Here is a 1088021-nt window from a genome sequence, read left to right on the forward strand (position 1 = left end):
CAGAAGTTGGAGGTCTGGTCTCTTTAAGATGGGAGCCAGGGGTAGGAGAAAGGAAGAACAGAAGGTTTTTGTTTTTTTAATAAGATGGGGTGGTTGAAGAAGACCTGAGCGGATGGGATGAGCTGAGACTTGAAGGAGAGCACCTGCCAAATGGGGAGGGAACATTCTAGGCTGAGGAACAGCACAGGTGAAGTGGCACCAAAGTGGCAAAGAGATGTGTTTCTAACCTGAGGTGGTGTGTTTCAGGAACTGCCCATCAGTGAAGCTGGAGCTTGTGGGTGAGAGCGCAGGTGGACGCAGAAGGGTAGAGAGATTGGACTTTATTCCAAGTGCAAATAAGAACCACCGATGAATTTTAAGCAGCGGAATGGTCTGATCTGTTTTAAGAAGATCATTCTGGAAAGAAAAAAATATCACCCTGACTGAAGTAGAGAGAATGGACTGTAGGGAGGAGGCAACCAGTAAGGAGGTTGTGGAACTGTTGACAGGAAGGAGGAAGATGGTCTGGACTAAGATAGTGCCAGGGGACTAGTATTCAAGATTATTTTGGAATTATCTTGGGGAATACACAGAACCTGCTGGGAGGGGCGAGAGACTTGGAAGATAGTGATTCGGTTTCTTGGTGGTGCCTTAATACTGAGATGGGGTTGACAGGGCCAGAAATGGGGGTAGGGGGCTGGACATCACCAGTTATATCATGTCTAAGACATACAAAAGGCGTCCCATGTCATTTCACCTTGAATCTAGAGAGAGCTCAAAGGAAGGTCCACTACTAGAGACATAATTCCTGGGCGTTATCTGCATAGAGGTGGTGTTGGAAGTCATTGTACTGGGTGAGATAATGAGAGAAAACAGAGAGGGAGCCCCAGGCCTCAGTGTTTGTTTGTTGGGAGGCAGATCCAGGAAAGATGGAGGAGGGGGAAGGAAAACCAGGAGTGTGGGTACTGAGAAATTGAAGGTCCTGCTTCATAATATAACAGTACTTGTACTGTAAACCAGTACTGCTTGTAACAACAAAGTGACCTATATATGTAGAGCACCTAACAACTTTAAAAGCATCATGTATTTGTTACCTAAGCCTTTAAATCAGAGAGATGACAAGTTAGGGCTTTTTCCCAGAGTGAAGTGTTCTAGGACAAAGGGCTGTGATTTGGAGAGAACCGAGTTTGTTTCTGCTCACAGATTTCAGCTGAGTGTGTTTGGGCAATTAGGTTAGCTTGTTTGAGCCTCAATCCCCTCATGTGTAAATTGGAGAAACTGCCCCATTTCCTACATAGGGTGGATGTTTGTGAGTCATTATTTTTGTGATACTATTTGTGAGCCATTGTCTCTAAAACGTAATGTTGGCGAGGAAAGCTGATGCCTTCACACCTGGGCAGGCACCACCTGTGCCGGTAAAAAATAAAGGCTGCAACTGACAACCACTTGTTAAGCCTCTTATAAATGAAAGAACACATTACTGGGTTTACAAGATGTGGCCTGCTGATGAATTTCACCTAATGGTGACTCTGTTTCAGTCCTGATGAATCCAAGCTCCTGTTCTCCCAGATCGCTGGTGTCACATTTAAGGCTGAGCTGATTTCTCTAAGTGAGAGTAAGGAAGTGCAGAGCAGCGGGCAGGGTGATCTGAGGCCACCTCAGATCAGCAGTTTCCCTCCTATACCAAGCCTTTCCCTTCTGTCAATGACCGTTAGGACTTAGGGCCAGCAGAGGGGCTCCCCTTTCTGGCTATGCCGCAATCCCTAGGGAGCCTGTGAAACACAAGGAGTCCCCAGTACTGTTCTTAAATTCTGGTGCGGCAGGTCTGGGGCAGTGACTGGGACTTGTCCTCAAGTTCCCGGGAGGACTATGAGGCAGGCAGAGTGGGGGAAGCCCAGATGCCACACAAACCACAAGCGTGTGGTTACAAGCCATTGCAACACATGGAACAGAGGACCATCTCAGTTCCCGAAGAACCTTACTTAACCCAAGAGAAGAGACCAAACATGAGGTTTCAAGGTGGGGCCTGTGGGAGGTTCTGCCTGGTTTCCCTTCAGCTGGTTAGCAGGTCCCCCCACCCCGCCCCCGCCCCCGCCCCCGCTTCCAGGCTGGGGCAGCCTCTTGCCTGAGGTGTGGATCCACTGGGCTGCTAAGATCCTCAGCAGCTCCCGAACAGATGCCAGCAGTTGATTCCAACAGGCAGCAACACCATCGCTTCCCGCTCTGAAGGGGGATGAGAGGTTTCCTTTCCTACCAGCAAAGCACCTTAAAGCTTCTCTTCTCCCCGTGGTGATGACAGCCCTCGCAGACGCGTCTTCTTGGAAGCCCTCCTCAGCCACTACAGGTATTCCCCCCACTGGCTATGCAGTTGTGGGGAGAAGGGACCAAAAGATAAAATCTTGACACTAAGCCCAGACTGCTTCGTAACTGTGGGAAAAGATAATCAGGGTGAGTTCAGAAGGCAAAACCCTGCCGGGCAGCCTCCCTCCATCGGGACCTGTGACTCGGGGCCGTATGTCCTGTCCTCCTTTCCACGTGGGTGCCAAGTCAAGCATTCATTTCAAGGCCTGTCACTTGAATAAGCAAATGTTTTAACGGTCAGACAGAACTTTCTCTGAATGCCGTAAGATAACGTCTGTGAACAATGACCTTTTTTTTTCTTTTTTAGAATCTAAACTTTAGATTCTAAAAAATAACATCCAATCACTCATTCACAACAGAGCAAAACTTTCACGCCTTTTTCAAGAAAATGATTTTTCAAACATACAAGTCCAAATTGGGTGTTTTTTGTATTCATCTTTAAAAAAATGAAGTTTGCTACCACTGGACTAGGCCCTGAGGGGAGTTTATACAGACTGTATAAATGAGGCAGCTGGATATTTGGGCAGGATCCCTTTGCAAATGAAGATCAAAGTCAAAAAGAAAAAAACAAATTCACTTTATTTTAAAGACAATGATTGGCATACAGAAGGTATGCACTAGCATAAAATAAACTTTCATGAAAAGCATTAAAATCCATTATAAATTAATTTATTAAATAGGTATTTGGTATATGTGATGGTTTTATTAGATATTACTCTTATTTATTGCCAACCCCCTCCCACAAAGTCAAAACAAATCAGAAAATCTCTTAACTCCGATTTACACTAAATAATTTATTTTCCCAAAATGTGTATGTGTTCTGAGATGTGACACATGATACAGTTCAATTGGTCATTCTCTATCAATCATAATATGACAGGACACAAGAGGCTAAAAATGGCTCATCATAATTTATTTTATGTTAAAATGTACAGCTTTTTTTGTTTTTGTTTTTTTTTTTTTTTTTTTGAAGTGACTGACTAAAAAGAGAACAGATAAATACAAGAGTGTCGCTGGCTCCTATTTTATACAAGGATTACGCCTCTCCTGCTTGGCCCTTACAGTCACCCTGTACAGGTACAAAGGCTACAAAAAAGGAAGCAATATAAACAGACACAAATAACTTTTTTGCTTTTTTACATGCGATTTGTAAGCTTAGTTTGAGCTATTCACAAGCTACTTCTCTATTTTTCCTTAAAAAATAACTCCAATATTTTATAAAGATAGAAAAATCTACAGATGGAATGAAAATGTAAAGTTAGAGGCATTTCCATAAAATAGCAACTTTACACCAAATTCACTATTTTTTTTTAAATCCTGCCAAGTATTTGGACATATATGAAATGTTTCAAAACCTGACAGATAAACACTGAGATATGCTTCATTCAATAAACAGAAGTCTGCATTTATAAAACAGAAAGCTGCCTTTTTTTCCCCAAAGAAATCTGTCACCAAAATGGAAAAGGGTCTCAACTTTACACCAAACATTTAGCAATAAAACCCTTTTGACTAACCAAATGGGAATAGCTTTTATAGCTCTTTACAGTTTTATAATTAACAAAAATATAGTTTTTTTTTAAACCCTCAAATTAGGGCACCCTAATCAAGGCAAAAAACTTAAGAAATGGCTTACCGTTAGCACAACACTTGTACAGTACTACAAAATGCACTGTCACTAACAAAGACATTAGCGGCATGCTGAAGTGTCACCTCAAACAAAATATACAATAACTGAAATGCTAAAGGCATTTACATGGAGTAGACGGGGAAGAAAAAAAAAAACTCTAGGTTCAGTATTAAAACAGATAATTGGGGGTGGGCTGGGGCACGGGGCTTGATATCCACATTGTTTAATGGAAGCAGGCACAGCAAGTGGCTGCCTCCAAACTGTAGTCCAAAGAGAGGCCTTCCTTTGCAGAGAATTTCATATAAAAGTAACAGAAACAAAGGTACCAAAAAAGAAAAAGGAAAAAAGAAAAAAGAAGAAAGAAAAACAACTTGTATAAGGCTTTCTGCTGCATACAGCTTTTTTTTTTTTTTTTTTTAAATAAATGGTGCCAACAAATGTTTTTGCATTCACACCAATTGCTGGTTTTGAAATCGTACTCTTCAAAGGTATTTGTGCAGATCAATCCGAGAGTGATGCCCAGGGGTTTTGTGACTGCCCATTTTGCCTACCTTCTCATGTAGGACCCATTGAGAGACTGTTTGGACATGCCCGGGTTCATGTAGCCGTGATGCCCGGGGGCCGTGTACATCATGTTACTGTGGGGCGGGGTCTGCATTGGCTGCTGGGCATATGGCTGGGTTCCCATCATGCCCATCTGCATCTGCATAGGGTATTGGGGTGTTTGATTCATGTAGCCATGATTGCTGTGGTAGCCACTGTTCATCATCGGCTGGGACATGCTGTACCCATTCATGGCATTGAGAGTGTTCATGTTCATGTTCACAGAGTTGACATTGTAGGCTGGGGATGGCATCAAGTTCACACTCATGTTCATGCCTCTTTGCATCGTTAAAGTCCGTGCAGGACCCTGCATGGCTACAGTCTGGGAGCGCCCATAGATTTGCGACTGGTGGGTGGCGGCGGCTGGTGACAGAGATGCCGATTTGGTTCTCATGGAGACGTGGCCCTTGCTGGCAATCTGGGTTTGCAGTCTTTGGCTGTGGGAGATGCCAATATTTGATGCCGCCATGTTCCGTTGCAAAAGAGGCGGTGGCAGATTCATCGGAGGAGGAGTCAGGTTGGGGGGTGGGGTCATGGTAGCTTGTGCTTGGGGTCCCCCAGGGACGGAGTGTGGAGACTGAGAAAGCTGAACAAGCCCTGTGTTACTTAATGGTGTGGACAAAGAGGCACTGTTTGCATAGGAAGTTACAGCAGCGGAATGGCTGTAAGGCAATGAATGATCAATAAGTGTATTAGTTAACTGCTGTAGTTTGGCAAGGCTGAAGGTGGCTGATGGCTGGGGGTAATGCCCAGCCCCAAAATCACTCTGACCCATCCGTTCATATAAGCCAAGGCTGGCACTGCCGGTCTCGGGGATCTCAGCCAGCTGCATGGGCGGCGTGAAGTTAGCTGCCATGCTACACTGAGCCAGCTGCTGGCTGCTGCTTGGGGGCCTGTCCACCACGCAGCCTTGAGGAGACTTGACGCTGCAGGTCGGGGGAGAGCTGATGCTGGTCTGCTGCAGCATGCTGCAGCTCCCACTGATGTTGGACATCTGCTGGGTGACAGCGCAGCTGCTCTGTGTCAGACTGCTGGAGGTGAGGTTGCTATAGGAGCAGCTGTTCTGTGAAGAACCGTTTCCACAAATGCTGCCACCACCCATCGTGGAATCATAGCTGCTGGGGTTCTCGTAGTTCTCAGTTGTACTCTCAATACTGCCCAGGTCACTAAACCCGCTGTCTACGACTTGCTGTGAGTGATCTGAAACGGATGGGACGTCCATCATTGGACTGGTTTCCATGTTCTGCAAAGATGGCACTGAGATGGCATTTTGATCTGGGCTGATTTGGGCATAGCTGTTTTCCAGGGCAGGGACACTTGGGCTGTTGACAGAACGTACTGACTGGCTGGGGTGGGAATGGACGGATGAAACTGGGCTGCTGTGGTCTGACTGCTGGCAGTCGTCTAGAGCGGCGGCGATCTGTGGGCTTTGGTCTGCGTGGGTGTAGTTCCGTAGGCTTCTACAGGCCTCTTGAGTCTCGGCACAATCCTGAAAGGTATCGTCCTGTTCACTGTTCTCCTGGGTCAAGGACTGAACCGCTTGGACGGTCTCAGAGTCGATTTCCAAGGTTGCTGTGTTTCCCTCTTTGAACTCAGAATCTACTTCTTCACTGTTCTTTTGGTCCTGCTCCTGTGCCTGTTCTCCTGTGGGTTCCTCATCAGATTCAGGGGCAGTTTCAGTGGCTCCAGCAAGCTCCTTAGGTTCACTGTTACACGAAGCTGTAAGGTCAACGCCACAGTCCATTAGGACCTCTGGGTTTGAATGATTAGGCTGCACACTAAGGTCTAAAAAAGCCTCCTGGTTTTCCAGTACTTCTTTGAAGGCTTCTCTTGGGCGTTCTTCCTTCTCCGATTCGGCAGACTCCATGTGACTGTCATCTTCATCGTCTGCATCATGCCCCTCATTGTGAGATGGCTCTTCATCCTCTTCCTCCTCCTCTTCATGATCATCCAAATGCACAGGGTCTTCTTTGTCCGTGCAGACTTCGGGCTCCTCTCTTTCCTGACTTTTGGCACCACAGGGGTCTTTTTCTACATTTCCTTCTTCTTCCTCCTCCTCTTCCTCCTCCTCCTCCTCCTCCTCCTCCTCTTCCTCCTCGGGTTTGATTAGATCGTCTTCAGGTTTTTCACCTGGCGATTTATTTGGACTTACAGGTGCACACGCTTCCTCCCTTCTGTTTTCGTCCCCAGGCAGCAGGGGTTCCACGGCTTCCTTGACCTCCTCCTCAGTCCTGGTGGGAGCAGGGCTGGTTTTGTCTGCTGGAGTCTCCTTCTGTTCTTCCACTGTTACCTGGTCATCGGGCTCCATGGGTGTTTCTGGCGGGGTGTACAAGTTCAGTTTAAATCCAGTCTTCCTCTCTTTGTTTGGTCTCCACTTAGATAGACCACGCTTTGTTCCTTTTGGCCACTGTTTGCACTTTAGAGGTTCAGGATTGTCTCTACTGGCTTCTTTCAAGTTATTTGCATCATCATCCATATTGTCTTAGTGAGGAGACAGAGAGAAAGAGAGAGGAAGGAAAATAAAATCTTAGAAAGCATCACCACGAACAACTTGAATTCATTTTTCTAAATAATTTAGCACATGCTGCTTTCAATTTAGCATTTTAAGAGTTGATGCTAACGACACAGTCAAACCTAATACAGAATAATATTGTGGTATAAACGGAGTAAATAACCTAGGCCTGGAAAACAATATATGGTGCACACACCACACACCTCCACACACAACCCACTCTTAACAGAAAGTTGTGCTTTTTATAGGAAGCACATGGATACAGGCCACTATACTAAACTTATGTGAGTTTGACAAGCAAGATACTCTCTGATACAAAAGCCTGGAATTCCACAATGTGAAAAGAATCAATTTGAATATTTGCAAATTAGGAAATGCAGGGGAAAGGGTTAAAGTTAGCTCATATCCCAATCACCACTGTACAGGAGAAATGAATAGAAGTCTAACTTGCATATTTATCCTGAGAAAGTGAACTTCAGCTTGTGGACATTTACTGGATTGAAATGATCTCAGATGACATTATTTACTTTGATTTGAATGTTCTCTCTGGCATAAAAATAAACTATGTACCTCTGAAACAAATGAATAAATAACTAAATAACCAGAACATAAATACATCTGTAATCTACTCCAGGATCATCATTTCTGGATGACACAAACTATAATGTAATTACCATGAAATTATTGAACATTTAAAATACAGGTATTCTTTTTATCACTAATTCTATCCACATTGCATTTTGGATCAATGTGCAAATGTATGGTTTGAATATTAAATAAGAAACAAACCATAACTGTCAAGTTCATTTTAGCTCAGCTAACCTTATTTTTACTGTACCTATATGCACATATGAATATAAATATGTAAATATATATATTATAAATATATTTATATAAATATAAGCAAGCAAACAAGTAAATATATGAATAAATACAAATATAAAACACCCAAGTCTTAAGATCTTTATAAAATTAAAGATTATACTGATCTCCTAGAGGGGTCAATTTAAAGGAAAAGCTTCACAAAGAGAAATAGCCTTATTAGAAACACTATTTTGGAGAACAAAAACAAGATCTAATAATCAGTGTGGAACAGAGATCCCGTTTGCCAAATTGGATATCTAATCCAATCAGTGCAGAACAGGGTAAGCTCTTAGCTCATTTATGTAATAAAAGGATTACACGTAAACTTACCTGAATGTATTACATTCAAATTGGCTAGCTGAAAAGATACGGTGCTGTAGACTGATTCCTTCAGAAGTGCAAAGTACAATCTCCAGTTAATAGACATCTCACTATGTTCATATGTCTATACATATGGACAGGCAACAGGCATGCCAATGACCTCGGATTCCACATTCTTATTCCACGTGCTACTAGACCTATCAGCGTTTGTAGGAAACCCCTCTAAGTCAGAAGATGAGTTTTCCAATAATTATTTTTTAAGAAAGAAGATCCTGAAAGGAATCAGGTATAATATGGCAACCTGGAATTTTTAAAGGCAAGTGGCACAAAGTGGAGCATGAAGGCAGTGATGATTCTTGTACAGGCTCCCGAGAAGACAGCTAAGAAGCGGAAATAAGGCTCAAATTCCACACCAAAAAAATGACCTCTTTCTGCAGTTGTTTTTGTATGTTTATTTGTTTAAGGAAACTAACAAACAAGGCTTGGTTCCTCTATACCCAGGGTGAAATGTCACTGCCTCAGCGAAGTATGTATGTGGCAACAGTATTCTTGTTAATTAAGAAAGTCAAGGAGCTGCTTGCTCATGTTCTTAAAACTGTGGCTTTTCAAAGGCAAGAGTGATAACCTGTGGTTTCCAGGGACGTGAGATGGCCTGTTCTCTAGACTGAAATAAAGTAAGGTTTTGAATAGAGTCGTTTCCACTGTAGAGTACAGACTGTCCCACAAATACTCATGATTGAGCTGGAAGCTCAAGCTCCCAGCCTGACAGGCAAGGGATGGTTTCTTTTAAATAGGGCATCAAAGAGGAGTCAGTGGTGTTTAATATTTTTTTTAGAGGATGGGGTGGGGTGTCCCTGCCAAGAGCAACTGTAAAACAGTAATTTGAAAGGAAGGATAATCTCTTGATTTCCACATTATCCTATATTATCAAAGCTAATAGTGATGGTGTGGGTAGGTTTTAGATGATTCTTGGTAAGAACATATACAAAGACACCACTGATTATAGGATACATCATCAATTTACTAATATTTGTTTTTCAGGAAAAAAGAAACGACTGCATTCAGTGCTCACATCAATAATAATATATACCCTGATTTCAGAAATGTTAAATGTGAAAACAAGTACATATTAGAATCAAGGAATTGCAATGCGTTTCTTATTGACAGACTTCAAAATTTTTGAGGATAAGCCAATTTCTGGAAAGTAAGATGAACCCACCTAGAGGGATGTTCTGGTCTATGTTAAACTTCTAAAGTTGTTGAACATAAAAATCCAATTCCAGGAAGAAGGGATAGAACCTTTTATGAATGAGAAAGGACAGATGAGCACTTATTTCTGGTGGGTCGGTACAGCCTCAGAAATGCCTTTGGGTAGAATTCAGGTGCCTGCTTTTTGGCAATAATAGACAGATATTCACAAGGGTAAGGTTTTTATAATTCCTCCACTTACTTCTACAAGGGTCAGCATTCTTAAAGCAATGATTGTCTTTTCCTTCCTCTTCCTCTGTCTGTCTTTTCTTCCCAGGCTGATGTTGGAATGCTTTTCTCAGCACTGGCTTCCCGCCATCCTCCTCTACTTCAATCTCACAGGTAGGCTCCAGCTGTGGCATTGGCCTCTCTTCGTCTGAGTTGTCAAAGGGCTCGTTCAGTACTTCTGTCGTCTCTGAAATGGTCTCAGTTGTTACACTGCTGTTGATCCTTCTGCGTTTACGACCCCTTTTCTTCTTTAGCACAAAAGGCCTCTGAAATTAATGCCAAACATAATACATCAGAGCTCATGAGAAATTACAGTGTTGAGTCGATATGCAGCAAACATGTACTGAACGCGTGTCTGAGACTCTTACACGTAAAAACTTCCGTAATGTCTTTGTACTTAACCTTCCATTTGATGTTTAACATCCCTCTCGGGCTCCTACTACAGAGGCAAGTGCTTTCCAAATAAAACAATTGTTTACTCAAGCAGATGCTTTGAGAGGGAACATCCTAGCAGCTGAACTGTAGATTTTAAAAGCTAAGGTTTGCTTTTCTAGCATATATTTTCCAGTAGTACCTGCTGGCTTCAAAATCCCGTATATCACAGTGATTAAGTCATCATGGACACCAATGTTTCTATAATCGTTTCAACAATCAACTAGCCACTGGGTCACGCATTTTAATACTTGATAACTGTTCAAGGAGCACCTACTACGTGCAAAGCACTGTAAGATATATGATGGTGTACAAGACTAGCCTACTTGTTCCCCATTTCATAGGACGTCAGGAATGATGCAAAAGAAGAAAGGGTACTTGAAGAAAGAATTACTCTGTTTACAATGTTAGAGTCATGTATTGGTGGCTGCAGGGATATCACTGATAATTCTACTTTTTTTCTTTTTTTGGCCGTTCCGCGAGGCTTGTGGGATCTTAGCCCCTGGCAGTGGAAGCACGCAGTCCTAACCACTGGACCGCCAGGGAATTCCCCAAAATATTTTAACATAGATGGCATCTAAAGAAAATCTAAAGACATGTGGAAAGTGTCTTATTTACATAAGATATAAAATTTTTTTTCTAATTGTTCTACGGGTTGGCACAAATGACTCTCCATAATTGCAAATATAAAATGCTTTTTTTTTTCCAAGCAAAAAGTACTCAATGATACAAAATTCAAATATAAGAAGAATAGGCAGATTTGCTGCTAAGATGTAATCTGTCAATAATGGGTCTGAAAAATTACTGAAAATACATTGCAAAGAAGGGTTCAATATGCTTGGTTAAAACTCAAACTCTAAGTAAAATGTATCCAAGAATTATCGTGTCTCACATTTTTAACTGTCTGAATGTTCACTGAAGTGCACATATAAATCCTGATAGTCACATTCTGTAATTTAACACTTAAAATTATTAATCCCCCCAGCTGGCCTGCTCTCTCCCTAATCCATTAGAATTTTCCCAAACATAAGTATAGCCAATATACAGAACTGGTTTTCTTTAGGTTGAGTCCATTTATATGATAGTAGGCATTTATCATGCCTTGGATAATTCTGGTTTTTTATGTTTTTAAAACAAATTTCTTTTGTTGTATACATAATGCATGAATACATTTTCCTTGTAAGAAATCAAAATCTTATTCATAAGCCTAAAGTCCACTCTATGGGATGCTCCTTTCTAGCACCTCCCCACAGCTGCCCTTCCACTAGAAGATTGCCAGGCTTAGATAAAGGCACGCCAAGCTGGGAGTCAGAACAGCAGGTTCTTTGACAGACACCACATAGGGTGGCCTTGGGGCACAGCCTTAACTTGCTCTGTCACTATTAGTCTTGGCTATCCTACAGTGTCTGGTCCCTCTCTATGTCACAGATAGATACTAAAGACAAAGATATCAGCTCTGGGTTGAGCAGTTACCTAAAGACAAAATCAATTTTTTACTTTCTGCACAGGGTATGTGTATCTAGAGAAACCACCAGGCTACTAAGATATGAGACATTTCAGTAATGTGTACTTGCATAAAGCAAAATAGCATTAAACTGAAGGGCTTAAAATACCTTCTAACAATTCTATGCCAAGAACAAGAAATAGCATCAGGAGTGCTGGGCTTGGAGTCTGAGCACTCATCTGGTTCTGCCTCCATCTCTAAAGAGTTGTGTGACCTTGGACAAGTCTCCTATCCTCTCTCTGCCTTGGTGTTTTCATCAAAATTCACTGAAGTGTGGTTTAAGTGCTCCCCTGGGCCCTTTTCTGTTCCCATAGCCTGATTTACTCCAGTCCCATGAACCAGCAGGTGGCAGTAACTACCAGACTAGCAAGCCTGCCTGTCCCTGGTTTCCTGTCACAGCATTAACAAACCACAAAGAATAAACACAATCATGACTGTAAGCTAAACGATGACGATACATGATCAGTGGGACTGGATACAAATAAACTACATCTAAAGAATGGAGAGTGAAACAAATACTAATAGATAGAATGTTTGCAATGATAAATAACATGTGATTGAAACTGACTTGGACGGAAAATCTAAACAGACACATACCTTTCTCTTTATGGCAACTGACTGTGGTTTAGTCAACCTTGGAGGAGAGCTTTGAATATTTTCTTCTTCTTCTTCCTCCTCCTCCTCCTCTTCCTCCTCTTCCTCTTCCTCCTCCTCCTCTTCCTCCTCTTCCTCTTCCTCTTCACTGCTCTCTTTAGACAGCTCCATTAGCTGCCCTCGCTCCCCTGCCACTGGCCGGCTCTCCGGGGAATGCAAATATTTATTTTTCGATTGTACTTTTGCAGGTGATTGCCTACTGTTAGCTCTAGATGACAGGATTTCTTGCTCCTCCTTTTCCCAGCAGCTAGCTTGTTCCATTAGCCGCTCAGCCTAAGGGGGGAGGGTAAAAATAGCGGGCTAGTGAGAGGGCAGTTACACAGCCAGAGCCTCTAAGGATAAAAGGCAAAGGATCTCTAAGTCATTTCTGATCAGGATAGTCAGCCAGCCAAGCAGCATTCCAGCTGCATCATCTCAGAATTCTTTTGCATCAGTTAGGATAACAAATCAAAGAAGATTGGGTTTCATGGGATATTTAGCAGTATTAATGATGCAGCGAATTGGTTTGAGTCCTTTATCACTACATTACATGCTCACTGGCATGGAGCACTTTAAGCAAGTTCATAAACACAAAGAATCGATTGACATTGCAGCCTTGGAGCTCAGCACCAAATTTGATCTGATTACATGCTGTCAGTAGTGAAAAATGCTGCTTTGTGATCAATGATAAATGTTTCATTTTTCATACTCAATAAAATTATGTCTTACCATGCAACCTCAGTTAGGATAAATTAGTGCTATATCATTTCACGAGCTCTCTAGATAACCAAGCTTTTGACAATGATGTTAATGACTTTCTTAGCTTCAGAATGCTACAAGATTGAAGTTACACAACTTAGGCTGATGAAGCCAAATTACCTCTTTTTCAGCTTCTCGTTCTTCTTCAGAAACTGCAGCATTAGAAATTAAAATTGGGGTCCACCTCAGACTCTCTGGATCAAGCTCATTAGTCCGGGAACAGGTTTTCAACTTTTCCATGTGGCCCAATATCAACTTTTCCCGTCTAATGATGACAAATCTGTAATGTGAGGAGGCAGAACAAAGTGCAATCAACAGCTGAAATTTCATTTCACCTTCACATATTGACGTATGCTAGCACTAATATTACCTGGGTTAGGAAAAGCCAGAAAGCTCATCAATGAAAGGATACAGCAAATTGAAATCTGGCCAGCAAAAAAGGGTCATTTCCTGTTTTCTTTTTAGGAGAAAGGTTTTGATAATACCGTTGGGGAACCTCTTACCTTTAACTGGAATGAAGCCACCTAACTTTAGGGACCCTTTTCTTATGTAAGATGCTTAAGAGGCAGCCGGGTCGCCCAGGGCACCAGTACTCACCTGCCGTCCCTCTTGTCAATCATGTGGAGGTGCTGCAGAGTGGTGGCGATGTCATGCGGGCACATGCCCGTAGCTCTGCTGATGGCCTTGATGCTGATGTGCCGCTCATGGTGGTGGTAGAGATATTCTAAGATGACACTCTTCCAGTAGGCCAGGTAGGAGAGACGGCCCAGATCAGAGAGTGGCTTTTCAGGAGATCCTGCTTGGCCTTCTCTTCTAGAAAGCAAATAGCCTAGGGCAGAAAAAGCAAAAGTGGACCTCACTGTGGTGTTTTCAGACATTGGAACAGGGGCCACTTGAAATAATATAAGTAGCAACAAGGTAAAAACATCACATCAGAGAAGTGCATTAATTTTATGTATAGTCTCTTCCCAGCTACAGTGATTTGATCTCCACGACGTTTATGCTCCTGAATCTTTTATAGCAGCCCTGTAAGTCAATTCACGTAGCTGGTGGCAGCATTCCAGACATACACTGTGGCATATTTAACGAAGCTAAGGTTGAACACATTACTTCTGATAAGTCTCAACGTCCAAGTGCCCCAGCTTTAGATCCTTTCAAAAACTAAATGTCAGGCACTCACTCAGAAATCCTGTCGAGGGACCACCCCAAACATTAATGGGCGAGTTGTTTTCCACAGGAAGGACCGAATGACCCTTTGACAGCTGGGTCTTAATAAAAGAGAAGGGCCTCTGTTGACTGAGATCCTATATTGCTTGTTACATTTAACTAGCGGCTGATCTGAAGCTTTGTTTTAGGACTAATAAGAGAATGTCTTTTAAGTCAACTGCTGCAACTCATACCAGCTCCACTAGCTCTATTTTCACCTCTTTCATGGAAATTAATTTATAATCCAACCGTTGCTCCTACAAATTAAAGCAAAACAACCTCCTTAAGACACACAGTTTCATGTGAACTCAGAAAAGCCCTGAGCACGGTAAGCTTTTGAACGCGCACTCGACAGCATTGCTGTGAAGGTTCCTTGGCAGAGGAAGTTTAAAATGAGAAAAACTTTAAACCCACTTGAAGGTAATGAATGAAAGCTGGCGGCTGTCTCGGTAATTAAGAGCCACTTATGGAGTAGAGAAGAAATGTTATAAACTAATGATGTCTACCTTGCTCTAATTATCTATTTCAACAGCCTCACCTTCATGAACTTCCTAAATTTAAACAAACATCAACCACATACAGTAGGTGGCAGCAATTACAAAATCATGCTGCTCTGTAAACCACCCAAATCTTCAGCATTTTTCTTCTTTATCTACATTTTCAAAATGGCCGCATTTTCAAGAATTTTCTCAATTTTGGATTTTTTGTTAGAAGAAATCAATGCCTCTGATGCATTCTCCTGCCTCTCAGAATCACTGTAAATGCAAAAATATAGAACAAGAAATTCACTCTGACCCTGGAGGGGTATAACCACAACATTTTGCATTTTGATGGTTTTAATCTGAACGCTATTATAAAGGATAGGCATATATTTAACTTTAGGTTTTGTTGAAGTCTTTTTGACTTGTCTCTTTAACTCATGTTTAAGTGCAAAGTATTTGATTGAATGCAAACAAGCACCACAAAATTTGACAGTCAAACCACTGTCGACACGTCATTCGGCTGCACACCACGGCTTTCAAGAGCAGTATGTCAGGAATGCTAACGCTGACGGCCACTGTGCAGAATCCAGCCCAGATCGTGCCCCGTCAATGTGGGGAAGAGCTCTCTGTCACCAGAGTACAAAGCGTGCCCAAACTTCAGAACACAGATAACTGGCACATCTGTCACCTGCCTGGCACATGCTGAGAAATTTACTCCGTCGGCTGGAGGTCCCAGCTCTGTACTTCTGGGGCAGCGGGTTGGGGGGAGGGGAGGGGAAAAGAGCCACAGTATCGCGGATATGGGACCATCCACTTTTGTCCAAGAGACCCTGCCATTAAAAGTCTCCTGCAGTGACTGTGAAATTCCCTAGCCCCTCGTTGGTTCTTATCTGAACCCCACAGCTGGGGACAGAAAGCCCCCCTGCCACCACCCCAGCCCAGCAGAAAAAAGTCTCTGTACAACCAAAGTGGTCAGAAGGTAGTATGTGCCCTCCCTACCTTATGTCCCCACTGTGATGAGCAACCTTACCCAGGAAGCACATGTATTTCTTTGTTCTGTCTTCTCTTCCCACAAGCCCTACACTGGGCTAAGAGAAAGCAGCCAGAATCCCTCCCAAAGGTAGTTTACACAGTGCAAGCTTTTACACCCTGAGGAAGTAGCATATACCTTCTCAGGGCCTGAGACCAGATGGGTTAGGCCACTGGAACTCTCAGGCAACCTGGGGTCTGTGGAGAGAGAGCATCTAGGCATGGACCTTCCGGCACCTGCTGCTCCCACCGTGTTAAGTGGCTGTCTCCTGGGACACTCCCTTGGACACAGTCCGTGGTCTGTGACTGAGCCCCAGCGAGCCCACGTACACCGAGCCCACCAGACACTGACAGCGAACACGTCTGCACTGCGCTAGCGAAGGCTGCAAAGGCTACCGACACCTGCCAGGAAGTGATACTTTCTTGGATGCGGGAGAGGAAAAACTGCAAACCCAAACTCCAGCCAGAAAACATCAAGCAGGTTTTCAGGGATGATGGGCACCAACATTACAGACCACACAACGCCACTGTCCGAAGGCATCATTGCACTGCCTGCAGTTAGTTTTCCCTTCTCCTCTCGGACTCACGAGCCCCTCAAGGAGCTTACACCAGTGGAAGGAACTTACACTTATGCTAAGAGCCATTTGTAAGCCCACGAAGTCTTCTCCTGAAGGAGAAATTTTTGGTTTAAATGGAATCCATTTCAACAACCAAAATGACCAAGGACAAATTTCTGGGTCCTTACGAGTTAACTGAAATCACTGGTAATATGTTAAAATATGTACAGTAGCTTAGCAGGAAAAGTTGTGCTATGTCTCCTCTACTCCATTTGTGCACGAGGTTGATGTAATACATGATTTAAATTTTACCTGCAGCAGGCACTTGTCCTCAAAAAAGCTGTAGCTGGTGGAGCTTCATGACTTGACCTCCATAAACATGGAATGTTTTAAATAATGAGTTTCTTGCCATCTTTTGTTTCCTTCTACTTTTTCTAGGCTCCTTAAATCATCATTACTATAGAGCCCATTGACAGAATAATTTTTGGTAAGAACATTTACTTATTGAGTGATTATAGAGATGTGGTGCTTTAAGTTACAGCTCTTAAATTTAACTTACCAAAAAGATTCCAAATAATTGATCTAAGATGCAGGGAAATAAAAAGCACTTATCTTGGAAGCCGGTGTATTATCCTGAAGCATCTGAAACAAGTACAATACACCTCTGGTGAATAGATTCCCGTGGTGCTCTAACACCTTTCCTTAACTCAGGATACTTTCAATCAGAAAACCTGAACTACCCCTGGGGAAACCTGGCTGTTCAGACTGGAAACAGTGATGTTTGGAGGACAAATCCCAGTAGCTGCAGTATAATTAATCGCTGGTGAAATTATTCCCTTTAAATTGTCTGTGAGCCAGAGGTGCTGGTGAACAGCACTTCCTCTGTGATCGGGAGACTTGCAACTGAAAGCTGACTGGCCCGTATACCCCTCATCCACATCAACTATCTTGATTACTATCTCGAGGAAACTAGCTGCTTCTTTTGCTTCACTGGAACTACTTACCCAAAGGAAAGTGAGGTCTGAGTTTCAGTGTATGGACCACACACTATATTCAAAAGATTATCAAGGTATTTGCTTACAGGGAAAGTAAGAACAAGGTGATGTCTGCAAAAACGTAAACGTTTCTAGGCTGTATTGCATGGGACCCAAATTTAACCTCACCTCTGTTAAGGCTGACCTACTTGTAGTAAGATAATCAGTCCTCATGTTAACTACCTCTGATCTCTAATGTTTGAAATGGTTAACTTTCTCGTAGGGGTCAGAAAAAAAGTGGTAGAAAGTTGCCTTCCTGTAGTCAGATCCATTAGGATAAGGAAGGAACTATCTGGACAAGGTCACGATTTGTTTTCGCAGCCTGAATTCCCAAATTAACTGAACTCCCAGCATATTAAATGCAAGGTTAACCCTTGCTTAATATGAAACATTCCTTCCTTTTAAACAAGTAATATTTTAAGAATATTAGACTAGACCAGAGTGGAATAATGTTCTTCAGCAAGGGGGTAGGCACAGGTAAGGATTTTCCTCCCAAAGGCAGCCACCCTCACCCTTGCACACCTTTTTCTTCTACCACCTGGAGCCAAATCATATGAACTTCCTCAAAGACAAAAGGGCAGACTTTGGCAAGGTACTCCCAAATCCCATCTGTCTGGATTATATGGCTTTGGAGTAACTAGCTGCTTTTAGGGAAAAAATAATCTTCAAGGATTATACACTTTTCATCGGACACCTGTTTAGCTCAGCAAACCCCGCTGAAGGGTTCTTATCAGTAGTCAGCACTGGGTTTGCAAGCCTGGGAACTAACAGCAGGCCAGGGATTTATGGCCGCTCTCAATCAGAGGAAATCCAATGGCTCTAACCATGTATCTCATGACTGGGGACGGAAATTCACTGGTCCACGCTCATCTGTTACTGGTTTCTGGGGTTAAGCAGCTCTGTGGCCAAGTGGACAAATGGCATGTTATCAGTTTAAAAAGTGGAGATAAATGAATTTCACAGGCTATTTATGTCTCCTCACTGAAATTTTGTGGTGATTTTGCAATTAGTAAAGAAGGAAGCTGAACCTTAGCCTTCCTACTGTTTTAAGAGAGTAGGGGTATTCTAAATGATCTGGGACCTGCCTGAATCCTTACTGCTTTCCATTTATTAAAAATACAGATGCGTCCCCAGTAAAATTGGAAATTTTGAATTTTTGAGATATTTTGTATTTTAAGAGCTTGGTTTTGAAAATGTGAAAGTTTAAGACATCGCTCCCATAATTATATGGGCTTGATGTAATTATGTAACAACTTGAATAAACACTGCTTGGCTTCTCAGTCTACTGTCTACAGACCAGTGGTTTTCAGAGCATGGTACCAGACCAACAGTACCAGCATCACCTGGGAACTTGTTAGAACTGCAAATTCTCAGGCCTATGGATCAGAACTTTTGAGGGCAGAACCCAGTGCCCGGCCTTTAACAAGCCCTCCAGGTGATTCTGATGCACACGAGTTTGAGGACCATAAACTCTGCTGTGGGGCTGCTGACTTCGATGGGGATGTGAAAACCGCCTTGCGCAGTAGGAGAGCCAATGAAGAGACAGTGGGACTGAAGAATCTCAGGTGAGGAGACCTCACCCAGATCCTTGGTGGTAGAGAATTGGGGACAGGAACCTCCAAAGCCCCGCCATACTGAAATTCAGCCAGGGTCACTGAGTCGCAGAGTGCCTTTGTCCATAGCTTCTATGCCTATGCTTCTCAACCTTCACTATGCAAACAATCACCTCTTGTTACAACTGGTTTCTGATTTGGTAGGTGTGTGGTAGGGCCCGAGATTCTGCATTTCTAACAAGCTCCTATACCAAGAACCACACTTGAAGAGCAAGGGTTTATACATTAAATAAGTGATTCTCAAACTTTTGGGTCTCAGGATCTCTTTACATTAAAAACAAGTTATTTAAGAGCTTCTGTTTATAAGGGCTATAGATATTAATTTTAGAGAGAAATGTGACAAATACTTATTTATTCATTCATTCAAAAAAAAAAAAACACACCCCATAAACCCATTATGTGTTAACATGATTTTCTAAAATGCAAAACAAAACAAAAAAAAATAGTGAGAAGAGTGGCACTGTTTCACATTTTTCCAAACTCTCACACAACTGGCTTAAGAGAAAACAGCTAGATTCTCATATCTGTTTTGGTATTCAATCTGTTGTGATATCACAGGTCATGAAATTCTTGACAACTCCACTGAATGCTCGCGGGAGAATGAGAGTGAAAAGGACAAATAGTATCTTACTATTACTTTGAAAATAGTTATCTTGCAGATTCCCTGAAAGGGTCTTAGGGATTCCCCAGGGGTCCCTTGACCATACTTTGAGACCATCTGCATTAAATAAAAGATGAGAAGAATTTTTAAAAGATGGGCAACAAGGCCACAAGTATTTTAAAACAATATGGCACTTACTGAATACAGTATAACAGATCATAAGAGGCACTACAGGTTGGTTAAGGGCAAGGGTTCTAGAGCTAGACTGCCTGCAACGTAATCCAGGGTCTGCGTGTACCAGCTATGTGGCTTTGGGCAAGTTATTTAATCTCTTGTACGGATCCCTCATCCATACAATGTGGAGAGTAATCATACTGATCACTTAGGGTTGTCATAATAATTAAATGAATGAATACAAAGCACGTAGAACAGTGCTTGGCATATTACAGAAACCCTATATGAGTGTTAGCTATTATTATTATTCAACATATTGAATGAATAAAATCTCAAGGTGATCATTTGGTGACTAGATATCCTTACTGCAGGGGAAATAAAATTTGGACAGAAGGAGGAGACAGACTGCTGTATGGAGTCAGACTGAGAAGAGCTACTTCTCCTTTTTCCTACTTTTGCCTGAGACGCCTGAAAACCATTCCACCCACTCTACTGCCTCAGACAGTTCTCCTCCCACCCCCACCCCCATCTAACCACCCAAATATAAATTTAATTAAAGGAAGAAGCTATGAAAAAGCAAACAAACAAACATATTCTGCCTCGAGGAACGATCTTAAGAAACTGGCGGCTGAAAGCTCCCAGCAAGCACAGTTCTATGCTCCCTAAATTCCCTTTGGCCCTTAAGTCCTTAACTTCAAGGACTACCCTCAGGAAACAGCAAGCCTATCAAACCACAATAACAATGATGGCTGGAGGGCTTTAGCAGAACCCAGGGACGGTCCCAGGACAGATGAAACAAAGACCCAAATGTTCTAGAAGACCCAAGTGTGTCCCTGGGAAAATGGCCTGAGCCAGTGAAACCCAGAGAATGGAAACAGCAAGTCTCTGGAGAAGGAGGGCTGGCTGCCCTGGGTCACAAGCCCCCCTTTATTTTGTTTTTATTTTTTACATTTTTTAACATCTTTATTGGAGTATAATTGCTTTACAATGGTGTGTTAGTTTCTGCTGTATCACAAAGTGAATCAGCTATATGTATACATACATCCCCATATCTCCTCCCTCTTGAGCCTCCCTCCCACCCTCCCTGTCCCACCCCTCTAGGTGGTCACAAAGCACTGAGCTCATCTCCCTGTGCTACGTGGCTGCTTCCCACTAGCTATTTTACACTTGGTAGTGTATGTATGTCCATGTCACTCTCTCACTTCGTCCCATCTTACCCTTCCCCCTCCCCGTGTCCTCAAGTCCATTCTCTAGTAGGTCTGCGTCTTTATTCCTGTCCTGCCCCTAGGTTCTTCAGAACCATTTTTTTTTTTTTTTTTTTAGATTCCATATATATGTGTTAGCATACGGTATTTGTTTTTCTCTTTCTGACTTACTTCACTCTGTGTGACAGACTCTAGGTCCACCCACCTCACTACAAATAACTCAATTTCGTTTCTTTTTATGTAAGCCGCCCTTTAAAATCTCCCTTCTCAAAGATCCCACCAGCTCCTCCGCAGACTGCTCTGGTGCTGGGCTCTCCCTCAGTCACGCAGTGGGGCCACTGGTCTTTCTTACTGAACACCCCCGCCTCTCTCCCAAGTCTAGTGGAAGAGGAATGAGGGGCAGCTGTATGATTGGGGCATGATGCCCCTGCTATGCTGTGTGTGTGCGTGCACGCGTGTGCATGCAAGCCTACAAGACCATGCTGGAATTTACCAGACGAGTTCCATGATTCTGTGAACGGGCATGGCCTCTCTTGAAGGGGGTGGTCATTCTGTGTGTCAGTCACTCAGGGAAAAGGTAGGTATTTATATGAACTCACGAAAACAAACTCATAAGCAGGGCATCAGGAGACAGGAAAGGGGACTCTCCTCCCTCTGTGGTGCCCTTGTGTTGAGGAGGGTGAACATCTGTGAATGAGTTCCTAAGTTGGGGGTGACCAGGGCTAGAGACAGACCCCTGTGAGACAGCCACAGGCCAAAGATGAGTTAATGGTGTTCTATAACTGATAATCTACCTGAGTGAGACTGCATCGCTTTATTTCTCCTTTTTCTATCTTCTGATCTAGCCCAATGGTTCTCAACCCTGGCTGCACACCAGAATCACTCAAGGCCTTTAAAAATCTACAGATGTCCGTATCCCACCCAGTCTTCAACTCTTGCCTCTCAAGCCACTCTGGTCTCAGATGTATTAGGGGGTATATTAGGCAAAGGGTCTTGGGGACTATACCTTGGCCAGAATATTAAGTTGGGGTGCAACACCAATCCCACTTCTCCATTTCTGTCTCCCCAAATGGCTGTGGTTATAGCAAGTAGAAGGTGAATCTTGGGCAAAACAGAGACATCTAAGAGTTGAGGCCAGGGAGGAAAAGGTCACTTGGCAGAGAGTTCTGTGATAGACTTCACAGAAGCTTCACTTATTTAAACATCTAACTGAGAAACATTTGTTTATGTATGGCATGTCACCACACCAGCAAGGTCCTGGTCTGGTGTCTTAGAACAATACAATTTTTCTTTCTAAGAAGATGATCATGTATGAAGTAGATTCAGTCTCTCAATTTTCTTGTTAGGAAAACGAGGCACCTCTGAGAAGGATAAAATGATCAGGGAATGAGAGATGTTATACTTTGTCAGTATCACTTATTCCTAAACTAAAATCATTTGGGGAAGGCAAGAATTTTAAAAAATATCTTTCCTTAAATATATTTGGGAAGTAACCAGATTCTTCATGAGGCCCTTGCCTATTGCAAATTAAGTAAAGCTCTGACTCATCACTCAGAGGCACCTCTGGTTAGGTAACAGCAATACAGTACGGGTACCATGACCTCTGAAGTGACAGAAATTAGAAAGACATGTCAGAAGAATGCCCTCCTCTTTGACCTTTTATAGGTTTCCACAGTTCAAACCACTTTTACATTCTGGAAAGTTTTGGGAAAAACAAATTTACCCCCCAAAATTTTTTTATGATGAAGTAATTTGGCATTTAAAAATTATGTCCTTTCTTGTAAATAGGCAAAGGTCCACATTGGAGATTCAATCTGAAAAACTATTTCAGAAACTAATTTCTTCCAAGTTGAAACCTGGATAAAATTTTCATATTTAAGTTACAAAATCCTGGTAACAAGAATTTATCTTTGAACAATTACAACATTTTAAATACTGCATCAAACCCATACACACTTCAAATAAAGCATCTCCTCTGAGCAAGTAACTGTATGTACTCATAATACTTCACCTGTGAGACCATTCTCCTGTAAAACATTACAACTGAACTCTCCTTTAAGTAAAGTACTAAAACCAAAGACTAGAGTTTCTTTTGACCACTGAGGTTCTGTGGTTCTGGGGGGGGTAGCTGAGATAGTTCATTGTCTGGTCTAATCCTCCCGGCCGACCGAGGGGGGGCATTTAAACCAATGTGGACACTGGCCACTGATTTCAGACCAAGTTTGGAGATAAGACAGTTAGAAGAGCAACTTGCCTTTCCATTTGCTCTCCCACAACTCCCCTAAAATACTGCGTGTGTGTGTGTGTGTGTGTGTGTGTGTGTGTGTGTGTGTGTATTTACCTGCTAATCCTGGGTGATAAGCTTTCACACGGCAAACACAAGAATACAGCAAGACTGAAGAAAGAAAAAAGTGGGAAGAGAAATCTCTCTAAAATTTTTCTTTGTTTTCAAAGTACATTTCAAAAGGGATTTGTCAGTCTTTGAGACAACTTTCTAAAATCAAAGCACGGCCTATCTCTCAATCTGATTGATCAACTAATGCTGAAAATGTAAGGCAGAGAAACTATCTCTAGTTGTCCTCAGGTCATCTAGACAAACAGTCCTATTCCACTGGTCTACAGAAGTCAAAAACTTCTCTTTTCATTTATTTTTTATTTATCTCCTATAAGCTTTCAAACAGGATTCGAGGTAAAAAGCCTCTGGCAATAAATTGGTATCCCCACAGGGTTACTGATGAGCCCATTCTGACAGATGCGTAGGCTTCTTCGGGGGGGGGGTGGGGTAGGGAGCTGGGCTGGGGTGAGGTATTCAGTCAAGTGACTGACTGGTTTGCCAGTGGACTTGGTATCATGTAGGTATCTAGCCTTTAATCCTATAGGGATCTTAAAGCCCAAACTGGCTACAGTCAGATGTTAGCTGTTGGAAAAACAAAAACCTATGCAATATCATCACTAGCAGTATGAAAAGACATCAGTTTTTACCCCTTCAGTTAGTGGGTGATACCTTTCTCAAAGTCCACTGTTTAGATTGGCTCCCTAATTCTAGCAGTACTTAGAGCTGAGACTTCAGTAACAATATATTAATATTACCCCCCATAAGCCTTTATACTCTGTGGTCACTGTTAATCAAAGAATGTCCATCCAACTTTCCAAGCGCTGGGATGGTTTAGCAGTGCGTTTAGCAGCTGAGCACCCACTGTGTTCTAGGCACTTTTCTAGTTAAGTTGTAGACAGACACTCCATTTTCCAAATTTAATAAGCAAAAAAGCTCTGGGAGTTTAATTTGTTAACCAGTATGCAACTGTTGAACACAAGAACCACAAACTACGTAAATAACAGGAACTCAAATAGACATGTTAACAGCTAAAGTTCATTTTTAAGAATCAATTCAATATGCTACATGCAAGCAATCAATTACACTGCAATCATCATTTACAAATCAAACTATGATGTGGATACTCGTGGGGGTATATACAACTAGGTGGAACTATGTGATTAAGGACGAACAGATTGAAACTGTAAATTATATAACTGTCTCTTGTAATTACCCTGCTTGAGAACCAAAAGAAACTTCCTGTATAATTTTGCAGGAGAATGTGGATCGAGATACAGAATCGCTTTTTATTTGGTTTTAACCCTTCAACAGCTATTTAGTTATGTGTGATGAGGTCAAAGAAAGTTTATGCTTAATTTATGAAAAGTTGGCAGGGAGGTATTTCAAAGTGATCCTCTGAAAAGCTCCAGATTATTCACGAAAACTGAGGATTTCTCTTCCTTTTCAAGAAAGATTTATCTAAATTATTTGGTAAAATAAACAACATTTAAAACAAATTCACAGGCATCATTCATTTTATTTCCTCTCTAAAAACATTCTTTATGGTCTGCAAGTTTTTAACTGGATGTAACTGAAAGCTGCAGGGGTAGAAGGCTGTCAGAGCCCTCAGACGCGTCTTCTGCTTTGGTAGGAAAAAAAATCTCATTAGCTTCCTTAAATCATGGGGAAAAGCTCCAACACTGGGCAAACCACAGGGCAGGACTTCTAATCTATGAACAGAGAATCATCTGCTTCTTAAGAAGGAGGAAGCCTGTTTTTGCAATAAATAATCAGCAGAACCTTGTTTCAGCATATTTTAAGACATTCTAGCCTTTTTCTTTCCCTTTCTTAAAATCTAAGTTTTTAACATCTTTTCTCTTCTGTAAGCACTGTTTCTAGTGCCTAAAAATCTTCCCCAAATATTAGAACTGCTGAACACCTGGTATTCTAGGTGGAAGGAAGGGCAATTTCCTACACTTACAATGTCTTCCAGTATTGCTTTCCCTCATTTTGGATAAAAAAAAAAAAAAAAAAAAAAGGAAGGAAGGAAAGATGGAAGGTAGGGGATGGAGGGAAGGAGGAAGAGAGGAAGGGAGGGAGGAAACAGAAAAGTCCCAATGCTGCAGTGTCTCTGTATCTCTTTGGCCTTTCTCTTCCATATTCTCTCCTCAGTCCACCCCAGTTCTGCACAGCTATTCCTTGCCCAAATCCTCTATTTTATCATCTGTGTTAACACACAGCCCTTCATTTATGTTTCTCTAGGTTTAAGAGTGGAAGTGTAATTTACAGGTATGCTATTTTTCTAATGGACTTGACTCAACACATGAGAGGATATGATTCTAGTAAATTTCAGTACATTTCCTTCACATAAAAATGATTCTGCAAAGTCTGACATAAAGGTGATACCAATACACCAAATACCCTTGTACTCATGTTTCGATCTCAAAGCAGAAAAGGTGAAAAACTACATCTCTTAAAAACATCACTAATATAATGCCACCAATAAATAAAAAAAGTTTTCCAGTTCTAAAAGTTACAAAAATCTAAGCCCTGAAACAACACCATAGGGCACAACCTCCTATTTTAAGACCACCACTTTCTTTAAAAAACAAACAACAACAAAAGCAAAAATAAAACACAGATACAAAAAACTACATTAAACAAATATATATAGCTTAATGGATTATTATAAGACAACCACCCTTATAACCATCACTTGGGATCAAGAAATAGAAGTTTGCCAGCTATCCCCCAAAACCTCCCATCTGTCCCATCCCGTTCACCCCTCCTTTCTCCCTCGTAAGTGACCACAATCGTGACTAATAGTAATCCCTCATGTTTCTTTATACTTTTATCACCAAAATGTCCCCAGGCACTACAGTATAATCTTGTCCATTAAAAAAAGAATAAGGAATGTCTTTTAAGTCTCTTTTAATCTATGCGTTCCCCCCTCCACTCCCTTGTTTTCCTTATAATTTATCTGCTGATGCACAGGGGCCATTTGACTACAGAGTTTCCTAAATCTGGATTTTCCTGATTGCATACATCCAATGCAGTTCAATTTGTTCCTTTTTCCTCTGTTTTCCTGCAAAATGGCAGCTGGATCCAGAGGCTTGATCAGACTTGAGTTCGATTCACTGACAAAACTACAGATGATGGTATGTTCCTTGATCACGAAGCACATAAATTCTGTCCCCCTTTTTGCAATGTCTGCTGCTGCTCTTGTTCAATGTCTAGATCCATTAATTCACTGGCGAAACTGCAAAATGTGATGTTTTAATTCTATCATTTCATTTCATTTATTAGCTGGAATACGTTTATAAAAAGATGCTTCCCTTCATTTACTATTTGGTTACCTAGTGGTATAGTTCATGTAGGAAAGGCAGGTTAAATGCTTTATTTACCAGTTTGCAAGATAAGATACTAGTTCCCATCATCCTCTTTTGTTTGTTTTAAAACGTCATTATGAATGTGTGAGGTTATACATTTGATGAGTTTCAATTAATTGCAATTGTTATCTTTATTATTATATTTAATGTCTAGTGGGAGCCTCCTCAAGTTGAATCCTGAGTCCTTTTGACAAGACCCTAATATAATTTTTGCCTCCTTGCTGTCTAGTATGAAACATAGGAAAACTCCTTTTACAGAAAGAATTCTCTACTTCATTTTATTATTTATTTATTTACTGGCTGCGTTGGGTCTTTGTTGCTGCGCGCGGGCTTTCTCTAGTTGTGGTGAGCGGAGGCTACTCTTTGTTGCAGTGCGCGGGCTTCTCAATGCAGTGGCTTCTCTTGTTGTGAAGCACGGGCTCTAGGCACACGGGCTTCAGTAGTTGTGGCTTGCAGGCTCTAGAGCACAGGCTCAGTAGTTGTGGCGCACGAGCTTGGTTGCTCTGCGGCATGTGGGATCTTCCTGGACCAGGGATCGAACCCGTGTCCCCTGCATTGGCAAGCGGATTCTTAACCACTGCGCCACCAGGGAAGTCCCTCTACTTCATTTTAAATAATGGTTCAATTTGGCCCCCAAAAAGGACACATGCAAACATATTGGGTATAGTGAGGTCTACTTATATTACATTTTCCTCAAGGTTTCAGCAACACTTCTTTCAATACCTTCTGCTGTATTTTTTTCAATGTGGATAAATGCATAACTGAATTACTTTTAATCCACCCAACTATTTTTAAGCACTTTATAAACATTAATTTAAAACAATTTTGTTGAAAAAAGGAGCTCCTCCATGATGTTAATTCAAAGCAGGACTCAACATGAATAAGTATAAAACAAGGTTTTTATATTGGCAAACATGAAAATGTAGCACTAATATTACAGCAGAAACACATTAAACACAAATCTATGGGGGAGAAAAAAAATCAGATTTCTTTCTTTCTCTTTTTTTTTTGGCTGCACCGCACAGCTTTCAGGGTCTTAGTTCTCCAACCAGGGATCGAACCAGGGCCCCCAGCACTGGAATCGCAGAGGGCTAACTCCTGGACCGCTAGGGAATTCCCCAGATTTCTAACTAGTATTTTCCTAACAGAATTCTAAACAAATGCAAGAAAATTGCTTTACCCAAAACAAATTGATATTAAAAAATTACTACCTTACAACCAGCTGAAATTATAAATATATTATTTAGAAATACCCTCATGAGAGGATGTTCTCAAACTATTATCTTAGAAAATTCTACTTCAAACATAATACTACAAGCTGGAAAATACATTTATGGGGAATATAGTTCCCTTGAAACCAAAACCAGGTATAGCACTAATTTCCACCAATCAGAGCAAAATCTTTCTTGCTCTTGGTTTAATAATGGAAAAATGCTTCCCTTGCATATATCTTAACTGGGAAAAGAAACGAGAGCTGGAAGCATTTCCTCCTCTGCACTGATGGAGCCCCACACACACGGCATACATGGCGGGGTGAATCCTCGGTGTGTCTGACTATCCACTTCCCTGTGGGCAAGAACTGGAGCATTTATCCTGATGGTCTCATCACCAAGGCCAACTCTGGCAGAGCATGTTGACTGAAGGAAAGGACAAAGGGATCAATGAGTGGAAAACAAACAAAGACAGAGAGGAGATCTGAGATCAAGCACCAATTCTGCCATAAGCTGGCTGGGTGAATCTGGCAGGTGTTGTCAGAGACACAAAGAAGAGGACTGACTACATTTGGGGATTCATTTATTCACTCACTCCCTCAACAAACCTTTTGTGGGCTGGCCTCCTACGTGCGTGGCACTGTGCTTGTGGTTTGGAGTTTGGCAGTGAACAAGTCCTAGTCCCCGTGATGGTGTTGCCAGGGTTCCCTTTACTACTTTTTTTTTGCCTCGCTGCACAGCTTGTGGGATCTTAGTTCCTCGACCAGGGATTGAACCCGGGCCCTTGGCAGTGAGAGCGTGGAGTCCTAACCACTGGACCGCCAGGGTATTCCCAGGGTTCCCTCTACTCTTGATGGCTAGGTTTTCTCATACTAATTATTGGAGTGGAATTTGCCCAGTAGTGGGTTTCAAAATGACTTGCTGAAAATGCCGGTCAGTGTTAGAAATCTAAACAGACAAAAGATTTGTTAAAAAAAAATCCACCTGCATGCCAAAACTTGAAAAATTCTCAGCTATGTAAGGCAAAACGGTTGCTGCAGACCGTATGTTTCATATTTACAATGTTTTCATTGAAGCAATGAATACAAACTATTCTATAAGAGCTATTTATTTGCTCTTATTTATGACAAGCTTAGTTTAAAAAAAGATACATAAATAAATCGTTAGCTGCACTGCCTCATGCAACTTATTTCAATGTATTCAGTAACAGTCACCCTCTGAATAAATCACTGAGAGCTCAATTTTCAACCTTGATGTTATCTTTACCATATTAAAATATAGTGTACTTCAGCCCAATGTAATAAAGCAGTCATGACAAAGGCTTCTAATGCAACATATTATAATGAGAAAATAAGGAAAAATAGCCATTTACCTTATTATATTATAAACTAGGAGCCTATTAAAATATATGTCATCATTATACTTGATTACACAGGTCAAAACATGTCTTCTAAAACCCAGCAGAAGTCTGAGGATACAGCTGCTGGTTCTATCTTCCAACAAGTGTCATGGTGGAGGTGGGGAAGCAGTTATTTTCTCAGAAAAGGCCATAAAGGACTCGAGCACCATTTCAAAAGCATAACTTATTATTCTTTAATGGTTGCCTTGCCTGTGCTCACCCGGGGAGGACAGCTGCTGGGAAAGCTCTGCAGAGAGAAGCCTTTTTGACAGTTTCCAAGGACTAAAGTTGGAATTCTCCTTCTAAAATTAATGCATGAAGAAACGAATTATCTGATAGAAGTAAGGAAAAGATAAGTGTCTCTTCGACCAACTGTGTGTAAATGTGAATTCTGTCACAGCTCTCATTTCTCTGCCCAAGGTTTATAGTAAATTAACGACAGCCTCCTTTCCGATGCAACTTATATGACCCTAAGATAGAGGCTGCCCTTGAACAAAAATACCGGACCTCAAAAGAAGGCAGGGCGTACCCGACATCATTTGGAAGTAAGCAAACTACACCTGATTAATTATGTCCTAATAATATAAAATTCTTCTTCCTAAGAATCATGTGTGAGAAGAGAAAGTACATTAAGAAAGCTCTTCCAGAGGTAATTCATTTAACATTTATTCAATAAATAATAAGGACCTACTCAGTGCCAGGCTCTTCCAGGAGGTGAGATTACAGCTGAGAACAAAGACTCTACCTCCATCATGGGTAATAAACCATGAATATATAAGACATATCCAACTTTCTAAATGATTTTGCACTTAGCCTAGAACATGTTTTTTATGGTCAGTGCCATTGAAAAAAGAGAAAACTATTAAATAAAAATTGCATAAGTAGGTAAATACCACATGTCAAATATACAGCTCCTTCATTCAGTTTGCTTAACTCTTCACAGGGGGTCAGAGTGTTTCAGTCATAGATCATGTACCTAAGACACACTGTCATGGTCTCTCAGAACACATCTTTGATGCTTGGCTTATGGGGCTCACAAATGGGGGAAAGTGAAATATTTATGCTGCAGCCTACCCAACAGAGAGTTTATGCCCCTAGGGAGTGCTGCATGGCCTCTACCCGACCAGGGAGAAGACAGAATTCATATGCCTGCCAGGTAAAAGGATAAGTCTGCTCAGGGTGAGGTGACTGGCACCAGAGCTATGAAGTTAGCACCATCTCTGGCTACCTGGACTGGTTCCTGGGTCACTTGTTGGAAAGTGTAGCCCTAAGTCAACCACAATGGTGCAGAGATGCCCAGAGACCCTCGCTAGAGCATCGTGTGTCTCACGAGGGCCTGTCTGGCTAGGACCCAGCTCCTGCGGGCTTGCCCTGATGTTGTACTCAACTTGCCCTCTGAGAGAAGCTAGTGACTCCTGTCCAGTCTTGGTTCTTTAGAATTTACTAACAGGTAAATGTGGTACACTGGAATCCAACCAACCAAATTTCTAAATTAAAACTCCTACTTTCTATAGGAGATAGGCCAGTCAGGATCAAAAAGCCGTTCCAAAAAAAGCAATTTTCAGGTAGGATGAAATCACTCTAAATCTTTGCTTAATAGTATTCTTAAGTTTTATTTAAATTGTGTTTTGAAAAAAAAGTTTGTAAGTGGTAGCTCTTTTAAAGTAATCTACTGAAGGCTGTTAAAACCGGAAGTTGCTAGCTGATAACCTGAGATACTGTGAAATGTATTCCTCTATTTAGATATATAATATAACATTTAAGCTAGTAGCTAGCGTCTAAGATACAGGGGAAGAAGTTTTCTCTTTGAGACAGTTAACATGATTAGCCTCTCAACATCACACCCTTCTAGGCAGAGATGCAGGATGTGACTTTCTTTCTAATTCGGCTTGATGGACCTAGAAGGGCAGAGAAGTAGGGACAGCAGGAAAGCAGAGAGAAGATGCTTTCTCATCTAAGTGGTGCTTCCTCAAGAAATCAACCAGGAGTTATAAGGAGGCTAAAGGAAAGACAAGCGTAGGTCTGGACTCTCTGAAGTACCTAACGAAGAGATCTCTGTCATTAGAACCAGACGGGTGAAAGAATGAGGGCGTGGAAAATTAACCCATTAATTGTCAGTGAGAGTGAAACTAGATATTAAATTGTACGCAGAAGCATCCTTCCATAAAAGTTTATTGTATTTCTTATTTTCCTTAAGTCCAGGTGTGTCTGTGTGTGTGTGTGTGTGTGGCCACGCACACACACCATTCTTAAGAAATCGGGGGGGCTTCCCTGGTGGCACAGTGGTTGAGAATCTGCCTGCCAGTGCAGGCGACACGGGTTCGAGCCCTGGTCTGGGAAGATCCCACATGCCGCGGAGCAACTAGGCCCGTGAGCCACAATTACTGAGCCTGCGCGTCTGGAGCCTGTTTTCCGCAACAAGAGAGGCCGTGATAATGAGCGGCCCGTGCACCGCGATGAAGAGTGGCCCCCGCTTGCCGCAACTAGAGAAAGCCCTCGCACAGAAACGAAGACCCAACACAGCCATAAATAAATAAATAAATAAATAAATAAATAAAAATTAAACTTAAAAAAAAAAGAAATCGGAACAAGTACAAGGACACTGCTAACCACACTTGCGACGTGACCAAGTTCATAACTTGTAGGCACAAAACTGGGCCATCTGCAGCCGTCTTCTAGCAGCACACACCAATGACAGACTCAGTTTGTAAACAGTATACATTCCCCACGAAAGCCAAAGTGAAACCTCTCAACATGTAAGATCATAGAAAAGAACAGCAAAGGGGATTTCCTGAAATGAGTGCCTAACTCATTCCATCACTCCTAATTCCTCTAGAGTGAGTTCTGTGCCATTAAGTGCAACCCTGACACATCGTACAGTATTTTAATATTGAATAAAGAAAGCCAAGAACTGAAGCTGCTTACAAACTTTTATGATTAGCCTACAAATAAACAGACAGTCGTTTTTAAAATGACTGAAGGTACAGCTAACTGACAATTTATGTAATTGACAAACGTCAACTGTATACCAGTCTCAAGAAAACTATAGATTTACGTTTGTAGACTCTTGGACCCAACTGTCATCTACCCTTTATAGCTCCCCTAAGAGTAAGTCAAGTCTGAAACAAAGAAGAAAAAGTTAATACAAGATTTAGAATTCTTATGATTCAAGTTAGTATGTTTGATTATTTTAAATTAGGAAAGAGTATTGAATTTCATCAAATGTCTTTTCTCAGCTTGTACTAAACAACCCATCTGGTTATCACTTTTTGTTTTCTCTTTGATTTTATCCATCAGTGCTCCCCTCTCTTCTTTCCGGCAATGCTCCAGTCTCTCTAGCTTAAAAACAAAAACAACCTACAGCCCTTGACAGTCGAGCTTTTTGAATCTGCTTCTTTAAATTCCACTTATACACAGTCCTCCAAAGTATACTTTTTACACCTTATCTTAACCTTCTTCTCTGGGGCACTGAACAGTGGCTGGGGAGTGACCTGAGACAAGTTTCTTAGTGTCTCTGTGACCCGCAAAGAGAGATGATAACAGTAACCAACCTCTTAGGGTCTTTGCAAGGATTAAGCAAGTTAATGTGTGTGATTCGGGTGACAGTGCCTGACACATAGTAAGTGCTCTAGAAATGTCAGCTATGATTATGAGTACCATTGTTGTTGAAATACTGACCTCTTTTGGCTTCCCTGACACCATTTTCTCTTGATCCTCTTCCTACTTCTGGACCCTTTACAATTTTCTTGATGACTTCATCCTCTATTAGCCCCTGGAATGTTGGAACTCCAAGAACACCATCCTCAGCCCTGTTTCCCTACATTCTCCCTGGGTTGTCCTCATTCACACCTATGGTTTCAACCACTATGGCACGCTCACGATTCCCTGTAGGCTCCCCCTACTGCATACCCTTACTGAACTCTGAACTCCATGGGAAGCTGCACACGGATGCCTAAAATCACAGCAAAGGCAACATGGCCAAAGCTGCACTCACTACCTTTCCAAGCTCAGTTCATTCACTTATTCAACTAGTATTTACTGAGCACCACTAGGTGCCTGGCAGAGTTCTACCTGCTGCAGAACGACCAGGAAAACACCTGCCTCATTTCCACACATCCGCATTGCCACTGCCCTACATCAGCCTTCCCCGACTCTTGCTTCTTAAATTAATTTGCTTTTTAGTTACAACAAAAGGTATAAGAAAATTAAAATTGCCTGTAATTCTAATTCTACAGATAATCTGGAAGTGTATTTCCTTTCTTTCTGTCCATATACTATTTACATAATCGAGAACATATTATATATACAATTTTGAAAGCCACTTATTTATCATAAGTATTTTATTTTATTAAAAATTCTTCAAAACATAATTCTCAATGGCTAATAATATTCCATTATATGAATGTATCGTAATTTTCTCAGGGGAATGGTTCTCTTTTACCTTTAAATACTGAGGTTATTCTGTTTTTGTTTTTTTTTCCATTGTCAGTAGTTTCCTCACCCGTACAATGAGGTTAAAAGCACACATCTCAACAGCTGATGTGAGGACAGAATGAGTCAGGGCTCCTAGGACAGTGACTGGCACATATAGACACTCAGTAAATGTCAGCAATGTTGCTGCCCCCAGTGATTTTCCTTTTCTGCACATTCTGTGTTCATGTCCTCTGCTCATTTTTCCATTAGGGTTTATGTTTTAACACTATCAAACCTTTACTTTTATATTTTTTTAAATACTACAGGTATCAAAACTTTGCCTGGTATATTTGTTGCAAACATCTTTCCCATTATGTTTACTTTTAAATATTAATACTTTTTCCTACATAGAAGTTTTACACTTTTATACAGTGAAGTTTATGTATTTTTTGTGTGACTTCTTTCATTCTTTTAATGCTTAGGATGTCCTTGACCATCTAAAGATCAGATAAATAATTAGATATCCTTTCTTCTATTGTTTTTCTTTTTTAAAAGATTATTTATTTATTTATTTAGTTAGTTAGTTAGTTAGTTTTAAAATTTTTTGGCTGCGAGGCATGTGGGATCACAGTTCCCCGACCAGGGATGGAACCTGCACCTCCTGCATTGGAAGCACAGAGTCTTAACTGCTGGACCGCCAGGGAAGTCCCCTCTTCTTCTTTTTTAATGTCTTTATTTTTTATTTTTGTTAATCCCTAAGTCTTTAATCTACTTGGAGTTTCTTTTGTTGTTATCCAAACATCTAACATGTTTCCTTACATGGCCACGCTTTTGAATATGCTGTTTCCCTCAGCCTGGAATGTTTTCACTTTAACTTCCCATGCCATGAGCTCTCAATATCTACTGTAGAAATGTACTGCCCAGCAACTGATGGCTTGTCATTGAACTTGACCACCCGGCAAGAGCTATGTCTTCTTCATTTTTGTTGCTGGTATATAGCAGAGTATAGACTAAGGTGCCCCAATCAACAAATGTTAAATGAAGAGGTAAGAAATGAATCTTCTCATCCATTATCTCCATTATCCAGTTTAGAATCTGATAAATGCATTTACACAAACACACAAGTAAGTGCTGATGCCAGCCTCTTTCACCATGACCTGGCACAATGTCCTGCAACCTACTGCTGAATCAGCTGCTTTCCCTGGGTCTCTCCCAGGTCAGTCAAGGAGCATGGGTTTTGTATCCTGCTCCCCAGGCAGGGTTTTGGCTCTGCAGACTTGAGTAAAAGCTTGTTATCTGCTGGGCAATGGCCCAGCCAAGCAGAGTCCTAAAAAACTGAAAGTATATATAACAGACTCTCACCGCTCTGTAAGAATGTATCAGTCAACATCTGCCCAAGCTACTTACTATAGCACTTTTAAAATTGTGACATATTGGAAACAACCTATATGTCTATATCTAGGAGACTAGGTGAATAAAGTATATTCATCCACATACATACATCCACACATTGGAGAACTATGCAGCTGTAGAAGAAAATAAGAAGATCTCTATGAAGTAGCATGGAGTGATTTCCAGAATATACTCTTAAGCGGAAAAAAGCAAAACATAAAAGACTATCTATAGTATGCTACCTTTTGTGTAAGAAAGGAGGAGAAATTAGAAGACACACATCTATTTTCTCATTTGTACAAAAAGAAACACAGGAAGGATAAACTAGATACTAATAAGATTGGCGACCTGCAGGAAAGGGTCAGGAATGGGACTGGGGGAGGGAGTGGAGGAGGGGAGTGACACTTGTCTGAGTATACCTTTTAATATAGTTTCAACTTTGAAAATCATGTTAATGTTTTATAGTCTTAAAAAAAAACACACAAGGATAGAGAAAAACTAAAGTGGATAACAAACAGAAACAAATAAGCCTAACTGTATTTCAAATGAATAATATAACCTCCCTGAAGGGGGAAAAATTTAAAAGAACTAACCTAACTAACATTTGGAACAGTACTTTAACTAAAAATACACTCAGGGTAAAGTCAAAAAGAGCTACATACAAAAACTGACCTCTAGTTAGGAGGTTTGTTTTACACAGTGGTATGAGCTCGCAATTCTAAAACTACTTAATGTGTATTCTAGGACTGAGTACATAAATAAATATACTGTGGGTAATGGAAGTCAGGTTTCTCCCTATCAGAGAAGAGAGTTACAAACGCAGAAACGTGGAAGGATAGACTACAACCTTGCAGTGGTGTTGATCTGGAATGCAAAGGAAGTGGCTGAAGGATCAGACATGTCAGAAGGGCACAGGAGCCAGCTTGAAGCAGTTCCCACTGAATAAATCTGGGGCAATTTGAACATCAAAATACATAATGGCAGCAACAGGTTATAATCCAAAGAATAAAATAAAATTCCATGAGTAGTCCATAATTATATAAATTAAAGACTAATGAAATAAATGAAGTAATTATTTAACTAAAAAATTAATAAAGGAAGCTCTTCCCTACAGCCAAATGTCAACAAATAAGTAGAATATACAATGGGATTTTAAAAATCACCATTTGGTAGTTACCAAAGTAATAACTATTTTAGCTAAGAATCATAAATAAATGCTAAAATTAGTAGGTGAAAATTGGATGAGAAACAGGATATTTACACAATCCCAAAGTATCTTCTTACCAGATAGTTACTGATTACAAAGGGAAAAATGTTATTTTACAATGAAGAAACCTGAAAGGCACCACCTGAAGCCAGTGATGGGACAAATAAATGATCATGTAATCCTGATAAGAGGCACTGAGGAGGACCCAGCAGCACTTCTGTGATATTCCTGCCAAAAAATCAAGAACTTGAATATGACCATGAGAAAACATCAGACAAGCCCAAATTGAGGGACATTGTACAAAATAAATGGCCTGTACACTTCAAAAATGTCAAGGTAACAACAAAACAAAACAAAAAAATGACTAAGGTATTATTCCAGATTACTCAAGAGACATAACTCAACATGAGATCTTGTACAGGGGAAAAAACATTTTTCCCCCCGTGGAAAAGGGCATTAGTTGAAAACTGGCAAAATTTGAAATTTGAACAAGGTAGAGAGATTAGATAATAGTGCTGAATCAACATTAACTTCTTGGTTTTGATAATTTGTGGTTACATGTGAAAGCATCTTTGTTTTTAGAAAAACACTCTGAAATAGTAAGGGTAAAGGTGATACAGGTCTGCAATTTACTCTCACATGATTCCGAAAAAGAAATACATCTCAATATGATAGAGGGGGATGGGGAGGGAGTGGGAGGGAAATAAAAGCAAAAAGCAGATGTGATTAAATGTCAATATCTGGGGAACTGGGGTAGAGAGTATATGGGAATTCTTGGTGCCATTTTTATAACTTTTCTCTAAGTCTGAAATTATTTCAAAATTAAAGGAAAAATAGTAAGCTGGATAAGGCATTGCTGGGCAGCTCTGGCAGCAGGAGCAGGGCATGGCCTGGCAGGGAACACGCGGCTGCCCCAGGATCCAGCAACACCCTGGGAGGAAAAGCAGCTACTTGCCTTGTCCTGGGAGGCTCGGAAGCAGGAATCACAAAAGTTTCATGGGGCTGGGGCTTCTCTGAACTTTTGAGATGCATGGTGGGGATGGAGAATGGTGTGTGTGTGTGTGTGTGTGTGTGTGTGTGTGTGTGTGTATGGAGAATGGTGTGTGTGTAGACAGAGATGGGGAGGACTTTAAAATTTTCTGACTGAGGGAGAGAGGGAAGCTCAGAAACCAGGAGAGAAAAAGAGATGTAGTATCAGCTTCAACCCATGACAAGTCACTCCTTCCTCTAGCCACTTAAGTTTTGGGCAGAGTTACAAAACCCATGAGTTGGTTTATGAGCAGATTGGGAGTTGGTGCCCTTTAGTCACTCCGGCAAAGCTCTGCAGATGACCTCCTGGGAAGCCCTGCTCAGACACATCCCAGACAAGCTGTCCTAGGAAGAGACAGACAACAACATTATTCCAAGGACAGCATTTGGTCCTGGGATGACCATTCCACCTCTTGACTGTCCTGGAGAACAGTGTTCAAAGCTTTGGATTCACAGTTCTTTACATACACACAACACATCATTTTTTGCTCATGTCTATGATCCAGTGTGCCAATGGGCAGCTGGGCAGAGAACAGCTTTCCTTCTGTTGTTATCTTGTTTTGGCTTCCTGAACCAGCAGTGATTATAGACAAAATAAAGATTTCCTGCCTTACAACTTTCTTTGAATTACTGAAAATACCTCCCCGACCAAAAGACCCTCAGGCTCACGTACAAACAGAAATAAAATAAATCTAACTGTTAAAAGGTTCCTTTAAAAAACAGAGCAGATTTTAGAAAACCTGTAACCCCCAGTTATCTGTTTTTCCCTGAGTTCTGAAATGTAAGGTTGACAAGGATTATGCGAGGTCATGGGGTTTATCTCCTACTTCTGCAGAAGACTGGATCTAATCATCATGGAAAGATATTTGTCTACTATTTTAAGTAACTCCAAAGAAGGAGATGCTATCAATTTTTTCAGCAGCCTACTCTATCTTCTTTAAAACCTGTGTAGCCAAGGAATTATTTTTTCGCTTTAAATTGAATTTCTGTTGGGTTTATACCAGTCCCCATTTTCTTTGAGTGCTATAAAATTCTTCCGCTGGTCTTCTCTTCTCTGAAGAAATAGCACCAATTCCCTTTCAACTTTATTCAAATCATTCATCATACTCCTTAACCCACTCCAGTGCAGGGTGACACCAAGGGTATATGAAAGAGAAAATCTAAAATGACACCTGCAGCACTGCATTGCCTAGATGCACCCTAATGGAAGGCATTTATCATGATGGCCCTGAGCCATCCAGATAGGTTCCACTGTGTTCCCTAGTTCATGTTTTAAAAAAACAGAGTAGACTCTAATACAGTTTTCACTAAAATGGCTAACATAAAGATTTAGCATTTGAAGGGAATGTCTTTGTTCCTGGGTTGTTATTTTATGCATAAGGCCTCAGTACCAGATCACACTGTACAAGTAAGAGGCTACTGTATTTAGAGACTTGCATTTTTACCCGGTAAGTACCAGTCCCTTTTAAATTTTAGGTGGAAAGTTATTGTGGGCAGTGACCATATCGCTTGGGAGATTCAATACAACTTAACAAAAATACATCTAATGCAGATTATTGAGTGCACTGTCCACCTGAATACAAAAAAGGTACCCAAGGAGTTTACAGTAAGTTGGAAGTATGACACTTAGATCAAATAATTACCACAAAAGAATGAATTGAGTCTAAGTGCTACACTGCAGAGATATGGAGCAAAGAAGAGAACGGGATGAAACTCCAGGAGGTGGGATCAAAAAGAAGAGGCTCCTGAGCTAGCTTAACAATGGGTAGGATTTTGAACAGACAGAGGCTGGAGAAGGAAGAAGTGGTCATTTCAGGAAGGGACTGCACAAAGAATGGAAGTATGGGAACCTGCTCAGAATATTTGAGCAAATGGAGATTAATATATGAAATAATACATGAAAAAGCCTAAAACATAGGCTGGAACTAGCTGTTGGAAGATCTTGAATATTGAGCTAAGAAGTCTGCCTTACTCTGTAAGCATGCAGATACTATCCAAAGTTTAAGGCTCGAATGGCTGCTATGCATATCAGAAATTATAGTATTTAGGAACAACTTGTGAACAGTGGCCCCAAAAAACTCCAAAACAACACAATTGGATTTGCCCTTAGAACTAACTCATTACAACTAGGACTGTAAAATAAAAATGGTAAACTTCTGGTAAGATGGCCCTCCATGGGATAACTAGATCAAGAAAGAAGAGTAAGACTAGGGTAACAAATTAAATAACTAGAAATGTCATCTGAAAATGTAAAAATAATCAATAAAGATACTTCAAAAAAGAATATCCTTCAATGTCAATAAATTATACAAATCCGTCCAAAGCTGCTATACGGTTATATCTTACACCCAAACTTTAACATTTCAACATCTAATAATATAGATTTAGACTCAACATGTTGCTTCATGGTTTTTCTTGAGGACATTTACATTTTGCTTTTGCATCTGATGTACCTTATGAAGATTACATGATCTGCTATATTTTCCTTCTTTCAGTTTAAAATCTGGTTATGAAGAAGCACACAGTTCCTAGCGACAGATTTTTACAAGTGATTATTATCATGGGATACCCCACCTTCGTGTTATCTGGATACTTTGAATCCATTCTCCAAATGCAGCCTTAATACTACATTAACACATCCAGTATAATATAAACAAGGAGGAAAAAACTACCAGTTTTTAAAAAACATTATCCTATGCGTACTTTAAAATAGTATTCCGATTTTTACTGAGGAGACTCAGAAGATACAAATGTGTATAAAAAATATTTCTTGGGCAACCTCTAGATACGAACATTGTAATAATTTCTGTAATAGAAAAGGGAAATTAACAAAACAAGATATTTATTTCTACCAGACAGCCTAGAAGGATAGGCTACCTAAAGAATTGTTTTTCTGAAGATAAAGATCCCTTTCCTGCTCTGTACTGCACAAGATTATAGGCAAAATTTTAGAAAGCTGAAAATCCTTTTAAATAACAATTCCTTTGGCTTTAATCACAAATAATTGCCGCTTTTGGTGCTAATGAGCATGAGCCCCACAGAATGGAATGTAATTCTGCCGGTTCATTCAGGGTAATGGCTTTACGAGCTGGTGACACTGCCGAGAGATCGAGTCTCAATTTCCTAGAGTACAATAGTGAGCAGCAGTACATTTTTCACTTGAGGAAGATTCTCTAACCTATGTAAATATAAGTAGAAAACCCGTTATCTATCGATAAAAACAACAAAGTAGGTTAAATAAAGTTTTATGTGCTACTCTCCTTTAACAGCCATCAGCTCCCTGGATCATGAAAGTAAATAAAGTACTTCACTTACTGAAATCAATGAGAAACCGTCCAAATCCTTGCCTTTGGTGCTGGGGCATGATCATTATGCAGGAGACGTTATACTTCTGCTGGCAAAGCTTTTCCTGAGGGAAAGAGAGACAGAACAAGTATGTCAGAGCGCTGCTGAAGTGGGCAATTCCCTGCACCTGCCATCGTCCTTGTACCACGGTCCACTAAGGTGAGCCAATGTGTTAGGTCAGGATCAAGCAGAATAATCCTACCGTCTTAATCAATCAAACTATCAGCTAACAACAAACTACCCACTCCAGGCATGCCTCTCAATTACATCTTTATTCTTGAATGTCAGTACCATGAAATACGAATAAAGAATCCAAGGAAATGTGAGTCAAATGAAACAGAACACAGACAGTATGGAAGAAATGTTTTCCGTGCTCAAACAACCTGGGAGATGGGGAGGAAAAAAAAAAAAAAAAAAAAAAACCATCCAGAGAGTCACCCAGCGGGGTCAGTTAGGAATACTTTGCGAAAGGCCCCAGTGAAACTAAAATACTGTATGTGTGGGTAGACTTGCACAAATACATTTCTCCTATGAGTAAACAGTCAAAGTAAAAAGCTGGAGAAATAATTAATCTGCATTTCAAAGTAGGACAACAAAACAAAAAAGACAACAGCAACAAGAAATCCCCAAGCCTCCAAACCAAAGTGGAGGCCAAAATATTACCAACAGTCTGAAACCAGGAGGAAGACTGGAAAGAATATGGTGGGAAATGGTTCTTATAGTTCAGGAAAAATTTGCAATTTTCATGGGATATGGCATCAGAGCAGCAATATTTTCTTCAGGGTACACAGAAGCCGCCAAAACCTACACAGAGGAGATCTGGAAAAGGCTTCTGAGGTTGTGAATGCTCTGGCCAAATATAAACCACAAATTAGATTGACCACAAATGGTACTAACCACACCAAAGAATTACTTAGGAACACCCAGATCTTTAATGAACCTATTTGAAAGATCACAGGAAATGGTTGTAGAAAAAACCCTACAGGGAAGAATTAAAGATTCCTTTGTGAAAAAGATGTGCTCCTGACTTTTACACATTTGTAGCTGTCTGTGGAGTCTCCAAGAAATGAGGAGGAAGAAATGATGTGTGTCAATTTTCCTAAGAAACTGGATTGTCCATCACTGGCTGTGTACATCTGTGGCAAAGATTCAAATAATTAGTCTACTTTGCAAAGTCAGACAAATGGGTCACAAATCTAAAAAGAGATGTACTCTGGGTTTAAGGATTCATCCTTGATGCCAGTCTTTTCTTTGTCCCAAACTATTCTTACCTGTATAAGATTTTTGGCAATCCCACCCAAGAGTTGTCCTTCCCCCCCCAGCCCCTGCCCCCTGCCCTTTAACACATTACTACAGCTAAACTCTAATCTATGGATAAAATAACTCCTCCTTCTTTCCTTCCTGTTTTGTGTCATCTATTATGTGCTTGGAAAGTCACATGCATGTAATGGTTTACACTGAACTTTTCTAGGTCATCTTGGCCATTCTCTGGCTATAACATCTAGAATTTGGTTTAAGTATAACCCCAAAGGGCCATAGTCCGTCCTTCACACTCCAATTGACATGTTAGAATATGGTTTAATTTGCGTCTAGTCTTTTAACATGGCTGTTTTTTTAGATTAATTTTTGTTTTACTGCACTGCCAAAGAATATAATAGTATTCCGGGTATAGTAAGAAATGATAGTAGTTGCTGCCATACTATAAAAGAAACTGTGACAAAATGTAAAAACTTTAGCTTGTTCTAAGTAAAATGTTGGGCTCCCTGGGAGGAAGAGAGGCAGAGATTCGAACCCCAAGAGTTACCATGAACTGAGACCCAGAGGCCAACTTGAAACAAGGCAGGACAAGGGCAGCAGGCACCACTGAGCATCTGTTTTTAAACTCAGATACATTTAAAGAAACACCATTTTCGCACAGGCAGGACAGTTATGACCACTATTCTTTTCAACTCTTTGGAGAAAAAGATGTTTACACATGTATACAGAATGTAAAATGTTTTATAAGTTATATAAATAGATTTCCTAGTTATTGTTTCACCTTGTGTTAATTCTCTATCATCTTTTGAATCCATAACCTATAAAGTTGACTTTTTTCTTTTTCGTTTTAGAGCTTTACCAAATATGTGGATTAAGGCGTTGAGGCTGTTTCCCACGAGTGCTGTCACTTACTCCTATTTTTGTTTATGGTCTCTGGATTGATTCTTAAATTTAGAAAAACTTCCATATGCAAAGGACCTTCATATATATTCTATCTTTTGATCTTCCATGAAAATGACACTTCCATCAGGCATTCCATTTACATTATGCAACAGTAGAGTCAGTGAAATTCACTTATCACCTAATATGCACACATACATCATAAAAAAAATAAGATACAGGGTTTGGATCATTTACCTTCTGCCTGGAAGTCTTATAATTACCATCCTGGCATATTAAACTATTTCCTAAGTACCTAAGAAAAGTTAAGCTCATTACCTGGTAAATATCTCCAAACTCAGATTTCCATTATTGCATATGAGTTATTGTTTCTCAGAAGCCTTTGAACAGAAGAATGTGAGAGAATTGCTCTGAACCAGTGAAAAAGACAAACTACATCCACTCACTATGTCAAGGGCTCCCCTATGTTAACAGCTGGAGATAACTTAGGCTTTCTAAAGGTGAGGCTGCTTTAGATCTTAAAACAATAGCACAGAGAATAAGAGACAAAAGAGTAAAACCAGCCATTATATTAGCTTAACTGTCCAAATGCCAACGTTCTAACTCACTGAGATACTGATGACCAACAGAGGGAATGCAACGAGGAGAAATGAGAATTATCTTTTAAATGCTACGTTGCATTGAAACCTTCATGTTGACACCACTTGGGGGGAAAAGGGAAATAAGCTTAACATTTAGAAAATGAAAGATGCTAGGTGGTCTGCAAGGCAGCGATTATAACGTTAAGTGAATGCTGACAGTCGAGACAGCAAACAGTGCTGAGGCCCTTTACACACTTCCTAGGCACGATGCTTATTGTTTTTTGTTGTTGTTGTTGGTTTTAATGAGCTCTGAACAAGAATCTGAGCTTTTCAGAAACATGTGTCACTTATTCAAATTAGAGTCATAAAAAAAGCCCTGTTTGAAGAATTGGGCTCTACCAAAAACATTTTGAAAAAGAAAATGAAGGTCATACTGGCTCTTGTTTTACCTTAGAGAAGTATCCAACCAGATGACAGCCCTTTTCATCATTTTTTGTAAGGACATAAAAAAGGAATGGCTCGACATCATAATACAACGTTTTGTGGTCCAGGAAGAGCTTGGCTAACAAGCAAAGGTTTTGGCAATAAATTTTGCTCATATTCCCATCAACCTAGCAAAGAGAAACAGACAACATTATTTAACATAAAAATACCACTCAATATAAAATTGTTTCTTTTATACGGTATTTTGGAAAGTATATAATTTTATTTCCAAATCCCAAACTGAGCGATTAAAACACTCCATTAACCAAGTATAAAGTTTACCAGAAAATAGCTGTCATTTGGCAAATCAGAATTCCACCTTTTCTCTTAAATTGGGGTAAATTTTAGGTAGCTTAAATTTCTCTTTACACTACCTGAAGAAAGGCCACACTGCTAACAAAGAAGTAATTTTTATTTGCAATTTATTACGAGTAAAAAATGATTAGGCAGGTCCTCTCTGTTTGAACCAGGTAAACTGGAATTAAAGAAATGTAAAACGATCAAAATACTGCTCAAGGAAGTTAAACTTTATGTTGTTTTCAAAAGGGCTTCACATAAAAATAAAATAAATAAACTATTATCCTGATTCCTTAGAAGTATGGATTAACAAAAGAGGCTTCCATTTTGGTTTTATTCCAAGCATCATTTTAAATATAATTAGAAAAGATAAAATTTCTGTGTTGGGAATACTTACAGAGAAAGTGAGATGAATTTCAACCTACAATAAGTACCATGATTACAGTCTACTTCTCTTCAAAATAAAAGAATCAAGCTGTGATACTGATGGTTACAGACAGGAGGCTAGGCACAAATGTCAATTTCATGGATCAAATGTAGTTACTTGTTGAAAACAGAAAGCACAGCAGATTCAAGAAGAATTTCCCTAGCACTTTTCTTAGGGGAAATGGATGTTTGCTAACCAGAGCTCTTTAACAATGAACTTGACCGTTCTCAAGTCTCCTGTGGACCATACAGGTTCTCATATTGCAAATTATTTTTAGACTTCATATAACTATTTCCCTTGGATGAGACCTAGGTCCCACACATGGCAACATAATCAAATATGGGCAAGGGGCACAGAGGATACAATTCTCTCTTTAATTAAAGGAAGTTTTTATGTATTTGGGAGGATGGTCCTTTTGGAAATGGTAGCGTATTACAAAAAGACAGAGATGTATGTATCCCTGAACCAGAAAAATAGAGAGATGACAATGCTGAAGCAAAATTTTTATCGGTTGTGAAAGGTCTAAAATGGCATGCTTTCCAGAGGGATAAAGAAAAGATAGGAAAGTAGCAATCTGCGATTATTATTCATTTATTTTATAAGTTACTTAGGACACTGCTAAGAGAAAACTTCCTACATGCTGTACTCTTAGTATTAACTCAGATTCTAGAATAGGGACCTTGGCACTTACCCAATCCAATTCCTTCAATAATTTTTATGCATAAATTTTACAGTTCTGCTTCTGATTTTTCCCCTTTCATCTCTCTATGGTCCCAAAGCACCTACCCTGAAATAGACCATTCTTATCAGGCTAACAAGACTGAGTCTCTCTTACCCCTGAGAAGACTCTCTCTGGGTTTATGAGAGTTTCACCCCCTCAGGCAAGAGTTATGCTCATTTATTTAACAATTACTTAAAGCCAAAAATGTGTTTTGTCCTTTGAGAAACAATGAGACAATGATTTTCATTCTCTTTTGGTTAGAAGAAAGCTTCCAAGGCATCAAGGAAGGTGCCAAAAGTTAAGTGGAACTTGCGACATTCATTAATTAAGGTTCAACTGAGAGCAGCTCTGTTGTCTCAACCTGTTGGGGCTGGCCAGGTAGCATCCCAATACTAACAACAGGAGGACAGCGACTTGCATTCGGCTTTCTCGTTAGCCCGGTGGTCCTCGCTGGGGGTGACTTTTGTCCCCCAAGGGACATTGGCTATGTCTGGAGATGTTTTTCGTTGTTCTGACTGGGGGAGGCGTAGTGCTACTGGCATCTAGTGGGCAGAGGCCAGGGGTGCTGCTAAACGTCCTACAACGCACGGGATGCCCCCTACACCAAAGAATCATCCAGCCTGAAATGCGAACAGTCCCCTCGTTGAGAAACCCTGTGCCTCCCGTTTAGTAAGAACTAACATATTATCAAATCTTCCTAGCAACAATACCTTTCTTCCTTCAAGCTTGCCAAAAGATCCTGATATAACCAGGAAGAGGAGCTTTAAAAAATCATAAGATGCAGTTGGAGTTACATGCGTTCTCTGATGAGTCTTGGGGAAAAAAGTAATGGGCCCAAGACTGTCTGAGAGAGGAAGCCTGGTCCATGAGAGAAACCTATGTATGACCTTCCCCTACGTTAAATTTAATGCAAGACATTACAGACAAGAATTAAAGAGAAATGTGGGGCAGAATAATAAATTTCCAATCTGAACAACTCAGAAAAAGAGAATCCTAAAGTAAAATTGTATTTCAGAGAAAGAAGATATCATATCTGCTGTGCAAGGAAGGCTTGTTCTGAGCATCCAGGAATGAAAGCAATGTACCAAGATGGGTAACAGAGAAGAAAATAAGGCAGGGCAATGGAAGTGCTCAACCAGAGTGAGAGAATTAAGAAGGCCTGTGACTAGGCAATAACAGGAAAAGAAGGCATGGCCTCCTCAAGGTACAACTGACTCAGCTAAGCTGGATCCCTGAAACCGACAATAGAACATGATGAAACAATGAAATGATACAGCGGCAAAGACCTTCTGCTACTAAATCAATTCTGAAAACACAAAATGTCTTCAAGAACACACAATGACAGACACATGGCCACAAGGGGTTCCTGTGAACAGCAGAGTTCTCCAGGGGTGGCCATCTACCCAGATGGGGGTCGGGGGAGTCCCAACATCTGCTGGGGTCTCACCAAAAGGATTATCTACCCTGCCAAGAAATGGATGGAAACACAGGTGGTTGTGTATTGAGGAGATATGTACAGCTGCTCAATTCCCTGGAAGAGTGAGCACCTGCCAGACATTGGCTGGAGCTGCTGAACAAAGCTAATTTCTCCTGCCAAAGAAAGTAGAATTTACAAAGAGCTTAGGAGACCATAAATTCACTGGCGAATATATCTGGTGCAGACAGGGATTTGGGAGAAGACAAAAAAGTTAATGTGATGGAGTAGGAATTCATCATCAATCTCAACGGTTACTTAATATGGTTAGAAAAACATTCCAAAACATGGAGATGTTTGAAAAAGCAGTCTGAATTTCAGTGCCAAAACCGAATATACTTTGTACCTTCTACGAACAAATCAGTACATAGTCAACAATTAGAAACACTAGGTTTCAAATGCTGAGTTTTTTATTTACACATGCTTACCTCAAATACTGAAAGGTCTTTCCTTCGGTAAATTTCATTTGCTGGAGGATGAAACCATCCACATTTCCTTGAGTGTCTTAACAAAATATTTTTACTTTTCATATATTTAAGACAGAATTCACACAGGTAAAGCTTTGGTAATCTGTTGAAATTTTAAAATCAAAGAATATAATCAGATTGATTATACTCCTGGGGAAAAATATTAAATATTGTTCTATTTTCTCTAAGCCATAAAAAGGCTGTATAATAGTATTTGAAAGAAGTAGTTTCAACAAAAGAAAAAGAAAAAAGAAAGCCAGTAGTAAAGAGAGCGTACAAACCTTATATTATTTTTCAATCTAATAATATTTGCTGCCTTTACTTTGCAAACAAATAATTTGTTTCCTTAGAAATGTCCTATAGAAAGAAAGGTTTTCAGACTTGGAACTATGACTCTAAAAACAATGGCGTCCTGTCATCCATGCATATTTTTTAAATTTCAGACTTAATGTCATAATTTCAACAGTACGTGTAATCAGTGGTGTAACTATAACAATCTTCTACTCAGAGAGAAGTGAATTCATTATTTTTAAAATGATCTGTGTACTTATAAGGCAGAGAAGTCCCAGAATTTAGTTGTTTCCATTTCTTATGGATGAGGTAACTTTAAAGTTATCACCAGTTGTACATGGTCTAAAGGAGTAAATATAGTCAAGTCAAAAGACCTTATTTGTTCCTACCAATTCCACCGACTCTTTGAATAACATTAGACAAACAGCTTTCTCTCCTCTGCTGGCTTTTTCTCCACCTTAAAAATTATACCATTTTTTACTTGTGCCCTATCATGCTTAAGTGGACATTGCTAATATTTACAAGAGAATGTTTAAAAGCACTTTCAACGTCTTTGGGGTATAAAAATGGGGAGCAGTGTTTTCGGAAGAATTAGGTACAGACGCAGCACAGTAATCTCAAATCTTGGATTCATAAGCAAAATTATTCAAAGCTCTTAGAACACATGACTTATGATTACCCATACAAATAAAAGCTCATAGGTGTTTTTCAAAAGTTGTTAAGGAACATACAGCTACGTGATATGAACTGGGAAGAGAAACCAAGACTCCTCTTAGTTTGTCACTTAACTTCTAGAACACCCTGCCCGTTTTCTCTGATGATTGGGCAGACAACCACCAGAAAGAGAAAAGGACGATATCTATTCTAGAAGAAAAGCAAATTTGTGATAACCAGAAACTTTGCAGGCTAAAGCATTTGAGGAGATACTAATAAACTGTGCCCTGACATACCTGAAGGAAGAAATCTGTTCACAAGATACCCATTTTTAGATACATTAGTTCAAGACAATTTCACAGCTAATCTTAGTTCAAGACAAAAGAAAATTCTAGTACCATTATTTTCTCTTCATTTTTAACAAGTTAGTCACAAATGGCTCTAAAAGTCAAGATTTGGGGAAGGGTCTCTTAAGGCTACCCACGCCCACCTACTTTCTCCCATTTTTCCTTCTTTTGCTATAATTTCTCTAAAAAAACTTGACAATAAAATGCCAGAAATCAGAGATAAAACTAACAGGCCTAATTAGGAAAATGAAAAAGGCAACTGAGAAGAAACTACCAAATATTTTACAATGGCTAATTTTTTTTTCTTGATTTGGTTTCTTACACAAACAATACTTCCCCAATTAACCAAAGAGAGAAAAAAACGATCTAAAAGTTAAAAGGCAAAATTTACAACACCTGTGTAACTAAGCAGTATAAGGTGTTTACATATAACAGTGAATACTGTAAGAAGGTACTGGCGAAAGTAATAGTTTTGGAAGCACTTATACTTGACTATCGGGACGTCCCTGGTGGCACATTGGTTAAGAATCCGCCTGCCAGCGCAGGGGACGTGGGTTCGATCCCTGGTCCGGGAAGATCCCACATGCCTCAGAGTGACTAAGCCCGAGAGCCACAACTACTGAGCCTACGTGCTGCAACTACTGAAGCCCACGCACCTAGAGCCCGTGCTCCGCAACAAGAGAAACCACCGCAATGAGGCGCCCGTGCACCGCAACGAAAAGTAGCCCCCCGCATGCCGCCACTACAGAAAGCCCACACGCAGAAACGAAGAACCACTGCTGCCGAAAGAAAAAAAAGAACTGACTATTAAAATTTACGTCCTAAAAATCACCTAATTCCAGCTTTAGAATGTTCCTTCCTCACATATGAGACATTAAGGTTGTATACCTGCCAGGCTTATTCCATTACCTTGCATATTCCTGTGGGTAAGGCGAGGAGTACCAGGTTTGGATTTCATATTTCCCAAATTCTATTACAGAAGGATACCGGCCACAGTCTTCTACTCCACTTTCACACTCTATTTTCTGTCAGGCAGAAAGAAGACAAAATATGAGGATTTCTTCACTTACGTTTTGGTTCTTTCACCAGTGGATACGAAAATCTATCAAGACCAGAATACTGATCGTAATCGTGAATTTTCATGTTGTTGAAAAAAAACATTATAGGCCCTTGTGAAATAATAATCAACTTTGTATAAGATTCATATATAAATACCCTAAGAAACAGTATTACCAAGATAGGAAATGAATACCTGTTAATACATACAAATGTCTACTGAACTAAATATAACGATCTGCTACAATGTATTAAAACTGAGGAAATTAGAAGAAGATGTGGCTGTTACACACTGTCACACTGTTACAGTCCCCTGTTCCTCCACCAAGTAATATTTAACCGGACTGTAGATAAATAATCAATTGCGAAGTTTGCAGTTTGATTCCCATCTCCTTTTACTCCCATGCAGGAGGTTAAGAACTCTGCCGGCCTGATTCACTGTGGCATTCCCTGGGTCTAGTCCAGTGCCTGACACAGACAAGAAATGTTCTTGAATGAAAACGCCAGTGTTACCAGGTTGGAAAGAAAGGGTCTTAGATTTAGCAGTAACTTTCAGGTAATTGCCTGCTGTTCATCACGTCTATATACGAATGCCAGATACGGTCCCCCAAAATGGTAATATTTAAGGACTTCAAATCTCAGTGATGGTGGGGTGGGGCGGGGGGGGGTGGGGCGCGGGATTTAACATTTTATCTTAGCCAAAGGAAACACTACGAAGAATGCAGAATGAGGAATGGAAATATCCAATGGCCCCTCAAGTAGAAACAAGCACAAGTATTTAGCCCAAGTGGTTGCTACAAAAAATAAAGCTTAAGAGCCTATAGATAGCCCCCTACTCCCCATAAAAGGAAGTGAGGTGGGGGTGGGAATCTATTCATGAATGTGGTGCCCTGGTAACAGAATGTGGTCTATTGACAGAAGAATTCACAATCCATAATAAATTTGTCTTTGAGAAGTCCCACAGCCTTTCCTTTCAATGTTTCGCTGACAATAAGCTATGTAGAGTTAATATTTTAAGGGGGATCATTTAAAGAAATTACTGGACAATGAAAATAAAAGTGATTACAACTGATCATGCAACACGATATTGCCTTTGCCAATGTCCAACAGTTAAAATCAGGAGACATTTTTCATATGGCTGGCCACCTGTGCTGGAAGAAACATCGGTCAATTTAAAAGTGATGTTCTTCTTTTTGTGAACGATTTAAAAGGGCTATTTTCTTAATTTGAGCAAAAATAATCAGAAATCTATTCCTTCACCCCTAGAAGCGTTTTTCAAAATCTGGCTCAATAACTGCTACTCTGGCCTATTCTGTGAGACCCACTGAGCCATTACCAACTTTTAAGAGTGGAGACAACTCTATATAAAGTCATTACTTTCGAATGTAGAGTCAACAAAAATGATGGTAACAGTTAAAGAACCACAAAGGATTTTGAGGGGGATTCGTTACAAAATCAAGGCAGTTAATTTCATAGTACTCATATATAAAGGTCACGTATTATCCTCATTACTAGAATGCAGTATCCTGGCCTTACCTCCCAAGACAGTTCCTGGGCCTGCTTAAAAACATCCAAATCCTCTTCAGTAACGGTATCCTTGTTTCCAATCACATTTATATCTGTACTTTCTTGTTTGATGCTTATTTTGATTTCTGTATCTGTCATTTAAAACCAGCAGAAAGTGTATTCACTGACTTGCATCATGAATAACCACCATATAATTATCAAAATGGCACCAAATTAGCAAAGTGGGCAAATATGGATTTTTTTTAAGCTTTATTAGCTTTTACGTCTAAGCACTGCTCACAGATCCAGCAGTACCTTTTCCCTGCTGTACTCAAATTGTTATTTGAATTATTGCTGTTGTCACCTTTTTATAGCTTCGACAAATAAATGATGGAAAGAGCGAGCAATACAAAGCAAAATCATAGTTTTCAACCAAGATTAGAAGGTATATCAATGTCTAGGTATAGAATTCCCATGATCACGTTTGAGATAATAAAATCTACCACTTTGTCCAAATGACACATTTTTTGGCTTTTGTTTTATAAAGGATAGCAAATGTAATGGGCCAATTTGTTAAATGAAATCATGAAATCAGTTTTCTCCCTGAGGTGAATACACACACAGACACACTCACATCCAAAAGCACACTTCACAGAGTCACAGATCAGGCTTTGTTGAGAAGGAAGCAGGATGAATTTTGTCATGAGAAAGCAATGGACAGAGGGAGACGAGGAGCTGATGTCCCTGCTGCCGGAAGCACGGACAGCACATGGCCACGCAGCGCTGTGGCTGAAGAGGTAGCACGGGGAGGAACATGGCAGAGGCGTTAACAGTGGCTACTCATGCGGGACTACAAAGCCATAAGCAATGCTACGGACGCATCTGGGGGGTCCTAGTGTCACTACAAATGGAAATAAGTCATAAAAAGTGGGAGAGTATTAGTTGGAAAAACATTTTGGAGGTTTAGTCAGCATTAGAAAAAGGTCAAAGTTTCACTGCTTCTGTATGAAAGTGAAGTGAGAACAAGAGAAATAGCTAAGACCTATGTGACAAATAGGAATTGACTGATTCTTTTTTTGGGGGGGTTGGGGAGAAAGGGACGGGACGCAGGTTTGGTTGGAGCTTTGACCTTTTGCTTACCATCATCCTGATCAGGTTTAATCCTTCCGTCTGTCAAGCTCCCCTTCCCTGGTGAGGGGGTCCCCATCTGAGGGGTCACTTTATATTTTAACCTGCCTAGCATCCTGTGCTTTTTAAGGAAAGTTGTTCGCTTGAAGTGAGCAATTGCTTTAAAAATACGTCCTCTAGCCATCCCCCAGCTAGAGGAGGAGGGGTGAGAAATAAATCTACTTCTAATATCTCTTTTTCCAAAGAAATGGGCTTTCGATTTTGCCGTGGAAGGGAATTCGATTTTACGACGCATACGTTTAGGTGGTGCATAACTTGGGTGTCCCTTTTGGCGAGACTGTCCCTGAGTGGTATAGATATGAGAGAGCCCATCAAAGAGTGCCTTCAGCTGGCTGTTATTAGTGAGACTGCTAAAGGAGGGCACACTGGACTGGCTGGAAGAACTCTGGGGAGAGGTAGAAGAAACAGAAGTGCTGGACTTTTGTGAACTGGGGCTCTGACCAGAGATGGGGGTTGTGGGTGGGAGTGAAGAAGGTGGAGGTTTTAGCTTTTGTGTGGTACCTGGAGCCAACACATGAGAAGTGCATGACTGTTTCTGAGAGACCTTTTTCCTTGGACGATAGTGCTTTGAAAAGTCTATTATTTCACCTCGTGATCTGCGACCATCAGGTGATGGTGTAAAAAACTTAGTAAGGCCATCAATGAGCCCTTTGGTTTTCTTGTTAACTTTAAGTGTAGAGGCAGAAATGTAGGTGGAGGTGGTGGTGATTTTGGTGGTGGCACCAGGCCGAGTGGGGTCTGTAACAGCCAATCTGCTGCTTGAGTCCTTCCCAGATGCAGCATGACCAGATGAAGGTGTGGTACAGACTTTAGTCTTTTGACCCCTACCAGGTGACCCCCTTCCTGTGAATGCATTCATGGATCCTTCATCACTGGTTACAGACCTAGGCAAAAATTTAGAGAATAGTATCAGCATTTAATAATAGAATTATAAAGGTATCTAACACAAGTTTTATAGCAACTAGATGCATTCAATGTGCTTAAACTTAAGAAACTGAATTGCAACCCGAAGCGCTGCTTGTGTGTGTGTGCCTCCACCTAGGTGTTTCTCTGTTGAAACAGGTTGCAGCCCCTACATTGGCATGTCATGATTCTCCCAGGGCCCATCCAACAGGTACTGTTAGAATCATGTGGAACCAAGGGCAATATGGATAAGAAAATTTTTGAAGAGACTAAAAGATCACCCAATGCTTTCATTATAATTAAATAAAAACGTGACCCCTTGTGTCGTCACAAGTAATTATGATTTCCTGAAATGTCTTTTTTAAAGTATGAAAGGAAATAAGTCATAAGTATTATCTAGAAGCAAAAGAAGAAGCTTATCTAATCTCTAGTTAGAAGTAATTTTAACTCAAATGGAAAATTTATATAAATAGAATCTGGTTACATCTATAAATTAGTACTTTTTTTTTTTTAAAGAAAACATTAAAAGATACCCTCTTCCACTTAGCACTTTATGCTTAGGATGATAAGATAACCAATAATACTCTCTAAGTAGAGGAGACAATTAGTTACAGCATAAAATACTGCTGAAAAAAGGACAACAATAGCAAAAAACTGAAGAAATGATTAAAGAAAAGCTACAGCGGGTCAGACATGACATGGAAAGTCTGGTGAAGAAGCAGCACATTTACCATGGTCATTATCAGACACTTGGCATCAGAATCTTTATACACTGGTTCTGACTGCTATTTCAGTTCATTTGATGCTGATTCTGCCCATACAGCTGTGTGCTCAATGGAGACCGGAGGTCACTCCACTACCACAGCTGCTTACAGGAACGGCAGCTGCCTGCCCTCACCTCAGGCTAGGGCTTGGAAAGCTACCCATTTTGCAGCAGAATTTTATTCAACAGAAACATTTGCATGTGAATTATGGCAGTGCTGGGGCCCAAGAATGGAGCTTAAAAATTATCAACTGAGCTGAAGGCTAGTAATGACGAAATGGAAGCCTGAAAATGATATGATCTTGAATTATAAAAATATCTTAAATAATTACAAATAGAAGAGCATAGCTTAGTGGTCATCCTGTACACAGAGATTTAATGAACAATTTCGGCAGTCAGCTAAAGGGGCGGCTGGCACAGATCAACAGAGTGAGCTACTAGGCTCATCCGAAGCAGCTCAACCGCCAGGAGCTGCACCCAATGCCACCGAGTCAGCCAAATCAGGTTAGAGCTAGAGATCTCCAGTGTCACAGTGAGAGTTACCAATAAACTACTCATCCAGGCTAAAATGTTTCACATCAGAATGCTACATTTGGACTGTATCTGGAATCGATTGCCCAGAAAGGATAATATGCTTATAAAGCATGTAAAAAGGAAAACTCCCTAGACTGTCTTAAAAATTCCTAAGCTCAAAGGACAATTTTGGACAAACAAAAGGTTAGGATTGGTGCCAGATGCAATTTTCAGCTGTGTCCTTTGTTTAGAAAGTTTATATCCTAATTTGGTTTTTTTAATTGGGCCCTGAGGATACAGTCCCATTTCGGGAAAAATTCTTACACTGGACGAATGCAAAAACATATAATTTCTACTTCAAATGATGCTAATATGAAAGATTTTATTCGTGAATAGGTTTCATGTCTGCCTCTAGAAATTAACACAAATTCCATATTAAGATGTCCACCAGTTAGAAGGTTTTCATAACGTTTCACAGAACACTCTAGAAAGGAGCATGCATTTTTCTATTTCTCCTTTGGGAGATAAAGGTGCGGGACGATACTGTTTTTCTGAGAGCAGGTAATAAAGTGAATTGCTTCAGATAAAATTAGGGGGGGAAGAGTAAGCAAGTGAATTAGACACCTGGTGTTTCTTCACTGTGTGTGCAGAGCTCTATTCATTTCTACATCACAGTGACCCTTTCACTAAGCCTAAAGAGAAGGGCAACGGTCTTATTGATAGAGCTGCTTCAGATATGCAAGTCTACTGATTTCATTTCTAAACATCTTACCTAATGCTGACAGTCAGTTCTATACTCTATATAGGTTAAAAAAAAAATACATCCATTTCTCCTCTTATCTTTTCTCTACTTCTCCAAGTAACTCCTGCTAAATGTTCTACTTGGCTTTAAAGGCATCTATGTGGCAACAGGCTAGAGGAAATGGGGCTATCATAGTAGAACTGCAGGCTACTGCAAATATATTATTCTGTCTGTATGTTTGCACACATGTGCACATACCAAATGGTCTTGTCTAACTCTTTGGAGGCAAATTAGGACAGTCATTAGCAGGTTTCTTAGAAGCTCCTATTTCAGAAAAGGGATCTTAAAAAGTTGTAATACTAAATTAGCACCAGAAAAGAGAAGTATTTTTCTAAAACGTTATCTGGGGCAACAAAAGAGAGTCACTAGAGATGTGAACAAATCCCTCTCTTGTTTTAAAAACCCCCAGAAAAAATATTCATATAAGTAACCTCTTCTAATGTTCAGCCAATAATAAAGTAGACAGAATAACTGTTTCCAGTTCTTACATTCTGCTTCTATCCTGCTGCTTGAAAAATGTCACTTAGCATCACAGATACTGCCAACAGAAGACCCCGAAATGCCAACTGTAATTTAAAATGTTATTTTCAAAAAAAATTTCCACACCTTATGCAAAAGGAGAAATATTCCTCATCCCTTGAGTTTGTAAAAATGATACTAAAAAGATAATGGAATCTAAGGGGGTTACAATCAACTATATCTTAAAGCACAACATAAAAGATTTCTTTTGATAAGATCTCAACCTACAACAATCGTTGCTTTAATTTATTTTTCGGTCGTCCAATGGGTTTTGCATATCGTCGTTTTATTTGTGCAGCTTTCTCATGAAGTAGTTTTCTTCCCTTTTTCTTTGGTCTGCAGACTTGGCAAATCCACATCCCTGAATTAATATATATATGAGAAAAATATTTTAATGTTTGATTTTAGGAGAGAGATTAAATATAAACTGCAGCTGTTAATAAGCTGCCCAAGGATGCCTGTATGCAGAACTTGACCCTAGAAGATGGATCACTCCCTTCTGTCATTCTCCTCAGGAAGCTGTCATTAAAGGTCAATTTCCCCAGGGTCAAGGTGCTGAGAGCAGGGGGCTGACCCATCTCAGAACTCTTCCAATAGGCTTTTCCCAACATGTCACCAAGCTTCCCTCGACCATGTAAAAACACATGAAAACCCAATCTTGTCAGCTATTATATATCTTTTGATTTGAGGGAGACATTTTCAAGTCAATTGTTTTTTTGAAACTTCTGGGGAAAAAGTATTTGTTTTATCGTCTCTTTTTGAAAATTTTCTAACTAAATGAATTATAAGATATAGTTTTTAAAAGTAAAACAAAATGTTTAAGTACTATGGAGCTACAATAATTAAAACTATGCACCTGGCATATGCAAGCAGGTCAATGGATAAGAATTGAAAGGCCAGAACAACTGAAAAGTTTAGCATATCATGAAGGTTGTATTTCAAATTAGTGGGGAAAGGATGAAACGATTCAGTAAGGGGTGATAGAACATATAGCTGTCTATCTGGAAGGAAAATAATTATTTCCTATCTTTTATAAACACAAATTCTAGGCAGATGAATATTATATGGCAAAATTAAATGTTACAAGCACCAGGAAAACTATGTGGATATTAATATAATCTAAGCATGACTGACATGTAAGACTGAAGCCATAAAGAAAAAGATTCATGGATTTGACTACATAAAAATATAAAGAGCTTCTGCAAATCAGTAAGAAAAAAGTGAAAACCCCAATGGAAAAATGATTAATGAATAAAAACAGGTGCTTTACAAGATGATATACAAACAGCCAATAATCAAACACAAAAAAAGTTCAATTTCACTATTTAAAGAAAAAAATCATCAGACAACTTTTTTCTGTTACCTAATTGGTAAAAATTTTGAATAATAACACTGTATTACATTGAATCTAAGATACCACTGACTATAAGATGCATCTGATTTCAAAGATGTTAAAATGGTTTTTAAAAAAGTGTGTCTTAGATTCAATGAAATATAGTAATAGTGAGTGTTGGTCATTTATACAGGGAAACAGGTATTCTCATACACTGGTGGTTGGTCTGAAAACTGATACAACCTTTCATGTACACAGTCTTTGATCCAGCAATTCCTCCCGGAGGAATTTATCTTAAGGCAATAATTGTGGATGGAAAAAATTGGTAACATTTGTAATATCCAAAATAGAGGATTGGTTAAATAAATTATTCTTTTCTTTACATGGGGTTGCAAAATCAATTATGTTCAGGAACCACCCAGGTATAATATATGTGACTGAAGCAAGCTGGAAGGTAAGGCAACAGGTAGCAGTGAGACTGAGGCAGAATGGGGCACTGACAATTCAAATTCAAAATTTAAAAAATATTGCACCAGCTCTTCTGTAACACAGTTAAGAGAAGTCTTTAAAAAATATAGAGAGAGATATAGATAGATAGATGGATAGATAGATAGATAGATAATCAAAAAACATTTCTGTGGCCCACAGTCACCAGGTTTGTAACCCCTGCTCTATGTACTATGGAGTTCTACACACTTATTAAAAAGTATGTTTAGGAGAACATTTAATGATGTGGGAATGTGAGAAGCTATTGTTAAGAGGGAAAAACCATAAACATGTACAGAATGTTCCATTTCTTTTTAAAGGGGTGGGTGGGGGCAGGGAAGGAATTTCTGATTGTTTTTTTTATCCCTTTTTGTCAATCTATATTTTCTAAATCTTTCACAATGAAAATGTATAAATTTTGTAATAAGAACACAAAGTTATTTTTAATGTTTAATATATTATCATATGAGAAAAAGAAGGCTGATCTTGGCTGACTACCTGATAAATAGAAAAGAAAATCCATATTCTATATGGATACACCCATGTAAGATAGTTCAGATCCTCATGTTCAAAATTACCAACTAATGGCCAAGAAAATGGTGATGGCTCCTGTCATAGGACTTTTCTGGAGCCATCATTATCACCATCATCGAAAATAGGTAATTTCTTACCTCTGAACACTGTACTGAATAACATGGAGAGTACTCTAAACTTTTGACCTACCTAATCTAAACTTATTCTAATAAGGGAGTGGTTTCAGGAGAGGAATGGTCTTTTTAGTCCTGTGTCTGAATTAGAGTATTTATTATATACATTACCCCCAAACTAAATGCTTTTACACTTCTCTGCTCACAACCTGTGCCAAACCCACAAGTATAGGGAAGGTAGGAGGGATGAAAAAAACGCTTAAGGAACCTGTATATTTCTGAGCTGTCAGACATTAGGACAAGGCTAATGTGACATAATAAAACACATTTTTTAATATGGTTTAAAAGTTCACCTTTTGGCATTCTGGAAAGTGGGGGATCACAGCACTCCATATGGAATCCTCTATCGCAGGAGTCACAGAAAAGCATATTATCCTGCAATATAACATATTAGAGACTAATTGAGACTGAAGTCAACTGTAAAAGGCCACAGACTCTTATGTTGTCCAATTAACAAAAATAAAATATAAGGAAGGAGCACCACGATCCCTGTTGAAATGTATTTAAACATTTAAAAATAGCAACAACCTACAAAAATGAAAAACCTTAACACTGAAAACTAACAATTTACCTGGAGACAGACTACTGAGAGCAATACTTACTGCATTTTTGCCTTGGATTCTACATGCACTGCATGTCTTGCATTCGATGCACTGCCACCTTAAGGCCTTTACGTTTGTTGTTAATTCAGGACAAAATTTCAAACAGGATGGATGTCCTATAAGAATAAAAAGCAAATTGCTTTATGGGACTGGTGCCTTCAATTTTTTAAACTCCCGTTCCCTAATATTTAATAGATGGTGATGATGCCAGCCAAAGAACCTTAGGAACTTGAAAGTACAAAAAGAGCAAAGAGGGAACTCCCTGGCAGTCTAATGGTTAGAACTCCGAGCTTCCACTGCAGGGGGCATGGGTTCGATCCCTGGTTGGGGAACTAAGATCCCCCGCAAGCCACATAGTGAGGTCAAAAAACAAACAAAAAACCGTATCAGAAAAAAAAAATATATATCAAAGAATCCAAATTACACTTTCCTTTCTGTCTCCCCTGCCCCACCCCCATATGTGAGAGAGTGACTGTACAAATGTTTTCCCTAAGAGAAATTTGGGAAATTTACACCGATTCTAATCACAAGTCTTGGAGAACCTGAAGATAACGTATGCTCAAGATCACGTTCTCAGGCCTGTGCCTTCTGTTAAATCTCTTGACCTCACCCTCTTCATCGATCACCATCTACTCCGAAGTTTCCTGGCTTGCCAGCCTGCGAGAAGAGTGCCGAAGTTCAAACAATTCCTGCTCTCTGAGTATAATGAAATCTTAAAACAACAGTTAACTAACTAAAAATCTGTGGCTGCTTAACATAATACAACAAACAAATGGAAAAAAGAAAAAAAAATCCAATAGGATACAAAGAATGTCTCATTGCTGGGATACACAAAGAAGAAACTATTGCCATCTTGCCCCTGGGACGCTGAATTTAAAATCTGTAAGTAGGAATAGAAACAGTGAATTTGGAAGTTGCAAGATCCAGGCTAAATGGAATATGCCAAGAAACATACCCTTAGCAAGCGTTCCCCCATTTTTCTGAGTGTTCAGCTTTTCTGCACTGTTTTGGACACACTTTTCATCTAGCAACTCTCACCTCACAGAGGAAAACTGGAGACCCCGAGGGGCAATGCCATTCAAGGAAGCCGGCCAGGCTACGCTGAATAATAGATTGCTCCAAAAGGTTTTGGGAAGTGTGAGCCTAGACTCTTTGGAAGGCAGTTCAGTTTAAAATCTGATGGTCTTTTATCACATAAACCTAAGATCTCCAAATTTGATTTTATTTTTCTAAATCTGGTCTTAAAACAGTAAGAACGTTAGTAAATCCCATGTGAAAGAACTTATAACCAAGCTGCAAAAGAAACCTGAGGGGTAATAAAAAAAAAAAAAAAAAAAAAAAAAAGCAGATCCTGCAATTTCAAAACTGTTTTATAATTTCCTGACTTTGGCAGGCTCATTGTTTAAATATGTATTTTGGGTTGCTGCCAAAAAGGTCCTCCTCCCTAAAGCTTAACAGGTGCTTCATGAAATTCCACCCACCAGGAGACTTGGCTTTTTGAAGTAAAAACATTCAAAATCAATCATCAATACTGTTAATAAAAGCACACTATTCCTGAGTTTAAAAAAAAATCTAAACATCTGTATTTAAGATGTTGAGCAAATAAAATGTTGTCATAGGATTATGACCTCAGGCAGGAGAGACACCCAGGCAGATGCATTTAACCTATGACACTTTTCTTTTACAAGGGCTTCTCTCATTCAAATGAATGTGGGGGGGAAGAGTTTAAATATATAAAAATGGTTATCAATCACCTCTGTCTGCTCAGGAACAGCAAAGACAGCTTGCTTTTCGACTTTAAGAATTACACTCTGAAGGGGGAGGGGAAGTTCTACTTTGATCAGGTTTTTTTTTTCCCCCCTTAGGTAGTGAGGGGGGTAAAAACTCAAGTTTTAAAGAACAGCAATTTAAATTCCACCCTTAAAATGGGTTCCATCAGCTTAAAAGTATACCATTTACTTCTCTTTTTTTCTCCCTTTTTATTACTTCCTGTAAGTCATACATCACTAGCACATATGACCTCAATTTCATGCACTAAATTTTTCTCTACATTAAAATCTGCTTTTGTACTTTATAGCTCAATATCCAGCAACTAAGGTAATTCACATCATATTATATAGCTTACTATTTATTCTCGCAGATATCCTATGAAAAATACTTTTTAATAATTAATTGTACATTTTGAAAGTTAATGGATTTCAGCCACTTTTAATCAAGAGCAAGGAATATGCTTCCTCTTATGCTTTCTCTCAAAGTAATATTATATCTCAACTACTACCACTTAAGCTACCCTATCAAATTCTAAAATCTTCAGCCTATCTTTTCTTTAGGCAGCAATCTTACCTTTATTTAGCTCAAGAGAATTGGCCATAGATCCCTTCCAGCTCTAAATTTCTATGATTCTGTAAAGGATGCTGAGGGATGAAGAAACATTTCCACTTTACTTTCTCACGGCCAACTTTAAAGTAACACAAAAGACTGTAACTAAACCTTGACATACTACTACACAATCTATAATAATTAGATAAAGGACAACAATACTATTGATAATGCAAGTCCTTACCTCCCATTTAGCCATTCCATAAATTCAACAATTCCCCCTAAAATTTGGGTTCTCTCTGATGACACAATTCAGGGTGGTTTACCTTTCTGGAGTTTGTTTTATTTTTGTGGTTTGCAATTTATCTGATTTGAGAACATAATATATATATATTCATTCACTCATTCATTCCTATTACCAGCACATATTAAGCACTGGTAGCTTATAACAGTTTTATCTAGCAAAACCAGAGGAGTACTGTTTAAAATTAAACAAGTACCAGTGAGACCACAAACCAGTAGAAATGATTTTTGGAGTAAGTACTATGGGAGAAAAAAAAACATGGGCTCTGTAGTAGACAGAATAATGCCCCCCAAAGATATCTATACCCCTATAACTTGCAAATATAGTACCTGACATGGCAAAAGGGGCTTTGCACACGTGACTAAGGGTACAGGCCTTGAGATGGGGAGACTATCCTGAATTATCTGGGTAGGCCCAATCTAATCAAGAGTACTTAAAAGCAGAGAATCTTCCAGCTGGGTTAGTAAGATGAGATGAGAGGAGGAGGAGAGGTTCAAACTAGGAGAAGGACTCCACCCAGTGTGGGGGAAGCCACACACAAGCCAAGGGATATGGGTGTCCATCAGAAGCAGGGAATGCCGTTCACCTGACGGCAAGAAAATGGGGATCTCGGTCCTGCATACGCAAGGAACTGAATTCTGTCAACAATTTTGTGGCAATGTGTTATAGCAGCAACGGAAAACTATGAAAGACTCAAGACACTCGGTCCCTCGGATTGGCTATCTGACCAACCATCTGTCCATCTGAGACACAGTGAGGAAAAAGACAGACATTTCAGATCACACAGTCCACCAGGAAAGACAACCATTAGACAAGAATTAGGATGGGGTGGCTTGGAGATATGGGTGAATCTAGCAGGAGGTTAGAGGCAGGCCTTCCTAAAGAAGAGACCCAAAGGATAAGTGGGAACAGATGGGACCAGAAGGGGAGCAGGGTGGGAGAAGACAGCATGTGCAGAGGGAGAGGAGAACACGGTGACATTCAAGAAGAGGAAAGAGGTTTGATATAACTAGCGTGAAGGGGATGGTGATGTGCAAAGGGGTCAACAGGAGCCCAATCCAGAAGAGTGTTTTGGGCTTGGATTTTTCCTAAGGTTAACTGGTGGACACTAAAAAATTCTGATTAGATTTACAATTTTAAAAAGTAACTTAGGGGCTTCCCTGGCGGCGCAGTGGTTGAGAATCCGCCTGCCAATGCAGGGGACACGGGTTCGAGCCCTGGTCTGGGAAGATCCCACATGCCGTGGAGCAACTGGGCCCGTGAGCCACAACTACTGAGCCTGCGCGTCTGGAGCCTGTGCTCCGCAACAAGAGAGGCCGCGACAGTGAGAGGCCCGCGCACCGCGATGAAGGGTGGCCCCCCGCTTGCCGCAACTAGAGAAAGCCCTCGCACAGAAACGAAGACCCAACACAGCCAAAAATTAAATAAATAAATAATTAATTAATTTAAAAAAAAAATTAAAAAAAAAAAAGTAACTTAGGCTTAAGTATGGAAAATGGATGAGGGGAAAGAGGGTAAAGATTAAAGTTAGGTTATTATAATAGCAGCTCTGAGCAGGTCTGGTGAGGGTTATGGATATACTGAGGATGTAGGATACATATTAGGACGTACAGCCCATGCATTTTTGGTGATTTCTTGCTATGAGAGAATAGGACAGAGGACGGCTTGTAGAACTGAATGAGTAGCTGGTGGTGTGCCATTTGCTGAAATGGGAAATCCCTGAGGAGAAGCAGGATGTTGTCTGTTTGCTAAGATTTCTGTCGTTTCTATTGTGGTGGTTGTTTTTTGTGGGGGGAGGGAGCAGTGTAAGGTTCATCAGCTGTTTTGGATATAATCTCTGAGGAGCCTACGGGGTGTCAAGTGGAGAAGTTCTGGAGGCATTTATATCTAACGGTCTGGAACTCAGGAGAAGTTATGAAGCACAGTGAGGAAACAAGGGGCCAAGGACAGAATCCTGAAGAAACTATGAGGGGATGAAGAGAGGCCAAGGAGCTCACAAAAGATCTGAAAGAAGTGGTAGAGAGAAAACACAGAGAATATGAAATCACGGAAGCCAAAGGATGAGAACATTTCAAGGAAAAATATTCTCAACAAGTCAAGTATGGCTGAGAGGAATATCTATCTGGTGTGGACTGAAAGATGTCCATTAGATTGTGACCAAAACTTAGAAGGCACCTTTAGATTTTGCTACATGGAGGTCACTGTTAATCATACCAGCATAAGTTTAGCGAAGTAACAGGCCAGCACAAGGCTTCTGCTTCCTGTTACTCTGCTTGGATGGTCAATCCAGCTTTGGGCTTGTGGAGAGTGGGGCTCCCCAACCCTTCTTCCTCCATCCTTGTCTATTCCTCTTTGGAGTCCATCCTGAGGTTTCTTTCTAGTCAAGGGTCTCCTTCCAAACCTAATTATTTCTGTGTCTACTCAGTGTGAAACTGGATGACTAACCAACAAAATCCCTGGGGCATTTTCTCACAGTAACCTTAAGAAACTAGTGATTAAAAAAAATACACACACACACACACTATACACACACCGATATACCCGTATATTGCACCAACAAGCTCACTCTGGGAACAGAAGGCAGGCAAGTTTTGTTCAGGGTTAACACACAACTAAAGACGAACCCAGGAGAGACTTCAGATCTCCTGAGGGTGGGCTGACATTGGACCCTGTGGCTCTGGCTCCCTTTACTGTACAAAGGTGATCTTCCTGCTCTCCCAGCTGCATCACAGCAGCCTTGCTGTCTCCAGTGTCAATGAGCTTCCACTTAGAATGATGCTGTAATTTTGAACTGTGCACTTATCTTAGATTTGCTAATTTGAAAACACACATGCACACAACTCATCTGTAAGTAAGATTTAACCACCCAGCAATCTGAGCAGCAGACACAAAATTTCATTTGGTATAATATCTAATACTTATGTGAAGCTAATTAAAGATAATTTGGTCTTAATGAGGCAAAGAGAATATAACAGTGTTAATTTCAAAGTAGGCTGATCCATGAAAGTCAAGTAAAATCACTTCCTAGTCCCAACATTTCCATAGACCTGAAGACTATGTAATGAGTCCCACATTCATTTCAGTGCTTCGTATAATCTTTCATCTTTGGGTAATGTTTTATAGTTACTGATAATCTTCATAGCATTAGCTCACTGGATCCTCACAATAGCCCTGTAGATGTGGGGTGCAGACGTCATCCTCTGAATTTCACAGATGTCTAAAGCTACAGTTCCATAGCCAGCAAGCAAAGAGGACTGGAACACCACATTTGGGTCTCCTTGTACTATGTACCTCACTTCACATTTTTACTACCTGCAAACTTGAATTATTTTTTTCAAAAGAACTTTTAGCAGGAAAAACATAGTTAAAGAATATACTGCCCATTTGCAGCACTGAGCCATCTTTAAAAACACAGAAATTTCTAATTGGCTTTACTTTATGATGTAAGCAGAAGGAAACACTTATTACTCAGGTCTATGAAATCTAAGCAGAGTCTAAATGTGATATCATACAAATGGTACTTCAGACAGAGGTGACTAAAAACCTACAGGCACATATGGGAAACACATTTAAGAGTGATCCTCCTTATGGGCTGCCATCTATATTTCCTTTTTTGGGTTTTATACTGCTATGGGTACTTTTTTCACAGAAACATCTTACATTAGGGATTCCTTTGATCATTACAAACAGTCTCAATGCAACCCCAGAACCAGTGGACTCTCTAGAGTGTGAGACAGTGGCCATTTCCATGAGGCCAACCAGGGCTACCAGCCACTCTGTAATTCCCACTTCTGAAACTGAACTGGACCATGACAATGGGGCTCTCACCATTACTGGAGGACACTGCTGAGCCAGCAGTGTCCAGCCTATTTTATTCTTTTTCCCCTATAATCACCAACGTGTCACAACAGAGCATTATAACTACAAAATCCCTCCAAGCTCTCTAAGAAGAACCATATTTTATTTTGATCCTTCTATTTAAAGACTAGCAAATTGCAAAATCCACTCATCTACCAGATGAAGTAAGTGTCTACAGTGCATCTCCCTGAGTTAGGAAAAAAAATTTTTTTTGGTTGCGGAGTGGGGGGTGGTGGGCAGGGGCGGTGGGGGGTAGACTAAAGCAGCTAAATTCAGACTGGCACAGTACACTCAAGGGAAGATTAAGTGAACCTTAACACTAGAGCCAGATCATATTGTGGAGTCCAGAGAAGCACTCTGAGCCGTCCTCTATCCTAAACAAAGGGACATGATGACCCCAGGGCTTGAATTTCTGCCATGACCCATATCTCGACTCCAAAGCCTCTAGCTCATTCTACCTGAAGGGAGGAGGCTCACAAAATGACTCTGGATAGAAGCCTCCTAGATAGCATCCGCAATCCATTCTTCTCCATTTGTTAACACATTCTTGGCCGGAGACGTATTAAGGCCACAGGCGTTAGTTTCTGCAAAAATCCCCCAGTCAATAATGTGTTAAAAGAGAAAACGAGATCATTTTTGAAAAGAGAAAACACAACACTACACCTGTACACCCTGGAAAAGTAAGAAACTTCAGGGGGAAAAATATTTCAGCGACCTCCAAGTATAAAGGAAATCAAAACTCTCCTTTGGCAGGTCTTCCATCTGGGAAAGACGAAGGGAGATTGGTTACATCAGAAAATCTAAGATCTACCTGTTTAGAATTACAAGCCTTTATATACCCTGTGAAAGAGGCCTTGAAGTTATGATCTAGGAGATAATGATCTCTTATCAACTCAAGTAAGTGTGTATCACCAGAGGAAAGGAAAGGAAATATATGAAGGGAACTTTTCTTTCCAGATTTAAGTATGTCTTTAATCTGTCTAGGCGCCCAGACAAATAGATACTCAAGAAATGAAACAGTTAAGGGTGTTTTTAAAGTACCACCTTAAAAACCACAAAGGGTAAACCCTAGACAAGAGAACACCACTAAATTTATCAGGCAGTTACACAAAACAATAATTCATTCAGAATGAGCCTCGTGGGAAAACCCAAAAGATAACTACAGAGTCAGAACTGATGAGTGAGGCACTACCTCACCAGGATAAAACAAGGAGATTGCAGGATTGAAATTTATTAACCTGAACATACAGATAATGTTTCCATGCCCTTTTGTCACTAGCTATGATACCACGGGCAGGTGAAAGAGTTTTAATGAATCTGTAAAGCCCATCAAAAAAGACTGTCAGAAAAAAAAAAAAAAAGACTGTCAGAAAGCATTTCTCAAGCAGAGTTTGAAATGTCTTATTTCCAAGGCTCTCTCCTCTTAGGTTCTGAGAGCTGCAGAACCATTTAGGGCCTATTAAGTTAAACCTTCACAGGAGGAGGAAGAATCATTACACAACAGTGCCATTCGTCAGTGTGAAACATTTCCTCTATCCAACCATCAAGCAGCTGTCATAAATGATAAGATTTTAAATTACTTGCAGCAATCAAGAAAAATATCAAACATGCCAAACAACAACAACAACAAAAATCCCACAACTGCTGACATTTATAACACACTTACCAGAGTTGTTGTAGACCCTATGTTAGGCTATTTACTTGTGTTCTCTCCTTTAACTTCCATACAACCCAAGAGGTAGGTGCCACCATTATCTCTAGTTTTCTAATGAGGAAACTGAGGCTCAGAATGGTTAACTAACTCATTCAAGGTAGAGGAGTTGTGGCTGCCTCTCTAGTTTGCTCTTAACCACTATACTATACTGACTTCCTAAATGAGAGTATGCTGTCGTGTTTTGCAGATTTGTTGATGTTTTTAAAGAATTAACTGTGACCAGAGAAATACTTGGTAATTAATTTAAAAATAACATTTTGGGGAGAAAAGTTTCAGTAGGCTGGGAGAAGAAAATTTGAAGAATAACACAGAGATTAATTTTTAAAAACCCAGTAACTGCTACTCACTCTGTTGAGAGAGATATATATGTATATATATACACACACACACACATGTGTATGTGTGTGTGTGTATACATACATACATATAACCATATATATCTCACCTGGGCAACTTATCACCTGCTTAACAGGAAGGAAGATTGGCTGCTAAGACAAATTCTTTTAGTGTAAGCACAATCTGAGTTTTAATTTCCATTATAAAAGTGGAGGTGCGGTCTTAAAATCCTATGCTGAGAAAAAGAGGTGACAGCAACCTTGAAAGCACTTTGGGTATTGCAATTTGCCAATGGCCCAGCGTCCCTACCCAGCAATTCCTTGATTGCAACATCACCTTCTGCATAGACCACCCTTTTCCTTTCTTATCCTGGGCAATTTGAATTTCTTTCATGCCTGATGACTTCTTGATTCTATCAATGTGGTTTCCAGAATACTGTCCCTCCCTTTCCAGCTGTCACACAGAGCTGGGCTGTAATATTATATTTCACCAGTAGGTGTCAGGACCTGAAACACTATGTATTCCAACTGAAACGTCTTAAATTGAGACTTCAGGTTATAGAAAACTAGGGATTTTAGGTGCATTCAGCATGAAAGTTTGGAATTCTCTACCTTGAATTTACCTGCAATGTAGAATAGTCCACGTTGAATTATCAATGCTGGTATGAAATCAAAGCTTAATTTAAAATATGAATACATGGGCTTCCCTGGTGGCGCAGTGGTTAAGAATCCGCCTGCCAATGCAGAGGACACGGGTTCAAGCCCTGGTCCGGGAAGATCCCACATGCCGTGGAGCAACTAAGCCCGTGCGCCACAACTACTGAGCCTGTGCTCTAGAGCCCGCGAGCCACAACTCCCGAGCCCGCGTGCCTAGAGCCCGTGTTCCACAACAAGAGAAGCCACTGCAATGAGAAGCTCGCGCACCACAAACAAGAGTAGCCCCTGCTCGCCGCAACTAGAGAAAGCCTGCGTACAGCAACGGAGACCCAACGCAGCCAAAAATAAATAAATAAATAAATAAATAATTTTTTAAGCTTTTTAAAAAAAATTTATTTTATGACATATGGTTTATGTCAGTATTAATATACTCACACTTCCCCCCACCTGCATTTACTTTTTAAATTTAAAGCTTACTCTATTATCAAATATTACTTTAAATAACAGATTTTTTTTCGATAGAAAGAAATCGCATGTAGCTATAATGGGGAGTCACTGTACACACATACACAAAATACCAACTTACCACTACTGCCACAATCTGCACAAGAGAGGAGTTCTTCTGGTTTCTTTTCACGATTTGATTCTTTTGTCCCCAGACAGAAGCTGCATATTGGAATGGGATCGGCACGGGGCTACGAAAAAAATTAAAATGAAAAAACTGTTAGTTCTCCATTTCAAAATTTAAAACAAAACATTAAAATCAAAAGCTTCTTACATATTTCTTTACCAAAGAAAAACTGCTGAAATAAGGTATTCATATCAACATTTTCTGCTAATAAAAAACCCCTCAAATTATTTGACACTAAAGTATTGCCAGAATAATGCATTTATGTGTAATGTATAAGACTCAGAAGTAATTTTCATTAAGCCAATGAAATCTAAAACCTTTATATATTACACTACCTTCCTGAAATGAACATTAAGAATTCATTTGAAGTCTCAATTGTTCCCGTGATCTATATGCCTACTATAAACTGATTCACCTATTCAGTATTACAGTCTATGAGTATCTTCTAGTCAGACCAGATTGTTTAATTAAACTTTATCAAATGTTTTAGTACAGGTTATTATTATGCATCAATTAAATATTTGACATAAAATACTGGTATGTTAAAAGGTGACATAATAACAGCATTAGAACTAAGCGAGAACTTTAAAATTCTGTGGGATCACTTGAGATGATCAAAAGACAATTAACAAGGCCTTTCTGGCACCAAGGTCTTCAAAAGTAAACCACACCATGCCACACAAAGGAGACAAACTCTCAATCTCTGACATTCCCACTTTCAATAAAAGAAAGAACAAAACATTTGTCTAACCCCCTAGCACCCCTTTAACTCTCACTACGGAAATTGCTTCTAACAATGTATAAATCTGCATACATTTTAGTGCCTCCATTGTTATTTATGACTACCAGCAACACTAGTATTCCCATCCAAATGAAGAGTTGACTGTGTCTACAGATCTGGTCACATTATTTTGAACAGCCAAACTGTATGAAAACTAAAATTTTATTTCATATTCCAAGCTTCACACATGTTGTCTGCTAGCCATCTGAATGTAACTATAATGTATTTATATTTGAATCTCATGAATCAAAAATTTAGGGCAAGAAAGCTTAGTATAATCACAAATTTTTTTTAATGTAAATTAAAAACAAGATTTTGCTAGGCCTAACTTCCTAAATATACATCAGCGTAAAATAAACCTCATTTGTTCAGCCACTCTATTCCAAACGCCTGATACATTGCCTGATGCACAGCAGGCACTCAAAATGTATTTGCTAACTATATAAAAATATATTTGAATATAAATGAAAGAAACATATGCTAGTTTAAAAACACTTATCTCTAAAATAATATTTCAAATGGTAATAATGATTCCAACAAACGTCTTGGTTCAATGTGACATGTCATCAAAAACCAGAATTCATCTTATGACCAAGCATTTGCAAAACTGTTCGATATGACTGTTAATTTCATCTTACAATATAAGTGTTCATTATCTTGCCCTAATTTTCAGTTTAATTTGTTCTTTTAATATGCACAGGTTTCACTTTCTCAGGTAACTATGCAAATGCGTTTTTGTAGCCCCAGTTAAAAAGCAGAGTATAAAACACTGTATTAGAAAAACCAAAAAAGACAAGCTACAACAAACTGGTCACTGACTCCTGCCACCATTTTTTAAATGCCAGATAATCAGCACTGCATAATTATGGATCCATAGTTATTACTCGCAACTGCTCAACTGCAGCACCTTGGGAACACTTTTGTTCCTTTAAATAGCAATTAAAAGAACAATCTGGTTTTCAAGTGACAACATTCCCCTGATAGATTCTAGCTAAAACCCAGTCCTTATACTAATGGGATTCCTGCTTTCATTTGATATAACAATGCTCAAGCCATTGCTGCCATCCTTGCACTGATAAATAATTTACAAAATGTCACATATCATTCATGCAATGAAACAAATCCAAATCTGCAATCCCATTTTTCTTTCCCAGATGAATTTTTAGCTGTAAGAAAGACATGGCCATCAGCCAGCATTCATGCTCATTCTTCGTTTTTAACTAAAGGTAACACAAAGGACAAAGGTTGCTAGTAGTTCATGGCCAGAAAGACCGATGTCCCACACTCTGCTCAATAATAGAAAGCATAGATGATATCACTTCATGCCACACTCAAGCGAGCCCCACCATGCTGATGTATGCTCACAACCATTTCTTTTAGGGATAACTGTCTCACAATACTCTATAAAACCACTACATTATACAGAAATGTCTGCCCTGCTGAATTATTGATAATTCAAAGCACTTTTTGCTAACCTCAGTATAGCCGAGTCTAATTAACTTTAAAAAGCTGTCACTTGTATGAAATGAAACTTTTACAGTAATGTACGTAAATGGGTCACAGAATTACTATGATTCACTATTCTCGATCAGACTACACATAAACTGTTTCAAAAAATAATCCCTGGTAATAGATTAAAATGGACTGCAGTCAGAAAGAGGTCTGAATCAATGGCAACTCAATTCTACATAAATCCACTACAGACAAATCATATTTAAGAGGTCTGAAAATGGAACCAAACATCTCCCAGTTCTGAATTCCTTTCTTTGAAATTTCATACCACCACATAACCTGTTGATCACATTTTCTTATCAACATGCCTGCATATTTCAATCTGATCTTGAGAACGAACACTCACGGACAGGTTTAAACTCTGCAAACTGCTTGGGAAGCATTTCTTCCTCACCTCCCATGTGATGGTCCTGGGGCAGCTGCTAGGCTAGAGGCCACTCATACACTAGCTCATTTAATCATCTTAACAACCCTGCCAGGAATATATATTATTATGCCCATCACAGGAAAGAAATTGAGGCTCCGAGAAGTGAGGTAACTTTTCTAAAGTTGCAGAGGTTCAAGTGTGGAGCTGGGATTCAAACACAAGTCTGTCTTCGGTAAAGCCCATTTCTCACCTTTACTACCTCCCCTCCTTATCTCTCCTCTCTCAAGAAAAACCAGTATTTAAAAATTATTTTCCATCAGCAGTAATAACTCTAATGTGCTCATAATCTCTGCCATCCAATTTCTCCCATGACCAATGGCATATGTTTTTTAAACTATTAAAAAAGCAACCTTTAACATGCTATAGATTATTTATTAATTACAATGGGGAAATGGTACCTTTACAATGGAAAAGTCTGGTAGACAACCCCTTAACTGAGCAATCGAACCTATCAGCCATTATGGGACAAACTGACATGAGATGCCTCCCGAGCGTGGCGCTGAAGGACTCAGCACTGCCTATGCAGTGTTCTTACTGGAAACATTTAGCCTCAATCTAATCATAAGGAGACAATCAGGCAAATCCAAATTTAGGGACATGCTGGCCTGGACTCTTCAAAAAATGTTGATGTCATGTAAGACCCAAAAAAGGGCAGAACCAATTTAGGCGATTAAAGTGGTGGGAAAACTAAATACAATTTGCAATCTCTGCTTGGATTTCGAATTTTTAAAAAATAACTCATGGGGCTTCCCTGGTAGTGCAGTGGTTAAGAATCCGCCTGCCAATGCAGGGAACATGGGTTCAATCCCTGGTCCGGGAAGATCCCACATGCCGTGGAGCAACTGAGCCCGTGCGCCACAACTACTGAGCCTGCGCTCAAAAGCCCGTGAGCCACAACTACTGAAGCCCGCGCGCCTAGAGCCTGTGCTCCGCAACAAGAGAAGCCGCCGCCATGAGAAGCCCGCGCACCGCAACGAAGAGTAGCCCCCACTCGCTGCAACTAAAGAAAGCCCGCGCGCAGCAACAAAGACCCAACTCAGCCATAAATAAAAACATTTAAAAATAAATTTAAAAAAATAAATAATAATAACTCACTGCTGTAAAGAACACTATTTGGATAATTAGGGTAACATGCACTAAACAGCAGACAACACATAAACTAGACTGTGATTATATAAGAATTGTCTTAGGAGTTATGTGCTGAAATATTTTGGAGTAAAGTGTCATGATGTCTATAACTTGAGCTCAAATGATGCAGGGGGAAAAACCTATGTGTATTACTAGTGTTATGTGTGTGCAGAGAGGAAGAGAGAAAGCAAATGTGGCAAATGTTAACGGCTGGTGAATCTATATAAAGGTACTTGGATGTTCATGACGTTATTCGTTCAACTGTCTAATGATTTGTTTCAATGTTTACAATTTTCCAAGCAAAAAGCTGGGGGGCACTTTCAAAAAAAAGATACAGAATGAGTTATTATATAGTTGGATTACAACATTTCTAAAGTAAAGTATCTCAATCCAATTACCGCTTCACAGGAAATACAGAGGACAGAGGAACATGTCAATCTACACAGCAGAGGGACGCAAGTACCAAAACTCTTGAGGACAAATGACCCAGTTTCTTCAACAAGTAAATTAAAAGGGTGACAGAATGAGTGAGGGAGACAGAAACAGATATGGAAGAAGAACCAATAGATTAAGAGAGATTTAAAAGGCTTATTAGCCAATTACAACATACAGTCCTTATCTTGATTATGATTCAAATAAACTGTAAGACAAAACAAAATGACCTACTGAAGCAACTTGAGGCTGGTTGGCTGGGAAGAGACTGTTGGGAGGGGACAAGCTGGGTGTCTTCATCCAGGGGGAGGGGTTAATTTGTTCTCCATGCCTCCATGTCCCAGTGAGTCATCTTAGACTCCAACTCTCCAACAGAGCTGTCCAGCAACGAAATGAATTTTTTTCTTGCTTCTTTATTTTTTACACTGTGGTAAAATGTGTGTGTGTATGTATGTGTGTGTGTGTGTATGTGTATGTATGTATGTGTATATATATATACACACACACATATATACACATACACACACATACATATATACATATATATATATATAAAAAACATAAAATTCACCATCTTAATCATTTTTAAGTACACAGTTCAGTGGCGTTAATAAGTATGTTCACAATGTTGTACAACCACCATTGATCTCCAGAACTTTTTCATCTTCCCAAACTGACACTCTGTCCCCATTAAATACTAACTTCCCATTCCCCCAAGCCCCAGGCAACCACCCTTCTGCTTTCTGTGTCGATGAGTTTGAGTAATCTAGGCACCTCATATAAGTGAACTCACACAGTCTTTGTAATCAGAAGCCATGGAGATACTGCACGGACCCTATCAGGATGGCGAGGATGCCACGGTGGACGAAGGAGCCTCCCGCGAGTTGGGATCTGGGACCTTTTCAAAGGTCCTTTCCAGATCAAACAGTTTAATGGTTCCATGGCTGGATAATTTCTAAGGCCCTTCCCAACTCAGCTCTAATTTTTCATTGCTTCTATTATACTTTAAAAGACATTTTAAGAGTCTTCAGGACGCCTGATATCAAAATAAGACAGCCTTTTCTGAAGAAACATTCTTAAATCCAAGACAACACATCTTTGATAAGTTTTATATTTGCATATGGTTACTTTTATTTCTGCCCTGAAGGAAAATAAGATGCTTGTTAGTCTTGTTAGTCTAAGAAACTGGAAAAAAAAAGGAATGGAGGGAGGGAGGGAGGGAGTTCATGCACAGATCAGAGCCATGGGCATCCAGGCTCACATCCTCTTCCTGACAAAGACACCAAAAGGGGTTTTGCCTCCACGGTCTCCACTCACAATGATCAGGGACACAGCCCTCTCTTTCCATAATCCCTTAAGGATTCTTCTCCTGGTGTCATCTACAAAATTTCCTGCATCTACTTATAAAACATACCATTTTAGTAATTCCAAGTGTTGGAAACAATTCAGCATTTTTCATTCATATATTCACACTTGTATCATGGAAAGACCTGAATTTAAATTCTGTTCTCTGAGCCTTGGGTTCCCTCTTTTGTGAAAGGGCACAATAGCGTCCACCTTGTCTTGCTCCAGGGTTGCTAAAGTTCCCATGTGAGCGAGTGTGTGAAGCACTTTGTAAACTATAAGGTTCTATTCAAACATTGTTAACAATTATTGCAAAATTCACTCTGGCTATAAAAACAAACAGGGCAAACAAACAACTTCAAGTCCTTAATAAACATCAGTGCAAGTAATTTGTTCTGGAGTTTAGAATTACTCTATAAAAGATGGATGTTGTGAGCCCCCATGAAAAGTATTCATCTTAGAGGATTTTTTTGGGTTTTGTTTTTAATGAATTAATCAGGGAGTACAGGAACAGCGTAGAAAATGCTCAACTGAGAGTCAAGAGGCCTGTAACTAATTTAATAAAAGGAAAGCTTCAAAGGAAAAGAAAAGAAAAAGATGTCAGAGGAAGAAAAGCACAAACAAATATAAAATCTTAAACTAATAATACCACAAAAGCAAACAAAGATGAATATAAATCCTGTACACCCCAGTATCAAACAGTTCATCTTTGGAGAATGTTCTCTACACTTTAGTTCAGACAACTCAATTCAATAACTCCACAACAAGCTGTATGGAAGGGCTGTTTTAAGACTCTGCTGTATTTATCTCTTTAATTTATACCCTCTTATCGTTTCACACTGAAATTTGAAGTCGAGGTACTACTTTTCCTTTACCAAAATGCTTTTCTCAAGTGTCTCACTTGTGCCGAACACAAACCCTGTGAAATAGGCTCGGTGGCTCTTTCTGTCTCCGTGCCACAGGTAAGTTAAATGCCTCCCTATGGTCACAAAGCTATTAAGACAGAGGGAGCCCAGCCTGCTGACTCTAAGCTCTTAGCTGTTTCGCTTCCCACAGCTGCTCCCTCATTTCCTTTGGAGCTGGATTCACGTTATCACCTATCAGAAAGGCTATCCCTGACCACTCCCTCTAAAACTGCACTCCACCCACACCTCTGGATCCTCCATGCCTTGCTTTATTTTTCTGCATAGCACTCATCACTATCTGACATATGATGTATCATTCATCTATTTTGTTTCGCTTACTAAAAACATTAAGAGAGCAGAGATTAGTTGCTGTAGCTCCAGTCTCAAAGTACATTCATGGAATAAATGAATGAACAAATGAACAGACTGCTTTCAGGTTTGGAACTGGTTCCTCCGGTTCAACAGGTCCCAAAATACTGACTACTGTTCTTTATTTTAATGTATATTTTTAATGACTACAATATGAAGCAACCATTGATGGCAAGGTGGGTTCCACCACTGTCTAATCTGAATGCTTTTTTCCTACTCTGACCATTTATAATGTATGGCACTTATGTTTGGACATAATTGTACTTCCATGGGTCTAATCTGACAAGATAGAATCAAAATTTTAAAATCAGCTGGGAGGGAAATTGCCTCACCACTCCCACAGGTATTAACTATTGGGGCTCACTCACTAATAGCCACTATAGGTTGTATGCAAGATAGCTTTGGGGCCACGCCCAGCTGCCAGTACCTAACTGTGACCACCACCCCCCTTTGCCTCTCAAGAAATAACACAATAAAAGAAAAAAAAAGAAATCAAGAAAGATGAATACACTGCAGTGAGAGTAACAAAATTATAAAAAAGCATCCATCTGTTCAATCTATTTAAAAAATATTTTACAAACTTTGGTGTTTTATTATTGGTAATGAATTGTTTTCCACAGACTGTACAACAGATAGCACTGGGACAACACAGGTTGAAACTGTTCATGTTGTTTTAGGTAACATACTAACTTTTTTTTTTTTTTTTAGCCATCTCAGCACTATACTTGACACTTATCTAATAAAGAACTAGACTTCATTTCTTGCCACTTAACCCACTTATTCAACTGATAGATGTCTGAACAGATCAAGCCCACTCCTAATTAGGATATGGATCATGCCCACTCAGGATTTTCCTTTACAGCAATCTGCTTAAGCTGTGGTCTTGGGAAATACACTAACTCTAAGAGTAGAGTATACTCCTGTGATAATCTAAACCATTTTGTATTTTAAGGGCATTATCTTGTCCCCGTCAGCATGTGCTGCAACAGTGGTCAGTGCAGCCATCCCTCTGCAAGGTTTGGTGAGCAGCACGCCCTCACAGCAGCACCGGGGCTACTTCAGATCCTTCAGGCACAACACAACTCTGTTCACAGCATGTCCACTGCCATTTTCTCTACACTCATGTACCCTTTTGCTTTATTCTAAAGGCTATTCTTGTACTTCTGTCATGAATCTTGACCTGAATAGATGCCTAAATAATTTCTTCTGGAAGATAACTGGAGATATACTTATTACAAGACTTTTCATAGGCAACAATTTTACCATAATTTTCCTCTGGCCATACAGGTTTTATTGTATCACCTCCCCTGCTCATTATACTTCTCTGTGGGTGATTGGTTCTGTGAGGGAGCACTACGTCATCCCCACTGGCTCTAAATTGAGTTTCTGTTATTACTCAGGGCAAAAGGATTTATTATTGCTAATGTATGGAGATCTTGAACGTGACTGCTGTATTTTACCTCCCTGTCACAGTCAAGGGAGTTTTCTGTATTTTAAGAGTGATAACAAGTAAATAAAAAATAAAAAAATATTTAAAAGCATCCCTACACATAAGCATAAATACATCACTTCTTTTTTCATTTAAGGAATCACTTAGAAACAAAACCAATATCAATGACCACATACGGATAAATTCCCACAATCAAAGGCTGATTCAGAAGTATAAAATTATAAAAAGCTTAGCCACAGAGGAATAAGAAAAGGAGAGAAGGGAAGACTTTCTAAGAACATCAGTCACAATAGTTATCAAATGTGTGGAGCTAACTGAAATGCTCACACTGTATCCTGTCGTCTAGAACTTGTTCTAATTAGGCAGGTGTGCCATTTATAAGAGTGCTGATTAAGGAAAGTGATTCTATTGGAAGGAAACAAATCTAACCCTGTACACTGCATTTAACAATAGCATCTCATTTGTTCTTTTTTTGGGGGGGGGGGAGCAGTAAATAAATGAGGCCTACAAGTTGGGCGGAGGGGGAAGGAGGTAGGACAATGAAATAACTGCCTTCTCCAGGGTCTTTAATTTCTTATCTGGGCAGAGACTTGGCTTTGAAGATTTCATCTGAAAGTCTCTCCTACACCCCTACCATTAGAAACTGCAGATATTGCATTTATCTTCTTAAGAGGGATCAAAGTCTGATTCAACACCGCTGGAAGTTCAACACATGGTTATAGGAAGTCAGCTTAGGATTTACAAACTATTCTCTTCAGCAAGTATGTCATAATATTAGCAATATAATATAAACTCTACCCTAGATTTTGAAAAATGGAATTTTAAAATCAATTCATATTCAAGTACCACAAATCTTTAATAGTTTCTTTTTTTCTTAGACTTCTTTTTTAAGAGCAATTTTAAGTTCACAGGAAAATTGAGAGGAAGGTACAGAAATTTCCCACATACCCCCTGTCCTGACAGGTGCACAGCCTCCCTCATTAACAACATTCCCCCACCAGACTCATATATTTGTTACAACTGATGACCCTACACTGACACATCATTATCACCCAAAGTCCACCCAAAGATTACATTAGGGTTCTCTCTTTGTGTTGTACGTTCTATGGGTTTGGACAAATTTATGATGACATGTACCTACCATTGTAGTATCATACAGAGTATTTTACTGCCCCCCAAAAATCCTTGCACTCTGCCTATTCATCTCTCCCTCCCCCCTCTAATCCCTGTTAACCGCTGATCTTTTTTATACTGTATCCATAGTTTTGCTCTTTCCAGAATGTCATATATTAGTTGGAATCATACAGCGGCTTGCTCAGTTGTCCCAAGGCATCCATTTTCATCTAGATGGTGCCTACATACAACTCCGCCTAGGCGTGATGTGAACATAGATATTCTCATTACCAGTTCCACCAAGAGAAACCTGAATTAACTGTTCAGAGACACAGGCAACTGAATTGATTGTAATGAGATACAAACAGGGAAGTAGAATGAAAAGATGAGGCATAGGTAGATGGATATTAACAAGCTAGAAAAGTCACATGGTAGTCACTTTCTCAGTAAGATTACCATCACCACCACCATTCCCTCCAACAATGTCCTGCCTTCACAGAGATTTACATGGCAGTGAGATGCTAGGCACTATTCAACAAGTTACTAATATTTACTCAGCACCCAAGTATGCCAACAGAATACAACTGGTACTCCAAGTGCTTGTCCTCACAGAACCAATAATAGTAGTGTGATTCCATTATCACACTTAATTTCCAATTGCCCGGTGGGCACATTAAACCCACTGGTGGGTAGAATTTCTATGCCCCTGACTTTTCTGCTTTTGTTTTCTTCACATTCAGAGTACCTCTGACCCTTTCAATTACAGTAGTCCTAAGAAGTAGGAAAGGAGGATGGTAATTACTACCTGAATGTCAAGAGCTCTGACCTTGTTTTTTGGACTCTGCCCTAAAACTCTTTGTGGTGGAGGTTCTAGATCCACTAATGCTTTAGGCCAGGCACCAACCCAGCACTTACAGGTACATTATCAGTGAAAGTCTGCTCTCTGGTCCTTCAGCATCACTGCAGGCTATGTAGGGAGGGCACAAAAAAACATAAACCCCTCCCCTGTCAATGCAAACTACAGCAAGGCCAGGAAGAGAAACACCAGAGTGACAGGCTTTACCCCAGGGCAAGGATTTTTTTTTTTTTTTTTTCCAGGGCAAGGATTTTTAAGCTCGATTCCCTAGAACTTCAAGAGTCTACAGAAACCTACTAAAGGGTATTATACAGTATGTTGAAGAAAGCTCTTTATTTTTGTGAAATCAAATTTTTTTTTTGCATATTGTAAGTCAAAGCTTAGTACACTATGAGCTCTTTGAAGGAGATCCTTGTTTGCTTTATCTTAATACACAAAATGAAGAACTATACACACTGTAGCTATTTGATAAATATTTGTTGAATATATAAATGTAACATTATTTCTCATACATGGTTCTTTCTCATCATTTTCTAAATTACATTCTTATTTTAGTATATAAATGGTAAATAAAGAAATAATAATAAAACAGCACATTATATGAGGAAAAATAAGCACTTTAAATGTCCATTTAGAACCTTCATATCATATCCACCCACTTACATTTTTTAAATTGTAAGATACACATAACATAAAATGTACCATTTTAGCTATTTTTAAGTGTAAGGTTCAATGTAAAGTATATTCGCAACATTGTACAACTAAGTTTAGATATATTTTATATACAATGATACAGTTCAGAGAGTTCTGAAAACACCCCTTCACTCATGTAACCCATATTGCTATCAAGATATAGAGCACTCATAACCCCAGAAAGTTCTCTCCTGCCCCTTCCCAGTCAACCCCTTCCCAACTCTCCTTCCCAAGCAACCACTATTCTTGATTTCTACCTCCACAGTTTGGATTGGCCTGTTCTAAAACTTCATATGAATGGAAGCAGAAACTGAGTTCTTTTGTATAGGGTTTCTTTTACTCACCGTATTATCATATTCATTCATACTGTCGCATATATCAACAATTCATTTCTTTTTATTACTGAGTAGTATTTTATTGTAAAATATACAAAAATTTATTTATTTTCTCTATAGTTGATCAACATTTAAGTCTTCTTCAGTTTAGAGCTAAAATGAATAAAACTGTTCTGAACATTCTTGTGTAAGTATTTTTGTGGATAGGTGTTTTCATCTCTTTTGAGTAAATACCTAGGAGTGGAAATGCAGGGTCATAAGGAAGGTAGACGGTTAATTTTATTATTAGAAAGCTCTAGTTTGAATAATTAAGAAAAAGAAAAATGCTAATTAGCAATACCAGGAAGTAAGCAGGGGATACTACTACAAATCTTGAAGACATTAAAATGATGGGAAATATTATGAACAGCTTTATGTCAATAAATTAGACAACTTAGTAAAATGGACTTCGCTGATAGACTAAACCAACAAAACTAACACAAGAGGAAATAGAACATCTGAATAACTTTAAATCCATTAAAGAAAATGATTCATAACTTAAAACCTCCACACAACGAACCCCAGCTTTGCTGGTGAATTCTTTCAAAGATTAAGAAGATTACGATACCAATCTTTTTTTTTTTTTTGATACCAATCTTAAATGATCAATTTCAAAAACCAAAGGAAGAAATATTTCTCTGCTCATTTTATGAGGCCAGCATAATTCTGATATCAAAATCGGATAAAAACATTACAAAAAAAGAAAGTTAAAAGAAGAACCAATACCCCACATGAACATAAACCCTCATTTGTTTTTTTTCTTCTTAAATCTTACTTAAAAAAAAAAAAAAAAAACACTTTACTGAGGTGCAATTTACAATAATAATATGTACCCTTTAAAGTTTGGACAAATATACATATCCACATAATTATAAAACTTTATCTCAGTGCCTGCTTCCTAATGAACACAACCTATAACACCTATTTTTTAAATTGGGTTGTTTGTCTTACTGAGTTGCAAGACCTTCATATATATATGTTCTAGCTACAAGTCCTTTGTATACATATATACATAACATATAAAATATATGTACTATGGGACTTCTCTGGTGGCCCAGTGGTTGAGAATCCGCCTGCCAATGCAGGGGACACGGGTTCGATCCCTGGTCTGGGAAGATCCCACATGTCTCGGAGCAACTAAGCCTGTGTGCCGCAACTACTGAGTCTGTGCTCTAGAGCCCGTGAGCCACAACTACTGAGCCCGCATGCCGCAACTACTGAAGCCCACGCGCCTAGAGCCCATGCTCCACAATGAGAGAAGCCACCGCAGTAAGAAGCCTGCACCGCAAAGAAGAGTAGCCCCCGCTCACTGCAACTAGAGGAAGCCCACACGCAGCAACAAAGACCCAACACAGCCAAAAATAAATAAATTTATTAAAAAAAAAATATATATATATATGTACTGTGAATATTTTCTCTCATTCTGTGGCTTGTCTCTTCATTTTCCTAATAATTTCTTTTGAGAAACATCAGTTTTTAATTTTTACGAGGTCCCATTTACTTATTTTTCTACTTTTTATGTCCAATCTAAGAAATCTTTGCATATTCCAAAGTTGCAAAGGCTTTATCCTATATTTTCTTTTAGTTTCCTGGTTTTAGTTTATAAACTAAGTTCATGATGCATTTTTAGTTAATTTTTATGTACGGAGTGAGGTAAGGGTCAAGATTCACTTTTTTTCCATATGCATATCCAGTTATTCCAGGACAATTAGCTGAGATTTTCTTCTTCCCACTGAATTAGTCCTTCAACTTTGGTCTTCCTTTTCAAAATTTGTTTTAGCTATTCTAGATCCTTTGTATTACCATATCAATTTTTTAATCAGTTTGTCAATTTCTAGAACAAAGCCTGCTGGGATCTTTATTGTGACTGTATTGACTGTATAGATCAGTTTGGGGAGTGTTGACTTGGTAACATTATTGAGTCTTCCAACCCATTAAATGTACATTTCTCCATTTACTTAGGTCTTCTTTACTTTCTTTCAGAAACGGTTACAGTTTTCAGGGTACATATTTTGCTAAATTCATCCCTATATATTTCATATTGTTTGATGCCATTGTAAATGGTATTCAATTTCTGAATGTTCATTGCTACTATAGAAAATACAATTGTGTTACCTCCTTCTTTCTGAAAGAATTTATCTAACAGTTGTATTTGTTAAATGTTTGAGACTTCACCATTAAAGTTGTGTGTTGTCTGAGCCTAGAGTTTTCTTTGTACCACAGTTTTAAATTTTGAACTCAATTTCTTCAGTAGATATAGAGCTATTCAGAGTTTCTATTTTGTATGTATGTGTCAGCTGTGGTGATCTGGGCATTCAAGGAATTTTCCCATTTCATCTAAGCTGCCCAATTTATTGGCATAAAATTGCCCATAATATTCCCTTATTATTCTTTTTATGTCTTCAGTGCTATCCTCGCTCCCATTCCTGTTACTGGTAATTTGTGTTTTCCCTTTATTTTTTCATTGGCCTACCTAGAAATTTCTGAATTTTATTGATGTTTTCAAAGAATCAGCTTTTGATATCCCCTATTTACTTTCGATGTTCTTTATATGAGGAAAAATGTTGATTCTTATCTGGAAACCTGATTTGTTATTATCACTATCATTATCATTTTTATTCTAATACAACAGCTAGAGCCATGTGGTTATTCAAAATGCCATTCCCTTTTCTTTGGCGGTAGAGCAGAGGGTCCACCCATTCTACTCTGGTGCCACATCAACTCCTGGGAGGCTGGAGCAGGGAGGAGGTAACAGCTGGTGCCTTAGTGGAAGAGGAACCCTACCAAGAACTGCTCTCTAGACAGTGGTTCTTAAACAGGTATGAACATTAGGATGTACACGCCTAAGCCACATGCATGGATTTAGATTAAATAGGCCTGCAGCTGACTTAGGCATCTTGATTTTTTTAAAAGCTTCGAGGAGATTCTGGTGGTACCCCACGTTGAGAATCACAGCTCTGAATGATTAGGACATCTGGCAGTTTATGCTCAGAAGAGTCTGAGAAGCACAAGAGTAAATACAGAGCTGAGAGGCTACTGAGAATTTGTTGCCTACTCCTAAAAACTGTGGGTCTGAGGGCCCCAGAGACATAATAAGTTTATGTCACATGAACATGCTTTAAAGGTAGGGGGGAAAATACATATGCGTCAAAAACATGGCTTAAATTTCTTCAATACGAGGGCTATTTTGTTGATTTTTAAAGTTACGTGTGTGTGTGTGTGTGTGTGTGTGTGTGTTTTAATTCAAATAGCACAAAGATATACAGAATGGAAAATAGGTTTCCCTCCTATGGGTAATCCCTGGACGCTCAAATTCCCTTTCAAAAGGTTCACTGAGACACTTTCATCTTAAAAAAAATTAAAAGTTGAGGTGTACTAAACCAGTTTTATTCTAATAGATATTGAGGTTAATACCATTCTTTTGCTTCTACGGAAATGTACACATGTGCATTTGCCTGTGCAAATACACCTGCAGAATAAATGCCTAGCTGTGAGATTGCTGGGTCACAGAACATAGGTATTTTTAACTGCATGAGGTTGTGTCACTCTATACTCCTAACATGTTTTATCTAATTTTTTCCTTGCCAATTTAACAGTTGAAAATGATACCATATTTTAACTTAAATTTGTTTTTCAAATTAACTTTTAAAAAATGGATTCAAAGGTCATATTTTAAGTAAAAAAACTAGTAATTTTCTTTATCCCCTAGTATGTGATAATACAAATAAAGCTGTGCCTCCACAACCATCCATAGTTCATGGTTAATCAAAGACCAGTGTTCTTATACATCCTCACAACCTTTACATTGGAGTAAACAAACCGAACAAAGTGGAAGCACTAGCCAAGGGACAGTGAGGAAAGTCAATGAAACTCTACTCTCCTATCCACTGATCTTTCAGGATCAGCACATTAAGAACATCATCTTCGCATCAAAAAGCTAAATGGAGCATGATTATAAGAGGACTGCACTATGTATGTGTGTGTTTAAGAAAATAAGCAGTGCATACTAATTTTTGAGACCGTGAGTTAAAAGGAAACTTTGCAAGGTAAGTTTGACAGATCACTGGAACTTACAGAGCCACAGAAATTTGCTAGCAGCCCATAAAATTTCAGTACTTCTTTCCACAGTCCGTGTTACAACAAAGAACAATCTGAAGTCAGTGAGCACAGACCCACCTACAGAATTACAGTAACAGTATTGTCAGGCATGGTTTTTCTTCCTCCCTCCTTCCTTTTATCTTCCCTTCTTTCTAATTAACTGCCTGTCTGTTTTGAGGGCCTGGCTCACGTGATACTGCTTGGTGGTCCACTGCTGGTAGTCATCTCTAAGTTATTCAGATGATTTTGAGGATGGGGGAGGGGCCAGGAAATGATGGTGATAAATACTTCTCAAACTTTAATATACAAACAAAACACCTGGAGATCTTGTTAAAATGCAGGTTCTGGTTCAGTAATGCTGGAATGGGGCCAGAGATTCTGCATGTCTAAGAAGCTCCCGCATGATACTAATGCTGATCTGTGGTCCACACCTTTGAGCAATAAGAATATAGATACTTTAAAAAAGTAACCCCCAAATTACTCATATTCAACTCTGGGATGTGTTTTACCATTTCAATATGAGGATTCACTGAAGAGCAGAGCCCTGGAGTTAATGCCCTGCCGGAGGAACTATTTTATTAGTCACAGTAATGCAGTAGTTGGTGTGGTAGCAGTTGTAGTAGCAGCAGCAGCAGGAGTAACAGTAATTAGCAGCAGCAAATATTTGAAAAGCACTAAGAACAGATATTCAGGTTAGCACTTAATCAATCATTAAAATGCCAGAAGGTAGGTACTATTATCTGCACACTACAGATGAGAAAACAGAAGTTAACTTTCCCCAAACAGGCTCCAGGACCACTGCAGTACCTCTCCGGTTATCAAGTTCACAATCACTGTGTTGTTAGTAATGAATGTCATCATTTCTCAAGTTGACACGTGGGAAGGGGCAATTGTTTAAAGGCCTTATTTTCTAGCTCCTGTAAAGTCCAGCTTAGATAAATAAATAGATCATTGTAACTGATCAGTCTGGGTCAAGGTCAGGAAGAATTTAAACCTATTATTTGACACTACAGACAATCTACTTTGGATAATCAAGAGTGGCTGTGAGTTCAGAGGCCCCAGAGATGATAATGCTGTTGTTTTAAATCTTCTGGCTTTATTTGTTAACTAAGGTGTGACAGAGTGGAATGGCTTGCTTTTGAAGTTATCCAAAGACTAACACTGGTTACAATACGAATTCCAGTGTATTTGGCTTTGAAGCTACATTTTACGCTTCCTAAAAAGAGATCAAGCTAAATATACAGTTCTCAGTCAAAAAGCCCTGTCGAGTAACCTGATCTGAGCAGGGGCACTTTAACTCACTGCCAAATAGAAAAGCATGATCGCCTTATTCCACACACACAAATACCATTCTAGGAGAGGCCAATTAATCATGAATATAACTTTTCAGACATTACATAATTTCACATAGACTTGCTTCTAATGCCTGCCAAGGAAAACAGCAATTTGTATCACCAGGAATAAATCTACATTTGAAAAGAAACGAAAGTTACAAATATGAAACAGTGTAACTCTGGTCACCTCTTTCATGCCACCCTTCCTCATAAGTTCTCTAATTATTTTATTTTATAAAACTGGCATTAATAAAACAACTGAAAATGATGTAAGCTATAAAATTACATAAATAAATGAAAATAGGGAAATTCAAGTAATTTTCATATCTACAAGAGTAGCAACCTCTAAGATATGATAAATAGCAATACACACACACACACACACACACACATATATATAAAATAAAGTCATATGCACACTGCATACTTCTGGGTCCTTCAATATTACACCAAAAACACTGGTATATTAAATCATTTATTATAATTTTTAAGAGATTCAATTTTCATATCTAAAATTATTTGTTTTCTAAATAAATGTTTCACTGATATATCCCTGGTAAATCAGGAATAAGTGATTAATTTGAAAGCAATCCAATGATATCTACAGTCAACATTTTCAAATATAAATAATCAACATAAGCCTGGTAAGTATTCTATTTAGAAAATATACCCATCAGCCCAGGATTATCTTCAGTACGTTTATAAAATTCCTTAACAGAATATTTATAAGCAACAAAACTAGGAAAACAAAAGCAATTAATTATCCTCTTATTAAATAATGGCTGTACTGAAGATACATCAGACTTTAAAGGGGTATGCATAAACCCACGACAGACTTATCTGAATAGTTCCCTTCTACAGTCATTTTTTAAAAGAATGCTCTCCTTCACACTATCCTTTTTTAAAAAATTAATTTCTCCTTCATTTACTTAAGGTTGGGTGGACTAGCTCCTGCTTTTGAAACTTTCCTAAGGAAAACCTGACACCCTAATCATGGTTACTCAAAAGCAAGCCAAGTGCCCATACATGCATCTGAGGCTCTGGTGCTTTTAAACAAAGACCAAACCACTAATGCCAGACCTTTAGTAGGTGTGCAGAAACAAATGGTACAGTGTACTTCCCCACCTCTGTTGAAACCCTTGCCTAGCCAGCCAAGCTTTTGTTCAACTTTATGTGTTTTGCATTTAAAAATAAGTAATTTTTCACTTTCTAAAAAAGAAATGATATTCTGAATGTTTTCCCAAAACTATGTAACTATGTATGTGAATGTAGATGTGTGTGCACATATATATACATGTATGTACATGTGTGTATGTACGTGTATATGTGTGTAGATATAGATATGGGACTATTAAATAGGGGTGTGTTCTTCATTCTCTCCCCCAGTTAAAAATAATATCAGCTAATATTTATTGCATGTGACCATGTACCAGATACTGTATGAGGTGCTTAAATTATTTCAACAATCTCAGCGAGGTGTTCTTATTGTTCCGGTCTTATTAAGAAGGAAACTGTGGCACAGAAAGGTTAAATAATGGGCCCGAAGGAGCACAGCTGCAACTGGCAGAGATCAGATTCCAAGTCAGGCAACTGACCTCAGAACCTGCTTTCTTCACCCCCGTGTAAGCCTCTAAATTAGGAACAGTCACCAGAGCAGGAATGGGATACACACATAAGTCAAGGGCAAGGGTCGTTTTGGAAGTGGGAAGCAGAGGTGAGTTTATAACAGGGGTAGATACTAGAGGAAGAAGCCACAGGAGCTTTTTTTATTGTCAAAGTGGATGAAGAGGAGACCATCAGCAATTCTCTACTTAATTCAAAATGACTTTTACAGAAGATTGGCTTTCAGGAGTTATTTAGAACAGAAGAAAAAAGCACAGTTTGTTGAGAAGAGAATCTAAGAAAATGACAATGCTTGGGAGACAGCTCAAAAGACTAATGTAATGAGTTCACAAGGAAGGTGCTACCTAGAGGAACTGAGCCGAATGGAGAGAGAGAAGGCTGGGACCTGAGCAGCAGATGAGGGAAATGAGATAATCCAGAGCCTGCGGAGACTGGCTTTGATGCATGGGGCGAACAGCCAGAGTAGATGCAAAAGGAAATGAGAAGCCCCTGTAAAGATTTAAGGAAGGGGTTGGCGTGGTCAGGAAGTCCACCCGGCAGGAGGTAACAGCCCATTCTAGGAACTTGGAAGAGGAGGCAAGGAGAGGAGAATGACAGGCCTAGAAGCTACTGGGTTCAGTGGATTTCATGATGATTTCATAAAGACTGGTGTTATTCTGGACAAGTCTGTATGTTGAGGAAGAAAAGTCAGCCAGAAATTGCTCTAAATTTAATAAAGTCTTCAAAAAAAATTGCCAAGGCAGAAAACTTCCTAGTGACTCTGCCAATACAGCTAATTGCTTAACAATTACTGGCCATGAGCATCACAGAAATTGTATACATTTTTGAACACTTACACTGTGAGGACTTATGTCTCAAAGCCCTTGAAATTTTTATCAGTAATTGGGTGTGCTCTGAGCCAAGTTCTCTACCCATGTCACCAGAAAAAAAGATGATAATTTTCCAGAGAAAGCTGTTATGTTGTCTCCTCTATTGGGCCAGAGTTATCCTCAGCTAAGATGTACATGTGAATAATTTATATTCACCTGGAATGGTTAACATATGAGCATGCTGTTCCAAAGGTACAGTTGGTTTTCTTAACAGCCCAGATCACAGAAATTCCTCATGGTCCTTCTCATTTAGTTAAAGGGATAAAATACAAATATTTATGGGAGAAAAACAACTTTTGTAGCTCATTGATTTAGCTTTAGGAGTATTTCACCACTGAGTCCTTTTTAACAACATACAACCAGGGGCATAGGTCTAATCAATACTGAACATCTACCTTGCAGTTGGGGCTTATGAATTAGTCAGCATCTACTCTAACTCAAACCATCAGACAAAAATCAACAGTGACCTACATTTTTTTGAACACTGTAGAACCACCTAAACAATGTTATCATTTACAATAATGACAACAATCTTGAACCCTGACCACAACCACCAAAACTACTGTTTCTACTCATGAGTTATTTATTTCTAGGTTCTCTCTTTTTCCAGGGAACTAACAGCAGGAATTCAGGTTGTCACATGCAACACTTCCTATATACATTAGCTGCATCATGTTAACAATACCAACCAAAAGCTGAGAAAGAGCACCCGATGACCCCAAGGCCACACAGCAAAATTAGGGAGTATGGGGAATCTGGATCTCTCCACTCAATTCAATGGTCTATTGTTAGGCCAAGTAACCTGTTTCCCGATTAGCATACGAAACAATAGAGGATAAAATAGTGTGTAAGCAGAAAGTCTTTCCTGGTGAGCTGCAAATTATCTAAAGAAGGTTTTATTTCTAATTATGGTCATATAATTACAGACACTTTAAGGAGAAGAGCCTGTTTGTTCTGCCTGGTGTGAGCAACTCACTGATTTAGGCTCTCTTGAAGCCAGCAGCCAAGTGGCAGTGGCACAGATCCAGGAGTTCCTGGAGGAGAACAGATGGACAGCTATCCTAAAAAAAAGAGCTCCCCAATGTCGCCCAGCAATAAGATGTGAGAGCTTGATAACTCTACCATCCCCATTCAGGTGTTACATGTATAAAATGAAAGAGTTCACCAGCGTTAAGTACATATTTTTCTCATTGGGTAGCAGAGAGTAAGTACCATGCTTGGTCTCCCATTCTCTCATTTTCTAACAAGGCCTTCCCAAGGCTTCCTACTTAGCACAAATGGAAAATTAAACATCTCAAGAACTGTCACAGGTCAATTATAACTCAATAAAACTGGAGGTGGGGTGCAGGGAAAGAACTGTCCTATTTTCTTTTATAGGTTCATATGGCTAAAGAAATATTTGAGCACTTACTATACATAAAGGACACTATATTTAATACTAAAATTCAAGTGTTTGAAGTTTTATTTCATTAAAGCTATACAGATAGTATATAAATTATCAACAGAAGTATAAAAGTTGGGTAGAGTCAATCCATAGGGCTTCTATAAGGGGGTGAATTTTGATGCAAAATTTCAAATGGAGGATGGGAGGGATTTCAGGTAGAAACAAACAGCAGAGGCTAAAGGCAGCAGACTTGGGTGGAAAGGGGAGAGGCGGCAGCTATAATGATGAAAATACATAGACTTGAGCAAGGATTCATGCGGGGACAGGATAAAAAGGAGGTCCTTTAGATGGAGAGCCAAGTTAGCAAGAGCCTCAAATTAAAAAAAAAAAAAAAAAAAAAGCTCTCCTCACTGACCACCATGTCACAGCTTCACCAGCCCAGAGCTCTTGATTTCCCCACAAAATGCTCAACACTGGTGGCTAATAAGCTATTGTCTAGGACACCCGTCCACTTCTGCTTCCACCTGTTGAGTTCTATGCTTAATTGTGTTTGTTTTCAAATCTGCTTATGTCAGTTATGCCTGTTACTATAATTAAGTACCTTAATTAAACAGTGTTATCCAACACCCAATAAACTATGTGTACAAAGAGAGTTGTAGTCTCTATGGACACTTTGTTGAATGTTTTTGGACAGATCTGACTAACAGTGAAAAAAATTATTACAAGACTTGGAGGAAATTACAACTAAAAGAATTGCTTCACAAGTGCATCTAAGGAAACTGAGATTGAAAGTTGTAGAGGAAAAAGATGGGAAACTCCGACCTATGCTCAAAGAGAAGGCTGGAGCCTCCACCAAACAACTGGCAAATATATACACATGATACATATTTTATAAGATAAAATATTAATAAAATGTTGCCATATATATATATACAGATATAATTTTTTATTCCCTACTTTTAACCAGCTTTTTGGGTTAACCAACCAATTCTTAATCACATCAAATACAAAAGCTTCTACTATAATGAAATCAAGTGGACTGCACAGTCAAACTTGAAAGAAAACTATCAAAAAACTGCACCTGCAAATAGTGGGGGAAATCCTATTCAAATACATAAATTTTTATATCTATACTCACTATATCTCGTTTCAGCTATGTGAGTCAAAAGAACAGGTAAATTAAATACAAACTTTGTTAAATATTTTGCTCACAAAACTCCAATCTGAATACTGAATTTAAATAGATATTTGCATTTGTAGACCCAAACTTAATACATTGTCATTTTATCTAATGCACAATAAATACTTTATTTCTAATACAAAAGAAGTCAAAATGGGTATTAAGTATTTCGAAGTACCTTAAAATGATCAAGAAAGGATAAATAAAAGCAAGGATAATCAGTCTCTGAAAAGCAATCATTTTTCAAATAATACAATTTGCTCTTGACTGATTTTAAGACCTAAATAATATTACTATAAAGAATGGTAGATACCTCCTACCTGTGCTCACTTTTTTCTTGAGTGGGTTAAAATACAGGTAAGAACCAACCTAGGATTATTAAAAAGAATTATTTTTATTTACTGTGAATTATTTTGAATACACACTTACTGCTTATATATCTGAAACTAGCAGCCCAGTATAACCACGTATATTTTCCTATTAATTACCCAGAGCAGGTTATTAATCATAATTGCAAACAATTTGCCCAACTGATGGCTCCTTGTTTTTAGTTAGTTTTGTTTTTTTTTTTGACATCACCATTTCACAGATTAGACTATAAAACCACTAAATAGGGATTGTGTCTTGGACTATGTTCTGTACATGATGAATACACTGGTGGCGCTCAGTCAATGTATGACTAATGATAACACTGCCATTCGTTTATTTTTCAAATACTTTATGTTCACTGAAAAATATTTATCACAGGATTTCACTGTATGCAAGAGCATCTGTAACACAGGGTAGAAACGGAATGTTTTCAAAACAGAGCGCCTGGAAACATTAGCCAGAACTCAGGCGGCCAGTATTTTGGGATTTTTTGGCAGGCACATAAAATAGATCAGACATCCTGGTTGAAAACTAAATCTCCCAGCAGTAAACAGAAGAAACCAATTTCATTCAAGATAAATGACTTTTTTTCAAATTCCATTAAGAGGAAAGAATCTCTGTTTTGCAGAGATAGGCATAAAATCGTGAAAGATGTATCCAGATATATGAGATGAGGCCCAAACCACCACCAGCACCTCATACTATGTGGTGTTTCCCATTACAGTGCCTCACAAGCTTTGTGAATTTTTTTCTAATTAATTATAAATCACTAAACAAATCCTGACAATAGTGAGAATGCAGCTTGGACAGAAACAGTCTGAACATTTCTAACTCAAGTTCTACCACACAAGAAAAAAGAAATATATTCAGCAAGGGAAAACAAAGGTTCTTGGCTAAAAGCTCAACTCACCATCTTGTACTTATCAAAGTCATCTTAAGAGGCATTATTCTAGGGTTATACTCTGCTGTTGTTTAAAAACGAAAAAATGTACATGCACTGGTCCAAGGTCAGTGCTCAACAAATACTTGTTGACTTGATGTCTTAATTTTTCAAGAAAAGGACTCTGAAAATTTCAACAACTATGTATAAAAACTAAAGATTTTTTTCTTCAAAAAGGTAAGTTCATATGTCAAATGACGTAAATGAGCTAAAAACTGTAAGGTACCGAATAAAACCCAGGCTCTCTATCAGTGATTAAATCAGTGATTCAAGATGTTCTTCTTGACAGGAGAATAGAAAATATTACTAATATTTATTTCTTCTGTAGTAGTGGATTTTACTAAATAATATCTATTTTTTATCTCTCTTCCTGCACACACAGCACTTAAAGCTGAAATCAATCATACACTATTACACTTGATTACTACTCAAAATATCAAGTATTCTGTTTCACATGCATACTCTTATCCATTTAATCATACCACTAGTTTCTTGAGAGAGGGTCTTATACTTTCTATATCCTCTTCGGGGCCTAATGCGCCATTAGGATATAAGATTTTTTAAAAATTACTTATCTATCAAGTAAGTGATAATCTAACCATGGCAAGAGAAGCAAACTCTTGCATCTGGCATAAACAATGGATACTTGATTTATTCAAGTATCCTGGTTCATAAAGTGGGATTAACAATGTCACAAATTTTGAGCAGAGTAAAAAATCTGGTATTACAGTCAAACAAAATACAATTACTTTTCCTTGAGTTTTGCATTGTACACTCTTGCATTATTACCCTTGATGAAATAAGAGGACTGCCAGCTAAAAGAAATGTACAAATAATAAATGCCAGGTAGACCATTTGTTTCTCCTAAGAGCACTCTTTGTTGAGTTCAGATGCCTGACTCATGACGCGCGTTAGCTTACGTAAGCCTGTGGAGTCCTCTGAGTTAAGGGTGGCTCAGAGGGTCTCTCTACCTCCCAGCATTGGAAAGCAGTACATGACCACTGGTCTGCATACTTCCCAGGCTGGAGAGCACACGGTCCAAGGGCAAAGATCACTGTGGAAGCCACGCAATAGTCCCCCAGCAGCACTGCAGTGGTGCTAGATGCCTATAAACAGCAAAGGACACCAACAAAGGCGGCCGTGTGGGAAAAACAACATCCACTCCAAGCTAGCATGGGAAAGACGCGTGAGGAAGGGCAAGGAGCTGGGGAGCTGGGCCACTGAGAGAACCCAGAGCTCCCTGAGGCTTCCCCCTCCTCCCAGCCCCATCAGTGAATAATCCAGCCTGTCACTACTTGCTGACATTCTGAATCAGAAAGGGTTTTAAATTATCTGTTTCTTAAAAAGAAGATTTTCAATTTCCCCAACAAGTCTGTCAGAGGCCCCATCCCCCAAAAAAAGGTTTCTTACAGCCGGCTCTAGTCAGCCAAGGAGGGGTGCCTCCTGCTGAGCCACTGGCTCCCCACTTCAGATTTTCTGAATCATTCAGGCTCTCCTGGAGGTCTCTTTATACCCAGAGAAACAGCGAGGTCTCACTCCACAGGGAACTGCTCTAGGCGGCCCCTTGCCAGTTGACAAATATGACTCCTAATTCATTAGCAGCCTGTACTACTGGAGCGAGGGGTTGAAGTGATATACAGAAGCCTGAAAGGGGCCTTGTCAAGCACCTCTACTGGGCCAACACACTAATTGGTAGAGAATAGTTTATTATGTTAACATCTAGGTCAAACCTAGAACGCTGGCGTCTTCAGAAAGATTTTGTAATTACATTTCTGGAATGTGTATTGTAAGGAACAGCAGCAGTGTAGTAATAATTAATGTTGATTATGATGATTCCACCGCCTTACATTTACTGAACATGCTTAACTCTTACTTCATTACTACATTTAATCCTCACAACCCTGTCTGAGAAGAGCAAGAATAAATACCCCAAAATGAAGGAGTAGGACACAGGGCTGACCGGACTAGAGGTCACTCCTTCCTGAAAGCCAAAACAGAGGTCTCCAGTGTGCACTGAGGAAAGTATGGAAACAGAGTCATTCCTTAAACAAACCTCTGTCCGACGCCTCCATGGGAGATGATGGACCAAGCTCTAGAATTTCAGATACATATAACATAGTCCTTGTTCTAAGGGAGTTGTGAGATGACAGGGAAGGAACAAGGTGGCATTTAGGCTGGGTCTGGAAGGGTGAGTGGGTGTTGCTAGTGAAGAAGACTAGAATACGTATGTGAACATGTTCAGAGGCGTGGACCCAAGAAAGAACTCTGGCCAGGTTATCTTAAAAAATAAATAAATAGAATAAAATAAATAAGTAGTTTATATTTTCTCTTATAGGCAGTATACATACAATGGTGTTGCCCCCCACAATGGTGTATATTAATATGCATACACAGCATACATATTAATATCCATATTAGGTACTGAGTTACACATTCACTGTGCCCTGCACCTATCACCACTGTAACTGCCCAGGTTTACTGCCCACCCCTGCCCTCCACCCCACCATGGGCTGTGAGCTCCACACGGCACAGACTGCGTCTGTTTTGCTTACTACTGTGCCTCCAGCACACAAGCCATGTCCATGTCCGGCACATGAGGAGCACTCAGTACACTCTTCCAATGAATGAATGAATGAATGTATAGCGAGCACTATGTTATAAAAGAATTCCCACGCTACAGAATAGAGTGACACCTAAAAATTAATAATACTAGGTAATGAGTGTTATAAAAGTTATTGTTAAAGAGCTTTGAAAACACTAAGGAGCAAACAATCTAGTGCAGATATCCTCCTACACCATCACCCTGTATAGACAGTTTCCACCCTTAATAATTTGCTTTTATAACAAATACTCTTCCAACAGAAACTATGTTATTCTGTGAAGGAAATTTAAGCAGTGAAAGTGACTCAATTTCCAGGTATAAGTTTCACAGAATGCTTTATTCTCTGCCAACCACTGTGATTATCAGTGCCTTTGTGAGGATTATGAAAAAGAAATGCCACTATATAGAAAGACTGGAACAAGACTAACCTCTAGACCTACTCAGGAAATCCTCTTCATTGAAAATTTTCGGTGGGAGAAAGGGGGTGGCTTAGGGGGAGAGGAAGTATAGAATGATTATCCCACCATATTAGACCTTTAGCTTTCAGATGTTAAAACACACTTTATGCCCCAAAGGCTCAATTAAAACAAAGTTGGAAAAAAATTCAATAGAGCAAACTGACAGATTTCATCACAGAGCAGTGAGAAGTGTTTAACTGGCCTATGGAGAGATAGAAGAGTGGTTCTCTTGGCTGGAAGGCACTACATCCAACACTGTTTTTTGGCGAAAGGAGAAATGTCCAGACATCATAGTAGAGAGCATGTCATAGACTTTCTAATTTTAAAAAGGCAATTTCATGGTTAAGAAGTGATGTTTTGATGGTAATCAATACCTTTTCATTTTTAAAACCTGACCATGAGAACATCCAACTAAGATAGTTATTTCCAAGGATGTCTCTTCCTTTCAAAGTTAAAACTCTTCATATTTACTTGGCTTGGACCATGTTTTTTAGTCATTCCCATTCTTTGAATCTTTGCCTAATACAAGCTTTCATTTGGATACACCACTCCCTTTGATGTTTCTAAGAATGTCTTGCTATTAACCTCTAACCCAATTAGTCACCAAATTGGCAGAATACATTGCTATTTGGAGGCCAACAGCTTATGAAGGACGTTTTTAAAAATCTGCAAAATGAGCTATATTATGACTACTTTATTTATAGTTTTTAAAAAGCATTTCAGGAAATCTACAGTAACAAATTCGGAATAAAGGCAAGTACAGGTCCTTTGTGTGCAAGGGGTAGGGAGGTGTGGCTATTTTAAACAAAAATAAGTTAAAAACTTAAAGGTACAGTCCACCTTCTCCTTTTGCCATTTCCCACCTTTCCTCTCCTCTGTTCATCTCAGTAAAGGAAAACTTCATCCTCCTAGTTACTCAGGCCAATAACCTTGAAGCCTCCTCTTTTTCTAACACTGTACGTCGAAGTCTATCTACAAATTCTGTTGGCTCTACTTCAAAATATACCCAGAATCTGTTCACGTATCACCACTCTCCACCATCACTCTAGCCTAAGCCATTACCTCCTGCTTGATTTACAGCCCTACCCTCCTAGCTGGCCTCCTTGGTGCCACCCTACAGTTTCTTCTCAACACAGCAGCCAGAACATCTGGTTAAAACTAAGTCAGTCAGATCATGGCCCTCATGGCTCAACACCTTGCAAAGGCTCCCCATCTTAGTCCCAGAAAAGCCAGAGGCCTTACACTGGTTCCCAAAGCCTGGCATAAGCTGGGGCCTTTCTTCCCCTCTGTCCTCATCTCTTACTACTCTCCTCCTCCACTCCAGCCACACTGGCCTCCCTTCTGTTTCTCAGACAGTTCACAGCACACTCCCATCATCGGAGTCTTTGCACTTGCTATTCCCTTTGTCTAGAACACTCCTTCCCCATGCACGGCATGCTCCCTCCCGCATTTCCTTCAGAATCAAATGCCACTTTCTCAGGGAGGCCTTTCCTAATCAAACTAATTAAAATAGCAATCCTGCCTCCCCAATCCTGTCACTCACTAACTCTGCTTTATTTATCTCCGTAGTACTCATCACCAGGTGATATGCTATATATCTACTTGTTTATTATCTGTCTCTTCCCATTAGAATGTAAGTGAATTTCATGAGGGCAGAGAAATGCCTGTTTTGTTCCTTGCTGTATCCCCAGTGACTACAACAGAGCCTGACATACAGCAGGTGCTCAGGAAATACCGGTTGATTTAATGAATAAATAAATGAATAAATGCCAGACTTTTCCTTCTCCTTCCACTCCTTCTCCATACTACTTCTAGTAATAGAATTATTTGCCCATGATTTGTCAATAAAATTGTCTTGAGTTTATTTCTCAAAGATCTGTTTTAAATATAACTCTCATTATCCTACCTGAGGGTACACCTAATAAATAACCAGGAACTTAAGAAACCAACTTATTCACCTTCTAGCTAAACATTAGGAACTTGAATCTTTCCAATAACCTCTGCCTGATTCTGAGGGCCTGTAGCTTCTTCTGTGGCAGGGTACGATCCAGACAGTGTTTTCCAATCCTCAGTCACTCCCAGACCATCCTCAGCAATTTTGCTTCATCTACACATCACCAGTGCTATTATCTTAACAATGTTTTTAACTTGGCTCACTTTTGCTCTTTTTAAAAAAAATGTATGTAGGGCTTCTCTGGTGGCGCAGTGGTTAAGAATCTGTCTGTCGATGCAGGGGACACGGGTTCAAGCCCTGGTCCAGGAAGATCCCACATGCTGCAGAGCAACTAAGCTCGTGCGCCACAACTACTGAGCCTGTGCGCCTAGAGACCGTGCTCCACAACAAGAGAAGCCACCTCAATGAGAAGCCCGCACACCGCAACGAAGAGTAGCCCCTGCTCGCCGCAACTAGAGAAAGCCCAGGTGCTGCAATGAAGACCCAACGCACCCAAAAATAAATAAATAAAAATAAATACATTTTTTTAAAAATGTATGTAAGAAGAAACTCATCTTAAGCAGTAATATCTATGAAATGATAGGTCTGAAGCAGGTTTTGCCCCCCTAAAACATATAAAAATAAATAAATAAAAATAAATACATTTTAAAAAAATGTATTTAAGAAGAAACTCATCTTTAGCAGTAATATCTATGAAATGATAGGTCTGAAGCAGGTTTTGCCCCCCTAAAACATATAAAAATAAAAGTATGACCACAGGAATGAAGTGTTTGTCTATGGTCCACCACCAGTGGTACAATACCATACTCCAGCATTCACTGATATAAGCCAAAAAGTTTATCTTGAGGCCTGCAATACCTTTAGGAAGTAACACACACACACACACACACACACACACACACACACACACACACACACACACACTCCCCTTTGCTTTACACCATGTAAGTTAAGAATTCAAGTCCCAAAAGAATCAGATCATCTATAGACTCCAAACATATCATGAAGAAATGTCTAAATTCCTAGTCAGATTAATTCAGACCATCAAAGCTAAGCTCCTACAGGGAATATCTGTTCAATTACCCATTGGGTCCTTTTGCAAGATACTATCTGCTAAAATGCTCCAGTAAAGAGTAAACTTGTATGCTTTTCTAGATAAGTTCTTTTTTTGAGCATCTACCTATCTATATCTATCTTCTTTCCTTCCCTCCCTTCTTCTCTTCCTTCCTTCCTTCCTTGCTTTCTTTTAGGAGGGGGTCAGTTGGGGTAAAAAGACCTGGGAGACATTTCCTAAACTTGATGATTTCTTCCTAATAGCAATTTTACAGTTTATTTCTAGTGCTTTATCCAATTTGACTTCTAAAGATTACTTTTCTATTTTAGAGATTGATAGTAAGAAATCTCTTGATTGAGAATAATGATCTTTTACAAACTAAAAGGCCATTCTTATATTCAAACATGTTTTAAAATGTGAGCGGTATTCTAAACTTGCTTCAGACAGCCCATTCAATCGCAAGAGTTATTTTAAGAAAAAGACTCAGATGGACACATCCACGGAAGCTAATACTAATGTGCTGTTCTCCCAACGAAAAGGTTACTGACCTATCAGTAGGAGTTGTCTTTCCTGGCAGAGATGATAGATTTGCCTTGTCTTATCTACACCCCCTGCTCTGTCCCCATAATGAGCCATGGCATACATGTGCAAGACAGCTGGCAAGGGGGGAGTCAGGGTCTGTGGCCATGGGCCAGAGCAAAGCTTACCAACCCACTCAGAGCCCAGACCTATGACCCATGTCTCATTAGCACCTTGCTCCAAGCAACTGAGCTGCCACAAAAATCAACAGTGGCTTAAGCCATTTTGTTTACAAGTGAAACAAATCAGGTCAGTCTGACAACCAATAGTTCAAGCAGCCACTAGAGAACTGCCAAAAATACAGAAGAACCAGTGGTGAGGGGCAATTATAAGGGTCTTGCTGTCCTGCTTTTGCCCTCCACCCACCAAAGTAAGGACGAATTTGGAAGGGAAGTGAAAATATCATAGGCAAGTCCATTTGTAATATACCAGGTATTCAGTGCATGTTAACAGAAGATAATAAAAGAAGAAAAGCATATCTACAACTTCCTAGGTGACACCCTTCTTACTCAGTGGTTAGAATATGCTAGAAACATGCACAAAAAAGAGCAAGAGACAGCTGTACTTGAGAACTGCAAGCTTAAAAAAATCTACAGTCAAAAAATACTTGGATTACAGTAATCCATTTACATTAGGAAACCATTGGATCTTAAGGCAAAATGAAAGAAACAAAAATAAATCCACAGCAAATCAAGTTCAAGAGAAATCATTACATAAATATTTTCATTACCAAAATTTTGAATTTCTAAAACATCTAAATAATCTTTCCTTTTATAATACATACAAATTAAAATTAAGAAAAGCTCCCTGGGTACCAGTTTGTGCCAGGGTTTTAGTGGTTAGTTTAATTGGGGTTATCCCACCTTTCAGGTGGAACAGCAAGGGAGAAGAGAAAAATCGACATGGCTATTTTTAAATTATAACAAATCTCTCTTTGAGGGACAAAAGCAGCCTTATGAACACAGAGGAGAAAACATTGGAGGTTGGAAAATTGCCCCTTAATCGGCCAATCAACCAAGACATAGCTGTAGAGGACCAACTATCTACTTACCATTATGTTAAATGCTATGTGAGATGGATAAGAAATATCAGGCAAAGCGTTATCCACAAAGCTTATGATCTGGTTAAAAACCCAGGATAAACAAATGTTAAAAAAAACAAACCATCCAACTAAAATACTGAACTGTCTAGCTGAGGCAGTAAATACTGGAGGCACCCTTCTGGTGATGGGAGAATAGGCAATTCATACCAATCCTCCTGCTAAAGACAACGTAACAAGCTGGATAACAGAAATGTATCTTCATACAAGCACCAAAGAGCTAAGAAGATAGGGTTGGATTATCTGTCCAAGACTAGTGAGGACAGGAGGCCAGAGAGATAAGCCCAACACTCAGAGCCACTTTTGTCCTGAAGTTATTTACCAATCCAGGAAGAGAAGCTGAGATGAAATTGTGGTGGCCTCTGGGGCCTAAGAAGTTGGGGTCTCTAGTAGGCCAACCCCTACTGTAAGCTGAGTCACATGTATGGGGGGAAGCGAACTATAAGCAACCAGCTTACACATGAATTTGCAGTCCAACTCACAACACCTGAATTGTGAACCTGGGCTGAAGAGGCCTTATTAAACTGCTCAATCTAGGCATTAAGGCAGAGCACATGAAAATTCTATAAACGTTTTTTCAAAAACGATATCCAACATATAATGAAGCACATGAAGAGACAAGACACCATAAGTCAGAACTAGCAGAAACAATAAAGGACAGAATCAGACCCACAGAAATTTCAGATACAGGCATACCTCACTTTATTGTAGTGAGGCATACCTCACTTCATAGATATTGCATTTTTTACAAATTGAAGGTTTGTGGCAATCCTGCATTAAGCAAGTCTATCACAGTCATTTTTCCAACAGCATTTGCTCACTTTGTGTTTCTGTGGCACATTTTGGTAATCCTCGTAATATTTCTAACTTCTTCACTAATACTGTATTTGTTATGGTGATCTGTGACTGGTGATCTTTGATGTTACTACTATGACTTGCTGAAGGCTCAGATGATGGTTAGTATTTTTTGGCAACAAAATATTTTTTAATCAAGGTATGTACATCGTTCTTTTAGACATAATGCTATTGCACACTTAATATTCTACAGTATAGTATAAACCTAACTTTTATATGCACTAGGAAACCAAAAAATTTGTGACTCGTTTTATTTCAATATTCACTTTATTGTGGTGTTATGGAACTAAACCTGCAATATCTCTGAGGTCTGCCTGTATTGAAAATACAGACAAAGATTAAAAAACAATTACTATATTCAAAGAGATAAAAACAAAGCTTAAAGATTTGGCAGGGAACTGTCAACTATAAAATGTGACAAATTTGAAAAATAACTAAATAATTCTATAACTGAAATAGACAATAACTGAAATTAGGAATTCAATAAATGAGTTTAATAGCTTATTAGATACGGCTGAAGAATGAACTAGTAAACTGCAATTGAGAAGAAATCCTGAGTATGGCTCAGAGAAAACGTTGAAAAATACAGAAGAGAGGGTAAGAGGCACAGGGTATACAGTGAGAAACTGCAACATATCTTTTAATAGAAACCCAAAAAGAGAGAAGAAAGACGATGACGCAGGAACAGTGTATAAAGAAATAATGGCTTAGGATTTTTCTAAACTAATGAAAGATACCAATCTTCAGATCCCTAGCAGCATACATAAAAAGATATTCATATCTAGACATATCATAGCAAAACTTCAAAGATAAAAACCAAAGAAAAGAGTTTAAAAATCAACAAGAGAAAAGGCATTTGCCTTAGTTTGACAAATGAAGTCATAAGACAATGGAATATCTTCAATGTGTTCAAAGAAAATAACCACCCAGAATTCCATACCTAGCAAAACTAATCTTCAAGAATGAATGCAAGATAAAGATAAAATTATTTGTACCAGCAAACTTATACTCAATAAAACTCTTTTTCTTCTTTAAGACCTAGTCATATATTTATTCATTTTTTTATCCCGTGTATTACATAAGGTAGGCAGGAAACAAATGCTTGACAAACTGCCCTGCCATGTTAACTCAAATATATTACAAAAAGAACCACTAGAATGTACTGGAACAAGAATAGGAATTTTTCTGTTTTCTTTGCTGCTATATCCCTCACTTAAAAAAGTGTATGTCATATAATAGGTGCTCAAAGATATTATAAAATAAATTCATATTTTTAACAGAAATTTTTAAAGATTTTAGGTTCTACTACAAGAGCTGAACATAATTATTTGTTCCCTTTGTTTGTCCAGACAATAAAATCTCTATGTTATACATTCTAAAATTAGAAACACTAATTACAAATTAAATGCCCATAAGTATGGTTAACTTGAAATTTTTTTAAAAAGTCAAAACTTACCTCATAAGTATGAGAATATATCTACATTACTAAAAAGCAGTGAAAAAAGGTGGTTCCTAACTGTGTTACTAGTTTCATCTTTCACTCTGTTCTCCACATACCCTATGCTCCATTTCTATTAAGTGATGTGCCAGTCTACACAGTCACCAGTCTGTCTGTCATGCATTCATGCCAAATAGTGTTGTCTCTGTTCACAATGTCCTCTTCCATGCCAGTTCTCCAAGAAGAAAAGTTCTCTCGTTTTTTAAGACCCAGATCAAATGTCCTTTCTTCTGAAAAGGCCGCCTCAACACTATCACCCCATGAGTTAGTATTAACTCTCTCCTCTTATTCAGATAGTACAAAGGCCTTTTATAGAAGGTACTACATTGTGTTCATCACTTGTATATGGTGTCTATCTCATGAGACCTAGAAGGTAAGGGCCATGTCTTTTCCATTCTTTTATCTCCCTACCCCCAAGCACCAATCTTAGTGCTTAAGACATAGTGAGTATCCAAAACTGTTTGCTAAGGTGATGAAAGAAAGAATGAGGAAGTGTAACAGACTGGAGGAGACAAAGAGGAAACAACAACTAAAGGCAATGTGGGATCCCAGATTGGATCCTGAGACAAAAAAATACAGTAGGTGAAAAACTGGTGAAACTCAAATAAGGACTGTAGTTTAGTTTAATAGTACTGTACCAATAAACTTCTGGTTTTGGTAATCATACTACAGCTATGTAAGTGGTTAACATTAGGGGATGCTGGGTAAAGGGTATATACAAACTCTACTATTTTTGTAACTTTTCTGTATTATTTTCAAAATAATTTCTTTAAAGTGCTTGCTGGATTGAGTTATTTTATCAAATTGTAGAAACATCTCAAAGAAATGTTCAGTTTTGTACAAAGTGTTCAGATATACAAAGTAAATAAATAATGGGATAGGTCAAAGGAACCATTACCAGATCTACACTATCTGAATTTTTATCAAAAATGAATTCATATACACATATATCAAGTATAATTAAAAAACAAAGCCAAGCAAAGTATATGAAAACTACAAAGCAAATTTAATATACCTGCAAATATGTCTATGGCCAGCACAGTCAATAAAGATACAGGACTCTGAGCCACTTCTATAAGCATTCCCTGGATAACGTGGAACTTGGTGATATACAGAAGAATATGGAAATCAAAATACATGAAATCCAGTACTACTGTGCAGATATTTCATTCTGACTCATCACTGCACATGAAACCAAGCTCTATATAAAAGCACTGTGCCATGCTAGAGAATACAATAGCAAACTATGTCCCTGATAAAACTGTTGAGATTGTAAAAATACAAATGTGAGAAGGTCAGTTTAACTTAGAGAAAAATGAGAATTATCAAAGAAAGCACCAATTCAACAAAACATTTAGAACTATAGATATAAGTGAAAATGCAAACGGATCTATAAGACACATTACCATTAAGGCATTATGATATCTCACAGGGTCACTACAATGGCAACACCAGTATAAAAAAATTATACATTTTACATATCACCAAGCAATGTAAGTGAATTTTAAATCACCTTTGGAATACCGATAACAGTGGCAATGGGCAGCAATATTGGAGCGCGGTGTATTTGAATTGATCTGCCAGCACATGTAACCTTTAAATTATTTCAATTTAAGACAAAGGTAACTAGATAATTCTTTATCTGAAAGACTGGTGACAAGAAAGGAAACAGTCTTTCATTCTACAGATATTCACTGCAACTTAGTATGTGCCAGGCACTGTGGTAGTACTGGGGACACAGAAAGATACAGTTCCTGCCTTATTGGGGTTTATAATGAGACAGCAGTAATAAATGTGACGATGTTATGTGAGAGAGAAACAGGAGGCAATGGAAGCTCAGAGCCTGGTCAGGGAAGGCCTCCCAGATTCCTTACATTGACCCTGAGGTCTAAAGGATGAGTGAGAGTTGGCTAGACAAAGGGAGTGAAGGTGGGAAGTGGGGTTCTTGGCAGGTAAGGCACCTTACATGAAGGAAGATCTGGAAGCACATGGAGCGTGGCAGATCAAGGAAGTGAGGAGAATTCAGAATGCCAGAATGTACAGTGGGATGTGGTAGTATATGCATTTATCAGCCCATAGCATGATTTTCAAAAACACAGAGAGACTTATAAGGATGTTTTTCTTAAGCTACATATAGTAATGGTTTATCATTATGATTATCACTACTTTTGCCAAAGTAAGAACAGGTTTTAATGAAAAGCTGTATTTCAAAGACGTTTTCTTTGCTTTTAAGGAAACTGCATAAACTAGACTTTGAAAACAAAGCAGAATATGTCAACAGGGGGAAAAAGATCAATTTGCACTAAGGGTACACTGGAATCATAACCTAACTATTCAGGCCTTTTAAATTGTTGAATTCAAAAAAAGATGGCTCATTATTAAAGAAATTCCTAATTTCTTCAGCCAGCTACTTTGAAAAAGTTACCAAGTCTGGCTGAAGTCCCTTACTCATAAGATCCTAAAATTTTCCAGAAGAAATAAATTGCTTTAACCTTGGCAGTAAATAATAATTAAATGCAATAAATACTGAATTAACCAAATCCAAATTAGTTCTACGCACCTAATATCAAGAAAATTATGTTGAAAGCTACCCACATAACAATTCTTCAATTTAAAAAGAATTCATTTAAATAATAAACCTGACTGAATTTTATTTCTCATTTTTTGTGAGAACAGCATCTGCTTTCTGTCATAGGTCTTTTAATTTCTGGGTTAACTAATTATATGTTGAGAAAGCACAGTGATACACTGTATGAAGAAAATGCTACAGACTTGCTAAATAAATAACATGTAAAGTTCATGCTGGGCTTGAGGACAGGTCTACTGTACTGGCCTAAGAGAACTGGGTAGCAGGAGACTCAGGCACTGGGCACAGCTCTCTGGCAGGAAAGGCCTGGGTGATCTCCGCAGGTCAGCTTGCTTCCTGTCTCTGAATGTATTGATAGATCTGTTAGCGGGACTCGGGCATACAAGTTTTCTTCCACGTTTGTGCACTCTCTGAAAGGGGCAAATTTCTAAAATACAAGTTGTTGCTCGACTAACGTCAGGTAATGTGCTTCTGCAGCAAGACCCAAGTCTATTTCAATCCTTGTGAATTCTAGAAGCAATTAACATCATGTGAATATTTTGAAATCTATTTCCAAGTTTAGGTGGGGGGTGCTTGACTTCAGATTTCCCTAACAAAAGTTATCTGCAGAGTTTCCACCGAATAGCTTGTGACACCAAACTTCTCCTTCCAACCACCTGCCTACCCCCTTCCCTCTCTTTACACCCTCAAATGCAAGTAACACTTCACATGACACTTATCTCTGGGATTATCATATAACTACCGTTTATGGTTAGATCCATTTTTTTTGCACTTGACTGAACAACCCAATCAATAGCAACAAGGACACCCTGCTGTCAAAAGCAGATACTGCTCCAGCTGCTGGCTCCCCTGGGGCCGATGCTGGGGCACCATGTTGGAGAGTCCTGCCAGGTCTGCCCCATGTGCCATGATCACTCTGCTCTATCACACACACACAGACATAGACATCAGGTAGAGCACTAACTTACATGGGTCATTAATGAACCTGAGTGTAATTAGGCAACGCTACAGGCCAATATATCATAGCCTCCTTTGTAATTCCGAAAGCCTAAAAATTAGACATGGCTGCCCATATTATAAACTGCAATCATATCTGTTATAACTAACAAAAAGAGGGAGAAATAAGAGAAAGCAAATGCTCATATAATAAATAACCTTTCTACAATACAGGCAGAGAGCTAAATACAAGATACATGGCTGAGCTGTGTTAACATACTCACAATATAGGAAATGATATACCTGAATGACTATTTAATAGAAAACCTATTGAAAGTTAGGATTCCTCCTCCAACCCTATCCTCTTCAACCTTTATCTATCACACATATATATGCAAAACAGTTGAGTAACATGCCCAAACAGCCTAGAAATTAGGATATTTGAAGGCTGAACTCAATAGCTACTGAAGACACGATTAGAAGGAAACCAGTTTAGAAATCCTTTGTAATATAAAAGGGAATATAATTTTACAAAATAGAATCTGCTTTTAAAAAAGTAATCATGGGACCTTCCTGGTGACGCAGTGGTTAAGAATCCGCCTGCCAGTGCAGGGGACATGGGTTCAAGCCCTGGTCCAGGAAGATCCCACATGTCGCAGAGCAACTAAGCCCGTGCACCACAACTACTGAGCCTGTGTTCTAGAGCCTGTGAGCCACAACTACTGAGCCCACGTGCCGCAACGACTGAAGCCCGTGCACCTAGATCCCGTGCTCCACAACTAGAGAAGCCACTGCAATGAAAAGCCCGCGCACTGCAACTAAGAGTAGCCCCCGCTCGCCACAACTAGAGAAAGCACTCGTGCAGCAACGAAGACCCAACGCAGCCTAAATAAATAAATAAATAAATAAAAATTAAAAATCATGATGAGAAGAAAGACAGGGAATGCATCAAGAGAAAATGACATGGTTCTATAAAAATGGCATGGAACAGCAGGTGGACTAAGTTCTAAAGTAAGTGAAGACAGTTAAAAATTATGTTCAATCAACTTAAAAAAATATGTTCACACATGCACACAAGTCTCACACACATATATGCTGTCATTTAAGAGCATCAATCCCAGAGGAATGCAAACATTGTTTATCAAATATCTGGACACATATCATACTCCGCCAGGCTACCCACAGTAAAGAAAACTAAAGTTGTTTTGAAGATTTTAGAGGAAAGATGCTTTACATAATAAAGTACCAATCTCAAAATATATTTTAAAAACATATTCTTTCAGGAATGAAGAAAAATACCCAAGATCCTCTATCAAGGATCAAAGGAAAGGATCTTGAAAACGGCAAAGGGGAGGCTAGACAAGACAAACAGCTCAAGCCCAAGATCAGGGAAGAAATGGTAACAGAGGACCTAGCTTCTGTATGTATGTGTATTTACTCCCTGCCTTCATCCATAAAAGATGAGTGTTGATATCTGTTTTATACAAGTTCAAGTTTCCAGGTCTCAGCAAACTTCCTCTTAAACCCGAGAGGACTTACCAGGGAGGTAGCAGACCTGCAGTCAATTAAGTTTTTAAAGTCAAGGAGAGTGGCTGAGATGCCAGAAGTCTGAATATGACCAAATGCCAACAACAACAAGGTTAAGGATGAAAATTCAGAAAATAACAGGCAAGAAAATACTGCACTCACTCTCAGCAAAAAACTTCAGAAAAAATTAAACAGATTATTTCTGAGTACCCAGAAGTAAAGTATCAATATCTTTAGACGCCAGGATGGAGTTACTTAGGCACTAAACCTCAAAAACTAAGCTCATTTCTCCTCTTAATAAGGCAGGTGACAAATTATTTTCATGCTATAATTATGGAGGAGAGAGAAAAATAAGTGTAAGGCAGTTAGGTGAATTCACTAATTGACTGAAAGACTAAAATATAAATAACCAAAGTAGACTGATTAGTAAAGCAATGACAATGGGAGGGAGGTCTCCCTTTGCCCTATCCTACTCAATAAATACATAACCTCAATAAAGCAGGAGTAAAACAGTGAGAACGTGAGGAAAGATTAGATAGCTGAATTCAAAAGCATAATAACCTCCCCCCTCAAAGTAGTTTGGGATCTAAGTGCTTTGGGGTGGGGCTTGGAAGCTGGGCCCTCTGTTCATCCTGTAAGGACTACAACTGCTCCACGAAATTTCCTTTGAAATAAGAACAGGTAAAGAACACTAAGCACACATGAAATATGAAGAAAAACCTTAAGAAATTTAAGCCTGCTGTAGAACTCAAGCTGGTCCAAACTTAAGTCAGAAAGTACCTTTTGCCATAGAACCCCCTCCTCATCAGAAGGCCAGTATCCATGCAGAACCCAAGAGAGCTAAGGGGAAGATGCACACAGCCACGAGGGGGAGGAGGTGAGGCAGGAGCTTTCGCACAAAGCAGGGGGATTACCCAGAAGGATGTGGGAGTCTAGTTTTGGTGTAACGCTAACCCAAATCTGAGCAGTTCCACCTGGTATCTAGCCAATAAAGAGCTAGACAGGGAATAATTCTCCTGCGCAATCAAGAGGATAAACTCTAAAACTGATTTTAGGGAACAGGCCTGGCCTCGTTTACGTATTAATAAGGCCAAGATGATGACCTTTACTATTACTTTTCAGATGTCTCATGTCCCCACTACTGACTCCCCACTGCCAACCTCTTCATGTATATATTGTGGATATTAAGAAATCCACAATATATATGTGGATATGTATTATGTGATTAAGAAACCTTGGTTCACGGGTTGCAGGGCAGAAGTTGAGACACAAGATGTAGAGAACAAACGTATGGACACCAAGGGGGGAAAACTGTGGTGGGGTGGGGATGGTGGTGTGCTGAATTGGTCGATTGGGATTGACGTGTATACAGTGATGTGTATAAAATTGATGACTGATTAAAAAAAAAAAAATAGCATTGTAAAAAAAAAAAAAAGAAACCTTGGTTCAGAGTGCAAAAAGGAGAGAAGTTGGGGAAGAACTCGCAGTTGATTTGGGGAAGAGGAGCCAAGGCAGAATCTGAGCTGCAGTGGGTCAAAACCCTGTGGTCTCCCAGAGTAAGGATAAACGTAAATAATAAAAAATATATAAAAAGAAAAAAAGAACTATGAACTTATAATTTAAATGATAGGAGGTTATTTAAACTAGAAGAATATATAAACTGAAAAAAAAGGCAGAGAATCAGGAAGAATATATTGGATTGACCCACATAAAATTGCCATTTTCATAGATCCAAAAAAGTCCAGTATCAGCAATTTTATAAGGTTCAAATGAATAACTACACAGTGCTTTGCACTGAAAAATTCAGTGTAACTACACTGGACAGCACCAGAATGAAGAGAAGTTTCAGACTCAGTGTGAAGGATGCACCTCTGACAGAGCAGATGGAGTGCGCAAACAAACAGATCAGGGTAACCCTCCTCAAGAGATTTCTGTATTGGGTGGTCTCTAAAGTCCCTTCTGAATATTCTGAAAGTTCTTACCCACTTAGTCTAAGCAACTTCTGGTGGGTTTAAGACAGGTGGGTTTGAAAGGAATGTACCCTGACAAGAGAATGGGACGAGAGAAATTCAGGAAGGCAAGAAAATGACCATTTTCACCACGTTCAGCCCTCTCTCTGCAGAACCGAGTGATCATCCTGCCTTGACCACAGTGAAATCTCAACAAACATCTGCAGGCAGGGGGAAAAAATGAGCCCTATAAACAAGTGCTTGCTATAAATTTAAAGGAAGGATTTAGCACCAGTAAAATGCAGAACAGGGTCTAGAAGGTAAGGCTTCACTGAGCTAAAGGGACTTAAACTGCAGAACTGTGCCTTAGGCTGCAGTTAGGGACACAGAATGGAGAGCATTCCGGGGGATGAAGCCCAAGAAGCAGCCCAGCAGAGCCAGAGACAATGAATTTGAACAGAGTCTGGGGTGATGAGTCAGAGAAAGTGGGTTGAGGCCAAGACTAGGGACAAGGACCATCTTGATTGCCAAGCTCAGGTTGACACTGTAAGTTTGTTCACTATAGTCTTTTAAGTATAGTTTATAGACAAAATGGAAGACTGAAATAATAAGTGAAGGGATAGTTCACGTCTTCATGCACATGTTTGAAGTATCACCATGTTTAGGATCCAGACAAAGAAAAAAGCAAAAACATGTTTTGATTAATCAGTTGCTGCTTCATTTTCCTTTCAGGTCAGATTTTGCTACATTTTACTCTTAATGGTTTACAAGCCATATTAAAAATGTCTTGTTATTTTTATTACACCAATTTTTCTACATACTTCTATCACAAATGTTATTAGCCCATGTTTACCTTGCATTTCCTCTCTAATGAAAACACCCACCTCAGCTCAAATGTGAGAAAAGCAGTAACAGCAAACATTTTTGGGGCGTTTACCGGCAAGGCAGTGGCATTTCAAGGGGCTGAATGGAAGGAGTGGTTCACCTGGGGTACAGGCAACAGGGGGTACACCTTGTCTGTAGAGAATTTAAAAACAGTAATAAACTGACTACAGTCAGTCTGCTGCTTATTATCACCTTGCACTGGCAATTCTAAACAATTCTGACTCCTCCCTGCTGGGGCTGATGCCTCCCATCTCAGCCGTCTCTCCTTGGTCTACCGTCAGTACTAGTGCTCAGCATCACATGAAGTGTTTTACACGAACTCTCCTTTAACCCTCATTTTACAGACAGGAAAAGAGAGGCTCGGGAGACTGAGGTAAATGGGAGAATGAGGATTTACCCCAGGCAGCCTGATTACCAGGGCTGCATGTTTAACCTACAAGCTACTACCACTCAGGGAAAATGAGCAAAAGACAGGAGAAACCCCCAGTTTCTCCAGCATTCATTTCAATGAAGTCCAGCATTCATTTTAATGAACAATGGCATCTATGTTTAGGTACTGTCAAAATTGCCATAATAGAATTTTTTTTCTTAATTGCTTTAATTTTAGACTGTGCCTTTTACTGGAAGACATCACATTGAGAGAATGTAGAATGTAAATAAGCAAGAAACAATGTACTTGCATTTCTTCAATGGTTAATAATTTAACTATGTAAACAACTCATTTCCTCTCCTCAGTTTCTCCATCTATTAAGTAGAATGTTAAGTTACAGTCCTCAAAAGTTCAATGAGGGCAGAATTTCTCTAATAATATAAAATCTTTAGACCATAAAACTACAAAGAGGGACTTCCCTGGTGGCGCAGTGGTTAAGAATCCACCTGCCAATGCAGGTAGGGGACACGGGTTCGAGCCTTGGTCCGGGAAGATCCCACAAGCCACGGAGCAACTAAGCCCGTGCACCACAACTACTGAGCCTGCGAGCCACAACGACTGAAGCCTGCACACCCTAGAGCCCGCGTGCCACAACTACTGAGCCCACGTGCTGCAACTACTGAAGCCCACGTGCCTAGAGACTGTGCTCTGCGACAAGAGAAGCCACCGCAATGAGAAGCCTGCGCACCGCAAAGAAGAGTGGCCCCCGCTTACCGCAACTAGAGAAAACCCCACGCGCAGCAACGAAGACCCAACACAGCCCCAAAACAAAACAAAACAAACAAACAAAAACTACCAAGAGAGGTCACTGTTGTCAGGACCTTGGAAATTACAGTGAAGACATCTTCCCTCATGCCATCCCCCAACTACTGAAAGGGAAAAGATAAGAGAAAAAAGATTGCCTTCACAAATTTAAACTTAAAAATCAATACATACTGAATATGAATAGAACCATGTAGTAGCTTTAGAGATGCAAAAACAGCTTCCAAACACTGGATGTATTAACACAACTAAAGAAGAAAGTGACAGACAGCAGGTAGTCAGTCAGCAATGTATGCAGAGACTAAGGCAGTGGTAGGCAGAATTCTAGGATGGCCTCCTAGTGTATACATCCTCTATAATTCCCTTCCCTTGAGTGTGGGCAGGACCATGAATATTACGGGTTTCACCCCCTATAATTAGGTTAAGTTATATAACCAAGGTAAGGAAATTTTGCAGATGTAATTAAGGCCCCAAATCCATTGATTCTCAAGTCCATCAAGACGGAGACCATTTAGGGTGAACCTGACAATCAGATGGAGGCTTTTCAAAGGATCAGAGATTGTAAGTCTGTAAAAGGTTCTCAAAGTGACCTTGAAGAAGCAAAAAGCTACGTTGTGGAGAAGGACATGTGGCAGGGCAGCCTCTAGGAGCAAAGGGCTTCAGTCCTACAACCACAAGGACCTGAACTCTGCCCACAGCCAGTGAGCTTGGATGAGGAACCCAACTTTCAGAAGAGATCACAGCCCCAGCCAACATCATGATTTTGGCCTGGTGAGACCCTGAGCAGAGGACCCAACTAATCCATGCCAGGACTCCTGACCCATGGAAACTGTGAGATAACAAATATGTTGTTTTAAGCTGCTAAATTGTGGTGATTTGTTAACAGAGCAATTGAACACTAATAGAGTGAGTCTCCAGATAAGTTGGCAGCATCCATCTAAACACTGTCCAGGACACAGGCATCCCTGTTGTGAGACAGAAAAACTATAATCATCTACTCTTCAGGTTAGATGCCATGCTCACTAATACAAGCTTGGCTTCCTGCACAGGTCTGCCTTCAGGGACATGATATAAACCAACCATTCAAAAGGAGTATCTTGGTCCCTGGGACAATTACTTCTTAGGCAAATAAACAAATAAATATACTAGCCCCCTGACTTCATACATCAGTTCTTCATACATAAATATACTAGCCCCCTGACTTCATACATCAGCCATCAGTTCTTTGCTGGCTGTCAGCTGGGGGCCACATTCAGCTTCTAGAAGCGACACACATTCTGCAGCACATAGTCCCCTCCATCTTCAAAGCCAGCAAAACACAATTAATCAAATCCTACTCAAGCTTCAAATCTCTATTTCTTCCCATTGGCCAGAGCAAGCTCTGTTTTTAATGGGCTTGTGTGATTATATTAGCCCACCTGGATACTGCCCACTTTCACTGTGCATGGTAATATAATCATGGGAATGCTAGCTCAACACATTCACAGGTTGCACCCATGCTCAAGGAGAGGGGATTATTCAAAGGGCAAGGGTCATTGGGAGTCATTCTTAGCATTCTGCCTACCACACTGGACCACAGCAAACCCAAAAGAAAATGAATGCCACCCTGGAAGGGCTCCTAAAAAAGAACTAGCTAGCTTCTACAGAAGACTCAAAATTCCCATTAGTTTTAAAGCAATTAGTATATTTCCCTATTCCTTTTCCATATTCCTAGCATATTAGCATATATACATGTATTGATACTTTTATTCCTCTGAGCTGGAACTTTATCAGTATATTTTGAGCACACACATAAATTAGGTTTAACAAAAACTAAGCAAAAAGCACAGACCAAATACTTACTGGACATCTATTTAATATGAGGCACTGGCTTAAGCACTGTGAAAGATGGAAATATATACAAGTTAACTCCTCTCGAATGGACTGATAAATAATGCAAGTCAAAGAAAAAATAATATAAAGTGATTAATGATGCCACACTTAATATTAGTCAGAAGGCCAAGAATTAATAAAATATTCACACCAAACTGCACAGCTTTTAATACAAGTCTCACAGCCTGAGTATTCCTACAAATGTCACTGTAGTACATATGAAGACCTTTAAAATATTACCAATATGATTCTAAATTGGGGGGGGGTGTTTAATGTGTATTCAGTTTTTAATGTGTAAACAAGAAAAAATATGAGAGGAAATATACCAAAGTGGTTATTAGCTATTTGAATAGTGGGAATCACAGATTTTAACTGCATTTTTATTAATTTTTAATTTTTCTCATTTTTTCCCAAAAAGCATGTAACAGCACTTTCACAACCAGAAAAAAATATATATGTATATTTATATGTGCATTTATATTGGGCAAGTCTTGGTATTTGTTCCAAACAAACTTTCTTTCAAGCCAAAACCGATCCTGTGGATACCCCTTGCTCTAGAAAACATAGTAGCTTTGACACAGCACCCGACTATCTAGAATCTGAATAAGGAAACAAACTTGTTAACAGCAGGAACCAGAGCTGAAAGGATACAAGAGAGCTGAAACTAACAGGGGCCACAACAAATAGGTGGCTTGAGAGAAAAGAAATGCTGAGTAAACAAGAAGCTATGGGGTGGAGGAAAAGATGGAAAGAGGGTGAGGAAACCAGGTGAGAGTGGAGAGCAGAGCCCGTGACATGCAGAGGAAGGCAACAACACAGAGACCAGAGGGAATGGGTGGGCAGACAGACGGGAAGATGGAAGGATGGACAAGCAGATGGACAGAGAGCCATAGCTAGCATCCGCTTCTCCTAGGGCTCCTTTGATTTCTGAGAATTTTCCAGCCCCCTTGGCTGGAATCTTTTGTTTGTTTGTTTGTTTTTTTGATGTGGACCAATTTTAAAGTCTTTATTGAATTTGTTTAAATATTGCTTCTGTTTTATTTTTCATTTTTTTCATTCTTTTATTTTTTGGCTGCAAGGCATGTGGGATCTTAGCTCCCCAACCAGGGATCGAACCTGCACCCCCTGCATTGGAAGGCAAAGTCTTAGCCACTGGACTGCCAGGAAAGTCCCTGGAATCTTTTTTTTTTTTTTTAACATCTTTATTGGAGTATAATTGCGTTACATTGTTGTGTTACCTGGAATCATTTTTAATAAATGATTTTTCATTCCTTTCAACCAAAATGAGCCCAACTAAAATTACATTAAAAACATTACTTCCGTAAGGCTAAAAATTAAAACAAAAGACCAGTTCTTAAAGGTCTTTTAAAAGACAATTTCTTAATTTAGATTTTTTGCTTCTTCAAATCTAGCTCCTCCCCAAAACTGGTGAGAACGTGGGAATCTCTGGCCCTCCTCATCCACAGCACTCACAAACACAATAATCCCAGCCAGAAGAGGATTTGCCTATTAGCCACGCTATCTCCACCAAGACAGCAGCCTTATTAAATTACAACCGTTTGAACAAGGTCAAGCACTCAGAGTTTAATTCAAAGTGTTTCCAGGTATAATGCTGTCAGGTCAACTTAAACAAGCCAACAGAGGCTTGGAGCCTGATTAAATATTAAAACAGAATCTTTCACATCTGTTTTTACCCAAGGATGAAATTACTGTACATCACTTCCACCAGCTCATTAATACACTACACACACGTCTTGCCTCAAAGGTTACAGGAATATCAATGCTTCAGAGGCCTGCCTGCCCACACAGCCAGAAGTGAGGTCACTGCATACTTCACAGGACGTCAATATTTCTTTATAAAATGTAAGAGATAATCAGTTAGACATAGACACATTTTAAATTAAAGGATGAAAATCTCCATGAAGTTAAGCCAGTTGCTTTTGATCTGAACCTTTTAATCATTCATTCAGTTGGCTTTGATAGGTAACTTGACGGCACACGTTGAGCAAAAATTTTGATTCAACAGTAATTATTTTATAAAATGGAGGGCTGTCACATCCAAATAGATGGCCATGGTGATTATATTTTTTAACTTACAAAAGCACAAATATAAAAGATACATATAAATATTTCAAAGAACAACCACTTGGGACACTCAGAATATATACTTTCATGGTGTATTAGGTAAAAGAGTAGTTGAAGATCTGCTACTTTAAAAACTATAACAGGGAATGACACCTGGACCAACTGTCTAGAATTACTCAGAGTATTCCCCTGCATTTAACACCCCCATACCTGAACCCGCTGAACAATTTAAAAATTGTTTTGCAGTCCTATGTCATAGACTATGATAGCTATTATTTGTGCTGCTGTGCACATTTCCACTCTCTCCTCTTCCTCTGGTACATCACTCCATTTCTTCTGGGGAACCCATTTCCACTTCTGGTCCTGGAGAACTGTCAATCATAGTGTCCTCACCCCTACTCACATGGATGGGGACATCCTCCAAACCACAGTCCCCAGGCCTCCAGTGACAGTAGCTAGTCTAAGGGGCGGGCACACGCTTCAGGAAGGCTGTTTCTATATATGTGCTGGGAGAGAAAAGTCTCTGGGGGCTGGAACTGCTCACCTGGCAAGATGTATGAGTGGCCATTTTCCCATCTCCAAGGAGAGAGCCTATAGGCACAGCAAGCCCACATACAGAGGGAGCAGAGCTCGAGATGCAGAGAAACAGCCCCGAACACATCCTCTGAGCAACAGAAGCCAATTGAGCCTAATCCATCTCCACTTTCTGTTTTGAACATTAGATGTCTCCAGACAATATTAACATTAGTTAATGCCAGATTTATCTGTGTTTAGATATTAGCAGTAAGATAATAGAAAAAAGCTATTCTGACCAAGACGCAGCTAAACTCACACTTCCTCTAGGAAATCCTACTGATCTTTTTCTTTTCTGAAGTTCTACAGAACTTCACCTTCTACAACATTACCTACAGATGTTTATCTTGCACTGTTTTCTTACTGTTTCATCTGTGTAATTAATTTAAAGTTTTAAATCTCGTTGCTATATATTAAAAAGAATATAAAGGCTGCTTAAACCTAAGATATTTTAAGTTTGACTAGGATAAGGATGATAAATTCTAGCTATGTAATGCACATCTGGCCAAAACTAACGACGCTGGTATTGATGTGTGACTTGTGGAGCCTGTTTCATTACAACATTGCCATACCTCATATATTCAGGTTTCTTTTCAAGAAAAGAGATGATCACTCATTTTCTCAAGAGTGGAGGTCAACTTCACACCCAAAGAACAGCGGTGACAGTGCAGAGACCCTAAGTGATAAAACGTTTACAATCCAACTTACATGCTTCAGGTGAAGAATTATTCAAGAACTATTTGTTGGATTATGGAGTTTTTAAAAATCCATTTAGAATGGTGATATATTATCTAACCTTTCATAGAAATAGCGGTTGCTTCCATAAATATATGAAAAACATTTCCTTTCTTTGGACTAATTGACTATAAATAAAAGAATGATTTGGGAGATGAAAAATCAAAGAGTCATTTTTTTTCCCCAAAGATATAATCACATTGGAAAATGAAGGTGACTATCAGCAGAGAACTGCTTTATGCTTCTTTTTTCTGCCACTGCACAGTATTAAACAGCACGTCAGTGGGGAAAATGGGGAAACCATGGGATGTGGACCAGGAGACCCAAGCTCGAGTTCTTGCTCCGTCACCGACTGGCCATGAAATAGATAGGACATACAAAGCACAAAACTTCTCTTGAACCTGTTTTCTTAGTTGTTCAAGGACAGTAATGCCTGCCTTACCCACCATCTAAGTGGGCAGTAAAGACCCAATGAGACGAAGTTTAAAAAATAAATAAAATAGCATCACCTGAAAGCAATTCACAAATATAAGTTGCTGTCTAGAGAAAATAAATTAGTTCATATCATGTGCTATGTGCAAACATGATCTTAATCCTCTTCCAATTTATAAATGAGAAAACAAAGCTTTGTCAAAGAGGTTAAACCTAACTTGTGCAAAGTCATAGAGCGCGTACAAGAAGCAGGTCAGAAAACAGCCCCCATTCTTCCCGTCACGACCCTGCCTCCAGTGACTTCAGAACAAGGAGGCTACATACCTTGACTCGAGAGGATCCAAATTCTAGGTGGCTTCACCTAGTTTACAAATGCATTTCATGTGTGTTGAGAGGATGAACGTTCTATAAGAAGCACTTTGCTGTTGTTCTTTTTTACTAAACAAACATACAGTTTATTATTAACAAAGAAAAGGTCCAGCAAATACACATAAGGACCTACTGTGTTTAGTTGAACAAACTAATTTAAAAGTGTCTGTTTGTCTTCTGTGCTTGGTATGGTTAAAATTCTAATTTAATATGGCAAAAATATCTGCAACTGAATTACACTGAATTTCCTATGGAGTTTTCAAGTTCTTAGAAACATAATAACCCCCAAATTTTCAATTTGCAAAGCCTGAAAAGCAACATAGATCCCTGTTTATAGGTTCACAGTGATCATTTACTGAATGTAAACCATGAGGAATACATTTAAATTTTTAATAGAATGTATTTTTTATAGAAAAGCTGAAATTTCTTGACTAGTAATTTAAATCATGATGCAAGCTAAAATCATTTAAAAATCAAGACCATCTTGGATGAAGTTCACTGCTAAGACACAAAATAGATGCTGGTCTCATCTCTTATATTCTGTAGGATGCAAGCAGCACGCCTTGTGAGAAGGTAACAGAAAAAAGAAAGTCTTCGGCTAGTGGTGACTTACTGGATTTTCACTGCCCACAGGCTTAATGGAAGTAAAAGGAACTGACCAGCCTATTGGGACTGAAGATAAGAGGTCTGTCTGTGGGACACCACAGTGGGGAGGGGAGCTGCAGTACCACGGCCACTGGACTTGGGCCACCACTCTAGGCACGCTGCTCTCAGTGTTGTCAGGTGCGGGTGAGGAGCAGGGGAGGCGGATGCGCTCACCGGGGTGCGCGCCGGAGCGTGTGCCTGTGCCTGACCTTGTTTCAAGGGTGGGGAAGGATGCGGTGAAACCAGAAGGTTAGGCAGCAGGATTATAATAAAAACACTTGAAGACTTACGAAACAAGGCTTTTCGAAATCCTAAACCATTAAATTTAAACACCAGTCGTTAATAAACCATAAAGTAATTTAAGAGAAAATAGAATTTTAATATGGCACAATCTTACATCACACACAAACTCACATTGGAACAATATAATCGAGCAGAGTAAACCACACTAAATGTAAAATCAATAAATTCTTTTTTGATTGTTGAACCCTCCCCCCAATCAGCACCACCACCAAAGAAAAGACTATAAGGAACTTAACAGAAGGAAATTAATCATCATAATACTTTGGGTTCAATACTGATCTACAGTGCAATAATTTGGGCATTAGTTCAGTTTATTTGAAATAAGATTTAAAGCGGCACATTTAAAAGAAACAGAATTCATTAAGCAACCTCTCAAAAGAATCATTTCCTCTAATTATTGCTTTTACAACAGAAGACAAAAGCAACCCAATGTAAGTTCATAAAATCTACAATTAGCTGCCAAACTCTTACCAGATAAAATTAGAAGAGAAAGGATATTTCAGACATATAATTGGCAAAAAGTTCTGTTACTTCTAGAAAGGCATTTTCTGTTTCTTTCTATCCATAATCATTTAAAGAAGACAAATATTTTGGGCCAGATATTGTGGCAGGTCCACAGGAATGAAGGACTAAAAAGACAAGACAAAGCTGGGTGCGCTAAAAGTTTACAGTGCTGGGTTGGGGGAGGCGGGTAATAAAAATCCTCACAATACCACCAGACAAGTGTTCGAACCTGGGCTGTATGTAAGAAGCTATGGGAGAAGGAAGCTGCTGATTGACTGGTTGAGTCTTAAAGGAGCATGAGCCTGAAAAGGTAAAACAAGAAGGAAAGCAAGGCTCTCCATATTCCATAGACAAGAAACAACAGTGTGTGAAAGGGTACAGACAAAAGGACGAAACCGAATATTTTTAGGGAATCTTTGGACAGAGGAGGAGCGGGAAAGAATAAGGAGGAATGATGATGGAGTGCACAAAGCTGGAAAGGTTGATGGGAACCAGATTATGCAAGAGCATTTTAGTCAAATGATGGAATTAATTGAAGCTTCATGCCCTAATTCAATAGGGCCTACTGGGAAAATGTTGGAGATCTGATCAAAATGTCCGATTATTTCCTAAACTTTTCAGTATTTCAAAATATTTAATATTATAATTAGTGTTTTAACTGCAAAAAAAAATATGATTAAAGGACAGAGTGAAAAGGCAACCTATGGAATGGGAGAAAATATTTTCAAATCATGTATCTGATAAGAGGTTAACATCCAGAATATATAAAGAACTGTTACACTCAACAACCAAAAACGAACAATTTGATTAAAAAATGGGCAAAAGACTTGAACAGACATTTCTTCAAAGAAGATATACAAATGGCCAACAAGCATATGAAAAGATACTTGGGCTTCCCTGGTGGCGCAGTGGTTAAGAATCCTCCTGCCAATGCAGGGGACACGGGTTCGAGCCCTGGTCCGGGAAGATCCCACATGCCATGTTGCAACTAAGCCTGTGAGACACAACTACCAAGCCCACGTGCCACAACTACTGAAGTTCTCGCACCTAGAGCTCGTGCTCTGCAAAAAGAGAAGCCCCTGCTCGCTGCAACTAGAAGAAAGCCCGCGCACAGCAACCAAGACCCAATGTAGCCAAAAATAAATAAATAAAATTAAAAATTTTAAAAAAAAAGATACTCAACATCACTAATCATAAGAGAAATCCAAATCAAAACCACAATGGGGAATCACCTCATATCCATCAAGATGGCTACTATCAAAACAACAGAAAATAACAAGTGTTGGTGAAGACATGGATAAATTGGAACGCTAGTGTACTTTTGGTAGGAATGTAATGCGGCCACTATGGAAAATAGTATAAAGGTTCCTCAAAAAATTAAAACTAGAACTACCATATGATCTAGCAATCCCACTTCTGGGAACATATTCAGAAGAATTGAAAACAGGATCTCAAAGAGATACTTGTACATCCATGTTCACTGCAGCATTATTCACAATAGGTAAGAGGTGGAAGCAACCCAAATGACCATCAGTGGATGAATGAGTCAAGAAAAAGTGGTATATACATAAAATGGAATATTATTGCCTTAAAAAAAGGAAGGAAATCTTGTCATATGCTACAATACAGATGAACCTTGAGGATATTATGCTAAGTGAAAAAAGACAAATATTGCATGATTCCACTTACATGAGGTATCTAAAATAAGCATACTCTTAGAAGTAGAAAGCACAATGGTGGTTGCCATTGGTTTGGGGGAGGGGGGAAGGGGCAGAAGAATAGTGTTTAATGGGTACAGATTTGCAGTTTTACAAGATGAAGACGTTCTAGAGATCTGTTACATGACAATGTGCACATAGTTAACACTACTGAACTATGCACTTTAAAAATATACTGTACTATGTACTTTACACTTTAAAAATGGTTGAGATGGTAAATTTTATTACGTTCTTCACCACACTTTAAATAAGGGGTTCCAAATGCCAATACAGGGACATGACTTGTACTAGCTATAAAATTAGTTAGCAAGTTTACAATGTTCAGCTTATAGTAAATTTCAACTTTCTCAGATGACAAAGTAATTGCTGGCGAGTTGTACACCTGAAATCTTCAGGGTACAAAATAAGTGAAACTGCACTTAATTGTAAAACCCAGCTCTAACCTGCTGGTGCTGAGAACACTGACTGTGCCATCATGGAAGGCTTTTTCCAAGTTCAGTAACAGAACTACTGATTTGTAGTTAGAGTTTAAAAAAGAAATTATCTTAAATAAATAAAGCCAAACTTTCAGGTATTAAAAAGTCCAATCTAATCTAAATCAAAACTAATTTCATCCACTGTGAAGCTTTTCCCCTAAGACCAACAGTGAGGAAAGTGTGGGGTGCCAGAGAGTGAAAAGAGGCAAATGTCAGAAGAAGGAAACGGAAATGTCCATCCATTTGTCTGTGGTCCTCCGGCCTGTAAAACATCTGCCGATTGCAAGAGTCCAAATGCCAGATCTCTCTGGTGAGACCCTGTCTCTGGAACCTCCATGCTGCCTGATGCAGGCAAGGAGGGCCTTTGGCTTGTCTCTCACAGCCTCCTTCTCAGCTCCTGCCCCTGTGGTTCACCCACAGCCTCTTTCCCCTGGGGTCTCACACCCAGCGGACAGGCTGCACCTGCAGGTAAGGTCTTTCAAGGTGACTCAGCGGCTGCCTCCAGGCAGACCTCCTGGCCAGCAGGAAGTGTCAGGCGTTTGCTGCCCCCTCTCTACACACTGCTCCCCCCACTCCCCACCCCGGCTAGCCCCAGCCACACAGCTGCTTCCAGGTGAGAGGAAGACACCAGGCTCTGTTCACAGACACCTCCAAACTTCAGGAGAGACACGCCACACTCCCTCAGGAACTCTTCCTCGGGATCCCATCCTAATCCCATAGCAGCACCTGGCTGGTGACTGCAGTTCAATAAAATGTCCATCTCCTTTTGCAATCAACCCCGACCTTTCCTTTTTCTCTTGAGGCCTCTCTCAAATGAGTGGGAGAAGGACAGAGAGGAAGAAACCTTCACTTCCCTTGGGGAAGAGCAGTCTCTCCTACTAGGAGTTCCTCGCATGAAATCCATTTCTAGTCTTCCTGACGCAGGCTGGGTTATAGGGTGGAGGGTGTGATAGTCGCTAGACCCATTTAGCCACCTCTTGACAAGCCCCACAATGGATGCTTCTAGAATCCCTCGAGACTATGTGGGTACTTACTGCCGACTGGTTACAGCTTTGGGACCTTGGCCAGAATTTTAGGCAATGGAAAACTCACATTTAACATGCTATCATATATATTTGTATAGGACAGAAAAATGAGACGGATTATATTAAATTGAGGTACCCTGTTATCAGGTATCTAAGGTACCTCCATGAAGTGGACAATTTCTCTAAGGACAGTGTGAAATTCAACTCTATTAAGTATTCAAATAACTGCACAAATAAGCACTGTCGCACAGAAAAAGCAGTCAACCCTGATGAACCCAAGCTGCTGGCTGGCAGGCAGTGTCACCACGCAATAGCTTGAACTGTCTGTCACCAATGCTCAGGGTTCTGATTATGTGCACAAAAGCTGGTTAGAGGTATCAGTGCGAAACGTACAAAAGTAAAGGCTAAGCCCACCTGTATTAACACTCATGTGTGTGACAAGGACCATCCAGGGAAGAAGAATCCTGGCAATTTTAGTAACTCTACTGTCACTACTAACTGTCCCTGCATTTTATACCATTCTCTCCAGATTCAAACTCCAGGGTGAAAGCAGTCAGCAGGCTGAGCCTAAGTAGTGAGCCCACCTCTGTAACTCCCAGGAGGCAAGGCCAGGAAATGCCCATTTGACCTGAGCCAACTTCCACAGCAGAAGGTACACTCTACCACGGCCCACCAGAGGGCAACCCATAGTGGATGCCAAATGTCTATAGATGCTCCCTATCTTCTTCCTTAAAGAACTCATAACTCAAAACAACCCTGGCAATGATAAACAATGTTATTTCTGCCAGTCCACATTGCATGCTAATAGCATTCTGACTAAAAAAATGATTAATAAAAGCATATCACTACCACAGTCTGCCATCATCAGTCAGAGTCAACAAAAAATGAAAGCTCCCAGAAAGGCTAAAATCATTAATGCAACGCTGATGACAAAGATGCCAGGAGATTATTTAATTTTTTATGTCAGATCATGTTAATTGTCATGTTTAAATTTGTAAATTGCTGCTTCTTAAACTATCCATTTACTAAAATAATAAACAATGCATGTTGTGACATATTAGCGAAATTATTATTTTTAAAAGCATCACAGACACAGATGAATAACCATTTCAGTGCAACCCCTTGTACCATTTAGGGGAAAACAAGAAGACCTGATAAGTAATACTGCGGCAGAAAAAGCAAGAATTGCTATCACATTTCCCTACCCCAAACTAACCCTCCACATTTCAGATTCCTAAGGTCAGTTCAGCTCAGCAAGGCACCTGGGGAGCCAAACCAGAATCCAGAAAGTTGACTGGAGGCTTCCTGCCAAAGACAGCCATCGAAGCAGCAGCTCCAGCTAACATCGAGGGTGAGCTGGCACCAGAAGGGTGGTCAGGTTTAAAAGAAAGCCTGTAAGGAACTGCCAGGACCAGAGAAGCTGTTCCAAATCATACCACAGCAAAGGTAACGAGGATCACAGCTTTCTCTAAACAATGTTCGCCCATTTTCATCTGCCACTAATCTTACTCAGTAAATCTTTCATGTTCAATTTCACCTCTTCATACAGGGCTCAGTTCCTCACTTTCACTGAATGGAGATAAAAACTAGGGTCTCCTATGATCTCCTGTGAAAGGGAAGTGGTTACTTGCAAATGCTGGCTGGCAGAGAGTAAAAACAAAGTTTGTAGAACAAATGTAATTTTGAAATTCCATCATTTGATTGAAAACAAAAACAAAAACAACCCTGTGCTCTACATACTTTTTTTTTTTTTTTGGCTGTGTTGGGTCTTCGTTTCTATGCGAGGGCTTTCTCTAGTTGCAGCAAGCGGGGGGCCACTCTTCATCGCGGTGCGTGGGCCTCTCACTATCGTGGCCTCTCTTGTTGCGGAGCACAGGCTCCAGATGCGCAGGCTCAGTAGTTGTAGCTCACGGGCCTAGTCGCTCCGCGGCATGTGGGATCTTCCCAGACCAGGGCTCGAACCCGTGTCCCCTGCATTAGCAGGCAGATTCTCAACCACTGCACCACCGGGGAAGCCCTCTACATACTTTTAACACAAGATTTGAACATATATCAAAAAACTCTCAGAAAAATCTAAAGTGACCACATTTTTTAAAAATCAAACCAATGATGGTACAAAAATACCTGGTAATCAAAAGATTCAATATAAAACGTGTGCCTACTGAATCAAGGTCAAACTCCTAAACTGGCACCTTCAGCTCTTCATGGCCTGGCTGTAACCTACCTTTTAAAATCTTGGACTTCCCTGGTGGTGCAGTGGTTAAGAATCTGCCTGCCAAACAAATCAGGGGACACGGGTTTGAGCCCTGGTCCGGGAAGATCCCACATGCTGCGGAGCAACTAAGCCCGTGCGCCACGACTACTGAGCCCGTGTGCCACAAATACTGAAGCCCACGTGCCACAACTACTGAAGCCCGCGCGCCTAGAGCCCGTGCTCTGCAACAAGAGAAGCCACCGCAATGAGAAGCCCGCACGCTGCAACGAAGAGCAGCCCCTGCTCGACGCAACTAGAGAAAGCCCACACGCAGCAACAAAGACCCAACGCAGCCAAAAATAAATTAAAAATAAAACAAAATAAAATCGTACTTCCTACTGCTTCCCTTTTATAGACCTTTTCCATCTACCTGTTTATATGCCTGTACCAAGAAACTGTACCGCTCACACTTCCTCATATTCTCCTTTGTGCCCCTGTTCACAGTGATGAGCGCTCCTTACCTTCCTCCCACATCCCTCCTTAAAAATCAACAGGTTCAAATTCTACTCTTCCTCCATTGACTACCCCAAATGACATCTTGGCCAAGAAGTCTTCCTGGGTTTCCCAGAGAGTGCTCTCTTCCTCCTCTGGCTCCCACAGCCCTGGCTGACCTCTTACAATAAGCTACACTCTGTACTTTTTTAATAGTCATCTCTGTTTATAGTGTTTGTACTAAACTCTCCGTGTTTATCTTCAAAATGTAGCTCTTGCTTTACGGAGAGGCACCCACACTCTGCTCTGTGTACAAAGGTTCCCTGCTCAGGCCTCCAGAACAGAGCAGACCCTGCCTCCAACCTATGGCTCCTGCCTGCCTTTTTACACCCCTCAGATTTAAAAGCCCACTTAACTCCTTTGGCTCTTCACCACTAGGGCTTAGTTCTCCACCCAGACAATGCACTTTCCTTTCAACAGCATTGAGTAACACTCTGTGGTCTGACCTATTTTCTGCCTCACCATACAATTACCTTATCCAAACTGGATGGGACACCACCGACCAGGCCTGTCCCAGGGAACCCCCAGTTGGTAGATGAGTAACCCTACAGTAATTACCCCTAGCTAACCTGGCACCACCTTTCAGACTGACACCTTCAGCCTTTTCACACTGACAGTGAAGGTTATGATGGACCAACTGGCCCTGGGCTCAAGAATCCTGCTCCCTGCTTTTCTTGGACCTCATACTCAATTCTCTCCCACTGAATCTTCACCACTACTTAACTTCTTAATGGAGCTGAACAATCTCTCAGCCATGCAAGCCTTAAAGTCTCAGATGAAGCTGAGTGTCAAGCAAAAGGTAGAGACAGAAAAGTGACCCAAATGACACAGATAACCAGTCAGCTCTATCTATCTCCTCTGATATATATATATAGATAGATAGATAGATATAGATATATATATATATAATTTTTCATTACACAGTAAGTGAATACATTTTCACTGTGAAAAAATTCAAATAATACAGATGAAGTCTCTACTGACACCACCTCAATCCCATCCCATTGCTTCCTTACAGTCCTTGATCAATGCATTTACCTACCATCTTCCCTTAAGTCTAAGATCTTATCACTTAAGATTTACATTATGCTTTACCAAAAAAAAGATTAACTATTAAACTATGCCACCAATTGTTAGATACACTGATTTCAGAAATGTTAAAATGTGAAAAACACATTTCAAAATCCACAAAATACACTTAGAACCAAAATGAATTTATTTTATATATAGATTTCATATGCATAATACATAAAGAATGCATGAAATGCAATACATATAGAAATATATCTAGTTCCGAGGGTTTTTTTACATAAATGTGATAATTTTGTAATTTATTTTTCTCACTAAGAATGTATCTGGGAGAGTTTCCCATACCAGTTGCATATAAATCTACCACACTCCTTTTAGGTGTGGCATAATATTCTACATGCTGGCTGTACCACTGTGCATTTAGTTATTCCAATATTTCACCAATGCTAACAATGATAGAATAAGGGTGTGCCCATGTAATTTGTGCTAGACACAAAATTACTGAACCAAAGGTATGTAACTTTATTTTCATGGATACTGTCAAACTGCTTTCCAAAAAGGTCTGAACAATTTATACACTCACTATATATAAAGTATACCCATTTTTTTCTCACTGTTGCCAAAAGAGAATTATTATTAATCTTTTTAACTTCTGTTAATCTAACAGGAAAAAATTATATCTGATTGTTTCGCAGAATTTATAAAATAATTAAATATATTCTCTATATTTATCCTTTGTCTACTACACATGGTCTATTTTCTCCTAGTCTCCTATTTGTCTTTTAATTACACTTGAGATTTTGTCTTTGGTGATACAGAGATTTCAAATCTTTGGGAAGTCAAATTTTCTAATCATTTCCCATCTGTACCTGAGATTACTTACATGTAGGTAATATTTTCTTCTAAGAGGTAACTCATTCTTTGCAATTCCACTGGGTTCTGGCCTGGCAGTGCTTAGAGGAAGATGGCATACACTCCCACGACCCAAATGCTAGAAAATTTCCACAGCTATCCTAAGCCCACCTCTGAAAGGGGCAGGTGCCAGTCAGTGCTCTGCCAGCCTGTGGGCACAGGAAGGACTAACCAGTTCCCTTCCTTAATGTCTGAGGCAGAAGCCTAACCCATTCCAGGCTATGTGTGTCAACCTGGGCAGCCTGACATCATGGCCCAAGGCCAGAGACCAAGGACCAGACACACAAGAGAAGCGAGCATCCCACTCTCAGTGGCTGAGTTCCCGAACCACGAGTGTCTGGACACCTTGTGTGAAGGTTGCCAACCCACCTCCCCACACACCACACCACCACCACCTCAGCCTCAGATGTAACAGACTGTAACAGGGATGTGGCACTACATCCCTGACCTGGCAAAAACAAACCCACAGTGACAGTGTGTACCCACAGTGGGTAACTCTGGTGACTGGATCCTGACAGGCCCAGCTGCCAAGACACAGCCCATGTGACACGGTCTCCTTCCCCAGGGGAAACGGCTGGCTCTTCTCCCTCCACATCTGCACCATGAGATCAGATCATTAACTCTAGCTCCCCACTGTTTATGCGGCCTCCCTCTCTCCGTCTTTAACCTACTGCTCCCCTACTGCTCCCTGCCTGCCTGAGCTTCACCCTTCAGGCCCTCATGACTCACCCAACTGCCAGAAAGAGGGCCCAGGACAGTCATGTTCTGAGTTCCCTGCTTCCAAGCAGTGCCTAGTGAGTTCTGGTTAGTGGCTTGGTGGGAAGACGTGGGGCTGTAGATGGGTCACAGATTGGTGGGGACACCCCCCCCCTGCTCTAAATTCATGATTTATTTAGCTAAAATCACAGAACTTAACGGGCAAGTGGGATGGCTGCACAGAATAGGAGCAGATGCAGCCTGTTTTCCTGTGGCTTTTTCTTTGCCCCTCGGTTTCCAGCTAACATCACAGCCAACTGAACTCAGGTGGGATCTTGCCAGGTCGGAGAAAAAAAAAAAAAAAGCTGAATTCTTGCTGCAGCTTTAAAAAAAATCTGGCTTACCTAACACTCGCTATAGTTTTGTTTAAGGGAATATTTATACATATTAGATAATCCTGGTTGTTGAGCCAAACTCAGCAATATCGAGAATTCCTCCTCACTTAGGTGCGGGCGGGGGGGGTTCCTGTCCAATACCTCTGCCTCCAGCTTTCCAGAGTTTTGGGAAGGTCCATCTCCCAGAAGTGGTGAAGACCTAAGGGGCCGGCTCAGACACATCTGGAACTCATCAGAGAGTCTCACAGTGTACACCTGGAGAACTCCCAATCCCACCTCAACCCTCTCTCATCCCAAATTAATCTTGCGTGTCAGGATCCTAATGTTCCCAGATGTAAACAGTTCCTCCTTGTGCTGTTACAGCCTCAGCCATGCTGCAAAGAACTAAATCCAAATGCTGACTTTAACAGCCTGATGATGATACCCTACTTGGCATTCTGTGCTCTAGAAGAGACCCCCTTGGACAGGGCTCACCCTTTGGCCTATCAAAGCCTCCCAAGTAAGACTCAAATAGAAAGCTCCGTGAGGGGACCACCTAAGTTCCACTGACTCAGGCCTCCACATTTAGAGCAGTTCTTTACACACAGGAAGTATTTTCTAAATATTTGTTCAATTAATTATATTGGAATTTTTTCTGGAATGATTTGCTTTCTCAGAGTTCATTTCTAATACCTTTAAGTCTGATAATCTTACGTCTTTGTTAAAGAAGTCTTTCCCTATGGCTAACAGCAATGCTATCCATCATCAACTTCAAATTTAACTAGCCTCAAATATGACCAGCTTCAACTTCCCAACCCAAAACAAGAAACCTTGACAGCTCAGGATGTCATTACACTAAATGGTGATTTTCTACATGATCTAAATCTCTGTTGTCTAATATGGTAACCACTAACCACATGTGACTATTTAATTTTAAAGAAAACTTAAGATTTAACTCTTCGGTCTTGCTAGCCACATTTAAGTACTCAACAGCCACATGTGGTTACCACATTGGGCAGTGTAGATATAGAACATTTCCATCATTCTTTTAGTCAGCACCACACTAGATGCAATGTAAATCTTGAAAATCCGAAGAATTCTTAGCTTGTAGCCAGTAAGTATCAGATTATCAAAGTGCCACAATTAAATTAAAAAATACCACCACTCCTTTAATTAAAGCAACAGAAGGAAACACTCTCACTGATGAGTAGAGCTTTTATAATAATAGATTTGTCTCATCACAATGAAAAATTTAAACACAGCATAATTCTCATCTTTCTCTGGTTGCCAAAGTTAATATGCTAGGCAGAGGGCAATGCATACTTGAAGTTAGAGGAATCCTCTCTCTGGACAGATAAAATTTCTAGTTAATGGTCACTTAGGGAACTAATTTTTACATAACCCTTAATGTCCTAGGCTGAGTAGAGTGTGCAAACATCTAGAAATTTTTCAACCCAGGGATTCCAACACGTATGCATACAAAACCAAAATATCAAAGTCCTCTAAGAGCTCAGAATTTGAAGCTAGAAGGAAGGTTGCCAGGAATATGTTAAGTATGTAAATTAGAACAAAGAAAGCCTCTACTACGTGGGTCATCCCCCCACCACCTCCCCACTAAATGCCAACTTTCCTTAACAAATAAAATACCCACATAGGGAGTTAGAGAAAAGTGATCTTCTGTGTCTTCTGTAGACTTCTAGGAACATTAAGACTTCAAGGTAAAAGGCCCAGGCATCAAAGTTACATCACTTTGACAGAAAAGTTTTCCCCCACAGTGAATCAATAAGAGGGATAATAAGTGCACAATGGAAAAAAAAAAAAAAAATCAAAGCCAAGGTGGATAATGATGGACAAAACAGGAGGCCTGAAGGTAAAAGACAAGATAACAACTTATCCAGAAGAGTCAAGGTATAAAACAGTATGTTAGAGTCTGAATTTTACACATTTTCAGTATGTATTTGTGACACTCTCATTGGGCTGTCCACCACCCTGTCTAAGAAATTGAGCTTTACTTACCACCCAAGGTCATTCACCACTGCTTACTAGGATGTACCCTACCTTAAGGACCACTCAAACAACTCAACTCTTTTCAGGTCAGTTTTCTGCTGGATCCTAAGGCCAGTGATTTTCTACTAACAGAAGGTCAAAGGAAATATATCCCTAAAATACTGCCAGGAGGGCAGCTGGAGATCTCACAGGCAGCCAACAATTGGGAGCTTTAACTTTCATCTCCCTTTTCCTGTCACAGCATGTCATAGTCCTAAAACAGTGATCATCCTTTTATACCTGACTCCTTTGTCCTTAAAGAGCTATTTATCATCATGAAATAAAACTGTATTTTCTCCTTTGGGAATATACATGTTCTTCGACAAGACAGGAAATCCTTAGACCATGATGGGTAGAACCATACTGGGCTCACAATACTGACTTGACTTCACTGGAAAATTTTAAGAGGTTAAAATTTCATCCAGGTAAGAGAGAAACAGATGAGAAACAATGTTCTCTCCCATTTTACACATCCATTATTTCAATTCCATTGCCAACTGTTTGTAACCTTTTTATAAACTCTCAGAAACTCAAGCAAAAACACTGCATGAGTCACTCTCTCAAAAGTGTATAAATGAGGAATACGTGACCATATGCACACTATCATTCACTGAATTTTTTAGTAGCTGTTTTTAATAAAGAAAATACATATGATCATCAAAAGTATATTATAAGCATGTTACAGATTCTGGTACAGATTTCTTAAAATTCAGAAGAAAGTAGGTGGACCAAAAAAAGCATTAACATATCAACCTTCAGAAAAGAGGTTTAAAAGGTTTAAAACGTTAAAAAAAAAATGTTTTAACCTCGATTTATCAGATTTACTAAAAAATTTCTTTACTGGGACATTAGGGAAGAAATTAACTTTTTAAACAAAGACAATTTTTAAAAGTAAGCAATCTTACAAAATGTTTATCTAACAGAATCCCGGCATGCTGGCTATAGCATCTCTATTGACATACCTAAAAAACCACAAATTACTATGAAATCAGTCTGGAAACATGTGGCCCATGGAGAAAAAGTCTTTAACAAAGAAAGGTTTCTCTCTAAATTACATTAGTATTCACAGAGCAGAACAGCTTGTTATAGATGCACGGCATTAGCCTCACGTTCAGTAATACCTTTACTAATAAGAGAATATGTCTGAATATCACACTTCTTTTTTAAAAAACTTAATTATCAGAGGCTAGAATTGAGAGGCCCAGGGATGAGTTCCAGGCTATCAGATAAGAGGATGGATGCAGAATGAAATTATCATTAAATATTAACTAAAAGTCAAACATGTAAGAAAATATAAAATATGCATCAGACAGTTTGAGGATGAAGTTAAGTAAACGAGGTGGTCAGCCAGATTACTTTAACAGCAAGAGGAGAAATAAGAGGAATCTATGTTTGAACAGGGAAGAGAGGACAGTAGAGGAAATCTTGAAGATGGGGCATAACTCCAGGCTCTAAGTGAGGTGAAGAGGAGGATTCCGGCAGCCCCAGCAGACACATCCAGTCTGGGTCTCAGCACAGATAAAGGAGTGGGGAAGGAAGAGAAGGTCTTTCCAATCCTACTCTCTCACCCCAGGTCACCCACCAAGGGTCTATCTACATTAAGACTACTTTCAAGGTCAACCTCAGCAGGAGCCTGGGTGACAGGAGGACCTCTGGTGTCTAAAACTCCACCCCCACCCATGTGCTAGCTATAGCTGGCACATGCCTGCAACATAGGGTTTAACATGTAAATTATGCCTGAGATAACATACAATTGTTTTCAGTATCATCAGTCAATCAAGCAAAGGTATCAGTGAATGATATCAGATTCCTGTGTTTTGACAGAAGGAAAGAAGACAGAGAACAGAAGGTCTGGGGTGTCTGAAGGTAGCCAGAAGGCAAAGGTGGGAAGCATAGGGCAATGGAAATGCCAGAACTGAGTGATGTGCAGCTATGGGCCAGCACCTCACTTTATACAGGTTTATCTCAGAAAAGCCTCACAATAACCCTACGGCTGAAGTGGAGGAAATCAATGAGGGTAATTTTGATGTAAATCTACCCCCAAATCTTGGAAAACTAATGCTGTCCAGTGAGAATCAAACTATAAGCTATACAAGAGTATCCTTAAAGAATCAGAGTAAGATTTGCCTGAAGACCCAGCAATTCTACTTCTAGGTATATTCTGGGAGAATATAGGTATATTTCAAGAGATTTGAAAATGTGTGTCCACCCAAAAATTTGTACACAAATGTTCAAAGCATTATTATTCAAAATAGCCACAAAGTAGAAACAACCTAAATGTCTACCAACTTATAGATGGATAAACAAAATATGGTATATCCATGCAATGGAATGTTATTCAGCATTTAAAAGGAATGAACTACTGCTACATGCTACAACTTGAATGAACTTGAAAACATTATGCTAAGTGAAAGAAGCCAGACACAAAGAGGCCACATAGTGTATGACTGCATTTAAATGCAATGTCCAGAAGAGGCAAATCCCATAGCGCCAGAACACAGACTAGTGGTTGCCAGGGGCTGAGGGAAGCAGGGAATGAACGGTGACTGTGAGTGGGTACAGAGTTTCATTTTGGGGTAATGAAAGTGTTCTGGAATTAGGTAGTGGTGAAGGTTGCATGACTTTGTGAATATACTAATAAAACCAATGAACTTGTACACTTTAAGGTGAATTTTAGGATATGTGAATTTTTGAAAAAAGATTTGCCTGAAGACAGTAACATATCCAAAGACTGTCCATCAGAAGGGGAGACTTGTCAGCAACAGAAGCTCAGAAAGGGGGAAGAAACAAAAATGGCAGTGTCCAGAGGAGAAGCTTCACCAGCAGAGAGACAAGGAACCCCGAGCTTGGCCCCGTTGGAAAGGCTTTTCTGAGCAGCACTGGCGCTACAGAACTCTCCCCAGGATGCTGTGAGCAGAGCCCCCTAGGGTTGAGTAACATTGCAGCCCTAAGACCCTCTGTCCAAACCTCACATGCACTAAGCAGCTTCTGTTTCCAGCATACTCCACGGATCCAATATCACTTATTTCTCATTGTAAATTATTAAATTATTATTTAATAGTTTAATAATCATTTAATATAATTTATAATTAAATAACCATTTGATATTATTAAATTATTATTAAAATTAAATTATTAAGCTGCCTTTCAATCTTTGTAAGCCCAGTCAAGGCAGTTTCATCCTCAAGAGATAACCTACTTCCACATTTTTAGACCAAAGAGAATATGGTAAGACTAGGGTGACAACCACCCTGGCTTTCCTAGGACTGTTTAGGCTATAGTACTGAAAGCCCTGCATTCCAAATTTCTCAGTCCCAGGCAAAAAAGGACACTTGATCACCCTACAGAAGACCCTGAAGTTTGTATCTACACCAAAATAATGTTGCCCTAATGAGGGCAGATACTGTATAGATTGACTGATGCAAACTCATTCTCACCATCTTTTCCTTGGCCTTAGAACCAAAGAGGCTAGAAAGCTAAGTTCTTGATCTCCCAGAGTACCTGCAGCTAGTGACAGCCATGTGACTCAGCTCAAGGCAATGAAATATAAGTAGAGGCCCCTGGTGGAGGACAGGGTGCCTCATTTCCTGAACAGAAAGGAAAAGCCTCACCAGGAGAAAGCTTTTGCTGCTACCTCTGGCCCTTTCCCTCTTTTCCTGGCTGGAACAAAGCAGTGATGTCTAGACATGAAGAAGCTGTGCTGTGAGAATGAGAAGAGCGTCAGGAAGGCCTCAACGCTAAGGACGGTGAAGCAGAAAGATGCAAAGACCCTGAGTCCTGGCGGCACCATAGCACCATGGCAGCCTTGGAGCGCCCACCCCTGGCTGCTGCAAGAGACAAAGAACCCCTGCCTGTTCAACCTCCACTGAAGGTCTCTACTATCCATTATCTACTACCCCTCACTTGAACTATTTGTGAAACTTCTTAAGAAAGAGCCAGCAGGCCACTCCAGGCTTAAAGGAAGTCATGAGAAACAACTTTAAAAAGTGAATTGTTCTCATTTTTTATACCAGGTATGTATATTTTATTAAAAAAAAAAAAAAAAGCTCAGGGACTCAGTAAGGCTTGGATCAGACCTGGGATGGGTGTGTTTGCTGGGTATACAACTAGGTAAATGTTTTAAAGCTGAAAGGTTAATAGTTTGTTTTGTGGTCAGGAAATAGGTGTGAATGTCAAGTCTACAACATCAAAATGGCCTCTTCAAAGTGTCATGTAGCTTTCTCGGAAACATTCCGTTTTGAATCAATAAATGCTTTTTCTTTTAAAGTTTCAACAGATACTAATCTTTCCACTTCACGGATGAGAAGACTAAGGCTCAGAGATGAAGTGAAAGGCCCGAAGTCACTCAGTTAGAAGGCAGAGGAGCCAGGATTGAGACCTAGCACCAGCCCAAAGACTCTCCGCCTCTGCCCCAGGGATGTAAGGGATGGACTGGGTGCTTTGAAAAATGCACCCAGGCTTCCCTGGTGGCTCAGTGGTTGAGAATCTGCCTGCTAATGCAGGGGACACGGGTTCGAGCCCTGGTCTGGGAAGATCCCACGTGCCGCGGGGCAACTGGGCCCGTGAGCCACAACTACTGAGCCTGTGCGTCTGGAGCCTGTGCTCCGCAACAGGAGAGGCCGCGATAGTGAGAGGCCCGCGCACCGCGATGAAGAGTGGCCCCCGCTTGCCGCAACTAGAGAAAGCCCTCGCACAGAAACGAAGACCCAACACAGCCAAAAATAAATAAATAAAAATAAATTAAAAGTTAATATTAAAAAAAAAAAATGCACCCGTCTGCTTAAATGATAGGAGAGGACGAGATGAGGCTCCACACAGTGGCACATATAACTTCATCACGATTTCTTTAAAAAAAAAAAAAACAAACAGGTTTAAACAAGTTTGATTTTATTATAAACAGGCTTTATCCTTAAAGATATATATATATATATATATACATATATATATGTATATATATATGTATATATGTATATATTAGATAATAAGGTATCTTGTGGATAAAATAGTCTGTTGAGATATTTACTAATACAATTATTACTTACCAAGAAGAAAATGAAAAGTAAAATTGCCCAAAACACTCAATAAAATGAAGACCAGGCCCCCTTCCTGGGCTAATCCTTGAATGTCGGTATTCCCAGAAGCCTGTCCTCTCCTCAGCAACCATCATCCCCCAGACTCCTCTCCCTCATCCCACACAACAGACTAGAAATGTCCCGACACTTTGGTGTGTCCTCTCAACCCACGTATACTGCTCCACACCCAAGACCTCGCTTCTCCTTTACCTCAATTACACATCACTCCCTGCCTCCAATCTCTCTGCCCCACAGTCGCGTCTCACACTTCCACCTGTTATGTATCTAAAATATAAATCTCTCCTCCTCTGCTTAAAAGCCTACTGACAGAATAAAGTCCAAATTTCTTCACTGGACACAGCTCTACCATCCTTACGGCCTCATCTTCCCTCACACTTCCCCTACTCTGAGCCATACACTCTGTTCGGCCATCTGCTTCTTATCCGTTGCCCAAACATGCATTCTGGATCACACCTCCGGGATCACACTCTGGGCTCGCTATTCCCTCTGCCTAGAATGCCATCCCCACTTTTGGGCTGTCGGGTGCACTCTGACACTAAATCTCAACCTAAAAGTTCCTCCCTCTGCAAAGCCTTCCCCAGCAAAACAAATTTCTCCTTCTTTGTGCCCTCAGGGTAACTTATTCATGCCAAGCACAATTACTTAGCACACAGCATTAGCATTAGTTGTATGGTTAGCTACTGATGCACCCCACTAGACTCTCCTTGGTTGACCACTACGTACTATACCCATAATAGGTACTCAGCAAATGAATGGATATAAAATATTTACTATACCCATAATAGGTACTCAGCAAATGAATGGATATAAAATATTTGATGGGTCACTGACTGAAAGAGTGAACCCCATTTAACCTTGAGCTTCTTAAGGGAAAGAGTGCTGTCTTAATCATTTCCGTAACCCTAACACTGGCAAATCTCAGATGCCCAATAAATGTTTGCTAAACTCAACATCATCACAGCTCCTTACAAAAATATCTCCATTGAGTTGTGATTTAATGCCATCCCTTTCTGTGAACCCAGAAATGAGAAATGTCTACTCGGACAGGGGTTTGGTGTCATTCAGGGAAGCTTCATTTCAGTACATGTATTTTTGATTTATTTTAACTTTTTCTTTTTGTACAACTAACGTGCATTAGTTTTACAATCAGGTATTTCCCTTTGGGGGGAGAGGAGAGAAAAGAGTGGGAAGAAAGACTGTCAATGTTATTACTCATTGTTGATCATAAAGTATTAGAATCCAAAACAAATTACCCTTAAATTCAGAAAAAGCTGGAAAAACATTCTCTCTCCTCAAACTTCTATGCTTCCGTATCAGACAATGAGAATCTTATAAACTACATCTTTCTTTCCCCTTAGCTTTTGGGATGTTTAGAACTAAAGTATTCATTCTAGACATAGCGTTTATCTAGTCTTTCATCTTAATTATTTTTGATGCTTTGGAAAAAAGATTAGTATATTAAATATATTTTAATCACCTAAGTCACCTAAAATCATTCTTGGATCCAGGCATGGTATAACCACCATGTATAAAGGTGAAATTAGGCAGTCACTTTCTGCCTCATCAAACCCGTAGTAAAACCTTGGAAAAAAGTATATATGTCTCAAATCTTGACAAAAGCATCCCCCCTTTTCTAAATTATTTCAATGCATTTTAATGAGCTTCTTCATTTCAACTGGGATCTTTAAATCATCACATATTTAAGCATCATTAAAAATCTTCTTCTGTAAAGCATTAGACTGCCCACACTGACACACAACACCTTAACACTACATTACTCTGCTCCCAGAAACCCTTGTGGTTGGCTTAATTTTGCCTTGGAATAAAAGGCCTACTTAAATGGAGAAATAATTCTGTACGATAATTACCAAAGCAATAACTCCTCAAAATAAAATTTTGCCTTAGTACTTGGAGATGCCTAAGAAATAGTACCACGAAAAGCACACACACACAAAAGCAAAGATTAGCTTTTAATAAAACAAATCTTTGCATGAAAAAAAGTAATGTCAGTCACAAAGAAAGAACACCTCGATGTACCTTCCACATTCCATACATAACAGAGCAGACATGCTCCTAAGAAGTTGAAGCCGAATTTTCTACTGCCATAGTGAAAAAACGGGAGATAAATTTCCATTTTCAGAGCTCTTCAAATAGTGGGCAAAGCTGACGTGAAGTTGCAACTGTAAATATTTGTTCCCTTCTTGGTTTAAAAATTTCATGATCATAAAATTCTGTATATAGAACCCCTAATTAAAAAGGAATCTATTTGCCTTATAGGATGCTTGAATTTGTACGTTTGTTTGAGATGAATAAAATGGTGCATACTAGAAGGCAGCAGGAATTAGAATTTTGAATTGTATTGGTTTAACAAGTTCCTCCTGAGATTTCATTTGTCAAATCTAAGAAGCTCCTTCAGATGACAATTTGTGTGACAATGTAGCAGTACAGTAAAAATTAGTATCTCCCCCTGACCTTGAAAGTATGGAAGGATGATGATGTGTGATGAAGAAACAACAAATTAAATGTTTGAGAAAAAGGAAGACAATTTTCCATTACTTTGATTTTAGGGTCACTTGATATCACCATTTACTGGTAATCCACTAACAGGGTCCCCTCATTGTTCAAGACTGCTTTAATATGCTACTCAGAGAACCAGCTAAACAAAACTGATTATCACACAGCATACACAGATGAACAGCCACTATTGCTACTACTTACCTCTATACTAATCTGGAATCTAGACCTTAAGCCTGAATTGATTTCTTAAAATAAGCACCACTGCAACAAGCACCTAAGAGTTACTGAGTTCTTATTACGTGCCAGGGATTGTTTGAAGCACTCTGTATTAACTAATTTAATTTACCCAACAGCTCTGTGAAATGAGTACTATTCTCCCCAATTTATCAAATAAAAAATTTAAAAATTTAAAAGCACATATATCTCACACAGAGAAGGAAATTCACTTACTGCTAATAGGTCCAGAGCTCAAAAATGGGGAACCAACACTACATAAATTGATATTGGGTCCTCCCCTCCCTCTCCACAAAACTTCTTCTCTAGGCACCCACCTAACTTTCCTCCTTCTTTCCCTTAATTGCTCTGGAACTCTGGCCCCAGGGCCTCTGCTCTTCTGATCCACACTCCCAGCCCACCCCACCCCCACCCCCATTCAACCCTCCACCCCCGGAAGCTCATCCAGTCTCAGTCCTTTAAATACCAGCTATATACTGATGGCTCTCAAATTCTCCAGTTCAGACTCTTACCTAAGACTTTGATCATCCAACTGACCACCCTGGGTCTCCACTTGTATGTCCAATGGGCCTCTGAAACTCATGCCCAGAACTACTGATTTCTTTTTCTCTACAATCACATTTCTGCATCAGCCTCCAGCCTTCCCTACCAGTAAATGGCGCCATCATCCACCTAGATTCGTCCTTGCATCCCGTCCCTCTACATTCTACATCCCATCCATTATTTGGTCCTGTTAGCTTTTTTTGTTTTTTAATTTTATTGAAGTATAGTTGATTTACAATGTTGTGTTAATTTTTGCTGTACACAAAGTGATTCAGTTACACATATATATATATATATAAATATATATATATATGTATACTTTTTCATATTCTTTTCCATTATGGTTTATCACATGATATTGAATATAGTTCCCTGTGCTATATAGTGGGTAGGTCTTGTTAGCTTCATCTCCAAAAAAATGTCCTAAATCTCACCTCCTCTCCTTCCACTCTCCCTGGATCCCCTCGCCACAGTTCCATCCCTCCAACTCAGGGCTTTTGCCTGGGCTGCTGCTTCTGCTCGGGACACTCTTCCCTGAAGCAAAGCTGCATCTTCGGTTTCACTCGTGTCTGAACTCAAATGTCACCTTCACAGAGAGGCCTTCCCAGATCAGTCTTCCTAAATCTTTAGAGCACCTATCACTCCAAAACCTGAAGGAATCTTGAGGTTTCACTTGGTAACATGTTTAAAGGTAAGCTCCTTGAGGGTCAGGTCTGTTCTGCTCACTGCTGTTGCCTAAAACAGTGCCTGGCACACAGCAGGCACTCAATATTTATTGACTGCAAGACTGAAAGGAGAGGATGACTATGAAGTCAACTGAGAAAACACTGACTTATAACCCATCCATCATTAAGGAAATAAACAACACAGGACAGCCAACAGTAGCCACCCAAGTGAGTTTATCTTTTGCTCTCTTATTCTCATGGGGATTGCAAGACCTGTTTACAATAATCCTGTGCATGGCTTTCCAACTTTCAATGGTAACTCAAAGTAAATAACACATTTTACATCGTGACCTAGAATATACCTATGTGCATATTTAACTAAAACAGAAGCTTCATGAAACATTACTTATCCTTTCCAAGTGGGACATGCTATAATGTTTCTTTTCTCTTCTTTTTTAATGCTGCTAGCAACTACTACATTGATTTCCCAACCAACTAATGGGACAGAATTCGGTATCAACTACTACATTGATTTCCCAACCAACTAATGGGGCAGAATTCAGTTTGAAGAACACTAAACTCATGCCTATTATTTTGGTCTTCTGGGTAAAGAGAGTAAAATCTCTGCCTATACCTGACAACTTCAAAGGAGTCACTTCACATCCCTGAGCCTCACCTCACCCGTGGGGTGTGTTAAATCGCTGTGTTAACTATTCATAGAGTGGCTGCCTTGAGTAGAACGGATTGGGGGTGAGAGCACCTTGGGAAGGAGAAGATTCTTTTGGAATTCAGTCTGTAACCATAAGGGGGCAATTTCTACCTCCTGCTCTTCCCCCGGCCACCACATCCACTCCATTAGCCAGTTCTGTTAGTTCTACCTCCAAAACACATTTCAGATCTGTCCTCTTCTCTCCATTCCCACTGTCACACCCCAGACCACGCCTCCATCATCCCAAGAGCCACCTCCCAGGTCTGCCTACCCCTCCTCTGGCGCCCTGTTAATTACTCCCACACACAGCAGCCTCAGAGACCTTTAAAGTTTTACTTTTGGAAAAAAACCTCAAACCTACAGAAAAGTAGCAAGAATATTACAATAAACACCCATATGCCCTCAGACAATTTGCCATCTTCTATTCCTCCCTTTTTTTTCTGAACCATTTGAGAATAAGCTGCAAAGATCACAACTCTTCCCCCCTCTTAAGAACAAGGACATCTTTTCATAACCACAAGGCGTTATCAAATTCAGGAAATTTAACATTGATACAATACTATTATCTAATAGGCAGGCCATATTCAAATTCTGCCATTTATCCCAACACTGTCCTTTAGAGTAACATCCAGGGTCACACATCTCATTTAGTTGTCCTGTCTCTTGGTGATTTTAAAAACACAAACCAGATCCTGTTGTTCCCCAACTTTAAACTCTCTGCTGCTCTGGTTCTCTCTGCTACAGCTAAAGGAGCTGCCTTTTTCTTCCTCAAACACAAGGGAGGACCCTTCCCTCCCTGAGCTCCTCAGCTCTTTCCACAGCTGACCCTTCCTCATCTTTTCATCTCTCCTCAGGGACTTTCCAGAGCACAATGTCTACAGTCACATCCTTGGCTTTTCTCTCTCTCACTTCACTCTTGATTTCTTTCCTGTCACTTAACACAGTCTGTAATTACCTTGCTGTTTTTTTGGGGTTTTTTGGGGGGCTGCATTGGGTCTTCATTGCTGCACGCGGGCTTTTCCCTAGTTGCGGCGAGCAGGGGCTACTCTTCGTTGCAGTGCACGGGCTTCTCAATACGGTGGCTTCTCTTGTTGTGGAGCACAGGCTCTAGGTGCATGGGCTTCAGTAGTTGTGGCGCATGGACTCAGTAGTTGTGGCTCACGGGCTCTAGAGCGCAGGCTCAGTAGTTGTGGTGCACAGGCTTAGTTGCTCCGTGGCATGTGGGATCTTCCTGGACTAGAGCTCGAACCCGTGTCCCCAGTATTGGCAGGCAGATTCTTAACCAATGCACCACCAGGGAAGTCCCTACCTTGTTGGTTTATTTGCTTATCATTACTTCTCCCACTAGAATATAAATTCCATGAAAGGAGGGGTGTCTCTGAGAATAGTGGTTGGCTCAGAGTAGACAATAAATATTTTTGAGTGAATAAATGAAAGAATAAATAAACAAACTGCTTTAAAAAAAAAAAAGTGAGGGCTTCCCTGGCAGTCCAGTGGTTAGGGCTCCGTGTTTCCAATGCAGGGGCCGCGGGTTCAATCCCTGGTCGGGGAACAAGGATCCCACGTGCTGTGCAGTGCAGCCAAAAAATGAAACATTTTAAAAAAAAAATTTTTTTTTTACATAATAATAAAATTTTTTTTAAAGTGGCCTTGTCAAGACTTTGCTGTGTAAGGCTGCACACCAAAAGGGACACGTCAGTTAGACCCCTTCTCTTCCAAGGGACAACACAGCACGTGGGCACAGCCAGGGTGCTGTCAACGTGAATGCTCATCCTCAGCACTGTGAAGGTTACCAAGACCAAAGACGACAAGAGGGTTTAGCAGGCCAGAACGAGGTGGTTTCAAGTGTTAGAAAGAATCACGTCCTCAGCTTGAAAGAGGAAGCCCACAGCATTCCAGAGAAAGGACTGGCTCTGAAGTCAGAGGACAGGGTTGGCCGCCCATCTGTGTGGCCCTAACTCTCTCTGGGCCTCCATTTCCTCATACGTCTAGTATGGATAATGCTTAACTTAGTCCATCTGAGAGGAGAGGATGCCGCAAGAAAGATACTGGATGGCAGGTCCTTTAAAACTACAAGGAAAACAGGCTCCTGAATAGAGGGGAGGAGGCAGTGAATTATGGCACACAGCTGAGCAACAGTAAATGATCACTTCCTAACAACAGCCTAAGTGAGAGGCCCGGCTTCATGTCTGGCACAGACCAGGCTCTCAACAATTCCTGTCTCACTCTTGTTCAGCCCTATTTGGACCCAGAGCAGAGAGCAGCTCAAAATCGGCAAGTAGATGCCAACAGAAAGCGGAGACAAAAGCTGCCTCTGGGCACAGGGGCTCCCATCCTAGAAGCGGTGGGAGCAGAGGCTGCACGACCACTTGGGAGGATTCTGCGGAAGCGATTCAAGCACGGGCTCAGCTCCACGACTCACAAGGTCTCTTTCAACCTTGAGACTCTACGATTTCTTAATTGAATTAAGTATGTCCCTGTGGTAGGCAGCATGGAGGATATCAATTTAAGCTCTAGTCTCAATCTCCAAGGAACTGACAGCCAGCCTAGAATGTCAGGGCCCACAGAACTGAAGAGTTACAGACAGTGCCAAGGAGCAGGACGGACAGTAAAGCTCACGGTGCTACAGCGGCTCCGAGGAGGCCAGGAGACTGTCCAAGAAGAGGGGAAAGGTCTGCTAGGATGCGAAGGCCTGTATGTAACGTAAGGCTATCTGAGGAGTGTATCCTCTGCTAATGAACATTAGTGGTAGTTTTCTTCTTGTGCTGCTGGCTCTGGCCTCGGCTTGACACACGTGGCCATGTATTGACATGGCCAGGACAGGAGGCACGTCTAAGTGTTGGTTTAGCATCCAGCACAGGTTCCAGAGCATGTGGTTATTTGGCAAGCCGTCTGCTACGTGGAGTGAGATGGCATGGGATGGTGGGAAGGAGAGAGGAAGGACTGAAGAATCCTCTACGGGAGTTGGAGGAGCGGGGCGAGCCTGCAGGAGAAAAAACAGGGCTCCGGCAGCAGAGCATGCCCAGAACACAGCCCGCAGAACCAAAGAGGGCGGTGGCTGGGACACGGACTCCAGTTTCCACTTGTTCTCCAAAGATTCAAAGGGCAATCTTCTACCCTAAATTCAAAACTGGTTTTTAAAATGTCAGAGATTGAAAACAAACTCTGTTTTTATTTGACTCTTTTGACTTTTTTCCAGGTGCAGATGTCTACAGATGACCTTGTCAAGATTTTTATATCACCGAGCAGTTGGCTTGCTTACAGATCTGAAGTACCTAATTTATTTTTGACCTTCCTAATAATCACTATAGATCTCACAGGGTTATGTATAAAACACAGAGTCTCTTCTTTTATTTATTTATTTTATTGAAGTATAGTTGATTTATGATGTTGTGTTAATTTCTACTGTATAGCAAAGTGATTCAGTTATACATACATATTCTTTTCCATTATGGTTTATCACGGGATATTGAATATAGTTCCCTGTGCTGTACAGTATCAAAGTCTCTTCTTTTAACCAAATTCTAGCCTTAGACATTGATAGATCATGTCTTTTGTACTATAAACACCTGTATTGTCTAATTTGTTTCATTAGCTCACAAAAGTGTTTCACAGAAGAGAAATGGCAATTAAAATCATCTCTTTCAATAGACAATGTATGTTTAAAGAAGGAAAGTGAGAATGAAAAGATCAAATGGATCTATTTGAAATTAGCCGATATGTGATTGTGAGATTCACTGGTCATCAATAAATAAAGAGATTCTTGTTGCCTCTCATCCTAGATCAAGATATGGAGTAGCCCAAGTGAGAAGCTACTCAACTCTAAAATGCAAACCACAGGCTGCAATTCCAATAATCTGCCCTTAGGACTTTCGATTTAGGTCTCATTTCTTAAATCTCTGTATATTACCTCAGACACAAGATCAGAAAACATATGACACATGTCTCCTGATCATCCTAAACACACTCTCCCAAAACCCTCCAAGTTTGGTCAAAATCTGTCCAGCTGTTTCTGGACAGATTGTATGTTTCTGCAATAGAGTAACAAACAAATGGAAACTTAACTTTAGATAATAAATAACATAATTCCTTGCACTCACTCAACAGAGGTGATCAAAGAGACCAGGCCTCCATCTTTATGGAGCTCTTCAATCTAGAGGGAACAACTGAAGTTAAATAATAACCAGACAAATAAATATATAATTATAAACTGTAATAAGTGCTAATAAGAGAAAGTATAGGGTACTTTGTTGGAATTACTAAAAGGACTTCATTTGGACTGGGAGATTCAAAGAGATTAGGAAAAGACTTTTTAAAGAATGATATTTACAATCAAAAATATTTATGAATTAATAGTATGTTGTTTAAAAAGCAGAATATATAGCTGTGGATATACTTTGATTATAGTTATATAAAAGGACATGCACAGAGACTAATCTGGAAGAGAAAATACAAAACAAAATGGTTGTGTCAGGGTGGCAAGATTATGGACAAGGTTCACACTTCAAAATTTTTCTTTAACGTTGTTATATTATTTTTACGATAATTAAGACAAGCATAGACATAGAATCTGAAGCCTTAAAGGAGAACTTTTTGTTTACTCTTAAGCTTGATAGAAAATCTGGGGCTTAGATCTTCATTAAAATAGCAGCACGGAAGAACAGAGCAGGAGCCTTGGAGGCTGAGAGCCCTGTACTGCAGTATGGCCCACACACTAATGAGCTGTGTGGCACTGGACGAGTTACTTACCCTCCCTGGGAGACTGTCTTATCATCTCTGAGAGGGAGCTAATGAGATCCACCTCATAAAGCTGTTGACAGGATAAAATGAAAGAGCATATGTAAAGAACCAAGCCCAAAGCCCAGCACAGAATATATGCTTAATAAATGTTGATAGACATCATGATCATTACTAGCATATAAATCCAAATGAAAAAGTGGGCTTTGAATCAAAAGTCTCCCAGGCCCAACAGATGACCAAACTAGAGAAATCAGATGGCTCTTCATCAATCACTGTTAAATGACTTCTCTTTGATAATAAGGAAATCAACTGGTGGCCACAGTCATTTTCTCTGAGACCCCCTACACTGTACTCTGAGTAAAGCCAAAAAAGATGAGTCCAAGAAAAGTTTTCCTAAAGGAGAAATGAGCCACACAATTTTGGCAATTTACTAAAAACAATTTAGAACCCCTTTATTAAAAATGAAGCCTCCTGAAACAGTTTCCAGAAACTGAGATAGAATCCATATAAAAATACGGCAGATTCAAAACAAAATAGCCCTACAAAAATTATACAGCTGGAATTTGCTAAGAGATGATATCGCTAAGGCATGCTTTTAGTTTCCAGGATATCTGTGAAAATAAACTAAAAAGAAGACAACAACTCCATTAGTCTATCATGCCTCTTCAAACACAGACTCTGCCATAAAACTAGTATGCTTCTAACATCAAATATTATGATAGTATATTTTCTTCAACTTAGAACATTAGGTTAAAAAATGCATTCATCCAAACACTCAATAAACCACTGCTTTAAATCATTTAGTTAACTGAGCAAGAAGTAAAAACGTTTTTGTTCATTTGCTTCCGTCAGAACAGAAACCAGTATCAAAGGAGGAAGAAGGTTTTCACTCTTGCTTTGTTGAATACCTGGATTAGACTGACCACCCTTTAAGATAGTCTTTGTGTGCTTCCAAACCCAAACCAAGCCACACAGAGCAGCTGCTCACTGACCAACTGGTCTGCAGAATTCAATGAATGACAAAAGGTTACCTTAATTCAATAAGATAATCGGCACACATTTACCCACCACCCAGAGTCTAACCATCTGCAAAGCGGCAGAGCCAAATGCCTATAAAACAACTGGCAGTGTGCAGACACTTCCTCGTGTTCCTCATGTCTATGACGTTCCTCTCTTAGCAACAGCTACAAAGAAGCTGAACTTTCAGAAAAATTTCAAGATACCATGATCCAACAATTTGTTGGTAAGTTATTTTGAGTGCCACTGAGATTTCCAGGCCAGATGGGTAATATGTTTTATTCAACTGAGTTTTGTACTGGGATAACATAATGTGAGACAGACACGATCTGGATCCTTTCATTGTTCAAGACGCAAAGCGACCTACTGGCTTCCAAATAACAGCAGAACAATGTAGCATGGAAGAAAAGAAAGAGAGAAAGAAAAACAAAACAAAACAAAACAAAAAACCAGCAAAACCCCAACTACAAGAGCAACTTCAGAGCAAGAAACTAGTAATGACTTAGACTGCAAAATTTGACATCTGCCTTAGGCCAGGATGTCATTCAGCTAAACATGCATCTGTAGCAATCAAAACTATCAAATAATGATGATGATGATAATTCAACACAGAAGGTTTAAAGACAAAGATATAATGGGCACTATATAAACAATTCGGTACACAAGTTTATTTTCTTTCTGACACACCACACTAAAATCAACGGATGTAGTATTTCCCAAAGTGTGGGATTCAAGATGCTTTCAGGTGAGACGCAAGATAATTTGAAGTGATCTAAATCACACAGAGTGAGAAAGCTGTTTGTTCCCTTTTCAATTTTCTCTCATACCTTCTCATCAAGGAGAAAGTCTCAGTTGGTGCTAATATGTCTTTAACGCCTCTCCAATGATTGCTAATCTTCCTTTGAGAGACCAAGGCCTGAGCTGAGAGCCTCGGCACATAACAGTATCCAAACACATTTTAATTTTAAAAATTTTAATAATAATTTTACAACTATATACCTTCTGTTTATGAAGAGGAATATATATTTTCCACTTATGGTAATAATAAAGTTTCCTTTTTCAGTAGATTTATCAAATTAAAGAAAGTGAGGCAATTTAATTTTTTTTTTAATTTTTATTTATTTATTTATTTTTGGCTGCATTGGGTCTTCATTGCTGCATGTGGGCTCTCTCTAGTTGCGGTGAGCAGGCTTCTCATTGCGGTGGCTTCTCTTGTTGCGGAGCACGGGCTCTAGGTGCGTGGGCTTCAGTAGTTGCGGCACGCAGGCTCAGTAGTTGTGGCACGCGGGCTTAGTTGCTCCACGGCATGTGGGATCTTCCTGAACCAGGGCTCGAACCCGTGTCCCCTGCACTGGCAGGTGGATTCTTAACCACTGCGCCACCAGCAATTTAATTTTTAATGAGCATTCTGATTATATTTATTTTTCCAAATTTACATTTTTAAAAAATTTCAAGCCTCCAGAGAAGTTTAAGAGGTATGATGAATGTTTGTATGCCCTTCACCTAGACTCACCAGTTGTTAAGATTTTTGCCTCACAGCTCTATCTACACCTGTATCTATCTGAACTCACACATATATATTTATACACACATACTTCTGTTATGGTTGTTGATGAACCACTTGAAAGTAAGCTGCACCAGCATGACACTTCACCACAAAATACTTCAGAAGGCATTTCCTAACTCATAAGGAGATAATCTTAGATGACCAAAATGCCATTATCACATAAAGAACATTAACATTAATGGCTTAATTTGCCCTAAGATCTGGTCCAAATTCAAATGTACCTAATTATCCCCCAGTTCTAGTACAGAATTCATGCATGGCACTTGGTTGTTATGCCTCTTTAGTGGAGCAATATGAAAGAAAATATTAAGAACATAACTAATAAACAGTATATGAAAGTGGCAAAAACTGTGATGAAGGCACACTTGGATCCAAAAAACACTGAACTAACCAAAAACTTGAGAGGAGTAGGGGAGAAGTAATCTAAATAATTATTAAAGAAAAAGTTAACCTCTGCTATTAAACTAAACTTACATTTAGAGCACACAAAGCTATAAGGAAAATATTTAAGACCTTCTCTTTTTTGACTAGACCTTGAAAGAGGACAGAGTAAGTCAAAAGATCACTGTCAGAACACAGAGGTATATGCCAAAATGTGCTTCATTAAAAATTCCAAAGCTAAAAATAAAATAATTAATCTTCAAAAATTTTCCAGAGCTGATACATGTTCAAAACAACTAGCTCATCTCTTTTATTGAATAGGCACAGTGTCAGGTGCTCAAATGCATTATCTCATTAAATCCTAATTGACACACCTATGAAAAATATTTTATTATTCCTATTTTACAGATGAGATGACTGAGACTCAGGGAGTTTGTACGGGGCTTGTTTTCTTTCTATTATTAGAACTTTTTCAAGAATATATGCTAATACATTTCTTATATATTCAAAAACATGTTTTTTCAAAAGAACAAAAATTACCAAAAGTATGAATTTATTTTTTGTTAAAATATGTATACAAATGTTTATGTACAAGTGCTTTAAAAGGGCTTGGAAGAATACACACAAATCCACTAGCTGTGGTTGTCTTTGGAAAGCTATTTTAGGGGAAGATCATGAAGGGCCAATGAGGAACAACTTTTACTTTTTACTTTATACATTTAAATTTTTGACATTAGGTATATATTACTTTTATAACTTCTTAAAAGTCAAAAAATGCAAATTTTAAATTTAAAATGCCCATATTCTTTCAATCATACTACACTGTCACCAGTATGTTTCAAGTACTCTCATCCATTAGACATATTTGGTTTCAATTTAATGATAAAAATATTTAAATTGTTTTAGTAAAAAATTATTATATTATAGTTTGCTACAACAAAGATTTGGATATATCAAGCATTACAATTTATCATACCGTAGCTTCTAAAACCAACATTGTGTTGTATCTCTCTTCCTCCTTCCCCTCTCCCTCAAGTGCACTGGTGCACACTCTCTCTCTTTCTCCCGCTCTCTCTCTCTCACCTACACACACACACACACACACACAAACACACACACACACACACAATCTAGCCCCCTAATATGAGCATAACAAAAGGATGGGCAACAGAAAATAAGCTTACTAATAAGAACAATTCTTTACTGAATAGACATGTTTCTAAAATGTTGTGGATGAATTTACTAAGACTGAAATTTTTAAATATGCCAGGAAAATTTACTATTCAAAGGAATGTCACTCATTAAACAAATAATACACCATGAACACCTGGGATTCATACTCAGAAAGCAAGGATGGTTAAATAGTAGGAAATCAGTTATTATAATTAATCATATTAAAGATCAAAGGAAAAAAATCATTATCTCCATAAATGCTGAAAAAACATTTAATAAAATTAAAAATCTATACCTGATGAAATTTCTTTAACAACATGACAAATTCATAAGCCAGCAACATGTTTAATTGGGAGATACTGAAGTATTCCCCCAAAACATATCCACTATCACCAGTACTGTTTAACGTCATTAAGGAAGTACTAGAGCCAATAAAAAGAGACAATAGAAAAATTTAAGATATGTAATAAGATATGCCAATAAAAAGAGACAATAGAAAAATTTAAGATATGTAAATTAGAAAGGAGGAAATAGAATTAAAATTATTTGCCAACACAGCATTGCTTGCCTGAAAAACCCAAGATAATAAGCTAAAAATTATTATAAACAAGAAAAGAACTCAGTAAGGTGGCTAGGTATAAAACTAATATATAAAAATCAATAACTATCCTGTATTTTGAAAAGAACTAATTACAAAGTGTAACAGAAGATTCCATTTACAAAGCAGCCCAAAAAGATCATATCTAGGAATTAATTTAACAGTAAGTTAAAATCCTTCAGTATATGCTACTCTGTACTCTATACTCATACTCTATATTCTACATACTTACATTCACATACAAAAGACTTTAAATGGATAATAATGGTCATATTACAAAAATATTTATAAACAAAATGATGTATGTCTGGGATTTGCTTCAAAATAATTCAGTAGTGGCAGGGGGTGGGGCAATGTATAGGGATATAAATAAACAGGAGAGGTCATGAGGCAATTATTGTCATAGCTGGTAATGGGTGAGCATTGTTCTTGATTTTTCATATGCTTAAAATTTTACACAGGGCTTCCCTGGTGGCGCAGTGGTTGAGAATCTGCCTGCCAATGCAGGGGACACGGGTTCGAGCCCTGGTCTGGGAAGATCCCACATGCCACGGCGCAACTAGGCCTGTGAGCCACAACTACTGAGCCTACACGTCTGGAGCCTGTGCTCCGCAACAAGAGAGGCCGTGATAGTGAGAGGCCCACGCACCGTGATGAAAAGTGGCCCCCGCTTGCCACAACTAGAGAAAGCCCTCACACAGAAACGAAGACCCAACACAGCCATAAATAAATAAATAAATACATAAAAATAAAAAAAATAAATAAATATAAAAAAAATAAATAACGGAAAAAAAGAAAAAAAATTCTTTAAAAAAAATTTTACACAATAAAAAATTTTAAGTAATAGAGTAATAGAAAATGGAAGGATTAAAAAAAACGGAAAGATACATCTGTTCTTTGGTATGACTCAGTATTAGAAGAATGCCCTAAAAACTCTAATAAAATTACAACAAGATCTTTTGAATAATTAAATAGTTGATTCTAAAGTCTGTGTGGGAAAACAAGCAAGCACAATTAGCCATGAAGAGTCTGAAAAGGAATATAATGGAGCATTAGCCTACCAAGAAAAAGAGAGAAAGAAAGAAAAAAAGAGAAAGAGAGGGAGAATAACAAGTGTTGATGAGAATGTGGAGAAATTGGAACACTCATACACTGCTGGTAGGAATGTAAAATGGTGCAGCCACTGTTGAAAGCAACTAGGGAGTTCCTCAAAAAATTAAACATAGAATTATCTATGACCCAACAATTCCACTCCTAGGTATATACCCAAAAGAACTGAAAACACAGATACAAACAAATACTTTTACACAAGTGTTCATGGCAGCATTGTTTATGCTGTATACAAGAGATATACTTCAGATTCAAAGACATAAATTAGTTGAAATAAAAGAATGGAAAAGATACACCATGCAAATAATAACCAAAGAAGGGTGAAGTGGCTATATTACTATCAGAAAAAAGATTTTAACATAAAAATTGTTACTGAAAGAAAAAAAGGACATTGTATAATGACGAAAAGGTCAATGTATCAAGAAAACATAGCAATTATAAATACATATGCACCTAACAACAGAGCCTCAAAAGACATTAAGAAAAAGTGACAACAATGAAAGAAGAAGCAGACAATTCAACAATAACAGTTGAAGTCCTCAATATTACACTTTTAATAATAGAATAACCAAGCAGAAGATAAGCAAGGAAATAGAAGTATTGAACAGCACTACAAACCAATTAGACCTAACAGACATCTACAGATGTCTTCACCCAACAATAACAGAATACACATTCTTCTCAATTGCACTCAGAACATTTTTCAGGACAGACCATATGCTAGGCATAAAGCAAGCCTCAATAAATATAAAAGGACTGGAATCATATAAACTGCATTCTCTGACCATAATGGAATGAAATTAGAAATCAGTAACAGAGGTAAATTTAGCAAATTCACAGCCCAGTATAAACCTTTGGGCAATACTGAATGAGAGTGAGACAGCTGTAAAGATCAGATGGCAGGGTAGGGAACAGAGTCTGTGGGCAACAGCTCAAGGCATACCCAACAAGAAACCCACTCACTTGCAACTGTGTCAGGTTTAATACAGCAAGGATCTCTGACAAATGCACTTTTAGGTCATTAAAACCAATAGCTGGACCTCCCTGGTGGCGCAGTGGTTAAGAATCTGCCTGCCAATTCAGGGGACACAGGTTCGATCTCTGGTCCGGGAAGATCCCACATGCCACGGAGCAACTAAGCCCGTGGGCTGCAACTACTGAGCCTATGCTCTACAGCCCACGAGCCACAACTACTGAAGCCCCCGCGCCCTAGAGCCTGCGCGTCACAACTGCTGAAGCCCGCATGCTCTAGGGCCCGCGTGCCGCAACTACTGAGCCCACGTGCTGCAAATACTGAAGCCGGCACACCTAGAGCCTGTGCTCTGCAACAAAGAGAAGCCACCGCAATGAGAAGCCCGTGCACCACAATGAAGAGTAGCCCCTGCTTGCCGCAACTAGAGAAAGCCCGTGTGCAACAACGAAGACCCAACACAGCCAAAATCAGCTAAAATGAACCCTTCCCTGAACCCTCAGTTTCACAAAATGGTCGTAAGGAATTAGTGAAACACAGGCTGACATAATAGGGCTAGCTAAGACTCTCTAGAGATCCACAGAATTTAGGGAGCAAATGATTTCAAGTGACATGTATTCCAGAAATCTTTGAAAATGGGAATACTGTACCATGAGGCCACTGCCTTTTGCTTCCTCCCTCCTCCCCTACATTCCAAAGCAAAACTGGAGACAGCTCCACAGGCTAAATGAGGTTAAGTGAAATAAAAGTTGCAAAGTTAATTTAATTAAAATTTTCAAAGGTAAAAGCGAAGCTGAGTATTAAGAGAGATCTAGCTTTCTGATAAATATAAAGTTATGATGTGATTTTTTTTTAAGGCATCATAAATTAGTGGGGAAAGTAAGCATTTTATTATATGATCCTGGAACAATCAGTCAGCTATTAAAAACACAACAGCAAGAGGTTCTTACACCATTAACCAAAGTTAAAACTGCAGAAGACTTTAAGGATTTAAGTATACCACCACTAAAGACAAACAAAAATTAGAAGGAAATATCAGTAAATGCTTCTCTGAGCTCAGGATGGTAGGATGGAGAAGAATTTTCTAAAAAAAAAAAAACAAGAAAAAAATCACAAAAATTGTTAACAGTATACTTCATGGCACAACTAAGTAATATTTGCATACTGGTAAAAATATAAACACTGAATACAAATACTTAAACAAAAATGAAGACTTAATTACGTTGAGATGAGAAGGGCAATGGGAAAGAGAAGGGTATGTGTGTATAAGAGACCTTTATCCTTATTTTCCCTGGCAAGAAGTCAATAGAAAAATGTCTAAAATTGAAATTCAAGAAATAGCATTATAAGAATGCTGTTTAAAAACACGGAACTCTAACTTCCAGAAGAAATGACTAAATATGGTTGAAGGGTTGAAGATGGTTGCCTCCGGGGCATAGGAATGAAGGATGGGGAGCTAACTGCAACACTACAGCTATTGAGCAATGACCATTAAACAAAAAACAAGTCATTCGTAATCAAAGAAATACAAAGCAAAGTAAGAGGGAGCCACTCTTCCCTCTACCACATTAGCAAGATAAAAAGTACAGGTGAGGAAGCAAGTAGATGCCCAAGGTCTCTCATACTCTGCCCAAGAGTATAAACTGATACTACCTTTTGGAACACTTTTTACAATACGTTCCGAAAGTCTTAGAAAAAGAATTCATGTTTATGCCCCAGTGTACCTCCTCTAATAATCTATCCTATAAGAAATAATTACCCATGCATACACAAATTTTTAGTAGCAGTATTATCCGTAATAGCAAAAAAGTCAGGAACACCCTAAATGTTGAGCAACAAAGACATGAGAAATACTACCAGCCATTTAAAATCATACTTCAAGGGGCTTCCCTGGTGGCGCAGTGGTTAAGAATCCACCTGCCAATGCAGGGGACACGGGTTCAAGCCCTGGTCTGGGAAGATCTCACATGCCACAGAGCAACTAAGCCTGTGCGCCACAACTACTGAGCCTGCGCTCTAGAGCCCGTGAGCCACAACTACTGAGCCCGCATGCCACAACTACTGAAGCCCGCGCTCCGCAACAAGAGAAGCCACTGCAATGAGAAGCCCGTGCACCGAAACGAAGAGTAGCCCGTGCGCCGCAATGAAGAGTAGCCCCTGCTCGCCGCAACTAGAGAAAGCCCGCGCGCAGCAATGAAGACCCAATGCAGCCAAAAATAAAGAATAAAGTAAAATAAAAGCACACGTCAAAGAATCAATAAGAATAGGGGGAAAGGTTTACAACATGTTTTAAATGTAGAAAGCAAGATACAAAATTATACAGCTAACATCTTTTTATTTAAATAGAACAAATGTACACGTAGGAGAAAAAAAACTGGAAGAAAATACAAACTTTTAACAGTAGTTATCTTTAGAGTGAAATCTGCAGTCATAGTATATCACCTCTGAACTTTTCTGTATTCTTCGAAGTCTGTACAATAAGCATGTGTTACTCTGAAAACATACTCTTTTCCTCATTATTTAAATAACAAGAAGTGGGGGAAAACAACAAAGGAACATTAGTTTTAGCCATTAGTGGCTTATGTGACTAGAGCCAGTCTCCAATAGGAGAGGCAGCCTTCAGCAGAAGGGGACAAGGGTATCCATTTGCACTTTTCCTTCAAGTGCAGGAAGGCCAGGGAGGAAGTGCCGGGGCAACTGCCCCTCCCACAGCGCTGGACTCTGCTCAGCTGCCCTTTCTAGCCCGGCCCAGGAAAGGCTTGCTGCCTCGCTATCTCAAGGCCCCACGGTTGTAGCCAACTACCCCTATGCAGTCTGTGCTTTTATTATCTCCATTTGTCAGCTGAGGAAACCAAGACAAAGACCTTACTTGCCCAGCGGAAAAGTCAGGATTTGAACCTAAGCATTCTAGCCCCCAGCGCCTCTTCCTCCTAAGACTCCTTTCGAATGATCTCTAAGGTCTCTTTTAGCAACAACAAGGGCCCTGTCCAGTTAACGTAACTAGACTGTTTCCTCAACCACAAAAGTCCCTGTTTGCTCATCTATAAAAGAAGAAAGTTAGCCTCGGGCAGCAATTCCCAAACTTTTGCTGCACACTGGCATCTCCCAGAGATGTGAAAAAGTTCTAATGCCTGCCTCCCACCCTGACATTCTGTATTAACAGGCATCGTATGGTCTGGGCATCAGAATTTTTAAAAGCTCTTCAGATGATTCAAATGTGCAGCAAAGTCTGGGAACCACAGGCCTAAGTCAAATGACCTGCTGAAGGAGGGGAGAGGAGAGAGCCTCCAGAAAAATACTCATAAATATATAAGCCCAACATTCTGTATACAATTTCAGGGTTTACAACCACTGAAAGGAGTCCTTGGATGTCAGCTTAAAACCCTTGAACTTGGTGACCTTGAAGATCACCTGCCCTCTAAAATGCTATCCTACAGTTGAAGAATTATGATACAACAGTTTTACTACATTAATTCATAATAGAGACAAGAAATGAATGTGATGATTTTTGGTTTTCTGTTCTGAAGCACAAACCCTAAGTCAATTAGTCAATGGTTTCCTTGGGATGAGTATTTGGGAGAAAAGAGGAAAGGAATTAGCAGTATAACCTGACATCAGCACTATCACATCAGCACTGTGTTTAACCAAATGTAAAGATTTCTAGATAAGTGAATGGCTACTGTGAGGAGTGAGGAGAAAGGGAGAGAGAGGGTCCATTATCAAATCATCTTGGGAAGCTGGGGGCTAAGCAAGCTAAATTCCAGAACTTCTCAGGGACATTAGAACTCAGAACGTTACTAGCATCCTTAACATCTTAAAGAGTACCATTTCCTTCTACCTCAGAACGTCATTTGGGAAAAGCCACCTTAAATAAGGTCACACTATAAATTTTAATAGTCTTTTCAGCGACTCCTATTACAAACACTAAAAAGGCACTTAGAGGTCCAGCATTATAAGAACCTAATGTGTAACTCTTTTCAATACCTTTTCTTTAAAAGAAGTTTTTCTTCATGAGGGAAAATATGAGGTAGTGTAGCATAATGGTTAAGCATACAGACTACGGAGCCACGATGCCTGGGCCTGAATCCTGCCTCCACTCCCCATACAACAGCCATGTGACTCTGGGCAAGTCCTTCAACCTCATGTGCCTCAGTCTCCTCCCGTGTAAGAACGAAAAGAAGTACTACCTCACAGGCAAGTTGCTATACTTAAAGCACTTTAAGTAGTGTCTGACTCACAGTAAGCAATATATAAAATGTTGGCTGTTGTTACTCATTCCTAAAGAAAATAAATTTTCAATCACTGTGAAAATGAATGTCTTGGCATGTTTCAACTGGTAATTCTAACTACAATTTAAATATGGCTTATAGTTTGTAACTTTTATAGTGCCTAGTACAGAGCTTTATATGTTATAAGAATTCAATAAGGGCTTCCCTGGTGGTACAATGGTTAAGAATCCGCCTGCCAATGCAGGGGACACGGGTTCGAGCCCTGGTCCAGGAAGATCCCACATGCCACGAAGCAACTAAGCCCGTGCGCCACAACTACTGAGCCTGCACTCTAGAGCCCGCGAGCCACAACTACTGAGCCCGCGTGCCACAACTACTTAAGTCTGTGGGCCTAGACTCTGTGCTCCGCAACAAGAGAAGCCACCGCAATGAGAAGCCCGCACACCTCAACGAAGAGTAGCGCCCGCTCACCGCAACTAGAGAAAGCCCGCACGCAGCAACGAAGACCCAACGCAGCCAAAAATAAAAATAAATGAATAAGTAAATTTATTTTTTTAAAAAAAAGAATTCAATAGGGGGACTCCCCTGGTGATCCAGTGGTTAAGACTCCACGCTCCCAATGCAGGGGGCCCAGGTTTGATCCCTGGTCAGGGAACTAGATCCTGCATGCACGCCACAACTAAAAGAGCCCACATGCCACAACTAAGGATCCCACACGCAGCAATGAAGATCCCACATTCTGCAACTAAGACCTGGCGCAGCCAAATAAATAAATACTAAAAAAAAAAAAAAAAAAAATTCAATAGATACATTTTGATTCCATCCAAATAAATGAGAGGCCTAGAAGGTGATCAAGTGGCTGTACTCCAACCTGTGCACCAGGCTGAAACACCAGCTCTGACACTTCCTGTGTACTCCTGGGCAAGGTACCATCTCTGGCCTGTTTCTTCATCTGTAAAATTCCATCAGTAACAGTACTGATCTCTCAGGGTTCATGTAAAATTATTTTGTATATGTTAAATACTTAGAACTTTACCTGGTACATAGTAAGCACTAAGCATTTAATACTAATATCTTCTTGCATATTTTCTGGAGAGCCTTCAAATCTAATATGAACTGTTTATTATGCATACTTTACAAGGTACAAGTTTTTAACCATGTTCTTTTGCTCTTGTGTATCACAGACAGAATTGAGAACTGAAATAGTCACAGGCACAAATCACACATTTCAGGAGAGTCAAGGCACTTACTGCAAGATACATGGTGATGTTCTATTATGTGAGATTTTAAAATGACCTAAAAAGTGGCGGTCTTGACAGCTATTTATTTCATTTTGCTCTGAAATTTTTAGAAACTGGAAAAATACATATAATTTGCCCCTGATCAAAACTGCCTGTAGGCTTTTGTTCCTACCCCAGCAAGATTTATTGCTAACCAATATGTTATGTTAAATTGAAATCAAGATATTACACAATTTTCCAATGCAGAGATGATTTTATATAAGTTGGTATAAATGCTTTGTGAGGATGTAATTGTTGGCATCTTATTATATTTCAATAGCTGGTGGAAAAATGAGATAAGTTGGAAGGGAGGTTTATAGTGTCAGAGCTCATCAGATGAGAAGATCATCTTTTTTTTATCAGCTCTAGCAAGCACATTTACAGGCTGATAGCTAAACAGTTATTCTTTACCAACTGGAACAGTCAGTATTACCAAACCATTCCAACTAACTGCAGCTACTGCAGAAGATTCTACTAAAACACTGTGGAATGAAAGGAAATGAAGAATTGTTAAGGTTAACTGCCTTTGTGAATTTTGATGTGATTTTTTTTCCAAGTTTTTACTAAGAACTAAAAGAATATAATATACATCCAACTGCATGATATTTTTCTTTTTTTCCCAACTTTATGGAAGTATAACTGACATATAACATTGTGACAATGATATTATTCCTTTTTAAATAGGTCAGTTTCTTTTTCGGCCTGTTAAGAGTTCTCTAACTGAGGATTCAAATTTAAATAATAGACATAAAATTCTTCAGATGTTACTTAGTCTTCAAAACATCACCAAAGAGCCTCTCTTATTAAGTTGTTTTACATATCTTCATGCACTCTGTGGGCATTTAAATGAGAGATCCTTGCCTACAACTTGAAATGTACTTGTTAGAAAACGTTTTGGGGCTTCCTTGGTGGCGCAGTGGTTAAGAATGCGCCTGCCAATGCGGGGGGACACGGGTTCGAGCCCTGGTCCGGGAAGATCCCACATGCCGCGGAGCAACTAAGCCCGTGCACCACAACTACTGAGCCTGCGCTCTAGAGCCCGCGAGCCACAACTACTGAGCTACATGCCACAACTACTGAAGCCTGCCCGCCTAGAGCCCACGCTCCGCAACAAGAGAAGCCACCGCAATGAGAAGTCTGTGCACGGCAACGAAGAGTAGCCCCCTCTCACCACAACTAGAGAAAGCCCGTGCACAGCAACGAAGACGCAACGCAGCCAAAAATAAATAAATAAATAAATTTATATTAAAAAAAAGAAAAGAAAACGTTTTGGATATCCAAACTCCTATTGTTAAAAACTCTCAAGCTATTACTGCCAAATCCATTCTTCAGTTCTTCAACTCCGGAGTACAGAAACACTAAGTGGAAGTGGGAGGCAGCCCCTGTTTCTGCCCTCGTGGAAATGATTCAGGATGTACCACCAGACCTAGAACTCAGGCTGCCTGACTCCCAGCCTTCAGCTAGCATTACTCCCATAAATTGTGATTCATTCCTTTCCAAGCAGACTTAGACCATATGATTACACTATAGCTCCAAAACCTTCAAAGATTTGCAACCTCTAGTGCAAAAACTGATTTAGGTGAGGATACTGAAACCATTGTGTGGCAGGCAGAATAATGCCACCCGCCCCACCCAAATATCCACTCCCTAATGCCAAGAACCTGTCCATCTGTCACCTTACATGGCAAAATGACCTTTATAGCTGTGATTAAGTTAAAGACTTAGAGATGGGGAGATTATCCTGGATTATGTAAGTGGCCCCAATCTAACCACATGAATCCTTGAAAAGCTGCCCAGGCGGTTGGTCACAGAAAGATGTAACTATGATAAAATGGTCAGAGATGGGATGTGCTGGCTTTGAAGGCAGAGGGAGGAGGCCATGAGCCAAGAAATGCAGACAGGCTGTAGATGCTGGAAAAGGTGAAGAAATAGATTCTCCCCTAGAGCCTCCAGAAAGGAGCACAGTCCTACTGACACCTTGATCTCAACCCTATGAGACCCATGTTGGGCTTCCAACCTACAGAACTGGAAGACAATAAATCTGCGGTGTTTTAAGCCACTAAGTTTGTGGTAATTTGTCACAGCAAGTAATAGAAAACTAATATACAAAGGATGAAAGGTTATTCACACAGTCTCAAAGTATCACTGTACAAATTACTTATTCACCGCAAAACGAAAAAGGTGCCTTTATAAAGAGAGATCTGGCAGACACCACCTTAACCAACTAATCAAATAAGCACTGCCAGTAACAAGACAACCTGAAAGGATGTGACAAAAAAGGAGATACACAACATGACCCATGCAGTATTCTTGCCGAAAATGTTTACTCTGAACCTAATCATGAGGACATAATCAGACAAACACTAATTGTGGGACATCCTACAAAACAACTGGCTTAGACTCTTCAAAACTGTCACTGACAGAAGAAGTAAAGAAAGAGGAAAAACGGTTCCCTATTAAAGGAGACATGACAACTAAATGTGATGCAAGATTCTTAACTGGATCCTAGCTGAAAAACAAAAGTTATAAACGACATTTTGGGTCCATTTGAAGAAATACGGACTATCTATTAGATATAACACTCTTGTTTCACTGTTGAATTTCTTACATGAGATAAAAGTATTGTGGTTATATAGGAGAATGTTCCTTGATATATAATTATTATAATTTAATATCATAATGTTTGCTATCATTTTCAAACAGTTCAGCCAAAAAGTGTGAATATGTGTATGTATGTGTGTATACACACACACAAACACACACACACACACACACGGGAGAGAAAGAACAAATGTGGAAAAATGTTAAAAATCAGTGAATCTAGTGAAAGAAATATAGCACTTATTGCACTACTCTTTCAACTTTTCTGCAGTATTGTAATTTCGTAAATACAAAGTTAAGCGGGAATCGTCTTCCTGGCTCCCACCACTGCCTGCTTTTCCCAGTCTCCTCACGCCCTGCCAGTACTGTAGCTGGAACAGCTTATATTCTTCAAACTGCCCACACTCTTCCACTAGCAGATTCTGTGTTCTGTTGCTTCACTCACATCTCAAGGCTCAATAGCTGCAGTTGGGTTTCGATATAAGGTAGAAGCTTGTACATGATATTAAAATACCGGTTTGGGAAACGAGTTGATCAAATATCAAACAAGAATCATCATTTCATGTCCTTAATACTAGATTTTAGTTTGAGCACTCTTTGCTTCTCTTATTATTGTTTCTCTTACCCCATATAATCTTTATTCTCTGTTTTCTTGAACTTCATCATCCGCACTTATGATCTGAGACGGTCACAAGCATGGCAGTCAACCATGGACAAAAATCAAAACTGGTGGCATCAGAAACTACTACAGACACATTCAAGTGCGGCCTCTGGTTCCCAGCCCACACCACTGTGAGTATCACAGGCAGCCCAGACCAAGGCTCACCTCCTTCCTGTAGGCCTCATTGCTCTCCATATGGCAGCTTCCCAACATCAAAGAAGATGGAAGAAATTATCTAAATTTACCAGGCTAGTCCCATTCCCTCCCTTGAACTGTGGAAGAGTCACTGATATCTCAATTACCAATTCTGCAATACCTTTTTCTGCATGCTGAGATTTTGGAATGCTAAAAAAAAAAAGGGGGGGTGGGTGGGGTGGTACTGGACTAACAGATGGAGGATTAGGAACAAAAGACCTCCCTGACAGGAGGAACAAGAGCTAAAATGTTTGTGTACCTACTATAATAGCACAGAGGAACAAAAATTGAACTTGTAAATAAAATTAAGTTGCTCTTCTGAAATGCCTGTCTAGCTACAGACAGGAAAAGGCTCAGCATGGTTTCTATGTAGGCTTATACTGTTTCTAATAGAAAGGACACAATCAAGCCAAAACAAACATCTGTTAACCAGTTAAGTTTGTTAATGAAACAAAATTGCAGCTGGTTTTATCAAAGATCAAAAGTGAAGCAAATTAGAGAAAGGATGTACGAACAAAGCTGGTTTCTAAAAAATAATGGCTAAAGAATTCTAAACCCACTTGTCAAATTAACACAAATCCTTCCTGGATTTTGCTTAGACCACTGATTAGTATTTATTTTGTATCTTTGAAGAAACCAGCCTCACAGTTTAAATCTAATATCATTTACTCTAGAACTCTGCCTATATAGTTCACTTTGCAGCGCTTTCAATGCATTACATTTCACAAAACAAAGCAAAAAAAAAAAAAAAAGTTACACTCTACCGTTAATATTCTGCTAATTAAAAGGTTCGCTTATAAAAGGAAGAACAACAGTATACAGTTTGCAACTCCTAGAAACTTCTCTGGGAAAGCAGTCCAGTCCTAAGCATAAGCATGATAACAGTGATTGGCATTTCACAATGAGCCCTGCCAGGCCTCCTTCTCTTACTTCTACAAACTCCCCATCACCACCTGAAGACAGTGAGATAAGAGCACCCACACACAAACAAAAACACACTTTCCTCATAGCCCTGCTAACTGAAAATGTCACAAACTACATGGCTGACTCATTTGCAAACTTTAATTTAGTGAGCTAACTGATGTTTACGTACTCAGAAACATTAATAGACTGGAGAGATCAAAGTACCTGAGAAGATGCAGATTCACATGTGAAATGCTGGTGTAACTAGAGAAGAACAGTTTAAATCTACTGTAGTTTAATGTATAGGCCAAGAAAATTAAGTTTATAAACAAAACAAAAAGTCATGAATTTTCCAATCAAAATTTGCTATTGCAGTGATAAAACAATCACATTTTCTCGTGTATTCTTTTTACATTACAAAGATAAAATATATAAAAAGAATACAGACCTTCGTTCTGAGAAACATTAATATGTACTATTTATTAAATAAAGTTTGAAAGGAAAGGATGAATAAAAGTCTTTGCCATCCAAGATATGGTCAGAATAAATCAACAAACAACACTTAACTGTTAAATAACTTCAAAGCTACAAAATATAGATTTTTCTTAGCACTCAAAGTATAGCAAATACAGCTGCTATAATCCAAATAGGTGTAAGGAACACAACAGTAAATTCCTGAAAGCTGCTGAAAATATCCAAAATTAGTCAAGAAATTACACCCTTAGCATCCTTAATGCTTGGAAGAAAATACCATTAGGAAATCAAAAAATAGAGTGCTCTATGTATCATTCATGTGAAGGTCAGGAAAAGGCAGCTATAATATCAAACATATCTAAGAGTTAAAAAGAATACTTAACACTCATTTTAAGAGTCCAAAATCCTCTGACATAATGTTTCTATTTTTCCTGAAACCTATTTCATTAGAAGTCTAGACAAGTCCCATCTTGATAAAAGCTCAAAAGTGGAACATGCTGTCACTCCTCTGAGTGCGAGAGAAAGACGCATCCTTCCCTTGACCCAACTAACTAGTCTTAGACAATCCGAGGGGTCTCTCAACAACACCTCAGCAACTGGTACTATCTGCTCACAAAAGCAGTCCTAGTGCTATTTTGAAGAACTTCTGAAGCTTAACCATAGGAACAACATAACACAATCCTTTTCCTTCCCTGACCCTGAAACAGCACTATGGATTCACCTAGTCATTCACATTATATAATAGGTTTCTGTCCGACTTCAGTCATTCTAAAACCGACTTTCATTCATACTGATCCCAAAATTCAGGTTACAGAATATGGAAGAGTGTATTCTGCCGTATTTAGGCCTTTATCCAACTTTCAGTTGAATGCACACAACTAAGCACTCTTTGAGAAATGTGACATCTGCAATACAAAGGACACCAATTCAAAGGAGAACTGAGAAGGACAACAGAGAGGAGGTCATTTGGACTCTATAATTAGCAGATAAAAAATACACACATTTCTGTCAAAAAGATCCAGAGTTGTCTGAGACCATGAACAGTTCTTCTAGGGCTGAGAGACTTCTGGAAGCCTGCCACATCATAGAACAATATGGACTAGTGAATGGTCCTTCACAAAGTACGGGAGATTGGAAAAGTTCCAGAGAGGGATGAGGAGGGTCTCTCTAGGGCAGGGAGAAAACTGAAGAAAAGAAAATCTAAAAATAAAGTTCTTTTTTTTTTTTTAATTTATCTATTTTTTATTGTATTTATTTTTGGCTGTGTTGGGTCTTTGTTGCTGCATGCGGGCTTTTCTAGTTGTGGTGAGCAGGGGATACTCTTCCTTGCGGTACGCAGGCTTCTCATTGCGGTGGCTTCTCTTGTTGCAGAGCACGGCCTCTAGGCCCGCGGCCTTCGGTAGTTGTGGCTCGTGGGCTCTAGAGCGCAGGCTCAGTAGTTGTGGCACACGGGCTTGGTTGCTCCGCGGCATGTGGGATCTTCCCGGGCCAGGGCTCGAACCTGTGTCCCCTGCATTGGCAGGCGGATTCTTAACCACTGCACCACCAGGGAAGTCCGTAAAAATAAAGTTCTTTAAATTACGCCATTTACACAACACAAGAAACTAATGTAGGATGTACATTAATCTTCTATTTATGGAAATATTTCATACTAATTACCCCACCAAAAACCCTAATAAAATACCTCCCTAAAAGGAGGTGGGGGACAAACAGAATAAACAACTGAACAGGCCAAGACCACGAAAAGTGATTTTTAATATAGTTCTGTCTCTCAGCCCCATTTCTGATCATCTGTGCTCCTTCTGAAACTTATTTTTATTTTTTTCTTATTGACAGTATCGTTGTGGTAATTACGTTAGAAGGTTTTTCGTAAGATTGTAATACAGTTATTTCATTTCTTCAAGAAAAAAACATCAAAAGCCCTACCTGGTATTAGAAGTGTCTCTCTTTCCAACTATAGCTGCCTAGAATGAGAGTTCCCATATTATGCACTGCACTAGAAACATACCAAGATTTGACACTTAATAAATTTTAGGAAGATATTCCCAATAAAGTGAAATACCAAGGAATGTTTAAAATTGAACCAAACTGATTTAATAAAAATGCTAAAGCCCAAATGTTCAAATGGAATCTTAATGCTACAAAATGTATAGTAATAACTGAAGTCTGTCTTAGAATATCTGACTTTCCAAAGTCCTCATAATCTGACCTAATTGAGCTTTACCATTTTTAATGAGAAACACTAATACTATCCTTTAGGAGTTGCCTCACCAAGTCAAAGATAAAGTTTTATCTTCAGTGGTTTAATTCATTTCCATATCACCTCACCAAAGAGAGCTTTCTTAAATAAATACAAAGAAGTTATGCTGAAGAGCCAGTATGGTAATATCCAGTTTGAATTCTAGACTATCAGAAGATGTGCAATTACATTTCAGAAAGGAAGGAGCTCTTCTATTTTAACTTGCATTGTATTCCTCCTAGCAGTCATGCATAGGAATGATGATGATGTTACATTTAATTAGACACAGATTTACTATTTTCCCTACTGCTTTCCCATATTGCTAATATTATAAATAGTGCCTGCTTTAAAAACTGTAATAAGCTCATTGCAACTACCAAATTTAAAATGCCAGAAATCTATTTGTTGGGGGACAACTGCTTCTAAGCATTTGAGGAACTGGAAGAGATACTTTCACTGTTAATGAAAAGCCACCCCTGTTGACCAAGTATACAGACCAGTGGTAAAGAGGTCTGGAGTCAGACTGTTTCATTAGAATCTTGGCTTCACCACGCACCAGCTCTGAAAGTGACCTTGGACAAACTGCTTAGGCTTTGAGCCTCAGTTTTTCATCTATAAAATAAGGATAATAATCTATGGCCCTCACAGTTATTGTGATAAGGAGACAATAAATGTAAGGCACTTGGAATAGTGCCAGCATTTTAACACTTAAGAAATGTTATTATTTTTACCATTTTTATTTTCTTTTTTACAATTAAATGAAACTGCTCAACAAAAGTAACCAGAATAACAGCTTCTTGAAAGACATTAGTTGGCTAATTGTGATTAAATGACTTCATCTCTGTACAGTGGCCATTTATATCATAAACGTCCTCCCACAATGTGAATTTTACAGACCTCTAGCACATCAAGAACAATGATAATCTGCCTTTCAAAGATACGAGAACAAGTCCTATATACATGAAGCTATAGTACAACTAATCTACATATAGATCCAACTTCAACAGCTGAAGCAAGAATAATCAAAAGCCAACAACCAGCATACATATATGGTTTCAGTATAAGAAACTCAAAATATTTTCTACAGTACAAAAATGTTCACATTGGCTCTTTGACACTTTAGATTCCTTTGAAAATCTGACAAAAACTATAGACCCTGAACCTAGGAAAACGTGTGGATACAAACGACTGTTCTATTTTAGGGGATTTGTTAGCCCACCTACCCCAAACTCATTCATGGACCCAGGTTAAGAATTTCTATTACACTGACCTAGAAAGTTTACAGAGTATTAAACTACTTACGCCTGTAATCTTAAAGGGCAATATATTCTGATGTACTTTTTATTACATTTTTCAGGGGAAAAGGCTATTGTAATATACAGTAGAAACAGTACAATACATTCTGGCCAAATCGACAATCTGATTTTCATTTATGTTTATTTGTCCTTTTTTAAAAATTAGATTATGATTACTCAACACAACTAATCCCCAAATTTCATCAAATAAAAATTCTAGGATGTATTTTCTCAGCTTTCCTTGTTATATGATGATGCTAACTGGACAATTTAAAGATCAGCATCATAAAAAGAGCAGGAACAACTGCATGCTAAGCAATAAATCACTCTGTTCTCAATTCTAGACACTTTCAGACATGAGTCTTCCTTTAGACTAAAAATACTTCTGTATAGATGCTGTATGAAAAAAATATAAGGATGTCAAGAAATGATGGGCAAGGTTAAAGAGAAGGATAGGAAAGGGACTGTGGAAAATCTGTAGTGATTCCTCTATCACAAGTTGATACTTCCCTGGATCACAAAATTATTAAAACATGCTATTAAATTGCCTAAAGCTGCCTGAATTAGTCCATGCACCTGATAATTATAAAACCTTAATATACCTTAGAGTAATTTATATATTTTTAAAACAGATATCCAAAGCCATCAAGAAATGGCTCTATATTCCCTTAAGGAATTTCCTCATGGCATAAGCTTTTATAAAAATATTTAATGAGGGACTTCCTTGGTGGCACAGTGGTTAACAATCCACCTGCCAATGCAGGGGACACGGGTTTGAGCCCTAGTCTGGGAAGATCTCACATGCCGTGGAGCAACTAAGCCCTTGCACCACAACTACTGAGCCTGTGCACTAAAGCCCGCGAGCCACAGCTACTGAGCCCACGAGCCACAACTACTGAAGCCCGCATGCCTAGAGCCCATGCTCTGCAACAGGAGAAGCCACCGCAATGAGAAGCCTGCGCACCGCAAAGAAGAGTAGCCCCTGCTTGCTGCAACTAGAGAAAGCCCGCGTGCAGCAAGACCCAATGCAGCCAAAAGTAAATAAATAAACAAAACATACATATAAAACAAAAATAAACAAATGGGACCTGATGAAACTTAAAAGCTTTTGCACAGCAAAGGAAACCATAAACAAGACGAAAAGACAACCCTCAGAATGGGAGAAAATATTTGCAAACGAAGCAACTGACAAAGCATTAATCTCCAAAATATACAAGCAGCTCATGCAGCTCCATATCAAAAAACAAACAACCCAATCCAAAAATGTGCAGAAGACCTAAATAGACATTTCTCCAAAGAAGATATACAGATTGCCAACAAACACATGAAAGGATGCTCAACATCACTAATCATTAGAGAAATGCAAATCAAAACTACAATGAGGTATCACCTCACACCGGTCACAATGGCCATCATCAAAAAATCTACAAACAATAAATGCTGGAGAGGGTGTGGAGAAAAGGGAACCCTCTTACACTGCTGGTGGGAATGTAAATTGATACAGCCACTATGGAGAACAGTATGGAGGTTCCTTAAAAAACTAAAAGTAGAACTACCATAGGACCCAGTAATCCCACTACCGGGTATATACCCTGAGAAAACCATAATTCAAAAAGAGCCATGGACCACAATGTTCATTGCAGCTCTATTTACAATAGCCAGGACATGGAAGCAACCTAAGTGTCCACTGACAGGTGAATGGATAAAGAAGATGTGGCACATATAATGGAATATTACTCAGCCATAAAGAGAAACGAAATTGAATTATTTGTAGTGAGGTGGATGGACCTAGAGTCTGTCATACAGAGTAAAGTAAGTCAGAAAGAGAAAAACAAATACTGTATGCTAACACATATATATGGAAGCTAAAAAAAAGGTTCTGAAGAACCTAGGGGCAGGACAAGAATAAAGACGTAGAGACGTAGAGAATGGACTTGAGGACATGGGGAGGGGGAAGGGTAAGCTGGGATGAAGTGAGAGAGGGGCATGGACATATATACACTACCAAATGTAAAATCGACAGCTAGTGGGAAGCAGTCACATAGCACAGGGAGATCAGCTTGGTGCTCTGTGACCACCTAGAGGGGTGGGATAGGGAGGGTGGGAGGGAGATGCAAGAGGGAGGAGATATGGGGATATACGTATATGTATAGCTGATTCACCGTGTTATAAAGCAGAAACTAACACACCATTGTAAAGCAATTATACTCCAATAAAGATGTTAAAAAAAATACATTTAAAAAAAAAAAAAAGAAAAAGAAAGAAATTCTAGGGTTTCGATTGGTCTGTGGAAAGGCAAATCACCTGGTCCCACCCAGTTTGTAGAGCTGGGCCTCTATCAGCTTAAGGCAAGAAGGGAAGCAGGGTCTACCTTATGGGCAACAGTATCCAAAGAGGAAAAACAAGTCATCAAGAGCACAGCTTTTCCTAACACTGTTTCCATCACTTCTGAAAATGCAGTTAGCACATACAACCACCACCCTTTCTATCAACAATGGCTAATGGCTTACAAGATGTAAAGTTAACTGCTATCAATGCATCCACTCACCCAAAGGACAGACAACAAGCCCCCAAACTGGAGGGCCGAAACCATTATAAACAATTTGCTACTGCTGTTTTGGTTTTAGTTTGGGCAGTAATTTCCATAGCTTTGAAATAAAACAAAGGAAAATCCTACTTAACCAAAGACTTTAAATTGTAGCAGTAACTTAAGGAGAAATCTGCCATATACATATAACTATTATGGAGATGACAGAAGGCCCAGAGAAACCAAAGACTAAAAGATACAGTATGAGACAAAATAAACATTCACTTTCACCTGCTGAGAAGTGAACAATAACAAATGACTTTAAATTGAAACAGGCAGGATTTAGGTCACATATTAAAACAGTTCCAGTAATGCACAGACTATCAGTATTAAAATAATTAGTCTATAGATTCTTCTTCTCTGAAATAACAATAAAGGGAAAAATATATCAATTATACCTCATAAAGCTAAAAAAATAAACATAAATAATAATTTAAAAAGAGAAAAACATATAATGGCCTTTCTTGGATTTTTGAAATATATATGATCCTGCCTTGAGGAAGGAAGATTAAAGTTATCTATCCTGGTCCCTTCAAGCACCCACGGATTAGCAATTATAGTTTAAAAAACAAACCACATAATCATCACATTAAATTCTTAGCCAAAAAAAAAAAAAAATTCTTAGTCAACCAGCGAGGAAGCCCTTAATACGTTGTAAAACAATATAGAACAATTTATACTGTAAAAAATATATACCTCTTAAAATATATAAGCCTGCTCTGAGGCAAAACATTTTATTTTATCACACTTAACTCAGAACTTATGTCCGTATAAAACTTAACTGAAACTGTACAAGTCAAATAGGCAATATTTACAGTGTACTGACATTCTCTCTGCACTTACCTGGTCTTTCTCATGGGGTAGAAGGCTGACAGGTGGGAGCGACGATGGGAAAGCACTGGGGTATTTGGGAGCCCCTTTGCCATCTAAGCCTCCATAGTTGACCCTGTATTGCGGTCCGTCTTTCAGTAACCTCCCATTGTTCACCGCACGTTTGGCCCCCAGTCGCAGCCGCTGCTGAAAGGCTGGGTTGGTGGTGGTGCTTGTGAGATCACTTTGACTTCTGAGATACTTCTCTATGTTCTTCAGGGAGGAGCCATTGGGCTCCTCAAGTCCTTCAATTGCTCTCCTCAGAAGTTTATTCCAATCCACATTGCGGAGATCATTACATGATCCTCTAGACCCCTTGGCTGACTTAGGAAAAGTGCCTGGTTTAACTGATGAAAAGCGCCCAGGGTTGTCTGGGTCCTTATAGGAGGCAAGGCCTTTGTTGGTGACTTTGAGAACTGAGCCATCCTGAACACTGAGTTCCAGCTGTTCAGAGACTGTCTTCTTATCCAACCCATGGGAAGTGCTGACTGCATGACAGATTCTCTCTTCAGAGGGCCTTTGCTTTTGCTTTTTTATTTTCTGTATAGCTTCAAGAATCCACTCTGTATAAAGTGGGTTTGCAAGTTTTACCATGGTTGACAAATGACTTCTTCAATACAAAAGTTACCCATAGAGGTTCTCCTTGTATTTAACAGAACTTGCACATTTGAAAGTCATTTACAATTCAACAAATGGCCAGAGTATTCCAGACCATATTAAGCAACATCTTACAAACATCCATCCTTTAGAGATTAAAAAGAGGACAAACAGGCAATGTTGATAGTTGTCTTATTTGACCAACAGGAAAAACTGCATTCGGGTGAAGAACATCTTTAACCAGGAAATCAAGACCTTAAAGGATTAAAAAGGGGGGAAAGGCTCTTAATAATGAAACTTCTAAAAATAAATTAAAAGACTCTTTAGTATTACCTTTTCAGATGCAAAATGACCACAGAAGTAATGACGGGCAGGTATTATGTAACAAAGCCAGAGCGACTATATTTGCCAACCAGAAACTGGGTCACAGTCTGAGAAGGAATTTCTTTTAGGATTTTACACGTTATTTATATGAGTCATTCATGGGGCATTTAAGAGATCACATCTAAGCTATATATTTAATGGATAACCTTTATTGAAATTAATAAAATTACATGACAGTGGTTCAAGATATATGTCTACTATAAACATAAAATCAACATCAAAGAATAAGTCTATGATGCAAAAAATTTGATGGAAGTACATTAAACTTACTTCAAAAAATCTTAAACTTAAAAAAAAAAGGGAATTCCCTGGCAGTCCAGTGGTTAGAACTCCGCACTTCCACTGCACGGGGCAGGGTTGGGTTTGATCCCTAACCCTGGTCGGGGAACTAAGATGCCGCAAGATGCGCGGTGCAGCCAAAAAAAAAAAAAAAGCAATGATCCTGATTCTTCTATTTCAGCTAAACATTCTATTTCCCAAGTCTCACAAGTAAGAAAATTTCCCATTGAGCCATTTCTACAGAATCATGTTTTCCCATCCCTTTGAAGAGGGTCGGTGACATTCTCTAACCCACAGGTTGGAAAACTGAAACTAATGTAGTAACATAACCGGTCACCTTTTGAACAATGGAAAACTCTAGACGTCTTATTACCCAGTTAGCTCACGAAACTGCTCAATCCGAGCAAGGTTTGTACAAATCTGACACCAGGTAGGGAGTGATACTGCTCTCTGAGAACCTCCTGGTGTACACAAAAATCCCCTAGGTCTCCAATCTGGTATTGAGTACACCTGCCAAGAGCACCAGGCCAAAGCATCCTGGCCTGGGAGTTGGGTCATATCTGGGCTCTAACCTTGCTCTTCACAGATAATATCCACATCTTAACTCTTTTTTATAGTTTAAAGTTTACAGAGTGTGCTTGCGTATAACTTGTCATGTAATCTGCAGGATGACTCAATGGGTAAACTGAGGCTCAGGGGAAGGTGGAACTCACTCAGGATAACAGTCAGTAGTAGACTCAAGGCTCAAATGCCATTATTCTAAAGTCTAAGTCAGCGCTATCTCCACCTGAGCCACGACTGCCTGCTCTAGCTAGTTCTGCCTCTGCAATTAGACTAATAGTATGCATGCCAGCCCTACCAATGTCTAGCGGAGAAACCCTGGGAAAATGACTTACTTTTCCATCATTTTACCTGTAGGGAAATAACAGTATATCCCTCCCGGGATTGTTGAGACAATTAAGTGAATACAGTATCTAATATTCAGTATATAGTAGCTATCATCACTTCCATCCAATACAATGTCTACACACTCCGAAAAATCTCTCATAAAATATAAAATTAAAGTTATCTCTGGTTGTTTATTTACATTTAATGTACATCAAAGGGGAAAATAATGTCTTTCCTCAAAACTTTAGCCAGATACACTGAAGAATTTAACATTTGCTCTCAAAGATTCTGTTGCTGAAAACAATTAGGCCATTGAACTATACTAGTTCAGTCAGCTTGAAAGAGGCAATTTAAAAAGGATTGTCCTTTTTGCAATCAGTAAGCTGTAGGTACACTCCATTTTTCTCCCCTCAGATTTAGAAACTTGGGGCTAAGGGGACCTTCGAGGTTATCCAGTCCAACTTCTAGTTAAACAGTAAAAGATCCCTTGTGCAATATCCCCAACAGATAGGCCATAAAGTCTCAAAATACTTCCAGTGATTAAGAATTTGTCACTTCTTAAGACAGCTCATGCCACTGTTGGACAGCTCTAACTGTAATATATTTCTTGCTCACAGGAGCCAAAATCTGCCTTCCCATAACTTCTACCCACTAGTCCTAGTTCCCCTGGAACAATCTCAAGAAATTCTTTAATATGAGGAGCCTTCATATACTTGAAAACAAGTATCTTTTTAAAACTGCTACAATCAAACCCCATTCTACCTCCAGCCCCACCTTGGACCACTCATATCCTAGTTCCTTAGCATGCCCACATTCTCACAGGTTTCCAAGCACCTCCTCCTCTTGGTCACTCATTAGTTTGGCTAATGCCCATCTTAAAATCTGGCATTCCAGGCATTATCCAATTATAAATGCAACCCAAGGTAACATGAACTTCCTTACCAGCCCTGCCATACAACTGGCTCATGCCAAGCAGGCAGTCCAACTAAAACTCCCAGATATTCTTTCAAAAATTCTGTCAAGCCGAGTCTTTTCATTCTCTTCCTTATGCAAATTTAAATGCTGGGATTTTAAAATTTTATCACAGTTCAAGTACATCTTGTTGGTTTGAGTCTGTCTTCCAACTTGTTAAAAATTGTTTTGAATCTTGATTCTGTCATCTATGTCATCTGCAAATCTAATAAGCACTCCTCTTTGTGTCATTATATAAATTACTGACTGTTAGACTTGGAACATGGTGTGTTTAGGAATGAAATCATTGGCTTTCATAGTGCAACCACTTTCACGATAGAACACAGGAATCACTCTGCTTTAGTAAGTTTAAAACAGGAAGCTGATCTTTCCAAAGTAAAATGGTTCGGGGCAAAATTTCATTAGAAGACATTTCACCATGTCCAAATAATTATTTCATCTTTCATCATTTATTCAGGATGAATCAACTAATTTAATTTGATTGCACAAAATAAAACTGCAGGAAGCAGGAAAAGAGGTCACAGAAAAGTATCCAATATTGCAAAGTTGCTTTCAGGCATTTTGGTTACACAAGCAAATGAACATACATTAAAACAAAACACATTTCATAACTAATAAATACTTAAAATATACCTTCATGACAAGCTGTTACCACAATCCTAACCACAATCAAAAGAATTGTTCACCTCCATTACCAACACATTTCAACAAGACTGACATTTTATATCTTAAAAATATAATAAAACAAGGGAAAATACCAGAATTGGAACTCCAAGTGTTTTAACAGTCCATGACAAAAAAGAAGATTGTCCAGATCTTCAGGCAAATCTGCCAAAAGAAAAAAATGTAAATGTTAATTTGGGCATAAGGACATACCTAAAGTTCAGCAACCATCTATGGATCTCCACAACTATTCAATCCAAACAGCTGCAGTGAATTTACTGGTATACTATGTTTGGTGGTATGTTAGCTCTTTCATACCACTAAAGGGTATTTAAGAACACGGAATTCAGGACAGGACATGAAGCCCCACAGCGAGTGCCTAAAGAAGTAAACTTTCACTCTTCTTTAAGGCCAGACTTGTTCTCCAAATTTTAAAAAATCAGGTTTGTGATGGAGTCTAAAAAAGAATTCCATCATTTAAAAAAAAAAAAAAAAATCCCACTATTACTCAAATAGCCAGACAGGTATAACATTTTGTCTGGAGGAAAAAAAAAAGTCGAACATTGTTTAATGGTCAATATTAACTTTCCCAGGCAACATTCACTATTTGTCCCAAAGGCCACCTGGCATCTAGGTACTGATTGAACTCTCAAGATATGGCCAATAACTGCACCTAAGAGAAGGACGCACCATTTTCCACAATAGTAAGTATGTGCTGGTACAGGTCACATTTCAGGGCAGTAGTGATCATTTTTACTTCAAAGGCAAAAAATAAATGTAAAACAACACTGTGAATAGCTGCACTTTGATAGTGTACAAAACAACCAAGCAACCTTGGATCCTCCTTCTCCCTTCCCCCAGCCACAGACACACACCCCACTCCTCAATTTAATCTCAAAATTAGCTCTCATCTGACACCAACCAACAGAGTTAATTAGGCAGAAGCAGATGTAACTCAGCAGCTCTTTGCTACAAGCCGAATCAGTGTTAAAAACATACACACACACAGAGCTAGGAGAGGAACAAAATCAGAAGTCTCTTATCTGCAGCCAATTCTCAACTAAACACATGTATATTATCCACTTTGTATATTATCCCCTGCAAATTTTTTAATCTTAGGCTGGTTTGTTTCTGACATCCCACTGGCCCCACTGTAAATTGGTATATGCTAAGAGAATAGATTGAAAACCAATTTAATTTTAGTCTAAGCAGTATCTAACTAGAAAGACAAATCTAAGGAAAAATATGCATAATTCATTCAAAAGGCAAATAGAAATGTTTCTTCCCCTGATTCAGAATTATCCATACCACTTCTCTTTTCCAGAGCCCTAGGATTTGTTTCATACGTAGATAGCATATTCTATTACAAGTATGACCCTAAAAACCATTATTCTCTTTTCATTTTTTTCTATAAAAACTTGAAAGTTGAACTCAAAGGCTATCAAAATGAGAATGAGTCATTCCAAATTAATTCTGGGGACTCATGCTACATCAAAATTAAATTATTCTATTTTCTAAGGTTTTGAATCATTTTTATTTTTAACTACAAAATAACATCAGTAAATTATATGGTTGTATCATACAGTCTTATAGTAAAACACTATTTACATCACTCATTACACACTATTCTAAACAGATCTAGAGAAATGCTTAGTCCAACACTGAGCTTTTGGCTTCATTATTATTACATAAATATCAACACTATTCAGAAATACACATGTCAGCATAAGAAGAGTCAAAATATCCTGGATCATAAATAATATGTGAAGCCTCCTCTAAGCTTTTGCTAAAGCTGTGTGTTGTTTCAAAATCAATGTCATAACACTCAAGTCATGAGATTGTGGATGAGCCAAAAACAGTGGTAGAAAAAAATAAAGATTAATAGTAGAGTTTACTCTTTTGTCATCCTGAGTGTCACTTGCTAACAGTTATTTTTAGCTCTCTCACTTTTATAGGCTCCTGGATTTTTTCATAGCCTGCTATGTAATTGAGTGAGGATCCACAAATCTTAACAATATCTTCTGAAACAGAACATACACTGCTTAAGGGAAGGGACCTTAACTTCTTTTCTTCTGTAACCACCCAACACAGAAGATTAGCACAGCTGCTCCAAACAGCATCCTCAGTGAACAAATATCTGCTGTCTGACAACATCAGATACATCCATACGGTGATACTGGCTAACTTTCAAGTCCTGGATGCATCTATTTCCCTTAAAATTAATGCTCAAGGCCCAAAACATGTGAATTGGGAGGTGAGGTTATAAATACTAATCAAAGAACAACCAACAAATACTTAGATGTTTTTCTGTGAGTACAGCCCTATGGTAGATGCTGTGGGTATAAGAAGCGATTAAGCACCATTTGGTGGTTCCTCAAAAAGCTAAACATAGGGCTTCCCTGGTGGCGCAGTGGTTGAGAATCTGCCTGCCAATGCAGGGGACACGGGTTCAAGCCCTGGTCCGGGAAGATCCCACATGCCACGGAGCAACTAAGCCTGTGCGCCACAACTACTGAGCCCACGCACCACAACTACTGAAGCCTGCATACTGAGAGCCTGAGCTCCGCAACAAGGGAAGCCACCGCAATGAGAAGCCCATGCAGTGCAACGAAGAGTAGCCCCCGCTTGCTGCAAGTAGAGGAAGCCCACGCGCAGCAACGAAGACCCAATGCAGCCAAAAATAAATAAATAAAGTAAATTTATAAAAATAAATAATAAAATAAAATGGTTAGTTTTATGTTATGTGAATTTCACCCCAAATTATTTTTTTAAAAAAGAAATAAAGCACTAAACTATAATAATAGCAACCATTGTCCGACACCTACTGTGGACCAGGCACTTTACATAGATTATCAGTAAACCTTAAAATAACCCTGTAAGGTAGCATTGTTGCCCGCATTTTGCAAAAGAAAAACTGATTCCTGAAGGTCCAGACCTCAGACCACTAAGTCATGAAAGATTTTAATTCAGATGCTAAAACCTAAACACTTTCCTGTCTCTCCAATGGTTTTCAAACTAGGCTCCTTGGATCTCTTGTGAGAAAGTGCCTTGGGTATGGGCACCACCTGCAGGTGCCCTTGTGGGTTAAACACTAGGGCCACCATAATCCTTTGTACCAAACAAAGCATCTCTACCTTAACTATTCTATGTATAATGGGCTTCTCCATAAGATTCACTTCAAAGAAGGGATTCCGCTGAATACAGAAGGAAAAAAGTCTGAAAACAACCGTGACTATTCCTTGTTGAGTGTGGATGGGTAGAACATCCCTTGGACGGAGAGGACTTAAACTGGACCTTGAAAGACAAGGCAGAACTTGGACAACTGCCTGGCCTCTCCATCCCAATTCAAATCCTTTGTGGCCCAGTGCAAACAGACACCTTCTCAGAAGTCCTACGTCACTTTGTCTAACAGGAAGCTTTTAGCTTTCTTATTATTTGGCATTCATTTTCCACTTTGTATTTTGCTTACTCATACACGGACCTCGTCTCCCCTACTAGACTGTACAATTCTTAAGAACAGGACTCATGTTTGATTCATCTTGGCGTGCCCCAAGACTTCCCAGTACCACAACTTAACATAAGAGGGGCTCAATGCCTATTTGTTAAATGAATGCATCAGTAAATGAATGAAGGGAATCTAGGAGAAGGCACAGAGCTAAGAATGAGCTGTCAGACCAAAGGGATACCTAATCCATGTGCATGCCTGGAGCGGGGATGTGTTGAAGAGGAATAAGAAATAAAGTTGGCTGTGACAAAAGCCAGGCTGAGGCGTGTGAACATGACAGATGAAGTAACAGAAAGCCACTGCAGGAGTAGTGACACAATAAGGTACAGTGGAGTGCAAGCACACACACACATGCACGCACACACAAATTTGTTGAACGTTTGAATAATTCTGGCAATGGTATCCATCCAGTATAGGCTGGAAGGAAGTATGACTGAAGGAACAAACAAAAGCAACCAGTATTTCCTCTCTCCACATATCAATCGTGTTCAACTTATATTTATGAGCCTAACTCAGCAGCAAGCCCAGAGTAGGCACTCCATAAATGTTAGCTGAATTGAATATTTAATTCCCCATCTTTTTAGAATAATACTAAGTTCTTTCTCACTACTCATTAACAAAGAGAGTTTTCAATTCATAAGCTAATAATGTTTTCCAAGGATTTCTAAGAGGCTAAATCACCATGAAAATTATCATTTCAACTAATACATATTATATTAATTGGAAGTTTAATTTTTCATGTCATGCGCTCCTAGTTGACAATATCCTTGTTATGTCATTAAACTATAATTGTATAAATCTGCTTCAACAAACAATAACTGAACCATCAATAAACTATTATGGCTTCCATAATCCCTAGCAAAGATTAGTTTCAACATCATCATCATAAATTAGTAGAGACATGTCCCAAATCTCCTGGTGAAGCCCATGAATTACGTTTGCATAGTCATCCCTGCATTTAAGTGCTCAACAGTTTCACTCTCTAAACTTTAATCACACTGTTAGGAACCTCACAGGAAATTTGATCCCTTGTAAAACAGAGGATTTTAGAGACAAGATGAAAAGTCATGTGAAGTCATCAGGCCTTTGGAGCCAGGGTACACTGATTAGTAATGATGATATTATAACTAAGCACTTTCACTTAAGAAATAATCAACTAAATTTAGAGCGTCTTTTTTGGCATTTTAAAATTGCTATTCAATCCTAGTTTTCTTCCAAATCTCAAATGAGCTTTAGCTGGGTTTTAATGACAAAGACTGAGAATGACATATTAAGAAAAAAATCTGACATCTGAATCTTTTAAAGATTATTTTGAAAATACACCTCATTTCAGAATTCTGCATTAACTTTATCACAGATGTCTTCAAACAGGATATCCAGTGTAGCCTTAAAACACATTAGGGTTGCCCTCTGAGAATCTCAAGAAAATTACAGATCTATTTTTTAAAAGGAACACATGTACATACAGATATTTGCATACAATTTCAAGGGCTTACAGAACCTCTACTGCCCATCCAAGGACCTCTTAAGGTCCACGCACTACTCTACCTATTTTAACATACACAGAGAGGTCAACAGTTTTATCCAGTTTCACAATAATTATCTCTATGAGTGCTTAAAGTAGGATATATTACATTAAAAGAAAGTTATTCTCATCGGTTTTGGATCTTATCAAACAGGCTTGTGAAATCTTATTTATTAACAAGGTGATGTGCTATGATGGGATGGATCTAGAGAGTTCAGGAATCAAGTCCCCACCTTGTCAGCTACCTAAACTGTGGGATATTGGACATGTTACTGAATCAATCTAAGTCTCAGTTTTCCCGCTTGTAAAAATGAGAAAAATGTACAGTTTTGCAGAACTGTAAAGAGGAATAATTGAGATAACAAATATGAAAGAACCAAGGATGGTGGCAGACACATAGCAGGAACACAATGAAATGCTAGCTCATAAAAGGAAAAAGGGCAATTCAGTCAGCTGGAGACCTGTAAAATCTAACCTGGCTGAACTTCTGTCTATATGACCATTTTCTCCTATGAGACAGGGGAAGTCAGCACCTGGCTCTTAGTTATAGTTGCAGACAAGTAAAAATTCAAGACAGAGAACAGAAGAAAGTGAAGAAAAGCAAAAATAGATTTGTAATGGCGAGGATGGGGCAAAAGAGTATATTTGACTCATAATCATATATCTTTTAAGGTCAGTAAAGCTTCTAGAATACTGATAGGAGAATATCTACTTAACCTGAGGGTAGGAAAAGAGTCTTAAAACAAGACACAAAAAACACTAACCATAAAGAAAAGACCAGTAAATTTGACTCCATTAAAATTAAGAAGTTCTGTTCATTAAAAGACACCATAAAGAGAATGAAAAGGCAAGCCAGAGAATGGAGGAAGGCATTTGCAACACACACACAGGACAAAGAATTTGTATCCAGAGTAAATAAAGAACTTCTAAATAGCAATGAAAGATACAAGGACCAATTTACAAAACGGCCGGTGGGGGTGGGGGCAGACTTAAACAGGAACTTTACAAACGAGGAAATCCAGGGAGCCGATAAGTATATGAAAAGCTGTTCAACCTCCTTACTAATCAAGTAAATGCGAAGTTTACCAGATTGGCTAAATTGAAAAAACTAAGTTGGGGAGGATGAGAAGCCAGGGATCTCACATATTATATTTATATATATATATGAGGTAATATACTGGAGGGAGTATAATGTGGTACAAGACTTTGGAAAACAGTCTGACTGGTACCTAGTAAAGTTGAAGACAAGCATACCCCGTGACTAGGGCAACCATACAGCTCATCATCCAAATCCAGACACTGCTGAGAATTAAAGGTGCTATACTACTAATTACACCGGGACAACAGGCATAAACCAGCATAAACGGTCACGCTGCCTGTGAACCAGCAGTTCCATTCCTAGGTGTACACCTCAGAGAGACTGTGCACGTGCGCACCAGATGACGGATACAGGAACACTCACAGCAGCTTAGTTCACAATTTCCCAACACTAGAAACAACTCAAATATCCAGCAAGAGTGGAATGGATGATACAAAAATTGTGGAAGATTGTGGGAGTCCTAAAAAAAGGCACTTAAAGGTGCTTTGGAAATGCAAATTAAAGCATTACAGGGAAGAAATATCCCTTCCTCACACTTCTCCCATCCACTAGTCATTTACTGTTCTATAAGCAAAGATGGATCACTATAGCTCACACATCCCTGCTTTCATAAAACAACTCCTCTTCTCTCGCTTGATAAAAATACAGGCATCCGTATACACGAAAACTGAAATTATTGTGTCGCGAACTATCTAAGAGACTGAAAAGTCACCTGTGAGGAACCCTGGCATTTAATAAAGCCATATCGGTTGGCTAAATCTTTTAACTGGTATTCGAAAGTCCATGAAAGTTTCTGAAGTACATTAACATTATTTATGGAACTTTCTCAACTACCTTCCAATACTCACCCTATTTTACCTTTCATTCCCGTTATGCCTTACATCTGACAAGCAGTGCAGAGACAAACATTTGGTGTAACGGCAATGACATAACATCCACTCTACTCAGAGGCCTGGGTTTGGCTGGTAGGCAAAATTTCAACGGACCGTGTCATTACCACCAGCCAGTCATTCCCCTAAGTTCCTCCTTTAATGTTAAAACCTTCCTCTGCCTCTATCTTTTCTTCTGCTTTTTTTCTTTAACCATCACTTCACCTCAACCCTCAACCCTAAGTATAAATTCTCAGGTAAGAATCTTATCCTTTACTGAAACATGCATTACGCTTTCCTTCTTAAAAACATGAAGGAAAAAAAAAAAAACTCTGCCCAAATTCATTTTGATAAATGTGTTAAGAACTTATGAATAAAAAAAAGAATGGAGGGCTTCCCTGGTGGCGCAGTAGTTAAGAACCCGCCTGCCAATTCAGGGGACACGGGTTCAAGCTCTGGTCCGGGAAGACCCCACATGCCCCAGAGCGCCTAAGCCCGTGCGCCACAGCTACTGAGCCTGCGCTCCAGGACCCTTGAGCCACAACTACTGAGCCTGCGTGCCACAACTACTGAAGCCCGCGTGCCTAGAGCCTGTGCTCCACAAGAGATGTCACCACGATGAGAAGCCTACGCATCACAACAAACAGCAGCCCCCGCTCCACGCAACTAAAGAAAGCCCGCGTGCAGCAATGAATACCCGATGCAGCCAAAAATAAACATATACATAAATAAATAAATTGATAAAAAAAAAAAAAAAGAATGGAATGTTTTACTTCAGGGCTATCCCAGAAAATCTAGGGTACACAGACAGGAAGAATGTACTTTACTCATAGTCATACAAAACAAACAAGCCAACAAACACACACCTTTTTTGGAGTACCACATAACTATCCCAACATTCCCATTAGCTACTCCCACCTCCTGTCCCTATATGGAGGAGTCTTCATATACTCTTTCTCTTTACCTTGAATTTCTGGGTACCTCCACCCCAAACTTGTTTCATTGGTTCTCTTTTCCTATTTTCCACGTTTGTAATCTAATCCCTCCTCTGCCTTTGCCCCTTGTCTCACACCACTCCCTGCACTCACCTCAGACCAAAGTGCTTACAAATTCAAAACTACACAATGCCCTTTCCCAAGGTAGTACTCAGGGAGCCTCCTTCTGAGACAGACACCCTGTTCCCCCTTTCCTGACCCCAGCTCAAGTTACACCCAAGAAATCCAGCCTATCAAACAACCTTGTATCCCAAACTAACACCTTTCTCTGCTGCCCCATCCTCACTCTGGGTGCAGTCCAAATCACATTCACCCAGCCCCACCCATCTTTCTTCACACCTGTCACCCTTTCCAATCCCCTGACCCCATGAGATTTTCTGCTAGACATATTTTGCATATATCTAAGTTCTAAGTAGCCTCCCTTCACATTTAAGTCTGCTGTGGTGTCTTATCTTTCAGAGACTCCCGAGAATATCCGTCCCAGCCCTCCATGTTTTTTTTAATGCTTCCTATTCCCCAAAGCTAGCAAACCTTTCTATTCCAACATGCCGATTCACCCACATACCTCCTTCCCACCACAGTAAGTGTACCTGTTTCTCAGTTTCCCCAATACTTCCTCCAATCCAATATCTACTCTGTATCGCTTTCTCAACACTACTCCACATCTACCACACCCAAATCCATTCTTACTCTGCCCCCAGATAACTGCAATCTCACCCTTCTGCACCATTTCACCCGCCCCTCGGTCCCCCTTCCACATCTCCAATTTTGCACTCTCCCCACTGCACCTGCCTGCACACCCCCAGTTTCCCCTCCCACGCACCCCCTCACTGGGAGTGTACTTCCCAGACACTCACTGGCCCCCCCACCGTTCCTACTGGGTCTCTCCCACTCAGAAAACCCCTCCAAACCCCCGCCTTCCGACCACCCGAGCCCCGCCCCCACCCATATCGCCCCGCCCCCTCCATCCTCGAGCCCCGCCCCTTGCCCTGGAGGCCCCGCTGAGGGGCGGGGCCTGTCCCTCCTCCCCTTTCCCCCGCCCCCTACCGTCACGCTCAGGGGCAGCCTGACCCCGAGCGGCCCCGCGGTGACCCTCGCGCAGAGGCCTGTGGGAGGGGCGTCACAGGCCCCCGATTTCCCCCCCGCCCGTCCCCCTCCCGCCCAGTCTCCTCCCCCTGGGAACGCGCGGGGTGGGTGACAGACCTGGCCGCGCGCCACCGCCACCGCACCTGCTGGGGGCGCTGCCGCTGCCTGAGAAAGAAGCCGCGGCTGCCGCCTGGAGGAGGTGCCGTCGCCTCCGCCACCGCTGCCGCCGCCGCCAGGGGTAGGAGCTAAGCCGCCGCCATTTTGTGTCCCCCTGTTGTTGTCGTTGACATGAATCCGACATGACACTGATTACAGCCCAATGGAGTCTCATTAAACCCGAGCCGCGGCCCCGCCCCGGCGCTGCTCCATTGGGCTACACCGCAGACACTTAGGGCCACCCGTTGGCCTAAGGGTCTGTCCGTCACCCACACAGTAACCACTCTGCAGCCCATTGGGGTAGGATCCTGCCGGTCATCTCGCCTCCGCATAGCCACACCCCTCGACCCATCATCCCCCCCTCCGGCACCACCCCGGGGGAGGGTCCACTGCCAGTACCAATCAACAGACCTCTGGGCCCGCCTCTTCAGGGCACCTATTGGTCCAACCCTTTTTCTCTCTCCCAGACACCGCGCCACCTCTACTTCCACCTACCCGCCCCTTCTACCTCTAGAAATGGATTGGGTCTACTCGCAGGAGAGTCACTTGGCCTTATTGGCTGCAGACAACGCCAATCAGAGGGCCTAGTCCCTCTCCCCTCCCCCACAACCCCAAAGCCCCTAGCCCGCAGCTAAAGTTTGTGTGAGAGCTGATCGCTGGCGGCGGCCGCAGGATTTAGGGGTGGGCGCGGGCGGGCGCACGCGGGCGGGCACGCGAAGTTAAAATTCGAGGTTCTCAGTCGCCAGCTCCTTTGGTGGAGCGCGCGGACGAGCGCGCCTCCTAGAGCGTTCCATCCCGCCCCCTCCTCCACCCTCTCGCGTCCCGTCCCGGGCGACTACTCGCCCGCCCCCTGGCTCGCATCCTTACCCCCCACGCACCCCTACCCTGCAAGCCTCAGGCCGGGTGCTGGCAGTACGATGTAGCTGCACCCTCCTCGCCATCCCATGCCGAGGGGGAGCAAGCCCTTACCCGCCGGGCGTGCACCCCCCCGGCTGCACACTCGCCAGTGTCTGCAAGCACGTGCACCGTTCGCCGCTGCCTCCAGCCACCCCGGTCCCCGGCTAACCTCGCCTGCAGCCCGGCCAATCGCTTGCTGCCCTTTGTTGCTGCAGCCCGGGTCTCCCCGCTGCCTTCCTCAGCCTCCGCCTCGTCCTTTGCCAGCCGCCCGGGTCCGCAGCGCCGCGCTCCCCCCGCCCGGGACCCACCGCCGCCGCCTCCTTCTCCTCCTCCGCCTCCTCCTCCTCGGCTCCGGGCTGCAGCGCACAGAGCCCGAGGCAGCGCCGCCCAGCCCCGCTCCCCCCGCGCCGCTAGCTAGCCCGCCCGGCCCGGCCGGGGGCGCAGCCTGGACCCCGCCCGCCCCAGTCCCCGCCCCGGGGGTACCTGCCTCCGCCCTGGGGGGCTCCGCTTGCCGCCCTCGGGGGAGGGCGGGGATGCCGGTGTCCGCGGGAGGATGGGGACGCCTGGGCCGTTTGGGGCGGGGAGTGTGCCCGCCTGGGCTGGGACTGAGAGGTGCGGTCCTCGCCAACGCGCCCCCCCTCCCGCCGCTGTGGGCCCCAAACTTCGTCCTCCGCCCGGGCCTTGTACCCTCGGGCGATCGCGGCAGTTTTGGGGTGGGGGATGCCTCAGGAACTGTGTCTACCCTGATCAGGAGGAAGAGGGAGCAGTGACATTCAGCGACTGCGGACAGGGCACGGCGGCGGCATCCTTGGGTGGGAGTGGGGATGTCACACGCGGGCTGGAGGGGGAAGCTGCCCCTCAAGATGCCCTCTCCCGGCCTGCGAGTAGGTGGAGAGCTCTAAGCTGCGTTCTCAGTGCTTTCTTGGGCGGTGCAGCCGGATGGCAGAGGGGTTGGGGGGCGGGGGGGGACGGCTGGGGGGCCCTTCCCCCTCTCCTCTAGCCAGCGCTCGAAGGAAGGCTGATGGCGAAGTTCGGTTTTCCAGGCTTCCCCTGGGCCCCCCGAGTTCCTGAGGCCCACAAGAGGGAGGCTGGGGACTCCTCTGGCCGCCCAGGCGAGGCCACTCTGACGCTGCCCACATGCCTCCCAGCGCCCTCCAGACTCCGAAGAGAGAGTCCCTCGTTCTTCCCGGAGATGGGTGGGATGCTGGCAGGGGAAACCTCTGAAAATAGAAAAAGTAGCCTCGAGAAATGGCTTCTACAGAGTTTGAGTACGAAGTTTCCCTTCCGAGGCGCCATTTCTTGGCGAGGGGGAGGAGAACTACGGCTTTGTAAAAGAACCAAGTTTCAGGCATGGTGGCCTAGGTGGAAAACCACCTGTTGACTGAAGTCTGTCCCAGGGCTATCTTGGGCCCTGGCAGGGTGACACATGGTCCCAGGGAAGAGGAGTCCCCTGGTTGGCTCTAGCATCCTCATGGCACTGACACTGCAACAGCAGCATCTTCAACTTCCCATTAGAAACCATTGTACAGGCTAGGTAGGTACTTTGTTAGAGCAGCTTATCTCAAACAAAACAAGCAGCACAGCCCAGTCATCAAATGCAGAGCTCAGCACACACTTCACTTTTTAAAGATGGTCTGCTTCTCTGGAGTGTGAGCTGCCCCTACTGATATGCTTCCTGGCAGCAAGGTGAGAAAGGAGCTAAGACAAAGGGCACAGAGTTGGATGAAAGGATAGAAAAAGGGAGAGGGGGAGCAGAAGAGTTGTAATACTACACTCAAAACTGTCACCGGTTCCATTATAAATCCCTTTTATAGGTGTTTTATTACTTGGTTGTTAGTTTTTAAAACACAAACCTCTTTAGATTAAATCTTGGCATTCACGGGCTCAGCTCAGGGAAACAAAACACAGGGAAAGCTCCACCATCCGCCATTCGCTTGGCTACTTTTGAGTTACATTACTGATAAAACAAACAAACAGCAGGTTGGGTTTCCTCAGAGTCTCTACCTCTTTTATTTAGTATCTTCAGTAGCCGACTCAAGGTGAATTTTTACAAGCCATTAGTTTATAATTCAGTCTAGTTCATTTAGGTATTTCAAAGAGAAGGACATTTATAAGGTGTGCTTTTTTTTATAATGCAGGTGCTGGGATTTTTATTCCCCAAGAAATTACTAAGTAAACTTGAGAATCCTGGCACACACTTCAGCCTTTATGTTCTATCTTTTTTCCTATGGTCTGCCCAGATGCACTTTATTTTGTAACTTAGATTTGAGTCTCCTAGCCTGCATTTTATCTCAAGCAATAAAAATAAACCATGTCTTAATTAAAAACAAGTTTCAAAACCCCAAATCTGTACACTCAGAGTATGCTAAAGAAGCAACCAAAGACAATAAAACCCGTAAGTCCACATTTAAGATGTCTTCAGCCAATGAATTGTGGGAGATTTATGAGCATCTAACACTTGTTATCACTAATGAGTTAGCCACATGGATTTCCAGTGCATCAAGACCTGAACAGATACCTTAGATAGAAATGGGTCTTATTTGTCTAAACTTGTGCTCCTGTAATCCCAGGAGCTGGCAAACACAGAAAAGGGAAGTATCTTTATACAACATCTTGATGTGTCTTTTGAGGTTCTTTTCTTAACAAACATAGTTCTCTAATGGGCATGGCAAGGAAAGGTACTGTGTTGCTTTCCCAATGATACTTCCCTCCAAGGTTACTTGTCCTTTGAGAAATCCTGGCTCTTCAGATAAGTGGGACTGGAAAGGATAACAGAGACACAGCCAGAGATACTTAATGCTTCCTCCTAAACCTCTCTTTATCGGTGATATCTCAAATCCTTGGCTGAGCTAAATAGCTCAATTAAGAAGTTAACCTAGAAATAACTTGAATTGAAAACCAAGCATAGTGCAAAATTTGAAAGCTGACTGTACTGAAGGATTGTGAATCCAGGGGCCCATCTGACCAGTCCTCCTCCCTCCCCCAAAATAGTTGCCAATGGGCACCACTGACCAGAACTGCTCAGTGTGGTCCACAGATCAGTGGCATCAAAATAATCTGGGAATGAGTGCTTAAAACACAGGTTCCTTGGCCTAACCCCAGATTCTGATTCAGTAGGTCTATAGTGAGGTTCCCAAATCTACATTTTTAGCCCATGACTTGGCTTGAAGTTTATGATCATAACCACTGGCTTAGGCTGAATCCCCTTCTTTCCCAACTGCAAAGGAATGTTTCTTTTGTGAGCTTCTTAGCCAGAAGGCTATAGTCCCTAGTACTCAGATGATTCCATGGTCTGACCTATTTGTCCCTGAGTCCTGAGTAAGGATAAAAAAGAATGCAGAGTAGCTTCAGGAGCTGAAGGGAACCTGGAGGGTTTGATCTTTTGGGTTTGCTTACCTGCTCTGAAGCAAGTCAGACAAATACTCTGATAAGAGGGATCACATCCACAGATGCACTAACAAGTCCTTCTGAAAGAAATTGGGTAAGGGAGGCAGCAAGCAGGGACCCTGAACTGATTTGTCCAGGCCACAGCCCATGATGAACTCTATTCACATTCAATTAGTCACTTAAAAACCATTGGTCTATACTGTCCTTCCACCTGCCACATGACTGGAAACTGTGTCCTAACAAGGTCACAGTGTGGTTTTGTCAGTCAAGGGCAAAGGGGGTGGGGGATGATCAGTCAAACCATTAGTTTTAAGTAAGCTAGCAAATCCAAGCTACAGATGTGTATGAGAAGCCTGCATTGTTTTAAATAGCAGTATTTTGCACTCTCACCCCATTCGTTCCAGCTTAAAAAACCTTTAGTGTCTTTTAAATGCATTCTGGACCAAGTCTACACTCCTCAGTCTACCTCTAAGGCTATGCACATCTGCACCCAACCATTATCTCATCTCCGGCTACTCCCAGCCCCATGCACTCCTCCATGCCCAGCACACGCTGTTCCCTCTGCAGCCGTGCCCGCCCTCTTTAGCTTATCTGATGAAGACCTTGGAAAAAGATTCCTCCAAATCCCTGCTTGGCTGCAGGCTCTTCTGTTAAGTTTCCCTGGTCTTTGCAGGTAGCCCACAGGACTTGAAGCAAACCTTTACTCCAGCTCTGGCACTTGTTAAGTGCTCTGTTATTATTTGTTGAATTACGGAATAAAAGAAAGCACTTACTACACTCTGTTGTCACATTTTGCCAGTCTGTTTTCCTAATGAGCTTTTTTTCTACTGCTTAGCCTGGTTTGTTCATCTTACAACTGCCCTAGAGCCTGGCACATAGAAGCTACTTAATAAACACCATCCACACCTGTGGTTCCCATCCCTGGCCGCGCATTAGAATCACCTGAGAACTTTTGAATCCGCCTAGCACCAAGTCCCACCTGAGGACACTTAAGAATATTTGGGGGTGGGGCCTGTTTATCAGTATTTTTTTTTAAGCACCTTGTGCAATCACAGTACAGAACCACTGGTTTATATTTACCAGGAGGATGCCTCAGCATCAAGTGAGAAATTCTGAAGAAGACAGGAGGGTGGTAAAAGATCATAAAATTAGCTAAATGTTGCTGAGAGGACAGAGTTCTCAGGGATATTTTTGATGTTGTTTTGAGACTTAAGAGAGTCTTAATAAAGATGCGGTTTTTAGAACCAGGCTATACCAAAGAAAAATTGAACTACACCAATATTTAATTTAATGATTCCCAGTCCTTTGGATTTTGAAATTGGGGAAAATGACAAAGTTGCCAACTTTTAATTTTGATAATAAGGACATTTTTTAAAAGAACTAATTGCCATCCACTATCTGCATCATTACATAAAAGAAAGAACTCTCTGAATAAGGGATAGTCCCGCCCATGAAATGAAAGTGGATGACTCTACATCAACATGTACATTTTCTCTCTTCCTCTTTTTTTTTTTTTCCATTTCAATGCAGAGAGTGAAACTTTACCTCTGAGTCTGGCTACCCGACCAGAATGCATTTAGGAATCACTGGACTATTTTACACTTTTCCAGGGGTAAGAAGTATATAGATCATGTTCAATCTAATCATTAACAATTTTCTCCAATATGCCCAACTCAGTGTGCTCAACTAATTGAAGATGGTTTCCTCTTATTCTATCTTTAATACAGAAAGAAAATATATAGCTCAGAAAGGCAGTGGCAAAGGAATATGGAAGAGAGCACCAAAATAAAAGTAGGTACCAGATTTTTATCCATCTCTGCCACCAACTAATACGTGTCCTTGGACAAATCACAGGGTGGCAATGTCTTAAAAGTCGGGTTTTCAATGAGACACTAAGCCCCGTATGGACAGTTTTGTCGTCAGAGCCTAGTACAATGCCTGGTACATAGCAGATGCTCAATAAATATTTGTTAAATTAATGAGTAGATTAAATCAAGAGAGTTATTTTACATCATCTCTAAAGTCTTGGCCAGGCCCCAAATCCTACAACATATTTAAACAGTAAATTACAAATCTCTGCTCTTAGTAATGTATTATTGGCTTACCCTGTGATTCCCAAAAGGTCATCATTCTCATATGTAAAGTGTCTAAAGAATTGATGAAAGAGTAAAACTGCTGAATACCTTTCTTTTTTTCCTACCGCACTTTAAAATTATAACATTTTTATACATATTTGTCATAGAAAGTGTGGATAATAAAAAAAAAAAGAGGGGGACTTCCCTGGTGGTCCAGTGGCAAAGAATCCGCCTTACAATGCAGGCGACGCGGGTTCGATCCCTGGTCAGGGAACTAAGATCCCACTATGCCGCGGGGCAACTAAGCCCGCGGGCCACAACTAGCACACCTCAGCTAGAGCCCGCGTGCTGCAGACTACAGAGCCGACTCATCCTGGAGCTTGCACGCCACAACTAGAGAGAAACCCACGCACCACAAGGAAGAGCCCGCATGCTGCAACTAAGACCCGACACAGCCAAAAATAAATAAAATAAATAATAAATAAATCTTTAAAAAAAAAAAGAAAAAGAAAAAGAGGGGGGAAAGGGGAAGGATTAGTTGTAGGTCCTTACACTGAAAGATAATATGTTGGTGTGTATTCTAATTTTTTACCTCAGTCAATATTTCTGTTGTGACTGAAGTTTGCGGTAAAATTTTCAGCTAGGGAAACTGAAGTAGTAAAAAGTAACTTACTAGGACTTACTAGGATATTGAGACTTCTCAGACAGGTTGCATGTATGATAATCATTCCATGTCTGGAAATACTCCAATTTTTCAACAGAATTGCAGACAGAGGGCCTGAATTAGCCTTTTCAGCTATAAGGTCCTCAATTCAGTCCACATCCAATCATTCAAGTTAGCAAGTTAAAAACATCCCAAAGACGGCCAAGAGGATCAGCCTGGTGAGCCATTTAACCAGCTCCATATCTTTCCCGGTATTAGTAACAAGACTGCTTGTGGGAGACCATGGTTGAGCTTGATCATAACAACCTTGGCCAGAAACTCCTTCAGAGTTAGGATTGGGTTTATCTTTATATCCCCCAAATTGCATTGCACATGGTATTAATAAATGATGTTGATGGAACTTCCCTGGTGGTCCAGTGGGTAAGACTCTGCGCTCTCAATGCAGGCAGCCCGGGTTTGATCCCTGGTCGGGAAACTAGATCCCACGTGCATGCCGCAACTAAGAGTTTGCATGCCGCAACTAAAAAAAAAAAAATGATGTTGCATAAAAAGGTTAAGGATCTGTTATCTATCTGCTTATCTAAAATGTCTTATAAAATTCATAAATTAGACTGTAAACCTCATAAGTTTAAATATTTCTTGTATAGTGTGATATACATCATAGGCATTCATTAAATATATGAAGGTTGGATGAATACATTCCCTAACCACTGTAAAATTGTACTTCCTGTTACCTAATCTAAAACCACTTTTTCTAAGTTATGTATGTTTGTTGGGGAGTGTCTTTAAACATTTAACGTTTCAGCATTTGATCAGTGGGCGTGTTTTATTTTACATTTGGTTTTTCTCTGCTATGTATGTGTGTGTGTGTGTGTGTGTGTGTGTGTGTGTGTATATACACATATAGAGAGAGACTTGAAACCACCCCATCTCAGTTACTCTTTCTAAGATCAAGAATACCATACTTTGAGGAGCTTCTCTCTACTCCCACAACTGTTTTAGCTACCCACTTCTGGAGTTTGTGACCTATTATTCTGCTCCATGTGGCTCACTTCAGCGGCTGATGTGACTTGGCATATCTACTAGTTGGGACTGATATCTTCCATTTTCTTTCCATTGCAATGCCACATATCGAATGATAACCTTTAGTAAATAGTCTAGAATGGCTCCTGTTTTGTTTCCTGAATCGTAACTGATGACCTAAAATAACAACTCCAAGTTCAGTTTATTTGTAGCTTGTAGTATCTCAACCTATGGCAGAGAGATTAGTGTTCACCAAGTATTCCCTATCCTCCCCTATATGTCATAGCCTTCCTTTCAGTCAGGTTAGATCACGTGGCTAGTTTCAGCCAATGGACTATGAGTAGAAGTGGTATGTACTACTTCTGGGTCAAGGAAGTTAAGAACCAGGGTGGTCGTTCTCCATTCTCTCTTTCTCTGCTGAAGCATCTCAGAAGCCATGTGTTTACAGATGAGAAGCTATTGTACAATTCGGCAGAGCCATTATCAGCCTGGACCCCTGAGTGATTGAATGGAGCAGATTCCCCCAATCCCACAATTGGTTTTAATGTGTAACAGGAGAAATAAATTTTGTTGTGTTAAGCCAAAGAGATGTGTGTTGAAGTCTGTCTACTACAGCAGGTAGTAGAGTTGGAGAACCTAAATTAATATATTCCCTAAATGCAGTACTTTACAAATACTTTTTTAAAATCTCAGTAACTGTGTCATTGAGGTAAAAGCACTTCCCTCCTAATTATCCTTTTCTCCAAGCACCCCAGCTGACTGCCCATTGGCCATGGTATATCTGATGGGTATATCAGATATATCACATTATGTTGGACTTCCCCCAGAATGCTTTAGTAAAACTGTTGGTGAGATGAAGAAAATTAAAAAGTGGATCCGTTTCTTCATTAAATAAAAGCTGTGAAAGCCTGGGGCGGTAGTGTCATTCTCAGGCTAGAATCTACTGTGTTTCTGAACACAGTAGAAGAAGTAAGTTGGAATCACCTTAGTGATTAGTTTGTTGGCTTCCAAATAATTAACTTTGTCACCACTGTAAGTTGAGTTTGTTGAAACTCAAAAATGGACAAATGGCTGCTTCTTAAGGGAAAGAAATTCTTCCCCAGTCCATTCAGTGCCCTTTTTTGCAGCTTCTCGGCCTACTCTTGGAGCTCTAAGAAATGACAAACGACCTAGGAGCTGATTTGCAAGGTGGCTAGGAGAAGTGCATTTTGTTCCTGTCAATTAAAGGAGTAGGGGACTCAATCGTTGGGCATGGTGTTGTGTAATTCTGTGGCTCCACTCAAAACCTCTTAGGATAAACAGTGGGGGAATAAGGGATGTTGAAGTGGACTGCGGGAGCATGTTGGCTGAGCATGGCTTTTGAGTGCTGGGCCTAACAATATTATTAATAATAGCTACCACTTATGGAGCACTTACAGGGTTAAGTGATTTCCCTGAATTGGGTCATTTGATCCTCACAAAAATCCTTTTTAAATACTGCTATTATCCCCCATTTTACAGACAAGGAAACTGTGGCCCTGAGGTGTTGAGTGGTTGGCAGGAGGTCAGAATTCCCTTTCCGGGCCCATCAGTGAGGTCTGAACTCAAAGCCCAGGGCTCCAGCCACTGCCCCATGAGGGTGGCCCCACGGGGCTGTTCAGGAGTCCAGGCCGGCACTGAGCAACCTGCCCTCCTCACACCGCCCACACGGCGCCCTCCCGCGAACCAGAAGCTACACTGCGGCGCCCGTGACCTCACCCAGGCACCGAGGCCGGAGGCTCTCGGCCAGAGAGGAGGCTGGCTCCACCAAGGAAGGGAAGGCACGAAGGCAGGAGGCCAGGAAGGCAAAGCGGGCTCTGAGGCAGAAGCAAGGAGTCCTGGCACTCGACGGAACGGAGAAAGAGAAGAAGAACCGCCCAGGCCAGGCCTCAGGGAGGCCAGAGGCCCGACCACTTCCAGGCCGTGAGGACTCCGGAACAACCACTTTTCGGCGTGCCAAAGCCTCTCATTTAATTCCGACAAGAATTCTTTTAGAGAGAGGAGGAAGGAGCGACGCCGCGAGCGAGGACACGAAGCTTCCGCAGACGGGTGCTGGGACAGAGGCTCCTGGGCGCAAACTCGCGCTCGCCGCGGCCTCCCCTTCCAGCCACCCGGCGATGTTCCGCGGCTTTGTCATTCAGCATCCCACGGTGCCAGCTAAGTCACTCGGCTGTCACCGGCAGGCCCAGAGCCGCAGGACACAAAATAACTCCGGTGAGACCTCCCAGAGGCGGAAGGCCCCTTCTCGGCGCGAAGGAGCATCAGGGGCATCTCTGCAAGTTGCTAAATTAGCCCGGCTGCTGTTCTGTTTTTTAATTTTTTGTGTGAATTCAAGACTAGGTCGCGGATGTCTGGGCAGCGTGTGAATGAGTCCCTTTCTGAAAGAATTCACCTTGCCGAAGGGCCGCTGTCAGGCGCACCAAACTTGCAGTGAGCCGCAGGCGTTGACAGGACCCCTCCCTGTGCCCGGTGCCTCGGCCTCCCTTCCCCGCCGGGCCGCCTCGGGGAACCCCACGCCCTGCGCCACCACCTCCCTGGGAAGGGCCAGCCCGGCAGGACCCGGGCCTAGCGTGGCCTCGGTGCCTTCGCCATCGGGGAGCCCGCGCCCAGCCTTTTTCCTCCCGGCTGGACATGACCCCAGTGGCCTGCACACAAGGAAGAAAGGAAATCAGGCAGAAGGTTCTGGAAACTGGCAGGTTCCCACCTGGAGGAGCTCTGCTCTGTGCTGAAAATGTGCCTGCCTCTGGGGGGTCCCAGCCAGAGCGTCATCACCAGCCTGACATCAGCAATCACGCAGAAGGAAAGGGCCATTTCAGTGAGGATGACCCCAGACATTTGTTGCTCTAGCAGAAAGCAATAAATACGTAGCTGGGGCATTGTAGTGTGGGTTTTGTTTAAGCATCACATCCAACTCCTTGCTGCCACCTTTCTCAATCTGAACATGCCTGATTTCTCCCACGGAGGTCCCATAAACCTGCTGGATTTGGACCTCCAGTGTGAAGCCAAGGACACAGGAGCTGGAACAACCCATCACGTTGCCTCGGCTGCCGCTTTTGCCCACATGAGCCAGTGTTTTGACTGAGACTAGATAAGAATTGACATGATACATTTTAAAGAAAGTTTGATATATTGTAAAGAATACATAGTCCAACATGAACACTTAACAAATGAGGAAAAGTACAAATAGCTAATAAACATATGAAAAATGTTCAGATCTACTAGTTATTGAAGACGTGTGAGACCCTATTTTTTTTCCCTTCTGAATTAGCAAAATGAAAATATGGAATCCCCCCACATTGGCCTGGGTGTGGCAAGTTTAGCACTCTCTCTGGGAGCGTAAACTGATGCGAGGTTTGTGGAAAGTAATTTGACAACGTTTATCAAGAGCCTTAAAAATGCCCCGCGCAGATGAGTGGACTCTAAAGCAGGGGCGTGGGAGCCAAGCAGATGTGAGTCCTGATCCTCACCATTCCAGTTGTGTACCAGGACAAGTCACTTGGCCTCCTTTAACCCCCTTTCCTCAAGTATGAGAAAAATGGGATGCTTCTCCCTACCTCACAAGGCTGTTGTGAGGATGAAAGGAAAAAATACAGGCTGCTTGACAAACAGGGATGGTAGCTGTAGTGGTTGTTATCATAAATTCTCTTTGAGGCAGTAATCTGGACTGTCCTAAAGAAATAATCTGAAATGTAGGCAAAGATTCATGTACAAAAGATGTCTATCCAGCATTACCTATAATCATAAAAACATGGAAACATCGCACCCAGCATTAGGGGAAAAGTTAAGAAAGTTATGGTACAGCCACGTGGTTTTAGATATAAACTCGATTGATAGTATAACAGGGAAGAGCCAAATCGGATTACATGTTGGACCTGTTTCTTTTACTTTAACCTTTGCTTTCAGCTGCTTTTGTTCACTAAAAGGATACTGTCTATACATAATGGCCTGCCTTGGGGAACCCTGCCCCTCTTCCTGAATGTTAAACCAAAGTGCCTTTGTTCAGGGAAATATCCGGACCCTGTTCCACCTGTGGATGGCTACAGAAAGAAGAAATTAACACATCCCCTCCCCAAGGCTGCCCATTCCAGGTGATATTTGCAAAACTTATGGCCTTTTGACTTTACTTCCTCATCTCCTCCCCTTCTCTGTGCTATGAAAGAAACTGGCATCCAAACCCCAATAAGATGGTTTTTCAGAGATACTAGTCTGCCATCTTCTCGGTCTGCCGGCTTTCCAAATAAAGTCGTATTCCTTGCCTCCAAACCTCGTCTCCAATTTATTGGCCTGTCGTGAGGCAAGCAGAGCGAGCTTGGACTCGGTAACAATAGCATATGATAATGCACTGTTCTGTACCTTGCTTTTTTCACTTAACAGTGTAACATTTCGCAAGATACATGTGTCTGCAAGATAAGTGCCTAACATTGGAATTGTTGGGTCAAAGATGTGCATTTAAAAATTTGCAGCTATGGCCAACTTGCCCCACAGAGGTTGTTCCAGTGCACACTCTGACAGAAATATCAGAGGGCCTGTTCCTGCAGCTCTCCACAACAGCGTTATCGACCTTCGTTTTTGCCCAAGGTGAAAGTGGTATCCTGTTGAAATTTCAATTTGCATTTCTCTTATTATGAGTAAGGTTGAACACCTTTTCATATGTTTAACAGCCATTTGTGTTTCCTTTTCATTGAATTGTCTGCTTTGGCCTCAGTTTCTATTGAGTAATAGGTCTTTTTTTTTTTTTTTTCATTCATTTAGCTCTTCAGTTGACACATATGCAAATCCTTTTCCTTTAGTTTATCACTTATCTTTTAATTTTTTTGTGGCTTTTGCCATTCAGCTTTAAAATAAAAAAACATATTGTCAAGGTTCTAGGAAATTGCTCTCTCTGTGCTATGACACAGTGTATTGTCCTAACGCATTGACTCTTCTCCCTCATTCTGAGCTCCTTAAGGGCAGGGACCCTGACCACTTGAACCTCTGGCAAGCACCCAAAAGATACCTGGTCAGTGACTGTAGTTCCACTTAGTGAGTGAGTGCCAAGAACCCATGCCTCCTAGGTAAATCTGCATAGTACACAAGGGAAAAATATTCTCCTGACCTATCAACTTCTTCCATGAAACAGTCATGGTCAACTTGTAATGAAAATGTAATGAATTTTCAAGATATTATCCCAGCCTCAGAGGTCAGTAGCCTCAACGTTCAAGGTCACACTGAGAGTTGACAAGTCCACCCGCAGCCTCCCACCTGGCCCAGTCGCACCCAGTCTAGCCCCAAGTAGGACACACTCTCCCAGCCCGCGGGGACTCACTGTGCTCTGGCTCCCTGCTGAGCGAGCTGGTGGGCAAATCTCCATCCGCAGGGCCTGGGGCAGCTTCAGAAGACCCTCAACTTATCTTCTCAGGGACCTACAAGGAAAAGCAAAGTTCCTTTCCACCAGCAAAGAACAGGGTGGCCCAGATTGTGTTATGCAAATGATTAACTCCAATCTATGGAAACTTCAGAGCATTCCTGGCCTCACGGGGAAGGATCAAGAAAATTCAAATTTAAAAAAAAAGGAAAAGGAAGAGAGTACAGGCAACTTTCAGCCTTTGGCAGAGGTGGGCCAGGTTAGGAATTGCTGCCAGGGTCTCACATACCGCTTGCTGTTCAGGGGCAAAAGTGGGCAGAGGTACAAAGATAAACCTTGTCCCCAAAGCTGATTTCATTTTGGAGCTCAGCCATTGGTATCGTTTCTTTTCTAACAGCTGCACTCCATGAGCAAGGGACATCAGAGGGCTGTGTTCGGGCGTCCAATTCTGCTTTACTCGAACGGTTAGCCTCCTCTTCCCAGAAAGCATGATGGACCCAGTCTAAACAATGACCCTCCCATACCAGAGATATTGGAAATTTCTTTATATCTTTACATATCTTAAAGGCTTTTTTAGTTTTGGTTTTTATTTATTTATTGTTTTGGCCGCGCTGCGTGGCTTGCAGGATCTTAGTCTCCGGAGCCCTAACCACTGGACGGCCAGGGAATTCCCAAGGCTTTTTTATTTTCCACTTCTTATTTTGAAAAAAAGTCAAATTTACAGAAAAGTTGCAAAAACAATTCCGTGAACTCCCAACGCTCCTCATCTATTTTCACCAGTTGTTCTTATTTTTGCTACATTTGCTTTATCACTCTCTTTACAATATATACTATTATTATCTTTTTAATGAACTATTTGAGAGCAAATTGTAGACTTTTACCCCTAAATATTTTCATCTTTGCTGCTAACAGTAAAGACATCCTTTTAAATAATCACAGTACAGTTATTAAATTCAGAAAATTTAACATTGTTAAATTACTGTTATCTAATCTGCAGTTCATATTCAAATTTCACTAATTGCCCCAATAAAACCCTCAATAGCTCTTTCTTTCCCAGACCAGGATCCATTCTTGGTTGCATTTAGTTGTTTTGTCTTCTTAATTTCTTTTAATCTGGAAGAGTTCCTCAACCTAGTCTTTTTTTTTTTTTTTTTTTTTTTACTGTAAACTATTATTCTTTTTATTTTTTTATTTTTAAAATTTTTTTATCATCTTTAATCAACCTAGTCTTTATGATCTTGATGTTTTCAAAGATTACCGGCCAGTTGTTTGGTAGAATTTCCTTCAGTTTGGGTTTGTCTTATGTTTCTCTATGATTAGATTCAGATAATACATTTTTGACAAAAATATTTTTAATTGCTCATGATTCTTGTATATTATAACCAAATTATCAGATGAGTTGCATTTTGAAACAAGTTTTTTTTTCATTATAGTTCATATTCACTTGCAGCTGACTGTCTAAAACATTATTTTCTGTATTTTTGCACTATCTCCTTTTGGTAATCTTTCAACATGGTAAAAAAATTTTTTTTTTTTTGCATTTAGTGTTTATTCTTTTGAACACGGATCAGGGAGTCTCTCTTGCTGACTCATTCTCTTTTTGTCAGTTCTATTTTTTGTTTCTGTTTATAATATTGGATATTGACAGGTTATTTAAATAGAAGTTGTTCCAAATCTCTCTTATTCTCCTTTGTATCTCTGGATCTAGCAACAATAACTGGTACCACTCAGGAAACCTCCGGGAAACGTTGGTTCACTAAGTGAATGAATTTAGTGGCTACACACTGAATTTTCTGAATTCAGGGCCTATGTAAAAAATAATTTTCGTTGCTATTAATTATTATACACATTGAGAAATATAGAAATTCAGGTATTACAGTTTTACAAAAGTGTCTTCTACTAATTATTTAAGTGTCTCAATCTTAAGATGAGCCCAAAGTCCACCATCTTTGACTGAAACCCTGCTTGAGCCCTGGTGCATTTGAAGGGGGAAGGCTGAGAGGAAGGTGTTGGTGGTCTGAAGTCAGGCTTTTCTGGAGAAAGTCTCCTCCCAGAAATAAAGGCAGAGGCAGGCTGGGGGCTTTCAGGCTCTACTCAAGGACACCAAGTCTGAATGCAGAGAATTGGACCTAGTCACTCCTTGGTTTGAACCTTCTAACTTGTAGTATGGTCCAGCTACATCAACCTGAAGCTCAACACACCTGCCATCTAGAACCTGCCCACCTCTCCAGGCTCAGGCTCTCCCTCCCCCTTGTTCCTCTGCCAGTAACGCGCCTTCTCCATCCACCCCCTCCCAGGAGTTTTGATACTTGGTTAATAGAAGGAAAGAGGCTTAAACTCAGAATTTTAAAAATTTAAATCATAATGAAATTGTTTAAATTTATTAGCTTGGCAAAGATGAGAAAGATTAATTATATGCAAGAATGTGGCAAAATAAGCACTTTTATATACTTTTCATACATTTTACAGCATCTGTTTAAACTTAAGATGCCTTCATCTGAGGACCAAGCAATTCCACTTCTGGGACTGTTTCCTATAGAAATACTTACACAAGTGCAGAAAGAAACATATAAAAGCATGTTCACTGTAACCTTTTTGTAACAATGAAAAGATGGAAACTGCTTTCTCAACTGTCCATCCATAGGGGCTGGTTAAATATTGGGTTGGCCAAAAATTTCGTTTGGGTTTTTCCCTAAGATGTTACAGAAACAAACTTTTTTGGCCAACCTGATAGAATATGGCACAGCATATAGTATAATACAATCTGGCTGTTAAAAAGAACACGGTGGATCTGATCTCGGGTGGCCTCGGCCTGCAGCAGCTTGAAGCGGGGTTTCAGTTCCCAGCCAGTGATAGAGGTTGGGTCGCAGTGGTGAGTGCACCAAATCCTAGCCACTAGACCAGTAGTCAGTGACAAGGCCCTGGCCCTATGGCTTTGCCAAAAAAGAATTCCCACAAAGATGGAAAGTAGTGAAACAAGTGAAGTATTTATTAAGAGAAAAAAAGAGTACAGTACATGTGGATAGACACACGGGGGGGCTCAGAGAGACAGTGTCGCGCCCTAGTGGCAGTTTGAATCACTTTTATGGGGCATTTCTTCTGGGTTTCCTTTGGCCAGTCATTCTGATTTGCCTGGTTCAAAGTCCATATTTGGTATAGCTCAGGATTTTCCCATGTGTGTGCGTGCATCTCTTAGCCAAGATGGATTCTACCAAAGAGGCCTATGGGTAAGTGAGCATTAGTTGGAATCACTCCCCTTTTGACCTCCAAGGAGCCTTTCTGCACATGTGTAGTCCGGGAGGTCTTCTGACTTCGAGAATGAGGAATACGTGGTCTCTTGTCTTCTATCTGGGCAGGGCCCAGCCTCCTCTCTTAATTGTCCTGTTATTCCCGTCTCAGAGTATCGGTCCACAAGGAACGAACTCACACTGTTTGCCCTGGGGGCCCATCTGTCTCCTTCCTCAGATCTACATGATCTAATATGGAACCTGTCCAAGATATATTGTTAAATGGAAAAACAATTTGCAAATTAGATTAAATACGGTTATTAATATTGTGAAAAATATTAACTAGTTTATATGTTAATATATTCACAGCAAAAAAAAATCTGAAAAACACCTACACTAAACTGTGAACAATGATTATTATCTGAGGAATGTGGGATTATGGGAGGCTTTCATATTCTTTGTTCTGTACATTTGTGATGTTTGAAATTTTTATAAGAAATATTATTTGAAAATCAGGGAAGAAAACAAAGAATTTAAAAGCCCATGAATCAAAAAAATGGTAGTGTCTGGGGTCAGGGAGTCGTTGGGGTACAGATGCAGCAAGACTGACCATATGTTGACAAACGCTGAAGCTACGGGATAGGTCTATAGGGGTTCCTTTGTACTCTCTACTTTTGCATACATTAGAATATTCCATAATAAAAAGTAAAAGAAAAAAAAAACACCCCAAATCCTAGGATAGGTAGGGTAAGAGGAAGCACCGCCTGCTTGTCAGTTGGGAAAGGATGGAGTTCCATGGAGTCCTCTAAATATCTGAATTTAGATTTTAGTAGGTAGAGAATGAGGCTCATTATTGATTTTGTTAAAGTATGAAAACTGATTTTAGAAAGATTACTTTGTATAATTTGGGTTGGAGGAGAGAAGGATTAGAGGTGAGGAGGCAGACTAGAAACCACTTTGCTACAGGCCAGTAGCAATAAGGTAGAAAGGAAGGATCAGTTAGAGGTGCGATGGAGGCCTCACGGAAAAGTCATGGTGACTGCTGAGGAGTGGGGAAGTGAGAGAGGAGTCCCAGGTAACATCTCAGTCCTTCTTCAGAGCCCCTGGGAGACTGGTGGGGCCAACAGACCCAGACAGAGATCAGTTTCCTGAGCGCCAGCTTCTATCTGCTTCCCAGTCAGGGAAACCTCCCAACCTCGGCAAGGGCCTTTTAGCTGGCTCTTCTCTGGCTCAAGTGTGGCTGGAATAACTGGCCTTGAACTTGACTCCACTTTTTCCTCTCCATTCCTCCCAACACTACTTTCCATTTCTTGTAGGGTTCCCTAATGGGCTATAGGAGTTAGCAGGAGGATTTGTTTTCTAATGTTCGTTTATTCATCCGTATCTTTAAGTAGTTAACAACAAGCCCAGGCACTGTTTGAGTACACACGATAATGAATAGAATGGACAAGGTACTGGTCTCCTGGTGCCTACGATCCATTCTTCCACCATCACATAAGTAGTTTATTTTCTCTTTTAAAAATTTATTATTATTATTGTGGTAAAATACATATAACATAAAATTTACCATCCTAACCACTTTTGAGTGTACTGTTTTGTGGCATTAATTACATTCATATCTTGCAAGATTGAAACTCTATGCCTATTAAATAATACCTTCCTATTTCTCCCCGCCCCCCAGGTCCCGGCAACCACCATTCTACTTTCCATCTTGATAAATTTGATTATGAAGGTACCTCATATAAGTGGAATTATACAGTATTTGTCTTTTTAAAATTTTTTAATGTAATTTAATTTAATTTTTTATTGAAGTATAGTTGATTTACAATGTTGTGAGTATTTGTCTTTTTGTGTCTGGTTTACTTCACTTAGCATACTGTCCTCAAGGTTCATCCATCTTGTAGCATGTGTCAGAACTTCCCTCCTTTTAAAGGCTGAATTAACATTCCATTGCAGGGATATATCATATTTTCTTGAGTTGCTTCTGTTTTTTGGCTATAGTGATAATGCTGCTATGAATATGGATATACAACTATTTCTTTAAGTCCCCAGAAGTGGAATTGCTGGATCAAATGGTAATTCTATTTTTTAATTTTTTGAGGAACTGCCATACTGGTTTTCCATAGCGACTACACCATTCTCACCAACAGTGCACCACAAGGGTTCCAATTTCTCCACATTCTCACCAACACTTCTCATGTTGTTTGCTTATTTGTTAGTTTTTACAGTAGCCATCTCAATTGTTATGATGTGGTAGGATGGGTTTTAAAATATAAGAATTTTTGGACTTCCCTGGTGGTGCAGTGGTTAAGAATCCGCCTGCCAATGCAGGGGACACAGGTTTGAGACCTGGTCCAGGAAGATCCCACATGCCGCGGAGCAACTAAGCCCATGGGCCACAACTACCAAGCCTGTGCTCTAGAGCCCGCAAGCAACAACTACTGAGCCCACGCGCCACAACTGAAGCCTGCGTGCCTAGAGCCCATGCTTCACAACAAGAGAAGCCACCGCAACGAGAAGCCCATGCACCGCAACAAAGAATAGCCCCCACTAGACACAACTAGAGAAAACCCGTGTGCAGCAACAAAGACTCAATGCAGCCAAAAATAAATAAATAAAATATAAAAAATTTTTACAACTAATATTGTTGAAGAATATGATTTTCAATTCAAAAGTTTATTTTCCTCTCGTATTAAGCCACTCAATCAGAGACAGAAAGCTTTGAGAAGGCTGTAGCACCTTCTTTCCAGGTGTCTAATTCCACTATTCTGAATGCAACACACGTGGAGGGTTTAACTCACTCTGTATAGGGCTGTCCTTTAGCTTAGTTTCCCCATTTATACAATGGGAATAATAATAGTATCTACCTCATGGGGTTATTATGAAGATGCAATGAGTTAATTAACATAAAGCACTTAGAACAGGGCCTTACATATTGTAAGCTCTGTACAAACACCTATTAAGTAAAATAATAAAAATAGTTTTCCAGTTTTGTGGCTTCCTTGGAGGTGCTGACAAAATGTAAGAATTGTCTATTACACTGGAAAGAAATATGAACTGATCAAACTTTACTGAAAGCCTGTACGTCCAGGATTGTTCTAGGTACTGGGAGGGGACATAGGAGATGCCCCAGGACTGCCCAGGATCTGTGGCTACCTAGTGAGAAGAGCTTCTGAACTTCAAGTTTCAGCTTCCCCAGAATTAAAAACACAACTGCTCAGTTTGCCTACCACATTCTGGGCACTGTCCTGGGCATTTTATATGCCATTTCTAATTTTTCCAACAGTCCCGTAAAGTAGGGATTATTAATACCAGTTTACAGATGATGAAATTAAGGCTCTGAGGGGTTAAGTGACTTGCCCAAGATGGGGAGCATGGTCGGAGATGAGTCTAGGAGGGAGGCAGAGACAGTTCACCCCAGAACTTGAGACCTTCAGGGCTAATGAACATCAATCGTTTTCTGAGCCCTGCCACATGCCAGGCCCAGGCCAAGTGTTCATACACTGGACTCACCACTCACGGAAGAATTCTTCCAGGGAGGGACTTTTGCAAAGAGGAACTGGAGGCAGAGTGAGGCTAAGCCATCAGCTAGTAAAAAGTGGGTTCATTTCAAAGTCTCCAGACACCTGGAAGGGTGGCTAAGCACTACCGAGGAGTTTAAAAGGATTTTGCATCAAAATCACCTGAATTGCATATCAAAAATTCAGATTCCTGGGCCCCATCCCAGGCTTATTAAATAAAAATCTGCCTAGGATATGGAAGTTTCAGTAAAGCTTTCCCTGCAGCCTGGAAATAAGGAGAATACAACTGCCCACAGAGAGTTAAACCATGAAATCAGCATTAAAGAATCCAGGCAAGATATGCAAAGTCACCTCTAAAGGGACAGATCAGTCTTCCCCTTCCCTCTTAACACTAACCAGATTGATTGTATTAACAAATATAAAGGAATAATGAATAGGAGAAAATGTTATGACCTTGGCATAGAGAAACACTTCTTAAACAAGACACAAAAATCTTAAGCCTTAAAAGAAAAGGATTCAAATATTCAACCGTATAAAAATTAAAAACTTCTGTACAACAAAAGATGTCATAAAAAAAAAGTAAAGACAAACCAGAGAAGGGGAGAATATATTTGCATTACATATAATCAACAACAGATTGTGTATAATCAACAAAAGATTATTATCTAGAATATATTAAAAAACTTTAAAAAATCAATTTAAAAAGAGAGAGAAATACTTCTGTAGAATAGTGATCAAAGGACATGAACAGGCAATTAGAAGAAAAGCCTAAACCACAAATAAACATGTGAAAAGGTGTGCAACTATCAGGGATGGGGAAATGCAAATTAAAACCACAAAGAGATATTTCAAGAGCTGGCTAGGCTGTGCAGCAACTGAAACTTGCATATACACTGGTGCCAGTATAAAATGGGACATGCTCTTTGCAGAGCAATCTGGCAATAGCTAATAATATTTAAGAAGCAAATACCCCACAATCCAGTAATTTCCCTCCTAGAAAAATTCTCCCACATGTGCTCTAAGGTACAAATTTTAAAATGTCTACTGTGGCATTTTGTATAATAAAAAAGGAGGCAGGGCTTCCCTGGTGGCGCAGTGGTTGAGAATCTGCCTGCCAATGCAGGGGATGCGGGTTCGAGCCCTGGTCTGGGAAGATCCCACGTGCCGCGGAGCAACTCGGCCCGTGAGCCACAATTACTGAGCCTGCGCGTCTGGAGCCTGTGCTTGGCAATGAGAGGCCCGCGCACCGCGATGAAGAGTGGCCCCCGCACCGCTATGAAGAGTGGCCCCCGCTTGCCACAACTAGAGAAAGCCCTCGCACAGAAACGAAGACCCAACACAGCCATACATACATACATACATACATTAAAAAAAAGAATGTAAGCAGACAAGAATAGCATTAAAAAAAAAAAAAAAGAAAGAAAGCCCTAGAATTAAAAAAAAAAGAAAAAAGAAAAAAGGAGGCAATTTAAATGTTTACTGTTAACCTAAAACAAGAAAATAGCCAGTTATTTTTTTTTACCAGCAAAATGGGTTTATTCAGGAGCAGCAAAGAATTGCAATTTAGAACCTGCAACTATGGGGAACCACATGTAAGTCCAATAAAGCAAAGGAAAGGAAACTCTTTTATAGAGGAGAAGGAGAAATTGGGAGGGGCTGTTAAAAACAAAACGTTTATTGCAGGAAACAAGAAGTTTGAGGTAGAGTGGCTTTTCATTGGCTGAGTTGTGACAGCCTCTCATTGGCTGAGTTGTTGCCAGGCTAGGAGAAAATCTTTCTTCCTCCTGCCGGCAGTAGTAGAGTAGTGTCACTTCCTCCTGGAGATGCAAGGTCCATCTCTTCCTGTTGGGATGTGTGTTGACTTGAGTGGTACACGTGTGAGAGCTCCCCTTCCTGACCTCCCGACTGGATAAGTACCCAGGTGGGTAATATGGTAGGCCTATTTTTTACTTTTTGAGGAAACTCCACACTGTTTTCTATAGTGGCTGCACCAATTTACATTCCCACCAATAGTGCACAAGAGTTCCCTTTTCTCCACATCCTTGCCAACACATCTTTTTTTCTTGTCTTTTTGGCAATAGCCATTCTAACAGGTATGAGATGATATCTCATTGTGGTTTTGATTTGCATTTCCCTGATGATTAGGGATGCTGAACATATTTTCCTATTGGCCATCTCTATGTCTTCTTTGGAAAAATGTCTCTTCAGATCCTCTGCCCATTTAAAAAATTAGATTGTTTGTTTTTTTGCTATTGAGTTGTATGAGTTCTTCATATATTTTGGATATTAACCCCTTATCAGATATATGACTTGCAAATATTTTCCTCCATTTAGTAGGTTGCCTTTTCATTTCACTGGTGGTTTCCTTTGCTGTTCAGAAGCTTTTTATTTTGATGTGGTCTCACTTGTTGATCTTTGCTTGTGTTGCATTTGCTTTTAGTGTCAAGTCCAAAAAAAATCATCACCAAGACAATGTCAAGGAGCTTACTGCCTGTTTTCTTCTAGTAGTTTTATGGTTTCTGGTCTTATATTCAAGCCTTTAATCCATTTTGAGATAATTTTTGTGCATGGTGTAAGATAGTGGTCTGGTTTCATTCTTTCATGTGGCTGTCTGGTTTTCATTTCTTGAAAGAGACTGTCCTTTCCCCATTGTATATTCTTGGCTCCTTTCTTGTAAATTAATTGACCATAATATGTATGTGTTTATTTCTGGGCTATTATGTTACATTGATCTATGTGGGTATTTTTAATGCCAATACCATACTGTTTTGTTTTTAAAATTTATTTATTTTATTTTATTTATTTTTGGCTGTGTTATGTCTTCGTTGCTGTGTGCGGGCTTCCTCTAGTTGTGGTCAGCGGGGGCTACTCTTTGTTGCAGTGCGCAGGCTTCTCATTGCAGTGGCCTCTCCTGTGGCGAAGCACAGGCTCTAGGCGCGTGGGCTCAGTAGTTGTGGCTCACGGGCTTAGTTGCTCCGTGGCATGTGGGATCTTCCTGGACCAGGGCTCGAATCCGTGTCCCCTGCACTGGCAGGTGGATTCTTAACCACCGTGCCACCAGGGAAGCCCCATACTGTTTTGTTTGCTATAGCTTTGTAACACGGTTTGAAATAAGGGAGTGTGATACCTCCAGCTTTGTTCTTCTTTCTCAAGGTTGTTTTGGCTATTTGGGGGTCTTACGTGGTTCCATACAAATTTTAGAATTGTTTGTTCTGGCTCTGTGAAAAATGCCATTGGAATTTTGATAGGGATTGTATTGAATCTGTAGATTCCGTTGGTAGTACGGATAATTTAACAATACTAATTGGGCTTCCCTGGTGGTGCAGTGGTTAAGAATCTGCCTGCCAATGCAGGGGACGTGGGTTCGAGCCCTGGTCCGGGAGGATCCTACATGCCACGGAACAACTAAGCCTGTGTGCCACAACTACTGAGCCTGCGCTCTAGAGCCTGAGTGCCACAACTACTGAAGCCCACGCACCTAGAGCCCGTACTCTGCAACAAGAGAAGCCACTGCAATGAGAATCCTGTGCACGGCAACAAAGAGTAGCCCATGCTCACCACAACTAGAGAAAGCTTGCACACAACAACGAAGACCCAACATAGCCAAAAATAAATAAAATAAATAAATAAATAAATAAACTGATTGTTTCAACCCATGACTATGGAATGTCTTTTCCATTTATTTGTGTCTTCTTCAATTTCTTTCATCAATGTCTTATAGTTTATACCTTACAGGTCTTTCATCTCCTTATATTTTTTCCTAGGTATTTTATTCTTTTTGATGCAGTTGTAAATGGGATTGTTTTCTTAATTTCTCTTTCTGATTGCTCGTTATTAGTGTACAGCAACGCAACAGATTTCTGTAGTTTTTATTTTTTATTTTTTGGTCTCACCATGTGGCTTGCAGGATCTTAGTTCCCTGACCAGGCATCGAACCCGGCACCCCATCAGTGGAAGTGTGGAGTCCTAACCACTGGACAGCCAGGGAATTCCATTTTTTTTTTTTTCTTTTGCCACACCGTGCGGCATGTGGGATGGGATCGTAGTTCCCCGACCAGGGATAGAAACTGTGCCCCCTGCAATGGAAGCACAGAGTCTTAACCACTGGACCACCAGGGAAGCCCCCCCACCCCAACTTTTAAATTTTAATAAATAAATAAATAGATTTTGATCCTCTTAATTATTGTTGAATTTGGCTTGCTGATTTTTTTTTAAATTTATTTTTATTTTTTTGGCCGTGTTGGGTCTTCGTCTCCACGCGAGGGCTTTCCCCAGTTGCGGCAAGCGGGGGCCACTCTCCATCGTGGTGTGCGGGCCTCTCACTATCGCGGCCTCTCTTGCTGCGGAGCACAGGCTCCAGACGCGCAGGCTCAGCAGTTGTGGCTCACGGGCCCAGTTGCTCCGCGGCATGTGGGATCCTCCCAGACCAGGGCTCGAACCTGTGTCCCCTGCATTGGCAGGTGGACTCTCAACCACTGCGCCACCAGGGAAGCCCCAGCTTGCTGATATTTTGCTGAGAATTTTTCCATCTATATTCATCAGAGATGTTGGCCTGTAATCTTCCTTTCTTGTATCTTTGGTTTTGGTATTTTTCTCATTTCTTAAGGTGAAAGGTTAGGTGATTAACTTGAGATCTTTCTTCTTTTTAATATAGTACTTAAAGCCATACATTTCCTCCTAAGCACTGTTTTAGTTGCATTCCATAAGTTTTGGTATGCTGGGTTTTCATTTTTATTCATCTCAAAGTATTTTGTAATTTCCCCTGTGACTTCTTTGACCCACTGGTTTTTTAAGAGTGTATTGTATGTTTTCCACACATTTGTGAATTTCCTAAATTTCCTTCTGTTATAGATTTGTACTTACATTTCATTGTGATCAGAGGCATATTTGTATGATTTCAATCCTTTTAAATTTATTGAAGAAATTTTTTATGGCCTAACGTATGATCTAATACTGGAAAATATTCCATGTGCACTTGAGAAGAAAGTGTTTTCTGCTATTGTTAGCGTATTTTATAGATATCTGTAAGTTGATTTATAGTGTTGTTCAATTCTTCTTTTTCCTTGTTGATCTTCTACCTAGTTATTCTTTCCATTATTGAAAATAGGATATTAAAGCTTTCAAGTATTATGATTGAGTTGTCTATTTCTCCTTTGAGTTATGACTATTTTTGCATCATGAATTTTGGGGCTCTGATATATATATAAAATAAATCTATGTTTATAATTATTATGTCTTCTTTATATATTGGTCACTTTATACTTATATAATCTCCTTCTTTGTCTTTAGTAACAATTTTTAGTATAAAGTCCACTTTGTCTTACATTTATATGGACATTTCAGCTTTCTTTTGTTTACTGTTTTCATGGTATGTCTTTTTCCATCTCTTTTCTTTTAACCTATCTGTGTCTTTGAATCTAAAATGTACCTCTTGTAGACAGTATATAGTTTCTTTTTATCCTTTCTGAAAATCTTGGCCTATTAATTGGAATGTCTAGCCCATCTACATTGAATTACTGATAAGGTACGATTTATACCTGTCATTTTATTATTTGTTGGCTATATGTCTTTTTTTTTTTTTTAGCCTTGTGTCTACAAGTACATTATAACTTTTTTTTTAATTTTTGAATTTTATTTTATTTATTTTTTTATACAGCAGGTTCTTGTTAGTCATCAATTTTATACACATCAGTGTATACATGTCAATCCCAATTGCCCAATTCAACACACCACCCTCCCCACCACCCAGCCGCTTTCCCCCCTTGGTGTCCATACGTTTGTTCTCTACATCTGTGTCTCAATTTCTGCCCTGCAAACTGGTTCATCTGTACCATTTTTCTAGGTTTCACATATATGCGTTAATATACGATATTTGTTTTTCTCTTTCTGACTTACTTCACTCTGTATGACAGTCTCTAGATCCATCCACGTCTCAACAAATGACTCAGTTTCATTCCTTTTTATGGCTGAGTAATATTCCATTGTATATATGTACCACATCTTCTTTATCCATTCATCTATCTATGGGCATTTAGGTTGCTTCCATGACCTGGCTATTGTAAATAGTGCTGCAATGAACATTGGGGTGCATGTGTCTTTTTGAATTATCATTTTCTCTGGGTATACGCCCAGTAGTGGGATTGCTGGATCATATGGTAAATCTATTTTTAGTTTTTTAAGGAACCTCCATACTGTTCTCCATAGTGGCTGTATCAATTTACATTCCCACCAACAGTGCAAGAGGGTTCCCTTTTCTCCACACCCTCTCCAGCATTTGTTGATTGTAGATTTTCTGATGACACCCATTCTAACTGGTGTGAGGTGGTACCTCATTGTAGTTTAGATTTGCATTTCTCTAATAATTAGTGATGTTGAGCAGCTTTTCATGAGCTTCTTGGCTATCTGTATGTCTTCTTTGCAGAAATGTCTATTTAGGTCTTCGGCCCATTTTTGGATTAGGTTGTTTGTTTTTTAATACTGAGCTACATGAGCTGTTTATATATTTTGGAGATTAATCCTTTGTCCATTGATTCATTTGCAAATATTTTATCCCATTCTGAGGGTTGTCCTTTGCTGTGCAAAAGCTTTGAAGTTTCATTAGGTCCCATTTGTTTATTTTTGTTTTAATTTCCATTACTCTAGGAGGTAGATCAAAAAAGATCTTTCTGTGATTTATGTCAAAGAGTGTTCTTCCTATGTTTTCCTCTAAGAGTTTTATAGTGTCCAGTCTTACATTTAGGTCTCGAATCCATTTTGAGTTTATTTTTGTGTATGGTGTTAGGGAGTGTTCTAATTTCATTCTTTTACATGTAGCTGTCCAGGTTTCCCAGCACCACTTATTGAAGAGACTGTCTTTTCTCCATTGTATATCCTTGCCTCCTTTGTCATAGATTAGTTGACCATAGGTGCGTGGGTTTATCTCTGGGCTTTCTATCTTGTCCCATTGATCTATGTTTCTGTTTTTGTGCCAGTACCATATTGTCTTGATTACTGTAGCTTTGTAGTATAGTCTGAAGTGAGGAAGTCTGATTCCTCCAGCTCCTTTTTTTCCCCGCAAGACTGCTTTGGCTATTTGGGGTCTTTTGTGTCTCCATACAAATTTTAAGATTTTTTGTTCTAGTTCTGTAAAAAATGCCACTGGTAATTTGATAGGGATTGCATTGAATCTGTAGATTGCTTTGGGTAGTGTAGTCATTTTCACAATATTGATTCTTCCAATCCAAGAACATCATGTATCTCTCCATCTGTTGGTATCATCTTTAATTTCTTTCATCAGTGTCTTATAGTTTTCTGCATACGGGTTTTCTGTCTCCCTAGGTAAGTTTATTCCTAGGTATTTTATTCTTTTTGTTGCAATGGTAAATGGGGATGTTTCCTTAATTTTTCTTTCAGATTTTTCATATTAGTGTATAGGAATGCAAGAGATTTCTGTGCATTAATTTTGTATCCTGCAACTTTACCAAATTCATTGATTAGGTCTAGTAGTTTTCTGGTGGCATCTTTAGGATTCTCTATGTATAGTATCATGTCATCTGCAAAACTGACAGTTTTACTTCTTCTTTTCCAATTTGTATTCCTTTTATTTCTTTTTCTTCTCTGATTGCCGTGGCTAGGACTTCCAAAACTATGTTGAATAACAGTGGTGAGAGTGGACATCCTTGTCTTGTTCCTGATCTTAGAGGAAATGCTCTCAGTTTTTCACCATTGAGAGTGATGTTTGCTGTGGGTTTGTCATATATTGCCTTTATTATGTTGAGATAGGTTCCCTCTATGCCCACTTTCTGGAGAGTTTTTATCATAAATGGGTGTTGAATTTTGTCAAAAGCTTTTTCTGCATCTATTGAGATGACCATATGGTTTTTATTCTTCAATTTGTTAATATGGTGTATCACATTGATTGATTTGCATATATTAAAGAATCCTTGCATCCCTGGGATGAATCCCACTTGATCATGGTGTATGATCCTTTCAGTGTGCTGTTGGATTCTGTTTGCTTGTATTTTGTTGAGGATTTTTGCATCTATATTCATCAGTGATATTGGTCTGTAATTTTCTTTTCTTGTAGTATCTTTGTCTGGTTTTGGTATCAGGGTGATGGTGGCCTCATAGAATGAGTTTGGGAGTGTTCCTTCCTCTGCAATTTTTTGGAAGAGTTTGAGAAGGATGGGTGTTAGCTCTTCTCTAAATGTTTGATAGAATTCACCTGTGAAGCCATCTGGTCCTGGACTTTTGTTTGTTGGAAGATTTTTAATCACAGTTTCAATTTCATTACTTGTGATTGGTCTGTTCATATTTTCTATTCCTTCCTGGTTCAGTCTTGGAACGTTATACCTCTCTAAGAATTTGTCCATTTCTTCCAGGTTGTCCATTTTATTGGCATACAGTTGCTTGTAGTAGTCTCTTAGGATGCTTTGTATTTCTGCAGTGTCAGTTGTAACTTCTCCTTTTTCATTTCTAATTTTATTGATTTGAGTCCTCTCCTTCATTTTCTTGATGACTCTGGCTAATGGTTTATCAACTCTGTTTATCTTCTCAAAGAACCAGCTTTTAGTTTTATTGATCTTTGCTATTGTTTTCTTTGTTTCTATTTCATTTATTTCTGCTCTGATCTTTATGATTTCTTTCCTTCTACTAACTTTGGGTTTTGTTTGTTCTTCTTTCTCTAGTTCCTTTAGGTGTAAGGTTAGATTGTTTATTTGAGATTTTTTTGTTTCGTGAGGTAGGCTTGTATAGCTATAAACTTCCCTCTTAGAACTGCTTTTGCTGCATCCCATAGGTTTTGGATCATCGTGTTTTCGTTGTCTTTTGTCTCTAGGTATTTTTTGATTTCCTCTTTGATTTCTTCAGTGATCTCTTGGTTATTTAGTAACGTATTGTTTAGCCTCCATGTGTTTGTGTTTTTTACGTTTTTTTCCCTGTAATTCATTTCTAATCTCAAAGCGTTGTGGTCAGAAAAGATGCTTGACATGATTTCAATTTTCTTAAATTTACTGAGGCTTGATTTGTGACCCAAGATGTGATCTATCCTAGAGAATGTTCTGTGCGCACTTGAGAAGAAAGTGTAATCTGCTGTTGTTGGATGGAATGTCCTATAAATATCAATTAAATCTATCTGGTCTATTGTGTCATTTAAAGCTTTTGTTTCCTTATTTATTTTCATGTTGGTTGATCTGTCCATTGGTGTAAGTGAGGTGTTAAAGTCCCCCACTATTATTGTGTTACTGTCAATTTCCTCTTTTATAGTTGTTAGCAGTTGCCTTATGTATTGAGGTTCTCCTATGTTGGGAGCATATATGTTTATAATTGTTATATCTTCTTCTTGGATTGATCCCTTGATCATTATGTAATATCCTTCCTTGTCTCTTGTAACATTCTTTATTTTAAAGTCTATTTTATCTGATATGAATATTGCTACTCCAGCTTTCTTTTGATTTCCATTTGCATGGAATATCTTTTTCCATCCCCTCACTTTCAGTATGTATGTGTCCCTAGGTCTGAAGTGGGTCTCTTGTAGACAGCATATATATGGGTCTTATTTTTGTATCCATTCAGCGAGCCTGTGTCTTTTGTTGGAGCATTTAATCCATTCACGTTTAAGGTAATTATTGGTATGTATGTTCCTATGACCATTTTCTTAATTGTTTTGGGGTTGTTTTTGTAGGTCCTTTTCTTCTCTTGTGTTTCCCACTTAGAGAAGTTCCTTTAGCATCTGTTGTAGAGCTGGTTTGGTGGTGCTGAATTCTCTTAGCTTTTGCTTGTCTGTAAAGCTTTTGATTTCTCCATCGAATCTGAATGAGATCCTGCCAGGTACAGTAATCTTGCTTGTAGGTTCTTCCCTTTCATCATTTTAAATATATCATGCCACTCCCTTCTGGCTTGTAGAGTTTCTGCTGAGAAATCAGCTGTTAACCTTATGGGAGTTCCCTTGTATGTTATTTGTCGTTTTTCCCTTGCTACTTTCAATAATTTTTCTTTGTCTTTAATTTTTGCCAATTTGATTACTATGTATCTCGGCATGTTTCTCCTTGGGTTTATCCTGTATGGGACTTGCTGCGCTTCCTGGACTTGGGTGGCTATTTCCTTTCCCATGTTAGGGAAGTTTTCGACTATAATCTCTTCAAATATTTTCTCGGGTCCTTTCTCTCTCTCTTCTCCTTCTGGGACGCCTGTACTGCAAATGTTGTTGTGTTTAATGTTGTCCCGGAGGTCTCTTAGGCTGTCTTCATTTCTTTTCATTCTTTTTTCTTTATTTTGTTCCGCAGCAGTGAATTCCACCATTCTGTCTTCCAGGTCACTTATCCGTTCTTCTGCCTCAGTTGTTCTGCTATTGATTCCTTCTAGTGTAGTTTTCATTTCAGTTATTGTATTGTTCATCTATGTTTGTTCTTTAATTCTTCTAGGTCTGTGTTAAACATTTCTTGCATCTTCTTGATCTTTGCCTCCATTCTTTTTCTGAGGTCCTGGATCATCTTCACTATCATTATTCTGAAAGGTTGCCTATCTCCACTTCTTCTAGTTGTTTTTCTGGGGTTTTATCTTGTTCCTTCATCTGGTACATAGCCCTCTGCCTTTTCATCTTGTCTGTCTTTCTGTGGATGTGGTTTCTGTTCCACAGGCTGCAGGATTGTAGTTCTTCTTGCCTCTGCTTTCTGCCCTCTCTGTTTGCTATATGTCTTAAGTATTTTTTATTCCTGTGTTCCTCCATTACTGACTTCCTTTCTGTGAAGTAGATATTTTCTAGTGTACAATTTTAATTTCATTTCTTCTACTATATTTTTTTGAGTTATTTTCTTAGTGGTTCCCTGGAGACTGCAATTCACATCTTAACTTAAAACAACCCTGTTTGGAACTGTTCCAAGTTAATTTCAAAATTATACAAAAACTGTGCTCCTACATAGCTCTATTTCCTCCCCCTTTTTTGCGCTATTATTGTCAAGCAAATACATCTATATTTTTTATTTATTTTAATTAATTTATTTTTAAAAATAAATTTATTTATTTATTTTTGGCTGCATTGGGTCTTCGTGCTGCACATGGGCTTTCTTTAGTTGCATCGAGCCAGGGCTACTCTTCGTTGCAGTGTTGGCTTCTGTTGTTGTGGAGCATGGGCTCTAGGCGTGCAGGCTTCAGTAGTTGTGGCACAAGGGCTCAGTAGTTGTGGAGCATGCACTTAGTTGCTCCGAGGCATGTAGGATATTCCTGGACCAGGGCTCGAACCATGTCCCCTGCATTGGCAGGCAGATTCTTAACCACTGTGCCACGAGGGAAGCCTGCAAATACATCTTTATACAATATATGACCATCAATATATAGTTTGTATCGTTCACAATTAGGTTATAATTAGTGCTTATGCAGTTGTCTTTTAAATCAGATAGGAGAGAAAGTTAGTTACAAACAAAATATACATGTATACTGTCTTTTATATACTTATTTAGTACCTCTTCCAATGCTCTTTATTTCTTCATGTGGATTCAAGTTACTCTCTAGTGTTCATTCATTTCAGCCTGAAAAAATCCTTTTAGTATTTTCTGTTGGATAGGTGTGTTGACAAATTCTTTCAGTTTTTGTTTATCTGAGAATGTCATAATTTCTCCTTAATTTTTTCTTGCTATTTTAATCTAACATTGTATTTTTTCTTACTGTGGTAAAATATACAGAACATAAAATTTATTATTTTAACCATTTTATTTATTTATTTTTGGCTGCATTTGGTCTTTTTTGCTGTGCACAGGCTTTCTCTAGTTGTGGCGAGCAGAGGCTACTCTTCGTTGTGGTGTGCGGGCTTCTCATTGCAGTGGCTTCTCTTGTTGCAGAGCATGGGCTCTAGGTGCACAGGCTTCAGTAGTTGTGGCTCGTGGGCTCAGTAGTTGTGGTGCATGGGCTCTAGAGCACAGGCTCAGTAGTTGTGGCGCATGGGCTTAGTTGCTCCACAGCATGTGGGATCTTTCTGGACGAGGGCTCGAACCCCTGTCCCTTGCACTGGCAGGTGGATTCTTAACCACTGCACCACCACGAAGGTCCCTTAACCATTTTAAAGTGTATAGTTCTGTGGCATTAAGTACATTCACATTGTTGTGCAACCATCACCACCATCCATCTCCAGAACTTTTTCATCATCCCCAGTTGAAACTCTGTGCTCTTTAACCAGTAACACCCCAGACTTCCCTGGCAGTCTAGACTGTTCTTCCACTGCAGGGGGCATGGGTTCGATCCCTGGTCAGGGAACTAAAATCTCACATGCATGCTGCGTGGCACAGCAAAAAAAAAAAAAAAAAAAGCATATAGAAAAGCAAAAACACTAATTCCCCAATCCCTCTTACTCAGCCCCTGGCAAGCACCACCATTCATCTCTATGTCTCTATGAATTTGCCTACTCTATGTACCTCATATAAGTGGAATCATACAGTGTTTGTCCTTTTGTGTCCTGCTTATCTCACTTAGCATAATGTGTTTACGGCTCATCCATGTAGTATGTGTCAGAATTTCATTCCTTTGTCTGTATACCTCATTTTGTTATCCATTCATCTGTTGACAGACATCTGGTTTGTTTCCACCTTTTGGCTCTTATGAATAATACTGCTTGAACATCGATATACAAATATCTTTTGAGTTCTCCTTAATGTTTGAAGGATAACTTTGCTGGATATACAATTCTTGGCTGACAGTTTTTTCTTTCAGTACTTTGAATATGTCTTCCCACTGCCTTTTGGCCTCCATGGTTTCTGATGAGATTTTAACTGTTAATTTTATTGAGGATCTCTCGTATGTGATTCTGTTGCTTCTATCTTGCTGTTTTCCAGGTTCTCTCTGTATCTTTAACTTTCAACTGTTTAATTATGCTGAGTCTAGGTTTGAGAGTCCTTGAATTTATCCTACTTTGATTTTGCAGAGCTTCCTGGATATGTAGATTATTGATTTTTCTCAAATTTTGGAAATTTTGAGCCATTATTTCTTCAAATATTCTCTTTGCCCATTTCTCTCTCTCCTCTCCTTCTGGGACTCTTCTTATGCATATGTTGATACACTTTAAAGTTTCCTGCAAATCTCTGAGGTTCTGTTCTTTTTCTCCAATCATTTTTCTTTCTGTTCCTCAGGTTGGATAATCTCAACTGACCTATCTTCAAGTTCTCTGATTCTTTTTTTAAAAATAAAACCTTATTGAGATACAACTTACATACCACACAATTCACCCAAAGTATACAATTCAATAGTTTTTAGTATTCTAAAAACAGAGTTCTACAACAATCACCACAATTAACTTAATTTAATTTAATTATTTATTTATTTTAATTAATTATTTATTTTTGGCTGCATTGGGTCTTCATTGCTGAGCACGGGCTTTCTCTAGTTGCAGCAAGTGGGGGCTACATTTTGTTGAGGTGTGCAGGCTTCTCATTGTGGTGGCTTCTCTTGTTGTGGAGCATGGGGTCTAGGCGTGCAGGCTTCAGTAGTTGTGGCACGCGGGCTCTGTAGTTGTGACTTGTGGGCTGTAGAGCACAGGCTCAGTAGCTGTGGTGCACAGGCTTAGTTGCTCTGCAGCATGTGGTATCTTCCCAGACCAGGGCTTGAACCCATGTCCCCTTCATTGGCAGGCGGATTCGTAACCACTATGCCACCAGGGAAGTCCCCACAATTAATTTTAGAATCTTTTTATCACTGAAAAATAAATCCTGTACCCATAGCAGTCACTCCCCATTTACCCCAAAGCCTCCAGCCACGGGCAACCACAAATCTATTCTCTTTTTTTATATATTTTCCTACTGTGAACATTCCATGTCTTCAACTTAAAGGTTTTTGGACAATAGATTTGGCCTGGTCACCATACCCAGCCCACCCTTCTGCCTAAATGGAATCAACTTTTCCTTCTTAATTCCCCCATCACAGAGATACAGGTTTCCTGCCACTTCCTTGTCCTCTTCCTTTATCTGCATCCCTGTTCTTCTCATCCATTCCTTTACTTCTTTTTCCTCTTTGCTTCTTCTCTCTTCTTCCTCCTCTTTGCTGTACACTTTACTTCCACTTCCCTGCTCTCTCCCCTGTACCTCCCACATCTGCTCTAGTCAGGCAACATGACTTACTGAATGTGCTTGGGTTTTGGCAGCAAGAAGATCTGAGTCTGAATCCCAGCACTGCTGTGTGTTTGGGGATGACTGTTTACTCACCTGTAAAATGGATTTAATAACAATTAACTAGCAATGTTGTGGTGAGGAATAAATGAAATAATACATGCAAAGATTGGAACATGGTAAATTGTACTACATTGAAACATTACCTTTTTTTTCGATTCACTGAGGCATGCGGGATCTTTCGTTGTGGCCCACAGTCTCTTTTGTTGCGGTGCTCTGGTTTCTCTCTAGTTGTGGTGTGTGGGTTTTCTCTCTCTGGTTGTGGTCTGTGGGCTCCAGGGCATGTGGGCTCTGTAGCTTGTGGCACGTGGTCTCTCTCTTTGAGGTGATCGAGCTCAGTAGTTGTGGCGCCCAGGTTTAGTTGCCCCACAGCAAGTGGGATTTTATTTCCCCAACCAGGGATCGAACCCACATCACCTGCATTGGAAGGTGGATTCTTTACCACTGGACCACCAGGGAAGTCCCCTGAAACATTATCTTTATTCATTAATAAAGTCAGTATTATACATCATTATTTTTGCTATGACTATATTATTATTTTGTTTCCTTTTTTTCTGACTGTTAAATATTTGTATAATTTACTATCTATTGTTTTAAAGCATCTATTTCTTTTATTACTTCATGTCTTGATCCTTTTTTTCCCCTTACCATGGCATATGGTCCCCGTCTCTTTAATTGTTTGTATCCCTTCTAATGTGTAGCTCCTCAAGGGCGGACCATGTGTTGGTCGCCATCTGATGTCAGTGAACAGTGTCTGGATGTGACAGGGACCCAAAAAACATTTGCTAAAAGCCAAATGAATGAATGAAAGAAACTCTTCCCACTCTGGGACAGAAAGACGTACCCAGCAGTCTCAGGATACCTGTTTCTGTTTCCTGTTTCCCAGACCTCACAATGGGGTATCAGTATCACTGTTTTACCATTAGCTGAGGGCTGACCATGCTATTATTTATGAAAAGTTTTATTTAAGTGAACTTGCTGCTTTACTGAAATGTAGTCAGAAGGGAAATTTTATGTCAGTATCCTAAGATGAAAAGCCAGTATCATTTGTCTTTATTCATTAACATACACATATGAATGTTCCAAATTAAAAAAAAAACATTCCTTTGTGTATCCCCTAAAGTGATCTTGGGTATCATACTTTGGGAAATATTACTTCTCATTCAGCATTTTTCCCATCCAATATACTGGCCATTTACATGGCATATGGGAATTTCTGATTTTTCCTGTCCTTCTCCTTCCCAAGGCCTGAGATGTTATATCCTATGAAAAATGACAATTTTGGGCTTCCTTGGTGGCGCAGTGGTTGAGAATCTGCCTGCCAATGCAGGGGACACGGGTTCGAGCCCTGGTCTGGGAAGATCCCACATGCCGTGGAGCGACTGGGCCCGTGAGCCACAACTACTGAGCCTGCATGTCTGGAGCCTGTGCTCCGCAACAAGAGAGGCCACGATAGTGAGAGGCCCGCCCACCGCGATGAAGAGTGGCCCCCACTTGCCACAACTAGAGAAAACCCTCGCACAGAAACAAAGACCCAACACAGCCAAAAATAAAAACAAAAAAACAAAAAAACAAAAAAACACAAACAACATGATGGTTTAAAAAAAAAAAAAAGACAATTTTTTTGGTTTCACTTAATTTGAATTTATATGGGGTCAACTCAGGATGGTCTAGAAGAGCCCATCACGTTTGGTGCCCAGGTGTGCATTCTGCTGCCCTTGGGGCTTGGTCCTTGGTTGTTCTTATTTCATTGCACCCCTTTGGTTCCCCCCACCTTGGTTGAGGCTGCCATGACCTGCCTCTGAGCACAAGACATTAGATTTTTAAGATTTGTAAATCTGATTACCCAGAAAGATCAGGATAAGGGCTCAGATGAATACTTGGACTCACCAGGGGAAAAAAAACAAAACATGTCATTATTACGTACCATGTCATTGTTTCCAGTTAGCCCAGGATTAGTGTTTTATGTTACAGAACATAAAGTATCTCTAAACATGCTAGGAGAAATTTTTCCTTGTAAAATATCCTTCATAATTATATCATTGCTGCTGATTTATAATTTCCATTATACACAAGTTTGCTGAGAGGTTCATAACTCTGCTTTAGTTCCCATAAAGTGCCTTTTTGGCAGGTAGATTGTTGAACTGGATGCAAATCCTCTCTCTATATTAAGTGAAAACTTGTTAAGTCACTTTATTTAGATCAAGGAGGGATATTGATCTGCTTTCGGAGAGGGTACACTTTCTGATCTGTCCAATTCCCACAGTTATAGAAGGCTGTTTTACAAAGAAATACTCAGGAGGTTTGCCTTCGTTCACAGGGATAAGTACTGCTGAACACGGGAAGGCCCTCCTCCTTCTTCTTTTTTTTTTTTTTTTTTAAAGAAATTCACGTTCTTTTATTTATTTATTTATTTATTTATTTATTTATTTATTTATTTATGACTGCGTTGAGTCTTCGTTTCTGTGCGAGGGCTTTCCCTAGCTGCGGCAAGTGGGGACCACTCTTCATCGCGGTGCGTGGGCCTCTCACCATCGCGGCCTCTCTTGCTGCGGAGCACAGGCTCCAGACGCGCAGGCTCAGCAATTGTGGCTCACGGGCCCAGTCGCTCCGCGGCATGTGGGATCTTCCCAGACCAGGGCTCGAACCCGTGTCCCCTGCATTGGCAGGCAGATTCTCAACCACTGCGCCACCAGGGAAGCCCCCTCCTCCTTCTGAGGAGCAGAACTGCTGGGCGACAGGGAGCTTAGAACCTGTTCTCCTGTGCTCTGCTAGGGGAGAGCCGAAGCCTGCCTGTAAGTGTGTCCTCCACCTGGGGTCCTGCCCCCAACTCTGCTCCGGCTCCCTGGCTCTGGTTGCCACAGTTCAGTTCTGGCATGAAGTGGCCACTAGTGCCAGCATCATTGGTCCTCTCCTCTTGCAGAATTTGTTTGGAAGAACTTTGGGGGCCCTTGTGAGAGGGACAGGTCCTCTGGCTAATCGAAGAGGCTGGTTACTTTGCCAGTGTCCCAAACTGACAAGTGACTGTGGCAAATAAATCACAGTCACTGGGACTTCCCTGGTGGCACAGTGGTTAAGGATCCGCCTGCCAACGCAGGGGACATGGGTTCGAGCCCTGGTCCAGGGAGATTCCACATGCCGCGGAGCAACTAAGCCCGTGTGCCACAACTACTGAGCCTGCGCACTAGAGCCCACGAGACACAACCACTGAGCCCATGTGCTGCAACTACTGAAGCCTGTGTGCCTAGAGCCCGTGCTCCACAACAAGAGAAGCCACCGCAATGAGAAGCCCACGCACTGCAACAGAGAGTAGCCCCGCTCGCCACAACTAGAGAAAGCCAGCGTGCAGCAACGAAGACCCAACGCAGCCAAAAAATACATTAATTAAAAAAAAAAAAATCACAGTCACTTATTTTGAAATATAAAGTCTAAAAATTCTATCCAGGCAATTCCCTGGTGGTCCAATTGTTAGGACTCCATGCTCTCACTGCTGAGGGCCCGGGGTTCAATCCCTGGTTGGGGAACTAAGATCCCATAAGACGCGAGGCCTGGCCAAAAAAAAAAAAAATTCCATCCAGACTCTCTGAAAGAATACAAGCCAGAAGTTTTTCTTTTAGGGCACCAGTGAAGTCAACGATAAAGTGGTTTTCTTCTTCCCTCATGTAGGTCTTCTCAAGCGGGTGAGAAGGGGAAGGAAGGTGCCTCTTGACACCTGCTGTTTGCATTTGTCCTTTTGAGCATTTTTGTTCCTGGGTGAGAGCAGCTTAGTGACCACACAAAAGAGCAAAGACGCTGCCTATGGTCTGAGTCATTCCCCTCTGCTCACATTTTGGTGTTCACACAGAATAATCCCTATGAAGAAGAATTCGCTCTTTCCTTATTAACAAACCAGTGATTCCTTCTCCCAACTCTAGATGCCAATGTCCCGTGTGTTGGGGAGGCCACGGTTTCCCGGGCTGGTGCCTTTCATCATTCTGTTTCATCTACCTGGAAAACCCATCCCTGTTTTCAACTGCACATCTCAAATGCCATCTCATTCAGGTTGCTTTTCTGTCTCTCCTTACTTTACATAGCACTCTGTGAGTTTCTTCTAGAGCTTCCCTCATTCTGTGATACTGGAGTTCTGTGTGGCCTGCGATCTCTCCCCACTGGGCTGTGTGCACCCTGAAAATAGGCCCTGTGTTCTCTCACACCCTGTATCCCTCCACACCCTCCCCCAGAGGGCTGAGGACAGCATGTGTCGAATTAAACCAATTGCATCTATCTTTGCTTCCTTGTTTTCTATTTTTCCCTGATTTGAACCCGTAGCTTCAGTCGTCACTAGTTTCTGGATATACCTCTCTTTCTCCTCGTCCATCTCTTCATTTGTTGAGCATTTATCATGTTCCTTCCAAGTGTCGGAAGGTCACAGTGAACAAAACACTGTCCCAGGTGACCAGAAGCCCTGGTCCAAGGAGAGCGATAGGGAGGGGGGAAGGGCAGACTGCAAGGGGGCCGTTGATGCAGTTTAGGGAAGTTGGAGGCTTTCCTGGGCTGCCATGTCTAAGCTGAGGCCCCTGGCATTTGCTCATGTATTCCCTCTGCCTGCATGCACCCCTTCAACCCCTGAGACCAAATCCATATGGCTGTTCTCCCCTCCATACCCTCATCCTGGACGTGCCCTCCTGGGTCCTCTGACATCCTGGTCTCTCTTTGCCAGTGTCCGAGGGCATAGGCATTTGTCCTTGACCTTTTCCTCATTCTTCCTGGTTTGGTTCTCAGCTCAATGTAGATGACTTCTGAACATGTGTCTCTAAGCCCATCTTTCTCACCTGAAATAAATCACTACCTGCTTGCTGGATCCAGCCCTCTAGACATTCTGCTTTCTCAAACTTTGGCACATCTAGAACAGAACACGGTATTTTTCTTCTGAGTCCCGGCTCCTGAGACATTCAGGTGACATTCAGAGGTCTTGGGCTAGAGAAGGCAGGCTTGCTTTTTTGTCTTTTTACGTAACCTGATACAAAGTTTACCCTTGTCATGTTCTCTCTTGCTTAGATGTTCTTTGGTGACAAGTACAACCATTCTATTATTTGTCTCTGTTCATAGGTAATTGTTCCTACCAACCTGCATCAAGGAGCACTGGCTGGCAATTTACATCTCAGAGGCCATACCCCGACCTCCAGGGGGTGCCGTGGGCCGGCTGGCTGGGTTTGCCTGCGGCCAGTTGTCTGAGCACCAGACAGCGCTGATATTTTAGGATGGTCACTCCCACTATTCACCAAATACTTCCAGCTTTCTGCTGCCCCGGCCTTGGTAGGACTGCATTTCCTGGCCCCCTTGTGTTGGGTAGGGCCATGTAGCTCCTTCTAGCTCCTGAGTCCTGAGTGGAAGCACCATGCCTGGGCTCAAGCATCTAATTTTGAGTACGAGACCCTTCCAAGATCTCTTTCCCTTTGCTCTGTGCTGGCAATGTTTGTGATGACAGCTGCTTCCCCAGTCTGGGTCCTAGAATGAGGAGATGTGGGGCAGTGGCCCCAGCCAGCTCATGATAGACACATAGATCCAGTGGAAATAACCTCTGTTGTTATAAACCACTGAGGTTTGGGTTGTTGGTAATGTATCTTATCCTGACTAGCACCCTGCTGTGTGGAGTGAAGTCATATTTAGCACCTTTTCTGTTTCAAGCATGTGTTCAGTTTTTGTAATAGCTGCCATTTCCATGTCCATGAACTTTGTAGATGAAACTCCCCACACCAATAGGTTTCTCCTGAAACAGTGGTTGGAAGTATATACACACTGATGTCATATGTTTTATACAAACCTCACCCGTGTGAAATCAGAGTAGGTTCCACACTTAATGAGTAAATAAGTTAGGCAGGGACCACACATACTGTCGAGTTTGCCTTAAGCTGCAGCTGCCTCTGCTGTCACACCACACCTTCGATCCCATGCTTGGCTCTGAGCTTGCATCCACAGCACCCAGCACTCAGCGGCTGCCTCGGGCTTTTTCGTGTCCGCTGTCACTCACTCTGACAAGTCAGAAGTGGCGTTTCCACTGGTGTCAGCCCCTCCGATCTCTCTCCTCCTTGTTCCAACCTGTCAGCAGAGTTTCAAGTTAGAAGAGCTCCTAATGGTCACATACCCATCTCTCAAACCCCAAGATAGAGAAAGGGAAACCAGGTGGGACCATCCATCTCCAAGTGGCAGAGGATGGACATCTGGGTTCCAGCCAAGGCCAGTCCTTGCAGATTCTACAAGAGACCACGCCCCATTCCCCCAGCCTCAGATACTGCTCCCTCTGCCTGAGGCTGGGTGGCTAACTCCCCCATCTTCAGGTCTAGCCCTCCCAGTGGACAGACCCTGCCCCCAAGATTTAAAATTGCAACCAGCTCCTTTCACCTTCCTTAACGCGCTCCATCTTCCTTGCCTTACGTCTTTCCTCCATAGCACTCAGCTCCTTACAACATCCATACCATTTACTAATTTATTGTGTTTATTGTTTCTTTTTTTCTCCACTAGAACATGAGCTCCACAAAAGCAAGGAATTTTGTCTTTTTTTTTTTTTTTTTGTCAGTCTTATATCCTAAGTAAACAGAACAGTGCCTGGCACAAAATAAAGATGCTTAATAAATATCTGTTGACTGAATGAACAGCATAGGGCCGGGCACCTGTGATTTTGACAGGATCCCTGAGTGAGTCCAAGCAGAGCAGAGAGAAAGCTACTGCCCTATGGTCCCTAGTTCACTGGTGATGTGTGTAGTTCTTGCTCTTTTCTTGATTAGGACCTAAGTGGACAAGCATGTTCTGGTTTATTCCTGCCGGTCAGGGACAGCATCCCTCCCACAGCTTTGGCAGAGCAAGGAAAGAAAGTTGGTTCTATGCGAGCCCATGATGGCTGCTTCTCCCAGTGCCTGTATTCTAAATGGACACATACCAAAAAAGAACACCGATCATAGTGACACAGAATAACTCTTAGTGATTATTAAATTCGGGATAAAGGTAGAGGACGTTTTTTTTTCCCTAGTTAAATTTTTGGAGCAGAAGTCTCCCTGGCTTCCTGTGGCTGTCAGGAGAGTTTCTGATGCCTACTGTGGCATTGCTTTTGTTCTGAACATTGAGTAGCAACAGGGAGACACAGTGCCATGACATTATCTGTGCTTTGCAAGAGAAGAAACATCATAGTTGGCAAGCACATAGACGCCATTTATTTATTTATTTATTTATAAAACTACTTTATTTAGGTATGATTGACACGTAAAAAAGCTGTACCTACTAATGCATACAACTCAATGAGTTTGGGGATAAATGTACACCCGTAAGACCATAACAACCATCCAAGCCATAGACATACCCATCCATTCCCAAAGTTTCCTCCCATTCCCCCTTACTATTTTATTATTATTATTTTTTGTGGTAAGAACACTTAAAATAAGATCTACCCGCTTAGCAAATTTTGAGTGTACAATAAAGTATTGTTAGCAGTAGGCACTATGCTGTATAGATTTCCAGAACTTATTTTGCATTAACTGAAACTTTGTACCCTTTGACCATCACCTCCCTATTTACCCCTCTTTCCAGCCCCCCCTGGTAAACACCATTTGACTCTGTGCTTCTAGAGTTTGACTCTCTTAGATCCCACATATAAGTAATACCATATGGTATTTGTCTTTCTTTGTTGGGCTTATTTCACTTAGTATAATGTCCTCCATGTCCAACCATGTTGCCGTAAATGGCAGGATTTCCTTCTTTTTTTAAGGCTGAATAATATTCCTTTGGATGTATATACCACATTTTAAAATTCATTCATCCACTGATGGACATTTAGATTGGTTCCATATCTTGGCTACTGTGAATAATGCTACAATGAACCTGAAAGTGCAGGTATCTGAAATGCACACAAACTCTGAAAAAAATTTAAATTATTTTTAAAGAGTACTGGGATTTCCCTGGTGGTCCACTGGGTAAGACTCCACTCTCCCAATGCAGGGGGCCCGGGTTTGATCCCTGGTCGGGGAACTAGATCCCACATGCATGCTGCAACTAAAGATCCCACATGCCGCAACGAAGATACCTCGTGCCTGAACTAAGACCCAGCGCAGCCAAAATAAATAAATAAATATAATTTAAAAAGAGTACCATTTGTTCATATTTTTTGGCCTGATCTGTGTTAGTCTTGTGTATTTTTAATCTGCCTTCTGTTTGCAATATTCTTTTCCTTAGTTTTTTTTTTTTTTTTTAAATCAATAGACCATTTTTAGACCAGTTTTAGGTTTACACTAAATTGAGCAGATAGTAGGGAGAGTTCCCACATATGCCCTCCAACACACGCAGTTTCCCCTATTATTAACCTCTTGCATTAATGTGGTATATTTGTTAGAATTGATAAACCAGTATTGATACATTATTATTAACTGAAGTGCATAGTTTACATTAAGGTTCACTCTTTGCATTGTACATTTTCTATGGGTTTTGACAAATGCATAATGTCATGTATCTACCATTATAGCATAATACAGAATCGTTTTACTGCCTTAAGAATCCCCTGTGCTCCACCTATTTCTCTCTCCCACCCCCAAACTCCTGGCAACCACTGATCTTTTTACTGTCCCTATAGCTTTGCCTATTCCAGAACGTCATATAATTGGAATCACATACTGTGTAGCCTTCTCCAACTGGCTTCTCTTACTTAGCACTATGTATTTCAGGTTCTTTCATGGTTTTTTGGGCTTGATAGATCATTTCATTTTATCATTGAATAATATTCCACTTTATGGATTACCATAATTTATCTGTTCACCTTTTGAAGGATAGCTTGGTTGCTTTCAGTTTTTTAGCAATTATGAATAAAGCTGCTATAAACATTCATGTGCAGATTTCTGTGTAGACTTTTTTTTTTAATAAATTTATTTATTTACTTTTGGCTGTGTTGGGTCTTCGTTGCTGCGCGTGGGCTTTCTCGAGTTGCGGACAGTGGGGGCTACTCTTCGTTGTGCTGCTTAGCCTTCTCCTTGCGGTGGCTTCTCTCGTTGCAGAGCACACGCTCTAGGCGCACGGGCTTCAGTACTTGTGGCACGCGGGCTCTAGAGCACAGGCTCAGTAGTTGTGGCACACGGGCTTAGTTGGGCCTGTGGGATCTTCCTGGACCAGGGCTCAAACCCGTGTCCCCTGCATTGGCATGTGGATTCTTAACCACTGCGCCACCAGGGAAGCCCTAGACATCAGTTTTTAACTCATGTGGGTAAATACCTTGGAGTGTGATTGCTGGATAGTATGGTAAGAGTATGTTTGGCATTGTAAGAAAATGTCAACTGTATTCCTAAGTGGCTATACCGTTTTGCATTCAGAGTTCTTGTTGCTGCACATTGTTGCTAGCATTTAGCATTGTCTGTTCTTTGGATTTTGGTTATTTCAAAAGGTGTGCAGTTGTTTAATTTGCAATCCCTAGTGAGATATTATATTGAGCATCTTTTCACATGCTCATTTGCCATCTGCATAACTTATTTGGTGAGGATCTGTTCAGATCTTTTGCCCATTTTTAAACTTGGTTGTTTGTTTTCTTATTGTTGAGTTTTAAGAGTTCTTTGCATGTTGTGGATATAATTCCTTTCTCAGGTATGTGTTTTGCAATTTTTAAAAATATAGCAGCTCTATTGAGATAATTCACACACCTTACAATTCACCCTTTTAAACTGTCTAATTCAATGATGTTTAGTATATTTAGAGTTGTACAAACATAACCACAACCAATTTTAGAATACCATCACCTCAAAAAGAAACCCAAGACTATTAACAGTCACTTCCCATTTCCCCCCAACACCTCTAGCCCTAGGTAACCACTAATTTACTTTCTGTTTCTATAGATGTGCCTATTCTGGACATCGCATATAAATGAAATCATATAAAATGTGATGTTTTGTGACTGGCTTCTCTCATTTAGCATAATTTTTTAAGGCTCATCTGTATAGTAGCTTTTATCAATACTTTATTTCTTTATGTGGTTGAATAATATTCCATTGTATGGGTGTATCATATTTTGTTTATCATTCGTCAGTTGGACATTTAGGTTTTTTCCACTTTTTGGCTATTATGAATAATGTTGCTATGCACATCTGTGTACAACTTTTTGTGTGGACATATGTTTTCATCTCTCTTGAGTATATACCTAAGAGTGTAATTGCTGGGTCATATATGGTAAAACTATATTTAACTTTTTGAGGAACTGCCAAACTGTTTTCCAAAATGGCAGCACAATTTTGCATACCACTAGCAACATGTGAAGATTCCAATTTCTCATAGTCTCATCAACACTTATTATTCTCCATCTTTTATTTTTGGGCCACACTGTGCAGCATGCGGGATCTTAGTTCCCCTACCAGGGATCGAACCCATGCTCCCTGTGAGTCTTAACCACTGGACTGCCAGGGAAGTCCCCATCTTTTTTACTATGGTCATTTTAGTGGGTTTGAAGTGGTATCTCATTGTGATTTGGATTTGCATTTCCTAATGACTAATGATGTTGAGCATCTTTTCATGTGCTTATTCACCATTTGTATGTCTTCTTTGGAGAACTGTCTTTTTTTTTTTTTTTTTAAATATTTATTTATTTATTTATTTATTTTTGCTGTGTTGGATCTTCGTTTCTGTGCGAGGGCTTTCTCCAGTTGCGGCAAGCGGGGGCCACTCTTCATCGCGGTGCGCGGGCCTCTCACTATGGCAGCCTCTCCTATTGCAGAGCACAGGCTCCAGACGCGCAGGCTCAGTAGCTGTGGCTCACGGGCCCAGTTGCTCCGTGGCATATGGGATCCTCCCAGACCAGGGCTATAACCCGTGTCCCCTGCATTGGCAGGCAGATTCTCAACCACTGCGCCACCAGGGAAGCCCTGTCATTTTTTAATTGAGTTGTTTTTCTTTTTGTTATTTGGTTGAAAGAGTTATTTATATATTCTGGATACTAGACCCTTATCAGATCTATAACTTGGAAACACTTTTTCCCATTTGCTGGGTTGTCTCTTTACTTTCTTTTTTTTTTTTAATTAATTAATTTATTTTTATTTTTGGCTGCCTTGGGTCTTAGTTGCTGCGCGTGGGCTTTTCTCTAGTTGCGGCGAGCGGGGGCTACTCTTCGCTGCAGTTTGCGGGCTTCTCATTGGGTGGCTTCTCTTGTTGCAGGGCATGGGCTCTAGGCCCACGGGCTTCAGTAGTTGTGGCACTCAGGCTCAGTAGTTGCGGCTCGCGGGCTCTAGAGCGCAGGCTCAGTAGTTGTGGTGCATGGGCTTAGCTGCTCCACAGCATGTGGGATCTTCCCGGACCAGGGCTTGAACCCATGTCCCCTGCACTGGCAGGCGGAGTCTTAACCACTGCGCTGGAAGTTCATCTTTTTACTTTCTTGATAGTGTTCTTTGAAGCACAAAAGTCTGTAATTTTGAAGAAGTCAACTTTGTCTATTTTCCTTTTGTTGCTTGTGTCTTCTTGCCTAATCCAAGGTCATGAAGATTAACACCTATGTTTTTTTCTTTTTTAAAAATATTTATTTATTTATTTTATATTTAGGCTGCACTGGGTCTTAGTTGCAGCACGCAGGATCTTTGTTGCGGCATGCAGGATGTAGTTCCCTGACCAGGGATTGAACCTGGGCCCCCTGCATTGGGAGCGTGGAGTCTTAGCCACTGGACCACCAGGGAAGTCCCAATGCCTATGTTTTCTTATAAGAGTTTTAGTCCTTACATTTAGGTCTGTGATCGATTTTGAGTTAATTTTTGCATATGGCGCATGTGAGGAAGGGGTCCAACTTCATTCTTTTGCATGTGAATAACCAGTAATCCCAGCACCATCTGTTGAAATGATAGCACACAGACTCTTAAGGAAGAAGCTAGTGTTACATTTGAAAGAGGCAAAAGAAAACTTCTCAGCCAGGTCTTCTGACTCCATGCTTTCCTTTGGGGCCACCTGACGAAGAGTTACTCTGCAGTCAAGTGCTGATGGTGGCCATGACCAACTGTTCTCATCTTTCAAGACTCATCTGTACTCCACACCAATTTCCTTCATCTTCTAGTGCACTTAGAACAGAACAGAATCTCCATGAAAGTTTCTTATAGGTTTAGCCTGACCGACTCTCTGAAGCTTGAACCTTTCCCACAGGATCCTGGATAAACTGCTGCCCTGTCTCTCTTTAGATACCTCCTAGTAAGAGGAAACTCACTAGTTTCCAAGTTATAAGTTCCACTGGTGGATGGCTTGGTAATAATGACAATGATAATAACAGCAACAACAACAACTATTTTTTCAGTCCTTACATTGTGATAAGATATCATCTTTTAATTCTTACAACAACCATCTGAGGTAGTTATTCTTAGTCTATTTTACAGAGAAGCCCAAAGAAGTTATTCGCTCAAAGTCACACACAACGTTACTTTAACTGGGTGCATCTAGGTTCAAACCAGGTCCATCTGCCTCCAAAGGCTGTGTTCCTAATCATTATACTCTTCAAATGTGCTGTTGTGGAAGAGAACAGACTTGATTCTCTTCTCCTCTGTGGGCACACAGGAGGACCACATTTCCTGGCATCCTTGTGATTAGTGGGACTGCATTACTATGTCTAGGCTGTGAGTGTAATTTCCAGGCTGAGGCATTTAAGAACAGGTGTGAGTTTTCCACTCTCTTGTTTTCCTCTTGCAGCAACCCTGGAAGCAATGGTTGGAAACAGTGGAACTGTAAGATGAAAGGTGTCTTGATTGCTAAATCACTGCACGGCAAATAGCTACTCTGGCCTGCATTTAACCTTGCATGAACAAGATACAAATTTTATGTGTTATGCTCCTGAGAGTTCAAGGTTGGTTTGGTCTTGCAGTGTAGACTATCCCATCCTGAGTATTAAAGCTGAATACTGTAAGTGCCTCCATTTATTTTCCTCTTGATTAGAGTTCTGCTTTCTAGGGTTATACAGGTATACACAAGGATATGCCACATAATCTCAGTTTCCGATACTTGCCGTGATGTTTTATTTGTTATCATTTCCTTTGTGCTCATCTCATGTCACTGGTTAGTTATAATCTCCTTAGCAGGTCAGAGATTATGTTTTACATTTCTTCTTTATCCTAGCAGTTCTAGGCACAAAATCAGTGCTGAAGCAATGCTAGTTAATTGTTGAATTTATATTACCCAGGGAAAACTATCTGTATTTACTCTGGCTTTAAAAAGTTAATATTCATTAGATTTTTAAGTTCAGTTGAAGGCCTTATTCTATTTATAAACCTAGAAAATTTTAGCAATTACTTTTAAGGACTTTTATGTATTTTTTTATTTTTTAAATATTTAATTTTATTTACTTTTCGCTGCGTTGGGTCTTTGTTGCTGCGTGCAGGCTTTCTCTAGTTGTGGTGAGCTAGGGGCTACTCTTTGTTGCGGTACGCGGGCTTCTCATTGCGGTGGCTTCTCTGATTGCAGACCACAGGCTCTAGGTGCGTGGGCTCAGTAGTTGTGGCTCACGGGCTCTAGAGCGCAGGCTCAGTAGTTGTGGTGCACGGGCTTAGTAACTCCACGGCATGTGGGATCTTCCCGGACCAGGGCTCGAACCCGTGTCCCCTGCATTGGCAGGCAGATTCTTAACCACTGCGCCACCAGGGAAGTCCCTCTATTTCCTTTTAAAGGTACTTCAATTATTTAACTGACAAACCCTTCCAAGTACCTAAGTAATTTTTATAAATCTAATAAATTAAGCATATAGATATGGTGAATCTAATTTCTCTGACATATTTCTCTACTGTATATAAACTTGGTAAGATTTCTACTTAAAAATCATAAATCTATATCAATTACCTGATAACACATTTTTGATACAAACACAAACTTATAGAAAAGTTGTAAGTACAGTACAGAGAACTTTTTCCCTGAACCATTTGAGAGTAAGTTGCCAATCTGATGCCCCATTACCTCCGAATATTTCAGTGTGTGTTTTCCTGCAAACAAGGACATTCTCCTATGTAACCACAACACAGGCATTAAAATCAGGAAATTAATACTAATACCATTAACTCTTCAGACTCCAACAGAATTTTATCTATAGCCCTAACGATGTCCTTTACAGCAAGCCAATCAAGCTCAGAATCACGTGTTCATTTAGGCGTCATGTGTCTATTCTCCTTCAGTCTGGCAGTTCCTCAGGCTTTCTTTGACTTTCATGTCCTCGGTATTTTTGAAGGTTACAGGCCAATTGTTTTGTCCTGTTCAGTCATGACCTTCAAGGTCATTCTATTTCCCCTGTCCTCAACCTCAACCCCCACCCCTTTCCCCCAGCATCCAGCCCAGATCCTCATGCTACAAACTTCCCTCGCTTCTTTTTTCCTGTGTAGGGTCCAGAGGAAGGCTCCTTTTGCAGACAAGCCCCCTGCCTTACAGCTTGGAGCACAGGCACCCCCTCTGCCCCCGCAGGTCTCCTCAGCAGGGTGAACCAGTTCCCTTAACACCAGGCACCAGCATGTGGACAAAGAACTCATGCTGTTGTGCTGAGCCTGGTGACTTAAACTGTAAAACTGCAGTCCAAGTTGTTAAACCCAGATTCAGGTAGACAGCCAAAGAGGGCCAAGGCTGCCCTGCATCTGGGTTTTGGCAGACAGAGCAGTTTCCCCATCTGTGGAGCCTTAGTGTGGCCTTTCTCTCTAGGAGGCAAAGCCGGTATAATTTATTGGGCCATAACTGTTGAAAGGAACAGTCCTTCAGGCCATTGATTCAGGCCAAAAATGTTTCTTTATTGAGCATTCTCAATGTTCTCTGCCTTATGCTCTGTGTGTGTGTGTATGTGTGTGTGTGTGTGTGTGTGTGTGTGTATGTTGGGGAGAGTCACAAAAAAGACCCAGACCCAGACCCTCTTCTGTGGCTTACCAGTCAAGCAACAAAAGAAAGCAGAATAGGGGCTTCCCTGGTGGCGCTGTGGTTAAGAATCCGCCTGCTAATGCAGGGGACATGGGTTTGAGCCCTGGTCTGGGAAGATCCCACATGTTGAGGAGCAACTAAGCCCATGCGCCACAACTACGGAGCCCGCATGCCACAACTACTGAAGCCTGCGCACCTAGAGCCCGTGCTCGCAACAAGAGAAGCCACCACAATGAGAAGCCTGTGCACCGCAATGAAGAGTAGCCCCCGCTCACCGCAACTACAGAAAAGCTCGTGTGGAGCAACAAAGACACAACACAGCCAAAAATAAAAATAATAAATAAAATAAATAAATTTATTAAAAAAAAAGAAAGAATGCCACTAGTGTTAAAAAAAAAAAAAGAGCAGAATATGCTAAAGCCAAATAAGTAGTAGAAACGGTAAATGCTAAATAATTTCTAAGGAAGAACTTCTCACAGTGGACTTGAATTTCACAGGGTTTGAAAGCTGAATGGGATCTAGTCAGTGAATGGCCAGGTGAGGGAGATGAGCTCACAGGATGGGTATAGAAGGTTCCGGGACACATCTGGCAGTGGCAAGTTGTAGGTATAGAATTCCTTAGGTGGAGGCTCCTGGGGAAGTTCTGAGGGAAGAGCTGAAGATGTGGGCAGAGACCACGTGGGAGAGTACCTTGAGTGACAGACAAAAGAGTGTGTACTCCATTCTGCAAGAAAGAGGAACCCTTGTTGCAAGTTTTCAAGGAGAGGAGTAGCATGATCTGCTCTGTGCCACATGAAGGCAAAATGGGGATTTCTGCTCTCACCATTGGAGGTATTTTCTCTAAGAGGAGCTTTAGCAATGTGCCAAGGTTTCCAGGCTGAGGGGGTCACGAGTGAAGGACAAAGGTTGGGGATGTTTCTAACATCCAGCTGTGCTCACTGGGTTGTCCTCGTTGTCCAGTCACATTTGCAGTAGGTGTCAGATATAATAATGTGATTCATACTAATAACAACAGTAATAAGTATATAACCATAAATGTAATAAGGATAGGTAAAATTTATTGAACAATTCCCATGTGCTAGACTCTGAACTAAGTACCCTACATGTATGATTTTGTAAAATACTAATGTCAACTCTCTGAAATGGACACTATTTTTTTTAATAAATTTATTTATTTATTTATTTATTTTTTTAAGCTGTGTTGGGTCTTTGTTTCTGTGCGAGGGCTTTCTCCAGTTGTGGCAAGCAGGGGCCACTCTTCATCGCGGTGCGCGGGCCTCTCACTATCGTGGCCTCTCTTGCTGCGGAGCACAGGCTCCAGACGCACAGTCTCAGCAATCGTGGCTCACGGGCCTAGTTGCTCCACGGCATGTGGGATCTTCCCAGACCAGGGCTAGAACCCGTGTCCCCTGCGTTGGCAGGCAGATTCTCAACCACTGCGCCACCATGGAAGCCCAGAAGTGGACACTATTATTATCCTCATTTTACAGAGAGAAAACTAAAGCACAGAGAAGTGAAGGAATTTGCCCAAGGTCACATAGCCAGGAAGTAGCAGGGGGAAGATGAGACTCCAGCCATGTCTGACTCCAGGGCTTGAACTCTGCCTGCACTGTATATACTCCCTTCTGAAGTGAGACGATTCCTCTATGGAGCAGTTCCCAGGGTATCTGGGCAAGACGGCAAATGAGAGGCTGGATGTTAACCCAACTAGGTGGTTTAGTAAGTGGCTGAAGGACCACGTTCAGACAGTACTGGAGAATGAATTCAGAATGCCTTGGAGGGTAGTTTCTAGTGGTGTCACAGGCTCTGACAGTTCAATTACTTTAATGATGAATTAATTGATTTTAACTGGTGGCCCATAGGACATCTGTTCTATAGACATTTTTTTTTAAACATTTATTTATTTATATATTTTTGGCTGCGTTGGGTCTTCGTTGCTGCGCGTAGGCTTTCTCTAGTTGCGGCAAGCGGGGTCTTCTCTTGTGGTGCGTGGGCTCTAGGCGCCCGGGCTTCAGTAGTTGTGGCTCATGGGCTCTAGAGCGCAGGCTCAGTAGTTGTGGCGCACAGGCTTAGTTGCTTCACGGCGTGTGGGATCTTCCCGGACCAGGGCTCGAACCCGTATCCCCTGCATTGATAGGCGGATTCTTAACCACTGTGCCACCTGGGAAGTCCCTAGACATTTTTATCCCACATGATGGTAAAAAAAAGAGAGTCAATGTTTTAAAATGAGGAGACTCAAAAAAAAAAATATCCAGAATTCCAGATTCTAAAAGAAGCTGGAGATCAGGCAATAGTGTATTTGCATTCCTGCAGAGCAAGAGTCAGCTGAAGTAAGTAGTAGCTGCCCCTCTGCCAAGGGGGAGCTCCTGTGTTCACAGAGCCCACATCACTCACCCAGAGTGTACACTTACACCCAGCCCCATTGATCTACTCCTTGGTCTCTACAGATATTTGATTTTGAAGCCCTGTTGACAGATGCTTCCCCAAATTATCACAGATGAAGTGAAAGTGAGAGGAATAGCAATAAAATGGATAAAAACATCAAGATCTAGAAAGATCTCGTAAACAGATGTGCATCTAGTGAAAGTTTAATAAAGATGAAGTCTTGTAATTGTCCATTAAGTTGACTGTACTAGTGAGGACACAGAGATATGGCTTAACAGCAATAAACTAAAAAAAAAGCCCCCACAACTTTTAGTTGATGAAAGCCTCGATGTGAATGAATAGTATAATGTGAGTGCCAAAAAAGGCTGTGATTTTAGGTTATGTTAATAGAAGTATAGTGCAAATATTTGGCTTCCTTGTAACAGGGATTAGAGATGTACTGCATAGCCTCCCAGGAAGAGTATGAATTAATTTCACAGGGTAGAGCCTAAGGGAGGAGAGATACTGGCACAGTGTAAGGAAGCTGCTCAGAGCCACGCAGAGACAGAAGAGCTGCTCACGAGGTAGTGTGTTCCCTGGAAACTGGAGTGTTCAAGCATGAACTGGATGACCACTGGGCAAAAAGATGGGGCAGTAAGGGAACCATCAGAGGATGATGGGTCTCAAAGAACCTCAGGTCCATTTTGACGCTCACATTCCTCGATTCCAGAAGTCTCTTTAGTATATGTGCTGCCGAAGCAAGCGCTAGAAGTCTCTTTAAAGAAAGGAAAATGAGTATTAACTTATTTGTGCCATTTCATGTGTGGGAGCTACACATACTGTGCTACCTTAGAAGAAGGCACTGGTTAACTGTGAAAGCATATGGCAGTATCTCTCAAAGCCAAGCATGCCCTGCCTTAGTCTCATCATTTGAGGGCTTCATATGTGAGTTGAGCTGAAGATGGCATTTTGTTCCATCCCCTAGGTTTGTGGGATGGCGGAACTTGCAATGGAGACATGATACACATTTAGGAGAAACATAGGCTTTGAGGAACTGGCAGCCATCATATCCAAACTACTTGACAGTTACTGGGGGGGTCCCTGCACAGTCTCGAACCAAATCTGGAAGTCTGTTCTCTGACAACACTTTGTACCACTGGGTTAGCAATGAGTCTGTAGTATCCAATGCACATAATCACAGCACACAGGAGGTGATGCTCTATAGTGGAAAAGAACACAGGCTCTGGAGTCAGACAGCCTGGGTTCAAATCCTGATCCAGATTACTCATGTGTAAAATGAGGATAATAACATCGATGTACAGAATGATATATAAGAAAGCGTTTGTATCTTAGTAGATGATCAACAGAAAATAACCAAAGACATTTTTCTTTACAAGTATTTTTAAGACCAGACTTATTTTTCTTCTTTCATTCTGTTGTGGCTTTGCCTGTGAGACTGCTTGGATTTCAGAAACTTTGGCCCTTTGAAAAAACACATGCTGAGGAGACTGGATGGAGGGATTAGAAGATGTGGGGACACATTACAGGCAGGAGCAAAACCCACCATTCACACAGAGAGAACATCACTAGCAATTTTACTAAGAAGCCCCTTATTCACCATCTAACTCAGTGTCTCCTGTAAGAGGCACTCCAGGAAGAATTTCTGTCACCATGTCTTCAAAGTGCCACCTTCGGGTCCTCAAACATGCCAAGCACATCTCCAGCCAGGGCTTTTTCTTGCTATTTCTTCTGCCTGAAACTCTTGCCTCAGATATGTGTGTGACTCAATTTCTTCATTCAAGTATTGCATTGTCAGAGGAAACTTGTCTGAGCAGTCCATCTAGAATAACATCTTTCCCCTTGTCCTGATTTCTCTCTCTTGCCCTGAAAACCACATGGCATATGATGTAATTATTTATTATCTTTCTTGTCTCATTAAGTGTGTGCTCCATGAGAGCAGGGAGCCCATCCTCAGGGCCTGGAGCCTGTTGGTATATGTTAGGTCTCAAGGAACATTTTTGGGTTGTCTGGTTTACAGTGGCTCCCTGGATGGCTTTATTGCTTCCCAGAAAAACTCTACCCTAAACCACCCTGAGTTCACTCTGAGTAATGGGTCCGTGGCTAAACAGCAATTCCTAGAAAGAGAATGCTACCCACCTGGCATTGGCATGGGCCTGTATTGCGGTTGGCTCCTCTACCTTTTGCTTCCCTGCTGCTGATATGGCTAGAACAGTAGCAGCAAGAGACTAAGAGAAGGAGCAGGGGCTCCTAGAAGAATGAGATGTTTACTCACATAATGGGGGACAGGACAAAGCACCCTACTTCTGCTGAGCCTCGCAGAATAATCCCTGGTAATAGGCAGCACTTACCATCCTGTCTTTCAGTGGTCTGATTGTCTGGCATCACAGAGCTGGTAAAGCTGTTTATAGATGGGCTTTCACACCCAAGCAAGGAAAGAGTCTACTTCTGACTGCACAGCTGAAGGTAAAACTTGAACGTGTCTCATCAATACACAGCCACTGCAGTTCATCCACATGGAAGATCATGTTTACTCCTTTGGCCCTTAAAGGGCTGATCCTGTTGAAGCAATTCTTCACCAGCGGTTCACGTGCTGTCTAAACCTGTATTTCAAAGCTGTGTTTGACATTAGACATAAACTCAACTGGCTTGGAGGATTGTTTTGTATGTTGGCATTTGGCCTTGCTGGGCAGTGGGAGCTTTTGAGCTGACACTTCAAACAGTATCTTCTGATGGAGAGTGGTCACATGGATATGGCTGTGGGTCTTAAATGAAGAAACATTTTTGGGTTGCTATGAATATAATTATGTTTTGCATGACATTGATTTTTTAAAATCTAACTGATAAAAGTAAACAGCTCACAGGATGGGGGAGTGATGGCTGAAAGATAACATTTGGACTTCAGTAAGACAGTTAACTCAGCACTCAGCTATATTATGTATTCTGTATTTGTCCTTCACAACTTGCAGCTCATGCCACATATGCAAGCATTTCTCCTTGTCACCAGGGCTCGCTGGATGGGGGGTGGTGGAAATGTGGTGAAAAATGTGTTTGGTGACTCAGTGCATTTAATGCCCATTTATTGGACTACAGAAATGGCTGAGGCCCAGATAGGAGACAGGCAGAGATCATGGCCTTTTATTAAGGACCTTCCAGCATGTTATAAACCAGCTCTGGAACAAGCATATACACCCATTTCCATCTTTGTGCTACCCACCCTCTCTCACTTAATAAGATGGCGGGTCCTGAAATGGTGGGGTCTGTGAATCATTCTCCTGGGCCTAGAAAGTGCCTGGCACAGGATGCTCAATAATGATTGTTTAAAAGAATTAAATGATCACAAAACAGAATTACAGAAATGGATGGACTTCAGAGATCACCGAGTCCAAGAACCTGATTTCACAGAGAAGGGCGTGAAGAGCTGAAATAAGCTGCCTGAGATCCCAAAAAGGCTGGCAGCCACCACCAACCAGGGCTTTTGGTTCCTTGCCAGACCTTTTTCCACAAGAAAAACAAACGTTTCAGAGCTGGAAGTGGTCTTGGTATTCATGAAACATCTTTCTGTTTTGTGTGTCTGTGTGTATATATCCGTATGTACTGGGTCACAACTAATTTTTTTTTTTTTAATTTTTATTTTATTTTATTTTATTTATTTATTTATTTATGGCTGTGTTGGGTCTTCGTTTCTGTGCGAGGGCCTTCTCCAACGGCGGCAAGTGGGGGCCACTCCTCATCGCGGTGCGTGGGCCTCTCACCACCGCGGCCCCTCCCGCTGAGGAGCACAGGCTCCAGACGCGCAGGCTCAGTAATTGTGGCTCACGGGCCTATTTGCTCCGCGGCATGTGGGATCTTCCCAGACCAGGGCTCGAACCCGTGTCCCCTGCATTGGCAGGCAGATTCTCAACCACTGCGCCACCAGGGAAGCCCCACAACTAATTTCTTTTGGCTTGTGGTATAAAAAAGAAAAAAACGAAGTTCTCTCTCTAATGCTCTCATTTTATAGATGAGGAGACTGAGGTCCAGAGTCACAGTGTAGCTACTGGGGTTACACGCTTGTGTGGGGCAGGGAGGGGCAGGGCTCCTTATTCTCTAGGAGCTAAGCCTGGGTTTTTCCTGGATGACTGAGCGCCAGGCCCTCCAGAACTTAGGAACCTGCCAAAGTGCCCATGGGGAGGTGAGCTATGTCCTCCAACCACAGTAAAACACTCTGAGAGGGTAAAGACCTTAAGCTTGTGGCAGTGCTTAGCACACAGTCAGTATCCAGAAAGTTTGTTGAATGAATGAAGTACTAAGGGTATTTTGAGGTGGGCCATCTAGAGAATGGCTACAAAGTTACAACGTCAAAATATACTTGCACACTTTTTGGCACCAGGGACCTGTTTGGGGATGGGGGGGATGGTTTTGGGATGATTCAAGCACATTACATTTATTGTGTACTTTAGTTCTATTATTATTACATTGTAATATATAATGAAAAAATTATACAACTCACCATAATGCAGAATCAGTGGGAGCCCTGGGCCTGCTTTCACTTGCCACTCACTGATAGGGTTGTTTTTTTTTTTTTAATTAATTTATTTTTGGCTGCATTGAGTCTTCATTGCTGCGCGGGCTTTCTCTAGCTGTGGCGAGTGGGGGCTACTCTGTTGTGGTGCGCGGGCTTCTCACTGCGGTGGCTTCTCTTGTTGCGGAGCACGGGCTCTAGGCGTGTGAGCTTCAGTACTTGTGGCACGCGGGCTCTAGAGTGCAGACTCAGTAGTTGTGGCGCACGGGCTTAGTTGCTCCGCGGCACGTGGGATCTTCCTGGACCAGGGATTGAACCCATGTCCCCTGCATTGGCAGGCGGATTCTTAACCACTGCGCCACCAGGGAAGTCCCACTGATAGGGTTTTAATGTGAGTCTGCAAGCAACTGATTTATTATGGTGTCTGTGCAGTCAGACCTCTCTGCTGATGATAATCTGTACTTGTAGCCACTCCCCAGTGTGGCCTCACTCCCCATCACGGCCTCAGCTCCTCCTCAGATCATCAGGCATTAGATTCTCATAAGGAACGCGTGCAACCAGGATCCCTTGCATGAGTAGTTCTCAGTAGGGTTCAGGCTCCTATGAGAAACTAATGCCGCCCGCTGACCTGACAGGAAGTGGAGCTCAGGTGGTAATGCGAGCGATAGGGAGTAGCTATAAATACAGACGAAGGTTCGCTCGCTCGCCCGCTGCTCACCTCCTGCTGTGTGGCCCAGTTCCTAACAGGCCACGGACCAGTAACGGTCCGTGGCCCAGGGGCTGGGGACCCTTGCTTTAACAGAACATTTACATCTAAATGCGTCTTGTGGTCTAAAGAATTCACCTTTCAAGGCTGTGTACATTTATTTCAATATGCTGCTACTGTTCAAAATATTGATACTTTCTTTTCTTTTGCATATACTTATTATCTAAGATGCTATTATTGCTATCATATTATTTATTTTACTTGACGCTCATAACAAATTTGTGAAATAAGCAAGGAAGGGATTATTATTATCATTTCACAGTGGAAGAAACCGAGATTTAGAACTAGCTGGAGGCTTTTTTGTATGTGATAGAATGTCCACAGTGATTTCCACCACTCATTCCTGCTTCTCAGCCATGCAATTTTCCATATAGATATGAAGGAGACATAATTTAGAGTATCTTCTTGATTTGAAGACATTCAGTCACCTACCATCTGCACAGCACACTGCTAAGGATGCTGGAGGAAACACAGAAGCATAATTATTATACGCATTGCCTATTCAGTAGACATGAGGTCCCTTCTCCTGCTTGGTTCATGGTCCTTCCTGGCTCAGAGAGTTGGCTCAAAAGCACAGTCATGGGGCTGAGGTCACCATGAATATAATGTTGCTGATAATGTACATTCTCTTAGATACTAAGGACTTGGTGTTAAAGCTGGCTTCCTCCTCTATTTGACCTTTTTTTTTTTGAATTTTATTTTATTTTATTTTTATATAGCAGGTTCTGATTAGTTAACCATTTTATACATATTAGTGTATATATGTCAATCCCAATCTCCCAATTAATCAGAGGACCACCACCCACCTCCGCCGCTTTCGCCCCTTGGTGTCGTTTGTTCTCTACATCTGTGTCTCAATTTCTGCCCTGCACACTGGTTCATCTGTACCATTTTTCTAGGTTCCACATATATGCGTTAATATACGACATTTGTTTTTCACTTTCTGACTTACTGCACTCTGTATGACAGTCTCTAGATTCATCCGTGTGTCTACAAATGACCCAATTTCGTTCCTTTTTATGGCTGAGTAATATTCCATTGTATATATGTACCACATCTTCTTTATCCATTCGTCTGTCGATGGGCATTTAGGTTGCTTCCATGACCTGGCTATTGTAAATAGTGCTGCAATGAACATTGGGGTGCATGTGTCTTTTTGAATTATGGTTTTCTCTGGGTATATGCCCAGTAGTGGGATTGCTGGGTCATATGGTAATTCTTTTAGTTTTTAAAGGAACTTCCATACTGTTCTCCATAGTGGCTGTATCAATTTACATTCCCACCAACAGTGCAAGAGGGTTCCCTTTTCTCCACACCCTCTCCAGCATTTGTTGTTTGTAGGTTTTCTGATGATGCCCATTCTAACTGGTGTGAGGTGATACCTCATTGTAGTTTTGATTTGCATTTCTCTAATAATTAGTGATGTTGAGCAGCTTTTCATGTGCTTCCTGGCCATCTGTATGTCTTCTTTGGAGAAATGTCTATTTAGGACTTGTGCCCATTTTTTGATTGGGTTGTTTGTTTTTTTTCATATTGAGCTGCATGAGCTGTTTATATATTTTGGAGATTACTCCTTTGTCCGTTGATTCGTTTGCAAATACTTTCTCCCATTCTGAGGGTTGTCTTTTTGTCTTGCTTGTAGTTTCCTTTGCTTTGCAAAAGCTTTTAAGTTTCATTAGGTACCATTTGTTTATTTTGTATTTTTATTCTCTTTTATTGTTATTCATTTTATTCTCTTTGTTGCAATGGTAGATGGGAGTGTTTCCTTAATTTCTCTTTCAGATTTTTCATCATTAGTGTATAAGAATGCAAGAGATTTCCGTGCATTAATTTTGTATCCTGCAACTTTACCAAATTCATTGATTAGCTCTAGTAGTTTTCTGGTGGCATCTTTAGGATTCTCTATGTGTAGTATCATGTCATCTGCAAACAGTGACAGTTTTACTTCTTCTTTTCCAATTTGTATTCCTTTTATTTCTTTTACTTTTCTGATTGCTGTGGCTAAAATATCCAAAACTATGTTGAATAATAGTGGCGAGAGTGGACATCCTTGTCTTGTCCCTGATCTTAGAGGAAATGTTTTCAGTTTTTCACCATTGAGAATGATGTTTGCTGTGGGTTTGTCGTATATGGCCTTTATTATGTTGAGGTAGGTTCCCTCTATCCCCACTTTCTGGAGAGTCTTTATCATAAATGGGTGTTAAATTTTGTCAAAAGGTTTTTCTGCAACTATTGAGATGATCATATGGTTTTTATTCTTCTATTTGTTAATATGGTGTATCACATTGACTGATTTGCGTATATTGAAGACTCCTTGCATCCCTGGGATAAATCCCACTTAATCATGGTGTATGATCCTTTTAATGTGTTGTTGGATTCTGTTTGCTAGTATTTTGTTGAGGATTTTTGCATCTATATTCATCAGTGATATTGGTCTGTAATTTTCTTTTTTTGTAGTATCTTTGTCTGGTTTTGGTATCAGGGTGATGGTGGCCTCATAGAATGAGTTTGGGAGTGTTCCTTCCTCTGCAATTTTTTGGAAGAGTTTGAGAAGGATGGGCGTTAGCTCTTCTCTAAATGTTTGATAGAATTCACCTGTAAAGCCATCTGGACTTTTGTTTGTTGGAAGATTTTTAATCACAGTTTCAATTTCATTACTTGTGATTGGTCTGTTCATATTTTCTATTTCTTTCTGGTTCAGTCTTGGAAGGTTGGTTATACCTTTCTAAGAATTTGTCTATTTCTTCCAGGTTGTCCATTTTATTGGCATAGAGTTGCTTGTAGTAGTCTCTTAGGATGCTTTGTATTTCTGCTATGTCTGTTATAACTTCTCCATTTTCATTTCTAATTTTATTGATTTGAGTCCTCTCCCTCTTTTTCTTGATGAGTCTGGCTAATGGTTTATCAATTTTGTTTATCTTCTCAAAGAACCAGCTTTTAGTTTTATTGATCTTTGCTATTGTTTTCTTTGTTTCTATTTCATTTATTTCTGCTCTGATCTTTATGATTTCTTTCCTTCTACTAACTTTGGGTTTTGTTTGTTCTTCTTTCTCTAGTTCCTTTAGGTGTAAGGTTAGATTGTTTATTTGAGATTTTTCTTGTTTCTTGAGGCAGGCTTGTATAGCTATAAATTTCCCTCTTAGAACTGCTTTTGCTGCATCCCATAGGTTTTGGATCATCGTGTTTTCATTGTCATTTGTCTCTAGGTATGTCTTGAGTTCCTCTTTGATTTCTTCAGTGATCGCTTGGTTATTTAATAATGTATTCTTTAGCTTCCATGTGTTTGTATTTTTTACGTTTTTTTCCCCCTGTAATTGATTTCTAATCTCATAGCGTTGTGGTCAGAAAAGATGCTTGACATGATTTCAATTTTCTTAAATTTATTGAGGCTTGATTTGTGACCCAAGACGTGATCTATCCTGGAGAATGTTCTGTGCGCACTTGAGAAGAAAGTGTAATCTGCTGTTTTTGGATGGAATGTCCTATAAATATCAATTAAATCTATCTGGTCTATTGTGTCATTTAAAGTTTGTGTTTCCTTAGTAATTTTCTGTTTGCATGATCTGTCCATTGAGGTAAGTGAGGTGTTAAAGTCCCCCACTATTATTGTGTTACTGTCGATTTCCTCTCTTATAGCTGTTAGCAGTTGCCTTATGTTTGAGGTGCTATGTTGGGTGAATATATATTTATAATTGTTATATCTTCTTCTTGGATTGATCCCTTGATCATCATGATCCTTCCTTGTCTCTTGTAACATTCTTTACTTTAAAGTCTATTTTATCTTATATGAGTATTGCTACTCCAACTTTCTTTTGATTTCCATTTGCATGGAATATCTTTTTCCATCCCCTCACTTTCAGTCTGTATGTGTCCCTAGGTCTGAAGTGGGTCTCTTGTAGACAGCATATATATGGGTCTTGTTTTTGTATCCATTCAGCGAGCCTGTGTCTTTTGGTTGGAGCATTTAATCCATTCACGTTTAAGGTAATTATCGGAATGTATGTTCCTGTTACCATTTTCTTAATTGTTTTGGGTTTGTTTTTGTAGGTCCTTTTCTTCTCTTGTGTTTCCCACTTAGAGAAGTTCCTTTAGCATCTGTTGTAGAGCTGGTTTGGTGGTGCTGAATTCTCTTAGCTTTTGCTTGTCTGTAAAGCTTTTGATTTCTCCATCGAATCTGAATGAGATCCTTGCCGGGTAGAGTAATCTTGGTTGTAGGTTCTTCCCTTTCATCACTTTAAATATGTCATGCCACTCTCTTCTGGCTTGTAGAGTTTCTGCTGAGAAATCAGCTGTTAACCTATAGGAGTTCCCTTGTATGTTATTTGTCGTTTTTCCCTTGCTGCTTTCAATAATTTTTCTTTGTCTTTAATTTTTGCCAATTTGATTACTATGTGTCTTGGCGTGTTTCTCCTTGGGTTTATCCTGTATGGGACTCTCTGAGCTTCCTGGTTTTGGGTGACTATTTCCTCTCCCATGTTAGGGAAGTTTTCGACTACAATCTCTTCAAATATTTTCTCGGGTCCTTTCTCTCTCTCTTCTCCCTCTGGGATGCCTGTAATGCAAATGTTGTTACGTTTAATGTTGTCCCAGAGGTCTCTTAGGCTGTCTTCATTTCTTTTCATTCTTTTTTCCTTTTTCTGTTCTGCAGCAGTGAATTCCACCATTCTGTCTTCCAGGTCACTTACCCGTTCTTCTGCCTCAGTTATTCTGCTATTGAGTCCTTCTAGTGTAGTTTTCATTTCAGTTATTGTATTGTTCATCTCTGTTTGTTCTTTAATTCTTCTAGGTCTGTGTTAAACATTTCTTGCATCTTCTCGATCTTTGCCTCCATTCTTTTTCTGAGGTCCTGGATCATCTTCACTATCATTATTCTGAATTCTTTTTCTGGAAGGTTGCCTATCTCCACTTCTTTTAGTTGTTTTTCTGGGGTTTTATCTTGTTCCTTTATCTGGTACATAGCCCTCTGCCTTTTCATCTTGTCTATCTTTCTGTGAATGTGGTTTTTGTTCCACAGGCTGCAGGATTGTAGTTCTTCTTGCTTCTGCTGTCTGCCCTCTGGTGGATGAGGCTATCTAAGAGGCTTGAGCAAGTTTACTGATGGGAGGGACTGGTGGTGGGTAGAGCTGGCAGTTGCTCTGGTGGGCAGAGCTCAGTAAAACTTTAATCCACTTGTCTGCTGATGGGTGGGGCTGGGTTCCCTCCCTGTTGGTTGTTTGGCCTGAGGCGACCCAACACTGGAGCCTAGCCGGGCTCTTTGGTGGAGCCAATGGTGGACTCTGGGAGGGCTCACACCAAGGAGTACTTCCCAGAATTTCTATCGCCACTGTCCTTGTCCTCATGGTGAGACATAGCCACCCCCAGCCTCTGCAGGAGACCCTCCAACACTAGCAGGTAGGTCTGGTTCAGTCTCCTATGGGGTCACTGCTCCTTCCCCTGGGTCCTGATGCGCACACTTCTTTGTGTGTGCCCTCCAAGAGTGGAGTCTCCGTTTCCCCCAGTCCTGTCGAAGTCCTGCAATGAAATCCCAGTAGTCTTCAAAGTCTGATTCTCTAGGAATTACTCCTCCCATTGCCAGACCCCCAGGTTGGGAAGCCTGACGTGGGGCTCAGAACCTTCACTCCAGTGGGTGGACTTCTGTGGTATAAATGTTCTCCAGTTTGTGAGTCACCCACCCAGCAGTTATGGGATTTGATTTTATTGTGATTGCACCCCTCCTACCGTCTCATTGTGGCTTCTCCTTTGTCTTTGGATGTGGGGTATCTTTTTTGGTGAGTTCCAGTGTCTTCCTGTCGATGATTGTTCAGCAGTTAGTTGTGATTCCGGTGCTCTCGCAAGAGGGAGAGAGAGCACATCCTTCTACTCCGCCATCTTCTCTATTTGATGATACTTTTTTTTTGAATTTTATTTTATTTATATTTTTATACAGCAGGTTCTTATTAGTTATCCATTTTATACATATTAGTGTATATATGTCAATCCCAATCTCCCAATTCAACCCTCCCGCCACTTTCCCCCCTTGGTGTCCATAAGTTTGTTCTTTACATCTGTGTCTCAATTTCTGCCCTGCAAACTAGTTCATCTGTACCATTTTTCTAGGTTCCACATATATGCGTTAATATACAACATTTGTTTTTCACTTTCTGACTTACTTCACTCTGTATGACAGTCTCTAGATCCATCCACGTGTCTACAAATGACCCAATTTCGTTCCTTTTTATGGCTGAGTAATATTCCATTGTATATATGTACCACCTCTTCTTTATCCATTCATCTGTTGATGGGCATTTAGGTTGCTTCCATGACCTGGCTATTGTAAATAGTGCTGCAATGAACATTGGGATGCATGTGTCTTTTTGAATTATGGTTTTCTCTGGGTATATGCCCAGTAGTGGGATTGCTGGGTCATATGGTAGTTCTATTTTTAGTTTTTTAAGGAACCTCCATACTGTTCTCCATAGTGGCTGTATCAATTTACATTCCCACCAACAGTGCAAGAGGGTTCCCTTTTCTCCACACCCTCTCCAGCATTTGTTGTTTGTAGGTTTTCTGATGATGCCCATTCTAACTGGTGTGAGGTGATACCTCATGTAGTTTTGATTTGCATTTCTCTAATAATTAGTGATGTTGAGCAGCTTTTCATGTGCTTCTTAGCCATCTGTATGTCTTCTTTGGAGAAATGTCTATTGAGGTCTTCTGCCCATTTTTGGATTGGGTTGCTTTTTCAATATTGAGCTGCATGAGCTGTCTATATATTTTGGAGATTAATCCTTTGCCCGTTGATTTGTTTGCAAATATTTTCTCCCATTCTGAGGGTTGTCTTTTCATCTTGTTTGTAGTTTCCTTTGCTTTGCAAAAGCTTTTGAGTTTCATTAGGTCCCATTTGCTTATTTTTGTTTTTATTTCCATTACTCTAGGAGGTGGATCAAAAAAGATCTTACTGTGATTTATGTCAGAGAGTGTTCTTCCTATAATTTTCTCTAAGAGTTTTATAGTGTCCAGTCTTATATTTAGGTCTCTAATTATGGATATAAATCTTTACATGTGTCACTTGATCTTTTCTTCAGAAGAAAATTCTAGATACCGTATTTCCAGGTCATGTTTTTAAGGTTTTTATCTGCCTCTGCAGTATATGAAGTCCTTGCTTCCCAGTAGTTATACTATCATTATTTAAATCATTGCCAATCTTGGATGCAAAAAAAGGTAACTTATGTTAATCTGCATTTCCATGTTAGTGAGGGAAACATTTCTTTTTTTCATTTGTATTCTACTTTTGTGAATTGCCTTTTGTTCATTTTTTTCTACTGGGATATATGTCTTTTTCCTTCTGTTTTGCAAGAGTGTTTTTAAAATTAAGGATATTAACAATTTGTCTACATGTCATACTGCCAACATTATTTTTTTAACCCAATGGTTTGTTTGTATTTATTTATTATAAATTTAATTATTTATTTTTGGCTGCATTGGGTCTTCGTTGCTGCACGGGGGCTTTCTCTAGTTGCGGCAAGTGGGGGCTACTCTTCGTTGCGGTGCGTGGGCTTCTCATTGTGATGGCTTCTCTTGCTGCAGAGCACAAGCTCTAGGCATGCGGGCTTCAGTAGTTGTGGCATGCGGCCTCAGTAGTTGCGGCTCACGGGCTCTAGAGCACAGGCTCAGTAGTTGTGGTGCACGGGCTAAGTTACTCCATGGCATGTGGGATCTTCCCAGACCAGGGCTCAAACCCATATCCCCTGCATTGGCAGGCAGATTCTTAACCACTGTACCACCAGGGAAGCCGTAAGTTTAGTTTTAAACTTTAAGTTATGTACTTATTTCTGGTGATATATATACACATACATACATATACACACACAAATATATATACACACATATATACAGGCATACCTTGGAGATACTGTACATTTAGTTCCAGACCACTGCAATAAAGTGAAAGTCACAATAAAGTGAGTCACACGAACTATTTTGTTTTTTCCAGTGCATATAAAAGTTATGTTTACATCATACTATAGTCTATTAAGTGTACAATAGCATCATATATAAAAAATGTACACACCTTAATTAAAAACGTTATTGTTAAAAAATAAAAACTATCATGTGATCCTTGATCATCTGATCCTTTTTGTTGGTGGAGGTCTTGCCTTGGTGCTGATGGCTGCTGACTGATGAGGGTGTTGGTTGCTCAAGGTTGGGGTGACTGTGGCAATTTCTTAAAATAAGACAGCAATGAAGTCTGCCACATCAATGGACTCTTCCTTTCATGAATAATTTTTCTATAGCATGTGATGGTGCTTGATAGCATTTTACCCACAACAGAATTTCTTTCAAAATTGGAGTCAATCCTCTCAAACCCTGCTGCTGCTTTATCAAATAAGTTTATGTAATATTCTAAATCCTTTATTGTCACTTCAAGTTTTATCCATTAAAGTTTTATCAGGAGGTTGCAGCCATTCAGTCACATCTTTAGGCTCTACTTCTAATTCTAGTTCTCTTGCTATTCCCATCTGCAGTTACTTCCTTTACTGAAGTCTTGAACCCCTCAAAGTCATCCATAAGGGTTGGAACCAACTTCTTTGAAACTCCTGTTAATGCTAATATTTTGACCTCTTCGCATGAACCACGAATGTTCTTAATGGCATCTGAAATGGTGAATCCTTTTCAGAAGGTTTTCAATTGACTTTGCCCAGATCCTTCAGGAGGAATCATGATCTATGGCAGCTAAAGCCTTACAAAATGTATTTCTTAAATAATAAGACTTGAAAGTCAAAATTACCCCGTGATCCAAGGACTGCAAAATGGATGTTGTGTTAGCAGTCATGAAAACAACACTAATCTCCTTGTACATCTCCATTAGAGCTCTTGGGTGACCAGGTGCATTGTCAGTGAGCAGCAATACTTTGAAAGGAATCTTTTTTTTCTGAGCAGTAGGTCTCAACAGTGGACTTAAAATATTCAGTAAACCATGTTGTATACAGATGTGCTGTCATCCAGGCTTTGTTTTCCACTTACAGAGCACAGGCAGAGTAGACTTAGCATCATTCCTCAAGGGCCCTAGGATTTTCAGAATGGTAAATGAGAATTGGCTTCAACTTAAAGACACCAGCTGCATTAGCTTGTAACAAGACAGTCAGCCTGTCCTTTGAAGTTTGAAGCCAAGTGTTGCCTTCTCCTATCTAGCTATGAAAGTCCTAGATGGCATTTTCTTCCAATAGAAGACTGTTTCACCTACAGTGAAAATCTGGTGTAGCCACCTTCATGAATTATCTTAGCTACATCTTCTGGCTAACTTGCTGCAGCTTCTACATCAGCACTTGCTGATTTACCTTGCACTTTTATGTGATGGAGACAGCTTCTTTCCTCAAACCTCATGAACCAACCTCTCCTAACTTCAGACTTCTCTTCTGCAGCTTCTTCATCTCTCTCAGCCTCCAGAGAACTGAAGAGAGTTAGAGTCTCGCTCTGGATTGGGCTTTGGCTTAAGAGAATGTTGTGGCTGGTTTGATCTTCTATGCAGACCACTAAAACGTTCTCCATATCAGCAATAGGCTGTTTTTCTTTCTTATCATTTGTGTGTTTTCTGCAGTAGCACTTTTAGTTTCCTTCAAGAACTTTTCCTCTGCATTCACAACTTGGCTGTTTGGCTCAAGAGGCCTAGCTTTCAGCCTGTCTCAGCTTTCAACATGCCTTCCTCACTAAGCTTAATCATTTCTACCTTTGATTTAAAGTGAGAGACATATGACTCTTCCCTTCGCTTGAACAGTTAAGAGGCCATTGTAGAGTTAGTACTGGGCTAATTTCAATACTGTTGTGTCTCAGGGAATAGGGAGGCCCAAGGAGAGGGAGACAGATGGGGGAACAGCCAATTGGTGGAGCAGTCAGAACACACACAACATTTACTAATGAAGTTCAGCGTTGTACATGGGTGTGGTTTGTAGCACCCCCAAACAATTAAAATAGTAACATTAAAGATCACTGATAACAGATCACCATAACAAACTGAATAATAATGAAAAATTTTGAGATATTCCAAGAATCACCAAAACGTGGCACAGAGACACAAAGTGAGCAAATGCTGTTAGAAAAATGGTGTCAACAGACTTGCTCGACACAGGGTTGCCATAAACCTTCAATTTGTAAAAAAAAATACCATATCTGCAAAGCACAATAAAGCAAAGTGCAATAAAACAAGGCATACTTGTATACATTTTTATGTATTTATATAAAATTGCTGTAATTGCTACTTTAATGGGAGGTTTTTCTCACTTTATTTTCCAATGGATTATTGACAGTGAATATTCATTCAGTCATTCAGCAAATACTTATTGTCCACTGTGTGCCAGGCACTGTGCTAAACAGCAGGACTATGCTAGTACAAAACAGACATCGTCTGTGTATAGTACTTATAAATTGTAAAGTTTTGATTATCCTTGCATTTCTGGGCCAGGCCCTACTTGGTAATGGAATGTTATTATTTTAATATATTGTACTAATGGATTAGATTTGATAGTATTCCACTTTGTATGTATGTTTATAAATTCCATATAAGTTGCTTAAGTGAGACTAGTCTGATTTGGATTGCGTGTATGTGTGTATGTTAGCTTCAAAATAAACTGGAAACCTTGCCATTATTTCTATAGTTTATATAGCACTGGAATTAAGTGTTTCATTCTTATTCCTTGACAATCACATTAAATCATAAAGTTCAAACTAGAAGACTACAACTGAGAAAAGGCCCCAGGTTTCTTGAATCTCACACCTTTGAAAGAATTTATGGAATTGGGACAGAATAGAGATTTGAAAACAATAAGCCAGATGACAAGAAATGTGTTTCTTCATGCCATGGAGCAACTAACCCCGTGTGCCACAGCTACTGAGCCTGTGCTCTAGAGCCTGCGAGCCACAACTATTGAAGCCCATGCGCAACAAGAGAAGCCACCACAGTGAGAAGCCCGCTCACACAACAAAGAGTAGCCCCCGCTTGCCGCAACTAGAGAAAGCCTGCACGCAGCAACGAAGACCCAATGCAGCCAAAAAAGAATAAATAAATAAAATAAATTTAAAAAAAGAAAAAGAAAAGAAAAGAACACGTTAAAAAGGAAGTACTATAGAAAAAAAAAATGTGTTTCTTGTTTTGGTCCTGTCCCCTCATGGGAGAACAGAGGCCTTGTATGTTCACTTCCTGAAAGGACTGGCTTTTTTTCCAGGGAGGACACCAAGTATGCCCTCATCTTAGAGCTGTTCATACTCTCGGCCAGTACAAGACGGGACTGATGCTTTGGGGCAGGTGTGACCAATTGGCTTTGTACGAGTTAAGTAGAAAACTCCAGTAATGACAAGTTGGGGGCAAAAAGCAGTAGTACCATTGTTGTTACTTTCTCAAAGAATCCCCCGACATCAGACATAAATAAGGGTCCCACTTCTTGTCTTCATTCTATGAGTCTTTCTGAATTTGTACAATGGTAGCTAAATCTATCAGGCCAGTTCCATGCCTGCTGCAGAGTTCAATATCACAGCCAACCCGTGAGTCCCAAACCCTGGTTCTGTGATATACTATAATCCTTCTCATAATGTTTTTATTTATATCCCTGAATGTGTCTTCCAATTTTTAAATTTAATTTAAATTTAAGCACCTTCCCCCTTACCTTCCCTAAGAACTTTTTAAGTTCTAAACCCCTTTCCGATAGCTCTTGTATTAGTTTTCTATTGCTGTGTAACAAATTGCCACAAACGTAAAACAACACCCATTCATTATCTCACTGTTCTGTAGTCAGAAGTCTGGTGGGGGGACCTGGTGGCGCAGTGGTTAAGAATCCGCCTGCCAATGCAGGGGACATGGGTTCGAGCCCTGGTCTGGGAAGATCCCACATTCGACGGAGCAACTAAGCCCGTGCATCACAACTACTGAGTCTGCACTCTAGAGCCCGTGAGCCACAACTACTGGGCCCATGTGCCACAACTACTGAAGCCTGCAGGCCTAGAGCCCATGCTCTACAACAAGAGAAGCCACCGCAATGAGAAGCCCATGCACCGCAACGAAGAGTAGCCCCTGCTCACTGCAACTAGAGGAAGCCTGCGTGCAGCAACGAAGACCCAATGCAGCCAAAAATAAATAAATAAATAAATAAATTTATTTAAAAAAAAAAAAAAAGAGGTCTGGTGGGCTTGGCAAGGTACTCACCTTCAGATCTCAAAATGTCAAAATCAAGATGTGAGCAGGGCTTTATTCCTTTCTGGAGGCTCTGGGGAAGAATCCACTTATACGTTCACCTTGGTTGTTAGTGAAATACAGTTCCTTGTGGCTGTATGGCTGAGGGCTAGTTTGCTGTCTGGCTGTCAGCCTGGAGCCCCTCTCAGCTCCTTAAATTTTCCTTGTCACATTGCTTCTACATCTTCAAAGCCAGCAATGATGCACTGAGTCCTCATGCTTCGAGTCTGTCTCACTTCTCTTTCTGCCTCAGCTCTCCTGCCTCCTACTGGAGAAAGTTCTCTGCTTGTAAAGGCTCATGTGATTAGACTGGGCTCACCAGATCAAATAGAATAATCTTTATTTTAAAGTTTGCAACCTTAATTACATCGGCAATGTCCCTTTCGACATGTTACATAATATGCTGATAGGTTTTAGGAATTAGGGCTTAGACATCTTTGTGTGTGGGACCATTATGTTTATCAAAGCTTTCACCTCTATTTTCTATGCAGGATATTTTAGAATCATCATTTCCTTTGAAGAAGAAGTGGAAGACAGTTCCACCCCTTTGGAAAAAATAAACTACCAGCCACCATCATGCCCAAAACTCACATAGACATCATGCTTTTAGCTTATGACCTATAAAGTTGTTTGATTCTGGCATCAAACTTAGTAAAATTCGTTTGGTGGATTTAAGATTTGATATAGCCAAATACTGACACACCATTAGGTGGCACTTGATTAGAAAACTTGATTCTGTCTGAATTTTTCCAAGGCAGCAATCTGTAAGATGGAAAGGAAACTCTAATGTAGATGGCGGGGGGGGGGGGGGTAGAGTTGGGGATAGCATCCTTAGTGATTACAGAAAAATCCTTAAAAACTATCCAAAACTTGAATGTAATTTGTATATTCAAGCCGATTTTACAGAACTTAATTATTGCTTAGCAAATGTAAATGGAGTATTTAAAATCTTTTACACATGATAGTTTTAAAAAATCCTGGGGTCAAAAAATTACCTCTAATATATTTTTATTGCCTGCAGCATTTGTCCTATGTTAACAATGAGCAAATAATCATAGAACACTTAACATATGCAGGGAAGGCGTATAATGAGCACCACTATGTCCTCCTATTTACCTTTGGCCCATATTTAGCACCACGCTGTGTTTCTCTGAAACAGCACTGTCCAACAGAAATAGAATGCCAGCCATATATGTAATTTTTCACAGTTTTTTTGATATATAATTTACATACCATAAAGTTCACATGTTAAAGCATATGATTCAATGTTTTTTAGTATATTTATAGAGTTGTGCAATCATCATGTAATCTAATTTTAGAACTTTTCATCATCCCCAACAGAAAACTTGTACCCATAAGCAGTCACTTCCCATTCTCCCCTACACTTAGGCCTAGCTCACTGCTCATCTACTTTCAATCTCTATAGAATTTCCTATTCTGGACTTTCTGTATCAATGGGATCATATAATATGTGGTGCTCCGTGATGGCTCTTTCACTTAGCATAAATATTTTGAGGTTCATTCATGTTGTAGCATCTATCAGTACTTGATTCCTTTTTATGGCCGAATAATATTCCATTGTATGGATATAGCATATTTGTTTATCCATTGATCAGTTGATGGACATCTGAGTTGCTTCTGATTTTTGGCTATTTTGAATAATGCTGCTCTGGAGCATTCTTTGTGTGGAACGTGTTTTTATTTCTTTTGGATAGTTATGTAGAAGTGAAATTGCTGGGTTAGACGATAACTTCACGTTTAGCTTTTTGAGCAACTGCCCGACTGTCAAAAATGGCTGTACCATTTTATAGTATCAACACATATGTAATTTAAAAAATAGCTTTATTGGGGTATAATTGATTTACAATGAAATGTAGCTGTGTACCTATATGAAGTATTTAATTTGATAAGTTTTGACATATATATATACCTGTAAAGCCATAACCACAATCAAGATAATGATCATATCCATCACTACAAAATTTCCCTCATGCCTTTTTGAAATCCATTCTTCCCATCCCTCCCCACTCCATCACCCTGTTATTCCCAAGCAAACACTGATCGGATTTCTGTCACTATGGTTTAGTTTGCATTTTCTAGAATTTTACATAAATGGAATCACACAATACGTACTCCTTTTTGTCTGGCTTTTTTCAGTGAGCATAATTATTTTAAGATTCATCCATGTTGAAGAGATCAATAATTTATTCTTTTTTATTGACGAGTAGTACTTATAGATATATATAAATTTGTTCATTCATTCTCCTGTTGATGGATATTTGGGTTGTTTCTAGTTTAGGGCTATTACAAATAAAGCTGCTATGAACATTCATGTACAAGTCTTTATATGGATATACGATTGCATTTTGGCAGGGTAAATATCTGAATGGAAAGTCTGGATTATGTGTTAGGTATATATCCTACATTTTACGAAACTTCTAAACTCCTTTCCAAAGTGGTTGCACCATTTTATATTCCAACCAGCTGTGTATGAGAGTCCCAGTTCCTCCACATCTTCACCTATACTTGATATGGTCAGTTTTAAAAATTCTATTGATTCTAGGGGCTTCCCTGGTGGCGCAGTGGTTAAGAATCCGCCTGCCAACGCAGGGGACATGGGTTCAAGCCCTGGTCCGGGAAGATCCCACATGCCACAGAGCAACAGCTTGTGCACCACAACTACTGAGCTTGTGCTCTAGATGCCGTGAGCCACAACTACTGAGCCCACGTGCCACAACTACTGAAGTCCGTGCGCCTAGAGCCTGTGCTCTGCAACAAGAGAAGCCACCACAATGAGAAGCCCATGGACCGCAACAAAGAGTAGCCCCCGCTCGCCACAACTAGAAAAAGCCTGCGTGCAGCAACGAACACCCAACACAGCCAAAAATAAATTAAAAAAAAAAAATTCTATTGATTCTAATAGGTGTGAAGAGGTATCTATTTCTGATTTTAATTTGCATTCTCTTAATTACCAGTGATGCTGAGCATCTTTTCATGTGCTTATTTGATGAAGTGCGTGTTCAAATATTTCTCTATCTATAAAAATGGCTTTTTTATTGAGCAAAATAAAGAGCTTGTTATATATTCTTGATACAAGTCCTTTATCAGATATGTGTTTTGCAAATATATTTTTCCATTCTGGGGCTTATCTTTTCATTCTCTTAACAGTGTCCTTTGACGAGCAGAGCTTTTTAATTTTTTTTTTTTTTTAATATTTTGGCTGTGCAGCTTGTGGGATTTCAGTTCTCTGACCAGGGATCGTATCTGGGCCATGGCAGTGACAGCACCAAATCTCAACCACTAGGACACCAGGGAACTCCCAGAACTTTTAATTTTGATAAAGTCAGAATTATTGATTTTCCTTTTGGAGATTATGCTTATGGTGTCATATCTAATTTTTTTTTTCTTTGTATAATTGACCACAACAATTTTCTCCTGTTTCTTTTGTAGAAGTTTCATAGTTTTAGGCTTTATATATAGGTAAATGGTAAATTTTGAGATAATTTTTGTGTATGAGATATGCAAGATATAGATTGTGAGATACAGATTGAAGGTTTTTTAATTGTTCTTTTTTGGTTTCTTTGTTTGGTTTTTTGGCATAGGACTATCTCTGGTGCTACTTATTCCAGCCCCATTTGTTGAAAAAACCTATTCTTTCTCTACCAAATTGCTTTTGGACTTTTAACAAAAGTCTGTTGCCATAGAAATAAAATTTCAGAAATAAACACGTACAATTATCATCAATTGTTTTTTGACAAGGGTTACAAGATAATTTACTATCTGTTGAGAGAATAATCTTCTCAACAAATAGTGCTGCAACAGCGGGATATTCATATATAAAGAATGAAGGTGAACCCCCTACCTCACACCATACACAGAAATTAACTCAAAATAACTCATAGACCTAAATGTAAGAGCTAAAACTATAAAAAGCTTATAAGAAAATGAAAAGTAAATATTTGTGACCTTGGGTTAGGCAATAATTTCTTAGGTATGACACCAAAAGCACAAGTGACAAAAGAAAAAATAGATAAATTGGGCTACATCAAAATTAGAATCTTCTGGGAATTCCCTGGCAGTCCAGTGGTTAGGACTCCAAGCTTCCACTGCAGGGGCCACGGGTTTGACCCCTGGTTGGGGAACTAAGATCTGGCAAGCCATGCAACTCGGCCAAAAAAAAATCAAAATTAGAATCTTCTGTGCTGCAAATAATGCCAACAAGAAAGTGAAAAGACAACCTACAGAATGGAAGAAAATATGCACAGATCATACTTCTGAAAAGGAATTCCACCCAGAATATATAAAAAAAATTTACAACTTAATAACAAGACATAAGCCAATTAAAAAATGAGCTAAAGGGCTTCCCTGGTAGCGTAGTGGTGACGAATCTGTCTGCCAATGCAGGGGACACGGGTTTGAGCCCTAGTCTGGGAAGATCCCACATGCTGCAGAGCAATTAAGCCCGTGTGCCACAACTACTGAGCCTGTGCTCTAGAGCCCACGAGCCACAACTACTGAAGCCTGCATGCCACAACTGCTGAAGCCCGTGAGCCTAGAGCCCGTGTTCTGCAACAACAAGCCACCACAATGAGAAGCCTGTGCACTGCAACAACGAGTAGCCCCTGCTTGCCGCAACTAGAGAAAACCCCTACTCAGAAATGAAGACCCAATGCAGCCATAAATAAATAAATAAATTTTAAAAAATGAGCTAATGATTTGAAAATATATTCATCTAAAGGAGATTTATAAATGGTTGATAACACATGAAAAGATGCTCAACATCATTAATCATTAGGGAAATGTAAATCAAAACCACAATGAGATACCACTTCACACCTACTAGGATGGCTATAATAATAAAAACAAAACTGAAAAACAACAATAACCAGAAAATTAAAAATGTTGAAGAGAATGTGGAGAGATTGGAAATCCTGCACATTGCTGCTGGGAATGTAAAATAGCTAAGCCACTGTGGAAAACAGTTTGGGGGTTTCTCAAAAAATTAAAAATACAATTACCAGATGATCCTGTAATTCTACTCCTAAGTATATATCCAAAGCAATTGAAAACAGGAAATCAAACACATCCTTGTATGATAATAATTACTGTAGCATTATTCATGATATCCAAAAGGTAGAAAGAATTCAAGTGTCCATCAAGAGGTGAATGGGTAAACAAGAGGTGGTATAGACATATAGTGGAATAGTATTTAGCCATAAAAAGGCATGACACCTAAAACGTGCCATACCATGGATAAACTTTGAAAACATTATGCTAAGTGAAATAAACCAGAGATAAAAAGGCAAAAAATGTATGATTTCACTTGTATAAAATATCTAGAATGGGCAAATTAATTGCAAGAGAAAGTATATTAGAGTTTGCCAGGGGCTGGGAGCAAGGGGAATGGGATTTTATTGCCTAATGGGTACAGAGTTTCTGACTGGGGTGATGGAAAAGTTTTGGAAATAGATAGTGGTAATGGTTGCAAAACACTGTGAATGTAATTAATACCACTAAATTGTATACTTAAAATGACGTATTTTATGTTATATATATTTTACCACAATTAAAAAAAAAAGATATACCACTTCACTTTTATTACAATGGATATAATAAAAAAGACAAGCAATAACAAGTGTTGTCAGGATGTGGAGAAACTGGAACCTTAATATAACACTGGTGGGAATGTAAAATTTTGTGGCTGTTTTGGGAAACAGTTTTGCATGTCCTTTAAAAAGTGAAACATATTCAATAATTCCACCCCCTACATATCTATCCAAGAGAAATGAAAACATATGTACAGAAAAATCTGTACACAAATGTCCATGGCAGCACTATTCACAGTAGCCAAAAAGTAGGAACAACCCGGTGTCCATCAACTGATGAATGAATAAAGAAAATGTGATATATCCTTATGATACAATATTATTCAGCAATCATAAAGAATGGAGTACTGATGCATGGTATAACATAGATGGACCTTGAAAAAATTATGCAAAGTGAAAGAAGCCAGCCACAGAAGATCAAATATTATATGATTCTGTTTATGCCAAATGTCCAGAATAAGCAAATCTGGAGAGATGAAAGTAGATTAGTGGTTGCTTAGGGCTAAGGGGAAGGTAGCAGGGGAAATGGGGAGCTATTGCTAATAAGTATAGGGTTTCTTTTTCAGTGGACAAAAGTGTTCCATAGATGGGAATTCCCTGGCGGTCCAATGGTTAGGACTCTGCGCGTCCACTGCAGGGGGCACGGGTTCAGTCCCTGGGCAGGGAACTAAGATCCTGCATGCCGCGCTGTGTGGCCAAAACAAAACAAAACAAAACAAAAAACAAAAAAAAGTTCCATAGATAGCAGGGATCACTGCATAACCCTGTGAACTTACTAAAAAACACTGAACTGGGGCTTCCCTGGTGGCGCAGTGGTTGAGAATCTGCCTGCCAGTGCAGGGGACACGGGTTCGAGCCCTGGTCTGGGAAGATCCCACATGCCGTGGAGCAACAGGGCCCGTGAGCCACAGCTACTGAGCCTGCGCGTCTGGAGCCTGTGCTCCGCAACGAGAGGCCGTGATAGTGAGAGGCCCGCGCACCGCGATGAAGAGTTGCCGCCGCTTGCCACAGCTAGAGAGAGCCCTCGCACAGAAACGAAGACCCAACACAGCCAAAAATAAATAAATACATAAATTAATTAATTATTAAAAAAAAAACAACAAAAAAAACAACAAAAAAACCACTGAACTGTACATTTTAAATGGGTGAATAGTATAGTATGGCTTGTAAATTATATTTATAAAGCTGTTAAAGAATCACTGGTCCATATCCATATGGTTCTATTTCTGGACTCTGTTCCATTTATTTGTCAATCTTTATGCCAATGCCACCCTGTCTTGATTAGTGTGGCTTTAGAATACGTCTTGAATCAGGTAATGTAAACCCTCTGACTTTGCTCTTCTTTTTCAAAGTTGTTTTGCCTATTCTAGGTCCTGTGTATTTCCATACAAATTTTAGAATCAGCTTGTCAGTTTGCATAAAAAAGAGTACTGGATTTTTTATTGTGATTGCATAGCTTCTATAGATCAACTTGGGGACAACTGATATCTTAACAGTGTTTTCTTCAACCCATGAAGGTCTATCATTTATTTTTATTTAGGTCTTCTTTAATTTCTCTCAGCAGTGTTTTCTAGTTTCCAGTGTAAAGGACTTTCACATATTTTGTCAGATTTATCCCCAAGTATTTCACATATTTTATGTTTTAGTAAGTGACATTTTATTAATTTTAATTTCTCATTTTCACTGTTAGAATACAGAAATGCAATTTTTATATATTAATCTTGTATCCTTCAACTTCGCTAAACCCACTTATTAGTTTCATTTGTTTTTTTTCTAATTCCATTGGATTTCTACATAGGCAATTGTATTGTCTGCAAATAGACAGTTTTACTTCTCCAACCTGGCTGCTGTCTCTCTTTTTTTCTTGCCTGACAGTGGTGGCCAGTACCTCTAATATAATGTTGAATAGAAATGGGGAGAGCAGATATCCTTATCTTGTTCCTGATCTTAGGGGGAAACTATTCAGTTTTTCACCATTAAATGTGACGCTAACTTAGGGTTTCTGTAGATTCTCTTTTTCATGTTGAGGAAGTTCCTTTCTATTCCAAGTCTAATGAGAAGTCTGTTTGTTTGTTTTTAAATTTATTTCATTTATTTATTTTTGGCTGCGTTGGGTCTTCATTGCTGTGCATGGGCTTTCTCTAGTTGCAGCTAGCGGGGGCTACTCTTTGTTGTGGTACGCGGGCTTCTCATTGCAGTGGCTTCTCTTGTTGCGAAGCATGGGCTGTAGGCACGCGGGATTCAGTAGTTGTGGCATGCGGGCTCAGTAGTTGTGGCACACGGGCTTCGCTGCTCCGTGGCATGTGGGATCTTCCCGGACCAGGGCACGAACCCGTGTTCCCTGCATTGGCAGGCGGATTCTTAACCACTGTACCACCAGGGAAGTCCCCCAAGCTGCTTCAAGCTTTTGATTACTGTCCAGAGTTCTGAAAAAGTTGATTCTGACAGTTTTTGCCAGATTTTAGGTGCACTTTTAGCTCATAAGAATTTAGGTGTTCCTTACTCTGTTATTTTCACTGATGTCTCTCCTCTAAGTTTTTAAAATCTGGTTTGCTTGCAACCCTACTCTTCCAATCAGCCACATTTCAAGTGCTCAGTAGTCACATAATGCTAGTAGCTACCATGTTGGACAGTGCAGGTGTATAAGAAAATTTCTAAGCAGAGTTATTTAAAGGAATATAAATGAAAAATGAGGTCTTGGGGACTTCCCTGGTGGTCCAGCAGGTAAGACTCCATGCTCCCAAATTAGGGGGCCCGGGTTTGATCCCTGGTCGGGGAACTAGATCCCACATGCATGCCGCAACTAAAAGAGTTCACATGTAGCAACTAAAAGTCCGCGTGCCACAACTAAAAAGATCACACATGCCGCAACGAAGATCCCATGTGCCGCAAGTAAGACCCAGTGCAGTCAAAATAAATAAATTTTAAAAATATTTTTTAAAGAAAGAAAAATGAGGTCTTTAATTGCTTTCTTATACCTTGCCATGAAATGATTTTCATGGCAAGGTGAGGACACTATGAACCATAGGTTGCAAATAATAATAGCTACCACTTCTTAAGCACTTTACTGAATGCCAGATAACATTTTAAGACTTACATGTATTAACAGTTTTATTCTTTATAACAACTTAATGGAATAGGTATTATTGTACTTTAACAACACAGAAAGCAAAACATCAAGAAGTTAAGCAACTTACCCAAAGTCTCACAGCTAAAAAATGGTAGAGCCAGGATTCAAACCTTGAAAGTCTGGTTTAAAGCTCATGCTGTTAACCACCACTCCATGCTACTTAGTAGACCTTAAAGGAGAAATTCAGAGAAAAATTATTTTGGCCAAGGGAGGACAGGGTGGGGAGGAAACAGTACTATACAGAATATTTTAAAAAAATATGAAAGTCTAAAACACATTTACAAGAAAGTAAACTCACATTTTTATTGAGGGCTATATACCTGCACCTAGCACTTTACTTGATACTTAGTAAGCAGTCAGTGAATATTTGTTGAATAAAGAACTACTGCATACTTATACATTGTGCTAGGTCTTTACAAATGTCTCACTCCAAGTCATTTTAAAGAAGAGACACTGAAGCTCAGAGTGGTGGAATCATTTCCCCCCTCACTTGCTAGGCAGTGCAGGGATTAGACTAGAGCTCAGTCCTCAAATTCCAGGTCTCCTACACTTTAGCTTTTTCTGAGTTCAAAAAGGATCAAAGTTACAAAGGATAAAAACTTACACCAGATTACACGATCACGTTTCATTTATGTGCATGTAGATTATGTGACTGGGGAGGGGGAGAGAAGACGGTCCAACTGTGGCAACCTGGGTACTCTTTTCTCTTGCTTGCTCAGGGGACAGACTTCTAAGAATGGAGCTACATAGAAAGGATGGAGCAGCAACTAATTGCCTGAGAGGTTTAGAGAAAACTTTTTAAAGGATTTGACTTTTGAACTGGATCTTTAAACTTGAGTAGTTACAGTATGAAAAGAGTAATCCAGATGGAGGCATGAGTGTAGTTATAAGGTATGTTTGGGCTGGAGTGAAGGGGTATGAGGAGGGATGGCAGTAGGAAGGCTGTTACAGTGGTTAAGGGGTGGATGGTCAAGGAATTTAAACAGACCAGGGAATATGACTGTGTGTCTTCTTTAGCGAGGCATGCCCCATGGTGAGGGAGGACGACTAATGAAGGGGAAGAACTAGAGTTGGGCAAATTAGTTAGACATGATAAAGGTCTAAATTACACCTGAGAGAATGAGGAGGTGAGGAAGAGATTTAGGAGAGGTAGAACTGACAGAACTTGGTGATCAATTAGATAAATGGGTGAGGAAGGGAAAAGTCGGGAAGAATTACTTCTATTAATGATAGAACAAGTAGGAAGAATAGACTGGGCTGGGGAGTTCAAGAGAAGTTGACTTCTGTTTTGATAATCAACTTGTCTGCAGAATATCCCAAGGGGTTGACCTGTAGGTTTTGAGCCTAAAGTTTGGGAGGAGATCAGGGCTAGAAACAGAGATTTGAGAGTAATTAGATGATAGGTGAATTTGTGGCAGTCAAATTGGACACCTAGGAGGAGCTGATAGAGTGACAAAAAGCTTGTGGGGTGGAGGCTCCCTGACACTGAAGAGAAGGACAGAGGTGTTCCTAAAGCAGACTAAGAAGAGGCTGTAAAAGAGGCAAGATAATGAGGAAAAAGTGGTTTTGTGAAAGTCAAGGGAATAAGAGGTCTCAAGAGAGTGTGGTTCTCCAAGTCAGATGCTGAGAGAAGATGAGATAGGATAAGGATTGAAAACTGGCCATTAGATTTGACAATTAGGAATTTTCTGATGATCAGGAGAAGGGATGCCTCAGAGAAGGCAGAAGCAGTTTGCAGTGGGTTTAGGAGTATGGATGGGAAGAGGTCTGGTTGGTGTTTGCAGAGGTGGTTCATTGAATATTCCAATTGTCAGGTGGGTTAGGGGATGAGGAGAGGGTGTACTCAGAAACGGAGCTTGGAGGTTGTGGTAGCCCCAAGAAACCCTGCAGCAGCCCAGGACTGGCTAATTTTGTCATGGAATTCATGCGAAAATTACTTTGAAGTAAATTTATATGGGGTTTTGTATCATGTGGTCTTTTATCTTCTTCATGAGATGCTGCCATCAATCAAGTTGAAAAGGTTTTCAATAGCCAAGACATGGAAACAATCCAAGTGCCCCATCTGTGTATTCCATACACAATGGAATATTACTCAGCCATAAAAAGAATGAAACATTGCCATTTGTAGCAACATGGATGGACCTAGAGAATATTACACTTAGTGAAATAAATGAGACAGAGAAAGATGAATACTATGTGATATCACTTATATGTGGAATCTAAAAAATAATACAAATGAAATCTATATACAAAACAGAAAGACTCACAGACACAAAGCAAATTTATGGTTATCTAAGAGGAAATGTAGGGGAGGTAAAATTAGGAGTATGGGATTAACAAACTATGTAAAACAGATAAGCAACAAAGATTTACTGTATAGCACTGGGAATTATATTCGATATCTTGTAATAACCTAAAAAGGAAAATAATCTAAAAAAATATAACTGACTCACTTTGCTGTACACCTGAAACTAATACAATATTGTAAATCAGCTATACTTCAATTTAAAAAATTTATTAGGTTTTCCTACTTAAGTACTTTATATTCTTCGAACATTAGGACAGATTTCAACCGTACAGAAATATTGAAAATTATACAACAAACATCCAACTATTTACTACCTATATTACTACCTATATTTACTACCTAGATTCTACAATTAACATTTTGTTGTATTTGCCTTATCACTTACCTACCCATCTTACCATCCCTCTTTCCATTCATCTTATTTGATGCACTTCATTGCAAGTTAGAGACATCAATACACTTCATAATCTATCAATATGCGTATCATTAGAGTTCAACATTAGCTTAGTTTGTGTGTGTGTGAGATTTAAAAATCATGCAACTTAAGTGGGGCATTCTCTGAGTTTTGGCAAATGCATATACCTGTGTAACCCCTATGATGACATCACCATTAGCTTAGAAAGTCCCCTCATTTCCCTTCCCAGTCAGTTTCCACTTCCCTCCTCTCCCACAAAGCAGCTCTTGTTCTGGTCTTTCTCACTGTAGGTTGGTTTTACCTGTTCTAGAACTTCACATACAGGGAATCTTACAGTATGCACTCTTTCGTATTTGGCTTCTTTCACCCAGTTAAAGTGTTTCTGAGATTGATTCATGTTGCATTAGCAGTAATTTCCTTCTTTTGCTGAGTATTATTCCATCGTTTGAATATACCACACTTTATATCTTTTCTCCTGCTGTTGGACAACTACCCAGTTTCCAGCTTTTGGCAACAATGAATAAAAAGGCTATAAATATTCGAATTCAAGTCTTTATGTGGACATATGCTTTCACTTCTCTAGCATAAATACCAGGAGTGGAATGGCTGGAGTCAAAGAATAGGTGTGTTTAACCTTATAAGAAACTTCCATGCCTTTTCCCAAAGTGGTTGTTCCATTTTACACTCCCACTGGCAATGCTGCTTCACATCCTCTCCAACATTTGGTGTTGTCATTTAAATTTTAGTCATTCTAATGCAGTATCTCACTGAGGTTTTAATGTTCATTTCTCTCATGACTAATGATGTTGAACACTTTATCACGTGCTTATTGGCTATTCATATATTTTCTTTTGTCTTTTCATTACTGAGTTAGAGTTTTTAATATATTCTGGATATAAGTTCTTTTTTAGACATTATATGTGTTGCGACTATTTTATACTGGCCTGTGGCTTGTTTATTCATATTCTTAATGGTGTCTGTTTAAAAAATTTTTTTAATCAATTAATTTAAACATCTTTATTGGAGTATAATTGCTTTACAATGTTGTGTTAGTTTCTGCTGTATAACAAAGTGAATCAGCTATATGTATACATATATCCCCATATCCCCTCCCTCTTGCGTCTCCCTCCCACCCTCCCTCTTAATGCTGTCTTCATGAACAAATAGTTTATAAATTTTTTTTGGAATTCGATTTATCAATATTTTTTAAGTCGTGGTTAGCGCTTTCAAAGTCCTAAGAAACTTCTGCCTACCCCCAAGATGTGAAAATATTCTCCTGTTTTCTTCTAGGAGTGTAATCATTTTTGCTTTTATGTTATGGCCGTGATCCATCTTTAATTTTTATGTATGGTATAAGGTAAGGGGCCAAAGGTTCATTTTTCCCCATAAAGATATCAAGTTGTACATGAATGGACCTAGAGATTGTCATACTGAGTGAAGTCAGACAGAGAAAGACAAATATCATGATATTGTGTATATGTGGAATCAAAAAAAAGGGTACAAATGAACTTATCTACAAAACAGAAATAGAGTTACAGATGTAGAAAACAAATTTATGGTTTCTAGGGGGTAAAGGGGTAGGGATAAAATGGGAGATTGGGATTGACATATATACATTACTATATATAAAACAGATAACTAATAAGGACCTATTGTATAACACAGGGAACTCTACTCAATGCTCTATAATGGCCTATATGGGAAAATAATCTAAAAAAGAGTGGATATATGTATGTGTATAACTGATTCACTTTGCTGTACACCTGAAACTAACATAACATTGTAAATCAACTATACTCCAATAAAAAGTAAAAATAAAATCAAGTTGTAATAGCACTGTCTATTGAAAAGACTTTCCTTTTCCCATTGGGTTGCTTTGGTGTTTTTGTAAAATATCAAACTACTTCACATTTAAATTTATTGTACTATTTATAAAATGTTTTTACTCTCATATTCTCTTAACACTTTCTCACTGGGGGTGGATATATTTTCCTCATTTTGAGTTGAGAAAACCAAGGCTCAGGGCAGTTCAAGAACTTGGCCAAGGGGACACAAAGCGAAGGACGTGCACATAGAACTATTACTGAATCATAAAGAAATTGTTTACATTTTAAACCTACTTTATCCAGTGGAAATATTATTAAATGGACACTTTTTCTGAAGGTAATGGAGTAACAGAAATAAGTGCATGTTTTTATATTTCAGCACTGGTGGTATTATCAGACTGCCAGCCGAACATATGCTTTCTTTGTAGGCTTGTGTATGTCTAAGACAATCTATATTATGCATCTCTTTTTGAAAGGGTAAAGAATTACAATACTTGCTTTGCAAAATGGGTAAGAATAATAGCTTTTAGCCAAGGTCGCTTGGACTTTATTTAAGATAAAGAATGTATTTCTCTCACCCTGATCTAAAAACAAAGTTACTCTTTGATTCGAGGAAATAAAGCAGTACGTAAAGGTACATATCATGAAGATAGATATGAAAACTAGAAAAAAACTCAACAGCCACTCTTGCTCTTTTTTCTTTCTCTCCTACTCTGCTATACTAATACTTGGGCATCCAGCCTGTCTCCAAATGTTTGGTACCACCTTCTTTTCCACCTCATGGAAGCAGTTTTCAAGCAAAATTGATCACTCGCTGAGACTAGGCCAATCTCAATGTTCTAACTCTCCAGATCACCTAGGCTCCCCCTTGAAGTATCAGTCTCCTGTGCCCACCTGATTCACCCAACTGTAACACACAAATGAATGGCCTCAGTCTTTGTGGCTCACTCCTCTGGTAAGAACCCTCTTTTCCCACATTCAGAGAGGCAACCTTGTTAAAACCACTAGTACATAATATACTTTAGGGATGTCACAACTAAAGCATCTACATTTTGTGAATTACATAGAATAAGAGGGTTACACAACTATTTGAAGGGAACCTGAGGTCAGAATCCATGTCTTTTTTTTTTAATATAAAATTATTTATTTATTTATTTTTGGCTGTGTTGGGTCTTCTTTGCTGTGCGCGGGCTTTCTCTAGTTGCAGTGAGCGGGGGCTACTCTTCGTTGTGGTGTGCGGGCTCCTCATTGCAGTGGCTTCTCTTGTTGAGGAACACGGGCTCTAGGCACACAGGCTTCAGCAGTTGTGGCTTGCGGGATCTACAGTGCGGGCTCAGTACTTGTGGCACACGGGCTTAGTTGCTCCGCGGCATGTGGGATCTTCCCGGACCAGGGCTCAAACCCGTCTCCCCTGCATTGGCAGGCAGATTCTTAACCACTGCGCCACCAGGGAAGCCCAGAATCCATGTCTTCTTGACAACTTCATTATTCTTCCCCCGTCCTGTATGACTTCCCTCAACTATCTTGTTAAACCAGGATGCTATAAAGTGGGACTAGGTTGACTACTCCTCATTCCAAGATGGAAAAACTTAGGTCAGAGAGGAGAATGCCTAACAACCAATTAAAGGCAGTTTTCCTGAGGCCCAGTCAGCTAGGCTAGCCATATTTTCCCTTTGTCCTTTACCAAAACAGAGAACTAAAAAAGTATGCCATAAACCCAAGAACAAAATACACAACCTAATGACTTTTTTTAACAGAAGAAAAGTTATGTGGGACTTCCCTGGTGGTGCAGTGGTTAAGAATCTGCCTGCCAATGCACGGGACACGGGTTCGAGCCCTGGTCCGGGAAGATCCCACATGCCGCGGAGCAACTAAGTCCGTGCACCACAACTACTAAGCCTGCGTTCTAGAGCCTGCGACCCACACCTACTGAGCCTGTGCGCCACAACTACTGAAGCCCGTGCGCCTAGAGCCCGTGCTCTGCAACAAGAGAAGCCACTGCGATGAAGAAGCCCGTGCACTGCAAAGAAGAGTAGCCCCCGCTCGCCGCAACCAGAGAAGGCCTGTGCAAAGCAACGAAGACCCAACACAGCCAAAAAAAAAAAAAAAAAAAAAGTTACGTGATCTGTGTGCATGTTAATTACTACCAGTAGGCATACTTTGGAACCTGCTATAAATAGCGACTGTCATAAAAGTTTAGCTGGTGAGTGGCACTTGATCAATAGCCTTGGGGTAAGGGATTTTCTTATCAAAAAAAGAATAGGAAAGGTTTATTAGTGTCTCACCTACTGATCTAAGAGAAAGATATTCTGCAGTAGTTTTAATATGATAAAGATACTCTAGCACTTAAACTAACTGTCTTTGAGAGACAAAGTTGGAGGACTCACACTTCCTGATTTCAAAACTCAAAGCTCTAGTAATCAAGACAGTCTGGATTGGCATAAAGATAACATACAGACATATAGACCAATGGAACAGAACTGAGAGTCCAGAAATAAAACCTTACATTTATGGTCAATTAATTTTTGACAAGGGTGCCAAGACAATTCAGTAGTGGATAAAATAGTCTTTTTAATAAGGTACAGGGAGGACTTCCCTGGTGGTCCAGTGGTTAAGACTGAGCTTCCACTGCAGGGGGCACGGGTTCGATCCCTGGTCGGGGAACTAAGATCCCACATGCCGCAAGGGGTGGCCAAAAAAAGTAAATTAAAAAAAGAAAAATAAAAAAGGTACAGGGACAACTGGAGAGCCACAAGCAAAATAATTTAGATCTCCCAACTCAAATATATGCCAAAATAAACTCGAAATGGATCAAAGAGTTAAATGTAGGAGCAAAACCCATAAAACTCTTAAAAGAGAATATAGATGTAATTCTTCTTGACCTTGGATTAGGCAATGGTTTCTTAGATATGAAGCCGAAAGCACAATCGACCAAAAAGAAAAAAAGAAAAGAAAAAAGATAAACTGGATTTCATACAAATTAAAAACATCTGGGGAATTCCCTGAAGGTCCAGTTGTTAGGACTCCGAGCTTTCACTGCCCAGGATGCGGGTTCCATTCCTGGTTGGGGAACTAAGATCCCACAAGTTGTGCAGCATGGCCAAAACAAAAACAAACAAACAAATTTGTGCTTCAAAGGATACCTGCAAGAAAGTGGAAACATAACCCACAGAATGGAAGAAAATATGTGTAAATCATATGTCTAAGACTTATACCCGGAATATATAAAGAACGCTTACAACTCAACAACAAAAGGACAAATCACTCAATTAAAAAATGGGCAAGCAATCTGAATAGACATTTCTCCAAAGAAAAAAATACAAATGGTCAATAAACATAATATCATTAGTAAGAGGAAAATGCAAATTAAAACCACAATGAGATAGCACTTCATACCCTCCAAGATGGCTATAATCAAACAGAGAGTAGCAAATGTTGGCAAGGGTGTGAAAAAACTGAAACCCTCAAACCATGTTAGTGAGAATGCAAGATGATGCAGTCCCTTTGGAAAAAAGTGTGGCAGTTTCTCAAAAAGTTAAGCATAGGGTTACCATGTGATCCAGCAATTCTACTCCTATGTATATACCTAAAAGAACTGAAAACATACATCCACATAAAAAACCTGTATGTGATTGTTAATAGCAGCATGACTCATAATAGCCCAAAAGTGTTAACAACTGAAATGTCCATCATGAATGGATAAACAAAATATGGTATATCCATACAAAGAAATATTATTTGACAATAAAAAGAAGTACTGAAAATGTCCTAAGGTGGGCAAACTTTGTAAACATGCTAAGTGAAAGAAGCAAGACACAAAAGAACACATTTTTATGAATATCAAGAATAGGCAAATCTATAGAGTCAGAAAATAGATTAGTGGTTACCAGAAAATGGGGAGTGAATTGGGTTTCCTTTTGGGGTGATGCAAGTGGTCTTGATTTAGATATTGGTGACAGCTGCACAGCTTTGTGAATATACTAAAGCCCACTGAATTGTATACTTTAAAATGAAAAATTTTATGGTATATGAATTATATCTCAATAATGATAAAAAAGATAAACAAGCATAGGAGACCTAAAAGTTGACTTAAACACAAACAAAACAAAAACCTGAATGCTTTTCTATGGTTTGAATTCAGTTTTATAACTATGATCTTTTTTTTCTTCAACAACAATAATCATAATGATAACAATAGTAGGTACTTATTAGACTTTAGGTAACAAGCATTTTATACTTAGTATTCTCTCTCAAATTATCTCAATGACCTTGTACATAGGGGTTATGATCCCATTTTACAGAAAGGAAGTTGAAGTTCAAAGAGGCTGAGTAATTTGCCCAAGGTCATATCAAGGTAATTAAGTCTGACTCCAGAGGTTCTTTTTTTTTCAGAGATTTTTTTTTTTTGGTTGCATTGCACAGCACGTGGGATCTTAGTTCCCCGACCAGGGATTGAACCCATGCCCCCTGCAGTGGAAGCACAGAGTCCTAACCACTGGACTGCCAGGGAATTTCCTGGAGGTTCTATTATACCATTTTGTGTTCCTTAAAACAGTGGCTTACTGGTCTCTAATACTAAGTTATTTCTCAATGTGTTATGTTGTTCTTTCTGTCTCCATCAACATAACAGATATTATTTCAGGACCCAGGATTAAACAATTATCTTTCTTCCTTAGTTTGCAGAGCACAGGGCAAAGACAGAAAAAAAGTCCCATATGACAAGTTTTTATTTGTATCAAATTACAGAGTACCATAAGTAAATATAAGATTATGACTTGAATATTTAATATAGCTTATAATTTGGCAAATTATTTAATTATCCAAAGTTTATTACATGTTTGAGTACACACTGAAGAAATTACTTGGCATAACTTGGCAAGACAAATATTTCTGTACCTTATTTAACCATTTATCATGTATATACGTGGTACGTATATGAACATATGTGTGTATATATGTGTACACACACTTCTGAATTAAATATACTTGTATAAAAGCTAAAGATTTATATACTGATATTATCTTTAATTCCTTAAAAAAATCTATCATATTAAATTGCGTCTGCATTCAAAGCAGAAATGTAAAAAAATGATCACTTTACTAAGTACACATGAATTTACAAAGTAATAAAAATGAAACAAAATTTCTATTGAAATGTTATATTCCTGTTTAATTGACATTTAAGTGGCACTATCAAACTATGGAAATAAACCTCCGATTTTAGGTTGTTGAGAGAATAAAGATTCTAGTGCGTACTACTGTACCCTCTAAATTAAGATGAACATTATTATAGTAGGAAAGGTAGCATTTAATTTTCTTCTTTATTAATATGGGAATTCTCAGGAAGCCATCAGGGCAGTGTCTGTACTCCTGGGCTGCGGTTTCCTGCTTTTTCATCAGTGGAAGTCTGGCTTCTCAGGAAAGGTGCAGCCAGTCCTCCTAATTATGACACTTGCTGCATAGTGGCCAGCACGGATGCATTCAGTCAGGGGCTTGTCAGAGACCAGCTGAGACAGAAAACCTGGAACACAGACAAAAGGGAAAAACATGAGTATTGTGTAACAGCATCAGAAATGTCATATGGGTCAGAACGAAAAATGGTCTACATACCTATGCCTTTCTTCAGTCTTGAGAGTGAAGTGTCAAACCTCTAGGGTTAGAGAGTTCTTTCCTAATATTTCTTTTAAAGAGCTCAAGTCGGGACGTGACAGCTCACCACCAAGTCAACCTAGTCTTTCTAAGCCTAAACTATCATGCTTTCCTTGATAAGGAGACTTTAACTCTGAGATTAAAAGGTTATAAGTAAGAAATACTGGCCAAATAATATTATATTGGGTCTTTACAGCTGAGAAATTATTAGTTATGCCTCTGCCTATCTCTCTGGCTTCCTTCTGTATTGCTGTTATTCCTAAAAAATTGCTATTTGGAAAAAATACCTGGATATCTCTCCAAGAACAAATTTGAGAGTTGAAAAGTTATGAATGACCTTATATCTCTTTCACTCCCAGAAGTAACAGTGAAATAATTTCTATAGTCAAGCACCATGGACCTACTTGACATTAAAATAAATATGGTAAGGTAGGAAACAGTGTTGAGGCCTTCTGCTTCTGACCAACATGAAATAAAAGGAACCAGATTTACCCTTTCTCCAGAAACAACTTTAAAATAAAAACAAAGTATATGCAACAAAGTTTTTCAAATATTGTACTTCAGCCACAAAAGATCCATGAAAGAAGGGAAACAAATGAGGTAAACTGTAAAAGTTACCAGGCCACAATACATGGCCACAACACTCTGCCTAGGCAGAGGCTGACAGTTTCACTGACTTGAGAAGATGGAACTGGGAGTCAAAATAGGATAAAATTAAACATCTACACAGACTGATCAGGAAAAAAAAGAGGGGAGATATAAATTGCCAATATTGGTAATAAGAGATATGACATCACTATAGCATCTACACATGCTAAAAGGATAATAAGGAACATTAACAACTTTATGCCAATAGATCTGACAAGTTAAATTGGACAAACTTCTGGAGAGACACAAACTATCACAGCTCACTCAGGAAGAAACAGATAACCTGAAGAGCCTTCTATCTATTAAATATTTGATTTTATAATTAAAAAGTACATTAAAAGCACATAAATAATTCCAGGTTCAGATGGCGTCACTGGTGAGTTCTACCAAATATTTAAGGAAGAAAAATAATGTCAATGCTATACAAACTATTCAGAAAACTGAAACGGAGAGAATACATCCCAACTCATTATTTGAGGCCAGCATTACTCTGATACCAAAATCAGAAAAGATGCAAATATTTTAGCAAATCTAATCCAGTAGTATATTTTAAAAAAGATAGTAAATCATAATCAGGTAGCATTTATCCCAGAAATACAAGGTTGATTTAACATTCAAAAACCAATCACTGTAATCTACCACATTAACTAAGAAAACCATAAGATCATCTTCACAGATGCCGAAAAAGCATCTGACAAAATCCAAGATCAGTTTCTAAAAAAAACTTTCAGCAAACTAGGAATAGAAGGGAACTTCCTCAACCTCATAAAGGGCACTTGTGAAAAACTTGCATTTAATATCATTCTTAATGGTGGATGATGGAATGTTTTTCCCTTAGAATTGAGAACAAGGAAAGAATGTTCGTTCTTAAACATTGTACTGGAGACCCTAGCCAGTGCAATATGGCAAACAAAAGAAAGAAAAAGCACCAAGACTGAAAATGAAGTAAAATTGTCTTCATTTGCAGATGGCATGACTGTCTATGGCTACGATTCTCAACAATTCCAAATGTTCTCTGGGGGGCAAAATTGCCAATGTCTGGAGACGTTCTTGGTTGTCAAACCTGCAGCAGAGGGTGCTACTGGCAACTAGTGGGTAGGGCCCAGGGATGCTGCTAAATATCCTATGATGTCAATAATGCCGAGACTGAGAAATCCTGGTCTATGTAGAAAATCCTATGGAATCTAGAGAAAAGTTACTAGAACTACTAAGTGAGTTTAGTATAACTGCAGGATACAAAATCACTATGCAAAAATCAATTGGATTTCTGTACTAGTAACGTGTATATAGCAATTGTATATGCCAGCAAAATTGATATTAAAAATACTATTCACCATACCATCAAATATGTGAAATACCTAGGGCTAAATATGACAAAAGGTGTGTAAGACATTTATTTACACTGAAAATGACAAAACAGTGTTGAGAAAACAAAACAACAATGCTGAGAGAAATTTTAAAAAGCTAAGTAAATGAAGAGATATAAAGTGTGCAGAGATCAGAAGATTCAATATTGTTATCAGCTCTACTGATTCAACGTAATATCAACCAAAATTTCAGCAGACTTTTCTAACAGAAACTGACAAGCTGATTCTACAATTTATGTGGAAATGCAAAGAATTTAGACTAATCAAAACACAACTTTGAAAAGAAGACTACTTGATTAAAAAACTTATTACAGAACTAAAATAATTGAGACATTATGGTATTGGCATAAAGATAGACAAATCAATGCAACTGAATAGACAGTCCAGGAATAAACCTACTTCTATATGGTCAATTGATTTTTACAAAGGTATTAAGTAATTCAGTGAAGAAAGGATGATCTTTTAAACAAATGTTCTTAGAAGAGCTGGATGGCCATATGTGAAAAAAACCAAAAACAAAAGCCCCCACTTCTACTCTTCCTCACATCAACCACAAAAATTAACTTGAAATGGAACATAGGTCTAAATATAAGAGTTAAAACCATAAAACTCTGAGAAGAAAACTTAGGAGGAAATCTTAGTGATTTTGAACTTGCCAAAGATCTCTTAAGACATAAAAAATGTAAACTTTTATGAGAGAAAAAATAATTTGACTTTGCCAAATTAAACACTTTTATACCTCAATAACAAGAAACAACCCAATAAAAAATGGGCAACAGTGTTGAACACTTTAGCAAAGAAGATAAACAGATGTCAAACAAGCACATGAAAAGATGTTCAATATCATTATTCATTAGAGAAATGCAAATTAAAGCCACCATTAGATACCACTGCCCACCCACCAGAATGGCTAAAATTAAAAAGACTGAAAAACCAAGTGTTGGCAAGGGTTCAGATCAACTGAAACTCTCATATACTGATTGTGAGACTATAAAATGATAAGCCCCCTTTTGAAAACCATTTATCTGCATCTTAAAAAGTTAAACATACACCTACTATATGACTCAGTCTTTCTATTTCTAGGTATTTAACCCAAGGTAAAGGAAAGCATTTTTCCATACCATGATTTGTAAATGAATGTTCAGAGCAGCTTTATTTGGAACAGCCCAAAACTGGAAACAATCCAAATAGCATGGAAGCAGTAGATATGTCCACAGTGATGGTTTCATAGGTGTATACATAATTCAACATTTGTAAAACTGTACACTTTAAACATGTGCAGTTTACTGTATGTCAATTACACTGCAATAAAACTATATAAAAAATTGTTATAGTTATAAATAAGATAGTCAAGAACAGAAGAATCTGGGGCTACTTCCCTCTTAGGAAAACCCAAGCTGCTGTAGCAGTACTCAAATACTCAGAAGAACAGATGATAATGAGAAACTGTTCTGTAGCCAGACTTTTAGGCCCTCCCATAGCCCCTGGGCAGCTGGGGGGTGAAGGTTAATTTAAAAGCTGTGGTGTAGTGACCTGTACAGAGCATTATAAGAGATTTATGTTCTTTCTCTTCTACCATTCTGACCACACAGGCTTCTCCCTGTCAGATTTGGGGAATGCTCTGTATTCAATAAAATAAATAAGTACGCCCAACCTAAGAATAATTAATTTGGTTAATGGAGTGATGTATTTTGAAGACGTTTGCTTAGAATGTGAAATCACTCTCTCAAGAGATTTAGTAAGAGTATTTTATCAATGGGTTTTCAGGTAACAGTCAAAGGTCGATATTAACTTTCAGCCAAACTGTGAGACTAAACTGCTCAGCCCACACAGTGAATGGAGCAGATGCCAAATTTAGTCAGATCAGCTTACAATGGAAACACGTCTATCAGAAGAATTATAAGGAACATCTGTTTTCCTCATTCCTCCTGGTATGTTCTTTGAGAGAAGAGAAAGCTTATGTTTATGAAATATTTTTGTGAAGCCTAAATACCAGCATCCTCTTTCTAAGAGAAGAGCAAGCTGATGACTGAAGTCCCCTGAAGAGACATTTTCTTTGACAAGTGGAAAACCTGGATGCAGAAAAAAGCTAAGACCTTTGCCCCAGGTGAATATCAGTTCTTTAATAATCTATTTTAAAAAACGAACTGAGATGAACTACAGATGTTATACAATCAATTATAAGTGGAACCTTCATAAAGTAGCTGGTGTGAATCTTCAAAAGTTGTATAAAATAGTTTAAATAAAGGGAGCTTATATTATATTATAATATATTAATATATTTAATATATTAAAGCTCCCTTATATTATATTATATTAAAGAATCATAGGGAATCCTTTTATAATAGGAATTAAACATCCCCAAGATACATTTTTTATTGTGTAAAATATACATAACCTAAAAATTACCATTTTGACCATTTTTAAGTGTACAATTCATGGCATTAAGTACATTTTGCAATGCTGTGTAACCATCACCTCTATCGATTTCCAGAACTTTTTCATCACTCCAACAGAAACTATACTCATTAAACTCTCCATTCCCCCTACTCGTGGCCTCTGGTAAATGCTATTCTTTCTGTCTCTATGAATTTGCCTACTCTGGGTACTTCCCATGAGTAGGATCATGCAATATTTGGCCTTTTGTGTCTGGCTTATTTCACTTAGCATAATGTTTTGCAATATAATTTTTTAAGCTTAGATTTTAATTATTAGCTGGCCTAAAATGTATTTTTAAAAAACTGTATTTAGAAATAATTTCAAATTCAGAGAAAACCTGCAGGAATAAAAACAACGCAAATAGTACCCACATATCCTTTACCCGGATGCACTTATTGTCAACATTTTGTTCCTTCTATGCACATGCTCTCTTTTTATACAATCTTCCCCCAAACTATTTGAGAGGAAGTTGCATCTGTCATCTCCCTTTACCTTTAAATATATCTATGTGTCTTCCCTGAGAATAAGGCTATTCTCTTACATAACCATAGTCATCAACTTCAGTAACACTGTTAGAATACTGTTATCTAATCGACTGTCCATATTCCAGTTTTGTCAATGACCCAATAATGTCCTTTATAGCATTTTTCTTCCTTCTAGGATAGAATTTAGTTTAGGATTTGTCATATTTTTAGTCTCCTTTATCTTGAACATTTCCTCAGTCTTTCTTTGACTTTTGTGAGAAGGACATTTTCAAAGAATACAGTCTTCCCCTACTCTGTATTTAATAGAGTGATTCTCATTTTGGTTTGTTTGGTATTTCCTCATGATTAATTCAGACTATGCGTTCCTGGCCAGCATACTAGAAAAATTATGTTATTCTTCTCAGGGTATCACAGATTTAGGAGCATATTATGTCTGGCTGCTGTTCACTGGTGACAATTTTGATCACCTGATCAAGGTGTTGTCCTATTTCTCCATTGTATAGTTATATTTTCCCTTGCATCTAACAGGGAGTCTGTTGGTAGACAGTTTAATACCATGCAAATATGCTACTCCCCATCAAGAATCCCAATCTCTTCTCCCAGATTTAGTATTCACTCATGATTCTTAACTGAAGCAACTTAAACTGTGATGAATTTCTAACTCCAGCACTCCTTTCACATTTACCAGTCAGCTTCTGGCATTTTACTATATGCAAGATCTTACCTTTTCTCCCATTTATTATTTTTAATCTATTTATTTATCAATAAGGAGCACAGACTTTTGTTTTTTAATCAATGGTTTATAATTCATTATAGCCCTTAATTTGGTGATCAAAATGTCCCACTTTTTGCCAGTAGGAGCACCTTCAAGCTGGCTCAGGTGTCCTTGGACGTGCCCTCACACTATTTTTGAGCACTTCCTTACTTTCTGGCATTATGTTCTGGGCTCTTAAACCCACCCTATCCCAGCCCTGGAATCAGCCATTTTTCCAAGGATACCTATTTCCTATTAGGGTGGAATGGTATTAGAGACCAAAGTGTGGGTGGTAAGTGCATTCTTTGCTTTTGAACTCTGTCAGCGAATTGAGCTAGGAAGTATGCATGTACACACATGCACAGATATACATACTTACAGACATAAATGTGTACATATGTATACATATACACACAGACCTATTTTAGAAATTGAGTTGACACCAATATTTCCAATTCCAATCCATCCCCACAGAGTTCTTTCTTACCTTCCCCCCTTCCATTAAAATGATTTTGTACTTTCTTCTATAGTGAAAACCCTAGTTCCCAACAATATCAACACATTTATTTATTGGCTCAGTTTTTTTTTTAATTGGAGTAAAAGTTGATCTACAATTGGCTCAGTTTTGAAATGTCTCTAAAACAGCTTCAAAATTGCTTCACCACTTATTCTACGAAAACCCAAATCTACTAAAAAGAGTTTGGAATTGGTTTGCTGTTCTCCAATGTACTCAAATACTGTGTTCAGTTTGCTCTTTAGATTGGTTCTCTTTTTTACTCCACTTTAGAATGGTTCACTTTACTTAAGACTGAAAAAAATGTTGGGGTCATGCGTTTCAGTTTGCTTTCAGTTTTCGTTCCCCACTTTCATCCTTGTTAATTTAATGTCTTTAAAAATATGTAGAATATTAACATGTTTCCAAGTAAAAACTCTAAAAAAGGTATACTCAGAGAAGTGTCATTTCCTTTTACCCTGTGCCCCTCTGTGCCTGTCCCCAATGTATGTACCCAATTTCACTGTTTTCTGGTTTGTCTTCCTGTTGTTTATTTTTGTAAAGGTAAGCAGATATATGTGCATTTTCTTATTTCCTCTTCTTTCTTACGCAAAAGGAGGTAGCATAGAATACATGCCCTTTTGCACTTTGCTTTTTTCACTTAAAACACCAACTGGAAATCACTGCATATTAATACATAGAGATTCTCCTCATTCATTTTTACAGCTGCATAGCACCATATTGTATGGATATACCATAGTTTATTCACTCCATCTCCTATGTGTGAATGTTCACATAGTTTCTAATGCTTTGAAATTACAAATAATTCTGTAATGAATAACATTTTGCATACATATTTTTGTGTTGTTGGGTGTGTGTGTGTTATCTTTGGGATAAATTTCTACAAGTAGAATTTTCTGGGTTGAAGGGTAAATACATAAGCAGTTTTGTTAGATATTGCCAAATTCCCCCTCTTTGGGGTTGAACTGTTTTGCATTTCCACTAGTCATGTTTGAGGGTGTCTGCTTCCCCACAGCCTCAACAAGAGAGTATACTGCCAAGCTTCTGAATTTTTGCCAATCTGATGGGTTAGAAACAATATCTCAATGTAACTTTAATTTGCATTTTTCTTACTATGGGTGAGGTTGAACATCTTTTTATATGTGTAAAGGACAAATCTCTTTCTGTGAGTTGTTTATTCTGATATTTTGCTTATTTTTCTATAGAATTTTTGGTCTCCTCTGCCCCCCCCACCCCCAATTTTTAAAAGTTCTCTGCATTTTTAGGATATTATTCCAATAAAGTATTTTTTAGGTAGGAAAAATACAAATAATGACAATATGCTATTAATATATACAAATTCTGTGCCAGTAAGTAAACAAAGTGCTTACTCATATTTCATTCACTGACTGTGGTGAATTATAAAAAGTGTGGTTGGCAGACACTATAGCAGATAAATATGGCTTGCAGATAAATTTAAAAAAGAATTTTGCACTCTTTTACTAAAGATTTTGGGCCTAACAAGAAGTCAAGAAGTAAAATGTTAAATAACTGACTTGGCTTGTGTACTCAATACGAAAAAGTACCTTAGAAGCTCTTTTTTGGGAGCCATTAGCTTACGGTCCTTGTCAGTACATCATGTTGAAAATGAAGGGTAAGGCTCTGCATATATGCCTTTCAGCACAGCCATGAGAAGAGGAACAGGAGGCATAACACTGGAGAACAAGAAACATCAATACAGGTTTCCAAATCAAGAACTCATATGCTGAGGCGATTGTTGTTACCTTTTTACTTTGGTTCATTCTCTCTGTGACCTCTAACTCCCCTCTGATTCTTTTACAGATAGGCTTATCCCAGGGCCTCTCAGACTTTCCCCAACTTTAGACCAAGTCATGGACCTTGGGTCTCCAGCTGTTGAGGCACAAGGTAGGTGAAGGCTTCTCAATGACACTAAATTTGGTTCCTAGGGCTAGTATCAGCTGGCTCTGAATCCTGGAACAATCACAGACCCAGAGCTCTCAGAATAAACCTCTGTCCATTAACAACTGGTACAGCTTGTCATCTTCTGGTAAATTTCATTTGGAATTTTCTTTTACTGATGTTAAAGAGAGTGATCTGCACATATGGTCACCTTATCTTTGATAAAGGAGGCAAGGATATACAATGGAGAAAAGAAAGCCTCTTCAATAAGTGGTGCTGGGAAAACTGGACAGCTACAGGTAAAAGAATGAAATTAGAACACTCCCTAACACCATACACAAAAATAAACTCAAAATGGATTAAAGACCTAAATGTAAGGTCAGACACTATAAAACTCTTAGAGGAAAACATAGGCAGAACACTCTATGACATAAATCACAGCAAGATCCTTTTTGACCCACCTCCTAGAGAAATGGAAATAAAAGCAAAAATAAACAAATGGGACCTAATGAAACTTAAAAGCTTTTGCACAGCAAAGGAAACCATAAACAAGACGAAAAGACAACCCTCAGAATGGGAGAAAATATTTGCTAACGAAGCAACTGACAAAGGATTAATCTCCAAAATATACAAGCAGCTCATGCAGCTCAACATCAAAAAACAAACAACCCAATCCAAAAATGTGCAGAAGACCTAAATAGACATTTCTCCAAAGAAGATATACAGGTTGCCAACAAACACATGAAAGGATGCTCAACATCACTAATCATTAGAGAAATGCAAATCAAAACTATAATGAGATATCATCTCACACCAGTCAGAATGGCCATCATCAAAAAATCTACAAGCAACAAATGCTGGAGAGGGTGTGGAGAAAAGGGAACCCTCTTGCACTGTTGGTGGGAATGTAAATTGATACAGCCACTATGGAGAACAGTATGGCGGTTCCTTAAAAAACTAAAAATAGAACTACCATACGACCCAGCAGTCCCACTACTGGGCATATACCCTGAGAAAACCAAAATTCAAAAAGTCATGTACCACAATGTTCATTGCAGCTCTATTTACAATAGCCAGCACATGGAAGCAACCTAAGTGTCCATTGACAGATGAATGGATAAAGAAGATGTGGCACATATATACAAGGGAATATTACTCAGCCATAAAAAGAAATGAAATTGAGTTATTTGTAATGAGGTGGATGGACCTAGAGTCTGTCATACAGAGTGAAGTAAGTCAGAAAGAGAAAAACAAATACTGTATGCTAACACATATATATGGAATCTACAAAAAAAAATTGGTTCTGAAGAACCTAAGGGCAGGACAGGAATAAAGACGCCGACACAGAGAATGGACTTGAGGACATGGGGAGGGGGAAGGATAAGCTGGGACGAAATGAGAGAGTAGCACTGACATATATACACTACCAAATGTAAAATAGACAGCCAGTGGGAAGCAGCTGCATCCTACAGGGAGATCAGCTTGGTGCTTTGTGACTACCTAGAGGGGTGGGATAGGGATGGGGGGGAGGGAGACGCAAAAGGGAGGGGATATGGCGATACATGTATACATACAGCTGATTCACTTTGTTATACAGCAGAAACTAACAAAACATTGTAAAGCAATTATACTCCAATAAAGATGTTAAAAAAATAAATAGAGTGATCAATTTTAGCATAACTGAATCCAGTGTCGGAGACGAGGCCTGAGACATAATTTAAACTGTGCAGAGGTGCTAAGCTAGTTTTTTCCTCAAAGCACATAGAGGTGGGATGGCTGGTGTGGGCAAAAGGCAATGTGATTTCCTAACTTCCATGTAGTTACTGTAGAAGAGATATAACATTTAGAATTTTCTTAGTGTCATTTACAGAGAACTGAGAAATATCGTCAGTAGGTATGAAAGCCTTAATGAAGACACTTAAGAGCTAGGGATATTTTAAAAGGAAATGAACAAAGTCTACAGATCAATTTTTTCTTTTCCATATAGTTCCTCCACTAATAGTTTTCATGGTGGCTGGAACTAAAAACCCAGTAGACTCCATTACTATTCATTCAACATTCACAGTAAAAAGGATGAGTTAGCTTTTCTGATTATCATCAAATATGGTTACATGGCTTATGTCTAAAAAAAATCCAACAATTTGAAGAGGGGACTAGTTAAATCCAGGCAATGGAATAATAGAAAGCAGTCAACTAGAATGAGTTAGATCTTCATGTGCTGCTAAGAAACAACCTCCAAGATACGAGTAAATGAAAAATCAAGGGATTGAACAGTAAGCCCAGTATACTTTCATTCGATGAAAACTGGGATATGTATTCATATACAAAGTTGCACAAGCACAGGATATTTCTGGGTGGATTCAACAGAAACTAGCAACCAAAGCTACCTCATGGAGGGGAATTAGTGGACTGGGGTAGGAGCAATGTTTACTTTTCATTATATATAAATACACTACTTCTATGATATATATATATATGTATCTCCTTTTTGTGCTGTTGTATTTTCTACTGCTTATAGGTGTTATTTCTGCAATAAAAAGTAGATTAGAAACATTTTCCCATACCTTTAAATATTCTTAGAGACCATGCATTTTAAATGTGGATGTAGCATAATTTACTTAATCCCATTTTTGGATATTTAATTTTTTTCCAATTTTGTTTTCTACCATAATTAACACTGTAGTGAATATCTTTATAACATTTTAATAACATTTATCATTGTGCACATTTAAAAATTTTAATTTCCTTAGGATAAATTTCTTTAAGGGTAATTAATTTTAAGGCTTTATATCCACATTGCCAAACTCCTTTTCAAAATTATCTTATTAATGTATATACTCAATAGCAGTCTTGCTATAAAAAAATTGTTTGATAATCTGAAAAGTGAAAGGCAGAATCTTGTTTTAACTTACAGTTATTTGTTTATTAGGGAGGTTGAAAACTTTTTTTGTTTGTATGCCTACTGACCATTTGTATTTCTTCTTTTTATGAACTGTCTGATGACAGCTTTTACCTATTTTCCTATTGGGGTATTTCTCTTCTTTTACTGATTTGTAAGAGATATTCTCCCAGTTTGTCTACTACATATGTTGTGAATACTTCCCGTTATTTTGTCATTTGCCTTTTATTTCTATTGTTACATCAATATATTTATCTTTTCTTTAATAATTTTTCCACTGAATTTAGGCTGAGAAAGGTCTTCCATACCATGAGGTCAAAGAAATATTACCTTATATTTTCTCTTAGTTCACTTAACGCTCATTTAACTTTTTTACTCCATCGAGATATTGAGTATGATAATTGGGAGTGATCAACCTTCGTTTTTCCCAAAGAGTTGTATTTTTGTTCCACTACCATATCTTAAGCAATCCGCCCTGTTCCTATGATTTTTAAACATTTTATTTTGAAATAATTTTAGATTTAAAAAAGAGTTGCGAAGATAGTACAGAGTACTCCTGTACTCATCCTGACTTTATTAAATTCTTACATGTGTTTTCTTCCATTTTTGCTCTTTGGTCAAATCTTTGCAATGCATTTTAGAAACATGTTTATTCAAAACAGTAAAAAAGCAAAATTCTTATGTGTCTGAAAAATTATTATCATTTCCAGATTTCAGAGACGATTTTTATTTTCTGTTTACTTTTATTTCCTAAATATTCTATAATAAGCAATATTACTTTTATAATCAGAAAAAAAGCCAACAAACATTATTTTAAAGAATAACATGGGAACATTTAGCTATTCAGATAAATGGTTAAGAACAACACATTCAAGAATTTCAGCTAAGTGATATTTTATTCTGACGGTTTTCCATTCATGCTTTTAGAGTTTATTAATAATTGTAGCCACTTGGGAACAGAGCTTTCTGCAAAGTAAATCAGTATAAGCATCAGTGTTAAGTACAATGAAATTGGTCACTCTTAGAAGGATTCCTCAAAACTAAAGATCTTCACTACTTTCTGTACCCTTAGGCTTAGGGAAACACAGGCAGTGTTAGAGGAGGCATCTTAGAGAGTTTTTGAGGGAACCTTAGCACAATCTTTCTTCCCCACATGAAGTCTTCATCTTTAGAAGGCATATGCCAAATAAATCAGTCTGCATCTTTTGAAATGGAAATTCAAGGACCAATGTTTCCCTAGCAGAGATTCTGGGAGAATTCCTCACAGAATTAAGCAGAAAGGATCACTGTACTTGGATAGCGTGGTCATTATGTGATATCAATAAAACAAGCTTTTGGTAAAAATGGTGAGGTCACTGGCCATAGGACACTGGCCTTAGCATCTCAGAACACTGTAACTGATGAAGTTGGGAAACATAAGGCACACACACAAACTGAAGATATTGGTAAAATGAGGTGGGTGGAAGAAAGGTTTTTCCATTTTGGCCTTTTTTGTTTTTTAAAGTAATAGACTATTTTTCAGAGAAGTTTTAGGTTTACAGAAAAATTGAACAGAAAGTACAGGGTTCCTGTATTCCCTCTCATCTTCCCATCCCTCAGTTTCCCCTATCATCAACATCTTGCATTAGTGTGGTACCTTGCTACAATTAATGAGCCAATAATGATTCACAAAAGTCCATGGTTTATGCTAGGGTTCACTCGGTGTCGTTCATTCTATTTGATTTGAAACTGTATAATGATTTGTTATGCACCATTACAATACCACACAGAATAGCTTTACTGCTCAAAAAACTCCTGTACTCTACCTATTCATCCCTCTCACTCCCCCCTCAGCCCTTGACAATCACTGATATTTTTACTGTCTTCATAGTTTTGCCTTTTCAGAATGTCATATAGTTGGATTTGTACAATTTGTAGCCCTTTCAAATTGGATTCTTTCATTTAGCATGCTGTATTTGAGTTTCCTTTGTGTCTTTTCATGGCTTGATAGCTCGTTGGTAAATAATATTGTATGGATATTACCACAGTTTGTTTATCCAGTTACCTATTGAAGGATATCCTGGCTGCTTCTAAGTTTTGTCAATTAAGAAAAGAGTGCTATAAACATTTGTGTGCAGGTTTTTATGTGGACATAAGTTTTCAACTCATTTGGGCAACCAAGGAGCATGATTGCTGGATCATAAAAGACTGTGTTTTTTTGTTTTTGTTTTTTGGTTTTTTTTGATAAGACTGTGTTTTGTAAGAAACTGCTAAACTGTCTTCCAAAGTGGCTGTACCACTTTGCATTCCTATCAGCAATGAATGAAGAGTTCCTGGAGCTGCATATACTCACCCTATAGGCCACACATACGAACTCAAGATGCTGCTTAAACGATATGGGTGAAAGAATGTTTTTTCCATTAAAAAAAAAATTCTGTAAAAAATTTTTTTAATTAAAAAAATTTTTTAAAACATCTTTATTGGAGTATAATTGCTTTACAATGGTGTGTTAGTTTCTGCTTTATAAAGTGAATCAGCTGTACATATACATATATCCCCATATCTCCTCCCTCTTGCATCTCCCTCCCACTCTCCCTAACCCACCCCTCTAGGTGGTCACAAAGCACCGAACTGATCTCCCTGTGGGATGCAGCTGCTTCCCACTAGCTATCTGTTTTACATTTGGTAGTGTATATATATCAATGGTACTCTCTCACTTCGTCCCAGCTTACCCTTCCCCTTTCCTGTGTCCTAAAGTCCATTCTCTACGTCTGCGTCTTTATTCCTGTCCTGCCCCTAGGTTCATCATAACCATTTTTTTTTTTTTTTAGATTCCATATATATGTGTTAGCATATGGTATTTGTTTTTCTCTTTCTGACTTACTTTACTCTGTATGACAGACTCTAGGTCCAGCCACCTCATTACAAGTAACTCAATTTCATTTCTTTTATGGCTGAGTAATATTCCCTTGTATATATGTGCCACATCTTCTTTATCCATTCATCTGTCGATGGACACTTAGGTTGCTTCCATGTGCTGGCTATTGTAAATAGAGCTGCAATGAACATTGTGGTACATGACTCTTTTTGAATTATGGTTTTCTCAGGGTATATGCCCAGTAGTGGGACTGCTGGGTCGTATGGTAATTCTATTTTTAGTTTTTTAAGGAACATCCATACTGTTCTCCATAGTGGCTGTATCAATTTACATTCCCACCAACAGTGCAAGAGGGTTCCCTTTTCTCCACACCCTCTCCAGCATTTGTTTTTTGTAGATTTTTTGATGATGGCCATTCTGACTGGTGTGAGATGGTATCTCATTATAGTTTTGATTTGCATTTCTCTAATGATTAGTGATGTTGAGCATCCTTTCATGTGTTTGTTGGCAACCTGTATATCTTCTTTGGAGAAATGTCTATTTAGGTCTTCTGCACATTTTTGGATTGGGTTGTTTGTTTTTTGATGTTGAGCTGCATGAGCTGCTTGTATATTTTGGAGATTAATCCTTTGTCAGCTGCTTCATTAGCAAATATTTTCTCCCATTCTGAGGGCTGTCTTTTCGTCTTGTTTATGGTTTCCTTTGCTGTGCAAAAGCTTTTAAGTTTCATTAGGTCCCATTTGTTTATTTTTGCTTTTATTTCCATTTCTCTAGGAGGTGGGTCAAAAAGGATCTGGCTGTGATTTATGTCATAGAGTGTTCTGCCTATGTTTTCCTCTAAGAATTTTATAGTGTCTGGCCTTACATTTAGGTCTTTAATCCATTTTGAGTTTATTTTTGTGTATGGTGTTAGGGAGTGTTCTAATTTCATTCTTTTACCTGTAGCTGTCCAGTTTTCCCAGCACCACTTATTGAAGAGGCTTTCTTTTCTCCATTGTATATTCTTGCCTCCTTTATCAAAAATAAGGTGACCATACGTGTATGGGTTTATCTCCGGGCTTTCTATCCTGTTCCATTGATCTATATTTGTGTTAAAAAAAATTCCTAATACTTAAAAATAAAAACCGCTCAAAACATAAAAGTATATGCCTTATATCCCATACTCACTTATCTATTTCATTGCTTGGTGAACCTACTATATTTTACGTTTGCTGTCTTCAGAAAGCTACATGATTCACTTCAGACACTTTTGGTAATCTCCACGGCTTTGGTTCAGAGCCTTGAGGACTGGGTCGATGATCTAATGAACCATTTGCATTCCAGATTGCTATAATACTATGCTTTCCCCTACTGTCTCCATCCCTCACCCCACCCCAACTTATTCATTTAATTTATCAATGTTCTTTATACAAGAGTAATATCGAACTACACACTGTACAGTAGTGACAAGTTAATTACATAGTTATTAAGAGATAATGTGGGAGTAGTAACATAAGTTATCATGTAATTACCTTTGTTCTCAGAGGCATTATCATGTAATTAAAGCAAACCTGATATAATATTTTACAGCAACTAAGAGTGCTGAATTCTATATTCTCCCTGTCCTTTTCCCTGTAAAAAATTTGCTGTCATTTCTGGATCAATTTGATTTTTCAGTTCTTTGTTCATTCTCCATCTTTCTTAGATATCTACACTTTAGTGATGATTTTATGGGCTCTCTTAGACTGGCCTGCTGTACCTTCTAAACCAATGGTTACCAGATATATGCTGCCACACGGCACATGAGACAGTAAACTTAAAGGCTGTACTTTTTTTTAAAGGCTGTAGTTTTATTATTATTACCTGTGCTTACTTTAAGAGACAGAATAAGATATAAATTAAAATGTTGACTAATCTGAATCCTCAATTTACTAGACTTATGCCACTACCACTCTGACACTTGTATACATATGCAAACTTGTGTAAGAAGCAAATGAAAATAAAGTAAAAACCTAGAACGCTATCAAAAGTATTTTGATTTATTCAATCAACCAACATTTATTGAATGTCTACCATCACTAGGTACTGTGCTAGACACCAAAGGATTCAAAGATGGATAAAACATAGTGTTAATCCTTGAGGATTTTATAGTTTTAGGAGAGAAAGCCACATAAATACTTTAAAAATAATCCTGGCAGAAGTGTGGAGCATGAATTTACTAGGAAAGAGACTGGTGGCAGAGAGATCTCGTAGGAGTCTACTGGAATATTCTAGGAGCGTTTCTCGAAGTGTGGTCCCTGCACCAGCAGCTTTAGTGTGACCTAAGCCCCACCCTAGACCTATCGAATCAGAAACTCTGAGGACAGGACCTAGCAATTTATCTTTTAACAAGTCCTCCAGGTGATTCTGATGCATGCTCAAGTTTGAGAACCATTCTTCTAGGGTGACAGATAATAAGGATAGGATGGAGAATAAATAGTGATTTGATGTGGGTGCTGATGAAATTTAAAAAATTAAGAACAATTCTGTGGCTTAAAGCTTAGGAAACTATGTGGAAAATGAAACATGGAGTATGTCCCAGGCTCAGTTCATGTCAAGTGCTCTTCACCAGAGTCTCATTGCTTTTCCTGTGAAGGAGCTACATTTTACCCCACTCCCAGTAAGAAACAGCAGTAAAGATCCTAAGTAGGACATGACAAGGGTGCTGTTATTTGAGGCACTGGACATTCCACTGGGCATTTTGGCAAATCGAATCTAGAGCTCTACTGGATAACTTCAATATGTTCTATGAAATCTTGCCAGGAGCCTCTGACCTGTATGCTATTGTCTATTAACGGCAGGAACTGATGTTCAGGATTATGATCTTGAGAATCAGTTTTCATATTCATACTACAGGTATTAAGGGAAATAGATATGAAACGCTGCTTGCTTCCTTTCCTAACACATGTGTTCTCTCCACATCTACATCCATTTTAAATAACAGTAAAGAAAAGGTAGCTGTGATCAGTCTGTCACTGGATTATTCACATATACATTCTAGCATAGTTTAATGTTAAGTCAAGGTGACCTGATACGAAAGTATGGCCTAACCTGCTATTTCCTGACTCACTCCCTTTCTGACAAAATCCCTCAATAACCAAGTTCTTAGATATACTGACTAGAATGGTTTCTATCTGATGGTAGGAGGTAAGTTTGTTTGTAGCTATGCATGTGATTAATTGACTTATTCATTCATACAACGAAAATTTACTATCTACTCTATGCCAGGCACTGTGGTGGGTCCTGAGGATACATTGGTGAATAAGACACATAGTGTCCCTGTTCTCTTGAAGCTTATATTTTAATGGGGGAGATTTTTAAAGAAGTAATAAGTTAGTAATTAAGATAATAAAAAAGTAAATAAGATAATTCCAGAGAATGTTAAGTCCTATTAAGGAAAACGACTGTGTGTAGCAGTACAGAATAGTGAAGGGACCCATGTTAGATAGGATGGTTAGAGAACACTTCTAAGTTGAGACTGAGGATGGGAAAGACACAGCCATGTAGAGTAGGGAAGAGCATATTAGGCAAAGGGAACTCCACGTGCAAAGTGTCTAAGTCCTTAAGGAAGACCAGCATAGCCACTGCACGCAAGCAAAGGTGAAAGTGGCATGAAATACAGATTCAGAGATAGGAGATCATATAGATCCTTTTAGGCCACTATAGGAGTTTAGACTTTTAGTCTAAGTGCAACTAGAAGCCACTGAAGGGTTGTAAGCAGGGGAGTGAAATAATTTGATTTCTCCTTAAAGTGAGTACTTTGGCTACTGTGTAGAAAAATGGAATAGAAGGCAAAAAAGACTGAAAGTATGGAGCTCAGTTAGGAAGCTACTGTAGTAAGTAAAAAACAGGCCTGAGTTAAAGTGGCAGAAAAGAAAAAGCAGAAAAATGGATGGATTTGAGATCAGATATGAGATATATCCTTAAAATTGAGTCAAAAGAACTCACTGAAGGTTTGGACAAAAGGAAAGGAAGGTATTAAGAATGATTCCTAGGTTTCCACCTTAAGATATAAGCTGTTTGATGTTCCATGTATTGTGTGATAGATGGATCATGCTGTAGGGAACATTTTCAGAACTCTAAGTATGAGAAAAAGGGCAAAGACAAAGCATGCAAACATACATGTGTATAGAGCCCACCCATCCATTACCCTTTTAAGAAAAACTGCCTCACCTCCAGCATTGTTGAGGGGGTCAGTTGATGTATTTGGAGCATGTAAATCAATGCTTACTGCTAACTGGACCAAGGCCAGGGCATCTGACCCCAGATGTTCTTCCAGTATCCTATTTATGAATGGCACAGAAAGTGAATTGAGCTAACCTACTGTTCTCTTTCAGGAGCCAGAATGGAAAGCAAAGAAGGACCAGAAAGACCAGGAAGGAAGAAGCAGACATGCAATGCAGCTGAGTGACATTAATGTGTAAGCAATGGAGTGAAGATCCATGAATATCTGCTGCTGAGGTCTCCAGAACTGATGGAATCTAGAATCATCATCTGGCTCCACTCTCAGTAAAAACTTGTCCAGTTTTGGTTATTGCTTGAGATTCCTTTTATGACAGGTAACACATATGAATCCTTACTATGTGTCAGGTACTGTTCCTTTATAAACATTATTTCATTCAGCTTTTACTATAACCCAACTGAGATAGGTACTTTATCCTCATTTTTATAGATGAGAAAACTGAGGCTCAGAGATGTCAAATAACTTGTCCATAGTCCCACAACTAGTTATTGCCAGAACAAGGACTCAAATCCATGTCTTCTGACCCACTGTCTTAACCACTGTTTTATAATGTCTCCCTTAATGCTTATGTACTTCCTTAAAAAAAATTCCTTATTCTGAGCCAGATGAAATGGGTTTCTGTTCCTTTGACCAAAGGAGTCTGATGAAATAGTGCCTTAAAGCCAAAGTATGGCTGCCCTACTAGATCCTGCACCCCTGCCCCTGCTTCCATGACAACGAGCTCCCTCACATAGTTGTCATTCTTAAGAAAATTGAATAGAACAAAATAAATTACTGTATTGTGGGGATTTTGAAATGCACATATATAAAACAGAATGATATATTATAATCATAAATCTATATCATTTCTTTTTCCTCTGTCTTTGAATACTTCAATATAGAATAGAGATCGAAATAAACTGTGAAAAACTAATTTCTTCCTCTACCTTCTGAAAAATTAAAAGAAGGAGCTCTGGTGGTGTCCACTTATGTAACAAAATTTTACAACCTGCTACTCCAAGGCTTAAAGGCTTAACTCAGGGTAGAATTTGGCTTATAACTATATAGCATTTCAAAGGCAAAGAAAACTCCCCATCACCTTCCACTGTTCTTTTTGACAGAGTCTGTAACTCCTAGGCTTTAGAACTGTTCATCCCTCAGACATCATCATTTTTATGAGTTATTTAGGCAAGCTGGGGCACTAGTTCAAGAAAGCATGAGTTTACTGTAAGGCACTGAATAAATGATTGTAGATATGGGAAGAAGACTAATTTTAAATATAACGGTAAAACTTATTTTTAATAAATTTTCAGTTTTGTGTTCATCATCCTAGGTGACGTATTTCAACTGTGGTGTTTTTCTAGTCATTTGCAAGACAGCAGGTAGAGTGTTTATATGAATACCTTTCATCAAATTCAATAGCTAATACAGTTTCTCTAGAAGGTAAGCAACTTCTCAATCTGACCTGTGTCTTTTCCACAGTTGTTCAATCAACTTTTATCTTTAAGATGACGACTAACTTACAGCAGGCTAGAATATTTTAGATTCTTCTTTAATGAAGGAAGGTATTAAGAAAACAGGGGTGGCATTGACAGTTTTATGTGTCTAGGTCATTTAGGTTAAACATTTAAACTTAAATATTTAATAAAGATGCTAACCGGGTATTTTTTCCTTTATAGGATGTGTTTTAAATATTTTATAATTGCTTTATCACTTCCTTAAAATTGAGTTTTCAGAAAAACCGTGTACTTCTGCTGATATGAGTACAGATCACTGTCTCTTTACATTGTGCTCTAGTGTTAGCCTAATTACTAGAATGAGAAAAAGTCTGAAAAACCTTTAGCCATTAAATTCATACATTTAACAAGTTACAACCTTGAAATCTTGCTCTACCTGAAAGCACCATTAAAAGTGCTTGACTATTATTACTAGAGGAAATTTTTAATAAAAGCTAATTAAGCTATGAAACTCCCAAATGGTTAACTGATTTTAGGGGCTAAATTTCTGGTACTTCTAATTATCCTCTGATGGCTTTACTTAGTGTTTCACAACCATGACAGACGACAATGAAAAACTGCAGTGAAATTCATCCACCCTGACACTGTGCTAAGCACCAGCTTCTCCCTCTCCAAGTAAAATCAATACTCTGTTTGAGTAAACACGTTTACAGCTTTATTAGGATGTCTTGCTTGTTCTGTAACAGCTACTTGAAGCTGTGGTAACAAATCGACTCAACTCAGTTAAACCTAGAGAGCTGGGTAAGAGGCCCATCGATAAGGCTGTTATAAAAATAAACTGCAGGAGATCAGAAAGCTGGAGCGAACAGTCTGGTAAATGTCAATATTTTCCCTTACAGAGGATGACAAAAACAGTGAGATTATGTGGAAAGTCTTTTCTTCCCCCTTAAAAATGTCTCTTGTTTCAACTGGATAAAGCATTTCTACTTTTTGTGTACAACTCTTCTGAATGAAATTTTTGCTTCCTAATGCCCATGTGCATCTGGAACAGGAAGCTGATGTAAATACTTGGTATTTCTCCTACCATTTCAGATTCTTTATTTTCCTTTATATAAAGAGGTTTATTTTGGTCTTCATTGACTTTATAAAATGACCTTATTCAAGTTACCTGGAATACCCGTGGTGGCTTAGTCTTACCTTCTTTTTATTAATGAAACAAAATTTCTGTCATCCACATTTGGGAGGTCATTTCAACACAGTGTTCGCTCTTGCTATAATGTTGGTGAGACCTCATGTTGTACCTTCCAAATTAGGCCTTCCAAATTAATGCATTTAACAAGAGCAAACAGTGTTAGCTATAGTCAGGCTACATAACCTCCTGACGAGTGGTAGTACATAAAAATGTCTGCTACCTATTAGGAGCAAGCCTCCACAGTGGCTACAGCTCTACCAAACAAGAACTCACATACCCTCTTTTAGATGTTTACAGGTTGCTCAAAGAACTAACATATGGCAGGAAATTCCCACTTCAATTTGGCTGGCTTAGACTACCCAGATGTGACAAAGTAATGGTTTCCCCCTGCTGAAAAAGGCTCAGAGGAAACTTTTTTTTTCCTTTCATTTTTTATGTAGTTTAGTTAGTAAAATTTTATTTTGTTTTGACTTCATATTGACTACCAACTAGTCATGAACTTAAGTAACAACTTGTGACTCATATGTTAGAAAACACAGATTTTTCTGGAAAAAGGAAATCAACAAACATTAAATTTTGAAATAACTTAAAAAGCTACTGTGCCTATCAGGGTAAGGTCTGACCTAGCAGGTATTTGCATAATGAAAACCAAAGCCTAAGTGGCGTCAGATGGTGTAGTGACTGACATGCACAGGAAGTCAATTCAGAGCAAAGGTTCCTTCACGACAGCTAAGCACAATACATCCTCCCACACAAAGTGAGCAACTGAGCAGTATGGTATAATATATAGGCAGTGGTCAGTGCTATAACAATGAGGATAACTTATCTGCTCTTTCTGGTGTATGAAAATGGAAACTTGCCAAACTGTATTAAACATGGCATGGGATATTGCATTTGAATTAAAAAAAAAAAAAAATCCCAAACCAAAAAAAACTTTCTATGCCCCTAATTCAGGAAAGAAGCTCCTGAAGAGTACTAAGCAGTATGTTTTACTTGTATGGATAAGGTGCCCTTGCACCCCAACCCCTTTCAAAATACTGCTTTAAAGATCATTCCTCCTTATGGAACAAAAATGTTAGAATCTGAATTTTAAACCTAATGTGTGATCTCTTGATGTGGTTCCCAAAATAAAAGTTTAGCATATGCTTCTGTTTATTGTTAAAGTTAAACATCTTGGATACCCACATACCAAAAAAACTACATCAAAGGCTTCTATCCATTTGGGGTATCAACTCTTGACCTATATATTTCCAAAAGGCCTATATAACAGACTACTTAACTGACAATTTTCATTTGGGTTATGAACACATGTAATCACTGGATCATGAATTAATGAGCCAGGAGATCTGGCTTCTAGTATTGCATATTTACAATTAACTCCCTTTCCTCATCCATCAAATGGGGGCTTTTTAATAGACCATGTTAGGTTTTCATACCTAACATCAACTCATTCAAGAGAGTTGCTTTTTATGAGCAACCAGATAAAATGTGGATAGGGTCAAATGGGGATTTGTTTAATCTCATTTCATTCTGATTCAGATAAAACCTCATTTGAACATAGTTTCACTACTGAAAGTTTGAAAACCTGAAAACCAGAAACGTGATTTTAAAAAATACTCCCTTTCAGCATTAACATTTTAAGCAATATAATTAAAAACAAAAAGACTTACCAGGACAAAGTCATAGCTGCTAGAGTGTTAGAATAAGGAGATGACAGTAAGCTTATTTATGCCCTAATTCATAAGCAAGATAACTAATTTTGTCACTATTTAACTCAATTCAAAAACCTGTATTTGATCAACTGACAATTTCTCACAGCAGGGTGGTTCTAAAATTCAAAGAGCACTTGACGACAGAAACTGGTTTTAATTTTCCATTTATTTCATGGGATAGAAATAAAACATACATATCTTAATTTTATAAAATGTCAATGTAAACTGGATAATTAAATGAAAAATAAATTAAGATCCTGTGTTCATACCCCAGGTTTGGGAACTCATATCTGAAGTGAGAATAGCTGTAAATTTAGTAATTGCATTGATAATTTTTGTTTGTTTTATTCAGACCCCTGTTTATAGTAAACAGCCATATAACATCAGAGATTACACTTCATACAAATTTTCATACAGTTTGGGAAGTTGTTTGTAATAACTTATGCACCATTGGTAAGACTTCTGCTAGGTCACAAGGTTGGCCAGGCTATGCATCAGTACTACCGACATGTGATTTCATTTATTTTGATTATATTAATTACAAAACCAATAAAGGCACATTGTAACAAATTCAAACATCTATGAGACAAGATTTTAAATTGAATACATTCAGCTTTACGAAAACTTACTATATTGCTCCTACCTTTTTTTCATTTTGCTACTGACTGATGAAATCTGTTAAGTCATAGATTGGCCCCAGTCTACAGACTAGTGTTTAGAAAAGCACTTTGGCTATTTTTCCTCACTTGGAGAGGAAGACAAGAGGATACTAATGGAATGGAGTATAACAAAATCATCAGAGGTAAGAACTTTGGGGTCAAACTTTGAGTTTGAATCCTGCCTTTCACTGTGACCTTGGGCAAATTACTTAATCTCTCGAAACTCTGAGACCAGAGGAACTGTCCAGTTGAGCCTAGGCCCAGCTGGCAATTCACAGATTTGTGGAGCTAAAGAAATGGTTGTTGTTTTAGGTCACTAAGTTTTGAGGGTAGTGTGTTATGCAGCAAAACCTAACTGATACAGATTGGATGAATCTGACAGATAAGGTAGGTAAAATTGACCAAATCCATGTAAGAGCAGCTTGGACTGCTACTGGATTCAAGTGAGTTCCATTTGACTCACAAATATCGTAGGCCAGGAAACTGATATACATATATTTTGTCATATCACAATTCTGTCTAACAAAATTAACTTCAGGTATTTTGCTTGTGACATTTCTTCTGGCCCTCTGCTACTAAATGAAATCTTATAAATACCAACATTGTTTTCTTAGAATAAGCATTTCTTAATAACCATCAAATATAGGAGATGTAAGGTTCATATTTAAGTTTTGGGGTCTGATAGCCTCCATGGCTCAGACTGTCTCTGAATTATCCAAATCTACAGAAGACAAAGTCTTTTGAATTCCATTATCTACTTACAATTGCTTCTAGATGGAGGCCATCCAGGATACTAGATCTTTTAGGGAACATTCCTGTTTGTGAAAAATTCCAGACTTTATCCTAAAATCATCCTGTATCCCATGTTAATGAAAGTTATTTCTCATTTTTGTCATGGCTTGAGGATCATCTTTACCTCTTTAGACCCACAAAGGCTTAAATAATCTTAAGCAAGACTCTTGAAATTTGGTCCTGGTCCAATGTCAACTCATCAAAATCTCTGGATGTGAAGCATCCTAAGACTGTGCAAGGTGTGAATCTCTCTTCCCTTTCCCCCCTGTGTGAACTTGAGCTGCTGTCTGTGGTGTATTTCAAATTCCTAATGACCAAGTCAATCCCATACCTCATTTGATGGTTTTAAGGGAAACTGCTTAAGAAATCAAACACCAAAGATGTCCTGCTAGAGGTGAAAGACAGGGAAAGGGATCGTTGTTGCTGTGGGATGGGGTAGGAGTGTGCAGCAATCATCTTGGTTACCACCCACAAGTAAATCTTCTGCATACAGTGGGTCATATGAAGGTTTCGTTTTTGGGTGAAGAAGTGTGAGAAATGATATATTCAACACTCACCAAGTTATTTTCTAGTCCTCTGAGTTGACAGCAAAGGAAGGGGGTGGTGTAGAAAAAAAAAATCAGAAGAATTCTACACCACTTCTTTGTACAGCACAATGAAGCAGCAGTTAAGAAGAATGGGAGAGTAAGTTAGAAATGTTTGGGAATAAAAAGCAAGGTGAGAATAGAAAATATAAACATAACTTAGAGATTCCCTCTGGTTCTCTGAAGTATAGACAGGTGCTACTTAAAAAGGAAGTAATATCCTTGCTCTGGTAACTTAAATCTTTTTTTTTTTAAACAAAAAGTCTTTTCTGAACATGAATTAGAAAGTGAAATTAATGCTCCTTTTTATTAGATGGGAAATAGGATAATTATTTACGCTGTGATTGCTAAGTGGCCTTAAAAGTCATTTGCATATTGTAGGTAATATCGTTTAGGATAATACATTTTTCCTGATAAAGCTGTCATGAGAAATTTGAAAATAAAAGTATTAAAGGCAGCACAGTTACTTTACTATCATTCAAATAAACTATTCTAAGTTATATATGGCTCTTAACATTTAATGAAGCTTTTTTAAACCTAAGAATGTTGGTCCTTGGGTAAGGTCTCTAGTCTTTCTTCTGAGAGTTATATGTACATGCCTGGGTATAATCTGTCAAAGGTGTACTCACTTTTAATCTAAAGATGATTTGTAGGTCTAGTTCATATTCCTACAGCTGCCATAAAACATACAACTAAATCATATTAGATTAACACAGGCTGGTATTGACAGCCCACTGGGAACATATTGATTAGGTCTCCTTTCATGTTACTTGTTATGATTTTTCTTCTCAGTTTCATTTACTGGGAAGACACAGGGGAAGAGATTTCACAGGGAACAATGACAGTGCCTGTCACAAAATGTTCTCAATGTTTCCATTTGTTACTATGGCAGTGACAAAGAGGGTTCCAAATGAAAAGGCAGACCTGCTGTGACAAAGCACAGCAGGACAACAGGAAGAAATTTTCTACTGACCTGGGAAATTAGGAAATCATACTTAGAGATTATAGAATTGTCTCCATTTCCAAGGGTACAACCGTGGCGCTTTGGCTTTTGAGGGAGAATGTGAAAAGGGTAGTTCCATCAGGGCTGGCTAGTGACAAGTAAAGGGCAGACATTAGAAAGTGTTTAAGATCACCAAATAGAACAAGGAGGTATGCTTGTAGAGGTTAGAGGGATTTGTCACTGTCACCAAACCCTCGAGATGGAACTACAAATTTAATTTATGTTCATTTGGTGTACTCATTTTAAAATTATACATGAAAATCTATGATGTGGTCATGTATCTCTTATGTGGCTAATAAGAACGCATGGCACTCTGGTATTGGGATATGTAATATCAGCACATGGTAGGTGAAGTCATGGTTTACCTAAGAACTTGAAATTGGGACTGGAATATAGTTATGCAAAGTCACAAAAGAAAGAAATGCTTGTAAGCCAGCAAAACTTGAAAGTAATAGGAGGAATATATTAACCATCTAAAGATAAAATGTGTCAATCAGAAAGGAGATACGTTAATCAGGCAATAAAGCAAAGAAAAAGAAACTACATAGTAAACGCAAAAGTTGCCATTGCCTCTCCATTCATGATCAAGGTAGAGGAGTATGCTTCAAAAGATAGAGTATTTCCAATCCTCCTAGAAAGCCCTTCCCTGGTGTAGAGATGGGAGTAGGGGATTTCAGCCAATGGATTTTTGAGTATTTCCAACTAACCAGACCATCTCTATTGTAAGATGGAGGTATCAGCCTGGTGCTATTAAACAGTTGATTCATATAGCTCCCTGTATTCGGATTCCATGCTGGCCAAGCGAGTTTATGATCTGGCTTTCTGTATCTCTGTAGTGCAATCAATTCTACTGCTTAGCAAAAAGCTCCCGGTTCAAACTCACGGGGGATTACAGTCCTTCGATTCTCTTTCCTTTCACTTTCTTTTCTGCAACAATCTTACCCCAGAGTCCTAAGAATCCTATCATGTAACAAAAGCTCCTGTTCAATAAATGAAGTCATCTATTCAGTCAATAGGAAGATTCTCTCTGGCAAAACCAGCTTTTGTTAGTAAGGCTGGTCTGTGCTTCTGAGTCCTAATGGTGAGATTTCCCTAAAAGTTTAGAGAAGCAGTACAGTTCAGACTGCCTGGGTCTGAATCCTGGCTCTGCTACTTTCTAGCTATGAGAATTTGGGAAAGTTATCTAACCCCTCTGTGTCTCAGTTTTCTCATCAGTAAAATGGGGTTAAAAATAACCTACTTCAAGGAGCTTTTATGAACATTAAACGAGTTAATTCATGTAAAGTGCCTAAGATATCAATTGGCTAGTAGGTGCTGCATAAATGTTATCTGTGCTATTAATATATAGCTTGATGTACATAGACAGAATGTGCTGAACATGCCAGCATAAGTATTCCTTGTTAATATGACATTAGAGTATTCATCTCATTGCATGACTCAGTCCTTCAGGATCTGAATATCCTGGGAACCGATGACAGTAGGGTTAAAATGAGAAAAATGGCTACTTAATTGAGGTTGTACCAGTAAAGTTCTGCCTAGTTTCAGCTTGACTTCCACTTTCTCTATACTGATTTCAACAGTGTGTAGTGAAATCCAGGGTATGATGAAAGTGAATAAAGTGAGGAAGTTGCCAACGTATTACAAAAGGGGTTGGCAAACCATAGCCTGAGAGCCAAATCCAGCCCATGCTCTGTTTTTGTACAGCTGGAGAGCGAAGAAAGGTTTTTACATTTTTAGAGTACTGCAAAAAACCAAAGACAAAACAAAAAGCAAGCAAGAAAACAACTAGAAGAATATGCAGTATACGGCTTGCAAAGCCTAACGTATTCACTGCCTGGCCCTTTAGGAAAAAAGGTTTGCAGATCCCTGTTCCACACTCTTTCCTTTTTACTTACCTCAGTGTACCCCAAGAATAAGTATATAAATGAGGCTGGGTAAGTAGAGTGAGATAAGAAAGAGGCTGAAAATCCTGTAACAAAGAGCCCAAGGGCTTTGATGATATAGTTCATTTATCACTCTAACTGTAATATAAATGGCTAGCTAGCTGTTCCTATTTTAGTATCCTAAGAATGACTTCTCTCTTCCTCAAAAAGTCTATATATTCCTACCTCGTAGTGGAAGCATTACAGGTAGTTAGGGATCTATAACGGAATCTGTTGTTGCAAGGCCAGGAAGCCCCAGGCCTCAGACCCAGGAGCAGTGGCTAATTAGGTCACCATCGTATCTATGACAGCCTCAGGATGTACCCAACTAAATAGCAAAGAAAGAGAATACTTACTGTTTTAAGTATTTTAAAGTACTTAAATAATACACACACAGGTTACAAATTAAAAAGTTTCTGTACTAAGATTCCTGGTTTAACCAATTTCTAACCAGGAAATCAATAGTGTCTCCTTAATGTATTGCAGAATTTGGCCCAATTCTGGATAAGGTATTTTTAGGCTACATGGGTTTACAGCTCTGAAGCGGTATGGAATAGGAAAAATAGCTGCAAAATAATCAATGATGAAGCCTTTCAGAGCAAAGGAATAAAAGATGCGTGCGTGACAGTAAAGTAGAACATTATTTGTTGTATGTACTCTTTCCAAAAAAGATGGCATGGGGCATGCTACCAGTCTAATGGTAAACAGCTCATTTAAGACTAGGCATGAAAAGTTTCAAAGAAAGAAACATGAAAAATTTATGCTAGTGAACATTAAAATAAAAGAATATAAATATTTTAAATAACACTAAGTTCAAACCATTATACAATCTTAAATAAGTTTCCCATAATTCAACTTATCTTCCAAGGGAAGGAAGACAAGGGTCAGCTCCATTTGCCTTTTTTTCCTTGTCTTGCTTGATGTTATGAGAAATAAAGATCAGGAGGGACTCTTCTGGGCTATCACTCAGGAGTCTAAAGCTTTCTAGAGATCTTAACCTAGATTAACTACACTTAGCTAGAAGGAGTTCAGACATATGAAAAGAACTTTTGAATCCGATTTTAGATCAATCTAAGTTATCAAGCCAAAACTCTTCCAGTTGTCTTGATCTTATTTTTGACTACTCACTCCAAAAATGATTTAGTTTTTATAAATTGTGCCAGTTCTTATTGAACCTTAATGAGACAAAAATTTAACCCTTCCTGGTACAATAAACATCCAACTATTATGTTAGAAACAGATGTTTTAACTAAAGGATATAATCCAAAGACATCATCCTTAGCTATCAGCGTACTATTAATATTCACAATGTGTTTTAAAGAACAACAATTTGTTAACATTTAAGCCTGAAGGGCTATGAATATACTATGTACTGTCTTGATGCAGCCTGTTTATGCAATATTCTGACAGACACAATTAATCTTGTGAAAATGACTGGGATATAGCGTAACAGTAAATTATCTTTAAGCCCAAAATACATATTTTCCTGTAGTAATATACCCTCATAACACAATGATAGTAGCATACGGAAAAAACATCAGGAATTAATTATTTAAAAGCAGAAATTAAAAGTTACTATATTTATAAATCTTGGCTATGTGGCAGAGACAGGGTTAAAGGAAATGTTTAACTTGTAAGTAAGTATGAAATAAATGAGTCTGTACCTCCAACAAATGCATCTCCAGCTCCATTGGTATCAACAATTTCTTTCTGGTCTTGATCCAAGACAGCAAAAGCGGTGACTTCACTTTCTGCAATTAGAGCCAAAGAAAGGCAGACTGACTTCTCTTTGTAAACACTCAATATACAAACTCACCCAGGAAAGCTTGAAGCTCCTACATCAGCCAAAGAGAGAGACAGAACATGAGGCCCATATTCTGTACATGAGCACTTGGGAACCAAGGTGAAAAGCCATCTGTAAGCAATGCTTTTTGGTATTTTCAGCATACAGATGTTGTATGTGTTTTGTTAGAGTTATACTTAGGTAGTTCACATTTTTGAGGAACAACTGTAAATGGTAGCAGTACCTTTTTGGACAGTAAAAATACTTGAACAGAAACTATGAGCTAAAGGAAGTATTAAGTACTAGATCATGGATCTCTAATAAAGCATCAAGCCTGGCTACATTCCTGGCAATGAAATCTTGGATATAGGTAAAGAGCTGTAAATTTAAAAAATACAAATAATGAGTCTTGAGTGTTTCTCTATAGAAAATCACAATGGCACAATAAAAATATAACTACTATTCTGAATAATACTTGATGCCAATGTCAAGGATTACTGATATTAGTTGGCTTATTACAGATAACCTAATCTGGTTACTTTTTACAACGGAGTCACTATTTCCTCCAAACTATCAGTCAAATAACAAAAGGGAAAGCTACCACTGAATGCATGGGCAGAACAAAATGGACAGTGCAATGAGCTCTTGTCTTACAGCAGTCTGGACCAGGGCTTGGTTGTTTTGACTACAGAGTAACCTAATACACTACTTTAAACCTGGCACATGACAGTGGAATGGCATTACAGTAGTCTCCGTTATCCACAGTTTTGCTTTTTGCGGTTTCAGTTACCCGCGGTCAGCTAAAGTCTGAAAATATTATGTGGAAAATTCCAGAAATAAACAATTCATAAGTTTTAAGTTCCACACCATCCTGAATACCGTCCCAATCCATCCTGCCCTGGATATGAATCATTCCTACGTATGCCGCCTGTTAAGTCACTAAAGTAGCCGCCTCAGTTATCAGATTGACTGTCACTGTACTGCAGTGCTTGTGCTCAAGTAACCTTTATTTTACTTACTAATGGTCCCAAAGCACAAGAGTGGTGATGCTGGAGATTTGGATATGCCAAAGAGAACCCATAAAGTGCTTCCTTTAAGTGAAAAGGTGAAAGTTCCCGACTTAATGAGGAAAGAAAAAAATATTATATGTTGAGGTTGCTAAGATCTACAGTAAGAATGAAGCTTCTATCTGTGAAATTGTGAAGAAGGAAAAAGAAATTTGTGTTAGATTTGATGTCGCACCTCAAACTGCAAAAGTTATGGCCAGAGTGTGTGACAAGTGCTTAATTAAGATGGAAAAGGCATTAAGTTTTGGGGTGGAGGACATGAACAGAAAATTTATTCCTATTGACGGCAACGTGCTGCGCCAGAAAACACTGAGCCTATAGGAACACTTCAGCAAGGGATCCCCTGAAACAAGTGACAGCCAAGCCATTTACTGCAAGTAAAGGATGGTTACACAGATTCAGTAAAAGATTTGGACTGAAAAATATAAAAATGATTGGAGAGGCTGTGTCTGCTGATGTAGAAGCTACTGCCACATTTCCGGCAGTGCTGAAGGAGTTGATTAAGGAGATAGCATACCATCCAAAGCAAGTCTTCAATGGTGATGAAACTGGGCTCTTCTGGAAGAAGATGCCCAATAGAAGCTACATTCATAAAAGTGCAAAGGAGGCACAAGGGCACAAAACATGGAAGGACAGATGAACTCTGGTACTATGTGGCAACACTGCAGGGCATATGATAAAGCCAGGCGTGATGTGCGTAGTGTTCAGGGTGAAGAACCCATGTGCTCTCAAAAACAAAACCAAAAATTATCAGAAAGCATGGGTGACAGTTATCTCATTTATGGGATGCTTCCACCAATGCTTCATCCCAGAAGTGAAAAAATATTTGGAAGAAGAAAGGGTGGAATTTAAAGTCCTATTAATAACAGATAACGTACCTGGTCATCCTGAATTGTTATAAACGTGAAAATGTTGAGGTTGGAATTTTATCTCCAAATACAACTTCACTGCTTCACCCTTTTTACAAGGGCATCATTCAGTTTGTCCAGGTCACAGACACCCACCCTGTATTTGATCACATTTGATCAGCAATTGATGCAGACTCTAATCTGGACACAATGCAGTGCTAGAAATCATTCATTATTACCGACACAATAACATTCATCAAAGCTGCAGTGGATGAATTAAAACCAGAAATTGTAAAGGCCTGCAGTCATGAATGATTTTAAAGGCTTCCTGGGGATCAGTGAAGTTAGGAAAATCATTCACACAGTAAGAAGGATTTGCCAAGATGCTTGATGAAGAAGCAGAACACATCAAAGACCATGGAGAAATGTTAACAAATGAGAAAGTGGAAGAACTTGTTGAGTCATCTACAGAGGAAGAGAAAGATGATGAAGAAGAAAGTGAAGCAGAACCAGCAACTTGGACATTACCAAAATTTGCTGAAGTGTTTCAAATTGCATAGACTTTAAAGGACAAAATTAGGGAATAAGATCCTTGGATGGAATGCAGCATTAAAGTCACCCTTATAATCACTGAAGGATTCAACGTCTGTAGCAAAACACTGATAAGTTAAAAAGAGACAACTTCCAACTACAATGTTCTTCCAAAAGGTTTCAGTGAAACCAATAAACAACCACAAACAAAAACCCTTCAACTATTGAGGATGCCCAACCATGGACATCATCTGCTGCTGATATCCAACCATCGACATCATCATGGCTTGATGATTCTCCTTCTGATGTTATCATCAGAAGGTCAATGTTACCCTAATGATACATCACAATATCTGTGTCATTCACCTCACCTCATTTCATCACACAGGCATTGTATCATATCCTATCATCATAAGAAGGGTGAGTACAGTACAATAAGATAATTTGAGAGAGAGAGACCACATTCACAATTTTTTTTTTTTTTTTTGGCCATGCCGCGTGGTATGTGGGATCTTATTTCCCCAACCAGGGATGGAAACCTGGTCCCCTGCAGTGGAAGCGTGGAGTCCTAACCACTGGACCGCCAGGCAATCCCCATCACATAATTTTTATTACAGTATATTATTATAATTGTTATATTTTATTATTAGTCATTGTTGTTAATCTCTTACTATGCCTAATTTATAAATTAAACTTTATCATAGGTATGTATGTACAGAAGAAAAACAACATAGTATATATATAGGGTCTGGTACTATCCACAGTGTCAGGAACCCAATGGGGGTTTTGGAACATATTCCCTGCAGGTAAGGGAGACTACTGTATCTGTGATGAAATCTGGCCTAGAGGACATTTGTAAAAGACTGAATAGTGCTTTTCATTGGTGTCTGGAACTTCTGAAACCACAAATTTGCATCCTTTATGGGGACAAATGTGGCCAAAGAGCTATAAACTTCAATCTCATCTAAGATCAAGAAGGAGAGAAAAGGAAATCTTGGAAACTTTAAGGTCTTAATAAAGAACCTAAGACTCTCAAAAAGCATGTTCTGTCTGCCTTTTGCTACCTGCTACTAATGGACACTTTCAACAAAAGATAAACAAAGTAATGATAATGAAAAAAAGATCCTCCTGGAAAGATTGATATTCAAGAAGAGGACTCATTCACTTAGTGATGCCTTTTGACTGTAGATGCTAAGAAGATTCCATATTAGAAGTACCTATTTAAACTCTTTAAGTACTACCTTTCCACACTTTGTAACACCAGACCTACATGAAGTTGACAAGATTTTGATTAATTGGAAGTTAAGGCATAAATATCCAGGATTAAATTTTCTAGGGAGTATGCAGTACAGACTGCTACACAGGCCAAAAAGATATACGCAGACTTTATTAGAAATAATTAGGAAAGGAAAGGGCTACAGTCTGGTTTAGGGAAAGGTCTGTACCATAAATATTTATAAAGAAATCTGATTTTATTACTTCCAAGTACAAGTCACACTATAAAGGGAATTAACAACTATAAACTAAGAACAAACAACAGGCGCTAAACAAGTAAAATGAGCTAAGTTAATGAAACCGTTACCATTTATAATAAGGTTATATTATGTAATAATATAACATATCTATAAAACATTTTAGGTAATATAAGAATTAATTCCTGGATTACAGATTAAAATAATCACATATAAATGATAAGTAAGCTGCAATTAGATATAATTCCTTGAGTTCTTTGTTTAAAAAAGTTATTGATTTTTGATTGGATAAATCTTTATTTATGAATAAAACCTAATTCACAATGGAAGAGTTTATCTGAATTTTGTTCTTAAGAATCATGACTTTTTGTCTAAATTGGCAAAAATTCTAAATGAATGCAGCTTTACTCCACTTTTTTCTGGATATATGTGTAGATCCTTGAAATCCTTTATCCTTAGGTGTCATATGAAGTTCAATTCCCTGAAACATAAAGTAGAAATATTTTCCACTTTTTGTACTTATTAGTTCAAATAAATATATACAATATTAAGAATGTAAAAAGAGCTGTCATAAATTGGTACACAGTCCAGGCTCTATTATCTTCTGCATCTAGAGAGCTATATTATAAGAATTCCTTTCAAAATAATAACTCTGAAAATTTGCAACATCTTGAATGGTGTTCCAAATCATTGAAAAGGGATTAAACAATGTTCAATAATATTCAAGTTCAATTATATTTTTGGTACATTCTTATTTTGAAATACAATGATCTAAGCTGGTTTACAGAGTTATTAAAAAAACTCCCACAAACTAAGTAAATGGTATTCACCAGCATGACCCATTCCATAGCCTTCTAGTCAATTTACTGTATGAACATACAAAGTACCTAACTAAATCTTAAGACACACTTATAGGCATGGGCATTATGCAGCCAATGAGGCCCAAGACACTCACATCACTGTTACTGGGACCTTGTTTTCTTAGGTGTGAAATGGGACTGGAGTAGCTGTGGGAACAAGTAGCAAAAATAGCTTTTTGCCTTAGTTATAGAAAAATGATACTTAGTTCTGATCAAGTACTTCTACTCAAGAGCTTAAGATAAGTAAGTGCCATTGTCTCTTCCCAAATTCTTTATAAAGTGAGAAGGAAAAGGATTGGGAATAATTATTATTCCTATTTTCCAGACTTCTACAACAGCACAAAATCATGAGCTTCCCCAAGCAGACAGGAAACAAACACTAACAATTCAGCTGATAACAGATTTGCTTAGTGTCATTTATTGGATAAGACCCTCATGGCATCTTCACTCAGAACAATGAAATTTAATGTACTTAAAATACAAAATAATAAAAATCAAACAGTCTCTGGACAGTTTATACAAACAGGTAATTTACTCTTCACTTTACTGTGACATAAGCCTTACTACCCAGTCTCTTAAGAGGCCAGTCTGGCTAGAATCAACTATAATGTTAAGTCGTTTATAGTAGAGATGGTTAGTTCATACAAATGCCACAATATCTAACTGAAAAATAATAATAATAAATCCACTCATTCAATGCCAAACAATTAGACGAAATGTTCCTGCAGCTTTACTGCTACCAAATTAACTATACATTTTAGTACTGTATACACACACAGCCTCAAGATAATTAATATCCTTAGGAAATTTTGTTCAAGGTATATTAAAGTGCCATGTGTTGTCACTGTCTTACTGATGTCACCTCTAAATTGTAGTGAAGATATAACTGAAGAAGATACAAAGCAGGACGAGAAGCAGATAGGCAAGTGTTTTTCAGCCTCAAGGTAGACTGTAGTCACCACCTCTACCACTGCCTCTGATGAGCATTACCAGCCATGGATAAAAACAGAAAACTGATGGCAAAAACTTCACCAGAAAGTGACAAGTACGACTGTTTAAAAACCAGAACTCCTAAGATTCTGAAAAGTGGCTCCTGCACCTTGGTGATTTCTTATAATGAGGTATTTCCAGGGTATTAATGTTTTTGTTTGCTTTTTTTAACATTTAATTAATTAATTAATTAATTTTTGGCTGCGTTGGGTCTTCGTTGCTGTGTGCAGGCTTTCTCTAGTTGCGGCGAGTGGGGGCTACTCTTCGTTGTGGTACACAAGCTTCTCATTGAAGTGGCTTCTCTTGTTGTGGAGCGTGGGTTCTAGGAGCATGAGCTTCAGTAGTTGTGGCACGTAGGCTCAGGAGTTGTGGCTCGCAGGCTCTAGAGCGCAGGCTCAGTAGTTGTCGCACACGGGCTTAGTTGCTCCGTGGCATGTGGGATCTTCCCAGACCAGGGCTCGAACCCATGTCCCCTGCACTGGCAGGTGGATTCTTAACCACTGAGCTACCAGGGAAGCCCTGCTTGTTTTTTATTAACCTTTTTTTGGGGGGGATAATTTTAAACAAGCAGAAAAGTTTGAAGAAAAATACAGAGAACTCCCATGTAACGTTTACCCAGATTTACCAGTTTTTCATTTTGCCACAATTTATCAGTCCTCCTATATATACATACATATTTATTCTTTCAAGCCATTTGAGCATAAGTTGCATATATCATGTCCTTTACTCCTTAATAATTTATTTTATTTGGTGTATTTCCTAAGAACAAACATATTCTTTTAGGTAACCATTGTATAGTTGATAAATTTAAAAACTTAATATTGTTATTTCATCTAATCTATACTCCATATTCCAATTTTGTTAATTGTCCTAATGTCTTTTATAGCAATTTTTTTCATCCAGTACAGGATGCAGTCCAGAACCACATACTGCTTTTAGTTGTGCTTGTTTTTTTAAAAAATTTAATCTTTTAACTTTTACTACAGGTAATGCATAACTATAGTCCCCAAATATAAATATGTGAAAATATATGGTACAACCACCCTTCTCCTCTTATCTCTCCCATTCATCCAGTTTCTAGCCCCACTATTTTTCAATCTGGTTATCACTGTTATTGCTTCCCTGTATATACTTCCACAATTTCTCTATGCACATATAAGCAAAACATTCTTCTTTTTCTCCTTTTTATTTTAAACAACAAAAAAAAGTATCATACTATATGCACGCTGTTCTGGACTATGTTTTTTCATTTGGAGATCTTTTTATATTGGTAAACAAAGAATGTCATTATTTTTAATGACTACGTAATAGTCCACTGGATGGATATACTATAATTTACTTAAGTAGTCCTTTATTGATGAACTTTTAGGCTATTTTCAATCTTCTGTTATCACAAACAATGTTTCAAAGCACTAATGCTTTTATTTTAAGTAGACTCTAAATTTAATTATTTTACTTAATAGCCAAGTCAAGAATATCATTCCTACTTTGTACTGGGAACTGACACAAAGAAATTAAGTTGTTATACAAACAGCATGAAATAATGCCTGGGTCACAGAATAGGGAAAAAAAAGAGAATCCAGGAAATGCTTTTTCTTTTCATTGGGATACACATATCAGGATATGAGCAAAGACACCCTGCTCAGACTGCCCTAATAAACAGGATAATGAAACAGATGACAAATTCTGCTAATAATAGAGATTTATAGAACAATCCTAATTAACAAGGACTTTTGGGGGAAATGAAGAGCTCTGGGTTAATTTAATTTTCTGGTTAACTAAAGAAAAAGCAGAAAGTCTTTTTAGTTGGAAATCTTTCTAAATGTACTAATATAATAACATACCATGACATCCTTGCTTTAATTAGTTTAGTTTATTGAACTCAATGAAAATTTTCTTTAATAGAGAATCCTACAGCACATGTTAATGTCATTATTCTGAACATCGATTCTTATTGTAGTTCCAAAAGTATAAGTGCTTTCATGAAAGGCAGAATAAATGGAATGATGGCAAGTATGCCGGATTAGGACTCAAAAGACCCACGGTTTGAGTCTGGTTTTTGTTCAGCTACTTTATTCAACAAATACTTATTAAGAGCTTATCATGTGTCAGGACCTCTGTCAGAGGAGAATACAGATGTGAATAGGACGAACGAAAACCCTGCTCTCACAGGATCTACATTCTAGTGAGGATAGATAATATATAACTAACACAAAAATGAAGAAGATGATTTGAGATAACAATAAATGCCATGAAGGAAATAAAACAGATGATAAAGTATGACTGGGGAGGAGGGTTAATTTAGATGGGTGTTACTTCCTCACTGAGGAGGTGATGTTGCAAGAAGGAGCCAGCCATGTGAAGATCCAGGGGTGGAATATTCAAGTGCAGAGGCCCTGGGCTAGCAACAAGCTTGGTGAGCTAGGCCTGTTTAAGGTTAAGAAGGCCACTGTAACTAGAGTACAGTGAGTATGTGGAGATCAAATTTGTGTGTGTGTGTGGGCGGGGGTGGGGGAGAAGAGCTGGTAGAATTTCATTCTATGTAATAAAAAGGGAAACCACTGGAAGGTTTTAAAGAGAGGAGTGACACAATCCCATTGTCAAAAGAGATTGTTCTGGCAGCCTTATAGAGAATGGACTGAATGGTGGGAGTTGGGAACGGAGTCTAAGATGCTACTTAACCAAGAGACCTTATGCAAGTCACAGTGTAACTTAAACTCTGTCTTACTGCTCAGAAAATGAGGATAATTCTTGCTTTGGCTATTTTCAATGACTATTATATGGATTAAGCATAAACATTAATAAAAGCACCCTGTCAAATATAAAGCCCTATACAATTCTATAAGGTGTTTTTAGGAGCTTATTATCTTCAATCAGGCAATAAGTACTTGTTGAACACTCACTATGAGCTCTTCATTTTCTGCTAGATCCTTTGGAAGCAGATAAAGGAGAATTATTAAGACATGGTCTGTCTTCTGAAGGAACTTAAGAATCTAGATGGAAAGAGAAATCTAGCATATGTGGAAGAATTTGTGAAATATTATACAATGTAATATTTATAGCTGCAACAGGAGCTCAAAGAAGAAAAAGAACAATGTGAGTTTAATTAACTGGTGATGGTTTCATGGAGAAGACTGAACTTAAAGCTGGGTTTTGATGTGGATAGTGAAGAGGAGAGGAAAAGAAAGGTATATATATCCCAGGAGGCATAGAGAAAGAAGGACGCTTATATGTCAGGTAAGGCAAGAAATAACGCAAGATGGGTGGGGTCCAGCCATCTCTAGGGAGGCTTTGAAAGCCAGACAAATGTTTGGACTTGATACATGAGGCAAATGGGATGCAACTGAAGTTTTTGAGCAGAAAAGCGATATTCAAATACTTACTGTGAGCCAGGTACCACACCAAGTGCTTTATATACTTTTTCTCATGTATTCTCACTGCAATCACATGAGTTAGGTGTTATTGACCTGATTTTATAAATGAAGACATTGAAGCTCACAGAGGCTGTCAACTACCCAGGGTCCCAAAGCAAAGTAGGACTTTGGGACAAAAAGAATGAGAGAGAAGTAAAATATAATTTCAAAGCTGCCATTTGAGCAATGTTGCTACCATTTTTTCCAGAAAAAAGGTAATAATGGAAAAAAACAGATTTTGATTAAACAGTATGTAACAGTTTACTGACATTTAAATTCCCCTTTTAAGCCCTGTACTGATAACTAAATTTGACTAAATTAAGTAAATAAATACTCCATAAAGAACAGAGGTAGTATAACATTGTGATTAAGATATGAACAAGACTCTTGGGTTCATATTCCCATTTACTAGATCATAACCAAGTTAAACTCTCTCTGCCTCAATTTGTCATGTGTAAGATGGGGGCAATAATTGTAATTATCTCATAGGGTTTTTGCAAACATTAAGTCAGTTAATACATGTAAAGCACTTAGGACAAATGTTGGCACGTAGTAAGCATTTAATGAATAAATGGACAAGAATATTATTAATCTTAAAATAAGACTTCTGGGTATAGGCGACCAGGTCTTACTTAAAATTGCTCCTTCTGAAGGCATGTTTTTTTTTTTTAAAACAAATTTATTTATTTTTGGTTGCGTTGGGTCTTTGTTGCTGTGCGTGGGCTTTCTCTAGTTGCGGTGAGAGGGGGCTACTCTTTGTTGCACTGTGTGGGCTTCTCATTGTGGTGGCTTCTCTTGTTGTGGAGCATAGGCTCTAGGTGTGCGGGCTTCAGTATTTGTGGCCATGCAGGCTCAGTAGTTGTGGCTCGCAGGCTCTAGAGCACAGGCTCAGTAGTTGTGGCACACGGGCTTAGGTGCTCCGTGGCATGCGGGATCTTCCTGGACCAGGGCTCGAACCCGTGTCCCCCGCATTGGCAGGCGGATTCTTAACCACTGTGCCACCAGGGAAATCTGTTTTTTTTTTTTAATTAATTAATTTTATTTATTATTTTTGGCTACGTTGGGTCTTCGTTGTTGCGTGTGGGCTTCCTCTAGTTGCGGCGAGCGGGGGCTACTCTTTGTTGCAGTGTGCGGGCTTCTCATTGAAGTGGCTTCTCTTGGAGCACGGGCTCTAGGTGCGCAAGCTTCAGTAGTGCAGCATGCGGGCTCAGTAGTTGTGGCTCGCAGGCTCTAGAGCACAGGCTCAGTAGTTGTGGCACATGGGCTTAGTTACTCCGCGGCAAAGTGGGCTCTTCCTGGACCAGGGCTCGAACCCGTGTCCCCTGCACTGGCAGGCAGATTCTTATCCACTGCGCTGCCAGGGAAGTCCCAACAGTCCCAACAGATTTTAAAAATGGATATGCATGTACAAAGTTGTTCTCTATTATTAAAGATGAAGCTATTGATGCCACTACTTCTAATCATGGGCTTTATATTGGTAAGATTTCTGTTTGAATTGTTGATGGTGGCAATGGCAAATGTTATTTAGCTTACAAATGAAAAACTGCATCAGATATGAGACGACCAATGGCTCCTTTTTTCTCATTAGAAGAAGTCTCAAAGCAAGAAAGCACTGCTGAAATACCACTGATGTTTAGTGCCATCTGGTTTGCAGGGATGATAATTTGCAGCATCAGATTTTTGAAAAGTTTCAGTAGATTAAGAAGAACGGCACAACCCTATTAAAAAAATGATGAAGATCCTGTTTCCAAATGGGCTGGTGTTTGTCATCCAATACTGTGCCAATTACTGCTAATTCCTCTCAGAACTGGTCCTACTAATAATCCCTAGTTGGTGCTTCCATTCCCCTCTCCAAAGTATCATTCTAAATGTCTACTACGCTTCTGAATCCACCAAACAATTGTTACCATGAGGGGATAGAACAGAAGCCATTAGGTGTCAAATCTTTATACTTTGCTAGTTATGTTGAACTAGCAAATAGTTCTTCAAACGATACAAAAATCAGTATCTTTGTTTCTGAGACTGGAAGAAGATGAGAGATAATTCAATTTAAGAACACCACATTGTACAGCTTCAGAGGATACTATTTATACTCTAGTCCATGTAAATGGCACCTGCTAGACTTGGCCTGTTCATAGTCCACAATACTATTTATACTTCCTCAGATGACCCAGAGACAAGACACAAACTGGTCAGGCACAGATGTCAGTGCAGCAAGGCTGGTGTCATTAATTGTATAGTGTGTGAACTCTTGACATTGGTTACATCTGGACAGAAGAAACTTGGGCCTTGCTATTAAAAAAAAAAAAAGTCTCTGTTTTAATGTACTGACAAATTGCACTTGTATCCCCAAAGAAATAAAAGAAGCAACAACGGCCTCACAGGCCAGATATCAATTTGCCCACCTATTTTAATACCTTATTTTAGATCATGTAAGTAAATGTTCTATGTGAGCAACATAAGCATCAGCAATTACTTTCTATTTGACTATAGTGGCTGCTGATAAGGAAAGGGAAAAACCCTCATGTTCCGGTTAGCACATTCTGAAAGCTTAGAATTTGAGTGTCTGCGGGTAAGGTTCACAATTTCTGATAGTAATGGCAATACCCTAAATACTTTAAGAGTTAAGGGAACATACACTGCATCATACAGGTGCCTTCTACTCCTTAACATTCAGGTACCTTGGTTTTAAAGGTTGGAGATAGAAACATCTTTTACACCTTTAGGGAAAGTCATGGGCACAACCTTTCACATTCTTTACAGCATAAATGCAGCTAGGAGATAAGAACATTTTATCCAGCATAGTCCAAGACTAGGAAGTCACTGGAGACATCATATAACGCTTCTTTCTTGATTATATGTTTACACATTTAGTGGGAAGAAATGGAGATAATTATTGAAACCTAACAGAAAGCCCATTATATTAGGTATGCAGTAAATACTTGGTGATTGACAGTAGAATTTAAAAGACTTCTCAGCTAGCGAACAAGTATATTTTCTGACAAACTAATTTTTATATACTATTTTAACAAAATAGAGAAAACTTCTGTATTCCTCAAATATTTTCTTAGTGGGTACCACGGGGATTACAGTTAACATTATAAATATATAACAATCTAATTTGAATTGAAACCAAATTGGCTTCAACAACATACAAAACCTCTGCTTCTATATTGCTCCTTTCCCCCTTTATGTTGTTATAAATTATATCTTTATGCAGGTGTGTCCATTAACATATATTTATAATTATTGTTTAATGTATTTGTCTTTTAAATCATGTATGAAATAAAAGAGGAGTTAGAAATCAAAAATACAAGAACACTGGCTATTACATTTACCTATGCAGTTACCTTTACTGGCGTTATTTCTTTATATGGCTTTGAGTTACTGTCCAGCATCCTTTCATTTCAGCCAGAAGGATTTCTTTTTATTTTATTTTATTTTATTTATTTATTTATGGCTGTGTTGCGTCTTCGTTTCTGTGCAAGGGCTTTCTCTAGTTGCGGCAAGTGGGGGCCACTCTTCATTGCGGTACGCGGGCCTCTCACTATCGCGGCCTCTCTTGTTGCGGAGCACAGGCTCCAGACGCGCAGGCTCAGTAATTGTGGCTCACGGGCCTAGTTGCTCCGCGGCATGTGGGATCTGCCCAGACCAGGGCTCGAACCCGTGTCCCCTGCACTGGCAGGCAGACTCTCAACCACTGCGCCACCAGGGAAGCCCTGAAGGGTTTCTTATAGGGCAGGTCTACCAGTAATGAACTCCTTTAGCTTTTGTTTAACTGGAAGTGTCTTAATTTCTCCCTCATTTCTGATGAACTGCTTTATCAGACATAAAACTTCTTTATATTTAAGCCGTTTTTTCAGATGGTGAATTACAAATCTAATTACCAAAAAAGCTAACTCACCAAGTAGATTCTCCATGATTCACCATGCATTTTAATTTACTGAAGGTCCAAGAAGATAAAATTGTAGTGTGGGTGGGCAAAGATCAATGTTGAGCTCAAGCTAGGAAAGCTTTTCAGAAACTGGTTGCTGATTGTACTTTGATAATTAATTAATTTATTTATTTATATTTATTTTTGGCTGTGTTGGGTCTTCGTTTCTGTGCGAGGGCTTTCTCCAGTTGCGGCAAGTGGGGACCACTCTTCATCGCGGTGCGCGGGCCTCTCACTATCGCGGCCTCTCTTGTTGCGGAGCACAGGCTCCAGACACGCAGGCTCAGTAGTTGTGGCTCACAGGCTCAGTTGCTCCGCGGCATGTGGGATCCTCCCAGACCAGGGCTCGAACCCGTGTCCCCTGCATTGGCAGGCAGACTCTCAACCACTGCGCCACCAGGGAAGCCCGTACTTTGATAATTAAATATACAAACCTATGATCCTTTTAGGCTCACCTAATTAGTATCAAATGAGTTTACTTAATTATAGTTGTAAATTAAATGCACAGGGTTTGCCTCATCTCAAATAATTACATGTGCATTGTAATGTGAATTATGGAACATTAATTCGCAGTTTATCGATTACTCCCTAAACAGAGACTGGGACTCATTACGACAAAGTTATTATCATAGCAGTTTTGATAAATAGCTCCTAGAAAAGGCTTCTGAATAATGTTTGCCTATAAGTTCTTTAAAGGAAAGGTGTTCATGTGTCAGAATTGGTACTGCCCATTTATGCAAAGCCCCAGCCTAGAAAAATGTTTTTCCTGAGGTATTTAAGTGAGAGGCACATATATATGCATGTATGTATGTATGTATGTATACAAAATCTCCACTCTCATTCTGCAGAGCTAGAACTTTTTCAAGTTTATAGTAGAGGCTGTAATTACTTTTTAAAGTCTTTAGGCATAATGTTAAGTAATTACAGGTCAAACAATTACCTCCAACAAACCAGTTCTTGGTATCCCTCAGATGGAGGCAATGATAGATCAACTGTCATGTTAAGAAAGCTTCTGCTATGTTCACTACACTCAGAACCAGCAAAAAAGAGGACAGAAACACTATATCTTCCTCTACTCTGTGGATACTTTACTACAGTAGATTTTTTTTCTTCCTATGTGATCTTAAAAAAAAAATCTGAGAAAGGAAGAAAAATTTGCTGCTAGAAAATGAATGGAGAATTATTAAAGGTATAAATACAGATTAATCAGGGGGAGAAAATATTCTAAATATTGAAATGTTTCAAACACAATTTCATGACCAGGGCTCAGGTTTTCCTTAAATACAAAATAAACTTAAGTAAAAATATGAGATTTTCATGTTTAAAAGACACAAACTTTTCAGACCAGCCCCTTGCCTCACCTACTTTAAATGCATCCCTTATTTTTTACATTTTCCTACTCCTGTTTTATTATGAGACAACTCCCAATGACCACACCAATAACTGTTACTGAACTTTTATTATTTCCTCTCATTTTTCTTGGCTATTTTGCACTGTGTGCCAAAAGAAACTCTCTGCTTCCACAGAACCTGAAGAACGCACTTGGCCGCTTGCTGCGAACACTAACATTTTGCTGGTTAGGAGTAGTGATGTTATCTGGCTTCAAAGAGCAATAAAGGCAAAGACTGAACAGATATGTCAAGCCTTCCCTCTGAATTTACAATTTCTAACTTTGGCCACCATAGTTTTTTTTCAGTATACTTGTTGTTTTCTGCCATTTTCTCCCTTTAAGCATAGAAACTGAGGGGAAGACCCCAGCATAACAATTCTGCTTTAATTCAGCCCAATTTTGGCCTAAAGCAAACATCTAATTACTCGTGATTAATTCTAAAGCACATAACCTACTTTCATGTTCAATGGATCTATGTTTGAATCTAACTAGTGGCTTCCCCTCATTTTTCACTGCCTTTCAGTCTTTTCTCTGTGTTAACTTAATCCCCAAAGTGACTGAGGAATCATAAACTGCCATTCTCCTACTGCACAAAATATCTGTATTATGCAACTCACATTTCAAAGGACTTATATTATTAGTCTTGAATCGTGTGTTCAAATTCAGATTAAATTCAGACCTCTCTGTAATAAATGACAAGATGCATGAGGGCTGCCTATGTAATCTAGGCAACCATAATTATACAATTATTGATGAAGTTCCTGTTGATAAACAATGCAAACATTAGGAAATACTATTTTGCAATTAAATGGTGAAGAAAGCTGTTTATTGCCTTCCATTCTATCCTCTGTTAATAAGATTGAAGTTGCAGATGTTCTTGTATGCTGCATTGATGTTAAATGGTGCATGATGCTCTAGGTGGTTCCCATAACCTTGCTTTGTCTACTATGAACTGACTCAATTGATATGATAATAGAGAAAAGAGCTGGGCTGAACTGGCACCATTTGCATAGCCTTGAAATTTGTGATTATTGGACAGCCAACTGCTCCTAAAAGTTCTTGTTCAGTTGTCACTGACAACAATGCATCAGACAAATAATATTTTGGAATCAACCACTCAGGTGGGGGCATCAGTTACTGAAGCTTTTATCCCATCCAACAAGGTACTCATCAATGCATTTCTAAAGCTAACAAAAGGGAATTTCATGATTTTATTTGGGATCAATTACTATTAGACTTAGTACAAAGAGAGCAGATATCATTCAGGGGGTCACAAAACAGTGGTAGCACTTACAGCTTTTTGACACAGGAATTATATTTCATAAAACCTGTATTTTCATCTCACTATTAAATAAATATTATATTTTAGAATAAGGAATAATAAAATCTTTAATGTTGCTCAATATTGTACTTTGCTCATTAAAAAAATTATATGAGATCCCATACAAATATAGTAGGAATTGTTCTGATGCATGAAAATAAAAGAACATGCTAAAGAACCTCAAACACCTCAAACACTGAAGAAAATCCCAATACATTCCAAAAACATTTTGAACAGTAATAGGAGAACAACTAGAAAAACACCATAACTATAAGGCAGAACTGAGAATCTCTGAATTTAGAATTTATGAGCATATATGATGAATGAAAAAATAAGAGATAGTAAATGTATCTTTGGTGCGTGGACAATGAAACAATTAGAAGAGAGAAGAAGTGCAAATAAATGGGAAGAATGTAATTTAAGGTTTTAAAAAACCTGTTAAAATAAAAATCCTAGAAAAGCTAGTATAAAAAATTTAATGCTAATGAACGTGTAATACAAAACAGAAAACAATTGGGCTGCGAGTAATACCTAGAGGTCAATATTAAAGACTTAACTCCCCAAAGAGCAAATTCCTTTATCACTAGTGGGATAAGAGATAGGATAAAGGAATTTAGAGAAACACCAGATGAAAGAAACTGTGCATACACGGAATTAATGTTTTAAAGAAGGGCAATTTGAGTGGTTTTTAAAACAAACCCAATTCTTTACCTTAATTCAAGGTTTAAGCAATAGTTTGTTTTGACTTTTTTGTTTTTAGTGGTTTAAATCCTAAATTATAATGAGACCATTAGTTTTATTTCAAGAAGACTAGAATATAAACCTGTGAAGGAAAATGGGGACACAGGTACACTGTATTCACTGCTCCTCTTTACTCGGCTCATTCCCTTGGGAGAACTATATTCTGTTAATAAGGACTGTACTTCCTAACTGATTATTATCAGGTATGGCCACATGACTTGCTTCAGCTAATGAGATGTGAGAGGAAGTGATACAAGAGATATAAGTACTGTGTAGTTCTTTCATCAAGTCTTTACTCCTCTAATACAACTAGCATGCTCCTGATTAGGGCTGCCCTTCAGTGTTGGTCCTAGAAAGAAGAAAATATGGAGTAGGGCCTCAGCTACAGTGAAGAAAAAGAATGCAAGAGAAAAAAATATCTATTACTGAATGTCATTAAGACTTTGAGGGTTATTTGTTAGGCTGCTGCCTTAGCCTAACCTGGGTAATAAACCCAGGTAATACAGAAAAAGGGTAGCTCTGCAATCATTAATCTTAACAGAATTCAAAATTATGAGATGAAGGCTATAGAATAACTGCTTATTTGAATTTGATAATACCTCCAGTTTGTCTGAACCGAAATGTAGTATCAGACTAAACATTCAATATGTGCTCTTAAAGAGCTTCTGGATAAATGTGGTACAGATGGTAAAATGTGTCTATGAGGATGCCCTTTCAGGGTTATGCCTGCTCCCTAACAGCTTCCTAAGCAACCCAGAAAGATAGAGAAATATTAATATGAATTTAAGTAGGTTCTAGGGGCTTTGATAACAGTAGACTAAGTAATTTGTACCAACCATTTCATCAAGAACAATTACGTCTGGACAAAATGTATCTTTAAAAAATGTGCTTGAAGGTAGTGATGGCCTAACAAAAGAATGAAGAATTACCAGGGTAGGACATAAGGGATGAGAGAGACCAGAGAGGTGAGTCTGATGTTTGATATTGCTGGGAGGACAAAATTTGGAATCTAGACTCTGTCAAGAGAGATGGCTCTGGTAAAACCTCTTCATCTTAAGTTTGGAACCCAAAGGACGGCAGCTAGGCTTAAGGATATACAGGGGGTAGATAAGCCTAGGCAATGAACTGTGGCTTAGCTTCCAATCATTCTAAGTTCCTGAACTTAGATCAAGATGATTCTAGTATGCTAGTGTTCCTGTGCCTGCCAAAAGAAAACATGAATCATCCTATGCCTCAAATTATTTCTACAAAGAATTTTCCAAATACAAAGTCTCACACACAATAAAAAATACTAATATATGGAGGCAAGCAAGAAATTAAAACCAGCAGAAATCATAGAACAGAAAGTAGCCCGAAGTGGTTCCAAATATTGAACTTATCAAACAGCAACTCTGAAATAACTATACTTACTGATCATGAGTTAAAAGCTAAGCTGAGAATTTTAGTAGAGGACTATAAACTATGAAAAATAGAAACTGAAATTAAGAATTTGATAAGTTTAAATGGAAACTGAAAATAAGAATTCAATGAATATGTTTAATAGAGAATTAGATGCAGCTTAGAAAAGAATTAGTGAACTGGAAGATAGGTCAGAAGAAAGCAGCCAGAAAGAGACATAGTGAAGATGGATAAGAAGGATTCTACATAGTTCCTGAAAGTGAAATTAGGACCAATGAAAAGAAGTTATAAGAAGGTACATATCTGTTCCACACAAGGAAAAACTTTTTAACAATTTAGGGTTTATAAAACCAAAATGAATAATCTGCTAGGCAGTGAATGTTTTAGAGAGGATTCTTGAATTGAGTTGGGAATGAGATAAGATGATCCTTATGCTCTTTTTAAGACATTAGGATTTTATAAGAATTCAGAGAGCTAACAGTGAGAAAATTTAAACTGAACTGTCTCATGAGAAAAAGTCTGGAAAAGTATAGTATAATCCTATATATGTAAAATTATATACTGTGGGCATGCAAGCACTCAGCAGAAAGATGTCTGGAAGGATAAGCACTAAATTGTTAACATCTGTTCTCTGAATGGGGGAATTTCAGTGGATATTTTATGTATGGGAATATGCTGAGGGTGTTATCAGTAACCATGAGATGAGAGCATTGCAACTAAGGGTATTACATTAGGGTAGGAGTTCTCACACTTTTTGCTTCTAGGACCACTGAAATACTTTTAAAGATTCAGGACCCCAAACTGCCTTTCTTTATGTGAGTTATATTTATCAATATTTACTGTATTAGAAATTTAAAAAGAGAACTGAAAAATATTTACTAATAGACCTATTACATTTTAACATATTTTTATAAATAATATATTCAAAACAAAAATATTATTGAAAAAAGTGGCATTTGCATTTTTTGCTTATCTCGTTAATGTCTGGTTTAATAAAAGACAGCAGGATTTTCATATCTGCTTTAGTAATCAATCTGTTGCTATGTTACATATTATGCATGCTCTGGAAAACTTCACTGAAATTGAGTCATAAAGGCAAACAATATCTTAGTATTATTGTGAAATAGTTTTGATTTCACGGAAGAGACGCTTTGGAGTCTTGGAGACCTCCAACTGGTCCACACTTTGAAAACTGCTGCATTAAAGTAAGGGCTATAGTTTTCCCCATGCTGGGATGGTAGAACTGCTCACTCTGAACAAGCTGTAACTGAAAGAATATGTCAGTTCTGCTCTGTTTAGTGGGATAGGCCAGTAAGGAGCTAATGCTCTAAAGCTTAGAAAGTAAAAGATTCCAAAAAGTGCTTAGATGAAAGCAAGCTGGCTAACAAGAATGTTTTAGACTTCCCTAGGCAGGTAAAGTGTCACTATGCTGATTCCTTTATGTAATAATAGGCCTGAATTAATTAACCCAAACTATGATTGCTTTGTTGTTATAGCAAACAAAAGTAAAGTTTGCTATAAATGTTCTAGGTAAAGGACACTGGATGAGGCCTGAAGTGGGAGAACTAACAAAGGTCTCCAAAGTGATGACAGTCTGATCTCCATATTAGAATCCTGGTAACTTAAGACCAAGATATAAGCCCAACCCAAGACAGATGGAGACCTGAAGCCTGCCTAGCATGGCAGTTGCCCTTTTCTGGAAACACACACACACACACGGTCTGAAGCCCACACTACCATGAAAGGCATGATTTAGCCTATTTTATAAGAAACAAAATTAACAGGCCATTGAACTTCTCTCCTACTAGGCTCACAGTTTTGGAGACTTGAAAGAATCTAGTCACAAGTGTTGCAGACACCATTTCTTCCTTAATTGGGAATGACAGGATTCCTCTATTGCGGAGAAATTACTATCATAGTTTGGTGACAGGGTATTTTTATCCTTTTCTCCATGCTGCTAAACCCTGACTTTGAAATATCAGTTTATTTTATTTAATTAATGTATTTTTTGGCAACACTGTGCGGCTTACAGGATCTCAGTTCCCAACCAGGGATTGAACCCAGGCCACTACAGTGAAAGCCCGGAATCCTAACCACTAGGCCACCAGGGAATTCCCTGAAATATCATTTTATGTTTGACTAACCTTTAAAAGTAAAAAGTCTGAGAGAATGGTCCCTCTGAAATGTGATTTATATCATATCCCCCTAAGAATTCTTTTAATACCTCCATTACATTAATATCTAGACCAGAGGTTGTCCAACTATGGCTTATGGGCCAAATCTAGCTAGCTGCCTATTTTTGTAAATAAAGTTTTACTGGAACACAGCCAGACCTATTTGGTTACGTATTCTTACATATGGCTGCTTTCATACTAGAGGCAGAGTTGAACAACTATGACTGAGATCGTATGTCCTGCAAAGCTGAAAATATTTACTATTTGGCCCTTTGCAGAAAGGTTGCTGACTCCTGATCTAGACACATAGACCATTAGAACACTCTGGACATAAAGACCATTAGAACTGAAAGATACAATAGAGATTTTCTAGTCAGCCCTTTCATTTTATAGTTGAATAAAATGAAGCCCAGGGAATCAAAAAAGCAGTACACGGAGCACACAGAAGACAGGTGGAAGCTTCCTAGCACATAGGATACCCTCTTTGCTATTTTCTAGCCTACTCGTTCCACACTAGGAATGCTCTGCCTAAATCAAGAGTCCTGCCGAGTCTCTTAAAAGCCACATATGGTCTTGGCACAGAAATTGTTTTCTTAACACCTGGGTAACCAGGCTGTGTAGGTCCCAGGAGTACAGCAGTGCCCTTAGCATCAGCTCTAGCCAACCCCTGAGGAGTTAGATCTGAGAGAGAGCCACTTTCAAGGCCCTGCCTCATTAGTCCCTGCTGCCACCAATCTAACTCAGAGAAAATTGATCCTTCCCTCATGCCTGCTGCACCAAGGCCAGTCTTGGGGAAAGAGGTTTTGTTCATAGAGGATTTGTTAATTAAGTCATTACTGTACTAATGAAACCCCTGAGCTTCAGCCACTAGTAGTCTATATTACTTTAGTGTAGCTAAATTTGTACACTTAATTAAAAGGCGTGTGTTCTTTTAAAAACAACTGATAATTTAAAAAATATATAAAGTAAGATATGGAAAACACACAGTATTTATCATCTTACCCCCCAACGTAATCACTCTTGCTGTTTTGATTGTAGTGGCAGGCAATTTTATATTCTGATTTTTGCATACTATAGAAAAGTCCTCAAATTTTAAGTAATGAAGTTTCACAAAATGAACAAACGCTTTGCATTGGTTCATTTTTTATCTAACACAGTACATAAGGATAGTCTCAAATTGCTGCATTATTTTTAATGGTAGCACCCAGTAAATGACATACTTTATCTGTTCCATCAAGGTTTCTTTTAATTTCTACTATTATACATAAAAAATGACATAAATATCTTCACATACAGATGCTCCTATTTTGATTATTTAAATTCCAAGAATTGAAATCACTGTATTAAAGGATATGAATATTTTCACGTTTATATTTTAGCAATATTATAAAGGCATCTGACTGACCACACTCCAAGCATCAAATAGCAATTCTTTTAAAAGATCCTCTTATATCAATCACATAACCTAATTTGATCTTTTATCAAAGTCCTTATGTCTTCTAGCAAATCTGTGTTCTATGTATAGAATTAACCTTTAAAAATTAGAGTTCACATTGGTCTCAACCACAGCCAGGATGACATGGTCAGAAAGCCATTAATAGTCTGATTTTTTTTTTTGATTTTTTTTTTTTTTTAAAGCTCATTAATAAAAGTGTACAAAGGTAAAGAAAAGTATTACTAAAAATATTTATTATGATCTGGGGCGCCTGGGACATTGATCTTTCTGCATCTCTCACACGGAAAAAATACTCAAACTAAGGTGGTACTGATGTATTGTAAAATCTGCTTAAAAGCCAACTTAACATCTTTTTTTTTTTTTTTTTTTTTTTTAGTACTTTTTTTTTTTTTTTTTTTAAACATCTTTATTGAAGTATAATTGCCTTACAATGGTGTGTTAGCTTCTGCTTTATAACAATCAGTTATACATATACAATATGTTCCCATATCTCTTCCCTCTTGCATCTCCCTCCCTCCCACCCTCCCCATCCCACCCCTCTAGGTGGTCACAAAGCACCGAGCTGATCTCCCTGTGCTATGCGGCTGCTTCCCACTAGCTACCTATTTTACATTTGGTAGTGTATATATGTCCATGACACATTCTCACCCTGTCACATCTCACCCCACCCCCTCCCCATATCCTCAAGTCCATTCTCTAGTAGGTCTGTGTCTTTATTCCCGTCTTGCCACGAGGTTCTTCATGGCTTTTTTTCCCCTTAGATTCCGTATATATGTGTTAGCATACTGTATTTGTTTTTCTCTTTCTGACTTACTTCACTCTGTATGACAGACTCTAACTCCATCCACCTCATTACAAATACCTCCATTTCATTTCTTTTTATGGCTGAGTAATATTCCATTGTATATATGTGCCACATCTTCTTTATCCATTCGTCTGTCGATGGACATTTAGGTTGCTTCCATGTCCTGGCTATTGTAAATAGAGCTGCAATGAACATTGTGGTACATGACACTTTTTGACCTATGGTTTTCTCAGGGTATATGCCCAGTAGTGGAATTGCTGGGTCGTATGGTAGTTCTATTTGTAGTTTTTTAAGGAACCTCCATACTGTTCTCCATAGTGGCTGTATCAATTTACATTCCCACCAACAGTGCAAGAGTGTTCCCTTTCCTCCACACCCTCTCCAGCATTTATTGTTTCTAGATTTTTTGATGATGGCCATTCTGACCGGTGTGAGATGATATCTCATTGTAGTTTTGATTTGCATTTCTCTAATGATTAATGATGTTGAGCATTCTTTCATGTGTCTGTAGGCCATCTGTATATCTTCTTTGGAGAAATGTCTATTTAGGTCTTCTGCCCATTTTTGGATTGGGTTGTTCGTTTTTTTGTTATTGAGCTGCATGAGCTGCTTGTAAATCTTGGAGATTAATCCTTTGTCAGTTGCTTCATTTGCAAATATTTTCTCCCATTCTAAGGGTTGTCTTTTGGTCTTGTTTATGGTTTCCTTTGCTGTGCAAAAGCTTTTAAGTTTCATTAGGTCATATTTGTTTATTTGTGTTCTTATTTCCATTTCTCTGGGAGCTGGGTCAAAAAGAATCTTGCTGTGATGTATGTCATAGAGTGTTCTGCCTATGTTTTCCTCTAAGAGTTTGATAGTGTCTGGCCTTACACTTAGGTCTTTAATCCATTTGGAGTTTATTTTTGTGCATGGTGTCAGGGAGTGTTCTAATTTCATACTTTTACATGTACCTGTCCAATTTTCCCAGCACCACTTATTGAAGAGGCTGTCTTTTCTCCACTGTATATGCTTGCCTCCTTTATCAAAGATAAGGTGACCATATGTGTGTGGGTTTATCTCTGGGCTTTCTATCCTGTTCCATTGATCTATATTTCTGTTTTTGTGCCAGTACCAAACTGTCTTGATTACTGAAGCTTTGTAGTATAGTCTGAAGTCAGGGAGCCTGATTCCCCCAGCTCCATTTTTCGTTCTCAAGATTGCTTTGGCTATTCGGGGTCTTTTGTGTTTCCATACAAATTGTGAAATTTTTTGTTCTAGTTCTGTGAAAAATGCCAGTGGTAGTTTGATAGGGATTGCATTGAATCTGTAGATTGCTTTGGGTAGTAGAGTCATTTTCACAATGTTGATTCTTCCAATCCAGGAACATGGTATATCTCTCCATCTATTTGTATCATCTTTAATTTCTTTCATCAATGTCTTATAATTTTCTGCATACAGGTCTTTTGTCTCCTTAGGTAGGTTTATTCCTAGATATCTTATTCTTTTTGTTGCAATGGTAAACGGGAGTGTTTTCTTAATTTCCCTTTCAGATTTTTCGTCATTAGTGTATAGAAATGCAAGCGATTTCTGTGCATTAATTTTGTATCCTGCTACTTTACCAAATTCATTGATTAGCTCTAGGAGTTTTCTGGTAGCCTCTTTAGGATTCTCTATGTATAGTATCATGTCATCTGCAAATAGTGACAGCTTTACTTCTTCTTTTCCGATTTGGATTCCTTTTATTTCTTTGTCTTCTCTGATTGCTGTGGCTAACACTTCCAAAACTATGTTGAATAATAGTGGTGAGAGTGGGCAACCTTGTCTTGTTCCTGATCTTAGTGGAAATGGTTTCAGTTTTTCACCATTGAGGACAATGTTGGCTGTGGGTTTGTCATATATGGCCTTTATTATGTTGAGGAAAGTTCCCTCTATGCCTACTTTCTGCAGGGCTTTTATCATAAATGGGTGTTGAATTTTGTCGAAAGCTTTCTCTGCATCTATTGAGATGATCATATGGTTTTTCTCCTTCAATTTGTTAATATGGTGTATCACATTGATTGATTTGCGTATATTGAAGAATCCTTGCATTCCTGGGATAAACCCCACTTGATCATGGTGTATGATCCTTTTAATGTGCTGTTGGATTCTGTTTGCTAGTATTTTGTTGAGGATTTTTGCATCTATGTTCATCAGTGATATTGGCCTGTAGTTTTCTTTCTTTGTGACATCTTTGTCTGGTTTTGGTATCAGGGTGATGGTGGCCTCGTAGAATGAGTTTGGGAGTGTTCCTCCCTCTGCAATATTTTGGAAGAGTTTGAGAAGGATAGGTGTTAGCTCTTCTCTAAATGTTTGATAGAATTCACCTGTGAAGCCATCTGGTCCTGGGCTTTTGTTTGTTGGAAGGTTTTTAATCACAGTTTCAATTTCAGTGCTTGTGATTGGTCTGTTCATATTTTCTATTTCTTCCTGGTTCAGTCTCGGCAGTTTGTGCATTTCTAAGAATCTGTCCATTTCTTCCAGGTTGTCCATTTTATTGGCATAGAGTTGCTTGTAGTAATCTCTCATGATCGTTTGTATTTCTGCAGTGTCAGTGGTTATTTCTCCTTTTTCATTTCTAATTCTATTGATCTGAGTCTTCTCCCTTTTTCTCTTGATGAGTCTGGCTAATGGTTTATCAATTTTGTTTATCTTCTCAAAGAACCAGCTTTTAGTTTCATTGATTTTTGCTATTGTTTCCTTCATTTCTTTTTCATTTATTTCTGACCTGATCTTTATAATTTCTTTCCTTCTGCTGGCTTTGGGGTTTTTTTGTTCTTCTTTCTCTAATTGCTTTAGGTGCAAGGTTAGGTTGTTTATTCGAGATGTTTCCTGTTTCTTGAGGTAGGCTTGTATTGCTATAAACTTCCCTCTTAGCACTGCTTTTGCTGCGTCCCATAGGTTTTGGGTCGTCGTATCTCCATTGTCATTTATTTCTAGGTATTTTTTGATTTCCCCTTTGATTTCTTCAGTAATCACTTCATTATTAAGTAATGTATTGTGTAGCCTCCATGTGTTTGTATTTTTTACAGATCTTTTCCTGTAATTGATATCTAGTCTCATAGCGTTGTGGTCGGAAAAGATACTTGATACGATTTCAATTTTCTTAAATTTACCAAGGTTTGATTTGTGACCCAAGATATGATCTATCCTGGAGAATGTTCCATGAGCACTTGAGAAAAATGTGTATTCTGTTGTTTTTGGGTGGAATGTCCTATAAATATCAATTAAGTCCATCTTGTTTAATGTATCATTTAAAGCTTGTGTTTCCTTATTTATTTTCATTTTGGATGATCTGTCCATTGGTGAAAGTGGGGTGTTAAAGTCCCCTACTATGATTGTGTTGCTGTCGATTTCCCCTTTTATGGCTGTTAGTACTTGCCTTATGTATTGAGGTGCTCCTATGTTGGGTGCATAAATATTTACAATTGTTATACCTTCCTCTTGGATCGATCCCTTGATCATTATATAGTGTCCTTCTTTGTCTCTTGTAATAGTCTTTATTTTAAAGTCTATTTTGTCTGATATGAGAATTGCTACTCCAGCTTTCTTTTGATTTCCATTTGCATGGAATATCTTTTTCCATCCCTTCACTTTCAGTCTGTATGTGTCTCTAGGTCTGAAGTGGGTCTCTTGTAGACAGCATATATATGGGTCTTGTTTTTGTATCCATTCAGCCAGCCTGTGTCTTTTGGTGGGAGCATTTAATCCATTTACATTCAAGGTAATTATCGATATGTATGTTCCTATTCCCATTTTCTTAAATGTTTTGGGTTTGTTATTGTAGGTGTTTTCCTTCTCTTATGTTTCTTGCCTAGAGAAGTTCCTTTAGCATTTGTTGTAAAGCTGGTTTGGTAGTGCTGAACTCTCTCAGCTTTTGCTTGTCTGTAAAGGTTTTAATTTCTCCATCACATTTGAATGAGATCCTTGCTGGGTAGAGTAATCTTGGTTGTAGGTTCTTCTCCTTCATGACTTTAAGTATATCTTGCCACTCCCTTCTGGCTTGCAGAGTTTCTGCTGAAAGATCAGATGTTAACCTTATGGGGATTCCCTTGTGTGTTATTTGTTTTTTTTCCCTTGCTGCCTTTAATATGTTTTCCTTATATTTAATTTTTGACAGTTTGATTAATATGTGTCTTGGCGTGTTTCTCCTTGGGTTTATCCTGTATGGGACTCTCTGTGCTTCCAGGACTTGATTAACTATTTCCTTTCCCATATTAGGGAAGTTTTCAACTATAATCTCTTCAAATATTTTCTCAGTCCCTTTCTTTTTCTCTTCTTCTTCTGGGACCCCTATAATTCGAATGTTGGTGCGTTTAATGCTGTCCCAGAGGTCTCTGAGACTGTCCTCAGTTCTTTTCATTCTTTTTTCTTTATCCTGCTCTGCAGTAGTTATTTCCACCATTTTATCTTCCAGGTCACTTATCCTTTCTTCTGCCTCAGTTATTCTGCTATTGATCCCATCTAGAGTATTTTTAATTTCATTTATTGTGTTTTTCATCGTTGCTTGGTTCCTCTTTAGTTCTTCTACGTCCTTGTTAAATGCTTCTTGCATTTTGTCTATTCTATTTCCAAGATTTTGGATCATCCTTACTATCATTATTCTGAATTCTTTTTCAGGTAGACTACCTATTTCCTCTTCATTTGTTAAGTCTAGTGTGTTTTGACCCTGCTCCTTCATCTGCTGTGTGTTTTTCTGTCGTCTCATTTTGCTTATCTTACTGTGTTTGGGGTCTCCTTATCACAGGTTGCAGGTTTGTAGTTCCCGTTGTTTTTGGTATCTGTCCCCAGTGGCTAAGGTTGGTTCAGTGGGTTGTGTAGGCTTCCTGGTGGAGGGAACTAGTGCCTGAGCTCTGGTGGATGAGGCTGGATCTTGTCTTTCTGGTGGGCACGTCCACGTCTGGTGGTGTATTTTGGGGTGTCTGTGGCCTTATTATGATTTTAGGCAGCCTCTCTGCTAATGGATGAGGCTGTGTTCCTGTCTTGCTAGTTGTTTGGCATAGGGTGTTCAGCACTGTAGCTTGCTGGTCATTGAGTGATGCTGGGTCTTGATGTTGAGATGGAGATCTCTGAGAGATTTTTGCCGTTTGGTATTACGTGGAGCTGGGAGGTCTCTTGTGGACCAGTGTCCTGAAGTTGGCTCTCCCACCTCCGAGGTACGGCCCTGATGCCTGGCTGAAGCACCAAGAGCCTTTCGTCCACACGGCTCAGAGTAAGAGGGAGAAAAAATAGAAAGAAAGAAAGGAAGGAAGGAAGGAAGGAAGGAGGAAGGAAGGAAGGAAGGAAGGAAAGAAAGAAAGAAAGAAAGGAAAGAAAGAAAGAAGCTATAATATAGTGAAGTAAAATAAAGCTATTGTAAAGCAAAGCTATACAGACAAAATCTCCCCCAGAAGCATATACATATACACTCACAAAAAAAAAGGAAAAGGGGAAAAATTAATATATCCTCCCAAAGTCCACCTCCTGAATTTGGGATGATTCGTTGTCTATTCAGGTATTCAACAGATGCAGGCACATCAAGTTGTTTGTGGAGTTTTAATCCGCTTCTTCTGAGGCTGCTGGGACAGATTTCCCCTCCTCTTCTCTGTTCGCACAGCTCCTGGGGATCAGCTTTGGATTTGGACCCGCCTCTGCGTGTAGGTCGCCTGAGGGCGTCTGTTCCCCGCCCAGACAGGACGGGGTTAAAGGAGCCGCTGCTTCGGGGGCTCTGGCTCACCCAGGCCGCGGGGAGGGAGGGGTACAGAGGAGGCGGGGCGAGCCTGCGGTGTCAGAGGCCGGCGTGACGTTGCAGCAGCCTGAGGCGCGCAGTGCGTTCTCCCGGGGGATGTTGTCCCTGGATCACGGGACCCTGGCAGTGGCGGGCTTCACGGGCTCCCGGGAGGGGCGGTGTGGAGAGTGACCTGTGCTCGCACACAGGCTTCTTGGAGGCGGCAGCAGCAGCCCCAGCGTCTCACGCCCGTCTCTGGGGTCCGCGCTGATCGCCGCGGCTCGCGCCAGTTTCTGGAGTTCGTTTAGGCGGCGCTCTGAATCCCCTCTCCTTGCGCGCCGCGAAACAAAGAGGCAAGAAAAAGTCTCTTGCCTCTTCGGCAGCTGCAGACTTTTTCCCGATCTCCCTCCCAGCCAGCTGTGGTGCGCCAACCCCTTCAGGCTCTGTTCACGCCGCCAACCCCAGTCCTCTCCCTGCCGCCAACCCCAGTCCTCTCCCTGCGATCCGACCGAAGCCCGAGCCTCCGCTCCCAGCCCCGCCCGCCCCGGCGGGGGAGCAGACAAGCCTCTCGGGCTGGTGAGCGCTGTTCGGCGCCGAGCCTCTGTGCGGGAGTCTCTCCGTTTTTTCCTCTGCGCCCCTGTTGCTATGGGATCCGCGCTGTTAGCTGCGGCTCGCGCCCGTCTCTGAAGTTCGTTTAGGCGGCGCTCTGAATCCCCTCTCCTCGCGCACCAGGAAACAGGGAAGAAAAAGTCTCTTGCCTCTTCGGCAGCTGCAGACTTTTTCCCGGACTCCCTCCCGGCTAGCTGTGGTGCACTAACCCCTTCAGGCTGTGTTCACGCCGCTAACCCCAGTCCTCTCCCTGCGATCCGACCGAAGCCCGAGCCTCAGCTCCCAGCCCCGCCCGCCTCGGCGGCTGAGCAGACAAGCCTCTCGGGCTGGTGAGTGCTGGTCAGCGCCGAGCCTCCGTGCGGGAAGTGCGGGAATCTCTCCGCTTTGCCCTCCGCACCTCTGTGGCTGCGCTCTCCTCCGTGGCTCCGAAGCTTCCCCCCTCTGCCACCCGCAGTCTCTGCCCGCGAAGGGGCTCCTAGTGCGTGGAAATCTTTCCTCCTTCACAGCTCCCTCCCACTGGTGCAGGTGCCGTCCCTATTCTTTTGTCTCTGTTATTTCTTTTTTCTTTTGCCCTACCCAAGTACGGGGGGAGTTTCTTGCCTTTTGGGAGGTCTGACGTTTTCTGCCAGCGTTCAGTGGGTGTTCTATAGGAGCAGTTCCACGTGTAGATGTATTTCTACTGTATCTGTGGGAAGGAAGGTGATCTCCGCGTCTTACTCTTCCGCCATCTTCTCTCCTCCCCCCCCAACTTAACATCTTTAACATTCAATCCACAGTCACCAATTCTCAAAAAAAAAAAAAAAAAATCATCCAGAATCAGCACAGATTCACAAACACACATACACAAATCTATATAAGTGTATTACTCTTAAGACTCTGGTTAAAAATCACTACACTCAATTCATTATAACTCAGGTAACCTAGATTTGTTCAAATTGTGTATATACATTTAAAACTGGCTAGATCTTTTTTATATGAATAATGGTGCAGGACCCAAAATATTATATCTGACTATTCTAACATTAAATTTATTTCTTTTAATAAGAGCTATACTGAGGCATGATTTGAGACAGGCTGGGACTTGAGTCCTGGGACCCTTTACTGGAGTGTGTGTACCTGGACAAATGTCTCCCAGAGCAAAAGAATACAAAGAAACTATAAGGGACTAAAAATAACTGCACAAATGTGCAGTTGGGGCAAATTATGAACAAGATACAAAAAGGCAAAGCCCCAACTGCTACTTCTGAGGTGCCAGAGCAAAAGCAGGATACTGTACATGATCCCTGCACACAGCACCACGAAGGGGTTGGGCAGACCACCTAAGCCACCCCTCAGGCCCCACCCACCAACCCGCCCCTACTCTCACTCCATTTAAGGGACCAACTCACCCCCACATAGGGGAGTGAGCAAGGCAACTTGTTTTCAATCCCTTGTGCTACAGTATGAGTACCAATAAAGCCTTGCCTGAATTTCTCGTCTGGCCTCTTATCAATTTCTATTGATTAAAGAGTCCAAGACTTAGGTAGGTAACAGACTGACATACAACAAACTGCACATACTTAAAGTGTGTAACTTGTTAAGTTTGTAGGATGTGTACACCCATGGAGCCATCACCACAGTCAAGATAATGAACATATCCATTACTTCCAAAAATTCTCTTGTGTTTTTCTTAGTAAGCTCCTACCTTTTCCTGCCCCCTAGTTCTCAGACAACCACTCACATGGATCTATAGTGTCAAAGTTTGATTTGGATTTCTAATCAATTACTTTGTAATAATTCAGGTAATAATGCCTGTAGTCAGTGGGTTGTGTCTCAAAAAATGGATATGTAATTTGAACAATAGAGGTTACTTCTAGGAAAATTTCTGAGCTACAGATTCATTGGACCAACAGCAGCTTCAATCATCTGCTAAGTGCCAGTCTTCTGTGGAGACTGCCAACTTTGTCATACATTAACACATAATTATACATCTAGTATTAGCTGATAATTGGTGGTTCTTGAAACAACAGTATTTTAAAACAAATGAAACAGGAATTAATTTGATAATTTAGAACCAAACCTTTGGAACATTCCTAACAGTTCTGTTTCTTATTCGGTTAACCTATTTCTTTTCTTCTGAGTTAAGAAAAATTCAGGTGAATTTTCTTTTATTTTACAGATTGTAATTTTGAAGAAAACTGTGCCAATGGTTAAGAATCAATTCTAGGTTGTTGATTGGCTTTAATAACCTATGATGAGCATATGATATTCAGAATTTCACTGATGAAACACATTTAGTGTTCAAACATACATAAAAAAATACCCTCTGGGTATTCCAGGTCCACTCAGATGAAAAATATCTACAGATTATATAATTCTTAACACTGAGTTCCCATTTATTTGTATTATCGATACCATTCTTCTAGTCACTTAAATTCAAAACCTTAGGGTAATTTTTGCTTACTTATGTTGTCACTAATTTCTATTAAACCTTCTTTCATGACACCTTTTGCCTTTAGCGATGTGATCCTTCTTTATCTTTCTAGCTTCTTGTACCTATGCTTAGCTTGCACACACAGGCATACTGAACCATGTCCTCAATGCCATGATGCTCTACTCTTCTTTGCCTGGCAAACTTCAAATACTCATCTAATGTTTAATCTTACATAAAGCACTTCTTAGACTCTTCCATACAATTAGTTGCTCCCTCTTCTTGGGTCCTTAACACCTTAAACACTCATCTACTTTAAAAAAAAATATTTATTTATTTGGCTACGCCGGGTCTTAGGTGCAGCACTCGGGATCGTCGTTGCTGTGTGCAGGATCTTCGTTGTGGCATGCGGGATCTTTAGTTGCGGCATGCGAACTCTTAGTTGCAGCATGTGGGGTCTAGTTCCCTGACCAGGGATTGAACCCGGGCCCCCTGCATTGGGAACATGGAGTTGTAGCCTCCGGACCAACAGAGAAGTCCTAACATTCATCCATTAAAACTCTTATTACAACAAACTGTGATTAGTTCTCTACACCTGTATTTCATATATTGTGAGTTCCTTACCCAGTGCCTGGAACATAGTAGGTTCTCAATACCTGTATATGGAACAAATAAATTCTATTACTTTCTTTCCCATTAACTTTCCATCATTCTAGTTCAAATTCTTATTGGTGCACCTCTTAATTGCTGCTCCCAAATAAGTCTGCATGATTATAACCTCTCCCTCCTCCAGTTGATTTTATACACTAGCATGAAATTATATCTACTAAACTACTGTTCTGATCACATTATTCCTCTGCTCAAAACCCTTTAATAGCTTCTCACATCCTTTCTAATCAGACCCATTCAAATCTAACTGTAACATAAACTTAAGTTTTTTTTCTTTATCATCTATTAATTTTCCTTACAAAACTTTACACTAGTCAGATAAAAAGTACTTGTATTCTCTGGAATATTCTGTAGTCTCTATTTTTGCTACATTATTCTTTAACATTATTTCTCTACTGTTTGCACCCCATTTGAAAGTAAACTTTTTACTGAGGTATAACACATATATAAAAAGGGTTTGAACTGTAAGCCTGACCCTGGACATACTGATTCTAAGACTAAATGGAAAGAGAGAGAGGGTTCTAGTCATCCCTAATGAATCCAGCCTGCAGCCAACACACTAGGTGGATGCAGTCACTCAAGTGACTACTGTCAAGACCAGTAGAAGAACTGCCCACCTGAGCCTAACCTTGATTTCAGAATCATGAGAAAATAAAACTGCTTTTCTTTCAAGCTACTAATTTGTGGGGTGGCATGTTATGTGGGAACATTCCCTTCCTGCAATTACTAATTCCCTCTAAAGGTAACCTGACTTCTATCTTCTTCTTCTATATATGGATTCACATAGTATGTAGTCTTTTGTTTACATAAAAATGACTTTATTCCACCTTCATCCTTGAAGAAAAATTCTGGGTTGGCAGGTTTTTTTGAGCTCTTGAAAAATGTTCCACTCTCTTTTGACCTTCAGTGCTTTTGAGGAGAAATCTGCAGTTATTCATATAATGTTTCCCTTGTATGTAATGTGCTATTTTGCTCTGGCAGCTTTTAATATCTTCTCTTTACCTTTTGTTTTCAGTAGTTTGATTATAATATGTTTAGTTGTGGTTTTCTTTGTATTTATTCTGTTCGTGGTACACATTGAGCTTCCCAAATCCATAATTTCATGTCTTTGATCAGAATTAGGAAACTTTCAGCCATTATTTCATCAAATATTTCTCCTGCCCCATTCTCTCTCGCCCTTCCTTCTGGCACTCCAATTACACATACATTAGGCCCTCTGATATTGTCCCACAGGTTACAGAAGCTCTATTCATTCTGTTTCAATCTTTTTTCTCTCTGTTCCCCAGGCTTGATAATTTCTATAGATCAAGATTGAAGGTTGCTAGTTCTTTTATCATATCTAAACTGCTCAAAGAGCAACTAGTGAATTTTTAATTTCAGAAGTTGTATTTTCAGTTCTAGAATTTCTACTTTTTTAAGTTTCTATATCTCTGCAGAGAGTTTTGAACTGTTCATTCATATAAGCATATTTTACTTTACATCTTGGAGTACACAGTTAAAACATTTCCTTTAAAACTCTTGTCTGGGGGCTTCCCTGGTGGCACAGTGGTTAAGAATCCACCTGCCAATGCAGGGGACACGGGTTTGAGCCCTGGTCCAGGAAGATCCCACATGCCGCCAAGCAACTAAGCCCGTGCACCACAACTACTGAGCCTGTACTCTAGAGCCCACGAGCCACAACTACTGAGCCCACGTGCCACAACTACTGAAGCCCGCGCACCTAGAGCCCGTGCTCTGCAACAAGAGAAGCCACCACAATGAGAGAAGCCAGCACACTACAGCCAAGAGTAGCCACCACTAGCCAAAACTAGAGAAGGCCAGTGCACAGCATTGAAGACCCAACATAGCCAAAATAAATAAACAAAGAAAAAACAAAAAAAACTCTTGTCTGCTAATTCTATTGATATATCAGGGTCATTTCAGAGCTGGTCTCCACTGACTGCTTTGTTCTTCATATGCATGTTTCTTTTTTTTTTTTAGGCCATACCATGCGGCATGCAGGATCTTAGTTCCCCGAACAGGGATTGAACCTGTGTCCCCTACAATGGAAGCGCGGAGCCTTAACCACTGGACCACCAGGGAAGTCCCAGTACACATGTTTCTTTTCAAATCTTGTAGTTTTAGATTATATCCTGAATATCGTGAACGAGATGTTGTGGAACAGTGGTTGGCAACCTACAACCAGAGGGCCAGTCATTTGCTTTTGTAAATAAAGTTTTAGCGGAATGCAGCCATGTCCATTTGTTTATGTATTGCCTATGGATGGTTTTGCATTACAATGGCATAGTTGAGTAGTTGCAACCAAGACCACAAGGCCTGCAATTCTAAAATATTTACTCTTGTACCTTTTAGAAAAAAGTTGGCTGACCTCTGTTGTAGAGACTAGTCAATTGTGTACCTGTGAAGAGAATTAATTTTTTAAAAAGTAGGCAGTTAAACTTGGCTAGACTCAAATTCTAAACTCCTGGCCCCAGCAATAGACAACAACAGAAATCATCATTCGGTTCTTTTAGCCTTAGCTGGGCTGCTAGAAAACTACTTTGTATATGTGTAATTCAGGGATCATACAGAGATTTGGGCAGGGTCTTTATGCAGAGTTTCAGGCTAGTTTTCTACAGTTCTCTCCTTCCAGGAATTTCTTTGCTCACTTTCTACCTGATGTGGTCACCCCAAACTCTTTCTCTGCTCTTAAAGTCTATAAGACTACATGTCTTCCCTTTCAGTTTCTGCCTGATTTTCATTGTTTTCTAGTATCTCCTAGTATTTGCTTTTCTAATATTTTATCCAGAGTTATAATTGCTACCTGAGAAAGGACTGGTTTGATAGGAGCTATTCCTACTCTGTCTAAGATGGAAGTCAGTATCCACTGTTTTGGGTCTGACTATAATGAGTAAGACCTCTGTGAAGTAATATGGAGCAACTTCCAGGTTATATTACTCAGTGAAAAAAGCAAAGTGCAAAGGAGTATTAATAGTATGCCACCTTTCAAATAAAAAGAAAGGGAAATAAGAAAACATTGATGTATCTGTTCCTTTGGGCATAAAGAAACATAAGAATGAAATGTCCATCAACTGATGAATGGATAAATAAAATGTGGTAAATTCATATACAGTGGGTTGAATAGTGTCCCCCCAAAATTCACATTCATCTGGAACCTCAGACTGTAACCTTATCTGGAAATAAGGTCTTTGCAGATATAATTAATTAAAATGAGGTCATACTAGATTAGAGTAGGTCCAAAATCCAATGACTGGTATCCTTATAATAAGAGGTGAGGACGTAGATACATACAAGAAGTCCATGTGAAGACAGAGGCAGAGACTGGAGTGATTCAGCTACAAGCCAAGGAATGTTAGCAATGCCGAAGATTGATTGCCAGGAGCCATCTGAAGCTAGGAAGAGGCAAGAAAGGATTTTTCCCTATAGTCTTAAGTGGGAACATGGCCCCGCTAATATCTTTATTGCTCTATATGCTGATATCTGGAGACTGCTATGCTTCAGAATTGTGAGAGAATAAATTTCTGTTGTTTTAAGTCACCCAGTTTGTGGTAATTTGTTATGGCAGCCCTAGGAAACTAATACGCCATGCAAGGCAATATTACATAGCAATAAAAAAGAATGAAGTACTGACAGATGCTATAACATGGATGAACCTTGAAAATATTATACTAAATGAAAGAGGACCGATACAAAAGAGGGCATATTGTGTGAAAATATTATATATTGAAAACATAAATTTATTTAAAAATTTACAGAAAAATATACACAAATATATTGTGTATATCTTTCTATGTTAATAAAAACACTTTTATGACTAAGTCAATTTCTGCCATATGGATATATTAATAAATTCAAAATTCAAAAAACAAAAGGCATATATAGAGAGACAGGTTAGTAGTTGACTAGGGCTGGGAGAGGTTGGAGGAACTGAGGTAAACAGTATCTTTTGGGGTGATGAAAACGTTCTAAAATTGATTGCAGTGATGGTTGCACAACTCTGTGAATATACCCCCAAAACTGAATTACACATTTTAAATGAGTAAACTGTATGTTATGTGAATTCTATCTCAATAAAGCTATTAGAAAAAAAAAAGATGAAATACAGGAAGAATAAGTCAGAAACTAGTGAGTTCGGTTGCCTACAAGAGGTGGGTGGAAAAAGTATGAAAGAGAGGGAAAATGGGAACGCAGAAGAAGGAATGAGTGGAGAATGACACTTCACTGAGTATGTATGTAGTCATGGTAACTTTTCATATATCATAAAAATGTTAACATTAACCAGGATGTGGGGGGAACTCTGTGGTGTTGGACTGGAGTAGGCAATATCAGTATGAACTCATATTTTAAAAATCCATACACACAGATATAGAAATAGATATAGATAGATGTGTTTATACATTCATATATTTCCTAATCTCACCCACAGAAGTCTATAAATAAAGACAATCCAGTAGAAATGAGAACAGCCAGTGCCAATAAAAGGATCCAAGGCTTTTTAGAGAAATGGCTGATTCCATGGGTAGGGCAGGGTAAGTACAAGATGATCTTGGAACATATTGTGTCAGAACATAAGGAAATAAAGACGATGGGAGCATGTCAAAAGGGCACAAGAGCCAACCAGAAGGTACTTCCAATGACCAAATCTAGGACTATCTGAGCAACAAATAATGACAGTAATGAATGTGCATCCATAGAATGAAATAAATCTCTGTAAGTCCATGCTGATATAAATAAGTAAATGAATCAACAAATAAATGGGGAGAAGAGTATGCTCTTTCTGATGACAGAATTCCAATTAATAAAGCATGAGGAATAATAAAAACAGAAAATCATTATTTGGCTGACACCACAGTAATAATTATTACTGATCAATCAATGGATGTTAAAATTTGAGGGCAAAAGTATAATGAGAGGGGGGGAAAAAGATGAAAGACACAATCTCAAAGTGTCTCCCCACAAAATATTTTCTTCACTAAGAAGGGAAAAACACTAACTTATAATGGAGAAACGTGAGAGGTACCACCTTAACCAAGTGATCAAAGTTAATGTCACCACCAAAGAGGTAAATTGATATCGTATGCCTCCTGATATGATGCACTGAGAAGAGCAAGATATTATTTGTGAGGTATTCTTGCCTAAAAAGGCATAACCTGAATTTTATCTTGAGGAAACATTAGTCAAACCCAAATTGAGAGACATTCTACAAAATAACTGGGCAGTACTTTTTTAAGAGTGTCAAAGTTACGAAAGACAAAGAAAAAAATGAAAAACTATGCCGAACTGTAAGAGAATAAGAGGAATTGACTAATGACTAATGCAATGTGGCATCCTGGATTGTATCTTAGGCCAGAAAAAAGAACATTAGTAATAATTGGCAACATATGAATAAGGCTTGTAGCTTTATTAATAATATTAATATTAATTTCCAGGTTTTGATAATTGTACTTTGATTATATAAAATATTAATGTTTAGGAAAGCTGCTGGGGGAAGGATATATGAAAAATCTCTACTATTTTTACAACTTTGCTGCTGCAAAATGAGAAGTTAAAAAAAATTTAAAAATTAAGACCAATGCTGTTACAAACATCCTTGTGTGTAAATCTCTGTGTATAAGCTAAATTATTCCATAGAATTAATTCCCGTAAGTAAAGTTGCTGAGTCAAAGTTATGCATTTTTTTAAGGTTTGTGATATGTATTTTCAAGCTGTCTTCCAGGAAAGCTGTACAAGATTTCTCCCACCAGCAGTGGGTCACAATTATTTTTCAAATTTCTAAGATGTACCAGATGATCTCTAAGATCATTTCTAGTTCCTATTTGCATCAAAATCTTACTGATATTCCACAAACTAGTTTACATGTCCGTTTTAGAATATATCATTTCCCTGATCACTAGTGTAAAGTGAATTCATGCTTGCATTATTTCTACAGTACATTTTTGGATAAAATTCACATAATTTTTTCTTATTCTGTTTTCTAGTGTATATCTCACCTGCCTTACTTAAGTACAAGCTCTGAAGTGAGGGCCGTATACCTTTGTTTCCAATATTACCCCAGCACGGTAGGTTACACATAGCGGTCTTCAATTTAGCATTGTAGTAGTTAAAACAAGTTGCAACTTGCTTTCTGCCATGACATGTTCAGATACCTTATCTGTTGACATTTTAAGTCCTGATTTCACTTGCATGAGTCCTTCTTCATTTTGCCCTGCTTACATCTTTCCTAGTTCTTTGTAGTTCGGGCTGCACTTGCAGAGTTGGGCACCAACTCTAAGCTAATCCTCATAAGGGCAGGATACTTACCAAGAGTAGGGCATGGAATAACTTTAGACATTCAGATGTAAGCTGTGGTGGCCCAACTGTGACCACAAAGCTTTGTTCTATCTTAATAAGTTGTCTTCTGTGCCAGTCAGTCTTGGGAACTGGACTGAGCTTCACTCTAGATTCCCTATCCTTAGCCCTGAGTATTATCCTTCCTAACAGTCTAGTCTCCATCTTCTAAAACTAGACTCCTTTCACTCCAAGGTGTTTGCTAGGCATTTTAGTGCTTGCCGGCTCCTGGCAACCTCTCCTTTTAGAAGACCAATACAGCTCCTTTTATATAAAAATAGACTTCTCTGAATGACACTGATTTCCTCCTGAGAAAGAGCTTTTTCCATTTTCCCACTACCACTGCTACTCACATAATATCTTGGTGTGTTTACACCAGAATTCCTCAGGTTGTTGTACTCCTGTGGAGACTGTACTTAAACTGACTTGACACCAGATTTGCTACCAACCTCTGTAACCAGGACATCCTATCTCAACATCTGCCTCATGTGGTTTAAGTTTTTTTCAGTCCCTGCTGTCTCGGCTTTCCTGACTTTCCTATTTAACTGATCTGCTATGCCTCCTTCCTTGATCATTAATCTAACTTACTGTAATCTAAATTATCACAGCTTTGGCTTGTGAATTATAGAAACAGCACAAGAGGTCAATGCCCAGAACCTTTCTGGTTGGCATGACTCATCTGGAGAAAAATGATCACCCCAATAGTATCTATTTAATATTTCTATTTTCCTCTGTTAGGTAAAATTCAGAATAAATTGAAGGAAAAAGTGAGCTATGCTTTGAAACTGAATTGAGACCACCATATACACAGGAACACAGGGAAAGCTGAGTTGCAAACAGATCCCAGATTAAATGTTAGTACTGTCAGTGGTGACAAATGCTTCCATGCTTTACAGATAAGCTTACAAGTGACATGCTGGGTTGGGTTCTTGCTATCACGTGTCAAAGAAACCTCATGACCTCCCTTATGATTCACTTCTTAAGTTGATACACCAATGTGCAGGTTTCAAAAAGTTTACTACAGCCAACTGTTCCATTAAGGTAAAAACAAACAAACAAACAAAACTCCCTTCCTCCCTTTTTTTCCCCAAAATGGTTCTCTGTACTTATAAAACCTCCAATCAAATAAATCGGAATATAGAGATCCTTCATAGAGTAGTATAAAGATAGAGATTGATAAATCTGAGGTCATTTCAAAGGAAATCTTTTTTGATTACCCCTTGCGTCAAATTTTCAAAGTAGCTAGAGTCAAGGCTCTAAAAAGTTTAAATCTATATGGATTTGCTATGAGGGCTTAAGGTCTAAATGCTTCAACAGATCCCAGAACAGCTGACTGCAAAACTACTGTTTATTTGATCATAATAAATTACATTGTTGATCTTTCACAATAATCGTGCTATAATCTCTAATTTATGGTAAAACCTTCTGCGAGATACAGAAAATGAAGGCCATGGTTCACCTTCTAGGACTCACGGGCATATTAAGTACAACTAGCAGTTTAGACAGAAATATGAACCTTGCTAAGGGAACTTTATAAATTGTTCCAGGGAACTACACCTTTTGCCTAGGGCTCCACCCATTGCTCCTCATCTAACTTTCCTTAAGACCTAGATATCCTCTAGGCATATAAACAACATCTAGAGGGAGTAATAATTTTAAAACATTTCCTTCATTAAAATCTGAGTCAGAAGTAAATGTTCTATACAAAATTCAATCACAAAGATTTATCTGAAAAACTTCACAAAAAATCCACTTTGAATCACAGAATATAATCACATTATACATCTTATAAACACAGACTCTTTAGTGATGACATATTCCTACAGCTCTACATTTTAGGTGACTCTACCATTCAGTTCTTAAAACCCTTAAACCAGGAATATCTCCTGGAAATAGAGACATTTCTCAAATGCTAGCTGCTGCTTCCATGTGGGTTTAAAAATGGAATGAATATATTTTATCTTATTTTAAACACTATTTTGAACTTCTATATCCAACTTCCAGTAATTATTATCAGAATTTCCATAATTTTATTAACAGCTACAGTATCTCCTAATTTAGTATCAACTGCAAATTTTATTAATGGGTTACTTAAATTTTCCCCTTAATTTAAGGGAAAAAAGTGCTTAATAAAAACCAGGCCAGCAGCAATTCTATTTGAAAGCACTTCAGTATAAACTTTCTCCATGACTGAATTCATTAGCCTTTTGCATTAGTCTCTGTTTATCATCTTTAAACCAAGCCAATCTTCATTAATTTTCTAAGGCATTTTCCCTAGTGCTTTCACCACAGTTTATATATAGCTCCTTTACTCTACAATTTTTCTAACCCTATCAAATTTGTCTCACTCTAACCCCATGGGATTGTTCATCACTAATACTTTTTAGAGGGATTATTGCAGCTTTTATTCTTTGGCATTTAATAAAAAAAAAAAACACTTCATCTTTAGTATTTGTTGATCCCTCTGAAACAGAGCTTTATAAACAAGTGTAAGTATAGTTCCTTTCTTTTACTGAATTATGATAAACTGACCACAAAATGTTTCTTGACCCAAATGATCTCTTCCTTCTCAGTATGTACTTTAAGCACTTTACTGTGCAGCACAGCATTCAAAGGCCTATTACAACTTACCATTTCATGCTCACCCACACCCCTCTCCCCTATATGTGACTTTCTTTGTGATACATCACACCCTTTCAGGCTTCTTTGCCTTTTGATCTTATTATTCCGTTAACTTACATTCTTTTGTAATCTCAACTTGCCAAAATTGTAAGTATTCTTCAAAGCCTAATTCAAACATCACTTCCTTTGTGAAACTTTCCCCAACTTCTTCTTCCGTTATCCTATATAAATTAGTTCATAAAAATTGTATACCACTTCTCATACTGTATTAGCAGGTTATGTCTCTCCTAGATTTTAAGAAAAGGAGTTTTTGTCTTACATAACTACAATTTTCGACATATAGAAGGCACTCAATAAAACCACACTGACTTGAATTCATTTGTACTGTTACTTTATGTTTTATCTATCGGTGTCTTGCCTCTCCAACTTGTCCTGCTTGCACTTACAGATTCTCAGGCTTAAGTTCTATATTATCTGGCATATTCTTAGCACATGATCAAAAATCTGTGAGTTCGAAGAAATGTTAGAAATTAACACAGTTCAAAACGTCAACCAATGCAATAATTCATTTTACTAAAAACCTTTGTTTAAATATCTATAATGACTCGCATGACCACACAGACTGGTTTGCCCAGGATAGTCCTATTACAATTAATAGCACCCCCTTTCACTTCCAAAAGTATCTAGGTGTTGATGACAAGTTGTATGGTTATCATAATAATGAAAAACTGCCTATTTCCTCAGAAGTACTGGACAGCTGAACAGCCCTAATTATTGTACCTTTTGAATTCTGAACCATGTGAATGTATTGTTTATTCAAAAAACATTTTTAAAAATTTCCCCTTTGTTATAGGTGAGTATGCGTGGAATTCTAGGACTAAAGGAAATCATTAAGAGTATAGGCTAAATTTATTACGATGAGTAAATTAAATAGATGGCTAAGTGTGAAATAATTAATTTGACAAAAAAACTAGGCCATTTTCTTGAGACTTGATTGTTTATTGAACCAGAAATACTCTAGACATAAGAACTTAAAATAGTTTAGTAGAAGCAGAGAAAAGCTAAATAAATGTTATGGACCAAGATTAAACAAAGGGGGAAGTCCTCAGGAATGCTGGCTTCTACAGGGCTACTTTAAAAATGAATAAATCAAAAATGATGTGAGCTTCTAAAGAAGTTTAATTGGGATAAACTGTCTTTATCCTAATAAAAGGAATAAGGCAATACTTAAGTCTTCATTTAAGTAGCTTTTCATATTCAATGTGCAAACAATTTATTCCTTTTAACTAAGGAAAATTTTAGCTGTTCAATTATCTGAATCATACTTATCTGCTACACCTCCAAAGATTTTTATCTGAGCCAAAAACTTCCATGCAGTGATTCAGCCAAAATAAAAATTTGCCACCAAGTTGTAACGCTCTGAAAAATGAATTTTGGTGTCTAATTGAATTTCAGAAAAATCACTCACTGGATACAAACAATAATTATTCTGAAAAATATTTGGTAATACACCTCTTAGATAAATATCCATTTGTATATTTTTAAGAGCTTTCAATTATAGAAATTGATTATATAGAGTTTTAAAACATGATGGATACATTCTCTAAGAACCATTTAAGCTAATGTCTATCTATCTATCTAACTATAAAGGTGCAGGTAAACACAGCTATCATCTAGATATCTATTCACATATGCAAAATGAATTTATAAGATATGTATACCCACCTCTTCATCATAATGTTTTCCAGATCTTAAGAGATTCTACTTAAAGAGAAGTCTTAGAATTGGAGATTATTTGGAAGAAGTTCTAAAAATACAGTTAACCAAGTATGGACTAGATCATACATGGATGCTTTCTTCGATCACGGGGCCCCTGGATGTATTCCTACAAGATTTATCCTACTAAAGTCTATTGGTATTGATCTCATGGTTAAATGTGTAATGGGGAAGTAGACAGTGATCCTTTAAATATACATTCTGAGCTACACTGTGAGCCAGGGGTTTTCCAATCTTGATGCTATTTATATTTTCTTTTTAAATTTATTTTATTTATTTATTTATTTTTGGTTGTGTTGGGTCTTCCTTTCTGTGCGAGGGCCTTCTCCAGTTGTGGCGAGTGGGGGCCACTCTTCATCGCGGTGCGCGGGCCCCTCACTGTCGCGGCCTCTCGTTGCGGAGCACAGGCTCCAGATGCACAGGCTCAGTAGTTGTGGCTCACGGGCCCAGTCGCTCCGCGGCATGTGGGATCCTCCCAGAGCAGGGCTCGAACCCGTGTCCCCTGCATCGGCAGGCAGACTCCCAACCACTGCGCCACCAGGGAAGCCCTAAATATACATTCTGAGCTACACTGTGAGCCAGGGGTTTTCCAATCTTGATGCTATTTATATTTTCGCTCAGATGATTCTCTGTTGTGCGTGATTGTCCTGTGCATTATAGGATGTGTAGTGGCATCTCTGGCCTCTATCCATTAGATGCTAGTGGAATTCCCCCACCCTCCACCACCTATCCAATTGTGACAACCAAAAGTGAGGAGAAATACTGTTCCTAGTTGAGAACCACTGCTGTAAACAAATGAGGCAGCATGGTATAGAACAGATTAGACTAGATTGAGATTCAAGAGGCTGGGTTCTAATCCAGCTGTTTTTGTCTCTAACTTTGGGATCATGGGGAAATTACCTAATCTGGCAGTTCTCAAAGTGGATTATGGAGGGTAGTATTGCTAAATCAGCTAACAACCTTATATAACAAATAGCTAAGCCCACTTAACTTTCCAGGACCATATACTTTTCTATTTTATAATAAAAAATATTGACTAAGGACTTTAACTTAGGCTCTAATGCTACTGCTTGTAATAAACCAACTCCTACACCATAAACAGCTAGAAAAGTTGCAAAAATTAAAAAAGAAAAAAATTTAAAACAATAAATGAAGCCAGGACTTGATGGGACAAGATCTCTGAGAAAAGAGAACCTTAAAGACCTAGGCTAATGTGCTAAAAGTTGACCTGCAAATTCTTGGTGCTGGGTGAGAGGTTGAGAATCTACGCAATTGGCTCTTGCTAAGAGGCAGCAAAGCCAACAGAGCTTTTGGCAGTCTCCAGGGCTGGTGAGACAAAAACTGGAGTTTCAGGCTGCCAAGGCAATCAGAATTGAAGTGGCGTGATCCTGAAGGGGAACACAGTGGAGTAAGCCTTATACTCAGGGGTTTTCTCCTTTGAGGTGTTTGCCAAACTTGTAAGGCAGCAGGACAAAAGGCCAAGATACTAAGCAGAAGACCTCTAAAAGGCAGAGTAATTTTTTGGCAGTTATATGGTGCCAAAGAGAACCTACCAATGAGTAGGGACCCTAGTAAATACGCCAGGATTTCAGGTGAGATTTCAGGAGAGAGACAGCATTTCAGGAGTGGGGAAAAAAACCGGAAGTAGATCGAACCTTATAAAAACTGCAACAAAACCTTGAGCTAGTTCAGTTTTTGATCTAGCTTTACTCTAGCTACCTTCTACAGGAAAACAGTATCACCAACAGAAATGCTGTAATTTATTAGGAACAAAGAAACAGACCAACAGATGACTGAGACATAGTTTTTGGACATGCAATTTACTATTACAGTGATTAATATGTTTGAAAAATTAATGAGAAGGTAGAGGATTACACTATAAAACTGGGATCAATAAAAAAGAATCAAATAATTTAGAAAAAGAAAAATGTGATTACTGAAATAAGGAACTCAACAGATGGGACAAAGCAAAAAAGAGAGGATTAGTGAACTAAATGCTAGGACACCGCAAAACACAAAAGCTGAAGCTTGAGGCGGGGAAAAAGGACAAAAAATACAAAAAAGGCATAAAAGACATATGGGACACAATAAAAAAGGCCTAAGATATGTGTAATTGGTCTCCAATTGGAAAATCAGGGATGCAGTATCTAAAGAGATAATTACTGAGAATTTTCCAAAACTGTTAAGAGTCATCAACAATAGATTCAAGAAACACTAAAACCCCCAGCAGGATAAATACAAGGAACACCAAAACCAAATACAAAGTTAAAGTCAAAGAGAAATTCCAAAAAGCAGTCAGAGAAAATGGAAATATTATATAAATACCTCATTCAAAGAATAAGACTAAAAAAGATGTTAATTCTCTCCAATTGAAATCCAGATTCAATATAATCTCAATAAAAATTCTATTAAGGATTTGGAAAAAAAAAAAACTTTGGGGGTGGTGACAACAAGTTGATTGTGGAATTTACCTAGAAATGCAATGGGCCAAGAAGAACCAGGACAATCCTGAAGAACAAAATTAGAAAGCTGACATTACCAGATAAAAAGGCTGATTATAAACTAAGAAACCAACAGTGTAAACTGGTACGAGAATAAAGAGAACAATGGAATAAAGTCTCGAAAAAGGGACACAGATATAAGGTCACTTGAAATGTGACAAAGGTACCAATTCAGTGCAGTTAGGAAAAGGATGTTCCTTTTAATAAGTGATGATGGGTCAACTGGTTACTCATACGCACAAAATAAATGAATCATGCCCTCTAGCCCACACCATATATAACTGATTCTAATTCTAGATGGACTGTGGATCTAGATTAAAAAAATAAAAAAATTATAGAAAAAGAGAATAGGAAAATATCTTCACGAGCTTGGCATATGCAAAGATTTTCTTCAAAGAACATGAAAAGTTATTACCCACAGGAGAAAAATTATAAATTGGACTATATTAAAATTAAAGGCTTTTGTAACAAGACTTGCATGCTGACTGTAAGAAGAATTATAATCAATAAGACAATCTAATAAGAGCAAAAGACTTCAGGGCTTCCCTGGTGGTGCAGTGGTTAAGAATCCACCTGCCAGTGCAGGGGACACGGGTTCGAGCCCTGGTCCGGGAAGATCCCACATGCCACGGAGCAACTAGGTCTGTGAGCCACAACTACTGGAGCCTGTGCGTCTGGAGCCTGTGCTCCGCAACAAGAGAGGCTGTGATAGTAAGAGGCCCGCGCACCGTGATGAAGAGTGGCCCCCGCTTGCTGCAACTAGAAAAAGCCCTCGCACAGAAACGAAGACCCAACACAGCCAAAAATAAATTAAAAAAAAAAAAAAGTTACTTTTGGATAACAGTATTTTGACTAGATACTGTAGGGCCAAAGACAAAAAGGACTATAATCTAACACTGTACATTAAGGAAATATGTTTCACACAAGGGTATGGGTAAGCAATTCAAAACTACTTTAAGACAGAACAAATAGTAAATGTATCTTATATAATGAGAACCAGAACTTTCAATGTCAGAGGAAGTTATAAATAAGGAAAGAGAGAAGGCTAGAATGAACTCTTGTTGGACTGGAATCAAAGGTATCAGTTTGAACTCATGGAATTTAAATATATAAATGGACAGATATAGGAATAAGTATAGATGGGTATAGATTCATGGGTTGTTATACATACATATATTGCCAATCTATTTGCAAGAGGGCCTAGAAGCAATGATTCTCAAGTAGCAATGAACATATCTAGCACCCAGATCTGGGTTTCTAAATACCATTTGCTAATAAAAGGAACTGGGGTTATTTGAAGAAGTAGTCGATTCTTGGACCGAGGTAGGTAAATACAAGAGCCTAGAGCATCTTATGTTGTCAAAAGTAAGGTAGTGCTTAAAAAAGTATGGGGACAGAGCAAGATAAAAAGTCTATATACTGGGTGATTCTATTTTAAAAAGAAGCAAAACAAATTGTTAGCAGCAGAAGCCAAAATAATAAGTACATTTGGTGGGGGTAATGATTAGGAGGGGAGCACAAGAGGTGGCTTCTAAAGTGCTAGAAGTGTTCTATTACTTGATCTGGTGGTAGCTGGTACAGGTGTGTTGACATAGTGAAAATCTGTACCAATTTTGTATCCATACTGTATTTCAAAATAAACCATACAAAATGTTCTATATTTTGATTATGGTGGTTACACGTTATTTGGTGAAATATATCTGTATTTTACTACATGTAATCTATACCTCAATAAATCTGAATAAGGGTCCTTCCAAAAATAAATGCTATAATAAGGCTAACATTTGCCTAATGTAGGCTGTCTCCCATTTTGCTTTCTAGCTTTGACAGAAAGGTGGGAGTTGAAAGAAGTCTCATTTCTTGACAGGCCTGAGATCACTAAACCACACATACCATGCCCCAAAGATATTACTTTGTCAGGAATGTGACAGTTCCACATATGTCATTCTAAATTATGTTCGACCTCTTGGCTAATTAAAGGACTTTGTCTTTTATGGTTACAAAAATCTAAAAATGGAACATGAGTTAGTAACTTACTTGTTTATATTCATAGTTAAGAAATATTGATATATATTCTGTAAAATCTCATCTGGTAAGAACTTTTTTCCATGAATGCCATACACAGACACTCTGAAAGAATGCTACTTAATTTGTTCCATCCACGCCATTACCAACCTATGCCAACAAGAACATGATTTAAAATTGGTTTGGCTGCAGTAGAGATAACATTTTCAAAGTGATTTATAATAATATTTTGTAGCAGTAGGAGTTGTGATGATGTGCTGACATTATTCTTCCAGCTGCTGAGATTGTTTTCCTTCAGAGTTTGCATTTTCTTTTGCACACCTTCTGTGCCTTATGCCTACCAGAACTGCAAATCACACTGATCTTTTCTTAGAGGGTAATGGACAGCACTGAGTGTTTTCAAAGAACATGAAAACTTAACTAGCAAATGGGGTGACAAGTTTAAGGACTCAAGAACATGAAGGCAAGAAACTTCAATAACCCCATTTACCCATAATGAAATGACAAAGGACACTACAATGTGACTATCTTACATTACAAGCATGCCAGAGGCAGGAGACTATTTAAAGTAGTATGTAGATTGCTTGTTATTGTGGATGGGTCCTTGTTACTTTGTGATTTATTGAGAAAGAGAAGCATTCAACAAGGCCTGACTTACTGAAGTACTAGATGCTTAGCTGCTAAAAGGTTTTGTTTCCATTATCCCATAGGATCATAGAACTCACAGAAACATTATTAAATCACATAATCCAATGGTTCTCAACGTGAGAGATGGAGGATAGACAGCACTGCTATATCACCTAAGGGAGGTTTTTCAACAAATACACAATCCTATACTCCCCTTCCCTCAGACTCTATCACCCCCATTCTTATACATCTTCTTGAGGATGTATATTCTAACTCCTCACAGGGATGTATCAGGTTGAGGGGAAGGTGTTTTTATGAAGGGAGGGCTCTATTTACCAAAAGCCCATTAGGTGACTCTAATATAACAGCACCAGTCTTCCAGGTGAAAACCTCTGACCTAGTCTGTTTTTTCTGTGTGGGCAAAATTACAATTCAAACAGCCCAGAAAGCACTCTGAAAGTATTCAGAAAAGTCTACAGTTTATTCTTCAGTGGACCTATTTTATTGTCTCATAACAGCCACTGTGTAAAATGCATTATTTTCAATTTAGAACAAAAGTCCTATTGCTTCCTCCAATTTTTAGTGATAACTTTAGTATGGAAACTTGGAGAAATTTAAACTTCCTATAAGGACATATATATGTATATGTATATATATTTACACATGTGTATGTAGAAAATCTTTATTTTTTTCACTACAGTCCTTATCATAGTAAGATGTTAATATATGAAGACCTTATTAGCAGCTGCTTTCCAGTAGGTAATCTGTAGTATTAGTTTTTCTAAAGTTTATAGACACAGAAACGATTTCCCTAACCTGACTCCCATTCCTCTAACAGGTTCATTCAACATTAAAAGGATCAAAATGGATAGAATCATCTTTTCCTTCCTGCCCTTCATCCCTAGTCTCTTACTCATTACTTTCCAGTCCCCCTCAGGTCCCCTCACCCCCCAAAAAGCTCGGAACTCAATTATCCTGTAAGCAATGAGCCAATGATGTGACAAAACCTCTGGGCTGGAAGGATAGAGGATGGATACCCAAATGAAATAGAGGTGACCAAAATAATAGGGTAAGTGGAAAAGGCTTTAGATTCACAAGCAATTTATAGGCGAGGAATTCAAAGAATTACATTTATAAAATAAGAGAAAGTAGTTTACAGACTCTGTATTTCAAAAGGAGAAAGGTCTCTAGAATTAAATACCAAGGAAACTAATTTTGTTACATTATCGCTAAATGTCACAAACTTAGCAGTGATCATTTAAAAGTACTCTACAGTGTGAGGTTTAAGGAACTAAAACACGAATTCCTAATTAGTGTTTTAATAAGTGTGCTAGCACTGCCTTGTGCTGTTCTGGAATGTCACTTATGGTAAATTAAGGGACACATTCCTTCCCCATCTTCCATTAGTATTTTATGCTAGGAGGTGGGAAAAAGCTGATCCATATTCAAGAGGAAAGGAGGAAAAACAATAACAAATTGGCATCTCTTCTGTGAATTGCCCCACAGGCCAAGCATTTTTATGTTCTTAATCATTATTAAATGACTTAACATGACACCCAGAGCCTGGCGAATGATTGCATCCTGACATGAGAACGAATTACAAATGAAATGAAAGATCAAGCCGTATTAGAGGATTGCCTCTGGGAAATGAAAATCTTTAATTCTCTTTTATTATTGACATTTATTTGGCTGCCATGAATAACAACATAGCAAAGAGATTCAGCTATGCTTGTGCATTGAATAGCTTATCCCAGGGCTCAAAACTGCATTAACATTTATCATGTTTGCTTTTGTAGCTGACACCGCTGAACAGATTCTCTATCCATCTTGTATTTATCATGCATTGCAGATATAGTGCATCCCCTAATTTAAGTTCATTTTCATATAGTAGGAACAGCAAAGATTAGCCAGCGTCTTTCCTCAAATAAATTCCTGCTGGTAAGCATCCTTAAGAATGGTTTAATAGATTTAATAAAGAACAAAATGAGTTGACAAGGAAATTCAGTCACAGGAAGGGGAAGCTAATTTTAAAGGTTTCAATTTTGGGAAAATTGTGCAAATTCACAACGAGGAAGACACTTGTACAATATGTAGATCTGGAATATATAAAGCCTTAAAATAAATGTCTCCATAAAGAGCAACAAATTGCATTTTATGAATCTGAAGGCAGTATAACAGTTCCTATAAGAAATCTGCATGTTTTTCACTTTTCTAAACAGTGTTCATTGCTAAGACAGGAACAGGCCACATACTATAGGAAGACAGAAATCCAGATAGCTATTATCAATGAAGGGATATCTTTTCATGACTTATTTCTTTTCTTTCTTGTACAAATTAACAACATGGCTTTTCCTGTCACAACAATTAAAGATTATATACTACCTGGTGCCTTTGCTCACATGGTCCTCTTTAACTGGACTGCCCTCCTTTCTTTAAATCCTTCCTAAAATTCAAGGCTTAGCAAGGATATCAATGTGTCTTGGGAAAAACCACTTAATATCTCTGAATTGTGTCTGAAAAATTATTTTTTACTTTTCTTTCTGTTTTATATACTTTTAATTTTGGAGAATTTTAAGCATATATAGAAGTGGAAGTAATAGCATAATGACCATCCCCCATATATCCATCACATGGCTTCCACAATTATTTACTCATGACAAATCTCATTTCATCTATAACCCAACTTCACTATTTACCACTCACTGAATTATTTTGAAACATATTTTTTGAAGTAAATTTCTCAATCTTGCTTTTGACAATTCTAAAATAAGAAAGTTGAAATAAATTAACTGTAGGGTTCCTTCTCCCCACAATTTGACAATAATTTCTTTTTTCACCCATTTCAGGCTTATATATTTAATTCAATAAAAAATTTACTCCATATTCACTATAACTTCTTTCTTCAAGCTTTACTGATCTCCTTCTCTGAGTCAATACAACCCATATACTCTGTACCAATAATTAAGAAATATAATTATACTTTGTTGTATTCATACTTTGATGTGTACCAATTTTATGTTCCAGTTAGATATTTAAGGCTATCTTAAATTTCAGTGTTCAGCAGAGTACTGAACAAACACAGAGGTAATAATTGCTACTGTTTATAATAATTATAAGTTAACTGGTTTTAATCCTAAGGGTTCAGAGAGTATTTAAAGGTTTGTATTTTGGCTTTAATAGTAGGCGGCATCATATTGACAATATTACTCATTTTAATCAATAAATGTTTGTTTACTAGCTGAAATTCCTATTCTATTTATTTATTTTTAAAATTATTTATATATATATATTTATTTATTTATTTTGGCTGCACTGGGTCTTAGTCGAGGCACATGGGATCTTCATTGCAGCATGCAGGATCTTTTTTTTTTAGTTGCGGCATGTGAACTCTTAGTCGCGGCATGCATGTGGGATCTAGTTCCCCGAACAGGAATCGAACCTGGGCCCCCTGCACTGGGAACACGGAGTCTTACCCACTGGACCACCAGGGAAGTTCCCTCTATTCTAGTTATATGAGTGCTATAAAATAGATGGCTGAGTAAAAACAGAAGTGAGGTTTTGTTCTTGAAGTTTAAAACTAAGGAAGTAACTTATTTCTGAATTCTATTTGCTCATAATCAGATAAATTTATTTTATTCAAGCACAGGTATTTGCTAAGTAAAATGTCTTTTTTTTTTCAGGAAAGACATTTCTAGACTGACACTATCTCCAAAATATCAAAGTAAATAAACTAAATCAATGTGGATTTACTCAACTGAATTTTAATAAATTAAGTTCTTGAAAATGAAATCTTTTCTGAGAGAAGATAGGTGTATTTATTAAAAAATAAATAAATAAAAGGTATATTTTCACAGCAATAGAACAAATAGTCCTAAAATTTGTAGGGAACCACAAAATACTCCGAATAGCCAAAGCAATCTTGAGAAACAGAACAAGGCTGGAGGCATCACATTTCCTGATTTCAAACGATATTACAAAGATAGTAGTCAAAATAGAATAGTACTGCAGCATAAAAACAAACACATACATCAATGGAACAGAACAGAGAGCCCAGAAATAAACCCACACATGTATGGTCAATTAATTTATGACAAAAGAGCCAGGAGTATACAATGGGGAAAGGATAGTCTCTTCAATAGATGGCGTTGGAAAAACCAGACAGCCATATGCAAAAGAATGAAACTGAACCACTATCTTACAACATACATAAGCATCACCTCAAAATGGATGAAAGACTTGAAGGTAAGACTTGAAACCAAAAAACTCTTAGAGGGAAACAAAGGGGATAAGTCCTTGATATTGATCAATGATGATTTTTTTTGGATTGCACACCAAAAGCAAAGGCCAAAAAAGCAATAATGAGCAAGTGGGGGTTCAAACTAAAAAACTTCTGTACAGCAAAGGAAATCATCAATAAAATGAAAAGGCAACCTATGGAATGGGAGAAAATATTTCCAAGTCATGCACCTGATAAGGGGTAAACGTCCAAAATATATAAAGAACTCATACAACTCAACAGCAAAAAACCAAATAATCCAGTTAAAAAATGGGTAGAGGATCTGAATAGACATTTTTTCAAAAGAGGACAACAGATGGCCAATAGGTACATGAAAAGGTGTTGACCATAACTAATCATCAGGAAAATACAAATCAAAACCACATTGAGGTATCATCTCATACCTGTTAGAATGGCAGTCATCATAAAGACAGGAAATAAATGTTGGCAAGAACATGGTGAAAAGGGTACCCTTGTGCACTGTTGGTGGGAATGTAAATTGGTGCAGCTGCTATGAAAAACAGTATGGAGGCTCCTCAAAAAATTGTAAGTAGAACTACCATATGATACAGCAATTCTACTTCTGAGCAATTAGCCAAAGGAAACAAAAACACTAACCCAAAGAGATATCTGCACCCCTATGTTCGTTGCAGTATTATTTCCAATAGCCAAGACATGGAAACAACCTAAGTGTCCACTGATAGACACTCAGGATGGACAGACTTCAGAATGGATAAAGAAAATGTGGTATACACACACACACACACACACACACACACACACACACACACACTGAAATATTATTCAGCCATAAAAAAGGAAATGCTGCCATTTGAAACAATATGGATGAACATTCAGGGCACTATGCTAAGCAAAAGAAGTCAGACGTGGAAAGACAAATACTGTATGATCTCACTTATATGAAGAATTAAAAAAAAAAAACCAACAAAACCCAAAATCATAGATACAGAGAACAGACTGGTGGATGCCAGAGGTGGAAATGGGGGTGGAGGTGAGATGGGGTGAAAGGCATGAAGGTGGTAAAAAAAAAAAAAAAAAAGAAAAAGTACATTGCTTTGAATAAATTATAATAGAAAAAATATAGAATTTTGTTAGAATGATTAATCTCCATAATACTGGGTTTCTCCCACAGTTTCCACATATACCTGTAGCCAGTATGGTGTCATCTCTCCCTTGGGTGAAAACCACGATTCGCTGCCTCTCTGAGTTCACCTTTGGAAGGGCCTGGGTCTTTTTGGCTATTTCTTTAATGTCTTCAGTCTATTAATAGAAAGGAGGAAAAAAATTCTCATAACCAATACAATAAACTAAAATTTTATTAGTAGATTAAGGATTTATCTTCTCATGTTCAAAATAAGAGAGACCTGAAGATGTATTAAGAGTTATTATTTAAAAATTTTAACCACATACCGAAGTAAACAGAATAGTATAACAATCTTCAAGGAACCCACCATCAAGATGCAACAATTTTAAATTTATGAGATGACACTTATTTCATCTATATACCTTTATCCACCTGCCTTTCATATTATTCTGAAGCAAATCTCATATACTAATGTCACATGTAAATGCTTTAGTATGTATTTCTGAAAGGTAATGACTCAAACATAACCATATAACTATTACCATACTTTTAAAAATTAACATTTCTTTGATATCAACAAAAACACAGTTTTCAAATTTCCAATTAATGAGAGATTGTAAAAAGAGTAATATTAAATTATTTTAGAGGTTTACAGAGCATAATTATGCTGATTCTGGAAATAATGCAGTTACTATAATGACAAATTTTTCAAAGAACTAAAATAAGAGAAAGAACTACTTTTTTTAAAGATAAAGTTTTAAAAATTACAAATTAATTCTAGAAAACTTCATGCTATTTTGCATATCACACAGGCTGCGAAGTTTTACATCATAAATGTCTGTCTTGAAATCTAACTCTTGAGCTATGGGTTAGATTTTTAGAATCATGTTTTCAACAATTTTAGATAACTTAAAAACCCATGTCTGAATTCAGTGGGCCTCTACAATTGCCCATGGTTTGGGGTTTGTTTGTAGTTTACTCTATCACTGTGTAAAGTTTCAAACAGTTATGGAGAGAGAAACACATACCAGAGGGGAAATATATCTAAGAAAATAATTTAATTAGGATGCAGGACAGAAGAATTTAGGTAAGTAAGGCAGACAAGTCACATTGGTTACAGACAACATCAGAAACCACGATGTTTTTAAAGGTATGATGGTCATCAGTGAAATATTTGTATGCTGTTTATTCACAAAATACTTAAGAAATTCTGGATGATATATGAACCTAAGCTTCTCCTATACCTAACATCATGATTCCAGAGGACTGTTGTTTCTGAAAAGAATAGCCACTTGTGATTGGACAATGCCCTGACCTTTCAAACATGCTGACTATTCCACTTCTGGTTGCTTATTTTAGAAGAGAACTAAGCCTGAACTCTGATAACATGAGAAGAAATTCCCTCAGTTTGAGGGGAAAGACTATTAGAAATGACTGACAACAGTTGAAAGGACCCCTCAAAATGCCAATGTCTTTTTTCTGTTTGTTTGTTTGTTTTTTAAATTTTTACTGGAGTATAGTTGATTTACAATGTTGTGTTAGTTTCAGGTGTACAGCAAAGTCAATCAGTTATATATACATACACATATCTTTTTAAAATTCTTTTCCCATACAGGTCATTACAGAGTATTGAGTAGAGTTCCCTGTGCTATACAATGGGTCCTTATTATTAGTTATTCCCAATGTCTTATAATAATAATGTCTTTACTCTCCCAAATAAATGTATACATTAAAAAAATTACATATATTCTCTCAGTCTCCTTATCAAACACGTATTTTACTGCTGTAGGATTTTTGCTTATGATTGAGCACAGTTCATCTTAAGTAAAGGTAAGAGGCAAACTCCAGAAAGATTCACTTTACCATCTTGGGAGCGGAATCTTATGCATGTACTGGATGTTTTCTAAGTAGAGGTCCTTCTTTAGGTGGTATAAGGAATAAATTAAGAGTGAGATTCGGTTGTCTTATACCAACCCTGTGAGAAGATATATTTTTTGTGGTAGTTTTGGTATCCTAATCAAAGAAATATTTTTTTTAATGCCTCAGATTAAATCTTATAAAAATGGCAATTCAAGATGGAAACAAACTTTTCAAATACAAAAGATAAATCTTTACAGAAAGGTTAAGCTATATTTTCTGTTGATATTTGTATCGATATCCACAGTTCGTGCAAAACCCCTTTGTCCCTCTTGGAGCACTGTCAGTGTGCACCAAATCTAAATTTCTCACTATGCTTTGAGGAGTCATTGCTTCGCCCTCAACAGCTGATTCCCATCTAGTATAAAAACTTTTCTTAAAATCTCAATTTTGTCTTCCCAACAATATATATATTTCGAGTTCTGTAGCCTCTCCTCCCCTATCCCCTGGTAGATTCTTCTCCCATATACCTGGGTTAACATATCTTAACAGAATGATGAAATTACAAGGGAGTATGACACAGCTGGATTTACTATTTGTGTGACCTCAAGGAGGTAAATAAACCTCTCAAGCAGGTAAATAAACCTCCCGACAAAACTAAGACAATAATATTTGTGTTAAAAGATGTTGGGAGTGAAGTATGCTAAAATCAGTGGGCAAAAGTCTAAAGAGAATCAGGATATTTGCATAGGCTCATAGTATCTCCTCCTAAGATACTTATTCATTACAAAAGGAAAAACAGAAATGTTACAGTGGAGAAAGTTGACAGACATCACAAACCCCAGTGATCAAATTTAGCGATGCTAAAATTAGTGGGTAAAATAGGATATTTGCACAGTCTCAAAATATTGCCCCCAAGATATTTATTAACTACAGTGGGAAAACAGTAACTTCACAGAGGATAAGTACCACCTTAACCCAGTGATCAAAGTTAACCTGGCAAACAGTAAGACACTGGGCTATCATGTACATCCCTGATGTGATGCACTGAGAAGGGTGATCTCTGTGGTATTTCTGCCAAAAATGCATGACCTCAATTTAATTATGAGAAAACATCAGACAAACCTAAATTGAGGGACATTCTACAAAATGACTGACAGGTACTCTTCAAAAGTATCAAGTTCATGAACAAGGAACAAGTGAGAAACTGTCTGATAGGAAGAGACTAAGACAATATGACAAATAAATGCAACGTGTAACCCTGGATTAGATTGTGGAACAGAAAAAGGAAATTAGAGGAAACTGGTAAAATCAGAATAAATTCTGTAGTTCAGTTACTGACACTGTACAAATGTTAATTTCCTGACTTTGATTATTACATCCTGGTTATGTAAGATGTTAACATTAGGGGAAGCTGAGTGAAGGTATCTGGAAATTCTCTGTACTATTTTTGCAAATGTTCTAAATCTAAAATTGTTTCAAAATAAAAAGTTAAAAATGGTTTTTTGTGAGGATGAAAGAAGATAAGGTAAGTGAAAGAGCTTAATGCAATATTTAGCATACGCCAAGTACTTAATAAATATTAATTTATTTCCTCTATTTACTGTCATTTTAATACTTTCCAAAATTGTCAAATCCTAAGTTGCCTCAAAATCTCCAGAAAGGGCCTCAAGAGTTTTGAGTATCGAGAATTCAATTATGGTATCTAATAAGGGAGGACAAAGAGAAAAAAGGAAGGAGAAGTAGAAGAAAGCTCACACAATTTAGCTATGAGCCATGTATAAATAGCTATGAGCACTCTGAAGTACTCATTAAATCTTAACCACTCTAGGCAGTAGGTATTATTACTATATCCCTATTTCATAGATGTAGAAACCAAGAGCCATGTATGTAGATCTAAAGTACTCATTAAATCTTAACCGCTCTAGGCAATAGGCACTATTACTATATCCCCATTTTATAGATGAGGAAATTGAGTCACAGAGAGATTAAGTAACTTCCTAAGGTCATAAACATACTAAGAGGTGGAGTCAGGACTAGCACCCACAAAGTCTAACTCCAGGGATTATACTCTTCCATGTTATCCACAGATTATACTGCTTCTATGAATTCTGGCAATGTGCCTTCTGTTGTTGTAACCAAAAAACTAGAGCATCTTTATCCTAAATCATTTTATGCCACATTCACAAGTCATTGCTGATCTTGCATTTAAATATGATATTTTTTCTTAATTATTCTGGCTTGTATTTTACCCTAGTGAATTTCATCTTCTGAATGTCCAGCTATTTCTCATTTTCCAAGGTCATTGGAAATCTAATTTCCTCCTCCAGTATGTTAGAATGTGAGAAGGAAAGAAGTGTAGTTTATATAGTAAAGAGTACCAGACTCAGAGAGCTGAGCTCTGATTCTGGCTCTATTGTCTGTTCCCTACATGACCTTGAACAAGTCATGCAGCTTATTTTTTCTGTTCAACTGATATGGCAATACATGCCCTACCTACCCGACCCACCAGGTTTGTATGAATATTAAATGTATCGATGATATGTTAGAAAAGGTTTTATAAACTGTGAATCATTTCATAAATGTTAAATTATGCTTTTATTGTCACTGGTGATCACACACCTTAAATTTAGCATTGTTTTCCAAATTAAAGAATATATTCTCGGGACTTCCCTGGTGGTGCAGTGGTTAAGAATCTGCCTGCCAATGCAGGGGACACGGGTTTGAGCCCTGGTCTGGGAAGATCCCACAGGTTGCGGAGCTACTAAGCCCATGCGCCACAACTACTGAGCCTGCACTCTAGAGCCCATGAGCCACAGCTACTGAAGCCCTCACGCCTAGAGCCCATGCTCCGCCACAAGAGAAGCCACCGCAATGAGAAACCTGCACACCACAACGAAGAGTAGCCCCTGCCTTCTGCAACTAGACAAAGCCTGTGCGCAGCAACAAAGACCCAACACAGCCAAAACTAAAAAAAAACAAAACAAAACAGAATATATTCTCTTCATTCCATTTTTAACAAGCTGATGATACAAATGTTAAACAATACTGTCACAATCTACCTACTCTTGTAGAATACCAATTGTGGTGTCCGCATACATTGCCTCACTTAACCACAGCGTATTCTGCTTTGTTTCCGAAATAGGAACTCCTATAATAATTATGGGGTTCATATGATGTGTCAGCCTCCGTCCTGTCTCATACTACTTCCTCCTCACTCACTCCGTTCCAGTCACACTGGCCTCCCGTCAGTTCCTGGAGTACACAGTATATTATGCTCTTTCGTGTCTGAGGGCCTGTGTACTCTTGTTCCCTCTGTTTGAAATTTGTTTCCCTATTGTTTATTTGTTTTGCTTTTTTCTGTCATAGCTAGATATTTGTATTTTTCAAGTTTTCAAAGTGTTAGGCAGAAAGTTAGTGCTCAGCAAATATTTGTTGAATGAGTAAGTGATTAAATGAAGAGAATTTGAAGACTATCGTATCTCTTTCTGTTAATCTAGTGTTTTAAAACTGTTGTCATTTGGGACTCAGTCACCTAGGGAAGCAGCATTGTACTCTCTTGGCCAGCATGACCTGACTTAGTGTCTTATTTCCAGAAACTCTTGGTGATCATTCACTGCATTCTTTGTATCTGTAAGGAACACAGGAACCTTAGAAAAATCTTGGAGAATTCTTTGGGAATCAATACCTCCTGAAACTCTCTGGACTTGCTATCCAGTGCTGATCAGTGGAACTTTCTGTCATGATGTATATGTTTATATCTGCTCTGTCCAATATGGTAGTCCCTATCTACATATGCATGCACTTCAAATGTGCCAAGAGACTGAGGAACTGAATTTTAAATTTTATTTAATTTTAATTTAAATAGCCACACGTGGCTAGTAGATGCGTATTGGATAGCACAATTCAATACTTTCCTCTCTCAGTGGTATAAGATGATAGAGTTGTCACTGGTCAGAGAAAGACTACAAGCCTGGAAGCCTCTGGGTAGAGTCAAGGGCTGTAGGGAAAGTAGGAAAATGTTAAAAGATTGCTTTATTTCCTCTATGGTTAGAAGTATTGTATTTTAGAGATCTAAAGTAAGAAAAGTAAAATTTGTTGCTTGGAGTAAAACTGAATAACTGATCCAATAGAAAAGGTATGAGTTCTCGTCATCATTTGGCATATACTCTATTTCACTGAGAATGAAAATATAAAAAATATTTTTATTTAGGTTTTGGAGGTACGTCCTTCACTTTAAATCAATTTTCAATACTGCTTTAAAAAGGTTTCATAATGAAACATGTTACTAAGTACCTTATTTTTATTTAGGTTCTAAAAATACAAACCTTTAATCAGTTCAGTTCAAGATAAGGTTGATTTAAAAACACACTGCAGTCTGAACCGATTTTCCAAAATAATAAAAGGCCTCACGAAACTTTTTACCCCAAGAATTGTCATTTTAAATTCTTAGCAGGTCTGTCATTTAAATCAGGGCACTATGCAATTTTCCATCAACCTATATATATATAAAAAAATCTTCTCTCTTCTGCTTTGTGCTCTGCCCAGCTCCAGTTTTTATCTCATTCTCCAGTGCCCTCCTAAGCTGCCTCTTCTTACTGAAAATTGCCCAATTCGTTTTAAAGATTAAAGATTTTTTTCTTAATTATCTAAAATTTGCAGAGGAGCTAATCAGAATATCATAAACAATGCTGCTGAGGATATTTCCTGATGAATAAACACTGGTTATTTTTAGAGGCATTTAGATTGGTCTCTTAGCAGACAGATCACTAGTGGCAACACTCAGTGGCTTTGGGAACTGACTGGGATTTATAATAGAAAATGAGGGTAGGACAGTGGATTTGTGGGAAGAAAAAAATGCCCACCTTTCCTTTCTTTTTTAATTTTTTCATTTCTCTCCTCTCATTCATGCCCCAAATTAAGAGGTAAAATTAAAGTTGGGAAGAATAAGACACAGATTTTGTCTAGTTTGTCACACTAGACTTGAGAGCACTGACACATTTCCATAGACATTAAACTGTTAAGTGATTTATTCTTGTTTGAGTCTTTAAAAATACCAAGTTTCAAACCTATGCTTTCATATTCCTATCTAATGGACTAAGGAAACTTTCATGACATTTTAAAATCATTCAGTTTCTCCAGATAGCATTCCATACATGGATTATATTTTATTAACAATACTTACTTCAGGGTATTCTACTCATGACTCTTACAGATTCTGCGATGCGTATAATATTTTAGGGAACCCATGAAGGGACACGTCAAGACACTGTGTGCTTTAACCAATCTAACACATCATTGTCAAATCAACAACTGAGTCATTTTGCTATGTCAGGAGGTAATAAGGTATCCTACTATAATCATCATCACTTCGTTTATATGCTGTAATCATTTATGGCAGATTTATGGTAAAAAGAAACAACTCTAGAATCAATGAGTAAGAACTAACGGAAAGGTTAATATGGTGCTGGTTAGTAGAAAATAGAAAAAGTAGTTTGTTGCTAAGACTGTATTTAAACCAGGCATATACAAAGCATGTAGCTCAAGGGGGCAATAAAACTATGAATTAGTAAGGTTTAATAAACTATTAAAAATTACTATCAAGGTACTACTGAATCATGATCATTTGTTATACAACATGTTATATTTCTAAGCATCTACAAAATTGGTTATTTTCTAGAACCAAAATACATTTTTAAATGTTAGCATAGAAAACAGGACACAAATTTATACTCTGCAGGCTTTTATCTTTGGAGAATTTTGATGTAACAACAGAGAGTATTAATTGTTAATACTGAAATTTCACATCACTGAAACTAAAACATGACTGAAAACGTTTACGTATAGTCTCATGATCAAAACATTTGACTTTTAAATTGAATATTCCCTTCATTACACTTAGCCCTGTATATCAATTGCCAGTTTGGGAAATGACAAAATGAAACTTAAATTAGACAAAAATTACTTGGAAATCTTTATTCCTTCTTCTTCATGTGACTCAACCCCATATTCATGAGAATATGTTAAAACAAAAAAAGCAAACTCCCAAGAAACGATCAAAGTTGCCATTAATTGAGCATTATGAGGCAGAGTTTCATACCCTGATACAGTTTTTTTCATAAGATCTTGAGAGTAGAATACTTATACCACATGCTCACTATCTTCCTCCAAGAAAAGGAAGCCCTATGCCTGGTTGTCAAGTCCTATGACATGGATAACATACACATGTATCACTTTGTTGCTTGATAATGAATCTGTCTTTAGTACATTTAAATAACATTTCCATCACAATTTCATACAACACCTTTCTCTAAAGAGTTCAAAGTGAGCTTACTAATATATCCAATCAATGCTCACAGCTTCTGTAGATGGTAGACAATACTGAGTATGCAAATAAGGAGAGAGTTTCTGTATGTTCCAGCTCTAGTCAGATTAAATGTTAAAAAATTACTACCATGAAACATTCCAAGTTGCTGTATAGAACACAGTATTCTATGTAGTTCTAGCTAAATAAATATGATAGTCATAAAACTCACAAACTCAGTGAATTCTCTGTCAATTAACCTGCGCTGAGATTAGTCAGTGTTTCCTAACGATAGACTGGAAGGTAGATATTACGTAGGTAAAAACATAGTCTTGTCTATTATCTTAATTTTGCCAACAACAACCACATGGAGTTTGGAATCTTGACAAGATAATATTTCTATGAGGAAAACAGAATCAATTATCTGGAAAGTAAAGCAAGTATCAATATTTTGTTTCAGAAAATGTATATGTTTTATGCTATCAAAAAAAAAGAAGAAAAAGAGAAGAAAAAAAGAGATTCAAACAGGAAGTTTACATGAGCAGTATTTAAAATAATCAGTTCCTAACAACTGTTAAGTACAACTTTTGGAAATTAATTTACATAATGATAATCTACATGTGGTAGGGTTGAAATTATTTAAATGACATTATATTTCACTATTTAGTCTTGCTCCACCACTGCTTTAGCAGTGAATCCTTATGAAATGTAATGCAGCTAATGAGGTAGCTTTTTAACTGAACAAACTGACAGGCCCCATATCTGCAGAGGCAGCTTGAAACCGTGCCCAACCTCTTGGCTTCCCAAGAGGCTTTTCAAAATTCAATAAATAACATCTGTAGGCGATGTTGGGTGCAGACCTAGCAGAGTGCGTCATAACACTGTGCTGGCAGAACAAAGAAACCATGACGACTGCCAAGTTTCCATGGCAACTGCTGCGAGGCTCTGAGAGTATAATAGCACATCAATCACTGTCCAAAAGAACTTCATTATCAGCTAGAAGAAACCTTTAGGATCTGTTTAGTGTACAATTGTGGGTTAACTCACCTCAAAGCCTTGCTCTCTAGCAAAAGTGGCAGCTTCCTGAAATAAAAAAAAAAAAGAACAGTTAATTATAAAGTGCTAGGTAATGAAGAAATAATCCATTCTGAAACTCATTCAGTCTTCTTTTTACACAATTATCTCAATATATCCACATAGTTCAATTTTTATTCTTACACCAAAAAAAAAAAAAAAAGATTTCTTTTTACCTTGGCATAAAAAAAAAGGCAGCATAATGTCAACACACTTCACAAGTTGAAATAAGATATAGTACATGTTTTTACTGTAGCTGTCACTGTGAGTTCAGGTGTTTTGACCCCAGCAAGGAAAATCATTTGAAACCTAAGGAAGATGCTGATGGTTATGTTTTTAATTAAAACAATACCTTTCAGAAAACTCTTCTGTAGAGAAAAACGTCTGCTAAAAAATGTATAGATTCAGAAAACCCACCACTTTGCAATCCCTGATGAAATTTATTCAGGCAAGGATCATCAATGGATATTAAATTCATTAGGTGAAAGGATGATGGGGAACTGGGTATTTCATGGAATCAAAGTATCAAAGATCACATGCTGGTCACAGGGAGCAAAGTATAACTTTATAATGGAAGGATCAAGCTGTCATCACTTTAACCCAGTGATCGATCCTATCACTTATCATTAATAATGGGATCACCAAAAATAGCGTGTCTTCTGTTATGATGCAGTATAAGGTACACAGCATCAGCTATAAAGTTTTTAACATGAACTAATAAAAATTTTATTCAATAACTTGCAGTCTACAGGAAATATAGAGGATAGGAGAACAAGTTAAATGATACACTGAGAAAGCATATGAACAAATCCATAATGCAGGACATTATACAGGACAAGTAGCTTGGTCTCTTCAATAAGTCAATGTTATGATAAAGTGGGGAGGGGAAAAATGACCAGAAGCAATATACAGATTTTAATTGGAAACTGTTTTGAAGAAACCAGCTATAAAATACATTTTGGGACAAGTGGAGAAATGGGAATTAGATAATATTAAGAATTATCGATTTGATAAGGAAAATGTTCTAGATTTTTAGAGGTGTATCCTGAAGTATTCTGGGATAAAATGGCATGCTATATGTAATTTATTTTAGAAAACTTAAAAAAAATAAAGTGAAGCAAAAATGGTAAAATGTTAATGACTGAATCTAGATGTATTCAGTATTACTATTTTTTTGGCCTGTTTGAAAATTTTTGTAATAAAAAGTCCCCACCCCCCATTTCTCTTTGATATAAGATGACAGGGTAACAGAAGTTGAACATCATTTTAAAAATACAGTTAAAAATGTTAAAACAATGTTTTTCTGGATATTAAATATATCTTAAGGGCACAATCTGATGAACCTTATTATATACTCTAATGCCCTTATAATAGGTTATCAAATGACAAAGAACACATCTGTGTAACCAAATCCCTTCCCTTTCTTCACTCTGCTTTGCATATATATTTTCATTTTATACTGATACAGAAAATGGAGGCAATATTACTTTTCCATTCCACTTCCCCCTTGAAAATGGAAAAAAAAAAAAAAAACTGCAGACAACTGTCAAGAGCCTCTACATCTTAACTTACATTTCTCCAAAATTATCTTTGCCAAGAGATATTAATAGAAGGATGGGATGTGAGCCTGAGTAGTGAGCAGATCCAACTAAAACGACTGCTGCACCAAACCATGTAAGGCAGAAACTACAGTTAATGTCTCCAGCACAAATCTGGGTACTATCTACATGTTAAGGAAAACACAGGGAAGAAAAGTATGTATGCACTTATGGTCCAATATACTAATAGCATATAAATTTAAAGAACCACTTTGAGGGTTTGAAAAGGTCGAAATAGACCATTACAGCTGAACACTGAAGTTAATAGAAAGTGATAAGCTGAAAGTACAACTCCTTAGGCTGTTGACTACAGAAGCATAAGGCTGATTGAGTTAACCTTACTTGATATAGATTTTTAAAAAAATGGAATTATGATCTTGACAATTGTTGCAAGCAAGGCTGGCCTCTCTGACAATTTACTTACACTAGAATCTTGTATACCACACAGTCAATAACATTTGCTAGCCTGGATGTCAAGGAAAAGGATAAAGTTCAAAAGATATCAACGTAGAACTTTTCCAAGCTGTCCAACTCAAGAACTAATCAAGCTAATTCTTATATGGAAAAGACAACTAAGAAACCCTGCGAGAACTACTTATTTACATGGAACTTTATCAGCGGCACAAAAGAAACCTAGAGGACTATAAGACAAAGTTAATATGAAGAATCTGTATGACTGAAGTTGCACTAAGACGTAAAAACTTAAAATTCACATACAGTAGTTAAATTACCTTTTTAATGTCCAGTTCTGCTCCCACAAATGTAAGAAGCTATCGGCTGTGATCTGTTACGGTATAGTAGAACTGACTAATTGCAAGAAGGCACATTTATAAATGTCAGATCATTATTCTTTAAGGAAACTGGGCCCTAGGACACTTCCACATCTGTAAACTATTCCAAGCACCAACATATTTCTGACTGAGGAAGGACATGCTGAAGAAAAGTCAACTCAATTTTCTATCTTAGCGCCCCCTCACACAGGTTTGCAGAGCTGTGCCCTATCACTGAAAAGCTAAGCACTTGTTCTATGGCTTAAAAAGATCTTATCTCCTGACTTCCACCTTCTTTTGATCTTGGGCTGGTGCCCCCAGTCACTCCATTAGAGAAGGCAGCTGGCTCACATCACTGCAGACTTTCCCACAGCTAACCTCTGATCTGAAGGTGTTTGTAGATACAATGATGGAACAACATTTATTTTTCCCTCTCAGCAAAACAAATAAAACAACACAGGGGAACAGTTTGACCCAGTAAGAATTTTAAGCAGAATTTTCGTCTTCAGATTCACTGCATGGAGGGACAGAAGGAAAAGGCATTAGGTCAGAAATCAGGGAAGAAAAAAGGGGCATAAATGGTAGGCAGAATAGTAAGGCAGGTTCCAAATATCAAGGGTAATTCCAAGTGAACTGATCACACTAAATTGAAAAGGACTTTTTAGCGTGCCTTCGCAGTAAAAGTGAGAAAAGAAAACAAGCAAGTCCCCATCTGTGCTGCCCCAGGGCGCCACGTACTGAGTTTCACAAATCTAATGAAGCAGTCAAGTTAAAATCCAACCACAGAGTGAATGTGACATGTGGAGAACAGCTAGGGTTAGAATAGAGAAGCAGAGCGGTTCCTAATGCAGGTGATTATCCATGTGATAATCATTATATTTACAGGCTTTCCATTTTAGATCTGACATCAAAAATCACAAAGGAGGAGGGATTAAGGAAATAAACAACCGACACAGAGGCTTTCCTGCTCCCCTGAGAGTGCAGCACTTTCATTCATGCATGACAAGCAACAAAAGCAAAAGGCCAGGGAAGAGTATTTCTGAGAAGGCTGGATTTCACATTAACACTTCTTTCCATTTTGTTAACTTTCACTATTATTCGGTTTCTCATACAGGTCACATTTTCAAAATCAGTTCCCATTGTTGTCTATGCTATAATACAGTATCATTTTTGGTTTACAATGAATGATACTCACATAATATGTCTTTTACAACAACAAAGCCATTTTTTCCTTCCTGGAATTGAGTGTTGTGAATAAAATGACATAATTAAAGTCTTAGGCTCTCATCTACACCACGCTATTTAGGATTTGCATTAGGCTTGCTGCTTCACCAACCAGGCTAAAAGGATGAAACAACAACCAAGTATGGTTTTTTGAGTAGAGGTTTAAAAAAAAGCTGAAATTCGCGGTTAATGAAAACTATGGAATACTTACATTACGAGTTATTTAAAGGGATTAGCAAACCACTACCAAAAAGCACAATCCTCAGATTATACAGGAAAGGAAGGAAAAACTCAAGTGTGTGTCTGTGTGTATGAAAGACAACAATTTCCTTTATATTCAATTGAGAAGAAAACTGTTTTCTCTGCATTTTGTCTGATAATACCCTGATTTTATTTTATAGAGAATTATCTGTAATCACAAACTAAAACCATAACTAGTCCATATTGTTATTCTAATTCCAATTATTTCTTACTAGTTATATAGAAATACAAATGATTTCTGTGTATTGGCCTTATATCCTGACACTTTGCCAAATTCGCTTATTAGCTGTAGGAACTATTCTTTTGCTCCTGTAAAGAAAGATGTTCCTACTAACCACACTACAAAGTTATTTTAAGAATTTAGCAAATGCCTTAAAAAAAATTACCTCTCTTTTCTCCAGGGTGATCTGAAGGGTATAACTACTAACTACCACCACTACCATAGCTCATAACCCTTGCTCTCCCACTTCCTGCTCTACACTTCAAGGCACTGAACCCAGTTAGAGCTATTATCTGCTTGCTTACGTTACCACTCTACTTTCTGATAGTGGACATGAGGGGTCTTGGGTGTAGGCTGAAACTTCATGGACTGAAGCAAAAAAGGGAGAAGACCCAACTTAGGACCAAAGAAAGGTAACTTGTGACTATCCACCGAAAGCAGCCCATCCATTCAAAACAAACTGTTCTGTTACCCCAATGCAAACAGGAAGCAGAAAGTTCACTGGAGTTCCCATGGTCTTCACTCAAGTCATAGGAGTCCAGGGCTTTAGGAGAAGCCAAGGGAGAACCGAGCCACCAAAACAGTTCTGCTGTTTTGTTTGTTCATCTCTCCATCCAAATAGAATTTACCCAGCAGGGATAGTTTTAGGCTAACAGATACTATTATGCTAGAGGTATATCAGTGCTACAGCTGTTGTAGACCTTACAATAGTATTAGACTTTGACTTGATAATATTTGAAACAATACTGTAAATCCTAATGGTGTGGTGTACATGAGAGTCTAAGATGGAATGTTATCTATGTCTGCCTTTCTCTGTATAAATCTATGTATAAAAATCTCTCTATATAAATAAAATTCTTAAATTTGTATATACATTTAGATGTATAATGCCTTTTTCGAAGGGCTTTAAATGCAAGATGCTTCCTTTTTGCATTGGGGTAACAGAATAGTTTGTTTTGAATGGATGGGCTGCTTTCGGTGGATAGTCACAAGTTACCTTTCTTTGGTCCTAAGTTGGGTCTTCTCCCTTTTTTGCTTCAGGGGGCAGTTACAGCCAAATGGAAAGAGTACAGGGCTTAGAATCAGAAGACTTACACTAAGGTTGTTGTTTTACAGCTCATTTGATATGTAATCTTGAGCAAGTCACTCAGTATATCAGTTTATATCAACACATCTGAGGTCAACAAAACGTACTAGATTGTTGCTAGGAATAAATAAAATATTTAATGTGAACTGTAAAATCATTTTGCCTATTGAATTCAAGCTCTTGGTAAGATCTTAGGATAATTTAAACAAATGAATTTCAGAGCATCCAGAGTACATTCAATGATTTGTCCTATCTGTGGATCATATGTGTAGTAGAGAAGCCTCTGAATTGGTTGCCTACTACATTGATCCCTAACTGGTGATGTTCAAATTCTTGTAAAATTCCCTCCCCTTTGAATGCGGGCTGGACCTAGTGACTTGCTTCTAACAAATATCTGACAAAAGTGATGGGATGTCTTGTTTGTCCATCCTCTTGCTCACACGCTCTCTCTCAGCTCTTGCTCTAGGGGAAATAAGCTGTCATGTTGTGAGGACTCCTATGGAGCGGCCCATGACTAACAACCAGAGAGGATCTAGGGCTTGCTAATAGCCATGTGAGTGAGCTTGGTAGTGAATACTTCCCAAGCAGAGATATGACTACAGCCCTGGCTGACATCCTGATTACAGCCTTGTAAGAGAATCTGATTCAGAGGCACCAAACTAAGCTGTGCCTGGATTCCCTATCCACATTTTATACACGAGGAACCTAAGCCTTAGAGAGGTTAACTAACATGGCCCAATTCAGATACCTTCCATTCAGATTATGCTAATCCTTAAAAAAAGGTCACAATAATCAAATCAAACAAGCGTGGCTAACAAATCAATCGTAGGTGAGCAAATTATGGAAAGATAATTTAGATACATACTATCTAAATGGTTTTATATACCTGATTATGATTAACCATTTCTTAGCTGTAGCGGTGATATACCTCTAAATCATGCTGACATTTAATGATAAAGAACTACCTGCTGTTTATTTTTTTCCTGCAATATATTATAAAGACTTATGTTGCTTAAGCCTCTAAATATTTCTTCATGCTATCCTTCAGACTATGAATTACTTCTTCTTTATGCTATCTACAAAATCATTTATATATTTTCTCATGAAACTGCATTAATGTTATACTACTTTTAATATTAAACTATTTCTGAAGAGGAAAAGTTTTAATTTGTAAATAAAGTAAACAAAGCCTAGAGAAATTTGTTAAAGAAAATATAAATCTGGGAAACCCCTTTTAAAATGTTTCATTTATGAAAATATCTGTACTGATTTTTCCAAAGAATATAACATACAACTTTTGGGAGATTTTCAACCTGTACTCTGACATTTATTACCATATGCTTCCTGTCTGCAGAATGCTGAATAGAAATATTATTTAACATTTACTGAGTGCCAAAAACTCCGTGGGGCAATGTATAAACTATAAAGGCACACATGGCCCCTATCCATTAGGTTTATAATAAAAATCAGATAAACAGTATATAAATTATAACTTTATAAACATGACTGAAAAAAAATTACTCAGACAAATTACAAGCCAAAAAAAATTAGGTTTAGTTTAGAACATACTTAACCCTTTCACAAAATGATTTACTAGATGTGTCTATTCTACTAAGGAAAGTTGTTAATTCCCACTGTTAAGCATATTTAATGGTGGTAACTAAAGGAAAACAAGTTTAGGAAAAGTGCTTCATCAAAATTTGACTGACTAGCTATTTGGCTAACTTATAGAATAATCCAAGTTTTTCAGTTGCTGAAGAAAGAAAAAAGAGATGCTAGCATAAGAAAATCATCAGGGTAGCAGGCCTCTTACTGGGTATTTTATTTCCATTTTTAATGAGATAACATGTGCTTGGCATAATGAAGGCACTCAACAAATGTCAATTATTTTCCGTATTTCATTTGATCCTCATGAAAATCCCGTAAAATAGGTATTCTTCTCCTTTCACAGATGAAAATCTGAAGGTTCAGAAACATTTAAATATGTCCAAGACCAAATAACAAGTAATCGTAATAGCTGGCATTTGGATCTGAGGCTTTCCAAGTGGTTTGTGCTGGTCTGCTACTGATGAACTCTTTTAGCTGTTTTATGTCTGAAAAAGTCTTTATCTCGTTTTCATTTTTGAAAGATATTTTTGCTGGCTATAGAATTCTAGGTTGACAATTTTTTGTCTCAGTGCTCTAAGGTCCACCTTGCATTGTTTCAGATGCATTCTCATCTTTGTTTCTCTGTACAGAATATGTCTTAAAAAAAAACCAACCTGTCTGCTTTTAAGATTTTTTTTATCACTGATTTTATGCAATTTGATTATGATGTTCCTTCGTGTAGTTTTTTCATTGTTTCTTTTGCAGTTTGTTGAGTTTCTTGGATTTGTGGGTTTATAGTTTTCTTCAAATTTGGAACATTTTCACTCTTTATTACTTCAAATATTGTTCTGTTTCTCCTCTCCAGGACTCCAAGTATGTATGTTAGGTCACTTGAAGTTGGCCAACCCCTGTATTATGCTATTAGTAGAATATTTATAAGTTTTAAAACAGACATTTTTCTTCTTTACTGAATTACCAGTGAGGAACTGAAGGCCCTATGGAGAGCAGGCTACAGCTTGTTAGCCTTAAGTAAAATGTATATCTTTAGATAGGTCTTGTTTCCTTCATTCACTGGCCAAAAAAACCCCTAAAACCTAAATCACTTATATTAATAAAAAGACAGTAAAAGACAAGACAAATAACCAATTCTTACAAGTTTAGACACATGTTTACATGGGGCAATGAGAAAGGTATTACTGATCAGTGCTAAACATTAGACCAAAAACGGAAAGGAAGGCCTCATGATGGGGAGAAACTGGCATTCTTACTAAGTGTCTTTTTAATAATTCTTCTCTCTCAAATGTGCACCAGTGTCTTTTGCATTTTCCATATTCCATGCACGAAGCTTCCTAAAGTGTCAAGGTGTGATAATCACTGCCTATCAATGCGACCTTCTGTGGCCACTCTGATGACACTAACAGCAGAACCTGTCATAAAAGCTCCTCTACTCTTTGAGTCTCTTGGTCTTTTGAGGAAGAAGACGAAATAGAATTGGAAATCACAGTAACATTCACAACCCAAAATATTACTGAATTAAATTAAGAAAGAAACTTATAGGACTACACTGTGACTTATTAGCATAACAAAATATAGTAAAAAACAGAGAAGCATCTAGTTTCCTACCTCTAGTGGGGAAGGGGGGCTGGGGGCAGGAAAGGCAGTTCCTCTTCCTCCCCAGGTCAGAATTTTTAACCTATGGATATGTACATAACACACTCCGTTCAAGTATCACCAATAACCAGTATTATTTTCCTCCTTCTTACTAGGTGACTCACAATAATTATGCACAGAGTGTATTGTAATACTTATGTCTTAGAAACAAGTTCAACATAGACAAACTTAGAATTTTCACAATGGTCAGTGGGAAGTAACAAAGATAGCCATGGCAGTAACAATGAATACAGCTCTCTCAAGGAAAGGAAAAAAAAACAAAACCTACACCAAAAATGAAACTACAAAGAAGTCAAAGGAAAAAAATTCTAATGTGCATGAAAAACAAATCAGACAAATGTCAGGCTATTAAAAAAATAATCACAGAAAGACGATAGAAAACACCCAACAGAGTATGTAGCAGGCACTCCATAAATGATCAATTGAAAGCATAATTCACCTATCCTTCCTCTATGATAAATAGGTTTAAAAAGATACTTTTGAAATGCCAGTACTGCATTTGATAATGAAGTGGGAGCCAATCATTAGTCTACAAACTAGAATCAAGAAATGTCTATCTTTCTACCTCACAAACATTTTTTTGTTTTCTTTTTCTTTTGCCCGCACCACACAGCTTGCAGGATTAGTTCCCTGCCCAGGAATCAAACCCAGGCCCCCTGTAGTGGAAGCGCGGAGTCCTAACAACTGAACCGCCAGGGAATACCGCCCCCCACCCTTTTTCCTCACAAACCTTTTGTCAGAATCTGAGATAATACATTTTCTAATCCTAGTGCTTCCCTGTGTGTTTTGCTGTCTCTGTAACAAAGTATGAGTTTTCATTACATATTAACAAAATGCTGGAAAATGAAAGTAATTCAGCACAGAGGTAGTAATGAAGTGCTGACATTTTTTTTTAAATTTTTAAATTCAATTTTATTTATTTTTTTTATACAGCAGGTTATTAGTTATCCATTTTACACATATTAGTGTATATTTATCAATCCCAATCTCCCAATTCATCACCCCCCCCCCCGTCATTTCCCTCCTTGGCGTCCATACGTTTGTTTTCTACATCTGTTTCTCTATTTCTGCCCTGCAAACTGGTTCATCTGTACCATTTTTCTAGGTTCCACATATGTGCGTTAATATACAATATTTGTTTTTCTCTTTCTGACTTACTTCACACTGTATGACAGTCTCTAGATCCATCCACGTCTCTACAAATGATTCAGTTTCGTTCCTTTTTATGGATGAGTAATATTCCATTGTATATATGTACCACATCTTCTTTACCCATTCGTCTGTCGATGGGCATTTAGGTTGCTTCCATGACCTGGCTATTGTAAATAGTGCTGCAATGAACATTGGGGTGCATGTGTCTTTTTGAATTATGCTTTTCTCTGGGTATATGCCCAGTAGTGGGATTGCTGGATCATATGGTAATTCTATTTTTAGTTTTTTAAGGAACCGCTATGCTGTTCTCCATAGTGGCTGCATCAATTTACATTCCTACCAACAGTGAAAGAGGGTTCTCCTTTCTCCACACCCTCTCCAGAATTTGTTGTTTGTAGATTTTCTGATGATGCCCATTCTAACTGGTGTGAGGTGATACCTCATTGTAGTTTGATTTGCATTTCTCTAATAATTACTGATGTTGAGCAGCTTTCCATGTGCTTCCTGGCCATCTGTATGTCTTCCTTGGAGAAATGTCTATTTAGGTCTTCTGCCCATTTTTGGATTGGGTTGTTTGTTTTTTTAATATTGAGCTGCATGAGCTGTTTACATATTTTGGAGATTAATCCTTTGTCCATTGATTCGTTTGCGGATATTTTCTCCTCTTCTAAGGGTTGTCTTTTAGTCTTGTTTGTAGTTTCCTTTGCTTTGCAAAAGCTTTTAAGTTTCATTAGGTCCCATTTGTTTATTTTTGTTTTTATTTCCATTACTCTAGGAGGTGGATCAAAAAAGATCTTGCTGTGATTTATGTCAGAGAATGTTCTGCCTATGCTTTCCTCTAAGAGTTTTATAGTGTCCAGTCTTACATTTAGGTCTCGAATCCATTTTGAGTTTATTTTTGTGTATCGTGTTAGGGAATGTTCTAATTTCATTCTTTTATCTGTAGCTGTCCAGTTTTCCCAGCACCACTTATTGAAGAGGCTGTCTTTTCTCCATTGTATATCCTTGCCTCCTTTGTTATAGATTAGTTGACCATAGGTGCATGGGTTTATCTCTGGGCTTTCTATCCTGTTCCATTGATCTATATTTCTGTTTTTGTGCCAGTACCATACTATCTTGATTACTGCAGCTTTGTAGTATAGTCTGAAGTCAGGGAATCTGATTCCTCCAGCTCCATTTATTCCCCTCAAGACTGCTTTGGCTATTCAGGGTCTTTTGTGTCTCCATACAATTTTTAAGATTTTTTGTTCTAGTTCTGTAAAAAATGCCACTGGGAATTTGATAGGGATTGCACTGAATCTGTAGATTGCTTTGGGTAGTATAGTCATTTTCACAATATTGATTCTTCCAATCCAAGAACATCGTATCTCTATCTGTTGGTATCATCTTTAATTTCTTTCATCAGTGTCTTATAGTTTTCTGCACACAGGTCTTTTGTCTCCCTAGGTAGGCTTACTCCTAGGTATTTTATTCTTTTTGTTGCAATGGTAAATGGGAGTGTATCCTTAATTTCTCTTTCAGATTTCTCACCATTAGTGTATAGGAATGCAAGAGATTTCCGTGCATTAATTTTGTATCCTGCTACTTTACCAAATTCATTGATTAGCTCTAGTAGTTTTCTGGTGGCATCTTTAGGATTCTCTACGTATAGTATCATGTCATCTGCAAACAGTGACAGTTTTACTTCTTTTCCAATTTGTATTCCTTTTATTTCTTTTTCTTCTCTGACTGTCGTGGCTAGGACTTCCAAAACTATGTTGAATAATAGTGGCGAGAGTGGACATCCTTGTCTTGTTCCTGATCTTAGAGGAAATGCTTTCAGTTTTTCACCATTGAGAATGATGTTTGCTGTGGGTTGGTCGTATATGGCCTTTGTTATGTTGAGGTAGGTTCCCTCTATGCACACTTTCTGGAGTCTTTATCATAAATGGGTGTTGAATTTTGTCAAAAGGTTTTTCTGTATCTATTGAGATGATCATATGGTTTTTATTCTTCAATTTGTTAATATGGTGTATCACATTGATTGATTTGTGTATATTGAAGAATCCTTGCATCCCTGGGATGAATCTTACTTGATCATGGTGTATGATCCTTTTAATGTGTTGTTGGATTCTGTTTGCTAGTATTTTGTTGAGGATTTTTGCGTCTATATTCATCAGTGATATTGGTCTGTAATTTTCTTTTTTTGTAGTATCTTTGTCTGGTTTTGGTATCAGGGTGATGGTGGCCTCACAGAATGAGTTTGGCAGTGTTCCTTTCTCTGCAATTTTTTGGAAGAGTTTGAGAAGGATGGGTGTTAGCTCTTCTCTAAATGTTTGATAGAATTCACCTGTGAAGCCATCTGGTCCTGGACTTTTGTTTGTTGCAAGATTTTTAATAACAGTTTCAAGTTAATTATTTGTGATTGGTCTGTTCATATTTTCTATTTCTTTCTGGTTCAGTCTTGGAAGGTTATACCTTTCTAAGAATTTGTCCATTTCTTCCAGGTTGTCCATTTTATTGGCATAGAGTTGCTTGTAGTAGTCTCTTAGGATGCTTTGCATTTCTGCGGTGTCGTTTGTAACTTCTCCTTTTTCATTTCTAATTTTATTGATTTGAGTCCTCTCCCTCTTTTTCTTGATGAGTCTGGTTAATGGTTTATCAATTTTTTTTATCTTCTCGAAGAACCAGCTTTTAGTTTTATTGATCTTTGCTATTGTTTTCTTTGTTTCTATTTCATTTAATTCTGCTCTGATCTTTATGATTTCTTTCCTTCTACTAACTTTGGGTTTCGTTTGTTCTTCTTTCCCTAGTTCCTTTAGACTTAAGGTTAGATTGTTTATTAGAGATTTTTCTTGTTTCTTGAGGTAGGCTTGTATGCTATACCCTTCCCTCTTAGAACTGCTTTTGCTGCATCCCATAGGTTTTGGATTGTCGTCTTTTCGTTGTCTTTTGTCTCTAGGTATTTTTTGATTTCCTCTTTGATTTCTTCAGTGATCTCTTGGTTATTTAGTAACGTATTGTTTAGCCTCCATGTGGTTGTGTTTTTTACGTTTTTTTCCCTGTAATTGATTTCTAATCTCATAGCATTGTGGTCAGATAAGATGCTTGATATGATTTCAATATTCTTAAATTTACTGAGGCTTGATTTGTGACCCAAGATGTGATCTATCCTGGAGAATGTTCCATGTGCAGTTGAGAAGAAAGTGTAATCTGCTGTTTTTGGATGGAATGTCCTATAAATATCAATTAAATCTATCTGGTCTATTGTGTCATTTAAAGCTTGTGTTTCCTTAGTAATTTTCTGTTTGCATGATCTGTCCATTGGTGTAAGTGAGGTGTTAAAGTCCCCCACTATTATTGTGTTACTGTCGATTTCCTCTTTTATAGCTGTTAGCAGTTGCCTTATGTTTGAGGTGCTATGTTGGGTGAATATATATTTATAATTGTTATATCCTCTTCTTGGATTGTTCCCTTGATCATTATGTAATGTCCTTCCTTGTCTCTTGTAACATTCTTTATTTTAAAGTTTATTTTATCTGATATGAGTATTGCTACTCCAGCTTTCTTTTGATTTCCATTTCCATGGAATATCTTTTTCCATCCCCTCACTTTCAGTCTGTATGTGTCCCTAGGTCTGAAGTGGGTCTCTTGTAGACAGCATATATATGGGTATTGTTTTTGTATCCCTTCAGTGAGTCTGTGTCTTTTGGTTGGAGCATTTAATCCATTCATGTTTAAGGTAATTGTCGATATGTATGTTCCCATGACCATTTTCTTAATTGTTATGGGTTTGTTTTTGTAGGTCCTTTTCTTCTCTTGTGTTTCCCACTTAGAGAAGTTCCTTTAGCATTTGTAAAGCTGGTTTGGTGGTACTGAATTCTCTTAGCTTTTGCTTGCCTGTAAAGCTTTTGATTTCTCCGTCGAATCTGAATGAGATCCTTGCCGGGTAGAGTAATCTTGGTTGTAGGTTCTTCCCTTTCATCACTTTAAATATATCATGCCACTCTCTTCTGGCTTGTAGAGTTTCTGCTGAGAAATCAGCTGTTAACCTTATGGGAGTTCCCTTGTATGTTATTTGTCATTTTTCCCTTGTTGCTTTCAATAATTTTTCTTTGTCTTTACTTTTCGTCAATTTGATTACTATGTGTCTCGGTGTGTTTCTCCTTGGGTTTATCCTGCCTGGGACTCTCTGCACTTCCTGGACTTGGGTGGCTATTTCCTTTCCCATGTTAGGGAAGTTTTCGACTATAATCTCTTCAAATATTTTCTTGGGTCCTTTCTCTTTCTCTTCTCCTTCTCGGACCCGTATAATGAGAATGTTGTTGCGTTTAATATTGTCCCAGAGGTCTCTTAGGTTGTCTGCATTTCTTTTCATTCTTTGTTCTTTATTCTGTTCAGCAGCAGTGAATTCCACCATTCTGTCTTGCAGGTCACTTATCCATTCTTTTGCCTCAGTTATTCTGCTATTGATTCCTTCTAGTGTAGTTTTCATTTCAGTTATTGTATTGTTCATCTCTGTTTGTTCTTTTATTCTTCTAGGTGTTTGTTCTCTAATTCTTCTAGGTCTTTGTTAAACATTTCTTGCATCTTCTCGATCTCTGCTCCATTCTTTTTCTGAGGTCCTGGATCATCTTCACTATCATTATTCTGAATTCTTTTTCTGGAAAGTTTCCTATCTCCACTTCATTTAGCTGTTTTCCTCGGGTTTTATCTTGTTCCTTCATCTGGTACATAGATGTACCTCTGCCTTTTCATCTTGTCTATATTTCTGTGAATGTGGTTTTTGTTCCACAGGCTGCAGGATTGTAGTTCTTCTTGCTTCTGCTGTCTGCCCTCTGGTCAGTGCCGGCATTTTTACTGCACTGAACATTATAAAGTGATTGGGCTAACAGATGGGATTTTGTTAAAAGCATTTTTGACTTATTGCACGTAGTATTACAAATTGGCTTCTGCCTATATCCATTTCAGAAACTTTTCCCATTGGTCACCAATCTTGGCCTTTCTTTTTGACTTTTTCGAATAGGACTTGATGACTTTTCTAGAGGGATGAAGGGTTTCTGCATAGTGTAAAATTTAGGAATAATTATTTTAAGAAATAAAATGGGTACTCGTTTTCTTCTATCCCTTCAGAGGTGTAATTTCAATCTCTCTCTAAATTTCTCTGCATCACAAATTACTGTTTATTTCCTGAGTAAATATTTTCCCTCCTTCAAGTCTTTGGTCAGTTTCCCCCACTTACTCCTGCACATTTAAGCCCTTTTGTTTGGATTTTTCCAATTCCACTGGATAATTTAATAGGTGAAAAAATGAGACACTTTTTGATGCTTTAGGGTTTAAGTTTTGCCATCCTCTCCTAGAAACATTCCTCCCTACTTTTCTGTTGCATATCATTTTCCCTTTCTCTCTCACCTTTCTGTTGCTTACCTTCTTTCTCATTCATTACCTGCCCTATATAGTCTTATCTAGAAATTCAGCTATCAACTTTTCAATCTTTTCTCTCTTTATAGTTTTTAGGGGTAATTTCCTTTATTCCTTTCGTTTGGTATCATTCTCAGATATCCTGCCTCACTTCCAGAGTCGCTTTGCACTTGACAGCTTCCAAATTCTGCCAAGTATATTTTACAAGCACAAGGCCTATAATATCTAGTCTTGTTTCCATTCTTACTGACAGAAACCTAGGTCAGGCCTGTACTACCTCTTGCCTAGATTATTGCTATAGTGTCTTAATCAGTCTCTAGTACCAATCACACTCAGTTTGAATGTATCCTTACATTCCGACCATTAGATCCACCTTCCTAAATATCAACTCTGATTAGCCTTTGTTCAAAAAGCTACCTACTACTTCCTGAGAAAAGTCCCAATTCCATAGCCTGACTTTCAAAGGTCCTCCATAAAGTGCCCCTACTTTTCATTTCTAGCCTGATCTCTTACTATTCCCTTATACATGTACCAGATGCCACTCAAACTAGAATACTTGCTATTCTCTGAACATGCCCCAGGCTTTTTTGCCTTCATGCTACCTTGCACATGTAGGCACTAAATGAATTAGAATACCCTTCAACCACCCTTGTCAAAATACTACCAGTCCCTCCAGGGTTAGTTCAGCCATCTTCCGCTTAATGGAAGTCTTCTTAAATTGTTCATGGTCTCTCCTTTCCCACCTTCAGAAGTGGCTTTATGCATTGCAGAAGTTTTGCTAAATTTGTAAAGGCTTCTTTTATGGCAGTTAGGTACAGACTGGAAACATAGTTATTTGTATAGACAGCTTATCTCTCCTACTAGATTATAAACTCTTAGTGAAGAAACTCTTTTTCACTTTGTATCCTCAAAACATCTAACATACTGCTCTGCCCAGAAGAGATAATAAATCCTTGTTGATTTACCAAATGATAAGGACAAAGCACTCACCTACATTAAGCAAAGAAGAAATACCCCTGCATTAGATCAGCAATGACTTGATTTGTTGTGCTTCATACTCTTATTTTAGGGATCTCAGTGCTCTGTATATTCTTCTATTACGTTATTTCTTCCACTGAATTATAATTTACTTACATGGTCTATTTTCTCCCCTAGCTTATGAGTTTCATAAGAACTAAGTTTTATATCATATCTTAGAATTGTGCCTCACACATAGTATGAATTAAATACATGAGCGCTGAAATGAGTTATACTGATTTAAAAGAATCTTATTTTAAAAGGTAAAAGATCTTTCTACTCATGTGTATTGAGCTTTTCTAGAAGAGGATCTAAGATTTGGCTAAAAATTTAGTAAATTGCTAGCCTGATGTGTTCCGTGAGAGTATTCACGCAATACGTATATCGTGCCATTTCTGCAGTTCTCCTGTTTTGGGAAGTTACCATAAAGGATTTTGGCATTTGTCTCTTTTCCAAGGATCACACAAATAATCAGGGAAATAGTTTTTCCTGGAAGAATAATTGACTCTGAAATATTAAACTATATTTTCAAAGATATATACATTCTAGACATCACTGGCAGATACTGGATATTAAAGGGTATAATATAGCTCAATAAAGATAAGCACCAATATTTATGATAGAATTAGCAAGAAGAGCGAAAAATCAACAAAAATAACTAAACAAAACCCACAAAACAATCCCCTACATACAGATTAAATAATGGGTAAATAGCAAGTCTCAACTCAGTTTGAGGACTTCGTAAGTTATCAACTAAGCAATTTTATGACAAGCTACTATTTTATTTTGCTGAAATGCATGGTAATTAGAAAATTTATAGCATGTGGGATAGAAACACAGGTCAAATTAGCTTATAAACAGCAACAACCCATTACAGTACATTTCACAACTTCAAAATGACACTTTTTTTTTTCTTTAGCAAATAAATGCTAATACCTCCATTGTAATATATGTCATTTTTTCACTGCCAGTGCACATATCCTTATAGACACTACTCCATACATGTGTAGCTCAAGACCCAATGCTAAATTTTCTTGTTTCAAAAGAAGAGATTATATACATAAATTGATCTTATGTGTTAAGTGTTTGAAGGACAAGATCTGAGTCAGATAGCAAATCCCTTGTACACAAAGCTAGGAGCAATGGTAACAATCTTAAAAATCTTGTTGTGAAAGGAATGATCTGAGTTACATCTCTAATTAACATGCACTACACCTCACAAATAAGGAAAGTCAATTCTTCATTAGCCAGAGTGGATTAGAGATGGTTTAGACACAACAGGGGCTTGCCTGAGACGTGCTCACCAACCCAGCAGAGTCTGGTAATTAGGCAGTATTGGATTAGCAGTAGCAGGGATGAAGGCAAGGAGCCTGGATTTAGGAGTGTGTTGCTGTATCTCCCACTTCCACTTCAAAGAGAATAATTCACTGTATCACTATCATGGTTAACCTTCACCTGGACAACCAACACTTAACAATGGTTTTGTTATTATAGAGATTTTCAGTTATCAATAACTTCTCTTCCTGCTCTGCTACCTTTACATTATCCTGTGCTTATCAATAGGTGATGGCATTCTATTTCTCTTTTTTGGAAAGGATGGCAAGGGAAGTCAAGAGTCACGAAAAAGCAACACTACATTCTTGAGAAAGAAACTACAAAAACTGCACATATGAAAAAACACTAACATACTCAAGTTCTATTTAAGGTTTTTCAGGAGCATCCTAAATTACTCAGTGTATTATCGGACACAGCATCTGAGAACATAGTTGCCACAGAACATGGCATAATTTTCTGTGTAATTGTGTAAGAAAAATAAGCCCTCTCTTTAGTATCCCCAAAGCAAAACATATACATTGGATATTCTATAGATATTGCCTAAAATGTGAAATTTGGTAACTGTAATAGGTTCAGAACAGGCATTTCATAATTGATGAATATCTCCAGCCTCAATGTAAACACCATGATAATGTTAGTCAGATACTATTGAGAGCTGGATAGGCATGGGAGTTGTTGGACTTCTCTTGGTTGTAATGACCTGGACAGATTTTTGATTATCTGTTGTAGGAATAAAGGGAGGCGGTAGCAATAACCATCGTACATCTGCTTCAAGAATTTTAGCAACCAATGAACATATTAGATACCATTTATTTCCATAGTTATATGGCACTGTGCTAGACTCATCTGATTAATCAAAAATAAGGAAAGAAGAATTAAGATGAAAGCAAAAATTAAAGTCAGAGTACAGTATGCTGCAATGGAAGTTAAAAGGAAAGAAAACAAAAGAAAACGCTTTATGGCAGAAGCAGAATTTGATATAAATCTATCAATATAAGGATAGGTAAAATTTTAGGTGAAGGTGTATATAAGGAAGGACAGGGAGGTATGGAAAATGAGAGGTGTGTCCTGAGACTAGCAAGTGGTCCAATAAGGGATGAATAGAGGACAGGAAAACACTAAGATTTTAAAGGTAGATTTACTCTGTAATGAGTTAGGAGACTGGATTTAATTCATTTAACTATGTGTTAGGTAGATGGAGAAGGTGAGAGATATTAAGGTTTCTGAGCGGGTAGGTACCCTTATTAGGACTACATTTCAGAAAGATTAATTTTTCTAGCAGCAATATACAGACTGCATGTAAAAGGGAAGACAAGTGAAGATTTTTAGATGGCAGATCAGAAAACAGGTGATAAATACAAAATATTTTAACTCAAAGAGCAAAGTACAGAAATGACAAGTTATAAGATAAACCCAATATAATGAATTTTAGGCAAGCAATCTTTTTTAGGCTTTCCTTCCATGTTCCATAAAATAATGAAATAAAATCAAAGAATCCTGCACTTAAAATGAAGAAACTTGGATTCTAGTTCTTACTTTGCCCCTTACTTTACCTCTAGTGTGACTCTGGGCAAGACATAAACTCTCTTTCTCAGGTTCCTCATCTTGCAAATGAGAGGCTTATAACACTTTCTAAAGTCCTTCTAAGTCTAAAATTCAGTGACCATAAAAATGAGTTTTTGGAAGGTCTCTAACAACCACAGGGAGGGTTCCTTAAGCAAAAAGTCCAGAGACTCTATTAAGAAATGACTGGCCTAAATCAGTGAGATTTAAATATCTGTCATTTACTGCTCATACCTTTTTGTAAAAGGTAAAGTAACTTTTCAGAAGACAGTAAAAGATTCATTCCTTCTTGCTAAAAGCCAAAATTCAAGAAACCTTTTGCGTTATTCATGTATACTTAAAACAAACCCTTGCCAAGAAAAACAAACTGCAAAATATGGAGGTTGGAAAATGTGAATCATCACTGGTATTAAAACCAACATTTGATAATTATGTTGCAATTTCAAACTACTGCTGAATCCCATTAGGTTTAAACATAAATTCAATAAGAATTTATGATTTTATAAATGGCATTTAAATGTATTCAGAAGTAGAAACAAGAACCATCTGACAGAGAAGTGATTGTGGTTAAAACGAAAAGGAGAAAATAAAGACATAAGGAGGCCAGAAGGTGAAAGAGAGGAAGGATATAGAAATAGGCTGAAAGTGAACGCAGTACAGTAATGATTCTGAGGCAAATGCTTACAAATTTATCTTTTGTACTATGCATTTTCATACTTGATAGGATTCTGAATTAATACAATAAAAGATGAGGCACCTGTCATTTAAGAAGCAGAAATTATTACAGCAGAACTTTATGCCAAGTTTTTCTTCCACATTTTTAGAAATATGGAAATATGCACCACATGAGTGAAAAATAACATTTTGGCCTTTATTCCACATCCAATTTGGATTTTATTTAACTGTTTTCTAAAATTTTTATTCTATCTTATTTTTAATCACATTCATTTATCTGAAAAATAGAATTGCAAGTGGGGTCTTATTACACTGTTCCCCTTCCTAAGACAAGAGTTTTGCTTTATTGTTGATATGACCACTTGTTTAAAAATCATCAGTATTATAAGCAGTATCATAATCTTGAATTGTTAAAATCTTTAACTGTCTCATTCAGTTAGTTGAGACAACTCAACAAACCCATATGAAGGACCCAGTAATGTTCCTGGAGCTCTACGGTACTGGAGCTAGGCTGAATTCTAAGACCCATGATTTGACCTTCCAGGCTCTAACTCCCCCTTTTTGAACCTGTTTACTTTCACCTGACCTTTTAAAACCATATTTTAAATAATTTAGGGCCTCACAAGGACCTTTTCTCTCCATGCTATTCATACTCAGCAATTTTCTAAGGGCCCTTGGGCACAAAACAGGGAAGGAAGAGTGTAAAAAGTCAATCTTGAAGGGTCAACAGAAAATATTCAACACAGAAAATTAGATCTAAGCTACTAAAGTCACCAGCCTTAGCCAGAACTTTCACGCCGAGGAAGGAGCGGAGCCACTGAACTTTAAGGGCTAAGGGTTGGGGATCTAAAACAAAACAAACACACACACAAAAGCCTACTTCCAATACAAAATAATGTACATATAACCAAGTACATGATAGTATAATATATAAAAGTTGAGAAATAATATACCAAAATGGTGAGAAAATTCAAAGAGCTATAAAAAAATGGAATAAGGTTAGTCAGGAAAGGTTTGTTAGAGAAAAAGGATTTCTGTGTTGGACCTTGAAAGAGCATCCTGAGAAGAAAAACAAAGCAAAAGCATAAAAGTATAAAGTATTACAGAATTCTAAGAGAATCACAGGACTGGGGCACATGGGCCATCAAAGAGAATAGATGAAACACCATTAGTTTTCCTGGGCTTGAGAAGGTTTTCAGGTTTTGAAAATTAAAGGTAAAATGTAATATAGTGTTTTCTTTTTTCAAGTGGCTTTCCTCCAAATCTTGATGGGCTCATTTAATTTAAATAGCCTTTTCTGGGAGATTTCTGAGATTCTGGCTTCTGACTCTAAGCAAAGAACTGTTAGAAGCCAAAGATGCAGAAGCAGAGAGATGCTTGGGGAAGTTGATAAGTGAAATGGGTGGTTTTTCTAGAAGTAATTGTTAGGAAATCATTATACAACAGTATCCACTAAAGTAGTAGCTTTCAAGTTTTCTTGACAGCAACCACAGTAAAATATTCACTTTACTTTGCAACATGCCATACACAGACATATGTATACATGCATTTATTATAAATGTACATTCTTATATCTTTTATACTTATTTCATTCAGAATTGCTAATTTTGTCCCCTGAAGTGAAACTAAGAATATCATTTACAAAGTAACATGGCCCTTTGGAACTCAGACTTAAGAAAGTTTCTTGAGGGCATTAAAAAAAAAAAAGTATTTATTTGGCTGCGCCGAGTCTTAGTTGCGGCACACGGGATCTTCGTTGCCCCGTGCGGGATCTTTTAGTTGCAGCATGTGGGATCTAGTTCCCTGACCAGGGATTGAACCTGGGCCCCCTGCATTGGGAGCTTGGAGTCTTAGCCACTGGACCACCAGGGAAGTCCCCTTTGAGGGCATTTTATACAGTGAGTAGTATATAGTAAGTGCTCAATATATTAATCCATCCTTTCACTTACCAAGCACTCACTATGTACCAGGAACTATTAGGAACTAGTAATATAGAAGAGACTATTAAGGGGGACCTAACTGAGATTTGGTGGAAGGAATCTCTAAAGAAAATGATATTTAAGTTGACACCTAAAGAATGAATAATAGTTAGCTGGGTGAATAATACTAAATAACGGGGTAAAAATAGGTCAAGACAGAGGTAAGAGCACGTGCAAAGACTCTGCGAGGAGAAAGAGTTCAATGGTTTTTAAACTGGAAATGGGCCAGCACCGGCAGGAGATCGGTTTTTGGAGAGACAGTATTATGAATTCTGAATTTTCTTCGATGTAAAAAAACAGAATAAAGCAAATGCCCACGACACAACGTAACCAAACAAAGAAAAAATCCAGAAACCAAATTTAATTCTGCCCTTGACCTGGTCTGTAAGGACAGTTTTAAAGTTATAGAGCATAAAATATAATGCAAGTGTACTTGACACAAAGAATGCTGATTTAATTTCTTGCCAAAGCAGGCATTTATTGAAAGCACATGTACCACACTAAAAAGGATCCTAAAATTTTATGTGCCACATTTGATAAGAGATCTAATTTATATTCTGGCATTTAGCTAGAAGCCTGGATTAGTGATGCAGCAACATAACAAGGACTTCAATTTTTGTGTTCTTTTATAGTTATGTTATATGCACTTGGTCACTGGCAATTCCAACTAGTTCAAACCGATGCACTGATTTCAAAACAAAGGTTAAAGGTCAGGAACAAGGAGACTAGGACTATGAAAACGAAACAAATTGCTAATCAGTGAAAGTGTATTTATACGCATTCCAATATACTCTAGTCCTTGAATCATCCCCAAATCAGAACCCTTCATTGTTTTTCTACCTGCTCCAATTACCCTAGTTCTTTGTCAAGTACCCTACAGACATACACTTTAAAAAAAAAGGTCTATATTCCTTTAAAAATGCCATTTGGACTTATTTATTCAAAAAGCATTTATTAAGCATCTATTATGCGTCAGGCAGTGGGCCATTAAAAACAAACAAACCCTCCCCCACCATGAATCACGTCCTTGTATTTCCCCAGTACTGATACTTTCCATAATTAATGCTGGTGTTTCCCTGTCTCACTTTCCTACTAGACTGTCAATCTTGCTCACCATTGTATCAAGAGAAGTGTTAGGCACACAGCAGACATTTAAATCTTTTTTGAATTACTAAATGGTTTTTACAAACCTTTAGTGGTGAGAAGGTTATGGAAATGCTCAAGAACATCAAATATAAACAATTAAGCACAAAAAACCTCACAACCAAATTTCAGTTAAACTAAGCTATAGACCATAATATCAAAGGCTAAATTCTAGGGTTCCTTTATAAAAAATTACAAGGTAAAGGTAGGAGACAAGGCAATGGAGAAACAGTAAAACTGTGTCACTAATCCTTTTGAGATCTCTTAGAACATGTTTTTAATCCTCCAAAGAGGACAAAATTCATTCTCATAAAAGCCACCTCTACAAAGTTCGTTAAATATCCAGATTTTCAGTTGTGCATCCTACGAAACATATTTCTACATACCAGGATCTCTCATACATAATAACATTACAAAGTGGCAATTAGTTTAATTGAACTAAAAATGGAGTACTTTCAGTGTTCTACCTATATTCTTAGATAAACCTTGCAGGGCTTTAGGTGAAAGACTAACTCAACTAAAATATTATATCCCTAAATGAGATATTCCAAGTATTAAAAAAAAAAAAAATTTCACAGCCTTTCTAGGCTTTAGATTTTACACCTGCAAAATGAAGGGATAGAGTCAGATAGCCTCTTGAGGAGACCCTTCTATTTTATGACCAGCAACAAAGCTTATTTTCTGAGTGTGAATGGCACTACTGTAAATGATTATTAGGGTTACCAGTTGTAGGGAAACTATTTTTTGTGAATTACAGCCGAGATAAGAATTATTGTTTAAATTATGTCTAAAGGATTAAGGTGGCTTTTTTTTTTTTTACATATCAGCTTGGTTAGGCTGAGCTATCTTCCCCAGGTATTCAACCAAGTCCTATTCTAGCTTCTGCTGGGATGGAATTCTGCAAATGAAATTAGAGTCCCTAATCAGTTGACTTTAAGTTAATCAAAGGGAGATTATCCCAGGTGGGCCTGACTTAATTAGGTGACCCCTATAAAAGAGAGCCTAGGCCTTCCCTGACCTGAGACTCTATCACACATACACCCATAGGGTTTTTCTTATATACCATTTTTTTTCTTTTTTACTTTTTTGGCTATATTGGGTCTTCGCTGTGGTACGCAGGCTTCTCTCTAGTTGCGGCACGTGGGCTTCTCTCTAGTTGTGGTGTGCAGGTTTTTTCTCTCTCTAGTTGTGGCATGCAGGCTCCGGGAAGCATGGGCTCTGTAGTTTGTGGCACGTGGGCTCTCTTGTTGAGGCGCGGAGGCTTAGCTGCCCGAAGCATGTGGGATCTTAGTTCCCCGACCAGGGATCGAACCCGAGTCCCCTGCATTGGAAGGCGGGTTCTTTACCACTGGACCACCAGGGAAGCCCCTACCCACAGGGCTTCAACCTGCTCATGATCTTCCCTTCCTGAATGGACTCTGAACTCAGCCGGCCTCCAAAACTCTATAAGCCAATTCCTTGTAACAAGTCCCTATATCTGCATCTGTATGGTTCTACTGTTTCTGCTCCTCTGCTTCAACTGACTCATATAATGACATCATATAGTGATGCTATATAAGCTATAAACAGTGAACACCTTAAAATATTTTAACTGTTCCCATCAATTTCAATAAAACGTGTGGATATGAGGAGTAGACACATGTATATTGGGCAGATGAAGTGTATATTCAGATGAAACTTTGAGGTGTGCAAAAATTCCCTTTCCCCAGATTCATACTGTTCATCCTCTCCCCTTACCTCAGACTTCTAGTATTCTCATTGTCTCTCTTCTTCCCTATCCAAAACTGAGATGAGGAAAGGATGTTAAAGTTATTCATGCTGTAGTATTAATATTTGCCTATACTTAGTATGCTAAAATTTCCCAAGGTACTTTAATAAAAGTGAAAGCCTGAACACAAAGGAGTAACTGGCAAATGGTGAAATAAGCAAGAAAATAAGTATATTCTGGCATACTTAAATTCACAAACTCTTAAATGACCACTTATTCTGCCTACCTGTAAACTGGCTACTTTCAGTTTTTTTTTTAATGATTTATTCACTTTACATTCTAGAAATGATTGCAGCCAAAGCTTCCACACCAGTAACATTTCCTTAGCACGTAATACTGCTACGGAAGAAACTGATACTTTTTTTTTTCTGTTTTATTTTGGTTTGGGGAGGAGTCTTCGTATATTATTGGGCAATTATCATTTTTTTATTATTTAACTTTTGATGTACTTATGCCATGTATACCAAACTAGATCATGAACTCTTTGAAGAGAGACTTACAACTCGCACCTTGAAAAAAACAAAAAAAAACAAAAAAACAACTCACCAGTGCTTTTTCTTGTAAGAACCTAGCAATAAAACAGGCACTCAGTAAGTATTTATTAATTTGATAATTTGCAGAATAGTATGTAAAATGAGGATAACTGCAGTTTGGCTTTTATCTAAAGGAATTTTCTTCTGTTCTGTGTGAAATGCCAGTAGTCATGCCTTTCATAATAACACCATTAACTTGGAAAGATGTCCATATATTAGCCACAAACCTAATAGTAAATATAAAGACACAGAAGAGACTAAATTAACTAAATTTCAGAAAAGGACAGATTGTTTGTTAGATGTAGCTTTTTACTTTGGCTTTACATGTTACATGTTACCTTTACTTTATGACAATATTCAGAAGTAATTGTTAATAATTCTAGAGAATTTGGTCATGTTACAAGTTACTTTGCTTTACAGCAATATTCAGAAGCAGCTACTAGCCATTCTAGAGAATTTGGCCTACTGCTAGGCTAAAACATCACTGTTGCAAATATGATTATACTCCTAGACTGTACATGCAGTACTGACCTATCATCTCCAGAAACTTGGTATACTATAGGACTCAAATGATTAGATTCTGTAAATAAGTGAATAAAATGAGTACCTTAGACCCAGATGAAACATACAATTTGGTATTAATAAAGGTCAGAAGCTACAAAGGACAACACTAACAAATGTGACTACAAATAAATGAAAAACTTCCTTCCACATACAAAAAGCACCAAAAATCAAGTCAAAAGACAAACTGCAAGAAATACTTACAAGTCACCTGGGATTTATTTCCCTTATAAACAAAGCGGGGGAATGGGGAGAAAAAAGTTAGTAGTAAAAAAAATGAACCATCCAAAAGCAAGATGAGCAAAGAATTTGGGAGATAACAGATGAAAATACAAATAGCTTGTCAACTTATGAACTTCAACAATAACTTTAGAAATGCAAATTAAAACAATGAGATGTCACTTTAAATTGATCATTTTGGCAAACTTTAAAAACACACTTAAATTGGGAATACGAATTGGTAGAAACACTCAGGAGGGCAACTGGAAAAGTTTATCAAAACTTAAAATATTTATTTCCTCAGAATTGGCAGCTCTACTTCTAGAGATTTATCCTATAGAAAAATTTACACTAAAGTACATAGACATATATATTCACTATAGCGCTATTTATAATAATAAAAAAACAGAAGACACCCCAACAGCTTTCAAGAGGAGAACAAACTATGGTGTATTCACACAATAATATAACTATTATAAAAAGTAAGGAAGATAAGTCTGTACTAACAAGAAAAGAGGCCTATGTATTTTGTTAGGTAAAAAGCTTCAAAGCAGAATTATAGTACAATCTCATTAAAGTGAATATTTTAAATACTTTTATGACAAAAAATAATCTGGAAGGGCATACCCAAAACTAGTAACAGAGATTATCTGACTATGAGATGTGGTGGGATTATGAAAGCGTTTCCTTTATCTAGTTTTGTAAAGGCCAAGTTTTTAACAATGACCATGAAAAAAGAAATAAAGTTCAAGTACAATGTAACAATGACATCTTCAGTCATTTGTTCTATACTATTTGGATACAGAAGTATCTGATACTATATAATTTATGTAATACTAAGTTACATGGTTTTTAAATTACAAAGGGGATGAAAGGGCAAACACAAATATTATACACTCAACATATATCCCATCAGTAATAGCCTGTCAAATATATGCCTATTTAGCTTCTTAAATTTACTTATTTGTGTTTGAAGACCTACAATTCACCTCTCACAAACTGCAGTCCAGAGTATAAGGTAAAATATGAGGAAAATAAAGCACCAGATTCCTCTACTATCTACGGTATAGTTGTTTCTAGTAGTTTCAATAAAAACATTTAAAAATTTTAATTCATAGCTCCAATGACAATAGGTGTAACATAGCTGGCAGCTCAAGTAGAAATTTATTTTTATTTTATACACATTAGAAATAGTTACAGAGTAGCACCACTCTCTCATCTGTCACGGTTCTTGGACTGTTTCAAATAGATATCTTGATTAAGATCCACAGTAACAGGGGTGTGCTCGTATTTTATTTCTGAGGTCTGACACCCTACTACCTACTCTAAAGAATGCAAGAGGCAGAAGTGAGGACCTGACAGCACCAATCACAGAAATCTGAAGTCCTTTTTTTTACAGATACACTGCTGTGTAACCTATGCTTAAATCTTACAGAGCAATAGTGGTCCTAAAAGGGAACTAACAGCATGCCTCCAGCTGTGCCTGGCATCCTCTTCTTCTCAAATTCTAGAACAGACTCCTATATTTTTTTTAACTGGATACATAAAAGAAGGCAGTAGGAGAAAAGCTAAGATTGGATAAGGACTGGTCAATAAGACTGAGAAAATGTTTCCGTGAATGCTACATATGCCCCTCCTGCCAAATCTCCTGAGTAGTAGAGATATTCCAACAGAAGATATTTGGTTGAATACACAATAGCAGAGTCCCCGCTGGTCAAAGCTAGTGAAGCCGTTCTTTTAGCTCAGTGGCAAAGAATACACACTATATAATACAAGAGAGGTTGGAGACTTGAAATATACTCCTGCCAATTGCTTTTTACTTTGAAAGCTTTCTAAATCAATGATAAGCTATCTGCACTGAGAAGGGCATGGAATATCCTCAAGTTGTATATGCAGTCCTTATGTAGAAAATAAGCATGGCTCATATGGCATATTGCTGTTCTCTATTTTAGAACTAGCACAGGAACCATGTGATGTGTTCATTGCTATGGTAACTACATTTCAGTAGTGAACAGGAGAGCAAACGGGCATGTAAAACATGTATAAGTTGTCAATATATAAGTAATTGCTGCCCTGGAGCTGCAGTAATGTAAATTTCCTTGTTGCATGACTTATTAGAATAAAATTCTACACCTTCTTTTTAAAAAATGAGGTTTAATAAGCCTTCACTCCCTATAATGCCTCCTCCATTCAAGAAAACAAATGAATAGTGTCTTTCATCACAGGGTTTTAGTTGCTTCCTAAAGAACTACTACTACTGCTACTACTACTACTACTACTACTACTACTACTACTACTACTACTATTATTATTATTGATCTAGGCTTCTCAAAAAGTATGTGCAATGTCCCATGTGATTTAAGGATGAATGAAGTCTCAGCCTTGGTCAACAGGAAAAATGCTCTGCTTATCTTCTCTAGGGGTCTGAGTCTACTGTTAGGACCAACTAAGTCAGATTTTTAGGTTGATTACAGTGGGAGAAATCTCTGATTTGGCACCAGTGTTATTTCAATCTTCTAAGTGCTTTCTTGCCAGAGCAACCTAGAAACACGATCCTCCTAAGACTCTGATTACTTTTAGAACAGTTTCTGATTGTCCTGTATTTTAATGATATGTTTATAATATTCTATATTTAATTTTAAACTTTCTGTATGATGCCGCTTAGGAGTATAAATCTTAACAAGTTTCTCTGCCAATTCTCTCTCCCTCACCTCACCCCTCCCTCCCTCTCTTTCAATCCATTATTCTGACTTATGAGACAGCTAAAGGGATCTCACATAATGACTTAAATTATGTTTTTATATAATAAACATTTTGGGGTTCTTTTATAAAGAACCATATTCTGTGGGAAATAAAACACTACTAAATACAACAAATACTAACATCAAGATGGACTACTGAAAAAACCCATCAGAATTATGTTTATTATTCATAGTAAATGACAATGTTATAAGCTTTACCATATCCTATATTGAATAACTTGCTATTAACTTTGACCTGGAGGTTGTTATTTTTCTTAATTGTAATAAACTTTCTAACCTAGAAAATACAGTATCATTTTATTAGAACTCGGAGGAAACATACAGGTTAAATAAAGCAGGTTATATTTATAATCAATATACTTTATACATACAACTATCATATAGAAAGACAAACTTGTGTACAAAAGAGTAATCCATATGTTGTGCTGTTTGAGCAATAGGAATATTTTCTTCAAGCTCATTGGTTCAGTGGCACCATATGGAGCATGTTGATCTTCAGATACCAAAAAATGTCTCCAAGATACACTTCATTCTAGTGTGTTAAAACTTTCTACCCTGCAGCTGTCAGTATAACTATATAATTTATATCCTACTATAAAAATGCAAATCATATAGCTTACTATACTTGTAGAAATAGAAGGGACTTCTAATGGTATCTATATTTCCAAGTCATAATGTTAGAAGTGTTCCTTACATGTGAAGTCACTCATGATTTTGCTGATTTAACTACTGCTACAGGTGTAGTCAAACGATGTGAAAGACGGCAAAGGAAAAAGGACCAAAATTTTTTTCAACAATATCATATAGCAACATAAATTAATAAACTTCAGCTATATATAGCAACATGGATGAATCTTAGAACCCTATTATTGAATGAAAAGAGCAAAACTCAGGACACTACATTCCATATTATACCATTTCTATAAAGCTAAAAGAGAAGCAAAACAATATACTGTATAAAGATATATATACATATGTATATACACACACATATATTTCAGAAAATAAAAATGTAGAAGTCAAAATAGGTATTAGCTTTGCAGGGGATTGGCCAGAGTTTTAAATGAATCAAATGGGGAGAGAGGCAGACGCATCTGCTTTGTAACATATGTGTTCTGTACGTTCTTTGATACATATTAACAATTTCATAATAAGAGAAAAAAGAAAAAGGACAAGAGAAGAGAAAAAGAGTACACAGATGTATAATTACCCTTTCTTGGGCAGAACATCACAGTTCACATTTTACCACAAGAAAGCATAAGAAAACAGAGTATAAGAGGCTACCACAGGAAACCACCTTGTTTTACTAAATATAAGAGCATATACAATAAGGCAAAAAACTCACCCTTCTTCATAGAGGATCTTTATTCCATTTGTTTAGATAATCTTTTTATAAGCTGTCATATATAAGCATATGTAAAATAGCATTAAATAAAACTGTTTCCTTTTTTTAGAAACAGGATTTATTTTTCTTGTAAAAACTGATGAGATTTATTATGAGAGATGCTTGGTTGGCTTGCAATTGGCTGTTATTTATAGCATTTTGTATTTTCTTATAATTGAAGTACACTTTGCAAACAACAGGATGCACAGGTCTCAAATGTTCACTCCAAACAAGGTGTAGAACATTTCCATAATCCCAGAAAGGTCTCTATTGCCCTTTACCAGTCAATTTCCATGCCTGCTTAACGAAAAGGAAACTATTTACTGATTTTTATCATAGATAGCTTTTGCCTATTTGAATGGATTAATACAGAACACAAATATTATTTTGTGTCTGACTTCTTTGAGATTTATCCCCGTGGTTGCGGGTAACAGTAGTTGATTTCTTTTTATTGTCTAGTAATGTATTATTGTATGAGTATACCACAACTTGTTGAAAAATTATCCTTTTGATGGACACCTGTTTCCTGCTGTGAATGTGCACAAGTATTTTTGTGGACATATATTTTTGCTCCTCTTAGATAAATGACTTGCTGGGTAATAGGGTAGATGCGTGATTAAGCTTACATATATTTTTTAAAAACCTTATTAAATAGTTTTCTAAATTTGTGGTCCTACCAGCAAAGAATGGGAGCTCTAGTTGTTCCATATCCTTTCCAACACTTGGTAGTTCTTTTCATTTTAACCACTAAAGTTGGTGGGGAATGTTATCTCATTGTGTTGATTTATATTTCCCTAATGATGTATGACACTAAGCCCCTTTTCATGTGCTTATTGGCCACTATATTATTTCTCTTTGTGACGTGTCCAAGTCTTTTGCCCACTTTTTGTTGTTGTTGTTGTGCTGTTTAATTTGTAGTATATATCTTTATATATACTATATACAAATCTTTATCAGATACATGAATTGTAAATGTTTTCACCTAACTTGCTGTTGGCCTACTCATTGTATTAATGGTGTCCTTAAAACGAGAAAAAGTAGTTTTATTAGGGTATCAATTTACATACTATAAAAGACATGTTTTCAGTGCACAATTCAATGATTTTTTTTTTAAGTTTTTAAAAATTAATTAATTAACTTTTGGCTGTGTTGGGTCTTCGATGCTTCGCGCAGGCTTTCTCTAGTTGCAGTGAGCGAGGGCTACTCTTTGTTGCAGTGCGCAGGCTTCTCTTGCTGCAGAGCGTTGGCTCTGGCACATGGGCTTCAGTAACTGCGGCACGCAGGTTCAGTAGCTGTAGCTTGTGGGCTCTAGAGCACAGGCTCAGTAGTTGTGGCGCACAGGCTTAGTTGCTCCACGGTTTGTGGGATCTCCCCGGACCAGGGATTGAACCCGTGTCTCCTGCACTGGAAGGCCGATTCTTAACCACTGTGCCACCAGGGAAGTCCCTCAATTCAATGATTTTTGCAAACATCACCACAATCCAGTTTTAGAACACTGCCGTCAGCCCAAAAAGATATCTCCATGCCCGTTAATAGTCAATCTCTTTCTACTCCCAGTCTACTATTTGAACTGCTTTAGACATAAAAGACATTTTGAATTAATGAGCCATTTTAAAAATGTAAGGTAATAATGTAAAGTAAAAATAAGAAGTACAAAATGTTTTAAAATATCAAATAATAGCTGATAGCAGTGGCTTATGAAAACAATTTTTTATTAGGTTTATCTAACATTACCACCTAACTAAATCCTTTCTATCAATGTAACAAATTAGTGGAAAGGGCTAAGATATCTCACTATTTAATGAGGATAAATGTGGCATATTTCATAGTTGGCTGGGAATTAAAAAGAGTTGGGGAAAGAAAACCCAAGTTTTCTAACCATTAAAAAGACCCTAAAAGATGTATATAACATATGCCTGAATTTATAAGCCTAAGGTATGTACATTTACTAAGTAAAAGGCATAAAATCAGAACAAGTAAGGATTCAAAATGTTTTCTGGCTTTAGTTAAATGCAGGATTCTCTACTTTTCATATTTCTTATATAGGGAAAAAAATCATGCATGACCATATTTCCTTTCACTAGTCTCCCCTGCTGAACTTCTCATGATTCTTAAGTCCACTTTGTATCTTATCTTTTCACTTTCATAATGATGTATTTTGAGGAAAAGAATTCCTTAATTTTAATGATTCTAATTTATTTTTCTTTATTGTTAGCATTTTGTGTCCTTCATAAGTCATTTTTGCCTACTCAAGACCATGATGATATTTTCCTGAGTTCTTCTGGAAGCTTTATTGTTTTACATTTTATATTTATGTACAATCCATATAGAACCAATTTTTGGTGTAAGGTAGGGATCAAAGTTAATTTTGTTCGACATGAACATTCAAGTGACCCCCAGCACCATCTTTTGCTCTCTATTCGCCAGTGGCACCTCTGTTGTAAATTAGGTGACTGTACATGTATGGGTCTATTTCTATCCTTTGTCTGTTAGCTTATCCTTAAGTCAATGCCACACTGGCTTAATTACTCTTGTTATATAGGATTGTCTTAATATAAAAAAAAATTTACCTAAAATCACTAGGTGTGTAACAGGAACTAACATAGTCTTGTAGGTCTATTATACTTCAAAAACAAACATACAGACAAACTCATAGAAAAAGAGACCAGATTTACATTTACAGAGGCAGGTGGTGGGGTGGGTGGGGAGAGAGGGGGAATTGGATGAAGGTAGTCAAAAGGTACCACAAACTTCCAGTTATAAGATAAATAAGTACTAGGGATGTAATAATAAATATGAATACAACATGATAAATATAATGAATACTGCTGTATATCATACACAAAAGTTGTTAAGAGAGTAATTCCTAAGAGTTCTCATCGTAAAAATTTTTTTCTATTTTTTTTTTAATTGGAGTATAAATGCTTTACAATGTTGTGTTAGTTTCTGCTGTACAGTGAAGTGAAACAGCTATATGTATACCTATATCCCCTCCCTCTTGGACCTCCCTCTCAATCCCCACCATCCCACCTATCTAGGTCGTCACAGAGCACCGAGCTGAGCTTCCTGTGCTTATAGCATGTTCCCGCTAGCTATCTATTTTATGTATGGTAGTGTATATATGACAATCCTAATCTCCCAGTTTGTGACAGATATTCACTAAACTTATTGTGATAATCATTTCATGAGGTATATAAGTCAAATCATCATGCTGTATACCTTAAACTTACATAGTGCTGTACGTCAATTATATCTCAATAAAACCGTAAGAAAGGGCTTCCCTGGTGGCGCAGTGGTTGAGAGTCTGCCTGCCAATGCAGAGGACACGGGTTCGAGCCCTGGGCTGGGAAGATCCCACATGCCGCGGAGCAGCTAAGCCTGTGCACCACAACTACTGAGCCTGCGCGTCTGGAGCCTGTGCTCCGCAACAAGAGGGGCTGCGACAGTGAGAGGCCCGCGCACGGCGATGAAGAGTGGCCCCCACTTGCCGCAACTAGAGAGGGCCCTCGCGCGGAAACGAAGACCCAGCACAGCCATAAAATAGATAAATGAATAAAATAAATAAACCCAAAGTTTAAAAAAAAAAACAAAAAAAAACCATAAGAAAAAAGTTTACTTAATAAGTAATGCAATTATATTTGAGTATAGCACATTATAAACTAAGGTTCAAATGGATATTAATAAGTAAAAAGATGCAAATTAATTAAAAAGACTAAGGTTGTTATTAGTGTTCTCCAAATCAACCCACATTTACCCTATTCCTATTCCAATCTATTAAGCACAATGTAGCCATGTCAAAGCACAGATCTAATAATGTTACCACCACTGCCTAAAAACCTCTAATATCTTCCTATTGTTGCAAGGGGGACAAGATCCAGGGGGGAGCAATTATGAGTATTTCGAAATAATCCAGGAAGTGATAATACCATCTTGAACTAGGAGGAAGATAGCAGACGTGGTATGAAGTAGTCAGATTTTCAATATATATTGAAGGTAGATTCAAAACAACTATTTTGATTAATATGACAATGGTTATCAAAGCTCCTTTGACGGCAAGTCCCTGGATAGATGCTCCGACCTAAAATTGCCACTCAAGGTCTACAAACTAACAATGACAACTAGGCATCACAACCTTCTTTAAGATGTTCAAAGAATCCAGAAATAGTCTCAATCCTAATGTACACGGCATATCTACAGCTATCAGAAGCTCCATTATAACTTCAATGAATCAACATATAAATAATTTATACCTATTGATACTATACACATGAAACTATATGGGATAAAAGTAAATCTAAATACTTTTTTGCCTATCCTAATCTCTCCTTTCTCAAAGAATATTCAATCTACTATGTAAAGGAAATCACCCACATAAAAAGATAAAAAACCAAGTGTGACAGCCCAAAGAGAATTCTATAAACTCAGGGGGAAAATTAATGAACGAAGGAAAACTTCATAAAAGAAATTGTGTCACTCCCTCAAGACACAACATAACTCCATGTCGAACCTGGTCAGGTTTTTAAGACTACATCCTTATTTTATATAATTTCAGAACAAAGTACCTTCCCCTCATAATATTTGATTGTGTTGATACTTATAAATTAAGAAGTACCTTAATTAAATAATGTCTGTCACTCCTGCTTGACTGTAAAATCCATAAGGGTAGGGACCATAACTGTTCTTATTCACCTAAGTATCCCTAATGTGAATGAGACACAAAGTTTTTATCCTTATGGAGCATACTCCATTCTTACATTCAGTGGCTTTCTGAAGCCATTCCTTTTGTGTAAAACATCTTCTTTACTCCCTTCCATCACCTCTACCATGAAGGTTTCCTGAACACTCAATCTTCTGGTATGGCTGCCAGATGAAATACTAGATGCCCCGTTAAACGTGAATTTCATATATGTAATTAATAATTTTTTAGTGTAATTATGCCTCAAATATTGTGAATCCCATCTGAAATTCAAATTTAAATGGAAATCCTGTATTTCTCTACGCTGAATCTGGCAAACTCATTATCTGGTACTTTTCCCCCTTTCCAAATTTCCATTTTAATTATATTCAGAATCATAGAGATTAACATAGAGATTAACCATAGAGATTAATTTAATTGTTGTCTTCTGTAGGATTTTTGTTTTGTTGCTCCATGTTGTAAGCACTTAACAAATACTTGATAGATGAATTCAGAAATCAAAATTACATTGAAAATTTATTTACAAAGATGTTCTTCCAAACTGTATTTGAATACTGAAAAAATCAGAAACATTAAAAACATTCAACAATACAAGACTAATAAAAATAAATGGTATTATACAGCAACCCCAAATGATACTTGAAGGACAATTAATGACGTTGGAAAATGACGAAAATATAATGCAAGTAGAAAAGGAGAAATAAAATTATAATAATGGAAATAATGTCAATTTGTTAAAACTTTGCATATATCAAAAGTTGGCTATACTCTTTGAAAATGCCAATGTCATGACAGAGAAAGACCAAGGAACTGTTCCAGATTAAAGGAAAACAAAGAGATATGACAAATAAAGGCAACGCACAATCTTGGATTGGATCTTGAAGTAGAAGAACAAAATTACTAGAAAGGACATTCCTGGAAGACAAGAAAAATTTGAATATATGCTGTGTATCAAAGGCAGAAAGAGAGAATGCTTAAAGCATATGGTAGAAATTAATTTGTACTCTTCTTACAACTCTTCTCTAATTTGAAATCATTTCAAAATAAAAAGTTTAAATATATGTATGGAAAAAAACACTGCAAGGAAACACAAAAATGTTTTGGAATAATTAATGCTGGATGATATAATGAATGTTGATTTTAATTTTTTTCTTAGCATGTTTCTATATTTTTCATTCTCTAAAATGAGCATGTATTATTATTATAGTTGGAAAATTGTTAAAAATCACTTAAAGGTACTTTGATGAAATATATAATTTTGACTTGTAAATTCGTCATATTTATAAATTTCCAGAATAAAAATTTATTAACATTATATTAAAGATCATTATAAAATAAATTAGAAAACTGAATACATCCTCAATTACTGTCTTAAGAATGAGGGGGTCCCAAAAGGTATCAAATCATCTGGAAGTTTGTCCATCTTCTTTTCCACTTCTATTTCTACTCTTCTCTCTACTATCCAGGATGTTCTATTTTCTCACAACACAGGTAATTTTTAAAGGCTCTACCTTGAAATTGATCTAGGCATGAGCAATCTTTCTAGAAACATTCCCTGTACTCATGTTACCTACTATACAAAGAGATAAAGGGAATCTGATAACTAAATCAGTGACATATTAGGAGTATTTTTCTGATTGCTTAGAATAAAAGAAAAGAAACAAAATCCAGAACTCAGTATAAATCTAACTGAGAGTAGCTAGACAAATAGAGATTAAAATATTTCTAGAAAAGGCCTAACTCTTCCCATGCTTTTGCCACACAGTAATTAATGCATTAAAATCACAGTTTAAAAGGCCCCTCCTAAATCCTCCCCTTTCCTAAATATTCCACTTCTTCCACTTGTTATTTGAAAAACAGTACCAAGTACCGTTCAGTTGTGACAACACTGCCTGATAGGTTTGTGTCTTTTCACCCATTTTGTAGCTGATCTAAACATCCTGAGCAACAAACAAAAGTTCTACTAATTCATTTTGTGGTATTCCTTATGGTGCATTTCGGGGTTCAGCATATCAAGAAATGTAAACTCTCAGATTAGCAGAACAAAAGGGAAATTTGATTATGAAGGAGTAAACTGAATTTACCTCCTAACCAGAATTTCCCTCCTGGAAGAGGCAAAAACTGAATAGGTCATTTTTATTTTATTTATTTACTTATTTTTAGCAGTCATGTTGCTTTATTTTTTTTTCTTTTTTTTTTATACAGCAGGTTCTTATTAGTCATCCATTTTATACATACTGGTGTATACATGTCAATCACAATCTCCCAATTCATCACACCCCCACCCCTACCTGCTGCCGCTTTTCCCCCTTGGGGTCCATACGTTTGTTCTCTACATCAGTGTCTCAATTTCTGCCCTGCAAACTGGTTCATCTCTACCATTATTCTAGGTTCCACATATACGCGTTAATATACGATATTTGTTTTTCTCTTTCTGACTTACTTGACTCTGTATGACAGTCTCTAGATCCATCCACGTCTCTACAAATGACCCAATTTTGTTCCTTTTTATGGCTGAGTAATATTCCATTGTATATATGTACCACATCTTCTTTATCCATTCGTCTGTCAATGGGCATGTAGGTTGCTTCCATGACCTGGCTATTGTAAACAGTGCTGCAATGAACACTGGGGTGCATGTGTCTTTTTGAATTATGGTTTTCTCTGGGTATATGCCCGGTAGTGGGATTGCTGGGTCATATGGTAATTCTATTTTTAGTTTTTTTTTTTTTTTTAAACGTCTTTATTGAAGTATAATTGCTTTACAATGGTGTGTTAGTTTCTGCTTTATAACAAAGTGAATCAGTTATACATATACATATGTTCCCATATCTCTTCCCTCTTGCATCTCCCTCCCTCCCACCCTCCCCATCCCACCGCTCTAGGTGGTCACAAAGCACGGAGCTGATCTCCCTGTGCTATGCGGCTGCTTCCCACTAGCTATCTATTTTACATTTGGTAGTGTATATATGTCCATGACACTCTCTCACCCTGTCACATTTCACCCCTCCCCCTCCCCATATCCTCAAGTCCATTCTCTAGTAGGTCTGTGTCTTTATTCCCATCTTGCCACTAGGTTCTTCATGGCTCTTTTCTTTTTTTCCTTAGATTCCATATATATGTGTTAGCATACTGTATTTGTTTTTCTCTTTCTGACTTACTTCACTCTGTATGACAGACTCTAACTCCATCCACCTCATTACAAATACCTCCATTTCATTTCTTTTTATGGCTGAGTAATATTCCATTGTATATATGTGCCACATCTTCTTTATCCATTCATCCGATGATGGACACTTAGGTTGCTTCCATGTCCTGGCTATTGTAAATAGAGCTGCAATGAACATTTTGGTACATGATTCTTTTTGAACTATGTTTTTCTCAGGGTATATGCCCAGTAGTGGGATTGCTGGGTCGTATGGTAGTTCTATTTGTAGTTTTTAAAGGAACCTCCATACTGTTCTCCATAGTGGCTGTATCAATTTACATTCCCACCAACAGTGCAAGAGGGTTCCCTTTCCTCCACACCCTCTCCAGCATTTATTGTTTCTAGATTTTTTGATGATGGCCATTCTGACCGGTGTGAGATGATATCTCATTGTAGTTTTGATTTGCATTTCTCTAATGATTAATGATGTTGAGCATTCTTTCATGTGTCTGTTGGCAATCTGTATATCTTCTTTGGAGAAATGTCTATTTAGGTCTTCTGCCCATTTTTGGATTGGGTTGTTTGTGTTTTTAATATTGAGCTGCATGAGCTGTTTATGTATTTTGGAGATTAATCCTTTGTTGATTCGTTTGCAAATATTTTCTCGCATTCTGACGGTTGTCTTTTCATCTTGTTTATGGTTTCCTTTGCTGTGCAAAAGCTTTTAAGTTTCATTAGGTCCCATTTGTTTATTTTTGGTTTTATTTCCATTACTCTAGGAGGTGGATCAAAAAAGATCTTGCTGTGATTTATGTCAGCGAGTGTTCTGCCTATACTTTCCTCTAAGAGTTTCATAGTGTCTGGTCTTACATTTAGGTCTTAATCCATTTTGAGTTTATTTTTGTGTATGGTGTTAGGGAGTGTTCTAATTTCATTCTTTTACATGTAGCTGTCCTGTTTTCCCAGCACCACTTATCGAAGAGACTGTCTTTTCTCCACTGTATATTGCCTCCTTTGTCATAGATTAGTTGACCATAGGTGCGTGGGTTTATCCCCAGGCTTTCCATCTTGTTCCATTGATCTATATTTCTTTTTCTGTGCCAGTACCATATTGTCTTGATTACTGTAGTAATCAAGTATAGTCTGAAGTCAGGGAGTCTGATTCCTCCAGCTCCGTTTTTTTCCCTCAAGACTGCTTTGGCTATTTGGGGTCTTTTGTGTTTCCACATAAATTTTAAGATTTTTTCTTCTAGTTCTGTAAAAAATGTCATTGGTAAGTTGATAGGGATTGCATTGAATCTGTAGATTGCTTTGGGTAGTATAGTCATTTTCACAATATTGATTCTTCCAATCCAAGAACATCGTATATCTCTCCATCTGTTGGTATCATCTTTAATTTCTTTCATCAGTGTCTTATAGTTTTCTGCACAAAGATCTTTTATCTCCCTAGGTAGGCCTAGGCATTTTATTCTTTTTGTTGCAATGGTAAATGGGAGTGTTTCCTTAATTTATCTTTCAGATTTTTCATCATTAGTGCATAGGAATGCAAGAGATTTCTGTTCATTAATTTTGCATCCTGCAACTTTACCAAATTCATTGATTAGCTCTAGTAGTTTTCTGGTGGCATCTTTAGGATTCTCTATGTATAGTATCATGTCATCTGCAAACAGTGACTATTTTACTTCTTCTTTTCCAATTTGTATTCCTTTTATTTCTTTTTCTTCTCTGATTGCTGCAGCTAGGACTTCCAAAAGTATGTTGAATAATAGTGGTGAGAGTGGGCCTCCTTGTCTTGTTCCTGATCTTAGAGGAAATGCTTTCAGTTTTTCACCATTGAGAATGATATTTGCTGTGGGTTGGTCGTATAAGGCCTTTATTATGTTGAGGTAGGTTCCCTCTATGCACACTTTCTGGAGAGTTTTTTATCATAAATGGGTGTTGAAATTTGTCAAAAGCTTTTTCTGCATCTATTGAGATGATCATATGGTTTTTATTCTTCAGTTTGTTAATATGGTGTATCACATTGATTGATTTGTGTATATTGAAGAAACCTTGCATCATTGGGATGAATCCCACTTGATCATGGTGTATGATCCTTTCAGCGTGCTGTTGGATTCTGTTTGCTAGTATTTTGTTGAGGATTTTTCCGTCTATATTCATCAGTGATAGTGGTCTGTAATTTTCCTTTTTTGTAGTATCTTTGTCTGGTTTTGGTATCAGGGTGATGGTGGCCTCATAGAATGAGTTTGGGAGTGTTCCTTCCCCTGCAATTTTTTGGTGGAGTTTGAGAAGGATGGGTGTTAGCTCTTCTCTAAATGTTTGATAGAATTCACCTGTGAAGCCATCTGGTCCTGGACTTTTGTTTGTTGCAAGATTTTTAATCACAGTTTCAATTTCATTACTTGTGATTGGTCTGTTCATATTTTCTATTTCTTTCTGGTTCAGTCTTGGAAGGTTATACCTTTCTAAGAATTTGTCCATTTCTTCCAGGTTGTCCATTTTATTGGCATAGAGTTGCTTGTAGTAGTCTCTTAGGATGCTTTGTATTTCTGCAGTGTCGGTTGTAACTTCTCCTTTTTCATTTCTAATTTTATTGATTTGAGTCCTCTCCCTCTTTTTCTTGATGAGTCTGGCTAAAGGTTTATCAATTTTGTTTATCTTCTCAAAGAACCAGCTTTTAGTTTTATTGATCTTTGCTATTGTTTTCTTTGTTTCTATTTCATTTATTTCTGCTCTGATCTTTATGATTTCTCTCCTTCTGCTAACTTTGGGTTTTGTTTGTTCTTCTTTCTCTAGTTCCTTTAGGTTTAAGGTTAGATTGTTTATTTAAGATTTTTCTTGTTTCTTGAGGTAAGCTTGTATAGCTTATAAACTTCCCTCTTAGAACTGCTTTTGCTGCATCCCATAGGTCTTGGGTCGTCATATTTTCATTGTCATTTGTCTCTAGGTATTTTTTGATTTCCTCTTTGATTTCTTCAGTGATCTCTTGGTTATTTAGTAATGTATTGTTTAGCCTCCATGTGGTTGTGTTTTTTACGTTTTTTTTCCTGTAATTCATTTCTAATCTCATAGCACTGTGGTCAGAAAAGTTGCCTGATATGATTTCAATTTTCTTAAATTTACTGAGGCTTGATTTGTGACCTAAGATGTGATCTCTCCTGGAGAATGTTCCATGTGCACTTGAGAAGAAAGTGTAATCTGCTGTTTTGGATGGAATGTCCTATAAATATCAATTAAATCTATCTGGTCTATTGTGTCATTTAAAGCTTTTGTTTCCTTAGTAATTTTCTGTTTGGATGACCTGTCCATTGGTGTAAGTGGGGTGTTAAAGTCCCCCACTATTATTGTGTTACTGTCGATTTCCTCTTTTATAGCTGTTAGCAGCTGCCTTATGTATTGAGGTGCTTCTATGTTGGGTGCATAAGTATTTATAATTGTTATATATTCTTCTTGGATTGATCCCTTGATCATTATGTAATGTCCTTCCTTGTCTCTTGTAACATTCTTTATTTTAAAGTCTATTTTATCTGATATGAGTATTGCTACTCCAGTTTTCTTTTGATTTCCATTTGCATGGAATATCTTTTTCCATCCCCTCACTTTCAGTCTGTATGTGTCCCTAGGTCTGAAGTGGGTCTCTTGTAGACAGCATATATATGGGTCTTGTTTTTGTATCCATTCAGCGAGCCTGTGTCTTTTGGTTGGAGCATTTAATCCATTCACGTTTAAGGTAATTATTGATATGCATGTTCCCATGACCATTTTCTTAATTGTTTTGGGTTTGGTTTTGCAGGTCCTTTTCTTCTCTTGTGTTTCCCACTTAGTGAAGTTCCTTTAGCATTTGTTGTAGAGCTGGTTTGGTGGTGCCGAATTCTCTTAGCTTTTGCTTGTCTGTAAAGCTTTTGATTTCTCCATCGAATCTGAATGAGATCCTTGCCGGGTAGAGTAGTCTTGGTTGTAGGTTCCACCCTTTCGTCACTTTAAATATGTCATGCCACTCCCTTCTGGCTTGTAGAGTTTCTGTTGAGAAATCAGCTGTTAACCTATGGGAGTTCCCTTGCATGTTATTTGTCGTTTTTTTCGTTGCTGCTTTCAATAATGTTTCTTTGTCTTTACTTTTTGCCAATTTGATTACTATCTGTCTCAGCATGTTTCTCCTTGGGTTTATCCTGTATGGGACTCGCTGCGCTTCCTGGACTTGGGTGGCTATTTCCTTTCCCACGTTAGGGAAGTTTTCGACTATAATCTCTTCAAATATTTTCTCGGTTCCTTTCTCTCTCTCTTCTCCTTCTCAGACCACTATAATGTGAATGTTGTTGCATTTAATGTTGTCCCAGAGGTCTCTTAGGCTGTCTTCATTTCTTTTCATTCTTTTTTCTTTATTCTGTTCTGTAGCAGTGAATTCCACCATGCTGTTTTCCAGGTCACTTATCCATTCTTCTGCCTCAGTTATTCTGCTACTGATTTCTTCTAGTGTAGTTTTCATTTCAGCTATTGTATTGTTCATCTCTGTTTGTTTGTTGTTTAATTCTTCTAGATCTTTGTTAAACATTTCTTGCATCTTTTTTTTTTTTTTTTTTAAATTTTTTTTTTTAAAGTACATTTTTTAAAATTAATTAATTTATTTATATTTTTATTTTTGACTGTGTTGGGTCTTCACTTCTGTGTGAGGGCTTTCTCTAGTTGTGGCAAGTGGGGGCCACTCTTCATCGCGGTGCACGGGCCTCTCACTATCGCGGCCTCTCTTGTTGCGGAGCACAGGCTCCAGACGCGCAGGCTCAGTAGTTGTGGCTCATGGGCCTAGTTGCTCCACGGCATGTGGGATCTTCCCAGACCAGGGCTCGAACCCGTGTCCCCTGCATTGGCAGGCGGATTCTCAACCACTGCGCCACCAGGGAAGCCCCTTGCATCTTCTTGATATTTGCTTCTATTCTTTTTCCGAGGTCCTGGATCATCTTCACTATCATTATTCTGAATTGTTTTTTGGAAGGTTGCCTATCTCCACTTCATTTAGTTGTTTTTCTGGGGTTTTATCTTGTTCCTTCACCTGGTACATAGCCCTCTGCCTTTTCATCTTGTCTATCTTTCTGTGAATGTGGTTTTTGTTCCACAGGCTGCAGGATTGTAGTTCATCTTGCTTCTGCTCGAAGAGGTCATTTTTAAATTAATACCATGCTGAGAGAAAAACGTGTGTTTCCCCATGTTGTAAAAAATTAATTTTGTACAAACTATCAACCCTAGTTGGCTTGATGCTGTAATAAAAGAACTCTATTTGTGAAATTAAGAATTCTAACTTAATATGAATAATTAGTACTAATATGAATAAATTAGTACTAATATCCACTCTATTAACTAATATCTCCACACTTAATATTTAGTTTTATTCAGGTCAGTTACTGAAAACACACATCTCCTCTCAAAATGTATTATTCATTATATAATGTTCAAAAGGAATAGTAATTTAACATTATAACAACAGTCATGGGGACAGCATACCTATTTGGCTTAAAAATATCTAACATCAATCCTATGAGCAGTCATATTTTAGAAAGAATGTTAGGACACCCTTCCAAGGAAAAGGAATTGAAAATAGGAGGAACCAATCATTTCTTGACTATAGGAAAAGATGATAGGTTTAAATCTGTTTTTTAGATAGCGAAATGTGAAAAGAGGGAGCTGAAGTTTCAGTTCCCTGGTCTCCCTTCTCTACAGTATGGATTGAAACCAGAGAGTAAGAGGGCTGACAAAATACTTTTGGTGGAAACCAGGGTCCCCTGGGCTTGTGAAATTAGTACAGGGTTACCACAAAATTGAGGCTCTTAAAACGATTCACATGGACTGGGACCTCTAAGCTGGACCTGAACTCCATACGTGAAAACACATTGCAGATTCTTATTTTGAAAAAAGTTGAGAGGAAAAAGATGGTGATAAGTGAGTGACTGTGTAACAGCAGTGTTAACATTCTAAAAAGATTTTAGAATACAGATGTAGAACACAGTGCCTGATGTAGAATATGCTCTCAATAAATCGTGGTCAAACTGAAGGAAAATATTATATTACCTAAAAATATTTTAAATGTGTTAGATACAGTCTAAAATAGTTACAAATTTTAGTTTGGTGGATTCAGATTTAAGATCAAATTTTAAATCCTAAATCTTTCTAAGATCAAAAGTGGTGATTAAGCAGGACAATCATATTTAAAAAGACAACTATTCTCTGTAATTTTCAAAGGTTCAAACTCTCCCAGCAAAGGAAAAAACTCATTCATTCATTTATTGAATGTTTAATAAATACATATTATTTGTTAGGCAGTAGGACTATAATAATGAACAGAAGTCTGCTGTAAAGGAATACATTAGTGTAAGAGAAAATACATTAACAAGTAATTACTGAACAATGTAAGTATTAAGAAAAAAATGTCTTATAATTACACACAAAATATCAAAAAATCAAATTTATAAAATGACTAAGTGAATGAGGGTGGAGGGGGGAGGAGAAGGAGAGGAGAAGGTGAGGGAAGTAATATATGAACTGAGTTTTAATGGATAAGTAGAAGTTAGTCATACAGAGTTGGAGAGGGGTAAGGATAAAGACAGAAGGATTAGAATATGAAAAGACATGAAGGCAAAAATAAATATGGTGCATTCTGGAAAACATGAGTAGTTAGGTAGTGCAGGAGAAAGAGGGATTTGTAGGAGAAAAGAAAATGAAGATAAAAATATAGGATCAGAAAATAAAACTATATGATGAGGATTCATTCATATTCATTGAATGATTTTAGACAAACAAGGAAAAATGAGATGGAAGTCTTTACAGTCTATACCTTAAAAAATTATCACTTTTTTATTTTTTAGATTATTTTTCCTGTGCTAAAATGAATTGGCTGATAGGTGCTGAATCAAGTTATAGTCTTAATTCAGTTTAATTCTTGCAGCAACCAAGTTTTTGAAATAAGGCTAGAATCGGACACTTCTAATGAATTCTATTTGATGGCAGTGCCTTAAGAATAGTTAATATTCAAACATTAAAATAACCCCATTAGAAAAAAAATTCACATATACTGCTGTTGGGAATGAAAATATTCACATATACTGCTGTTGTATCTTTCGTGGAGAGGAATTTGGCAGTATCTAACAAAACTACACATGCACTTATTCTGTGACCCAACAATCCCACCTCTAGGAAGTTACTCTGAAGAAATACCTCTAACAACATAAAAACATGCATGCACAAGATTATTTATTGAAAGATTGTTTTTAACTGCAAAATACTGTAAAGAACCTACATGTCCATAACAAGAGGGTGATTGAATAAACTATAGTACATTCACATAGTTGGGTAAATACAACTATGAAAAAGATGAGAAAGATCTCTATGAGTTTTTATGGAATGACTTCTAAGATATATTTAAGCAAAATCAACAAACAAACATTTCTAAGATATATTTAAGCAAACAAACAAAAAACCCAAAAAACAAAAACAAAAAACTAAGTGCAAAGAGAACCTACAGTGTGCTATATTTCATGTAACAAAGAAGGAGATATGAAAAAATATACATTCTGCTGGTTATCTGTGCTAAGAGAAATATAGGAATGTGAGTCAGATTATGCACAGGGTAGGTGGGAAGAAACAAAGGAAGAAAGAAGCAGAGAGAGAAGAGGTCCTGGGACACTTCTGAGGAAATTTTTTGGTATAGTTCTTATGTTTAGAACCATGTAAATGTGTCGCATGCTTAAAAAAAAAAACTGTACACAAATACTGAATTCTAGTTCATAAATATGTTTTTCTCAGCAAGTATTAGTTATCTATTATTGCATGACAAATTACTCCAAAACTTGGTGAGTTAAAACAACAAACACATTATCTCATAGTTTCTACACATCAGGAATCTAGGCATGGTTTTGCTAGGTGCCTCTTAATCAAGGTCTTTCACAAGGCTGCTAACAAAGTATAGGCCAGGGCTGCAGTCATCTTATGTTTGATTAAGGGAACATTTGCTTCCGAGTTCATTTATGCTCATTCATGTAACTCTCAGGTCCTCATTGGCTACTGATTTGGGGACATCAGTTCTTGACATATGAGTCTCTCTTTAAGGGCAACTCAAAGCATGGCAGCTTGCCTTCCCAAGAGTGAAGGCTCCAGGGACTTCCCTGGTGGTCCAGTGGTTAAGACTTCACCTTCCAATGCAAGGGGTGTGGGTTTGATCCCTGGTCAGGGAGCTAAGATCCCACATGCCTCGGGGCCAAAAAACCAAAACATAAAACAGAATCAATATTGTAACAAATTCAATAAACACTTTAAAAATGGTCCACCATCAAAAAAATCTTAAAAAAAAAAAGAATGGGGGCTCCAAGAGAAAGTGAGCAAGAGAGGGAAAATGAGACAGAAGTCATAGAACTTTTGTAATCTAGCTTTGGAAATGACATGTCATCACTTTTGCCATATTCTATTTGTTATAAGTTACTAGCTCCCAGCCCCACAGTCAAAAAGAGAGAACTACATGAGATCATAAATACCAGTAGAAAGGGATCAAAGGGGAATATTTTATAGGATGTCTATCATAGTCCGTCTTCTAGCCCCTAATTCATGTCCCTCCTGCATACAAAATACACTCACCTTCTCCTAAGGGTGGTTTTGCAATTCTGAAACTACAGGTATTTTAGATTTGAGCAAATTAGTCATTAAATTGCAGATAATGAAAGCCAGGTCTTACTGCCAAGGAAAGGAAATATGAATAAGGAAAGAAGGAAGTTTAGATTTAACCTTGTGATGCTGGATTGCAATCTGAGTTTTCCTTTCAGCCTCATGATTTTTAATACAAATATAGCCAGGTAGGTAGGTAGGTAGACAGACAAATATAAAAGTGTGTATACACACACACACACACACACACACACACACACACATATATTTCTTAGGTCTGTTTGCTTAGAGGGCCCAGAAGATACCCAGTAGCACTGAGCACACCTAGTTCCCAGCTCTTGGTTTCTAAGTACAATTTCTAATAAACCAGTCTTCAAGGAACCAGAACTCTACGAAGAAACAGATGATTCCAGGGCTGAGACAGGCAAAAATACAAGATGAACTTGGAACAACTTGTGGTGCCAGGAAGTAAAGAAGTGCTAAAAAATTAATCAGGGCGTGTCAAAAGAACAGAGGAGCCAAGATGAGGGAGCTCCTAATGGCCAAAACTGAGATAAATGGAGAAACAATTAATGATTTTAAAAGGATTATAGCCCATAGAATAAATATCCATAAATTATACTGATATAAACAAATAAATTAATAAGTGGAGAGGGAGCATTTCTTCCTTACACAGGATTCCAATTAATAAATTTAAGAGGGACTTCCCTGGTGGTCTGGTGGTTAAGAATTCGTCTTGCAAAAAAAAAAAAAAAAAAAAAGAATCCGTCTTGCAATGCAGGGGACGCCGGTTCGATCCCTGGTTGGGGAACTAAGATCCCACATGCTGCGGGGCAACTAAGCCCACACACCACAACTACTGAGCCCTGCGCCACAACCAGAGAGCCCACGTGCTGCAACTACAGAGCCCACACACTCTGGAGCCCAAGCACCACAACTAGAGAGAAGCCTGTGCACTGCAACAAAGAGGCCGTGTGCTGCAACTAAGACCCAATGCAGCCAAAAAGAGAGAAAATAATAATAAAAAATAAATAAATATTTTTAAAAATGTAGAAGAAACGATGGGAATAGAAAAATCACCATTTGGTAAACACGCAGTAAGTGCTGGAGGCAGTAAGTGCTGGAGGCAAGAATTATCAATGAATGCTAAAAGTAGTGGGTGAAAGTACATTGAAAACACAAAATATGTACATAATCTCTTGTAAATATTTCCCAAGATAATTATTATTTAAATTAAAAGGGAAAAATGGTAACTTTAAAGTGCGTACACTGGATCAACATCTTCTTAACCAAGTGATCAAAGTCAATATCATCAGTAATGAGACAAGCTGAAATCTTGATATAATGTATGAAAAAAGACAACAGCATTTTGAGGTATTCTTGTCAAAAAGAATTATGAAAAAATATCAGTTAATCCTACCTCGAAGGACCTTCCATACAATACAAAATAACTGGCCTGTACTTTTCAAAAGTGTAATAGTCATAAAAGACAAAGAAATACGAAGAAATTGCTCCAGATTAAAGAAACTAAGGAAACATGGTAAGTAAATGATAACTGAGATCCTGGATTGGATCTGGATCAGAAAAAGGAGGTTAGGAGTATTTCAAATGTGGACATTTACATAACTATTTTAGAATCATCAAAGCTAAGAAATTACTGTTGATAAAATACTATTAACTAATCTATAAAACCTATTTAAAATTTGCCAATTATCCTCCTAATGTCAAAGAAGAAAGGCACAGAAAAATTCAAGCTGAGTCAAAAAACGGATTTTCTAAATATAGTCCTGGGCTCCTTCTTCTGTGATATAAATTTAGTTTTTATTTACAAGCATAAGTCAATTTCATTATAATTTTAGTAATAAGAAAATTTTTAAATTCATTAAATAGAAAGTTTAAATATTAACTCATTACCTTTATATCATGGCATACTAGACAAATAATACTAAAATAGTCACAGATTTATAGTACAGTATCTAAAACATTCAAATAAAAAGAGTAATTGAAATACTGAATAACACAGAAAGACATCTGCATAAAATATGATTATCTCCACAGCAATTCAAACCATTTCAAATTACAGGGTTTTGTTTTTTTTTTTTAAGCCAATGATGAGTTTGGGAATGATTTGAAAACCTTTCATCATTAGAGAGGCAGTGTAGCTTGGTAAGGGGAGGGAGATGAAGGGAGTAAGAAAGGAAGGGTATGTTGGTGGGGACTGGAAGAGAAAAGGAGAGAGTTAAGTAGAAAGGAAGGAAGAGACACACAAAGCTTACAGTTAAATAGCCTTTGGCTCTTTCCAAATCCTTCCCACAGCACATCTTTACAACATGCCACTGACATTAGAAGACTCCCTTGTGCTACAGTGAATCTCATTTTTTTTTTTTTTCCAGGTGAGTAAAATATATCAGAAACACCCAAAGGAGAAAGTTGAATCCAGGAGCTAAGCAGCAATCTTACAATGCCACAGCCCTATCTTAATTGAAATTTCATTATCCTTAGCAGAAAATACATCAGAATTTTATATGAGCACCATAAGTTTTAATTTTTTTGAAGGGGTTACGTATCTTCTCTGAAACATCATTTCCCACTTCCCTGGATTGATCTTATAACAACCTTAGATTTTTATCTGTATCATAGGCTCCTCTCACTTTGTTTGCTTATAGTAAAGAGAGAGGAATGGAAAGATCTATAAGAAGAGTCTCAGGAAGGTGACTTCCATCTTTCCTTGGAAGAAACTAGGCACTTTTGTATAATTACAAGGGTAGAATTACCATTTTAGGTATAGCCCTATTCCCCACATTCATGTTGGAAACACCTTGATATGAGGAAAGAAAAGACCATCTCTTCTCCCGTCAGAATATGGATCTGGTGACAGCCTGCCTCTCTGAAAATGTCTGGAAATCATGTATCTTAAGGAATTAGATTTAACAAAAAGATGTAACAATTCAAAAAGGAATTCCCTGAGGATAAAATGTACAGACTTAGAGAGAAAGGAAGTTTTTCCCATAATTAAAAATAATACCTTTATGAAGAACAGTAAGTCTCCTAACCAAAGAGAGACTATCTGGATGAAGATGTATGCATTCATAGCACTTATTATATTTGGTGCACATAATTTAAAGATTTACACAGATTTTCATAGTGAAACAGCAAATGACATCTTTCTATAGACGCTGACAGACTACTTTAGATAAGACAGAGTTTACCAAAGGTTATTTACAATTAAAGCACTATTGCTGTTTTCCAATTATTAATTTTTATATTGTTATTTTAAAAAGAATCAATGGCTATTAGAAAGATTAAGGATTTAACAGTGTAAACAATAAATATCAATAAATGTCCCCCTCCTCTCCCAGCAAACTACGTAAAAGAAGAAAAAGTTAACCTAATCCATCTGCTTTAGTAAAAAGATGATCAGGGTTTACTTATAAGGAGACACAGCCATTACTCAGGTTTAGAAAACATGGATTCAAGTAATTAAAGCCAATTATTCATTTCTTTCAGAATGTCCCGATGCATCATGTAGCATTCCTGTTTTTGGCTATACATCACTATCCTAATATGATTTAAGAGCTACTCAGCCACAACAGAAACAACAACAAAAAAACTGCAGAATTTTGTATATTGCTTTGTAATTCATTCATTGATAAGGGATATTTTTTTAAAAAGTTAAATCATCACTTAGGAAAGAGACAGTAATTTCAATTTTCCTAGTCTGCACTAGAGGTTTTTAACATACTGAATCCTCTGTAGGATCAATAGGTTTAAAATGGATTTCCCTGAAAGAAAATGTACAGTGTGGGAATAATGCCAGCAGAAGGATGGATGAAACAGAGTAACACATAATCTTTATAAACAGAAATCATCTGTGAGATTCAAAACACTAGGTCTATGTGGGAGAGTTTTATCTAAAATGTAGCATTCTTAATATGTATGAAATAATTAAACTGAATTCTGCCCAATTTTCAAGCTGTATTTTACTGTTTAAACTCTATCTTAAAGCGCATTGTACGGGTAATGTGACGTTTCACTGTGGAATTAAGTGGTAACTCTTGACAAAGCAGTTATTATCATGAGATAATTGACCTTGTTTGAGAGTTAAGTATCCTGAAGCAAAGTTGAGTGTACTTAATCCTGGCAGGTTAATTATCTAGTCATTATGGAGCCTTGAAAAGTATTACTCTTAAGAACCATTTGCAAGATGACACTATTCAAAAAAAGTTCTTAATTTAATAAAAATGAAAAACAAGAATAATCAAGTTCTTTAGTCATGTACTGCTAGATTATGACTACAAAGCAGACTGCATTAGCAGGCATCAATGAATATAATTACCTGCATGTAGAATGTCCTTTTTTAAGCTGAGTCTAGGTAACAAATGGTTGTCTAGGTAACAAATGGTTGTCGCAGAAGGGAAATGCTTTAAACTTTGAAGATGTCAGAAACAAATTAAAAATACAATGTAACATTTAAATAATTTATATATTATGGTAGTTTCAAAACTACCTTAACAAGGACAACCAATAAATTCAGATGTGTAGTTTAAAAGTATAAAATGCAATTTACCAGGTTACCAAGAATTTTTAATTGAGCCAACATAAAAATTTATTGCTATGCATTTCTGAATCTCAGTTAAAAGTAAGTCACACAAATCAAAATCAGAATGAGATGCTATATTACACCCCTTAGGATGGTTATTGCCAAAAAAATGGAAAATAGCAAGTGTTAGCAAGGATGTAGAGAAATAGGAACCCTTGTGCACTGCTGGTGGGAACTGTAAAATGGTGCAGCTGCTGTGGAAAACAATTTGGTGGTTCCTCAAAAAGTTAAAAAGAGGATTATTACCATATGATCCAGCAATTCCACTTCTACATACCCAAAAAACCTGAAAGCAGGGACTTGAACAGATACTTGTATACCAGCAGCAGCAGCATTATTAACAAAAGTCAAAGGTAAAAATAAACTGAATATCCATCAATGGATGAATGGATAAACAAGGGAAACTCTGATACATGCTACAACATGGATGAACCTTGAAAACATTATCTTCAGTGAAATAAGCCAGACAGACAACTATTGTGTGATGCTACTTTTTGAGGTACGTAGAATAGGCAAATTCATAGAGAAATCCAGTAAAATAGTGGTTATCAGGCACTGGGGGAAAAGGGGAATTAGCAGTTATTGTTGAATGGGTACAAAGCTACTCTTCTGGAAAGATAAAAAAGTTCTGTGAATAGATAGTGGTGATGGTTGCACAACACTGTCAGTGTACTTAAAGCCGATGAATTATACACTCAAAAGTAGTAAATTTTGTTCTGTATTTTTTATCGTGATAAAAGAAAGAAAAAAAGTAAATCACGTCAGTTAATAATTTATACTTTGTTTTTATCATATTAATGGAGTATCGGTATTCCTGTGAATACTTCTATTTTGTTTCAGAATGAGCTCAACCAAATATTTTCAGACATTCCTTAGAGAAGAATACCCTTTTCCCTGGGCAAATCAAACAGAGAAAAGAAACAATAGGGGTGAAAGAAGAGAAAAAAAAATCTAGCTTGTAAGGCATTACAGTTGAGCCTGTTAACAATGAAAAGAATAACTATCTAAAATTAATGTTTGGGATTATATTATTCTAGATTTCAGAACAAGGACTTGCTGATTTATAGTAAAATTGGTCAGTGTTACTATTAGAACATCTGAGAAAAATGAATCCACGGTTTTTGTAAAAAACATTTTTAGGCTCTAAGAAAAAAATTTAAAAGATCTTCTAGTATTTCTACACAAATCCTTCATTTTACATATGAGGAAATGGAAGGAACAGTAGTTAGCTAATAAATCAGCAAATTGATTAAATTTTAAAAAATTTAGTTTAAAAAGTCTATAAACATTTTATTAATATATAATGATATATCATTTGCTAATATTTAAAGTAGGGTCAAGACTTTTTTTTTTTTTTAATTAATTAATTAATTTATTTTATTTTTTTTTGGCTGTGTTGGGTCTTCGTTTCTGTGCGAGGGCTTTCTCCAGTTGTGGCAAGTGGGGGCAGCTCTTCAGCGTGGTGCGCGGGCCTCTCACCATCGCGGCCTCTCTTGTTGCGGAGCACAGGCTCCAGACACGCAGGCTCAGCAGTTGTGGCTCATGGGCCTAGTTGCTCCGCGGCATGTGGGATCCTCCCAGACCAGGGCCCGAACCCGTGTCCCCTGCATTAGCAGGCAGATTCTCAACCACTGCGCCACCAGGGAAGCCCAGGGTCAAGACTTTTAATGTGTGTATGCTGACTGATATTCTAGAGCCTTTCTTATAGAATCAGATCCATAATTCATGGTTTATGAATTTCACTTTTAGTTTCTTTAAAGGAGAGTCAAAACTTGAAGACTTCTATGGAGTACTCCTGAGTGCAGATATTTAGTTTCTTCTTCCTTTAATCTTTAAAACTTTTCATGCCCACACCTAATTCAAGAACAACTTTTTAAAGCAATTTGTCTTTACTGAGTTTTGTACCCAAACTTAATTCATTAAACGAATTCTCATTCTATTTGCACTCTATTCTATTTTATCAGATTATATAATCATTAAAAGCAAATTTGTAGGAAGAGAAGTTGGTCTATCAGAGAACAGCCTAATAGCGTAATAGTTTTTCCTTATTCACTTGGCACTACTTATTATGTTTTATCAAGGGAATGGAGAGCGCATGTTATTCAAGCAAGTTAGTTAAGTGAAAACTTAAGAGAGGAGTAATATCAATACTGCTAAGAACACCTTCAACACTACCTAACAAAAACTGAGCACAGTTGACCTTTGAACAACACCAGTTTGAACTGCACGTGTCCACTTATATGCAGATTTTTTTCAACAGTAAATACTACAGAACTACAGGATCTGCCGTTGGTTGGAACCTCAGGTGCAGTGGAACCATGAGTACAGGGAGCCGACTATAAATTATATGCAGAATTTTTATTGCCTTTAGAGGTGGCAACCCAACCCCCTGTGGTTTTCACAGGTCAACAGTACTTTCTATGGACCACCTCATGAGGGAAGTCCCTCATGTCTTCATTTAACATTGGTTCTTTAGAGCTTTTTATATGAACAACTCTAATTTTCCCCATTTTTAAACTTATGTAAATGGAATCACACAGTACGTATTCTTTCAAAAAAGCTTTATAAGGTATAATTCACATATAATGATCTGCACAAATTAAAGTATCTAATTAGATAAGTTTTGACACATGCATAAAGTCCTGAAACTACAATCACAATCAAGATAAGGAACACATTCATTACGTCCAAAAGTTTTGTTACGTCCATTTGTGATCACTGCCTCACAGCACAACTCCTTCCCAGGCAACCACGAATCTGCTTTCTGTCACTACAGTTTGAATTCTCTAGAATTTAATTTAAATGGAGTTACACAGAATGTACTTTTTGTCTGGCAGCTCATCTTTCACTCAGTATAAATATTCTGACATACATCCATGTTGGTGCATGTATAAATACTTCATTTCTTTTCTAGACTAGTATTCTAGCGTATGGATATACCACAGTTTGCTTATCCCGTCACCAGTTGATGGACACTGAGTTGCTTCTAGACTTTGGATTTTACAAATAAAAATTCCTACAAGCATTTGTGTATGTGTTTATACGTACATATACTTTCATTTCTCTTGCGGGGGGACAGCTAGATCATATGGTGGGTTATATATAACTTTGTAAGAAACTGGAAAACTATTTTTCAAAGTAGTTGTACCATTTTGCATTCTCACCAGCAGTGTATGACAGTTCTAGCAGCTCGTGCAAATATCTCGTATGGTCATACTTTTTAATGTTGGACACTTGAATAGTTGTTGCATGTTGTATGGGCTGAAGTTTTGCTTTTTTGGATATGGATATTCAATTGCCATAGCATAATTTGTTAAAAAGACTATTATTTACAGAATTGCTACTGAAATTTTGCTAAAGAATCAATAGTTGGTCTATTTCTGTACTATCTCCTCTGTTCCATGGATCTATTTGCCTGTCTTTAGGCCAGTGCCACACTGTATTGACTACTGTAGCTTTATAAGTCCTGACACCATGTAGTGTAGGTCCTCTGATTTTTTTTTTCAAAGTTGGTTTGACTATTTTAGTCCAGTGTTTTTCCATATTAATTTTAGAATATGATTGTTGACTTCTAGAAAATGAACAAACAAAAAACCTGTTGGGATTTTAAATTAAATTATGTTGAATCCAAAGACCAATTTGAGACCTGACATCTTCACAATAGAGTTAAAATCCATGCACATGCCCTCTCTCTCCATTTACTTAGTTCTTTAATTTTTCTCAACAATGTTTTGTAGTGTTCAGTATACAGGTTTTGTATATATTTTATTAGATTTATCCCAAAGTACGTTATATCTTTTTATCGTAATGGAAATAGTAATTTTAAATTTCAATTTCTGTGTGTTTGCTGCTACTATATAGAAATGCAACTGGTTTTTGTGTGTTTATCTTGTATCCCACAACCTTGCTAAACTCATTTTTATTTGTAATAGCTCTTTGTAGATTTCAAAGGATTTTTCTACAAAGATGATCATGGTGTTTAGTAACAGTTTTTCTTCTTCCTTTCTAATCTCGATGATTTTCATACCTTATTAGCACGGGCTAGAACCTCCAGTACAATGCTGAATAAAAGTGGAAAGAATGAACATCCTTGCTTTGTCCCTGATCTTAGAGGAAAGTATTCAGTTTTTAATCATTAAGTATGATATTAGCTGTACATTTTTTGTGGATGTCCTGTATTGGGTTGAAGAAGTTCCATTCTATTCTTAGTACTCTGAGGGCTTTTTATCAGGAATGGATGTTGGATTCTGACATAGGTTTTTTTCTGTGTCTATTAAGATGGTGATGTTTTTTTATTTTTACAAAGGTGAATTATATTGATTGGTAAACCAACCCTACAGTCTTGGTCATGATGAATTATCCTATTATTGGATTGAATTTGCTAAAATCAGGGGGGGAGAATGTCAAAATCCAACATCCATTCCAGATAAAAAGCCTTCAGATTACTAAGAATAGAAGGGAATTTCTTTAACCCAATACAGGGCACTGTATGCATATTGGGATAATATTGTTCAGAGGGACAAAAGGAGCCTCACTCTAGACTAATTTTGCCCCAATGGTGTTCTAAGTACTCTGAAGCTCATGAATTATGAGGTTCTCTACTCTAGCTAGTAGAATAAGAATGGTTACAGGCTATCTTCTCAGGTGGTTCTTTTCCCAGCCTTCATTAGTTTCCTCACAGCTGATCAGTACTCAGCCGAAAGACTTGGGTGGGACTCTGCAAATCTGTGTTCTCTCTCTATGCAGCTCTTTCCTTTCGGGTACTATGAAGTGCAAACTCCAGCTGGCTAGCTGTTAGATTTCCTGAACTTCCAGCTCCATCTCTTCAATTCAAAGAGACTGCCAAGCTCTATGTGGGTTCTCCTCTGTGCAATGGCCTAGAAATTCTCTTCAAGTGGTAAGTTGGGTTAATCATAGGGCTCATTTATTCCTTGTCTCATAAGGATCACTGTCCTTCATTATCTGTGAAGAGATAGCCTTGGTGGACAAGTTCTTTTTTTTAAAAAATATACTTTCTGAGGTTATCAGAAAAGCTTTAAAACATCATTAGTAGTACACAATCCTATGAAAAGGAAAGTGGCACTAGGTAGAAAATAAGAGCCAAGTGCTGACATTTTGAGAATTTATATTAAGCACAGTAGATTTGTTTGTTTTTTTTTGTTTGTTTGTTTTTTTCTTTTGAGGGAGAAAGAGGGGGAGAAGGACAAAGCAATCCTGTGTATATTCCCTGAGAAATATATTTCGCACTTTATTGCAATTTAGAAATGTCCCTTGTTTTCCTAGAGAACCCAAGATAGTTTATTATTACTATTCAAGGAGAACAATGAAATATGAGATTAAAGAGATAAAGCTCATAAAAACATATTTGCTTTTTTATAATCAAATATGGTATCATTTTTATTTATCCTCATTAAATTTCATCACTTAACTGGTATTTCCAAATCTACTAAAATTGCTGAAAGTCTCATTTTGACATTCAACTTACTTGGTATCTATTAACGTGTTGCATTATTTACATTCTGTGCGTTTGCATTATCTACAAATACAGCTTTATCTTAATCACTGATAGTTTACTTGAGCAAACACTGAAGCATATCACTAGAAATCTATTAATTTATCGGAGGACTTTTTGAGACTGGTTCAGTAAACTATCAAATATATCTAATTGCCCTGTATCCAATATTTATTATTCTATAATCCATATTATGACAAATCTTCTCAAATATACTATACATCTACTGTTTATTGGTCTGCCATAATAGGTACTACATATCTGTTGAATTCATATGAATAGCAATCATACAAAAAAAGTAAAAAGTTATCCTGACATGACTTGTAGCCATGTAGTAGCTTGTAATTTTACTACTTCCTCTTCTAGGTAGGGAAAAATAATTTCTTTAATAATCTATACAGTACTAAGTTCTAGCCAAACTTTAACTTTACCAATCTGTAGAATCAACCAATTTTTTAAATTGTGGTAAAATATACATAAAGTAAAATTTTACCACTTTAACAATTTTAAGTGTTAAATTCACTGACATTAAATATATTCACAATGTTGTGCAATCATCACCACTATCCATTTCCAGAACTTTCTTTCATCCCAAATAGAAGCTTTGTACTCATTAAATAACTCCCAACTCCCCTTTCCCCCCAGTGCCTAGTAACCACTATTCTGCTGTCCTTCTTTATGAGTTTTTCTATTCCAGATTCTTCATTTCAGAGGAATCCTTATAGGAAAACCCAATAGGTGTCTGCTTGTATCTGCCTTATTTCACTTAACATAATGTTTTCCAGATTCATTCATATTGTACCATGTATGAGAATTCATTCCTTTTAAAGGCTGAATAATATTCCATTGTATGTATATACCAGATTTTATTTTTCTATTCATCTGTTGAAGAACATTTGGTTTGTTTCCAACTTGTGGCTATTGTGAATAATGCTGCTAAACATTGGTGTAAAAGCATTTGAATCCCTGCTTTGAAGGTTTTTTGGTTATACCTAGAAGTTGAATTGCTGGATCATATGGTAATAATTCTCTTTTTAACTTTTTGAATAACCACCAAATTGTTTTCCACAGCAGCTGCACCGTTTTACATTCCCACCAGCTATGCACAAGAGTTCCCATTTCTCCACATCCTTGCCAGTACTTGTTATTTTCCATTTTTTTATTTTGAAAACAGCCATCCTACTGCGTGTCAAGTAATATCTTACTTTAGTTTCATAAGCATTTCTCTAATGATTACTGATGGTGAGCATCTTTTCACATGCTTATTGGCCCTTTGTATTGATACATCTTCTTTGAAGAAATATTTATTTAAGTCCTTTGACCATTTTTAGATTAGGTTGTTTTCTTCTTGTTGAGATGTATTTGAGTTGTTAAGATATATATTCTGGATAATAATCCCTGAACCGATAGATATTATTTGCAAATATTTTCTACCATCCATGGGTTGTCTTTTCACTTTCCTGATAGTGTCCTTTGATGCACAAAAGTTTTTAATTTTGATGAAGTCCAATTACTTTTTCTGTTGACTGTACTTTTGGAGTTTTTTTAAACAATGAAGACCATTTTGATATCATCAGCATTTTCTGCAAACCTAATTATTCTTGGGCCTCTATTCTTTTCTATTCTTCAATGTCTCTGCCAAACTTTTAGCATTGTTCCCTGGTTCTATAAATGCTTTCCATCTTTTTTACATATGTTTTACAAATGTGAGCTCTTATTAAAGAGTTTTCTGTGTGCTCTCCAATGCTTTTTATTTTTGTTAAGGCTCCTCCTCATTTTCTTTTTAATTAAGGTCATTTGAGGTTGATGTTAAGGGCTAAGGATGAGGGCAAGGGTTGACTGATAAATGTGATGAAAATGTTTTTTATCTTGCTTGTAGTCACAGTCACATGACAGGTATGCATTTGCAAAAGCTCACAGAAACGTATAAGAAGAGTGAATTTTACTACATGTAAATTATAAACCTGAATAACCTAATCCTTTAAAAGACTAATTTTTTACTGTGTAAGAAATTAGTATATTCTGAAGGAAATACTAAAAATACTGAGTTAGAGTGGTCCAAACTGAGGCAGTTTTACTTAATTCTCAAATGCACAGTTTTTATTTATATATTTCTAAACATATACACAAAGAGAAACCAAAACAAGTAGGTACTTTAAAAAAAAAATTACTCACCGTCTCATTTCCAAAGAGTATGTCAACATAAGGCATAACTTTCATCAATGATTCCTTGTAGAACTGACTAATAAATGGTGCAGACAGATTCAAAGTGAAAATTCTGTTGTTTTCAGAAGCATGGTGAGCCACTTTTAAAACTGACTCTGGGGAAACTGTGAGAAAAAAACCCTGGATAAAGAAAAAAAGGAAGGGAAATTAGAAATGCTATCTCCACAGAGTCACTCTCAGTGAGAATAAAAGAAACCTATACAAAACACAAAAGCCTATATAATGTAAACCTTAAAAATACAATTATAAAATGCAAGGCAGAAAATAGCATTTGATTAGGAGAAAAGTTTATCATATGAGTACTATATGCTTGATATATGCCATTACATTAGAGAATAAGACATTATTTCATATTAGATTTGTATGTTCAATACTGAAAGAATTCTAGGAATCTACATAAGAAAAAATATTTGAAAGGTCTCATTCAGGACAATAATTACTTTTAAATTAGAGAAATAGTAATGAAGGCAGATTAGATCCTTACAGCTTCTTACAAACAGTTTGGATTCTTATTGTCAGGAAAGCTACATTTTAAAATACTATTTATCTGTATCTTAAACATTAGTAAGTCTTTTAAAATATATATTTACGCTTTCTAGATGCAAGAAAGTATAAGCAAAGACATGGATGCTTATATAGAAATCTGGTTTGGATGATGTGCAAGGAAATGAAGGAGTACACAAAGGGCAAAAGAAGATAAAAGTTTGAAAGCCCAGCTGAGTTAAGAACACGAAGGGCCTTGAGTGGCAGTTCAGGAGTGTATTAGGTGGAGTGGGGATGAGTGAAGGGTAATGAAGTTTTCCTTGAAAGAAAGGAATAACAAGCTTAATAGGAGAATTCAAGGGAAGGTTACTCTGGACAGCAACAGTCAATAAAAGCCTGCTTTTGGCTTTGTAAAAGGAAATGATACTGGGAGTATTACATACTGGACTTAGCAATTGTTTAAGATGTGGGATACAAAGGAGAAAAGAGTCAAAAGATTACTAAGATTTTGAATCTGGTTCTACTATTAATAGAAATAGAAAAATCCAGGAATTCCCTGGTGGTCCAATGGTTAGGACTCTGCACTTCCAATGCAGGGGGCACAGGTTTGATCCCTGGTCAGGGAACTAAGATGCCACATGTTGCATGGCACGGCCGAAAAACAAACAAACCAAAAACCCAAAAAACAAAGAAAAAAAATAGAAAAATACAGAACAAGACCTGGCTTAGACGTCAAAGAGAGTGTTTAGTTGTGGTCATACTACATTTGAGGTGTTAAGGGACTTACAAATATATCAGAAAGCTGGACTCAGGAGAAAGGCCATGGAAGAAGGAGATGGTAAAAGAGGAGTTGTAATTACCAAGAAAGAGAACGTAGAAAAAGAAGAGGGCAAAGGACAGAATGGAGAAGAACCAAAATCAGGGGACAGAGGAAAGGAAAAAACCAGAGTACAAGAGGAAGGTACACAAGAAGAACAGAAGCCATGAGAGAGAAACCCAACAAGGGAAACTTTAAGAAGATACTTTAAGGCACCGAAGCTATCAATGGGTAGAGAGGAAAGGACTGAGCCAAAATCACAGGATTTGATGGTTAGGAGAAAGTACTTAAGGTATGAAGGTAGAAACAGATAGTTGTTTAAAAAAAGAATGGTGAGAAAGTAAGGGTAAAGATAAATTATTTGGGGAGTTTTATCAGTGAATAATAATAGAATCATCTAAAATTCACTGAGCAATTCTTACAATCCAGGCACTATACTAAAAGCTCTATGTATATCAACTTAGTTATCATTTTTCCCTTACATAAACCTATGAGGTGGATACTGTTATTATTCTCTTTTTATGAATAAAGAAGGCAAGATAGGAAAGTTAAGAAAGGTTTCCCAGGTCCTACAGCTTATGTGTGATGGAGTTTGAATTCAAGTGACTCCAGAGATAATTACCCTAGTTTTAGTAGATAACAGAGAAGAAAAGAGCAAAAAGATACTTTTAGTGGGAGAAGGGGAGTAGGAGAGTTGTTTTTAAGAACAGGGAAAGTTTGAGCATTTCTGCTCTTCAATGAAGGATCTACTGGAGAAACAGAAGAATGAAGAAGCAAGAGAGGGAGGATAATTAGAGCAAGGAACCAGAGGAAGTCGGGAAATGGGAACGAGAAGAGGAGAAGAGCTACCTTATGTTAGAAATAACCATCAAAGTGTAAAGGAAACTTTTAAAAGTTACAAAAGAGCTATTGAAATATTCACTTATAACTGAGGGACTAACCACTTCTATCTTGCAAACTCAAAGAGTTTAAAGAGAAACAAGATTTTTTTTCTATTATTTTCAAACTTCAAAATGAATATTAAAAGAACACTAAAAAATTAATTTTCTGGCAGGAGTCATGTGTACTGGGATCCACCTTTGAAGGGTTTCTTGCCCTTACAAATTCTGAAATATTAAGAGAATTTTATACTATAATTGTCTCTTACTAAAGTATTGCTAATGAAATTCTAATAAAAACATTTTCCTATCACAGTAACATAAAATTTTCTCATCATTTAAAAATTCTAAACCATTAATTCTTTACCAATATTCAACTGTTCTAAAAGGAAACAAGTCTTAGTCTTAGGTAACATCATTTAATGTTTTCATCTTACTTTTTAAACCAAATACCATGTCACTTGCAAACTATGAGCATCCAAGCTGCTTTGCTATTTATGTCACTTGGAGAATTAAAATGAACAGTTTCTATAGCATCTTGTCTCCATAGTAATATGTATGTACTTGCTTTTTAGTCTTTCATTTAATGAGGAGAGTTTAAAGCTCCCCCCTCCCCCTATTTCTCCCCAAACTGTTTCAGCATGAAATAAAAACCTCCCAGAGCTAGCATTCTGCCAGCTGTGGATTAACCACAGACAGCCATAGAACGGTCTACATAAATAGTAACCTGGTCAAATAATTAGGCTTCTCACCAACTTCAGACTGAAAATTTGATCTGTGCTAAAATACATCTGATTGTAATTTAAGGTACAGAACAGTATGCCCCAGAGTCTAAATCTGGCCTCATTCCAAATGTGTGTATGTTGTATGTGTGTTTTACTTTAAAATGCAACATAAGAGGATTGTGATGTGGACAGTAGAACTTCCATTTTCTTAATTTTACAAAGAATACACAAAAAAACATCAGCTTTTAATTGAGGCAAATTCACAATTTAAATTAATTCCATTTTTGAATGGTTTCTTGTTTTTCTTTAAGTAAATATTTAGTATTTAAACAATTTAGGATTTGTGCTCTCTTAGAGTGTAAAGACTTAAAATTGATGCCAACCATAATTTTTCTTTCTAGATTTATACCCTTTGCTAGGCCACACGTTCCAGACCATCATATCACCAAAACAACACTATTATAAAAAAATTTTTTTTTCAAGTAACAGGTTTGTAATAAAAACAGGCCAATAGTTTATAGACCTGTAGTTTAGAAAAATACTCTATATTATCAACAAAAGTCTTGTAATTTTCAAAATAGGGATCTCAGTAGATACAAGAGTTAGCCCTGCTACTCTTTGGCCCTAGGACCAACGAAAAGCAAAGGAGAGTCTAACACTTAGAGATTGGATAATATTAATCAGAATTGAGGGTGAAGTGAGACAATTTTATCCACTAAAATGGAAACTGAAACAGAAAAAAAAGGCAGGAGTAGGAGGAAAGGGGAAAGACCAAGACAGAGCCGAAGAACCATTTTTATCAGAGCCAGACTTAAAGCTTGGAAATCTCAAGTATGTAGATTTGTCATTCAGCCACTCTGAGGATTTCTCAGGGTAGTTTAAACATGGGGGAATGTAAGTAATTGAAATATTTAAAATACTAAAAGAAAAGAAAAGAAAAGAAACTGCTCATTTCAAATCACATCAAAAACAAAATACCCAGGAATAAACTTAACCAAGGAGGTAAAAGACCTACACTCTGAAAACTATAAAACACTGATGAAGGAAACTGAAGATAATACAAAAAAATGGAAAGATAGTCTGTGCTCATGGATTAGAATAATTAAAATCGTCAAAATGCCCATACTACCCAAAGCAATCTACAGATTCATTGCAATCTCTGTCAAACAACCCAAGGCACTTTCCACAGAACTAGAACAAATAATCCTAAAATTTATATGGAACTACAAAAGACCCCAAATTGCCAAAGCAATCTTGAGAAAGAAGAAGAGAGCAGGAGGAATCATGATCCCTGTCTTCAGACTATACTACAAAGCTACAGTCATCAACAGTATGGCACCAGCACAAAAAGAGACACATAGATCAATGGAACAGCATAGAGGGCCCAGAAAGAAACCCACACACTTATGGTTAATTAACCTATGACAAAGGAGGCAAGAATATACAGTGGAGAAAAGACAGTCTCTTCAATGAGTGGTGCTGGGAAAACTGGACAGCTACATGTAAAAGAATGAAATTAGAACATACTCTAACACTGTATACAAAAATAAACTCAAAACAGATTAACCTAAATGTAAGACTGGATACCATAAAACTCCTAGAGAAAAACAAAGGCAGAATACTCTTTGACATAAATCACTGCAATATTTTTTGGGTTTGTCTCCTAAAGAAAAGGAAATAAAAGCAGAAGTAAACAAATGGGAATTAACTAAAAAGCTTTAATACAGCAAAGGAAACCATTGACAAAACAGAAAGACAACCTACTGAATGGAAGAAGTTTGCAAATGATATTACTGATAAGGGGTTAATATCCAAAATGTTATATAAAGAGCTCATACAGCTCAATATCAAAAAGATAAGCAATCCGATTTAAAAAATGGGCAGAAGATGTGAACAGACATTTTTCTAATGAAGATATACAGACCTACAGGCACATGAAAAGATGCTCAATACTGCAAATTATTAGAGAAGTGCAAATCGAAACCACAGTGAGATATCACCTCACATCTGTCAATATGGCTATCATCAAAAAGTCTACAAATAACAAATATTGGCAAGGATGTGGAGGAAAGGAAGACTTGTATACTGTTGGTGGGAATGTAAATTAGTACAGCCACTATGGAAAACAGTATGGAGGTTCCTCAAAAAACTAAAAATACAATTACCATATGACCCTGCAATTCCAGAGCTGGATATATATCCAAAGAAAACAAAAACACTAATTCAAAAAGATAAATGCACCCCAATGTTCACAGCAGCATTATTTACAATAGCTAAGATATGAAAGCAACCTAAGTGTCCATCAACTGATGAATGGATAAAGAAGATTACTCAGCCATAAAAAGGAATGAAATTCTGCCATTTGCAACAATGTGGACAGACCAAGTGAGAATTATACTTAGTGAAATAAGTCAGACAGAGAAAGACAAATATTCTATGTTATCACTTATATATGGAATCTAAAAAATAAAATGAATGTAATAACAAAACAGACTTGCAGATATAAAAACACAACAGTGATTACTGGTGGGGAAATGGAAGGGGGCAAGACAGGGATATGGGATTAAGAGATACAATCTACTATGTATAAAATATATAGGCAAGTACATATTGTACATCACAGGGAAATACTGCCATTGTTTTGTAGTAACTTTAAACAAAGTATAATCTATTAAAATATAGAATCACTATGTTGTACACCTGAAACTAATGTAATATTGTAAATCAACTATATTTCAGTTAAAAAAGTAAAATACATAAAATATAAAAAAAAGAAACGTGGTAGTAACTTGATGATGAAGAAAGGTTGGTGAAATTAATATATTAATACCACTGATGGGGAGTGAAACTGACACTTTTTCCAGAAAATAAGTTGAAAATACACACGAGGAGCTATAAACAAATTCATATTCTTTGACCCAATATGAATAGACTTCTGAGAGTCTACCTTAAGGAAATAATCCAAAATATGGAAAATATTCATTTAGGAACATATCAGTATACTATTTATCTGACTGAAAACCTAGGAACAATATATTCAATAATAGAAGAATAAATAGTCAAGTAAGAATTGGCATATATACCCGTTCTAAATCTGGCTACTGATCATTTATTTATTTTTTTAAAAAATATTTATTATTTATAAATTCTTTACTTATTTATAGCTCTGCATTTATTGGGTGTTTCCTTATGCCAGGCACTGTGGTAAACACTTTACAGCCTATCTTTCTTTTTCACATATCTATGGTCTTTAAGAGGTGGGAGCTATTGTTTGTTTCTTTTTTTTTGTCCGTGCCACATGGCATGTGGGATCTTAGTTTCCCAACCAGGGATTAAACCCACACCCCCTGCATTGGAAGTGCAGAGTCTTCACCACTGGACCGCCAGGGAAGTCCCTGGCTATTGATCATTTAAAATGTGGCTAGTGCAACTGAAAACCTGAATTTCAAATTTTATTTAATTGTAATTTAAATGTAAAAAGCCACATGTAGCCAATGAGCACATGGAATGTGGTTAGTGTGACTGTGGAACTGAATTTTAATTTAATTTAATTGAAAAAAAATTCAAAATGGAAGGAATGTAAAATATTTTTCTGCTAAACACAATTTTATTGTTTTGGTAGGCTACACTTCATTTTGACTGTTGACAATTTAGTGACTGAGCTGTGTTATAAATGTAAAACAGACACCAATTTCAAAGACTTAGTATAAAAAAAGAATGTTAAAATATAATTAATTTTATATGATTACATGTTGAAGTGAGGATTATTTTAGATATCTGAAGTTAAATAAAATATATTGTTAACATTAACTTTAGCTGTTTCTTTTTACTTTTTTAATGTTGCTACTAGAAAATTTAAAATTGTTTATGTGGCTTGTTTTATATTTCCATTGGATAGTGCTATTCTAGAGAATACTTTGAAGATAATAAAAGTGATGATTATTAAAACTAAGTGGCAAAGTGGAAAATGTTTATAATACACAAATGTTAAATGAAACATAAGATATACAAGTAGTATGTACAAAATATTGTTATAAACTATATCATATCAATAGGAAAAGAAAACTGGGAGAGAATATACCAAAAGCAAAAATGGTTAAATTTCAGTAGAAAAATTATGGATAATTTTAATATTTTTATTTTTCAAATTTCAGTGAAGTGGTTTGATTACTCTCTGATAAAAATTATTTAAAAGATAAAAATATTTTGTTCACTTGAATTAAATCTCTGTTCAAAGAAAAGATGTTTATAAATAGTGAGAAGTTTAGTTCAAAAAACAAGAGTAAGAACAGATCAAGAGCTGGGAGTAAGTCTATTATTTCTTCAAGTAGATAGACGGCTTAAAAAGGAACAAACTAAATATGAAGTGACTTTAGTAAATATAAACCACTATTCATAGAGGCAAAAGAGAAAATAAAGAAGAATGTATAGTAACAGGAAAATATTTGGACAACTAGAGAACCCCACTAAACCTAGACTATCACTGATGAGGGATGGCTGAGAGTACCAGATGGTGTATCTCAAGATGTACCACAGTTGTCTATTCTAAAGAACATAATTAGTATGTTTTCCATGCCATAACGAAGGTGCCATAGTAATACTAGTCAAGACAACGGGTCGAGAGAAAGAATAAATTAGAAGCCAAAAATAACAAATACAAAAACCATATAGCAAGTTTTCTTCCCTTTAATGAGTCCTACATGTTTTGCAAATCTCTCATAGAGTATAAAATCTATTTCCTTGTAGGAGTGTGAGGATCAAATATGAATTTTTTTTTTTTTTGGCTGCGTTGGGTCTTTGTTGCTGTGTGTGGGCTTTCTCTACTTGCGGTGAGCATGGGCTACTCTTTGTTGAGGTTTGCGGGCTTCTCATCGCGGTGGCTTCTCTTGTTGCAGAGCACAGGCTCTAGGCATGCGGGCTTCAGCAGTTGTGGCTCACGGGCTCCAGAGCGCAGGCTCAGCAGTTGTGGCACATGGGCTTAATCATTCCGTGGCATGCAGGATCTTCCCGGACCAGGGCTTGAACCTGTGTCTCCTGCATTGGCAGGCGATTCTTAACCACTGTGCCACCAGGGAAGCCCCAAATGTGAATTATTATAAAACATACTTCCTATTTGCTTGTAAGGAAAATGACTTTGACAAACATTAAGATAATGTATAAATTGTTTACTATTACAATGTTACGATATGCACTACTTCATAGCAATGACAGCAAAAGAATACTACAAGAAGAAAGCCAGAACAAATATACTAGTGATGCTGTAATGCTTATGTTACCACTAACTGAACATAATGCATCAATGGAACAGGATAATTCATCTAGATCTTCCTGCCTGTGTGGCTCCTTTTGGAAGCATCAATGAAATCACCTATTCCACATATATTTTAATCTTTTTCAGGATTAAAAAACCTGCAATCTTACCTATACCATGAACATAGATGTCAGCTTTTCTTCCATCCGAAATAAACACCTCAAAAAGCATGTAATAGGAGGCAGCAAGACATAGTAGAAAGAAGATGGGTTTTAGGGGTCATACAAGAGGATATTTATCACAGCTTTGCTGAAAGTAAAAGGGAGTGTGAGGCATTCTGGGAGTCTATTTCTAGGGGAAAAGATATGGAAAATGTGATGAATGCACACTATTATATAAAGATTTAAAGTAATATATTAGAAACATATACATCATATTGTATATAGTTCATCCTTTTATATGTTATGTATAATGTACACACATGTGCGCATACCTAAAACATCATGATACACTTTTCAAGGATGCAGGACACATATCAAACACACTGGAGTACCCATGGTGGGGAGAAGAATAGGATTAGGGATCAGGAATGATAGGAAAAACTAAAATAGTAAGAGAGGAGCCATACCTAAGCCAAATAATAATAATCCGTCAGGATCTGAGATGGATTCACTCAATTCTCAGCACCACAGAGTTTAAACAAACTAGTATACTTATTTTTAACAGTTTTGCCAGTCTTGGTACTTATTAGATACATGACTTGTGCTATGTAACTTCCCTACGTCTCATTGTTCTCATCTAAAAAAATGGGAATAGTAATGGCTATTAAGGTTGGTGCGAAAATTAAATGAATGCTTAATACAATGCCTGGTACGTAGCATGCACTCCATACATATTAACACTGTATTAACATTATTTCTGTAGTAATATCAAGAGCATTAGAACGTTTTGTTTTTCCATTAATGTTGAGTTCTATGTTATAGCTCTTAGTTCTAATGCTTATCAAAATTATGCTTTTTAACTTGAATATAGAGCTTGGTATTTCCTTTGAAATACAAATACATAAAACAAGATCCATCATTCCCTTTCCAAAAGCTCTCCCTGTCTCCTCTCTCTCCTTGATTTAATCATCCTATATCCTGCCGACAGATTAATCACCCTAATCACTCTTCTTTTACTAGTAAATTAAATCCAAATGCCTCACACCCCAGCATTCAAAGCTCTCCACAACAGTACTCCAATGTACAGAGCATACCAGCTGTAACCTCTATTACTCTACAATGTATGTCCTTGCTTCAGTGATACAGAATGATTTGCTTCCCCCCAAATAAATCTTCTGAGTCTTTATGTTGTTTCTTCTATCTGAAATATCCACTACCTCCACCTGTTGGAATTTCACCCCTCCATCAAGGTCCACTTAAAATCGAACTTTCATCCCACAAAGTCTTACTGCATTCCCACCAACAGATGTACTCGTTCTTCTCCGAACTTCCGTAATATGTATTATGAAATAAATAACCAAGGGTATTTATTTTATTAATATAAGCAACTTGCATTTGTCTTACCTCCCAAACTTCACTGTAACCTTAAGGGCAAGAGTACTTTTTATTTTTATGTTTGTTACAGCACAAAGAGCAGTGTACAGTGTACAGATAATTTAAAAATATCTGATTAAATTCTTATTGAGATTCTACATAAATTCCCATGTAACTGAAATGCTATTTTGTTTTTGTTATTTTTCTTTTCTTTTTTAATTTTTATTGGAGTATAGTTGATTTACAATGTTTTGTTAGTTTCAGGTGTAAAGTGAATCAGTTATACATGTATATATATATATCCACTTTTTTAGATTCTTTTCCCATATAGGTCATTACAGAGTATTGAGTAGAGTTCCCTGTGCTATACAGTAGGTCCTTATTAGTTATCTATCTTATATATAGTAGTGTGTATATGTCAATCCCAATCTCCCAATTTATCCCTCCCCCCTTTCCCCCCTGGTAACCCTATGTTTGTTTTCTACATCTGTGACTCCATGAAATGCTATTTTGGGGGAAAAAAAAAAAAAAAAGGACTGCTGCATTTTCACATGTTAAAGGAAGAGTATATTTATTTTAGAGTTGGATAACTCTCTAGCTCAAAGAATCTGAACTTTCTCAGTTCACAGCACCCTTAGTGAATAAGTAACTTTAACATGGTGCCCTAAGAGATACCTAACAGTTCTATTTTTTGTAACAGTCAGGTCTGAACCACTTAGTAAGTACTGATAATCTTAACAACTTAATACCTGGTTTGAAAAAATAATGTATATAAATTGAAAAAAAATTTTTTTTACTTCATTCAAAAATCACCACAACGCTTACTAATGGGATATGGTGCTGATGATGGGCACTGCACAACTCTTCAAGCCTTGGATTCTAACTGAATAGTGCAACCCTCATTTCCTGTTCTGCACTGATTTTCAGGATTTTTTTTTTTTAATCACAGCAACCATTCCCAAAGATAGGACATCATCCCAAAGGAATGCATCACAATCTGATATTGAAGATATGCATTACCCTGATATATAAAATACCCTATGGAACTCTTGTGAGTTTGTTGCAGGACCGTGGGGTGTCTCAGTGTACAGTCTGGGAACTGTGGCTCTAGTTGAAGAAAATACTGTGATAAGCGTTTTTATTTGAGAGACCTAAAGCCCTTCTTGGGCATGATTCAGAGTATTTAGAAAATGTCAGTAATTTACTCTGCATGAGACAACAGAAGTAAATCAGAGTATAAGGGTGGCATTCTGGAGAGCAGAGGTAAGAGGATTTTATGAAGAGATGGACCCCAATTAGATGATAGCAATGGGATACCCTGAAGGTAAAATATGGCCAATGAAAAACTGCCTTTGGCTGGGATGCCCTAACAACTTTGGTAATGCTGATACCTAGTAAACAATTTTAATTTGTTTCTTATCCTATATAATGTTATAACCTCTCTCCATTAACTTAAACCTTCCATAAAAATTAGTTCTTCACTTCCCAAATATGTACAAACAATTTTGTGTCCTGCTCAATGAAGTTTGAATCTAAGAATTATTAACTCTTTGTCCCCAAATCAAATGTCCTATCAATTACATCTTTAGAAATTCTTACAACTATACTCTTTCCCATTAATATGTATACAACATTAGTATTAATCTTCCATTAATACAACCCTCATTTGCCTTGTAAACATTACTGCAACAGTTTCCTGTTTTGGCTAAGTTCCTTTGCTCAAAAACCTTAAATGGCTCATTTCCTAAACAATACATCTCAAATTCCTGACATGGCATCAAAAACCCTGTAATTATGACAGTAATCTATCTTGTCTACATTTTCTCTGATGATCCACCTTCAAGAAACTTTTACACTGACCACACAGAGCTTCTAGCTAGCTTAAGCACAAATTCTATATTTCCCTATATCCTCTCCTTTGCGGGCCATATTTATTCACTCTGTAGAATCTGTTCTTCACCTTCCACTTGGACAACAAAAGCAAAGATTGCCAAATGTTTTCTGTTAAAGGCCCAATAGTAGGTATTTTAGATTTGTGGGTCATATGATCTCTACTGCAACCACCCAACTCTGCTGTTTTAGTACTAAAGTGGGTATATACAATACATAAAAGCATGAGCATGACTGTGTTCCAATAAAACTTTATTCACAAGAACAGTCAGTGAGCCAAATCTGGCCCAGGTGACATATTCTGCTGACCCATGAACTGAAGGAAAAGAAGGAAATACATACTACCAAATAAAAATACCACTCAGATAAAAGGAATATTGAAGAGAAAAATTAACAGGAAAACCAATATAGTATAATGACAGTTAGCTTCCTTAAAAGAATAAAGAGCATGAAGAAATTGAATGTCAAAGTGGGCTTAGAGCGGAGAAAACAATATACAGTTGATCCTTGAACAACAAGAGTTTTAACAGCACAGATCAACTTATACGTGGATTTTTTCCCAATAAATACATGTGAAAGTACTGCATGATCCCCAGTTGGTTGAATCCATGGATACATATGCATGCATGTGGAGGGTTGATCGTAAAGTGATATGCAGGTTTTTAAAAAAAATTTTTTATTGGAGTATAGTTGATTATATGCAGGTTTTTGACTACATGGGTTGGCACCACTAAACTCCCACATTGCTCAAGAGTAAACTGTAATTATATTTCCTCATGTCCTCCCCTGAAATAAGAACACAGACTATTTTGAGGCTAGCACTAAATCAACACAAGTTACTTACACTTGAGTAGAAGACTCAATTTCCAAGGGATACAAGTTATCTTGTTTTCGTAGTTGCTGCTCTCTACCTCCACCCCTCAACCCCACTCAATGCTTCTCCCTAGGTGCCTCTGAGGTAACTGTTGAAAACAGACCCTCTAGTCGCCATAAGCTAGGCAGAAACACATATAATTTTTATACCCTGAGTGTTCTTCTCTGTTGGAGAAACAAAAATTGCCAAGTGGTAGAAAGCTAACCAATTTTTTGAAGACTTTTTTTTTTTTTTTTTTGTGGCCACCACACGTGGCATGTGACATCTTAGTTCCCTGAGCAGGGCTCAAACCCACATCCCCTGCATTGGAAACACTGAGTCTTAACCACTGGACGGCCAGGGAAGTCCCTTTTAAGACTTTTTTGAACTTTCAGAAATGAATCATTATCATGGTAGAACCACAGGGTTCACAAACCAGACAACTGTGGACTAGAATTAAAATATATGCCTTCTTTGATGTATTGCAGAGAATCCTCTTTTAACTCAAGCTCTGGCCTGCTTTTTGGCAAATTATTGAAACAAACACCTGCTGTTCCTGCATTTTTAATAAGTGGCACAAATGAAGCTATGTTTCTTTGTTGTTATTTTTATGTATAATGACAACTGGAGTAGTATTTCCCCTAAAATATCTAAAATAGTAGCAGATAATAGAGCAGCATGTCATAGCTTAAAAAAAAAGTGACTGGACTAGAAATTCAGGATTTCAAATGCTGGTCTAGGTTTTGGACAAGCTACCTTGAAATACTTGAGTGATATATTTAATCTTGATGAACTTCAGTTTCTTCATGACAGGAGAATGGGTGGATGATCTTGAGAAGCCCCTCCATCTCAAAAATTGTGGAATTCAGTTAGGTTTTAAGTTAACTATTTTTTTTTCCCAATTGAGGTGAAATTTACATAAAACAAAACTAATCATTTTACGGTGAACAATTTCATGTCATGTGGTCATATTCATAATGTTGTACAACCATCACCTCTATCTAGTTCAAAAGCATTTTCATCACCCCCAAAAAGAAACCCCATAGCCATTAAGAAGTTACTCCACATTGCCCCTAGCTCCTGGCAACTACCAATCTGTTTTCTGTTTCTGTGGATTTACCTATTCTGGATATTTCAAATAAATGGAATCATATATTATGTGATCTTTTATGCCTGGCTTCTTTCACTTAGCATAATATTTTTGAAGTTCATTCATACTGTAGTACATAGTAGATTTATTCCTTTTTATGGTCGAATAATATTGCATTGCATGGATATACCACAGTGTGTTTATCTATCTGGCTATGGACGTTTTTCTTGTTTCCATATCTGATTTTTTTTCCTGTGGATTAAAGTTAATACAATTGTACATTCATGCTGTGGTGGTAACAACTTTCACATTATTTGTTTGACTGCTTTTCTCAGTTGACTCTTTCATGATACAAACACAAAGGTACAATCCAAAGGACACTTACCTTTATAATAGTTTTAAACAAGTGTGAAGAACAAATTTTGAGTATTAAACAAGATATTTGAATATGGATAAACTTAAATATATTTTCATTAAAGAAAATATTTCTACTTTTCAACACTGTCTCATTTTGATGATTTTTAAAATAATTTTGGAAGCAATAAATAACATAAAAAACATGTACATATCAAAGTTGTACTTTAAAAAAGGTCTGAAAGGATATTCTGAGGGAGGGTGTCCCTTTTATCCAGAAATTGACAACTCTTAGTGAGCCACAAATGCAACTTATACTTATAACTTGTGATTCATGTAACTAATTAATTGAGGATATAGTGAAAAATTAACAAATACAAAATTCTGTCTAAGATGGAAAAGTTTATGAAATACATAAACCAGGCTCTGAAAGAGAAGGAATAGAGAACACAAGTGATCTGTAAGAAACTACACTGAGATGGTTGTTCTTTTGGATCATATTTTATCTTGAAGTGGTCTTTTAGTTGTTACTTAATGTAATGCAAAGTAGTGATTTCTCTCCCTTACTGCTGGACACAGTTGTTTTAAATCTGAGCTCAAAAATGGAGAAAATGCAACTATGCAAAAATAAACCATTGCTTATTTCTATAAAAGTATTACTTTATAAATGGAAAATGACTAAGCTGAAAGCTATTGCTTTATCATTCTGAGTGGTCAGTGTTTCTGTTTTTGATAAAAGCCAAATTTCAAACCATTTTCTGTGACATAGAAAAGAGCTAAACTGTCAGTAAATGCACTTATATTGACTCTGACATTTTCTTCTTAGGTGCTTCCAGCATGTCGAAAGGAGAGGATTGCTTTTAGACTTGAATAATTTCTTTATTGCTGAAGCCAACCCTGATTGCTGCCAGATTACTATCTATCCACTCATAACAGTAGCACAAGAAGTCAAAAAGGTACAGATAGCCCTTACTGCTAGATATGAAAGCTTCAGGACATTAGAAGCTTTGGATGTTAATTATCTTATTTTACAGATATCACTTATACATTACTTGTCTTCTGGCTGTTATTGTTACATGATTTGATATAATTTTTAAAATAAGAAAACTGACTAAAATGCATATTTAACACTGATATAGGACAGCAGTTCTCAAAGTGTAATTCTCAAATCAGCAGCTTCAGTATCACCTGGAACTTCCTAAAAATGCAAATTCTTGGTCCTATCCCAGACCTACTGAAAGAGAAAGTGTGGGAGGGACACAGCAAACTGTGTTTTCACAAGCCCTCTAGGTGATTTTGATGCATGTTGAAGTATGAAAACCACTGATTTAGAATAATGAAATGCCTACTCATTACCCTTAAGACTTTTATTCCATCACAGAGCAACTCAAAATCTTTATGAAGATGGCAAAAAGGGGGGGCCGCCACAAAATATAAAACTTGGCTGTAGTGGAGGAAAAAGGGTTGTGTTTCTTTGTTCCAAGAGGTAGCACTGATATTATCTAGATTAAAAAAAAATCAGAATTAGTTTCCCTGCAGCTATGGCATTGGCCTGAACACATCCTGCTATTATCTGATTTATATATTGGGCATCTGAGTAACTTCCCATGAAAACAGGGTTCTGCAGTTAAAAATATTTGATCTATAAACCCATTCTGCAGATATGGAAAATAGAGCCCAGAGAGATTGCTCTATTTGCCTAAGGTCATACAACTAATGATGTGAGGAGGCACTTGCACTCCAGTCTACTGACTTGTATGTCTGCTTACTTGTTTATACACTCCACAATTCATGTTCCACAATTAATGAGGCAACTTTGAAAAAAAAGGATGAGGGAAAATATAACTCAGAACAGGTTAAGACTGGGTGGGAATGGACCTAGAGACTGTCATACAGAGTGAAGTAAGTCAGAAAGAGAAAAACAAATACCATATGCTAACACATATATATGGAATCTTTAAAAAAAGCGGTTCTGAAGAACCTAGGGGCAGGACAGGAATAAAGATGCAGATGTAGAGAATGGACTTGAGGACATGGGGAGGGGGAAGGGTAAGTTGGGACGAAGTGAGAGAGTGGCATGGACATATATACACTACCAAATGTAAAATCGATAGCTAGTGGGAAGCAGCCGCACAGCACAGGGAGATCAGCTCGGTGCTTAGTCTTTCATTGAAGAATGCACTGATAAATAGACTGAACTTGCTATTGAGGAGTTGTTGAGGACAGCATAGTCTCCTGTATTAATCAGTGTTCAATATGTTAAGCACCACATGAGAATATTTTAGAAAGTGGCTATTAAAAAGAATGCTTAAACTATAAAATAACTACAAGTAAAAGGAGAAAAATCACCAAATTCCACTGCAAGATTTTCTTATATTCATGCCCCACCTCCATTTCATCATGAGGCCTTGTGGAGGGCAAAGGTAGTTTGAGAGAAAATGTTGGGTAAGGAGAAGAAAGCTGGTAACTGGTCCTCAGGTCAATCTAAAACCACTGTCAGAAAGATGATATCCACCCTAAATATGAAAATATTTAATAGGTATCCAGGTAGATCAGAGGAGGAATTTAAAAGCACAAAAATTTGAAGGGGCACTCTATGAAATGCATACTTTCTAAGGGAGAAAAGAGGCAAAAAAAGAAGCCCCTTCGGCAATTGAGTCATGAAGAGAATAAGAATCAAAAGGGGCAAAATTTAGGGTTTTGAAAGAGAGCACAAAGTAGGAGAACTCACAATTCCTAACCCCTTCACAAAACAAACCCATTGAAAACAACTCCTGCCCCCCCAACCCCCAAACAAATCCACTAATAAATCTGCACTTTGACATACTGATGGAAGAGGACACTATTACACCAGGAGTTATTTAAAGCACCATAATAACACACACATGCTCTCTCTTTGAATAAGAGACAGAGTAACAGATAGCTAGCAAACATCAGAAGTGAAAATCAACACATTTCAACTAAGGAAAATTCCACAAAGGAAAACCAACCATGAAACAAAAGAAAATAACAATTTAGTACCACAAATGGAATTAAGTATACTCAAGTAAGCATCTGAAGATATGAAAACTTACCATAAATCTGAAATTCAAAAACTTAAGAACAGAAATAAACAAAACAACAAAAAAGACTGGATTGAACTCAGAATGAAAAAGGAAGACAAAGATAGGTTTCTCAAGAAAGAATAAACTCAAATGAAAATGTAATAACGGACACAAAAAAAAAAAAAAAAAAAAAGACAGGAAAGTAAAAGAGAATGAAAATGAAATAATAAGGAAGTAAAAAGAGGCAGAGGAAAATAATGGAAAAGGAAGACAGAAAAAGGAGGAATAACATTCATATTGTTTGAGTCCCTAAAAAAATAATACAAGTGGACAGAATTAATATTTAAAATTATAGTCCCAGAAAACTTTTGAAAAATAAGAAAGGACCTGATTCTAGACATTGAAAGAGCCCATCGGATAGCTGGGAAAATTAAAAACCAACAATGAGCAACCTAGAGATATATCAGAGTAAAACCATTAGATTTCAAGAATAAAGACAAAATCTTCCAAACATCCAGTCAAATAACTTAAAGGCAAGATAATTAGAGTGGTATGAGACTTTTCAAAACTAACATGTAAAGCAAGGCAACAATAGAACAGCAAATTTTTAAAATCTCAATGAAATAAAGAGTCAATCAAGGATTTTTATATCCAGCTAAGCTGTCCCTTAAATATATTAAGACTACAGAAAAACTGTTTCAACACACAGAATTTAGGGAATTCTGTACCCATGAGTCTTTCTGAAAAATTTTTTAGAGGAAGAGTTTTAAAATGGGGGTGAACATTAAAAATATATACATGTACATCTATAACTAAAACAAAAACAGGAATAAATATAAAAGACTAAAGTACACATTTTATATGTTGGGAGAAAGTAGAAATAATGTAACTAACAAAGGGAAGAAAAGAGAGAGAAGGAAACAGAATAAGCTCAACACAGGCAATAGATGAGAGTTACAGGATACCAATAAAACCAGATAAACCAGATAGTAACAGGTTAAATAAAATAAGAGGACTCGGAAAAGAACATGAGAAAATGTGTTAAGTATAACAGTAACCACTAAAACCAAAATATAAATAAAAATAAATACACACAAAACATTTAATTTTTAATTTACAAACAAAGTTTTGTTTTTTTTCATAGGCAAACTTAATAAGTGAACTGAGTAATAACATTCAAAAAAGTCATTTCTTCTCTCTAGGCAGGACTACACATACTCAATGAGCAACAAACACCATGGTCTCTGGCAAATAGTAGGTGATTCATAAATGTATGTGGAAATGAGATAGATCATTGTTTTTGGCAAATGTTAACAGTATGTTATTATTTTAATTGAAAAATGCTGCCAAAAGCAATGCCATATTTTGCTCTGATCAAATAGAATATTACCCATCTCCAACCATAAAATATTATTGATGCTTAAATACTTATTTAAATGGATTAGATCATTAAAAGTCAAAGATTAAGGAAAACTTCATTTATTATAGCTATTTCTAACTATTGACAGACTTTAATGAGAGATAATTGAAAGATATGGAGTTGGTTTTAAGATAGCATTTCTGATGCCAGAGTATAGACATTTCCTACAGTCTCTTGTCAAAAATTACCTCAAAATAATAAAGAGAATGAGAAACTAAAACAAAACACCTTTGTAAATAAAACTAGAAGATACTGGCAATTATGGGTTATAATATCTAGAGCCAGAAAGTATACAGAGAAGTAGTACCTAGATTAGCAGAGTAAAGAAAGCTAAAGTATAAATGCTGGCAGAGATTCCAACAAGAAACAAGCTGATTCATCCTAAGAACCCTGTGAAGTTCAGGAAGTGGTAGTACCATTTATCTAATGGGGCTGAAAAATTGGGGAGATGATTAAGAGCTGAACTTTCAGGTTCCCATTCACACCCCATAGAGCCAAATATCTTTCCTGATTTCCTCCATTATCTCTGAAGGACAATGGAGAGAAGGTACGCTAGGAAAGAACTGGAAAGGCTTCAAGTTCAGGAACTCCAAGCATAAAGGAAGATAGGATTCAGGATGAAGTGCTATGCTGAAATCAGGCCAAGGTGAAGGTGGTTATGTGAAAATCTATATACTAAATTGTCAGCCCTTCAGACACTTTTCCTGGCTAGCATTCAGGCTCAAGTTCACCCAAACAGAAAACTGGAGGATCCAATCTACTCTGGAGAAACTAAATAGCCCTGGAAAGACACAAATTACCTCTCCCATGAAAAAGCTGTCTTTTATTCCAATACTCTAAGAAGGTCAAAACGTCCCATCTTGTGCAAAGTCTAATGAGGTATTTAATGCATCACTCCTAAATATAAATGGACAACCAGGATTACCAGATACTTGAGAAGAGTCTCCAACAAAAAGTGAAGATATAAAAAAGGAATTCCAATGAACAGAAAAAATGGGGGAAAAAAATCAAGAGAAAAAGAATGAGAATAGTAAAGGGTCATTCCAGGAAGTCAAATTTCTATCACAAATTGCAAAAAGAAAGAATAGAAAAATTGTAGGAAGGAAATTTTAAAAGAAATTACATTTTAAAATTCACCAGAACTTTCTTATTGCCTAGATTTATAGGAACCAGTAAGTTAACACAATGAATTAAAAGAGACCTACGCCATTACTACTTATCAGGAAATTTTAGAAAACCAGAGATAAAGATAGATTATAAATGCTTTTAGAGAAAAATCAGATCACATACAATAGCTTAGGAAACAAATGAACTGAGACTTCTCAAAAACAACATTTGAGGTTAGAATATAATAGAGCAATTATTTCAACATTCAAAATGAAATATTCTTTCTAGAATTCCATATGCAGCCAAACTATTAATCTAGAGTGAGAGTAAATGGTAGAGATTGAAATATTAGGTCTCCAAGTATTTATCTCCCTTGTATTTTTCTCAGAAAGTTAACAGAGAATGTGTGTCTTTCAAACAAGAATTTAACTAAGGAAGAACTCACAGGATTCTAGAAACTAAGGATTCAACACAGATCAGAGATGAAAGGAATTTCAGGATGATAGTGAAGGAAAAGTAAAAGCTTGAAGCAGAGAAATGAAGGGCCTCAGAAGGAAGGTCTTCAGGAAAAAAAGAAAAAAGAAAGTAAAAAATTATTACTACCTTCTTTAAAATATGAAGTATATAGGGTAAAAAGGAAAGAGGTCAAGTATTTTGAAGCAAATCTTTGAATGTAAAAATGTTTATAAAGGCAAGATGGCAAAATCTTAGTAATTGTTGAACCTTAGTAATGGGTAGACGTGGATTCATTATAGAACTTTTGCAATTTTGTGTGTATCTTTGAAAACTTTTGTAATAAAATGAAAATTTAAGGAAATGGAATGCACCAAATGAAATGACATTTTATTTACTTAACAAACACTCAATTGAGTATCTTCTGTCTACCAGGCACTGTGAAAAAATGCACTGTATGATCTTTATCTCAGATTAGAACTATCAAGACTTTTATAAATAGCTTAAGTAGTAAAGAAATGTTTTTTCCTTATGCTCATTTTAAGCTGACACAGTAATATTTAACTGATAAAAGCTTACTATTAGAATCCTATGAGGTCATTATTTTGGTGACTCAATGTGTCATATTTTTGAAATAAAAAGAAGACATTACATTGTATAGAAGTACACAATTCCTGTAAGTAACAAGTAAAAATTAAAATAGCCACAGATCTACGGGTGCAAATCTGATTGAATATCTGATATCTCAGGGTGTACAATACTACTTCTATCCTGCGAAGCTATCTGTGAGTTAACAGAGAAAAATCAACAGAATTCTCAAGCTAGAGGAAGCTTTGAGGATCACCTTGTTCAACCCTACCACCAGAAAACTAAGACAACTAAGACAAAGATGAACTGAGTGACATGCCCAAGGATAAAACAAAAACAAAAAACTTTGTTATTAGGCAGAGATGAATGGTAATGAAATCTTTGGACTTCTGGATCATTTAAATTAGGAGATCTAGGCTGAAACACTAGATCAAAGATGTTTTTCCTCTTATTTACTAGCACTATGAAAATAATTTTAACTATTAGGCTCTGAAGCTTTGTTCTAATTTTGGCAATGTATTCTGGAGATCACATACTGCACAGGGATATAATATCTCTGGTACCATCTAGATATAAAGAGAGAATGTAAAAAGACAAAAAGACTGCATTTTCAACTGCAATTTTCTTCTATATAATTTGTGGCTTTGGTAAATCTCTGACAATATTTTGTGGGTTAACATAGTTCTATACTATCATTAATTATATAACATATACCATATGTTGAACTTATTCAAAGTTACTATGTAAGTATCTTTTCAGAAACACATTGATAAAATCAGTATTACAATGCATGCATAAAGATTTTATTTTGTCAACCATTTTTATCTAATTTGGAAAATCTTTTCTAACACATTAAAAATGCTTATTTTCTTCCTTATTGAAATATTTTCCAAATATAGATGCTATGAATTTGAAAAGAAGGAATAAAGGGAAGGAATTCTTAAGTATAGAGATTATGATTGGAAAAATGATTCATTTTCAGAATAATTGGTTAAATGCTCTAACATGTTCAAAAATATGGGTTAAAACATTACTATAATAAGATAACATTAATGTGGGCCATTTGTGTTCCAAGAAACTTATAAAAACTCAAATCATTTTATATGATTTTTAAAGAGTCTCTTAGAAGAGCATTTCAAACCCCAGTATATTATTCCTATTTACACAAGACTTTTTCCTGCCTGAACTTTGGTGGTCTCAGTAAGTTATATATATAAGGTGTGTGTTAGGTCTAAAAAAGAATCTGTGAATTCCATTTTGACAGAGTAAAATGTAAATAGGTTTAATTCTGTGAGTCAGCATTTAGTAGTTATGCACAGAACTTAGGTTGAGCCATCATACTGTGATCCAATTGGAGAATAATCAGAAAAGTATCCTATCCTGTTCTGATTCTGGCACAATAATAGCAGCATTTTCAGGACTAGATGTATCCCTGTTTCAAAGTATGACTTAGGAAACAGAATGCTATCAAAAATGGGATGCTTACAGAAAATGAAGTCTTAAAATCAGAATTTAATTCAAATCTAAACATTCTGAAGATTATTTTCATATACATTTACACACACACATACACACACACACACACATTCTAATCCACTGGATGTACTACATGTATCTGTACCCTTCCCCAACTCATTATCCCAGCTGGCAATGTCTCCTTTCAGCATTTCTCTAATCTTTATCCAAAATTCATGAACTTCCTTTACTGATGCTAATTCATTGAATTTCTCGGAGTAGTATTATTTTGACACTTATAAACTCTCTGCTAAGTATATCCTTACCTGTTTCTTGAGCTGAAAGCTACGTTTTATATTGTAGAACTCAGTATCTGATTGAAAACATATCTAAGCATATAAGCAGTGTTCTATATGAACTTTCTATATGAACTTCTAGCATAAAATGTATAATTACCTTGTTTTTGAGTCAAACTACTACACTGTGAACTCCTCAGTGGCAGTCCAGTCTTATAGTCTTACCCTTTCTTGGCAAAGATCCAGGTTATAACAACAACAGCAGCAGCAGCAACTCCACTTTTTAAAACACTTATAAGTGCTCCAAATATATTAACTCATTTAATCATTACTAAAACGCTAGGAGATAGGTACTATACTTACCCTATTTGATATTTGAGGAGACTAAGGCACAGACGCCACTGACATCAGAAGACTGCCCTGTGCTACAGTGAATCAGGGTATAAACCTGGACAGTTATAGAGATTAGCCACTTTACCACAGCACCTACATGTTCAATACTATCTGTTGAACAAAGCTAAACACTGAATCCCAGTTAGATAAATTAAATGCCTTTAATGTTTTAAAAGGCCAGTTTTCATTAGCATTTAGACGTGAAATGAAAAACATTTTTTGGATTCCTCCATTTCCAGTATCGGAAGTTTGGAAAATTATTATTATTATTATTATTTTTTTAAACATCTTTATTGAAGTATAATTGCCTTACAATGGTGTGTTAGCTTCTGCTTTATAACAAAGTTAATCAGTTATACATATACAATATGTTCCCATATCTCTTCCCTCTTGCATCTCCCTCCCTCCCACCCTCCCCATCCCACCCCTCTAGGTGGTCACAAAGCACCGAGCTGATCTCCCTGTGCTATGCGGCTGCTTCCCACTAGCTATCTATTTTACATTTGGTAGTGTATATATGTCCATGACTGGAAAATTATTTTTAAAAAGTTACCAAGAGGGAAATATCTTTGCCATATAAACGTGATTTCTAAAAATATAACTCATAAAAGTTACAAAAGTATATTTAGTGTATTAATTTATTATTATAATTGCTACCATATTTGAAAATGTATTTTTTACCTTGTAGGTTATTCATCCACTCTTGGTTTTGAAAAAATAACAAACTTACAGAAAAAGTTGAGAGAATAGCAATGAACACTCTTACAGCATCTGTATTTACCAACTGCAACATGTTTGACACAGGGCTTTTTTTTCTCCCTGAACTGCTGGCAAATAAGTTCCAAACATCATGACCCTTAAGTCCTTTAGTATTTATCTCCTTAAAGACCAAAGACATTTTCCTATATAAACACAAAATATAACGGTGATACAATAATATTATCTAATATGCAGTCCATACCTAACATTTTTCAACCATCTCAAAAATGTTCTTTGCAGCAAGTTCCTTCCTTCCACTGAAAAATTTTTGATGCAGGTTCAATCAAGAATCAACTATTGGGGGCTTCCCTGGTGGCGCAGTGGTTGAGAATCTGCCTGCTAATGCAGGGACACGGGTTTGAGCCCTGGTCTGGGAAGATCCCACATGCCGCGGAGCAACTACGCCCGTGAGCCACAACTGCTGAGCCTGCGCGTCTGGAGCCTGTGCTCCGCAAAAAGAGAGGCCGCGATAGTGAGAGGCCTGCGCACCGCGATGAAGAGTGGCCCCCGCTTGCCGCGACTAGAGAAAGCCCTCGCACAGAAACGAAGACCCAACACAGCCAAAAATAAATTACTTAATTAAAAATAAAATAACAAATGTTCAAGTACAATTGGTGTCTAAAAAAAAAAAAAGAATTCCCCCACCCTTGGTATCTAATCAAGTTCCTTTCTTAAAAAAAAAAAAAAAAAAAAGAATCAACTATTGAATTTGCTTGTCAAGTCTCTTCAGTGTCCCTTATTCTGAAAAACTCCTACCCTCTGCCCTGTGTCTTTCACGAGAGTGGCATTTTTGAGATTCTAGGCCATTGTCTTATGGAATGCTCCACAGTCAAAACCGGTCTGATACTTCAGTGTTCTAGGCGATGTAGAAGGTGATGTTTTGTACTTCTCACTGTATGCCTTGGGAAACACATTAAGTTATTATTAAAGATGTTATACTGAATCACGTGGTTAGGATAACTCCCTAATCTTTATATAAGGTTCCCTTTCTAATTGATTATATTTAATGACTAAAACTCCTGGTTGGTTAAAAATATATGATTTTTAGATAAGCCAAATAATATGTCGACTGTGAAAGATAATTTTCTGTTAGAGCTTCAATATACTTTTTTAACTGTTCTACTATTTCTTGCAATTTTCTCTTTGGAACTTCCCTTACTTTCATTATTTCAAAAATATGTAAGAGTTATTAATCCTAATTTTGACAACATTTAGAAATATAAAAATTTAAAAATCTTTTCCTTTATGTTTTTTTGTATCTTCCTCAAGAAGTCATTCCTCTATAAAACTCTTAGAGGAAAACATATGCAGAACACTCTATGACATAAATCACAGCAAGATCCTTTTTGACCTCCTAGAGAAATGGAAATAAAAACAAAAATAAACAAATGGGACCTAATGAAACTTAAAAGCTTTAGCACAGCAAAGGAAACCATAAACAAGACGAAAAGACAACCCTCAGAATGGGAGAAAATATTTGCAAATGAAGCAACTGACAAAGGATTAATCTCCAAAATTTACAAGCAGCTCATGCAGCTCAATATCAAAAAAACAAACCACCCAATCCAAAAATGGGCAGAAGACCTAAATAGACATTTCTCCAAAGAAGATATACAGATTGCCAACAAACACAATGAAAGGATGCTCAACATCACTAATCATTAGAGAAATGTAAATCAAAACTACAATGAGGTATTACCTCACACTGGTCACAATGGCCATCATCAAAAAAATCTACAAACAATAAATGCTGGAGAGGGTGTGGAGAAAAGGGAACCCTCTTGTACTCTTGGTGGGAATGTAAATTGATACAGTCACTATGCAGAACAGTATAGGGGTTCCTTAAAAAACTAAAAATAGAACTACCATACGACCCAGCAATCCCACTACTGGGCATATACCCTGAGAAAATCATAATTCAAGAAGAGTCATGTACCACAATGTTCACTGCAGCTCTATTTACAATAGCCAGGACATGGAAGCAACCTAAGTGTCCATCGACAGATGAACGGATAAAGAAGATGTGGCACATATATACAATGGAATATTACTCAGCCATAAAAAGAAACGAAATTGAATTATTTGTAGTGAGGTGGATGGACCTAGGGTCTATCATACAGAGTGAAGTAAGTCAGAAAGAGAAAAACAAATACAGTATGCTAACACATATATATGGAATCTTTAAAACAACAACAACAACAACAAAAACTGGTTCTGAAGAACCCAGGGACAGCACAGGAATAAAGATGCAGATGTAGAGAATGGACTTGAGGACACAGGGAGGGGGAAGGGTAAGCTGGGACGAAGTGAGAGAGTGGCATGGACATATATACACTACCAAATGTAAAATCGATAGCTAGTGGGAAGCAGCAGCATAGCACAGGGAGATCAGCTCGGTGCTTTGTGAACACCTAGATGGGTGGGATAGGGAGGATGGGTGGGATAGGGAGGATGGGAGGGAGAGGCAAGAGGGAGGAGATATGGGGATATATGTATATGTATAGCTGATTCACTTTGTTATAAAGCAGAAATTAACACACCATTGTAAAGCAATTATACTCCAATAAAGATGTTAAAAAAAAAAGTCATTCTTTATCCACAAAGTCATAAAGGTAGTCTTCAATGTTACCTTCTAGAAGCTCTGCTGTTTTAACTTAAATATTTAGATCGACAATCCACTTGAAATTGTTTTCTGTGTTTGTTGTAGAAACAGGAATTTAGTTTCATTTTTTATGAAAAAATAATTATCCCAGCAACAGTTATTGAATATCAACCATTTCCTCACCAAGCTGCAATGCCAGCTCTTTCATAAATCAAGTTACTATGTATGAGGGGGTCTATCTCTGTCCTCTCTATCCTATTCCAATGTTCTGCCTCTGTGCCAATACCCAATAGTTTGGGTATATGGTAGGCTATGTCACACCTCCCCTCACTGTCTTTCTTCAGGAGTATCTTTATTTTTTTGGCTTTTGCTATTCCATAAAACTTATGGTAAAGTTCCCCAAAACATTTTAATTTTGATGGTAATGGCACTGACTCTATGGCTCACTGTAGGAAGAACTGACCTTTTTAATGACATTAAAATTTTCAGTTTATGAATGGTATAAGACTAAGGTATTTGATATTAGACTTAAAATTTTAGTGGGCAAAAATAAGAGTACTTCCATAATAGCTGTAAGTGATTAAAAAACTATGGCAAACTTTCCCTAGATATCATCAAGACTTAATAGAAAAGAAATCTAATATAAAGTGCTTGAGGAGAGTGGTAAGAATACAAGTTAGAAACATAAAACAGTAGAACAGAAAAATAGTTAAAAAAGTATTTCGAGATAACAGCATTCCCCCTACACGAAACTTCTATTCATCTTCTCTCAATAAGCCACAGTAACAACAAGCAATGCAAATAAAATATATGACCATGTCTTCAGTATTACCAGGGCACAGAATAAATAGTAATAGTAGAACTTAACTTTACTGGTGTACCTGTAAAGTAGTTGAAAAATTGCTAAATTGTACCTTTGATAAACAAATTAATCAGTGAAAGTACAGTGTATATATGCACAGTTCTTTATGTCTTTAGCCTTATAGTATCTAAAAAAAGTACTGTTTGCCGCCTTATTTAAGTTAGCTCCTTTCTTCCCTAGTAAAGGTACAGTAATTTAAAAAATAATCCTCTGGTGAACCAGTAAAAACATCAAGCTACTTAGAGAATTGGAATATGGGACAGAATCAGTTTGATCTCATTAATTTAACAAATGTTTATTAGATAGAAACTAAGTAGTGAACACTAACAGAGGTTCTTGGAATTCAGCGGTGAACAAATCATACCAAATCCCTTTATTATTGATGTTTTCATTCTATCGGATGGAGACAGACAACAAACAAATAAACCAAGAAATACATAACACCAGATGGTAGAAAAATGAAACTGGGTAAAGGAAAAGAGTTACCCATGAAGAGAGAAGAAATATATGTAAGTGTGCAGACTCTTCAAAGCATCATCTAAAAGCTGCAAGATAATGAAGCAATGGCCATCCCCTCCTCAAGGAAAGAAACTCCTTAGTTAAAGAAATTTATTTCTGATTAAATTACCAGGTAAGTATAAATGAAATGACAAAATCTTTGAACATAAAAGAACTAGGGGAATACAGTGTCTAGTGACTTTCTGAAGAAATCACTGAGAATAAACTTTAGCAAACTAGAGATGACCTGACTACTATTATGAAAAGCTTGGCAATGAATGTTGATTCTTTTTAACTGTTAAGAATAAGACCAAAAATTTTGGGTGGATGAGTGGTTATGGTTATAGATCAGAATGTAAATGTTATAAAACCTGATGCATGCATGCTCTCTCTTCCTCTCAGTAATTGAGAGAACTGTGAGAAACAATGATATTAACTAAGATTTCCTCTTCTTTCAAAGTCAGTGGTCAAGGAGATTCGGAAAAGCTGATAAACCATGTAATTGTAGTCTAAGTATACTTAAAAATACAAAGAAGAAGAAAAAAGAAACACTGTGTAAAAAAAGAGAATGTGGAATTTCTAAGAAGCAACAGTTAATATACAAAAAAAAAAACTTAATTATTTTATATGAAGTTACAGATCACAAGGGAATCATTAGAATAAAAATACAAGCCTTAAAAATTTATGGAAAACACACACAAACAAACGAAACCAGGGTGGAAGCAGGGGGGTTAGGGAGAAGGAAAAGAGACCATATGAAAGGTAAAAACAAAAAAACCCTCATAAACAGAAAGCATAATATAAAATTACAGAACTCATCCCCAAAATATCTGCTTTAACTATATATTTTACATAATAAACATGACTGATTCATACAACAAGAGTGAATCTTAAATGCATTTTGCTAAGTGAAGAAGCCAAATCCAACAGGCTATATATTTATGATTCCATTTAAGTGACATTCTAGAAAATACCAAACTATAGAGAAAGAAAAACAGATTCATGCTTTCCAGGAGTTGAATGGGGGAAGGGATTATTTATAAAGGAGCCATACTTTTGAATTTTTAGGGTGATAGATTTGTTCTGTCTCTATTCTGAACAGAATAGAGAACCCACAAACAAACTCATGTATATGGTCAAATGATTTTTGACAAAGGTGCCAAGTCTACACAACAGGGAAAGGATGGTCTCTTCAATAAATGGCAATGGGAAAACTGGATAGACACATGCGAAAGAACAAAGTTGGACTTTTACCTTAAACCGTATATAAAGTAACTCAAAATGGATTGAAGACCTAAATACAAGACCTGAAAGTACAAAACTACTATAGGAAAACATGGGGGAACGCTTCACGACATTGAATTTGGTAATGATTTCTTGCATATGACACAAAAAGCGCAGACAACAAAAGCAAAAATAGACAAACGGGACTACATGAAACTTCAAATCTTATATCTAATAAGGGATTATTATCCAGAATATATAATGAACTCCTACAACTCAACAAACAAAAAATAATCCAATTGTAAAATGAGTAAAAGACTTGAATAGACATTTCTCCAACGAAGATATTCAAGTGGCCAATAAGCACCTGAAAAGATGCTCAACATTGCTAATCATTAGGAAAATGCAAGTCAAAATCATAATGAAGTACCACCTCACATCGGTTAGAATAACTACTATGAAAAAAGAAGAAAAGAAATAACAAGTGTCGATGAGGATTTGGAGAAATTGGAACACTTGTATGCTGTTGGTGGGAATGTGAAATGGTAACCACTATGAAAAAACAGTATGAAGGCTACTCAAAGAAATAAAAATAGAATTACCAAATGATCCATCAATCCCATTTCTGATTATATATCTAAAAGAACTAAAAGCAAGATCTTGAAGATATATTTGCACACCAGTGTCAATGAAGCATTATTCACAATAGCCAAGAGGTGGAACCAATCTAAATGTCCATCAAGAGATAAATCGATAAAATGTGGTATAAAAATGTGATATATATGTACAGTGGAATATTATTCAGCCTTAAAAAAGAATGAAGTCTTGTCATATGCTACAGCATGGGGAAACCTCGAGGACATTATGCTAAGTGAAATAAGCCAGTGACAAAAAAAAAAAAAAAAATACAGATGATTCCACACATACCAGGTATCTGAAACAGTCAAACTCTTAGAAACAGAAAGTAGAATGGTAGTTGCCAGGGGCTGGGGGAAGAAGAGAAGTTGTTGTTTAATGGATATAGAGTTTTAGTCTTGAAAGATGAAAAAGTTCTAGAGATCTGTTTCACAACAATGTGCTTACAGTTAACACTACAGCACTGTACATGAAAAAATGGATAAGAAGATAAATTTTATGTTAGGTGTTTTTGAATACACACACACACAAAACAAAAAACTAGATGATAAATACACACACCCTATTTGGATTATGATTTGAACAAAACAATTGTGAAATGAAAATTATTTTTACTGAGATGATATGAAAATTTTAATATGGATCAGATATTTGAATACACTAGGGGTTACTGTTTATGTTGATAACATATGAATGTGGGTAATGGGAATATAGGAGTTCATTATGCTATTTTATTTTTGTGTATGATTTCAATTTTTCCATAATAAAATGTTCAAATGATTACAGATTTCTAGAGCTGAAAGAAACTTTAAAGATAACCCTATTCACCTTCCAATTTTATGAGAAATGTAGGCCTAGAAAGTTTATTAAACTTGCACATAATATAAATTAGTGACAAAACTATGATTAATACTTAAATACTACTTAATACTACAATACTTAAAATTGTTCCATTAACAATTATCACTAAAAACTGAAATGACAGTATGTCATACTTTTTGAAGGGATCCCTAAACATGACTTGTGAAAGTTTGGAGAACATAAGTTTATTAAAACTGTAAAAGTAAAGGACCTTTGGTTCATTTTTCTTTGAGTTCCTCACCTCAATAACAGTCCGAAGACGTCCCTAATGGGTGGCTTCATAAATAAGAATGGCAATAAGTCAGTTAAGGCACAGCCTTTGTCTTGAGAACGTGAGAGGAGGCTCTTTTTAAGAGGCATAAGTGTACATCTACCTGCTTTCCTGAGGACCTTTTAATCCCACTAGCTACAACACCACCCGCTCCCTCTCCCCAGTCAGAATCACTGACCACTTGGGACCCTTGAATAGAAACAGTACTGAATGGAAAAGGGAACTTGAGAAGAGAAGCATAGTTCTGCTTTAACAGCGTAATAAAATACAGAAAGTTAAGAGGAGGAAATTGCCTGTATAGTGCAGTGAGAACTAATGAGGAAATGTGGTATAAAGGAAAAAAGATAAGGTACCTGGGTTTAAGAACCAGCTGTCAGTGTCATGAGATGTGACCTCTATCTAGCTGCAAAAAGAAGATACCTTATTTAATAGAGATCAATTCAGACTGCAAACTCACCTATCACACAAAAATAACATTTTATATAAATTGTGATTCCAGGGTACTATAAGATCAGCTGATGTTTAAAAAAAATGAATAATGAAAATTAATACTGTCCTTATAAAGGTGTTTACCATGAAAACTGCAAATAGAGAAAAACATAAAATAGAAAGTGAAAAGTTGTCCATAATCCCACTTCCTAGAGATAAAAATGAATAGTTTTAACTAGTAATTATCAACTACTGTTAAAAAAAAAAGATTTAATATATTATTCTATAATTTTTTACTGTAATGTAGCACTGAATGTAATATGTCAAAAAATTTTATTTTATTCTTTTGGAGTCTAAGTATCAATGACTGGCAATCTGGACTGTGGAATCAAAGACACAAGGAAAGCCCTGGAGATATAAATAATCCATAATTTTAGGTTAATATTTGTTGTGGCTTTGTGTACTATCAACTCAAGATAGAGGCATCCAGACGGTAGTTCAATGTTTTTCACTGTACCAAGTCTGAAGTACGCTGGTAACTCACATTTTCTTTCATACAGACTTACAACAGTGATATAGTGATAGAAGGTTATTCAAAAGGTAAAGGGACCAGTAAAAACATCTATGAATTTTATTTTAATGCTAAAAGATGCCACTGTCCTTTCTTTGAGGTAATTTACCTTCACTGAAATAGTATAATAGATAAAATAATTTTTTTAAAAGGAGGATGGTAATTCTATTGCTGGATCAATAACCTATACTAACAAAAGGGAAAACCTTGACTTCTATCTTTTCCTTCTATATTTACCAAAAATATCTAAAATCATTCATTTAAAAAATATACAAACGCATTAACACAATCATATATATTCACTTATTGTCTTACTCCTCTTGGGATTTTAAATAACTAGTTTCTTTATCTACATTTGTTAAATTGGACTGAGGATTTTATTTACTGCATGTAAATACTACTAAATCACCAAATGTCTCATGTAACAGATATTAAATGAAGACATGACATTTCAGCTAATGAAGCAAAGCCGTTTATCTTGAAATTTTCTTGCTACAGAAAGAGGAACCTTTAAACATGGCCTTAAGTTTGCAAAAATCAGCAACTTTAATCTATCCACTTTCTTTTGACCTTTACACTCAAACTCAGAAAAATGTTCAGCAACATAAATTCGATCTCAAAAGGCTGCTGCAGATCTCATTTTCTGCTGTTTTTCCATTAGGTATTCATGGGACTTGCTAGTGTTACAAGGGACTAGTAAAACGCCAAAGTAATCCTGAAGTTCCTGTGTATGAATTCAGCTTTTCCCTTAGAGATGATAACTTTTTTTCCCCTTGCCCAGGCCTTTTCAGAATCAAATATAAAACTAAGACTATAGGTGTAATGTGCTTTTTTAAGAGGTAGGATGGGTGAGTTAGGACAGGGCAGGGGGAAAGAACATTAACCAGGTTTAGCAGTTCAACTATTGAAACAAAATAGTTTTTTAAGCCATTAAGGTAACTTGTTACACATTTGTACTAATTGAAATCACAGCATGATTACACAAGATAGAAAATGAATCCAACGAATACTGAAGTTTGAAGACCTCAGCTGTGTGCATGCCTTCTCTTAACTACACAGGAAACCAGCTGCTTCCACTTATGAACTGTATTGAACACATGTGCTCCAGTATACCCATGACATAATGTGTAACACTATACTTTCAAACAAGTTTGCCAAGAAGGGGGAGGGTGTACAAATATGTTAGTAAGACAAAAGACATTATATATACTTGTTTTTGTTTTTAATGTTAGTAAGGAAAGAAAAGAACTTCAAGCTGTGTTTCTACTAAGGTGCCTCAAATTCCATTACAAAATAGAAATAATAGAATCAATGAACTTAAAAAGACCAGTTTCCTCATCATAAACATAGAAGTTTATCAAAGTCTAAGTCTAAACCAAGTCTGAGACAAAAAGAAATATTAAATGACTTATCACTCATTCACTGTGGACAAGGGACTGTATCAGCCACAGGACACTGGGCTATGAGACTAAAACTTTCCATAGTTTATATAAAACTGGACTAAATTTTCCCCATTTCCCCCATCTCAGTTAATGGATGTTCCAACTTTTACTTCTTTCTTTCTCTCATACCTTACTTCCAATCCAACAGCAAATTCTATTACGTCTACCTGCAAACTATATTCAGAACCGGATCACTTCTCACCACTTCCACTGCCAATATCCAAGTTCAAGCCACCGTATCTCTTCCCTGCATTACTGCAATGCCCTTCAAATTTATCTCCTGTCTTCTATCTTTGCCCCATTCAGTTTCTTGTCCATAGAGCAGCCAGAATAACCCTACATTAAAATATAAGTCAGGTTATGTTGCTCCTCCACACAAAACCCTCTAAAGACTTTTTATTTCATTGAGAGTAAAAAAAAATAAAGTTTTTACTATGGTGTGTAAAGTCATATTCAATATGCCTCTCAACTCTTTCCCACTATAACTACATCTCCTACTACTTTGCCCATTTCTTACTCCACTCCAGCCAGATTTGCCTCCTTGTTGTTCCTGAAATATGCTATGCTCCCCCCGCACAGTCTTTTTTTTAAAATAAATTTATTTATTTTATTTATTTATTTTTGGCTGTGCTGGGTCTTCGTTGCTGTGCGCGGGCTTTCTCTAGTTGTGGCGAGCGGGGCCTACTCTTTGTTGCGGTAGGCCTAGGGAGCACGGGCTCTAGGCGCACGGGCTTCAGTAGTTGTGGCTCGCCGGCTTAGTTGCTCCGCAGCATGTGGGATCTTCCCAGACCAGGGCTATAACCAGTGTCTCCTGCATTGGCAGGTGGATTCTTAACCACTGCGCCACCAGGGAAGGCCCAAAGAGTCTTTATACTTGCTATCTATTCCCTGTGTCTTGATTGTTTTTCTCCCTAAGATGTGCATGACTGGCTCATTTAACTTCTTCAATTTTTATTTAAATGTTACCTTCTTGAATGAGACTTTCTCTAATGGGGCTATTTGAAAGTACAATCCTTCTCTCCAGACCCCAGGACTCCTTTGCACTCCTTTTCCATTTTATTTTCCTCCATAGTTCTTATTATCATCTAATACATTATATATTTTGGTTGAAGTCTTTATACACTAAAACGTAAGCTCCTTGGGGGCAGCAATTTTTATTTGTTTTGGTCACTACTATATTTTTAGCACCTATAAAAAGTGCCAGGTACATAGTAAGCCTGTAATAGGAATGAATTAAACATATAAAACAATGTTTAAATTTAAGTACATTTCTAAAGGTAAGGTATCTATTGAACTTATTTCATGTACCTCCTGAATAAAAATGATTAAAAGTTCATGAAATATTCTCTCAAAGTATGATGGAAACAAATATAAAGTAAAACTCTAAAATAATATCATTCCATGAATTGTTTGTTTACAGATTCTTATTTACATAGAGTTAAGAAAACACTTAAATACTATTCTTAAAGAGATGAAAATTTCTAGAAACTAGAACACAAAGGACACAGGAAAAGGTGTCATATATAAAATATATCCTAGGTGTATTCCTGAAAATTTTCTTACTGGTCATTGTTAGTACAAATGCCTTATATGTATAACTTTGGAAGCACACAAGGAACACACGTATACAGGAATCTTTGGGTGTCTATAAGAATACACCGATTCAGAGTAATCATAAAAGTAACAGTACTTTCTAACTCAGTAAACACCGCTTTAATAAGTTTTGCTTATGATTTTTCTCTTATAATATATTTAGGATCTTGTATGTTGGCAATTAACAATCTAAAAACATTTCCTTGAGTTCTATAAGTATTTTATTTACACTTTGCCTAATTCCTTGAGGATTAAGGTGTTCGAGAAGAATGTAAAAAAGATAAGATCATGACTAAAAGTTAGTGGTAAAGAAGAAAACAGAATAAACCTTTAATGTCATAAGCTGCACAAGAGAGGTTTGCTTTTAGTTTTCTAATAACCATGAGAAAAAGGAAAAATACATTGAAACAATTGAAAATGTACAAAGAAAGACTGGCAAACTGTAAACAGTATAGAGGTTCTCTGTTTTAAAAATGAGAAGATAAAATAATCACATTAGGTAGAAATTTCTCAAGAATTTCTCAGAAACATGTAGTTTTCCATGTTTATTGATGAAATCTGAGTCATCGCTTTCTTCGAATTCCAGAAGACAGTTTGAGACCATCACAAATCCTTAAATCTATGAATTATGGAGAAGTTAATTAAAAATTGTTTTTATCCTAAATTTTGTATGAGAGTCATCCTTCCTTAATGTGCATCTCTAAACTTAAAGCTAATCAGTTTTTAACCCTACCATAATCTACTTTTCTCATTGAAAGGTAATTTTTCAGAAAGAATCCAAATTCTCATCATTTCAGAAGGGTAACTGCTATTTGAGAAGCTGTAGGGAACAACAAAATATGTCACACTGGATGCTAGATAGTTGACTAGACTCATTCATCACCTAAAATCATGGCAAAGGTGAGTCAAATTGTGAAAGCTAAATTTGTGAATGGCAAGAACTATCTTGTTCTTTCATTTTGAAGTGGATGACCCACTCAACCATGACTAAACTGTAAGATTTCTACCTGATAGCCAAAATAAAAATTACTTGGATTTTTGAAATTAGATATGAAACACACATTATTTAATAAATTACTTTCCGAAACTTCAGTAGTTAATTTTAGGAGAAAATGCAGTCTCTCCATATTTTTTAAAAACTTTTTTCCTATACTTTTTTTTCTCTGTATATTGACCTACAGAATTTTAGAAAAGTTCCTCAAATGTACTCTTAAAGAGGTTTTATTTCTCCTGGGACTGCCATGATAAGACTGTTTTCTTACTATGCTGTATAACTTCTCATTTTTCCAAACTGTTAAAATTTTAGTCATGTTCCCCATAATACATCAATAATGCAGATAGACTTTATCTAATTTAAAACATATTAATAATACCATATTGTACAAAGCAATGTCCTAAATTTGCTGGTGCTTAGGACTTGGAGTTCTGGTATAAAGACAAAACAAACAAACAAAAAAGACATACAGCAAAGAGATTAGATTCTTCTCAAACCCTGTAAAGCATTTGTATAAGATTTAAAACAGATAAATACTCTTAAAGTCAAGAACTTTCAAATGTAACAGTTAATCCACATAATAATTCAACAACCAAGATAGGTTTAAAGTTCTAACAGATACCATATGCAACCTGTAGTAAAACCCGAGTTAAGATATTTTCAAGCAACAGGATAATTTCATTTTCCATTTTAAGTACCCATTTATTTTTAGTTAACAGGCTATGATATAGCACAAGAAAAAGCTGTAATTATTGTACAATAAAACTCTAGTACAGATAAGATATTTTACTATTAGTCAGGAAGCTAAGATTTGGGGAACAATATTGCAAAAACATTTTTTTACGTTTACTACAGAAGATAATGCATAATGAATTTACCATTAATTGTAAAAACTCGTGAAGTCTAGTAACTGTTAAAATAAATCTAGTTAAGAAAGTAGATGAAACAGCAGGTTATATTTAGCCTAGAAAATGTATGAGTTCCAAATCACCTTCCATTATGCTGAATACTGCTATACGTAAAGCTCTATATGTCATTCATAAAGGGGATATATGTTTGCAAGATGTTATGCTACTGCAATAGGAATTACCAAAAAAATTAATACTCAGATAGGGAAGGATCAGAGATGTATCTAAAATTGTTCATATTTTAAATTGGAAGGAAACAATTAAATGAAGTGCAAATAGTACTGTCAGGATATTTTTCCTTCCCAAAACAAAGAATGAGTCTTTGTTCTGACAATCGTAACAATACAGGGCTACATAAGCCATTCAGACTAGGAAGGTGAGAAAAGTTTTAAAATGGAATCAATGTACAGATAAAATCAGATGTTAGCTGAGTAAAACAAGAAGTATATTTATTGTTTTTTGCTAGCAGTTTTTAGACAAACAAGTGTCTGGCAGCTGAAGCAAGAGAGGTTGGGAACTTAAATGGCATTATTAAAAGGAAATAACACTTTCTATTTCTGGTTTCTCAAGTTTAGAGTTGGTTTACTCTAAGGACTTATTCTAAGTATTCCTTACCTTAATCACAGAAGATGTTCTGTAAATTTAAAGACAGAAAACTGGCAACCCCCATCAGCAGTTTTTCAATATTACAGTAGCGTCTTTTATAAATCAGTACTCCTAATTCATCTGCTTGACAGAACTTCCTGGCTAACAGTCCATTGTGATGACATAATTTCTGACAAAGGTATGCTCAATAAAATGGAGACCACCAGGACTAATCATTATAGTTTTACTTTAAATATTTTCTTAAACTATTTGTAATTCATGGAATAAAAGGAACATTTCAAGCATCGACATACATACACTACTGAATGTAAAATAGCTGGCTGGTGGGAAGCAGCAGCATAGCACAGGGAGATGAGCTCGGTGCTTTGCGATGACCTAGAGGGGGTGGGATAGGGAGGACAGGAGGGAGGCTCAAGAGGGAGGGGATATGGGGATATATGTATGCATATGGCTGATTCGCTTTGTTGTGCAACAGAAACTAACACAGTATTGTGAAGCAATTATACTCCAATAAAGATTTAAAAAAACAAAACAAAAGGAACACTTCACTAGAACATCCACATCATACCATGTTACCCTGGAGGGACAACCTGACAGAGGAAAAGATACGAACAAACAAAAACTTTGCAGATTTCATGTTTGCTAGGAACAATTTTGCTTATACTACAGTTGTTTGCAGTGTCTAAATTGTACATGCCTATTTGATAAGGCAAATAGGATAATCTGGCATTGAGATGGAACCAATTACACTGAATATAAAATCATAACTGAAGTTTTAGGAAAAACTAAGCATCCTTGAATAGAAATCTCTTCATTATTTGAATTATACAAAAAAACGAATGGGGTTAATGAACATCTAAAAAAACTACAACCTTTTTACATCCATGCAACTTTTTTGTAAAAAAATAGCAACAATACTACACATGTGAGTGAGGTAAGAAATAAAAATCAAACCAACAGGACTTCCCTGGTGGCGCAGTGGTTAAGAATCTGCCTGCCAATGCAGGGGACAAGGGTTCAAGCCCTGGTCTGGGAAGATCCTACATGCTGCGGAGCAACTAAGCCCGAGCGCCACAACTACTGAGCCTGTGCTCTAGAGTCCGTGCGCCACAACTACTGAGCCTGTGAGCCACAACTACTGAGCCCATGTGCCACAACTACTGAGCCCACACGCCACAACTACTGAAGCCCATGTGCCTAGAGTCTGTGCTCTGCAACGAAAAGCTGCCGCAATGAGAAGCCTGTGCACAGCAATGAAGACCCAATGCAGCCATAAATAAATAAATAAATATCAAACCAACAAATTGGATATACTAATAACTGAGATTTCACAACTGCAGAATAGCAGACTCATAAGCACAACAAATGAAATAAGCTCCCCACCCACAACAACCAAAATGAGTTTGTGTGTGTGTGTGTGTGTGTGTTATGTTAGTATCACACAGCTTATGTCAAAAGGACCTTTTGGTACACAGGTATCACAAGGCTTTTTTTGTTTGTTTGTTTTCCATTATAAAAACCCCTGCTTTATCTGCGGTAAGCGTGGGAGAATAATGTTCAAAGAGCACTCAATAGCAGGTGTTCTTTCACAGTATTTTCCCCTTGGGGTAGAGGAACAGTTAGGTAGCCAGAGAAACAGCTTCCAAACCCAAATCTCTTTCTAATTTGTAATTTCAAAATAAAACAGGCTGTCTTCCATTTCTTAAAGTGAGAGCAATTAATGGGAGAAATGGTCTTGGAGGGAAGCTAAAAACAAGAAGTGATCATGAGGTTGGGGATGGGGTGGGAACATATTTAGGTATTTTTTCTTTATTAAATCATTGTAAGAGAAGAAAGAACCAAAAAAGGTTGGTATGGCAATTAAGCAAGGAGAAAAAAAAAAATCTGCCTTATTTTAGCAGTGAAAATGTTTGACTCTTGACTACGGAGAGCTTATTCTTTTTGTACTAGTATTTTCCAAATAGTGTCCTGCTGAACTCTAGTGCCCCTTGATATGTAAAAACATGTTCCGTGAAAAAAGGGTTTTGTTCCACAGTAAAGAAATCTGTTCAATTTTTGCCTATCCTTAAATTTTTCCAGCAATTTGGAAATGAAACTGTTTTCTCATGGAATATAATTTAGGAAAAACTGCTTTTCATCATATGTTAAGGTAGGGTATATACATGTATGTATAAAGAAAAAAATCTTTTAATCAAGTTTTGCTTTATCATTTCTTGATCTTTCTCATGTTAAATATTAACTAATCTAAAGAATTCTGTGGTTGTTTGTTTTGGGAGCTGAGACAAGTGGGAGCTAGTAGTACAGGTGTGGTAAATGGAACGGCCTACACCAATCTGGATCTACAGGACCTTACTATAAAGTATGGCATAAAAAATTTCCAAAGTCATACCTTCAGAATACATCAGAGATATCTGTGATCAGTCTGATTTTGTGATGCTAGTTATAAAACTAAGCTTAAATAAATAAATGGATTTTGTAATCTAAAAATAAAATAAAATAAAAAGCTTTGAGAAAAGACTAAAAAAAAAAATTTCTAAAGCCAAGCTGAATGATGATATACAGCTTTCCTCTGGAATAGGTCTCAGAGTACTCACTCGTGAATGATAGAAAACAGTAGAAACTTCAAACTGGGATGTGGTGGGAACATGAGGAATCTGAGGGATATATCATAAGTTAAAAATTCTTGGTCATCATTTTAAAAAATCATGAGAATTCTGCATTAAAATGTTTTCATACAACATTTAAGAAATCATTTACTCCCAATTTTACATCCAAGAAGATGTGACAAACTTCTGATATTTTTCAAGCCAGTTTGAAAGGCAGGGGCTTAAGTTGATCAAGAGAATAGTTATTAAATAAACAATCTGTCTGTTTTGCTAGGAAAATAATGATCTGGGCCAGTGTTTCAAATATCAGTCTATCATTCAATAAATATTTACTGGTTATGTGCTAACCACTATTTTAAGGGCCACAAAATAGTGCCACCCTTCTCATCACAAAGGTTTCTTGTTCCTCAAAAACATCAAGCATGCTGTATTCTCTGTTCTATCTGCCTGGAACATTCAGATACATACATGATTTTCGCCTCAAAAAATTTTTGTCTCTGCCAAAAATCCTTTCCTTAAAGAGATCTTCTAAGAATACCATGTTTAAAAGAGAACATTCCCAATCCTGCCTGTCAAATGCTAATCAATTTCCCTGATTTATTCTTTTATAAAGTACTTATTGCCACATGACTTCCATAAAGTACAACTACCACCTGAATATATATACTATATAATTGTTGTGCCCTACCCCCTTCCCCTGCCTCTCTAGAATGAAATATTCCTGGGAGCAAAAATTTCTGTTCCTGAAGTATATACATGGTACCTAGCATACAGTATGGACTCATTTAATATCTGCTGTTGAAAGCGTGAATGTTGTTGGTAGGATACAAGAGTATATTAAATGAAACTAACCAAGTCAGGAAGTGATGACTGAGGTGAAATCTGATAGAACTGTCGAGTTAACTAGGTAATGGAAGGTGAGAATATGAGAGACTTGTTTCAGCAGAGAAGAATAAAACCTGAAAGAAGTCCAGTGCGGCTGGAGCTCAGAGAACACTGTCTGAAGACACGCAAGAGAGGCAGGTAGAAATCAGTCAAGGAAAGGCCTTTTTTGGAAGTCAAAAAGATTTTTAAATTAAATTCTCCCTTAAAGATTTGCTTAGAGGAAGAGGCAGATGATAGTTTTATGCATCTTAAAGGCAGGCCATTGCAATGCAAGATAATAACAATCACTTCAGAAATATTCATTTATTTTAGATGAAGCAATATTTTTGAAAAAGAAAGTTAAATATTTCCTATGCTACATGAATGAAACTCACTTATGAATCATGAAATCAAACCTGAAGCTTCTGATCATATTGTTCAAATTAACAAATAACTTTACTTTTTGTATAAAAAAGATGTCAACTCTCTGAGGTGCTCCTGATCAGCCAAGGAATAGACAGATGCTATTTACTCACTATAACTCAACCATAAGTCCAAGAGTTAACTATATTTTCTAAATTGTGAACTTCCTTTGTACACAGTTCGACTTCAATGAAGTATAATGAACTCTTTTTATTATACCAGATAAGCTACTTGTCAAATGTTATTTTTATGTATAGATTTTCTTTTTTTTTTTTTTTGATTTTTAGAAATTTCATGTAATGTCTGAAACATTTATATTAACATATTTCCATACATATTTCCATACAAATACAAATATAAGATTTTTAGAAATTTCATGTAATGTCTGAAACATTTATATTAACATATTTCCATACAAATAACCCAATGAAAGTTTAGTATTAGTTGTTTTGTTTGTTTTTTTATACTGCAGGTTCTTATTAGGCATCAGTTTTATACACATCAGTGTATACATGTCAATCCCAATCGCCCAATTCAGCACACCACCATCCCCACCCCACCGCAGTTTTCCCCCCTTGGTGTCCATATGTCCATTCTCTACATCTGTGTCTCAACTTCTGCCCTGCAAACTGGCTCATCTGTACCATTTTTCTAGGTTCCGCATACATGCATTAATATACGATATTTGTTTTTCTCTTTCTGACTTACTTCACTCTGTATGACAGTCTCTAGATCCATCCACGTCTCAACAAATGACTCAATTTCGTTCCTTTTTATGGCTGAGTAATATTCCATTGTATATATGTACCACATCTTCTTTACCCATTCGTCTGTTGATGGGCATTTAGGTTGCTTCCATGACCTGGCTATTGTAAATAGTGCTGCAATGAACATTCGGGTGCATGTGTCTTTTTGAATTACAGTTTTCTCTGGGTATATGCCCAGTAGTGGGATTGCTGGGTCATATGGTAATTCTATTTTTAGTTTTTTAAGGAACCTCCATATTGTTCTCCATAGTGGCTGTATCAATTTACATTCCCACCAACAGTGCAAGAGGGTTCCCTTTTCACCACACCCTCTCCAGCATTTGTTGTTTGTAGATTTTCTGATGATGCCCATTCTAACAGGAGTGAGGTGATACCTCATTGTAGTTTTGATTTGCATTTCTCTAATAATTAGTGATGTTGAGCATCTTTTCATGTGCTTCGTGGCCATCTGTATGTCTTCTTTGGAGAAATGTCTATTTAGGTCTTCTGCCCATTTTTGGATTGGGGTGTTTGTTTCTTTGATATTGAGCTGAATGAGCTGTTTATATATTTTGGAGATTAATCCTTTGTCCGTTGATTCATTTGCAAATATTTTCTCCCATTCTGAGGGTTGTCTTTTCGTCTTGTTTATGGTTTCCTTTGCTGTGCAAAAGCTTTGAAGTTTCATTAGGTCCCACTTGTTTATTTTTGTTTTTATTTCCATTACTCTAGGAGGTGGATCAAAAAAGATCTTGCTGTGATTTATGTCAAAGAGTGTTCTTCCTATGTTTTCCTCTAAGAGTTTTATAGTGTCCAGTCTTATATTTAGGTCTCTAATCCATTTTGAGTTTATTTTTGTGTATGGTGTTAGGGAGTATTCTAATTTCATTCTTTTACATGTAGCTGTCCAGTTTTCCCAGCACCACTTATTGAAGAGACTGTCTTTTCTCCATTGTATATCTTTGCCTCCTTTGTCATAGATTAGTTGACCATAGGTGCGTGGGTTAATCTCTGGGCTTTCTATCTTGTTCCATTGATCTATGTTTCTGTTTTTGTGCCAGTACCATATTGTCTTGATTACTGTAGCTTTGTAGTATAGTCTGAAGTCAGGGAGTCTGATTCCTCCAGCTCCATTTTTTTGCCTCAAGACTGCTTTGCCAATTCGGGGTCTTTTGTGTCTCCATACAAATTTTAAGATGATTTGTTCTAGCTCCGTAAAAAATGCCATTGGTAATTTGATAGGGATTGCATTGAATCTGTAGATTGCTTTGGGTAGTATACTCATTTTCACAATGTTGATTCTTCCAATCCAAGAACATGGTATATCTCTCCATCTGTTGGTATCATCTTTAATTTCTTTCATCAGTGTCTTATAGTTTTCTGCATACAGGTCTTTTGTCTCCCTAGGTAGGTTTATTCCTAGGTATTTTATTCTTTTTGTTGCAATGGTAAATGGGAGTGTTTCCATAATTTCTCTTTCAGATTTTTCATCATTAGTGTATAGGAATGCAAGAGATTTCTGTGCATTAATTTTGTATCCTGCAACTTTACCATATTCATTAATTAGCTCTAGCAGTTTTCTGGTGGCAGTTTTAGGATTCTCTATGTATAGTATCATGTCATCCGCAAACAGTGACAGTTTTACTTCTTCTTTTCCAATTTGTATTCCTTTTATTTCTTTTTCTTCTCTGATTGCCGTGGCTAGGACTTCCAAAACTATGTTGAATAATAGTGGTGAGAGTGGACATCCTTGTCTCGTTCCTGATCTTAGAGGAAATGCTTTCAGTTTTTCACCATTGAGAATGATGTTTGCTGTGGGTTTGTCATATATGGCCTTTATTATGTTGAGGTAGGTTCCCTCTATGCCCACTTTCTGGAGAGTTTTTATCAGAAATGGGTGTTGAATTTTGTCAAAAGCTTTTTCTGCATCTATTGAGATGATCATATGGTTTTTATTCTTCAATTTGTTAATATGGTGTATCACATTGATTGATTTGCGTATATTGAAGAATCCTTGCATCCCTGGGATAAATCCCACTTGATCGTGGTGTATGATCCTTTTAATGTGTTGTTGGATTCTGTTTGCTAGTATTTTGTTGAGGATTTTTGCATCTATATTCATCAGTGATATTGGTCTGTAATTTTCTTTTTTTGTAGTGTCTTTGTCTGGTTTTGGTATCAGGGTGATGGTGGCCTCATAGAATGAGTTTGGGAGTGTTCCTTCCTCTGCAATTTTTTGGAAGAGTTTGAGAAGGATGGGTGTTAGCTCTTCTCTAAATGTTTGATAGAATTCACCTGTGAAGCCATCTGGTCCTGGACTTTTGTTTGTTGGAAGATTTTTAATCACAGTTTCAATTTCATTACTTGTGATTGGTCTGTTCATATTTTCTATTTCTTCCTGGTTCAGTCTTGGAAGGTTATACCTTTCTAAGAATTTGTCCATTTCTTCCAGGTTGTCCATTTTATTGGCATAAAGTTGCTTGTAGTAGTCTCTTAGGATGCTTTGTATTTCTGCAGTGTCTGTTGTAACTTCTCCTTTTTCATTTCTGATTTTATTGATTTGAGTCCTCTCCCTCTTTTTCTTGATGAGTCTGGCTAATGGCTTATCAATTTTGTTTATCTTCTCAAAGAACCAACTTTTAGTTTTATTGATCTTTGCTATTGTTTTCTTTGTTTCTATTTCATTTATTTCTGCTCTGATCTTTATGATTTCTTTCCTTCTGCTAACTTTGGGTTTTGTTTGTTCTTCTTTCTCTAGTTTCTTTAAGTGTAAGGTTAGATTGTTTACTTGAGCTTTTTCTTGTTTCTTTAGGTAGGCTTGTATAGCTATAAACTTCCCTCTTAGAACTGCTTTTGCTGCATCCCATAGGTTTTGGGTCGTCGTGTTTTCATTGTCATTTGTCTCTAGGTATTTTTTGATTTCCTCTTTGATTTCTTCAGTGATCTCTTGGTTATTTAGTAACGTATTGTTTAGCCTCCATGTGTTTGTCCTTTTTACGTTTTTTTCCCTGTAATTCATTTCTAATCTCAGAGCGTTGTGGTCAGAAAAGATGCTTGATATGATTTCAATTTTCTTAAATTTACTGAGGCTTGATTTGTGACCCAAGATGTGATCTATCTTGGAGAATGTTCCGTGCGCACTTGAGAAGAACGTGTAATCTGCTGTTTTTGGATGGAATGTCCGATATATATCAATTAAATCTATCTGGTCTATTGTGTCATTTAAAGCTTCTGTTTCCTTATTTATTTTCATTTTGGATGATCTGTCCATTGGTGTAAGTGAGGTGTTAAAGTCCCCCACTATTATTGTGTTACTGTCGATTTCCTCTTTTATAGCTGTTAGCAGTTGCCTTATGTATTGAGGTGCTCCTATGTTGGGTGCATATATATTTATAATTGTTATATCTTCTTCTTGGATTGATCCCTGGATCATTATGTAGTGTCCTTCCTTGTCTCTTGTAACATTCTTTATTTTAAAGTCTATTTTATCTGATATGAGTATAGCTACTCCAGCTTTCTTTTGATTTCCATTTGCATGGAATATTTTTTTCCATCCCCTCACTTTCAGTCTGTATGTGTCCCTAGGTCTAAAGTGGGTCTCTTGTAGACAGCATATATATGGGTCTTGTTTTTGTATCCATTCAGCCAGTCTATGTCTTTTGGTTGGGGCATTTAATCCATTCACGTTTAAGGTAATAATCGATATGTATGTTCCTATGACCATTTTCTTAATTGTTTTGGGTTTGTTTTTGTAGGTCCTTTTCTTCTCTTGTGTTTCCCACTTAGAGAAGTTCCTTTAGCATTTGTTGTAGAGCTGGTTTGGTGGTGCTGAATTCTCTTAGCTTTTGCTTGTCTGTAAAGCTTTTGATTTCTCCATCAAATCTAAATGAGATCCTTGCCGGGTAGAGTAATCTTGGTTGTAGGTTCTTCCCTTTCATCACTTTAAGTATATCCTGCCACTCCCTTCTGGCTTGCAGAGTTTCTGCTGAGAAATCAGCTGTTAACCTTATGGGAGTTCCCTTGTATGTTATTTGTCGTTTTTCCCTTGCTGCTTTCAATAATTTTTCTTTGTCTTTAATTTTTGCCACTTTGATTACTATGTGTCTCGGCGTGTTTCTCCTTGGGTTTATCCTGTATGGGACTCTCTGCGCTTCCTGGACTTGGGTGGCTATTTCCTTTCCCATGTTAGGGAAGTTTTCGACTATAATCTCTTCAAATATTTTCTCTGGTCCTTTCTCTCTCTCTTCTCCTTCTGGGACCCCTATAATGCGAATGTTGTTGCGTTTAATGTTGTCCCAGAGGTCTCTTAGGCTGTCTTCATTTCTTTTCATTCTTTTTTCTTTAGTCTGTTCTGCAGCAGTGAATTCCATCATTCTGTCTTCCAGGTCACTTATCCGTTCTTCTGCCTCAGTTATTCTGCTATTGATTCCTTCTAGTGTAGTTTTCATTTCAGTTATTGTATTGGTCATCTCTGTTTGTTTGTTCTTTAATTCTTCTAGGTCTTTGTTAATCATTTCTTGCATCTTCTCAATCTTTGCCTCCATTCTTATTCCGAGGTCCTGGATCATCTTCACTATCATTATTCTGAATTCTTTTTCTGGAAGGTTGCCTATCTCCACTTCATTTAGTTGTTTTTCTGGGGTTTTATCTTGTTCCTTCATCTGGGACATAGCCCTCTGCCTTTTCATCTTCTCTATCTTTCTGTAACTGTGGTTTTTGGTCCACAGGCTGCAGGATTATAGTTTTTCTTGCTTCTGTTGTCTGCCCTCTGGTGGTTGAGGCTATCTAAGAGGCTTGATGGGAGGCTCTGGTGGTGGGTAGAGCTGACTGTTGCTGTGGCGGTCAGAGCTCAGTAAAACCTTAATCCACTTGACTGTTGATGGGTGGGGCTGGGTTCCCTCCCTGTTGCTGTGGCGGTCAGAGCTCAGTAAAACCTTAATCCACTTGACTGTTGATGGTTGGGGCTGGGTTCCCTCCCTGTTGGCTGTTTTGCCTGAGGCAACCCAACACTGGAGCCTACCCGTGCTCTTTGGTGGGGTTAATGGCAGACTCTGGGAGGGCTCACGCCAAGGAGAACTTCCCAGAACCTCTGCTGCCAGTGTCCTTATCCCCACGGTGAAACAGAGCCACCACTCGCCTCTGCAGGAGACCCCCCAACACCAGCAGGTAGGTCTGGTTCAGTCTCCCCCAGGCTCACTGCTCCTTCCCCTGGGTCCTGATGCACACATTACTTTGTGTGTGCCCTCCAAGAGTGGGATCTCTGTTTCCCCCAGTCCTGTCAAAGTCCTGCAATCCAATTCCCACTAGCCTTCAAAGTCTGATTCTCTAGGAATTCCTCCTCCCGTTGCCTGACCCCCAGGTTGGGAAGCCTGACGTGGGGCTCAGAACCTTTACTCCAGTGGGTGGACTTCTGTGGTATAAGTGTTCGCCAGTCTGTGAGTCACCCACCCAGCAGTTATGGGGTTTGATTTTACTCTGATTGCGCCCCTCCTACCATCTCACTGTGGCTTCTCCTCTGTCCTTGGACGTGGGGTATCCTCCTTGGTGAAGTCCAGGGTCTTCCTGTCAATGATTGTCCAGCAGCCAGTTGTGATTCTGGTGCTCTCGCAAGAGGGAGTGACAGCACGTCCTTCTACTCCGCCATCTTGGTTAATCTCTAGATTTTCTTTTTATTGGGATTCAACTTATCTCTTTTGGTATACCCTTAATTTTGGAATAAACCTGCATAAAATTTTTTTAAAGACGTTTTATTTATTCATTTAATTTTTTTGGCCGTGCTGCGTGGCATTCAGGGATCTTAGTTCCCCGACCAGGGACTGAACCCAGTGCCCCCGGCATTGGAAGTTCGGAGTCCTTACCACTGGACCACCCGGGAATTCCCCTAAACATGTATAAAATTTAACATAGAGTCTGGCAAATAATAAAAATATCTTCAGAGCAAACATTTGCTGAGTATTTCCTGTGGGCCACACCATGTTTTAACAACCTACATATATTATCTCAATTTATCTGTATAAGATACATATTATTTTGGAGATGAAGAACATGAGGTTCAGAAGTTAATTTGCCCAAGGTCACATAGTTAGTTAAGTAGTGATACTTGGATTTATATCCTGATAGTTTAACTCCATGGCATACCCTCTCAACCAATACAATGCATTATTGCCTTAATATAGCAGGAAGTGCCTATTAAGTATTTGCTATTATTTTTATACATATTTTCAAATAAAAAGTGTAAAACATCAAGAATATTTCTATAAATGAATATGACATTTCACATACTGATTGCAATACTTTAAAACTTTTCCAAGTTACCTCAGATGCACTCTAGTTTTGGTTTCTTTACGATAATCAAGTATATTAATGAAACAAACTGAGTCAAGTACTGTAAATTTACAAACACCAAGAAAACAACTCTTAATAAACAATTTTTTAATGGGAGAAGAATAGAGAAATCGTAGCAATGATTCCCAATATGTACAAATGAAGCCAAAAGATTTTAATTTAATCAATGCTATAGCATTCCTAAAGACTTAGGTGGTCTTCAACATTTCTTACTTCTGATGTGGTAAAGAAAGGTCCATTCACTGCAAAAGTTAAGGAACCAAAAATATGGACATCTGCTAGCTATAAGAAAATGTTAAGGTATTAATATAGCTCTAATTTAGAAAGCATACTGCCTCAAAAGCTTGAATATATATATACACATGTGCTTTTTTAAAAGCACTTACTAAATAATTTTTAGATCCAATTCCTGTTGTTGTTCTCCAGATTCATTATGGCTTCTATTATGAACATCCATAAGCTTAAAATAAACAAGTCATATAAAACAAAACAAAAAATTTCATTAGTCCTGTAAAAACTGTGTTAATTAAAATACTAAATTACTGAATTACAAGTTTCTAAGTTGTTACTTTTTATGAAATCAATCAATGAAACGGTTGTTTCAAACCTTTTTTCTAGAGTTTTATAGGTTGGAAAGGGGAGAGAAATGAGAAGGAAAGGAAATAATCATAAAATGATGAAGTAATTTTTAAAAGCAAAATCACTGAAAGACCACTAATAACTTCGAGTGAAATACCATATAAAAGCTTTTAATTGCCTTAAATTTGTGAAAAACTACCCAGGAGATCAACAAATTCACATCAATGAACTGCATTATACTAATAAGAGACCCCTGGCCTCTAGCCAGAGAGAACAAACAAAATGAACCATTCTCACATGGCTGCAAATTATCCAAAAGGAAGAGAAAGAGACAAAGTAACATGTTTGCATGGTGGGAAAAAGATCAAATATTGATCAGTCCAAGCTGAGGTAATTAGAACCATAGTCAAGGAGATGGGGTGCAGGTTCTTAGTCCTACAGAAATGCATCTTAAATGTTGAATGAATTAAGCTATTCACTAGTTGGACTTATGCTAAAAAAAATTTCAATGAAACATCTGGATGGTACCAGGTGTTTATACTTTAAAAATTTAATAACTTCTTGAACCTGTAAGAAATCATCTCGTTTGTATGATTTTCAGAAAGATTTATAAAATTTGCTTGATTTTTAGTTAAACATATCTCTGTTACCAGGAAACTAATCACTTGTCCATATGATAAACCATGGTTTGCACAAAAGTAAAATAATTGCAAAATGAAGACAATTTAAAAATTAGTATATCTGATTAAGTATTTATATACATCTATAAGGTATGAAGCTTATATAAGTTTTTCTAAATTTTATTATAGTAAAATCTAGACACTTATCACTCTCATTGCTGTAAACTTTAGAGGTTATAGTAACCTAAAAAAAATCGGGAAAAATTCTTAAGTCTACAGCAAGAAGCAAACCAAATTTGTCCATTACTTGTTCAAAATGAATTTTTTCATTTAAGAGCTATTCTAATTATAACCACTAAGTGTATGTGGTAGTTAAAATTAAATGTCTATATTAAAAACTTGTGGCCAGTCATAAGATAAACTAGAATTAACATGAAAATGTTCAACCAGAATCAACTGGCCATGAAAGAGTGCTGTTGAAAACAACTGAAAAGAATTCTTATTATTACTGTTCTACAGCAAAATGAAGCTCTCATTTATAAATTTCCTGAAATATATCCAAAGAATTTTATTTCTATAACTATTTATAAATTCATGGTTTTATAGTGTTGAAATAAAAATAAAGGTTATATGCCTAACCTCATTTCTTCCTACCACATTCAAGTGTGTTGATCAATTAATTACAGACTGACTTCAAAAACTGTTTAAGAAACAGCAAATCATTAACAGCTAAAAAGAAGGCAGCACCAAAAAGCTTTATACCATAAATTCAGTACTTTAAAAGCTGTCAATAAGTAGAATGAATGCCGGGACTTCCCTGGTGGCGCGGTGGTTAAGAATCCGCCTGCTAATGCAGGGGACACAGGTTCGAGTCCTGGTCTGGGAAGATCCCACATGCTGCGGAGCAACTAAGCCCGAGCACCCAACTACTGAGCCTGCGCTCTCGAGCCCGTGAGCCACAACTACTGAGGCCGCATTCCACAACTACTGAAGCCCACGCGAGCCACAACTACTGAAGCCCACGCGCCTAGAGCCTGTGCTCCACAACGAGAAGCCACCACAATGAGAAGCCTGCTCACTGCAACGAAGAGTAGCCCCCGCTTACTGCAACAAAGAGTAGCCCCCACTTGCTGCAACTAGAGAAAGTCTGCGTGCAGCAACAAAGACCCAGTGCAGCCAAAAAAAAAAATAAATAAAATAAATAAATTTAAGAAAAAAGTAGAATGAATGCCTAGTTCTACATTTTAGCTAATGACATAATCCAAATGCAGATAAAATTATAGCTTAATCTGAAAATTTTAAATTCATTTATCTGAAATATATCTTTCATATTTTCTTGTCAACCAAGTCTATTTTCTTAGTTGCAAATTTACTAAAATAACTATTATTTGTTCAAGGTACGGTGTATCTTTCTTTTAATTATGCATGATTATACACAGCTTAATTTTTGTGCAACACATCATGTCTGTACTCTGAATAATTAATTATAGCTAGTCCACCATTAACAAGCAAAACAGTCAAATGTGATGTTTAATCAATGTTTAATCAAGTACTTTCCGATTAAGTTACTTTCAAGTTCCTTTCCCCAAAATACCAAATACAGAAAAAAGCAAATAATCACTAAAATAATCATTATTTTTACATTAAGAGTTATTCTTTTAAAGAATACCATGTTTAGTTTTCTTTTTACTTTCACTCTTTCTGGCATTTTACTCCTTCATTTTAGGGTAGTTCTGTTCCATCATTTACTTTTTTGTAAAAAGCAAATGAATTACATCCATTTCTGTCAAATTCTTGATACCAGTGAAGCTCTGACAGATGGAATGAAATACTCAGTCACTTTAGTAGCTTTGCTATATATTAGCCCTCCCACTCTCACCTTTTTTTCTGAATTGCTGAAAAAAGTGGATCAGGTCATCTGTTGAAAATGAACTGCAAATCTAGATGTCGCCTCAGAAAAACAGGTTTCATTTCTAAATTTTTAGTCATATTTCAAGGAATAGAAATCATAGTCATCTTTCATCATTAGCATTTTTCACTATATCTATAATCATGTGATAAAAGCTACCAGTACCTGCCAAGAAAGCGCAGTTAGCGAATTGTTCCACTGGAACACTGCTTTTATTGTCTCTTTGCAGAAAGGTGGAAAAGTAAATACACTGCTTTGCATTTTGTTACCTAGTTTGCAGACAACTTTACTGGCTAAAATAAACAATAAAGCAATGTCTCTCTTTCTAGTAATAAAATCACTAAACAGCCATCAGAGTAAGATATTCTTTGCTCCCTCCTGCTCCCCACAAGGAAATCTCTATAATATCCAATTGATTAGATATTATAAAATCAGGAAATTGAAAAGAAAATCATTAAATAAATGGAACCAATATTTTACTTTTTTCACAAGATCCCAGGAAAAAAATAATTTAACTACAAAAAATAAGCAGTAGAGTCATAATTCTTAAAAATTTTAAAAGCACAAAAAAGGAAAAAAATGTCCAGTTGTTTTTCCTTTGATATTTTTGATACTTATAAGTGGGAACACAGTGGGAAATAAGGCAATTTCTGTGTATTAACAGACGACTGACCTACAAATGAAATAGGAAGGTAAAAAGATAGCATAGTTAATTAATCTTTAAACCATTTAGGGGAGTTCCCTGGTTGCCTAGTGGTTAGGATTCTGGGCTTTCACTGCCGTGGCCTGGGTCAGGGAACTGAGATCCTGCAAGCCACACTGTGCGGCCAAAAAACAAAAACAAAAACAAAACAAAACAAAACCAAAAAACCCCTTTAAACTATCTATCTAATAAACCTTTAATCCAAACAAATATTTATACTCAGTAGGAGAAAACTACAGCACCTTTTGGGACTCCCCTGGTGGTCCAGTGGTTAAGACTCCACACTCCCAAAGCAGGGGGCCCGTGTTAAATCCCTGGTCAGGGAATTAGATCCTGCAAGTCAGCAACTAAGAGCCTGCATGCGGCAACTAAGGAAACCTGCATGCCGCAACTAAGACTCGGTGCAGCCAAATAAATGAATAAATAAATATATAGTATAAGTACTAAGTTAACAATCATCACAAACATAATAAGAGATGTTTGATAGAAATTATTACTGGAAGGGTAGAAGATGTGAAATGCTTTCAGTAAAGCAATAAAAAAAACAAAAACAAAAACCCAAAGCTTCCTCAATGAAAATCAATTAATGAGGAACATGAGGTGCTTTGAGACTAACCATATATACTTTTGGCTTATAAAACCAATGTAAAAGTTTGCTTAAAATCATTGTAATATTTAAAATAGAGAAAATATAGTTGATGAAACAGGAATAGTTGAAGACCTTTCTTCTACATTTCATTCACTGTACGTATTTGGGAACCACTAGCATTAAGGGTTAAATACAAATGTACAATTATCTAACCTCTCACTAGTATTCTTCCAAATTACATTCTTATACCACATTCCTTCTTCAAAAGATGTTATGGTTCCCAACTGCTCATACTATAGAGTTTATACTTTCAACCATGGGATATAAGGTCCTCCTAACTTTTATATTTCCTACCGTCATCTACTTTTCTACCACCACCTCCTACCATTCTTCACCATGCAACCTATCTTAGTATTTCACAATCTGTTCCACAGGAGAGGTTAATAAGCTGTCTTTGAAAAAAGGCTTGAGTGGCAAATAGATTTTAAGAGCTGCATATCATAGCTCCCTCTTGCAAATTCAAAATGAACATTAGCATATTAAGGGGAGGGGGAAGGTTGGAAGGATTTCTGAGAAAGTAACTTACACAATGGTCATACAATTAGTAGCAGACCACCCTCCCTCCCCCCCAATTTCAAGTAATTAGAATGAGTAAGGAGAAAAATTATCAGTCTTAAATCAGTATAAAAGAAAAGTTAAAGCCCTTTAAAGTACCTACCATCCATTTTACCATTCACCTGGCAGAACCTATTCCAAAATTACTTACTGGGTTTTGGCTAACCTACTATTTACATGTAATAAAAAACATGTTTATGCTGTATGCTTCAATTAATTCAAAATCACTACTGAGATAACAAATCAAAACACCATATATATTCATTTATGTATTTATATTTAAACAGCTCTTTTTTTAAAAAGGTAGACGTTTTAAAAATGATAGTTCAATGAGTGAACTGTAATTCCTTCAAGAGAGGAGAGCAGTTGTAACTCTTTCATTTATACTTGACATTTTCCATTACCCTTTCTTAGAATTCTCAGTAAACAATTACTTGCACTCACTCTATGATTTAGGTAAAGCTCAACAGCCACTTCCTCTAAATAAGGAAATCAAGGTTAAGAGAGGTTAAATGCCTCAGAGCAGATCAGTGGTGAGACTAGCTATATAACTGTGGGGTTCTCAGGAAATAATTTACTCTCTCCTTCAAGCAGGTGTAAACATACGAGGGGCATGGGATATTACAGACATTCCAAGTAGCTTCTTTTACATTTCAACCACTTTCATTCACTCAAAGGCACTTAAAAATACGGCATAATAGTGGAGAAATACATAAAAGAATGAATACAAAAAGCATGTTATAAACAAATATAGGAATTATTATTAAAACTATCAGCAGCACTTTATTCTTTATTAAATTAAAGAAATATAATTACCACTTAGTTACAAACTGGAAATTTCTTCATTCTGAGGAATGAATAATAAGAAACATGAGGTGTTAGTAATGAAATTAAATGTAGATACATTAATGATATTCACACTTGTTATTAACATGTTAATCACTAAGTACTCAAGATTTGTCAAGGGGCAGCTGATTTTTAACAGAAAGTCTTTTCAACAGAGGCTGTGCATTACATCTGCAATTTTCATGTCAGAATAGGGAGAGGAAAAACTTTTTTGGAAAAACTTCTGGGCAAGTGTGTAAAAACTAAATGTGTATGCAAAGAACTAATTCTTTAGTAAAATACCGAACAATCTATTTACACCCATTGTTTACATTTGTTTTTCTAAATTAGTGATTATGACTTTAAAAAAATTAATTCTACCAGGATATTTATTCTCAATGTCTTATTACTTCTTTTCTAACCCATATTTTTAATCTTCTGTGTGTATGTGCCACTATAATCAGATGTTATGAAAATTATTATACTGTCATAGGAAATGGATTTTGTGGTTTCTGGTGGGAAATAAAGCAGTCAAACAAATGAACCATTACCAGAAAAAAATTGTATTTTTTTATGAAAAGTAATGGATCAAGATATTAATGACCACCACCCCTGAACTCACTGCTGGATGCTGAAGAAAAAGGATCAAAACCCCTTAACTCTGAATTTAAAAAGGAATAGCTTTTTTAAAAGACCAAATCATCTTTTTACCGCATTATAACTTGTTGATACTACTATAGTCATAGAAGAGATGTTGCCCAAGGGAGAAGCTGCCTTAGAGTACATTCCTACCATCCCTTGCTACTTTTCCATGTCTACTCATTTCACTTCAAAAGACTCCAGAAAGAAAGAAGCCTTTCATTTTAACAGGGAAGGCTAGAGAACAAATTAGAGATGTTTACTCTATAGAGGTTCATATCAGTTATATGACTGGGATCAAACAGAAGACCAGTGAGTCTATTTAACTCCGAAATATGTGTTCCTCAAAAAACAGACAAATATTTCCCATTAAAAGTGCAAAACCTTGGGGCCAGGATTTATCCTCAGCAGAGACTTTTCTTCCTCCTCTTTCACTGCCTCCTACCTAATTAATGCTTTAATTTAGCTGTATTAAGCATTAAGCATTTATGAAATAGTGTGGGGAACTAACCAGCATCTGCACAGGGGGATAATTTCTGTGGGGAAATGCATTTTAAGCTCCAAACAACTAAACTACAAATAAACTTTGGGCATGTTGCTCATTTGTTCACACTGGATCATCTGGCAAATGACTGATGAAGTGCCAAAGAGATCATCGTATTAATAGGTAGGTCAGCTGCATATACCTGAGATGGAGAGGCAAGTGACAGATGATCTATAAAATTCTGATATCAATTCTTCCTCACTGGATCACCAACATTTGAGTTCATTCTAAATACTATCATGTATTTAACCAATAGGGACTACAGTGGAATGAGTAAATTACCACCACCACGGTTTTGATGAAAACAGTAAATAAAACAACAGTAATAATACTTTTACATTATACATTTCTCCAAGGTGTCCCTCTCTAACTCTATGCCTTTAATACTACAAATAAATATACTTCTAAGTACTAATCTCTTAGATGCTTTGTTCTTTAGGTGTGCCAAGTGGTCTAAGTAGTCTAAACATTCTGCAACATCATGTTTATTATTATTTTTAATCCCAGCTTTACTGAGCTCTAATTCACATACCATACAATGCACACATTTAAAGTACACAATTCAGTGGTTTTAGTATATTCACAGAGATGTGTAATCATCACCATGATCAATTTTAGAACGCTTCCATAACCCCAAAAAGAAAGTCTGTACCCATTAGTAGTTACTCCCCATCCCCCTCGCCCCACCAGGCAACTTCCAACCTAACTTCTGTCTCCACCAATTAACTATTCTGGAATTTTCACATAAGTGGGATTATGCATCTGTGGCACTTTGTAAATGGCTTCTTTCACTGAGCATAATATTTTCAAGGTTTATTCATGTTGTAGCATGTGTCAGTACTTGATCCTCTTTATTGCTGAATAATATTCCAGTGTATAAATCCATAATTATAATACATTTTTTTTTAATTTTTATTTATTTATTTATTTATTTATGGCTGTGTTGGGTCTTCGTTTCTGTGTGAGGGCTTTCTCTAGTTGCGGCAAGCGGGGGCCACTCTTCATCACGGTGCGCGGGCCTCTCACTATCGCGGCCTCTCTTGTTGCGGAGCACAGGCTCCAGACGCGCAGGCTCAGTAGTTGTGGCTCACGGGCCTAGTTGCTCCGTGGCATGGGGGATCTTCCCAGACCAAGGCTCAAACCCGTGTCCCCTGCATTGGCAGGCAGATTCTCAACCACTGCGCCACCAGGGAAGCCCTATAATACATTTTATTTATTCATTCTTCAGTTGATGGACATTTGAGTTGTTTCTAATTTTGGCTATTATGAATAATGCTGTTATGAACATTTGTGTACAAATTTTTATGTAGACAAAGGCTTTCATTTCTTTTGGGTATACAGCCGGAGTGGAATTGCTGGGTCATATGGTAACGCTGTGTTTAGCCTCTTGAGGAACTGGCACATTCCCACCAGCAGTTCATGAGTTCCACTTTCTCCACATCCTTGTCAACACTTGTTATTATCTGTCTTTTGTTTTTATTTTTTTGGCCATGCCATGCAGCTTGTGGGATCTTAGTTCCCTGACAAGGGATCGAACCCGGGCCCTCGGCAGTGAAAGCGTGGAGCCCTAACCACTGAACTGCCAGGGAATTCCCCTATTATCCGTCTTTTTTTTTTTTTTTTTGGCCACACCGTTCTGCATGTGCGATCTTAGTTCCCCACCAGGGATCGAACCCCCACCCCCTGCAGTGGAAGCACGAAGTCTTAAACACTGGACCACCAGGGAAATCCCATCTGTCTTTTTGATTACAGCAATCTTAGTGAGTGGGAAATTGAATCTCATTGTGGTTTTGGTTCACATTTCTCTGATGCCTAATGATGTTGAACATTTTTTTTCATGTGTTTATTAAAACCTCTACTTTGGGTATATATGTATGTATGTGTTTTCAGAAAGTGGATGTAAGGTCTTGAGTTTGTAGAGCTATAGATTAGTACAAAGGTAATGGAATTACAGTTAACTTGTTACTTTTGACAGCTTAGCTGAGGAAATCCTCACATATACTAAGTAAGCACTCATCACTCTAATTTATATTGCAATAGATCTTATCCTTCCTAGAAGATTGGTAGTTTAATAAAGACAGCACCCATGTTTTCTACATCTTTGTACCTGTCCCATTACTTAATAGAATACACACAGTAGGCAGACTCAATGAATGATGTTTAAATTAATAAATTTAACATGTGTTCTCATATTAACTTCACAAATACCTCTAAGATATAATGGACTGATAGTATTCAAATTCCATGTGAAAAATGATGATCACAGACAATTATGCTTTGAATTAGTGAGACCAAAACAAAACTCCAAATTTCCTAATCCCAAGTTTACTGCTCAGTATGTCTTTGATTAGGCCAGAGATTTTTCTGGTTCAGATGATCTAGGTTTTAAAATATTCATTTCAGTAACAAAGCAATGTCTTTATTTTGGTTTACGAGATGAATAGGTAGTTCACTTATTTTAAACAAAATGAACATAAAACTAGGTACTATCTCATTAGGATATGGTAAAGCTTAATTAATTTTCTCATTAACTGTGAAATAAGTGATGAGTAGAATCTTTGTTCCTATCAAGTATAAGAGGCAGAATTGGGGAATGACTGTTTACTTCCATGAACCTATAATGATGGCCTGAGTTCCAATCCCAAATCTACCACTTACTAGTTGGGTGACCTTGAGCAAACTATTTAACCTCTCATAACTTCAGTTTCTGTATTTTTCAAGTAGATAAAAGAAGTTAACTCAGAGGGCTATCAAGGGGAATAAATATGTAATGTACTGGGGTGTAGTAGGATATGTTGAAGTAAGCTATTATCATTCAAGGAAACGTTGTAAGTATGTCCAATATGGAATCAATTTTGAACAAAAAAATTCTTTAACCTATACCAAGCTACTAGGATTAATCCAAACATCTTAGCTTGGTGGGGAACTAGGTGACAGAGATGGGAAAAAGATGAACTTGTACTTTTTGAATTACATATTATTTGCATGTTTTATATACTCAAAGTAAGTCAATAAAAACATAAATAACTTTAATTACTTGACTATTAAATGGAATATACTGTTATGAGAAAAATACTTATAAGTTGACAGAAGAGTTTATAGGACCTAATAACATGAGCTACTAATATCAAACATAAATGCTTAGAAGAAATTATGCATGTCTATATACTGACATTAGTCATATGGATTTGTAAGAAAAAGTTGTGAATATTTCAAATCGGGACATTAATTTGAACACTAAGTAACAAAAAATGGTTTAACAGGTTTAACATTTAATTTTATGTGATGCCCTTAATATGTTTGCTTGATTTATTGTATATTATACACTTCATAAACATGAGAACCATATTTGCTGAATTAAGTAAACATTTTCAATATGAAGGAGAACTTTCTTTTGGAAGCCAAGACAGATTATAATCCATTAATATATCTTTCAACAAAAAGGATGAAATCTTCCACTGGTTAGGCTGATAAACTCTTTCGTGTCAAAACTAAGCCTCTTTATCATGATAACCCAGAATAATGGTCGGCTGCTCTAGGCACTTTATCTACTTTACAGATGAAAAATCAGCTCTACTTCATGGAATTAGATTAATGCCATAACAGGAAATACTTCTGGGCCTGAACTTGCTTCATGCCTTCAAAGCTGCCTGTAAATTTAAAGTACTTCCTGAACTCAAAAGATAAGACAGGGGAAAGAAAAAGAAAAACAGTACAGTGACCCTTTTACTGAAGGAAAATATTGCTTCCTGAAAAAGCTGTTGAAAGCTACTTGCTAAGGGCATTATGCTCTAGAAAGCCTAGGGCAAGTCTGTTTTAGTTGAACATGGGGATTCTGGTCATATATCAGACAGTTGCTATAAATCTGTTCTTTCTATAATCCTTTTTGATAAACTTTAAGTCATCTTGGTGAAAGCTAAAGTAATAACTTTCTCAGCTTTTAGTAAATTCAAAATTGCTCACTATTTTACATATAACATTTTATAAAGGATTACAGTTTAACACATTTGGAAAAATGCTGATCCCAAGCTCTAGAATTAAATTTTGGTTCAGAACATGTACCAAAGGCAGCAAATCCATCTGACACCGAATTGGGCAGTCTAACCTAACAACAAGAACAAAAAATAGGAGGCATTCTGTAGAACACATAAAAGAATTCTTTAAAAGGTGATCATGATAGACAAGAATTTTTATTCAGAAGACATATACTTAGGGAGAAAAGAATACTGGTCATAGGTATGCATTTGAATAGGCCCACATGAAACTGAAGATAAATCAATAATACAAATGATTATATGATCTAAAAAAGAAGGGAGAAAGGAGGGAATGGACCCACTATAAAACAACAAAGAAAATCAAGAGAAATACAATATCTCTCTCTCTCTCTCGCTCTCAATGCCTGGCTGCCAACAATGTGGTTAGCACTGTGCAGTATATAAAAAGAAAAATAAGATTCTACAAATGTATACTGAACATTCATTAAATACTAAGCACTATGCTAGTTGCTAGAGGTAATGTGGTTAAGACAGGCAAGGACTTTCTTTACCTTCTCATCTAGTTAGCATCTTAGGAGGAATCAAGACAAGATAATTACCAATTGAGATAACTCAATAAAGGTAACAAACATGATTATAGGGCAGGTGGGGAGTATGTTGGAGATGTATAATAACAGGAGCAAGAAAAAGCAGGAGAAGCAATTTTAGACAGGTGAATTCTAGGAAGAAGGAATAAAAGTGAAGAACTTGAAAAGGAAAAGAGCTTAGATGTTTAAGAAACGGTCAGTGAGGGAGGAATGGAATAAAACAGTATGACTGGTAAGAGAAAGCCATTAGACATGTAGGGTCTTATATATCATTGCATGAAGTTTGGACTTGATTCTATAAGCAACTGGCAGCCATGCAACGAATTTAAACACCAAAGTGTCTTATGCTGATTTGCATTTTTAAAAGATCACTCCTATTATTCTGTGGAGAATGGTTTGGAAAGAGTTAACCGGAAAAAGTAAGGAGACGAGTTATTGCAGTAGGCCTAGAGTAAAATACTGACGTCTTATAATAGAAAGGTAATTGCAGATAAAAGAAAAATAGCTGGATTCCAGATAAACTTTAAGGATAGATACTTCCTGAAGGTAAGGGAATAATCAAGGATGACTCTTAGGGTTTGGCCAGAGAGCCTTGAGCAAAACCCTACAGTGATACCATGTACAGAGATATATTATCAATAGATTCGAGGGAGAAACAAGATCAACAGTGTACTTCAAGACTTCTGTTTGCATATAATCAAGTAACCAGTGGGAGATTAGAAAAGAGATATGCACTAAAAAATACATTTGGAAATCATCACTCTATGAATGGTATTTATAGTCATGAGTATGGCTAAGATTAAGTGAAGATAATATATAAATAAATGAGAAAATTTCAGAATGCGTCAAACTTTTAAACATATTGGCCCCAATTTTTTCTTCATTTTACTGATTAAACATCACTTTCATTTCTAACATTGCTAATGTGCTTTTCCTTTTTTCACTTGATTAATATTATCAGATGATTAATATTATCTATTTTGATTACTCATTTTATAAAACCCAGGGTTTAGATTTATCTAATTTTCTATTTCATTACTTTCTGTACTTATGTTTATCATATCCCTTCCCTCATTTTTTTCTTTTCCTTAGTGGATGTTTTAAGATTGTCTATATGCAAAATCATATTATCTGCAAATATAATGTCTTAGTTCATTCAGACTGCTATCACAAAAATACCATAGACTGAGTGGCTTGTAAAAAACAGAAATTTATTTCTCACATTTCTGGAGTCTGGGAAGACCAATATCAAGTGTTTGGTGAGGGCCTGTTTCCTGTTTCATAGATGGCCATCTTTTTGCTGTGTCCTTACATGGCAGAAGGGGCAAGGGATCCCTCTGGGGTCTCTTTTTTAAGTGCACTAATACCACTCATGAGGGTTCTGTCCTCAAGACCCAATCACCTCTCAAAAACCATACCTCCGAATACTATACCATTGGGGATTACATTATTAACATTCAACACATGAATTTTGGAGGGACACAAATAACCTATAGCAGATAGCTTTACTTTCTGTTCTAGATGTCGTTTATTTTTCCTCCTTAATTGCTTTGACTAGAACTTCTAGTACAATGTAGAATAGAAATTTGCTTAGCCCTAGGTCAAGAAGATTTTCACCCACTTGTTTTCTAAAAGTTTTATAGTTTACATTTTATATTTAAGTCTGTGACCCATTTTGATTTGATTTTTGTATAAGGTATGAGGATTTCTATATAAGGCTCATTGTTTGGCCTATGAATGTCCTATTCCTGACGCAATGTTTTGAAAAGACTATCCTTCCTCCTTTGAATTGATTTTGTACTTTTTGTCAAAAATCAGTTGAACATATTTATATGGGTCTTTTAATGATTTTTAACTATAATTTTTGTGATTTTCTCATTGGTTGTCCCAAGGCTTACAATATATATCTTAATTGCATCTACATCAGATTCATATTAACTTAATTCTAGTAAGATATAGAAACTTTATTTCTATATAGCTCTAGTCCCTCCTCTCTCTTGTGTTATTATTATTACATATTAAGCCTATATGTATGTGACATACATATAGGCTTAATACATTTTTATATGTATTACTTTATATAATTTTATGTCTCTTAGAGAAGAAAGGAGAGCAAGTATGTATTTATGGTGTTTGTTATATTAACCTTCCTATTTACCATTTTGGTTTTCTTCATTTCTTCCAGTGGATTTAGGTTACCATCTGGTATCATTTTCTTACTTCAATACTGCTTTGTTGCCACTCACCCCCTCTGTGCTGTTATCGTCATATATATTACATTCTGATATGTTATAGGGCTAACAATACATTACATACATATTGTTGTATGCATTTGCTTTTAAATGAGTTAAGAGAAAAAAAGAAGTATGCAATTACATTGTCTTTTATAATAATTACTTACATAATACCTTTATTGGTGCTCTTTGTTCTAGTGTGTATAAATTTGAATTACTGTCTGTTGTCATTTTCACCTTGAAGAACTTTCTTTAGTATTTCTTGTAAGGCAGATAGAGCTGCTAGCAACAAATGCTGTTGGATTTGCTTATCTAGGGAAGTCTTTATTTTGCTTTTATTTCTGAGGTATTTCTGCTGGACAGAAGATTACTTGTTGATAATTTTTTTCTTTCAGCACTTTAAATATGTCATCTCGCTGCATTCTGGTCTCCACTGATTCTGATGAAAAGCCAGCTTAAAATCTTAATGGTGCTCCCTTTTATGTGATGACTTTTTTTTTCCTTGCTGCTTTCACAATTTCCTTTTTGTGACTGTTTTTCAACATTTTGACTATTGTGTGTCTTTACATTTATCTACTCTTTGCATTTATCCTACTTGGCATTCAGTGAGACTCTAAGACGTGTTGATTAATGTTTTTCAATAAATTTAGGAAGTTTTCAGTCATTATTTCTTCAAATATCTTTTTTGTTCTTACTTTCAGACATGATAGTACTTATTAGTATAGAACTAGGCATCAAAATATTTCCATTCTTTAACCACGTTATCATGGATAAGGCACTTAAATTTTTTTTTTTTCCTCAATTTCCTTCCATGAAAAAGGGAATGAATTATACCAATTATACTCCACCTAACTCACTGGATTCCTGTAAGGACCAAAATAAACATCTAATAAAAACAACACACAAAATATTAAGTGTAAATTTTCCCCCAACAATAAAGCCTTCATCTATATGCCTTTCATCTCATTCCATCTATTAGTTATCATTCTTCCATACTGCATCATCAGACTTCTATCATATCTTCTTCAGACAATATACAAACTCAGATCTCTTATGTCTTTAAACAAACCTTTCTTCTCATCCAATACCCTTTAACTCTATGGAATCTGCCTACTATCACCATCTCTTTGGTGTAGTACATCTCAAAGTCTCTGTGGTGAGACAAGTTGGGTTTTTTAACCCACTGCAGCATGAACCCATATATAGCACTACTGTACATGACTTGTTTAGAGACTGTACTACAGGAAACTCACCACAATGTTTCCCAACATTTGAAGTTGTCCATTCCCTATTCAGTGAGGAATTGAACTGACATTTAGCAACATAAACTTGCTAAAAAGTTTCTAAATAATTACTCTTGATTTCTGTATTTTATTCACTGCAGACTGGGATCAAATGTTTCACAAACTACACTCTGCTCTAGTGATTTTTTTATTTTAAACTGTCACCAGTGATATAATCAAAGTCTGTAAGTTGGTTTACTCAGTGATGAACTCTTATCTTTCAGAACCATTCTTCTCTACCTTCTTAGTTAGTTTTAATTTCTTCATTCACCAATTAGGAAGCACTTTTCAAAGTACTGCTTTTGGTATTCTTCTTCTATATTCTTTCTCTTGATAATCTCAATACTCTAGAAGCTTTACCAAATCCATCATTATGGCTGACTCCCATAGCTGCACCTTTAGCTCCAACTCACTTCCCAAGAACCATAGTTGCATTTAGATTACTTATGAGTATCTCATTGGTATTTCTAATTTAACATGTCCTAAATCAAACTTACTGTGTATCTAGAAAATCATTTCTCCCTCTGGATTTACTAATGGAGCCACGATTCTCTCAAGTCATTCAAGAGGGTAATCTCTAATTTGTTTTAGTCTGCCACACACATTCTTTTCCAAAGGCTTTTATATTATCTCCTGCTTTCTTACTGGTATCTTAGTTAAGGTTCTTATACTCTCTTGCCTTGACCTCCACTAAAGTAACACTTTGCTGATTAACGTCCTTGTAACCAATGTCTCTCACTCCAGGTCAGGTTAATGTAGCCAGTAAAGTTTTGATCCAACTACTTCCCTATCTACTCAAAAACTTTCAATACTATTTAATTGGTTTAGCACACTATGATATAGCACCAATTTCAAATTTTACCACTGACTTATACAAATCATTCTGACAAGTCAACAATTCCCTTAACATACCTAGCAAGTGTAAACATCAGTAAATAGTTAATGAATGACTAACTTAAATGATTAAAATATCTGGATTCAAAATAACTTTGAAAATTAAAAAATCACTCTCTATACTGTTTATGATTATATGCTTTTATATTACTATTCTTCTTTTACTAAAACCACTCCATAACCAATGCTATTTTCCCATGTCTAATAACACTGCTGCTGGTTTTACTCTTGGATGAACCACATTCTAGCCTCCTGCTGTTACTGAGAGATGCATTAAAGCAGGTCACGTGGTTTTTTCCTCCTGTCAACAAATGATGGCTCAATTAGGCAGATAAGTATCTACAGCCCTCAGCAGAATCTTCAGTCCATTCTCAGCAGTTTAGAAAAGCACTCTGGTTAGCATTAGAGCTAAGGAAAGGAACACTTGTAATTCTTTAAGCATTCAATTAAATTTTTAAATTCAAGCCTGGCTATTGAATGTTTCCAAACACAAACAGGGTGCAAGTAGACTTTCATCATGAATGAGTACTCTAAAATCTGTGTGTATGTAAATTTCTTAATGAAATGAGATTATGACATTTCCGATACACTGTTGGCAGTATAACCAATTATGGATGATACAATTTGCTAATTTTCTCATCAACAGAATAATTCTTTGTCGGGTTGCTTATAATGGGCAGTATTTGCTTCCACTGAACCAAAGGACTTCCAACTAAATGATACATGGAGCTATTGCTGAGTTACCTTGTAAAGCCTTACACTTAATGAAAGGAAACCTCAGAAATGCAGAGTACAAAAAAGAATCAGGAAGCAGAAAAGTTCCCAGAGTATTTAAATACTTAAATATTTAGTACTGGATTTATTTACTCTTCTCTAAACATGCCACCTACCTAATTAGATTTTTCACACCCTAAAAAATTAGAAATACTAAAAGGAGTTTGGTTAAGGATGATACATCACCAGCTCCAGAAGTGGTAGAATTATTACAAAGTTTCTATATATATTCAAAATACATAGCAGTTTGGAGCCACTTAAAAACAAATAAATGTACCGTAGAACAGATCAACATAACAACAGATATTGTATATCACAATCTTGAGACATGGAGAAAAACAATTATATTCATAGAATTGATAAATAAAGAAGACCATGAATTTATACAGCTACATCTTTATCTGAAAGAAAAAATTTAGAAAAGGTCTCACTCAATACTTCGTTTGTTTGTTAAGATTCACTGCTGTCCTTGACAATTCTGGATAAATGATATATCGCTAAACAAAGTTTCAATAATACTAATTGCAATACTAAATTTATCCAAATGAAAAAAAAGTCTAGTCATTTTATCACTGTTGCCAGTACAGTGATGCAGTGTGAGACATCCCTCAATAACATGTAATAAGAAATATTCAGACTGCCTTTTAGTCAACCATAAAACAACAAAGTAGGATGAGATAGGCAATATGGCCTATCTAAATATATGAACAGATCTAGAGAAAGACTATGTTGAAGTTAGGAGTTATGTTAGTGTTGATAGGTTATGAAAGAAAGGGAAAGGCAAATGTTAATACTACCTATTAAACAAGAGCTCAGGAACTGAGGTCAATGAACTTTAATTTTTTAGGTCACTATTGATGAGATAAATGTGTCACATTCATGTGCTACTGAAGATGAATTTATTGAAGTCTCCTTCCTCTGACTCTACGTCATCAGAGACAAAATATTAACTTCCAATGCAAACTTATCCATGGTTAGAGAATGTGCAGATTAAGCAAACACAAATATCTGGGCAATGTGATAATTATGTTTCCTACTGTAAAAGAGTAAGGTGATCTATTGGTTTTCACATATCACTTTGGACTTGGTAAACTGAATCATCCCTGTCACCTCTCTTCCTCTTATCCAACAATCAGCCTATCAAAAATATATCCAGGACTTCCCTGGTGGTGCAGCAGTTAAGAATCCGCCTGCTAACAATGCAGGGGACACAGGTTCGAGCCCTGGTCCAGGAGCAACTAAGCCCATGCACCACAACTACTGAGCCTGCGCTCTAGAGCCCGCGTGCCACAACTACTGAAGCCTGTGTGCCTAGAGCCCGTGATCCGCAACAAGAGAAGCCACCGCAATGAGAAGCCCGTGCACTGCAATGAAGAGTAGCCCCCTCTCGCCACAACTAGAGAAAGCCCGCGCACAGCAACGAAGACCCAACACAACCAAAATATATATATATATATATATACATATAAATTTATAAAAAAAAAAAATATATATATCCAGAATCTGACCCATCTTAAACATCTCCACCACTAGTGTAAGCCACCATCATGTATTTGCAAGTACTACTGTAACAGCCTCCTAATTGTTCTCCCTGGCATAAGTACCATCTATTTTCTTTCAAGGAGCTACAGTGATTTTAAAATATAATACAGAATATGCCACTCCTTTACTCAAACTCTTCAATAGTTGCCTGTCTCACTTTGGAAAAATTTAAAACCTTATGTATCTTAGAGATCTAACTCACAGCTGCCTTTCAGAGCTCATCTCCTTCCATTCTCCTTGCAGTGTGTCTCACTGTCCTCCTTTGCTGTGTTGCAAATACTAAAGGCATATTCCCACATCAAGGTCTCTGCACTGCTTCCGCCTGCTTGAAATGTGCTTTCCTCAGAGAGCTACATGGCATTTTCCCTTAATTCCTCAGGCTTCTTTTCAGTGTCATCTTACCAGCAAGTCATTCTCTATTCAATTTATTGAGAGATGGTAAAATGGGATGGATAAAGCTTAAAAGCAGCTCAGAAAAATAAAAACAAATATAAACTAATGTTTATAACAACTTGTTTGTAATAGCCCCAAACTAGAAACAACCTACAGGTCCTTCAATGAGCGAACAAACAAATTGTGGCACTTCCATACCATGGAATACTATTTATTAATAGAAGAGAATGAACTACTGATATATGCAAGAATCTGGATGATTCTCCACAGGATCATGCTGAGTGAAAAAAGCCAATCTCAAAAGTGAAATACTGTATGATTCCATTTATACATTCTTGAAATGACAGAATTATAGAGAAAAGACTAGTGGTTGCCAGGGTTAAGGGCGTGGGGCAGAAGGTAAGCGGGTGTAGCTATAAAGGGGCAACATAAGTGCTAGGTACTGAATGTCTGTGTCCCCCCCCAAAATTGGTATGTTGAAGCCCTAATTGCCATTGTGATGTTTTTGAAGTGAGGCCTTTCAAGGCTATTAGATCATGAGGGTGGAAGCCTCGTGAATAGGATTAGTGCCTTTATAAGAATAGACAAGAGAGACAGTCCTTTCTCTCCACCATGTAAGGCTACAGCAAGAAGGTGGCCATCTGTAAGTCAGGAAAAAGGTCTTCATCAGAACTCAACCATGCTATGCTGTCACCCTGACCTTGGACTTCCCAGCCTCCAGAATTGTGAGAAATAAATTCCTATTGTTTAAGCCACCCAGTCTGTGGCATTTTAATATAGCAGCCTGAACTAAGACAATGAGAGATGCTTTTTTTTTAAATTGCATTATTATTATTTTTAACATCTTTATTGGAGTATAATTGCTTTACAATGGTGTGTTAGTTTCTGCTTTATAACAAAGTGAATCAGTTATACATATACATATGTTCCCATATCTCTTTCCTCTTCCATCTCCCTCCCTCCCACCCTCCCTATCCCACCCCTCTAGGTGGTCACAAAGCACCAAGCTGATCTCCCTGTGCTATGCGGCTGCTTCCTACTAGCTATCTATTTTACGTTTGGTAGTGTATATATGTCCATGCCACTCTCTCACTTTGTCACAGCTTACCCTTCCCCCTTCCCATATCCTCAAGTCCATTCTCTAGTAGGTCTGTGTCTTTATTCCCGTCTTGCCCCTAGGTTCCTCATGACCACTTTTTTTTTTTTTTTTTTTTAGATTCTATATATATGTGTTAGCATACGGTATTTGTTTTTCTCTTTCTGACTTACTTCACTCTGTATGACAGACTCTAGGTCCATCCACCTCACTACAAATAACTCAATTTCGTTTCTTTTTATGGTTGAGTAATATTCCATTGTATATATGTGCCACATCTTCTTTATCCATTCATCTGTCGATGGACACTTAGGTTGCTTCCATGTCCTGGCTATTGTAAATAGAGCTGCAATGAACATTGTGGTACATGACTCTTTTTGAATTATGGTTTTCTCAGGGTATATGCCCAGTAGTGGGATTGCTGGGTCATATGGTAGTTCTACTTTTAGTTTTTTAAGGAACCTCCATACTGTTCTCCATAGTGGCTGTATCAATTTACATTCCCACCAACAGCGCAAGAGGGTTCCCTTTTCTCCACACCCTCTCCAGCATTTATTGTTTGTAGATTTTTTGATGATGGCCATTCTGACCGGTGTGAGATGATATCTCATTGTAGTTTTGATTTGCATTTCTCTAATGATTAATGATGTTGAGCATTCTTAATGAGAGATTCTTGTGATGGATATGTTTGGTATCTGAATTATGTCACTGTCATTAGGATGGCTGTGAAATTGTATTATAGTTTTATAAGAGATTAACTTTGGGAAACTGTGTAAAGGGTATATGAGATCTCTCTGTATTACTTCTTACGATGACATGAATCTTCAATGATTTCAAAACAAAAATTTTATTTAAAAAAAGGGCTTGGGGGCTTCCCTGGTGGCGCAGTGGTTGGGAATCTGCCTGCTAATGCAGGGGACATGGGTTCGAGCCCTGGTATGGGAAGATCCCACATGCTGCGGAGCAACTGGGCCCGTGAGCCACAACTACTGAGCCTGCATGTCTGGAGCATGTTCACAACAACAGAGGCCGCAATAGTGAGAGGCCCGCGCAACGCGATGAAGAGTGGCCCCCGCTCGCCGCAACTAGAGAAAGCCCTCGCACAGAAACGAAGACCCAACACAGCAAAAATAAATAAATAAATAAATTTATAAAGTTCCTACCAAAATTCAAAAAGAAAAAAAGGGCTTGGACACAGGAGCCTACACGATGTGTTCAAATCCTGGGTTAGCCACTTACTAGCTGTGAGACCTGGAGCAAGTTAATTAACATCTCCATGCTTCTGTTTCTTCAACTATTAAATGGAGGTGGTAACAGTATCTATACTCATAAGGTTATTTAAGGTAAATTAATTAATATATGTAAAGATCTTAGAACAGTATGTGGCACAGAGTAAGTGCTACACAAATATGATCTACTATTAACAATTCTTCAGAGAATATTTTCTGTTATATTGTCTACTATAAATACAATCCTTATTCTCAACTATGTTCTAAGTGCCTAAAACACTGTCTAGCACATGATAAGCACTTGAACAAATGAATGCTCCTGAGAGATGTATTTGCTTCTAGTACACTGATAAATTCACTCTTCTGAATCTCCAAGTTTGAGAATATCACCTGTCAAACTTTGTTTTTATATTTGTATAACTGATTATGGATGACCACAAAAATTTTCCTCTGTATTAGAGAGTTTCTCCTTCTTCCCTTCTCATGAAATCTTTCTTGGCTTAAAATCCATTCATATTATATCCAACTTGATTGAAAGAGCTGATGGGTATATTTTTAATCTCTTTCTTCTCTATAGCTACTACAGATATGAATTGTGGTTAATAAGGCCACTTGTCTTAAGAATTTGCAGGTTTCTTCAAATAATTCTAACAATCTCTTTTATGCATATAAAAATTGATCAGAATTAATGGAAAGAATTGAGATATTTTGTTTCAAGTTACAGTACAAGCATATATTAACTATATAGCCAGCCTTCTGTATCTGTGGATGCAGAAACACCTTGATATGGAGGGCTGATTGTACCACACCATTTTATATAAGAGATTTTAGCATCCAAGGATTTTGGTATCCTTGGTGGGGGGACATGGCTCCTGAACCGATTCCCCACAGATACTGGGAGATGACTGTGTAATTATATATTAACTCTAAACTATATATATAATATATATTAACTATACATATAACCACATATTAAACTGCTAGCATGTTAAATCTCAAGGTGATTCTAGGTAACATAATTTAATGCTGTAAGAAGCATAAAGTCAGTGTAATAAGACATTTCACAATTACACCAAAATCAGTTTCCTAATTGAATAGTTTGAATAATATTCACTTAGAAGGTTGGCTAAGTGTCATTTGGGACTCTCCACTATCTGAGTGCACTTTAGAATGTTTTTCTCCTCAATTTCTCCTCTGTTACTAAAGAATAATTTATCTAAATTTTTGATTGGAAATAATTTCAAATGTAAAAAAGTTCCAAAAATAAAAATTGTACAGGAACACCCCTATACATGTGCCTTTTACCCAGATTCCCCTGTTAATTTTTTTACCTCATTTGCCTTATTTATTTGCACTTGCTAGTATTCCTTCTCTATTTGAGTGTATTTTTCTAATATGTCCTTGTGACTAAGTTGAGATTATGCATTCTAAGCCAGAATATTGCATAGGTGAAGTTGTGTCCTCCTCAGAGAACCTCATCAGTAGGCACACAATGGCCATCCGACCCTCACTGGTGATCATAATTTTGATCACTAGGGCCTGACATATCCAATGCATTACTGCTATTTCTTTTTGCCCCTACAACTAATAAACATTCTTTGGGGAGCCACTTTAAGACCATGCAAACATCCTGCTCCTCATCAACCCGTCCTCTTAGATGTTGTATCTACTGATGATTTTTGCCTGATCTAATCTTTATCCAAAAATAATATCGGGTTTGTTTTCATTTTTGTTTTTTTCCAACTCCACCACACCTTTCACATTTGCCATTCAACTTTCAGCATTCTACTGTCGGAAGGAAGGAAGATGCCTTCCTTTTCCTTCTTTCCTTCCTTTTTCTTCCTCCCTTCCACCTATGACTGGCATAATCTCATAAAACTTTTTTTTTTCCCAGTGGTTTATAATTCATTACTGTATTTAATTATATTGATGCTCAAACTGTCCCAGATTTCGCCAATGGGATACCTTCAAGCTATCTCCTATATAATTAAGATAAACCCTCCATCATTGTTTTGAGCACTTCCTTTGTTGACATTACAAGATGTTCACCTTGTATGTACTTGGCCCTAGACCTGGAACCTGCCATTTCAATATGGAGTCCTGGTTCCTTTTAGTGGTGTTGTGGGTTGAATTGTGTCCCACAAAAAAGACATGTTTAAGGTCTAACTGCTGGTATTACTTGTGAATGCAGGCTTACTTGGAAATAGAGTTTTTGCAGACATACCAAGATGAGATCACACTGTGTGGGCCCTAATCCAATGACTGATGTCCTTATAAGAAGAGGGAAATCTGGACATGGACACATGGAAAATGCACGTGACAATGGAGGCAAAGACTAGAGTTATGTTGCCACAGGCCAAGGAACTTCAAGAATTTCAGGCAACCACTAGAAGTTAGGAGAGAGGCATGGGACAGATTCCCCCTTTGTCTCTCCAAGATCAAGAATTAACCAACCCTGTCAACACCTTGATTTCGAATGTCTGGACTCCTGAACTGTGAGAGAATAAATTTCTGTTGTTTTAAGTTTCTGGTAATTTGTTACAGCAGCCCTAGGAAACTAATAGAGTGGGAAATAGTGCTAGCTGTGTCATTACTACTTGAGTGACTTTGCTCTTTTGCCCATTTGGCAAGAGAGCTAGGAAATAAACGCATATATATTCACATAAAAACACACACATATACAAGTACACACACACATAAATCACTTATACACAGGAATGTATATATTTACACAGATACCTCTAATCCAATCCATTCTCACAGCATTCTTTTCTGTCTTCTCTCATTCTATATTTGTGTGTCCATTTTTCCACAGTGATAACGCAGGATCCAAACAATATTAAGTCAATTACTCATTTGCTCAAAATAGTTTCAGCATTAGTTTGCCCACACCACCAAAATAAACAAACCTTAATAAAAAAAGTTCAGGATTTATACGCAATACTGTTCTCCTCTCCCACTCTGCCCCAAACTGAGGACATATAATCCAATATTGTGTTCATAAATTACTTGGCTGAGTCCTCCCTTCTTTCTTCTTTATCCTTCGGTATACAGTATTCATTTGACTTTTGATAAACAATTAAGTTCATTTGTTTTAGTATGCTTACAATTTTACATCCCCTATCCTACCGATGTCATTCATTTTCCTTTAACCTTTGAATAGGCAGGGTATTAACATGCTATCAAAATTTGAAACTATACCAAAAAAATAAACTCCAAGAAGTGTCATGCTCACCCACATCTCTTTCATCACTCTTTCTGCCACATATAGGTTACTGATTGTATTGTTTTCTACTTTACCCTTCCTGCATATATGCATTTTTTATTTTCCCTTTTTCTTACACAAAAGGTAACACTATATATGTTCTTTTGTGCTTTTTGTGTCATATTTCCTGGAAATCAATCCACATCTGTTTATAAAAAAGCTGCATAGTACTCTATAGTGTGTATGTACCATAGTTTATTCAATGAATTGGTCATTTATATAGATTCTAATATTTTTAAATTATATTATATTATATTTTAAATTATAAATGCTGCAATAAATAACCTTAGCAAATTATTTTAATATGCCATAAGGATTGAATTCCTGGATTAAACTAATTCCTATCTGTGCAGATGTTTTTCTTTACTCTCATGTGTAATGGGGTGTGGGGGTCTTGTGGAGGAATATTTAATGACAAGCAAACATTCATTAAATATTAAGAAACAAAAACCATTATTATGAAACAGTAGATACAGTATGATGTAAATTATATAAAAACTCAAAGGGACAAATGTATGCACAAAAAAATAAATGTGTGATGGGATTACGGGGGATTTTAATATTCTTCTCTATACTTTTTTACATGTCTCAAGTTTAATGTAATCATCATGTATTATGTTTATAATAGAAAAATAAAAAATAAATTATATTGTTAGAAGGAAGAGTTCTATTTTTGGTAGTCAAGCTGACTCAGTTATCATAACATAGCCCTTTTGCTGAAAACAATAACAAATGATGAGTTAAAAAAAAAAAAGAATCTTTTTTGTTTCGAAATGCATTGCTAGGTTAACACAGAATACTCAGAAAGCTAAAGCAAATGGAAATCCAGGAAGATAAGCAAATACTCAAATGTCTTTCATTCTGGGGACATGCCAAATCCCGTGAACTGAGCTTTAGGTTTCACAGCCATGTATAGAGCTGCCAGTAGTGTGCTGAAATCGGCTTGTGAAAGCAAACTATACATATCTTATCCAAATTCATGTTCAATGACTTCACACTGGTAGCTTGAAATCAGCCGTAATATAAAATTAGAAAATATTAAATATCAGGATTTTTTTTTTTCCCTCTAGAGAGCAAGTTTCAAAGTATTTACCAGCACACTACTAAGCCCAAGGTTTAGGAGAGAAATCCTAGGTATATCAAAGATAGGGAGTCTATAGAGATCTCCACATAAAGCTGGTACTCTGAAGAGCTGCACACTTAGTGTAAGAGTGAAACAGAAGTATGCCTTTCCCAAAGAAAGAATCACGGGAAATTCGCCTGTTTCAAACTTGATGCTAGGTGGAGGTAAAAATATCTTCCCTGAAAATTTAACCACAAGCCCACCCTCATGAAAGTTTATGTGTCTACAACTCATGTTACCTATGCAGCCCACAAAACTTTAAGCCTAAAATTTATTTGAATGCGTTCCCAGGCCACCAGTATCCCCAGGCTTTTGGCAGATTCCCATGCAAATCCTCTCTCAGGAAACGTATCTTCATCTCAGCCTCAAAATTACTACAAATAATGAATATCAGCTCACAAACAAAACATAAGGGAGCCTGAGTAAGAGCCAGCAGAACCAACAGACAACAAAATCAGAACTGCAAAAGTTTTAACTATTAGGCTAGGCACAAAATAGAAAATAAGATTAATGTATGTAAAGAAATGAAAGGATTAGAAACGGAAGAAAGGAGTCACAGTTTATCAAAATGATGAAACAAGAAGCACATCTGAAAGAAATGAAAGTGAAAAATAAAGTAATGGATATTAAAACTCAATGGACAGGCATAAAAGAATATTAGACACTACTGAAGACACAATTAGAAACATCAGAATATAGATCTGAAGAAATTATCCAGAAAGTAGCAAAGAAGACAAATTATGTTAAAAGGTTATGGGATGTGATAGAATGATTAGGGATACATATGTGGTTAATCTATAAAGAAAAACATGGGAATAATATTCATAAAATTCAAGATAATGGTTACACTGGGGGTGGAAAGAGACATGGGATCATAAGGATCACATAGAGATTCAAAGATACTGGTAATGTTCTGTTTCCTAAGATGGGCGGTGGGTACACAGGTTTTAAAATTATTTATTTATTTATTTTTGGCTGCATTGGGTCTTAGTTGCTGCCCACAGGCTTTCTCTAGCTGTGGAGAGCGGGGGCTCTTTGTTGCCGTGCGTGGGCTTCTCACTGTGGTGGCCTCTCTTGTTGCGGAGCCCCGGCTCTAGGCGCGCAGGCTTTAGTAGTTGTGGCACACGGGCTCAGCAGGTGTGGCTCGCGGGCTCTAGAGCACAGGCTCAGTAGTTGTAGTGCATGGGCTTAGTTGCTCTGCGGCATGTGGGATCTTCCCGGACCACAGCTTGAACCCGTGTCCCCTGCATTGGCAGGTGGATTCTAAACCACCGCACCACCAGGGAAGTCCCCAGGTTTTTAATTTTTAAATAAAGTTTTATTTGGGAATAATTTTATATTTATAGAAAAACTCCAAACATAATAAAGAGAGTTTGCATATGCCCTTCATTCAGTTTGCCCTAATGTTAACATCTTCCATTACCATGGCACATTTGTCTGAACTAAGAAATCAACTTTGGTGTATTACTATTAACTAAAGTCCAGACCTGATTCAGTTTTCACCAGTTTTTACACTAATGTCCTTTTTTGTTCTGGTTCCAATCCAGGAAACCACTTTGTACTTAGTTGTCATATCTCTTTAGTCTCCTCTTATCAGTGACAAGTTCTTAGTTTTTCCTTATTTTTTATAACCTTTAGAGTTCTGAGGAGTACTGTTTGGTATTTTGTAGAATTTCCATCAGTTTGGATTTGTCTGATGCTCTCATGATTAGATCAGGGCTATGGGTTTCATGGAAGAATACAAGATACTACAAGTTCATTTTCCCTGTCCTAGAATCAGCCATTTCTCCAAGGAACCCTGGATCCTTTTAGTGGAGAATAGTATTTTCAAACCCAGATCTGGGTGCTGGGTGTGTCTGTTGCTATTGGGGTATCACTGCTTCTAAGCCTTCTCAGGTGACAGAGCTAGGAAATATATGTATGTACACTAACCCATGTGTACACATGTACCTGTAATTATTTCTGCATCTACCCATTTATACATATTAAGCTGAACATGAATTCATACTATTATCTCCAACTCTAACTCAGTACCACAGGGTTTATTTTTAGCCTTCCCCCCGGCTTATCTTGTTTATCTGTAACATCCCTCTCTGACAGTGAGAAACCTGAATCCCACCATCCCTCATCTATTTAGATATTTATCCAACCCCAGTATATATGCAAAGTGGGCTCAGAATTATTAAAACTCATACTCCTATAAGAAACAAATCTGCCCAGTAGAATACAGTGTTTCTATAGTGTTCCTCTGTATTTAACTTAACATTTTCCAGTCAAGACACCATTTTCCAAAGTTACTTAGGTCAGCTCCTTTTTTCTACACCCCTTCAGTGAGGTGATGTCATATATTTGTAACACAGGTTGATTCATTTGTCAAAGTCTGCATTAATCCTAGGATTCCCAACATCAAAAGCATTTGCAAGTTCACTTGTTGTGATGTACAATTCTATGGGCTTTAACAAATGCACAGAATCACGTACCTACCACTATAGTACCATACAAGAACAGTTCTATCACCCAAAAAATTAACCTGTGTGTCTCCTTTGTAGTTAATGATTTTCTTTCCCCATCACTTGTAATTTTAACATCTCAATGATTAAAAATCAGAGTGTAAAAATTAAAACTCATGATTCTTCACAAAATAATACCTAAAACTGTGAGGAGAGTCAATGCTTAAAAGTTATGGTTGAGTGCTTATAATCTATCACTTCAGAGTTCTAGACTGGAGAAAAGACATGTGAGAGTATGAGATCAACTTTGACATTGTTCATGGTTAGGAGTTGGGTTCTAGTCCCAAGCACCTATTTTATACATTTAGAAAATATTCTCCAAGAAAGGACGCTCTAAGCTTTTCTCACACAAATGTTTAGGATTGAATTGTAAATGGTTTACTAGAAACATTTTAAAAAACAAAAACAAAAACAAACCCACAACTACAGTGTAGGGACAATGAACTAGAAAATTATCTTACAGACTACTCAATTTGGTATATCAATTATGTGACTATTTAATCTTAGTGGATACACTGACAGCTACCCAATATCATAGATCTGAAGAATTCAATTTCAGAAGGATAGCTCAAGTAGATTGACAGTTTAAAAAATATAATAAAAATCTTCAGCTTGCTTATTTGTACCCTCTCTTAAAAGAAAAAAAAAATGAGGTTTGGAAGTTTCCATTTTACTTACATTTAAGTAGTCTGTTAAATCAGTACAGATTTCACATACAATTTGAGAATCACGTTCCCAAAGGCAGTATCATCTGGAGATATGGTTAACTATATGGGTCTAAGCAGCACAATCCACTTACTGGCAGTATTATCACCAGTTAAAGACTTTAAGTTTAGCTTTCTCCCCCTGGTGGTAGTATCTGTGTTAACGTTTTAAATAATATTTGGCCTCTTCTAAAGGAAGCACTTGTCTCCTATAGTTCCTCTTTTTTTTTTTTTTCCAAAATGCAATTACAACCATTATATTATTGTAAATTACATGCTGGGGTTATCTCAGTAGGTATCTGTCAAATGTAAAACTTACAGAAGGTTTTCAATGTAATAACAATGTTTTATCATCTTAATGACAAACTCTTTAAAAAACTTCCTAAAGTGTACCAATTGGGGTGGTCTAAATTAACGGTATCTTAGCAGCCCAAGGGTAGTAAAAATAGATTGAACTACCAAATTTCATCATACTTATAGCAGCTGTCTTCCTGCCTCTAGGAAGCTAAGTATTTAACAAAGCAGACAGCTTGGCATTGGCATCTGATTAGCACTGTGTGTATTGTCAGATAGAATGTGCTTGGCTCTTTTGTTCCAGGGTTTGATTAAAAATCTGGAGAGCAGTGGCATCATGTAACTTTATTCTTAAGGCCTCTGAAAGGTAAATAAACTGTGATGCTTCGTCTGGTATTGTACATGAAAGACTGATCAATGATTTTCTGGTAATATATTTTATCAAACCATAGAAAATTTAAATAAAGGAATTCTTTTTTTTTTTGGGTACATACACCAAAGATTTATTGAAGCAGGCATATCTTAAAATCATTTAAATTAAATATTTTATATATTAAAAACAGTTTCACAATAGGTTGCTTTGAAGCATATTGAGTCCTATAATTAAAATACTGTGTGTGGGGAGGAAGAAGGGTCATTTTAGAGCACATAAGTACAAGATTCTATTCCTAAAATTATCAACAGTATAGATGAAGATTCACAAAAAATTTTCAAATGCATATGAACATCTTACTGGAAAAATAACACTTTCTTGTAAGAATAATACTGTTTTGATGCAGATGCCCAAACATTAAACTATAAAAGGGTGACTCTCATTACCTCCTCCCCACAAATTTCTTCGAAAATTAATTACAAATGATTGTGCTTACTGGCAGAGTTCAAAATCAGTAGAGTCCATGCAAACAATCTACTTCAATGAGAAGTACATTCTTTTACTCTATCAAATCCATCGGAGGTAATCAGACTAGATGTTTTATTCAACAGGGCTGAAGAAAATTGTTCTACAATAGGTTAATTCAAAATGGCAGCATAGAAAATGCATCTGTCAGTGGGGATCAAATTACAGGGCAAGCTCCTCTCAATGCTTAGAAAAACAAGTCTGCAGTTCTACAGATTATGTGCCTGTGTGTGTTTAAAGGGGTGGGAAAGGAGCTAAATATCTGAGCTAACCTCCAATTAAAGTCAATCATAAAAACAGCCAATTTAATGAGTGCGGATTTCTTTGGGTAATTATAACACCAACCACTTTTTTCTCTTTTAAATCTGTAATTCTGCCTTCTTGTTATTGCTTGCTTTGTCATTAATCGCCTCAGGACCTTGATTTCCTAGCAACAGACTGCCACCAAACATTTGGCTCCTGTTCAACATTTCCTTTGTGAAAAATGGCACTGCTGTTGCCGCCTGGGCTGCTGCAGCTAGACTGGCTGTGTAAGTGCTCTAATAATGTATTCTACTGAAAAAAAAAAATCACATGATATGGGGTGCGATGACTGAGCTCAGTTAATTACTGAGCTGGGAAGTTTATCTACAATCTAAAAGCTGTTGCGGAGTAGGGGGATATAAGGATTAAAAAGGTGTTCCTTCCATTATCAATAATTTGCAGGTGAGAATTTACAAAGAAATATTTTATTCTTGAGTTGACAGGTTTCTGTTTAACTTTATTTAGGAAAGGGTACAAAAGGCCAATGTCCCTCAAATGTTGCTTGACAAATTCTTTCTCCACAAAATAGCCCCAAACACACAAAAGAATCATAGAACAGTTTGCTGCAATTTTAAAAAGGAAATTAACCTATATATCTGTCAGCTGTTTCTTTTCTACTTAAGGCAAAAATCATGTGTATATGTAAATATACTATGAGATGACAGAATGAGGTTTTCATTCACAATATGAACACTAGACACAATGAAAATAGACTAATTTAAGTTATTGTGTTTTGATATATTGTACACCTAAATAACTATTTTATAACTCAAGGTAAGAGAAAAAAGATGCTTATCATTATTTTTGAAATGATTCAATTGGGATTGAAAGAAACCAAACCTCATAATTGGAAACCCAGTGATAAGGTAGATATTTTGTAATTTTTTTGTACTTGGTAGATTTATCAAGATTCTCCATGCCTTAGAAATACTACCACTTCCAGTAATGATAGTTATGGAAATTAACATGGCATGTCAGAGATGGTTCGCTGAAACCTTGCTTTAGTTCTCAGAAATATGGCTTTATAAGACTGGCATGTTTCAGGATTGCTGTCAGGATATGATAATTTAACATACCTAAGGGTACACTAAGTATTATGGAAGCATCTGTGAAACTAATAAGTCAGTGGACATTCCGATTCTTACCAATGTCTACATACTATATTAAAAAAACTTTCCACAAAGTATAGTCCCAATTCGGCTCATCTGAGGAAGTAAAAATGCTACAGTCTACCTGAAAACATCACAATGACCACCTTGACAGACTGAAATAAAAATGACTTTAGGGAATATTTACAAAGAAGCACTAGCATTATTAGGTCTTTGGTTATATTCAGGTAATGAAAACATACAGATATTTTTAAAAGAGAGCAAATGATTCAAAGATATTTGAATAATTTTATAAATTCTGCTCTTCTATCACTGGCACTAAATACATCATTTCACCACTAAGTTTGATTCTCCACTTTAACATATTTTTACAAAAAACAATTCTTGACTGATATAAGGAAACAAGTATAGAGTCACACTAGAAAAGTTTTAGAAATCCAGAATGGACATTTTCTAATATGGAACTATAATTGGATTATGTATCATTTAATTCACTATTTACTATAACAGAGGTTCTTGACCTGGGCTCCATTAATTAGCAGAAAGCTTTTTTAATCTATGAACTACCAAAAATTATATTAAAATTTTATGAGTAAATAAATTTTTCTGGAATGGTTCAAAACTCAGAAAAGATTAAAATCTACTACACTAAGCACATCAATCTACCTCAGAAACGCTAGTCAACATTCTTAAGCAAAATAATATTTTTAAGATTCAATTTAGTTTATTATAGCTGTCAAATGTTAACCTTAAAGGAGCTACATATCTGTAAAAATAATTATTTTTGTAGGATGAGTAACAGAATATATGGTGCTCTTTTGTTTTGTATATGTGCATCTTTCTGAAAAGACTGAATCAAAATATTTTTGGTGGGTTACTATACATTTTATATTTTATTTGATAGTGACAGTTTATGTCATGTCCCTTAAACTTAACAATAATAAAGTTTGTCTTAAATTGTTTATAGAATGAAGAAAGAAATAATACTTTGAAAAATGAATACACAAAATGACTAGTCAGGACAGCAGAGTTAAACAGGGGTGGGACGTTACACAAAATTTATGTTTGGGCTAAGGGTATTATAGGGAAAGATGGGAGAGAGTTACAGGGAAAAGTGTTCAAGGGTTTATCAAAATTTAAAGAAAAACTTGTGTCAGCAATCTGTATAGAGTACAAGAGGAATGCATTTGGAAAAGCCGTAACCTATCTTTCAGAATATCTTCAACTATTTAGGATTTGCTAATGTTTCTAACTGTATCAGGACAATGTCAGTGAAAAAGTTAACATGAATATGTCCAAGTGGTAGAGAGAAAACACATGACAGACACAAGAGGTTAGAGTCAAATGAGCCCTGTTATAAAGCTGAGAAACCTGTATTGGTCTGAAGCTGGATAACAGCAAATATGGATTTAATATGCCTGAGTAAGTACTGGAAAGGAAGAACACTGTTTTCTCATTTTTCATCCCACTTTACCAAATATAATTTTAAAATCTTCATCTACTACATGTCATTCACCCAAATCAGAAAAAAAAAAATTAGGTGACATTTTAAAGAACTGACCCCAAAACATGGTAACATTGTATCTAGAACAAATAAATGAGAACAAAAGCTTACAAGACACTCTTTAGAGTACCTGCAAAAGAGAAAGAGGTAATAGGAAGAAAACAAAAAAGACTTACTATGACTTCCACTACATATGTCAAAGAACAAAGACATAAATTCATTATTTGTCTAATTAGGAACAATTATATAATTTATAGCCATAATACCTGAATATCACTGAAACCATTATGAGATGTGGATACAAGATTGAATGCAGGGACCATGGAGAATTACTGCTAATTGGTACAAAGTTTCTTTTTGTGGTGATGTTCAAGTTCTAAAATTAGATTACAGTGATGGTTGCAGAACTCCATGAATATACTAACAATCACTGAATTGTACACTTTAAACCAGTGAACTTTACAGTATATAAACATCTCAATAAAGCTGCTATAAAGAGATTAAATCCAATTTAATTTATCTAGAAGAACAGAGACAACAGAACATATGGGTTAAATCATATTAAGCTATAAAGATTGTATACAGTAAAATATGTTAGAAAACAGATATACTTCTACAGATACTAGACTATGTCCAATTTATATACAATTTCAAACATGTGACAACTAGCACATAAAAATGTATACTGTCATCACAATGTCTATAAATTTTCCCTCTCAAAGATGTTTATTAAAGAGATTTAGTAAACATTTTCTCAAGCAATTGCTGAGTGGTCTGAAATATATAAATAAAGTAAACTGAAGTGTAAATATTTCAGTAGATGGTTTGTTAATTCATTTGAGGCTCTATATAAGAACCTACTGTCTTAATAACTAATTGCTATACATACGTTTATTTTCTTACCTTCTAAGGCAATTAACACGTAGTGTGGTTTCCAACCTCACATAAAATTCCAAGACTTCATTATAATGTCACAAATCCAAAACACAAAAACTTCCAATCTTTATCTTTAGAGCCCAAAGCTTCTTTAATCAACACTCTTACTTTTCTAACTAAGTAAAAAGATTATTCTGTTTAGCTGAAAACAACCTTACTTTAATATTTCATAGATTCCCTCCTCCTAGTAGAGAGTTTTATTTTTGACAACTGCTAAAAATAAGACTTAAGAAAAATTACAGGAATATAGGAGTAAACTGCTCAACTTGGAGAAAATATTTATCTATAAAAATTCAAAGTATTAGTCTAAAAAATGATACTGTTAGAGTTTAACTTGCCAGAAAAAAATTCTAGACAAACTGAAAATAAGTACAAATAGAATTTCTAAAAATCACATTCTTGTTCGAAAAATTTTCTAGTATGAATCAAAGATTATCTCTAATAAGGAAGAAGTAAGAACAGTAATAATTTGTGTAACTCACTGGACATCAGTAACATAAGGAAAATTTTTTTTAAGTTAAAAATTAAACTCTAATACTAATGCTTAAGAAGCAATACAATTAACAGTCTTTTTCTTTCTCTCTATATTATATCCAAGCTAAAGATAGACATTTTTACCACATAGTTTTGGGCTTTACTTGAAGGGGTATCAAATTGGTACATAAAACTCTAAATTCCTGCAAGACAAAGATTCATATATATACAACAACCCCCTTATCTGTGGGGAATAAGTTCCAAGAACGCCAGTGTGTACCTGCAACTGCCAACAGTACTGAACCCTTTATATACTACGTTTTTTTCATCAGCACTATTCTTGCACTTTGTGGCCATTATGAAGTAAGATAAGGGTTATTTGAACACAAGCACTGTGATACTGCAACAACTGATCTGATAACTGAGACAGCTACTAAGTGACTAAAGGGCAGGTAGAGTACAGTGTGGGTATGCTGGACAAAGGACAGAGCAGGATGGCACAAGATTTCATCAGCCTACTCAGAATGGTGCACAATTTAAACTTATAAATTGTTTATTGCTGGAATTTTCCATTTACTATTTTCAGGTTGAAGTTGATCATGGGTAACTGAAACCACAAAAAGTAGAACGGCGGATAAGGGTTGGAAGGAGGGGCAGGGGTTGGGTGTACTACTATACTAAATGTCAGGAATTATATACAAACATGTAATGCTCCAGATAGAAGGGAAAAAAACACATTTTTCTTATTTTATTTTTTGAATTTATAAATGTAATAGTTAATGTCACCTATAAGGATATTTTTAAAAATTTTAAAAAAGGCTTAAAAATTCACAATTACTCCCTAATGAAGTCAATGAAGCAATCCAGAATAGTATAGTCAAAAACCTGAAGTAAAAAAATGCAGAAATAAAGCCAAATGATGATCTTTGATTTGACCAATACAATGGGAGCTCCAATACATAAGCGTTCAAAAACTGCATTTAGAACACTGATAAAATGAAAAGTCAGAGGTAGTTCAACCATCCAACTCCTTAACTAATAATCTCAGAAGACTATTATGAAGATTAATAAATTCCAAAAATGCCTTGAATTCATTCATAGCTAAATGCTTTATAAAGAACTGTGACCTATTAAATCAATTATCATTCACAATTAAATAGCTTAAACTTAAAAAAAATCAATTTGTTTACTTATTTTGCCAAAGTATATTCATTATAATAGTACAGCGCTCACAAGATGATACTAAAAAGGCTTTTTCTATGGTGTAATAAGGTTTTATGGCAACGAGTTTAAGTAATTGTCCATAAGTGAGCAAAACTTTTCTATTTTCACCTATCCAGATTTTTTTTTGGGGGGGAGGGAGTAGTACAAATCTCATACATATATATTAAATTAATAGGTATCTTTCATTTCCTTGTACATTACTCTAATTTCTGTTAGGTCACCATTACGAGACAAATTCATTCCCTTTCATTAGAACCTTTCTCAAATTTTTTCATGACAAAGTTAGAATATTAGATGATACAATTTTGAACATAATCAAATGTCTTTTAAAATTCCTAATCATGTTATACTGTAGAGTATTTTTTAGTAAATGCTATCAAAAGAAAACCAAATCCTAAAAAAACAGCAATTCTATTATTTCATTATACATTCAATTTGTTATTCAACATTCACTGAAAAAATTACTAATATGTAAAATTCCAAATAATGATCTCATAGACTAGATTTCTTATAATTTATCACCTCATTTTAATGAATTTAGTTATTGCTTTCACATTACTGACAAAGATATTTAATTGTGAGTCTAAGTAACAGTTCTACTAAGATAAATTATTACTCATGGAGTCATTAAGAATTTTAGTAGAAAACCCAACCAGGACAAACAAAGTGAGAGATGTAAGACCTAAATAGATGTTATTGATTACTGCTTGTCCTTTACATGGAAAAACTCCTATTTCTTACCAAATATGGGAACTCTATTCCTTTCCTCCAAGGTTGTACACTTCTCCAAACCATGTTTCCTCCAATTATCCATGATCATACCTCCCGTTATTCCAGAAGCAAATATTAGTAACATTTAAAACCTTACCTTCACAAAAACTATATTAACCAAAATGGTAAGACTGTAGACTGAAAAGAGATAAAAGTGGTCAGATGGAGTTATAAATTAAAGACAGACAGGGTAAAAGAAGATCTGTAATAAGCCACTGGAACTGGAAAAATCACAGAAAGAAGGAAATATGCATAGGAGTCAAAGGAAAATTCAAACTACTGGTCCCATATTCTCAAACAATTATTGACAAACTATGATTCCCTGTTCTTCCATTACAGTGCTTAATTTTGAATCAGTAAAAAAGAACACACATTGGGTGACAGTTTATGCAAAGTAAGTCACATGGCACTGGAAGCTTTTGTTAACCTATTTCTTAAATATCTGTTTGATCTCTAAAGTTAAAATTTCTCCCTATATAGGCCTAAACTTGCAAGATGATTAGTGTTTTACCATGTATTTGAAACTTGGAACCTTTTTCTCATTAAAAAGTCTTTAGAAATAATGCATAAATTTCTGTGCCAAATCCCACTGTACTCACAATGTAGTCCAAAACACTATTAAGGACTGACTGACAATATTAGAAAAATTACTATAACATTAGTAATTATACATGGATGAACAGTTATCTACTAGCTAAGAGCTTTTAAATTTATTTTTAAATGATAAAGTGACAGCTAGAGAATTTTATAGAATCTACAACAGTAATTTAGGGAGTTTCTTAGGTTGAATCAACCTTAAGACTGTTCAAATTCAAAGAAAAAGTCAGGCAATCTGGCAGAAATAGAGAGTCAGCTAAAAAAAAGGAAAAACAAAACCAACCAGGAAATTTCTAATTCCAACCATGATGAAAAGAATGAGGAATGGATTTAAACAACTTACACAACTATAAAATTGGACAAAGTATAGGAAATATCAATTTTGAGAAATTGGACAATAATCAAATAAGGGGCAAGATAAGGTGATCCCTACAATTATTCAAACTTAATTCCTAGAGAGAATTTCCAGATGGCAGTCAGGGCAGAGAGAACCTACACAGAGTCCAGTAGTCTCCATTCAGGAAAGCCAAGGTAGCTAGCACATGCAAGGGCAGCATACTGGAAAGGAGAGAGCCATTTGAAGAAAGAGGTACAAAATGAGAACTCAAGATCTGCAGGACTTTTCCAAGTCTTTAGCACATGTGCATGAGGAAACAACCCAATGCCATGGCAAGAACCAGAAAAAAACACATATGATAGAATTTGCAGACAAGGGCATTAAAACAGGTGTTACAACTATATCCCGTAACTTTAGAAATGGCAGACAGCAACACGAATATGTAAAGCAGACAGAGCAGGAGTAAAAAAAAGGCCCAAATGTTTAAACACTGAAAATATAAAAATAAAATGAAAATAACTACAAATATCAAGAGGCAGGATGAAATTAGAGTGCTAATTTTCTCACTTTTCACAGCACATTAATATTGCTTAAAAAAGAAAATATATGGTTTAGAAATTTAATGGCTCCAATTTCCTCATCTTTTTCATAAACCTTTCCTAAATATCATAGTCTTAGAGGGCTAGTGTAAGAAATATTTCATATAAGAGAAGAAGCAGACATATGCCAATCTGATTATAAAGGTAAAGAACAACTAAGATTTACGTTTTCAACATGTAATTAGCTATTGACATAACCAGTAATCCCTAAAAACCTACTAACAAAGAATTCAGTTTAAACATGGAAAAACTGAGTTTATATGCCGTAAGTGGGACACCTGCTATGAAGGTAAAAAAGATGTCAACACTTCATTTAAACCGAAAGAGAATACTGGTATATGCATATTCCATTTCAACTTTTTATTAGAAAAGTTTTTGCTGTGAATTGCAGATTCAATGCATTATGTGACAGAAAATGAGGAAGGTTTTGAATTTTCTTAATGCTTGTGACCATTATTAATTCATGGAAGAGTGAGAAGAAGAGTTGAGTACGTAGATCTAGTTTATTTTATGTAATGCAGATAGACATCTTACTTATGGAAATGTGTTAGATATATTGAGCTGCTTCTTCAGATCAAGAACCTTTTGTATAAAGCGCTCCCACAATTTCAAGTTATTGAACCTCTGAAGTTTATGATGATGATGTAAGACGACTGCTGACACTACAGAACCTGAAAGTGTAGAGAAGCCAACCTGATTTCTTGAAATAAGTATAGACATACATATCTACTCTATCTAAATTTGCAGTTTTCTTATTAAGACTAGACTGGATGCTCTGAGCTGAAAGGGAATTAAAGATTTAAAAGAAATGCTGAAAGTCTGTGGAAATAATTTTACATTTCAGAAGAAATTTCACAGATTTTGATGAATAAGAAGTACGTTCTTAGTTGTTAGCAGAATAAATATTTGTTGAATGTTCACCAAGAATATACAGCATCTACAGCATCTCAAGTATCCAATATGAGTCTGCTATTTTCAGAACTATTTAAAAATAGCCAGACTCTGAACAAACTATAGATTTACCTGGCAATGTGAAAGAGCATTCTTTTATGAAACAGCTGAAACAGAAACTAAGAGCTAACAGCTACAATCAGATATATCAACTGGAATACATTTTGATACTTGTTTCTGGCTGAATATACCACACAAGTCTAAAAAGTAATTCAATTTTATTAATTTGACCAAAACTGATCACTCTACACTTTATACAAAACTGTACTTGAATAGTTAACACTACTATAAAAGTTCCATCCACCCAAAGTTGGCTAGATGAGTTATAGTTACATGATTGTTAAAACTATTAGCTGGTTGCAAGTTGGGTCTATACTGCTACAAAAATTTCATTCACACAAAACTGGCTAGATGTGTTACATGTACGTAAGTGTTAAAATTATGACTTGTTTCCAAGTTAGCTCATTAATTTGGGGCCCAATTACTATATACTGACATACAAAGAGTTGTAATTGTCAGGATAAAAATATTTTTCTAACTTAATATATTGTCATGTTTCAGTCAGTACATATAACATAAATAACACCAAACTTTAAACCATATGCTCTTTGACTTTCAAATGTAAGATGGCTGGAAGAAGAGATAACATGACTTTCCTCTATATAATCGTCTCAATGTAAGCATTTACTTGACAGTTATAAAGGGGTAGGATTCGCTATACAGAGGAATCAATAACCTTGTAAAGCCTACAGCAGTGCACATAAACATGCTGTAGGAGACATTAACACTAGACTGAAAGAAATAATTATATTTTCAATAAACATGTTCCTACTGGATAATCAATTTTTTATGCATCTTACCAGCTGTTTCACAGCTCAGGTAGTAAATGGCAGCAGCTGTTATATCAAAACCATATATGCAAATGAAGTGCTTTTAATTTTTCATAGGTATCTACTTAGTATTTGTGATGAGCCACATTTAACTCACACTAAATAAAAACAAGGTATTCATAGGGTGATTAATTCAGGAGAATTTTTAGTACAGTCTTATTTTAGAAATGAATTCTTAACCAATTATTTTTTATGCCAGAAGGCTTAATAATTCAAATTACATGCTGCCCATATTCTGATATTTAAAAGATTTGTCATGATCAATGTTTCTAAAATATTAACTTAAAAGGTGTCATGGTAATTACTATGGAATAAATAGTAATTAAGTTTTTTCATCAAATAAGCTCAAACTGTTTGCAGTGAATATTTATACTGCTAATAATATTTCCGCACACAATGCATGGCATCATTCACAACAAGTAGCCTAAAAATACAAAATATAAATTTCCAGAATTACTTCAAAAGACCTTAAGATTTAATATAGAATTTGATACTTGGTTTAAAAACATCTATGTATAATGTATGCAAAAGAGGTATATTTGAAGGTAAATAATACAAATCACCTTACCACAGAATGATCATATTTCTGTTCTGTATTTGTAATAGTGAACCTAGCATATGCTTTGAGATGGGTAAAGAATTTACAGGATAATAAGAGACAATTATTTTTAAATGTACATCAGCTAACAACTATAATTTATAGTGTGAATATGTACCAGAAATTTGAATTAGGCAAATACTTACTGCTATATAATAAACTCTTGCTTTGTCTACCAACATCCAGTTTTTCTCCATATCAAGATGATTTTCCTTTTTATAACAATTGGCAGCAGCAAGATTAGCTACAAGGGATCTAAAACAACAATAACAAAAAGTAAGTAAGTTTTACATATAGTCAAACTTGTCTTATAACTATACAGTTAACTAAAAATATTTTTGTACATTTTGTTTTAATTTTATTCTTAATTCTTCAAACTGCCGTACAGATTTTAATAAATGTAAATACAGTTACTTTTGTTTTGAAAACTTTTCAAGACTTCTCTGTTGCCTTTGAGATAAACAAGGACATTAATCCTTGCTCTAAATATCATCTGGTATTTTGAGAAACTGGCATTTAAGCTTCCTTTTGATACTAAAATGATAAAATTATCTACTTTCTACATTTTTAATAGTTCAAAATGCAGTTAAGAAATAGCTACTATGTAGTTACACACAAAAAAATATATATGCAACTAAAAACTTCAGTTTTCAAATATCAACACACTATCCACTGATATTTAATCTAATGCTTTAAAAGCCAAGTATGGGATTAATTTTACAAAACACACATATAAATGTAGACCATATTTACTATGAGGGATTAATTTTATTAATCCATTACATTTTACATTACATTACATAAAACCATTACATTTTATGGACTAGAATAAATTAAAATTAGTTTTCATAGTTGAAAACTCCCTGCGCTGTTCCAGTTTTGTAGCTGAAAATCTAAGCAGAATACTACACTTAAAATCTTGTTCCAAGTGCCACACAGAGCATTTTATTATTGCCCAACAATTATACTTAATACAATAATTATTTATGTTACAGACAAAGAAATAAAAACACTTTTCCCCCTCCTTCTGACCCACAAATTAAAAAAAAAAAACTTGCCAATTTTTCAAATTTTTTTTTAGTAACAGTTGTGGTTAAAAACATCCCACAAATACATCATCTCATCACTTAAGATTTTGGTAATATGGCTAGATTCTCTTTTGAAAAAAATAAATCAATTCTCTTCCAAAACATATATCTACTCACTCATATGCCATCTGACTAACTGAAGGATACATTCTGTTTATGCTCAATTAAATTAATGAAAATAAGAGTGATATTCATCAATACATGTATATGCAAAATAACTATATTACAAATTTAAGGATAATTAATTTATAAAAAATATTTTAGTAATCATGACTCTTGCAAAATGTTGACAAAAAATGGTTACTAAATAAAAGCAAATACTTCTGGTATGAGCTACTAAACTGTATTTTGATTAAAAAAAACTACTCTTTCATAGGAAACTAAATAGTTCCTCCAAAAGAAAATACAGGTATTCTTACTATCCAAGTATATCTATCTGGTTCAGAGTTTGTGGAGAATAAGAAGATTCTTATTCTGTGGATTAAGAAGAATATTCCCTTAGCCTGAGTTTGGGACACTGGAAGTAAGAGTTCCTAGCTCTATTTAAAACAACTTATCCAAATCTATTAGGTTCCACAATTTGCATAATGAATTAGACAGAGAGGGTTTCCCTCAGTTTCTGACTTCCAATAGCACCTAATTAATACTGATCACCATGACCATTATATGAGTATATAAATTAAGCTGTTGAAATCTGGAAGACCTAATATTATCATACCTGTTCTTTAAAATAACAACTTAACATACAAAAACAATTTAGCAATTTTACTGTAGCCGGAGTGGTATCAGAGGCAAAAGTTGACACATTTCTCACTAATGGGAAAACTCTGCACCTGCCTACTAAAGTTGGTTTTTAGAAACACTGAAAAGGGAAAAGGTCTAAATAAGTATATCTCAGTGTTTGAACTGATGGTTTTATTTATTAAAACCTTAAAATCATAAATTTCTCCTACACCCAAAAAATAAAGTTACAGGAAAGTTTGAAAATGGCTTTGGTACCCTAATTGTTTTTGAAAGTTATATTTTAGTTATTTAATAACTACTGTCCAGAATAGTGTCAGGTCTTTAACATACATTTGAGAGGTCAAAGAGTGAGCAAAAACAAATGAGGTAAAAAGGAGGAATGGAGCAAGGGGAGGAGAGATAAGGGAGGAAATAAGGAAAAGAAGACAAAGAGGCAAATAAGAAAGAAGGGGAAGAAAGGGAGATAGGAAATGGTGGAGGACAGACAATATTTTTAGCTATAAGGGATGTAAAGTATCTAGTAAATCACCATTTTAAAAGAGATCATCTTTGGTGATTCTAACAATATAATAACTAGGAAAATTATTTTTTTTCCTTTCCAAAGGAGAAAAAAGCCCATGCTGATAAGCAGTATGCTAATAATGATGTTAGCAAAGCATGAATGTACTGAAGATATACCTCCATGTAGCTGCAAAAGGCACCAAAAAAAGCAATGCATGGAAGGTTCTGAGAGACAGAGTTCAAGTTCACACAAAGAAAAACTTTCTGATAAGCAAAGTTGTACAGAAATGTAATAGATTGTTTTTTGAGTGGTGCATTACCCACGACGGAAGTTGTTTAGTATGGACAGATGACTGTTCGCCAGAAATGCTTTAGATGACCTAATTTATATGAGGCTGGATATAATGTAATATTTTATATATGTTAAAAAATATATATGTGTATATATGTATTTTAATATTCCAATCTCAGGATATGTTGAAAAGAACATTCTTCCTAATGCCAGTTCGGCAAGAACCTAGCTACAAAACACTGAATAAAATGTGCTCGTTTTCTGACCCTAATTATAAAAAGTAGAGGCTGGACTAGATAATCTCAAAATTTTCATTTCATTACGCTTCATGAAGATAACAACAGGTTCAAGAAAGGTAAAAAAAAATTTTTTAAGGAAAAGTGATACTAGGAAGAAGAGTTTATTAAACATTAAAATCAATTATAAACATGAGGTCTAAATTCCAAACTCAGATTTGAATTCAGATTTTAAAAGTGGTTAAACAGTCAATTAGTACAGTGCTTCCCTTGAAATACCACTGACCTGTTGCCACCAGTGATGCATGCAGCACAAGTTCCTGTTGGCTGCTCATTCTGTTCATAGTAATGAGCGTCCACATGGGCTTCGGCAGCTTTTTTCTTCAGGATCTCCCCAAATTTATCTATCCCGATGCATCCAAAAAATGTTGCTGCTTTGTGTGGCTGCTGAATCATCCACTGAAAAATAGGAACATAAATAATTTTAATGGGTCAGAAAAATGGTACACATAGTTCAGTATTCTGCCAAGGATGGTGTCATAAAAGGGTTGCTTTGTTAGCAGCTATGGCTGTTAGGAATGGAATTTCAATCCTGTATCACCACTTATGATAACAAATTTGATATAACAACCGCATAAAATCTTATTATACTTCCTTCAGGGAAAGAAAGAGAACACCGTGGTTAAGAACTCAAAGTCATACAGACCTTAGGTCAATGCTGGCTTGATACAGAAAAATAATACTGAGTCCAAAAGAAGTAGTGAAGTGCTGTCATTAAAAGCCCAGAATCTATACTGAATACTGTGTGAGTTCAAATCTTGCCTCTGCCACTAATTAGCTGCATAAGTAAGACCATGTCACTTAACATTTCTATGCCTCATTGTCCTCATATGTAAATGAGGAAAATAATTATAAATACACCTCATAAAGCCGTTGGGGAATAAATTAAGTAATTTAAGTTAATGTATATGCATTACGGTACCAGGCACAAAGTAGATGATGTAAGATGATGTATATTAGCTGTGGTTGTCACTATTATTGTACTTCATATATATATGTGTGTGTGTGTATATATACACATATATATATATGCTAAACTACGTTCATGTTTAATAAGTTGTTTTAAAAACAAGTTATTGGACTTCACCAGTGGCGCAGTGGTTAAGAATCCACCTGCCAATTCAGGGGACACGGGTTCAAGCCCTGGTCTGCGAAGACCCCACATGCTGTGGAGCAACCAAGCCTGAGCGCCACAACTACTAAGCCTGTGTTCTACAGCACGCGAGCCACAACTACTGAGCCCGTGCTCCACAACTACTGAAGCCCGCGCGCCTACAGCCCATGCTCCACAAGAAGAGAAGCCACCGCAATGAGAAGTCCACGCACTGCAACGAAGAGAAGCCCTCGCTCGCTGCAACTAGAGAAAGCCCTCGCGCAGCAATGAAGACCCAACGAAGCCAAAAATAAATAAATAAATAAATAAACAAACTTATTTATTCAGAAATAAACAGTATTAAAAATTCTAATTCATTAGTCTCATAAAACTTTAATTTCTTTGCTATAAATTAATCACAGTGTATTTATTTTAAAATGCATACTTTTCACTGGTATGTTATCTTTTATAATTAGGCTCAAATTCCTGAGGTTTGTAATACTTGTATTAGTTATTGTAAACAGCATCTATTTTTTTCTAGGACTTTTTAGCAAAATACTCAATATGCAAAGTCAAAAGATAACAAAATCTTACATTACTTCCAAATATCTGGAGTATAAAAGAAATGCATGTATATTTAGTGTTAAAGGGATGAGGAAAGTAACAAAAGGTAACAAAGAGAAATCTGTAAGATAAAGATACAGTAACTGATGATCCAGTAGTCCAATTCTACTTCTAGGGATTTATCCTGAAGATACATGTCCACAAATATAAAACAACATATACAGAAGTATTCTTTGAGACATTATTTGTAATGGCAAAATGTTGGAAACAAAATGTCCATCCATAGAAGACTGGTTGAATAAAATATGATAAATTCAATCAATGGAATACATACAACACAACAATTTAAAAAAGAACAAGAAAAGCCATTTGAAATACAACAAATAAATGCAACATGTAATCATTACTAGATGCTGGACTGAGAATAAAATCAAACAGCTATAAAAGACTATTAGAATAATCACTGAGATTGGAATATCTATAATATATCAGAAAACAGGATTGTATAAATTCTAAATTTCTTAAATAGAGGATAAATACTTCAAAATTGTTCAGGGGAAAAAATATATATATATTTATTTATATAAAGAAAGAGAAAGCAAATGTTGAAATGCTAAAAACTGGTAGATCCAATGGCATTTTTCACAGAACTAGAACATAAAATTTCACAATTTGTATGGAAACACAAAAGACCCTGAACAGCCAAAGCAATCTTGAGAAAGAAAAACGGAGCTGGAGGAATCAGGCTCCCTGACTTCAAACTATACTACAAAGATACAGTAATCAAGACAATATGGTACTGGCACAAAAAGAGAAATATAGATCAATGGAACAGGATAGAAGGCCGAGAGATAAATCCACACGCATATGGTCACCTTGTTTTTGATAAAGGAGGCAAGAGTATACAATGGAGAAAAGACAGCCTCTTCAAAGTGGTGCTGGGAAAACTGGACAGCTACATGTAAAAGAATGAAACTAGAACACTCCCTAACACCATACACAAAAATAAACTCAAAATGGATTAAAGACCTGAATGTACGGTCAGACACTGTAAAACTCTTAGAGAAAACATAGGCAGAACACTCTATGTCATAAATCACAACAAGATCCTTTTTGACCCACCTCCTAGAGAAATGGAAGTAAAAACAAAAATAAACAAATGGGACCTGATGAAACTTAAAAGCTTTGGCACAGCAAAGGAAACCATAATAAAGATGAAAAGACAACCCTCAGAATGGGAGAAAATATTTGCAAATGAAGCAACTGACAAAGGATTAATCTCCAAAATTTACAAGCAGCTCATGTAGCTCAATATCAAAAAAACAAACCACCCAATCCATAAATGGCAGAAGACATAAATAGACATTTGTCCAAAGAAGATATACAGATCACCAACAAACACATAAAAGGATGCTCAATATCATTAACCATTAGAGAAATGCAAATCAAAACTACCATGAGGTATCACCTCACACTAGTCAGAATGGCCATCATCAAAAAATCTACAAACAATAAATGCTGGAGAGGGTGTGGAGAAAACAGAACCCTCTTGCACTGTTGGTGGGAATGTAAATTGATACAGCCACTATGGAGAACAGTATGGAGAGTCCTTAAAAAACTAAAAATAGAACTACCATATGACCCAGCAATCCCACTACTGGGCATATACCCTGAGAAAATCATAATTCAAAAACAGTCATGTACCACAATGTTCACTGCAGCTCTATTTACAATAGCCAGGACATGGAAGCAACCTAAGTGTCCATCGACAGATGAATGGATAAGGAAGATGTGGCACATATATACAATGGAATATTACTCAGCCATAAAAAGAAACGAAATTGAGTTATTTGTAGTGAGGTGGATGGACCTAGAGTCTGTCATACAGAGTGAAGTAAATCAGAAAGAGAAAAACAAATACCGTATGCTAACACATATATATGGAATCTTTAATAACAACAACAACAAAAAATGGTTCTGAAGAACCTAGGGGCAGGACAGGAGTAAAAATGCAGACGTAGAGAAGGGACTTGAGGACACGGGGAGGGGGAAGTGTAAGTTGGGATGAAGTGACAGTGGCATGGACATACGTATACTACCAAATGTAAAACAGACAGCTAGTGGGAAGCAGCAGCATAGCACAGGGAGATCAGCTCGGTGCTTTGTGACCACCTAGAGGGGTGGGATAGAGAGGATGGGAGGGAGATGCAAGAGGGAGGAGATATGGGGATATATGATATGTATAGCTGATTCACTTTGTTATAAAGCAGAAACTAACACACCATTGTAAAGCAATTATACTCCAATAAAGATGTTAAAAAATTAAAAAAAACAATAAAATAAAATAAAATGAAAATTGGTAGATCTATGACAGGTATACAGAAGTTCCTTTTACTGTTTTTTATACTTCTATGTAAGTTAGAAAATTTTCAAAATTATAGGATGGGTTAAAGATATTGTAATGAAATCAAACATTCCATTTAAAAATAACAATAATTTAAAATTAGCTTATTCAGTCTTTAATATTATCAATCAATTTATTAAAATGAGTCCATCACATGAAGCAGTTAATATCTTAAAATGCATCAATATCCATACCTAATAGCTTTTAAATCCTTTAAACCATGCTTAGGTAAATAATACATTTAACAGTAGAAAATACCTGTATGTTGTTCTATAATTTACTTTTATTCATGTAGAAGCATGGTTAAATGATGAACCATGTGTGCTTTAGGTAGTAAAATAAAAAAAGGCAAAGTCAATAGCAAATTTTACTATGATTATTAAAATAACTTAAAATGCCATCAAAATAAAAGGAAACATCAGTGAAAGTGACGTTATTATAATGTAACTCAGCCTAATTATAATCAAAGTTCACATGTTCTAACTAGTCTGAAAAAAAGGGCTATATCAACTCACTATCGGGCTTAAATCTGACTTTCAACCCTCCCATAAGCAGGATTTAAATGAATTGAAATGTTTCCTTTACAAATCAATACTACTTGAACCTGCAAGACAAAAAAATGGACAAATAATAGAACTATTAAGCAGGTTGTTGTAATTCCACTATTGAGTATTGCATCACAGGAAACTGGCTAACATTCTGGAAATATCTGATTATCAGCATACTAACAAAATATGATACCTTTACTCTTGATCAGTGATTTCCACTCAAAAGTTATAGTCAATCTAAAATGAAAGTTTAGTAAGCCAAAGCAGACACACGAAAGAAACAGAAGCAATGTTCACTGTTCAAAGTACTCAGTAATCTAGCTGAATAAATCAATATGTTGTAATCAAGAAAGTTCAAAAAGATTAAAAATATAAATTTTTAAAAAGTTTATAAATAATTTAAAAAAATTTTTTTAAATTTTATTTTATTATTATTTTTTATACAGCAGGTTCTTATTAGTTATCTATTTTATGCATATTAGTGTATATATATCAATCCCAATCGCCCAATTCATCACCCCCCCCACCACTTTCCCCCCTTGGTGTCCATACCTTTGTTCTCTACATCTGTGTCTGTATTTCTGCCCTGCAAACCAGCTCATCTGTACCATTTTTCTAGGTTCCACATATATGCGTTAATATACGATATTTGTTTTTCTCTTTCTGACTTACTTCACCCTGTATTACAGTCTAGAGATCCATCCACGTCTCTACAAATGAACCAATTTCGTTCCTTTTTAGGGCCGAGTAATATTCCATTGTATATACATACCACATCTTCTTTATCCATTTGTCTGTTGATGGGCATTTAGGTTGCTTCCATGACCTGGCTATTGTAAAGAGTGCTACCATGAACATTGGGGTGCATGTGTCTTTTTGAATTATGGTTTTCTCTGGGTATATGCCCAGTCGAATTACCATATGCCCATAGTAGGGTCATATGGTAATTCTATTTTTAGTTTTTTAAGGAACCTCCATACTGTCCTCCATAGTGGCTGTATCAATTCATATTCCCACCAATAGTGCAAGAGGGTTCCCTTTTTTTTTTTTTTAACACCTTTATTGGAGTATAATTGCTTTACAATGGTGGGTTAGTTTCTGCTTTATAACAAAGTGAATCAGCTATACATATACATATATCCCCATATCTTCTCCCTCTTGCGTCTCCCTCCCACGCTCCCTATCCCACCCATCTACGTGGTCACAAAGCACAGAGCTGATCTCCCTGTGCTATGTGGCTGCTTCCCACTAGCTATCTATTTTACATTTGGTAGTGTATATATGTCCATGCCACTCTCTCACTTAGTAACAGGGTTCCCTTTTCTCCACACCCTCTCCAGCATTTGTTGTTTGTAGATTTTCTGATGATGCCCATTCTGACCGTTGTGAGGTGATACCTCATGTAGTTTTGATTTGCATTTCTCTAACAATTAGTGATGTTGAGCAGCTTTTCATGTGCCTCTTGGCCATCTGTATGTCTTCTTTGGAGAAATGTCTGTTTAGGTCTTCTGCCCATTTTTGGATTGGGTTGTTTTTTTTTTTAATACTGAGCTGCATGAGCTGTTTCTGTATTTTGGATATTAAACCTTTGTCCATTGATTCATTTGAAAATATTTTCTCCCATTCTGAGGGCTGTCTTTTCATCTTGTTTATAGTTTCCTTTGCTGTGCAAAAGCTTTTAAGTTTCATTAGGTCCCATTTGTTTATTTTTGTTTTTATTTCCAATTCTCTAGGAGGTAGGTCAAAAAGAATCTTGCTGTGATTTATGTCAAAGAGTGTTCTTCCTATGTTTTTGTTGAAGAGTTTTATAGTGTCTGGTCTTACATTTAGGTCTTTAATCCATTTTGAGCTTATTTTTGTGTATGGTGTTAGGGAGTGTTCTAATTTCATTCTTTTACATGTAGCTGTCCAGTTTTCCCAGCACCACTTATTGAAGAGACTGGCTTTTCTCCATTGTATATCCTTGCCTCCTTTGTTATAGATTAGTTGACCATAGGTGCGTGGGTTTATCTCTGGGATTTCTATCCTGTTCCAGTGAACTGTATTTCTGTTTTTGTGCCAGTACCATACTGTCTTGATTACTGTAACTTTGTAGTACAGTCTGAAGTCAGGGACCCTGATTCCTCCAGCTCCATTTTTCTCCCTCAAGATTGCTTTGGCTACTCGGGGTCTTTTGTGTCTCCATACAAATTTTAAGGTTTTTTGTTCTAGTTCTGTAAAAAATGTCATTGGTAATTTGATGGGGATTGTGTTGAATCTGTAGATTGCTTTGGGTAGTAAAGTCATTGTCACAATATTGATTTTTCCAATCCAAGAACATGGTATATCTCTCCATCTGTTTGTGTTAACTTTGATTTCTTTCATCAGTGTCTTACAGCTTTCTGAGTACAGGCAATCAGAGAAGAAAAAGAAATAGAGGAAAACAAATTGGAAAAGAAGAAGTAAAACTGTCACTGTTTGCAGATGACATGATACTATACAGAGATATTCCTAAAGATGCCACCAGAAAACTACTAGAGCTAATCAATGAACTTGGTAAAGTTGCAGGATACAAAATTAATGCACAGAAATCTCTTGCATACCTATACACTAACAAGGAAAGATCAGAAAGAGAAATTAAGGAAACAATCCCATTCACACTGCAACAAAAAGAATAAAATACCTAGGAATAAACCTACCTAAGGAGGTATAAAGAATTTAAATTCTGTTAAAACTGTAGTACACCAACTTTGTCTCAAACACAATGTTACCAACACGTGACCAATCTGTTTCCTACCCTTCTGACATGCGATCAGTAAACATTTAATACATGTATACTAGAGAAAAAAATGATGAAAATGACAGTGTCCCTAATACGAAATCAAAATCTTTACATTGTCAGATTCTCTAGAAAAGAGATTCAACTTTGTTCATAACCTGATTATGCTGCCTTTTTTTAGGTAAAACAAACTGCCCAACTTTTCTTTGCTTATATAAGGACATAACATCGTTAAACACCTATCTTTAACTTCCAGTCTAGCCCTGAGGGAGTAGCAGGGTCCAGAACTACCCCTGTGTTCTGAATAACTAAAAAGAAAAGCCAAAGGGAACGACTACAGAATTTTCAGACATTGGCCAACAGGCAGAACTGGACTGTAATCTCTGATAGAAAAGACAGAAGGTGAGCCCTGACATCATGCAGACTCTCTGCCAGGAGGCCATTTCCAGACTGTGGTGCAGGGAGGAAGAAGCCAAACAGAGCCTGGCATTCTCACTGAATTAAGCAGACAGAGATAAGTGTTCAAGGAGTCAGGAGACTGGAAATGGCAAAAAAGAGTTTCAGAGAGGAATGAGCTGAAATCCATATAGAGTAGCTCTTGAGGCTTTGGCTGGGGACCGATCTGTGCATGCTTACGGAATATATGAGATCACAAAGAATCTTATATAAATGCTCCAGGATTAGAAAGTCAGTTTATCAAGGTCTCAGGACTCAAGAAAAAATCTAATGTGATTCTATATACTACCAAGGAACAGTTGAAAATTAAAATTAAGAAAACAGTGTCATCTATAATAACATCAAAAAATGAAACATATTGGGAAAAATTTAAGAAAACACGTGCAAGACCTATGCACAGAACACTATATACGTTTGCTGAGGGGGAAAAAAAACCCCCACCTATATAAATGGAGAGCCTATGTGTACGAATTGGAAAACTCAATACTCTTTTTTTTTGTTTTTTTTTGGGGGGCCGTCCTACGCAGTTTGCAAGATCTCAGTTCCCTAACCAGAGACTGAACCTGGGCCCTCAGCAGTCAAAGCGCGGAGTCCTAACCGCTGGACTGCCAGGGAATTCCCGAAAACTTAATATTCTTAAAACAGCAATTCTCCCCTAATAGATTCATAGAGTCATTGCAAACCCCAGTCAAAATCTCAATAGGATTTTTGCGGATATCAAAAAGCTGATTCTATCAACAGTAAAAGGAGAAGTAACTAGAATAGCCAAAGGTTAGGAGGTATGTCAGAGTGACAGAAACCAACATTGCTAAATTCCAATTTCTTCAAATATAAAATGTGTATAATATAACCTGTGATCTTGTAAAGATGCTTAAGAATTAGAAACAGACTATCAAGACATGCACTCTAGTTCAGTAAATGATACCTAATAATATAGTTGTTTCACTTTTACACAGAGGATGAAAGGGCTCTCACTATACTGTAAGTAACTACACCTAAATAGAGAACCAGAAAGCCATTACTGTTAACTTTAAACAAATAAATGAATTAGTTGAATTCAATTTTAACAGCAATAGTAAAGCTACAATGTTATCAGAAAACACCCAGGAGGGAGACTAATTGCAGCTGGGGGGATCAGAAAAGGCTTCCAGAGACGGGTGACATTATCGAGTAGTCTTTGAAGGATAGGTATAATTTTTAAAAATGGCTATGAACTGGAAAGAAAGTAGAAGCATAGAGCACATGCCTCCTGTACTGTGTTATGAATTTTATCATGGTGCCCCTAAGGCAAAAGAAATTCTATTTATTAAGTAGTTAGTTTTAAACAACTTAAGTATTTATTTCCTAACAGTTTAGTACTTGTCTAGCACTGCAAAATTCTCAAACCTTGGAATCAGGCTGGTCACCACCACCCTCATTTCCTGTCTTACATTGATTTCTGAGCAGTGCTTATTTTTTCTAATCACAGAAACCCAGTTTTACAAAGTATATGATCACCAAAAGGAATGTAGCAACCTAATTTTAAAATGAAAGTATCTGAAATTAGTGGTTTGTGCTGTACCTGACAGATGTCACTGTTTCCCTAGAAAATTTTAAATATCCTAAGGAACCAAAGTGGGTCTGCAGTGAAGAGGCCTTAGCACACAGTTTGAGAAGTAAAAGAAGTATAGTGTTAACAAAAATAATAAGAAAGAGAAATAAAGGAAAATAAACATTTGTCAGTTAGGAGTATGACAGAGCACTATGTGTGAGGGAAGAGACTAATGGAGAAAAGATCTATGCCAGATCATTAAATACCACTTAAAGAAGTTTAGGTGGCATTCTGTAGATAGAAGGGTGCGCAGGAGGGTTTTTGAGCAAAGAAGTTAGGTGATAAGAGATGATACCTCATTAAGGTAAGAAACCAGGAGGAGAAAATTTACAACTGAATTTAAACAGGGGCTGAAAAAATGAGCTTCACATTTTGAGCTTCACATCAAGAGTCTTTAACAACATATGGAAAGATTTCTATTAATATTAACTTCACCTTCCAGATGAATTTCTACTTTGTCACCTAAATGCAATATTTAGGACAATATAAATGACAATGATGCTCAAGAACCAGCCACTTCTAAAATAATGCTATGTACTTTAATTCAATCCGTAACAGAATAATAAAGAATGACACCTAGATACTAAAATAATTGCAAGATAAGTCTAAGAAATTTTATACGAGAAAACCCAATGAGGCATTTCAAGAAAACTGTAAAGCACAACTAAAAGAAATTAAATGACAAAACTGGGAAATAACAGGAACAAGCAGATTGCAAAGGGTGATGAGGAAATCAAAACTGAAGTAGTTGGTTAGGACAAGAGCATATATCACAAAGCTTAAAGGATTGATTCTCTCAGATGACGGCTAAGCTAACAAGTGAGTCAGGGTGAAACAGAAAATTTTCATAAATACTATTAAGAATCCATTCTCCCTCAGTAACTAGCAATGTTAGCCTCCTTTCCTGCCAAAACTGCTCCATTTTCACCTGCTGGCATGCATCCTATTAGTAAAATTGATTCCCAATAATCCTACTATTATCCCAGCAATAGTTTTTTAGTTATTTTTGTTGTTAAATACCTGTTAACATCTATTGCTCAGAAGAGATTTTGGGAAACTTTGGCCTACTAGAAAAAAAAAAAACTTTAGACTCATATATATGTAAGTTCATCTAGTCATGGGATGATAAATTATATACTCTGTGAGAAATTATATTTCTTGCAGAATTATTGTGAGACTTGAATAAGATAATGCAAGCAAAGTGCCTAAAGTAGTGCCTATTAAAGAGTGCTGCTGCTGATAATAACAGGACACTGAGATATGATAAAAATAAATTTTAGTGTAACGTCATTTAACTCATTCCATAAATATTTTTTGATCACTTACCATCTGTTGGACATTACTGTAGTAAATAATAGATAAAGAAACATTTCTCTATCTCTTTTGTAGGCTTGTTTTCTTCTCCCCATTCTTGAGTGTTCCCCAGCCTGGATTCTCTTCACACCCTATCTATTTAGATAGATAGATAGATAGGTAACAAGAGCGAGAGAGACAGAGAGAGAGAGAATGAGAATGTTATTGCAGCACATGGGAGTAGCAAGTACATTAGACTTTGGAGAGTGACCAAAGAAGATCTCCTAAGGGAAATATGAGAACCTGTGGCCAAACTGAAATTTGTAGGAATTAAGGGACATGGTGGGTGTTGGGTGGGATAGTTAATTTTCCATGGAAGAAGAATGACAAAGAGGCTCAGAAGCAAAAAAGAGTACTGGAATTAAAGAACTAAAAATAAATTCAGTATTCCAAAAAGGATTTTGATACCTTATAAATGCAATGAATGAACATAAATAAGGGTTAGAATCAAAATGCTTATAATCTCTTCTTCCAATTTGTATTCTAAAGATACAATATTTTCTAAAGCACACGATAAATGCAAACTGGATATAGTCCACATGGAGATATCATTAATAATATAACCATTAGTCCAGGTTAAAGGTTCAGCAGAAGACCTGGCATAAGGTTGGCACAGAATAAATTTTAACTATTCTTATAATTACTACTATTGTAATTATTATAAGAGTAGCAATAACACTATTATTTCTAAGGCAAACTGTTAAATATTTAGAATACTAGGAAGGAGTTTGAATTTTATTTTCTAAGGAGATTTGTAGCCTGTACAATGTCTGTGGGCCCCAATCAGGGCAAGGTATATGTGAGAGGAAGCAGGGAATCCATTAACTCCCTGAAATGTAAGGAAATTTTCATGTATTTTTCAGAGGAGAAGATTCATGAATTTGATCAGATTCCTAAAAGGAATTAGGCCACTCACACCAGAGAGGAAGGAGGGGGGAGGAATAGTATAGGGAGAATACAGCTATAGCTAGGGTGGACGCCTTTTTCTTTCTAATAGGACTGCACCAAATTAACCAAGAAAACCATTGATCCAAAGCTATTATCTAAATTAGAAAATACTGTATGTTATGTTTTTTAAACAACTTATATTAACTGAAATTGTTACTCAATTTCTTTGGCTATCAAAAATAAGTAGCCTAGATTTATTTCCAAAAGTCTCCAAAATTAGGTGATAAAAAATAACACAGCAGCTGAATATGGTGCTACAACAGGCTTCAGTTTTTTATTCAATCTGCCTTTCAACAGAAGCCTTTAAGCAACAAGATTTCTACCCAATGGATAATATATATTCTATTTCTAATTCTCCCAAGATTTTAAAAATCATGCCTATCTTTTCTTTAAGTTTCTTGCTATGCACAATGAAGTCTCACTTTTAGGTTGGAATAAAGATATCTCATAAGGAGAAATGAGATCTGTAATTAAAAAAAAAAAAAACCTGCCAGAAAGTGTCTGCAGAAACAGAATTCAATATAGCATTTCCACAACATTAACTGAAATTGTTAAATTCCCTTACATAGTGAAATGATGTTGTAAATATATATGGCAAAACACTGAAGGGGTGTAGGACACACTACTCCAAATTATGGCATACTGGCTAAAGGAATCTGAGAAAATGGCAGAAGTAGAAAGGTCCCTCTGACCATCGCTCTCCTTCTCTCCTGATACAGGTCATAAAACCCTCACATGAGAGGTGCCTTCACAGTATCTGCAGGAAAAGAGCACATTTATCTCCAAAGACAAAGGGATGCACAGAAGAATCCTAACAAAAAGACCTTGCTAAGTTTTCCCCAGTTAACACTTGCTTCATACTCTCTGACCTATATCATATTTCTGATCGAACCTAGCTACTCAGGTCAAACTGTTTCTTTGGGTCTTCATTTCCTTATGAAGGCTCCCATGTCACATAAAACTTATACTAAATAAATTTGTATGTTTTATCAGTTTAATTTTCAGACCCAGCCAGGACCCTAAGAGGGCAAGGAAAATTTTTCCTTCCCTACAATCCTCAAGAAACTTCAAAGTAAAGGAGATGGTAGCAACGGCTGCTCTAGTTTAAAGGACATTTTATTTATCTATATATTTACCATAATTTAAAAATAATTTCTAAAATCATTTTCACTTTCCCCATATAGTCTAAATACTTCCTTCCCCCTGACAACTTCAGAAAAACTGCATTGAAAACCAAATATAAGGGGCTTCCCTGGTGGTGCAGTGGTTAAGAATCCTCCTGCCAATGCAGAGGACATGGGTTCAAGCCCTAGTCCAGGAAGATCCCACATGCCGCGGAGCAACTAAGCCCCTGCGCCACAGCTACTGAACCTGTGCTCTAGGGCCCGCGAGCCACAACTACTGAAGCCCGTGCACCTAGAGCCCGTGCTCCGCAACTAGAGAAGCCACCGCAATGAGAAGCCCGCGCGCAACTAAGAGTAGCCCCCGCTAGCCACAACTAGAGAAAGCCCGCGCGTAGCAACGAAGACCCAACTCAGACAAAAATAAATAAATTTATAAAACAAAAACAAATATAAACCAAAAGTTCAGCTAAAAAACACTATAATTAACCAAAGATGAGTTAGAAACAAAAACATAATTAAGAGCTAAATTAGTGAGTACTTACTTTGAGTACTTCAATTTGCTAATTCTTTACCTACTATGTTATCTCAGCTAATCTGAACCACCAAACACAATGCAGATACTTACTATTCCAATTTCACAGATGAGGAAAGTATGTCAGAGGCAGGCTCAAGTCTGTATGATTTTAGAAGGTATACTCTCAGTCACTACTCTAGATATAGGCAAGAAAGGGAAGTAAAGAAAATCTTACTGGTAAGAGTGTCATCAGTTCTCAGAAATACAGCTGGCCTCGAAAAGAGTAACCATGTGACCTTGAATAAGTAGCTTAATCTCTCTAGCTATCATTGTTCTGAAGTGTAAAAGTCAGGAAATTACGGTGATTTTCTAAGAGATCCATCACTTCAAGCTACGAAAAAAACAGAAGAATGTACGGTATATGAAATAAGAAAAAAAAATCTCCACAGAAGCTTACTGTGGCCAATTAAAACTGGGACAGAGAGGTGAGTGAGCAGAGTAAGAAACCTTTAGAGAAAAACCCACAGTGGGTCTTTAGAGGTAAAAATGTCACTCAGATGCATTTGCCCAGAAATTCTACAAAATCCACAGAAAAACATGCCAACTAACAACCAAAGAGCAAGAGAAGAATTGAGAAAAATCCTTCTCCTTTACTATTTCTAGCATACACCTTATAAAAAGAAAAATCCCTCAAGGCAGTAAACATCTGCCCATCAACACTTATCAGCAGCAACATCAAAAGCATAAGGCAAAGGTCAAGTCAAAGTTTATTGACAATGATGAACTATGACAGCTTCTATTAAATTACCTCTTCCTTCAAGGTGTATGTGATCAAAGCAGCAAAGATATTTTCACTCAGTCACATAACAAGCTATTTGTTGAGATTGAAACATCTGGTCAATATCTCCTAACACTGCAATTTCATGCACAGTTAGCATCAGGGCACATTTCTTCTCCTCTTCTTACAGGGTCCATAAGGGTGGCACATATGGCTGATCATTTCATTCAAAAAGGATTCAATTCAAGGCATTACACACAATCATCTGTGTTTTATGGTGTTTTAAGTCTACCTTCCATCGTTTTCCATCATCATTGCTCACTGCTGTTCTCTTCGACTATAAAAGCCTGCAAATATGACAGAGCACTTAAAGCTTAACAGCTTTCCTCCACTGGAGTTAGCTAGCATTTAAGGCAAAGGAATCTGTAAAGTGGCAGGTCATTTTCTATTGTCAAAAACTCCCAATACAGTAAACTATTTACCATTTAAGCAAAGATCTAGTACAGACTAGAAAAGTAATTTTTAATGTCAAATCAAATGCTTAACTTTCTGCATGACAGATCTATGAAAGTATATTCTTTTGGTATAATTTTAAGTCATAATAAATGACTTTAAAACAATATTATAGGAACATTTAAAAATTAATTTTAATAGGGGATTTCAGAATTTTTTTTTAACTTGACAAAGAGCAATTCTATACTAAGAGAATAGGGATGCTATAATTTTATCAGTCCCCTATGCTGAAAATTTTCCACTTGAAATACATGCATTTGTTGTCATGGTAACAGGGGCCTTTCTTAAACACTTACGGTAGTAAACCTGAACTCACACCATAGATTTCTCTTTCTTCTCTTCCTTCCTTTAGGATAATAGCTTCAAGGGAAAAAAGGGGTGGGAGTAGGGGACATCTTTAAAGCTGCTACTTCACATTTCCTTTGACACATCTCCGTGACAGGTAGTATAACTATATGACTATAGTTACCTTCTGAACTATAAGGATTTGCCTACATGTTAATAACTAAATGAAATTCAAGGAAGAAATTTTCTTCTAGTGATAAAGAATCATGTATGACCATCTTACAATTAGCAATATGCGATGGCTGATTAAGGAAGGAGTATCAAAATAACAAGACTAAATTAAAATCTAAGTTAGGTGTAATGTCCAGGGCTGCTACTCTGGCATATAAAGTAAACATTTTGTTTGTTCATTTGTTCATTAATATAGTCAGTCAATCCAATCTAAAGCTATTTATTGAATAAGTCTATGAGCCAGACACCTGGCTAGCACTGAAACACAAGGTTGAACAAGTTAGACATAGTCTCTGCTTCATGGAGATTCCAAACAAACAAACAAATGCAAAGCAAACAAAACAAAAACATTAAACAGAGAAACAAAATAATTGCAAGAAATGCCATGAAGGAAAAAAAAAATGGCTGAAAAGGACAATGGGGTGGAAGACAGATGCAAGGAAATAATCTACTTTAAATAGGTCTAAGAAACTAAGCTGAGACATAAAATATGCAAATAAGCTAAAACAGGCAAAAAATAAGCTTGGAGGTTGGGGACTCTTCCAAACAGAAAGAGAAGCAAGTGCAAAACTTCTAAGGCACGTAAGAGGTTGGCATATATTCAAAAAACTGAAGAAAAAAAAATTTTTTTTTATAGTAGCTAAGTTTTTATAAATACGTAGGTTCCAGATCATGTACACCTTACTGATTATGGTAAGGAGAATAAATTTTATACAGGGTGCAACAGAATGCCACTGAAGGGTTTTAAATAACAAAGCTAAATTATCAAATTTAAATGAGGATCAATTTTGCTATTGTATATAAAAGGATTTTTATACTGTACATAAACAGAGGCAACAAAGAGATCAGTTAGGAGGGTTTTTCTCACATCCCACATCCAGTCCTTTGGGAAAGTTTATTGGCTCTATCCTCACAATATTTCCAGATTTTAACTACTTTTTTTCCCAAACACTTTTTGTTAATTCCACTGCTACCACCCATCCAAGTTACCATAATCTCTTGCCTGGATTATTGCAATAGTTTCCTGATCTCCTTGCCTCCTTTCTTGACATTTTCCTTTTAAAACATAAATCAGCAGATGTCATTCATTTGCTCAAAACCCTGCAATGCTCTCCAGATCACTCAGTAAGAAGCAAAACTCCTTGCATTAGTCTGTGAGGCCCTACAGGTTCAAGCCACTCTTCTTTACCTCCTGCTGCCTCTCTAACCTCATCTTCTGCTACTCTTCATATCTTGCTCCAACCACAATGAACCCCATGCAGGATTTTGAAACATGCCAAGCATGTTCTCCCTTAGCAACTACTGACATCTCTACTAGACCGGACTTCCCCAGTGAGCCAGAAAGCTATTGCCTCATTTCGAAAGTCTTTAATCAAATCGCAACAAAACTGTTCCACACACACTCTATTTAATATTGTAAAATGCTCTTTTTGTTCCAACATTCCCAATACCATACTCTTCTACTTTTTATTATTTTGCTTATGTAAAATTTAATAAACAGAAACCTCAATTACTTTACTTCGACCTCTCAGTTCCTCCAATGGACTCTTCCTTTACTATAGCCCCCCCCAAATTCTTTTTCACCTCTTTAAGAGTCCTTCCCTCCTTCATGTGCAGAGACTTGCACAAGGCTTGTCATGGTTGCAGATGCCCAACTGCAATCCTTTGTTGATCCTGAATAAACCCATTTTGCTAAAGAAATATTTTTTAGGTCAACACTTACATATGACATTATTTGTATTTCTCCCTCCCACTAAAATATGAGCTACATGAAGGTAGGAATTTTTATTTGTTTTCTCATCAATGTATCCCCAGCAAGTGACACACAGTAGATACCCAATAGGTATTTGATTAATAGTATCTTATTAGCGGATCAGTAGATACCAAAAATTTTATTTTGATGATATCATTGCATATTCCTAAAATAACACATTTATTTATTATACAACAAGAATAAGAGTAAAACAAGAATAAGATAATACTTCAATAAATATTAGCTATTAATATTATTGGAGGTTGCATGTTAACACTGCCATTATTTAACAGTGTCATAGCCAGTATAATTACATCGTAAAATTAAGTAAAGCACTAAAAAGGTTGAAAGGTGAAAATATAATGTCACAATCTGAAAAAGAAAAGGACATTAAAAACACAAACACACACACACTTTGGGAATTCCCTGGTGGTCCCGTGGTTAGGACTGCACTTTAATTGCCGAGGGCGCTGTTCAATCCTTGGTCGGGGAGCTGAGATCCCGCAAGCCACACAGTGTGGTCAAAAACAAAAACAAAAAACCCCATAAACAAACAAACAAACACAATTTATTTTCTGCATATTATGGGAAATAACTCACTAATCTCCCTTTTACAGATGAAGAAACCGAGTCAAATAAGCTCCCTAGGACTTAAATCTAGACACTGTACCAACAAGGCCCACGTCTTAACCACTTTTCTGTAACGGTCACTGAAGAGGATCCACAAAAAATTATTAGAAATAGTAAAGAAAGTTTGGTAATATGTTCAGTTACTAAAACATGTGTTTTAAAAACTTCCCCAAATACTAATCGTAACTTGTTAGGAAAAAAATAAAGAGATGTAATGTACAACATGATGACTGTAGTTACCATTGCTATATGATATACATGAAAGTTGCTAAGAGAGTAGATTCTAAGAGTTCTTATCAAAGGAGAATTTTTTGTTTTTCCCATTTCTTTTTACTGCGCTTTTCTGACGTGGTGGATGTTAACGAAGCTCACTGCGGTAATCATTTCACAAAATATGTAAGTCAAACTTTTTTGCTGTACACCTGAAACTCAAACAGTGTTGTATGTCAATTATCTCAATAAAACTGGAAAAAATGTTAAAACAAACAAATCAAAAAAGGTACAAATGCTACATATAATGGCAGCAAGAAGAAACCAAACTTGAACCCACTGCTTAATCTTAGATTGCTAAAAGTGGAACAACCAGATATGATGGATTACAAAGGAGATATAATAAAATGATAGAATAGCACTTTTTAAAGATTCTTGCCTAAAGAAACAAATCTGCAACTAACTAAACCTCTAGCACTAACTACAAGCAAACATTCAATATGAAGCAATAGACCAAATCCAGAAAGTGAGACAGTCTACAGTACAAATAACCCATTTGCTCTTAAAGAAAAAAAAAAAGTCACTGACTCTTTAACAAGGAGAAAAGCAAGATAACAGCTAACTAATACATATAAGGTATAAACGCACTGTTTGAATTCTTGTTTAGATTCTGATTCAAATAAAACTATCACAAATGGATTGTTAACAATTATGAAAATTTGAATTCTGAATTGGGTATTAAATAACATTAAGAAATTAACATTTTAAGGTAATAGTATGGTATTATTGGGTTTTTTAAAGTGTCATTCTTGGAGAGACAAACTGAAGGATTTATACATAAATGACAAGATACCTAGAATTTGCTTCATAGGAGAAATATAAAACAAGTTTGGCAGAATATTGATAATTATTGAAGCTAGATAATGGGTACATGGAGGTCATTATACTATTCTCCATCCTTCTATGCAGGTCTGAAATTTCCTATAATAAAATGTTAAAAATATAAATATATATACAAAATGGGAAATTAAAATGAAAATATTAATGTAAGACAAAAAGATATTTACCCTAAAAAATTTATTATAAAAATGTTATTTCGTCCCAATGAACCCTATAAACCCTAATGTGATATTTTGAAAATATTAATATGGTCCTTAAATTCACCTGAGCGGATAATAGTAAAGTACATCATGATGGGGGGAGGGGAGGCTTTACTACCAGACATTAAAATGTATTATTTGGCAACTGTAATTGAAACTATTTGGTATTGACATCGAAAGAAATCAATGGAAAAAGAAAAAAAGAGTTCAAACACAGATTCATGTACTGGATGGCAACACAGCATAGGATACAGATGACATTTTGCTAAGCTGGGGAAAAAGGGAGTTATTCAATACAGTGAGCCAGGTTAACTACACAGCCTTTGGTGTGTGGCAGGGGGTAGGGGTATGATTCTTTCCGCTAATAATTTTATTTTACTTTTTTTTGGGGGGGACCCTGCCACGCAACTTGCTAGTTCTCAGTTCCCTGACTAGGTAAACTCTGGCCCCCAGCAGTCGAAGAGTGGCGACCTAACCACTGGACCGCCAGGGAATTCCCTCTCCTCATATTTTAACCAAAAAATGTAAAGAAGAAAACCAGAAAGGTAGAAAATTCAGTTACTTCAAAAATAACTTTAAGACAAAGAAAGATTTCCTTAACCATGGCACGAACGCCAAATACTATAAAGAAAAATATTGATAACTGTGACTAGATTTAAACTTAAGATCATTACACAGGAGAAGAGAGGGGCAGGGGGTGGGGAGAGGTCAGTATTCTTAAGGTACAAAGCACTCTCAAAAATCAATAAGAAAAAAATGTGCAAGGCTGTCACAAGGATGGTGGTGCTTGACAGAGTGATGCCCATATACCTAGGCAATAATACATATATTCCTTTAATGTAAGTAAAGAATACAAGCATTTAAAATATCAAGAGGCTGTACACAGTAAGAATCAGCAACATTGTAAAAACAAGAAAACTTCACTGGCTTTCAAATCTGCATTAAGGACACCACTGTTGATGCTACTTCCTGTTCAGAGGGAGGATGCCATATGTCTTTCAAGAAGCTACCCTTGCCATCCTCGTCATACTGCTGAAGTGCTTATGCAATTCTGGCCCCTCCTGATTGACTCTAATAAGAGATTTTAGCTTTCAGCCTGTCTATCCACCGAGTGTAATTAAGTGGTAACAACTGTATCCTCTGTGAGGCCACGTGAATCAAAGGATAATTTCTCAGGCATATCCATATCTCTGACAAGCCTACGCTTTAGCCCACCTGTATCTATTCTTAAAATGAAATATTCAATAGCAGTCAACAATAAATATGTGTATTTTTTGCACAGTAACATCAGATAATTACACAGTAGCATCAAATAATTAAAATGTATAGTGTTTTTTAGGGAAAAGATTTACATTCAGAGATTGCAAGGAGAATCTTATTAGCAGCTCAGTTATACCATCATCAAAATAAAAACGTTACTGGGCACCCACCATGGAATTATACACTTATTAACCCAATAAACTTCTATCAAGCCCTTATTATATCTAAAGTGCTCTGTGAAGAAATACAATCTCAAATTAAGACCTTGAAGAGTTCACATTCTAGTGGAGGAAGCAGCATGGAAACAAAATACAATGAGCGAGGGATTTCCCTGGTGGCACAGCAGTTAAGAAACTGCCTGCCAATGCAGGGGACATGGGTTTGATCCCGGGTCCGGGAAGCCACGGAGCAACTAAGCCTGTGCGCCACAAATACTGAGCCTGCACTCTAGAGCTCGCGAGCCACAACTACTGAGCCCGCGTGCCACAACTACTGAAGCCCGCACGCCTAGAGCCCGTGCTCCACAACAAGAGAAGCCAACGCAATGAGAAGCCCGTGCACCGCAATGAAGAGTAACCTCCGCTCACCACAACTAGAGAAAGACCGCGCACAGCAACAAAGACCCAACACAGCCCAAAAATAAATAAATAAATTAATTAAAATAAATAATGGGGCTTCCCTGGTGGCGCAGTGGTTGGGAGTCTGCCTGCCAGTGCAGGGGCCACAGGTTCGGGCCCTGGTCTGGGAGGATCCCACGTGCCACGGAGCGGCTGGGCCCGTGCGCCACAATTGCTGAGCCTGCGCGTCTGGAGCCTGTGCTCCGCAATGGGAGAGGCCACGATAGTGGGAGGCCCGCGCGCCGCGATGAGGAGTGCTGCCCGCTCGCCGCAACTGGAGAGGGCCCTCGCACAGAGACGAAGACCCAGCACAGCCAAAATAAATTTAAAAAAATAAAATAAAATAAAATAAATAAATAAATAATGATACCAATTTATGAAACATACAGCATGGGGAATATATTCAATAATGATATAATATCTCTGTATGGTGACAGATGGTAACTAGACTTATCATGGTGATCATTTTGTAATGTATAGAAGTATTGAATCATTATATTGAGCACCAGGAACTAACATAGTATTGCAGGTCAATTATACTTCAAAAACAAACTCGCAGAAAAAGACATCAGAATTGTGATTACTAGAGGCAGAAGGTAATGGGGGGAGGAATTGGATGAAGGCAGTCAAAGGTACAAACTTGCAGTTATAAGATAAGTAAGTACTAGGCACGTAATGTACAACACGATTAGTATAATTAACACTGCTGTATGTTATATATAAAAGTTAAAATAAATCCTAAGAGTTCTCATCACAAGGAAATAATCTTTTTCTTTTTCTTTTTGTATCTGTATGAGATGGTTGATGTTCACTAAAAATATTGTAGTAATCATTTCATGTTGTATGTAAGTCTAAATACTATGCTGTACACCTTAAACTTGCACAGTGCTGTATGTCAATTGTATCTCAATAAAACTGGAAGGAAAAAAAAATTTTTTTAAAGACACTAATTTAAGAATTTTTTGAAGCAGCAAAAATCATTGATTTTTATTAAACAGTGAGCTTTAAATACACATCTTTTTAATAATCTGTGTAACAAATTGGAAAGTATGAATGAAGTAAAATGGTTTCCTGAGGAAAAACACTTGTGCTGTTGAGTTTCTATTGTACATGAATCAACTGCTTTCTTTATGGAAAACTATTTTTGTTTGAAATAATGATTGACAGACAAATGATAGTTATTCAGACTTGAGTATTCGGCAGATATTTTCTTAAAAATGAAAAAAAGTTAAGCCTGTCATTTAAAAAAATAACTGTCAGGATTTATTGCTAATAATAAAATTTGAGCTTTCAACTGAAAATTATAATTGTGTAAATCACATATTCACCACTGTGAGATTCCCAATACATAAAAGACTCTTTTCTTGAAATTGGTAGTGATATCGACAAATGAGACATTTTACATTTGGAAGATCTGCATAATTTAATGAACAAGAACTTTGCAAATGACCAGTGCACCACAGTAAAAGTCACGTGTGGGCAGAATTTCTATCCAAAGAGTTAAAGAGACGGATATATATTTTTTAACATGACAGCTTTGTTGAGATACAGTCCACATACATACAATTCATACTTAAAGTGAACAATTCAATAGCATTTAGTATATTCAGAGTTGTGCAAGGATCACCACATCAATTTTAGAACATTTCAATATCCCAAAAAGAATCCCTCATCACTTAGCCATCATACCCCCAAACCCCCATTCCCACAAACCCCAGGAAACAACTACTGTATTTTGTGTCACCATAAATATGCATACTGAGGACATTTCACAGAAATAGAATCATAAAATATGTGGACTTTTGTGAGTGGTTTTTTTCACTTACCACAATGTTTTCAAGATTCATCCATACTGTGGCATGAATCAGTATTTCATTCCTACTTATTGCCAATATTCTGTGGTATAGATACTTCACATCTTGTTTATTCATTCCTCAGTTGATGGACACTTGTATTTTTTTCCACTTTGCTATTATGAATAATACTGCTATGAATATTCATGTACAACTTTTAATGCAAAGATATGTTTTCATCTCTCTTGGGTATATACCTAGAATTGCTGAGTCATATGGTAACTCTATCTTTAGTCTTTCGAGGAATTGCCAGACTATATACCAAAGCAGCTGCACCATTTTATAATCATACCAGCTCAGTTTCTCAACATCCTCACCAAAATTTTTGTATATGGTGTGAGGTAGAGGTACAACTTCATTCTACTGTATGTAGATATCTAGTTTTCACAGCATCATTTATTAAAAAGGCCATTCTTTCTCTACTGGATTGTCTTGATATTCTTGTCAGAAATCAATTAACCATAAATGGATGAATTTATTTCTGTACCCTCAAATCTATGACAACTAAATCTGACAAAGGTACAAAAGTAATTCACTGGAGAAAAAATAGCTTTTTCAACAAATGGTGCTAGAATTATTGGATAGTCATATACAAAAATTTCCATTCGCTCCTCATACCATAAACAAAAATACTTCTGAATGGATCATAGATCTAAATGCAAAACCTAAAACTATAAAACTTCCAGAAGAAAATGGGAGAAAATCTCTGTGAGCTTAAAGTTAACTTTTGTCTTACCAATGGATTTTTAAATACACAGATTTAATATAAAACTGACATTCAATAAATGCTAGTGGCATAATTTTTTTATCATTGGAAAATTAGCATTCCATATACAAATATATCATGACTGTAATTTTCCCCTATTGCTGAATGTTTAGATTGTCTTCAGTTTACTTTATTATAAACACTGTCTAAATATATTTACATATTACTTATGTACATATCTAACTATTACTATAGGATACCTAAACTAGGAATTACTGAGTCAAAGATTATGTACATATAAAATTTGTAATAATACTGCCAAAAGGCTCTACAATAAGGTGTACCTTGTTTTCATGCCCATACAGAAGGGTATAAAAGTGTCCTTTGCTGTTATTTATTTATTTTTGATTTTTATTTATTTTTGGTTGTGTTGGGTCTTCGTTGCTGCATGCGGGCCTTCTCTAGTTGTGGCAAGCGGGGGCACTCTTCATTGTGGTGCATGGGCTTCTCACTGCGGTGGCTTCTCTTGCTGCGGAGCACCGGCTCTAGGCTTGTAGGCTTCAGTAGTTGTGGCACTCGGGCTCAGTAGCTATGGCTCACAGGCTCTAGAGCGCAGGCTCAGTAGTTGTGGTGCATGGGCTTAGTTGCTCCACAGCATGTAGGTTCTTCCCGGACCAGGACTCGAACCAGTGTCCCCTGCATTGGCAGGCATATTCTTAAGCACTGTGCCGCCAGGGAAGTCCCCTGTCCTTTGCTTTTAAATCTCTCTACACTGAATTCTAATCAGTTTATTTTCAACAAAGTAGTATGCAAATATGGTGACTTTTATTTTAACTTGCATTTTTTATTGTTAATTAGGTTGAGGAGCTTTTCATTTACTTACTAGCAATTCATATTTTTTCTTATATGAATTGAATTACTCATCATATCCTTTGTTTACTTTTTCTTTTTAAAGATAGAGTGTATTTATTTATTTATTTATTTATTTATGGCTGCACTGGGTCTTCGTTGCTGCACGCGGGCTTTCTCTAGTTGCGGTGAGCGGGGGGCTACTCTTCATTGTGGTGCGTGGCCTTCTCATTGCAGTGGCTACTCTCGTTGCAGAGCACGGGCTCTAGGCGCATGGGCTTCAGTGGTTGTGGCACGCGGGCTAAGTAGTTGTCGCTCGCGAGCTTAGTTGCTCCGCAGCATGTGGGATCTTCCCGGACCAGGGCTCGAAAGCATGTCCCCTGCATTGGCAGGAGGATTCTTAGCCACTGCACCACCAGGGAAGCCCCTGTTTACTTTTTCAGTTGGGTTTTTCTTTGCTTAATGCTGCCAAGATCCCAAGAATCAGTTCACATGTTAGGGACATTAACTCTTTACCTGATACACCTTACAAATATTTTCTTTCATTTCATCTTTGTTTATGATTTTTTTCACCTACTTTTGTTTTTGTATTTTTATGTACTTTAATCTTTATGACTTATAGATTAGAAACAACAGTAAGAAACTGACAAAGGAAGATAAGCTAGTAAAGTTAAAGAGACAGGATAACTGAAAGAGTTAGTAAGAACAAAGAAAGACTGCTATCTGTCCTGAAAGCTAAGGGAAGAAAGAAAGTTTTCAAATTGAGGAAGTAATCATCAAATGAAATAACCTCAAGTGGGTCAATCAGGATTCAGATTTTTAAATGGTCTTTGGTTTTGGCAATTATATTATTAGTGACTTTTGCTAAAAAAAAAATGTTTCCGAAAAGAGATAAGGTTGAGAGCCCACACTGCAGTTAGTGAATAAAGAATGAGTGGGAAGTAAAGCAGTGGTGAAAATGAATGTAAACTACTCTGTCTAGACATCTGGCAATGAAGGGAAGGGGGAAAAGATAACAATTTGCAGTTCTAGAGAATGAGAAAGAAAATGGAATAGAATTTAAAAAACAAAATTATATAAACAAGTTTGAAGGCAATGGGGAGAGAAGGTGATGAAGTTGAAACCTGATGATTCCTGTTACATTTATAGAGTAGGATGAAGTAGCTTGCTGAGAGTAGGGTAATATGGTACAGGAGACTGAGAAAGATTTGAACAAACAGAAAGGAAATGAGAGTTGGAGTAGAAACTGAAATTATTGTAGATGCAGATATGTGTGAGTCCCTTACAATGCCTAGAAAATGCTTACATATAGACAGACTCAATGAATGAGTATAAAATATGACCAAATTTTAGATAACCAAAAAATATACATGCTTCAGGAAACTTAGTTTTTATATTAGTTTTTAATATATAAGTTTTATGTAAACCAGTATACTAATATGATGATTACATGGTGACATGGTTTCCCAAGAAGAACACATAATTCTACTTTGTTTAATTTCTATAGAATCAGATAAAAACTTTCAGATAAGGGCTTGGCAAGTTGCTGAAGTGGCAGCTATTAAAATTTGTAAATGTCATTAAAAATGGAATCTTTGGGCTTCCCTGGTGGCGCAGGGGTTGAGAATCTGCCTGTCAATGCAGGGGACACGGGCTTGAGCCCTGGTCTGGGAAGATCCCACGTGCCGCGGAGCAACTGGGCCCGTGAGCCACAACTACTGAGCCTGCGCATCTGGAGCCCATGCTCCACAACAAGAGAGGCCGTGATAGTGAGAGGCCTGCGCACCGCGATGAAGAGTGGCCCCCGCTCACCGCAACTAGAGAAAGCCCTCGCACAGAAACGAAGACCCAACACAGCCAAAAAAAGAAAGGTATCTTTAACTTCTCAAGGCATTTAACAATATTTTAACACATATATAACCCTAGAAATAATAACTTAAAATATTATATTGTATAATATAAGAAAAAAAATTTAAATTAGTCAAGTTTCTATCTAAACTATATTACCAGGAATAATTGTCAATAAATCATTTCCATAATAGAAGTAAAAGTAAAAAGTATTAAAATTGCTAATTAATGGTAAAGCTTATATCTAAATAGAGTTAGAATAAAGACTTTACTAAATGTATTCAGCTACTAAATGTACACTGAAAATGATATTTTTATCTAATAAGCTAACACTGAGAAGAAATTAGGTGAGGATTACATAGGAACTCTGTACTATTTCAAAATTTTTCTGTAAATCTAAAATTATTCCAAATAAGAAGTTTACCCTCCTACACTGTTGGTGGGAATGTAAATTGGTATAGCCACTATGGAGAATAGTATGGCGATTCCTTAAAAAACTAAAAACAGAGCTACCATGTGATCCAGCAATCCTACTCCTGGGCATATATCTGAAGAAAACTATGGTTCAAAAGGATTCATGCACTCCAATGTTCATTGTAGTGCTGTTCACAATAGCCAAGACATGGAAGCAACCTAAATGTCCATCAACAGATGAATGGATAAAGAAGATGTGGTACACATTACAATGGAATGTTACTCAGCCATTAAAAAGAATGAAATAATGCCATCTGCAGCAACATGGATGGACCTGGAGATTATCGTACGAATTGAAGTAAGTCAGACATAGAAACACAGATATCATTGATATCACTTATATGCGGAATCTAAAAAAATGATATAAATGAACTTATTTACAAAACAAACAGACTCACAGACTTAGAGAACAAACTTATGGTTACCGGGGGAATGAGTCGGGGGGAGGGATAGATTGGGAATCTGGGAGTGACATGTACACACTGTCTATATTTAAAATAGATAACCAACAAGGACCTACTGTATAGCACAGGGAACTCTGCTCCATATTCTGTAATAACCTAAATGAGAAAACAATTTGAAAAAGAAAAGATATATGTATAACTGAATCACTTTGCAGTATACCTGAAACTAACACTGTAAATCAACTATAGTTCAATATAAAATAAAATTTTAATAAGTTTATTTTAAAAAACTAAAAATGAATAGATTTTTTAATTTTTTAACATTTTACTTTGAAATATTTTATACTTATAGAAAAGTTGCAGAAATAATACAGAGAATTCTCATATACCTTTCACATGTTATATGAACATGTTTATAATAAAATTAACACATTATATAACAATAATAAAATTATCAAAATCATGAAATTGCTTTCCTGTTTTGAAGTGTTTGTTCCACATATCATAAAAATCTTCTCTGTGTCATGAAGTAACATATTTTTTTGCAAAATTTCTTTGACATGGTTTGTTGATATTCAACTCAAGTGATAAATAAAAGGCTACATTTCCATTTGCAAGCAGAGTAAAAAAAAGAGTAGTGTTTTCACATATCAATTACAGTGGACCCTTGAACAACATGGGTTTGAACTGCACAGGTCCACTTAAACACAGATTTTTTTCAGTAATAAATACTACAGTACTACACAATCCATGGTTGGTGCACATTGGGGATACGGAGGGTAGACTATAAGGTTATAGGTGGAGAGTCGGCACCCCTAACATCTGCAATGTTCAAGGGTCAACTGTATATTCTTCAACTGTCTAGAATGTATTCCTATTTTGGAAGTTAGTATCCTCCAAGTGGATAGATAATGAAGTATTTACTTAAATTATACAAGACTTTAATATTAATCTTCAAAAGAATTTCTAGAAAGAAAAGCTACCATTTAAAAAAATGTTACAGGCAGAACTAAGTGAGGGTTTGGAGACCAGGAATTTGAAATAGGACCCACCCATAAAATAGTACTATGATTTTCATCTAATAATCTCAATACCCAAGGAGTAAGAGTGGTATAGATGGTAAGTTAGACTGACCTAGAATTGGTGGCTAGGCACTGTGAAATAAAAGGACACAAAAATTGAGAGAATTTGTTTACACAAGTTTGAGAGAAAATTAAGTGCACTCAAATGCACTAAGTGCAGTGAAATGGCAGATTTGGGGGCAGTGACACTTAGAGGTGCAAGGGTTAGGAGAATTCTGTGTCATCACAGAATATGAGATTTTTAGATTTCATGCATAGAACTGTAAGGGATGACAGTGTACAGCATGTAGACATGATAAGAGAATGATTTAAAAAGAACCAGGTTCAACCAACTCTGAAAATGGATGATGGCTGGGTTCATAACAGCTAAATTATCCCTTACCTTCTGGTTGGGAAATTCTAGATAGATACCTTTACAAGCCACAATAAAATTCACTTAAAGATCTTTAGACTTCAAAAATATAAAAAGAAAATTAAAATGTGCATTTTTCCTGCTTCTGTTGGACCAATAAGAAATATACAATTTAAAAAAATGATTGCCAAAAGAGGGAAATGTTAAATTGTCTTGAAAAGGCATATTAGATCAAGATCACCATTTCACAACATTATATTCTTTGTTTTTCAAATAATGTCTAGTATTATTAACTTGAACTGAAAGTATTTATTCATAAAAAAGTTTTATTTCTTCAAAAAAGTAAGATAAGTGATTTGAAAGTTCAAGAAACATATTCTAAACCAATGCTATAAAGAAATACTAATCATTCAATAAATGCATACTGACTCAGAATAGAAGGATCTGAAACATATGTACAAAATAATGCTGGGACTGAATATCGTCATTGTTCTGAGCAGAGAAAGAAAAAACAATAACTGACAGTATAAGTGATGTGAAAATATGAATGGAATTTTTACTAAAATAAAAAATACTGATTATCATAAATGTCCCATTTATTAGATAAGTTAAGGATTTAAATAAGAGTAACAAATGATCATGGGGCACTCAATAACTAAAAATAGAATATAAAACAGACAACTATTACATCAAGGATTATAATTCTTCATTTAGTTAACTTTTAACAACTACAAACACTTTCCCAGGAGTCAACTGATATCAAAAGTTACCAATTAATAGACACCAAAAAAGCCTATTATTCAGAGAAACTGCTACTTGGAAAAGTAGACAAAAAATAGAATGTTTCTGTTCCCGAATAATTCATTGCCCATTTCTCAGAAATAATTGGTACATGGTGAAAATTCCCTGACAGCTAAGACATATACCTTATTAAAAGATGTAATTTTTAAAAGCCACAAACAAACAAACAAAAAGATGTAATTAGTCTCCAGAAATTACATGCAATGACAGAGAACAGACATTCAAATTAAGTTTGTAAAGTAAACCCTTTAGATAAAGCAGAAAAATGTTATATCTACAAACTTTTCATTTGGAAATTAGTAGATGTCAGATTTATTACATCTTTGAAAAATTTGGAGGTAACATAAAAGATATTAAGGGATATATGAATTCTCTCTTGCAAAACCTAATCTCTTTCATGCATTTAGCATTATGGCTAAGCCTTTCAGTTTTTCCTGAACATAAGTCAAAGTAAATATATGACCTTTCAAAATCTGTATGTTAGAAATCTAATCTAAAACACTTCAGAAAGTTGAGGGTAATTTACCATCTTTGGGGTGGAGGGGGTGAAGAAAACTTCAGATTATAATTTTTCCTTTCCAAATCCAAAAGTTACAATTGCTAATATATATATTTCATTGTGAATTTACTTTTCATCACAATCTGTTGCTTGAAAAGGAAACACCATGATTAAAAACATACTAGACAATCAGTAAAGGTATGCCCAAACCAACAGTTTAACACATCTCCATGATAACAAATTGCAATTTATTATTTTCAAATTACCTCAAAATTACTCTATATAATCTTCAAAAATATTAATCAAAGATTCTTAATAATAAATAATTCTTAAATATCCTCTACACTAAACACACATACCTCAAACTCACCTCTAACCCTAATCTGTTAGACCAACTGTATACCAGAAGAAACTGGAAAACAGTCAAAAAGGTTCTAAAGATGTTGCTCACTCAAATTTTGGAATGCTGACCCAAAACATTATGGTTAACAAGAAAACAAATTGGTCAAGGCTATGAATACTCAAGCTAGTTGTGCTCTGCAAAGAAATAGTGTTGACTGGTATCCAACACTCTATACTACACTCATAACTTTTGTTCAGTGATGTTTAGTCATTTTTTAGAGATCTTCTGATTAAAAATTGAGTTGACTTTAGTCAACTCACTTACTGTTATGTTGACACAAATTCCTTTACTTTTCTCCATTGTTGATTAAATCGTTTCACAGAGGTTTAAATGATACAAATTTATTTATATGAATATAAGGTATAAAATTGTGTAGGTTCTGACCTATGTATATATACAGGTCTTGTACATCTTTTGAAAGATTTGTCCCCAAGTATTTTATATTATGGACATTATGGTAAACATTGCTTTTACTAAATTTCAAATTTGTTGTTGCTAATAGAGAAAAATACACCTGATTTTAAAATGTTGATCTTGAATCCTATAAGCGTGCTAAAACTCAATTATCAGTTCTAGTAACTTTTTGTAGATTCTATAGGATAATGAACAGAAATGATCGTATCACTGACCAACGGTGACAGATTTACTTCAGCTTTTCTAATCTAGATGCTTTACTTTTTATTGATTAATGGCTCTAGCTAGAACCTCCAGTACAGTTTTGAACAGAAGTGGTGAAAGTGGACATCCTAGTCTTCTTCCTAATCTTAACAGGGAAGCATTTAGTCTTTCAACAATAAGTACAGTGTTACCATTGGTTCTTCATGGATTTTAAGAGAAATGGATGTTGGATTTTGTCAACTATTTTTTCTGCATCTATAAGACATGATCATATGGTTTTCCCTTGATCATTATTTCAGGTGAGAGGGTAAATCCAATACTTGTTACTCCATCTTGTTAGAAAGAGGGAGCCCCAAATTCCTTTAGTTGTGAATAATGAAAAAGATAAGTGCATTCACTGAATCAAAGTAAGTATGCAAATATACAGCTAATATTTTCTAAAGACCCACTTCTAACTCTTTAACTGTTAATGAATTAACAGGCCCTTAGATAAAATGGCTAATGTCAGTATGAACAGTTACCAATATCCCATAGCAAAATATGGTACATGTATTATATTCCAACATACTGTATGATGAGTGGTAATAACATTTCAAACAGAAATTTGAAGTAGACCAGTGAATTCTGGCAGAGGTAGAAAGTGTAAATATGAAGCCCACTTATGTCAAAAGCATTTATCATGATTATGTTAGAAGCATTTGATGTGTGATATTAAGAGATGAATGATGCATAGCCTCATTTATATAAATGTTCACAGAAAAATAAAGAAATATTAAGTTAAAAAAAAGACTTCAAAAGGTCAACTAGATAAGCCTCGCTGGCTCTAACCAATTACAGTTAATTCTTGTTATTCAAGGTACTAATGTTGTACAAAGTTATTATGAACACTGAATTCATGAATACTGAACCACTGTTCCAACCAACATCAATACATAACTTTATTTTACGTGTGTTTCGGTTTAGACATATATTTATACTTATATAAATATATCTATATATAATCATAACTGCATGTTAAATATTTATCTGTATATATGCACAAATTTATATTTGGCTCATTAACATTGATTTCGTGGTCAACAGCACTATAATTCATGTCTGAAAAATGTGTACCTAACAGTATTTTCTCCATAAGGCACATCACAGCCTTCTAGATCTTAGAAACAATAGAGAGCATTTCAGCACTATGCTTGGGGCCGACATTAAGCAACAAAATCATCCACAAAAAGAAATGCAAAAAACATAGCACTAAACACACCTCGAAGAAGATACCTGAAACAAAAAGGCAAGGTGTCACCTTGTTTGACTTCACACAGTATTGTGCACATCAGTGACTATAAAAGTGCCCCTTGTACTAATTTTGCATCTACAAATAAATTTTTACTGGATAGGTGAAGCCACAAAAACGGAATCTACAAATAATGAGGATCAATTGTATATATAGTGGGCCTTTACCAACATTTTAAATCAGTGGTTTGTAACCAATTATAAAATCTTGGATTCATTTGAGAATATGATACAAGTATTGTATTTTCCTTTTGAAATCACATTAAAAATTATAATTTCAGTGGATTTATGGACTTCCTATAGGTCCATAAACAGACCTCCACCACAACTGACAATCTAAACCATAGTTTCTAAAATGCCAGCTTTACAGGCTCTAGGAAAAGAATTTTTAAAGCACCCCTTGATAACCATTTTAGATTTCAACTACTACCCAACTCTTCAAATTCACAAAACACTCACTGCTGTCCCTACCATCAGCTTACATTTTCTGAATGAAAGTGCATAGTGGTGTTTACCAACTAGATAAAATACATAGTGTCATAGAGATTAAAACAAATTTCTGGCTTTCACGCTTTCCAGAACAAATTTTTCTTGCAGAATTACTATTTTTAAAAAATCTACAGAACATAAGTAGAAAAACAATACATATATTAATTTAGAGAGCTCTTCTTGCTCTTAAAATGCTCCAATTCTCGTAATATGAACACAAGCTATGAGGTTTCACAGCACATTAATATTTACATCAGCTTTCTAATTTATTTGGTTCTTGCCATATGAAATATCTAAAATTGTTGACTGTAATCCATTATCCCTTTAGCCACCCCACCCCAACAAAAGTATGACTGCCAAAAACACCTTTATATCTGATTTACAACTGACACATTAATCTGGTAAATGTTTCTGAAGTACTAACAAGCAAGCAAGTCGTATTTTTTAAAAAGAGAAAAACGTGAACAATAGAGAAATATCCCAATTACTTGAGCATTAACCAATGACTGCTAGTTAATCGACAAGGGAAATTACACCCTTTATATAACTGTTCATTAGGGTATGAAGAACTGCTAAGTGGAAATGTTCTATATTAAAACTATCAAAAGGTACTGGATATTTTAGTACTAAGATTAAAAAATAATTTGCTGCATTTTAAGTACAGAGGGTCCAGACATGCTGAGAATGTTCAAATAGTTATTAAAAATGAGACTATAATAATAAAGAACTTCAAAGATCAAAATGTAACTCTTCTTTGATAATCATTAAGTCTAGAAATATGTTGGATCTGATCATTTAAAAGGTATTTCTGAGTTAAAAACAAAACACAAACAAATCTAATAAAAAATGGTTAAATAAGTTGAATACACATTACCCCAAAGAAAATATACAAATGGCCAACAAGTGCATAAAAAGATGTTCAATATGATTAGTCATTAAGGGAAATAAAAACATGATGATGAAATACCACTTCATAACCATAAGGTTGTTCATAATTAAAAGAAAAAAGAAAAAAGAAACGGTGGGGGGATAGTGCTGGCAAGAATGTGTACAAATTGGAACCCTCATACACTGCTGGTGAAAACGTATACTACTGCTGCCACTGTGGTAACAGTTTGGTGGTTCCTTGAAAAGTTAAATGCAGATTTACCGTATGATCCAGCAATTAAATTCCTAGGTATATAATCATACGAATCAAAAAGAGGCATTTAAACGATCTAAACAACCCAAATGTCCATCGACTAATAGGTAACAGAATATATCCATACGATGGAGTATTATTCAGCTACAGAAAGGAATGAAGTGCTAATACATATGACAACCTAGATGAATCTCAAAAATATTATTATAAGTCACAGAAGCCAAATAGGAAAGGTCATATAAAGCAATGATTCCATTTACATGAAACACTCAGAATTGGTAAATCCATAGTGAAAGATAACCTACCAGTGGCTGTAAGGGGCTGGCAGGAGGGGAGAAAGGGGAATGACTGCTTTCATTCTGGAATTTCCATTTAAAGAGATTAAAAACACATCTTGGAACTAGATGGGGGTATGATTGTACAACACTGTGAACGCACTAAATTCTACTGAATTGCACTTTAAGTGATGTATGTTATACGAATTTTTACCTCAGTAAAAGAAAGAACATAAAAAAGAAAGATAAGATTCTTTATCCTAACTATTAATGTTACCCACTGAAGCATTCTGAAGGAGTAACATGACAAAATTTGTCTTTTAGTAGGGTTTTCAGCAGCTCCATTAGAAGACAAATTGGTGGAGAGCCACATTAGCTGAAGATAAAACAGAGGAAAATCATTCTATAACCTGGAAGAGAAGAGAACAAACTAGGGTAAGGGAGGAAGGAGTGTCAGAGAAAGATAGTGGGAAACAGTGATACCCGGGACGAGACTTTCTAAGACTGCCAGGCAGATAAAGGAAAGGAAATCACAAAGAGGGCCTGTGACACTCCAGCTTAGTGATAGAATATATCAGAAAAAGAGTTGGAATTCATTTGCTAAGAGGCTATGAGAGACCTTCAAGATGGTGGAGGAGTAAGATGTGGAGATCACCTTCCTCCCGACAAATACATCAGAAATACATCTACATGTGGAACAGCTCCTACAGAACACCTACTGAATGCTGGCAGAAGACCTCAGACTTCCCAAAAGACATATATTTTTTTTCCTTTTTCTCCTTTTGTGAGTGTGTATGTGTATGCTTCTTTGTGTGATTTTGTCTGTACAGCTTTGCTTTTACCATTTGTCCCAGGGTTCTGTCTGTCCATTTTTTTCTTTTATTTTATTACTTTTTAACTTTTTTATTTTTATTAATTTTTTATTTTAATAACTTTATTTTATTTGTTTCTTTCTATTTTTCTTCTTTTTCTTCTGAGCCGTGTGGCTGACAGAGTCTTGGTGCTCCGGCCAGGTGTCAGGCCTGTGCCTCTGAGGGGGGGACAGCCGAGTTCAGGACATTGGTGCACCAGAGACCTTCCGCCTCCACATAATATCAAACGGCCAAAGCTCTCCCAGAGATCTCCATCTCAACGCTAAGATCCAGCTCCACTCAATTACCAGCAACCTACAGTGCTGGACACCCTATGCCAAACAACTAGCAAGTCTGGAACACAACCCTACCCATTAGCAGAGAGGCTGCCTAAAATCATAATAAGGTCACAGGCACCCCAAAACACACCACAGGACGCAGTCCTGCCCACCAGAAAGACAAGCTCCAGCCTCAGCCACCAAAACACAGGCACCAGTCCCCTCCACCAGGAAGCCTACACAATCCACTGAACCAACCTTAGCCACGGGAGGCAGATACCAAAAACGATGGGAACTACAAACCTGCAGTCAGCGAAAAGGAGACCCCAAACATGGTAAGTTAACCAAATGAGAAGACAGAGAAACACACAGCAGATGAAGGAGCAAGGTAAAAACCCACCAGACCAAACAAATGAAGAAGAAATAGGCAGTCTACCTGAAAAAGAATTCAGAGTAATGATAGTAAAGGTGAACCAAAATCTTGGAAACAGAATGGAGAAAATACAAGGAATGTTTAACAAGGACCTAGAAGAACTAAAGAGCAAACAAACAATGATGAACAACACAATAAATGAAATAAGGAATTCTCTAGAAGGAATCAATAGCAGAATAACTGAGGCACAAGAATGGATAAGTGACCTGGAAGATAAAATAGTGGAAATAACTACCGCAGAGCAGAATAAAGAAAAAAAAAAAATGAAAAGAATTGAGGACAGTCTCAGAGACCTCTGGGACAACATTAAACACACCAACATTCGAATTACAGGAGTCCCAGAAGAAGAAGAGAAAAAGAAAGGGACTGAGAAAATATTTGACGAGATTATAGTTGAAAACTTCCCTGATATGGGAAAAGAAATAGTCAATCAAGTCCAGGAAGCACAGAGAGTCCCATACAGGATAAATCTAAGGAGAAACACTCCAGAACACATATTAATCAAACTATCAAAAATTAAATACAAAGAAAAAATATTAAAAGCAGCAAGGGAAAAACAACAAATAACATACAAGGGAATCCCCATAAGATTAACAGCTGATATTTCAGCAGAAGCTCTGCAAGCCAGAAGGGAGTGGCAGGACATATTTAAAGTAATGAAAGGGAAAAACCTACAACCAAGATTACTCTACCCAGCAAGGATCTCATTCAGATTAGATAGAGAAATTAAAACCTTTACAGACAAGCAAAAGCTAAGAGAATTCAGCACCACCAAACCAGCTTTACAACAAATGCTAAAGGAACTTCTCTAGGCAGGAAACACAAGAGAAGGAAAATACCTACAATAACAAACCCAAAACAATTAAGAAAATGGTAATAGGAACATACATATCGATAACTACCTTAAACGTAAATGGATTTAATGCTCCCACCAAAAGACACAGACTGGCTGAATGGATACAAAAACAAGACCTGTATATATGCTGTCAATAAGAGACCCACTTCAGACCTACGGACACATACAGACTGAAAATGAGGGGAAGGAAGTTACAACTGACACTGCAGAAATACAAAGGATCATGAGAGATTACTACAAGCAGCTATATGCCAATAAAATGGACAACCTGGAAGAAATGGACAAATTCTTAGAAAAGCACAACCTTCTGAGACTGAACCAGGGAGAAATAGAAAATATAAACAGACCAATCACAAGCACTGAAATTGAGACTGATTAAAAATCTTCCAACAAACAAAAGCCCAGGACCAGATGGCTTCACAGGTGAATTCTATCAAACACCTAGAGAAGAGCTAACACCTATCCTTCTCAAACTCTTCCAAAATATAGCAGAGGGAAGAACAATCCCAAACTCATTCTACAAGGCCACCATCACCCTGATACCAAAACCAGACAAAGATGTCACAAAGAAAGAAAACTACAGGCCAATATCACTGATGAACACAGATGCAAAAATCCTCAACAAAATACTAGCAAACAGAGTCCAACAAAACATTAAAAGGATCATACACCATGATCAAGTGGGGTTTATCCCAGGAATGCAAGGATTCTTCAATATATGCAAATCAATCAATGTGATACACCATATTAAAAAACTGAAGGAGAAAAACCATATGATCAGCACAATGGATGCAGAAAAAGCTTTCAACAAAATTCAACACCCATTTTTGATAAAAACCCTCCAGAAAGTAGGCACAGAGGGAACTTACCTCAACATAATAAAGGCCATATGTGATAAACCCCCAGCCAACATCATTCTCAATGGTGAAAAACTGAAACCATTTCCTCTAAGATCAGGAACAAGACAAGGTTGCCCACTCTCACCACTACTATTCAACATAGTTTTGGAAGTTTTAGCCACAGCAATCAGAGAAGAAAAAGAAGTAAAAGGAATCCAAATCAGAAAAGAAGTAAAACTGTCACTGTTTGCAGATGACATGATACTATACATAGAGAATCCTAAAGATGCTACCAGAAAACTACTTGAGCTAATCAATGAATTAGGTAAAGTAGCAGGATACAAAATTAATGCACAGAAATCTCTTGCATTCCTATACACTAATGATGAAAAATCTGAAAGAGAAATTAAGGAAACACTCCCATTTACAACTGCAACTAAAAGAGTAAAATACCTAGGCATAAACCTACCTAGGGAGACAAAAGACCTGTATGCAGAAAACTATAAGACACTGATGAGAGAAATTAAAGCTGATACAAACAGATGGAGAGATATACCATGTTCTTGGATTGGAAGAATCAACATAGTGAAAATGACTATACTACCCAAAGCAATCTACAGATTCAATGCAATCCCTGTCAAACTACCAATGGCATTTTTCACAGAACTAAAACAAAAAATTTCACAATTTGTATGGAAACACAAAAGAGCCCGAATAGCCAAAGCAATCTTGAGAAAGAAAAACAGGGCAGGAGGAATCAGGCTTGTGGACTTCAGACTATACTACAAAGCTACAGTAATCAAAACAGTATAGTACTGCACAAAAATAGAAATATAGATCAATGGAACAGGATAGAAAGCCCAGAGATAAACTCACACACATATGGTAACCTTATTTTTGATAAAGGAGGCAAGAACATACAATGGAGAAAAGACAGCGTCTTCAATAAGTGGTGCTGGGAAAACTGGACAGCTACATGTAAAAGAATGAAATTAGAACACTCCCTAACACCATACACAAAAATAAACTCAAAATGGATTAAAGACCTAAATGTAAGGCCAGACACTATAAAACTCTTAGAGGAAAACATAGGCAGAACACTCCATGACATAAATCTCATCAAGATCCTTTTTGACCCACCTCCTAGAGAAATGGAAATAAAACCAAAAATAAACAAATGGGACCTAATGAAACTTAAAAGTTTTTGCACAGCAAAGGAAAACATAAACAAGATGAAAAGACAACCCTCAGAATGGGAGAAAATATTTGCAAATGAAGCAACTGACAAAGGAATAATCTCCAAAATTTACAAGCAGCTCATGCAGCTCAATAACAAAAAAACAAACAACCCAATTAAAAATAGGCAGAAGACCTAAATAGACATTTCTCCAAAGAAAATATACAGATTGCCAACAAACACATGAAAGAATGCTCAACATCATTAATCATTAGAGAAATGCAAATCAAAACTACAATGAGGTATCACCTCACACCAGTCAGAATGGCCATCATCAAAGATCTACAAACAATAAATGCTGGAGAGGGTGTGGAGAAAAGGGAACCCTCCTGCACTGTTGGTGGGAATGTAAATTGATACAGCCACTATGGAGAACAGTATGGAGGTTCCTTAAAAAACTAAAAATAGAACTACCATATGACCCAGCAATCCCACTACTGGGCATATACCCTGAGAAAATCATAATTCAAAAAGAGTCATGTACCACCATGTTCACTGCAGCTCTATTTACAATAGCCAGGACATGGAAGCAACCTAAGTGTCCATCAACAGATGAATGGATAAAGATGTGGCACGTATATACAATGGAGTATTACTCAGCCACAAAAAGAAATGAAATTGAGTTATTTGTAATGAGATGGATGGACCTAGAATCTGTCATACAGAGTGAAGTCATAAAGAGAAAAACAAATACCGTATGCTAACACATATTTATATGGAATCTAAAAAAAAAAAAAAAAAAGGTTCTGAAGAAGCTAGGGACAGGACAGGAATAAAGATGCAGACGTAGAGAAGGGATCTGAGGACATGGGGAGTGGGAAGGGTAAGCTGGGGCACAGTGAGAGGCTGGCATGGACATATATACACTACCAAATGTAAAATAGATAACTAGTGGGAAGCAGCCGCATAGCACAGGGAGATCAGCTCAGTGCATTTTGACCACCTAGAGGGGTGGGATAGGGAGGGTGGGAGGGAGACACAAGAGGGAGGAGATATGGGTATATATGTATACGTATAGCTGATTCACTTTGTTATACAGCAGAAACTAATACAACATTGTAAAGCAATTATACTCCAATAAAGATGTTAAAAAAAAAAAGAGAGAGAGAGAGGCTATGAGAACCCAAGAGAAAATGTGGAGTAAAGATTTAAAGGAGAAGGAAAGAAACACTGTAGGAGCTAAAACAATAGGAAGATCCAGCTATGGAAAAGATAGAGGAATCAGAAAAGGAAGAAAGTCTGAAGAAGAGGTATCACAGAAGCTAAGCCAGAGAGGAAAAAAGTTTCAAACTGGTGGTAGGGTCAACAGTGATAAATGCCATAGATGAGTCACATGAGATGAGAACTAAAAAGTGTTCACTGGATTTGACAATGTGGCTCCTACTACCTAGGTTTCAGAGCAGTGGTAAGAGCAATTAAGAGATACAGAAGTATAGACTACATTTTCAAGAAATTCAACCGAAAAGGAAAGAGGACACATAAGGCAGATGTTGGAGAGAGATTTTTTTATCTTCTATTGGGATGGGAGAGAATTATAGCACATTTTTAACAAAGATAGTGAAAGTCAGGGAGGGTATAAGATTTGAAGGTAGACTCAAAGATGAGAAGAAAAGCACAAATAAAGGATGTCAGAAATAAAATGAAAGAAGGGGAATAACTAATTCTCACATATTAGGTAGAAACAATAAAGTAAAGGTATGGATGTAATTAAGTGTGACTGCACAAGACACTGAAAACACTTCTTGAAGCCAAAATGGTTGCTTGGTTGAGAAGTTGGGAAGTTGTCTCCTGATAGAGGGATAGGAGACTGGGTAGATGTGGGGATAGGAATAAATTATTAACATAAATTCTAGAGAAAATAAGAGAGAAAGCTAACTAAAAGCAAAATAAAGAATTGAAAAGAAGGTTCACGTCCTACACTGCTGGTGGGAATGTAAATTGGTGCAGCCACTATGGAGAACATTATGGAGTTTCCTTAAAAAACTAAAAATAGAGTCACCATATGATCATACAAATCCCACTCCTGGGCATATATCCGGAGAAAACTCTAATTTGAACACCCCAATGTTCACAGCAGCACTATTTACAATAGCCAAGACATGGAAGCAACCTAAATGTCCATAGACAGATGAATGGATGTGGTATATGTATACAACAGAATATTACTCAGACATAAAAAAGAATGAAATAATGCCATTTGCAGCAATATGGATGAACCTAGAGATTATCATATTAAGTGAAGTAAGTCAGACAAAGACAAATATCATATGGTATTACTTATTTGTGGAATTTTAAAAAACAATAAAAATGCACTTATTTACAAAACAGAAAGAGACTCACAAAACATAGAAAATAAACTTATGGTTACCAAAGGGGATAAATTAGGAGCTTGGGATTAACATATACACGCTACTATACAGAAAACAGGTAAACCACAAGGACCTACTGTATAGCACAGAGAACTATACTCAGTATCTTGTAATAACCTATAATGGAAAAGAAGCTAAAAAAGAATAAATATATAGAGTATCTATATATATAATACATATATACATAAATTGAATCACTTTGCTGTACACTTGAAACTAACACAACACTGTAATTAATGATACCTCCATTAAAGAAAGAAACAAAGAAAAAAAAAGAAAAGAAAAGAAAAGAAAAGGTTCAGGGCCCAACTTAGTCTGGAAAACTGAGTTACTTTGCCTATGTACAAACAGCATGGTTTTATGCAAGTCTCTACCCATCACTTATTCTGCTATCACCCTGATTTCTCTGGCAAGATATGCAATTTCAAATAACTATGATTCAGAATACCACAAATAACTAGACAATATTTACAAATTATATATGCTGCTTAAATTTTTTTTCATAATTAACCACATTAGACAGTTCCTCCTGTACTTCAGAAAATGTGGCTATATTGAATGGATCTGTACAGAAAGATATAAGTATTTGTTGATGAGAGCTTACTTAAAACAAAAACACCTTTGCCCTCCTCCTGCAGCCAAATATAGGATAAAGAATTCCTCACTCTGAGGAAGCAAGCATTAGTCTCTCGATATAGATATAGATAGATATAGATATAGATATAGATATAGATATAGATATAGATATATAGATATCCTACAATGAAATTTGAAATAAATGGCCCATAGGTTTGTATGAGACCCAGATAATGTTAAATCAACTATTTTAACACATCACACTTCGTTTTAGAAGCCTATGCTAATGCTAAATTAAGGGCTTTCTCTTAAGTGTTCTATAAGGATAACACATTACAAATTACTCCTCAAAACACAGGATTAATACCTAGAATATCACATAAGGAGGGTCACTTAAAATCAATTATTTGTGGATATTACCTCACGGTACTTCCATAAAAAGCATAAAGATATATTCTAATTATTTTTTGGCTGCACGGCATGCAGGATCTTAGTTCTCCAACCAGGGACTGAACCTGTGCCCCCTGCAGTGGAGGCACAGAGTCCTAACCACTGACCTCCAGGGAATTCCTTAAAGATTTTACATCTGTCACAGTCATGAGAAAATTTTAGTTTTAAAACTTTTTATCATAAATAAGTGGTGAATTAAGTCCAGTTTTTTACTTTGCATTACAATCTTAGCTACTGAAAAAAATATTAAATTAAAAAATTCTAGAAGTACTTTTATTCTGTGGGGATTTGATTCTTTTAACAAACTTTTTTTATTCAAGGTCATTACACTTTTATTTTTCAATATGTTCTGAAGTGTATGTACATATATAGGAAACTTTATTCTTATAAAAATAATTTCACCCCTAGATATTCCAGGCTCAGCCTATCACTTTTTTAGTTTAACATATGGGGATGAGTAGAAAAACATTCACACTGCTCATGAGTCATAGATCAAAAATATGCAAATGTGATATAAAATATTTATTTTGTCTGCTTACACCAAACTCTAGTCATTAGCACCATATTTTCTAGTTATATTATCCACCTACGTAAGGTATAGGTTCAAATTGCAGTTCTGCTACTTACTAAGCATGAGGCCCTGCACTTCTTCTATAAACAAGTGTTAATTCAAAAACCATCAAGGGTCTGCTATTTAACTGTACTTACATGCTAACAAAGTAGTCAGCCAGTGTCTGCCTATCTGTCTCTTTCTCCCCTTTTCTATATCCAGGAACATGAGTGTGCATGCACGCACACACACACACGAACACACACACACACACACAAACAGAAAGACATGAGACCTCTGGATCAGAGACAAAGACAATTTATTACTCATGGCAAAAACAGCAGCAAGAGCAATATCTTAGTGCTGCTTCCCTGAGCACCAGTCCTCATGGGGCAATGCAGTGAGGGCTGGATGTTACTAGTGCCAGCGAAGAGCATCTCAGGAGAGTAATCCCAAAATTTAGAAACTGATCTTCACAGGGTTTCTGCTCCAAAAAGAAAGATTATTCATTTCTCTAGTAATACAGACAGTCCCTGACTTATGATGGTTCGACTTATGATTTTTTGACTTTATGATGGTGTGAAAGCTATACACATTCATTAGAAACTGTACTTTGTATTTTGAATTTTGATTTTTCCCAGGCTAGCTATATGGTGTATGATACTCTCTCCTGATACTGGGCAACTGCAGCTCCCAGTCAGGCACCCAGTCACAAGGGTAAACAACACATACACTTACAACCATTCTGAACCAATGCAAACATTGTTTTTCACTTTTAGTACAGTATTCAATAATTTACATGAGGCATTCAACACTTCATTATAAAATAGGCTTTGCGTTACATAATTTTGCATAACTGCAGGCTGATGTTTTAGGTAGACTAGGTTAAGCTATAATGTTCAGTGGGTTAGGTGTATTAAATGTATTTTCAACTTACTATGGGTTTACTGGGATGTAATCCCATTGTAAATCGAGGAAGATTTGTTTACACAAATCTCCTATGGAGATGGAAAACTGAGGTCTTTTATATTTAATTCCTTGGGATGTCTCCAAGGAGGGACATGGTACTAGTTTTACTATCCAGGAATTTATACTTGTATATACAAACATGGGAACTGTAAATGCCCTTGCTTAGAAGACACAGACTGTGCAGGAATATGAGAAATTCATGAATTATCTCCCAACATTCAGCCATCTGTAAATGGGGGTAATAGATATAGTAAAGTTACACTGAAGTATTAAAAGGTTTAGAAGTAAGGTGCCTAATAAAGTGTCTAGCATATGGAATAATTAACTATTTGAGACACGAGGAATTGCACTAGGCTTGCTAGAGATGCACAGAACAAGAGTGCTCTTGATTCACTTGGTACAAAAGGAAAAAATGGAAAAAAACCCACAATGTATAACAAGATACAAACCATTCTATGAAGTGAGTATCCCATGAAATAACCTAATAACCTCTCCTATACAAACAAGATGAGAAAGATTCCTCCATTTATACTAATCAACCCCTTTTATAGTGACTTTCAAACTGTAGTCTGTGATGTGCTAGTGGATGTTAACTGTAATTTTTCACAACCATCATTTTTACATGTAACAGCATACAATAAAAAAATGAAATGTACTGCAAGGTACCAAAGGTAAGAATTATTCAGTCATATATACACACATAGGCATCCTTGGAAGTAATGTAAACTGCATTTCTTAGTGCGGATTGACAAACATATGCATTTAGTAATATCATAAGATTAATAAGTAGCACTATACCCAAGAATTGGGAATTTATAAATAGTACCTAATGTTTACCAACAAATAAATGCTTAAGAAAATAAAATTGAGGAAACCTGTTTTAAATATAATGAAAATTAGAAAAGATATGGATCAACTGTCCAAATTTCAACTGAAGATAAAAACAACTAAATTATAAAAGAAAAAAATGAGACAGTGCTGAGTCAGAAGGCCTAAATATCTTAATGAAAAAGTTGGGCAATGCTAAAAATCCTTCTAAGGACAATATACCCTTTTTGTTCCACTTCTCAAAATTCTAGGTAGCAAAAATGAATCTGGCACATATGAAAAGAATTACATAACACCATCATGTGAGATTTAATCCCAGGAATGCAAGGTTGGCTTAACATCCCAAAATCAATTAATATAATAATCATATCAATAGCACAGAAAACAAAACTCACATGATTATGACAACAGATGCAGAAAAAGCATCTGGCAAAATCTAACACTGTTTCAAGTTAAACAGACTCAGCAAACCAGTAATAGAAGGGAACTTCCTGCATATAATAAAGGGCATTTAAGAAAAACCCACAGTAAACAACATAGTGAATGACGGGATACCTTTGCCCTCAGACGAGGAACACAAGGATGTCTACTCTCACCACTTCTCTTCAACATTATACTAGAGGCCTACAGGTGTCAGTCAAAGCAATTAAGCAAAATAAATAAATAAGTAAGTAAATAAATGTCTTCCAAATCAGAAAGGAAGAAGTAAAACTCTATTTGTAGATGACATATTTAGTACATAGAAAACTCTAAAGAATTCACTGAAAAATATTAGAACTGATAAATGAGTTCAGAAAGGTACAGGAAACAAGATCAATATTTAAGTAATGAATTGTGTCTCTATACACTTGCAATGAACAATCCAAAAATGAAATTAAGAAAACAATTCAATTTACAATAACATCAAAAAGAAAAAAATATTTGGAAATACCAAATATTTCCTTTAACATGCAAAACTTATACTCTGAAAATTCAAAACACTGTTGAAAGAATTTAAAGATCTAAATAAATGGAAAAACATCCCATGTTATGAATCAGAAGACTTCACACTGTTAATACGGTCAATAATACCTATATTGATCCTAATTAGAGTCCAAGCTGTATTTTTTGTAGAAATGAACAAGCTGATTCCAAAATTCATGTGGAATAGGGATGGGGGAGGACCAGGGAGTGATAACTAAAGAGTATGGGGTTTCTTTTTGAGGTGATGAAAATGTACTAAAATTGACACTGATGGTAGCTACACATATCTATGAATATACTAAAAACCATGGAACTGTACCCTTTAAATGATGAAATGTATGGTATGTGGATTATATTGCAATAAAACTATTTTTTAAAGTAGAATGAGAACAAAGGTTTAAAAAGTTAAAGAACAGTTTAAAGGTACCAAGGAGCAGTAACATTTATGCTAAGTATATGTTTTACTGTTCTTTAAGTCTTCAAAAATTTGAAAATACACATATAGCAACAATTAACCACAACAGCACAAACCTGAGCACACTGGTCTTGCACTGCATATTTCTGTACTAAGGAAGTTCATAAATAAACAACTGTCAAACAATTTTCAATAAAATGACAGCCAAATAAATAAATATACAAAACTCCAAGAATAGTTACTTGTATTATGTAAGCAACTGCATGACATGGTGAACTATTAGGAGAGCTAACACATGGTGGATTTTGCAATAAGTAAGTCCAAACACATATAAAACTCTGAAAAGGGCATAAATAGACAGCAAAACAAATGAACAAACAAACAAAACCAGAGACAGCAAGAAGCAAAAGTAATAATTTCAAAAATTATTTCTGTGTGTAAAATACACTATGGCAAGTATAAGAAATTTTGGCAAAAGCATAGTAAAAATTAAAATTTAAATGATTTTTGACATTACTTTGAAAAGAAAGTAAGACAGACATTACTTTGAATATACCTGTGTTAGTATACTACCAAAGAGAAGGGAAAAAACTGTAAGTAGAAAACTGTAACTTTGGATGTCACAAAGGCTATAGCACAAGAAAATGATGACAAATGTTCATCAATCAGGTCATCATAAAATTTCTCTCATTCTAAATTTCTGACATAAAGCATAATGGTAGGGCATCACTGGTGGCGCAGTAGCTGAGAATCTGCCTGCCAATGCAGGGGACACGGGTTCGGGCCCTGGTCTGGGAGGATCCCACATGCCGCGGAGCAGCTGGGCCCGTGAGCCACAACTACTGGGCCTGCGCGTCTGGAGCCTGTGCTCCGCAACGAGAGAGGCCACGACAGTGAGAGGCCCGCGCACCGCAATGAAGAGTGGCCCCCGCTTGCCGCAACTAGAGAAAGCCCTCGCACAGAAACGAAGACCCGACATAGCCAAAAATAAATAAATAAACAAATTTTTTAAAAAAAGTTTATTTTAAAAAATGGATAATGGTAAATGTCTAATGAATAGAGTTAATTACTAAGAAATATTTTTTATGGAAGAAGGTTGACTATTTTTTTAAAAAGTATTTGAAAGACAGCGTCCAATGTTCTACAGATCATATTAATCCTGGTATAATTATATTTTGCAAATGGACAATTAAATATTGATTAAATAAATTGCTCCTATAAAAATTTGCCACTCATTTTAATTTTTCAAAATTATGTACTTATTTAAAATTGGTAATACACAGCATGTTATAAAAATGATTAAAACAGTAAGAAAGCACATTGAGTGGAAAAAAATTCTCCCACAAATAGCAATTCCTTAGTTTTCCTCCACTGGTTGCCAGTTTTATATATATTCTTCCTGAATTTCCATTTCTATTTGAGTTTATTTCTTGACTCTATTTTGATCCCCCAATGTTAATCTATGTACCTAGATTATATATATACATTGAAACTATATATCCTAGATTTTCCAAAATAGCCCATATTTCTATTCACTTTATCAAAGCAAATGGGACATATGCCCTCATTTTCATAAAAGATCTATTTGCTTACAGTTTTGAATAGTAACATTCAGAGTTCCCAAACTAGGAACCAGAATACATCTTCTGAAACCTTGTTTAAAAAATATTTTAAGGGACTTCCCTGGTGGTCCAGTGGCTAAGACTCCGTGCTCCCAACGCAGGGCGCCTGGGTTAGATCCCTGATCAGGGAACTATATTCCACATGCCTCAACTAAAGATTCCGCATGCCGCAATGAAGATCCCATGTCCCGCAACTAAGACCTGGTCCAGCTAGCTACATATATATATATATATATATATAAAATATTTATTTAAATATTTAAATGAATAAATATTTTTAAAAATATATTTTAAGAATGAAAAGTTACTAGGTGCAGAAATGAAAACTGTCATACTTCTCAAACTGTCAAAAAATATATGGGAATATAGGGAAACAACCAAGTTTTTCTCATATAATATAAACAATGCAAAATTCAGATACACAATGAAACACTGAAAACATTTCCTTAGATTATTAACCAGTATTTTATACCTTTTCTTTCCCTCATACCAAAAAACACTATTTTTTCTGGTCAATAGATCTGAATCCTAAAATTACACTTAATAAATATAAATTTATATATATATATATATTTTTTAACAAACCAAAGATAATTTATAGTAATAGGATGTTAATATCAGCTCAAATAGTTTAAATTCCCTCATATGTAGGTGAAAAATGGCTCTTCAAAATGGAAGGGAATTTCACCAACTGGTTTAAAAATAACAGTGAAATAAAGAGCAGAAGAGACAAGACTACTTACTGTTGACCTCTGGGCTTCCTTCAATATAAAAGTATTATAAAGCAAAGAGTAAGCCAGCATTGATATAATAAAGGAACCTCCACTTTAATAAATCATTTTTTTAGGAAAAGGAAGTCTGCAAAATCTGAGAAAGCAATTTATCTTCAGGTGAATAAAATGAACAGCAACTGATCTTGTACCCAGGGAGTGATTCTTCTTCTACCAGTTACAAATACATCTCTGTTAAGCATCACTAGAATAGGCTGGGTGGTCTCCTGTTTTAAATAGTTGATTCACACATTTAAGATTTAGGATGTATTCTGAAATTTTATGCCAAATGCCACTGTCTCAGTTGGCTGATTAACTTGCCCATTATCTGGTCACGTTGTACGTCTGTAAAATGAATCCAACTTGGTATAGGAGCATACCTGAGTAGCACCAAAGACAGATTTTGGGGGAAAGAGGAGTGTCAGAAGTAAGACCTCCACAAGAAAGTCACATTTAAGCTGAGACATATGAAATGGGCACAAATTGGTCAAATGAAGAAAAAGAATGTTACAAGAAGAGAAAATTACATGTTTATATCAGTGAGATGGGTCACCCCCAAAAGTTTCGATTTATAGCCTAGAATTCTGAAGACATCATGAGTGTCCTCTAATATAGTCTATAAAGGAGTTCATTTAAAAAATAAAACTATTCTAATTATATTTGCAATCTTGAAATTCTGTGAAAAGGTTGAAAAAGTAACACCCAAGGGAAAAATAGTTTACAAAATTAATTTTCATACAATTAGTTTCATAGTCTTTTAAGCCCTAACTTTAAAAAAAATTTTAAGTACGTATCATGAGATTATTCTGTCATGAAGAAATAATCAGCTTAAATATAAGACATAAAGAATGTCAATAAATAGAACATACTGAGTGACCAAATACTAATTTTAGATTCACAAGAAGTTGCAAAAATAACATAGAAGGCTCCCACATTACCTTCCCCCAGCTTCCCCTAAAGATAACGTATTACATAACCATAGTCCATTTTCAAATCCAAGAACTTGACATTGGTACAATACTAAACTGCAGTCCCCATTCAGATTTCACTAGTTTTTACATGCGCTCTCATTTCTGTATGTGTACAGTTTATGAGATCTTATATGCTGTATGGGTTTGTGAAACCACTACCACAATTAAGATATAGAACTCTTCCATCACCACCAAGAAAGTCCCTCGTGCAACTCCTTTATATTCACACTATCTACCTTTCACCTTCATCCTTAACCTCTGACAACCACTGTAATGTTTTCTAAGACTGTAATTTTTTTTTCATTTCAAGAACATTATATAATTGGAATCATACAGAATGCAAATATGTGCCATTGGCTTTTTTCACTCAGTGTAACTTCCTTGAAATCCATGCAAGTTGTCTGTAGCAATATTTTATTCCTTTTTAAAGCTGAGTAGTATTCCATTGTACAGATGTATCACAGTTTGTTTATCCATTCACTTGTTGAAGGTTATTTGTATTGTTTCCAGTTTGGGGCAATAACAAAGTGCTATGACTATATGTGTAGCAAGTTTTTGCGTGAACGCAAGTTTTCATTTCTCTATGACAAATGGTCAGGAATCTGACTGATGAGTCATGAAAATGTATGTCCAATTTTATAAGAAATGCCAAGCTGTTTCCAGAGTGGCTGTGTCATTTTACATTCCCACCAGCAATGTATGAGAGATCCAGTCATTCTGCATTCTCATCAGCACTTGTTACTGTCATCATTTAAAAATTTTAGCTAATTATCACATGTTCTAAATTTGCACTCTTCTGATGGCTAAAGATATTGAAAATGTTTTATATGCTTATTTGCCATCTTATGTATCCTCCTTTATCATTTACCATTTTAACATTACCTGAAAAGGGAATATACAATATTTCCAAGTGTGTAGTTAATAAGCTCTTTTACATAGTATGAGAAGGATAAATATACAAAAAGTTAATGACGCTTTATGAATAAAAAGTGGAGACAGACACATAAGTACAGAAAATATAATCTAATTTATTTAGAAAATATCATTATAGGGATCATTTGATTAAAGCTATTTATTATGATAACCCAGAAAAGGGACTTAAAAGTCATAGGGCACGCATCAGATGCTGTCAGTGCCCCTCCCATATCCTTTGGACCTAACAATTTCCCCTGGCTCCAGGCTTCCAAAAGCTAGAAGCTTCCTCTCTGTGCCAGAGGGATTTTCTCCTGAACTGGTGAAAGCTGCTATGCCCACCTGGGCACTAGGCAGGTGCACAGCCTTCCAAATTGCACTCCACAGCCAATAACAGGAAATATACTTGCATTTCCAGTGAGTTAATTCTGAAATCGATTTCAACATTGATTTTTCTCAAAATTTCCCCACAGGATAAAGCCCCAGTAACTTATCGTGGTAGTTCGATTAATGACTTTTTATTAGCTGCTTTGTGTTCCCTGAATCACCTCCTGCCACCCTTGCCAAAGTTACCTACATCTTCCAAATTGGCTACTTGTTTTAAAATCCTTGTTCTGGGTTCTGCTGCTGGGAAAACCTATAAAAATTAAACCACCCACAAAAACAAAATAAGTCTCATTAAAAATAAAAACATTTAAAAAAAGTAGTGACAAAAAAGTAGTGACAGTAAGATGTATAAATTTTCCTTTATCTATTTAATCTTTCTTCTTATTACTATTAAATAAAGTCACTACTACAGAACTCTTCAACTGTAAGTTAACAGCACTTTGCATACTGGAACAATTTCTAATATGTAAATTAAATCAAAATTCAATAGTGAAAATTTATAGATGCTTATGACTACAAATGTAAGAAATTTTCAACCTGTGAAATGTAATAATTTCAACTTCTAGATTCAATGTAACATGATTATAGAGAACACAGAAAACAAACACATCAAGGGTTATTAGAAAGCTGCAGTAATCAGGGCAGCATATTGGAGACAGGATAGACATATAGATCAATGGAACAGAACACATAGTACAGAAAAACAACCATATAATTGATTTTTGAAAAAAGTACAAAGGCAATTAAAGCTATTTAAAAAGACTTCAGGAAAGGGTACTGGCTGGAACAAGTGGATACCCATATGCCAAAGTGGGGATTAAAAAAAGAACACTGTTCCATATCTCATCCTACAAACACAAAAATTAACTCAAAATGGAACACAGACCTAAATGTAAAAACTAAAACTATAAAATTTCTAGAAGAAAATATAGAAGAATATCTTTCTGACCCTCAATTAGGCAAAGAGTATCACATAAAAACATTATCTGTAAAAAACAGACTGATAAATTAGTAAAAACTTCTGCTCATTGAAAGATACTGTTAAGAAAATTAACAGACAAGAATATAATGGGAGAAAATACTTGCAAATCATATATCTGACAAAAGACATATTCAGAAAATATAAACAAATCTCAAAACTCAATAATAAAATGAACAACACGATTTTTTAAAAAGATCTGAACGCTGCTCTAAAGAAGATACACAGATAGCAAAAAAAAATAAAAATATGTTCAACATCATTAGGAAGTGTAAATTAAAACAATGAAATACTACTTTACCCCTGTTACAGTGAATAAATAACAAAAGCTAACAATACCAAGTGCTGGCAAGAATGTGAAGCCAATAAAACTGTTCATACACTGCTGGTGGGAATGTAAAATGATACAGCCACTTTGGCAGTTCCTTATGAAGCATGTGATCCAACAATCTTACTTCTAATGGAATGAAAATGTATGTCTGTATAAAGAAATTTATACAGAAATGTTTATAGCAGATTTATTAGTAATCACCAAAACTGGAAACAATCTAAATATTCCTCCATTGGGGATGGATATACAAGTTGCAGTACATCAACATGACGGAATACTACTCAGCCATAAAAGAAACAAATTACGGATACTCAACAAAAGGGATGACAATCTCTGATGCACTTATGCCAACTAAACGAAACAAGATTCAAAAGCTATGCACTATATGATTCTATTTACACGTGTCAGGAACTCAAGTGAGTTGGAGAGAGGCAAGCTGCCAGGTTTCAGAGTAGTCGATTAAGACAGTAAGCCAGGGAATTCCCTGGTGGTCCAGTTGTTAGGACTCTGCGCTTTCACCGCCCAGGGTGAGGTTCAATCCCTGGTCGGGGAACTAAGATCGCACAAGCCTCGCGACAAAAGAAAAAAAAAAAAAAGACAAGCCAAAGTGAAAGTAATAATTAAGTCTTTCATCACTTACTGTAATACTATAAGAAAGATGGTGAATCGGAGAAAGTGTCAGCTCCCCACTGCTCCACTTTCCCCCAAGGACCAGTACACTGGTCAAGGATCAGGTGAATCTGCACAGATGCGGGAGTTGTTTCACTGCCAAGGGAGCCCCCAAAAAAGGGTCCTGCAGTTTTAAGACCCTGGGTCTGGGGTAAGATGGAAGGGGGAGAGCTAGGTGTAGAACAGTATTGAGTTCTAAGTCACAGTACAGAAAGGTGTCTCCAAAGTTCTTTGTCACTTCCCTAATAAAAAAGTCTTGACAGAGGCATCTAAGCCAGGCCTCAAAGAGAAGCCCCAGATAAAGGGGCCTCCAAATGAAGGTGCTTGGGCTAGGAATACTGACATGTGTAAGAGCATAGCTGGCCAGGTGGGATGAGTCCTTGACTGCAACTCCCTTCAGAGACAGCAATTCATTGGCTTTACACCAAGCCTGGTGTGGGGAAGGCAGCTTTCCCACATAAACCCCACCAAGTAAAACCTTTGTAGATCCCTATGATTGGCCTGAAAAATCACACACAGGTTTTTGGCCAGGAGCTAAATTCATCAATATGAAACACTGGAAAATGCAAAACTGTAGAAACAGAAAACTATGATATGGAATTTGATTTTACCTTGTTTTAAAAGCTAACAACAACAAGAAAAAAGGTTTGATGCTGATTCACAGACAAGGGCAGAAGACACGAGACCCCTGGGTGAAAGGCAAAAGATTATATTTTACTCAAGTCAAGGCACACGAACATGGGCATATTCGCACCAGTTCCCCTTGCCCCAAGTCCTATGCAGGTAACAGGATGGTTCAGATAGATGCTATGTATGCACTCACTGGGTTTGCACTGGCAGGTGAGGAACATAAAGCTTGGGGAATCTACCAATTTTATAGCAAACAGTAACTAAGTCTGCTCTTTGTCTGGGGAGAGACAGTAACCTCATGTTTTAAGTCCACCAGCTATATAAATAATACTGAGAAATGTCCTAGGAAAGAGAGCAGTCAGAGCCTTACAGTCTTGGCACACCAAGCAAGGAGGTCTGTCTCTGCCAACAAAAACAGAGCAGTGATCGCTAGGAGCTGCGGTGGGGAAAGGCTGACTACAAAAGAGCACAGGGGAAGTTTTAGGGTGCTGGAACTAAAACATATCTTGCTCCTGGTAGTGGCTACATGACTGTGTGCTTATGTCAGAACCTATACAACTGTACATTAAAAAGGTCAATTTTATTTTATGTACGTTACACCTAAAATTTTTTTATGCAAAACAATACTGGGGGAAAAAAGGTAAATCTTTTAAAAAAGAAAAGGAAAGGATACCTAGGACTTTGTGGAAACATCCCCAGTGGCCTTTTCTCCATATGTCTTCTTTCGATTGCCAACTACTTAACAATGTTTCCAGCATTCATTTAAAGTTAATAAATTAAACACTTTTAGATATATTTAAATCACCTATTCAGACTTATTAAATCAGAACTCACAGTTTCTAAATCTCTTGGTTTTTACAATAATTTCTGAGAAAGAAAATAGCTTAAATTAAATTTGTAAAATAAATTAAAAATATAGTTCACTGTTGCCTTTCAGCTTTCTAAATTAAGATATCCAAAATACCATAACATTTAGCAAGTTTCCCTTCACCCTCCCTACCAATATTAACTGACAAACAATAAATTTTCAAAATCATTAAATTGCCATTGTTCATGTTTCTCCTGTTGACCAGTGATCTAAACATTCATTTTAGTTAAGAAGGTTTTTAATAGAATGTAACATCTGTTTTATGTTACATGGGAGACAGCAAAATTCTTCCTCTCTGACTGGATTATTAATGGTCGTGCCTTCTATGGAGTTATTCTCTTCATCCGCATCCCCACACTAGCTCTCTAAAGTGCAACATACCCCCTGATGTAATACATTTTCCTGCTAACTGTACAATACTGTAGACACCATAACTTTAATGTGACATGCTGGTATTTCTTTTTTAAACCACAAATGCATTTCTTATTCTTGATCACAAATTTAAATTTCCTGTATATTCCCAGCCCACCAGGCATTTTTTGTTTAAAACTGCTGAATAAAAATAGGTGAATTCAATTTTTTGACTTGTCATCTCATTTTTTTTATAGACCTCTCTCCAACTCTTAGAATGGAAAAGTGAAAAGATATTTCTTTTTATCCTTTTACTATTAAATCAACTTAAGCTTAAAACACTGTAAACTACTTCTACTCCTTAAGAGTGATATAAGTCCAGGACACACATAAAATTATTTAAAATAATATGTTTGCATTAAATTCAAGACAAATACCTTTAATAAAGGCATTCTTCAAGTGTTCATCTCTATAATTATTTTAACATGAATATCTTTTTGTTTTTATCTTTAAAAAGTCCTCAAATTTGACATATATTCCTCATTTTATTTCTGAGGTTTACATCAAGATTTGAGACCATCTTAACATTTCACTGATTAAAACCAAAATAAAATAATATGCCAAATGGAGTTTTTGTTGTATTTCTACTACCTTCAGTTTTTCTTGTACAATATTTTGTCCTTTATGAATGAATTCTGACAAAATTGAGATAAACCACGTAACTATTAATGATTCTCAATTAGTTCTTCTGTTCATTTCCCTTGCCTAATTCTAAGAAAACTACATATGGTTTAAACCACTGGTATTTTTTGCTTTCTGCCAATACACAAACCATCCATTTTTTGTGTTGAAAACACTCCCATGAATAATTATAATAGTCTCCAAAGAGACCAGATGGTAATAAACACTAGAGCAGATTTGGAAGCTAACCATAAATTTACCTTTTCATAGTCTCACCATCATAATATAGTTCTTTGTGCTTATACCATTAAAAAAAAAATACTGGTGATAGAAACAATATATACTTTGCACTTAAATAAAAAGATACACAGTAATGTTAAGGTCTTTCATAACTATATATACCTCCCTCATTTCATATTGTTATCATCAACAATTTTTAAGAGAGCATCAGCTTGATAGAGTATGACATTACTAATGACATTATATAGTAAATTTTTACATTAGCAAAATTACTATTAAAGTAAAACTTAAGAAATGTGATCCAGCTAAAGGCAACAAACGATTTCAAAGTTAAAGAAATAGAAATATAGGCTAATGTTACATAGAATTACCACTGATTTTTATTTTGTTATTCTTCTGGGATATTAAATTATTCTGGCTTTCCTACTTCAATTGAAGTAGAATGACTTAAATAATCATTTATCAATATATTTATTTTAGAGTATCATATTTCTGAGAAATAAAAATTAAGAATGGTTTTCAAAACTAGAAGCATGATACGAAACTTTCAAAACACATTGTGGTATATAAGATTGAAATTCAGGCATTTCCCTGCATCTGTAAAAAACAAAAATTAGCCCAAGAATTAGCTTATTTTTGTACTTTTTGATGTAAGCTACAATAGTAAATTATATTAACTATATTTTCTGTATGCATTGCAATATTGCTACCTGTAATGTTTCTGGTATTAAATTATTCTTACAGCTCAAAGCAATAAATATATAAAGTCACATGGCAATGGAAGGATAGAGACAGAAAACAAATAGAAATAAAAATAAGAGGAAAGAAAAAGTACGCTTAAATAAAAACAGGAAATATGAAAGGGGGGGTGGTGGGGGAGAGACTGCAGAAAACCAGAATAAAAACAATGGCTGTCCAAAAGGTATTTATCTTTTTGGTTGCTATTGTAAATGAGGTTTATAGTTTGTTTATCCCGTCTATTAATTTAAGCACCTAAATATTTTAATTTTAAATCCACCTAATTTATTAATTCTTTGTTTACAACAGTATTCACTTCATTCTATTGGGGTTTTCCACAACAGACTCAACAAAGGTAGTGTTAATTTTATTTTCCTATTTTATCTATAAAATATGATATTGGCATTGGAGTTGAGAGAGACAGATTCTACTAAGAAAACATATATCTATTTTCTTTAATGGAAGTTGTTTTAGCATCTCCATAGAAGATCCTATTTCTCTTTTGTTTTATTGCTATGAGACCAAATTACAGATTTTGTAACTCTGAACCATCCTTGCATTCCCAGAATTAACTTCTCAACTTGGTCACTGACAATTATTAATGTGGTACTAAATTTATTTCCAAATATTGTATTTGGGCTTTTTTTCACAACAGTCATAAATAGTATTAATCTATACTTTTAGTTTTATGTTTCCTTATTTTTCTTTCTGCTATCCTTGTTGGGTTATGGTATCAATGGGAGACCAGCTTGAAAGAAAAGAATCTAGAAGGGTTTTTTTTCTCCTATGCTGCCCAATGGTTTAATTATCTTAGAATAATCTGATGTTCACAAGTCTGGTGTATTTGCCAAGTGAAGTCACCTAGGATTTTTACTCTTGTGGAGAGGAGGTTCTTTGATAATCTGCTCTATTTCTTACATGAGCATTACACCACACAGATTTTTCTCTTTTTAGAATGAATTTTGGTAATTTATTTCTCTCAGAAAATAGTTCACTCCATCCAAGTAATTCATGTCATCCAGAGAAATATAAATGTAAACTTTCAATGAGATCTTACTTTTTTCACATCATACTGATAAAGAAGACCCTGATTATATTCTGAATTGGTAAGGATGTATTAAAACAAACATATGCATTCAGTTCTGATAGGAATAAAAATTGGTAAAATGTTTTATGTGGACAAATTTGACAATTTGTATAAAAATTTACCATGCTTATGCTTTCAGCCAGCAATTCTTATTTCTAGGACTAAATTATAAACATACACAGATGGAAGGGACGTCCCTGGTGGTCCAATGGCTAAGACTCCGCGCTCCTAACGCAGGGGGCCCAGGTTCAATCCCTCGTCAGGGAACTAGATCCCACACGCTGCAACTAAGAGTTTGCATGCTGCAACTAAAGATCCTGCATGCCACAACGAAGATCCTGTGTGCTACAACTAAGACCTGGCACAGCCAAATAAATAAATATAAAAAAACAAAAACAAAAAAACCTATTCAGATGTAACCTTCTATGTGACTCCCACATAGGAAAAAAAAAAGATATACAGATGGAAAATGACATGCATATTAAGGTACTCCTAAAATATCTTTGTAAACCATCTAAATGTTAAACAGTAAGAGATTCATTAAACAAATTATAATACTGGGACTTCCCTGGTGGCGCAGTGGTTAAGAATCCGCCTGCCAGTGCAGGGGGCACAGATTCAAGCCCTGGTCCAGGAAGATCCCACATGCCGTGGATCAACTAAGCCCATGCGCCACAACTACTGAGCCTGCGCTCTAGAGCCTGTGAGCCACAACTACTCAGCCCGCATGCCACAACTACTGAAGCCCACGCACCTAGAGCCCATGCTCCACAACAAGAGAAGCCACCACAATGTGAAGCCTGCGCACCGCAACTAGAGAAAACACGCGCACAGCAACGAAGACCCAACGCAGCCATAAATAAATAAATGAATAAATTTATTTATTTATTAAAAAAATTATAATACTATCATAGAATGGACCATTATAGTCATTAAGAAGAATTAGCCATATCTATTTCATACTGGTATGGAACAATCTCCAAGATATACTATTAAGAAAAAAAAATCAAAATACAAAACTGTGTATACAGTGTAACATATGCAGAAAATATACATTAATAGATATGCACATAGCTGTAAAGAAATAAAATATTTCTGGAAGAACACAAGAAACTTGTTACGGGAATCACATCTAACTATGTGAACTGGGTGAGCAGAGTATGGGCACAGGAAGAAAATCTACTTTTCCCTACATACTCTTGTACTTTTAAAATTTTGGACTTTGTGCCTCTTAGTTATCTGTTGCTGCCAAACACAGTGAGTTAAAATAAGAAACATAACATTATATAGTTTTTTTTATGGGTCAGGAATTTGGGAGTGGTTTAGCAAAGCAGTTGTGTCTCAGGGTATCTCATTAGGTTATGGTGACTGGGGCTGGCTCCTGCACATGGCTAGCATGTTGGTGCTCGTTGGTGGTAAAAAACTTTAGTTCGTTGTCATGAGGGCCTCTCCATAGGCTGACTGAGTCTCCTCATGACAAAGCAGTTGACTTTCTTATTATGGGCATCCAAAAGAAAATAATGTGGAAGCAACAATACCTAGCCTCAGAAACAGCCCATCATCAATGCCACACATCAATGCACATCATCAATGCCACACACAATTCTAACACATTCTATTTGTTAGAAGCAAGTTACTAAGTCTGGGCATACTCAACAACAGGGAAATTAGGCTCTACCTTTTAAATGAAAGAATGTCAAAGAACTTGAGAGAGATACTTTAAAAACCAAAACATGCATATTGTATTTTGGTAAATACAAATAGAGTAACATTAGAAAATTTAATTAAAAGATGTATTTAATTCTGTGGAAGACAAACTTTTTTTGACTGCATCACACGGCTTTGTGGGATCTTAGCTCCCCAACCAGGGATTGAACCCAGGACCTCAGCAGTGAAAGCACTGAGTCCTAACGACTGGACCACCAGGGAATTCCCAACAAACTTTTATCATTAATCAAAAGGATGACAGAGAGTACTGGGAGATTTAACTTTTATGAAATGACAACACATACTTCAATCCCTACATTTCTATGTAAAATCCCACCCATAACACTATACTTCTGAGAAGTCACAGTAGGTAGAGCAGCAATTTAATAAATGTGTAACTAAAGGACTATTTTGAAAATGGCTCTCAACAGTGCAATATATCCATGTGTACCACCTATTCATATAAATATGTTGTGAAAACAATGAGAAATTAAATCACATAATCTTTAATGATGATGATGATACTGAAGTTTAATAACATCAGTGATGCTATTAAAGGTGCTGTGTGCCAGCACCTTACCTAGTAGTACATACTCTTCCTTTTTTTATTTTACATTTCACCCTCACAATCCCAAGTGTACAGTGCCCATTTTACAGTGTACAAATGAGCAAACGGAGGCACAGGAAGGCTAGGAAAACTTGCCCAACGTCATCTACAACGAGAAGTTTGTCATGTATTCTAAATATATGGTTCCCAAAACTAAGTGCCACATTCAAGAAATATACTGTTCTTAGCCCATTTTCCTTCATTTGGAATAATCTTTTTACATTATTTTCCCTAAGATTGTGTTTTGGTGGCTCTGTAAAACTACATGACACAAACTGAATTTACTTTAAAAAAACAAAGCAAACTGTTTTCTCCCCCAAGTTCTCCAATTGTAGAACTAGGTAAACACACACACTGACTCACATACAACTGGAAAACAAAAAAGAGGTTACTGTCATTTTTTTCTTTCTTTACATTTCAATTTTCTAAAATGTGTTCTAAGTTTAACAATTAAAACCATTGAAAAAATGTTAAGAAACCCTACAAATAAGGGGGTATGAGGGTGAAGTATCAACCTGCCACAACTTCCTACATGAAAGGTTTGATTAGACATAGAAGAGCCCAAAGGCTGAGCTTGCTACTTCCACCGACTATACAGTCACTCCAAAAGTACGAGCCCTATCAAGTCAGCTTTGTACATGTCCCCAGCAATGTACATTACTTGTAGTCACTGCTGCTATAAAATTAACCTTCATCCCATAGGGGCCTAAAGGAGATGGTTAAGAATTGATAGTTCCTGCTTTAAAAAAATGCAACACTGACTACGTTATTACTGACTACAATCTTTCACATTTAGTATAATTTTCCTCAGGGTAGGATTAAATCTATAAGTTTGGGGAAGGGAAAATGACCTACTCTAAATAATTTAAAGTACTGCTCTATATACTTAGACTTTCACCATTTCAGACAAATGACACATTTATATAAATGCTTCACAGAGATATTACTTTTTAGTTCCCCGGTATTTTTAGATAAATCACATGGTTCAAATATTACTTTCCTAGGTGAGTTGTATTAGTCTACCTGATGAACATTTCATTCAATTTTTAATATAAGAGAAGGTGACGGGAATTCCCTGGTGGCTCAGTGGTTAAGCATCCACCTGCCAATGCAGAGGACAGAGGTTCGAGCCCTGGTCAGGGAAGATCCCACATGCTGTGAGCAACTAAGCCCGTGCGCCACAACTACTGAGCCTGCACTCTAGAACCCCCAAGCCACAAGTACTCAGCCCGTGTGCCACAACTACTGAAGCCCGTGCACCTAGAGCCCATGCTCCGCAACGAAAAGCCACCGCAACGAGAAACCCGCACACCACAACTAGAGAAAGCCTGTGCAAAGCAACAAAGACCCAACGCAGCCAAAAATAAATAAATTTATTTTAAAAAAAAGAGAGAGAGAAGGTGACAACTGTTACATAAAGCACGAATCTCTAGTGGTCCATAAATATGAATAATTACTATTCTGAACATAACTGAAAGTAATCTGATCTATCTAATGAAACATATTATTTAATTGTGCATATTTGCATAAATTATATGCCATCTTCATAAAGGACTATAACTGGTATTGCTTTCATAAAATCAAACCTCTCCCTTTGCCCTGGGGCCCCCTTCCCGGTCAGATGGCGGGCAAGATGGCTGGGTGTGCACCGTCCTCGAACCCACAAGCGAGCAGATCCTCCGAGCCTCTCAGGACTCCGGTCCACGCCATGGCGGATTCCGAGCGCCTCTCGGACCCCGGCTGCTGGGCCACCTGCTCCAACTTCTCACGCACCCGACAGGGAATTCTCCTGTTTGCTGAAATTATATTGTGCCTGGTGATTCTGATCTGCTTCGGTGCCTTGACATCAGGATACTCCTCCTTGTCAGTGACAGAGATGATCTTTGCTACTCTCTTCTTTGTCGTCTACATGTGTGACCTGCACACCAAGATACAGATCATCAACTGGCCTTGGAGTGATTTCTTCCGAACCCTCGTAGCGGTCATCCTCTACCTGATCACCTCCATTGTTGTGCTTGTTGAGAGAGGAAACCACTCCAAACTCGTCGCAGGGGTACTGGGCCTAATCCCTGCATGCCTCTTTGGCTATGATACCTACATTACCTTCCCCTTGCAGCAGCAAAGACATACAGCAGCCCCTACTGACCCTGCAGATGGCCCAACGTAGGTGAACTCCCTTCATTTCTCTCAGCAACCTGCAAATAACACTGCCATCGAAATAATTCCTCCCAGCTCACAACTGAGGTAAAAGTGCCTTTATCGAGAAAATTTGTCTCCCAGACTGCCAATCAACTCCTCTGGTTATGGCCACCTTTATGGGTGTGCCTAGGTTCCCCTTCCTTCTGCAGTATCCAAACGGAGACACCAGTTCTGCCTCGACAATGCCCCCACCTAAGCCACAAAATGACGGAAGAGGGTCCCTCAGAATTCAAGACTCCAGGCCCCAGGTTGTAACCCATTCCAAACAACCTCCTCAGTGTCCGTGTGTGTGGGGGGGGGGGGGGGAAGGGGGCTCTGTGGAGGAATAAATAAATAATAAGCAGATTATTAGGGGGAAAAAAAAATCAAATCTCTCTAAGTTTCTTATTTTGCCAGATCTCAAATTTTTAAATCCTCAAAATTTTCAGTTTTCTGTTACATGTTGTTAAATCACTTCTAAATACACAAACAGTAAACAGCAAAGTTCTTCAATTTAACTAGACACCACATGCAATCAACCTGCTACGCCTACCAAGAACAGAGCTTCTCAATGGTGAGCTAACTTTCACCCATCCATCCAATCTTCTTCTCCCTTATGTGAAAAGCCCACTGCATAGCCGTTAATTTTCACGTAGAGATTTTGTGAAAGAAGGAAATTATAGCTGTCATGATGGGATGGACAGCAATTACTACCAAGTGAGGTCTATGAAAATGAGGCCAAGGATTGTATCACTGCATACTGGATTCTAAACTCTTTACATGGGAGGGATCCAGGTAGGACAGTAGAATGAGATAAGGCTCCTTAGGTCAATTCTTCATTTTACCTCACAAACTCCATGTATACATGCATACATATTTATCTTTAGGGCCAAACATACACATAGTTTAATTTCAAAAAGAGAAAATATACCTCATCCTATTTACTTTGCACTTATTTCAAATTTCATTAACAGAAGATCAGCCCTTTCATTTCCTAATAATATAAATATTAAACAGGTACATATTTAAATAACTTTATAAATCAATGTGAATACATGCTCCTGAAAATGCCAAAGATGGAATAAGAATATTGACTGGTACAGAAATAAAATTAGAAAATAGGAAGTTACTGGCTCTTAATGGATGGCAACAATGCCTCTGAGGGGGAAAACAAAAGACAAGAAGTAGGGAATAGGGGTTCTCAGTATTTGGTCACCTATAAGCAGCAATGCACAGGATAGTACCTAGGAATCCAGCATTTTGGCTCACTTTCTTACAGTTAAAGATGACTAGCAGGCAAATTAGTAGAACCTGGAAAGTAATATCACAGATTCTCAATTTGACAATTCATTATTATAGATTCCAAAAGTTGATAGTGAACTACAATACGTAGACTATATCTATGAAGAATGAAGAGCAATTTCCTAAGATTTAAGACAGATGCCTGATTCATTTACAAATTCAAAATTTTTATCAATAAGCTGTTATATTCAAGAGCCTATTCATAAAGTACTGTTACAATAAAAACTGTCTTAAACATTTTCTTTTACATAATTTGAATTTCTTCCAGTGGAATCAAGAACATTTTGCAATAATACTCAACTTAAAATTTAAAAAAACCATTATTTTCCTATACGCTTTGTCTTGGATATTATCAACTAAATTCAGGGTTTAATGGGGAACCTTAGATGATTAGCAAATGCTTTAAAATTCCTTATTTATATAGCACAAAATGTACTGTTAAGCAAAATTCAAACCTTTGTTTTAAGCCTCAGAAGTTAGCTAAATTGTTCATTGTTCCAAGTAACAATCACAATGTTATTTTATTCAGTATGGTGGATATCTTATGAGAGCATGTATTAAAAAGAATGTAAACATCTTGAATACCAACTTATAGAAAGGTATTCATTAGGGTCCCACATTTTACTTTATCATATCTATTATTTATGTGACAAATCACCATTGTATTACATTACACGTGTGAGTCCTTCAAATCAGAGATAGTTATATAACTAACTGTATATATAAGCACAGATTTTTAGGACACTATTGAAATGACTGCTTTTACAGAATAAATATAAACTTTTACAACTCCATGAAATAACACCAAAAATCAAACCCAACTAAAATAATAATAGTTTAACAGCACAGCTAAGCTTTTTTGATCATTTACCATGTGCCATGAACCTTCCTAGGTAATTTATGTGTATTACCACATTTAGTTCTCTTAATAAACTACAAGGTTACAGTGTTTTGAGTTATCATCTCATTTTACTTGTGAAGAAACTACTGCTCAAAGAGTTGACGGCCACTCAGTATGAAAGAGAAGAACCAGGTCTAGAATCCAGATCTTTGCCTCCAAAGATTATACTCTTCATTATAAACTTTGTTTATATTGCTGTCAAAATATACCAACGCATGACATTAAAAGAAAAAAATTCAATAATTAGATTAAAATAAATACCTATGCTCGTATAGAAATTATGCTTTTGCCCTGTCAAAACACTAAATAAAATTAATACAAACCAGAGAATCGAGCAGTAAAGAAAAATACAACTTTCTCATATAGGGTTATATCTATTAATCACTTCAATCACTCAAAATGTATTCACTGAAAGTCTTCCAAGTCACAGAGATTATTGGAGATGTTGAGGACACACAGTAGGGAACAAAACAAAGTGCCTGCCCTCATGATGCTTATATTTTAATGAATACAAAACTAATAAAAGAAGGAAAAATATTAAGATAATAAATTATAGCAATAGGCTAAAAAGGGAAAACAATTATGTTACCAACTCAACAACTATTCTTAATAAAATCTGTGAAAATACAAGGATTAGAATTATTCTTCCCTATCATGAAGCATATATCTTTGAGCTATTTCATGAGTTTGTAAATTGTATATTACTTACAGCAATAATTATTGCCTATAAAAAAAAAATCAGAAAATAAAATCTGTCCTGTAGAGACACAAATGAAATCCGCCACCCCACTGAAGTCAGTTTTGTAATATTTATAGATTGATTTCATGGACCACACATGTCTCCAGTCTTTGAATTCCCCTTTAAATAAATTGCAACATCTTACCTGTACACTAATTAGAGTTAAATAAAATTGTTGACATGTGTTCGTTTCATATCTGAGAGTCCCATTTTCCCTTTTAAGAATGTTAGCCTATAAAAGTACTATCATTATTCCCATTTTACAGAAGAGGAAACTGAAACTTGAAAAGGTTAGGTGACTTGGGACTTCCCTGGTTGCACAGTGGTTAAGAATCCGCCTGCCAATGCAGGGGACATGGGTTTGACCCCTGGTCCGGGAAGATCCCACATGTCGTGGAGTAACTAACCCGTACGCCACAACTACTGAGGCTGCGTGCCACAACTACTGAGCACACGCACCACAACTACCGAAGCCCGCACGCTCTACGGCCCACGTACCGCAACTACTGAGCCCGCGTGCTGCCAACTACTGAAGGCCGCGTGCGTAGAGCCTGTGCTCTGCAACAGGAGAAGCCACTGCAATGAGAAGCACACCGCAACGAAGAGCAGCCCCAGCTCACTGCAACTAGAGAAAGCCTGAGCTTAGCAAAGTAGACCCAACGCAGCCAAAAATAAATTTTTTAAAACAAATAAATAAATAAATAAAATATAAATAATAAATAAATAAAACATATTATTAAAGGAAAAAAAGGTTAGGTGACTTGCCCAAGTTTGTACTTGCCCAGCTTTGCTTATTGCACAGCACATTCCCTAAGCCACTACGCTGTGCTAAGCTAAAATTTAGACTATTTTTTTACTTTCTCTCAAGTATCTTAATGCCAGAAGTACCAAAGAAAACAGAAATACTCTAGAAAAGCTTGTCTTAAAAAACATGGCAGTTGACAGTACCACTATGTAATTTAAATGGCAAACACCATATTCATTGCCCAACCAACCAAACAAATGAGACATTTTTCTCTCCCAGAAGAGATTTGACTTTATTTTTCAGTTCAAATAAATATATTAACAAGACATTTATTTTTAAAAGTTCCTGAAATCTAATTACAAAATAGAATGAAAAGGAATGGAATCAAGGCAAGAATTTTATCCCCTGAATGAAATAAGATCCTGCAACTTGTGGTTTTCCTTACTGAAGCACTTGTTGCTTTGCTCTTAGGCAGGAGAGACAATCTCAAACTGTACCCGTGTTTAATGTCATACTGCAGGACAATGCACCACATTAAGGTTCATAAGTGTAAAAGGTATGTTTTCTTTCATAAAGTGGATAGTTTATGATGTGTAGGTGTAGATTTATACTATACAATCTCAGAGCACACCTTAACTACTGAGACAAAACTAAAAGCATGTTTTACTAACAGTGGCAAAAGAATCCCTTAACACAAGACATAAAATAAGGCTTAAGGACAAAAAGCAGAAAGAAAAGAAGAAGGAAAGAGAAAAGAGGAGGGGGAGATAAGGAAGGAAGAGAGAAAATATAGGTTTTGCTTTACATTAAAGAATCTGACTTAACATAGAAGGATATCACGAACACATTAAAAATATCCTTCAGGAAAACAAAACACTACTTTCTTCACCTTAGTTTAGCTACTAAAATCTCTCACAGCCTTATTCAACAAAGAAAAAGATTACCAAAGAAGGGAGGTGTTAATTCATACTTAAATTTTTCAATTGCAAGGAGAAATTCACAATTTTAATACTCAGCTTTATTTTGTAAGACCTAAGTTACTTAAAATTATTCATTAATCTTAAAATTGGCACTAAAAGGAACCTCCTCTTTAGTGACATAAAGGTTTGGCAAGACTCTGTGTTGTATCACCGTCTGCCACATCCTGCTCTGATATTTATAAATGTAGTTGTGCTATTGACAGTTCTGCAACTGCTCCAGGTGTAAGGCATTAGAAGGGAGAATTCTCTTTGATCACTCCAATGTCGTTTCTTCTCTTTAGATCTAAGCAGTCTGCACTGTTCCCAGATTCCGAGATATATCTACTAAAATGCCTTTTAATCTCTATATAGTTTTTTCAGGTGAAATAGGTCATAAAAAGAGATAATCAGAATAATATTTATTCATACAGGAAAGCCACACAGATTAACTGTTTTTTTTTTTAAAAAAAAGGTCTAAAAAAGAAAACATGAGGCTCTCAATTTTCATCAATTTTCATTTCTAAATACTATGACTTAATTGGAAATGCTACATGGTTCTTAAAATATCAACTTTACAATTCTGGGTTGAACATGTTTCTATTCATTCAAACATAATTGTATAAACTTTATAAAAAATGTTTTTAGGTACTCAATATACAAAGAGTTTGGGAAAACTTTAAAACACAATTCTGAAAACTGGTTCATTACATGATGTTTGTATGAAAAAAACAATTAAGGCACCCCTCCCCCCTCCACACACCCCAGCAGCCATCCTGTATAAAACGTAAAAATACTGGCACAAGACAGTTCTCTCAAAATTTCATTAAAAACAAAACAAAACAAAACAAAACAAAAGCTTGGTTAAAATTTCACTAGAAGTTAAACATAGAGGCTTATCTAACTGTGAGAGAGATGAGAAAAAGAAAGATTGAAAAGTCAATAATGAGAGAACCAGGTGAGGAATTAGAAGTAAGGATATAAGAATTCAAGTGACCAAGAGAAACATTTAATACTTATGTGAAGAAAAGAATCAAATCTATTACTGATGGATTTATATAAATGATTAAGGAAGAAAATTTGTAATTAGGAACATATTTTACTTCCTGAAGAAAAATGGAGGAGAGAGGGCTATTGGGCAAGGAACCTATACACATTTAGTAGTTTTCAATCAATGATTTCAATTACAGCAAAGAAAGAAGTACTATTTTATCCCTAAGATCTTTGCTTTAAATGAGAAAGAAAAATCTACTTTATTTAGAAAAAATGGCAGTTATTAAAGTAGTAAGAAAATGATTACTCTTTATTATTGAATAGCAAATCATAAAAATCCATATAGCCTCAACACTTTGGGGGATGAGAGGAAGAAGAAATAATTGATTCCAACGATGATCTACTTATACTTCAGGTAACAGACTAAGAAGGCACTTAAAATATTTGATTAGATGCCCAGAACATATGCAAAAATGACTAATTTTTAACAGGTATAGAACATTAGAAAGATCAGTAAATCAATTTGCAGGAAGCTTAATAATGAACTTATATAACTTAAAACAATATAGGAATACCACACGTAGCTGCTCATGAGGCTTCTGAAAAACACGAGTCAGAAAAAAGCATATACTGCCATGGAGCAAAAAGATATCCAAACACCAAAAAAACTGCTGTCCCTCAGAAGCATGAAGGAAAGAGTTGGTTTAATTAGAACTGTATTAAAAATGATGGCTACTTGATTCTCTCTGACAACCTCCAATTCTTCCCAAATTGAAGCAGACTGTAAAAACTGGAGAGAGTATGTGAAATGCTACTCAAATCTAACATATATGGACAAGTCAAAACTGAAGTCCATTAAGGAAGAGAGAGAAATCTCCAGTAAGGAGAGCAATCAGAAGTTTCCAGTTAGAACACCTGGGTTCTAATTCTGATCTGCTTAGTTACCAACCATGGCATTTTTATCTATCTTATATAATCAGAATCCTTTTCATTAAAATGAGATCACATCTTTTTTCCTATTTCACAGGCTGTTATGAGGCTCTGAAGGTTGAGAGAGCATACAATAGTATAAAATAAAGATTGCAAAAAGGTAATACAAATAAGTTAAGTAGGTACGTTTTTTTTTTTTAATATTTATTTATTTATTTATTTATTTATTTTTGGCTGTGTTGGGTCTTCGTTGCTGTGCGCGGACTTTCTCTAGTTGTGGCAAGCGGGGGCCACTCTTCGTTGCGGTGCGCGGGCTTCTCATTGCAGTGGCCTCTCCTGTTGCAGAGCACAGGCTCTAGGCGCGCGGGCCCCAGCAGCTGTGGCACGTGGGCTCAGCAGTTGTGGCTCACGGGCTCTGGAGTGCAGGCTCAGTAGTTATGGCATACGGGCCTAGCTGCTCTGTGGCATGTGGGATCTTCCCGGACCAGGGACCGAACCTGTATCCCCTGCATTGGCAGGCAGACTCCCATCCACTGCACCACCAGGGAAGCCCAAGTAGGTAAGGTTTATGAAAACCAATAGCCCAGCATAAGAACAGAAAACAATAGGCCACTGGCCTTAAAACAGAGTGACCAACTTTTTAGAATCCCAACACAGGAACAAATATAACAGACCAAAAAATACATATATAATGATAATTATGAAACAACTTGATGGAGTATGCAGCTCCAAACTCTTTCCAGAGAAGCATTAAAACAAAAATAAACAAACAAAACCCTATCAAGTACACCAACATATGTACTGTAGGTATTGCAGAAGAGAGAAAGGAGCAGAAAAAAATATTTGAAGACATATGGCCAAAAAACTCCCAAATTGATGAAATACATGAAACTACACATCCAAGAAGCTCAATGAACTCCAAGAAGAATAAACCCAAAAAGATTCACACCAAGACTTGACTAAATTATCAAAAGATAGAGAAAGAATCTTAAAAGCTGAGAGAAGCAATCTGTCAAGAATAAGGGGTCCTCGATAATATTAATAATATTTCTAGAGCTTCCCTGGTGGCGCAGTGGTTAAGAATTTGCCTGCCAATGCAGGGGACATGGGTTCAAGTCCTGGTCTGGGAAGATCCCACATGCGACGGAGCAACTAAGCCCGTGCGCCACAACTACTGAAGCCCGCGTGCCACAACTACCGAAGCCCATGTGCCTAGAGCCCGTGTTCTGCAATGAGAAGCCACCACAGTGAGAAGCCCCCGCACCGCAATGAACAGTAGCCCCCACTCGCTGCAACTAGAGAAAGCCCGTGCACAGCAACGAAGACCCAATGCAGCCAAAAATAATAAATAAATAAATAAATAAATAAATAAGCAAGCAAGCAAGCAAGCTGATTTCTCATCAGAAACCATGGAAGCCAGAAGGCAACGCTATGACATATTTCAAGTAATAAAAGAACTATCAACCAAGAATTCTACATCTGGCAAAACTATCCTTTAAGAGTAAAGGATAGGGAGTTCCCTGGTGGCCTAGTGGTTAGGATTCCGGGCTTTCACTGCTGTGGCCCAGGTTCAATCCCTGGTTGGGGACCTGAGATCCCACAAGTTGTGCAGCACAGCGAATACATAAATAAATAAGAATAAAGGATAAATTAAGACATTCCCAGATAAACACAAAAGCTTAAGGAGGTTGTTAATAGTAACCTGCCCTACAAGAAATGCTAAAAGGAGTCCTACAGACTGAAATGAAAGGACACTAGACAGTAACCTAAAAACATAACAAGAAATAAAGAACAGTGATGAAGGTAACTACATAGGAAAATATAAAAGCCAGTATTGTATATATGTGCTACATCTTCTTTATCCATTCATCTGTTGATGGACACTTAGGTTGCTTCCATGTCCTGGTTATTGTAAACAGAGCTGCAATGAACATATTGGTACATGACTCTTTTTGAATTATGGTTTTCTCAGGGTATATGCCCAGTAGTGGGATTGCTGGGTCATATGGTAGTTCTATTTTTAGTTTTTTAAGGAACCTCCATACTGTTCTCCATAGTGGCTGAACAGAGTGAAGTAAGTCAGAAAGAGAAAAACAAATACCGTATGCTAACACATATATATGGAATCTTAAAAAAAAAAAAAAAAAAAAAGGTCATGAAGAACCTAGAGGCAAGATGGGAATAAAGACACAGACCTACTAGAGAATGGACTTGAGGATATGGGGAGGAGGAAGGGTAAGCTGGGACAAAGTCAGAGAGTGGCATGGGCATATATACACTACCAAACGTAAAATAGATAGCTAGTGGGAAGCAGCTGCATAGCACAGGGAGATCAGCTCAGTGCTTTGTGACCACCTAGAGGGGTGGGATAGGGAGGGTGGGAGATGCAAGAGGGAAGAGATACGGGGACATATGTATATGTATAACTGATTCATTTTGTTATAAAGCAGAAACTAACACACCATTGTAAAGCAATTATACTCCAACAAAGATGTTAAAAAAAAAAAAAAAAAAAAAAACTTGATGTGCCTTTAAAATGGCCAAGTGGTCCCTGAAGAAGAAAATAAATGAAGAATTCTAAGGCAAAAAACAAAAAAAGCCAGTATTCCCACGCTTTTGGTCTGCAACTCCTCTTTTATTCCTAGAGGATTTAAAAGGTAAAATGAATTATACAATAATTATAAATCTGTGTTAATGAGCACACAATGTATAAAGATATAATCAGGGACAACAACAATATAAAGGGGGAGGATGGAGATATAAAGGGGCACAGTGTTTATGCCATTGAAACTAAGTTGGTACTATTCAAACTAGATTGTTATAAGTTTAGAATGTTAATTGTAATCCTCAAATTAACCAAGAAAATAACTAAAACACATACAAAAAAGTAAAGAAGATGGGAATCAAAATGGTATACTACCAAAAATAAAAAATATAAACAAATGAGTACTTGTCATGGACTAACTGTGTCCTCCCAAAATTCGTATGTTGAAGCCCTAACCTCCAAGATTTCAGAATGCAACTATATTTGGAGATTGGAGCTTTAAAGGAGTCATTAATTTAAAATGAGGCATTTATGTTAGGCCTTAATCCAATCTGACTGCTGTCTTTATAAGAATTAATAGGAACACACAGAGAGACACGAAGGGTATGCACAGAAGGACAAATATTTGAAGAAGCAGCAAGAGAAGAAAGGACCCTGAAGAAACCAAAGTAGCCAACACCTTGATCTTAGACTTCTAAGCTTCCTTGATCGGTGAGAAAATTAATTTCCCTTGTTTAAGCCACCCAGTCCATGGTTATTATGGCAGCCTGAGCAAACCTATACAGTACTTAATTGAAATTATATACTATTCTGTATTATTTCCTTTTTTGTTACATAAGTGCTATTATTTAAATGAAACAATATGAATAATTAACAAGTGGCAATTAGTAATAATTAAAAGAAGGACTAACTAAACAGTATATGTATGGGAAAATATAACAATCATTTCTTTTGTCTAAATAAATATAGCAACTTATTTTAACTTTTTTAAACTATTACGTATTTAAATTTCTATAGGCCATATTGTATGTTCTTAACGTACATAAATATAAGATTTTTAAAAAGAAGAGTAAGTACAGTTGGATTAAACAGATGTTACCAAAATTTAGAAAAAAATAACAATGACGTGTTCCTTTTTGTCCCATGAAATAAAAGAATATTTTAACTCTGTGTGTTTCCTTTCCAATAATACTTCTCTGAACTGATTAAAACCATAGGACACCTTCTTTAATGTGTGGTAAAACTGAATATAGTTTAAAGTAAATTTCACTTTGACTTATGGCTCTGCTGTTATCTCCACATTCTTGGTGTCAGTCCAACGTGATGACATCAAGCTAAATACTCCTTCAACAAAAGCATTTGAGCGTGGAATACTTAGGATTTTATTTACTAGCAATAGCAGGCATTTAGATATACAAGAATTAGTTTCTAGCTCTACAAAATATTCATCTACCTTGAATCTATCTAAATGCTTGTTTTGGTATTCCAACTGCTTATTCAATCATGTCCTTTGCATTTATAGATTCATTACATATACTATCCATGCCTAAAATGAACATTATTTCAAAACACTCCAAACTACAATGGTGATTGCAATTTCTGTTATCAAAGTTGGATTCCAAGTAACTTACAGTTTTAGTTAAGACACTGAGAAAGCCCTATTTAAGTTGGCTGCCCTTCTATAGTGAACTTTTCCCCCTCTTGAGATATAAAGCAGTCATATTACACAAAAATGAGTCATTTGTTTGTTGTATGAGTTTTTCCTAGCCTCCTTATGGCCTCTTCAAATATCATCAAACACTTTTGGAGAAATGGCATATAAATTTTTGTTTTACTGTAATCTTTCTCTGCATTCTCATCTTCAATGTATTGCCACATTAGATAAGGACATTCTTCTTGTCTCACATTCTAAAAATATTATACTGCAGGACATATTTTCTAGGTCCAGCAACAATTATAGCCATCTTTTAGGCACATGTCCAAAGAGGCCATCTCCTTCCATTTTTTTTAAGTCAAAAATCACATTAAGTGCATCTGTACTTTAAAAAAAAAACAGAAAAGTGACCAAAAACGTTCACTATGAAAGCATCAATATCATAGGTAAGCAAATCACATCCCTTTTTTTAGCAGTGTTGTATACAAGGTGTGCAGGATATTTAGAAGATAAAATCTTTATTTTCATTAATAAGTTTACACTGAATAGAATTTGTCAAAATTTAAATTTGCACTGTCAAATATGTAGGTGAGAAAAGTCTAGAAATTATATTTGGACATGATATCAACAATACTGTTTTATGTTGCCTGTGGTTTCATTAAAATCTTCAAAAACATATTTTAACAAATTAAATTATCTAAGAGCTTGTGGGAAGATTTTCTTGTTGACATGATTTGTCACATCACTTGATATATCAAAGTATGATTGTTGGTAAGATCTGACAGAATGAGCTCTACACTGTCAATGTTAACCTTTACTCTTCATGACTTCCACTTCTTCTTTCACAGAGGTGATGATTTTTGCCAAGTAACATTCTCTTTCAATGTTTCAGCATATTTTTCCATAGCTACCATGAGAGTTATTGTTGTTAAACTACCGAACAAGGAAAAATCGATCTAAACCTAGTGTGATGTGGGGAAATTATCTTAAAGCCCTGGTAGACTCCAAGTATCAATACATACATAAGCAAACTATCCCAGAGGACACAGAACGGAAAGGGCCTACCAACCAAATTAAGATGCTTAAATCACAGACGTATCCATTTAAAACACACAAGAAGCAAGGGAGAGAGTTGGAGTAAGTTAACACACAGGGTGCAAACAAGTATAAGGACCACACTGCTTGAATGTTCAAACATCATCTGCTTTTCACCTCATCTGCCTTCCCTGATGATGATGGTATCATTATGAGAACAGGGCCACAGTTTGAGCAAGGGGGCCACAGACAGGAGTCCCTGGGAGATATTAAAAATCAGGAACACTTTGGAAAAGAGCCTGAACAGTCATGGCTTTATTTGCCTTTCCTGGGTTATATGCATGTGGAGGTTAGAATGAGAACATAGTAAGTTTCACTAATGAGTGATCTTTGGAGAGGTGAGCCTAGTGGTATATGATCATAATACAGTCTTTCCATCTCTTTGTATGTATCAGTAATACTCTTGTTTGTTACAACACAGTTTTTCTTTATTCTGTCTTTAGCTCTCTTACAGGTTACAAACGTACTTGCTATTTATATTTAACAAATTGTATCAACTTTGCCTGTTTCCCAAGCTACTTGTTTATTTACTATCTATACTTAAAATATCCTATGAGTTTTGCCTCAATCTTAAAAGCTACCAGGTTACTATCTATGAATTTCATCTATCTTGTTATCCTTCTTGTCTTTACAGAAGAACTGAATTATTTTCAAAATACCTGTAACAAAAAACACATATTACAGATGGCACATGCTAACAAAAAACATATAGAATTAAGTGGTTTATGGGGACTTCCCTGGCAGTCCAGCGGTTAAGAGTTTGCCTTCCAATGCAGGGGGTGCAGATTCGATCCCTGGTCTGGGAGCTAAGATCCCACATGCCTCGCGGCCAATAAACCAAAACATAAAACAGAAGCAATACTGTAACCAATTCAGTAAAAACTTTAAAAATGGTCCACATCAAAAAAAAAAAATCTTAAAAAAAATGGTTTATGAATACTTCGATGATGACTGAATTCTTACTCTTATTCTTGGCCTTAATTTTAGATCTACAGTTCACAGCACCTAGCATACATTCAGTTAGTGTAGCTACACTGAACTGGTATTTGTTGTCCAGTATTTGCTTCTTCAGTAACCTAGAGTGATAGAGAAAATGGAAGACTGTAATCCAGTTTTTCTCAGAGGTGAAGGAGACACAAATGAATAAGAAAAGAACACAAAAGCCCAAAATCAACCAATCAAGTGCATTAACAGAAAACAAAAACCAGAACCTTCCCGGATGGGCTGTCCCTGGCGAGACTTTTTAAACAGCATAAAGCTCAACCTCATTCATCACCACAATAGATTCAAGCAAGATTATATCAAGATTGTTCACTCTAAGGCTCTAAATATTTTATCACATTTTACTTAAAATTTAGATGGCATAGCTTATGTTACCCAGCTACTACGTAGCACAATGACTAGCACATAGCAGATGCCCAATAAATATCTGCTTTATGCACAAAGGAATCAGTTCTTCCTATTAATGACTGCCAAGGAAAATCTGAAGAATTCTCCTTCTAAAGAAAAGTACTTCTAAAGGAATGTTTTTCAAAACTCTGTGGTTACCCTAGTCATAAATTATAACTGGGCAATTATGTAGTTGAATCATCAATCAGATGGAAAGGAAAAGCCCTCTCAAAATAGTAGGGGAACTAAAAACCCAAACAAGATGTTCAACTGAAGACTAGATTGAAATAAGTATTTTTAAGTGAATGAGAGCCAAAAATCTGGTTGTTCTGTCCATGAATGGGTAAATTTACATTCTGTTAAGATGAAGAAAATTCAGAAAAATGGGGGGAAAAAAGCCCTTTCCAAACTTTCCAAACTTTCTTTTGAAAAGTAGGATAGGGACTTCCCTGGTGGTGCAGTGGTTAAGAGTTTGCCTGCCAATGCAGGGGACACAGGTTCGAGCCCTGGTTGGGGAAGATCCTACATGCCACGGAGCAACTAAGTCCGTGCACCACAACTGCTGAGCCGGCACTCTAGAGCCCGCGAGCCACAATTGCTGAGCCCATGTGCCACAACTACTGAAGCCCGTATGCCTAGAGTCTGTGCTCTGCAACAAGAGAAGCCACTGCAATGAGAAGCCCACGCACTGCAATGAAGAGTAGCCCCCGCTCACCGCAACTAGAGAAAGCCCGTGCGCTGCAACTGGAGAAAGCCTGCGCGCAGCAACAAAGACCAACACAGGCAAAAAAATTTAATTAATTAATTAATTAATTAAAACAAAAAGAAGCATAATTTTTTTAAGCATTCATTATCTCATAAATCCTTACAACTTCCACCTGCAATAAGCATTAACCTCCATTTACAGGTGAAAGGCCCATAAAAGTTGCTCATGCTTTCATAGCCAATAAAGTGACAAAGCTTGAACTCAAACCCAGTTCTAATGTACTCCCACAGCCCCAAGAGCAAGCCCATGGTTTTGACTTGTTATGTCGCCTCACTGATTATTGAATAAACAAATGAAATCCGTAACTTGAATCAAGTTGTTATCACTCCCTTTTGAAGCATTTCTAGAATCTACTTTTATTTTTTAAATGTAGTAAAACAGACATATACAAAATTTACCTTTTTAATCATTTTAAAGCATACAGTACATTCGCATTGTTGTACAACCATCACCACCTATTTATCTCTACAACTCTCTTCATCTTGTAAAAATGAAACGCTATGCCCATTAAGCAATAACTCTTCATTTCCCCTTCCCACAACTCCTGGCAACCACCATTCTACTTCCCATCTCTATGAATTTGACTAACCTATGTACCTCATATAACTGGAATCATCATCATTAGTCCTTCTGTGACTGGGTTATTTCACTTAGTATATATGTTCAAGATTCACCCATACTGTAGTATGTGGTAGAATTTCCTTATTTTTTAAGGTTGAAAAATATACCATTGTGTCCATATACCACACTTTGTTTATCCATTCATTCACTGAAGGACATTTGGGTTGCTTCCACATTTTAGCTATTGTGAATATAATGCTGCTATGAACATGGGTTTACACGTATGTCTTCCACACCCTGCTTTCAATTCTTTTGGGTATATAATTTGTCTTAGTCTGCCCAGGCTGCCATAACAAAATATTATAGACTGGATGGCTTGAACAACAACAAAAATTTTTTTGGAGGCTGGAAAATCCAAGATTAAGATACAGTTGATTTGGTTCCTGGAGAACCGAACGCTCCCCCTACCACCCCACCCCCACATGAGGACACAGTGAGAAGGCAGCCATCTACAAGCCAGGAAGGAGGCCTCACCAGAAACCAAACCTGACAGCACCTTCATCTTAGATGGCACCAGCCTCCAAAACTGTAATAAAATACATTTCTGTTGTTGAAGCTAACCAGTCAGTGGTATTTTGTTACGGCAGCCTGAGAAAACTAATACAGAAGTAAACTGTCTTTTTTCCATTAACCTGAGCTCTCAAAGTGACCACCGGAATGTTAAACAAACAAACAAAATCAGCTGACAAATACAAAGACCTCATCTCCTCAGGCCACTGCACACAATATTTTACAACCTACAATATTTTAATACTATGATTAAATTTGAGCTTTGGAAGTATGCAGGATAATTACAGTATATGTCTAAATCTAATAAAAGTTAGTTCAAAAAAACAGAAATTGTTCAACCTTTGTTTGTCAATTTTCCACTTCTCTGGCCCATAATTAAAATTCAAAGGGGAAGCATTAATCAATAAAACAATCAAAATGACCTGAGTCCATCAGAGTTGACCTTTGACTGCAGTTAGTGGGATTTGGAGCTAGTTTACAAATCGTAGAAGTAAGAACCAGAAGTCTGTAAAGCTTTTTCATGTCCTTCATAATTGGAACTTTAAATAGAACACTAACACTCCCACTTAAAATTAGGTCACGCTGGTAACTTGTAGAGTATATGTCAAAATGAGTTTATCCAATTACCCTCTGGAAGACGTATATAGATATAGACACAGATACATAAATTTACACATACATACATACAACTATGTAGATATATAGGTATATACGTATTTATATATACAACAAGAAAACTTATAGTATCTTGTTGTAAGAATGTCCATTCTAAGTATTATATGAAATGCAGAAGCCATAAAGTTTAACTATATTAAAAAAAACTAAGAACTTTGGCAAAGTAAAAGACATGATAAGCAGAGTTAAAGTACAAATGACAAATAAGGAATACTTCCAATTTATAGAATAAAAAAGAATACTATCTATAAAATATGCAGAATTTCTACAAATCAGTAACATGAAATATAAAATAATAATCAAAGGATTCCACAAGAAATTAAGAAGAAATGTAAATGAATAATAAACATTCAAAACCAACAAAAATATTCTATAGCAACAAAATATAGATTGGAATAATTATGCACAATGACCAAAAGTCTAGAATCATTCTGAATCCATTTCTTTATCACCTTTAAAATAATTAACCAACCTGGGCCACTTTAATTGAATTCTGGGTAGAGCCACCAGCATGATATTCAACTTTGAATTTTTTTACAAGTTCATCAAACCTAAAAGGAAATCACAGTAGAAAAAAGTAAGTTAGCATTTGTCAGTTGTCACAATGCAAATTTTTCTGATTAGAAGTTCGTTAAATCACATTTAGTGAAACTTTTGGAACTACATAATAATGTTGAATAAATGAATTAAAATGTTGTATAAAAAACAACTTTGCTAAATTTCCATACTTAAGAAATTCTTTCCACAAGTGTACAACTATAAGAATTTAAAATGTATAGGCTGACCAGAATTAGCCATTAAACTAAACAGAAGGTAAAAATAAAACTTTATAAATTATTATTTATAAGCAATGCATATCTTCCTATATTAAGTGTTGAACTCTAAAATCCTTACAAATGTATATTCTAATAAGTTCTAAAAGTTTTAGATATCATAAAGGCTATTGGTTTATAACTTAAAGAATTGGGAAATTACATTGGGTTGTAGGATTCTAGGAAAGTTGCTTAGTGACACAATTTCTGTATCTGCCAAATATAGGGGCAGAGAGAGACAAACTAAACCTTTGATACTTCATTACTTTGGCATCTGATAAAAGCTAGAGAACATCTCTCCAGGAAAATACATATACTAACTATACATAAAACTTTTCATACAAGATGATCCATATAAACCCGTAGAATTACACATACCCAGACAAAGGGCTATGGATACTGATTCTAATAAGTCTCAAATTACATAGCATTTAATAATCCAGATCACAAGTCAATATTCCCTACTACATGTCTCTAACATGTTAGACGCTGTGGGAGATAACCAAAGGGCATACGTATACAATTTAATTTCAAAGGATTTACAAGCTTTGGAGGGACAAAAGGATGAATACACATGAAAAAGAAAATTTTAAAATACCAAATTATCAACCAACAAAATGTATGCAACGTAGACAGCAAGTGCTACAGAAGATCAGTCAAAGAGAGAGATTGGGATGTGAATAGAGTATTCAAAAACGATGCCAGTCTTGGAAAGTATTTTCAAAACTTTAAATTTTTAAGTATGGAAGTAGATCTTTTTACGCAAATGAAACATTTCACAGAACTTCAAAATATAAAAAGAGATAAATACAGAGATGGTTACATTAGGAGTAGAAAAAACACAATTATTATACCCACTTCCATACTTCCACTTGCCTTCAGATCCCATCTATAAAACCCTGAGATGCCAATAAACACAATTAGCAAACCTGCCAAAATGCTGACAGCAGTTATTTGTATACCACTAATAATATTCACCTAATACTAACAGGAGAGAAAACAAAGCACATAGTCCCAGATGCAGATAGGTGGCTAGTTGTGGTAGTTTAGGAAATGTTCTCTTCTAATTACTTTCTGAACTATGTAACAGCTAAGAGTGATATTAGAGACTGGAGGAGAAAGGAAGAATGAATAGACAAAGTAAACATATAGTGATCAACTGCCATGTTCGTTTGAGGTCATTCCACTTTCAAAAGCCAATTTCTCCAAAAAGATATGTCCCCCCAGAACCTGTGAATGTAATCTTATTTGAAAAAAAGGTCTTTGCAGACACAATTAAGTTCAGGATCTTCAGGTAAGATCCTCCCTCCTGAATTACCCAGGTGAACCCTAAATCCAATGTCAGGTCTTCTTACAATGGACAAAAGAGAAGACAGAGAGGAGAAGACGAGGTGAAAATGGAGACAGAGATGGGAGTGATGTGGCCATATGCCAAGGAAGCCAAGGAATGCCAACACCCACCAAAAGCTGGAAGAGGCAAGGAAGGATTCTCCCCTAGGCTCGTCACAAGGAGTGCAACCATGCTATCACCTTGATTTCAGACTTCTGCCTCCCAAGAATACTGAGAGAATAAATTTCTGTTGTAGGCCACCCAGTCTGTTGTCGTTACAGCAACACCATCCTTTCTCACTTTCTCAAGAACTTTCCTTAAGTTATAGTCTTCTGCGTTCCATCATCATTAATTTCTTCCTTCCAATGACTAAGAATCAAACAACTATAATATTTCAGGAAGAACTAGATGAGCCTAAATTTATTATAGATACTAAAATTACAGTAAACCAACTACATACTCTATTGTTTACTTTGTTTTTGTTATCAAATTCTACCAGCACCATCCAACAGAACTTTCTGACTCCAGTGGGAATGTTCTGTATCTGTGCGTCCAGTTTGACCGCCACTAGCCACACGTGGCTATTGAACGCTTGAAAGGTGGCTAGTGTGACTGATGAGCTTTATCTTAAATAAAATTTTAAACTTTATTTAACTTTATTAACTTAAATTTGAGTATCTATAACCTCAAGGCTAGCCGCTACCTTACTGGACCAACATGGTTCTAGACTATTACGGTTTAAAAAGAACACTAGCTTTGCAAGACGCTCTAGAGAAAAAGGATTATGTGACCAAATAAGCGTAGGAAATGTGTGTACTCTATTTCCATCTTGAATTTTCATAGTGCATATCAGCATATTAAAGGCACTGAGATATCTGAAACAAAGAAACCTGTTTGACTATTATTCAGTTTTTCTAAAACTTACAGGATTTCAGAACCCTCTGACGTTTTAGGGTGAGGTTCCACAGCTAACATTTATATAATATTTATTATGTGTGCCAAAAATTATTGTTTTAAACATTTTATCCAAATCATTTTTTAAAATGCTCACAACTTTATGAGGTGGGTACTATTAGCTCCTATATTTTTCAATTTTTTTTTCAATAAATACCTGCATAGTACAGTACAACACAATCCACAGTTAGTTGAATCCATGGATGTAAAGCCATGGACACTGAAGGCGGACTGTAAAAGTTATGTGAAGGTCTTCCACTGCAAGTTGTTCAGGCAGGATAGAAGGGGAAGAGAGGCGTCAACACACCAATCCCCGACCCGTCTGCGGAAAAACCCGGGGACAGTTATCTCTGCCTCAAAAATAAAGGAACTGATAAATGCCTCACCCAAGGGCAGGATGCTAAAGCAGTTTGGATAAAATCAGGATTCAAACTCTAGTTCTTTTGATTCCACATACTGTAATCTCTAACCAAACACAAACTTTTCCCTACACTTAAAGACCTGTAAACTATGTTTATTGAAAAAAAAATCCACTTATTAAGTGGATCCAACACAGTTCAACCTATGTTGTTCAAAGGTCAACTGTAAACATGATCAATTTTAAAACTAAAAGGGATAAACAGAATGCCTTTATTTAACAAACAAGGAGGGGCTTCCCTGGTGGCGCAGTGGTTGAGAATCTGCCTGCCAATGCAGGGGACACGGGTTCAAGCCCTGGTCTGGGAAGATCCCACATGCCGCGGAGCGACTAGGCTCCTGAGCCATAATTACTGAGCCTGCGCGTCTGGAGCCTGTGCTCCGCAGCAAGAGAGGCCACGGTAGTGAGAGGCCCGCGCACCGCGATGAAGAGTGGCCCCCACTCGCCGCAACTAGAGAAAGCCCTCGCACAGAAACGAAGACCCAACACAGCCATAAATAAATAAATAAATAAAATTTAAAAAAAGAAGCAATGGAAGGATGTGGCTGAGGCTTCGCCGGCCTCACTATGTCTGCCATTTAAAAAGCAAACAAACAAACAAACAAGGAAAGTGAGGCATAAAGTATTTGAGCAGACTGTCCAACAAAGGTCACATACAACTCACTGGTTAGTCAAATTCAGAACTGCAGTCTCAGAATTACTTGTTAATTACAAACACATAGAAATCAGTGTATTTCTCCTCATTCCAGTCAACTAAGAGTTTTCTACAGAAACCAAAATTTTGCTTATTAATGTTATCTCTAAAATTAGTTCAAGGGGTATAAAAATTATAGAACCTCACATTTCAGGATGGAAGAGGAAGCGTATGTTTGCTTCCCCTTCCAAATCTGACTGAATGTCAAAAAGTATGTTTTTTATATATGAAAATGAACAAAAGTATAACAGCACCACAAAGCAAGGAAAGATGCCACGCACAGACAACGAATTTGAGAAATAAATTCTAATTTAACAGAAAGCAAATGTAACAGAATTGACAAAGCAGTGACAGGAGACATAACAGCAAGAGCAATTTCTTTAAATACTATATTTGGTACACGAGGGTAGCTGCCCAACTACTCCTACCTTACCCACAAGAGTCAGATCTGTTTAAATGCTCTAATCTGTCATGAAAAAGTCCTCTTTTATCTAGCAAATGTGTAGATTCCTCACCTGCCTTTTTCTTTTTTTCTTTATTTTTCTGATAACAGCTTTATTGAGATATAATTCACATATCATACAATTCAACCATAAGAAGTCTACAATCTGATCATTTAAAATATATTTATACTTCTGTAACCATCATCACTATCAATTTTAGAGTATTTTCATTAACTCAGAAAGAAACCCCATACCCTTTAGCTATCAAAACCCAATCTTACATCATCTTCCCCAGACCTAAACCAACACTAATTTACTTTCTATCTTCTGTATTTCTACCTATTCTGGACATTTTACATAAATGGAATAATATATATGTGTATGGCATTGTTGACTGGATTCTTTCACTTAGCATAATGTTATCATGATTCATATATGCTACAGCATATATAAGTACTTTATTCCTCTTAATTGCTGAACAACATTCCATTATAGATATACCATATTTTGTTTAGTCCTTCATCCAACAATGGACACTTGGGTTGCCTTCATATTTTGGCTATTGGGAATAATGCTGCCATGAACATTCATGTACGAGGTTTTATGTAGATATAACATTTTCATTTCTGTTGGGTATATACGTAGGAGTAGAACTGCTGGGTCAAATGGTAACTCTAAGACTAACTTTTTGAGGAACTCTCACACTGTTTCTCACTTTCTGCCTAGTTTTTTCTCAGAGACAATTCGGAGAAACCTACCTGTCTAGTTATATGAAAAAAGAACAATTAGAGAATAACAGAGCTGCTATAAATTAACTTTACCACCATTGAATTTTTAAAATTAATAGTTGAATCAATGACCTAAGCAATTAAAACGGACACAGATTTTAAAAAGATGAAGAGAACGAAACTGAAATTAAGAAAAAAACCCAGAAATTGGATCAAAAATGTAAGAGATGAAAAGTATGAAAGAAAACTTAAAAGGAACAGAGAATGAATTAGATGGTCCAAGATCCATTTAATATGAATGAAAGAAAAGGAGAACAGAGATAATGAAGGGTAAGAAAGAAACACTAGGAAAAAAAGAAGTCATCAAAAGAAAAAATATATATATATATAATATTCAGATATCTCCAAACACCAAGCAATTACACTCGGAAGTAGGGACTGGAATCCACACTTGGACATACCTTGTTAAATTTCAGAACTCTCATATTAAGAGAAAACCTTAAAAGCTTCTGGGGTGAAAAATAACACACTACATAAAAAGGAATAAGAATCAGAATAACACCAGACTTAATATAGGAAGCTAAAAGACAACGAACTACTGTACTCTATGCTGGTGTATAAATCAAAAAGAAACATAAAAGGGAATTCCCTGGTGGTCCAGGGGTTAGGACTTGGTGCTTTCACTGCTGAGGGCCCGGGGTTCAATCCCTGGTCGGGGAACTAAGAAACTAAGATCCCACAAGCCCTGAAGCACGGCCAAGAAAGATAGAAAGCAAGAAAGGAAAGGAGGAAGGGAGGAAGAAAAACAATTGCATGGGGTTTTTTAAAAAAAAGGAAAAAGTGACAACTGTTTATGACTTTGGAAAAGTGTATTTTGAAAGAAATTTAAATGAGGGTCTATTATATTTTTTTCATGTAAAATTCTCCCTTACACAGTAAAAATTTTAATAACAAAGGATTGTATTTTCTCTTCTAAGAGTTCATTCAATCACACTACTTGGTTCTACAGAGAAAAATATCTACCTAGTCATTCAGTAATGATGTTTTGTTTGGTTTTCAACTTTGGAATCTATGCAGAGATAAAATATGTAACATTTAATTATACTTATAAAACAGAATGTAAAAACATTATCTATAACACTGACATTTTGAAGATGGAAGAATGGAGAGATGTAAAGTTTCCTTATTCTCATTCCTTCATTTGAAAAGAGTCCACAAGTATCTCATGTTAATGATCAACTTTTTAAAAAAGAGGCTTTAAGTATATTGCTTAAAGTCATAAAGTCACGGGACTCCCCTGGTGGCGCAGTGGTTAAGAATCTGCCTGCCAATGCAGGGGACACAGGTTCGATCCCTGGTCTGGGAAGATCCCACATGCCGTGGAGCAACTAAGCCCAGGTGCCACAACTACTGAGCCCGTGTGCCACAACTACTGAAGCCCGCGCACATAGAGCCTGTGCTCTGCAACAAGAGAAAGCAGCGCAATGAGAAGCCCACACACCACAATGAAGAGTAGCCCCCACTTGACGCAACTAGAGAAAGCCCGTGTGCAATGAAGACCCAACGGAACCATAAATAAATAAATAAATAAATAAATAAAATAAAATTTCCATCCTGTTGCGAAGAAGTCTCTTGACTTCCCCTAAGCTTTAAAATAAATAAATAAATAAATAAATAAATAAATAAATAAATAAATAAATAAGTCAGTAGAAAAATTAAAATATCTAAAATAACATAAGTAAGACAATGAGGCAGGAAAAAGGAGAAAAAACAGTAACATGTGCACTATATTCTTCAGCTTTCAGATGAGTCAATAGATAAGTAACTCTGTTAATTCAAAAAATGGGACATAACTACATTATTTATATTTGTAACGGTAAACTATTAAAAACAAACTGTTGGACTTCCCTGGTGGCACAGTGGTTAAGAATCCGCCTGCCAATTCAGGGGACACTGGTTTGAGCCCTGCTCCGGGAAGATCCCACATGCCGTGGAGCAACTAAGCTCGCGAGCCACAACTACTGAGCCCGTGCGCCTAGAGCCCGTGTTCCGCAACAAGAGAAGCCACCGCAATGAGAAGCCCGCACACCCCAATGAAGAGTATCCCCTCCTCACTGCAACTAGAAAAAGCCCACACGCAGCAACGAAGACCCAAACGCAGCCAAAAATAAATTAATTAACTGATTTTTTTTAATTAAAAAAAAAAACCTGTTAGTGTTTGCCCCTGTATGGAGTGGAGAAGGGAAGGTTTTTTTAAAATTGTTTCTTCGTTTTTAGTTGTTTTATTTTTTATAAATTTCTTAAAGGTATCTGAAATAAATACACAACTTAAAAATAGTATTTTGAAATTCAGCGCTTGTGTAACTACCATGACCATCACCACTACCAAAGACCGACAGACAGACAGACAAACAGACAACTATATGTGTGTGTGTGTGCGTGTGTGTGTGTGTGTGTGTGTGTGTGTGTGTGTGTACAGAGGGGGGTGCTCTTTATTCTGACTCATTGATCTATATGCCTATCTATATGCCCTGCAAAAATTCCATTTCTGTTTATATATTATTGTTTTATCAGTCTTAATGGAAGGACAAGTGCCCTCTTCATGTTCTTCTTCATGAGTGCTTTGACTATTCTTGGCCCTCTTGGACCTCCACATAAATGCACAACTAGATGTCAAATTCCAAAAAAAAAAAAAAAACTTGTCAGAATTTTGACTAGGATTGCAATTACTTATTTATATATATATATATACACACACACACACATATATATATATATACATATATATATACATACACACACACAAGGAAAAGTGATATCTTTCCAATATTAAATTGTCCACTTGTAGCCGACATGCTGCACAATTAAGATCCATGAAGCAAGCCCCCCCACCATCCCGACAATTGTCCAATCCATGATTACGGTATATACCACAGTATATTTATTTAGGTTAACATCTATTAGTTTCATAATTTGTGCCATAAATCCTGCTCCTCTCTTATAGTCACGACTTCATACTTCCTACGTTTTAACAGTACTGTAAATGATATTTGTTTAAACCTAATTTTTACTTGTTGCTGGTATTTAGAAATATAATCTTTACATCAATTTTTTTTCCAACCAAGTTGCTAACATCTCTAATTAACAGCAATGATTTTTCTGTGTTTTTGCCATACATATAGAGTCATCATTTGTGAATAAGGAAAAAATTTTTTTCTCCTCTTTTCCTGCCTTAGTGCAGACACTAGAACCTCCAGCATAATATGCACAGAGAATAAATAGCAGTGAGAATCAATGGACAAATTAGGCTTATTCCAAATTTTGGCCTTATAAATCCTGATGAATTCTGATGAATGATAGGGTAGGTCCATTTCAGAAAACTGGAAGTCTTAGAGAGAAATGCTTAATTTTTCACTTTGATTTATTTTTACTGTGTGTATGCATTGCTTCTACTAAAGAGTTAAATATTTTTAAATGTTGTAGACTTATACTACTGATAGATATTTTCCATATATTTCAATTTAGAAACATTAAGTAACCAAAACACACGCACAATATAATCCAAGAAAACTGCAATATATATATGTATATTGCAAACAAAATTATCCAATATCCATGTGTACTAAAAAGGACCTGGAAGACTACAACCAAGGTGTTAACAGTGGTTCGCTCCAAAGTACAAGCAATTATGGATCTTATATACATTTGTTTTGATTGTGTAATAAGCATATAAATTGTTTTCTAATAAAAATATTTTAAAATCTACTTCACCTTATAATGGAAGAAAACAGCAACTTTCCATACAATTATATAAATAGAACTATATACAGAACAAAACACAGAGCAGAGAAGTAAGTGTTTCCGAATGAAACAGGTAGGGAAAGTTTAACATTTGAACAATAATTTGACAAATAAGGGAGAAAAAATATTCAATGGTAGGGGTAAAACAAAAACTCTAACATATTCAGAAAATAAGTTACAGGTAATGTAGGTAAAATAGTAAAAACTGACAAAACTCTCTGTGCCAGAATAATCAATTTAGACATTCTTCAGTAGGCAACTAGGAATTTTTAACATCTGTTTACTAATAGTGTGAAAGGCAGATTTTTTTTTTTTTGAATGATGATAGCACTCTTCTGAGGACAGGGCAGAATAAAAAGAGGCAGATTGCCAGCCTTTAGAAAAGTTCATACCTAAGATCAGATGCTGAGTTAAGGGGCTACAGGGAAGTGATCAAGCTAAGGAATCATTTCTGAAGTTTAAGACATCAGATGTGATAAATAACTGGAGGTGAAAGATGTGGCAGAGGGAAAACAATTCTAAGACCTCTACTTCGGATGATCAGTTGGATGGTGTTAGGAAAGGAAATACAGGAGAGAAGAAAAATCATATTAAAAAAAGGGAACTCCTAAGTAGTTGATTATCAAACCCAGAAAATTTTCTGTTTACGGAACTAACTGCATTGAGGAAAAATTTAGTTTCTTTAATCTCTTGCATGGATTCGGCACATTTTCTCTACACACTTTTCTAGTTGATACAAAATCTCCGGTTTGTGTATGAATGGTCCATATTATCTGTGTCAAAACTATCAGTGTACACAATGGAAAATGCTAGGAAAAGATGAAGGACTGTGTATCTTTAATGAAAGAAAAAAGTTCAGGCTAAAACATTAATAAGCCTCAAAACCATGATTACAGCTTTATAGGGATATAATCAATTATATAAAAACCTTATTTTCTAAGTTGTTTAGTGATGACAGAGTTTATGATATCTTTATATTTTGCACGGAACTTCTATATATTTCCAACACGTGATTTTTTTCTATAGGGAGAGATGTGTGGCAATTTTAGTACTTTATAGATACATTCTTACTTTCTCCATTTGGTTGAGCTTCTCTGTGGGAATGGAGTAGGCATATCAAACACCTCAATCAAAAAACACAACTGGGACTTCCTTGTTGGCACAGTGGTTAAGAATCCACCTGCCAATGCACGGGACACAGGTTCGTTCCCTGGTCCGGGAAGATCCCACATGCCGTGGAGCAACTAAGCCCATGCGCCACAACTAATGAGCCTGCACTCTAGAGCCCACGTGCTGCAACTACTTAAGCCTGTGTGCCTAGAGCCTGTGCTCCGCAACAAGAGAAGCCCATGCACCGCGACGAAGAAGAGCCCCCGCTCGCCTCAACTAGAGAAAACCCGTGTACAGCAATGACAACCCAATGCAGCCAAAAACAAACAAACAAACAAACAAAAAACACAATTGAAAGAACAGTAGCTGATACATTTTCCTACCAGCAATCTGGTAGGATTTATGAAGCTCAAATTAATAAAGTATGCAGCTTTTATGATGCTAAAAAATTCCAGAGGCAACATTACTTAAATAAAATGCCAGAGAAAACTGGATCCAGTGCTTATCAAACTTCTGGATGAGAGTTTGCAGTTGACAGAAGCAAACAAAGAATAAGAACAACAAATTTGATAACAAAAATATTTAAAGCATTTCTAAATAAAAGCAAATTCAAACAAATTAAAAACTTAAAATATAAAGGATAAGAACTGTTTAACAAATATGAAAAATGGTTATCTTTACCCAAAAGATTTTTAAAATATTTTAACTATCATTTTATATATTTTAACATTAACTTTTAATGAATTTATTGATTCAATATTTTTTAAATACTATTTTAATATTCTCATATGAGAAAAAGAAACTATTATGGCTCATATAAATGGATAAATGAACAATAAACAAAAGAAAAATGATAAATGTTGAAAAAGAATCAGCTTCGTTCACTAGTAATCAAAAACACGATTCACTAGTAATCACTAGTAATCAAAAACATGTAAACAGATTTCTGCACATTAAATTGCACACTAAAAATTAATACTCAGCATTACTAGAGATGTGAAAAAGCTGATATAACCATACAGTGTTAGTGACAGAACTCTTTTGGAAGGTAATTTAGCAATACATATCAAGAATCACAAAAATTTTTATATACTATTATCATAAAAATCCATTTTTAGGACTCTACCCTAAGGAAGTAATCCAAATCATAAATAATGCTATATGCAAGAGCTGAACATATTACCACAAGATATAATAAAGTAAAATTTAAAACAAAATATTCAAAAATAGTGGAAGGATTAAATTATAATGATTATCATTGGACAGAATATAATATAGTTCATATTATAATTGTTTATATGCTATACTATCCTAGGAAGGAATTCTGGCAGCTTATGATGATACAATTAAAATAGAGTGAGTAAATAAACAAATATATGAAAATGACATTGAAAATATAGGTAGCAAATTAAGATAAAGTCGAAAGAACACAAAATGTAAGAAATGAACATTTGTAGTTTATGAAAACCAAAATATAATAAGGGATGTTCTTATATTTACTGTTCAAAGAGAGATTATCAGAATATAAAAAGGTATTCAGTATTTTTCGTTAGAATTTAACAAAATGTTCAGTATTTTTCGTTAGAATTTAACAAAAATGAACAGAAGAACCGCATTAACAACCCATCAGTATTTTAGACATAAGCCTTTTCCTTTTCGATATTTTCTACAATTTGATCATGTATTTATATTCATTTTTAAATGGAAGTATTTTTATTAAAGAAAACTTTTAAATAAAAATGAATGTCACTGGAATGTAGTTCAGAATTTCTTGGAAGACTAACCTTATGGAAAAAGCAGAAAGCAATATACCATATACTTATAAAGAATTTTTAATACTTGTGCTGATAGTATATAGGAGAATTTAAATTCTAAGTAATGCTTTCCACTCTCATATCACATATTATTAAATACTTTATAAACAATTGATAATTCTTGACAATAATATGAAAGCTATCTATATATCTGCTTTGTTTCTGAGAAGAAAAGTAAAATACAAGAGAGTGGAGAAGATTTCAAATACTAATGTGGTAGGGAAAGCAATGACTAAATACTAGTCTTTTAATCCTGGTTTAGTATTAGACCATACCTCAGAATGGTAGTATGCACAGAAAAGGTATCATATGAAAATGATCAAATATGAATATTTAAAGTCTATTAAAAGATAGAACATAATATCAAAAAAACAACCCAATCAAAAAATGGGTGGAAGACCTAAATAGACATTTCTCCAAAGAAGACATACAGATGGCCAACACATTAAAAGATGCTCAACATCACTAATTATTAGAGAAATGCAAATCAAAACAGTGAGGTATCACCTCACACCAGTCAGAATGGCCATCATGAAAAAATCTACAACAATAAATGCTGGAGAGAGGGTGGAGAAAAGGGAACCCTTTTGCACTGTTGGTGGGAATGTAAATTGATACAGCCACTATGGAGAACAGTATGGAGGGTCCTTAAAAAACTACAAATAGAACTACCATATGACCCAACAATCCCACTCCCGGGCATATACTCAGAGAAAACCATAGGTCAAAAAGACACATGCACCCCAATGTTCATTGCAGCACTATTTACAATAGCCAGGACATGGAAACAACCTAAATGTCCATCAACAGAGGAATGGATAAAGAAGATATGGTACATATATACAATAGAATATTACTCAGCCATTAAAAGGAATGAAATTGGGTCATTTGCAGAGATGTGGATGGACCTAGAGACTGTCATACAGAGTAAAATAAGTCAGAAAGAGAAAAACAAATATCATATGTTAACGCACATATGTGGAATCTAGAAAAATGGTATAGATGATCTTATTTGCAAAGCAGAAATAAAGACACAGACATAGAGAACAAATGTATGGATACCAAGGGGGGCTGGGGTGAGATGAACTGGGATATTGGGATTGACATATATACACTATTGATACTATGTATACAGATTATTATTATTTTTTTTTATTTATTTTTGACGTGTTGGGTCTTCATTTCTGTGTGAGGGCTTTGTCCAGTTGTGGCAAGTGGGGGCCACTCTTCATCGCGGTGCACGTGCCTCTCACTATCGCGGCCTCTCCTGTTGCGGAGCACAGGCTCCAGACGCGCAGGCTCAGTAATTGTGGCTCACGGGCCCAGTTGCTCCGCGGCATGTGGGATCTTCCCAGACCAGGGCTCGAACCCGTGTCCCCTGCATTGGCAGGCAGATTCTCAACCACTGCGCCACCAGGGAAGCCCGATACTATGTATAATAAAGAGATAACTAATGACAACATAACTGTATAGCACAGGGAACTCTACTCAATGCTCTGTGGTGACCTAAATGCGAAGGAAAACCACAAAAAGAGGGTATGTATGTATATGTATAGCTGATTCAAGTTGCTGTGCAGAAGAAACTAATAGGACATAGTAAAGCAGCTAAACTCCAAAACAAATTTTTTTAAAAGAATGTATAGATATAAAAAAATACATATATATATATATATATATATATATGTATAACTGAGTCACTTTGCTATACAGTAGAAATTAACACAACATTGTAAATCAACTATACTTCAATAAAATAAATTGAAAAAAAAGATAGCACAGACTTCTGATAAAAATAAAAATAATACTGATGATCATAAGCATGCTACTCACAGCAGCAAGAGCTTCTAATTGTGGAACAGCTGGGCAGTGACTAAATGACCAAAGTAAACATAGGCAAGCTAACATAATCCTTCCTTAGCTAACATAATCCATCCTTTAGCATAAAAGCCATTTTGGCACTGAAGTCAAGCCACAAGTATCAATGGAAATAAATGCAGGATAGTATACTACAAAGAGATTCACCTTTTCAAAAACAGTAATTATTATACTAACTACAACATGGTCAGATAGGTTATGGGAAAGTCAATAACTGAAAAATTTAATGGAAGAGAATTATGATGCTATACTGAAGAAAGCATCTACATTTTGCTGCTTGTTAATATACTGTACTGTTCGTTTCATAAAATTTCCAACTAGTTTCTACTTTACAAAGTTAGAGTGAGGAACAAACAGTGAATGATTTTTCAATGAGTTGTAAGAAGTAAACACAAGCAGAGTCTAACATAATATATCCAATGGGATATATTATGTTCTGCTCAGAAAATTTAGCACTCAAGAATAAAGAATACCCACCACACACAAGTAAAGAAAATCAGGAGTGTGAAGAGTAAGGAGAACAGTACTTGTTGGAAGATGATAATAAAACAATGCATATTCACTATATCTTAGAAAAACAATCACAGTATGCTTAATTCCACTGACTGTGACCCACACATAAGGATATGAATGAAAAACTAAGTCTTATTCCTGTAATCTGAGGATCAAACATCATCTAGTTCAATTTATAAGATCCAAAGAAAGTTTTAGAATTTAGGGCATTTTTAATTCCTATCATCACTCGGTTTTTAGGTTAAGAAATTTCTTCCAAATATACCTCTTTTTAAACTCTAAATAAATTACCCAATCAATGATGTAAATTGGTAAGACAAATGGCAAAGATATAAATGTGAGAATTTTAAAAGAAAACTTTAGAAATATAAACTTTTTATTCTCTAACATTCCTGAAAAAAGTGACTTACCAAGCAATGATATTTTTCATATTATATAATATTAATTCCTGACAAGTCTGACAAGCTATGCTCAGTCTGAATATGTCATAGTGAACCTAGCAACTAAGGGTGCTAAAGCAGTGTTCATAATTCATAATGACTTAAACAGTACTGACCTACCATTTCAAAAATATACTTATTGTTATAAAAATACTTTTCAACATTTATTATAAATATTAACTTTGAGAAGTATATACTATCCAGAATACATAAAGAACTCTCAAAATTCAGTAATGAGAAAACAAACAATCCAATAAAAAAAACTGGGCAAAAGATTAATAGAAACATTTCCAAAGAAAGGATATAGACAGCAAATAAGCATAGATTCTAACATCAACAGTCATTAGGGAAATCCAAATTAAAACCATAAGGAGATACAGCTATTAGAATGGCTTTTTAAAAAATAACAATACTAAGTGCTGACAAGGATGCAGCGTAACTGAAACTCACACATTGCTGACAGAAATGAAAAATGGGTACAGTCTCTTCAGAAACCAATTTGGCAATTTCTAAAAAAAGTTAAACATATACTTACCAGCTGACTCAAGTATGTGACTGTTTATAACAGCCTTATTTATAATCATCAAACTCTTGAAATAACCCAAATGTCCATCAGCGAATGGATAAACTAATTGTGGTACATCCACACATTCAAGAACATGGGTGGATCTCAAAAGTATTACGCCATGTGAAAGAAGCCAGACATAAAAGGGCTACAAACAATATGATCCCATCTATTTGACATTCTGGATAAGGCAAGGCTATCAGGACAGAAATCAGAGTAGTGATTGTCAGGAACTGAAATCAGAGAGGAGAAAATGACTACAAAGAAGTATGAGTTTGGAGGACAACAGAAATGTCCTAATTTGGTGATGGTTACACAACGGTGTACATTTGTGAAAACTCATAGAATATTACATATAAAAACAGTGAGTCTTACTCTATGTCAAGTATATCTCAATATACCTCAATAAACCTGACTTATTTAAAAAAAAAAAAAAAGGACTTCCCTGGTGGCGCACTGGTTAAGAATCCGCCTGCCAATGCAGGGGACACAGGTTCAAGCCCTGCTCCAGGAAGATCCCACATGCCGCGGAGCAACTAAGCCTGTGCACCACAACGACTGAGCCTGCGGTCTAGAGCCCACGAGCTATAACTACTGAGCCCGCGTGCTGCAACTACTGAAACCTGCATGCCTAGAGCAAGTGCTCCGCAACAAGAGAAGCCACTGCAATGAGAGCCCACGCACCGCAACGAAGAGTAGTCCCCGCTCGCCACAACTAGAGAAAGCCCACGCACAGCAACGAAGTCCCAACACAGCCATAAATAAATAAACAAATAAATAAATTAAAAAACTAAATTAAAAAGAAAAAAGAACATAGTATCTAGGGGGGCACCAAAGGAAATTCCCCAAAACTCTCTCTCTTCAATAATGAGATCCCTTGCTCTAAGGATCAGGACAGGGTTCAGGGGCTTTCCTAGGCAAGCCACTTAAAGGGCAAAAAGAGAAATCTAACTGGAATGGATTGGGGATGGCGCACTGACTGGTGAGAGGGCCTGTCTGATCCTGCTCCATAAACACAGGTCTGGAACATGTGTTGGACTTTTTCTTTTCAGGAATGATCGTGTCTGTTCTTGAACTACATTCTCCACATCTCTCCCTTCTTTTTCATAGGCTCTTAAGGCCCTCCACCTCTGCTCTCCAGCGGTAAAGATGTACAGGAGTAAGTAAGAGCTTGCTCTATTGCAACATGATGTTTCTTCCAATACTTATAAGAAATTTGAGTTCTTAGTATGATCTGTCTCCTAGCAATTCTGAAGTGCAGGTTATGTGTGATTCTATTTGTGTTCCTTGTTTTAAGAAGAATGAGTAAATTCACCTTCCTTATCCTCTAAGCCCAGTTAAATGATTTTTGATGAATTTCTCACAATTAGTAAGTGGCAGACTCAGGATTAGGAGATCCATCCAAAAATTAAGAAAAAATTAAAATCATATAAAATAAAAATAAGACTATTTAGAATAAAACACCTTGTGGCCCAAAACTAAATGAATTACTTTTTAATAAAAAGGCAGTTGGGGGCTTGTTTTTAAGATGAATCCAGAAAATCATTCTAAAAAGACAGAAAAATAAAAGGAATGATAAGGAAAAAAAAAAATGGGAGAGAAGAAATTAAAGAATAGAAATAGCTCCTTAAATTTTAATGTGTAATTTTTCTAGTTATCTGATATTAAACAAATACTACTTGAAATGAGAAAGATTTCATGATTCTACCCTAATGTAGGACCAATCATCCTTAAGCAAAAAAAAAAAAAAAAAAAAAAGTCCTTATAAGTAAAATGTAAGAAAGAATATCAATAGGAAAGTGTCCATAAAACCATCCTTTATCATTTCTAGTTCTATCTTAGGGCAATTGCTTCCCACTTTCACAGTTAACTACAGCCTCTTTTACCCCAGTCTTGGAGGGAAAAAAGAGAGAGAGAGCTCATCATACATCATAAGATAAAGGAGATCTCACATTGTGCTAACATCATGGCACAGAAACCAAACATCAACGATTTTGAAAACTTCATAAAGAAGACATATTAGGGATAAGACACAAGTAAAATCTTTAGAGTAAAACTCAAAAAATTTAACTTCCTTAAGAAAGCATTCATAACTGCCAAGTAGGGTTTTTGATGAAGTTCTTTCCTAAACTTCTCATCTAAACAAATAATAAATGAAAAAACATCAGTAATTCTAAACAGGTTATACTTATTAAGACCAAATGTTAATAGAATAACACAGGGGGAAAAAATCCATAGGCAAATAGAAAGATTCAAAGCTTTGAAATCTTTTACCACAAATGTTTAGTGAGGTTCAAAAAAATTCACTTAAATGTCAGTTTGATAAAAGCCAAAAGAACATTTCCCACATGTGTTTATATTTAAGCATATTTTTAAAAGATGGAAAAAGTAACAGTCATTCAAAACCAGGGTTAAGCTATTAGTTCATAAGGATTGTAATTTAAAGGTATTTCTCCAACCTCTAATTTTATTTTCTTTGATAAGAAAGCAGTTTTAAGCATGTGTTGCTTAGATAAGTCCTTATTCAATTCTAAAATGTTTTAGTTTTTAATTATTCCCATTTATAACTCTGAAGGTGAAGATTTTTGCACATGAAATAATCAAATATACTGTTGAAAAGTACTTTGTATATAAGTATAGATGATTAAGATAAAATGAATTATTCCTAAATTCAGATGCACAGCATATGCATTAGGTTTCTACCCATTATAAAAACACACAACAGAATTTCACTAAACCAAAGTATAATTTTCATTAAACAGTAAAGCTGTTTGATATTTACTCTTAAACTATACAAGAAAAAGCCATATATAAGGAAAAGAGAAATACTGTAAGACAGTGTTTCTCAAAATGAGATGAATAGTCTCTTGATAAACCTAGAATGTCATCCATATGTCCACAGGAAGTTCCAAAACACAAATTATACTTTTTCCCTCCTTTACTGCTTTGGTTTTGGCTGTTATTTCTATCACAGAATACATGGTTTGTAATGGGCCTTAGTTACTCTGATTGCAAAAGTCTATAAACATATGTAACAGATATGGATAGTATTCAAGCAATAATTAATCATTTTTCTCTACACAACTATAAAAAATATCACTCATCAGAAACACTCAAACATTTAAATCTCTTATCCAAACATAACATATAGAACTTTTGACTCTGAGTACCATATAGTGGGTCATAAGCAGCACTCCTACTGACAACAACTAGAAAAGTCATGCAAATTATAAATCATTAAAGGTAGAAAAGATCTATGGAAGCAACGAGCACCAAATGAATAAATTTCCAGGGAGGTTAGAACTGTTCAAAGGGTAGGCCAGCACTGGTAGCTGTTTGCCTGACCTGTCCAAATTTGTACTCAGCAGCATGAGGCTAGAAAGACAAAATTTGACATTTCAGGGACCTCAAACACACAGCTGGTTTGTCCCATAACACATTTGCTGAATTCTGAAAATGAAATGTAAGCGAAGAGGGTTAACCCAAATCACCTAAAAACCAGAAAGTTTGCCCAGTTTGGCAGTGCATACAAAACAAAGGCCAAGAGCAAAGGAACTAAAAACATGATAGGCAAGAAATGAAATCCCTAGAAGAGTGGAGAATAAAAACTAAGACACTCTTCTGCTGGGGACTGGGAGAGGACATGTATCTATCCTGGTTATATCTAGAAGCTTAAAATTCAGACTTTGGGTTTAGCAGAACAATGGTATGGAGGTGGAAGGCAAGGGGTTTAAAAAAAAAAGTTGGAATTTTAGTTATTACATAGTACTAAAGTGATAAAATTGGAAACTGAGGGTCTAAAACAAAATGTCATATGGTTACCAAAGGGGAGAAAGGGGGTGGAGGGATAAATTAGGAGGTTGGGATTATTATATACACACTATTATTAATAAAATAGATAACTAACAAAGACATACTGTATAGCACAGGGAACTATACTCAATATTTTTTAATAACCTATGAGGGAAAAGAATCTGGAAAAGAATATATGTATTAGTGAATCACTGTCCTGTACTGGTGAAACTAACCCAACATTGTAAATCAACTACACTTCAATTTAAAAAAAAATTTTTTTTTAATGTCAGTCTCCCACTTGAGCTATTTGGCAAATTTTGAAGGTATGCTGGGCAGAAGGATGAAGAATTAAGCTAGAAACCTCTGAGAGCAGCTCTGCTGAACTGTTTCACACAGCTGATGAGACAAAGACCCCAGTGGTCTAAACTAAGAGTCCTAGAGAGTCAAGCTCTAGAAACAGAGGCAAATAGTGTAGACTGAATCTATCAAAACTGAAAATCAACTTTGACCTAGCTTTAATCCTTAACTTTATTAAGGTGATCAGCTCTCCTGTCACTCCACATCAGCCTTGTATACAAAAGGGTGAACACTCTGGTAGAATATACAATCTGAAGGATCAACAGTTCTTATATAAAGTGTCTGGCAAACAATAAACAACTGATAGTTATGGAAAGAGGCAAAATAATCTGATTAAAAACTAAAAACAAAACAAAACAAAACTAGAAAAAGTTTTCAAAATGATTTAGATACTGGAAGTAAAGAAAAGAATGCATAAACTAGATGAAAAAATGGAGAATTTCAACAGAGGATTAAAATTGTAAAAAAGAGTAAACATCTAGAACTGAATAATTTGATATATGAGTTTAAGAATTTATTGAGTAAGTTTAAACCTAGAATATTCTCTCTATATCTTCCTATTACTTAGCCCCAGACAAGTCTCAGTCACGGAAGTTTGTGGCAGAACTGGGAAAATAAAGCCCCGGCTCTCTGGCTAGAGGGCCAAAGAGGAGAACTCCAGGGAACCAAAACTACTAAAACTCTTGAAATATCTGGAAAAAAAGAAAGACTCAGCAAAGAAATATAAGATGTAAAGAAGACCAAATAAAAATTAAATAAGTGAAAATTTAAAACTCACTATATGGACTCCACAGCAAAATGGAGAAGACAGAATTAAAACTCAGTATACTTGAAGACAGATCAATAAAAATGTTACAGTCTGAACAACAGAGAGAAAAATGATTTTTTTTACATGAACAAATACTCAGATACCTATGAAATAATACTAAAAGATGTAACATTTATGTTACCAGAGAGTGTCAGGAGAAGAGAAAAAATGCAGTGCAGAAAAAAGTTTTGAAGAAATAACATATTATTAAAACTTCCCAAATTTGATTAAAGACACACTCTTACAGGCTTAAGAAGCTCAAAAAACCCAAATATTATAAAGCCAAAGAAATCCATGCCCAGACAAATGAGAAGAACCCAGAGGGTGGAACTAGGTGGAATATCAGTATTTAAGAGGAAAAGGTGGATGGAAGGAAGGAAGGAAGGAAGGAAGGAAGGGAGGGAGGGTGGGTGGAAGGAAGGGTGGGGAGGGGGAGGGGAGGGAGGGGAAGGAGGAAGGGAGGGGGGGAAAGGAGGAAGGGAGGGAGGGACGAAGGAAGGTCGATCCAGCATAGTCAAATTCCTTACTAAGGACATATAAGACAAATTTGATACCAATATGGTCAAAATACGATTTTACACTGCAAGGCATCAGGACAGGCAGTGTTCCTCAAGCAAAGGCTCTGGTATAGACAGACCTGGCTTTAACTTCATGTTCATCTAGTAGTCTGACATGGGGCAAGTAATTTATTTTTTAAGACTAGGTTTCCTCATTCATAAAACATGGTATTAAAGACCCTATCTGTTTTTGCATTCCACAATATTTAAGCATAGTGCCTGACACGCCACATACACGCCAAAAAAATAGTTTGATAAATAAATGGATGGATGAACTCTGGAAGGATTAAATGAGTCTTCTTGCTACTGCTGCTGGTGGTGTTGGATTTTTAAGAAGGTACAGATTACCAACCTGTACACATTTTAAGGAAATTAAGTTTTTCTTGAATATTTTTTAAAAGAACCCAATATTGACATTGATTGTGATTTTGCCTATGTCCCACATACCTACTAGACACAAGGTGGACTATGAAGGCAAAAGAACTCAAAAAAAACAAGAAAAAAAGAATGTAGAACATTGTTATTAGAGAGAAATTTAACTGTAAGACAAATTTTAGGTTAACACTTAGATATGATGTTACCTGGTGAGAAAAAAATCAGATTATTTCTAAACAACTGAGATCAGATAAGATGCTCCTACTTGCTTCCTTTACAACAGGCTCAAGATGAGAAAAGCCCCTGTGTTTGTAGTGCACTATTTCACTCTTTCATTTATTAACCCTTTATTATCTTTCAATTAGTACAAATCATTACCACTCTGTTGGGAGTATTATGCCAGTGCCTTGAACATAGTAAGCACTCAATAAATGTTACCAACTATTTTTATAACTATGGAGGAATAATTTAGTTGCTGATTTTTCAAAGAATTTGCAATTTGGCTACCCTCTAAAAAAAGAACTAAATGACTGACATCTTTAAAAGTTTAAATTCAAACTTCCCAACATTTCGGAAAAACACTTGAAGCAAAGCATCCTCAGTCTCTACTAAGTAATGAAGAATAAAATCTACTGCATAACCCATTAAACAACTGACCAAATGTCACAGCTATAAAAAACCAAAAACGAATCACATAACAAAGTTGATTCAAAAGCACATGCAACACACAAAATTATTTTTTACATTATTGTTAATGCAACTCTCATTTTGATACTTTTAAAAGAAGGATTCTGAAAATTTATCAGTATAGAAGTTTTATTTTATGCATGTCTTCGCAGCAAAAGACACTAAAATCAGTATGAAAAGTGTTTAGAGACTGAGGAGATGTTTTCTTTCATCTTCTGAATACTACCAACAGAGATTCCAATAAAGAAAACCACAAGTTTGCTGGAGTTTAAAACATCTGGGGAATATCTTAAGATATTCATTCTTAAGAGTTCCATGTTAAAGAACAGCCTGAAGGGTAGATGATAAATCTGCTCTAAAAGTGGAAGTGTGTTTTTAATCCCACTGAATATAAACAGACTTAAAAAAAGAAAAAAGGAACTATAATTCAGAAGTAAAGTACCAAAAGACAAAACTGCTCCATAAAAGAAAACTTGAAAAACAAACACTAGGGCTCAATATACAGGACTTAATTACAAAATAATCATGATAATATAATGCTTTTAAAAGGATCAGCGACCAGAAGGTGACTGTCAATAATCCTTTGTAATTGCTAACTGAACAATATTGGGTGATGAGTTCAAATTACAAATATTCTTGTCAAAGATGTAAACTCTCAAGAGATAGCAATAAGCTCTCAGAAAGCTACTGTAAGGAAAAAATGGATTAATTTATATTAAAAACCTGAAGATGTATTGTTCTTTTGCATCAAGATATGAATGTAAATGTGTTTCATAAAAGATTATTTACCAATATATATATTATAGAATGTATCAAGGCATGTTATATGAGATCCTAAAACTCTTATTTCTCACAGAATTTAAAATAAAACTGCCCATGAAGCTTAGTAATTTGCAGGAGGTATTCATAATTTTTTTTTAACTTGATTAATCTATTTTTGGCTGCGTTTGGGTCTTCGTTGCTGCGTGCGGGCTTTCTCTAGTTGTGGCGAGTGAGGGCTACTCTTCATTGCAGTGTGCAGGCTTCTCATTGCGGTGGCTTCTCTTGTTGCAGAGCACGGGCTCTAGGTGTGCAGGTTTCAGCAGTTGTGGTTCACTGGCTCTAAAGCGCAGGCTCAGTAGTTGTGGCACACGGGCTTGGTTGCTCCGTGGCATGTGGGATCTTCCTGGACCAGGGCTCAAACCCATGCCCCCTGCATTGGTAGGCAGATTCTTAACCACCGCACCAACAGGGAAGTCCCCATACTGTTTTTTAAAACAACCGCCAACATTAGACTCAGCATAAAGTGGAATAAAAATCCTTTTCAGTATATACTGGATTTCAGAAGTAAAAAACTTTGAACAACGGTCATCAGTCAATTTGGAAGCAAAAGCAAACAAAAAAAGGTAAAGAAGGCAAAGCTGTGAATTCCAAAGTTAGACAACTACTACAGAATAGTGTTTGTTTCAAGAAACCCTATAGGATATACTCTACTGACATAATTTACAGGTGAATTTTGTTTCCAACACTTCATAGATTTAAAATACATTACATAGACAATAAACTTTTCCAAATTTGAACATTTTTAGTATTTTCTAAATGCAAGAACTCTAAAATGAGAATAAAAGACAATCAATTCAATGCATAACTGGTTTCTAATTAGACATACTATTATTCCTTCAGGGAGAGAGTGGGTTCAGAAAAGTTTCTCTGTAAGAAGTCAGGTAATAAATATTTTGGGCTTTGTGGATAAAGAGAAAAACAAATAATAACAGTATTATTTAGGTAGTTATAAAATAAGAGAAAAAAATTTCCAAAAAATTTTTGGTAATTCAGGTCTACTATTAGTAGTAGAACGTAATTCTTTTGTGGGGAATAACATTTCATTTAATGGGTGTTCAAAGTTACTGCTCGCTATCATCAAAAATGACTGCAAATGTTCACCTACTAACACTGATCTATAATGAGATTTTACGTATTTCAACTTTGAAAATGTCTTTTCACACAGATATACTGCCAAATACTGATATCAATCCACAAGCATATGATTTTAATTGAGTATATTCATCACTTAGAAGGCATTTACAGAATTCTATTACAGAGGTCTCTTGATATTTGCCTTTTAGCATGTCACTCCATTTTAGATCAATCACTTCTAACTTAAGGTTAAGTAGAGGCTCCTCAACTGCATGGTTAGAAGATTCTGAAATAAGGAAGTTTCTTTGCACTTCCATCAAGGTCTGAAAAATACTGTTGGAACTGTAGTTTCAGCCTGGAAAATGTATCTGCTACAAATGTGTGTGTGAATGGAGATATGACTCTTTGCTTTAACTTCTGACAGAATGTGACGTATACAGATTGATACTACTTGTAATTCAAACTACCTCAGTCGCTGTCAAATGACTACCATGGTGTAAGTTTCACATATAAGAGCTGGTTTGCCTCATAATTAAGAAACACTATCAATTATATCGGTAAGAAACAATATAAAGACTGAAGCAAAAGGTAATGTTCAAGCCATTCAGTGTTCCATAAGAGTAGTAAAACGAGCGTGTTCATGTCTAGAAAAATTTGAATCTTGACCGTGAGGTCAAAACATTGTAATTATCAAACTTACGGGGGTAGGCCATGTCAAATAGCTCAAATTTCTGACAAAAACTGGAACTCTCTCTTCATGAAATCAAATGAAGTTCACTATTTATATTACTGGTTCAATAATAAATGACAGACACAAATGTTTTCCACAATTTTGTAATCATAATAATACAATGAATAACCACAGGCTTTAAAAACTTTATATTTTCACAAACTTTGTAAATTTGTCCAAATAACTTTTTTTCTGTTCCACAATTATTTTTACCGCCATCACTTGTAACACATCTTAATATTCTACTTCAGACTATACTGAAATAATGTTGTCAACTTCTATGAAAATAATCTTGCCTGCAGTTGTTCTACAAACACTTATCATGGAGGCTAATTAATTCTTCAGTCATTTGAAACTTAGCATTACCTCTTTGAATACACAACTGAACACTCTCAGTAAACATCTGTTGACTCATCAAGAGTCAGGAAAACCACTGAAAATCATTATCCTCTTCTTTAATTGACTACTGATGTTGCTACCAATGTCCTTGATCCTTAAAGCAATTATTGTCGCCAAAAGGCTAATAGTCTTCTACAAATTTATTTTTTCCGAACACATTTCTTTGGCTACTACAAAAAAACACAGTTTAATTAGCTCACTGTTGGTAAGTGGTTCTCTTTGCCTGGCTAACAAATGAGCCACTCCAAACCTTACTTTGACTGCCAACTCATTTTTACCATTTTTGTACTTGTGGAAAAAATCTGCTATGATGAAATATTTTAAATTTTCTAACTTTTATGAGAGTTGCTTTCCTGTGTTTGGAATTAAGTACTTAGCCTGGTAAAGGCAGTGTATATTATATTCTTTTAATAGAGCATAATAAACCCAATGTTTTACCATCTAGTTTAATAAAATAATCCACAGTCCATGCTCCCTTAAAACCATAAGATTCAAAGCCCCATTTTCTCTCCTTTTCTTGTTTTGACATAATGGGATATGAAACAGTAATAAAAAATAAAGTGTATGGCACAGCAATATGCATGACACCTGAAACACTACTGAATCACAACTGCATCACTGAGATGTGCAGTGTGTCAGGCAGCAGTGTGAATGAAGCAATCAATGAAAATACCACGTCAAATCTCTACTGCAACTACTCAACTCAGCCACAGTGGTGGAAAAGCAGCCACAGACAATACATAAATGAATGTTTATGATATCTTTTAATAAACTTTAATTATGGACACTGAAATTTGTACTTCATATAACTTTCATGTCATAAAATATTATTCTTTTCCCCCCCAGTCATTAAAAAATATAAAAACCATTCTTAGCTTATAGACCATACAAAAACAGGTGATGGTACAGATTTGTCCCACAGGCTTTACCAATCCCTGCTTTAGAGAAATCACTTAGTCACTTGGGCTCAGTTCACTCTTCTGAAACATGAAAATAAAATAATGACTGCTGTATCTATCTACCACAGGGGGCTAAATATGTGACCAGGTTCTGAAACTATAAAATAAATGAGTGTCTGAGTGTCAACTAATTCTATTTTGCATTCACAAAATATTGACTGTACGGCATTCAATGTATTATGCCAGGCAGTGTAGAGCACATAATGAGCATACAACATGGTCCATATCTTCTATTTTCATTGAGTTTACAATATAAGTGAGAAAATACAACATAACTAAAAGAAAATGCTGAATAGCCTGTGTGAAATACCAGATGAAGTCAATTCAATTCCATAAACATAAAACAAACAGCCTTCACCTTGCACAACTGACACTAACTGGCACTTCAGAAATTCACTATGCACACATGAAACACAGACACTTCACCCATAAACTCTTTCAACAAGATACACTTTTCAGCAACCAATCTTTCCCAGAGCTTGTTCCATAACAACCAGCGCCTACAGTCTACCTCTTTTCAGTGGCTTCATAGCTCCATTGTATAGCTACATAAACATACAGGTGTTTTCTAAGCTTTTATTTATTTATTTTTTGCTTTTACAGTTAATAAGGGAACCAACATCCTTATGCATACATAAAATTCATAGATTAAAGGGCTTTTAAAATTTTGATAAATAATATAAATTGTTCCTTCAAAGAGGTTGTGGCAGTTTATATCCCCACCATATTATGCAAGTGCCTATTCTCTATATCCTTGCCAATATATTATATAAGAATTATCACAATATGTTTATTTTGAATTCCTCTTACGAGAGAGGATGAACATCATTTCATATGCTTAAGTGCCATTAATATTAACTTTTCTATCCATCATCTATCTGTTCATAGACATTGCTCATTATTAATATGTAATTGTTGCTCTTTTCATATTGACTTCTAGAAGCTCTTTACATATTAAAGAATTAGGACCTGGACTCTGATTTAATTGGCAACTATTTTAATCAGTTTGTAAATTGTCTTCTGACTTTATGCAAACTTTTTGCCATGTATTAAAAAAATGTATTTTTTATGGTCAAGTGTCTATTCCAGAAGGTAAAAAGAAAGAACTGCAAACTAAACCCAAAGGAAGTAGAAAAAAGAAAATAACAAAGAGCTGAATAAGTAGAAAGAGAAAACAAGCATGCTCTGTACGGGAACAACAAAGCCAAAGTTGGTTCTCTGAAAAGGTTTATAAAATTGATCAACCCTTAGGAGTAACAAATAACCAGTAGCAGAAATGCAAAAGGGTACATCTCCACAGATTATATACAAATTAAGAGAATCACAGGAAGATATTATGAACAAGGGTATGCCAACACATTTTAATATTTACACAAAATGTACTAATACTTATAAATACAAATCTTACCAAAAGTGGTATAAGAATAAATAGAAAAATATAAAAAGTCCTTTACCTATTTTTCATGGAATATTCCCACAAAGAAAACTCCAGGCCGAGATAGCATTATCACTAAATTCTACACAACATTTTAGAATGAAATAATACCAATGACAGTCAAAATCATAGAGTAAAAACAGAGAAGAACACCAAAAGGAGTATCCAGATTAAAATGAAGAACATTTATTTACAAAAAGATACCTTTAAAAGAGTGAAAAGGCAAGTCTCAAAGTCACAGAAGGCATTTGCCAACCAAAAGGGGCCATAACCTGAATATATAGAAATTTCCTATGAATCAATCAAATATTATTAAACACCCAAGGGAAAACTGGAGGAAAGAACTTAAACATGCAATGCACAGACAAGTATATACAAACAGTAAATAAACAAAAAAGAAAATGCTTAACTTCATTAGTGATCATGGTCAAGGAAATACAATTAAACACTAATGAGACACCACAACCCACCCAACAGTATGGCTAAAACAAAAGTTTTAAAGACTGAAAACACCAGTGGAAAAACTAGAATTCTCAGTCCTGCTGATGGGAATACAAAACTTTGGAAATCTTTTTGATGGTATCTAGTAAAATTTAAGACAAGCATACTCAGTGACCCAGTATTTCCAATGCTACATATAATTCCAATAGAAATGTGTGCACATGAACACCGAAAGATACATACAATAATGTTCATCACTAGCATTATTTCAAATAGACCCATACTAGAAACAACCCAAACATCCATCAACAGTAGAATACAAAAGTAAACTAAGATGGATTTCTACAGTTGAATAGGACATAGGAAAGAAAATGAATAAAGCACTACTACTGATGTGGATAAATCACACGTAGATGAGCCAGAGAAGCAAGAGACAAAAAATACATACTATATGTTTCCATTTATTTAAAGTTCAAAAACAGCAAAACTACTCTCTGGTGTCTAAGTCAGGATAGTGGATACCTTTGGGGAAGAAAGAGGGGGACCAGGGCTGCTTCTGGGCTGCTGGCCAAGTTCTATTTCTAGAACTGGATGGCAGTTAAAGAGTATGTTTACTCTGCAGTAATTCTTTCAGGTGTACACTTATGATTTGTAAACTTTTCTATGTGTGTTATACTTCAATTCATAAAAAGTTAATAAAAGAATGAATCTTGAGTTTTGAAAATGTACTTTTAGCATCTATGAAAATAATCACATAAAATTTCTCCAAAAACCTACTAAATATAGTGCAGTAGTTTGATCAATAAAAAGATTAAAACCACAGTAAATTAAATGGGGGAATTTTAACACAAAGGATTAACTATGATAAAAGAGTAACTAGGGGCTTCCCTGGTGGCACAGTGGTTGAGAGTCTGCCTGCTAATGCGGGGCACATGGGTTCGAGCCCTGGTCTGGGAGGATCCCACATGCCGCGGAGCAACTGGGCCCGTGAGCCACAATTACTGAGCCTGCGCGTCTGGAGCCTGTGCTCCGCAACAAGAGAGGCCGCGATGGTGAGAGGCCCGCGCACCGCGATGAAGAGTGGCCCCCGCTTGCCGCAACTGGAGAGAGCCCTCGCGCAGAAACAAAGACCCAACACAGCCATAAATAAGTAAAAATAAATAAATAAAAAATAAAAAAAAAAGAGTAACTATAAGATACAAGAAAGCTCCATATGGTACTGTAGGGTTGACTGAAGAATGCCTAAGGAAGGAAAAAACGTGTAAAGGATCACACTTCACTTCAGAAGGTGTGGTTCAGCCACCAGATAGCACGGTTCATTGGTTTAGCTGGTCTGGAGTTGATGAGTAAACAATAATAACCTCTGGGAAGCAGCTGGGGACAGCATGGTAAATGATATTCATCGATTCCCTAATTCTGAATGATCGTTTCATTTTAGAATAAACCCCACTGGTACTACTCTCTTGATATTTAGTTGTACTCTGTTTATGTTGCTGTTAATTTATCATTTATGGTTCTTTGTATACAGAAAAGTATAAAAAATATTTTTTATGTATCAATTCTATAATCCTCCACCAAGTAAATGTTGTTTCTAATTATTTGTCAGTTCACTTTTTTTGAGTTTTACAAAAACACAGTCATTTCACCTGCAAATATTTCCTTTCTTTACCATTTCTATACCTTATTTTTATCAGACCATCATGATCTAACTTTTGTTTTTAAAAACTCAACCCATCTGCTGTGCCAAGAACATAATGAAGGTGGGAAGGATGGAAAAAGAGAGACTAACAGAGACTACTATAACAAACTAGGCAAAGAATGATGGTGGCACAAAGCAAGGGACAGATGACTGTAGTGGTGTTGATGGTTAAGAAGTGACTACAGACCAGAGGGCAGACAGCAGAAACAAGAAGAACTACAATTCTGTAGCCTGTGGAAGAAAAACCACATTCACAGAAAGATAGAAAAAATGAAAAGGCAGAGAAACAACTAAATGAAGTGGAGATAGGCAATCTCCCAGAAAAAGAATTGAGAATAATGATAGTGAAGATGAATTAGGACCTTGGAAAAAGAATGGAGGCAAAGATCGAGAAGATGAAAGACATGTTTAACAAAGACCTAGAAGAATGAAAGAACACACACCTAGAAGAATTAAAGAACAAACAAACAGATGAACAATACAATAACTGAAATGAAAAATACCCTAGAAGGAATCAATAGCAGAATAACTGAGGCAGAAAAACGGATGAGTGACCTGGAAGACAGAATGGTAGAATTCACTGCCATGGAACAGAATAAAGAAAAAAGAATGAAAAGAAATGAAGACAGCTTAAGAGACCTCTGGGACAACATTAAACACAACAACATTTGCATTATAGGGGTCCAAGAAGGAGAAGAGAGAGAGAAAGGACTGGAGAAAATATTTGAAGAGATTGTAGTCGAAAATTTCCCTAACATGGGAAAGGAAATAGCCACCCAAGGCCAGGAAGCACAGAGAGTCCCAGGCAGGATAAACCCAAAGAGAAACATGCCAAGACACACAGTAATCAAACTGACAAAAGATAAAGACAAAGAGAAATTACTGAAAGCAACAAGTGAAAAACGACAAATAACATACAAAGGAACTCCCATAAGGTTAATAGCTGATTTCTCTGCAGAAACTCTACAAGCCAGAAAGGAGTGGCATGATATATTTAAAGTGATGAAAGGGAAGAACCTACAACCAAGATTACTCTACCTGGCAAGGATCTCATTCAGATGTGACAGAAAACTCAAAAGCTTTACAGACAAGCAAAAGCTAAGAGAATTCAGCACCACCAAATAAGCTCTAAAACAAATGCTAAAGGAACTTCTCTAAGTGGGAAACACAAGAGAAGAAAAGGACCTACAAAAACAACCCATAACAATTAAGAAAATGGTAAAAGGAACATACATATCCATAATTACCTTAAACATAAATGGATTAAATACTGCAACCAAAAGACACAGACTCACTGAAGGGATACAAAAACAAGACCCATATATATGCTGTCTACAAGAGACCCACTTCAGACCTAGGGACACATACAGACTGAAAGTGAGGGGATGGAAAAAGATATTCCATGCAAATGGAAATCAAAAGAAAGCTGGACTAGCAATATTCATATCAGATTAAACAGACTTTAAAATAAAGAATGTTACAAGAGGCAAGGAACAACACTACATAATGATCAAGAAGATATAATAGTTATGTCTTCAAGAAGATATAACAGGGCTTCCCTGGTGGTGCAGTGGTTGAGAGTCTGCCTGCTAATGCAGGGCACATGGGTTCGAGCCCTGGTCTGGGAAGATCCCACATGCCGCGGAGCAACTAGGCCCGTGAGCCACAACTACTGAGCCTGCGCGTCTGGAGTCTGTGCTCCGCAACAAGAGAGGCCTCGATAGTGAGAGGCCCGCGCACCGCGATGAAGAGTGGCCCCCGCTTGCTGCAACTAGAGAAAGCCCTCGCACAGAAACGAAGACCCAACACAGCCATAAATAAATAAATAAATAAATAAATAAACATTTAAAAAAAAAAGAAGATATAACAATTATAAATATATATGCTCCCAACATAGGAGGACCTCAATACATAAGACAACTGCTAACAGCTATAAAAGAGGAAATTGACAGTAACACAATAATAGTGGGGGAATTTAACACCTCACTTACACCAATGGACAGATCATCCAGACAGAAAATTAATAAGGAAATACAAGCTTTAAATGACACAATAGACCAGATAGATTTAATTGATATTTATAGGACATTCCATCCAAAAACAGCAGATTACACTTTCTCCTCAAGTGCACATGGAACAGTCTCCAGGACAGATCACATCTTGAGTCCCAGGATATATCACATCTTGAGTCACAAATCAAGTCTCAGTAAATTTAAGAATATTGAAATCACATCAAGCATCTTATCTGACCACAACGCTATGAGATTAGAAATCAGTTACAGGGAAAAAAACGTAAAAAACACAACCACATGGAGGCTAAACAATACGTTACTAGATAACCAAGAGATCACTGAAGAAATCTAAGAGGAAATCAAAAAATACCTAGAGACAAATGACAACGCAAACACGACAATCCAAAACCTATGGGATGCAGCAAAAGCAATTCTAAGAGGAAAGTTCATAGCAATACAATCCTACCTCAAAAAACAACAAACATCTCAAATAAACAATCTAACCTTACACCTAAAGGAACTAGAGAAAGAAGAACAAACAAAACCCAAAGTTAGTAGAAGGAAAGAAATCATAAAGATCAGAGCAGAAATAAATGAAATAGAAACAAAGAAAATAATAGCAAAGATCAAGAAAACTAAAAGCTGGTTCTTTGAGAAGATAAAATTGATAAACCTTTAGGCAGACTTATCAAGAAAAACAGGGAGAGAACTCATATCAATAAAATTAGAAATGAAAAATGAGAAGTTACCACGGACAAAGGAGAAACACAAAGCATCCTAAGAGACTACTACAAGCAACTCTATGCCAATAAAATGGACAACCTGGAAGAACTGGACAAACTCTTAGAAAGATATAACCTTCCAAGACTGAACCAGGAAGAAATAGAAAATATGAACAGACCAATCACAAGCACTGAAATTGAGACTGTGATTAAAAGTCTTCCAACAAACAAAAGTCCAGGACCAGATGGCTTCACAGGTGAATTCTATCAAACATTTAGAGAAGAGTTAACACCTATCCTTCTCAAACTCTTCCAAAATATAGCAGAGGGAGGAACTCTCCCAAACTCATTCTATGAGACCACCATCTCCCTGATACCAAAACCAGACAAAGATACTACCAAAAAAAAAAATTACAGACGAATATCATTGATGAATAGATGCAAAAATCCTCAACAAAATACTAGCAAACAGAATCCAACAACACATTAAAAGGATCATACACCCTGACCAATTGGGATTTATCCCAGGGATGCAAGGATTCTTCAATATATGCAAATCAATCAATGTGATACACCATATTAACAAACTGAAGAAGAAAAACCATATGATCATCTCAATAGATGCAAAAAAAGCTTCTGACAAAATTCAACACCTATTTATGATAAAAACCCTCCAGAAAGTGGGCATAGAGGGAACCTACCTCAACATAATAAAGGCCATATATGACAAACCCACAGCAAACATCATTCTCAATGGTGAAAAACTGAAAGCATTTCCTCTAAGAGCAGGAACAAGACAAGGATGTCCACTGTAGCCACTATCAATTCAACATAGCTTTGGAAGTCCTAGCCATGGCAATCAGAGAAGAAAAAGAAATAAAAGGAATACAAATTGGAAAAGAAGAAGTAAAATAGTCACTGTTTGCAGATGACATGACACTATACATAGAGAATCCTAAAGATGCCAACAGAAAACTACTAGAGCTAATCAATGAATTTGGTAAAGTTGCAGGATACAAAATTCATGCACAGAAATCTCTTGCATTCCTATACACTAACAAGGAAGACCAGAAAGAGAAATTAAGGAAACAATCCCATTCACCAATGCAACAAAAAGAATAAAATACCTAGGAATAAACCTACCTAAGGAGGTAAAAAAATGTACTCAGGGGCGTCCCAGGTGGCGCAGTGGTTGAGAATCTGCCTGCCAATGCAGGGGACACGGGTTCGAGCCCTGGTCTGGGAGAATCCCACATGCCGCGGAGCAACTAGGCCCATGAGCCACAACTACTGAGCCTGCGCGTCTGGAGCCTGTGCTCCGCAACAAGAGAGGCCGCGATGGTGAGAGGCCCGCACACCGCGATGAAGAGTGGCCCCCGCTTGCCGCAACTAGAGAAAGCCCTCACACAGAAACGAAGACCCAACACAGCCAAAAATAAATAATAAATAAATAATAAATAAATAAAAATTTAAAAAAAAACTGTACTCAGAAAAGTATAAGTCACTGATGAAAGAAAACAAGGATGACACCAACAGATGGAGAGATATATACCATGTTCTTGGATTGGAAGAATCAATATTGTGAAAATGACTATACTACCCAAAGCAATCTACAGATTCAGTGCAATCCTTATCCAATTACCAGTGGCATTGTTTACAGAACTGGAACAGAAAAATCTTAAAATTTGTATGGAGACACAAAAGACCCCAAATAGCCAAAGCAGTCTTGAGGGAAACAAACAGAGCTGGAGGAATCAGACTCCCTGACTTCAGACTATACTACAAAGCTACAGTAATCAAGACAATATGGTACTGGCACAAAAACAGAAATATAGATCAGTGAAAGCGGATAGAAAGCCCAGTGATAAACCCACACACCTATGGTCAACTAATCTATGACAAAGTAGACAAGGATATACAAAGGAGAAAAGCCAGTCTCTTCAGTAAGTGGTGCTGGGAAAACTGGACAGCTACATGTAAAAGAATGAAATTAGAACACTCCCTAACACCATACACAAAAATAAACTCAAAATGGATTAGAGATGTAAATGTAAGACCGGACACTATAAAACTCCTAGATGAAAACGTAGGAAGAACACTCATTGACATAAATCACAGCAAGATCTTTTTTGATCCACCTCCTAGAGTAATGGAAATAAAAACAAAAATAAACAAATGGGGCCTAATGAAACTTAAAACCTTTTTCAAAGCAAAGGAAACTACAAACAAGATGAAAAGACAACCCTCAGAATGGGAGAAAATATTTGCAAACAAATCAACGGACAAAGGATTAATCTCCAAAATATATAAACAGCTCATGCAGCTTAATATTAAAAAAAAACAAACAACCCAATCCAAAAATGGGCAGAAGACCTAGACATTTCTCCAAAGAAGACATACAGATAGTCAAGAAGCACATGAAAAGCTGCTGAACATCACTAATTATTAGAGAAATGGGAATCAAAACTACAATGAAGGGCTTCCCTGGTGGCGCAGTGGTTGAGAGTCTGCCTGCTAATGCAGGGAACACGGGTTCGAGCACTGGTATGGGAGGATCCCACATGCCGCGGAGCAACTAGGCCCGTGAGCCACAACTACTGAGCCTGCGCGTCTGGAGCCTGTGCTCCGCAACAAGAGAGGCCACAATAGTGAGAGGCCCGCGCACCGCGATGAGGAGTGGCCCCCGCTTGCCGCAACTGGAGAAAGCCCTAGCACAGAAACGAAGACCCAACATAGCAATCAATCAATCAATCAATCAATCTTTAAAAAACAAAACAAAACAAAAAAAAACTACAATGAAGTATCACTTCACGCCAGTTAGAATGGGCATCATAAGAAAATCTACAAACAATAAATGCTGGAGAGGGTGTGGAGAAAAGGGAACCCTCTTGCACTGCTGGTGGGAATGTAAATTGATACAGCCATTACGGAGAACAGTGTGGAGGTTCCTTAAAAAACTAAAAATAGAATTACCATATGACCTAGCAATCCCACTACTGGGCATATACCCAGAGAAAACCATAATTCAAAAAGACACCAACACCCCAATGTTCACTGCAGCACTATTTACAATAGCCAGGTCATGGAAGCAACCTAAATGCCCATAGACAGACAAATGGATAAAGAAGATGTGGTACATATATACAATGAAATATTACTCAGCCATAAAAAGGAACGAAACTGGGTCATTTGTAGAGACGTGGATGGATCCAGAGACTGTCATATGGAGTGAAGTAAGTCAGAAAGACAAAAACAAATATCGTATATTAACACATGTATGTGGAACCTAGAAAAATTGTACAGATGAACCAGTTCGCAGGGCAGAAATAGAGAAAGAGATGTAGAGAACAAACGTATGGACACCAAGGGGGGAAAGTGGTGGGGGGATGGTGGTGGTGGTGGGATGAATTGGGAGATTGGGATTGACATTATACACTAATACGTATAAAACAGATAACTAATAAGAACCTGCTGTATAAAAATAAATAAATAAAATTAAATTTAAATAAAAAAACAACTGCCTAGACTTAGGATATATTTTAAGGTGGTCCAGTAGGATTTGTGAAGGATTGTATATGCGCTATCAGAGAAAGAGAAGAATCAAGAATAACGCTAAGGTTTTTTAGCCTGAACACCCTGAAGGATAAAGTTGTCATGAAGTGAAAAAAAGAAGGCTGCAGGTGGAACAGGTTTTGGAGAAAGGTCAGGAGTTCAGTTTGGGATATGTTGAGTTTAGGATATCAAAAATACAAGCACGTTCATTAAATAAATGCTGAAAGAACAAACCAATTAGAAAATCTCTCAAACATGACTGATTCTCCAATATTCCAAAATTGCTATGATTAAGGACAGAATTATGTCATAGGACACTCTACTTCACTGCAAAGAAATGATCCATGAGATCCACCAAAAAGGATAGAGACGTCACAGCAGGTGCCATCTTTCTATGGCAGAAACCGTCCTATATTTGGACTGCCATGTGCAGGGTGAACCAAAATGCAGGCTTTACTACGGCAGAACCAAAAGACCCAAATTCCCCTCCAGTATATTCCATATGATCTTTGTAAATGAATAGAATGAGTAAAGGACTGGTATCCTTGGTATAGTAGACAACACTAGGCTCACAATAGTCACAGATAGATAGATAGATAGATAGATAGATAGATAGATAGATACATAGGTAGATGGATGCGTGTTAAATAAATACATTTGAGAAACGGGGAAAAAACCTCACAGTTCATGGTGCTAGTGATGTAGTCATTCTGTGCCCAAGGGAAGACTTGGAAAGTTTACTTCAAAAGAGATATTTTGTATTAAAAATTTGAACTCTAAGATCTTAACACTTCCTGTTTTTCAATATGATATATTTTTCTTTATCCCACTGCATAGATGAGAAAACTAAAGTTGCAAACATCCCATTGCACAGATGAGAAAACTAAAGTAAAATAACATAAAGATAACCAAAATTAGAATCAGTATCTCCCACATCCTTTGCTACTCTCTCAAAGAATTGCTAACATTGCAAAGCTGTCATACTAAACCAAATACAAAGAAACGAAGAAAACAATAAAAATTTAGCACATTTTCAAAATTCCAATGACCTTTTTTTCAGAAATAAAAAAGACACACCTTAAAATCCATATGAGATCTCAAGGGACCCCAAATAGCCAAAAAAATCTTGAAAAGAACAAAGATGGAGGACTCATTTCCTGATTTCAAAACTTCCTACAAAGCTACAATAATCAAATAGTGTGAACTGCCATAAAGACAGAGATATAGACCAATGGAATACAATAAAGAATCCAGAAATAAACTCTTGCATATATGGTCAAATTATTTTTGACAAGGGTGCCAAGAGCACTTAATGAAGAAAGAACAGTCTTTTCAACAAATTGTGCTAGGGAAACTGGATATCTACATGCAACAGAATGCAGTTGGACTACCTAACACTACATATAAAATTAACTCATAATGGATCAAAGACCTAAGTTTAAGATCTAAAACTATGAACTCTTAGAAGAAAACACAGGCAAAGGATTCATGACATTGGATTTGGCAATAATTTCTTGGATACGACACCAAAAGAACAGGCAACAACAACAACAAATAGACAAATTAGACTTCGTGAAAATTAAAACCTTTTGTACATCAAAAGATAATATCAACGCAGCGGGACTTCCCTGGTGGCACAGTGGTTGAGAATCCACCTGCCAATGCAGGGGACACAGGTTCAATCCCTGGTCAGGGAAGATCCCACATGCTGTGGAGCAACTAAGCCCATGCGACACAACTACTGAGCCTTTGCTCTAGAGCCCACGTGCCACAAGTACTGAAGCCCACACGTCCTAGAGCTCATGCACCACAACTACTGAGCCCACGTGCCACAAGTACTGAAGCCCACGCGCCTAGAGCCCATGCTCCACAACAAGAGAAGCCACCGCAATGAGAAGCCAGCACACCACAACGGAGAGTAGCTCCCGCTCGCCACAACCAGAGAAAGCTCACATGCAGCAACAAAGACCCAACACAGCCAAAAATAAAATTAAATTAAACAACAAAAAAAGATAATATCCAGAGTAAAAAAGAGAACCCACAGAATGCAAGAAAATATTTATAAGTCATATATTTGATAAAGGATTATGATCCAGAATTTACGGAGAACTCCTAAAATGCAACAGGAAACAACCAAACAGCCTGATTCAAAACAGGCAAAGGACCTGAATAAAACATTTTTCAAAAAACATATTACAGAAATGGCCAATAAGCACAGGAAAAGATGTTCAACAACACTAATCATTAGATAAATGCAAATCGAAATTATAATGAGACACTACCTCACACCTATTAGGATGGCTACTATCAAAAAACCAGAAAACAGTAAGTGTTCCACAAGAACAGGGAGAATTTGGAGCACTTGTACACTGTTGGTGGGAATGTAAAATGGTATAGCCACTGTGGAAAACAGTATAATGATTCCACAAAAAATTAAAAGTACAATTACAATATGATTCAGCAATTTCACTTCTGGGTATACACACAAAACAACTGATATCAAAGAGATACTTGGACATCCACATTCAGAGCAGCATTATTTACTGAATAGCTAAAACATGGAAACAACTTAAGTGTCCATCAAAAGATGAATGGATAAGCAAAATGTGGTATATAAAGACAATGGAATATTATTCAGGCTTAAAAAAGAAGGAAGTTCTGACACATACTACAGCATGGATAAATTTCAAGAATATTATGCTGAGTGAAATAAGACAGTCAGAAAAAGACATACACTGTATAATTCCATTTCTATGGGGTACTTAGAGTAATCAAAACCATAGAGACAGAAAGCAGAATGGTGGTTGCCAGGGGCTGGGGAAAGGGAAAAAGAGGAGTTATTGTTTAATGGGCATAGAGATTCAGTTTTACAAGATGAAAAGAGTTATGAGATGGATGGTGGTGATGACTGCACAACATTATGACTGTATTCAATACCACTGTACATTTAAAAATGGTTAAGACGGCAAATTTTATATGTATTTTACCACAATTTTTTTAAATGGGTAAAAATTAAGCAGATATAATATAAAAATATTTTTTAAAAAGTCAGTACTTCTATCATCACAATACTTTCCCCAATCCCTGAAAATTATTCAGATTTGACCACTGCAGTATATCCTGTATATCAAAGAGTTTCACAGAGCTAAGCTGGCTTCCCACTTGTCTGTAACTGATAACAATCCAGAAAGTGCTTTGGTTTAAAAAAAAAAAAAAAAAAAAAGCTTTCTTTTTGTTATATGTGACATCAGGATTATGTTTTGTTTGTTTTTATCAGCTGAAGATAATAATGAGCAAAATGCTTCTATATCCTTTAGCTTATATCTTACATATGGGCATTAAAATGTATTACAAAACATTTTCCATTTTAAGTTTATTTGGCAGAATATCTCCCACAGCGTTTAACTTATTATTTGCTACAGACTCTTCCTAAAAGCAAGAGGTCGCCCATTTTCTCCAGATGACTCATTAACTAAAGGCAAAGTAGAATGAAGTGTTCCAACTTGAAATACCAACAACTAAATATAATCTCTTCTACAACATTAGAAAATTCAGCACCTCTCCTTAGTCTGTAAGAGCAATCTTAAAGGGTCACCTTAACAGAACACATTTAGCACATTAGTTGATCAGCAAGAAGAAAAACATGGAACAATGCAAAGCTTTTTTTTTTTTTTTTAAAGCATTCAGCAAAAAACGGGGGAACACTGCAAATTACAAAAAACAAAAATGAATCTTTTTCCTCATTCTTTAAATAAAACACTTACCTCTTTCATAAAAGCATTTTAACACCTCAGAATATGAATACTGGTGTCACAAATACTAAAATTTATCAGCTGGTCCCTAGTGTAAATTGAAAGGCTTTTTCAGCCATTAAACAAATGAGACTCCAGTCATGGTTATTTCACTTGAAATTACTCTTCTGAGGAAGAATAATGAAATACACCATAAATCTTACAAAAATATCAAACCAAATTATTTTTTCTGGATATTTACTTTACATATAAAACAAAAATGTAGGGACTCCCCTGGTGGCGCAGTGGTTAAGAATCCGCCTGCCAGTGCAGGAGACACCGGTTCAAGCCCTGTTCCGGGAAGATCCCACATGCCGCGGAGCAACAAAGCCCATGGCACCACAACTACTGAGCCTGCGCTCTAGAGCCCGCAAGCCACACCTACTGAAGCCCACGCGCCGAGAGCCTGTGCTCCACAACAGGAGAAGCCACCACAATGAGAAGCCCGTACACTGAAATGAAGAGTAGCCCCCACTCACCACAACTAAAGAAAGCCCGCACGCAGCAATGAAGACCCAACGCAGCCATACATACATACATACATAAATTTTAAAAATAAAATAAAAATGTAGGGACTTTCCTGGTGGTCCAGTGGGTAAGACTCCGCGCTCCCAATGCAGGGGGCCCGGGTTCGATCCCTGGTTGGGGAACTAGATCCCACATATATGCCACAACTAAGACTCTGCATGCCGCAACTGAGAAGTCTGAATGCCACAACTAAAATATCCCGCATGTCGCAAATAAAGATCCCGCGTGCTGCAATGTAGATCCCACGTGCCGCAACTAAGACCCAGTGCAGCCAAAATACCTAACTAAATAATAAGTAAATATATTTTTTTAATTTTAAAAAAGTAAAATAAAAATGTAAAAAGTAATATCTGAAATTACTAATCAACAGTACTGACAGCTTTTCAAATAAGCAAGAAGGAAAGCCAGCAGAAGACCATAACACGCACACACAGTAAGTCAAAGTCAAAACACAGAAGTCTGACAAACTGAAAATAACTCTCAGAGACAAAGGAAAGAACTAAGGCCCAACCTGTACACATACTTTTTGTCTGCATGCAGTTTTAGTGACTAGTTGCTAAGTTCCGTTTTTAGACTAAGCTAGTGCTAGTTAAGTTTACTGTCACATGTACCCAAAAATCTTAATAGAATGTAAAAATACTATTTTAAGAAAGAGTAAACTACTAATTGTCCATATATTTATAGAAATGCATCAATTTTCAGGTATATGATGACATACATATTTTCCATCTTCTCTCTTTTTTCCACAAAGGAGAACTTTATTTCCTTTATTTTAGGGGAAGGGGCCAGTTTTTTGTTTTTTTTAAGCATCAAAATAAGATTCACTACAGGAGACAACTTCAGAGCCAAATTTTGAAAAGCGCCAATGTAAGAAAGTAAATTGACGGCAACTTTCCTGAAGTACTCATCTCTTTCGAAACTGCAGTACCACTTTTTTTCTTCCAGTTCTATTGAGATATAATTGACAAACAGCACTGTATAAGTTTAAGGTGTACAGCATAACAATTTGACTTACATACATCATGAAATGATTACCACAGTAAGTTAGTGACTATCCATCATCTCATATAGATACCAAATAAAAAGAAAAAATATATTTTTTCCATGTGATGAAAACTCTTAGGATTTACTCTCAACAACTTTTGCGTATTAACATATGTGAAATTAATGTATTAATTATATTAATCATGTTATACATTACATCCCTAGTACTTACTTATCTTATAACTGGAAGTTTATACTTTTTGACTACCTTCATCCAATTCCCCCTCCCTAACACGCTCCTCCCATCTCCACCTCCAGTAATAACAAATCTGATCTCTTTTTCTATAAGTTTGTTCATTTGTTTTTTACAGTACTATTGACCTACAACACTATGTTAGTTCCTGATACACAACATAGTGATTCAACAATTCTATGCACTACAAAATGATCACCACAGTCTAGTTACCATCTTACGCAATACAAAGATATTATATTATTATTGGCTACATTCCCCACACTCTACATTTCATCCCCATGACTCATTTATTTTGTAACTGCAAGTTTGTAGTACCATTTTAAACAGAAAAATTAGTTGGAAGAGAATACAAAATGGTAACAGAAGTACTTTATTCATGGTGGAATTACTGATGATCTTTATAATTTCTGTTGTATTTTTATGTATTTTCCAAATTCTCAACAATCAGAAAGAAACGTTACTTTTTAATTAAGAGTACATTTTATGTAATTTTAACCTTCATCGTGGTTCAACAGACATCCTTACTTAGGCTTAATCTTCACATAACTTTGAGAAGTAAAGTGTTTATTTGGTTCAATTCAACAAATGTTTATCAAATACCGACTATGTGTAAAGCAGAGTGTCATAAAAAAAAAGTGATATGCTATCAATTTACTTTCTTACATTGGCGCTTTTCAAAAAACTTGGCTCTGAAGTTGTCTCTTGCAGCGATAGTTCATGGAAGAAGCCATAGACCTCAGTGAATATATATGTGCTTAGAGTGTGTGTGCGTGTGTGTGTGTGTATGTGTGTGTATGTGTGTGTATGTGTGAGGCATGTTTGAGTTGCAATAAAGTTTAATCCAGGCATTATGCCACAACCTTATGGCTCAATTCAGCAATGACGTGTAAACTGCTTCATTCTGATATTTTCATTTCCTACCTATTGACATAATTTTCAAAGTACTCACTGTCCCCCAGTCTGAATGTTATGCTTGGAGATCCTAGTCTCTGCACTAAGGCAAAAACGAGAGGAGAAAATTTTCTCCTCTTTTCCTGCCTTAGTCAGTTGCAACAGAGGCTTATAAAACATTACTTGTTTTTCATATAAATAATCTCTCAAATAATTTAAGGCCAACTAATTTCCATGGATATTAAAAGAAAAGTGAAGTAACCCTGTTACCCATTTTAGATCATATTTTCTACTATATTAGTTATAAAGGTTCCACTACAGAGGTATCTAAAGAGATAACTTTAATACAGCTCATCTTCACTGTAATATTTTAATAGTATATAAATTTTGGCAAAAAACAATGAGACTTTCAGGTAAATGCCTTTATAGTGAAGTTTTAAAAGTTTCCTTCTACATATTATGGTCACTTTTTTTTTTTTTTTTTTTTTAAACCACAATAGTGACTTACATGACCTCCAGTAAGTTAGTTTTCAGTGCTGGAGAAAATGAAAACTGGAAGTTCCTAAGCTGCTTAAACTCAAGAATTTCAATTAGATAGGCAAGTCCTAGAACTTCTATTGTGCCCCCCACACACCCCCACCCTGCCCAGGAACCACAGTATAACTGGGCCCTAGGTATTTTATTTAGTTAAGGCTTGATAAATGAAAAGGCTTAGTGGCCACAGCTGTCCAGATGTTTAAGAACACACTCCAATAAAAACTGAGAGACAATTTAGGAAGCAGCTTCCACAAATATTTATTCAGAGCCTATTAATGCCTTAAGCACGTCTACATTACGTACTATATATTATTAACATGCTTTATCTCAGATTGACACAACCACTCCCCACACTGAATATAACCTGAGAAATCATTCCTCTCACTCACTTTTTATACCAAGTCTTTTGATTTCAGCTCCCAAATAGCCTTTAAATTCCACCTCTTTCCCCTTCAATCTCACTGCCACATTTCAGGGCCTCCATATTTCTTATTTGGGGTATTCCAACAGTCTAAGATGTCTTCATGATTGCAGAAAGGCCTTCGTCTAATCCATTCTCCACACTGTTTAATCAATTAACTCTCCTATTTAAAATCATTCCCATCACTTACTAAAAACAAATATAAACGTTTTAGCAGGATTCACACACACACACACACACACACACACACACAACCAGGCTGCATTTTATATATATATATAAAATGCAGCCTGGTTTAACATCTTTTATCTACTAAAGTCATTCTCAGTTCCCCAACTCATGCACTATGCTTCAGTCATACTGAGGTGTTCCCATAAAATGCTTTCTCATGTCTCTGCATGTCTTTTGCAAAGGCTGTTCACAGTATAACCACGCTACACACATAGCTTCTTACCTATCACTTTCTTTGTCTAACTTCATACTTGTCTTTAAAGACTCAGCTTAAGACACCATCTTCTCTGTAAAGCCAACCTTCTTCACTGTTAATCTTCTAATCATAGACTAGATATCCCTCGTTGATGCTCTCATAGGTACCTTTTCAAGTATTTATCATAACATTAATCTCTTGTTTATTACTTAGAATTCACTGAGACTCAGTTTGCTCATCTGTAGAGCAACTAACAATATCTACACTGAAGGACTATCATAAAGACAAGTGCAGGAAGTACCTGTTAAAGTTCCACTAAATGACAGATGTACTGTGACATTAATATTTTTCTTAAAGACAAACGCCTTAGCATTCATCTTCCTTACTCCAGCAGCTAATCCAGTACATGGCAAAAAATAAGTGGCTGAACATTTGTAAAATGAATTAAATCCATGTTTCAGTGAATTCCCTGACAGTCCAGTGGTTAGGACTTGGCACTTTCACTGCCAGAGCCCGGGGTCAATCCCTGGTTCCCAAAAAAAAAAAAAAAAATCCATGTTTCAGAAAGACGACTTCTGTAGCACTACAGATGATGCAATTAAGGAAGTCCTGCAACAGACATTTCAGAAAGAAGAGAATTGCTTTTATGATGTTTTCAAAACCAAATACACACCCCACAGAGACCTAGAGGATTTGGCACCTCAATTGAGAATTACTACTGAAGGGAGACTCTCTTAATTTAGGGGGGAAAGGGTTAGAGATCTAATCCCTTATATATTGTTGGGAGAGAAAAAGTGGAAAGAGAGAACCACTGGAGAAATAAAACCAGAGAGGAGAGGGCTACAGTACTTAATCCAAGAGATAATATGGGCAGTAAACATGAAAGTTGCAAAGAGAGGTGAGATTTGATATCCATTTCAGATGGTAATAACAGATGGTGAACAACGTGCTTATGAAGGCTTAAGGAGAAGGATTAAAGATGGTTGAAAATGCCTAGTATGACAAAATAAGTTAATTGTGATAAGAAGTCAAAAAGCAAGGCACAGGGCTTCCCTGGTGGCGCAGTGGTTGAGAGTCTGCCTGCCAATGCAGGACACACGGGTTCGAGCCCTGGTCTGGGAAGATCCCACATGCCGCGGAGCAACTGGGCCCGTGAGCCACAACTACTGAGCCTGCGCGTCTGGAGCCTGTGCTCCGCAACAAGAGAGGCCATGATAGTGAGTGGCCCATGCACCGCGATGAAGAGTGGCCCCCGCTTGCCGCAACTAGAGAAAGCCCTCGCACAGAAACGAAGACCCAACACAGCGAAAAATAAATAAATTAATAAAAAAAGAAAAAAGAAAAAAAAAAAGCAAGGCACACAAATTGACCCAGGTTTAGAAATTGGTTTGGTCAAAGGGGAGAGAGAATTGAAGATAATGGTAAGATGTAGTTGAAATAACTAACCATGCCACTCAGGCTAGATAAAGAGAATAAGGTGAAAATAGGAACGAAAAAGGAAAACACAGAATCTTTTTTGTTAAAGCAGGTCTGGGCAGGGAGTAAGTTCAGAATGTGAAAAGAGGGTTGCTCAAGTGGAATGAACAAAATGGTAGTTATAATAGAGGAGTTTAAGGAAGTATGATGACTGGTACTGGAAATGTCATCCACATGGGAACTAAGAAGACAGCAGAAAAGAGAATATTTGTAAAACAGGTACCAAAGTTTTCAAATAATGAAGGAGCCTAAAGGGGTGACACATATCAGAACCCCAAAAGCTTCCCAACCACCTTTCCTAGTAAGATCTAGTGTTTGCCTTATTCGCTCAAAGAAGTTAACTAAAGCTTCTTTCTGCTTCCTCTAACCTATCACCGCCTTCCAGAAGTCCCTGTTTTTTGATATTTTTTCCAATAAATACGTGACAGTCTGTCATAACCAGAAGAGCACAGTCCACATCGGGTGACTTTCACATACTGTAAAACAAAAATTACAGCTAAGAAAAAAAAAAAAATCTGATTTTACACTGAACAATGCTCATTTAATAATCTTATACTAGATGGTATCAATGAACAATTATTCATTCTACAGGTTTTATTAACAGAATGACTTACATGAAAACAAGAAAAAACTTCATGTGTGTATTTGATACAACTGTGAACACTTCTGTAAAAATACATGTTCTCTAAGTGTTCTCTAAGAAACTTCAGCTATTCTTATTACCACCATACTATATCAATGGTTATTCTTATTACTATGTACAGCTTTAAAAGCAACAAAACAATTTCTTATTAAGGTGGTTAAATCCAACAAAGGAATACAACTAAACCTCACAACCCTTAAAAGCTTAAGGGAATTATTACGATTTATGGCTGTTCATAATATTTTAGTACATTTTAAATGATCCAACTACAGTGTCTTTTCATAAGTACACTGGAATCACCATGCAATTCTAATCCATATGCTTAAACCTCTTTCACAGTTTACAGGAAGAAAGGAGTTTTGATTCACAAACAATGCCCTGTAGTCAAATACACTCATGAGGTATTAATTTACAACTTCATCTGTGATCAGTTAAACTGCATGTGAAATCTTAAACATCCTTAAAAAGCTCACCACAAATAGTTCAATAAGAGACTTTTTGGTAACATTACTATAACAAAAAACATGTAAGATTAAATTCTATTGTAAAATAAAACCAAATGACACTTGCTTTTAAGGATAAGTCACTAACAAGACTATCTTTTAAACTGTCATCTTTTGCATTTAAATATTAATTAAAAATGTAACACCAGGGATTTCCCTGGTGGCACAGTGGTTAAGAATCCGCCTGCCAATGCAGGGGACACGGGTTCGATCCGTGGTCCGGGAAGGTCTCACATGCCGCAGAGCAACTAAGCCCGTGCACCACAACTACTGAGCCTGCGCTCTAGAGCCCATGTGCCACAACTACTGAAGCCAGCACGCTTAGAGCCTGTGCTCCGCAACAAGAGAAGCCACTACAATGAGAAGCCCACGCACTGCAATGAAGAGTAGCCCCCACTCGCCACAACTCGAGAAAGCCTGTGTGCAGCAATGAAGACCCAATGCAGCCAAAATTAATTAATTAATTAATTTTTTTAAAAAAAAGAAAAAAAATGTAATGTCAGTATCAAAAACATATGATCCCAAAGCTTTGGCACGGCAAGTCACAAAAAAAAAGAAAAAGAAAAAAAAAAGCAACCAATTTCATGAAGAAAATGTACATATTTCAAGAAATAAGATGTTTCTTTAATCAGTCCTAGGAGTCAGATTTATTAAAACGTCAGGTCAACCTGAATCACACCACAACAAAAGAATAAAATTACCAGTTTTACCAAACAACTAAAATGTCAGAGCCACACAAGTTATGGGCAAAGACAATACTAATGAAAGAATGCAATATAAATTCCCGATTCCCAATTCAGCTTATTTGGCGGGGCGGGGGGAGGAACCACGAACTTCTCAGAAACCTGCAGTTTTAAGCTTTAACATTTATGTAATTTGAACTTTAGAATGTTTATTTACTAAGGATTCTTTTTTTTACCTAGCTGCAAGTAATGGTTATTTTGATTATTTTTTTAAGACAATTAGAGGAGTTATCATCTCACATAAAAAGCACCAGAATTAGAGCAGCTCCAGGATTAATTTATGACTCAACATCATCATCATTGACCTAGGTTGTTTCTATGTGTTCTCTGTGCCATCCTTAGTGTGATGACTTTTGTCCTTTAATGGCCCAAGATAGCAGCAATAGTTACAGTTATCACTTTACCTAACGTCCAAAGATCAGGAGGGAGACGGTCCCTTCCTTATGCATTATATTAAAAAAAAGAAAAAAAAAAAAAAGTGAAGAAAAACTTTCCCAATAAATTTCTTCAAGTGTCATTGGCCACTTGTTACTAAGTTAATCAAAAGGAATGAAATAACAATGATTAGCTTATGGGACTTCCCTGGTGGCGCAGTGGTTAAGAATCCGCATTCCAATGCAGGGAACACGGAGTTGATCCCTGGTCAGGGAACTAGATCCCATATGCATTCTGCAACTAAGAGTTTGCATGCCACAACTAAGGGGCCCGCCTGCTACAACTAAGACCCGGCACAACCAAAATAAATAATAAAATTTTAAAAGTTAAAAAAATAAAAACAATGATCGGCTTAGACTAATTCAGATTCAGCCCCTGAAGGTAAAGAAAAACCTAGCTTCCCATAAAGCATATGGACATCTGATAAGTGATAAAAACTAAGTATCAAAGCAACTGTATGAAAAGTGAAGCATCGGGCTTCTCTGGTGGCGCGGTGGTTAAGAATCCGCCTGCCAATGCAGGGGACACGGGTTCAAACCCTGGTCCGGGAAGATCCCACATGCCACGGAGCAACCAAGCCCGTGCGCCACAACTACCGAGCCTGTGCTCTAGAGCCCGCAAGCCACAACTACTGAGCCTGTGCGCCTAGAGCCCGTGCTGCACAACAAGAGAAGCCACCGCAGTGAGAAGCCCGCGCACCGCAAAGAAGAGTAGCCCCCGCTCGCCGCAACTAGAGAAAAGACCACACACAGCAACAAAGAACCAATGCAGCCAAAAATAAATAAATAAAATAAATAAATTTATTAAAAAAAAAAAGTGAAGCATCAAATTAACACTATTTTCATACACTGCATATAATATACAAGAATCATTATTTCCTTTACATACTTCAAATGAACATTATATATAACAATATGGAAAACCCTCTTTGTAACTCTTAAAATCTCAACTCTGATTAATTGAATATCTCACTAGAAAGCTATAATGCAAAAAAAAAAAAGGTTCTGAAGCACCTAGGGGCAGGACAGGTATAAAGACGCAGATGTAGAGAATGGACTTGAGGACACCAGGAGGGGGAAGGGTAAGCTGGGATGAAGTGAGAGAGTGGCATGGACATATATACACTACCAAATGTAAAGTAGATAGCTAGTGGGAAGCAGCTGCATAGTACAGGGAGATCAGCTCGGTGCTTTGTGAGCACCTAGAGGGGTGGGATAGGGAGGATGGGAGGGAGACGCAAGAGGGAGGGGATATGGGGATATATGTCTATGTATAGCTGATTCACTTTGTTATAAAGCAGAAAGTAACACACCATTGTAAAGCAATTATACTCCAATAAAGATGTTAAAAAAACAAACTATAATGCAATAATTTTCCATCTAAATTAAGAGAGACAAAATAAGATAAAAGCAATAATGTGTCATACTTTCAGGAAATAAAAAAGAAACTGAACACTCGCATAAACTTCTGATTCCTCCTGAACCCCACTAAAACTATTCTCAAGGACAAAAATTACAGAAAAGGAAACAATGGTAACAAAAATTTGGACACTAGAAAACAGAGTGGGGGGTAGGGATTCACTTAACAGACCCAAGGAAGTTAAATCAAACAACAGTGGAAAAAGGCAGAAGGAAACAGGGAGTAATCAAATTTACACTGCCATACTCCCAAAAGGCAACACACTAGGTAGCACTGGGAATTTCTAGGAATGGGAGTGAAGGTAGGGCATAAAGGTTTGCTTAAGATCCCTCCCTGTACTCTGCACATCAGGGAACATGCCCCTCTTTCTCAGCCATGCAGAAGACTAGAGGCCCATTTTCTAAAACACACAGGAGGGTGCTAGAAACATATTGAAAACACAAGGATTAACCAAAAGTTGATATACTAAACTTTCAGACCTCCAATTTTCTTCTTCTTGGCTCCAGAAGGCAGAAAGTTGGAAAAGGAACCTTCCTATAATCGACCTAGTCTAAGAAATGATCTAATGACATCAATATGGAATTCTGCTACAAAACAGCACAGCAGATCATTTAACAGTGACCAACTCCTACCCATGCACAGTTATTGCCTTTCAATTTCCCACTCTTAAAAATAAAGAGGTGAATATTGCGAGAGACATCTGAAACTCTCCACTGTGAAAGACAAAAGCCAAAACAAACAAAAAATTTAAATAACAACTTGGAAGAAAGGGAGACCTACATTAGAAAAAAACCTTGATAAGTAACCTACCTTATCATTAAAATCCTCAAAGATAAGATATTGCATCTATGAGACAAGAACAGATGTTACTAAAAAAAAAGTATCAGAATAAATAAGAACACTTTGAAATCAAAAATATGACAGTAAAAATCAAAATTTCTCAAAAAGTAAACAAAATTAGAGGAGAAAATTTAGAGGACCAATCCAAGATGTCCAATATCCAAATAACTGGAGTCCCCAACCAAAAAGAGAATAGAGAAAATAGGAATAAGTCATATAAATGATTCAAGAACATTTCTCAGAACTCCAGGACATGATCCATATCAAAAGAATCCACCACCAATGTGTCCAGCAAAATGGATGAAAAGAGACTCATACAAAGACATTATCAGGACAAAGCCTAAAGGCTTTCTGCAGAAAAAAAAACAACTGTTTTGAACAAAGGATAAAGAATTGGAATGGCATCGGATTTCATCACAGCAACACTGAAAGCTAGAAGATAATGGAGCATTGCCTTGAAAACACAAAGGCAATTTTGGCAAAAAATACACTACTGAGATTTAGAATAGCTTTGCACCAAAAATGTTCGCTTCGAGTAAGCTGGTTTTACAATAGCCAAGAAAGGAGTAAGAGCACTCAAATCTCGGCAACTCTAAATATTTCAATTCTATACAGAGAACAAGAAAAATGGAGCTGTGGTTTAATGTAGGATGCTCCCAAGTCTATTAGAAACTTCTGACTAGAACTTCTAATGTTCATGGAACACTCTGTTCCTCCTACTGGAAATCATGCAACATCAAGGATAATGAGAACAGCACCTTATTTTCAGTAAAAGTAGGAGACAAATACTACTGCAAATTAATAAGAAAAAGATGGAGTAATCAATGATGGTATGGAACAACTAAAAGTACACACTGTAAGCTATCAAAAGCAACTGCCATGCAGTAGGAAGGAAAGCACAAAGTGTGGCACGGCAGTTCACTGGTGGAAATTCCCTGAAACGAGTTTGTGAAAATATACTTTTTGAAGGTGGGAGGGGTACCATGAAATGCATAACATACCACTAATTTACTAAGTTAGAAATAAAACAAGAAAGTCTATTATCACCATTTACCATCATACTAGAATACTAGCCAACAACATTAAACAAAATGAAGGAAATTGGAGGTATAAATATTGGGATATGTTGAAATATGTTGTCATAGTTTAAAATAATTGCATAGCTAAAAAAAACTGAAAAAGAATTAATAGAAAACTTACGAACAATAAGAGAATGTGGTGGGACTTCCCTGGTGGTCCAGTGGTAAAGAATCCACGTTCCAGTGCAGGGGACACGGGTTTGATCCCTGGTCGGGGAGCTAGGATACCACATTCCGCGGGGCAACTAAGCCCACGCACCACAACTACTGAGCTCGCATGCCCTGGAACCTGCGCGCCACAACTAGAGAGAGAAAACCCTCATGCCACAACTAGATAGAAGCCCGTGCACCATAACTAGAGAGAAGCCCATTCATCACAAGGAAGAGCCTGCACGCTGCAACAAAAGATCCTGCATGCCGCAATTAAGACTCAACGCAGCCAAAAACATAAAGAAAATAAGAGAATGTGGTAAGGGACATGGGTTAAAAAATTAATACATATAAAAGTCAGTAACTTTCATTTATATAAACCAAAGCCAGTTTTAAAAGATCTTGATTCACAATACCAATAAAAAAGATAATAGACTTTAAAAATTTATAATACCTATAAGAAAATAAATTTAAAACACTCCTGAAGGCATTAACAGAAGACGTGAAGCAATAAAAGGACACAGCATTCTCTTGCTTAGGAAGACTCAATGTTAAGATGTCAATTTACATTCAGTTAATTTCTAAATTTAACATAATAACCATATCAAGAGCAACAGGTTTCAGGGTTTTTGTCTGTTTTTTGTGGGATGGGTGGTGCAGATGAGACAACATGATCAAATGTTGAAAAATAAGCAAATAAGGATAAAATGAGAAACTCTGAAAAACTAAAGCTAAGAAGAGGGAATAGCCCAATTAAGAATAAAGCTACTATACTTCAATAATTAAACTGGCACACGAATAAAAAGCCATACCAATGGAAAATAGTAGAAAGTCCAAAAGTAAAACAAAATAAATATGGAAATTTACATATGACAGTAACATGGCTAAAGTGGTATCTCAAAATAATGAGGAAGTAATGGAGTAGCCAGTAAACAGTATGGAACAACTAAATGACCAGTTATGAAAAATAAAGTAGGATCCACATCCTATACTATGTATAAAGATAAATTATAAATGGATCAAATATTTAAGAGTAAAAAACTGAATTTATAAGTCTTAAATAATAAGGCCAACTGTATAACAATAAAAATGAAATTAGCAAAATAAAAAATCTAAATTATAATCTTGTAAAAATGTCTGTAACACATATCCAAACAAAGAACTTATAGTTCCTAACATATAAAAAGCTCCCAGAAACCATTAAAAAAAATCAACAATTCACCAAAAGAGAAACTGTGGTGTAGAATACATGAGCAAACATTACACAGAGAGAGAGAAGCAAATGGTTTTTAAATAAGATCCTCAACTTCACTCATTTTAAAAACACACAAATTAGAAGTAGGCTGAAACACCATCTTTTTTAGTGATTAAGTTGGAAAAAAGAAATCAGAAGTTTAACAACTCTGTTGGTGAGACTCCAGGTTAAAGGCACTCAATTTTTTTTTTTAAAAAGGCAAGAAAAGAGAAAAAAAGAGAAGACAAATTTTAAAGGCACAATTATATGCTAAAGGAGAAAGATTTTAAGATAAAGAAAAAATTCAACTAATGGCTGTTATAAAAGATACATCAAAAGCATAAGGACAGGGCTTCCCTGGTGGCACAGTGGTTAAGAATCCGCCTGCCACTGCAGGGGACACAGGTTTGAGCCCTGGTCTGGGAAGATCCCACATGCGGCAGAGCAACTAAGCCCATGTACCACAACTACTGAGTCTGTGCTCTACAGCCCACGAGCCACAACTATTGAAGGCCTCACACCACAACTACTGAAGCCTGTGTGCCTACAGCCCATGCTCTGCAACAAGAGAAGCCACCGCAATGAGAAGCCAGCACACCGCAACGAAGAGTAGCCCCCACTTGCCGCCAAGTAAAAAGAAAGGCCACGAAGACCCAATGCAGCCAAAAATAAAGAAAGAAATGTATTTAAAAAAAAGCATAAGGACATCTAACGTTCTAATGTAAAAAGAGGAAAAGGATATACTGGTCAAATGTTAATGAAAAGAAATAAGCTTAACTGTAACTATTATCAGATAAACTTTACAATAAAGATATCAATTAGGATAGAAAGGGTCACTACATAATGATTTTTTAAAAGCTCAGTTTACAAGGAAGAATAGTAATTCTAAAAGTATATGGCACCTAATAAAATGGTCAACTATATTAAACAAAAATAAAAGAATCTGAAAAAGAAATTTGAAAATCTAGCATCACAGTAGATTTCTACACACCTCTTTCCATTATTGATCAGTCAAGCATATAAACAAATACACACACACACACACACACACACACATATATGCAAGAAATAATAAGACCATGAGTGGATCATATAATGATATATGGAATCTTTCATCCAACAATTAGAGAATGTATATCCTTATCAAGTATACATAAAACATTACAAAAGTAATTGTATACTGGGACATAACACAAATTACAAAAATTTCTAAGAGCAAATATCCCATGTAACTTGTTCTGTAACTACGATTTGGAATTAAATTAAAAAACAAATATATAACTTCTTTAAAGCCCATTTTTCAAATTTTAAAAGATTCCCAATTAAAGAGTCAAAAAGAAATTGTTAAGGGAAATTTAAAATACTTAGAAATGAATGATAATTAGAACACTATCTCTCAAAATGTAGATGATACCACACTAAAGGTGTTCTGAGAAAAACGTATAGCCTGAATTGCAAATCTTAAAAAAGGAAAAAAACTAAATCTGTAAATGAATAAGCCAAGTGTTCATTGATATTAGAAAAGGAACAACAGATAAGCCAAAGAAAGTAAAAAGAAGGAAATAAGAGCACAAATCAAGGAAACAGAAAGCAAGGTACAACAGAGATCAATTTAGAAAACACACACATGTATAACTACAGAAACAACAGAGATTCAACAGATACAAGTTTGTGGTCAACAGCAAGCAAGCAAATGGGACCTCAGTCCTACAACTCCAAGTAACTGAATTCAGCAAACAACTTGAATGAGCGTGGAAGCATTCACCCCTAGAGACCCCAGAAAGGAATGTTGTCCTGCCAACATTTTGATTTCAGTCTGATGAAACCTGAAGCAGAGAACCAGTTCAGTGAGATACACTGTATCTACTTCTGACTTATAGAGCTATGAAATAATAAATGGGTGTTGTTTTAAGCTGCTAAATTAGTGGCAATTTGTATGGCAGCAACAGAAAACTAATATACCTTCCTTGCTTGACAGTTAATTGCTGCTCCCTAGGGTTTACTATTCCAGGATCCCATCTTCTCCCTTGCTACTAGAGAGTCCAGTTTTGTAAAGGCATCTTCTACCATCAGCCTCCATCTACAGTAAACAGCCACTTGAGCCTTCTCTATGATGCTGGTGCCCCCTCATTATTGCATTTCCTTGTGCATTGTTGATAAACAGAGTGTTTTTCCAGTCTCATAAAGTAGGTCCATTCTAGCATGCTCACTTCTCTGAGCCTGTTGATCCCTTGCCCCACTGTCTGCCATGCAGCTCTCACACATCTACTTCAATTAACATTGGCCATCACTTTTCCCAAGCTTCCAAGAGCCACTACAGCAGCATATTAGAACCAGCTCCAATGGCTTTTGCCAGGGTGCTTACATTGCTACATCACTGGAGAATGCTCCCCTCTCAACAGAGCTCTGGCTTACATGTTAACGAAAATCAGAGGTTCACAATACTTACTTTGACACTGAATCCAAAAAAATCAAAAGCCTTTCCTCCTTAATTCCTTGATAAAAAAGACCTGTAGTTTTCCATCTAGCTTTAAGAATAGCATGAAAGCTGTAGACCCTCTCAGAATGATACACACACACACACACACAAATTTGCATAAATTTTATTGAAGATTCAAGGACACCATGATGCCCATACACCTCTCTGTTGCAACCAGGATTCTCTAAAATCAGACACTGAAAATAGTTTGGGGTACAAGATGTTTACTAGGGATCATTCCTGTGAAAGGAAGGGGGTCGGGGGGAGGGGGAGAAGCAGGATTGCAGAGAGCTAGAGAAGTCAAATTACAATACAGACCTCACAAAGCCTCAGGAAACCTGGCAGGGATCTCTGGAGGTAATTATTTGTCAGAGTTGTCTCAGGTATGAACAAAAGGGCTGGGCCTTTATACCTCTGCCTTGCTCAGTTGCATGATGAGAGGTGCCCTGGGAAAGGCAGGACCTTAGGCAAGGAGGCTGTCTCTACCAGAGGCTAACCTTGACGGAGCTGACAGCTGAAGCCTTTCTGATTACCTTCTTCTGCACATCTGGGCTGTAATTCTTCCTTGAAGAAGGATCTGGGCTGCACAGCTCCATGTCTACCATGCTTCCACTTAGGAACCCATTTCATCCATTCTGAAAATCCTCTCCTTCTTCCACTTTACTCCCTCTCCTCTTTTCTACTTCTAATTATACTCTTGTGCTTGCTTAAGGCAAAAGCCCAAGCAGATAAGCTCTGCACTGTAAAGACCTCACAAGAGGTACACTACAGACTGTGGGCAAACTGAAGTTGCATATGGGTAGAAGGAGCAACAGGAGGCCCTACTGACCTAAGTTTATTTGTAAATTGTTAGCTAAGCCTGTAAATGAAATAAGTAATTACATAAGAATAGTTGACAAAATGATCTAACAGCAAACTTCTGAAAGTAGAAAATTTTTCCACTAAACCCAACTAGAATTAAACACAGGATGGCTTATAATTTATCCATCACAACAAGTAACAGTAAAATATCACTATTTGGAGGCTATAAAATTAAGCATTTATAATACTATCTTTTAATTATAATGAGAATTAGAAAATAAGGCATTTTTAAATGATTTCATCTTATAACACTTAAATATAACCTTCCTTCTTACAACAATATTTAAGGTCCTACTGTGTGCCAGCCACTCCTAGAAGCAGAATATATATAGAAGTCAATTGGCAGAGCTCCTACCTTCAAGGAGCTTATACTCGAGACACATAATAAACAAGGAAACAAAGTCACTTCAGATATCGGTAAGTGCTATGAGAAGTGTCATTTAAACTGAGAACTGAAGGAAGCCCAAAAAAACCAAAAGGAAGAGTATTCCAGAAAAAGGAAACATATGCAAAGGTCCCAATGTAGGAATCAGCAGCTGTTCAAGAAACAAAACAAAGATCAGCATCATTGAAGCATTGTGAGCAAGAGTGCTCTTAAGTGAGGTAAGAGTTATACTCAAAGTGTCTCTGTCAGGATCAACCATTCTTCCTCCTACTTAATCTGTTGTTGATTGTTAAACAATTATGTAAATACTTGAGACTGAAAGCTGATAAGCCAGCACTTTCAGATCTTGCCAGATCTCACATCTCTTGCAAGGAAAATTAATTTTACATGTAACATTAAGTAATGCAAAATATATTAGCGACACTTCGCTTTTATGCAGATATCTATATGTATTTTGACTGAGTTAAAGACAATAAACAAATCATCTACTCTTCATAACATAAGTATATTCTGCATAATTAAGGTTTCCCTACATGTTAAATCTCCGCAATAATTTAGTATCAATGGATTTACAGTATAGTTGAGTTCTACTCAGGAAAAGCAAGTATTTATTTGCTGGACATAACAAAGGGAAGTTTAAGCTAATATGACAGTGCCAAGTAGCTTTGTCATACCAAATAATTAGTTTTGATAAACACTATTAAGAAAGAAAAACAAATGATACACTTAAAAGAAAATTGCCTTAAAACATACCTGATAAAAGTGTAAAACAGAAATACTTTTAATCTCTAAGCATGAAAACATAAATGTTAAATTGTTTAACCAGTAGTGTTAAAAGCTAAAATTTCCAACATTAGAAATGACAATTACTGCAAGATATTAACCGAGGTCTGTTTTGTCTCCATGCCTCAGCTGAACAACTGCCAGTTTGGAGGTATCAAAATCCCCCACAACTTGATATTGGGGTGAATCTATGTTATACTAAGAAAAGATCTCAATACAGAAGCCCGTATATGTTAAGTAGGTTAAATCCCATTTGTTTCTTAATCAAACATGTCCAGCTCCTATATAGAGCCCTGTCAAACAGAAGAATACATTGTTATCCTCCATTCCTAACTTGCTGGTACATGTATTCTAATTTGGCCTCTTTCTCCAAAATATTCCAGTTTTGGTCACAGTAAAAATTGGTCATGACGTAATTTCTCTCTTCTTGATGATTTCTGCACAAGTGTCAGACGAAACTTTTTAGCAGCTATGGTATCCACAATCGCTGCCTCGCCACTTACTTGGGTATCACATAAATTTAAAGGGCCTTAACCCTAAAGGACTATCCCTGGCTGTGACAAATGTGATCAGCAGCACTCACACACTGTGTTGGACTTTAAATTCTCAAACTCTTAGTCTTTTAACATAAAATCAATAGACATCTAATATTAACTCCCAAACTTTACTGTAAATTAGAAAGAATTTCTACCAATGCCTCATAGTGATTATTTTAAATTGTGTAGGCTAGCAATTCTCACAAGTGTGGTCCATGGACCACAGGAGTCCCTACAATTCTATCAGAGAATCCATAGGTTAAAATTATTTTCCTTTTATAACTTATTCTTGCATGATTATATAGCAAAGTTTTGCAGAGGCTACATACGTGATGACATCACTCTGGTGGCTAATGGAATGAATGATTATGTATTTGTGTTCCATTTTGTTTTGAGACGTTTTTAAGGTAATATAGCTAGGATGTTAATATGTGCATTTTCAAAGATTAACTAATAAATTTGTTCTCGCTACCTCTATAATGTGCTCTTACTAGCTGTACCTGCTATAATCTCGGTGTGAGGCCATTATTTCATCCGTATACTTCAATCAAAACAATATATTGGGGGCTTCCCTGGTGGCGCAGTGGTCGAGAGTCTGCCTGCCGATGCAGGGGACGCGGGTTCGAGCCCTGGTCTGGGAGGATCCCGCGTGCCGTGGAGCGGCTGGGCCCGTGGGCCACAATTACTGAGCCTGCGCGTCTGGAGCCTGTGCTCCACAATAGGGGGGGCCGCGATAGTGAGAGGCCCGCGCACCGCGATGAACAGTGGCCCCCGCTTGCCACAACTAGAGAAGGCCCTTGCACAGAAACGAGGACCCAACACAGCCATAAATAAATAAATTAATTAATAAAAAAAAAAAAAAAGAAAAAGCATGATTTAAAAAAAAAAACAAAACAAAAAACAATATATTGCAAGAGACTGAATGTAGAAGATGAGAATCCACCTGCTTCTATTATGACATATTATGTCAGACATTAAAAAGATTAGCAAAAATGTAAAACAAACAAAAAAAAGTAAAACAATACCAATCTTTTTATATTATTTTCTGTTTGGAAAATATAATCATTTTTCACAAAAATATGTTACTTATGTTAACATATAATGGGTTTATTACAGCTATCTTTAAATGTATTAATAAGTAATTTAAATGTCTTCGTGTTAGTTTCTGATATGGTAAATATCAAGAGATATAACCAAGAAGCAAGAGCTCTCTGGGGCACAGGCACACTACTTTTCACATATTTAATCACTGGCTTTGTCTTCAAAATAATTCCTGTTGTTGCACAAACTAATTTTTCATCACTTTCCTTTTTTTTTTTTTAATTTATTTATTTAATTTATTTATTTTTGGCTGCATTGGGTCTTCATTGCTGTGCGCGGGCTTTCTCTAGTTGCGGACAGCGGGGGCTACTCTTCGTTGCGGAGTGCGGGCTTCTCATTGTGGTGGCTTCTCTTGTTGCAGAGCACGGGCTCTAGGCGTGCAGGATTCAGTAGTTGTGGCATGTGGGCTCAGTGGTTGTGGCACACGGGCTCAGTAGTTGTGGCGCATGGGCTTAGCTGCTCCGCGGCATGTGGGATCTTCCCAGACCAGGGCTCGAACCCGTGTCCCCTGCATGGGCAGGCGGATTCTTAACCACTGCGCCACCAAGGAAGCCCTCACCATTTTCAATTAAAAAAATTTTCTCTACTTATAATTACCATCAGATTGATACCTCTCTCCTTATTAGCACTTTATATTTTTACTGCTTTTATATATACTTAATACAGTGTTTTAAAAAATAAATTGCAATGAAGATACAAACAAATAATAAACACAATAACCAACAATAAAATGATGATGAGCCACATCAGTTTACAATATCCCTTGATCTGATGTGCCTTTATTTTTGGTTACAAAATTTTATATAGTGAAATATTTTTTATTTGTCATTGATATTTGTCACTTCTGAATAAAAGATTTTAGTATAACACAGTTTATTGCTAACTACATTTACCACTATGTTATACTATAAAGAAAATAATTAGTTCTATGCCATCACTATCAAGAGTTTTATGTATATCGCTAGTTATCAGAAATGTAGGTTACCAAATATCTAAAGTTCAAATACTTTAAAAACCATTACAGAAGTTCTTTTCTTGAGACTACACACCAGTTAACCTAAATGGATTATAAAAGCCATACAGTTGGTGAAAAAATATTATGATAAATATAAGTAATATTTTCTAATAAAGATTAATGGTAGTTGAAAATTAATGTTACATTTAAAATACATTTCTGAATACTGCACACAGCGCAAAGCACCTTAATTAAAAAAACAAGTTTAAACCATAATCATTCATCTTTCTCTCTCGCTGCCAACTTCCTTCTATTCTTCAAACACATGAAACGGTTTATATTATTTCCCCAAACAATGAAAACATTTATCATAATTTCACTATATTTATTGCTGTCTTTAAAGATAATTAATATTTCCCAACATAGATTAATCACAAAAATCTTCATGAGCTAAATCTGCACATTCAATGCAAATATAAAAATACAGGTAAGTAGGGGCTTCCCTGGTGGTGCAGTGGTTAAGAATCCGCCTGCCAACGCAGGGGACACGGGTTCGAGACCCGGTCCGGGAAGATCCCACATGCCGCGGAGCAACTAAGCCCATGTGCCACATGCGCCACAACTAGTGAGCCTGCGCTCTAGAGCCCGTGAGCCACAACTACTGAGCCCATGTGCCACAACTACTGAAGCCTGCACACCTAGAGCCCGTCTCTGCAACAAAAGAAGCCACCACAACGAGAAGCCCGCACACCGCAACCAAGAGTAGCCCCCGCTCATTGCAACTAGAGAAAGCCTGCACGCAGCAACAAAGACCCAACGCAGCCAAAAATAAATAAATAAATTTACATGTATAAAAAAAAATACAGGTAAGTCATGAATAGGATGGTATCTATCAACTATCATTTTAATCACTTAAAGTGGTAATCAATAAATTACATTAAGAATTGAGAAATTTATCATTAAAAGTTACTACACTTAAAATACTTACTGATTATAGACTAATATGAGATACACATTAAGTGTTGATTAAACCCAAAAGTGTCTGGCTAATAGCCATGCTTAGTGGTAAACAAACATTTCTGGAATATCTAATATATTCCAGGCACTCGGCTAGGTATTTCACAAATATTATCTTATTTCATCATCACAATAACTATAGCAATAGGTGTCATATTCCCACTTTTGCCAATGAGGAATGGATTCTGAGAAGTTGCACAACTACTAAATAGCAGAAATGGGATTAAAGTAAAAACAAACTCTAGCAAAAATAAAATCAAAGGAATGAAAACAGTTTTAAAGACAACCTTCTTAATGAAATGACTGTCATTTTACAACCATTCTTTATTCCCATAACAAGATTCAAATTTGCTTTTGAGAAACCATCCCTCCAACACTCTTAATTCCTAAATTTCCAGGAGTGCTAATTCTATCTCCAATCACAGGAGCAGATATGTAGCCCAAGCCAAGCCAAACAGACTTAACATGATCTAATGCTACAACTTTTCTTGTAGCAATTAGATGCAAAAACATGAGAAGGATATAAACCTATAGCTGCTGAGAGCTACCCTACCTCCGGGAGATGAGAGCCTATTCGCAAAAGGAGCCAATACCAAAAGAAACACAGCTAACGGTTGAAGAGGGTCCAAAAACGTTATTTAAACCACTGGATCAAGCTTCACCTGAAATCAGCAATGCCATGATCTTTTAAATTACATGACCCAATAAATTTGTTTAAGCCAGTCTGAACTGGGGGTTTCTGTCACTTGTTCAATGCATGTTTCAATAAAAACGTAGTGGTGTAAACCATCCACAGAAATCAAATAATGCGTTTAATTATTCTCAATCTGGAATCTTAAAAGAAATTAACAGGAATCAACAAACTATTTTCAGTATTTCAAAAAGTTTAATGGAGTTGTACACCAATTCGAGATAAGGTCACTAAACCTTATTAAAACACCAAATTCCTTTTGACTTTATCATCTCAATATGAAAACCTGTTGTTTTACCATGAATTCTAAATAGAAATACATTTTTATATATAATCTTTAATTTAAAATTAGAAACAAATGATTGTCCACCAAATAAACTATTTAAAAAGTAACAAACTGCTTTAAAACAAAATTTTTCAAAATGATCACTGGAGGAGAAAATACCAAGAACTATCATATTACTTTGAAATATACTTAATAAAACAATTCACACTTTAATATACAAGCAATTCCTGACTAATCTTTTAATTTGTGACTGCCTTTCTATCTTTCTACCCTGAGGCTATTCAGCCTCCAGAGAGATCAAATAAGCAGTCTAGACTAATGGCACCACCTAGTGTCCTGCACTGGTCACTATCTGAGACTCACTGTCTTCTACTTCCCTTTGCAGCTAAAGCAAAGGCTAGTCTCCTATTGTTGTTCTGTATTTAATAACTATTCCAAAGTCCATTGCTTTATTATTCATATGTACATACATGTTATCCTAAGTCTCCCCTCATCCTTCTCTCAATAATTGTCCAGATACTTTAGGAACAATTGTTTAGAATGTCCATTACCTTTGCCAGGCACTTGGTGTTTAATGTAGGTCATCATCACAAGTACTCTGTAAAGTCACTACTCTGAGTATCCCATTCACATGCCCAAGATCACAAATCATTGGACAGACAGTAAGACTCCAAAACCCATTTGCTTAATTACTACTCATAAGACCCATGTTGCTTTTTCTTAATTCTCCTTTTCATACTATGACCAAACTACAAACTCAATTTATAAAACTGGTAACAAGTGATTCAGCTGTGTATCCGAAGAAAACAAAAGGCACTAAAAGTGAAAATTAGATTTTAAAAAATTTAATCTACCACTTTAAAGTGTCTAGAAGTTCTGACTTTCAAAATGTTATTCTTTTTTTTCCCAATCCTCAAAAATTAAGCCAAGCTTTCCTCAAATACCATCACAAGTTTTTGTTCACTTCTGTTGGTTATACTAACATCATTTTCTAATATTTTGTATTATGAATTACAATCCTCCATCTTAACATCAGTTAAATCAACTCTGGGATCTGGAGGACTCAGACTTAACCACTATTGTTCTTTTAAGAAAATTAAAAAGAAATATTGGTATAGGGATAAGTGGACAAATGAAACAGATAAAAACCCAGAAACAGACTCACACATATTTATAAACTCAATATATGACAGTGGACTGTTCAAAAAATTATGCCAGAATAAATGGTTATTCATATACAAAGAAATTCAGTCTCAAACTCTACCTTACACAATACACAAAAATTATATTCAAATGGATGAAAGATCAAACTCTGTAGAGCATATATAGGAAATTCTTTGACCTGGAGGTAGGAAGGAATTTCTTAAACAAAGCATAAGAACATAAAGCATAAAAGAAAAAGACTGGTAAATTTAGTTACATCAAATTATAAAACTTACATGAAACAAAAGATACCACAAAGACAAGTCACACACAGGGCACAGATAGATATATGTAACAAATACAATCAAAGAATGAGCATCCATAAAATACAAAAATATATAAATTAGTAATTTTAAATATTATAGCAGAAAAAAGAAAGTGAGCAAAGGACACTAAGAGGCAATCACAAAACAGGAATCTTTAGGCAAATATACATGTAGGAAAATATGCTCAACCTCACCAGACATTTTTAAAGTGCATGTGAAAACCACAATGAGACACATTTCACACCTATCAAAATAAAAATAAATTAAAATTTCTATTGACAGCAGTTCTTCGCACGACAGTTGAGAAAGGGAATGCTCAGATGCTGTTGGCAAAAACAATTCAGCAATGTGTAGTAAAGTGCAAGATGTGCACAACCAACAATTTTACACACAGGTATAAATCTGTGGCAGCACTGCCCTACAGAGCTTTCTGGAAAAATGGAAATATTCTGTATCTACAATACCCAGTACATTAGCTGCTAGCTATATATGACTTCTGAGCACTTGAAATGTGTCTAGTGCAACTGAGGAACTTAATTAATTTTATTAAATTTTAATTAATTTAAATTTAAATATCCACATGTGACTAGTAGCTACTGTAGTGGACAGTACAGTCCTAGAGAATTCTTCACATACTCATACATCGGTAAATACAAGAACCTTAAATGCAGTGAAGTTTCTAAAACTGAAAAACTTTTAAAGTCCTCAACCAGAGTATAAATTGTGACACATTCATACAGTACTATATAGAAAATAAATATTTTATAACATATATATTCATAAAATATATTATACAACATACAAACAATATTTTAACATATATAAATCTCAAAATATAATACTGTACCAAAAAAAAACATGAAGGACACAGTAAAATAGCATTTACATAATGTTTTAGAACCTTCAAATCAACCCCTGATATTGTTTATGGATACATATATATTCACTTTAAGTATTAAGAAATGTATTACAACAAAAAAACATGTAAAACAGTTAAAAATACCAGTGACCTAGGATAAGAGGGAGAATGGGATTGCAGACTAGTATATACAAAGTCCTAACTGTATCTGTATCTGTTTTGTTCCCTCTTGCTGCCACACTCAGACCGTCAACAAACATAGCACAGTGTTATGATACTGGGTACATGGGTGCATGTTTCAGTATTGTTAAATTCTTCTATACTAAAAATATTTCATAAGGAAAATCTAAAAACAAGAAAATCCATGCTACAAACTGTAGAACACAACCACATGACAGTCTGAGAGTTCCTGTTTAATTTCTTCCCATCTCATTCAGCTTACTAACATTTATCACTGAACACAATGAAATCAAATTTGTGAAGGCCTAAAACACCCAACTGTATTTTCACGATGAAGCGTAGCCTGTTACTAAAATCGTTCTCTATGTCCTAGCTAAAGCACTAAAAAGGCAAGGTTTCTCTTTTTCTTATGACTTTTTGACTTCTTATTCAATTCCCTATGTAGTATTTGTAGAAATCAAGTATTTCAGCATGAAAACAAAACAAAACAAAAAACTTTGCTACATAAGAATTACCCTTGGAATAATTCATAGATTCATAAACCAGGCCATTTAGCCATTAGGTCAACTATAAGCTATGTTTTAAATAACATTTAATCTACTTTGTTGAATGCCTTATTACATGTTTTATGTTTTGCAACAACTGAGAAACTCATAAGGATCACATATTAGGTCTTTCTACCAAGACACTCTGCTCTCTCCTAGCTTTAAAAATCAAAACCTAAGAAATGTATTTATGAAAATACAAACAAGCAAATATGACATTCCACTTTAAAGCAAGTCTGTGTCCGATTCAAATTTTCCTGAATTATTCAACCCTTCTATTGTCAAGAAGCACAAACTACATGTTTTATCAATTAGACTCCTACCAATCCCTAGGACTGTATGTTCCATGAGATCAAGTATAGTGTTACTGTAAGTGACTGAATGAATAAATGAATAATCAATGAATGAAACTATCTATTATCAGTATCAAATGTGTTCCATGTTGGTTTGTTATGCTTCATGACTTGATAGGACAAAATAATATGAAAAACTGAAAATAAACATGTTTGAAAAAGTAATTCTACATGTTGGAGCTTCACACCAGAATATGAGTAGGAGAACCTCAAAACTTCTCCCTCTCTCTGCCTTCTGCCTCCCAACCCTCCACCTCTCAGAGGAAGCACTGATAAACAGGGTGAAAGCCCAGTCCCGATTTTAAGGTTAAAATCTCGTGTTTTATAGCCAGGTCTTCTGTCAGTGCTCCATTTTGCTGGTACATTTAAACTTGGGAACAATTCTCTGTCTGAAAAATGACAAAGCCAGGAGAAAGGCTTGGAATGGATGGTTTAGGCCAGCCACTCTCACCCTAAAGGAAAAGAGATCTTTTCCTTGCCCCATTAACACTTGAATAGATTCTCTCATGATGTTTCTCCCTATTAGAATGCTAATACCAATAACAGGTTATAAATATAGAAGAAAATGGCCCAAAAGGTCTGCCTGCAGACTGAGTACAACTGGCAAAATATATAATTATAAATGGCCAATAAAACAAAAATGTTCTCAACCTCAGCAACAATCAGGGGAAAGAAAGCTTATTAGAACTGATAAATGTCATATTTTCACCTGTCACATTGGCAGCATGTGTAAATATACACCATTATACTCTATCATAAGTGATACAACTTCTATGAAAGACAATTTGGCATCTCTCAAGAGTTAGAACGTGTATCCTTTTAAGTTATATCTTATTTAAAAACTGATACAATTGTGTAAAAATACATGCAAGAAGATAATAAATGTACTTTTGGTAATGAAAAACTAAAAAAACACTAAGTGTTCATTAATAGAAAACTGATTAATAAAGATAATTTACAGTTCTACAGAGAAAGAACAGAGAAAATGGTAGAGAGGAAATTACCAAAAATAGCAGGAAGGAGACCTCCCTGGTGGTCCAGTGGTTAAGAATCTGCCTTTCAATACAGGGGGCGTGGGTTCAATCCCTGGGTGGGTAACTAAAATCCCACATGCTGTGCAGCACAGCCAAAAGAAAAAAAAAAAAAAAAATGGCAGGAAGGACATTAAAGTTTGTGGATAGTAAGGGCCTATCAAATGCTCCTAAGAAAAATCACATAAAGATATTTCAGAATACCAGAGGGAAAGAAAAGATTCTAGCAAAATGTTTCCTAAGAGAAAAAGCAGGTCATGTATAAAAGCTCATGGGCAACACTAGCTAGTAATGAAGCAAGGCTTTCAAATTTTTGAGGAAAAATTGCTTTCAACCTACAATTCCATACCTAGTTGAAATACCAATCGAATGTGGAGAAAGAATGAAGACATTTAAGACTTCCAAGTCCTCAAAAAAATTTTTTTCCACACATTCTTTCTTTAGGAATCTTCAAAAGATATGCTTCAGTAAAATGAGGGAATAAACTAATAAGAGAGAACACAACCAAAAAAGCAAATTATCCAACAAAAGAAAGTCAGCGGATCAGGATCAGGGCTGTGGAAATTGGGAAAAAAAGACTGAAGCAAAACATTAGGTTGAGGGAGAGAAAGCTCTAGGGGAAATAAAAAACTGAGCTTTTACAACTACACTTAAACACAAAAAATTGAGCAGTGCCTAAGAGATCTGTTGAAACAGAGGGAAAAATTAGCAAATTAGTCCATAGGAAACTAAGCAAATGAATAACCAAGGCAATAAACCATACAGGAGGTGGAAAGGACACAAACATTTGCTTAAGTTAATGGATGTAATACAGTGCATTAGTTATTCAATGCTTACAAGGTCATTATAATGTAAATATTAACTACAGATTATTCACAGATTTAACCAAAATTATTATATATATATATATTTTAAACTGGAGGAGTAGGTGCATAATATGATCCAAATCACAAATTGCCATAAAAAGGTCAATAGGTTACATCTAAAATTGGTTAATCAAGAAAAGCTGAATAACCATATTATTTAGAAATAAAGTGGTATAATAAGGAAGAAACTAACAGCATTAAAAGCAGTTGCTTCTAGAAAACTGAGGGGAAGGTAGGAAACTGCTATATTTTATTGTAAACCTTTTGGCACTAATCAGTTTTTTACCTATATGCAAGAATTATTTTTTTTTAAGGGTATCCAGTTTTCTTTTTTTTTTTTAATTAATTAATTAATTTTATTTATTTATTTTTTGGCTGCATTGGGTCTTCGTTACTGTGAGCAGGCTTTCTCTAGTTGTGGCAAGCGGGGGCCATTCTTTGTTGCCGTGCGCAGGGTTCTCATTGAGGTGGCTTCTCTTGTTGTGGAGCATGGGGTCTAGGCACGCGGGATTCATAGTTGTGGCACACGGGCTCAGTAGTTGTGGCTCAACGGGCTCTAGAGATCAGGCTCAGTAGTTGTGGCGCACAGACTTAGTTGCTCCGTGGCATGTGGGCTCTTCCCAGACCAGGGCTCAAACCCGTGTCCCCTGCATTGGCAGAAGGATTCTTAACCACTGTGCCACCAGGGAAGGCCAAGAATTATTTTAATACAAAAACATTCTTAGTATTGATATTATCAACTTTGATAATGTTAAAATTAAAAGAAGCTGAGAGAAAGAAAGCAGGGAACAGCTAATAAAACATGAAATGTAACATTCCTTTTATTATTTCAAATACAAAGTAAACAATTTAAGAACAAACTGATCAAAACTAGGAAAGGTAGAGATTGTATGAGACGAAGATTCATCTAATCACAGAAAAACATAGAAGAGCAGAAATATCAAGAAATAATATACAATCTCGACTATAGGTAGAGATAACCACAACAAACACTCAAAACAGATTGAGTTAAAAGTAGCTGCCTTTGGGGGAGTGAGAAGAGGAAATGTGGGGTAGGATTTCTCTTGTTTTTCATTATAAGACCATCTGTTCTATCTGAATTCTAACCATGTGCATATATTAACTTGGAGTTTTTTTTAAAGTGGCCCTGAGATATAATGGATCAAAGGCCCATGGGGTTCCCTTAAACTTGTTACCAAAAATAACTTTTTCAAAAGAGTGGAATGCATTTAACACAGTCTTCACAACCTAGAAAACCCCCATCTATAATATTCTTACAAAGAATTTATTGGGAAGAAAGCTGGGCAGGGCAAGAAGTATTCCTAATAATATGAACATGCAGAGAATGAATGAGTAATGAAATTTAATCTGAATCATTTAATTCAGTGAGCAGTTAATTGAGAAAAGTTATTACACTGAGTTCATAACTCATTCCTAAGACTTCTGAGGCACACTTAAGTCACCACCTCAACAAGGATAAAACCATAACAAAAGATCACTTTGCTAAAGACTCAAGTTAATTATATTTAATCACCTTATTTCTTTAACATAATTCTGGAAAAAATACACTTTAGCACATGCTTACATGTTCAAAACCAACTACTAATAGATATTCTGTGTGGGCCATGACAAGGAGAAGGTTGAAAAGCAATGAATTAAGGTATACTCATATATTATTTATATATATAATATACATATAAGATACAGAGATAAAACCATGCTATAGAAATTAAGTTGGTAACAAAACTTTTAAGGGTAGAATATAAAACTATATTATTAATATCTAAAGATATTGTATAATCACTCTTGCAGCCCACAGCACTCAACAATGAACATAAATCGCAGCTGCATGCCTTCATTTTTAAAGCGATGAACCTCTTAGTTTAGCAGAATCGATATGTGAATTACTTGACATTATGATCCTTCACTTTGTCCCAGCTAAATAAAATACTTCAAAAATTTTGATTACTTTAGGCTTCCCTGGCGGTGCAGTGGTTAAGAATCTGCCCGCCAATGCAGGGGACACAGGTTCCAGCCCTGGTCCGGGAAGATCCCACATGCCGCAGAGCAACTAAGCCCACGAGCCACAACTACTGAGCCCGTGTGCCACAACTACTGAAGTCTGTGCGCCTAGAGCCCATGCTCCGCAACAAGATAAGTCACTGCAATGAGAAGCCCGTGCACCGCAACGAAGAGTAGCCCCCGTGCGCAGCAACAAAGACCCAACACAGCCAATAAATAAATTAATTTAAAAAAAATTTTTATTGAGTACTTCTAAATCTGTTGTATTAAGTCTGAAACCGATTAATGATGTGCCATACCCTGCTAAGTAGAATTAAATTAGTGTATAATTGATTAGTGTATAATTGAAGCAGTTGTAGATGTACCAACTTTAATTAAAATGGCTTATTACAGATAATTTACACTATAATATAAGAAAATAAAAATCAAGAAGTTCATCAAAACCTTAAATTAAGATCGGAGACACAATATCATAGATTTGAAAGGGCTATTTGCTAATACCAAGTACTTTGAAAGTAAAGCATTTTACCCCAAGTTCTATAAAAGGAAAAAATTGATTAACCTTTTAGCCTAGATTTTTCAAGTAATTACACTATTTATGGTAATCTACTATAATAGGTGATGCTAACCTATGTGGGTTAATGAAAGCATACCAATAATATTTTGTCTACCTACTACCTTAAATTACACTAAAAAAAAACCACATTAAACTATTTGAATATTTCTCATAACTCCTTTAAAAGGTATTCAAACAGAAAAATCTCGTCTTAACCTAAAAATAAACGAAAACTAATTTACCAACAAAGAAGCAAGTAAGGAGAAAGAGTATCTCAGCAACAAAACACAAAAGTAGTATCTGCAGTTCTCTCAATACCCTTGTGCATGGTAACTACAGCCCAGAAAGTTCCACACATAAACTGCTAACTCCCCTGAGTTTAAAGCCATGGTAATTAGGTTCATTATCTTACATGCTAATGACATAGAGATAATAAGTTTGCAGTGAATAATTCATATACTACCAGCTCTCACTGTGATGCTCATTACTAATATTTTATTTACAGTACAAGTTACACTGCATTTTTTTCCTATAGTTTAAATGTATTGCCTAGATAAGCAGAAATCATTTAGTGTGGAAATCTAATTTACTATCAGTAAATGGTAACAATCCTAAGCATATATTGGTTTGTACATTTTGTAGTAAAATTTTTACTCATTATTTATTATTAGGATAATAACCAAAATATCACAAAAGTGTCTTATATAAAGATTAAGTTACCTATATCTATATAGATGATTATCCTAATGATACTGGATAATGATGATTATCCAAAATGATTACATGATGTCAATGAAGTGTGAACTGCTTTAGTAACTCTTATTTTCAAATAAATATGAATACCATCACACTCCTTATTTTAAAATGTACCTATAGATTACTTTGGAATTCTGAATATCAAAGTACATACGAACCCCTTAAGTTCCTGATTATGTAAATACTTACTGGAAAATAATTATTGAGTGTAAAAATTAATTCAGTGCCTCATAAAATTGCAGTTGTCTCCAATTTTTACCCAGTTTTGTAATGGATTTATATCACATTTACTGTATTTATCCTAAAAATTAAAGATAAGGTCATTTTAATCTCTTTCAAAATGACTTTTCTTATAGATACTTGCAATAACTCATAGTCTACATATATTATGAAAACTTTTACATTACAACATACATGAATTATTGTGGTTTAAATATCTCTAAATCAGATAGGAATATTTTCTCTACATATTTTTATATTACAATGATTCCTTCTAAAATATTTTTATTTATAAGCTAAGACTTTTAATATACAGGTTGCATCAATGAAGAGAGTTCAGGCTAGGTTCAGGTAACATTTATCAGGTAAAAACTGCAAAATTTCAGTGGCTTAAGATGGTAAGGTCCTTTTCTCACTTACACTAGATGTTCATGGGTCTTCCTAAAGGCTCCACTCCATGGCTTTTCATCTCACTTCCCAAGATGATGCAGCAATCACCATCTCAAACTCTGCCAGTCATCAGGATAGATAGAGAGCTCTGGACAGAACTGCACTGGTAATTAAATGCTCCAGCCCAGAAAAACACATTTCTGCTCGTAACTCATTAGTCCAATTATCTGAGAAAGATAAACCTTGAAAAGGTTTAAATGTTTAAAATTTCAGAAAAAAATTTTTTTTTCTTAAAGACATCTAACTCACTAAGTAGTTTATAAAGTTAGGTTAGATAATGTTCATGGTGTCTGAAGACAAAGAGAATTCCAAATTCCTTTTTGTATTAATTTACTATCAAATCGTAAAAATCAGTTCCTGCCAAAACTGCCAGAAGTATAACCAGGATAATATCAAGCACCCTTTCAAAACTGCAAATTTGAACACATCAGGCTTCCCTGGTGGCACAGTGATTAAGAATCTGCCTGCCAATGCAGGGGACACGGGTTTGAGCCCTGGTCTGGGAAGATCCCACATGCCGAGGAGCAACTAAGCCCGTGCACCACAACTACTGAGCCTGCGCTCCAGAGCCCACAAGCCACAACTACTGAGCCCGCGTGCCACAACTACTGAAGCCCAAACACCTAGAGCCCGTGCTCCACAAAAAGAGAAGCCACCGCAATGAGAAGCCCGCTCACCGCAACTAAAGAAAGCCCATGCGCAGGAACGAAGACCCAACACGGCCAAAAATAAATTAATTAATTAAAATTATTTTTAAAAAAATTTGAACACATCACCTGCTTACAATACTCTAATTTTCTTAGCATCACCCTCTATGAACTGAACCTTGCCCACTTTTCTGTCATCTCAGAATACTCAATGCAAGTTACAAAATGCTCCAGGGAGACATAGCTAATAAAAATGCTGCATTCAGGCTTCCCTGCCTTTTCACATGCTGTCTATGTCAGAAGGCTATCTCTTCCACCTCCACTTGATGAAATCTTACTCTTCTTTCAACTAAGCCTAAGTCCTTCTGCACTGTGAAGCTTTGCCTGTCTGGTAACAACACCCACAGAGTTTTGTACTCCCTTAAACACTAATTCCACATCTGCACTGTGACTGTTCATTGGCTACCCACTAAACTAGGAGCTCCTCAAAAAGGAGACACTGCCTTATTTACCTCTGAATCCCTTACACTTGATATTAGGTGACTAATAAACAAATAAATGTCTAGAAAAATAACTAACATTCTATAGTGCCAAATGAATGGTCTTAGAGATGTTTTGTTTTGATAAATGAAGAATAACTGTCCTGACAGTTCATGGAGATATAACTGCAAAAGTTAAGTTTGCTCAATTAGTTTCTTTTAGTACCAAATGTTAGTCAGTTTGTTGGTGGCAATTCTGATAAAAATTAACTTAAAGTTATGTGACATTCAGTTCATTTATTCCCCACTTTCATTTGTTCAACTAAGATCTATTAAATGCCAAGAGAGAGCTGTGAGAGGGTCTAGGGATGGCATTAATATAGTGAAAATGTTGTCATCAATATACATACCAGATGAAAATAGGTTGTTCAATATTTTGCTCACTGATGTCTCATCTAATTTTTTGATAGTTCATTTTTACCATCACTATAATGAGGGTTAATATCGTACAGCGTAATTTAATATTAACAAAATTCACTATAGTTATGAAAAAGTTTGGAACAATTATTATCCATCAGCCACAAAAGTATCAACCATGTTTTACTTAAAAATCTTTTTTGAAGTATATTCTATAATAACTTTTTTCAAGTTCACAACAATTTTAACATTAAACATCTTAAACAAAAATACACTGACACTGGGACTTCCCTGGTGGCTCAGTGGTTAAGAAAGCTCCTGCCAACGCAGGGGACACGGGTTTGAGACCTGGTCCGGGAAGATCCCACATGCCGCGGAGTAACTAAGCCCGTGCGCCACAACTACTGAGCCTGCGCGCCACAACTACTGCAGCCCGCGCACCTAGAGCCCCTGCTCCGCAGTAAGAGAAGCCACCGCAATGCGCTGCAACGAAGAGTAGCCCATGCTTCCTGCAACTAGAGAAAGTCCGCACTCAGCAACAAAGACCCAACGCAGCCAAAACAATTAATTAATTAATTTTAAAAATACACTGACATTAAAATAGATTGTTTTATTTTTAGAAGAAAAAATGAAGTAAAAAATAAAGACGCATATTCAAATTCAGTTGCTGGACCCAGAAGGGTAAATACTGAAAGTACTGTACAAAAAAATCAATAAATTAATAAAAATGGTAAGCCCAAGAGAATAATGATATTTTATAAACAAGATTAAACGCTTCAAAAGTAAAGATACTTGGAAAAATAGCATGTTCTACATTCCTGAAATAGTTTCAGAGAAAGAAAAAAGACAGTTAAGACCAATTCTTAGTCATTCTTATTATCATCATTTAGTTGCCTAACTTATGGCAAAGGAAAATGACTCATACAGTCACTGAACATTTTTTTACTTTTAGCATTATACAGGCAAAAAATGTTATTTTTTTGAAAGAGCTGATAAATTAATAGCTATATCTTTTGGTGATGATATACTACTAAACTACATAAAATCTGTACTACTGCAAAATATCAAGAAACAGTGTTTACTTCTCAGTTTTAGTCTGGCATAAATTTCATGACCCAACTTGATAAGAATTCCTTCAATTTATCTCAGATACATGTGGGAAGATCATTTAATGTAAGATTTTTGTACTGTAGCAATTTTAACCTCTCACACAACTGGCTTAAATATATTTATTGAATTATAAAGTGCAGTGTTAGCAAGAGGAAGACAGGAGGCTCTTGAAAGAGAAGAGGCTGGAGTGGTGCAGGTGGAGATACAAAGAGGTATGCGGACTTAGGGCATTTTGAAAGAAGAATATACAAAACATGTTGTTGGACTGCAGGTGGGGAATGAGAGAGAGGGTGGTGCCATGGATAGCTTCCAGTTTTCTGCTGTGGAATTATCTATTAAAGTGAGGCAGACTGTGGGAGGAACAGGTTTGGACATGTTAAATTTCAGATGACTGGGTTTATTAAAAAGGTAGCATTCAGAGGTGGCTCAGCCCTCTGATGTGATAAAGTCCAAAGCAAACAAGAGAAACAATTCATCCAATTGCTTTGGCAACACTTAACAGCTTTATTAACGGTTTAGTTCCTTATATTTATAGAACGGGACCTAAAAGAGTCGCGTATACGTTTTTGAGTTGTACTTGGTTTCATTTTATGGGTGATAATATATGCTAGAGAAGCATTTGGTAGTCTGGGGTTTCATAAAGATAATGGGTATAATCCTCATGAATATCAAAGGTCTACTACAGATATACTAGACAATATATTTAGGACAAATTACTAGAATAATTTCCAATAAAACTACAGAAAATGTAAAAAAAAATTTTAAATAAAGTGCACTGCTGATCAATATAAATTAAACTAAAAAAAATTTACAGGAATTGTAAGTGATGGAGCAGCAAATCTGTCTGGAAAAGAACAGAGTTATTCTTAAAAATTATGTGGCTACTAAAACAAAGAGTTGGTTGGAATCACAGTTTTATGTAGTAAAGCTTTAGCACAGAAATTCCACCAAATCTCATGGGTAAAATGTAATAAAAGCTGTTAATGTAATGAAAGGCGGCAAACTGAATAGCTGACTTTCTAAAATATTTTGTTCAGAGATTGGAACTAACTATACCCACTTAGAATTACATTTGAAGTGCATTTATTGGTTGTTGAGAAAGAAAATACTAAGCAGAGGGGATGGTATGAAATGCAGGAATAAGATACCTTTTTTTTTTATTCAAGTGAAAAAAAATCTTTTCTGGCAAATATTACTGAAAACCTGGGGGACAAAATAGGCATATTTGATTATTTTCAACACTCTTAAAGAAATAAATGTCAAACTGTAGGGAACAAGTAATGATATATTTTAATAAAACAGACATAGCCAAGGACACCAAAAGACAGTGTTCCCTAGCTTACTGAAGAGAACATTAACGAAGACAGGTTTGAACTAAATAGTTGTATTGTAAATTCTTACTTCTCTGTGTAAAACATTTCATGATTAATTTCTGAATGAGAAATTTGAAACTTTAAAGAAAAACATTTGGATAATAGATCCAGTTTTTTAAACCTTGAATCAATCATTACATTAAATTTGATGCCCGAACAGAATGAATTATTTTAGATTAGGACCAAAAAGAAATTTCTAAGTAGAAAGAGCGCATTACCACTTGACAACAACCTACTAGAATGAACAAGGATTTCATACTAGTAGTGTACCAACTAAACATACTACATTGTTTTTCTATGCAGTGAATTGAAATGAATTTATGAATAGGCAAGAATATCTATAATAAAAATTTCCAAAACTGTATAAATATTTCCGAAACAAAATATTTCTAAACATTAATTTCTTTATTGCTCATTCTGGAGATTTTAAAATCATATTTGTCATTAACTTTTTATATTTTCATTTTATTATATTTAGTAATAGTAAGCAGTAAGTTAGTTCCAGTTGTAGGAGTGTGTGTGTGCATGCAGGCACTGAAATGTAAAATGTGTTTCTTGCTCCAAGTTGCAGTTCACAGTATTTTGATAAGCACTACCCTAAATAAAACTCTTGCATATGTACAACAGGAGTCACAAATAAGAATGTTCACAGAATTACTGTTCATAATCACACAACTGGAAATGACATAAATGTCCATCAACCAGTGAATAGAAAAATAAAGTGATGTATGTTCATGCAATGGAATACGAGTTAATCAACAATGAAAATCAATGAACTTCAGCTATATGTATCAACAACGATAAATCAGAGAAACACAAAAATGTATTAATTTTACAGTTTCAAAACAAGCAAAACTAAAGAACATATTGTTTAGGAATATACATTGATAATAAAACTACACAGAAGGGGAACTGTAAGAACAAACCCCGCCCTCAAAAAATAAAACCCTATATTCTGGAGAATGGTTACCTCTGTGGGGGATTTTAGAGAGTATGACCCACAGGGAGCACACAAGGAGTCTCAAAGCTATTAAAAACATTTTACTTCTTAAACTGGGTGATGGGTCCATGACAGTTTCATTAGTATGCTTCACAACATTATACATATTCTTTTTGTGTGAGTGATTTGTTATTTTTATAGTTATGCACCATACAATGTTATTACAATATTATTGACTATATTCCCCCTGCTGTACATTACATCCCTGTGACTTATTTACTTTTTAACTGGTAGTCTGTACCTCTTCACCTATTTCACTCAACCCCTCACCCCCCTCCACTTTTGGCAACCACTAGTTTGTTCTCTGTATCTGTGAGCCTGTTTCTGTTTTGTTATATTTATTCATTTGTTTTGTGTTTTAGATCCCACATATAAGTGAAAACACATAGTATTTGTCTTTCTCTGCCTGACTTACACCTATTATTTTGTTTATATCAAATACTTTTAAGGAAGATGTTCGAAAAATATATACCAAGTTATTGGCATTGGTTGTCTCATGGATAAGGAATTGTGGGGAACTTCTGCTTTCTATATATTTATGAATCATCTTGATCCTTCACAAGGAACATGCAATATGCTTGTATCTGGAACCAAAGAATAATGAATTTTTCTAATTTTGCAACTGTAATTTAAAATAATTATGGGACTTCCCTGGCGGTCCAGTGGTTGAGAGTCCGCCTTCCAGTGCAGGGGATGCGGGTTCGATCCCTGGTCAGGGAACTAAGATCCCGCGTGCCTCAGGGCAACTAAGCCCAAGCACCACAGCTAGAGAGAAGCCCACGTGCTGCAACGAAGACCTGATGCAGCCAAAAAATATAAATAAATAAATATTAAAAAAATAATAATAATTAAAAAATAAGAAATAGAATGAGAGTTTACTGCATTCACACTCTCCAGAGAGAAAGCTGTTAATAGTTTGGTTATACTAGTATTTTTCAAATGTACAACAAAACTTTTATGTACATGTTCAGTAAAAATGCATTTAAATAGATTTTATAAAATTATATAACTTACGTGGTACAAAAGTGACCAAAAGGCCCAGATATTTTAAGAAAATTATACTTTAAGATATTTAAAGATTATAGTAGTTCTTTATATATTTAGACATACAGAGACAGTGAGAAAGCATGTACAGGTGAGTACACCACATTAAAAAAATTTTTTCATGTAAATGTTTTACTATTTCCAGAAGAGATGAAATAATTCAAACACAGGTTCTATGTTCAAATAATACACAATTTTTAGGAAGCGACAAACTGAAAACAGCTTAAATACAATGCAAAAAAGCAATAACATGCTATGGGAATGCAGGAGAGGTTAGCACGATGGAGGGAGGAAGACAGGGGAAAGGCTTTCGGGTAACCTTTTAAGGAATTCTGAATTTTCAAGAACAAACAGAAATTAGCCTTGTGGGGAGAACTTCCAGGCAGAGAATTATATATAAGCAGTGAAGTCAGGGCACAATCAAGAAACTGCAAATAGGGACTTCCCCGGTGGCGCAGAGGTTAAGAATCCGCCTGCCAATGCAGGGGACACGGGTTCGAGCCCTGGTCCGGGAAGATCCCACATGTCGCGGAGCAACTAAGCCCATGCACCGCAACTACTGAGCCTGTGCTCTACAGCCCGCGAGCCACAACTACTGAGTCCGTGTGCCACAACTACTGAAGCCCGCGCGCCTAGAGCCTGTGCTCCTCAAGAGAAGCCACCTCAATGAGAAGCCTGCACACTGCAACGAAGAGTAGCCCCCGCTCGCCACAACTAGAGAAAGCCCACTTGCAGCAACGAAGACCCCACGCAGCCAAAAAAATAAACAAATAAAAATCAATAAATCTATTAAAAAATTATTAAAAAAAAAAAAAGAAACTGCAAATAGCGTACCTGAGGCTAACCAGAAAATGAAAGCCTGAATAAATAAGAGGCTAAGGAAGAGGCTAAGGATAGAGGTTTTCAAGTCATTTGAAAGACTGCCCTGTTGATCTTGAATCACTGATCCTACCCCAACAAAGTTAATCATTCCTTCCTCAAAGCTGGCTTGGTATCATATACAAATTCCTTTATTATTTCGTTTAGCATACTATATGATTATCTTACTGTTGTTTGTTCAAATTAAATTCACTCACAGTTCTCTGATTATATTATAATTATCGCTACTTTTGCTCCTAATCTACCCTATTCAGAAATCACCTTCTCCTTAGCTGCCTTCCCCAGGAGAAGCCACTATTTGATGCCTACTACTACATCTTCAATTTTACAAGCTGCTTCTTCGCTCGTTATAAACTCCAGGAGGTCAGGGACTGGGTCTTTTTACAGACTACTCTAACGACAGGACCAGGCACAAGACTTAACATCTCTTGAAGTAACAGTCACCATCAAGTGAACCCGAAAATGGAAGCCAGCACAGAGAAAATGGAGCTTGCGCTCCTGATAACTGTACAGCTATTACACCAACCTGGACTAGCTAACCTCTAGATATCTTTTACATGAAGGAAAAACGAAGTTCTATCTTGTTTATGTCACTGTGATTTTGGACTTCCTAGTATATGCAAACTCAACCCTAATTGACATAACATGTTGTTAACACAAGTTCGTGTGCCTGACGCACAGTGAGGTCAAAAAGACTGAAATGCCGGAGTTTGGAGCAGACAAAAGTTTATTACAAGGCCATGCAAGGAGATGAGGTGGCTCATGCCCTGAAAAGCCTCGAGCTCCCCAAAGGGTTTCTGCAAAGCATTTTTAAAGGCCAGGAGAGGGGGTGTCGCAGGGTACGTGATCAGTTGTGCACAATTCTCTGATTGGCTGATGGTGAGACTGCAGGGTGGTGTCGCAGGGGTTAACATTATCAGTCCTTAGGCTCCAGGAGGCCTAGGGCTATGTGCTCATGATTATCAAGTAGTTCTTCCATTTTTCGGTGGGGGGGGGGGGCGGTTCACATCTGCAAAACAACTCAGGAAATTTGCATAAAATATTATTATCTAGGTACTTAGAGAGGAGCTAAAGCAGAGGATTTGGGGGAAGGCCTGTCCTGGGAAGGCCCCATAGTGTCCTGCTCGGTTACAGTGTGAACTGGTGATTAACATTCTCCTGAAAATGAAACACTGAAACACATAATAGAACAAAAAATAAAAAGTTCCATCTCTTATGAATGAGGTTGAACATCTTCTCATATGTGAGTTGTCCGTTCAGGTTTTTTGTTTTGGTGCTGCAAACCACGAAGTCCTAAATTGTGTTCAGTATTTTGGCACATAATTTTAGAATCTGTCTTTCTGGAGGTATTCTCCTCCAATTTCAACTGGGTACTGCAATTCAATTCTGACACCAACCACCCAGAGATAGTACAGACCCCACAAGTTAAAGGACACTGTTCATAGCAGGATTTCCTCTCATAAGATGCCACGCACACTTCTGACTGACGGCCTACAAATTTAGGGGTTTCCGTTACCCTCTCAGGTTGAATAATTCACAAAAAGATTCACACAACTCAGGAAAGCACCATACTTACAGTTTTCCTGTGATACAACTCAGAAACAGCCAAATGAAGAGACATATAAGATAAGGTCTGGAAGGATCCCAAACAGGGAGCTTCCATGCCCTCTCCCCCTGTGGAATCAGGGCTGGACACATTCCTGGCACCTACTTTGTTTACTAACAAGGAAATCCCACTGAGCTTCAATGCCCAGAGTTGGGATTTCATGTACAGTGAATGATTAAATCACTGGCCACATGACTGAACACAATCTACAAGCCCCCTTCCCAGAGGTGGGGTGGTTCAAAGTCCCAACCCTGGAATCACATGGCCTGGTCTTCCTGGGGGACCAGCGCACCCCCACCTGAAGCTATCTAGGGGCCCACCCTGCATCACCTCGTTAGCATGACAGTGATAGTACAGTGATCCAAGCAGCTCATGAATAACAAAGACACTTCCATCACTTGGGAAATTCCAAGGGTTTTAGTTGCTCAGTACCAGGAACCCAGGACCCAGCAACTAAAAACCAAACAAATTCTTTATTATACAACAGAGAGTGATTCTGTCTGTTCTTCATTAGCTGGCACACAGTAGAGGCCTTCTTTCCACTCATCAAATATCTCCCATTCCAATTCCTGAAGAATATTAGTGAAGAAAGTATCTCCTTAAACTATTCCTTTTTACATCTTAGTCAAGGGCATAGTTTAGTGGTTGAGATAAAGTCTAAGATGGCTAAAACAATCTGTCACTTTAAAGCAGCTACAAATGACTGCTTTTTTTTTTTTTTAAGAAAGCAAAACAATGGAGACTGTCATTCATTTAGCAAATATTTATTGTATTTTTACCATGAACAAGATAATATGCTGTGTATTTTGGGATAACAATAAAGAATCAGACTCCAGCCTTATACTTGAAAACATAAGACATGATGAAAATAAGATAATTATGTCATAATATCAAAAATAAAAAAGGAAAATATCATCAAGGCTGCCACAGCCAGGTACCGGAAATAATCTGACAAAATGTTAAGGGAAACTATTATTCAAACCCACCATAGCTATTAAAACCCCCCAGTTCTCTGTGTTCATGTCAAACTTTTTACCTCTATCTTATTCTGCCGTAATAATGAAACATGGGACTCGCTTAACTGTCATCTGACTTGGTTATTTCAACATTTCTATGAAACAAATCTTAGCTTTTGTTTCCTATGAGGAACGGATCCAGGTTTTGTGGGCCAGAATCTTTTACAACTTGGGGAATTCTCTTTAAGGAAAAGAATACAAAATTTGGTGTGAAGTAAACATTTAATTAGAATGTGAAAATAAATTACAACAAATTACAAACTTTAAAAAGCTGGCAGAGGCCACAAACGTCATAAATTTCAGAAAGAATGGCATATTCTTATCAACTACCTGACCAACCTCTCTAATGCTCGTATTTCCTACTTTTCTGGTTGCATATTCTATTGCCTCTTCATATAACAATTTTGTAATATCAAGAGAGTAGAAAGACAATTCTTTCTGCTAGTGTATTTGATCAATGATTACAATTAATAATTTAGGAAAGTTTATATCAGTTTTACAACTTACTACAGATAAGGTCATGTGCATTGTTAGAAATGTTGGATTTAGGAAAACCCCTATCAAAGTTTCTTTCATATACTTCAATCTTTCTAAGATTTGGAAATTTTTTCCAGACTAGCTTCTGACTACATATACTTAAATCATGTTTCCCTTCCTTAGCCTAGATACTTCTGGTACCAGACACAAAGAACGTACTCATTGCTCTACGACCCTTGGCCCTGCATCTATGTATCAGTGGAAAATAAGAATATGCCAGAATGGCTAGTAATAACTATACACAGAAAAAACTGCAAACCACATACTCCATATAAATATGTCCGCTACTAAACTTCCCTTTAACTAGATCCCAAAAGTGCCTCTGGCCACTCTAATGCCATTCCAATGAGGGTACTAGACAGAGGGAAAGTCAAAGTGAAAAGAGACAACAGTTTTAACTGGTAAAAATATCTAACACTTGCAAATTTTACAAAAAAAAAGAACAAAAAACAAACAGAAAAAAACTATGCAAACACATTGCTTGGGATCCTCTCAGGGCCTTGGAAAGGCCTGTGTAAGTGAGAAACCCTGAAACTTAAGTTAACTGACTACAAAGTAAATCCAACTCTATTCCCTATGCTAATTTGAAGACCTATTTTCTATTCCTTTTAACTACAGAAACTGTCAAGAAAAGCAGCCTTATTTCCTCAATGACACTTTCCTACTTTAACCTATAACATCTATTTTCTAGAACATAATCATCTCTAGCTTCTAACCCATTTAAATTAGGCACACTGACACTAAAAACTATTATTCCTGTTTCAATTGTACCTTAATAGTAATGCAAGCCTTATAATGTTTTCTATTGTACTTCAGATCAAGGGTAAATAGTTTAGACTCCAATTGGGTTTCCTTCAGTGGTACTTATGAAAATAAAGAAAAATCCAATTCAAACTGGCCTAGTAAATTTCCTTATTTATTTCACATAGCATAAGAAATTTCCTCGAATTTCACATAAGACTTAGTAGTCCTGAGGCAGAGTAGCTTTAAGGTTGGGTAATCTAGCAGCTCAACAAAATCATTAAGGATCCAGGTTCTCTCCAACTTTTCACTCTGCCATACAGTGGGTTTTTTTTTGTTTTTGTTTTTTTATGCTCAACTAGCCCTCAAATGGTTACAAAATAACCCCCACAATTCCAAGTACCCACAGAGATGGATAACATCCAGAAATATGTGGGGAAAAAACTTTCCCAAAAGCCCCTCATCAAATCTCCCCTCATTTCTCACTGGCCAGATATGAGTCACATGCCCACATCTTAACTAATTACTAGCACAAAAAAATGGGACAACTGTGACTGGCCTAGACTGATAAGGATTTTACTCAAGTCACACAGTAGAGGGGTAAACACACACACACACACACACACACACACACAAGAAAGATCTGCCTCAAGGACAACAGCAGTAATGAATGGCTGCTGGGTAAGCTTTTTATTAAGTAAATTGGAGAGCTAATCTTAACATTAGTTACAGATTTTAGCTATGACATATATTGGATTATAGGGCATGGCTAGATAATGTCTTTAGATCTATTACAGCTCTCATGTTCTAAAAGACAGGCAATTAGCATACTGGTTAAGAGCCTGGATTTTAAAGTTAGACTAACCTGGGTTTGAATACCCATCCTGCCACTTATTTCCTGTTCTCTCTTCTGAAAATTCAGATAGTAGTAATATTTAATTCATGCTGCTATGTGAATTAAACAGGATTATGAACATAAAATGCTTAGCATTTCAGCTAAGCTTCATAGGAAGCACTCAATTTTAACTCACTCGATAAATTTTAACTAATATTATTAGTCTATAACATACATAATTATTGTGATTTTTGCACCACTAATTTAGAACTTGTGATAACTAAAACATTGCTTATTTCCAAACCATAAAAATTACTGATCCCACCTCCCATAGTTTATAAATAACAACTGAGAATTGCTCAACTGAGAATTTAAGAGATTCAACGACATACCTAACAGCTAGCTATATCTCTCCTAATTCTTCTCCTTTCTCTATAATAGGCATTTTATCCACTTAACAACTTAAATACCTTATAGCATTCCTTTTAGGTTCACTCCTCCAAACTCAACATTACAAAACCAAATTTATTACTTCCCCCAAATCAAGTTGCTTTTCCTTTCAAATTTAATAGCATCATCATTTACCTATACAGATGCCAAAGACAAAAATTCAAAACCTTCCTGGATGTCCTTGCTCCTCATCAGTCACTAAATCCTGTCAATTCAACCTCTGAATTATATTTCAAATTCATTCCCTGTGTTCTGAAGTCATTACTACTACCCTGTAAGAGATCCTCAGTATTTCATTCATATCTATTATGAAGAGTTTTTAAACTAGTACACCCACCTCCAGCCTCAACTTCTCTCCACTTCATCCTGTATTCTATCAATTATCTTTGTAAAATGCAGACTAAGCAGGATTGCCTGCTTTAAAGCCTTCACAGGTCCCACATACCTCTCAACTTTACCCAAAAACTTAGCCTAGTATATAAGACCTCTCTCATAATTTGGCTCCAACCTACATGTGTAACTTCTTCCCTTACCTCTCCTTCCATAGCATACCTAACATTAAAACCAAACTAAACAATACTTCATCATTCTCTACATACACCTTGCTCATTCATGCTTCTGTGTGTTCACGTAGATCCCTATATCTGGGGCATAGGGGTGCAAACTAAAGAATGTCACTTGCCATCTGGTTCTAAAGAATGAAGTCACAGGACTTCCCTGGTGGCACAGCAGCTAAGAATCAGTCTGCCAGGCACGTCTCCCCACAACTAGGGCGCCTGCCAGACGCTGGTGGGGGACCTCGATGCCCAAGGAGACAAGAGGAACACCCAAGCGACTGGGGAGGATGTGGGGGGAGTGAGGGGGGAGAAGTGGTGGACAGACAGGACTGGCACCACTGAGGGGTGGATGAGAAGGGGGAGGGGTTCCTACACCTGGAGGGACGCTGAGGGGTTCAGAGGATCAGGGGGGAGCATGCCTAGCATTTCCCCTGCCCAATCGGGCCCGGGAAGCCTGCAGGGCTCCCAGCTGTGTCCTCTGCCCTCCGAGGCCCCCTCGGGGCCATGTTGGTCGTGGGGGCACAGGAGGGAGGAAGGAGGTAGTGGGGGAGAAGAGGAGAGGTGGACGGAGGGGGGCGCTCCAGGATCGGAGGATCAGGGGCGGCACAGAGGGTGTTTTCCCTGCACACTCGGGCCCTGGGAAACCTCCTGGGCTCCTGGGCCTGGTCCTCTGTTCTCCGGGGCCCCCTCCGGCCTCGTGGGTGCTAGGGGCATGGGAGGGCGGGAGGAGGGGGAAGAGGAGGAGAGGCGGACGGTGGGGGGTGGACCCTCCAGGACCACAGGATCAGGGGCGATGCTACAGGTGTTTCCCCCACCCACTTGGGCCCCAGGAAGCCTGTTGGGCTTCTGGGACTGGTGCCCTGCTTTCTGGGGCCCCCTCTGGACACACGGGTCCTAGGGGCATGGGTTGGGGGAGAAAAAGGCCGAGGGAGGGGCCCTCCAGGATTGGAGGATGGGGGAACGCACCTAGTGTTTAGCCCACCCACTCGGGCCCATTGAGCCTGCTGGGGTCCTGGACCTGCTCCGCAGCCCTCCAAGGTCAGAGGCACTCCTGGGACCCTATGGCTTCCTAAGCCCCACCTCCTACCCCCACCCCCAGGACCTTTTCCAGCCCTATGGGTCCTAAGCATAGGCCCCATCCACCACCTAAATCCCACCCCTACCTACACCCCACCCCCTACAGACAAGGCCTTTTCCGGCTTCTTTTTTGACCCCCTCCTCTTTTTTACTATTGTGGTTCTGTTTCATCTATATTTTAATTTTTTTACTTTCTAAGATATCGGTTAGTTTTCTAATCTTATTTTATTTTTTACTCTATGTTGTTGTTCTGCTCCTTTTTTTCTTTTTTCTTTTTTCGCTGCCCCACATGGCTCGCGGGATCTTGCTTCACGAGCTGGGGGTCAGGCCAGAGCTCCTGCGGTGAGCGCTCTGAGTATGAACCACCAGACTAACAGAGAACCTCAGACCCCAGGGAATATTCACCGGAGTGAGGTCTCCTGGAGGTCCTCATCTCGGCACCAAGACCCAGCTCTACCCAACAACCTACAAACTCCAGTGCTGGAAGTCACAGGCCAAACAACCAGTAAGACAGGAACACAATCCCACCCATCAAAAAACAAAAAATGAGATGACAAAAAAATATGTCACAGACGAAGGAGCAAGGTAAAAACCTACAAGACCACATAAATGAAGAGGAAATAGGCAACTCACCTGAAAAAGAATTCAGAGTAACGACAGTAAAGATGATCCAGAATCTCAGAAATAGAATGGAGGAACGGATTGAGAAAATACAAGAAATGTTTAACAAAGATCTAGAAGAACTAAAGATGAGAGATGAACAACACAATACTGAAATGAAAAATACACTAGAAGAAACCAATTACAGAATAACTGAGGCAGAAGAACGAATAAGTGAGCTGCAAGACAGAATGATGGAAATAACTGCCAAGGAGGAGAATAAAGAAAAAAAGAGTGAAAGGTATTGAAGACAATCTCAGAGACCGCTGGGACAACACTAAAGGCACCAACATTCCAATTGTAGGGGTTCCAGAGAAGAACAGAAAAAGAAAGGGTCTGAGAAAATATCTGAAGAGATTATAGTGGAAAACTTCCCTAACACAGGAAAGGAAATAGTCACCCAAGTTCAGGAAGCACAGAGTCCCATACAGTATAAACCTTAGGAGAAACACACCAAGACACATATTAATGAAACTAACAAAAATTAAATTCAAAGAAAAAATATTAAAAGCAGCAAGGGAAAAGCAAAAAATAACATACAAAGGGATCCCCATAAGGTTATCAGCTGATTTTTCATCAGAAACTCTGCAGGCCAGAAGGGAGTGGCAAAATATACTTAAAGTGATGAAAGAGAAAAACCTACAACCAAGATTACTCTACCCAGCAAGGATCTCATTCAGATTCTACAAAGAAATCAAAAGCTTTACAGACAAGCAAAAGCTAAGAGAATTCAGCACCACCAAACCAGCTTTAAAACAAATGCTAATGGAACGTCTCTAGGCAGAAAACAGAAGAGAAGAAAAAGACCCACAAAAAGAAACCCAAAACAATTAAGAAAATGGTAAAAGGAACATACATATCAATAATAACCTTGAATGTAAATGGATTAAATGCTCCAAACAAAAGACAGAGACTGGCTGAATGGATATAAAAGCAAGACCCATATATATGCTGTCTACAAGAGACCCACTTCAGACCTAGGGACACATACAGACTGAAAGTGAAGGGATGGAAAAAGATATTCCATGTAAATGGAAATCAAAAGAAAGCTGGAGTAGCAATACTTGTATCAGATAAAATAGACTTTAAAATAAAGACTCTTAAAAGAGATAAGGAAGGACACTACATAATGATCAAGGGATCAATCCAAGAAGAAGATACAACAATTATAAATATTTATGCACCCAACATAGGAGCACCTGAATACAAAAGGCAAATGCTAACAACCATAAAAGGGGAAACTGACATTAACACAATAACAGTAAGGGACTTTAACACCCCACTGACACCAATGGAGCGATCATCCAAGAAGAAAATAAATAAGGAAACACAAGCTTTAAATGACACAACAGACCAGACAGATTTAACAGGAGAGATATTTATAGGACATTCCACCCTAAAGTAGCAGAACACACTTTCTTCTCAAGTGCACAGGGAACATTCTCCAGGATAGATCACATCTTGGGTCACAAATCAAGCCTCGAAAAATTTAAGAAAATTAAGATCGTATCAAGCATCTTTTCAGACCACCACACTATAAGATTGGAAATCAATTACAGGAAAAAACCTGTAAAAAACACAAATACAGAGAGGCTAAACAGTGCACTACTAAATAACCAAGAGATCACTGAAAAAATCAAAGAAATAAAAAAATACATAGAAACAAATGACAACGAAAACACAACAACCCAAAACCTATGGGACGCAGCAAAAGCAGTTCTAAGAGGGAAGTTTATAGCAATTCAATCTCACCTCAAGAAACAAGAAAAATCTCAAATAACCAAGCTAACCTTACACCTAAAGCAACTAGAGAAAGAAGAACAAAGAAAACACAAAGTCAGTAGAAGGAAAGAAATCATAAAGATCAGAGCAGAAATAAATGAAATAGAAACGAAGAAAACAGAAAAGATCAATAAAACTAAGAGTTGGTTCGTTGAAAAGATAAACAAAATTGATAAACCTTTAGCCAGACTCATCAAGAAAAAAAGGGAGAGGACGCAAATCAATAAAATTACAAATGAAAACGGAGAAATCACAACGGACACCTCAGAAATACAAAGGATTATAAGAGACTACTACAACCAACTATATGCCAATAAAATGGACAACCACGAAAAAATGGACAAATTCTTGGAAAGGTACAACTTTCCAAGACTGAACCAGGAAGAATTAGAAAATATAAACAGAACTATCACAAGTAATGACATTGAAACCTTAATTAAAAATCTTCCAACAAACAAAAGTCCAGGACCAGATGGCTTCACAGGCGAATTCTATCAAACATTTAGAGAAGAGCTAACACCCATCCTTCTCAAACTCTTCCAAAATATTGCAGAGGGAGGAACACTCCCAAATTCGTTCTACAAAGCCACCATCACTTTGATACCAAAACCAGACAAAGATATCACAAAAAAAGAAAATTACAGACCACTATCACTTATGAACATAGATGCAAAAATCCTGAACAAAATACTAGCAAACAGAATCCAACAACACATTAAAAGGATCATACACCACGATCAAGTGGGATTTATCCCAGGAATGCAAGGATTCCTCAATATACACAATCAATGTTACACACCATATTAACAAATTAAGGAATAAAAACCATATGATCATCTCAATAGATGCAGAAAAAGTTTTTGACAAAATTCAACACCCATTTATGATAAAAACTCTCCAGAAAGTGGGCATGGAGGGAACCTATCTCAACATAATAAAGGCCATATATGAGAAACCCACAGAAAACATCATTCTCAATGGTGAAAAACTGAAAGCATTTCCTCTAAGAGCAGGAACAAGACAAGGATGTCCACTCTAGCCACTATCAATTCAACACAGCTTTGGAAGTCCTAGCCACGGCAATCAGAGAAAAAAAAGAAATAAAACGAATACAAATTGGAAAAGAAGCAGTAAAACTATCACCGTTTGCAGACACATGACACTATATGTAGAAAATCCTAAAGATGCCACCAGAAAACTACTAGAACTAATCAATTTATTTGTTAAGGTTGCAGGAAACAAAATTAATGCACAGAAATCTCTGGTATTCCTGTACACTAACAACGAAAGACCAGAAAGAGAAATTAAGGAAACAATCCCATTTACCATAGCAACGAAAAGAATAATATACCTAGGAATAAACCTACCTAAGGAGACAAAAGACTTGTACTCAGAAAACTACAAAACACTGATGAAAGAAATCAAAGATGACATAAACAGATGGAGAAATACACCATGCTCTTGGATTAGAAGAATCAATATTGTGAAAATGACTATACTACCCAAAGCAATCTATGGATTCAATGCAATCCCTATCAAACTACCAATGGCATTCTTCACAGAATTAGAACAAAAAATTTTACAATTTGTATGGAAACACAGGGACTTACCTGGTGGCATAGTGGTTAAGAATCCGCCTGCCAATGCAAAGGACACAGGTTCAATCCCTGGTCCGGGAGCATCCCACATGCCAGGTAACAACTAAGCCCATGCGCCACAACTACTGAGGTTGCATGCCACAACTACTGAAGCCTGCGCACCTAGAGCCCGTGATCCGCAACAAGAGAAGCCACTGCAATGAGAAGCCCGCACACCACAATGAAGAGTAGCCCCTGTTAGCTGCAACTACAGAGAGCCCGTGTGCAGCAATGAGACCCAACACAGCCAAAAATAAATAAATAAAATAAATATGTATGGAAACACAAAAGACCCTGAATAGCCAAAGCAATCTTGAGAAAGAAAAATGGAGCTGGAGGAATTAGGCTCCCTGACTTCAAACTATACTACAAAGCTACAGTAATCAAGACAGTATGGTACTGGCACAAAAACAGAAATATAGATCAATGGTACAGGATAGAAAGCCCAGAGATAAACCCATGCCCATATCGCCACCTAATTTATGACAAAGGAGGCAAGAACATACAACAGAGAAAAGACAGCCTCTTCAGTAAGTGGTGCTGGGAAAACTGGACAGCTACATGTAAAAGAACTTAGAACACAACCTAACACCATACACAAAAATTAACTCCAAATGGATTAAAGACCTAAATATAAGACCGGACACTACAAAACTCTTAGAGGAAAACATAGGAAAAACACGCTTTGACATAAACCACAGCAAGATCTTTTCTGACCCACCTCCTAGAGTAATGAAAATAAAAACAAAAATAAACAAATGGGACCTAATTAAACTTAAAAGCTTTTGCACAGCAAAGGAAACCATAAACAAGATGAAAAGATAACCCTCAGAATGGGAGAAAATATTTTCAAATGAAGCAACGGACAAAGGATTAATCTCCAAAATATACAAACAGCTCATGGAGCTCAATATCAAAAAAAAAAACATACAACCGAATAAAAAGTGGGCAGAAGACCTAAATACATATTTCACTGAAGAAGATCTACAGATGGCCAAGAGGAACATGAAAAGATGCTCAACATCACTAACTATTAGAGAAATGCAAATCAAAACTACAACATGGTATCACCTCACATCGGTCAGAATGGCCATCATCAAAAAATCTACAACCAATAAATGCTGGAGAGAATGTGGAGAAAAGGGAACCCTTCTGCACTGTTGGTGGGAATGTAAATTGATACAGCTACTATGGAGAATAGTACGGAGGTTCCTTAAAAAACTAAAAACAGAACTACCATATGACCCAGCAATCCCACTACTGGGCATATACTGTGAGAAAACCATAATTCAAAAGGACATGTGTACCCCAATGTTCATTGCAGCACTATTTACAATAGCCAGGACATGGAAACAACCTAAATGTCCAACAACAGATGAATGGGTAAAGAAGATGTGATACATATATACAATGGAATATTACTCTGCCATGAAAAGGAACGAAATTGGGTCATTTGCAGAGATGTGGAGGGACCTAGAGTCAGTCTCTCATACAGAGTGAAGTAAGCCAGAAAGAGAAAAACAAATTATCATACATTAACACATATACGTGGAATCTAGAAAAATGGTATAGATGAACCTAAATAGGGCAGGAATAGAGACGCAGACGTAGAGAACAGACATGTGGACACAGGGGAAGGAGAGGGTGGGACGAATTGGGACATTAGGTTTGACATAAATACACTACCATTTGTAAAATAGACAGCTAGTGGGTACCTGCTGTATAGCATAGGGAGCTCAGCTCAGTGCTCTGTGACGACCTAGATGAGTGGGAGGGAGGTCCAAGAGGGAGGGGATATAGGTATACATATAGCTGATTCACTTCATTGTACAGCAGAAACTAACACAACATTGTAAAGCAATTTTACTCCAATTAAAAGAAAAAAATAAAAAGAATACGCCTGCCAGTGCAGGGGACATGGGTTCAATCCCTGGTCTGGGAAGACCCCACATGCGGCAAAGCAACTAAGCCTGTGCACCAACTACCGAGCCTGCGCTCTAGAGTCCACGTGCCACGACTACTGAAGCCTGCGTGCCCTAGAGCCCGTGTACCACAACTACTGAGCCCACACGCCACAACTACTGATGCCCGCACGCTCTAGGGCCCACACGCCACAACTACTGAGCATGCATGCTGCAACTACTGAAGCCCGCGTGCCTAGAGCCTGTGCTCCGCAACAAGAGAAGCCACCGCAATGAGAAGCCCGCGCACTACAACGAAGAGTAGCCCCCACTAGCCACAACTAGAGAAAGCCTGCACACAGCAATGAAGACCTGACGCAGCCAAAAATAAAATATAATTTAAAAAAAAAAAAAAGAGAGGGAGAGAATGAAGTCACTAGCCACTGTAGTCCCAGAACTTTTAACACACCCTGAAAGGATTTCATGGTGGAGATCAGGAATGAGGTACTCTGTGCTCTGAGAAAAACTGGCAGAACAGACCTTCAGTTGGTTAGATATTTTCAGTAGAAAATTTTATGAATCCAATTTCTTGCATATTCTCATACCTAGAAAAGCACTTAAATCATTAACGAAGACATCTGCTCCTTGTGACTAGAAGCAACCTTCTTGTGACTAGCAGCAACCTTCTGCTTAGATGTGTGCTTGGTTGCACATACCCCCTTGACCAAAATCACATATATAATGACCTCCCCCACTACCTCTTCGAAGCAGCTCCTCAGAGCTGAGAGGCTGTCTCCCGTGCTATACTCCTCCGTAAGTCCCAAATAAAACTGAACTCATTGCCCTCACATTGTGGGGTGTTTTTTTTTTGTTCAGTCGACACGGGTAACTCCTCCTTTGTTCACATGGATTCCTCTGTTCCCAAATAATTTCTACTCATCCTTCAAGGCCTAGCTCAAATATCAGCTTTTTGAGATAGGTTCTTGTACCCCTCATAGCTAGAGGAATGTACTACTCTTGTAGGATTTTATACATAATTCAACCACAGAAGTTATCACTAGCTATTGCCTGTCTATAATCTTGGAGACACTGAACTTGTTCAGGGCAGAATTATATCTTACTAATTTCCACATTTCGGGTATATATAATAAACACTTAATAACAAGCATTAACTGGATGAAGAGGTAAATAGTAGCTGAATAAGAACTCAAATCAGGGACTTCCCTGGTGGCACAGTGGTTAAGAACCCACCTGCCAATGCAGGGGACACAGATTCGAGCCCTGGTCTGGGAAGATCCCACATGCCGCGGAGCAACTAAGCCTGTGCGCCACAACTACTGAGCCTGCACTCTAGAGTCCACGAGCCACAACTACTGAAGCCAGCGTGCCTAGAGCCTGCAGAAGCCACTGCAATGAGAAGCCCGCGCGCCACAACTAGAGAAAGCTTGCACGCGGCAATGAAGACCTAACGCAGCCAAAAATAGATAAATAAATAAAATCAAAAAAAGAAAGAACTCAAATCATTAGACTCCAAGTTCTCTGCTTTTTTACTTTATGTTTTACTAGAAATATTTATTGAATAAGAAATTTAATGCTCAAATATGCCTTCCCCATTAGACTATAAATGCTATGAGTGAAGGAAAATTACTGTCTGATACTGCATCCAATGTCTAAAGTAGGCTTTACACATTGTAGGAGATTAATAAATGTTAATGAAATGAATAAATACATGAATTAATAAATTTTTTAAAACCTCAGCATACTTGAAGAATGGGTATATTACTTAATTTGTCTAATGACAAGTTGACCAAGAAGTCCTTTCATTAAGTTCTGGTAGAATTTCTTAACTATTTAAATATCACATACAACAATGTTACTTACATTGTATAACAGAGGGCAAGATTCCACAGTGCGACAAATCTTATTTTGAAGAGAGGCTATAATCTACCTATCAATCAAAATCTATTGCTCCAACTTGGCTCATTTCCCCCATTCATTTCCTACCTGAACCCTGTAATAATTTAATTTAACTCCTATGCCAGGCCTTCAATAAATGTCTGATGAAAAATGAATCACACGGTGTGTGTGTGTGTGTATGTGTACGATAAGACATTATAAGATCTCAAATTATTTTTGGAAGTATTAAGAATATACATGATATATAGAGAAAGATACATGCATAGACACAAAAACACAGACACCCACTCACAAATGAAAATAAAGGCAAATATTTCGCTATAATCCATTTACTTCTAGGAATAGTAAGAACATGGCTTTTCATCTAGTATGCCAAGAAAAAAAGTTAAAAATATTAGCCTAGATCCTCCCCTGACCCATACTCTGTTAAATTAAGAATGTTTTAATGCAGTCATCATTTTGATTATATTATAAAGGAGCCTACAACTCATAAAACCAGCAACAACTGAAAGAATTTCACAAAAATATTAGTTACGGAATAGTTTACTTTGTTGGAATACTTGGAAAAGGAACAGACAGGAAAAGAGTAGTAACAAAAGGCAGAAAATATTTGTGATCAATGAGCAAATACTAAAATAAATCTCAAAATATCATCAATTCAATGTACATCTTCAAAATGGCTTTCATCTTCCTTTCTAATGTTTATCATTCCTTTCGCTTCTAAATTTCTGCTACCAATCCATCATCTCTTCAAATGGCTTGCAATAAAAGGAACAAAGAAAACACACACTCCTTCTAGGAGAATCAATTATACTGCTCATGGCAAGACCACAGATCCATAAAGTTTATTGACTAGTTAATATAAAAGTAGAATATATCTGCTAAACCAATTACCTTTTTAAAATAAACTCTTATCATTAAAACAAGTTATTTTCAACAAGTATACCAAAACAGATAATAATAGAAAGAATCTTATGAAAGGTCATCTAACCCAATTAACCAGAACTCCTTTATTCATTTGCCAACATTCCTACCAGGGAATCTGGTCTGCAATTTAACACCTCCTGACACAGGGAAATTATTACCTCCAATACAAGCTGATTCTATTTTTGTATTTCTTTACTTCTAGAGACTTTCCCTTTAACGAGCTAAAATGATTCAGTCTGTGTCACACACCCACTGGTTCTTCTATCCTTGAGGTTTCACATATAAATCAATAAATCTAATCTTATTTCCGCATAAAGAAATTCCTTCAAATGAAGATGTGTAATATATGATCTCCTGATTCTCTCTCTTCAAGCTCAGACTATCCAGGTTTTCAATCTATCTTCATGATGTGGTTTTAAATTCCTTCAACAATTTCAAAAAACGGAGAATGTTTTAGAATTTAACCCTCCAAGCATGAAATTCAACATGAGAAATAATGCATATCCACCAAAATAGCAATGTAGAATTATTATACTATTAATTTTTGAAACCTAAGAATAGAACACTTCATTCTTCTATGAGTGGACTGCCATAAATGTCAAGGGAAGCCTGTAACCAATGTTTTATTGTGGATGAATGGGAAGAAAACAAGTAAAGAGTAGTAAAAGAGTCTCTAAAACACAAGAGGCTACCTCTTTGCCCTCAACTTTATTTTTTTTGACACTAAGGCTACAATTTTTCATCTATCAATTCCCTTTCCTTGCTAGGAAGTTCATACTTTATAGCAAGGTTATACTAGAAATTTTATGTGTTAAAAAAACTTTTTTATTGTAGCTGAAAAATCAGGTCAATATTCCCAATTTATTCATGTACTGAATAAAGTCAATTAAAATATCAAACTAAAAAACAGTTTAAGGAACTCAGAACTGGTATTAGGTTGGAAAATACCTAAGTATCAAAACAGCTAATAAAAAAATCAAAGCAGTCAGAAGTCAGTGACACAAGTACCAGCTAAGCCAAAAACTGGCTGAGTATACCTGATTAAACCACTTCACCTCTCTGGCCACTGAGTACCCTCATCTGTGAAATGAAGATAAAGAATTAGGATCAGAAGTTCTTATATGCTTTGATCTTAGGACCTCTTTATACTTTAAAAAAAAGTATTGAATACTTCAAAGAGCTTTTATATCTATCCCTGGTTACCATATTAGAAATTAAAACATATTTTAAAATGTTTATTAATTTATTATTTTTAATAATAGAAGCATTAAATGTCAAACAAGTAACGTTTTATGGAAGAAAAAAAAAAAACTATTTCCAAACTAAAAATATTTAGTGCCAAGGGTTACATTATTTTATAATTTTTGCAACTCTCTTTAATGTCTGGCTTAATAGAAGACAGCTACATTCTCATATGCTTACACATTCAATCAATATCGCATGTCATGTAACCTCTGGAAAACTACTTACATTCATGACAGAGTGAGTATGAAAAAGCAAACAATGTCTTACTATCATTTTGAAAATAGCTCTGTCCCCGTGGACCCCCTTGAAAAGGTCTTAGGAACCCCCCTAAGAGGCCCTGAACCACACTTTGAGAACTACTGGACCAGACCATCTCTAATTCTCAAGATCCACATGAAACTAGACTGATGACAAGATTTTTTATTTTTAAGAAAACTGAAAATACACTTATCTTCACTAGGATAGAATGCATCACTAGTACGATTTTAAGAGATTTTGGTGAGATGGTCCTTTTAAACCAACTATTAAAAGTCATATAAGAAAAGATGTTTAAGATTAAAAATAACAGAATATAGTGTACTCTGTTACTATGGAAATCCCTACAAGGAGGAAAAGCTATCTAAATAACTTCCTTTGTATTATAATACTACTACTAATACTAGGCATGAAAAAATTAACTCTTTTTTGTAATAAATATACACAGAACATCTACTATATATAAAGCACTGTGCTAAGTGGAGTGAGGGAAATAAAGCAGGAAGAACTTTATACTCTTGCAAGAGAGATCTGAGGTATACTCAAAAACTATAACCCAAAGTTTTTTTAAAATGCTACAAAACAAGTTAAGATAAAGCAATATGGTGGTTCACAATCTTCAGGTTGTTATGAGAATGTCAACAATGTTAATATAGTTATGATTAAACTATTCATTCACAAAGTCTAGAAATACAAGAAAATCTACTATCTGTATTTTCTAGCCTATAGAGGTAAGTTCCATTCACTGAATCCAAAGTTGAAGGGGTTCAGAACAAGCCTCCCCAAAATGTGCCACTTTGGCATTTGGATTACTTTGAACTTAAGACAACCAAGGCCCAAAAGACTCAGGAAGACCTTTTTACCTCTCCCTTAAGTACCTAAAAAAATTTGCATAAGGGGCCTGGCTCAGACAGAGAGCTACCAGAGATAACAGTTTATCTGAAAGACCTATCTGTATGGCATCTAATTACCAAACATCTGCTCTTCTAGTCCTGTGAATTACCCCTCCTCCCCTTTAAAGCCCCAGTCCCCTATCCCATTCCTTAGCTCAGGAAGGCCTCAACTGCCAGACTTGCCCTTGGGTTTCATATTTTTATGGGGCTCCCATACCTACATAATTAAATTTGTTTTTCTCCTGTTAATCGTCTTTCGTCAACTGAATTAGCAGACCAGCCAAAATAGCTAAGAAGAGTAGAGGAAAAAATCTTCCTCCCCTACAAAGTAATACACATACCTTTCCAGGAGAAAAATTCAAATGTAAGACATAAAAGCAAGTTTAATCTCTAATTTCACACATGCAAATAAAATCATTGTTGTTATGATCAACAATGACTTTGGCAAATACTTATAACAGCACCTACACACCTTTATGCTTCAGTCTCATGGCCAGATGCAAATACAGAGTGATAATAAGGGCAGAAAAAGTTAAGTATATTAAAATCCTAGAAACACTGGCTGAATCTTTCATACATCACTGAAAAGTATATTAGCTAGCCAATTAAACTATAATGGATAGTCAATCATTCAATTGCAGCATCTAAATGACTAGTGTGCTGCATGGTTGCCTTCTTCCTAATATACAAATTAATTTAGAAGAGTTATTTTTCCTTTGTAAAAATAATGAATTCAAGCCTAATCTTCTCTCCTTGATCTGAGAAATATTCAAGGACATAAAAAATAATCAAAATGTTTTCTTATTTGTAAATAACTATGTAACTCCGCTGGACAGTAATACTGTTTACTTCAAAATAAAAAGAAAACTGAAATATAAATTTTGGTAATACCTCCTTTTATAAATAATTACATTTTTCATGATTATGGAATTATGACAGTTGATAGCATTTGCATTATGTAAACCTTAAGAATATCTACTTAATATTTTTACACTAAATAGAAAGTTCTCAGCCATGTTAATTCTAGCAATGGTCTCTACCTTTATTAAGATAAGCATATTAGTATAACATATATGTAAATTTATTCTACATTCTGTAAGTTTATAACACTTGAATACTTCTCTCCATTGAACTCCTCTATCCCCAAAATATTATGTTCCCCAAAATAGTAGGAGATATTCCATACACTTTTTAAAAGTTCTGTATTCATCTATCTTCCTTTTTTTTTTTTTTCACAGACAAAACAGGCGAAATAGCACCATCTGGTGGGTATCATCTTAGTTTTAAAATAAATTTCTACATTTACATTATTAATACTATTTTGGAAAACCTGCACAACAATAGGGACTCATTTTAAAGTACTACAAATGAATAATAAAAAATGGCTTGACTAGCAAGCAAAAGTATACTTGAAAACTGAACCAAGGTTGCAGCCTTATTTTGTTTTTTAATTACTAAGAAGTTAACCATTATTCTAAGATCATTCGGGATAAAATCTCCTCAGAACCTTGTGGTCTTAGTTTAAAAAAAGAAATGTCAATTTTTAATACAAAAAATAATTTTTATTTTTGAAATAATACATCTACACTACTCAATGAAGAGGATGAAATGTGAACATAATCTTCAGAAAAGACAGTGTTCTCTGTTGTTTGTGTTTATATCAGGGTTGATTTTTTAAAAAAATAGGTGTGTCCAAATCAACTGAAATTAGTTAAGGCTGATCTCAAGGTTGATTAACAATAAAATCTTTCTGAATACTAACTGTGCTGGATAATGGTGAAAACATAAATTAGGTCATAATTTTATGAGCTAACAGTAACAACTATGAAAAGGAATATAAACAAACTAAAGACAAAAATCAGGACATTAATTACAGGCTTTTAAAGGTGAAATGGAGAATGAGAGCAGGATCAAAATACTAAAAAGCCCAAAAGAGGGTAGCATATTTCTTGATGTACTTTCTATCTAAAATGATTTTTTAAATTACATATTATATTTTTTCAATAACTATTGGTTAACCACACACTACATTACACAAAGTTAGGCACTATGTATACAATGGAAAGGAAAGACAAATACACAAAGATGTAAACCCGTTCTCTCATGGAGCTTACAATGTAGCTATCTTTCTCTCCACTTTCTGAGCACCTTGCAGATGGAGCAATTCATCTCCCTTTTAATTATGCTGCTGTTTCCTAATGTAAAGGAATTGAACATCTCAATTTATACAGCTTTCATATTAAAAATACACTGACCATTATTTTACTTCAACACAAAAGACTTAAAGCAAAGCTCATCTCTGCTCCTTGCACTAAAATGACAAGAAGCTTACAAAAACAACATTTTTGGTGAAAAATGTCCATAAGATGTTGAAGTCTTTAAAGTAACAAATATTGATGGCTGAACCAGCACACCAGACAAAATCTAAAACCAAAGACTGAGGAGGAAGAAGGGAAAGAAGAAATAAGAAGCAAGTCAATTTATTTGCAGAATCACCAAAAGACTCAATTTCTGGAGAAAGGGATATGCATTCATATTAAAAAGCAAACAGATTAAATAAAAGTCTGCACATTGAATGGTAAAATAAACTTCTTTCTCTCTCTCTCTCTCTCTCTCTCTCTCTCTCTCACACACACACACATCCCCCCACACACCCATCCCTCCTCCTCTCTTCCTTTCCCTTCCCTATCTCTTCCTTTCCACCTTCCCCCTTCCCCACTTTCTTTCTCATCCTTATTTGACAACAAATAAGGTGGAATGATGAAGTCAGCATGGGAATAAAATTATGCTCTAGAAATGTTCTGATAATTAACTCTATTTTTAAAACGATTAAATTATGGACCAAATTTTTTTTTTATATTTTCCTAGAACATTCAATACAAAGAAATCAGAATCATTTTATGTTGTCTAAAAATCCTTCTATAAATAAAAGTACTATCATTTTGGATATCATGCTTTAAAAACTAACATCATTTTCCTAAAATTCCTAAAGCATCATTTTCTTAAAATTTAACTTCCGGGACCTCCTTGGCCGTCCAGGGGTTAAGACTCTGAGCTCCCACTGCAGGGGGCATGGGTTCTATCCTTAGTCAGGGAACTCAGATCTCGCAGACTGTACACCATGCAGCCAAAAAAAAAAAAAAAATTAACTTCCAATTCAACTAATACTTATTTCTTAACCCACAGGCATTTAATTTGATTCCACAGCATTTAATAAGCAGACCTATGTATGACACACAAGCAGAACTGGATATGAAATAGTCACAGGTCTCAAGAAGTTCAGTCTAATATGGACAACAGACAAGTTTTAGTACAATAACAAAAGCAAATTTATTAGGGGTGAAGAGGGAGCTTTTTGGAAGAAGCAGTTGAATTTTGAAGTTATCAGGCAGATAAGACTGGGAAAGGGTAGAACAGTACATGCAAAGACACAGACACAAAAACAAGCAATCAGATCTTAAGGGAGCTTAAGGAAGAAAAAAGCTGTTGGCTGGGGATAGCGATAAAGGGGGAAAGCCAGTCTCAGATCATCAACTGTTTCCAAGTCATGCATAGTAACTTGAAATTCATCCAGTAGACAATGGAGAACTATTAATGTGTTTTAACAACATGGTCAAGTGATGGGACAAACTAGTGTCTTAGAAAGGTGGACAATCAATAGGACAGAAACAAAAGTGCAACCATGTGAAGTAAAGAATGTGAATGTTAAGTAAAGAGAAAGGGTGAGAATAGAGGCAGGGTGGTTATATAAGGTGCTACTGTAACATTCCAGGCAAGAATTATGAAAAGAAGAATACATAGAGTTGGAGACATTTTTTTTTAAGATTTATTTATTTGTTTATTTTATTTATTTTTGGCTGTGTCAGGTCTTAGTTGCGGCATGCGGGATCTTTGTTGACGCATGCGGGATCTTTCATTGCAGCGTGTGGACTTCTCTCTAGTTGTGGCATGTGGGTTTTCTCTTCTCTAGTTGTGGCGGGCAGGCTCCAGGGTGAGTGGGCTCTGTAGTTGTAGGGCGTGGGTTCCAGAGCGTGTGGGCTCTGCAGTTTGTGGCACACGGGCTCTCTAGCTGAGGTGCACAAGCTCCACAGTTGTGGTGTGCGGGTTCAGTTGCCCCGCGGCACGTGGGATCCTAGCTCCCTGACCAGGGATCAAACCCGTGTCCGCCACACTGCAAGGCGTACCCTTCACTACTGAACCACCAGGGAAGTCCGAGTTGGAGACATTTAAAGCATGTTATTTATTCATTAAAAATGTATTGAGGGGGCTTCCCTGGTGGCACAGTGGTTGAGAATCTGCCTGCTAATGCAGGGGACATGGGTTCGAGCCCTGGTCTGGGAAGATCCCACATGCCACGGAGCAACTGGGCCCGTGAGCCACACCTACTGAGCCTGCGCGTCTGGAGCCTGTGCTCCGCAACGAGAGAGGCCGCGATAGTGAGAGGCCCGTGCACCGCGATGAAGAGTGGTCCCCGCTTGCCGCAACTAGAGAAAGCCCTCGCACAGAAACGAAGACCCAACACAGCCAAAAATAAATATATAAAAATAAATAAATAAATAAAAGATTTAGGAAAAAAAAAAAATGTATTGAGGGACGAGGGAATTCCCTGGTGACACAGTGGTTAAGAATCCGTCTGCCAATGCAGGGAACACAGGTTTGATCCCTGGTCCAGGAAGATCCCACATGCCACGGAGCAACTAAACCCGTGTGCCACAACTACTGAGCCTGCGCTCGAGAGTCTGCAAGCCACAACTACTGAGCCCACGCACCACAACTAGTGAAGCCCGTGTGCCCTAGAGCCCACGCACCGCAACTACTGAGCCCACGTACTGCAACTACTGAAACCCACGTGCCTAGAGCTCATGCTCTGCAACAAGAGAAGCCACCACAGTGAGAAGCCCATGCACTGCAAGGAAGAGTAGCCCCAGCTCGCCACAACTAGAGAAAGCCTGCACACAGCAACGAAGACCCAACAGAGCCAAAAATAAATAATAAATAAATAAATAAATAAATGTACTGAGCACCTAGAACATGCCTGACAAAGTGCCAAGCCTCAATGTTACAGAGATAAAAGTATCTGTGCCTTTGGGTAGCTCATAATCTAGAGGAAACGAAAGAATAGTAATCAGGGAAATACAAAACAATCTAATAACTCCTATAACATAAAATCTGGAACAAAATTTGTCACCCTGAAACAGAACAGGACCCTGTGGGGCTCTCCCTGGTACAAATCCTTTCTGTGTCACCTGTTCTTCCTTTGTAGGTGTCAACTGAAAAAAACTGCACAACCTTAAAGTTGAGAATTATGTTTTATCTGGAGGACTTTCTGAGGACTTCAAGCCCAGGAGGCAGCTTCTCAGAAAGCTCTGAGGGACTGCTCTGAAGAGGTAGGGGAGGAGCCAGAATATACAGGAGTTTTGCAATAAGGACCAGGTAGTCTGAACACCAAAAGATTAATTAAAGAAAACTAGATATCTCAAGTTAATGAATTTAGCACTTTTCTACCTATAGGAAGATGCAAGTCAGGGCTCATGGAAATCATTCCTTTGTTATGCACCTTAGCTATCTAGGGCCAGCATCCTGTTCTTTCCCTTCCTGGGTCCCCTCAGGATGCACTGTATGGGGTGGCTGCAGTGGTTGAGGGCTTTGTCTCTATCCTGAGTTCCCTCAGGGCTCGCTTTGGGGCTACAGCCTTTAGGGCTGTAGTGGCTTGATGGCTGTAACATCCTTTGTTTACTGATAAGGCATTTTTCATTAGCAAAGAAATGGGCTTCATTAAGCCTCCTAGACCTGAGTTCCAAAGGGCAGATTCAAACAGTTGCTAATCAGGGAAATAAAAATGCAGAAACAAAGGAGGAGCAGCATAGGGCAACTTCCTGGTTCCTCCTGAAGGAATATATGTAACAGTATCTTTGAGTTCTTCTGTAGGAGTTAAGCCCTCCACCCAGGTGGAGGATGGTAACTTCAGGCTGAGCACAAGATTCCTGGAGCACCGCCCTGGTACCTTACCACCAACCAATCAGAAGAAAGTCACACACCCTGCAGCCCTCACCACAAATTTTGCCTATAAAAACTCCTCCCTGAAAACATCAGGGAGTTTGGGTCTTTTGAACTCGAGCCACACATACTTGCCTGGCCCTGAAATAAACCTTTCTTTGCTCCAAACTCCAATGTTTCAGTTTGTTTGGCCTCACTGTGCACCAGGCACACAAACTTGCTTTCGATAACAACACCAAAATATGCCACTTTGGCATTGAAACTGAGCAGGACCCTGTGGGGCTCCTGGGCACAGAAACCTTTCTGTCCCCCATTTCTTGGGAATAGACCCCAGACTCCAGGACCTTCCCTGAGTTCCAAAGGGCAGATTTGAACAGTTGCTAATCAGGGAAGAGAGGGGATGCAGAGACAAGGGAGGAGCAGCCAAGAAACAATAGTGCAGCCTTGGGGCAGGGTCCTGGTTCCACCTCAAGTGTACACATAATATCTCTGAGTTCTTTACAGAACTAAAACCCCGAACAAATGGAAGATGTTAGCATTCTTCATTCCAGAGAAGACCACCTGAGGTCAGATTAAAGGAACTAGGGAAGCTCATCAAGAGACTACCTGAGAGCAGATTAAAGGAGTGCAGGCCCTGCAAGCACCCTAATCCTTATCAGTAACCCTGCCCTTGAACCACTGCTATAAAACTCCTCACCAAATCCTCCCGGGCTACACACAGTTTTTTGAGGGGCACGTGCCCCCTGTGTCCCCCTTTGCCTGGCAAGGCAATAAAGCTATTCTTTTCTAGTTCACCCAAAACTCTGTCTCTGAGATTCAATTAGGCACCAGTGCACACAGAGGCCAAGTTTTCAGCATCAGCATGAGGATTATTTTAAGCTAAAGGCAATCAAAACCCAGGAGATTCAGGAAAAGCTCCTCCCCTTCCCCTTAACTGCCTAATTTTACATTGAAAAGGGGTCTGTACCAGGACTACAGCTATTACCAGACATACTTTTATACCTAAGAAACTTAACAAGGCAATCTTTGTTTTCTCTCTGCCTTCCAGTGAATGGCCTTTCTCCCTTTGTAACAGGGAAGAGCAAAATCTGCCTCCATGTTGGATCTGTTTCTTTTACTTTAACCTTTGCTTTTCGTTGCTCTTGTTATTATAATCATTAAAAGGATGCTGTCTATAGCTGTAAGCATACATAATGGCCTGCCTTGGGGAACCCTGCCGCTCTGCCTGAATGTTAAACTGAAGTGCCTTGTTCAGCTCACAGAGAGACATTCTGACCCTGCCCACTTGTGAATGGCTGCAGAAAAGAAGAAATTAACATCCCCTCCTCGATGCCGGCCAAGCCAAGAGATATGTTGTAAGACTAATGGCCTTTTTACTTTACTTCCTTATCTCCTCCCCTTCTCTGTTCTATAAAAGAAACTGGCATCCCAACCCCGATAAGCTGGTACTCTAGGACATTGGTCTGCCATCTTCTGGGATGCCTGGCTTTCCAAATAAAGTCACTGTTCCTTGCCTCCACACCTCATCTCCTGATTTATTGGCCTGTTGTGTGGCGAGCAGAGCAAGCTTGGACTCAGTAACACCCTTTATATTTCCAAACCACTAACCCTTTCCTCAGTTCTAAATGTTAAATTAGCTTCCATTACCTGGTTGCCTTTTAGGTCTCATATTTTTATGGAGATGCCACAGACACATAATTAAATTTGTTTTTTCTCCTGTTAATCTGTCTTTTATCAATTTAGACCAGTCAATGCACCTAGAAGCAAAGAAGGGAAAATTTTTCACAGCCCCTGGGTTGGGCATAACACAGATTTAGGAAGTCAAGAAAGTTTTCCAGATAAATAAAGATCTGCATTTTGAAAAGGATGTAGAATGGTGAGGGGAGTGGTGAGAGATGACCTACAAGGAAAAGGTTTTTAAGGGGAGCAGTGTGTTCAGATACATGGACAAGAAGGACATGTTCAGTGAATAGCAAATAGATGCCAGAACTAGGGAGTAAAAAGCAAAGGAAGTTCTTTGGGTTTCATCCTGCAGACAAAGAGGAATCATTAAAAGGTTTTAAACCTAGAAGAAACAAGATCAGATTTTCAGTTTAGAAAAATTATAATTGGCCAAATGTAAATAATGTGCATATTTGAGTGTCCCCATGCATGGGAACTAGTTTGATAATTCACATGAATTATCTCACACTAACAATACAAAAGCTAAGGTGACAAGAACCAAAGGCTTACAATTGATTTAAGAGTACTCTCAATTTAACATATACACCATGACTCTGAACAAGTATGTTAAGTTTCTATTCCCCTATTCTTCATAGGAGGAAATATCACTACTACTTCAAAGAGGTCATGACAACAAAGGATAAAATACTTAATCACTAGACAGTTCTATTTGAAATGAGCTTTCTCAATCTGTATTCAAACTAAAAATCCATGGCTGGAAGATGAAGAACAAATCTATTTCTTTTCTGAAAGGGCATCAATTCAAATTTCAATATGCTTCTATAACGCATATCTCAGGGAAATGAATACAGTTTGGTAAAAGAAAGAACAAGGAACTAAAAAGAAGACCTGAGTAACAGTCTTTTCCTTGCCAATTATGATTTCTATGCTTCAGCTTACTCATTAATAAAATTAAAGGGATGGTACTAAATGTTCTCTACAGCTGAAAATGGAACCGAGCAGAACACTGCAGGGCACCCCCCAAGTACAAAAGCCCCTCTGTGTCCTCTGCCTCTTGTTTATAGAACAGGTTAAGTCTCCCGGACTTCCCGCAGTCACAAAAGAGCAGACTCGAACAGTTAATGATAGAGTAACAGACTCGGTGTCTAATGCACATTCCTAATTTATTTTACAGGTACTATAACTACCACCAGAGAACAGGACATAAACTGCTCCATCTTGAGCAGTACTGAATCTGTGGCACAATTCCAAAAACTGGCCTCAAGAGAACAGTATTTACATTATTGCTCGTAACGATCTACATCTTTGTGGGCATCAAAATAATTGTAGTTTGCTCTGCTCGTATATGTGAGTGGGCGACTAAAATTGTCAGCAAACAGATTCTACAGACCCACGCTGACATCTTCCACTCTGAGAATATGGTGCCCTGTGTCATCATGAACAAGTTACAGAAGATGGACCTTCACCCCTAACCCCATAGAAATGGAATGGTGTTTCACAGTGAGGAATTGAAAGCAGATCTTTTGTCCCTTTCCTGTTTGCCCATTTCTGTTCCCCTCTAACCTTGAAAGAACCTAATCATAAGAATGAGATCACTAGGCAATTAACTAACTCCTGACTTATGCTCTCCTGAATGCACACTATGCCTTGCCTAACCTGTTGATTCTTTTCCAAGATTAGAAGTAAGAATGAAGTATTTAGGAGTTAAAGAATGACTAGCTCTCTACCTCCAACAGCCCCCATTAGCAATCCTGCAGGCAGATCACTCGGGTAAGATAATATCTGAAGAGTCAGCCAGTCTGCCCACAATGGAGAATGATGCAGAACCCAACTTCCTGCCTTGATGATTCAGAGATTCTTCCCCCACTCTTCCCCTTAAAAACTGTCATGGCTGAGCAGAATCTTTGGAGTTGGTCTCAGGACACGAGTCCACCTTCTCCTCTGATTAAAGCAATTTCCCTTTCTACTGACACTTGGCTCTCGAATTATTGGCTTTTGAGTGGCAAGCAGCTGAACCTGAGTTCAGTAACAAAAATATTCAGTAACTTAGGGACATTTTAATTACTGCTATGAGAAAAGAAAGGCATAAATTAAGCATTAAGTAATACCCTAAGAATACTTTGTATATGGGAAACGGATTCACTTTAAGCTGATAAAACACAATTTTTACCACCAAAAATTCTGCACGTAAAATGGCCATAAGCAGAGGACCTTAGAACCATAACCACCTAAGGCCAAAAAAAAAAAAAAAAAAAAAGGTTTTAAATAAGATTTCTACAGTTTATACTAAAGTGTGCTAAGTCATTCCTAGAATCCTTCTGTTGACTGAAAAAAAAAACATGCAACCTAAAAGTTGAGAATTTTGTTTTATTTGGGGATATTACTGAGGACTACAGCCCGAGAGACAGTCTCTCAGATAGCTCTGAGGAACTGTTCCAAAGAGGTAAGGGAGGAGAACTGTTCCAAAGAGGTAAAGGAGGAGCCTGGGTATATAGGAATTTTTGCTGGGGGGACAAAAAAAAGTAGTCAAACATCAAAAGATTACTGCTAATCACAAAAAACAGACCCTCAAATTAATGATTTTAGTGCTTTTCTAGGTATGGAAAGATGCAAGAGTCTGGGCTCACTGAAATTATTCCTGTGATATGCATCTTAACAATCTAGGGCCAATATCCTGTTTTCTCCATCCTGAATTCCCGTTAGGGCACACCATCGGGGCAGCTGTGGTGACTGATGGCTTGTTTAACAGAATGGCAGGCAACCTTTTTCATCCACAATTCCAACCTGTACAATGGCTTTATTTACTCTGCCTTACAAATGTAAATGTTTAAAGGATAAGGATTAATAACAGTGATAATTCTGTCAACAATACCAGGTACAAAGTCAATGAGATGATCCCCAGAATCCTAGAGTCTTACTGAAAAATTTTATTTTAAATTATCAATAAATCAACCCAGACAGAACAGAGAAGATAATTAACAGACCTATACTTTTACATAGAGGTTTCCCAGATAGTGAAACCTGAAATTAGCAATAAAAAGAAGTGCTTCATATCATACAATATTCATTTTTCCAAATAACTAACAATGGATTTACAAGGTTAGATTATTACAGTTTTTAAAATAAGCACTTGTTTTATGCAGGTCCAGATAAAACCATTATGAAATACATACATAATTTTAGAATATACTTTACAGATCACAAATCTAAGATAAGAACAACAGAAAATTCCCTCAATTATACAAACCAATGGAAGACTGTGAAATATTATTACACATTAAGTCATCAATCAAGTCAATCAACAAACATAAATGCCTACTAAGGCCTATGGATACAAATGACAGTTTCTACTCCTAAAAAATGTGTAATCATTTTCAAATATCTGATGAGGTATCCTCTAGAAAACATAATAAATTTATACTATGCTAAGTCCTGAGGGCATAATTAGAACCAACAAAGGAAACAAATAAGAAAGATGCAGAAAGTAAGAATAACAGCTAAAAATAATGAAAGTCCTGAAGAGAGGCTGAAAATTATCCACTTCTGGTAAACACTGTAAAATCAGATACTACTATAATCTTTAAGGAATTGCAGCATTATTACTATTATTTTCCAAGTCTGACATATTAACAAAAAAATTTTGTAGAGAAATAGAAAGCATAAATATATAGAAACATTATGAAAATTAAGGGAGAACTTTATATTTTGATTCAAAGATACCCTAAATTAGAATACTTTAATTATAAAATCACCTACTAATATTAAACATTCTTAATATAGTAAGTACTAGAATATGACAGTCCATCTTCCTTTTTCCACAGATTATTCAATTCTACTTTTATTCTTTCTTCAAGGTAGATTGAAGCCAGAGTCATTGCTTTCATCCATGGCAAATCTATACCTCTTTGCAATAGGAGATAATATTCTTCATTTTATGGAAAAGATATAATCCTACCTTTGTCAGGTGACTCAGTAAAATAATTCCAAAACAAGATATTGAATAATAATTTATAATAGTCTGGAATAAAATTCCCCAAACTACTAAAACTTTAAAAAAAACACCAAAAAAACCATATTATAATGATGTTTTCAGGAAGCAGTAGAAATATTCCCCATTATGATCCTCTAAAAATACACATCTCAATATAAATATATATATCAAATATAGAACATATCAAAAAAATAGAGGGAGAGAGAGCATATCAAATATACAGCACTAACCAAAGCAGCAGTTTACACTGTATACCATTCTTCTGAATGTATTTTTCTACCTCCCCTGGTTTAGAAAACAGTAAATAATTTTGTTTCTTTATTTTTAAAGGTGTCCTTCTGGATTGCTGAGGATGATCAAAGAAATCAAAGAAATCAAAGAAAAGGCTGAAAATTATGTCAGACAAAAGGGAGCAATAGTTCCCATGAGGTCACATAATTGTGCATATCCCCTTTCAAGTCTGAGTATAACACAAATGTCCCATGCTTTAAAAAATATTCACTCAAATTTCACACACTTTTATATCTTGGCTACTATCAGGGAAAGGGTTTAAATTTTCAATTCTTAAAAATTTTCATTTTCTTCAATGTGCACAGTAACAAGGAATAAAGACTGCAGCAGAAAACAGTTTTACGAAATCTCTCACTGAGGCAGTTTGTAAGTTTGACCCTGGTTGCTGTGTACCCAGGGAAATGTGACATAGCCATTTTATTTAAGCACTGTAAGCAATGCATTGTTAATTCTCCAACCAACAGCTATTTCCCTTTCCCAGAAGAACCCCAAATTTTGTTCAGTTATTAGGGAGCCTGTGCTTTGACCCATGGAGTGACTCTTGATGAGAATCATGGTAATTCTATCTTCTTTGCCAGTCAGAGGTCTAGGAATGAATATATAATGCAATGGAAGTCAATGATAAATTAAGGAGAAGTCTGCTGGGGTAATTCTGGGAAAGCTCTTCTTGCACTTAAAAAAGAACAAGAGGGCTTCCCTGGTGGCGCAGTGGTTGAGAGTCTGCCTGCCAGTGCAGGGGACACGGGTTCGAGCCCTGGTCTGGGAGGATCCCACATGCCGTGGGGCGGCTGGGCCCGTGGGCCACAACTGCTGAGCCTGTGCGTCTGGAGCCTGTGCTCCGCAGCGGGAGAGGCCACGATAGTGGGAGGCCCGCGCACTGCGATGAAGAGTGGCCCCCGCTTGCCGCGGCTGGAGAAAGCCCTCGTGCGGAGGCGAAGACCCAACACAGCCAAAAATTAATTAATTAATTAATTAATTAAATCCATGGGGGGGGAAAAAAAAACTCAAGTTCATATTCATTAAAAAAAAAAAAAAAAAAAAAAAGAACAAGATTTTCCTGAGAGTCTCTAGATATCGTCAACTACATCTGACCTCTGGAACGGCAAATAGCCATTTGTAACCATGAGGAGTAAACAGCCTAAAAGAACATTGGGGATGGTAAGCAGAAAAACAAAAAGGCCCAGGGCTCCCTGATGATGTTCCTGAAGCACCAAATTAACCAACCCTTACCTCCATATAAGGGTTGGTTAAATAATAAAATAATAAAATAGGGTTAAATAATAAAATTTTCTATATATAAAGTCATTTTGTTTTGAGTGTCCGTTACTCACAACCAAAGGCATCATAATATAGGTAGTATATAAATCTCCTGACTTTAGAGAAAACCAGTTCTGAAAAAGTTTATGCTTTCACCTACCACATATTTTAAAGGAAAAAGATTATAATTAAAGAAACCTAAAACTGGCATTAAAAAAATTCTCTCAGAATCCAGACTTCAAAGGGCAGTCATAGAAGTTATTCCAAACTTGATCACTGACACTAGCTGGCTGCTAGAATTAGAGGTACTTATATACAAAGTCATTCCAATTGTTGGAGAAAAAACAGAAGGATTTTGTTCTCTGCTAACAAAACTTAAATTGGTAATATTTAAGGAATAACAAGATAGGCCCCTAATTGTATCTTAGGAGTCTATCTGATTTTCTTGAAGAAGCCTGCTGTTAAATTTGATTATATTCAAAAACAGATATAAAAACAAAAGTCTCGGGACTTCCCTGGTGATCCAGTGGGTAAGACTCCGCGCTCCCAACGCAGGGGGCCTGGGTTCGATCCAGGGTCGGGGAACTAGATCCCACATGCATGCCACAACTAAGAGCCCACATGCCACAACTAAACATGCCACAGGGAGATCCGGTGTGCCGCATCTAAGACCCAGGGCAGCATGAATGAATGAATGAATGAATGAATAAATAAAATAAAAACTATTAGAACCTCTAGAAAAATGCTTATATAGCACTACAATTTTTTACTGATAAAGGAAAACAACAGTACTGTTTCAAGGGTGTAATATATGCTTTAAAGATAATGAAGATGGTCAAAAGGTACAAACGTGCAGTTATAAAATAAATAGGTCATGGGGATATAATATGGTAATACCGTATTGTACAGTTGTCCCTTGGACAACAATGATCTGAAACGTGCAGGTCCACTTATACACACTCGGGCCCACTGTATACTACAGTAGTACACAATCCAAGGTTGACTGCATTCGCAGGTGTGGAACTGCAAATATAGACGAATCAAGTATACAGACTATAAATTATATGTGGAATTTCCACTGTAAGAAGGGTGGGCACCCCTAACCCCCACTATTGTTCAAAGGTCAACTGTATATCTGAAAGTTGCTAAGAGAGTAGATCTTAAAAGTTCTCGTCACAAGAAAAAAAATCTGCAACTATATGTGGTGATGGATGTTAACTAGAGTATTGTGGTGATCATTTTACAATATACACATATATCTTCAATATCCTATGATAAACCATAAAGCAAAAGGATATTAAAAAAAGAATGTATATATATGTATAACTGAATCACTTTACTGTATAAAAAAATTAACAACATTGTAAGTCAATAATTAATATGCAAGAGGGAGGGGATAAGGGGATATATGTATACGTATAGCTGATTCACTTTCTTATACAGCAGAAACTAACACACCACTGTAAAGCAATTATACTCCAATAAAGATGTTAAAAAAAATACTTAATAAAAAAACAACATATACATATATCAAATCATTACGTTGTACATCTGAAACTAATACAACATTACATGTCAGTTATAGCTCAATGTTTTTATAGATAATGAAGGATATTGTTATATTAATAAAATAGCTCAATTCTATTCTTTCAAACAATTCTGTTATCAAATTCAGTCAAGCTAAACAAGTATAAAAAAAAAATAAGAATCATCCTTGATGTTATTTGTGCCACCATAATGCACGCCTGTGTTTGTGTAAACTATATTATACTTTAACAGAATAAATATGTTTAGAATTAACAAAAGGTTCAAAGGTAATTATCTTACAAAATTGTTTAAAAGCCAATTCGTGCATCATCCTAATAATGTCCCTCAATCCTATTTAGAAGAGAGTATAGTTAATTTTTTTAAATTGAAAGAGCATATATATTTTAGTTCTTTCCTATCCTCATATTGTGTTTTAGTCCCTAGCTCTAAAGTTGACATCAGTTCGCCCATTTTTCCAAATTCCATCTTGGAAGCTAGTCACATTCCCTCTGCCTTCATTCCAGTGGGGAAAGCATCTCTGAAGAGATAATTATACAACTTAATATTTAAATAGAAAATAATTTGCAAGAGAAAGGAGAAAAAGTAGTGATGAAAGAAGTATCCACACTCACACAGAGGAAAACTGGTGGTAGGATTTGATAATAAAGGATTTTCCTACAAGAACATAAATTTATGGAAACTGTGTATGTGAAGCATATTTTCTGCATTTCTTTGAATTTTTTTGTTGAATTCAATTTGAAAAGAAATGAATCTTTCTAGCACGCAGAAATTCTGTTTGTCTCCTTTTCTGCAAGACGCTCTCCCCCAAAAAATTCCCTTAATGACCATTTTCTCATCCAATTTAACAATGAAAAAACTCTTTAAAAAAGATCATTTCAAATATGATATATGGAAACCAGTTACCCTTCCAAAAAAATTTTTTTTTCAAATCTTCCTTTGGTTTTTTTCTACCTCCTCTGGTCTTACCCAACACAGACCCTACAGACCTAGAAATCACAAGTGTCTCTGGCCTTCACAAACAAAAAAACATTAAAGTAGTAGGAATATTTGGGGAAGATGGTTTCCCTTTGTATATGCTACTAAAATTTAGTATATACAAAGTGAGACATTTTTATAAAGGTAACATCTTCACAAGAAAAAACACTTGGAAGTGATTAGAATATAAAGTAAAATTTTAAAAGAAAAATTTAAAATCTATTCTAGATAATGCTTCAATCACTTTGCAAAATGATTGAAAAAGCCAAGTTGCAATCTTAATGAAGTTCTACAGAGGGAGCTAGCATCACAAGGAATAAATTTATAATACACAGAACTTCAAGAAAAGACCTATTTGATTGGAAATACTGGATTTCTAGTCAACATAAGCTCAGATTATCCTCTAAGGTTTTACACCTTAGCCATCAGCCAACCCCCAAAAACCACAGTATTACCTACAAACCATGGTATTTTTCTAGTAAATCATATTAAAACTAATGAAATATAACATCCATCATAAATACAGTTTGTGAAGTAAATGTGTGTTTTAAATAATATTCTTCTAAAGAATTTTTTAGAATCTTCTTTTTCCTAAGTCACTGAACTTAGGCAAAGTAAAAAGCAATAAAAAAGATCTGAAATCAAATTGGAGCATACCTTTCCTACTACAAGAAAAGTAATAGAGTCTCTCCAAGCCTTAGTTTCCTGTAAAATGGGAATGATTATAATACCTACCTCACAGGGTTGCTGTGAGGATTAAATTAGAGCATAAGAGTAATTAAAGTAATGCCCTCTTTCCTTGCTCTTAAGTGTTATTCAATTTTTCAATACTTTCCAAAAAGAAAACATTAATTATAGTTAGTAGAGAAAATACTAAGTATATATAGTTAGTAGTTTTCAAGAACTAGATTAGCTGCTAACAGATACTAAAAGTTCCCCAAAACTCCTAAATTCATATCATTCCCAAATAGTCTGACTCAATCCTTAAGGGAATATAGACCATGTCGGCATAACCCTTACACTGTTTTTCAGGTAGATATCTGTCATAGCTGCACTCTCAAAATATTCTTGCGTCTGTTGTAGACCAAGAAAAATAAGAATTCAACACAGCAATTTCTACTCTCTCCAACCCATGCTGACCCTAATAAATTCACCCCACTGATACCACATAGTAAAATACTGTCAAGTAAATTATTTGTAGCAAAAGATCAATGAACTACACTTGGACTGAAAAGGTCTGGATAAAGTTTCAGACCCCACCTTACCCTTCCCCACTAAAAAAATCAAAGAGGTAGAAAGCAAAAAAGACCACTACCATTTTTTTCTGAACAATTTTATGCCTGAAACTCAAAAACTATATTCAGAGGGATTACAGAATAGACTAAAAGAGAAGTAGCTAATTAAAGAAACTACTTGCTTAATGGATAATAATGAAATAGCAAAGCACTAATCTAAACCCACAGTGATATGTGACAGCTAAGCTTCTCTAAGAGCTTAGATATAGACAGCTAAGCTTCTCTAAGAGCCGACGCCAGTTCAAGAGTGTTTTCATAAACATCATCATACTCAAAAAAACCTACATCACAACTAACCTCTATGATTCCTTGTAGATCAAAACTTTTTCACATATATAATTTCATCTAATCCTCATTAAACCTAACAAGATAAAATGAAATTATCACTATATTACAAATGACGATGTTATATTCAAGAGATTAAGTGATTAACCCAAGTATGGTAGTTTTATACTGTGTCAACTAAAAACTACAACCCCCAGAAATTTCCTTCCCTATGTGGTTTTAGGTTGGGATTAGCCACAAGAGAAATTTGTGTACAATTTGGGAGGTACAAGTGAAGCAGCGGCCGTTTCACTCCAAGTGTAGTTACTGGCTAGAGGTAGTGAAGACAGAAAGGTATGGGAGGAATTCCAATTTATCCTTATGTATCCCCACTCCACCTCCAGCTTACCTTTCCAACCAGGCCTAAGCCCATCACCAAATGCTGCACTGAAAACTCACAGAAGTGGTAGCTTCAAAGAGCCAACAATCCACCAACTCTCCTCACAGTTCACTCCAGCAGCTAGACATGCCTAGCTGCTTCTTGAGAGCTCCAATTCATTAATCCACACACCAGGACTGGTTAGTGACTTTTCTCTAATCCTTTCTGGACCTCTACTTCCCTAGTTTTTCTCGCAATGAGTAAGGTTTAATCCCTATAACAGGTTTCTTATTTCTTATTACTCATAGTAGAACTGAATCTTACCTGATACACCAAGGATACAATCTGTGGCAAAACATACATAAACTCAGTTTCTTCTAGTGCTAAATCCAGAGCACCATACATTTCTTCAAAAACAGAAGGTGGTAATTTAGGATTAATCCTTTGAGGCTTTTAAGGTTTTACCACTAATAACATACATTTTTCATTCATCTATCATATATGCATGAATATATGACAAAGTTTAATACTAAAATTATCTCTTGTAATGAGTACTTCTTTATGTCAGGGTTAATAATTTTCTTTTAAACAATATTTAAGCAAACCTTTCGAAAGTTTCAAAATCCAGTTATAACAACAGATAAGAAGAAATTATGAAATCCTAGAATTCTAAAGTGAGAGCACAGTCACAAAAGTTCACCAAAGGGGTGAACTCTGGTCACAGATTAGCTTAGAACCATTAGTAGTTGCCTGGAATGAATTCAATCAATGCTAGTTTGGTATTCTTACAGAAGTCACCTGATGATATTAGTAAAAAAAACAAAGAGCAAAGAATTTGAACACACATTTAGTACTTATTCCTGGAGGCACAGCTTCATAAGCACAAATGGTAAATGTTATTGTAGAGCTTTTTAAAGATCAATTTAAAAAGCAATATAGTAAACAGCTACCGTACAAAGATCATGACTATATATTAAAAAATCAACTACAAAAATATTTCACAAACAACAACAACAACAAAAATGTTTCCCATGTAAGAGGCATTTGTAGCTTAGGATAAAATGTCCAATGAAAGGATCATACGTGAAATCAAACAACTTCGATCAAAGAAGATTGCTGTGTTCTAGAGAAAAGGATTCTTCTACTGGTAACAGAGATTATGAAAATTCTGAATGTTCAAACAAATGAGAAGTAAAAAAGAAAAAAGAATTTTAAAATTATTTCACATAATATGTGGTTGTAAAATGTATATAACTAACCTAAATTACAAGTATAAATTTAACTTATTTCATAAACTTCTCTAAAAGCTTTTAGAGTCAACTTGGCCAAAAAGCTTTGTATTATACCATCTCCTTGGAAGAATGAGAAGTGCCTTGCATTTGGAATTCGGGTATACATAGTATACCTGACTCTCCTCAACTCACTCAATGAGTCTGAGGTGGTTTCTAAACCATAATATAATACTGTAAAATTAATCAGCCATTGAGAGCCTTGATATAGCCACTGGGTTCATTATAATCAGTCAGTACTGGGACTTGCACTGAATATCAATCCTTTTTATTTAAAAAAATTATTGTACTTTTAGGGAGCTGCTTGGTGTGATAGAAAAAGCATTTAAATGGGAATCACAAGACTTGAATTCTGGTCCAGCGTTGTCATTAAAGAGCAGTGTAACCTATAGCAAGTCACTTTATCATGTGGATCTCACCCATTCATCATAAAATATGAATAATTAGTTCTAGGGTTCATTTCTAGAATCTTAAATTCTATAATTTAAAATATGTAAAAGAAAAGTGGGCCCTGAGAAAGGGACCATAAAAATGTTCATGGTATTTAAAATACTGCAGCTTTTATGAATATTGAAATCATATTAACCATTTAACCTTGTTGGTGGTCCTAGATGTTCTTTATTTCAATTTTGACTTTTCACTTCCCAGGCTTTTTTTTTCTCTTTGGCATTTGCCATGAACAAAATCTAGCAGCTTTATAGGCAATCAGTTCTTACGCTACTCTTACAAGACAATCTTGATATTTTCAAAGAATTATTAAGCCACACCATCAATAATAATGAATTTAAGAGCATATCAGATGTTACTGATTGTCTCTAAGGGCTCTGAACATGTTCTGAAACATGCTACTTAAATACTTAAAAATCTCCCCTGCTGGTTTAGAAATTGGCATTGTTCTCTAAGAAATTATAATATTTTTACACTGAACCAAAAATTAAGGTCTAAGAGTGTCCTTTCCAATACTCCTGCTTTATACCTCTTACATAATTCATTTATTTTCTCCCATTTCATCATAATCCTAAACCAATAAAAACTTAAATATACTTATTCCAAGATAAAATTTTTAAATTCAAGGGGTAATTCTAACAAAATAATTCAATTTTGACATAAAAGAATAGTCAATAAGGAGAATTCATTCAGTAACAAAAGGGAAAATATACTTCATATCTAGAACAGCATAGGGCTTCCCTGGTGGCACAGTGGTTAAGAATCCTCCTGCCAATGCAGGGGACACGGGTTTGAGCCCTGGTCCAGGAAGATCCCACACGCCGCCGAGCAACTAAGCCCGTGTGCCATAACTACTGAGCCTGTGCTCTACAGCCCGCGAGCCACAACTACTGAGGCCGTGTGCCACAACTACTGAAGCCCGGGCACCTAGAGCCCATGCTCCACAACAAGGGAAGCCACCACAATGAGAAGCCCACGCACCACAATGAAGAGTAGCTTCCTCTCGCTGCAACTAGAGAAAGCCCTCACGCAGCAACAAAGACCCAACACAGCCAAAAGTAAATATATAAAATAAATAAATTAGAACAGCATAAACTGCTTGTAAAAATTCATCCTTTATCTTGGGAGCTATCTTGAAAAGCCAAGTAAATAAATGTGAATCTCTTTTAAGAAGAGGCTTTCCCCATGCTTTATGTAGTACAGCAAACTGAAAAAAATTCTCAGATATCAAGTTATTTCTGTCTGTGTTAAGTGGCATGGATACTTCTGAATTTATTTATATTTGCCTTTGGAATTTGTCTCTTACTCCAGCCAATTTTTATCTTTCCTTATCTCAATCTATATGTTCTGATCTCAATATTCTATTCAATGTAATACAGAATTTAGATATTCATAAATGAAAAGGGTTCTATCTTCTATAACTGCAGATATGTCCAACAATAAGAAAACCCACTATTACAAAATCTCCAATTACGAAACTGTTTTAAAATGTGAAATAATATTAATTGGAGAATAAGTCTACATTGATAAATGAAGTCAGTATCTTTCCTTTAAATAGTGTCTAGCATAGCAACTGGTAAGTAGGTAAAAAAAATATTTATTCAATGAAATAGTGATATTTTTCTAGTTTATTTTAAATATCTCCACTTAGAAAACTAAATCTCTGACAGACTGAGAAAAATTTGTAGAAGACTAATGGAACCAGTTCATTATTGGACCACATACAGAGCAAAGTATAAATTCCATAGTTTTGGATTAATCAGATCACAAATTTAATTTCTTGGTCTTCCCTACTTAAAAATTATCCCTCAGAATCTTCAGTATGTAGAAAAACAGAAAACAAGAACCTGAGAAAAACCATTATGCTTTAAGAAGCAAGTGTCACTTTCGTTGCTGACCAATCTTCCCTGTTTCCTTGCATGTCAGTCTTCCCCAGACAGGGAAATAACAAGTAGAAGTATGAGGCATGAGTGGCTAAGTGTATATGGAATCTGAATCACAACATCGGGGGAACTAAGAATATTTTAAATAAAAGCATAGTTAATATTTACCACATAAAGTAATATCAAAATAATTAGAGTTATTATAATCTCCCATTGGTATACAAAGAATCAAGGTACGCTTTCAAAAAGCCAGCTAATGTAATGGTGCCAATGCATTTTTACAATATCATGATGAATCAAGATTATCTTCAGCAGATTAGAACTAAGAAGCAAATAACGTTTTAGGAGAAAAAGCATGAAATTATTAATTGGATAATTATTTTTGTTTTATAGCTACATTTCTTATGATATTTTTAAAAGCTTGGTCTTGAGCACAAAGAGATCTTAGCTATTTTAAGTGTAAAAACACAAATGAAATTATTTATGAGCAGCTTTCATGAAGGGCTGGTGTTGAGTTTTTTTTAATTAATATTCTGCTCTTATAGGGGCATACTCATCTAAGAATTTTCTTTAGTGTACAGGTCAAAAACTACAAAGCAGAGAGCCAGCAGCCAAAAGAATTAAGATAATCAACCAATGCCAAATCAATCAAGCATATACTAACAAGTGTAAGATCCTCGTTATATAAGCACTAGTCATTAAGAAACAAGAATTCATGTTATACTTAAAAAAAAAAATTAAGTTGTACCCTTTCAACCTTTAGACGCTCATTACGTTTCTTAACTTAGTTCACCAATTATGATTATAAAATAGAAAAAGTTCATCTTGTAATAGATAAGTATATTTAATAACCAATTAAAATTTAGGGAATTTATAATTTCTTTCATTCTTTCTTTTTTCTGGTTATAGAAATAACACAACCCATTAGAAAAGCACACATAAAACACACCTAAAGGGCTTCCCTGGTGACGCAGAGGTTAAGAATCCGCCTGCCAATGCAGGAGACACAGGTTCGAGCCCTGGTCTGGGAAGATCCCACATGCCGCCGAGCAACTAAACCCGTGTGCCACAACTACTGAGCCCGCATGCCACAACTACTGAAGCCCGTGCGCCTAGAGCCCATGCTCCACAACAAGAGAAGACACTGCAGTGAGAAGCCCACACACCACAACGAAGAGTAGCCTCCACTTGCCACAACTAGAGAAAAGCCCGCATGCAGCAACGAAGACCCAACGCAGCCATAAATAAATAAATAAATAAATAAATAAATAAATAAAATAAAACACACATAAAAGTACAAAGAAAAAAATTAAAATTAACCCATTATCAATCACCCACAGATCTACTATTCTACTACAATTCTCTTTCATGATATTTACAAGCAATATTTTTCACCTACTTAAATCATCACGATATTAAATATTTTCCTAAAAACATTTTAATAACTGCATAGAAAGAAAAAAACAAATACCATATGCTAACACATATATATGGAATCTAAAAAAAAAAAAGGTTATGAAGAATCTAGGGGCACTACAGGAATAAAGACGCAGACCTACTAGAGAATGGACTTGAGGACATGGGGAGGGGGAAGGGTAAGCTGGGACAAAGTGAGAGAGTGGCATGGACATATATACACTACCAAATGTAAAATCGATAGCTAGTGGGAAGCAGCCCCATAGCACAGGGAGATCAGCTTGGTGCTTTGTGACCACCTAGAAAGGTGGGATAGGGAGGGTGGGAGGGAGGGAGATGCAAGAGGGAAGAGATATGGGGATATATGTATATGTATAGCTGTTTCACTTTGTTATAAAGCAGAAACTAACACACCACTGTAAAGCAATTATACTCCAATAAAGATGTTAAGAAAATAAAATAAATAACTGCGTAATATTCCACAGAGTTAATTTAGTTAATTGCACTAGAAAAAGAGAATAGTTCATTTAAGATTAATCCAATAGTATGGCACTTGCCTTTTAAGAGAATTGAAAATTTTGTGTTTTCTGTAAAATGTGTATATATTAAGTATTAAAACACAGGTCATTTGGCTCCTAATAAGATTTAGACTCCTTTCCAACATCATTTTTAATTGAAATAAAGTAATTAAAGCAAAGAGTAACCTAGAAAAGATGTGATTTTTTAATGCTAAATAGTGACAAAAGAAAAGGCCTAACCTGAAAGTCTGCTTCAACCAATAAAATGTATTTTTCCTGTCATAACGCCATACAATTTTTTTTCCCAGAGCACTTCCATTAGATTAAAAATTTGAGGGGCTTCCCTGGTGGCGCAGTGGTTGAGAATCCGCCTGCCAATGCAGGGAACACAGGTTCAAGCCCTGGCCTGGGAAGATCCCACACGCCACGGAGCAACTAAGCCAGTGTGCCACAACTACTGAGCCTGTGCTCTAGAGCCCGTGAGCCACAACTACTGAGCCCATGTGCCACAACTACGGAAGCCCACGCACCTACAGCCCGTGCTCCACAATGAGAGAAGCCACTGCAATGAGAAGCCCACGCACTGCAATGAAGAGTCGCCCCCGCTCTCTGCAACTAGAGAAAGCCCGCACGCAGCAACGAACGCCCAACACAGCCAAAAATAAATAAATAAATAAATAAAATTTTTTTAAAAAAAATTTGAGCTATTAATCTATCATCACACTACATGCCTTGAAGAGTTTCTCTAAGAATTATGACAGATTTAAGCTAAATATCTACCTCTCTTTTCCAGTCCGTGGTATGGCCTAATGATACTCATTTTAACCATAACTGGCAAAGATTAGGGACATCACTAATTTTCCTACACAGCTAAATATATAGTTATGGTAGAAAAATAATAACTCCAATATACTTTTAGTGATAAATGCTAACTTATAAAATAATTACTATGTAATATATTCAAAGAGGAATAAAAATCTGTAAGAAGAATGATAAGAAAAAGTATATAACAATCAAATCCAGAAGATATTCCAAGTGGCCTAACATAAAAGAAAGAAAATTCTGGAAAAGTACATATTATTTACACTCAGCTAGTATGTTTTATACCTGATACTGTTAATGAGACAGGATTGCCCTACCAAAGGTCTGCTACGGAATATCCAGAAGACGTATTAGGCACTGTGAGAAGAAAAAAATCATCTATCCAAATTTAACACATTCTAGGTGAAAATATAATTTGAAACCCTCAATCTTTTTTTTCGAAATTCATAGTCATAAAGCAAGGCTGGTATTAAAATTCATTTGGCCTAAAGACAAGCAAAACTCCTTCACTGAGAACTACAAAGCACTGCTGAGAGAAATTAAAGATGGACTAAATACTGTTAAAATGTCAATTCTCTCTCAAATAGATTCAACATCCCCATGATAATCCCAAAAGGTTTTTCTGAGGAAACTGATACGCTGATTCTAAAATATATGGCAATGTAAAGGCTCTAGTACATCCAAAGCAATCTTGTAAATGAAGAACGAAGTGGGAGGACTTACAGCAACTGACTTCAATACTTACTATACTGTGTGACTAGCATAAAGAGTGACAAGTAAATCAACGGAACAGGATAAACCCATATTTCTAGTTATTTTATTTTCAACAAAGGCATCAAAACAATTCAGTGGACAAATAAAGTCTATTCAGCAAATGGTGCTGAAATAACTAGATATCCATATAGATAAAGGAGAATGAACATCGACATCTACCTCACATCATATACAAATATTAATGCATAATAGATCACAGACCTAAAAAAACAGCTCAAACCATACAGTTTTTAAAGAAAAATATAAATAAGAGTATCTTCATAAATTGAGGGCAAAGGTTTTTTAGATGAACAAAGTAATAATCATAAAGGCAAAAACTGATAAATCAGACTTTATAAAAATTTAAAACTTGCTTATCAAAAGGCACTATTAAGAAAAAATGGTAAGCCTGGGACTGGAGAAAAAAAATTGTAAAACATACATCTCACATTGACTGGTATCCAGAATATATAAAGAATTCCAACAACTCATCAATAAAAGGCCAAAACAATCTAATTTTTTTCATCAGCAAAAGATGTGAACAGACTCTTCACCAAAGAAAATATACATGGCCAATACGCTAATGAAAAACTACTCAATATCATCAGTCATCATGGAAATGCAAATTAAACCACTCTGAGATACCATTACATATCCACCAGAATAGCTAAAATTAGCAAGACCAACAAATACTAAATGTTGATGAGGATGTAGAGCAACTAGAACTCTCATATATTGCTGGTAGGAATGTAAAACGGTACCACTTTAAAAGAAAATCTAGGGGCTTCCCTGGTGGTGCAGCGGTTGAGAATCCGCCTGCCAATGCAGGGGACACGGGTTTGAGCCCTGGTCTGGGAAGATCTCACATGCCGCGGAGCAACTGGGCCCGTGAGCCACAACTACTGAGCCTGCACGTCTGGAGCCTGTGCTCAGCAACAAGAGAGGCCGCAATAGTGAGAGGCCCGCACACCGCAATGAAGAATGGCCCCTGCTCGCCACAACTAGAGAAAGCCCTCGCACAGAAACGAAGACCCAACACAGCCAAAAATAAATAAATAAATTAAAAAAAAAAAAAAAAAAAAAAAAGAAAATCTAGTAGTTCCTTATAGAACCAAATATACTATTACCCTAGTGACTCAGCAGCAAATCTATTCCTGAGTAATTATCCATGAGAAATAAAAACATGTTCACAAAGACTTATACAAAAATATTAATAGCAACTTTATTCATAGTAGCCAAACGAAAGGAAACAGCCTAGACATCCACCAATAAGAGAACAGATGAACCATGGAATGTTAATCAGCAATAAAAAAAATTAAATAATATATGCAACAACATGAAAGAATCTAAAAAATATTATACTGAGTGAGAGAAGTATTATATAAAACATAACGTACATATGATTCCATTAATAAGAAATTCCAAAACAGGAAAAACTTAATCTACAGTAGAAAAAAATCATAGAAAGGGTTACCTCTCGGAGGGTAGGAGCAGAGAGTGACTACAAAGAGGCATAAGGGAATTTCTTGATAGAGGACTGGGTTACAAACATTTATGCACTTCTCAAAACTCAGCAAATGTACACTTAAGATTTGTGCATTTCACTGTATGAAAATATTTACAGGTAAAGACAAAAAACTCTAAACTATTGAATTCTAGGTGATGGTATGCATGTTGAAATATTTATGGGGAAACATATTGATGTCTGCAATTTACTTTTGAAATGCATTCAAAAAGCAGATGAAGTAATGGATAGACAAAAGAATGGATAAGGTGAAAAAGAGAGTAAAATGTTAATGATAAAATCTAGGTGGTGAGTATATGTGTAATTATATACTATACATTTAAAATTTTTCATAATAAAATCTAAGAAAAAAAATCAGTCTATCCATGAGGGTGAGCTATATCACAGACAGCTAAAGAAACTGTAAATGAATTAACACATTCATATGCGTTACATATTAAATAATATGAAAATATTCACAGTATTGCAGTTTTCTGGTATTTTTAATATTGGTCATAGTCTCCAAGGGCCAAAGGAACCTCTAGGTTGACTACCTAATTCCCAAAACAGAAAAGTTCTGTTACCAAACCTTTAAGTAAGCAACCAACCAATGGTACAGTGACAATCACCTACCCTCATTGACTAGGCAGTAAAGAAAGAAATTATATAAAATTCCTTAACAATAAATTTGAGAACCCACGATGGAGATTATAATCAAATGAAGACATAACAAATATAAAAATACTGATGAAAGGCTAGCATAACAATGGGATATATCAACTCTAAGAACTCTTAAATCCTTTTCTTACACATTGAGCCTACCATTTTACGATTAACACTTACTATAATCCCTTCTATAAGACAGAAGAAAGAAAATAATTTGGAAAAGATTAAGGACAGAGTTTTTAAATAGCACCTTAAAAAGTACTCAGAAAAATCATTACTTAACCTTGAGAAGAAAATAATAGTCTTGAAGCACTCAATCTACAGAAAAAGTTATTCTCCATAACTTGAGTACAAATGAAGATTACATTTAAACTAAACCACGAGGGACTTGAGTTAGATATTAAAGTATCTTTAACATAAGGGAGTGTCAAACACTAAGGAAACTCCCAAGGAAGTCTGTAAAATTCACCAATGTATTTATAAAAAGGACAGATAGAACCTTGACTATCATCAATAATAAGCGCAGCCCGTACAACACTGTAAATCAACTATACTTCAATTAAAATAATAATAGTAATAATAATAAGTGAGGTCCAACCTGTAGGTGTAGTTAGCCTCAAATTCCTCAAACTTAATTCTACATTATTATTTGACATTAGGTGTTTCAATAATAATTACAATTATCAGAACTTTCTTATGCACAATGGAGGAAAAAAAGTAGCCTACTAGAAAACAGAAGCATATACTTTATTTTAGCGTCCCTCTTTGGACAATCCTATGATATTGAAAAGAGATGAAATTTTTTTTTTTAAGATTTTTTTTTTTTGATGTGGACCATTTTTTTTCGAGTCCTTATTGAATTTGTTACAATATTGCTTTTGTTTTGTATGTTTTCGCTTTTTAGCCCTGAGGCATGAGGGATCTTAGCTCCCTGACCAGGGATCGAACCCACACCCCCTGCATTGGAAGGCGAAGTCTTAACCAATGGACCGCCAGGGAAGTCCCAGAGATGAATTTTTAAAACTCCCAAGTCTGTAATTTTTAACTAAAAACCTCACAGTTCCTGTGAGGTAGTAATCTTTTTAGATACTACCACAGGGCAGAAAAATAGCAACAGAGATATCCCAGAATCATGTATACAGCTATCCTACCTGAAAGATAGGATCCTACAAACATTAAAATTTTTTAAAGGAACAAAATTTTATTCACATTTAAAACTTTATATTTAAAGTGTTTTACTGTGTGCTAAACAGAGTTAGGCATTTACTTTTTCATAAGACAACAAACAAAATCATATTTCTCCACCTTAAGCACAGGGTGGAAGTCAACTGAGCAAGAGCCAAAATTAACAATGACAGTTTAACATTTTATCTGGGGAAAGAAAATGAAACGACCTATTTCCGAATATGCCCTTCGTCTAGAGGATGGGATACAATACTCCATATTCTAATGTGTGCATAGGAAGAATTATTTCCTGTGTTAACCTTCTGTAGTTTAAATTATCCTAATCCTACTAGGATTAAGATCATAATATTGATTACATCTTTATATTTTATACCCCACAGAATTTAAAAAATCAGATTGTTTACATGCATCTACTCCATAGACAGAGTAAATTATGTACAGCCTAGAGTTTAATGCACTTACAGTTCCTTGTGTTTCTCTTCAGCCAAGATTTGGTCATTCAGTTTAAGAGAATACCTGTTAACACAGAAACAAAAATATACTGGTCACATAAACATATGTTTGCCTCGTGGACATCTGACTGTGGTATCAACATACAGCCAGTTGACCCCTATCAAATAAACACTACCACACTGTTAACAGGTCTCTATCTTAATTGATAAAACATTTAAAACTGCCTAAGTTCTTTTTTTTTTTAGTATTTATTTATTTATTTAGGATGCACCGGGTCTTAGTTGAGGCACGTGGGACCTTCATTGCAGCACACAGTATCTTTTAGTTGCAGCATGCAGACTTCTTAGTTGCGGCATGTATGCAGGATCTAGTTCCCTGACTAGGGATCGAACCCAGGCCCCCTGCATTGCGAGCACGGATACCCAGTGGACCACCAGGGAAGTCTCCCAAAGTGCCTAAGTTCTCTGATGGTCTATTAGTTACTTCCACAGACACCACCTCAAGAACTAAACGGAGATGAACTTGATCATGCTTTAAAAATATGAGTTATCTTCAATATTCTTCTGTAGTGAATCATCTATGTTACTTTCACCCAGCAGTTCAAAATTCAAGAGACTACTACAATGTTAAGTATTTAATAGTTCACAAAACAATATGAAGTTATTCTTTTATTAAATACATAGCAAACATCTATGTGTACCAGACTATGTACTAGGTAGTGAGACACATGAGGAAAAGTAAGTTTTGGAGTTCTTGACTAAGCCATTTACTAGCTTAATGACCACAGCCAATTCTTTCACCTCTTTAAGTCTAAGTTTCCCTGGCTATAAAATAGAGGCTACCATAAATATTAGAACAGGGATCTTCCAATATCATATATTTATGCTACTGAAGGTAAACAGACTCTCTGAGGAGTACACAGAAATAGATAAACAACAATGGACAGGTCTTCAGTTTCCACTTGTATTCATTCCTTTCCTAAAACTAATCTGTCTGACAATGGATCAGAGGTCCAAACGGAGAGGTCATCCAAATTCTCCTTACTTGACTCCCCTTCCACAAGTCTTTACTCACTTTATAAAAAGAATGGCATACCTCTCGTCCATCCTGACTGAAACCGTACTGCATTGCCTAGGTATAAAAATCTCTGAAGTATTAAACAAGGAATGATTCATAATATTTTGTCTGCAAAGCCTTCTTTACTTAAAGTACTATAAACTGACTATAGGGCTTCCTGTTCTATACATTATTACTGTAAAGAATGAAGATAGAAATTAAAAATGAGTAATTGTGATAGGATGTTCTATTTTCAGATATATTATAGAATGGGGCAGAAGTTGGTTACAATTTCCATTTAAAAAGTTCATCATTTCTAGCCCATGTTCATCATCAAAGAATACATTACTTTTCAGGGAGAGTTCTGTGAAGCAAAACTCAGAGTTTCTAAAAAGAACAAGAAAGACAGTTCTTCCAAGCAACACACTTTTAAAACAAGTCTCCCTGCCTTCCATTTATCTACCAAGGATTAAATATCAAACATGGTTGTCACAGGAACACAAATCAAATCATTTATTTGAACTGAAAAATAAAGTCAGACTTCTTATATCATGAAAGTAAATCTGATTGGTTTGACAATGAAAGAACAGTTTTGCCAACAAGGTTCCAAGACAGACAATGGCTTTAAACTGAATAAATGGCTTTGGTTAAAACATGTTTAAGGCACCTGATAAAAACATCTTATCAAAAAAATATCCTTTTGACATAGGTATACTGAAGTTAACAATACTTAGCTTTTCTCAATACCTCCTGAACAATACCTATAAGTAAAACACTAACATATAATTACTACCTAATATAATTATATTAAGAAGACTTAATAAAGCCTTTTTTGGTATACTTCCCGGAATTGCATGCCTCTAATGACTCTAATGACCCTGGCAAGTCAGGTGGTTTCTAGTCTTTGCTTTCAACGAAACTGAAGAAGGACTTAAATTATCAGCTGACAGATAAATAAAAATAATTTTGATGATAAATCATTTGATGACAGAAGAGTTCAAATAACTGAGTGACAACTGCTGAAACAAAACTGTGCATTACCATTCAATTAATTATGTAAACAAATTGCTCAGAATTTACACCTCTTAAAGAAAAAAGGGGGAAATAAAATTGATGTTGACCATTGTCTTATTGCAGCATTGAGTATTATTTATCTACAAAAGGTTGAATTAATTGAAAAACATTGAAGATCAGCTTCACCCATCTCATTCAAACATGCATTTCCAATAACTTCTTATTTTCTTGTTTAATAATGATTTAACATTTTAATACATTTATGTTGTTTTACTAACTATATGTTAATTACAATTTAAAAACTAGGAAATTTTTTTAAACTTGACTTCACATATATATATGTTGCAGAGATATACAATAGTGTGATCAATATGCACGAAAGGCTTTCATGCATAAAAATATATTGCCTTCATAATGTATGCATAGTATATTACATGCAAAACATAATCCATGCATAAAAATACACCACATAAGGATAAAATCTGGTGGGGAAAAGTGTAATAGAGATACAAATTTAAACAGAGAAAGGAATATAAATTTTTTAAATGTTTAAAAAGAGCCTGTTTGTGTCTTTTTATAAATGAATAATGGTAGATATCAAACCACAATGGTATTTAGCATCCACTAAGAGTGATTTATCAGTTTTATTTAATGTTACAATATAAAAATCATAAATATTAACTTAATGAGTGAGGAAGTACTTGTTCATCAAAATATTTTTATGGAAGTTAAAAAGTTTGCAACCAGTGGATTTGATGATATCTATGTCTTAGCAAAGTGCTTGGTACATATAAAATAGGAACTCAATCAATGTTACTTTCCTTCTTTCTCTAGCTGGCTAGTAAAAGAGAAAGAACAAACATTTCTTGCCCTTAAGGACCTCACAATTTAGTAGAGAAATCAGAATAAAAGTAACTGCTCACAGTGTGATAAGTATTACAATAAAGTTAAGTACAATGTATAATGTTTACTATAATAAACAAAAGAGGGAGTAATAAGTCTCCTTCATAAGAGGGTCAAAAAATGGACAGCTTTTATCTGTTGCCCAACTTTCTCTTCCTCTCCCATTTCATCTCTTCTTTGCTCCTTCCCCATGAACAACCTTCCCTTTTAAAGTCTGAGGACAAGAATCTGAAGGGAATAGTTAAGATGGCCCGTAAAAAAGATCCATAGTATAGGCAAGAAGCAGACTAGGATAGCCTAATTGTGATCAAATCACCCAAAGGGAAATTCTACTCTCCAGATTCACAGAGTACATCTTCAGGTCCTCAACAATAAATTTGCAAGATCCATTTTGCACTATCCTCCAGGCAAATTAGTTCTCTAACCCCAAACTTCAAAATGTTCAGTCTTCCCATAGTATTTCTTTCTCTGATCTGATATTCCCCTGCCCCAAACCAGGGAATTTTCCACAGATCTCAGTAACCTTTACTTTTCTTCATCTTTGCTGCTTTTTATCAATTTTATCTTGCTTATCTCTTCCTTGACTCTTGCACCCTTCTTCTTAAGAACCTGACCTATACATATACTACCCAGAATCAGCCAAACTGCTAGGTTTGAGGACACAGTTATATACTAAAAGGACTGCCTCAAATTTATTTTGGAAATAGGCAAGATATAAATTAGAATTATAAATGTAAAAGTAAATATACCATCAGGTCCATAATTCTTACTAATGAAATGGAGCTATTTCTCACTGAAACATTTAATGTTAATGTTTGTTAAATGTTTGTTTAAATGTGGGGCTATAATTATATGTAGTTCTTATTTTCATTTAATGTATGCTGTTCTGCCAACCTAACTGCTGTTGGCAGAAAAAAAAGATACACAGCCTTTTGAATCTATTACATTTAACTTATTCTCTGAATATTCAGTTTTAAATTACTAAACGTCAAAGGGAAAATTCAACTTAGTAGGAAGTAGAAAGTAGAGCGCTATACTTCAACTTTCTACTATGTCTTTTCCAGAATAATACAAAGCACAGACTATTTTTCAGTTGGGTTTTGTTTCCTAAAAACGTGATTAAACAGACGTTCTGCTTTTATATCCATTTCTTGATTCAAACATGAACATAGTCCCTAAAAAAGCCAGAGACAGCAAAATGGTATAGTGGTAGTTCTCAACCTTTTTTCTACCTGAATTTACCAGAGGGAAAAGAAATACACACCAATCAGCAGAAAATGAGGAAGCAGGAGAGAGCACAGGGAAGGGCCTTCTTTACCCTGCCTCTAGTCTCCACAAAGAGAGCCTCTGAGTCAATGAAACTACATTAGACTGAAAGTCTAAGACCTGTGTCATTGTCCTGATTCTGCCATTAAGTAGACAAGCCATTTAATTTCTCTAAAGAGGATAAAACTACCTATGTGACAGGGTTGCTATGTGGATCAAAAAAGATAATACTTCAGGGGGCTTCCCTGGTGGCAGTGCAGTGGTTAAGAATCCGCCTGCCAATGCAGGGGACACGGGTTCGATCCCGGGTCTGGGAAGATCCCACATGCCGCAGAGCAACTAAGTCCATATGCCACAACTACTGAGCCCGAGTGCCACAACTACTGAAGCCTGCGCCCCTAGAGCCTGTGCTCCGCAACAAGAGAAGCCACTCCAATGAGAAGCCCACGCACCACAACGAAGAGTAGCCCCCACTCGCCACAACTAGAGAAAAAGTCCCCGGGCAGCAATGAAGACCCAACACAGCCAAAAATAAATAAAATAAACAAATTCTAAAAAAAAAAAAAAAAAAAAAAGATAATACTTGAAAAGGGCCCAGCACATTATTTAACAGGTATAAATGCTCACCCCTCCCCCTTTCTTGGAATGCCTCCACCTCTACCAAATGAATAATTAAATTAGCTCAAAAATAGATTGGGGGGGTCGTTAAAGTGTTTCACTTGTTTTGAAACAACTACACAACTACAAATTTCCATTAAGGAAACAACATCAGACACTTGTATACAAGGATGTCAACTAGAGCATAATTTATGGAAAAGTAAAACTGTAAACTATTACACCATCCAAAAAGTACCCAACTGCATCAGTAAATCACAGTTCAACCATGGGGAAATGGTTCAATATTGTTTTTTAAAAAAAAAAGGAGAGGGACTTCCCTAGTGGTCCAGTGGGTAAGACTCCGTGCTCCCAGTGCAGAGGGCCCAGGTTTGATCCCTGGTCAGGAAACTAGATCCTGCACACATGCTGCAACTAAGAGTTCGCATGCCACAAGTAAGAAGTCCGCATGCCACAACTAAAAAAAAAAAATCCTGGAACTTCCCTCGTGGCGCAGTGGTTAAGAATCCACTGCCAATGCAGGGGACACGGGCTCGATCCCTGGTCCGGGAAGATCCCACATGCCGCAGAGCAACTAAGCCTGTGCACCACAACTACTGAGCCTGTGTGCAACAACTACTGAAGCCCGCAGCCTAGAGCCCGTGCTCCGAAGCAAGAGAAGCCACTGCAATGAGAAGCCCGCGCACCGACGAAGAGGAGCCTCCACTCACTGAAACTAGAGAAAGCCCATGAGCAGCAACGAAGACCTAACGCAGCCAAAAATAAATAAATAAAATAAACAAATTTATAAAAAAAAAAATCCCGCATGCCGCAACTAAGACCCAGCGCAGCCAGAATGAATGAATAAATGAATGAATGAGTAATTTTTTTTTTAAAAGAAAAAGATTGCAATATACTCCCAAAAAGAATTGGAAACATATATATCAAAATATTATATATCATTGCATATGATTTTTATTTTTGTGTGTTTTTAAAATGTACATAATAAGTATATTATTTTGAAATTAGAAAAAATATATTAAAAACAATTACAGGGCTTCCCTGGTGGTGCAGTGGTTGAGAGTCCGCCTGCCAATGCAGGGGACACGGGTTCGAGCCCTGGTCTGGGAGGATCCCACATGCCGCAGAGCAACTGGACCCGTGAGCCACAATTACCGAGCCTGCGCGTCTGGAGCCTGTGCTCCGCAACAAGAGAGGCCGCGATAGTGAGAGGTCCGCGAACCGCGATGAAGAGTGGCCCCCGCTCGCCGCAACTAGAGAGAGCCCTGGCACAGAAACGAAGACCCAACACAGCCAAAAATTAATTAATTAATTAATTAAAAAAAAAAAAAAAAAAACCAACGTACCGATGACTGAGCCGCACCCCACAGCAATTAAATCTGAATGTCTACAGATAGGACCCAGTCCAGACACTATATTTAAAAAAAAAAAAAAAAAAAAAATTACATACAACATTTTAGAATGTGGTTATGATACTCATCCGGATACAGTTTCCACTTAAACTTTTCAACCAATGAACCTGTAAGCCTCCAAAGATTACATGACAACTTTTCTTGTACAAAAAAATTTAAATAAATTTAATTTAAATACTTTATTATATAAATATTGACAGCAACAGGTGACAAGTAAGTAGGAAGAAGGGAAGTGGGAAGGGAGGGAAAAGGAGGGGGAGAGGGGACACAGGAGGAGGGGAGAGGAGAAGGAGAAATACTTCCCTCAATCCTGTCTGAGCTATTTAAGGAAGACACTCTTGAAGCAAAAAAAAGAATAAAATCCAATAATGGCATTCCTACCATGGGCAATGGGAAAATGGTATTGTTATTTAGGTTTATAATTAAATATCAGAACACATAAATAGAATGTATTAATACATTATAGATAACTATTGAGATACGCTAGAACAACAGTAGTATACAACTAACAGTAATAAAACAAAGTTGGAGCCTTTTGTAAGACTGAAACAGACACTATTTATTCAAATGTGTTCTTTCCCTGAAGATTAGCATAACTTAGAATTTCAGGCTCAGAAAGGTCCTTCAAGAGACTGTGAAGTCCAGAAACAGCCCAGTCATAAATGAAATGCCCTACCAATCTCACAGATAGTAATGTCAAGCTAAGACTTGCTATATAGCAGGATGATAATAAAATATTCCATAAATACTTGCAACTAAGATTGCCCTCTGAGAATTAAATGAGTAAAATTATAGAAATCTACAAATATTACCATATAAACCAAAGAACCCTAATGGTTCCTGTCAAGTTTTATAAAGTTGACAGAATCAGTCATACAGATAGTGTGGATATAGTGAGATTTTAAACAACGTAACGTTTAAATGGCTCTTGCAATTGTAAAATAAAAGTTGATTCAAACATATTAGAGGGACTTCCCTGGTGGTCCAGTGGGTAAGACTCCACACTCCCAATGCAGGGGTCCCAGTTTGATCCCTGATCGGGGAACTAGATCCTGCATGCATGCTACAACTAAGAGGTTGCGTGGTGCAACTAAGAAGTTCACATGCCACAACTAAAGATCCCGCATGCCGCAACGAAGATCCCGCATGGTGCAACTAAGACCCAGTGCAGCCAAAATAAATAAATATTTTTTTTAAAAAACATACTAGAGGGAATTCCCTGGCAGTCCAGTGGTTAGGACTCTGTGCTTCCACTGCCTGGGGGCCAGGTTCAATCCGTGGTCAGGGAACTAAGATCCCGCAAAGTGCGTGGTGCGGCCAAAAAAAAAAGCAAATTAAAAAAAAAAAAAAACCATATTAGAAAGCACAGAGAACTATATTCAATATCCTGTGATAAACCATAATGGAAAAGAATATTAAAAAAGGAAGGTATATATATGTATAACTGAACCACTTTACTGTACAACAGTAATTAACACAACATTGTAAATCAACTATACTTCAATTTTAAAAAATACAAAAAAAAACATTAGAAAGGAAGAAAAAGGAGATCAAAAGTGTTAATCCACTAATCTTTCAGCTTTCACTGAAGCTGAAATTTAAGAGGCTTATAAAGAAACAGATTAAGAGTAAACAATGGGGGGACTTCCCTCATGGCATGCTGGTTAAGAATCCACCTGCCAATGCAGGGGACATGGGTTCAAGCCCTGGTCCAGGAATATCCCACATGCCACGGAGCAACTAAGCCCATGCACCACAACTACTGAGCCTGTGCTCTAGAGCCTGCGAGCCACAATTAGTGAAGCCTGTGCACCTAGAGCCCATGCTCCGCGACAAGAGAAGCCACCGCAATGAGAAGCCCGCGCACCGCAACGAAGAGTAGCCCCCGCTCACCGCAACTAAAGAAAGCCCTTGGGCAGCAACAAAGACCCAAGGCAGCCAAAAGTTAATTAATTAATTTTTTTTTTTAAAGTAAGCCATGGGGTTAGAATGCAAATAACCACAATAAGTTATAAGGTTTATGAAAATAATATTTTAAATTCTCATTAAAAAACTAGATGAGGATTAAAACTCAATTAGAGAAAGCTGGAGGAAATAATAATTAAGCTAGATTTAAACCTAAACACATAGAACTATACTCTTTGTATTTTAAAAAAATCGTTGATAATTATTCATAACAACCAGCCACATATTTTCATTAAAGGAAATTTTTAAAATTTGGTACTTGTAAGATGTCACCACTTGGCTCTTGGGCCACCTGAACAAAACTAGCCCACTTTGTATCACACTTCCTATATATTTCTAAGTACATTTTAATCTGGATTCTGTCCCTACATGTCACTCCACTGTGATTTACTTAGCTGAGGTCACCACTGACACCCTACTGTCAAATCCAGTGGACTCCTGTAGGCTTTATGTTAACAATCTGTTACATCTGATATTAACCACTCTGTCATACAAAGTCACTATTCTTTGTGAGACCTTATCTTAGTTCTCCTGCTACAAGCTCACCATTTCTTCTCCATCTCCTACCATACTTCTTCATCTACCCATCCATTAAATGTTCTATCTTCACCCCACTTCTCCTTTTACTTTATGCCCTTCCTCTAGAAAGGCTTATCTATTGGTTGCTTTAAACACTACCTATATAATAATGGTGGCAGCAGTGGTGGTGATGATGATGATGATGATGATAATGGTAATAATAGCTAACATTTATTGAACGGCATTATGTCAAATTACAATTAAATATAATGTTTATTACACGTCTCTCCCACCATGAATCCTCTACCCACCAGAAACATAAATCAAACTCTCTCCTAAATATATCCACTTAGATATCACACATTCATCTCATGCATGAACAAAACAACTCAATCTCTCCATCCCCTCTAACAGGTCCTCCCCCTCCCATACTCCCTAACTCAGTTATAAATAACAACATCTAGTCATTCACCAAAACTAAACATTGGAATGTAATCCCTGACTCCTTTGCCCTTTTCATTAAATCAATCATCAAGTCTTACCTTTATAACACTGAAGTATTATTGAACTTTCTCCCATTCTCTCCTAACTGTAATGATTAGGTCACCATCTCTCAACACGTCTATCACTACAGCCTCCTCTAATTTATCTCTTCAAATTCCCTGACCTACTGCAGACACAGTGATTTATAGAATTCTAAACGTGAATCTGACCATGTCATCCACCTGCTTATTAACCCCCCTCAAGTTGTCTCCATTGTCTGTAAAAGAGATGTGAGACATTCCAAGCTCTCTAGTAGCCAACAATATTAGCTAGCATATGGCAAATACATAAATTATCTCATTCAATCCTCACATTATAATATTCTTATTTTAATATTCCTACTATAATATTCCTATTTTATTCACAAGGAAACTGAGCTTCCACAGATTAAGAAATACAACCAAAGTCACACAACTACAAGTCACTCCAGAGCACAATCTTAACCTGTATTCTATAATGCCACATTATATGAATCAATTTCTTTCTACATTTGTCTCCTCAATTACACTACTAGCTGCTTAAAGGCAAGAAACTTATTTAACACTGTAGTCCCAGTATTTGGAAAAATGCTGACCACAAAGCAGGTGCTCCAAAAAATGTATACTGAGCTCAAATGAACTGTTAAAAATGAATCCATGTTTAGGTAATCCTCAGGAATACCATTTTCCTCAATATTCAAAGTCAGGTCTGGAGGTACTTCCCTGGTGGTCCAGTGGCTAAGACTCTGCGCTCCCAATGCAGGGGGTCTGCATTCGATCCCTGGTTCGGGAACTAGATCCCACATGTCGCAACTAAAGGTCCCAAATGCCACAACTAATGACCCAATGCAGCCAAATAAATAAATAAATATTAAAAAAAAAAAAAAAGACAGACCAAGGTTGTTTAAAAAAAAAAGTCAGGTCTGAAAATCAGAGAAGCCACAAGGAATACTGTCTTATAATATCTGGGGCAAAACGAAGTCTTCATAAATGAGTCTGTGTTCATTCAGCATCCATAATTTAGGTCTTATTTGAAGAAGCTCCAGAACAACTCAAAACCAATTACTTAATATGAAATAATATAAAGATTCAGAGTTTATTTCAAATTCAAATTTCAATACCAGTTTATTTCAAATTCTAAGAATCTAGAATTCATTAAAAAAAAATGAAAATAGCCGAAGACCATCTTTCTTTTAATGAAGGGCAAAGGTAACTAAGTTAAAGGAAATATTCAAAATTCAGTAGCCTTTCCAAATACCACGAATAACCTAAAAAAGTTATTGAAAAAAATTCTACTCACAATAGCAACAACTATATTTTAAAAATACCTAGAATAAACCTAGCAAAAATGTACACTTATGAAGAAAACGAAATTTTGCAATAAGACCTAAGCTACAGTGTCTAATACTATAATCACTAACCACATTACTATTTGAATTTAAATTAATTAAAATAAAATAAAATTTAAAAATTCAATACATCAGTGGTCAGACTTCCCTGGCGGTCCAGTGGTTAAGACTCTGTGCTTCCACTACAGGGGGCACGGGTTTGATCCCTGGTCGGGGAACTAAGATCCCACAGGCCTTGCGGTGCAGCCCAAAAAAAAACACATCAGTTGCACTAACCACACTTCAAACATTCAAAGCTAAATGTGACTACTGGTTACCATATTGGAAAACACAGATATACATTTCCAGCACTGCAGAAAGTACTAGTGGACCGCTGCTGCAGAGACAGTAAGTTACCCCAGATTTCATTTTTACTTTTAATAGCTTCTACATGGTTTGAATTTTTTCCAAGAATCATTTATTTTTATAATTTTTGAAGCTAACAAATTTAGCAATGATCACGCCGTAAGATGTGTAAGTCTAAAAAAAAACTATTCATTTTGCAACCCTGTATTTAATGTACTTAGAGCCTATGTGTTATTGAAATATATAAAAGAATACATAAACTAAATGGAGAAATACATGTATAGATAGAAAAACTCATATGTTAAAGATCTCATTTTTCCCAAATTCATCTATAAAGGTAATGCAATTCCAAACAAAATCCCAGGAAGAATTTTTGTAGAACCTGACAAGCTTATTCTAAAATCTGTGGACAAAAGAAAAGAGCCAAGAACAACTAAGAAAATTCTTGAATAAAAATGAAGTGGAGGGACTTGCCCTATCAGACATCAAGACTTAGTGTAAAGCTTTAGTAACAAAATAAAAATAGGGCTGTATTAGTTCAAGGAGAGACAAACAGACCAGAAGGGGGGGAAAAAAAAATTAAGAAGCCAGAAACCAAACTACAGATAAATAAAAATTGGCATTGCAGATCAGTGGGTAGAAGTTGGCCTATTCACAATATAGTAATATAATAGCTGATTCCCTCAAAGGAAAACCTTTTTAAAAACTAGATCCCGGGCTTCCCTGGTGGCGCAGTGGTTGAGAATCTGCCTGCCAATGCAGGGGACACGGGTTCGAGCCCTGGTCTGGGAGGATCCCACATGCCACGGAGCAACTAGGCCCGTGAGCCACAATTGCTGAGCCTGCGCGTCTGGAGCTTGTGCTCCGTAACAAGAGAGGCCACGATAGTGAGAGGCCCGCGCACCGCGATGAAGAGTGGCCCCCACTTGCCGCAACTGGAGAAAGCCCTCGCACAGAAACGAAGACCCAACACAGCCATAAATAAATAAATAAATAAATAAATAATTTAAAAAATAAAATAAAATAAAATAAAAACTAGATCCCTACCTCACATCATATACAAAAATCAATTCAGGATCAATTAAGGACCTAAATACACAAAGCATAATGTTATAACTTGTAGAAGAAAATATTGCAAAGTAGCTATATCGAGACTTAACTACAAAAGTGTCAGAGCATCTCACAATTAGTTTTAAACAAAACAATGATACCTTTTAACTGTATATAAGGAGTCTCACTTGACACTCCAAATATTGTTTCACCTTCAAACCTAATATACATAATTTATCAAAGTAATTCATCATAACTTATACAAATAATTCACCTGCAAATTTTTGGCATTGAATAATCAGTGTTGAAATTTATGACCAACTATTATTACTTTGAGTATTTTTGGAGTAAACATTAAGTAATATCTTTCATGCATGCTTACATTAATCAAGATTTACCTAAGGTTCATATCATTATACTATTAAGGATTTATGTCTGTGAGAGAAACACATTTCGTGAACTACTCTAGCTTCCCTTCTTAAAACTAAGTATTTTTATTTCTAATGATGATTTTTATTTCCCAATTACCATTTCATTAATTCTCTAATTCCTCTTACTTCTGTGGTATTTATCTGGTGTCAGGAAAAATTAAGGCAAATCTGTCTTACATACTCCTTCCCTCTGTTTTCCATCCCTATTAATACATTCCTTTCCTTTATTCCCCATAATTACACCAATACTCATCTGGAAGTATTTATATGTTCCATATTTCCTCCTCCCCTCACACCCACTGTTGTCTCTTCAATATGCTGGAAAAGATTATTCTCAATAGCCTACTTCCTACCACAAGTGTCCTACTTATTTTCAGTTGCAATATTTTGGCAAATTGGATACATCAAAACTAACTAACTTAATTCTGCTTTTCTCAGATCCTAATTTTTTCTTATTCAAGGGAAAAACCAGCTTTACAATCTTCAAATAAAGACTAGCATACTCTAGAAGAAATTTAATTTTTGAATATCAAATAATTATCTAGTTGATATTTCTGAATCATGGTAATGCTTGCTCTATTCTGGAAACAGGTCAATTGTAGACAACATACCACCCTCCCAACATAAGAAGTGCATTGTTTTGAAAGTTCAGTCAAAAAGAGAATTGTTGAGTCTTTCAATCTCTCACAAAGAAATTATTAATCTACTCTGATGCACTAATTAAAACTAAATGTTAACAATTTTTGGAGCAAACTACACACATTTTTCTCATCTACACTATATCTATACTAAAAGGAAAATCGAATTTCATTAAGTTTATGAGCCTTTATGTATCTACTTAATTTACACTCAAAAAATCTGGATGTATAATTGAGTTTTTCACTTTCAAATTAATACTTCCATAGTAAGATAGTAGAAAATAAAGAATACAGGTTTTACAATTAAAACAAGCATGTATTTCAAATTACTGCACAATGACTGATACATTTTTTGGTATGAACAAATGTCTTAAGCTCTGTTATTTTTCACAAGGATAACTACCTCATAAAGTTGTCATGAGGACTAAACTAATACCATATAAAAACGTACCTAATACATATTGAATAAATGCTTTATTGTCAGATAATAATTGTTAAAAATTATTATACTCTTATTTTCCTCCTTACTCTTGAAAGTTTTTCAGATGGATTCTCCATGGCCCTTCTTTAGATTCAACCCTTTGTTGTATACCAGTCCAGTGTGCAAAGACCATTAGAATATGATGGTTCTTGTTGTTTAAAAAACTGCTCTGAAAAGCTTGACAAACATAGCATGTGAAAAATATATCTTCACAAAAATGTATGTGAAGAAAATATCAATTCTCTCATTAACTTTTAACACTGAACACTTAAAATTCCACTTTAAAAAGGCCTTTCATAAAAAAATGTTTTTCAGTCAAATGCTATTTACCAAGTGCCTAACATGTATCCAGCACCATGCTAAGGGTCATGTAAGAAAAAAGCATAGTGCAGTTCCTTTGCACCAAGAGCTTACTGTCTATAGAAAAGATTTACTAAGGTACTTTCCTTAATTGCCTCTCTCCCCAGCAATGTTTATAAACGCTGCATGCAAGGCTTATACTATGGATATTTAATTATAAACCTAGTACAAAAAAAAAATATTGAGCTTCCTCTCAAGTAAGAAATTAGAAAGCAGAAGAGAGTAATGAGAGCCAAGAAAGTCAAAGGAAATTGTAAATTAAAGGGAAAAAAACCTCTCTTTTATTCAAAACACTGCTTGTCTGGACAAATCGTAAGTTAAGATCATCACATAAATTACACAAATTGTTAAATAGTTAAAACAAAAGATGAGGCCAGTAATCAACAAAAGATATGAACTAAAGGAAAGTAAGAAAATCATTTTTATTTATCCAGAGATTGCTCTGACATAGAAACCAGGCTTACCCATTTTGAATCCCCAAAATCTGGCACGTAGTTATTAATTCTTAGTTTGTACAATAGGTTTAAATTGTTAATAATTTAATCATCTGTTTAAAAAATAAAGGTAGTTAGTGTGGCATGGTAGAAAAAGGAACAAATAGGGTCAGGAGATACAGATTCCATCTCAGGCTTGCACTGCTAACTGTAATCAAGGGCAAAACATCTAACTTTGCTGAGCCTGTTCCTTCCTCTGTTGTAAAATGAATAAAGAGGACTAAATTATCTCCAAATTCCAATTTGTCTCAAAAATCCTATGAGTCCATGGTTATACATTTCCTGCTATAGTACATATAATAATAGTGAAATACACACACTCACACTCCTTGGACTTCCACTTATATATGGCAGAAAGATTATCTACTCTTCCTTCCAAGACTGTTAAAATGATAATAAAGGCACAAAAAAAGGCAAACACCTACAGGATCAAAAAGAATACTAATGTAATTAAGCGTTAATGGTCAAAAGGTTTCCACAAATTTTCAGAAAAAGGAAAGCAGCTGAGGAACTCAGCAGCGCTAAAGAAACTAAAATCTCATTTGCAACTGAAAGAGGCTACTTATGATAAGCAAGACTAGTCCACCTGCAGAAACTCTAAATCTCAGAGGATACAGATAAGGCATGGAGCTACAAGTCAGGAAATGGACTACCATCTCACCATCACAACTTACAATTCCTAAAGTAAATTAGAGATAAATTAGAGGTTTATTCCCTCAAGAAACCAAAGAGAAGCACCTCGGAACTAAGGAACAACAGGCAAACCAGGGGGAGTAGAGAGGGACAGGTGAAACTGCCTACTTAATTATGGTACCTCTAGCCCCCTTTCCCTGGCGAACTCAGAATAAAACAGCCAAGCTTAAACCTTCAGAAAGGAAAATGGAAGACTTTTCTGTAAAGAAACTGAACAGACTCTTTAGACTTCCAGATACTAACATTAAGGGTCACACCCCAGCCCCCCAAACTAGGTTTTTAGCATAATCAAGCCACAATAAAGTCCCATCAGTCAACAAGTCCAACCTGATAGGGACAGAGTAAAGGGACGAAGTAGGTAATTAAATAGTTAATCCTACTAGAGGACTGTAAGTAAAGAAAAAAGTATAGGAGACCCCTATAAGTTATTGATCACTCAAGAAAGAAGGTTTGCTTAACCACAAAACCAAGCTGGCTTGCTTAGCAACAAAACCATGCAACAGAAGCATGAGACATGCCCCCAAACAATAAAACAATGGTGGCATAAGACCCACATCCTGCTCAGTGAGCTCAGTAAGTTAATGACCCCTTGGACATGCTCTCTGCACACATAAAAAACAATAATTTATGGAAAGGTGACATTTCAAAGTGAAAGACCCTCATTGTACTGAGACACGGAATAATTTTTCCATAGTGCCATGACAGTCCCGGTTTGACCACGTAGGGACAAGAAAACTCCCCCGCCCGACACAGAGAAGGAACTGATGATGGAAGTGTGATGTCTACTCAAGAATGAGGAAGAAGGTGGTCTTCTCCCCCTCCCACTTTTTCTTTGATTATAAAACTGTAGCCCACTATGTTCTCGGGGCACAGCACCTTCTCACCTGCCCACTTGAAAGCCTCACAAGTGCCCTACTCTAATAACTCACTTCTTATCTATCATTTTGCCTCTCACTGAATTCTTTTTGCGCTGAGACATAAAGAACCGGAGCTCCTCGGAGCCCCCTGAAACGCCACCTAGCGGTTTCAAACCCACATATACCAACCTGCCAATGAGGTTTTGAATGTGGGGTATGGGTGTGTGTGTGTGTTTGAAAAAAAAATTTTTGCCTTTATTTATTAGTGCTCTTTGGCTATGTAACAAATTCACCCAAAACCTGGAAGGTTAAAACAACAGTCATTATCCCACACAGTTTCTGAGGGTCAGGAATCCAGGAGTAGCTTAGCTGAGTTTTTCTGGCTCAAGGTCTCTCACGTGGTTGCAGTCAAGCTGTCAGCCAGAGCTGCAATCATCTCAGGGCTCAACAGAGAATGGAGAATCTACTTCTCAGCTCACTTACATGGTTGTTGGCAAGTCTCAGTTCCTCACTAGCTATAGGCCTGAGGCCTCTACCTCCAGTCATTTGAGCCTCTCACAAGGTGTCTGAATGTCCGAGAGAGAGAAAGAAGAGAGCAGCCACAATGGAAGACACAGTCTTTTACAACATAATCTCTGAAGTAGGATACCATCACTTCTGCCATATGCCACTGGTTACACAGATCAGCCATGGTGCAATGTGGGAGGGAACTACTCAAGAGAATGCCAGGAAGAGGGGATCATCAGGAGCCATCTTGGAGGCTGACTATCATAGCCTGCCTTCTGGCCCCCAAGGATCCCTGCCTCCTATTTTTCAAATCCATGTGTAGTGCCCTCCCACATTATACCAGGTTTGGTTTGTATGACCAATAACAAGCATATGGCAAAAATGATGACATGTTACTTCCAAGAATAGGTTATAAAAAAGACTGCAGCTTCCATCTAGGGAAAATTACACTATTACTCTCTCTCAAGTCACTCACAATAGGGTAAACAGCTGCCACATTTTTAGGACACTCTGAGATTTATGAAGTGAGGGACTGAGGCCCTCACTCCAACAGCGCTTAAGAAACTGAGGCCAGCCAACAGTATCAACGAGCTTGGAAGCCACAGTTGAGCCTTGAAATTATTGCCACCCTGGCAAACAGACTGACTACAACTTCATCAGAGACCCTAAGCCAGAACCACCCAGCGATGCTACACTCTCAAATTCCTGACCCTCAGAAACTGTGTGAAAGACTAAATGTTTGTTACTTTAAGCTGCCAAGTTTTGTGGTTATGTATTACATAGCAATAGGTAACTATTATTACACAGCAACAGATAACTTCATTAAAGCTTTAAGAAAAAAAAGCTCATAAAAGCAATTAAGGATTGTTACAAAAATATTAAATTGTATAGAATACTGAAATAAAAGTACCCACCCTAGCCAACCCACCCTCCCATGACCACTGGAGTTTAGAACATATCCTTCCAGACTTTTTCTTATTCCTTTGCAAATAAACAGAATAAGCTTTTTTAATGTCTTACCCTTAAATAAGAACAGACAGCCAAAGATCACCTAATATTGGAGGAAAGTCTCCACCATGAAGGAGAAAGGCCACAATAAACAACCAGAAAAGAGCAATCCACAGGGAACAAAGATAAAGCAGGAAAGAAAAGACATTCAAAAACCAAACAAAACCAACTCTAATCAATATACTTAGACAGACAAGGGAAAAAAATGCATCCATAACACAAGAACAAAATGTTACATAATGATAATTTACTAGTACCAAAGTCAAAAAAAAAATTCTAAAAGCTTCCATAGAGAAAAAACTGGTGATATAAAGAGATCTATTAGATGCTGGAAGACAACGGCACATGCCTTCAAAATTCTCAAAGAAAACTCTATACTAACCAATCAATAAGATGTGAGGGGGAAAAAAATTTAAAAGATCATCAGACATATACAAAGATTCAAAAAATTACCTTACATGTGCTTATGCACTCTTTCTCTGAAGGATATGCTATACACACACACACACACACACACACACACACACACACATACACACACACACAGAAAACCAATAAAGAAGATATGAGATAAAGGAAGACTGCTGTTTAAAAGGAAAAAAAAAAAAAAGACAAGTCTAGCAACACAACCAGTTCAGTTTGGAGCACAAAGATGGAGAACTGAAGAAGGGAGGTCACCAGAGGAAAAGAGGTTGATAGACTTACTGATTTTGAGGAGGAGGGGTAGAGGGGAGAATGGTTATTAGGCACATGACAGACTTAATAGAGTGGCTATTGAAAATTTGAATAAGTGTATAGAAAATAGTGCAAATGAACACAGGATGCAATAAGTCACTGAAAGAAAAAAAAAGTTTTATAAGTAATCAAAGTCTACAAATCTGTTCACAATGATTACTGATCTGGTTTTTTTTAATTTTATTTATTTTTATTAATTAATTATTTTATTGGCATAGAGTTGATTTACAATGTTGTGTTATTTTCCGCTGTACAGCAAAGTGAGTCAGTTATACATATATATATATATCCACTCTTTTTCAGATTCTATTACCATATAGGTCATTACAGAGTACTGAGTAGAGTTCCCTGTGCTATACAGTAGGTTCTTACTAGTTATCTATTTTATATATAGTAGTGTGTATATGTCAATCCCAATCTCCCAATTTACCCCTCCCCCCACCCCTTTCCCCCTTGGTAACCGTAGTTTGTTTTCTACATCTGTGATTCAATTTCTGTTTTGTAAATAGGTTCATTTGTACCCTTTTTTTAAATTTGTTTTAATGTAATATAACAAAATGGGGAAGATGAAGAAGAGGAAATGGTGTGAGTAAAAGAGAGCTAAATCCTTAGGTATCATAACAGAGACTATATATAATATCGAAATAGCTAGAGAGAGAGACCTCAGAAAGCCCTAAGCTTAGGACGGCTAGGTGGATGGGTATTCATGAGACATTAATCTCCAATTCACCTATTCTCCCAGTAAGCATTCAGGAATGCACAGGGGTTCTGACAAGTAACCAGAACCTGGTCAGCAAGGACAAAAGTAATCAGAAACCCTCCAACAATTTAAAAAAAAAAAAAAAAATCAAGAGAGTGTATAAATCCTGTTGAGAATGGCAAAAGCAAAGTTCTCAGAAGGTCAGAGGGAATCCTCTCCACCATCACCCAGTAACAAGATTTGGTCATCTACTCTCCTAGTGACCTGAAGACCAAGTGTGCCCCTCCACACAGTGCTATTGTATCCTCTATTCTGGAATCCTTCCTAATGGAATCATGTTCTTGTATCCTTTCCTTACATTAAAGGAACTTTTATCCTTTGCCTCTCCAATCAATCACCCTTATGAAAAATCACACAAATACTAGCATATTATTTAGAAATAGGCAGATAGCAGGAAAAAAACAGCTAACAGAATTTAAAATCTTCTGGAAAAACAGCACTTATGCAGAATGGGGTAAAAGCAAGGGGAAAGATGGAAGATGCAGCAAAGAACTGATTTTTTCCTTAAAAACCTTCAGTACTAGCTTACTTTTTAACTAGTATTAGTTTTACAACAATTATTTTTTTAATTGAAAAGGTCAAATACTGTTTTTAAAAAACTCAGAATCACAAAAACAAATACTTTATAAGAATTTTAACAGTTAACTCATTTTTATAGTGTAAGATACTAATAAGTATATATTTAATTCATTTGTTATAGTACCTAGCAAATTGTTCCTGGATAATTTATTTTTACACAGTGCAAATATAAAACACTCATCTAAACATGGTCTAAAATGTAAGTTAAACATAGTCTGTTGAAATGATAAGGAACACTTTCAAGTGTTTTATGGAAGAAATGGTCAGAATATAAGAAAGAGAATGCTCTACTTTTTATGATTAGAGTTCAAAAACGTGCTTTTTATCTCCAAGTACTGATTTCAAAAGTCAGTTTTACTGATTAAAACCCTCCCAAAATAAAAAAATAAGACTTCAGCTGGCCATTTAGGATCAGCTGCTAGTGAAACAAGCTATTTGAGTTCCCAATACTGTCAGCACACAGCTGCCAGATCATAATCACTCTGATCATATTTGCATGAACCTTTAAAAACATAGTATACAGTGAAAAAAAAGCTTATTTCCTAAGACTACACATAGTATTATCCCATAAACACAAACATATACAATATCTCTCTGGGTTATACATAGATGTCTGGGGCATGTTCATCAAAACAGTTTAACACTGGTTACACGTCATAAAATTTCAAATTTTTTACTTTCTCTCTGTACTTTTATATGCTATTAGAATTTTTTTAAAACAGTGACAATCAATTAGTTGATTTCCTGGACAAAACATCTCACACTAAGCAAACAAAGGAGTTCTAACTTCAAACGCATAAATTCATGTCCATTGATTCTATTTTGTTTTATTTATAAAGCTTTCCTGACATGTAACTGACATACATCAATACATCTTACATATTTAAAGTATACAATTTGATAAGTTTTGATACATGTATATGCTCATCAAATCATTATACAATCAAGATAACGAACACACTCCTAAAAGCTCCCTCCTGTCTCTCTGTAATCTCTCCTTCCTGCCCTCCACCACACCCTGGCACATGCACAGGAAACCAATGATCTGCTTTCTGTCACTATAAATTGAATTCCCTATAATCTCAATATAAATGGAATGATACAGTATGTATTCATTTTTGTCTGGCTTCTTTCAATGAACACAATTATTCTGAGTTTCATCCAAACAATACTCTATTCCTTTTTTATTTCTGACTAGAATTCTAATGTATGGGTAAACAATCTGTTTAATGATTCAACTGTTGATAGACATTTAGATAACTTTCAGGTTCTAGCTATTAAAAACAAAAATCACCACGAACATTAGTGAACACGTCTTTGTATGGACACACGTTTTCACTTCTCTTGGGTAAATATCTAAGAATGAAATGGTTTTATCAAATAGATGTGTGTTTAACTTTTTAAACTGAAAATTCAGTGCAGCATTTTAACTCCTCATGAGAAGAAAGTTGTAGTTCCTCCATTATCTAGCCAACATTTGGTATGCTCTGTTTTAAAATTTTAGCCATTCTAACAACTGTGTGGTAGTACTTCACTGTATCTTTAATTTACATTTCCCTAATAATGAAAGAGACTGAGTACCTTTCCATGTGGTTATTTACCATCCATATATCTTTGGTGAATGTTCAAATCCCTTGCCCATTTTTTAATTGGGTTGTTTCTTTTCTGATTGAGTTTGGAGAGTTCATTATGTATTCTGACTGGTAGTCCTTTATCAGACATATGCTTTGCAAAGATTTTCTCCAAACCTGTGGTTTGTCCTTTAATTCTTATAACAGTGTCTTTCCAATAGTAAAAATTTTCATTTTGAAAAGGTCCAGCTTATCAAATTTTCTTTTATAGAACATACTCCTGGTGTTCTATATTTAAGAAATTCTGGTTTAAACCACAATCACAAAGATTTTCTCCTATATTATCATCCAGAAGTGTTATACTTTTAGGCTTGACATTTAGTTCTATCAGTTAATTTTGTATATGGTACAAAATACAGATCCAAATTCATTTTTATGCATGTTGATATCCAATTGTTCCAGCACGATTTGTTGAAAAGACAATCCTTTCTCCACTGAACTGCCTTGCACCTTTGTCAAAAATCAGTCATCCAGGGACTCCCCTAGTGGCACAGTGGTTAAGAATCCGCCTGCCAATGCAGGGGACACGGGTTCGAGCCCTGGTCCAGGAAGATCCCACATGCCGCTGAGCAACTAAGTCCTTGCGCCACAACTAATGAGCCTGAGCTCTAGAGCCTGCAAGCCACAACTACTGAGCCCGCATGCCACAACTACTGAAGCCCGTGCTCCACAACGAGAAGCCATGGCAATAAGAAGCCCACGCACCGCAACGAAGAGTAGCCCCCGCTCGCTGCGACTAGAGAAAGCCCGCGTGCAGCAACGAAGACACAACGTAGCCAAAAATTAATTAATTAATTAATTAATTTTTAAAAAATCAGTCATCCATTTCTGTGTGGGTCTATTTCTGGACTTTCTATTCTATGCCATCAACCTTTACACTGATATCACTGTTTTGATTACTGCAGCTTTATAATAATTCTAGAAATCAGGTAGTAGCTTTTTTTGTAGATTCCATCAGTTATTCTACATAAATGATCATGCCTTTTGGAAATAAAAACGGTTTATTCCTTCCTTTGCAACCTGGATGTCTTTTACTTCTTGCCTGATTGTCCTAAACAGAATCTTCAGGACCACTGTATACATTTTGAAGTGGTCAGAGCGGACATCCTTGAATTGTTTCTGATCTTAAGGGAAAGCATGCAGACTTTCACCATTAGGAATTATGTTATTAGTAGGCTTTTCCCTAACCTAAATTTTATGAGGTTAAAGGAGTTCCCTTCTATTCTAAGAATGCTATAAGAAACTTTATCAGGAATAGATAGTAGTTTGGGCGAATGGTTTTTCTATCTATTGAGATGACTATGTGATTTTTCTTTCTTTAGTTTGTTAATAGAGTTAAGTGCTCTAATTACATTCCAAATGTTACACCTACTCTACATTCTTAGTACACTATTTAATTCTGAAAAAAGGGATAAATACAGTGATACTAGTATTAAGTATGTTTAAGTGATTTTCAATCTTCACTACCACTTTGTATTCAAAGTTGGTAAGACAATTATAGATAGCTAACAGAATGAAAACATATCAATCTTTATTAAAATAAAAAATATAGTTAAACAGAAGTTAGAAAGTAAAAAGTTAAAAGTTAGAGTAAAAAAAAAAAAGTTAGAGTAGAAGTTAGAGTCAGGAGTTAAAGTAGAAGGTTAACAGAACTTAAAAGTAGGGAAGCAGCAGATGGATGAATAGAGGCACTTCTAATTCTATATAATGAGGAGTCTGAGGATCCTATTGAAAGTTGATACAAGAAAAAATTTTAATGTGTGTATATTATATCATTTAAAAGTACAAGGTAACCAGAAGTAAAACCATTACCATAATTGTATGCAGGAGTGTTTCTGATTAGCAAAGTATATTTTAAAAATTTGTATCTGAATTTCTTAGGATAAGACACATTCTCCAGTTAGTCCTTGGCGCCTCAACCTATTTCCTATTATATTACAATCGGCCAAATTTACACATTTATAAATTCTTGCCTGATCCTTTGACACTTGAGTTTATACAGATAAAGAGTTATAGAGATAATCTCCAAGACATTAAAAAACAGAATTTGTTAAAAATGGTTATCCCCCAAAATCAGTTGTATTTCTATGTATTAGCAATGAACAATCCAAAAATGAAATTAAGAAAACAATTCCATTTACAGTAGCATCAAAAATAATGAAATACTTAGGATTAAACTTAACCAAGGAAATGCGAGACTTCTAAACTTAAAACTACTAAACACTGTTGAAACAACTTAAAGAAAGACATCTCCTGTTCATGAATTGGAAGACTTAATATTGTTAAAATGGCAATGCTTCTAAAACTGATCTACAGATTCAGTGCAATCCCATTCTAAATTCCAACTGCCTTTTTTACAGGAATGGACAAGTTGATCCTAAAATTAATATGGAATTGCAAGGGACTCTGAATAGCCAAAACAACCTTGAAAGACAACAAGTTGGAGGGCTCACACTTCCTGACTTCAAAACTTACTACAAACCTACAGTAACCAAAACAGCATGGTACTGGAATAAGGACAAGCATACAGACTTATGGAATAGAACCGAGAATCCAGAAATTAACCCAAACACCTATGGTCAACTGATTTTTAAGAGGGCCAAGACCACTCAATGGGGAAAAGAAAATGCTCTTCAACAAATGGTGTGGGGACAACTAGATTTCCACATGCAAAAAAAATGAAGTGAACCCTTACCACACATCTGATACAAAAATTAACTCAAAATGGATCAAAGCCCTAAATTTAAGAGCTAAAACTAAAACTCCTAGAAGAAAACATAGGCATAAATCATTGTGACCTTAGATTTAGCAACAGATTTTCAGATATGACAGCAAAAGCACAGCAACAAAAGAAAAAATAAACTGGACTTCATCAAAATTTAAAACTTACACATTAAATGATACTCTCAAGAAAGTCAAAATAAACCACAGAATAGGAGAAAGTGTCTGCAAATCATAAATCTATTAAGGGTCTAGTGTTAAGAGTATATAAAGAATTCTTACAACCACAACAAAAAACAATTTAAAAAATGGGTGAAGAACTTCAACACACATTTTTCCAAAAATATACAAATGGCCAATAAGCACATGAAAAGATGCTCAGCATCATTAGTAATTAGAAAAATGTAAATCAAAACCACAATATTACTTTACACCCACTAGGATGGCTATAATTTTATTTTTTCTCCTTTTTTTTTTTTCTGGCCATGCCATGCGGCATGTGGGATCTTAGTTCCCCAACCAGCGATCGAACCTGTGACCCATGCAATGAAAGCACAGTCTTAACCACTGGACCACCAGGGAAGTCCCAGGATGGCTATAATTTTAAAAAGGGAAAAGACCACGTTTTGGTGAGGATATGCTTCCTCAAAAAGCTAAACACAGAATTACCATCTGACTTAGCAATTCCACTCCAATATATATACGCAAAAGAAATGAAAATATATACCCATGCAAAAACTTGTACATGAACGTTCACAGCAGCTTTCTTCATAATAGACAAAAACTGAAACAATCCAAGTGTCCATCAACCAATGGCTCCACCAACTGATGAATGCATAAATGAACTGTGGTATATACAAACAATGGAGTATTATTCTGCCTTAAAAGGAATGAAGTACTGACACATGCTACAACATGGATAAGAGAGGGCAGGAAGAATATGTAGGACACAATTCAAACACCATGACTCTCCACTATTTCCCCCTAATAATAACTTCTGATGATACATGGAAGAGCACTGAAAAACATCATGTTAAGTAAAATAAGCCAGACACAAAAGGCCACATATTGTATGTCTCCACTTATATGAAATAAAATATCCAGAACAGGCAAATCCATGGAGACAGAAAACAGACTGGTAGCTCCCAGGAGATTGGGGAGAGGTGGGGAGGGCAGGTGGGAATACTGAAATGACCACTTAATGGCTACGAGTTTCTTTTTGGGGTGATGAAATGTCCTGGAGTTAGATAGTGGTGACGGTTGCACAACACTGCAAATGTCCTAGCAGTCACTGAATCATACACTCTAAAATAGTTTAAATTATGATTTAATTTTAAGTAAATTTTACCTCAATAATATTTTTTTAAAAGTGGTTGCCCCTGGGCATAGAACTTGGGGGTGTTCAAGGGGAAGGGGATCTTAATTTCTCATTATTAAATATTTTTTTAGTACTTTTTTTTTTCCTTGCACCAAATCATCACAGATAAATAAACACAAAATGATTTCTCAGCTAAATTAACAACATCAAAAGTTATTATTAGGGGGAAATAGTGGAGATTCATGGTGTTTGAATTAAGTCCTACATATTCTTCTTGCCCTCTCTAAACCTATTCCTTCTCCCATATGTTACGGCACCATTATAGATTTAGTTCATTGACAGTAATTTTAAAATGTGGAAATTAAATCATTAGGTAATTCACATACTTCTTCCTTGCAAAGAATAAAAAAATAAATTTCAAGTGAAAGTAGCAACAGGAATGAATAAATGTACCTAAGTTTTCCCAGGGAAAACTACGGTCAATTACTCAATAAATAATAATGGTGCACTTGCTATTATCAGATTTAAATTTCCTGAATTTTCCTCCAATTGAAGATGTTAAACAGTAAATTCAATTCCAAAATTTTCAGTTTTTCTTTAGATGTAAGTTTCACATAGTACATACAAAGAGCTTAATACTTACTTATCAAGGAAATCCTTATCCACCACAGCAGTGATGTCAAGAAGAGGATTTCCCAGTCCAAAGAGAATATTTTCACTAAAAATACACAAAATACAAGCACAAGTTAGAAATACTTCTGAAAGTAAGGTGATGTGTAAAATGCACAAATATAAAAGTAAATATCTTCACTTTACCTTGGAAATAAACTTAACATACTAGTTTATTAAACCTCTGATTTGCCTATTACATGTAGGACAACATTTTAGAGGAAGCACAAAGCCATTTAGAAAGGAGAATGACTTTTAAATTGGATGAAATAAAACATAACAAAAGAAGAAACCATATCATGTGATTTTTTTCCACAATATTTAACAGCTAATGACTAAAGCTAATTAAATTCAATTTTTTTTAAGGTCTATCACAATAAAGTTTTATACTCAACAAACATGATAGATATTTAACTCTCTCTAGACAGTAAAATACTGAACTAATGAAAGTTTATCAGGGAGCATACAGCAAGTCCTGGAGGAATCCAGGCAACAGCCTTACCCTTGAAAAACTGAATGACTGGGGTGGGACCTTCACAATGGGTATCATAGATAGTGTAATTTTCAGTTACATTTAACAGACTTTGAGGGAGTCTGTTTTCCATAACTGATTACAATACGGCTCAAAACTGAGGGAAAGACAGAACTCCACCACAACTGATAACAACTGACAGCAAGAAATGGACCAGAGGCCATAGCTGGGTCAGCCTCAGTGAGGGCCATTCTTCTAGTTTATGCAATAAAATTTGCCTCTGTGTAATTTCCCATTGGTATCTAGTTTGCTCAAGCTCTCTTCCAGTTGCCTCCAAACCAGTTACCATCCTCACCATTTGGAGATTATTAGTAATATCAATAGGACTGATACCCAAAAGTTTCTTTAGGAGAACGAGGTATAGCCTACAATTATAGTGTAAAATGATTTAGAAGACTGAATTACAGTCTCTTATTAAAATCACAGATTGGACAACTATGGCTGAATATGCAATTAAGAGAAATTTGTCCCTTTTTCTATTTAAAGAAAGATGATGGGGGAGGGATAAAAGACAATGCATTTATTTATTCACACAGGCATTTGTAATCAAAATAACAGTCTAATATAAAAAGAAAATAAGTGCTTAGAAAATGAAGGATCAACAGGCAGATACAGTAAAACGTGACCATCATTTCATTAGGGACTTCTCTGCCTGATTTGTGTATTATTAGTCAAACAAAAAAACTCTTAAAACTTGTTTATTTTTCTTTAAAAAAGCACAGGGGAGATGCTTCGTTGTTTCTTTTTATTCACACTTTTTAAGTGTTCAGTTCAATATATACAGTAATGTAACCACCACCAAAATCAAAATATGAAACATTTCCATCATCACAAAAAAATATCCTCCTGTCCCCATGTCAGTCTCTCCACCCCCAACTGGTCCCCTCTTGGTTCTAATAAATGTAACTGTGATACTTCTTTTTAAGAAGTCAGTCCTTTGCACATCTCCTGCATTCTCAAAATAGTTCATTACACTCTATTTGAAAATTTATTAAAAATAATATTACCAAATTAATTCAACCTCTCTGGGCCTATGGTTTCTACAAAGAATTATGGGGGAAAATGAGCACACTGAATCACAGTAACCATGTTTAAACTCATTCCTAAACTTATTTGTCCAACAAAACCTTTGCTTATGAACAAAAATGGACAAGAATATGTAAAATGTGATTCAGAGCTCCGTGTGTAAAGGACAAAAGAGGAAGAACTTATACACTGACTACTGTTCCTCACTGCAAGAAGTACACAGCATGGGCCCTGATGAGAGATGCTGTCAAGTTGGAATTGTCCGGAGCCTGTGTGGAACCTGTTGCAGCAGCAGTGGCTAAGGTAAGAGGTGGGGACAATAAAATTTAAAATAGCAGATAAAAGGTGTCTTCAAACAGTAAGTTAAGTAAAAACTATACAATTATTTCCAAAAGCAAATAAGTTTAAACAACTCACGTCGTTTTCCTCTTCATCACTGTACGTAAATGAGAAACTATTATATGATTTCATTCTAATATGACAAATTAACTTTGTTAAAAACACTTAATTCTTCAAAATGGCTAGTTTCCTAAATATAAATGAGTGTCCAGGCCAGTAAATGCTGTATCACCCTTCTTAAACAATAAAGATACTATTTAAGTAAGCATTTATTTTGAACTTGTCCTATTAGATGTGAACAAGATGGGGGCTGGTCTATGGCCAAAAACTATGACTAACCCATACTAGGATTATTAGATTATTATTTTGTTCCAAATGTTAGCAATGTCTTTTTCCTGGAATGGATGCTAGGGTGAAAGATTCTGAATGACTTTTTCTTTCTTTCTTTTTTTTTTTTGGTCAGTAATTTTGAAGTGTCTCATAATTCAGGCTCCATCCAACATAAACCTATACTATAATTATTATTTTGTTAGACAACCTACAAACACTATATACCGACATAGATATTACAGTAAAAGATCCTGAGAAAACTTTGTCTTGTTTATTGATATATTTATATTGATTAGCCCTCTGGTCAGCGAAAATATTTAGTTACATCTGGTGCCAGAATAAACACTATTGATGAGTGTCCTTAACTTTTACAGCAATCATCCCCTTTTTAAATTCAGAAACCTCAACTTCATATGTGATTCCTCTCTCTCCATCAATAAGCACCATTCTTAGTAGTAACTGCATCTTCTTGGTTTGTTCCAACAGTTCATCTACCAGGAACCCCACAATATCCGACTGGCGCTGCCTTTAACTAGGTGCTCTACAGACCTTGCCTAAATTCCTACACTGCTGCTATTTTTTTAGCCACAATAAATCCTGTACAATATCACCGAACTATATTATTTAAACAAATAATGATATTTTTCCACTTAAAAGTTATCCCCCTTACAACTATGTAGAGGATAAAATACAAAAGCCTTTTTTAACATAAAGGACATTGAGTCTAGCTGGAACCTACAATATTTCATCAAATCTGAGATGCCATGAATCATAAAATTCCAACTTCCCATGGAGATTGCAAGGCATAAATGCATCTAAGAGTTGTTAAAATGTGAAGAAATGTGCATATTACAACCACTGAAATACAGTGCCTCTCTAACTTTATCTCTCACCATTCTAACACATACATACAATCCATTTTCTAATCATAATACTTCACTGTACCCTGAAAGACTGACTGTAAGGTCCTTCCCCTATACTTCTGTGCCTAGCAAACGCCCATTCATCTTTTTAAAATTTCTCGTATGCCAGCTCTCTTAGAAAATCTTTTCTGCCCAACTCGTACCCAAGGGTTCCCATGTAAAAGTGTACAGGCTGTCCCCTGCACAACTTCAAAGGGTGCAGTTCACAATGTGAATGACAGCTCCTATAAACTAAGGCACTGCTGCCCACCTCCTAGGTTTACTCATTCCTCCTCCCTAGGTTCTGTTAAGTTCTTTGATGAACTTTTAATTGATTTTAAGGGTTGCTTTGTACTTTATCTCAATCAACTTATCTCAACATAAAAGGTAAAGTTTTTGTTTGTTTGTCTTTTTAACCTTAATTACATTTGTATTCTCAATGGCTGGCATATGATAATCACAAGGGCCTTGAGGGATTTTGCAATTCCAGATTCTGACTTCTATCAACAGACTGCTGCTTACCTCAGGCTCCCATAGATCAGGGCTGGGTCTAGAGTAAGGTTAAATTTTAAAGGTACTTACGTCAAAGGTCAAATAATAGAACACTAATTCAAAATAGGTTGTAATAGAGTTCCCTGATGGCCTAGTGGCTAGGATTCCAGGCCTTCACTGCCGTGGCCCGGGTTCAATCCCTGGTCAGGGAACTGAGATCCCACAAGCTGCGCAGCACGGCCAAAAAGAAAGCAACAGCAACAACAACAAAAAAATAGGTTGTGATAAGTTAAAAATGAATATTGCACTTCCTAAAGCAATCACCAAATGAGAACACAACAAGGTATAGCTAAAAAACCCAATAAACAACATAAAATGAAAAATTAAAATATAGTCAATTTAGAAAAAAAAGCATTAAAGACATAATAACACACAGGATAAATGGAAAACAAAAGATGGTATACTTAAACCCAACCATATTAGTAGTCACACTAAATGTAAATGGATAAACATTGCAATTGAAAAATAAAGACTGTCACACTGGATTTTTAAAAAATGCCATTTACTAGAGATACATTTTAAATATAAAGACAGAGAGAGTTTAAAAACAAAAAGGTTGGATAAGAAGACATACCATGCAAACACTAATCATAAAAAACCTACAGTGGCTATAATTAATATCAAACAAGGCAGACATCACCAGATATAAAAGGATTTCATAAAAATAAGCAGGTCAATTCACCAAGAAACAAAATAAATGCCTTCAAAATACTTGGGAAGAAAAAAAGAAAACCTGAGAGAAACACAAGAAATAGACAAATTCAGTCTTAGTTAATTGTAACACCCCTCTTTTAGTAGTTAGTAAAACAAACAACACAAAAATAAGGTACGGAATCACACTACTGGATATTTATCCTAGAGAAATGAAAACTTAAGTTTACACAGAAATGTGTACACAAATGTTCATAAGAGCTTTACTGATAATAGTAAAAAATTGGAAACAACCCAAATGTCCTTCAATAGGTAACTAGGTAAACAAACTGTGGTACACCCATACAATGGACTAATATTCAGCATTAAAAAGGAATGAACTATGATACAACTTGGATGGATCTCAAAGGCACTGTAGTGAGGGAAAATAAAAGCCTTATCTATGTGTTACCTACTGTAAAATTCTATTTATATACCACTCTCAAAATGACAAAATTACATTGACTGAGAACGGATCAGGAGTTGACAACTGTTAAGGCTGGGGGGGAGGGTGTGACCATATACGGATAACACAAAGGAGTTTCTTTGTGGTGACAGAACAGTTTAATACCCTAATTGTGTTAATCTGGAATCTGGACATGATAAAATTTCGAGGAACTACACACCACCACCATGTCAATAAAAGACAGCGTATGCAAATGCTGGTGATATTCTAATAACATCTATAGTCAATTTAATAGTACTAAACCAACATCAATTTCCTCGTTTTGGTAAGATACTGTGGTTATGTAAGATTTATAATTGGGGGAAGTTGGGTGAAGAGTGCATAGGAACTCTCTGTACTCTTTTTGCAACTTCTTGTCTTTCAAAATTAAACAAAAAAAAGAAACTTGTATTTTAAAAGAAAGAAAAAGTAATATTTTTAAATGTTTAAGAAACAATTAGGGTGATAACATCAGGAATGGCAGAATAAGGGCCTCCAAAACTCCTCTCTTCCATAAAAGCAACAAGAACACTAGCAAAAAAAGTCAAAAGCAACACTTTCAGAACTCCACATATTAACCAAAGGCTTGCAACACCTGAGGAACATTTATTCAAGGGGAAAAAAAAGGCTGAATCTCAGTAAAAACAGCAAGCTTTGTGGCATTTTAACTTGCCCTATTCCCATCCCCCCTCCCCAGCTCCAAGGCAGCCTTAAAAGCAACAGCCCCAAAACACAGTGGAAACCAGGGGCCTACCAGCCACTGGATGAGTTGGAACAGAACTGGAGCTCTTTCAAAGCCCCATTTTCAGAAAAGTGCTATTATTTGAGCTTACTGGCAGTTACCCGAAAAACTCCTACTCCAAGACTTCTCATTACTTGACCTGACTCAGAGTTTCCCCAGTACTAACAGCCTTTTCCCCCGGGGCATTTGTCAAAAACAATCAGCTGCAATTGTTTAACACCCCAGCCATCTGAAGCAGTTGTGGCAAACAAGCAGCTAACCAAAAAAACTTAAAAGGAAAAGTGGGGCATGAGATATCCATAAGGGGTTTTGAAAAGTTCTGAATATTCCTGAGAATCTAGGAGACCATGTATTATACATATGCCCTGGCCTGTGGGCATGCTCAAGAAAGACCTGAAAAGGTACTAAGCAATCATCTCTGAGCATGAGGCTCTGCACAAGCAGGAAATAGAGGCTATGGCAGCATTGTAAGCCTGGCTGGGCACTGATGGTATGCCTCATCAAGCACATACAGCCTCTCAGCAGATACTGCTAGACAAAAACAAGTATTGGCAAGAACGCAGAAAAACTGGAATCCACATTGCTGGTGGAGACATAAAATGATGCTGCCAGCTTGGCAAAAAAGTTTGGCAATTCTTCAAAAATATAAACATAAAGTTACCATATGACCCAGCAATTCCACTCCTAAGTCCAAAAACTTGGACATGAATGTTTATAGCAGCATTATTCATAACAGCCAAAAAATGGAAATAAAAATATCAATCAACTGATGGATAAACAAAATGTGGTCTATACATACAATGGAATATTATTCAGCCATAACAAGGAATAAAATACTGATACATGTAACAACATAGATGAACTTTGAAAACATTATACTCAGTGAAGGAAGCCAGGCACAAAAGCCCAAATATATGATTCCACTTATGAAATGTCCAGAATATGGCAAATTCACAGAGACAAGGTAGATTAGTGGTTACCAGGGGATGGGCAGGGGAAATGGAGAGTAACTGCTAACAGGTATGAGGCTTCATTTGGGGATGATGAAAAAGTTCTGAAATTAGATAGTAGTGATGGGAGGCAAAACCCTGAATATCCTAAAAACCACTGAGCTGTACAGTTTTAAATGGTGCATTTTATGGCATGTGAATTATATCACAATTTAATAATTAATAATAATTAGTTAATAACTAAGTAAATAAAACAATTAAACTAATTGGTATTTATAGAATACACCCAACAACTGCAATATTCATTTCCTGAAGAAACGATGTGTAAAACAACTACACTGAAAACCTCAAAATATTGCTGAGTGAAATTAAAGACTTTAAAAACACATGTAGGGCTTCCCTGGTGGCACAGTGGTTAAGAATCCACCTGCCAACGCAGGGGGCACGGGTTCAAGCCCTGGTCCAGGAAGATCCCACATGCCGCAGAGCAACTAAGCCCATGCACCACAACTACTGAGCCTGTGCTCTAGAGCCCGTGAGCCACAACTACTGAATCCCGCGTGCCTAGAGCCCGTGCTCCCCAACAAGAGAAGCCACCGCAATGAGAAGCCCGCGCGCCGCAATGAAGAGAACCCCCGCTCACCGCAACAAGAGAAGGCCTGCATGCAGCAACGAAGACCCAACACAGTCAAAAATAAATAAATTAAAAAAAAAACACACATGTAACATTCATCAAAACAGACCATAGATGAGACTATAAAACTCATCTCAATAGATATCAAAGGACTGAAACTTAACACTATGTTCTCTCTTGATACATATAATACAGATATATGCTTATAATGTGTAAACAATATATTCTCCAAATATCATGGAATTAAATAGAAAATCAATTTTTAAAAACTTAAAAATCCCCAAATATTTAGAAATTAAACAGTAAACTTCTAAATGACCTGTGGATGACAGAAATCACACTAGAAATTAGAAAATCATTTGAACCGAACACACATATCAAAATTTGTATCATGTAGTTAAAAAAGTACTGAGGGGAACATTTTATATATGAAATGCACATGTTAGAAAACAAGAAAGGTTTAAAATCAATGGTCTAAACTTCTAACTCAAAACAAAATGGAAAAAGAGTAAATTAAATCCAAAAGAGTAGAAGCCAGAAAATAAAAATATGACAGCAAAAATTAATGAAATCAATTAAATAAATGAATGAATGAATGAAATAGAAAACTATTACAAAAATTCAAGTTCAGGGGCTTCCCTGGTGGCGCAGCGGTTGAGAATCTGCCTGCCAATGCAGGGGACACGGGTTTGAGCCCTGGTCTGGGAAGATCCCACATGCCGCGGAGCAACTGGGTCCGTGAGCCACAACTACTGAGCCTGCGCGTCTGGAGCCTGTGCTCCGCAACAAGAGAGGTCGTGATAGTGAGAGGCCCGCGCACCGCGATGAAGAGTGGCCCCTGCTCGCCGCAACTAGAGAAAGCCCTCGCACAGAAACGAAGACCCAACACAGCTAAAAATAAATAAATAAATTAAAAAAAAAAAAACAGAAGTTCAACAAAACCCAAATCTGGGCTTTTGAAAAGATTAATACGTTTGATAAATCCCTAACAAGAATGATCCCAAAAAGTTAAAAAAAAAAAAAAAGGCGTGGGAGGAGTACTAATACCAGGAATGAAAAAGGGGACATAAAACAGTTCCTACAGGCAGTAACAGTATACTATAAACAACTTTTTAACAATCCAACAATTCAGAATAAATTTCTTTAAAAATGCAACTTACCAAAACTGACACAGGAAAAAATGTTAAATCTGAACACTCATTTATCATTTCTTTAATAAGAAATTGAAATCTGTAATTTAAAACCTTTCACCCCTTCATCCAAAATATATTCCAGGCCCAGGTGGCTTCCCTGCTGAATTCTATCAAAAATTTAAAGAAACAGTACCAAGCTTACAAAGCTACAATAATTAAGAAAGTGTGGTATTGGTGTAACAATATACAAATAGGTCAACAGATCAGAACAGTGAGTCCAGGAAAGTCCTACATCTATCTAATCTACTGACTGAGAATCCTTTTGAGGAAACCCTTACACCATAGCAAAAAATCAGCTTAAGATGGATCTTAGACCTAAATGTGAAGGTTGAAACTACAAGGCTTCCAGAAGAAAACATAAGAGAATAGTTTCACAACCTTGGGATAGAAGAAGGAAAGATTTCTAAGAACCCAAAAAGTAATATACATAAAATAAAATAAATCAATGAATTCAATTTCAAATTTTAAAACTTCTGCTCCCAAAAGACACTGTTACGAAAATGAAAAGACCTGGCTCAGGGAGAAAATATTTGCTGCACAGGAAGGTATGTATGTTTGTTTGTAATATCTAACAAATAACTTGTATCTGAAGTATTGAAAGAATTACAAATCAGCAACAAAAAGACAGCTTATACTTACAAATACCATATTTACAAATATGGGTAAGACTTGAACTGGAAGTTCAAAAGAAAAGATAGGGCTTCCCTGGTGGCGCAGTGGTTGAGAATCTGCCTGCCAATGCAGAGGACACGGGTTCGAGCCCTGGTCTGGGAAGATCCCACATGCCGCGGAGCGACTAGGCCCGTGAGCCACAATTGCTGAGCCTGCGCGTCTGGAGCCTGTGCTCCGCAGCCAGAGAGGCTGCGATAGTGAGAGGCCCGCGCACTGCAATGAAGAGTGGCCCCCACTTGCCACAACCAGAGAAAGCCCTCGCACAGAAACGAAGACCCAACACAGCCATAAATAAATAAATAAAATTTAAAAAAAATAAAATAAAATAAAAATGAACTTTAAAAAAAAAAAAGATAAGCAAATGGTCTATAATCACATTATTAGCAATCAATGAACTAAAACTACAATGAAATATAACTACACGCCCATCAGAATGGCTAAAATCAAAAATGCCAAACATTGTCAAGAAAGTGGAGTAACTGGAACTCTTATAACACTGAATGTTTAATGTATTCTGTTTTCTATTTTAGAAAACAGTTCGGTGGTTTCTGAAGTTAAACATCCATCTACACTAGAACACAGCAATTCCACACCTGGGCATTTACCCACGTCCACACGAATGTTCATGGCAGCTTCATTTACAATAAGCAAACCCTGAAAACAAGCCAAAGTCCATCAACAGAATTGTTGCTATATCCATATAATGGGATCTTACTCAGCAGTGAAAAGGAACAAACTATTAACACACACATCAAAATGGATGAATATCAAAATTGTTATTGAACAACAGTAATCAGATAAAAGTAATCAGACTTATCGTATGATTCCATTTATATAAAGTTATAGAATATACAAAACTAATCTCTACTAATAGAAGCCAGAAAATGATTGCCTGGATGGTGCAGGGAATGAGATTGATTGAAAAGAGGCAGGAGGGACTTCCCTGGTGGTCCAGTGGGTAAGACTCCGGGTTCCCAATGCAGGGGGCCTGGGTTCGATCCCTGGTCAGGGAACTAGATCCCGCATGCGTGCCACAACTAAGAGTTCGCATGTAGCAACTAAGAAGTCGGCATGCTGCAACTAAGAAGCCCACATGCAGCAACTAAGACTGGGCGCAGCCAAAATAAATAAATACATAAATAAATAAATATTTTTTAAAAAAGAAAAGAGGCAGGAAAAAACTTTCTAGGAGATGAACATGTCTTGTAAGTTGATCTGGGTGGTGTTTTACACAAATACTTTTTTTCCCCCAAAATACAGTGAACTTAGGATCTGTGATTTTACTATATATGAATTATATTGTTGGCATTTTTTAAAAAGTAAACAAACTAGGAAATTATCTGTGTCCCTTAGGCTATGTAAGGCCAGTCCTTCCATTTAAGCCTGTGCATACTGGCATGCCTTCTTGCAAACTCAAGGAAATAATCTCTTCCCTCTGTCCAGCATCATCTGTTTTTTCACTTTCTACTGTATCATTCTTTTCAGCATACAAATACGCTGAAACTTCTGCCCCTCCCTCCCAAAAAACCTCAAAGACACATATATCTCCAACTATTATTTCCCTGCTCCCCATTACAGTAAAAACACTTCTAAAAGATTGTGCTATTATATAGCAAGGTTCCCTAAACAAGATAAAATCATTAATTTAAAATTCAATTTTCAGGAGCACATGTGTGACATACTAATGACTAACAATTACATAGCAATTTGCAGCTTATAAAGCATTTTTATGTATGTTCTTGCCTTTAAATCCTCACAATAACCCTGTAGTGTAGGTATTGCTATTATCTGTTTAAGAGAAACAAAAGGTTCAGCAAAGTTCTATAACCTGCCAAAGGTCAGACAACAAATAAATGATACCTAACTTCAAATCATGTGCTTTCTTGTTCAATATACTACTCTGAGACAGTAAGAACTCTCAACACAATAAAAATGTCCGACCAATGCAAAATATCCAAATCTAGCCAAAATAAGCTAATATTCCATCACCTTATGGTCGTATTTCAAGTAACATTTAAACAACCAAAATCTACTACAACAAAATTATAGTGTGTAAGTAGGTAACTAGATAATTTATTATCCAAATGGGATACTTCTGAGAATAAAGGAAGAGCTATTAATAATTATGCCAGGATAAAAGGCATGATCCAGGACTGTCCTGGGCAAACTGGGACATATGGTCATCCTATTTATAAGCCAGCTATGCTATGTGAAAATAAGAATTCAGACTTACGTTTTATTACAGTATGTTTTAAAATAACGTTTTAAAACTGAGTAGGTATGAAGAGGTAAATAGGCATGATTGTTAACCAATGTTACAGGAAAGGGTTAACATTTAAACAGTCTAGACATTTTGGTTCCATTTCATCTTTGACAGTTCTGCTTAATATAGCAATACTGTGGCTGGAAAGATTTGGAATTAGAAAACCTTGTATGCTTTTTCAAACAAAGATGACCTATTTATAAATGAGTATTAACAGCTGACATTGCAGTTCTCCAAGGGAAGGATTCCTGCTTTAGTTCTTCAAAATATTTCATAAATGAAACAATTTCATTTTTCATTTTATTTTAAAAACTCATTAGCCTCACTAAGAAGTCTCATGGCATAAAAAAGTTCGTACAATAATATGAAATTTATAATTCTTAAGACACAAGTCCTGAAGTGAGTTTGAAAATTCTGTTTAAAGGTTCTAAAGATACCATTTAACAAAACAAGGCAGTTTCAGACTTAGCCAGAATTTAGTCTCGATATGAATGTTCTCCATCTGAGTGGCTTGGCAGATCCTACTGGATGTACCTCAAAGTCTTGAGTGTTAGGAGAAAAATACCCCAGGACCCCACCCACAGCCCACATAAATTTCCCAATGTAGGCTTAACCCACAGAAGTGGTTACAGAATTATCATGTAGGGCAGTCATGTCAAGTCCCAGAATAGTCTTAAACCAAACCTGACTTGTCTGGGAAAGCCAAAGAATTGGGTTCCTCAGCTCTACAGCAAACACTCTCCCTGTCTCCGTACCTCATTTTCCCAGTCTTCCCTGGCACAAACTCAAGCTGTAAGCAATGCCCAAAACCAGATGAGACATTCATGTCAGGAAGGCAATATTCATAGGAGTATTTTGAAATACTGTTGGCTCACTGAAAAGTGCATAATGTAGGAGTTAGGAGACCTAAATTCTCTCTTAAGCTCTATCACTGCCAAACTAGGATATATTACTTCACTTTGGGCCTCAAGGTCCAGTATAGAAAAAGAAAAAGAGTAAAATGGTGACTTCCCTGGTGGTGCAGTGGTTAAAAATCCACCTGCCAATGCAAGGGACAAGGGTTCAATCCCTGGTTGGGGAAGATCCCACATGCCGCTGAGCAACTAAGCCCGTGCACCACAACTACTGAGCCTGTGCTCTAGAGCCCGCGAGCCACAACTACTGAGCCTGCGTGCCCCAACTACTGAAGCCCACGTACCTAGAGCCCGTGTTCCGCAACAGGAGAAGCCACTGCACCACAACGAAGAATAGCCCCCGCTCGCCACAACTAGAGAAAAGCCCGTACACAGCAACTAAGAGCCAATGCAGCCAAAAATAAATAAAATTTAAAAAAAAAAAAAAATTAAGAGAAAAAAAAAAAAAAAGAGTAAAATGCTCTCTAAGATTCTCTTCTAGTCCTGACATTCTACATTTTCCTATGTCTCCTGAATTTTAACTCAAGTGTCAACTTTCCTGTTGGGGCAATTAAAAATGTTTTATTATTTCTCACATGAAGACAAGCTGGAATCTGATATACATAATCTGATAATCGGCTTTACCGGATGTAAACTCTTCATTAGTAATGGTGTAGTAGAGTAGAATACAAATAATAGTAAAAGTCAAAGAGTCAAATTCTCCAGCCAAACTTATTCAAAGATTTTAAATTCTTTTGATTTAAATATTTAGGAATTCATAATAGTTGAATGCTACACTGGAAAGGGCACTAAACTAAGTATCTAGAGATCTGGGTTCTAGTTCAAGATATGCAACTACTTGTGTGAACCTGAACAAATCACAGTATCTCTTGGCTTCAGTTTCTTCAACTGTAAAATGAGGGAATTAGGTCAGTTCACTTCCTGTTTAAAAAATATAAGATTTAAACATTTATTTTCAGACGACACCATTCTCTAAGGGGACCAAATTGCTTTCAACAAGAAGAGAATACTCCATTTATAAAACGCCTTAAAATATAAGAACACTTTCATATCTAACCAGCAACGCTGTGGAATACATATTTGTATCACCATCACTGAGTATTCCATTAAACAAATGTCCAGAGAAGGAAAAAAGAGAAAAAGAAGATCAGTAACTCAGAAAAATACCCTCAATTAGAACCTAGGTATGTTGACCACTGGCCCTCACTTGTTTCCAATCCTATTGAGGTATTCTGTCGTAGTCATTGCGAGGAGTCACATATTACTATATTTAGCAGCAATTATTTTAAGTGTGGTATAAAAAACATTAGACACAAAGTCAGATTTTGATAGCTTGGTGACCTTGATCATTCTCCGCACCAGTATTAAAAGCAAGTAGGTAGTATCCATCCTTTCGGCTACCGTTAAACTGGGTACAAAATGGGTATATGCCTAACATCATAAACGTGAAAACTAAAGGTATGACAAAATTGCATTAAATGCAGTCCTCACTGGGAACCAGCTGCTATCTGTAAGATTACCAACCCATTTAAAACTGTCACCACATATATAGAGTTGCTTCAACTTCAGAAGTCTCCCTGCCTACTCCTAAACCTAAGTTATTAAGTTCCTTGGAGGACTACAGGAAAGCAAGAGAGTTACTATAGATGTCTCTCAGAATACTCTAAAATTTTTGTTCACAGAAGCAGCTTTTCCAGGAAATTTTAGTATGTTGTTTTTATAAAGGTATCATGCAGAGCACTATATCATGGGTATCTGGATTCAGTTCCTAACTCTGCCACTAACTTATTTTGCACAAGGCACTCAAGTCTTCTTGGTCTCAGTTTCCTCAGGTATAAATGTGGTAGCTGGGTTTAGATAATATCTAAAAATCTTTTTTTGAGTCATGTCACTATAGTTGAAGTCTATGTAAAATATAGACTAACATCTGAAGAAACAAGGATAAATGTAACTATTAGTAGTTATCTATCCTTCCACAAGTCAAATAAGGCTGCTATTAACCTTTAAATCAGTCTTTTTAAGACAACCACCATTCAACCTCTACGTTAAAAAATACATCCTACTGTCACTGGCCGAGCAGTAGAAGCTTTATATTTGGGTTTTTCTCCACTGAAGAGTAGCCAGGAATACGATGATGGATTAATATTGAGTCCACATAAGAAGTGGCCCTTAACATAGAAAGTATTTGACCCACACTCCTAATTAGTAGCCGGCTACAATGATGGGAGTTGGGAGTGGGAAGAGGGAGCACTGACTAGGTTTAACAGCATAATCCTAATTCATCATAAAATACTGTTAGCATTAAAAGCTAGACTTATATGTCCCAATACAATTTATTGTGAAATCTTTCCATGTTGACCTCCACACTTCAGTACCCCAATTCCTCCTTCTGCATAATGAGGTAAATACTCTTTGTGTTAATATAGAATTACGCCGTTTAAGAGAAACTGCATCCCAGTTCAGCACAGTTACGTATCTTACTTTAACTTCCCTGAGGGTCAGGTTCTCAAGTCATTTCTTAAACATTGTGTAGTCAAATTCACCACTGAGAAACCATTAAATCACCACGACTTAGGCTGCTGGAAGCTCACAGACCAAAATTTAACTAATTTTATTCTCTTCACATTTGTGCTGGGGCCTCCCTTTCTCTGGGACAATGAAGGCCAAGGTCTACTTTAAAAGAGGCAGTTCAGAACACTGAGTAAATAAGGCAATTTATCTCTTTTTATAAATAGTTTCATTAGCATAAGGCAAACATTCAGTCAATGCTACCTGCAGACATTGGACAGGGCCATTATCCTGTCGCCATTACCAAAAAAGAACCTTCCAAACTCTGGAAGAGCAACTGAAGGGAGCCTCTCTTTTATTGATCTCATTGTATACCTACTACCTCACGAAACCCATATTGCGTGTGACTCTCAGATAAAAGTAGGTAAACAGATGGTACCTGGGGAACCAGAGTACTAATTCCAGTCATAAGCAAACATTTTTGGGACACACAATTTCACAACTTGGTGGAAATCTACCTGCATCAAAGGGCCAACTTTGCAGGTCTGCACTGGGCCACCAACGAAGTTGTCAGAAGGCATGACACGCGGGCATGGACACGCCCGGTGCACGTCACACTTCCCCAGGCCTCGTGCTATCCCGGGGGAGGGAAAATAGCTACATTTTCACGAGAAACCCACTACGCTCACCAGCAAGCTTCAAACCCTGTAATCTGGGTAAGGGTCACCTCAGCGGTGCGGCTACTCGCAGGGCTCCGCCATGTGCCTCAGCCCCCAAAACTTCTGAGGAAGGCAGAAATGACCAAATGAAAAGTGCAGAGAGAGCCTCCAACATGAGGGGGACCGGTGGCACTGGGAGGCTCCAGAACACCCAAGAGAAGGGGCGACAGTTCTCCGACAGCCAGGAGGCTACTGCCCAGCAAGCGCGCAGTTTAGGCTGCCGCTCTGTCTCATTACCTGATGGCCGTCATGGCTTCACCTTCCTGCCCCACGCAACAGCGTTCGCGTCCGATGCTCTGCGTCCGCACGGGCGGCAGCAGCAGGTACCACAGCCACTGCTCCTGGGCTCAGGCACTCAGCGACAGGGAGCGCGTCCTCACACACCCCGCGCGCGGGCGGCCCCCGCTAAGCCGGCCGCACGCGCTGATTGGCCGAGCCCGGAAGGGGCGGGCGCTCTGCCCCGGGCCCGCGGCCCGAGACTAGCCGAGGCCGCCTCGGGCAACTGCAAGCCGCCCGCGCGTCTCGTGCAGGTTCGCCTGCGCGCGGGCTAGCGTGGTGGCTAGCGGGCGCGGTGGCCATCTTGAGTCCTGGTAACGGAGTTCCCCCCTACTCCTGGCTTACGGGGCACGAGGATGGGTGCCCGCCTCAAAAATGGCCGCCCCGAAAGGCAACCGGCTTGTCAGTCACATGGCCGTGTCTACCTTGGCCAGCCCAGGTCGCTTTAACAGGACTTGGGACAGGGACGGAGTCAGGGTAATCTTCGGGGATGGGGTTTAACAGCCTGAAAACCCATCTGCAGAAAAGCAGCAGCCGCCTGGGAAACCTCAGCCCGGGTAGAATCGATCGCGTGGCAACAGCAGCACATGTTTTAATTCGAACTCGCAGCCTTTTAAGAGTCAAATGCTGAGTCTTGTGGTCCCCAAACGTTTTTGAAATTCAGAAACACTTAAAACAGGCTCTTTAATACAGAAGTGTCCACGGTCTCACTATAAACCTGTGAATCAGAACCTAGAAAGGTGAGGCCCATACACTGGTATTTTTAGCAAGTTCCCGGGTGATCCAGGTACACGTGTAAAGTTTTAAAACCTCTGGGCCAAACTAGCCCACTCAGACTACCTGCTTGACACACTAATTGTCAGACTTCCTCACTTTTCTGAAAAGTACGAAGCGCTCTGAAGTAAGCATCTAATGCCATAGGGAAAAATTGGAAGAACCCTAACTCTTGGAGCTAGCCTTACAATTTAGTGGGGGTTAAAAGATTTAAGAAACTGATTCTGAACCACTAATAAAAAACAGGTAAGGGGCTTTCCTTGTGGTGCAGCAGTTAAGAATCCGCCTGCCAATGCAGGGGACACGGGTTCGATGTGACCATCAAAGACCCAACGCAGCCAAAAATAAATAAATAAGACAGGTAAATCAATTCCAACTACGGGAAGGACAGAATGGAGGATAATCAGTAAGCGCTTTATGACCTAAATAGTTTTTATTTATTCCCTGTGCAAATATTTATATAAACAGACCACAACCTCCAGTGGCATTCATTTACTAACCATTTGGATGGTGATCAAGTCCATAAGTGTGAAATCAGTTACATTAAAAACACAATCCAGGGCTTCCCTGGTGGCGCAGTGGTTAAGAATTCACCTGCCAATGCAGGACACATGGGTTCAAGCCCCCATGGGGGAAGATCTCACATGCTGCAGAGCAGCTAAACCCGTGAGCCACAGCTACTGAGCCTGTGTTCTAGAGCCTGCGAGCTGCAACTACTGGGCCTGCGTGCCACAACTACTTAAGTCCGCGCACCTAGAGCCACGCTCTGCAACAGGAGAAGCTACCACAATGGGAAACCCCGTGCACCACAACAAAGAGTAACCCCCACTCGCTGCAACTAGAGAAAGCCCGCACAGCAACGAAGGCCCAACAAGCCAAAAATAAATAAATAATAAAGTAAATAAATTTAAAAAAAAAACACAATCCAACATGTGATATTGAAGTGTGCATACTGTGACTGAAGGAACTGAATTTTTATTTAATTTTAATTAGCTTAAATTTTAAAACCAAAAGCAAGGTAAAATATTTTTCCATTAAACACAATTTTGTTTTCATTGCACTACATTTCACCTTTTAACTGTGAAAAATTTAGCATCCAAACTGAGACACTGTAAATATAAAATACATACTGAATTTTTCAAGACTTAGTACAAAAAAATTCAGAATATCTCAGTAATAAATTTTGTATTGATTATATGTAGAAATAATACTTAGCTACACTGGGTTAAATAAAATATATTAAGATTAAATTAAACTGTTTCTTTTTACTTTTTTAATGTGGCTACTAGAAATTTTTTAATTTTATGTCTTGCATTATATTTCTACCTGACAGTGCTGTTCTACTAAGTTAGCCTTGCTTTTTTCTTACCTATCATTGCCCTGTGACAGAATAATTATGTTCACTAAATGAAATTAGTAGAGACCAATTTATACAAATCTGTCATTCCTTACTAACCATCTGAAACATAAAGTATTCCAAAAGATTTCAAGTTTCCTTCGAAAATGCGCTTTTTTTTTTAGCATTTTTCTCTTTAGTTTGGAAAATCCTACCTAGAATGAAGCCATGTACTATAAATCTGATGTGTTCAGTCCATGAGTAAAGGCTATCAAAAACAGAGCTATACTTGGCTGATTGGGACTTTGACCAAATGTCCACAAGCAGAACTAGTCAATTGTTCCTCTGGATTAAACAAGATCTGAATCAAAGCAGCAGCAGAATAGCAATTTGAAGCAGGGGAGACACTGACTAATTCAAAGGTTTGCCTCCTCCTCTAATGGAAAATGTTAATAGATAACCCACAGGAACTAAAGTAAAACCAGGAATAATCCTTAGAACAAATTTCAAAACCTCCATGTAACTTTTAATATGGGATGGAGTATGATGCTTTTCAAACTTTAATATACATACACATAACTTGAGTGATCTTGTTAAAGTAAGGGTTTGATTCAGCGAGTCTCTATGGTCAAGATTTTGCATTCCTTTATGTTCCCAGATTTTGCCAATTGCTTCTGGTCCATGGGCCATGCTAAGTAGCAAGGCTGTAAAGGGAAGTAGCAAGATTGTAAAGATAGCAAGACAGAAGTGACTTGGAACCCCTGCTTGACTTCCTGCATGACCTTGGGCTGGTTCTTAACCTATGTGTCCCTCCGTTTACACATTACATTCTTTTCAGGGCATTGGGAAGATTAAAACTTAATTCTAGTAAAGTCTAATAGAGTCCTCAGCACATGACATGATTATTACTTCGTTGTTACCACACTTCTTAAAATTACATCTCTGGGAAGCATGATATGAAAGCTAACATGAACTCGGCCTTGTGAAAAATAAATGAACTTTTACTCATGCCTAACATAGTTTGTGGACTCCTATTTTTGATTTTTAACAAAAAACTAATTGTGGTACCAAAACAGCTAGATTTGAAACTTTGCGTTTTTAACAAATACAGTATATTCTATGTCATTAAGGGATGATAAAAGCCTGCAATATTCAAATATTCAATCAAATTAAAGCCATATCACATTCAAAGATTTTTTAAAAAGCTACTTATTTTTGAGAAGTGACACTTTGCATCTAACAATCAAAACTTTGATTTTTTTACTCATAATCAGTCAACACAACTTTCAAAAAGTGTATTACTTAAAATGTACTTAGGTAACAGTTCATTTCAGCAGGTACAGATACAAAAATGCTATTTCAGTAAACAGGGCTCATGTGTGATTGTTCTTTCAGAGTCAATCAGGTAGAGACAAAAGACATGTTTTTCCAAATAAAGACAGCGGCTTTTTTAATTCACAGCACGTTCCTTTCCTCAGCCTTTCATGCTTTTTTTCTCTTCCACCCAATTTTTCTCAAACACACACACACACACACACACACACAGTTAGCTACCGAGTAACCACTAAAAAACTCTTTCAATCAATTTTTTAAGCAATTTATTTCAATCCTATTCTTCACTTTAGGGAAAAGCAGTCAGTTTGAATTATTAACCTTCATTAACTTTCTTCTAATTCAAATAGTTGAATTAAGATCAGTGGGTCAGAATAGTTTGCTCTTGGAAAGATAGATGAGTAAATATTCTATCTACTTTACCTAATCGTGTGGTTAGTCTGCCACTAAAAGCACCTAGATAGCTAATCCCAAATAGTTAAACAAATATGTTTACGGATAGCATAACAAATATGTAGACTAACCTTTTCAAACAAATGCTTCCAAACCCAAAATAATAGCAAAGTTCTCTTCAAACACAACCAGTTTGTTGTTAAGCGTGCAATAAAACAAGTATTTTCATATATTAGTACATTTCTAGAAAGCTTTGTGGCAATATGTGTCACCAATTCCACTTTATAGGCAACTATCATAGATAAAATAGAACAAACAGGAACAAAGATGTGTATACCTGGTTATTCATTTCACATTAATAGTAGCAAAAATTTATTATATCCCTAAATAAGCAAAAATAGAGTAATGGTTAAATAAATTACAAAAGAATGTTATGAAGCTACTATAAAATGTGTTCATAGACTTTTTAAGGACAGAGGAAAATGCTCATGATATAATCTTAAGTGAAAAAAGCAAAACAATCCAACAAAAGGAATGTAGAGTATAATCTTGACTATGTTAAAAAATATATATATGCCATATATACACAGAAAAAAGACTGGAAAGAAACACACCAAAATGTTATTACTGGATTCTCTGGATTCTCTGGAAAGTAGAATTATGTGTCGTTTTGACTTTATTATTTATATTGATCTACTTTATAAATTTTCTACTACATGTTGGTTTTATTAGCATAAAATTTTTGTATTATTAAATTTTAATGGCCTTTCTGAAATGGTTTAAAAATACAAAACTTATTCCTGCTCTTTTTTAAAACCTGTGTCTTTTTAAATCACAACCATCAAAACTACCCTTATTTTTAGAGGAATTAGGCTTACTTTATAAATGTCTCATCTTTTCATGTGTAAAGATTCTTTAAGACAGGAATAACAAAAATAAAATGTCTTTATGATTTTATTTAATTTTAAATCTTAACTTGACAAAAATTAAAAGCATAAGTACCACTTTTAGAGCTTTGCATAGCCTTTAAGAGGCCAGCTGTCACAAGATTGAATGTGGAATATCTTCCCTGCATGTTACTTAAAAATACATCTCCTCATTTCATATGAATGAAAATACTGGGACTTCCCTGGTGGCGCAGTGGTTAAGACTCCCAATGCAGGGAGCCAGGGTTTGATCCCTGGTCGGGGAACTAGATCTCACATGCATGCCACAGCTAAGAGTTCACATGCCGCAACTGGGGAGCCCACCTGCCACAACTAAGATCCGGTGCAACCAAGTAAATAAATATTTTTAAAACGAAAAGAAAATACTGATAAAATAAGATTTTAAAGCAATCTATACCATACTCCAAAAAGAGAAATTTCTTAAGACTTGTCTCCCTAAAATAATTAGTGCCACAGAGTAAAGTTCAGGAGCCGGGGAATAAAGAGATGGGAATTCTAATCCCAGGCCTACCAAAAAAATGTATGTCCTTTGACCATCAGTTTCCTTATCTGAAACGCCAGGTAGTTTGTTACAGGTGACATCTCAGGTCCCTTTCAGTTCTTAATGGACAGTGGAAGAAAAAAACTGTCCACTTGTAACAATACAAATTGGGTTGCTTTTTTAAGAGTTGATCAGTTTTAATGAAAATAAAACACATGCAATTTTACTTAGCTTTCATTATGGACAAAGTTATTCAAAGAAACATTGCTAAATGTATTACCCCAAAAAATATTATGAGGTTCACTATTTTTATTTCCTTTTAATTATTATCTGTAGATTCTTATGTCACATTTCACTTTAACATGACATATTCAAACAGAATATAATCTTTAAATGGAACCTGACAATTTATTTCCCAGGAGAATGTGAAGAATATAATAACATTTGATTGACTGAACTTTACTTACTAAGAATTCTTAGCAAAACTCCCTCCCAAGAACACCTACACAGTGCTTCTATATTTTCAGTGAACCACAAATCTTTAAAAGTCAAAGAAAACTTCCAATCTAAAAGTATAGGACAGGGACTTCCCTGGTGGTGCAGTGGTTAAGAATCCACCTGCCAATGCAGGGGAAATGGGTTCGAGCTCTGGTCCAGGAAGATTCCACATGCTGCGGAGCAACTAAGCCCATGTGCCACAACTACTGAGCCTGTGCTCTAGAGCCCGGGAGCCACAACTACTGAGCCCACGTGCCACAACTACTGAAGCCCGCGTGCCTAGAGCCCATGCTCCGCAACAAGAGAAGCCACTGCAGTGAGAAGCCCATGCACTGCAACGAAGAGTAGCCCCCGCTCGCGGCAACTAGAGGAAGCCGGCATGCAGCAACGAAGACCCAACGCAACAAAAAAATAAATAAATAATTGATTCTTTAAAAAATAAAATAAAAAAATAGAAGTATAGGACAACAGTGCTTCCCAATTATTTATGCTGCCAAGAATATATTTTGAAACTATATAATTGAATATATCACTATCATTTCACAAAAGGGCATTTTAACATAAAAATGTAAAAAGGACATCACAGAACAAACAGCGCTACCCGAAGTATTTCTGGTAACCTGATGAAGTATATTTTCTATATAAAAGATTTTTCTTATTTTTATTTTACCATAAATCTGGTACTTCACAAACAAGCTTTTAGGAATCAATCACTTGGGAATTCCCTGGCAGTCCAGTGGTTAGGATTCCACGCTTTGACTGCTGAGGGCACAGATTCAGTCCCTGGTTGGGGAACTAAGATCCCACAAGCCGCCGTGCAGCCAAAAGAAAAAAAAAAAGGAATCAATCACTCATTAACTCAACAAAATTTTTTTTTAATAGATTCATTTATTTTTATTTATTTATTTTTGGCTGCGTTGGGTCTTCATTGCTGCGCACGGGCTTTCTCCAGTTGTGGCGAGCGGGGGTTACTCTTCACTGTGGTGCGCGGGCTTCGCATTGTGGGGGCTTCTCTTGTTGCGGAGCACAGGCTCTAGGCGCGTGGGCTTCAGTAGTTGTGGCACACAGGCTCAGTAGTTGTGGCTCGCGGGCTCTAGAGCGCAGGCTCAGTAGTTGTGGCGCACGAGCTTAGTTGCTCTGCAGCATGTGGGATCTTCCCGGACCAGGGCTCGAACCCGTGTCCCCTGCATTGGCAGGCGGATTCTTCACCACTGCGCCACCAGGGAAGCCCTCAACAAATATTTATTGAGATCTTCTCTACTACTCAATACACTGGAGATTCAGCAATGACCAAGAACATGTACTGCCCTTACAGAACTTATATTCTAGTGAGGAGATACAGATAATCAAATAAACAAGAACATTAAATGATCATAAGTGCTATGCAGAGAATTAAAACCAGCAGATAACATAGAGAAAGGCTCCTTTAGAGTGGGTAGTCAGGGAAGACCTCCAGTAGGAGAAAACTGAATGACAAGGAAGAGCAAGGTGGGGGAAGGGATTCCAGACAGACAGACAGCTCTAAAATAACTGGAAGGCCAGTGTGAAAAAAAGGGGAGGGGCAAAAGGTTGTGGTCCGAGAAAGAAGCAGAACGTCTTAGCTTTGATGAGCCTAAGAAGTTTAGACTTTATTATAAGCAAGACAGGAAGCCACTGTAATTAAGTTCTAAACAGAGGAATGACATGATCTGATTTTGTTTTAAAAGATCAACCTGGTTATAGTGTAGAGAAGGGATCAAAGGAGCATGAAAGCAGAAAGACTAAATTAAAAGCCTATTACAGTAATAAAGATGACAAATAATTGTGGTTTGAACAATGAAGATAGTGGTGGACATAGAAAGAAGTAAATGCACATTTTGGAGGTATTGGGTTGGCCAAAAGGTTCTTTCGGTTTTTTCCATAAGATGGCTCTAGTAGCCCTTAGTTGTCTTTAACTTCATTCGAAACAATTTTGTTAGATTGTATTGTGAAAGCTGTCATATCAGAGTGCATTTAAAAAAAAAACGTCAAAATTGGTGAATTTTTGTGTAGCCATTTTAATACTGAAGTTGGAAGAAAAAAAGCAACATTTTCAGCATATTATGCTTTATTATTTCAAGAAAGGTAAAAATGCAACTGAAACACAAAAAAAGATTTCTGCAGTGTATGGAGAATGCGACTGATCGAATGTGTCAAAAGTGGTTTGCGAAGTTTCGTGCTGGAGATTTCTCGTGGACGATGCTCCACGGTTGGGTAGACCCACTGAAGTTGACAGCGATCAAATCAAGACGTTAACTGAGAACAATCAACATTATACCACACAGGAGATAGCTGACATACTCAAAATATCCAAATCAAGTGTTGAAAATCATTTGTACCAGCTTGGTTATGTTAATCGCTCTGATGTTTGGGTTCTACATAAGTTAAGCAAAAAAAAACCTTCTTGACCATATTTCCACATGCGATTCTCTACCTAAACATAACAAAAACATTCCGTTTTTAAAACAAATTGTGGCAGGCGATGAAAAGTGGATACTGTACAATGTGGAACAGAAGAGATCGTGGGGCAAATGAAATGAACCACCACCAACCACACCAAAGGCTGGTCTTCATCAAAAGAAGGTGATGTTGTGTATATGGTGGGATTGGAAGGGAGTCCCCTATTATGTGCTCCTTCTGGAAAACCAAGTGATTAATTTCAACAAGTACCACCCACAATTAGACCAACTGAAAGCAGCACTCAACGAAAAGGGTCTGGAATTAGTCAACAGAAAACACATAATCTTCCATCAGGATAACACAAGACCACATGTTTCTTTGATGACCAGGCAAAAACCGTTACAGCTTGGCTGGGAAGTTCTGAATCACCCGCCGTATTCACCAGACATTGCACCTTCAGATTTCCATCTATTTCAGTCTTTACAAAATTCTTAATGGAAAAAATTTCAATTCCCTGGAAGACTGTAAAAGGTACCTGGAACGGTTTTTTGCTCAAAAAGATAAAAAGTTTTGGGAAGATGGCATTATGAAGTTGCGTGAAATATGGCAGAAGGTAGTGGAACAAAATGGGGAATACGCTGTTCAATAAAGTTCTTGGTGAAAATGAAAAATGTGTCTTTTTTTACTTAAAAACTGAAGGAACTTTTTGGCCAACCCAATAGAATGACAGGAATATGGGGGACTAAGGAAAATAAAGGAGTCAAGAGTAACTCCTAGATTTTAGACTAAATTGGATAAATTTGGACTAAATTGAGTAAATGGCGCTGCTGTTACTGAGATAAAAGGGAAAGACAAGAAAGAAGTTCAAAGGACAAGTTCCAGGGGAGGTCAGGGATAGAGATAAAGACTTGGGAAGGGAAACAGATTTTTCTTTCTAGTCTTTCTTACTCTGTAATGCCTACTGCTTTCTATTAATAGACTAAAAATAGTTGTCCAGAATTGTATATGCAGTTTCATTTGAACAACACCCTAAGAAGGGAACCATTCTACCTTAGCAGTCACCTGCTAGCAGCCACTAAATATGTATATAAGTAAACTAACAGGTAAAACTTAATGAGTGCTTAATATGTGCCAGACACCATGCTATATATGTTTCAAGTACTATCTCATTTGAATTTACAAAAACCTTATCAGAAGATATTTTATTATCACCATTTTACATTTAAAGAAATTGAAGCTCAAAGAGGTTAAATAATTTGCTGAAAGTCACATGTTACAGAACAGAAATCCAAACTCTGGTAGCCTGACTGCAGAAGTGGGGCTAATTACCACTGTACAGTGTTACCAAAGTAAACCCAAGACAGACTGACATAAGTCTGAGACTTTTATAAACACCCAAATTTCAGAACACCACACTATGACTTCAACCCATAAGATGTAGTAGTCCGGTAACAGCTTTCTTACTAGCCAGAGCATCATATGAAATACTTTCAGAAATTGCTTCCTTTATTTCCATATGTGCTTATTCAGAGATTAAATCTGAGCAGCCAATGAATCTGCTATTTTTGTCTTTAATTTAGCCAAGACTCCTAATTGCCACCAAGAATCATTTCTTAGACCTCTTCATTTTTAAAAATTTCAACCACAATTTCATTTCTGTCAAAATCACAAGACTGATTTTTGACAAAGAAAAACATCTTTTTTACCACTCTGCAAGAATTTAGGGGCACACAATGAATAGCAAGTGGTTAAATTTACTATAAAACTAAGTAAATCTCCCACCCCAGCCATTCACTTTATGCAAATCAAATTTAGGCTTTAGTAAAATTACAAATTATTTCTTATCAAGATCTTTCAAGACTCATAAGTTGAAACCACAAATGTCCACAAAAGGTTCCACTGTAAAAAAAACAAATTTTTTTTTACTTATATTAGTCCTTGGGCATATCCTCTAACTCCTAGTGCCTATCATGTTCTACTATATAAGAGTAAAAATAAATGTGGTCTCAAATTAAACATGCAGTTTTATCCAAAAAGAGTCCTAAGAAATAGAAATTTCTAATGGGTTGCTTGAGAAATGATGGAACTGGTTTTATAAAAAGTTTTCTTTTATTCAATGTTTTTTGGGGGTTTTTTTTCTAAGAGAGTATCCTAATAATAGGAACCAGCAATTTCATAGTCTCCGCTGATGAGGACTGACCTAGATTTGAAGGCCCTATCTTCCACCCTACTACATGGGCAGACGGCCATCTTCTCTCACAGTCTGTGGGACAAGACACAGACTGGTACTGGCTCTCATCTGCCTAAAGACTGACCTGAAATTGGATTTCAGGGTGCAGAGAGAAATAGTGAAATATTTAGAGTGAAACCCCTCCTTGTGGAAATAGGGTAGACTGCTTTTCTGCAATAACTAGATATTTAAAGTTGAAAGACTTGGAAGTTTATACAGTGGTGATGGTGGTGGAGGTGGTAGTGATAGTAGTCTCAGAGTTACTGCGAAACCTGGGAGGGAGAGAAGTGCAAAGAGCCCACCAAAACTGTTGTGTTGGGAAAAATGTAATCTTTGAAGTGTCTTTCTTTATACAGCACAACAGTCAAGTAGAATTAAAATTATAGATATAAATATAGTATATATACCATAGCACTCCTTGGAGTGCTTTCAATGGAGATTACTTCACCCAGTGGTTACTTAATGTGATCATGTAATCTCAAGTTAAAGGGGAAGGATCATTAGCTTTTGGGGTGGGTCGTCGTGCAGATTTCCTAATGATTCATTACATATATGAGAGAATCAGGTATAGGAAACGTTAAGAACAAATTTTTTTTATTGCCTCAATAGTTATATAAGTTCATCAAGAAATGCAATGTGACGGGACTACCAATATCAGGGTTTGATATATGTTCACATACACAAACTATGTACATAGGTATGTGTGTATATATAATATTATTCCAAAAATTGTTATTTTGGTGTAACTAATCATCTATAACTTATAAGACATTTATCCTCATATGCCTGTTTATAAGTTTAAAATACACATAAGTTCTCCCATTCCCATTTCATTTGGGGGTGGGTTTAAATAGTTATTTTTAAATACTGGCATCTAAACCCACAGAATTTCATTCTAAGCTCTTATAATTTTTCACATTCTCCTCCTTAATTACTTTGAAGGAAATCTTGACCATCATCATGTCTTCCTCGGTGGGAAAAAAATAGACTGGGGTGGAGGAGCATTTACGATGAATGTGGTTTATCTGAAAAACAGGACGTTTGTCTGCAGACTGAGGCAAAGAAGAATGACTCTGCAGCATAACTAGTCAAACAACCAGCCCAACCCATTCCCCAAAAGCCAGGGGTTAAACCCAAACACTGTTTCAAGATCTGGGATTCTAAATAGCCAAGGGTATGAGAAGATAAGTCCTTTTGCTTATATCTTAAGAAAGTGCTATTAATATTCCAAATATGGGCAGATATTCTGACATGGACATTTCCTCAAATCCCTACAGCTCTGTCACAGGGAATAGTCCTCTTCTGGAAACCACTCTGTCACCTAAAGATACAGTACACCAGAAAACCTGCATTTTACAAGAATTAATCCTTTTTTTTTTTGAGGTATGACTGACATATAACATTAGATTAGCTTCAGATGTACACCGTAATGATTCAGTATTTGTATATATTGCAAAATGATCATCACAATAAGTCTAGTTAACATCCATAACCATAAATAGTTACAAAGATTTTTTTCTTGTGATAACAACTTTTAGGTTTTTAACAAAAACGTTTAACGGTTTTGTTTTCTTTACTGAGGGGTGGAATGGGGGTTGGTGGGAGCAGATTTCTCACTTTTTCAGATTTCAACAAAAACATAACAGCTTCAGACTGCCTGTATGTGAAGGGAAGAAGTAATTAAATCCAAATGTAATCTTCAGGCATTGTAAGAAGGCAGTTCTTACTGAATGCCAAATAGACTTTTCAGGTAGTGTTAGGTAGCAAACTTATCTTAAGACTCCACAGAAATTTTTAGACCTTAAATTATTTCTACAACCTAAAACTCACAGTTCCATGGAAAAATACTATACATATTTAAATTAAACTCTGCACTTTGAAATCAAAAATTGACACATTTTCCAATGTTAGGGGTACGCGTGGCGGGGTGCAGGGGAGTAGACTATTGAAATTAATCATCTTTCAAAAGGCAATAACAGAATTAAAAGGTTGGATAAATTCAGTCATGGTTTTCAAAATTATTTTACTATAATTGTGGCAGATTAAAAATGGCCAGTTTCTTGGAGACAAGAGTCTATGTCCCCTCCCCTTAAATATGGGCTAAACTATGACTCCTTTGACCAGATTCCAGGCTAGCCTTAAAGGACTGCCAGCTCCTGCCTTGGTCTCTTGGAGCCCTGAGTTGCCATCTAAGAGGTCCAACTACCAGGCTGAGGAAACTACATGGAGAGGCCCTCAAACCACACAGAGAAAGAGAGGAACCCAGCTAAGCCAAGATTGCCAGCCACCACTACCAAAACACCAGGCAAATGAGCAAAGACAACTTGTACCCTCCACACCGGACCTGTTATCAGCTAAATACCTCCAAGTGGTCCTAGTCAATAGCACAAGGAGCGGAAGAATCAACCAGCTACTCCTGACCCACAAAACCATGAACTCTTAATAAAATGGCTGTTCTTTTAAGCCACTAAATTTTAGTACAGAAAACCAAACTCATTGTGAAAAATACATTTTGCATTGCAACTAATACTCCATAAATATACATAATGGAAACGTTTCACAAAGCAATACTTACCTTTACCATATTCAATGCATTGACCTTTTCTATTTTCCTTTTATAAAATACCACTTTTTCTACACCCAAATTGATTCATGATCTAGTTTGAAAAGCATTTTAATCTGTACTACTCACTTCACAGGTGCATACACAAATCTGGACAGAAACCTTAATAGGACCCAGGTGTTCTGATTCCTAATACAAAGCTCTTTTTCCTTGCCCCATGCTAACAGCCCACAGGTTCATAATAAGAAGCTTCTCACAAACTCACATACACACCTCAGAGCTGAGTGAAAAGTTGAAAAGCAGAGATGTCTGATGTTGGAAGTTATGTAGAAATCAGAAATAGCTAAGAGGAATGAGCCTTTTCCTTTTTTATCACTTCCCTTTACTTCCCCCCGTCTTTTCACAGATCTGTATTTTCCTACCCCTACTTCCTTTTTCCTATGGTTATCAAGCATTATAAAACTGAGGTTTTTAAATATTATTTGAACTTAATGAAATGTTATAGTCATATTCTTAAAAGTAGGCTAACTGAACATTTTATCATTTCTTTAAAAATGTTGCTTTTTTTTTTTTTGTATGAGGTCCAAGACTAATTGTGGCTGTAGGTCATTTTTAATGAAACAGAATTCTCATCACTGCCATCTCAGATCTCGTAGAACATTTTCATAAAATTTGAATTAATAATATTAAAAGATTAACAGCTTTTTAGCAGATTACTAGTAATTGTTTCATATATAACAGGAGTATTTTTTGAAGCAAAGGGCTTGCTTTTTTTTTTTTGATCACACAAATCACTGTTGATTCCTGTTCTATTGTTTATACAATACCTGAATATTTGAGCTAATCACTAAAAATAAATCAGATTCAGGTTTGAATCCTATCTCTGCCACTTATTGTATAATCTTGAGCATATTAAACTCTGTGAACAGTAACAGTTATCCCATATAATTATAATAATTAATAATGCTAAGTCATAAGATTCAAATTATCAATATCAGGGAAAATTTCAAAATCTCTGAAGTAAATAAAAACTTACCAGAAATTGTTCTCTTAACTGGAACATTTTGACTCTTAAACATAAGCAAAATTGGTTTGCCCAAGGCTTTTAACGGAAAACACAACCTGCTCAAAACTGAAGTTTAGTGAGTTAATCCATTACAAAGCATACAATTAAGTATATCCCACAAGGGGATATTTATTCTTGGTGGAGGTGGGAGGGTGCCTACATGTGTGAATAAGAGAACTTGAAAGACAAAAATCTAAACAAGGTTACTAAACACTAAACACATTACCACAGAATTTCTTTAAATAGTGTGCTTATCTAGCACATACAGAGTTCACTTTGACAAGTTCTCAATTTGTGTCTTCATAGTGTAATACAAACAGCAAGAAATGTGAATCAGATGTCCTGAGTGTAGAATGAGAGCTTAGTACTTAGGGATGCTTAACTTCTCTGGGTCTATTTCCTCAGATGAAGGCAGTTACCTGGTAGCCTTGTGAGGAACCGTAAGAAAAGGTAAAAGTGCTTGATATATTCTTTAATATGTTATTTGTTTGTTTTTAACATTTATTTATTTATTTGGCTGTACCAGGTCTTAGTTGCAGCATGTGGGATCTAGTTCCCTGACCAAGGATCGAACCCGGGCCCCTCGCATTGGGAGCACGGAGTCCTAACCACTGGACCACCAGGAAAGTCCTAAATATGGACCACCAGGGAAGTCCTAAATATGTTATTTTTATCTTTAAAAAAAAAAAATTGCCTGTTGCCTCGTTGCAGCCGAGAAAGCAACATGGGGCACCAGCAGCTCTACTGGAGCCATCCGAGAAAATTCGGCCAGGGTTCTCGTTCTTGCCGCGTCTGCTCAAACCGGCACGGTCTGATCCGGAAATACGGCCTCAATATGTGCCACCAGTGTTTCCGCCAGTACGCGAAGGACATCGGCTTCATTAAGTTGGACTAAGTGTGAACTTCTTGAATGGGTCATCACGCATATCTACCTTCCTCAGAAACAATAATTCTTTCTATATAAAATAAAAATTTTAAAACTTCAAAAAAAAATTAAACTTCATTTCTTGTTCTAGAAAGTAGGACAATGAGAAGTTATAAGCCTTCGGATCAAATTTCACCTCAGATACTTACTAGCTGTTACCTGATTGACATTTAACCTCACTGGGCTTCAATTCTCTAAACACAACCATGTAAATACAGACTTTGATTTTTAAGTACCTCCTCAGGCACCAACAATCTAAAGAGTCTAAAACATGTTCAAAGAGTTTTCAAAAATCACATGAAATTGTAAATTACCATCTCAAAGCCACATCTGGCTAATACTGAGATTTGCTGTTGTTTTCACACTTCAGCTCCATGATTTGCTGGAAACTTCAGCTATAGAAGATCCTACCCAACCTCAGGATTTGCACACCCAGCCATCTCCTCCCATTCCTGCTCCCACCAGCATTCCCTAGCAGTCTTTGGAAATACCAACGTAGCTTCTAAAAGGGAAAGGCTAAGAAAGCCTGCTTTAACCTGTTTTATGAGTATAAAGAAGCAATATCTTGACCAACAAGAAATCATTTAAAGAGCTCTGAATCTGACTTGATAGCTACAGGATACTAACAAGTTTTCTAAGGAATGTAGTTTATTCAAGCTTCACATAGAAGTGAGATCAAAGGTCTCGTGTGTGTGTGTTTTCCATTAGTGAAAAAATGTACTCCTTTTCCCTTATTTGTGCTGAATCTAGGGGAGGAATGCTACACAAATAGGGAAAGAGGGGTACTAACGAAGGGATGGATTCCTGTCTAATGCAGGAGGCTGGGCAAAGATAACATTGCTCCCAATTCTAAGGACTTGTGAGTGTAAGTCTAGAAATTTATATATTTCTCTACAGAGCATCTTTACAATATTCAAACTGAGGGATGAATATACCCAAAGAAGTCAAACCTACCATGTAGAGAAGAACCTAACTCCCGCACCTTCAAAAAAAAAAAAAAAATCTTTTCAAGCTATTTTTTACTAAAATACTATTTTTTAATACTAAATATTTAGTACTACTTAACTTAATAATGTAACTATGTTTTATTATAATATTTCAAATCTAAACAATCCAGCTCTGTACATCTGGATAAGCAAGTGCTATGTAAAACAAGACAAAGTAGAATTGTCAGTATACTTGAATGGGATCAACATGCTATCCCATGCTAAAATGTTATATAATCAGTTCATCTTGAGCATGTGAGAACAGAGACATAACCAAGGGTGTAAATCTGCATCACTTCTACAGTTTAACAGCTCTAATCTTCACCAAAACTAAGAACTAAAAATGATAGCTAAGGTCTCAGCTCTGCGTAGGAAAAACAATTTCTGAAAAACTCTGTTTTAGGAGGAACCCAAGACTTCCTCAGTCATGCCTATAAAACAAGAAAATGTTCAAATCTCTAATGTGGTTAACTTCAAAGACAACACATTTGAACCGGTTTTTTTTTTTTTTTAAAGATAGTTTTCTTGTTTTTCAATTTGTTTACTCAAAAACTTAACATGGCTTTCCAGACTTCAGCTCAAGGGCTCAAAGAGTAAAACTATTTATTTTGCTACATCAAGCTTAAAGGAAATTGAGAACCCTAAGACATCTGAATTTGATTCTTTTGCTATATTTTGTTTTCCAGTGACCCCTCTTGGATGAGTCAACAAATTTCTTAAAAGGACCATTTTGCGGTATTACCTATTGGCCACATAGTACACTGTTACACAGTATGCTATGAAATTAAGAACGATGTTGCTGACCTTCAGTGCTTTTGGAGTTCTAATTACAATGCAAATAAGCTCACTAATTAAGGACCTGCTAACCCATAGGGAAAAGACTGATCATTCTGATAGGTCACTGAGTTCTTTGCAAATTCACTTTCAGAAAATTTATTTTTCCACCAAATAAGCAATTCTACATTTTTTTTTTTAAGAAAGAAAACACTGACCACATGGCCTTAATAAAATGTTACTATTGGGCTTCCCTGGTGGCACAGTGGTTGAGAATCTGCCGGCCAATGCAGGACACACGGGTTCGAGCCCTGGCCCGGGAAGGTCCCACATGCCGCGGAGCAACTAGGCCCGTGAGCCACAATTACTGAGCCTGCGCGTCTGGAGCCTGTGCTCCGCAACAAGAGAGGCCGCGATAGTGACAGGCCCGCGCACCGCGATGAAGAGTGGCCCCCGCTTGCCGCAACTGGAGAAAGCCCTCGTGCAGAAACGAAGACCCAACACACCCAAAAATAAATAAGTAAATAAATACATTTATAAAAAAATAAAATAAAATGTTACTATTTATATAGGAGTAATATATATATTCTGAGGGAATTTTCCCCATGGACACATGCAAGAAATGATTATTATAGTCAAGGCTCACTATAGTCACCAGAAAGAACAGAAATGTAATCTAGGAGTGCATCTCTTGGCCTCTGTCCTCCAGTATTGGATTATTTCACACACAAGCTCACTCCATGTAACAAGAAAAAAGAAAGGTCCAAGAACCATGAAATGTTTTCAGGTAAGAGTTCTATCAACTCTTATGAATAGATAAGAATTTACAGCCAATACATGAATCCATTATGTGCCACTGAGTACTACAAACATAACCTTAAAACATCTTTAAAGAGTTTAAGAATTAATTCACTGAATAAAAATTTAGAGCCTATGTTGCAATGAAGTAATTAGTTATAAGGCATTAAGAGTTATTCAACTAGTTTCCCTACTTCAAGTAGCACTAGACGAGATAAAACATGCATACACTGTGCACTGCAATAATGCAAAGTATAAAGTACAAACAACCAGTGAAGGAGCTGTTTCCAGGCTCGGTGATTAGGAAAGTTTTATAGGGAAGACAGACTTTGGCTGGACCTTGAGGAATGAGGTTTTCATAAATATATTCTATATATGCTATAATGAACTTTTCTCTTGCTGAGAGAATGATACCACCTCACCTCCTACACCCTACAAGGTGCTGGCGGAGCTGTTGATTACAGCGTCCTCCTCAACATCCATGCACTCCCCCACATATATAAACACCATTGGTGTGCACGCAAGCACGCACACTTGCACACAGGAAAATGGCTGAGAGTATATCCAAGGCTGGCCAAAATCCCCACCTCTGATACACTAACTGGTTCAATGGTGGGTATGTAACCCAGGCAGGACTAATCAGAGTATTCTCAAAACTGATACACAGATGTGGAAAGTCTCTGCCTTTGGGCTCATGAGATTTTTGGCTTAGGGATGAAAAATGCCATCTTTCTTGTTACATTAAGATGGGCTGTGTGAGAAATGAATTCAATACCAGAGAACAATAGAGGCAAGAGATGCACTCCTAAAATGAGTCATATTTGGCTAGACTTCCTGCTCTTTTAGTCAACTGAGTCTCTTAGAGACTTAATGGTTCTACTAGGGATACACCAAAGTCCAGCCTCAGCCTCTAGAAGGCAAAAAGCCAAGTAACCACTTCAATATCATTTCTGATAACCCCTAATTTTGTGAGTGATCAGTAATCACATATGCTACCTTCATACCTATAATCCTGTATTTGCAGCTAACATAGCAAAATAGCGGGGCTTATTAGTAACTAAATGTGGTGTGCTGACAAAATTGTGAGATCCTGTTAATACAGTAACCAAACTGTGTCTTGAGAAGGTAAGAGTTTCTTACATAATTGCTGTACATATTTTCTTATTCTATTCTACAGAAGATGCTGAAATCAGCATGTATGCAATGAAAGCCAAAATGCAAATGGAAACTCAAGATGTTCTTATGTTGAAAGCTAATTATTGTTTCCTAGATGAATACATTTTTAAAGAAATCATATGAGGGCACAAGTACAAACAAGTACAAACAAAAACATAAGAAATAAAACATATAAGTGAGGGCAACAACTTTAAATCTACTTTGGAAAATATTCAAAAAGTATCATCTTCAAGCAGTATGTGAAACTTTAGTTCATGAGACCACTTCAGTGAAATGAGCTTTACAAATCTTGAAGTCCAAAAATTGAAGAGAAGTCTTTACCTTAGTCAGTTACTATCTGAAAGGAAGAAAAGCCTAGTAACTCAATTACATAACCAGCACCAGTATTATGGTAGAACTAGCCAAACAAGACCTTTGAAATAAGCATCTATTTAGTATCATCAACATGTAGAATGGGGACTGCAGGAAAATTTTAGCAAGTGATTCTGATGAGAAATTGTCATTCCTGCACAATAGAAAGCTTTTAAAAACTGAATATTTAAATTTTTAGAAAGGCCCTCAATCCTATTATTTAATCCTGGGGCAAGATATGTTCTGAGGCCAGACTTTTATGGGATTTAGAAATTTGTCAATTTTAGGAAGGTAATGCACTGTATGTACTATATATTTTATAAACTGCCCAGGAAGGTTTCACTCAGAATGCCATTAACAAACACATATTTCTACAGCAAAACATACACATTTGTGTCAGACAAATAAATACTACAGGGGGCCTCAAACCCATTCAAGTTTTGCTGCCAAATTAATTCATCTCAAACTTTTTTTTTAATTTCCAGTTTTCAGAGCTTTTGGGATTTCAGAAATACAGATGAAAACATTACAACCTATAATAAAATCATAATACTTGTTTTACAAAGTTTCAGATTTACTTAGTATCCCAGAGGTCCATTCTGTAATGATGATATTTAGCCACTCAGCACTTGGCCAAAATATGTATTTAATGCACATCAAGTTCCTCCAGCTTAAAATCAAGAGTCCTAATATATATGTTCAGTGTAGAAAAGTTGGAAAATACAAAAAAAAAAAAAAAAAGAATAAAGAAAATAAAATAACCCACAATCCGAATGTAAACTGGTGCAGCCACTATGGAGAACAGTATGGAGGTTCCTCCAAAAACTAAAAATAGAGTTACCATATGATCCAGCAGTTCCACTCCTGGGCATATATCCAGAGAAAACTATAATTTGAAAAGATACATGCACACCCATGTTCATAGCAGCACTATTTACAACAGCCAAGCCATGGAAACAACCTAAATGTCCATTGAGAGATCAATAGATAAAGATGTGAGATATACACACATACACACACACACACAAAATGGAATATTACTCAGCCATAAAAAAATGAATGAAATAATGCCATTTTCAGGTACATGAATGGACCCAGAGATTATCACACTAAGTGAAGTAAGTCAGAAAGAGAAAGACAAATACTGTATGATATCACTTATATGCACCTAGAATACCCTCTCAACCTGAGGACTTTGATCTTTCTTAAATTCTGGAAAATTCTCAGTCATCATCTCTTCTAACAAGGCCTCTCCACCATTCACACTCTTTCCCCTTTTTGGAACTCCCAGTTAGATGTTAGTTGGTGCCTCTCAATATATGTATGTGTTTATATACATATATACATATATATATATATATATATAAAATATTCTCTTGAGTTTTCTTGATTTCTCTGTGCTACATCAGGGTGAATTACTCAGTACTATCTTCCAACTCACTAATTTTTGCTTTAAATACGTTTGGACCAGAGTTTAACCAACTTTTTAAAATTTTTTAAATTTTTCACCATTTTTTCTTTTATATAGCCATTTACTTCACATTTACCTATTGTTTATTTTTAACATGCTTTTTTTATAACTATTACTTCTTTTATCTTTTTAAAGATATTTAAAATACTTAAAAGTTATTTTGAAATTGCTCCATTAGATTTTAAGTGAGTTTATCTCCTAGTGCTTTTGTTATTTTCCAAGTAATAGTCTTCCTCATCTGTTTGCAGGCTCAGACTTTCCCTTCCTCTTTCCAATGGTTTTGAGGTAAGCCACCCCTCTTCCACAGCCCATGACCTCCAAGCTCGGTGCTCTTGTACCAGGTGATAGTGGAGAAATTACAGTTCCCATCTCTGAGCCATGTGGCAGCTCAGCCACTTCTGTGTCGCCACTTCAGAGCCACAGCTTTTTAAAGCAACAGCCAGGAGCAGAGGCTTTCAGCCTTCTTTTCATCCAGCCCCACCCCAGCTCCAAGTTTCATCCAGGGTATCTGACTCCAGTTCCCCTGCACAAAGTTATTTCCACTTGCTCCTGAACCCAGGATCTAAATGCATGTTTGCTTTCCATTTCAGTCCGTGGAGATGGTTATCTTGTTCTTGAGTATACCTATATCTTTTCTTTTTCTTTTTAAATTTGTAATTGCAGTGTTTGGAGCAGGGTAGGGAGCTAAAAGCAGGATAAAGAGTACCATAATAACAACAGCTAACTTTTACTGAAAACATACTATGTGCCAATTTTATATTTATTTTTTCATGAAATCCTCTCAATCTTTTGAGGTAGGTATTTTTATTATACCCATTTCAAAGATGAGAAAACAGAGGCATGGGGCCAGTAAACAATCTTTCCAAGATTACCAGCTAATAAGGACCAAGAGTCAAACCAAAGGTCTTAACCACTGCTCTACTGGCTTCCATCCTGACCAGAACACTCTTCAGAATTTTGATTCTCTCTCTTATTTTTTTTCCCACTTAACTCTGAACATTTTGCATACAGGCAGGATTTTAATCGATGGAAGGGAAGTAGAGCCATATTCCAGGTAGAAAGTAGCATATTGGCCTCATGTTTATTTAGTGTTATTCAGTCTAGGCCTATACCTAAAACCAGAAACATAGTTTCAATGCCTGTCTTTTTACCAAAAGCCCTTCTCACTTTCCCTGGGCTCCAGGCATTTCATGTTTACCTCTAGATACCCAGGACAATCCATGCAGGCTTTCCTCTGACTCTGCCTTTTCACCACCCTCACTCTGCCCTAGTATATAACGTCTAGGAAAGGACCTTATTAAGGGATTCATAGAAAGTACCTCAGGAGACTTCCGTTTTTCATTTTCCTTCATAACCAAAGTTTTAATCTTAAAGGATTAAATTTGTAAATATAAGTGAACAACATGCAATATCACCCGAAAAGAGACAAACTCAATTTTAGGCTTCATTGTTAAAAACATAAGGTCTAGAAAAGTAAAGATTAACAGTCCCACTCTATGCTGCACTGATAATGTATCCAACAAACATTAACTGAATAGCTCCTAAGGACCAGGCACTGAGCAATACACTACGGACGCACAATCGATCATCCTTTCTCTTTTCTAGTATGCATACATTTTCCTCATTTAATCCTCACAAGAGGCCACTCCGGGAACAGTATGCTCAGTTTATAAAAATCATCTTCTGGAGAATTTCCTGAAATAGAAAAAAAATGTGTTTTAAAAGAAGAGGTCAGACGTTGAGAATGGACTTGAGGACATGGGGGAAGGGGAGGCTGGGATGTAGTAAGAGAGTAGCACGGACATACATACACTACCAAATGTAAAATAGATGGCTGGTGGGAAGCTGCTGCATAGCACAAGGAGATCAGCTAGGTGCTCTGTGACCACCTAGAGGGGCGAGATAGGGAGGGTGGGAGGGAGGCTCAAGAGGGAGGGGATATGGGGATATGTGTGTACATATAGCTGATTCACTTTGTTGTATGGCAGAAACTAACACAACATCGTGAAGCAATTTTACTCCAATAAATATGTATTTAAAAAATAAATAAATAAACACCAAAAAAAAAAAGAAGAGGTTACTAAAACTGTTGCTTGATCATCTAAAATACGTACAGACTTTTATTCCTAGGTTTAATCCACAATTTTAAAACACAGAGTCCTAGTGAGAGGTAAAAGACAGAAGGAAAGACTAAAAGGAGTCCATGGAAATGAAATGGTTAGGAAGCAATAATTTGAGAAAAGCTCAACATTTGCTGACTGGAGAAGTGCAGTTTGTCTCCTTTTTAATAGAGATTAAAATTATATATAATTTATATATATATAAATTATATATAATTTATATATATATAAATTATATAAAATTAAAAGTCATGATCCAGAACAATGTGTAATTGCTAAAACATCAGAGAGAGTTACAGTGTGGGCTCTTCAGATTCAACCCTTCCTAACATCGACTTCAGAGCTTATGAATATTTGCTATGATGAATAAGTAGAGCTACTCCTGAAGAAGATTAGGCAGAACTTGAACCTGTAGGTGGAGAGACTGGTTAAGAAGCCAACATCAAGTCTAAGCAAAATAAAGTCTAAACTTGAGTTGTGGCAGGAGGGATGGAAAAGAAAAGGAATTTATCAGACATAACTGAAGAAGAAAAGACCAACTTTGATAACCATACGCAGAGGGAAAATGAATCAAGTATCTAGGTTCCAAACTTTGGAGTAAGAGAAGTTAGTGGTGCCGTTAACAGATGTAGGGACCATGGAAGAAGGTGCAGATTTAGGACAGCAGATGGATTTAGTTTGATATATATGACTTTGAAGTGTCAGCAAGACACTCAGGAGATATTCAGCAGACAGTTAAAATTAGGGTCTGAGAGCTGAAGGATACAGAGATAGAAAGATCACACAAGTTAAAGTGTTCAGTACAAAGCCTGAACCCTCCTACACCTTCTGCTTCAGTCAGACCAAACAAATGTAGTTCCCCAACAGAGGCAGCTCTCTGCCATTTCTACCTCCAAACAAACTTTTTTATAAAGCCAGACACCCTACTTCACACCTGGTTAGCTCTCTGTCATCTTTCAGTATGCTCAGGTATCATTTTCCCAAACCCTACTCATTTTCCACCAAGAGGATGGTACCTGGGTCTTAGCTCTCTCACTCTATGTACCTAATTTTTAGCACCATGCCTAAAATAGCAGGCATTTGAAAGGCTGACTAAAAGAATAGACTTGGCATGTGCTCAACAAGCCTTGGAAGGAACTCCATCCTCTTAGAGGTGACCGCTGAAGAAATTAACTTGGGTGATATTTCCAAAGGAGAGAAAAGAAAGTTAAGTGGTCCTAAATACAGGTAATCATCATGGAACATTTTCATCTAGGGAGCAGTTCCCAAAAATGCTTCTCGACTTCTTTCAGGCCTAAATACCTCATCTGTAACACAAGGATCATTATTCCTACTTCACATGTTGCTGGGAAGATTAAATGAGATAGCATAAATAAAACACCTAGTACAATGTATGGCACTCAATTAATGTTCCTCAACCCAATGTGAAAACATGATAGAGCTAGCTTATTTCTTTGCAACTTCAGTAACTGCTATACCCTAAAAAGCCTAGAAAAAGAATGGATATTTGAGAAAGGGAAGCTAGACTTGTCAGATGCTCTCCATGAAGCAGAGTTTTTTCCAGCCTCACACTATTGTCACTTCTGTCTGGATAATTCTTTGGTTTAGGGGGCTTCCCGTGCATTGTAGGATGTGTAGCAGCATCCTTGAATTCCATCCACTTGGTGCCATTAGCCCTCCCCACCAAATATGTCTCCAGACATTGCCAAATGTCCCTTGGGGAGCAATACTTCCCCTGCTTGAGAACTATTACCCTAGAACTAACTGAAATTCTCACAAAGCCCTAAATCCTTTTCTTGACATCTACAAATATATATCAAATTTATTTGTTCCCTAGGAACTGATTCTACACATTAAATCATGCTTAGGCTTTATAAGCCGTTCTCTTCTTTTTTATTAGTTGTTTTGTTTGTTTGTTTTTTTATACTGCAGGTTCTTATTAGTCATCAATTTTATACACATCAGTGTATACATGTCAATCCCAATCTATAAGCCTTTCTCTTAAAAGTTAACCAAAACTGTTAGCTAGCCCCTTAACTGTCAAGCAAGTCATCATAGATAATGCATGCAGTCTAACCACTCAGTGCATTACCACACTGAGACCCTTAAAGCCAAACTAATATAATGAAAGTAGGAATAGCCAATCCCAAAAGGTCTTCACACAAAATGAAGAGATTTATCCTAGTACTCAAGTGTCTAATCCTGACTTCATGGCTACAGGTGGTACTAACTACATATTTTATAAAATGAGTTTTAGTTGCCTAAGGACTTTTACAAGTTTTACGTAGACACTAATGACATGTAAAATAACCTTATACCTGTTTAAGAATTCTTATGTATCATATACCCATATATTGCAACAACATAAAAAGTTATGTACACTAACCACAAAACAAAACAAAGAACAGATGGGAAAGTAGAGAAACAAAAGCGGAGTGAACAGTTCACTAGGGCTTTTGGACAAACTGTGAGGTTAATAAAGTTGACCTTGATCAAATTACTTAACCTCTCTATACCTGTTTCCTCCTTGCTAAAATGTATATAATTATAGTGTCTACCTTGTAGGGTTGTTGTGGGATTGAATGAGTTAAAATATGTAAAATGCTGAAACAATACATATTAAACATTATTATTTATCGTTATTTTTAAGGCTGCATAGGCGAAGAGAAGCGTATCTTGGGTGGTTGTATAAAAGTAGGCACAGTAAAGTCAAACAATGAACTTGCACCCAGATGCTCTATGTTCAAACTTCAGTTCCTTAACTAATTGTTTCATTTGGGCTTCCATTTTCTCATCTGTAAAATAGGAAAGCACTTTGAAAACAGATTACCATACGAGAAAATCTAAGGGCTGTATGTTCAGTAGGATAGCAGGGGAAAGTTGCAGCTGTCTTCCAATTTGGTAGAGGAAACTTTGTGAAGAAGGTACTTTTTAAGGAAATACTCTAATAATGGGCCAACCAGAGAAAGCACATGCCTTGAACCCAGGTAGGTGTGATTCAAAAGCCTTTGCTTTAGTCTATAGTTTGAAAGCTTAAAACGAAAAAGGAACATCCTGAGTCGTTTAAAAAAAAAAAAAGTTTATTTTCTTCATATAAGGTAGGCACACTAACCCTTTGACCCTTTGAAAGTAATAGGAATACATTAAAGGCACTGGCAGGGATCTGGTCACCATCCATTCAAAACAGCGTTAACACACCACCAAATCCCTAAGTGATCTTTTCTTTTCAATTATGAAAGATTCGTTTTTTCAGAGGTGAAGAAGGGTAATGCTGTTAGAAATGAGATTTGCCCTGTATAATCAGGAGTGTCCCAACAGTTTTCAATCAGTTTGATGTCTATTTTTAGATACAAAAATCTTTGCCTTCCAAGGAACATTTCAAAATCATCAAGGAATGGGCATACTGCACCTTATACTTATTAGGAAGGAATATTTTAACCAATAACTTTTTGTAAGTAAAAGTTGCAACATCAAATCATATGTGAAACAAATGTTAGGTGCAGAACTATCTCCACTGCTGCCAAAAGTGCAAAGAAAAAAAGAAAAATCAAGCTTTCCTAACCGTTCAGGCAAATGCTACCTCCGCAAAGCCTCGGAGGGGGAGTCTTGGTCCCCGGTAGAGGGTCTCCAAAGATAACACCGTTCGGTTCGATGTACGTACGAAAAGGAAGGTCAAGGCGCCCTTCCGCGACCTTTACGAAAAATCCCAAGAATTCTGTCTTTGCCCCAGGGTAGAGCAGTCGCTGGGCATTCTCCTCGACATCCCCCAAGGAAGAGGAGGTGGCCGCGAGTGACTCGGCTCAGGTCGGGTCCGGTCCTCCCGGGTCGCACCAGCTCAGCGCGGGCGGGCTCCCACGTGGCGCCCGCAGCCTGCCCAAAGCCGGCTCTGCACCCCCGGCCGGCGTTCTGATTGGCCAAGGGCGGCGGAGCTTCTCCGGAGCCGGCGGCGACTCGGCCAAACTGGGAGGGCGCCGGGCAAAAGGTCGCAGCCAGGCGGGCAGCTACCCGACCAACCGGTCCCGTGTGTTCGCCCCATGCCAGCGGTGAGGATACCACCCGGCGCCTCGGTCGCGCAACCCCACGTGCTCCCTGGTTAGCAGCAGGCACAGTCACCCTCCACCCTATGTCAGGTAGCGCTCACCTCAGCGCTCGAGGCGCCTCCACCTTCAGCTTTTTGGGCTTCGGCTCCTCCTCAGGCGCTGCCATTTTCGCATTCCCACCTCACTTAAGCTCCAGCGCTCGCCCCACCCCTTCGGCTCTCGAAGGCCCCGCCCCCTCTCGCATCACCTCCTCCTTGTCTCGAAACCCCGCCCCTCTAGGCTCCTCCCAGTTCGTGCCTCTCCCAGCCACAGCCATTTGGCTCTACCTCTCGGCCTCACCCATTGGCTAGTACACAGCTCTTCCTAACCCCGCCCTCCCGACTGTAGGGACACCCTGACTGGTTTAGGCTGCGGATGAGCGCCTAAGTCCAGAAGATGTGAAAGCTCCCATTCATCTAGACTCTGGATGATCTAGAAGATTATATCCTAAAATTCAAAAGACGTCTTTCTCCTCATTCAACGTCTTCTCACTCATTTACTCTTTCCAATACTGTTGGTTACTTTGAAGCTGTTAGTCAGGCAATCTATCCGGCATCCCAACTGCGGGGTCCTCACGATCTCAGCTGCCTAGGCCTCCGTGCGGAGAGGACCCCGCGTCGAATCACTGACTGGCCCAGGAGTCGGGGTGAGTGTGGGGGGCTGGGGGTCTGCGGACGGGGGGGGGGGCATCACGAAAACTGGGACGTAGGCTGAATAGCTCGGGCTCTGGACTGCTGTCTGGGGTGCGGGTGCGTCTCCGGTGCTGTGGACCGGGGCCGCGCCTCCCTCCTGGCCTTCCGGTCTTTCTTGCCAGCTGGGCCGGAAGGGAACGGTGCACCTGCAGCCCAGTGTTTTCAGGCCCTCAGGCTCAAGAGGTTCAGGCTCATTGGGGTCCCTCACCGTGCTCTGACGCGGGAAAAAGGTCTTGTCACCCACGGAGAGCTGAAGTACCGACGACTCGGACCTCACCCCCAGGCTTCTGCTGTGGAGGACAAAATCCTTAACTGTCCTGAGCGGACGTCCCGTTAGAGGGTGGCGCCTGGATGAGCGTGGGGTAATGCGGTGAGGACGGTGTTGCAGTTCTTCAGAAACGAGTTGATAGGATTCTAAACTGAGGAGGTGACAGTGAGTATGGAAAAGTGATAAACGATGTGCTTGGTTGGATTTGGTGGATTTGGATTGAACCCGAAGCTGAAGCTTGATTAAGAACTTGATACCTGTATAAAATTAGGAGTCCTCACATGAGAAGGAGGAATTTTGTGGAGCTTGGAATATATCGAGTTTGAAACAGTAGTTTAGGTGAAGATGAAAGAAAAGTTTATTTTTTTAAAAAAAATCCTTATAAGTAAGCCAGAAAGAAACTTTCCAGGGGAGAACCAAGACAGGTGAAGTTCCGTATAATTTGGTAAGAAGTATTTGTTTTGTTTTGGGGAAACTTATCAGTGACATGAAATGCTGCAAGGATCAAACGAGGAAGTTGAAGTCTGAGAATAGGTCGTTGGATTTGATGATTAGGAAGTCATTGGGTCATTTGAGAGAACTGCTTTAATAGAGTCAGTTATTGAGAGGAGAGACTGCAAGTGTAGACTAATGCTTCTTCGTTTGGAGCATGAAGTGAAAGATGGTTGGCAAGGTCCCTAAAAGGTTTGGGGTTTGTTTGTTCTGTGTGAGAGCAGAAAGCAAGTAACTAATGTATAAGATTAAACATTCAAGAAACAGGAGATAAGACTTGGGAAGAGAGAAAAGGATATGGGATCAAAATTACAAGTGGAAAAATTAGTGTTAGGAAGAACGGAGGACACTTTCATTTGAGACCATAGGAAAAGTGGAGGATTGAAATGAATGAAAAATTACCTGAATCTTAACATACCTTTAGTAGGAATGCTCTCTTGGCAATAAGGTTAGCTTTTCTTACTGAATCTTAGGATTTTACAATGTTTTTAAACAGTCAACATAATAGGCTATTGGAGTTCCCTGCAGACTAGATATTTTTAAGTAGCTCAATAATATTTCAATTCACACATAACGAATGGTATTTGTAGAGAAAAGGAATTCGCTCTCTCTCAACAAATGACTTTCTCTCCTATTACACAGAGAAAATAGAAGCCATCATCTTCTTGCAACCAAATATACAAATCTGCTACCCTTCTGTTTAAAGAGGAAAAAGTGTCCCTTCTCCTTAGGGAAGGCAAATCCTTTCACCTAGTTTCCCAGTGCCATCCTCTCCTACCTTCTCAGGGTCTTTTTTTTTTCTTTGGTTAAGTTATTTCCTCTCTCTAATTCATCAGCCTTTCCCCTTCTACTCACATTTTTCCTTCAGCATTTAAAAATATTCTTTCTTAACTTTATGAACTACTTCCATTTATTTTCTTGTCTTTTTCTCTCCTTCATAGCTATAGTTCTTGAATGGATCATCTACTCTCATCTCTGTTTTTCCAACTTCTTGCTATTTATTTCTCAGCCCACTGCAGTATATGTTGTTTCCACCATTCCACTGAGCTACCACTGAAACTGCCCTTACTAAGATCACCAAATGGCCTCTATGTGTTAAATTGTACGTTCTCATCAGGCTGAAAATTTGCTTCCTTTGAGGCCAAAAAAAAAAAAAAAAATCATACTTTTATGTATAAAGCACAGCTATTTATGGTACATAAAGAGGTGTACAGAAATATTCTGTGGTATTAAAATTTTATGGAGGAGGGGTGTGAGTGAAGGGGAGTCTGAAAAGACATCTTAGGATGCAATAATGAAAGTTGAGAAACACTGTAAAATAACAGACATTTTCAGTTTTCCTTGTAGCTTGACCTCTTTGTGCCATTTAAAATGTTTACCACTTCTTTTTTCTGGAAACACACTAACATACTCTGGTTAGTAAACTACCCCCCCCTTTTTTTTTCTTATCCCTCTTCAGCCACGTCTTCTCAGTCTTTTTCCAGGTCCACTTCCTTGACCCACATGCTACTCAGATTTTGAAGTTCCTTCCATAGGTTCTCTTCTACTCTACACATTCTCTCTTTGTAGTTTTAGTCTCCTTATAGTTATATTTTGCATTAATAAAAAATCATGATTACAGTACTCACAAATCTATCTCCAGTTTGGCTTCTCTCTGAAGCACCAGACCTATATATACAATGGTCTTTTGAATATATCCATTGGGGTCAAATATATCCAGAATTGGGTCAGATTATTTAGGACCAGGGCTGAATCCCTCGTTTTCCCTCTCATCTCCACTGCCTGTTCCCACCCCCCAAACTTTTCTCAACCCTAAATGTTTCTCTTATCTTTTCGTTTTACTCATCCCTATTATCAACACTCTAGTCTAGACCACCACATAACTCATCTCTCAACTAGTGTCACAATATTCAGTTGCCCAATTATCCAGTTTCCACAGTGCGATCTTAAAACGGTAAATTGGGTTGCATGAATCCCCTGCATAAAACCATAAAAAATGATTTTACATTGCACTGAGAATAAAGTGAACCCATCTCTGCTTATCTTCTTCTCCATTCTCATCTCATCACTTCCATCCTCCTTCTGAAGTTGCTAAATTTGTACTGGATTTCTTTGTCTTACGTTCTTTCTCACCTTGAAGCCTTGTGGATTTTTATAGCACACTGTATTTCCCCTATCATCTTACTGTATTAAATTGTTTGCCTTCTTTGCTGAACTCTAAATGCTGTGAGTTCAGGGACTCTTATTTTGTTCACCTTGTATCCCCACTGCTTAATATATAAAACATTCAAAACTGTTGAATGAACAGGGTCAAAATATTGGTTAAAAATCAGAATAGCTAGATTATATTCTGGTTTCATTCTCTCACCTTAGATACAGGCCCTTCTATGCCTCCATTCTGTTATATACAGAAGGAATACATTTTCTTTTTTAGACACTCTCTTCCAAGGATATTTTGACTATTGTAATTGCACTGCTTGTGAATCATCAGGGTGAGTGTGTTCAACGTTCAGTAAAGAGGGTTTATGAAGTATTTAAGCTGCAGTCAAAGCTCTGATGGAACTGCCTCTGAACACAGTTTCTTAAGTGGCTTTAAAATAAGCTTGGAGAATTCTGTTTTCTGACTCAGAAGTCACTAGGAACAAAAAGATAGTTGTGGTGGTAGCTTTCCCAGAAAGTTTATTAAAATAATGAAAGAAAGAACTGCAGCTACTCAAAGGATAAGTAGCTAAAGAAACAAGCAAATTTACACTGCTGCATGTGGTATTTGTTTTTTGCATTAGGCCCTTGGTCTTAATATGGATAGAAGAAATAAGCTTTCTTCCTATAATAGAAGGTTAAGATGGGTTTTGAAGCTAAGCACTGTTGAAAGCTGCAAGTGCTGTGCTTTCATCTCAGCACTGAGGACAACAGCAATAAATCCAGATGGCAGTTTAACTTGCTCTATTCTTCTGAGACCTAAACTACTGCCAATGAAAACAACTTTGGTGGAAACTTTTCCTGGAAAGAATTTTTCACCAGCTTAAGAGGATGAGTAGGAATCTGGCCACTCTAATAAAGAAACTACAAAGTCACTTGCTTCAAGAATAAGCAGCTTTTTTAGGGTATATTGTGGCAATGGAGTACCACAGATCCATGTGAACTACACTTTCTTTAGGATGAATAGTTTAAGAAGATAACCTATGTCAGCTCTCTTAAATATAATTTCTGGTCTAAATAATTTATTAGAATACATTTTGGCTTCTAACTAAACAAGAGGCATATCCTTCAACTCTTCCTCTTAAATTAGAAGCTCAAACAACACATTTGCTGCCCAGTCCAATATGATAACAGCCAGCTCCGTGTAGTTATTTAAATTTAAATTAATTAAAATTAAAACTTCAGTACCTCAGTTGCATTAGCCACATTTCAGGTTCTCACATGTGACTAGTGGCTGCTGTATCGGACAGCACAGATAGAGGACATGTCCATTATTGCAGTAAATTGTACTGGACACTGATGCAATAGAGTGTGTTCCTGATAATTAGTTTCTAAGAGGCAGGTAAGAACAGGAGCTCAAGATTCAACTAGATCTGGGTTTGAATCCTAGCTCTGGTACTTATTGTATCATCTTAGATAATTGACTTATCATTTCCAAGACTTCATTGTCTTATCTGTAAAATGGGGATAAGAACAGTATTATAGCATTGAGTTGTGAGGATTAAATAAGATAATATAAGAAAAGTGCCTAGGATAGTGTCTGGCCCACAGTAAGTACTCAATTTTAGATATTATTAATTCATTTATCTTTAATGAATAAAACTTTGAATGAAGCTGAAAATTAATTATTGTGAAGGATGCTGTATTCCATAGGGGGCTCACCTGAAGTGCTCAAATATGGGTCTCATTGAGTTGATGCCAATGTTCCACTTTAAATCGTACTTTATATTTCAGATGAAAATTTTATTCCACAAAAGGCATCATAATGCAAATTTAGTTGCAGATCTTATTGCTGGGTACTCCTGTTCTATTTTTTTAAAGTGTATCAGAGAACAGAGGTTAAAAGTCAGTAGGTTCTCTGTATTCCAGTGGCAGTATTTTAACACTCAAATAGAAACTGACACAAAGCAAACCTATTAAACAAAGCATCTGACTAGATAAAGTGGAAAGATTTAGGAGGTTCCAGATATTAATCCGGAAAAATTTAGTAGGTCCAAAGCCTGAGGTATCAGCGTTTATTGCTGCCACCTCAGGTTGATTACTTGGCTAAATAGAGATGCCTTTGAACAAAGAAACATTTTCTTTTTCTAATAAACTGGAACCCTAAACTATCAATATTAACAGCATCCATACTTTATTAATACAATAATTGCTAAAGCACATCTTAGTAATTAGTATTATTTACTTAATAACTATTGAACATTCACCAAATGGGAAGAGGAAATCATCACCAAATAGTCTTTAAATGTCAACTGCTTTCATTAAGTAAATGACTTCCTATAAAAAGAACTGGTCAGGTTGATGTCATTGTTTTCTGTGTCAATAGAATTGAATGAATTCATTCTGGAAACTCTTCCTTTCCTCTTTGGAATTTATCTTCATACATAGAAATTATTATATTCATAGATTTTATATTCTTTCTCCTTAGGCTACATTTATCATTCACTACTGTAATTTTGAATGAATGGACCACTAAACACCTGATACTGATGTTATCTATATAAAAGAAAGGAGCAAGTTAAGGTAATTAGATGTTTGTCCACTGTCTCCCATATTACAAGGACAATAAACTTTTTATTTGAAGCATAACTAACACTCAGAAAAGTATACAAGCCATAACATAAAGCCCAATGAATTATCACAAAATGAACGCAACTTGTAACCATCATCTAGATCAAGAAATAAAACATTACTGGCACCTTAGGAGACCAACCCTGTTCCTGTCTCAGTCATCACCCCCACTCTCCTTCCTAAAAGAAACCATTTGATTTCTCAAACTATAGATTAGCTTTGTCTGTTCTAGAACTTCATATAAATAGAATCATACTGTATGTATCCTTTTGTGTCTGGCTTTGTTCAATATTGTGTTTGTAAGATTCGTCCATATTTGTTTCATGTAGCAATAGTTTATTCATTTTCATTGCTGTGTATTTCCCTTTAATAACACACTAGTTTATTTTCCCATTGTACTATTAATAAATAATAATAGTTTTCACTATTACAGTATGTTTTTATACATGTTTTTTGTGCACATTTGTACACATTTCTGTTAATCCACCTGGGAGTGGATTTGTGTGTTACAAGGTATTAAAGAATACTTTTTATTAATTGAAAAAATAATTATATTAAAACAGCATTTTTTAGACTGAAAACTACTAAACTGCAGTTTTCTAAAAATGTGAAGTTTAGTAGTTTTCAGTATATTCACAAATCTCTAATTCCAGAAGATTTTTTATTTTTATTTTTTTATAAATTTATTTTATTTATTTATTTTTGGCTGTGTTGGGTCTTCGTTGCTGCGCATGGGCTTTCTCTAGTTGCAGCAAGCGGGGACTGCTTTTCGTTGCAGTACGCGGGCTTCTCATTGCAGTGGCTTCTCTTGTTGTGGAACACAGGCTGTAGGCACATGGGCTTCAGTAGTTGTGGCTCGTGGGCCCTAGATCACAGGCTCAGTAGTTGTGGCTCACGGGCTTAGCTGCCCCGCAGCATGTGGGATCCTCCCAGAACAGGGCTCGATCGAACCCGTGTCCCCCGCATTGGCAGGCAGATTCTTAACCACTGCACCACCAGGGAAGTCCCTCTAATTCCAGAAGATTTTTATCACCTCAAAAAGAAATACAAAAACCAGTAACTCCCCATTCTTCCCCCTCTACCCAGCCCCTAGCAACCACTAATCTACTTTCTGTCTCTGTGCATTTGCCTGAATCCTAGACATTTCATACAAATGGAATCATACAATATGTGATCTTTTGTATCTGGTTTCTTTCACTTAGCATAATGTTTTAAAGGTTCATCCTGTTGTAGCCTGTACTGGTACTTCATTTCTTTTTATGGCTGAATAACATTTCATTTTGGATATTTATTATTTATCCATTCATTGGTTGATGAATCCATTCATCAGTTGATGAATCCATTCATCAGTTGATAGACATTTGGATTGTTTCCACTTTTTGACTATTATAAATAATGTTGCTAAGAACATTCGTGTACAAGTTTTTGTATGGACATATGTTTCCAGTTCTCTTGGGTGTATACCTAGGAGTAGAATTGTTGGGTCATTTGGTAACTCAGTCTTTAACTTTCTGAAGAACTCAAAACTGCTTTCCGCACAGCTGCACTGTTTTACATTCCTACCAGCAATGTATGAGGGTTCCAGTTTCTTCACAAACTTGTCTACACCTGTTATTGTCTGCCTTTTGATTTGATTATATCTAGCCTAGAGAATATGAAATGTTATCTCATTGTGATTTTAGTTCATATTTTGAAAAGATAGTGAGCATCTTCTCTAGTGCGTATCAGCCAATTGTTTGTATATCTTCCTTGGAGAAATGTCTTTTCAAATTCTTTGCACATTTTTTATTGGGTTATTTGTCTTTTTATTATTGAGTTGTAAGAGTTCTTTATATATTCTGGATAGTAGTCCCTTGTAAGATGTATGGTTTGCAATTATTTTCTCATTCTGAAGGTTGTCTTTTTACTTTCTTGATAATGCCTTTTGAAGCACAGAGGTTTTAATTCTGATGTAAGTCTGCGTTATCTGTTTTTTTCTTTTGTTCCTTGTGCTTTTGATGTCATATCTTAAAAACATTTTCTAATCCAGGGTCATGAAGATTTATGCATATATTTTTTCTAAGAGTTTTATTGTTGTAGCTCTTATATTTAGGTCTTTGATACATTTTGTATTAAGTTTTGTATATGGTATGAGATAGCAGTCCAACTTCTTTATTATGCATGTGGAAATCCAGTTGTCCCAGCACCATTTGTTGAAAAGACTATCCTCTCCCCCACTGAATGGTCTTAGCACTCTTGTCAAAAATCAGTTGACCGTATACGTAAGGGTTATTTTAAGAACTTTCAATTCTATTCCATTGATCTGTATGACTCTCTTTGTGCCAGCACCTCACTGTACCTTACATCAAGTTTTGAAATCAGGAAGTGTGAGTCCTCCAAGTTTGTTCTTCTTTTTCAGGATTGTTTTGGTTATTCTTGGTCTCTTTCATCTCCATATGAATTTCAGGATCAGCCTCTCAGTTTCCATTAAAAAAAGGCAGCTGGTATACTAATAGGGATTGCATTGAATCTGTAGATCAATTTGGGGAGTCATGTCATCTTAACAGTATTAAGTCTTCCAATCCGTAAGCATGAAAGGTCTTCCCATTTTTTTAGGTCTTTTAAATTTCTTTCAGTGATGTTCTATAATATTCAATGTACAGGTCTTACACTTCTTTTGTTAAATTTTTTCCTAAATATTTTGATCTTTTTGATGCTTTTGAATTGCTTTCTCAATTTCATTTTCAGATTATTCATTGCTAATGTGTAGAAATACTTGATATTTTATATTAATTTTATATTTTGCAACCTTGCTTAACTCATTTATTGCTCTAGTAATTAGTGTGTGCATGTGTATGTGTAATTCTTAGAATTTTCTACATGCAAGATAATATCATCTGGAAATAGAGATCGTTTTGCTTCTTCCTTTCCAATTTGGAAGCCTTCTGTTTCATTTTCTTGCTTAATTGCCCTGGCTAGAACCTCCAGTACCACATTGAATAGAAGTGGTGAAAATGACATCATTGTTTGTTCTTTATGTTAAGTGGAAAGCTTTTGGTCTTTAAGTATTAAATGTTAGCTATGGGATTTTCTTTTCTTTTTTTTTTTAATTAATTAATTAATTTATTTGTTTGTTTTTGGCTGCACTGGGTCTTCGTTGCTGTGCGCGGGCTTCCTCTAGTTGCGGAGAGTGGGGGCTACTCTTCGTTGCAGAGCGCGGGCTTCTCATTGCGGTGGCTTCTCTTGTTGCGGAGCATGGGTTCTAGAGTGCAGGCTCAGTAGTTGTGGCACATGGGCTCAGTAGTTTTGGCACACTGGCTCTAGAGCGCAGGATCAGTAGTTGTGGCACACAGGCTTAGTTGCTCCGCAGCATGTGGGATCTTCCCGGACCAGGGCTCGAACCCATGTCCCCTGCATTGGCAGGCAGATTCTTAACCACTGCGCCACCAGGGAAGTCCCTAGCTATGGGATTTTCATAGATGCTCTTTATCAGGTTGAGGAAGTTTCTTTCAATTCCTAGTTTAAATGTTTTTAATTACAAAAGGTTGTTGGATTTTGTCAGATGATTTTTCTGCGCCTTTTGAAATGATTATATTTTTTGTTTTTTATTTTATGAATATTGTATATTGTGTTGATTGATTTTCATATGTTGAACGAACCTTGCATTCTTGAATAAATCCCACTTGGTCAGGGTTATAATCTTTTTTTATATGTTGCTGGATTCAGTTTGCTAGTATTTTGTTGAGGATTTTTACACCTATAGTCTTAACTGATATTGGTCTGTAGTTTCTTGTATTGCCTTTGTCTGGTTTTGGTGTCCAGATAATACAAGGATACTTTTTTGATATATACTAAATTTAAACTTTTTTCCTTCCCCAGAAAATGATCCACAGTCTATTTCTCATAAACTGTTCCGGTGACATATTTCTAGAGAAGCACTGGAAGAGTGTTGTGAGCCAGTCTGTCTGTGATTATTTCTTTGAAGCTCAAGAGAAAGCAGCTGATGTTGAAAATGTACCACCTGTTATTTCAACACCTCACCACTACCTCATCAGTATCTACCGGGATAAGCTCTTCTTTGTCTCTGTCATACAGACTGAAGTGCCACCTCTCTTTGTAATTGAGTTCCTACATCGAGTTGCTGATACTTTTCAGGTTGGTTATTCATCAGATATTTTGAATTTGAATTATCCAAGTTATATTATGATTATATTCTTTAAATACCCAGTTTTTGCTGTATAGTCTGTTTCTCTGTCTCTCTCTCCCTCTTCTTTTCAACTAAGCATAAGTTCATAAACATAAACCTTTTTAGTAGGGCATACAGTAGTACACATGGTGCTCCAGTTACTGTTTTAGAAGAACAAAACAATCTCATGGTCATGGAAGCTGTATTTTTTTTATGTATTATAAATTATGTCATCAGGAAATAATAGTGCCCTCCACATACATTTCTCTGAATAGTACCACGATTTTTACTGGTTATGAAATCTTCCAATACTTACACTTTATTTCTTTCTTGTCTTGCTGAATATACCAATAATTTTAAACTGATCTTTGTTTTTTGGAGTACCTAATCGGGGAATGAAGTTTATAGTTCACATTCTGTTTTAACATTTCAGTGTACTTTCTGGCATAATATGTAATAGGAATTCAATTCAATTTAAAAATATTAAGGAAATGTTGAGAAATAGTATATAGAACTATGGAGGTTTTTTTCCCTCTGTTTTACATATTTTCAACATCTTAAACAATGAATTACGCTACTGTAAGCTTACCCTTTAGAACAAAAAGTATTTAGCAAGCCTGTCTTCATGTCTTCCATTGTGCAATGTTATGTACATTTTGTTAGGACTACTTTGGTGAGTGTTCGGAGGCTGCAATTAAGGATAATGTGGTCATAGTATATGAGCTCTTGGAAGAAATGTTAGACAATGGATTTCCACTGGCTACTGAATCTAACATTTTGAAAGAATTGATTAAACCACCAACAATTCTGCGTTCTGTCGTCAACTCTATTACAGGTAAGGTGAAACACACTCTGTTAGGAACTGAGCCATTAAAACTTCATAAACAATTCATTTTTGCTTATGATCTGGCAGATTATTAAGGTAGTCCATTTTGGCCAGAATTATAGTTAGTGATAATGTTAAAATGGATGTATATTTCTTTTCATGAAAAGAGACTATATCTTAAATGATACAGAACTTTTGGCTATTACTCTTCTGTTATTTTGCTACAAGACTACAAAAATATTATTACTATTGTTTAACACTAACTAGTAAGACTGAATAAATTATCCCAGTTAATCATAAAGAAGCCAATGTAGTGACGGCTGTTAACTATTGTGGTAATCATTTTGTAATATATACATATATCAAATCATTATGTTGTGTACCTTAAATTAATACAATGTTATATGTCAATTATATCTCAGTAAAGCTGGGAAAAAAATAAAATTAAAAAATAGCATTATAGGGCTTCCCTGGTGGCGCAGTGGTTGAGAATCTGCCTGCCAATGCAGGGGACACGGGTTCGGGCCCTGGTCTGGGAAGATCCCACATGCCGCTGAGCAGCTGGGCCCATGAGCCACAATTACTGAGCCTGCGCATCTGGAGCCCGTGCTCCACAACAAGAGAGGCCGCGATAGAGGCCCGCGCATCACGATGAAGAGTGGCCCCCGCTTGCCACAACTAGAGAAAGCCCTCGCACAGAAACGAAGACCCAACACAGCCATAAATAAATAAATAAATAAATAAATTAAAAAAAAATAGCATTATAAAACTGGCATTATGCTGCATACCCCACAATTACTAGAGTGTAGAAAATTTAAGACTGCACCACAGAGTACATACCATCTCCTCCAAGTCTTTATTTTGTACATATAGAAGATATATTAAAAAGAGAAAATTAGTCTATTTGTGAGATTTCATGCATTGTGGGCCTTGTATTTGTGTTACAAACTTCTAATTTTGGTTTAATTCTTGAGTATAGCTAGAAATTAGGTACATCCAGAGGATGATATACTTTTGAAAGTATCAAAGTCTTCTAGAGAATGATTTCTGTGAAATGTTATATGCCACTTCAGCTATACTGTCCACCATTGCAAACCCCTTTCCAAGTGCACTGACCTAAAAAATGGGGTAAGAGAGGCCTATAAGAAAGTGATCATTCCTTTATTCATCCTCTGGGCAAGACTGAGTGTCAGGAGAAATTTAAGGAAAGATAAGATGGGGTGTCTTTGCTCCTAAAACATAAACTCTGGATGAGAAACTGGAAAAAAAAATTAAAACATATAAGTAACAGTATAAGATTTTGAAAAGCAATTCCATACTTTATAGATGGTGTAGTGACACTGGAGGGTACACATGGTGTAATATTAAATGGAAAAAAACAAAAAACAAACAGGGAATTCCCTGGCAGTCCAGTGGTTAGGACTTCTTGCTTTCACTGCTGGAGCCCGGGTTCAGTCCCTGGTCGGGGAACTAAGGTTGCACAAGCTGTGCAGCGTGGCCAAAAAAGAAAAAAAAAAAAAAGCACACAACCATAAAAAGTTACTCTTAATTATACATAAATATTCCCACAAAAAATGTTCTAAAGTTTATAATACCATCTCCAGCTAAGGAACTACATATTATCTTTATTCTTGCATTATACTTTCTGATTTCCAAAATGAACATGTATTTTATAGTCAGAAAAAAATTAGTGAAATATAAAATTTTTAAAAATTGATTTTTTTTATATTTATTTATTTTATTTTTATTTGTTTAGCTGCTCCGGATCTTAGTTGCAGCACATGGGATCTTTAGTTGCGGCATGTGGGATCTTAGTTGCAGCGTGCAGGCTTCTTAGTTGCTGCATGTGGGTTTCTTAGTTGCTGCATGCGAACTCTTAGTTGCAGCATGCATGCAGGGTCTATTTCCCTGACCAGGGATCGAGCTCGGGCCCCCTGAACTGGGAGCGCTGAGTCTTAACCACTGGACCACCAGGGAAGTCCCATAACATGGATTGTTAAGGCAATACATTATAAAGATCAAGAGAGTGGTTCAGTGGATAAAGTAATCTCTCCTGAACTGTAGTGGGTAGCCCTAGGACGGGGTCCTGGAGAATCAATAGAATTTAGGAAGAGAGGGAGGAATAAGAACATTCTTCATAGATGGAACTGTATGAGAAAAAACACAGTGAAAAATCTTGAATTGTATTAACCTGTTTAATAGAAGCAGAGCTGTTTTTCAGTTGAGTAGTGAGATAAAATTAAAAAGTTAAGTTGAGGAAGTCCTAGAATGCTAGTCTAAATATTTAGCTTTAATCATAAAGCCAGTGGGGAAACGTTTAAAGTTTTTGAACAGGAAGATTAAAGCAGTGTTTTTAGAAAATTCTGGAAGGCAACAGGGTTGGAGACAGGAACACCAACCATAATTACACTACAAAGTTGTATGCGTACTTTGACTGCAACTACAATCAAACACGGGTTTGAACTGCCCAAGTCCACTTAAAGTCAGATTTTTTTCAATAAATACATATTATAGTACTACACAATCCACAGTTGGTTGAATCTGTTGATGCAGAACCATGTGTACAGAACACCAACTGTAAAATTATACATGGATTTTCAACTGCACAGGGATCAGCACCCCTAAACCCTGCGTTGTTCAAAGGTCAACTGTATTTTTATTATTTTTAATAAATTTTTATTTATTTTATTTATTTATTTAGGCTGCGTTGGGTCTTCGTTGCTGCATGTGGGCTTTCTCTAGTTGCGGCAAGCAGACTCTCATTGCGGTGGCTTCTCTTGTTGCGGAGCACGGGCTCTAGGCACACAGGCTTCATTGGTCGTGGCACGCGGGCTTCAGTAGTTGTGGCACACGGGCTTAGTTGCTCCGAGGCATGTGGGATCTTCCCAGACCAGGGATCGAACCCGCGTCCCCTGCATTGGCAGGCGGATTCTTAACTACTGTGCCACCAGGGAAGTCCCAAGGGCCAACTGTATATTTTAAAGTGAAATCTGAAAAAAGCAAAATTATCAAAATAGAAAAAAATAATAAATGCAACCTGTTCTGAGGGAAATGTTTAAAGAAATATACCAAAACGTTAATAGTAGTTGTATTTCGGTGATAGGAAGATAGATTTTTTTTTAGCTACTTTTCTGAACTTTTCACATGTTGTTGTTATTGTTAAGCATGTACTACTTTTGAGTTGGAAAAGTAAATTAACCAGAATGTTAAATATGTCACAGCTCAAGGGTGTATGTTTTGGACAACCAGACTTATTTTCAGACATATGTCAGTTTACCAGGAAATTAGCCAGATTTTGAACATTAGCCATATTGCATGTGGGTGTGCCATATGGGTGTGCTGACCTTAAAATGGGAAACAGCCAGAGTATGTTCTTCAGCCAGTTAACTCTGCTTGGCGGCATCTCATGTATAATTTAAGCTGAATACCAAATGGCCTACTTATCACTCTGTATTCTCAGTGCAGACATTTTATCAGCAGAGGGTTTTGAAACAACCAGCCTCTTTTTTCATCAGTGGTAGCAGGATGAGATTCTGTTGTTGAGCCACTGGAATTAGGTTAGGTTACTGTTAACACACAGGAAGCAAAAGATAAGTAAATGAATTTAACCTGGTTTGGCAGATAGACACAGGACCACATGGCCTATTTCTGTCTTCTAGAAATTTGATCACATAGGTATGGATATGTCTCTGACAATTCTGTAAACCATCCACAACTTCAGTGGAGAAAAACCCAAACACTAAAGAAGCAGCTAAAGTACTTGAGTTTTTTTTCTGTTAAGAGCTTTTCTCATGAGCATCTTATGTGTTAGCTTTGCTTTCTGTTTTTCTGGTTTCTAGGCAGTAGTAATGTTGGGGACACACTCCCCACTGGGCAGCTGTCCAACATCCCATGGCGCCGAGCAGGGGTAAAGTACACAAACAATGAAGCCTATTTTGATGTCGTTGAAGAAATAGATGCAATTATAGATAAATCAGGTAATTGTGTGCATATTATCAGGGAAAAAACAGTTCAGCTGACATAAGCTGAATAGAAAACCGAAATCCCTTGGCAGTATGCATTTCAGTGGAAAGGCATTCATTTTCAAATCTGTTTATTTTGTCCAGAGGTTACATATTATTTTCATAACCTCTAGTTGAGAAATGCCAAACCTTTGTAAATCAGATCTCATGCCACCTTACTTTAAGCCAATTATTACCCTATATTCATTTCCATCTTGCCATTTATTCAGTTTAATATTTGTTGTATATCTACTATGCACCATATTTTTTGCTACCACTTTATGTGCAGTCCTTCTAGTAAAGACCCCAGACTAAAGAACAGTACTGTATTAGAATCATAATGTTTTATTAAAAACATCTAGTCCAACCCTCACATTTTATACATGGGGAAACTGAGGCTTAGAGGAGTTAAGTAATCTGTTCAAGGTCACACAGCTAGTTGGTGTGTGAATATGAGTTACTGTGAATTATAGACACTATCTCTACAGTGAGTGCCCTTTTTATTATAAAATTCCATTGTATGGAATAATAGCTGTACTATTAAAGAATAATGGCCCCTATTTCTTAAAAGTTAACAGGAAGCTTAGTCCATTTCATTAGAAACTTGTCTAATTTTATTTAAAATATTTTAACTTTGATTTATTGTTAAAATATTTTAAATAACATTAGCCAAGTTTCTAATGAAATGGACTAAGCTTCCTGTTAACTTTTAAGAAATAGGAGCCATTACAAACAATAAATGCTGGAGAGGGTGTGGAGAAAAGGGAACCCTCATACACTGTTGGTGGGAATGTAAATTGATACAGCCACTATGGAGAACAGTATGGAGGCTCCTTAAAAAACTAAAAATAGAACTACCATACGACCCAGCAATCCCACTACTAGGCATATACCCTGAGAAAACCATAATTCAAAAAGAGTCATGGTACCATAATGTTCATTGCAGCTCTGTTTACAATAGCCAGGACATGGAAGCAACCTAAGTGTCCATCAACAGATGAATGGATAAAGAAGATGTGGCACATATATACAATGGAATATTACTCAGCCATAAAAAGGAACGAAATTGACCTATTTGTAGTGAGGTGGATGGACCTAGAGTCTGTCATACAGAGTGAAGTAAGTCAGAAAGAGAAAAACAAATACCGTATGCTAACACATATATATGGATTCTAAAAAAAAAAAAAAGGTCATTAAAATATTTTAATTTTGAAAACAAAAACACTAATTTGAAAAGATACATGCACCCCAGTGTTCATAGCATTATTTACAATTGCCAAGATATGGAAGCAACCTAAGTGTTCATCAACAGATAAATGGATAAAGAAGATGTATACACAGTGGAATACTACTCAGCCATAAAAAAGAATGAAATTTTGCTATTTGCAGCAATATGGATGGACTTGGAGGTCATTATGCTAAGTGAAATAAGCCAGATAAAGAAAGACAAATACTGTATGATATCACTTATATGTGGAATCTTAAAAAATACAACAAACTATTGAATTTAACAAAAAAGAAGCAGACTCACAGATATAGAGAACAAATTAGTGGTTACCATTGTGGGGTGGGGTGGGAGAATGGGAGACACAAACTATTGGGTGTAAGAGAAGCTCAAGAATGTATTGTACAACACGGAATATAGCCAATGTTTTAACTGTTTAATTTACAGTTAATGTAATAACTGTAAATGAAAAGTAACCTTTAAAAATTGAATAAAAATTTTTTTTAATTTAAAAAATCACTGGAAAAAAAGTATTTTAACTTCACATCCAGCAGTCTTACAAGGTTGACACTATAAAGATAGGGACAGATTTGATTTTCCTTAGAATTGTCATATTCTAACCAGAGATAGGTACAGGCCATGGCACTCAGTAAAGAAGCTATCTGAACTAGTGTAATGGGTCCTCTGTCCACTAACCTTTTAATAGATGTGCAAAGCTTCAGTATGTCTGACACCCAGGAGATATCTCCATTACTTCAGATACAGTGATAGCTCTAGTAAAGATGCAGATTCCAATGATGTTATCACCTTTATTTCTTTCTTTAGGATCTACAGTCTTTGCAGAAATTCAGGGGGTAATTGATGCTTGCATTAAGCTATCTGGAATGCCTGACCTTTCCCTTTCTTTCATGGTAAGTTTTGTTCTCCTGTTTTGTAGCTCCTTGCAAGCCTAATACATGTGAAGTACTAAATGAAATGATAAATACTGAGACATGTTTGTTTTAGATTGCAAAGGATTATCTAAGAAATATTCCTAACACAGCTTCCAAAGACAGTAGCTTACATGATGAGCATTGCCTTTATGGAAAGGCTGAGGAGGGGTCTTTGCCTCTGAGTATGCTAGAAGTAGCTTAAATGGCCGGCTGGCGTCTGCAAATGTGTGGTGCTGCTTTTCCTGAATTATTACATGCTTTGTTGATATGAAAGGGCATTGATCTTTTGCATCATTTTAGATACAGCATGATACACTACTAAGAACCGTAAAGAGAACTGAGCTCTGATGCTACCTCTGCCTCTAACTTGTCCTGACCCTGAGCTCTTTGAACCTCAGTTTTTTCATCTATGAAATGGAAATGATACCACTCACATTTTCTACCTCATAGTTATTGAAATTCAAATAAAATAATGTATATAAAATATTTGCAGACTTTAAAGCATTGTGAAACTGTAAAGTTGTGTTGATGTGATCATAATAAACTCTTACATGACTTCTCTATCTTGATGAAGCATATTAATTTCTCACAATATCTGAATTAGAGTTGCAATATTCATTATACTTTATTTTATTTTATTTTTTTTTAAATATTTATTTATTTTTGGCTGTGTTGGGTCTTCTGTGCGAGTTCGGTTTCTGTGCGAGGGCTTTCTCTAGTTGCGGCGAGTGGGGGCCACTCTTCATCACGGTGCGCGGGCCTCTCACTGTCGCGACCTCTCTTGTTGCGGAGCACAAGCTCCAGACGCGCAGGCTCAGTAGCTATGGCTCACGGGCCTAGTTGCTCCGCGGCATGTGGGATCTTCCCAGACCAGGGCTCGAACCCGTGTCCCCCGCATTGGCAGGCAGATTCTCAACCACTGCGCCACCAGGGAAGCCCCATTATACTTTATAAATATGGTTGTCTTCTGTTTCCCTGGCAGAACCCAAGGCTTCTAGATGATGTCAGCTTCCACCCCTGCATCCGGTTCAAGCGTTGGGAATCTGAAAGAGTTTTGTCATTTATTCCTCCAGATGGAAACTTCCGACTTATATCATATCGTGTCAGCTCACAAAAGTATGTTGATGCATCAGTCAGAATCTCCTGTCATATATCAGTGTACTGCATAGAACTGACTTTTCCCTGTTTCATTCTGACAAGTTGGGTACTTGAATTCATCATTGCTCCCTTTAGCCATTGCTCACCAGGAGACCCAGGAAGAACTGGTGAAAATGTGTGTCTAACATAATCAGTATACTTGAATCTTAAGAGTATAGAGTAGTAGTAAATTAGACTGTAGTAAGAATATATACCTGAGAGCAAGCATTTTGGACCATGCATAACCTGGGCGAAACTGTGAACCCATGCCATAATTTTACTGTGGTCTGTGGACGTCATGGCTGATAGAAGGAGACAGACTTACCTGTAGCTCTCTAGGACATTCTTCAACTAACTGGCTTGAAGTCACTCTTCTCTGCACTGAAGTTTAAATGAATGATTTAAATGATTTAGCATCATGGGTTGTAGCTGGTTTGTCCCTTGAAAATATCAGAGTATTTTGGTAACATCAGAACAGGACTTAAAAGCAGAGGAATTGTTTCTTGGCCCTTACCACATAGAAACTGATTTATTTAGTTTGTATAATTTTAAATTATCTTTCTATGGGATCTTAATTCATTTCTTTAAACTAGGGCTATTTGCCCCAATTGTTTATAGTATAATTAAGCTTTAGATTTCTATCTTGATTTGTATACTTACTGCTCAGAAATTGTATAATTCCTAGCAGAGTGGTTCCAGAACACTGTGCTATACTCAACCTGCCCTGGTACACATACTCAATCTGCGGTTCTGGGGGTATAGGATACTCTGGACTGAGGTTTTCAGGCCACCTCTGGAACTCACACTATTAATTGTATGTTTTTGTGGTTGTGTCTTTCTTTCTCTTTTTAGTCTAGTGGCAATACCAGTATATGTGAAACATAGCATCAGTTTTAAGGAGAACAGTTCTTGTGGTAGATTTGATATTACAATTGGACCAAAGCAAAATATGGGGAAAACTATTGAAGGAATCACAGTGACAGTTCACATGCCAAAGGTTGTGTTGAATATGAACCTGACACCAACACAAGGCAGCTATACATTTGATCCAGTTACCAAGGTACAGCCACCTAAAATCAAGAGTGAGCAAGTGTTTCTGCAATCTTTATTTTGTGCTTTGGGGATGTGGGGGGACAGAGGGAAGGGTCTAATATCTTGGTTAAAATTAAAGTTCCTAACAAAACCTAGAATGCATACTGTGCTGTGCTTCTGCCACTGCCTGAAGAGGGAATCCTGCATCTGCTGCTGAGTCGACGAACAGAAAAGTGAGACTCATTCTTTCTTCCTTCAGAGTCTGCCTTTACTTATCCATTGATAATCCAGAGATTCACTCACTCTTCAATGAGGAAGATGTCTCATAGAAGCCTGTGATATAAATTTTGTCTTCCTTTAACAAACAAGGAAACTAAAGCTCTGAGGTCAAGTGACTTGCTCAAAGTCACACAGCTAGTTAGAGGCAAGGTTGGGATTTGAACCTAAGGCTATCTGGTAAAAAACTTTTTAAAAAGAGAAAAGCATTTTGTGGATATAATGATCTATTAATTGTTAATAGATATTATAATCTATTAATTGTTAAATTTTCTGTAGAAATTGATTAAGACCTTTCTCTTCCTTTCTCATTTAAAAGCATTGTTTCATACTCTTCCACAGAGGATGTTGGCTAGGAAAGCTGCCTTCTCCCCCTACATATATTTGCCTCTAGCAGAAGGATTTCAGAGGAATTGTAAAAGATGATTTTTCTCTCTGCTTCCTGCTTGGGTAAAAAATGATTCTTTTCCTCAGTGGAGTCATTGAGCTACCTGGTAAATGAAAAGGGGTTTTGGTTTTTTTTTTAGTAAAACCATTGAATGTTAAAGATCATCTAATCCAATCCTGAGGATTTGAAGAATCTCCCCAGAGACCACACATGGCTGAGAAGTGAAGGGGGAGCTCCAGATCCCTGGCCCTTCACCCCAGCTTCAAACATAATAGCTTCACTTTCTCATCTGTTACTGAGCTTCCTCACTAAAGATTTCATTTGAACAAAGGGTTCCATCACTAAAAGTTTAAAAACACCAATTTAGGCCCATCTTCTTATTTTACGGAAAAATAAACTTAGGCCCAGAGATAAACAGTAAAGGTGGTATAGTGGAAAGAACATTTGACACCAGAGAGCTGTAGGTTCAAATCCCAGCCTTGCCTCTAACTAGCCGTGTGACCTTGAGCAAGTCATTTGACCTCAGAGCTTTAGTTTCCTCTTTGTTAAAAGAAGACAAAATTCACATTACAGGCTTCTATGAGACAGCATATGAATAGTGCTAAGCACAGTGCTATATCCAAAAGTAGATGCTTAACAAACATTGGTTCTCTGCCCTCACTCTTCATTCAGAGTCACAGAACTAATTAGTGATAAAACTCAGTGGAAATCCCAGGTCTGTTTCCAAGACACTGTGCTTTATTTTGTACAGAAGTTTATGGTGTCTTTGAACATATGTCTTTAATAAATAGTTCAGAATGTTTTTGCTTTTTATGTCTTTTTAAGGTACTAACGTGGGATGTGGGAAAAATCACTCCACAAAAGCTCCCCAGTCTTAAAGGACTGGTAAATTTACAATCTGGAGCACCTAAGCCAGAAGAGAATCCAAGCCTCAACATACAGTTCAAGATCCAGCAGCTTGCCATTTCAGGTAAGGAGAAATTTGACTTGTGTTTAAGGGTAATTGAGTTTTGCTGAGGTCAGCTACTAGGATCTTAGAAGGGTAACTGACATTCCGTCTCTACAAAGAGCAACAGCTCCAGCATGCCTTTTACTCTGTGCTATGGGTACAGTGATTTTGGAGAGCACCTTATTTCACACAGCTTCCCTTCACCCCTACCCTCATTCAAGCACAAAGAAAGGAGCCATTCATACTCACAGAAAGTAGAATTATCCTAAAAGACACTGCTTGTCCACATGGGAATCTGAACTAAAACCATACTTCCATAGTGCTATAATCTGTGAATGGTAGAAGGAACATTGCTTCCAAATGGTGACAAGGACACTGGTTAATGTCAGATTTACTGTGTAGTAAACTCTATTTGCTAAGCAAATATTGTATTGGTTGGTGTTACCAGGATAGTAATTTATTCCTTTCCTTACCTATTCTTTTTGACACAGGCTTAAAAGTAAACCGCTTGGACATGTATGGGGAGAAATATAAGCCATTTAAAGGAGTCAAATATGTCACGAAAGCTGGAAAGTTCCAAGTGAGGACATGAGAAGAGGCCAGAATTCCTCAAGATATGTTTGTTTTCCAAGTGTCATTACAGTTTATTACCATTAGGTACCAATTGGACGGGAATACATATTCTAGTTAAAGCATTTGTGTCGAGCCACACACCGCTAACAGAGTTGCTTAGTAATCAATGTAGGGTTCTTAAGGAGCTTTAAGCTAAGGAAACTTCTGAATGACTTAGCTTATTTGTATCTTGTCACTTAGGAAGATTTTAGAGGTGATTTCCTCCATAGGGAGACACCAGCTGGAGGCTGCATATTTTAACAGTCAAGGCAAAAGTCTACAGTGATAACCTCTCTCCTAAAACAAGTGAGCTGGTCTCAGCAGGAGCTATCTTAGTCTGTAATTGATGTATCAAGTGCAGCCAAATGTCACACTTGATCTTAGCCATCCCAAATCTTCTGTCCCAACACAGGAAAAATTCCTCCCACCCCAAGAAGTTTACAGAAAACTGCCTCTTCAAGTGTTTGCCTTATTCAGCTTTTCACTTATGCCATTAAGCAAGCACTGTAGCAAAAGCCACTTCACATGGCCCTGGCAGGGAGCACTGCTGCTCCATGCTCCATTCTCACTGTACTTGATATTGTATTTTTTATAAATAAGATTTTTATGTAAAGCTCAGATTTTGATTTATAGGGACCTTGCTGCAGTAAGTACCATCTCAGTTTTGTGCCACTTGGTTCAGCTGTTAGCACAGTAAAAATGATTTGTATCAAAGGGGTGAATGCTTTAAGGTAATAAAAGGGAGGGAACACTACTTCTGCTTTTAGGAAGTTATTGCAAGCACAAGCATTTGAGATTTTAAGCAAATTAATGTAGTAAAAGAGAAACTTAAGTGAACCTTTGCCATCTTCATGTTTTATAAAGCTTATCCAACACCACTTAAAACCAGTTAGCCTGAAGGCCTCATGCCCTAGTTCAGCTAAAGGAAGAAAATGTGCCTGCCTCACTGTTGTCAATCTTTTTTTTTTTTTTTAATCTTTTCTCTCTTTTTGTTGTTGTTCTTAAGGGTTTCAACTTGCCTACACTCCTTGTCTTCAGGGGAACTCCCTTTTCATATTTTGTGCTTCCCAATTCCCTAATCTTTTCACAATATGAAAAGTCAGTAGATTCTTTCCTGAAACTATTGTTGTAACTGTCACTGGAGTACTTAAATGTCTCTACTGTACTGACAAAGTACATGAAAGTACACTATAATGAGGCAGAAACAAAATCCTCAGTAGCATTGATAAACCTGTATTGATCTTCATGGTTGGCAAGTCAGTCCACAGTTGTTATCATTTAACTTGATTGACTTCGAAGTCCTTGCCCAGTTATTTTGCTTCATTAGACATGAAGAATGGAGAAAGTTAAGATGTAAGTGCTTGTTCTTGCTATTAGCTTTCTCTTTGTGACTCCATTCTTTTCATTGTCAACTTATCCCTTACCGTTATCATGCTAACCGTAGCCCTTACACTCATCCCATTCTGCTGTCAGGGCTAGTGGTTGGTGCTGGTACAGGGAGCCCACTGTACAGCAGCATTCTTACCTTTGCCTGCCTAGGGCACCCAGCCTGCCTTTCATCTAATAGGAAAGGTTACTTTTTGCAACTTAGTAACTTCTAGGGTAACCAATATCAGCTTGGCAGCTAAAATTAAGATGTTGCCAAATATTTATTCCCTTTGCCTAAGATTGGATACCCAGTTCAACTGCTTTTCATTTTAATGTCTTCCTCTTCAAAGTTCATACCTCAAAAGAGCAATCAATACATTTACTTCTCTTTCTGCAGAATCCCTAATCTCAATCATCCATATATGGACTAATTTTCTTTCTGTGCTATCTTCTCATATACAAGCAGATTGTATGCCAAGAGTCCCTTGCTTCTAGCAATTTCTGCTGAAACTTCCAAGTAGACTGTTTCCTTTTACAATTAAATTATTGTATTTATTAATTTGATTGAATCCAGTAAGTCCTTTCTCTAGCTCTGGCTACACTGTCAATAAAAAGATGAAAGCAGCAAGTTGATTTTTTAGCTTGACTGTTAATTGAGCATTCTCAGCTGGGCATGCCTCAGTGTTAGGGCAGGCTGAACATGGTCAGATTTTACTCTGCATCATCACACAAGGTGTGAGGGTTGCTGCAGAGCACTTCCAAGTGCTCCTCTCTTGACCTCAGCCTTATATACTTTCTCTAACCATCACCCTTTTAGCCACAGACTGAACAGTAAGTGATCAAAGCTACTCTCCCTACCACCACCTACTAACAACAAAGATCCATGAATTCTTAGTAGTATTGAAATATTTTTCAAGCACAGAATTCCAGATAATTCCAGAATAGCCTCATTTCCTAAATTCTTAAAGGAGTATAACCCAAAAGCTCATTTTCTGCATAAAGGAGTCACCATCATTTTATTCAAAGGGAGTTCATGTGATGGGTTCATTCCTTAAGTGCTGCTATAGAAGAACCTTGGAAAATACTGGTCCTGGTGTCCTTAGAGTCATCTGACTTGAGAAAAACTATAATGCAGCAGGAAGGCAGCACCAGTGAACATATGGTGAATAGAAAAAATGAGACCATGAATCCTGTTTTCAGATATTGCTGAGCTAATTCAGTACCTCTGGACAGTTCCCTTTAACTCAGACAGCTGGAATCTGCCTCCCTAGTCAGCAACTTTTCTAAGTTAAAGCAGTGATAAATGTAGTCAGTACTATCCCCCTTTAGTGATATTTACCACTTTCAGATCTGGAAAATAAGGCAAAAATACTGATGTCCCAGCTCTGCTTCAAGAACCTGTTCCTACTCTTAGAGCTTCCTCAAGCAAGAAGAGGAATATGTGCCCAAAAGCTAGCTCTGCCTCATAACTCTGGTGGATCCCTGACAACCCTGTTGTTCTGTATTGGGCTTTAGAATATTAACTATAGACCTGCAATATTCCTGCACATGTAATAGCTTTAGCTTAGGGGATAGTGATGGCCTCCACATACAGCCAGAATCTTCTAAGATGGACTGCTTCAACCAGGGGATGATCTATATCATCTGGCTGCTTTCCTCTTACTGCTAACCTTTTGTCACTTCTGCTCCTTCTAGTTTATAACCCCCAATGTTGTCCTTTATTACAAAGATCTTGTTAAGTAAATATATTACCGCTGGTTTCTACTTCTTCCAGTACAATATTTGGACTAAATAAAAATCTTTAGTTCCCACATTTTGAGGATTAGCTTCACTGGCTATGCTTCAAAACAAAGGAGAAACCCGATCTAAAAGCTCTTGCTGAAATAACACCCATCATTTAAAGCATTATTTATATAAATGCACTTTATTGTTTTAAACAGAAGAGGCAGAAAATATTTGCATATAACAAATCCTAGCTTATAAATGTAGTTTTTTAGTGGTGATGTCTAATCAGCATTCAGGGATTTTTTTTTTTTTTTTTTTTTTAATTTGCTTCACTGTGTCTTGAGCACTGATATTAGAGAAAAGCACATTGGTATAAAGTGTAAACCAGTGTCTCAAAACACTGGAGGAACTTGGAGAGCAAACATGATTTTTCTTATTTCCTCTAAGTAGTCTTTAGTAAAACAAAAGGTGATCTTTGGCATAGATTCATACTTTAAAGGCATTAATATTGCATTTATATCAGGTAAGCAACTATACAAGGATGCTGAGGGCCTTGAAAATAATCATCAGTTAAAAGGAAACAGAGGAAGCCTGAGTGTACAGTACCAACTTAAGACAAGTTTTACACATTTGATGTTAGGGTCTAACACACACTGGAGGTGGGGAGGACATTCAGGCAAGGGTTCTTACTCCTTTACTCATCCAGTTCTGGCTTTGGGAAGAAATATAGTTTCATGTGCTGGGGAATGCTTAGACAGCAGTGATAAGTACAAGAAAGGAAAAATTGCCTTCTCTCACTTTGCTAATAGGAAACTTACTATGGTGATAATTAAATATTATACCCATTACTCTCTTAACAACTGTACTTAGGAGGGAGGGTAGGATGCAAGGGGCTTGGCTGTTGTTGGCTGAGGGAGGTAGGAATCACTGAGGACTATTTCCCATCGATTCATCCCCAGCAGTGCCAGAATTCCAGTCTGCAAGTACCGCCTCCCTTAGGTAGGAAGTGTCCTTCAGACAGGACTGCCTTTCCATTAGACACTCCTGGGGACAAGCACCAATTCTTAGGACTGAATTTCAAAAGGATAAAAACGATCTTTCAAAATTATAGAACAAACATATATCTTTAAAACCTTGCTTAGGAAGGGTGTGGGAAGAATACAAAAGCCAGGACAGGAGACATGATTTGGTTAAAAATTAAATGCAGCATTTCAGCTCAGAAAGAACAATAAGAGCTAAGAATGAATGATAAGGCCTCAGCATAGATCTCTGCAGGCAGTGACAAAGCGTGGAGTGCCTGGGAGTGGCCCTGCTGGGAGGATGAGCAGGGCCACGCCCCGGCCACTCTGCCTCTCCAGTGGCAGACAGCACCAGGACACACAGTGTGTTCTTGGGATGGCTACCTTGGCAGGCCGAGGCAGGATATGGGACGGAAAGTTTCCCTAGCACAGACATTGCTCTGGAGCGAGGTAAAGACAGAATCACGTGATTTGGTGATTTCCTCCTGACAAAGTGAAATTTGGTTTTGTACTGTGGGAAACTAGAAGGATTAAATTGGGGAAGGGCAGGAAGTGAATCCAGGCCCCACATGCTGGGGCTCCCCAGAGGCCACCTTCCCCTGCAACAGCGAAGCTCACTCCTGAAAAGGACCAAGGTAGCACAGCCAGGGAAGGCAGGCAGGGTCAGCAGCAACATGGAAAGCCCAAAAAAATTTTGGAGGCACAGTGATTTCCTTAACTGACTTGCCTGGGCCCTGGGTCTTGGGAGCCTGGTGGAAAGAATGGGGGACAGGGGCAGAAAGGGAACTGTCCTTTAGGGAACAAGGGCAGAACAGGATGTCTGGCTAGTGTTCACTCTTGGATTCTGAGCTTATGTGAAGTCCATGGGCTAGAAACCCCGTCTGCCTATTGGGACAGAGTGTGCACAAGTAAAGCCGTGTTCAAGAATACAGGCTTTATACGGAGACACATTTCAAAGTGTCCATGACAAGAGTATAAATGTTTTCTAATGTGAAGAGGCCCCATTCCTTTCTGTTATGTCAGGCCAAGATGTGGCTTTCAACCCCCCAGTAATCTTGGGTGGCTCCTGGGACTCCGATCATTTTCATTCTGTTCAGCAGGGGCTTCTGTGTTAGCCAGGTTCAACCAGGTGTCTACTGGTACCAGGGAGTCTTTCTAACCCAGCGCAGTGTAAATCCAGCATCTGTTCGAATTTTGATTGAAGCTGCTTCTGCTTCTCGAACAGTCTCCTTCACAGACTGCATGAGGTTCTGGGCGTTGTGAACCAGCATCTCTGTGGCCTGTAAGGAAAGAGGAGCTCTCCATTACTCACAGTCCCTGATGGAGCCCAGCCTCTGAAACAGGCTTAAGCCAGGAATGGAACGCAGTTTACCCTACCTGTACCTGGCATCCCTTCTATTTGTCACATCACTGGTGGTTTATAGCTGGATCACCAAAAAGAACCCAAAACTGGACCATCACTGATTGTATACTGTACCCTCAGATGGCTTCTAGTGTATACTCCTTTCCTGGTGTTCAAACAAGCCCCTACCTCGGGCTCTTGCAGTCCCCTCTACCTAGAATGCTCTTCCCCCAGGTATCCCATGGCTCACCTCTCACCTCCTTCAGATCTTTGCCCAGTTGTCACCTTGCTGAGGCTTTTCCTGCTCACCTTATTTTAAATCACAAACTACCTTCCCAACTCCCAGCATGCCTCATCCTCCAATTCTTTCTTCACTTTTCTCTACAGAACTTACCATCACTAATTGATGTACTATATGTTTTACCTAGGTTGTTTATCTATGTTTTATCTAATTTTATCTAAAATTTAAGTTCCATGAGGGCAGCAATTTTTGTCAGTTTTGTTCTCTGCTGTACCCTAGTGTTACGTCAGTGCCTGTCACATGAAGTATTTCATAAACATTTAATTAACACATGAAAAATAACCAAGTGAACCAACCACCTTATAAATCCATGAAAATCTAAATAAGTAAATCTTGTAAACATACAAAATACAGGACTAAGATCACACTAGTAACTAACTTATCAATCCATTAACTCAGTAATTCTTTTTTTTTTTTTAATTCTTAAATATTTTTGAGCTACAGACCCTTTGAGGGTTTAATGAAGGCTGTGGATTCTCCCCAGAAAAAATTGCTCACGTGCACAAAATTTGTACGTGCAATTTCAGAGGGTTCATGGGCTCTGAGAGGCATAACTATGGACTAGAATTCCCAGTCAGTTAATCTTTTTGCTTGGTCAACAAAGAGGCTGAGGCCCAGCGTGATTCGGGGACTTGCCAGCCCAACTCACACAACAGTCAGGGTGAGCCTCAAAACTTCTGACTTGCAATCCTGTGTTTCTTCCATTCTACCACACTGTCAGTTTCTTCCTTTTTTTTAACTGGAATATTTAATGGAACATAGTAGATACTCCCAAGATACATTTTTGTTGGCTAATTGATTAACTAACTGATAAGGTCGGAAACTCTGAGTCTTACCCTTTCTTCCCTGTTTTTTCTATTTCCTTTTCTTGGGGCAGGAGAGATCACACAACAGGAAATAGCCTAGTGCCCAAACCCTGCCTAGAATACGTGGAAGTTAAAGGTTAAAATCCAGTTCCCATGGTTTGGGAGAAGAGAGGGTTATGGTGAGAGCTGTTGAATTAAAACATGGTAGTTAAGGTAGCACTACTGACACCAAGAGAAGTAGCCTTGTTCCTCTAAAGTGCTCCTAACCTCTGTCTCCTGGCCCGGACAAGGAGAGGGATTGTGTCTATTTCGTTAACTCCCCTACATAGTATGTAATACAGTGCCACATACATATCCCATTGCATGATGAACCTTGTCTGAGCAGTTCAACAAAAGATGTGCTACCTTCCATAAGAAGAAATTGTAAGTCTGGCTCATAGCAGAGCCTACTAGAGAGGAAATAAGGAGAGGAAGAGGTGCTCAAATGAGGGCTTTCTGAGAAGACCTGAGCCACGTTTCCAGGAGGCAGGGAAGAGAAAAAACTGTGACTGCCGAGATACATACAAGAAACACTTAAGGACTTCCCTGGTGGCGCAGTGGTTGGGAGTCCGCCTGCCTATGCAGGGGACACGGGTTTGAGCCCTGGTCCCGGAGGATCCCACATGCCGCGGAGCAGCAGGGCCCGTGCGCCACGGCTACTGAGCCTGCGCTCTAGAGCCCACGTGCCGCAGCTGCTGGGGCCCACGCACCTAGAGCCCGTGCTCCTCCACAGGAGAGGCCACCGCAATGGGAGGCCAGCGCACCGCAATGAAGAGTGGCCCCCGCTCGCGGCAACTAGAGAAACTAGCTCACGTGCAGCAACAAAGCTTGCGTGCAGCAACGGGGACCCAACACAGCCAAAAATAAATATATAAATAAAATTTTTTTTAAAAATAAGACTAAAAAAAATAAAGGGAAATCTGACCCAACCTGTGAAATTATCTTTAAAAAAAAAAAAAAAAAAAAACACTTAAGCAAACACTCCCACCATCTTTATTTCATTCTCTGTCAAAGAAACCAAAAGAGAAGCACCTCGTTTGAGATGTCATTTCAGCCTCAGCACAGGCCTAACCACCTCATGCCCCTGAAAAGCCTACATTATTCATCCTCCCTGAGGTACTTATCACCCAGAGAACAAGGAAACAGAAATTCACCAGCCAGAAGGATAGAGTGAGCAGGACTGAACAGGCACTGGAGGCCTCGACAGAGCCAAACCTATTCCAGGGAGGAAAAGAACCGAGTAGAGTCCTAACTGCTGCTGATTCACTTAACCTCCCTAACCTCCCAAGGCCTCAATTTCTCAACTGTAAAATGACAAGAGTTGCACAAGAGCTTTTTACTTCCCTTTCCAAATTTCTGATGCATCTCTCCAACACAGATGCCCTTCTAAGAGAACTGAAGACTCCATCCTACATACTGAATACCCATTTCACAGGTAACATTTCCTCAAGGCTGAATTAAATGCTATCAAGTGGCATAGAAGCTGCTGGCAAGAAGTCAGAAGCACATACCTGCTCAGACTCCTCGTCACTTATGTTGGTCCGGCCCAGCATGGTGGCCTTCACCGTGGACAGGATTTTGAGCTGGGTGCTTATGGTTGGGATTCGCTCGCATACCTAAAAATAAAATTTAATTTAGTATGTTTGTTTTTCTTGTCCACGAGCTCCCTGAGGACCAGCCTTAATTCACCTCTGTATTCTCAGTGGCTGGCATGCAGAAAGCATTCAGTAAATCAGCAGCAGGATTCCAATTGTTTTCCCCCTAGGATCAGTATAGTCCTTCTGTCCAGACATGGAAGCATTAAAATTCTTTCATTTGATTCAGAAATAAACTTGCCTGTATCTCTCTTTCCCAAATACACATGTGTATTTCTCCTTTCTGCTATTTCTTCCCATTCTGAAATACCTCCTCCTCCTTGCTCACCCAGTTTTCTCTCTCCTGCTTTGCACCCTACCCCCTGCCCCCCCCCCCACACACACACACTTTTCCTGAGTACCTGTAAGAGGTTGGTTCTAATCCGCTTATCTGTGCACTGCTTGGCAACCTCCTTGGCCAACCGAGTCACCTCATCTGAGGCCTTGGCTATGTCCTTGGCACACTGAATCAGTGCCCGCTTGGTACCGCTGCCCCCTCTGACCAGCCGAGACATCTCAGCCATCAGCAGAGCCATGCGCTTGGCTGCTGCAATGATGTCATTGCCCTAGAGAGAAGCAAGATACAGTGTGAGCTCAGCCCATACTCTGGCCAAGTTAGGGAAGGAAGTAGAAGCACAGAGAAGAGAGGAGGGAGCCTGCTGCTCTAGCAGCCCTCTGGAAGGGTGAGAAGAAGATATACAGACTATTCTTGAGTGATATGGATAGCACAGGAGAAATAAAGAGAAGAGTGAGCCAGGGTACTCTCCCCAGCACTCAGTGAGAGTGAGAGAGAGAGAGGGAGAGATCACCGGACCAAAAAAGACTTGGATATTAATCTGAAAGGGCAACATGTGAGCCCCAGGCATAGCACTAAACAAGCATTTCAGCATTTCCAGGTTAATCATGTCAATAAATTGGGGATGGGCCCAAGAAGTTGGTTAAACAGGCATTTTCCTTTCTGTGGGGGGAAAGCAGTACAGCTGGCCTGAAGGGAAAAATACAGATGAGCCTTTCTAGATGCTGAAATCATTCTCTTTATCCTTACCCTTGTTACAAACAGCAGCCAATGATTGTCGCTGCTGAACTAGAATTTAAACCAAGTAACTATTAGCCTTGGTGAAAAAAAATTTTTTTCTGACCTAGTCTGCTCCTGCCCTCCCTCTACTGCCTCTTGTCTGTACTCTCAGCCTAAAGGAACATGTTATTTTAATTTTTCACATTTAAAAAGGCCAAGAATCAATTCTTCAGTCCTCTCAGCTAAGTGGCTTCAATTAAAGAAACTTTCACAGTTAAGAGGATGCTGGGGGAGGCGTTGGGAAAATAAAAATCGTGAGTCAAGCCGTAAATGCAACCCTCACTCCAACTAACAGCAGTTTATCTTACACTGGGCATTTTGGTTCATTAAAACCCTCATGGGTCATAATAAGGAAATGTACAAGTAATTTACTTTATGCCTTCAAAAGGCTGATATTTTGGCTGATAACAACCAAAAATAATAAATGCATTGTTCAAAACTACCTAAAAGGCCAGGCCCTACGCATTTTTCCCCTCATGCTTTTCAATTTCTAGACAATGCAGTGAGACATACACAAACCATGCCACTGCAGGGTGCTCTGTGAGAAACCTCCACAGGTACCATAAGTGGCTGATCATTTACGCTGGAGGGTGTGTAACATCCCGGGCAGTAATTGGGGCCAGAGAGAACACAGGCATGGGAAGAACTCATGAGAATAGGGGTATGTTAGACAAGGCTGGCTGGGCCCACCTCTTCCAGTGCAGACCTGGGATCATTCCAGGATTTCATGACTTTGGTTAGAGGACAGTGTAGTGCCAGGGTTAGTTAGTTATTACCCATCACTCTTCAAACCCTTTCTTCTTGCAACATGCCACCTTCAAAGGGAAAAAAGTGATTGCTCCCATCCCCCACTCCCTAAGGCCAAAGCTCCGTTGGTTCCTGTCCTGCAGACTTGAGCGCTATCTGTTCCCTACTCACACCCCCTCTCCCACTGAAACCCCTGAACAAGCCAGTCAGTGAAGCCCCCTTCCCCGTGGGCTCCCATGAAGGCCAGCATCTGCCCCACAGCCGAGTGCAGGACAGCAAGCAGACCTCCCCAGAAACCCTCCTCACGCTGATCAACTCTGCCTGAGCCATCAGTGAGAGGTCAGCGGGGAGCGGGGATGGGTGGGGGACAGGCAAAGTCCAGTGATCAGGCCAGATGACCTCTTAATGGTCTACAATGATTCCTGACCTGAAAGTCACTGAGAGAGGCGTCCACGGCTTCCCAAGGGGTTTAAGGTTCCAATATTGGCCAAAAGGTCAGTAAGAAAAGGAATCCTTTCAAAAAGTGACCCCATCTCTCTAACCCCCAAACATAAATGCAATCCAGTTAATCTGGCATTAGCAGACCTATCAAACTTGTGAAGCCAGTCCTAACAACAAGGTGCAGACAGACAGATGCCCGCCCGGCTCAGACTCACAGGACCCGCACAGATCATGAGTGATGCAATGTGTCAAGGCTGCACATGGCCAGATGCATATGGAGCAGCCCCAGCTGGGGGCGCTAATCAGTACCTTACTAGACCACTTGGTAGCTTCCCGATGCAATGACTGAGCCGCTGCCAGAATGGGCTGGTTGACCGGCTGACTGGATGGCACTAGCAGCAGCTCAGGTTCGTAATCGTCTTCCGTGTCAGGGGGGACAGGGGACCCAACAGCAGCAGCCGCATCTGCCTCAGCTACAGCACTTACACCCACCTCAGCGGCTGGGTTACCCGGCTTTGGTCGATGGCAGGAAGGGTGAGAAACAGGGACAGTGTTAGTAAGAGCAGTATAGGGCTTGGGCAACTGAGCTTCAGCTGGTTTAGTAACCAAAGCTTGCCTAGGATGGGAAAGAAAATGGAGACTCTCCAGGAGTCAGATGAACCGAGCTCCACAGAAGGGGAAATTCTCAGCCTCCGGCACCAGCCTGTTCACAGTAAAGGAAAGAGGCTTACGCCAGTAGCAAACGGTTTCCAGAGAAATATTTATACAAAGAAAGAAAGTGGCATTCCTTTTGTATACACTTACTACCAAAGAGTGATTCTCAGGTCAGAACATTTTTGAGAAGCCAAACGACCAAACAATAGTAGCTTATAAACTTTAAAAGGAATCCAGAGGGAAAAAGTAAATGGAACCACACAAGTTGCTTTGAACAGAACAATGTGAACAACTGCTGGCTCATATGAACACTGTTCTACAGCTTCCAGGAAACAGAAAGTGTCTTGGGTCAGCTCTGCAGCTGCCAGACACAGATTACTTCCTTCAGGGGTTAAAACTTCCAGAATTGAAAATGATAAATTTGAGGCAACAGATATCAAACGAGGAAAGAGGCAAGAAAAACACAATGGTGAGTGAAGAGGACTTATCAAATACCCTACAATCACCCAGCTAGAAGGAGCCTCAAGAAGACATCTCATCCAGCAACCACCTTTGGGAAAACCCACACTTCAGAGCAGCGCTCCCTATCTAAGGTCTACAGAGACAACACTTCACAATTTCACATTGCATCCATAACTAGCCGACGAAGAAAGCTGTTCTTCGGGTACACCCTGAATCTCTCCAGTTGCACTTACCACAAACTCAATTTATTGATATTTCACAGATAACACATGGACTTGTCAACTGACCAAAGCTGAGTTCAGAGGAGCTCAAAACTGGTGCCCATGAGAAAACAGGACCCGTGATGGGGGAGAGAATTAATTTAATACCAGGCATGGGCATTCTGAAAGGCCAGGAAGGAAGCAGAGAGATCAGATGCTGAAAATAGGCCAAGGGGGAAAGAGAATGAAAGGAATTGCCCCAATGAAGCCAAACCACTTATATGCACAGGTTCTTTATATCAAACATCTCTAACCAAGAGGAAGTAAGAGTTTGTGTGGAATTTTATTTGAGGTTGCTACAACTCCTGAAAGTCTTAATCCGCACAGGAAGCCTGCCTCCAAAAGCTGACTATTAAGTTGGAGGATTCAGGGCCAACAAGGGGTTTGGGTACCTTCTAAATCCTTTCACCTAAACTGTCTCAACCAGGACTCAACTCACCCCCATTCCTTAGAGGAGAGGCCAGCCCACTTCTGCTGGGGTTCAGAGTCCCAAAGTACAAAGCCGACCGACAGATACACAAACACATACCACCACCCGTCCTCCCTAAACACACATGGTTCAAGTAGCTCCTGACTTCACACAGCTCAAAGTCAGCCATCCACAGATGCTCCAAACCTCCAGAGACAGTCAGACCTAAGGATTTTTGGCGACAAATGGCAGAGTGGGATAAACATGTAGGCCAGTGCTGTCTGCCCCTTAAGTTTTGTTTGTCTTTAAATTCATGTATATTTTGTGTTCCACTGCACAATGTATCTGCATTGTTTTTTTTTTTAAGTTCAAAAGTACATTTATTTAAAACGTGGGCAAGATATCAATATAAAAGAAAAGAGTGTAAGAAGTAAAAATAAAAGTACAAAACATTTCAAATCTTTAACATCCATAATTTAGAGTGTATCTGGGTTTATAAAGAAATTTAAATTTTCCTTAGGGAACTCCCTGGCGGTCCAGTGGTTAGGACTCGGCACTTTCAATGCCGGGTGCCCAGGTGCAATCCCTGGTCAGGGAACTAAAATCCCACAAGCTGCGTGGCACGGCCAAACAAACGAACAAATAAATAAAAATTTTCTTTAAAATCTTTGAGTAAAACCAACCTTCACTGTCACCCCCACCCCACTCCCCATGTGTACTGGGACTCTGCTAATGGTCCCAGGGGTGTGCGTGCCCCAGCTGGAGAGATATGATTATACGTGATTCCACGGGTCAGGTCCAACACCAGCAAGGTCACCATTCCTTCTTGGAACGTGGGCTCACAACAAACAGTTCAGAAAAATACAGAGTTAAAAAACCAAGGTCAAATTCCCAGCCTGAAAAAACCCAAGATCAGCTTCATGTGCAGGAGGTCCCTGGGGAACTACATTCACTACAAGAGCTTGAGGTGGCTGAAGGTGTGAAATGAACACAGGCCAATAGATGTTGGGAATAAAGATGTAGGTTCATGGTAGAAACAGTTTAGAACTGACTTAGAACCACCTTCCACTGCAGGGTTAACAATAATATTTAGCTCTTGTCTAGAAAAGCTACCACTCACTTTTCATCACTCACGAGACATGACTGCTGCAGCATCCAAATTTTCACCAACCATGTTAATATTTACACTTCCAGATTGTTTAGTAGGAGTTAGCCTGGAGCTGTCTTGAGTTGAGGGGTAAGATGATTCTGAGAAAGGGACAAAGCACATGGCTTCTAAGACACCAATCTACCTGCTTCTGTGAGAAAAGAGAAGGAAAATGCAAATATTTCATGTAGCTATAGCAGAGCCTACAGAAGACTGTGCCATGTTTGTAGTGTGGATAATTAGCACGAGAACATCTAAAAACATTCAGTGACCCCAAGAAAGAAGAGCAATTTCTAAAAGACCAAATGTCCAGCATCAGGGCAGCTGACACTCTAGAGGACAGAAGGAAAAGAACTTTCATCTCTAACTACAGGTATCCTAGCTCTCACTTTAGCTGCTAGAAGGAGAAACCATCAAGTACCAGAAACATCTCACTAAACCACAAGAAAGAAGAGGATTGTGCTATTGGCAATAACAGGAACCAAAGCAGAGAGAGGGTGATTTTCCAAATAGACTTCCTGGGCTGTGTGCATGGTTCTTCATCCTTTCTCAACAAGAAGAGCTTCGTTACTTACCTTGCTGGACCATTTGCGAGCTTCATCATGGAGCTGCCTGGCAGCCATCATCATTGGCTGGTTAATCACCTCCCCAGCTTTCTGCTCAGGGAACTCTTCATCCTTCTCCTCTGGTGGTGGGGGCCTGGGAGGAGGGACCTCACCCTCAGGCAGAGGTGGTTTGGGAGGAGCAAGCTCATCTGTCAGCTAAGAAAGAATTACCAGGTTGTAAGTAAGGCTCTAGGAACTACTCCCCACCAGAATTCTTTCCTTCCCTTTAAAAAGCATCCCCAAAAAAGCCACCCACATTCACTCCATTTCAGACCATCCACACTGATCATAAGGACCACCTGTTTCAATCTCAACAGAAGCATATTTTCCTCCTTTTTTCTCCACAAAAAGTTAGCACCTACTGTTTTGGACATATCCCAGGGAGGCATGCACAGCACTACCGGGCCAAGCATCCTCAAAGGAGATCTAAGTTCTGGTCCTGACTCTGTTGACGGGCAGCTGCATAAGCATACAACTTCTCCCCTGGGCCTTGCGTTCCTCGTTTATCAATGAGGAATATCTAGACCAAATGACCTCTAAGTTCTTGATTCCAAATGTCAGGACTCTATTGATCACATAAGAATCCATTCCCCAGAACAGCCCTCCCTTACCACCCACCAATAGCCCGGCTGAAAAGGATCAAGTCAAGTCAAAAAAGAAGCATTGAAGGCTAGGGAAGCACTGTTCATTAGCTATGGGCACAGTGACCCAATTTTGTCCTCAACAAACTTAGAAACTTAAATATGCAAAAGTAAATTTGGGACATAAAATATAGGAAAGTATATCAGGGACAGTAAATCAAATTATTGCCTTGATAAGCTATTCCCAAGGACAAGCTATTTCCAATACTGTCAGAGAAAATGTCTAAAAATAATGACTATTTCTGATTCTAGGATTTGTATCTGCAAGCTATTGCTCAGCTTTCCTCCCCCTAAACCATCTACCTATGGAAGAAAAAACTCATGGTACTTTGTGGGGCGTCAAAAGATTTTAAATTATAGTTAGGGAAAAATTAACTTTTTTTTTTTTTAAAAGGATTTTATTACTTTTGCTACTAAAGAAAGTCAAATGAAGGAAAGAAGAATGTACACAAGAGTCTAACCACCTCAGTTTTGTCATCGTCAACTGGGAACACACAAATTCTCACCACAAACTGTGCAGATTATTTTCCCACTCCTCACTAACTTGCCCCACTAACTCATCACTCATCACACCCACACTTACCACAGCCAGCTCCTCTGCTCCAGTCACTTCCCACCAGAGCAGGCCAACACCAAAGACCCTCACATACCCAGCACACTCCATGCATAAGCACTCGGTTAATACCCCGCCAGATTCAAGAATGAAAGTCAAGTTGTGCCTCTGACTGAGCTTCAAGTAAAAGTTAAACAAAGCTACCTAGTGACCGAGGCTCCAGAACAGCCTACCTCTCTCTTGCTACAGTCCCGACACCCTGCTGCTCAATTCTCCCAAACTCTCTGAATTTACTTACTCGGAGCTGTTCAAGGTCTGGCGGAGGAGGCGGGAAGTCAGGCTCCTGAGGTTGGAAGGCTTCTCTGACCTTGGCCACTGCTCCCAGGATCCGGTATCCTGAGTCCAGGAAGCTCTTTTGCAGGCCTAAACACAGACGCCCTCACTTTCAGTTGGGTAGGTCAGTGCCCTGGAGCACTGTCTGTCCAGGAGAAGAACTGGTTTCCAGTAACAAAAGCTGGATCTGAAGCTGCCAGTAAGCAGCACAGGCAGTGACTGAAGGGGAAGGGAGGTAAGAGCCAGGCAGATGCCCTGAGGCCTGCAAAGAGTCAGAAGTGGCACAAACAAGCTGATCCCTGTAGGGCTCAGGGTGCCTTCTTGCCTGTACAGCTAACAAGTACTCAGCACATTCCTGGGCCATGAACACTTTGGGCTCAGGTGGTGCTCATCACCTCTCATGATAAAGCAGTCGAGAGATAAGCCTGCCCCACTCAGAACAGGGGAGATGTCAAGTTTCAGATGGGGCACACATTCCCTGGAGTACTTCTCACCTTTCTCCCTACTCCTTTGCTCCACTTGGCATTCAGCATATTAACCCCTACAATGAGCTGCTGCTACTGTGTCCAGTCACCCAGAATTAAGGAATCTACTCAAACTATTAGAAACTCCAATTAGGGAACTGAGCATGGCCTCAGTGATGGTGGGTTGAGAAAACCAGAAAGATTTTACCTGGGCTAGGGACGAACAGGGCAGCCCCTCCTTCCCACTCTCTCACACTGAGTGGATTCTACTCATAGAAGAGGCTAGAAACACTAGAGGCTCACAGGAGGAAGGAATTCAGATGTTTCCGAACAAAAAGGAGTGGTTACAGCTTTAGTAGTAATGAAAAAATGATCAAAATTCAGCTAAAGAAAACCCAAATTCTTTGGTGTAGGATCAAGATAATCACCTAGGAGACCCACAGGTTAACTTAGGCCTTCCAGATTTGACAGAAATAAAGAATGTTGTCCAGAGAAAAAGCATTTTAAGAAAAGCAGAAGGTATGCCAGTTACATAAGCTAAATGGTTGATAAACTGGTTATTATGCATCTTTCGAGAAATTTCCAAAATAATGACTAAACAGGACCAGGAGTTATTTAATCAGACATTAAGAAAGCACAGAGGGACTTCCCTGGTGGCGCAGTGGTTAATAATCCGCCTGCCAATGCAGGGGACACGGGTTCGAGCCCTGGGCCGGGAAGATCCCACACGCCACGGAGCAACTAAGCCCGTGCGCCACAACTACTGAGCCTGCGCTCTAGAGCCCACAAGCCACAACTACTGAGCCCGCGAGCCACAACTAGTGAAGCCCACGTGCCTAGAGCCCATACTCCACAACAAGAGAAGCCACAGCAATGTGAAGCCCACATACCGCGATGAAGAGTAGCCCCCGCTCGCCGCAACTAGAGAAAGCCCACGCACAGCAACGAAGACCCAACGCAGCCAAGAACAAATTTAAAAAAAAATTTTTTAAAAAGCACAGAGAGGTCGGTCCAGAGAAACTAACTTGCAATAACCCTGCCAATATTGCAGAAAATATTCTGTCCAACATATTTTGAACAGAAAAAGATTAATATAGTATCCTCAAACTAAGTATCTGTAGTTTTTGCTCCCAGACTTTGCATGTCGTGGTTGTGGGGTGCATCTTCTCTCCCCACCCTGTCAGCTTCCTGAATTAACCTCTGAGCTGAGGTGAACCACACCATGCATTGCTTACCAGGGTCAGAAATGTTTCCTGCCACAGCCTTTGCATCCACCACCATTGGGGAGATGGTTTTGCTCAATTCGTCAGAGGCGGCTTTCACGGCCTCTCGGAACTTGGGATCCTCAGAGTTCTCCACCTCCCTCTTAGCAACCAGCAGGATCCGGTTGGCCCGACGAGCAATGCTGGTTGCCCCAGCGACCAGCATCTGAGGCTGAATATTGGCCATGGCGACTTTACACTTGTCCAGGTCTTTTTTAATTGCTTCTTCGGAAGCATCCAACAGAGATTTGGTGTCAATGGCTTCGTCCACCAGCCCTGTCCAGAGAACAGAAAGGGAATTTAGTTTCTATTTTAGAAGAACAGAGACTCCAAAACCCTGTTGTCCACTCAAATTTCTCATGTGAAAGTACAACACCCATAATTCTCACCTTCAGCTCAAAACCCTTCTTACACAATCAAAAGCTTCCAGGTGATCACCATTGTAAAAAAAAAAAAAAAAAAAAAAAGTGAGAATGTAGCCCAGGAGGCCATACAGACTCACAGCATTTATACCAACCGTGGTCACCAGCCTTCTTGTATCTACCACAGACAACCAGAAACGCTTTGACATCAGGAGGAAACAAGGATTGCATCTGAAACCTTCACCGCATCAGCACCACATTATCTGTTAACAGTATTTTCTCCCTTCCCGTCTCACTCCCCAGCCATCTGTTGCTTATTGGCAGCTTGTAGTGCCCAAGATGAGCCACGCAGAGGATTCCAATAACCCTAACAGCCTGTTTCTTGTTTCTGTTACCTCTCTTCAGACACCTCAGGAGCTCCACTTTCATCTCTGGCTGCTATGGACCCCTGTCCCAGCAGGTTCTGCAGGGAAGCCGAAGAGCCTACATTCCTCATCTCTTCCTCTCCCATCCCTCCCTCCACAGAGAATGAAGAAGATTCAGAGGTGCCACCTCAATCGCACAGACACAGGTTTGTCAGTTGTTGGTTTCTCCTTTTTTTTAAAAAAAACTACGTAGTTGATAAGTTGGAGGAAACTCTGAGACAAGTTGTATTAAATGGTAGCTATTGTGGTTCCTTGAAATGTGAACCTGCTGAAAATGACAGGGACACTTACTGTATCCACAAACACCGCCTCTCAGCCTCTGAAACCAAACTCTGGCTCAGACAGAGAAAAGACACTATTCAGAGAAGATAGGAGCTGTAACAATAAACATCACACCGGGAGGGCCACATTAAAATCAAAGAGACTCAAAGAGTCTCTCTTCGGACAAAGTTGCAAGGCTTGAATGAGAAGCCGCTGCTGCTCAGCGGCCTTAATCAGGGCCAAGTACACTGTCGAGCACATGACGGTCCCTTTATCCAATTACGGCTGAGTAACATAACTGGTCCTGTTTGAGTTTCTCAGAACTCATTTCTCACGGATCAGACAGCAAGAATCTTGCACACAACTCTACCTGTCATTTTTTCAACATTATCGATCCACTGGTTCTTCATGGTCTCAAAATGTTCATAAGCAGCTTGATTTCCGGGATTCCTAAGTAAGATGCGAGCCGCTGAGATGACCTGGCAATGACAAAACAACCTTTAAACACCACTCAAATATAAACCTTCAGCAAAGCTTCCCCCTCTTGACCTACAGGTGGCACTATAAGGCCAAAAATCGGCAAGTCTCTTTTCAGACCAGGCACTTTAGTTTTGGTCTCATAAACAGCTCCCCAGAATGGGCCCTCACAAAAGATTTTACAGTCACAGCCTGATTTTAAGAAGGTAATAAAGTGACAAAGTAAACAGGTGTTTGCTTGATACTTCTGAACATACACAAAACGGAGTGATACTTAAGCCCTTGATGTCCTCATCTTAAAAAGCACCATTAAGAAAGATACTAAAGATTACTTAAAACAGATTTATGAATATTTATTAAAAATAACCTTCGGACTTTCCTGGTGGCACAGTGGTTAAGAATCCACCTGCCAATGCAGGGGACACGGGTTCGATCCCAGGTCTGGGAAGATCCCACGTGCCGCGGAGCAACTAAGCCCACGTGCCACAACTACAGAGCCTGCGCTCTAGAGCCCGCCAGCCACAACTGCTGAGCCCACATGCCACAACTACTGAAGCCTGCACGCCTAGAGCCCGTGCTCCGCAACAAGAGAAGCCACTGCAATGAGAAGCCCATGCACCACAACAAAGAGTAGCCCCCACTCGCCGCAAATAGAGAAATGCAGCAAATAAATAAATAAATAAATGTTCCTTAAAAAAAATAATAACTGTCTACAGTTAACAAAGTGCTTTCACATCCACTGTCTTACTGAATCCTCACAACAAGCCTGTGAAAGAGACAGGACAGTAATTTCTCCACTTCACAGCTGCAAAAACCAAGACGCAGAAAATTTAAGTGACTTGCTCAAGAGCTCCCAGCTAGTCAGTTGCAGCACTTGGGGAAGGAACTAACATTTACTGAGTATTTGATAAGTTACAGGCTGTACAAGCATCTTCTTAATCCTCAAAACAATACACTAGGAAGGAATTATCTGCATTTTACACAAGGAAACTCAAAGTGACAGAGGATTCGAGTCCAGATCTGTCTCCAAAGTCCTTGCTCTTTCCATAGTTGGTGTCTTAAGCCTAGTGCTCTGTTTCTGTTTTTTTTTAGAAATCTCGGTTTTATAGAGAAATCCTATGTTTTATGTTCTACGTTTTACGGAAATTTTTAAGGAAAGTTAGACATGTTCATATTTTATGGACTTTTTTTTAAAAAGCTAGACAAGTATAATTTTTCAAGAGAATCTGACTTGTTAACATGCCACATGGGCAAAAGTTGAACAATTAAGAGACAAGCTTATTTCCCCTGTCTCTGCCTACAAGCTCCCCACCAAATCTAGTATCACAGATTTCTAAAGCCCAGACAGTTCCTAATGTATCACAGGCACTCAAGAAATATCTGCTGAATAAATGAGTGAAAAGATAATGAATTTTCTGTAATTTTATTGTAAGAAAAAAATGCACAAACACACTAAACGATGTTGAAGTGATCTTTTAAGAACATCTATCATGTACTAGAATTTTAATTCCTGTCCAAGTTGTTTTCTTTTGTTCCCACTCTTCCAATATTCTGTTTACAGTACATTAGCAACCTCTTGGTTATATAATTAAAGAAAAAAGAAAAATTATGGACACATCTAAAATTTTTAAAATACCATCAAAGAAATGTGGGGAAAGGCATAAGCTCTAAAATCAAAATAAACTAACCTCTCAAGATTATTGAATTTTTCCCTAATTATGCATGGGAGGGGGGTGCTTTACTAGTTTTTTCTACTTTCAAAACTAATCATGATCACTGTAAAAAATTCAAACAATATAAAAATGATTTCGACATTAAGGGTATGTGTGGGTTTTTTCATGATATTTTATAGTAAGTGTTCAAAAATGTATAGAAACTGTTCTGTAGTTAACCTTCTTTACTCAATATGGTGTGTACTGACATGATGAAGGGGGAGTGAAACCCACCTGGGGTGTGAGTTCTCGGGCTGTCTTCACTGAGGCCTGAATGCCTTCCACCGTTGATTTATTAGCAGTTCCAACAGCAGCCGCCTTCTCTGCCGTGGCCCCAAGCCTTCCTGAATGGTTTTCAAAGTTAGCTGCCCTCTCATCAAATACCTTGAGGAACAAACAAAGACATTAAGAAAATTTATTGCAATTAAATGGGTCAGGCAGCCTGAGAAAAAGTCTCTCTTTAAGCAGAGGCAGCCACTGCTTCAGCAAAGACTTCACAAGTTAATAAGACAACAGTCACATCGAGTCTTGGCCTTGCCGTATCTCCTCAGAGGTTTGGCCATCAGCATCACATGCATGCACGCAAGCGCACACACACCGTTGAATTTCAGTGCAATCAATGCTTACCAAGTGCAAACAGGACATACAGTGCTGTGCAGTCTGCAATAAGGAGTTCACAGAATCCAAAGACTTAAATAATCCCTGTTCACAAAAGGCTTGTCCTCTAGTTTGAAGAGTATAGAAAAACCTACTCCAGGTTCCAGTGCAGGTGGCTGGATGCATTAAAGGCCAAGAATATCCAGAGTCCTAACCAGAGCTCCAGCCTCCTCTGGGCAGCTTCCCTCACATATCCCATTACCATTAATGTTGTAAAAGCTCTGCCCCTGACCTCCATGGGAAAAACGATAGCTGGTGCTCACACCCAGGCCTGACACAAGGGTAAGGATGGCTGACTTCCATCACCCCAAATGCAAAACCATCTACTGAATTGTTCATTCAGTTCACACATTTTTAAAAAGTTAACTTTTTCTTCGACATGGATATTATGCAAGGTCACATACCATGAAGGGGACAATTTAACTTAGACGACAAAAGTTCTTCTGTCATTTGTTTGGATCACATTATTAGAATTGATGCCTGAGGCAAGGTATATCCAACAGCCCTGGGTGAGCTTTATATCATACACAGAGCATGTTAGGAACTGCCTGGCAGAATCTACCCTCTTCTTTGCCTCCCCCTGGAGGTCTACCTGCCCATACTTGGAGACAAGTTTTGGCTCCCAGCAGACAATCTCTGCAGGTCTCTTGGCCCAACAGCAGGCTCTAGTCTCATTGCCAGGGATCTATGTTTATGCACTCAAGTCTCTTCCCCATTCTGACCTCTTGTTTGGATTCAGCCAACTGGGTTCTTGCCATTTAATGCTCAGGATCTCTTCCTAAATCTCTAACCTCCTGGTCCTCTTCTCCTGGCCTCAATCCTTGTTTCTTTCCTTGGCTGGTCTCCCACACTCTGAATCTATAACGCTTTGCCAACTTTGGTTGACCATCTCAACCCCAGTCTATGTCTGCTGCTCCCTCTGATTTAACCTACTGCTTAGTTTGCTTTCCTTGTCACTCAACAAAACTGTACTGAGCACCTACTATGTGCCAGGCCCTGGAACAGGTGCTGAAGATACAAAGATGAATAAGACATAATTTCTGCATCTCAAGGATCTCACGTCCTAGCAGGGTTAAAAAGGCCCATAAACAGATACCTACAATAGTTGTGTGCTATGTGCAATAATAAAACTAAGCATTGACACTTGGGAGGAAAAAGAAAGGCACTTAAGACTATCCAGGAAGTAAAGGATACTAGAATAAAGGATAAACGGAAATTACCCAAAAGAGATAAGGGGACAATAATTAGGTAGAGAGACAGAAAGAACAAAGACATGGAGAAAAGAAAGGACAGAGTATGCAGGAAACTGTAAGCAATGAGGTATTGCTGGGGCATGAACTGAGAGGCGGGGTTTGTGGGAAACAGGGGTAGAGGGAGTATTAGAAGCCAGATCACAGAGCTCTGGCTTTCTCCTATGTGAAAAGGAAGGGCCACTGAAAGGTTTAAGCAGGAAAATATCAGGGTCAGATCCATATTTTTATTTTATTCATGCCCTAGTGATGGATTCAAAGACCAGTCTCAGCTGTGTAGTTACAAAGGCAGCAAGGAACAAGGATCAGAACTAGAGCTGTGGCAACATGAATAGAAATTAGAGAGAATTCAAGAAGTATTTGTGAGATCAGATTAGCTTGTCTTACATTATAGATGTGGGAAGATGAAGGGAAGAGTCAGTGGCGACTCACAAATTTCCAGTTGGAAGAAAACAGGAGGACAACACATGCTGAGGTACCCATGCAGCATCTAGGTAGAGATTACCAGCAGACAGTTTTGTCTGCTCATCTGACACTCAGATGTCTGGAATGAAAACACAGCACATCACCCCAGCCTAAGGGGACCATGAGCTGCACTGACCAGTAACCTAGGCTAGAGAAAGAAAATGGGGGTCATTAGCAAATAAGAATAACATAAACCTCTGCTCACCAGTTCTACATTGTCTTGGGTGCCTGACCCAACCCCTTCTCCTTCACTACCAATACTATAGAGGATGGAAAACCAAATACTTGCTTTCCTAGATTCCTTTGCAGTGAGGTAGCCATGTGACAGCATTCTAGCCGACGAGACATACACAAAAGTCTCCTGGAGGATTTCTGGGAGAGCGTTTACTTTCATTTATTCAGCACCAATGATGTGTCAGACATTGTTCTAAGAAATGGGAATAAAGTAATGACAAAACAAAATCCCTGCCCACATGGAGCTTTCATGCTAACGTGAGGAAAACAAGGTAAATATGTAAGTGTTGATAAACACGAAGGAGAAATGTAGGATATGGTGATAAGGGAATTCCTTGGGATGAGCTTGGGGTGGGGTTGCTATCTTAGGTGGTGACCCCAAAGTGACATTTCAGTAGACAGCTGAAGAAAGTGAGTGAACAATACCTGCAGTTATCTGTGGGAGGACCAGAGAGAACAACAGCAAGGGCCCCAAGGTTAGAACATACAAACATAAACAAGGAATACTGGGAATACAACGCAAGAAGGGCAATGCAGAGACAGGAGCATGAGGGGGAAGAGAGGCACCACACAAGGTCAGAGAAGTAGATGGGGGACCAGATGCAGTGGTGTGACGAAGCTGCTGGTACCAACTCACGCAAGCTCATAAGAGCCAAATGTGCCCATCTCTTCCCGACTCTGCTTACGGTGACTTCACACTGAAACAGCCATCATGGGAATATTTACATCATGGAAGTTAACAAACATTACAAATCAGGGCCTTTTGTTTTTTGTTTTTGTTTTGTTTTTTTTTCCTGTGTCTACCAGTACATCACTGGCCTTACTGTTCATTGTAAGGACTCTGGCTTCACTCTGGGACAGGGAGGAGTAATCTGAAGGGTTTGAGTAAAAGAATGACATCAAATGATTTAAAAGAATTGCCCTGACTTCTGTCTGGAGAATAAAGTGTCCTAAGGGGACACTAAAGGGAAGGTTATATCTAGAGGGACAGTTATTCTAGTTGTGACTGGAATGCCCCCACTGCTCATCTCTTACTGCCTTGAACATAATGCCTAGGGCTGCATCAGCATCTCACATCATGAGGAAAAGATCAAGAAAATCAGAGAGATGCCAGCTTTCATGGCATCAAGCTGCTGAACCAATGCCAAGGCTACCTAGCTCCATGTTTCTTGTTATGTGATGAAAATAAAACCCATTTGTTTTCATCTCTGATGGTCAGGTCTTCTACTGCTTGCAAGTGAAGACATGTCCTAAAGACATTCCTAAGTGACATACTTGGTGACTGAAAGAAGAAGTGGCAAGGCCTTTCTTCCCTCTTCTACCTTTCCACCCTTCATCCACAATTTCCCAACCACTCCTGACATACACTGCAGTCACATTTTACCTTTACACACACACACATACACATACACATACATATACATATACACATACAAATACACATACATATACATATACCTATGGCTGGCCAACAGAAGAAATGGAAGGCCTCAGATACCCACCTCTTCCCTATTGGGTGCATCAGGAGGGGCAGTGGCTGCCACTGCCAACAGCTTGATGGGAGTTGTAGTATCACTGAAAACATCTGACACCTCCTGAGTCATGGCCTCCTGCATCCGGGCTTTCAGATCCTTAAAAACATTGTTTAAAAATGAAAATTTCCAGAAATATCCAAAAAGCACATCCACCATTGTCCTTTCTTCACTGACACATTCATTCATTCAGTGTTTCATAACTTTATCAGCTATGAGTATCAACTGTGTACAAAGCACTGAGCTAGTATGAAACAGGTGTAAGAAGTGAATCCTGCCCACATGACCCACATTTCCCTAGACTGTTCCACCCAAACAAGAAATCTTACTTCCTTTCTTGATGGTCCCTAAGAATAATACTAAGAATCATGGGGTTGAGCCCAAATAAGACCATGAGATGAGACAGAGTTCCTCACCAATCCCAGTGCTGGAGGGGCCTGACATGATTACAGTAACCGTAAGGATTGTTTGGTGGATGCAGTGCCAAATTTCTAAGCAATTTCTTATATTGAGAGGATATAAATCAATAATGGAATTTTTCTGGATATTTCAAATAAGTTTCTAGAAAAACTTGATAACAAATATATGAATCCATTTTTTATTTTAACATGGGTCAAAAGAAGAGGATTCTCAGACGTCATGAAAAAACTCCTTTTCATAATTATCACACTTCGTCCAATCTAAGTTTTATTCTAGATTAATACTCGAAGAAGGATCAATCACCCCCATTGTTTCTCAAGGTGGGTGGCATGCACTGGCTGGTGGTATCTGAGATGATTTTAGGTGTTATACAGACAAATGTTTTTATTTTAATAATTGTGTGTTTCTTTTACAGAATATTAGAAAAAATATAACTAACTCCTCAAACTCCTGATTTCAGGATTTTTATAAACTTTTCTTTTAAATAAAGTTTAAAAAAGGAGTCCATTTTAAGAAAAATACTGACTAAAAAAGTATAGGTGATACATGGTAGAGCAAATATGAAAGAGCTCTTGATTGAAGCTTGAGAAACACAATTTTAATTGCTATCACACACTAGTAAGCTTTTCCTTAATAAGCTCTGGATTTCCTTATATTCTTTTTTTTTTTTTAATTTATTTAATTTTTGGCTGCGTTGGGTCTTCGTTGCTGTGCACAGGCTTTCTCTAGTTGTGGCGAGCAGGGGCTACTCTTCGTTGCGGTGCGTGGGCTTCTCATTGCGGTGGCTTCTCTTCTTGCAGAGCTCGGGCTCTAGGCGTGTGGGCTTCAGTAGTGGCACGCGGGCTCAGTAGTGGTGGCTCGCAGGCTCTAGAGCACAGGCTCAGTAGTTGTGGCGCATGGGCTTAGTTGCTCCACAGCATGTGGGATCTTCCTGGACCAGGGCTCGAACCTGTGTCCCCTGCATTGGCAGGCGGATTCTTAACCACTGCGCCACCAGGGAAGTCCATGGATTTCCTTATATTCTTGGTCACACCTTTTTCACTTTCCCTAGACTCAAGAAATTATATTTTTTAAAAACTCTCCCTCCTAGTTTTTGAATAATAGTAAGCATAAGAAATGTAATGAGGGACTTCCCTGGTGGCTCAGTGGTTAAGAATCCGCCTATCAATGCAGGGGACATGGGTTTGAGCCCTGGTCCAGGAAGATCCCACATGCTGCGGAGCAACTAAGCCCGTGCGCCACAACTACTGAGCCTGAGCTCTAGAGCCCGTGAGCCACAACTACTGAGCTCGCGTGCCACACCTACTGAAGCCCATACACCACAACTACTGAAGCCCATACGCCTAGAGCCCAAGCTCTGCAACAAGAGAAGCTACCTCAATGAGAAGCCCACGCACTGCAATAAAGAGCAGCCCCCGCTCGCCACAACTAGAGAAAGCCTGCGCACAAAAACGAAGACCCAACGCAGCCAAAAATTAAATAAATAAATTTATTAAAAAAAAAAAAAAAGAAAGAAAGAAAGAAATGTAATGATATGTGCTCCCAAGTTCTACCTTTAAAGAGTCTTGGAGCTGAGATGCAAGGGCTCTCGCCTGAGGACTCTCCCCTTCCCCTCTGGCAGCCAGGTCAGCCAGCTGGGCCGTCAGCTGGTCCACTCGGTCACACTTTGCAAGAAGATCTTGGCGATAAGGCCCCATCATGACATTTGCCAGACGATGACCTTCGGCCACAAGCCCTCGGATGGCAGCCTGACCTGCACCAAGAGGAAAACACTGAAACTCACATAGACCAGGAGAAGCCAACCACCGTGCCATTCTGGTAAAGATTTCTTTTCTTAATAATACATTTAGTGGGGTTAGTGGGTTTTTTTCCCCTATCAAGACAAAAAACTGGGGGAATATAAAAAACGTAAAAAAATATAAACCACCCATATCCCATCACTTGGAGACTGATATATTTGAACATTTCCTTCCAGTCTTTTTTAATGCATTGCATGCTCCTATACATACATGCATTTCTCTTTTACAAAACCAGGATCATACTATAATTTTTATTCCTTCCTTCTTTTTATTTAACGTGAGCATTTTTCTACATCATTAAATATTATTCAAAAACCATGATCTAAAATCTATGCAACATTTTATCACATGAACCATAATTGTTAATATTATTAAATATTTACGCTATTTATATATTCTCATATGTAACTCCTTAGAAACATCTCTAATTATTTTTAGAATAAATTCCTGTAAGTCAAATCGCTGAGTCAATGGGTATGAACTTTTTTAAAGCTCTTGACATATAATTCCAAATTGCCACTCAGAAAATTTGTACCAATTTATTCCTCCACCAGTAAATTATATGTCTGCCTGATTCCCCAACACTGGGAATCACCAATTAAAAATTTTATCTTTTTCCAATGAATACAGCAAATGAAATAAATAGATCTTTCAGCTTCAACAGGCTTGCTATCATAATACGACCTAAATTCTTATAGATCCATTCCTAAAATCTCTCAAAAATCAAAATTTTAGGTTATCAATTCTACAGGTGATTGTGTGGTACAGGAGCCGTCACAACTGAAAACAACCTTGGTAGTTAAGTGTCTTTTACTTATTTTCAAAAATTATATTTAACTGTGAACTTACTAAGGACTGTAATAACAGAAATACAACAGAATGAAAGTATACATAGACTGGAAATAATTAGCTCAAAGTTTCAACTGCAACCTGAGGACTTTTCTATTTGCCTGCAGCAAAATCATTTATTTATTAATACTTCTTGATTAAATCACAGGAATTTTATTGGCTACATTTGGAGGTGGAGTCACACTGTGGAATGACTTACTCACCAGTGGCTAAAGAATCCCTTCTGTACCTAATTACAGATGATACAGGATCTCTATTAACACCTTGCTTATCTTCACTGAAATAAGTTTAATGAGGATTAAGTGCAGTGATGATCTTACCAACTCCCCGGTCATCCACTGTGGGATTATCAATCCACCGCTGTGCCTGCTCAATCTTGCCCTCAAGGTGGACAGCTGCTTTGGCAGGTCTGCTGTTGGCCACAGCCTTGTTGGTTTTGGTCTGCAAGTTCTGTAGGGCCGTGGCCACCTGTTTGGCCAATGCTCGGGCCTCTGGGGAATCTCCTTTTCCCCTGCAGAGAAAAATATAGCCATCCTGTCACAAAGACACTCTTTACATTGAGATGACTTAATTGCTAATACAAATGCTAATGAGATGACAAACTGCTAATGATTATTATTAACTTGGTTTGAAAGGAGAGGGATTTATCTATTTGACCCTTAAATAAGCAATTAATAATATAAATTCTGATTGTTTTGCCTCATTAAGACAGTTAAATATGTTGTAGTTAAATATGAGTTTGGTCAGTCTGGCTCAACCAAGCTCAACCATTTGGTAAGCTGAGCTCGATCAGTCATCACTAGGTTAGCTGACCCCTGAGCCTGCCATCTCAAGTCTGACTCATTTTATATCTCCAGTCCACTAGGTCATAGAAAAGTAAACTTCAGGATAATCATACCTGGCTCACCGATAAAAAGGCAAATATTAGTCTACCTGACAGAATGACTAATTTAGATACTATCTTCAGAGTTCCTTTATGATTCTAAACTTTCATACTTTCTCCATTATAAAGCTGGACAAAGAAGGTAATTACTATGGTTCTGATCATAGCTACTCCTGCTGCCAGGAAGTTTTAGATAGACAGATAGATGGATAGAAAGATAGATAGACAGATAGATAGATAGATAATAGGAATAAGTAATGATGGCATGTGACCAAACTTGGTCTGCTGTTATCACTATTATCATTAATTCTCTCTTCATCATTAAGAAACATTAATGAGTGCCTGCTATATATATGGACTTGTGTTAGGATCCTGAGAACACAGTTTCCTCCTCTGAGTATTTTTAAATCTAGTAAAAATGTAAAGACTATATTAATTAGCTAATGTTAATGAACAGAGACCAAAATTTGTAGACATATATTATTTTACAATTGTCCAATTATACATTTTCCCAGCTACATAATTTTATATTTGGGGTATAAAATAGTGACCCCCCAAATGACTGAGCTTGATATAGAATCAAACTTGAGCTATTACTTAAGCTGCTCTCTATCACCACAACCTCCTGCCTAAAGTATGTCCACCGTGCTCCCACTCATTCTTATTTCAAGGTCTGAGGCAGAAGTTTGCTTTCTTAGCTAACGTTGGTCTCTTAGCCAATATGAGATTTGAAAGGACTCTAAAGTACCTCTTTGGGAAAAGGTTAGGCACTCTCCTGTGGAAGAATAGGAAGTGAAATACACAAGTTAAATGAAAAGTCAAATCTCACAAGATACTTGACTATGGTTATTCCTGGAGAAGTGACTGGAGGACTGAGGTGGGAGAGAAGCAACTCTTACTTTTGCCGTTGTACACTTTTTTAATGTTCTTTTAGCATATGATGCAGTTGTGTTTTTTTCTAAGACAGAAAAATATCTTTCAAAAGGAGAAAGTGACACTTCTTTTCTATATAATCAAAGTAGATGCTATGAAAGCCTTATCTGTCTCACCGATTAAAACAAAAATATCCCCTTAAGAGAAGAACCTGCAGTGAGGATGTCATATTTAAGGATCTTTTATAATTGCTACATAAGAAGTAACACTGTTGGTCCAGGAAGAAAGTATCTTCTTATGCCTCCACATCCCACCCCCTAACACACACACACACACACACACACACACACACACACACACACACACACACAAACACACACAGCTTTTCATAGCTAGCCACAAAAGTTATTTTCCTCATATGCCTGGGAAACAGACAAGTCACAAACATGGTGTAGTACTATGTCCTAGCTTAGAAATTTAAAAAAATGGATCTCAGGGATTTCCCTGGTAGTCCAGTGGCTAAGACTCTGTGCTCCCAATGCAGGGGGTCTGGGTTCAATCCCTGGTCAAGGAACTAGATCCTTCATGCCGCAACTAAGAGTTCGCATGCTGCAGCTAAAGATCCCGCATGCCACAATGAAGACCCGGCGCAGCCAAATAAATAAATAAATAAATTTTTAAAAATAGATCTCTTAAAAATATTTTTTTAAAAAATAGTTCTTAGTATCCTAAAATTATTAATTTAAAAATATCTGCCCTCACCACGTCACACAGAATCAATAAGAATACAATGGAGGAGTATCATATGTGCATTTAACCTATAAATTTCAACAATATATGTGCTTAGGGGGAAAAAGAGATTAAAGGACAATTTAATTGATTAAATACATACTGTCTTCGTAGATCTGCTAATTTAGAAGTCAGAGCAGATATTTCCCCAAGAGAACGTAGAATGTCATCTCTCTCTTTAGGATCATCACATAATTCTGCTATTTTCCGAGCTTCAGCCAAAGCCCCTCGAATCTGTTCTTCTCCTTCTGGTCCACCATTTGGATCTGCAAGCCAATTCTACACACACAGAAATAGAAAAGAAGCACACTGTGATCTACTCATGAACCAATTTTACTAAACTTAACAAGGCCATCAGAAATATTTCAAAAGTAATCATAAGGCATACCAGCAATTGTTTTTATAATGCTGATCCTTATTATTTTACATCAGTTCTTACTCAGGCAAAACCAAATCAATCTTTCAGCTATTTATTTATTTATTTATAGAGATATTAATATTTGCACGTGTGGCATGCAGGATCCCAGTTCCCAGACCAGGGATCGAACCCACCCCCCTGCAGTGGAAGCTCGGAGTCTTAACCACTGGACTGCCAGGGAAGTCCCCCTTCATCTTTTTAAAAATGACTTTTTTCTTTCTCATTAGGATGAAATATCTTCATGAGCTTTATCTTTGAATTGATCACACCTTATTAACTCTTCAGTTTCTTAAACATTTATGTTTCTTCATGAAATGCTTGAAAATCATTTTACAGTAGAGTAATATCAGAAAGCTTTAACCCTTTTACATTGCTATGACCAAACACAGCTGTGAATTCTGAGATGAAGAACAGGTTTAACATACTGTAATCTCCATCAGGAACTAGGAGAATGGTACTCAGAATGCTTACTTTTAACTAACTGAAGTATTCAAAATTAAGATCTCTATTTCAAAATATGGATAAACATTAGTCTTAAGCCTGTGGTGGTAGGGGACGTGTTAACATTGGCAACTACTGGGTATCAGTCATCACTTAGAAACACCCATTATCCACCCATAGAAAATTAGGGGGGGAGGGATACAGGATATTTATGGAACATTTCTTTTTCTCCTTTATTTCCCACCCTTCCTAAAAATCATCATCGCTACCTGAGCAGCATCGATCTTCTTCGCAATGCTCTGCTTTGAGTTGGTCATGGCTTCCAGCTTGCGGGCTGCATTTTCCACTTTTGCTGTGAGCACATCCAGACCCTGAGACACCTGCTGGGCTTTCTGCATGGCCACCGGTGAGGCTCCTTGTCCTCTACTCAAACAGATAGATGCTGCTGTTGTACTCTCTCAAATTCTTAATGGCAAAATATTACTAAAAGCACAGTATATGTTCTTTTACTAACATGTTTGTCCTTTTCTTTTTCTACTAAATCTGCGATAACACAAGGAAACACAGAGAGAGAAAAAGCAAACACCCAAACCATCTAATTTCTCCTTTGCTCTTAAAAATAATACACAGTAGCTTCAAGGAACTGCATAACCACTTTAAAGACCAGACTTGCACATTTTGATAATAATGATTTTCCTCTTGGTGGTGATTACATAATCAAACCTAATCTTCAGGGGGGAAATGTGCTTGTGATCTTATTGCTATGGAGGGTTTTGTTACCATAGTATGTATGCTTTAGAAATAAACAGCCCATTAGATTATCTTATTTATGGGCAAGTATACATTGAAAATGTTTCAGGAGGCAGCACGCATAGTGCGACTGAAAGCATACCACACTGGGACCAAGTAGATCTCTGTTCAAATCCTGGCTCCTGCTACCTGAGGAACCTTGGGTACAATGTTTAACTTCCTTGGGCTTCAGTTTTCTAACTTAGAAAATGAGGGGTGGGTAGGTAATAATACTGGCCCTGCTTCTCAAACAGAGTGGCGTCAAGCAAAAAGAAATACTTGAAAATACTTTGGCAATAAAGCAATACACATATGTAACTATTGTTATTACAGAATTGTCATTATCATAACCTAATGGTAGTCTTAAATATCTACCTTCCACTCCTATGCAACCTATAAGTATCCAAACCAGATAGTACTGAGGGAAAAGGGCACACAGGGACAAGAAACCATTATTTCTCATCATGTTCCTAAAGAACTAATTTCACTATTTTCCTCTCTCAGAAGTGGTATGCTACTACTACAAAAAAATGATGTGAGTTAGTAGAAACTTGTTTTCCCTTTGTAAGAGACCTCCCAGGTCATAGCAAAGTAAGACCTGCCATCTTTTTATACTCATATTTTTGAATCCACCCAGCCTGGTAAACTCAATGATAGGGGTGACAACTTTATCATTTGGTTGAATGGAATGGCTGATCATCATAACCTGAGCTTCTGATTTTAGGATAAACTACAAAACAAACCTAATAATAGTATGGGTTTGTCATTCATCTATCTATCCTCTTTTTAAATTTATATGTTTTTCATGTATACCAATATTTGAGGTAGTGAACGCAATAATATTTATTGCCAGATATATAAAAGGTATATATATATATACCTTTTACTTGTACTTGACACCTCCCTTTTACATGGCAGAGGAGTCTAAGACTTTTGGAAATATACTTTTTATGTTTTAATTTGCTTTTTTCCTTCAAATCTAGTAATTCATCATGAGGAACATTGTTTGTATAAGAGTCTAACTGTGAAAAAGTAAAAATATTTATGGGCTACATAATTTTTCATTCAAAATAAAAAGTTTGAGTACCATGGAGGGGAAATATATACTCACAACCCTAGAAACTCTAGGTGACTGAATAGAAGAATACCAAAGAGGAAACTGTTACTGAGTTTCAGCCACTAAGCCGTTAGAAAGCTAGGCATATTTAAGAAAGGATAACAAGGAGACAGCTTTGTAATCTTTCACTGTGAAAGGCTATTGCAGACTCCAGTGTGAAGCAGGCCCATTGGGGCTCCTCACTGTTCCAACCTTTTCTCTTTACAGATTTATGGTCGATCCCGTGCAGCAACTACCTCGTTCTCTTGCTCAGATTCATCTTTCTCTAAATACATACAACTGTGTATTTGAGAATTCCAACTGAAAACTGTCTACCACACTGTGAAAAGGCTGCAGACAAAAGAGCCAGCAGTGAGAAATCAGAAGAGCCAAGAATCTTGTCAAACTGCATTGGCATTTCTCCAAATGGGAACAGAACTTCTTTTTTGTCCTTTCTGTAAAGTTCTTGGCATGCTCGTGGCAGAGGAGACTGCTTCACAGCAAGAGAAAAGGCCCACTGCACTCAATGAGATCACATTTATTTATGCTGTTCCTTCTTCCCTTTAAGGTAAAGGCTCTTAACCTGAAGCCCGTGGAGCTTCCAGGGCTACAGTGAATCCATGAACCTCTGGAAATTACATATAATATTGTACGGGCATGTTTATATGTGTCTTTTTAGGTAGAGATTAATGGCTTTCATCAAATTATAAAAATGACCTTGGTCCAAAAAAGGTCAGGAACCACTCCTTTAAGAACTATATTCTTAAGTCCATTATGTTAATACATTTGAGGCCAGGTGTAATGGTGTGCAACACGTCAAGGCGTGTTCCTGAAGCCTTAGTTTGTAGGGAGACCCTATACTGTATTCCAATTATCTCAAGATGTTTCATGACAATCTTGAAGCAAAATTAAATTTCATTTATACTAGTGTGTCATCATACCTCAATTTTTCACAATGTCCACACTATAAAATTCCATAAAGATGAGAATCTTTTAGAACTTCATTAACTATATGTATGAGTTCCAAACAAACCTATATTATACTGAGTTTTCTTAATAGCAAACTATACATATTTAATTTGGGGGAATGGGGGTGGATCCTAAAAGCCAAGACTTGAGGTGGGTAAGATATAGGTAAAAGAATTATAAAACCAAATGAATAATGATGAAATAGAAACTCAAAAGAGCCTAGAAACGACCAACGTAGAGGACAATCTATTTAACTGATTTTTAAAATGACATGTGAAATAATTCCAACGTTTTCACTCTTTGTTTTTTTTCTATCCAGCCTTCATAAAAGATATCTATGCACCTTATTTTTCATAAGCCTATGGCTAGAAACTAAAAAAACAAATTTCTATTTCAATTTCAACTTTACGATAAGGCATCTACATATTTTAAAAGTTCAACAAAAGGAAAATTCACTCCCATCTCAAAAGAATTAGTAGAATATAATATCTACGCTATCTATTAGCCAAAGAGAACTCAGTAAAATTCACAGAAACTTGCTTTCTGAATCACTCCATCAGGAGCGAGATCCCAACTGTTACCACTACCGCTCTGGTGAGAGCAGAGGAACTTTACCTGGCTCGGAGGTCAGCCACCTGATCAGTCATCTGCCCTAGCATTTTGCAGGTTCCCAGGATCTCCCTGCGTTCTTTGCCTGCACAGAGTTCACCAACTTTTCCAGCTTCATCTAAGATCTGCCTGATGGCCTGTTCACCAGCATCACCTAAAACAAAGAGATTTTCAAGGTAGTTCCCTGCTGGCCTAGTGGTTAGGATTCCAGGCTTTCACTACCATGGCCTGGGTTCAATCCCTGGTCAGGGAACCGAGATCCCTCAAGCCAGGTGGCACAGCCAAAAAAAAAAAACAACGAGAGAGAGAGCTGTTCAATATCTACATTGTTGATCCATTAATTATTTAGAAAGGATGCTTTACAAGTCATTTCATTCATAAAGGAATGGATGATTTTAAATGAAAAGACAAGTGAATAGAAAGCAATACATCTGAGAGCTAACAGCCAAGCACTGCCCTTACAACCATAGGGTGAGGTTTTAACCACAGAGACTGCTCAAAAAGATCCTTGGAACCATACCCATCTGGAGATAATAAGCAGTTTGTGGCAAGCATGTGAATGATGAAAGTAGACTCTAACAATTTAATAGTACTCAACGCCTCTAAACTCCATTAGGCTTTTCACATTCATTCAAATATTAATCTAAAACTGAATAAATATTAGATTAGAAAATCCATAATGCGTAGCTCAATAACCTATTTGGGTCTTATCTTTACACAAGTCAACTTTGCTTCCCAATTCTTATTAGCGTCATCATTTCATCTGCTTAATTAAGTACTCTGTTGACGTAAATGGAAATCTGCCCAATGGGAACTAGAAAAGAAGAGCTTTTATTCAAAGTAATTACCTTTCTGATTCAGGGAAGGGGTGAACCAATAATTTGGCAAAGAATGCCCAGTTCACTTTGGTTAATTCCTCCGTAATGAGAGGTAGTCTATGCCCTTCATCCTTTTAAGGACCAGTAATACTTCAATTAGTCAAAACTATCAGAGAATGGAGTATGCCCCTAAATGTTGCAGTAGTTATCTCAGGATTATGAGATTATGAAATGATTTTTCTTTTTTTTTTTTTTTTCTTTTGTTTGCCTGGTTTTTAGCTTTTTGCTGTATCTATCAGAAAAGTAGAACCAGAGGGTTACCTGGGGAGGCACTGGGGTCACGGAGCCAACCTTTAGCCTGGTTCAGTTTGGAGTCTATGGAGGCCAACGCTCTCTTCATGGCTTCAGTGTCCTTTTGAAGAAAAAGACCACAAGTATTTTCTTTGCAAAAACTAAGATACCATGATACAAAGTAAGACAGAGAAGTTACACCATTAACATACAATAGCTACAGTAGTCCTACAACAGCCTTAAAAATATTCTCATCACAGCATAACGCTTATTTCTGTCAAAATGCAGCATCTTGCATGCAAATCTTCAGTTAATTCTGTTTCCTAGTCTCCCTATTGCTAAACTGTGAAAACTGGTAAAACTGCTCAAGCCAAAAGATGTTCAATGTCTTCAGCCAGAAAAAGCCCTCTTGTCACATGCCTCATTATCAGCCTTTCCACTAGTCAACAATCATCTACTGCAGCCCTGCCAAAGCTCTCCCAGCTTCAGGGAAGCCTCATTAGCATGTGGCACCACAAACCACAGTTCTTCTACATCTTGTTTTGAAATATACACACACTGCTTGATGTTTCACTATGTTTAATCTGAAAAACCTGGAATTACTGGTTGGAAGAAAACTGAAAATTTTAATCTAGCAATTTAGTTTTAATTCCACAAATAAACCACTAAATGTAATACAAGAAAGAAGTGTCTTTCGGGCCTTCCCTGCCACTCCTCATCCTTAGTTCCCTTACCGTCCCTAACCTGGAAGAAGAGGCAGGATAAAATAAGTGGGTCTCAATTTATTGTTTACAATCAGGATTCATAATGACTTGCATAAAACTAGCATAAAATCTCCCAGGATGTAGCATGAGAAGTCCAAACAACAGACTAATCACTTTTAAAATATATATATATATATTTTAATAAAGTTTTTTAAGTAAATAGATATACAGAAAACAATATAACAAATATGCACGTACCCATCCTCACAACTGACAGACTGGCCATCTCTTAAGTCTATTTAACACCTTAAAAGACAGCCTCTCTCCCTTTTGCTTAGGGAACTGGCTCTTACAGAGTCCATCCATCAAAGCACAGAGTTAACCTCTGTAACTCTAGGCAATGCCTTAAATCCCTACCTTTTTTCAATTTCCAGTCCTGTAAACCGAGGTTCTTCAAGGTGTGGTGCCACCAGTTTTCCACATGGGGGCACTAGGAGCATCCCCACTTCCAATTCAAACAAAACCCAGCAGCAGCACCAATAAGCATTGGAAGCACTCATAATTAGGCTTAAGGTCAGCAGCCTGACCCCAGCTTTTCCAAAGTACCTATTCAAATTACAGGACTCTCAGCTTTAGACTCTCTCTTTCCCCATCTAAACAGATACAGATTTGGCTATCTAAGGCTCTAAATAACAAATTCTCAGCCATGGCAACTGAAAAGAAGTGAACTAAATTACTGAAAAAATGGAAATAAAATATTTTTATTATCAAGTTATATGAAATTATGATAGCTATCTATCAATAAAAGGCAGTCATAAGAGGATCTATTTCAAAATCCATCTGTAATTAGTACTGTAAGTAGACAAGTGGCATTTTTTTAAGTGCTTTGATTCTCAAATGGTTTAAATATTTGCTCTTCCTTCATCTAGTTCAAATTAATCTGTACAGCAAACCTTGTCTTCAAAAGTCAACTTTAGCTTAATTCCAAATTAGCAAGGCCCAAATCAATATCTTTTGAAAGAGAGTCTCAGGCAACTCCCAACCTCAAAGAGTCGGATAGCCTTTAAGGTCTAATACAAGTTATAGGACTTTGTCTAGATACAGATTAAAAAAAAAATTCATGATCTCTCACCTAGGAAGTATTGTACACACTCTGAAGAAGAGAAATTATAGCCATGTAAAAATACTTAATTTAAAATCTATTAATAACCATTTCTCTAATACACTTATATTTTCAGTGAAAAAAAAAATAGATACTTATTACATTTCAAGAATCTCAATTCAATGGGAAACAAAGATCAGAAATTTTTCAGTGTCTATTCTAGCATTAAAGGCTACTAGTTAGGAAACTAATCTTAATTGAGCACTTCCTACATGTTAGGTTCTACTTTAGGCATTTTTTCCCTCATTGCTTCATTGAACTTCAATTTTTAATGTAATTTAATTTTATAAATTAAGCGGCTCAGTCATAGAAACACAGTTTGATCTCAAACCTCATTATTTTCTATTAGATGAAATTCAAGAATTTTTTTTCTTTTACCAAAGAGAGTTGCCAGAGATTCCACTAACCTTTTACAGTAGTCAGCAAATCTTTTGCCTTGCCAATTTTGGCTTGGTTAATACTGCCCAGAAAATTAGCTCTATAAATCAAATTCATAATCCTCACTAACCTAAATAACTGCTTTTATTCTCCACTGCCCCAAAATGATTTGAAACACAATAGAAAAACTGGTTTTGCTCTATTCAGTATCCTCAAAAGTCACTGCTTTTTTCTCCCTAATAAAGCGTGGTCACCATGCTTCAAGGAAAGAATCTGATTCTCAGGATGTGACTAATTTGGTCCTGAGTATGAGATGTGAGAATATCAAGAACTTAACATTAAGAGATGCTCATTTTCTCCTAAAAATAATCAATGGCAAATTTGCAATGAAGCTGCATTTTTACACTGGGAATTTCAATTAGTTACCAAAGTTTTTAATAGCATGAATTTTAGACAATTTTGGAGATTTAAAACAGTCACTGAGAGGGCCACATTAAATTCTTTCTGGAATAGAGCAAATTGTGAAGAATCATTTAAACACAATACATTTTAATGTCATATCTATTAAAAGCAAAAATGTCTATGGGAACAAATATTTTGGTCTCCTAAGAATCTCATAAGAATTTCTTTTGAAGGGCAATGTTTGTTATGGAATTGACAGAATTCTGACATAAGCAACAAAAGAAGTATACTAACACCGGCTATAATATAAACAAATTCAATGAACAACTAGGACTAAGAAGCAATTTTGAGATATATTTATAAAGGGTAAAAATAATCATAACTCTGGGGTCAACTACACTATGTACCATAAAGCTTTTTGTTAAACCTTGTCATGTAGGTCTAAGTACTCAGAATACACTCTGGGTATGAAACAGAAGAGAAAAAAACTGTACCCTCAATAAGTACTGTTCTCTGTAAAATCTCAAATTTGGGAACCAGAAAAGTCTCCACCAATCTCTTCTCTGTTTTTGTTGTTGTTGTTGTTGTTCTTTTTTTTAAAGAGTGAATATAAAAAAGACCAGATCTAGTCATGTAGCTTTGGAGACAGCTGTCAGGGATCTGATACCCTCCTGCTCTGGTCCCTTTTACTGTAAAACTCTGATGAGTTCAGGTTTTAAATGAGAAAAACCATCGTGCCTTGGCACTCTGCCACACATACCAAAAGTCAGAAGGACAACCTAAAAGACTCCTTTTTACATGCTTTTCCAGGAACTGAAACACTTATGAAATTTAATATAAAGTCAGACCTAAAGAACACTGAATAGTACCAAGAACCACTGAGTTCCTCCCACAGACGATCAAGAGGAACTGCGGTAGGGAAAGTGAGCTTCTGCATTCCCAGGCTCTTGAAAATTTTAAATTTGGGACTAAGGACCCCCTCTCATTCACTGCCCAAGCTACTCTCCCTTTTCCACTAACACCTCCTGCCCCCACCCTTCCCACTCCAGCCCATTCCTGACCACATTTCTACCCTCAAGTCCGTGTTTTAAACAAAGATGTTTCTGGAAAGATAAATTGGGCAGTAGAACAAAATCTTATAAACTACATTTAACCTTGGAGAGAAAGTCACCTAGCCCTGAGCCTTCAGGCAAGCTACCCTCCCAGGCATCAGTTCCTCATCCCCAAGAATACCTTCTCAGGGCTTCTGTGCCACCTATGAACACACAATCAGTTATACCAACTAAAAGATCACTTGGATCAGAAGGGAAATGTCAATTCCTGTAACATGTCGGGCTTTTCTCCTTTGGCTGGGGGGAGAGGATAAAATATTATAAATGCCTAAATTAACTATTTATCTCAAACTCCAAAAGATAAATCCTTTGTTGTATTAGCTGCATACTAGAATACTAAAACTAATACTTCATAATAGAATACTAAAAGACTCATAAAAAGCTCATATATAACCTTATTTTTTTCAAAACTGAAATAAAAATCAACCCTTAAATCCTCAATGGTCTGCAGTAAGGGCAAGTTATTATAGGATCATATGTTCTAACCAGTATTTCCTTCTTTGGTAGACTAGAGTAATCTGTGCAAGACATCTGAGTCACTCACTACATTTACCCACCACCAACCTAGGCCCACAGTGGTAGGAGACACACCACAGGGACGAATTCTGAATAATAGTATCTAATGACTCAAGATGCAGTTACAGGAACACCTACATAGGGTTCAAAAATTCTTAGCAATGAAATGCTTTTTAAATTTTTCTCACTTCCTCTTTTTTCTCAGCATGCATCAAGATACAAGTAATATAAATACCAAAAAAAAAGAGATTAAATATAGATTGCTAAATTTACAAAGGGTAAAATTAGAACTGTGTTTAAACCCCAAATTCTTTTGTCTCATAATGTATTCCCAGGAAAAATGCTAAAATAGTTTTTAATAATCATTATGATTGTTGATTTAGGAGGGGAAATTTTTTATTTTCAAAATACAATGAAGTGTTTAAAGTCAAAGTACTTGTAAACTTGTAAATCGGCCATTTGAATGTAGGTATAAAACGTAAAATAATCAGCTATTGCATTGCCTCTTTAAAATCTTATTCGGCAAGACGCACTTTTACCAAGAATTTTTTCCACTTACTTTCTTCCCCCACTTTTCTAGAGGAACCATCACTTTCCAGGAGAAAACTGCACCAGTGGGGAAGCATGAAACAAGTATGGTAAGACAAAGTTAATTCTTTACTGGTAGGGGTGAGAGGAGGTAAAAGATATCGTATGTATTAAACAGACTGGGAACCCAGGGGTCACAGACAGACACAAGGTCTGATTAATTCACTGCTTACAGTTGAGCAATGAAAGATGCATAATGCTACTAAACTGAAAAATAACCAAACCCTAGTTACCAATTTCCATTTTCAGGGTAAAATTTTTTCTAAATATTCTTGCAACTAATAAAGACAATTACTCTTAGGGGGTAAGGGAGGTAGAGTGGATAGGGATGGGGATGAGAGTGAGCTGTGTCACGCATATCCTTTTATAGCATTTTTTCAATATTTATTTATTTGTTTGTTTATTTATTTATTTGGTTGTGCCAGGTCTTAGTTGTGGCTCGCCAGCTCCTTAGTTGTGGCAGGCAGCCTCCTTAGTTGTGGCATGTGAACTCTTAGTTGCAGCATGCATATGGGATCTAGTTCCCTGACCAGGGATTGAACCCGGCCTCCTGCATTGGGAGCATGGAGTCTTAACCACTGCGCCCCCAGGGAAGTCCCTTTAAAGCATTTTGATATTTGAATCAGGTAAATGTAAAACAAAAGCAAAATGAAGTTAAAAAATAAACATTTCTTGCTCATTCTGATGTCATTATGTACTTAAGCTTCTTTTAGCTGAACTAATTTTATTTATTTCCTTTCGTTCTGATAGTTTTACAGCATCCTAACAGTCTGGTTCCTTCCAGATCAGCATAAAACTGAGAAAGCTATTAGACTGTACACAGTGGGGACCAGATTTATATTTCCCTTGTATATGCCCCCAAATGCCTAATCTTCCTCCTGAAAAACTCAACTGACCATGGTTTTGGTTTGGGTTTTGGTTTTGGTTTTTAAAGAAGCAGCTGTCGGCACTTGCACAAAATAAAGCTCAGTCACACTTAGTTACTAATTGATGGATGACTTTTCCCCTCCAAAAATAGAGAAACATTAAGGTTGCAAGGCCTGCTTTTCTTTTTTACTATTTCTCATCTGCTAGAAGCAAAGGGAAGAGAATAAGGAAAGAGATTAGATTAGGGGAACATGAGATCATGGAGAACTACAGCTGATTCACAGCTTAGATAGCAGAACGTGCAGTGAGCCAGGTACTGAAGTTAGGAAAAACTTTAGGTACACCTGACTTTTTTCCTTTTGATTTTTAATGCTAGGATTATTGTGAAGGACAGGTGCTCCATCTAGACTCTCTAGCCTACCCATTTTCATTATGGCTTAAAACCTCAATGATGCATCTCCAAAAGTCAAATTCCAGAGCCTGCAAAGGAAACTGGTAGGAGAGGCAAATACAGAGATAGCATCAGCTGGAAGTTTCCTTCCCTAAGAGCAAGGTCCACTGGTAACTTAGGGGTCACCCAGCTACCTGGGGAAATCTGCCCCTCAGATGAAGTCACTGGGAATGACCAGACCAAAACAGTTCCCAGGAGCCTGCTCAAAGAGAGGAAAGCACCCACCAGATATAGAAAGCCTGACATCCCATAGTAATGTCTTTCCTTTTGCTTTCCCCAAAGAAACAGCTCCAAACATGAGCCAAACAGTCTGCCCAGCACAGCCCCGAGTCCCATATTAAGTCAAATTCTGACGCATATTCGAGCACAGTGTTACACACCGGCACACGGAATAAGGCACGGCACACAGCACAAGAAAACCTCACAGACATGCTTTTTCTCTTTTTAAGCAAAAAAGAAACTAGAGGGCAAGAGAAAGCTTACCTTCTAAACGTGAGAAAAAGAATAAAACAAACAAGAGAACAAAAAAAAGATGCATAAAGAAGTCATAACAGGGAAGTGAAAGTTATCAAATATGCAAAAGCAAAATTAAGTAAAATATCAAAGACGTTACATGATTTTACAATATGGATTTAAAATACAGTCTTAGAACTTGTTCAAGAACTTCATGCCTCTGAAAACAAATCCATAGTTAAGATAAGCTGACTAATTTCTCCTCCAATCTTAGTTTAACTTTCTGGTCAACAAAAGAAAGAGTTGGTGATCTTAGCCCCAGCTTTGACCTTACCTTATAGGTGTCCTGGAGGACAAACAGAGCCCTACTGGGCACCCAGTGGAAATCATACTACAAAATCCCCTCTGTAGTCTGCCACCAGCCTGCTGGGTGGCCCTGGAGATAGCATTTGGGTCCACACGGTGGGGGAAGCTGGATCCTGGAGACAATGTGTTCCCCCCACTGCCTGCATCTTGGGCTCCTACAAGGGAAGTGTAAACCCAAGTGTCTCTGTTCCCAATCACTAGACAAGGAGAAGCAGACCAGAGCAGCAGCACCTCAAACCACCGCTGCTGGGCTCTAGGAGGAATCCACCAACCCTTCTGGAATTCAAGAGGAAATTCTAGACCAAGGGTAAAGGGCCCCCTCAAACTAACTGACAAATGTGAAAACTAATATTTCAGTTAAGCTCTTTTTAGGGAAAACAGAATGATGAAGGGACACACCTAGAAATGCCAAGAGTTTCCTTCATAGATTTCTCTGGGTCAAAATTGGTTAAGAAAAGTTTTCCATAAAATTCAGTCATAGGCATATTCTCTATCTTACTTAGTCACACAGCAACAACCACCCACATGAAAGGCAGGGCTCCCACCCAGGGGAGTATACACCACACCAGAATTTCTCCACCAGCCCAATCCATGAGACTCCAGCTTGAAGGAAAAGCTATACATCTCAGCTTTCAACCAACATTCACCCCGCATACCTACTTGTTTGTTCTACCTCAGAGCAAAGAAAAAGTGCAAAAGCAGGAAGTAACCCATAACCCTTTATTTTACAAAAATAAAGAAGAAATTACTTTCATAATATCTAAGTAGTCTTATGCTACACACAATTATAAGAAAAAATGTGAGACAATCACATCCCCAGGAAGGGAAAATTGGGGATTTTGCTTATTTCTCCCCCAATAACACTTACCTTGCTGGCCCAGGCATCTTCGTCCCAAGAAGTGAGTTGTAATACACGAATGATCTCATTAATTTCAGCGCTCATCTTTTCTACAGTAAAATTACGATTTTTCAAAGCTTCTTCAATTCCTTGGTTTTTTGAGTTTTTAGTTGTTACAAAAATCTTCATAGCTGTAAAAATAAACAAAAGATCAGAAAATAAGCTTGGAATTTAATCTTGCTGTATTACAATATTCCCACAAGATGTTCCACACTGTGAACATGTTTTGGGCTTCTAAGGTCTTAAAAAGAATATGAAAACAAACACTGCAGGTCTGCCATTAAAGTTCCAGTATCAGCAACCTTCACTGTTAAGAAAGCTCAAGGTACAAAACATTGCCACATCATGATCAGAAAACTAATTTAACATACATATACTGAAGATCCACAGTCACAAAATATCCACTATCCTTCTAAATCAATTAGCATCCCAGCCCTAACACTGGCCCCATCAAACACAAACCTAATGGGACGAGATAAAAACAGTCAGTAAAACTGTAACCAAAGTATGCTGCTTGACCCAATCCTAGTGGAAGATCCCGAAGTGTTGAGTTTATCTTCCATGATTTCTCTTAACACATAGCAGGGACTATCTAACCCCTAAAAGTGAAGAAGAAGAAAATAATAATGAAACATTAGAGAAGAGAATATCTTCTTATAAACTAACTAAAATTATAAAAACAAAGATTAATCAACACTTTATTGAGTTACCCAGATTAGAAAGAAAGATTCTTCCCAACAACCTTTCTGCCATATGGAACAGTTGGTCTCAAAAACATATTTTTGAGAAGATTATAAGGCGCTATTTACAAATTTTTGTTTTCTAGTTCATGTAAGGGCTTTCTGAACTCTTACACTCATATCTCCTATTTTAGCTACTACTTGAAATTACAAAGCAGGAAGGCAGTAGCTGGCGGATTACAGTGACATGCATTATAAAATTCTGAAAATAAAGCTGCCTTCCAAGACTTAAACCAACTAACCCACAACTTGACTAAGATAATTTACATAAACCATGAGATGTCTGGTACATACTAGACACTCAATAAGTGCAACTCCCTTTTGCTAGTTGAGAGATCAGCCACCATGTTTGCATTTCTGGGCTCTGCCCAATGGGAGCGTGGTCCTAGTTGGTGTACACCACCTGCTCTTCAACATAGAGAAGAGTTAAATATCTTCTAGGAAAGGGCTGTGGGTTCACTTCCTTACTATACAGTGCTCTATAATATCCATTCCAGCTCCTAAATGTTTTTTCTGAATACAAATAAAGGTGTCAAAATCCATACATCCAAAACTAGAGTTTCTAGAGGAGAAAAGGGCCTGTTAGAACTTCAAGAGAACAGTACGAGGCAACAGGAGAGCAGTTTCAAACAAAGAGCAAGAGAAGGAGAGCATTAGAGAAGATAAATACTGGTTCTTAGCTAATCAGCTGCATTTTTATTCAGGCTGAAAGACATGCAACTAAACAGCAAAAGAAAATAAACATCAGAGTTTAGAACATGTTAACATGTTTTTTCCTGTAAAATAAAGTACAGACAGAAAATACCTGAAATGAGAACTGGCAGCAACTCCTTCACGGTGTTCATTGAGTTCACCAACATCACTCGGTGCTCCTGATGAGTCAGTTCCTGTTGCCTCTCATCAATCATCTTGGCCATCTTAGTCATTCCTGGGGCACAGGGAATAAATTGTGCAGTGAGCAGTGGAACAATCCAGAGTCTGGCTTTCTGAGCCTAAATCCATTATGAATTACTGTGAAAGTCCAAACATCAAAGCCATTAAACAACAGATACTATCACCGAACTCTAACATTTATGACATAGAATTTTTCAGGACAGTTCTAAATTAATGCAACTTTCTTCTTCTCATTAAAAGCAATTTATTAAATATAAATCCTAAATGTGACATAATTTTCACACATTTGACATAAATACATTCACAAATATTTTTTAAATGTTGAAATTAGTAAATATATATTTGAAAAAAAATTCACAAGTGGGGGGAAAAATACTTTGCCTGGTTAGCATACCAGCTTTCATGCCATGTACCCAGCCACTGAGCCTATGTGTATAAGAATCTCATGTGAGCCTAGTACAGGCACACCTCAAAGATACTGCGGATTCAGTTCCAGACCACTGCAATAAAGTGAATATCATAATAAAACGAGTCACAGGCATGTTTTGGTTTCCCAGTGCATATAGAAGTTATATCTACACTATACTGTAGTCTACTAAGTGTGCAATAGCACTATGTCTAAAAAAACAATGTACATACCTTAATTTAAAAATACTTTATTGCTAAAAAATGCCAACTATCATCTAAGCCTTCAATGAATCATAATCTTTTCAGTAGTAACATCAAAGATCAGTGATCACAGATCACCATAACAATATAATAATAATGAAAAAATTTTGAAATATTGTGAGAATTACCAAAATGTGACACAGAGACATGAAGTGAACAAATGCTGTTGGAAAAATGGCACCAATAGACTTGCTTGAGACAGGGTTGCCACAAACCTTCAATTTGTAAGAACGCAGTATGTGTGAAGCGCAAGAAAGTGAAGCAAGGTGTGCCTGGGCTAAGAATCTAGCGGCTGAAAAAAATCTTAAGAATTACAATAATGTGTTTTGTTTTCATCTTTAAATGTTTCTGTACTTTCCAATTTATCCAAAATAAGGATGTATCACTTTTATAATTAGAAACAAATAAAAATAATTATGGGGGCTTCCCTGGTGGCGCAGTGGTTAAGAATCTGCCTGCCAATGCAGGGGACATGGGCTCGATCCCTGGTCTGGGAAGATCCCACATGCCATGGAGCAACTAAACCCGTGTGCCACAACTACTGAACCTGCGCTCTGGAGCTCATGTGCCACAACTACTGAAGCCCGCGCGCCTAGAGCCCGTGCTCCGCAACAAGAGAAACCACTGCAGTGAGAAGCCCGCCCACTGCAACGAAGAGTAGCCCCGCTCGCCGCAACTAGAGAAAGCCGACGCACAGCAATGCAGCCAAAAATAAATAAATACAATAAATTTTTTTAAAAAAAAAAATAATAATAATAATTATGGTGATGACAGCATTTGAAAGCATCTGGTGTTTTGGAGTTAGCATGCTAGCACATTTTGTTTACTTTGGTTATTATTCAAGGGTACTATGTGATTCTCTAACACTTTGGTTTTCAAACTGCTCTTAGAATTTCTTACGCAGGTTCACAGATTGTCAAGGGGCACCCAAAGGGAGATGGAAAGGGTGGGGCTGCCTCTGCTTCATCCAGAGTAGCTCCATTTCTGTCTTTTATATGTTGGGATTCTGCAAAGATTTTTTTTTTCATTATTTCATTAGATTTTTTTATTGAAGTATAGCTGATTTACAATATTAGTTTCAGGTATACAGCATAGTGATTCAGTATTTTACAGATTATACTCCATTAAAAGTTATTACAAGGTAATGGCTGTAATTCCCTGCTATACAATATATCCTTGTTGCTTGTCTATTTTATTTTATTTTTTAATTGGAGTAGAGTTGCTTTACACTGCTGTGTCAGTTTCTGCTGTACAGCAAAGTGAATCAGCCATACATATACATATATCCCCTCTTTTTTGGATTTTCTTCCCATTTAGGTCACCAGAGAGCACCGAGTTCCCTGTGCTATACAGTAGGTTCTCATTAGTTATCTATTTTATACATAGTAGTATATATATGTCAATACCAATCTCCCAGTTCATCTGCATAAGATTTCATTTGAAGAAATAAAATTTCTTCACAGTGCTAGGAGAAAGTTTAAAGGGTACTGCTCTAAAGCCATTTCCCAGCGATTTTCAATGACAGCTCAGAGAAATTCTTAACTGCCATAAGTTTACAGGATGACTGCACTGAAACCTCAAGAAAATACATTTTTATGTAAGACAAAAGAATTTTATAAGATAATATGTGATTCTTAATACTAACAAATTAAACATCTGATATGTCTTGTCATTGGTCTCATTCATACTTTAAGGAGCCTCAAGTTCATGTTGTATGTCTATAACACCAAAAGCTGGTATCTGTTCATGTATTTTGAATACTGAATTCTCAGATGACTACACAATCAGAGATTTAGCCACAGAAGTTCTTCTCTCCTTCTAGGTCTGATTATATTATGCAGCCTTGGGCAAGGGCATGAATCCATAATAGTAGGCAGGCTAATTAGCAAGCTAAGAGGTCACAGAGAGCTACAGGCCAGCTGGCAGACAGTGAAGGAATGCTGTATAATGTGGAATGAGGAGGTCAGGATTCAGGGTGACCTTAAGCACTGCAGTAATAGAAAAGTATTTCCTACATTCTCCAGCAACATTTGCAATGTCTAGTTTAGTTCATTAGACAGGGCCAGGATCTGTAGAAAGCAGATTCAGCTTTCAGAGACAATGATATCTCTTCAGTAGAAGCACAGAGTCAGCTCCATCAACAGAGTAGAGACAACTAAACGTTCAATGCATCATTACCTATCTTCCACAAAAAAAGTAGGGAGGAGTGCCCCTTTCCTCTTGATCAAACATGGACAATCCATAAAAAATTCTGTTATAAAAGTAGAATATGACTAACCTGGTCCAAGATTCTTTGTGTAAGTGACCAAATCTTCCATAGTTTCCACCACCTCTGCCACTGTAAGATATTCCAAAATTCCTTTGCAAACTCTAATAATTTTACGAACCTGAAAATATATTTCAGAGTATTCAGTTAATTGAGTAAACGATAAGTAGAAAACACAATAATTCAGATGTATAGCTAGTCAACATTTTGTCATCCTAAACAATCCTCAATCCTCCATTATTATCTTTAAGGCTGGGCTTTTTGTCTGGAAGAGGTCTGCATGGGCCTCAGGTTGCCTACCTCAGCCTCGTCGAAGGTGAGGAGCAGGTCTGATGTGCCGGAGAGAATGCCCCTTGATCCATCAATTAGATAATCTCGAGCAGGCACTGAGTAAGGGTCTGACTGAAGCATCTGGGCTGCCTGGACAAGCTTGGTGCAAGCATTCTCCACCCTGTGGGGAGGAACATGGAGTTAACTCACTGGCAGAACCAAGCAGAAGAATATCACATGCAAATGCAAAGAATGTAAATGGACATAAATTCGCGTTTTTTTCCTATATGGAAAATAGCCAAGACCAATTTATTTATTTATTTTTTTTAATTTTTTTTTTTTTTTTTTTTTAATTTTTGGCTGTATTGGGTCTTCGTTTCTGTGCGAGGGCTTTCTCTAGTTGTGGCAAGTGGGGGCCACTCTTCATCGCGGTGCACGGGCCTCTCACTATTGCGGCCTTTTTCTTGTTGCGGAGCACAGGCTCCAGACACGCAGGCTCAGTAGTTGTGGCTCACGGGCCTAGTTGCTCCGCGGCATGTGGGATCCTCCCAGACCAGGGCTCGAACCCGCGTCCCCTGCATTGGCAGGCAGACTCTCAACCACTGCGCCACCAGGGAAGCCCAAGACCAATTTATAATAGAACCTAAGTTTCCAGCTTTTAAAATTTACAATTAAGGGCAGCACATTCTTTCATTCACTGCACTAAGCCCTGGTTCTTCATTATTTCCTGGCAACAAAAAATAATGAGAAAAAGTTTTGGACCTTTTACTTTAGGTTGCTATATCTCTGTAACTCCTTTGTTTCCTTCCTGTTCACCCTATATACACTGCCATTAAAAGACACTTACACAAAGAACTGATATCCCTGACAACAGTTTCAGATTCAACATCTGGAAATAAAATACCAAAGCACTGTGTTAAGTGAAATTTAATAATCAGACAAACCAAAGAAATAGGAGGAAACACAAAGCAAAAGTATGAGGTAATGCATAAATTTTTCTTTCATCTAGCCAAATGGATTTGTTTGACAAACTGGACAGTTTGAAAACAACCCTATAAAACTATGCTGTTAATTAAAATATCACTGGCATTAATAACTGAATCAGTTAGTAATAGTTTAATATAATATAGTTTAATAACACAGATGACCTGATCAGCCAAAGGTATCTTTTTTTGGGGCGGGGGGGGGGGGGGGGCGGGACAGGTCATTTAAAAAAGGAACCCGAAATGCATAAAGCAAGTATTCTCCTTGACCCTCTTGTACTACTAAAATGTATTCATTCATTCAATTATTCTTCTATACAGAGTTGAAAAGGACCTAACAGATCATTTCCTCATATTCAGTAAATTCATTATGTTATCACTGAGTAACTTACGTGCAACAAATTACTTTAAGTTAAAATATTTAGCCAAAATTACACATTCTTATTTGGAAACACAGAAAATGTCCCATGCAAATAAAAGCCCACTTCACAGCGAGTTATATCAAATGAAATAATATAAAAACTCAACAAGTATAACACAGTCTTGCACTGTTAAAAAATAGAATTAAACCAACATATCAATTTCAACTACATAAAAAGCATTGGGCTATGGACACTATAGGTATGTATATAAAGATGCAAAAAACACTATTCTAACTCTCAAGAAGCATACTTTGGTAATTCACAAACTTCAGAGCCATAAGGCAGCACATAATAAATATCAGCAAAGAGCAAGACCTCACTGACGTGGCTTTTGATCAGTCTTAGATGACTGGTTATTTTCTGTTCCTTTTAAATTTTTAAATTAAAATTAAAATTTAATTTGAAATTACATTTTATATATATATATATATATATATATATATATATATATATATACACCCATACATATGACAAAAACATATACACATATATAAAACCCTAAGGCATACAGTGAAAATTTTTCTTCCCTCCACTATCTCCTAGGCATTCAAATTCCATCTACTTGCAACCAATGTTATGTGTTTCCTCTGTATTCTTCAAAATAAAGACACTTTATGCCCAAAGAAACAAAAACATAGGCTTCCACTTTTTTTACACAAATAGGATCATACTATGCATACTCTCTGCATTCTGATTTTTTCACTTAATTTAACTTGGAGATGTTCTAGTAGAAGTACCCAAAGAGCCTCCTCATTGTTTTATACAGCTACATAACTAGTCTCTAATTTATTAGCCTGCTGCAATGAATCACCTTGAATAAACGTCTTTTTTTTTTTTTTGGCCGTGCTACATAGCTTGTGGGATCTTAGTTTCCCAACCAGGGATTGAACCCGGGCCCCGGCAGGGAAAGCCCCAAGTCTAACCACTTGGCCACCAGGGAATTCCCAATAAATATCATTTTTAAATGTATATGTCTGTAGGATACTATCTAGAAATGGAACTGCTGAGTCATAGGCATGGACATTAATAATTTTGACAAACGTTGCCATATCGCCATCCACAGAAGTTATCAATTTACACTCCCACCACAGTGGATGACAGTACCTGTTTCCTCACAGATTCAACAACTCAATGTATAATCAGACTTATGTATCTTTACCAATATGATAGACCAAAATTGATTTCAATATAGTTTGAGGTGAAATTTATATAATATACAATTAGTAATTTTAAAGGGTATAATTTTCTGTGTGCTTGAAAAGAATGAGTTTGCTCTAATTTTTAGGTGAAATATTTCACATATTCTATTAGCTCAAGCTTGTTAATTGTGCTGTTCAAATCTTCTATATCCTTGCTGATTTTTTTGGTCTGTTTTATCTATCAATTACTGAATGATAAAATCTCGCACCATAACAACAGATTTGTCCATATCCCCTTGCAGCTCTGTTTTTGTTTTATATATATTGAGGCTAACTTATTAGGTACATATAAATTTACAATTATTATATCTTTCTTGTAATCTGAACCTATTTATCATTATGTGACACCTCTCTATATCTCCAATAATGTTTGTTGCTGATATTAATATTGTAAACCAGCTTTCTTTGACTATTTTATTTGACTGGTATATAACTTTCTAACTCTCAGTATCCTTATATTTTAGATGTGTCTTTATAACTACATATATACATATAAGTACACAGTTTTAATCCAGGTTAGCAACTTTTAACTTAATAACTTAGCTCATTTAAATTTATTATTATTGATATATTTGGGGGGGCAGATTGAGAGTCTTTTTCTATATTTTTCTTATTCCCTTTACTATTTTATAGGTCATATACTTTATTTTTTATTACTTTTGTGGTTCATTAAATAGTTTAGCATGCATACTTGGCATGGTAACAATCTAAAATGAGTCAATGAGGACTTCGCTGGTGGCACAGTCGTTAAGAATCCGCCTGTTAATGCAGGGGACACGGGTTTGAGCCCTGGTCCGGGAAGATCCCACATGCCGTGGAGCAACTAAGCCCATGTGCCATGACTACTGAGCCTACAATCTAGAGTTCATGTGCCACAACTACTGAATCCCACGCGCCTAGAGCCTGTGCTCCACAACAAGAGAAGCCACCACAATGAGAAGCCTACACACCACAACGAAGAGTAGCGTCCTCTCGCCGCAACTAGAGAAAACCCATGCATAGCAACGAAGACCCAACGCAGCCAAAAATAAATTAATTAATTTTTAAAATAAATAAATAAAATAAAATGAGTCAATAATTTTACTTCCTCCCCAAACAACAGAATGATCTTAACATACTTAATTCCCAATCATCCCTTTCCTGACCTTTATGCTATTGTTTTCAAGTTTTGTTTCATGTTTATGTTATTGTTTTCAGGTACAAAATGCTGTATCTTTTATTTTCAACTTTTAAATCTTGTTAGGCATTACATTATTATATAAGTCAAAGTTTGTTTATATTTACCAACAAACTGTCCAATATGTTGGCTAATCATTCCCTCTTGTATCTCAGGCCTTATACCTGGAATCATCTGACTATTGTCTGAAGGACATTCTTTAGCATTTCCTCTAGTAAGAGTCTGCTGGTGACAAAATATATCCATTTTGGTTTGTTTGAAAATGCCTACTTTGTCCTCATCCTTCAAAGACTACTTCAGTAGTACAGAATTCTGGTTGACAACTATTTTATCAGCACATTGAAGGTATTACCTCACTATAATTTGACAACAGAACCAGAAAGAGATGTAACAGAAGCAGAGGTTGGAGTGATGCGGGCTATAAGCCAAGGAATTCGGACAGCTTCTAGTGGCTGGAAAAGGCAAAGAAATGGACCCATTCCTAGAATCTCCAGAAGGAACACAACTCTGCTAACTCATTCTGGGCTTCAGACCTCCAGAATTGTAAGATAAAACATTTGTACTGTGTTTGTTACAAGAGTAATATGACACTGGCATCCAATTGAAATTTACCAGGCATACAAAAAGGCATGAAAATACCACCCATAACAAAGAGGAAAAAACAATCATTCAAAACCAACCCAGAAATGACACAGATGACAGAATTAGTAGACAAGAACATTAAAATAGTTACTATAACTGTATTCTATATGTTCAAAAGCTAAAGGAAAGACTGAGTAGATAAATGAAAGATATAAAAAGTACTGAAATAGAACAACTAGAGATACAAAAATACACTGGATAGATTACTAGCAGATAAGATATTGCATGAAGAAGATTATTGAAACTGAAGTGCTAGCAATGAAAATTATCTAAAATGGGAGAAAACAAAACTTAAAAGAAAATGAACAGAGCATCAGTGAGCTGTGGCACAACTCCAAGCAGCCTAATATGTGTGCAATTGAAGTCCCCAAAGGACAGAAAAGGGGACAGAAAAGAATATTTGAAGAAATAATGGCCACAATTTTTACAAATTTAATGAAAACTATAAAGCCCCAAGTCCAAAAAGCTCAGTAAAACCCAAGCACAAAAAATATCAAGGGAATTACAACAAGGTACATCATAATGAAGTTGCTTAAAACCAATAATGAAGAGAAAATATTAAAAGCAGCCAGAGAAAAATGAGACACTTTATATTAAAGAGGAACAAAGATAAGAGTAACAACAGACTTCTCACTGGAAACAATGCAACCCAGAGAACAGTAGAGCAAAGTACTGAAAGAACTTTGAGTAGACCCAAAGAAAATATTTCAAAAATTAAGGCAAAATAAAGACTTTTTCAGCTATGTAAAGGTTAAAAGAATTCATCACCCAGCAGATCTGAACTATAAGAAAGGTTAAAGGAAGTCCTTCATGAAGAAAGAAAATTGGGACTTCCCTGGTGGCGCAGTGGTTGAGAGTCTGCCTGCCAATGCAGGGGACGCGGGTTCGAGCCCTGGTCTGGGAAGATCCCACATGCCGCGGAGCGGCTGGGCCCGTGAGCCACAATTGCTGAGCCTGCGCGTCTGGAGCCTGTGCTCCGCAACAAGAGAGGCCGCGATAGTGAGAGGCCCGCGCACCGCGATGAAGAGTGGCCCCCGCTTGCCGCAACTAGAGAAAGCCCTCGCACAGAAACGAAGACCCAACACAGCCATGAATAGATAAATAAATAATACATAAATAAATAACTTTAAAAATAAAAAAAAATAAAAAAAAATAAAAAAAAAAAGAAAGAAAATTATACCAGATAGAAGTTTGGATTTACAGAAACAAATGAAGAGCACAAAATGGTAAATATGTGCATCAACATATAAACACATTTCTTCTTATTATTTAAATCTTTAAAAGATAATTGACTGACTAAAGCAAGAACTTTTTTAAAACACAAAGTTAAAAAAAAAGTAAATCTGATTCGGCTGACTAGTTAGACAATGAGAACTGGTTTTGCCAATGACTGTGGCAGATGTTTTCCACAAATTAAATGAGCTAAATTTACAGGGAAACATATTTAAGATGTGTATATAACACACAACATGGCAGAAAACACATGCTTTGCAACTAAACTTATGATTTAAAAATATTTAAATGAAAACTTTAAAATATTCAAGGTATTCAAAAATATTCAAGTGTTTCGAAAGTCTTTTAGGGATGTCAGCCACTTATTGAAGACCACTAGTTGAAGAGCACTGGCCTCCTGCTTCAAGGTATTTTTTTACAGCCATTCCCTCTAGCTGAAACACCTCTCCCCGTCTCCCTCTCCCTCTCTCTCCCTCCCTCCCTCCCTCTCTCTCTCTCTCTCTCTCCCCTCTTTTGCTTGACTAACCCCTACTTATTCTTTTAGGTGCCATTTTTAAATGACTGTTCCTTCATGAAACCATCCTAAATCTATAAGTACCTTTCTTATGTGCTCCCATGAGACATAAACCCTCCCAGTTTTGTTTTCTCTATCTCCCACAAGAGTGTAAGTTCAGCAAGGTCAAGGACCCTATATATCCTATATTCACAGAGTACAATCCCTGATACATAATAAATGCTCAGTAAACATTTATTGAATGAATGAATGGATTTTCACCAAGTACAGGAGATCATGAAACCATCTGGCCATAGAAATCATTAACTTTAAAAGGTCACAAACTTAATTTTATTTCCAGATAACATGAACCTTGATGAAATTATAGCAAACAAACATAAGGACCACAGAATGCAACTATCACACTACACCTATTTGAAAGGATACAGTTACTGCATAAGTGTTTCAAATTTGGAAAAAGCAAAAAATAAATGGAAGGAATAACCATCATGGAGAAAGGAAACAAGAAAAAAAAAAAAAGATGAAATGGAAAAGCTTTACAGGAATCAATTTGATTCTCCACTAATGGTTCCCTTGTGTGGTAAAATGATAGGGCCAAAACAGACACTACGCCCTTTCCTTTTACCTACAATGAGACATCTGATCTGTACATTAAAATTTAATGGCATTCATAAAGCCAAACAAATCCCACCATGACTAACCAGTAGGCAGAAACAGGAAGGAGTCTGTCTTGTCTGTGGAAAATGAGATTTTATTTAAACATTCAAGCTGCCTGGCTTCTTAAAGTAATCTTCTACTTTTTAATACAAATCTGAATTTTTAAAAAGCATTTTAGAGAATGACAGTAGGGATAAAGTCCATTTCCTAAATAATTATAAATCTTGACTATATACTAATAATATTGATTCAGCTACTTTAAATCAATCAACTAGCACATTTTAAGGCTTCTCTCTGCCTCTGAGTCTTCAACGTAAATTAATAGGAAGCTCTTATGCTTTAGATCAATGGACCAATGACAGCCTCACAGGACCCACTCATACCCTCTAATCCATTCTTCACAGACTTACTACATGATATAAGCCCATACAATTTAAGAGATGGAAAGGTTCCAAACTACTCAGTTCCATGTGATTTCAATTATCACTAATCAAGACGCTTTAACTTATGCTGAATTTTTTATTTAAGAAAAATAAGAGGAAAACAGATCTAGAGATTATAAAGATTCACTGCCACAAGACATTTTTAAAGGTTCTTCTAGACTGCATCCAGAAGTGAGAATCTTAAATTCCTTTAGTTTAATTCTTTCATATATTTGTTCATTTAACATACTGAGGACCTACTACATGCTACACAAGTCCTAGAACTAGATTTGAGGGGGTCGGGGGGGCACACTGCACAGCTTGGGGGATCTTAGTTCCCTGACCGGGATTGAACCCAGGCCCACAGCAGTGAAAGTGCCAAGTCCTAACCACTGGACCACCAGGGAACTCCCTAGACTTTAAGTCCCTACTTTTAAGGGGTTACCACCTTGGTAGGACAAGACATACATATAAACAAATACAAATTAGTATTTAAAAGTATGCCCAGCACATGCTGAGGGGACACAAAAGTGGAAGTAGTCATTTTTACCTAAGAGATTAGGACAGTTGTGGTAGAGAAGGTGAAGACGACACTGCTTCTGCCCTCAGAAGTTCAGCACTACTTATAATGATGATTCTCCTCACAGCATCTCTTTGAGCTGTTTTTCCAATGGAATAACATTCTCTCCGCTCCCCCCACCTCTCTCTCTCTCTCTCTCTCTCACACACACACACACATACACACACGAACACACACATGCACGCACACAGTCGAGAGTCCTTTCTGTGAACAATAACATGCATTTGCAATAGACCTGGTTTGACTAGGAAGGGCAGTTCACTATCACAAAGGACAGGTAACTTCCTCACCCTGAAGCCAAACAATCTCAGTCGGCTTCTGTCAAAATCAGTTATCATGTCCCAGCTCACTGATTTAGATGAGGAAGGGAGACAGCTTTGGACAAAATAATACAGGCAGACCTTGGAGATATTGAGGGTTTGGTTCCAGCCCACAGAAATAAAGCAAATATCACAATAAAGTGAGACACACAAATGTTTTGTGTGCATATAAACACATATAAAAGTTACGTCTACACTCCACTGTAGTCTATAAATGTTATGCATATAAAAGTTATGTTTACACTCTACTGTAAATATATAAAAGTTATGTTTACACTCCACTGTAGTCTATTAAGCACACAATATCATTATGCCTAAGAAAAACAATGTATATACCTTAATTTTAAAATACTTTATTGCTAGAAAAATGCTAACCATCATCTGACAGTGCAGGGTTCCTACAAACCTTCAATTTGTGAAAAATGCAGTATCTGCAAAGCACAATAAAGTTAACTAAGTGCAATGAAGCAAGGTACGCCTCCTTAAAGGAGAGAATCTGATGGGCCTATTTAGACATATACTGCTGCATAACTTTAAATCAAAAAGTTCTCTCAAACATTCAACAAGTTAAACTTTCACCCCACCCCCAAAAAACATGTTGGAGGGGGGTGGTGGAAACTACCCCATACCAAATTCACTGTTTTAATAAAACCTGACCTTAGACAGTATAGCCGTTTAGGTTATAAACACTGTCACAAAAAATGCATTCTGCTTACTAAAGACTGCAGTGCTATGGAGCAGAACACCTGAAAATCTGACATCATGGAAGTCAGATTACCCTGGAGCACATCCAAGGAAGCAGGTGTTTACATCCTGGGACCTGTCCTTTCGAGAGAGCTGGTCAGACCACAAGCATATCCGATCACAAAAAGCACAGACAACACTTGGTAGATAGGAAGGAAACAGGTGGGAGGAAGAAAGAACACAGTCAGCTGGTGGGTGAGGCTTTCCGCCACTGTGGCCATGGCACCCAGCATGTCCATTTCCAACCAGGCTGGCCCTGGCATAATTTATCTGGCAGGCAAAATCGACTGGCCGGGCTATTCCTGCTGTCTTCTTAACCCATGTTGAGTCTCTCCTTCCCTTCCTATCTGGGCAGGGTCTCTGAGAGATCAAGAAAGGCCCAGATTACTTCCAAGTTTGAGAAGCCCATATTTAAAAATGAAGAAATGCCAAAACAGGGTCATAAACATGGTGGTATACTTAAGTCTTTACATTGAGTAATTTTAATTGCATGATAAACATCTTCTTTTAAGAATCCCTCTCTTCCTCTATGACTACATATATCATTTGAGGAAAATATTGAAGTCTAGGCCCTTCATAAATATAAGGCCTGGGTGAGAGGCCAGGGGTTGGGGGTAAGGGGCAGGCCCTCACTCTGCTTCCCCACATTTAGAACCTAACCGCAGATCAGTAAAAATGACTGCTGATGACTCAAAGATTCTCCCTTCGCTATGTATTCAAGCATTTAAACTGTTAACCTGAAGAATGAGCTCTAATGAAATTCCAGGTATTAGCAACTGATAATGCAGTCTTTCTAGTATCCCTCAAATAGGAAGTATGGCCTCTATAATCAACTCATTCCATCCTCGTATCTTTCTGTGCATATACATATGATTTTAAAACTGATAATATATGTAAAGATTTCAAAAGACTCAGGGAGATGTGTGAAAATAAAGTATTCTTTTATATACTAGCCATTTGGCACTAATTTCACTTTAAAATAGCAAAAAGCAGAGTCATTCCGTGGCTTCCCAGTACCAGCCAATACGCTTTGCTCCTGGCACTGCCATTTTGAGAAAGGTCAAGGAGTCTTGGCCATTAGTCATTCAGAAACCTGAGTGAAGGCTACAAGCAGTTACAGTTTTTAGGAGGGAGTTAGGAACACTGAGTACAATGACAAACTTTAATCTAGTTCAAGTAGCAAGTGCCCAGCACCAACTCACCCCTGTGTATACTGTGTGGTAACACTAAAACATGCTGTTCCAACCCTGTGCTCCTAGATTTAAAGATCCTACAGGCCTCATCCACAAATTATTCCTTTCCCTGACCTAACTCAGTGACAGTACTGGACACTGCATGTGTACACCCAAAACTAAAATTAAAAACCACAATGAGTCATACTGAAAGCATTCAAAACCCTTTAACAGCAACACCACACTCTTTTTGCTAGAACATGTACATTGAGATAACACAGCTAAAACACACATAAACATCAAAGGCTCACTAAATTCTTTTATTTCAGATGAGATTAGGAGGGTATGTAGCCAGTTTCAACTTCCCTTCAAACAAAACAGGATTCTGCCAGAGCCCAGAGATAACTGAAAGGGAAGCAGCATGTCGGGGATGGGAAGGTTCGAAGTGTCACTGCTGCCCAAGCTACATCCTCCTCAAGTCTTGGTGGCAGCTTATTTGAAAGGCAGAGTATGAGTCACAACCTTTGAATCCTTTAAAGCCTGAATGACTAGTCCTAGTCTTTCTCTCCACCTTCTTTCACCCCTTGTTCAAATCTAGCATCTGTGAAGGGAGAAGAGATTCTGATCCTGCAAGTTTCAATCAAGAACTCTGCTACCTACAGGTCTATCAGCTCCCCTGGTCCTTCCTCCATCTCATGCTGCGGTTACAGCAGAAACAGATAAACATATAAGCAAGTGTGTCTTACAGATACTAGTAGTTTTCAAATGTATGTTGATGCTGTAGTGATGAATAAAATAAAAATCTATTTTAAAACATTACAAATTCATTGTGACTTTCATTCTTATACATTCTTAATCAACTAATAATAAAGAGTCTCACCATTATTATTTGAAGGTCCTTATGCTGAAAAAAGTTGACAATCACTGTTCTACAGCAGAATGTAATGAATGAGCTAGAGGTGTAAATACCTAAACACAAAGTGAAGTGGAATAGACACACAATAAGAGAATATTTTTACTTATGAAGAAAACTGACAAAAACTAGGATGTGGTTTAAAAAAAAAAAAGAACAAAATCTGGAGATAAAAGTCAACAGTAGGCTTAACATCAGTCAGCAATCATCCTAAAAAAAGATAATAACAAAATAATTAAGAGAATTTAGGATCCAAGAGAATCATAAGCTTGTAACCACTTATAATATTGCTTTGAAATATATAAAGTTAAAACTGACAATTATGAGGAAAATTGACAAATCTACAACTATTATAGATTTCAACAGACCTCAATCATAAACAGTTTATGATTTATGGTAAGACTATAAAAGTCTGATCAATAATACTTATATGTTGACCTAATTGATAAAAAGAGAACCCTATACCCAAGCAGAAGAGAATACACTTTGTTTTTAAGCACACACACTACACTTACCAACACTGACCACTTATTATGTCACAGAATAATTTCGAAGAATTGATAACATACCAACCAAGACTTCTGGGCACAAAGCAATTAAATTAGAAATATAACAATTAAAAGATATAGGCATACCTCATTTTATTGCACTTCACTTCATTGCACTTAGCAGATGCTGTGTTTTTTACTGTGTTTATACTGTGTTTTTACAATTAGAAGGTTTGTGGCCCCTGTGTTGAACAAGACTACAGGCATCGTTTTCCCAACATCATTTGCTCACTTCATGTCTCTGTGTCACATTTTGGTAATTCTCACAATATTTCAAAATTTTTCATTGTTATGATATTTGTCATGGTGACCTGTGATGTTATTACTGTAATTGTTTTGGCATTTTTTAGCAATAAAATATTTTTAAATTAAGGTATGTACATTGTTTTTTTAGACATATGCTATTGCACACTTAACAGACTACAGTGTAGTATAAACAACTTTTATATGCACTGGGAAACCAAAAAATTCATGTGACTTGTTTTATTGCGAATATTGTGGTAATCTGGAACTGAACACGCAACATCTCTGAAGTATGCCTGTAGTAAAAAGAATCTTTAAATGTACTACTAAATAATGCACATGGGTAAGAGGAATTCACACCAAAATTACAAAATATTTAGGGCTGAACAACTATTAAAGTACCTATACGGCTGTTTCTAAACTTGTAGTCAGAGCAAAATTGAGAGCCCAAAATATTATATTTATTTAAAAACAAGAAATACCAAACATAAAGATAGAAATATTGAAAATAAGATATTCAAATAATAAACTTAACAAAATAAATAATGAACCTAAGAACAGAATTTAATGAAATAGATCTTTGGGGAAAAAACTAATAAAACATAAATCCCCCATAAGAGTGATAAGAAAAGAAAAAGGCAGAAATAGATAATACTGAACAAAAAAGGATAGAGGAAATGCATAATTTCTTAGAAAAGTATCAGATTATCAACGTTGACTCAAAATGAATTTAAAACCTGAATTAGATAATAAAAGGAATCTGAAAGAGTAATCAAATTACTTCCTCTAAAGGACACCAGACCCAGAGAAAGTTTTAGATGCAAGTTTTGCCCAACTTTCAAGAACAGACAATCCTTTTCTTATATAAAATGTTTCAAAGACTAGTAATCTTACTTTATGAAACTAAAATAACCTTGATAACAGAATAAGAAACAGAATAAGAAAATTAAAGATCAAGACCCCTCATGAACAAAGAAGCAAAATCTTTTTAAAACATTAAAGTTGAATTTACCATTGTATTTTCTTTTCTAAATCACTACTACATAGGGTTTATCTTAGAAATGCATAGATGGGGGAACTCAACGCTTTGACTGCCGGGGCCAGGGGTTCGATCCCTGGTCGGGGAACTAAGATCCCGCAAGCTGTGCAGTGTGGCCGAAAAAAAAAAAGAAAGAAAGAAAGAAATGCATAGACGGTTCACCATCAGAAAAGTTGATACTTATGGAGTAGACCAGAGACCATCTTATAGAGGAAAGGATAAAAACTGCATGATTATCTCAACAGATACAGAAAAATTATTAAATAAAAACAAGCAATCGTGATTTTTTTTTTTTACAAGGTCTTACTACAGGAGACAATAAATGAGAGGAAATTTTTCTATGAAAAAGCTTAAAAAGTAACTGAGCTTATTTGGAGAAAATGATTGAGAAAAAAGATTGAGAAGCTCAAGAAGAAAGCTAATTTTCACCAAATATCTTTTTTTTCAGGTACTTTCACATACATTATCTCACTCATTTAAGCCCCACAATAACTATTACATTATGAGAAGAGATTCTTATAAGGAAGGGTGAGAAAGAGTCTTAGCATACTGGATTGAGTACAAGCCTGGGTGTCAGATAGTTTAGGGTTTGAATCTTACCTCTGACATTTATGTACTAGGTAACTTTCAACAAGTTACTGTGAGCTTCTCTGACTCTCAGGTTCCTCATCTGCAAGATGAGGTGCATTAAAAAACACAATATAAAGTACCCAGCTCATAAAAGGTACTCAAGAAATAGAGCTATTTTTATAAGGCTCTTTTGCTTCTATTAAGGAAAGAACAATAAAGATTTTAAATAGAGGTAGGAAAAAAAAACTTAAACCTTGAGAACTTCTTAATTTGAGATTGGACCTATATAGTCAAGGTAATCATTAAGGGAATACTAGTGTCGAATTACTTTTAGTGTTTCTGTTTGTATTTGCAGGGTAGGGGTGGGGCAGCCAATGGCCTCAATTCATCTATAAAATAAAGTAGTTGGATTAAATAATCTCTATGATTCTTTTTAACTTTAAAATATTATGACTTTAACTTCTTTATAGCTTAAGGGGGTGTAAGACACTGCAGTACATCACAAATTACATCCATAAAATTCCTTCTTTGGAAATACTCAGGAAAACTGTAAATCGTTATCCTCTAAGAGTGGTATAAAGTTAGTAGTGCCTGGAAAGAGAGGGGTGGACCACCTGACTTCTTGGAAGTCAGATTATGGAAAGAACATGGACTTGGACGCCACGAGACCACCAACAGGTAACACGTTCTGCCACTTACATGCTGAGCAAACTTGGGTGAGTTAAAGTTTGTCAAACCTCAGTTTTCTTATCTGTAAGATGAATGTATTAATACCTTGAAGTTGATGTTCTCAGAATTACATGAGAAAATAAAAACATGTAAGTACCTCTCCCAATAATACATACTCAATAAATGTGAGTTCCCTCGGCCCCTTGAGTTCCCTTCAATCATGTGACTGATCACTCTGTTTACAATGGAAACCAAAGTATTACATGTTTAAAGTATTATTTGCTTACTTCTTAATCATGAAGTGTATACAAAGTAAAATAAGGGTTAAATCCCTGCCAAGTTGTTTAGAACTCTTCCACAAGTTAATAAAATACCCAGAGTTCATTATTGAGAAGACTCAAAACTTAAATCATTTTTGCTTGAGAAAGTGAAAAATAGTAGTACTCAACTATGTTTAATGTGGCAAGTTCAAAGGTGAACTATTTAAAGTTTGAGTGCTTGCTCTAGGTCAAAAGTGCAACAAGTCAGCTGACAGATGTGAATAATTATCGCATAGTTACTTGGTCATCTATGTTAAGTAACAAAAATCTTCTCTTAAAGTAGCAATGGAAGGATCACTAAAAACTCAAAGTTTAAAAACCAAAAATTAGAATCACACATTAGCCCCAGAGAAGCACAGTGCATGCTCAAAGAATTAATACTTTAAAAAGATATTCTGGCCACTTTCACCAAAAAGTGTTTGAAAATTCAAATTTCATCACGAATTATTCTCAGTGTTCAAAATCAAAAGGAAAGAAAAAAGCTAAATATGAGGGCTTATGATCTAAAAATATGACACTACCACTTTAAGTCAAAAGAAATCTAAATTAAGTGTAAGCATGTTTAAATCCTTTTCAAATTTCTTCTTTGTACATGAATATCAGTCAAGGTAAAACTGTACAAATACAGACCATAATTGTGCTTAACTAATAAAGTTTAAGGGTTAAAACATGGCAATTTCCTAGGAAATATGATTAATGGCAATCACGTAGATTGCCACTACATACACCCTTTCACAAAGTATTTTAGGAACATTCTTTTATTCAATAGGCTTAGACATTACAATATGTTTCAAAAATAGTCCAAACTGGTGAATCAATCCAAGTTTTGATGATTTCAAGCAGACTGTTCAGAGCAGCACTGAGACAGAGTGGCGACACTTCACAGTTCTAAAATGAAACTATTTGCCTGCCAACAGACAAAGCGCATTATGCCCTTTTTAAGGAGTTCATACCAGGAGACCACCTCACAAATGACACCTTTTGATACATTCAGATACTGAACACCCCTGGATACGGGTCAAGAACTGCCTTCCTTATCCATTTCTGCTCCATTGCAGAAATAAGAATGAAATTCCACTGTATACTGCAATAGCAGTTTTTCCGAGGCTAATAAAATAAGTTTGCCACAAACATTTTTTACCTATTAAGAAATCAGCTTGAAGCAAATCCCTGCTGACAGGAAATGAATCTGGTCAGTTTGACACACAGCTTACGCTCCTTCACTAGAACCTATTATTTATCCTGTATTGGCTATGACTCTTCCTGAAAAACCACCTTCATCTTGTCATTCGAGTTACTGCTCAAGAAGTGCAAAGCTTCCCTACCACCCAATTCCAAATTCCTCTGCCTGGCTTTCAAGGGCTTCATCACCTGACCCAACTACCTAAGCTTAGTTCCTACCACCCCCACCATGACTGTTCCTCTCCTCAAAGCCCCCATGACTGACCCATGCTGCTCATTCCACCTGGAGTATTTTCCTTTCTTCCCACACCTGTCCCCACTTCCAGTACTTTCCTTTTTCCCTACATCTGTCCTCCCAAGTCCCACTTCCTACATGAGCCTCTTTCTACTATTCCTACCTACCATGATAGCACTCCTTCTCTGAATTCCTATTATAAAGTCAGTCTGTTTTACAGCTCTTCAACTTGAAATTTCTTAAAGCACTTTCTTAAAAATCTCTCTGTAGCAGCAGTTCACCTTAGTGCCTCCATGATACACAGAAGAATAAAACTCTCAATATATGACCTACCCCTTTGGGTGTACCTACGATTATGCACAATTTCCAGCCACAACAGCGATATTTCCACTAATTTCTCCTGCACTAAAGAAAGCATAATAAAAAGCCAGTGAATATATTATATTTCAATAAAAGTTAAAACGAAAAAACCAAAACCTAGTGAGTGGGAATGAGAGGAATGTTATTATTCAGGTGATCTTGAATATGCTCAATTTACTTTTTTTTTTTTTTTAAATAAAGCATTTGCAAACTTTGGCACTTTATTACTATTAATAAATAACTTGTAATACATCTTACAAGTGATCATTCATAATAAGAACGATTAAAAACTGCTATTCTATGTAGCACTTAGCATGCTAGACACATAGAAAGCAATCAATAAATATTCTATTAACCAATTAGTGTGTCTAGCCCCTTAATCAATCGCACATAACTATTACAGCTGCTGCAGCTGCCTGATGATAATGATTAACGACGATGACGCAAAGTACAAACACAAAGAACAGTAGCTGAATCTCCTGCGGACAGTCTCTAAAGGAACAAATGACTTCTTATAGGGTGAGTCTAACCACTATTTTAACAGTACAGCATGACCGTGGCACTGCTGAAGTCTATAAAGATCACAGCAGTTTCTGTGGCAATCATCACGCAACCCTACACCTCTTGTGCAACACTGTGGCTATTAATGCAATCTGGTAAAATTAGCAAATTGTAAACTCTATTTGCCAGTGCAGTCAGGGATCAGATAACTTTTGCTCCACCCAAGAGAAAGCCTTCCTGTGACAATGCAAATCTTGTTCTATATTAAAATGGCCCTCACTTTTACAGTAAGGAATTGCCCAAGCATTGGAGTCCCTCATCAACAGTTACAACCCAAATGTATGATCTTTAACTGATATTAAACCATTCTCCAACATTGCAACATGCCCTTAATTGCCAGTCACACAAATAGACTATGGTTTGATTTTGAGACCCCCCCCCAAATCCTGAAAATGTCAAAAATTCTGAAAATGACATATCCTTCCCTGAAAAATCTCTAAATCTACATCAGATTGCTTATGTATAAATCCATCTATAGATCAACAGTCTTCTGTTTTCTCTAGCCCTGACATTCTAACATTCTAGGAATAGAGATTGATCTAAGAATAAATTTTTAAATTTATTTTTTAGCGTTGTCAAAGCAGACACTATTTAGAAGTCCTTGTGAAAGTAGAGACAGCAGAAGCATCAGTCTGTCATGCCCTGGAAACTTCCAAACATCAACCAAACAGCCCAAAAGAATGTCCTACTCAACAGTTCCAAGGATGTCATTAATTGCTTCCATCTGTTTCCCTCTCTGTCCCTTCCCCATCCTAGTGAAGTTATTTTTTGCTTCATTTTGCATTCTAAAGAAAAGCATAAAGAGCCTTCATGTTTTAAACTGCAGAATACTTATTTGTCCCCCAAATTTGTTTGATAACCACAGCCATATTGTTTTTGTACTCCAGGCTATTTTCAGGTAACATTTCAGAGTATGGCATATTAAGTCGTGTACTTTTTAAACACTGCTCAGTAAATATTTCAGTTGCTCATAACACAATGTTTTTCCCTGACTCCTCCAGGTGACCAGGGTTCTCCCCGCATGGCATGATAAAGGTTAAAAACCTCTGAATGGTTTCATATCCATTGATGATCCTTACCTAAATCAGTGGTTTCATTAAACTTTGCATAATCATGACTTTCTAATTCTGTCATTTATTCCACTTTTATTGGTTAGAATTTCCCCCATCAACTAGAGCTATTAGGTTACTGTGAAATAAAGTATGCCTAAGAGAGAAAGGATAGTTACAATTTTTTTTTCTTCTGATGAGAACTTTTAAGATCTACTCTCAGCAACTTTCAAATATATAATACAGTATTATTAACTATATTCACCATGCTGTACATTATACCTTCATGACTTATTTATAACTGCAAGTTTGTACTTTTTGACTCCCTTCCCCATCTTGCACAGCCCCCCACCGCCCCACCTCTGGCAACCACCCATCTGTTCTCTGTACCTATGAATTCATTTTTTAAAATATTCTACATATAAATCATATAGTATTTGTCTTTCTCTGACTTATTTCACTTAGCATAATGCCCTCAGGGTCCATCCATGTTGTTACAAACAGCAGGATTTCCTTCTTTTCTGTGGCTGAATAATATATTATATATATATATCACATCTTTATCAATTCACCCATTGATGGACACAGGTTGTTTCCATATCTTGACTATTGTAAATAATGCTGCAATCAACATGGGGTGCAGATATTTTTTTCAAGATAAGTGATTTTATTTCCTTAAGATAAATACCCAGGGACTTCCCTGGTGGTGCAGTGGTTAAGAATCCACCTGCCAATGCAGGGGACACAGGTTTGAGCCCTGGTTCAGGAGGATCCCACATGCCGCGGAGCAACTAAGCCCGTGCGCCACAACTACTGAGCCTGAGCTCTAGAGCCCACAAGCCACAACTATGGAGCCCGAGGGCCACAAATACTGAAGCCCGCGCACCTAGAGCCCATGCTCCGCAACAAGAGAAGCCACTGCAATAAGCCCACGCACCGCAACGAAGAGTAGCCCCTGCTCGCCGCAACTAGAGAAAGCCTGCACGCAGCAACAAAGACCCAACACAGCCAAAAATAAAAAAATAAAATTTAAAAATTAAAAAAAAAAAAAGATAAATACCCAGAAGCGGAATTGCTAGATCATGTGATATATCTATTTTAATTTTTTGAGGAACCTCTGGAAAGATAGGACAAATGCCTCTTTTCTTTAAATTTCCCATTACCAGAGTAAGGGGCTGGTGTCCTAGTTACCACCAAGGGTGATCAATGAAGTTTTGTTTTGTTTTAAAGTTACCCACTTTTCTGAAAATATCATCACAACTCGCGTACTCTTTAATTTTTCTAAGTCCCCAAGGAAGCCTGTGAGAGAGCACATAGCATATTTCAAAGGTATATCTCTGGGAATAAGCAGAAATGAGTTTCCTGAAGAAATTCATTTACCAAATGATATTCATAGGCTTGAATGTGAAGGGTTAAAAGGAACTTTTTATAGGGTCATCAAGTCCAACTTCCCCGATATTTTTTTTTAACAGCTTTATTGGAGTATAATTGCTTTACAATGGTGTGTTAGTTTCTGCTTTATAACAAAGTGAATCAGCTATACATATACATACTTCCCTGATACTGAATCTCCCTATACACTATCTCACCATGCTCTGTACCTTCCAGGGGGTGAGGAGCAAATGGGTACAAGCTAGAGCTGTGTTTTTTTGTTTTTTTTTTTTAAAGCTCTTTGAAAACTAACTTTTTTTTTTTTGGCTGTGGGTCTTCGTTTCTGTGCGAGGGCTTTCTCTAGTTGCGGCAAGCGGGGGCCACTCTTCATCGCGGTGCGCGGGCCTCTCACTATCGCGGCCTCTCTTGTTGCAGAGCACAGGCTCCAGACGTGCAGGCTCAGTAGCTGTGGCTCACAGGCCCCGTTGCTCCGCGGCATGTGGGATCTTCCCAGACCAGGGCTCAAACCCGTGTCCCCTGCGTTGGCAGGCAGATTCTCAACCACTGCACCACCAGGGAAGCCCTAGAGCTGTGTTTTTAATGTACAGTAAATGCAAGTTTAATTATACTATGTTTAACTGACAGCATAGGACTCTTAATATTACCATGCTGATGAAATGGCACGTAAACAAAGTAGGCTCGTACTGGTTAGAGCTGGAAGAAACCCAGGATGCCACCAAGTCCAAAGAGGGCAAGTTTAAAAAGAGACTCCCACAAAACAGACTCTGCAAAAAACAGATGCTTCTGGTACCTCACTTCCTAACATATGAACATTTTGCAGAATTAACAGAAACATAGTTCTGTAGAAGCACCCACTAAAGTAAGTTAGAAATAAGAAGATACCAATATGGGTGAAATTCTCATCTGTTCAATGAAAATAATAGACCATAAGGAGGATAAAAATAAAGGAACACTTTTTGCTTTATTTTAAATTGTGATATATAACATACATACAGAAAATTGCACAAAACATATGTATAATATAATGAGTGATTATAAAACCACCACTCACGTAACTGAACAGTTAAATCAAGAAATAGAACATTATTACCACTTTAGAAGCCCCTGCATGCCTCTCCCTGAGTACAGCCCTCTTCCTTCCTCCCGGAGATACCACTACCCAGACTTCTGTGTTCATTACTTCCTTATTCGTCTTTATCTTTTTACCTTATAAATAGGCATCCCTAAACAACAGTTTATTTCTACATGTTTTTGAACTTTAAATAAATGGAACCTACCTACATATCTATATCTCTATCATTCACTTCCCTTAATTATTTTTCAGATTCATTCATTCTTTTTTTAATTCATAAAATTAACCATTTTAAAATGAAATATTCTCATTCCTTTTATTACTGATTAATATTCCAATTGATGACTATACCATGATCGTTTTTATCCATTCTACTGTAGATAGACCAGTGGTATCATCATGAGCAATGCTGATACCAGTATTTTTGTATATGGATCCTAGTGTACATGGGCATAAGTTTCTTTAGGGAATATACTGGGAGGCAGTGAAATTGCCTATCTTCCACTTTACTAATGCCCAACTGTTTCCCAACGTGGCTGCACCAATTCACATTCGCAGCAGCAGTGTCCCAATTGCTCCACATCCACACCAACAACTGACATTATCAGACTTCTTAATTTAGGAGCTTATAATAGAACAATTTGCACTTCTCTGATGACTACTGAGATAGAGCACCTTCTCACAGGTTTACTGGCCATTTGGATTTCCTCTCTTTTGAAGTGCCTATTCAAATTCTTTGCCCTTGTTTTTTAAAACTGAATAGACTTACCTCTTATTGACTTGTAGAGGTTCTACATTTTTTTTTTTTTTTGTCTTATGCATCAGGCTTTACTTTTACTTAGGACTTGACTGCCATAAAAAACAAAGTCATTAATCAAAGACAACATAATCAAGAACCTGAGAAGCTTTAACTAATCAAAAGTTAGCATCTCTGCTTACTTTACATAGGATAGGCCAAAATGTCTGGAAATTATTTGTAGGAGTATTAAGTGATATGTAAATATAACTTAAATTTAAAACGCTACTGAAATATATAACAAAACACTTTTTTTTTTTTAAGTTTGTATCCACTGTTATCTCCAAGCAAAGGTATTTAGTACACAATCCAGACTCATGCATGCTAAGGTCAGAATGTTTCTGAATCCTTTCCATTCTGAAAAACAAAATTCAGAAGTCATAGTTTGATCAAAAATTATGTCAAAAATGCCTAACACCAATGAATAAAATCAACAGTAGGAAATTTGACTGTTGAAAAATGAAAAATTGAAATTTCAACTGTAAACAGAGCTTTATATTTAAAAAAAAAAAAACTGCTCCTACAGTCAGTATTTTTCCTTGCCTAACAAGAGGATTATCCTGCTTAGCAATAGAACAATGTTTTAATTACTTACTTAATAAATGCTGGTGGCATATCTCTCTTCAAAATCTGATCCTCAGTGGTCTGAACGGTCTCTTTTCCAACCTACAGGGAAAAAAGATTCACAATTCAAATTTAAATTCTCAGACTTTTAAAACTATTATTTAAACATATTTGAAACATATACATTACACATACTCTATCATTGAAAATGATAGATTTGAAGAAAATTTCTGGATTTTTTGAAATTATTAAGATTGCTCCCACATATGCTTCCACAATACACCTGGATAACAATATAGAGTGCAAATATAATGTATTAACCCTGTTCCAGAGTAATTAATTTGAAGGCATCATTGAGCACAGTGAGAAAAAAAAAAATTCATCATTGAGAATATATATGTTTGTGTGTATTTATGTTTAATGACAAACTGCTACACCTCTGAAAGAGTACATGAAGTACATGAATCCAGTTAGGTAGGCTAAAATGTCTATTCAGAAAAAAATGGACATTACTGGAACTGGGAAAATATGTGAAACAATCATAACTCTGAAACTAGAAACCAAACATATGAAAGTACACAACTTCACTAGTAATCAACATGATGTTTTCCCTAATCATAGAGCAACTTAAAAAGAAATAATATATAATGCTAAATGTTGCAATGGAATAGTATTACACCCTGCTGGTAGCGATGTAAACTGGTATATTCTCTTTGGAAAATCATTTGTTAGTATGTGTTAACAGACAAAAACGTCCTATCTAGGAATTCCACTTATGAGAATATACCCTATAAGCAATAATACCAAGTGTGGTAACCACAATATTTACAAAAATATTCACTATCATGTTAGTTAAAAAAGCAAAAACATTTTCAAAATAACTTATCCAACAATGAGGAACAGTTAAGTAAATTAAGATATATCTTTAGACTTAGTACTACGGAGCCATTAAAACAATGGTTATAAAGACTCAGCACTATGGGAAAATGTTTATGACATTATACTTCATTTAAAAGGAGGAATAAAAAATAATAAATACACTATGATTACAACAAACCCAAAACTCATTATGTACATGGCAAAATACTGAAAGAATATAAAACAAAATGTGTTTATTAATGTTTGCAAAATTTTGAGTGAATTTGTATCTGTAGTTCCTGTTTTCTAATTTTCTGAAATGAGAATATATAATTTTTGTAATTTAAAATGTAATATTAAAATGTTACTCTCGGTTACTTAAGTGTAATTATTTCCTACCTAAAAATTTTATTAATTATCTGTCATTTTATATATTTCTTCCCCAAAAGTAATGGCCAAAAATTTTAAAAACATATCAAAATACTGCCACACTAACCAGATTGTGTGCATGTACACATGTATTTATTATACCACAAATGTTATACATACTCACTTTCTTTTTTTTTTTTTTTTAATAGTAATCTTTTATTTATTTATTTATTTTTATATTTATTTTTGGCTGTGTTGGGTCTTCGTCTCTGTGCGAGGGCTTTCTCTAGTTGCGGCAAGCAGGGGCCACTCTTCATCGCAGTGCGCGGGCCTCTCACTGTTGCAGCCTCTCTTGTTGCGGAGCACGGGCTCCAGATGCTCAGGCTCAGCAGTTGTGGCTCACGGGCCCAGTCGCTCCGCGGCATGTGGGATCTTCCCAGACCAGGGCTCGAACCCGTGTCCCCTGCATTGGCAGGCAGACTCTCAACCACTGCGCCACCAGGGAAGCCCCCATACTCACTTTCTTTAAAGTCATTCCTATGTAGGGCCTGGATGTCAATTTTTCTTTAACTATATCATATATTACAAAGCACTCTAAAAGAAGTAAACTTTAATATAAGGAATAGTAAAATTCACCCTTTTATCAATATAAAGCTATTTAGGAATATTAAATCATAAATATAAACCACATTTTAATGCAGAAATCTGTGAAATTTTTAAAATCCAGAATGGAAAGTATCTCAATCCTATTATTCAACTGTTTAACTTTTATTGAGTTTAAAGAAGAAAAACGAGTTTAAAAAATTCCTAAATGCACAGTAAAGCAGCTAAAGCAAATATCACAATAAACTATTCTCAGGGAATACCAGTCAGGCATGAGTTAATAAATACAAGTTTTTTCTCTCAAGTTAATAGCTCAGAAAAAAGCAAGACACATATACCACTGTGTAATAGCCAGTGCTTTTGTAGACAATAGACTGTCTGTATCATAATAAAACCCTTTCAAATCAGCAGCTGGTTCTCTAGAGTTCCTCAGATCAAAACATGACAGAATATTTCCAGATGTATTGTTCACCATAGTTTCTAACAAAAATCAGCCATTCAAAAAGCTGTGGGCCATGACTTCATGAAGGAAAAGATGAAGTGCAGCAACAAAGTCACTAGTTCATACTAAGCATAAAGGGTCTAGAAGGATATTCACACTTAGAGCAATGGCAATTCCTTTTATTTTACACCCCATGTGTACATACATAGAGAGAGCCAAAGAGAGACAGGGGCAGAGAGAAAGAGAGAGAGTGAGCAAGCCAGGGGAGTGGGGAGAATTCCTCTTATATCTGCTTTAGAAAGTATTCAGTTATTCAGTGTTATTAAACATTTATTGAATGCAACTACGTGTGCCAGTCACTGTTCCAGGTACTTTAGACAGAGTGGGAGTAAAAATAAGTTTCCTTCCCTCATGGAAGTTATATTCCAGTGGGAGTAGACAGAGAGAGAGCACACAAGTAAATAAATAAATAAATAAACAAAATCATTCCAGGTAATAGTAAAGATGACGCTACAAAGAGTATGGGGTAGGAGTAGAGGGAGCCTACTTTAAAAAGTGTGGACAGGGCTTCCCTGGTGGCGCAATGGTTAAGAATCCACTTGCCAGTGCAGGAGACACGGGTTCGAGCCCTGGTCCGGGAAGATCCCACATGCCGCGGAGCAACTAAGCCCATGCACCACAACTACTAAGCCTGCGCTCTAGAGCTCATGAGCCACAACTACTGAGCCCATGTGCCACAACTACTGAAGCCCACATGCCTAGAGCCCGTGCTCCGCAACAAGAGACGCCACAGCAATGAAAAGCCCACGCACCCCAACAAAGAGTAGCCCCCGCTCACCACAACTAGAGAAAGCCCGTTGCACAGCAACAAGGACCCAATGTAGCCAAAAATAAAAATAAATTAAATAAATTTTTTAAAAAACTCAATAGTGATAAAACAAACAATCCAATTTAAAAAAAAAAAAAAAAAACAGTGGACAAAGAAGTAACATTGGAGCTCAGATTCTGAAGCTGAAAAGGAACCACTCATGCAAGAGCTCGGAAAGAACAATCAAGAGGGAGAAGCAAGAAAAAGGTCCAAAGGCAGGAAAGTTTGGGTATACTAAAGGAGCCTTAAGGAGGCCAGAGTGGCTGAAGCTCAGTGAGGGGGGGAGGTGTGGTGATGAGGTTGGGTAAGAAGGCAAGGGTCAGATCACAAAAGAGCCTTTTAGGCCAAGTTAAGGTGTCTGGAATCTTTCCTAAGTACAACAGGAAGCAGAAGTGCTAAACAAGAGACTGACATGATTTTTTTTTTTTTAAAGGTCATTTTGCCTGTTATAAAGAGAAGTGATCTTAGCAAGCAAGGAGAAGCAGAGTGACCAGTTAGGAGGCTACCGTAGTCATCCAGGGGAATGATGGTAGTGACTTAAAACAAGACGCGAAAGTGGACATGGAGAATTAGTTCTTTTGGAGGAAGAGCTAATGGGACTTGCTCTTGGAATGGGTGAAGCAGGGGTTGGGGAGTGGACTGAGGGAAAGAAAAATTTAAAATAACACATAGATCAATTAAGTAAAATGTCTTCAAAAGCAGCAATGCTAAAAGGCTGATGTATAGCAAAGATTTAACATGAAAGGATAAAAAAATCATGAGTAAACCAGGCAAAACCACTGAAACAGTTTTTCAATAGCAACTATTCTGACCCCAGTAGAGGTAATTACTAAAGAATGAATTCTATTCAAATTTCTATTTTAGGTCTCTTTTGTAAAGGTAGGGGGTAGGTGAGGAAACAGAAATAGACAATAAAAACATACTCAAGGGCTACTTATTTTAAAACTATTTTTAAGTATTTAAGTGATGGGAACTAAATGTGATTTATTATTCTAAGCTGCATTCATAACTGCAGTGATAGTATCCATAATCACTTTGATCTTCAATACACTCAGCCTATAATTAGGTTACACACAATGAATGGTCCTGTTTTTAAGGCATAACACATAAAACGTGACTATGTAGAATGAATGCCATTTTTACTTGGGGAATTGATTTTTGGCCATGCTGTCCAATAGAACTTTCTGTTATGATGGAAATGTTCTATTTATGTTCTATTTAATTTGTGCTATCCAATACAGTAGCCATTAGCCACTTGTGGCTACTGAGCACTTGAAATATGGCTAGTGCAACTGAAAAACTGAATTATTACTTTTATTTAATTTTAATTAATTTTAATCTTTTTTATTAACACTATTTTTTAAACAGCCATTTTAGCTTTACAGCAAAATTGAGAAGATACAGAGATTTCCCATATACTCCCCGCCCCCATACCAATAGCCTCCCCCATTATCAATGCCCCCCACCAGAGTGGTACATTTGTTACAACTGATGAACCTACCATTGACACATCATAATCACCCCCAAATTCATAGTTTACATTACATTCCACTCTTGGTGTTGCGCATTCTATGGGTTTGGACACATGTATAATGACAGGTATCCGTGATCACAGTATGACACAGGGTTTTGCCCTAAAAATCCTGTGCTCTGCCTATTCATCCCTCCACCCCAAACCTCTGAAAACCACTGATCTTTTTACTGTCTCCATAGTTTTGCCTCTTCCTGAACGTCATATAGTTAGAATCATACAGTATATAGCCTTTTCAGGTCGTCTTCTTTCATTTAATTTGAATTTAAATTCCACACGTGCCTACCATACTGGACAGCTCAGGTCTATGGGACTTGCACTGTCTCCTAAAACTGGTCTTCCTGCCTCCAGACTTCCTTCTTCTAATTCACTCGTCACATGGCTGCTAGATTAACCTTGATTTTTACCTTTGCTACGTGGTGTCTTCAGAGAAGAAGGGAGCTGGGCCTAGAGAGATAGCAGTTGCCACATGGAGGAGAGAGGGATCAGACAGCCCAAGCACAAAGAAGAGCACAGGCCAAGCCTCAAATGGGTTTGAGCACACGGTTGACTAGACAAGAAAAACAGGCTGGTGTGCCTTCAGCAAAGGAAATGAGGCTAGAAAGGAAAGCTGGAGTCAGCCTGGGAAGGGCTTTGTGTGCCAAGGGAAGGCAGAGAGGATTACGCAACTTAACCTGCCCATTTATTCAAAGGCTGTCATCCTTTGTTCTAGATCTAGATCTTTTCAATTCAGTGTTCTATTGCTGTATCAAGTATCAAGTCAAGAACTTCCAAAGAAGCCAGTTTCTAAAGATATGCAGGACCAGAAAGGCATCTTCTATGTGTAAACAGCTGGCAAAACCTATTGAGGAGAGCTGGAGACAAAATTTCCCGTTTTTTAAGCCATCGACCAGGAGATGACAGGAAATGCGCTTTCCTCCTCTCTCCCCACACTATCAAAACAAAAAGTTTCTACAGCAGTCATCTTTTCCAAATAAGAAGAGTAGAGCAATTCAGAAAGGGATTCACAAAATGCTCTTTGTTAACTAGCAGGAATCTTCACAGCTTGTGGTAAAACATTATTCCTGGAGGTCAACCTTAGTATGGGGAAGCATATGCCTAGTACAGGCCACAACTTTGCAAACAAGCGGGAAGTGATCAACTTGACAAATGCTTCTCGAACCTGTGCAGCACCAGGTCATCAAAATTCTTGGCTAGTTAAGCCAAATGTTTTTGCTACATACATGTTAAGAGCACATGTATGGGAATTTGGTGACTTGATTTCTAGTTCCAGCTTAGCTAATAAACGGCTATGTAACCTCAAATAAATCATTTGATTACTCAATTATTTCTTCTGTACTACGTGATCTCATTGGGGGTCTTCTTACTTATCTACTGTGTGTTGGCCAAACTCCCTTTTAGCTCTCTGATGAAGAAAACTTACTTTTAAATTTATATTTTCTACCTTAAGTCCTCATTTTCTACCTCAAATTCTTTTGCAGAACAAGGTATAAAACGATTAATAAATACAAAATTTAAAAGCTCTCACTTCCTACACATTTTATCTGTATGTTTTATGAGTGTGAGATTAAACTAAAGTAGATGCCTGATTTTTTTAACCTTAAAATAAGTCTTATTCCTTCTGAAAAAAAGACCTATATGTTAAAGGGCTTAAAAAAAAAAAAAAAAAAACCCAGAGAAAAGAATCACAAATAGGTCTTAGCTATAGTCTTAAGTTCTCAGAAGGTTTTCCAGGTCAGCATTTAACAACAACCCTTTCAAAGTAATCTAACTTTACAGTAAATACATTTTATTGCTTCCAAACTTTATTCCATTGCTGAAACTCAGATTTGTTGGTTCTATTCACTGTTAAAATTATATCTTTTATTTTCTTCTTCAGAGAATTGCTTCTAACTCCTGAGGCCCAATTCCTTTCAATTCAATAAACAGGCAGTAAGTGCCAACTATGTGTCCGCTAGGTGCTGGGAAGAGAATGAGATAAGAAATAAAGCATCCTTAGACATACGAACTGAAATAATGGTAGTGAATGAGTAAAAGGCCTGGGGGCATTTTTAGGGGGCTTGGCAGGAAGATGTTTCTTTTGAAGAGCTCTTACTTCATTCCGTAGTTAATTTAAATATCTTTTGTTCACTACATGACTTTAGTTCAAAATTCTATGTGAGAGGCCTTTTGTCTTCTGTTGTTATTACTCCTTTTATCACAATCTACTCCGATTTGGTTCAGTAATTCAGTAGAGAGATTTGGTTTCTTTCCAGCAAAAAAAAAAAAAAAAACCTTGGCTGGTTCAAGTCACTACCCAGACTAAAAAATATGTTAATGTAGATGTCTCCCTTAGCTAGACTAAGTATAAGAAAACAGGAAGACAAAACACAGCAGGGAGGACTTGTGTTAGCGATTTGTACAGTATAAGTGGTAACTATAGAGCATTATGTTAAAAAGGTGGCAGGGAGATGGTAATCAACAGAAGTTGCTAATGTATTTAGACAAGAAGATACAAATGATGAAAATGTAAGCCTAACTTAAAGTTACAGTAGGCCAAGCCAAGCTATGGGGTCAACTGACTGACCAACTGATTATGACCAGACAAGGGAGTGTGCATCCATCTGCCTATTAGTTTGGCTCAAATCAGTGTTTCTTATGGCATAAGTATCAATCTATTATACTGAACAGCCATTCTGATAGGCAGCTGTGTCCAGTACCATGCGTGGGTCAAACAAGGATAATAATAATGTATGTGACCCAACATCAGCAACACTTTTGGTTGTTTTCCTGCAGTGCTTGGTGATGGACTTGTGATCTATCCACCCCCTCACTGGTACCTTTCGTATCATTCACAGAGGACACACCAGAGCCAAGTGTTTAAAAAAGCCATATATACCAGAAAAACCAGGACTCTCTAAGCTACTCTGATTTCCAACTCACTCATTCATTTAATCAAGCACTTACTGAGAACTTCCCATGTGGCAGGCAGTATGTACAACACTGTGTGTGATGGGAATACAAAAAATAAGTGAGACTCAGGCCTCGCCCTTCACAGACAGGACAAATGCTTAAACAAATCATTGTAACACAGGGTAATGCTCTAACAAGAGTTATATCCAAGTTTCACAGAGGAAAAGAAACTCTAGGAAGGCTGATAAGAGTTCTCCAGGAATAATGGGATTTGGGGAAAAAAGGAGAGGCTTCCAATAGTGGAGAAGCATATGTGAAAGTATGGCCAGTTCAGGGAACACAGACCCACCTGGCTGGAACACAGGGTATTGGGTGGAGAAGCGGTATAGAGAATAGGAAGTTGAAGAAGCAGAAAGATGCCACATCAGGGAGGGCCCTGTGTGCAATGTGCTTAGACTTTACTCTCTAAGCAGTGGGAAATTATTTCATGGTTCTAAGCAAAAGACATTCTTAGGTTTACATTTCAACAAGAAAAACTCAGCAGCAAGAATGGAGCAGAGGGAAGAAAACTAGGAATACAAGTTCACTTGTTAGTTCATTTATTCAATCAAATATTTATATAACATACCAGTGCCAAATATTAAGACAGTGGTGAAAAAAATACACATGGCCCCTGACTTCATGTAGCTTAGAGTCTTAGTGAAAGATGAACTAAAGCAGCAGCAGTATGGATGGATATGAGGGTAGATGTAAGAAATCCATCTACATGACACTCAGTCCACATAGAGGGTAATGGAGACACCCAGACTCCTGACTCAAGTGACTTGGTAATACATGCAATGGAGGAAGAAAGCCAGCTCTGAGAAAGAAACTAATCAGAAAGTATGGGATGTTCAGATGGAGATAAGGAAATGTTAGAGGAGGAACCATAGAGACGGTTCCTCCGTTTACTTGCCTGGGCTGAAGAAATAGATTGCGGCTGGTGGAAGAACCTGATGATGAAAAGAGCTGAGAAGGGAATGTCTGAGAGCGGGGTAGGGGGAATGGTAGAACTGTGTGTCATGAAAGCCAAAGGAATAGAGAGTTTCAAGAAACTGAAAAACAGTGTCGACTGCTAGAGAGAGGTTAATGGTTTCTAGTATATTCACAGTTATACAACCATCACCAGAATCAATTTTTGAACACTTTCATCACCCCAAAAAGAAATTCATTAGCAGCCATCCCCTTCATTTATCCCCAGCCTTTCCCCACCTCCATCCAGCCTTAGGCAACCACTAATCTACTTTGTCTCTATAGATTTGTCTATTCTAGATATTTGATGTAAATGAAATCATACAATATGTGGTCTTTAATGAATGGTTTCTTTCATGTTGTAGCATGCATCAGTACTTCATTGCCTTTTATTGCCAAATAATATGCCATTGCATGGTTATACCACATTTTGTTTATCATTCATCAGCTGATGGACATCTGGATTATTTCCACTTTTTAGCTATTTTGAATAATGCTACTATGAACATTAGTGTAAATGTTTTTGTGTAGACATATGTTTTCATTTCTCTTGAGCATATACCTAGATGTAGAATTGCTGGATCATATGGTAACTCTATGTTTAACCACTTGACAAACAGCTAGACTGTTTTCCAAAGAGACTGCACCATTTAACATTCCCACAGGCAATGTATGAAGGTTCAAATTTCTCCACATCCTTGGCAATACTTGTTATTATCTGCCTTTCTTATTACTATAACAATTCTAGTGCAGTGGTGTCTCGCTGTGGTTTTGATTTGCATGTTCCTAATGGCTAATCACGTTGAATATCTTTATATGTGCTTATTGACTATATGTATATCTTCTTTGGAAAAATGTCTATTTAAACCCTTAACTCAGGGGAATTCCCTGGCGGGCCAGTGGTTAGGACTCTGCGCTTTCACTGCCAAGGGAGGGGAACTAAGATCCCACAAGCCAAGCGGTGCAGCCAATAAATAAATAAATAAATAAATAAATAAACCATTTACTCATATTTTAATTGGGTGATGTGTCTTTTGCAAATATTTTCTCCCAGACTGTGAGTTGTCTTTTTGTTTTCTTGATAGTGCCTTTTGCAACACAGAAGTTTTTAATTTTGATGAAGTTCAATTTATCTATTTTTTTCTTTTGTTGCTTGTGCTTTTGATACAGTATCTTAGGTTTTGCCTAACCAAGGTCACGAAGATTTATTCCTTTGTTTTTTAAAAATTCTATAATTTTAGCTCTTACATTTAGGTCCATGATCTATTTGGTGTTAATTTTTGTGTATGGTGTAAGGGAAGGGTTATTATTTTGTTTAAATAGGAGAAAATTAAGCATGTTGATAGGGTGAAAGAAAGGAGGCAGGAAACCAGACCCTGATTATGAAGCAATGTCTCTGAAGAGGCAGGGATAGAATCTGAAGAGTAGGTAGACAGACCAGCCTTTACCAGAAAGAAAGCCACCTCTTCCTCAAGAGGCAAGGGGGGTAGTGGGGGAAATAAGTGGAAATAGGGAGATAACTATAACTGTAGAGTCTATGGGCTATATGTTCTTCTTAGGAATTTACAAGGCATATTAGTATATTTAAGGATCTAAGATAACCTTCAGACAAGAAATCGGTTTAATTTTGTTTAATCCATTATTTTCCGAATTCATTTGACCAAGAATTATTTCTTTTCTAATGCCTACTAACCTATGGCGGAATTAGAATTTGTAGGATATACTTAGGGAAATGGTGATCTAGGCCAGGAGTTGCAAACTAGTGGCCTCTGTGCAGAATTTGGGCCAAGGGTGATTTTTGTTTGGTCCTTTTTAAAAACAAAAACAAAAAACTTCACAACAATTCAAATTTCTGACATCTCTTGAAATATCAAAAGATTTGGCCATATGAGATCTGCATTCCAGTAAGGAAACAATGTGCAGGAACCCAAATGTTCCATATGGGGAATATACTTTCTGCATCACTCCCTAAAATCTTAACATCCAGACCATTTCACTTGTTTATGTCACTGCCTGGTCCCTGTGAGTATCCGAGTTTTTCACTCCGGTACTAGGCAACCCTCTCAGTGTCTACACAGTGAAAAGTTCCTGAAGCCACTCTTAGAAAATCCTTATCCAGCTCCTCTCTAAATATTTTCTAAAAGTGCTCCTCTTGTGAGAGCTATGAGAAAGACTGAGACGTATTTATGTCAGGAATGACAAAATGAGAGTGTATGGGGCAAGTGCAACCCACAGACCTATTTTGTTTGACCTGCACAGTATTCTTTTTAAATGGGAAATTTCACATTGAAAGAAATAGAGATTTCCAGATTTTATTGACTATCAGGAAGATCTGGTAACACTAGGCCCTGTTTCCATATGGCAACAATAAGCTGAAGATAGCAGCTTTCTTCAATCAGGGCCTGCATTTTTCAATTTACCACAGTCCCTACCACTCCCTGGTGCCCTATAACCCACCTGATTCACTCATTACCTATTTGACCCTGCAGGTATTTGAGTTTGTGCCACCTGATTTAGCAAAAAGATTCCATTCTTAATTAGCACAGTACAGGAGGCAAGCTCCGCAATATCATGAGTGTCATGTAAAATTTTACTTATGCCTCAGCTATTTCACTAATAATGAAACATCCCACTCTCTCCCCAATATATAGCCACATCAAAAAAAAAAAAGACTGGAAGGAATTACAACATGGAGAGTAGACCTTCAGATGATTTTTATTTTCTTCTTAATCCTTCTCCAACTTTTCAGATTTTTTAAAAAATGAGTATGCAATGCCTTCATAATCAGAAAAATATATGTTAAATTTCTAAAATGTACTAACAATATTCTTGGTACACAACAATCTATAAAGTGAGACACCACCAGTGCCTAAAAGGTTCAAATTTTGACCAACTGCCAAAAACTTAAATGTGCATCAATAAGAACACAATCAAATGGGTTAAAGAGCAGGTGAACTACATGGGTGGCAAGTTCTAATGTCAAGCAAGCTCATTTGATGCAACATACTTTCCTTACAACTAGTGTTAAGCTGCCTTGGCAGCAGCTGCTTATTCTAACACAACATGAGATTGAGTGTATCAATTAAGGCTAGATAAATGTTAGCAGAGAAGCCCTGCTCACCAGATCCCTATTTATGAAGATACTGTGGGCAGGCTTCCAACTTGCAAATATTTTATTCTCTCCCTCAACTCAGGATTCTTCTGTAGACACAACCACAGACACCTGTGCTCTGGGTGGCCACCAATTTAACAAGCAAGCAAATCATCAGCACAGGAAACTTCTCCCCATCACCCACTTTCTCCCACAACTAACTCAGAAAGATCGTCCATTCTCTTATTTTCATTATTTCTTCAACATACCTATAAACTAATCCTCTATGGCTCTATTAAGGTGACTAGCTGGGCTCCCACAGGCCATTAAACAAAAATCATGGATTAAAAACGTTAAAAAAAAAAAGAAAGCTAAATATTGCTAAGAGAAATTAGGTCAACTCTACCATCTGTCCTGTCTCATACATGATTATAAGGAAATAATGCATACGAATGTGTTTGTACACTATTAAGGTGTTATCAAATGCAGGATGTCTCTGTGCTATATAAATGTTTAGTCCCTTAAGTATCCCAGAGGCCCCATCAGCATCAAAACAGTCGGTATCTTCCTCACTGCCCTCTAACCAAATCTGCTTTTCTCAAACATTCCACAGAACTTAAAATACTCTTATTTTTCTTGTTTTCCTACTTTAACAGCTAGATGCACTTTTTTTTAGCAAATGCATTTTTTTCTTAACAGATTTAGTTCACAAATGTGGAAGAATTTCAATTACATTGCAGCTTTTGCAGATAAGCCTGGGTATATAACATATCGTTTGTAACATTGTCCCTATGGAAAAATAACTCCAAATCAATTTGTAAATGAATTTTGAAACATCGCCCATTTTTATGTTTGGAAAACTGAGACGGAGGGCCCATCCTGGAAGGTAACATAGAGTGGTGGGAAAAGAACTGGGGCTTTGGAATGAATCTTACCTTGCTCGGTTATTACTAGTTCTGTGTCCTGGGGCAAGCAACAATCTCTTTAAGCCTCAGTCTCCTTATCAGTAAAATGGAAAAAATAAAATGTCTCTCATGGCTAAAGGATATAGTAATACACATGTAAATCACCTAATACATACTCTTCAACTGCCTGAAAGATAACAGTGCTAAATAAACATTAGTCGTGTTTTCTTTCCCTCTGCCATTGCTGTACTCATTTGTGACTTCCATTTTATCCTTCAAAAGAAAAAAAAAATTTTTTTAATTGAGCACATGCTATAAGTCAGGAGCCCCCTTATTACCTCATTAAATCCCTTTAACAACTCTATGAGGGAGGTACTACTGCTATCTCATTTTACAGATGAAGAACAGAGGCACGGAGAGGTTAATTGATTTGCCTAAAATCACTCAGATAGTGGTGTTGACTTCAGCATATCCGTGCTCTAATCCTAAGCCACTATACTGTTTTTCAAAAATGAGGAAAACAAATTTAATGATGCCTAAAGTTTTCTGCTGTAATACTGCATGATTTTACAATTCTTTGGAACTTTCAGATGGCAAGAAGGATAAGAAAACTTCAAGCTCACAACCAGGCAAATATAAAAACTTCAAGCTCACAACGGGCAAATATAAACCATCAAGATGCAGTTTAAACTACTGATGTCCAATTGTTTGATTTTCCTTCCCAGAAGCTGGAAGGTTTCCACAACAACATGGGTCAGGCTCACTAGGGGTTCAGCTGCTTAAGCTCCTTAACTGTTATTTGCTTAGAGATGATCAACTGAGTGAACCTGGCTGCAACTAGCTTTCAAAATTGAACCAGGACTAACAATGCAACCCTTTTTTTTTTTAATAGGTGTGGTCAAAACTTGAAATAGTAACCCAATGGCAAAAGTAAGTATTGTTACTACTGTTGGGAACTATCCTGCTTGGTAATCGGAGATTATTCACAGTCACTTTTACAGTACAGTAATTGAATTTGGCTCTAGGCTATAATAGACACTCTGACCCATTAAATTAGGGCCATAAGTAAAATTACTCTATTTCTTAGCTCAAGCTACAAACACACTTCTTACAAGCAGCCAGAACTGGAAATTCAATGTTTTGTAATATCAATGTGTCAAATGGTTAAGGCTGCCAATTATAATGCTCATTGGAAAAACTCCTGTTTTATGGTACCTAGAAAATCCCCAAAGTTTTACCTTTAGGCTTTTCTTCTTAATGTTTTTACTTTTTCTTTCTTCTCAACAACTACAAATATAATTTAGTGTGACTACATATGGGCTGAACACAGACTTAATTCTAAACATGCTGAGAAGTGAAATAAGAGAACAGCTACAGCACATCCAGACCAAACTGGCTAAGATGTACAGACGGAAAAAAGCTATCAACCATCCCCAGCAATACTAGTCATGTTCGTGCGTTTTGCAGATTGCATTTCATCACCATTCTTCATATAACATTAACAAATTAGACATAGCCTCTGTCTAACCAACAGAAAGACTTTTACAGGAATATTAAAGTTGATTTCCTTTTGTTTCACTTGCTTCCTAATACAAACTATCAATGATGCAGCCTAGATGTTCAACAGTTGCCACAGACAACTAAACCTTTAGTAAGTTCTGGCTCTACCATCTTAGATAACTTATTCCCAGTTGGGCAAAAGGAAGAAATAGAACTGAGAGAATTACAGCATAATAAGAATCCATTCATCTATTTTTTTATTTGTTTTGTTGTTGTTATTGCTTTAAGGAAAGTAAAGACAATGCTGGCAATGCACCTAAACACTAAATTACATTCCTTTTATCTTCAGTCCTTACTAAATATCAAGTTCACTCCTAATGGTTCATCACAGAACAATACAAGTCTATATTTAGTTCATAGATGGAAACCATCCCAAACTGAGAGTTTATATGGAAGGTATAACAGCAGAGAATCCCTGGAGATTGACAGAGAATGTGGAAGGTTTTCATTGTTGAATTTGTGTGAATTCCTACCGTAGCAGGTAAGTTTCTATAAGCCTAGTAATCAACAAATATACTAAAGGCTTAAATAATCATCACACAATTAGGTAATCCTCCTTAGGACAAATCCAAGTTCTCTCTCCAGGGTGTATATACTTCATCAATTGCTAGGTGGACATGGTGTAAGTAAACTCCCTACGAATTCTTTTATATAGCTGATCCCATCAAAAAATATTACTCAGTGGTGTTATAGTCTTTCTCTTTCTTTTTTAATAGAAGAGAAGTAAACCAGAGATCTTGAAGGTGTCTCTGGTATCCTTACATTTTTAGATTGGTTCATTCTTTAAATTATGTCCTAAGAATTCTGTGTGTAAGGCAATGTGCAGGTGATACTTCCTCAGGTGACATAAAGATGCACAGTTGGGAAGTTTATGGCCTGGAATAGCATCAGAACTACATAAATGACTCTGGTGAGTGCTAACGGGGAGACAGAACTTAGCACTACCAGGGGCATGTGGACAGAGAGCTCAACCAGTTGCTGAGATAACGGCAGTTGTCAGTACTTGAGCTGAGCCTTAAGGCATAGATTAAATTTCTGGAGGGAAGAAGGCATCTTAGATGGAAGGAAATGCAGCATGTACATACAAGCAGAGGTGAGACAACCTGGAGTTTGTTCATGAAACAGCCAGCAGTACTACTGGGCTAGTACAGGCTTCATGGGAGGGGCAATATGGTAGAGTAGGACCGGCAATGAATTCTGATTTTGGCTTTTCCACTGCCAAAGGTACCTGCCTTAGACATATTGTTGATTACATCTGAGAATACATTTTCTCATTTTTAAAACTAGAGAGTTGGATCAGAAGATCTCTGAGATCTTATTTCCAACTTTATAACTCTATGACTCTAGGTTGAGGGTTAGCAATTTTTTCCATAAAGGGCCAGAGAGTAAATATTTTAGGCTTTGTGGGTCATATGGCCTCTGCCACAACTTCTCAACACTACTGTAGTGTGAAAGCAGTCACAGAAAATATGTAAATGAATGGGCATGGCTGTGTTCCAATACAGCTTCATTTATGGATATTAAAAATTTAATTTTATTTAATTTCATGTGCAGCAAAACATTATTCTTCTCTTGACTTTTTTCAAATACTTGAAAATGTAAACACTATTCTTAGCTCCTGGGCAGTACAAAATTTGGCCCACAGGCTGTAGGCTGGTTTCTCCACTCCACAGAGAAATAAGAACAGAAAGGGCTGGCGTGTAATAGCCCTCAAGAGCTAGAATAAGATAGACAATATTGTACTATAATTATATAATGTGATAAATATCACAACAGCAATCATATTGCAATAAATAAATGTATCAAAGAAACATTGTATACCTTAAATTTTAACAATGTTATAGCAAATATATTCAATTTTTAAAAAGAGCTAGAAAAGGGAATTTAATTTAGAAAACAATGGGAGGAGGTGCCAATTTCTGGGAAGAAAGTGTTGCGATCAGAGTTGTATTAGAAGCTTTACGTGGCAATAATGGATGGGAGTGAGAGATTAGTAGATAACTATCAAGAACTGAAAATATTAAGCCTAATCTAGGCTGGTAGCTTTGAGAAAGGAGAAAAAAAAAAAAAGATATGGAAGAATCAACAAAATACTACTTGAAAAAAGATGAGGAAAAGGTTTATTTCACAAACGTAATAAAAGAGGTCAATTTCCAGACAAGAAGGGGGGAAAAGGTGATTTTTGCATTGCCATTCCTCAGTGCCTTCAGTAGAGTATATGACTGCAGCAGATTAAGGAATTTGCCTTTTTGTGGAAGCTTTCAAACAAACAGCCCAAGTTGGAATTCCAGTTCCAAGATAAGAGTTCTCAGGTATATATCAGGTAAAATGTCGCCTTCATGTTTTGGTTTTGGAGATGCAATAGATATGGCAGTTTTAGAGATGATGTTTATTTATTTATGGCTCCTTTTACTCCAGAGAATTTTCAGCAGCCTTCACAAATTAGGAAAGAGTATTCATCCAGTGCACCTAGATATATCATTGCCTTGAGAATTTTAAAATCACCCTGCTGACTGTGACTCAGAATTTATATCTATCTTTCCTTGCTCTGACAGAAGAAAAAACTGCACTGCTGCAAATACAACCAATTCAACATTCAAGTGTCTATCAAGTGTGAGTAATCCAACTCGATGCAAGCACTACATGCTTTCTAGAACTCAAATTTGGAAGCTGAGTGGCGCTGGAGGAAGAAGGGGTGCAAACAGACATGCACATAGTAGCTCTAACTCATGGTAGAATTTGATAGGAAACATAGTCAAACCTCACGGAAACACAGCAAAAGGAGACATTAACTTCAACTAAGCAGCCTGGACAGAGCTTCATAGAGAAAGTGGCATCAACACTGGGCCCATTTTAACATGAGAGGAAGAATAATTCCAGGCAGTGAGAATAGTGCAAATAATAACAATAAAAAGACGTGGGAAAACACTGGACTTATTTTTTACCTCAAAAGTGGTACATGTTTATTGTTAGGAGACAAACATGAATTATGGTAAGAAAAAAAAAAAATTTTAACCTGAAACCCCACCACTCAATCCCACCTCATTTTAGTATATGCTCTTTCACATATAAAATAATACAAAATGGGATCATTCTAAACATATCCGCCTCCTGTTTTTTGCATAACATCTTAGCATAGATATCTTTCCATGCCAGCTCGGAATATACATTGGAATGATTAAAAACCACTGGCATACCTGAGTTCAAGGGTAAGTATAGCCCTTCCCTTACAGACCTTCCTTTGAGCTCCCAATTTCAATTTGATCTTTTCTTGGTCTTTTTCCAAGATTTTTCTTGCATCCACATGAGAACAAAAAGGTATGGGTATAACTTGTTGTATCAATAAAATCGTTGTTGACTTCTTTTAAATTTGATAAGGACTCTAGGTTTTCTGTCCTGCATTTCAAAGTGATCTCATTTGTATAATTAAAATACTTAAGCTCTGGTCCTGCCACTTACTAGCTCAAGGCTCTATGAGCCTTAGTTACCCCACCTGTAAAATGGGAGTAATAACCACATAGTATAAATAAAATAATTGAGGATAAATAAAATAATTTGTTTTACTGATGTATTTTTGACATTGAGAATACTATGAATCCAAATGTAATTTAAGTAATAAAGAGGCTGTCTCTAGAATTTGGCCCTCTTTACCTGCATTCTTCCCACTGCTTGAGGCAACCTTTACCATCTTAGATGGATGGCTCTCCAGCTCCTGTGTCTCACTTGCCAATCTATCTCCTCGCCACTACCAGGGATATCTTACCAAAACCCTAAGCTATCCACGTTATACCTCAGCTTAAAATCCCTCCATTGCCTGACATCCAGTGCTTAGAATGTTCCCCTTCTAGAAATTATCCTATAAATGTACTTGCACGTGCATAAAATGACATATCTATGTCATTCATTGCCACACTGTCTGAATTAGTAAAAGATCATAAGTAATGTAAGATCCTTCCACAAGGGTCTAGTTAAATAAATTGTTATAACCACCAATGGATTATATTATGTAACTATCAAAAGAAGAGAAAGCTTGTATATAATAAGCTACAAGGATATATTGTAATACAGCACAGGGAATATAACCAATATTTTATAATAACTATAAATGAACTATAAACTTTAAAAATTGTGAATCACGCTATTGTACACCTATAACATATAATATTGTACGTCAACTATACTTCAATTTAAAAAAAAATAAGATGGGACTTCCCTGGTGGTCCAGTGGTTAGAACTCTGCACTTCCACTGCAGGGGGCGCAGGTTTGATCCCTGGTCAGGGAACTAAGATCCCACATGCCATGCAGCACAGCCAAAAATTAAAAATAAATAAATATAAAATAAAATAATAAAATAAAATAAAATAAAATAAAAAAGAAGAGAAAGCTCTATACAAACTGATAAGAAATGTTCTCCCAAATAGGTTAAGGGAAAAAAAATCAAGGAACACGACAGTATAACAGGACATCTTTTGTATAAAAGAGGAATACATATTGCCTAAATATGCATAACTATCTCTAGAAACACACCCAAGACATTTGGTTTCCTTTGTCCATTAGTTTCCTATGAGGAGGGAAACCAGGTGGCTGGAGTTCAAGGGTGGGAGGGAGACTATTCACTATATACCTTGCTGTACCTTTTAAATTTTGAACCAGGTAAATTTTTCACTTATTCAAACAGGTATACCTTCCAAACTAGTAGTTAAGGTCCCCTGACCTTTACATTCAACTCTATTACTCCTATATCAATAGGACATCTGAAAGAGATTCTATCCCTCCTTTCAGGCTAGAGATACTAACCTCTTCCAGTATCCAGCTTAATATGTAGTCATTAAATATTTGTTAAATTAATTTGGCTGTTCCAGAACAAGATGAATTCTATTTCACAAATGCATTGTACTTTTTAACTCTACCTGGAAGGGCCGATTCCATTTACTTTAGTGACTACCCCTTCAGTTTTTTCTTTTTTAGAAAATAGGACAGGGCTTCCCTGGTGGCGCAGTGGTTGAGAATCTGCCTGCCAATGCAGGGGACACGGGTTCGAGCCCTGGTCTGGGAAGATCCCACATGCCGCGGAGCAACTGGGCCCGTGAGCCACAATTGCTGAGCCTGTGCGTCTGGAGCCTGTGCTCCGCAACAAGAGAGACCGTGATAGTGAGAGGCCCACGCACCGTGATGAAGAGTGGCCCCCGCTCGCCGCAACTAGAGAAAGCCCTCGCACAGAAACGAAGACCCAACACAGCCATAAATAAATAAATTAATTAAAAAAAAAAAGAAAATAGGACAATGAATGTTTGGGATAAATCCCAAATCCTAAGTCCCAATTTTTGCTTCTAAACTGGGGTGGAAGAGGGGAGAGATACAATTTTACCCTCACTATTGCTCCAAACAAAGGAGATATCAATCATAAATTCAGATGTCTGAATTTTTCATGGGAAACTGGCAATCAAAGGCTCAGGCACCTAAACTGTGAATGATATTTTCCCCACAGTTGATAAAACTGTATATTCCACAACATATGGAATTCTACTGAAAGCTTTCACTGGCACTTTGCCTTGTTGAGTAAAAGTTAGAAGTTATACTTAGACATTAAAAAAAAAAAAATCAACACTGCCTTTTCATTAGACTAACATTTAAAATATGACTTAAAAATCATGGAAAAATGTATTAATATATCTAACACTCACTGAAATCTTTAACTATGTGTCAGGCATAGTTCTAAACATTTTTACAAACTCATTAATCTTCACAATAATACACTCCAAGTCAGATACAATGATTAGCTTTGTTTTACAGAAGAGGACTATGAGAAACAGAAATTACTTTCTCCAATGTTACATACTTTGCAGGTGTCAGTCAGTGGTAGGATTTAAACGTCAGGAGTTCAGCTCTACAGCCTTTACACTTAACCATTACACTATAGGTGATTTATCTTATATCTATATCTAAAGTCTGACTTTGGTATTTGCCAACTCATACCAGATACATTTTGCCAAAGTTGGCTATTCTGTTCATTTGCAAAGCATCAAAACTAATAGAGAATCCCAAACCCATGTTCTATATTTCTTTGAATTTACATATCCTGCATAATCCTATGTTGGGCAGGATTATCCCCATCTGCACTCCAGGACTCTATGCCTGGAATTAATTCATTCAGGAAACATGAATTGGATGATCCTACTGCATGCAATACCCTGTGCTAAGCAATGATTTACTGCTGCATTCCTAATCGCAGTTAAATTTCACCAAGATTCACCCACAGCATGATACACATTTGTCTAAAGAAGCATAAAACAGTTTGGGGTACGGAAGCAGCAAACGGTCTTCCCACTTGTTTGTTCAACAATTATTCCTCAAGACTCTACTATGTGCCAAGCACTTTGATGGGTGCTGAAAATCAGGGGCAAACACGGCAGAGCCAATATTTGCCCCTGGGGCTCTAGTGGGGGAAAGATGTTCAAGAAGTAATAATCACACAAATAATTACTTACAACTGTGAAAAGCACAGTAAGGAAAAAAATAATCAAGAAGAGGGCAGCTGAAGCCAATGCTCAGAGGTCTTTTCCTAACTAGGGGGCCCACCACCTGCTTATTCTGCTGCTGGCCCACTCACATTTTCTCCATGGCTCCAAGGAATCAAAACTGTAGTTACAGTACTAGCGTACAACCCTTTAAAGTAAATAATTTAAATTCTGCAACAATTTCATGGATGGAGAAGATGTAGATAAGCTAAATCTTTTATAAGATCATAAATTTCATCTGTATTTTAACAACCTGAGGCCACAGACCATGTCTTATATACCCTACTATTATTCAGAACACCAGGCAATGTGCACAGCTAGAGTCATAACTAATTTTGGTGGTTTGGGGGGAAAAGCCACAGAATAAGAAATTTAAGTGTTACTAGAGATTTACTAGCACATTTATATACCCTTATCTACTTGAATTACATGAATAAAAACATGTTGTCCACCTTACAGATAAAAGATGCGCCAGTTCTCCAGGGATGGGGTGGGGACAGAGAGAAGGCTGGAAATATAGGGAAGCTAGATAAGTTGATAGCTGGTCCCTCAACTTTCAACTCTAAGAACAAGTATACCATTTTTCTTTCTTCACAGAAAGCCTACTTGTGGGAAAAAGTTAAGCTTATTTCAAAAAGAAGGAATGACTTTGGCTTGGATTGTTGCCAACTGCAATGAAATTCAGCCACTTTCCCCTTAAAAGTCATCCAACTGGAAATCTTATCAGTGGGAAATTCTCTAAGGGCCAAAGACTCTATTTTCTGCAACTTCACGATATTTGTAAAACATTTTTAGTTCTAAGATTCACTACCTCTCATCCTCTATGCATACACACATTGCACACTCATACCCATCCAGTGAGCTGCCTTCTCATAGAAGTGACGGAATTTTTTGGAATCTAAAGTTCCAATATGTAACCAACACAATATAATATTTATGAACCTTTGTTTCTTTTTGCGATTATGCAGGCATCTGCATATAGCAACATTTGAGCGCAGAAGAAGAGTCATCAAGCCATCCAATGGAGGCAAGAGATAGTGAGCTATCTTCATCATGAATGAGCCTAGAATGACTAGCAGGTATACAGAGTATCAAGGCACAACACACTTATCAAAGGAATACCACGATCAAGAGACTGGGATAAGCACGGCACCAGGGATATCAAGAAGAATATAACCCAGTCCTTGTCCTCCAGAAACCAACAGTCTTAAAGGGAGACACCCTAGGGGAGTAAGGAAGGAGGGGAAAAAAAAACAAACAAACACACAATCAACTCAATCATCCAAAGAGTGATGACCCAGCATACAAGGACACTAGACCTACAAAGCCTTACCAAGAGACTGGAAGGAAGGCGAGGAATCCCCAACTGCCTATATCTAATTATACAAGTCCCCTTTTATCCATTACTCTATCATACTCTATCCCTTTGTCTGCACATAATGCACATACTTAAATAGATTTAATCAATGTAAAGACCCCATATCTTTAATAAGGATGTTGAGATTAGAAGTTCTTTCAGGATCTAGCCCATTATTTTGAACTTATTTCATTCCACGCTTACTGAAAGAGCAGTTAGCCAAGTACAGCATGGCTCCCTAAACAGCACATGACAGAGAAAGTCATGGGTTGTTGTAACTGACTGGGTTTCCTCACTTTTCTTTGCAAATTCTTGAGCAGGAAAGTGAATTAAACGGTTTGCAGGGGGAAGGGTGTTAATGGTGAAAAGGGATAAGAGCTGGTGCATCTATATATAGTTAAGTTTGTATTTATATCTAGGGAAACAAATTGGTTTGGAGTAGAGAGTAAAGACAAAAAGACAAATCAAGTTCAAATAGACTGTAAAAGGCTGAGGAACACTGTGAGGCGACTGTGACTAAAGATAGATTTTTATAAATTTCAACAATAAAAATGTAATATTTTTGTAACAAGAGAAATTTTGTTCTTTTTGAAAGACTATAGGAAGCTCAGCATGACAAAAATGATTATTAATAGTATACTGTTCACTAGTGTTATTTTTAGTGTTAAAGATAAAACATTAACGATGATAAAAATACAAATGAACAAAAATCCCCTACTTATATATTTCAACTTCCTTCCCTAACAAACCTTTTTGCAGATTGTTAAGAAGAAACAGGTAAGATAGCCTTCCTCTCATAATCATTCCCAATGGAAACTGAACAAATACGAAAATGACAGAAAAAAACAGAGAAGCAGGCGCCTAGATAACTCAAAACTTATGTTATCCAAACTAAACTGTCTATGTGGCCCAATCTACCCCAATGCATATTGTAAGAATTCTACAGGTCCAATGTGCAAGGAACAGAAAGACAGATGAAAGCCTGCAATGGGAGGTCCTTCCTCCCATATACCAACTTTTGTCTCTGGGTGTTTCAGAGTCTTATTACAGATTTGAACTTTACTCCTTAAATTTCACTCTGAAGTATTTATACTACATAGCACTGAAGGCTGTTGGAGCTTAAAAAAGCCAAAGCTGAAATTTGTTTTCTTCTTTTAGTCCTGTCTATATGGGAAGGTTTAAGAGCAGACTGGCCTGAAAGCAACATCAACTAATAGAATGGCCCTTTTTCAGCAACAGTCCTGAGCACAGAGCATTATCCTAGAGAGAAACCTTGCTGGGATACCAGCTAATCTCTGATATTCACTCTTTAAGGACTGCTACTTCTTTTGATACTGCTCTAATGCTGGTTTATTATGTAAAAAGTATACCCCACTGTCATGACCATGACATAAGGTTCAACGAAAAGGTTGGGCCTGGATCAGCCAAAAAACAAAAAAGCAGCAGATCAACTTTCTGATATCTTTTGTCTCCTGCCATATGGTTCAAGGAAATAAAGATCTCTTAATGAGGAATTCATGACTCAGTATGATACTACACTGTAACCAGCAGAGTTCCAAATAATATATCAACACCTGGTCTAAATTGTTATGTTTTAAAAAGACAAAAAGAATGCAAAATCCCAATGCCACTTTCAGATAGGAGGCAACATATTCTCACATTATGAATTTAGTAAGTGGCCTGCATAGTTGAAATGACTCTGAAACAGAGAACCACAACCCAAAATAGCCTGAACACTTTTGTTATCTCAAACAATGGGCAGTTAGCCATTCATTCCTCCCTCTTAGTATATATTCTACTTGTTTCAGACAAGGCCCATTATAAATTTGAAGAGACTGTTCAAATTCAGCTATACCAGATGTCTGAAAGCTGGGGATGGAAAATTGTAACTGCACAAAAATTCCTATTACAATATTTTGTGCATAAAAAAATGAATGATGGGCTTCCCTGGTGGCGCAGTGGTTAAGAATCCGCCTGCCAGTGCAGGGGACACGGGTTTGAGCCCTGGTCTGGGAAGATCCCACATACTGTGGAGCAACTAAGCCCGTGCGCCACAACTACTGAGCCTGCACTTTAGAGCCTGCAAGCCACAACTACTGAGCCCACATGCCACAACTACTGAAGCCCGCGCACCTAGAGCCCGTGCTCTGCAACAACAGAAGCCACTGCAATGAGAAGCCTGCGCACCTCAACAAGGAGTAGCCCCTGCTCACGCAACTAGAGAAAGCCGGCCCGCAGCAACGAAGACCCAACGCAGCCAAAAATAAATAAATTTATTTTTTTAAAAATGAATGCCATATATATATATATATACACACACACACATATATATATATAGTTAGTTCGTTTAAAAAAAAAGTTATATTGCACACCTATGACCAGCCTGACATTGAAAGGGGCAAACACAACAGACACGGCCCCTACCACTGAGAAACTTACAACCCAATGAAGACAAACACTGACCAAGTATAATGACTGTCACAAGCGAAAAAAATACATGCTATGCTGGACTTTAGACTGTGGATAATTAAGATATTCCCATCCTACCCTCTTTCTAGGTGTGCCAGTAAAAGACCAGGAAGTTGTCAGAAAGCTTTTAAAATAATGACCCTCTCAGTTGTGATACATATAAAACATATTTTATATATACATATACACAAACACACACATATATGTATATATATATATATATATATATATATATATATATATATATATGACTGGTAACTAAGTATATAAAATAACCAGACTCCTTTTTTAACCAATATACCAGAAATATTAAAATCCAAATAAGTCCCATCTCCATAAAAACAGTTGCCTTAATGCTGCCCTTACTCCTGACTATAGCAGAAGGAGTCAACTTATGATACTGTGGTTGATACCACAAAACTTTTACTCTAACTTTTATTTTGTCCATAAAATATAAAATAACTTTTATTTTGTCCATTGTTATACCAGTGCTATTTATAAAATAGCTTTAGAGAAGCCCAACTTTCCACCGTGTCAATATATATAAACAAATATTTAAATTGGGGCTCCATTAAAATTATAAACATAGTTGTAGAAACATACAATCTCCAAAACTCTTCCATTCCCTTTATTTATTATTTATTTTTGGCTGTGTTGGGTCTTCGTTTCTGTGCGTGAGCTTTCTCAAGTTGTGGCAAGTGGGGGCCACTCTTCATCGCGGTGCGCGGGCCTCTCACTGTTGCGGCCTCCCGTTGCGGAGCACAATATCCAGATGCGCAGGCATCAGTAGTTGTGGCTCACGGGCTTAGTTGCTCCGCGGTACGTGGGATCTTCCCAGACCAGGGCTCGAACCCGTGTCCCCTGCATTGGCAGGCAGATTCTCAACCACTGCGCCACCAGGGAAGCCCTTCCATTCTCTTGATCATGAGTAAATGCTAAGTCCTACTTGTATATCTCTTTTGATCTAGAGACAAAGTGTTTCAAATGAAACTTCACGATTCCCCAAAGAATCCACAAACCTACTATAAATACTATTTAAATACAGAAATCCTACAAACTTACTTTAATACTATTTAGTTCTCATAGACTTCAAGCTAAGCAGCCATAAATACTAGAAAAGCCTTTACGTGTTTGGCAGACATAAATACTTTTGTGTTATCTGTATCTATTTTTTTTTTTAATGCTGCAAAATTGAATGTCACTGTGAAACAGAACACTACCTTCACATCATTTTTTTTAATATAGGCCCTTCACACAGGCCATGCCAAAGCCAGCCTTTAAACAGATAATCTTGCCAAGCCCAGGACAAATGGAAACTCTTTGACTAACAACATTCTCGTTGCTTCTGATTCAAGCTAGAAAACTTCTAGTGATATTTAACAACTTTGTTCTAAGTGGACACAGAATGGTGGAGTGAAAAGAGCAGAGGGTCCAGAGTAAGAGAAACAGAGTTCAAGTCCAAGCTCCACCACTAACTAGCTGTGCCACTGTGGGCAGGTTACTTAACTTCCCTGATCTACAGTATCTTCATCTGTAAAATTCAGACCATAGCAATACCTACCTTAAAGGACTGCTATGAGATTATACATATGAAAGCATTTTATAAACCATAAAGAATTATACATTCTTATTATTCACCTTATTAATTTTTTCCTTAATATAGGAATTTATATGTTCATTTTAAAAATTGGAAAATACAGAATACGAAGAAGAAAATCACTCACAGGCCTGTCACCCAAACACTGTTATTTATTTTAACTGAAATAAGTCCAACATCAACCAAAAGAAATTAAAGTAGGAATAATTTCAGATGTTAATATAGACAATTTATAAACGACAAAATTGATTTCTTTTTAAGAGCAGAACAGTCTTTCCCATCTATCAGTTTAAAGACAATGCTGCTATTTGTCCCAGAGCTGGTCCCAACAGGGTATGATATATGGGTGAGGCTCATAAAAGTAAAGGCCACAAAAACGTCCGAAATAAATATTTCATGAGCCCCAGGAGTAGTTACAACACATGCCCTCAGATGCAATGGAGAAGCAAAGTGTATGAACCCCCATTAATAAAACTGGCACGACTATATGGTCACAAAGACTGTCAGATTTCTATGGGCCACTTCAATGGGAAAAAAGAAAAATTTATATACCATGCTACAAGACAGACAGTCTAAGACTTCTGAATTTTTCACACTGCTGACTGAATCCCATCCTTGGAACCTGTACCCCTCCTCTATTTTTCCTTTCCTATCCATCTTTCTCCTAGGCCCCCACCTTGTTTTGTGACTGCATTAGAATCATTCTCTGTGTTTAAAATGGCCTTATTTTATACAATGGAATATTATTCATCAACAAAAAGGAATGAATTTCTGACACATACTACACCACAGATGAACCTTGAAAACATTATGCTAAGTGAAAAGTCCTACACAAAAGGCCACATATTTTCTGATTCCATTTATATGAAATGTCCAGAAAGGGCAAATCCACAAAGACAGAAAGCAGACTGGTGGTTGCCTAGGGCTGGGGTGCTGGGGGATGGGAGAGAATCAGTGATTGTAATGGGTATGAAGTTCCTTTTTGAGGGAACTGTCCTAAAATTAGACTGTAGTGATGTTGTGCAATTCTGTAAATACACTAAAAAAAAAAAAAAAAAACACTGAACTGAGTGTTTAAATGAGTGAATTGTATGGTATGTGAATTACATAACAAAGCTGTTTTTTAAAAAATCGTCTTATTCAGTTGAAAAAAGGACATGTAAATAATCCCATCCTACCCTCTCCCTAAGGGTAGAGTAAAAGTGATGACTCAATTGTGATGATATATATATAAAGTGACCAGACTACTTTTGTTTAACAAATACACATGAAAAATTACAAATCCAAATGAGTCTTGCTTAATAATTTCCTAAGTCAAAACTTGGTCCTCAGATTCTCCATAATTCTATGCCTTTGTTTAGGTATTCTTTCCACTTGTAATGCCTTTCTTACCATGTCTTTAAAAGTTCCAATCCCACCTTCTTTAAGGCCAGCTCAGAGGTTACCTCCTCCATGAAGCCTTCCCCATGCTCTCAAGAAGAGTAACCTTACCTTCCTCTGAACTTCTATGATACTTCACTTCCTCCGGGCCACTTAGGACCTTCAATCCAGTATTATACTTATTCTGCCCAATATCATACTTATCACTTTGATGTTAGAAGGGGGGTGTCTCAATAAATACCTACCTGATAAGTGGGATGACTATAGCTTAACAATTCAGAATTTCATCATCACCTGGTAAATTTTAATTTTGGAAATATCCAAAAGTCACTTTAGACTCAAGAATGGTACATAAAGTAGTAGGGTTAAGAAATGCCCACTTCAGACAAAATTTTCTTGACCAAAATAAAACAAATTAACTTGACATATGTATGTAAATAATCAGTAAGAAATTCCCAAAGAGAAGCACTGGAATAAGGATATAGCCTCCCAAGGTAACTGAAAGAAACCTGAATTGTATAAATTCCAGAATATTTGTTCAAAAATCAGATTCATTAATTTATAGTAGCACCGTGTGTTTTTTTCCTGAGAGTTCTATTATCAAGCTCTACTAATTCTTCTACTGTATTTCTAATTTTTTTTTTTTTTTGAATTTTTTATTTTATTTATTTATTTTATTTTTGGCTGTGTTGGGTCTTCGTTTCTGTGCGAGGGCTTTCTCCAGTTGCGGCAAGCGGGGGCCACTCTTCATCGCGGTGAGCGGGCCTCTCACTGTGGCGGCCTCTCTTGTTGCGGAGCACAGGCTCCAGACGCGCAGGCTCAGTAGTTGTGGCCCACGGGCCCAGTTGCTCCGCGGCATGTGGGACCTCCCCAGACCAGGGCTCGAACCCGTGTCCCCTGCACTGGCAGGCGGACTCTCAACCACTGCGCCACCAGGGAAGCCCTCTAATATGGTTTTAATTCCTGCTCCATTTTCCCTGCCACACCCAAAGTCCAGGCCCTCATTTTCCTCATGACCAACCAATTTTAAAAGTCTCCTAATTTATCTTCCTTCCCATAGTTCCTTCTTTCCTTCAAAGATATCAAGCCATCCCATGTGCCAATGTTGAGGGTAGGAACAGGGAAGCACATACCTATCATATGAGGCCTGTTCTCCAGACACAGTCTAGTTGGGAATTTGATACATGTACACAATTCATCACAATATTCAGCAGCATATAGACAGGGCCACAACCGACACCCAGGATTCCAAGCAATGGGTAGGTCCTCGGGCCTCCCCAGAACACAATCTATACAGTCTCCCTCACACACTGTCCTCATCCTATCCCTTCCATTCTCTTTGTTCGTCTTATTGGACTTCTGTTAAAGTGCCCATATGGCATGCACCAATTTCATCTCCAGTTTCTCTCCAACTTGCCTCCTGAGCTAAGCAAGACAATCTACTTGCTGTAATCTGGAAGTCACCTATTCACAAGTACCTTTGTTCATGATTAACTACTTATCAACACAACCCTCCCCACTTTCTCTCTGCTAACTCCTATCTACCACCAATCTCAAGTCCCTTCTTTTGTAATGTATTGGGAAGTTTGCAATTACATGTAATTTTGTTTTCAGCTTATCAATGGCCTCATTTTTTTGGTATTTGTCTCACAGTATCTATTAGTGTTTCTTAACTAAGGGACTATATCAAAGCCACCTATGGAGCTTCTCAAAAACACAAAGGCCTTGACCTGACCCCCTAAAGAGCTCCTCAGTAAGTCTGGGGTGGGAGCTGGACATCTTTATTTCTAAAAAGCCCCACTGGTGATTCTGATACACATCTCAACCTAAGAACCACTGATTTATTAAAATGCTCCCTATATAGCAGACATTCAATTCTTATTAATTCATGCATTGAAGCTCATAAATAACTTTTTTCTAAATAGCCTAACCAGATATCAGCCCCTAGACTATACACTAGCTGTGTTCCAAGTGCAACATGTGGTTTTAAGATTTCATTTCCTGAAGTACTCCTTGGAGGGACACTATTACCTTGTCTCTTTACATTGTTTCCTATTTGTTGAGAAATGGAGGCCTGGAATGCAGCCATGTTAGACAACACTACATAAGAATGTACTCCGGAGTCTTAGATTAAAATTAGTTATAAAAAGAACAAGAACAGTGTAGAACTAAACGTTTTGAATGAATTCAGTATTCTTCCTGAATACAGTCTAACTAAATCTACACACAAGGCAGATGGGGAATTTGGTCAGTAGCGTTCTCCTAGTTACCAGTCTCCTGAACTGACTCCTGAACTGGGCCCCTGAAGACTGAGGAAGACTTTGAGCAGCTGAAGTGCGCTTAAGTGCTCTAATCAGATAAGGAACCCAAGCCCCACCCAGACCCACAGTTGCCTACCAGCCTCCTAACTACCCTGGAACACACTCGTTACACAGCTCAGTGGGGAAGCCGTATAAAATTTTTCCAAACTTGTTTCTCACAGGCAGCAGCAGTCTGCGTCACCCACCCAGGGTGGGAAAGAAAAGTGTGGTATTAGCCAGCGGAGTGTTAGGAGACTGGTCACAGCACCTCTTTTCCCCTTTCAGAAGTGGACTCCGCCTCCTCCAGGAATCACCTCAGTTATTAGTCACAGCTGTGGGCTACAGGGGTCTGCATAGCCACTTCGCCATCTAGGAAAGTTGTGGCTCGGGGAGGAGACGCCCCGTTCTTTTCTCTGGCAGGGGCCGCAGATCCCAGATTCCACAGGCCTCTCCCAGCAGCTCCATCTTGCTTCCTGCCAGGAGGAGGGGCCGACGAGGAGGGCCCCCGAGTCTGGAAAGGCCCCAGTGGGAGGAAGCCGTTTGACAGCAGGTAAAGCCAGGTGGAAATCTCCACGGGAGTTGGAGGGGGAGGAGGGGGAGGAAAGGCAACAGGGTTAAGCGAAAGGGGAAAAGGGATTCATAGTCATGAATTACTGCATAAAGAGATCACCCGGTGTTTGTGGGTGCCAGAGGTGTGAGCAGAAGTAGAATGCCCGGGAAAGGAGGAGACAGGAGGGACGAGTGGCCACTAAGACAAGTGGACAGAAGGGTCGGACGCGGGGAGCTCTGGGGAGGGCTCAGAGGTAGGTGAGGCGGGTTTCAAGGTGAGGGGCAGAAGTATTAGAAAGGAGAACAACGTGGCTCAAATAAGAATCCCTGGAAGGAAAGGCAGGGAATCAGCAGAGGAGCCCGCCAGCCCAGAGGCCAGACTGGGGAGGCCTAAAAAGGAGCTGAAAGCAAGGCTGTCAACGGGAGGGGCGACAGCCTGCTGAGGCAAAGGGGCTATCAGATATCCTAACGCCTATCATTTATTGAGCGCTTACTATGGGTCATAAGCTGCGCTAGCCACTTTATAAATACCACCTCGCTGAATCTTCACAACAAACCCGCAAGGCAGGCATTATTATGATTGCCCCCATTTTATAGAGGAGGAAACTGAAACCCAGAGAGGCTCGGGGGCTTGCTCAAGGTCACAACGCGGGGGCGTCAGGATTCAAACCCGAGGCGGTCTGGCTCCCGAGCCCACCGGCAAAGCCACAGGCAGCGCAGGGGAGCCGCGAGGCGAGCCGGAACCCCAGGGACGTCTCCCGCCCCCGTTCCCCATCCCAGGCCCAGCGCGCTCACCCGAACGAGGTTACTGACGGCCGCCTGCACGGCGGCCACAGGCGCAGTGAGGTCAGGGATGGCTTTGCCGTCCACCTCGCCTTCCTCGTGCATGATCACCAGGTGCGAGATCTGCTGCGCCACCGGCTCCAGAATGCTCTCAATCGTGCGCGTATGAAACACCGGCATCGCGGCGGCGAGCGGGGCGGCGAACCGCGGGCTACAGAGAACTGAGAACGGCGGGGCCGGGAATCCGCGGAGAGACGGACTCTGAGCAGCGACTACGGAGTCCGGGCTTCCCTCGGCGTAACCAGCCTCGCGGGCGCCCCGCCCCCTCTCGTCACCGCGCCCAATGGCAGCGCCGCTCAGACCCGGGCCTCCACTCCTATTGGCCCCGCTTTGAGATGCTCCGCCCACGCAACCGCGCCGCCAAGGCCCCGCCCCGCCCCCATTCCCAAGGGAGGGGCCTGGGATTGGGGCTGAGCCGCGGGTTTTGCGACCGGATTCCCGAGCCCTAACGCCGGGCGCTCCTTATAAGGGCATGGTGGGAGCGGAGCGTGCGGCTGGAGTCGGGGCCCCGCCCCCCAGGGCCGCCTCCAGTGTTGGCTCTGCAGAGCTCCGCCCCTCTGCAGAATCACCTCAGCGGGGCGGGGTCTCCTCACCTCAGACGGCGCTGGAGTCTGAAGAGACCAGGGAGCTGTAAGTCTTCACCCTGCTCCCCAACTTTTCCCTTCACACGACGCCCTCAAAATACACTTTCCATTTCCTCTCAGTAATACATTCAAACACAGAAGTGCACAGAGAAAGCATAAGCGTCCCATTCATTCACACACACACTCCACCCACTCCCGAGCTCAGAGATATTCACAGTTTAAAGTTTGGTGTTCAGGCTTCTAGACCTTTATCTACTCATTATCTTGTACATATATATTTTCTAAGTAAATGGGATTAATCATTTTCCTGGAACTTGATATTTTTTCCCCTTAATTAAAATCCCCTGGTGGTCTCACTCCTGGTAAATATAGGTCCAGGTCTACCTCATTCTTTTTTTTTTTTTTTTTTTTAATTTATTTAATTTATTTTTATTTTTGGCTGTGTTGGGTCTTCGCCGCTGCGCGCGGGCTTTCTCTAGTTGCAGTGAGCGGGGGGGCCACTCTTTGTTGCGGTGCACGGGCCTCTCATTGCGGTGGCTTCTCTTGTTGCGGAGCACGGGCTCTAGGTGCACAGGTTTCAGTAGTTGTGGTACGTGGGCTCAGTAGCTGTGGCTCGTGGGCTCTAGAGCACAGGCTCAGTAGTTGTGGTGCACGGGCTTAGCTGCTCCACAGCATGTGGGATCTTCCCAGACCAGGGCTCAAACCCGTGTCCCCTGCATTGGCAGGCGGACTCTTAACCACTGCGCCACCAGGGAAGTCCCCTCATTCTTTTTAATGGCTGCATGGTACGCCATTGCCTGAAATCGAACAGTTTCCTAGTTATGGACATTTAGGTTGGTTTCTGTTTTTTGCTATTCAACAATTCTGCATGAACATCATTGTACTTGCTTCTGTATTGTACACATGTGTATTTATCGAGGACCTAGAAATGAAGTGAAAATGCAAAACTATGTACATTTTACATTTTGATAGATAAGACCAAATTGCCTATTCCTCTCACAGCATGCTTTGTAGAAGACGTCTTCTAAATGTCTTCCTCACCTCAAAATCTCTTTTGCCTAAGCTTCCCCATTCCAAGAGGAAACAGTTTCGCTGATACCTCCAAGCTGAAGATGCTCAAGTCAAATGCAAATATTTCTCAAGCACCCATGTTTTGCAAGAGACTAAACTAGTGTGTGTTGCCCTGTGCAATTCTTGAAATTATTTTTGCCTAGTGGTATATAGCCCCTGTTTCTGCTGTGTGTGTTACCAAGTCCTGTACTTTTCCTTCTCATAATACTTACACTTTTTTGTTACTGCTTTCATGTCCTTAGAGGCAATGGATTTCTTTCTCTCTCTCTTTTAAGCTAACGTTTATTTGGTACTTTCTAAATTCTAAGAAACTTTAAATTTGGTACTTTGTAATTTCTAAGGTCACACATAGGATGAGCTACTCAATTTGTGGGACCCAGTGCAAAATAAAAATGTGGATCAAAAAGCAGAAAAAAGTGCTGTTAAAGATACTAAAATGTAAAGCTTACTCCTTTCTTTGGTGTTCTCTCTCTCAACCTGTCATAGTATTTTTTATTTGCTATCGAATGTCACACTCCTGGGCAGGGAGATAACCTTTGGGATAAATACAGATCCCCCCATAGGAAATTGGGGGCCCATGCAACCCACTGGCTGCCTGAAGCCCCCTCCTGCTAGCCGCTGGACTGACATACTATTCCCAGCAAGGGACAGGAGGCCAAACCAGGCATCTCCCCTTACCACAGGCCTGCCTCCCCAACCCACAGCAAATGGGTGACCTCCAAAGGTATTACAACCTCCACACTGAGACTCTCTCAATAACTGGACAAAGGAAGGCAAGAGACTCACCCCCCAGCAAGTCAAGCACAAAAAAATGCAGTGGCATTGATACCTTGGGTTGAGGATGACCACCTTCTTGCCTAACCCCTAGATACTATCGGTGGCACACACAGAGCCCTGCCCAAGGTAGAGTAGAGGGTAGAAGTAGTCACTGAACAAGGGCAGGGGAGGCTGGGTGAGGTCAGGGGGCCAGAGGTTGGGAGAGCAAGCAGCTGAAAACCCATCCAAGAGAGGTGGTAGAAGGGAGGACCATGTAGAAGCTGAGGTTCCAAGCCCCCAGTGCCTGTTCCAATTGTCCCATTGGACTTCCCTTCTAAAATACAAACTCAAAGATAAAATTATTAAGAATAAAGACAATGATTGCAGAGCATTTGACCCCAAATGTGAAGTTATGAGTGCAGGGTCCTGTGTAACTACACTGATTCGCACCCATGAACCTGACCCTAGTTACATAGCTGGTAACATAGGTCTGACCATGACTGACTTAATTACTAAACAGTTCCCTAGGAACTTCCATTCCTTATGGAGTTTCTTATCAAATCTATTAAAATTTTTCTCTAGTCCTACCATAGCTACCAAAGCTCTTTTCTCTGTTCACTATTTCACATTAGTAATAATAATATTTGGGTGATGGAACTGTATACGATTTGTTTTCTATAATCCTCACGCTGCCTCCACTTTGCTGATTGTATACTTATGTGCTGTTTAACACGTTCTCTGTCCTGTGAATTTCCTGCAAGTTGGCAGCGAGATTCAGAGGCTCGATCATGTAGTTGTCAACTGTAACATATGATCCCTGCCTACAATCTTGTAATCCAGGCTCCTCCTGACTGGCCATATTAACCTCCCTAAAATACCATATTGCATATCCAGTCCATGTGTTCCCCTCCATCCACATCCATATCCACTTCTGTCCCCTTCCTCCCCCACAATTCACATGCACCCTCTAAAATCTTCCATGGCACCTGTTAACACATTTTAATACATTTTAATGTCAATACCTCCACAGACTGGGCTCAGACCGACATTACTGCCTTCTGCTTTCCCATCCAGACCCACAGTCAGGTGGGTTACACAATGCAAAGAGCACAAACTCGGAAGTCATCAAGAGCTCAAGCCGTAATCCCAGCTTTACAACTTGATTGGGATAGAACTCTGGTGAGTGGCTTTTCTTCTCTCTGCCTCAATATCTTTCTTTGTAAAAGTGAAATGATACCACCTTCACAGAGCTGATATACGGATTGGTGAATGAATTTGTGTAAACACCAAGGAGCCCTCAGTAAAAGAAAGCTATTATTATTATTGGAGCAGTCACAAACAGACATATTCTAATATCCAAAAATCTGTGGTGGAGTTTCACTTTTGAGTTTTGCCTGCATTTCTTTCCCACCTAGAAAGTTCTCTCTACTTGTCTATGTCTTATCTACTCTGGTAGGTAAAATTCTAAGATGTCCCCCTAGATTTACGGCCCCTGGTCTAATCCCCAGGACTATGACTATAATAGATTTTACTCCCATGATTAGATGACGTTATATAGTACAGTTGAATTTAAGATAGGGAGGTTATCGAGGCAGGCCTCGCCTAATTGCATTAGCCCCCTTAAAGCAGAGAATTTTCTCCAGCTGGTCACAGAAGAGGAAATTAAAAATTAGAAGCACAAGAAGGATTTGACAAGCTATTGCTGGATTAAAGATGCAAGAAGCCACATATCAAGGAATGCAGGCAGCTTCTAGGAGCTAGGCCTGGCCCTGGCTGACAGACAGCAGGAAAACATGGACCTCATTCCCACAGCCGCAAGGAACTGAATTCTGCCAACAAGAAGAATGATCTTGGTAACAGATTCGCCCCAAAGCTTCCAGATGAGAACTCAGTCCAGTTGGCACCTTGATTACAGCCTTGTGATACTGAGCAGAGAACCCAGCCTCACCACACAGGACTTCTGACGTATACAATTTTGAGATAATAAATGGGCGTTGTGGGCTTCCCTGGTGGCACAGTGGTTAAGAATCCGCCTGCCAATTCAGGGGACGTGGGTTCGAGCCCTGGACCGGGAAGATCCCACATGCCGCAGAGCAACTAAGCCCATGTGCCACAACTACTGAGTCTGCGCTCTAGAGCCTGCGAGCCACAACTACTGAGCCCACATGCCACAACTACTGAAGCCCGTGCACCTATAGCCCGTGCTCTGCAACAAGAGAAGCCACCGCAATGAGAAGCCTGAGCACCACAACGAAGAGTAGCCCCAGCTCGCCACAACTAGAGAAAGCCTGCGCGCAGCAACGAAGACCCAATGCAGCCAAAAATAAATAAATAAATTGATATAAAAAATAAAAAAATAAATGGGCGTTGTGAGGTAATTTGTTACATAGCAATAGAATAACTAATGCACCTATCTTCAAGGCCCACTTCTAGTTCTTTCTCTATGACTTCCCACTGCAAAGCCCTGGCATGAGCTCTTTATACAATCCTTTCTGCTTCATAGCACTTATCACACTTTTCCATTTATTAGATGACCATTTTACATTTCTCTCACATCTCTCTATGACAGAGGCTGCTAGATGTCCCCAATATCTGTTCTGCTCTTCCTCTATAATAACAGAACCCCAGATTTATAGCTGGGCACTTAGCCACACGGTTTCAAATTGACACTTGGCAAGTTACAAAGCTTCGGTTCTCTCATCTCTAAAATGGGGATAATAATGTTTTCAATCTTACTGAATACAAAGGATTAGCACATAATAAGCACTCAAAAAATGTTACCAGAGAGAGAGAGGTCAATTCATAACCTGCACTAGACTAAGAACCATCATGAAAGTAAGTCAAAAATAATGTGGTGAAGATCATGTGATCAAGTTCCAAGCAAGAGGAGCTCACCATGGGCCTGAGGGTAAGAAAGAGTTTATGGGATAGTGGAATTAAATCTGGCCTCAAAGGAAGAATAATGTTTGGTTAGGCAGGCAAGGCGGCAGACATTCCAGAATGAGCAAGACCTGGAGGGAAGCATGTTCGGGAGAGTGATTAAATTAGTCAGACGAAAGTGAATGTTCATACAACTCAAAGATAAAGGTGAAAAGGTAAATTTCCACAAGATTATAATCTACAGAGGTTAGGGACTGTGTGACATTTGCTCGTGGTCGTGGCCAGCTCAACATTACTCTTTGCCGTGTAATTAGTCTGAAGGCCACTAATGATAGGGAACATTGTAAGATATGTAAAAATTTAGCATTTTCCAGTTAGAAGAAACTGGGGAAGAGTTTTGGATGCTGGCAGTTATTTTACACCGTGCCAATGACATGGGAAACTTTAGATTCTTTTAAGTCCGTAGCAATTCTCTGAGGTAGGTAGAAAACAAGAAGTACAGTTCTCTTTTTGTTACACAGACTGGGAAATTGAGACATAGTAGCAACTGTCAGTGTGAGTACAATTTGTGGAAATTTTAGTCAAGGATAGATTCTTCTATATTTAGTTGGGATGCTCAGTTTCGCTCCGTGTTTGTGTTCTCCTCCTGATGAGGTTTTGGACTGCTGTATGTCGGTCATGTGTCTAAGGATTTACTTACACCTACTCAGTACACTCCAGTGCACTTTACGTCCACGTGGGTCAATCTACAACTTACACATACACACTGCATTCCCCCATCTCACCACGGATGTACCTTCTCTCTCTAGAACACGTCACCAGCCCTCTCCCCACGCTGTCCCCACATAAGAACCACACAGTGGCTCAATCAGTAGTTCTTCCTTTCCTTCCCCAAATGCTGCATGCACACCCCACCCCACCCTCCACCCCCACCCAAAACCACAACCACTTCCGCCATCATTTTGAAATCAATGTGCTTCTTTTTCTTTTTTTTACCCCTAGCTTTAATAAGGTATAATTCACAAATAAAGACTGTTTATTTATTTATTTATATAAAATATACGGTATCATATATGTATATATACATTTATAGTATACAATGGGGTGTTTTGATATACAGATACATTGTGAAATGATCACCACAATCAAGCTAATTAACACATCCATCATCGCATATAGTTACCATTTTTCACGTATGTTGAGAATACTTAAGATCTACTTAGAAAATTTCAAGTATACAATACATTAACAGTATACAGTATTATTAACTATAGTCACCAGACTGTACATTAGGTCTCCAAAACTTACTCATCTTATAACTGAAAGTTTGTACACTTTGATCAACATCTCCCCATTTCTCCCACTCCGTCCATCCCATCCCATAGTAACCACCCTTCTACTCTTTGTTTCTACGAGTTTGACTTTTTTAGATATTACATGTAAGTGAGATCATGCAGCATTTATCTTTCTGTGTCTGGCTTATTTCACTTAGCATACTGTCTTCCAGTTTCATCCATGTTGTTGCAAATGGCAGAATTTCCTTCTTTTTTAATGCTGAATAATATTCCACTGTATACATATACCACATTTTCTTTATCATTGCATGGACACATAGGTTCTTTCCATGTCTTGGCTATTGTGAATAATGCTGCAATGAACATGGGAGTGCAGATATCTTTTCAAGAGTTAGATTTTGTTTCCTTTGGATATATACACAGAAGTAGAATTGCATTTTCTAAAGAAGACATCCAAAAAGGTGCTCAATATCAATAATCAACAGGGAACTGCGAATCAAAACCACACAGATATCACCTCATATCTGTTAGAATGGCTCCTATCAAAAAGTCAGAAAATAACAAGTGTTGGTGAGGATGTGGAGAAAAGTGAATCCTTATACACTTTTGGGAATGTAAATTGGTACAGCCATTATGGAAACCAGTATGAAGCGTCCTCAAAAATTAAAAATAGAACTACCATATGATCCTGCTCTTTCTTGACCAAGCTTTTAAAAATTCAATGTGAATTTAAACCATTTTCAACTTTACACCTTTTTCCAGTTTTCTCAGTTTTTTATTGCACTTCAACCTTCTTCACTGTGTGAGAAAGCTACAAAGAATGGTATTAAATATTATGTAGAATTTCAGCTTCCAAAGATAACTACTAATAACATTTTAATATATTCCCTTTTAGCCTTTTTTCTGTTCATATATATTTTTATGTGTATGTTCAATTTTTTCTTATACAATTTTTTTCTGAGATAATTTACATACTATAAAATTCACCCTTTTAAAATATAGTGTTCAATTTTTATTCCTGCTATTTTCACCTTAACATTATTATATCAAGAACATACGCCCATGACATTGAATATTCTTCAAACCTTGATTTTTATAGTCAGTTTATAGACATATTACATTTAAAGTTGCAAGAACCATAATTTATTTAAACAACTTTCTAGTTTTGGACATTTAGGTTGTCTCCAACTTTTTATTATTGTAAATAGTGCTTTGAAAAATAGCCTTGGGTTTTTATTTTTATATGCATTGAATTGTTGCTTTAACACCTTTACTACTTATGAGTTGAACAAACACCATTGGTTACCTACTCAGTAGGCATTCTCTCCTTCATCCTTAGCTTGTAGAATCTAATACTTTGGAGAAGTATATTAGTTATCTATTGCTGTACGTAAATTACTCCAAAACAATAATCTTTTACTCTCTCATGTTTTCTGTGGTTCAGGAATTTGGAAGTAACTTGGCTGGGAAGTTCTAGCTCAGAGTCTCTCATGAGGCTGCAGTCAGATAGTAGCTACAGCTGGGGTCATCTCAAAAGCTTCTTCAATCATATGTCTGATACCTGGACTAGGAAGACTCGAAGACCACGGGGGCTTAAGTGATGGAACCCTTCAGGCATCTCTTTCTATTTCTATGTGGTCCCTCCCATGGGCTCTCAAGCATGATGATTTCAGGGTAGCCAGACTTCTTTACAGGACTCAGAATTCCAAAGGCACATCTCCCAAGAGATCAAGAGCTATGCAGAAGCTGTATTGCCTTTCCTAACCTAGCCTTGAAAGTCACAAATATCACTTCTCACCTGAATCATACATGAGTCCTCCCAGATTCCAGGAAGGGAACATAGACCCATTTCTTGATGGAGAAGTATCAATTCACATTTAAGGAGAACATTTGAAAAGTGTTATCTGTCAAAGGAGGCAAATATGCTGAGAGAAGGTGGGCCCCTCCCCAAACATAAGGGATGAACGATGCTTTCTCTGAACCAAGTATGATAATCCCACTCTTTGTTGTTGGTATAAAAGATACCACCAGTTGTCCACCCAAAATGTATTTCCCCTTCCTCCTATCAGAACTCAGCTAACTATACTAAATTACCCAGGCTTTCTTGCAGCTAGAATAGCCAAGGGATCAATTCTGCCCAATGAAACCAAACTCAGAGATCTAAAAAACCTTTTGCTTTTCTGAGATGGATACTTGCCCCTTTCTAATGCACAAGAACATAGCTCCAGGGGTAGTCCTTGATGGACATGAGTCAATCAATACAGTCTCTCCACCTGCTCATAGTGATTGGTTCAAAAGTAAGCAATTGACAAAAAGAATAAAATACCTAGGAATAAACCTACCTAAGGAGACAAAAGATCTGTATGCAGAAAGCTATAAGACACTGAGGAAAGAAATCAAAGACAATGCAAACAGATGGAAAGATATACCATATTCTTGGATTGGAAGAATCAACATTGTGAAAATAAATATACTACCCAAAGCAATCTACAGATTCAATGCAATCCCTATCAAAATACCAATGGCATTTTTCACAGAACTAGAACAAGAAATTTTACAGTTTGTATGGAAACACAAAAGACCCCGAATAGCCAAAGCAATCCTGAGAAAGAAAAACAGAGCTGGAGGAATCAGGCTCCCTGACTTCAGACTATACTACAAAGCTACAGTAATCAAGACAGTATGGTACTGGCACAAAAAGAGAAATATAGATCAATGGAACAGGATACAAAGCCCAGAGGTGAACTCACGCACATATGGTCAACTTATCTTTGGCAAAGGAGGCAAGAATATACAATGGAGAAAAGACAGCCTCTTCAATAAGTGGTGCTGGGAAAACTGGACAGCTACATGTAAAAGAAAGAAATTAGAACACTTCCTAACACCATACACAAAAATAAACTCAAAATGGATTAAATACCTAAATGTAAGGCCAGACACTATAAAATTCTTAGAGGAAAACATAGGCAGAACACTCTATGACATAAATCACAGCAAGTACCTTTTTGACCCACCTCCTAGAGAAATGGAAATAAAAACAAAAATAAACAAATGGGACCTAATGAAACTTAAAAGCTTTTGCACAGCAAGGGAAACCATAAACAAGATGAAAAGACAACCCTCAGAATGGGAGAAAATATTTGCAAATGAAGCAACAGACAAAGGATTAAGCTCCAAAATATACAAGCAGCCCACGCAGCTCAATATCAAAAAAATCAAACAACCCAATCCAAAAATGGGCACAAAACCTAAACAGACATTTCTCCAAAGAAGATATACAGATGGCCAACAAATGCATGAAATGATGCTCAACATCACTAATCATTAGAGAAATGCAAATCAAAACCACAATGAGGTATCACTTCACCGGTCAGAATGGCCATCATCAAAAAACCTAGAAACAATAAATGCTGGAGAGGCTGTGGAGAAAAGGAACCTTCCTGCACTGTTGGTGGGAATGTAAATTGATACATTCAATTTGGAGAACTAAGCCACTATGGAGAACAGTATGGAGGTTCCTTAAAAAACTAAAAATAGAACTACCATATGACCCAGTAATCCCACTACTGGGCATATACTCTGAGAAAGCCATAATTCAAAAAGAGTCATGTACCACAATGTTCATTGCAGCTCTATTTACAATAGCCAGGACATGGAAGCAACCTAAATGTCCATGACAGATGAATGGATAAAGAAGATGTGGCACATATATGCAATGGAATATTACTCAGCCATTAAAAGGAACAAAATTAAGTTACTTGTAATGAGGTAGATGGACCTAGAGTCTGTCATACAGAGTGAAGTCAGTCAGAAAGAGAAAAACAAATACCATATGCTAACGCATATGTATGGAATCCAGAAAAACGGTACTGATGAACCTAGTGGCAGGGCAGGAATAAAAACGCAGATGTAGAGAACGGACTTGAGGACACAGTGGGGGAAGGGGAAGCTGGGACGAAGTGAGAGAGTAGCATTGACATATATACACTACCAAATGTAATATGGATGGCTAGTGGGAAGCTGCTGCATAGCACAGGGAGATAAGCTTGATGCTTTGTGATGACCTAGAGGGGTGGGACAGGGAGGGTTGGAGGGAGGCTCAAGAGGGAGGGGATATGGGGATATATGTATACTTATAGCTGATTCACTTTGTTGTACGGCAGAAACTAACACAACATTTTAAAGCAATTATACTCCAATAAAGACGTTAAAAAAAAAAAAAGTAAGCAATTAATCCAATTTGTTCTAATATGAGAAAGAGTGACTCCCAGGTGTAGGAGCTACCAGAGACATGCTTTCTTTTCCCTCAAGGTATGGTGTAAAAATGGAAGCATATGCAGCCATTTCACTTACATGGTGGGAGAGTCTGGAGCTCTGAGGAACACCATAAAGAGCTTGAATATGAAGGCAACACGGTGGAGAAAGAAAGTGAGAAAGAGAGAAATATGTCCTCAGTGAAATTTTTATTTTGGACTCAATTCTCACCTGATGCCAGTCTAACCTGAGGATTTTTCAGTTACTGAGTATATTGATCAAGGTTCTCCTGAGAAACAGAACCAATAGAAACCAAAGAGATTTATTGTAAGGAATTGGCTCATTATGGAGGAGGACAAGTCCCATGATCTGCAGGGTGAATTGGCAATCCGGAGACCCAGGAGAGTGATTTAGTTCTAGTCCAAGTCTGAAGGCCTGAGAACCAGGAGAGCCAGTGGTATAATTCCTGTCAAGGGCTGGCTGGCTCAAGACCCAGGAAAAGCTCATGTTTCAGTTCTAGTCCAAAGGCAGGGAAAAAGGCCTTGTCCCAGTTGGAAGGCAAGCAGGAAAGAATTCTCTGTTCCCTGGGCGGTGTTCACCCTTTTTGTTCTATTCAGGCCTTCAGTTGATTGGATGAGACCCACTCACATTAGGGAAGGCAATCTGCTTGACTCAGTCTACCAATTTAAATGTTAATCTCATCCAAAAACACCCTCACAGAAACACCCAGAAAAATGACCAAGTATCTGGGCACCTCATGGCCCAGTCTAGATGGCACAAAATTAACCACACTGAGCAAATTAGTCTTGTGGTTTAAGTCAGTTTGATTTGGGTTTTCTTTTTTTAGCCACACCACATGAAATGCAGGATCTTAGTTCCCCCACCAGGGATCAAACCCGCACCCCCTGCAGTGGAAGCTCGGAGTGTTAACCACTGGACCACCAGGGAACTCCCTGATTTGATTTTCTTTCACTTGCAACCAAAAGAGGCTAACTTGATACAGGGCACCTATTGTGTGCTAGACTGTGCCAGGTGCACAGAAGTGGTGATGAAGACAGAGCTTACAGTCTAGCAGCGTGTGTAGGAAGGTCATTGCTTTAAAAAAAAAAATGTTATTAAAGCATAACATTCAGGTAACTGCAGCCTGGTTGACATCTTGACTACAGTCTCATGAGAGACCCCGAATCAGAACCACCCAGATAAGCTGTTCCCAAATCCCTGACCCAGAGAAATTCATGTGAGATAATAAATGGTTTTTGTTGTTTTATGCCATTAAGATTTTGGGTAATTTGATACACAGGAATAGATATCTAATACACCCCTCCCACAGAAGTATTCACTAATCTGATTTCTATCATCATCGTAGATTAGTGTTGCCTTTTCTTGATATTTATACAAATGGAATCACACAGTATGTACTCTTTTGTGCCTGGCTTCTTCCACTCATCATATAGCTGTGAGGTTCATCCAGATGCTTACATACTGCAGTATTCTGTTCTTTGTTGTTGTATGGTATTTCATTTCATGAATATACCAAAATTTAGCCTTTCTGCTGTTGGTGGACATTTGATTTTTTTCCCAAAATTTGGCTATATATGAATAAAACTTCTATGAACACTCATATATGTCTTTTGGTTGGAGAGATACACTCATTTTTCTTAGAAGCCATTTCTTTTTAAAAGGTAACTCCCTTATTTTTTTAAAAATAAATTTTATTTATTTTATTTTATTTTTTGGCTGCATTGGGTCTTCATTGCTGCACCCGGGCTTTCTCTAGTTGTAGCAAACGGGGGCTACTCTTCGTTGCGGTGTGCGGGCTTCTCATTGTGGTGGCTTCTCTTGTTGCGGAGCACGGGCTTTAGGCACACAGGCTTCAGTAGTTGTAGCACGCAGGCTCAATAGTTGTGGCTTTTGGGCTCTAGAGCGCAGGCTCAGTAGTCGTGGCGCACAGGCTTAGTTGCTCCGCGGCATGCGGGATCTTCCCAGACCATGGCTCGAACCCTTGTCCCCTGCATTGGCAGATGGATTCTTAACCACTGCACCACCAGGGAAGTCCAGAAGCCATTTTTTCATGTAATATTTCTTGCTGCTTCTAACTTTCCCATGCAACTGCCTACTCTGATATTTTACTTATTAATTTGTCCTGCTATTCTTTTGAAAATGACTGTAAACGCAATCATACCTTTTAAACATCTCCAAACAACGCTTAATTTGTACAAGTACTTATAATGGTAAAGGAATAATCAGAGGACGCTCTGTTTTTTTAGGTGTTCAGATGAGTTCTTTATATCTTACTCATTCCCACGGATTTTCTTAATCCATCAAATGGAACTTTCAGTCCTAGATTTTTATGCACAGAGAACTTTCAGCAATGTTTTTGCACATTCCAGATTAACCCTAGTGAGTAAAGCCACTACATAGCAAAAGTGTTGATTAGCTAATTTCGGCATATGCCAGCAGTTCTCAAGGTTTTTGGTCTCAGGACCTCTATACACTCCTAAAAATTGTTGGGGACCCCAAAGATCTTTTGTTTATGTGACTATATTTATCAATATTTACTGCTTTAAAGAAATTATCAAACTTTTACTTATTTATTTATTCATTTTAAAATAACCATAATAAACCCACCATATGTTAACATAAATAACATAATTTTTATGAAAAATAATGTGGACCCCCTGAAACAGTTTTAGAGAATCTAAGAGGTCTCTAGACTATACTTTGAACCACTGGTCCATGCTTATGAGTTCCTTGCCCCTATCATACCATATTGTAGCATTCATCTCTTATTTTGACTTCCCAGCATCACATTCATCTTTATTTGGTGACAAAACCCTTCTTTCCTAAGGAGAACGTATTCAAGATGGTCCAGATGAGGCTGACCACACCCCTTTTCCCACTCAATGATAAATAAGCATGTGACCTCTGACTGGCCAAAGATTCTTGGGAACTCTCATGCTGAGCTATTAGACAATTTCTCTCTCTCTCTTCCCTCCCCCACCCCCCATCCACGTTGTGAATCATGGCCTGACAACAGCTTTCTTCCCCATTACATGGAGAGAGCTGTCCAAGAGCTGGGAAAGATCCAGTCCTTGATGACACCATTTGAATCACTAAAGCAAGCCATGACTGAAAAACCTCTCCTTCCTCTTCTCAATTGTGTCAGCCAATTTGCTGTAAGTTAGGTTTCTATCACTGACAACTGAAGGAGCCCTGATTAAAACACACTGATAACATTTGCATGTCAATTGTAATCTTCAGTATTTAAGTGTAACATGAGAATTTCAGGCATTGTGGTAGGACGACAGGCAAAATATTTAGAGGCATGGAGTCTTCCAGACATCTAGGTCAGTAGTTCTAAAATTTGACTACACCTTGGAATCAACAAAGGGAGTTTCTTCAAAATACAAATTTCTAGGCTCTGCCCAGAATACTCTGACTCAGTAGGTCTGTAATGGGGCCAAAGTATCTGTATTGTTAATAAGATCCCTTGGTGATCCCGACACAGTCAGTCCCAGCTCTGGCATTTGGTAAAGACTAACCTAGGAAGCTACCCACTCCATCTGTAAGAACAATACTTGCTACAGTGTGGATTTCTATGTGTCTATAAAGAAAACTTTCTTGGCTGGTACAGGAATGCTATGATTTTCAGAAATTCACTTAAGAGAAAGCCTGAAATCTATAAATTTGGTAAAATGTTCACACACAGCATAGCATCCACGTACTTCCTGTCATTGCCTTTGTTCTTGCATCTTTTCTAAGTAGCCTTTGGTCAAAGCAGAAGGAAAGTTGAAGAAACTTGATTAGGGCTTTAAAATAAAAAACCAGGGACTTCCCTGGTGGCGCAGTGGATAAGAATCTGCCTGCCAATGCAGGGGACATGGGTTTGAGCCCTGGTCCGGGAAGATCCCACATGCCGCGGAGCAACTAAGCCCATGCGCCACAACTGCTGAGCCCATGTGCTACAACTACTGAAGCCCTCATGCCTAAAGCCCACACTGCACAACAAGAGAAGCCACCATAAGGAGAAGCCCGCGCACCGCAACGAAGAGTAGCCCCCACTCGCTACAACTAGAGAAAGCCCAAGTGCAGCAACGAAGACCCAACGCAGCCAAAAATAAATATAAATAAATAAATAAATATAAAAAATAAAATTAAAACCCAATTCATTTCTCACAGACTTTACATCTTAACTTTAGATGCCACTGTCTCTTCAAGTCCAAAGGTAACTTAACAATTTGTATAGATATTGCTGAGCAGAGGAGTCTGGAAGGAGCAGTAAGTTCAAAAGCTATAGGAAGAAAAAACAAAAAAGTATTTTATCATGTGGTTTGGAACTAAAGAAAATAATCTCATCAGCTTAAGCAAATTATAGTTATTAGCCCAAGAAACTGAGACATAGAGAGACCAAAGGTAGAAAAATCTAGATTGGATTCCACCTTTTACCCTCTGGGAGCTATAACATTTAACACTCAGTATGTTTCTTCTATCCTCCTCCTAATGTGCATACCCTTTTGCTTTGGAGAATTCCTCTCCTACTTCATATGACCTGGTGGGGCTCTTAATTACAGTTTTCCCTTTTCTCTAACCTTTTCCCCTCACGATTACCAAAGTAGAGTGACTATACCTAGGACCGGCCAATCATAATATCCCACCTCCTTGGTAATAGTCAACCATTCAAGAATGGACACACAACCCTAGCAGAACCAATCTAAACCCTTCCCTGAAATTGACTTATGAGTATTGTGAGAGACAGAGAGAAATTCTCTATTGGACATACTAAACTTGAAAGATGTGAAACTGGAGTTGTTGAAGACAATTTCCCCAGAGTCCTATCTAGAGTAGAAAAAAATGAGGCCAAACCACAGAGAGAAGCAAGGCATAAAGACAGGGAAAGAAGAAAACTTTGTCCCATTGTTTGAGCCCCTGAATCCAGTTATGCTTAAAGCCAGAGCCTGCCCTGAACCACTCAAATGTAAGAACCAATAAATGTCCCTTGGCTTTAGCTAAATTAAGTTAGGATTCTCTCATCAGCAGTCAGAAGAGCCCTGGTTAACACACATTGCTATTCCCCAGTCTTGTCTGTGTCCCTAGCCTGAGAAAAGGGAAAAAACTGTATACTAAATGGTTTGCACCAGCTTGAGAAGATAAAGGTATTCAAATCACCCAAACAGGAGAGGTATTTCTTCCCTTTTCCTACCACCCCCAATACACACCCTACAGCATCAGGCACACATTTAATATTTTTATTTGAGGACTCACTTTGAGAACGGCACAGTATTATAGTTTGGAGTATTGTGAATAATTATATTACTATCTTTTCTAAGAGAACTCTTGTTTTCTCTCCAATATGTGACCTATACAAACCTTGCTTTTTATAAAGAGGTTTTATTTTTATTTTGAAACATTTTCTAAGGATACTTATAATCAGCATGTTTTACAGCCCCCTGATTTGGTAATTATTTAATGGAAGTCAATGAGAGAATGTAAGCCACTTAGCAAAATTCCTAACATGCAATTCATTCTCCTAAGCAAGGGAGACTTGCATTACTCTTTATGTGCTCAGAAGTGATTTCTCCAGAAATCAGAGTGTATTCGTAGATAAATCAACCCTGGAGCATGGCATTTTATAGAATGACAGAGAATCTTGGAAAGGAGGTGGAAAATAACTAGCATTAATTATAGGCCTGTTGTGAAGTGCTCGTTTTACGTAGGTAACCCAAATGCTTGGGTTTCATCAGCCTAAGGTTACAAATTTCAGCCGTGTGTCCATTAATACTAAAACAAATACTTAATACTCATTCCTCCGAATGCCAAAAAGTCACCTTTTCAATATGACCTGGTGAGAAGGGCTATCTCTTGAGGGGTCAGGAATAGATCTGTAGGATTCTGCTGCTTTGGCCTCCTCACCTTGTGGTCTCTCTCAGGGACCTTGATGAGACCATCAAGGTAGGGGACACCTCTGCCCCACTTCTCCCCACGGGTATCCACGGTCTGGCATCAGGAAAGGGGTGTTGCTCTGCTCTTAGCTACCTCTCCCACACGTGGCAGTTCTTAGGAGTCAAATGCACTTAAACAAACAAACCCAAAAAAGACATGTGTTGCATAGATAGAAGAATATCTCAAAGAATCAAAGTTAGGAGGTACAGCCTAGCCTCATCAGTGACAGAACAAAAGGGATTATGGAGTGGTTGAGTACAATGGCAGATATCTATCTATATCTGTATCTTCTCAGGGCTCCTGCTTCATTCTCCTCCCTCTGTACTGACTTTCCTTTTTCATCCACAGTATGAAAATGACTGCCCCAGCTCTCTTGGTTCCCTCCCCATTTTCTGTCACAGACATCTTCCTTAATGCATTTCTTACACATTTAATACTATCTTGATTCTGCTTCTCAGAAGACCTGGACTAACACATCCAACATCAGTACATTCTGGATTATTGTGTCTTAAAAACTACTGTGTGACATGGAGAAGATGGCCGTCTCAAGCCAAGGACAAGCCTTGGGAGAAAGCAAGCCTGCCGACACCTTGATCTTGGACTCACAGCCTCCAGAACCAGGAGAAAATAAATTTCTGTTGTTTGAGCCACTCAAAAAAAAAACAAAAAACAAAAATACTACTATGTGAAGGTCAGCAATTGACAACAGCTGTCACTGTGTACAGTTTCTCCTCCGACATGAGATGAAGTTCATGCCTGCAGTCCCTCCTACAGTTCTCAGGGTTCCCTCATAAAAAACAACTGGAAAAAATTACACTCTTCTCCAAGAGTGAGCAATAATTTATAGGCAAAGCGCAGCCTAAATTCATAGAGGAAAGGAGAGGTTCCACTTCAAGGTAGCTAAAAGGTACACTCAATTTACATTATCAAACACGTAATTTCTTTATGGAAAACCACTAAATTTGAGTTCTGTCACTGTATTCAATTTTTCTCCCAAGAACAATGGGTGGATAGTTTGTGTACATTTGCATAATTTAAAAACAAAGTCGCAACTCTTCCAGAAAAGAGGGCAGTGGATTCTCAATGTGTATCCAGATCTTCACTTCTTACCAGGAAGGAACTGCTTGTAAATTTTAAGTTACTCTTTTTATTCCACTTTACAAATTTCAAAATCCAGTCTCTATCAAGATAATCACTGCACATATATTGTCTCATTTAATCCTAAAAATAATTATGTCTTTCATTCATCTCCATTTTACAGAAGAGGAAACTACATTTCAGAGAAATTAGGAAATTTAGAAATTAGGAAATTGCTCCACTAAGTCTTAGAGACAGAAATTAAACCCAGCTCCTTCTAGCTCACAATCTCATGTCTTTCCACTGCTTTCAGAGATGCTATTAAAAATCTTGTTTGGATTCATAAAAAGATAGACAAGATGAAAAGACAGAGGGCTATGTACCAGATGAAGGAACAAGATAAAACCCCAGAAAAACAAGTAAATGAAGTGGAGATAGGCAACCTTCCAGAAAAAGTATTCAGAATAATGATAGTGAAGATGATCCAGGACCTCGGGAAAAGAATGGAGGCAAAAATCGAGAAGATGCAAGAAATGTTTAACAAAGACCTAGAAGAATTAAAGAACAAACAAACAGAGATGAACAATACAATAACTGAAATGAAAACTACACTAGAAGGAATCAAGAGCAGAATAACTGAGGCAGAAGAACGGATAAGTGACCTGGAAGACAGAATGGTGGAATTCACTGCTTTGGAACAGAATAAAGAAAAAAGAATGAAAAGAAATGAAGACAGCCTAAGAGACCTCTGGGACAACATTAAATGCAACAACATTCGCATTACAGGGGTCCCAGAAGGAGAAGAGAGAGAGAAAGGACCAGAGAAAATATTTCAAGAGATTATAGTGGAAAACTTCCCTAACATGGGAAAGGAAATAACCACCCAAGTCCAGGAAGCACAGAGAGTCCCATACAGGATAAACCCAAGGAGAAACACGCTGAGACACATAGTAATCAAATTGGCAAAAATTAAAGACAAAGGAAAATTATTAAAAGCAGCAAGGGAAAAATGACAAATAATATACAAGGGAACTCCCATAAGGTTAACAGCTGATTTCTCAGCAGAAACTCTACAAGCCAGAAGGGAGTGCCATGATATACTTAAAGTGATGAAAGGGAAGAACCTACAACCAAGATTACTCTACCCAGCAAGGATCTCATTCAGATTTGACGGAGAAATCAAAAGCTTTACAGACAAGCAAAAGCTAAGAGAATTCAGCACCACCAAACCAGCTCTACAAAAAATGCTAAAGGAACTTCTCTAAGTGGGAAACACAAGAGAAGAAAAGGACCTACAAAAACAAACACAAAACAATTAAGAAAATGATAATAGGAACATATATATCGATAATTACCCTAAATGTGAATGGATTAAATGCTCCAACCAAAAGACACAGGCTTGCTGAATGGATACAAACACAAGACCCATATATATGCTGTCTACAAGAGACCCACTTCAGACCTAGGACACATACAGACTGAAAGTGAGGGGATGGAATAAGATATTCCATGCAAATGGAAATCAAAAGAAAGCTAGAGTAGTAATACTCATATCAGATAAAATAGACTTTAAAATAAAGAATGTTACAAGAGACAAGGAAGGGCACTACATAATGATCAGGGGATCAATCCAAGAAGAAGATATAACAATTATAAATATATATGCACCCAACATAGGAGCACCTCAATACATAAGGCAACTGCTAACAGCTATAAAAGAGGAAGTCGACAGTAACTCAGTAACAGTGGGGGACTTTAACAACTCACTTACACCAATGGACAGATCATCCAGAATGAAAATAAATAAGGAAACAGAAGCTTTAAATGACACAATAGACCAGATAGATTTAATTGATATTTATAGGGCATTCCATCCAAAAACAGCAGATTACAATGTCTTCTCAAGTGCGCACGGAACATTCTCCAGGATAGATCACATCGTGGGTCACAAATCAAGCCTCAGTAAATTTAAGAAAATTGAAATCATATCAAGCATCTTTTCTGACCACAATGCTATGAGATTAGAAATCAATTACACGGAAAAAAACGTAAAAAACACAAACACATGGAGGCTAAACAATATGTTACTAAATAACCAAGAGATCACTGAAGAAATCAAAGAGGAAATCAAAAAATACTTAGAGACAACTGACAATGAGAACATGATGATCCAAAACCTATGGGATGCAGCAAAAGCAGTTCTAAGAGGGAAGTTTATAGCTATACAAGCCTACCTCAAGAAACAAGAAAAATCTCAAATAAACAATCTAACCTTACACCTAAAGGAACTAGAGAAAGAAGAACAAACAAAACCCAAAGTTCACAGAAGGAAAAAAATCATAAAGATAAGAGCAGAAATAAATGAAACAGAAACTAAGAAAACAATAGCAAAGATCAATAAAGCTAAAAGCTGGTTCTTTGAGAAGATAAACAAAATTAATAAACCATTAGCCAGACTCATCAAAAAAAGAGGGAGAGGGGACTTCCCTGGTGGCGCAGTGGTTGAGAATCTGCCTGCCAATGCAGGGGACACGGGTTCGAGCCCTGGTCTGGGAAGATCCCACATGCCGCGGAGCAACTAGGCCCGTGAGCCACAATTACTGAGCCTGCGCGTCTGGAGCCTGTGCTCCACAACAAGAGAGGCCGCGATAATGAGAGGCCTGTGCACCACGATGAAGAGCGGCCCCCACTTGCCGCAGCTAGAGAAAACCCTTGCACAGAAACGAAGACAAAACACAGCCATAAATAAATAAATAAATAAAATTTTTAAAAAAATTAAAAGAAAAAAAAAGAGGGAGAGGACTCAAATCAATAAAATTAGAAATGAAAAAGGAGAAATTACAACAGACACCGTAAAATACAAAGTATCCTAAGAGACTACTACAAGCAACTCTATGCCAATAAAATGGACAACCTGGAAGAAACGGACAAATTCTTAGAAAGGTATAACCTTCCAAGACTGAACCAGGAAGAAATAGAAAATATGAGCAGACCAATCACAAGCAACAAAATTGAAACTGTGATTAAAAATCTTGCAACAAACAAAAGTCCAGGACCAGATGGCTTCACAGGTGAATTCTATCAAACATTTAGAGAAGAGCTAACACCCATCCTTCTCAAACTCTTCCAAAAAATTGCAGAGGAAGGAACACTCCCAAACTCATTCTATGAGGCCACCATCACCCTGATACCAAAACCAGACAAAGATACTACAAAAAAAGAAAATTACAGATCAATATCACTGATGAATATAGATGCAAAAATCCTCAACAAAATACTATCAAACAGAATCCAACAACACATTAAAAGGATCATACACCATGATCAAGTGGGATTTATCCCAGGATGCAAGGATTCTTCAATATATGCAAATCAATCAATGTGATACACCATATTAACAAATTGAAGAATAAAAACCATATGATCGGGCTTCCCTGGTGGTGCAGTGGTTGAGAATCTGCCTGCCAATGCAGGGGACACGGGTTCGAGCCCTGGTCTGGGAAGATCCCACATGCCGTGGAGCAACAGGGCCCGTGAGCCACAACTACTGAGCCTGCACGTCTGGAGCCCGTGCTCCGCAACAAGAGAGGCGGCGATAATGAGAGGCCCGCGCACCGCGATGAAGAGTGGCCCCCACTTGCCGCAACTAGAAAAAGCCCTCGCACAGAGACGAAGACCCGACACAGCCATAAATAAATAAAAATAAATAAATAAAAATTAAAAAAAAAAAAAAAAAGGCTCATCGGCCCTTTTAAAAAAAAAAAAAAAAAAAAACAACCATATGATCATCTCAATAGATGCAGAAAAAGCTTTTGACAAAATTCAACACCCATTTATGATAAAAACTCTCCAGAAAGTGGGCACTGAGGGAACCTACCTCAACATAATAAAGGCCATATATGACAAACCCACAACAAACATCATTCCCAATGGTGAAAAACTGAAAGCATTTCCTCTAAGATCAGGAACAAGACAGGATGTCCACTCTCGCCACTATTATTCAACATAGTTTTGGAAGTCCTAGCCACAGCAATCAGAGAAGAAAAAGGAATAAAAGGAATACAAATTGGAAAAGAAGAAGTAAAACTGTCACTGTTTGCAGATGACAAGATACTATACATAGAGAATCCTAAAGATGCCACCAGAAAACTACTAGAGCTAATCAATGAATTTGGTAAAGTAGCAGGATACAAAATTAATGCACAGAAATCTCTTGCATTCCTATACACTAATGATGAAAAATCTGAAAGAGAAATTAAGGAACCACTCCCATTTACAACTGCAACTAAAAGAATAAAATACCTAGGAATAAACCTACCTAGGGAGACAAAAGACCTGTATGCAGAAAACTATAAGACACTGATGAGAGAAATTAAAGCTGATACAAACAGATGGAGAGATATACCATGTTCTTGGATTGGAAGAATCAACATAGTGAAAATGACTATACTACCCAAAGCAATCTACAGATTCAGTGCAATCCCTATCAAATTACCAATGGCCTTTTTTACAGAACTAGAACAAAAAATCTTAAAATTTGTATGGGGACACAAAAGACCCCGAATAGCCTAAGCAGTCTTGAGGGAAAAAAACGGAGCTGGAGGAATCAGACTACCTGACTTCAGACTATACTATAAAGCTACAGTAATCCAGACAATATGGTACTGGCACAAAAACAGAAACATAGATCAATGAAACAAGATAGAAAGCCCAGAGATAAGCCCATGCACCTATGGTCAACTAATCTATGACAAAGGAGGCAAGGATATACAATGGAGAAAAGACAGTCTCTTCAATAAGTCGTGCTGGGAAAACTGGACAGCTACATGTAAAAGAATGAAATTGGAACACTCCCTAACACCATACACAAAAATAAACTCAAAATGGATTAGAGACCTAAATGTAAGACCGGACACTATAAAACTCTTAGAGGAAAACACAGGAAGAACACTCTTTGACATAAATCACAGCAAGATCTTTTTTGATCCACCTCCTAGAGTAGTGGAAATAAAAACAAAAATAAACAAATGGGACCTAATGAAACTTCAAAGCTTTTGCACAGCAAAAGAAACCATAAACAAGATGAAAAGACAACCCTCAGAATGGGAGAAAATATTTGCAAATGAATCAACGGACAAAGGATTAATCTCCAAAATATATAAACAGCTATGCAGCTCAATATTAAAAAAACAAACAACCCAGTCCAAAAATGGGCAGAAGACCTAAATAGACATTTCTCCAAAGAAGACATACAGATGGCCAAGAAGCACATGAAAAGCTGCTCAACATCACTAATTATTAGAGAAATGCAAATCAAAACTACAATGAGGTATCACTTCACACCAGTTAGAATGGGCATCATCAGAAAATCTACAAGCAACAAATGCTGGAGAGGGTGTGGAGAAAAGGGAACCCTCCTGCACTGTTGGTGGGAATGTAAATTGATACAGCCACTATGGAGAACAGTATGGAGGTTCCTTAAAAAACTAAAAATAGAATTACCATATGATCCAGCAATCCCACTACTGGGCATATACCCAGAGAAAAGCATAATTCAAAAAGACACATGCACCCCAATGTTCATTGCAGCATTATTTACAATAGCCAGGTCATGGAAGCAACCTAAATGCCCATCGACAGACGAATGGATAAAGAAGATGTGGTACATATATACAATGGAATATTACTCAGCCATAAAAAGGAACGAAATTGGGTCATTTGTTGAGATGTGGATGGATCTAGAGACTGTCATACAGAGTGAAGTAAGTCAGAAAGAGAAAAACAAATATCGTATATTAACGCACATATGTGGAACCTAGAAAAATGGTACAGATGAACTGGTTTTCAGGGACGATATTGAGACACAGATGTAGAGAACAAACGTATGGACACCAGGGGGGGAAAACGGCGTGGGAGTGGGGGTGGTGTGATGAATTGGGCGATTGAGATTGACGTGTACACACTGATGTGTATAAAATGGATGACTAATAAGAACCTGCTGTATAAAAAAAAAAAAAAAAAAACAGAAACAAAAACAAAGAAAACAAAATCTTGTTTGCTAAAATCTTTGTTAATGATAATATATGGAGATTTAAGCAAACTTAATTGGCCTTTTTGTTATTTAAGAAGATGAATGGTCTCTGAACTGCATGGTCAAAATAGTTGAATATATATAAATGTTTGCTATATATTGCTTAAGTTTCTGACACATTGAGGAAAAAAAGCCTTTTTTCTTCCTCTTCCCCTTCATTGGGGCCAACCTTTCCACTGGTACCTAGTAAGGAGGTTGGCATGTCTGGGGTTAAGCAAATAAATGAATACAGATTTCTCACTGGTAAAAGAATTACAACTATGGAAACTGAGAAGTGTAGAATATACCTTGGAGTGTTGCATAGGAATTGGAGATGCCAGTATCGTGGTCTGATTAGACAGATAGACAAATATAGTTTTATGTGAGTGTGTGTGTTTTGTTTGTTTACTGAGAGGGTCTAGAAGCAATACCATTCCAATAACAATGAGCATATTTAGATCTTGGTTTCTAGATACCATTATCCACTAAAAAGAACCAGGACTCTTAATTAAATGGCTGACTCCAGGACTGGAGCAGGGAAAACACAAGGTGTGTTAGTAACATTTTATGACACCAGAAAGTAAAGAAGTGCTTGAAGAATGATGGGGACATGTCTATAAGTAAACAGCTTGAAGGGGCTCTCACTGGCCAAGTCTGGGACAATTTAAGTATCAAAAAAAAAAAAATGATAACAGATTGTAGCCCTGTGAGTAAAAGAGAAATCATGAGTCCCTATGTAATTAAGTAATTAATCATGATATTAATTAATTACTTAATTAGGGAGAAAGGAAAACCCTATCCTATCTAATAAATCTAGAAGGAATGATAGGATTAGAAAATTCCCATTTGGTGATCATCTGAGTAATAATTTATTCAGGTTAGAATCATTAATGGATGCTAAAACTGGGGACATTTTGATGAGAAACAAGATAGTCACATGATCTCAAAGATTTTTCCACAAAATAATTATTCATTACTTTATGGTAGAAAACCTGGCAGATACCATCTTAACTAAGTGATGACAGTTAACATCCCCAATAATGGAACAATGACATTATGTGCCTCCTCATACGATGCCCAGAGACTAGCACAGCCTCACTTCTGTGACATTCCTGCCAAAAAAAAAAAATTATAAACATCAGGCAAACCCCCATAATTGAGGAACATTCTCAAAACAATTAGCTTGGTTTCTTCAAAGCTATTAAGATCATGAAAGATAACTGAGAAACTATTCCAGATTGAAGAAGACTAAAGAAACATGACAACTAAAGGCAACATGAGACCCTAGATTGGATCCTGGACCTGTAAGGGACACTGTTGAGACATAGGTGATATTTAAATTGGGTCTGTAGATTAGATGATATTATTGGATTAATGTTAATTTCCTGATTTTGATTGTTGTACTGTATCCTTACACTCAAGATACACAAATTGAGATGTTAAAGGGTAATGGCACATCGTGTCTACAACTTATTCCCAAATGATTCAGAAATAATAAGTAGAGAATCAGAGTGAATATTTGGAAGATCTGTGTACTATTGTGCAACTTTTTTTTTTTTTTGGTAAATTTGAAATTATTTCCAAATAAAAAGTTTTAAAAATGAAAAACTATGGCAGTTTATTCCCCGAATAGCTCTAAGAACAGCAAAGCCCACAAACACCTGTGGAGGTTTAGGGAAAACAAAACAAAAATATTCACTTCAGTTATTTATGGCTGCATGATAAACCACTCCAAAATTCAGTGGCTTCAATATATTACCTATCATGATTCTGCAGATTGATTGGCCTCAGCCGGGCGGTTCTGCTCCATGAGATGTCAGATAGGGCTGCAGTTATTTGGGGGATGCGTGAGGCTGGAACATCCAAGACAGCACATTCACATGTCTGGTGCCTTGGTGAGGACGGTTGGAAGGCTGGACTCAGATGGGCTGCTGGGATGGTTGGGCCTCTTTCTCCGTTCAGTCTCAGGGTCTCTCCCTTTCTACATGGCCTTTCTAAGTCACTTCTCCACGTGATCTCTCCAGCGGGTAGCCAGACTTCTTACATGGCATTTCAAGACTCTTTTCAAAAGTGCAAAAGCAGAAATTGCCACGTATTCTTAAGGCTTAGGTCTAGAGCTAGTCATCACTTTAACTGTGCTCTATTGGTTAAAACAAAACAAAAAAATTGGGGAAATATTCAAACATATTAAAAGTACATGAGCTTTCATGTACCCATCACCTAGCTTCAAATTTTTGTATGACATTTTAAATCAAATTTAAATTATTAGTAGTTAAAAAAAATTGAGTCACAGGGTCAATCCAGATTCTATGTGGGAGGGGACTACACAAAAGCATGAATAGCAGGAGGTGTATCAGGGGCCATCTTTGGGGCTTAGCTGCCACACCATCACAGCTAATTTACCAGTCTCCTTGCCAAAAATGTGTTATATTTCAAAATCATGTTAAATAAGTATGTAGTCTTTTAAAAGCCAAATGTGAACTAAAGCAATATAAAGCTGAGACATGCTCTAGATTTTTGTACAAGCCACCTCTTCTTCCTTCTATGTGACTAGTATGTAAGTTGTGGTTGTTTCTTGTGGTTTTTAATATTTTGCTTTCTCTTCTCATTATAACCTGGTCATACCTGAACAGCAAACTACCTTGATTTATGATGGTATTCTTTTTTTTTTTTAAGATTTTTTTTGATGTGGACCATTTTTAAAGTCTTTATTGAATTTGTTACAATACTGCTTCTATTTTATGTTTTGGTTTTTTGGCCCCAAGGCATGTGGGATCTTAGTGCCCTGACCGGGGATCAAACCCGCACCCCCCGCATTGGAAGGCGATGTCTTAACCACTGGACCACCAGGGAAGTCCTTATGAAGGTATTCTTTTTTTTTTTATTTTTTTTATAGCTACTTTATTTATTTATTTATTATTTTTATTTTTGGCTGTGTTGGGTCTTCGGTTCGTGCGAGGGCTTTCTCTAGTTGCGGCAAGCGGGGGCCACTCTTCATCGCGGTGCGGAGACCGCTCTTCATCGCGGTGCGCGGGCCTTTCACTATCGCGGCCCCTCCCGTTGCGGGGCACAGGCTCCAGACGCGCAGGCTCAGTAGTTGTGGCTCACGGGCCCAGCTGCTCCGTGGCATGTGGGATCTTCCCAGACCAGGGCTCGAACCCGTGTCCCCTGCATTAACAGGCAGATTCTCAACCACTGCGCCACCAGGGAAGCCCTATGAAGGTATTCTTGATTATATTTTTATTTATTCTTTACGTTTCAAGGACAGGTTGAAATAACCAAATGGATTTTGATTGTTACATTCACTATCATGAATGAAGTTTTAGCAGCTTTATCGAAATATAATTTAAATACTATAAAATTCATACATTTAAAATATACAGTTCAGTGGTTTTTAGTATGTTTACAGAGTTATGTAACCATCACCACAATCAGTTTTAGAATATTTTCATCACCCCCAAAAGAAACCTGCTACCTGTTTTTAGTAACTCCCCATTTATCCATTCCCAGGTTAGTAGGTACCACTAATCTACTTTCTGTCTCTATTGATTTACCCATTCTGGACAATTTATATAAATGGAATCATACAATATGTGCTCATTTATGACTCGTTTCTTTCAATTAGCATAATGTTTTCAAGTTTTATCCCTGTTGTAGCATGGATCAGTACTTCATTCCTTTTTATTGCTGAATAATATTCCACTATGTGGGTACACCACATTTTGTTTATCAATCAGCAGTTCATGGGCATTTGAATTGTTTCCACTTTTGGGCTATTATGAATAATGCCACTATGAACATTTATGTACACATTTTTGTGTGAATGTGGGTTTTCATTGTGGGGTGTTGGTATCTGGGCCTATGAATTTTTTTAAAAATAAATTTATTTATTTATTTATTTTTGGCTGCATTGGGTCTTCGTTGCTGGGCGCGGGTTTTCTCTAGTTGCCACGAGCGGTGGCTACTCTTCATTGCAATGAGCGGGCTTCTCATTGCGGTGGCTACTCTTGTTGCAGAGCATGGGCTCTAGGTGTGCGGTCTTCAGTAGTTGTGGCACACGGGCTTAGTTGCTCCGCGGCATGTGGGATCTTCCCGGACCAGGGCTAGAACCCGTGTCCCCTGCATTGGCAGCTGGATTCTTAACCACTGTGGCACCAGGGAAGTCCTGGGCCTGTGAATATTTTGATGTATTTTATAATACATTATTTTTATATATTTAATTAATTATATATAATTAATTGTATTTAATTACATTTATATGTTTAATTAGTTTTATATATTGTATAATATGCCTGGATCCATTGATTTTTTTATGAGAAAGCTAATGGTTATTTTCCAGTTATTAAACTTCATCTTTCTAATATACAGTGAACTGCAAATAATAATCTGGGGGAAGAGGATTGGAGAAGTTGATAAGAACTTCACTCAAAGTATAAAGGAACTTAGCTTAGCTATTGAAGTATAATTGCCTGGTTTAAAATCCTGATTCTACCACTTGCAAGATGTGTGACCTTAGGCAAGTTACTTAACCTCTCTGAGCTTCAGTTTCTTTGTCTGCAAAATGGAGGAAAATATAATAATAATAACTACCTCATAAGAGCACTGTGAGGATTAAAGTAGGTACCTCTAAACCTAGTGCTGGGCACAATGTAAATATGTATTCATTGTTAGTAATTTTTATTAATAACTTATATACTGCCACAGTTTTATATTTTTATTATGACCATGCATTGCATTTGAAATTTTAAAAGCAATTTTAAAATGTGTGAAGTCAACCTTAATATTGCATGTTTACTAATTTAAATGTACTCATATTACCAAAAAATACTCATATTACCATTTCAAGCTGGAAAATAGAGATTTGATCCAGCTTCCTTTGTGTCTGCGTTTTAGATTCACTAAGGAAATGGAGACTAATGGCTTAAGGTCCGAATTGTGCTTTAGTTATTGTTTTCCATTTTACAAATCAAAGAGGGAGAATTTCCTGGGCAAAATAATAAAAATTCATGAAGCTGTGGTACCATTTTTACCAAAATTGATCCTGAAACAAATACTAATAATATTAAATTTCCTAGTCTACAAAGAATTGCCTTTATTATTCCATCAATCACTTGGATCTTTGAAGCAAAGCAGTTCTAACTACTTTTTCTGACTCCTAAGGCTTTTTCGTTTTAGTGCAAAAGAACTGTGTTAATAATCTAGCATCTTGCCAAAGATCCTGTCTCAACTCCCTATAGCTGATTTGAGCATCCCATTTTAATTCGTTGCCTGTGGAGCTAGTAATCATATGATTTCTCCAGTGACTCCAATCTTAAATAATAATATCCATCTAATAAGGCTTGTTCCATTTATGGGGGTTAAAGAGAAATTAGATTTTTAAGAAAAAACAGCAGCAATACTAGAAATAACTATTAAAATGTACTCTAGAAGCCATTTTCTGGCCTATTTTCTACTGTTTTATTCATGTTTCTGGTCAAAAGAACAGGAGTACAGAATGAAGAGCTTATGAGGTCCTCACCCTGGTTCCTCCCACCACCCATGCTTGGACTCATAAGTTACCACTCACTAGGATCTCCAAAGAAGACACCCGGACCATTTTCAAGACCTTAGGAGACCTGTAGCCTTTTAACCAACCAAGCTGTAAGTACCTACAAGGTAACAAGTACTGTTCTCAAGGCTATCTTTATGTGTGTGTGTATAACAGCTTTATTGAGATATAGTTTATATACTATGCAATTCACCCACTTAAAGTGTACAAGTCAGTGGTTTTTACTATATTCACAGAGTTGTACAGCCATCACCACAATCAATTTTAGAACATTTTCATCACCCCACGTAGAAACCCCATACCAATTAACAATACTCCCCTTTTCGTCCCAGCTCTAGGCAACCGCTGATCTATTTTCTGTCTCTGTGAATTTACCTATTTTGTAAATTTCATATAAATGGCATATAATATGTGGCCTTTTGCGTCAGACTTCTTCCACTTAGCATAATGCTTTAGAGGCCCATCCATTATGTTGTAGCATATATCAGTACTTCATTCCCTTTTAAGGCTGAATGATATTCCATTGTATAGGTATACCACATTTTGTTTATCCATTCATCAGTTGATGGACATTTGGGTTGTTTCTACTTAGCTACTGTGAATAATGCTGCTGTGAACATTCATGTGAAAGTTTTTGTGTGAAAATATGTTTTCTTTTTTTTTTTTAAGATTTTTTTTTGATGTAGACCATTTTTTTTTTAACATCTTTATTGGAGTATAATTGCTTTACAATGGTGTGTTAGTTTCTGCTTTATAACATAGTGAATCGGCTATACATTTACATATATCCCTGTATCTCCTCCCTCTTGTGTCCCCCTCCCACCTTCCCTATCCCACCCCTCTATGGGGTCACAAAGCACCAAGTTGATCTCCCTGTGCTATGCGACGGCTTCCCACTAGCTATCTATTTTACATTTGGTAGTATATATAAGTCCATCCCACTCTCTTACTTTGTCCCAGCTTACCCTTGCCCCTCCCCTTGTCCTCAAGTCCATCCTCTACGTCTGAGTCTTTATTCCTGTCCTGCCCCTAGGTTCTTCATAATCATTTTTTTTTTTTTAGATTCCGTATATATGTGTTAGCATACGGTATTTGTTTTTCTCTTTCTGACTTACTTGACTCTGTATGACAGACTCTAGGTTCATCCACCTCATTACAAATAACTCAACTTCATTTCTTTTTATGGCTGAGTAATATTCCATTGTATATATGTGCCACATCTTCTTTATCCATTCATCTGTCGATGGACACTTAGGTTGCTTCCATGTCCTGGCTATTGTAAATAGAGCTGCAATGAACATTGTGGTACATGACTCTTTTTGAATTATGGTTTTCTCAGGGTATATGCCCAGTAGTGGGATTGCTGGGTCGTATGGTAGTTCTATTTTTAGTTTTTTAAGGAACCTCCATACTGTTCTCCATAGCGCCTGTATCAATTTACATTCCCACCAACAGTGCAAGAGGGTTCCCTTTTCTCCACACCCTCTCCAGCATTTATTGTTTCTAGATTTTTTGATGATGGCCATTCTGATCGGTGTGAGGTGATACCTCATTGTAGTTTTGATTTGCATTTCTCTAATGATTAGTGATGTTGAGCATCCTTTCATGTGTTTGTTGGCAATCTGTATATCTTCTTTGGAGAAATGTCTATTTAAGTCTTCTGCCCATTTTTGGATTGGGTTGTTTGTTTTTTTGATATTGAGCTGCATGAGCTGCTTATAAACTTTGGAGATTAATCCTTTGTCTGTTGCTTCATTTACAAATATTTTCTCCCATTCTGAGGGTTGTCTTTTCGTCTCTTTTATGGTTTTCTTTGCTGTGCAAAAGCTTTTAAGTTTCGTTAGGTCCCATTTGTTTATTTTTCTTTCTATTTCCATTTCTCTAGGAGCTGGGTCAAAAAGGATCTTGCTGTGATTTATGTCATAGAGTTTTCTGCCTATGTTTTCCTCTAAGAGTTTTATAGTGTCTACCCTTACATTTAGGTCTTTAATCCATTTTGAGTTTATTTTTGTGTATGGTGTTAGGAAGTGTTCTAATTTCATTCTTCTACATGTAGCTGTCCAGTTTTCCCAGCACCACTTATTGAAGAGGCTGTCTTTTCTCCATTGAATGTTCTTGCCTCCTTTGTCATAAATTAGGTGACCATATGTGCGTGGGATTATCTCTGGGCTTTCTATCCTGAACCACTGATCTATATTTCTGTTTTTGTGCCAGTACCATACTGTCTTGATTACTGTAGCTTTGTAGTATAGTCTGAAGTCAGAGAGCCTGATTCCTCCAGCTCTGTTTTTCTTTCTCAAGATTGCTTTGACTATTCAGGGTCTTTTGTGTTTCCATACACATGATGTGGGCCATTTTTTAAAGTCTTTTTATTGAACTCGTTACAATATTGTTTCTGTTTTATGTTTTGTTTTTCCTTGGCCCTGAGGCATGTGGGATCTCAGCTCCCTGACCAGGGATCGAACCCGCACCCCCTGCATTGGAAGGCAAAGTCTTAACCACTGGACCGCCAGGGAAGTCCCAAACATATGTTTTCATTTCTCTTGGGTATATACCTAGTAGTGGAATTACTGGGTCATATGGTAACTCTATGTTTAACCTTTTGAGAAACTGCCAAACTGTTTTCCAAAGTGGCTGTACCATTTTACATCAAGGCTATCTTAAGGTCTACTTGGTCTGGGGTTAATTGTTCCATTTGGGTATGGACTCGGGAACAGGCCTTTGCTGTTCAGGTAAGAAACTTCTGTCAAAGATTTTCACCCTTTTTTTTTTTTTTTTTAATTTATTTTTGGCTGTGTTGGGTCTTCGTTTCTGTGCGAGGGCTTTCTCTAGCTGCGGCAAGCGGGGGCCACTCTTCATCGCGGTGCGCAGGCCTCTTCACTATTGCGGCCTCTCTTGTTGTGGAGCACAGGCTCCAGACGCGCAGGCTCAGTAATTGTGGCTCACAGGCGTAGTTGCTCCACGGCATGTAGGATCCTCCCAGACCAGGGCTCGAACCCGTGTCCCCCGCATTAGCAGGCAGATTCTCAACCACTGCGCCACCAGTGAAGCCCTACCCTTTTTTAAAGTTAAAAAAATAAAATGATTAGCATTCCTCTGTTTAGAAAGAAAAAGAATGAACCTATTTATCAAGTTTCCAGAATACTATAGACTCTTATGGAGCACTTGCTTCTTCTCACCCTAAGAAGCTGAGTAGGCTTTAGGGGCAGGTGGACAAGGCATAGTGGTATAAATTAAGGGGCATTGCAAAATAAAATGTCCCCAGTATCGCAAGGAAATTCTTCATCTCATTTACAATATAACAACGTTCCTGGTTACAGAAGTCAGAAGTTCATATGCGCTAATAAATTTTTTTCATTTTTTTTTTTAATATATGGCTTTAGTGAAATTCAGTATTTACATACATTCTTTTTTTTTGGCCGCTCACGTGACATGTGGGATCTTAGTTCCCCGACCAGGGATCAAACCTGTGCCCCTTGCAGTGGAAGCACAGAGCCCTGACCACTGGACTGCCAGGGAAGTCCCATGGGCTAATAAATTTTTATTGTAGTCATTCACACCTTAGCACAAATTACTTTAATAATCACATTTTCCTCCTAACCCCCGGTTAAATACAGTTGACTCAAACTAAGGTGTTCTGATAGTAGAGGAGGTACTAAAGAAAGGAAGGAAGAGGACAGTTGATTCTTGAACAACAAGGTTTGAACTTCACGGGTCCACTTATCCACAAATATTTTTTCAGTGGTAAAAACTTCAGTACTATAGCATCCGTGATTTGTTGACTACATGGATGGGAAAGTGCGGATACGGAGGAACCACATATACAGAGGGCTGACTATACCCAGATTTTTGACTGTGCTGAGGGTCAATGCCCCTAACCTCTGAGTTGTTGAAGGGTCAACTGTAATTTTAGAACCTAAAAAGGGGAATTTAGAACGTGCTATACACATTACATTTATTAGATTATTTACTCCTCATAACAACTCCATAAGATAAGCACTATTATTTTTAGTTTAAAAGAAAGGAAAAAGGTTCAAAAAGTTAAGTAATTTACTGAAGGTCACAAAGATTCTATGTAAGGAGGTAGGATTTTAATTCAAGTCTATCTGATTCCAAAGAATCGGAGCATCCTGTTTCTGTTCTGAATAGAGAGCAGACACTAGCGGGACTCTGGGGCTGGGAAGGAGGGAGTGGGGAGAGCAGGGCTGTACAAAACCAAACTTTGCCTTCTCTACAAACTTTTCTCATGCCCCTGGTTACCACAATCAGTTGCTGGCAGCACCCCCGACCCCCAATGGTTCTGCTGTGCAGTAGTGCTAATGAGTCCCTAAATGCTTCCTGGCTTAGTGGAGCTACCGTATGTGACTAAATTAAGACTCCAGCAACTACTGCTGCCTGGGCCACACACACTCCAGCAAAACTTCCTTATTTGGAAAAGTCTTTTCCATCCTCTTTGGGCAGAAAGAATACAATCTCACATTTAAGAAAAACAAAATGCTTTGACCTGAATCAGAAGGGGCACTCGAAAACACTAAAACACAGAGATATGCCAAAAAGATCAAGTATATTTCTAAATGCTTTCTCAGGTGGAAGGTGAGGGGCGGGGATGAGATTGCTTCATCAGAGAGTAAAAGAACATTCACACATCCCTTTTTCTTTAACTCCAGATGCTTTTCTGGTTAGCAATAAGCTTTAAATCTCAGTTATATGAAATTGAGCACACTTTTTACTGGAGTTAAGAAAAAATACATTTTGAAATTGTTGATTTATGCCGGCAGAAGACTATACCTTTTCGGATATGGTTTAGCATTGCTTCTCACACCCTGAGTAGAGGTTATATTTGAAAAGGCAGGGTAGATATTTGCAGATATGGGCCAGTGAGGTCAGCCTGAGCATTGGCTCCTGTCATCCCTAGAAACTGCCCGGGAGCAGTTTGGTAGAAAAATAAAAAGAGGAGACTTAAGTCTCAACTCTGCCACTAACTTGCTGGGTGAACTTGGGCAACTTAATTAACCTCTCTGAGTAGACCTCAGTTTGCTCTTCTCTGAAGAGGGGTTGGACTAAATGACTTCCAACAGCCTTTCCAGAATTGACTTTCTATTTATGTTTCCATGATTGAGGAAAGGGCTTGTCTAGGCTAAAATATGCTATAAAAACCATGGGTTTCTGATGTTCTCTAGACCCACCTCTCGTTTCCTAACTTCCCTCTTGGTACCCCTGCCCTCTCAGCCCTTCTGGAGTTCAGGGCTTTAGTGCTGCTTTCTGGCTTCCTGGAGGAACCTCCTAAAGGGCCCATTGGTAAGCAAAGCATAATAAACTGGATATTATCCCCAGTGCTTATCAAATCTTATCTGTCCCATGTTCCATTCCCCCAGAGCCTGCCTGCAACCACCTGGCCCTTGGTGATGATGGATCAAATCAGATAAAATAACCTTCCCTGATATTTACTGACATGTAGCCCCACTCACAAAAATACCTTTAAAATAATCAGAATATACATCTCTCCCTTCAGAGGTCCTATTATCTGCATTATTTATTTATGTGAAAGGAGAGTGTTGCTGTGGGGTCTTCCTGTGCCCCCTCAAATTACATGAAGGTTGGATTGCTTTCTCTGATCAGTGACACTTGGGGAAGTCGTCTTATCTTGGCAGGAATATTGTAAACTCAAGATGGAGATTCTGTTTTTCTGTGCATTAATCTGCAGCTAATGCCAGTGAACATTATCCTTGTTTAATTACATTCACTAACCAACTGACACAACTTCCCCTGGGAAGAAGCTTATCCAACTCTGACTCATGCTTTACAGCATGTTGGATTTGAGGAAATGGATAATATACGCCCCCGCTGGCTTTGGAATTTTAAACAGAAACCCACATGCCGACAAGTCTCCGGCTTACTCCCAAATATGGGAGAATGTGTGCCCCAGCCACGGTTGCAAGAGGCATGCTCAGTGTGACAAAAGGCAAACCCACGGTGTGTGCTGAGCTCCAGGCCAGACGTGGAAGGCCAGAACCGGCATCCACTTAACAGAAACAGAAAACCTTAGGAAAGGGGAGAGAGGCTGCCACCCCTAAGGACTGTCCCTTGTATAGAGTTATCTTGATGATGTCATGGCAGTGAATTTCTTATTAAAATTAAAATGAATCCTGAGCTTCAGGGACAAACGAGGAGCATCTTCAAGAGGCTAACCTTTTAGGGCAGTGCTCACAGACACAGCCTGTCAGAACAGGAGATGAAATCATACCAGCCTTGTGCTTGAGTTGGCCAGGTCACCCTGGACCCAGATCATGACAAGAAACCCTCTGGTGGCCGGTGTGCCCCAGGATTCTCTGAGAATCAGAGATGTTGCCAGGGTAGAGCTAATTGGGGCAATTGCTCTTATGTCTGAGCTGAGAGTGCAGGGGGCAGTATCCCAGAGCAAGAAGAGATGGCTCCTCAGCTGGAGGCCAAAAAAAAAGGCTCACAGTCCCCTTCAACCACGCCCCCATCTCCATGTCTGAGCCTGCCCTCCTTCTGCCCAGACCCTGCTAAGTCTCCACATGCCCTCTTACAATCTTACAAACTCTCTTCCCCTAACAGCTATCCTTATTCTTCTTTTCTTTAAAAATGAAAACAAAAAAAAAACTTTACTGTTTTTATTTTAAAAATATGTGTTGTTGAAAACAAAATCAAACAGTATAGAAATATAACAATAACAGTTCCCATTTATGGAGAGTTTTCTCTGCATAAGACACAGTATTAAAGCACTTAATGTGCATCATTTCATCGACACTTCATAATATCCCTATGAAGCAGGTTTATTTTCATTCCCTTTTACAGATAAGAAGATTAAAGTTCATACAGGTGAGGTAAATTGCCCAAAGTCACTCAGCTAGTACACAGCAAGGCTGAGATTTGAACACAAGTGTTTGCTCTCTGAAGGCCGTGTGCTTAAGTATTACATACGCTACCTTAAAAAGTACAAAGAAGACAGAGATATCACCTCCACACCAGGACTCAAAGGTAACCTCTGCTATTGTCCTTCCAGACTTCTCTTTACATACATGTGTGTGGTGTTCATTTTAACCTGATTTTGGTAGAATAAAGTCTGGGGTTGGTTAGGCTTCTAGGAAGAGGGAGAATGAGTCACCCACTGTAATTGATCCAGATTTCTCTTCCCCTTAAAAAGCTCTAGGTCAGGGAACGTTGGCTGAGTCCCAGGCCCTCTGCTGGTGTCCAAGAGGCTCAGATGTCTTCCTGGGAGTGTCATGCCAAGCACACAGTAAGCACTCAATTAATTCTCTCCAGTGGTACTGTAAGGGACAGATTCTTCTGGGATCCTTGGCCTCTGCTCCAGTGTAGGTATTTAGGAGCTGTGAGTGCCTTCCCTCTCCAAATGGTGCTGGTGCCAGTGTTGGAGCCAAATAAAAAACCAGCTGCCCCAGTGAGCCTAGACATGCAGACATGTCATCACTCTGGACAGCAAAATGAATGCTACCACTGCTGTCCTGGGACTGCCACTTAAAGCCCTTGCTGAACTTGTAATCCTGATCTTTCTCATGGCTGCTAATGAAGAAAGAAGCTTTGGGGACAGAGGTAGTCACAGCTGAGGCTGAATGTGTGTTGTGGGACTAGAGGGAGCAGAGTGGGACCTGGATTCAGTGACATTTCTAGAACTTATAGTTACTCCTGTCATCTGGTCCAGCCTGGCTTCAGGGGGTTGGAGAGTCACCCCTAGCCAACAAAAGGACTGACTTCAGGGGGCAGTGACATTTCCCTGTTTGGTCACAAGACCTTAGCTTAGCAAGCAGAGCAAATGCTTGTCACATCAGGAACTCAGGAAACCTATCTTTCCTTCCCACCTCCCGCTAACCAGTACCTCCCCTGCTACACACACAACTACACACATTCTCTTTAAAAAATTATAAAGTGGTGAATTTTATGTTGCAGAAATTTTACCACAATTTTTTTAAAGGTACCAACCCAAATTAAATATTCTATTTTCTCTCCTTATTCCTGTGTCTGCATATTCGTCAGGTTCTTTTTTTCCCCAAGCACTGTAATATACATTGTGGAATTTGATCCTCTCGACTTGTGATATAAGAGTAGTTATCCTTAGTTCCCTAAACCAGGGATTACTAATTTTTTAAAACTTTTTGTGGAAGTATAACATATATACAGAAATGTACACAAATCATAAATATACAGCTCTATAAATTTTCAAAAGGCAAACATTGCTATGTATCCAAAACCTACATGAAGAAACAGAACACCACTAGCACCTCAGAAACCCTCTTTTGACCCCATTCTAGCCACTAATCACTCAAAGGAAATCCCTATTCATAGATTAAAGGCATAGATTAATTTTTCCTGTTTTTGAACTCGACATAAATGGAATTGTGACTATGTATTCTTTTGTGTTTGATTTCTTCCACCTAATGTTATATTTGTGATATTCACCCTTATTGTTGTATGTAGTTATCTCATTGTTAGATAGTGGATTACGTGAATTCACCGTGGATTATTTATCTATTCTATTGTTGGTGGACGTTTGAATTGCTCATCATTTTTAGCTATTACAAATAGTGCTGCTGTGAATATTCTTATACGTGTATTTTGGTGAACACATGTATTTCTAGAAATGTAATTGCTAATCATAGGGTACACATAGGTTCAACTTTGGCAGATATTGCCAAACAGTTTTCCAAAGTAGTTGTACCAATTTACACTCCCACGAGCAATGAATGAGAGTTCCAGTTGCTCATATTCTCACTAACACTTAGTGTTTTCTGTCTTTTTCATTTTGGCCATTTTGGTGGGTGTGTAGGGATATCCTATCGTGCTTTTCATTTGCATTTTCCTGCTTGTTAGTGAATTGAGTACCCTTTCATATATTTATTAGACATTTGAATATTTTAGGGACTCTTTAAAGTTTTTTTCCCTGGTTATTAAAGTAATACATGCTAATCGAAGAAGGTTTGGCAAATATAGAAAGGAATCATGGTAGATTCGTACTATGTCAACTTAGCTAAATGTTCGAACTATGTTTTACAGAATTGCTTTCCTTGTCTGGTTCTGGGGTAGGGTTGCCCACAAGAACATTTGCACAATGTCTGGAGAGCAGAAGCAAAACACCCATGTTTATGGTGAGGTGTAGAATCAGGCACTGTTGTATCTCACACACATTGTCTCAGTTCTGCTGGCTCACCTTGTTGGCCCCGGGATAGCAGTTAGGCCCACAACTCCTTCGGTTCCCACCAAATCTCATCCTTCAGGCTTTTCAACTCCTGGGCCAAATGTATGTTTAGCTCCATGACAAAGGACCCAGTAAGAGACTAACACTGCTTCCAATTCACCCTGTGGGCACCACATTTTTTTTTTTTGCAAGTTCCAGTTTGACTTTGTTCTCCCATACTTCATGTCTAGCTACTCTTCCTGACCACCTGCCCCCCTGACTTCAGGCCCAGCACCAGAAGCATACGCAGCAGTCACACACAAGCTGTTTAACCAGCTCCCACAATTGCAAAATGTCAAATCTTTATAATAAACTTCTTTTTTTTTTATAAATTTATTTTATTTATTGATTGATTTTTTTTTTTTTTTGGCTGTGTTGGGTCTTCGTTGCTGCGCGCGGGCTTTCTCTAGTTGCAGCGAGCGGGGGCTACTCTTCGTTGTGGTGCGCGGGCTTCTCATTGCGGTGGCTTCTCTTGTTGCGGAGCACGGGCTCTAGGCGTGCAGGCTTCAATAGATGTGGCACATGGGCTCAGTAGTTGTGGCACACGGGCTTAGTTGCTCCGTGGCATGTGGGATCTTCCCAGACCAGGGCTCGAACCCATGTCCCCGGCATTGGCAGGTGGATTCTTAACAACTGCACCACCAGGGAAGTCTCTGGTTTTCTTCTTAATGCCTGTATCAGTCAGTGTTTAATCAGAGAAGCAGAACTACTAGGAATGGTGCAAAAAGCCCAAAGGCCTTCCCCTCCCCACCAAACACAGCTCCCCAGATGTCAGAGATGTAGTCCTTTGATTTAAGCATTACTATCTTGAGTTCTCTTTTAAAATATAAGCACTCCTAAGAGAGGTAATACCTGAAATCCTTAATTCTTCAGAATGAATGATCCCCCAGATGCAGTGATAAGTGAGTTGGTATCATAAAAGCTTTGGTCGAGAACAGGCTGGTCATGGGGCAGCCAGGGGGATGAGACGCCAAAGACAAACTTTGCCTCATTTACAATTTGTCCCAGAGCCTCCTGGGCTCTGAGTTTTACAAGGACAAGATTCAACAGGGCTTTCCTGCTCAAGTCTGAAGCTTGGGCATCGGCTCTGCTCCTCACTGGAGGGCAGACTCACCAGGAGGACAGATTTACTTCCCTGAGAAGAACAGAACCAGAGAGAAGCAACTGGAGATGGAGAGCATTTCAGAAACTAGTGGTGATGAGAAGAAACTGGTGACACCCTCCCTCCCAGCCAGTTCTGCCTGGCTGGTTTCTTAAAGAGGAACAAAAAGGAGATATTGTGGTAAATGTTTCTTGATTTGTTTTATTTTTCTCTTCCAACGGCTAGAGATACTGTTGGCCTCTTTCCCCTTTTGCTCCTGTCACCACCCTCCCAAGCAAAGGGGACAGTTACCCCACAGGTTGGCTACTGAGCTGGGACCTCCAGGCTGGCAGGGAGGCCACAGCCCAAAGCATAGGAGTGCCCAGGGGTAACATTATCCTGCCAGAGCTAAACAAGAAACTGAGTGTTTAGAATAACTTCAAGAAAGTCGTAGGCGTTTCCTCTGTCAGGGAAACAAGAAACCACAGTGAGATAATGGATAGCTATATTCAGGTCACAGATTATCAGCTGCCACTGCTGCTTCCTGTTCAGAACTCAATGAAACTTCTTTCTAGTCACTGGAGCTTCGTGGATAATGCAAGCGTGACAACATTTAGTGCTGTGGGGCTTGGGAGTGCTGCCTGGGGATCTGACACAACCCAGTGATGAATGATTTTTTTGGGGGGTGAGGCTTCAGGGACCTGTTCCTGGTGGGGTAAGTGGTGGATGAGAAGCAACAGTGAGAATAACTTTTGCCAAACTCATTTTTTTTTCAGGCTCTTGGACTAAGAGAGTTTTGTGCATTATCTCATTCGACTCTTAAAATTACCTGAGGCAAAAAAGTGTTGGCAAGGATGTAAAATTAGACCCCTTGTACATTGTTGGTGGGAATGCAAAATGGTGTAGCCACTATGGAAAGCAGTGTGGAGGTTCCTCAAAAATTAAAAATAGAACTGCCATATGATCTAGCAATCCCACTCCTGGGTATCTATCCAAAAGAACTGAAGTCAGAATCTCAAAGAGATATTAGCACTGCCATGTTCACTGCAGCACTGTTCACAATAGTCAAGATGTGGAAACAATCTAAATGTCCATTAAAGGATGAATGGATAAAGAATATGTGGTACATATATACAATGGAATATTATTCAACCTTGAAAAAGAAGGAAATCCTAAAAACATGTGACAACATGGTGGAGCCTTGAGGACATTATATTAAGTGAAATAAGTCAGTTACAGAAGGACAAATACTCTATGATTCTACTTATATAAGGAATTTAAATAGTGAAACTCATAGAAGCAGAAAGCAGAACAGTGCTTGCCAGAGGCAGGCTGGAGGGGGAAATGAAGAGCTGCTAATCAATAGGTTTAAGGCTTCAGTAATGCAAAATGAATAAGTTCTAGATCTGCTGTATAGCATCATGACTATAATTAACTATATTGTACTACACACTTAAAAATCTCTTAAGAGAGTAGATCTCATGTTAAGTGTTCTTACCACAATAAAATAAAAATCAAAATTTAATTTAAGAACTACCCTATGAGAGGGGTACTATTATCCCCATTTTATGGATGAGACAAGGGGATCATAAATGTTAAGTAAGTTGCCCAGAAGCCACAGTAGTAGAACTGGGAACTAGAATCAAGACTTACTTCCCTCTCTCCCTCTCTCTCCCTCTCTCTCTCTCTCTCTCTCTCTCTCTCTCTCTCTCTCACACACACAGTACTGTATTGCACTGTCCCTTAATACACTTAATATACATATACCCATGTGGCCACCACCCAGATCAAAATCAGAACACTTCCATTCCCTTATGCCCCTTTCCAGCAAATACCCACTCCCTCTAACTTCCAAGGTAACCAATATTCTGACTTCTATCCTCATAGATTTGATTAGAACTTCAAAATCAAATTCTTGATTCCTATTCTTGAACTTTGTATGTATGGAATCATACTCTTGTTTCTGGCTTCTTTTGCTCAATACGGTACGTCTAAGATTTATCCACATTGTTGTATGTATCAGGAGTTTGTTCCTTTTTATTGCTGAATAGTATATGATTTTATGAATATACCACCTAATTTATTTATCCACTCTCCTGTTGATGAATATTTAGGTTGTTTCCAGTTTTAGGCCATTTTGAATAATACTGTCATGAACATTTTTCTTAGGTAGGAATATATTTAACATTATTAAATACTGCCAAATCATTTAGTTTCTCTGTGTCCTTGTCAATACATGGAATTGTCAGTCTTTTCATTTTAGCCATTAGAGTGAGTGTGAGAAATACCTCCTTCTGATTTCAGAGCCTGTGCAGCATCGTCAAGCTCTGGATCTGAGCAACTGCTACATCCATGGCTCTCTGGCTTGGGTGGGAACAAGTGGCCTAAGTACCACTTACATGCTGGCAGCAAGAATGGAAAGTGGCTCCCCAGGACAGCTGGGTGCCAGGAAGCTGCCTCCTCCATCATTTCTGAGGGGTGTCCACCAACTTCAAGATTGAGTGTGCATATGTCATTTTCTAGGAAAAGCTCTCTTAGAGAAAGCTCTCCTGTAGCTTCTGGTACAAGGGTGTGCCAAGTGTGTGGCCAGTGTGGTCAGAGCCTACTGTGAGGTCGGCCTATTCTTCTTTGCTAACAACTTGGAGTGGTTCAAGCCAGAACATCAGAACGCTGTCAAGGATAGGGCCTGGCCCAGGAAGCACTGTAGCCTGAAGCATAAAAACCCTAAAACTATGTTACAGCTTGGCCTCCTCCTGTAATGTGGACTTGGGCAAGTCATTTAGCCTTTCTGTGACTCAGTTTATTCAATTATTAAATGGGCAGCTATATAGCTGCTCTATAGCTCACACAAGGTTCTTCAAAGGCTTCTTACTCTTCCTAGGGTGCCTTTCTCCAGCCCATCTTCTCCCCACGTCCCCTGTGTCTCCACCACACTGACCTATTTAATGTTCATGAGCAGGATAGCCTCTTTTACTCCTCTAGATTTTTATAAAAGGTGTTTTCATACAAGGTATTCTCTTCCTGTGGAATACCCTTCCTCATCTTGTCCAAATGGCAACCACCTCCTCATTCTTTAAGACAGCATAAGCACCATCTCCTCTGTGAAACGCTCCCTGGTCATTCTTTGACTCTCCTGGCAGATGGAGACCCCCATAACACTTGGTGTTATACATCCTCTCACATCGCACTGTTTTCTTGTGAGTCTTCTCCACTAGACGATGAGCTCCTTAAAAAAAAATCCTCTGGGGAATTCCCCGGAGGTCCAGTGGGTTGGGACTCGGTGCTCTCACTGTGGAGGGCCCGGGTTTGATCCCTGGTTGGGGAACTAAAATCCCACAAATCATGCAGTGTGGCCAAAAAAAAAATAGGGCAAAGGATTTGAATAGACACTTCTCTAAAGGAGTCATACAAATGGTCAATAGGCATATGAAAAGATGATCAGCCTCATTAGTTATTAGGGAAGTGCAAATCAAAACTAAAAAAATGAGGTACCACTTACTAGAATGGCTAAATAAAAAAAAATTTTTTTTTTACCTTAAAAAAAGAAGAAAAACTTCTAGCACTGTCAGGCTGATAGTGGTTGCTCAGTAAATATTTACTGGATGAATGAATAAATCTTGAATGAAAAGGAAGTATGGAAATAGTAAAAAAAGGACATTAACCCTTCATTATTATTATTTATATAAAAGAAATATATACATATTGCAAAATATTCAAGCAATAGAAGTAAAGGTTTCCCCTAATCCACTCCATACCCAGGGATAGCTCTATAAGCAGTTTGCTCTGAGACCTTTTTCTATACATATACAAAATTTTCTCAGGTTTTCTGAGCCTGTTTTTTACTTATTATATTATGAACACCCTTTAGTAATTTTTAAAAATTTTTTGTTTATTTTATTTATTTATTTTTGGCTGCGTTGGGTCTTCATTGCTTCGCACGGGCTTTCTCTAGTTGTGGCGAGTGGGGGCTACTCTTCATGGCTGTGCGTGGGCTTCTCATTGCAGTGGCTTCTCTTGTTGCAGATCACGGGCTCTAGGCGTGTGAGCTTCAGTAGTTGTAGCATGCAGGCTCAGTAGTTGTGACTCACGGGCTCTAGAACGCAGGCTCAGTAGTTGTGGCACACGGGCTTAGTTGCTCCACGGCACGTGGGATCTTCCCAGACCAGGAATCGAACCCGTGTCCCCTGCATTGGCAGGCGGATTCTTAACCACTGTGCCACGAGGGAAGTCCCTTTTAGTAATTTTTTAAAAAAATATTATTCAAACAGAAGTTGAAAGAACAAGTCTCAGACTTGGTAAATAGGTCAGGGAGAGGAACCTAAAGAGTGAGTTTTCTTTTCCGTTCACCCCTCTGAAAATCCTAAAAAGTCCCTTATTCATTCATTCCTTTATTCATTTTAATTACAAAACTCACATCTGTGCACTGTAACAAATTCAGACAATACAGAAATGTATAAATAAAAACATAAATGTCTTCCATATATGTAAGTATATATGTGTGTGTACAATTTTAAAAAAGAAAAAGAAGACTGTACTATATGTGTTCTATAACTTGCTCTTTTCACCTAGTAGCTCATGGACATCTTTCTACATCAGTAAATATATATCTACCCCATCCTTTTTGATGCTTGCATAGTATTCCATTAAATGATATACCATGATTTAGATGTTTTCTACCTTCTGCTAATACAATATATCCGTTCCATAAACACTTATTGAGCACCAATAGGAAAGATTAAATAACAGTGTGGACCTTGCAATGACAGGTTTATCCCAGGATGCTGTGGGAGCCCAGAGGGGACACACAGACTGGGAGGCCTGTATTTGACAGCAGCACCTGCAGTAACAAGAGTGGAACTTGAAAGCGTGACTCGAAAAGGCCAGCTGCCCAGCACTCTTCCTCCCACACAGGTCTTGCATGTCATTGGCTGGAACAAGGCAGGATCCAGGACACCCAGAGAGAGCTTCTGGAACGTGAGCTGAATGGAACAAGTACCATTTGCTTTAGATGAACAGATTGGTTTTACAGAAACAGGAAATTTCTCTCATACTTTAAGTCCTAAAATAGAATAAATATGCTGGGATGCACAGGGATTTGGGGAATTTGGTTAACTTTGTGAAGTACATTTGATGTGCATTTTGAATCTGGCAATCTCAACGTGAGCTGTTACACACTTCTTAAAAAGGCTCGTATTGAAAATCAAGTCATGGCCACAATCAAGGAATGTTCACACAGTAATAGAATGGAGGGAAAAAAACACTTCTAAGCATTGCTGGTCTAAAAGGTACAGGAAATGGAACCCTTCCTGCTCTGTTAGGGAGACTGTAAATCAGGCAGCCTAGAGGACCAAGCATGACCTGGCCCAGCCTTCCTCTTTAGCCTCGCTTCCAGATTATTTCCCTGACACTGGCCCTCATGTTCCTCCAACTCAGCACACTGTCCACCCCAGGGCCTCCACACAGGCCTTCCCTTTGTCTGGAAGGCCCCTTCTCTCCCAGTCGTCTCCTGGACCCCCACTCTTCCTAGTCTATTCCTATTCATCCTTGAATTCTCAGCCTGATGGAGACTGTCTCTGAATCCCCAGTATAAATTAGGTTCCTCTGTCTACATTCTCCAACAACCTTTTCTTTTCTTTCAGAGAAGTTACAATTGCAATAATATTGGTTTGTGTGATTATTTGTTTAGTGATAACGTCCTCTACTAGGAACTGTGTCTGTTTTATTCATAGCTGAATTCCTAGGGTCTCATAAATGTCTGATGCAAAATAGTACCCAATAAATATTTGTTGAATGAACGAATGCCTTTAGAGGGCAATCTCTTTCAAAATTGTAAATGTGTGACTCAATAGTCCCACGGAAAGAATCTCTCCCACAGAAATAGCATGACTGCCCAAGATACAGGTGCAAGTATGTGCATAGATGCATTTGTATTAGCAGAGGCTTAGAAAATGCCTACATTATGGTACATCATTCAATGGAATACTATGTAACCATTCAAAGGAATGACAAATATATACATTTACTGATATGAAAAATGTCAAGGGAGAAATGAATAGGCGGAGCACAGAGGATTTTTAGGACAGTGAAATTACTCTGTATGATATGAAAATGGTGGATATATGTCACTATACATTTGTCAAAACCCATAGAATGTACAACACCAAGAGTGAACCCTAATGTCAACTATGGACTTTGGGTGATTGTGATGTGTCAGCACAGGTTCATCAACTGTAACAAATATACCGCTCTGGTGGGGGATGTTGATACTGGGGGAGGCTGTGTGTGGATGGGGGTAGGGAGTATATGGGAAATCTCTGTAACTTCCACTCAATTTTGTTGTAAATTTAAAACTTTTCTTTAAAAAAGTCTATTTTTGAAAACGTGCTTGAGCCACATATGGGGGATTTCTACTTTTTTATTTACACATTCATGTTTTCTAAATTTGTTAGAGGGCACATCTATTAATTACTTTTGTAATTAAGAAATACTAAAGATCAAAAGAGAAAAGAAGATAAAAACCTTCCAGAAAGTAGGCATAGAGGGAACTTACCTCAACATAATAAAGGCCATATATGACAAACCCACAGCCAACATTGTTCTCAATGGTGAAAAACTGAAACCATTTCCACTAAGATCAGAAAGAAGACAAGGTTGCCCAGTCTTACCACTATTATTCAACATAGTTTTGGAAGTTTTAGCCACAGCAATCAGAGAAGAAAAAGAAGTAAAAGGAATCCAAATCAGAAAAGAAGTAAAACTGTCACTGTTTGCAGATGACATGATACTATACATAGAGAATCCTAAAGATGCCACCAGAAAACTACTTGAGCTAATCAATGAATTTGGTAAAGTAGCAGGATACAAAATTAATGCACAGAAATCTCTTGCATTCCTATACACTAATGATGAAAAATCTGAAAGAGAAATTAAGGAACCACTCCCATTTACAACTGCAACTAAAAGAGTAAAATACCTAGGAATAAACCTACCTAGGGAGACAAAAGACCTGTATGCAGAAAACTATAAGACACTGATGAAAGAAATTAAAGATGATACAAACAGATGGAGAGATATACCATGTTCTTGGATTGGAAGAATCAACATAGTGAAAATGACTATACTACCCAAAGCAATCTACAGATTCAATGCAATCCCTGTCAAACTACCAATGGCATTTTTCACAGAACTAAAACAAAAAATTTCACAATTTGTATGGAAATACAAAAGACCCCGAATAGCCAAAGCAATCTTGAGAAAGAAAAATGGAGCTGGAGGAATCAGGCTCCTGGACTTCAGACTATACTACAAAGCTACAATAATCAAGACAGTATGGTACTGCACAAAAACAGAAATATAGATCAATGGAACAGGATAGAAAGCCCAGAGATATACCCACGCACATATGGTCACCTTATCTTTGACAAAGGAGGCAAGAATATACAATGGAGAAAAGACAGCCTCTTCAATAAGTGGTGCTGGGAAAACTGGACAGCTACATGTAAAAGAATGAAATTAGAACACTCCCTAACACAATACACAAAAATAAACTCAAAAGGGATTAAAGACCTAAATGTAAGGCCAGACATTATAAAACTCTTAGAGAAAAACATGGACAGAACACTCTATGACATAAATCACAGCAAGATCCTTTTTGACCCACCTCCTAGAGAGATGGAAATAAAAACAAAAATAAATAAATGGGACCTAATGTAACTTAAAAGCTTGTACACAGCAAAGGAAACCATAAACAAGATGAAAAGACAACCCTCAGAATGGGAGAAAATATTTGCAAACGAATCAATGGACAAAGAATTCATCTCCAAAATATACAAGCAGCTCATGCAGCTCAATATCAAAAAAATAAACAACCCAATCCAAAAATGGGCAGAAGACCTAAATAGATATTTCTCCAAAGAAGATATACAGATTGCCAACAAACACGTGAAAGGATGCTCAACATCACTAATCATTAGAGAAATGCAAATCAAAACTACAATGAGGTATCACCTCACACCGATCAGAATGGCCATCATCAAAAAATCTAGAAACAATAAATGCTGGAGAGGGTGTGGAGAAAAGGGAACCCTCTTGCACTGTTGGTGGGAATGTAAATTGATACAGCCACTATGGAGAACAGTATGGAGGTTCCTCAAAAAACTAAAAATAGAACTACCATACGACCCAGCAATCCCACTACTGGGCATATACCCTGAGAAAACCATAATTCAAAAAGAGTCATGTACCACAATGTTCATTGCAGCTCTATTTACAATAGCCAGGACATGGAAGCAACCTAAGTGTCCATCGACAGATGAATGGATAAAGAAGATGTGGCACATATATACAATGGAATATTACTCAGCCATAAAAAGAAACGAAATTGAGGTATTTGTAGCGAGGTGGATGGACCTAGAGACTGTCATACAGAGTGGAGTAAGTCAGAAAGAGAAAAACAAATGCCGTATGCTAACACATATATATGGAATCTTAAAAAAAAAAAAAAAAGGTTCTGAATAACCTAGGGGCAGGACAGGAATAAAGACGCAGACATAGAGAATGGACTTGAGGACAAAGGGTGGGGGAAGAGTAAGCTGGGACGAAGTAAGAGAGTGGCATGGACTTATATATACTACCAAATGTAAAATTGATAGCTAGTGGGAAGCAGCCGCATAGCACAAGGAGATCAGCTCGGTGCTTTGTGTCCACCTGGAGGGGTGGGTTAGGGAGGGTGGGAGGAAGACGCAAGAGAGAGGAGATATGGGGATGTATGTATATGTATAGCTGATTAACTTTGTTATACAGCAGAAACTAACACACCATTGCAAAGCAATTATACTCCAATAAAGATGTTAAAAAAAAAAGAGAGAGAAAGGAGGAATAAACACTATCAGTCTATACATACAGTCCACACTCTGCATCCCACACATGCCCAGTAACAGGCAGAATGTGAACATGCTCATAGCTCTCTGACCACCAATAAGAGCATCAGTGCTTCTCCCTGAACACCCACAGGACCACGCATTTTCACTGATGACCTCGCAGAGGGAGTGGAAGGCTGCTCATCTGCAGGAGATTTGCTCAAACCTGGCCCTGGGAGAAATGGAGCCTGGGACCCAGTGGGGGTTGGAATCTATGCAAGACATCCAGGGAAGTTTCTGAGCCTGGCACCCTGTTCTTTCAGGCAGACCCAGATGAGGTATTTTTCTCATAATTATAACATTTACACATTTTTATTTTAAAATATTCAGACAATACAAAAAACTATGAAGAAAAGAATCAATAACCTATAGCATCCACATCCTAGTTATAATATGACCTAGAGTTAATAACATATTGGTGTAAATTCTCCCAAACTTTAAAATTCACATGTTATATCTATATCTAAGATGTGTGCATATAAACACATATGTATGCACACATCTTAGATATAATATATAACTGATTGATATATTTACTTATATCCATTTCTTTTTAAATGCCTTTGGACTGGAGCTTTTACCTTTTAAAAAAATTTATTTTGAAATAATTTTAGATTTACAGAAAATTTGCAAGGAGAGAGTTCCTGTCTGAACTTCACTAACCTTGCCCTAATATTAACACCTTACATACACCTAAGAATGGTCCACTTGTCAAAACTAAGAAATTAACATTAGTACTGTACTATAAACGTAAATTCAGACATTGTTCAGATTTTTGTGTACTTATGTCCTTTTTCTGGTCCAGCATACCACATTGCATTGGGACAAATAAGTTTTCACAAATTTCACCTGCTTCTTAAGTTGCTCCCTTTCTTTCCCCACATGTAGCACTAACCTGGGGTCAGAGTGCCTTCCTTCATTTTTCTATCACCTTGCTTTCAGGCCAATCATTTGCTTTCCTTATGTGCTTCTCCATAGACTGCCTTTAGGGTCCCCATAGATATGAGGTCTCCATGAAGATTCATTTAGTCAAACAAATCCTGCTCACTGCCCCCTCTCTGAGTAGACTGATTCCAGGAGCCAGAGGTTTGCGCATCAGGAGACATCTCACCCAGGACAGGACTGGACCCACTGTGTTCTGGCTTCCTTCATTGTCCATCTTCCCTATACTTTCCACTGTAATTTCACTCCATGACTTCCCTGGGCATGTCACCTGGGGGCCTAACCCTTTACCTGCTTTCTCATTCATACAATCCCTGCATCACCTTAAAATGCCTCCAAGATGCCTGAAGCATTTTGTGATGATCTTCGTGGTCCTTCCTTTGAAATGTCTATCCAAACTTTATATAGCCACCAACTCTTCAAATCATTAGGGGAAGCTCCAGATGCCCTTATTTTCGACCATCTGTATGAAAAAAAATTTTTTTAATAAATTTATTTATTTATTTTTTGGCTGCGTTGGTTCTTCGTTGCTGTGCGTGGGCTTTCTCCAGTTGTAGCGAGCGGGGTCTACTCTTCGTTGTGGTGCGCGGGCTTCTCATTGCAGTGGCTTCTCTTGTTGTGGAGCACCGGCTCTAGGCACGCGGGCTTCAGCAGTTGTGGCATGTGGGCTCAGCAGTTGTGGCTCACAGGCTCTAGAGCGCAGGTTCAGTAGTTGTGGTGCACAGGCTTAGTTGCTCCGCAGCATGTGGGATCTTCCCAGACCAGGGATCGAACCCGTGTCCCCTGCATTGGCAGGCGGATTCTTAACCAGTGCCCCACCAGGGAAATCCCTGTATGAAAATTTTTGACAGCAATTTTTTTTTGTCTCTGGCACAGAGAGTTGGACAAATCTCTTCAGTTGATGGTACATCATTTCATCATTGGTAGGTAGGTGCCCTCTTTTATTCTTTTCCCATTCATTCCCCTAACCATTTATTTTTCTCCCCACCCTATAAAGGGCACTCACTATAATATGTGCAATGTACGTCCACAGGTATATAGGTATTCCTAAAAGATACATAGGGCTCTTTTATGGATAGATGTGACTTCAGTCTACATAAATGTTATTGTACCATAGATCTTATTGTATTTCTTCTTTACATGACACATGTTTTTAAGATTGATGTGTGGCTCTAAGTACCTCTAGTTCATTGTGTCTGGTGGCTACACAGTACTTCCAAGCATGCATCTACACATTTCACTGCTTCATTTCTCCAGGGATGACACCCAGGTTTGCCTCCACACACAATCCACCAACAAATATACTTGTTTATGTTCCATTATGGGCCTGTTTGAGAGTTTTGGGCGAGCAATATACCCAAGAGTGGGATCGCTGGCTCTTTGGGTATAGCATATTTAAATTCATGAAATAGAGTCAGATGGCTTCTAGAATAGTTCTACAAGTTTATACTCCCACCAGCAATGGTTCCGTTTTCCCCACATCCTTGCCAACACTTGGTAAGTGATATATGACTTGTCTAATTTTTGCCAATCTAATGATGCAAAGTGATATCATGTTTTAATTTGCATCACTCAGAATGCTTCTAAGGTTGAGCATATCTTTACACACTTGCCAGCTCTTCTGATTTCCCTTCTATGATTTCCTAATTTATCCATTGCTCACTTTTCCATTGGATTTCTGGTGTTTTTTCTTGTTGATCTTCGGGAGTTTCCTGTACATTGCAGGTAGTAATCCTGAGTCTGAGCAAATCTGATTCCTAGATACAGACTGCTCCAGAAATAGGTTTTTTCAATTACTGTAAATATGCTTTTCATCTTTACTATCCATTGATAAAGCCAACCACCGTTTTGTGGTTGAGCCACCGTCTGTGTTCTGTGAAATCCACAACTGTGATAAGGCCCTGTGCCATCAAGCAGCCCGGGCTGACCCGGGCATATGAGTAGAGGAATGGCATGATTTCAGAAACCTCTGAACCTGCCCGTGGCCTTGAGGGGTTAGATCTGCCACAGCTCTTATAGGCCCTGGGTAATATACAAAGCAAGAGAAACAGGCAGAACTGGGGAAGGCTGCTACCACTAGTGACTTAAGGACCCAAAGTTCACACATAAGTGTTCTTAGTCCATATGAAACTAAGCTGCTTTTTCTACAGTTTAAAGTTTCCATCTGCAATGTTGAATGAGAAACAGAGTGAAGAGGGAAAGCAAGCTGTTGGGGTGTAAACTGCTTTACTCATGATGACGACAACCTCTGTCTGTTTGAAGTGAGCCTTGGCCAGCCCTAAAAGGCTCTATTTTCTCAATAACCTGATACCAGCTTCTGTCACTAGCCATGGCAGCTGCACTAAGCTGTGGGCTCCCGTGTGTTATTTTTATCCCCAATACTCACTGAGACCCACTTGGTCACCAGTATGTTCAAAGAAGGGTTTGGGGGCCTGACGCTACCATCTACCTCACAGGGATAAATGCCACATGCACAAGAAGGATTTTCATTAACTGGCTGGGTAAGGCTCCCACTTGCCCTCAGAACAAGGTCCCTTAGTAAAAGCTGGATCACAGAACTCAGCCGTGGCCAGGAGGCCTCAGCAACTCTTCCTGGTCTCTCTCTCTGAATCAGAGGGGTCATGACCAGCTGTATGGAGGAGGATGGCTGCCCTTCTCAGAGAGGCCAGGCCCTTTGGTGGTCACTATATGGAGAAAGGAGTCAGAAGAGAAGAAATTGAGTCATGAATCCCCACCCAGCAATAGAATATTTCTCTTCCTGGGTGCAGCCATCTTGCCTTCAGATCTGGACTTGCCTCCCTTCCTCAGCACCACTATCAGAACAGTTAAACCAGAGCATGGCATAAACAACCTTGAGGTCGTCAGATCTTATCTTCTTTGGGTCCCTTCTGATACCAAGGCCCTCGCACTGCCCATTAGGCAATTCCACCCAGCTTCCCAGCCAGAGTTCTGAGCGCCACCTGATCCTTGGTCGCCCTTCACCCCCAACCCAGCAGAGGCCGCTAGAGTGATGCAGATGAAGCCAGAGTTGGCCAGAGCAGTGAAAGGAGGTCCCAGAGGCTGGCAGAATACCCTGTCCTCTAGAAGCTCTGAGTCCAAGCACCCAGCTGGGACAAGCGCTCTGAGCCTCCTGCTTGGAGTTCCCCTTATCCTTCTCAGATGTGAAGATAGGGCCAGACTATTTCCATTTTATTATTTTTTAAAATATGTTTACTACTTCCATATTTTTTGGCTCCTGATGTTTTTTAATTGACAAAAAATAGTTACTAAATTGTGGTCTATTTCAAATGTTTATACTTAGTAAATTAAAGCTTGTGACCCCCCCCCCCATACACACATACATACACACATATAATGCAGCATAATGGTGCAATTCACAAGCCATATGAAAATAATAATCGTTTACAGCACACTACAGCTGGTGATCTGGTAATGGGACAAGTTTGGGATGCATGTTTTCTGCTAATCCCAGTGAGTGAGGCTGAGTGTAGCTCTTTGATGGATCTAAAACCCCACACATTTAAGGTCTGTATTTGAGGCCCTTCATAAACGTGAGGCCCTAGCTAAATGGCCACTTGTCCACTGTCCCCTCTCCACCCCCACCCTCCATGGACCAGGCCACAGTGAAATATGACACTAAGTGCAGAGTGGATAAGAGGAAGGTGGAGAGGGTTCAAGAGTTACTGGTCCCCCTCTTCCAGCTCCCAACCTGTCACCCTCAGTGGAGAAATGCTCTCCGCTGGCCGGAGGAGCATAGCTGGATGGCAAGGGGAAAGCTTCTCTGTACCTGGCTGTTCTCTGTACAAGCCTCCATCCCAAAGTCTCCACTCTGGTTCATTATTCCCTCCCCTTAGGCCCCAGACCCTTATCCTGTGTTTGTGTTGTTTTTGTCAAAGCAGGAAGTCTTCCTGGAAATATTCCAGAAATCCAGCATCCTCCTCCTAACCCAGGGGACACTGGCCTCATGTGCGCCCCACAACCGCACCTCAACTCTGGGCTAGAAAAATGATGCCAGAGCAACAGGAAGCCATCTTCTCAGGGACCCAGCATCTTGCCCTCAGGGTGAACATCAGCACTGGGCCTGCCTCTGTCCCTCAGCAGCACTCAGAACAACTCCTTGCAGTAGAAAACAATAACCAGGGAGGGAAAAAAGTGAAGTTTTTTAAAGCAATTTGAAAAATGTGGAAGAGTGCTAGGAGGAAAGCACTAGCCCATGTTTCCACAGTGCTGCTCTTCCTCATGCCCCTTTTTTCCACCCAGGACCTGAAGGCTGAGCACCATGACTACCCAGCCAGATCTGCTGTGTCTGGTGGGTGCTCAGTCTTTCAACCTCCACCTCCTTGTTCAGCTATTAGAATCCACATGTCATCTAGTTGTCACCAGAGATGATGAGGCTAATGTGAGTGCCTGGCAAGGCCACAGTGTGTTCCCTCCCCTGGGAAAGTTGCTTTGCAGACCAATAGCTCGGGTGTCAAGAGTCTGGGGATGCTATTCCTCTTGGATGCTCCTGGAAAAGGGGGGTTCTGTGGCCAAAATATATTTGGTGGGGCTTCATACACAGGTTCACAATCCTTTATCCACAATGTTGAAGTCCAAAAAGTCCTGAAAACCAAAAGCTTTTTCATAACTCAGGGACAGAACCTGACCTAAATTGATCTGTAAGTTTTCAGATTCTTTATTTAATCTATTTAGTGTGACTATCCAGAAGTTTTTCTGCAGAAATATGTGATTACAGGGCCTGTCCCACTCTGCTGGGGATGCTAGAGGATAAATAGCATATTCACCACATTACCTTATTGAAATCTGAAAAATTCTGAATTCCAAATACATCTCATCCCAAGGGTTTGGGGTAATGGATTGTGAACTGTATAAATGCCCTTATTGGACCTTTATTCTGAACATAGTATTTCAAGGGCTCTGAGAAGCCTTGTTGTAGACAAGAAACTAAGTCCACAGAGCATTCCCCAAACTTATTTGGCTACAAAAATCTTTGTTCCACTTAGTATCTACTAACACCTCCCGGAATTTCCATGTGGACACTTTGGGAAACACAGGATGCTTAGAAGAATTTAACTGTCTAAGAATGGACTCTCAGATGCAGGAAAAGGTGGATCTTCCTGAGCGCTCTTAGATCCTAGGCCCTAGGGACTACTTTTCCTCACTCTCAGGGCTAAGAGAGTGGGCAAGATGAAAAGCTATAATAGGGAAGACAGAGGCAAGACTTTGATGACTCATGTAGGCCTGGAACAGGGACAAGGTCTGCTGGAAAGCCCAATTAGGACAGACACATCTGTTGAGAGTCAAACCGCAGAGCCAGACAAGAACCAGGAGGGAAACAGTTAAGAGTTCAGGTAAAGATTGGAAACCGAGAGATATGCAGGATCTAAAGCAGGGGTCCCCAACCACCTGTCCTTGGCCTGTTAGGAACCAAACCGGGCCGCACAGCAGGAGGTGAGTGGAGGGAGAGTGAGCCAGCAAAGTTCATCTGCCGCTCCCCATCACTCTCCATCGCTAGCATTACCGCCTGAACCGTCGCGTGCATTACTGCCAGAACCATACCCCCACCCCTGGTTCGTGGAAAAATTGTTTTCCATGAAACCGGCCCCTGGTGCCAAAAAGGCTGGGGACCGCTGATCTAAAGCACTCAGGAGTACAAGTACCCAACACAAAACATCCTCGAAACTAAGGCAGTGTTTTGCCTCATCCTCTGAGTTTTTACATGCTTCCTATAAAGACCCACTTTATAGGAGTCTGGAGTTTACAGGTAGAAAGACAAGGGAGGGCTCCTGGCCTGTGTGTTAAATCAGTGAATAGGCAGGTAACCCACCAAATATTCTCTCTTGACCCCGGTGGAAGGGATACTTGTGAGAATAGCATATTCAGGCAGTAAGGTTTGCAATATTCTTCTTGTGTCTCTGGTCTCTTGGCTGCTGCTTGTTATCATTTGTTGAAATTATGCATTGACCAAAAATGTTGGGCTCCAATACCATGTGTCATCAGGATCAGAGCTGGGAGCCCTGGCCTATCAGAATAGGGTTGTGAGGAGGCAGTCATCTTGGCTAGTATCCCTTAACAGTCCTGGGTCTATCAGGTGGCGGGAAACTCTTCAGAGTTAGCTCTGGGTAACTCTAGGATAATTCATCATTGGTTTTCTCTGAACTCTTAAAACTGGTGCTTGGGAGCAGCAGGAGCATACTGGGAAAAGGATGTGTCCGGTCCATCCAGGGCTTTGTTGCCACTGACCCCTGTCTCTTGCTGCTGTAAGTACAGTATACACAAGTCCTTAAAAAAAAGTTTTTTCTAAAACTCTCACGCTCACCCTCTGGCTACCTCCCTATGTCTGCCCTTTACAATTCATTCTCTGTCTCAGGATTTCTCAACCTTGGCACTATTGACATTTGGGACCAGATAATTCTTTGCTGTGTGTGACTGTCTTTTGTAGGATGTTAGTTACCCACTAGATGCCAGTAGCATCCCCCTAGCTGTAAACAGCCAAAAATGTTTCCAGACACTGCCAGATGTCTCCTGAGGGGCAAAATCACTCCCTGTTGAGAACCACTGCTCTATCTGAATGAGGAAGTAGCATTGCAGACTGAGTGAGTGCCTCGGAGAGACCCCAGCTTTGCCCTGGGCTAGCTGTGTGCTGAGACATCTATAGTATTTCCTGTGTGACCCTGTAATGTTTCCCACTGAATTTAACCTCTCTAAGCCTCAGTTTCCTCACTCATAAAACAGAGAAAAAATAATGGTAAATATCTCAGGCTTGCTGGGAGGATTAAATGAAGAAACTTATGTAAAAAGATTATAGTGTTTGGCATAAAAGAGCATTCCAATACCTGTGGGTTATTATTAACCCCTGTCCCTAGGTGCTCCACACCTGCCTTCAAAGTGACCACTAACTGATCTTAAACTTGTTTATAAAACACTTCATGATCTGACCTTACCTCTTTAACTTCATTTCTCCAACACTCCCTCCAAACTCAACACTCCAGAGCTAATGAGTGCTTGCAATTCCAGGGAAGCAACCAAGATTTTTTTATGGCCCCTGCAGTCTTTGTACTTGTTGTGATGTTCCGTATGCCTGGTTCTCTCTTCTCCCCTGGCTAACTCCTATGTACACTTCGAGTCTCAGCATGGACAGCACCAGGTCCAGGAAGGCTTCCTCTCCCCGAGTCTGGCCAGAGGAGCCTTCTTTGCACCTTCCCCATCATCACGCTTCTGACATTGCGTGGTCATTGCCTGGTTCTCTGTCTCAATCACTCTCCCGACGGGGATCTCTGTGAAGCGAGGGATGCTGCATTGCTCTCTGCAGAGTCTCCAGTACCTAGTACAGTGCCTGATGTCCAACAGGATGCCATAGTGCTTGTCCAGTCAATGACTAACACTGTGAATTACTTTAGCACTAATATGGAAAAGGATTCTCTTTTTCTCTTCTTTCTCGGGTAAACATGTATTATTCTTTCTGTTTGAATAGGGAGTACTTGCAAATGGAACAAAATTTAAAAGTTATCAAAGAAGAGTAAGAGAGAAAAGTAAGGCTCCCTTTCCTGTCCTCCAACCACCCACTTTCCCTTCCTAGAGACAACTACAGTGCCATGCAACCTTCCACAGATGTCCAACTATGCATTTTAAACAGAGCCTTTGTAATGTAGCACTGTCAGGACTCCAACCTGGGCAATAGGCAAGAGTCCTCCTGATTCCCCAAATCCCACTTTCCATACTCAAGAAAATTGTCTCATTGGGTGCAGGAAACAAACTTTAGACTCTCCTCAAAGGCAGCAAGGTAGAAGGTGGGAAAATCTGGTAGATCCCAGCATGCCCACCACCCTCAAATCTCCTAAACTGTACAAACACACACACACACACACACACAGTAAAAGCAGAAGTGTGGGGATGCTCTAGGGGACCTTCCCTGGTGCGGTCACCTGCAAAGCCCTACCCTCTCCCTCACTATCTTGAGAAATCTGAGTGAGGGGGAGGGCCAGGCCCAGCTTCAGGCTTCCTCCTCTCTCCCCTGTAAGAGGAAGCAAGTTCGATGCTTAGTCACTTCCCATTGGGTTGGGCTTTACCTGGGGGTCTGAGTCACACACAGGTGCCTGGGAGGGAAAGGTGCTGCCCAACATGACACAGCTGCCTGCCCAGGAAGGAGATTAGCCGTTGGGGGTTGCAGGGACCACTACAAGTCTGATTATGGATGCTAAGAACCCCTGCTCTACGAGGGACTTTGGAGTCCCAGGCCAGGGGCAAGGCCTTAGGATAGAGAATCAAGAATCTGGGGCTCCTTTGCCTGTCTATGTTCCAGGCACTTGGTGGGCCCTCAGTAAATGTCATTTCCCTTCTCCTCTCTCTGAGTAGAGGAGAAAGTCCAGGGCCTGAGGAACACCAATAAACATGTGACTGACCAAACATCTCAGCCACGCCAGGGACTTCCTGGAGCCAGCCAGACGTGACCAACCCAGCCCTGGGAGAAGCTGGATTGCAGACTGGGGACCTTCACCTCTGCTTGACTTTCAGTGTCCCTGAAGCAACTATTTCCACTCCCATTAAGCTGTGCTAACTATAGTAGGCAAATAGTGGCCTCCCAAAGATGTCAACATCCTAATCCCTGGGACTTATGAATATGTTACCTTATATGGCAAAGGAGACTTTGCAGATATGATTAAGTTAAGGATCTTGAGATGGGGAGATTGTCCTGAATTATCCAGGTGGACCCAATATAATCACAAGGGTCCTTTAGACGGAAACAGAAGGACCAGAGTGAGAGGAAGGGATGTAATGAAGGAAGCAGAGGTCAGAGTGTTATGGGACCATGAGCCAAGGAATGTGGGCAGCCTTTAGAAGCTGGAAAAGGCAAGGAAATAGATTCTACCTAGACCCTCCAGTCCTGCTGATTCATTTTCGACTTTTGACCTCTAGAACTGTAAGATAATACATTTGTATTATTCTAAGCTACTATATTTGTGGTCCTTTGTTATAGCAGAAATTGGAAACTAATGTAGATTTTGGTACCAGGAGTAGGGCACTGATGTAACAAATACCCTAAAAACTAAGTGGCTTTGGAATTGGGCAGTAGGCAGTGAATGGAAGAATTTTTAGAAGCATGATAGAAAAAGCCTAGGTTGTCTTGAACAGCCTGTTAGTAGAACTATGGATGTTAAAAACTCTACTGGTGAGGGATAAGAAGAAAGTGAAGAGCACAGTAGAGAAAACTTATATTGTTTTAGATAATATCTAAATCATAAACAGAATATTTGTAAAAATATGGACATTGAAGGTACAGCTGGTGAAGGCCTGGAAGTGAGGAATATTTTATTGGAAACTGGAGAGGGGGGTGTCTTTGTTATATAGTGGCAGAAACTTAGCTGAATTGTATCCTATAGTTTTATGGAAAGCAGAACTTGTGAGGAATGAACTTGGGTTTTCAGCTTAGGAGATTTCCAAGCAAAGTGTTGAAGGTGCAATCTGATTTATGTTTGATCTTTATAGTAAAATGTGAGAGGAAAGAAGTAAATTGAGGGAAGAACTCTGAATAAAAAGGAACCAGGACTTAGTGGTCTGGGAAATTCTCACCCTATCCAGATTGGAAAAGATGTTATAATTAGCAGATTCACTCTCAGGAAACAATACTCTAGAGAGAAAGTCAAATTTGTGGCTGGACGACCTTCTGCTAATACAAAAAGTCAGAGCATTTATTACTACAAAATGCTCTTACAATGGATTGGGCATGTTACTCATGGATCCCCAACAACCATCTCAGCAGAATCCAGAGATAGAGATGGGATCATCCAAGAAAAATCTGTGGAGGAGACTTTTATCTAATGGAGTGAATGCCTATGACATACATGGGAGACCCACAAGGTTCTTAAGAATTTTCTATCAGTAGAAACTGATTTGGACTGAATTTGGACTGAAAGTGACAGAGAAACAAAATGAAAGAAGATTATCAGACTCTCAACATTCCACAGGCAGGAAACAGGGTGATAAAAGTTCTTGCTGCAAACATAAGTTACCCTTCAAGTAAAAGGAAGAATGACTCTGAGAGAGGAGGGGCAACCCCAGAGGACAGAGCCTTGAGCCACAGAGGATTATTCTCAATCCTTGAAACCTAATGGAGTTTGCCCAGCAGTATTTTGACATTTCTTGGGACCAGTGACTTCTTTTTTCCTTCCATTTTCTCCCTTTTTAAATGAGAATGTCTATAACTATTATCCTATGCCTATTCCTAGAAGCAGATAACTTGTTTCTTGAGTTTCACAGGTTCATAGATGGAGAGAACATGGGTCTTAGGATGGATTATATCCAGTGCCTCACTCATACCTTATTTAAGAATATTTAGATGATGAAAGTTGGGGCTTTTGAGGTGATGGGATTTTAGGCTTTGAGTTCATGCTCTAATGGGTCGAGATTTGGGAGGATGTTGGAATGGGGGTGAGTGTATTTTGCATATGTGATGATTGTGAATCTTTGGGGGCCAGAGAGCAGACTGTTGTAGGCCAAATAATGACCCTCAAGAATATCCACATCCTAATCCCTGGAATCTATGACTATGTTAGCTTACATGAAAAAAGGGACTTTGCAGATGTGATTAAGTTAAGGATCTTGAGATGGGGAGATTATTCTAGATTATCTGGGTAGGACTGACATAATCACAGTGTATAAGGGGATCTTTGTAAGAGGGAAACAGGAGAGTCAGAGTGAGAGAGGGAGATGTGATGCCAGAAGCAAAGGTCAGAGTGATGTGGAGTCATGAGCTAAGGAATGTGGGTAGCCTCTAGAAGCTAGAAAAGGCAAGGAAATGGATTCTGCTCCCCTAGAATCTCCAGAAGGAATTCAGCCCTGCTGACCCATTTGGGATTTCTGACCTCCAGAATTGTAAAATAATGCCTTTATGTTATTTTAAGTCACTAAATTTGTGGTAATGTGTTACAGCAGCAGTAGAAAACTAATACACTAACACTTTTCCTACACCAAGCTCCACACCACTCAAGCCAACCTACTCCCCCTCCCACCTGAGGCCCTTCCCACCTTTCTATCTCCTCCCGATTTCCAACTTGACATTTCTAACCTCACCCACAGGATTCCACCAATTGTTTCCTTGGCACTCCTTTGCTTTCTCTTGTTTCCTGATTCTTCCCAGATCTGCATCATCCTTTAACCTGATGGTTCTTAACCCTAACGATACATTAAAATCACTTGGGTGGGGTGGGAGGGACGACTTGTATAAAATATTGAAGCCCCATCCCAGACCAATTAAATCAGACTCTCTGGAGGTGGGGTTCAGATATCAGGTCACTGTTAAAGTTCCCCAGGTGATTCTAACATGCATCCATCATTCAGAATGCCTGCGGACCTGTTGCTCCGGGGTTATCAAACTTTCACACGCGTAAGAATCACCTGGAGAACTCTGAATGTGGCTGCCAGGTCCTCAGGTCCAGAGATTTGGGGTCAATACATCTGATACTCAGATCCTGCTTTTCTAACAAGCTCCCCAGAAGTTCAGATGCAGGTGGCATTTGGAACTTTGAGAGACATTTCCACAGCCTTCTGTCTGCTCCCTCCCCAGGAGACTCAGCTAACTGATAAAATGAATTCCTTAGATCAGCGATTCTCAATCTTTGATGAATACCAGAATCACCTAGGGAGCTTGCTAAAAATACAGTTGCCCAGATACCAATCCAGTTTTGTTTAACCACGTTATGGTTAACAAGCTCCCCAGGTGGTTCAGTGTGCATACTGAAGTCTGAGAATCAATGCCTTAGATGGGTGGTTCTCAAACTTGAGTATGTAACAGAATCACCTGGAGGTCTTGTTAAAACACAGATTGCTGGGCCCCACCTCTAGAGTTGCTGATTCAGTAGGTTTGAGTGGGACCTGATAATTTTGCACTTCTAACATGTGCTAGGTGATCTGAAGTTGCTGATTTAAGGACCGTACTTGGAGAGCCACTGCTTTAGATGGATGTTCTAAGCAAAGTGTTTATCCCACCCCGTGCCTCTGTCCATCCTTCCTCCTCATTCTCTCAGCCATGAAGTAGTCCAGCTAAGGAGAGAGAAAGGGCCAAGGTAAATGCCTGAGGGAGTCTTGATGTGATGGGGCTACAAGAAGGGGCGGCTGTCAGAGCAGGACTTCTGGTAAGCTTACCATTGGGGCATCTGGCAGAATTCTAATAGCTCTCCAAGGCCAGGGATGGTGGCCAAATTCCAGTGGAGAATAAAAGTGATCTGATCGATAGCTGTTAACTCCACATATATGTCCAGCTCCCCTGGGGCTCAAAAGCTTAGAGTTCCCCAGGCACAGCCTCTCAGCCTGTGACGGAAAGAGGTATACAGGTGTAGTGAGGAGTAAGAGAAAATCTGAGGTAGGGGCTGACCCATGTCACCAGGCTAATCAGGGGGAAAGCCCAACTGGAGCTAGAGTCCTGTTCACCCGTGGCACTGACGCCAGCTCTGGAAAGAGAGAGCTAAAGAGACTGCAGAGCGAGGATGAGAAGAGCCAGGTGAGAAAGGAAAGTCATTCCCTTTCCTTTATATTCAGAGGGAGTGAGAAAGTAAAGGCAATTGGCAGACCACAGAAAAGGGGGATGGAGGGATTGGGTTGAAAACACCATCAGCCAGAGTTCTTACAAAATCGACTTCACCTTCACACCCTGCATGCAGAACTTGGTTATGTGCCAAGTGCATATGATCTTCCCGAACACCAGAAGTCATGTCTCAGTTCTAGGACGCCATAAGGCAAACAGCTAGATACAGCATCTGCTAATCCCCTTATACATACCACAGACCCATCCACCAGTTCACTGACAGTGCATCACAGGACTGGGAGGTTTTGGAGAAATTCCTTCAGTCAGAACCACAGTCACAGGGCTGAACAGACCTGGGATGTTTAGGAAACAAGCGTCAACCCCCACAGGTTTGGATGACATCACCACTTGGTGATTATGGTGATGAGGATTTTTCCAATTGAGTGGACAGAGTCACATAGGCCATCATCAGCAGGTCTAGCTTGCCCTGTAGATACTGATCCTCAAAATTGCACCAGTAGTAACTCTAGTTCGGTCAACTACCCACTAGATATGGCTTTAGGGAAATCACTTACAGTGAAACCTCAGTTTCTCACCTGTAAAATTACGCAGTATCTTACTTATCCAAAGGCAGGAGGCTAAACCAAATGATACATCCTTCTCCTCCTTTCACCCCATCCAGACTCCAAGTCTATCCTATCCCCCCCAAATCTCCCATATCTGTACCCTCCCCTCCCACATCACTGCCACTGCCCTGCTTCAGACACTCTTCAGCTCCTACCTGGCTAATTGTACTAGTCTCTGAGCTGGTTTTCCCTGCCCATAGTCTCATCTGGGCCAAAGAATCTTCTTTTACTCAAATCTTTCACACTGCTGTCACATGCTCCAAACTTTCTAATGACTCCCCATTACAATAAAATCCAAAGTCCTTCATGTGGCAGGCAGGGTCCTCTAGGCCCTCAGGTTTCAGCTCTCGGCAATTCCTCCAGCCAAATTGCCTCTCTAACATTGGCCCTGTATAGCCCATCCACTTGAACTATGTGCAGTTCCTTGAGGGCTTCATGCATTCTCCTTCCTCTTTACGTTTGCACATACTGTTTCCTGTACTCAGATTGTCATTTGTCCCTTCCGTATTTGCCCTTTGAGACTCCACTGTTAGCCCTCCATGCCCATCTCACACATCTTCCTCATAGCTGTGCTCTCACTGTAGTCTGTTCATTTGCTTGTCTGTCCGTCACTTTACCTTTAGCCCATTGAAGCTGAGACTGGGGCTTTCATCTCTACACCCAGTACACAGCACAGTGCCAGGCCCATGACCAACTCTCGATAAATGTTTGTTAAATGAATGAGTGAAATGAGTGAGAATAAACCAATGAATCAGTGAATATCTTGAGTCCTCTCTCAGCCCCCAAATCTCACCAAATTGGCTGTAATGCCCTTCATTTAGAAGTCCTTTTAAAAAATGTAAACTCTTTGGGCTGGTAGCATATTAAAGTTAATGAGTTATTTTAGACCTTAACAAGGTGGTCAGGCAGAACACGGGCACCAAAAAAAAAAAAAAAAAAAAAAAAATGCCTGAGGAAAAGAGGTATAAGGGCAATGGTGGAGAGGGCACCAGAGAGAAATTTCACCCCCATTTCCTTTTAAATGCAAATAATACTGTCTCATATGTACGTATAGATTACAAATAACTTTCACATACTTTATGATGCCTCAATCCAGAAAGGTAGGTTGGATGGGTGTTATTAACTACATTGTACATAATCTCTCTCTTGGAGAGATTTGCAATACCACAGGAAATGGCTTATGACAAAATATGACAAAAGCAAAGGACAAGATACAAAATTATGTATAGAGTGTGAACACAACTATGTAAAAAAGAAGCAGAGAAAAAATGGAAACATCAGAATGCATTCATTCAGTAAACATTTATTAAATATCTGCCATATTCTAGACATCATGCTTGATGCTGGGGATTTAGTGGTGATCAAAACACACTGTCAGGACTTCCCTGGTGGTGCAGTGGTTAAGAATCTGCCTGCCAATGCATGGGACACAGGTTCGATCCCTGGTCCAGGAAGATCCCACATGCTGCAGAGCAACTAAGCCCGTGCACCACAAACTACTGAGCCTGCGCTCTAGAGCCCGCGAGCCACAACTACTGAAGCCCGCGTGCCTAGAGCCCATGCTCTGCAGCAAGAGAAGCCAAAGAGAAGCCACCACAATGAGAAGCCTGTGCACCACAATGAAGAGTAGCCCCCACTCGCCACAGCTAGAGAAAACTGGAGCACAGCAACGAAGACCCAACGCAGCCAAAAATAAATAAATAACTAATTTAAAAACCCAAAAAAAACCACACACTGTCCCTCATGGAGGTTACATTTTGGTGGGGAAAAGCAAACGTTAATCAAATAGTGATGCAGCAGAAGTAAAATTGCAACAGTGACAAGTGCATCAAAGAGGTGATACATAGTGTAATGAGACTGTAGACAAAATAGTGAGACCTTCTATAGTTAGAGGCAACCCAGGAAAGACTTCCTTGGCAAAGAGATCTCTGAAGCATGAGGAAGAACTTAACCAGTCGAAGAAAGTCCCACTCAGAAGGAACATGACTAACAAGGGCCCTGTGGTGAGAGAGGAACTGATGAGTAAGAGAATGGCTGAGTAGGGCAAGCCTGGGAGAGGTTGGTGCCAGGTGGAGCTAAAGAGGAGGTAGGGGCTGGACCCTGCCCAAGCTAGCCAGCCAGGTGCAATGGGAGTTATTAAGCACATTTGCATTTTCAAAGATTTCTTGCTTCAGATGAGCAGAATGGATTGGTGGGGGTGTGGGGGGAGTGAAAAGAGAGATAGTCAATGGGGGAGGCCAGTTGGGAAGCTATTGTGGTGGTCTAGGCAAGAGTTGATGGTGGGATGAGCTCAGCTAATGGCGGTGGTGAAAATGGAGAGACATGGATGACCTCAAGAACTCTTAAGCAGGGCTTCCCTGGTGGTGCAGTGGTTAAGAATCCTCCTGCCAATGAAGGGGACACGGGTTCGAGCCCTGGTCCGGGAAGATCCCACCTGCCACAGAGCAACTAGGCCCGTGCGCCACAACTGCTGAAGCCCACGCACCTGGAGCCCATGCTCCACAACAGAAGAGGCCACCATGATGAGAGGCCTGCGCACCGCTGCGAGGAGTGGCCCGCGCTTGCCGCAACTAGAGAAAAGCCCACGCGCAGCAACGAAGACCCAACGGGGCCAAAAATAAATAAATAAATAAAATAAATTTAAAGAACTCTTAGGCAAATTGCCAGGATTTGGAGATGGATGGGATGGTAGGGGGTGCGCGGTGAAAGGAGAGAAGCATCTGGATGACTCTTAGGTTTCTGGATGTGAATGGAAGTGGTGCCATCACCCGAGACAGAGAGTAATGGAAGAAGCCCGTCGGGTTGGGTCCTGAAGACAGGGCTGGTTCGGAGCAGGCTGGGTTTGAAGTGTCCTATATGTGAAAACCAAAAGAGGACGTCAAGTAGACAATGGAAAGTAAGGGTTTGGATCTCAGAGGAGAGGTCTGGCTGGAGATAATCATTGTAAATCAACTGTTGATTGATGGTAATTTAAGCCTGGGTGTGAATAAGACTGTGTGGGAGAAAGTTTAGGGTGGGAAGAGGAGCTGGTCTAGGGTCTGGTCTTGGGGAACCCAATATTCAGGGCTAAGTAGAGGAGGTTGAGATGGCAAAGGAGACCCAAGAAGCTAGAGATGTTAACAATGGCTGGGGGGGTGAAGAGGGGATGAATTGGGAGATTGGGATTGACATATATACACTACTATGTATAAAATAGGTAACTAATGAGAGCCTACTGTATAGTACAGGGAACTCTACTCAATACTCTGTGGTGAACTAAATGGGAAGGGAATCTAAAAAAGAGTGGATATATGTATACATATAACTGATTCACTTTGCTGCACAGCAGAAACTAACACAACCTTGTAAAGCAACTATACTACAATAAAAATTAATTTTAAAAAATGGCTGTGGAATGCTATGGAAGCATTTTACTTTTATAGTTACTTTTACAATTGGGTGGAAATTTTTAGTTCAGAGAAAAAAACTTTTTATGTCTCCTTGACCTTAATTAACCTTCTAGATTTACTACCTGAGGGCAAGAAGTATTATTCAAAATATTTAACTAGCAGGACTTCAGAGTACCAACACATGGAAGGCAGCTGGAGGAGGGAAGGAATCTCAGAGGCCCCTGCTAGGGGCCCTCTGCCAGGCATTAACCCTGTGGTTGCTGGATTATGAAGAACTGGAAAGAGGCTGAGTGGCAGGGGACCATGTCAGGGGTGGGGTGTGTGTGGATCTTGGGACATCAGTGTTTTAGAGACTGAGCAGTACTGGCACCTGCTACTAAGTATCAGCCCTGCCTAAGGGTCCTCACCTGCTGGATCCCAGCAGCTCCTTACCCCCACCCCTACTCCATGCTTGCTCACTGCCCCTTCAACTCTTTCCTCTACCACAACAGTTTATTCATCACTTCTTGAGAACACCTTGCTTTTCTTTTCATGCCTTCATTATCTTCCCTATGCCTGGAATGCCTTTCTCCTCCTTGTTTGGCAAATTTCTTTGCATCTTTGCAGGCCCAGGTAAAATATCACCTCCTCTGGAAAGTCTCCCTTGATTTGCCAAGGCAGAATTACTTGCTTCCTCATCATTGTTCCACACATTTATACATACTTTTATTATAGCAAAAATATTACAATTTTTATCACATTAAACTGTGGTCATCGTTCTGTCTCCTTCGCAAAGTTGTGAGCTCCTTGAGGACTAGCACTATGTCCTATTCATTCCTGTATCCCCAGCATCTAAAACAGTGCCTGGTGTCAAGGTCCTTAAAAAAAATTTTTTTTAAGGTTGTTGAATGACTCCCAATGGGACTGCAAGGTCGGAAGGGGGCCTAGACTATCTTTTCTCCCAATTTGCTACTTAAAACTCAGCATCAGTACTAATACATGCTGCAACATGGATGAAACTGGAAAACATGGTAGGGAGAGAAGTCAGTCACAAAAGACTAGATGTTACATGATTCTATTTATATGAAATGTCCAGAATAGGCAAACTCATAGAGACAGAAAGTAGATTAGGGGCTGAGGGGGTTGGGGAGAAAATCGGAGTGATTACTAATAGGTATAGGGTTTCTTTTTTTAAAATTTTATTGGATCATAGTTGATTTACAATGTTGTGTTAGTTTCAGGTGTACAGCAAAGTGATTCAGTTATACATATACATATATTCATTCTTTTTCCGATTCTTTTCTCATATAGGTTATCACAGAAAATTGAGTAGAGTTCCCTGTGCTATACAGTAGGTCCTTGTTGGTTATCTATCTTATATATAGTCGTGTGTGTATGTTAATCCCAAGCTCCTGATTTATCCCTCTTCCCCGGTATGGGGTTTCTTTTTGAGGTGATGAAAATGTTCTAAAATTGATTGTGGTGATAGTTGCACAACTCTGTGAATATACTAAAAATCATTGAGTTGCACACTTTAAATGGGTGAATTGTATGGTATGTGATTTAGTATACCTCAGTAGTACTGTTATTTAAAGAACGCCTCAGCAAACTCCTCTCACTGTGATTCAAAGGGCAGGCTCAAATGTCAGCAGCTGGGGAGGAAGGTGGACAAACAGGGGTGAGGGTGGAGGGGTGTATTCAGGGGTGTTGTTGTTGTGCGGGGTTGGCTTGGGAAAGGCAGAGCATGAGTGGAAATCAAGTTGAGTCCTGATAATAGAATGAGCCACAGACTATTTCAGAAGGAGGGGTTCTGGTGAAAACAAAAACCACTTCAATGAAATCAGGTTTCAACCAAAAAGGCTGAGGTTTGCTTGAGAAGGGTAAAGTTTTACTTTGAAACTGGCGGCTGAGTGTGATTTGCTCATTTGGCCTGGGAATCTTTTAAGAGGAAAGAATTATAATCTAGGCCAGGGTTGAAATTCTGATACACTTAGCCTCCCTGCACCCAGCATCCCTGAAGTAGGGAGCTTGAAAAGAGGGCTGCTAACCTTCCCTCAGGTTGGGCCCTGCTGAGAGTGCTGGGCCTGTGCACTCTGGAGCCAGCTGCCTGGGTCTGAACCCTTGCTCTGCTACTTACCAGCCACGTTGCCTTGGGCAAGTCACCTAACCTCTCTGTATCTCCATTTTCTCTGCTGTTAAATGGGGCTAAGGATGGCACCTTCCCCATAGGATTGTTATAAGGATTAAACCAGATAATAGGTGAAGAACTTAGCACAATGTCCAGCACTTAGGGAGCACTAGAAAAAGGTAGTCCCTAAAGTGAGTGACAGGGTCGTATCTGGAGCCTTGAAACTGGTTGCTGGAGAAGTGGCTGATCCCTGCTAGCCCGGAGTGAGGTCTGTGACTGGGAAGAGGTAGCAGCTGGCTGGGGGTCGGTCAGGTGGCTGGGAAATGGTCTGAAGATTGTTAGCAGTGCATTGCTCAACCCACCAGTGGCGCTCATACTTCCTGTTTTCAGTGTCTGTGAGCCCTGATGCTGGCGCTGTTCATGTTGGAACAAGATCTTTCTTGGCCCCTGGGGGGTATGCAGAGGCTGAGCAGCAACTCAGCCTGGGCTGGGCTCCTTAGCTTCACATCTTGCCTTTTCTCTCCTAGCAGGTTTCAGCTTCCACAAAATACACCTATGCAATCCTGGGGTAAAGAGGGGAAGGGGTTCCCATTCAATTCTATGAGAATTTACAGAGTTTTGTAGTAGTAGCCACTGTTTTTGTGCCTTTACTAGGTGCCAGGATTATGACTAAGAGATTTATGAACGCATGAATCCTTATAACAATCCTAGGAGGTAGATATCTCTTTTATACAGATGAGGAAACTGAGGCACAAAAGGTTAAGAGTTTTTCCCAAGTCATACAGCTAGTATTTTAGAGCCAGGAATCTAGTCCAGGCCACCTGACTCCAAAATCTATGCTCTGAACCACTGCATCATACTGAATGAAACATGCTGGATTATGGGGATTAAAAGCTGAATGCTCTGGGTCCTTGCCCTCCAGGGGTCCATTGTCTAGGGATCCTCTGAACAGGAAGCCCAGGAGACCTTGTGCCCCCAAACCCCACTCAGAAATCTAACTGTTCATGCAGAGAACATATGCTGACCATATCTTGAATTTATTGGGCCCTTCACATAATCTGGCCAATTGTCGCCAATGGATCTCAATCAGGGCTGCATATCAGAAACATCTAGGGAATTTTTCTAAAATCACGAGCCCTGGCACCAGCCCTGACCTGAATCACAATCTCTGTGGGTGGAGCATAAACATATATATATATATATATATATATATTTTTAAGTTCGCAGGTGACTTGGCTAAGAAACACTGCCAAAACTCACTAGCATAGCTTGGAAATTCCAAAATTTTGGCATCCAACTGTAACTCCTGACCTACCTTCTACATCCAGTTCTTAAGAAGTTGATGTTTGGTTCAAAATATATGTACACGCCCATTAGGATATCACCCAGCTTTAGATTCTGAGCTTCCTGATATTAGGGATAGCAAAGGCTAGTCATGAGCTTCATTAACACACACTGAGGAAACTCAGCACCAGCCCCATGCACGGATGATGGGAAATTATGTCTTCTGTTTCCTGAATGCCACAGACTCAAGCTGGGCTGGGTTTGGGATCATCAATTTTCACTCATGCACATGTCCCCCTTGGTTGAAGTCAGCCCAAGGATTGTTGGGGGCAGAGTGAAGAGTATATGGTAGGATCACCATGTAACGTTGTACAAGATGTGCACTGCACAAAGGCATCAGGCTGAGGAGGGAACTGGGAGTTGACAAAGCCTGCACACCATTTACCAAGCTGTGGACTTCTGGCTTGGGGCACATTTTTGTACCTTATGTGCTATGGAGGGTCTGTTCTACAAGTCTCCTAGCCTCTCCTCCCAAAGCCCCATTAAGTCCAGATATAGCCCCCCAGGAAACTCGGGTGCATTCCACCATCGTCATTTTCTACTTTTTATGCTCCCAACTCCCTCCCATACAAGCACGAGGGAAGAGCCAAAATCTTCAGAAAAATCACATTTGATCAATCATACTTATTCAAAATTACAAAAATAGATATAAATAAAAATACCAGAATATAATTATTAAATATTCAGTGTACAGGAATGGTCCTCACCTCACTCAGTGAGGATTGGATGAACTCGGCTGGAAGGTCAGAAGGGATAACTGGCCAAGAATGGACATCTATGTGAACGTGAAACTGGAAATTTAGTGCTGGTCACAGTCTGTGCCCCAGAATGATACATTTATATGTATCATTGCCTGGGAGACCCAAGAGGCCCCACAACCTCTCCAAACAGGCCATTCTGTGTGATGTGACAGTCCATACGATTTGGGGAAGTATCTAGACGTGCAGTCAGACACAGAACACCAGCTCTTACACTGACACAGCCTGTGCACAAGTGTCCCAACATACACACACGTATATAACATTTCCTGATACATTCATGGAATGTCAGAGCCCTTCCCTCAAGTCATTTAGTGTCCTTACTCTCCAAACCACTGTTCCTGCATTGGCCAAGCTCTCTCAAGAGACCTCAGTTCTGTTACACTTCCTAATTGGGAAATTATTCATTTCCCAACAGTGGGCCTCATCAATGGCCCACTGCCAGGGAGCTGGCTCTCCTTCCACCTATGCACAGGAGATGCCATTTTTAACTCCAGGAAGCTTTAGTCCAGAAAACGACAATACCATTCTGGTTCAGGACCACCCTTCCATCCTGGCCAGGGGAGATCTGGGTGTCCAGCACCCAGACGTGTATCTGAGGGTGAAGCTACTGTCACTCACCCTGATGGGCAGCACAAGCAAAACCACCTCTGCAGAGCTCATCTTCCTCAGTCTCTTCATTATATATAGCTGTGCAGATGGCCCTACTGCAAAAATGACAGTCACTGTGGGAGTGGGTGGTACCCGTCTCTTCCCTTGGTTCTCTGGGGGCCCTCAGAGGGCTAGGCCATTCTCTCCCCCAATGTGAGTGTGGATCCAGGGCAGGAAGCTTGAGACCCTTGTGTAGACGCCTGGCTTTTCCTTCATGGCACATTCACGGCCCCAGCTCACAATCCCAGTCAGAGTCATGCGGCCTTGGGTGAAGCAGACCAGCGGCCCCCCTGAGTCTCCCTGTTAAGCCAAAGACACAAAAGGTGAGCCCTGGGAGAAGTGAGAAGGGGGCCATCTGATCCTACCACCCAATCATGCCCGAGAGAGAAGGGAGAGTTTCCTAGAGTCAAAGTCCTTAGTGACTCCCCATCTCCTACCACATCAAGTTTAAAAATCCCCTGCTTGGCTTTCAAAGTCCTGTTATCTACAGTTCCACCTACATTTTCAGACCCTACTTCTCCTTCCCATCCCAAAATATGCCGTGCTCATTCTCATTTTTGTATCTTGCAACTGAAATGCTCTCTTTTCTTTCCTCTGCCTCCTCAAATTCCTATTGAGTCACATTCTCTCTAAAGTGCCCCCCTCGGTGACCATCTAGTTGGTGCTCACATCCCTCTCCTAAACAGCTGATCATTTATAATTCACACCACACTCTGAGCACTGAATTGTGTTATTTTCTGTTGTTTTCTCTTTCTTAGGGTCTTAGTCCCCCTCCCTTCCTGAGTCTGAAGTGCCTAGCATAGAGCCAGGCTCTTGACAAATGTTTGGTAAATACATAAGGACTGGTTTAAACCTTCTAAGACCTGAACCCCTGGTCCTGGCTTCTTGGGATTTTGACTGGAGAGAGGCTCCCCAAAGCTGGTAGGGACAGGCCCAGGAGCCCTGGGAGATCTAGGGGTGATGGAGAAAGATGCTTGGAACTCTCACCTGGCAGGAATCTGTTTCCCACTGTGGGTCAGCTGCACACAGCATTTTGTTGGTGACTTCAGTGCCATAGTAGTGGGGCTGCTGACACTCCCTGTGGGAAACCAGCTTCACAACAGCCATTTTCAGCTGCTCTGAATAGATATAGTCAGCTAGATGGAGGAAACAGGGAGGAATGTACATTAAAACGTGTCTGTTGGGACTGTCTCCCAGGGAGGGGACGAAAAAGTGTCCCTACCAGGGAAAGCCCTTATTTTTTCCACCCACATCTAAGTCTTTACCCCACCTATAGTCTCTCATCCCTCACCCACTTAAATTTATGGCTCATCATTCCCTAAACAATGCTCCCTACTCCATCCCTGGACCCACCTACTGCCTCCACGGTGCTCCCATCTCTACATCCACAGTCCTCCCTTGATCAAGTTGAGCTCACTTCCAGGTTACAACACTCCCTCAGGACCCTCTCAGCCAGACCCAAATGTCACTTACAGGGATTCTCTTTTCCAAAGCCAGTAATCTCACAGCTTGTGCCAAAACGGGCATCCTCATTCGCTGGGGGCAGGCAGATGACCTGTATGGACCGGGATGGCTGTGCACACTGGCCCGTGCTGGAACGGATCTTCAGCAAGGCTGGGGGAGCAGGAAGGGGTCAGAGGGGAAAGATCACCACCTAGTCAGGTGGTCACCATCTCTCCCCTCCAAACCCTGAGGGAATGGCTGTCTATCCCTATGTCAGAGTCAGAGGTCATCCTGGGAGGTCTGCTGGTAGCTTGTCACCTGAAACAAGTCTCCCCTGTCCCATGCTTCAAGGACTTTGTTCCAGCTGCTGACAAAGCCTTGGACAGCCAGGGCAACTGCATACAGCTGTATGAGTTTTTTCCTGCAAAAAACAGCTCATAAAGCCCTGGCTGAGGTAGCTGGGCTGAAATCCAGCCCAATAATCTCTCCAAGTTCTATATTCTGGGACAGACAGAGGCTCCATCCAGCAATGGAAGGGGCATCCCAGCCCAAGCTATATGCCGTCAGGGCCATTGCCACCCAGAGGAGGATACCTGTTTGGAAATTCAGGGACTCTACAGAGGAGCACCAGGCCCCTCATGTTTTCCACTCTGAACCCTTCCCCACCACTCCTTTGTTGTGTAAAGCAGGGTCTTCAAGTTCCCCTACAACCCCAACTTCACACTTGGGTCTCTTCTCAGACCCCCACTCCCACAGCTATCATCATCACGGCAGATGAGGGTTTTCCACTCACCAATATCATTGTGGTGAGCAAGGGTGTCAGCACTGTAGTCCTCACGTAAGATGAGCTTTTCCACCTCAAACTTCATCTCGCCAGGCGTGATGGAGTTAAGCTTTGACCGACCCAGGTAGACAATGTAGTCCTCCTCCTTTTGGTAACCACTGTGGGAGGGAGATCAGTCAGTCTGATCTCATGAGATCCTGTCACTTCCCCCTCCCCACCACAGCGACCTCAGAGCATCACTTGTCCCCAAGGCCATGGGCCATAGAGAGAGAGGCCGAGGGGGTAGAAATAAGGGGAATCTTTTGCTGGGAAGGAGGAAGGGATTTGTTTGGGGTAGGGCAGGAGGGTCAGGGAGAAGAGACAGAGGGACATACATGAAGCAGTGTGTGGCGCTGACCACCCAGCAGGGGCTGATGAGGCTGCCCCCGCACACGTAGGTGACAGAGCCTGCACGGTGCCTCCTATAGATGGCTGCAAACCAAGGCTGGTTCTCGATGGTGGTGAATTCTCCCCCAACAATCTTAAAGCGGGGCCTCAGAGCCTTCTGGCCGCACTGTAACTTTTCTGGAGGAGAGAGGGCACTTTTTCCTGGAGGACAAAGAAAGTGATATCTTGGGGAGGGAGGGAGGATAAAGTGTCCTTCTCCTGGTCCTCTGACCTTCCAGTTTTTCAGGGCCAGGCAGGCCTCCCTCCTCATCCCTCCTATGATGGAATAAGGGAACAAATGAGTTTGTCCCCTTCCACCCACCATCATAAACAGGCCAGTGACACTCACCAGAAGAGCAGTTGTGCACCATGCACTCCTGGACAATCTGCATTAGGCCAACCTTCACATAGCACCAGGGCCTTCTCTGATTGTCTGGGTTCCTGGCAACACAGAGGGGAGAAGGGTGCCATTCCAACCCAGAATGCCTTTTCTGTGTCCTCCCCTCCAGGGAAGACTCAACCAGAGGCCTTAATTTTCTCATGCTATGGCCAGCACTTGGCAAGCAGAAAAGATGGTAACGAGGGTTTCTGTGAGGCCATGAGGAGGGTCCTTGCTGCCCCCACCTCACCTGCAATAATTGTGTTTCCCCAGTCCCAGCTGAAGGGCATCAGGTCTGTGGGCATGGTACGTTTTCAGAAGGACGGTGGCAGAGTTCCAGGCCAGGCAGGGCCGGCCGCTGGTGTCAGTGTTGGCCTTCCCTCGGTAAGAGTGACCATTCCCCTGATAGCAGGTTTTCGATGTATCTATGGGAGGATGTGAGGATGAGAATATTAGAAAGAGAAGGAAGTTCAGACAGGAATTTTAGAGATCCTGTCAGGCCTCACATGATTTCAGTGAGGCAGAAGATACTAGAAGGGGCCTCCTTCCATCCCCACCTCACATTTGTGCAGCCCCAGCTTCATGAGATAGTGTGTGTTCATGTTTGACTGTGAATCACATGAGGATAAGGATGCCCCCCACTCTACCTCCTAACTCCTGCCTGCTCTTGCATCCCACCCATGTCTCCCTGCCCCCAAGTCTCTGGTGCCCCCTCCTCCCCAGTTGGAGTCAGGATCCCCATACCTATCTCACAGTGTTCCCCTTGGAATTTCTTTGGGCAGTTGCATCGCTGAATGTTGGAGAAGTACTTGTAGGACACACATTTTCCTCCATTCAGACAGCCACACTTCGCTGGAGAACACAAAGGTTGGGGGGTAAGCAAGGAGCATAGGCGGAGGCAAAGGGGGAGCCAGCAGGGACAGGGAGGGGCTGCCTCCTGAGGCTTTTCCAAGATATCTGTGCAACCAGATATTGTGCAAGGGGTGGATACTCACATGCACCAGACACTTGATGAAGTTCATGGCTGCCCTGGAAGAGATGCAGGCGGGGGGAGAGATTGAAAGGAAAAGTTCACCAAAGGACCCATGTTCCTGGGACCCCAGGGTGAGGATAAACTGGCCCCAGTCCCCAAACTCAGCCTTCCCTCCAGTTCCCTCTCTCCTTACCCTGTTCATGTCTAACTATCCCTCAAATGGAAGATCATCAGCTTCTAGCAGGGAGAAATGAATTGACTCAAGCAAGCTTCACAAATCAGATACCAGCAGGTTGGGGCAGTCCCTGCGGCTTCTTCCTCCCTTGCCGAAAAGTGCAAGCTCCCTTGGTTCTCAAGGCCCCAATGCCACACCTGTTCTATTTCCCGGGGAGGGTTTGGACCTGCTGTTGATGGAATTCGGAGGACTCCAGCTTCCTATGCAGCCCCTCCCTTCCCCAGCACTTTTCAGGGGTCTTGCAAGCCCCCTCCTCCTGCCGCCAAGAGTCAAAAGCAGGGAAGCCACTCACCTCGGAGTCGCTCACGACCAGGGCGCAGAGGAGCAGGCATGCCAGCAGGACTCTCATGGTGGCGAGGCTGGGGCTCTAGACAGCGGCTCTACAAGGGAAGGAGAAGTCAGGGGAAGAAGCGCAGGAGCGCGTGAAGGCGGACCGGGTGGGTTACTGCAGTTCAGGGCTGGAGCCCCTAAGTCCCCTGCGGGAAGAGCCCGCGGTGACCAGGCTCCCCAGGCCCGGCCGTCTATCCTCTCTGGAGGCTCAGAGGTCGTGGCGCAGCCTGCACTGGTCCCCGCAGGGGAACACATGGGCACGGAGCGCGGTGACTCAGCGTGCAGCCGCAGCCGAGCCGGGGCAGCGAGTAAGGAGAAGTAAAGCCGGCAAGAGCTGGGTCGCCCGCATCCACCCTGCGCTCTTAGGGAGGTCCACACTCACCCGCAGCTATGGCCGGAGGGGCGCAGGGCCGGGATAGCGGGGACTAGTGGACACTCTGATGCTCGGGCGGGCCCTAGGGCTCCAGTCTCCGCGCTGTGCTGCTAGCGGGCAGTGCTGGCTCTATATTACGACTCGCCCCAGCCCTGGCCCCGCCCCAGCCCGGGATCGCCCCGTCCACTCCCTTTCCTCCGCTTCCCTTAGGACCCGCCGCGACTTGGACCCCGCAGGCTTCCACAACCTAACCTGTGAGGGGCAGCGCGGTCCCCATTGGAGGGGACGAACCAGGTCTGAACTGAGGTATGGAGAGACATGTAAATTCTCCGCCCCCTCCTCCCATTCACCTGGCCTGGGCCCCGCCCCCGTGCAGCACCCCTCATCCCCCGATTTGCCAAAAGGAGAGGCGCTAGGGAGACGCTCTCCTCCAGCTCTGATGCCTCTTCCCAGATCCCCTAAACCTCTTCTCCACCCTCGGCCCCCAACTGCCTAGGACACTGATTCGGACCCCTGGGCTTAGAGGCATAGTCTGCAGCTCGTACAGCTGTGAAGTCTCTTTCTCAATGTGAAAATACAGGTCGCTGAAACAGACAAAAAGCGTGTTCACAAGGGCTGCCTCCAAGTAGTATGCCAGCTCCCCGAAAATCAACACAACCAGTGGATAAGACAAAGCTTAGTTTATTGCTTACTGCGGTAAGGTAGTTTGGTAGTGGTGGGGGAGGGGGTCGGATTTTATTGAGAATTTGCAGTTTGGTATAAGGCAGGTCTTTGAAAGTGAGGGTCTGATAAGGATTGGATAAGAGTCGTGATATGATATTGTAGGATTGTGAGAACAAAGTCTTAGGGCACAAACTGTTGACGCTTTCTATAGAAGTGTTGATAGGTTTTTCAGGAAGTTCCTAAAATGAACTATTCATTTATTTGCCTGGGCCATAGTATTGTCACTTAATAAAGACAATAGAATAGTAAAGCCTTATTAACGTAGAAAGTTCTATTTTCACCTCTGAAGAGAGAAATTGGGGAACTGGAGGACAAGAATGAGAAGATTTATTTTTCACTGTATGGCCTTTTACACTGTTTAAATTTTTGAAAACACATCCTTGTATCACCCGTTCCAAAAAGATAATTACAGATTTTTAAATGCAGGTGTATTTAGTATTCTACTTCATCATAGAGCCTTGTTTCTAATAAGATAAAATATTTGCTCATCAAATAAGATTGGCCTCCAGAAAGACAGACCATGTGTAAAGGACTCCACCTATGCTTCCTGCTTGAGAGTGAGTGCACACAGTTGTGTACACACGCACAAGTCCATGCACACACACATATCTCTCAGGCAGAGCTGAAGAACTACAGTAGGGACTCTGAAGTTCAGTCACCCCCATCCCTTTCCCCTAGTGTTGGGAACCAGGGCTTGGGGTCACTTAAATCCACCCTGAAGGACTGTCTCCCTCAATGGAAGGGGAGGAGGTTAAATCCCTGTAACTCACTAAGGGGCGCAAGGCTTGTCCCTCTCCCTGCCTAGGCCTACAGCGTTTTGCTGCCTGGCAAACCTGGACCTTGGGTCTGGGTCCACTTGAGAGGGGCAGGAAGAGGGCAGAGAAAGTGCCAGGAGGGCAGGAAGAAGGAAAGCCTCTTTGCTCTGCCCCAGCCAGAGGTCTCAGGATGCCAGCCTCTGCCTGGGGAAAGTACAAGTTAACCGTCCAGCTTAGGAGGCAGGTGACCCATCATCCTCCAGAGAGAGAGTTTTTCTGTGCCCAGCTCTGAGCTGCCAGCCTCCTAGGGGATGGACTGTGTCAGAGGTGCTAGAGCCTTCAGAACCAGCCGGGCTACTTCCTCTAGAAGACTGTGATATGTTTTTTGGTTTTTTTTTTTTTAATTTATTTATTTATTTAGTTTTGGCTGTGTTGGGTCTTCGTTTCTGTGCGAGGGCTTTCTCTAGTTGTGGCAAGCGGGGGCCACTCTTCATCGCGGTGCGCGGGCCTCTCACTATTGCGGCCTCTCTCGTTGCAGAGCACAGGCTCCAGACGCGCAGGCTCAGTAGTTGTGGCTCATGGGCCTAGTTGCTCCGCAGCATGTGGGATCTTCCCAGACCAGGGCTCGAACCCGTGTCCCCTGCATTAGCAGGCAGATTCTCAACCACTGCGCCACCAGGGAAGCCCTGTGATATGTTTTGTTTGGAGTTAGAACACATTAACTGTAAATAAACGTGATCAAAATGTAAACAGAGCTGCAGCCTGAGGACTTACCCAGAAACTCTTAGGTTAGTTATCAGGAAATTCCCCACTGACTCTTGTGATTCACTGAGCTTCCCCGGCAGCTCTCATGACTCCAGATTACTTGGCTGGAGGCTGTCATGCTGATTCTGAGAGCAAGATGACCTCATTTCCTCCCGGACAAAGAGACTTGGAGACCGTTAGGGAGCATGACACCCCTCTTCCCCCTCCTTCCTCTTGTGGGCTCTTCACCTGGTTGAACAATCCTAGAGCCTCTGTGAAGACAGAATATCCTTTCCACTCTGTGATCTTTGGCACTCTCTGAAATCTGTGTCCGTCTTTTGGTGCACAGTCTGTGCTATCTTTCAGTTCTTTTAGGGCAGGGACTACATCTTAAATATCTTTCTCTCCCTCAGCACCTGGTGCATGCCTTGTTCACCTAGGTGGTTTATTATGAATGAATCCGTGAACAAGTGAGAGCAGAGCGCTTTGGGTCTCCTTGGAAGTTTCCCTTCTCCTTGTCTTTTTTTTTTTCCTTGCCATAAAAAAATAGTACTGACATCATTTCTGTCTTTTGCTAAAAAGCACCTTGATACAAACCATTCCTCTTTAAACTCACAACTGCCTTACGTAGCTGGGAATCGTTATTCCCATTTCACAGATGAGGAAAATGAGGTGGAGAGAAGATACGTAGTTGATGAGTGGCAAAGCCAGCGCTAGAACCCAGGTTTTCTGATCCTTGTTCCTGTGCTCTATACCTCACTGCCTCCAAAGAGAAGGATTCAGAACAGAAGGCTGTGAAGAGAAGGGCCAGATGCTGTAAGATGTTCCAGCTCAGGGGAGCCTTCTTGCTGGCTTTGGAGACCTCCTTCGAGAAACGTGCCTAGGACTATGGGCTCTGAGCTCCTGGGAGACCCTGGCTATAATATGAGTTAATTGCTTGCCTAAGTTCCAGAAACTAACTTGGTGGTCTAGGCTATCTGAAGTTTCTATCAAGTGTGAGAGAATAAGGAACTGAATACATGTGGTTTCATTCTGTTCCTGAATCTCAGAGAAAAACCACCAGCCTCCTGCCTCCACATCTTAGTGGTCCAGATCTCCCATGTTAGATGTGGCAACAGAGACTACTGGAGAAGCCCCATTTCCTGGAGCGGCTCATAAAAAAGCAGGCAGATGCCAGGTGTGCCAGGAGGACCAGGATGTCGAACTTGGCCCTGAGACTGTGTCCAGGAAACAGGACCACTGAAGGGCTATTTTCTGACCAGCAGGACCCAAAGGGAAGTTCACGTCGAGTCACAGGATGTTTTCCTGGGTTGCTATACCAAGAATGTTCAGTTTGGTACTGTGTGGAGAGTACAGTGTCTAGCCACAGGTCAGCCACATCCAAGTCTAATGACCTCAGGCAAGATGCTTAATTCTCTTGGTCTCGGTTCCCCATCTAGAAAAAGAGGCAACGCCTGCCCTGCCCCTGCCTCACTTTGCAGATTGAATGAGATCATACTTGTGTGTGAAATCATTCATTCATTCCTTTATTCACTCACCAAGGATTTATCATGGGCCTAACATGTGTCAGGCACAGTTCTAGATGCTAGAGACACACGGATGAACTTTGTAAACTGTAATTCCTACCTTGAGTGCCTGCCTTGCCTTCCTGTCTATGACTGTCCTGGCCCAGAAGTCCAGGCCATTCCTGGGAGTCCATCCCAGGATTCCAGTCAAGTGGGGATGCTGTGTCCTTAACCAACAGTTCCCAGCAACTGGCCAGCTGTGTGCACTGCTCACCCCCACATCCCTGACTCCCACTCTCTCCTCCTCCTCTCCAGTTGTTCGTGGCCTGAAGCTCTTCTTTCGCCTACTCATGGGGGGCACAGACTCCTCTGCAGTCCTGGGAAGGAGGCGGTGAATGCTGGTCACATAGTTTGCTTGGGTCTGAGGACTCCTTCTCTCTGCATGTTTAATGCTGAGGGAAAGGATACTGTCTCACAGCAGGCACTGGAAGCCACATTTGGGGCCTGTAACATGATAGGGGAGGTGTTGGAGCTGCTAGGCCCCCAGCGGCCTGTGGCAGCAGTAGGGCGGGGGAAGCCACATAATTGCTTCCTGACTCATGGAAAGCAAAGAGTACAGGGGCTGCACCCTGAGGTTATACTCTTTCGTCAGTGAACAGAGGGGCCAAGTTGGACCCTCCAGCTTCAGCCTATGACCCCTACCCTTTCTCATCATTTCCGCCTCATCATCTCTGGCCCAATTCCTAGCCCCACCCAAGCCAGTGAGCTCAGACCTCTGCATGAGTATTTTGAGCCTTGGCCAGATTTTCCTTTGTCCCTAATCTAAACCTGGTTACTCCCTAAATCAGGAACTTACTACCTCAAAGAATGTTGGTCGTGGCTTTCCAGACCTTCTGGATTCTGAGGCCCCCACCAGAACAAAAGCTAGGCCCTGGTCCTAGAACTTCTGCTTAGAGCCCAGGCTACCATGCTGGATGGCAATGGCTGCTTAACCGGAAGCTAAAGGGGATACCCAGGAAAAAAGGGCTGGAATGGGAAACCAGAAACCGGTGGTTTTGCTAAAAACTGCCAAAAAGTCAATGATATTAAAGGAAATATGTTCAGCCAGGAGCTCGTATACTCAAAAATATTGTTCAGAAGAAAACCAACATAACATCCACAGCCCGTATGATGTATAATTTCATGGGCTCATGACTCTCCCAAGCTGGATTCTATATGCTTCTCTGCCTTTAACACAAGTGCAAGCACTTCCCTTTCCATTACACAGAGAGGAAAACAGAGGGCTGGTGAAGGGAAGTGAATCATCTGAGTTCATTCACTGAAAATGATGAGACTGAGAAATCACCGATTTTGAGGAACTTCGTGACACATTTCCCCCCCTCCCCCTCCTATTCTGAACCCTCTCTCCTCCCATCCTGACCACCCTCAATTCCCACCCTCAGTCTCTTTGTCTTCCTACCCACCTGCAGAAGGTGCTTCTTTTCTCCAAGCAGTGATTGATAACAGTGTGATGAGGCAGCCAAGTCCTGGGGAGAGGTCAGTCTCCTTTTACAAGGTACTAGAGGATGAAATGTATGGAAGTCTATGAGAAGAGGGAGCAGGGGCATGGCAGGGAGCCCCTTAAATAGGTGTGTATGCAGAGTGAAGAGAAGGAATAGTATGTGGATAATCTAACCAGGAGGCTCCTGTTTACTCTGAGAACAGAGATGGTGGGGAATATGACAGAAACTAAGGAAGTCTGTTCTCTCCAAGGGACTATTATAATCTATCCCTTGTTGAAGACAGACTATAATAGCCAACTTTTATTTACCTACATTCATTTTATTTTTCAATCTTAACAACAACCTTTAAGGAAGGTACTATTAATATCACCATTTTGTGGATGAGAAAACTGAGGCTCCCAGAATTTAAGCAGTTTATCCAAGGTCACGCTGTAGGTATATGGTAGGGTTGGGACTCACACCCAGAGTTGGTTGATTCCAGGGGTTGGAGAACTACCTCTGAGGCAATATCACATTCATTCAGGAAGGTAGGGGTGCTGGTCCTTATACCTAATAGGGAATCTCCCTATTCTAACCCATGTTGTTATCCCAGAGTGGCCCCAGCTGTCCAAGTCATGTCTGGGTTGATTCCTGTCTATGTAGCTCAAGCCAGACTTTGATTAAAATGTTCCTCCTTTTGCTTAGTAAAGCCAGCCACAGTTGTATCTGCGGGGTCTAGTCAGAGAAGTGATCACTGGGTCTTCTGCCTGTGCTTATATATCTGTGTAGATCTCTGGAAACATCAATTGTCAGTTTTCCCTTTTTCAAAGCCGTTATTCAGCCATATTTATATGACAGGGATACCTAGGGGTTTTCTGTGGGGAAATAACAATAGCATCTCTGTATTGAACATGCATTTTATTTCGCAGGCATTTGGTAACCGTTCTGTGTGCATTCTCTCATTTAATCCTCAGTGAGGGAGATGTAATATCAACCCCACTTAATGGATAAGGAACTGAAGCCCTCAGAGGTTAAGGACGCACACCAAGCCAATATCAATGGTGTTGTCCCTTTACCCTTAACTGAGGAAAAAAAAAGTTACCCTGTTATGTAGGTGCCCGGGAATCTGTAATAATATTCACTAATGTTATGTTTTCCAACCTTGTCTGATGATAAGAATCACCTGGCTTAAAGGTTTAAAGAATACAGACTCTCAGGTTACTTCCTTTTCTGATTCATTAAGTCCAGGAGGGGGCCCAGGCGTGATTCTTAATATACGTCCCAGAGGATTCTTACCACCAAACAAGTTTGGAAAAAATGTCAGCCAATGCATACCTAGGGAGTGTTAGTTTATTTTTCACCTAGGAATGCCCAGCTAAATCACAAATTTTCTATCGACTGGGGTTTCTACTTTAACCCCATCCTTTGAGGTGGGGGCCAAAGGAGAACGCAGAGGTGGGAAAGGTTCAGGGCAGGAAGGCTGACTTTTGGGCAGAGTTTCGCAGAGATGAATCAAGGAGGGGATGTACACCTGAGCCTTGTGCCAACCCAGCCACCCTGAGGTGATTTTTCTAAAGACTCTGTTCTCAGAAAGTTAATTTCTTCAGCACCTCTGTACTTGTTCTTTTTTCAGATACTAATGATAGTTCCATTTAAAAAATGCCAAATGGATGGCTAATGGAGGGACTTTTCCATGTAGAAGCTAAAAGAACTTGGGGAATTAAAGTAACCCTCAAAGTCATGGCAGTGGATAAGAAATTGACTCCCCAAGACTTCAGGAAAATTGGGAGAAACTGAGTAAACGTGAGAACAAAGCAGAATTGAGAATACTTGTACTTACTGGTACTTTTCTATCTGTGATATTTCCTCACATTTCCTGTGCTGGCCCAACTTCTGAGCTCTCAGGGTCAGTTTGTTTGTTTTCCCCTAGGCTCTTCTGGTTCCACCTGAATAGAACTGGGATTCCAGAGCACTGTCCCTTTGCAGGACTGTGGGAACTATGCCCATCACCAGTGGACCCAGCAGCTTGTGGGATGACCACAGCGTTTGCATTTGTAGTCAAGAAGGAAGTAACAGTGTCATTCTCCCCATGCAGACCCTCTGCTCTATTGCATAGTGTCCTAAAGACTTATTCACTCTGTATCGTGGCAGTCAGCCTATTCTATTTGTAAAGAAAATTCGACCCCAAGTTCTAAAAATAAAAGAACTGAGCTCAACTCAGACTGTTCATTTCATTCAATGAACTAAAAATTACTTTCAAATACCTAAGGTGTGCCAAGCACTATGCTAGTCTCTGAGGGCACACAGAACAGACATGATCCCCACCCTGAAGAAGTTTAAAATCTTGTAAAGAAGAAAAAATGAATACACATGAAATGATTAAATGATTATAAAGCCACTAGGTAAGATGGCTACTAAAAAAAAAAAAACAAGCCAGAAAATAACAAGTGTTGGCAAAGGATATAGAGAAATTAAAACTCTTGTGCACTGCTGGTGGGATTGTAAGATGTTGCAAACCACAATGAAAAATGGTGTGGCAGTTCCTCAAAAAATCAAATCTAGGACTATCAGATAGCCCCTCAATCCCACTTCTGGGTATATATCGAAAAGAACTTAACCAGAGTCTTGAAGAAATAGTTGTACACTCATGTCATAGCAGCACTACTCACAATAGCCAAGAAGTGGAAGCAGCCCAAGTGTCCACTGACAGATGAAGAGGTAAGCAAAGGTGGTGTATACATTCAATGGAATATTATTCAGTCTTCATTTTTTATTTTTTTAAAGCATCTCCTTATTTCTTTTTTTTCTTTTTTTTAAAATAAATTTATTTATTTTATTTATTTATTTTTGGCTGCGTTGGGTCTTGGTTGCTGCGTGCAGGCTTTTTCTAGTTGCAGCGAGCGGGGGCTACTCTTCGTTTCGGTGCACGGGCTTCTCATTGTGGTGGCTTCTCTTATTGCGGAGCACGGGCTCTAGGCACGCAGGCTTCAGTAGTTGTGGCACACGGGTTTGGTTGCTCCGCAGCATGTGGGATCTTCCCAGACCAGGGCTCAAACCCATGCCCCCTGCATTGGCAGGTGGATTCTTAACCACTGCGCCACCAGGGAAGCCCTATTCAGTCGTTAAAAGGAAGGAAATCTTGTCACTTGCTGTATAACATCAATGAACCCTGAGGACATTATGCTAATTGAAATAAGCCAGTCACAAAAATCATATATGGACATATATGATTCCACACATATCCATAGATATAGAGGTATCCAAAGTAGTCAAATTTGAAGAGACAAAGAATGGTGGTTACCAGGGGCTGGTGAGAGGGAGAATTGGGGAGCTGTTGTTTAATAGCTATAAAGCTTCAGTTTTTTGTTTGTTTGTTTGTGTTTGGTTTTTTTTAGATTTAACTTTATTTATGTTTGGCTGTGTTGGTTCTTCATTGCTGCGCGTGGGCTTTCTCTAGTTGTGGCGAGCAGGGGCTACTCTTCGTTACAATGCATGGGCTTCTCATTGCAGTGGCTTCTCTTGTTGCGGAGCATGGGCTCTAGGCGTGCGGGCTTCAGTAATTGTGGCACGCGGGCTCTAGAGCTCAGGCTCAGTAGTTGTGGCGCACAGGCTTAGTTGCTTCTCAGCATGTGGGACCTTCCCAGACCAGGTATCGAACCCATGTCCCCTGCATTGGCAAGCAGATTCTCATCCACTGCACCACCAGGGAAGTCCTGTTTGTTTTTAATTGAAATATAGTGATGTACAATGTTATGTTAGTTTCAGGTATACCACATAGTGATCTAACATTTAAATATACTATGAAATGATCACCATAATAATCTAGTAACCATCTGTCCACATACAAAGTTATTACAATATTATTGACCATACTCCTTATTCTGTATATTTCATCTCTGTGACTTATTTATTTTATAACTGGAAATTTGAACACCTTAATTCTCTTCACCTATTTCGCTCAACCCCCCACCCTTTTCCCCTCTGGCAGCCACCCATTTGTTCTCTGTATCTGTGAGCCTGTTTTCATTTTGTTTTACTTATTTGTTTGTTTTGTTTTTTAGATTCCACATATAAGTTAAATAATTTGGTGTTTGTCTTTCTCTGACTTATTTCACTTAGCATGATACCCTCTAGATCCATCCATGTTATTGCAAATGGCAAGATTTTTTTCTGACTGCGTAATATTTCATTGTATAAGTACACCACATCTTCTTTATCCATTCATCTATTGATGGACACTTAGGTTGCTTCCATATCTTGGCTATTGTAAATAATGCTGCAATGAACATAAGGGTGCAAATATCTTTTTGAATTAGTGTTTTTGTTTTCTTCAGGTAGATATCCAGAAGTAAAATTCCTGGATTGTATAGTAGTTCCAATTTTTATTTATTTATTTTTTAAATTTATTTAATTTATTTATTTTTGGCTGCATTGGGTCTTCGTTGCTGTGTGCGGGCTTTCTCTAGTTGCGGCGAGCGGGGGCTACTCTTCTTTGTGGTGCGTGGGCTTCTCATTGCAGTGGCCTCTCTTGTTGTGGAGCACGGACTCTAGAGTACACACTCAGTAGTTGTGGCGCATGGGCTTAGTTGCTCCGCGGCATGTGGGATCTTCCCAGACCAGGGCTCGAACCCGTGTCCCCTGCACTGGCAGGAGGATTCTTAACCACTGCACCACCAGGGAAGCCCAATTTTTATTTTTTTGAGGAACATCATACTCTTTTCCATAATGGCTAACCAGTTTACAGTCCCACCAACAATGCATGAGGGTTCCCTTTTTTCCACATCCTCGCCAACACCTGTTATTTGTTGTCTTCTTGTTAATAGTCATTCTGATGGGTATCAGATGGTATCTCATTGTGGTTTTGATTTTTAGTGATGATTGATGATCACTAATCATCACTTGATGATTAGTGATGTGCATCTTTTCATGTGTCTGTTGACCACCTGCATGTCGTCTCTGAAAAAATGTCTATTTAGGTCCTTTGCCCATTTTTTTAATCAAACTTTTTTTTAATACTGGGTTGTATGAGTTCTTTATATATCTTGGATATTAACTCCTTATCAAATATATAATTTGCAAATATCTCCTCCCATTCAGTAGGCTGATTTTTCTTTTTTTTTGATGGTTTCCTTCACTGTACAAAGCTTTGTAGTTTGATGTACTCCCATTTGTTTATTTTTGCTTTTGTCTTTCTTGCCTGAGGAGACAGATCCAAAAAAATATTGCTAAGACAGATGTTGAAGAGTGTACTGCCTAGGACTTCCCTGGTGGCACAGTGGTTAAGAATCCGCCTGCCAATGCAGGGGACACGGGTTTAAGCCCTGGTCCGGGAAGATCCCACGTGCTGCAGAGCAACTAAGCCTGTGCACCACAACGACTGAGCCTGAGCTCTAGAGCCTGTGAGCCACAACTACTGAGGCCACACCCCACAACTATTGAAGCCCGCGTGCCTAGAGCCCGTGCTCCGCAACGAGAGAAGCCACTGCAATGAGAAACCTGTGCACCATAACGAAAAGTAGCCCCCACTCGCCACAACTAGAGAAAGCCCGCACGCAGCAATGGAGACCCAATGCAGCCAAACATAAATAAATAAATAAATAAATTTATTTTTTTAAAAAAAGAATGTACTGCCTATGTTTTCCTCTAGAAGTTTTATAGTTTCAAGTCTTGCATTTAAATCTTTAATCCATTTTGAGTGTATTTTTGTATATGGTTTTAGAAAGTGGTCCAGTTTCACTCTTTTGCATGTAGCTGTCCAGTTTTCCCAGCACCATTTATTGAAGTGGCTGTATATCCTTGCCTCCTTTGTTGTAGATTAATTGGCCATATAAGAATAAGTTTATTTCTGGGCTCTCTATTCCATTGATCTATGTGTCTGTTTTTGTGCCAGTATCATACTGTTTTGATTACTGTAGCTTTGTAGTGTAGTTGGAAATCAGGGACTGTGATATCACCAGCTTTGTTCTTCTTTCTTAAGATTGCTTTGGCCAATTGGGGTCTTTTGTGTTTCCATACAAATTTTAAGATTGATTGTTCTAGTTTGGTGAAAAATGTTTTTGGTATTTTGGTAAGGATTGCATTGAATCTGTAGATTGCCTTGGGTAGTATGGACATTTTAACAGTATTAATTCTTCCAGTCAATGAGCGTGGTATATCATTCCATTTGTTTGTGTCATCTTCAATTTCTTTCATCCATGTCTTATGGTTTTCAGAGTACAGGTCTTTCACCTCTTGGTTAGATTTGTTCCTGCATATTTTATTCTTTTTGATGCAATTGTAAATGGCATTGTTTTCTTAATTTATCTTTCTAATAGTTTGTTATTAGTGTCTAGAAGTGCAACAGGTTTCTGTATATTAATTTTGTATCCTGCAACTTTACTAAATTCATTTTTTAGTTCTAATAGCTTTTTGGTGGAGTCTTTAGGGTTTTCTATAAATCACATCATGTCATCTGCAAATAGTGACAGTTTTACTTCTTCATTTCCAATTTGGATGCCTTTTATTTCTTTTTCTTGTATGACTGCTGTGGCTAGGACTTACAATACTATGTTGACTAAAAGTGATGAGAATAAGCATTCTTGTCTTATTCCTTATCTTAGAGGAAATGCTTTCAGCATTTTACCATTGAGTGTGACGTTGCCTGTGGTTCTGTCGTATATGGCCTTTATTATGTTGAGGTATATTCCCTCTATACCAACTTTTCCGAGAGTTTTTATCATGAATGGATGCTGAATTTTGTCAAAAGCTTTTTCTGCATCTACTGAGATGCTTATATGATTTTGATTCTTCATTTTGTTAATGTGGTGTATCACATTGTTTGATTTATGGATATTGAACCATCCTTGCATACCTGGCATAAATCCCAGTTGATCATGGGGTATGATCCTTTTAATGTATTGTTGAATTCAGTTTGTTAATATTTTGTTGAGAATTTTTGCATATGTGTTAGTTAGTGATAATGACCTGCAATTTTCTTTTTTGTGTGGTGTCTTTGCCTGGTTTTGGTATCAGGATGATGCTGGTTTCATAGAATGAGTTTAGAACCATGCCTTTCCTTTCAATTTTTCGGAATAGTTTGAGAAGGATGGGTGTTAACTCTTCTGTAAATGTTTGGTAGAATTCACCTGAGAAGCTGTCTGGTCCTGGACTTTTGTTTGTTAGGAGTTTTTTGATTACTGATTGAATATTCTTACTGGTAATCAGTCTGCTCATATTTTCTATTTCTTCCTGATTCAGTCTTGGGAGATTGTATGTTTCTAGGAATTTATCCATTTCTTCTAGGTTGTCCAATTTTTTGGCATATAATTGTTCGTAGTAATCTCTTATGATCCTTTGTATTTCTGGGTGTCAATTGTAACTTCTCCTCTTTCATTTCTGATTTTATTTATTTGGGCCCTCTCTGTCTTAGAGCTTTAGTTTTGCAAGATGAAGAGGTTCTGGAGATCTGTTGCACAACAAAGTGGATATACTTAACACTACTGAACTGTACACTTAAAAAGAATTAAGATGGTAAACTCTAGGTTATGTGTTTTTTTTTACCACAATTACAAAAAAAAAACCCTGTTAACATTAAACATTCTGAACACTGACCATAAATGCAGTAAAAACTTAGAGAACAGAGACACTGAAATTAAAGATTTCCTGGACCTGATCAAATCTTAAAAGATGGGTCATATTAGGATTGGTAGAGAGCAGGAAAAAAGAAGTTCTAAGCAAGAGTCATGGAAAAAGACAGGAGCTTGAATAAACATTGTATATATTGTGGAGAGTAAACTTTGTATGTGTTTAACTGTGTGTGTGTGTATACACACGTGTACATAAGCTGTGAGAAATCTTGCCCAATTAAGGAGCGTTTACAATGAAGAGTAGTGAGAACCAAGTACAGGAAGGCAGGGTAAAGTCAGATTATAAAAGGTCTTAAAAGCCAGATAGAAGTCTGTACTTGATATCATAGACTCTAGAAAGGCACTGTAAGTTCTTGAACAAGGATGTACATAAGATTTTTAGTAAAGCTGAAAATTCCCACCGGTCTCAATCAAAATAAATGAAGCAAAGAGGTTAACTTGGATTTTGTCTGGGCTTGGGCTGGAAGGAATGGGGAAATGATAAACCCCCAGGGTTGGGTGAAGAGTGGGAGTGAGAACTGAAATAAGAGGATACCAGAGGGGAAGTGAGACTACAAGTAAGAAACTTGGACTTGGACTTGGACTCGTACAGCTGTCTTTGTTCCTATTGGTTAGGAGCTTTTGTTTTTCCAAACTTGCAGAGTCATATGTTTTGCTTTAGAAAGAGCTTTAGAAAGTTCCTTTAAAGGGCTGTACCACGAAATCCGTATTTGAAGGCCAAAACAATAGTTTCATGGATTGGAGTGGGAAGACTGAGGCAGAGAGTCCCACTTTCCAATCCCAGGGGCACCTGTCAAGTACAAAGGCCATATGTCCAAGCATGAGCTGAGAGCTTCCTCCTGAGGAAGGGGGTGACTGCCCATGGAGGGCTGTGGTTTCAGAGTCCGGGAATGGAGCTCCATTCCCAGCTTAGTCGCTGACTCCACCTTTGCACCTGGGTGAGTCACTTCCCTCTGTAGGCCTCTGTTTTCTCTTTTGTGGAATGCAGAAGGATGTTCTTTCCACCTGCTTTCATGGAAGAAAGAAGCGGCTGGAAGAAAAAGAATTTATATCAGGCACCTTTAAGCAAAGGGGTGAGGCCTGGGCTGACGCAAAGCCCAGGATGTATGAGGACACAGGGGCCAGGTTTGACACACCATGCCCTTGACATCAGAAGTCTATGGAGAGGACGTTAGTATTAAACAATATAAACAAATGTTGCCCCAGAGAGTCTGGGTTCTGGGAATATGAACAGGGAATCATGACCAAAATTCCAGGTCTCCAAGTTCCCCTCAAGGAGTCATGAGGCTCATGAGGAGGTGAATCACCACACCCAGAATTTGTCTTGAAGACCTAAACCACCAAATATGAGCCTCAGCAAAGGAAGGGGCTCAGGGAAGTCTTGATTCAGATAGCTTGGGGGCAGGGGGGATAGCTAGAATATAAGCTGTTCCCTTAGGTTCTGGTAAGACCAAGAAATAGTTTTGCTCAAGGCGCTGGATGTTTTTGTAGTTCTGAGGTCAGTGGCAGGTCAAAGTCATAAAGTTGGTCCCATGGAGCCAGCACAGTTGTCTCTGGTCTGGAAGACCACATTAAAAATGAGCTCAGAAGATTGCGGGGCCTAAAGAAATTGAATTTGTATTCTTCCCGAAGTCTGTGTTACTTCTCAGTCCAACTCTCCATAAGCAAAAGGCAGAGAGATGGGCAGCAGCTTGTCAGAGCCTGGAAGAGAGGTCAGAGGGTACAGGGACAAAGAAGTGTGTTGGCTGGAAATACCAATTCTCAGAGCCAGGCAGGCTCATGGGGTCCCCAGTATTCCCCAGCAGAACAGACCTTGGGAATCTGGAACACTTGGACTTGTGGAGTGCTGTGTTCAAAAGGGATCTCACATACCACTTCACATCCATTAGGATGGCTTTTATCAAAAAAGTGGAAAACGACAAGTGTTGGTGAGGACGAGGAGAAATTAGAACCCTTGCGCATTGCTGGTAGGAATGTAAAATGGTGCAGCCACTGTGGAAAACCGTTTGGCAGGTCCTCAAAAAGTTAAACATAGAACTACCATATGATCGAGCAATTCTACTCCTAGGTATATACCCAAAAAAATTGAAAGCAGGGACTGAAACAAATACTTGTACATGCATGTTCATAGTGGCATTATTCACAGTAGCCAAAAGGTGAAGCAACACAGCTGTCCATTGACAGATGAAGGAATGAACCAAATGTAGCATAGGCATACAATGGAATATTTTTCCACCTTAAAAATGAATGAAATTCTGACACCTGCTACAGTATGGATGAACCTTGACAACACTGTTTAGTGAAATAAGCCAGACACAAAAGGCTACATATTGTATGACTCTACTTATATGAGGTACCTAGAATAGGAAAATTCATACAGATAGAAAGTAGAGTAGAGGTTACCAGGGGTTATGGGGAATTATTGTTTAATGGATACAGAGTTTCCGTTCAGAATGATGAAAAATTCTGGAAATGAACAGTGGTGATGGTTGCACGACAAAGTGAATGTACTTAATGCCACTGAACTGTACGCTTAAAAACGGTTAACGCGTCCGTTCTCTATGTCTGTGTCTCTATATAGCTGATTCACTTCGTTGTACAGCAGAAACTAACACAACATTGTAAAGCAGTTATACTTCAATTTAAAAAATGGTTAAAATGGTAAATTTTATATTATAATATGTGTATTCTACAAAAATATAATTGCAAAAAAGGGGGGCCCTGTGACATAGGGATTGACAAGGCACTGAGAATAAGACTCAGAGAAACAGGACATGAAAAGGTGGCAGCACAGATATTCAGAGTCTTGAGCTGAGATGGGGATGGGGACTGGGACAGAGACAAAGAAACCTGTCCATGAAGGAAATGGGTAAAGTGTGGGAGTCCGAGATGAAAGACAGAGAAGTTGACCAAAATGGAGCCCTGTTAGGGGGTAGAGCTGAGTATGGAGGAAGAAATGGGGATTGGTAGGTCTGATTTTTTTTTTCCTTTTTTTTTTAATTTTCATTTTTAAATTTATTTTAGCATCTTTATTGAAGTATAATTGCTTTACAATGGTGTGTTAGTTTCTGCTGTATAACAAAGTGAATCTGATTTTTAAAATGAGTCTTAAGTCTGGGTCTTTCTTTGGCAGGCATGTGGGTTTCCACGTTTAACCCCCACAGAGCTTGTGGTGGATGCTTCTGGGACCTTCATCCACTCTGCAGGGGTCAGTTGGCAGTTGCCCTCTGAGGCTTCCTGTCTCCTTATAGAGCTGACAGACACCACAGTGAGTCAGTCCTACCAAGGCTTGACTCATTTTTGACCCAGTTTTGGTGATCAAACACAATACTCTGGAATTTGGCACTACAGCTCAAAAGGTATGGTGGGAACATGGTTGCAGGACCCAGGCTCCTAGCTGCTTCCTGCTGCCATCCCATTTCTTGGTAAAGGTTGAAGTGAACTGCATTTTTTAAAAAATATTTATTTATTTATTTATTTGGCTATGCTGGGTGTTAGTTGTGGCACACGGGATCTTCATTGCCGAGTAAGGGATATTCCTTGCAGCATGCGGGCTCTTTTTAGTTGCAGCATGTGGGCTCTTAGTTGCGGCATGTGGGATCTAGTTCCCTGACCAGGGATCGAACCCACGCCCCCTGCAATGGGAGCATAGAGTCTTACCCACTGGACCACCAGGGAAGTCCCTTAACTGCATTTAAAGTCACAAAGACTTGGGTTCAAATTCTGTCTTGCCTCTTACTAGCTGTGTGGCCTTGAGCAAGTTACTTAACCTCCAGAAGCCATGGTGTCCTCACTTGTAAAATGGGGCTACAGAGCTCCATAGCCTTGGGGTGGGTACTAAGTAAGATAATATATGAAGAGCTTTTTAGCACTTTGCTTATCACAGAGAAATTGCCCAGTAAGTTAACGTAATTATAATTATCAGCACTACTATTAAAACCCTGAGGTCTTTGATTATCTAGGATCGATTTGCCACAAAGGCAATGGAGACCTATATGTGGAGCTTCAGTAACCCAGACACCTGCAACCCTAGATTTAGAGCAGGAAGACCTGAATTTCATCTGGGTTCCCTGATTTACTAGCTGTGTGACCTTGGGCATTTTTCAGAGTCTCAGTTTTCTCATTTGTAAAATAGGGATGATTACATAGAGCTGTAAATATAAAATTAAATAATATGTGTAAAAGTCTAGGTAAAAACCAAAAGAGCACAGATGTATAATATTATAATAAACTCAGGACCAGAGGCAAGGATGTGTCTGGGCCAAGGTTAGGGTCAAGATGGGAATCAAGGTCAAGGCTGGCACCAGGGATGTAAAAACAACTGTGATCAAGATCACGGTTGGAATTGGGTCAAAGCAAAGTTTTGGGCTAGGGTAGGGAGGGAGTCATGAGTAGGGTCACAGTAGGGGGTTAGGTGGAATTTTTGATTTGGGTTAGGAATCCATGCCGGATGGTGTGCATAGTCTGAGCCCTAAGGGCTATAGCAGTGCTGTGCAGTGACTCAGAGGTGGCTGCACTGTCTGGGATAAGGCTCTAACCCAGAGATCTTGGTATGGGGGAAAATAGCATGTGAGATTTACTGTAGAAGTGTAGGCCTTTAGGGAGACAGTTCAATTGCAGTAGTTCAGCCACCTCATTACCTTCGTCATTCTCCTCCCAAGCTGGTAGGTAGCTACATCACATTAAGTATCAGCCTATCTCCAGGTGCATCTTGCACAGCGCTGGTCCTCACAGTTCTGATCATCCCTCCTCCATCATCCGTCCATCTATCACCCATCATCCATCATCCATCCAACAAAGGTTTATTGAGTACTTGCTACATGTTAAGCACTTTGCTGAACTCGAGGATCCAGCAATGATGGAGACAAGCATATTGTCTGTCCTCATGGACCTTCAATCTAGAGGGAGAGACAGATAATACAGTGGATTTCCATCTTCCGCATTTGTGTGTGTGTTTGTGGGGGTGGTGGTAGATTCTAAAGTAAGTTCATGAGGCAAAGATTGCAAAATTATTCTTGAAAATCCCTTAATTCACCAGGACCTTGACGTTTAGAAGCACAAAAGCCAAGAAATATCTATTTCTCTTTGCACTTTGGTTGTGACCCTGGAGCAGTAGATGTCAAGATCTGGCTTTAATGATGGAAAGAGACTTTATTTATTTATTTTTTAAATTTATGTTTATTTATTTATTTTTGGCTGCGTTGGGTCTTCGTTGCTGCGCACGGGCTTTCTCTAGCTGTGGTGAGCGCGGGCTACTCTTCGTTGCGGTGCGCGGGCTTCTCATTGCAGTGGCTTCTCTTGTTGCGGAGCACGGGCTCTAGTTGCGCGGGCTTCAGTAGTTGCGGCACACGGGCTTAGTTGCTCCTCGGCATGTGGGATCTTCCCAGACCAGGGCTCGAACCCATGTCCCCTGCATTGGCAGACGGATTCTTAACCACCAGGGAAGCCCGAGAGGTTTTAAAGAAAGAGTTGGGGACTTCCCTGTTGGCACAGTGGATAAGAATCCACCTGCCAATTCAGGGGACACAGGTTCAAGCCCTGGTCCGGGAAGATCCACATGCCGAGGAGCAACTAAGCCCGTGTGCCACAACTACTGAAGCCCGCGCGCCTAGAGCCAGTGCTCCGCAACAAGAGAAGCCACCGCAATGAGAAGCCCACGCACCCCAACGAAGAGTAGCCCCCGCTCACCACAGCTAGAGAAAGCCCGCGCGCAGCAACGAAGACCCAACACAGCCAAAAAAAAAAAAGAACAGAAAGAAAGAGTTGGATGAGAAAGTTTTAAGGGTGGAAACCCATGCCAGGTGGCAGTGACTGCTTAAAATACAGGGAATTAGAGAGGGACTCAGCAATGCTGCAGTTGCTGGAATGGCAGCTCCTACCCACGGCTCCCTGCTGCATGCTTCCTTATTTGAATGAGCCCTGGCAGCCACCACTCCCACCAGGGTAAATCACAGGAAGGCCCCATGGGAAGTTTCAGAGCTGAGGCAGACCCAGCAGTCGCCTACACCAAACTGGTTCTGCAGCAAGAGTGACAAGCCAGAACCTGCTAGCTGCAGGGTCCTCAGAATCAGACTCTCCTCGTTCCCAGTAAGCAACCCTCCCCAGAGCCATGAGACAGCTGCTGTTCTGCATGATCTTAGTCCAGCTAACCTGGCCTCTTGGTGCAAGGAGAGGTCCCAAGAGTGTGGGTTTGAGGAGCTGGTGGGGGAAGCCAAGAGCCCCCTCCCTTGGCACCTCTAGTCAAGCCAGCTTTCTGGGTAGTCATCCAATTCAGGCACCCAAAGTGCTGACTGGAGGCACTGTCATCCTGGTGCTGCATAGAGGAAGACAAGCCAGACCCTGGAGGGTAGAGGGCTGCACCTGGCTGAGATGCCCAGACAGGCCCACGGGTGACAGGCAGCACATTATGCCCAAGCCGTCTCCAGCCGTGTTTGCAGAGCCTGTGCTATTTTAAGTTCCTTTGTCATCACTGCAAGCAAACTGGACAGAGGGAGTCTGATTAGAAGGGAAAGAACCGGTTTAACAGAGCTGGGGTGCGGGGGCTGCTTCCCTGAGTTGGCATTACAGCCCCAGGCATAAGAGCTCCATGCTTCTGAGGCCCAGGACTGGGTTAGGATTCAGCACTGGCCTCAGAGTAACTTGTCTGACAAAAGAGGCAAAGAGGAAGACTCTGAGGTTCAGGGGTCAGTGTCTATAATGCCCATCATAGGAATAAACATGACAATAAAAATACCTTATTATATAAGTGCTTCATAGTATATGTTACCTTCATAGACATGATCTCATTTGATCCTTACTGCAGTCCTATGAGGCAGGCAGGTATGATTTGTCCCACCTTAAATATAAGGAATCTAAGATTTACCAAAGCAAGTGACTTGCCCAAGGTCATAGTCTCAAGAAAGTGACAATGGCAGAGCCTGAATCAGTTGCAGAAGGGGATTTGGGAACCTAGACCGGCACATCTAGAGGTCTTCGTAGGAAGAGGGGAGTTCAGAGAGAGAAGGGGAGCCTTGGCCTTCTGTTGTGGCCCCAGGAAATGTGGGCCTTAGTGGACCAGTGGCTGAGGAATAGACCCACCCCAGGCTCTGTGGATGGTCTGGCACTACAGGGTGGTCACAACAGGCATCAGGGCAGCTTTGTCTTTTCTCTTAGCTGGTGGGTGTGAAGGGTTTTTCTCTTCCCCTTATGCCGCCCCCTGAATCAGCTCTCTGGCATCGCCCTGGCATGTCTTGGGCCCCACGCCCAGGCAGTGAGGAGGCACTGGCAGATTGCCCGGGGAATGCTGCTGTCTTAACTCAAGCCGATTCCCAATTAAGACCCCCTTTCCAGAGGACAGCCCAACAATGGCTGCATAGGGAGCTGCAACTTGTAGTCATAGGGTGAGTCTCCCTCACCCCTTGGACTTCCTGGCACAGGTGGCATTGGGAACATGCCTTTAGCTGTGGGCTGCAGCCCAGGAGGGGATGCAGGGACCAAACACATTTTATAGACTGGCTGCGCCAAGCTCCTAACCAGATCCCTGCTTGGGTTTCTGGTCACATCCAAATAGCTAGGGAGGGTGTTGCTTTTGGACAGAAAAGGGGGAAAGAGAGCCAAGACTACAGCCTGAAGCTGCCTCAGCTGTTTCTTGGGCTCTGACTCAGAAGCTGCTTCTCAGGAATGTTGAGCACATGGGCCTCTGAGCCCTTGTTCAGGCACAGTGGAATGAACAGCTGGGGCGTGGGGGAGTGTTTCACCCTTCTCCCTCTTCTCTGAGGATGCCTTGTCCAGAGAAACCCCCCATGGGGCAGATCGAGGGCTCAGCCTGGAAGGCCCTGGTCACTTCGTCCAGGAAGGAAACCTCCCCCAACCACCTCAGCCCCCAGGGATTGACCCCAGCAATGACTGTCTGCAGCTACCAATTTGCATTGATCAAAATGCTGCATTGCGTGGGTGTCTCCCTCTACCCCTCTCTCTAGTTACCTCCTCCGCTCTGTTGTAACTTCCTTAACCTCATGCTTCCGGGTAAAAAAATGTGCCCTGAATATACTACTCATCTGATAAATATACTGATTGATAACCTGAGGACAAGGAAGAAAGAAAAGAAAGAAGTAAAGAGAAAGCAGGAAGAAAGCCAGTAGTCTGAGTCATATCCCAAAATATGGGGAATCTACTTCCCTTCCCAAGCAAAGCTCTCCTTGGAGAAAGGAGAGCAGAAAAGCTGTAGTGAGGTGGCCTGGCACTTCCTTGCCCCCAGACACCCTCAGATCTGCCAGGAGCCACTGGGAATCCTTCCACCTTGAGAGAGGAGGGGGCCCTGCAGTGATTCTCCAAATGTGGGCAAAGGTTCTTTCTCTGCTTCTTGCCTTTATTTCATTTCTTTAGAGCAAGAGATACCACGTGGGAAGATCCACAGTGAAATGATACCCAAAGAAAACTAATCCTGGAACAGAAATCATGTCAGCAGCTTATTTTAGGTTTTAGGTTTAATTGTCTGCATATCTCCTTAGATCATAAGAGCTGGGAGGGCAGGAACAGAGTCCATCTTGTTCACCGAGCTAGTCCCGGAGTCTGGCACACTACATGGTACACAGCAGGCTCCATGGTACTCAATAGGGTGCTCCACACACCGTCCTTGATTTGGCTAATTCAGGGGCATCTGGAACTTACTGGTACTCTCCTGCTACCTAGCTGCCATCAGCAACTTTTATTCTGGAGCTAACTCATTCCAAGTGTGGGAATCTGATGATCTATTGGAAGAAAGTGAAGCCAGGGTCACTGATAGGCCGTCTCTGGAGGCTTGGGTTTTAGGACAGACTTGGTGTTGGAAATGACTCCTGGGGTGGGGTCGGCTGAGTAATCCACAGCCTTGTTGGCTCTCTAAAACTGGGCCTACTGCGGCCTCTAGTGGACAAGCAGAATCACTGCCCTTGCTGGGTGGAGGTCCAGCTTCCCCACCTCTTTGCCCCCAGGATCTCCAGGTTCTCCATCCTTGGACCCAGGGTCAAGAGCGTACAAGATGGCACCACTAGCAAGTTAATGGACCATATCAGAACCATAGACCAGCCATGCAACAGACCAATTCATTAAAAAACACCCATTATGTACAGTACAGAGCACCCTGATAAAAGCATGAGGAGAGAGGAGAGGGAGATAAAAGAAAAATACAAGGGTTCTGCCCTTATGAAACCTATGATCTAACTACGAAGGCAAAACTAAAATTTTTTAAAAGCAAACAGCGAGCCTGTCATCAGGTGCCAAACATTTCAAGAGCTGAGTTCAGAGGATCAGTGCAAACTCTCTTGCCTAACTTTTCTCATCTGTAAAATGGGGATAATAAAATTCACCTTGCAGGGTTATATGAAGATTAAAATAAGGTGATGGGGAAGAAGAAATATGACACTATTGTTGTTGTTATTCAAGTAAGTTCATCATAAAAAATTTAGAAAGCACATTTAAGGAAAAATGTTCACAGTAATACCACTATCAGAGATAAGTACTATTAATCTAACAATGTACATTCTTAAGCATGTTGAGCATGTCTGCAGAAGCAGGGGCATTCTGGGAGCGGTACGAAATCACAAGATAACATAGAATTACAGAGGGTCTAGAAAGTTATACATGAGCATTCATACTTAATTTTTTTTTTTTTTTAAGTTTGTGGCTTTTTTTTTTTTTTTTTGGCTGCCTTGGGTCTTCGTTTCTGCGTGCAGGCTTTCTCTAGTAACAGTGAGCAGGGGCTACTTTTCATTGCAGAGCGCAGGCTTCTCACTGTGGCAGCTTCTCTTGTTGAGGAGCACAGGCTCTAGGCGCCCAGGCTTCAGTAGTTGCAGCATGCGGGCTCAGTAGTTGCGGCACGTGGGCCCTAGAGCGCACGGGCTTCAGTAGTTGCAGCACACAGGCTCAGTAGTTGTGGCACACGGGCTTAGTTGCTCCGCAGCATGTAGGATCTTCCCAGACCAGAGATCGAACCCGTGTTCCCTGCATTGGCAGGCGGATTCTTAACCACTGCACCACCAGGGAAGTCCCATACTTAATTATGAAGGAAACAACATTTCAGCAAAGATGTGACCTACTTAAAATAATATTATTTCCTGCAGATCTCTGCGTATATGTTGGGCTTAGCAGAGGGTCCTTCCCTGACCACCCTGCATTAAATAGCACCTCCAACCCCTTTCCCTGCTTTAACTTTCCTCATAGCACTTAGCACTCGCTGATGTATTAAATATTTGTTTGTTTATAGTGTTCCCCTTTCACTAGAAGTAGGCTTCCTGAGGGCAGGGACAGCATGTATTTCATCCACTGCCCCACCCCCAGCACTGAGACAGTGCCCTAAAAAGAGTAGGTGTTTAATATTTCATGAAAGGAAGGAAGGAAGGGAGAGAGGGAGGGAGGGAGGAAGGGGGAAAGAAAGAAAAAAAGAAAGAAGAAAGAAAGGAAGAGAAATATAAAATGTAGTTGGTAAAGTTAGGTTGGCTACTGCAGTAACTCTGGAGGGTGAGGTAGACCTAGTTTAGGATGGTGGGAGGGAAATAGAAAAGAAGAAATGGATACAAAGATATTTAAAGGGAAAAATTTACTGGTGTCAGTTCTTGATGATACACAGGATGATAATAATAACAGCTACCATTTATCTAGCATCAGACATTGAGCCATTCACCAACACATATTATTATTAAATTATTATAACAACCCTACAGCAAAGTTATGACATCTTTATTTTCCTGATGAGGAACACAGAGCTCAGAGAGTTTAAGTAACTTGCCAACGTCACATAACTAGTAAGTGGCAGAATTCAAACTCAGCTCTGCCCCCTAAGTGAGGTGAGGGATGAGTCAAAGTTGACTCCAAGATTCTGAACGTAGGTCATTAGCAAGATAGTCAAGTCACCGTCAGAGCTGAAAAAAACTGAAGAAACCTGGTCAAGGGTGGCAAAGGAATAATAATTATCGTTAATATTGGGTTGGCCAAAAAGTTCGTTTGGGCTTTCTCTAGTTGCGATGAGCGGGGGCTACTCTTTGTTGTGGTGCATGGGTTTCTCATTGCGGAGGCTTCTCTTTGTTTCGGAGCATGGGCTCTAGGTGTGTGGGCTTCAGTAGTTGTGGCTTGCGGGCTCAGTAGTTGTGGCTTGCGGACTCTAGAGTGCAGGCTCAGTAGTTGTGGCACACAGGCTTAGTTGCTCCGCGGCATGCGGGATCTTCCAGGACCAGGGCTCGAACCCATGTCCCCTGCATTGACAGGCAGATTCTTAACCACTGTGCCACCAGGGAAGCTCCCCCCACCCCCCGTTTCTTGTTATAGAAAAAGTTTTAGTCTCCTAGGTCTTCCCCAAGTTCCAAAAAGCAGATTCAAGTAGTTAATGATTAGAATAATCACAGGACTCCTGGTTCCTCCTAAAGGGATATAGATAACAATCTGATGCATATCTTTGAGTTGTTCTGCTGAAACTAAGATGCCCCCACCCCGACCCAGGTACAGGATGGTGACTATATTCTGACCACAAGCACTAGAACCCAGACTGGTTGGAACCAGAAGGTTGATGATTGAGATTCCCAAAACATCATCACCAACCAATTAGAAGAAAGTCCTTGAGCTGATCATGCACCCTGCAACCCTCACCCCTAATGTTGCATTTTAAAACCCTTCCCTGAAAGCCATCGAGGAGTTCAGGTCTTTTGAGCACAAGTTGTGTGATCTCCTTGCTTGGTGCCCTGAAATAAATGCTGTACTATCCTTCACCACAACTCAGTGTCAGTAAATTGGCTTTGTAACAAGCAGAGCAACAAACAACATTGGCTATTTCTGCAAGAATCCCTCTGCACACCACCCCCAGAGCCCCTAGAGTGCTGAGAGTTCATCCTGTGCCCATCTCCACCACCCTTCTTTATGGTATCCAAGGAACAGCATCATTTCTGGCTTCAGGCCCAGATTTATGTCCACCCTTGATCAAGGTATCTTCTCACATTGAGCTGGGGTTTCCAGTCTTGTGCTTCTGTGAGGACAGAGGCAGCCTGCCCTTGTGGAAGAAGCACTAGGGTGGTTATACCAGGACAATGGTGTTTATTAGGGCTCTAGGTCCTGTTCTCCTCCTGCTTCCCCACTTGCCCACTCTGCTCTCACCACACCAGCATTCTTTCCACCCCTCAGATATTTTTATCTCAGGCCGTTGCTGCTCTTCCTTCTCTGAGGAATGCTCTTGTCCCAGATCTTCAAATGACCACCTCTTTACCATCATTTAGCTCTCCCTTAAAAATCACTTTGTGAGGGCAGCCAGGTCTGAGAACTTCAGCTAAAGTGGTTCTCTATTCCCTCCCCATTCCTCGCTCTCTGCCTCATTGCTTTATTTTATTTTCTCTGTAGAACTTACTCCAGTCTAAAATGACCTCTTTCTAGTTTCATCACCTGCCTACAAGAATGTAAGTTCCCTGAGGGCAGGAATTTTGTCATATTGTTGGCTTCTATTTCCCAAGTGACTGAAACAGAGGAGGTGCTTAATAAAATGAAGAAATTAATGAATGGATGAGTGTCCCCTCTGAGCTAGTCCCTGGATTCAGGACTAGGGATGCACTGGGATAAATGTGAGTTGGGTTTAAGATTCCAATCTAGATCTTATTGGTGTTATGAGTACAAAGGAATTGAACCCCCATGCCATTTACTCCCCCAAATCTATTCATTTCCCTTCAATCACATTATCCCAGCTCTACCACAGAGTAGCTATTTGCCCTTAGGCAAGCTGCTTTACCTTTCTAAACTTAGTTTCCACTTCCGTAAACTGGGGCTGATGGCTCCTACACCCACAGGGTGGTGATGAGAGTTAAATGAAATAGCTTATGTTGAGTGCTTAGTGCCTGCACCCTGCGTGTAGCAAGCTCTCCCTAAATGTTAGCTACAATTGTGATTTTTATTATCTTCTCTGCCTTTCCTGTCTCTCCCTCTAAGCACCCTGTGCACCTCAGGTCTGCCCACCAGGGGGCCCCACATGCTGCTGTTCATGCCCAGGCCATGCCTGCTGGTGCAGGACATGCACCTCACCTCAGCTCCTCCCTTTTACCTCTGATGACAGCTCTGTCACCTCTCCACCAGTGCTCCCTCTTCATCCCAAATAACTCAACTCCTTGCCCCAATACTTCATGCATTCCACAAATACCTATTGAGCACCTACTATATGCCAGGCTTTGTGTTAGGTGTTGAGGATATAAATTGAAAGATCTGGTACCCTCTGTCTTCAAGGAGCACACAGTCTATAGGGGAATGGTGGAGGGCCCGAGAGGCCGAGGGAGCCCTGACCTGGATTTGCAGGGTCCGAAGGCAGGAATCAGTCTGCCCTTCAGAACCAGCCCTCTAGCTGCAAAATGGAAGGGAGTTCCTCCCTGCCAGCCCCTCAGCCCCTCACTCCAATCATTTTGGCTTCTCACAACTCACCTGAAACTCATTCCTACAACACACCTGAAATTCTGAGCTCAGCTCATTCCCTGCATCTCAGACCCTATTACAAACACCTCGTTTCCTCACACCAAATGCTTTAGTCCTCACTCCAAATATTCTCAGCCTCTCACCCCAAAATCTCATCCCCTATGCCCAGTAGGAGTTGAGCCCCTCACTTAAAATACCTCAGCTTCTCTTTTAAGAAATACCGCAGTCATTGATTTAATTCATGGTTCTTAACCCTTTTTTCAAGCTCTTAGACACAGGAGGGATGGGAAAACACTCCCACCAAAGACAATGGCTTGGTTGGGAGTAGTTCTCTTTGGGGATGGGGCATATCAGCTTTTCTGTGCGTGGTTGTGATTTGAAGTGTCATCCAGGGGAGACAGGGGCATCCCTTACCCCCTCCTAGTTTGGGAATTGCTTATTTAGATGTTTTCAGTTGTCTTTCTCATTGTTTCTTTTCCTCATTATAGTATCTTCTCACTAGTTTTAAATGCCTCACCACAAAAAATTTTCTCAGAGCCCTTGGAGAAAGGCCATTGACCTCACCACCCCTAATTCTCCAAAACTAGCCATAGAATCCTAGAGTTGGAGGGGACCTCAGAAGCCACTTATCCAGTGGGTTTCAAACTTCTTTCAGATACTTTTTTTAGCCAGGGACTCTTTTTTTTCAACAAAATCTTATGTGGAACCCCGGTATATTAAGCAGCTGCTGGGGCTTGACCATGTAACCCATAGGGTTCTGTGGATTTAAAGTATGGATTTAAAAACCCCTTGCAGTACAAGACTGAATTCTCTTCAAATTTATTTTACAACATCCCATAACAAGCAGGTACCTATTCTTTGTTTCCAAGAGTGTCATCCCTCTTGCATTTAAATACCTCACTTTCATGCCCATCAACAAAGGATTGGTTTAAGAAGATGTGGTATATATATATAATGCAATATTATTCAGTCTTAAAAAAGAATGAAATATTGCCATTTGCAGCAACACGGATGGACCTAGAGATTATCATACTAAGTGAAGCAAGTCAGACAAAGACAAATATCATGATATCACTTATATGTGGAATCTAAAAAATAATACAAATGAATTTATTGACAAAACAGAAACAGCCTCACAGACATAGAAAACAAACTTATGGTTACCAAAGGGGAAAAGGAGGGGGGAAGGGGTAAATTAGGAGTATGGGATTAACAGATACAAACTATGATACATAAAATAGATAAGCAACAAGGATTTACTGCATAGCACAGGGAACTATATTCAATATCTTATAATAACCTATAATGGAAAATAATCTGAAAATATATACAAATACATAACTGAATCACTTTGCTGTACACCTGAAACTAACATAATATTGTGTCAACTATACTTCAATAAAAAGAAAGCCTCACTTTCAACTGCCCCATTTTCCTCAACTCTGAAGAGTAAGTAACTTTATACTCTAAAATTGCATTCCAAAATTAGGAAGGGAAGCTTCTCTCATTCAAGGAGAAGTGTAATTTTCAGAGACTTCAAAGAGAAAGATCAGCAGAATGACAGAGGGTCCACCTAGTGGAGCTCCTCTGGTGATTATCAGGAAATCCATTTCCTGTGTAATCCCTGTTCCCTGCTCTGTGGGCATGGCCTGAGTGCTGGTGCTGCCCAGGGGACCGGCTGCAATGGAACATAGCCACTCTTGGACCCCATGAGGTTGCCATAGATACATAGATGTGCAGGGAGCTGGCAAACTCGTTATTGTTTATATGTATCTTCCCTCTAATTGCCATGGGGTAGCTGGAGCTTGTATGGGTGCTACAGCAATGGGGATCAAGGAGTGTGCGTGCCAGGGTGTGTTTGTGTGTGCACACAAAGGTGTCTAGGCTCCAAAGGCCACTGCGGCCACGTCAGAGAGGCTGCTGATAGTAGTGAGGGAGGGAGGGAGAAATGAGGTAGTAGAACCCTCACCCTCTGCCAGGAACAGGTCAGGTTTGTAGTCCTGTTTTTCTGTTTTCCCTTGGGATACCCTAGGGGCCTCCGTGACAGCCCTGGTCTGTGCTTGTTCTGATGTCTCTCCATCTTCTCACTCCGCCTTACATCAATGAATATAAAGTTTCAGCATCTGGAGGTCGGGAACCAAGTTGCCTTGAGGGCTCAGGAATGACACACTGATGATTAATATGCAAGCCTTGTTACTAGAGTGCATCACTTCTGCCTTTAAGGTGGATGATCTACTGTCATCCACGTGTATACAGTCTCATTGCCCTGCCCCACACTGGGACTTGGAACCAGACTCTTACCCCGGTGCTTCGAGATAGGAAGTGGCCTTACTCCCCAGCGCCTTACTTCCTGTTGCCCTGAGGAGGGGTGGGGCATGATATTCTGTGACCTCAACCCTTCCCTTCTGCCCTCTGCCCTCCTCCCAGGCAATCTATTAATGCTTTTCCTCTCCTAGTCCCTTAATCACCCCCACTGGGCAGTCTGGTTCTCAAACCAGCTCCATGGGCTGTTGGGTAAGGAAAGGAGAGGAACCCTCCCTGGGAGCTTTGCTCCACCCACCCCCTCAGGGAGGTGGTCTGGGAGGCTGGGACGCCTCTCAGCCTCTCAGCTGCCTTCTCCGGGCGAGCCAGCCTGCTGACAATGGAGGCCCAACTCCCAGTGGGCGTCCTGCTGTAATCAAGACTGAGCTGCAGCAGTTGGCTGAGCTCCGCCCTGCCCAGGAGGGGCTGGCCTCTGACTTGGGGTACAGCTGCCCGGGCAGGTAAGGAACCTGGCCAGCCTGTTTCTCCTCCGCCGAGACAGTTGTGTGCCTCCGTCCTACCATCCTCTGACAGTGGAGACAGGAGCCAGGGCCCCAAGGAGTCCCTTCATTCCACAGATATTTACTAAGTGGGGCTGAGTAAAGAGTGGTGAACAAAGGAGGCAGAAGCCCTGCCCTGTTACAATTTAGTGGGAAGGCAAATATTAAACAGATAGCTAACACTCTTCTACTTAGGTACCAGGTACTGTTCTAAGTGCCAACGTGGTTTAGTCCATTTAATACTCAAAACTCTGTGAGGTAGTTACTATTACTCTTCCCAGTTTTCAGATAAGGTAACTGAAGCACAGACAAACTAAGTGATTTGCCGATGTCACACAGCTGGTCAGTGAGTTGCCCAGAAATCCAAGTCAGGCAGTCTGACCCCGAGCTCACTCTTAAGACAGCCATGCTCTTGCTCTACTGCCTCTCATACCAGTAAACATATCATTACACAATGTGATGAGTGCCATAAAATAAAATAAAGGGTGCCTGCAAGAAAATGGGGCTATTTTTTTCTTCCTTCCACTTGCTCTTCTAGCCCACACCACACAAAGCCTTTTCTAAATGGTTCCCATTTCATCCCTTTCTTTGCTGGCCGGAGAGAGAACATTCTCTCATCTCTAAGGTTGGAGTGCAGGAAGGCAGAGTTCCACCTGCATCCTTCGTCCTGGCCTGGTCTCCCTGAACAAACCGTGCCTGAAGGGTTTTATCTAATAATGGCCCTGATGCTTACACAAGTCTAGACTGTCAGCTTCCCGAGGGAAGGCTGCTGAGAGCTGGCTCTGCACAGACTGGGGGCGTCTCCCGAGTGTGCAGTGTGACACGGGCTTTTTGACCTTGGCCCTCTCTCCACATCGTGTGCGCCGGACTCGAGTGTGGAGCTTCACCAGAAAACTCGGTGGTCCAGACCCCTACACACTCCCAACACACACACACACTCGCACGCACGTTCTGAGCACTTGTAGGGTCCGCCCTGAGACAAGCCCACAGGTCGCGAACCTTTCAACTCCCTCCAGGCGGCCCGGGGCTGAGACCACCCCCCGACACACACTCACCCTTCCCTCCCCCGCGCGCTCGACCCAGCCCAGGCGGCTCCCTGGGCGGGGCGGGGCCGGCGGCGGGAGGCCCGTCCCCGGGGGCGGGCCGGGGGCCGCCGGCGGGGCTGGGGGCGGGGCTGGCGGGCGGCGCGGGGGTGTCCCTCCCTCCCTCGCTCTCCCCGGTAAAGTCTCGCGGTGCTGCCGGGCTCAGCCCCGTCTCCTCCTCTTGCTCCCTCGGCCGGGCGGTGGTGACTGTGCACCGACGTCGGCGCGGGCTGCACCGCCGCGTCCGCCCGCCCGCCAGTATGGCCACCACCGCCACCTGCACCCGCTTCACCGACGACTACCAGCTCTTCGAGGAGCTCGGCAAGTACGGCTCGCCCGCCGCCCGCCGGGGCTCCCCCACCCTGCCCCCGCCGCCCGGGCGCTATGCGGCTCGTCGCCCCGCCCCCCGGCCCTGCACCAGCCGCTGCAGCGCCCCCTCGGCCCGCCCCACCCCCAGCCTTTCCCGCCAGCCGCCTCCGGGGGCCCCGTCGCCCCCAGCTCCCTGCCCCTCAGCGCCCTCCGCGCCCTGCAGCAGCTGCCCGAGCTGCTGCACCCCGCGCTGCCGCGGGGACTGCAACCCCTGAAGAGCTCCTGGGCGCCCCCCAGCCCCGCCCCTCCTGCAGCCTTCAGGCGCCCCCCATCCCGACCCCACCTGCCCGCTGCCTCCTTCCCACTCAGTTCAGGAGCTCATTCAGCATCCCGTCCTATGTCCCACGCGGCTGGCACTCAGGACCCTCCCCGGCCCTGCAGCTCCAACCCCGCTGCGGTCCCCGGGTGTGGGGGGATGTTTGGTACCCGGCCCCGCCCCCGGCTAGTGCAGCTTCCAGGATCCCAGCCCCACTGCTGGGCAGTGCTGCAGCACCCCTGTCCCCTCCCCCCATCCCTGCAGCGGTCCCGGGAGCCGCGCGCCGCAGCCGCAGGATCCCCCTCCCCTCCGCACTAAGCAGGCCGCTGCAGCAGCCCCAGCCCCCCCACCCCCACCCCCACCCGCGGCGGCGAGCCCGGCCGCTGCAGCCCCCGCCCTGCCCGCCCCCCTAGATGTTTCCAGAGCTGGAGAGTGCGAGCTCCCGTGGGGGACTGGGCGGGGGGGGGGGGTGCGGACGTAGAGGGAAATATCATGGGAAAGGGGAGCTGTTGATGTCTGAGACCCACAACTGGATCCTCTCTTTCCTTGCTGTCAGTTGAGCCAGGTTGCAGTGGGATGAAGCCGGGTGAGGGGGATTTGAGCCTCACTTTCCTCACCTTCCCCCATGGTTGAGGGAGATTTCTCTCTCAGGGGATTATACCCTCTTTCTAATCTCTCCTCCTACCCCCAACTATTCCTGCTGAGAAAAGGGCAGGGTCTCTTGCCTTCTCCGGGTCCTCTAGGCCTGGACTGCAGGGCTGTCCGTGAGATGCAGCAGGTGTGTGTTTTAAGCATCTGCCACCAGCTTGACGCACAGCCTGAGGTTAGGGCTGTTGCTTTGCCCAGAACTAGATGTGGGTGTGGGAGTACGGTGGTCCTCCACCCACATCTGTTGAGTGTCCTGCCGAGGCCACATCCTTCGGCCCCATGTTGGATGGTGATAGGTACTACGCTGGTGTGTGTGTGTGTGATTTTGACTGAAGGTCTAGTGATGGGAGCATCACTGTCCTCAGACCTGAAGTGTGTTTGCTCCGTTTCCCAGTTCTTTCCCCCTTCTCCCTCCAGGGGTGCTTTCTCTGTGGTCCGCAGGTGTGTGAAGAAAACCTCCACACAGGAGTATGCAGCCAAAATCATCAATACCAAGAAGTTATCTGCCCGGGGTGAGTATTCCCCATCTTGGTCTCTCCCAAGGGTGCCTCCAAGGGCTATGGATTCTTCTGCTCCAGGAGTTGGGGATTGTGCGTTTTAGCACTTGGAGAAGCATTGGGATTTCAGGGTGGGTGGACTTTGAAACCAGGCAAGGAATTGTATGGGGAACAGGTAGAAAAGAATGAAGATGTAAGAGATGTAGGTTGCTGCTGGGAGGAGTAGTCTGTGAAGGCTCAAGGGAGTTTGGTTTTTATGGAGGTGGAGGATATGGGGAGTGGTGGGTGGCTAGCTCTTCATTTGGGTCATTTGGAGTCTGTGTTTGGGGCAGTGGTAACCACTCCAGGCCTGTCCGAGTCCCTGTGCCCCAGTGGGGACTTAAGATGAAAATGCAGTAAGTGAACAGCTCTGACAAATCCAGCCTCCCCCTGCCCAGCAGGCGGCAGAACAGACTCCCAAGGGAAGGAAATCTGTAAACATCAGGGGAGGCTGCTACTGGCGAGGGCTTCTCAGGAACAAATCCTGCCAGATGAACTTGATTGCTTTTTTGATCAAATTACAAAGTTGGTGGTGCAGCAACAGCAGATGCAGTCTGTCCTGGGTGGAGGCTGATGCCTCATGGTCTGGAAATCTCAATGGCCTGGTCGGAGTGGGAGCAGCTTGGCCTCGGGATCTGAGAATTGTGAAGACCCAGGACTGGGGGCCTAACTTGTGAGATCCTTCCAAGTACCTGAGGCCAGGAGGGTCAGGCCCTGTCTCTCACACCTTGAATCTACACTCCCTGCACCTTGTATTGGGTGCTTGCCAAACTCACCTCATCTGATAGGTATAGACCCAACAATGTGTGAAGTGCTTTGTGAACAGGTGTGGTGAGTATGGAGGTATGTGGATGCGTCAGGTCATCGAGAGCTGCAGGGTGTAGCACCAAGACAAAGGTTATGAGACTCATAGAAAGGAATTAAGACTAGGCAATAGGATGCGATAAATATATTAGGAGCCAGGACAGATGCCCTGGAGAAGATGTGGGCCATGGCTAGTAATGACCTGGGCGTCTCTGGGGTAAGAGATGTAATAGATGTCCCTAAGCATTGGAGAAGCTATAAAATGACAGTGGGCTTCTGTCATGTCAGTTATTCTGGGACCTGTTTAGCAGGGCTGTGTCTGCCTCCTGGCTGGGAGGGCCTCTCTCCATCCCCACAAGCAGGGATTGTCTTGCTGTCTCCCTCCCAGCCCCTGTCTCTTGCTGTTCCTCTACATTGGCTATTAAGTTGACTTATTTGTTTGTTTTCTTTCTCTCTGGGTACCTTGAGTCGGAGGCAGGCGATGGTTGCCATAGAGATATGTGGGCAGTCAGATGCCCTCCTTCCATGGGGAGGCGGGACAATGCGGTGGGCTGGACTCTTTGGCAGACATCCTCTGGCCAAGGATGCAGGGCGCAGGCAGGGATGACGGTTTGAGAATGGATACCTCCCCGTGCCCACACAGCATAGCCCTGGTGCATCAGAAATGGGGCTGGTGTCTGGTGTCTCCAGTTAATGATGCAATGCTTTGCTTTCCTCATCGCACCACTGTCCTCTGACCCAGGGGTGAGGGAGGGAGAGAGAGAGACAGCTGGGAGCTGAACTCTGGGATGAGGGTAGCTGGTGTGGTGACTTTGTGGAGCTGCCTGCCTTGGGCCATCATCTTCTACTCCTTCCCTACCCACCTGAACTTCCCTAACCTATGTGATCATGTCCCTTTCCAGTCCTCACCTTCTTTCAACCTTGTCCCATCTTTCCCAGCTGATATCTTTCTTTCCCTGCCCAAATGGGATGAGGTTTCATTTCTTTTCTCCTCAAGAAGATTCTTGTGTAAGATCATATGCTTTAGGCAGCAACTCCCCCTCTCTCGAGATGGTTATGCCAAAACTGGGGCTCTGCTGTGTGGCCTGTGTGCCAGGTTAACTCTGGGACAGAGGCCTGGTCCTGGCTGATAGGCGCAGATGCCAACAAGAGAGTTCAGGAATATGTAAGTGCCCGTACTGTTTGGAGGTTGAGAGTGGGAGGGTGTTGTCTTGGAGATGGAGGGAGCCATCCAGGGGCTGTGCTGTAGGTGTGGGCGTGGGGGGTGTGAGCTCCTGGGGAGGGTTGGGCCAGTGCCCACTAGGCTGGTGCCCATGGGGTTAGGGAGTGAAGGCCGTGGCTTCCCTGCAGCCTCTCAGTTTACGCTGTATATTTTATAAAGGTGCAGCGGCTGGGGCTGGGTTTCACTCGTCGCTGTCTGTCTGTCTGGGGCTCCACAGGTGTTGGATTTCTGTGTCTGGGAATGTGGTGTGCCCACCAGGGTCATCCATGAGGGTCTGAAGGAGCTTGCTGTGTTTGCTGAGTCTCTCTGCCTGTTATCTTTCTTGTTTGTGATCCTCTGTGCTGCCGAGTGAAAAAGAGCGTATCGGGCCGGTTCTCCTTGGCATCCATGGTAAGGTGGCCCAGGAGGCATGGGGAGAGATCACCTGGTCTTCTGGGGGGTCAGCTCTGGATGGGAATCCTTCTTTTGCTCTGTTGTTTCTTGTCATGGTGGCCTCGGGGGCCCACGGTGGTGGCTGTGCGACAAGGTAGGGAGTTCACGTGGCTGAGCCTTGAGCGCTGATGTTGTCTGCGGGCCTGTCCACGTAGAGTCACTGAAAGTCACATAACGTCACTCCATTTGCTTTGGAACAGCAGTAGGTGTAGAGTTGGGGCTCTTAAGGGAGCCGGTGGTTCCAAGCTTAGCTCTCAGCTAGGCTGCAGGAGGCATTTAAAATAGGCTTGGATGCAGAGCTAGTGGGCCAGGTGATGGCAATGATAAGTCGTTATTTTAAGATTTAAGAGCACCCCCTCCCCCAGAAGCCTGAGCCCTTATGTCTTTTTTTATTTTTAAATCTTCATATTCTCTTCTTATCTTTATTCATATGCATATAGATTTTCACCTCGTGGAGCATAACATTTTATATCCCACTCTCTTGCTTATATCCAAAGCATTTCCCATATTGCTACAGTTGAAGGGCAAATGGTCCTTTCTTTTCTCTACATAGTTTAGGATTTATCTTTGGAGCAGTTCAGGTCATAAGAAACTTCTCTATTTGGACCATTTATCTGAATTCCGATTGCTTTCACTACGATGGGATACTTAGCCTTACTAAGAGGTGCTATCGGAAACAATATTATGAAATCTGTTACAGCACTTGCTTTGTTTATTTATTTATTTAATCTGTATACCCCATGTGAAGACATTTCTGTTGAAGCTAAATGTAAGCAAAAGCTTTCCCCTTCCTCAGGACCTGGGAGGTAAAGGTAGGAACCATATCTGTTTCTTTTACTTTGGTGTGGGCGGGGCCGGATACATATTGATACAGCAAAGTGCCTGAGACATATTGAGCCTCCTATACTTGTTGAGTGAATGGACTGTGCAACCAGCCTGGTTGCCTTTTGGCTTTGGCGCTCAGGAAACTCATAGGCAAGTTGCTGGATCCCTTGTACCCTGGTGCTGGCTTGGGTTCCCCCTTTCTCATCCACGGAGCCAGGCTGTAGGCCTGACACAGCTGTAGGGGGGACAGATGAGGTTAAAGACCTGTGCTTGGAGAATAAAGCAGGTGGGAGATATAGGAAGACAGTGCAGCTTATCATCTTCCTTCCGTGTCATAAACGGCCTTATAGGGCAATGTTGGGACTTCCTCTAAGCAGCAATTTTCAATTTTAGTGTACCAGAGGATCACCTTGAAGACTGGTTAAAAATGCACATTCCTGGGCTCTGTCCACAGAGATTCTGCTTCAGGAGGTCTGGGGTGGAGCCTCAGAATCGACATTTTTAACAAGTGCCTTAGTGAATTTCATGCAGGTAGACCCTGAGCCACACTTCAAGAAATGCCGTCTAAAGTCAGCAACAGCTGTGACAGTTGCTGTTGCCATGCTCTCTGAGATTTACCAGACACACCTTAGCCCAGCCTTCTCCAGGTGGTGTCTTGGCCGGTATGTGGCCATCTGTGTACGTGGGCTGTTCTGTGATTAGAGGCCTGCTTCTGAGCCCCCAGATTGGGGTGCCAGTTCGTGTCCAAGGCTGTGGCAAGCTGAGGGGCTGGAGTTGTGGCATGTTGGCCACCAGAAGGGCAAAGGCTGTCCCTTTCTGGGTCCAGCTGGCCCTGAGGAGTGAAATAGGATCCCCCTGGGTGGTGCCAGCTAAAAGTCTCCACCCCCTTAGTGTTGGCCTGAGTAGCCCCCATGACATTTGTGTCCCCTGTGGTATCTCCAAGTGAGACTTTCCTGTTAAGGATGAAGAGAGAGGAGGGTGATGCAATGAGGGAGGGGCAGAAGAAAGAGAAATCTATGCAGCATGGGAACGCTGGGACTCTGAGACTTGAGGAAGCATTTAAGGAGATTAGATATTAGATCCAAAACCGTGCTTTCCTCCTGAGGATAAAACAGACCAATTTCTGTTGACAGAGAAATGGGCATCCTGTATATAAGTGAAGGAGCTCCTCTGACCCTTCCCCCTGGGTAGATGAGGAAGCAGCCTGGAGGCCCCTTCTTTGTGCTAAGGGCCAGTTTCATCACACAGTCATGCTTTGAGCTGTGCGACTTAGCTCACACAACACTGGCCGGCCTGCCTCCCTGCCCTCCCACCCCTTCCCCGAGTGACTTGGGGTGCTGGCATCATAGGGTGGAGATGGAGGTTGGAAGGTGGCCCCATCCTGTAGGGGAAGCCCTGCTGCTTGCTTCTTCCTGCTGCTTGCTCTGGTCCCTTGTTAGGAGCTGTGCTCCAAGCTTTGAGGCTGTGCTGAAACCCTAGAGGTGAGTGGCTGACCCCATTCTCTGCTGAGGCTGGAGACAGGGAAGGGGAGGAGTGGGTGTGACAGGCTTCTGCCCCATCTCTGTGCTTGCTGCTCTCTGGACAGCCTTGGCGGGCTGACGTGGGCCTGATCCCCTGGGTGCCAAAAGGGTGGTGACAGGAAGAAATGGGCACTTAGCACCTTCTGAGTGCCTCTCGGCAGAGGCCCTTTGTCTTCTGCCCCTGGCCAGCCAGATCTGTCCCACAGCCAGTGGGGAAACCAAGACACAAAAGATTGGTTTGTTTTGAGATGTAGGCATGCCAGTGATTTTGCCAGTGCTCAGATCCCAGCATCCTTAAGCAGTATGGACTTCACTTACCCTTTGACTCTTCCCTTTAAAATACATATTCTGGATATTTTGTTCCTGTGATAAATCCTGATATATCACCCCCGTACCTCTCCATCTAGGCCCAGAGCTCTAAGCCCAGTGGAGCAAATCCCTCCTTGCTGCTGGCTAGGTCTTGCTGTCATCTGTAACCACCTCTGTGGGTAGAGACCGCTCTATGATGGGGATATTTCCAGCCACTTCCCCCCAACACCACCTCTACTTCCTGGGCTCTATCAGCAGCAGCAGCTTCCCATCTGCTCCCCTCTTTTCTCCTCCCTCTCTTTCCCCTCCCCCTGCTTGCTGCTGCCCTGGGAGGAGCTATTTTTAGGGGCTGCTTCCTGGGATGTTTTACTTGGGGCTGGTTACCATGAAGGAAATGTCACCAAAACAGTGGGCAAAGGCTGCAGGCACCCAGAGCCCTGCCAGGGGCATGGAGAACTCAGCGGCTGACCCTGTTCTGGCCCTTGAGAGTGTCCAGAGGCAGAGCCTTGCCTTCTTGGGGCTTGCTAGTGACCCCATGGGGATTCTCTCTGTCCAAGCTGGTTTGGGAGACTTTCACTATGGGGCACTTCTTGGTGCCTCCCTCCTTTTCCTCCTTAGTTAAAGCTTCTCTTGTCTTAAGATTCAGAGACCAAAGTAGGGCTCAGGTCTTTGTGTCGCCCAGTTAAAACTGCTCGAGTTAGGACCGAAGAGAAGGGGGGGACACCAGGTTAAAGGACAGAGCCCCAGGGGTTCACGTGGGCACATTTCAGGCTCCGTCTCACTGTATTCACAACCCTCAGCTAGTCCCCGGGGGTATGGGTGTGAAGGAATTAGAAGCTGTGGCCCCTGCTCTTACATGATACACGGACTTTGTTCTTAACTGGGCACTTTGCACCTTTAGAGTGAGATTCAAAGAGGAAGGGATGTGGCATCACAATGGCAGGGTAAGGTCAATGAGACTGTGGCTTGGGATTCCCACTAGTCAGTGCCCAAGGCCAGGGGCTGTTTATAAGCAGCTGGGGAATGTGGATTATGACACCAAATCCCTATGCTGCCCTTGTTTATACTCCTCGGAGCGATATCTCCGGGGGGCCTGGAGGGGGGCACTTGGAAGAGCAACAAGAGGAGAGACCCACATCGAGCATCTGAACTCGATAGGCTCTGGGAAGCTTTTCCTAACCCATGTTGGGGCCACAGGCACAGACCTTTGAAATACCCTTTGAGAAGTCAAGGGTGTCATTGAGGTTGGAACCTGGGGAGAGTCCCCATAGCCAGAGCAGGGCTCTGTGTCCTTTCCCACTTACAGTGGGTTGTATGTTTAGATGGCAGCAGGATCTTAGTTGAAGCTGGTGGTGGCATTCGTGGTTTTAGAGAAATGTCACTAAATCAGCCAGCGTGTCTCTGCAGGGCTGTGGAGAATCTGACCGGCCCTCCCTGGGCCCCGATCCTGTTGGGGAAGGAAAGTGAATTTGGAGTGGGCATCTCCCCTGGGGTCCTAAGGGAGAGGTGTTTCTGCCGCCCCTTTGTCACGCACCGTCTCCTCACTGTCTGCTTCCTCTTTTCTGCATCTGGTCACTCCTTGCTGCCCTTCTTGTCAAGGGTATTCGGCCTTTGTGGTGCCCTGAACCAAGTCTTGAAGCGCTTGGGCAGAAAGCGGGAGAGGTGAGGCCTCCAGGGATCCTTGTGTCCCAGGGCCTGGCTCTGCCCTGGGTGGGCTGTTAGGAAAGCCTGAAGCGGGATCTTGATAACGGCCGCTTCTGCTTTCTGCTCCTGTTGCCACCTCTGCTCTTGAGGGGAAATCCTTGCAGAGGGCTATGGTTGGAGCTGGGCTGAAGGCCGGCAGGGGTGGGTCTCTCCATGGCAGTAGCGCACAGGCAGGCAGGAAGTGGCCCTGTGCAAAAGCGGGAAGTGGCCGTTGTCAAACAGGAAGGGGGGGGCTGGGCCGTGTGAGGGGGTGGGGATGAGCCCAGTTGAAAGGTGGGTGGGAAGAGGGTCAGCCTTGGAAGGTCTGGGCTATTCCCTAGGAACGGCAAGCTCAGTGGTCACTGGAAGGAGGGGGCTCTCAAGGGAGAAGGCTGCCTTTGTGACAAGAGCACCGGCTGATGTGTTATCACCTTGGGATGCCAAGCCAGGACCTGGACCTACCACTGTGGACCAGGCCAGTTCAGTGGCCTCACCCCTTTTGGGGCTGGGGATGCGAGTTTACAGGACAGACCTTGCATCTGGAAAAGATGCTCTGCAAACCTTACTTGTTCCTCAAACACCACTGCTGCTGGGGTGGAGCCCTTTGCTTTTTCCCAGACATGGAGCAGCCCTGGAGGGGACAACAGGACCGGAAGTGAGGAGGGAAAGGGACAAGAGCCAATAGCTGGAGAGGTGGGGTGCTGGCTGGCTGTGCGAGGAGTAAGGAGGCAGGGAGAACGTGGTAAGCAGAAACCACACGGCTCATTGAGCAGAGCTTCGGGATGGCAGGGCGCCACAGCCAGCAAGGCTGAGGCCGAGGAAGACCAGGGATCCCACGGGCAGCGGCATTTCCTGGGCTGTCCTCTGTCTGATGAGCCCCTGTTGTTAACCTTCCCCTGTAGACACAGGTGGGCCCCCCCCCCCCAAACAGGAGGCTGTGATGGAGCCAGGTCGGAGGGCTCAGTTGCTGTGCTGTGGACCCCATGACTGCCCAGGCTGAGGGAGAGTGGGCCCGACTCTCTCGTGTCTCTGGTGATGGCCATGGGCACAAGCCCAGCCTGGGAGGTCTCATCCGTCTTATCACTGGGCCCTTGGAAAGGAGGCTCTCCCTGTGTGCCAGGCACTGTGCTGAGCGTTTACCCAAATACATCATTTAATTCACGGATATCGCTGCCTCCATTTTAGAAGCGAAGAAACTTTTTCCCAAGCTATGTGCCTGGCTCACTCTCTCACCTCCTTCAGGTTCTAATCAAACGTCACCTCCTTGCTGAGGTGTTCCCTGACCACCTATTTTAAGTGTCCACTCTCGCGCTTCCCTGCTTTATTTTTCTCCATTGCACTTACCACGACATCTAACGTACCATCCAGTTGTTACTGTCTGTCCCTCCCCACCCCCAGCTCCTCTAGGATATCAGCTCGATGAGGGTGGGGATTATTATCTCTTTTGTTCACTGCCATATCCCCAGCATCTGGAACAGTGCCTGTCACATAGTAGGCCTCAATAAATATTTTCTGAGTGAATAAATGAGGCTCAGATGGGTTTAATAACTCACCCAATGTGGCGGCTCTGGGACTCAGCCTGGGGCTCTCTGACTCCAAAGCTGATGTGTTAATGGCCAGACTCCATGACTAAGGATCAGAGCAAGGACCAAGACGCAGCCCGAGGTTCAGAGGAGACACATGCCTTGGGCAGAATGTGGGGCTCAGCTCCTGGGAGTTAGGGTCGAACTAAGTGACTATCTAGGACCCTCTGGACCCTGGGCAGCTCCTTCAAGGAGCTGGGTGTGTGACTCTGTGTCTCTTCTCTTCCTACTCTGAGTCACTGATAAAGCCAGAGCACCCGTATTTTTAGTGCTTTTGCTGTTGTGGAACTGTAACTATTAGCCAGTAAGAGTCTTAAGGGAGGAGATAAACATTAATCTTCTGGGCCTTCCCCTCAGCTGCCACCTCCGCATGGCAAGATACTGTTCTCCTGCACCTGCCCAGGCAGCCAAGCCCGAGAGTTGGGGGTTGGAGGGTGTGAGGTGAGTGGTCAGAGCGAGGGCTGGTGGGTCTTCAGCTTTAGGGTGACTAGCTTGGTACCGCCATCCCACGTCCAGGGATGGGGAGGAAGGTGGGGTCGCCCTGACATCCTCTGGCCAGATCTGGAAGAAGCAAGCCCCCCTGCCACCAGGCAGGGCTAGTGCTGCTTCCTCAACTGCCTACCTTCTGAAGGTCCCTGGCCCTGAGGGATCCCAGGCAGTGTGGGGTTACCTGGAGTTCTCCTGGCTGCATCCTGGTCAGTGGTCATACTGAACTCGAGGAAGGCCTGACCCAGATCTTTGGACAGCTGGGATGGATTAGCTAGGCAGCAGGAACTAATCTCTGCCTGTCCCCACGTCCTTCTTCCACAAAGCAGAGCTGTCCCTAGAGGGAAAGTTTAGGACAAAGCTGAGGGTGGTTGGTGAAACAATAAATATGAATTCCTTCTCATCTATAATCCGTACATTATCTCAGGCAGGCCTGGGCCTGAAATCACAGTTCTATCCCTTTCCTGCTGTAGGATCTCGGGCAAGTTATTTAACTTCTCTGGGCCTGTTTTATCATCTGTGAAATGGGATAATCAATGCACCTGCCTGGTAAAATGGTTGTGAGGGTTGTGAGGGTCATGGGAGGCTTTACAGAGACTCTTTGCTATTTAGGTAGAGGTGGGATGGGCAGAAGCCCCTACCAAGGGAGGCGGGAATTGCTTGGCAGCTATGGATGGGAAAGTATCTGCCTGGACCTGGAGAAGTTGAGGTGAACTGGACTATGCCCCCCAAAGCCTGGAGTCTTTACTTGATACTCTCACTTTTCTTTATCTTGTCATTACATCATAGCAATGGAGAAAGAGGGCTCTAGGCTCGGACCACCTGCATCCACTGCCTGTCTGTGGGACCTTGGCCAGGTTACTTGAACCTTTTAAGCCTCAGTTTCCTCCTTTACAATGTAATGGAGCTAATCAGATCCTCCACTTCACAGGGTTTCTGTGAGGATGAAATAAGATAATCCGTGCCTCTGCCTGGCATATAGTAAATGCTTCGTAAATAGTAGTTTTTACTACTACTGTCAATGTTATTGACAAACCGTTATTAAGCCTCTGATATGGAAGGAACTCTAGGAAGCATCACGCAGAGAGGTCCCACCCTTTGAAGAGCTTGTGACCGAAAGATTTAATGTATGATTTAATGTGTGATGTGAGAATTATAAGAGGTGCTGTGGGAGACGGGGGTGGGTCATGGGGAGAGAAGTCACAGACTACCAGGAGGAACAGGGAAGACTCTGTGAAGCAGGTGACTTTGGCAGGATTCCAGCAAGTAGAGATGGGGGGGTAGAGTAGGCAGGGCTTCTAGGCCACCTTGCTTTGAGTAGTAGCAGCCTCTCTTTCTGCTTCCTGGAGCTCTGCCTTCCTGAGGAAGGAACTGACCAACACAGCTTGCTTAGATTTGTGGGCTCTTGGATTCTGGTCATTTCACCAAAACAGAGTAACCCCAGAGCCTGAGTGCCAAGAGGTCAGAGCTCTCAGCAGTGGACAGCCAAGAGGATCCTGGGGAGAAGCAGGATTTCTGCAAAACAGGCATCATAATACTACCAACCTCACAGCATTGTTCTGAGACTAAATTAAAATATGTATCTGCCTGGTGTAGAAGTAAGCTCTCAATAAATGTTAGCTAGTATTATTATTTTTTTCAAATCATCACCATCTTCATTGTCAGCATCATTATGTTTCAGGGTTGCCATGAAGACTGTATTAGAGAATATATGCAGCACTCTTAGCACAATATCTGGTCTTGTAGTAGGTGTTCAATAAAACTTAGCCATTATTATTAGTATTTCCAACAAGGAAGAGATTCTGGACACACTGGCCCAGTGAAATCCCTGCTGTGGTGGAAAGAGCACTACAGTTTTAGTTAAAGACCTGGATTCATATCCTGGCTCTGCCACTCACTAACTTGGGAAGCTTTCCTAAGGCACTTCTTCATCAGGAAAAGGTTGTCATTAATACTTGTCTCCAGAATTGCCGTGACCTGCTGTATTAATTCAGCAAATTGTAAAAAGGGCATAGTTGGTGCCTAAGAATTGAAAGCATATGAATAGCCGGTGGCCACAAATAGAATGGATGTTTGATGGCTTTTGTTTTCTCTCTTCTGCTCTTAGATCACCAGAAACTAGAACGTGAGGCCCGGATATGCCGACTTTTGAAGCATCCAAACATTGGTAAGTGCCCTTATATAGAGCATTTCTTGGGCATTTTGTGGAAGTTGGAGAGAACAGAAATCCACTGTTTTTGTGCAGGGAACCACTTCTGTCCCTGGGCCTTTGCCTGGTGTCTTTTTTTGCCCAAGCAGGATAGCAGCCATATATTGCTCAGAATTCTGGGGTGTTCTAGTTCAGAGACCTGAGTGTCTCCATCCCTGTGGTGCCACCTCAGGGCTGGGAGTGAGGTATCAGAATATGTTTCAGACTCGCTTTCTTCCCCTCTCCTTCCATCTGTGGGCTGAGGTCCAGGTCCTCGGCGTGTGAGGCTCTGGGCTAGTAGCCTGCCAGCATCCCTCACCAGGGGCCTTCCATGGCCATCATAAAAGGGTCCGGATTTTGTTTCTGGACTTGAAAAAGTTTTGTTCCTGTTGCGGTGTCGTGCACACTCTGGGGGTTTCCATGGTGCTCCCGTTTGTATTCCCCGGAGCCGGGAAAGCAAGCTGCCCACCCGCCTGGCTTCTCTGGAGATGGGATGGCAGGAGCCACTCGGATGGAGAAGGAGAAAAATAAGAGGATTTCTCCCTGCTCCCACCCTGACATGCGGGACAGGAGCACATTGTTGGTTGTTCTAAAGCCGAGGAGGTTTGCCTGCCACAGCCCACTCCAGCTCCGTTTTACATTGTTCAGCTGAAGTAGTCTTTGCCAAAAACGCTGGCCCCAATTCGGTGCTTCTTTTTTTTTTTTTTTTTTTTTTATTTATTTATTTTTTTAAACTTATTTATTTACTTATTTTTGGCTGCGTTGGGTCTCTGTTGCTGCGCACTGGCTTTCTCTAGATTCGGGGAGTGGGGGCTGCTCTTTGTTGCAGTGCGCGGGCTTCTCATTGTGGTGGCTTCTCTTGTTGCGGAGCATGGACTCTAGGCGTGCAGGCTTCAGTAGTTGTGGCACTCGGGCTCAGTAGTTGTGGCTCGCGGGTTCTAGAGCGCAGGCTCAGTAGTTGTGGCACACGGGCTTAGTTGCTCCGCGGCATGTGGGATCTTCCCGGACCTGGGCTCGAACCCATGTCCCCTAGCATTGGCAGGCAGATTATTAACCACTGCGCCACCAGGGAAGCCCCAATTCGGTGCTTCTTGCAGAGGGAACAGAAACTGGGCTGGCTGCAGCGTCTGAGCAGAAGCCCCGGGCTTGACTTGAGGCAGAGCAGGGAGCATCTCCTAGGTTTTCCCTGAAAGCTGTGATCATCACAAAGGACAACACGTTTTCCGCGCTCCTCAGGCACAGCCTCAATATCGGGGCTCCCACAGTGCCCTGGAGGCCTCCCACTCCGCTGGGTTGGCAGCTGGGGCTGTAAGGCGACTTGCCGAAGCTCGATGCTTCCTCCAGAGGTACTCAGCCTCCGGCTTCCCAGATCTCGGGCTGGAGTGCTCACCGGGAGCTATTAGGTAGGAGAGTGAGGTCGTACTCCAGCCCAAGGGGAGAGGAGCTGTGAGGTAACCAGACCTGCAGCCGTGCAGGGCTTTATAGATGGCAATCAGCAGCTTGGATTACACCCGAAGCAGATTGGCATCGCTGGTGCTCAGCTCTGCCTGGTGCAGTCTTCCACAGAGCCAGCACCTCTCAGCCCACAGTTCCTGGGTTTGGAACTACCGGAGCTCTCTGAAGTTAGACCCTCACCTGCAAACAGGACGGTGGGGACCGAAGTGTTGCCTTAGGTAGAAGAGAAATGATGAGAGGAGCAGCTAAAACAGCAGTCACAGACTCAGGCGTGTTTTGTTTGGCCGGCCCAGTGGTTTAAAAATATTTGTATTGTTTGCCAGTATTTTAAAACGAGATTTCACATTTTGAAAAAAATTCTATTTCCCAATCTTTCAAATCAGAAGGTTTGGCTCTGCTGAGCCCACATCCATATGTGGCCGGAATCAGCTGGGGCTGGGCAGTGGCTGCCACTTTAGCCCGCTGGCCACTGTGTTTGCTGTTATCTCACATTTGTACTGCCTACCTGGTCCCTCTAGGCTTTGTGAGCTTGTGACCTCTGACCTAGCAGTTCCAGAGCAGGAGAAAAAAAGAATGTGGGTGACTAAAGCCATCCACGAGCACAGAAGCATTTTGGTGTTCCAGTCCCGGGTCTCAGGGTCTGCGGACAGCAACTTCATTTCCTTATGTCCCAGGTGACCAACTCGTAGAGCAATGATGAATTGTCCTCCTGGAGGGAGGAGAACAAGGGGTGGGGTAGATGATGCAGGAGGCAGAACCATGTCTGCGTTACCTGTGACACGGGCATGGTTGACCACAGCAGGGTCAGGGTAGGATGAAGACAATCAAGAATCAACCGGCAAGTACAAAACTCGGATTCTAGCTGAATAATGCCCGAGCCTTCTTTTTATGTTTTCCTTTAAATTAGATATATACTTTTCGACCTTTTAGACTTTACTTGGTTTGGTAGCCCCCCCGCTTTTTGTTCTTTTTAATCACCTGCCCCCAGCTCAGAATTAAGGCAGGTGGAGTGACCATCTACCCCAGCCATCTGCTCTGTTCGGGAGGGAGCAGGACCCAGGGAAGGCCAGGCAAGGCACACTCCCTTTGTCAGCATCTGATCGCCTAGAACTGTGCTTCTGTTTCACGACTGCTCCCAGATCCTGAGCGTGTTAGTCTGAGGCCCTATTTTGGGGTCAAGGGCAGGGAGAGGGAAGGGTGAGTCAGGACCATGTCCTGGCAGAGCAGGCTAGCCAGGCTATCTGGTGTCCAGTGGGAACCAGGACTCCTGAAGATGTGGGGGAGCTGCAGGTCCAGGAGGCGGGGTTGCCATGGAGCCGGACCTGGCTTGTGGCAGAAGAGGAGACAGTTTTGTCCCCTTAATTCAGTATTCCTCTCCTCTCTCCGCTGCTCCGTCCTTCAGAGCTGTGGCCCTTTTGGCTCTAGCCTCTAACTCCGTCCCTCAGGGATACAAGTGGACCAGCCCAAGAGTGGTGCAGAACTGAGGAAGCTGAGAGCAGAGAGCATATGGTCCACCTCTGGTTATTGTCAGACTCTTAGGCACTTGAATTCAGAAGGGTATTTGGTACAAGGAGCCAGGCTCCCCCAGTTTTTTTCCCTGATAGATATTCTGCCCCAGGAGTTGAAAGCCTGTTGGAAGAGTGAACCCTAATGTAAGCCATGGACTCTGGGCGATAATGATGTGTCAGTGTAGGCTCCTCAGCTGTAGCAAACGCACTGCTCCGGTGGGGATGTTGATGGTGGGGGACACTGTGCGTGTGTGGGGACAGGGGGTAGGTGGGAGCTCTCTGTACCTTACTCTCAGTTTTGCTATGAACCCAAAATCGCTCTAAAAGGTAAAGTCTACTTTTTTTTTTTTTAAAGCCTGTTGGTTCTGAGGCATCCTGCAGGACCTAAAACAGCCCTGGGAGAGTGGCCAGAGGCGTGGAGTTGAGAGGAGGAGACGGCAGTAGTGCTAATCATCTAAAGTCTGAATGAAGTGTCTTCTACCTGTGCCCTGCTTGCTCCCTGCTCTAAATTCCTCTAATGAATAGACTCTGTCTTCCTTCGTGCTGAGCTGCCCCAGCAGTTTCATCACAGTCTAGCATTGTGGTTTAGAGCAGCGCTTCTCAAACTTTCATGTGCTCGTGAATCACTTAGGGATTGTGTTAAAATTGAGACTCTGATTCAGTAGGTCTGGGGTGGACCTGAGCTTCCTCACATCTCCTGGTGATGCTCATGCTGCTGATTCATGGACTGCACGTGGAGAAGCAAAGGTCTGTGGCTTTAGAGTCAAGTCCTCTAGGTTTGAATCTGGGATTTGCTGGTTAGCTGTGACCTCCGGCACATGGTTTCACCCACCTGTGCCTCCGTTTTGTCATCTGTGCCTCTTCATGGAGTTGTTTTGAGAAGGTTCAGCAAGCAAAGGAGGCCTAGGAAATAAATGGAAATGATGAAAATGGAGATTCCAGCTCCCAGAAGTGATCCCTTCTAGACTCCCAGACCCAACTCAGTTCGCAAGTTATTCAAGCCTGGCTGCGTTTTACCTTGGGCCCAGGGCCCATACAGCGAATAGTAAGTGTAGCAAAAGCAGTTGTAAAGAAAGAGAAGGAAACTGGATCATAACTGAGCAGCTCCCAAATCCCTGCCCACCTGCTTCTGGAGGACAGCGTTCATCCCTCACCAGCCCATGGGATGACAGGACCTCCTTCCCACTGTGTTATTTCCATGGACATGAACAGTGATACTTTGTCAGTGCTTTTTTGACCAAAGTTTGTTAGTTAAAATGTGGCGTACTGTTGGGTGGTTTTTAAAGAATTGGAAACAGCCACAAAATTTGCGTTGTGGCTTTGTCAGTACTTGAAGGTATGAGACATCAAGTGTTTTTTTTGGCCTGTTCTTCCTTCCACAGTTTGTAAAGAACAATAATTAGGTTTATCACTGTAATGCAGTAAATGCTTCATACTCCTTTTCCAGATCTTCCTGTCTAGAGTTGGTCTGGTCCTCCTTGGCCTTCGTACCCTCTCATGACTGTGGAATGGCCTGGGTGTCGGACTTTTTTTTTCCGCATGCATCCGTAGCATCCTTTACTTCTCCCTGACAGCCCTCAGCACAGTACTGCTTGGTTATGCATTTGTGTAAGTGCTTCTTTAAAGCCCGTCTTCCCCGATCCCCCAGAGGCTGCGCAGTGGCAGAGCTGTGTTTCCCTTGTTCACAGCTGTGTCCGTGGCATGTACAGTCACGCCTGCTTCAGGGAGGTGCCGAATGGACACTGTTAAGTGAATCAGAATGGTCAGGGCTAGTGGGGACAGGTTGGAGCTCCTTTGCCTAAGAGGATGGAGAAAGTGACTCCTTGGCAGGCAGTTCCACAAAATCAGGGATCTTGCTGTCAGTTTGCTTTGTCCTCCAGTCTCAGCTCTGCCACTCAGTATAACTTTGGGTGAGTTTCTCTTGGAGCCACCGTTTCCTGTCCTGTTAGATGGAGGTGATAGAAGTACCTACCCGACAGAGCTAATGCAAGGGTTCAGTCAAATAACATGTGTAAAAGCACTTGGCACAATGCCAAGCACATTGAAACAGCTGAACTAAGAGTTAGGTATTGTAATTTGGATCATTATTATCAAGAATCTGCTAGGTTGGCAGTTAGAGTGGTGCATTCAAGTTTCTCGTCTTGTTCTCAGTCCCCTGTTAATTTTCTTTACAAATGGAAAAAAAAAAAGATAGCAGTCTTGCTCAGCGATGGAGCCTTGCACACCTGTCCCTCCTTGTCTTGGCGGTGCCATGCTCTGAGACACACATCAAAGCCGTTCTCTGGGCTGGGTGGCCTGGGAGGATTAGTCTTCCTTTGCTGCTCTGCTCTTCTGATTCCCCTCCCAGCTTCCTCCCACCTGGGCTCCGTGTGTGGCCTTCCTGGAGAAGGGCAAGTTCCAATGACTCCCTGTCTGGGCAGAGGCATGGGTGCCTGCCCTTTTTGCCCTGTTCTCAGCCCTGCTGTGCTGGGTTCGGGGGGTGGGTCTGGGGGCAGGGATCCTGGGGAGGCAGGGCCAGGTGGCAGGACTCCCCTGGGAGTGGCTGTTAGCATCGTACCTGCTGCCCTGTTAGTGCATCATCCTGCTGCTGTTAGTCACCTCCCTAATGAAGCTGGTCTTTAGCTTCTGGGACAGCTGATTTCCAGGGGATTATTTGTATTACACACTTTAATGCTTTTTAGTAGCAAATTTTTAATTAAATGGGAAGTCCTCTTGGAAGCAAGGTAGCAGCAGCTGCAGCAGGACTCAGCGTGAGACACCAACTCCCGCCAGAGACCCACAAGTGAGGAGGGAGGGTGGCAGGGCTTTAGGGGAGCTCGCTTGAGCGTGCCTGGCTCAGTTAGGGTGGAAGGGAGGCAGGGGTCTGGCTATAGCTCCTTCCTTCTGTCCCCCACAGGCCTAGAGAAGTATGAGCTTATGTGCCCGAGTATAGGAGAGAATCATTTGAGGAGGAGGGGTTTTAGAAGTACCACTTGCCTTTGATCCCATTGGTAAATTGCAGAAATACTGAGTTCTGGTGGAATTTTGGGTTGAGTAACCAGATCAAATCTAATAAGGTTGGCAATATGAAGCATAAACAATTGTCAGGCCCTGGTTCTAGCCCTGGCAGGCCTGAGTCCTCATTTGTCAAGTGAGGAAAACCACAGGGCTCTAGTGATGGCTGAGTGCCTGTATTTTACATTCGGCTGATCTTGCTTTGGTGGGAAGGGTATGTAGGAAAGTGCCTCAGCCCTGATGAAACGCTCTCACACTGGAAACGGTAGTTGTCATTTGAGCTGGTTGGGGCCAGACATGGAAGAGACACTGTGATTTCTTTGTATCCAAGAACTTCACTGGTTGGTTTGGTGTCAGGCCTTTCCTGAAGTGCTCTGCAAGGTGCTCCTGGAACTGCTGAGGGATGGAGTGAATGTCAAACAGAAGAAGCCCTTTGGAACATAGGCTCCCCATCAAGAGAGTGCAGGTGAGGGAAGGGACAGGAGCAGCTAGGATGGTTGGCCAAAACACAGTTGTGTTTGCATTAGAGTGATGCTCAAGGGTTGGCATTTAACCCTGAGGTGGCTTTGTGGGCACAGGCTTGAAGAGGAGACCTCAGAAGACATTAGGTTGAGCTTTTGCCCACGAGCTCTGGAGGTGGGGAGTGGGAAGGGATTCTGCTCGCCAGCCTTTTCTTGCAGCCTTTACTGCAGCTCCATGCAGTAGCCTCTCGGAGCCGTCTTTGATGCTGTTGTAGGCACATTCGTGAGTGGTTTCTCTCCGGGCTCCATTGCTTTGTTGCCTGGGTGTGTGGGCTACTCCACATTTCTTATAAGAAACAGTGATATGGACCAGTCTTTGGAGTCAGAAAGAGCTGGGTTCACATTTGGACCCACTACATCTTTGGCCTTTGGCAAGAAACTGTATGTCCCTGAGCGTCCAGTGTCCTCATCTGTGGAATGGGAGTAATACTTATCTCGGGGTGGTCATCAGGAATAATAAACTCCTTGAAGGCCAGTACTATGTCCTTCCTAAATCCCGCCATCTACCACAGGGTCCAACACACAGTAGTCACTCAGTAAATGCTTGTAGCATAAGTAACGTACGCAAAGAGCCTAACACAAGGCCTGGCACGTCGTGAGCACTTAATAAATTGGTCATTGTTGTCATCGCCTGACTCTGTGTGTTGCCTTCCGTACGCACCATCTGTCATCCTCCCTCCACGCGCCTCCCTGCTGGGCTCTGCCTTTCCCACTTCTTCCCCTCCCTCTAATTCTTCTGTCCCCATTTACTCCAGGCTCTCAGGCTCTCCCATCTTGTCGTTCTCTGTCCCCCTGCAGTCTGTGTCCCTCGGTGCTGCTCGCTTTGCGTTGCACCCTCACATGTCATATCCCAGGACTACCTTCTCTGGGACCAGCCCCTCTGGGAAGAAGGTTCTTGCTTTTCTCCGTCCTGTCTTTACTTCTTAGCCACAAAGCTTCTGTCTCTCGCCTACATTGTAGGCAGTCTGAGGTGGCGACCAGAGCGCTGGACCTGGGGTCTGTCTGATCGTCTCTGCTTTGTGGCCATGTTGCCTTGGACTGGGGCTGCTGGGCGTCTGCCCATTCTCAGGAGAGAGCCTGTGGGGCTGGCAGGACGGGGCAGGGCTGGGGTGGCCAAGGAGGAGAGGAGTAGGATTTCCAGGTTTTCTCTCTGTTAATCTCTGTCCCCATCTCCTCTCTTGCAGTACGCCTCCATGACAGTATTTCTGAAGAAGGGTTTCACTACCTCGTGTTTGACCTGTAAGTGCCGCTTTCTGAGGGTGTGGGGGCCTTTCCCTCCAGCCGGCTCAAGAGGAAGGCTTGGAAAAAAGGCCTAAACTGGGTCTTCAGCCACTGCCGAGGGTCCCCCTCCTTTGCCCGCGGAGAGGGGTTTGATTTTGAACTTCCTCTGGTAATGGGCAGGTTACCGAGGGTCTCCTTGCTCAGTATCTCCCCCGGGCTCTGAACCCCGGGATGGCATTGCTCTTGCATTTCTGTTCAGCAGCACACCTTGTGCAGATGCTTTTTTCTTGTTTCTTGGTGTGTTGTCCTTAGTGAAGAAGTAGAACATAGGTCTTTGCATGACCTTAAAAATTCTGGGAAATTGAAGGTACCTTTTATTAGTCATAAACTAGGCTCCCATTGGTCTCTCCTCCACTTCGGTTATGGTTTAATTTCTTAAAAGTGGCTCTTCACCTCCTAGAAATGCCTCTTTGGTATTTTCCGGGTTGGGTCTCTGTGTCCTTGGTCTCATTATTCTTCAACTTCAGTGGTAGGTCTGTCATTCTTGGGCAGCTGAGTCTTCGTATTCATATTGGTCTCTAATAAAGCTATGACTGTTTGAGTAGGTTGATTATTTTCTCTTAGATGCCTGTATATTCATCTTTACCAGAGTATTAGCTAATCTATAGGTTACAGAAACAGAAATGTGCAGGGGGAAGGGAGGGCCCATGTTGTCCCAAGAAGAAGCTCCATGTCATTGAAGGATTGGCGTGCTCTGGGCTCTCAGACAAACTGCATGTAGAGCTGACACTTCTCTAAAGCTGTTGTACAGTGTGACCTGTTACCTGTTGGATGCTGGGGTTGGACACCTGACCTGCCTCCTCTGACCCTCTTTGTTGGTTGCAGTGTTACCGGTGGGGAGCTGTTTGAAGACATTGTGGCCAGAGAATACTACAGTGAAGCTGATGCCAGGTGAGATGAGGGCCCTGGGGGCCAGGTATCCTGCCTATTTGAATCGTCTTTGGGGGAGATCAGAAGAGCTCTTATCTGGACAAAGATTCTGTAGAGCTGGACTCAGGCTACATTCCATGGGTATTGTTAGGAGTTAATAATTCAGCACTCCCAGATCAGTTTTTTTGCAAAGCTCTTACATATCTCCTTCACGCTTTCACACCAGAAATACCTTTTCTTTGCACCACCGCCTACTCACAAGGGCCCAAGGACCCTCCCTATCCCTGCTTCTTTCTTTTGACAAATCCTACTGCATACGAGGCATCCTGGGGATCATCCAGAGATGGAGAAAACATGGTTTGTGTCCCAAAGGAGTGTAAATGTCTGGGTTAATAATCCAACCAGGGAACCTTCCTGGGAGATTTCAGCCTGAATCACCTTGTGTCTTGACCACCATCACCAGCCCCCATGTGGGGCTCCGCGGGCTAGAGGACCATTCCTCAGCCATACCCTTCAGCCCCCAGCCCTCCAGGAAGCCCTGGCAGCTCCTTCGTGTGACACAGCAGAATTCCTCCCACACCACAGCTCTTGGGCGCTTGTTTGGCCTGCCTTTCCTTCCTCGGCTCCTCCCCCGCCCTGAGTTTTCTCTCGGGTGATGTCCTTACAACCTGATTTTGATCATCCTGCCTGCAGCTTCTCAGGCGTATGTGGCAGCCCTGGCTGCCTCTGGAGGGTGGGGGAGCACAGCTTCCTCACAGATTTCTCAACCCTGAGAGGCCAGTGTTTGCTGATCAACCTCAGATGCTTCAGCCTCAGGAAAAATTCTCAAGTGGGAGATGAATTCCAGTGCCAGCAGGGGAGGACTAGGCTCTGGGCAGGAGGAGGCAGTGATAGCTCAGGGAGCCTGGCGGGGAGGAGGGGGAGCTGGGGCGGGTGACTGTACCAGTGGGCTTGGCCTGGCTCTGCTGGGACAGTTCGCACTTTTGCCATTTTTGGCCAGAAGACTCTCCCTGCTAGCCTGGCTCTGTTCTAATTATATATTTCTGTGGAGACTCGCCTCTTCAGCTCAGTCTTAAAGTCTCTTTGCCCTACTCTTGGGCTGTGTCCTATAGGGAGGCCTGAGCCTCAGCCTCCAGGAGCCCAGCAAGACCCTTTGGCTCTTGTGGAAGCCCCAGCATCAGATTTTAAAGGAAGGGAAAATAAGTCCAGGTCACCAGCTCAGCACACACTTGGTAGTACCTGCTCCATTCTCTAGGCCAGGGTTCCTCAGCCTCAGCACTACTGACATTTGGGCCAGATAATTTTTTGTCGTTAGGGCCCCTCCTGTGCGTTGTAGGTTTAGAAGCATCTACCTGCTAGATGCCAGTAGCACCATCCCTCTCAGTTGTGACAACCAGCAATGTCTCCAGGCATTGCCAGATGTCCTCTGGGGGACATAATCATCCCCCAGTTTTCACCAGTGCTCTAGACTGCCAGTATACCCCACCAGGAGTTTGACCGCAAGTGTGGCAGGATGGTTTGAAAGGTGGATTCACGAATCAGCAGCTGAATGTGACTCTAGGTTAGTTTGTCTTTTTCTATGAAAAATCATGATCAGAAATGCTCCTCAGGTGCCTGTTTGGAACCCTCTTTAGTACCTTGTTTCTTGATGGTGCCTATGTACTTGTTTTATCTCCCCTACTAGATGATAAACTTCAGGGCAGGCACTGGGTCATCTTTACAGCTGGTGTGGTACCAAGCACAATGCCTGTAGGTGCTCGATAAATGTTTAAATGACAGAATGAGTGTACCCACCCCCAAAACGGCTTAGGCTAATAAGTTGGACTATCCTTCCTGAGTTGCTACCACAAGCCTCTTCTCCAAGAACAGAGTTACCATAGGGGGGAAGAGAAACAAGGAAGGAGTTGGATGGTCTCTCTTTCTCAGGAGTCTGAGATGTCCCCCAGTTTCTTGGAAACAAATTGAATATGTTGGGTCTTTACAGTCTAAGGAGGCATGGTGGACCCTGTTCTAGTCTGCCCTCTGCCATTATCTAGCAGGAGAGCCTGGACAAACCATTTAATCTGCTTGGGCCTCAGTTTCCTCTTCTATAAAGTAGGTTGAACAGATGATGTCCGAAGTCCAAGGTTCTAGCTCCTCATTGAGTGATTCTCTGTGAATCCCTGACCCAGAGATAAGTGCTTTTGTCCACAGCGTGTGGTCATGGATGGTTTAACCCTGAACTGACCTTTCCTCTGCTTTTGCAGCCACTGTATACATCAGATTCTGGAGAGTGTTAACCACATCCACCAGCATGACATTGTCCACCGGGACCTGAAGGTACTACCCAGGTTCCCCCTTTGCCTCTTGCTTGTGAAGCATTGGCGCCACCTGGTGCCAGATGGTAGTACGGCGAGGCCCAAACTAGGCTCCCTCTGGGCTGCGGGGTGGGTGCCTCACGAGGTTCTCTGTCTTCCTTATACAGCCTGAGAACCTCCTGCTGGCGAGTAAATGCAAGGGTGCCGCAGTCAAGCTGGCTGATTTTGGCCTAGCCATCGAAGTACAGGGAGAGCAACAGGCTTGGTTTGGTAAGAGTGACCCTGTCTTCCTGGAATGCAGCCCCCGCCCTTCCTCCTCTTCCTGATCTGCCTTCCTCTTTCATAACTAGAAGCCAGACCCTTAATGGCCCTGGGCTCCTCAGGGACTGGAGGAGGGGAGGGTGCAGAACTCCCCCTGGCCCTCCATGACTCAGTACAGTGAGACTTGCTGCTGTCAGCACTGTGTTCTTGCTGCCTCTGGGGAGGATGGGAATTCCTGGTAGACACATGGACTTGCCCTCTGATTTAGATTCCGGGCACTACAAGAAGCCCAGCCCGTCATCTCTTGCTGCCCATGTGCTGAGAGCTTATGTAGCAAAAGCAACAGGAGTAAGAAGGGACTTGGGGGAAATTGCTAATGTGGATTTAATGAAAGAGAAAGTGGGTTCAGTGTGCCTCCGCTGTCTCTTCCGCTACAGGTTTTGCTGGCACCCCAGGTTACTTGTCCCCTGAGGTCTTGAGGAAAGATCCCTATGGAAAACCTGTGGATATCTGGGCCTGCGGTAAGCCCATTCCACACACTCAGCTTTTTGGTGTTAAGGGCCCTCGACTTCCAGCGATGGCAAGAAAGAGGCATTGCTCTTCCTTGTGGGTCCCACAGGCGTCTGGTATATGTGAACTCACGGTGTTTGCTCTGGTGTCCCCGGGATGGCTGTTCCCATCACACCCTTCTCCCCAAGTATTTCCTAGATGATGTTGCATCCTTCTTGAAGAGGGATTTGCCCATGCCTTAGCAGGTGGGTTGTGCCTAAAGAAATCCCGGACGTGGCTTGGTGACGTGGGGAGTGAAGCATAGTGGCACAGCATTATTGGCTGCCATTCACTTCTCCTTCTGGTATGGCCTTGACTTTCTGGGTGGCTCTGAGCCCTGTGTGGCTTTTCTTGGTTCCTCAGCAAAGCAGGTGACTGACCCCAGTGACCTGTGTCCTGTCTTGTAGGGGTCATCCTGTATATCCTCCTGGTGGGCTACCCTCCCTTCTGGGATGAGGATCAGCACAAGCTGTATCAGCAGATCAAGGCTGGAGCCTATGATGTAAGGACCTGTTTGTTCCTGCCCCTCAGGCTCTGACCAGGGAAGGGGCGTGTTGAGTGTGTCACAGGGTACAGGGAGTGTCAGGGACTTTGAGGACCCAGGGATGGGCATATAGGCCTCAATTCTTGGCACCACCTGTCCCAGGGAGCAGGTTTTTTGCACAACCATTTTTGGTAGCTGTAAAGTCACGGAGTCCACTGAAGCCCTTCGGTCTATTATTTGCAAAGAATGGTGTGGCTGTGTGGTGTGCTGCATGACATAGGGATGAGAAGTCTGGTGGCTCTCCCACTGCAGTGGGGCCTTCGGCACAGCGCTGAACAACTGATTCCTCCTAGTAGAGAGATGGAGTTGAACCAGAAGATGTCAGAGTCCCCCGGTCTGATATTCTGTCATTCTAACCATGATTGTTCTGTTTTCCTTTCCCGGTCTTTAAGTTGACCCTGATCCTGGGGTACCCCAGGACTTTCCCACACCCTGCTGGGCAGCTTTAGGTAACACAGAATACCCCAATTATAGGGGATATGAGGCTCACAAATTTCATATCACTCCTTCTCCTGTTCCTGCTCCTTAGTTCCCATCACCAGAGTGGGACACGGTGACTCCTGAAGCCAAGAACTTGATCAACCAGATGCTGACCATAAACCCTGCAAAGCGTATCACAGCTGACCAGGCTCTCAAGCATCCGTGGGTCTGTGTAAGTGTCTTCCACCGAGATCAAGGAGATCAGGGATGTCAGCTTCAATGTGCCCATAGCACTGTCTTTACCCTCCTTCTTATGAATAGAGAATAATCATTTTGGGCCCTGAGCTAAGACCCAGCAGAGAGGAGGGGGGACTGGGTGGGGCCCAGGGGCAGCAAATGTCACCAGGAAGAGTTGGGGAGGCGACTGGGACTAACTGGCCTCTTTCTCTCCCCCACTCACTTGTCAGGTGTGGTTTAGCTTTGATCTTGAATGAGGGCTTAGGTTGACCCTTGCAGACTCTAGTTGATGAGAGAAAGCAGCTGGCAGAACTCAAAGTGAATTGCCACGCCTAGAGTGCATATTCAGATCTCAACTCTTAGACACCTCTAATGGAAATGGGACCAAGACCCAGAAAATAAACAGAAGGGACCTCTGAGCAATGAAAAAGAGCCTCCTGAAGTTCAGTCATAAATCTCACCCTAGGAGAAGCCCCCGGGGCTATCATTGTGGGTCAGCATATTCTGTTTTCGTTTACAGTTCTATCAGGCTGAAATATCTTTTTTCAAACAAGAGGGTCTGCCTCTTGTTAGGCCTCCTGACAGCCACGATGCATTTATGTATTTGTTCTTTCCCATGTTTACTGAATGCCTCTTTGATGCCGGTCCCTGTGTGGGTGCTGTAGATACAAAGATGAATAAGGCATGGTGCCTTCCCCCATACATCTCAAAGATTATCTGGGGAGACAGGCACTCAAGCAGGCAACCACTCTGCAATGTGACAAGTACGTAAAAGAAGCTAATGAGTATGTAGGAGCTCCTGCCGTCTCTGGTGGGCAGTGGGATTGCTAAAGGCGTGGAGGAGGTGGGCCCTGTCCTGGTTCTTGGCAGATGACTGGGGGTTCCCCAGGATGACAACCTGCAGACAGAGGTTAGCAAGGGCCAAGGTGAGGGGCCATCGGGAAATTGTGGCGAGTTTAAGGAATATTAAGTAGTTTGGTTGTAGGTGAAGGTAGGACTACAGGAATACAAGAGACTGAAGCCAAAAAGATTCCAGGACATACAGGTTTCTGCCTAAGGTGTTTGGATTTTATTCTGAAAGCACAGGGAACCATTTAAGGATTTTAAAGAGGGAATGAAGTATGCAGTTAATTAAGAAAGATCATTTTGGAAGCTGTGTAGAAAATGGAATTGAAGAGGAGAGAGGCAGGGGCAGAGAGCTCAGGAAGCTGTCGTAAGTGTCTAAGCAAGTCCAGATGAGGTCTCGGCTAAGGGTGTTGATAGGAAGGTGGGCGGTATGGCAAGCAGTGGACACATTTGAGAGATGTTTGGGACATAGAATAAAAAGGACTTAGTGACCAGCTGGATTTGGGAAGTGAAGGAGAGAGTGGGATCTATGAGGACTGCCAGGTTTTGAGTTGGTAACTGAGTGGAGGGTTGTACCATTCACTGACCCAGAGGAAACCCAGAGGAGGAACCTGTTTGTGAGAAAAGATGATGATTTTAGTTTCATACATGTTAAGTGTGGTGTTTGAGGACCTCCGGCTGGAGACATCCAGTGGGTAGTTAGAAATATGGAAAAGAAGTTAAAAATTGGAAATATAGGTTGTAGTCATTTGGGTGGTGTTGGGGCTGTAGAAGTAGATGGGATTGTTTCTATGCTGATTGAATTCCTTTTTTTGTTTTTTCTGGGTTTTTTTTTTTTGGCTGTGTTGGGTCTTCGTTACTTCGCGCGGGCTTTCTCTAGTTGCGGCGAACGGGGGCTACTCTTCCTTGCGGTGCGCGGGCTTCTCATTGTAGTGGCCTCTCTTGATGTGGAGCACGGGCTGTAGGCGCGCGGGCTCAGTAGTTGTGGTACACGGGCTTAGTTGCTCCGCGGCATGTGGGATCTTCCCGGACCAGGGCTCAAACCCGTGTCCCCTGCATTGGCAGGCGGATTCTTAACCACTGCGCCACCAGGGAAGCCCCTGATTGAATTCTTACCGTGGGCTGTTGTACGAGAAGAGATGGCCACCAGCATTTAGCACCAGGGAGAGTTGGAGGAGCCGGCAAAGGAGACTGAGAATGAGAATTTCCATGGGAGAAGGAGGATCAGGAGATCCTAAGAAACAGGAGGTCTCAGGAAGGGAGGTTCTGTAATCAGATGCTTCAGAGAGTCCATGATAAAGATAGAAGAGAGCCTGTTGGCTCTGACCGGTTAGAAGCATTGTTTCGTTATTTCACTGATAGAGGCAGTGGAGGGAGAGAGACTGAAGCCTGTTTACAATGAGGTGAGGAGGGAATGAGGGTGAAGAGAGAAAGACATGGTACTAGTTAGAGAAGATGGATGAGTCAGGGGAGTTTTTAAAATCTTGCGCTTGACTGTGTTGTGTAGACTGCAGAGAAGAATATAATCCAGAATAAGGCGTTAAAAATATTGGCTAATTGAGGAACCAATGTTTGGATAGCACAATGAGAGAGGGACTCCTGAGCCCAGGTCAAGGGGTCAGCACATGAGGGATGATGCTTATGAGACCTGGGATTAGGTTGCAGAGGTGTGAAAATCAGCTTGTGGTTAGAAGGCTGAAGTTGAAGGAGTTCTTGCTTGATGATCTCTCATTTCACTTTGTGTAGAAGTTTACACTTTGGAGGAGGAGGCGAAATATGAGATCTGGGGAAGGTAGATAAGGTTGGGAGAGTTGCTTCGGGAACTAGGAAAGGGAGCGGCCAGAGGGGAAGGAAGGCAGGGTGGCCCTGTGGGGGTGTGGGCACCAGGCTGCATGTTGTAGGATTTGTTTTCCTAGCAGCTGGCCAAGATAACAACAGCAGAATGAGGGGATGAGCCACTTAAAATAGGTACTCAAGAATTGCGGAAATATTATGTTCTGGGGTCATGTTTGTGGACCCCACCCTCCATCATCCTATATATCTCAGCAGACCCTGAGAACATCTCTGTATTAGGATATGTAATCATTGATGCTTGTATTGCTGACCCTGTGTCATCAGGGAAATGTAAATCATGTTCAGGGGACTCTGTTTAAGGAGGAAGTTAGCAGTAATACGCTGAAGAAAAATTCCCATCCAAAACGGTGAAAAGAATTAATGCTTCAAGGTAAAGATCCTTAGCTTCTCAGATCACAGCTTCATTTAAGACCTTGTTGGCGGGTGGGGTGGTTGTTGAGATGAACTCTTAGAAGGAACGAATGTTCTCTGTAGAGAACAGGAACCCTTTCTGTTCTCTCACTGCCCAGAATCTGGAGCGCAGTAGGTGCTCACTAAATAGTTGCTGAAGGAGTAACTGCATGAGGATCACAACACACAAAATACTCTCCCTTTCCATCGCCTCCGTCTCCCAAGGAAGATTAGAATGCTCTCTTGGGCACCTTCATCCAGCATCAATTACCGGTGGTGTTTTCATGTCCAGATTATTGTCCTTACATAACCTTGATTTTTGGGTAGTGCTTTTATTGTAAAAGCATTTTCACATCTATGACCTCATCTTATCTTCAGAGCAACTCTGGGGCGGCTGAGCACATGGCCACCGGTGCTGGGACTATGGTGAGGGGCCTAGGATCCGGTGGGGGGCTCACAGGCCTGTCTATTTGGCTTCCAGCAACGGTCCACAGTGGCATCTATGATGCATCGTCAAGAGACCGTGGAGTGCCTACGCAAGTTCAATGCCCGGAGAAAACTGAAGGTGAGTCTTGCCTTCCGGGCTGGGCTGCCAGCATCCTGAAATCATACCTTTCAGCAGTGCGCCCCCTGCCCCATCACAGAAGGAAGCTCCCCTCCTGGCTGGAGCTGAGCTATGAAGGTTGTACTCATTGGGAGCCCCTAGCCAGCAGCTGCCCTCTGCCTGAGAACAGACTGTGCTTTTCTAGAGCCTGATGGAATTCACAGGACCCTCTTCTTTCCCCAGGGTGCCATCCTCACAACCATGCTTGTCTCCAGGAACTTTTCAGGTATGTTTTCAGCTGTGCACTTTAACTCTACGAGGTGAGTGGGTCGGAATGGGCTGTTGCCATATATGATGCCTTCCTGACACTGGGTGTCTCAGGCAACACCTTGACCAAGATGATGAGGATCCTGTTTGGAGGGGCTGCTGCAGCTGAGTTTTGTAATGTGAAATTCTGGGGGGCTTTACTTGACTTCAGGTTTATGAACTGTATTCCCTAGAACCTCCCAAGGAGTAGCCTGCCCAGTCTTCCATTTACCTTGTCCCTGGGGATTCTTATTTAATTCTCTGAAGACTCTCAGCACTTTAAGATTTTAGCCAGTCTCAAGGGCATTGGAGGATGTGCTGGGAAAAAGAAGGAGATGAGATGTAGTGAATCTTCCCAGTCACCGCCATTAATTGGCTGACTGGGACGATCACTACATCGTTGTGTCCAAGTGGAGATGACTAATAGAAATTATTCCAGATGTTTAAACCTTTTACAGAGACTGTGCTTAAAATATTCTCTTTTATACCAACCGTAAAAGTGAAGAAATAGAGACCAGCAGGATGGAGGGAAAGGAATTTGCTTAATGTTGCGTGAGGAATTGGGAGAGTTGGGACCAGTAATTTGTAAATCACACCTGACATTTCTTTTTAAGATGCAAGACATTCCACCTTCCCCCTCCCCCCACCCTCATCATTGTTTGCCCTCAGTTGGGAAGCACAGTGGCTTTTCTGTGAGGAAAAGATTAATGACAGGACTTAAGACAGAAAGGTTTCTTCCCAGCTTGCCTTTTCCCCTGATCTTCCCTCCCCCTAACCCCCAGCCCCACAGTTTTGGTTCAAGACCCCCTTCTCATTCTCATAACCAGACTCCCTCCCTTGCTTTCCTTCTACACAGCCATGGCAGGGGGTGGGGGGGTGGGGGTGGGTGGGTTGTGTGTGCGGGAGGCTCAGGTGGGCGGCTACCTGGGCAGAGATTGCTCCTTTGAGCTTGAGTCCACGGGCTTGGCTGTACTGGTTCCCGGTAACCTCCAACCCTGGCTCTGGGGCTTCATGAGCTCTAGCCCTAGTGAGAGCCACAGGGCCCTGGAGGATCAGGACTGGAGAGTAAGCTGGGAGAGTGTCCCCCTCAGGCCCATCCCCTGTGACCCTAGTTGGGGCTCGATCTTGTGTCATGGGTACCCATGAGGGGAAGGCTGTGTTTCTGGATTCACCTCACAAATGGGGACAGGAGGGCACAGTGGGCCACCTCCTGCAGAGGTGGAGCTGTTGTCCCACATCAGGCCTCTGGTCCTCTAATTACTTGTGCACCTTCTACTTTCTGGGTTGAAGAAAGCCTTTGCAGAGGACACTCAAGGGCAGATATGTGCCGACCCTAGAATGGGGTGATCTCTTCTCTCTCTGAGTGGAAGAGATGTGAAACAGGCTGCTAGGAAATCAATAGCATGTGCCCTGTCCCGTGGCCTCCGGCCTCTGCATCAGCCTCTCCCCGTCCATTTCATAAAATTGGTGTCCTGGTTTCAGGAACTCAGTCTCTCTGTTACAACACAGCATCTTCACTGATACCTAAAGAGCCTCCTGTCCTTGCTGCCCAGACTTTGTCTGGCCGTGGCACTCACTTTGCCCTGGCGCAGGAGACAAAAAAACAAACAAACAAAAAAGAATGCTGCAAGCATTCCAGGATGACCTCTTCTGCCCTGACTCTGGGACAGGTGAAGACAGAGCCAGTCTCCAGAAGCTTCTGTAGGAAGAGGTGTCTAGAAGTATAATCAAGAAGGAAGGGCACTTGTGTGCTTCTTTAGAAACAAGTGAGGCTGTTTTCTGAGTTGATCCCAAAAAGAAGGTTCAGCTTATCCCTGGATTCTAGCAGGTTGGCTAATGGTGGAATCGGGGCTTCTAGAATGTATTGCTTAAGCGGCCTTTGTTTACTTTCTGGGCGCTCATTTTTGGGGCACCTACACCTTTGGAACTCTGAAATGCAGCCTCTTCTGGCCACCTGCCTTGAAGAGGAAAAGTTACCGGTGTCTCTGCGGAGTTGGGGGCTGTGGAACATCAGTGAACTGGCTGCACAAGGGCCACGGACCCTCCCTGGGCCCCGAGGGCCAGTCTCTCTACTGTTTGGAATGTGGCCGGAGGAAAGGGCTGCGCTCTGAAAATGTCCTCCTTTAGGTCCCCTGGGGAGGAAGGTTTGCAGATGAGGCTCAGTTTCCTGACAGCCTTTAGCTAGGGCTGGGCTGCCTCTGAAGGGACACCGCCCCTTGCCAAGTCAGGCTTTGACCTGCAGACCCTCACCCGAGGTGGTCGTGGGACAGGTGGAGCCGCGGGATCCTCCACGCCCTGTCCTCTCAGGTTCCCAGACTGCTGCAGGGCTGGCTGCACCTGCTCACCAGCCTGCCCCCGGCGCCTCCGCTCCCCCAGCTCGGCCGGCTTGGCCACGCCGCCCGGACCCCGCCGTGCGCAGCGGCAGTGGGTTCCTGCGCCTCGCGCTGGGGCATGCTCGCTGCTGACTGGCCCCCGTGGCTTTGCGGCAGCTCTGTGCACTCAGAGACTGTATCCCCTCAGTTGGCAGGCAGAGCTCCGCCCCCGCCTCGCCTGCCGCGAGCGCCGCCGGCCTGGCCGGGCAAGGTACGTGGCATGAGTCCTCCCCGACCGCCTGCCTCGGCTCCCTGCCACCCCACCAGGAGGGCCAGCATGCCAGGCCCGCTCACCAGGGAGGCGAGTCCCATGCTTGCGGGCTGAGATGGGCATGCCAGACGGACCACCTAACTTGGCATCTGCGAGCACATCGGTGTTACGGAGCCCCCTAACCAGCCGTGCATGCTGGACGCTTGCCAACTCTCAGGAGGCAGTAGCCTGGGACGTGGAGCTGGGCAGCAGGAGGTTTTCCTCCCGAAGCCACCCGCCCGAGAGCCTGGCCTGCCTGTGAGGGCTGCGGCCAAGGTGGCCCGAGACAACCCTGGCGTGGCCCGGAGCTGAGCTGCCCACGGCAGAAGACTAGGCTTCAGCGGCACTGGTGGGCGGCCCCGAAGGGGAAGCCACGCCCCTCACAATTGTGAAGTCTGGCATTTGCCGGCCTCCGGGTCTGAAATGCAGTAGAGTACAGAAGCTGTGCAGACAGCCGCTCCTGAGTTTGGATCCCAGCCCTGCCACACCCTGAGCAAGTCACATCAGCTCTCCCAACCTTAGTTTCCTCACCTCTGCAATGGGGCTAAGAAATGACATGGTGATGATTAAGATCATGTATGTCTAAGGCCCTCAACCCTGCCTGTATGAGAAAACTTGTTAAAAAAAAAAATCCTGATGCTGAGACCCCACCCCAGACAAATAAAATCAGAATCCCTAGGGCATGGGATAGGCATAAGCATTTTTCTCTAACTCCCAAGTGATTCTAATGGGCTGTCAGAGTAGAGAACTTTGACGTATGTAAAGCACTTAACACCGTTGGTGGTCAGGCATAGTAGTAAACACATTTAAAAAATAAGTTTCAAATCACCCCAGCATAAACTGGAGATAGGACCAAAGGCCATTTTTGGAGGTCAGAATTCTTGTGATGCAAGGATCCTTATTCTCACTGGAGACCCAGCTTGGATAGGAAAGGCCACCTGAAGGGAAGAATGGCAGCAGTAGTGACAATAGTTAACACTTGCGGAGTTCTTGCTATGTGCCAGGCACTCTGCTTAGTGCTTTTCATGCCATTATCTCATTTTATAGATAAGAAACTGAGGTTCAGAGAGGTTAAGTAACTCACACAGCTAGCAAGCAGTAGAACCAAGATGCAAACCCATCAGAGTCTAGGTGGATCAGACAGTTGGACTGATTCAATCTCCCTGGAATCTCCCATCCACTGTCTGCTACTTTCCTGTGACCTTTGTGGCCAACAGGCATCACCAGCCTTCCTATGTGGAGCTCATCAGCCTTGAGCATCACCCTGTGCCTGGCTGGAATCTGTTTAATACCTCATTATTCTGCCCAGTCCTTTCTGCTCAGTGGGTCCAGAGAGTAGACTGAGGAAAGGGTGGCAGTGAGGACCTGCCCAGTCAAGGCTTCAACCCCCTGGCAAAACCCTCCTGTAGGTGGTCCTAGTCTGTGTGTCTGTGTCTGTCTGTCCTCACGTCTGGTCTCCTTCGTGAACTGTGACACTCTTGTTTCTTGAGAACACTCAGGAGATGTCTTGCATCCTTGCAGCTTGGCTGTCCTGAGAATCTCCATGGCATCTAGGGACGGAGCCCTCACCTTTCACCCTGGCACTCTGCTTCCAGGCCTAGGTGGAAGCTGCTGAAGGCAGAGTTCCCAATGGCCCGGGCAGCCCCAGTATTGAATGTGGTTTCTCCTAAATGCGGAGTGTCCCTGTTAATGCTGAGCCCTCTTCCATGGCAGAGGAGATCCTGGGGTGCCACTCTGAGGGTCTGACGCTGCTTGAGATGCCCTTCTTGCTTTGAGGCATCGGGAAGGGCCTCTTCTAGGGGTTTCAGGAGACTCCTGTCCCCCTTGTCAAACACATCAGTCTCTTGCGGATCCAGCTGCCAGACTTCAGGATGGGAAGAGGGTACAATACAGGAGACTTGATTTTTCTCTTTGTTTTCACAGCTGCCAAAAGCCTATTGAACAAGAAGTCGGACGGCGGTGTCAAGGTAGGTGTCTCCACTCCTCCAGCCCAAGGTCTGGCCTTTCTCTCCCAACAGTCACTCCCAAGGGACTCCTTGGCACTTTGTTCCCCCTTTCCCCAAGAGCCTTCCTATCCTTGCTTTTCTGCTTTAAACCAGAAACCTCTCTGCTCAGAACAGCAGGTTCCACTGGCCTGAGAGGGCAGAGGGATACGTGCTTCACCTGACCCTAGCTTGATTGGAAAGACTCAGGGGAGGTGATCCAAACTATAGTTTACTAGAGCTGAATCCTGAACTTGACTTCCAGACACAGGTTTCATCTCCAGGGCTTGACTCTCTGGGTTTTTTAGGTTACTGGTTAATCTTCCTTTCTTTTTAAAGCGCAAACTGATTTAATCAAATGAAAGCAAAGTTTGCCTGGTTGATTCAGGGTACAGGGCTTGGCACCTGAAGCCACTATCCTTTTGTTCTTTTTTCTTATCTCCAAAGCACTTCCAGAACCCAGCTCAGATACCATTGAGTGAAAGCGTCAAACTTTCTCGAGGCATAGGTGCCTTAGACACAGACCAGGGACATGGTACATCACAGCTCGTTTTCATTTGGTGAGGGAACTTTTCCTGGGGGATGAGGGCAAGAGGAGGGACAGGGGCCCATAGGGACCAACAAGAAGCCTTAGTGGGGGTGGCTGCTTGGCCAAGGTAGAGGGGTCCTCACACAGCCAAGGTGTTCTTAGAGGCTTTGGGGGTAGAAAGGACCCTGGGGCTGGGGCTTTGGATAGGAGTTCATGCTATCTTGAAGCCTACCAATTTACGCCACAGAGAATTTCAAACCATTATTATGCAAACCTTTAAGTTCCAACAAAAGTTTAAATTAGACCTTTCCCCAGGATCTTATGTCCCCAGCTGAGATATACCTGTGTGCCCCTTTCCCTTCCCCCATCCCTTCTCTTTCTCTCATTGTCTGCATGCCTGCTTCCATGTACTTCTGCCCTAAGGAGGGGAGCTTGGGCTCCACACACATTTGCTGACATGGAGCTGGGGTTGACTGGCAGCCCCTCAGTTACAGGGGTGTGAGCTCGATGGTGGAGCCAGGTTAGGAAAAGGTGGCTAGTTGAGTTAGAGAGAGATTTCGCATATATTTTTGTGGAGAAGAAGCTAGAGTCAATCTTTACAAAGTATTTATTAAGTACCTATCAGAGGCTCAGTGCTACACTCAGTTCCAGAGGCACACAAGAGGTATAAGAGGAGATGCAGGTTTCATCCAGCCTCAAGAATTGCAAGGTCAATTAAAAAGTAAAGTGGACACACCTGGGATCAGCTAAGCGCTGAATGGTATATGGTATTGGACCCTACATGGGATGGTTCAATCCAAGAAGCTTCTGGGGAAGAGACTTATTGGAGAAAGCTAAAAGGAGGTAGGAAGATTGGAACCAAGTCAATGATTGCCTCTAGAGAATGGGATTGGAGGTGAAGGCAGGGTGGGGAGACACACCTTTTGTTTTTTTACTTTGTACACATGTGTTTTCTTTAAAATGAGAATGTATTACTTCTGTAACTTAAAAACAACAAAAAATATTTTTATGGGTTCTATTATACGTATTGATATACTCTGCCCAACTGGAACATGGGGTGTTTGGTAGACGTATATAAAAAATACAGCTGGATTGGTCTGGTTGAGCAGAGGAATTGGAGGTTTGTGTGTTAGACCACAGAAAACACCATAGACCACTGAGCACGGAAGGTTAAGAGTGATGTTTTCGAAAGACTTGGCTAAGCGTGTAAGGGTGAATAGAAGAGGGTAGGAACTAGACACAGGTGTCAACTAGGATTTATTATAGTCTGGGTGTAGGGTGAAGAAAAGATGATGAGAAATAGAAAGGGTTAATATTAAAAATAACCACCAGAGGAGCACAGACCAACCACTTGGAATAGGTGCTGCCTGTAGGTCATTGGTCCAGCTCTACCCATGGGTGCTGGGCTCTGATTAGACATTAGCTCTGATGAGAGGTGTGGCAAAGGAAGTTCCCATTAGGTACGGGAGATTTAAAAAGGGTCCATCAAAGGTAATGGCAAAGTGTCTTGAATATTGAAAGAAACGGTGGTATCTTTGCTAGAAATGTGAGTAGTTGTGAAGGAATGTTTTGCTGGGAAGAGAAGTTTTGTTTTGACCATACTGAGTTTGAGAGACAAGTGAAGGTCTGGGCAGAGAGGTCTTCAAAGGTGCTGGGAGATACCTGGTGTAGCCCAGGGAGGTGTGCAGAGGGAGACTCACGTGAGTGAATCTCATGTCCACTGAGGGAGGTATGTGCCAGGCAGGCGCTGGAGGAGTAGAGAGACAAGCACCTGAGCCAGAACAGCAAATTTTCCTGAAGGAGATGGCCCAGGAACTGAGTTTGAAGGACTAGTTGGATTTTGCCAAGTTAAGGAGGGGAGCGGAGAGGAGAGGACATTCCAGGCAAAGGGAACACACAAGTTTGAAACAGCGCGATGATTCTGGGAGCTCCATTAGCTTTTGTATGGTGGGGAAGCAGAGAGTGATTGCACAAAATAGGACCTGAAATAAAGCAGTGACAGCTGAGATGGTGAGAGGATGGGTTAAAGTTGTCATTAAGGAGTAGGTTTCTGGCAGAACTTTGTAGATACTGGCCTCAGGCACAGCCATGTAAGACTTGCCTAAGGAGCTAGTTAAAATACACAGATTCCAGGGTCCAGCCTGGAATTCAGATTCAGGAAGCCTTGGGCGGGAGGCAGAATCTGAATTTTAATAACACTCCCATTCCTCCATATGAATCCAAAGCACACAAATGTTGAAGAGTCCAGGAAAGGCAGAATTTCAGGGCTATCTGTTATTAAGGAGCTGGAAGAAGAGGAATTAGCAAAGGAAGTGGAGAAAGAGGTGGAGGAAGAACAGAGGTGTGCAACAATGCCAGCCCTTACAGGAACGCTGAGAAGGATACAGGCTAGGCAAACAGAATCAGTAGTTAAATTGCTTTAAATGAGAACATGTGTGGGGAACCTAGCCCAGGTTCTGACCCTGATTAGGTACTCCGTAAATGAGTTTTATGCTTGAGAAAAGACTTTGAATATAGAGGTGGGAACAGAAGCTAAGATGCAAGAGTTTAAGAAGGGCATGACCAACCAAAATTCAAAGGCCAACAAGAGACAGGTTGGAGAAAATATTCATAGCAGGTGTGATGGGATGAGTTAATATTATTTTTATACAAAAGAGCTTTCTCTGATAAATAAGAATACCCCCTAAAATCCAGCAGATAAATGGTCAAAGAAGAAGAACTGACAATCTGAAAAGAGGAAGTAGAATGAGTTAACAAATGTGGATGTTTAGCCTCACTGGTATCAGAGAAATGCAGGTTGAAAGGAGGTGCCATTTTTTGACTCTTAAGTTCGTGATGGTGGTGTAAATCGGAATGACCCCTCCTAAAGCAGCCTGTGTGTCAAAAGCCATAAAAATGTTCCTGTTTTACCCTTTAGTTCTGGGAATTTGTCCTAAAGGAATCACTCAAAATATGGAAAAAATGAAAGCAGAAACATGTTCAACATGACATTACTTAAAACCATGAGAAGATGGGAAACATCAAAAGCCCAAAGGATAATGACTAAATAATTATGGGAAATCTAATTGACCATTACAAAGTTATTAATTTTTATGACTATATAATGACAGAAATGTTTCAAGTGGAAAAAGTGGGATATAAAGCAGTACATACACTACTGTCTAAATTTTGTTTAAAAAACAAAGTACTTATAGATTATATTCAGTGTATAATATGTGAATAGAAAAAGAACCGGGAGAAAACCCACTGAAGTGTTAATAGTAACTTCACTGGGTGATGGGAATTTGGGAAATTTTTATTTCATACATTTTTCTGTATTTTCTACATTTTTCACCTAGACCGTGTATTACTTTGATAATCAGAATAAAAATTAAGATACTATTTATTTTTAAAGTAAGACATTAAAAGAAAGTAAGACATAAACTTGTATATAGCTTACAATGATATGTTTAAATTGCATACACAAAAGACTGGTAACAGTGATAGGATTATGGGTATTTTTTTCCTTTTCTCTTTTCCAAATTGCTCGTAATGTGGCTGCAGTCCTTTTATAATCAGGAACAAGTATATAATAATGAACAGCGTGGTTGGATGAAAGTACTGCAAAAGGGGAAGGAAAAGACAAGGCAAGGTATGCAGGTTTTGCTTTTCTGGGCCTTCTTGAAAGTCAAGGTGATAACCTGTGTTATGAGGGAGGCCTGTGAAGCCGCTCAGAAGATCCTGATCTGTCAGCATCCTGGATCTTTCTTTTAGACCCCATCCTCCTTTCCCAGCCCACCACCCCTCCCCAGTTTCTGCTGCTTAAAGTCCATAGGGAGATTTCTTTCTTGCTGTTCAGAAGCTTTCACAGATGCTCGGATATTAGCATTGGTTTGAGCAGTGAGTCTACCTTGTGCAGTTGAATTTGGGGACTTCAGGTTCTGGTTAGGTTTCTTTGAAGGTAGATGCCAGTGACCCAGGGTCTATGGAGGAATGAGAGCCACTTAACAGGACAAGACTTGAGGGGCCCCTAATTGAGGACAACTTGTGCATTCCACTAGTCCCAGGCCAGAATGACCATCCAATCTTAAAAGAAAGAGCAAGGAAGCAAAGAAAAGGAGAGAGAAATAAGGAAAAGAAGGAAGAAAGGAAAGAAGGAAGGGAGGGAGGGAGGAAAGAAGGAAAAAGAAAAGGAAGAGAGAGATGCTATTATTTTCCTTAAGTACCGTTTGAATATTTGTTTAAGTGTGGAAAGGAGGCTTGAACCTTTTTCTGGTTTAAAATTTTTAATATTTAATTTTTTTTTTTTTTTTTTTAAGGAAACGTTTTGAGAGCATTCTGTTGCCCCGTCAAGTGGGGTTGACTTGATTGGACTATAAACACATGCTCTTTATTTATTTATTTATTTATTTATGGCTGTGTTGGGTCTTCGTTTCTGTGCGAGGGCTTTCTCTAGTTGCAGCAAGTGGGGGCCACTCCTCATCGCGGTGCGCGGGCCTCTCACTATCGCGGCCTCTCTTGTTGCGGAGTACGGGCTCCAGATGCACAGGCTCAGCAATTGTGGCTCACGGGCCTAGTCGCTCCGCGGCATGTGGGATCTTCCCAGACCAGGGCTCGAACCCGTGTTCCCTGCATTGGCAGGCAGATTCTCAACCACTGCACCACCAGGGAAGCCCCCAATATTTAATTTTTAAACATAAGTGAGGTATGGTTCTTTAAAATGATCTGGTAATTAAACAGTGCTGCAGGCTGCCGGAGGAGGAGGCCAGCTATGCATGGCTGAGGGCAAAACCCTAAAGGGATGGAGAAAGAAATTGAAAGAAGCCTGCTCACCTGGTAGAAACTAACCCATGAGTAGAAAGGATTATATCAAGTTTTCATGCAGGGCAGTTTAAGTAAGAGAGGCAGCTGGGAGCAAGTTGGGAACTTACTCCCCATTAGTTGAAGCAGACAGCAGAAAGTACTCTGCCTAAGGCAAGGTCTGGGTGAAAGCAACCTGCATGGCCTTTTGACTCCAAGACTGGCCCTGGTCTGTGCTCCTGCAGTTTTCAGTGCTGTAATTCCAGGCAAGTTAGAAGCCTGTACTCTGCTTTATCCTGGGGAAAAACCAGCGTCAACAAACCCAGTTGAACTTGGCAAACATTTGTTGATCGTATGCTGACTTTTAGACATTTTGCTAGGCACCATGGAGATTACCAAGACAAATAAGATAGGACCTTCCTTCAAAGTGTTACCACTCTGGTTGGATAAAGGGAGAAGTATATATATGAATGTAAAGCAACTCCCTTTTTTTGGATAATTTGGAAGTAAAATCTCACATGTGGGTATATATGAAAGGCTAAAGCAAGAGGCCTCATTATATTTAGGCTTTCTTTTTCTTTAGACCTATTTCTAAATTGTGGACCATTCTTTTCAATACTTGTAGTCCCCTTCTTTTGAATAGAATACGTTCTCAAAAATGTCTTCTCAAGTAGAGTGTCAGCTTCTTGAGGGCAGGAACATTTATCTGGGTTCACTATGCCTAGAATAGCCCTCAGTAAGCATTTGTTGGCTATCGTTAGATGAATAAGCGAGTAAACGACACACAGACATGTTCCTAGGGGACTTCTGTCTCCCGGCGAGCTAATGATAAAATCCTTAATTACCTTTCACCTTTTAGACACAGTCTTCCAAGATATATTTTCAGTGTTCCGTGTGGTCTTTATTTTTCTGCTCTTGTTTCATGTCTGAACATAAAGTGTTTGAGCTTCTAATTGAGACCAAGGCATCCCTGCTTTCAGCATTCCCTGTGGTTTACATCTTTGTGTCCGTAAGATCACTGCACTTTTAATCACCAGCACGCCTGCTTTTCCATTGCCCCCTAATTACAAAATGCAATAAAACATTGAAATCTTATAAATGAGCATGGCCATACCAACAAAGAAATGGGTGCCAAAATTTAATATTTGTCAGATGATTTTCAAAAGCTCAACATCTTTCTCTGAAAAGGAGTTTTAGGAGTCCAGTGAAAAAAAGTCTAGGTTCAGAAGTCAAATGTTAAAGCTGAGGATGACCTAGAGTAGCTTTTGCTCTTTACCTGATAGCTGCTCTCTCGAATTTCAGGCAGACCTAGTAATGAAAGAAAATAAATAATCCTGTAGGTGAGCTAGATAAGCCCAAACCTATACATCTGCAGCAAAATGTTACTTACTCTCATAGACTTGTGATTTAATCTCCTTTTAAGAGGTTTCTCTGAGCAAATCTGAGACACCTCAGAATATCCTCAATCTGTGTTTGTGAACCTGACAGCAGAGGAGTTCTTCCTCTCCCAGGGTCTGGAGGGGTGTGTGTGCCTGTCTGTCTAGATGCTGTTTTAACCCTTCTGGTGCTGGACTCCAGGTCTCCTCCTTCTGCTCTTTTCTCCTGAGGCAGAGCCCATGCTGGTGCACTAACCTGCAGCGTCTCTGTGCTTCTCTTCTTACCTCCTCTTTCCCCTTCTCTTTCCCTTTTGCTGTGGTGTGTCCAGAAAAGGAAGTCGAGTTCCAGCGTGCACCTAATGGTGAGCCTTGCCTGCCCACCCATCCGCCCGCTCCATGCTGCCTGCGCCCGCCTGCCAGCCACGCAAACCCATTCTGCCATGTGCGTGTGCTTCACTCATCCTCACTGCATGTCTGTGCTGTGCGGGCAGGTGTGGCCTGTCCTGCCAGGCGGGGGCCATTGCTCGAGGTCGCCCAGCGGCCTAAGAAACGGGCATTGGAATGTGTGGTATGGCATTCCCTGCTGCAGCGCTTGGACTGCCCCCAGCAGCCCAGGGCAGGATGTGAAGCTGGTAGGGATTCGGGGCCAGGTGGCAAGCACAGGGGGAGACCCTCACTCACGGTCGCTCAGGAGGAGAGGCCCTGCTCACCGGGCACAAGCAGCCGTTTCCTACAGACTGGCAGCCAGCGGACCTCTGTGTGGTGTGCAGAGGAGCAGGTTGTAGGCTCTCGGGTCTGAGCCTCACTCTCCTGGCCTTTTCCCCTGTGCAAGTGCCCATTAGCACGCTGTGCCCAGTGTTTCATCCTTCCCACCCCGCCCGCAGAAGCAACAGCTGAAAGGCTGCAGAGAGTGCATATTCTTTCTCATGGGACACAGGACACCCAGAGGAACACAGCAGCCTGCATCCTTATGAAATCATCTATAAAAGCCAAAGGTGGGGCCACCTGGGTGACATCACAGGCCTCTGCAGATATGGCAGTTTTTACGGACACCCTGCAGTCCTTGCCCCCTGCCAGGGTCTTTGTCTCAGCTGGGTTTTGGAAATAGAATAGCTTTGTCCAATCAGCCCCAAACAGGTCCATGTCAGCAGCTGAGCTAGGAGGGTTCTGCTCTTTTCTGGGGGTGTATGGAAGAGAGCAGAGTTCATGTGAAATTAGACCCACATCCTGGGGCCCCCTTCTCCAGCCTGCAGAGTTCAGCGGAGTCTGATAGCACTTAGGTACCTGGCTTGAGGTTCCATGCCTAGCCCTGGGTTTGGGGACATCTCAACCATTGATAGCAAGTTACGGCTTCAGGTCTGGTCCAAGGGGCCATAAAAGAGGCCTCCAGGCAAGAAGAAGTAGGACAGTCTGGATGGCTTTCTGTACGTGTTCTAGGAGAGAAGAAGCACATCCTAGCTGCCAGCGTGCCCTCATTTGCGCCCTGCACAGAGATGGTAGCTGTACATTTGTCTCTCCGCTTGTTGAAGAATTTGCAGGCATCAGGCTGCTCCTCAGTGGCCACCAACTCCACAGGGACTCCCAGTGAGACTGAGTGTATTGGTTAGGATATTGTAAGAGGCAGAGAGCATCAATAGGACTCCCTGCCCTGGAGATCGGCCTCCTTCCTTCCTCGCCATCCTCCCCCCACCCTCCCTTGCTGTGCCACTCAGTGTAATATTTTGAGAGGCAAGGAGATAGCCCAGTGGTCTGCTGTTGGGAATGTTGGCCTGCTGGGCAACCTACTCTTTCCTGGGGACTGGGTTCTGGATTCACCTGCCGCTCCTTGGAGCTCTGCCCTCATTCCCAGCTGACCAGGTCGAAGATTGATCAGGCAGAAGGGCCAACAGCACAGCCCTGTCCCTACTCCCTAGGGTCAGTGGATGCATTTTGTATCCAAATTCCGTCCCTTTCCTCTCTGGACACCATCTCCTAGGCCAGGTTTTCTTCCTCTCCTTGTTCCTCTTCTTTTCAGATCAGGCTTCAATCTGGTGTTGTAAGGGGAAGGAAATGCAGGTGGCAGGTTGAAAGGGCAGCAGGGGACTGCCCACAGTTAGGGGACCCAGAGTTTCTGAATTTTGTTCTGCTTTCTTATAAACCACACTCCTTTCCCCCTATAAAGTGAGAAGATCCTGAATTTCTTTGGGTGTGAAGTATGACTGTGCAGTGACATGGCACCTGGCATCAGCAAAGATTTCTGGATGCTTTAAAACAAGTCTTTGGGCTTATCCCACCTTGAGGATGCCTCCTGGGCTAGGTCTTTGGGTCCCTCCAAATAATCTCCTCTGATCATCTCTCCAACCATTGCTCCCATCCCGTAGTGTTATGGAGGCCACCTCAGGCCTAGCTCCTCCGGGCCAGGCCGGGGGGGCAAGGGAGGTCTGGGAGTCGAGCGGCTTTGGTGACTCTAGAGGAACTAAACCATCTGTTTTCTTGTCTCAGCCACAGAGCAACAACAAAAACAGTCTCGTAAGCCCAGCCCAAGAGCCCGCGCCCTTGCAGACGGCCATGGTACCTCCTGACTGCCGCTTCTCCGCCCCTGCCCCTGGCTGCCTCCCCTCCTTCCCGCAGCCCTTTTCCTTTCTCATCCCTGTAGAGCAGGCTGCTCTGTGCGCTGCCCCCGTAGGCCCCTTCCCGCTCGCTGTCGTGCTTGGCCGTGCTCCTTCCTGCATGGCAGAACTGCCGCTCCTGCTCCCTTTGCTCTCGGTGGGGGAGAGTGATCAGGGCTCTCAGCTAAGCCTCCCAGCCCCAGGCTGGGCCCTCAGTGGGTCTGCTGCAGGGGCCGGGAAGGTGAGTTGCTTATAAAAGGAGAGGGTAGGAGCTTCCTTGGGATCTGTACATCAGTTCTTGGAGGCCTCCTTGTAAAATCTGCCTCAGCCTCTCCTTTGCAAAGCAATGAATAGGAAGGGGGGCTGGGGTCCCCCACCTCTGGATGGTGCTGAGGTGTCTGGGTTCCTGGAGACCCCCATGCTGTCCGAGTTCTTTCTGGGCTCAGCCAGGGGCACTGTGTGCTCTCGGAGCTCCCTCTGCTGGTGACTAGAGTTAGCAGGGGGTGTCTGGGAGAGAGGGAGGGGGAATTGTGCTGCTCCTCCTACTTCCTGTGGCCTCTGGAGCTGCCTGCTGTGGTGCTGTAGGGACAGGAACTCTGGGAGAGGCAGAGGGTGGGTGAAGCAGGCGGCTCTCTGGGCTCAGCTTGCTGAGGGCCATTCCAGGTCTTTCTGGGAGACCTTAGTCCACTCTCCCGGCATCCCTGCCTCCTGCACACCCCTTGATGAACACTGTTGTCAGGGCCCGGCCTGTGCCCTCAAGCCTACAGCTCCTCCAGTGTACTTGTCCCATGGGAGAAAGGACACTCAGATTCAGCAGGAATCGGGAACAGGGGCCCTTGTCCTCGGCTTCCCTGGTACCTGCTTCCATTAAGCGCCAGGCCTCTCCTCCTTACCAGCCAGTGCTGTCCCCTAAATCTCGGGCTTCCAGCTGCCTGGGACCCAGTTGAGCCAGGATATTTTGTCTTGTGAGAATGGCTGGCGAGCAGGCCTCAGTGGTCATCACAGGGTCAGTGTATGAGGGTGCTGGGGTAGGGGTGGGGTCCCTTAGGGAAGAGCTGTAGGTCTGTCCCCAGGTCAGGAGGGTAATTTTCATCTTCTCTCACAGGAGCCACAAACCACCGTGGTCCACAACGCTACAGATGGGATCAAGGTAAGTGCCTCCTGAACCAGTCTCCTGCTTTCCAGGTCAGCAGGAAACAGGTGGGCTGGGTCACAGGGTTTAAGCGTCCTGCAGATGGCAGCCTACAGGCTGCACCTCAAGGCCAAGGTATTTGCAGAGTCTAGGCTGGGGGTAGCACATGCCTGTTTATCACTCTGTTGCCAGGGAGGGCATCATACCTTAGTGGTGCTGAGCTCAGGCTCTAGAACCAGACAGGCCTGAGTTTGCATCCTGGCCCTGGGCCCCTGGACAAGTCACTCTCCCACGCTGCACCTCAGTTTCCTTATCTGTAAATTGGGGATAATAAAAGTAGAATCTTTCTCCATGTGAAGTTTAAATGAGAGTAAACATTAGCTAGAAACACAGAGGCAAGAGTATAATCAGACCCTAGAGCAGTCATTCCCCAGAGGTGACGAGACAAAAATCCCTCTCCACAGGTGTAGGGGAGGCAGATAATAAACCAAAAACCAAATAAATAAGATAAAATCCAGTAGTGATAAGTGCTATGAAGAAAATGATGCAAAGTAAATAGATAATGAACAGGGCCTTTAATTAAGTGGTCGGGGAAGGGCCTCCCTCAGGAGGTGATATTTGAGCTAAAAACTAAAAGACTGGAAGGAGACAGCCAGGCAGACTCTGAGGCAGAGTGCCGCAGACAGAGGGAATGCGAGGGCAGGGGCTTCGCACATATACGGGACAGAAGAAATCAGAGCTAAGGGTGTGGTGAGCAAGGGGGAGAGTAGCAGGAGGGTGGTGAAGCTGGAGGAGCAGACAGGACCTGCTCTGTAGGACTTGATAGGAGTTTGCATTTTTTTTTCCAGCAGCAATAAGAAACTGTTGGAGGCTCTTAGCAGGGGAGTAATGGCGTCTGATTTACACTCTGGCTGTGTTATGGGCAAGAACTTTAGGGAGGAAGCAAGTGTGGAAGCAGGGAGACCAGGCAGCTATTGTGTAGTTCAGGTGCCAGATGTTCGCATCTTGGGCTGAGGTTGTAGCTGTGCATTTGAGGAGAAGAGGTAAGACACGTGATTTATTTTGGAGGTAGAACTGACAGATTTGGTTTTAGATTAGATAATTGGGATATGAGGGAAAGAGAGAAAGAAAAGAATCAGCATAAAAATCAAACCTAGAAGATGACTCTAGGTTTTAGCCTGAACAACTGGATCAGTGGTACATTTACTGACTTGGGGAAGACTCAGGACGGTGTTTGGGAATCCAGAGTTTTATAAGAGTCAGAGGGCAAGGGTGGAAATAGAACCTTCTGATTCCTCCTTGCAGCTCCCATAGGAACACAGGCTCTGCTTTTGTTCTGCTTGGCTCCTCTGGGCCTGATTTATAGAAACTTGTTCTTTTTGGCCTGCAGGGCTCTACAGAGAGCTGCAACACCACCACAGAAGATGAGGACCTCAAAGGTAGGTGCTAGCCCTTGGTGGGGAAGGGGCCCCGGCAGTGTCCCAGGTACCTAGGCTCCAGTGGGGCACCTGCCTTGTCTGCCCCCAGAACTGAGATTGGTGGCTCCTTATACCCCAGGAGGAAGTTTGGCATAAAAGCTACTTTCCATGGGCCAAGATATGAGGCCCTGTCTCTTGTTGCTGGGCTGGGCAAGTGGCTTCTCTTCTCTGACCCCAAGTCTGGGATAGCTAAACGAATGCTGTTCCTGAGCCTGTCCAGGCCTAGGGCTCAGAGAACTGTTCCTGTCGCTGCTGCGACGTGATATCCCAGAACAGGGACATCTTGAGTCCCTGCAGAAGCAGCCTATAGATGTCATGAGCCATTAGTAGGGTGACCAGTCATCCCAATTTCCCCAGGACTGAAGTGATTCCCAGGATGTGGAACTTTTGGTTTTAAAACTAGGACAGTCCTGGACACGTCGGGGTGGGTTGGTCACTCTTATCACAAAGCTTTGGCATGAGTGACGGAGTCAGAACCACATTTGGCCCTGTCCCAGTGGTCCTGTGCAGACCACCAGCTTAAGTTTGGGCCTGGCCAGAGTGCCAGGGGGTGTGGGAAGGCACGGCAGGCCAGGCTACTGGGAATCTCTGTCCTGCTCTTTGGTTTGGCCTCCTGGAATTGCTCCCTTTGCCTTCAGTAAGTGACCTTAGGCCAGGTCCTCAGAAAAGTTGGAGGAACGTTACAGGACAGAGCTGAGAGAGCATGCCCAGCGGCAATAAGGGAGCAACAAACCTCTGGTCATACAAAAAAAAAAAGGAAAAGGAAAAAAAAAGCATAAACATATAAGGCAGTAAAGAACGGTGCCTCCGGGGCTGCTGGGATTGAGGTCAGATCAGTTCACTTCTGGCGATGCTGGCAGAGTAAGCGGCTCCTTCACTGCTGGGCTCTTGACCTTGTAGCCTCGCCCCCTGGAACATCTTCCCCTGAACTTGTACAGGCTGTTCGAAGGCTCCTCTGGAAGCCACAAACCCAGGTCTGTGCCCCTTCCTGGGGCTCTCAGCTGGGAGGCCTCTCTGGTAGAGGCGGTGGCGTGGGACGTGGTCCAGTGTCCACAGCAGCCTGAGGCATTGCCTTGCCCTGGCTCTTCAGTGCCACGGGCTCGGGTCCTGTCCGGCTTGCTCGCTCACCTGCCTTGTTTTGTTTGTTTTGGCTGCTCTGCCTTGCCCTGCCCTGCCCTGCCCTGGCTGGCTAGCTGCCCCGCTCCGCACTGGGAATGGCAGCTCGGTGCCTGAAGGACGGAGCTCCCGGGACAGAACAGCCCCCTCTGCAGGCATGCAGCCCCAGCCTTCTCTCTGCTCCTCAGCCAGTAAGTGTGAGGGAGGCACATTCTGGCTTCCGTCTCCCTGGCTCGTCCTCAAGCCCCTCGGGGATTCCCCCCCAGCCCCTCCCCAGAGCTGTCAGCCCAGCCCAGCTGTTCCTCTGCTCAGCCTCTGCTGGGTGTGGGAGCTGATTGGAGGTGCTGTTAGGACCAGGCAGGGGCCCTTGAGACCGGGGCCCAAAGACATGAAGAAGAGCAGGTGGAAGATTGTTGCAGGAGGGAAGGAGTAGAAAGCCACTGGGATATGCAGTGGGCCTTGCCTCAGCACTGAGCGGGAAGAAAGGTGGAGTCAGAAGTCAGTTCCAGGGTAGTGGGCATGGGGGGGGGGGTGAAATTTGCCATAGTCAAGAAACCATGTCGGGATGTGGTGCTTCTTGAGGCTAAGCATAATATCATATTAAGAGCTTGGGGTGAGACAGACCTGAGTTTAAATCCAGCTACACTACCTTCACAAATGTGTGAAGTAGCTTAACCTCCCAGAGCTACAGTTTACTTATCTGTAAAGTGGGGATAAAATGGCACCTACCTTATAGCATTATGGAAAATAAATGGGATAGTAGAATGTCTGGCTATGATGCTTTGCTGGGTTAATGGTAGCTTGTATTTGTTTTTTTAGTTGTGTTTTTGTAGAGGATGCCTTTGTCTGCTTCTTTCCCTCCTACCGTCTGTCCTTTCAGAGTTTCTAAACACGATCCTCTTCACCCATAGGGCGCCAGTCAGGTCCTGCAGATGGGTGTGGTGGGGTTGGAGAGGGTGTGTGTGTGTGTGTACGTGTGCCTACCTGCTTGCCTCTAGAAAGTGGATAGAGCTCTGTGGTTCCCCTCACCTCCTGTTTATTCACCTAGAGCTGCCCTCATGATGGTGCTGATGGCTGTAGAGCCCCCTCCTGGCTGTACCATTGGCTGCTCTGCCTTCTCCCAGTGGTGCCCCTTAGCTGTGCTGTTCTAATGCTCGCATTTGTCTTGCAGCCTCTCGCTCCTGTGAGGAAAGGCTTGTGGCCTGGGCCGGCCTGGGGCTCCGGTCAGGGTTAGCCCGAGCTCAGTACGAGGCCTCCCTTACCCTGGCGGTACCCTCTGCTAATAGTGGCGCTCCCTGTAAGTGAGCTGCCTAGGAGAGCAGGATGTCACCAGCAGCCCCTTGGCTTGGGATTGGGGTAGGGGGCGCTCTGAGGGCACCAACTCTGCCTGCCTGTCAGTCTGAAGCTTGTCTTGGTTTTCCTGAGGGACATGTCCTGGCTTGAGAGCTGGTATGAGATTTAGAGCCTTTCCAAGGCTTGTTCAGGGTAAACGGAACTGTCTCACTGGTGAGAGGCTCCATTTAAAGAAGAGTGTTTATAGTTTCAAGATCCTTTATCCCAGAAAAGCCCTGTGGAGGACATGAGCAGGGTGAAGAGAATTAAGCATCCATCCCAGGGCTCTGTTCATCCTTTGGAGCCCTCATCCCTGGCTAGATTCTGCTCTCAGGCTGGCTGTTGCCCAGGGCTAAGTTCTGGACCGCTGAGTGAGGGCTGGGGGTGGGGAGGTGGTAACTGAGACCTGACTGAGCCCCTTCAGGTGAGAGAAGCAAGTGGGTGGTGGAAATAGCCATATCGGGAGATGGTTCTTTGAGAGGCTGAACTTGCTGGGGATCAGATACACAGACTGAGGGCAGAATATTCACAATGTGTCAGGCTCCTCAGCTGTTAAAGACAAGAGTGTTTTCTGCATCCTGGTTGTTGATGGAGAGGGAGGCAAAGGCCAGAGGATCATAAGGCGGGCTTTGTGGGGAGGGGGTCGTTAGCTCTATGGACAACAGAGGGGGAATGGAGGGAAAGGTGGGCTCCTCTTCCTGCAAAGGGCCTTAAAGACAGAGAAGACAGGGATGTCTTTGTCAAAGAGATCACAGGGGATTCTCTGAAGGATTGGGGAGGGCTTCCCGTCACTTGGGAGATTCCCAGTCTCACACGGGTAAATTGCTGGATTTTTCCCCCCACAGTGCGAAAACAGGAGATCATTAAGATCACAGAACAACTAATTGAGGCCATCAACAATGGGGACTTTGAGGCCTACACGTGAGTAGAGACTTATTTCCTTGAGACCCAAGTCATCTCTCGAGGCCTTCCCTCCTCCCAAAAAGCAGCTGGGACCAGGGGAAAAGAGAAGGCTGGGCCTTGTGCACAGTGTCTGACTTAAACACCAGGCCCCTAGCCTGGGAGCCCTTCCAGGTAGACATCAGTGATTGAGCCCGCCTGTGGTGTCTGGGCCGTGGGCTGAAAGGGCAGAGCTAAGCGGCTTGGCAGGCAGGGCTCTAAGATCTCAGCCGTCTTGTCAGGCCCAGCCCACAGCTAACCTGCTGCGGGACAGACACCACTGATGGGGAAGAGAGACGAGTAATTCTCATACAAGACTGACGGGCTGCTTTTTTTTTTTCCCCCTGCAGGAAGATTTGTGATCCAGGCCTCACTTCCTTTGAGCCTGAGGCCCTCGGTAACCTCGTGGAAGGGATGGATTTCCATAAGTTTTACTTTGAGAATCGTGAGTGGGTTCGTGCTGCTGAGATACTCCTGCCTGCCCCTCACCCTCTTGCCTCTGTCCCCGCTCACCTTCTCCTCTTCCCAGTTGCCCGCTTTTCCCTTACTGGACCTGCCTGCCGCACCCTGGTCTATGTGCTTGCCCCCTTGGGCCCTGAGGATGGTCTTCAACTAGCACCTTCAAAGGCCCGCCTCCAGAGCCCCGCCTGCCCCTGCATTCTGCAGCTGCCTCGTGGCAGTGCCAGTGCCAGTTGCCATAATCAAGGCCACTGTATTTCTTTAAGCCTCGCCTCTTTCCAAGACGATTGGAAACCATGCGAGGTTAGGTTGAGATGATCTCAGCTCTGTGTCTGCAGGTTTCAGAATAGAGGAAATTAAAACCAGGATAAGAATGTGCAAGCAAGTAACAGGGCACCGTTGGTGATTGTGAGATCGGAAGTTGTGGCTAGGGTCCTCCTCCTAGCCTCGAGGGAGACAGGAGTCCTGGCTGGGGGTCAGGGGAGCGGGGTATATGCTCTGGACAGTTCCTGGAAGTCCCAGAGGATAAGAAGCTGATTCATCTCCTCCTCCCATCTTTCTTTCCACTAAGACCGTCCCCCTTCTTATTTTTTTTGTCATCTTTCTCACTTTATCCTGGGCCTTCCCCATCCTGCCCTGGATTTTATTTTCTCACTATTTTCTCTACTAACTGCCATCCTCTCCATGTCTCAGCTGCAGTTATAAATCCTAGGTTATCTAGGTAATTCTGTTAGCCAGAAGCAATTCCAGAATTTATAGAAGCTCTCCGAAAGGTCTCATGTAGCCCCTAACATTTGAATTGAAGTAAAATATGAATCTCAATAAAAGCAACACAATCCATAGTGTTTGCTGATAATGGCAACCCATCTTCTTTTGGTTTTCCCCCAGAGGACCTGGGAACCCTGGGAATATCCTGAGCTTGGTGCTTTGGTGACATTTTTTTTTTTTTAACTTTGGATCTTTTTAAAATCAGAAGTCAATTTTTAATATTTTAAGTTCTTGATTTTGCTGTTTAGCCCTAATTAGGGACAAGCCAACCCTTATGAAATCTAAACCCACCTGTTAGGGTAGAAAGATCATCATAGGCTTTCGTTAAGATAGTCCTGAGTTCAAATGTGTGATTTGGACAAATTACTTAACCTCCTTGAGACTATTTCCTTATCTTATAATGAAGAAAATAATATTGACCAAGGAATATGGCTCATGCGTGTAAAAACCCCCAGCACAATGTCTGATTAAAACAGTAGCTGCTATTATCATTGTTCCACGCCTTTCTCTTCCTTTTGAATAATCAAGACTAATCAGATGGGGTTTCCCAGCCTCTGGAAGGTGTATGGGGACTTGGAGACTCACAGAATGGTTACTGGAGAGAGGGTGAGACTTGGGAAGTGCAGGCTGGGAGGAAAGTGCCAGTCCCCAGGCCTGACACCCTCCTACCTACCCCACCCTGCCCTGCCCCCTACAGTCCTGTCCAAGAACAGCAAGCCCATCCACACCACCATCCTGAACCCACACGTCCACGTGATCGGAGAGGACGCGGCTTGCATCGCCTACATCCGCCTTACCCAGTACATCGATGGGCAGGGCCGGCCTCGCACCAGCCAGTCAGAGGAGACCCGGGTCTGGCACCGCCGGGATGGCAAGTGGCTCAATGTCCACTATCACTGTTCAGGGGCCCCTGCCGCACCGCTGCAGTGAGCTCAGCCACAGGTGCACCTGGTGGGGGGTTGGGGAGCGGCTGGGACAAGTGGGGTCAGAGGAGGAAGAAGAGGTTGAGAGGTGGCATTGGGGGAGGATATATGGGCCATCCCAGAAGAGTAGCGAAGGCTGGACAGTGTGGTGGTTGTAATAAGTCATGCTCTGAAGTCAGACAGACTTGGGTCTGGCTCCTTGACTCCAAATTGGGTGACCTTGGACAGGTTACTTCCCCTCCCTAAGCCTCATTTTCCTCAGCTGTCAATAAGAAAGAAGGAGGGACTTCCCTGGCGGTCCAGTGGTTAAGACTCCGCCCTTCCACTGCAGGGGGCGCAAGTTTGATCCCTGGTTAGGGAACTAAGATTCCACATGCCCGCAGTGCAGCAAAAAAAAAAAAAAAAGGAAGGAGTGGTGCCTACCTCCTTTGTTGTTGTGAGGATTAAACAATATACTTGTAAGTAAAGCACTTAGTAAGTGCTCAGCAAATGTGAGGCAGTGTTATGTTCAAATACTAGCTTCTCCCCCATCCTCCACCCTCTCAGGCAGACTTGACCACATGTGTAGTGTGTTTAAGTCTCTGGAACTCCTCTGTGTGGGTATTGTCCTCTGTTCTGTTACCACGTCTGTTCTGTTTGACAGGGGCATAAGGAGATCCCAGCCGGAGGTCAAACCTTCGCAGCCAGTGGCTCTGGAGGGCCTGAGTGACAGCGGCAGTCCTGTTCGTTTGAGGTTTAAAACAATTAAATTACAAAGCGGCAGCAGCCAATGCACGCCCCTGCATGCAGCCCTCCCGCCCGCCCTTCGTGTCTGTCTCTGCTGTACCGAGGTGTTTTTTACATTTAAGAAAAGAAGATCGTTTTAAAAAAAAAAGGGATCCATACCGTGATGCGTTTTAAAACCACCGATAGCCCTTGGGCTAGCAAGAAGGCAGGAGTTTGTGTGATGCCCATCCTGGCACAAGCAATGGGCTCACCTACCAGCCCTGAAGAGGTGAGCTCAGCCTCTGGCCTCCATGGACTCAGGGGACCAGGCAAGAACTCTGACAGAACTTTGGGGGCTGTGATGTGATTACAGTCCCTGAGGTGGCCTACCTGCCCCAGGTCTAGGAATGGACGTCTTCAGAATTTGTATACACGCCTAGAATGAGGCTGATGAAGAACATCATGGCCAACAGACCTACTTGGGAGAGAACGCGGAGCTCCCAGCCTGCCGTGGAGGCAGCTGAGAAACAGTGGCCTCAGGACTGAGAAGCAGGGCCCGGACATTGCTGTACTGTACCATTTAGTATAGAAGGGAAGAGAATTGGTGCTGCAGAAGTGTGTCCGCTACAAAGCTGATGAGAAACCTCGTGTTAGTCTGACATGCACTCACTGACTCATCCATTTCTATAGGATGCACAATGCACGTGGGCCCTGCTATTGAGGCCCCATCCTTGCAGCTGGGAAGTGGGAGGGGTTGCCGCTTTGCTTCGTGTTTGTTTTCTTATAACTTAGCAAGAGAGAGCCGGGCCTTGGTCTGGGCTCCCCCTGCTGCCTTTGGCAGTTGTGTTTCCGTGCTGATTTGGACCATCTTTGTCTTGCCTTTTCATGCTGGTGGTCCCTGTGCTGACCCTCATCTGGGCCTGGGCCCTCTGCCAAGTGCCCCTGTGGGATGGGAAGAGTGAGGCAGTGGGATTGAGTGATGGTTGTTTCTATGCATTCAGGCTGCCCTCGGGGCTGCCTTCCTTCTTACTCTTCCCTTGCTGCACGCCCATCTCTTTTCCTGTCTTTGAGATTGACCTGACTACTCGGGCAAGAAGAGGTATCCTCTATAAAGAGACCTCTTTACTGACCAACTGAAGTATAGACTTAACTGCTGGACAATCTGCATGGGCATCACCCCGTCTCTCACCTGCATGTACCCAAAAGAGACGTCCAGAGCCAAGGCTCCTACATTCATTGTCCCTCTCTGTGCTCAAGGAGTTCCATTCCAGGAGGGAAAAATTTATACTCTAAGCAGACAGCAGAGAAGATAATGGAGGAGCAATTGGTCGTGGCCTTGGTTTCCCCCAAAACAACCGTGCAGACCTGTCTGCACAAATGTCTGCACTATTGGGGGATAGATGGGTAGGCCCCAGCTCCCTGGACTGCCTTAAGGAGGCACAGGAGCTGGGAGAAGAGGCAAAGCTACAGGTTTACCTTGGAGCCAGCTGAGAAGAGAGCAGACTCACAGGTGCTGGTGCTTGGATTTAGCCAGGCTCCTCCGAGCACCTCCTGCATGCCCCAGCCCCTGGGCCCTAACCCTTTCCTGCCCTGCAGCCTGCAGTACCACCACGCAGACACCCTTCACCACAGGGTTTGGTTTTGCTGGCTTGAAGACAAATGGTCTTAGAGTTCATTAAGACCCATAGCTTCATATGGCTGCTCCAGCCCCACTTCTTAGCATTCTTAATCCTCTTCTGGGGCTAATGTCAGCATCTATAGATAATAGACTATTAAAAAAAAAAATCACCTTTTAAACAGGAAATGAGAAGGCATTTGATGCAGAATTTTTGCATGATGACATAGAAATAATTTAAAAATAGTTAGTGTTTGTTCTGAATGTTGGTAGACCCTTCATAGCTTTGTTACAATGAAACCTTGAAGATATTTAATAAAATAACCTTTAAACACTCCATTGTGTTACTGCTGTTGGAGGCTTATGGCCAGAGGCTTAGATTTAACAGCTTGGGTTACAAGGCTTCAGGTGGAGAGATATACCTTCTCCCACCCTTTTTGGGCCCATTTTAGAATAAGACTTCTTCATAAACTCATCAGCCTCCAATTAGTCCCCCGGGTTGCTGAGGCGAGTTTGGAGCGGGGGGAAGAACTCGGGCCCTTAGCGGGTGAGCTCGGAGTCTCGCCCCGCCCCCGGGCCCCGCCCGCGTCCAGGACAGCCCTCCCGCCCCTCAGTGGGCCGGCCCGGCTCCCCCTCCGCCGGGCCGAGTGGAAGAGCCCACACCCTCGGCCCGCCCCGGCTCCGGGAGCCTCGGCGCCGACGCTAGCCGGACCGTGCCACTGCGCAAGAAGGAGGGGGGGTGCCTCTGCCGGGGCGCTCGGAGCCCGCCGTCTATGAGGCTGCGGCTCGGCCGAGCGCTGCGGAACACCGTTCGGCGGCCCGGCACCTCGGCCGCGCGGCTGCCCGGCCCGGAGGCGGGGGGGACCCGAAGGGGGGCCGCGAGCGGCTGCGCGCCTCCTCCCCCCGCTGGGAGCGGTGGTTGGGCCCGGCTGCGGCAGAGCGTTCGCTCGGAGATGGCGGAGCCGCCGCGACGCGGCCCGAGGCCCCGAGAGCCGGGAAGCCGGGCAGCCCCGGGACGTGGCGGAGCCCGGGGACAGCGGGGACGCCGCCCAGTCCGCCGGGTGAGCCGCCCTTGAGGAGACCCCCGCTCAGAGTGTGGCCCCCACCCACGGTCCCCGCAGTTCTCCCCTCACAGACTTCCCTCAGTGTGGCCACCGAAACCGCCCGCAGGGGCGTCCCCGGCCGCCCCTCGGGGCGGCTTGCGCTCCCCTCCCCCGTCCCTTCCGCAGGCCGCCCTGGCAGTGGCCTCATTCCCCTCGGCTCGTCCCCTCCGCACGGGGCTCCTCCTCCCCTCGGGGCTCCCCCAGGCCGACGCCCGCCCCGCTGTCGCCGCAGACTCCTCCGCGCGCCCCTTGCCCCATTCCGTTTAGTGCTCCACGGCCGACTCTCTCCATACCCACCTGTGAGCCCATGTTCCCACCAGCAGGGCCCTCCATCCGCGACCCCCGTGTGCCAGCCCCCCACGCCCGTGTCGCTGCTCGGTCCCCCTCCTCCCGCGGCATCTGCACTGCCGCTCTCCCAGCGCGGGGCCCACACCCCCGCTTTCCCCAGCCCCCACCTCCCCACCCCGCTGTTGCTCTCCTCCTGCTGCTGCGCGCACATTTAGCCCCCTCCCCGCCGCGGTCCCGCTTCCGCATTTATCTTCCTACCCCACATCCTCCCCCAGTACTCCCTCATCACCCCTTCCCTAAATATTGCTGCTTCTTCTAGGTCCGAAGCTAAAATGCACTGGTTAAGACCAGGGCTGGAGCCTGACAGGCCTGACGTTGAATCCCATTTCCTCCACTGACTGAGCTGTGTGATCCTGGGCAAGTTACTAAGTTCCCTAGACCTCAAATTACTCATATGTAAAATGGGAATATTAGTTACCTCTTAGGGCCGGTGTGAGCATTAAATATATGGAAAGCTCTTAGAAGAATGTCTGGCATAGTGTAAGCCCTCAGTAAATGTTAACTCTTATTCTTAACCTCGTGGGTGATGCACCCCCAGTATCTGCTTCCCCACAGTGACTTCTTCACACTACTGTGTTTACCCCAAAAAGTTTCCTCTAATTCTTAGGATTCATCCCTTCCCATCACCATTTTGATCTTTTCCCAGCTCTCCTTTCATGCCGATTAGTTTTACCCAGGCCAAAGCAGAACTATTCTTAAGTTGTCTCTCTCAATTCTGAAGGACCCCATCTCTGCTTAATCACCCGGAGATGTATGTGGGGGGGTGGGGGGAATGTGTGGTAGAGAGAGATCTCCAGCCACTGGCCTTAACTTCGAGTGACTAAGGTGGGGAGAGTGACGGTAAAGCTTCTAGAAGCAGTTTACTTAAGGAAAAAATTCTCCGAAGTTAGGTCTCCTTAAAACTATTTTCTGATCTTACTGTTCTTACTTCTCTATTATTGATTGGATACTACTTAAGCTCCTGTTCTCTGTCATTCAGCCCCACTCAGTTTGCTCTGGTTTTGTAACAGGACTCAATCCCTAATGTCTCTCCAGGCTAGCTCAGGACCTTTCTGAGCTGTTCAGGGGTGAGGGTGTAGTACCACCTAGGCTAAGTTAGGAAAGAGAACTGGAGTGGATAGGGAGACAAACTCTGGACTCAGCTTTCTAGCTTTTCTTAGGTGCCAGTGATGTGGCCTGCTCTGGGGCTACATTGTTATCACCCCTCCTGACACTGGCACAAGTGAGGTAAAGGGGGGGATGGGTAATTTTTCACAAGCAATGGAAAAGAGGATCCCCAGGTTCTGGGTTTGGAAGGTAATAGAATGATTAGCTAGCACCATTTCTCTTCCCTCTTGAATTTCCCCACCATAGTGTCCACCTGACTGCAATTTCGTTAGTGCTGTTAGCCTGTGGTGTTGCGTTTGATAGATGAGGAAGATTAACAGACACATGAGTTTCCTCTTATCTGATATTTTGTTGGAGCACGGGACTTCTGGGGCTTTCCGTCCCTTCTTCACAGGACGAACAGAGCTCCTACTGGCTGAACAAATGCTCTGTCATGGGTTGGGAACTCCTTTCAGAGCAGGTTCATTTTCAGCCTCCTGGGCTGTTTGGCCTCTTGTCGATGGGAAATTTGTTCCCTTCCAGACCTTGGATATACTGCTTCAATTCTGAGCTTAGCTCAGGGAGGAGAATTTAGACAGTATTCTAAGAAATGGAACAGGCTGTGAAGCTAAAGTATGAGACTCAGATTATGTTGTTCTTCTACAGGAGTTTTTTTTTTTGGAGAACAAACCATCCTGTGAGCAGGAGGTAAGAGAAATGGGGTGAAGAGAGGAATGGATTAATGACACAATTTCAAGGAGAGAAGTAACCCATTGATTTCTCTGTCTTACAGGTAGTGAGGGCAGAGATTGTGAACTTTGCTGACCTCTGATGTGAGGAGCTCAGCCAGGACCAAAGGTGGAGCCTGGCTAGATTTGCATCCTGAAGCCATGGGCCAGTGGGCCATGGTGACCTGAGACCAATGGACTCTGTCCAGTTGCCCCCTGTTGCCCCTTCTACCTCCCCTATCCTATACTAAGGGGACTTGTTTCCACCTTTTCAGGGAACTGACCCTGCAGGAATCCCTTTCCCCTCTTTTCATATCCTTCTACCCTCCCAAGAGAGCCTCAGCCTATAGAACTCCTACCTCCCATCCCCTAAGGTGGTCCCCGTCCCTGCCTCACCCCCCCCCGCCATGCTCAAGCTGTGGAAGGTGGTACGCCCAGCTCGGCAGCTGGAACTGCACCGCCTCATACTGCTGCTGATCGCTTTCAGTCTGGGCTCCATGGGCTTCTTGGCTTACTACGTATCCACCAGCCCCAAGGCCAAGGAACCATTGCCCCTGCCCTTGGGAGACTGCAGTAGTGGTGGGGCAGCTGGTCCTGGCCCTGTACGGCCTCCAGTCCCACCCCGGCCCCCCAGGCCTCCAGAGACAGCACGAACTGAACCCGTGGTCCTTGTGTTTGTGGAGAGTGCATACTCACAGCTGGGACAGGAGATTGTGGCCATCTTGGAGTCTAGCCGTTTTCGTTACAGCACTGAGCTGGCACCTGGCCGAGGGGACATGCCCACACTGACTGATCATACCCGTGGCCGGTATGTCTTGGTCATCTATGAGAACCTGCTCAAGTATGTCAACCTGGATGCCTGGAGTCGGGAACTGCTAGACCGGTACTGTGTGGAGTATGGTGTGGGCATCATTGGCTTTTTCCGAGCCCATGAGCATAGCTTACTGAGTGCCCAGCTCAAGGGCTTTCCCCTTTTTCTACATTCAAACTTGGGGCTCCAGGACTACCAAGTGAATCCTTCTGCCCCACTACTGCATCTCACACGCCCCAGCCGCCTGGAGCCTGGGCCACTGCCTGGTGATGACTGGACGATCTTCCAATCCAATCATAGCACATATGAACCAGTGCTTCTTGCCAGCCTTCGGCCAGCTGAGCCCCCGGTGCCAGGACCCTTGCCTCGCCGGGCCCGGCTTCCCACTGTGGTACAGGACTTGGGGCTTCACGATGGCATCCAGCGGGTGCTCTTTGGCCACGGCCTCTCCTTCTGGCTTCACAAACTCGTTTTTGTCGATGCTGTTGCGTACCTCACTGGCAAGCGCCTCTGCTTGGACCTTGACCGTTACATCTTGGTAGACATCGATGACATCTTTGTGGGCAAGGAAGGAACCCGCATGAAGGTGGCTGATGTTGAGGTCAGTCTTTCTTTTTTCTGACTCACATTTCTTTCCTTAGAAGCTGTTTCAAGCTCTGTCCTATCAGACTCCCTTCCTTGATTCTGAGCTTGTCATAGGTATGCTCCCTGCCCTTTCTAGGCAAGAAGAATGCTACTTCTCATTTTTCTCCTTCTGAGTCTCCTGATTTCTCATGTCCCTGCTACTCTTCCCAGGCTCTGTTGACCACCCAGAACAAACTCAGGACCTTAGTCCCCAACTTCACCTTCAACTTGGGCTTCTCGGGCAAGTTCTATCATACTGGTGAGCTTATTCCCCTGCTCCTTCAGCATATCAGTCTTAGTTTGATCTGTCCCTTCACTGTCCATCCTCCTGGGCAGACAGGTTGGAGAAAAGGGGCAAGGTTTGGGGTCAGAATGCTGTGAGGAGCTAGCAGTGGGTATGAATTTAGGTTAGCATGGGCGGCTGGAGGGCAGGCTGGCAATCGGGAAAATTAGTCGGTCTTAGGTGGGCAGAGGTCAGCAATGTTGTCCCAAGGATGGAAAGTGGTCAGTGTTGTTACAGAACAAAGGAGGGCACAGGGGCTGACCGGCTGTGGTCAGTGGTCAGTGTGTGGTCATAGGGACAGAGGAGGAGGATGCAGGGGACGACATGCTGCTGAAGCACCGCCAAGAGTTCTGGTGGTTCCCCCACATGTGGAGCCACATGCAGCCACACCTGTTCCACAATCGCTCCGTGCTGGCTGACCAGATGAGGCTCAACAAACAGTTTGCTCTGGTGAGACCCTTGGATCTCTTCCCCGTACTTTCTCCCAAAGATGATGCTTCCTTTTCAACCTTACCCTAAGGGGGTACCCTTTCCCTGCCCTTTCCATTTTTCTTTCTGTGGAGGCATCCCCACCCTCTTTACCCTCTACTCCCCAAACCTCACCAGGTCCTGGTGAGAGTCTCTGCCATTCCCAGGAGCATGGGATTCCCACGGATCTGGGGTACGCTGTGGCCCCCCACCACTCCGGCGTGTATCCCATCCACACACAGCTCTATGAGGCCTGGAAATCCGTGTGGGGCATCCAGGTGACCAGCACTGAGGAGTATCCCCATCTCCGCCCTGCCCGCTACCGCCGTGGCTTCATTCACAATGGCATTATGGTGAGGGACTCCCAATACAGACTTGGATCAAACTCCCACATTTGGACAGCCTCCAACCTGCATTGTCCAAGTTCATCCATATAATCGGGGGTAGAGGGGTGAAAAGTCATAAAGCACATAGCAAGAGCTTTGTTGCTGTAACTTCAGACTGAGTCCTCTACAAACCCAGGGAATCCTAATGCCTCAGGTCTTTTGTCCTTAATCTACTTCTCATTCTACCTTTCAAATCTCATCTGTCCCTGTTTGTTCTTTTCCCTTCAGGTGCTGCCACGGCAGACGTGTGGCCTCTTCACTCACACGATCTTCTATAATGAGTATCCCGGAGGCTCTCGCGAACTAGACCGGAGCATCCGAGGTGGAGAACTCTTTCTGACAGTGCTGCTTAATCCGGTAAGGTGCCGAGAGGAAGGGCTAGAAGACTGGACAGCCAAAGTGTTTGCATACTGAGACTTTTGCTCACCAAGCCCACTTCTGAAGTGGGGTAGGCTCTCCAAATCTGACATGCAGGCACCCCCTTTCAGATCAGCATCTTTATGACTCATCTGTCTAATTATGGAAATGATCGGCTGGGCCTGTACACCTTTGAGAGCCTGGTGCGCTTTCTCCAGTGCTGGACACAGCTGCGCCTACAGACCCTTCCTCCTGTCCCTCTCGCACGGAAGTACTTTGACCTCTTCCCTCAAGAGCGAAGCCCCCTTTGGCAGGTATAGGTGGAGCTCAGGCTGACCTAGAGACGTGATGGGGGTGGCCGTTGAGGAAAAAATTATCTGATTCTTGGCCTCATTTTCAGAATCCCTGTGATGACAAGAGGCACAAAGATATCTGGTCCAAGGAGAAAACCTGTGATCGGCTCCCCAAGTTCCTCATTGTGGGACCCCAGAAGACAGGTGAATCATCCTTAGCCAACTTCTGTTGCCTTGCCTTAAACCCAAAGAATTCTTTGGCCAAGAAACTCCCTTCTCATACCCACCCCTCATTAATCTAGTCCTTTGAGTGATTCTTAACCTGGTTATATATCAGAATCATCTGTTGAGGTTTTTTTTTTTGAAAGACCCACAAGTGATTCTGATGCACAATCAAGGCTGAGAACTACCATTTTAACCCTTCCCTGGGCCTCTCTCAGGCTTTCCTTTTCTCGCTCTAGTTTGGCCAAAGGGTATTTTACCACCCAGAGTGATTATTTTCTCACCTCTTTCAAGCTGATGTTGTTGAGGTGGATTCTCTCCCACGATGGCCTGGACTTTCTCTCCCATTTAGGGACCACAGCTATTCACTTCTTCCTGAGCCTGCACCCAGCTGTGACTAGCAGTTTCCCGAGCCCCAGCACCTTTGAGGAGATTCAGTTCTTCAGCGGCCCTAACTACCACAAGGGCATTGACTGGTGAGACCTGGAATGCTTCTCAGGACGCTCCCTTCCCCTAAACTCCCCCCTTCCAGCTTCTACCAGCACAGATATCTGGCCTCTTCACTCTGCAAATTCTCTGCCTCTCCTCTCTACTACTTCCTAGGTACATGGATTTCTTCCCTGTCCCTTCTAATGCCAGCACTGATTTCCTGTTTGAAAAAAGTGCCACCTACTTTGACTCAGAGGTTGTACCACGCCGTGGGGCTGCCCTCCTACCGCGAGCCAAGATCATCACTGTGCTCACCAACCCTGCTGACAGGGCCTACTCCTGGTACCAGGTGAGCCTGCAGCTAGGCACACATCAGAGCTTAAGAGAGGTGGTGACTGCTAGAGAGACAGAAAGGAATGAGAGTAGGGACACTAAGCTAGTGCCTTGGGGAGGGGTGCCTATGCTGTCTGTTCACTAGACCAAGAGTAAGGGCAGAACAATGCTGTCAAATCACCAATTCCTTGCCTTCCTGTTCCTTGTCCTTCAGCATCAGCGAGCTCATGGAGACCCAGCTGCTCTGAACTATACCTTCTACCAGGTGATTTCAGCCTCCTCCCAGGCCCCTCTGGCACTTCGCTCCCTACAGAACCGTTGTCTTGTCCCTGGCTACTATTCCACCCATCTGCAACGCTGGCTGACATACTACCCCTCTGGACAGGTACAGTTCCCCAGTAGCCCACATGGGGGTCCCCTTCCCCTCCTTTTTCCTTCAGCCCAGAGGCTTCTAAGGAATACAGAGGGAACCACATCCCTGTCCCTTTAGTTGCTGATTGTGGATGGGCAAGAACTGCGTACCAACCCAGCTGCCTCAATGGAGAGCATCCAGAAGTTCCTGGGTATCACACCCTTTCTGAACTACACACGGACCCTCAGGTGGGAGAGCATGACCCAGGGGAGGATGACTCTGGGGGAAGTGGGGAAGCAGGTTGACCGTGTCTGTCTGGAAGAGACATGGATTTACCCTGTCTTGCAAGGAGAGACATGTGTCCCTCTGGGCTGGGAGAGGTAGTGTACATTTATGAGGCTTGGATTTCTTTTCTCTCTGTCACCTAATGGCCTCTTGTTGAGCAGGTTTGATGAAGATAAGGGATTCTGGTGCCAGGGACTTGAAGGTGGCAAGACTCGTTGTCTAGGCAAGAGCAAAGGCCGGAAGTACCCAGATATGGACACTGAGGTAAGCAAAGCCAGGGATAGGGTATCCCTTTCCACCTGTAAGATCTGATTTTGTCCACTCCTCACCATTTCTGACTTCATTTTTCTCCTGTTAGTCCCGCCTTTTCCTTACGGATTTTTTCCGGAACCATAATTTGGAGCTGTCGAAGCTGCTGAGCCGGCTTGGCCAGCCAGTGCCCTCATGGCTTCGGGAAGAACTGCAGCATTCCAGTCTGGGCTGATGTATCAGCCTCCCGTACCAGCAAAAGCCCCCTTCTTCCCTAAGGGGCAAGCCCAGAGCAGGGCCCACAAGGGGGATTAGAGTGGCCTGGCCCCTCCCCCTTCTACCTCAGTGGCCTCGAGGCCTGGGATGGCTAAGGGAAGGGCATCCCTTTCCCATAGCTCTGGGGTCTAATAAAGGGGCTTCCCTTGATACCCCACAAGATGGTACTAGGCACCTCTGGCCCATGGTCTTGGAAGGTGGGGGGGAAATGAGAGGGTCCAGGCAGGGTGTAGAGGAACGTATTAATCCAGTGCTTTCCCTCTTTATCCCCAGCAGTGTATCTATCTATAGTGGCCGTGGGAGGGACCCCTTACTGTGGGATCAATGGGATCTACCTGTGGCCCGGCCTCTCTAATGTCATTCACATTGAATGGGGATGAGGTCGGACGGTGGCTCATAGAGCTGAATATGAGCCCTAGCTGTGGGCTAGAAATGAGTTTAATAAACATCCTTATTTTTCTGTTTTGTCCGCCTCACTGGAGTGGGAGAAACCTAGAATAAAGCAAGTATCAAGACTTTTCCTCTGCCCCAGTTCAGGGTTCATCCACACATGGAGGGAAAGAAGGGAAAGGCCCAGGCAGACGAGAGTAAAAAAGAAGTTTATATATTTATAAATGCCAAATAAATACCAGAGGCCACCCAACGCCCCCTCCCAGACAGGGCTGTCTCCCCCAACCCTAGGCTTCTAGGGTCTGAGACATCTTGGCCCCAAGCTACAGCCCAAGAACAGCTGCCAGTCTGGGCTACCAGGGAACTGAGGGGGGATGATCTGTCCAGCCAAGATTCATTCCCCCTTTGTGAGGGGCCCCCATAGCCACAGGCCTGTGTCCCTGTATAGGGCCCTAGGGGGGCCAGACTCAGGGGGAGAAGGTGGTCATCTCGAGTGAGACCCGCTGCCACAGCTCCTTGGTCTGTTTGCTGCGCTTGAGATTCTGCAGGATGTCGTTGAACTGCATCATGCCCATGGGTGTCAGGCAGAAGGCGCTGCGAGCACTGCGGATCGCGTTCACAAAGTCGTCGTAGTCGGCAGGGGTCAGGTGAATCAAGCGGTGGTGGATGTACTGGAAGATGTGGGGAGCCACTAAGCCACTAAGCACAGAACCAGGTCCCTCTGCCCTGGCGTCCTGGGTGATCTGTTCCCTGCCTGCCCAGGAGGTGTTCCACCCTGCTCCATACTTCCTGGGTTATCACCTGCATGTATGCCTGCTGGCAGCGCTGCACCAGCTGGTGGAAGGCCGGGGCACGCAGGTGGTTGTGGGCATGAGCGGGGCTCAGCCGCTGCAGCGTCTCCATGACGATCTCCTGCAGCACAAACGGGCTCAGCACCCCCTTGGCTGCCCCCACACAGAACTGGTGCACGTAGTTCACTCCTGGGGGGCAGGGGGAGGGGCATGAGACGGGGGTGGCCACCTCTGCCCTAGGGACCCAACTTTAATCTCTCAGCTCTGGCCTGGCAGAGAGCCTCCCTCCACCCCAGGAGCTGAGGTAGCCCCCCGCCCCTCGCGCACGCACACGTACCCGACCAAGGCCTCAACTCTGAGCAAGAGCTAGGAAGGAGGTCTGGGATGGGAAGGTGGGGGGAGCAGGTGAGGGCGGACAATGGTCCTGGGGAGGGGAGGTGTTACCCAGCTTTGCTGCCAGCCCCAGCAACCATTTGACATCATCAGTGTAGGGGGGGGAGCGGGAGAAGTTGTTGGGGTGATCATTGTGTGCCCGGCGACCCAGCATCTCCAGTGCCAGCATCCCTGGGAGAAAAGGGTGGGCACATGGTGAGGGTGCGTCCTCCACCCTCTACCTCAGCCTGGTACCTGACCCCACGGTAAACCAATTAAGAGGTATGGTGGGGAGGGGTCATGGAAGAGCCTCTGGCTGCAGGTGGGGGCACAGGAAGGGCCCTCCTCTCACCGACACGGTAGGCGGCGTGCAGGTGGTGTAGGCTGTGCGGGTTGACAGGCTGACTGTGAGTCTCCTCCTCGGGTGGTGGAAAACCCCCGCTCACCAGAGGGCTGGGCTGTGTGGGCAGGGCAGGCAGTGAGGCACCCTGGATGGCCGGAAACGTGGAAGCTGGATGGACACTGCTCACTGAGGGCGGGATGAAAGCCACGTGAGGAACTGAACCCAGAGAGGGACAGAGAGGATTCCCTCCCCTCCTCCCCTCCTCCCCTGCCCGGTGTGCCTCCCCTCCATTCACCTGTTCCCTGTCCCCACAACTCACAGGCCACACTGGTGGGCAGTGGGAGCCCTGGCTCTGTGTGGTAGGGATGTACTGTGATGGGTGCCATGGAAGGGACGGGGAAGGACACAGCAGTGGCGGCAAGTGAGGGGGGAGTCACCGAGTAAGGGTACTGAGCCCCCAGGAATGCAGGATGCACACCCTAGAGGTGGGAAGAAGAAAAAAAGGAAGATTTCAAATTATATTAGGATGCAGCTCTTCCCCATTCGTCCCACAGCTGGGTATCCTGCATTTCTTATATCTTAGTTGGGCTGGGTCCCCCGACTCCCGCCACCTCACCAGGACTCTTGGACAGCCCTGTTATCCTCCCGGAGTACCCCACTCCAACCCCCCGTGAACTCCCAACGTGCTCCCACGTGCCCAATCTCCCAGTAGAATATCGCATACTCACCTGTGGGTATGCAGAACTGGGCACAGGGAAGACGGCAGGCCGGGGCATATGAGGCATGGGGTGGGCGGGGTGAGCTGGGTGGGTGAGGTATTGAGGGCTGCAGGGCAGGTGGGGCTGTAGAGCAGTGTAGGGGTGCAGGCCAGGGGAATGACCATGCCCCAGTCCTGGACCCGGATATAAACTGGACCCCACCGAGATGACTGGCACCACTGTGGCTGCTGTCACTGCTGCTGCCGCCGCCGCCACTGTAACCGGCTCAGTCCCTGGGCCCCCCCTGCCCTCAGGCAGCCCCCGCCCAGCCTCCCCAGCTGCCCTGATCCCACTGGCACTACAGCTTGTAGCCCCTTCACGGGCTGTGGATGAGCCACCTGCTGTTTGCTCATATAGCCAGAACCACTGGTGAGCAACCTCAAACAACACTTCAGGGTATACGCCCCCACCCTTAGCCGCCTCTTCCACTGCCATGCAGGCCTTCTCCAACATCAGGTTATCCTGGAAGGGAGGGGCAAAGAGGGTTAAGGGGGAAGGGCTTTACTCAGGGACAGTTTTAGATGACATTCCAATGTCTCCCTCAGAGTTGGCTGGTTCCTGGGGAGGCATCTAAGGTCAGGGCCAGTGCTCAGAGTCAGTGTCAAGAGCAGTGAATGCTTCACACAGACAACGAACAGATACTTGTTGACCAGTAGACGTCAAGACCCAGGTTACAGTCCCAGTTCCAAACTAATTTAGCTACTCCCAGCCAAGTCCCATCATCTCCCTGAGGCCTTCCCTAAGGACTCCATCCTGGTGATCATCTTGGTCCCTAGACTGTAGGCCACATTTCCTTACCTATGAACTAGGAATAATCCTGTTCTCAGAGTTGTAAGGTAAAGAATGTAATAGATGTGAAAGCACATTACTATGTCAAGTGTCACCATGAGAGGACCAACTGGATAGTTTGTGAACTCCAGGATATGGGAATCAGGAGCTGGACCCAACCTCCCTGCCCAGATGTCCCAAAGCAGGTCCGCAATTGCCTGTAAAAATACCTGCTCCTTGCACTGCACCAGGGCCCGCTGGATCTCATTGGGGTTCAACGCATGGGCATGAGGCAGGCAGCTTAGGGCTAGTTCCGCCGCCGCCCTCACCATATTGGAGTCTCGTGCCCGTGATGCCCTGTCAGCCAGGGATGCAACCTCAGGGGGTGTCAGGTGCCCATCCCAGCATTCTACCAGTATAGTCAGGGCTGCGCTGCCAATCTCCATTGCCTGGCCTTCAGGAAAAGGAGAGAAAAGCAGAGTGGGGTTAGCACGGGCAATGGGAATGGGAATGGCATCTCTCCTATCAGGTCAGTAACTCCACAAGGATAAGACTTATCACCATCGATTAATCCCCTTCCCATACCCAAATCAAGATGCTGGATTTACCTGTAATCCAGGAAACGTGGGAAGAATAAGTACGTGAGAGCCAGTTGGGAGAAACAAAGTTGTGCAGGCCAAGGGCGTAAAGCCCAATCTCGAAGGCGCAAAGGTGCAGGTTACGGTGAGGACCCTGGTGGCCCCCTGAGGAAGATGGATGTGTGAAAATGGAAGTGCTGCTGTTGCCCCCTGCCTTGATCAGCACCGTCTTCGCCAGCTCGAAGTAGAAGTGTGCAGCTGCCTCTGACGGCTGATTGGGTACATGGGGGGCATGACTCTCAGGACGGCGGCCCTTGTACCTGAAGGGGCAATGGGGTAGGGACAGGGATTGGGGTTTCTCTGAGGTGGGTGTCCAGGTAGGTTGGAAAAGACCAGGGTAAGTGAGGATGCTGACGGAGACAACAGTTGGATTACACTCGGGATATGGTTCGCGGGGTGGGCCAGGTCAGAAGACAAGGGTATTTCTTCCCACTGACCTGCCAACTTCAACTGTCTTCGCCCGGGCCCCTCCACTGGCACTGGCCCGGCGACTTCCGCTGGAGGACGAGGAGCCAAGGGAGTCTGAGGAAGAGCTGCTAATGCTGTCACTGTCCTGTCCTCGACCCCAGGAGGTAGGGGCCCAGCCCCCTCGAAGTGGCCTCCGGCTTAAGGTTGGGGAGCTATCCGACGTCGTTTCAGGGGCACTGCTGTCAATGCTGGCCATGCCTAACCCCCCCAAGACAAGTCAGTCTCAGAAGTCAGAAGCTCCAGAAGTCAGACTCCAACCTTCAGGAATATCCTTCCCTCCATGTCATCCCACGGGTTGTTACCTGTGTGCTTCTTCTTAGGCCGCCCTGGTGAGCCCCAGCCCCGTCCATTGTAGCCTCCACGGCTGCCAAGTGCCAAGCGGCTGGGAACCTTTCCCTCTGGTCTTGGGGTCAAAGCTGCCTCAGATGGGAGACCCTCACAGGGGGAATGTGGGGAACTCTCTACGTAGGGAAGACAGGACACTGGGATGAGCCTGGGAAAGGGGGGCCCAACACAGCTCCATACCACTCATCCCCCCTGCCCAGTGCCCCCACCTCACCAGGCACATTCTTCTCTGTGAAGCCCTCAGTGGGGCCTGGCCCAGCCCCTGCCACACTCCCTGGCTGAGCAGGCCCTGCAGAGGCTGAGGTCAGAGGTTGCAGGGCCCCTGGGGCAGATGGGCCCCCATGCTTTGAAGGAGACCTCTGGCTGGCTGTGGCCGGGCGGCTAGATGAGTAGAACGAACTCAGTGTCTGTGGTTTATGCGTCTGGCTCTCTCGGTCCAAGAGTTTGTCTAAGATCTGAAAGACAGAGAAGCGGTGACTGGATGCCCTTTAGCTCCTGACTTCTATTACTTTTCTTTCTCCTTGAAACAGCTTAATACTTCCTCCTCAGGAAGGCTTTCCCAGTTCTAACCACAGGAGAACCTGCTGGAAGACAGGGGCTGGCTTACATATCTTGGTATCCCCTATAACATTTACCACAGGACTAAGTATGTTGATATTCAATATATATTGAATAAATGAATGAATGAACAACTTTATGCCCCCTGCTTCTCTTCTTCCACCCCAAGCCCAAGCATTCCTATAAGAACCATTGGTCTCTCATGTTCTTTACAAGGTGTTCCCAAGATTCCCCCGGTATCTCCTGTAGGTAGAATAGCCCTTCCATTATACTAGAAACCCCTGAGAAAGGTGATAAAATTTGCTCTCTCTGCCTGTCGAAATCCCAGTACCTCAATCCCTTACCTTTTTGAGTTTGGCCTGGTCGTCTTTGTAAGTGATCATTAGTGCTAGGGCCAGGTCACCCTTCTCCCGACGTGTGCCTTCACATAGCAGGGGATGCTCTGCCTCACTCACTGTTGTCTTCATGCCTGTGAGAAAGAGACGCTCATGGGGGTTGTGAGTGGCCATAACTCGCAAGACAGCCAAGGGTAAACAGGCCAGGGCTCCCCAGCCACCAGCATGTGAAGTAAGGAGTTCTCCTGGTCCAACCCCCATTTCCTATGGAAGGTGCCCACTGCCTAATACATCCAGCCTAAGCTCTGGTCTGCTTTTTAAGACCTTCATAATTTGGCCCTCTCTATCACCCCAACATATCCATCACTTCAGGGAAGTTGGGCTCCCCACTCTCATGAAGACTTGATTGCCCCTGTGTCTTTATTCACAGCGTTTTGTCGCCCTACCTAGAACTTAACTGATCTTTTAACCCATATTCCATACTCTATCCCCTTCTTAAGGCCTTTCCCTAGAGTCCTGTTTTGCTGTCCTTATAACACCCAACATTCATAGCCCACATTTTTGCCCTCAATTCTTCAGTCTCATAGGCACTATGTGTCATGGCACATACACGTCATGCTGGCTTTCCCCTTACCATAGAGCCCCTTCAGAAGAGGGCCCATGTCTCATGCACTTCAAGGCCTGGGCCCGGCTAAGCTCACAGACGTGCTCAAGACACTGAGAGACTCACCCAAGGCAGCAACTGCTGCTTCAAATCCCAGCTCCTCATCCCCAGGCATCTCGTTGTTCCAGTTGCGACTTGGGGGCCGGGAACCCGTGGGAGAAACCACTGGATAAAAGTTGGGGTAAGGTAAGCAGACAGAAGCAGCATGGGACAGAATGAAAAGGGAAGAAACCCAAGACGCTCATCATTCCAGACCCTTCCATGAAGCTGCCCGATGCTTCTTACAGGCGATTCAGAGCCTTGGGGCTCTTGATTTCTCTTTAGAGAAAGCTACCCCTGCCCCAGTTCCCCACTTTCTGTAGTGTCAGGCATCATACCTGGAGTACAGAGAACATCAAAGATGAAACTGGCCAACATGAGAGGCAAAACAGGCCGATAATCACAGAGTGTCCCCTCCCGAAGCTCCTCTGCCCGGCAGCGCACGGTACTCATCTCACTCGGACCCAGAGGAATCTTCTTGAGCAGGGTGGCCACCTCAGACTCCTGATATGCCAGCTTCACCTGAGGGCATAGGGAGGAGCTAAGACCTCAATCACCCCAATGGAGATCAAGGTGTGAGTGTCTGAGGAGATGGCAGTGCAAGGTTCAGATAGAACCTCTGACCTCCAAGGCCTTGGTGGAAGCTGGGGGCCGCTGTAGCTCCAAGGCAAACATGCCCACTCGGAAGGCCAGGTTGTGGTGCTCTGGGCGCTCACTTAGCACCGTTAACAGGAAGGCCGCCTTGGTCAGGGTGTTGGTAGCCACCCAGGTCTGACGGCTTGTAGATACCTTGTTCTTCTTGCCCTAAAGACGGAAGCACAGGAGGCAGGCAGATGAGTCTGACTCGCCTTGGTGGAGGGAGGAGACTCTAGCCTGGGGTGGGGCGTGGGAGAGGGTTATGGGTAACTGGGGAGGCAGGGGGGTTCTCTCTCACCTTGGCAGGGGGCGGCTCTACCTTGAGGTCAGGTGGGTTGGCTAGCAGGTCCTGGGCAAGCTCCACGGTGAGGCGGGAGGCCTCACTGCTATAGCCGTGCGCATGCAAGGCCTCAGCACAGGCAAATAATATCTGGAAAGAGGACATGGGCACCAAACATGTTGCAGGACACCATACTCACTCATGCAGCAAATATCCCATGAGCACTCGCTATACACTGGGCCCTATGCTAGTCCTGGGTATACCACAGAGACTCACAGCCCATTAGAGAAACAGACACATAAACACACAAACAGGTGTGAAGCTGGCTACTACTGGGAAAGGTCCAGAAGGGAGCAGATGGGCAGGATACCTCAATGGGACTTGGGGCAGAGGGGCAGTCTCAGGGAAGACCTCCTAGAGGACATGATCTCTAAGATCTCTGAGGCCTGAAGAAGGAACAGGGGCTAACCAGGTAAGATGAGGGAAGAATATTCCAGACAGAAAGGCCAATCCGTACAAAACTATGGATGTAAGAGAGAGCATGGCAAGCTACGGGAATGGCTCAACTGAGTGCAGTGTAACTGACATAGTAGCTAGATGAGGCTGGAGAAGCAGGCAAAGTTCAGAACAAGTGAAGCCTCATAGGTCATGCCAAGGACCTTCATCTTCACCCTAAGGGTAATGGGAAACCACTGAAGAGTTTTAAGCACCACAGTGACAAAATCATACATTCCAGGAAGATCAACATGGAGAGAAGAGAATGGACTGCAGGCAGCGAGGCCAGTTAGGAGCCTGCTGCAGGATTCTAACAGTCACACAACAGTCCTGTCACTCGCAACCAGAGGCAGGCGGTCCCTCTCCCAGCTATGGCTAAGAGGCACCCTCAGAGTCCCCTCCAAGCCCCCTCACCTCCATGCGGCTCTCCTGTTCCAGTGGCTTCAGTCCGGCAAACAGGTCGTGTTCCTCCCCAGCCCCGCCCTCAGCCTTCTCCTCCTCGCCCCCAGCCCCATCCTGAGCGTTCAGATAATACGCCTGGTAGTCATCCTCCTCCTCTCCAACCACAGGGGCTGCCTCTTTGGTTTTAGGCAGCCCATTGCCACTCTCATCTGTGGAAGCGAGGTCGTCCTGGGTACAGAGCTCCCTGGGCAGTAGGCCAGGGGGGCCAGCAGAGGCTGTGGAAGGCTCAGGCCCTTCTGAGAAGTACACGCCACCATCTTCTTCATAAGTATCTGGAGGTTCAGGAAGGAAGGTAGAAGGGCCTCGGGAGCCACCAGGGTGAGGGCAGGGTGGTGGGCTCTCAGGGAATCCACCAAAGGTGCTGGCCTCTGCGCCCAGGGCCAGGCTGCTATCATCCAGGCTCATCTCAGCCAGATCCGGCTCCAGGGAGCTGTCTTCACTGCTCAGCCGTCGCTTGCTCCCGCTGCCTGCTGAGCCCTTGCCCCCACTGCCAGCCCCCCCCAATGCTTTGGCTTTGCCCCCACCTGGACCCATCTTATGCAGAGCCTTATCTCCCCCCTCGGCCGAGAGGCGGCGGGGACCCCGCTGCGACGAGAGGACCCCCTCACCCAATCCCTTGCGCTTGGCCCCAGGCTCCTTGGGCCGCACAGCTGGCTCGGCAGGAAGAGGGCGGGGCCGCTCCCGGGATTCTTCCAGGCCCCCAGATCGGGAGGCACCTGGTCGAGGGGGCAGGGCTCGGGCCCAGCACAGGGCCAGCTTCCTGTCAGTGGCACTGTAGGTGACACCGGGAAGGGGGTAGGCCTCTTCCCAGTTGAAGTAGCAGGCCTCCACCGCCGGCCGGAAGCCAGGGAAGAGCCGCTCCAGGGTCTTCTTGTGCTGTCCCCGCTTCACGTTCTCAATCACCTTCAGCTGCCACTGGCGCAGCTGCACACACAGCTCCCGGCGGCTGTGGGAACAAAGCGGGGGCAGGTTGCCAGGAGGGCGTGTGGGGCCTACACTGCACCGAGCAGGGACGGGAGGAAATGGGGAGATGGTATTCCCCGGAAGCGGGGCACAGGGAAGGACCCCAGGAAGCGCTTCTTGAGCCAGCCCCATAGACATCACTCGAATACTCAGGGATTTGGGAAAGTGGGTTATTTAGAGGGGGGATGGAAGAGAGCCTCTCAGGAAAAGAACTCATAAATCACTGGAAACCCTAATGCTCAGCACCTCCCATTTCCCTAGGACTAGAAAAACGGTACGTGTGTCTATGTACGGGAGATGAGGGCTCGGTCTGTCCAGGGCTGGCCCCATCTCCGGGCGGTGGTGAGCCGTGGGGGAGACTCACCGCTGGGGGCTGAGCGCAGGGTCCAGCACAGCCAGCCTCCACAGTGTGACCATCTCGTCACACATGCTGGCGCACGCGTGGGCTGCCACCTCTGACTGCCCGTTGCTGCGGCCTGTGTGCCCACTGGCGCTGCTGTGTGAGGCTGAGGTGCGCACGCTGTACCACCAGCCTGTTATCTGGAAACAAAGAGGGCTCTGAGATGAACCTAACAACTTAGAGGAAGACAGAGGAGCCCCACGCAGTGTCCCTGTCAGCAAGAGGGGAGGGCGGTTAAGGGAGGGAGAGGATGCGCCAGCACGGGCCTCCCGGGCTCTGCGGGATTACCTGTTCGTAGGTGAGGCACTGGTCGGTGAGGATTTCCAACAAGGGGGCAGCATTGCTGTCCCTCCGCTTGAACATCTCCCGCACGATGCTAAGCAAGTTCCAGACTCCCTCTGGCTCGCGGCCCCTCAGTGGGCGCAGCAGACATGCCCATTCAGCAGCGGCCGGAGGCTCCGTGGAAGACAGATACATGGAGTTCACATCACTGTGAAAGTCGCAGAGTGGAAAATGATGACCCTAAGATGGGGCTGAATAAAGCAGGTGAAAGAGCAACAGGACTTTGACACAAAAGGGGTCAAAATACAAAGTACAGGGGACAAAGTATGACCCAGACAAAAATTCTTAATCGCCCTCTGCCTCAGTTTCCCAATCGCTGAAAGGAAGCAAAATAACTCCTGCTCTACCTAAGGACAGACCACTCTGTGACTACATAAAATTATCATCACCCACTGATCTCACTAGTAACATGTATGCGCCAGGCAGTCTACCAGTGAAGGGTGGGAGAGGTAGGCATTACTAAAACAAAGAAACTGTCCATGGCCCGGCCCGAGGGATGCGCCCCTCCCACCACAGACACAGGCATGAAGAGATCCTGTTTACCTGAACACCACAGGGGAGGGGCCACAGAACTTGTGCAGTGTCTTCTTGATGTTGTCAGTGAGTGTCGATTCATCCAAATACCAAGTACTCTGATCGGAGGCAGAGGGCCCTGCTGTGGGGTCTGGGGGTGACAGGCAGTCAGTCACCTAGAGGTAGGAGCCTGGATTTGCCTTTAGTAAGTGGCGCTCTGCACCCCCAAGCTTGCTTTCTTCCTGCTGCCCTTCTTTCTCACCACACTCACCTGGGGCTCCACATACTGTATTAATGGCTGTTGACTGGGAGGAAAGGAGTTCATCCAGGAGACGCTGGGCTGTGGGCAGGATCTGAGGGGGAAAGGGACACAAAGGCAGAAGTGACCCAAGGAGGCCTGGGCCTAACAGGAAGGCTGATATGCAGCCCTGGACTAGTCAGAGAGCGTGTGCCAACCTCCCTCACCTGCTGAGGGAGCTCACTGATGAGGTACTGAGCAAACTTCTGCAGCTGGTCCCTCTGCAGCCGAGACAGGGACTCTGACACTGGGGCCCGCAGGCAGACTGCAGAAGCCTGAAGGGAACACCGAGAGGAATGAAACAATCTGGGAAAAGGCTTGCTGACATCGGAGGTGGGGACAGAGAGGCAGAGTAGGGGAGGAGAGGGGGCTCACATTGTGGCCAGGCATGCAGCAGAGAAGGGGGGGTGGAGCGGAGAATAGGGCCAGGATAAATTGGGAGGGCCTCACGTTGTGGATGCGGAAGAGACAGAGTGCCACGACGTGGGTGCACCATTTGGCCCCAGCCCCACAGGTGCAGCTGCAGGAAGTGACCCGGCAGCGGTCAAACATCACAGCCACGTTGTAGGCCCCTTTGGGGGGGACCATCTGAGGTGGCACCACTGTAGCACTCAGGTGGAACCCTGGGGAGAAACATCGGTATGGTCAGGGAGAGCCACCAAGACACAGTTCTCTGCCCTTGACCCTGGCCCTACAGTTCTTCAGACAACCCGCTCCAGCTTCTTGCAGTAGTTCCTTAATTCTTAACACGGGGTGGGAGGAGCAGGAAGTACCAACTGGTGAGGGACCCTTACCAATCTGCAGGGGGTCCTTCACAGCCCTCATGCGGAATAGCTGATCCCCTCGCTGGAACTCATCTGCACTGCCGTTGGCCAGGCAGGAATACAGTCTGGGAGTGAAGAAGACATGGCCACAATGCAGCAAATACCCTTCCACAGACCCTGTCAGAAACCACCATGCCCCGGGCACTCTCCTCAGTGTCACACCGTGCTGGGGAAAATCCCAGGTACTCCCTGCCCCGGCTGCCTCCTTACCGCAGCCCCAAGTACGGTGCCCTTTGTTCCGTGGGAAGCCCAGCGCGCGGTGTGGAACATCAGGACCCCACTCCCCACCGTCAGTCCTTTAGCCTCACCGAATATCCTCTTCATTCTCAGGGAAGCTCCAAAAAGCAATTCGGAGTTGGAGCTGCTCAGGCACCGGGGGGTAAACTTTCTCCACCACTTCAAATGGGATATGAAATGCCACCTGTTTTGCTGACAGCTCCACCAGTGGGATCACCAGTCCATCTTTGGAAACGAAGGTTGAGGTAAGGGGAAAGAGGAGGGGAAACAAAAAGGGCCATGATTACTTGGCACCAATGCCAGTGCCACATCTTGACACACCCCACCCCCCCTTCACTATGAAGGAAAGAGGACATCTGGATGAAAAACCAAGGGACCCTCCTGTCAGGATACACTAACCCTTAAGACTCCATCTGGGGAAGGGGAGCTAAACAATCCCCAGCCTACAGCCTGCTAGAAGATACCAGGGATATCCCAGAAACTCCTGGCCAAACAGGTGTGTCCCAGGAGCCTAGCAAGTAATGAGTCTCACCTGGCTTGTCATCTAATTTCCCATATACCTAGCACTTGAGATTCATATTACATTGTGTATATATCTCCCCTGGCATTCGCTTCTCTAATTGCTTTTACTGTCCCTTTCTTTTTCACTATCCCTTTTTTGTTTGTTTGTTTTTACTATCCCTCTAAATGACTCCATGCCTCCATCTAAGGAGGGAAGATAGGCCAGAGCACGGAAGAGTTAAGAGAGGGACCTCCAGAAGCAAGAGAGAGTCTGCACTTCCTTTGGCACACCTGAGCCCTGGCTTCCCACAGTGGATGCCCTGGGGTGTGGGCTGGGGGTGGAGAGGTTACCCCAAGGGAACCTGGCTGCCACTCACTCCTGGACTCGCCTGGAGTAAGATGGAGTGACCATTCAAAGTTTCCCACACTGTTTTAATCAAAAAGCAGTGAAACGCAACAGACTGCGTATCTCACCAAATTGCTAGTCAGATTAAAAGACATATACAAAATCATGGTGCTGAAAGGAACCTTTCTAAAAAAAAAGTCAATCTTCTTATTTTATAAATGAGCAACTGAAAAAGGGTAGGGTTGGCGGGGCGGGGGGGGGGGGGCGGAATGCCATGCTTTCCTAGATTTTAACCTGTTCAGAAAGATACCAATATATTGAAAATCTTCACCACCATCTTCAGTTACTTCCCTCAAAGTGAGGAGCTCTAAGCCTACCCGCACATGCAAATATGAAAGAAGCAGAGAGCCCATAGAAGACCCACAGCGAAACTACCTATGATGTGTGTGTGTGTACAGGGCATATGCTATCTCTCCAAATGAAGGTAAATATTACCACTCCTAAACAGTGACACATGTAAATTTCTCTCTGTCCCTAAGGGGTGCTGGAAATCTCTCCGGGGCCGTTTGGAAAACAGAACCTTAGAATCCAGAGTAGAATCACAAATTAAACCCCTCAACTGGTGAAAAAAGTCCACTTCCAATGAAGCTCAAACTGTGCCTTGAGGAAGGCAAGGAAAGAATATGGTGAGTCCTGAGTCTGCGGGGCTTCTGTTTTCACTCTCTTCTCCATCCTCTTTAATAAAAGCAAAATTCTTCACAGCACTCATCAGAAAGACCCAAGGATGAAAGAAACTCAAGTGAAAAGCAAGAAGAGTGTTTCACAAGACTCCAGAGTCAAGTACCCACACTCTTCCCCAGGCCCCAGATGAAGGAAATCTAAGGCTTTAGTACAGTGGTCCCAGGCTTGGCTTCTGACAGATGTTCAATATGGTCAGGAACCAAGCCTCTGATCTAAACCTATGTGACATCTCCTCTCGTAGGCCAGTTCACCTCCACTTTCCTCTGGGTGGAATCCCTTCTTCGTGCAGCGGGGACCAGAGATCATCACCTTGAATCAAGAAGCTCCCAATACACTTTGCAATGGGGTGACACACCTCAAGTGGTCACTTCTTCACAATCCGGCCCCTACCCACATTCTTTTCTATTTTCTGGCCTGCCTCAGGCTGAACTCGGTAAGTACTCCCAAGTCAAAGAGGGAATTCTTCTCCTTTACCCCATCTCTTACGGCAAATAAACGACAGAAGATCTACTTTCTGTCTTTAATCCTATCCAACCCAGGATTTCCCAGCCATCACTCCAACACACACACAAACACACACACACACACACACACAGGGAAGGTGTGGAGAAGGCAGCCCCAGGAAGACCGGAAAAGCGAGTCCTGAACAGCTCCCGAGCAGGGACAGCTTGGGACAGCTCCCGAGCAGGGACAGCTCTCGAGCAAGGCCGGAGCAGGGCCTGCCCGCTCCCCTCCTTCCAGCTCACCCTCACCTCGCATTCTGGTACCGCCACTGCCACCTCCGCCACCGCCGCCAGTGGGGGAATTGGGCCCCGCTGACTGTTTGCGCCATCCCCGCCAGTTCTGGCAGAGACTCTCGGCCTCGGAGATGAAAGAACAGAGCGAATCCTCCTCAAAGCGGTCCGAATCCTCGAAAGAGAAGCGCTCTCCGTCCTCCCACTCCGCGAACATCAGCTCCATGGGGCCCGCACCCCCCGGGGCCGGGTCCCCCCCCGCGGATCCGGGGCCTGGGCCGCCGGCCGGGGGCTGTGGGGAGGCCCGGGGCCTGAGGGGCGAGCCGGGGCTGGGGGTGGCCGGGGCGCTCAGGGCGGCCGTGCCGGGCGAGGATCTCAGGCCTGGGAGAGATACGGGACGGGGCCTTGCCCAACTGCGAGGTGTGAACGGGGATCGTGGCCAGTCTCCGAGATTCAAGGCCCGGACGAAGCGCTCGGCAGCCGGGGCCTCTTGGCTGCTGCGGCGCCGCCTCCCCCATCAGCTGATCTGAACTTCCGGCCGCGCCGGCCACCACCACTTCCGCCCTCACGCGCCCAGGAATCCGAGCCGGGACGCGCGGATATAAGGAACCTGTTTAATTGCTACATTTCTTACTTTTTTTTCTCGAGCCCACCCCCAGATACCGTAAGAGGAAGCCAACCCCCAAAAGTATACGAAACGACTACAGATCCCAGCAATAACCCGGCGTTCATAATGTCCCGAAGGAATAAGCAGCCGCCACGCATGTCGGGAGTTGTAGGCTGTCAAGAGACAAACACAGGAACCGTTGGGTGGAGTTATTGTCCTAACTCCAGATAGGCCCCGGGGCCGCATCACCTTCTGGGAATTGTAGTTCAGAAACCTGCATTCCAGAAGACTTTTTAATGGGGTTTAATCGGCGAAGCAACAGGAAAAGAAGGCGTTTGATTTCAGGAGATGGTTGCACTGTTTGTCAGTGGGGCCTTTGAGTTCAGGGGTTCCTAGTCTTTTTTTGTGCCATGGGCCGTTTAACAGCCTGGTGAAACCCCTAGACCCCTTCTCAGATTGTTTATAAGTAAACAAAATAAAAGAATTACAAAGGAAACCTTTTATGTTGAAATACAATTATCAAAATATTAATAAAACAAATTTGTAACATAGTACTTCTTTATTTATACATTAAATAAGATCCAGCAGCAAGTGTAATAACTACCATAATTTTGAAGTTAGTGATGAATTTAAATATTGAGATACTGTGATTTCATATAGGTATTGCTAATAATACTGTGGTTTCCCACAGCCCTAATTGAAATGCTCAATTTAAGTTGCGGTTAAAGATAAAATTTTTTTCTCATCCATATTCACAGACCTCTTACTGGGAGTCTATTGACTGTAGGTTAAGAACTTCCAAGGCTAGTCCAAAATGCCTAAGCACTGAGATTCTTCCTAACAGCTTGCAGAACTAGGCAACTGCCCAGTGCTCCACCAATGGGGTATGTGGACTATAGAAAGAGGTAACTGTGGGGGGGGTCAAGGAGGCATGGCCCCTTCTTTATCTTGATAATTATCCCACTGGAGCTTTAAAACCCCCAATGATCCCTTTGTACATTTAAAGGGACGTTATGTGCTGTAAAGTACATAGAAAAGGTTAACTCAGTTATGCCTGGAAGGGCAGAGTATACAGAAAATGCTATACAATTGTTCTAATATCAGGACGTCACAAAAGTAAATGCCTTCAGCAGCTAGGCAGACAACTTAATGAGAGAAGTGAACAGGTGATACACAAAGAAGATAATTGCCAATTAAGTCTCAGTCTCATCATTTGGGAGAGTCCTGTGGCCAGATCCCTGGAGAATGGAGACAAACGATAATCAGCTCTACTTGATTAATCTTTATTTCCATGTGGGAATAAGAAACTACGGTTCCCAGATCTTTTGATTTTTTTAAGAAAAGCTAAAAAGTGGGCTTTTTATGACATTTTTCCTATTTTTGAATGTGGCCAGCTAATTTAAAAACAAAATTTTAACTGTGTGGGCCAAATAAAATTCATCTGCAGTACCTTTGGGTCATCAGTTTGTGAACTTCT

The 1088021-nt window shown here is 39.1% G+C and overlaps 10 protein-coding genes, 1 long non-coding RNA gene and 1 other non-coding gene across 34 annotated transcripts; 7 read left to right on the forward strand and 5 right to left on the reverse strand.

The window, feature by feature from the left end:
* Positions 1 to 2998: 2998 nt before the first annotated feature.
* KAT6B (lysine acetyltransferase 6B) lies at positions 2999 to 181536 on the reverse strand. Its single transcript, XM_059899109.1, is given in 20 exon segments — positions 2999 to 7051; positions 9718 to 10009; positions 12277 to 12606; positions 13192 to 13351; positions 13669 to 13900; positions 40642 to 40735; positions 43859 to 44020; positions 47240 to 47381; positions 49480 to 49595; positions 51163 to 51284; positions 52273 to 52581; positions 52584 to 52617; positions 52619 to 53204; positions 56049 to 56181; positions 58640 to 58721; positions 58949 to 59064; positions 68722 to 68830; positions 168287 to 169165; positions 172192 to 172261; positions 181293 to 181536. Coding segments are annotated over 18 exon segments (6177 nt in total). The 5' UTR covers positions 168908 to 169165; positions 172192 to 172261; positions 181293 to 181536; the 3' UTR covers positions 2999 to 4514.
* An 86765-nt stretch (positions 181537 to 268301) lies between these two features.
* ADK (adenosine kinase) lies at positions 268302 to 780143 on the reverse strand. 3 transcript variants are annotated; one of them, XM_059899208.1, is made up of 11 exons: positions 780040 to 780143; positions 737547 to 737621; positions 711685 to 711738; positions 587869 to 587947; positions 510649 to 510821; positions 507648 to 507756; positions 419442 to 419612; positions 360732 to 360767; positions 351585 to 351699; positions 298336 to 298422; positions 268304 to 269120 (listed from the first exon to the last, which is right to left on the reverse strand). In XM_059899208.1, the coding sequence occupies exons 1-11, from the start codon at positions 780102 to 780104 to the stop codon at positions 268996 to 268998; spliced, it is 1089 nt and encodes a 362-aa protein (XP_059755191.1). In that variant the 5' UTR covers positions 780105 to 780143; the 3' UTR covers positions 268304 to 268995. The 3 variants fall into 3 exon arrangements, with proteins under 3 accessions (XP_059755193.1, XP_059755191.1, XP_059755192.1); XM_059899209.1 differs by lacking the exon at positions 780040 to 780143 and adding an exon at positions 753221 to 753543; XM_059899210.1 differs by lacking the exon at positions 737547 to 737621 and having other exon boundaries at positions 268302 to 269120.
* On the forward strand, positions 420529 to 420601 carry TRNAG-UCC (transfer RNA glycine (anticodon UCC)). Its single transcript has one exon. It is a non-coding gene; the product is annotated as a tRNA-Gly (tRNA).
* LOC132350720 (proteolipid protein 2-like) lies at positions 571106 to 571599 on the forward strand. Its single transcript, XM_059900147.1, has one exon. The coding sequence runs from the start codon at positions 571106 to 571108 to the stop codon at positions 571562 to 571564; it is 459 nt and encodes a 152-aa protein (XP_059756130.1). The 3' UTR covers positions 571565 to 571599.
* Positions 768009 to 768240, forward strand: LOC132350719 (small ribosomal subunit protein uS14-like). Its single transcript, XM_059900146.1, has one exon. It carries the CDS (start codon positions 768022 to 768024, stop codon positions 768190 to 768192), a length of 171 nt encoding a protein of 56 aa, XP_059756129.1. The 5' UTR covers positions 768009 to 768021; the 3' UTR covers positions 768193 to 768240.
* A 202-nt stretch (positions 780144 to 780345) lies between the features above and the next one.
* On the forward strand, positions 780346 to 802579 carry AP3M1 (adaptor related protein complex 3 subunit mu 1). 4 transcript variants are annotated; one of them, XM_059900072.1, is made up of 10 exons: positions 780346 to 780623; positions 786057 to 786151; positions 790058 to 790333; positions 791028 to 791199; positions 795030 to 795167; positions 797242 to 797327; positions 798331 to 798464; positions 799338 to 799545; positions 801007 to 801151; positions 801622 to 802579. In XM_059900072.1, exons 3-10 carry the CDS (start codon positions 790061 to 790063, stop codon positions 801720 to 801722), a joined length of 1257 nt encoding a protein of 418 aa, XP_059756055.1. In that variant the 5' UTR covers positions 780346 to 780623; positions 786057 to 786151; positions 790058 to 790060; the 3' UTR covers positions 801723 to 802579. The 4 variants fall into 4 exon arrangements, with proteins under 4 accessions (XP_059756055.1, XP_059756058.1, XP_059756057.1 ...); XM_059900074.1 differs by lacking the exon at positions 780346 to 780623 and adding an exon at positions 780838 to 781039; XM_059900073.1 differs by lacking the exon at positions 780346 to 780623 and adding an exon at positions 781021 to 781102.
* A 2427-nt stretch (positions 802580 to 805006) lies between these two features.
* Positions 805007 to 903143, reverse strand: VCL (vinculin). Of its 2 annotated transcripts, none has more exons than XM_059900071.1 (21): positions 902859 to 903143; positions 871794 to 871864; positions 850215 to 850365; positions 849927 to 850035; positions 846891 to 847013; positions 845316 to 845476; positions 837479 to 837569; positions 836346 to 836493; positions 833146 to 833299; positions 832121 to 832296; positions 829793 to 829983; positions 828378 to 828577; positions 826375 to 826503; positions 822501 to 822650; positions 820448 to 820556; positions 819003 to 819305; positions 817269 to 817393; positions 815747 to 815932; positions 810339 to 810542; positions 809854 to 809958; positions 805007 to 807134 (listed from the first exon to the last, which is right to left on the reverse strand). In XM_059900071.1, exons 1-21 carry the CDS (start codon positions 903024 to 903026, stop codon positions 806988 to 806990), a joined length of 3201 nt encoding a protein of 1066 aa, XP_059756054.1. In that variant the 5' UTR covers positions 903027 to 903143; the 3' UTR covers positions 805007 to 806987. The 2 variants fall into 2 exon arrangements, with proteins under 2 accessions (XP_059756054.1, XP_059756053.1); XM_059900070.1 differs by having other exon boundaries at positions 837479 to 837572.
* LOC132350697 (uncharacterized) lies at positions 828449 to 842361 on the forward strand. Its single transcript, XR_009497987.1, has 3 exons — positions 828449 to 828642; positions 834990 to 835329; positions 842303 to 842361. It is a non-coding gene; the product is annotated as an uncharacterized LOC132350697 (long non-coding RNA).
* Positions 903144 to 970227: 67084 nt separating the features above from the next.
* On the reverse strand, positions 970228 to 979066 carry PLAU (plasminogen activator, urokinase). The gene is made up of 11 exons (XM_059900909.1): positions 978884 to 979066; positions 978464 to 978551; positions 977959 to 977992; positions 977708 to 977815; positions 977214 to 977388; positions 976934 to 977025; positions 976533 to 976746; positions 976168 to 976316; positions 975405 to 975545; positions 974919 to 975067; positions 970228 to 974231 (listed from the first exon to the last, which is right to left on the reverse strand). The coding sequence occupies exons 2-11, from the start codon at positions 978518 to 978520 to the stop codon at positions 974055 to 974057; spliced, it is 1296 nt and encodes a 431-aa protein (XP_059756892.1). The 5' UTR covers positions 978521 to 978551; positions 978884 to 979066; the 3' UTR covers positions 970228 to 974054.
* Positions 979067 to 1009126: 30060 nt separating this feature from the next.
* Positions 1009127 to 1063400, forward strand: CAMK2G (calcium/calmodulin dependent protein kinase II gamma). Of its 14 annotated transcripts, XM_059900481.1 has the most exons (23): positions 1009128 to 1009307; positions 1010673 to 1010767; positions 1021763 to 1021822; positions 1029506 to 1029560; positions 1030428 to 1030493; positions 1032719 to 1032791; positions 1032937 to 1033039; positions 1033468 to 1033551; positions 1033987 to 1034081; positions 1034653 to 1034775; positions 1038352 to 1038435; positions 1038658 to 1038700; positions 1041241 to 1041303; positions 1043266 to 1043309; positions 1050338 to 1050370; positions 1052490 to 1052558; positions 1053702 to 1053746; positions 1055119 to 1055167; positions 1056400 to 1056513; positions 1058500 to 1058575; positions 1058944 to 1059038; positions 1060518 to 1060762; positions 1061387 to 1063400. In XM_059900481.1, the coding sequence occupies exons 1-22, from the start codon at positions 1009243 to 1009245 to the stop codon at positions 1060748 to 1060750; spliced, it is 1767 nt and encodes a 588-aa protein (XP_059756464.1). In that variant the 5' UTR covers positions 1009128 to 1009242; the 3' UTR covers positions 1060751 to 1060762; positions 1061387 to 1063400. The 14 variants fall into 14 exon arrangements, with proteins under 14 accessions (XP_059756465.1, XP_059756464.1, XP_059756452.1 ...); XM_059900469.1 differs by lacking the exon at positions 1052490 to 1052558 and having other exon boundaries at positions 1009129 to 1009307; XM_059900467.1 differs by lacking the exon at positions 1050338 to 1050370 and having other exon boundaries at positions 1009129 to 1009307.
* A 548-nt stretch (positions 1063401 to 1063948) lies between these two features.
* On the forward strand, positions 1063949 to 1072156 carry NDST2 (N-deacetylase and N-sulfotransferase 2). The gene is made up of 15 exons (XM_059900528.1): positions 1063949 to 1064124; positions 1064774 to 1066308; positions 1066394 to 1067740; positions 1067935 to 1068022; positions 1068342 to 1068496; positions 1068682 to 1068867; positions 1069129 to 1069257; positions 1069389 to 1069571; positions 1069658 to 1069754; positions 1070125 to 1070248; positions 1070376 to 1070550; positions 1070749 to 1070919; positions 1071025 to 1071134; positions 1071333 to 1071435; positions 1071530 to 1072156. The coding sequence occupies exons 3-15, from the start codon at positions 1066736 to 1066738 to the stop codon at positions 1071653 to 1071655; spliced, it is 2652 nt and encodes an 883-aa protein (XP_059756511.1). The 5' UTR covers positions 1063949 to 1064124; positions 1064774 to 1066308; positions 1066394 to 1066735; the 3' UTR covers positions 1071656 to 1072156.
* A 123-nt stretch (positions 1072157 to 1072279) lies between these two features.
* Positions 1072280 to 1086443, reverse strand: ZSWIM8 (zinc finger SWIM-type containing 8). 4 transcript variants are annotated; one of them, XM_059900526.1, is made up of 26 exons: positions 1085956 to 1086254; positions 1083687 to 1083840; positions 1083349 to 1083443; positions 1083005 to 1083177; positions 1082722 to 1082829; positions 1082528 to 1082609; positions 1082287 to 1082407; positions 1081690 to 1081891; positions 1081366 to 1081541; positions 1079991 to 1080984; positions 1079100 to 1079231; positions 1078790 to 1078969; positions 1078504 to 1078687; positions 1078193 to 1078291; positions 1077472 to 1077596; positions 1076784 to 1077024; positions 1076527 to 1076685; positions 1076194 to 1076422; positions 1075727 to 1076016; positions 1075349 to 1075572; positions 1074321 to 1074812; positions 1073912 to 1074071; positions 1073602 to 1073778; positions 1073322 to 1073441; positions 1072888 to 1072998; positions 1072280 to 1072757 (listed from the first exon to the last, which is right to left on the reverse strand). In XM_059900526.1, exons 1-26 carry the CDS (start codon positions 1086161 to 1086163, stop codon positions 1072297 to 1072299), a joined length of 5697 nt encoding a protein of 1898 aa, XP_059756509.1. In that variant the 5' UTR covers positions 1086164 to 1086254; the 3' UTR covers positions 1072280 to 1072296. The 4 variants fall into 4 exon arrangements, with proteins under 4 accessions (XP_059756509.1, XP_059756510.1, XP_059756508.1 ...); XM_059900527.1 differs by having other exon boundaries at positions 1072453 to 1072757; positions 1072888 to 1073066; positions 1085956 to 1086443; XM_059900525.1 differs by having other exon boundaries at positions 1072453 to 1072757; positions 1072888 to 1073066; positions 1073888 to 1074071; positions 1085956 to 1086443.
* Positions 1086444 to 1088021: the final 1578 nt, after the last annotated feature.

The sequence above is a fragment of the Balaenoptera ricei genome, chromosome 16 (assembly GCF_028023285.1).
Source record: "Balaenoptera ricei isolate mBalRic1 chromosome 16, mBalRic1.hap2, whole genome shotgun sequence".
Lineage (NCBI taxonomy): Eukaryota > Metazoa > Chordata > Mammalia > Artiodactyla > Balaenopteridae > Balaenoptera > Balaenoptera ricei.

Excerpts from the sequence above, each read along its gene's own strand:
- VCL (XM_059900070.1), bottom strand. The coding sequence starts at position 903,026 with ATGCCGGTGTTTCATACGCGCACGATTGAGAGCATTCTGGAGCCGGTG. Across the intron at positions 829,984-832,120 it reads TTAGCAGATCTACGAAGACA|GGGAAAAGGAGATTCCCCAG; the intron begins GTATGTATTTAA and ends TTTTCTCTGCAG. Across the intron at positions 807,135-809,853 it reads GTGACGAGGAGTCTGAGCAG|GCCACAGAGATGCTGGTTCA; the intron begins GTATGTGCTTCT and ends CTTTCCTTACAG.
- ADK (XM_059899208.1), bottom strand. The coding sequence starts at position 780,104 with ATGGCAGCGCCTGAGGAGGAGCCGAAGCCCAAAAAGCTGAAGGTGGAG. Across the intron at positions 360,768-419,441 it reads TACTCTTTGGAAATGAGACG|GAAGCTGCCACTTTTGCTAG; the intron begins GTGAGTAATTTT and ends TTTTTATTTCAG. Across the intron at positions 269,121-298,335 it reads TGGAGATGCATTTGTTGGAG|GTTTTCTGTCTCAGCTGGTC; the intron begins GTACAGACTCAT and ends TCTGTGTTCCAG.
- AP3M1 (XM_059900072.1), top strand. The coding sequence starts at position 790,061 with ATGATCCACAGTCTATTTCTCATAAACTGTTCCGGTGACATATTTCTA. Across the intron at positions 790,334-791,027 it reads GAGTTGCTGATACTTTTCAG|GACTACTTTGGTGAGTGTTC; the intron begins GTTGGTTATTCA and ends ACATTTTGTTAG. Across the intron at positions 799,546-801,006 it reads CATTTGATCCAGTTACCAAG|GTACTAACGTGGGATGTGGG; the intron begins GTACAGCCACCT and ends TGTCTTTTTAAG.
- ZSWIM8 (XM_059900526.1), bottom strand. The coding sequence starts at position 1,086,163 with ATGGAGCTGATGTTCGCGGAGTGGGAGGACGGAGAGCGCTTCTCTTTC. Across the intron at positions 1,082,408-1,082,527 it reads TACAGTATGTGGAGCCCCAG|ACCCCACAGCAGGGCCCTCT; the intron begins GTGAGTGTGGTG and ends TGTCACCCCCAG. Across the intron at positions 1,077,597-1,078,192 it reads AGCAGCAGTTGCTGCCTTGG|GCATGAAGACAACAGTGAGT; the intron begins GTGAGTCTCTCA and ends TCTTTCTCACAG.
- PLAU (XM_059900909.1), bottom strand. The coding sequence starts at position 978,520 with ATGAGAGTCCTGCTGGCATGCCTGCTCCTCTGCGCCCTGGTCGTGAGC. Across the intron at positions 977,816-977,958 it reads TCATCAAGTGTCTGGTGCAT|CGAAGTGTGGCTGTCTGAAT; the intron begins GTGAGTATCCAC and ends TGTGTTCTCCAG. Across the intron at positions 977,026-977,213 it reads GGGAAACACAATTATTGCAG|GAACCCAGACAATCAGAGAA; the intron begins GTGAGGTGGGGG and ends CTGTGTTGCCAG.
- LOC132350720 (XM_059900147.1), top strand. The coding sequence starts at position 571,106 with ATGGCGGATTCCGAGCGCCTCTCGGACCCCGGCTGCTGGGCCACCTGC.
- CAMK2G (XM_059900481.1), top strand. The coding sequence starts at position 1,009,243 with ATGGCCACCACCGCCACCTGCACCCGCTTCACCGACGACTACCAGCTC. Across the intron at positions 1,030,494-1,032,718 it reads TACAGTGAAGCTGATGCCAG|CCACTGTATACATCAGATTC; the intron begins GTGAGATGAGGG and ends CTGCTTTTGCAG. Across the intron at positions 1,033,552-1,033,986 it reads TGTGGATATCTGGGCCTGCG|GGGTCATCCTGTATATCCTC; the intron begins GTAAGCCCATTC and ends CCTGTCTTGTAG.
- LOC132350719 (XM_059900146.1), top strand. The coding sequence starts at position 768,022 with ATGGGGCACCAGCAGCTCTACTGGAGCCATCCGAGAAAATTCGGCCAG.
- NDST2 (XM_059900528.1), top strand. The coding sequence starts at position 1,066,736 with ATGCTCAAGCTGTGGAAGGTGGTACGCCCAGCTCGGCAGCTGGAACTG. Across the intron at positions 1,070,249-1,070,375 it reads TACCACAAGGGCATTGACTG|GTACATGGATTTCTTCCCTG; the intron begins GTGAGACCTGGA and ends ACTACTTCCTAG. Across the intron at positions 1,070,551-1,070,748 it reads GGGCCTACTCCTGGTACCAG|CATCAGCGAGCTCATGGAGA; the intron begins GTGAGCCTGCAG and ends CTTGTCCTTCAG.